The following is a 1,153,433-nucleotide window of genomic DNA, read 5'->3' on the forward strand; positions in this document are numbered from 1 at the left end:
CGGTAAGACAATTCAGAACTGTTCACAGCAGATTCAAGCATTCAGACTTGGAGATGTGAGAAACAGCTGGGAGAAAATGAACCCATTTCACTACTTCAACATGTTAGGAACTACAAAGAAATTAAAGGTATCAACCATCCTCTTGAATTTAACAATGAAAATGAAGATTTGGAGGATACAATCATGGAAAGTATTGCATGAAGGCAGTTCATCATCTACTCTAGGTGTCTGCATTGATTTTGTTCAATACAGTCAATCAAAAGAACACGGCCATGTCAGTCATCCATTGATAACTATTAGGAACTAATAGATTTTTATAGTACTGTAGTTGTATTGATAGTATTCTAATTGGTTCTGTATTTTATTAAAATACATAATTTGTTACTCATTTGTCTCTTTTATACACTTAAACTATTTCCATGATACCTCGGCTATCTGAGGCAGCTGCTTAATTGAGCAAAATGTACTGGTCATGAAGTGCCCCAATTAACCAGAATCCACAGTAGATATTTTGGAAATGAATGAATATTAAAGCCCTCATTATCTGAAGCACTATCAATAACTCACTCTGAGACGTAAAGGCGAGATGTCAGCTTTTATTGACTGGAAGAAGGAACAAGCAGTGAGTGACCATCCTGGAGGCTCAGGCCTCAATCGTCTTTATACCGGGGTCTGTGGGAGGAGCCAGAGGAGCAGTCAGCAGGGGGCGTGTCCAGACAGGTATATGTAGTTCACCACATTATCCAGCATCTGTGACCTGGATGCTACTTGACTTAGTGAACTGCAGACTGCTAATATAAACACTATCTGGTACATGGAAGCAGTCAATGGGCATCAAAATTCAGAGTAATGGTTCCCTTTAGAAGTATAGATAATGTAATAGCTGTCAAAGAAGGTGATTCCAAGTCAGGATTTAACAGGTCATATATATCAACGTGAATAGCTCTCTAGAGGTAAAAGCAATGCAGATAATGCCACTCTATCAATGGTAAAGAGTTGTTCCTTCAACTGTAAATTCTCTAAATATGCTAATTCCTCCCCCAGAGTCTCCTTCCTTTCTCACTGCGAAATTTTAAGACCAAAATAGAATCTTCATTCTTTGAAGATCTGTATTCCTCAAAAATATAATGGAAGTCATCAAGGTGTTAGAGGAAATGGAAGTTTGGTTAACAGAGATGTTCGTTACACATTGAGCAAGACAGTTTGTGTCCCAAGTTCACTTTTTACAGACAGACTCTCTCTTTAATAATCCATTATGCTGTGTGAAGTTGTCATGCCAAATGCAAATTGGTGTTAATCAAGCCAACAGAATGTCTTCTGCTGGAATAACTAAAATACATCAACATAAAGGGGAACTGCTGTCATGGATTTCACATTATACTGTTTTTTTTATTACATGCATTAACAATATCCTTAAATCACCGAGACTCTATCACCCCTGATTAGTACAATTCACTCAAAAAATCCAAGTACAGAACATCTTTCTCTCATAACACTGCTGCCTATAAATTCTACTATGCCCCAATATGTGATCTGCTTGTCTGCAACAATAGCTTACCAATTAACAATTCAGTTGCTGCAACCTTTGGCAGTGTTCAAGGCTCTATGCAGCTGAGCAGACAGGTTTTAGGTGAGATTGCTGGTGAGTAAGTTGGTGTTTATACTACTGATTATGGGCTGGAGTAAGGGGAAATGTGGAGGGTAGGGAGCATGGAGTGTCATGTGCTCCAGTACCCAGGGCAACCCAAAGATTAAAGCCAAGAGTTGTGGGATCAACAGGGTATGTAGTCATAATTGCGCAGCTCTGATTGCTATAAGAAAATAAGAAATAGGAGCAGAAGGAGGCCATCTGGCCCATCAAGCCTACTCCGCCATTCAATAGGATCTGGCCATGGACTCATCTCCACCTACCTGCCGTTTCCTCATGACCCTTAATTTCCCTACTATGCAAAAATCTATCCAACCTTGTTCTAAATGTATTTACTGAGGTAGCCTCCACAGCTTCATTGGGCAGAGAATTCAACAGTTTTACCACTCTCTGAGAAAAGCAGTTCCTCCTCATCTCCATCCTAAATCTACTCTCCTTAATCTTGAGGCTATGTCGCCTAGTTCTAGTCTCACCTACCAGTGGAAGCAACTTTCCCGCTTCTATCTTATCTATTCCTTTCATAATTTTATGTTTTTATAAGATCTCCTCTCATTTTTCTATGTTATAAAATGGAAAAGCCTTAGCATACAGGCTTCCTCCAGCAGATCTAGAATATCTGGATTTTTTGTGGTATTTCAAATGAGGGATTCATGTAGGTTGCTTGAAGTTACAAAATGATTACATAGCTAGAAGCTTAAGCTAAATGGCAGAGCAGACTTGATGGGCCAAATGGCCTAATTCTGCTCCTTTTTCTTGTGGTCTTATGGTCATGTATTCACTTACAGCAGCATCACAGGTACACAGTATCAGACGCGCAACATTCACCTCCTGCCGTAGAGCAGCTGCAAGAAGTTGCTGTGGTCCAGATGGTGGGGATTTTTAATGATGCTCGTTGCCTTCTCAATGCAGTGTCTCATGTAGATAATGGGGAACAATGATGTACTCAGCTAAGTCCACTGCTGTCTGCAGTTTTTTACATTCCTGTGCATTCACTGGGAATGGATAACTGGGAAATGCTGGGAATTGGCTGAGGGATAGGATTTTGAGTAGGTGGTCAGTGCCTGATCAGGGGCATCAGTCAGGACTAAGTTTAATGCACTGTGAAGATCTTGTTGCTAAGTAAGTGTCCTTCAAAGGTTACTCACAAGACAGCTTGGTCCCAATTCCCTCAATATTCTAAAAATAACACCTGTACAGAGTGGTGCAAATCGATGTGATATGGATCAGATATTGAAGTACGACATACACAGGGAATTTTTCAGTCAAACTGATGTGCTCATAATTGCATTTTGCCCCATGGCAAAGGTTGATAGGTTCTTGATTAGTAAGGGTGTCAAAGGAGAAGGCAGGAGGATAAGGTTGAAGAGGAAAATAAGTAAGCCATGATGGAATAGCAGATCAGATTCAATGGGCTGAATGGACAAATTCTGCTCCTATGTCTTATGGTCTTGTCTCCAGACTCAGAGAGTTAAAATAAATAATGTCAAGTAATTGAATTTCTACTAAATTCACTTTCTCCAGTGATCATACATGACACAAAGATGATGACATAGCTGCTGCTACAAGAAAATCTCCTCCTGCTGACCTACCTAGAATACACTAGAAGTTGTTGGTACGGTTAAGTCCCATTATGTCATCCTCATTATGTGACTGATCATGTGCCAAAGCTGTTCTTGAGCACAACCTTCCACTCAGCAGGACACTTTTTGAGGGACTTCTGCAACACATTTCAGAGTGGAATAGGGCAGGGCAAAAATTCACAGGTTTTCTTTCTCTTGAGTTGAGAAATCCACTTGATAAACACTTTCCTGTAATCAGCTAAGTTAATTAAGCCTGAGTGCTCATATTTTTCAGTATTTTAATATATTTCCTTCTAAACTAGCTGTCAGTGGAGTTGGCTATTTGTGCAGGTAAGAGACACTGAGAACTAGGAGACACTGGAGAATCTGAAGCAACACATAAATAAAGCTGGAGGAACACAGCAGGCCAGGCAGCATCAATGGAGGGACATGGGCAGTGGTCATTTTGGGTCAAGACCTTTCATCTGGACTCATCAGTCTAGATCAGGGGTCCCGGTCTGGGGTAATGGTAGGGGACCCTGGCATAAAAAATGTTGGGAACCTCTGGTCTAGATGAAGAGTTTCAAGCTCATTTATCAACTATCCAACTTCTTCCATAAGTGCCACCTGATTTGCTGAGTTTTTCGACCTGTCTGTTGCCTCTAAATGGAAGTACACCTCTCAAAGGAAATTCTAAGCTCTCGACTATCTTTGAAAAAAATAATCATGGTCTCAGGGAGAGCAAGCAATGGTCGCAGGGTTGTTTGTAGAGAGTGTACGGCATCATTTCTAATTACTGCTCTTTACCTGTGTACTTAATTATGCTCAACTTTGAGTCATAATTAATGACCTCTAAACTAAATAAGAGTGAGGGAATAATCTGCTAGTTGGAATTGGTTACATACCTAACTACAAACTTACATCCACCCCACCCCTCCCCCCACCAACCGGGGCCAGTTGACATTTTCAGGTCAAGATTTTCAATCTGGACTCATCAGACTAGATGAAGGGTCTCAAGCTCAATTATCCACTATTCATATCCCTCCATAGATATGACCTGACCTGCTGAGTTCTTCAAGCTTTGTTAGAGGACTGTGTGTGTGTGTGTGTGTGTCTGTGTGTATATGTGTGTGTGTGTGTGTGTGTGTTGAAGGGAGGTAAGGGACTTACACCATTAGACCATAGGACATAGGAGCAGAATTAGGCCATTCAGCCCATTGTCTCTGTTCCACCATTTCATCATGGCTGATCCCAGATCCCACTCAACCTCATATACCTGCCTTCTGGCCATATCCCTTAATGCCCTGACGAATCAGGAAATGATCAATTTCCTCCTTAAATATACGCACGGACATTGTGTCCATCACAGTCTGTGGCAGAGCATTCCACAGATTTACTAAATGTTTTTTTCCTTGCCTCTGTTCTAAAGGGTCGCCCTTCAGTTTTGGGGCTGTGCCCTTTAGTTCTGGATACCCCCACCATAGGAAACGTCCTCCCCACATCCACCCTATCTAGTCCTTTCAACATTCGGTGGGTTTCATTGAGATTCCACCCCCCCCCCCCATATTCTTCTAAGTTCCAGTAAGTACAGGCCCAAAGCTGCCAGACACTCCTCTTATGTTAACCCCTTCATTCCCAGAATCATCCTCATAAACCTCCTCTGGACTCTTCAATGACTACACATCCTTTCTGAGATATTGGGCCCAAAACTGGTTGACAATACTCCAAGACCGGCCAGACTAGAGTCTCATTAAGGCTCAGCATTATCTCCTTGCTTTTATATTCTATTCCCCTTGAAAGGAATGCCAACATTGTATTTGCCTTCTTTACCACAGACTCAACCAGCTTGTTTTGGTATTATGGTTTTGCTGCTATTCTTTTGTTGTTATTTTTATCGCTTGTGTGTCAAGCGAACATGATGGATGTGCTATGTTGGTGCTGAACTGTGAGACAACACTTGCAGGCTGCTCCCAGCTGTTAAGACAAACAACGAATTTCACTGAATGTTTCAATGTTCAATAGTGTGCAAAGGTGTTAGGCACATATACAGTATATAGCTAGGGCCTCTCTAAGAAAGAAGAAAGCCCTTAACTCCGAGTGGAGTCATCGGGACGCCGTCGTGATGGCGTTTTTTAGCAGGCTTTCTGATTTTTATGAGGCCAAGTTGTTAGCTCGACGCTCAACCCAGCACGGATGGAAAGCGTGCAAGAGGGCCGGCTGGATTTGAACTCGGGAGCCTTCGCTCCGAAGTCCGGCGCTGATGCCACTACACCACCACCTGTCATAAAATTATGAATTTTATGTATGGCACTGCACTGCTGCAGAGAAAAAACAAATTTCATGATATGTGTGAGCATCAATGAACATGATTCTGATATGGGTCTGTATTGTGGACTGAGAGAGGGAAGGGGCAGGGAGAAGGAGATCACGGATGGGAAAGAGTTGAAGGGACAGTGAAGGGAGCAAAAAACACCAGAGAGATATTCTGTAATGATCAATAGACCAATTGTTTGGAATTAAATGATCTTGACTGGTGTCTCAGAGCTGGACACCACCCTGTGTCCACTGGCACTCCCTCTCTGCCACCTGTCCCATACCTCTCCCACAGCGCTCCACCCTGGCCATTCCCAACATCTTTTGCTCATCAGATTTACAAACTCACTTTCCACTCTATGTTGACAAATACAGTACTGTGCAAAGGTCTTGGTCACCTTAGCTAGATATGTGTACCTAAGACTTTTGCACCTAATTGTATATGTGACAAACACATGAATCTGAATTTGGTCTCTTTCCTTTCTCTCCCCTTTCATTAGGCAGATCTGAAACATACAAAATCATGTGCCACCAGTCTGAAGGACGGTTTCTATCTCTTGAACAGTCTCCTTGTACAATAGAGACCAACTCTTGATCTCTAAATTAACCCTGTAGTACACACTGAACCTTATTTGTCTACTTGCAGTGCATTTTCTCTGTAATTATAACACTGTATTGTGCATTAGTACTTATTTTTATCATGATCTGTGTAGATGGTATGCTCTGTATCCATGTGACAGAAAACAAGTAAGAATACTTTAGGCAAGCAAGAAAATGAAACACAGCAAGGATTAGGATTGTATAAAAGGCAATTGAGGATGACTAAAGAAAATATTATGGAAAAGCAGAGAGACATATCACAGAGTGCAACAAATCGGAGTCATAAACATCTTCCAGCTGTGTTAATGGCAGAAATAAGGTCAAGGAACGCATGGAATTGTTGAAATTTAAATTGAGTAAACTGATTACAGATGCTCAGAATGAAGCAAATGCAACTAAGTGGATTCTTCAGATCACTTTTCATAAAGGAAGACTGCTGATAAATTTCAGTTTTTTTGTAAATGGTACTTAATGATCTGTGGCACATATAGAAGCAAGTAAAAAATGGGCTACGTGAAAATTAACTATCTACTAAGATCCCGGGCCAGATCGGATATATCAGAAAATCTTCAAGGAATTTAGAAGGAAATTAGTGAAGGTAGCTTTTAGCTGCTATGTTTTTCAGAGATTCATAAATTTGTAGGATGTGGAACACCAATTTTTCAAAATGATTAAGGAAGTATTCTGAGTAATTTCCAGCCGAGTTGTACACTGAAGCAAAAACTGCATTTGCTGAATGAAGCCTATAATAAAATGGGTAAAGTACTCAATAGGACAGGCACTATTTGTGAAGAGGACAATTAATGCACCAGACCTTGCTCAGCATTGACCACAATTGCCCATAGTCAAACATTAAGTTTAGAATGAAAATTCTTTCTCTATTCATTCAGTCAATGCATTGTGAGGAACAGTGCCCTATATTCCACGTGGGTAGTCTAAAACCCAGCAGTATGAATGATAAATTCTCCAAGTTCAGTCAACCTGCACCCCTTTGGTCTTTTATCTCTCTCTTCCTGATCTGCTCTGTTCCTCCTACACATGCCCAATGGTCCTACCTGTCCCGAATCCACCTTGTTTCAGAATTAGAATCAGAATCAGGTTTATTATCACCGGCATGTTACATGAAATTTGTTAACTTAGCAGCAGCAGTTCAATGCAATACATAATATATAAGAGAGAAAAATAAGTAAAATAAAAGTAATAAATAAGTCAATCAATTACAGTATATGCATATTGAATAGATTAAAAAAGTGCACAAAAACAGAAATACTGTATATGAAAAAAGTGAGGTAGTGTCCAAGGATTTGATGTCCTTTTAGGAATCAGATGGCAGAGGGGAAGAAGCTGTTCCTGAATCACTGAGTGTGTGCCTTCAGGCTTCTGTACCTCCAACCTGATGGTAACAGTGAGAAAAAGGCATGCCCTGGGTGCTGGAGGTCCTTAATAATGGACACAACTTTCTAAGACCCCACTCCCTGAAGATGCCCTGAGTACTTTGTAGGTTAGTACCCAAGATGGAGCTGACTAGATTTACAACCCCCTGCAACTTCTTTCGGTCCTGTGCAGTAGCCCCTCCATACCAGACAGTGATGCAGCCTGTCAGAATGCTCTCCATGGTATAGCTATAGAAGTTTTTGAGTGTTTTTGTTGACATGCCAAATCTCTTCAAACTCCTAATAAAGTATAACAGCTATCTTGTCTTCTTTATAGCTACATCAATATGTTGTGACCAGGTTAGATCCTCAGAGATCTTGACACACAGGAACTTAAAACTGCTCACTCTCTCCACTTCTGATCCCTCTACTAGGATTGGTATGTGCTCCTCCATCTTACCCTTACCCACAATCAGTTGTTTCGTCCTACTGACGTTGAGTGCCAGGTTGTTGCTGCGGCACCATTCCACTAGTTGGCGTATCATACTTCTGTATGCCTTCTCATCACCTGAGATTCTACCAACAATTGTATTGTCAGCAAATTTATAGGTGGTATTTGAGCTATGCCTAGCCACACAGTCATGAGTATAGAGAGAGTAGAAGAGTGGGCTAAGCACACACCCCTGAGATGCACCAACGTTCATCGTCAGCGAGAAGATTATGTTATCACCAATTCACACAGATTGTGGTCTTCTGGTTAGGAAGTTGAGGATCCAATTGCAGAGGGAGGTACAGAGGCCCAGGTTCTGCAACTTCCCAATCAGGATTGTGGGAATGTTGGTATCAAATGCTGAGCTATAGTCAATGAACAGCATTCTGACATTGGTGTTTGTGTTGTCCAGGTGGTCTAGAGCTGTGTGGAGAGCCATTGAGATTCTATCTGCTGTCAATCTAACTGTGGCGAGAGGCAAATTGCAATGGGTCCAGGTCCTTGCTGAGGCAGGAGTTCCGTTTAGTCATGACCAACTTCTCAAACCATTTCATCACTGTCAGTGTGAGTGCTACCAGGCGATTCTTTCCTGTTCTCTACCTACTTGATTGGTCCATTGCCCACAGTCCTTACCAGAGTCACCTTACCCTTCTGTTCCCACTTGCCCAACCCATCTCCTTTGTTTGGTTCCATACTCCTATCAGCTTCCATCATCTGCAGCCCTTTCTTGCCTCCGCCTATCACCTTCCAGCCTCTATTTTTGCCCTTCCTTACTCCATCTGCCAATCACCCCTCCTTACCTGGATCTACCTGTGACTTGTCCCAGTGTTCCAAATGTAGTCTCACCAACCTCTTGTACAGCTGTTATATGACATGCTAATCTTATAGCCAAAGCTCTGACCAATGAAGGCAAGCAGGTGAAACACATTCACCACCTTGTCTGTTTGCACTTCTGGCAATTATGTAATGTACCCCTAAGACCCTCTGTTCAACAATCTATTCAAGATCTTAATATTTTTGTAATTTCTACCTGGTTTAATTTCCCAAAGTGCAGTGCAATGCTTGTCCAAATTAAATTCCCTATGCCATTCTCTGTCTATCTTCCCATGTTGGTATGATTCTATGACTTAATGCTTATAGCTTAGTTTTTTGTCCCTGAATATAACTTCTCTTTCTCTTATATTAATCTATGTATATTTTTCTTTCTGGCTTTAATTCCATTTTCTTTGTTCAGCAACATGCTGAATTTGTTTCCCAGACTAGTTCGAGGGTGGGGTATACACATGTAATTCTTATAGAGTGATTTTGTGTGTGTGTGCATCATTAGCTTCAAGTTCCTTGTAGGTGACTATTGAGGAGCAAGGGACTCTACTTGGTCCACTTTGCACACAAACCTGTCTCTGTGTTATCCTCTGTTTCTTTGTCAAGCCATAAGTCTCACTGGTTAATGATATGCAGATTTGGTCACATTGATCAATGCCTCTTGCCTTTGCTTAACTAACCAGTGGCCCAGCACTCACCACAGATGGAGTTTAATTGGTGAAGTGCAGGTCCTTCTACTTACCAAGGGAGTCCACTGCCATTGTGATTATTGCTGTTTACATCCCCCCCCCCCCCACCCCATCCTCGTGCTGGTACTGGGGAAGCGCCGCAGAGATCCACGGTGCTATCTGCAACCTTGAGGTCACTCAACCCGATGGTGTCTTCACTGTTGCTGGTGACATCAATCATGCCAACTTAAAAACCAAAGTTCTACCAGCATGTCAACTTTGCCCCAGAGGAGAGAACATGTTAGACCTGGTTTGTATCAACATTCGTGGAGCCTGCAAATCCCCTGCCCTCACCTCGGATACTCAGACCACATATCTATTTTGCTAATCCCTGTGTAAATGAGTCAAAGCAATTCACAGGGAGATCAGGAGCTGACCAGAAGCTGCCACCTCACCGCTGTAGGATGGCTTCGAAAGCACAGACTAGAAGGCGGCTACCTCCAATCATCAAGTCAGCATTGATGAATATGCGTGACTGGTGGTTGGCTACATAGCAAAGTGTAATAAGGATGTTACCGTGATTAAATACTACACTGCCTGGGCAATCAGAAACCATGGCTGAATGCAGGGGTCTGTACACTGCTTAGGAATCAGGATGCTGTACTCAGATAGAAGGATAGGATGACTCCAATGTCAGCAAGAGCCACGCTCTCCTGTACCATCAAAGCGTGAATACACATAGAAAACCCACAGACACCTTTGTGACACCAGCGATGTGCAATGCAGGTTGCAAGGGATACAAACCATAACCAATTATAAGTGCATCCTTTGTGTCAACAGCAGTGACGCCTCCCTTCCTGATAGGCTGAATGCTTTCCTTGCATTTTTTGACAAGTTGAGAGATGTGACATCAAGGAAACCCCCTCTCTTCCTGAGGAACAGGCCACAGCTGAGGTGAGGAGGACCCTAGCCAGGGAAAACCCATACAACATTGCAGACCGGACAATATACCTGATCAGGTGCTGTGGGACATTGTGGCCAAGCTAATAGAGGTCTTAGTGGACATCTTTATGAAAATAGTCCACTGTCCCTGCAGGCTTCAATGCAGCCACCATCATTCCAGTGCCCAAGAAAGCAATGGTAGCTGGCATAAATGGTTACCGCCCAGTGGCCCTGACTTCAGCAATCATGAAGTACTCTGACTGGCTGGAAATGGATCATATAAAATCCCACCTTCCAGCCACATTGGATCCTATCCAGTTCACCTACCATTCTAGCGGTCCACTGGTGATGCATTAGCCTCGGCCCTCCCACCCAGAAAATGCTGCCTTATAAGCCAGGACTTCAGATCAGCTTGGACATGATCATCCCTCAGAGGCTGGTGGGCAAATTGTCCTTGTCGGACTCAACAACCCTCCCTGTATCATGATATTATATTTCTTGATGGGAAGACCCCAGTCAGTCTGTGGCTCACAACTGCATTGTCAGACTCAGTTCAAATTGCATCCGTCAAGTTAACTGGTAATGCTAGAGAGGCTAGCCTCATCAGCAGCAATGATGAGTCGGCATACAGAGACTTGTCAAATAGTGCAAGAACAGCAACCTGTCTCAACGTGGACAAGACAAAAGAGATGATTGTGGACTTCAGGAAGTCACTGGTTGACCACTCTCCATTGCCTATCAATAGTTCTGCCATGGAGAGAGCGAAGAGCACAAAGTTCTCCAGTGTGCACGTAACGGGCGATCTAACTTGGACCCACAACCACTCCTCACTAGTTAAGAAGGCACAGCAGCGTCTACATTTTCTGAGGAGATGGAGGTATGCAAGTCCCCTGTCCGTATACTAATAACTTTCTACTGGAGCACTATTGAGAGTGTCCTGTCTGGCTGCGTCATCATGTGGTATGGAAGCTGCACGGCATCAGACCTTAAGACCCTACTGAGGACAAGAAAAACTGTCGAGGGGATCGCCAGGGACGTCATTCCCTGTTTGTGACATTTACTGGGAACATTACAACCGAAGGGCCTCAGGCATTTTTTTGAGTATCCCTACCATCCATCACACAATCTCTTTAACCCCCTACCATCAGGAAGGAGGTACAGAAGCATCAGGACTAGCACTGCCAGACTGGATAACAGCTTCTCCCCTCGGGCTATGAGACTAATGGATACCCTGCCACCACTGAGGTCTCATCCCTGGGATAGCGAGCTGTTTGTTGTTTACTGCATTGTTTATTGTTTACCTGTGCTGCACCCTGCATGCAATTTTTGATGTATATTTGATTAACTTATTTGTGGTCATATTTTGCTATATGTGCTGTGTGTGATGTATGTTTGTGAGTGCACGATGCTCTGGACGAATGTAGTTTGGTTTGGTTGTATATACTGTATGTATGGTCAGTTGACAATAAACTAGAACATGAATTTAAGCTTGATTTTGACTCAGGTTCATTAGTAATCCTGGCCTTAAGTAATGGCCTCCTTAACCTTACAATCTACCTCAATGTGATCTTGCACCTTATTGTCTGTTGCACTTTAACCATAAATGTAACACTTTATTCTGGATTGTGTTATTGGTTTTCCTTGCACTACCTCAGTGCGTTGATCTCATGAATTGATCTGTACGCATGCCAGATAGTTCTTTTCCAAAGTACCCCAGTAAATATGACAATAATAAACCAATTCAACAATTTACCGACTAATTATTTTCTGACAAAAAAGCTCTTTAACATGAAACACTAATGCTGCTTCTTTTTCCACATATGTTCCCTGAACTGGCTAGAGTTTCCAGAACTTTCTGTTTATATTTTAAATTCCCAGCATCTGGAGTTATTTGATTTTCAGCAGACTATAGCTTTCCTCATGCTGTTTAACTCATGCATGTTAAGACATTCAGCTTTATATGGGTTCCAGCATTTGTAACTAAATATGCTCTCATATAATCCTGAAAAAAAAAAACACCCAACAATATGACAGCTAGCAATTCAGCAACTGGCATGTAAACTTAATTGGACAGAACTCAATTTCAGCCACAGTAGGTTCTGCTCTTCATCATTTTCTCCCCTCTGACATGGACTTTTAAAAAAAAATTATTAAATTTTCAAATAGGTTACATAGAGTAGAATAGAATAATATCAACCCTCCCCTCCAACATATCCCTGTATATTAAAAAAAGAGAAAAAAAGGAAAGAAGAAAAAAAAGAAAGAAAAAAGAAAGACTGCCTGGATATCGGAAGATCCACACATGCTCCATGGAATTCAAAACAGCTTTAATATATATATTTATTTCTTTCCCCAGATGACCAATAACTTTATCTTCAGAGGACCTATATACTTAATCCAATCTTTTGTAAATAAGGGTGCCAAATTTTCAGAAATATGTCATATTTATTTCTTAAATTATAAGTAATTTTTTCAAGTGGAATGCAGCTAAAAATTTCATTCTTCCAACGATCTATACTTAAGTATGAATCCAATTTCCAAGTAACTGCAATAGTCTTTTTGGCTTTTTTTAAGATGGCTCTAATACTATTCTAAATGCACAGATTCAGTGATGTGACGAGGAATCTCAATTCTCTCCACTATCTGCAAGGACTTTATACATTCTCCCTGTGATCACGTGGTTTCCTCCGGGTGCTCTAGTTATCTCCCCCATTCCAAAGGTGTGCATTTCACTGTATGCATTTATGTTTTGATTTACATGTGACAAATAAAGCTAATCTTTCAGTCTTTCATCTTTCATGTGCCATTCTTACATGAAAATGCCACTTCGATCTCCTTTGGAAAGAATGTGGGAGTAATGAAGCTTTCCTGAAATGATCCGTTCCCAGTGAAGCTGGTTCCAGGGAGGCAGGGGATCTTACATCTTCTCAAGGGAATATAATAAGTCACTGTATTTGAAAATGCAAGCACAAGGAAATCTCCAGATGCTGGAAATTCAAGCAACACACAGAAAATGCTGGTGGAACGCAGCAGGCCAGGAAGAAGCACAGTCGATGTTCCAGGCTAAGACCCTTCGTCAGGATGAAGAGTCTCAGCCCGAAACATCGACAGTGCTTCTTCCTATAGATGCTGCCTGGCCTGCTGCGTTCCACCAGCATTTTGTGTGTGATGCTTGAAATTATTGTATGATCTTTTTCAAAAAAATGTACAGGAAATGAGGATATGAATGTTCAATGGTGAAGAACTGAAATACTTACAGAAAATTGACACCACCAGGTGCGGAGTTAGTGGTAAAGTGACTCGGATGATTAAGGTACTGTAGTTAAAAGTCTTTACTGATTAATGATTGGTTCTTTAGACAGCACAGTGGTACAGCTGCTAGAGGTGCTGCCTCACTGAGCCAGTAATCTGGGTTCATTTCTGACCACAGATGCTGTCTGTGTGGGGTATGCATACTTCCTCTGCTACTGGATGGGTTTTCTCCAGTTGTTGCAGTTTTCTCCTACATCTCAAAATGGAGATGTAGGTTAATTGACCAGTATTGCCCCCAGTGTGTGGGTGAGTGGTAGAATCTGGAAGGTGGGGAGGATGGCAATGTGGGAAGAATAACTCAATTCAATTCAAGTTTAATTGTCATTCAACCATACATGACTCTGCAATGAGATTCATGTAGAAATGGCATAAAAGGCCAGTGTGGACTTGTGAGCTGAAATACCTGATTACATGCAATGCCTCTCTTATGCAATGGAGTTTGAAGGAGATAAGCAATTTAAAGAGGGATTTAAAGTTGTAAATTCATTTATTATTGTCACATGTACCAAGGTATAGTCAAGCACTTTGTCTGGATGCCATATAGATAATTTCATCACATCAGTGTACTGAGATAGTACAAGGGAAATAGAATGCAGAATAAAATGTTACTGTAACAGAGGGTGGAATGCAGGCAGAAAATAAGATGCAAGGACATAGCAAGGTAAATTGAGAGCTGAAAAATCCATCTATTGTACCAGAGGACCATTTGAAAGTCTCGTCAGATGGAAGCTGTCCTTGAGCCTAGTGGTGTATGCTTTCAGGTTTTTGATTCTTGTCCCCAGTGAGAAGGGAAAGAAGAGAGAATGTCTGGGGTGTGTGGGGCCTTTAATTATTTTGGCCGCTTTCCTGAGGCAGCAAGAAGATTAGACAGAGTCCATTGAGGGGAGGATAGTGTCCTTGAAATGAAAAAGTTAAATAAATTCTTAAATGAAACGTTGGCATCAGGAATGGTTTTGAACTGGCCATCCACTTCACCATGTCCTTCAGGAAAGAAGTCTGCTGCCCTTACCTGGTATTGCCTATAAATAAACCCATACCCTCAGAAACCTAACTCTTAACTGCCCTCTGAAGTGGCATATAAAGCTATTTGGTACAGGGATAATTAGAAACAGTTGATAAACACTGGTGTAGCAAGAAAGCCTAGATTAACATTTTTTCTAAATCACATTCATTTAAAAATAGCCTCTGCAGTACACAGATGTGATAAAGCTTTAGAAAGTAGAGATCAGAGAGGTTATAAGTAGACTTTTAATAACCTGTCTCGTATATTTGATAAACAACTGAACATTAAAGCCATTTCCCTGTGTATTAAAAACTGAAATGAATTTACTTCTGGCATGAGTCAAGTACAGTAATTCAGCTGAGGTGCTGTCATGACTGTTGTTATGGTTGGATGCAGATTTGTAATAAAACAAAAAGCCAAAGGCAATCAACAGTTAACGCATATAACTTGAAAGTAGTAAATGACTACCGCTCAACCTCCCCGCCGAAGTGGTAAATGTCTGCTTGTGTCCATGCTTCAGACACCCACCGGGATCTGAGATAAGGAGCAGAAGCAGGACACATTACAAGGGTATTCCTAAGAATCTCAAAAATGATAAGCTTCTTCTGCGTTGATGTGCTATTCCACGGATTTTATGGGAATGCACTCTTGGCTCTGAATTCTGTAATAAACATTTTTCCTTATTTCCTTAACATTGGCTGATGGATGGCCCCTATTTCGGCCTGTGCCACAGCAGCCAAGGAAGAATTTGACACAAGGAGATTGACCAGTCAATCCCAGTCCCTGAAAGTTGAGTAATCTCACACTACAACACTTGGCTACATATTACATTGAATGGAGATAAATGAACCATTTTATGCTATTTAAATTCTTTACGTTGTCCATCTTAAATATTGCTGGAGCTCTGGGAAGTTCCATTTAGCGTGCAGCTACATAACATGGGGCATCTATACATGCATAGAGAAGACTCTGGTGGTCTCATTTGAAACTTGCTGATATGGTAGAGCTCTGAGACAATAATACCATTATATAACATTCAAAACATTCAAAGACCAAGTTAAACATGGTCCACTGTTAGCCATTAAATCAGCTGGGTTCTGTTTGTCTCAACTCCTGGAAGGCATATTTGACTATGGTTCAAGTATCTACTTGGCTGACTTCAATCAGTTGTGACCGTGATGAGCATAAGGAAAGATCATTCCATTTTTGACAAAGTCACCAAGAACTGAGTGATTGAAGAAAAGTAGCTGTTCTTGAACTTGATAGGTTGGGACTTCAGTCCTCCTGCTCGATGGTAGCTACGCAAAGATAGCATGGCCTGGATGGTGAGGGTCTCTGATGATGGATGTTGTCTCCTGAGGCGGTGCCTATGCAGATAGCTACAGTGGTGGGGAGGAATTGCCTGTGGTTAATGGGGCAGACCCACTACTCTCTAGCTTCTTACATTCCTGCGCATTTGAACTGCCATACCAGGCCGTGCTGCAACCAGTCAAGATACTTTCGCCAGCAGTTCTGCAGAAGATTGTTAGAATATTTGGTGATAAGCCAATCCTTCTTAATTTCCTAAGAAAGTAGAAACACTGGTATGCTTTCCTTATGACTCTATCTATATGGTGGATCCAGGGCAGGTCATCAAATAGGGACTTAAAGCTGCTGACTCCCACTACCAACATACTCCAATGTAGACTAGTGCCTGTTTACCCTCCTTCTCATTGTTGAAGTCAACAATCAGCTCTTCATTTGTGCTGCTGAAGAGCAAGATTTTGTTGTTACAGCACCTCTCAAACAGGTGACCTATCTCATTCCAGTAAGCTGACTCGTTGTCATCTATGATTTACCAACAATGGTAGCATTGTAGGCAGATTTGAAGATTAAAGTCATGCTTAGCCACAGAGTCCTATGGATATAGTGAGTAGGTCATGGGGCTAAGCACTTCGCGTTGCTGATCAGAGAGCAGGAAATGTTGTTACCAGTTCTCACTGATTGAGGTCTGCCAATGAGGAAGTCGAGAATCCAGTCGCAGAGGGAAGTATGGAGCCTCAGGTCCTATGCACTATGTCATACACTACATGCTGACCATAAACAAAAGAGATTCTGCAGATGCTGGAATTCTTGAGTAACGCACACAAAATGCTGGGGGAAGTCAGCAAGTCAGGTAGCATCTACGGAGGGAAACAAACAGTCAACGTCTCAGGTTGCAACCCTTCATTAGGACATCAGTTTTATTACAGCAACAGATAGCAACACTGAAGGTTAACAAAGAAGTTTACAGTTATGAATTGCCCACACCTAGTTCTCACACTCACTACCACTTTATTAGGTACTGAAGTGGAACCTGGTGTGGTCTTCTGCTGATGTAGCCCATCTACTTCAAGGTTCGACATGTTATGCATTTAGAGAGGGCCTTCTGCACTCCACTGTTGTAACCTGTAGTTAATGAGTTACATTGCCTTCCTGTCAGCATGAACTAGTCTGGCCATTCTCCACTGAAATCTCTCGTTAACAAGCATTTTCACCCACGGAACTGCCATGCACTGGATGTTCTTTTTTGTTTTTTGCACCATTCTCTGATAAACTCTAGAGATTTTTTATGCATGAAAATCCTAGAAGATCAACAGTTTCTAAGATACTTAAACCACCCCGTTTGACACCTACAATCATTTCATGGTCAAAGTCACTTAGAACACATTTCTTCCCCATTTGGATCTGAACAATTGAACCTTTTGGCAATGCCTGCATACTTTCATACACTGAGTTGCTCCAACATGATTTGATGATTAATGAGCAAATGCATAGATGTACCCAATAAAATGGCCACTGAGTGTTATTGTATACACACATAAAGACATACAAGATGGGTGTGGTCAAGAATTTAGACATTGACAGCCAACTCTCATGAAATAGCAGCTGTCAGTCATGATGAAGGGTTACTGTTCAAAAAGCTGACTGTTTATTCTCCTCCATAGATGCTGCATGACATGTTGATTTCCTCCAGCACTCTGTGAGTGGTTCTGTCTATGTAGCTTATTAGTACCTGAGCCTTCATTTTCTAAGTCCCCAGCCTCTTGTGTTAGCAACTTTATCTCAACTTATTCTTTTTCTGCAGTCTGGGCAGATTTGGGGTTTTATTTTAAAATTTATTTCTGCACCAAGAAAACAGAGTGCCATAGTCCAGCGAGTAAATGGAACTGACATTCTTCCTCTGCATGCCTGGCTGAAGCTGTACTAAATCAGGTCCCATTTTCTTCCCATTTTGGAGGGTCTCACAACATTTGGAAACTAAAGAGCAACACTTCAAATGCAATGCACTATTGAGTTTATATTGCTCTGTCACAAATGGTTATGTACTCAAGGCAGACCTCTGATATCTCTAAGATTTCTGCTAGGTTTTCTTTGCACCAGCAGACAACAGCAGTTTATTGTGTCATAGCTCGGAATTCCCTACGCACTTTGCTTATATTGTATGTACATTTAAAATCATATTATTTAAATTATAAAGACATGCAAAATGGATATGATCAAGCAATTAAACTTTGACAGCCAACTTTCGTGAAGTATCAACTGTCAGTTATATTCACCCCTGGGCATTCAATAACATTGAGTGCAATGAACTCAATGAGAGTTCAATGCTGATGAGAGGCATTGATCGTGTGGATAGTCAGAGGCTTTTTTCCAGGGCTGAAATGGTTACCACAAGAGGACACAGGGTTTAAGGTGCTGGGGAGTAGGTATAGAGGGGATGTCAGGGGTAAGTTTTTAACTCAGAGTGGTGAGTGCATGGAATGGGCTGCTGGCAAGAGTGGTGGAGGTGGATACGATAGGGTCTTTTAAGAGGCTTTTAGATAGGTAGATGGAGCTTAGTAAAATACAGGGCTATAAGTAAGCCTAGTAATTTCTAAGGTAGGGACGTGTCAGCACAACTTTGTGGGCCGAAGGGCCTGTATTGTGCTGTAGGTTTTCTATGTTTCTATGTTTATAACTTGAATAAGTGGTGGAGAACACAGTAGGCAACTAGGACCAACATACTGTCCACTTGCAGGGAGAGGGTTTCACAACCTTCTTTAGGGTACTCTGGTGAGTTACTGGGCCTCTGAAATCTAATAAGTTTTGCAAGCATTACACAGGAGAGGGGCAGAGGAGAACTAGTAGAATGTTGTCTGGTATAATCTTTCATCCAGAGGAGGTACTCTACTCATTAAGCTTATTTTGTTTTTGCTAGAATGGAGGAGGCTGACAGAGGTGCACACAATTATGAGAGGGTAGATAGACTTTTTTTGAGAGAAACATTTCCCTAGTATATAAATGCCAAAAATTAGATGGTGCAGGATTTTGGAGAGAGTTTGGAGAAGATTATTTTGCTTAACCAGTAGAAGTGGTAGAGGCAGGTTTGATTTTGTCATTTAAAAAAAAATTGAATAGGTATATGGACAGGAAAGGAATGGGGGGTTATGGGCTGAGTGCAGGTCGGTGAGACTAGGTGAGAGTAAGCATTCAGCACGGACTAGAAGGGCCGAGATGGCCTGTTTCCATGCTGTAATTGTAATATGGTTATACATAACCAGGGCACAGTTGGAATGTAGAAAGCTCTGCCTTGATGGGATGGTGGACAGAGAGATTTCCGTAGCATTTTACAAGTATCCTAACTAATTTGAATTACCAAGGCAGTGAAGACAATGGACCAAGTGCTTGTTAATGAGATAGGGTCATAATGTCATAGAAAGGCCTTTGGCTGAAACTGGTCCATGCCAAACAAGATGCCTAATGAAGTTAATCCCTTTTTTTTGCATTTGGCCTATATCCCTCTAAGGCTTTCCAAACCACAAAACCTGTCCAAATGTCTTTCAATATATTGCTATTTACCTATCTCTGGATAAAAAAAGTTCCCTTGTCTGTTGCTGTTAAATCTTTCCCCTCTCACTTTAAACAGGGTTTCCTAATGCTATATTTACACTTCTGTAGGCTCTTTCTCCTGTGATCCAAAGAATGAAGTCATGACCAACTCAAACTTTCTCTATTACACAGTCTCTTAAGCTCTAGTAATATCCCTATATATATATATTCTTCACTCTTTCCAGTTTCATGGCATTTTTCCAATAGCAGTACGACCAAAACAGAACACAATGGTACAGGTATGGTCTCACCGATATTGTACAACTGCACTGTACTCAGTGCTTTGATTGATGAATGCCAGTGTGCTGAACGTTTTCTTCATCATCTTGTGGCTGTCAAGACATGTTAGGTAATATCAGAACTCAAGTGTGGAGGAAAGACAGGCTCCTATATAGAGATTGTAACTAGAGATTATTCATAATGATTCTAAAAGAATACTGGTCGCTCGGTTGAGCGACATTGCAAGAAGTAACATTCTCAAAACTAGGACCCTGTGCTTAGTGCTAATCAGGTGTTCACTTAAGTAATGCAAGTAACGTGGAATCCCCAAGCCTATCACAATGAACTTAACCAGCTTAAGCAGAAAGCACCAGGAGACCTCATTACAAAGAGCGAATTGCTTGAGAAAAACACAAGGAAGTAAGGAACTCTAAATGATTAATGATTTTTGTTGAACATAAATTAGGTGCTCTAAAAGCCTCAGAGTTCAAAGTTGAGCACCTTGCACAACCCCAAAGAGCTCATTGCAGTACCAAACCCCCTGCCTCCCCATGGCTGGTATCTGATGGCTCAGGGAAATCAGAAAACTTGAGACCCAGGGACGACTTGAGAGACCTGAGAAACTGAGAAGGAAACCTGGGGAGCTTGAGACGGCGACCCGGGCAACTCAAAAGGGAGGTATTGGAAACCTTGAAAGGGACCACGAGGGGATGGCCCGTGGGGGCGGGGGGAGGAAATAGTGAGAGGGAGGCCTGGGAAACTGCAAGAGAGTGTCTGGGAAACCTCAAGAAGTGGGGAGACTTGGGGACCTCAAATGGGAGGGAAACTTGGGAACCCCAGGAGACAGAGACACCAGGGAACCTGGAGAGGTATCTTGAAAGAGGCCTTGGAAATTTCAAAGGGCAGACAGACTTGAGAAGTTCAAGAGAGACCAGTGAACCCCAAGAGAGACCAAGGAATTCTGAGAGACTGAAAGATCATAGCTCCTTGAGGGGAATCTCAAGTGGAGCCTGGGAACCCCAAGGGAACATCAAGCAGGGCCTAGAAACCTTGAGGGGGACTTTGAAACAGACCTGGGAAATCTCAAGTGGGACCTTGAGAAAGACCAGGGAACCCCAAGAAACTGAGAGACTAGGAAACCTCGAAGTGAGTCTCAAGAGAGGCAAAGGAAATTCGAGCGGAACATGGGACCCTTAAAGGGAACTTTGAGCAGGGCCTTGAGAGGGTGACCTGAGAGTCCTTGAGACAGGGGGCCTTGGAAACATTGAAAAGACCTTAGGATCCTGGAAAAGACACTGGAAACCTTGAAAAGAGTCTAGAAGCCCTCTAAAGACCCTGGAAACTTTGAAAAGATCCTGGAAACTGAAAATACCCTGGAAGCATGAAAAGTCCTTGGAAACATTGAAAAGTTCTTGGAAACTTGGAAAGTCTTGAAGTTGGAAAAGCTTTGAAGTCCTTGGAAATCTTGAAGTCTTTCAAACATCTGAAAGTCTTTGGGGAACCTGGAGAGCCATGAGAACCCTGGAGGACTATGGGAAACCTGGAGCAGCAGGAGAAACCTGGAGGCCCATGGGAGATCTGTAAAACCTTGACGACCTGGAAAACCTTGATGTCCTTGAGAACCATGAATGCTTAGCCTGGGAATGCTTAACCAGTTTCTGGCTCTCAAGGCATTTTTTTTGGGTCCAAGTGTCCTGGTCTAAACATCCTAGACTAAGCATCCTGGTCTTAGTCCTGGTCTTAAGAGTCCTTGAAAAGCACAAAACTCAAAGCCTAGAGAAGGAACCTGGAAGGATCTACTCTTCACTATTTTTCCAGTGACAATTAGGATGCAGAAGACTGTATCCTCAATTTTACAGGTCAAGACAACATAGACAGGTTCTTCTTTTCACTGAGCAAGCTGGCTCTCTGCAGATCTATTTCATTTGTCACATGAAAGTTCAATTTCCGCCGCCTGTACTTTGCCTTTCATCAACAGGTTAAATATAACTTATTCTTGATAGGGTTAATTGTGTGTTTGCGCACTTCGGCCAGGATCAGCTTTTGGAGCAGGGTTCTTCAATGTTACAAATTCAAATTACTGTTTCAAGAGACAATTGTACACTGAAACATTTGCTAACATTAGCATCACTCATCAGAACAGACAGGTGGGAATTATGTATTGTAAAAGGTTAATCCATCCCACTGCAATTGTCGGCATGTAAGCTTATTTCAATTATTCCCGATAGTATCCTACTGAACATTGATTTGACATTAAAGAGGCATACAGTACCATTACTTGCAAGGAACAACATCAGGAAAGGGCAAGTTATTCCAACATTTACACTATTGACTTGAATGCTGATTCATTGAATCAAATGAACTTTATTGATAAGCTTGCTTGAAGCAGTCAATTGTTAGACAGACCTGAGTCATGGGACCCCAAAACTGGGAAGTCAGGTACTTTCATCTTGTAAAGCTCAGAACAGAAACCAGAGAAACTCAGAACATAGGCTAGAGAAGCTCCTAATGGAGACCAGATAAACTCAGAACATAGACTACAGAAGCTTGGAATGTGGACTCAGAATTTGGACTTTAGAATAGATGGCATTCTCACCTAAAGCAACCAATGTCAAAACATTACTGCTCAACCTTCACTGGGTTGATGACTTGGTGGGGTCCTTCTGTCATGATGAGTTGGGGCAATATCAGAACCCAAGTGCAGAGGAAAGACAAACTCCAATGTAGAGATGGTAATGAGTGTTTAACCATACTGATTCCAAAAGGCCGAGCTGCACTGTGAGAAGCAGCGTTCTCAAACCCTGGACCCTGCAATTAGCACTAATTGGGTGGCTGCTTAGACAGAAAGTTCCAGGAGACCTCATTACAAAGAGCAAGTCGCTCAAGAAAAACACAAGGAATGCTAAATGATCACCGTCTCTTATTAAACAACAATTAACCGATTCAGGTACTCTATATACCTTGGATTCCAATGCTCTCCAGTGCCCCACACAGGCCCAAAGAGCTGATTACAGTAGCAAATTAATGTCAATAAGTACTTAATAGTTGGCATGGACATGAATGGCCAATGGGCCTGTGCTGTAAAACTCTGATGGAGGAGCATTTATTTCTACTCAAATACTTTGCAACCATTATGGTATCATTAAACAAAACTTGTCCTTTTTCAATTATGAGCCAAACTGTCCTCGCAAGTATTGGCTGCCTTGTCTTTTTGAATTGTTGTAACAGCACTAGATTTGCATGCCAGTATGAACATCAAATTCTCCAACTTCCTCTCTGTACTCTTTCCCATTTTCTGTTTCCCCTCTCCTCCTGATCGATCTGCCCTCCATCACCTTATCTTTTCTTCTCTCCCACCTTCTTCATCTGTCCATCACCTACACACTCCTCCCGTAAGTTCCCCTCCCCACCTTCTTCCCTTTATTCCAAGCTCTATCATCCAGTCATATAAGATTCCAACACCTTTATCCCTTTGTCACTTTCACTTATCTCTTCCAGATTATGACATCATTTCCACTCTCCTTCCATCATTTGTATATCATTCCCTTCACCTGGATCCGCTTATCATCTACCGCGTCTTGTTCTACTCCTTCCCTCAACCTCTTTATAATGGCCATCTCCCTTCTTTTTTCATTCCAGATAAAAGGTCTTGAACCAAAACATCAGCAGTCTAAGCAGTCCATTTCCCTCCACAGATGCTCTCTGACCTGCTGAATTCCTCCAGTACTCCACATCTTGCTCCAGCTTACAGCATATACAGTCTTTTGTGCCTCTATTTTTCCTTCAGAACTCTATTTGAACCTGAACTTTTCTTAGGATATGACAGTTTAGACAAACTGTTCTACAATGGACAAATAAATATAAAATATTAAGTATAGTCTTTAGCACAGCAAGCCACTTCTCTTTCCAGTCACTTTTAATTGATGCCTCCAAGGTCTCAGGGACCCAGTGTTCTGGTTTATTGTTGAGCAAGTGGATTCTAAAAAGATTGATAACAACATGCTTCCTTGAAGTTTAATAAATAACTAGATAAACTGAAGTTTTGTTGATATTTTTGGAAATTCTGACTTTCGAAGTGCAGTCCCATTGGTCACTGCAAAGTGGTCAATGCAATAGTTGGAAATTCAATTATTGTGACAATATTAGCTCCAGTGACAGAAACTAACCAATTATACACTTGAAAATATTTAATGGTCTGCCATTACATTACTATCTTTGCAATGACATGTTGTCATATTATATAGACTTATTAGCAATAGAAAAGTTCCACAATAGATTGCTAGTGAAATAATTTATAATTTGGATTCATGTCTGGTCCTAATTAGTTTAAATTTGCATTATGTCAAGAGTATCCTAAGGCAAGTACATTGAGACAGAAAATTAAATTCTATGCAAGCACACTATGCTGGTGTACCGTTGCAGCACACACTTACTGCAATTTGTCAAAAATAATACTCAGTTCATCTCCTTAAATAATTTTTATCAGATATGAAAAAGCAGCTTATAAGGAAAAAAATTAAAATTTATTCTCAATACTTTGTTCCTTGTAGGTCACTTCCTTCAAGGAACTAGACAGTGAAAAGGAGGAATCGTTATTCTTTTGATGGAACCAGTTATATATTTTTGTCTTTGTTCATGAATCTGAGAAAAAATGCTGAACATCTAACCTTTAAACAAAAGCTAAATACTGCATTAATTACTATTCTCTCTAGAAGTGGGCATCCTGCAAATATCACACCAAGAACACAACCTGCAATGTTGGAGGAGGTGAAAAAGAACCGAAGGGTAACATTAAAGGACTGTAGAAATGTCTTGAACTTTCTAAAGTGTCTGTTCATGAGTTTATTATAAGAAAAACACTAAGCAAGAATGGTGTTCATGGGAGGACACCATGGAGGAAACCAGTGCTCTCTAAAAAAAGCATTGCTGCGCATCTCAAGTTTGCAAAAGACCACCTGGGTGTTCTACAACATTTCCACTAGAATGTTCTGTGGAGAGATGAAAGTTGATTTTTCTGGCAGAAATACACATTGCCATGTTTGGAGGAAAAAGTGCACTGCACGCCGACACCAAAACCTCATCCCAACTGTAAAGCATCTTGGAAGGAAGCATCATGCTTTGCTGCTCCAGAGCCTGGACAGCTTGTAATTGTTGAGGGGAAATCAAATTCAAAATTGTATCAAGACATTTTACAGGAGAGGGTCACGATAGCAGTCCATCTCCTGAAGCTTAATAGAAGTTTAATAATGCATCAAGACAATGACCTGAAAGACAAGAGTAAATCAACAACAAGATGGTTTCAAAAGAGGAGAATTTGTGTTTTGGAATGGTCGAGTTAAAGTCCTGACTGTAATCTTATTGAAATGTTGTGGATGAAGCAAGCAGTTCATGCAAGGAAGCCCACCAACATCCCAGAGTTGAAGCAGATTTGTAAGGAGGAATGGCCTAAAATTCCTCCAAGCAAGTATGCAGGATTGATTAATAGGTGCCAGAAATGCTTGGTTATTGCTGTACAAGGGGGCTCACACCAATTACTGAAAGCAAACACACACATACTTTTTTCCAATAAACACATACAATTTTGGATATTTTTTCTCAATAAATAAATGAACAAGTGTAATGTTTTTGTGTTATTTAACTAGGTTCTCTTTATCTAGTTTTAGGACACATGAAGATCTGATCACATTTTAAGACATATTTATACAGAAACAGAGAAAATTCTACAGGGTCCACAAACTTTCTAGCACCACTGTATAAAAAATTAAAGTAGGTAGTGCAAAAAGAGAGGAAAACAAAAAAGTGAGGTAGTGTTTATGGAATTATTATCTATTCAGACATCTGATGGCAGAAGCTGTTCAAGAAATATTGACTGCGTCTCTTCAGGCTCCTGTACCTCTTCCTCGATGGTAGCATTGAGCAGAGTGCATGACATGGGTGGTGGTGGTTATTATTAACAGATGCCGCTTTTTAAAGGCATCACCTTTTGAAGGTGTCCTCGCTGCAGGGGAAGTTTATGCCCATGAGGGAATTGACTAAGTTTACACGTTTCTGCACTTTTTTCGATCCTGTGCAATGATCCCTCCATACGAAGCGGTGATGTATGAAGCTAGAGCGCTTTCCAGAAGGGATTTGTGAGAGGCTTTGGTGCCATTGCAAGTCTCCTCAAATCCCTGACGAAATATAGCCACTGCCATTCTTTCTTTTAAATGCATCAATATGTTGGGCCCAGGATAGATATTCAGAGATGTTGACACCCAAGAACTTGAAGCTGCCAATCCCTCATTGAGGACTGGTGATGTGTTCCCTTGACTTCCCCAACCGGGAGTCTACAATCAGTTCCTTGGTCTTACAGACATTCTGTGCAATGTTGTTGTTGTGATACCACTCGACCAGCTGATCTATCTCACTCCTGTATGCTTCCTCGGCAGCATCTGAACTTCTGACCATGATAGTTGGTCATCAGCAAAGTCATAGATGTGATTCAACTATGCCTAGTTATGCAGTCATGGGTAAGGAGGGAGTAGAGCAGTAGGCTAAGCACTGGGAGAAGTGCTGGTGTTGATTACCATGAAGGAGGAGGAGTTAATTCCAATGACCACTGATTATGGTCTCCTGGTGAGGAAGTCAAGGATCCAGTTGCAGAGGGAGGTACAGAAGCCCAGGTTTTGGAGTCTGTTGATTAGAACTGAGTGTATTATTGCATTGAATGCTGAGCTGTATTCAACAGCAGACTGACAAATAGTATTACTATTGTCTAGGTGATCCAAGGCCGAGTGGAGGACCAGTGAGATTACATCCACTGTAGACCTACTGTGACAGTAGGTAAATTGTAGTGGGTCCAAGTCCTTGCTTAGACAGGAGTTGATTCTAGCCATGACCAACCTCTCAAAGCACATAATCACTGTTGATGTGAATGTTGCTGGGCAATAACTGCTGAGGTTGCTCACTTCGGTCTCATACTCACTGGTATGAGTGTTACCCTTTTGAAGCAGGTGGAAACCTCTGCATGAAGCAGTGAGAGATTGAAGATGTCCTTGAACACTCATTTAGTTGGCACAGGTCTTCTGAACCCTGCTAGGCACACCACAAGGGCCTGACGCCTTGCGAGGGTTCACCCTCTTGAAGATTGCTCTGATGTCAGACTCCAAGACGGAAATCAAAGAGTCACCTGATGCTGCAGGGATTTGCACAGGTATAGTTTTATTCTCGCTTTCCAAACAGCATAAAAGGCATTGAGCTCATCTGGGAGTGAAGCATCACAGCTATTCATGATGTTATGTTTCACTTTGTAGGAAGTAATGGCCTATAAACCCTTACAGAGCTAATGTGCATCTGTTTCTCCCCATAACATCAACCTGAAGTGTTTTATCACCCTTAAAATAGCCTCTTGTTGGTTGCACCTGGACTCATATAATTCTGCATCATTGGTCTTGAATGCCAAAGATCTATCCGTCAGCAGACTACAAATCTCCGAGTTCATCCACAGCACTTGGTTTGGGTACGTCCGATATGTTCTCAAGAGCGCACACTCATCTGCAAAGGTCTCAATGAAGCTGGTAACAACTGCGACATTTTCATTCTGATTCAAATATGCATCTATGAATATTGTCACAAACGCAAAACAGTCCCGTAAGTGCTCCTCTGCCTCTCTTGACCATACCAACTCAGTCCTCACCATTGGTGCTCTGGTCTTCAGTCTTTGCCTATGCACTGGGAGTAGAAGTATAGACAGGTGTTCGAACTTTCCAAAGCTGGGCGTGGGATAGCATGGTAAGCGTTCTTGATGGGGGTATGTCTGGGGTCAAGTGTGTTGCCTCCTCTGGTTCCACGGGTAATATGTTGGAGGTAGCTGTTCAGAAATGTCTTCAGGTTGGCCTGGTTGAAATCCCCCACAGTAATAGGGAAGGCATTAGGGTAAGTTGTTCCATGTTTGTTACTGGGGAATGTAGAGTGAATTACGGTCACGCAGCAAGAAGAATAAAGTCACACAGATAGGATCTTGTAGAAGGATGAGAAAGAAATGAACATGTAGTTCAAAGTTCTCAAAAAGATATTAATATTAACATAGCAAATGAAAACAAGACATCTGTGGAAACAAACAGCAGACCAAGAAGAAGACCACAGAGGTAGATGGAAAGTAGTTGAGTGAATAAGGAAACTAATTTGCTCACTACAATCGAAGTTCATGTAAATAACTTTGTTGGAAAGCATTATTGCTTCTTGCAAGTTTATGAGGACATAGTATTGTGTTTGTTTTATTTCTTTACAGGGGAAGATGTGTTGTTATGTATGTACATAAGAAAGAACTTCAGCTACCAGTGTGCAATGCGAGCAGATTACCCAGAACTGGAAGTGACATTGGTGAACCAGTTGCGTGCACTCATGTTGAGCTGAAGCCATTGCTGGAGTGTCCTGAATAAAGATGTGTTCGTTTCATCCATGCTAAGATTGTCTTTTAGCAAGAACAAACATAACAATAGTGAAGTAAACTTATAATACTGAACTAGAAACAGCTGAGGGAGATATCATGGCAACAATTAAGATAAAAAAGGATGTAAATTATAAACAAGGTACAAGGCAGAAAATGAAGCTGCAAGGAGAAGACTATGAACAAATGTATTTTGGATGACTCATGCAAAAGCAATATAAGCTCTTCATAGTCCCAAAGTAATCCTTAACTTCCATGAATTTCTGTTAATTTTGGCATCTCCAAATCTCATGCAGTTGGTGCAATGGCCAAGCATTTCAGTTTCAATTAAGCAGATGGTCAAAATTAAAGACTGTTGTAATTCTTATAATTAGCAACTCTTTCTCTTACCAAATGTATACTGTGCTGGTCCTTGTGGCAATGCAATGATAATCTATTTCCAGTTCCAATTGAACACTTATCTTTGAAAACAAAAATTGCTTTTTTGTGAAAGCTGTGATTTGATTTCTTATCTATGTCACTGGTGTTGAGGCACTTGGAGATGCCCCAAGGTTGTAAAAGTGATGTATTGAGTTTAGCTCTATATCCTTCACTACACATCATCTCAATGCAGTCAATGTGCTACTGGTTTATTTATTGACAGTGTGCAATCCATTTTTCTATATTTACCTGCCCAGTTAGATTTTATCCCATTAGATTTTGTCCCACATCTCTTGTAACCAAGAAGGCAATATCAGTATCGTTATTTTGACAAACAAATCACTGTTATTAAGCAGTCATATAATTTATGCCCTTGCTTCTTGTCTACCAGACCACTCTCAATTGACTCTAGAACCACAGAAGGAAAGTAGTTTCTGATGTTTTACTCCATCAGAGTATGCAAATCTCAGATCTCAGGAGTCTTCCTAGTGTCATAGAGGCATGGAAACAGGATATTCAGCTCAACTCTCCATGCCGACCATGGTGCTTGCTAAGGTAGTCTCATCTTGTGTGTTGCTCATATCACTCTAAATCCTCCTCTCCACCTACCTATGCGAGTCCTCTTAAATATTGTAAATACACCTGCCTCAACCCCTTTCTCTGGAAGTTCATTCCATACATGCACCACCCTCTGTCTGAGGGAATTGCCCTCAGGTCCCTTTTAAACCTTTCACCTCCCACCTCAAACCAATGCCCTGCAGCATTTCAATCCCCTTCTCCAGGAAAAACATCATGTGTGTTCATCCTATCTATATCCCTCATGATGTTATATCTCTCTATAAGGTAACCCTTCAATGCCCCAAGTTCCAAGTGAAAAAGAAAAGAACCCTAGCCTGCCCACCCTCCCCCTGTACGCAGGTCCTTGAGTCCTGGCAGCATTCTTGTGAATCTTCTCTGCAATTCTTTACCTATAGCTCTAAATCCTTTACTGTGCATAATCTCAATGCAGTGACTGTGTCACTGATTTATTCAGTTTCAGTTTAATGATGACTTTCCTATAACAGGGCAACCAAAACTGTATGCAATACTCCATATATGATCCTACCAGCATTTTGTACAAATGCAACATAATGTCCTAACTCTTGAGCATGTAGATATTAAGGAAGAGGATGTGCATGAGCTTTTAGAAAGCATCAAGTTGGATAAGTCTCCAGGACCGGATGAGATGTACCCCAGGCGACTGTGGGACGCGAGGGAGGAGATTGCTGAGCCTCTGGCGACGACCTTTGCATCATCAATGGGGACAGGAGATGTTCTGGAGGATTGGAGGATTGTGGATGTTGTTCCCTTATTCAAGAAAGGGAGTAGAGATAGCCTAGGAAATTATAGACCAGTGAGTCTTACTTCCGCGGTTGGTAAGTTGATGGAGAAGATCCTGAGAGGCAGGATTTATGAACATTTGGAGAGGCACAGTATGATTATGAATAGTCAGTATGGCTTTGTCAAAGACAGGTCATGCCTTACAAGCCTGATTGAATTTTTTGAGAACGTGACTGTACACATTGATGAAGGTAGAACAGTAGATGTAGTATATATGGATTTCAGCAAGGCATTTGACAAGGTACCCCATGAAAGGCTTATTGAGATAGTAAGAGGTAAGGGATCCAAGGGGACATTGTTTTGTGAATCCAGAACTGGCTTGCCCACAGAAGGCAATGAGTGGTTGTAAACAGGTCAGATTTTGCATGGAGGTCGGTCACCAGTGGAGTGCCTCAGGGATCTGTTCTGGGACCCCTTCTCTTTGCGATTTTTATAAATGACCTGGAAGAGGAAGTGGAGGGATGGGTTAGAAAAATTTGCTGATGACACAAAGGTTGGGGGTGTTGCTCAACACAGATAAATGTGAGATGGTTCATTTTGGTAGGTCAAATATGATGACAGAACATAGTTTTAATGGTAAGACTCCTATCAGTGTGGACGATCAGAGGGATCTTGAGGTCGGAGTGAATAGAACACTCAAAGCTGATGTGCAATGTGACTCTGTAGTTAAGAAAGTAAATGGTGCATTGGCCTTCATCAATCATGGGATTGAGCTTAGGAGCCAAGAGGTAATGTTGCAGCTATAGAGGACCCTGGTCAGACCCCACTTGGAGTACTGTGCTTAATTCTAGTTGCCTCATTATAGGAAGGATATGGAAACCATAGAAAGAGTGCAAAGAAGATTTACAAGGATGTTGCCTGGATTGAGGAGCGTGCAATATGAGAATATGTTGACTGAACTTGGCCTTTTCTCCTTGGAGTGATAGAGGATGAGAGGTGACCTGACAGAGGTGTACAAGATGCTGAGAGGCACTAGTCAGAGGCTTTTTCCCAGGGTTGAAATGGTTAGCATGAGACTGTACAGTTTTAAGATGCTTGGAAGGAGGTACAGAGAAGATGTCAGGGGTAAGTTTTTTACGTAGAGAGTGGTGAGTGCATGGAATGGGCTGCTAGAGATGGTGACGGAGGCGGTTATGATAGGGTCTTTTAAGAGACTCCTGCACAGGTACATAGAGCTCAGAAAAGTAGAGGGCAATGGATAACCCCAGGTAATTTCTCAGGTAAGGACATGTTCGGCACAACCCTGTGGGCCAAAGGGCCTGTATTGAACTGTAGGTTTTCTATGTTTCTATGTTTCTGCACTCAATGCCCCAACTGATGAAGGCCAGGATGACAAATGCCTTGTTCACCACTTGTCTATGTGTGACATTGTTGCAAATGCAGCAGCAATCGATATGAAACTGAGACAGGGTTTATAAACAAATTCAGAGATTTATTAACCTCTGCTCAAAACTTAGGAAAGTAAACAAACGACTAACTTAACCGGAAGTTAACAGTTAGATGGCAATATCTAACAGTCAAACTTAGAAACTGTTCTTAACAAGTTCTCATCCAAGCACAGACTTAAGGTGGTAAATTTAAAAGTTCATGTGATGTATACAGTCATTAAGGAGAGACTTTCCCAAAACAACAATTCCTTTGAAGTGACGATGAATCTGTCGATTCCACAGCCGGGAGGTGCCTTGTTAGAAGAAATCACGAGGAAATAAAAGGAACTGACCTTTTGACTGGAGGGTGGTCACTGCACAAACCTTCCTGACCTTGCAGGGGTTTAACACAAATGTGCATGCCACAGTTCCTGAACAAAGTCACAAAGGTCTATCATTCCCCAAAACGCTGAACGACATTAACTTTATCCAATCCTGACACAGGATTCCTGACACAGTATGTGGACTGGCCAATGAGAGGAGAGGCTATACTGGATCTAGTTCTGGGTAATGAACCCGGTCAGGTGACAGACCTCTTGATGGGGGACCATTTTGGTGAGAGTGACCACAACTCCCTTAGCTTCAGCATAACTATGGAAAGGGATAAAATGAGATGAAATGGTAAAGTGCTTAACTGGGGAAGGGCTAAGTTTGAAGGGATGAGGCAGGAACTAATGAGAGTAAATTGGAAACAGATGTTCAAAGGGGAAAGCACAGAAGTAATGTGGGAGAAGTTTAGGGACCACTTGAGCTGGGTTCAGGATAGGTTTGTCCCACTGCGGTAAGGAAAAAATGGTAGGAAGAGGGAACCGTGGCTGATGAAACATGTGAGGCAACTCGTCAAGATGAAAAAGGAAGCATATGTTAGATATAAGAAGCAGGAGGTAGGAGGGCTCATGAGAAATATAGGGTAGCCAGGAAGGAGCTAAAGAAAGGACTTAGGAGAGCTCAAAGGGGGCATGAGAAGGTCTTGGCATGTAGGATTAAGGAGAACCTCAAGGTGTTCTATGCATATGTGAAGAATAGGAGGATGACGAGAACAAAGGTGGGACTGCTAAAGGATAAAAAGGGCCACATGTGCCTGGAGGCGGAGGAGGTTGGGGAGGTCCTAAATGAATAGTTTGCTCCGATATCTACAAGTGAAAAGGATCTTGATCACAGTGAGGTCAAAATAGAGCAGGCCTGTGTGCTGGACAATGTGGAGATTACGGAAGAAATGCTGGATCTTCTTAAAAACATCAAGATTGATAAATCCCCAGGGCTGGATATGATACACCCCAGGTTGTTGTGGGAATTGGGAGAAGAGATCGCAGGAGCATTAGCCATGATCTTTGAATCCTCTTTGGCTGCAGGGGAAGTGCCAGAAGACTGGAGAATGGCAAATGTAATTCCCTTGTTTAAAAAAGGTAATAGGGAGAAACCTGGGAACTATAGATCGGTGAGTCTTACGTCGGTGGTCTTCAAACTAGTGGGAAGGATTCTTAAGGATAGGATCTACGAGCAGTCGGAAAAGTACAGTCTACTTATGGATAGTCAACATGGCTTTGTGAAGGGAAGATCATACCCCACGAGCTTGATTGAGTTTTTTGAAGAAGAAACAAAAGAAATTGATGAGGGTAGGGCAGTGGATGCGGTATACATCGACTTTAGCAAAGCATTTGACAAGGTCCCTCATGAGAGACTCATCCAGAAAGTCATGAGGCATGGGATAAGTGGAACCTTGGTTGTTTGGATAAAAAATTGGCTTAAAAGAACAAAGCAGAGGGTAGTTGTGGAAGGAAAGTATTCTGCCCAGAGGTTGGTGACAAGTGGAGTGCCTCAGGGATCTGTTCTGGGACACCTGCTATTTGTGATTTTTATAAATGACCTGGATGAAGATGCAGAAGGATGGGTGAGTAAGTTTGCAGATGACACGAAGATTGGAGGAGTTGTGGATGGACCTGTAGGTTGTCGAAGGTTACAAGAGGATATAGACAGGCTGCAGAGTTGGGCAGAAAAATGACAGATGGAGTTCAATCCGGATAAGTGTGAGGTGATGCATTTTGGAAGGACAAACCAGAAGACTGAGTACAGGATTAATGGTCAGTTACTTAAGAGTGTGGATGAACAAAGGGACCTTGGGGTTCAATTCCTTACATCCCTCAAGATTGCTGCACAGGTTGATAGGGTAGTTAAGAAGGCCTATGAGATGCTAGGCTTCATTAATAGGGGGATTGAGTTCAAGAGTAGAGAGGTCATGTTGCAACTCTACAAATCTGGTGAGACCGCACTTAGAGTATTGTGTTCAATTCTGGTCACCTCATTATAGGAAGGATGTGGAAGCTATGGAGAGGGTGCAGAGGAGATTTACCAGGATGTTGCCTGGTTTGGAGAACAAGTCATATGAAGCAAGGTTAGCAGAGCTGGGACTTTTCTCTTTGGAGTGTGGAAGAATGAAAGGGGACTTGATAGAGGTCTACAAGATTATGAGAAACATAGATAGGGTGGATAGTCAGTACCTGTTTCCCAGGGCACCACTAGCTAACACCAGAGGGCATATGTACAAAATTAAGGAAGGGAAGTTTAGGGGAGATATCAGGGGTAAGTTTTTTTACACAGAGGGTTGTGAGTGCTTGGAATGATTTGCCAGGGATGGTGGTGGAGGCTAAAACATTAGGGGTATTTAAGAGCCTCTTGTTCAGGCACATGGATGAAAGAAAAATGGAGGGTTATAGGGTAGTGTGGGTTTAGTACTTTTTTTAAGGATTATATGGGTCAGCACAACATGGAGGGCTGAAGGGCCTGTACTGTGCTGTAGTGTTCTATGGTTCTAATCCTTTGAACTTGAATTACTCTGGTATTGCCTTCACTCTCCGATACTGAACTGTAAGGGAAAAATAAATGTGCAACAAACAAAACCAGTGGAGCCTCCACACCTCCAACCGGCAACAACAACGTTGCACAAAAATAAAATCGAGAACTGCGTTACAGACCACAGGCTTGGTTTTAATACCATTTGGAACATGCCATCACATGATATAACATCACCCCACGGTCATGAGACCATTACATCATCCCACTGTCCCGTTCAAACTGTGAGTATGTAACACATCGCTTTCAACAACTTCATCAGATGTTTTCACCAGAAGAAGACAGATGGATTTTCTCCTTTTACTTCTGCTTGCTGATTTACCCATTGGCATCTCTCTGCCACACCAGAGCCCTTTTGGAATCGATTTACTGTCTATTTGTTCTAGAGTCTGTGTTGTGCACCAGAGAGGTACAGAACTGTATGGAATATACCAATGGACATAGTAGTGGATGAGACATAACCTTAGTGAAATAATTACTCAAGCTAATTGCATTCAAAAGGTAATTTGTTCTCACCTGATCAATCAGTAAACATTTACTTACCATTGTTAGATAAATTCATTTTAATCCAAGAATTGTTACCCTTCACTAAAACATGAATGAAAGTCAGTCAAAATTAAAAAGCTGTCATTTGCAGTAAATCAAAATAAAGCAGAAAATACTTTAAAAATTCAGCAAGTCAGGCAGCATCTGTGGTAGAAGGAACAGTCAGCATTTCAGGTCTGGAACCCTTCATTAGAAGTGAAGGTAAGTAATTTGTTTCATTTAACTTTACGTTTAAGTTATCTAAAATTAACTAGTTAATATTATTCCTTCAAATTTACACAAATTGAATGCCATTTTAGCATTGTTGCCTTTAATTATTTTCTTTAAATTAATTAGAAGCAGTTCAAAGACTTTTTAATTGTCTCTAATCAGAGGCACAGAGTGAGCCTTGGACTCATGAACAGCAAAATAGTGCGTTAGATCTTGCGACATCTGCAAAGTTTCCAACTGGATATTTGCATTTTTGATACTGGAATGGTTGACACATTACTGTGGTATCCCAAGAAACCTATTGCAAGAAATTAACTTCATCATGATCAAGTCTATTACATTTTAAGCTTTGAACATTTGGTCATAAGATACAGAGCAGTATTAGGCCATTCACCTCATCTGCTCAGTCATTTAAACATGCCTGATTTATTGTCCCTCTCAAACCCATTCTCCATGCTTCTCTCTGTATTCCTTTGCAAATAATACTGTCAAGAATCTATCAACCTCCACAATAAATATACCCAGTGGATGGAAATTTGTGGCCGGTGATGATGAATTAATGACATGCACTGCAATTAATACGTAAGATATCAAAGCAAAACACAAAGCAAGTAAGTAACACTGTTGGTTTCACAGTGCAACAATTTTTGAGCCAATTCTGGCACTCTGGCTTTGCCTAGGGTAAGGTAATTCTGTTCCTAGTCCTAAAGAAGTTTTGTGTTATGATATTGATATAAGGATTACCACTGGTTCATGCTGATTATAAATTTTCTGGATTTACATCTGCCCTCCCCCAACAATCTTTGTCAAGGATCACTTAATTTATAGATTATCTCCATCACAGATTTACTGTATCCTGATAAAACCCCAAGGTTCAATCCAAGAACAAAAGCAAGATGCAAAAGGAATATAGATAATTTGTGACAGGCCTTATGGTACAGTGTTCCTTTCTGTTATTTTCTTCTCTAACTTTCCTCAAAACAGTCTCCTGCTTAATGAAGAGAATGGTGCCACTGAACCCAATTGATGTCTTGTTCCTCCCAGCTTGCGGCGTCTGTTCCTAACTCCCATATTCCTGAGATGCATCTTGAGCAACAGTGATGGCAGAGCTGATTCAGTATTGACATGATATCGTGGTTTCACAGGGCTTGCAGCCAAGTGAGGGGACACCTAATGAGCCTCACCCCTATTTGCTGCAATGCCATTTGATTTCCTTTTGTTTCCAGTTCTCTCAGATTCATCATTGTCAGTTTTGCAATCAAGAATAAGGCCTGCAAGAAGCAGATGCACTCTTGTGTTTGAACAGTTACAAACCATTCGGATTATCCATCAAGTCTCAAATCTAGTAACGTTTATTGTCATGTACACACAAGTATGATAAGGTACAAGAACATGATCACTTCATGAGATCATGATGCAGCAGCATTATCTCAAAGGTTCAAACAATGTGCAGAACATGATTTTTGCATAAATTATGCAAGGTAAAGACAAAGACTGCAAATCAAGAAGTGCAAAAAAATCCATGATAGTGCCAGAGCAGTGTTCTGTTGCTGTGGAAAGATTAGGAATGGTATAAGATTGCTGTGAATTCACCTTGGCAAGCCATGAACAAAGCAAGACAAGCAGTACTTTCTAAAGCAAATGCAGTTTTAGCTAGCAACGAAACAGAAACAGGGAAAAGGAACACAGAATACTGGAATGGAGTCAAAGAACACCACAGCACAGAAAGAGGCACTATGGCTCATGTAGTCCAGGCCAAACTATTAACGGCTAGTTTCATTGACCTGCTTTCGAACCATAGCCCTTCATGCTCCTCCCATCCATGTACCTATACAATTACTTTGTAAATGTTGAAATCGAACCCACATCCACCACTTCTGTTGGCAGCTCATTCTGTACTCTCACCATCCTTTGTGTGAAGAAGTTCCCCCTTATAGTGCCCTTAAACATTCTATCTTTTACCCTTAACCCATGATCTCAAGTTCTAGTTTCACCCAACTTCAGCGAAAAAAGCCTGGTTGCACTAGCGAATAAAGTCCTAATCTATTCATCCTTTTCCTATAACTCAGGTCCTCAAATTCTAGCAACCCCCCCAGCAAATTTTCTCTATGCTCTTTCAGTCTTAATTACACCTTTCCTTGTAGGTAGGTGACCAAAACTGCACACAGTGCTCCAAATTAGGCCTCGCCAATGTCTTATACAGCTTCAATATAACATCCCAACTCCTGTTCTCAATACTTTCATTTACGAAGGTCAAAAGCTGTCTTTATGATCCTGTCTACCTGTGATGCTACTTTCAATGTATTATGGATGTGTATTCCAAGATTCCTCTGTCCTACCACACTTCTCAGTACCCTATTGCTCATTGAGTAAGGCCCACCTGGTTTGTCCTCCCAAACTGAATCATTGCATACTTGTCTGCATTAAATCCCATCTGATACTTTTCCAGCTGGCCAAGATCTTGCTGTAAGGTTTGAAAGTCCTCCTGGCTATCCCCCAGTCTCAGTGCCATTTGCAAATTTGCTGACCCAGTTTACCACATTATCATCCAGATTGTTAATATAGATGACAGACAGAAAAGGATCCAGCACCGATCTCTGTGGCACACCATTAGTCACAGGCCTGTTGTCATAGACACAACTATCTACTACCAATCTCTGGCTTTTCCTGTGAACTCAATGTCTAATCTAATTTACTACCTCATCTTCAATGCCAAGTGATTGAACATTCTTGACCAACCTCCCATGCACAACCTTTTTAAAGACCCTGCTAATACATGTAGACGACATCCACTGTCTTGCCCTCATGGCTTTTCTGGTAACTACCTTGAAGAACTCTATAAGATTTGTTAGACATGACCTACCATGTACTATGTTGACTATCCCTAATCTGTCCCTGTCTACCCAAATACACATATACTGTATACAGTTCTTCAAAATATCTTCCAATAGTTTAACCACTGCTGATGTTAGTTTTACCCGCCTATAATATCCTGTCTTATTCTTGTTGCCTTTCTTAAACAATGGAACTTAGATATTCTCCAATCCTATAGCACCTCACCCGTAGCTAAGAACATTTTAAGTATCTCTTCTAGGGCCACCACCATTTCTGCACTTGCCTCCCACAGGAGGGAGGCACCTTGTCAGGCCCTGGGGATTTATCCACCCTAATTTGCCATAAGCAGCAAACACCTCCTCCTCTGTAATATCTGTATATGGTTCATTATCTCACTGCTACTTTGTCTCACTTCTACAGACTCTGTGACCATCTCCCGAGTAAATACAGATGAAAAAAATCAATTTTAGATCTCCCCCATCTCTTCAGATCCAAGCATGGATGACCACTCTGATCTTTCAAGGGACCAATTTTATCCCTTCCTGTTCTTTTGCTCTTAATATGTCTGTAGAAGCCCTGAGGATTCTTGTCTGCTGGAGCAACCTCATGTCTTCTTTTAATCCTCCTGATTTGCTTCTTAGGTGTTGTCTCACATTTCTTATACTCCTCAAGTACCTTATTTGTTCCTTCCTTCCTACACCTGCTTTGCTTCATCTTCTTTTCTAAAACAGGGCCTCAGCAATATCTTTCAAACACCAAGTTTCCCTGAACTATTATCCCTGCCTTTTGTTCTGACAGGAATATACAAACTCGGTACTCTGAAAATTTCACTTTTGCAGGCCTCCCCTTAACTAACTGTTCCTTTGCCAGAAAACAACCTGTCCCAATCCACACTTGCCAGATCAGAATTGGTCTTTCTCCAATTTAGAATCACAGTCTAAGGACCAGGCCTATCCTCCATAATTACCTTGCAACTAATAGCATTATCATCATGAGATGCAAAGTGTAAATTTCTGTCACATGCCCTTTCTCATTCCCTAATAGGAGATCTAGTATTACATTCTGTATGACCTCTGTGTACTGATTATGGAAACTTCCCTGAACACATTTGACACACTCTACTCCATCCATTCCTTTTACAGTTTGAGAATCCCAGTCAATACTTGGAAAGTTAAAGTCAACCTTATGTTTCTTGCAACAATCAGCAATCTCTCTCCAACTTTGATTCTCTAAACTCTGTCATTTGTTGACTCAGGTACTGGCAGAGAGTGGCTGAGTAGCAGCTGTGAGAGAGGTAATGCTTGCCACATAGTTCTGGCTGTCTGTTATGAGTTGCTGAACCATTCAGCTTGGACTGGGCCTGTAGTTGTTGCACTGCGGGAGCTATTTCTGCCAACCCAGCCTCCACGGACTTTAATTTCTCCCCCAGACAACCAACAAAATTCAGGGCCAATTTCAGCTGTTCTCTCTCAGCTGGGTCAGGTCTTGCTCACAAGAGTTCAGTGATGGCCCATTTGCAGAGGGAGCCTCACAAATGAAGAATGAACAGCTCTCTGAGCTTTACTAAGAACTGTTCAGAATAAAGGAAAATAATAAATGCTAGACCAACAGGGCTACTAAGTAAAAACTCTCAAGATAATGAAAATTTAATGCCTTCACTGCATCAGTAACCTAGTATTAAATTATTATGTAAATCAATATAAATCACTATATAAATGTCTACATAAATCACTATTCTTCTTCCCCAGAACTTCTGCAGAGTGGGAGATCATGGAGTGAGCTGGAAACAGTTCCTTGTGGATTTCATGCACCGGGTTTAAAAGGTGTTAGGGTCGGTTGGGACTTGCCTGCTGATTGTTTCGTTTATTAGTAACTTAGCAAGTATACCCAACTTCAGCTCCTGATTGCCAAATTCAAGGAACCAGAGCTGGAGCTGGATGTACTCAGGAGCACATAGATGAGATGTTTACTGAAGTGGTCAGACCCAAAGTGCAAGCTTCAGATAGTTGAAAGGTGGAGAAGTAAGGGGAGTCAGCAGTCACTGCAGGGTTCCCCATGGCCATTTCCCTCTGCAACAAGTATACCCATTTGGATACCTCTGGGGGGGCGGGGGGGGGGGGGCGGAATGACCTATCAGGGCACAGTAGCAGTAACCAGGCCAGTGACACTGTGGCCAGCTCTGAGGCTCAGAGGGGTAAGGGTAAGTAGAGCAATATCAATAGGATATTCGATATTTAGGAGGACAGAAAGGAGGTTCTGTGGCCACGTAAGAGACACCAGATGGTGTATTGACTCTCAGGTGCTAAGGTCAAGGATGTCTCACAGCAGCTGTAAAATATTATCAAGAGTAGGGGTCAGCAGCCAGAGGTCATGGTACATATTGGTACCAAGGACATAGATTGAAAGGGGAAGAGGTCCTGCACAGTGAATAGGAGGATGAAAGTCCAGATGAATGAATGGCTGAGGATCTGGTGCAGGGGCAGGGATTCAGATTTCTGGATAATTGGGATCTCTTCTGGAGAACATATTACCCTTGCATTCAGATTACACTTGACCCCAAGGGGGACCAGATCCTTGCAGGCAGGTTTGCTAGAGCTGCTTGGGAGGATCTAAAATAATTTGACAAGGGGATCGGAACTGGAGTGATAGAGCTGAGGATAGGGCAGTTGGTTTACGATTAGATGCATTATGTAGTGAGACCTGAGGAATGACAGGCAGTTGACTGGGCAAAATTGCAGTCAGTGGGATGAGTTGAAGTATAATGTGGGGGCAAAGTAAAAAAAAAGGTGATGAATACAGGACTGAAGGTGTTATATTTGAATGCACACAGTATACAGAATCAGGTAAATGATCTTGTAGCACAGTTAGAGCTTGGCAGGTATCACTGAACCATGTCTGAATGAAGATCATAGTTGGGAGCTTAAAATTCAAGGATACACATTATATCAAAAGTATAGACAGGTAGGCAGATGGAGTAGGGTGGCTCTATTGGTAAAAAATGAAATCAAATCCTGAGAAAGAGAAAAGATAGTTTTGGAAGTTGTTGAAACTTTGGGGTAGAATTTTTTTTAAATGCAAGGGTAAACAGAGCTTAATAGGAGTTATATACAGACCTTCAAACAATAGCCAGGATGTGGGGTAAAAGTTGCAATGGCAGATAGAAAAGGCATGTAAAAATGGCAATGTTATGATAGTCATTGGGGATTTCAATAAGCAGATAGACTGGGAAAAAAACTTTGGTGTTGGATCCCCAAGAGAGGGTATTTGTAGAATGTATAAGACACAGCTTTTTGTAGCAGCTTGTGGCTGCTCCCACTAGGGGTAAGGCAATTCTGGATTGTGCATTGTATAATAAATCAGATTTGATTAAGGAGCTTAAGGTAAAGGAAACCTTAGGAGGCAGTGATCATAATATGATAGAATTGACCCTGCAGTTTGAGAGGAAGAAGATGTATCAGCATTAAAGTGGAATAAAGGGAATTACAAAGGCATGAGAGAGGAGGTCAAAGTTGATTAGAAGGATACTGTATCAAAGACTATAGCAGAACAGCAATGGCTAGAGATTTGGGGGCAATGCAGAAGCACAGGATAGATACATGCCAAAGATGAAGAGACATTCTAAAGAGAAGCTTGTTCTCCAGCTCTCTCTTGTATTCCTCTTTAGCCACCTTGATCTTCTCCTTTACACGTTCCAATTCCTCCCTGTTTCCTGATCGAAAGGCTCTCTTTTCGTGGTTGAGAAGAGTCTTTAGATCTCTGGTGACTCATGATTGGTTGTTAAGGAAGCAGTGAACAGTCTTGATAGTATTACAATGTCCACACCAAAGCTGATGAAGCTAGTGATGTGATCAGTCAATCTATTAATGCCTCCCCATATCGCTCACAAAGCACATTCCAGTCAGCAGCCTCAAAGCAGCCCTTCAAGGTCCCAATGGCCTCTGGAGACCATTTCTTTACAAGCTTGGTGGTAGCTAGCTGTTGCTGTACTTTGGACTTATGCAAGAGCATGAGGTGAACTAGGTAGTGGTCTGATCTTCCAGGGGGGGGGGGGAGGGGGAGAGCTGTGGAGCTGTATGTATCTTTAACATTGACATACAAGCAATCCAATGTTGTATTTTCTCTTGTATGACACTTGACAAACTAATCGAAGGTGGGTAGGGTGGTCGAGAGAGAAGCACGGTTGAAATCTCCCAATACTACAACGAATGCATTGGGGTATTGAGTCTGCAGTCTTGCAATTGTATGTGTATGATGTCATATGCAGCATCAGGGCTGTATCAGGTAAGTGGAATGTAGACAACGAGCAATATCGCGTGGCTAAACTCACACAGAAGATCAAACAGACACAAGCTCACAGCAAGGAGTTCAAAGTCCAGACTGCAGATTCATCCTTTCACAGAAATGTGACCAGGGTTATTGTTCATAAGCTCAGCAAGCCCACCTCCCTTCCTCTTACCGCACCGTAGATTAACAATGACATGAGCAGGGCGAGTGACAAGGTTCTGCATTTGAAATCCAGGGAGTTAAAAGGCAGGACTTCCAGGGTTGTGAACTCAGGATTGTTACCCATGTCCCATGCTAACGAAGCCAGAACTAGGAAACTATACATTTTAATAAATGGCTAAGGAGTTGATGTAGGAGGGAGGGCATAAGATCTTTGGATCATTGGGCTCTCTTCAAGGGAAGTTGGGCCCTGTAGATAAGGAATGGTTTGAAACTGAACTGGAGGAGGACCGATATCCTAACAGGAAGGTTTGTTAATGCTGCATGTTGGGGTTTAAACTAGCATTGCAGGGGGTAAGAACAGTTAGTGGAGAGATTGTGGAGAGCAAATGTTGGTAAGACTTCAGACAAGATTAGGAATCAAAAAGGTTGAGCCTGGCATGACAAGTTGCCTGAGATGCCTATATTTATATGAAAGAAGTATCGAAGGAAAGGCGGATAATTGTGCTGAAGATGAGGTAGCTGGTTTACAAACAGAGGCAATGTGTAGTGAGGAGAGGCTGTTGAAAGGGCAAAACTGCAGTCAACAGGATGAGTTGCAATGTAAAAGCCGGACAAAATCGTAAAGAGTGAATACAAGACTAAAGGAGCTGTATCTGCATGCATGCAGTATATGGAATAAGATAGGTGTAGGCATCACTGAATCATGGCTGAAAGATTATAGCTGGGAGCTTAACGTCCAAGGATACACATTGTATCAAAAGGATAGGCAGGAAGGCAGAGGGGGTGGCATTGCCCTGTTGGTAAAATAAATGAAATCAAATCATTAGAAAGAGGTAACATAGGGTCAGAAGGTGTTGGATCATTATGGATAGAGCTAAGGAACTGCAAGGGTAAAAAGACCCTGATTGGAGTTGTATAGAGACCCACAAACAGTAGTGAGGATGTGGTCTATATAATATAACGGGAGATAGAAAATACAGGCCAAAATGGCAATCATCATGGGGGATTTCTATATGCAGGTAGATTGGGAAAGTCAGGTTGATGCTGGATTACTGGGGGGGGGGGGAATTTCTAGAGTGCATATGAGATGGGTTTTTAGAGCAGATCATGGCTGAGCCCACTAGAGGATCAGCTATTCTGAACTAGATGTTGTGCAATGAACCTGAATTAACTTGAGAGCTTAAGGTAAGAGAATTCTTAGGGATAAGTGATTACCTGAAAATTGAGAAGGAGAAGCTAAAGTCAGATGTCTCAGTATTACAATGGAGTAAAGGGAATCACAGAGGCATGAGAGAGGAGTTGCCAGTACAACAGCAGTGTCTGGAATTTATGAAAGCAATTCAGAGTTATAGGATACATACATCCCAAAGAAGAAGAAGTATTCTAAAGGAAAGCTGACACAGCAGTGGCTAACAAGGGAAGTCAAAGCCAACATAAAAGGCAAAGGGAGGGCATATAATAGATCAAAAATTCGTGAGAAGTTAGAGGATTGGGAAGCTTTTAAAAGCAAACAGAAGGCAACTATCAAAGCCACTAAGAAGATAAAGATGGACTACAAAGGTAAGCTGGCCAATAATATTAAAGAGGATAACCATATTTTCTTCAGACACATAAAGTGTATAGGAGAGGCGAGAGTAGATATCAGATTACTGGAAAATTATACTGGAGAGTTTGTAATACGGAACAATGAAATAACAGACAAATTAAACAAGTATTTTGCTTCAGTCTTCACTGTGGAAGACATTAGCAGTATGATGGAAGTTCCACGTATCAGGGGCATGAAGTGAGTGAAGTTACCATAACTAGAGAGAAGATTCTTGGAAACTGAAAGGTCTGAAGGTAGCTAAGTCACCTGGACCAAATGTGTACACCTCAGTTCTGAACGAGGTAGCAGGAAAGATCGTGGAGGCATTAATGGTCTTTATCAATGATCTTTCAAGAATCATTAGATTATGAAATGGTTCTGGAAGACTGGAAAATTACAAATGTCACTCCACCCTTTAAGAAGGGAGAGAGACAGAAGAAAGGAAACTATAGATCAATTAGTCTGCCCTCAAAAGTTGGGAAGATGTTGGAGTTGATTATTAAGGAAGAGGTCTCAGGATACCTGGAGGCACATAATAAAATAGACTATAGTCAGCATGGTTTCCTCAAGGGAAAATCTTGCCTGACAACTTGTTGACAGGAGGCAAAGAGTGGGAATAAAGGGAGCCTTTTTGGACTGGCTACCGGTGACTAGAGGTGTCTCACAGGGATCTGTGTTGGGACCAATTCTTTTTACATTACATGTCAATGATTTAGATGATGGAATTGATGGCTCAGTTGCAGATTTTGCAGACAATATGAGGTGCAGGTTGTTTTGAGTAAGTAGAGAGGCTACAGAAGGACTTAGACAGATTAGGAGAATGGGCAAAGAAATGACACATGGAATGCAGTGTTGGAAAGTGTATGATCACATACTTTGGTAGAAGAAATGAAAGGGTTGACTACTTTCTAAATGGAGAGAAAATGCAAAAACAAAGGTGCTAAGGGACTTGGGGAGTTCTTGTGGTGAGGAAGGCAAATGCAATTTTAGCATTCATTTCAAGAGGACTAGAATACAAAAGCAAGGATGTAATGTTGAGACTTTATAAAGTATTGGTGAGGCCTCACTTTGAGTACTTACTGTGAGCAGGTTTGGGCCCCTTATCTTAGAAAGGGTGTGCTGAAACTGGAGAGGGTTCAAAGGAGATTCACAAAAATGATTCCAGGATAGAATAGCTTGTCAAGTGAAGAGCTTTTGTTAGCTCTGAGACTGTATTCACTAGAACTTAGAAGAATGAGGGGTGACCTCATTGAAACCCTTTGAATGGTGAAAGGCCTTGATAAAGTGGATGTGGAGGGGATGATTCCTATGGGGAGGGGGGGAAGAGTCTAAAACCAGAGGACACACCCTTGGAATAGAGAGGTGTGCTTTTAGAATGGAAGAATTTCTTTAGCCAGAGAATGGTGAGTCTGTGGAATTCTTTGCCACAAGCAGCTGTGGAGGCCAAGATTTAATGTACACTTAAGGCAGAGGTTCATAGATTCTTGATCGGTCAGGGTATGAAGGGATACGGGGAGAAGGTCGCAGATTGGAGCTGAGAAGAAAATTGGATCCGCCATGATGAAATGACAGAGCAGACTCAATAAGCCAAATGGCCCAATTGTGCTCCTACAACTGTTGGTCTTATGGTCTTGTGGTCGAACAGGCTGAGCGGTATGGTACAGAAACAGCACTGCAGTGGAAGGAAGAACATCCAACAGGTAGTCAAAACTGCTCAAACCATCACCAGCATGAACCCACACACCACCAAAGACATACATACAGAAAGGTGCCTGAAAAGGGCCAGTAACTTCATGAGCAGCATCCCACCCACCCTGCTCATGGACTGTTTGTCCCTCTCCCATCAGGGATGAGGCTACATAGTCTCCATGGTAGGACCACCAGACTCAAAAACAGTTGCATTCTCCAAGCAGTAAGGCTGATGAACACTTCTGCCCACTATCCCACCCTTCCATATCCTCCACCACTATTATCATTTCCTGTCAAACCCCTGCCTATGTATAGGCACTCCTGCATCACTTTATGGATGTTCAATCAATCTGTGTATAAACTATCTTTTCATTTTCATGTTCTTTCTTTGATTCTGCTTTTTTGTGCTGCGTCAGATCCAGAATAACAATTATTTCATTCTCCGTTATAGATGTGTGCTGAATTGACATTTAACAATTTTGAATGTTGAATCTGGAATTGCACAAAAAAATGCAATGGCAACAAGAACTTCAAAGGGAAGTTGTTAAATAAAAGCTAGTGTTCAAAGGAATTAAAAATTCTGATTGAAACTATTTTTAGCAAATTGAAATTTTGTTTTGTATTTACAAATAGTTCTTTGTTTCTTAGAAACCCCATAGAAAGGGAATGAGCAAGATGTGCATACTGTGCCAAATACTCCTCTTTGACCCTATCTTTATCACTCCTTCCTCACCTCAGTCTCAACATCTCATTGGTTTTATAGGAGTTTCCTGCTGCTCAGTTTAATAGCTTGGCTATGGCAAGAGTTAAAGATCTGAATTACTAAGATTCTGTTTATGCATAGGTACTTCCATTAACAAACAGTTACAGAATGAGGCAAATTGGTATCAAACTGTGCTTAAATCTAACTAGAGATAAGTGAGAGTGCACAAATCAAAGAAGAGATCAATCTCGCTTCCTGTGCCTCAAGACAATAAACTGAGATGTTTAAGCAGCAATAATTTGTACTTTGTCTTTCTTTTGCTTAATAACCTTGCATTTGTTGATAACCTGCAGAGAGAAAGTTTTGCAAATGGCTGCTGAATTAAAATACAACCTGCAGCTGATAACAGTAAAACAAAATAATTCAGGCAAATAAATAATCCTGGTTTCTATGTTCTAAGTTAAGCATCCTTTAAAGCACATGTGACTTACGAACCTGCCTTTAAGCACATAAATGCTTGAGAAATTTAAATTGGAAACATCATTTCAAACAGACTAATCAATTCTGTTGTGTTAAAGTGGTGAAAACAGACATCTTTCTATTTAAATTTTATGATCATGGAAAAGGTGAGGATAGATAAGGAAATGTTTATATATGATTACAATAGTCCTTGGAATACAATCAGTCTAGTGTAAATAAGAAGCTGATAGAAATTGTCATTAGTGAAAATGTATATTGGAGTAATTAATGTCACTGAAGCCCAAAAATCTTCTACACCTGATGATCTTCATATCAAGGTTTTGACAAAGTTTGCTTTATAAATAGTAAATGCGTTTTCCAAAATTACATAGGTTCTGAAACTGTTCCCACAGATTGGTAGCGGCACTATGTAAGAGATGAAAACAAGGTTCTACAAACCAGTTAGCCTGATAATCGGTTATAAGGGAATCTGATGGAATATACTATTAAGCAAATGGAATGAGGGCATCTTCAAAATGTTAATAGAATTATGTAGATAAACATTGTTTGATCAAAGGAAAATAATATTTGACAAATCCTTTATAGTGTTTTTTTCCAGATGTATACCAGACAGAAAAGATAAGAGGAGTTAGCGGATATGGTATATTTGGACTTTTAGGAGGCTTTCAACGTAAAACAAAATGAATTCATGTAGGATTGGGAATGATATTGCTGTACAGAGTGAGGATTGATTGGTTAAACTCAGAAAATAGAGTTGGAACAATAAACAGGTTATTTTTCACTATGGAAGGCTACAACAAATGGGTTGTGGCAGGGATCAGTGCTGCTGCTCGAACTGTTCTATATCAGTGATTTGGATTATGTCACATTGATGGTGTAATATATCCACATTTGGTGATAACAAGTTAGATGCTACTATAAATTGTGAAGATAACACAGAGGAGGTGCAGGAGAATGTAGACAGGCTAACTAAGTGAAGTGTTTGAGGGCACAGCAGATGAAATATATTGTAGAAAAATGTGAAAGTCATTCACTCTACAAACCAAAATAGAAAATTGAGTGTTTTTAGAATGGCAGGAAGTTGGACGGTGTTGGTGCTTAGAGGAACCAAGACAGATATGAATCACTGTCATTTGAAGTGTAGAGGAGAGCACATGGTATATTGGCCTATATTGCAAGAGGATTTGAGCACAACGAAGGCAGAAACTCATAATCACCTTTCCAAAGGCAGCAATGCTCTTATCTTGTAAATGAGAACAACAAAACTAAACTGAATAGTGTTATTTTAAGTATTTATTTTCTGCATACTAAAAAAAGAAAATAAATGCTCAAAAGTGTCACACATGTTAAAATAACTTAGGGCCTCATTTTAACATGCGATTAACATAATCCAACATTTTTTAAGTTCACCTGCCTATCACCTCTTCCAGGTCCCCTTCTCGTTCCTACTCTCCTCTCCGATGAGACTCCTTCCTCTCCTCCCCTGTGTCTTTCCTATCTGGGTTCACCTATCACCTTCTAGCTATCCTCCTTCCTCTCCCCCCACCTTTTTACTCTGATGTCTTCCCCTTTCCTTTCCCATCCCAAAGAAGGGTCTTGACCCAAAACATCGACTGTTTATTCATTTCCATAGATGCTGCTTGACCCGTTGACTTCCTCCAGCATTTCATGTATGTTGCTTAAGCTTAGGTAAGTTCATTCTTCCACCAAGCACTTTATAATTCATTACATGCAAACACTGCATGGGAGCAGGGGATTTGAAGGTGTTGGTGTTCAGTGGAACTGGAGTGGACATGAATCACTGCCAGTTAATGTACAGGAAGTGTAAATGGCATGTTGGCTCTTATGCAAGGAAATTTGAGTCCAAGAGGGACCCTATCAAACTGCATCTGGAATACTATGAGCAAGTCTGGACTCCCAAGCTAATCAAGAATGCCAGTGTAAAAGAGCGAAGGCAAAAAAAAAAATTAATTCACTGGATTTATTCCAGGGTTGGGGAATCTGCCAATGAAGAGCAATTCAGCAGATTAGACATATACTCTCAAAGGTTACCAGAATGACAAGCAATGTCATCAAAACACGGAAGATTCTTCTGGAACTCGAGATAGTAAATGGATAAATTAAGTTTCCCCATATTGGGCTATCTAGAAAGAGGGGCTAAAACTAAAAATAAAAAATCAGTCTTTCAAGACTGAGATGCACAGATGAAGTTCTTGGAAACTGGTCCGTAACATTATTTTCTATGATATGAAGCCATGTCATTTGTATGTGCGTAAAGAAATGAGGTTAAAAAAAGGTAATTAATTTCTAAATTCTTTGACAGCCAATTTTATTCCCTATCTCGTGGTAGTTTGTGAATTTCCATTACCCAAACAGGTGTAATGTGGTGGCTGCCTGTATTTAATCTATTTCAGATGTCTTGAATGACAAAGTTATCACCTCAGGTTTATTCACTTACCTATTCAGCTCACATTTGGATGATCCATACATTACCAAGAAGAAAAACGTAATTCTGGAAGCATGTAGCAAGAGATAGTTTTCCTTGCTGAGGGTATATATCTGCTTAAGCTTTTTTATCTCAGTGTCTCCTTTTTTAAAGACTTGCGTCACAATATATTCCTCATGATTACCACCAGCCTCTTCAGGTCACTGTTATTTTTCATTTTAAAAATCTTTTTACTAATTATTATTGAAGATTAACAATAACAGGTCACTGTTATTTTAAAAATAAAATACAATATACTGCAAGTAGCAATCCAACACAAATCAAGAGGATTTTTGTTAATATTTCAACCAATCCCTCCAAGGGTCTAGTCAAAGGTGCAGTGAGAACTTATTTACAACAGTATCAAATCAAAGACACATAGCATAATACAAAAAGCATTTAGAAGAAAGAATCTAATTTAAAATAATCAAGATTAGAATTTTAATATTATAATTTTAAAATATTATAATTAAATTAATTAGAATTACCATAAAAATATAAATCTCTTGGCATTCAGGATGAGGGAGTAAACTAGGATCAACATTGGCTTTGTAGGTGAAGCCAGAGAGTGGGTTGTGATTGCCAGTATAACCGTAGGTCTGTAACTTGCGGTGTGCTGCAGGGATCGGTACTGGGTTCATTGTTGTTTGTCATTCATATCGATGATCTGGGTGATAATATGCCTTCCTTGAAAGTGGCATCACGGGTAGATAGGGTCATAAAGAGAGTTTATGGCACATTGGCCTTCGTAAATCAAAGTATTAAGTACAGGAGTTGAGATGCTACGTTGATTTGTGTAAGGCATTGGAGTATCGTGTGCAGTTTTGGTCACCTACCTACAGGGACAATATCAATAAGTTTGAAAGGGTGCAGAGACTAGGCAGCTAATATAAGATATCTTACATTTTGGCTATATTATGTTAATCGTGTAGATTGTCCGGTATGGGTTTCTTTAGAAGCTAACACTGTTAATAAATTTTCTATTATTTCTCTTCTTGGATCCTCACTTTCTTTATCTGTAAGTAAACCAATTGATAATTTAATAGTTAAACATACTTTGAGGATCTGGATACAATTTAGAAAACACTTTGGTTTATTGAGATTTTCCCTTTCAAGTCCCATTCATTCTAATTTTTTTTAAACCCTCCATGACTGATTTAGTTTTTAAGGAATGGGACAGGTTGGGTATTAAATGTTTTTCGGATCTATTTGTTGGAGGAAACCTTTTTTCATTTGAGCAATTGTCAGCTAAATATAGTTTACCCAAAACTTACTTCTTTAGATATTTACAAATCAGAGACTTTTTAAGATCTCAATTATGTACATTCGCTATAAGCTCATATAAGAACTTACTAGACATAATTTTTAGTTTGATTCCTTTACATAATGGTTCAATATCTAAGATTTATGGTATGTTACTAGAGACGAGGAATGTTCCTTCAGACAAAATTAAGAATCTCTGGGAACAAGATTTACAGACATCAATATCTGAGGAAACTTGGAGTGAAATTTTTAAACTGGTTAATACTTCATCGCTATGTGCTTGTCATTTCCTCATACAATTTAAGGTGGTATATAGAGCTCATATGACTAAGGATAAGCTATCTTGTTTTTATGCAGATATATCTCCCTACTGTGACAGATATAATAATGGAGAAACTTCATTAATTCATATGTTTTGGACTTGTCCGAATCTTGAAAAATATTGGAAGAAAGTTTTTCAAACTTTTTCCTTACTTGTTGAAGTCAATTTTATGCCTAACCCTTTGACGGCCCTATTTGGTATTGTTGCAGGACAAGATATTAAGCTGAAGGCATCTGATTTACATATTTTGGCCTTCAGCTTTCTTATAGCTAGGAGGACGCTTTTGTTTAAATGGAAAGATGTTCTTCCTCCTACTTATGCTCAATGGTTATGTGATATTATGTATTGTTTAGATTTAGAGAAGATTTGTTGTTCAATTTCTGAATCTCACCAAGACTTTCAAACATTGTGGGGACCTTTTCTGAATTATTTTCAAAACCTTCAATTTGTTGTTTAAGCTCAGATGTTGGCCATTATTAATTTTTATTATATGAGAAGGTATTTACCTTCTTTTCTCCTTAATGAACAGCTTCGGTCTTGGTAGGGGTTAGATTCTCTCTTTTTGTAATAAATTAGTGTTAGTTCAATATAACTATTGATTAACTTCTATGAATATGGGGTAATGTAATTGTTATTATGAACAGATATGATGTAATTGGTAGTTTTTAAAAATCTTTTTTGACCTTTTATGTACACTTTCTTGTACTCTGTATTCCTTTATGTAAAAACTAGTAAAAATATTGGAAAAGAAAGAGTGCAGAGAAAATTTACAAGGATGTTGCTGGGTCTTAAGGACCTGAGTTGTAAGGAAAGGTTGAATAGGTTAGGACCTTACTCCCTGGAGCATAGGAGAATGAGGAGAGATTTGATAGAGTAGTACAAAATGATGAGAGGTATAGAGAGGGTAAATACAAATAGGTTTTCCCCACTGGGGTTGGTTGAGACTAGAAGTAGAAGTCATACATTACAGGTGAAAGGTGAAACACTTAAGGGGAATGTTAATGGGAACTTCTTCACTCAGAAGGTGGTGAGAGTGTGGAATTGTTTTCAATTTCAACTATTAAAAAAAATTTGGTTAAGTACATGGATAGAAGGGGTATGGAGGTCTATAGTCCCGGTGCAAGTCGTTAGAACTAGACAGAATATTATTTTGGTGCTGAAGGACCTGGTTCTGTACTGTAGTTCTCTATGATCTAAACAAAACTTGTTCACAATTATTACTAGAAAGAACACAATTAGACCAAAAATAAAACAAAGTCAATTTAATGTAAAGTATAGAAGTGGACTTAGTGTTGTTAAACTGTAGTGATTAAGTCTGTGCTGGTTGGTTCAAGAACCAAATGTCTGAGGGAATTAGCTGTTCTTGAAACTGGCGGTGTGTGACTTCAGGCTTCTATACTTCTTGTCCAATGGTAACTGCGAGATTTTAAGAATACACTGGTTCTCAAACCTGCAAAATCACCCAGATGGAACCAGAATAATGATAAAATAGCATTTTCTTTGATGCTCTTAGAACCCATAGGAAACAAAGTTAAAATTGCCATTTCCATCATTACAAAACCTAGACGTAGGGACCAGAAGTGCCAGCAAGTCTTGGATAAAACAATGCACCATGACTTCCATTTTTGTTGAAAAAAGTGCAACTTCATCGTAATGGAATTTGTAAAAAATGTAAGCTTTTTTAAATCCCACCTATATTTTGCTAATGATCTCACATTATATGTAAATATCTCTGCTCATGGGTTAAAACACAACATAATGTTGAGATTTTCATCTAAACCCTGGGTAATTTCCAAATAATCTTTCTCCAGATCAACACAAATCAAACACCTGGATATCATTATACCCAACACTTGTCTGGAATTTGGTCAGAAGGGTCAAGCATAGTGCAGTGAACAGACATTCTACTTGGTGCTAATGGAAAATTTTAAGGAAATATGGTCAATAACATGAAAGATAAGCAGTTGAATTGGTTGCGTATGAGGCTAAAACCACCATTATTCAGGATTAATATTGCCAAAATGAAAGGCAATATATGGAGAGAGTGTTGAATCCTGATCCAAAGGTTCTTTGGAAGTCAAGAATGAAGCACTGAACTTGTCACTTATGGCTGCTTCATTAAATTTAACAAGAATGAAAAATAATCAGAGAGCAATGAAAAGACAAAGGAGAAAACAGTTTTGGTTGTCTTTTATTCAGACTAGTGATAAGAAAAAATTCAGTGATAACAATCTACCTACAAAATAGCTCGATTCAAGAGGCATGACACCTGCTACTAAAAACTAAAAAGTTTCCGGAAAAATACAGATGCAACTGTACCATAATCACAAGAAAATTTACTGAACAATTTCATATATGTAAGTGATTATATACAAGTACAAGCAAGCATGGGGAAGTTAAGCTACTAGAAAAATAACATTTCTACACCCCAATTCAACAGAAATCCATGAAAAATTGCAGTGATGTTGCGCTTGACCCCTGTTTGCCAGTTGGGCAAACAAGCATTCTAGTTGACAAGCTAAGTCCAAGGTGAGCAGTCTTGTTTGATACTCCCATTTACAGCAATGTATCCTGCTAGAAAGTAGACAGTGGTCAGGCATGACATTTACTGGATCAAAGAACACACACAAAGTACATGCCGGATTTACTGTATGTAGTGTAGCGAGGATATTCATATGAATGTAACTGCTAGACATCCAACAGAAGTCAAATTGAGCAAATGGCCATTTCACTGACATTTGCCTGCCAATTTAATTCATCTTTCCATCTTACTCTTGTCAAATCTTGATGCAGTCTCACAAGCTCTTTAACAGAATTCACATGCACTCAGACTTTACCCTACAGTTATGTGAAACATACAGCTAATGACCTTGCTCTGCACACATTTCTCGAAGTTCCACATACCGAGCTATTATAAAAGTTCACTTTCTGCTCCATAGGGTGGACCAGTTTAACCCAGGTGTTGTAGGCATATTACATTCTTGCCTAGAAACTGTAGTGTAAGGCACAATGCCCAAAACACAATTGTTAAATTGGTAAATTAGCTTACTACAGTTACATTTTCTAAAGTACAATAATAAAACTTTAGTTTACATGCCATCCATACAGATCATTTCATTACAACTGTGCATTGAAATAGTACAAGAAAAAACAATAACAATGCAAAATAAAGTGTTACAATTAAAGAAAATGTGCAATGCAGATAGACAATAAGGTGTAAGGCCATACTAAGGCTGATTTTAAGTTAAGAGCCTATTTTATTGTTTGGGGTCCTGTTACCTTAACATTCTTGTAAGGATGATATTGTGAGATGATTTTTTTCTCTGGAACTGTAACTGTTATTTGAAATCCATTACTATTGTCACATTTACTGAGATACAGTGAAAAACTGACTTTGCAAGCCATCCAGCCAAATAATTTTAAAATAAAAGTACATTGAGGTAGTACAAAGGGGAAAGTAATATGGGAATGCAGATTATAACATTACTACTACAGAGAAAGTGCAGTGCCAAGGTAGATGGTAAGGTCAGAAATGCATCTTTAATGGACAAGAAGTCCATTTGAGAGTCCAACAACATCAAAATGGAAGCAGTTGTTGAGCCTTCCAGTGCATGTTCTCAAGCTTTTGTACCTTCTGCCTATTGCTGGTGACATTGCGGTGACATCAGCACCAGACTCCAGAACGGAGGTTGCTGGGTTCAAATCCAGTCGTGCCGTTCCCAATTACACTTTCCATCCATGTCGGGTTGAGTGTTGAGCTCACAACTCGACCTCGTAAGATAAAGAAAGTGCTGCGAAATGTCTGTGTGAGGAGTGGCGCGCCACACAGTCTTTCGTTCCGCATCTTGTGAGGCATGAAAATGCCCGACGCTGGCCTCTCAGGCCTGAGTCAACATCGTCCTCATCATGCCTTTTGGAAGGGGGAGGAGAAGGGAGAATATCCAGGGTACAACAATATATGAAGAAAGTTCTAAAGGCATGGTAATTTGAAGAAAGCCAATGTAGCATTGCTTACAGACTCTGTATACTCTTTCATTAAATTTACACACCTGCCTTTTGTTCAAATTTCTGACTATTTCCTAATGTTTCAGGAACTAATAAAGGAGACACTGAAATAAACCTAAGCTGGAAAGCTGGAATTAGCTATGATGCGGTATTTATAGGTAGCATTTCAAAAAGCTGAGAAAAGGCTTGGGGGATGAATGGGCAACAAAGAGCCTCTATTTCCAAAACAGGTGACGAGGCTTACAACTTTCGAGTCTCAATAGCACCAAGCAACAAGTATCTCAAACAGGAGAAACACTAACAATTCTCTTGATGCACTGTGTCTCACACCATCAACATTCTGAAGTTACCATTGACCAGAAACTCATCAAAACAACCACTGTAATATCTGTCTAGTTCAGAGGCTGGGGTCCTGGACAACTGCAGTCCCAACAATGAATGTTTAAAATTATGAGAGGCATATTGTAATATAAGCTAGATGGTTACAATCTTTTCTCCAGGGTAGGTGACTCAAAACTAGGGGGGCCATAGCTTGAGGGTGGGCAGTGTAAGATGACCTAAGGGGCAAGCTTTTCATGCAGAGGGTGGTGAGTATATGGAATGAGTTGCCTGCAGAAGTGGTTGAGTCAAGTACAATAGCAGCATTTAAGAAGTTCATGCATAGGTAAATAGAGAGACAGGGTTTAGAGCAGGGTTAATGCCAACTGCAGGAAAATGGGAGCAGTTGGAGAACAATGTGGTAGCAGGGACTATCGATGCTGTGATGATCTATGGGTCTAAGTTTCAATGTCTCTAACACTCAAGATGGCCAATATTATCTAGGACAAAGCAGCCTGCTTGATTGACACTCTATGAGTAACTGAAATATTCGGAATCAGAATCAGAATCAGGTTTATTATCGCCAGCATGTGAAGTGAAATTTGTTAACTTAGCAGCAGCAGTTCAATGCAATATATAATCTAGCAGAGAGAGAAAAATAATAATAATAATAATAAATAAAGTAAAACATAATAATAAATAAACAAGTAAACAATTATGTATATTGAATAGATTTTTGAAAAATGTGCAAAAACAGAAATACTGTATATTAAAAAAAGTGAGGTAGCGTCCAAGGCTTCAATGTCCATTTAGGAATCAGATGGCAGAGGGGAAGAAGCTGTTCCAAAAAAAATTGAGTTTGTGCCTTCAGGCTTCTGTATCTTCTACCTGATGGCAACAGTGAGAAGAGGGCATGCCCTGGGTGCTGGATGTCCTTAATAATGGACGCTGCCTTTCTGAGATACCACTCCCTAAAGATGTCCTGGGTACTTTGTAGGCTAGTGCCCAAGATGGAGATGACTAGATTTACAACCTTCTGCAGCTTCTTTCAGTCCTGTGCGGCAGCTCCTCCATACCAGACAGTGATGCTGCCTGTCAGAACGCTCTCCACGGTACAACTATAGAAGTTTTTGAGTGTATTTGTTGACATGCCAAATCTCTTCAAACTCCTAATGAAGTATAGCCGCTGTCTTACCTTCCTTATGGAAGGAATATTCATTCCTTCTTCCAATGACGCATATTGTTTCTGGTACATACCACCTACAAAATGTATTGTAGTTGCTTACCTCAACTATTTCACACCCATGATCTCTATCATCATTGTGGACAAGGCCAGAAGGCACATGGGAACACTACAGTCAGCAGGTAGCCCTCCAATTCCACACCATATAACTAAAATATATTGCTGTCCCTTCAGTGATACCTGCTCCAAAGTCTAGTTTTCATGACACAAGTCATTTCATTGCATAACAAAAGTACCTAGGTATAGATGCACATGGCCTTCTCTCTTCTCCTCTCCCTTCCAACAGGCAGAAGATACAGGCTCAATAACTGCAGGTAGTTCAAATGGTGAAGATGGCTTTTGGCATGTTGACCTTCATCAATCAGGGCACTGAGTATAGAAGCAGGGATATTCTGTTGCAGCTGTACAAGGCATAAGCAAGGCCTCATTGACAATGCTGTGTTAATCTTCAGTCATATGTTGTAGGAAAGATGTTATTAAGCTGGAATAAGTGCAGAGGAGATTTACAAGAATGTGGTTGGGACTCAAGGGACAGAGTTACAGAGTGAGATTGAGCAGGCTGGGACTTATTCATTGGAATGTAAGTGCATGATGCTGCTTTTATAGATCAAGTGTTTAAGAGTTCCTCCCTTAGCATACAAGAGGTTTGTTCAAGAGTCTGGTAACAACAGGATAGATGTGCTTGGATTTAGTGATTGTGTTCTCAGGCTTTTGTATGTTCTGCCCATTCAGAGAAGGGAGAATAGAGAATGACTAAGATAGAAGACAGTGAGAAGTGTAGATGGAGTCAATTGAGGGGGAGTGGTTTGCATGATATTCACAACTCTGCAATTTTTTGTGGTCTTGGGCTGAGCAGTTGCCATTCCCAATTAGGATGCCTCAGGAAAGGATTCAGAATTTACCTCACTCCATATCAATGAAGATGCAACATATAAAAACCGTAACCTTATACAGTATGTGCAGAAGTATCAGATGGGGACATAGTTTTGTCATGCACCAATGTTAGAATTAACGATTCACTTTACCGTCCAGGTTCAAACATACAGAACAGCCATTTGGGAGTTGCCACAGAAGAGGATTCGCCCTATGACAATCTGTACCATTTGTAACTTCACCATTTTAGAATCTGCATATCCAGAAAGAGTAGTTAAGGTTACTTTTAAACCCTCAGGATACTCTATGGTGTGCATACTTACAAACATGAGTGCATGGAAACTTGTACGATTGTATACTGAGACACTTTGTCATCTGTAAGACTGGCCAACAGCATAAATGCCTAACCTGCATTGGTACTAGTACCCACACCTGTACAATGGGAAATTGAGCCTGATTACAACCAGAAACCTCATAATTAACCTCATCATTCCATCCATGATGGTATAATTAATTTACTTCAATTTTTCTGCATGCAGGGCAGTGTTTCCAAATTTCATGTAATGTGATCTATAAGGCTTGAACAGCAAAATGAAACACATTAACTAACTAAATTTGTATATGCTAATGATTCTGATTAGGACTTTCCAGCAATACACTTTACCTTCCAGCATCAAGAATGTAAATTCCATATTTTTAATTTAATTAGTTTTTGATTATTCTGTTTATAATTGACCTGACTTGGCCATGCAAATTGGACATATTAGCATAATTTTTTTTCCTTATTAGCAGGGCAAGTACAAGTTTAAAATTTTCACAGGGGAAGTAGGCACAGCATTTGTTTTGAGAGTTTTTGTGCCAATAATGAAACTCTTTGAATTTGTTCTATTTTCCTCCCCCTTTCTGGGCCTCTGTTGAGCTCCGATACATAATGTTGATTTGTATCGTGTGAAGTGTGGCCCAGGACCGGCAGACATGAGCCTACCCGTTTGGGAGCCGGGGGTTGATCAATCTTTGTCTGGCATCTCATCCACAGCTGCTCCAACAAGGGTAGCTCTGAGTTAGCATCACCTGATGGAGTTCTTGAAGCATACAAGCCTCTACATAACATCAAAGTGTTGATCCTGGTCGTAGATACACAATTACAATTTTAAATGGAACTTTCCTGATGCTTACTATCTCAGTATTTACCCAGTTAGTAATAAAGCAGAAGATGCCAGGTTTGATGCCAGCTAGTACATCTCAGCCAGGGCATTGGGAAGAGGTGGGCTACAAATAACCTCCATTTAATATTGCAGTTGTACAAGTCATTGGTGAGAGCTCAGTTAGAGTCGTGAATCCAGTGAAGATGGTGCATGCATACAATGTTCCTCTGGTCGACATCTTCTGGATAGATCATAAAACAATGTTTTTCACTTCTTTTATGTCCTTTATGTTCCAGTGTTCTGTAGTCTCTGAGGGGATTTCGGGAGGCAGAGGCAGTCTGTACAAAGCTTGTAGTGGGCAGGCGGCAGGATGGAGCACAAATCCGTTTCATTGATTTAAGCAACAAGGGATTGAAGTGAGTGCAGAGGGTAAGCTCTTTAGATCAGTTGCTGTGTATTGGAGAGGGGACAGTCTGTCACTGCGCCCAGAAAGTGTTTTTTTTCCTGCATTTTGGATGTGGACTTTGGACAACAGACTCTTTTTTCAGTCTTATAATTTTTATATTCTGTCTTTTTTTGCTGATCTTCTCGGCTTTTTTGTGCTGGGAAGGATTTGCCTCATCCATTTTGTTTGTTTATTTGATGATCGTACTGCCTTTCTTTTCTTTTTTGATTCTATGGCTACCCGGAGGACTGAAGAATTTCAGAGTTGTATACTTTGATAATAAGTGAACCTTTGAACCTTTTTTAGAATATTGTATTCTGATTTGGTCACCCTACTATTGAAAAGATGCCCTTAACTGGAAAGAAGCACAGAGGAGATTTACAAGGATGTTTCTAGGACTTAAGATGCTGAGTTATGGAGAGGTTGAACAGGTTTGGACTTCATTCATTGGAGCGTAGGAGAATGAAGGGTGATCTTATAGAGCTGTTTAAGATTATGAAGAGCATTGACAGGAGAAATGCCCACAGTTTTGTTCCCAAGCTAGGGAATCAAAAACTAAAGGGTATAGGTTTATGGTGAGAGAGGAAAGCTTTAATACAGTAGGAGCCTGTGGGACAGATTTTTCACTTGTATGTTGGTTCATATAAAGAAAGTGCTGCCAAAGGAAGAGGATGTGGTAGGGGCAGAAACATTGAAATATTTAAAAGACATTCGTACAGGGCTATTAACTGGAAACATTTAGAGGGATATTGGCCAAATTTGGACAAAGTAGGATCAGATGATTGGTGGGTGGCAAATTTTATTCTTTTCTTCAAGAAAATGAATAGAGTTTATCCTGGGAATTATAGTCTTTCCTTGGTGGTAGGCAAACAATTGAAGAGGATTCTTACAGACAGGATTTATGAGCATACCAGAGTGGTAGTAGATGGTATATCTTTTGCCTGGACATTAGTGACCAATGGTGTTCTGCAAGGATCTGTTTAGGGACCCCTGCTCTTTGTGATTTTTATCAAAGACCTGGATGAGGAAGTGAAATGGTGGGTTAATAAGTTTCCAGATAACATGAAGGTTGACTGTGTTGTGGATAGTGTAGAAGGCAGAAATTGCAGGGGCCCTGTCAGAAATATTTAAAATGTCCTTAGCCATGGGTGTGGTGCCGAAGGTGTGGTGTGGTGTAGCTCATGTTATTCCGTTGTTTAAAAAAGGCTCCAAAAGTAAATCAAGTAATTACAGGCCGGTGAGCCTGACATCAGTAGTAGGCAAATTATTGGAAGGTGTTCAGAGAGATTGGATATACAAGTATTTGGACAGCCAAAGGCTGAGTAAGGGAAGTCAGCATGGCTTTGTGCATAGTAGATCATGTTTAACAAATCTTGTAGAGTTTTTTGAGGAGGTTACCAAGAAAGTAGATGAAGGAATGGCTGTGGATGTTGTATACATGGACTTTAGTAAGGTATTTGACAAGGTCCCACATGGGAGGTTAGTTCAGAAGGTTCAGACACCAGGTATCCATGGAGAGGTTGTAGACTGGATTCAAAATTGGCTATGTGGGAGAAGACAGAGAGTGGTAATGGATGAATGCTTCTCAGACTAGAGGCCTGTGACTTGTGGTGTGCCTCAGGGATCTGTGCTGGGACCATTGTTGTTTGTAGTCTATATCAATGATCTAGATGATAATGTGGTAAATTGGATCAGCAAGTTTGCTGATGACCCTAAGATTGGAGGAGTTGTGGACAGCGAGGAAGGCTTTCAAAGCTTGCAGAGGGATCTGGACCAACTGGAAAAATGGGCCAGAAAATGGCAGATGGAATTTAATGCAGACAAGTGTAAGGTGTTGCATTTTGGAAGGACAAATCAAGGTACGACATACACAGTAAATGGTAGGGCACTGAGGAATGCGGAAGAACAAAGGAATCTGGGAGTTCAGATATGTAATTTCCTGAAAGTGGCGTCACAGGTAGACAGGGTTGTCAAGAAGGCTTTTGGCATCCTGGCATTCATAAATCAAAGTATTGAGTATAGGAGCTAGGATGCTATGGTGAGGTTGTATAAGACATTGGTGAGGCCAAATTTGGAGTATCCTGTCTGCCGCTACACAGTTTACATACCACACAGTTACGCACCTTGTTAACATGCTCTCTGCTGCTCAATTGTAGAAGGTTGTGAGTATCGGTGTGTATAAAACAACCCTCTTCACGCTCCACAGAACGTAGAGATCTTAGCAAACTTTTTTGACTGTGGACGATGTGTTCTGGGACCATGAGAAGTTATGCAAGATGGCACTCCCAGGATTTTAAAACTCCTTGCAGTTTCCTATGTTCTGCCATTGATGTGAACAGGCCTGTGAGTGTTGTGAGCTTTTTTTAAAGTCAATAACCATTTCTTTTGTCTCATTGACATTAAGAAATAGGTTATTTGCTTGCAACCAGACTTCAATCTCTTCCTCCTCCTCTTTGTAGACTACCTCATTATTGTAGGTAATGATCCCCACCACTGTTGCTTAATTGGCGGTTTTGACAAAGTGAGTGCTCGGGTGTTGGGCTGTGCAGTCATATGTGAGCAGAATGTACAGCAGTGGGCTCAGCACACAGCCCTGGAGGACACCTATGTTGACCATGGTGTGCATCATGACTATCTGCGGACTGTTAGCAAGGAAATCTCACACCAAATTACACAATAGTGTATTTACACCAATGCAATGCCCTGGTTCACATCCTTACTGTCATGCTGCAGGTATTTCATTTAGCTGGTCTGCAAGAGCTACTGTCCCACTTTCAGCCTGTTTGGGTTATTGTTGAAGATAAGTGATGATGTGAAATGTATGCCATCCATTTAGTGGGAGGTTTTCTTGTTGAGGGACAGTAAGGTTGGGCTTGTGGTTTTCTTTTGTTTGAAAGGAGATGAAGAGAGAAGACGCTGGGGAAAACCGGTCATAGCATATGAGCTAGATTGTGAATGACGTTCGGAAGGTTGTGTGTGCTTTCACATTGACCGAGGGCCCTGTGCATGAGTGACAGAGAAGGTCAAGATGAGCTCCAACTTGTGCACATTTGACTGTTTAATTAGAATGGGTCATTTTCTTTTTTGTTTTTCTTTACTAACCCTTCAGTTATGATTCATAAATATAATTCCTTTACTCGTACGCAGTGTACTGTCTGTTATTTTGTGGCATTAATTTGTAACAGGGAAGCAAATGACTCAGCGTCCACACCAACTGAGGTTTGGGGTGGGATCGAGCGCGCCTCAATCTCACGAGTTTGGCGGGGCTGGAGGTTGCCTTCCCTCGACTTACGCAGCCAAGGAAACCAGGGTGTTTCACCAAGGAGTAGCAATTTATTTACCAAGGTAGTGTGGGACAATGGAGTGGAATGCCAAAATGAAATCCAGAAAAAGAATTCTGGCATAAATGTGACGATGTTTTGGGCCGAAACCCTTCATCAGGAGGGTCTCGGCCCGAAATGTTGTCACTACCTCCTCCTATAGATGCTGTCTGGCCTGCTGAGTTCTGCCAGCATTTTGTGTTTTTTATTTATTTCCAGCATCTGCTGACAACACAACTCGTGTTGTCTCTGGCATAAATGTCCTTGTTTTCTAGGTGTATCAGGGCCAGATGTGGTGGAATCTGTTGCAGATGGTTCTGTTAGAGTGCGGGTGTGGCAGGAATAGAGGTTTTGATGTATGCCTCTAGGTGCAATTCAAAGCAATTCATGATGATTGGTGACATTGCTCCCGAGTGGTCATTCTTTAGTTATGAAGCTGTAGAGTCCTTTGGCACAGGGATGACAGAGTCACAGAGTCATAGCACTGAAACAGGCCATTCAGCCCATCTAGTCATATGCTTTGATTTGAAACAAGTGGGAACAGCTGCCTGGACGACTGAAGTGTTGAAGGTGTCTCAAAAGATGTCTTTGAGCTGGTGTGCATACTCCTGAGTACTCTGCCTGGGATATTGTATGGGCCAGCAGCCTTACGGTAGTTGACTCTTGGCAGGGTCCCTCTGACATCTGCTGCAGTTACAGGCAGTGGCTGGTTATGATGCGAACTTGGGCTTTTCTCTTGGAACAAAGGAGGATGAGAGGTGACTTGAGGAGTGATGTATAAGGTGAGAAGAGGAATAGAGTGAGTGGACTGTCAGAGACTTTTCCCAGGGTGGAAATGGCTAAATTGAGAGGGCATAATTTTACCATGATTGGAGGACAGTTTAAGGGGGTTGTCAGAGTTAGGTGTTTTACACAGAGAATGGTGGCTGCATTGAACATGGTGTTAGTGGCCAGATCTTTTAGGGAGTCATAAGAAACTCTTAGGTAAGCATGTGAGTGAGAGGAAAATTGAGGGCTATGTGGGAGGGAAGTGATCTTCAGTTGGCACAAAGTCATGGGAAGAAGGGTTTGTACTGTGCTGTACTGTTCTATGTATCTATGTAACTGAACTAGCTCAGATGGGAATCTTAAGTTATGAATCAATTGGACCAAAGAGTCTATTTTCATGCATTGACTCTAATCATCAAATAACCTTGGATTGGAGTCACAGAATGAAGTACAGGGTAGAACAAGTCTACTTAGCCTAAGGCTCTGGGCCAGTTCATTTCTCAAGGCACTCAGTCCCATGTTATTTCTCCATCTTCTGAAGTGGTGGTTGTCTCAATGATCTCATTCACCAGTAATTTCTCATCACTTTCCAGCATGAGATACAAGTTACAAACAACACACATTTTCAGCAAGAACAGGCAGAGGTGTAGCAATTGAGAATAAGCAACAAATGCTTGAAATGGTTCAATTTAATATCAGAGAACGTATACAGCACACAACCTGAAGTTCTTACTCTTCACAGACATCCGTGAAACAAGAAACCCCAAAGAGTGAACGATAGGAACATCAGAACCCCAACGCCCCACCCCCTCCCATCGCACCAAGCAGTGGGAGAAGCATCAGCCCTCCCCCTGCACCAGCAGTAGCAGAGACGCAGTCATTCCACACGAACTTGGGCTGAAATCTGATTTCACTGGAGCATCAGAGGCTGAGAGAGACCTGGCAGAAGCTTCCCAATTTATGAGAGGTATAAATTGAACAGACAATCAGAATTTGATTCTCATTCTCGATATGTCTCAGATCAGAGGGTATGCATTTAAGCTGAGTGGGGGTAGGTTCACAGAAGATGGGCAAGGCAAGTTTTTTTTATGCAGGAGTGGTGGGTGCGTAAAACATCATGCACCTGTGTTGGTGAGCCGAATATGGGGAAGGTGTTTAAGATAATCTTAGAATGTGCAGAGAATCAAGGGATGGGTTGTTATTTGAGCAGAACAGATTTATTTTGTTAGACATTTAATTACTAGCAAAATCAATTCAGCACATCAAAGGCAGACAAGTATATATGTTTACACTTTACCTTCTTCAATCTATATTATTCTGAGAATATTTTCATACAATTTCCATACCTTCAATGAACTGAGAAGAGCAAATTAAGCATGCAGTAGAGTCATAGAGCACTACAGAAGTGAAACAGGTCCTTCAGCCATCCAATCTGTGCTGACTTATTTTTCTACCTGGTCCCATCTAACCACACCTGGACCATAGTTCTACATATCCCTCCCATTCATGTAGCTATCCAAACTTCTCTTAAGTGTAGCAACTGAACACACATCCACTAACTTTCTTGACACCACAATTATGCACTGACACCACAATCTAAGTGAAGAGGTTTCCTCTCAGGTTCCTAAACCTACAACCGGCAGTTCTTACCTCACCTAACCTCAGGACGAAGAGCTTACAGAACATTTACCCAATCTATACTTCAAGTCCAGCAAAATCTTTGTAAATTCTCCCTGCAATCCTTCAAGCTCTTTTGTATCTTTCCTGTAGGCAACCAGAACTGCACACAATTCTCCAATTGTGGAAGGAGAAATTGATATTTACGTCATCAGGTTGGAGACTACTCAGGTGAAATATAAGTGTTTGCTCCTCCACCCTAATGGTGGCCTCATCATGGCACAAGTAGAGGCCATGAACTGACATGCTGGAACAGGAATGGGAATAGGAATTAAAGTGTTGGGCCACCAGGAAATTCTGATTTTGGCAGGTGGAGCAGAGGTGCTCGGTGAAGCGTCCCCGGTTTATGATGTGTTTCAGCAGTGTAGAGGAGGTCACATCGGGAGCACCAGACACAATAGATGACCCCAGAAGAATCACAGGTGAATTGTTTCCTCACCTGTTTGGGGCTCTGAAAGGAATGAGGGAGGAGCTGAATGAGCAGATGTAGCAATTCGGCTGCTTGTGGGGCTACAGTGCCACTATCAAAAGTAATTACAACCCTTGGAAGTTTCCATGTTTTATTGTTTTACATCAATGAATCACAATGGATTTAATTTGGCTTTTTTGATACAATCAACAGAAAAAAGACTTTTTTGTATCAAAGTGAAAACAGATCATAATAGAGCTTTGACCAATGAACAGTCAACGTTTGGGATTGATTAGTAAGGGTAAATTAAAGGAAGGCAGAGGCAAGCATAGTGGCCATCGTCTGAGTGGACATAGTCAGAGTGGTGATCTTAAGGCTTTAGCTCTTCAAGGCTTCAGTGAAAAGAGGCTTCACTCAGAGAAAGCAAAGGAAAGAAAAGCTCAAGTTTTATCTTTCTCTATATCTGCTCAGCCAGGAGGGGCAAGATAGTGAAATGCTCCTCTTGCAGGATAGGAGAAGGCAAGGAGCCTTCCAGTGTCCCTGACAATTAAAACTTTGAGGTGTATCCAGATGCAGCTTCTAATACCTAAGGTGCAGGACATAGGAAACTGAAGGGGAAAGGGGTTCTCCCAGTGCAGAGTATCCCTGTGTTAATTCCCTTCAACAATAGGTATATCATCTGGATACTGTCGGGGGGATGATCTAACAGAGGAAAGTGTTTCTGGCACTGAGTCTGCGTCTGTAACCCAGAAGGGATGGGTGGGGGTGGGGGGGAAGAGGCATGCTGTGGTGATAGGAGGTTTGTTAGTTAGGAGAATAGATAGGAGGTTCTGTGGGTGAGAACAAAATTCCCAGATAGTATGTGCCAGGGTTCGGGATATCTTGGGTCGAGTCCCCAGCTTTCTTAAGTGGAAGGGTGAACATCAAGAAATCATGGTCCATTTAGGTACCAATGACACTGATGGGATGAGTGATAAGGTTCTGCACAGGGTGTTCAGGGTGCTAGGTGCTACGTTAAAGGGCAGAACCTCTAGGGTTAATATCTCAGGATTGCTAGTGAAGCCAGAACTAGGAAGATTATACATTTTAATTCTTGACTAAGGAGTTGGTGTAGGAGGGTGAGGAACTGATCGGTTCTTTTATTGAGAAAGAAGCAGACAGCTTTAAGTCTTCCTTGATGAGGGTTAGAAGCGAATAGGGACTGGATATCCATGGTGAAAAATGAAGCGGTCAAGACCAGGGAGATCGAGACTATGAGAAGAGCTAAGGATGTGAGTAAGGACTGAACCAAGGGAGATAAAATGGAGTCACTGTGTGAGGACATGAGTTCAGTGGGGCAGGAGCAGGCAGAGACCTTGAGCCTACCTGGACAGTCGGGTTTGTGGATCTTGGATAGGAGGTAGAAGTGAGCAGTGCAGGGTAAGGGAACCATGAGTTTGGTGGCAGTGGAGGGGAGTTCTCCAGAGTTGATGAGGTCAGTGATGGTGTCAGAGACAGCTTGCTAATGTCTGGCATGAGGTCCTCTTCAAGGGGTAGGTGTGAGGAGGTATGAGTGTTACAACCTGTCCTCAGCAAGGTAGAGGTCAGTCTGTCACACTACAACAGCATCCCCTTCGTCTGTGGGGTTGATGGTAAGGTTGGGATTGGTGTGGAGAGAGTAGAGGGCATGGTGTTCAGAGGGGTTGTGTTTCAAGGACGAGAGAGGAGTGCTGAAGTTGAGCCAGTTGACGTTTCTTCGGCAGCATTAGCAAAGCCTGCAGAAAGGTTCGCTCATGCTGCTCCAGGGGTTTCGAGATACAAGGGGATGAGATGCAGAAGGCAGGTCAGCTAGTGGAGTGCCTTTGGGGAACGCAAAGAAAGAAACCACAAGATTGAGCATGGTGGGAGTAATGTTCAGGCTGTGTGTATTTCAATGTAGATTAGGTTGATAAACTTAGAGCATGGAGTTATGATGTTGTAGCCATTACTGAGACTTGGTTGCAGGAGGGACAAGTCTGACAGCTCAATGTCAAGGATTCCATTGTTTTCGATGAGATAGAGGGGGTGGTAATATAAATGGAGGAGTGGGATTATTCATCAGTGCTCAGGGATAGGTTGCTTTCTAGCAAAAGGATGCTTGGTAACTAGGAGGCCTTCAAAATTGAATTGGAATGTTCCTGTTAGAATAAAAAGCAAGGCCAACAGGTTTAAGTATCCTTGGCTTTCAATGGATTTTGATGCCCTAAGGAGTAAGGAGGCACTTATCAGGTACAGCCAGATAGGATCAAAAGAGAAGTATCGGAAATACAAGAGGACACTTAAGAGAGAAATCAGGTGGATCAAATGAGGGCATGTGGTAGCCATGAAATACAACGCGAAAGAGAATTCCAAGCGTTTCTGTATATATATTAAGAGCAAAAAAAATAGTAAGGGACAAATTGTTCCTATTGAAGATCAGTCTGTGTCGAGTAATGTGCTGCATGGATTGATGTTGGGTTCTTCGTTGTTTATTATCTACAGTATATTAATTATTTAAATGACGATGCGGTAAACTGGATAAATTACACCAAGACTGGGTGCATAATGGACAGCAAGGAAGGATATCAAAACTTGCAGAATGGTCTGGATCAGCATGGACTAAAAAAATGGCAGATGGAATTTAAAGCAGACAAGTGTGAGATGTTGCACGTTTGCTGAACAAATCAGGGTAGAACTTACACAGTGAATGATAGGGCACTAAAATCTGTGGTAGAATAAAGAGACATGGGAATACAGATTCATAATTACTTGAGGGTGGTATCACATGTAGATAGGGTTGTAAAGAGAGCTTTTGGTAAATTTGCTGTCATAAGTTATACAATTGAGCATAGGAGTTGGGATGTTATGTTGAAGTTGTACAAGACATTGGTAAGGCCAATTTTGGAGCATTTTGTTCAGTTTGTGTCACCCACCTATAAGAAAGATATTAATAAGCTTAAAAGGGTGCAGAAAAATGTTTACAAGGTTGTGGGTGGGACTTGACTTGAGTTATAGGAAAAGGTTGAATAAGTAAGGACTTCATTCCTTGGAGCATAGGAGAATGAGGGGAGATTTGATAAGAGCTATACAAAATTATGAGGGGTATAGATAGAATATATGAAGGCTTTTTCCCCTGAGGTTGGGTGAGACTAGAACTGGAGGTTATAAGTGTAAAGCGATCTGCTTCTCTGTTTTCTCTAAGCTGTGAAGGTGTGCAGCCATGCAGTAACTGAAATGCTCCCACGCACGTAGTCTTTGTTGCTGTGCAGCTGGAATTTTCTTTTAGATAATGTTGAAATTATGCTAATATAATCTTGAAATCTATGTTAATATAATTGCGAAATACTCTAATTAAATTTGTTAATGAATATAATCCATAAATATTCTAAATAATAAATGTGCCATAACATTTACTTTGAAACATTTTAGAGCTTCTACGTATTTACATTGTCAACATTCAAGTTACAAGAATGTTACAAGTTATAATGATAAATACAGAATGGAAGATGATAGCTCATAGTTAATAATGACCAATGCCATCTAATTATAACTTTTTATTTTAGCCATTGTGCCCTGTCAGTTGCTTTGACTACCTGACATTGTTTATTTACGTTGAGTTGTAGATTGGTTGCTTGATGCGCATATTACAAAAACCAAATATTTAAAGTGCCCACACAGTTTACGGACTGTATTAAAAAAAGATCCTGCTCAGAACAATGGCTGGTCTGCACAGCTGTTAAAAAATAATAACTAGGGGGAATATGGGTGAAAGGTGTACATTACAAGGGAACCTGAAAAGGAACTCCTTCACTCAATATGGCTCCAGTTTGCTAGCAGCGGCATAAGGGGACAGGAGGCTGGACCCAAGAGCAGGACGCAGATACTGAAGTACTAGGGGCAGGACGGGAACAAATAAACGATAGACAAGATGTGGTGACCGTGGTGTGCGTGAGGGACGTGACGTTCAAAGTGATTCTGGGGTTCCGGGAGAATCTTAGAGTTCAGGCAGGCAAGGAGGATCCCAGAGTTCAGGCAAGGCAGAATCCTGAAGTTCATTGGGCAGGCCGCATAACTCCTGGGCAGGGCCCGGACCTCCCAGGCAGGAACACAGGAGCCTGAGCAGGTCACAGGGCACCTGGGTAGGTAACAGGGCACAACCCGTCAACAATGAGAGATAGGTAGGGGCAGAGAACTCTGGGCGAGCCACATAACTCCTAGGCAGGGCACGGACCTCCCAGGCAGGAACACAGGAGCCTGAGCAGGTCACAGGCACCTGTGTAGGTTGCGGGGCACAACCTGTTGGCAGCGAGGGATGGAAAGGGGCAGAGTCCCCCGCTGGGCAACGGCAGTCTGGCCAGGTTTGCCCGATGGAGGCAAGGGATAGGAAAGGAACTAGGTCCAGGGACTGCCAGACTTACTCGAAGAACTCGTCTTTAACAAGGGGGAACTCCAAGCGAGGGCAACCAGAGGAACAGGATAGGCAGGACAACCCCACAACTCCACTCAGTCCCAGAGCCCCCTATATACACCACCAGCCGATGGGCATCAGGTGCGCCTCCTTGAGCCCCAACAAGCCACGATGATCCGGAGTGACTAATTGGGCTCAAGGGCGATAGGAGGGACGACTACAAGACCCAGAGTCCGGAGTCCACGGACCGGATCAAGACCCGGAATGCGGGCTCCAGACCGGACCATAACAAGCATAAATGGTGGATGTAATTGTTACATTTAAGAGAAATTTGGAAAGGTACATGGATGAAAGGGGTATGGCGAGCTATGGTCAGGGTGCATGTGAATGGGACTAGTCAGAAAAACAGGTCTGTATTAGAATGGCCAAAGGTTCTGTTTCTGTGTTTGGATTCTTTTACCCTTTCTGCTAACTTCTGGCTCAGACACTTAACCTGTCGTTTCTTTTTGCAGGCTGATTCGTCTGAGAGTCATTGTGTTATAGAGTAATACAGCATTGATGCAGGTTCTCTGATTCTATTTAACCATGACAACAATGGTGTCCACCCAGCTCTTCATATTTGCTTGTGTCTAGCCTATACCCCTCTCAACCTCTCTTACCCAGGTGTTTATCCAAATGTTCTGCCTCAACCACTTCCTTTCAGAGACATTCCATATACCCACCACCACCTTCATGAAGAATATACCACTTGGTCCCTTTTAAATGTTTCATCTCTCCCTTAACCTCTGCCTCTAGTTTTTAGTTCCCCTTGCCTGTGTGCATTCTCCCTATCTGTACACCTCGTGATTATATGGACCTTTACAAGGTCACCCTTCAATCTTATATATCCCAAGGAATATAGTCCTAGCCTGCCGAACCTCCCCATGTAGTTCAGACCCTCAAATCCTGGTAGCATTCTTGTACATCTTCTCTTCATTCTTTTTATTTAATAACGTCTTTCTTTCAATATGCCAACCAAAACTATACACTACGCATCGCGGTCTCACTAATATTTCAGTAACATCCCTACTCCAATACTCAGTGACCTGACTGCAAAATGCTTTCTTCACCAGCCTGTCCACCATTGATGCCACCTTCAGCAAACTTTGTGCTTGTTAACTGATGCACTATCAATAACTCCAAAGGACTGGAAGTAGAGTAAATACTGAAAGGCTTTTATTAGCAGTAAGACGAAGCACGTCCATGCCGGATGACTGCCCTGGACAGTGGGAGGAGCAGTGACACAATCGCCTTTATCCAGGGGTCTGTGGGAGGAGCCACAGGAGCAGTCAGCAGAGGGGCGTGTCCAGACAGATATATATAGTTTACCATATTAGCTATCTTCACAATTTGTTAAATCAACCAGCAATCCGAGCCAAGTTCTCTTGCATGAACATGTCTCAACTTGGGAAGAAGCATGGCAGAGTGAAGGTAAATATAGGGCAGTGAAGACTCTTAACAGGGAGGGAAGGCCACTATTTGTTGCTCCTCCCTAATTTCCCTCTAGGTGGCAACAGTAAGCCACTTCTTCAATGACTAATAGCGTGGATAATGTGAAGGTGCAGAATTTTAGCTTCGCAATGATAAAGGAAAGTTAATATATTTGCTGACCAGGATGATATTTGACTAGAATGACAAACTTTGGTATGGGACAAGTTCTTAACCAGACATCAATTTTCATCTCTTCTTCATCCTTGCATACCTTGAGTAACTTCGTGAGTCCCACCAACATGCACTTGTAGAGAAGTCTTGCATGCTCAAGTCCTATGTAGTCGACATGAAAAAGGTGTGCTCCAGCTGCCTCCCACAACATTACAAGCAATTAATGGTTCTTTTAAAGAGACCAAAAATAACCCTGTTTTCTCACATCAACAAGGACCCTCACCATCCAGGATGTACACTCTACTCATTGCTACTATCAGTGAGGAGGTGCAAAAGCCTGAAGGCCTAAACTCAATTATTCAGAAGCACCTTCTTCCCCTCTGAATCAGACTTCTGAATGGTCTATGAAACTATGAACACTACTTTTCAGAATCCAAATCAGAATCAAGTTTAATATCATTGGCGTATGTTGTGAAATTTGTTAACTTTACAGCAGCAGTACAATGCAATACATAATAAACATAGAAAATAATCTAAATTACAGCAAACATATGTATGCATATTAAATAGTCAAATTAAGGTAAGTAGTGCAAAAACAGAAATTATATTTACTTTTTTAATGTCTTTGCACTATGCTGCTACTACAATAAATTTCTTGTCTTCTAAGTAAAGGATAATAAATCTGAATCTGATTTAGATCCAATTTCATTTCTATGGTCCAGGCAATGCTTTGATTGCATTACATGAAGCAACAACACAAAGTACATTGAACAACTAATGAATCTCATGCATGCGCAAAGTGCATGCCCATACATTAATTGAATCTTTCATTATACACAATGCAGGTGGAAAATTACCAATCACAATTCACAATCAATATTTTACCTGCACTTCATTTCTGCAACACTTGGCATGTTATATGATTGGATTTTTAGGCTGAGAGGAGAACTCTATCACTGCCCAAGACAATGGCTTCAAGCAAAAGTTTGATTTCAGGTCAAATTATAGGCATTTTTTACAGCTGTAAGATTCATTCAACACAAGGGCATTCTTGCTAAAACCTGACATCTTTGTCATTCTAAGTGAGTCTGCAAAACTAGCATTACTAACACCCAAATTACTTCATGGCTTTTGAAAATAGTTCTTGATCCCTATCATTCTCCTTCTTAAAAAAATTATTTTCAAGATCAGAATCAGAAACAAAGACTGTGAGGAATATGTCTTCACACGCCATCCACACAAACTGAAACCAAGCATGGTTTGTCTAGGTGCTGTATGATTTAGTGCTGTTAAATCAAAGGCCTTTTTCTTTCAAGGCAGACACTTAATGTAAACACAGCTCCATTTGGGGATCACTGGAAAACCAGGCCTTAAAGCCTAAGGATCAAGGAATACGGAAGATCAAAGGCAATCATTGACAGAATTTGAGAACATTCCATGGCTTTAGGACTGGAATTCATATTTGCAGTCATACAGTTGGCCAAGTCAGAGGGAATCAACTTGTTTACTTCAAATTTTATATTCCTACGCATATCTATTTATTTACATCTACTGTATTTTCTCTCACTGTAATGCTATATTCTGCATTCTCTTTTTCTTTTAACTATCTCACTGTATCTCACTGTATGGAGTAATCTGTCTGAATGGCACACAGACAAAAGCTTTTCACTGTATCTCAGTACAATAGCAATAAGAGTTCATGTGTATAAAGAAGAGTCAGACTATGTGCTTCACATTTCAAGTTTACTGCTGTCATAGGCTTAATACACCCAGGGTGACAATATCATGAAAACTAGCTTATTGCAGCAACAGAATATTACATTACAAGGGGTGATTGATAAGTTTGTGGCCTAAGGTAGAAGGAACCAATGTCAGAAAACCTAGCACATTTATTTTTTCCGAAATTTACACACTTAGTCCAGCAGTCTTGGAGCATACAGATCCCTTCTTTGTAGAAGTCGGCATCTTGGACCTCCAGAAGTGGTTCACAGCAGGGGTGATTGATAAGTTCGTAGTCTAAGGTAGAAGGAGATGAGTTATACAGCTCTTGTTACATGCACGTGCAGTTCAACTCTTTGAGTGATTATGCAGAAAGTTTGAAGTTAATAACTTTTGTGGGTTTTCTGTTTCAGATAATTGAAAATTGCAAGTAAGCACTGTCTGAAAAAATGGACAACATTGGCCTTCATGCAGTCATCCACTACCTTGATCTCAAGGGCTTATCACCCAAAGAGATCCACGAGGACATGATGGTAACACTAGGGGAGGGTGAAAAACAAATGTGCTAGGTTTTCTAAAATTGACTCCTTCTACCTTAGGCCACGAACTTATCAATCACCCCTCATATGAGACAAAGGCAAACATAAATTAACATAAACTTAAATTAGCATAAATTATACTTAACAAACATATACAAAGTAAACAAGAAAATAAACATAACAACACTGATGCAATATTGAGAGAGAGAAAGAAATATACAGTAGTTTGAGATAGCAGTAAGGTGTTTCAGCTTGGTTCCAGAACTTGATGACAGTGGACCCTTATCCATGCTAACTTAATGCATACAGCTGATGGAGTTAAAAAATTAAAAAATTAAAAAATTCTAGGAATTAAATGTTTCCTCCTTCCTTTAAGTTAACCAGCAACAAATATAACTAACATCTCCCAAAGACAGTGAATATATATGGATTTTCTGCAGTTTAATTACTGTAAGCTAAATAGATCTGTTGTCAGATCTAGCGTGGAATGGCATGAGAGAAACTTGGAGAAGAAAGAATTATGGTACAATACAGTGTGAAATGGCATGAATGGAAATTCATCATTGGAACTCTGGGAAGATCAAGAGGATATGGAAAGTCTGGAATTTGACCCTTCTTTCAAATGCTGGTTATTAAAAGACAAAAATAATACTGCAAGAAAAAAATTCACCAAAATGTTTGGCTTTAAAGGAACAACTGAAGCACTCAGACTATTCATTGTTTTTTTTTAAAGTAATGAAAATTCTGTAAGCTCTTATATTAAAATTGGAAGTGCAGATAATACAGATGACTCTCTTTCCAAAGTAATTTACAAAAAATAATTTTCTTTCCAAAATTTATTCACTCACCATAATTCTCCTGTTGATATTTGCTGTTTATTTTCATTATAAAATGATGCCTTGCAGCCAAAATTCTTCCATATTCACACAACCTAACCACGTAAAATCTTACTGGTATTGTAAGTGTTAGATGGAACTGTTAATATCTATTTGCAACACTGGGAAACCATGGACATGGTTAATTAATCCTGACTGGCATGAAGAAATAGCATGATATTGGGGTTCATGGTGCAGCGATCATTTTCTCAGTGAGAGGTTCCTATTGCTTCAAGCAGCTTCTGCTCTTCTTAATCACTCAACTGAGTTGTGCAATATGATGCTTCTGAAAGATAGAGCCATGTTTTTGATTCCATTAATGTGGACAATTGCAGGCAAATGCTTTTAGACGATAGCTTCACTTTAGAGCCAATTTCAAAGTCTATTGATTTCCTTCTGTTCCCTTCATTATGACTTAAATTGATTACTGTGGCAATGGTAATAACAATGATTGCACTTGACATTGTCTGAAGCTTGCAGAGCAGTATTCAAATTTGAATGGCACAATTTCTTAAAGAAATGCCTAGTGCAACCTAGCATTAGCACCAACATTAGTAATAATTTACATTTATTGAGAGTCCTTAAAGAAACCTCTTATCACAAACTCTTGTTATGAAGTGTTATAAATGCTGGGACCATTAATATACAAATAAACAGGTTTATGAGAACTGCAACGTTACCCAAATCAAGAGAAAGGCCTCATAAAAATAGAAGGGGCATTTCAGTCAAGTTGAATAACTTTTCTGAAAAGCAAGATTTGTAAAGAATGAATTCATTGCATGCAAATCCACAACACTCGATGACAATCCAACAATGCTGATGTCTGGCTAATATAAATAACTGTTACAATGAGGTCACTAACAAAATATAGATTCATTAAGAGCTATGCAAAATGAACTATTTTAAGAAGCAGGCTATGATCACGGCATTTTGCCAAATATACACAAATACCATATTAAAATAATTTGGCTGATACATCCATGGCACAATATTCTCCTTCAGAATAACAAAGAAAGTTCCTACTAAGTTGAATTCTGGCATAGAAAGCAAAATTCTGGATTGAGGATGTGAAATAGGATTTGGCACAATTTTGGGGTTTGGGATAATGTGTGGACCAGGGGCTGAAGGAAGATCTGATGGAGGTTTATAATATTATAAGAGGCATAGACAGAGAGTATCTTTTTTCCCAGGGTGGAAATGTCTAATACCAGAGGGCATGCATTGGAAGTGAGAAGGGGTAGGTTCAAAGGGGGTGTGAGGGGTAAGTTTTTTACAGAGTGGTGGATGCCCGGAATGTGCTGCCTGGTACGGTGGTAGAGGCAAATACATTAGAGGCTTTTAAGAAAAGTCTAGATAGGCACTTTAATATGAGGAAGATGGAGGGATATGGGCAGTGTAGGTAGGAATGATTAGTTTTTGGGAGCTTTTTAATTTGCTTTTTAGCTGGTTCAGCACAACATTGTGGGCCAAAGAGCCTCTTCCTATACTGTACTATTACATGTTCTATGTTTTAAAAGTAGATGTTTTGGGAGATAGCTGTACTTCTGATCTGGATGGGTCATATACAACAGCACAATAATGAGGGTACCAGATTGAACTAACAACATGCAGCAGAGGTTTCATGTGATGAGTACACTGAGATATATCAGTCTGAGAGAAACAAAATTAGAAGCTAAAGCAGTTTCCACAGAGTGACTGGAGAGGGAAGTGGCCTGCAGTAGAGGCACAAGAGACTGCAGATGCTGGATGCTGGGACCTGCAGCAACAAGCAATCTGCTGGAGAAATTCAGCAAGTCGAGCAGCATCTGTGCAGGGGAAAGGAAAAATCAATATTCTGGGTCAAAACCCTGCACCAGTACTAACAGTGGAGAAGGGAAATGGCCAGTGAAAAAAGGGGACAGGAGTGGTTTGACAGAGACTTAGAGCAATTAGCGGACCGCAGTGGGGCTCGGGGTGCTTTTGGAGGGCTAGGGTGGTGGGTTAAGAATGCCATCAAGGAGCAGGAGAGCAGTGGAATTTATGGAGAGGGATAAATGGGAGAAGATCTCACAGAAGTTCCATCAGTGAGAGAAGGAAAACATCTTTAAAGTCAGCATACCTTGAAGGGACTTTGCAGTGGACGAGTACAGTGGAGTGTTAAGCCCGTGGCCCCCTCCTTTTTGAGAATCGCAAGATCACTATTGAGTCAGTTCAGGAGATCCAGGAAATGAGAGAAAGACATACAGAATCCACAAATAGTTGGAATGTGTCCTGGCCTCCGAAAGGCGGAACCATTGATACCGGCTATTGTCTCTTGGAGACGGAATTGTGTATTGAATCTGGTACGATGCATCGAAGCCCCCAGGCAATGAACCGAGGGAGAGGTTGGTGGAGGGATTGCACCATCCCAACCTGATTGACATCTGAGACCCTGTGAGTCAGGATAAAAGAGGGTCTGTGGGAACAGCCCCTCAGACACACCAGAAGAAACGCTAGTGATCCCGTAATAGCGAAAGCCGGTGGGAAGGCCACGTGCGTCAGTTTCCATTTGCCACGGACTCGGTGGTCCTTTACCACAGAAGAATGGATTTTAGCTAACAATGGGGAAATCAACTCCCAACGACTCTCGAAGGATTGACATCATAAAAGGAATGGGCAAGTTTTAACCCATCTTTCTCTCCAACCAAAAAGCTGGAGCTTGAATGAACTAAAGTGACTTTTATATTTCCATCGGACAATACATTACCCCTAGACAACGATAGAGCTATTCCTTATTGATTATTATTATACCCGCACTTTTAGATTTAGTATTGACAACATATATTATCTGTATGTTTGCATTGATATTATTTTTTGTGTATTTTTATCAATAAATACTGTTAAAAATAGTACCATCAGACTTCAACGGACCTCTCTATCTTTGCTGGTAAGTGACCCAGTTACGGAGTTTGTAACAGGAGACACAAGAGACTGCAGATGCTGAAGCAACTTTTCATCTGATGGAGGAACTCATCGGTTTAAGCAGCATCTGTGCGGACAACATTGTGGACCAAAGGGCCTTAACTGTGCTGTATAGTTCTATCTTCTATGTTCTGTATAATTGCAGTTAATTTATAATGGATTTGTGTTTTATGTGCAAGTTGTAGTCCATGTGGAACTCAATTTTACAATGATGTTTCAGGAAATCCATGAATATTTCAAAGTACTTCATCAACAAAAAATAAAATCAATTGTTAACCATTTAACCTTACCTGTCGATACTCAGTCAATGACCCTCAGATGGCAGTCTCGGGTCACAAGTGCGGTTCCCCTTTAAGAAAGCAGAAGAAAGGATGCCGTGCTGGATTAGAAGGTCATTTAAGAAGAGGGTTCCAACTTCCACTGCTACCTACTCTTCTGGCAAATGTACAGAAACTGGAAAATAAAATTGAAGATCTCAGAGCAAGATTGCTATATCAGAGTCTGCTGTGTGTTCCACAGAGACATGGCTATTCTCCGCCATTCCGGATGCAGCGATACAGCTTGCTGTCTTCACGATTCACCACCAAGATAGGACTGCTGAGTCTTTCAAACGCAGAGGAGGTGGAGCATGCTTTATGATTAACTCCTCATCATGCACAAATGTGGTGGTTCTGCCTCAGTCCTGCTCACCTGACCTGGAACATCTAGTGATCAAGCGTCATCCATTTTATCTGCCGTAGGAGTTTTCAGCCATCGTCTTGGTAGTGGTGTACATTCCACCTCAGGTCCATGTCAACAGGCTCTAAACACACTGAGCAATTGATTGACAGGCATGAAACAGTGCATCCTGATACCTTCCCTATCATTTTGGGGTTTTTAACCTGGCCCCCTTGAAGAAGTCCCTAAATAATTATCACCGATATATCAATTATGGAACCAGAGGAGCCAGCACACTGAACCATGATCATACTACCATCAAAACCACTTACTGTGCCACCCTACACCCACAGTTTGGAAAGTCTAATCTCCTGGCAGTATTTCTTCTCCCTGAGTATAGGTAGAGACTAAAGACCACAGCACCAGCAGAGGTCCAAGAAGGTATGGTCAAGGGAGGCAGAGGTGTGCTTACATGACTGCTTTGAGTCAGTAGACTGGACAGTATTCAGTGATTCATCTTTGAGTATGAATGAATATGCCACAGTTGTTACAAACTTCATTAAAACCTGTGTGGATGAGTGTGTGCCTTTGAGATTATACCAGTCACAGCTGAATCAAAAGCCGTGGAAGAATCAAGGCTAGGTCTTTGGCATTCAAGTCTGGTGATCCAGGACTATACAAGAAGATCAGGTACAACTTACAGAGGGCTACCTCAAGAGCAAAAAAAAACAAATCGGAATGAGGTTAGAGGTGGAATCAGATGTATATCAACTCTGGCAGGGTTTGCAAGCCATTACTTCCTACAAAAAGAAACCTAACACCATAAATGACAGTGATGCTTCACTCCCAGGGGAGCACATTGTCTTTCATGCTCACTTTGAAAGGGAAAATAATGAGGAAACCTGCAATATTCAGTGACCCTGTGATCTCTGTCTTGGAGATCAACATCAGAACATTTTTCAAGAAGGTAACAAGGCAACAGTTAAAGGAGTACCTGGTAGGCCCAGAAAACTTGTGCTAAGCATCTGGCGGGTGTGTTCAAAGACATTTTGAATCTCTCATTGCTACAGTTGGAAGATCCCTGTTGCTTCCAAAGGGCAACAATTGTTCCAGTGCCCATGAAGTGCAGGGTGAACTGCCTTAATGGCTATTATCCAACAGCACTCATGTCTACTGTGATGAAGTGCTTTGTGAGATTGGTCATGGCTGGAATCAACTCCTGCCTAAGCAAGGGCCTGGACCCACTGCAATTTGTCTATCACCACAATAGGTCTACAGCAGATGTAATCTCATTGGCTCTTTATGCATCCTTAGGTTGCCTGGACAATTCTAATATTACAATTCTAATTCTAATATTATAATACTCTAATTATTATTCTATTATTAACAGGCTGCTGTTAGTAATCCCTAGAGTTCTGATCAAAAAGCTCCAAAACTTGGGCCTCCTTACCTTCTGCAACTGGATTTGCGACTTTGTCACTAGAAGATCATAGTCTGTGCAGATCAGAAATAGCATCTCCACTCTGCTGATAGTCAACATTGAACGATGTGTGCTTAGATCACTGCCCTACTCTCTCTATACCATGGACTGTGCGGCTACACTCAGCTCAAACACCATCTATAAGTGTGCTGATGACACAACCATTGTTGGCAGAGTATCAGATGGTGATGTGGGTGTACAGGAACGAGATAGATCAGCTGGTTGAATCGTGCTGCAGCAACAAGCTTGCACTCAATGCCAGTAAGACCAAAGACTTGATCGTGGACTTCAGAAAGGGCCAGTCCTCATCAAAGGATCAGAAGTGGAAAGGGTGAGCAATTTCAAGTTCCTGGGTATCAACTTGGTATCAATTTATCCTGGGCCCGACATTTTAATACAGTTACAAAGTGGCTATACTTCATTCAGAATTTCAGGAAGATTTGGTATTTCACCAAAGACACTCACAAATTTCTACAGGTGTACCGTGGAGAGCATTCTGGCTGTGTCAATCATCTGTTATGGTGGGGGAGTGGAAACACTGCACATGATTGAAATAAGCTGCAGAAGGTTGTGAACTCAGTCCACTCCATCATCAGGATTAGCCTCACCAACATCCAGGACATCCTCATCAGCTATGCCTCAAGAAGTTGCCATCCATCATTAAGAACCCCCATCACCTGGGACATCTCCCCTTCTCATTGTTACCACCAGGGAGGAGATACAGGAGCCTGAAGGCACACATTCAATGATTCAGGAATACTTTCTTCCCTTCTGCTATCAGATTTCTGAATGGACATTGAACCCATGAACACAACCTCACCACTTTTTTTTCTCTGTTTGCACTACTTAAATAATTTTTAAAAAAATACATGTACTTCTTACAATAATTTACCATTCTTTATGATTATGTATCGCAAAGTACTGCTGCTGCGTAACAACAAATTTCACAACATATACTAGCGGTATTAAACCTGATTCTGATTCTGATAAAATTGTGATGAGCACAGAAAGCGATGGTTAATGCAAACAATCTTTTTCTCGAGGAAAGAGCATCAAAAACCAAAAATCATTGGTTTTAAATGAGAGGAAAAAGATTTGAAAGTGGCCAAAGTAGAAGAGGTCCATGGACTGGGTTGTAGGGTGAGTGTTCGTGGAGGAGGAACTGCTCAAAGATGGCGAATCTCAGAGTGCTGAAAAGGAAAGGTGTTGGGGCAGGACGTAGGTAGGGATGATTGACTGAGGGAAGGCTGCAAGGAGGGAGGATATTGTAAAAGAGTTGAGTTGAATTCCTTTATGCTGCTGGGGTGTATCTGCCTTCCTGATCACCCTTATACCAATGCCATTCACTCAGACTACCCAAGTTAACCTGTATGCATGAGAAACTCCCTTACAATGAATCAATTATAATAAGAGAATAAAGAAAATATAGATATTGGAGGCAATCTTTTATTTATTTATATCTTTAGAGATACAAATCAGTCACAGCCCCGTTGGCCTGAAGAGCCTGCGGTAACCAATGACACCCATGTGACAGATTAACCACCTTACATGTATGTCGTTAGAAAGTGGAAGGAAACCGGGAGCACCCAGAGGAAACCCGTGCAGTCTCGGAGCGGAGCATACAAACTCCTTACAGACTGTGGTGGACTAGCCTTACACTAATCGCTGCACTACTATGTCATCTAGTTTGACCTTCGTTTGGTCATGCATCAGGTGATCAGTAAACATGGAGCGTGCCAAATCTAAGTGGAGGAAGAAGCTTTGCGCCAGAATAGCCTTCCTATCCGGTGTCATTCCCAGTCAGCGGCACTTTATTAGGTACCCCAGTACATCTACTCGTAAATGCGAATATCTAATCACCCAATCATTTGGCAGCAACTCAATGCATAAAAGCATGCAGACAGGGTCAAGAGGTTCAGCTGTTCAGACCAAATATCAAAATGGAGAAGTTATGTGATCGGACTGACTTTGCCAATGGAATGAATGCCGGTGCCAGGTGGCGTGGTTTGAGTATCTCAGAAACTGCAGATCCACGCACCTTATTCTCTACAGTTTACAGGTAATGGTGTGAAAAAGAAACACAAAACATCCCATGAGCAGCAGTTCTGTGGGCGAAAATGCTTTGTTAATGAGAATGGTCAGATTAGATCAAATTGACTCTAAATTGACAGTAACTCAAGTAACCATGCATTACAACAGTGGTATGCAAAAGAGCATCTCTGAACGCATAACACATTGAACCTTGAAATGGATGGACTACAGCAGCAGAAAACCACAAATATACACTCAGTGGCCACTTTATTAGGTAGCTCCTGTACCTAATAAAGTGGCCAATGAGTGTATATTCATTTGGTGGACAACTAGCATTGACAAAACCCCGACACAGGGTTTCAGTCTGATTGGCTTTCAACACAGTCTTAAACAGAGAAAGGTGGAAGCTTCTACTTCCAGTGTTGGCTGGGCCGGAGCAGGGATTGGGAGGTAGTCCAGCCTGCAAGCACGGATATAATGCCACTATTTTAATTATATTATCCCATCTCAATTAATATATGCCGTCATGAGGCTCCCACATCTGTCTTCCAAGACATCTGAAAAGACAGTGAAAGAGTAGTTTGTGTTTTAACAGTTACATTATTTTGATCCTGATACCTTTCTTGTTCAGAATGCAGGAGGAGCACTTCAAAGACAAAGAAAGCTCCTGTTATCTCTTATCCTTGTCTATGGCAATTGCGATCTACCTGCTTTTGATGTGTAGACATTTTGTTCCCTTGAGTAAAATATCCATGATACTTAGCATTAGCTCTTTTTGTTTGTACAGTGGGAAAGAGGATTGCAGAGGAATTATTGGTGCTATTACGCCACACACAACACATTGATCTCTGCATTCTGGGACCAGCATTGACCTTTAATCCAAGGTCCCCACCATGAATCCGAAAAACCAAATTAATTATTTATATTTCCTTATTTTCTTTGTTTGGAGTTGCTGCTGGCTACTTGGTTGGTACTTTCTTTTAATGACAACCAGGAATGCCTTCACCTTTAAAACTAATAGACACAATATCATGTGTAGAAATTGGGCACATACATATATTCCCAAAGTGCTCAGAGCACTGGACAATGATGACTGTGAACACTTATCTATGACATTGTAAATATAATGGGAAAATGTCAAGTGCTTGCTTAATTTCTCGCAATTAGTTGAAATTGCAATCAGGGAAAATGCACTCACTATGCCATTAGTATTAGTAACACATGGCAATCAGGGAAAACATTCCAGACTTCTCTCTTTATGATAAAGCAGCAAGCTGCACATGTATTACACAGTTCGATAACAAAACCTGGATGGGGTGACAGCAATTATGGGGCAAGGAATAACACTACTCTTCTATATAAGTCTATAAAATAATCATTTTGACCAGAGAATGGGAAAAAGCAAATGTAGTGATTTTAAAGGTTATGGACACAAATATGATAAGTTCTGCAGAAGTTAGAAATACAGAGTAACACACATTTAAGGCTAAAGTAACTCAGCAAGCCAGGCAGCATCTATGGGAGGGCCAAGACCCAAAACCTGATGAAGAGCCTCAGCCCAAAACATCAGCTGTTTATTTCTCTCCATAGATGCTGCCTGACCTGCTCAGTTCCTCCAGCATTTAGTGTGTGCAATTAAAGGTTAAAGAAACACTTTCACTTTCTCTCAGATTCTGGAATACAGTATTTTGTAGTTAAATTGTAGAACTAATAATCCAGTGGTCTGAACTAAGGAGATGCATGCTTACATCCTAACATGCAAATTGTGGGACTTACTCTGTTAATTAAACAAATAAATAAAAATTATTATCATTGTATCACCAGATAATTTCTGGATGGTTGCAGAAACACTGATATCACATAAAGGAAATTTGGTGTCCTTAGCTACCATGAATATTGACCTTGCACAATGCAACACTTCTGAAATGGAACAGTGCCTACTCATTTAGAATATAGAGCCAGAATGAAGGAAACAAACCCTTGGCAACTAATAGCAACCAAGATACCCACCTAGGCTTCCTAGTTGCCTGCATTTGTAAACCTTTCCTATCTATGTACCAGTCCAAATATCTTTAAAATATTATTCCACCAACCCCAATCACTTCCTCTGGCAGCTTATTCCATATGGTGTGTAAGATCCTCAATGTGGAAAAGTTGCCCCACAGGCTTCCACTAAAACTTTCTCCTCTCTTCTTAACCTATGCTCTATAAGTTCCTGATTCTCCAGGCCTGGAAAAAAAGACTCTGAGCATTCATCCTATTTATATCCCTCAGAATTTTATACACCTCTATAAGATCTCTCCTAAGCTCTCAGTTAGTGGTTGCTGACCCATCGATCTCGATCGACTGGTCAATCTCTGAGGCTTCCCCAGTAGATCCTGAAAAAAAATAAAAATAAATACACGAATACTGTTGAGAGATTGTTTCCGGGTTGCAGGGTTTTAGTTCCATTCCTTCTGCCCAGTGTGCATGCCTGTAGCTCCCCTACCACACACTACACAGTGTACTTCAGTGGTCCCCAACCACCAGGCCGCGAGGAAATGATATGAGTCAGCTGCACCTTTCCTCATTCCCTGTCACGTCCACTGTTGAACCTGAATGCACGCGAGGTCATCATTCGCCTAAACGCAGTGACTCCCTTGCACCAGAGATCACTGGTTGGCCTCACGCGGTCAGCGAGAAATGCCATTGGTACCGGCCTGGAGCACTGACAAATGGGCGTGCCTCTAAACCTGTTTAGCACACTGAATGTTCATGGGGAACAGTGCTGAAGTTCGGGCCCGGAGGCTGTCTAATGAGGCAATGAAGCCCTCAAAACTGCTTCGGTACCTTGAGTCCAAGCACCCTGCGCTTAAAGACAAACCCATTGAGTTTTTTTGAGTGAGAAAGACATGAGCAAGCGGGCAGAAGCAAGTGCTGATAGCCATATAAACTAAATTGCGGCATAGACTGGACATAAGGAACCTGCTTCGAGTATTGCTGTACTCTGGTCATGTTTAACACCTCCCCCCACCACCCCACCCCACCCCCATCGGCCGGTCCGCAAAAATATTGTCAATATTAAACAGGTCCATGGTGCAAAAAAGGGTGGTGACCACTGGTGTACATACATTATTTTTACTTCTGGGTTGCAGAGCTTTACTTCCGGTCTTTTCTGCCTGGTTCGCATGTGTGTGCCTAACCAATTTAGTAGGTCGATCTTGCCTTTCACTAAAGCAAAGGTAGGGGAGCTTGGGCTTAATATGTTGGTGTCCACTACTCTAAATAATAAAGTCTGATCTGCCCTACCTCTCTGGACTCCTGGCCACATTTTCATATATCTTATTTGCAATTGTATGAATACATTACAGACAGTGATGAGAAAGAAAATGGCTGGAATATCTAGGGTTGACCTAAGTAGTGGATGTGACAAAGACCATGCCGATCTTCGTTTGAACGGGGAGTGGATCTGAATTGGTAGAACTGGCTCACAGTCAATCCAATCATGTTATGTTTAGATGGTGGGGAATGTAGCAGAGTAAAGCATTGGTCCTATAACTATCCAGAACGCAGTGTGCTACGTAGTGGTGAGCGTGATACTATTACAGGTCAGTGCGGCAGAGCTCAATCCTAGCGTCCTCTGTAAGGAGTCTGTATGTCCTTCGCATGGAATGCATGAGTTTTCTTTCCTGGGGGCTCCAGCTACCTCCCACAGTCCGAGCATGTACCGGTTTGTGGGTTAATTGTTCATTGTAACTTGTCTTGTGGTTAGATTGGGGTTAAATCAGGGGGTTGCTCAAAGGCCCAGAAGGGCCCATTCCATGCTATGTCTCTAAATAAATCAATTAATTAAATTTAAAATGTAGACTGATTACTGGAGTATTGTACAACATTGGAGGTGTTGAGACTGCAATATAATGCAAAAAGCATGGCACATCTTGGGAGTCAAAAATGCCTTGCATGCCCTGAATGCCAATGATCCAACAGTCATTCTCACTGCCTTCTCAGAAAATGGCAATAAGCAATATCAACCTACAAGCAGTCAGAACAATGTTATTTCAATTGTCTATCAGACTTGTTTCTGCTGTATGGATTTGAATCAAAATTTCCTTGTTTAAGGTATCTTATATTGTTTACTTCAACACTGCCTGCAGTAAGGGTTGAGGCATTTAGCCTTTCTTCAAGGTAAGGACTTCAGCTCTGGTAATGTGAATGAGTATCTAGTGTCAGCATCAAACACTTACAAATCAAAATCAGTATAGCAAACACTCTGGTCCGCTGCAACAACGTACTATTGCCCTAACCTTTGCACAACATTGCAGAAAGGAGGGGAGCACTCTGGGCAAGTACTAACCCTCCAGAACACTAACCTGCGGATTCTATGAACTATTCAGTTGGTCATTTTAGTTTGAGACCCTTCATCTGGACTGAAAGACAGCCAGTATAATGAGATGAGGGAGAGGGGTGGGATTGTAACGAGCAAACCATAGACAGATCCAGGTACGGAGAGGTGAATGGCAGATGGAGAAAGGAAGAGTGGAAATAGCAATAAAAGCTGGAAGATGACAGTTCAAACATTGTCATCTCCACCTAAGTTAATGCCTGACTAATGTAATCTCTTAGCCCTACAGAGGCTACCTGACCTGCTGAGTATCCAGCATCTTGTTTTTTCTAACCATGTGGCCTCTCTTTATCCTTTCAAATACTAATGCAATTCTATCTTTTAAGATTAAACAGTTCTAATGTAAATTTAGGCAAAAATAATTCAAATGATAGTAATCACTATGGCATGAAATGCAGAACTTTCAGAAGAGAAAAAGAGAATGTTGCTGCTAATCCTGTAACCACACTGCCCTTGTAAATAAACTACAAATGTCTCTTCATACTTATTTTACCTTACACTTGAAATAAAATTCACTGAGTTTATCATTACCACAGATGGCTGTGGAGGCTATGCTATTGGGTATATTTAAAGCAGAAGTTGATAGATTCTTGATTAGTAAGAGCATTAGTTACGGGGTGAAGGCAGGGAGAATGGGGTTGAGCAGGGATAATAAATCAGCCATGATGGAATGGCAGAGCAGACTCATTGGGCTGAATGGCCTAATTCTGCTCCTATGTCCATGAAAATGAAACTAGATTTTGTAGGTTATGAAATTGCTTATTATTCTTCAAAAATGTTCTGCTTGCAGGAGAATTTTGGATTCATAAATACTGGATGAATAAAAATTTACTGTAAAAATGATCAGAGCAGTTTGCTCAGATGACAAGGGAGTAGGTTTTGCCTCACACACTGGATATGAGAATGTTCAGAAGGCAGCAGGCAACATAAGCTTTTGATCGTTTGAAGTACAAAGTAGTACAAATCCAATTTCCACCTACATAGTTGGGGTCCCCAGTGGAATGGCAGACTCTTTTCGTGGCAGTTGGACAGCAGAGGAAAAGGAAGCAAAGCAGAAACAGGAACTTGATGGAGGGCTAGGGAAAATGTAGAGGATGTGAATGATCTAATGAAAACAGAGATTTCCTACACACAAGATTGAAGATAATATGCCCGAGCACAGATGAACACTCCCTTCTTTGAATTTGACTCAGAGGCATCATGTTGTGCCTCCTGCTGCAACGAAAGCTGCAGCCAGGTATCAGACCTGCAGATCACAGTCAAGGTGAGAGTCAAAGAGTCAGTAACCTTGAATCTTCTGTGTCAAGAAGTCAGAGGGGGAATTAACAACCTCAGTCTGCAGCACAGTTCTATGTAAAGCAGGTGACTGGAGCTTCATTGGTTCAAGTGAGCAGTTTATTTCCTCACAAATTTCATTCTAAAAGGTAACAAGACACTAGTCTAACATGCTGCTTTCAGTATGAAAAACGTGCAGTTAAAACATTTGCTTTGTGCTGCAAATGATTTCTCTGAAAATCAGGTCTGACATTCGTACATGAAACAGGGAGACAGAACCTCTGAATGTTAGGGATAAGCCTGTGGATTGATTCCAGGGTCTTCCCAGCCAATGTTTGGAAGAATCTTATGGTAGTCAGCCAGGATATTAACTCTATACAATGACAGAATCCAATTAGAATGCAAATTGTGGTCCTATGCTGTACAATAGAAGCTGATAGGAACAATTTGGAAGAATAAATAATTTCACATTCTCTTTGTTGTTCCTTTGGCGGCACAGACAAAGGGTGATTTTCACTGCAACAAAAATTCTGCTTGAGGAACTCAGTATGTCAAGCAGAAACTGTTGGGAGAAGGAAACTGCTGATGTTTTGGTTGAAACCCTGCATCAGGACAACTTTCAATGATATTCTTTTTGGAAGCAAAGCCAGATGAAAGAAAAACTCATAAGCAGCTCTTGTACCAGATATGATCACTTTTACAAGATGCTTTTGGCTTCTCTCTGATGTCTGGAGCTTGATGTAGGGCAGATTGATCATCAGGCTGCTGAGTATTGCTCTAGCATAGAACTTGTTTCCAAGTCATTCTTTTAGCTATTGTTTCCAACTGTTCTAATGCATTTCCTTAACTCTTTCTGCCATCTTTTGACACTTGACTGTGAAGTGTTCAATGGCACCTTTTAATTGGTTTGTTCAGAGACTTCAGCACATAACCCAACACCACATTGCAGAAGGTACCATTATTTGAAAGGTATATTTGCACTTCATTTGTAATACTATATTCTGCATTTTTAAAAATCTTTTGCACTATGATGAATATTCACATTCCAGTGCCCAACAGGCTTTTTGTTAACTTCAGCTTTCTAACACAGAGGCATGACCTTTTCAAAGGGTCAGAGTTGTTTGTGACAAAGTTAAATTTCTAACCAATATTCCTTGCTCAGCTTCTTTTATAAACAAGTAAACAATGCAGTCTTGTAGGCCTTTGTTCAATCAGCATAAGACAATAGGGTTTTGTTATTTGGCCTATATCAATCCAGACAACACTGGCTAAGTTTGTACAATTGTGACTGAGTGCAAGGGAGCTTATGACCAGACTAATTTTGTCACTTAACAAATAAACCATGGCCATAGGTACAGTTGATCAATCAATAGTTTGGATAGTTGTGTACTTATAGAGTCAGCCCCACAGCATTAATTTTGGGTGTCTGCGATCTCTTTTATTCAGAAGCTTTTTGAGCATCTGTGTGCATTTCTTTGTCCCAACAAAGGTATTTGAAAACCACCACATGCAGTACCATCTTCTAGTAGCAAAACAGTATAATAATAAAAGCCTTGAGGATCGTTAACAATGAGACAGGGTTACAGAAAGTAGAACTAGAATTCATATCTCAACTGTCAGTTTCTGCAACTGATAACTTGTTTGTCTCCAACTTGTTAGTTTGTTTTTAGTTTGCATTTGGAAATTCTTTCTAGTTTAAAAATACTTTGGAATATGGAAATCTTTTCTAAATCAGAAATCTCTGTGTGTGTTAAATGCGTGTTAAGAACTATTTGTCAAAAAATAAAATAAACTGTGTTTAAACTATTTTGTTAGCTGGAAATACCTCCTCCTTGGTCAGGAGGGGGAACCTGCCACTCAAGTGGTGTTGGCAGCAAGACCTTGCTGCAAAGACTAGACAGGCAAGTAAACTGGTCTTTGAACAGTAAGCTGATACAGTATGAACTCCTTAAAGTGAGGGTATCATTGATACCTAAGGATAGGGCTTAAAACTGCCTTCTGAGTTTCAAAGTAAATTTATTATCTATGTACATATATGTCACCATATACAACCCTGAGTTTTGTTTTCTTGTGGGCATATGCAGCAAATCCAAGAAACAGAATAGAAAGGATGGACAGACAACCAGTTTGCAAAAGACAACAAACTGTGCAAATACAAAAGAGAAACCAATAATAATAAGAAGTAAGCAATAAATACTGAGAACATGAGATGAAGAGTCCTTGAAAGTGAGTCCATAGGTTGTGAGAACAGTTCAGTGATGGGGCAAGTGAAGTTGAATGAAGTTATCCCCTTTGGTTGAAGACCTGATGGTTGAGGGGTAATAACTGTTCCTGAACCTGGTGGTGTGGGCTCTGAGGCTCCTGTAGCTCTTTCTTGATGGTAGCAGTAAGAAGAGAGCATGACCTGGATGGTAGGGGGCTCTTGATGATGAATGCAGCTTTTCTACAATAGCACTCCATGTAGATGTGCTCTGTGGTGAAGAGGGCTTTACCTGTGATGGACTGGACCATATCCATGACATCTTGTAGGATTTTCTGTTCAGGAGCATTATGTTTCCATACCAGGCTGTGATGCAGCCAGTGAATATACTCTCCACTACACATGTATAGAAGTTTGTCAAAGTTTTTGATGTCATGCAAAATCTTCACAAACTTCTAAGGAAGTAGAGGTGTTACTGTGCTTTCTTATTAATTGCATTTATGTGATGGACCCAGAACGGGTCCTCTGAAATGATAACCCCAAGGAATTTAAAGTTGCTGGCCTTCTCTGTCTCTGAGCTCCTGATGAGGACTGGCTCATAGACCTTCGGTTCCTCCTCCTGAAGTCAAGACTAGAGATGCTGGAATCCGGAACACCAATTTTCATTAGTTGTCACGATGTGCACTGATAATAACAGAACCCAGATGAGAAGGAAATACTTACTCCAATATAGAGTCAGCAATCAGAGTTTATTCATAAGAATTCCAACAAAATATCAGTGGCTCAGCTGAGCAGCACCATGAAGCGTAACATTCTCAAAACTAGGATCCCGTGATTAGCGCTAATTGGGCATCTGCTTAAATAATACAAGTAACATGGAATCACTGAGCCTATCAAAATAAACTTAACAAGTTTAAACAGAAAGTACCAGGAGACCTCATTACAAAGAGCGAGTTGCTTGAGAAAAACACAAGGAAATCTAAATGATTAATGACTCTCAGTAAACAACAATTAACCAATTCCAGTGTTCTAAGAACATCAGGGCCCAAGGAACTTAAGCTCCCTGCATAGGCCTAAAGAGCTCATTACAGTTACCCACCCCACCACTGGTACCTTATGGTCCAGGGAGACCTGAAAACTCAAGAGAGGCCTGGGGATGTTGAGCGAGATCTGGGAACCTTGAAAGAGAATTGGGAACCTAGAGAAAGACTTGGGGACCTTGTGGCAGGGGAATCATTCAATAAATCTTGGAAACATTGAATAAACCTGGGAGACCAGGAGGCCCATGTGAGACCAGGAGGGCCACGGGAGACCTGGAAATCCTCAAGAACCTTGAGAACCATGATGACCTTCAAAACCTCGAGGAACGGGGATGCTTAGACCCAGAAAAAGCTTGAACATTGACTAGAGAAGCTCAGAACATAGACCAGAGACACTCGGAACCTGGACTAGAAACGTGGAAAGCACACTAGAGAGACTCAGAAGACAGACTTGGAAAGTGGACTTGAGAATAAATGGCATTCTCATCTAAAGCCAACCAATGTCAAACACGACAGTTCAACCTCTGCTGGGTCCATTACTTGGTGGGATCACAATGAGCGCTGGTAATGTCAGAACCTAAGTGTGAAGGAAAGACAGACTCCAATGTAGACACTGCAACCAGAGATAATTCCTATGAATTCCCACAGAAGATCAGTGGCTCAGCCAAGTGACACCATGGGACATAGCATTCTCAAAACCAGGACCCCACGATTAGCACTAATCAGGTGGTCTGCTTAAATGATACAAGTGAAATTTAATCACTGAATCTATTAAAATAAACTTGATAAGATTAAACAGAACACACCAGGTGACTCCATTACAAAGAGTGTGTCACTCAAGAAAAACACAAGGAACTCTGAACGATTAACGACTCTAGCTAAACCTCCAAGCCCAATGCTCTGCGGCTCCCAGCACAGACCCAAAGAGCTCATTACATTAGTGTCTTGGACAACATTCATCCCTCAATAGCATAGTTTAATCACATGTTCTGTACACTATTATACCTTGATTAACACACATGGAGCTGCTTCTATACTTTCTGTACAGTAACAACACTTCCATTGAATGTAATGAGGTTTGACAAGTTTACAAGTCAGGAATAGTGACAAGTAAAAAGACAATTCTTTCTATTAGTTTACCAACTGGTGTAGTCCAATTTTAAATCTATCTCATAGCTCTCATCAGAAAGAAGAGTTAGTAAGTTTGTAGAAGGTAGTGCAACTGACAGGGAAGATAGCTATGGAATTACAGAAGGTTCTTGATCAGATGTTAAGGGGTGGAGGAATAACTAAAGGACTTTAATTCTCATAAGAACAAGGTACTATATTTGGGAAATAGAAGAGGAAGGCTTTCACAATTAATGGTAGGGGGCTGAAGAGTGTTGTAGAACAGAGCAACCTTTGAGTATGAGTACATGGTTCCCTGAAAGTGACTTCAAAGGTAGACAGGGTGGTGGAGAAGGCATTTTGGTACACTGGTGTTGTTCAGTCAGGACATTGTGTATAGTAGTTGGAATGTTATATTGCAGATATACATGATATTGGTGAGGTCATATTTGGAATATTGTTTTCTGTTTTGATCACCCTGCTGCAATAAATATGACATGAAGCAGGACAGAGGGCAGAGGAGATGTTGCCGGGTCCCGAGAGACTAAGTATGGAGAGAAGTTAAGCAAGTTGAGACTATTTTCATTGAAGCATAAGAGAATGCAGGCTGTTGTTATAGAGGTGTATAAAATCATGAGGGCAAGAGATAGAGTCAATGTTCATGTCCTTTTCCTAGGCTTGGGGAATTAAGAATTGCAGTGTATAAGTTTAAGGTGAGAAAGGATAGATTTTATAGAAGACCGAGGGGCAACTTTTTTCACCCAGAGGGCTGTCAATGTATGGAATGAGATACCAGAAGAAGTGGTTGAAGCAGATGCATTAGCAAAATTTAAAAGATCAGGTGTATGGATTGGAAAGGTTCAGAGGGTTTTGGACGAGCGTGACAACGTGGGACTAATTTAGATGGGAGCATTGGTTGGTATGGTCAAGTTGGGCTGAAGGACCTATTTCCATGGTGTATGACTTTGAGCCTTAGAGGTGGAACAGATGTGTGTTAATTTCATAATGAAATCACATGCAAGTGGCCTCATCATCTGTCAAATGACAATGAAGTAGATGCAATTTAGGTCAACATACTTTTACAAAGCCATGATGATTTGCCAAGCAATTTGGCAACCATTGTGTTCTTTTAAACCCATGCTCATTTATTGTCTGAATAGAGCCAAATTTCAAATAATATGAAGTGCCAGCATGGCCATATTTGTAATGCTCTTTTCTCCTGAGCTGGAAGCTTTCACATTTAACACTCACTCCTTGTTTGAGCATGCCATCTCAGTTGACAGCTCACTGTGCCTTTGAAAGGCTGTTTCCTGGATCCTGCAGCTCTATAATCACATCTACTGCTGTAATCATCACCTATACCTTTATCCCCTCCAGATTCAAGTCTTCCAAAGTTTTTCTGTTCAGCCTACTTCATTCTACTTTCTGGTTATTCAGTTCTATCCCACATCATCCCATTTACCTCTGCACTTATTTCCCAACATTGCTCACAATTATGGAACATTTTGTATCCTTTTCTTATCCTGCTGTTGGTTCTCCTCCTCCAATTCTCCAATTGGCCAATTTCTTTTAGCCTTACAGTTATCTTAAGACATGTACACTCATTCAATCTTGGCTTCTTGTGCATTCTCACTCCAAAATTCAGAAGAGAATTCCTTCCTGAAGTTGAGCTGCTGCTCCGTTTTACATTCTTGAAAGCTTTGCTCAAAATCTACTTTATCTAATCAGCCTGCCCTGATATATGACCCAGTGTCCAATTTTATTTAGAGGCACTGCTATGAAGTACCTTAGAATGCTTTAACATTAGTGGCACAATACAAGCTCTTGCTGCATTGAAAGAGGTGCCAACTTTCAAATGAGATATAAGCATTGAGTTGTTTTCCTGTTCAATTTGAAAGGGCAAACCTTTATTTACAGAGAACCTGTCACATCACAAGTTCCAAAAAATTTCACTGCCAATGATTTGCAGTGCTCTTGAAGTTTAGTGATTGTTATATTGTAGACATGTGTGATAGACATTTTGAACCTTCAAATTTATGTCCATGTTCAGGATTATTGTTGTCATCAGCATACATATGCAGGGGAGAAAAGTCATGAAGATTAACATTTTGCAGCAGCAGAACGGTGCATTCCAGAATCAGAACAAAGAAAATTAACATCAATTAACATAAATTATACATAGCCAACAAGTTCATGAAAAATTTCTTTCCTCCAAAACTAATGCTGGATCAGGGACAAATATTTAGCAGGAAAATCAATAAAACTTCCTTGATATTCTTCAAAAAGTGCCAAAATATTTTTACATCCAATAGATTAAGCAGGTTTAGTATGCCAATTAAAGAAGGCGTTATCCTTCAGTACTGCACTGACATGTGGACTAATAATGCCCTTGCGAACCAACAGAATATAAAACGCTGTATTTGTCTCCCTTGCTTCTCAAAGAGTGGAATCATAGTCATAGAACACTACAGCACAGAAACAAGTCCTTCAATCTATCTGGTCCTTGCCGAACCATTGATCTACCTCCTCCCATCATCCTGCACACAGATCGTAACCCTCCATACCCATCACATCCATGTACCTATCATTATTTTTAATGGTAAAATCAAACCCCCATCCACCACTTGTACTGACAGCTTGTTCCACACTCTCACCATCCTCTGAAGGAAGAAGTTCCCCCTCACATTCCCCTGAAACATTTCATCCTTCCTCCTTAACCCATGACTTCTAGTTGTAGCCTTACCCAACCTCAGTGGAAAACTTTTACATTCTTGGGAATAAAGTCCTAATCTGGTCAACCTATAACTCAAGTCCTGACAAAACCCTTGTAGATTTTCTCTGCACTCTTTCAATCTAATTTACATTTTTCATGTAGTCAGATGGCCAAAACTGCACACACACTCCAAATTAGGCCTCACCAACATCTTAAACAACTTCAGCATAACATCCCGACTCCTGTACTCAGTATGTTGATTTATTAAGGCCAATGTGCCAGAAGATTTCTTTATAAAGCTATCTACCTATGATGCCATTTTTGATGAATTATGGATCTTTATTCTCAGATCCCTCTGTTCTACCACACTCCTCAGTGCCCTACCATTCATTACGTAAGACCTACAATGGTTGGTTCTCCCAATGTGCAACACCTCACAATTCTCTGCATTAAATTCCATCTGCCATTTTTCCCTCTGGTCCAGATCCCACCGCAAGCTTTGATAGTCTTCCTTGCCGTTCGCTACATCCTGAGTCCTGGTGTCATCCACAAATTTTCTGATCCAGTTCACCACATTATCATCCAGCTTGCTGATATAGATGACAAACAACAATGAACCCAGCACCACTAGTCACAGGTCTCCAATCAGAGAAGGAAATATCTACTACCACTTTCTAGCTTCTCCTGCAAAGCCAATGCCTAATCTAATTTGTTACCTCTTCCTGAATGCCAAACAACTGAACCATCTTGACTAGCCTCCCAGGCAAGACCTTGTCAAAGGCCTTGTTAAAGTCCATGTAGACAACATTCACTGCCTTGCCTTCATCCGCAAAAAGCTCTATAAGATTGGTTAGACACGATGTACTACACAGAAAGCCATGTCGACTATCCCTAAACACATATATCCAGTCCCTTAGAATACCTTCTAATAACTTTCCCTCTACTGACGTCAGAGTCACCAGCCTATAATTTCCTGGCTTATCCTTAGAGCCTTTCTTAAAACAACAGGACCTTAGCTATTTCCAATCCTCCTGCACCTCACCCACAGCTCAGGATATTTTAATTATCTCTCTCAAGGCCACTGCAATCTCTTCACTAGCTTCCCACAGGGTCCAAGGGAACACTTTATCAGGCCCTGAGGATTTAATTTTTTTTCAAGTCAGAAACCACCTCCTCCTCTGTTTAGGATTCATAACCTCGCTGCTGCTTTACCTCACTTCTGTAGACTCCGTCCATTTCTTCAATAAACACAGATGCAAAAAAATCCATCCAAATTCTCACCCATATCAGAATCAGAATCAGACTTTAATCGCCAAGTACCTGTGCACATACAAGGAACTTACTTCCGGCAGATGTTGTCTCTCTGCTCATAACAATAATAATGATAAATAAAAATGAAAATATAGATTATACATACAGGTAGTGCAATCTTTTGGCTACATGCATAGATTACCACTCCAATCGCCTAGGGGACTAATTTTATCACTTGCTATCCCTTTGCTCTTAATATATCTGTAAAAGCCCTTAGGATTCTTCTTCACCTTGACTGCTAGTGCAATCTCATGCCTTTTTTTAACCATACTGATTTCCTTCTGGTGTTCTCTTGCATTTCTTATACCCCTAGAGCAGGGGTCGGCAACCATTACCACTGAAAGAGCCATATGGACCCATTTCCCACAGAAAAGAAAACACTGGGAGCTACAAAACCCGTTTGACATTTAAAATGAAATAACACTGCATACAACGGTTTTTTTGCCTTTATGCTATGTATAAACAAACTATAATGTGTTGCATTTATGAAATTGATGAACTCCTGCAGAGAAAACAAAATTACATTTCTGCATGCAACAAAAACATTTTGAACTCCGAAAAAAGACGTTGGGTTGAAGGTTACTCCATAGTTAGTCTACCTTGGATCGAAGAATTAAAAGAAATCGCGCACTGGCGGGTGTCAGGGATTGGCAGTGGTGACGTATATTAATAGCGATAAAAAACACGTTGTGGTGGTGTGCTACACGTAGCGCTAAAATAACAACACTGCAGTCAAAGATAACTTTATTCGAACTAAACAGCCTTGCTTTAAAGCCTCCCTCAGCCCACCCCCCGTGGGCGCGGATGCTCCAAAAGACACGTACTCGCAAACCCCCGTAGGCTATCACCCTTAGCCGAAACGGTGGCTAATTGTGAGCCGGTTCGGATGTGCCAGGAAATGGGGTCGCCACAACGTTTTATTTAGATTGTACAAGATCACCATAATCTTCAAATTTCGAATTACATTTCAAAAACTAACAAACCACGGGGAGCCGCAGCACAGAGATGAAAGAGGCGCATGAGGCTCCGGAGCCGTGGGTTGCTGACCCCCGCCCTAGAGTATTTCACTTGTTGCTACCTGGCTTTAACTGCTGTGCACATCCTTCTTTTTCTTAACCAGGGCCTCAATAACTCTCAAAAACAAAGGTTCCTTAAACCTGTTATCCATGCATTTTATTCTCATAAGAATGTACAAACTCTGTACTCTCAAAATTTCACTTTGGAAGGCCTCTGAGCACATGTTTGCCTGAAAACAATCTATTCTAATCCACTTACCAAATCTTTTCAGGTACCATCAAAATTGGCCTTTCTCTTACTTAGAATCTCAACTCAAGGACCAGACCTACCTTTCTCCTTAATTACATTGAAACTAATTGCATCATGATCACTGAATGCAAAGTGTTCCCCTGCACAAAACTTCTGTCACCTGTCCTGTCTCATGCCCTAATAGGAGATCAAATACTACATCCTCTTCAGCTGGAACTTCTAGGTATCTCATAGGCAATTGTTGTCATCACTTCATTGAACTTAGCTGTCAATGTTTCAGCATTTTCATTATGTGTCAGCGGTGATGCAAATTTTCTGCCAACTGTAGCATTGAAGGATTCTGTGTTAGCATGGTCCTTCAGTCTGTCCAAGTTGAATTTCACTCTGATGTTCTTGGGCTTATTGATTTTCTACAGCCTAATTCTAAAATTCATTTTCACCAGGTCGTGGTCACTTCCATTATGAACACCTGGAAACGTCCTTGTTGTGGTGCTCTTGATCCCAGACCAAAACCGTCTCTACATCAGTATGTAATCAATCTGGCTATGGTGTATTCCATTGGGTGCATGCCAGGTCCAACACTGTGATCACAAAGTACACTGCAGATGCTGTGGTCAAAGCAACATGTACAACAAGCTGGAGGAACTCAGCAGGTCGGGCAGCATCTGTGGAAACGAGCAGTCAACGTTTCGGGTTGAGATCCTTCGTCAGGACTGAAGAGGGAGGAGACAGGGGCCCTATAAAGAAGGTGGGGGAAGGGAGGGATAGAGAAGGCTGGTGGGTGTCAGGTTAAAAACCAATCAGAGGAAAGATCAAGGGGTGGGGGAGGGGAAGCAGGGAGGGGATAGGCAGGAAAGGTGAAGAAGGAATGTAAGGGGAAAGCACTGTGTAGTAGAAGAAGGCGGAATCATGAGAGAGGTGATAGGCAGCTAGAGGAGGCAGAGTGAAACTGGGATGGGTGAAGGGACAGGGAGGGAATTACTGGAAGTTGGAGAATTCAATGTTCATGCCAAAGGACTGGAGACTACCTAGATGGTATATGAGATGTTGTTCCTCAATGATCCAGAAATTTGAAGACCTTTGTCCTGCACCATCTCCTTAACCATGTATGAAACTGTATAACATTCCTATTTCATGACCCTTCCAGAGCAAAGATTTCTCTAAAGATGGTGTAGTGTTCTCCTCCCTCAAGCAGTTATGATTTATTAGCTGGTTAGTTTAGGTTTTGATGTTTGTAAAACCTTGTTCTTCATCAACTACTTTCTACAATTAAGACATAAGATTATAAGACATAATGTATGAGCAGAATTAGGCCATTCAGCCCATTGAGTTATCTCTGCCATTCCATCATGACTGATTTATTATCCCTCTCAACCCCATTCTCCTCCCTTCACCCCTTAATCTTTGACACCCTGACTATTCAGGAACCTATCAATCTTCACTTTAAATATACTAAATGACTTGACCTCCACAGCCATCTGTGCCAATGAATTCCACAGTTTCACTACCCTCTGGCTAAAGAAATTCCTACTCATCTTTATTCTAAATGGATGTCCCACTATTCCGAGGCTGTCCCCTCTGGTCCTAGACTCCCCCACTATCCTTTCCACATCTAGGCTTTTTAATATTCAATAGGTTTCAATGAGATCCCCCCCTCACCCATTCTTCTAAGCTTCTTCTTAACAGGCCCAGGGCCATCAAATGCTTCTTATACATTAACCTTTTCATTATCAGAATCATTGTTGTAAAACCTCTCTTTACCCTCTTCAATGCCAGCACATCTTTTCTTAGATAAGGGCCCCAAAACTGCCCACAATACACCATGAAAAGTCTGAGCAATGCCTTATATAGCCTCAACATTACATCCTTGCTCTTTCATTCTATTCTTCCTGTAATTAATGCTAACTTTGCATTTTCCTTCCTTACCACCAACTCAACTGTGAAAAGAAGTGCTTCCAACTTAGGCTCCACTAGTCACCAACAGCCAACCAGAATAGGCACCTTTTATTCCCACTCTTTGCCTCCTGCCAGTCAGCCAAGTTGCAATCCATGTTCTTGGATTCTGAAAATCCAAGTATACAACATCCATTGACTCTCCTTAGTCTACCTTGCTTGTTATTTCCTCAAAGAATTCCAACAGATTTGTCAGGCAAGATTTCCCCTTAAGGAAACCATTGTGACTTTGACTGATTTTATCATGTGGTTCCAAGTACTCCAAAACCTCATCCTTAATAATGACTCCATTATCTACCTAATAAATGCCTCCACAATTTCTTCAACTACCTTTTTCAAGGCCCTAGTATGTAGTCCATAAGACCATTGAACCATAAGATTTAGCAGCAGAATTAGGCCATTTGGACCATCGCATCTGCTCTGCAATTTCATCATGGCTGATCCAGTTTTCCTCTCAGCCCCAATCTCCTGCCTTCTCCCTGTATCCCTTCATGCCCTGACCAATCAAGAATCTATCAGCCTCTGCCTTAAATATAAATAAAGACGGCCTGCACAGGTGCCTGTGGCAAAGAATTGCACAGATTCACCACTCTCTGGTGAAAGAAATTCTTCCTCAGCTCCATTCAAAAAGGACACCCTCTACTCTGAGGTTGTGTCTTCTGGCCTCAGGAAACATTCTCTCCACATCAACTCTATTAAGGCCTTTCACCATTCAGTAGGTTTCAATGAAGTCAATTCCACATTCTTCTAGAACCGTCATGTGCTCTTCATATGACAAGCCATTCAATCTTGGAATCACTTTCATGAACCTCCTTTGAATCCTCTCCAGTTTCAAACATTCTTTCTAAGATTAGAGTCCCAAACCTGCTTACAATATTCCAAGTGAGGTCTCACTAGTGCTTTATAAAGACTCCATCTGGTCCAGGTGATTATTTACCTGTTAACCTTTCAGCTAGCCTATACTTTCCTGTATTTTGTCTCCCTCCCTTCTCAAAGAGTGGAGTAACAATTGTAATTTCCAGATTCCTGGAATCATTCCAAAATCTGGTGAATCTAGTCTATCAGGTCGAGGTGTATTTTTACCTTTAGACTGGTCAGCTTCCCAAGCACCTTCTCCTTAGTAATAGCAACTAAATCCACCTCTGACCCTGGCACTTACAAATTGATGACAAACTGCTACTGTAGCATGCTCCACATTGAAGACTGATGCAAAATAAAAACTTATTGAGTTTGTCCTCCATACCTATGTCCCCCATTACTACTTTTCAGTATCATTTTCAAGTGGCCCTATCTACCCTCCTCGCTTCTCTTTTATTCTTTATACAGTATGTCTGAAAACAACTTTTGGTGTCCTGTTATATTATTGGCTAGTTTACCTTCATATTTCATCTTTACTGTCCTTATGGATTTTTTATTTGCCTTCTGTTGTTTTTTTAAAAGCTTCCCAATCCTCTAACTTCACACTCATTTTTACAATATAGCATACCTTCTCTTTTGCTTTTATGGTGTCTTTAACTTCCCTTGTCTTGGGCTGTATCTATCTTGCACCATCTGAATTGCTGCCAGAAACTCCAGCCATTGCTGTTCTGCTATCATTTCCGCTAATGTCCCCTTCCAGTCAACTTTGACCAGCTATTCTCTCATGCCTCTGTAGTTCTCTTTCTTCTTCTTCTTCTTCTCCTTCAGCCCATCACCCCTGCTGGGGTATAGGCCGCTGACAGGAGCTCACCAGAGTCCTCTGTCTTGGAATAATCTGTCAAGCTGTCCTCAGGTTTAGCCAATCGTCTTGGTGTAGACTTCTTATAACAAGGATGAGAACTTTAGAGCTTCTGTTGGCGTTTCTGTAGCGCAGGGTTTTTATGGGATGGGATTGCTTGCATATAATGAATTATATCACATTATCATCTCTCTCCCCTAAGGTTTCCTCTACCTTACGCTCCCTAATCAAACTTGGTTCATTACACAACACGTAATCCAGAATTGCCTTTCTCCTCGTGGGATCATCCCATAGGCATTCTACAAATTCCATCTTTAGATCCAGCACCCACCTGATTTTCCCAATCTACCTACATATTGAAATGCTCCAAGACTATTGAAACAATGATTTTTTATATGTTTTTTCTATCTCCTGTTCTAATTTGCACCCTACCTCCTAGCTACTGTTCATAGGCCCGTGTATAACTCCCATCAGAGTCTTTTTACTCTTGTAGTTTCTTAATTTGACCTACAAAAATTCTACATCTTCTGATCCTATGTCACCATTTTCTAAGGATTTGGTTTCATATTTTACCAACAGAGCCACCCCACCACCTTTGCTCACCTGTGTGCCCTTTTGATACAACATGTATCCATGGATGTTAAGCTCCCAGCAACGTTCTTTCAGCCATGATTCAGTGATGCCATACCTACCAATCTCTGACTGCATTAGAAGATCATCTGTCTTATTCTATATACTGTGTGCATTAAAATATAACACCTTCAGTTGTGTTTTCATCATCCTTTCTGATTTTTCTTCCATATTACACTTTAACATATCCCGGTGACTGTAATTTTGCATGTCCTTCTTCACAGTCTCGCGACACACTGCACCTCCTTGTACTGTGTCTATAAAAAGTATTCACCCCTCCTTGGAAGATTTCATGTTTTATTGTTTTACAACATTGAATCAAAGTGGACATCATTTGGCTTTTTTGACACCGATCAACAGAAAAAGATGCTTTTGCGTCAAAGTGAAACCAAATCCCTAAAAAAAATCTAAATTAATTACAAATATAAAACACAAAATAATTGATGCCCCCTTTAATATGACACACCAAATCATCACTGATGTAGCCAAGTAGTTTTAGAAGTCATATAATTAGTTAAACGGAGATGACTGTGTGCAGTAAAGGTTTTCAACTGATTGTAGTAAAAATACAACTGCATCTGTCCAGCTGCTGGTGAGTCAGTATCTTGGCAACAACTATCGCATGAAACCCAAAGAAAACTCCAAGCAGCTCCGTAAAAAGGTTGTTGAAAGCAATAATCAGGAGATGGATGCAAGAAAATTTCCAAGTCACTGAATATCCCACAGAGTACAGTTATTTTAATCATCAAGAAATGGAAAGAATACTGCACAGCTGTAAATATGCCCAAAGCAGGCCATCCTCAAAAATTGAATGATCGTGCAAGATGGGAACTAGTGAGGGAGGCTCCCAAGAAATCTATGACAAACTCTGGAGGAGTTACAGACTTCTGTGGCTAAGATGAGAGAGAATATCTTCACCAGTCACAACTTTATGGGGGAGTGGCAAAGAGAAAGCCACTGTTGAAAAAAAACACATGAAATCTTGGCTACAGTTCGCCAGAAGGCAAGTGGAAGACTCTGAACTTAGCTGGAAAAAAGTTCAATTCGTCTGATGAAACCAAGATGGTTTTTCTTTCAGCCATCAAACCAAATGTTATGCTTGGCAGAAGCCAAGCACCACACATCATCAAAAACACAACATCCCTAATGTGAAGCATGGTGATGGCTGTATCACGCTGTGGGGATGCTTCACTGCAGCAGGCCCTGGAAGGCTTACAAAGGTAGAGGGTAAAATAAATGCAACAAAATACAGGGAAATCCTGGAGGAAAATCTAATGCAGCCTACGAGAGAACTGTGACTTGGGAGAAGATTTGTCTCCCAGCAAGACAATGACCTGAAACATAAAGCCAAAGCTACACAGGAATGGCTTAAAAACAACAAAGTTAATGTCCTGGAGTGGCCAAGTCAGAGTCCAGACCTCAATCCAAATGAGAATTTATGGCTGGACCTGAAAAGGGCTGACCACTCATGAACCCCATGCAGTCTGACAGAACCTGAGCAGCTTTGTAAAGAAGAATGGGGAAGAATTGCAGTGTCCAGATGTGCAAAGCTGATAGAGACCAATCCACACAGACTCAAGGTTGCAACTGCTGTCAAAGGAGTATCTACTAAATACTGACTTGAAAGTGGTGAATACATATGCTATCAATTATTTAGTGTTTTCTATACTTGCAATTAAGTTAGATCACTTTGTAGAGATCTGCTTTCACTTTGACACAAAAGAGTATTTTTCTGTTGATCAGTGTCAAAAAAAACCCAAATTAAAATCATTGTGATTCAATGTTGTAAAACAATAAAACATGAAAATTTCTAAGGGGGAAGTGAGTACTTGTTATAGGCACAGGCTGCCAACTGCCTCATCCTCACCCCTTTCACTCTAGTCCCCAACACCCTTCTAAATTAGTTTAAATTACTTATTTACCCACTTACCTACCATACTGTTAGGACTTCAAAAGAAATTTGATGGACAAAGTAATGTTATGAATTTGGAAAGAGCAAGTAAACATAATATGGCAGGATACCAGGAGATGTTGAGGAAGTAAAAGACCTGAGAGTGTCTACAGGTTCCTAAAAGGGGATTAACAGATGGAAAAGGTGCCTGTCAATGTCAGAGAAGAAAGGCTGTGCTAGATCAGTATAAAACACAAATGGGTTACATATAAAATGCAACATTTATAAAGAAAGTGTGATGATACAAGAGTGGGCCCAGAGGAGATTTATGAGAATATTACCTGGACTTGAAAAGCACAATTGATAAAAGATTAGCCAGGTTAGGATTGTCTCCTTTGGAACAGGGGACACTAAGGAGAAATTTAATTAAAGTTATGAAAATATAAGGAAGAATGAATATCAAGGATTATTCTACTTAGGAGAGAAGAAAGCAACTCAGAAGCACTGTAAAGATATTGGGGATGACAAGAGAGTCAGCAGGGAGAGAAACTGAGCTGGAAATGTAAGTTAGAAATATGGCATGTCAAGTAACTAGGTAGCAGAAACAAAGCCAAGCAACCAATAAGGTCAGTGTTTGGAGATGAGTTAAAAGATGGAATATTGCCCCTACTTGGATGGTATGTTCAGGAACAGAATACTTTTAGATATGGTATAATGCAATGAGCCAGGATTAATTAACAATCTTGCTGTAAATGAGCTCATCAGAAAGACTGACCATAAAAATGACTGAATTTTATATCGTTTGGAAGTGATTTAGGTCAATATGAGATGCAGGGAAAATAAAAAATGGGGTTAGTGTAAATGGGTGGCTAATGGTTGTTAAAGATTCTGGATCAAAAGACCTGTTTCCATCAATCCAAGCCAATCCATCCAATTTCCATTTGGTTATTAAGACAAGTTTCTCTCAGTGACACTATGACCACATTTAAAGATACCACACTTGTGTGTATGTATAAACCATCTACCTTTATGTGAGTGCAAGGCAAAAATATCTGTAAATGAGTATGATCCACTAGCCATAACATAAATGACCAGAGCTGAGAATGGGAAGGACAATGGGGGTTGTGGAGGCTCAGCTAGTCTGTTTATTCAAAGCAGATCACCTCACCTTCCAGATGAATGGTCTCAACCTGAAATGTGTACTGGCCAGCTCCCTATTTAGATGCTGCCTGGCACTTTGAGTTCCCCAGGTAGTTTCCTTTTCTTTGTGGTTCCGATTCTAGTGCAACCCTCTCACTGGGGTTCGTATGCAAACTTGGCTTATTAGCTAACTCTGCTATTAGCCATGTGACTCAACAGTGAGAAGGCCACCTTTCATATACAATATACATCTAGTGTTGGTATGATTTGGGGTTCAATCAAACAGGAATTGCAATTAAAGGAACCTTGATTTGAACAAATGCTATGTAAATACTGCCCATGTATAATAATTGGTAGCCAAGAAATAGAAGATCATACACCATCATAAAATTTAAAAGTATATTTACCAATTTCAGATTTATCCAACAGTTAATAGGAAAAAGAAAATGAAAACAATAAAAGGACCCACTACAATTAAAGCAGTCTAAATGTGCATGTAAACAATGGAGCTCATGTCTGTAGTGGGTTTATCTCTTTACTCATTGCACTGAATTCTCATCACCAATTACAGGTAGAACTTCTCTTCTTGATCTCCTTCATCTTGTGAAGCACTCCTTGCATTGAGGTCTTCCCTTCGGATCACCTTCGCAGCTCCTCTCCCCTCTGCATCTCTTGCCAAAAGACCACAAATTTAACTCCTGTCCGTCAGAAATCTCCCTCCACCCAGCTCTCTCTAGAACCTTCTCTCCATCCCACCATCCTGATTGGCTGACACGACATTCCTAAGTTGAACAACATTGCTCTTTATCTTCAGCCGAAACTAAAATACTCTCACCAGCAGACACACTGCTTTGAAAACTGCTAAAATAAAATACCCACAGCACAGCAGTAGAAATCTGAACCAGGGCATTACACTGGTATCTGTCCTATCATGTTTCCTGATCAATAGTGGAATCTGGGCAGCATGGTAGCAAAGCAGTTAGCGTAATGCCATTACAGAGCCAGTGACCCAGATTCAGTTCCCGCTGCTGTCTGTAAGGAGTTTATACATTCTCTCCATGGCCACATGAGGTTCTTCCCCTATCCCAAAGACATGGATTAGTAGGTTAGGTGGTCATATTGGTGCAGTTGTGCAGTGCAGACCTGATGGGCTGGAAGCGCTATCTACTGTACTGTAATTCTGAATAAAACAAATATGAAAATAAGACAGGAAATGGTGCTTGAAGTAGATCAGCAATGATCTCAGGGAGCTGCAGAGCTGGACAAGCCAAACAAAGTACTTTGATTCCCATTTCCTTTATCAAATAAATTTCTGATGCAGATTCCTCCACATGAAACAATAACTCTGTTTCTTCTTTCACAGATGTGTCCAATCCAGATGATTATTTCCAGCATGTTATGCTTTTAGCTTCAAACTTCTGCAGCTTATTTTGACTTTTACCTATTCCCTTTACCTTTTTTTGCACATAGAAACAATAAAGGGACGCTGAAATGTATCTTTCCCGCACCCCTGCCAACCCCTACCACACAAATTGTTGGTATATGGGCAGTTGAGTTGGAAAGCCCCACAAGAGATAAGGTGCAGCTGAATAAGCATTTGATGTCCTGAAGGAGCTGTAGATCAAGACCAGGGACGTGGGATCACTTTCATCAACATTTTTCTTCACTAGCATGAATACAATGGGCTGAACTACCTCCTCCTATTCCAGAGATCTGCATGATGTAAAGAAACACTTCAATACATGTTGAAAATGTTGATAACATAAATCAATTCAACCTCGTACTCTATTTCCTTCTTTCTTTTGAATCCGAGGAAGCAATTTTACCTCCAACCTGTACTTCCAATATATTCCTGTTCAATTTTCACAATATGTTCCACAACTGATTTATATCCGTTTAATTTGATACCTCTGACAGAAATTCAATCATACAATGAAAGAAGAGAGGCCATTTCTAATAATTTTCATATTGCATTAGATAATTGGTTGTATATATGATTCAGAAGACAGGACCTATTAAAATAGTAGCATTAAATGCATAAAGTTGCATAAGCTACAATACATCATGGGTAATCAACTTTTTGAGAAGTTAAAAATTTTACTCGATGAAGGGAACCATTGCAACTGGGAAAAAATACTGCACTTTCTTGGAAACATGAAATACTTTACACCTCGGAAGTTAATCACAGTTTGGGCTTATCTTTATAAAGTTAACACATTTTAAGGTATGCAGAAATGCACCAATGAATAAACAAAGAGATCAGCAAAATGCAGATGGGAATACAACACAAAATGGAAAACAACATCAGCTGAATACCAACAGCCACTGATAAAATATTTGACACAAATACAGCACAGTTCTCACTTTTAAGACAGAAGTGCAATATTAACAGTCTGGAAACAGTCTGGGCTGTATCTACCAATTTTTGTCGGCTTTTCTGTTCTTGGACATTGGTGCTTTCATAACAGGCCATGATACAATCAATCGGGATAATCGTTACTGTGTATCTATAGGGATTTGTTAAAGCTTTAGATGACATGCCAAATCTGTGGAACATCAGATGTTAAGCTCCCAAATGTGATGTTCTTTCAGTCACAACTTAGTGATGTCACAACATCATACTTGCTCATTTCTAACTGCGCTACAGGATCATCTACATTACTTCATACTTTAAAATTTTGTCTCTGTGTGTCTGAAATTAACTTTTATCTCTTTCTGAAAAGTCTGTCTTATTCTTTATTTTGGAGACTTCAATAACCTCTCCTGCACTCTCTTTCCCTTTATCCTTTCCCAAGCTGTTAACTAACTCCTTACTATTTAGTCTAAACCCTATCCACAGCTCTAGTCATATGATTCACCAGGGCCATTTTCCCAGTATGGTTCAGATGGAGCCAGGCACATAAGAACAGCTCCTTCCCTTCATAATACTGGTGCCAAGGTCTCACCAATTCAAATCTACTTCTTCCAAATCTATCTTTGAGCCACACATTTATCTCACTAATTTTACTAATCCTGTGTTATTTTGCAAGTGGCTCAAGTAACAATCCAGAGATTATAAGCTTTTTGGTTATGCATTTTAATTTAGTTTCTAGCTAAAAAAGCATGGAGAACTCAGGAAATTTGTAATCTGCTGAGTGCTATATCTGTGGTATTTAAGACTGATGGTACAGAACTATACAAAAAATCCTGGTATAACCTATGCAAAGCTATTTTAAGAGTGAGAAAACATTTCCGATTGATGTTAGAGATGGAATCTGACGTACATCAGCTCTGGCAGGGTTACAGGCCATTACTTCCTGCAAGGAAAAACGTAACATCATGATGCTTGATGCTTCACTCTCAGAAGACCTCAATGCCTTTTATGCATGCTTTGTAAGGGAGAATAAAATAGCACCAGTGTGAATCCCTGCAGCATCTAGTGACCCTGTGAAGTCTTATTCAGAGGCTGATGTCAAAATGTCTTTCAAGAGGGTGAACCAACACAAGGCATCAAGGTTTGATGGTGTACATGGTAGGGTAATGAAAACCTGTGCCAAACAAATGGCAGGAGGGTTCAAGGACATCTTCAATCTCTCACTGTTGCAGTCGGAGATTCCCACCTTCTTCAAAAGGGGGACAATCATACCAGTGCCCAAGAAGAGTTTGGTGATCTGCCTCAATGACTATCGGCCTGTGGCACTCACATCTACTATGATGCAAGTATTTCAAGAGGTTGGCAATGGTCCAAGTCAATTCCTGCCTAAGGACCTGGACCATTTACCTATTGCCACAATAGGTCCAGAGCAGATGCATTCTCACTGCCTCTCCACTCGGCTTTGGATCACCTGGACAATAGCAATACCTACATAAGTCTGCTGTTTATTGACTACAACACAATCATACCTCAGTTCCAATCAACAAATTCCAAAAGCTGGGCCTCTGTGCCTCCCTCTGCCATTGGATCCTTGACTTCCTCACCGGGAGATCACAGTCTGTGTGCATCGGAAATAACAATTTCCTCTTTGCTGACAATCTGCTCTGATGTACCTCAAGGATCCATGTTTAACTCACTGCCATACTCTCCATACACCCACAATGGTGCAGCTAGGCACTGCTGAAACAGCATTTATAAGTTTATCCATGTCACAACCATTGTTAGCAGGGTTTCAGATTGTGATGAGAAGGTACACAGGAGCCAGGTAGATCAGCTGGTTGAGTGGTGTTGCAGCAACAGCCTTGCACTTAACATTAGTAAGATCAAGGAATTGAAGGGAAAATTGAGGGAGCACACACCAGTCCTCATCATTAGTGTGGGTAGGAGCGTTTGTAACAGGAACACCCCCACCTCCCTCCCCATGGCTGACAGCCCTGGTTGCCTGGAGAGGTGATGATAGTAATTGTGGATAAGAGTCAGGTGTGACAAGGCTGAAATTTGTTCAATTTAGTTATAAGTAATTGTTCAAATAATGTTTAAGAAGAGTTAAAATAGCTTTTTTAAAATATGAATAGCATTTCATGTTGAGAAAAAACATGTTAAGGGGTATTATTTTAAAAACATAGAAACAGGTTTAATTAAAAATTCTGAGAATCTGTGTGCAAGGTATTCTTTTATAGTATTGAGCACTGAATCTGCCATTGACCGGTAAGGGCTTATGTTCAATCTTCAGCACGCAATTGATTGCTCCTGCCTGCAGGACTGCTGAGGGATTGGGGGTTGGGGAGTGCACCCTGTACGGTACTTGTTATCAAAGTACCTGATGCATGAATATTACAGCATAACAACGGCTGATTTGTCTCCCTGTTCAGCAGGGAAAGAAATACAGAAGATAATTAAGCAAATTGGCACATTCATGTTCTCAGAACACATTGTTAAGTATTTTTTCTTAAGTTTTGTATAATTCTTTGAATTATATGCTTGTCTAAAATTGTGAAAAAAGGCTGCTTTCACCCACGTGGCTTGTACGATTGAAGTGTTAAATGGAGACAATGCCATAAGCAGGCTGTGCAACTGTTTGGATGCATATCATTACTGATAACAGAAGATGTTAGTTTATTGGAATATTTTCATATTTTTGATCATTCAGAACTAGGGGGAGATGTTCTCATGGAATTAGAGAAATAGTTAAATCAAAATAGGCCTGAATGTTGAATGAATAACAGTATAAATGGGAAAAAGATTGAACTTGATTTAATGCACATCTCATTGCCTATTGTTATACAGTTAACTGGATGGACTGTCATTTATTTTGATTCATGCACCATCAATAACTCTCGGAGATGGGAGGTGAATGATAGGCCTTTATTAGCTGCAAGAGACCACCACACAACATCCTGGAGACTGAGGGAGGAGCAGTGCCTCCAATCGCCTTTATACAGGGGTCTGTGGGAGGAGCCACAGGAGCAGTCAGCAGAGGGATGTGTCCAGACAGGTATATGTAGTTCACCACACATATCCCTTTTTCAGAGGTATGACAGAATTTTGGACGCACTGGTGATGTGGATGTGAAAGTGGATCATCTCCTTGCCAGACTGAGTTCATCCAAGCTGCACCAAGCCTTTTCTTAATTGCCTGAAGCAGCAAAGAGTGAGGCAGCTGATTGAGGTGAAGGTGAGGCTGAGAGGTGATGGAGCATTGCATGCTGGAGGCTGCGGGATCCAGTCAGCAGCAGGTAATCTTACAGCCACCACAGTAACTTGCACCACTGCCAAGGGGAAAAGAAAATGGATGTGTTTAGGAATCTCCATGAAGATATTAATGAGAAAGTTTGTGCATTCCCTAAAGACAGGCTGGTAGAACCTGTCAACTCCCAGGAGAGGCCATTGTTAAGAGAACATATTTGCCTCTCGTATCCCTAATAAGTTGCTATCTGGAAAATCTAGAGGACAGTGACATATCTGAACTTCTACAGGTTCGGGACAAGTTAATTGAGTTAGTGGTTGCTACATCTGCTGTGGCTGATGAAACAGAGGAAGAAAACAGGGAAATTACAGTAACCCACAGTTCAATACAAATGTCAGCTCCTAACAGGGTGAACTCAAGCGATCCGCAGCCGTTAGTTCAAAGAGAAATTGTCCCACCAGCGTGGCGCAAAGACTTTCAGATATCTCGTCAGGTTGGACAGCCTGGTCAGAAAGACAAGTTGTCATTTTCTAGCCTTGTTTGCCAGATGGAAAACACCTAGATAAAGGCTGTCCAGAGGAGGACGTCATTGATGCAGTGATCAGACCAATTATACCTGGGCTCCAGTTATCTTGAGGGTGAGTCAATCTTGAACTTAACTACCCTTAGAAAGATCCTTCACTCACATTATCAGGAAAAAGGGCAACTAAACTGCATAAGCAGCTGTCAGCAGAAGCCCAACAAAGTACAGGGACACCATGAAATGTTCTTGATCTAAAGCAGGAAGTACTGTTTGCCTCACAGGAAGGGGAGCCTGGTCTAAAATATGAACCAGCCTTAGTGCAGAGACTGTACTCTCTGCTTTACCAAGTGGGTGTATTCAAAATGACCTTTTAGGTCCCAAAATCTCAGAAGAGGTGCTATTAGAGAGGCTAAACATTGCATTTGCAAATTAACCGGAGAAAGAATAAATGGAAGTCAGCTGGGTTGGCCTGCACTGCCACTGTTCACTCTGCATAGTTTGAGGAACATCCTGTTGAGTATAAATGTCAGATGGAAAGGTCTCATGTAGACCTAGTGTCACAGTTGAAAACACCTAGTGAAGACATGGCACAGGTCAAGGAGCAACTTCAATAGCCCATACCTGTGCAACCACAATGCTTTTCAGTTTCAAATAGAAAACAGGAGGTGAGAACTTCTTCTCAACCGCAGGACTTAGCGCAGAATTACCAGCAACCGCCAGAGTGGGGTACAAAGAGGCCTGAGCAGTCCGTGGGGCAAAACGTTGTCAAGTCTGAACTCCCGAGAGGGCCAGGCCTTGAAAAAAATCAGCAGAGGAACAAGTAAAACCAGTTAATTGAACTGACTCTGTCTCGGTCATACCCAGCCCCATTTCAGTAGCATGAGACAGCATGATATGCATTGCCGTCTGAAGCTCGGCTGCCATGTCAGGTAGCCCCACAGAATTATTCATTTTTACCACGGCAGCATGGAGTTGCACAAAAGTACCCAATCCCAATCTGTTGTATCCTGGCCTGCCTCAGTGCCTCCTTCACCACAAGCAAACAAGTATTTCTACTGTCAGAGAGAAGGTGTGAGGAACTTTGTACCCACTGTTACAACTGTACTACCTAGCACAAGGACTAAGACAGCCATCCACCAGTGTCAAGTCAATCAACTCCACCAGCGGGCAGACAGAGCCCTGTAGAATGGTACTTACAGGGACATTGAAGTGAAGCAATATGGGACACAGATTCACAGGTGTGGATCCTAGATGAGCAGTGGAAAACTAGGCACTCACCTGGAGTTCAACTGAGGGATGTTTTGGAGGCACCTGAGGCATTGCAGCTGGTGGCAGCCCATGATGCAAGCATGCCATTTGTAGGATGGGTTGAGATCACTTTCAAATTAGCTTCACCTAGTTAGCATAGCAGCACGTTCAACAATGCAAATTCAATGCTATGTACAGTCTCCATTCTTTGAGAGAAGTCGTACTCTTTGAACCAGAAGTGAAGTCACAGTGGGCAGAAGGCCTTGAACTGTGCAAAACACTCATAACACTCCAGAGGGGTGCACATTCATACATTGTTATTGCTGTGCACAACAGAACAGACCACGACACAGTGCTTGCTGAGAAGACAGTGCTCGGGATGTTGCAACCAGTTTAGTCGGTGTTCCATTACTGCGCAAGAAGGTACCGTATTTGACCCAGTCACTCGACACCAAATAGAGGATTACATGGGTGAACTCTACTCTGATTTATGGGATCCCCAGTCAATGTGAGCACCTAAATGTACAACAGCAGCAGATCGAGATGTTACGAGAAGAATGTCACTCTTTTCAAAATCAGACAATGACATTAGATGTATCAAAGGTTTGCAGCTGAGCATCTCACTCCAAGATGATGAACTGGTTGCCCACTCTTATATTTCAGTTCCGAACCCCTCTGCAATGAAATGAAGGATTACTTGCATGACCTAATCATCCATGGCTAGATTGAGAAATCTAACTCACCAATTGTGTGTGTCAGAAAGAAAGCTGGAAGCCTTTGTCTCTGTATTGACTACAGGGACCTGAATAGGAATACTATTCCTGACCACCAGCCCATTCTTCGAGTGCCAGACATTAAGGACAGCTTAGGGGGTAAGGCTTGGTTCTCCTTACTTAACCAGGGAAAGCAAACAACCAGGGATTCATGATGAAGGAAAGCAGGCCGCAAACAGCCTTCATAACCCCCTGGGAGACAGCAGAAAGGAAATTATACACCAGTTAGCCTGACCTCAGTTCTTGGGAAGATGTTAGAGTCAATTTTTAAGGATGAGGTAATGGAGTACTTGATGACACAGGACAAGATAGTACAAAGTCAGCATGGTTTCCTTCAGGGAAAATCCTGCCTGACGAACCTGTTGGAATTCTTTGAGGAGATTACAAGTAGATTAGATAAAGGGGATGCAGTGGATGTTGTACATTTGGATTTTCAGAAGGCCTTTGACGAGGTGCGACACATGAGGCTGCTTACCAAGTTACAAGCCTATGGTATTACAGTAAAGTTACTGGCATGGTTAGAGCATTGGTTGATTGGTAGGAGGCTGTGAGTGGGAATAAAAGGATCCTTTCCTGGTTGGCTGTAAGTGAATAGTAGTGTTCCGCAGGGGTTGGTGTTGGGACCACATCTTTTTATGATGTATATCAATGATTTAGATGATGGGAAAAAACAGCTCTGTTGCCAAGTTGGCAGATGATACAAGGATTGGTGGAGGGGCAGGGACTGTTGAGGGAACAGGTAGGATGCAGAAGGACTTAGACAAATAGAGGAATGGGCAAGAAAGTGGCAAATGGAAAATAATGTTGGAAAATGCATGGTCATGCACTTTGGTAGTAGAAAAAAATGGAGAGAAAATCCATAAATCTGAGGTGCAAAGGAACTTGAGAGTCCTTATGCAGAACACCCTGAAAGTTAACTTGCAGGAAGGCAAATGCCAAGTTAGCATTCAGTTCAAGAAGTCTAGAATACAAGAGCAAGGATGTGATGCTGAGGCTTTATAAGGCACTAGTCAGGCCTCACCTTGAGAACTCTGAACAGTTTTGGGCCCCTCATCTTAGAAAAGATGTGCTGGCATTGGAGACAGTCCAGAGGAGGTTCCCAAGGATGATTCCAGGAATGAAAGGGTTATCATATGAGGAATGTTTGATGGCTCTGGGTCTGTACTCACTGGAATTCAGAAGGATGAGGGGGGATCTCATTGAAACCTTTTGAATGTTGAAAGGCCTAGACAGAGCAGATGTGGAAAGGATGGTGGGGCGGTCTAAGACAAGTGGGCACAGCCTCTTGGATAGTGGGGCACCCTTTCAAAATAGAGAAATTTCTTTAGCCAGAGGGTGGTGAATTTGGGAAGTTTGTTGCCACATGCAGCTGTGGAGGCTAATGTTGATGATCAATAAATGTTGGGTGTACTTAAGGCAGAGATTGATAGGTTCTTGATTGGACATGGCATCAAAGGTTACTGGGAGAAGGCCAGGAACTGGGGTTGAGGAGAGAAAAAAAGGAATCAGCCATGATTGAATGGCAGAGCAGACTCGAAGGGCCAGGTGGCCTAATTCTGCTCCTATGTCCTATGTCTTATGTATGGGTGAGTTCAAATTCCCTTCGGACTTATGAATGTGCCCACAGCTTGCTAACATTTCGTGGAGGTGTGCGTTGAAGGATTGAGAGATGAAGTCTGCGTACCGTACCTGGATGACACGCTGGTGTTCACTAAGATCTTCGATGAGCATGTTGACATGGTGAGGAGAGTGCTCCAACGAATGTGGGCCCATGGAGTGTGAGTTCTTTAAGGCTGAGGTTTGCTGTCTGGGGAGAATTGTGTTGGCAGAGGGAAATCAGATGGATCCTGTAGACACCCTGGCAGTAACAGTGCTGAAAGAGAAGCCTGGCACACTGGGAGAACTGAGGAAGATGCTGGGTCTGTTAAGATGCTATTGGCAGACCATTAAAGATTGCTCTCAAATTGCGAACTCCTCGCTATGACCTGATAAAAAGCAGGATGACAGTGACCAAAATCAGCTCAGTAGGGGCAACATTAGAAAGATAAATAAGAAGACGAACTGTGTGCACTCTTGCAAACTGATCACTTGGACAGAGAGAAATCAGGAAACCTGGGAGAAGCTGAATGACTACCTAGTACAGCCACTTGTGCTGGGGTTCCCAGACTTTGCATAACCATTCATTCTTCACATTGATGCTTTCAATCAGGGCTTGGGAACAGTCCTGTACGAAAAGCAAGATGGCAAATTGAGAGTAACAGCCTATGGTTCACGAACATTGACGAATGGAAAGAAAAAACTACCACCTACACAGTGGGAAAATGGAATTCCTTGCCTTGAAAAAGGCAATTACTGAGAAATTTTAGGATTACCTGTACTATGCCCTGACATTCACAGTTTCCAGTGCCAACAAACCCCTTACTTATATTCTGTCTTCAGCAAGGTTGAATGCAATTGGATATAGATGGGTTGCTGAACTGGCCAATTTCTTCTTCACTATCTGTTATCGCCTGGGTAAAGAAAATGTTGATGCTGACTCTATCCTGAATGCCGGTAGTCATTGAGCAACCCTGAATGAGTGCATGGAAGAAACATCATCCAATGCAGTGGGAGCCAGAGTCCTGGCCATTGAGGTGCAGCATAGTGCAGACATACCCTGGTCCATGACAGTATCTGTGCAGTTAGAGTCAGCAAACGTTGACTTGGTGAAGATGTCCGTTCCACCACTGTCAAGGAGAGATGTCTGGTGAGCCAGGTGCTTTCTGTGAGAGTGGGATAAATTAGTATTGAATGAGGATGGCATCTTTCATCAGAAAAGTGCCCAACAAACACAACTGGTGCTACCTGAGAAGGTCAAGTGTACAGTCCTGAAAGAGCTACATGATAAATTGGGGAACCAAGACATTGGTCGCACAGCTGCTCTGGTAAAAGAGAGATTTTTCTGGCCCCACATGCAGAGGGACATTGTGCACCATGTGCTACCACCTCCACAGAAATGGACAAGAACTACACTGTACCACCCTCAGTGAAATGACAAGAACTACACCATACCATCTCCCAGGGGAATGGACAAGAACTACACTGTACCACCCCCAGGGAAATGACAAGAACTACACTGTACCACCCCCGCAGGGGAATGGACAAAAACTACACTGTATCACCCCCAGGGAACTGGACAAGAACCACACCATATCACCCTCAGTGAATTGGACAAGAGCTACACTGTACCTCGCCCAGGGAAATGGACAAGTATAGATGTTCAACTGGATCCCTCTGCGAATGTTGAAAACACTAATAGAAAGACAAAAAGAAAATTGTAAAGAGTCATTGAATAAACTGGTGTATGCTTACAACTGTACAAGCTCGGAAGTAATAGGATTCTCTCTGTTCTACTTTCTCTCTGATAGATCATCGAGGTTGTCCATAGATATAGTCCTTGGCCTGAAGACTGAGAAAAGTCCTGCAACACACAGTGAATGTTGGAAAGATGGATAAGAAGCATGCAGACAGACCATCAGATTTCCAAGAAGTACATGCAAAAGCTCTTGGGAAAAAAAAACAAGAGAAATTTTGACAGCAGAGTGAGATTTACAGAATTACAACCTGGGACTCGTATCCTAGTAAAAAATCTGGCACCTCACAGAGGTCCGGAAAAGTTTTGAAACTATTGGGAGGATTGCATCCACATCCTATGAAAAGTTGGTGAGGATGTGCCAATCTATGAAGTAAAACCTGAACAATGAAAGGGAAGATCCAGAGTACGACATTGCAGTCTTCTCAGGCCATGTGAACACCTGCCTTTGGATGCTGAGCCACAAATGGATAGCACAACAAAGCGAGGGTGTCTGCCAAAAAGCAGCTCCATGGCTCATCCACCCAGAGAAAAGGAAGACAGTGAACCAGCCAGCAACAGTGAGGATGAATATTACTACCAAGTCAAATATCCTGAAACTTAAAGTAGAAAGGCAAAGTTGATGAAGCCAATGAGCTCCGCATGGGTGCAGGAAATAACACCACTGCAGTCATTGATGTAGTGTAGGAAAAGTTGGAAAGTGACACCTACATGGGTTTGGAACATAGACTGTTCCACGTAGCCTCAAAAAGGCAGGCGTAGCTGGGGCTCATGTGAGTACTCATTGCTACACCTTTTGTTTGAAGGAAGTATGAACAGCCAAAGGAGAAATTATTGACAGCGAGAACAAGGTCCTCCAAACAGAGGTGAGTGGTGGTGAGGGGGTACTGGTTGGCTCTGGGATCCAGAAGGAAATGAAGAGCTTTGAGGCCTTCCTGGTGGGGGATGGAGTTTACAGGGACTGGACATCCATGGTGAAAATAAGATGATTAGGGCCAGGGAACTTGAAGTCATAGAAAAGATCAAGAGCGTGTGAAGTGTCATGGATGTAGGTAGGATGGGACTGAATCAGGGTGGGGATAAAACTAAGTTGAGGTGTCTAGATACAAGTTCAGTGCGGCAGGAACGAGCAGAAACTATGGGTCTACCTGGACAAGCAGGTTTGTGGATCTTATGTAGAAATGGTAGGTGCGGGTAAGGGAACTATGAGGTTGGTGGCCATTGATGGGAGATTCCCCAGAGTTAATAAGGTCAGTGATGGTGTGGGAGACATTGGCTTGGTGCTCCTTAGTAGGATTCTGTTCAAGGAGTAAGAAAGAAGAGGTATCTTGCAGTTGTCACCGTTCCTCAGCAAAGTAGAGGTCAGTCTGCCAGACTGCTACAGCATCCCCCTTATTTATGGTTTGGTGGTGAGATTAGAATAAGTGTGGAGAGAGTGGAGAACAGAGCGTTCAAAATGAATGAGGTTGAAATTAGAGAGAGGAGTGGTGAAGTTGAGACAGTTGATGTCCCATTGGTGGTTGGCAATGAAAAGATCCAGAGCAGGGTGTCCATCAAGAAGAGGAGGGTTGAAGACAGGAGAAGGGGTTATCGGTGTGGAGTAAAGAGTCCTTGCCAAAGAAGTAGACACAGAGACAGAGGTGGTGGAAAAAGAGCTCTGCGTCATTGTGGGCACAGACCTCACTGAGGTATGGATGCAAGGGACAAAGGTGAGGCCCTTACTGAAGATGGAACGTTCTGCCTCAGAGAAGGAAGGTCAGAGGAGATAATGAAGACCAACGTGGTTGAGAGACAAGATCAGAGGGGGAAAAAGGGTTGTTAGTGTCAGAGGAGAGGGGAAGGTTGCAGTGTTCAGGGAAAGTGACGTGAAAGGAAGATGGAATCTCCAAGGACCCAAGAGCTGGTGGTGGGACGTGAGAGAGACAGGGTTGCAGAATGGTGGTGGGGTAAGAGGAGATGGGGGTTCCAGCGACAGTGAGTGAAGACATAGTCTGGAGTTCAAGGCTGGAATCGGTGTTGGAGATTGCACAATTGGCACTTTGAAGGTGTCTGAGTTTGTTGGAACCCGCGTTGCTGGCGGTGAAGTCCGGGTCAGGATCATTAGAACAACTGAGGTCAGCACCAGGGGTTGTAGTCTGGAGACATCCGTGCCTACCGGCGTTGGAGACGGCAGGGTCTGCAATCTGTAGACAGATGTTTTTCTGATCCTTGCAGAGCAGGAGAAAGTTAAAGAACAGGCGATTGATCTGGCGGAGGATATTGTGGGCAGGTCCATTGCAGGCAGCAGAGAGAGAATACTGGAGTTGTGAAAGTGACTGGGAGAGCAACCTCAGCAGAAAGCGAGGCACGTAGAATGCAATGGGAGAAAGTCAATTGAATGTGAGTACCTGGTGTCCTCAGAGGATCCAAATTGAGAGGCTTGAAAATGGATCTGGAAGCCATATGGTACAAGCTGGCAGCAAAGACATGTTCCCGGGAAGGATGCATAGCTACAGTAGTGGGTCTGGGTGAGCACATGGTCAAAGAGTTGGAGAGCTGCAGAGATCACAGAGGAGGGACAGTGAGAGAGGGTTTCACTGAATTCCCATTGAAGGGAAGATTTAAACTTCTTCAGTGTAGGCATCTCTGGAAGAGACTTCACCGTGTAGTAGTCTAAAGAATTGCGAATAGGCTAGAAGATGGATGTAAGTTATAATGGAACATTGACAGGAATCAGAGATGTGCTGAGAACTGGCAGATGGAGTTCTACCCAGAAGGTTTATGATATGTAGGCCTTTGTTAATTGGGGGATTGAGTTAAAGAGCCACAAGGTAATGTTTCAGCTCTATAAAACCCTGATTAATCACATTTGGTATATTGTATTCAGTTCAGCATATTATAAGAAGGATGTGGAAGCTTTAGAGAAGGTGCAGGAGAGATTTACCAAGATGCTGCTTGGATTAGAGGGCATTTCTTATGAGGATACATTGAGTTACATAGAAACATAGAAAACCTACAGAACTTTACAGGCCCTTTGGCCCACAGAGCTGGGTCAAACATGTCCTTACCTGAGAAAATACCTAGGGTTACCCATAGCCCTCTACTTTTCTAAGCTGCATGTACCTGTCCAGGAGTTTCTTAAAAGACCCTATCATATCCATCTCCACCACCGTTGCTGGCAGCCCATTCCACGCACTCACCACTCTCTGTGTAAAAAACTTACCCCTGACATCTCCTCTGTACCTGCTCTGTACCTTAAAACTGTGCCCTCTCATGCTAGCCATTTCAGCCCTGGGGAAAAAGCCTCTGACTATCCACATGATGAATGCCTCTCATCACGTTATACATGCCTATCAGGTCACCTCTCATCCTCTGTCGCTCCAAGGAGAAAAGGCCAAGTTCACTCAGCCTATTCTCATAAGGCATGCTCCCCAATCTAGGCCACATCCTTGTAAAAAGTTAGCTAGAGTTTTTCTCTTTGGAGTGAAGGAAGATGACTTGATACAGGTGTGCAAGATGTTAAGAGGCAGACATCAAGTGGACAGCCAGAGACTTTTTCCCAGGGTAGAAATGGCTAAGGGGTATAAACTTAAGGTGATTGGAGGGAAGTATAGGGGGCAATGTCAAAGGTATGTTCTTCACACAGATAATGATAATATTATTGATAATAATTATAATAATAATAATCATCTGAGCAGACTAGATATCAACAAGGTAGTGTGAATGCCTGGCTCAGAGCTGGAGACCTCTTCCCAGAAACGGGGTGGGGGGGGGGGGTTTCTTGAGGCAATACAAGACCAGGTGGTTAACAGAAAAAATTATCAAAAATACATAATTAAAGACCAACAAATTCAAGATGATAGATGTAGAACGTGCCACGATAAACCAGAAACAATCCAACACATTACAGGCACAATCAAGTGGCAAATGTCATTCATCAAAAGCATGTTTTAAAATGCAAACTTATAAATGAAATCACACCTTACTATAAATACAAGCCTGATCCAGTTTCAGAACCAGAGTCCCTCCAATTATACTATGACCAATCTATTATTACAGATAGGACAATCCATAATAACCACCTGGATATAATAATACCGGATAAATAAGCGAGAACAACTTATTGAATAGATATAGCCATTCCAAACACACATAACTTGCAGAAATCAGTAAGTGAAAACTATGTTGAATTAAAAGAGGAAATTGAAAGACTATGGAACATGAATAGGGTATACATTGACCCGATAGTAGTATCTACAACTGGTGTCATTCCAAAGGCACTTCACAATAACATTAAACAATTAGGGCTACACAGTAATATCCATGTAAATCTTCAGAAAACCAAATCACTGAACACCGCTAGAATGGTCCAAAAGTTCTTAGCATATGCCTGTATGTCCCATTACTCTTTTTTTATTTATAGAACAGTTTTCATAAAAGTGATGTAGTTCAAAGTGCTATATTGAGAATGGTGAGTGCAAGGAATGCACTGACAGGGCTGGTGGTAACAGCAGATACATTAAGGGCATTTAGAAACTCTTCGATGGGAACATGGATGAAAGAAAATTTGAGAACCGTACAGGAGGGAAGGGATAGATTGATCCAAGAGTAGGTTAACAGGTCAGCACAATATCATGGGCTGAAGGGCCTGTACTGTGCTGTAATGTTCTAGGTTCTATGTTCGATGCTCTAGAGCAGAGATTCCCAACCTGGAGTCCATGGTAAGAGTCCAAGCATAAAAAACATAGGGAATCCCAGCTCTAGAGGAAATTTATTTAAGGTGAGAAGTTAGAAGGAATCTGAAGAAACTTTTTTCCCCTAAAGGATGGCTGCTATTCGAAACATACTACCTCAGAAGTAGAGGCAGGCAATTTCACAATATTTACAGTACTAAAGAAACTGCAATGACATTGAAGACTATGAATCAAATGCTGGTAAATAGATGGGTACATAATGGTCAGCATGGATGAGGTAGGGTGCTGTTTGGCTCAATAAAGTGCAATAAAACACAAAAAAAAACTCTGAACTGTAATGTTTGAAAACACTTTAAGACTTCACAGGTTGGTGGTATGAAAATGACGTAAAGCAGAAACTTGAACAAAACAAAAGCATGTTTTGTCTCCCATTGCTGATTGTGACCAGAGTGGAAACATAATCATATTAATGTTTTTGCTGGCGATGTGTCTGATTGTGCTTATAAAGTCATTATATAGAGTAACTAGAACAATCCTCTTCTCCCAGGTGGTATGCCACAAGCAAATGTGAGGTTTATAGCATTAATTATTATAACAGAGGGCAAGTAAACTAATTGTGCAACTGGTCATAGTTTTTATAACCTTCTTTATAGCCAGATTTCTTTGTAACTGCAAGGCATCAGGGAGGGGAAGAGTTACCTAAACTCTGTTGTAGGGAAGCAGTCACCCCCGTTAAATTAACTATTTCAAATTCCGCCTGTGGACAAGGACAAGAGAGTGTGACTGTAATGAGGCAGGCAGGGGGATCCAGAAAGTAGTGCTGGAGGGGCCTCAGCCCTTGAACCTGCCCAACTAGTCTGAGATTGTTGGTCCCTATGGGGATCCGAATGAGAGCTATTGGAAAGATAAGCAACCAAACTGTGGCATTGTGGTTCAGGGAACCTTTCATGAGGAGGGAGAGAAAAGAAATTTAGTCCACCTTGTCCATCTGCAAACCTATTAATCCACCTCTTTACTTCCTCTCTCAAGTCATTTATAAAGATCATTCTAAAAAGACTCACTGCTATATACTGTAATCAGAATCAGATTTACTATCACCAGCATATATTGTGAAATTTGTTAACTTATGAAATCTGGGAAATTTATAATTCCCGAGGTTATCCCTATTTACCTTTCTTGAACAAAGGAACAAAGATTGCCACCCTTCAATCTTCTAAATATTATTTCTGTGGCCTGTGAGGGCACAAAAATCATTGCCAAATGGACAGAAATCTCTTCCCTCACTTCCCATAGTAATCTGGGTATGTCCCATTCCATCCCATGGATTTATCGATTCTACTGTTTTTCAGAGGTTCCAGCACATCCTCTTTCTTACTGTTGACATCTTCTAGCATTACAGCCAGTTTTACACCACCCTCACAGACATTAAGGTCCCTCTCACTGGTGAATATTGAAATAAAAGTATTTATTAAAGACCTCCGCTACCACCTCCACTTCCAGACACATGTTTCCTCCAACATTTATCAGTCCTATCCTCATTCTAGACATCCTCTAGTTCTTTATATGCCTTGGAATTTTCCTTACTCCTACTCAGCAAGGCCTTCTCATGCCCCCTGTCCTAAGTCCATTCTTACGCTTCTTCCTGGCTACCTTATAATTCTCTGGAGCTATATTTGATTCTTGCTTCCTAAACCTTAGATAAGCTTCTTTCTTCCTCTTGACTAGGTGATCTTGTTCACCATGGTTCCTTCACTTCCAGAACTCAGTGCAAGAACTCCCTAAATAATCTCACATTTCCATTGTGCATTTCCCTGAGTACATCCATTCCCAGTTTATTTTCCAAAATTCTTGCCTAATAGCATCATAATTTGCCCCACCGCCAATTAAATAACATCCCAATTCATCTGTTCCCATCCCTCTCCAAAGCTTTAGTAAAGGACAGGGAATTGTGGTCTCCAAAATGCTCACCAAGAGACCTAACACCTGACATGGTTCATTGCACAGTACCAGATCTAGTATTCTTGTCCAGATTCTTCCTGGATACCCTGACAAATTCTATCCCATTGAAACCTTTTGCACTAAGGAGGTGCCAATCAATATCAGGGAAGTTAAAGTCACCATATCAACAACACTGTTATGATTGCACCTTTCAAAACCTGTTGTTGGGGAGTCTATAGAACACATCCAATAGTGATTGCCCCCTTTTCTATGCACACAGTCTTAGTAGATGACCCCTTCACAATGGCTCCCTTTTTGCAGCTGTGATACTTTGAAACCTATGAACCCCAGAACATCCAGCAGCCATTCCTGCCATTGTGAGAGCCAAGTATCTATGATGGCAACAGTGTTGCAGTTCCATGTACTGACCCAAGCTCCACGTTCATCACACTTGTTCCTGATACTTCTTGCATTAAAATAGTGATAATTCAACCCATCACAGTGACTACAATTTTGACCTATTAACAACCCATCCTCCTTCACAGTCTCTCTATATGCTGCATCTACTTGTATATCAACTACCCCATTCCCTGACCTATAAATCTGGTTCCCATCTCCCTGCCAATCTAGTTTAAACCCTCTCCATCAGCTCTAGCAAGCCTGGACTCAAGGATATTGATTTCCCTCAAGTTCAGGTATAGCCCATCCTTTTTGTACTGGTCATCCCTTGTCAATTCCTTCTGTACTGTTACGTACTCGTGACACATGACAGTGGAGCCCTTGTCATGTGACTGGGGTTGAAGCTGTACTGGACTTGAGGTGATGGTCTTGTGATGGTGGTGACGTCATTTTCCCACCATTAGAGATCATGTGACGGTTTTTTTTTACAGGTTATAAAAGGTAGACCCCACCCTGTGAGGAGGGGCAGTTCGTGGCTGGATTTGCCAGGTTGACTTCATGCCACTGCGTGTTTGAAGTGATGACGCAGTTTAGCTGAAGGATGAAGTTTTTATTTAATGCCTAAAGTTTAAGAGGTCATTGCCAGCAGGTTCTTTATGATTCTGCTAGTTCGAAATTAGTGGAGAGTGAAGATCGAGGAGAATCACTTTCTATAGTGAAACGGGGGCGACCTTTGTTTGATCCTTATTTGGAAGGATTTCGTTGACTATCTTCGTGTTAATCCCTAGGTTTAACTAGAAAGGATTGAAGGTAGTGGAGAAGGAAAGGTCAGTGCCTTTAAGCTGTTCTGTTTCGTGAATTCTTCGTGGGAAGTTCGACGTCGGGGATCAAAGCAAGCTACGTGAAAGAGAACCTAAATCGTCTTATAAAGTCTCTCCTTTTAAATGGACTGTGAGCATATCGAACTTTTGGCAATACCACTTTAAAGAACTGTTTTTGCAATATCACTTTAAGAACTGTTTGGGCTGCCGCTCAGCAGCTGCTTCCGGTTACGGTAGTGTTTGTTTACTTTTGGGGGGTTTGTTTTCTGCGTTTAATAAACGTGTTGTTTGTTATAAGAAACCCTTGCCGAACTCATATATTTATTGTTGCCTGAATACGTAACAGTACAGAAAAGAGTTTCTCGCAATCTGCCCTATATATTCTGCTGATAATCTTTCATAACTCCTCCGCTCCAAGGAAAAGAAACCCAGCCTATCGCATATCTCTTCACAATTGAAACATTGCATTAATACAGTATCACTGTCAAAAGTCTCTCCGAAGTTTGTCAACACATCCTAGTGAGCACACAGGGAGACACAATATTCAACTACTGCTTCTCTTCCTTCCACTATGCTTACAAAGTGCTTCTCCGTCTGCCGTTTGAGAAGTCCGATCACTCCTCCATCTTGCTTCTGCTAATGTACAGGCAGAAGCCAAAACAAGAGGCAGCCATAGTTAAAAACATCCACTGTTGGTCCAACCAATCGGTCTTCATGCTTACAGGACTGCTTTGATGACGTTATCTGGAATGTCTTTCATGATGAGAATGTCTCTGAGTTCACAGATGGGGCCACAGGCTTCATCCAGAAGTGGCCAAAAAATTGGTCAGTGTCTATCCAGACCAGAAACCCTAGATCAACAGTTCCATTTGGTGCACCATCAATAACTCTCTCTGAGACGTGAAGGAGAGATATCGGCTTTTATTGACTGGAAGAAAGAACAAGCAGTAGTTGACCACCATACTACATCCTGGAGACTGAGGGCCGGGCTCAGGCCTCAATCACCTTTATACCGGAGTCTGTGGGAGGAGCCACAGGAGCAGTCAGCAGGGGGCGTGTCCAGACAGGTATATGTAGCTCACCACACCATTCGAGCAGCACTTATCACGTGAGATAAGTGACCAACAGGAACTCAAAAAATGCATCTACGATCTATGCAAACTCATCAAGGCAGTGAAACAACAAGACAGGACACAACTCTCCACCAACAATACGTGCAGCTTATAGCAAGGTCTGCGCACCATTCAGAGCTAAGCGCAGTGGTGCTGCCAACATCGCTGCCTCTCTCCCAGCTGAGCTAGATCTTGTTTTACGCTCAGTTCAATGTCACCAGCACGGAGCCCCCGAGGAATGCCGCCGAAGTGACCTTCACCTTGGTCACCCTGAGGCTGAAGTCCGCAGGTGTTTCCAATGAGTGGACAGTCACAAGGCTGCGGAACCAGACGGCATCCCAGGGCGGGTACGCAGCATGTGCACGGCACAACTGGCAGGTGTTTTTACAGACATTTTTAATCTCTCTCTCTCTGCCAGTGTAGAGTGTCCTGCTTCAAAACATCCCTCATTATCCCTGTACCTAAAAAGACCAAGGTAGCATGTCTGAATGACCGGCGAACTGTTGCACTCACCTTAATATTAAGCAAATGATAGAGTTTTTGGAAGAGGTAACCAAAAGGATTGGTTGGTGATATTATCCATGTGGACTTTAACAAGGCCCTTGACAGGGTCTTTCATGGTAGGTTGATTCTGAAGGTCTGATCACATAGGATCCAAGAGAGTAACCTAACTGGATACAAAATGAGCTTGGTGGCATCAGTCAGAAGGTGGTAGTGGAGGTTGTTTTTCATATTGGAGTCCTGTGTCAAGGACTACATCTGCAGCATGCTACCGCCCACACTGGACCTGCTACCATTCCCCTACCGAAACAACCAATCGACAGATGATGCAATAGCTTCAGCCCTGCACACTGTCCTTACACATCTGGAGAAAAAGGCTGCTTATACGGGTGGGGCTTAGGAGACAATGGTGCCTAATGGTGACACCTTCGGAATCAGCTCTATTTCTGTCTTTAGTATCTCTATTTTTCCCTTTCAGGGTTCTTTTGAAGACTCTGACCTGGAGTTACACGTTGACTTCGGTTCTTTGCGGGAATGGGACCCGCTCTCGGGGTCTCATGACTGGCCGTTATTCGATATACCAAGGATGCGGTCTAACTGACTAACGCACCTTCAGAGTTTCAGGATTTTGTAGCTCTGGAGGCAGGTGGACTCAAGGTCGGTGCCACCATCTAGTGTGTCATGGGAGTACATGGAAGATCGAAAGTAGTGAGCTGGCTGCTGGCTGTGTGCCCAGAGACCCGAGTTCTTTGGGCACAGAGCTCAGAAAAAGCGACGCAACAGGCTTTTGACATCATAAATCAGCAAGTTGTTTGTTATGTCTGCCCTCTTGCTGTGAAACAGGGACACCTCCTTTTCCCTTATTAGGGAGAGAGAGAGCCTGTGGCATGTTGAATTACCAGGTGAACAAGTAGTCTTTGGGATACCGCATGTCTGTGTCTTTACTGATGCTTTGCTACATGCCTGAGTGCTCAGTAGCGGGTGCAGATGCTTTTTTGCTAGGGGGGGAGGGAGGTCATTGCTTTGCTGCTCCTTACGCATGGGAGGGGGTTCTGGGGGGCCTTTGGGGTTCTGACATTTAACTGTCATGTATTCTTTGCGGCACTCCTCTATTTTCGTGGATTGTTGTGAAGAAAAATAATTCCCTGGATGTATATTGTATGCATTTTTCTGAAATTAAATGTATCTTTGAAACTTTTGAATGCTGTTCTTGGACTACAGTTCAGCTTTCAACACCATAATTCCCTCCTGGCTTGACAAGAAGCTCAGACCTTGGCCTTCATCCTGCCTTGGGCAGCTGGATCCCAGACATCCTGTCAGATTGCTGGCAGGTGGTAAGAGTGGGCTCCCTCACCTCTGCCCATCAACACAGGAACTCCTCAGGGCTGTGTTCTAAGCCCCCTCCTTTACTCTCTGTGCACCTATGACTGTGTCACCATCCACAGCTCCAATCTGCTAATTAAACTTGCTGACAATACTGTATTCATTGGCCTTATCTCGAATAATAATGAGATGGCCTACAGAGAAGGAATCACCACCCTGACACAGTGGTGTCGAGAAAACAACTTCTCCTTCAATATCGTAAAAACAAAGGAGCTGGTTGTGGACTACAGGAGGAATGGAGACAGGCTAACCCCTGTTGACGATCAAGGGGTTGAGAGGGTGAACAGTCTTAAGTTCTTCGCCATACACATCAACCAGGATCTCACAGGGTCTATACATACTGGCTGTGTGGTGAAAAAGGCACAACAGCACTTCTTTTACTTCAGTTGGTTGAAGAAGTTCGGCATGAGTCCCCAAATCCTAAGGACTTTCTACAGGATTTTGCATTTCCCCCTCCCCCCACTACTTTCAAATCTCTTAGTATCTCTCCTTTCAGTTAGTCCTGATGAAGGATCTTGGCCCAAAATGTCGACACTGCTTCTTCCTATAGATGCTGCCTGGCCTGCTGTGTTCCACCAGCATTTTGTGTGTGTTGTTTGAATTTCCAGCATCTGCAGATTTCTTTGTGTTTGACTTTCTACAGGAACCCAGTTGAGAGCATCCTGACTGGCTGCATCACTGCTGGTATGGGAACTGTAGTTCTGTCAACTGTAGGACTCTGCAGAGAGTAGTGTGGACAGCATCTATAGTTGTGAACTTTCCACTATTCAGGACATTTACAGAGACAGGTGTGTAAAAAGGGCCAGAATGATCATTGGGGACCCCAGTCACCCCAACCACCAACTGCTCCAGCTGCGACTATCCGGGAAATGGTACTTCAGCATAAAAGCCAGGACCAACAGGTTCAGGGACAGCTTCTACCACCAGGTCAACAGACTGATTAATTCACACTGATACAATTGTATTTCTATGCTATATTGACTGTCCTGTTGATCATACTATTTATTACAAATTACTATAAATTGCACATTGCACATTTAAACAGAGCTGTAAAGATTTTTACTCCTCATGTATGTGAAGGATGTAAGAGATAAAGTCAATTCAATTCAATTGTGGTACAACTGAAAACAAATACTATCCTTGCCTTGAGGAATCTTGTGTTTCTTCTTTGAATTATACATCAGTGGAAGTTCCCAACATTATTTTGAACATGTTTATCAAATCTGATCTCTGTGTTATCAGTTTGAGAGACAAACTAGCTCCCAACCTTTTAAACCTACTATACTTAGAGCTTCAAGTAATTGAGAACCACACACATGCTCTCTGTACTCCAAATATGATGTACAATTGTTTTCTTAAACCTATCTAGGCACCCTTGACAATAGAACCATAGAACATTACAGCACAGAAGCAGGCCTTTTGGCCCTTCTTGGCTATGCCGAACCATTTTTCTGCCTAGTCCCACTGACCTGCACCTGGGCCATATCCCTCCATACATCTCTCATCCATGTACCTGTCCAAGTTTTTCTTAAATGTCAAAAGTGAGTCTGCATTCACCACCTCATCTGGCAGCTCATTCCACACACCCACCACTCTCTGAGTGAAGAAGCCCCCCCCCCCATGTTCTCTTTAAACTTTTCCCCCTTCACCCTTAACCTATGACCTTGGGTTTTTTTCTCCCCCAGCCTCAGTGGAAAAAAATTAATTTGCTTTTATATAACACCTTGCCCGCTTTCACAGTCTCACACAAATAATAAAACAAAATGGACAGAAATTAGCCTGAAGATCCAATGCAACAAAAATTTACTTTTAAAATAAATTCTTACATTTGCAAATGTTGTTGATCACCCACTGCCTCGCCTTTACTGACATATTATCTCTGTCCTTCCAAGGGTTAAATGCAACATAGAGGATTTATACCACTGTGGTAGTGCTAAAGAAGGCTTAGTTTTGAGAATCTAGGACAGCAGGATTATTAAAGCTACTCAAATAGAAGCAGGAGGCTTAATGGGAATAAATAATGAAAACATATCAACACAGGACTGAGACAAAGATAGGCTATGAGCTTGGGAGAGATTAATTCTGTCATAGAAGACATAAAGGGTTTTAGAAGAAAATAAATGAGCAAACTAGGAAATTATGTAAGAGTTAACAAGGTTAATGTTAACATTGCATAAAGTATGGGAAAATGATTCAAGCATGATATGTGCTTCCCTCCATTTTCATTTAAACTGAAGTCAATAAAACGGGGAAATGGAGTCTGAGTCAGTATTAGCTCCATCATCCACAATCAAAATCACTACCAATGATTTGGGTTCAGCATTGAGTTTAACATGTAAATTCATAATTCTAGAGTTAGAATGCTTAATGACAACGCGATAGTTATTGTTCTTTGTAACTTTAATAGAAGTTTAACCAGGTCTCAGTTGAATTGGTATTTTATCATTCTAAAGCAGTAACACCACCAGAAAAAAAGGTGCAGGAACCATTCCATCCAGTCACAAGAATGTTCCCAAAATGCTTTTATTCAGGATAAAAATGGTTAGGCCGTAAGAAATGGGACCAGCTCAGCATACAGAAAACTGAGGCACATCAGTGATGTGGTTAAACAATGGAGAAACTCATGATTTTCTCTTAATTATGGTCTACAAGTGAAGAGAAACAGGAAGGAATTGGTCTTCAAGCTTTTTCTTCTATCCAGTCTGACCAATGCTAATATATACTCCATTGTCCATTTACTCACTTTGCTCCACAAAAATTGTAGGATGGCTAATGTTCTGCCCTTATTTAAGAAAGTCAGCAAGGACAGGTTGGGGAACTGCTGGTGAGCCTTACATTAGTGGTGGGAAAATAATGGAAAAGATTCAGAAAGATGGGATTTATTTGCATTCGGAAAGTCAATGACTATTTCATGATAATCAGCAAGGCTTGGTGTGTGTGAAATCATATATCATAAATTTGATAGAGTTTTTGAAAGAGGATTGGTGAGGATGAGGTGGTGGATATTGTCCATATGGACTTTAACAAGGCCCTTAACAGGGCTGCTTCTGAAGGTTTGATCACATAGGATCCAGGAGAGCAAGCCAACTGGATAAAAAAATGGGCTTGGTAAAAGGAGTCAGAAGGTGGTTTTGGAAGGTTGCTTTTAATATTGGAGGCTTAATAGTGTGCCACAGAGATCACTGCTGGTCCCCTGTTGTATGTCACATAAAGTAACCATTTGGCTGAGAATACAGATGGCCAGTTTCAAAGTAAATTTATTATCAAAGTACATACATGTCACCAAATAAACCCTGAGCTTTATTTTCTTGCAGGCACACTAAAAATAAATAACTAGATAGATAGATAGATAAGCAAGCAATAAATATCAAGAAATATGAGATGAAGAGACCTTGAAAGAGACTCCATAGATTGTGGGAACATTTCAGTGATACGGCAAGTGAAGTTAAATAAAGTTGTCCCCTTTGGTTCAAGAGCCTGATGGTTGAGGGGTAATAACTAACTATTCCTGAACCTGGTGGTGTAAGTTCTGAGGCTCCTGTACCTTCTTTTTGATGACAGCTTGGTGGAGGTCCATGATGATGGATGTTACTATCCTGTGATAGTATTTCCTATGTATTTAGTATGTGCTCACTGGTGAAGAGGGCTTTAACTGTGACAGACTGTGCCATATCCATTACTTTTTCTAGGATTTTCCATTCAAGGGCATTGATATTTCCATACCAGATTGTGATGCAGCCAGTGAATATACTCTCTACTACAGATCTATAGAAGTTTGCCAAAATTTTAAATGTCATGCTGAATCTTGGCAAACTCCTAAGGGAGTAAAGGTACTGCCATGTTTTCTTTGTAATTGCACTCATGTGCGACGTCCTCCAAAATAATAACGTTGGGGAATTTAAAATTGCCCAATATTGACCCTCTCCACGTCTGATCCCCTAATGAAGACTGGCTCATGGATATCTGGTTTCCTTCTCTTGAAGCCAATAATCATCTTAGTCTTAATGACATTGAATAAGAGCTTGTTGTTATGGCACCACTCAGCCAGATTTTAGATCTCCCTCCTATATTCTGATTCATCACTATCTTTGATTTGGCCTATGGCAGTGGTGTTGTCAGCAAACTTTCATAAGGCATTGGAGCTGAACTTAGCCACATAGTAATAAATGTAAAGTGAGTAAAGCAGGGGACTAAGCACACAACATTGTGGTACACCTGTGCTGATGGAGATCATAGAGCAGATATACAGTAGTTGCCAATCCAAACTGACTGGGGTCTGAAAGTGAGGAAATTAAGGATCCAATTGCACAAGGAGGTATTGAGGCCAACATCTTGGAACTTATTGATTAGATTGGAGGGGATGATGGTAAGAAATGGGCTGTAGTCAATAAAGAGGATCCTGATCTATGCATCTTTGCTCCAGATGTTCCAGGCTTGAGTGAAGAGCCAGTGAGATGCCACCTGCTGTGGAAGCTAGCTTAAAGCAGGAGGATATCTCAGACTGCTGAAGCGGAAGTTAAAGATCTCAATAAACTCTCCAGCTATTTGATCAGCACAGGTCTTTAGTACTTGGCCAGATACCCTATCTGCGTGGGCTGCTTATTGTGGGCTCACCCTCCTGAAGGCTGCTCGCCCATTGGTGTCAGAGACTAAAATCACAGGATCATTGGGGGTGTGGGAATTCATGGCTGTTCCTCCAGGTCTTGATGATCAAAGCAGGCATAGAAGGCAATGAACTCATCTGGAAGTGAAGCTCTGCTGTCACCTATGTCACTTGATTTAACTTTATAATAGATGATATTACTCAAGCCCTGATACAACAGTTGAGCATCCTCCACTGGTTCAAGTTTAGTCTAGGATTACCACTTTGCCCGTGAGATAGCTTTCCATACCTAGACCTCTTGTAACTTTCTTGGTCATCAGACTTGAATGCATTTGATCTGCTTCCTCCTTGATGGTAACAATGAAAAGAGGGTATGTTCTGGGTGATGGAGGCCCTTAATGATGGGTGCCGCCGTTTTGAAGCATCACATTTTGAAGGTGTCCTGAATGTAGGGGAGCTTAGTGCACATGATATAGCTGGTTGAGTATGCATCGTTCTGTGGCTTTATCAGATCCTGTGCAGTGGCTCCTCTATACCAGACGGTGATGCAATCAGTTAGAGAGCTCTCTGGTGTTCATCTGTAGAAATTTCCAAGTGTCTTTGGGACATAACAATTCTCCTCATACTCATTATGAAATTTAGCTAATGAGAGCAACATTGCTGCTGTGTATTTAATAGTTTGGTAATATTTGAGTATTCCTGTAAATATGTTTTATTAGGCATTCTTTGTTCAGATAATTCATTATGATTATATATAAAAGTACGTGAATTGAAAATATCATGACGCTATTGCATGATATGCATGCACATCACTTAAAGAAAAGATGAAATTAGATACATTATTCTGGACCCTTGTTTTAATTTCAATTTGTTTTTATGTTTTGGAGTTACAAAACATTACAGAGGTAAAGAGGAAGTTTTAAAAAAACCTGAGACAGCTACATACTTGTCGAAAAGCAGTGAGACATTCCAGTTAAAAACTAGCACAGCAAGAAACAGTTGAGGTAAAAACAGGTGAAGCACAGTTTTTTTTCTTTGGAGTAGCACATTTCCTTCACCAAAGGTAAGGCAATCGAGTAAAGGAATGGCAGAAATCGGAATTTACAGGTTCATACTGGTGTGCCACAGGGATCAGTGCTGGGTCCATTATTATTTGTCATCTATATCAATGATCTGGATGATAATGTGGTAAAGTGGATCAGCAAATTTGCTGATGATACAAAGATTGGAGGTGTAGTGGACAGTGAGGAAGGTTTTCAAAGCCTGCACAGGGATTCGGACCAGCTGAAAAAATGGGCTGAAAAATGGCAGATGGAGTTTAATACAGACATGTGTGAGGTATTGCACTTTGGAAGGACAAACCAAGGTAGAACATACAAGGTAAAGGGTAGGGCACTGAGGAGTGCAGTAGAACAGAGGGATCTGGGAATACAGATACAAAATTCCCTAAAAGTGGCGTCACAGGAGATAGGGTAGTAAAGAGAGCTTTTGGTACATTGGCCTTTATAAATCAAAGTATTGAGTTTAAGAGTTGGAATGTTATGGTGAGGTTGTATAAGGCATTGGTGAGGCCGAATTTGGAGTATTGTGTGCAGTTTTGGTCACCAAATTACAGGAAGGATATTAATAAGGTTGAAAGAGTGCAGAGGAAGTTTACAAGGATGCTGCCGGGACTTGAGAAACTGAGTTACAGAGAAAGGTTGAATAGGTTAGGACTTTATTCCCTGGAGTGTAGAAGAATGAGGGGGGATTTGATAGAGGTATATAAAATTATGATCGGTATAGATAGAGTGAATGCAAGCAGGCTTTTTCCACTGATGCTAGGGGAGAAAACAATAGAGGACATGGGCTAAGGGTGAAGGGGGAAAAGTTTAAAGGGAACATTAGCGGGGGGTTTCTTCACACAGAGAGTGGTGGAAGTGTGGAATGAGCTGACAGATGAAATGGTAGATGAAGCATGCTCACTTTTAACATTTAAGAAAAACTTGGACAGGTACATGGATGAGAGATGTATGGAGGGATATGGTCCAGGTGCAGATCAGTGGGACTAGGCAGAAAAATAGTTCAGCGTAGCCAAGAAGGGCCAAAAGGCCTGTTTCTGTCCTGTAGTGTTCTATGGTTCTATAAGCAGTGGGTACTGGGTGATAATAATCATAAGAAAAGAGTAGATATTGCTGGCAACATCAGAAAGATTGATGCATTTGATTACACAAAAGATAACTGAATATATATACTGAATGGTTTCAGTAGTATTTTAAAGCAAATGGAATAGATGATGAGAAATATGTACCAATTTTACTGAAAACATTGGATTTGAAGAATCAGAATCAGACTTAATATCACCAACATAAGTTGTAAAATTTGTTAACTTTGTACCAGCAGTACTATGCAATACTTGATAAATAAACAAAAAATAACTGAATTGTGGTAAGAATATATATGTATATTAAATAGTTAAATTAAGATAAGCAGTGCAAAAACTGAAATTTTAAAAAAACTAGTGAGGCAGTGTTCATGGGTTCATTGTTCATTCAGAAATTGGATGGTAGAGGGGAAGAAGCTGTTCCTGAATCGTTGAGTTTGTGCCTTTAGGCTTCTGCATCTCCTTCCTGATGGCAACAATGAGAAGATGACATGACCTGGATGGGTGCGGGGGGGGGGGGTGGGGTGGGGGGGTCCTTGATGATTAAAGCTGCTTTTCTGAGGTATTGCCCCTTGAATATGTCTTGGATACTACAGAGCTAGTACCCATGATGGAGCTAACCAGTTTTGCAACTGGCTGTAGCTTGCTACAACCCTGTGCAGTTGCCCCACCATAGTAGACAGTGATACAGCCAGTCAGAATGTTCTCCATGGTACATCTGTCTTAGGTGACAAACCAAATCTCCTCAAACTCCTAATGAAATATAGCCACTGTTGTCCCTTCTTTATAGTTGCGTTGATATGTTGGGACCAAGTTAGATCCTCAGATAAATAGACACCCAGGAACTTGAAATTGCTCACTCTCTTCACTTCTGATCCCTCTATGAGGATTGGTTTGTGTTCCCTCATCCTACCCTTCCTGAAGTCCACAATCAGCTCTTTGGTCTTACTGACGTTGAGAACAAGGTTGTTACTGCGACACCACTGCATATCTTGCTCCTGTACGCCTTCTCCTCAAACTTGAGATTCTACCAACAATGGTTGTATCATTAGCAAACTTATAGATGGTATTTGAGCTATGCCTAGCCGCACAGTCATGGGCATAGAGAAGGTAAAGCAGTGGGATAAACACACTTCCCTGAGGTGCACCAGTGCTGATTGTCAGCAAGGTAAAGATGGTATTACCAATCAGCACAGATTGTGGTCTTCCAATTAGGAAGTTGAGAATCCAGTTGTAGGGGGAGGTACAGGGGCCCAGGTTCTGTAGCTTTACAATCAGTACTGTTTGCTTAGAAGTTTAACTGATCTAACCAAACCAAATGAACTGTGCTTTGCTGATACCATAAAAGTGATACAGAAATATTTAGAACCAAAATCACTGTTCATTACAGAACACTTTAGGTTTCATACATGGAATCATAAGGAAGGTGAGTCCATTTCAGTGTACTTAGCTGAATTGAAGAGATTTCCTGAGCACTGTCAGTTCAGTAATAGGCTTAATTCTGCACTGAGAGCTTGCTTAGTTTGTGGAATCTTACAGGAAGGCTTTCAAAACTGGATCCTAAGTGAAGTGCAACTCACGTTTAATAGAGCAGTGGAAATAGGTGGGTCAATGGAAACAGCAGACAGATGCAATTGACTATAGACAGGAATGAAAGTGACTGTGAACAAAATCATCTCAACAGAAACAGTAGGAAAAGTGAAACTAGTAGGAAGTGCAACAAAGTAGGACACATGCAAAGAGCATGTTCCGTAGACAAAAAATAAATGGACTGCACAGGAAAGAGAAATAGCTTAAGTGTCAAGATGCAGAATCAAAAATCAAAATCAGAATCAGGTTTATTATCACCGGCATCTTACGTGAAATTTGTTAACTTAGCAGCAGCAGTTCAATGCAATACATAATATAGAATAACAATAATAATAAATAAGTAAATCAATTACAGTATATGTGATTAAAAATCATGCAAAAAACAGAAATAATATATTTAAAAAGTGAGGTAGTGTCCAAGGGTTCAATGTCCATTTCAGAATCGGACAGCAGAAGGGAAGAAGCTGTTTCTGAATCGCTGAGTGTGTGTACTTCCTACCTAAAGGTAACAGTGAGAAAAGGGCATGCTCTGGTGCTGGAGGTCCTTAATAATGGAAGCTGAGGCACTGCTCCCTGAAGATGTCCTGGATACTTTGCAGGCTAGTACCCAAGATGGAGCCGACTAAATTTACAACCCTCTGCAGCTTCTTTCAGTCCTGTGCAGGCCTAATCTGCATGCTGTCGATGAAAAATCTGATAAAGATGAGAGTGGCACAGGGCAAGGTAATGTTGAGATTTACAGTGTGAAAATTAACAATTAACAAGCAATATGGCTTATACCAGAAGTGAACGGCAAATTAATTAAAGTGGAATTGGTCACTGGTTTGGCTGTTTCAGCCATCCCACAAAATAAGTTTGAATGGCATTTCAAAGATCCTGAACGGAAGCCTGCAGATATCCAATTAGGAACTCATGCTGGAGAAAGGATAATTCATGTGTGAATGACATTCATAGCAATGAATTACAACAACCAACAAGCCTTATTGGGCTTGTATGTGTTATAAACAGGAAGGTCAGCATTGTGGGAATGAGGGTGGCTGAGACAACTTCAACTTGATTGGACAGCAATCCACCATTTCCATACCATACCCCCTGCAATAGAATCAACCGAACACCAGTTAAAAAAGGTACTAGATGACACCACAACTGTGTCCATGCTGTACACCATGAACCATTGCTCAGCTGCGGGAAAAGAGGTGTTGGTGCCAACCTCTATGCCTCTGGTTGGAAAGCATATATATTGGACCAATGAAGGACCATACTGCTCAAAGGAATCATGAAAGTGAAGAAAGCAGTGCTCCGACTTCAAAAGTTTTTGTAGGCAACATATCTGAGAAAAGCTTCTGTTATGTTAATCAGGCAGCTATTTGCAAAATGGGGCTTGCTTTTAAGCTGGAAGATATTTCAAGGAGCTTGAGCAAAGTTGAAAGCATTCGACTTTGGTAAGTATAAAGAATCAGCATCTACCCTGCGTACATTAAGGAGCCTTTAAAACTCCTTAAAAGTAGATACAAAGACCAAAGCCCAGGTCAGTGAATGAAAAGCCAGGAAGAAAAGAGATAATAGAGCAGTGGAAATAGGTGGGTCAATGGAAACAGCAGACAGATGCAATTGAATATAGACAATAGACTATATAGACTATAGTCAATGGAGATAAGATAACCGAGGATTTGTCATATGATGTTGTAGATGTGGAAACGAAGAGGAGAAATCAGACTGTAAAGGGAGCAATAGAAGGATAATAAGAGAATACACCAGTGAACTAAATGCACCTCCCTAAGATCAAGGTGCATATCCTAGAAAAAAGAAAAATGAAAAGAAAGAGGAGGATGACTGAACGGCTGTGGAAATAGAAGAGAATAAATGAGACCTCATTTCTCAAAAAATAGCTAATTTAGAAATACTCACAAGAAACTAGAAGGAAAAAAAGGAAGGTGAGAAAAAAAGGGAAGACGTAGAAAAAGAGAAGAAATGTATTCAAAGCTGTCAGAACCAACTTTGTGCAATCTCAAAGTCAAGTCCAAGAAACATCATGGAGGAGGCCTCAGAAGCTGAGATGGTTTTCACAGCCACAAGTGCCATCTGTCAAGCAGAGTGACCTCCCTTGTGGGGAAAGACATTATCCCACAAAGGAAGAAATCTCCCACAATAATTAAATCTTTAAGCCTGAATGGGACAATTTAAGAATTACTACATTGACAATTTCTGTATATTAATTGTATTATATGAAGAGCGCCACATATGACAGCTGTGTTGCAGTGTACTGCTCACTTTTGCAATTTCCTTCACATTTCTTGTTCAAGAAGCTGATAGCCACATCAGATATGATCAACTGACTCGTCTAAACATCAGGAAGACAACATTTACCCACAATGGGTTGCCTTTTCTACACTGAGAACCACTACTTACACGATGAATGGGAGGCTAATTTATTACACTGTCACTACCTCGGAAGCAGCACCAGAGGTGACGGAGAAGGGCCAGCGTCCTGCTGAAGTTGAGACAACATGCTAATTGACCATCACGCTCTAGCATACGCCTGGCTGCTGTTCAGACCCGGGACAACAAGCCGTGCGAACTGAGAGCCAGAATCTCCTATCAGCGGGAAACAAAGGAAGGTAATGTTTTGTGCTCCATGGAGACCTGGTTGACAGAGGAGAAATCAGATCATGCCATTGAGCTCTCTGGGTTCTCCTGTTCCCGGCGGACAGGTCTAAAAACCTCTCTGGGAAGAGTAAAGGAGGTGGGGTATGCTTCATGGTCAATAATGCCTGGTGTGACCCCAGGAATGTGCATGACCTCAAATCCTTTTGTTCCCCAGATCTGGAGTACCTTGTACTGCTGTGTAGACTTTTATGGCTGTCCAGAGATTTCACGGCTGTTATTATCTCAGCTGTGTGTATTCCGCTGCAGGCTGATACTGACCTGGCTCTCAAGGAACTGTACGAGACCATCAGCACCCTGGAAGCTGCACTCCCAGAGGTTGCCTTCATCGTTGCTGGAGACTTTAATAGAACATCGCTGTCTGAAGTCTGTCCGAATTTTTGTAACTCATCCAGGTGAGCACACAGGGAGATAACATATTTGACCACTGCTACTCTTCCTTCCACAGCACTTACAGAGCACTCCTCCATCCACCGCTTGGAATGTCTGATCGCTCCTCCATCCCTTGTACAGGCACAAGCTGAAACAAGAGGTGGCCATACCGTCCACTGTTGTCCGACCAATCAGCCTCCATGCTATAGGATTGTTTTGATGACGCCAAATGGAATGTTTTTCGTGATAAGAATGTCTCCGAGTTTACAGAAGGGGTCATGAACTTCACCCGGAAGTGCATCAAGGATGTTGTCCCCCAAAAATCAGTCAGGTTCTAAACAAACTAGAAGCCCTGGACCAACAGTTCCGTGCACTCACCGCACAAGGCAGCACTTTCACCGCCAGTAACCACCAGGAACTCAAGAAATGCAGCTACGATCTAAGGAAAGTCATCAAGGCAGCAAAATGACAATACAGGGACAAGATCCAGACACAACTCTCCACCAACAACACACACAGCTATGGCAAGTTCTGCACACCATCGCAGACTTCGAAGATAAATGCAGTGGTGCTGCCAGCATTGCTGCCTCTTTCCCAGATAAGCTAAATCTTTTTTACGCTAAATTCAATGTTGCCAGCACTGAGCCCCTGAGGAGAGCTGCCGACATGACCTGCACCTTGGCCATCTCTGAGGCTGAAGTGCGCAGGTGATTCCAATGAGTGGACAGCCGCAGGGCTGCGGGACCGGACTGCATCCCAGGGCGGGTACTCAGGATGTGTACAGCACTACTGGCAGGTGTGTTTGCAAACATTTTTAATCTCTCCCTCTCAGTGTAGAGTGCCGTCCTGCTTCAAAACATCCATCGTTGTCCCTGTACCTAAAAAAGAACAAAGTAACCTGTCTGAATGACTGACGTCCTGTCACACTCACCTCAATAATAAGCAAATGCTTTGAGAGACTGGTCAAGGACTCCATCTGCAGCATGCTACCACCCACACTGGACCCCCAACAATTTGCCAACTGACACAACCGATCAACAGATGACACAATAGCCACAGATCTAAACACCGTCCTTATACATCTGGAGGGGAGAGATGTTTATGTGAGAATGCTGCTCTTGGACTACAGTTCAGCATTCAATACCACAATTCCCTCCAGGCTCAACAAGAAGCTCAGAGACCTCGGTCTTCACCCTGCCTTGTGCAACTGGATCCTGGACTTCCAGTCAGATCGCCGGCAGGTGGTAAGAGTGGGCTCCCTCACCTCTGCCCCTCTGACCCTCCACACAAGAGCCCCCCCCCCCCCAGGTCTGTGTGCTAAGCCCCCTCCTTTACTTTCTGTACACCCGTGACTGTGTCGCCACCCACAGCTCCAATCTGCTAATTAAATTTACAGATGATGCTATATTGATTGGCCTTATCTCAAATAATAATGAGGCAGCCTACAGAGAAGAAGTCATCACCCTGACACAGGGGTGTCAAGAAAACAGCCTCAATGTCACAAAAACAAAGGAGCTGGTTGTAGACTACAGGATGAACAGAGACAAGTTCACACCTTATGCACACCTTATTGACATCAGTGGATCTGGGCTGAGTGAGTGAGCAGCTTCCAGTTACTCAGTGTACACATCATCGAGGACCTCACTTGGTCTGTACAAACCGGCTGTGTAATGAAAAAGGCACAACAGCACCTCAGACGGCTGAAGAAGTTTGGCATGAGTCCCCAGATCCTAAGGACTTTCTACAGGGGCACAACTGAGAGCATCCTGACTGTCTGCATCACTGCCTGGTATGGGAACTGTACTTCCCTCAATCGCAGAACTCTGCAGAGAGTGGTGCAGACAGCCCAGCGCATCTGTAGATGTGAATTTCCCATTGTTCAGGATATTTGCAGAGACAGGCGTGTAAAAAGTGGAGACCCAGGTCACCCTAATCACAAACTGTTTCAGCTGCTACCATCTGAGAAATGGTGCTGCAGCATAAAAGCCAGGACCAATAGACTCCGGGACAGCTTCTTCCACCAGGCCATCAGACTGATTAACTCACACTGATACAATTGTATTCCTAAGCTATATTGACTATTCTGTTGTACATCTTACTACTTATTATAAATGACTATAATTTGCACATTGCACATTCAGACAGAGACATAACAAAGATTTTTACTCCTCATGTATGTGAAGGATGTAACAAATAAAGTCAATTCAATTCAATACTGTGTGTATAGTTCAGAATTATTCTATATTGGGTTGGATTTATAGCAAAGCAGAGAGGAGTGTTGTGTAATTAATTTATCAGTAATATTTGAGTAATTTTGTAAATATATTATTTGATTATGCATTTTTTCTTATTTACATAATTTATTAAGGGTTATATGTAAAATTACGTGAAATGCCTATGTCATGATGCTACCATGTGATGCAGGTGTGCCTCAATTAAAGTGAACACCAAGTTAAGTAGGTTATTCCGGACTTCCTTATTTTTCTTTCAATTTTTATGTCTAGGAGTTAGAAAACATATCAATCATCACCAGCTGAAATTCTGCCAACAACAGTTGTGTCATCAACAAATTTATAGGTGGCACTTTGCTGTGCCTAGCCACACAATCAGGATCAGAATCAAGTTCAGTATCACCAGCATATATCATGAAATTTGTTAACTGAGCAGCAACAGGACAATGCAATACATGATAAATATTTTTAACAATCAATTGCAATCAGTATGTATATGTGTATTATACAGTTAAATTAAAAATAGAGCAAAAAAATAAGAAAAAGAGGTCGTATTATGGGTTCAATGTCCATTTAGAAATCGGATGACAGGGGAAGAAACTGTTCCTGAATCACTGAGTTTGTGCCTTCAGGCTTCTGTACCTCCTGCCTGATGGTAACAATGGGAAGAGGCCCTAGGTGATCTGGGTCTCTAACAATGGATGCCGCCTTTCTGCGTCACTGCTCCTTTCAGAATGCACTCCACAGTATAGCTGTAGAAGTTTTTGAGTGGTTTGGTTGACAAACCAAATCTCTTTGAAATCTAATGAAATCTACCTGTTGTCTTGTCTTCTTTATAGCTGTATCGATATGTTCAGACCAGGTTAGATCCTCAGAGATACTGATATCCAGGAACATGAAATTGCTCACTCTCTCCACTTCTGATCTCTCTATAAGAATTGGTTCATGTTTCCTCATCTTACCCTTTCTGAAGTCCACAATTAGCTCTTTGGTCGTACTGACATTGATTGCAAGGTTGTTGCTGCTACACCACTCAACTTGCTGGTATATCTTGCTCCTGTATGTCCTCTTGTCCCCACCTGAGATTCTATCAACAATGGTTGTACCATCAGGAAATTTATAGATGGTATTTGAGCTATGCCTAGCCACACAGTCATGGGTATAGAGAGAGTATGGCAGTGGGCTAAGCGCACATCCCAGAGGTGTGCCAGTCTTGATCCTCAGCAAGGTGGAGATGTTATTATCAATCTGCACAGATTGTGGTCTTCTGGTTAGGATCAACAAACAAGAGTAAATCTGCAAATGCTGGAAATCCAAGCAACGCACAAGAAATGCTGGAGAAACTCAGCAGGCCAGGCAGCATCTATGGAAATGTGTACAGTCGATGTTTCGGGCCGATGTTTCGGTATTCCTGTACTGTTTTCCATAGATGCTGCCTGGCCTGCTGAGTTTTTCCAGAATTTTGTGTGTGTTGTACTGGCTCGGGCACTTTGCATGAAACAAAGGTAGAGCAGTGCCTAAGCACACAGACCTTGAAGGGCAGCAGTGTTGATCGTCAGCAAGGAGGAGATGTTATTTCTGATCCACACAGACTGTGGTCTCCCATTGAGGAAGTCAAGGATCCATTTGCAGAGGGAGTTACAAAAGCCCAAGTTTTGGAGCTTGTTAATTAGAACTGAGGATATGATAATGTTCGACGCTGAGCTATAGTCAATTAACAGCAATCTGGCATGGTTATTACTACTGTCCACTGATCCAAGGTCAAGTGGAGAGCCAGTGAGATTGTATCTGCTGCAGACCTGTTGTGGTGAAAGGCAAATTGCAGTGGGAGCAGGTCCTTGCTTAGCTGGAGTTGATTCTAGCCATGACCAACCTTTCAAAGCATTTCATCACAGTGGATGTGAGTGCCATTGAGTGGTAGTCATTGAGTCATTCCTAGCTCTTCTTAGGCACTGGTATGATTGCTGTCCTTTTGAAGCAGGTGGGAATCTCTAACAGCAGCAGTGAGAGATTGAAGATGCCCTTGGTTGGCACAGATTTACCATTATGTCTTGTAAGGGTTCATCATCTTGAAAGATGTTCTGATGTCAGCCTCTGTGACAGAGATCGTAGTGTCACCAGATGCTGCAGGAGTTCACACAGGAGTAGTTTTATTCTCCCTTTCAAATCATTGAGGCATTGAGCTCATCTAGGAGTGAAGCATCACAGCCATTATACTAGGATTTAGGTTTCACTTCGTAGAGAGTAATGGCCTGAAAACCTTGCCAGAGCTGATGTGCATTCTATTATGCATTCATGTATATTTTGACCCGTATAGATTGCTGTCAAGCTTCTTTGTGTTACATATTTAACTTTGCGAGAGTGTTTACTGGGTAGATGATTACAAGTAAAATAAACAGCAGCACATTTGTTCCTCACCTCTCCATCTCTCATATGTGTTATTCAAGGCCACTCGGCTTCCCAGTACCACAAGCATTACAATTGGCAACAAGATTACAGACCCTCATGCGGTATTTATTGTTTTGTTCCCTTCGGCAAGAAAAGTCCGTGTGCAACATCATGATGACGACGTGGACTCAGGCCAACGTCGGGCATTTTCGTGCCTTACAAGGCACGGAATGAAAGACCGTACGGCACGCCACTCCTGACACAGACATTTCTCAATATGGTTCTTTATTTTGTGAGGTCAAGTTGCGAGCTCAACACTCAACCTAGCACGGATGGAAAGCGTACTCGGGAACGACCTGACTGGATTCGAACCCAGGAACCTCCATTCCGGAGTATGGTGCGGATGTCACTGCACCACCAGCCAACCAGTGCAATACTGGTGTTGAACTGTTGTGTAGTGCCATTGAGTGAAAGGAAGACACCATGAGAAAATGACGGTGTTAATTGTTGTGTGAAGAATCTGAGAGGACAGAAGGAGAATGGGATGGTAAAATAAAATGAATAAATGAGGGAGAGAGAAAGATGGATAAGACTAGTTAACTTTTCTGGAACATGATTGTATTTGAAAATGGTGACTATGTTTGGAAGTATGGGGCTGTATGACAAAACGACAGAGCAATGGAATTCATATACTGAAAGATTTGAATATTTTGCACTGGCAGATCAAATTTCAGATCATATTCATTTTCCAAATTTTTTGACTGTGCAAAAACATTTAATTTCTTACTCAGTCTAGTATAAACCTGGTGATAAGCCTTGTGAGGTATAGTTAAAGCCTTAGTGGATCTCTATTCACTGAAACTTTTGATTATTGCTGAGAGATTTAATAATAATAATATAATTTATATAGCATCTTTCATACATTAAGATGCAGACTCAAAGTGTTTTACATAAATTATAAAGATCAATCAACATAGTCATAAAAATATGAGACAAATTAAAAATCATAAGTAAAGACTAACATTATATAGAATAAAATATAATTGAATATACCAAATTATATAAATGTAATCAACATCAACAATAAATTTCATAAATGGAATCAAGAGGAAGGTGAGTCTCTTTTACAGTTTGTAGCACTCCTGAAGCAACTGTCTGAACACTGATTTTAGGCAGTCACTGAATGACATGTTACATGATAAGACTAATGGATGGTTTGCATGGTGAAGCAATTCAGATACGTTTGTTTACAGAAGACAGGCTAACATTACAGAAGGCAATTGAAATTAGTATGTCTACGGAGACGGCAGCTGAAGAAACATAGCTCTTAAGCACGTCTTCCCAAGTTCATAAAGTTTCTTCTGACTTTAAGAATAAGCCACCTATTTGTAATTGATGTTACCATTATGGCAAAACTGGGCATTCAGTAAGAGAATGCAGGTATAAGGACTTAAACTGCTGATGCTATGGCAAAAATGGACTTATTGAATGCATATATATAAGTAAAAAGACACTGTCAAAACAAACCATTGTAATAAAGAAAGAAGACTTTTGGGAAAACAAAAAGAAATGTGAAGAAGATGGGGCATAATGAGAACAGATGAAGTGACTCACTCTGTGGTTGAAGAAACTTTGCATGTTTTTTTCTGTTTCGGGGCACAAAGATGGCTATTAGGTGACTCTGTGGTCAGAAGGGGCCACAGAGACAATGCAAAAGGACACAAATTTTGCAGCATCACTGGTTTCAGAGGCAATTTACAAGGAGAAATTACAGAATGTTATCCCAGAAGGGACAAGGTTGATTTTAAAGACTTATTCTGATGAGATTGTACAGAAACTTCCACTGTATATTGTTAAAGATAGCTATCCAGTGCTTCTGGGCCACTGACGGTCAGAGTAGCTGAAGTTCAAGTGGCACAAAGTTCACTTGATTGTCAGGAGCACTGGTCTACAAGAGGTATTGAAGAAACACACAGAAATATTCAATGGGGGACTGGACAGTATAAAAGGAATCAGTGTTAATCTGGCTACTAAACCGAAAACAACACCCAAATGCCTAAAGGCAATTCTATACACACTCAAAGGCAGAGGCTGAATTGGAAAGACTATTCCAGATGAAGTATTGGAACCGGTGTAAGTAAATGGACAACTCCAGCAGTACCCAACCTAAAATGAATAGATCTGTAAGGTTTTTTGGAGACTCAAGGTAACCATTAACCCAGTTTTTGGAGCTGAACAATATCCTCTTCTCCTCATTGATGACCTTTTTGCAGGATTGGCCAGAGGACAGACATCTAGCAAGACTGACTTGTGTCAAGCACACTTGCAATGCATGTGGAGCCAGAGTCCCCGGAACTGTTGACCATTGCGACTCACAAATGAATGTTTAGTTAGTGAAAGCTTCCATTTGGCATCTCATCAGAACATAGAACATAGAATAGTACAGCACATTACAGGCCCTTTGGCCCACAATGTTGTGCCGACCCTCAAACCCTGCCTCCCATATAACCCCCCCCACCTTAAATTCCTCCATATACCTGTCTAGCAGTCTCTTAAACTTCACTAGTGTATCTGCCTCCACCACTGACTCAGGCAGTGCATTCCACGCACCAACCTCTCTCTGAGTGAAAAACCTTCCTCTAATATACCCCTTGAACTTCTTTCCCCTTACCTTAAAGCCATGTCCTCTTGTACTGAGCAGTGGTGCCCTGGGGAAGAGGTGCAGGCTGTCCACTCTGTCTATATCAGCTTCTGCAATTTTTCAGCAAGTAATGAATTAGATCCTGAGCAGGTCGACAGGATGCAGAGCTGGTTATATGACTTACTGATTACTTGGAAAAATGAGCATGTATACCTACAAAACTTGGATGCTGCATTACAAAGGCTCAAGGAATATGGGCTAAAGGTCCGGAGGAACGATTGTGTGTTCTTCCAACTTTCGATTGAGTATTTGGCCATGTGATCAACAACCCGGAGCTTCATAAGGCACTATCAAAGGTGAAGGCAGTCAAGGACACACATCACCACAGAATGTAGCCGGTATGCTGAAACCACTTCATGAGCTTTTAAATAAATCAACACGCTGGCAGTGAACAGATTTTGAAACAGACCAAAACAGCTTTGTCACAATCTGAAGAATTTGCACACTTCTACCCATCATTGCCCATACAGTTGGCCTGTGATGCATCGCCCTATTGTGTGGGGTTAGTTATCTCACACATCACACAGTCAGGTGAAAAGCGTCCAATCTCTTTCACATCCAGGACATTGAGTGAGGCCACTATGCCCAGATTGATCACAAAGCTATCTCTATTGTCTTTGGAGTTAAAAAATTGCATCAATTCCTCCTTGGTCGATGATTTACACTACTGACAGATCATTGTCCCTTGACATCAATTTTTGGTCCACATGTAGGCATTCCTTCCCTTGCTGCTGGTCATATGCAATGTTGAGTTCTATTACTGTCTGCAAATCGGTACTAATGCTGGTGGACTATCCAGACTTCCCTTAGCTGTCACAGCTCCAGAACCATCCCCGAAAAAGATCTTTTACTTCAACGAGTTCCAATAACTGTGGTGCAAATCAGAAGCACACATGTACTCACCCTTTTCTATCTAGGGTGGTGGACATGGTACCTCATGAGTGGAAGGGAGAGCCAATCACAGAAATGAAACATTACCAGACTCAATTGAAGGAGCTCCCAGTCCAAGCAGGATGTTCATTACAGGGTTGTCATTTCTCCACCATTTAGAAAGCAAGTGCTTGACGAGCTACATGCATGACATTGAGGCGTAGTGTGCGTGAAAGAACTCAATTGCAGCTGCTTCTGATGGCCAGATCTGGATAGAACCATTGAAGAGAATGCCAAAGCATGGCCACGTTGGCAGCGAGTGAGAAATATTCCTTAACTTGCTCCTTTGCATCCATGGGAATGGCCTGAAGAACCATGGCAGTGGATTCACATTGATTTTGCAGAACCTGTAGAAGGCCACATGTTCTTGATTGTAGTAGACAGACACAGCAAATAGCCCGAAGTTACCATGCTGAAGAGCTCGACATCTGAAAACTGCTCTGAGCTGCTACATTCCATCTTTAGATGTTTGGGGCTTCCTCAACAGCTCGAAAGTGTCAATGGCCCACAATTCCCGTCTGAAGAGTTCAAGGCACTTATGGAAGCAAATGGTTTTCAGCACGTCAAGTGAGCACCATGTCATACAGCCATTAATAGCCTTGTTGAACAATTCATACAAATAATGAAACAAGCCCTCAAGATTTCAGTGGGAAATAGATCTCTCAAATAGTACCTTAGCACTTTCTTGTTGACATACTACGCCACACCTCACGTCACCACCGAGATGGCTCCAGCTAGTGCACTGATAAAAAGATAGCTTTGCACCTGGCTTGAACTGCTTGGATCCCCAAACACAAAACAGATTGTGCTAAATGAAGCAGGGAGATGTGTCAAAGCACAGTACAGACGTTCCACAGCAGGAGAGAGAGTACTTGCCCAGAACAACATCCCTGGAACAAAGATGATATCTGTGATGGCGGTGGTGGTGGTCATACACAGTGGAAACTAGTAACCACAGCATCTGGAGAGGGCGTATTGATCAGCTGTTGCCCTCTTCTGAGGCTACTGGAAACCAACACAAACTGACCAATCCAGACGTAGTTGTAGAAATGGGACAGGATTCTAAGACTACTGCTAAACCTCTGTTAAGGTCAAATGACACAGCCAGTGCTCCCCCATCACCTGTGTCTTCTGAGATGCCCCCTCTTGACAATGTAGTACTCAAACCAAGATCTATACATACGCCACCAAGAGATAAAATGCCTTTGGCATCATCCCCAGGTTGCTGGTACACTCTCAGGAACAGAAGGTCTCCAGACAGTTTGAACCTCTGTTTACTGACTAACTCTCGGCATATGGGGCAGAATAACGTCTAGGGGTGTGTCTAGGAATAGAAGCAGTCTACCCTCTTTCCTTAGTTTAAAAAAAAATGTTTTTTTTGTTGTTCATTGAAAGTGATGATTACTCCATTGAGTAGTTCAGCAGTAGGTCTGTGTATGGGAAGAGAGAAAAACATTTAAAATAAGCTATGTTATGTATTCATGTATATTTTGATCCTTCCAGTTTGCTGTCAAGCTTCCCTGTAAGTTGCATTCTGAACTTAATGTGAGAGCACATTCTGGGTGGATGACTTACAAGCAAAACAACCAGTTGCACATTTGTTCCTCACCTCTCTGTCTCTTGTTTGTGTTATTCACAGCCACTCAACTTCCTGGTACATAAACATAACACATCCGATTCTGTCTCAAACTTCAATCCGATTTGTCTTAACTCCTTAGATAGCCTTCTGTGTACATGGATTCTTGTACAGTACTGGATCACTGGTATTGAATGCCACAGATCTAGCCCTCAGCAGACTATGAATCTCCTGATTCATCCACAGCTTTTGGTTTGGGTATGTCCAGTACATTTTTCAAAAGCACACATTCATCCACACTTGTCTTGATGAGAGCTTTGGAGAAAGTTGACCATACAATTTTCAATATTTTTTTATAACCTGGAATGAACACCAGCATGACACAAAGATTAGTGTGGCTAAGTCTTATTACCATTTCTCGGACTTATATTAAATCCACTACATTCAGGATTTCAGTCTACCTAGAGATTTGCCTGAGATACTAGGATCCTGTCCACCAGCTCCAATGTAAAAAGGAATAAAACATATTTATTTGATTGATCTGAAATTTAATTATTGGTAATTCTAACATTACCTACATTTATTTTTGATGGTCCCACAATATTGTGGAACACTGTGATAATTCGAACTGGTGTAAACCTGGGAATTGCCAAAAAAAGGCTTCAATTCACTAACAGATACTTTAATGATACTGATTCATTTATGTTACCTTGTTTTGCAATATAGCATCAAAACTTTTGAACTAACATTGTAATTCAAGTTAATATTTCTCGCCACTAAGCCATCCTTCATCCCTCTGCACATCAAAAATCAAAGTTTTAAGCCCTTTTTTACCCTTTCAATCTCAATATTACCTAATGCTGATGCTTCCCAAGTTATGTGCATAGCAGTGGGTGTCAGAGTTCTAGTAATAGGAAGATTCATCATCCATGTCTAGTGAAACAATGGGTTTGATATTTCTCCAACTGCAAATGAAAACAAGGACTGTTAGACTTGGTAACAGCTTTGTACCCCAGGCTGTTGGACTTCTGAACGCCTTGCTACCATCCAGTACACACTATTTATGACAACTCCAGCAGCAATATTTATGTTGTACATTTAGCAGTATGTCATATATTCACTTTATATCAACTTGTACTTCTACAGAATAGTTTAATATCATTGAGTTAATATTATTTTATGTGATATATGTATTTTGTTTTGCATCTTGGTCCCAGAGGAATGCTGTTTCATTTAGCTGTAGACATGTGCACAGTTGAATAACAATAAACTTGAACTTCAACTTGAAACAAAATTTGTTAGGTCAGTCTGAAAAACTGCTGATGATTCTTCCATGTTGTCATCTGGCATACCATACATGTTGCAAGAGGCTGTTAACTATAAAGCCTGGTGTGTGAGAGAAGGATGAAGTATTGGTCAGATTTCTGACTGAGTAAAAGTGTTTAGAAGATCATCACCTCTTGTTCAAAATTCACCATATACAACCCCGAAGTGTGTTCATTGCTGCATACTCAATAAATCCATTGAATAATAACCATAACAGAATCAATGAAAGACTGAACCAACTCGGGCATTTAACCAGGGTGCAAAAGACAACAAACTGTGCAAATAAAAAAGCAAGAAAGAATAATAATAAACAAATAAGAGTACTGGTTGCTTGGAATGTACTGCCAAGGGCAGAGGTGGAGGCAGATAGGAGAGTAGTGTTTAGACGGCGTTCAGGTGGGCACATGGATATGCAGGGATATGGATTGTGTGCAGACAGAGGGGATTAACTTAATTTGGTATCGCGTTCAGTATAGACATTGTGGGCTGAATGGCCTGTTCCTGTGCTGTCATTTCATGAATGCAAATCACAGGCTGGGAAATTTATTCACAGCACTATCATTTTACAGGAGAAAGGAAGTAACTCATATATCAAGAGGTACAGGAAGCAACCCATGCTGGAAGTGTGAATCATGCTACTGTGGATTGAACTCCTTCAAAAGTACCTAGGCCTCACACCAGCAGAATCAAAAATATTCACAAAGTTTTTAATGACAGTTGAATCTCGGACCTGTTTCCTACAATGGTTGCCCTTGCACTTGACTAGGCTCCTGACAAATCAAAACTCCAGCAGGCTGCAAGCATCTCTCAGTGGTGCAATTTTAAGGACCAAGAACCACAGCACTGGTGAGTTGTTGCCATGCCACTTCAAGTGTTTGTTTTCTCCTAAACAAGCCTTCTCTACATTGTAACTCAATTCTGCTTTCTGAAAGCTGTTTGCAAATGCTGCAGCACTGTGACCTTTGCTACAGTCCTGGATATCTGCTTTGGTTGATGTTGGGGACTATAGGTCAGGATAAAGGAGGAGCAGCAATGAGAAGTGTTCAGCAACAACTGAATCTCCCTCACATTCCCTTGCTTTACTGATCACTGATCCACTCCACCTGCTCATTTTCAGCACCAGCCTTGAAACAGGGCACTATCAGCACTATCAAGCTCAGTAAGCCCTTAACTTTAATGCTCCTTTCCCATCAGCTTGTAGTCAACTGTATTATCAGGTAAACTACTGATAATCTCAAAGCTAGGAGGGGCAGCTGGAAATATTTATTGGTGGACAGATTAGCAGAGAAAGAGACTAGCAGACTCTGCCCTTGTTTTATAAATTGTACCTTGCATGCTCCCCATCAATATCTTGGCCTGTTTCTGAAAGGAGAGACATTTCCACATGACCTGTGTGTTTGCATCTGCAGGAAGTTTAACAAGCAAGGCTGTGCACAGGAGAATAACTGTGTTTGAGCGTTGTACAGTAATACAGCAAGTATACAGACCACTTTGCCCTACTTGCTCATGCCAACCCTGGTACCCACCAAACAAGCCCCATTTGCCCATGTTTGGCCAATATCCATTTATACCCCTTTGATCCATGTACATATGCAAATATCTTTTAAAATGAGTTATTATACCAGCCTCACCCACTTTCCCTAGATGCTCATTTTGTATACTCACCTCCTTTTGCATGAGGAAGTTGTCCCTCAGGTTCCTTTTAAATGTTTTCCTTCTCACCTTAAACCTATACCCTTTAGTTTTTAATTCCTCTTCCCTGGGAAAGAATCTGTGTGTTCAACTAATGTTTTCCCCTCCTGATTTTTACACTTCTGTAAGGTCATCCCTGAGTCTCCTTGGTAGCAACGTTATAAATTTGTTCTGCACTCTTTTAGACTTGGTATCATCTCAGATGGGACTTGTACCCATAATCCCTGGTTTAGAACACCAGTGCCTTAAGGCTGCATCCCTGCAGAGATTGGGCAGTCCTGCAGAACACATTTAATTGCAGAAATCCCAAGTGTCTGCCCTCCTCATGGTATCAAGCAGGAACATTTTCCTGCGGAAGCCAGGGGAAATATGGCATAGGAAGAGGGGGCCCATTCATTCCAATGTAGGCAAATGGCCGAAGGAAAGGTTATCGGGAAATTGCATTTTACTTCAATTTTTTGTGTTTGCTTCCTTAATTTGCATTTTTAAATCTAAAATTAAGAGCCAAAATGAGGAGCCTCAGCTTTAATCGTTTATAGCTTTTGAATGTCCCCAGCACATCTTTGGGTGTGTTGGTTGTTAACAGAAATGACACTTTTCACTGTATGTGCACGTGATAAATAAATCTAAATCTAAACTAATCTAATCTCAAAAGTGACATAAATCATCAGGGTACAATGTGTGAGTGTTATAGAATGACAGGAACATGAAATCTTTTTGACAGTGGTTACCCTGGGAGTATGTTTTAACCTGCTGTCAAAGCAATTCCATGATTGGAACTTGCCTTTTACAATCAGAAATGGCGTGCACCAATCAGTTGGGAGCTGGCTTCACGAAGCAAGTTCACTTCAGAGACCCAGGCCAGATTACAGCAGGTTTCTGGCAAAGACTATTAAGCCTGAGAATGTGCCTTGGTGGAAATTTCAGGTTAACATGCATGCAAGTCGTTGTTAAGTAAAGGCACTGCTACTTTTACAATGTTGTATTCCTGATAGTCCATATTTTCCCCCTCCCTGTTCCCTGTTCTTCTATTCCCCACTCTGGCTCCACTCTTACCTCTTCACTTCTCTTCACCTGCCCATCACCTCCCCTGGTGCCCCTCCTTCCCTTTCTCTCATGGTCCATTCTTCTCTCCTATTATATTCCTTCTTCTACAGTTTTTTACCTTTTCCACCTATCACATCCCAGCTTCTCACTTCATATAACAACCCCCCCACCACCCATCTGGCTTCACTTATCACCATCTAGTTTGTACAGCTTCCTCCCACCCCTCCACCTACCATCTTATTCTGGCTTCTTCCCCTTTCCTTTCCAGTCCTGATGAAGGGTCTCGGCCTAAAACATCAACCATTTATTCCTTCCCATAGATGCTGGCAGACCTGCTGATTTCTTTGAGCATTATGTATGTGTTAGTCTAATTTTCTACATTTGTTTACTTCATTGGATCTATTCCAACCTGTTGCTCTGTAGGGTGTTCTTAGAAAATTAAGTGCTGGTTTCCAGATGTCCTGAAGTCAATTTTGTCCATAAGTCAGAAAATTAACAAATAGCACACATTATAGTAAACATACCACCACAGTATCGTTATGAATGGTGTTTAAAGCACTTCAGAGAAGTACTGGAGAGAATCAGAGAGGAATCTAGCTGTGAGGTTTTAGTCTGTATATACATAAGTAGACTTTGAATTTAAAAATACTGTGGGAGTTTGTTCATATGTAAGGGTGTCTGTAAGTCAGATGTTTGTAGCGAAGAGCCTCTCTAATACAATGCACACTTAAGTAATATTTGGTACAGATTATTAAAATTATAGAGGACTTGCAATTCTTAAGTTCTGTGTACAAAAGTCATATGATCTGTTATTATTGTGTTGAAATGATAGCTGAATACTTCAAGACAATAAAAAGTGTCCATTGGAATAAATATACATAATTCTTATATATTCCTTAGGGTAAAAATGAAGAAGCTTTCATTGAAAAACTACAAAGTTAAACTTGTGCAGTATATTAAAAAATATATTTGTTGCACTGCTTCTCATATCTCACACCAAGTTTGTTGACTGTATTGTGGGGAGATAATGATAACCAGAAGAAAGAAATTAATAAAATTAAAATTGTGCTCTTACTAGAATTTTAAACACTTCCTTTTCCCCTATTTTACTGGGCTCCATTCAGTCATGCCAATTTTTTAGGGTAAATTAGGTAAACTGAATCATTCGGAAACATGATTCCATTCACGGAGGCAGCAAGTTGTAGCTCGGTCCTGTTCCCCACACCAAGAGAACCAGAACCCTTGGAAATTCACAGAAGGGCAGTCAAGATTATTGAGGCAATAGATAGAGGGTACTTGTGTGAGGAAGGACTCTTTTTATGGTCACCGTGAAATAAAATCTACGCAGTACAGTGGGATTAGTTTAGTTAGTGTTTAATTAATAGTTTGGTTAGTTCAGCTCAACATTACAGGCCTGTGATGTACTGTTCCATGTTCTATATTTCATGTACAGCGTGACATTAATTGTCAGAATACAAACGTAGCCACTTGTCAATATAACACATAACTACAACACAGTGTTTTCCACCACAGCCCATGCACAATTTTAATTTGCACCAAGTAGGAGCACTATGACAATTAATGATTCTGAAACACTTGGCATTTCCACATCAGAAGTACTGCATCACAAAGGCATGAAAGAGGAGCTGGCCAAAGTTGATTGGAAGGGGAAACTAGCAGGGATGACAGCAGAACAGCAATGGCAGGAGTTCCTGGGAGCAATTCGGAAGTTGGCGGATAGACACATCCCAAAGAAGAAGTACTATTCTATAGGGAGAATAAGACAACCGTGGCTGACAAGAGAAGTCAAAGACAGCATCAAAGCAAACGACAGCACACAATAGAACAAGAATTAGAGGAATGGGAAGCTTTTAAAAGCCAACAGAAGGTAAATAAAAAAATAATGAAGTGAGAAAAGATGAAATATGAAGGTAAACACAAAGTACACTGCAGATGCTGTGGTCAAATCAACACGTATAAACACACTGGAGGAACTCAGCATGTCAGGCAGCATCCATTGACTGCTCGTTTCAATGGATGCTGCCCGACTTGCCGAGTTCCTCCAGTGTGTTTGTATGTGTAAATATGAAGGTAAGCTAGCCAATACTATAAAATAAGTTACCAAAAGTTTTTTCTCAGGTATATAAAGATTAAAAAAGAGATGTGAGTTAATATTGGACTACTGAAAAATAACACTGGAGAGATAATATTGAGGGACAAAGAAATGGTGGACAAACTAGCATTGGGACCAGAGGTGGTTCGCAAGGGTGTCTCTGATAATTAAAGGATTATCATACATGGAATGTTTGATAGCTCTGGGCTTGTAATTTCTGGAATTTAGAAAGATAGGGTGGGGGGGGTGGGTGGGTTCTCATTGAAACCTTTCGAATGTTGAAGGGCCTCGACAGAATAGATCTGGAAAGTATGCTTCCTATGGTGGGGGAGTCTAGGACAGGAGGGTGTCACAGTCCCGGCCCGTCCCTCCAGTTTATTCCTCATGTTCTCCTAATTCCCTTTTCCTCATGTTTCTCCTGCTCCCCTGTCTCTCTCTCTGTTTGTTTGTGTGTGTTTCGAGGAAGATGTTTCAGATAACAACAACGGCTCATGCGCACCAAGTTTAGTCATCTGCTCGCGGGTGCATGTACAAGTGTATCGTAACATCCCCCTTTGTTTTATCAAAACAAAGAAAAGGAACAATTGTATTAACAACTAAGCTCAAGTTTCTCTGGAGTCTGCTTTCCAGTATATTTTCATGGAATTAACTTTCAAAGCATTCATTAATCATGCCTTATGTCTCTTATGCCTGTCACAAATACATACCACTCATTATTTCCGTTTGTATGAGCATATATACAAAATATAAAACCTACTAAAATTCAACTTTAACTTCAAACTACACAACCCCAAATAGGACATGGTCCTTCTTTGAGTATAAACATGACATCAAAATTCCAGATCTCTTTTGAGATATCTCGATCTTACAGACTTATTGCTCAATTGTTCATTCAATTATTCAATGTGGGACAACGTCTTCTAGATATTGTGGCCTTTTCACTATGTGGCCAGAATGAGTTTTTACTGTTTTGTCCAAGTCCTGTTGTTTGTTATTTGCATGTTTCAATGTTTGTGTTAGTGTTTGTGTTGTGTCATTAGCCTCTGCTAGTGTTTGGCTCTGTGCATTTGATGCGGTAGGCACACTGTGGTCATTGACCTGATTTTGCCTGTTCATGTGTGATTAGCTTTTCAGGTGGTTCCTCAGCCGTCTTTCGTAGATGTGTGCGATACATCAGTAGAACCCAGAAGGGGTTTGAACTACATATGAACGCTCATCAAGGCACCGACACACAATTGCCTTCTCCCAGTTCTTCTTACCTTGCACCAGGGTTGCATGCACACGCTATCCCCTTCGTTGAGTGGGGCAAAATCTTTGGTTGATTTGTTATCATTGTCAGCCTGCTGCCGGACGTGTTGTTGCATACACTCACGTTCGCGTACAACTCTGGGTTCCAGTGAACTCGCTGTTGTAGGTAGGAGCGTGCGTGTGCGTGATTCATCAGACCCTGGGCAGGACTCGTGCTGAGCCCTTGTGAAGGTGTGTTGCAATGGTCTAGAAGTACGAGGTAGGGATCTGCTTGTGATTTGTTGCTCTTTGTGAGGATCCACAGCTGTTTTAACTGCTGATTCAGCTTTTCCATTCACTTTGCTATTTCCAGGACCGCTACACTAATGCTCAAAATCCCATTCTCATGCAAATCTGTGAAACTCCACTTACATGTATTGTGGCCCATTATCACTAACCACTTGCGTTGGGCTACCATATCTCACAAAATGAGCCTTCAATTTGCGAATAATGGCTGCACTGGTCATATCACAGAGAAGATCTACCTCGAAGAAATTGCTGAGGTAATCAACGATGACAAGGTACTCTTTTCCTTCAAATGTAAATAGGTCAGTACCCAATGCCAAGCAGGTACCTCATGACTCATAAGTGATTCTTTCTGCTGACTCATTTTGTATGTGCCACAAACATCACATGTAGCAATATATTGCTTGATGTCACTGCTCATTCCTGGCCAAAAAAGACATTCACATGTGCATCTGAGGCATCCTTCTATGCCCAAGTGTGACCGATTAATTCTTTCCTTTATTTGCTTTTGCTCACTTTGCAGTATGATGACACGCTCACCTTTGAAGATCAAGCCATCTTGGACCGCGCGCTCATCCCTATAGCTATAGTAAGGTGCGAGTTGCTCTGGTAGCGTGTCACGTTCGCTGATGATTACGCATTTCAACATCTGTAGTGTGTCATCTTTCGCTGTTTCTATGTGAATCTGCTCTAGACGCTCATCGCGGATTGGCAGGTGCGATAGGATGTTGACTTCATCAAAGCTGTTTTCCTGGCCTGGAGTACCGCTAACTGCTTGCGATAGCGTACCCGCAAGGTGCATGAGCTTCCCTTGACAGTAGGTGATGTTGAAATCATAGCTCTGCCGGCGCTTTGGTGCCTTCACCAACGGCCTTTTAGCTATCATTTCGAGTGACTTGTGATCGCAGAGTGCTCTTGTGAAGCGGCCAAAAGTGTATTGATGAAAACGCTCAAGTGCGAAAATGATTGCGACCATTTCCTTTTCGATCGCTGCATAACACGTTTCGATGTCCGTTAGCGCTCTGCTTGCATATGCGATCAGACACCCATTCTGGAGGAGTGCTGCCCCTAGGCCTTTGTTGGTGGCATCACATTAGGTGGTTAGCTCTTCCTTAGAATTGTAGTATGTTAACACCGGTGTTTCAGATACCATCCGCTTGACCTCGGAGAGAGTGTTTTGCTGCTCAGCTGACCACTCCCATGCTACATCTGGCTTTGTCAGCTGTCTTTTTGGCTCAAGGGTATCTGAGAGACTTGGTGGAAAACGGCTCAGATAGTTGACAAATCCAATCAGTCGCCGCACTCCCTGCACATCTGTGGGTGCTGGCATGTTGAGAACGTCAGCGACCTTTTTAGGATCAGGCTGAAGTCCCTCACTTGTGATGGGATGCCCCAAAAAGGGTATCTCTGTTGCTCTGAAGACAGATTTGTTCTTGTTGAGCCTGATATGCTGCTCTTCACAATGCTGTAATAGCTGCTCGAGTTTCACATCATGATCGGCGATTGCCTTTCCCTGCGTTTCCCCTTTTCCGTACACTAGAATGTCGCCTGCGATGCAGATCACTCCTGGTAGCCCTTGCAGCGCCTGATGCAGTTTGCACTGGAAGATCTCTGATGAAACGTTGGTTCCAAACGGAAGCCTCAGCCATCTATACGCCTGAAAGGTGTGTTGAAGGTGGTGAGCACGCTTGATTCACTGTCCCATTTCACTTGCCAGAATGCAGAACTCATATCAAGCTTACTGAAAACCTTAGCCTGGTCAAGATCTGGCAGAATGTCCTCTATCACCGGAACGGGGTAGTGTTCTCTCCTCAGCGCTTTGTTCAATGGTCGAGGGTCAATGCATATATGAAGATTGATGTTCTTCTCTGCGACCACGAGCTGGCTAACCTACCTTGTAGGTTCATGGACTGGAGCTATCACCTTGCCGTCTACCAGTTGATCAAGCTCAGCTTCCACTTTCTGTTTCATAGCGTGAGGTAGACGTCGTGGGGGTAACACTGTGGGTTGAACTTCCTCATCGATTTGTAGGTGGACTGCACCCGGGAGCTCCCTGAGTGTATCATCGAACACCTCTGCATAACGTTCTTCTGGTGTGCTTTTGTTTACTTTAAGTGCAGATGCATGCACCCTGCGGAAGTTGTCATCGTTGGCCGTAATCAGCTTCATTCGCTTGCTGGCCCTGCTTCCCAGCAATGGTGTAAAGTCATCAGTGACCACGACAAATTCGACAGAATAATTGCGGTTCATCATGGGGTTACACAATTTCACGCTGCACATCCCTTCTGCATCTGTGGTGGTCTTGTTCCACATCATCAGCTTTTTTTCTGCATTGTCTTAGTGTGCAATCTACTCCCTGCAAGTGTTTGCGGGGTAAAATGTTAATGCTCGCCCTGCTGTCAACTTGGAAGTCTATTGTTTTTCCATTGATGAGCATCTGTGTGAATACGTCATCCTTTGTCTTCAAGCTGTTGACCACCAGAACGACATTGTCGATAAACTCAGTGCTGCTGTCACTGTTGGTTTGGTCATCACCTTGTGTTTCCGCCCCATGCACGGGCTTCTGCTTGCATACCTTTGTAAAGTGATTTCGAATGCCACACGCCTTGCACACCTGTCCGTTGCTTGTCTCTTGCATGTTCCGTGCCACAGTACTTGCAAGGGTTCACTTTGCTTCTGTGGCTGTTCAAGGTGCCTTTTGCTCCGACTCCACCGCTAGCACTCGCCTTCTGTCCAGGAGGCTTTGAACCTTTCTTGTTAGCGCGAGGTTTAATCCCACGGACAGTAGTGGACCTGCTGTCTGCAGCTGTACTGAATGTTCGTAGGTGTGATTCAGCCATTTCTGTGCTTTTACAGATGTCAATGCAGTTACTGAGCATTAGCTTTCTTTCGTGTAACAGACATTTTCTGGTTTGGGAGTTGTTAATGCCCAGTACGATCAGCAGACTGACATACACCAGCAAAAATTACATGTCTTTTTCAAATGTCTCTCCTTGTTCTTGTTGCCGCCTGTTGAACAAGTACCATCGATATGTCTCATTTTTCTCAGCAATAACATATCTGTCAAATGCAGCTAAAATCTTTGAGGTCTTGGCTTTCAGCCTCATCTGTGAACACAAAACTGTTGTAGACCTCAAGTCCTGACGGTCCAATTGCATGCAAAGATAATGCCGTCTGGTATGCTGGAACTTGTTTGTGCAGTTGTGCTACAACGCTGTAGTTAGTCCACATCTGCCGCCATGTCTTCCATCCAACTATCAGTCCGCGGTCAACCGTCACAGCTGGTGGCGGGCGAATGCCGCTGACTGGGGGAGGGCTTCTGCCCCGACCATGGTTCCCCGGCACGGGGTCGCCCACAGGTGCTGGGTGCCGTTGAGATTCTGCTGTCTCACCTTCAGGCATCGCTACTACACCCGTCTGTATTTGTGGCTGGTTGCTCGTCTCGGTTGGCACTTTCCTACTCTCACACTCGCCCTCCGATGTTTCAGGGTTGCACTTTTATTATGCTGCCAACTGCGAGTTGAAAAAATCGGGCGCTGTGGTTGAAAAAAGCAATTTCCCGGGCACCACCACTGTCACCGTGTTTCGAGACAGATATTCCAGATAAAAACACTGGCGCATGCACACCAACTTTAATCGTCTGCTCACGAGTGCGTGTGCAAGTATATCATAAGTGTGTGTGTGTGTGTGTGTGTGTGTGTGTGTGTGTGTGTGTGTGTGTGTGTGTGTGTGTGTGTGTGTGTGTGTGTGTGTGTGTGTGTGTGTGTGTGTGTGTGTGGGGGGGGGGGCACGGTGGGCTTCCTGATTTCTGAGAACCTGAATCTCATCTAACCTGCAGCATAAACATCTTGGCTTTCCATCCACTCCTCGCCTGATCGTTGCTTCAGCCAGTGTGGTAGTTCACGTTCCAGGCCGCCTAGAATTAAGCATTCTAGGTTTTGTTTACGTGCTGTTGATTGCCTGTGTTAACTCTGTCTCTCCGTGTCAACAGGAGCATTACATGCCGCCTGCCTTCCCGTTCATCCTCCTGCCAGCCGTTCTCCTCCACCACACTCACACCCTTGTCTGCATCCCTGCTCTGCCTCGTCCCGCTGCCCGCCTACACTCTCCGCGGGCTCAGTGGTTAAACGCCGCGCTGTCACTGCAGCGACCCGGGTTCAATCCCCGGTCAAGCCTCGCTCACTCCTCTGCCGAATCCTCACATTCCTCTGCTTTCCTCTGCCGAATCCTCACATTCCTCTGCTTTCCTCTGCCGAATCCTCACATTCCTCTGCTTTCCTCTGCCTCCCTGCAACCATCAAATAACCCTCTTCAGATTATTCTACCTCCGTGTCAGTGTCCTGCGTTTGAGTTCACCTGTTTGTAACAGAGGGCACAGCCTCAGGATAGGGGGCATTCATTTAAAACAGAGATGCAGAGAAATTTCTTTAGCCAGAGGGTGGTGAATTTGTGGAACTTGATACTACAAACAACTGTAAATGCAAGGTCGTTGGGTATATTTACTGCAGAGATTAATTGGTTCTTGATTGGACACGCCATCAAAGGTTATAGGGAGAAGGGAATGGGGTTAAGGAGGGGAAAATGGATCAGCCATGGCAGAGCAGACTCAGTGTGCCAAAATGGCCTACTTCTGTTCCTTTGTTTTATCATTCAATGGGGACAGGAGAGGTTCTGGAGGACTGGAGAATTGCAGGTGTTGTTCCATTATTCAAGAAAGGGAGCAGAGATAGTCCAGGAAATAATAGAGCAGTGAGTCTACCTCAGTGGTTGGTAAATTGATGGAGAAAATCCTGAGAGGCAGGATTTATGAACATTTGGAGAGACATAATAGGATTAGGATTTATCTATCCAGCTTGCTATTTTCTCAAAGAATTCCAACAGATTTCCCCTGAAGGAAATCCTTAATAATGGACTCCAATGTATTCCCAACCACTAAAGTCAGGCTAACTGGTCTATAATTCCAGGCTGAGACCCTGAAATGACTACTGAATTTGACTAGTGTAGACTGGGAACATGGGCTATATGGTGAGATGGCTGAGCAACAGTGAAAGTCTTTCAAAGAGATTTTGCACAGTGCTCAACAAAAATATATTCCGGATAAAAGCAAGGACAGTAAGGGTAGGGAAAATCAGCCATGACTGATATCTAAGGAAATGAAAGGCACCAAACTAAAGTTCATGCAAAGTTGCCAAGAGTAGTGGGAAACTGATTGGGAAAACTTTAAAAAGCAACAAAGTACCACTAAGTGAGCAGTAAAGAAAAGGAAGCTAGATTATGAAAATAAACTAGCACAAAATATAAAAACAGACAGTAAGAGTTGTTATAATTCTATAAAGCAGAAAAGTGTGGCTAAAATGAATATAGGTCCCTTGGAGAATGAGGAGGAACTGATATTGTGTAATCAGAGGCTTTGAATGACTATTCTGTGTCAGTCTTCACAGTGGAGGACACGTCTAACATGACAAGGAGAGATGTTATGGATGCGATGGGGGGTGAGGTCCTGAATACAATAGCTATCACTAAAGAGGTAGTGCTGAGCAAACTTGTGGGCCTGAAGATGGATAAGTCCCCTGGTCCTGATGGAATGCATCCAGGGTGCTGAAAGAAATGGTAAAAGTTATAGTTGAGGCTTTGATGATGATTTACCAAAATTCTCTGGACTCTGGGCAGGTTCCGGCAGATTGGAAGATGGCGAATGTCACGCCACTGTTCAAAAAAGGATGTAGGCAAAAAACTGATAGAAAGCTGAGAGTTGGGACACATGGGTTTTACTCTGGTTGGCAATCAGCGGTGAATTGTGTGCCGTAGGGGTTGGTGCTGGGCCTGCAACTGTTCACCATATACATTACTGATCTGGAAGAGGGGACCAAGGGTAGTGTATCTAATTTGCTGATGACAGTAAATTGAGTGGAAAAGCAAATAGAATATACAGAGAGTCTGCAGAGAGATATAGGTAGGTTAAGTGGGTGTGCAAGGATCTGGCAGATGGATTACAAAGTTGGTAAATGTGAGGTCATCCACTTTGGAAGGAAAAATGAAAGAGAAGATTATTATTTAAACAGTAAAAAATGCAGCATGATGCTGTGCAGAGGGACTTGAAAGTGCTTGTGCATGAATCACAAAAGGTTGGTTTGCAGGCTATCAAGAAGGCAAATGAAATGTTGGCTTTCATTGCTAGAGGGATTGTATTTAAGACTAGGGAGGTTATACTGCAACTGTACAGGGTACTGGTGAGGCTGCACCTGAGTACTGCGTGCAGTTCTGGTCTCCTTACTTGAGGAAGGATATACTGGCTTTGGAGGCGGTGCAGAGGAGGTTCACCAGGTTGATTCCAGGGATGAGGGGGTTAGACTGTGAGGAGAGATTGGGTTGCCTGGGACTGTACTGGCTGGAATTCAGAAGAATGATAGGAGATCTTACAGAAACATAAAATTACGAAAGGGATAGATAAAATAGAGGCAGGAAAGTTGTTTCTACTGGTAGATGAGACTAGAACTAAGGGACATAGCCTAAAGATTCAGGGGAGTAGATTTAGGACAAATGAGGAGGAAATGCTTTTCCCAGAGAGTGGTGAAAATGTGGAATTCTCTCCCAATGAAGCAGTGGAGGCCATCTCAGTAAATGTATTTAAGACAAGGTTGGATAGATTTTTGCATAGTAGGGAAATTAAGGGTTATGGGGAAAAGGCAGGTAGGTTGGGATGAATCCATGGCCAGATCAGCCAGGATCATGTTGAACGGTGGAGCAGGTTTGACAGGCCAGATGGCCTACTCCTGCTCCTATTTCTGAAAAGCAACATTAGCATTCATTTTGAGTGGACTGTAATATAAAAGAAGGAATATAATGTTGAGACTTTTTGAAGAATTGGTCAGACTGCACTTAGAATATTGTGAGAAGTGTTTGGTCTTTTTATCCAAGAAAGCATTTGCTGGCACTGCAGAGGGTCCAGTTTAACATATGAGGGGTGTTCAGTGGCTCTGGCCTCCTACTCTCTGAGTTTTATAAGAATGAGCAGATCTTATTGAAATCTATTGAATATTGAAAGGCCTAGACAGAGTGGATATGGAGTGGATGTTTCCTATCATGGAGGAGTCTAGGTTCAGAAGGCACAGCCTCAGAATAGGACCTCCCTTTAGACCACAGATGAGGAGGAATTTCTTTAGCTAAAAGACAGTGAATCTGTGGAATTCTTTGCCATGGACAGTTGTGGAAGCCAAGTCATTGAATATATTTAAAGTGGAAGCTGATAGATTGTTGATTAGTAAGGGTGTCAAAGGTTATGGAGAGAAGGTAGGAGAATAGTTTTGAGAGAGACAATAAATCAGCCATGAATAAATGCTGGTGAATACTTGATGGGCTGAATGGCTTAATTCTACTCCTGTGTCTTATGATCTTATCATGATACCATAAGAATATAGTGTTGGGAAGTGTATAGTCATGCACTTTTGTAAAAGGAATAAAGGCATAGACTAGTTTCTAAATGGGGATACAATTCAGAAATCAGAGATGCAAAGGGACTTGGAAGTCTTATGCAGGATACCCTAAAGGTCAATTTACAGTGAAGGTAGCTCAGAGGTCTAATGGGGTCATTTCAAGGGCTAAGAAATACTCAGAGGATTACAGTGCATTGTCTTGTTCTCAGATTCCAAGCACAAGGATCAAGCTGAAACTTGAGGAGTGGGGTATACTGCAGGGTAAGAAATGTCAACCTCATGCAAAGGCAATGTCTTTGTTGACGTTAAATAATCACATGAATTAAAAGGAGCAGAAAATTCCTGATGAATTTTAAACCCTAAAAATGATTATTAATCAATTAAATATTTTAATACTTTGATATTGGTAAGGGATTAATTATTGTTTATCAGATCCTGTGTAAAGTTGAAAGTATCAACTTGCTACAAAACAACACTGACCACAAGTAAAATGTGGATTCAAGGGCTTTGAGAATTTCTGCTAATTCGATGCACATTCTTTGTTTGTACCACATGGCAAGCAGAAGATTGTGTTCGGTGACCCGAGCATCACACAAGTGCAGCACTGTTACGAAGGGGCAAAAGGAAAATACACATATGCAAGACAAGATCTCCATGCTATTACAGGATTCAAAAATCTCTTCACTGGACTGATAAAACACAGTAGCAATGCAAGGCATGGATAGTGCGTTTGGCAGAATTAGAAGACAACACCAACAAAACAAAAGTGAGATAGGTTATCAGGTTGCCAAGTTCAATGGAAGGATCCTGTCCAAGTGCATCACATCTTGGTATGGCAATTGCTCTGCCCAAGATCACAAGAAGTTGCAGAGATTTGTGAACGCAGTCCAGTCCATCATACAAACCATCCTTCCATTCACTTCTGTTGACAAATCAGGTTCCCCAATAAAAGCAGCAATCATAATCAGGGAGCCCACTGGTTCTTGAACCAACCTGGCACAACCCTAACCATGAGAGTTTAGGAACAATATGACCACTATGAACACTATGACTTTGATCATTTCACATAAAGTGGGCATTTTTGTAAAAATTGTCTTTTAATAAAGGCTTTAAAGATACAGTATTTCCAAAGCAATTCCTTTTAGCACAATTTATTTCCTATTCATTTTGGGAAATCAGCCAATATCACTGTTGCTATGTACAGCCACTTCATCATAATTTTAAGCAGGATTAACACAAGAAGAGATCAAACTGGAACCCAAAAAAAGAAGACATTGTCAATCACAGCCAAACACAAGACAAATGCATCCAGCTAGTACAAGATAAATTTGCATATTTTCTCCATTATAAGAAAGACAGTTCACCCTTCTATTGTGTGCATTTTAGGGTGCTGGCCCTCTGATTGGAGAACTACAGATGGTGTGTTATATGGAGCCCTAACTGAACCAATCTGGCAGATTTACTTTGTGATTTATCACCAGCTGTAGAATCTGACACTTTGCCAACCAGTAAACCCTCACACCCGACACAACCTCAGTATGCAAGCATCCTCATTTGTTAAGGCAAATGAATTCACTCATTGCCAACAGATTCTGGCTTCTGATTTATCTTTCAAAAACTGTCGTCCTTTGCCAGAGTACATCAGTTCATGTTTTATGAAAGGATTTTTTTGAAGCAGGAATTAAACTTGTATCAATGACATTAATAATAATAATAATGACTGCATCATGAAGTTAAAATTACAAAAAAATTAAATGATGTGAAAGAAGTCCTGAAACAAAGTTCGAGGGACAGAGTTGAAACAGAGAAGGTGTAAAGAAGACAAAGAATAATCTAAAGACAAACTTGACCCAAAAAACTGACACTTGACAATCTCTGAAGCAAGACAAGAAGCACCTCAAGGTTTGAAGATTAAGATTAAAGATTAGTTTTATTTGTCATACATTTATCGAAACATCAAAACATAAAATTTCAAAAGTCATTTCTGACTTTTGTCAGCAGACTAGTCATACAGATATAGACGAAAACCATCCTGCTGAGGGAATGCAAAGCTAATATATAAATCTGCACTATAAAAGTTTCATATCCAAAAATCCCTGAAGTGACATGATGGAATTCCAAAAGGCTAGGAGTCTCCTATATATTTGTTTGTAGCATTTAAAGGTTTTGAATCAAATGCTCTGTTGAGATAATAAGTTGCATGTAGTTACTATTGGTTTTAATATTTAAAACACATTTCCAAGTTTACATTATATTTGAAATTCTGCATTTCTAAACCAAATGGTGTGCAGAGCAGTTCCTTGGAGAATGTAAAGAACCTCAAAAAGCTCATGTCTCTAACGTGTGGAAGATATACCCACTGAAAAATCTGGAACCTAGAGAGTGGATTATGTTGACATGGGTTTTCAAGTGCATTTGCATTTTACCCTGCTGATGGAAAGATCCAAACTTCCTGCGAATAAGTCCAGAATGAAAGCTGCCAATATAAAGCAGAAAAATACTTTCAAGGAGAAAGTGATTTAGCTGAATGGACCTCTGTTTTATTGCACAAATCTGAAAGGGTCGTCTGAAGCTCTCAGTCCAAAAGTTTAGAAACCATCCCCACATTCAAAAGGGTGTACTACTCTACAATAGCCAAAGAACTTACATTTTTTGAGCACTCTTTTTGTTTTTTTTGCACCATTCTCTGGAAACTCTAGAGATTGCTGTGCGTGAAAATTCTAGGTGATCAGCAGTTTTTGAGATAGTCAAACCATGCCATCTGGCACCAACAATCATTCCACGGTCAAAGTCATTTAGATTGCATTTCTCCCACATTCTGATGTTGGGCCTGAACAGCAAATGGACTCTTTGACCATGTCTGCACACTTCTATGCATTGAGTTGCTGCTCTGTAACTGGCTGATTAGATATTTATAATAATGAACCGGCGTCCCTAATAAAGTGGCCAATGCATATACATTTTAAGTACAAATGTTCGTTACAATGCTCCAGGCTGCAGATCCTTCTCATTCAAATGTTGGCCATTCAGACAGGGGGAAATATGATTAATTGGAATGTGTAAATTCAGCCTTCTTCCAGGGATCTTGACTTGTCACTCAGCCTGAGTAATGGGATAGGATCTTGGCATTTAGTCTCCAAAAGCACTATCCAAACTAATAATTACTAATATCATACAGTGTTCAATCAAAACTGAAGCAATGTAGCAGTATTGTACAGCAAAAAGCCAATAAGTGCGAAATACAGTTCAAACTGTAGAAGATAATCTCTGCTTTCTGAAATGCTACAGGGTGACAAACCAGAATATTCAAACTGAAGTTGTTTGAAATTTGAATTAGCAGGGTAATCCAATCCTTTACTCAGGTCTCAGTTGGTATGTAAGCTAATTTTGACAGTCATAAAATGAAGACTATTTGGTTAGTGTGATGAGTAGTGTAAAGAATTGTTGGTTTTCAATTAGGCTGCAGAAATTCAAATTTAATTTTTTAAGCTTTCTATCACATATGCAGCAAAACTCTGATAATCTGCTATCTGACTGGTCAGAAATCCTATGGCTTAGCATCTAGCTCAACAGATATGCTTTCCCACAGTTCCCTATAAACTTAATGGGGCCCCGTTTCCTGTTTCTCATCAAATTCACTGGCGCCCCACTTCAACTCCGCAGGACTCCCGTCTCCGTGCTCCCTTTATGCTCACCAGGGTCTCATTTCCTACATTTCTTTTATACTTTCTGCTTCACTTTAAAATTAATTTAATATTAAATAACATCTCAAAAAACATGTGTTCAGGTATGAAATCCAATAATGCAAAAAAAAACACAAACAGCAATAAAAAAAATTAAGAATATAAAACACAAAATCAAAAAAGTCCAGGCACATTCAATTCAGCTTGGTGTTCATTATCTAGAGGTCATTCCAATTCAAAATTGCCCAAAATAGCAATAAAAAAGAACACCAGAAAGCAGAAACACATCATAACGTGAGCTACAGGGCCTAATCTACAAACCTCATCAATTAAACCTTGCCAGAGACACAGAACTCCAGCACCATCCTCCAACAGCATCAAGGGAGCGGGAGACCATCCAAAAGCAATGACTTTTGTCCGGGAGCAGCGAATGAGAGGGAGAGAGACTGTCACACGCAGTCACCTCCCTCCAGCAACAATGAGCAAGAGGCTGGTAGTCAGCATTGGACACCTGCTCACCTTCCATCCTTGCCACGATGGTTTCAATCTTCTTCAGCGCTTTAATCAGTGAGGTCATGGGCTCGTACCCGGTCTCCGGACTTCTTGGCCTCAAGGATGCACGCTTCTCTCGAACCCTCACAGAATACCCTCAGAGACAGGAAAGTGCCAGAGTACTCAATCGGCCCAATAACACACCACTAAAATGTATGACGTAGGCTCCAACAGTAGCAGAACAAAAGCTGAAAGAAAGAAGAAGACATAAAAGAAGTGAAAGAAGTAATTTAGTGAACATTCTGGAGGATGTCACTCTTGACTGCATTGTCCGCTGGCGCTATCTTCTTCCAGATCTTTTCTAAAATCCCTCTGGTTGTCCTTGGAGGTTTCTTATTCTCCTATAAGGAAGTGGTCACAGATGGAACCATTTCAATCTGGCAAACTCATTACAACAGTGAAAAAATAATTAACTAAACAAACATTTTTAAACACACACAATTTAAGTCCATTAAAATACTAAATATACCAAATCTATTTCCCTTCTAAGTCAGTTTTAACTCAATCTAGCAATCCTGTTATTTTGATTGGACTGAACTGGATTGAAATTCAAAACTTTTTTAAGACTTGGCTCAGTGAAAGTCTTCACTGACCATATTCGTGTTTCATTTCAGGCATTTCCTGAAAAATAAATCAAATTTAAGCCACACTTCTGAATGTAATGTTATGGATCAATTGTTATTCAACAACAGAAAAGCCAGTTATTAGACAGAAAGCATGAAAATAAAGGCCTGTGGCCCCACTTAGAATTGTCATCTTTAACAAAATAGAACATTGAGGCATCTAAGAGAAAATGCCTCGAAGTTCCATTACGTTCAGTTGAGCACATAAAAAGCTGGCTTTGAGTTGCGACCTTTCAACAAAACTGAAAGATAGAGGTGAGATATACAGTATTGTATAAGGAGGTGGAGAGAAGAGGTACATAAGAGCTCCAATCAATAGGTAGATCCAGGTGTGAAGGATTGATAGGCAGATTGGGGATGGTAGAGTGGGAATAGCACAAGATGCTGAGGGAGTGGTAGATGGAGGGTTTATGAAGATTATGATATCTGATGGGAGAGAAATATGGGGATTTAAATCGTGAGGGAGGTGGGGAGGGTAGTGGGGAGTAGTGGGGAAAGAGAGAGACAAGGTTATGGGGTGGCAGATCAGCATGGAAAAGAAAAAAGACAGAGCGGCTGCAGTTTATCAGTGTACAAGCCATCCATTTGTAGACTATACAGATGGAATATAACATGCAGTTCATCTAGCCTCACCCTAGCAGTGGAGGCAGCTAAGGACAGGCGTATCGGTGTGGAAATGGGGAGAAGAATCAAGATGGCTGGCATGTGGGAAACCCAGTCAGCCAGACTAGATATCTGCTCTTCAGATCACCAACCCAGGGACAAACATGCTCCAATTTTGTCTTCCTTGTGGAATCCATCAGAGAAGCAGATCGATCTGTAGTGTGCTATGTCAGCAAGCTGCATATTTGATCTTTGCAGTGTGGGGACAAGACGGGTAGCAAAAACTGCCATTGACAGCATGTAGGCATATCACATTGTTAAGTACATTTCAAATACAAAGCGTTCATTGGAATGTTCCATCAGCAAGTAACACGCTATTTGAACGCAAGACTTCGACATTTCAACATCCATTTCCTTGTCCTGTTTCTATTTCTGATGTTAACCTGCTAGCGGTGTAGTGGCATCCTTTGAGGCAAGCGGTTCTGGGTTCAAATCCAGCCAGCTCTTCACATGTTTTCCATCTGTGCTGGGTTGAGCATCGAGCTTGCAACGCAGCCTCATAAAAAACAGTCAAATGCTAAAGAAAGAGCAAGGTTGCAGTCCGAGGCACCACAAAGAGGAACAAAAAAAAATTCTGATGTTCTCACATTGAAGTATTATAGATTCTTTATGGGTGCCTTTTGCAAGTACTTTGTCTCTGCTTTTGACATTTTCAAGTAAGTGCCAGGTTTAAAATTACCACTGGAAGTACAACTGCAGTGTTTCTAATCCCAGCAAACACACAGTGAATCAGTTACATACCACATGTACATTTTAGGACAGAGACTGGGCCCCAAAATATGCAGAGCATACACAGCTGAAAATTATGAGGTGGTTTTGAGTGTTTGGCACTGGGAGTGGGCTGTGGTAGCTGTACAACAAATTTCCTTGTGAGGACGGAACTGGAAGAGTAATGATACACAGCTAGACTACTTTGTGGACTCAGACAGGAAGCAGACCTCTGGAACTTTTCCTTGACTTTAGGGAAATCTTATGGATTCCAGTGGGCTTATCACATGTTGCCATTAACTTTGTCCTATGTCTCACTGCATTCTGCTTTTGAGAATAACTAGATTTTATTCTACTTGGAAAATTCCATTTTATTGGTTTAAACAAAAACATAGAAATAGCATTTTGTTAAAAAGGCTGTCAGCTAGTAAATTAAACTGGCAAATTGGTTTATTATTGTCACATGTACTGAGGTAGAATGAAAAACTTTGATTTGTGTGCTATTCGTACAGAACACTTGACTATGCAGGCTGCTTTGCTGAGGTCCCAAGGACAGTAGACATAGTCCATGGAGGGGAGGCTGATGTGTTGAGCTGTGTCCACAACTCTCTGCTGTTTTTTGTGGTCTCAGGTAGAGCGGTTGCCATACCAATCCATGATGCATCCAAATAGGATGTTTTCTTTTGTGGATTAATAAAAATTTAGCGGGGATCAATGGGTACATGGCAAATTTCCTCAGCCTCCTGAGGAACTGAATGTGCTTCCACTCTGGATGTTTCACTTGGTTGCTTTAACTCTTGAGTGGACCCCGAATAAGAGGCAAAACTATATACTATAACCTTCCCATTAAATATATGGTACTCTGAAACATTAGCCCATCAAATTGTCATGTTCTTTATTAATTCATGTGTTATACAAAGCCAGGAAACAAGAAGCAATATTATCAATTAACAAAACAGGAATATTTTGTGTTCTACATTAACAGAATTTTTTTTCTGCTGAGCTGCTGATGCCAAGAACAGGTGGGCTCCAGGTTACATAAGAGTTATCTGTAAGTCAGAAGAATCTGTGTTCTGTGGTAATCCATACTGTATCACTCAGATTGCACCTCCAGTCATTGTTTCATTGCATTGAACATTCACCCCAATACTACTAATTAAAGTAATAGAAAATGTACTGTGTCCAGTTGTTAATGAAGATTACAAAACACTTCATTATGCTTGCCTTGAAAAATTCTTTTAAAAATTTAGAGGGAATTTTGCATAAAGTCAGATTTCTGTAAATCAGGTCCTTTTGTAACCTAGAGAGCCCATTGGGATATGTGCCTATAACAATAGTAAAAAAAACTACAATACAGCAGAGAAAATTTACTCTGTGGCACACAGAGTTTAGAAAGCCCTTGGCAATTTAGCAAAAGTAGCTTGCAGGTAATAAAACGCTGCATATGAAGTCAGTGGTAATCCTTCACCTTTGCATCTGACAACATTGAAAAGTTCAGTTTCTCAATTATAGAGAACAAAACATTTGCAGAATATATAATCAACTTTTAATTCTGTACCAAGCAAAGTGAGCTCTCTAACTATATAATTGTGATAAAGAGGCCTGAGGCAGAAAGAAAACCATTGTTAATTGGAACCCTGGAACATGCCAGTCCTGCCCCTCCTGTAGCCAAGTTTCACTAATGGCTACAATGTCATAATTCCATGTGTCAATCCACGCCCTCAGCTCGTCAGCCTTTCCCACAATACTCCTCGTATTGAAATATACACACCTCAGAAGATTATTACCATCACACACAACCCTTCTATTTATGCCTTTGCATGAATCTTTAACATCATTTATTTTCACCCCTGCTCCACTATCTACTCTGGCACTCTGGTTCCCATACCCCTGAAAATCTAGTTTAAACACCCCCCAATTGCCCTAACAAACCTCCCTTCAAGGATATTGGTCCCCCTGTAGTTCAGATGTAACCCGTCTTTCTTGTACAGGTCCCACCTGCCCCAGAAGAGGCCCCAATGATCCTGAAATCTGAAACCCTGCCCCCTACACCAGTTCCTCAGCCATGTGTTCATCCTCCAGAGCATCCTACTCTTACCCTCACTGGCACGTGGCACAGGTAGCAATCCGGAGATTACCACCCTCAAGGTCCTGCTTTTTAACTTCCTACCAAGCTCTCTGTACTCACTCTTCAGGACCTCCTCACTCTTTCTTCCTAAGTCATCGGTACCGATGTGTACCATGACATCTGGCTGATCACCCTCCCATTTCAGAATGCTGCTCACACGATCAGAGACATCCCTGACCCCGGCACCCGGGAGGCAACAAACCATCTGGGAATCTCTCTCGTGACCACAGAACCTCCTGTCTGTACATCTAACTATGGAGTCCCCTATCACTACCACTCTCCTCTTCTTCCACCCTCCCTTCTGCACTGCAGAACCAGACACAGTGCCAGAGATCCAGCTGCCGCAGCTTGTCCCAGGTAAGCCATCCCCCCCCCAACAGTATCCAAATCGGTATACTTGTTGTTGAGGGGAACGGCCACAGGGGAGCCCTGCTCTGCCTGCCCTTTCCCTTTCCCTCACCTGACGGTAAGCCAATTAACTGTGAGCTGCTCCTTTGGTGTAACTACCTCCCTAAAACTACTATCTATAAACTTCTCATTCTCCCGAATGATCCGGAGGTCATCCAGCTCCTGCTCCAGTTCCCTAATGCGGTTTGTTAGGAGCTGCAACTGGATGCACTTTCTGCAAATGTCATTGTCAGGGAGATCCGAGGTCTCCCTGACTTCCCACATCCTGCAAGAGGAGCATTCCAACATCCTGCCAGGCTTTCTCTACTCTGAACGAACAAAACAAAATTTACTGGAACCTACCCTTGCCTCTGCCTGTTGACGCTGATCCCACTCTGACTCAGTCCACTCCGATGATGGCCGCAGTATATGGCGGTCTTTTTTTAAACCTTTGGCGTGTTACATCATGCGCTTGTGCAGTCTAGCCTCTTTTCCCTGAACAGTTAAAAAAAATGGACAGCGAGGATGGTTTTCAAAGCATGCAGAGGATTTTGGACCAGCTGAAAAATGGCAGAGGGAGTTTAATACAGACAAGTGTGAGGTATTGCACCTTGGAACGAAAAACCAAGGTCGAACATACAAGGTAAATGGCAGAGCACTGAGGAGTGTGGTAGGACAGAGGAACAGATACAAAATTCTCTAAAAGTGGCGTCACAGGTGGATAGGGTTGTAAAGAGAACTTTTGGTATATTGGCCTTTATAAATCAAAGTATTGAGCATGAGAGTCGGAATGTTATGGTGAGGTTGTATAAGACATTAGTGAGGCTGAGTTTGGAGTATTGTGTGCTGTTTTGGTCATCAAATTACAGGAAGGATATTAATAAGGTTGAAAGGGTGCAGAGAAGGTTTACAAGGATGTTGCCAGGAATTGAGAAACTGAGTTACAGAGAAAGGTTGACTAGGTTAGGACTTTATTCCCTGGAGCGTAGAAGAATGAAGGGAGATTTGATTGAGGTATATAAAATTATGATGGGTATAGATAGAGTGAATGCAAGCAGGCTTTTTCCACTGAGGCTAGGGGAGAAAAAAACCCAGAGTTAAGGGTGAAGGGGGAAAAGTTTAAAGAGAACATTAAGGAAGGTTTCTTCACACAGAGAATGGTGGGAGTGTCAAATGAGCTGCCAGATAAAGTGGTAAATGCAGGCTCACTTTTAGCATTTAAGAAAAACTTGGATAGGTACATGGATGAGAGGTGTATGGAGGGATATGGTCCAGGTGCATGTCAGTGGGACTAGGCAGAAAAATGGTTTGGCACAGCCAAGAAGGGCCAAAAGGCCTGTTTCTGTGCTGTAATGTTCTATGGTTCTACGGTCCAAATAAGCAAAGTAATTGAATATCTCAGTTGGCGATTCCTCCTGAAAATCAGTTTGCCCAGTTTATGAAATCTAGGTGTCATCCGCACATTTGCTAATCCAGTTAACCACATTATCATCCAGATCATTGATACAGATAACAAACAACAATGGACCAGCACCGATGCCTGAGCCATTAGTCACAGACGTCCTGTCAGAGAGGCAAACATCTATATCACTCTTTGGTTTCTCCCACAAAGAAAATGTCAAATCTGATTTACTATCTCATCCTTAATGTCAAGCGACTGAATCTTCTTGACCAACCTGACACGTGGGACCTTGTCAAAGTCCTTGCTAAATTCCATGTAGACAACATTCATTGTCTTTCCTTCAATGGTGCCTTTATTTTTCTTTATGCACTAAGATCTTACATTTTCTTTTACATTTCTTTTACTATATGGTATCATTTTACACATATTTTATATTCGGTGCCATTGTCTGTATCCGGTGTGATGTGGCTGCAAGCCGCATGCTTACTGCTCATAACACTTGAAACTTTAAATATTCAATCATTTGTTCAATAATAACCGAGGCAGGTACAGGCCTGGACTATCCTTCCCCAATAGTTGCTGCTCAACCTGCTGAGCTCTTCCAGCAGTTTGTCAGTTGAACAAGCTTATTAAAATCCTTCAAAGGAGCAAATCTATGGCTTCTAGCTGGTCAGAAATACATGTAGCAATAATCTCATGCCAAAATGGTTCTCTAATGATGAAGCAGCTCACGTGCATTCTCAGCACTCAAGATGTGTCTCCACATCAAAGGATCATCCGGAGTATTTTGTTTCTCCACTAATGCTTTTGAATAACAATGGTAGCCTAAGAACTAATGTTAGATTGTTAGCTATATGAATGGAACTAAAGTAGCTTATAGTGCAGAGGGGGTGTGGTGGCTCTATTGATTAAAAAATGAAATCAAGCCCTTAGAATGAAGCGACATAGAATGAGAAGATGTAGAATCCCTGTGAGTAGATTTAAAAAATTGCAAGGGTTTAAATAAAAACCTGATGGGAGTTATAAACAGGCCTCCTAATAGTAGCGAAGAGGTGGATACAAATTACAACAGGAGATGGAAAACAGGTAATGTTATGGTGGTCATTGGGGACTTCAATATACAACTGGACTGTGAAAATAAGGTTAGCACTGAATACCAAGAGAAGAAATTTGTAGAATGCCAATGAGGTGACTTGTTAGAGCAGCTGGAATAATACAGAAGATGCAGAATCATTTCATTCCAAAGATGAAGCATTCTAAAGGGAGGGTGTTACAACCATGGATGACAAGGGAAGTCAAAGGCAGCATGTGGTGTTGCAGAAATTAGCAGGAAGCTGGAGGACTAAGAAGCTTAAAGAAACCAGCAGAAGGCAAATAAAAAGGCAATAAGAGGAGAATATGCAATGGATGAAGGTAGGCTAGCCAATAATATAAGGGGACAGCAAAAGTGTCTTTCAGAATCATAAAGAGTAATGGAGAGGCCAGAAAATGATGCTGGAGAAATAGTCATGGCAACAAAGAAATGGTAGATGAGCAACTTCACCATGGAAATCACCAGCAACAAAATTCAAGGGAGTCAGGGGCAGAACTGAGTGTAGTGACTATTACTAAGGAGAATGTGCTGAAATGTCTGACGGCGGATATGCAACCTGGACTGGATGGACTATACCCCAGTGTTCTGAAAATTGTGGAAACATTAGTCCTGATCTTTCAAGAATCACAAGAGTAGGAACGTTTCCAGAGGACCATAAAATCACAAATATCACAGTGCTCTTTCAGAGGGAGGCATAAGACAGGACATTATAGGAAAATTAACATAATTTTACTGGTTGGTAGATTTTAGGACCCATTATTAGATGATGAGCCAAAGTCAACATTGTTTCCTTAAAGGGTGATCTTGCCTACAAAACTGTTGGAATTCTCTGAAGGAGCAACAAGCAGGATTGACAGTGGATGTTGTCTTCTTGGAATTTTCGGGAGGCCTTTGACAAGATGCTGCATACGAGGCTGCTAAACAAGACAGTTGCCTATGGTATTACAAAAAGATACAAGCATGGAGAGAAGATTAGCTGACTAGCAGAAGATAAAGAGTGGGAATAAAGTGGGCCTTTTCTGGTTGGCTACTAGTAACTAGTTATGTTCCCCAGGGGCCTGTGTTGGGTTTGTTCTATTCACATGGCATGTTAATGATCTGAATGATGGCATTGATGGCTTTGTGGCCAACTTTGTGGATTATGCAGAAAAGTAAAGGAGCAGATAGTGTTAAGAAAGCAGTGCATCTGTAAAAGGGCTTGAAGTGATTGGGAGAATGGGCAAAGAAAATATGGAAAATGGAATACAGTGTAGGGAATTGTGTGGTCGTACACTTTGTTTACTTGGAATAAGAGCATAGACTGTTTTCTAAATGGGGAGAACATTCAGAATTTGGAGGTGAAAAATGACGGAAGTCTTAGTGAATGAACATGCAGGTTGAGTCATCAGTAAATGAAGGCGGATGCAATGTTAGCATTCATTTTAAGAGGTCTAAAATATAAAAGTAATAATATAATACTAATGTTTTACAAGACATTGGTCAAATCAAATTGTGAGCAGTTTTAGGCACCATATCTAAGGAAGGAGATGTTGGCTTTGGAGAGATTTGGAGAGGAGGTTCGCAAGAGTGACCCCAGGGATGAAAAAGTTGAAAAAAATATGAAAAATAACATATGAGGAGTGTTTGAGCCTGTACTCTTTGGACATTTTAAAGATAAGTGGGGTTGGGGGTGGGGGGTGTCTCATTGAAACCCACCTAATATTGACAGTTTTGGATAGGGTGGAACTGCAGATGAAACTTCCAGTCGTGGGAAGCACTAGGATGGGAGAGGTTTCTAGAACAGAGATGAAAAAGAATTTCTTTAGCCTGATGGAATGTGTTGCCACAGGTGTGCTATGGTGGCCAAGTCACAGTATAAATAAAATGAGCAGGTTCATAATTAATAAAGGTATCAAAAGTAAAGGGGAGAAGGTAAGAGAATGGGGCTGAGAGTGAAAAACAAATGGCAGAGCAGATTCGATTGGCTGAATGGCCTAACATTGAAAAGATTCAAAGATTTATTTCCAAGATTTGTTAATTAATAGGAATGAATACCAGCCCACTGTTTCTGATGTTCTATTATATCGGTTGATAGAAAAAAAATTCCCCATTTGTCCCAAGGGTATGCTTTGTCTTTCTAATCAGATTTAATGTTTGAAAACTCGATTGCACCAAGTATAAACTGCCAAAGGCCCTAATTCATTTTTAAGGAAAAGGCAAAAAGGAAAATGAGAGTTAATAGATGCAGACAGTAGATTGGCTAGCTCACGTAAGGCTTGAGTACATAGAAGGAAGCAGATTAATTGCTTCTCACTGCAGCATGTTTATCAAAGATCAGCATGGTGCTGTAATAGAGCGGGTAATTTGGAGTAAATTGGCATCTTGCAGGTGAGGGAATATTCAGCTACAGATTATAGCAATGCCATTAAATTTAATACTCTGATGAATTTGAATGTTTAGATCTGGAAAATTAAAATCTTAATTCTACAATGATGTAGAAAAGCAGTCTGTTGATGAAGGGTTTTAGAATGCAAAGAAAATACAAAACATATCTAGCTTTTAAGAGAAGGGGAAATAAGGGATTATGTTTAGCTAGTGATTTACATTCATCAATATACTCTGCCATCTTGCACCAGAATATGGAACACAGCCAGAATTCACATGGCAAAGAGAGCATGTTAGAATAGTTGCCAGAGTACAAAGAGATAACATGCAATAAACCTCATATGTTGGCCATTAGTCAAGGAAGCAGTGTTGCAATTACTTATTGTAAACCTGTGCTCGTGTTCACAACATAGTAGTCTGGAATCATGATACCCAAATATGCAATAAGCTGCAATGAAATCTGCCTAAGCATGTTTAAGGAATGACTGTATGTTTTCCAATATGTTAAGGACTTTTTCCTTTTCTTTTTTTAAAACCAAACAGCTGTTTTTTTTCTGGTAGTGGGTTTAGATATTTTGTATTATATAATTATGTCTTTTCAATTTTATGTTTAAATTTAATTTACTGTATATGGATATGGGGTAATTACACTTCATCTGTGATTTCAATATATTGTAATCGATATATATTACATATCTTAATGTACCATGTATTCTTTTATGTATGAAATTAATAAAAATATTGAAAAAGAAAGAGAATAATTGTAGTCTTCACCAAACCTAGGGTGTTATACTCTCGAGTGCTGTGTTCTTTAATGTTAAGACAGAATTCTCTTTCTTTCTTTACTTGCATATTGTCAGGATTTGAGGGACTGATTTATAGGGAAGGGTTGAACAGGCATGATATTATTCATTGGCGCATAAGAAACTGTGAGGTATGGGGTACGTATATGGAATGAGCTACTAGCAGAAGTGGCTGAGGCAATACAATTTTTTTTTTTTTAAAAGGCATTTGGATAGGTATAGAAAAGATTTAGAAGGTTATAATCCAAAATGGACAAGTGAGTCCTGAAGAAGGATCTCATCCCATAACTTCAACTATCTTTTGTCTTCCATGGACACTGCCTGAACTGCTGAGTTCCTTTGTGTGTGTGCCATGGACAAGTGGGACTAGCTTGGTTGGGCAACTTGGTCGGCCAGGACTAATTGGGAAGGCCTGTTTGTTTCCATATCAGCTTCTACTAGCATGGAAAAAGAAGGGCCCTTTCCCTGCAGTATGACACCCTGACTCTAAATTTTCAAAATGCTTATACCTTATCATCTGTAATGTTTACATGTGTGTCACAGTTGCTCTGAATTGCATTGTGAAGTGCTGATCTCAATGTGGTTCATGATGAAACCTCTCAATAATACTGAAGCAATGATAAATAAGCAGAATACTTAACGACAATGGAGAAAGGGCAGAATGGGTATTAAACTTTAACATGGATAAATGGACAATACATTTTCAAAAGTGGAAACATCAGCAATTCCTTTGAAAATAGACAGGGCAAAGAAATCCTAAAATCACATGTAGCCCTTAGTTTCGGCCAGCACGCGTTTGTCTAGGGGAAGACAGCTCCTGGCCCAGCCAAAATGAGAAATCTCATTTGTGTGGATGCTGCGTGATGTGTTGGCTGGTTGCAAATCTGAACCGCAGAGTATCAGATACTACACCATACGCAATTGAACGATTGAACTTTATAAATCTTAATCTGACTATAGGGTTAGTAAAGAAAATAAAAAGAAAACGGGCCCATTGTAACAAAACAGTCTAACGCTCTCATTGGAGCTCACGTTTCCGTCCATTCGTTCCCCATCGCCCTTCTCCGAGCATCACTGACCTTTGGACCCTCGCTCCAAGTCCATTCTGTCCGGGATCTACCAACTCTCTCCACTTTCATCTTCTCTCCATCTCTTGCCAACAAAAGACTGCAAGATCCTTCCTCTCAGACCCACAAGAAAGAACAACATGATTCTCATTGGATGGTACACATTCCAAAACCCCCATAGGGACATGTATTGTGCTGTGGGTTTTCTATGTTTCTATGTTTCAATCTCTAGTCATAACCCAAATATTGCTGCTACAGAGAAACCATTACATTAGCAGTGAAACATTACAGAGAGGCCATTACATTAGCAGTGAAACCTTACAGCGCATTACACACACACATCAGCAGAATGATTAAAAAGCTAACAAAGACCTGGAGTTTATTGTATATAATTAAATCATTCCAGTGAAGGTAGCATGCTAAACTTATGCAAGGTTGTGGTCAGACCACACTTAAAACACCTCACCGCTCTGCTCTATTATAAATTGGATCATGATTTATCATGATCAGAGACAAAAGTTACTGATGAATGAGCAGAAATATTTATAAGGCTGGCAAATAAACTGGGAGATTTTAACTATTGGATAATCCTGAACATGTTGCACTTATGACTTAGAAATTAGAAACTCAAAAGGACACCTGATTTATAAAGAATTGAATGGGTTGGACAGGGTAGATGTGGATAAATGTCCTTGCACATGGAAAAGTTCCAAAACTACCATCCATAATCATAGTATGGGTTACTTGTAAATCCAAAAGGGAAATTGAGGAAAGTGCATTCACTTGATAAAGTGAATAGAATAAGGAAAGGGTAAGAAGAAGTGGTTGTAGAAAGTACCATAGATGTGTTTGAAGGGAATCTAAATGGATAAAAGGGAATAGAAAAATAAGTTGGAAGACCAAATTATGAAGGCAAAAATGGGAATCGATCTGTATGGAGTATTAACAACAGCACAGACTAGTATCCAGATGCATCACAGCTTGGTAGGGTAACTGGTCTGCCCAAGACCACAAGAAATATTAGAGAGTGGTGGATACAGCTCAGTTCATCACAACAACCAGCCTTCTCTCCATGGACTCTTGTCTACACTTCTCACTGGCTTTGGAAAGCATCCAGCATTATCAAAGACCTCTCCTATCTCTCCTTTCCATCTGGCAGAAGCTACAAAAGCTTGAAAAGAACATTCACCAGGCTTAAAGACAGCTTCTATCCCATTGTTGTAAGACTCTTGAAAGGACTTCTGGAATGATGAATATGTACACTTGACATCACAGTCTGTCACATTCTGTCCTCTATTGTTGACCTGCACTACATTTTCTCTGTAACCGTATTACTATATTCTGTATTCTGATATTGCTCTTCCCTTTGGAATTTATGTTTTGAAACAATCTGTACTGATGGCTGGCAAAATGACGTTTTTTTTTACTATATCGCAGTATATATGACAACAAACCAATTATCAACTAATAAATTGGCAAAGCTACACAAGGTGAAAAATATTACTTCAAAAGAAAAACAAATTGGAGAAAAGGTGGAAAATTTAAATCCACTGGATCTGACCAATTTCTTTCTGTTTTTTGCAGCTTAAGGGAACTTTCTCGTTGAATGGAATGCATGTGAAACTTGAAACAGGTCAAAGGATTAGAAGGATCAGAATACCCATCATGAGATGTTAGTTCACTATTTGAAAAATCAATAGATGTTAGAAGTCATTAGACAGATCACTGCACAACTACAGAGAAATGATCTTCACTTTCCATAATGTAGTAGGTTGACTGTATGTGCAAATTAATAGCTTGGAAGTGCAGCAAGTGGAACCCCTTGGAGATGTCAGAAATCCTATAGAGGAAGGAAGTAAAGGTATCAGTTTTAGGCCATTAAAATATGTGAATTAATGATTGAAGTTTCCATACTTCTTTAATCATTTGACCAATCCATTTGAGTTTGGCTCACAAGGTATAATCTTATTTCCCAACAAAATTTCCCTTTGATCCATTCCCTCCACATTTTCATAAACTCTTCCCCCCCCCCCCCCCTCACCAACCCCAGTTCTACCACTCACAGCTGCCAGCTAACTGGAAACTCACACTCAATGAAACAGGAACAGCTTCTTCCCCTCTACCATCAGATTTCTGAACATCCGTGAATACTCTTATTCCTTATTTCCTGTCCAGGGTTGGTGGGGGACCTTGATGAGGTTGGCTGTTCTACTGAGGTAGTGAGATAACTAAAACTATGCACAGTGTCCCAAGTGTAACATTATCAACATTCTGTAACAGCAAATGCAATAAAACCATTCTTTTTAATTCTTAAATTCTGAAGTAAAGTTCGAAATGCCATTTGTCTTCTTAACTACTTGCAGGGCTTGCCTACTAACTTGCAATTCATGTACTAAAACACCTACTGTAGATCCCTCTGAACTTCACTTATTTATAGTCTCTCCAGCTAGATAATAATCCATCTATTCACTGTGCATTGCTCACCTACACCATCATTCATCTAATAACTATTTATATTAGTCTACCTAACTGCTAGGAGCTCCACCACTCACTTCCACACTCAAAACAGTTCTTCCTTTGGGAAGCTGGTGCAGGAACAGCCTTTGTCGCTATCTTGGTGCAGAACATTCATGCCTGGTAACTCACTCTGTGAACACTCTGTCTGCAAACCACCTTTATGTGCCCTCCGTCAAATCATAAAAGATGAAACCCCCCTGGTTTCCTTGGTGGCGTAAGGCTAGGGAAGACACTGTCCAGTCCCACCAAACTCATGAGATTGAGATGGTTTTCTCGCCCCAAACCCCGGTTTGTGTGGATACTGTGTAATTTGTTACTCTGTTACAAATTAGTCCTATGAAATAACAGACAGTACACTGCATACTATTCAAAGGATAATATATATGAATCTTAACTAAAGGGTTAGTAAAGAAAAACAAAAAGAAAAGGGCCCATTTTAATTAAACAGTAAAATGTGCACAAGTTGGAGCTCAAGGTTTCATCATATTCACCAACTCTCAATCAATCTCGCTCCTAGCTTAGTCAAATCATTGTCCCCTCTGGGTCGAATCCTTCAACCTCTTCTCTCTTCATCTTCTACCAAACAAAAGCCCCAGGCCTAACATTAGTGTTCCTCACCAGAGAAATCTCCCCTCAGCTCTGCCATCCTAATTGGATGGCAGACATTTCTCCTCATCCCTTATCTTCAACAATAACCCAAACAAGTCAAAAACAGCACAGACTGCTGAATGAAATACATACAGCATAACAGTAAAAATATGAACCAGGGCATTACATAGAAATATCACAACATTTTAAAAGATTGGAGTACATCATGATTCAAGGTCTTGCTTCACTGGTGGATGTTCTGACTACTGCAAAAGAATGGAAGGATGTGTTAATTTGTAAGAGAAGAAAATAAGAGCAGAAATAGGCATCACAGCCCCTCAACCCTGCTTCAACATTCAATATTATAGATGCTCCAGGACTCATCAACACTTCTGTGCTTGATCCTTACAGTTCTCAGTTCCCTCGTCTTTCAAAACTTGTGGAACTGTAACTTGAATCAAATTGTAACTAAAACAAACTCCACACCACATACAAGGATAACAGAACATCCATTTGGAAGAAAGTTGACAGCCATGACTTTAATTGCAAACAGTGTTATTTTTAGAATGATAGCACTTTGACAGCACTTTTCAATCAAAATAAATTGATAATCAATTTAAGTCCTTGCCAGGAAATTAAATATTGATGAAATGTATCAAAACAGTACGATATTTTTCTACTTTTGTCACTGTTGCTACTAGCTATCATAGATCAGGTGTAGAATGGGTTAGATATATTGCATCAGGTCAAAGGGAGACTTGTAGGAATGCACTCTGAATGGGAAGGGGCAGGAGAAACTCTGTTAAGGATTTATTGTTGAATTGCTCTTTTTAAAGTATACAAATACTTGCAGCCTATTTTCCAGAAATTGGAAGATCACTTGTTCTATTTGTGGCAATTGGAGAGCAAGTCCTCACCAGTTCAACACCAGAGCTATTGTAAGCTGTCGGTAACTCTGGGTATGTAAATTGCACTCACCATAGTTACCCAGACCCCTCAGAAATTGAGAAATAGCGTAGAATATTTACAAGTTAAAGACTGTGGCTCTTAATTGGAAAAATGCACTTTTGAACGGTGAATAAGCAGGCAGTAATTTTCTGGGGCATTGCATGGTCTCCATTGTCTCTGTAGTTCCAGTACAAGTTGGCAAAAGGAAAGGGAGCTTTCTTCCTCCTTTTTACTCGAATAGAGCCATTGAAAAGAAAAGTAGCATGCAGGGCCTCTCCTTAACAAGCTTAGACCCTAATGTACGAGGAGTATGATGGCCCTGGACCTCAAATGGAGTTCAGAAGAATGAGAGGAACTCTCATTGAAACCTGCTAGATACAGAAAGAGTTGGATCAATTAGACATCAAGAAAATGTTTCCAGCAGAAAGCACTGTACTTGAGTTCGGGTGGATGTAGATGCTTGCTGAAGAATGCCAGGGGTTGCCAGCGCCCCTCGATGAGCTGCTACAGCACCCCACCAACTGCTGTGTCAGATGCGTCCACCATGAGGGCGGTCGGAACGTCCATTCTGGGGTGCACCATCATTGCAGCATCTGCCAAGTCTTCTTTGGCTTTAACTAAAGCGGCCAAGGCCTCCTCATCCCAAGTAATGTCCTTGCCTTTACTCGACATCAGGGTGTACAATGGGCACATGATACGGGCTACTGAGGGGAGGAAACGGTGTTAGAAGTTCACCATACCAAAGAACTCCTACAGGCCTTTGACCGTGTTGGGCTGGGCAAAGTGGAGGATCGCATCTACCTTGGCGGGCAGAGGTGTTGCCCCGTCTTTGGTAATCCTGTGGCCCAGGAAGTCGATGGTATGGAGACTGAACTGGCATTTGGCTGGGTTGATCGTGAGGCCGAAAACACTCAGGCGGGAGTAGAGCTGGCGGAGGTGGGACAGATGTTCCTGATGACAACTGCTGGCTATAAGGATGTTGTCCAAGTAGATGAACGCAAAGTCCAGGTCACGTCCCACCGCATCCATTAGCTGCTGGAATGTCTGTGCAGGCTGAACGGCAGTCGGAGGAACTCGAACAGACCGAACGGGGTGGAGTGCTGTTTTGGGGATGTCTTCAGGGTGCACCGGGATTTGATGGTATCCCTGGACGAGGTCTACTTTGGAAAAGATTCTTGCCCCCTGCAGGTTTGCTGCAAAGTCCTGTATGTACGGCACGGGGTAGTGGTCTGGAGTGGTAGCCTCGTTCAGTCTGTGGTAATCGCCGCATGGTCTCCAACCCCTGGCTGCTTTGGGCACCATATGCAGGGGGGAGGCCCATAGGCTGTCGGACCTCCGTACGATCTCCAATTCCTCCATCCTCTTGAACTCCTCCTTCGCCAGGCAGAGCTTTTCTGGGGGAAGCCTTCGTGCGCAGGCGTGGAGGGGTGGTCCCTGGGTCGGAATGTGGTGCTGTACCCCGTGTCTGGGCATGGCTGCCATGAACTGCGGTGCCAGAATCGATGGAAAGTCCACCGGGATTCTGGTGAATTCATTGTCTGACAGCGTGATGGAGTCCAGGTGTGGGGCCGGCAACTTGGCTTCACCCAGGGAGAATGTCTGGAAAGTCTCAACATGTACCAGTCTTTTCCCTTGCAAGTCGGCCAGCAGGCTGTGAGCTCGCAAGAAGTCCGCCCCCAGGAGTGGTTGGGCCATGGTGGCCAGTGTGAAGTCCCACGTCAACTGGCTGGCGCCGAACTGCAGCTGCACTGTACGGGTGCCGTAGGTCCGTATCGTGCTGCCGTTTGCAGCCCTCAGGGTGGGTCCTGGCTTCCTGTTGTGGGTGTCGTACTCCATCGGGGGCAAGACGCTGATTTCCACTCTGGTGTCGACCAAGAAGCGGCATCCTGACTGTTTGTACCAGACGTACAAGAGGCTGTCCTAGTGGCCAGCAGCTATAGTCATTAGTGGCAGCTGGCCCTTGCAGGGCGGGCGACAACGGCGGGCTTTTGTGCCCCACAGCTGGTGGTAGAAACACCACTGTTCACTGGCCTCCTCACTCCTTCCTCTGTGTTATGTGCGCTCCCCTGCTGGGCCAGGTCTGGTCCGCTGTTGGGCGCGTGGCCTGGTAATCTGACCAATGGATGCCACGCTCTCCCTCTTGGCTTTCCACAGCACGTCTGCCCGGGCCGCCACCTTCCGGGGGTCGCTGAACTCTGCGTCGGCCAGTAGCAGATGTATGTCCTCGGGCAGTCGCTCTAGGAATGCTTGCTCGAACATGAGGCAGGGCTTGTGTCCGTCAGCCAGGGGCAGCATCTCGTTCATCAATGCTGACGGCAGTCTGTCTCCCAAACTGTCCAGGTGAAGCAGGCGGGCACCCCACTCACACCGTGAGAGGCCAAAGGTCTCAATGAGCAGCGCTTTGAATGCTTCATATTTGCCTTCTTCCGGGGATGACTGTATGAAATTAGCAACCTGGCGGCCATCTCCTGGTCAAGGGCGCTCACCACGTGATAGTAACACGTGGAATCAGAAGATATCTGCCGAATTTGGAACTGGGCTTCTGCTTGGCTAAACCAGACGTGTGTTCGCAGTGTCCAGAAAGTCGGCAGTTTTAGCGAAACTGCGTGAACAGATGAAGAGTCGGTCATCTTTGGTCCAAATCCCGTTTGGACCATCAGGGTCACCAATGTAGTGATGTGCTACACACAGCGCTGAAATAACAACACACAGTCGGTAAGTCGTTTCAAGACTAGTTTATTCAAACTTCGCGGCGCTGGCATTTAATCCCTAGCACCTGCCCTGTCCGGGTGGAAATGACATCAGAGGTGCATTACCAAAGTCTCCCCCCACATGCTGGCTATTTGTGAGCCGGTTCGCCTGTCCAGAAAGTGGGTCACCACACTCCTATAGTTTCTGGTCTAAATATAATGAGAACTTACAATAGCTGTGGTACCTGTCCTAGATGGTTGCTGTGGAACACAAGCCAATATGAGAGGTATTTTGAATATAGAATCACCAAACACACTATATTCGTCATAGAGGACCTTTTGGACTCATATTACAGGCAAGCATATCTGAATTTTCAGATATGATAGTGGCATTTAAGTGACTTTTAGATGATTGAAAATGTAAGGAATGGAGGGATATGGATCATGTGTAGGAAAAAAGATATTTTATTTGGATTCATGAATTGGAGAGTCTATTCCTGTGGTGTACTATCTTGTGAGCTATGTTAGACTAGGGGGAAATTATCCTGTGGTGAGTGAATGGTCTTGATACCAGAAAGCCTTTCCACCAGATACAAAGTAAACATAAGGAGAATGATGCCTGAACAGGGTGAATCTCCAATAATTCTCAAAAAGCTGAAAGAACATCCAAGACAAAGAAACCTGGCACTTCATCTCCCACTCTAGACACTGACTGCCAGCTGTGTTGTACTGTTCTGTGTTCTATGTTACATACATATTCTTATGCAGTACCCAAGTCCATGTAACATTTAAAATACTATTACGAAACCAAACTCAAAGACATAATTGAATAGATTATTTTTAGCTTTTCTGAGTGTTTTCAAGATTTGCATTTTTTTTCATTCTGGAGGTCAAACTGTCAATTGAGGTTTTGTTTGGAGCAAGTTGAGATTCAGACTATTGGGAATCAGACAGGGTCTTGTGTGTTGGAAGAGATGATCTTAGATCACCCATTTGTCTTCCCAAGATAAAAATGGCAACAAAGTCAAGTAGACCTACTGATATAGGAAAGTCCTCATCTAATTAAAGACATAAAACAGCAAGGTGGATTACTTTAACTAATAACAGGCTGTTTTCATAGGGAGCAGTTAATCTGTTTGAAATTGCAATATATTAAGTAAATAAAATGTGTCATCTTTAAAATGAAAATAGATATTTATTATGATTGCTCTAGTGTTAAAAGAAATCAAATGTAAAACTAGCTTCAATGTTTATTAGCTTCCAACTAGGCTCACATTAAATGCATCTGAGCATTAAGGAGGTTCACTTTTAATGATAATATATTATGATTTTTATAGCATTTAGATAATACTTCTAACGAAATATAAAATGATATTGGGTTAGACTTATCCAACTGTGCGAGTTTGAATATTGCAGTTAAGCTTTTAAAGTGGGCTTCATTGCAGTGGGAAGTGCTGGAGCAGGTGTAGTGAAACATCATCAAATGTAATACCATTAGCTTTCAGTTTTTATTTTTAAACATTCAATTATTTTATTGTGTCACCAAACTAATTGCCTTATAAATGGTAACAGTTCAGAGGGTAATGGTACTCAGAGTATTTGGTTGTGAACAGAACTAACTGAAGGTTTAAGGCTAATGACAAACACACATTGTTCAAATACTCAGCTGAACAAAATGAGCTGCTTTTTTTTCCCTTCATTCAATAACATTGATTCTATAGGGATCATAGAAACCTCTTGTGTGGAATGCAACTTGTCAGCAAAGAGTCGTTTTAGATTCATATCCTGAACTTTTTGTTTGAATGCTTTCTGAGGCCAGGGACAGATTTCACAGAGATTTCCCTTGGGCATTCATCTACTTCAGGAGATTAAATAAAGTAAGTCGAGTTTGCGACTGTCCAAACTACTTACCAACCAATGAAAATAAAAGCCCCAATGGTCCTCTGTTCCAGTACATGGCTCAAAGAAATATTTTCTATTGAGATAAAAATATCCCAAATATGTTTTTTTCGAGCTAAGTAGCATGCTGCTGGCATTGAAAAACAAACAGCTGCAAATGCTGGAAACTGAAATAAAAACAGAAAACGCTGAAGGGATTTGGAGAAGAAAATGTAACTCAGTTTCTGTCGCCACAATTGCTGCTTGATCTCAGAGTAACCCCTACATTTTCCTTTCTTTTCCCCAGTACTTATAATCGGCACTGATAGCATCACAGTATTAGAATTAGTCTTAGTAGGTAATTGGTAATTTGTTTATTATTACCACAAGTACTGAGATACAGTGAAAAACTTTGTTTTATACCATCTATTCCAAAACACAATTACACCAAGGGAAAAAAACAATAACAGAATGAAAAATATAGTGTTACAGTTACAGAGAAAATTCAGTGCAGATAGACAGTGTTGAATACTGCCATCACCAACCAAGAAACAGCCCACTCCAGCACGTTTCAAATCATAGTCAGGGACTTCAGTCAGGCTTGTTTGAAGAAATCTGTACCCAATTATCATCAGTGTTTATCCAGCAGCACCAGGGGTCCCAACACACCTGAACACTGCTGTAATATGATTAGGAATGCCTACCATTACATGCCTAGACCACATTGCAGGAAATCTGGTCACTTGGCTGTCTTTTTCTTAGCTGCGTACAGGCAGAGATTAAAGATCAAGGCTCCAGAGATAAGGACAACATGGCATGGCAGGCAGAGGAGGCAATGGGATTGGTTTGGGTCGGTGGACAGGCCATGATGAAGTACACTGAGGATCCGAATGAATACACCATGGTTGTCATACACTTTATGAGTGTGTCCCCACAAAATCATTCACGGTCTTCCCCAACCAGAAGCCCTGAGAACCACGAGATCCTTAGTCCGCTGAGGGCCAGACCAGTGGCATTCAGGATTAACAACCAAGTAAGGTCACGAGCTCCAGGTATGATCTCTGGAAAGCCATCACACATACAAGGTAGCAACACAGGACTAAACAGATCGCTACAGGATGCTGAACAGCTGTGGCAGGGCCTTTCCTCTCACAAAGTGAAATAGGTGACACAGAGCTTCACTCCCAGATGAGCTCAATGCTTTCCACACTCGCTTTGACTGTCAAACCATGGAGGAATCTTCCTGAAATCCTACAGCCCCTGATGATCATGTGATTTCAGTCTCTGAGGGTGATGTGAAGGCATCCTCCAGGAGGCCGAACCCACGGAGGGGGTACCTGGCTGAGTACTAAAGACCGTTGCTGATTAATGGGCTAGAGTATTCACTGATATCTTTAACCTCTTGCTTCAGCAGTCTGAGGTACCCAACTGCTTCACGTAGGCTTCATTTATGCTAGTGCCTAAGAAGATCATGGTAACCTGCCTCAATGATTGTCATCCAGTACCACTTACATCCATTCTGTTGAAGTGTTTTGAGAGGTTAGTGATGAAACATATCAAGTCGTGACTGAGAAGCAACTTGGATCCTCTCCAATTTGCCTACTGTTGCAATAGGTCTACAGCACATGCCATTTCATTGGCTCTTTACTCAACCTTGGAACATCTGGACAGCAAAGATGCATCCATCTAGATACTCATAATCAACAACTGGTTGGCATTCAGTACTATCATTCACTCAAAAATATCAATAAACGTCATATCTCCAATCTGCAATTGGATCCTCAATTTCCTCACTTGCTGATCCCAGCAAGTTTGGATTGGCAGCAACAGCTCCTCCACAGTCTCCATCAGCACAGGTGCACCACAAGGCTGTGTGCTTAGCTCCCTGCTCTACTCACTTTATACTTATGATAGTGAGACTAAGCACAGGTCCAATGCCATATTTAAGTTTGCTCATGAGAACACTGTCATTGGCCGAATCAAAGGTGGTGATGAATCAGCATTTAGGAGGGAGGCTGAGATCTGGTTGAGTGGTGCCACAACAAAACCTCTTACTCTATGTCTGCAAGATCAAGGAACTGACTATTAACTTCATGAGGAGGAAACTGCCCAGTACGTAAGTGCCATTGCAAAGAAAGCACAACAGTACCCCCACTTCCTGGGAAGTTTGAGAAGATTTGGCATGACGTCTAAAACTTCGACGAACTTCTGTAGAAGTGTGGTTGCGAGTATATAAACTGACTGCTTCTTGGCCTAGTATGGAAGCTCCAATATCCTTGAACAAAAAAAAATCCTACAAAAACAGTGGATACAGCCCAGTCTATTATGGGTAAAGCCTTCCTCACTATTGAACACACCTACATGGAGCGCTGTCACAGGAATTCAGCATCCACTTGCAAGAACCCCCAAAACCCAAACCATGCTATCTTCTCTCTGCTACCCTCAGAAAGCAGGTATTGGAGCCTCAGGCCCCACACCATCAGGCTCAGGAACAGTTATTACCCTTCAATAGTCAGGCTCATGAACCAGAAAGACAACTTCACTCACCCTATTACCGAACTATTCCCACAAAATATGGACCCAATTTCAAGAACTTTTCATCTCATGTGCTCGATATTTGTTGCTTATATATTTACTATTATTTTCTTTTGTATTTGCAGTTTGTTGTCTTCTGCACATGATTTGTTTGTCATCCTGTTGTGTGCAGTCTTTCATCGACTATTGGGTTTTCTGTGTATGCCCACAAGAAAACAAATCTCAGAGTGACATACATGAACTTTGAATAAGGTGCAAAGGTCTCATTGTGAGAGATCAAGAATTTATCAATATAGAATAATGTCCATGAACTTATAATACCAGGATAAATGTCTTTAAGACGGGTGGTGAGTTTTTCCAAGCTTTTGTATCTTCTGCCTGATAGGAGATGTGAGAAGAGAGAATGACCAAGGTAGAGAGGTCTTTGATCATACAGACTGCTTTCCCGAGGCAGTGGGATTTGTAGACAGATTGAAATGGAGAGAGGCTAGTTTTTGTGATGCAATGAGCTGTGTTCACAGCTCTCTATAATTTCCTGCCACCTTGTACAAGAGCAGCAAATGCATTGGAACCTCATTATCTGCAGGTTCCCCTGCAGATTTTGCAGCATCATGATTAAAAAGAATATTTTCTGTCTTCATTGTCATTAGATCCAAATCCAGGAATTTCCTAGCTTTCAGGATGTACCTTCACCAGAATGGTAGCAGTGATTCAAGAGCTTGGCTCAGCACCACTTTCCAAGGGTATTTAGGGATAAGCAAAATAAATGCTGATCTTGAGAGCAATGTAGAGATCTCAAAAATGATTAAACAAAAACAAAGGGACCCACTTTCCACAAACACCCCCACAAAAGTCTACTGTTTTGACAATGATGATCTTCATTTCCAATGTAATTTGTCACTCAACGCACTGGCCTCCAGCTGAAAACAAAGGTTACGTCCAATGGAACAATGGTACCTGCCATCAATGCAAGGCACTAATTTCAGAATGAATGAAGTTAAATTCACAAATACTTCATTAAAAAGGAGGAAAGACTGGCAACCTATCATGTTCAGTGATGCATTATTACAATTAATTTATCAACAACACTACAGCAGGCTTCAAGAAATGGACTGTTACCCAGATCCCATGCTGTTGCTCAGTCTCCTTGTCATTCATCTTGTGAGCAGAGGGCCTTTCCACACTACAGGCCTCAAGTTAAAATATTGGGGAAAATTATATAATGTTTGCAAAACAGTGAAAGTAATATTCTGGATGCACATGGATAGTGATAATTCAAATAATTCCTGCCATTAGCCACTAACCACACCCCCTCAACTTTATGTTCTGCCTACCATCTCTGTATATCTGTCCCCAAAGAAATCAGATACCGACATAGTGCAACATCTGGCTGTCACTGAAAACAGTTCTCTTATTTTGTAAGGTGGCACATGTACTCAGTTCTCCGTATCACAATATTTCATTCTCCCATGTAATACTGACAGCTTACTTCATGTAAAAATGTAGGAAAACCTTTGTTATCTGACACTTTACGAACTAATATATTCCAGTATCTAACACTTCAGCGGGACCATCCAGACTGAGGGAGGAGGGGCAAAACCAGGGGAATTTTGTTTAAAACAGAGAGTTATTGGTATGTGGAAAAGAATGCCAGAGAAGGAGATGAAGTCAGATGAAACCACATGTATCTAGATAGGCAAGGATGAGAGGATGCAGGCCTAATGCAGGCAAATAAAATTAGTGCAGATTGGCAAAATTGTTGGCATGGCCATGATGGGCAAGGTGACCTGTTTCTGTGCTATACAACTCTACAAAACTGTCTCCAATTTTGTGACTTCTCGAATAACTAAAAATCTATCAAGATTAGTTTTAAATAACATCCTGAATGACTAACCCGGGGGTCGGCAACCCGCGGCTCCGGAGCCACATGTGGCTCTTTTACGTCTGTGCTGCGGCTCCCTGTTGCTTTGGGAAATAATTGGTTGTGGCGACCCTTTTCCTGGCACATCCGAACCGACTCACAATTAGATAGCCTACGGGGGTTTGCGAGCACAGAGCTTTGGAGCCTCTGCGCCATGGGGGGGGGGGCAGGTTGAGGGAGGCTTAAAAGTGAGGCTGAAGATTTCGAATAAAGTTTTTTCCTTCGACTGCAATTACCGACTCCGTGTCGTAATTTTAGCGCTGCGTGTAGCACACCGCTATATGGTCAGTATTTAATTAAAATGTATTTTATGTTAGTTTGTTAGTTTTTGAAATGTAAATCTAAATTTGAAGATTATGGTGATCTAGTACAATCTAAATAAGACGTTGTGGCGACCCATTTTCTGACACATCCGAACCGGCTCACAATTAGCCAGCGTTCAGGCTAAGGGAGATAGCCTACGGGGGTTTGTGAGTACGTGTCTTTTGGAGCATCCGCGCCCATGGGGGGGGGCGGGTTGAGGGAGGCTTAAAAGCAAGGCTGTTTAGTTCGAATAAAGCTATCTTTGACTGCAGTTTACTGACTGCGTGTAGCATGCCGCTGCAACTTGTTTTTATCGCTGGCTGTCCAGAGGGGAGGTGCTGAAACGCTTTGTCGCGTGTCTGGAAGAAGTGAAAACTTTCCTGGGCAGCAAAGGGCTCACCTTTCCTGAGCTGGAACAGCCAGAGTGGCTGGAAAAGCTACACTTCATGGTAGACATGACAGCGCACCTGAACACGCTGAACACAGCTCTTCAACGGGGTAAGGACGTACAGCCCTGCACATGTTGGAGGATGTTTTGGCATTCGAGCGCAAGTTGACGTTGCTTGCCAGAGATTTACAGAAAGGCACTTTGTCTCACTTCCCCAATTTGAGAGAGTTCAAACAAGGTCACGACATGATAAATTCGGAGTATTTACATTCTGCAATCATCGCAATGCAAACATCGTTTGGGAAACACTTCTGTGAGTTCAGAGAGGAAAAAAACACATTATCCTTCCCGGTCACTCCCCTAAGCATCGATCCATCCCTACTGAATATGACTGCATTGTCAGGTGTGAGTCAACCTGAACAAGTATGATAAATATTTTAATTGCCTATTATTTTACGTATATTCGTATGTTTTCATTGTTCAGTGAAATAGTCCTTTTATTTTTCAGGTTGACAGCTGGCTGACGTTATTTTTGGTTTGCTGCTGGCGGCAAATTTAAGTTTGGCGTTTTTCATAAATACAAGAAGGACTCAAATAGACGTTGAGTATTTTACTTAAAAGTAACCTTCAACCCAACGTCTCTTTTTCGGAGTTCAAAATGTTTTTGTTGCATGCAGAAATGTAATTTCGTTTTCTCTGCAGGAGTTCATCAATTTCATAAATGCAACACATTATAGTTTGTTTATACATAGCATAAAGGCAAAACAAAACGTTGTATGCAGTGTTATTTCATTTTAAATGTCAAACGGGTTTTGCGGCTCCCAGTGTTTACTTTTCTGTGGGAAACGGGTCCAAGTGGCTCTTTCAGCGGTAAAGGTTGCTGACCCCTGGACTAACCCCTTATTTTGAAGTTGTGACCCACCCCCCCCCCCCCCCCCCCCACATAGTTCTCTCTGTTTACATTGCCAAACTTGTGAGGAATTCAGTATATTTCATTGAGGTCATTTCTCATTCAGAACAGAGTGCTGGCCAAATCAATCCTTCTGCATATGCAAGACCTGCAACTCGGGAACCAGTCCGGTGGATTAAAGTTCCATAGAGTCAAACAGAGCAGAATAAAGCTGTTTAGCCAAACTCGACCATGCTAACCAAGCTACCCATCTACACTAATCTCTATGTCTACATTTGGCCTAAATCCCTCTATAAATTTCTGACAATGTACCTGTTCAATTATCTTTTAACTGTTTTGATAGTTAAAAGATGCCAAATCTTCTCAGCCATTTCCTTTGGGGTTATTCTATGTATTCACACCTCTGTGTGAAAAACTCACTTTCCCTTCTCGACTTAAACCTATGCTCTCTAGTTTTGGATTCCCCTAGCCTGGGGAAAAGACTGAATATTTACTGTAACTATGCCTCTTAAGATTTATAAACTTTTATAAAGATCGCCATTCAGCCTCCTTCTTTTGACAAAGAACATATCCATTCTCCTGAAAGCTCAAGCCCTCCAGTCCAGGTAGTATTCTTGTGAATCCTTTCTGCACCTTCTCTAATTTCATTTCATTCTTCCTATAGCACTGCAAATGGTGCTCCAAATGCAGTCAGCTGAGTCAATGAATTATACAACTGCAACACAGCTTCCAAACTCAAAGCCTTGGCTGATGGAGGCATGCTTACTCTATGCTTTCTTCATTATTCTATCTACCTGTGCTGCCACTTTCTGGGAACTATGTACCTCGTAGCTCAAGGTCTCTCTGTTCAACAATACTCACTATGGTCCTGCCATTTACTGTGCATGTTCTAGCTTGGTTTAAGTTCCTGAATTACAACACTTGCACCTGTCAATCTGCCATTCTATTGCCTATTGCCCCAGTTGATGTAGAACCTTATGCAGCCTTCTTCACTGTCCAATATGCAACTAATTTTGGTGTCATCGGTAACTTTAATATTGATGCATTCACTATTTTCTTACAGATCATTAACACACAGTATATTACAAACAATAAAGGACCCAGAACCAATCCCTGCAGCACACCACAGGTTACAGATCTCCAAACTGGAAAACAACCTTGACTTCCATCTTTGCCTCCTACTACCAAGCCAATGTTGTATCCAATCTGTTACATCACCCTGGAATCCATGTACCTAAGCTTCTGGACCAGCCTACTAGGCATGACATTGTCAAAGGCCTTGTTAAAGTCTGATTATCCCACCCTTATAAATCTTCTTGATCATCTCTTCAAAGAAACTGTGGGATTCCCTCTACACCTTCTAATAAGTGAAGGGACCAACAGCTCTCTAGCTTGATCTCACTAAGGACTTACATATTTGTAATAAAATAGTTTTGCATTTGTACTCAAATCTTCCATAAGGCTATAAGGCTGTCTGTTGTAGCTGCATATTAGCTTCATTACGTACACAATAATGCACAGGTCTCTTTGAAAAGCAACATTTCCCAAGTTCTTGCTATTTAAATATAGTATTTTCCAATGAGAAAGCCAGGATTACTTGATCTCTATGTGGGTGATTGTGGCCCTCATGGAAACTGTGAAAAGGCACCGGGAGAAGAGAAACCAACAAGATGGATCAGTGGGAATATCATCAGGAGCGAACAGAAGGACATGCCCAGAAGGGGAGGAAGCAGTGGTCGAGAAATCAAGGTTCTTTTGTCTTTTACATTTCGTTTTTGTCATGGATGTGATTCTAGAACTGTTGGAGTCTGTGATTTGATGTTGAGAGATCATTTGAGCACTCCAGCACTCTGCTGTCTCCAAGAGGATTCCAGGAGGCAGAGGTGGCGAGCGAGGGCAGGTTGTAGAATGGGGCGAGAACCAATGTTCGACTCCATTTTGTCAATTAAAGCTTCCAATGTTCGCCAATTAAGGTGATGAAGGAGAATAAAACATTGAAGCAAATGCAGAAGTTTGGAGATCACCTGAATGTGTCAAGAGGGGCCGGATAGATCCAAACACAGGACGCAGGCACTGAAGTACTAGGGGGAGGACAGGATGGGGATGCCATGGCACTTAAGGGTAGCTGGGGTTCAGGCAGGTGGAGCGGAGCGGCTCCCGAAGTTCCGGCAGGCAGAGCGGAGTGGCTCCCAAAGTTCAAAGTCCTGTAGGCATGTTCCCGGGGTTCAGGCAGGCAGGCAGACCGGTCCCCGGGGTTCAGGCAGGCAGGCAGGTCTAGGTGGCGATAGGCTAGTATCCTGGGTAGGGGCGCCTCCCAGGCAGAAACACTGGAGGTCTGGGCACAACACGGACCCCTAGGCGAGTGCGGGGCACTATCCCAGAGTTCGGGCGGAAGAGAAGGAGGGGGCAGAACCCCCGCCGGGCCATGGCCCATCGGCCGGAGCCACCCGACGGAGGCAAGGGAGAAGAACAGGCAGAACTCCCGCCGGGCTGAGGCAGGTTAGCCAGATGTGCCCGACAGGGCAAGGGGTAGGAACGGGCATAGGTCCAGGTTGACCAACACAACAGCCATGACAACGGGAAATTCGGAAACGGCCAGCAGACAGCGCGACCGTGCGAAAAACAAAACTGAGCGGAGAAGCGGGACCAGCGCATCGGAAGAAAGGTGGGGGAGTGGACCAACCTGGCAGTACTGGTACGGGCAGAGAAGCACGTTGAAGAATAGGTCTGAGCCCGGGCAGGATAACAGAATGCAGAGACGAGTTCGGAGCCGGCGGGGAAACAGAACAAAACGACCACCCGTCTGGTCCCAGTCCCAAGGCCCCTTATAAACACCTGCAACTCAATGAGTTACAGGTTTGTCTCCTTGAACCAGGAGGGTCCTAACTAGATCACAGGTGATGTGAGGGACAACTGCAGGACCCGGAGTCCAGAGCCCCCAGACCGGATCAAAACCCGGAACACGATTGCGGATCGGACCCTGACAGGATGCTTCAGCACTCTGTGGACTCTGAGAGGATGCCAGGAGACAGAGGTAGCATGCGCGAACCTCATGGCTTCCAGGCCATGTGACAGGGCCCAAACTGATGATTGACACATTCCCCCAATTAAAGCTCCCACCATTTGCTGATTAAAGTGACGAGGGAGATTGAAGCATCAAGGCAAGGCAGAGGGTGAGTCCTGGCTGCCAGTCTTTTGATTGCTGAGGAGCACTCTGCTAAACTACCAGAGAGGGGAGAGCCTGCCACTGTGCCCAGGGAATGTTGCCCAGGTTTTGTGCATTTTGGATGTGGACTTGGACTATAGACTTTTCTTTCAGTCTTAGTGTTTTAAATTCTTTGTTTTTCACCCGATCGTTCTCACTTTTTTGTGAGGGAGGGGGATTGGGGGGTTGTTGTACCTGTTCTGTTTTAGTTTGTGTTTTATTGTGAGTAAGGAGGAATTTGGGGATCGATCTGCCTGCTCTATTTTTGATTTCTTTTTGTGCTGTGAGGGGAGATTTTGGAGTTAACGAGCGTGCTGCCTTTCTTTTCTTTCTTGGTTTCATGGCTACCCAGTGAAGAATTTCAGAGTTGAACTTCTGAAGGCTTCCATGAGGCAGCTGGGTGAAGGTCACAGAGTTTCAGTCGAGCTCATGATCAGAAGCGCAGAGGAAATGAACACAAGCAGTGTGCCAGGCAAGCTTGAATGTGGAACCAAGAGGAGAGCACTTTCACATGTAAGTGAGTGTGTGAGTGAGAATGGAAAAGAAGTACTCTAATTTTGAATGGAAATGATCAAGTCAATATATGTTAGTCAGGACAGAGATGGTGTTTTAAATCCAAAATGTGGGCAGTGTGTTAAGGATAACTTCAATTGGGGTTCTGGTGATGTCATTGTCCAGAATGGCAGCTTAAAATACCAGCTCTTCCAGAAAAACACTTATTTTGCCCCGTTAATCCACCTAATACAAGATTTCTGGAGGGGGGGGGCAAGAATGAGGAAATGGAATGGAGATTAAAAAAAAACATCACTGCGGAGCCTGTGGACAAGGGGTTGCAACGAGCAGCACTTCTACACTAACACGTGGTAGTGAGGCTGACGCTGGGCCTCAATCAGACAAAGCGGCAAACTTAGTAAAATTTCTGGAAGAGATATGGGAATTCCAAAAAGTCATAAAACAACAATTGAATGATATCAAGTCAGAGCTCACCAACATTAATCAAATATAGCGGTGGCAGAGACAAAAATTGAAAAGGTGGAAGATTATGTTCAAAACGTGGAACGGGTATTATGTAAGATTATAAAAGAAGGAAGGTTACGACGTAAGAATGTCAGGATATATAATGTTCCCGAAGGAGCGGAGGTGTTGTCTATGGCGGAGTTTGTAGAAAACTTGCTACAGAACACAGTGGAGCTTCCCCCGACCATGGCACTTGACACTGAGAGAGCACACCGCGTGCTAATCCCGAGGCCTTCTGGAGATAGGCCACGGTCAATAGTAATCAGGATCCTTCGGTACAAAACCAAAGCAGCAATTCTGCACAAGGCCTGGGGCCTGAATAGGAAATTAATATATTTTGATCAAGATTACCTCCAGCGGTCCTGCAGGAACGTAAGGAATATTCTGAAGCGATGTGAGTATTAATGCAAAGAAAGATTGGCTTCCAGACTCTGTACCCTGCTAAACAGCAAGAGTTTTATGAAGACGGGATGCAGCTGGATCAGGCAGTGGAAGAGGCGACTGCAGACATGAAGGCCAGAGGGTTGCCTGTCAGCGTGATCAAACCGAGGGAAAGCCTGGCTGAGCAGCTATCCCGCTCTGCTTGGTAAATAATAAGAGAATCGAGAAAGCAGGGGGCAGGAGGAGGGCGAGAGAAGAATATCAGGAAGAGACTATGAGTTTTCAGAAGACAGCCCTCACCCCCTCCAGAAGAGCCATAAGGTCTGATTAATTTCAAAAGTGTTGATAACCTAAACGGAAGCAAAAATAGATGGTACTGTACTTATTTCAAGAAGCACATATTACAATGTGGATTTTATATTACTCAATTATTTTATTTTTTATTCATTCATTCACTCCTTTTTTCCCCACCTAAATGAAAATACATACTTGGGGGGAATACACAGAGAAGTTTTTTCTGTGTAATGGACATAGATTTTTCACTTACTTTTATGGATACTTCAGTGAGGGCCCTCAACTCACAGGTAGGAAAGGCTATCCCCCACAGTTAAGCGTTTCCTCTAGCTCAACTCAGGGTCATCTACTCGAGACTTCAGCCTTAAAATCACACCTTTGGTACCTTTTTTCTCATTCACGTTTCTTGATCCTTATTGTTAAGGGAGTAGATCGATTAAGTTTTATTCTGCTAATTTCAATGATATACTAACAAATAAATACACATGGCTAAGGACAAAGTAACATTTATTTCTTTTAATGTCAATGGGCTGATAAATCCAATCAAATGCTGTAAAATTCTATAAAAAACGAGGAATAAACAAGCCCAAGTAGTATTTACAGGAAACTCGTTTAAGTGATAAATGAGCATGGAAAACTAAAGAGAATGGGCGTCACTAATTTGTTTTTCTCCTCATACAAATCAGGACATAGGAGAGGAGTTACTATTCTTATCTCAAGCAAGCTAAATTTTGGGAGATAAGGAGGGCAGGTATATTCTTGTAAGGGGGAATATAGACAGAAATTCAGTTACTCTATTGAATATATATGCACCCCCAGGAAGTGATATTAGTTTCTTCCAGAAAATTGCTAATATTATGGTCATGGAAACAGAAGGTCTCTTGATACATGGGGGAGACTTAAATTTATGATTACTACCAAAATTAGATTCTTTCAATAGAAAAACCCATTAAACAAAGTCCTTACATAAGAAAGTTAATACACTTTTTGAGGATGTTGGTTTAATTGATATATGGAGGGACCTTTTCCTTGACAGAAGGGATTACACTCATTATTCTGCTCCCCATTCTGTATATACAAGAATAGACGATTTCATAACATTTGGAAAAGATAAAGACAGAATAAACACCTGTGGAATTGGGACAATAGATATATATTTATCTGTTGATTTTGACCTACAACCAAAGAATACTATTTGGAAACTAAATTCAAGTCTACTCAATGATCCCTATTTTAAGGAACAAATTTAAAAAGAAATTGGCCTTTACTTAGAATTCAATGATAATGGAGAGGTTTCATCTCCCATTCTATGGGATACTCTGAAGTCTGTCTTAAGAGGGAAAATTATAGTGATATCTTCGTATAAGAGGAAAAAATAAGGAATAAAATATTAGAGGAATTACAAAATAAGCTGAAGGAACTAGTAAAAAAAACACAAATTGAGTTTGGCACAGGATACACTGGAGAAAATTTTAAAAATTAGGAATGAAATTATTAGTTTGGCTACACAAGAAATCGGGAAAAACCTACTGTTTCTGAAACAGAGACACTATGAAATTGGATCTAAATCTTTGACAATACTGGCATGGAAACTGAAAAAAAGATAGCAGAAAATACAATTCATAGAATTAGGGATCCAAGAAGAAAAGTGATTAAAAAATAGGCTAAGTGAAATTCAAGAAGATTTGAAGTGTTTTACAAAACTCTATATTCCAATGTTCCAGGGGGAAGCATAACCCAAATTGACACCTTCCTGACTTCTATTGAGTTACGCACTTTAAGCGAAGAACAAAACAGGATGATGGCTGCTGACATAACTGAAGCTGAACTAAAAACTGCAATTAGTAAGCTTAAATCAAGCAAGTCACCAGGATCAGATGGGTATATGGCAGAGTGGTATAAAGAATTTAAAAATGAGTTAATTCCTGTTTTACTCCCCACACTGAACTGGGCTCTAAAAAAGCCACAAATGCCACCCAGCTGGAAGGGGACGATAATCTCAGCTATACCGAACAAAGGCAAGGATAAAATGGAATGTGGGTCATCTAGATCAATATTTGTTCTTAATGTAGACTATAGATAATTTACCTCCATCATGGCCAAATGATTAGAAGTGTTTCTACCCACACTGATACATAATGATCAGACAAGTTTTATACAACAATGCCAAACACAAGACAATAAACAAAGAACACTTCACATTATGGGTCATAAACAAAAAAATAAAACTGAGGCAATAGTGATAAGCATGGACACCAAAAAGGCATTTGATTCAGTTAATTGGAATTTTTTTCACAGAGTTTTATACAGATTTGGTTTACATGACACAATTATTAAAACTACACACTATATCACAATCCTACTGCTAGGATTAAAATCAATGGATATTTATCAATTAGTTTTACCCTATAAAGGGGCTCAAGACAGGGTAGTGCATGGTCACCACTACTGTTCGCATTATATCTGGAATCATTAGCTCAATACATCAGACAAAATGAAGATATCAGGGGAATTACTATTAAAGGGACAGAGCATAAATTGGATTGTTACACGGATGACATTTTGATCTGTCTAGGGCAACCAACATACTCTTTACCTAAATTGATGCAATCCTTTGAACAATATGGTTAATTATCAGGATACAAGATCAACATAGATAAAACCCAATTACTTTCATACAACTATAGTCCACCAAGAGAAATTGAAAGTAGATATCCCTGGGCATGGCAAACAGAGTCTTTCAAATATTTGGGCATCATTATGGACAAAATTATCAGAATGCAATTATCTGCCTATATATAAAAAAATTAAAATATAGCAAGATGGAACTAATTCCTTTTTTAGTCTCAGTTCAAGGATCGAATTCATTAAAATGAATATATTGCCCAGACTATTATATCTCCTTCAGACCTTACCAACAGAGATTAACCAAAATCAATTCAATGAATGGAACAAGATGTTATCAAGATAATATGGCAAGGTAAAAGGCCTAGAGTTCGTCTCAAAACTTTGCAATTAGCCAAGGAAAAGGGAGGATGGGGCCTACCTTCTCTTCAAGATTATTATTTTGCAGCACAGACGACAGCTGTGATATGTTGGTGCAACCCATCATATGATGCTCAGTGGAAAAACATTGAGGAGAGGATACTTTCCATTCCCATACAGGCAATTTTGGCTCATAACAACCTACAAAGTTACATAAATACTATTGATAACCCAAGGGTGAAACGGACTCTTAAAATATGGAAAACTATTATAAAAGAATATAAACTAGAGAGAGATATTGCAGTTCTTAAATAGTGTGCATATGACTCGTATTTTATGTGGAATAAACTGGATACTAGATTTAAGGACTGGACAGTAAAAGGAATAACAGTTCTTTGCAATATAATGAAAGAAGGAACAGTGTTCAGTTTTGAAATGCTTAAAGAGAAACACCTATTAGAAAAACAAGACTTTTATCGGTATTTGCAGATGCGACAGTATGTTCATAGGAGGGTTAAAAATGTAACCAAGGCAAGTACATGTTTGATAGAACTATTTAGAAAAGCATATAGTTCAGATAATGGTAGTAGAATCATTTCAAGTGTGTATAAGGGGTTGTCAAATCTTAAAACATATTCGACTTCATACATTAAAACAAAATGGGAGAAGGAAGGAGGGATAATTATATCTGAGGAAGAATGGACAATAATATGGAGTCATCAATGGAAGTGTACCAGTTCACAGAAATGGAGGGAGTTTGGATGGAAAAACTTGATAAGATATTTTATTGCACCCTCTCAGAAATCCCATTATGATAGTAACCTCCCTGTTTGCTGGAGAAATTGTGGAAATCAAAATGCAAACTATTATCACATTTTCTGGAATTGCCCTGTTATCAAAGACTATTAGAGGGGGATACACAATGCCCTACAAGACATTTTTAAATGTAAAATACCCATAGAAAGTAAGACCATATATTTTTGGTATATACCTCAAGAACAGTTGAAAAGAGATAAGTATTTAATGAACATACTGCTGGTGTCCAGTAAAAAGACTCTTACCAAGAAATCGTTATCACAGGAGAGCCCAACTTTAAACTCATTGATGGAAATTACAATGGACATTTACAAAATGGAGAAGATAACAGCATTTCTTAATCATAAGTTGGAACAATTTGATTCATACTGGGAAGGGTGGTTTAACTACATAACACCTCATAGGCCTGATTTTATCCTCACAAATCAATGAATATGTTGTGAAATAAAAGATCACTCCCTACTTGTACATAGTTTTCTCCTTTTGCTTGTTCTTTCTTTCCTCTCTTTTCGATAAGTGCATACCTCAGTTACATATTATGTGGAGATTTGTGACATATATTATATGTACAATGTCTGAAATACATCTTATGGAAATGTTTGTTGGATGATGAACTTCAATAAAAAAATAGATTACAAGAAAAAGGATGACTTCAATTTTACAGTTGTGACAAGATAAGGAAAGGTTAGAACAGCCATATCTAAAAGTAAAACAAACACCGGTGAGGGTTTTTGATGTCATTGATAGTTGGAGTAAGTATTATTTTGATATCCTCAAATGCAAATGGATCTAGCGAATGCATTTTGTCATTCCCTCTCAGCAGTTGCACATAGCTTCACTAGAATTAGCTGAATGAGGAACAGGATCTAGCCATAAGTGACAATGCAGACTGAGGAAGATGTCAGTAAATTTCAACAACGATGCTAGATCACAGAACAGTTTGGCAGCTGGTTTTGCTGCATTTGCTTTCTCAGTGACTAGCAGTTCCTGCAAATCGTGCCCTGCTCTGGTGACTTTGGTCTGAAAGACAGTATCTATTCCCTGGCTGAACAAGTTCAAACATCATTGCAGGATGGCGCCTTAGCACATCCAATGAAGACTGTTGGGCATACCTAGGGAACTGAAAACATATTAAGTAGTTTTCTGCATCTGACCCAAAAACATGACAAAGCTGGACAGGAGGGCCAATTGTAAGTTAGGGCTCAAAACCTCAATGACATCAGTCCAAGCATTCATGGTCACTTTTCTTTTCCAATGAGTGGAGATTACATTGCTGCATTAGTTCCCCATCCCACTGCTATCTGTAGTCTGCTGAACTGCCATAATGAGGCCAGACACAATGTTGAGGAACAGCACCTCACTTCCATTTATGTGCAATACAGCCCTCTGAACTCAATGTTGAATTCTACCACTTTAGTTAACCATAGAACACTACAGCACAGAAAACAGGCCATTCGGCCCTTCTAGTCTGTGCCAAAACTTTATTCCGCTAGTCCCATTGACCTGCACCCGGTCTGTAACCCTCCAGACCTCTCCCATCCATGTATCTATCTAATTTATTCTTAAAACTTAAGAGTGAGCTCGCATTTACCACATCAGTTGGCAGCTCGTTCCACACTCCCGCCACTCTGAGTGAAGAATTTCCCCTAATGTTCCCCCTAAACCTTTCCCCTTTCACCCTAAAGCCGTGTCCTCTCATATTTATCTCTCCTAATCTAAGGGAAAAGAGGCTACTCGCATTTACTTTGTCTATACCCCTCATAATTTGATAAACCTCTATCAAATCCCCCCTCATTCTTCTATGCTCCAAGGAATAAAGTCCTAGCCTTTTCAATCTTTCCCTGTAACTCAACTCCTGAAGACCCAGCAACATCCTAGTAAATCTTATCTGCAGTCTTTCAATCTTACTGATATCCTTCCTATAGTTAGGTGACCAGAGCTGCACATAATACTCCAAATTTGGCCTCACCACTGTCTTATACAACCTCACCATAACATCCTAGCTCCTATACTCAATACTTTGATTTATGAATGCCAGGATGCCAAAAGCCTTCTTGACAACCCTGTCTACCTGTGACGCCACTTTCAGGAAATTACATATCTGAACTCCCAGATTCCTTTGTTCTTCCGCATTCCTCAGTGCCCTACCATTTACTGTGTATGTCCTACCTTGATTTGTCCTTCCAAAATGCAACACCTTACACTTGTCTGCATTAAATTCCATCTGCCATTTTCTGGCCCATTTTTCCATTTGGTCCAGATCCCTCTGCAAGCTTTGAAAGCCTTCCTTGCGGTCCACAATGCCTCCAATCTTAGTGTCATCAGCAAACATGTTGATCCAATTTACCACATTATCATCTAGATCATTGATATAGACAACAAACAATAATGGTCCCAGCACAGATCCCTGAGGCACAACACTAGTCACAGACCTCCAGTCTGAGAAGCATTCATCCACTACCACTCTCTGTCTTCTCCCACACAGCCAGTTTTGAATCCAGTTTACAACCTCTCCATGGATACCTGGTGTCTGAACCTTCTGAACTAACCTCCCATGTGGGACCTTGTCAAAGGCCTTACTAAAGTCCATGTAGACAACATCCACAGCCTTTCCTTCATCTACTTTCTTGGTAACCACCTCAAAAAACTCTACAAGATTCGATAAACACAATCTATCACGCACAAAGCCATGCTGACTATTCTTAATCTGTCCTTGGCTGTCCATATACTTGTATATCCAATCTCTCAGAACATCTTCCAATAATTTACCTACTACTGATGTCAGGCTTACTGGCCTGTAATTACCTGGTCTACTTTTGGAGCCTCTTTTAAACAACAGAACAACATGAGCTACCCTCCAATCCTCTGGCACCTCACCTTGGCTAAGGACATTTTAAATATTTCTGCCAGGGCCCCTGCAATTTCTACACTAGTCTCTCTCAAGGTCCGAGGAAATATCATGTCAGGCCCGGGGGATTTATCTACCTTTATTCACTGTAAGGCAACAAGCACTTCCTCCTCTTTAATCTCTATATGCTCCATGACACCACTGCTTGTTTCCCTTCCTTCCATATACGCTATGCCAGTGTCCTGAGTAACTACTGATGCAAAAAAACTGTTTAAAATCTTCCCCATCTCATGAGGCTCCACACACAGATGACCACTCCGATCTTCTAGGAGACCATTTTTGTCCCTTACTATCCTTTTATTCTTAATATACTTGTAGAAACCCATTATCTGCCAAAGCAACCTCGTGTCTTATTTTTGCCTTCCTGATTTCCTTCTTTAGTATTTTCTTACATTTTCTATACTCTTCAGGTACCTCATTTGTTCCTTGTTTCCTATACCTGCTATACACTTCTCTCTTTCTCTTAATCATATTGCCCATATCCCTTGAAAACCAAGGTCCCCTATACCTGTTAACTTATCCTTTAATTCTGGCAGGAACATGCAAACCCTGCACTCTCAAAATTTCGCCTTCGAAGGCCTTCCACTTACTGAACACATCCTTGCCAGAAAACAACTTATCCCAATCCACTCTTCCTAGATCCTTTCTCATTTCCACAAAATTGGCCCTTCTCCAATTTAGAACCTCAACTCAAGGACCAGACCTATCCTTATCCATAATTAACTTGAAGCTAATGACATTATGGTCACTGGACCCAAAATGTTCGCTTGCACATACTTCTGTTAGACTTGTCTGGTTCTCTAATAGGAAATCAAGTATTGCATCCTCTCTCATAGGTACCTCTATACATTGATTTAGAAAACTTTCCTGAACACATTCGGCAAACTCCAAGCCATCTAGCCCTTTCTCAGTGTGGGAGTCCCAGCGGATATGTGGAAAGTTAAAATCCCCTACTATTACAACTTTCTGTTTCTTACATCGGTCTACTATCTCTCTACAGATTTGCTCCTCCAATTCTCTCTGACTATTGGGCGGTCTAGAATACAACCCTATTAGTGCAGTCACACCTTTTCCGTTCCTCAGCTCCACCAATATGGCCTCTGTAGACAAGCCCTCCGGGCTGTCCTGTCTATGCACAGCTGTGATAGTTCCCTGACTAGTAACGCCACTCCTCCGCCTTTCATGCCTCCCCCTCTATCTCGTCTGAAACGACGGAAACCCAGAAGATTAAACTGCCAGTCCTGCCCCTCCTGCGACCAAGTCTCACTAATAGCAATAATGTCATAATCCCACGTGCCAATCCACACCCTAAACTCATCTGCCTTACCTGCAATACGCCTTGCATTGAAATAGATGCACCTGAGAACATTTCTATCATGTACAAACCTTTGATTTCTGTCTATACATGCAGTCCTCGCATGACCTTTATCCTGCTCCACCTCACTATCTACTCTAACACTCTGGTTCCCCTCCCCCTGCAAATCTAGTTTAAACCCCCCAGAGCAGTACTATCAAATCTACCCACAAGGATGTTAGTTCCCCTCCAGTTCAGGTGCAAACCATCCAGTTGGAACAGGTCCCACCATCCCTGGAACAAAGCCTAATTGTCCAGAACCATGGAGGCCTCCCTTCTGCCCCATCTCTATAGCCACGAATTTAACTGCATTATTTCCCTATTTCTAGCCTCACTAGCACGTGGCATGGGTAGCAATCCTGAGATTGCAACCCTGGAGGTCCTGTCCTTCAGCTTTGCACCTAACTCCCTAAACTCTCTTTGCAGGACCTCCTCCTCCTTCTTATCCATGTCATTAGTCCCTACATAGACCACAACATCTGGCTGCTCTCCCTCCCTCTTGAGAATACTGAGAACTCGATCCGAGATATTGTGGACCCTAGTACTGGGAAGGCAACAGACCATGCGAAATTCTCGATCTCTCCCACAGAACCTCCTAACTGTCCCCCTAACTATTGAATCCCCTATCACTACTGCTCTCCTCTTTTCCCTCCTTCCCTTCTGAGCTGAGGGTCCAGTCTCGGTGCCAGAGACGCAACCACTGCAACTTGTCCCTGGTAGGTCATCCCCACCAACAGTATCCAAAACAGTATACTTATTGTTGATGGGAACTGCCTCAGGGGTGCTCTGCTCTTCCTGTCTATTCCCCTTCCCTCTCCTGACAGTCACCCAACTACCTGTCTCCTGACTCCTAGGGGTGACTATCTCCCTGCAACTCCTATTTATTTCTGCCTCTGCCTCCCGAATGATCCGAAGTTCATCCAGCTCCAGCTCCAGTTCCCTAACACGGTTTGTCAGGAGCTGCAGCTGGATGCACCTTTCGCAGGTGTAGTCATCAGGGACAGCTGTGCTCACCCTGACTTCCCACATACTGCAGATGGAGCACTCAACTGCCCCAACTGCTGTCTCCATTACCTACTCCTAAGTTAATTAAATTAATTAAAGGAACTTATCCAGCCTTACCTTACTGGGAGCAAGCTCATCCTCAGCCTCTGCTCCCCAAAGTGTCTCAAGCCAAAGCCTCAAAACTCCACACCTACCCTGAGCCACTCACACACTGGCCACTCCTCTTCAGTTACCCCTCCTTTTATTTGTCCCTGCCAATTATCTCAAGTACTCACTCCCTCTAATCAACACTCCATTTAACCCTTCGGTTGCCCTCTGCGCTCTTTTTAAAGCACACTCACCTCAGCCCCTCAGCTGCTTCCCAGCACGCAGCGCTCTCCCGAGCTCCGAGCTCCTCCTTTTGCTGCGATGGTTCCGCGATATCACTTGCTCATTCTGGCTGTTTCAGCACGTTATCCAACTGTGACTTGGCTCAGGTTCTTTCCCTCATTAGTATAGCCTAGCCAGCTGGTCGCATCCCACATCTCTGCTGTGAACAACACATAAACAAAGAAGCATAAGCTGTTTCGTCACTGCCTCATTGTTATTTGGTCTTGCTCTATCAGAGATATTTCCCTCATTCAACCCATTCTACACCCACCTTCCCTGTTCCTGCATATTAAGCGCAAACACGAGGAAATCTGCAGATGTTGTAAATTCAAACAACTCACACAAAATGCTGGTGGAACACAGCAGGCCAAGCAGCATCTATAAGGAGAAGCACTGTCGACGTTTCGGGCCGAGACCCTTCATCAGGACAGTCCTGACGAAGGGTCTCGGCCCAAAACGTCGAGACAGTGTTTCTCCTTACAGGTGCTGCCTGGCCTGCTGTGTTCCACCAGCATTTTGAGTGTGTTGTCCTGCATATTAATTTGTTCTTCTCTTTATCACTGCAGGCAGAGGATCCTTGACATTAATTCTTTTCTCTTTCCTCAGATGCTGCCTGGCCTGCTATGTAAATTTCTTTCCAGAGACCCACGTCCCTGGTGTCTGTATCTGATGAATTGCCTCTTCAGTTAGCAAATTCTTGTACTTCGAGCACTGCAATGTTGCTTGATAATTCACCAAGTATGTCACGTTAGGCCAAAGGTCTGGTTCTTGACTTGAATTTGTTGCCATGGAGAGCTGTGGTGGCCAACTCATCGGGTGTAGATGACAGGAATTGATAGATTTTTGATTGGTAAAGAGGTTAAGGGTTACGGAGAGAAAGCAGGACAGTGAGATTAGGGAAAAAAAATCAGCCATGATTGAATGACAAGAAGACTAGATGGGCCAAGTGGCCTAATTCTACTGTTATGTCTTACGTTCTTTCCTCCAGTAGTTTGCATCTTATATGCAACTGGTTGGCCAGGTTTATATATCCCTTGGTCTGTGAAGTGTGTATGTCCACATAATTGAGATTCACAGTTTTGTTTTAAAAGTTATGTGCCAGAATCACGTTTCTCCAGAATGGCAGCCCACTGCCCTGGGGCACCTTGATAACTAAATGTCCATCACCAGATAGAGGACAGGCAATGAGCAAGAAGCTACCAGTTTCTGGGTAGCATCCAACCTAATGACATGACCATCAATTTCTCAAACTTCCAGTGATACCCTCCCCTCTCTCCTTCACCATTCCCCATTCCGTTTATCCCTCGCTTGCCATATCTCCTTGCCTGCCTATCATCTCCCTCTGGTGCTTCTCCCTCCTTTTCTTTCTTCCATGGCCTTCTGTTCTCTCCTATTACATTTCCCCTTCTCCAGCCCTTTCACCAATCTACTTCCCAGCTCTTTACTTCACTCCTCCCCCTCTCAGTTTTACCCATCACCTTGTGTTTCTCCCTCCCTCTGCCCCCAACTTTTAACTCTACTCCTCATCTTTTTTTCCTCCGGTGCTGCCGAAGGGTCTCAGCCCAAAACATCAGCTGGACTTTTTTTCCATAGCTGCTGCCTGGCCAACTGAGTTCCTCCAGCATTTTTGTTAGTGTTGGTTGGATTTCCAGCATCTGCAGATTTTCTCTTGTTTGTGCTTGAAGGAACTACAATTATTGTCCAAAACTGCTTCTATCTTTGCATGAAATAATTATCATTTCTTCATGGGCTGCCTAAGACTACTTGGGAATTATAACCACACACTTTAAGAGTTTGATTTAATTAAAAAGTATCTTGGTTCAAATTGAAGCTGAATCGCAGTACATAAAATAAACATAATTGAAAATGCATAGACATGTTTTAAAGAAGGAATGGCAGCTTATCTTTGCTGCTATAAACATTATTTACTGGCATTCATCATTCCTAAAACAGATAATTTATTCAAAACCCCATTGCACTTTGTGAGAACTTGCTCCGAACAAATTGACTCTCAGCTTTCCTACATTAGTGACTGCACTTCAATATTATTATACTGGCTACCAAGTACATTGCAAGGTCATGAAAAGGACTTGAAAGCACTATTTGTAAGGTGCAGTAGCTTTCATTCATGAGCTTTGAAAAATCAATTGTTACTTCACAATTCAAATCTGCAGTCAATGTTTATTTTACACATGTAACATTATCTTCCACTTCACATAAAGTCAGAGGCAAGCATGATTACAACACGTGAAGACAACATCGCACTTCATCATTTTAAATCAATATCCATGGTAATGGTACCAGAACAAATCAATAGTCTGTTGTTTTTAGTATAGATTGACAAATTGATTCTGCCCGGACTCAAACTTCGTGAAAGAGCAGATGAAAACTGGGAAAAAAAAAGCTGTTCAAACTTGGAATATGAAAGCATTCTTTTTGTAAAGGAAATGGAAGCTGTTTTTGCAGATGGTCATGAGGAATTGATAAACTGATGGACCTAAGATTAAGCTAGTGCTGTAGTTGCTCATTCGATTTTGGAGTTACAGGATGGTCTGTGCCTGCCACAATGCTGAATACTGAATGCTTGGTGCCAGTGTCCAACCAGAGGCCGGCTTGTTCATTAATTCCAGTCACGGTCAGTGTCAGAAATTCCAATCTTTTTCCACATTATGAAGTGCGATTTAATGTTTTCAATCTACTGAAACCAGCTGCCCAATTTAAGGGATTTTATTGAACGGCTTTAAGGGCATATTTATACCACAACTGTCAGTGCAAAGCAGTTTCACTTCACATTGATGCTGCAGTTATTATGCAATTGCAGACTAAATCCAGAGCCAAAGCTGGCTTCACATGGGAGCAAACTTGCCTGAAACTCTCTGCAGGAAACAGCTTCATTCCTATCCACCTCAGGCTTTGGAACTCTTTGGAACTCACAAGGTTATCTTTGGTGTGAGAAGTTTTGAATTCAGCCTGACAGTGCATGGTATGTCTAGCCACTATAAATGGTCAGAACATCAATAATCCCTCATTATACGGCACACAAACGAACTTGCTGATATTTTAATATCTTGACCTGCAGGGCTTAAAGGTTACAATTGAGTATATTGTCTTATTTATTCTGGTTAAAACAAAAAGGTAATAATTTCTCCTTTTATTGGGTTAGACGGAGCAGACAAATATTGAATCCCTATTTGTTCTGTGCCATTACACGTGATCGATAGGTAATCATGTTTGATTACACCTTAAAACTTGCAAGCACTGATTGGAAAATATTGCAGAACATCATGAAAGCAGGTCACAGTCAGAAATAGGAACATTCAGTGGTGATGAGGGGTTTTCAAAGCCTATTTCTCTTGCACCCATTCGATCCTTTACTCTCTCATCTTACAATCTTCACTCTGCCAGGTGTCATCTTGTTCTTGCTCTTCCACTATTTATCCAGTTTCTTTACTGCTTCAAACCAACGTTTGTATAGTTCTGCTAACCTAATGCACTGAATGGAAGGAGACTTAATTTTTTAAATAATATTTTGTAACAATCCTCTTGCTTTCATAGTTTAACATTAAAGAACATTTAACAGATAAAAATACAGCGGGTTGAACCTTAAGTCCATCTCTTTGCTCTGACAGTTCTGGCTGAGGATCATTTCAATAACACTTACAGTCGCATTTACTTGTACTACAGAGACTGCGACAGACCCTCTACCAAAATTCGCATGATCTTGTTGACCAGTTGTTGCTGACCAATCTTGTTGTCTGTGGCAAAGAAGGCAAAAGCACTGTTGGCATTCATTTCAAGGGGAATAGAATATAAAAGCAAGGAAATAATGCTGAGGCTTTATAAGACACTAATCAGGCCACACTTGGAGCATCGTCAACAGTTTTGGGCCCCATATCTCAGAAAGAATGTGTTGTCATTCGAGGCTCACGAGCATGACTTCGTGAATTAAGGGTTTAACATATGAGGAGCATTTGGCAGCTTTGGACCTGCACTCACTGGAATCTAGAGGAATGTGGGGGGATCTCATTGAAACCTACTGAATGTTGAAAGGACTAGATAAGGTGGATGTGGAGAAAATGTTTCCTATGGTGGGGGGTGTCCAGAACTAGAGGGCAGTCTCAAAATTGAGGGGCAACCCTTTAGAGTTAAGGAGAAATTTTTTTCAGGCAGAGAGTAGTGAATCTGTGAAATTCTCTACCACAGACAGCTGTGGAGGCGATGACCGGGAGTATATTTAAAGCAAAATTTGATGGTTTCCTTATTGGTCAAGACATCAAAGGAGAAAGTGAGAAGGCAGGTGTATGGGGTTGAGTATGATCTAGGATCATCCATGGTGGAAGAGCACAGCAGACTTGATGGGCTGAATGGCTTAATTCTGCTTCAATACCTAATGGTCTTATTTTCAAGTTATGCTCTGCATCTTAGTGATAATTAGCATTACAGATCAGTCTACCGAGGAGTGGGCTGCACTCTTCGGCTGTGTTAGTTCAGTCTTTGCAACTTCCAATTCTACTCTTAATCATCCTATCCCCTTCTTGAGCTCATGAGAATAAGAATTGAAACTGGTCATTCCTTCCAATGGGGATGTGAAATTAAGTCAGGGTAGATGGAGCAACAGAACATTTCAAGTCTGATAGAACTTTGCTGAATATGATAAGTGGTTCAATTACAAGAAGTGAAGAAATTACTCTCCAACTTCTTGCAACTCAGCCATCCTTCTGACAAATCTTTGAATACATATGGTCATGAAATGATATTTTGCATGCACGTCTAGCTGTATGAATGAGCAGCAGGTGGTATGATTGACAGATCTTTAAAGTAACACAAATATTCATGTCAGTTGGCAGTTAATTACATTTTTTTGGCTATATACAGATGCAAATCAATTTTTTTCAAATCTTACTTAAAAGAGAGCAGTGAAGTTCCATTCTTAGCTGCACCGAATATTTCCGGGAAATTTGAGGTCAAGGATCACACTCCATTCACCATCATTGGAGCCGTTGCCTTTTCTTGAAGAACATGTTATTCTGTTCCTCCATTAACTGGGCCAAGCAGATAAACATAAGACAATATCCCAATATTCCATGAGAGAATCTGGGCTTTGTAAACATCCAAGCTGTGAGAACAGAGAACAGAACGCTTGGTCTGTTCTTGACATGCATTTGCTGAGATTAACTACAAGCAATTTCTTAAAAATGTTATAGTTACGTGCTTAAAAAAACTCTTACATTATAGAAAAACTGTGTGGTTGCCTACAAAGCACAAATTGAAAGAGGTATCACATTTGATCTATAACAAATGCAGCATGCATAATGCAAAATGTTCCCTAATCCATCAACCGCTTCATAATTAATTTGCATTTTGGAATCATGTTATAGCAGAATGACCTTTCCTTATACTTGTGTTTTTTACATCCACAGAAACTATCAAATTCATAATACATTATCAACCACATTTCCTAGATATCTAAATTTGTCTCCAAATTCTTTGGTTGAGATAGCTGTCTGTTTGCATATTGCCTCAAATTGTAAATAAACAGATATTTCATCCAAAACTCCTATACTGCCGTGCTGAATCTAAAAGTTAGCTGAATGGTATTTCAGCAATGGTGTGGTTAAGCCAGGTCATCACATCAACAAAAGAATCAAAGAAACAGAAATTTAAAGAGAGAACAGAAGTGTTGGAAAACTTTGAAATTTATATTTTCTGATCTGAAATGCCATTCCATTGGAATTTCTGATTTCTGTAATGTGCAATACAATGTGAAGGCAATTTTTAAAATCTGGAATGTAATTCAAAATGTGAAGTTGTACCATAATAAAAGTGTGTCAAAATACCTACACAGAAACCATTCAGGCCCACATTTGAGTAGTCTGCACTGAAATCCAGTTTGCTAGGCCAGGGGAGGGTCCAACATGAAATTTAGTACAAGGTCAAATGGAAAAATGCACTTACAGCTGCTAACAGTCAGTGGGATTTCAGCATTAAAGTGCAACTTTTCAGCCACGAGGGACTACAATAGGGAAGGATAAACCGGTCAGTCTGCAGAAGTGGTGCTCATTGGGTGGCTGGAGGACTGGACCCCCAAAGTGGTCATCAGTACATCGCTTGTGACACAGAGGGGAGAGCGAGAGAGAGAGAGAGAGAGAGAGAGAGCGCGAGAGAGAGAGAGAGCAAGAGAGAGAGAGAGAGAAGCAGGCATGGGGCGTAGATAAGGTCAGATAGAGAGAAAGGATAAGAAGAAGATGGGGAAGAGGGATGGGGAAAGGGGAAAGACAGAGGGGGAGAAATAGATCAGGAATGGGGAGAATCAGATGGCAGGAGGAGAGAGATTGTGGCAGGAGTGATGAAGGGGGAGAGTGGGGAGTTGGGGAGAGAAAGGAGAGAAGGGTGGAGTGACAGCATGGTGGGAAAGGAGAAAGACAAATGGGAAGATGAAAATGCAGGTGGGGAAGGGGTGAGAGAAACAGAGGGGGAGGGTGGCAACAGAAAGGAGAAGCAGGGGTGGAAAGCATCCGCAGAGTCTCTTGTGTCTCCGCTATTGTAATATGTTCAAAGCACAGCATGTCAAACCTTTTAATTTTCTCTGTCATACAGATGAAAATATTTCTCTAATAATGTAAGAGACAGTAGTTACAACATTGAAAGCACACCAACCTGTCTGACCTCAGCCTTTCTCACTGTCACAATGAACATAGTTTCAAATTCCACTGAATAGCCCATAACCCAATGGTGCGAACTTTAACTTTTCTGATTTCAGGTATGTTATTCCTTCTGTGATCATTTCCCACACTCAAAGGTACACCCAGGATTCTCTCCATTTGATCACAAATTCTATGTCTCCCTTTGTTACCTTGAGTTGTTAACCTTCTGCCTCTGGGCTCTATGTTCTCATCACCAACACATCTAACTATACCTAACCAGTCATTTGCTTCACTTTTCTTCTCCCTTATTAAATCCCTTATTAAAACATATCGTATTTCTGTTAACACAGCATTATCCCAATACCGTAAGGATATTGAAAATCCAAAACACAGAACCAATTAAAAATAGCTTTCCACTACCTGTTTAAGTTGATGACATACATTTCAGTATTCAGTATACATTCACAGAATTGTGTTTCTTTCTTCAGTAAAAGTTTGACCTCCAACGAATTATTCTCATCCATCGGAGGAAGACCAATTTTCGCTTTATTTTATAAAGAAATGTACCTCAGTAGAAATCAGGTTGTCTCTCTAATTCACGTTTTAGAGCCTGACCCCGTGTACCAGTGATAGCCCCTGAAGGCAAAAAAAAAACAAAGTGCATTAAAATTATGAGGTAGGGTGAATGCACTCAGTCTTCTTTTCTGGGGAATCAATAGCTGGAGAGCTTCAGCTTACGTGGAAAGGGGCAAGCTTTAATAGGAGCTTCAAAGGAAACTTTTTTATATAGAAGGTGGTATAAAAGTGGAATGAGTTTCCAGAGAAAATGGTTTTGGCAGTTACAGTAATAACCTTTAAAATAGACTTGGAGAGGTACGAGGATGGGAAGGGTTAAGAAGGATATGGACTAAATGCAGGTAAATGGGCAAGCTTGGATTGGCATGGACTAGCTGGGCCAGAGGGCCTGTTCTCATGCAAAATGATTCTATGACTCTATGACTTTTTGAAATGAAATAAACGTTTTTACAGTTTGTTGGGCTATCTACAGCTTGTTTGGTGGAATGCCTGCAGGAGTTAATATGTTTGAAAATAGCTTATTTTTCCCATCTGCTAAACCTGCAAACACCATTCCTATATGCCAATCTGATGCAAACTCAGATCTATCGTACTAAAGACTTAACCCCGCAGGCCAATTTGATTAATGCAAAGTTGACAACAAAATATATCTTAACAGGATTCTCCATCCTCCGGATCACCATTTATAAATGGCTTTAAGAGAAATCTTCCACACTTTGGCCCAAACAGTGTAATGTAGGCTCCAAGCTCTCTTGCAAATTTTGCTGCATAACACAATAGCATGGAGAAAAATGAGAAGGAGCAATTTATCATCTGTTTAAATAAGTTTCACTTTAGTCTGTGTTGATCAGAATTCTTGCTTCCAACAACCTGGATTTAAAGGAAGTTGAAGAAAACTCATGAACACTTTTATCAGGCTTAAATGAAGGACTATTTCCTTTGTGTTTTGATTCTGTAATTTTCTCTTTTACTTTAGCAAATCTGAAATGATAGATAACTTTTCATCATCATGATTGAATCAGACAGTGAAAATCACAGCCAATGAATAAACCCATCTGGAAGTCAAACAAGATAGGCCTATCACAAATGTGCACAATTATTAGCCTTTCATTTTGTTGTGAGAATTGTTATTTCAATGATCATGAGTGAAAGAAATGTGAGTTTACAGAAACACACATTTTCCAAAGATCCTGACATTAATTTGCTTAAATCAAATTCAATTCTTTTGTAGGCAAAACTCATTATATTTTCTGTGCCAATTTAATAAATGAAATCATCGCTGAGTGCCTTCCTACTGCTCACCCTGCCTGAGATGGGTTATTAGTAAAGGCAATCGCAATGGGGATCCGCAATAAGTGAGGAGAGGCTTGATTAAGCTGTAAAAAAAATTCCAGCAGGCAGAACCTACTGTAATGAAACTATGCAGCTGAACCAAATGGGTTAATTTTTGTATTGGGGGACATTGACTTGAACAGTCACAGCAAGAGTTCTTAGAAAGGGGCAATCCTTTCTACCCTCTATTCACTGTGTTCAGGAAATCAACTTGGGTTTAGATGCTGGAACTGTAAAATCTGCACCAATGTTTAAATTCAGCTTTGTAAAAGAGCAATGGAATTAATGTTCCAAAATTCCACCGTCCTCTCTTATCAGATTCCTTTTTCATCAATCTTTTACTTGCACCTCTCATCTTCCAATTTCTTATGCTATTACAACTCACCATCCTCCCTCACCTACCTAATCTGGATCCACTCATTGCCTACCAACCCTTCCTTCCTGCTTTTTATAGTGGTTATCTTCCTTCTTTCTTTCCATTCCTAGTGGATGGTCTCAACCTGAAACATGGTCTGTACATTTCCCTTCATAGGAGTTGCCCGATCTGCTGACTTCTTCCAGTTCCTTTGTGTGTTGCTCCAGATTTCCAGCATCTGCAGTCTGTTGTCCTCAGTGGGATTACTTAATATCTTCAAAGGTGTGACAGTCAGGGTCATAGGAAAGTACAGCACAAAAAACAGGCCTGTCAGCCCAAACTATTTAAACAGCCTAGTCCCATCTCCATAGCCCTCCATAACCCTCCATAGCCTGGTCCATACCCTGGACCATAGCCCTCATAATATTGTATTCCTCCATCTAATCTCCCCTTAATCTTCTATGTTCCAAGGAATAAAGTCCTAACCTATTCAATTTTTTCATATAACCAAAGTCCTCCAGTCCTGGCAACATTCTTGCAAATTTTCTCTGTACTCTTTCAACCTTATCTAAATCTCCCCTGTAGGTAGGTGACCAAAACTGCACACAATATTCCAAATTAGGCCTCACCAACATCTTATACAACTTCAACATAACATCCCATCACCTGTACTCAATACTTCGATTTATGAAGACCAAAATGCCAAAAGTTTTCTTCATGAGCCTATCTCCCTGTGATGCCACTTTCAATGAACCGTGGACCTGTATTCCCACAGCACCCTGTTCCACTGCACTCCCCAGTGCCCTACTGTTCACTGTGTATGACCTCTCATGATTCATCCTAACAAAGTACAACATCTCACACTTGTCTGCATTAAATTCCATCTGCTATTTTTCAGTCCATTTTACCAGACGGGGCTGGTTCCAATACTGCTGCAAGCTCTGATAGCCTTCCTCGCTGTCTACTACACCACCCAATCTTGGTGTCATCTGCAAATTTGCTGACCCAGTTAACCACATTATCATCCAGATCATTGATATAGATGTCAAACAGTAATGGACCCAGCACTGACTCCTTTGGCACTCCATTAGCTGCAGGCTTCATTTGAAAGGCAACCATTTACTACCACTCTCTGGCTTCTCACACGAAGCCAATGTCCATCCCAAATTATGACCTCATCTTGAGTGCCGAGCGACTGAACGTTCTTGACCAACCTCCCGTACAGCGGCTTGTCAAATGCCTTGTTGATGCCCATGCAGGCAACATCAACTGCCTTGCCTTCATCACTTCCTCAAAAAACTCTATAAGGTTCATTAGACATGACCTATTACGTACAAAGCTATGCAGACTATCCCTAATCAGTCCATGTCTATCCAAACACTCATGTATATAGTTCATTAGTATATGTTCCAATAACTTTCTAACTGATGTCAGGCTCACCACCCTATAATTTCCCAGTTTATTTTTAGTGCTTGTTTTTCTTAACAGCAGATCAACATTAGCCATCCACAAAGCTTCCAGTACCTCCAGTACATCCTGTCACTAAGGATGATTTAAATATCTCTGCTAGGACCCCTGCAATTCACCTTATCAGGCCCTGGGGATTTATCAAGCCTAATTTTATTCAGGACAGCAAACACCTCCTCTGTAATCTGCATAGGGTCCATGACTTTGCCACTGCTTTCCCTAACTTCCATAGACTCTGCATCCATCTTCTGAGTAAGTATAGATACAAAAAATCCATTTAAGATCATTATACTATCAGCAAAGAGAAGTTTGTACAATGGTTTTGAATCTGTTCATTTTGAATTATCCACCCTGTATGTTCAAAAAGGAAAGGGAAATCTCTCCAGCTTGTGAGGGAAAATCCTAGCATGTATCTAAATGCTCAACATCATGCTTAGGATATATCTCTAATACTGCACCAATATCCAGTGGACTTTGGAGCATATCCAATGGAGCATGAGGCTCAATACTTGCAGGGAGGAACATGGATCTCACCCCTTAATTCCATATGCCCTTAAAAGGATTCAGTTTATTAATACAACCCCTGTTGTCCCATTTAGTTGCTGGGTTTTCCCAGGCTCAGTGACCATTTGTTGAATTACAGATCAGATCCTGGTCTGATGAGTTTTGGATCAAATGTAATGGAAATTCGTATATAAGACCATCAGCGACCTCCTTGCTTTGCATGCGAGCGTTGGGGCAGATAAAAATAAAATCAGTTGATGCTTCACAGGTTTCCATTATGGTTCACTGTGTAAATATAGTTTGAAATATTGCTTTAGCATGGGCACTTATTCTGGGATTCAGGTTGGTACTGTATTGATCATTGGTAGAAAAGGTAAAAGATCAACAATGATGAAATGGGGAATTAGAACTGTGGTCACTGAAATTATTGCCGGAATATAGAACTCTACTTCACAACAAGGTGGAGAGGGGGTGCTAATGTTGTGTTATCCTTTCAACATTTTGTTCTGCCCTCATTCCCCTCATCCCATTCTTCATCTCCTGCTCCATAGCTGTCACAAGGAACAGCTTTGACATTTACTACATTTGCAGACTGGTCTGGATAATGGAGACTTCTCTTGAGAATGCTTGCAATTTGCTTGATGACAACATGGGTGATCTTGCTGCAGGTTATTTTTCTTTTACGCAGGGGTTTCCAACTTGGTTAATGGTAGGGGCCCAAGCCATAGAAAAGTTTGGGACCCCCTGATTTTATGCAAGATGTTTTGGACTAGAGTGAAGAGCCGGGCATTGAAACAATTGTTCTAGATTCCAAAGTCTACTTTGCTGGCTGGAGTATGGTGAGCCCATTGACTACATGAAATCATTGTGAATGTTGCCTAGGTTTCAGACAGCGACTGAAACCTCAATGTTATGCTCCACCATCACAAGCACCACTGTTGTAGAGATTTTTCAGCTCTGCCCGATTCTCACTCTCCACCACGTGAGTAAAGGTAAAATCCCACCTTCTCAGAGTGACGTTCCCAGTGCTGCTCTGTGATGAAAATTGTTTCTGATGTTCCCTGCAGCAGCCTGAAACACTTAGAGATATTGAAATGGATGGCCACCCTCAAATCCATTTCCAGCTCTTCTTTCCATATGATGCCAGTAGCTTATCTATTAATGCTCAGACCTTACAGCCAGCTACTGGCTTCTGGTTTGGTTACATGTGCGTTGTTCATGTACCCCAGGAAAGTTCAGAATAGAAGCTTTTGCCTCTACAGTTGCAAATAGGACTGGATTTGAGTTTTCATCAGAATAAACAATGGATTGATTTTCAGAAATGTCCATGTGTGGCATCTTATCAATCTATTGATTCCACAGGGCCAGCGATGAAATTTTTATGGGTGATGCTTCATGGTTGTGCTATCATCTCATTTACTTCTCAATTATTCCTAGCTTTTAAGCAAGGTATTTTCAATACAATCTTCTTCATGATGCCTTTGTGATTTGAGCTGTGATCTTGCCATGCCTTCTGTCCTGCAATAGATCAAGTGTGATGAGGGAAATTGGAGAAGCAAACGTTGGAGGTCTCAAACGGCAGTGCAGTTTCGTGCCATCTTGGGCAGAGCAGTCTAACTTCACCCAGACAGATAATGCCATAACCTAAGTACATCTAGAGAGTAAAAGATGAAACAGAAAGCAGAATATAGTCTTGCAGTTACAATGAAAGTGCAGCATATGTAGACAATAATTTGTAAATGCCACAGCAAGGTAGATTTGAAGATCAGAAGTTCATCTTTAATTGTATGAGGTCCCTTCTAGAAACTTACTATAAAAGGAAAGAATTTGTCCTTTAGCCTGGTGGCACACTTTCTCAAGCTCTGCAAATCTAATCTGTTTTATGCTTCTAGTTCTGCAGTGCTTGCATTAAGTTTTAGCAAATTAGAGGTCCAGTCAGAAGTATAGCAACAGCTATAAAAGTTGTTCTTGAGTCTGGTACATACTCTCAATATTTTGTGCCTTCTGCCTGACAGAAGAGGGGAGGAGAGAAAATGCCTGTGGTGAGAAGGTTCCTTGATTACATTGGCCTTTTTCCCAAAGCAGCAGGAAGTATAGACAGAGCTGGTGGAGAAGAGGCTGGTTTATGTGACGGATAGGGTCCATTCAGAACTCTTCATAATTTCTTGTGGTCTTGGGCAGAGCAGTTCAAGTTCAAGTTCAATTTATTATCATTCAACTATACTGCCAAATGAAACCACGTTCCTCCGGACCAAGGTGCACAGCACAGTATATAATACTCACACACATAATGCCTAAAGTAATATTACCTCTAGCCAATTAACAAATAACAAGGTGTATTTAAGACACAAGTTAAAAAGTAAACAGTATAATGCTACTGGTGCATCATGCGTGATGGACCTGGATGGTAACTGGGAGTTCATTAGTCTTACAGCCTGGTCTTTGTGATAAGTCTTACAGTTCTTACATTGAGACTCAAGTTGTTGTGCTTGCACCATTCAACCAGCCACTCTACTTCCCCTCTATATGCCGATTTGTTGTTGCCAACCACCATTGTGTCATCAACGAACTTGATGAATCGGTTTGATCTGGACCTGACAATGCCGTCATGCATCAGCAGCGTGATGAACACACAGCCCCAGGGGGCGCCAGTGCTCAGTGTGATGGAGCTCGAGATGTTGCTGCCAACATGGACTAACTGTGGTCTTTCTGTGAAGAAGTCCAGCATCCAGTTACAGAGAGAGGTGTTGAGACCCAATCACCAGTTACTCAGGGGTGATCAAAAATGATCGCATTAAGTGCCAAGCTGATGTCGATAAACATCATCCTGGCATATGTGGCACCATTTTCCAGGTGGGACAGGATGGAGAGGAATGCAGAGGCTATGGCCTCATCAATGGAGCAAACTGGAAAGGCACCAACTAGCAGGAAGATGAGATTTAATGTGATCCGTAACCAGCTGCTGAAAGCACCTCATTATTGTTGAGCTCACTGTCACTGGACGGTAGTCGTTACAGTTGCCCTCATGAGCACTGGGATGATCTGAGGAAAGACATTCTTGCCATAGAGGGAGTACAAAGAAGGTTCACCAGATTGATTCCTGGGATGGCAGGACTTTCATATGAAGAAAGACTGGATCGACTAGGCTTATACTCACTGGAATTTAGAAGATTGAGGGGGGATCTTATTGAAACATATAAAATTCTAAAGGGATTGGACAGGCTAGATGCAGGAAAATTGTTTCCGATGTTGGGGAAGTCCAGAACGAGGGGTCACAGTTTAAGGATAAAGTGGAAGCCTTTTAGGACCGAGATGAGGAAAAACTTCTTCACACAGAGAGTGGTGAATCTGTGGAATTCTCTGCCACAGGAAACAGTTGAGGCTGGTTCATTGGGTATATTTAAGACGAAGTTAGATATGGCCCTTGTGGCTAAAGGGATCAGGGGGTATGGAGAGAAAGCAGGTACAGTGTTCTGAGTTGGATGATCAGCCATGATCATACTGAATGGCGGTGCAGGCTCAAAGGGCCGAATGGCCTACTCCTGCACCTATTTTCTATGATGATGGCTGCCTTGAGGCCTGAGGGCAAAGTGGACTTTCCCAGAGAGATGTTGATGATGTCTGTTGGAACCTCAGTTAATGGGGCTGCATAGTCCCTCAGCACACAAGTAGTTATGTTATCAGGCCTCCACTTTACATGGATTGACCGTGGCTAGGGTCTTCCTCACATCAGCTGCAGTCAGACAGGGTAGCTGTTCCTCAGGGGGCAAGGGCTTCTGATTTGCCCTCACATAGATGTGTTTAATAACTGTGACATCCTCAATGAACTTCTCTATATAACCAGACACAGATCTTGCATAGTCATTGATGTTAACGTGACGGTCTTGGGCAGCCTCCTCCCAGGTCATGCTCCAGTGCGTGTTTTCAAAACAGTCCTGCAATGCTGAGTTGCTCCTTCTGGAAAAGTCTTTATCTCCCTTTGAACTGGTTTAATAATTGATCTGTATACCGGAATTAGCATAACAGATAAGTGGTCTGAAGATCCCACGTGAGGGAGCATCTTTGTATGCATCAGGGGTGTTGGTATAAACCAGGTCTAATGTGTTCTCAAACAAGAGAAAATCTGTTGATGCTGGAAATCCGAGCAACACACACAAAATGCTGGAGGAACTCAGCTGGCCAGGCAGCATCTATGGAAAAGAGTGAACAGTGGATGTTTTGGGCGAGACCCTTACCCCATGAAGAGTCAACTGTTTACTCTTTTCCACAGATGATGCCTGGTCTGCTAAGTTCCTCCAGTATTTTGTGTGTGTTGCTTGGATTTCCAGCATCTGCAGATTTCCCTTGTTTACAGTTACTCCATTGGTTGGAGCTGGAGTGACTGCATGTGCCGCCATCTTCACACTGTAGCCATACCATCGCTATGATACATCTGTATAGAGGGAATGGTCTTGTCGATTCTTAGTGTTGTGCGTGGAGAATTGTTTTCTGATGAGACCCCATGACGCCCTTTTGTGACAGGAGACCCAACTCAGCATGCTCCCTTTCCCCATCACACCGATCAAAGGAACTTTCATATCTGAGAGTAACCAGGGGCTGAATTGAATTGACTTTATCTCTTACATCCTTCACATGCAGAAGGAGTAAAAATCTTTACGTACATCTCTGTCTGAACGTGCAATGTGCAATTTGTAGTAATTTGTAATAAATAGTATATACAGTAAGATATACAACAGGACAGTCAATATAGCTTAGAAATACAATGGTGTCAGCATGAGTTAATCAGACTGTTGGCCTGGTGGAAGAAGCTGTCCTGGAGCTTGTTGGTCCTGGCTTTTATGCCATGGTACTGTTTCTTGGATGGTAGCAGCTGAAAATATTTGTGATTGAGGTGACTAGGGTCTCCAATGATCCTTTGGGCCCTTTTTACGCACCTGTCATTGTAAATGCCCTGAATAGTGGGAAGTTCATATCCACAGATGCACTGGACTGTCTGCACCACTGAGTGAAAGCACAATTTTGCACGTTCCCTGTTGGCTTGGGAATCTTTGTCAATGTCAGGGTGCATCACTTCTTAACAAGCAAAATGCTTTCAATTCAGTCAACATCAAACCTGCCAGTAATTGATGCAACTCAGAGTACACCTTTATGCTATTGAACACTGGTGCAATCTGAACACCTGGAACTGTCTTCCTGTTGATGTCCAGTTTTTTGTAATCAGATCAATACTATCCAAGATTTGTCCATGTTCTGCTCACTTTGCACTCTGCCGAATGCACACAGATATGGTGTTACTACTTCTCAATGCAGCAAAAAATGTCCTTTCTCAAAACTGGGTGCACACACATTGCACGGGAAATTCAAAGTAAAATCAACCCCCAAACAAAAGTCAATAGGGAGGCAGGTTCTGTTGTTATCTGCTTTCTAAAAATCAGGAATTAGTTATATAAGAGGGAGGGATCTGCATGTGTTAACAGTTCTCAATCCATAAAATTAAGATGCAGTAAGACTCCCTCTGTACACCACAAACTGCTGTAACTTGTTCACTTTGGCACTGATATTGAAAGCAATTTCATTATGAAATTAAAAAAAGCTCTCTGTCTGAAAGTGCCTCATAATATAACTACGAAAAATGATGAATCTGACATTCAACCCCCATCCCCCAGATGCTGACATTGACAAATCAGTAATGCAATCTTGTCCTTAAATCCCTTGGTGAAAGTCACTCACACAGATTAGGGTCTACCCTTGGGTAAAGTGATGAGACCCACTCCTGAAAGTTATCTGGAAATAAAGCAGCAGAGCGTCAAAGTATTTAATACATATCATAAGGAACATAGATAGGGTGAATACACCATCTTTTTCCCAAGGTTAGGGAATCAAGAATTAGATTATTAACAAGAACTATCTGTTTAAGCTGAAAAGCTGGAGATTCAATTGGAACCTAAGGGTAACTTTTTTACCCAGATGTTGCTCAGTGTGTGGAATAAGCTGCCAGAGGAAGTGCTTGAGGAAGGGTACATTAGCAACTTTGAAAAGGCACTTGGACATGGATAGGAAATATTTAGGAACACAGACCAAAAGCAGGCAAATGGGATAGCTTAGATCAGAATCTTGGACAGCATTAACCAGCTGGGCTGAAGGACCATTTTCTGAGCCATATGGCTTTCTTGCCCTATAATAACATTGTAACTAATCATCAATTTAAATAAATGGGTAATGTCTGGTAAAGCAGTGGATGTTTGTCACTTTATCTTTGTATTGGCTTTACGTTTATTTATCAGCTTTATGAAGAAATAGAAAAGTCTGGAAGCACTCAGTAGACCCAGCAACACCTGTGGAGAGAGAAACAGAATAAACATCCCAGCTTAAAAATCTTCTGTCAGAACTGGGGTTGAGGAATGAAATGCCTGCTGCATTATTCTTTGCTTAGGTACTCCTACACTTTAATCTGTTTAAATCCATTCCTGATTTTATTTCAGACTTCTGCCATCTTCAGCTGTAATGGCCAAAGCAACAATTTGGACTTTGCCTGCAATTGCCACGTCACTCACAAGAAGATAGCATTAACCCTTCTTTTTGTTGTTTCAATGTGGTAATAGGTTAAACACCAGGAAACAACAAAATTGGATGACTTTAGTTAAGAGGAGAGATTGGACAGGTTGTTTGAGAGATACAGAAACATGAGGGGAACTCACAAGGCAAATGGTAAATCTATCAAATACTGGAAGGGGCAAGAGACTTAAAGTGAATTTGAGGAATAACCTTTACAAGTGGTGCATTTTTCCCAAGTCCAAGACGTCAAATACTAGAGGGTGCACTTAAGATGAGAGGGAGAAAATTCGAAGGAGATATGCAGAGCATGATTTCACAGAGAGCAGTGATGCTTGGAATGCAATCACAGGGATAATAGTGGTGGCAGATACAGCAGAGGTGTTCATGAGGCTCTTAGATAGGCACAAGAACATGCAGAGAATGGAGGGATATGAACCACGTGCGCAAAGAAGAGATTAGGTGTCACTAGCTTAATTAGTTTGGCACAACATCATGGGTTAAAGTCCTTTTTTCTGTGTTGTACTTTTCTATCTAGAGCACTGTTGGATTCTAGATAACAGCCTGAATGTGTAGTGGAGGAAGATACTCTCATAATGGTTAGTAAGTATCCGGATGAGAACTTAAATCATTGATGGACAGAAGGGAACAGAGCAAGTACTGGTAACTAGAACTGGTTTTTGATTGCTGCTTGATGGTCTGCATAGATTTGATGGACTGAGGGACCTCTTTCAAATCTTTATGATTTCATAACTCCAAGGAAGTCCTGCACTTCGACTCCGTTGGTTATTTATTTCTGACCACAATACACAAAACATTTTTGACATATCATATTTTCTCCTCCTTCCATGGAAACCACTGAAGCACTTTGTCCTGTTGTTTGCAACACATTTGTCAGATAAGATCCATCAAAATCCAGAAAAGTTCTTCCCCAGAGCCTCATCTTCCTGCAGCAGAGAGTAGCAGTCTTGGGTCAGTGATGTCAAAATTCATTCTGCAGAAGGAACTAGTGTTGAAATCAGTTCCAACTTGGTACACAAGGTATGGACTTCAATATCAATCTCAATATCCCAATTTATCCTTTAGAAGGGTGATTAACATCCCATTTCAACTGCTGCAGTGCATGTGGTGGAAATACCTGAGTGTTTTGTCAGGTCATCTCAGATGTCAGTTGAAATTCAGCCAGCTTGCTCTATGCCTGCATTCACATATTGGCCAGATCAAGTAAGGATGGACAATGTCCAACAGTGAAAGACAATGGCAAATCTAATGGGTTTTTAATGACAAGCCAGAATGTTTTAACTATAGCAAACTGACAGCTTTGTGGATATTGTTAATGTCAGCAGTTTTCTTTATATAGATTCATCAGATTTGATTTTAAGTTCTCCTACTGCCACAGTGGGGTGTGATATCCAGTCTTTGGATCAATAAGCCGCTGGATGGAAGTCCAGTTAATTTAAGTACTATGCACCAAATCCTCAAAATGCTGTGAAGATTACTTTGGTCATGATATTTTACAAGCTCTCTCTGGGGTAGGTTTGGAGATTTCTCCAACATACCACAGCTTGCAGTCCACTGCTGGCTCAAGGTCACAGGTAATCCCTTAGAAATATACTGCAATTCCCTTACCCTTGCCAAAGAATAGCAAAAATGGGAATAGGCTCACAAGTTGCAAAAATTTCAGGCTTCTCCATTGTACTACATGCCTCTTAGTAGATCCATTTGAGAATAGATTGCAGCTAGCTTTGATAGTCAACCTTAAGCACTCTGTGACCAGAAGTCCCAGCTTTAGACTGACCGTACTGGCAAAAGTAGTTGCAGCTTTGGACAAAAGGCATGACCAAGAAGAGCTATCAATCATCCCTTTACCACTGTCACCTCGTATTACCTGTAGGAGTATGAATGATCTCGACTCTGAGTGAGAAGGAGTTTGTAGTACCACAAGATGATATCTCAACAATTCCCAGACCTCAGCTGAAGGACAGATTGGTGGTCTCTGGTGTGCCTTGGACAATGTCACGATGTAAGCAGACTGAGAATGGGTAAGAATCACATGGTTTTTAACTTAGAATTCTGATGATTCACTACAACACCTGGGTGGTTTCCCCACATGCACATCGGAAACACATCAGAGGCATTTGGTGCATTGAATGAAAGTTGGGGTGGCTTTATTGGCTGACAAACAATATCAGAAGGTGACTGAACTGCTATGAAAACTTGGTGAATATTGACCTGCATCACAAACTTCCCTTCTACATGATGATACACAGAGTGCCTATGAATTTAATAAAGACCACCAATGGTGCATAACACTGACATTTTTATTAGAATTCATTTGTAACAAATGGAACTTGTGTCAGCAAATAACTGATTTTCTTACAGACTTTTTGCCACCAATGTAACCTAAGTAAGAAAATAAAAAGCACGCTTTTCAATCTGTAAAACATTTATGCTAACTACTAATTAGAGGTAATTGTATGATTCTTTGAACAAGCCATGTTACATTTTGTTTTGTTCAATCTATGCATTCAAATGAGAGCAGTGAACACAGTCTGTTTTACTTTGAAAATAAATCCAAGCACTTCAAACTTGAATGGAAAAATTCACAAGATGGGCATGGTAGAATTTGAAGCCATCGGGAGATTTGTCAGAGTATTTGGGCATCATTGCAGCCACCTTTTCTCTCCTAAAATTCTGTGTTATTTACATAAACACCTAGAGTGAACGCATAAATTACACAGGGGTTCAAGTAGCATGTAATTTTGGGTGTAGAATCAGGAGGGCCGTGCATAGTACAAAGTTTTGGAAAAGTGCACATCTCCCTGGAGGACTTTAGACTTTTGCAAAATGGATAATTAAAAAAAGAAAGCAACAACTAATATGAGAAAATAATTTGCAGAAGAATTGCTAAATTAAAATATACTTGTATCATACAAATGTTATCTATCTGAATGCAACTAATTAAAAAAATTATATATATATTTATATATATTGCCTACATAGGTTAATGGTTAAATAATCATAGCACCTTGTCAGCTTTCAAAGAGAGAAAAATATATCTTCCTGCAGATTATGAAGGAATTTGCAGATTAAGAGGTTTTAATAAGACAGTGATGTGGAATGGGAGACAGTGAGTGCAATCAGGAACACACATCAATGAGAAGCTAGATTAAAAAAGCAGCAAATACGCTGGGCATTCTTGACAACTTACTCCGTTTATTGTAATTACCCTGGCTACCACATTCTGATTTTCAGTTTAAATACTTCAATTTTTTTAAAATCAGCTCTGGGGGAAAAATGCATTCCCAAACAAGAATTCCATTGGAACATTTTCTCACTCAACATGTTCTTATATGATTTCACAAATAGCTCTTGGTACAAAACAGGTACTTTGTTTTTAAGAGACATACATTAATTGGACAAATATATGAACAGTTATACTTGGCAACCTCAGCAACTCGGCTCAATACTGATCGAGGTTAGGCTGGTGGTTCTTAACTAGGTAATGGTCTGTATCTCATCTCACAGGAGTATTAGCAGATTGTTAATTTTACAACATGGAGAGGTGCATCAACATGACATAAACTTACGGCTTCCATCCTGAGGTAGCCTTCTGTCATCTTTCTTATTTTAGAAAAAAGTGCTTTTGTATGATTTTGAAAAGTTTTTGACCTCTGAGAGGAAAGAAAACTAAAAAAAACACAATAGGGTGATTGGTCTCGCAGACAAATTGTAATGATTCCTGACATATCTTTCCACCTAATTTCAATGTTCTTGGTTCTTCTAATGCAAAGAACCTGCTAACACCGTGGCTTGCCTAACACTACCATTGTGCTTGCACTTGCTTGAAAAGCAATTGGAAAAGAACTAAGAAAGGGAATCTAATTTTCATATATAAAAAAGCTGAAAACTCTAAATATGACTGCTGTATCAAGGACAAATACATTAAAAAAATCTGTTGGTTGACTCAATGAAACAACTGAAACCCAGTTGACCGTGGCACTATTGATGAAGAAATTTTAACCATTTTCCACAGAACTCATTTCTGCTATCTAGATGTAATGTAATGTGATCACCTACTGGATTTGACTTTAAGGTACACAAAAGACCTCAATACACTTGAAGCACTTCAATTCAGAGATAGAAATTAAATGCAAAGTATGTACACAATGGTATAAGTGTCTAATTTGCATATAAAGTTATCATTGCAATCAAAATTAATGCTTAAAGAGGAAGGATAGTCTGCGTTCAAATCACTCCCATTTAGCAGAACAACATTTATTTTAATCTTCCAGTGACATTTCTTTCTGGTGAGGAGATGCCAAGTCTGGCTTCCGTTTGTTGCCTAGGCACACTTTCAGGGTGTTCCAGACTGGTAGTTACAGTAACCAACAAGGAAGGGCAGGTTCCTAGGCATTGTGGAGCCCCTGATTTTGTGTTGGAAGCTGAGAATCCAGCAATGTCAACTGCAAGTTTTCCCAACATTTGGGACATATTCTGCCTCCCGCAATGTAATTCCTCTGCGGGACTCCCAATTCCTGCAACCATCAGCTCTTAGCCTTGCCTCACAGGCACTGTGAAACACTGCTGCTTTTTGCGGTAGACCCACACTGCAGCAGTATTTGCCCTTTTCCTATGGAATTACACAGGTGTTACCGATGAGACTTTAGAGCAAGGCTTCTTGATAAAGTTAAATTCTACTGAATCTGCAAAAGAAACACAAAACTGTATACTATGGCTTCAAAAAATGTGAAATGCTTTGAACTGTTATCCTCCCCTCAAGATGTTTCATCCTCTTAAAGAAATTAAAAGACTTTCAATCCCATTTTAGCTCTGAAACAGGGATTACTTAATCCAAGTATATTTAACAACATGCTCACTATAAAGTATAGAAGCAAAATGAAAGTCCCACGCTAAAAGTTTTAAAACTTATTTGCTTTTTTATATGCAATTTATTGCGTACATGTGCAAAGATACGTTTCAGTATATCATATGAACCTATTAAACATGGATTACTAAGTTCATTGATGTGCATTCCAGTAGACACTAACTTTTCACCATGTCATCATGGAAGCCTAGACAACTAATTATTATTCAGATGGAGGTTACTAGTGATATATTTGGCGAGCTATTCAACCACATCTTAAAATCCTTGACATGGATGATCTGATGAATTCAGTAGCAGCAGCTTTATACTTTGCCCCTCCCTGTTGATTCCATAAAGGCCCTTTTTCATTTAATGTTATTAGTTGATTTGTTTATTAACTGACTGCTAAGGGCAAGTTTCATTAAAATGAAAAACTCAATCAGACCATTATGTGGTAAAAGATAAATAAAAGGACTGCACAAAAAATGTGCATCAAAAATTTCAAATTATTTCCGTTTCTACAGCCAGATACATACATCATTTCTACAGCTTAAAAAAAGCTAGTCTGGAAAAAACATATGAACAAATAAGCAACTTTTTAAATTCACTTCATTGAATGATAAACTTTTGTTAAAAAAGGGAAAGAAGTTTACACAGTTAAAAATGAAGCACAGGTCAGCAGTATATTACAGTACTAAAAAACTAAATCAGTAATTTGAACATTCCCTCCCTCTTAATAATTAGTATGAGCAAATGGTGGAAAGGGGTGATACTGAAGCAAACGTGTCCTACTAGATTCTTAAGTCAGGAACTGGCCTTTTCATAACATTTTTATTCCCTTGCAGACATAGTACTCTCAAGATTCAGCTTTGCAATCCTTTCTCCACAGTTCTCAGACATTCCTTCCTCAATCTCAGTCTTCTTCAATCGGTTCACCTCCACTTCAATCATCAAAGTTGAATCCTTGAGTTTTCTGAACAATTCTTTTTGGTGCCCCATCAGAAAAGATTCTCCTCCTCTTCTTAAGTTGGTTATTAAATTGCCAATTCTTGGTCCACCTGGAATAGTTTATTTTTAAATTTCCCCTGCCCCCCCCCCACTAATTTATCTTTAGCTAGGAGTAAGTAGTACTTCTCAAGCACATTGTATGGCTCAGAAGAGGCTTTCTGGATCTTAAATGGCCTACTGTAAATCCAAGGTGGATTGGGTTTCTATGTTGCATAGTGATCGAAGCTTCCAAGGTACTCCAGTGCAGCTCGATAGCAGAACTGATATTGATCCTGCAGAAAGACAAGAGGAAATGAATTTCCAATAACAGACCTCTAAATACAGTAAATGATGCAGCTAAATTTCAGAACGAATATGTGAGAGCAATATAGTTCAACAACGTGCAGCTCTAAGGACCTATGATTGCTATGCGCTGACAATATTGCAGGAATGTCATGCAATCTATGTAGTTTTAAAGGCTTTCTTTGAAATTAAACAACTCTGCAAACATTAGCCTTTGACACTGGACAAAAACCAAGTCTGTATCTTTTTCTCACATGATTTATCATCATTTTGAGTGCGCGCGAAGTGCATCTTGAAGTAACACTGAACGGCGGACCTCGTTTTGTTGATTTGAGATTAAATGCTAGAGCTGCCCATGGAACTCAGCTGAACAGACCATGCTTCATTGAAATGGTACTGGCAGATTGGAGATCACTAATATGACAAGCCTTTGAAACAAAATCCTCATCTAGACAGTGATCTGTTGAAATTCCTCTCCACTATCTTAGAAGTATATACTTTAAACAAGTGGAATGCCTCCTATAAACTGAACCGATTTGAATTTCAGATGGCTAATTTAAGAGTTCACTTGTTCAATATCTTTTTATTCCAACCGCTATTACTTCAAATATTTCCATCATCCTTATAAGGAAAATGTCTTCAAACATTTACCAGATAATTGACTAGCAGCTTTGATCTAGCTCAATTTACACTACAAAAAACCACCAAGAGAAGTTGTTAAAGAGTTCTTCCATTCGTCGCACATTTGATGGGATGTTGTGTGTTTTTCAGTGGTGCAGTGGCTAAGGGTAACTGGCGCAGGAGGAGTTGAGGCCAGCAGGGATCAGCCACGGCCGTACTGAATGACAGGGCATGTTTTGGAGACCTGATGGCCTCCTTCTACTCCTATTTTCCTGTACTCTTGTGCCCTTTGCGTTCTAAACAGGCTGCAGTGAGTTACCGTTTCAGCAAAATGGGAAGATTTCCCAGGTCAGGATTGAGTGCACCTCATTTTCTCCTTTCCAACTTCCACAAGAAATTGATAACCTCTAATTCATTTTGCCCTGGGAATTGAGGTTGGGGAATAAGACCATGCTTCAATGTCTTTACACTCAGTCATAGGAGTACACAGCGATTACTTGCAGCCTAAATGAAAGAAAATAATATTCTCGTGTCATCTGAAATTCAACTTGTCAGACGTGCACAGAACAGATACTGTCCACACAGATAAGGTGTTCTGTTTTTGGCTAAACTTACTTCATTAAGAACCTCTTCTGTTTATGCCTCTTTCTTTGCAACTGCCAAGCATATTCTCTTAGTGATGGTGTGTGCAGGGACAATTTTGTCAGTGAAAAATGGGAGCATGAAACCAGGGTATCTGTTGCCAAGGTCTGATTAAAAATAGCACCATCTTCTTTCATTGATGAACAAAAATGACAAAATTTGGCAGCTCAGTCTGCAACTGTCATCATTGTTATTGTAGATGGAAACCAGGGATTGTTATTCACAAAGTTACAGTCAATGCATTCTCCAAACCAAGTATCAATGTGTTTCTGCTTAATGATTCCCCTCTCACATTAAATTGAAAAGGAAAAACAAACTGTGCTTTACTAATGCACAGGTATCATTCTAGTGATTTCCTCACTTCACCGGTTGCAGCCAATACCACTCATTGCTTCAGTATTGTTCTTGGAAAAGCATCTGAACATCTTGACCGATATTTATGGCTGCATATCTCTTGTTTTGCAATGCTTGTCCACTTGAAACTCATTTGCAGATAGTTTTGAGCATCTTGATGAACAGACACTCATAATATGGAGGGGGAAGCACAGACAGTCTGACCCTTCAGCCAATGAGTCCATAGGGACAACCAACCACACTAATCCCACAGCAATCAGATTTCATTCTTGACATGTCTCCTTCCATTCCTAGATTATAATGACACTATATTCTGCATTCTGCTTTCTTCAGTGTACTTATGTTTGGCATTATCTACCTGGTGGCACACGAACAGAAGCTGTTGTCGGTATCTCGGTACACGTGACAACAGAGCGCAGGTAGAAGAGCTGGCACTGGGGACCCAGGATCAATCCTAACACTCGGGCGCTGTCTGTGTGGAGTTTGCACACTCTCCCTGATACTGTGTGGATATCCTCCAGCTGCTCCTGTTTCCCCCTCCCCCTTCCTCCCAAAGAGGTGTGAGTTGTTAAGTTAAGAGTAAATTGCCTTTGCTTCAAAAGCACCCGTGTGTGGGCGAGTGCGGAAGTTGATGAGGATGTGTGACGAATGCAAAAAGGGATTAATTTAGAATGAGTGTAAGCAGGTGGTTTATAGTTAGTGTGGGATGGCACAGTACTGTAACGATTAGCTTAGTGCAATTACAGTGCCATCAATTCCACCACTATCCATAAAGAGTTCGTACGTTCCCTGCATGATCACGCGAGATTCCTCCTGATACTATGGATTCCTCCTACATCCAAAAGATATACAGTTAGTAAGTTAATAAGTCACACAGGCTCATTGGGACTGAAAGGGATAAGTTCCCCTTGTCCTCATCTAGCACCCCTCGAGCCTCCATATCCAGAAGACCATTCTCCGTAAATTCCACTAACTCCAACAAGATCCTACCACTAAGCACATATTTTGGATGCTGCCCGACCTGCTGAGTTCCTCCAGTGTGCTGTACATGTTGCTTTGACCCCAGCATCTGTAGTGTACTTTGTGTTTACATATTTCCCTCCCCTACCCTCTGCTTTCCATAGATATCGCACTCTACAAGACTCCCTTGTCCATTCATCTCTCCTCACTTAGCTCTGAAAGAGTGACAAGTAATGTGTTTGTCTCTATATCTCCTCCCTCACTATCATTTGGGGCCCCAAACAGTCCTTCCAGGTGACGTGGCACTTCACCTGCAAATCTGTTGGGGTCATCTACTATATCTGGTGCTGCCAGTGTGACTTACTCTACATCTGTGAGACTCGATGCAGATTGGGGGGCTGCTTCGAGGATCACCTATGCTCTGTCTGCTGCAAAACACAGAATTTCCTAGTGGCTACCCAGTTCAATTTGACCTGTTCCCATTCTAATATGGCATTCCCTATGCCATGATGAGGTTAAACTCAGGTTGGTGGAGTAACACCTCATATTCCGTCTAGGTAGTCTTCAGCCTGATGGCATGAACATTATTTCCCCAACTTCCTCTATTCGCTTCCCGCTCCATCCTTCTCTATTTTCCTATTCCCCATTATGGTTTCTCTCTCACCTTGTCTTCTCCCCAACTTCCCATCATCTTCCTCTGGTTCCCCTCTTTCTTCTATGGTTTACCGTTCTCACACAAAAAAAATCCTTCTTCTTCTTCAGTGCTTTCTTTCTTCCACCCATCCCTTCCCAAGTTCTTATTTCATACCCACTCTCCCACCCAGCCACCTTCTCCTCAACCTGGTCTCACTTTTCACCTACCAGCTTGTACCCCTTCCCTTCCCCAATCTTCTTATTCCGGCTTCTGCCCCCTTCCTTTCCAGTCCTGATGAAGGGTTTTGGCCCAAAACGTTGATCCTTTACCCCCCTCCATAGAAGCTGCCTGAATTGCTGGATTATTAGAACTTAGGTTGATAAAGCGCAGGAACAGGCCCTTCAGCCCACAATGTTGTGCTGATTCAATGTCCATAGCCTTCCATGTTCCTCATAGTTATGTGCCTATCTAAACGACTCTTAAAAGTCTCTAATGTATTTACCTCACTTACCACTTGAGGCAGTACATTCCAGGCACCCAGCACTCTGTGTAAAGAACAACTTGGTCCTCACTTCTCCTTTAAAATTCACCCCCTTACCTTAATTGCATGCCCACTGGCATTAGACATTTCAATCCTGGGAAAAAGATACTGTCTGTCTATTTTCCCTATGCCTCTCATAACCTTATAAACCTCTGTCAGATCTCCTCAGCCTCTGCCACTGCAGAGAAAACAACCTCTTGTCTTCTAATCCAAGCAGCATTCTGGTAAACCTCTTCTGCACCTTCTCCAAAGCCTCGGCATCCTTCCCATAATGGGGGCAACCAGAACTAGCCTAACTAGGGTTTTATAAAATTCCTCCAGCATCTTGTGTGTGTTGCTCAAGATTTCCAGCAACAGCAGAATATTTGTGTTTAAGTTTCCTGAGAAGCTTTCTGATCCTGCTGGCCCAAGTTTAATGAATGCTTTATAATCCGGAGGATCTTCTTGCAGCATTGGAAGATGTTTGATGATCCTGCCAGACTGGCAAGGGATGAATCACATGGTGCCATGTCTCCTGATCCAAAACGCTAATCATAGCTGCACTCATGTCAAACTTTTCTGAATCCCATAGTTCATGCCAGAATAGAAATTCTCATCCCAGTTCATAATTCCCTTGCATCCTGCATGAACTCCATTCATTCTGAATGTAACCGCAGGACCTAGAAGATGTGGCGGTCGACAGACATAATGCAGAATATAGCACATGATGCCAGAGAAAATCAGGCTGCATGCCAGTACTCAGCAATCAACAGCCATGCAGAGGAAACAGTGACCATCTCTGGCATTTAAGCTGGCCTTGCTTAGAGGGACGGAGAGGTCTGTCTCATTTTACTGGTGCTAAACATGTTTTGGTTACTTGTTGGACATGCCCGTACCATTGAAAGCCAGGCTTCACCAGAGTCAATGCAGGTAGGCACTCGCACAATGATTCACTAGATGATATCCTCCCTGTTGTAAGAATGTATATCTTTGTTATCCTTATTGTTTTGAATCATTCTTCAATTACAATATAACACTAGACCTGACAAGAATACAGAGAGTGGTGGATTCAGCCATTTCCATCACATGAAACAGTACAGTCGTGTGGTGGTTAGCACAATGCTCTACCCAGGTTCATTTTCCACTGCTGCCTGTAAGGAGTTTGTACATTCTCTCTGTGATTGTGTGGGTTTCCTCTGGGCGCTCCGGTTTCCTCCCACAGTCCAAAGACTTGCCGGCTGGTAGGCTGATTGGTCACTGTAAATTGTCCTGTGATTAGGTTAGGATTGAATTTGGGTGTCACAGCTCGAATGGCTGGAAGGACCTATTCTGCCCTATATCTCAATAAGTAAATAAATTGACTGGTACAGTTCTCCTCACTGTCACCTGTGAGAGCGTAGTGCTGAATAGTACACAGACAAAGTTAGCAAAAAACTTATGAAATACAGATTTCAAACTCTGTGAGCTGTGGACCTTGGTTCAGCATGAAAGTATACAGGAATTGCAAGCCTGAAACACCGAAAACTAAAAATATGTATTTTGCTCAATGAATTAATCATTGCAAGACTGATTCTTTTTGGAAAACAGGTATATTAACATATTAAAAACTTGCTCCATGTGCTCAGCACCGCTGATTAATAGGAATGAAACATTTCTGACACCCCAACTCTATTAACATAGGAAGCAGACGGGCAGCAAATATGTGTCAGAGAATTCACAGTGCACTTTGCAATGGATTGTCTTTGAGGGTGGCAGGTAATGTCATGGAATTGGTGCAATGGCTCCAGTTCATTCACCATCCAATCATCGGTCTTTGACTATTCCATAAATGTCGGATTTGCTTTCAATTTGTGCCTGAGGATGTGTGCTCAATGATGAACTATTGGGTGGCCAGTGGGGGTAGGGTGGTTGAATGTCATGAGGTAATCCTTACATAGACTATTTATAAACAATAACCAGGAGATAATGCCCTTGATGTTATGAGGAAGCAAAAGTCATTTCCATCTTCTACCACCAGCAAGAATCAAATATGCACAGGTTCAGACATTTGGTATTTATGCATGGCTCTGGAGCCTATGGCTACTATCTGTGCGATTATGACTGTATGCCTCCATGTCAGAAACCTGGCTGAACATACCAGAGAATTAGGAGCATTAAGATGCAATTTGTCCCCTCAAGCCAACTTTCCACCACTTCCCATTTCCTTTGACTCCCTAGAATGACTCATGGACTTAGGTCCCAAACAAATTTGGGAGAGAGAGATTCAACCTTTGTGTGAAGAAGTATTTCCCCATGTCAGGCCAAAATAGCTCACCACTCCTTCAAAGTCTATGGTCCCTGGAAGAATCTGGCATGTTTCAAACTAAGGCATACCATATAGGAGCAGAATTAGGCCAGTTGGTTTGTAAAGTCTGCTCTCTTATTCAATTGAGGCTGATTTTTAAAATCCCATTCTCCTGACTTCTCCCTGCAACCCTTAACCCCTTCACCCATCAAGAACCTATAAATCCAATGACTTGGCCTTCTCAGCCCTCTGCGGCAAATAATTCCACAGGTACATCACTCTCGGCTGAAGAAAATTTCCATCGACGTACTGTCTTCTCATACTGGTTCCGGGGTGGTAAACTAGACGCTAGACTTCAGTTGCAATCTTCTCAAGGCACTCTACAAATGCAGTATGACATCCTTGGTCCTGTACTCAAATCCTCCAACAACAGAGGGCAAGATACATATGGCTTTCTGATCTCTTGAAACACCTGCATATATGCTATCAGTGAGTTGTGCACAGGCACTTCGTCCCTTCATCTCTGACCATTTCAAAGTTTTATGTTTAGTGTTTCTAAGTAGATAACTTCCATTAGTTTGTCTATACATTCTCTGGAACCTATTTACACTTCCTTCTCAGTCACAATCCCACAGAGATTTACATCGTCAGCAAAACTAGAAATATGACATTTGGGAATATTGCATTTTGAAAAAACAGATGAGCGTAGGACTTTCACAGTGAACATTAGGCTCCTGAGGAATGCTGTAGAACAGGGAGAATCAAGGAGTACAAGAATATGGTTCCCTGAAAGTAGCATCATAGGTAGACTGGGTGCTGAAGGCTTTTAGCACATCAGTCAGGACACTGAGTATAGAAATTGTGATGTTATGTCACATTGGTGAGGCTGCATTTGGAATATTCTGTTCAGTTTTGGCCACCCTGTTACAGAAAAGATATCATTAAGCTGGAAAGAGCAGAAGTATTTAAGCAGATTTTGCCAGGGCCCGCAACATTGAATTTTAGAGAGATTGGACAGGTTGGGAATTTTTTCTTTAGAGTGGTGATCTTCCAGAGGTATTTAAAATCATGAGGTGTAGAGATGGGGTGAGCGTACTAAATCTATTCCTCAGGGGTGGAAATCAAGAACCAGAAGGCAAGAGCTTGAGGAGCAACATGTTTTTTTTTTGCACAGACGGTGGTAGGAATATGGAAAGAGTTGCCAGGGAAAGTGGTCGAGGCAGGTACATTAACAATTGGTTGTCTTAGGATTGAAAGATCTTGTGGACATTGGTATTGTAGAATACCGTAAGTCCAGTTCACTAGTTCTTTGTCCAGACCAATGATGGGGGAGCTGCATGGCCTTGGTTGTTGTGCAGAACAACCCCTCATGCTGCAGGCCTCCTGTCGCAGCTAACCAGGGAAAGAGATGCCCAAGGCAGTATGGGAGAGAGCTTGAGTCCATGCTGGGTTGGAGCCTGGCAACCTCCTGTTGGTGCTAACCTCCTGTTGGTGCTGCCCTCCAGTGCTCACTCAGTGAAAGGCAAGCTGTGATGATGACAGCTCATATGTATAGTTGGATGAAAATTAAAATGGAACATGAACTTGAATACTTAGAAGACCCTTTGACAGGTGTATGGATATGAAAGATCTAGAAGGATAAGGACAATACAGAGGCAAATGGGACTAGCTTAGAAGGGAATATTGGTCAGCACAGACCAGTTAGGCCAAAGGGCCTGTTTTCATGCTGTATGACTCTATGACATTTTGTCTCCTCTGCCAAATTTTTGCTATGTATCATGAACAAGCTTTGATCTCTGTTGCACCCATTGGTCACAATAGGTCAACCTGAGAAAGACCTGTTTATTCCTACACCTTGTCTTCTCTCTAATACCTGATTCTCAGTCTAGGCCAGTATGTTCTCTCCAATTCCACATGCTTTAAACTTTTTGACCAATTTCCTGTGTGGGACCTTATCCAAAGCCACTTGAAAATTCAACTGCACTGCATCCACTGGTGCCCACTTAGCTATTCTATTGGTCATATCTTAAGGAACAGCAAATTACACGCAGTATTTTCTTTTCATAAATCCATGCTCATCCTATTGTCTGTCTGACAGTGTACTGTTCTTATATCCTTTTGTAGATTCTGTATTCCCTCTAATTGATAGGCCAGTATTTCCCAAGATTTTTCTCTCTCGTTCCTTTGTTAAGTAGGGTCTCACATTCTCTACCCTTTAATCCACAGATATAATTCTGTAGAATTTTGCAAGATGGTAAGCTCTCAGATGAAGATGATCTAATCCTTTGGATTAATTGGCTTTTGGTTTCATTAAATCCTCAACCACTACCTTTTTTATAAATACTAATTTCTTTTATTTCCTCATTTTTGTCCTGGCTTGCCCCAGATCTCTGTTAATGAAGATTAGATCTTTTCCCCCAGGAGAAAAATAATAAATACCAGAAAACATGTTTTTAATTGTTGGAGGGGGAAATTTAAAGGTGATAAGAAGGGCAGATTTATTTATTTACTTTTACACAGAGTTGTAGGTGAGTGGAATAGGTTACTAGGCATAGTTGTGATGCGAGCAGTTTGGTGGAGTTTCAGAGGCTCCTAGATAGACGCATGAATACGAGTGGAATAGAGGGATCTGGATAATATTCAGGAAGAGCACGTTTACTATACATTGGCATGAAGATCAGCAGATCTGGGTCCGAATACCTTGCCCAATGCTACTCTGTTCTGTGTTCTACATTAGATGAGACCAGTATTAGAAAGTGCAAATAAGGAAGCATGTGTAGAAGGAAACACTTGTAAATCCAGCCAACATCAGTGAGAGGACAGATTCTGTTACTTTTTGTTACAATCTGTAGTATTGTGAACCTGGGACCAGATCCAAATTCATCTTGTTTGAAAATCTATATATAAATATGAAAGGATCACATCAGGATTTGGTTTTGCTCACCATTCATCTGAAGTGACGGGTAATGGAACTGGTTCTGCAAACTGAAATATTTTTTACTCAATGTACAATCCATTTTTCACTCTAATTTCCACTAAGATATTTTTGTGTTACTGCCCTCTCCATCTTAATTACTGACCAAATTATTTTCCAACTAAACATACTGGAATGCTATTTCTGTTACTGTCAAGGGTGCTCTTGATTTGGTTACCGGGATGTACTTGCAAGGAATGTACCTTAAGTCACCCCATATTCAAATCAATTGGCACCAACTAGATTCCTTAAAACAACAAAGGGCAATCAGCTTGCACCTTTCCATTCTGCAATGTGACATCTGCTCTCGTGTGAGACCTGACAAGTAGCTTTGGCTTCCACCATCACAGGATGAATGATACCATCAAAAACCCAAAGTACAGTTGACAGAATACACTATGGTTGAAAGCTAGTCACTTTCACCAAGCTTACTGGCCACTTACCTTATTTATGGTAAGGGCTGCCTCTTGGAAATCCAAGTCCTGCACATTGATAGCCAATAACCCAGCAGTTGTCCCATGTAATGCAACAAGATTGTCCTCAGAGCCTGCCACAGCTAATCTATAAGTTGTTGATCCTTTGCCTTAGTATATAAAAACTTTTTGTTTCAAATGATCCATCATAAAGGATTGTTACCAATCAAGCTTTAGCTGTTAACTCAGAATGGAAGCCAATTAAACAGAGAATCAATTTACTTTATGTAGATTAGAATACATTAGAGGTTAATATTTTAAAAAATAATTTGCTTACCTCTGTCTGCACCATAGCTGGCCGTTGTGTTCTAAGCATTTTGACAGTCTGAAAGATATCCACAACACCCTCGTACCTCATTCTTTCCAGTACAATACTAAGTGTTATAAAAACACCAGTCCTGCCGACGCCAGCGCTGTGTGAAGACAAAGAAGAGTTAATTAAATGACAATCAAGTGTCTGAGAGGCTGCATTGGTAACAGCTTCTCACACACTAAGCAATTATTAAATATAATACCAGACCCTCTATGTTTGAATGCTCTATTAACACAATAGGCAGTGAGGATTTTCTAAGCACCAGAGATCGTAAAGAATCTGTAAAGCATGTGGAGCGTTCAGCTTTCAAAAACATGACTGATTTATTTGACAGTGTTCACTTTTAATTGCTATAATGTAAAAGCATCTATTCAGTGTACTGCAATGATAATGGGAGGTTTTCCACATACTGAAGGCTTCAATATTGCTGTGAAGCCTGTAGAAATAAACCATGTTGTGAAAGCATATATACCAATGTGGCCTTTGTTAGCTGCATTTTGTTTTGAGTTAAATAATGCTATACTCTTTTTAGTCTTCTGATTTTATAAAATGCCCTTCTCAATCTAATAGACACAACCTAACAGTTCACACAAAATACTGGTGGAACACAGCAGGCCAGGCAGCATCTATAGGAGAAGCACTGTCCATGTTTCGGGCTGAGACCCTTCGTCAGGACTAACTGAAAGGAAAGATAGTAAGAGATTTGAAAGTGGGGGGGGGGGGGGGAATGCAAAATGATAGAAGACTGGAGGGGGTCCTCTTCCTTTTCCCACCCTGTCTCTTGCAAAAATGCTATCCCCTTCTCACAATTCCTCCGTCTCCGCCGCATCTGCTCTCAGGATGAGGCTTTTCATTCCAGGACGAAGGAGATGTCTTCCTTTTTTAAACAAAGGGGCTTCCCTTCTTCCACCATCAACTCTGCTCTCAAACGCATCTCTCCCATTTCCCGCACATCTGCCCTCACCCCATCCGCCTGCCACCCCACTCGGGATAGGGTTCTTCTTGTCCTCACCTACCACCCCACCAGCCTCCAGGTCCAACATATAATTCTCCGTAACTTCCACCACCTCCAATGGGATCCCACTACCAAGCAGATCTTTCCCTCCCCCGCTCTTTCTGCTTTCCGCAGGGATCGCTCCCTACGCAACTCCCTTGTCCACTCGTCCCCCCCATCCCTTCCCACCGATCTCCCTCCTGGCACTTATCCTTGTAAGCAGAACAAGTGCTACACCTGCCCTTACACTTACTTCCTCAGCACCATTCAGGGCCCCAGACAGTCCTTCCAGGTGAGGCGACACTTCACCTGTGAGTCGGCTGGTGTGGTGTACTGCGACCGGTGCCCCCAGTGTGGCCTTTTATATATTGGTGAGACCCGACGCAGACTGGGAGACCGTTTCGCTGAACACCTATGCTCTGTCCGCCAGAGAAAGCAGGATCTCCCAGTGGCCACACATTTTAATTCCACATCCCATTCCCATATGTCTATCCATGGCCTCCTCTAATGTCAAAATGAATCCAAACTCAGGTTGGAGGAACAACACCTTATATACCAGCTGGGTAGCCTCCAACCTGATGGCATGAACATTGACTTCTCTAACTTCCGTTAATGCCCCTCCTCCCCTTCTTACCGAATCCGACATATTTCGTTGTTTGCCTGTTCTCCATCTCCCTCTGGTGTTTCCCCCACCTTTCTTTCTCCCGAGGCCCCTCGTCCCATGATCCTTTCCCCTCTCCAGCTCTGTATCACTTTCACCAATCACCTTTCCAGCTCTTAGCTTCATCCCACGCCCTCCGGTCTTCTCCTGTCGTTTGGCATTTCCCCCTCCCCCCACTACTTTCAAATCTCTTACTATCTTTCCTTTCAGTTAGTCCTGATGAAGGGTCTCGGCCCAAAACTTTGACTGTGCTTCTCCTTATAGATGCTGCCTGGCCTGCTGTGTCCCACCAGCATCTTGTGTGTGTTGTTTGAATTTCCAGCATCTGCAGATTTCCTTGTGTTTACAATCTAATAGTTGTTTCTTCACTCAAAATGGCGGTGCGTCCAGATGCAGTGGCCACCCCGGCTCCAACCTATTGAGTAGCTGTTCGTCCTTTACATCTTTCTTATGTTTGTAAGACGCTGCTAGATATCAATAACACTGAGTACTGCAAGTCTACCTAATTAGTGAGTTGTTGGACTGTGGGTGAGCTCAGCATGTGCTTATTGTCCACCTTGTCATCGTCTGCAACAGCCACCCAGGGAGACGCAGTTGGCAGCAGTGCAGAAGGAAACAGAAACACAGGAAGTGGACTGGAATTCGTGCAAGACTAAAGGCAAACCCCTTCAGGCCAGCTCTTCCATCAATTCTGCTTTCAAATGTTCAATTGCCAGATTCCCTGTCTCTGAGATGGAATCAGTGTGAGATGAAGGACAGCTGTATGCTCTTCCTGATGGAAACATGGATCAAGGATACAACCCCTGAAGCAGCCATACTGCTAGAGGGTTTCATCTCCTTTTGGATGACAGAATTGCTGTGATCTCGGGCAGATCCACGGCGGAGGTGTATGTATCTACATTGATAAGAACTGGAGACTGAATGCATTGGTAGTGAAAACCCACTGTTCGCCTATGGTAGAGTTCATAATGGTGACGTGCACGCCCTTCTATTTTACAGAGGGAGTTCACTGCTATTGTGATTGTGCCTGGATACATTCCCCACTGTGCCAATGCTGGGGAAGAGCTGTGTAAGCTCTACGGCACCATCAACAAACCATGCATCCCAAAGGTTCTTTATGGCCCAAAGGAGATGAAACACCCTATCTGGATAGCTGCTTCAGGAGCTGGAGCTGCTTCATTAGCTGGAGATTTCAAGCATAACTTAAGAAAAGTCCTGCCTATATTCTATCAGCATGTTGACTTGCTCCCAGAGCTGAGGACACATTAGACCTGATTTATACCAACATTCCTGATGCATAAAAAGCTGCTCCCTCAGCTTGGATACTCTGACCACTTATCTGCTATGCTAATTCCTGTATACTGGCCACTTATTAAACTTGTCAAATCAATTCAAAAGGAGATAAAGACCTGGCTATAAGGAACAACCTCAGCTTTGTGGGATGGTTTTGAAAACATGGACCGGGGCATGCCCAGCAAGGAGGCTGCCTATGACCATCACATTAACATTGATAAATAAGCAAAATCTGTGACTGACAATGTAGAGATGTGCACTGAGGATGTCCCTGTTATTAAACACACCTCACACCCATGTGAGGGCAAATCAGAAGCCATGGCTGACAGCAGAGGCCTGAGCATGGCAGAGAGATGGAGATACTGCCCTCATACCAGGGAATAAGATGGGTCTCTGACCAGCCAGAGTTGTGTTTTCTCTGTGCCATCAGAAAGGGAAAACGGGATTATTCACTTAGAATATACAGCCATTTTTGTGACTCTGGAACCACAGGGAGTATGTGGCAGGGCATTCAGACCATAATGGACTGTAAGTGCACTCTGCACTGCAATGACAGTGATGCACCTCTTCCTGAAGATCTTTTATGCTCATTGATGCACGGAATGATGCGCCGGCAAGGATGATTCCCCATTCTGTCCAAAGAGCAGGCACTCTGCAGCTGATGTGAGGAAGACCCTAGCCAAGGTCAATCCGCATAAAGTGGGGGCCTGATAACATAACTGCTTAGGTGCTGAGGGACTGCGTAGCTCAGTTAACTGAGGTTCTAAGGCATATTCAACATCTCTCTGGATCACCCTCAGGCTTCAAGGTGGTCGCCATCATCCTGGTGCCCAAGAGGGTGACAGTGACCTGCCTCAACAACTACCATCAAGTACCACTGACCTAAAAAACAATTAAGTGTTTTGAGTAGCTGGTTATGGATTACGTTCAATCCCTTCTTACTGCTACATTGGACCCTTTTCTGCTTGCCTGAGTAGTCAGGGCATGAAGGGGTATGGGGAGAAGGCAGGAGATTGCGGCTGAGAGCAAAAATGGATCAGCCATGATGAAACAGCGGAGCAGATCCAATGGGCCAAATGGCCTAATTCTGCCCCTTCATACTATGGTCTAAATTGGTCCACTGATGATGCCGTAGCATTTGCACTCAACTCTGTCCTGGAAAATGGTGTCTCATATGCCAGTATGCTGTTTATTGACTTTGTCTCATTCTTCAATATGATCATCTATGATCATCCCCCAGAAGCTGATATGTAAACTGTCCTCATTGGGTCTCAACACCTCTCCTTGCAACTGGATCCTGGACTTCCTGACAGAAAGGCTGCAGTCAGTCTGTGTTGACAGAAACATTTCTAGCTCTATCACGCTGAACACCAGTACTCCCGAGGGCAGCATGTTCAGCCCGCTGCTGTTCACACTGCTAACACGTGACTGCACTGCCAGGTCCAGTTCAAACCAATTCATCAGGTTCACTGATGACACAACACTGACCTCATTAGCAATGATGACGATGAGATGGCGTACAGAGAGGAGGTAAATGGTGTTTGCACAACAACTTGAGTCTCAATGTGGACAAGACCAAAGAGACGACGGTGGACTTTAGGAAGGTGCAGCCTGGCCACTCCTTCCTGCACATACATGGCTCCTCCATGGAGAAAGCTAGGAGCGCCAAGTTTCGGGGAGTTCGCATAATGGGTGATCTCACCTGGTCCCTCAACACCAGCTTTAGGTAGAGAAATCACAACAGCATCTCCACTTCCTGAAGCTTCTCTCCTCCTATTTAAACCAATTTTTACAGGAGCACAGTGGAGAGTGCATCAACATCTGGTATAGGAATTGCAAGGTATCTGACTGCAAGTCAATCCGACAAAGGCTCATGAGAACTGCTGAGGGGTGCCTTTTCCACTGACTATATAAAAGAGCAGGGCCCTTAGCATTGTCAATAATCCCTCCCATTTGTCCATCAATACATTTGATCCCCTACCATCAGGCAACAGTTACCAAAGAATTAGGACAAGAACTGTTAGAATGGGAAACAGCTTCTTCTTCCAGTGTAAGATGTCTGAACTCCCTGCCACCACCCAGTTCTCATCATGTATGAAGCACCAGTACTGTTAAACTGTTTACTTTTTATAATGTATTGTATATGTACCTTATCATTTGTTAATTTATTTGTGGTATTATTACTTCATGTGTTATGTGTGTGAGTTATATGTACTATATCGTGCACCATGGTCGAGAGGAGCATTGCCTTGTTTAGCAGAGTACATGTGTGTGGAATGACAATAAACTCATCGTTTCACACCTTCTCTTTTAACCTTCATGCTTTTATTCTTAACCCACGTATTCCATCAATGACAGAATGATGTATTTAAAAAGGTAATTTAATAGGATAAAGATAATATGAGGAAAATAATCTGCCCAGTTATTAATTTACCAAATCTGTCAATTGTTTCTGTTGAGGTGAATGTAAAGAGCTAATGCCCTTTGTGTTTATGATGAGGAGGGTTCTGTTGGGATGAAAGATGGAGAGACAAGCTGCTAAAAGTAGAAACGGGAACAGGAGCAAATACAATTGGGAGATGATGGGGAATAATTTTGAAACCTCAGAGATCTCAAAAAGTACATTTGAGAGGAATTTGAAGTCTACAGAATGAAACATGAAATGAGAGAGCTTTACAGATGGGAGATGCAGAAATTCTGTTTGAAGGGAGATAGGGAGATACTGAGAAAAAGGATGTCATCAGACGATGGTGAAGGAACAGAGCTTTCCACTTAATTTAATTAAGTCAATTTGAGGTAGATGTTTGTTTTTTGCGCTCACAGAAGATAAAGAAAAACAGAACATAGGGAGTAATTTTTAATCTGCTTCATGCAATGGGAACTTGGTGACAATATCCTGATATTCTTCTCAGTCTCAGTCGCTGTCATGATTGTAAGGAACTGAAGTGGCTCTGATGATGGACTATCCACAGTGCCCTTACAACCCTCGGAAGCAGCCTGCAGCGAATTTCCAGTCAGGATCAGTAAAGTTTCCTAAATACCCTGATATGCAAGTTGGGCATTTAGTCCTCAGAACATGCCAACTAAATACCAATGCACTGAGCTCCCTTCCAGCGACCCAAATATTTCAAAGGTTGCAATAAATATCTTCCAAAAATTGAAACAATATTTTAAAGCACTGATGAACTGCAGTTCAACTAAATAATTCCCATACAAAAATATATTTATAAATTCTGGAAATACTCAACAATCAGTGGGGAGAGAAATATTTCACGTCAAAAGCCTTTCATGGACCAAACACATCATGTCTATTTCTCTCACCATAGATGCTGCCTAGTGTGGGCTTTCAACATTTTTTGCTTTTATTTCAGATTTCCAGCTGCAGCAAAATTTTGCTTTGGGAATAAATGCATAAAGTCTTGATTTGAATTGTTTTTAAAAAATGAGGTAATTGTAATTTGTCCTGTGATTAGCCCAGGATTAAAGTCAGGGGATTGCTGGGCTGTGTGGCTTGAAAGGCCGGGAAGGGCCCATTCCACACAGTGTGTTGATAAATAAATAATAAAGTTGTCAGTGTGATTAATGACCTGAAGGAGGGGGCAAAATGCAAAGTTTCCAGATTTGCTGATGATACAAAGATGGGTGAAAAGCCATGTTTTGATAAGAACATTGTGATCCTGTAATGGAATAGAGACAGGTTGAGAGATTGGATGCAAACTTGGCAAAAGAGAGTTTAATGTGGATTAAGCATTTCAGAAAGTGGAATCAAAAGGTCATTATCTAAGTGGAGACTGAAAATGACTGAAGTTCAGAGGGATCAAGGTGTTCAAGTACATGAATTACAAAAGGTTAGCAGGTACGTCCAACAACTAGTTAAGAAGGCAAATTGCATCTTGGGCTTTTATTTCAAATAAGTTGTAGTTTAAGAATTTGTGGGTACCATGCCTAGTGCAACGTGGAATGTGTGGGGTATCCCCGGGTGCTCTGGTTTCGCCACAGTCAAAAGATATACTTGGTAGGTTAAATGGTCATTGTGAATTGTCCCGTGATTAGATTAGGGTTAATCGAGATTGTGAGGTTGCAATGCCGGCATAGTGCGAAGGGCCAGAAGGGTCTAAACCAGACTATATCATTTACTAAATACTAAAAAGGAGGATTAGTTACCATTGTGCAAAAGACAGCAAACTGTGAGAATAAACAAACAATAAATATCAAGATCACAAGATGAAGAGCCCTTGAAAGTGAGTTCATAGGTTATGGGAACAGTTTGGTGATAGGGCAAATGAAGTTGAGTGAAGTTATTCCCATTGGTTCAAGAGCCTGATGGTTGAGGGGTAATAACTCTTCCTGAATCTGGTGGTGTGAGTCCCGAGGCTCCTGTACTTTCTTCCTGATGGCAGCAGTGAGGCCTGGGTAGTAGGGATCCCTTATGATGGATGTTACTTTCCTGTGACAACATTTTGTCTACATGTGCTCAATGGTAGGGAGGGCTTTACCCATGATGAACTGCAGTACACGGACATTTCCTTGCTCAGAGAGAAATGAATCTCTGCAATTCCTTGCCCCAAGTGTGGGTGAAGGCCAGATCATAAGATATATTTAATATATCTGCAAATTAAGAGATCGTGGGGTTATAGGGAACTGTAGTTGAGGGTGGTAGAGTTTGCCTGTGATTGTACTGAATGATGGAGCAGGTTTGAGTGTCTATTACTGATTGTCTATTACTGCCCCTATTTTCTTGTGTTCTAGCAACATCACACCCCTCTCTCCACCAACTGGATTCTGGCTTCTTTATTCCAAATTGATGAAATAATATTTTTTACCAGAACAGAAGATTCTCTACTATCTGTTCAGAATTTCAAAGAACCCATTGTGGATTGAAAGTCTTTGAGTTGCAATGGTAAAGGTTCCATTGGTATAACGGTTGTTTGAACAGCGGCCAATTAAAGATCAGGAGCGGGAGAAGAGGTGGGTCATAGCGACCAGCAAATGTGCATTAAAAAACAACGTTTCAAGGGAGTTTTGGTGTTTGAACAATGGCCAATCAGAGAGCAGGATTCATTAGCAAGGGCAAATAAAAATAAGGCAGGGGGCAAGTGGAGTGGCTATTGTTGGAGTGAACACTGTTAGAGTGGGGATTTGAGGCTTCAGGTAGATTTTTTTCCAGTTTATTTTTTGTTTCCTCTTCATAATAGAGCATTAGGAATACCAGGCAGGATAGTTGAATGCTCCTCTTGAGAGATGTGGGAAGGCAGGGAGACTTCCAGTATCCCTGATGACTTCACTTGCAAGTGCATCCAGCCGCAGCTTCTAACAATCTGCTTAAAGGAATTGGAGCTGGAACTGGATGAACTCCAGATCATTCTATAGGCTGAATGGTGATAGGCCGGACATATAGAGAGGAAGTTACACCCTAGGAACTGGGTTACAGTCAGGAGGGTGAAAGGGGTTAGGCAGCCAGTGCAGAGTACCCCTGTGGCCATCCATATCAACAAAGCGAATACAACTTTGGAGTGAATGATCTAGCAGAGGAAAATCAGAGCATTTGGGTTTTTGGTACTAAGTCTGGCTCCGTAGCTCAAAAGGAAAATGGGAAGAAGTGGGGAGATATGGTGATTGGGGATTCATAGCTGGGGAAACAGAAGGGAGGTTTTGTAGATGAGCACAAGGTTCCCAGATGGTATGTTGCCTCCCAAGTGCCAGGGATTGGGATATCTCAGATTATGTCCTCAGGATTCTTTAAGTGGGAGGGTAAACAGCCAGAGGTCGTGGTACATATAGGTACTGAAGACATAGGTAGGAAGAGGGACGGGGATCTGCAAAATGAGTTCAGAGAGTTTGGTGCTATGTTAAAGGACAGGACCTCCAGGGATGTGATCTCTGGATTGCAACCCATGCCATGTGCTAATAAGGCCAGAAATAGGAAGATCATATAGTTTAACACATGGCTAAGGAATTGGTGTAAAAGGCAGAGCTTCAAATTTTTGGATCATTGAGCTGTCTTACAAGGAAGGTAGGACCTGTACAGAAAAAATGGTTTGCACCTACACTGGAGGGGTACTAATATTCTGGGATGCGTCTATTTGAATGCAAGAAGTATTGTGGGAAAGGAAGATGAGCTCAGTGCATGGATTAACACGTGGAATTATGATATTGCAGCTATTAGTGAAACCTGATTGCAGGAGGGATCAAAAGGGGATGGGTGGTGTTACTACTCAGGGAAAATGTCACAGCAGTGCTCATTTAGGACAGACTGGAGAACTCATCTAATAAAAATTTACAGATGGAACTGAGGAATAAGTATGTTTTAACCATGTTAATGGGCTACATTATAGACTACCCAACATTCCACAGGATTTAGAGGAACAAATTTGTAGAGAGATCACAGACTGTTGCAAGAAACGTGACTGTGATAGTAGGTGATTTTAACTTTCCACATACTGACTGGGACTCCCATAATGTAAAAGGACCAGATTGACAAAGAAGCTTGATTAGGGGAATACCTGGTGTCTTGTGATGATAATGCCATTAATTTCAGGGTGAATATGGTAAAGGATAAGTCTGGTCCTCAGGTAGAGATTCTAAATTGGAGTAAGGCCAACTTTGATGGTGTTAGAAAGGATCTGGCATCTGTGGATTGGGACAGGCTGCTTTCTGGCAAACATGTTCTTGGTATGTGGGAGGCCTTCAAAGTGAAATTTTGAGAGTACAAAGCTTGTCAGAATAAAAGACAAGGATAACAGTTTTAGGGAACCTTGGCTTTTGAGAGATATTGAGGCCCTGGTTAAAAAAAGAGGAGATGCATAAGTGCAGGCAGGTAGGAACAAATGAGGTACTTGAGGAGGAAGATATCCTGACGTCTAAAAGGCCGCCTGAGGTTGCTCTAGCAGACAAGGTGAAAGTGAATTCTAAGGAGTTCTACAGATATGTTAAAAGCAAAAGGATTGCAAGAGACAAATTTGGACCTTTGTTAGATCAGAATGGTAATCAACGCATGGAGTCAAAAGAGATGGGGAAGATCTTAAATGGGTTTTTTGCATCTGCATTTACTCGGGTGACAGACACAGAGTCTATAGAAGTGAGGCAAAGCAGCAGTGAGGTCATGGACCTATACAGATTACAGAGGAGGAGGGTGGACAAATCCCTAGTGCCTTACAAGGTATTCCCTTGGGCACTGTGGGAGGCAAATGTAGAAATTACAGAGACATTTAAATCATCAGCGGCAGATGAGGTACCTGAGGATTGGAGGATAGCCAATGTTTTTCCATTGTTTAAGAAAGGCTCTAGGAATAAACCAAGAAATTATCGGCTGGTGAGCCTGACATTAGTAGTGGAAAACTTATTGGATGGGATTCTAAGGCACTGTATATGTGAGTATTTGGATAGACGGGGAATGATTAAGGATAGTTAGCATGGCTTTATGCATGGTAGGTCAAACCAGTCTTATAGAGTTTTCGAGGAATATACCAAGAAAGCTGATGAAGGCAAGGCAGTGGATGTTGTCTACATGGACTTTAGTGAGGGATTTAACAAGGTCCCACGTGTGAGGTTGGTCAAGAACATTCAGTCACTTGGCATTCAAGATGAGGTAGAAATTGGATTAGATATTGGCCTTGAGGGAGAAGCCAGAGAGCGATAATAGATGGTTGCCTCTCTGACTGGAGGTCCTGACTAGTGAGGTGCTGCAGGGGTCAGTGCTGGGTCTGTTGTTGCTCGTCATCTATATCAATGATCTGGATGACAATATGGTTAACTGGATCAGCAAATTTACAGATAACACCAAGATTGTGGATGTTGTGGGCAGTGAGGAAGACCATCAAAGCTTGCAGCAGGATCCAGACCAGCTGGAAAAATGGACCGAAAAATGGCAGATGAAATTTATTGCAGACAGCTGAGGTGTTGCACTTCGGGAAGATAAACCAGGGTAGGTCTTACACAGTGAATGGTAGGGCACTGAGGAGTGCAGTAGAACAAAGGGATCTGGGAATACAGGTCCATAAACGAGACCTGGGTGTCATTGTACACCAGTCATTGAAAGTGAGCATGCAGGTACAGCAGGTGGTGAAAAAGGCAAATGGTATGTTGGCATTCATAGTAAGAGGATTCAAGTACAGGAGCAGGGAGGTTCTATTGCAGTTGTACAAGGCCTTGGTGAGACCACACCTAGAGTACTGTTGCGCAGTTTTGGTCCCCTAATCTGAGGAAAGACATTCTTGCCATAGAGGGAGTACAAAGAAGGTTGATTCCTGGGATAGTAGGACTTTCATAGGAAGAAAGACTGGATTGACTAGGCTTATACTCGCTGGAATTTAGAAGATTGAGGAGGCACCTTATTGAAACGTATAAAATTCTAAAGGGGTTGGACAGGCTAGATGCAGGGAGATTGTTTCCGATATTGGGGAAGTCCAGAACGAGTGGTCACAGTTTAAGGATAAAGGGGAAGCCTTTAAGGACTGAGATGAGGAAAAACTTCTTCACACAGAGAGTGGTGAATCTGTGGAATTCTCTGCCACAGGAAACAGTTGAGGCCAGTTCATTGGCTATATTTAAGAGGGAGCTAGATATGGCCCTTGTGGCTAAAAGGATCGGGGGTATGGAGAGAAAGCAGGTACAGGGTTCAGAGTTGGATGATCAACCATGATCATACTGAATGGCGGTGCAGGCTCAAAGGGCTGAATGGCCTACTCCTGCACCTATTTTCTATGTTAATTCATTGAAGGTGGCATCATAGGTAGATAGGGTTGTAATGAAGGCTTTTGTTACATTGGCCTTCATAGATCAGAGTACTCAGTACTGGAGTTGGGATGTTATGTTGAAGTTGTACAAGACACTGGTGAGGCCTAATTTGGAGATTGTGTGCAGTTTTGGTCACCTTCCTACAGGAAGGATGTAAATAAGATTGAAAGAATACGGAGAAACTTTACAAAGATGTTGCTGGACTGGAGGACCTGAATTATAAGGAGAGATTTAATAGGTTAGAAATTCATTCCCTCGAAAGTAGAAGATTGAGCAGAGATCTGATAGGCATATACAAAATTACGAGTGGCTTAGATAGGGTAAATGCAAACAGGCGTTTTTCCCCACCGAGGTCGGATGGGACTTACAACTAGAGTCATATGTTATGGGTGAAAAGTGAAAAGTTGAAGGGGAACATGAGGGGAAACTTCTTTACACAGAGGGTTATGAGAGCATGGAACGAGTTCAATTTCAATGTTTAAAAGAAGTTTGGATAGTTACATGGATGGGAGGGGTATATGGAGTTCTATGCTCTGGGTGCAGGTTGGTGGGATTAGGTAGTTTAAATGGTTTGGTATGGATTAAATGGGCTGAAAGGCCTGTTTGTGCGCTGTTGTGTATTTCTGACTCTATAAACATTGCTTTCCAGAGCTCATAGATCATGAGATACCACATTTAACTCCTTAAGGAATTTTTGAACCCATGACATCCCATGTCCAGGAAAGATTCCTTAATATTTATATTCAAAAGATACAAGGTGCAGCAAACTTTCAGGACATTTTATGATTTGTGTTGCATGACACCAAGCTAACTTTACAGTGCATAATTACATACTATGTGATTGGACAGAAAGGTCGTTACCCTTTAACTTTAGCTGCATTCTTGGTTCAGCTGATCAAGGTAAGGTGCACTGAAAAGATTACTCACCTACAGTGAACACTGATGGGTCCATCCTGACCAAACTGCTCTTTTGTCTTGTGTACTTGGCCAATGAAATCAATGAACCCTTCTCCAGACTTTGGCACTCCTTGTTCTGGCCAGTCAGTGAATTGGAATTGCCTTACTGTGCGTGACTGGCCATCCTGTTTCATCCAATAGAAAAGAAACACAATATGGTTGGATATAAACCAAAATAGAGATCAAAAGTGAAAACAGTATTACCATCATTTTCTGTTTTTTTAAGAAATCTAAATTTCCAGACAACACAATAGTCAGAAATACTTGTATAACTTCATGCTCTGGAAGATCAAGTAACTTAAAAGACCAATTAACTTGATATGACAATTTGAAATCGTGCACTGCTGTTTTTGATATTATGCATTCTTTAAATTCAGAATAATCAGAATCAGGTTTATTATCACTGGCATGTAACATGAAATTTGTTAACTTAGCAGCAACAGTTCAATCCAATACATAGTATAGAAGAGAAAAAAAAATAATAAGCAAATTGATTGCAGTATACGTATACTGAATAGATTGTATTATAAAAATCATGTAAAAAACATAAATATTGTATATTAAAGAAGTGAGGTGGTGTCCAGGATTGAATGTCAATTTAGAAATCAGATGGCAGAGGGGAAGAAGTTGTACCTGAATCACTCAGGTTGTAACTTCAGGCTTCTGTACCTCCTGTAACAGTTAGAAAATGGCATGCTTTGGGTGCTGGAGGACCTTAATAGTGGACACTGCCTTCCTGAGACATTGCTCCCTGAAGATGTCCTGGGTACTTCATAGTCTAGTACCCAAGATGGAGCTGACTAGATATACAACCTTCTGCAGCTTCTTTCGGTCCTGTGCAGTAGCCCTTCCATACCAGACAGTGATGCAGCCTGTCAGAATGCTCTCCATGGTACAACAACATATTTTGAGTGTATTTGTTGACAGCTAGATCTCTTCACACTCATAATAAGTTTAGTCACTGTCTTGCCTTCTTTATAACTACATCGATATGTTGGGACCAGGTTAGATCCTCAGAGATCTTGACACCGAGGAACTTGAAACTGCTCACTCTCTCCACTTCTGATCCCTCTATGAGGATTGGTATGTGTTCCTTCGTCTTACCCTTCCTGAAGTCCACAATCAGCTCTTTTGCCTTACTGATGTTGAGTGCCAGGTTGTTGCTGCGGCACCACTCCACTAGTTGGCATATCTCACTCCTGTATGCACTCTTGTCACCGCTTAAGATTCTACCAACAATGGTTGTATCTTCAGCAAATTTATAGATGGTATTTGAGCTGTACCTATCCACACAGTCATGTGTATACAGGTGTCCCCTGCTTTACTAAAGTTCGCTTTACGCCACTTCGCTTTTATGAAAGACTTACAATAGTACCTGTTTTTGCTAACCAAAAGAAATCTGAAGAGAATTTTCACTTTTACGAAAAAAGGTGCCTGCTTTAAACTTGTGTTTACCCTGAGAAAGACTACCATGACTGTGAAGCCTTGCACGGGCAGGTGTGTGAGCATATGTGTACATGCCGATTCTTTTTCTACAAATCGGTTTTGGCTAAATCTTCCCGATTTTGGTAAGTGAAACTACACTGTACATACATTATTTCTACTTTATATAGGCTGTGTATTTATCATAGCATTCCTGCTTTTACTATATGTTACTGTTATGCTAGGTTTTATGTGCTATTTGGTATGATTTGGTAGGTTATTTTTTGGGCCTGGGAACACTCAAAAAGTTTTCCCATATAAATTAATGGTAATTGCTTCTGTGCTTTACGACATTTCGGCTTATGAGAGGTTTCATAGGACGGCTCTACTTTCGGATAGTGGGGGAAACCTGTATAGAGAGTAGAGCGGTGGGCTAAGCACATACCCCTGAGGTGCGCCAATGTTGATCATCAGCGAGGAGGATATGTTATCTTCAATACGCACAGACTGTGGTCTTCTGGTTAGGAAGTCAAGGTTCCAATTGCAGGGGGAGGTACAAAAGCCCAGGTTCTGCAACTTCTGAATCAGGATTGTGGGAATGGTGTTAAATGCTGAGCTATAGTCGATAAACAGCATCCTGGCATAGGTGTTTGTGTTGCAATAACTATTATTTTTAACTTCTCAAACACTGGTTCAGTATTGTATTTCTTTTAAAATTGCTTGGAACTTTGGAAAGAGAAAACAGATAATGTTGCAGTTTTGATAATAAGCAACTACAACAAAAGTAAAGTTTAACGTAAGTGCTATTCTGATAAATATTGGGGCACCATATTTGTAAAACAATTTGCAATATTTATCTCATCAGGAATGTCTGGAGGAAATTAATATTTAAAAACTAAATCTACATGTTTACATATTTTAAGCTGATAATGATAACATAAAATTCATTCAATTCCTTCTAAACCAGTCTTTTGGGACAATGGAGTTGACTAATTAAAGTAGAAACTATAATAGTGATTAACAAAGCATAGGATAGTAGACATCCTTTGACTTTCAATGTTGTGCTAACCTTTTAAACTACTGAGATGAATCTAACCACTCCTACAGAGGGAATGGTATTTGGATGGGTTTATATTTTTCTTTTAAAGGTATAAAGATGATAAATCTGCATATGAGCCAGACACCTACAAAGAATCCTGCATGCTTTTCAATATACTTCGGTTTATTATAGTTATTACTGCCATTTGTTACATAAAACCCTGTTTCCAAATCCAGTTGAGTCTAACTAATGCAGGAGCAGTGATCAATATCCAAACAAATTCAATCTTCTAGTCTATTCACAACTTTCTAAGACAATAAACCACTAATTCATTTGAGGTTTCTCATTACAGCTTCTATGATATTTGTTTAACTGGCCTACCTTTAATACCTAATGCACAATCCCTCTAATTGTAACTTGTTCAAAATATCAGAGAAGCTAGCTAGTTTGTTAAATAATGTATAGGATGTCAGGCAGCCTTTGAATTCAATTTTTTTTGCCCTTTATCTGCAAAGTAAATTTGGAGCATCTTTATTTCTTGGGAATTGTTCCATTCTGCTTCAAATCAACTGTTATTAACCTTCTCCTCAAAAGCCACGTGCTGAGAACATTGTCTTTATAAACAAACTATTGACCTGTTCCGAATTCCTTCACCTCTCCGGTCCTTGATGAAGCTGCAGCCTCGTCAAGTTTGGATGCATGTTTCTATTCATGAAAGCCTCCAGTCAGACCCCCATCCCCACCTCTGTAGCATCATTTATCCCTCCCTGTTCTTCTCAACCTGGCTGCAGCACTTGACAGAGTGGCCCACACAATATGGTTGATGCTGAGGTACAGATTTGCCTGGTTCCATTTATATATGTCTAACCCTATCCAGACTTCAATAACCTCTAATGCTCTTCCTGCTCCAACCCAATGTTACCCGTTATCTTTTTCCAGGCCATTGACACCACCCAGGCTATTGTCAGAAGCTGAACTCAACTCTTTGTAACCTGGGCGGCAACTCCTGAATCTTTGAAATGTCACACTAGGCTGTCACATTAGATATTTATTTCCACTTCTATAATGTGATCCAGCCCTATTTCCATTCATCTGCTGTTGAAGCTTTCTTACTTGCTTAGGACAGACTACAGCTCTGCACCTTGTGCTTATGCCTCACGGTACTTGCCCACATGATAATAAATTCCTTGACCTGACTTGACAATTGTGGCCCGAGTTCCTCTGTAGACAAGGTAATCAAAAAACAAATCCTATCCTACTATTTTCTTATGTGGCATGGTTTAGTTAGGATGGTTTGATAAAGAAAATTGGGAAGTCAACATCAAAGTTGATTTTTTGTCATACATGCAAGTACATATATGCACATATGTAATGAAAAATTTACTTGCACAGCATCACATAATATCAGGCACACAACATTCACAACATAAATTAAAGAAAACTATAAAGAAAAAGTACATAATTAGATCAAAAATAAAGTCCATTATTGTGCAAAGTGGCCAAAGATGTTCTGTTTGTGCTCTGGCAATGGACTGAGGCTACATCCACACTAGACCGGATTATTTTGAAAATGCCAGTTTCACATAAAAACGATAGGCGTCCACACTATGCGTTTTTGAAAATATCTCTATCTACACTGAAACGGAGATTTCAGCAAATCTCCTCCTCCTGCGTATGCACAGGACACATCTACCGAATATGTGACATGTTTGGTGTTGAATCTCGCCGTAGAAATGCACGTTTGTTGAGTTACAGACTAGAAATACTTAAAACGACGGACAGATGTTGACTCTCACGCAGGAGAACTTAAAACTAAAAAAAACAAATACTGGTGTGTACGGCGGCAACCGACAGGGAGTTCACAGACAGATTGACCCGGCTGACAACAAACATTGAAAAACTGACTCTGTTGCATTAATAAAGCACCTTGTTATATGCATAAAACATGTGTGCATCAGTGTTATCTTGTACTTCCATACAGTGTTACAATAGTGTTACACATCTGTTGTCAGAGAAATACTTGTATAAATAGGTAAACCACCTTCATACGAGCAAAGACAGAAAACAGGGCAAAGTGAGTACAGTATACTTATTTATTCAGTAAGTTATGGGTCAAAAGTATTTGGTGAGTACATTTCTAACTCTTCTGGCTTCAGTCTCGTTGCTGTCTCTGTTCTGAAATTGTTAGGTTGCGTTCAAGAAAACAATGAAATAGCGCGCTGCCGTCTGACAGCATATTCAGATTTCTCCGGTTACTCCGTCCACACTGATCTGCCCGAGCAGCGTTTTCAAAAATATCCACCCTGGAAAGCGTTTTTGAAAAGCTCGGGTTTCAGGAGACGAAAATGCCGTTTTAGTGTGGAAGGAGAGTAAAAACGAAGAGAAAAAGCTTCAGTTACGGATTTATCCGGCGTAGTGTGGATGTAGCCTGATGCAACACGAAATGCCATTCTCAATAAAACTTCATTAATTATTTAAATCCTTCAATTGATTTCTCCATGAATGGCTTTCTGGGCACTGTATTTCATACCTCTTTAAACTTGTTCATGGCTTAAGCTACAACAGCAGGTTGTGACAAATCTCTGCACTCACTGACTATGCAACCTGCATCAGGCCGTTCTGGCCCATTGAGACAAACCACCCAGCACCTATTCAACCCTTGCCTAATCACAGGGCAACTTACAATCACCTGTTAACCTACTAACCGGTACATCTTTGGGATGTGGAAGAAAACCAGAGCACCTGGAGGAAACCTATGGATTCACAAGGAGGGTAGCGTTGGAATTGAATTCCAAACTCTGACGTACTGAGTTGTAACAGCACCATGTTAACTGCTACACTACCATGGCGCCCAAACTTAGAAAAATTTAGTCTCCATTTGCATTGCTCGTTGAAGGGCTGGACCTAGGAGAGTGGGTGCTTGCAGATTCTTTTGGGGACAGGCTCTACCAGCCGAAATCATGGCGTCATATCTTTCTTCTGTGAAGCCACTCTCATTTGTAACACAAGAGATTCTGCAAATGCTGGAAATCCAGAACAACACACACAAAATGCTGGAGGAACTCAGCAGATCAGGTAGACGCTTTGGGCTGAGATCCTTCATCAGGACCGGAAAGGAAGGGGGAAGATGCCAGAATAAAAAGAGTGGGTGAAGAGAACAAGCTAGATGGTGATAGGTGAAGCTAGGTGGGTGGGAAAGGTAAAGAGCTGGAGAAAAAGGAATCCGATAGGAGAGGCGAGTGGACCATGGGAGAAAAGGGAAGAAGGAGGGACACCAGGGGGAGGTGACAGGCAAGTGAGGAGAAGAGGTAAGAGGCCAGAGTGGGGAATAGAAGTGGAAAAGAATTAAAAAAAAATACCAGAAGGAAAAAAATATCAATGTTCAGGTTGGAGACTACCTTGACAGAATATGAGGTGCTGCTCCTCCACCCTGAGTGTGGTCTCATCATGGCAGAAGAGGAGGCCATGGGCTGACCCCAACAGGTTTGCAGCTGGAATGTTGCCTCACCCATAAGGACTGGTTTGGGCTTTGAATGGACGGAAGGGAGATGAGGAAGGAGGTGAATGGGCAGGTGCAACATTTCTTCTCATATTTGCCCTATTGGCTTATGTTTATGGTTGTGTAGGAAGCACAAGGCTTCTATTACGAATCAGCAATAGAGGAAAATGCTTGCTCACTCCTGACCCTGGCTTGCCACTCCTAACATCATTAATCAGCCATAGATTGGAGAGTACCAGCTATAATGAGCTGGACAAACTTGGATTGTTTTTGTTCAAGTTTTGGTGGCTTGAGACTGTATGGAATTATACAGAATTATGAGAGAAGTAGAGATATAGATAGGGTAGGTAGACTGTTTGTCCCAGGGTAGAAACATCAAATGCTAGAGACCCTAGGCTTAAAATGAGAGGGAAACAGTTTGAAAGAGATCTATGTGGCCTTTTTTTTATATTCACAGAGTATCTGGAATGTGCTAAGGATAAATGAACAGCAAGGGAATAGAGGGATTGAGACCATGTGCATGTGATGGGATTAGTTAGATTGAAATCATGGTTGGCATACACATGGTAGGCAGAAGGGCTTGTACTGTCTTTTACTGTTCCATGTTCTGAGTTGTGAGCTCAACTTGAAATAATTCCCCAATTAACCTTTTTGGTGTTTGCTGACCCTTTCGAACAACAAAGGCTTTAAGCATATGGTCCATTCAGATAATACATTTTTAACTGTGACTTACTGTCTCTTGAGAAAAGGACAAGGTCATTGCAAAGCACTTGAGTGTACTTGATGTTGGTCTTACTAAGACAGTTCATGCATGTGGAAGTCACTGATTGAGGATAACATTATGCATTAGAGACTGTCCAAAACAACAAAAGCATTTCATGAACACTTTCCACATAAAGTAGGTTTCTCACTGGCCAAAATCCAGGCACTACAATGAATTTCAAGCTACCATCTCTTTATAACATAAGCTATGTTTGAATTCTGAGCTGTAAGTTACATAATAGCTTTAATCTGAAAGCATGGAAGCATTTTCACAAATCTTAATCTTCCTGTGTAAGATGTTCTGTGTTCATCATGTTTATGTTGAAGATTATTCTATTCAGTAAATATTACTGGGACGGTGACTTTGCCTCTTCCAACTTTACCATTCAGTCTGTGAAGATGATCACTTACTGAAACTCACATTGACAACAATACAAAACTGTAATAAAGTTGAACATTCAGTGGGTTCCCAGGCAGCTGAAGCTTTTTGTCTTTTATCAGGTTCATACATAAACGGAGTGTTAAAGCTCACTCAAAGGTGAAAAAGGAAAAAGACTTACTCTTGCATCTGTGACCTTGAACTCTCTGAGAATGTACTGAGGCATGTTGTATTCTGCCATGGGGTCAACTACAAAATATTGATACCTCGCTGATCGCTCTGCAGGCCAATACTGATGACACTTCTCCTGTAAAACACAAAGACAATTGTTAATACAATTGCAGTTCTTCATTATCTTATTTTACAATATACATTAATGATTTAGATGAAGGGATTAAAACTAACATTAGCAAAATTGATGATGACACAAAGCTGGGTGGCAGTGTGAAACGTCAGGAGGATGTTATGAGAATGCAGGGTGACTTGGACAGGTTGGGTGAGTGGGAAAATGTATGGCTGATGCAGTTTAATGTGGATAAATGTGAGGTTATCCACTTTGGTGGCAAGAACGGGAAGGCAGATTACTACCTAAATGGAGTCAAGTTAGGAAAAGGGGAAGTACAACAAGATCTAGGTGTTCTTGTACATCAGTCAATGAAAGCAAGCATGCAGGTACAGCAGGCAGTGAAGAAAGCTAATGGCATGCTGGCCTTTATAACAAGCGGAATTGAGTATAGGATTAAAGAGGTCCTTCTTCAGCTGTACAGGGCCCTGGTGAGATCCCACCTGGAGTATTGTGTGCAGTTTTGGTCTCCAAATTTGAGGAAGGACATTCTTGCTATTGAGGGAGTGCAGCGTAGGTTCACAAGGTTAATTCCCAGAATGACGGGACTGTCATATGTTGAAAGATTGGAGCGACTGGGCTTGTATACACTGGAATTTAGAAGGATGAGAGGGGATCTGATTGAAACATATAAGATTATTAAGGAATTGGACATGTTGGAGGCAGGAAGCATGTTCCCGCTGAGCCAGAACTAGAGGCCACAGTTTAAGAATAAGGGGTAGGCCATTTAGAACAGAGATGCGGAAAAACTTTTTCACCCAGAGAGTGGTGGATATGTGGAATGCTCTGCCCCAGAAGGCAGTGGAGGCCAAGTCTCTGGATGCATTCAAGAGAGAGTTAGATAGAGCTCTTATAGATAGCAGGGTCAAGGGATATGGGGAGAGGGCAGGAACGGGGTACTGATTGTGTATGATCAGTGAATGGCGGTGCTGGCTAGCAGGGCCGAATGGCCTACTCCTGCACCTACTGTCTATTGAGGATCCATGGTGTTCTAATGTGAGGTGAAACACACTGCAAACAAAGGTGATGCCTCAACGATGCGGCATCCTTCATTAAGGACCCCCTTCACTAAGTACGTACCCACTTCTCATTGCTACCATCAGGAGCCTGAAGACATACACTCAATGATTCAGGAATAGATCCTTCCCTTCTGCTATCAGATTTCTGAATGGCCAATGAACCCATGAACACGACCTCAGTATTTTTTTCTCTTCTCTCTTTTTGCATCACTTACATAATATACACTTCTTATTGTAATTTACGATTTTTATTATTATTTATTGCAATATACTGATGCCGCAAGACAACAAGTTTCACAATATATGCCAGTGATATTAAACCAGGTTCTGAACGAGTTCTGGCAGCAGTTTTAAGTTATAGCTTTAAGAGGTGTCTTACTAATCACAGGTGTATGTTGATTTAAAGTCACATTGGGTGACACTGCTCAGTTAAGTAATCATTTATGTTTAATTGTGTCATGGGAGAATTGAAATAAGTGATTTCCCAGTGGATGCAGTAAATGTCAGACAATGCTAAAAACTTAAAGCAGGTAGTTTGAAGGGTAACACAGAAAACATTTGCAGAACTTGAGAATGCATACCACCAGGCTCAAGGACGGCCTGTGTCTTGCTGCTATGAGGCACTTGAAGCGACCCATTATATAATAAACTATTGATCTTGCAATCTACCTCTTCATATCCATTGAACTTTACTTGTTTTGCTGCACTGTCTAACTGATTTGCTGTATCCTGCATTCTGTAATTGCTCTCCTTTTGTATTATCAATGTAATCATGGTGCATAGTCAATGTTTTTCACTGTATCTCAGTACAGTGATAGTAATAAACCAATTCATTAAGATTTCTGGCCAAAACTTTTGCCCAAGTTCCTCTTTCATTTTCTCTGCATATCCAACCCATTCTTCTTTCCATCCTGCAGGGTTTTGGACTTCACTCTTCATTGCTGGAAAAAGTAAACTAATCTCCTTCGTTATGGGGGTTTTAAAATTAATCTGTAGTAAGACAAAGAACTGGGCAGGAAAATCACTTCGGATGCTACCCAGCCTGCAAACTGCCAACTCCAATAGCTCCCTGCTGGAAAGCGTTATAGGGCTATAATAACAAAAAACATCAACCATCTGATCAACCATTCTAGTTATTTCCAATGTCCCCCCACCCACCCCCCAGTTTTTCTATCTCTTACCCACAGCACTGCACTATAAACATTTTAAACCATTTTTAATATTGCTGTTTACATTGTAAATACATGCTGGTACTTCTGTACAATTTACTCCATAACCATACTTAAACCTCTAGCTTCATTTTCTATATAATACATTATAATCGTTGAACGCTATTATTTTTGCTGCATGTCATGTCCTGACCAATTCCACGTATCTGGCAAATAATGTTTATCCTCGATCCTTGAAGATATTACACAGTAGATACTGAGTGCTTGCTCCAGGTGTGAGTTATAATGAAGTAGAAGACACTTACTCTGCCCATCTCCCGAAGCTTGGTGAGCATAACCACAATTGTTGAATTATGTTCCCAAAGCATTCTCCAGAAATCTTCTGTTGTCTCTGCTAGGGGTCCCTGTGTGGCTATGTAGGCTTTCTGCTGCCTGCAAACAAAACAAACCAGAATAAGCATACAGCTACATTGTTCCCTTTTATGACAAATTTGCCAACCTTCCTCACTCTTTACAAGTCTGGCCTACTTTTCAGATACTCAATTAAAACAATGATTATTATATAAAACACATTTTATTGTAAAGAGAAGCCAATGGAAGAGGAGACTTGATAAAATATTAAACAAAACAGTTTTGTTTCTGCATATTTTAATATTCAATTAGGGATATAATTATGTTTTAATCACATCTCTGTAGGTTCACAAATGTGTCTTTGTACTGTGTAATACCTTAGCAGATAAACTAATGGAATAAGCACTATTGTGTTATGCTTGTTGATAAAGACTTTGCATTAGAGTGTTTACAATGACAAGTCAAAAATTTGATCCTTACTACAGTGAGATTTGTTCTACGTCAATGTAGAAATGATTATCTCAGTGATAACACAGAAAGTCATTCCAGCATTGTTCAGATTGCTGAATAAGAGGATATATAAAGCACCTGTCATTAAAGTTGAGTTACTTTGTCCTGGTAAAGTCACAGCTGGGAATCATTGTGTGAAAGAGAATCTGGGGGTTACAAGATGGGAAGCTAATGAGATACTCAGATAAGACTCAGAACCATGACTGCCTGGAAATGATTTAAAAGATATTTAGTCCCTTTTAATGTAACTGCAATATTTCAAAGTAAATTAATTATCAGACAGGAACATTATTAAATTAGAAATTAGATATATTACTGAGGTAAAGATTGATGTGTTGAATAATGACCACCTGCAAATGATTACAAAGTGATGAGTATATCAAAATAAGATATAACAGAACAAAAGACCAAAGAACTCATTGTCAGCCAATACCCAGAGATAATGGACTCTTCTTAAAATGTTTTACTTTAATTTAATTTTGGACCAACTCCCACTATCAATTTGGCCACCAACTACTGCAAGTCACTGATGTGTAAAAATAATTACAGTAATCTCATTACTGCATTTGAGAAATCATTTGCAATTCATTGTTGGTCAATTCTATGTATGGTTTATAATTTGTAAAGAATAATCTCATCTCAGGCTTCGCTGACTAGGGGAGGCAGAGAAGAGGGCACAAGAGATTTACAAGAGAGGTTCAGAGTGACAGCTGCAAGGAGAGATTGGAAGATGATGGGAGCAGGGATGGTTAACTGAAGAATTTATAGAGTTTAGAATCATGAATTGTTTACATACAGAGAATAATTTCCAGTGGCCACAGAATCTATTATCAGAGGGTATACCGTTAGTTTATGCAAGGAGAATTAGATATGAGAACGAAGACTAACACAGATTTAATAATGGCCTTCAAGAGAAAACATTGCAGAGGGAGGATAAGCAAGGGAATATAGGGTGGCTTCTTGATGGACTAACCATCTAGGACAAATATCCTCCAGGGCTAGATAACTTTATGATTCCAAGGGCCTTATAAATCAATATCTTAAGCTTAGAATACAAGCACAGCCCCGATATGTTAAACAACTTACTTTCTTAATTTCTTTGGAATCCTCTGTAACACCCTAGGGAAAGGCTTCACTGCTGACGTAATGGTCTTTCCGTAGAAGCAGCAGCTGGGTTTTGGTTAGATAGCGGGTGCTTTGGAGTGTGAGCTGGGTCCTTTGTTTGAAAAGAGAAGATGGTGGAGAGAATTGGTCGAGGATTCGACCTGGTGGGGGACCATGATTCAGTGGAATCAGGTGCCGAGATTGACTGAGGATCGGTGAATGTGAACTTTGGGAAGAGTTGAGCTCCAACTTATACACATTTGACTGTTTAATTATAATGGGCCCTTTTTGTTTTTTTCTTCTTTCTTTTCTTAACCCTTTAGTTAAGATTCATAAACCTAATTCCTTTAATTATATCCAGTGTGATGTCTGTTATTTCTTGGCACTGAGTTGTAACAGAGTAGTAACTTACACAGCATCCACACAAACCGGGGTTGGAGCTGGGAGTGCCTTCTCAGTCCCGTGGTTTGGCGGGACCAGAGTGTGTATTCCCGAGCCAAGGAAACCAGGGAGGTTTCACCTCTGTTCTACAAAAATCTGCCCTTAATCTTGCAGAGTTTGTCATAGTAATTTATCATAGAAAAGCAAAAAACCTTATGCTTATGTTTATATTTGAATATTAAAATATGAACAAACATACAGTAAATTCTCTGAATATTCAATGTTTGGGGTTGTTAGTCAACAATTATTTTTAACTGGAATTCATTCCAATTCCACTGTTTATTGTACCTGTATACAAGGCTCCATTATGCCAGGGGCATATTATGAAACATGGTACCATTGTGGTTATATTACTGAGACAGTAATTAATAGGTTTGGACTAATGATTCTGCATTGCAAATTTCTAACATGGCAACTAGGAATTAAAATTCAATTATCAAAATAAATTTGGACTAAAAACAATAACACAGTGGTATTTAAACTACCATTTTTTTTGTCAAACCCATCTGATTCACTAATGCCTTTTAACCAAGACAATATGCTATCCTAAGCAAACTAGCTAATAGGTAGCTCCAGACTGCTGATAATGTGCTTGACATAAGGTCATGTAGAAAGGTGCTGACCTGGGAAGCTTTTGGCAAGGGTGTGCTTATCCATCTCTGTGAAGTATGCCAAAAGCTTTGGCCAACTTAGACCAAGTTTTATACCTGGGTAGAACATTGTCTTCTGACTGAGTACAGGATGAGAAAAGGGAAAAAATTCAAATGCCTGCAGAATAAACAGAGGCTCAAGGTCGGAGGAAGTGTGGGGTTGAGGGTCGGTTGCCAGCAGATGTTAATTAGAGGACAGGAACTTATTGAGGCAAAGTCTGTCTTCTGTGAATACGACAGGTGCAGCTGGAATTTTGTCAGCAGTTGAGATCTTCTTGTGCAAGAAAGAATACAGTTACAGCAGAGGAAATGCAATGTAGACTGCTAAGGCTGGAAGCCATCGTTCTACAAGGAAATGTCAGCAGACTAGGCCTGAACTTTTGAATTTAGAAGGAGAGACATTCTTGTTGCCAAGGGGAATGAAGAAAAAATGTTGCTCCTAACTGGGATCAGTCTCAGAACGACAGGCTAGTCCAAAACTGAAATGGTAAAAAATTACTTTTTTTAATTACTTAATCAAGGGATGACGGCTTCGCTGGCACTTAACTGCCAATCCCTCCATGCCCTTGGGGAGGTGGGTGGAAGGGTGGTGAGCTGCCTTTTTGAAGCACTGCAGTTCTTGAGGTGTGGGTGTTTCCATAGGGTTGTCAGGGAGTGGATTCCAAGACTTTGACACAGTGAAGGAACAGTGACATATAGAGGTTAGTGAATTTTCAAAATATCCCACCCGGAGATGAGTAGAGGTACTGTGCTAAGTATATTCAAGTCATATATTGGATATTAAGGGAAAAAGATACAGGAAAGTGGCACAAGGGTAGACAGTCACCCATGATTTTTTTAAATGGTGCAGAAGGCACAAAGGGTCAAATAATCTCATTTTATTTCTGCCTACATTCTATGTACATTCTTATGCGAGTGCATCATAGTTTTCACTTACCTGTAACCATCGATGAAACTTGCATTGATATAATCTGAGCCTTCGACTCCTCTGATTGGCTGTAGACATACTCTTGTGGATTCATATGGCATAATATTAACAAGGCGATTCTTAAATTTGTTACATGGAAGATTGGCACTAATGAATCTTGATGTGTGAGCTTTAGTGTTGGCTAGACGCTGTGGATAAACAAAATAAATAGTCTGAGGATGTACTCTTTTATAGATCTCAATACACTTTGCAGCTTCAATCAGGTTAAAAATGAGTGTGGAATTTTGCAGAAGAGAATTGATGGCAAATGGGCTAACTAGGTTATAACATCTTTGAAAAATGTGAAGAACACACTGAGCAGATAGGATTATTTATTCATTACTTAATTGGACTTGCTTAAGCAGGTTGCAAAGCATGATTCTCAACCTGCCTCGTGGGGCCTTACTGGGTTACAGACTCAGCATTTTCGATAGTTCTCCTCCAGTGTTTCCACTCGTGGTCACTACCCCACTCTCAGCTGCTCTGAATCCTGCTCAACCTGGCTGTACTCCACTGATCTGATGTAGATCACCCCAGAACCAATGTCTCTCTCTCCTCCCGGATCATCCATTTCTTGGCCAGTTCTCTCCCGAAGACTTCCAGCCAGCTCACCCTGCCACAGGTAAGATGATATTAGGCTGGGAAGAGTGCAGAAAATTTTTATTATTTTTTTTTAGGGATACAGCATGGTATCTGGTCCTTAGGGACAAATGAGCCCACGCCATCCAATTACACCCATGAATCCAATTAACCTACTAACCTGTACATGATTGGAGTGTGGAGGAAACCAGAGCACCCACTTAGTCATGGGGAGAATATACAACTCCTTACACACAGCAGCAGAATTGAACCCATGTATTGCAATAGCATCACACCACTGTGCCGTACCCATTTACAAGGATGTTGCCTGTTCTCGGGGCATTAAGTTATAAGGAGAGGTTAGGCAGAAGAGGAGTGTATTTAGTGGAGCTCAGAAGTGTATAAAATCATGAGAGGTTTAGATAAGGGAAATGCACTTAGTCTTTTTCCCATGGTTGGCTAATCAAAGTTTTCCCCATCCCTGGGCTCCCCCTGCAATGCAGATCTGGTTTCCCATTGACTCTCTAAGATAAAGAAGTGCATAACAGATCAACCTTTCAGTGGGCAGGGTCTGCTCATGGTGCCTAATGCTTTGAAACTTCATATGTCGCAAGATTCTGCAGTGTTCATTGACACCCCCCCACCCCCGCACAACCTTGTGCTCTGTTAACCCACTTGAAAGGGCATGATTCAAAACTTTACAGTGGTGTTGGAACTCTGAAATAAATTAGATATGCATAAAGAAAAATATTTGCAAAACATCAGGTAGAGAGAGAGATGCTGGGAACCAAATGGATTGATCCACAGAGGCGAGGCATGGACTAGGTTAACCATTTGTCTTCTGTGTTGTAATGACACTCTGTGAATAAAAACATGATACTTCTGCAAAGTAACAATTTTCTGATTAATTAACTGTCTGCAATTCTAAAGTTACAGATGCGCAGGTGTAACTTCAGACTTGCAAATAGGTAGTCAAAATTTGGTTAACAAGGATCTTCTTGATTACCTTGAACTCCAGTTCCATCCCGGTGACGTTTTCTCCTGGCTCCACTTGTGTCAGCTTTTGGATGTATGCGTACAGGTTTCTTGCTGGCACTTCGGTATTTCCACAAGTCACTGCTTCAAGCAGTGCATCATGAATAAAGATATATTGGTCCTCAGTCTGAACCATGTAATTCCTCTGTGATCTCATTAGTGTTACATGACCATAAATATCTACAGTTTTCTCATGCTTTATCCTCTCTAACATGGCGTCTATTACAATGAAACACCCGGTCCTTCCAACTCCGGCACTGTTAAAGAAAAAGAAAGGCAATGTTGAATTGGTGTAGTAGATCCTTCGCTATTGTGGATCCACAGCAATCTCTTTAATCCTCCAGTGCTATGTCTTATTTATCTTACATTCTGTGACCTTGCAAGCATTTTCGGCTTTACATTGACATAAATGGACTGTAAAATTCAGAGTGAACTGGCAATGCTTTCAATTTATCAATACTTTTTCCGAACAGTTTTATCGAGGAAAAGGGCTCACTTTCCCTATCAATAATAATATTTAACCAGCACTCAGATGTGGTAAGTATATTTCCTTGACAGGAGACTGATGCTTTTCCTGTGATGTGGGACCTTAAACTCTAGATCACCACAAACAGGTGACCTGTTTCAGGTCAATTGAATGGTACAGTTTTAATAACTATCTGAGATCCAAATACAGCTTTCTGAATATTGTATTACCAATTCCTATTTTCTGATTTTAACTGCATTCAATAAACAAGTGCGATTCACTCTATGCAATGGCGAAGAACACCATTTTAATTCCTTTCCCTTCTCAGCCAGTTTGCATGCAAATGTTTACAAAGATGATATGAAAAACACCTTACAAATGATTGAACACATCAAAGAGCAAATAAGGTCCATTTCATCTCCACCATTTAGTCAGTCTTTGCTCCTGTCAAGATACATTAGCGTGCTGATAGTATACTGGTTGCAAATGTGTTGTGGTTGTATGTACAGAGTACATATTAGAGTAAGTGCTGAATTACAAATATTGTTTTTCTAAATGAATCATGCTAAACCTCGTGAATAGAAAGGAAAGTCACACCTCATTGGTCCCTCCGGGAATATTACCAAGACAGGTGTCACTTAATTTTAAGATACTGAAATACATTGTAAGTTTCGTATTTTTTTCCTATTTCAAGATCAGGAGACACCTTTTGGTGAGGTTGTAATTTCCAGGTGCTGGATTTATTTCACAAAGCTTGAAGTAGAGGTCTTTGAAATACATAATCTTAATTAGTTGGATGGTGGGATGGAGATACATCTCTGCCAAGGGAGGTGTAAGGTGCTCCTGCCTTTCGCAGGCTTGCAGGTCACCCATGGACAAGGTGTAGCACCTGCTTAGCCTTCCGTTTAGGGCAGGGGTCAGCAACCTTTACCACTGAAAGAGCCACTTGGACCCGTTTCCCACAGAAAAGAAAACACTGGGAGCCGCAAAACCCGTTTGACATTTAAAATGAAATAACACTGCATACAACGTTTTTTTTGCCTTTATGCTATGTATAAACAAACTATAATGTGTTGCATTTATGAAATTGATGAACTCCTGCAGAGAAAACGAAATTACATTTCTGCATGCAACAAAAACATTTTGAACTCCGAAAAAAAGACGTTGGGTTGAAAGTTACTTTTAAGTAAAATACTCAATGTCTATTTGAGTCCTTCTTGTATTTATGAAAAACGCCGAACTTAAATTTTCCGCCAGCAGCAAACCAAAAATAACATCAGCCAGCTGTCAGCCTGAAAAATAAAAGGACTATTTCACTGAACAATGAAAAAATATGAATATACATAAAATAATAGGCAATTAAAATATTTATCATACTTGGTTAATGGGATTTCTGCTCCTGGACCTCAGCGCACAGCGTCTGCACATCAGGGCTGTATGACGTCACCTTCATCTTTACACAGGATCGCAAGCTGTCATCTGTGAGGCGTGCGCGATGTTTGTTTTTAATAAAGTTCATGTTGGAGAACACCTGCTCACATACATATGTGGATCCAAAGATCGACAGGACTCCAAGCGCATACTTTTTCATGTTTACATAAATGTCGGGCACAGCATTCCATGTTTCAAACACAAGTTGGTCCGGATTTGGAAGGTTTTCAATATCACTCCATTTGTGATTCTGAGCAAGAACGGCCTTCTGACGGGCAACATCTTCAAGGTCTGCTGTCAAGCGTCTAAACTTGGACACCCATATGTCTTTGTCGGCTATGTCGGCCAGTTCCATCTCAAGATCAGGTTGACTCACACCTGCCAATGCAGTCGTATTCAGTAGGGAAGGATCGATGCTTAAGGGAGTGACCGGGAAGGATAATGTGTTTTTTTCCTCTCTGAACTCACAGAAGCGTTTCCCAAACGATGTTTGCATTGCGATGATTGCAGAATGTAAATACTCCGAAATTATCATGTCGTGACCTTGTTTGAACTCTCTCAAATTGGGGAAGTGAGACAAAGTGCCTTTCTGTAAATCTCTGGCAAGCACTGTCAACTTGCGCTCGAATGCCAAGACATCCTCCAACATGTGCAGGGCTGTGCGTCCTTTCCCCTGAAGAGCTGTGTTCAGCGTGTTCAGGTGCGCTGTCATGTCTACCATGAAGTGTAGCTTTTCCAGCCACCCTGGCTGTTCCAGCTCAGGAAAGTTGAGCCCTTTGCTGCCCAGGAAAGTTTTCACTTCTTCCAGACACGCGACAAAGCGTTTCAGCACCTCCCCTTTGGACAGCCACCGGACTTTGTTGTGCAGCAGGAGATCAGAATATGCGCTTTCCATCTCGTCCAGTAACAAACGGAATTGACGGTGATTTAAACTTTTTGCCATTATTTTATTGACAATCTGAATGACAACATCCATTACTTCTGTGCATTCCGGAGGAAATGTTTGAGCGCACAGTGCCTCTTGGTGCAAGATGCAGTGAAAAGTCAGCAGCTTTCTGTCCAGCGACTTCTGCAGTAAAGCCACAAATCCCTTGTGCGTTCCCGTCATATTCGGAGCCCCATCAGTAGCTACTGACACCAGATGGGTGGTCTTTATTCCTTTGGCTCTTAAACAATTCAAGACAGCCTCACAGATGTCCTCCCCCCGTGTTTGGTCTTTTAGAGGTATCAACTCAATCAGTTCTTCCTGTGGCCCGGCAGAGTTTACATACCGGCAGAACAACGCTATTTGTTCAATATCGCCTTTGTCTTTAGACTCGTCACAGGCAATCGAGTAGGCCACAGCTGAATTGATGTCTTTAATTTGCTGTCTTGTGATGTCTTCTGCCATTTTTATGGTTCTGTCTTTGACAGTCTTTGCAGAGAGGGGCATATCCCTGATTTTCTGCACAATTTCACTCTTGTTTTTAAAGTCCGTGAATAGATGTTCTGAAATCTTAATGAAAGATTCTTTTATATATTCACCATCTGTAAACTGCTTCCCGTGCCTGACTATTTCCTGAGCGGCAATATAACTGGCGTATGTCGTTGATTTTCCTGACTTCATCCATTTCTGGAAATGATTTTTGCTCAGATCAACCTTCCGCATCAGTTCCGAAACGGCTTTTTTTCTCTCATCTCCATCCGGATATTTTTGAGCAAAGGCTGCGCGTTTACTCTGGAAATGCCTTGCGACATTTGACTTTTTGTTGTTTGCTAGTTTCTCATTGCATATTAAGCATACCGGTAAACCAGTCTCGTCAACAGTGAAAGCAAATGAATCTGTCCACGTATCATTAAACGTTCTGTTTTCTTCAGTCACTTTTCTTTTTTTAGAATTCTCCATAGTTGGCTTACCTTGGATCGAAAAATTAAAGAAATCGCGCACTGGCGGGTGTCAGGTATTGGCAGTGGTGACGTATATTAATAGCGATAAAAACACGTTGCAGCGGTGTGTTCAGGCAGTCAGTAAACTGCAGTCGAATAACTTTATTCGAACTAAACAGCCTTGCTTCTAAGCCTCCCTCAACCCAGCCCCCATGGACGCAGATGCTGCAAAAGACACGTACTCACAAACCCCCGTAGGCAATCTCCCTTAGCCGGAATGCTGGCTAATTGAGAGCCGTTTCGGATGTGTCAGAAAATGTGTCGCCACACTTACATTGTACAAGATCACCATAATCTTCAAATTTAGAATTACATTTCAAAAGCTAACAAACTAACATAAAATACATTTTAATTAAATACTGACCAATTATTTCCCAAAGCCACAGGGAGCCGCAGCACAGAGGTGAAAGAGCCACAAATGGCTCGGGAGCCGCAGGTTGCCGACCCCCGGTTTAGGGTCACGTGGTGGACGGACATATGAGCAGCTGGTGCTTATCACAAGTCCTGTTTATGTGACCAACGACAAAATGGCAGACGTACTCTGAAGATTATTGATAATGGCTGGGGTTACCTGTCTTGTAAAGACACTACCCAAAAGAAGGCAATGGCAAACCACTTCTGTAGAAAAATTTACCAAGAAGTCATGGTTATGTAAACACCATGATCACCCACATCATATAACATGGCACATAATGAACAAATGAGCTAATCTTAATAGATAAAGCTTCCCAGTCTTCTCTCCATGGACTCTGCCTGTACTTTTCACTGCCTCAGTAAAGCAGCCACCTTACCTATCTGGATGTTCTTTCTTCAACCCCTTTCATCAGACAGAAGATACAAAAGCCTGAAAGCACATACCAACAGGCTCAAGGAGAGCTTCTGTCCTGCTGTTATAAAACAACTGAACTGTCTCCTCATACCTTAACATGGACTCTTGACTTCACAATCTACTTTGTTTTAGCCTTCACTTTATTGTCTGCTTGCTTTACATTTCCATTGTAAACATAATATTTTATTTGTTATATTATTATATTACATCTTGTAAGTCTTTTCCCTTGTACCACTCAATATACTACCGTAATGATGCTGGCACACAAAACAAAGTTTTGCACTGCAACTTGGTGAATTAAAAAACGGATTTACTGGAAACACAAGATATTGAAGATGTTAGAATCTGGAGCAACACTCTGATGAGTGTATCACAAACCTGAGGGAATCTGCAGATGCTGGAAATCCAAAGCAACACACTCAAAATGCTGGAGGACCTCAGCAGGCCAGACAGCACCTATGGAAAAGAGTCAACTCCTGACGTTTCGGACTGTGACCCTTCATCAGGACTCAGTCCTCCAGCCTATTGTGTGTGTTACATTGACGGAGGAACTCAGCAGGTCACGTACTATCAGTGGGAGGAAAGGAACTGCCCACTTGAAATGTCGACAATTCCTTTCCTTCCACAAATGGTGCTCAACCCACTGAGTTGCTTCAGCAGATTGTTGCTCACAAAACAAAACTAAGATCCCTAGCTCTCCAGTACTTAGGTACACACTGGCAGCAGAAAGTTAACCTGTGGTAATCCTCACCTATGCTACTGTTCCAGCGTTGGGGTTCTGGATTTTTGTAATCATTAGCTGTGTTGATGTTTTTATTGTGAGTAGAGAGCGTTAACTGCATTGACTATGTCCTCTCTACAATTATTGAAAAAGGCAGACACATATCAGACTCAATCGTACAGGTATTTTAGCATTAAACAAAGAAATGAAAGGTGCATTCAAACAGACTGTTAGCTGCCTTTGAGACATCACAAAGCACTTCACAACTAATGAACCACTTTTGAAACAGCTTCTTTCATGGTAATGAAAGAAACATGGCAGATAATTTCTGCAAATCACAGCTGCAAAAACAGCAAAGTACTAACAAGCAGACAGCCTGATCTAGTGTTTTGTTGGAAATGACATACTAATAGTGCAGTTCCCCCTCAGTGCAGCCTTGGCGTGCCAACCACCCCCAAATACTTTCTCGAGTGGCACATGAACCAATCTGTCTTAAAGGTGAATATTACTCTGTTGATAAAGCAACGCAGATAAGTACGGATGTGTATTCTCACGTAAGTTAACATTCCAGTGCTGAATAACTGAATCCGGCATTGAAAAATTGCTTCCCAGAGAACAGTAAAAGTTAAGTGATCCAATTAAGATGACAGTGCTATTCAGCAGCATAGTGGCCACCACAGGGTTAAATGCATGAACACATTGATTTCACTTGACATTAGAACTCCAAAATGTAAAACTATAGCGTGAAAAGGAGCTAAGAGAGAAAATTAGTTAAGCAAGGAAAGGGAAATACTGTTATAATCGTAAGGGCAAGTGGAATAGTAAAGGCAAATACAAAACTTCTAATTCAAGTTGGGAAAAAACAGAGAGGCAACAATGTCCACTGGATCTCTGGGTCTGCAAATGTAAACTATCAATGTGAGTTTCCCGATTCTGTAAACACTGCTGATTAATATCTGGGTAAGACAACAAAGCAACGACTGGCACCTGCATAAGAAGGCAAGGGTGCCAACCACAAAACGAACCATTGCTTTGTTGTCATTGATTTTGTGTCATTAGTGGATCTTAGAGGCATAAATAATGATTAACATCAGCTTCAATGTCTGTTAGTCAATATCTAGGGTGATTAGAAAGGATTGATTTTACTCTAAATGAAAGCAATAAAAATAAATGCATGATCATCTTCCAGAAGCTGAAAATGAACTGAGAAATGTATTCATGGTAGTATTCCAGCTACATTTGGATAAATGAGTTATGTGATAGCAATGTGAATTATTTGGCAAGCTTTCTTCTGGACTGTTTACTTGGGCAGAATTTACAGATGTAGACCTAGTTAAGAAATGTCCACAGTTTCCCTGGATGCTGTTGTTAGCACGATTCAGAGTTAGTACACTGACCCTGGCGTTGACAATGGGTTCTGGTGATGCTCCAGTGATTTGAACCGAAAACCTTAGATGACACTCTGCTGCAACACTATAGAGGCAGCGCCTCACTAGAAGTACTGACATTCAGGCAAACTATTCAATTGAGCCTTGCTGTCTTTTCAAGTCAATGTAAAAGGTTCCAAGGCATGAACCTGCATCTTCACCCCAGCCAACATTTGTACCTCAACCAAAAATAGGTTAACTGGTCATTTTTCTCTTTACTTGGCAAATGGTGGGTGGTTGGGAAGCTGAGGGGGTCATGGGAGATGAAATGGGGAGGGCAGAAACAGAGAGGGGGGAGGTGGGAAAGAGAGTCTTGGACAAAAACAGAGGGAAAAGGGTGGATGAAAGAGGTTGTGAGAGCGAGAGAAGGAGAAAAGGGAAAGAGAGGAAAGGATGGAAGAGAGAGACAATGGAGCAAATGGGGGTTAATGAGTGGGGGAAAGGTGAAGAGAGGAGAGAGTGAGAGTCAAGGTCATCAAGCTATACAATATGGATGTATGCCCATTGGCCCAATGAGTCCATGCCCACCTGACCAGCCCCATTTACCTGCATTTGGTATATGTCCTGCATCTCTCTAAGTGCTTCTTAAATGAAACTGCTGTACCTGCCTCAAACACTTCCTCTGCCAACTTGTTCCATATATTCACCACGCTCTGTCTGAAAAAGTTGCCCCTCAGGTCTCTTCTAAATCTCTCCTCTCTCACCCTAAGAGGACTCCCCAAGCCTGGGGAATTGACTGTTACTGTTCACCTTATACATGCCTCTTACAAATTTAAACACTCCTCCTATGTGCCAAGAAATAAAGACCTAGTTTCCCTGGACAATGGACGTGGACAACCTTGTAACTCAGGCCCTCTATTCCTGACAACAGCTTTTCTATTCTTGTTTAACTAGATCTGTTTTATAATCGTGACCAAAACTGTACAGTGCACCAAGGGGCAGCCTCATCAAGGACTTGTACAGCTGCAACTTTATGTCTCAACTCCTATACTCAGTGCCCTGACTAAAGGTCAGCAATGCTAAATGCTTTTCTTACCATCCTGTCTACTGGTGACACTGCTTTCAACAAACTATACATTGTACTCCTATGTTCCTCTGTTCCATTACCCTCCCCAGTGCCCTACCATTCATAGAATAAGAGCTTTGCTGGTTTGACTATCCAAAATACATCACTTCACAATTAGTGTATTGAAATCCATTTGCCACATAAAATGGAAAAGGGAAAGGTGGGTGGATCAGGTATCTGAAAATTCATCCTTGGTTTCATGCACTGCAATCAGCACATTAAGATTTGGATGACGAAGATCTGTCACTACTACGTAGCATATACAGCAGTATTGACTGGGGATATATTTCCAGCCAATGGAGTTCTAATAACACTGAGAGAAGCCATTCTTTTATATCTGTATTTGCTCACTGTCAAACAATCTCAGCCCTTTGCAGACTTTCTGTCAATTATCTATTTAATTTCTGTTTTAAAACCATGTTTAACTCTGCTTCTAGCAACCTCGCTTGCATGTAAAAATGTTTCATCTTGCATCTCTTGGCCCTGGGAGAACATCTTTTTCTTAATGATGCTTCCTGAGAAATAAAAAATTGCCTAAAGCATTGCAAATTATTGCATTACTTCTTCTAAAGTGAAAAATATACCTTGAATGATTTCTTTCACAACACCATTAAGAAGCCACTGAATATTTTAAGCTTGGGGTATCAAAGTATCAAAGATCCCCACCGCCTGGGTCATGCCATCTTCTTGAAACTATCATCAGGCAGAAGATTCAGGAGCCTGAAATCCCATACCATTAGACTTAAGAACAGTTATTTCCCTTCAACCATTCAGTTGACTGAACTGATTTGTTCAACCCTAATTCCTATCTCAGCACGATAACACTCTGATCATTTAGTACTACAATGGACATTGCTTCTTTTTTTCTCTAATTGTGGTCTATATTTTTTAAATTAATGCTTTATTTTAATTTTTCTTGTGAATGTTGTGTTTCTAATGATATGTGTCTGTGATGTTGCTGCAAGTAATTTTTTTAAATTACACCTGTGCATGTCATAATAAACTTGACTTTGGGTATGGGGAGAGACTGAGAATATAGTTTTGAGACAGAGGATTGCCCATGAAGTTGAAAGTGGAATTGTGGCAAACTTGTCAACACGTGAAATTCATTATATACGTTGTAGAACAAGTGTCAGGTCAAAAAGTTCTGTTTTTAGCCAAGTTACATTTCATTCAATCTGATTTCTGAAATATTTGCAAATATTTAAACAAGACTTAGCTTAGTTTTGCTTAATTTAATACTTCTAAGTCAGTCTAAGCATCCATCTTTTAAAAATACCCTAAATAGTTTTAACTGATTGTAATCTAAACGATAGACAATTCCACAAGCCATGAGTTTTATCCTTATTTTAATGGGTATACATTTTGGGTGGGATTCTGACTGAGAGGTGTCAGTCATAATCTCATGGACGGTAGCTTTCTGCAATTGGCTGTTCAGGCAAGCTCATGCACCAAAATTCAAAAGCTACAGTTGTACTGAGCAGGGTTATGCTTGCAGGAATACATCATTAGTAGGGTAATTCTAACCTGTTTTAAGTGCCATATGGAGTGGACTGAGATTTTCTCATTAAAGTATGACCGACCAAAGGAAAATCTAATGATTATCAGATTGATTTAGTGATTCTAAATGTGACTATGGCAACACAAGAATAAATTCTTATGAGCCATCACTTTGCACAGGAGCCAGAAGCATTTCCTGTGATAATTTATTGACCTGAAATTCGAACACTGTTCCTCTCTTTACAGATGCTGCCTGACCTTCTAAACATCTCCAGTGTTTTCCACTTTTATTTTAGCAATTCCAAACTTAACTGGTGGATACCTCTATCCCCTCCTGGACAGTGACCAATACTTACCTCACCTCAGCTTTCCAAGGTGAACAGAGTCCAGCATAATAAATTAAATATATAAATTGTTGTCAGCTTTCACATTACATGATGATGAACAGATCTCCTCTACCTCTCTGTGAACAAAATGGGATGTTTATTACTGTTTCCAACAAAATTGTAAATGTGCATCCAAGAACGTGTTTGTATACTGATGAAAGAAAGACTCTTGGACTACAGTCAAGAAGGCCAGGATAAAAGTTTCCGTGTGGTTGTGTATATTTTCATCGTTTGTAGCAGTAGATTGGAAACTGCGCCTGGGAAAATAAGAGCATGTGACCTCTATTCAGCTCATTCAGCAAGTTCTGTCATTGAGCGGCTGATTTGTTACCAACCTCTACACTACCTTTTTGCTCTATTTTCATCATTATCTGTGCCGAACAAAATTCTATCAATTTCAGCTTTGAGAATTCACCTGATACATGCTCAGAGCAGTCTTGCACAATGCTTGCAGGGCTAAAGATGAAAATTGAGCCTTATCTACAGTATAAATCATTTAAACTCCAAAGCAGCACATTGATTGTTGTCTGCTAAAGCTGCCAATTCAAGCAACACCATCCAAGTCTGAAGCAGAGTTCAAATGGTAAGCTTATCCAAAATTACATTTCATTTACAGCCTGACTGGAAGATCCATTAAAAAAAAATATACAGGGCTTTTAACATGGGAGGAGGAGGAGGAGGAAAGAGAAGGCATTCCACCTTGTGAGCATCATTCCAAAGCTTTCAGCCATTGGAATGCTCTGATACTGAGCCCAGCATGAATCAAATGTCGATGAATTTAAATGTTTGTTCTTGTGTAGCCTGTGCAAGTTTAGCTTTCAATATAGCTAAAGGGGTTGTTTGAAAAATATATCAGTGTAGGAGGAATGAAAGCAAGCATTTCACATTTTTCAGGATGGTTGGAATACCTAATGGAAACAGTGAGATTCTAACTATCAGTCATGGAAACTCTGCAGGTGCCCACAGAAGGTCCAAACCTCAGGATGGTAGGGCATATGGAGTTTTAAATTATCATCTCATTGACTCAAAGACAGGTTGCCAATGCATCAGCGGCATCCAGTGCCATTCTCTCATTCAACACAGACAAATTCCACAATGCAGTGAGCAGCCACTCACTCACTGCTAAACTGCCGTTAACAAAGTCTTCTCTCTGGATTTTCAGCCTTGGGAAACAAGCTTCAGAGGATGTTGCAATAGTTTGCAGGCAGCACAATTTACTCTTCACAATCATGTCTTCCCTCATGGATGCATACGTTCAGCACAAAATGGAGCAAGCTCCTAAACTTTGTGCAGTGCTGCACATGTACTTACAGCGAGTGTAATTTACCAAGGTCACATCATCACAGGGTTCACTGACAATGTGAACAGTGTTCCATTAAAATCATCAGTCATAACTTAAATAGCTGGGACACTGCTATTAAAAAGCTTTTCATTAACTGTCTTGTCACAACGTCACTTGCACTTTAGTTGTCAACCTGCACTTCACTTTCCTTGTAACTATACGCTATATTTAGCATTCTGCTTTGATGCAATTAGCAGCTTCTGACCTATTTGTTCTGTTACTAAGGTTCGTAAGTTTTTGACTACTATCTTGAGTCAGTTTGACCAGAGCTGGGTTTCAATTTGGTAGAATGAAAGGTGAAAAAAGCAGCTTACATTGGGGGGAGAAAGGCAGCAATATTTGGACAGGTACTTCAATAGGAAAGTTTACAAGGGATATGGGCTGAAGGGGCTGTTTCCTCTGCTGAGTTACTCTCTGATTCTATGACTCTAATAAATAGTGGGCAAAATTTGCTTGGCACAAATTTTCTTTCCGTCTGACCTGTGCCGGGGTTGTAAATGGACCTACAGTAACCCTGATACAAGGAATGCTGAATAGATAAATACCATGTTGATAAGAAATGTAACACAACACATGCAATACTCTGTTCTGGACACTTCTATAAATATTGCCTCGCTCTGTATTCACAGCACAGTTATTATTTTACATGTAAATTACTTCCCATTTTCCGACCAGATTGCGGTGTTTTTTTCCCCTCTCTGACCGGTCATTCTAATTCAAACTCCATTAAAACCACACTCAACCAGATTATATTTGACTGAAATTGGCAGAACCATGAAATCTTCGCTCAACTATAGTCAAAGCAAACAAGAGGTGGATTTGCAGAAATACCGAAATGTCTGTCAACATCAGTGCAGCAAGTTATGACAAACACTACCTGATTGCAATAGTAATTACCTCTGTTGCAATGACTGGCTAAACTATTGGAAGTGTGCAAATAAATTCCTTTACTTCCTTATCTACAGTTGACAGTCTCATTCCTTATGTGACAATATGAAGTATATAACATTTAGGACTGTACGGGGGGGGGGGGGGGGGAGCAGCTGGTTGGGCCTCAGTCTCACAGCCCAGAGACCCAGATATTCAATGTTGCCTGCATGGAGTTTGAATGTTCTCCATGCAGTATGGGATTTCACTGGGTGGTACATATTCAGATCCTTTCACACTCAAAAGATGTGCTGGTCAGTGGATTAATTGGCCTGTCTAAATTGCTGCAGAATGTAGCAATTTTCCTGGAGTACGGGAGAATGAGAAAAGCATTGAGTGGTATAGATAAGGTAAATGCAAGCAGGCGCTATTTTCCACTGAGGTTGGGTGAGACTAGAACTAGTGGTCATGGATTAATGCTGAAAGGTGAAATGTTTAAGGGAAACATGAAGAGGTACTTCTTCTCTAGAGAGAGTATATAACAAGTTGCCCAATGGAAGTGGCGGATGAGGGTTCGATTTCAATACTTAAGAGAAGTTTGGATAAGTACATGGCTGGGAGGGGTATGGAGGACAACGGCTCAAGTGCAGGTCAGTGGGATGAGGAGAATAACAGTTTGCCACAGACTAGATGGGTCAAGGCGCCGTTTTTGTGCTGCAGAGCTCAATGACTCCATGTAAGTTGAGTGGTAGAATCTGGGGAGTGTTGATGGGTGGAACAGGAACATTATAAAATTATGAGGGGTACTGACAGAGTAGAAATTTGGAGAATTATCTGAATTGAATTGACTTTATTTCTTACATCCTTCACATGCACGAGCAATAAAAATCTTTATGTTCCATCTCTGTCTAATTGTGCAATGTGCAATCATAGTAATTTATAATAAATAGAACAGTAATTGTAACACAGAAATACATGCAAATCAGCGTGAGTTAATCAGTTTAATGGCCTGGTGGAAGAAGCTGTCCTGGAGTCTGTTGGTCCTGGCTTTTATGCTCCAGTAGCGGTTCCTGGATGGTAGCAGCTGGAACAGTTTGTGGTTGGGGTGACCTGGGTCTCCAATGATCCTTCGGGCCCTTTTTACACACCTGTCTCTGTAAATGTCCTGAATAGTGGGAGGTTTACATCTACCGATGCACTGGGAAGTTCACATCTACAGAAGTGCTGGGCTGTCCATACCACTCTCTGCAGAGTCCTGTGATTGAGGGAAGTACAGTTCCCATACCAGGCAATGATACAGCCAGTCAGGATGCTCTCAATTGTGTCCCTATAGAAAGTCCTTAGGATTTGAGGACTAATGCCAACAGTCTGAGGTGAAAGAGACATGGTTGTTCATTTTTAACAACATAGCCAGTATGTACAGAGAAAGTGAGGTCCTCGGTGATGTCGAAGAATGTCAAGGAACTTAAAGCAAGGTGAGAGGGGGTAATTGTAAAGGAGATGTGTGGGACAGGTTTTTTTAAAATCACAGACATGTTAGGTGTCTGAAACAGGCTACTAGGTGCATGGAAGAATCAAGTGAAATGGTGGCAGTTAAGAGGCTGTTAAAACTACATGAAAACTGCATGGAATGGAGGGAAATGGATCATGTACAGACAGAATATGATTTAGCATCATATTCAATGCAGACCCTGTGGGTCTGTTGCTGTTTATTCTGTGTTCTGTGTTCTAACTGATTCTAGGGAAAATTAGCAGGGAATGGGATTGCACTATGACTTGGCAGATTTGTGATAGGCTTAAGTGTTCTGGAGTAAATATGATAAAACATAGACTTTACGATTCAAAGTATTACCAGACAAGAGCTGAGCTAACTTTGAGTCAAAACTCAAGAGGTGAAAACATCAACAAAATGCTAGAGGAACTCAGCAGGCCAGGCTGCATCTATTGGGGGTGGGGGGGGGGGAAATGTACAGTTAATGTTTCGGGCTGAAACGTTGATTGTATTTTTCTCCACAGATGTTGCCTGGCCTTCTGAGTTCCACCAGCATTTTATGTGTGTTGCTCGGATTTCCAACATCTGCAGATTTTCTCTTGTAGGCAGAAACATCAAATTGATAATAGAGATAACTCTTTCACTTTCTTACTGTTGTGATAAGGAACTATGGATGCTTTCAAAGCAAGATCAACCAGATTGCCTGCCAGAATTCTTAGATTTCACCAAAACCTTTCCGAGACGACTTTCATTTTAACTGTTGTTTCTTAAATGCTGCATTTCTGAGCCTCCCTCCTTCACTCCGTTAAGGTTCCTAACATCAGACGATATTAAAAACATTGTACATAATGTTGAAACAGTGTCTCTTTGCACCATGTGTGCAGCTGCGTTCTGTATTTCACAGAGATATAGCTGACTTCAGTTACGCTGAATGTGTCTGTAAGATCAGAAGGCTTCTTGACACACCAGATGGACCGGACTGCTGACCCGGAGAAGGCAAAAGGTGGGGATCTGTGTTTCATGATAAATTCTTGGTTTGGATGTAGTGGTCTTGTTGCACTCTTATTCCTCAACCTGGAACATCTATTGATTATGTGCCGGCTGTCTACTTACCTGGAGAGTTCTCCTCCATCATCCTGACCGCAGTTTATGCATCACCAAAAGTCGATGCTATGCAGGCACTTGAGGTATTGAGTGCCTTCAGCAAACAAGAAACAGCCTACCCTGATGTCTTTCAGATCATTGTCGGGCTTGTTTGAAGAAATCTCTGACCAATTATCATCAACATATCACCTGTAGCACATGAGGTCCCAACATACTTGACCACTGTTATATTATGACAAAGATTACCTACTGTGCCAACCCTAGACTTCATTTCAAGAAATCTGACCATCTGGCTGTCCTCCTCCTACCTGCATACAGGCAGAAGCTAAAGAGCAAGGCTCCAGAGGTAAGGACAACAAAGAGGTGGTCGCAGGGGGTGGAGGAGTGGCTACAGGATTGCTTCGAGCTGCTAGACTGGGCCATGAAGGACTCATCAGAGGGTCTGAACAAATACACCATGGATGTTACAGGCATCTTTTTAAAAAACAGTAATAGACAAGTGTGTCCCCACAAAATCATTTAGAATCTTCTCCAACCAGAAGCCCCGGAGGAACCATGAGATCCAAAATCTGCTGAGGGCCAGATCAGTTGTGTTCAGGTCTGGCGACCAAGCAGCAGGTCCATGTATGACTTCCAGCAGAAAGTCATCTCCAGATGCAAAGTGGCAATTTCAGACCAAGCTTGAATCACTGAAGGGTGCTTGACAGGGCTTAAAAGCTATCCCCTCCTACAAAGTGAAACCAAGCGACATAGGTAACAACAAGGTTTCACTCCCAGATGCACTCAATACCTTTTATGCTTGCTTTGACCATCAAAATATGGAGGCACATTTAAGAACTCCTTCATAGCAAGACGACCCTGTGATTTCAGTCTTTGAGACAGACGTGAGAGCATCCTTCAGGAGGATGAACCCATGGAAACCACCCGGTCCCGACGGGGTACCTGGCCAAGTACTGAAGACCTGTGCTGATTAACTGGCTGGGGTTTTCGCTGACATCTTTCACCTCTTGCTTTGGCAGTCTGAGGTACCCACCTTCTCAAACAGCCTTTAGTTACACCAGTGCCTGAGAAGAACATGGTAGCCTGCCTCAATGACTATTGTCTAGTAGCACTTACATCCACTATGATGAATTGCCTTGAGAGGCTGATGATGAAACGTATCATCTCCTGCCTGTAAAGCAACTTCGATCTGCTCCAATTAGCCTACTGTCACAACAGGTCAACAGCAGGTGACATTTCCTTGGCTTTTCATTCAACCTTGGAACACCTGGACAGTGAAGATTCTCTCCATTGACTACAGCTTGGCATTCCATACTAACATCAAAATTAATCAACAAGCTTCAAGACCTAGGCCTCAATACCGCCTTGTGCACTGGATCCTCGATTTCCTCGCTTTCAGACACAAGTCAGTATGAATGGCAACAATATCTCCTCCACAATCTCAATCAGTACAGGTGAACTACAAGGCCGTGTGCTTAGCACCCTGCTCTACTCGGTTTATGACTGTGAGGCTAAGCAGAACTCCAATGGCATACTTAAGTACGTTGATGTCACCACTGTCATTGGCCAAATCAAAGATGGTGATGAATCAGTATACAGAAGTGTGTTTGAAATTTGCCTGAGTGGTGCCTTAACAACAACCTTCCACTCATTGTCAGCAAGACCATGGGGCTGGTTATTGACCACAGAAGGAGGAAACTACAGGTCCATGAGCCAGTTATTATTGGGGAATCAGAGGTGGAGAGACCATATGACCAGAAGAGATAGGAGCAGAATTAAGCCCGTCATCCCATCGAGTCTGCTCCGCTATTCCATCATGGCTGATTTATTACCCCACTCAACTCCATTTTCCTGCCTTCTCCCCATAACCTTTGACACCCTGATTAATCAAGAAGCTATCAACTTCCACCTTAAATTGACCCAATGAAATTACATGACCTGCATAGGTTTTTGTGGCAATGAATTCCACAGATTCATTACCTTCTTGCTAAAGATTTTTTTTTCTTCTCTATTCTAAACAGATGTCCTTCTATTCTGAAGCTGTGCCCAGTGGTCCTAGACTCTCTCACTGCAGGAAACATCCTCTCCGCGTCCACTCTATCTTGGCTATCAAGTATTCCCCAAGTTCACCCTTTCATTCCTGGGATCATTCTCGTGAACCTCCTCTGGACCCTCTCCGATGCCAGCACATTTTTTCTTAGATAAAGGGTCCAAAGCTGCTCAGAGTAAGTGTGGTCTAACCAATGCCTTATAAAGCCTCCAAATTACATCCTTGCATTTGTATTGTAGCCCTCTCAAATGAATGCTAACATTGCATTTGCATTCCTTACCACCAACTCAACCTACAAGTTAACCTTTAGGGAATCCTGCATGAGGACTCCCAGGTCCCTCTGCACTTCTGAATTTTTTCCCCATTTACTAAACAGTCCTTCTACCGAAGTGCATGACCAAGCACTCCCTTCATTATATTCCTTCTGCCACTCCTTTGCCCATTCTGATTGGAATTTCACTTTCAGATCATGTTGGTGAAGCACACTGACAACTTGCTGGCATCAAATAGAACTATAACCTAATTTATTAATCACACTTTCTTCGGAAATGATCACTGCGACCCGTAACTTCCTTTTCGGAGTGCAGCCTTTGAACTGCTTGTATGACCTGGGATTTTTATGAACTGAAGCCTCAAGGGTACAGGTTGGTTGCGGCAGCATGTACAGGCCAAATCGGGGCAGCAGGACCCAGGCCCAAAAGCAGGTAATGAGCCAATGTTTGGCCATTGCTGGAGTGGACTTGGAGGTGATTCAAAGTGGCAGAACTGAGGGGGGCAGAGCCAAGATGATGGTCGGCCGATTTACATGCTGGGTCAAATCCCCAGAGTGTATCAGAGTGACAGGGCCTGGGCCTGAGAGTGAGGAAATACCCCCTGTTTGGCCAATTTAAGTGTTAGACCAGATTGGAAAAGTCAGGTATGGGTAAAATCGAGCTGACGAGGCCCAGGCCTAAGAGCATATGCAAGTGGAAGGGCCTGGGTCCGAGAACAAGCAGCAACCCAAGGTTTGGCTGATTTAAATGCTAGGCTATATTGAAAAGGTCAGAGTTTTGGGACCAGAGAAGAGGATCTCAGGATCACTGCTTCATGGGCTTAACTCGTCTCTGAGCTGAACTGAGGCTGTGGCCTGCAGCTAACTTGGTTACAGTGATGACGGGCTTCATGGCTGTGGAGTCATCTTCGTGAACTTCAGTTCTGAATGTTATTTGCTTACTTTTATTGTTTGCATGATTTGTTTTGTTCTGCACAGAGGGTGTTTGACGTTTTTCTTAAATGGGTTCTATTAGGTTCCTTTGTTTTGTGGCTGCCTGTAATGAGACGAATCTCAAGGTTGTATGTAGTATATATATATATTGATAATCAATGTACTTTGAATTTTGAACATTCTCCCAATCAGTCCTTCTGCAGACACCCTGCTTCCTCAACACAATCTGCCCCTCTATCTACCTTCGCATCATCTGTAAACTTGTCATAAACCCATCAAGTCCTTCATCCAAAATATAGACATACAATGTGAAAACACCTGGTCCCAACACTGACCCCTGCAGCACACCATGAGTCACTGGCAGCCAACCAGAAAAGGCCCCCTTTATTCTTACTCTTTGCCTGCTGCTAGCCAGCCAATCTTCTGTCCACACTAATATCTTTCCTCTAATGGACTCTAAGATGCCTCATGTGTGGTATCTTTTCAAAGGCTTTCTGTAAATCCAAATAAACAACATCCACTGACTCTCTTTGTCTGTCCTGCCTGTTATTTTCTCCAGGAATTCCAACAGATTTGTCAATGTCAGAAAATTTAAATTCCTCAGTCTTATCATTTCGGAGGATGTGTTCTGATTACAGCACATAAAAGAAAACAAAGAAAGTACGACAGTTCCTCTGCTGTTTACGTGTCATCTAAAACTTCAATGAACTTCTACAGATGAGCGGTGGAGAATACGTTGACTAGTTGTATCACAGCCCTTCAATAGAAAAACCTACAAAAAGTAGTGGATACAGCCCCATCCATCACAGGCAAATCACTCCCCACATCGACATTGAACGCATCTACATTGAGTGTCACAGGAAAGCAGTATCCATCAATGACCCCTACCATCCAGGCCACTGCCGTCAAGCATGAGGTACAGGAGCCTCAGGACCCACACCACCAGGTTCAGGAGCGGTTATTACTCCCCAACCATCTTGAACCACAGAAGATATCTTTTTCACTCACACCAACATTGAACTGTTCCCACAACCCATAGACACATTCAAGGATTCTTTATCTCATGTTCTTGATATTTATTGCTATTTTTTCCCTTTTGTGCTGTATGTCACAGCTTGTTGTCTTTTGCACTTTGCTTTCTTGTCTTGCATTATTTCTATTGTGTTTCTTTGTATTTACTGTGAATGCCTGCAAGAAAATGAATTGCAGGGTTGTAATTATATGGGGACATACATGAACTTAGTTAATAAATTTACTTTGAACTTTTGAGCTTGGTTTTGCTATCAAGTGCTGTTGACAATGTCTGAAATGACTGATTTTACAATGGTAGGAGAGGTGTTTTGATAACTCTAAATAACTTTACTGATGAGACTAGAAAGCTTCCACACTGAAGAATACTATTCAGTTCCTCATGTTTATGCTGGATCACAGTTGGTGAAATCTATAAACAATGCTGCTTCTCTTATTTCTAAATGGACCAGCTTTATATTATTTGGACATAATTACCTGAACTTCAGCCTGAACTGGCTACATCATGCTTGAGATTAAGATAGGGGGGGGGGAAAAAATCACCATCTTGCTTAAAGTATCCATGTGCAGAATTCTGGTGAAGATATGGCCAAGTTTGTGTGAAATACATTTGCCAGTAGAATAATGAAAAAATGGCAATGTTGTTCATTACATACTTAACTCTAATCAATCAGCTCCTAATCACTATTTCACAGAGGATATAAAAATGGGCAGAAATATGCCACTGTGAATCTCTCTCTAGGATTTAGCCACTAGCCACTGAATTAAAAGTCTGTGTATTTAATTCTTACTCCAGAGACTTAAGTCCAAATATCTTGGCTAAAATTCTACTGCATGCTAAAGGAATGCTGTGCTGTTGGAAGTGGTTCCCTTAAATCAATGTTGTGCTGTGGGTCAGACTAAATTCTGAGATGGAGGTATGAGCCCCAGGATAATATGAAAGTTATTGGGGATATTTTGACTAATATCTTTCCCTGAAACAAAATAACAAGGAAAGATTAGCTTGACATCACATAGAAACTGGTTGTACACAAACTTGGTTGTCATATTTTTACATTATAGAAACATACACTTCAAAATTTCTTTATTGACTTAAGTGTTTTGTAAGTTTATGAAATTAAATGTGCAAATTAACCAATTTGTTCTTTTAATTGGTTAATTGCTACTCTTCCTCCTCCCCAAGTATACTACATGTTGTAATTCAGATTATTCCAAAATGAAAGAGAGCTAAATAATCTGGTCGTGAATGAACCATAGTCATAGAATGAACAGGTCTTTTGGAACAGTGAGTCCACACCACCATTTGCTCTAAGCATTAATCCCATTCCAGTTGTTCCAATTTCCCATGTACACTCCACACTCCCCAGACTCTATCACTCACCCTCACAAAGTTCAAAGTAAATTTATTATCAAAGTATATATGTGTCACCATTTTTTTGTGGGCTTGCACAGCAAATCCAAGAAACAATAAAATCAGCGAAAGACCACACCCAACAGGAGAGCAAACAACCAACTTGCAATAAACAAACTGCAAATACAAAAGAGAATAAAATAATAATAATAACAATAATAACAATAATAACAATAATAATAATAATAATAATAATAATAATGATGTAGAGGAAACCAGAACACCTGAAGGAACACACACAGTCACAAGGAGAACATGCAAACTCCACACAGAAAGCACAAGAACTCAGGATAAAACATGGGACGCTGGAACTGAGAGGCTGTGGCTGTACAGCTCTGGCACTGTGCTGCCTTGTCAGTAGTGGAAGGCAAACTGTTTCCACCATTTAGAAAAACTGTTCCATTGATGGACCACTCTGTAATGACCTGATTGTTTCTACTCACTATATTGCACTGAAATGAGGAAAATATCCGAAGTCTCTCAAAGGATGACAATAAATTCACAGAGAAACATTAAAATTGACAGAAGTCCTCAAAACTAAATCTTCATGGCATTAGAATTAAAAGCACAATGAGAACAATTCTTCTAGCATCTGAACAGAATAGGAAATGGGTAGTGAGAAAGCATCAATGCACCCTTTCTCTGGCTGCACAATGCATATTGCGTCCTCAAGTCAAATGTTCGTCGGGCTACTATGTTTCATCAATTTAATGTGCCTAAATGGGCACTAATCAATTCTAATGCACCTGTCTCTTTGTTTATCCACTGGGCATGGATGATATTTTCTGCTTTAACAGTAGAAAAGAAATTCAAACAGTGTGCTTGCTATTTGCATCTTTTAGCTGATTTCATCACATTATGTTTTAAACATGATAATTAACAGTCTGACAGAAGAAAGAGCATAGAAGCGTACGGTGCAGAAACAGGCCCTTCAGCCCACAACATTGTGCAAAGCTAAAGACTCCTAAATTAAATTGATCTTCACTGCATGCACATGGTCCGTATCCCTCCATTTTCTGCATAACCTTGTGTCTATCAATGAGCCTCTTAATTAGCTCAATTGCCTTCTACACCATCCCAGGCAGAAGAATCAGGCATCCGTCAGTCTCTGTGTTAAAAAAAACATGCCCTGAACATCTCCTTTGAACTTTCCCTCTCCCCCCTCCTCTGTATGCGTATCCACCTCAGGAAAAAGAAACCGGACTGTCCACTCCATCTGTAAACTTCTGCCAGGTGTTCCCTCAGCTTCTGGACAGTTCTTCTTTGAAAGAAATCATCTCCTTACAGCATGATTACAGTGTCTAAGTTGTAGGTATTACCCACCTGCAATGTACCACCATGGGGCCAGCATCTGGAGGGTTGCAAGCTTTCACTCGCCGTAGGAAGGCTAGGAATGGTGTGGGGTGCTCTGGAACCCCATGATCAGGCCATGCAGTGAATTGGAATTGTCTCACCTCCCTCTTTTCACTGGAGCCAATCTGTTGAGGCAAGGTGGATTCACTTACAAACTGACCACCGCACTGGCAACAAATTATAAAGGTTTAATTCAGGCCGGATGGTAGATAGTATTTTCCAGTCTGATGTACACTATAACAACACATTTGTTGGCTGCATTTATTAAGCTTAGTCTTCCCTTCCAGATTTAACACCCGCAAATCCAAGCGAAACAGAGGAAGCGTGGACATCCTGATCCACATGTGTCAGGCTGCAGTAAGTGTGTGTGTGTAACCATGATTGCTTGCAGAAGAATGCAACAAGATAAGCATGTAGCAGTGTGATGCTTTGCATGTGATTCAGAGGAAAAGACCTTTCTTTAACATCACCTCTGACAACAGGGCAATCATATTGGGAACACTGTATCTATGGAAAGATGTACTCACCCTGGAGAAGTTCCAGCAGAGGCTAACAAAAATGATCCAGACTTGATGGAGAGCTTTTAATGGCTATAGGCCTGTTCTCAATGGAGCTCAGAAGAATGTGTGTGTGTGTGTGTGTGTGTGTGTGTGTGTGTGTGTGTGTGTGTGTGTGTGTATGTGTGTTGAGGGGTGTGGGGGATGGGGGGGTTAACCAAATTGAAATCTATCAGAAATTGAAAAGCGTAGATAGCATGAACACGGAGCAGATGTTCCCATTAGCATAGACTCTAGGATCTGATAGTACAGCCTCAAAATAACAAGATATCCCTTTATAAATGAGATAACGAGAAAATTTTTCAGCCAGAGGGTGGTAAATTAAACAAAGCTTAATAGGTCAACACACATAAAATGCTGGAGGAACTCAACAGGTCTGGCTGCTTCTGTGGAAAAGAATAAATAGTCAATGATGTTTCAGGTCAAGACCCTTCATCAGGACTGAAAAGAAACAGGGAAGAAACCAGAATAAGAGGTGGGGTAAGGGGAAGGAGTACAAGCTAGATGAAGCAGCACCAATGCTGTTGTTAATATACTGCAGAAAGAATTGTGAGGTGATACCAGTGGAGGTTTGGAATATGGACTGTTTTTTTTAAGTAGTCAATGAAATGGGAGGCTTAGCTGGGGCTCATGCATGCACCCATGGCTAGATATTGGGTTTGCAGAAAGTGGGAGGTGCCAAAAGAGAAATTGTTGAGAATGAGGACCAATTAAGGATAAACATAGGAGAATAAGTGTTTAATCCCTTTTTGTGAGCCCAAGCAGGACACACATTATTCAATAAGTGCATTGCTCTAGATCTCCTATGAGAAGCCTGATATGGTACATTTTTGAAGAATTATTAGTGAGGCTGAATCTGCCATTTGCTGATAAGTGCATTCTTTCTATACCGTACTTTGCTAGCTGCTGCCATGATATGAAGGCAGTGGAACCATCACTCAACAGGCAAGCTTGCTCATCGAAACCAAAATCTGAAGTAGCTTTGGCAGCAGACACTGCTTCTCATGCCCACACTATGATGGACTCACATTAAGCAGAGCATCATGGGAGTAGAGCAAAATGCAAATTGCTGGAGGCAAGGGATGATCCACAATTTGGGATGAGAACCTGAATCAAGATTGACAGTGTCGAGGAAAGATGGCCGGTACACCGAAGTGAGAGAAAGGGGTGAGTCAGGTTTGTACGTGAAGGTGGAATCAGGTGAGATGGGAGATGCTGGGCCAATGGAGCCAGCTGCAGGAAGGAGTGTAGGGAAGGGGAGATTACAGACACACTTGAAAAGCGAGGCATGGAGTTGTGTGTGTGTGAGAGAGAGAAGGAAGATATTGACAGAGAGTGGAGATGGTAGAGGAAAAACCATTGGGAGACGGGGTTAATGGATTGCACACACCTTAGTTCCTGCTGTAATATTAATGTGCATTCTTTTGACTTAAGATTTGCCATATTGGCAGAGGTCATCCACATAACAAACATGGAAAAGTACCTGTCCCCTTGCATGTCATTCAACTTCTACTCTCAGAGTTAAACATGCTAAGACTACAATAAAACTCTGTGGCACGTATGAAGTAACAGTACCTGGAGTTGAAATGTTTGTTTAATATATCAGTGTGAAAACAAAAATCAGACATCCAGTAGTGAACATAAGCCAACACAGGTCATCCTCAGCCTGTGAGTGCATGAACAGCCCATATACAGTATAACAACTTGTCCCTGATTTTTTTGGATGTACCTGTGGGGACTTAAATCAGTTAACTGGTTAGTTTTAGAAAACAGGAACTAGAGAGTTCATGGATCTACACTACAAAAAATGACCTTAAAGTTCTTTAATCATAGACAATGTTCGCTGCCTGACCCACCGAATTCATCCTTGAATATAATCCTACAAACCCTTTCATTCCCTCATACTGTAGAAACTGCGACCAAGTAGAATTCTTAAATCCAGTACATGTCACATTCCAGGGCTTGACCACCATATTTGTGCTTCTTGGCATGAACTGAGTTTTAAACCTTAATCTGTGGTTACGATGACTAGAGTTCTTCTGTGTTCCCTATCAAGTAGAAAGGTCAAAATGGATTCCAGCTAATGTTCAGCTCTAAGGAACCTCTAGTAAAGTGAAAGCTGCCTTCAACTATTCATGACAAGAACATATGGATCTGTAGCTCTGTTCACTGCGCCAGAACAGGATCAAACTGGGTTATAAATGTTACAGTGGCAAAGAAGATTTTCAACAAACTTGTAAAAAATCTTTAACGGAGTAAAAGTTATACCTTGTCTAATGTTAATGTTCTAACACAATAGGTTGCCAGTTCAACTGTATCCTGCAGAGTGACTTGGATTAATCCTAAGGTTTCTGTACCCCTGGAAGGCCAGTACTGGTCACATTTCACCTGCAAAAACAGAAAAAAAATTAACTGGTTTTAAAATAATATGCTATACTCATCAATACTTAGTTAATTTGCTGCTTATTATTAAACCAGTTATGGTCATAATATTGAATTCCTTGAATTTATTATGAAGTCAATAATTTCACTGCACTGAAACTGGTCTCAGAAGAAAATTTGCATTGTTGATAAAATTTGTCAATATTCAAGGGTTTTCCAATCTGATTGACTTTTGGGGATTGACCATGCTTAATAGAAAAAAACAAATCCCTTGGTCAATTATTATCTTTTCCAATGGGAAAGGACATTTTGTATGTAGTACTGCAAGTAATGGAAGGTTTGATTAAATAAAGGCTGAGGTAATATTTCCACCCATTTAGCAGCTGTTGACATTTATTCCATTTATCAGAGAAGGGCTTTGGGAGCTTTTGCAACATAAGACCTGAAAATGCATTTTAATTTTGATTTCAATTGGTCCTGCAGCCAAAGCAGTAGCTACAGAAGACCAAAGACATCCACCAGAAGATTCAATGCTGTAAAACAATAAAAGATGAAAACTTCTAAGGGGGGGGGGGGTGAACTCTTTTATAGGCACTGTACCTCAGACTTACACAAAGCAAACCTTGCATAAAAATGGAAATAAGAAAATACTGCTGATGCTATAAATCTAAAGCAAAAATGAAAAATGCTAGGAATCTCCTGTGTTGTATTAGACAACAAGAACAGTTTAATAATTGAGGGCACGGACTTAGGATGAGGGAGTAAGTTCAAAGAGAATGTGCTGGTAGAATGGTCAGTGCCTGGAATGCACTGCCAGGGGTTGTCATGGAATTAAATATGATAAAGATACTTGAAGCTTTAGAGAGGCAAATGAATATGCACAGAATGAAGAGATATTGCCATTCTGTAGAAGGAATTAACTTAATTAGTTTAATTACTAAAATATTGGATTGAGTGCTTTCCCAGTGTATATGATCTTCTTGGGCTTCCAGTTGGGTACAGGTATCAATTCTAACCAATGTTTCGATAACAAACTCAGCCATCTTCCTCAGGGATGCTGCCCAGGCATGTCCAGCTCTGTGGTACAAATAGCCGGATCATCAGTTCCTCCTGATAGGTTAGTCTGTTCCACTGGATTCCTCTGTCCTCCCTTGTTTACAATGGAATTTCAATTCTTACTTTGAGCAAGACCTTTATCTTTGTTAAAACTCTAATTCTTTAGGTTTTATTTCAATGGCTTCCTCCAGCAGGCGGCCCCAAAAGCCAGTGGCATGGCACGACAGTTTTGTGCTGTCGAAGTCAATCCTATGGCCCTTATGAATGCAATGTTCTTTTACCGCCGAACATGGTGGGACAAAGAAAACCTGATCGGATGAGAACTAACCAAATATGCAGGACAAATGATGGGGTATGTATACCACCAGATGGCATGTCCAGGCATCATCCCTGATGAAGATAGTGGAGTCTGTTATTGAAACATCGGTAAAATAGATAGCTGTAAGCCTGAGAAGAGTTAATTTGTTTCTTTCTTTTGTTTCTTTTTGTTAATTTCTAGTTTGGTTAGTTCAGAACAACATCATGGGCCAAAGAGTCTGTTCCTGTGCTCTACCCAGCTACTTAGGTCAGTCAGCATTTGTGGAAAGACGAACAGTCTTTGGTCTGTTCCCACATTAGACATTCTCCTTTGCTAAACCAGTTGCTAGCTGTAAATATTTACTCCCGGATCTCTTCACATACTTCCGTACGACAAAATAGCTTCAACCTCAAAATGTTTTCTGGAAATTGCATTGCTATTTTACATAACTTGCGCATAAGGTAGTTCACCTCCTGAATGCAGGTTGTAGATGCAGGGTATTATTTCACTTCAATACCTTTAAATCAAGGTTTCCAGAGGAATATTGATAACTTACCAGCCTTATCTGCTTAAACAAATGCATCTTCAGGTTAATGAGTATTAAAAAGCTGTATCTGTGGCATGCAGGATATCAAAATAATAAAACACAAAGGCATAACATTTTATATAAGCTGTTAAATGGGGCAATATTATAATTATACTAATTACTGCTGGTTTTGCTGGAGGGCTGTAGTTGAGGAATGCGATTAAATTTATTGCAATGAATAGATTTTGAAAGCAAACATACCTTTTTATTGCCACTATCAATACTTAATACATAAAACGAAATGCGTTAATCATTACGTCCTTATCATAAGAACAATTCTTGGCAATTGCATAAACAACCACAGAGGACCAAGGTGTTATGAGCATCAAATGAACAATATTTTATACAGTACTGCATTCTGTTTCCCTGTGAGCAATTATGCAAAATATTCCAATTTGACACCTATGGTTCAATTCTAACGATCAGGCTGTTTATTCTGGCTGTGCAATTTTAGATATGGAATTCTTTGAGAACCTCTGCACTGTGACTAAAACTAATATATTACTGTAATATTTTTCAATTCTTTTTGCAGCACACTAAATTTATCATTTTGCTCCAAACTGCTATATTTGCATGTGATTTGCTTTTGAATGTTATTTCAGAAATTCAACTAACGTGGAAATAAAACTAATTATTGTTTAATCCATAAAGAATTTCATGATGATTTTATCAGCTGAGAAGAGAATTTCCCATGTGTTCATTCACACAGTTGCCAGGACGCACATACAGATTTTAAAATGAGGCATTAACTGGCAACTCATATTTTCAGTCAAATGAAACATAACCTCACTGAATGCACATTCCACTGAGCAAATCTTTCGGAACTGGGACAGAAATAAACACACTTTCAGCTATGAGTGTTGTTGCTACTTCATAAGGCCCATAATGGTTGGAATTCTTGTATTACATTCTTTCTGTAAAATAAAGGCATCAACAAACTATCTGCCAGGCCACCCCTGCAGACTACCAAAGCTTTATTCAATGACTGAAAGTATCCATCTCTAATAGGACTGAAGCACAACAAAATGATAACAGCCAGACCAACAGTCTTAAGCAACAAATAACCTGCTAGAAGAACTCAGTGTGAGGAAAAGAATTATCTATATTTTAGCTCAAGCCTGCATCTGAGCTCAGCCCAAGACGTTGACAATTCCGTTTCTCTCGCAGATGCTGCTTGAACTGCTGAGTTCTTCAATAGGTTATTTATAATGCCACTTCTAGCATCAGCACCCTCTTGCATCTCCACAGCCTTAAGCAATTCATAACCTTGTTAAGTTGATAGGGTGGAAGATGTTTCTCACTTTATACACGTACTGCTGTGTCAGGTTAAAAAAGCATCTTAAGCCCCAATATAGAAATGTCAGCAAATGGTACTTGGTGATGCCATGATCTGCCTGCGTTGTACACTCCTACTGGACATCAACTTTGAAAGTAGTAGCCCCATTAACAAATACAGGTCCTTCAGTCCAAATCCGGTCTCAGAAAAAGACAGGCAGTTTTGCTGTGCCCAAGCAAAAATCCCTACAAAGCTCAACTTTGCCCTCTGTACTTTTGATTCCATTGTGTTGTTGTGAAGATATCAATGGAACCGAATCAGAAGTTTGATCAAATAGAAGCTTATTGGTTGGGTGTGGGGTGGGGAAATTAATGGCTTCATTTCCAGACCACAATTTCTGAAGCCAGGTGTTCCCATTTTGGGGTTCACAGACCCCTTGGTTAATGGTATGGCTACATGGCATAAAAAAAGGTTAAGAACCCCTTGTTTAAGCCATTTCTATATTTAGACCATCTTTCTAGACTGGTAAGTTAATTCAGTTCCATGAGATTTAAAATTTCTATTTTTACATGGGTTTATTACTCCAGAATGCCTGGTATGCAAATATCTCAACTGTACCATACATATTGATGTGCTCAGTGTAAAAGTCTGGCTTATGTCATGCCACCTGCTTCCTTCCCTCCTACTTAAAGGCTTCAACTGCTGCTATGTTAAACTTCCACTCTCTCCTCCTCATGTATCAGTGATGAAGGATGAAATCTGGGGAATGGTTATGTTCCTCTTCTACTACAAATCACCGATACCCACCTCACCAATAATGGCTTCATTAAGGCAGAAACGCATGGGTCAATTGTTCAACTGGCAATGAGGATTTGCTCACAGGTTAACAAGTAGAATAGCTAAGTCAGAGGCAGTCATCAGTCTGAACTAAACCTGTAAGACCATATCAGTGTAACAGAAGCATGTGGCACAATGCACCATCTGCAGAACATCAGGTAGGTTGATGCAACTTATTGAAAGTGGATTTCTGCCCTCCTGCTTTATGAAAGCACAGTAACATGATACTTTAATTGCTGTACTCCTGGGATAAGCCAGACAACTAAACATTTTGGGACTGGCTCAGAGAAGCCACTGCCTTTCTCAAAACATTGTGAAAACCTGAGTCAAGTGAGGAGCAAAGACTACGAAGGAAGAATTGGAACCAGGATCTTGCCTAGGAGAGGGCTAGTAAATGAAAATCCATGAAAAATGAGGTGGGAAAGATAAAAAGAGTCAAGAGTAGAAAACAATGAGTTATTCTGCCCATCGATTTTACTCAACAGGATGAATAGCCTAATTCTGTGCCTATGTCATATAGAGTGGTGAACACAATTGCTCTTTCAACTTCAGCAGCCGCTGAGGAAGTTCACACTTTATACTAATACATTAAACTCTGATGCTGTCTATCTTACCCGTGATCGCTCTTCCAGTTTGGTCATCATCACCACAATTGCACTTCGTTGCTCCCAGATCATCCTCCAAAAATCTCCAAATGTCTCTGGTAGAGGCCCTTGTGTCGCAATGTATGCATTCTGCTTTCGATACCCATCAATGTAGTTGGAGTTGGAGTAATCGCTTCCTGGAATGCCTACAAAGGAAGTGAAGGAATGGATTTGTAAGTCAGAAAATTTCAGCAGAAAATAGATTTTCTTTAATCTGCTTCTTCAGCTGATGTGTTGCCATAAGACAATGGTACATTCAAAGATAATAGTGCTCGTTAAACTAATGTATTTATAATGTTAGTGAGCTCATGAAAACCCAGCAGCTCATCTTTCAAAAGATTAAATATTTAAAACCTTTGGATTTTCTTAATGCTAAGTTAATCTAATTAAAAGGCAGATGCAGCCACATCATCTTCTCTCAACAGGCTTGTATTATTCTTGAACAATCTACTGCACCTCAGAGGACAGATACTTTATACAGGAAGCATTTGTTTAACTGCACAATTCTCCCCTTTTCTCCTGCCAAACTATTACAGGCATTGTTTTTAGATAAATGACTATTTTCTATTGCCAAGGAAGCACTGAAGCAATGCTCCCTAGCTAACAGTTACCATTCCTCTTTCTCTTTATTGTCTGTTTTAGCTAAAAGTTATTTCCCTGATTCTTCAGGTCCAATTGGGTCTTGAATATCTGATAATGCTGACATCAAGTTTGCTCTTAAACTACAACAGCCAATCAGATAAAACCTCCAACTCTCAATCTGTTGTGACCTTTTCCACATGGAAAGTTGTTACATGGGGCTAAATTCAACAGTTTTAGTAACTAGGCATGGGAATCACAGTATGACATTTATCACACAGGTACAATAGCTAAGTGAGAAGGCTAATGGAAAGTACTGAGGTCTGAAAGCAGTAGTAAAATGGAATTGGTTTATTCTTGCCACACGCACCAAGATCCAGTGAAAAACTTTGTGCACAGATCATTTAATGCATAAATATATTGTGGTAATAAAAGGAAATCAGAATGCAGAATTACATTAATGTTAAAATTACAGAGAAAATGCAGGAAGACAAATATAGTGCAAGGGTCATGATGAGATAGATTGGGAGATCAAGTGTTCATCTTTTAGAATATAAGAGGTTTATTCAAGAGCCTAATAACAGTGGGAAAGAGGCTGTCCTTCAGCCTGGTAGCACGTCTTAGGCATTTTTTTTGTGTTTGAGTTCATAACTTGAGGACTGTTGGCAATTTAGATTCCCTGTTTAAGATATGATGTATTATTTTTGGAGGCAGTTGTGAGAAAGTTGAAGTTTAGAAAAGACAGGGGAGAGAGAGAGAGAGAAAGAAAGGAGAGAGAAGAGAAGAGGGGAGGAGAGAGGAGAGAGGAAGGGAGAGGAAGATGATCTTATTTTACAATTTTAGGGGGCTTGACAGGATAAATAGTAGAAGAAGGTTTTACCTCATGGGAGAAGCTTGGACCAGAGAGCCATGTGTCAGGAAAAGGCAGCAACAATTTGAGACTGAGATAAGAAGGAATTTCTTCTCTTAAAGTTTTTTAAGACTGTGGCTTGTCAGTTGTGAGCAATTCCTTGGCACAGGAAACATTGCTGCTTGAATATATTCAAAGCACTATATCTGCACCAACTACTAACACCCATTTACACTGATCATTATGAAGGCCAATTAGATTCTTACACTTCCTCAACAATGCGTAAGTAACAGTGAAAGAGGCGCTGAAATTAAAGTGAAAATAACATGGCGATGGTTTCAGTCAGGAAAGTCGATGAATTCGATAGCACTAATGAAGGCTAGGAGTCAGATATCAAGAGGGTAGAACTGTATTGTAACATGAACAACATGGTGGAGTAAAAGAAAGCCCCTGCACTTCCTAGCTTGATTGTTACAAGGACGTGAAGTCCCTTACACAACCTAGTAACTCCTGAAAAGCCAGCAAGCAAGATGAATACAGGAGGAATGGACACAGACTAACCCCTATAGACATCAATGGATCTGAGGTTGAGAGAATTAACAGCTTTAAGTTCCCCTGCATAATCATCACCGAGGATCTCATGTGGTCTGTACATACCGGCGGTGTGGTGAAAAAGGCACAAAAAAGCCTCTTTCACCTCAGACAATTGAGGAAGTTTGGTATGGGCCCCCAAATCCGAAGAACTTTCTACAGGGGCACAGCCCAGCGCATCTGTAGATGTGAACTTCCCACTATTTGGTGCATTTAGAAAGATAGCTGTGTAAAAAGGGTCTGAAGGATCACTGGAGACCTGAGTAACCCCAATCACAATCTGTTCCAGCTGCTACCATCTGGGAAACGGTATTGCAGCATAAAAGCAGGACCAACAGGCTCCGGGACAGCTTCTTCCACCAGGCCATCAGACTGATTAACTCACACTGATTTGAGTGTATTTCTAAGTTACATTGACTGTTCTATTTATTATAAATTACTATGATTGCACATTGCACATTTAGACAGAGATGTAATGTAAAGGTTATTGCTCGTCATGTATATTAAGGATGTAAGAAATAGTCAATTCAATTCAATTCAAATATGGGTAAGTCTGTTAAGGGCAGCTTATCGAGCGCTTTCTGAAAACCTAAGAAAATAATGTCCATCTGCTCCCCCCTATCCACTATGCTTGTTATATCCTCAGAGAACTCCAGCAAGTTTCTCAAAAAGGACCTACCTTTGCTGAATCCATGCTGTGTCTGCCTGATGGATCCATTTCTTTCCAGACTATTTCTTCTTTAATGATAGCTTCAAGCATTTTCCCAACTACAGATATTAAACTAACCAGCCCATAGTTACCTGCCTTTTGCCTACATTTTTTTTGAACAGTGGCATGACATTTGCTGTCTTCCAATCCCCTAGGACCTGCACTGTGTCCAGAGAATTTTGATAAATTATCACCCAAGCCTCTACCATAACTTCTGCCATTTATTTCAGTACCATGGGATGCCTACCATCAGGACCAGGGGACTTATCTATCTTTAGGCCCACAAGTTTGCTCAGCATTACCTCTTTAGTGATAGCTATTGTATCAAGGTCCTCATCTCCCATCACATCCATAATATCTCTCTTTGACATGTTAGATGTGTCCTCCACTGTGAAGACCGACAGAATAGTCATTCAAGGCCTCGGCCATTTCCTCATTACCCAATATCAATTCCCTCTTCCTGTCCTCGAAGGGACCTACATTCACTTTAGCCACCTTTTTCCGCTATCTAATTATAAAAACTTCTACTATCTGTTTTTATATTTTGTGCTAGTTTATTACATAATCTATCTTTCCTTTCTTTATTGCTCGCTTAGTGGTTCTTTGTTCCTTTTTAAAGTTTTCGCAATCTTCCAGTTTCCTACTATTCTTGGCGACTTTGTACGCATGAGCTTTTAGTTCGATGCTTTCTTCTATTTCCTTAGTTATCCGAGGCTAATTCTCCCCACCCTTACTGTCCTTGCTTTTATCTGGAATATATTTTTGTTAAGCACTGTCAAAAATCTCTTTGAAAGTCTTTCACTGTTGCTCAACCATCTCACCATATAGCCCATGTTACCTGTCTACACTAGCCAAATCCTCTCTCATCCCATTGTAGTCTCAATTGCTCAGGCATAATATACTGGTTTTCGATCAAACTATTGCACCTTCCATTTGTATCAGAAACCCATTCATACTGTGATCAAAGGAGGTTAGAATGTGAAACGCACACAATGTCAATGAATGGTGCAAAATGCCAAAACTGTTATCATTGTGGTAAATCCTCCCATGATACAAATGGTTCAAAGAAAATGTCTGCCGAAAGTGTCACAGACAAGGTCACAGACAGAGAGTCTGCAAGGCAGACAAAAAGCACAGCCCAATGAAAAGTTGCAAACACAAAACTAAGCATATGCATACAGTTACCGAATGTAAAACAGAACAAGGCAAAGCTGAATTGTCATGCCAAGAACTGCATAGTATAATGAAAACAGATCACAGGATAACCTGGATCACAATACATGTGTCTGGTATAAAACTGAAAATGGTGATGGATACAGGGTCAGCTTTGTCCATAATTCCTGAGGCTGACTATAATGGGCTGTTGGCTAAGATACCATTAGAGAAGACCTCAGTGATCATAAAGGCTTACATGGATGAAAGGAAAGCTGGAAGTAAGTGTAACGTATGGAAGCCAAACACAATTAGAGCTTTATGTATTGAAAAGTGGAGGGCCAGCAATTACTGGACGTGAATGGTTGAGAAAAATCCAACTAGACTGGCACTCAATCAAAGCTCTCAGTGTGACATCAACAGGCAATGGCAGCCCAAATGGTAGCACGATCAGAGACTGGCACAGCTGCTTAATGCTAATGAGGTGTTTGAGAAGGGGATTGGTAAACTCAAAGACATGAAGGCCGGAATTGAACTGAATGAAGCAGTAACACCAAGATTCCATAGAGCGGGCCCAGTGCCTTATGCACTATGTCCTAAAGTGGAGCTTGGAGGCATCTAGAATTTTCTCCAAGGTTGAATGGAGCAATTGGTGATCAAGAAAGGGAAGGCCAGAGCCATTCACATATATGGGGATTTCAAGATGAGCATCACCCTGGTGCTGTGTACTATGCAGTATCCCCTGCCATGAATAGAAGACATTTTTGCATCTTTAGCAGGCGGGGAGAGGTTTTCAAAGATTGACTTGTCACAAGCCTGTCTGCAAATGGAGACTGAAGAGTCAAGCAGGAAGTTCCTCACAAATAACACTCTCAAGGGACTGTTCCAATGCAATTGTCTTGTCTTTGGTGTCACTTTAGCCCCAGCGATTTGGCAAAGGGCAAAGGTCCAAGTGTGCCAAGGTTTCCCAGGAAAACAATGTTACCTTGATGACATCATTGTGACTGGCAAAAATGATGAAGAGTGCCTCCAGAACCTTGGTAAAGTGCTTACCAGGCTGAATGAGTCTGGTCTGCATGCAAAGAGAGAGAAATTTGATGTACAAAAAAGCTGGATGAACTCAGCAGGTTGGGCAGCATCCGTTGAAAGAAGCAGTTAATGTTTCGGGTCAAGACCCTTCATCGGGACTAAAGAAGGAGGGGGCAGGGGCCCTATAAAGAAGGTGGGGGGAGGGTGGAAAACCAATCAAAGGAAAGATCAAGGGGTGGGGGAGGGGAAGCAGGGAGGGGATAGGCAGGAGAGGTGAAGAAGGAATCTAAGGGGAAAGCACTATGAGCAGTAGAAGAAGGCAGAGTCATGAGACGTGATAGGCAGCTAGAAGAGGAGATAGAGTGAAGGTGGGATGGGGGAATGGAGAGGGAGGGAATTACTGGAAGTTGGAGAATTCGATGTTCATACCAAGGGGCTGGAGGCTACCCAGGTGGTAGATGAGATGTTGTTCCTCCAAATGAAGTTTGGCCTCATCATGGCAGCAGAGGAGGCCATGTATGGACATATCTAGATGGGAATGAGAGGCAGAGTTGAAGTGAGTGCCAACCGGGAGGTCCTGTCTGTTGTGACGGACGGAGCGTAGGTGCTTGATGAAACGGTCCCCCAGTCTGCGTCGGGTCTCGCCGATGTAGAGGAGGCCACACCGGGAGCACTGGATGCAATAGATTACCCCAACAGACTCACCAGTGAAGTGTTGGCTCACCTGGAAGGACTGTTTGGGACCCTGAATGGTGGTAAGAGATGAGGTGTAGGGACAGGTGTAGCACTTACACTTGCAGGAATAAGGGCCAGGTAGGAGATCTGTGGGGAGGGACTTGTGGACCAGGCAGTCGCGGAGGGAATGATCCCTGCGAAAAGCAGAGAGGGGTAAAGAGGAAAAGATGTCCTTGGTGGTGGGGTCCTGTTGAAGGTGGCGGAAGTTGCGGAGGATAATATGCTGGATTCGGAGACTGGTGGGGTGGTAGGTGAGGACAAGGGGAACACGGTCCCTGCTGTGGCGATGGGAGGATGGGGTGAGGGCTGAAGTGCGGGAAATGGAGGAGATGCAGGTGAGGGCATCACTGATGACGGCAGAAGGGAAACCACGATCCTTAAAGAAAGAGGATATTTGGGATGTCCTGGAACAGAAAGTCTCATCCTTGGAGCAGATGCGGCGGAGACGGAGGAACTGGGAATAGAGAATAAAATTTTTGCATTTGGCAGGGTGGGAAGAGGTATAATCAAGGTAGTTATAGGAGTCAGTGGATTTATAGAAGATGTCAGTGGACAGTCTATCTCCAGAGATGGCGACCAAGAGATTGAGAAAGGGGAGAGAAGTGTCCGAGATGGACTAAGTGAATTTGAGGGCTGAGATAGAGGCAAAGTCAATGAAATTGACGAGCTCAGCATGGGTGCAGGAAGCAGCACCAATGTAGTTGTCAATGTACCGAAGGAAAAGTTGGGGAGCAGTACCAGTATAGATTTGGGTTTTTGAGAAATTTGAGTTTTTCAAGAATGAAATCTCATGTTGTGGCCATATCATTGACGAGCATGGCTTGCATAAGTCGCAAGAGAAGAATGAAGTAGTGCCACAGGGACCCAAGTGGAAGATGTGTCACAACTCAGCTCATACTTGGGCCTTGCAAACTATTACCACTGGTTTCTCCCAAACATTGCTACAGTGCTGCATCCATTAAATGTATTTTTACAAACAGAAGCAAAGTGGGAATTGTCAAAAAAATGTGAAAAAACACACACCTGATGAACTGCTCATCCATTATTACCTGTCTTTTACCTGGCGTGCAATGCGTTGAAGCCATTTTGTTACACATTATGAAAGGTGGATCTGAATGCCCAAATGCATCTGCTTCAAGATCACTGACGAGCACAGAACACAACCACGCACAGGTCGACCGAGTCTAGTATGAGGAATAAAGAAGTTCCACCACTACCACTGTGGACAAAAATTTACACTAGTGACAGATCATCAGTTTCTTGTGTCCATTTTCACTCCCAGGAAGGGAATTCCAGTGATGACTGCTACCAGGTTACAATGTTGGGCATTTTCTTTGGATCCCACTCATATGACAGAGAGCTGATGGCTTGTCACGTCTCTCAATGATGGCAACTGAAGAAAAGTTTTCATTCTGTGACCCAGCAGATGTGTACTATACCAGATGCTGGTAACAAATTTCGAAATACAAAGGGAAACAAGGAATGACCCCAGATTGTCAAAAGTCTTTGAAATCTCCATGCAAGGATGGCCAGCTCATGGCAACCCTGTTTCTAGAGTTCTCAGTGAGATGAGACCAACTGTCAATATGTCAAAGAATGATGACATCTGGATCTCGTGTTGTGGCTCCCTTGAAACTGCACACCAGAGTGTAGAAAATCAGCATGAAGTATACCTGGGTACAGTCAAGATGAAGAGTCTGGCCTGAAGCTACGTGTGGTGGCTGGGAATAGATGAACAGATTGAAGACATGGCCAGAAACCGTTCAGGATGCCAGAAGTTCAAAATGCACCCACACAGGCACTGGTACACCTGTGGAGTGGACATTGTCACCATGGCAAAAAGTACATATTGACTTTTCTGGGCCAGTCATGGTCTCAATCTTCCCGATCGCTGTAGAAGCTCATTTGAAGTGGCCGGATGTTATACCAATGAAGTCAAGCAGCTCAGCAAAGACTGTCTCTGCTCTGAGGAGAACCTTCACCAGAAAGAATTGTGAGTAACAACGGACCACAAACACATTGGAAGAATTCCGACTGTTCATAAAGAAAAATGGTACTAGACATTTCAAGTCAGCTCCTCGCCATCCAGCAACGAATGCGTTAGCTGAAAGGTTTATTCAAACCTTCACAAAGACCACTAAAGCAATGGACAAGGAGGACATTTCTCTACAGCACCAGGTGGACAACTTTTTGTGTATCGGAACTCTGTTCATGCAATGACAAATGAAACACCTGCAATACTGTTCATGAGCAAGATTTTGTGTTGACCTCCTGAAGCCAGACCTCCAGAGGTAAATACAGAATAAACAGTTCAGCTAGTTGCTAAGTGAAGCAGCAAGGAGCTTTGAGATTGGACAGGAAGTCCTACAGCATGACTACCAAGAAGACAAGTGGGCACCCGGTAGGATAGCTACAAGAACCGGACCACTGATGTACACAGTGGATGTTGGATTTCAGACACGTAGACCAGATACTGAACTTTCAACCAAACATACCCTAGTCAATTGCGTCCAAAGGACGAACACACTACAGTCACCAGGCTTACCTCTCAGGGATGATTACGTCACTGACAACAACGTGACTTGGGAAACCGATAATGTTGTCTTAGACAAGACACCTACCAAACCCGATGCTACTCCACAGGTCCAGAGGTGCCACCCTGAAAGAAACAGCGCCACCCAAAAGACTGAACCTTTAGGACTGTGAAGATAGTTATGGACTGTTATTGTGAAGGCATGTTTGTTTGGATTATGGGCTTATGAAAGGGAATTTGAATGTTTTGTACATACAGAGTTTTATGCTGCATTAATCTAAAGAGGGAGGAAGTGTAATGTATGGATCTATTTCTTTTAGAGCAATGACCTCTGTTAGCATCACGTATTGTTCTGTTGTCTGCGCATGCACTGTTGTCTATGCCTGCCCATTGCCTTCTCTCTCTCTCACTGCAATGCGAATACACCAATTAAACCAATCTCCAACATGCGTGCTTTTATTTAATCGATATGTAGTTGTCCACAGACACAGCAGAGCTGACGAATTTTACAAGTTTCTGCAACTTACTTCGATCTTGTGCAGTAGCTTTTCCGCCCCCCCACCATACGAGTCGATGATGCAGCCAATCAGAATGCTCTCCACAGTACATCTGTAGAAGTGTTTGTGTGCTTTAGTTGACAAACCAAATCTCCTCAAACTCCAAAGGAAATATAGCCGCTGTCTTGCCCTCTTTATAATTTGTGTCCAGGTTAGGTCCCCAGAGATACTTACACCCAGAAATTGGTCACAGAGACAACCAATAAAGTTCACACAGGCAAGGGCTGAAGCCTGGTATCTCGTGCTGTAAGACAGCAGGTATATTAGCAGCACCCCTGTGTCGCCCTTAGCATATATGCTTTGTAAGTGAATATGGAATATGAACTTCTGCAGAGTATAGTCATTGCAACTGCTGTCATGATACTGGGCGTTGTGCCTATGGTTACACACTTGCTGGTTGTGCACTTGAGGAAGACAAATCCTTTCTTGTTGAGGTATATCTTGTCACTCAGTATTCCAAAGTAACTTGCTTAGGACTAGACACGCACTGGTAGAAGTTATCATTTTAGTTCCACGAAGCAACAAGGGTCTGTGTGATATGGAGCTGCTGTTACTCAAAGAAGGCTGAGAAATGATCCCTTACAGCACAACATTCTTAAACATTACACAATGAATTGGTATCCAAAGCTCAGTGTGCTTCCGAAAACATTAATACGTTATCTGTGCATTTGATACCATTAAAATGAAGACTGTTACAACTAATGTTTGCATTCATTGAAAGCTGCTAGACTTACTGTAATTGACTGTTAAGCACCTGATTGTTAAGACCAAGGTCAAAGGTGATTGAAGAATTGATCTTAGAGCATGTATTTAGCGTTACTTCATTGCAGAACCTGGCAAACATTGACCTGTAATAGCACATCAATGTGGCTGCAGCATGCTCGAATCGCACTGAATTTTCAACACGTCCAAGAAAAGGATAAGGAGGCAAGCATCAGATATTAATTGTCTACTACAACAAAAAGCCTGGAACAGGCAACAATGTCTAGGAATGAAATTAAGAAAGAAATTGTTAATGGGAGATTATGAACAAACATTGGAAGATAAAATGTGAAAAAATACTTAAAATTTTAGACAAACTCTAGTTGGGCCACATCTGGAGAACAGGGTACAGTTCAGGTCATTGCACTACAGGAAACATGTAATAGGATGTTGTCTGGGATGGAAAATTTCAGTTATAAAGATAAACAGGACAGAGTCATAGAACAGCACAGAAACAGGCCCTTCAGCCCATCTAGTCCATGTCAAACTATTTATTTCCCGGGTCTGATCAAACTGTACTAGGACCATGTACCTCCATACCCTTCCCATCCAATGTAACTACCCAAATTTCTCTTAAATGTTTAAATTAAATCCATATTCTCCACTTTCACCTGCAGCTTTTTCCATTTTCCATACTCTCACCACCCTCTCAGTGAAGAAGGTCCCGCTCATGTTATATTTAAACATTTCTCCCTTCAGCCATGACCTCTAGATCCAGTCTCACCCAACCGCAGTGGAAAAAGTCTGGTTGCATTTAACCTATCTATACTCCTCATAATTTTGTATACTTCTATTAAATCTTCCCTCATTCTTCAATGCTTCAGGGAGTAAAATCCTAACCTATTCAAACTTTCCCTATAACTCAAATCCTTAAGTTCTGGCAACATCCTTGTAAATTTTGTCTTCACCCTTTCAAACTTATTGACATCTTTCCTGTAGATAGGTGACCAAAGCTACACATAATACTCCAAATATGGCGTCACCGACATCTTATACAACTTTAACAGAACATGCCCACTCTCTTACTCAGTACTTTAATTCATGAAGGCCAATGTGCCAAAAGCTTTCTTGATGACCCTTTCTTTGGTTGTGTGCAAAACTCTTGGGTGTGTGTGTGTGTGTGTGTGTGTGTGTGTGTGTGTGTGTGCGTGTGTGTGCGCGCATGTGTGTGTGCGCGTGTGCGTGCGTGCGTGTGTGTGTGCGTGCGTGTGTGCGTGTGTGTGTGTGCGTGCGTGTAGTTTGTATAGTACTGTAAATTGTGTTTTTCCAGTTACCAAATAACACTTAATAATAGAGCTAATACAAAGTTAAATACTGTTTTTTCTGTTTCCCAACCTCCTTCCTATTTTAATCAATATACAGTACTGTGCAAAGGTCTTAGGTACCCTACATATATATACTGTATGTGCTGAAGACTTTTGCACAGTACTGTAACTGTGACACCACTTTCAAGGAATTATGGATCTGTATTCCCAGTTCCCTCTATTCTGCCACACTCCTCAGTGCCCTACTGCTCACCATATAAGTCCCACCCTGGTTTGCCCTCCCAAAGTGCGACACCTCACACCTGTATGCACTAAATTCCATCTGCCAGTTTTCAGCCCAGTTGAGTTTGCTTTCCTTGGAGCAGAGGAAGCTGATGGGGGGCTTGATACAGGTACACAAAATTACAAAGTGTTTACATAGGGTAGATATTAAGCAATTTCTCTCCATAATGGAGACATCTCAAATCAGAGGGCTTGGGTTTAAGCTAAAGTGCAAGAACGTTAAAGGGGATTGAGGAGAAGTTTTCACACAGGGAATGGCTGAAATCTGGATTTTTTTTTCTGAGTGGGTCATGTAGGTTTAGATTCATAAAACATTTTAAAAGTATCTGTACGAACACTTGAATCTCCAAGACAGAGGAGGCTGAATGTAGTGGGCTGAAGAGCTGGGTAAATAAAGGAGATAAAAGGATATGGAGGCAGAGGCTGTATTCTGAATAACATCTTTGCTACCATTATCACTAAAGTGGGAGATGATGAGAAGACCATAGTTAAAATAAAGAAGTATGAAATATCTGTTGTTCAATCACAGAACTGGAGGAAGCATTAGGGAGTTTAACATCTTTGGAAACAGATAAATAATTTGCCTCCAATGAAATACATTCCACACAGTTAAAAGCAGTAAAGGAGATAATTGCAGAGTCTCTGATGACAGCTTTTTAATCCTCTCTGGCTACACGAGTGGTGCCAGCTGATCAGAGAAACACTGATGTTGAACCATATTTAAAAAGGGAGGCAGCGGAAAAGAAGGTAATGACAGGGCAGTTAATCTAACTACAGTAGTCCACAAGTTACTGCTGGAACCGAAAACTTATTTGAAAAGGCACTGACTAATCATTGATAGTCAAAGTGGATTTGTTAAGGGAAGGAATAACCTGACCGAGTTTTTTGCTGAGGTAATAACAAGATTCAATGAGGACAGATTTGTGATGTAGGTTTTAACAAGGCTTTTGACAAAATCTCACATGGTTAGTCAATGCAGTAAAAGCAGGTGGACTCCAAGAAGAATGGCAAATTAGATCCAGAATTGATTCAGTGGTAAGAAGCTAAGGGTAATAGTTGATGGTTCATTTTGTCACTGGCAGGTTGTTACCACTGGGGTTCCACAGATCTCAGAACTCTTCAGCTTTGTTTTTTTTTCAGATATGCATTAATAAAATTCCCCAAATGCAGGGGAACATAAGACCATGAGACATAGGAGCACAATTAGGCCATCTGGCCCATTGAGAATCCCCTCCTCAACCCCAGTTCGCGGCCTTCTCCCAGTAACCTTTGATGCCATGTCCAATCAAGAACATATCAATCTCTGCCTTAAGTACACCCAATGACCTGGCCTCCACAGCTGCATGTAGCAATAAGTTCCACAAATTCACCACCACTTCGGTTAAAGAAATTTCTCTGCACCTCTGTTTTGAAAGGGCACTCCTGTATCCTGAGGCTGTGTCTTCTTGTCCCAGACTCTCCTGCCATGGGAAACATTCTTTCCACATCTGCTCTGTCTAGGCCTTTCAACATTCGAAAGATTTCAATGAGATCTCCCTCTCATCCTTCTGAATTCCAGTGAGTACAGACCCAGAGCCATCAAACGTTCCATGTATGATAACCCTTTCATTCCTGGAATTATCCTTGTGAACTTTCTCTGGATCTTCTCCAATGCCAGCACATCTTTTCTAAAATGAGAGGCCCAAAACTCTTCACAATACTCAAGGTGAGACTTCACCAGTGCCTTATAAAGCCTTAGCATCACATCCTTGCTCTTGTATTCTAGATCTCTTGAAATGAATGCTAACATGGCATTTGCCTTACTCACCACTGACTCAATCTGTAAGTTAACCTTTAGGGTGTTCTAAACAAGGACTGCCAAGTCCCACTGCACCTCAGATTCCTGGATTTTCTCCCCATTTAGAAAATATTCTGCACATTTACTTCTACTACCAAGGTGCAAGACCATCAATTTTCCAACATAGTATTTCATTTGCCACTTCCTTGCCCATTCTCCTAATCTGTCTAAGTCCTTCTGCATCCTATCTGTTTCCTCAATACCACCTGCCCCTCCACCAATCTTCGTATCATCTGCAAAACTGGCAACAAAGCCATCTATTCCATCATCTAAATCATTTATATACAGCATAAAAAGTAGTCCCAACACTGACCCCTGAGGAACACCACTAGTCACTGGTAGCCAAACAGAAAAGGATCCTTTTATTCCCACTTGCTGCCTCCTACCAATCAGTCAATGCTCTAACCATATTAGTAACTCTCCTGTAATACCATGGGCTCTGAACTTGGTAAGCAGCTTCATGTGTGGCACCTTGTCAAAGGTCTTCTGAAAGTCCCAAGATACAACATCCACTGCATCCATTTATCTATCCTACTTGAAATCTCCTCAAAAGAATTCCAACAGATTTGTCATGCAGGATTTTTCCTGAAGGAAACCATGCTGACTTTGTACTATCTTGTCCTGTGACACCAAGTACTCCATCACCTCATCCTTAATAACTGACTCTAACCTCTTCCCAACCACTGAGGTCATGCTAACTGGTCTAAAGTTTCCTTTCTGCTGCTTTCCTCCTTTCTTAAAGAGTAGAGTAACATAGTCCTCTGGCACTATGCCAAAGTCCAATGATTTTTGAAACATCATTTCTAATGCCACCACAATCTCTAACGCTACTTCTTTCAGAACGCTAGGGTGCAGTTCCTCTGGTCCGTGTGGTTTATGTACCTTTATGTCTTTCAGTTTTTTGAGCACCTTCTCTCTTGTAACAGTAACTGAACTGTAACTCTTCCTTCACACACTACAGCATCAGGCATACTGCTAGTGTCTTCCACAATGAAGACTGAAGCAAAGTACTCATATAGTTCATCAGCCATCTCCTTGTCCCCCCGTTGTTATTTCTCCTGCCTCATTTTCCAGTGGTTCTATATCCACTCTCATTTCTCTTTTATTTTTAACATATATGAACAAGATTTTACTATCCACTTTGATATTACATGCTGGCTTGCTTTCATATTTCATCTTTTCCCTTCTAATGATTTTTTTAGTTGTTCTCTGTAAACATGATAACATGATAAAGAAGAAGACAGAAAATAACACACAATACACACAAAGTGCTACTGGAGCTCAGCAGGCCAGGCAGTATCTATGGAAAAAAGTACAGTCGATGTTTCTGGCCGAAATGCTGAGTTGCTCCAGCATTTTGCGTTCATTGATCAGATTTTCAGTATCTGCACATCTCCTCTTTTGTTTGTGACTTGAATACAACAGCACAATGCGGGAACAGGCTTTTTAGTGCAAGAAGTCTGTGCTGAGCACGCTGCTGAATTAAAACTAAATTCTTTTTGCCAGTACATGATTGATATCCCTCCACTCCCTGCATAATAACGTGCCCACTTAAAATCCTCTTGAATGCCATTATTGTATGTGCTTCCTCCGCTACCACACCTGGCAGTGTGTTCCAAGCACCAATTATGCTCTATTTAAACAAGTTGCTCTGGACATCTCCTTTAGATTTTCTCTCCTCACCTTCAAGCTATGCCCTCTAGTATTTGAAATTTCTATCTTGGGAAAGGTTCCGGCAGGTACCCTATCTATGGCTCTCATAACTTTATGAACTTCTATCAGCTCTTCATTCAGCCTCTGCCGCTCCAGAAAATACTCAAGTTTGTCGAACCTCTCCTGATTGCTAATACCCTCTAATTCTGGTAGCAGGTAAACCTTTATTTGCACCCTCTCCAAAGCCTCCACATCCTTCCTACAATGAGATAGTCTGCACACAATACTCCAAAGTAGCTTACAAAGGGTACAAAAATGGACTATGTGATTAACAGCAAGAACAAAAATGTTAGATTACAGGAAGATATAAATAGTCTGGTGAGTTGTCAGAAAATGCAAATAAAATTTCTGAGAGTCGTGTGAGCTAGTGTATATTTTGACAATGCAACAAGGATATATTCCAGGGAGAATATTCAGTTGTGTGGAGAAACAGAGGGAAACTATTTAAATTAAATATATTTAATGAGTTAGTCTTTACTGTTTTCCTGGGCAAAGAATTCCACTGATTTACTGTTCTCTCAGAAAAGTAGTTTCTCTAAATCTCTGATGTAAATCTATTCTCCCAAATCATGAGGCAATGTCTCCTAGATCTAGTCTCACTTATCAAAGGAAACAACTTTCCTGCCTCTATCTTATCTATCCCTTTTATGATTTTATATGTTCCTAAATGATCTCCTTCTGAATGCCAGTGAGTTTATTCCAAGCAACTCAACCTCTCCTCATGGGCTAAACCCTTCATCTCCACTATCAATTTGGTGAACCTCCTCTGTAATGCTTCCAAAACCAGTCTATTTTTTCTCGAGTAAGGAAACCAGACAGGCACACATTACTCCAAATATGACCTCGCCAGTACCCTGTACAGCTGCAGCATAACCTCACTGCTCTTAAGTTCAATCCCTCTGCCAATGAAGCCCAACATTCCATTCGCCTTCTTGGTAACCTGACTGATAAGTAGCCAAGGCTTAGAAAACGAGTGCTGAAATGTATGTCGATTGATATTTGTACGCAGTTCCAGTTATCATGTTGTAGGATTGCCCTGCAGAGAGTCCAGAGGAAGTTTATGAAAATGGTGTCAGTATAGGGAAATTGTAATAACCAGGAAAGACTGGATAAGTTGTGGTTATTTCCATTGGAACAGAGGGGATAATTCAGAAAGGCCACTTACTCTCATTCATTTTTTTTAAATGCACGTAGAAAACATCTTACTTGGTGCATCATGACTTGATGGGGTAATTACTCTGTCTATGATTGTGAAAACCAGCCTCTTTTCCACGGACTATGTCCTGCCTTCCTGTTACCCCGTAAAGCACTAACATAACTTCTCTGTGGATTGTCACCTTGTCGTGGTGGAGAAGCTTGTGTGGTCCTGAGATCCCAAGAGCGATGCTGTCTGGAGCTATGCTCCTGGTAGGGTCACCCATGGTGGTTAGGTCGAGGGTGAGGTCCCTGATAAAGAACAATGCAACCAAGACCTCAACGGTGGAACAGGCAGACCAAGTTACTTCAAACTCAACGGCTGTGAAGGCAGATGAAGGCTACAACAAATCCATCAGCTCCAGTCGTCGAGTTTTCCATGCCATTGGAATCAGCTGGTTGATTTGTGAAGTATCGTGTGCTTCTTGGAGTGCAACACCAAGTACACGTTAAACAAATACACACACAGGCGTCTTCGCTCTGTGGAAACGGAACGAAGACCATCATCCTTGACCTCGAGGGATAGCCAATACGATGACGACTAACGTAACCAAAGCACCTCCCATCCCAAACATTTTTTCTTCTTTCCTCCATTGGTCAGGAATCAAAAAGTTTGAAACCACCTACAACTAGGTTCAGAGTATATCAGCAGAGTACTTTACTCAGAGTAAAACTACTGAATGGACCTCTGGTAAGGAGGTCCTGAGCAGACTTATGACCTCACAATCTAATTCACCAAGCCCTTGCAACTTATTGTCTGCTTTTGCTGTGACTATAATGCTACATGTTGTTATTGTACTTTGATGTACTGATGTGATGAAATGATTGGTATGGACAGCATCCAAACAGTCTTCGCCTGTACCTCAGAACACATGACAATAATAAACCAATTTACCAATAATAAGAAACCTGAACAGAGTAAACAAGGATTGAATTCCCTCATTAGAAGAATTAAAATCAAATGACTATAGATTTAAAATAATTAGTGAATCAATTAGAAGCGAGATGAGGAATTTCTCTTTCACTCTAGGTGTACCAGGGGTTTAAAGAGTTCAAGTGGAGACAAGGACCTTGAGCAGAAGATGGTGATGCAGGAAACCCTCGACCTCATCAAACTTCCACAGGAATACCATGATTCAGAATCAGAATCAGGTTTAACATCACTGGCACATGTTTGGGAGTTGTTTTTATGTGGCAGCTGTACATTGCAATGTATAATAATAAAAACATGAAAAACAGTAATAAACATATTTATTAAAAAGTTAAATTAAATAAGTCATGCAAAAAGTAGTCAAGTAGTGTTCATGGGCTCAACGTTCACTCAAAATTAGATGGTAGAGAGGAAGAAGCTGTTCCTGAAATGTTGAGTGTGTGCCTTCAGGCTCCTGTACCTTTTCCCTGATGGTAGCAATGAGAAGAGGGCATGTTCTGGGTGATGGAGGTCCTTAATGATGGATGCTGCCTTTATGAGGCATCATTCCTTCAAGATGATCCCGATGCTGGGGAGGCTCGTGCCCATGATGACGATGATGGAGTTTACAACTTCCTGCAGCTCAATTTGATATTGTGCAGTACCTCCCCCCATACCAGACGGTGATGCAACCAGTTAGAATGCTCTTCAAGGCACATCTGCAGAAATTTGAAAAGTTCTTCGGTGACAGACCAAATCGCCTCAAACTCCTATTGAAATATAGCTGCTACCATGCCTTAATATTGATTAAGGGATGCAATGCATCAATATGTTAGGCCGAGGATAAAACTTCAGAGATGTAGGCACCCAGAAATTTGAAACTGCTCACCCTATCCACTTCCGATCCCTCAATGAGGACTATTGTATGTTCTCTTGACTTCCCCTTCCTGAAGGCCACAATCAGTTCCTTGGTCTTACTGGCATTAAATGCAAGGTTGTTGCTGCAACGTCACTCAACCAGCTGAACTACCTTGTTCATTCACCCTCCTCACCAATATCTGAAATTATGCCAATAATAGCTGTGTCACCAGCAGATTGCACTTGATCTCTGCCTACCCACACAATCATGGGTGTAGAGAGAAGACAGCAGTGGGCTAAGCATAGATCCTGGAGGTACACCAGGGTTGATTCCCAGGAGGAGATGCTACTTCCGATCCACACAGACTGTGGTCTCCTGGTGAGGAAGTCAAGGATCCAGTTGCAGAGGGAGGGATAGATGCACAGGTATTGGAGTTTGTTTAGAATCCAGAAAGATAGTAGCATGCTCGGATACAGCAGCTTCTTTGGGGACAACCAAATGCGTTATTGTCTTTTGAAAGCATATTTCTTATGAAGGCAAAACTCTGCTGGACATTAAGAACTTTAAGTACTGCATGTCTACCCCTTCAGCAAACTGCTCGTTGGTGGAGAAACCAAGGGGACTGGAGTTGGTATGGATCGTACTGCTGCCTGTGCCAGAGAGGCACCAGAATGGGTGTGTAAAGGTTTGCAGTTGAACAGCAAGTCAATTTTCTTGGGAACGCAGGGCCCTGTTAAACATTGCTAATGTGGAATGTTGCAAGTTGATTCATCGGTTTATTGGTGAAGCTGTTGCTTTGCCTCGATTTTAGTGAGGACCAGGCCTCAAGCTGGGGTATCACCTGTCTGCAGACACCCAGTGGAGAGGTGGAGGAGTCTGTACAATCTGCAGACCAACGTCTTAACCACATATGAATGGGATAGAAATTTCCAGAATAAATTTTGGCGATCATCTTTTTCATTGTGTTTGTTGATTCAGTCTCTCCCTCAGTCTGGAAATGTGCCAACATATACTTCAGTCAAAATTGAAGATATATTTAATTGAGAAAAGCATTATTGTAAATCCTCTTTTAACAACTGTCTTTTGCATTATTCCATTTTCTGCTAAAAGCAGACAAATTGTATGGCAAGACTAAAAGAAGATGACTCTACCATCTCAATGGGCAACACTCCATGCATTAACTCCCTGACTGGCAGCCAAAATCTCTTTGCTTTGGCACACGGTGTGCCTTTCCTGTTGAGAGAAGCCATGAATGCTGCCTATGTTGTCTGTAGATAAGCCTTATCTGCATTCAGAACCATTGCTGTCAGTATCATGAAGGGAGCAGATAAATTAGTGGGAATGTGCTTTTCTGTGCTATTTAATCACATGGTGATTTTTGGAAGTCCTGGCTTCTGCTCCATCAACTACATAAATTGCTTGCAAAATACTCCTACACAGCAAATAGGAAGTTGAGAAATTGTGAGAGGGTAGAATGTCTTGTTAGTGACTGGTTAATGCTCTCAAGGACTTATTTTAATACAGCAGTAATTTACATGAAGTTCTTGGCTATATAGAAATATTTCATCTGTGGATACCAAGGCATACCTATGACAAATTCCAGAAAGCTCTCAAAGCTCTCTATGATTTCAATAAGCTCAGCTATAGCTATTCCACTGTTACTTCAATGTCTACAAAAGGAGGTTAACCCTGATTTGTTTAAATATTCATTAGATGAGATGATACCTCTTTCTGATATACTCTGTTAATTTATAATGTGGGTAAGAATTTGCATCAACAGCCTAAATATTTATATTCAGCTGCAACAGCATTAGAAAGATCATTCCTTTGGCTACATTACACCAAGACAGTGGGTGAAAAACTGAGGACAGATTTATATTTAGTAGTGTCACTTCAGCAAAGATATGATCAGATGTAGGCACAAATTCAGGGATTCATCTTTGAACCTGAATGAGTATGCTGCAGTTTGTTACTGATCTCATTAAAACCTGTGTGGATGAGCGTGTGCCTACAAAGACTTAGTGTACATTCCCAAACCAAAAGCTGTGGATGAACCGGGAGGTGTGTCATCTGCTGAAGGCTAGATCTATGCCATTCAAGTCTGGCAACTCAGGCTTGTACCAGAAAGCCAGGTATGATTTGTGGAGGGCTATTTCAAGGACAAAGAGACAATTTTGAACAGGGTTGAAGGCGACATCGATGCATAGCAACTCTGGCAGGGTCTGCAAGACATTACTTCTTACAAAGTGAAACCCAATAGTATGAATGGCGTGATGCTTCACTACCAGATGAACTCAATGCCTTCTATGTACGCTTTGAAAGGGAGAACACAACTACAGCTGTGAAGATCCCTGCTGCACCCTAGGACCCTGTGATCTCCTGTCTCGGAGGCTGATCTTAGACTGTCTTTAAAGAGAGTGAACCCTCACAGGGCAGAAGGTCCCAATGGAGTACCTATTAAGGCTCTAAAAACCTGTGCCAACTAAATAGCAGGAGTATTCAAGGACATTTTCAACCTCTCATTGCTACAGACAGAAGTTTCCACTTCTTTCAAAAAGGCAAGAATTATACCAGTCCCTAAGAAGAATAATGTGGGCTGCCTTAATGACTATCGCCTGGTAGCATTCACATTGACACTGATGAAGTGCTTTGAGAAGTTGGTTATGACCAGACTGAACTCCTGCCTCAGCAAGGACCTGGACCCACTGCAATTTGCCTATCGCCACAAAAGGTCAATGGCAGATGCAATCTCAATGGCTCTCCACATGGCTTTAGACCATACAAACACCTCCGTCAGGATGCTGTTCATCGACTATAGCTCAGCACTTAATACCATCATTCCCACAATCCCAATTGATAAATTACAGAACCTGGGCCTCTGTACCTCCTTCTGCAATTGGATCCTCAGCTTCCTAACCAGAAGACCACAGCCTGTGCGGATTGGTGATAACATATCCTCCTCACTGACAATCAACACTGATGCACCTCAGGGGTGTGTGCTAAGCCCACTGTTCTACTTTCTGTATACACATGACTGTGAGGCTAGGCATAGCTCAAATACCATCTATAAATTTGCTGATGATACAACCATTGTTGGTAGAATCTCAGATGGTGACGAGAGAGTGTACAGGAGTGAGATATGCCAACTAGTGAAGTAGTGCAGCAGCAACAACCTGGCACTCCACGTCAGTAAGATGGAAGAGCTAATTGTGGATTTCAGGAAGGGTAAGACGAAAGAACACATACCAATTCTCATAGAGGGATCAGAAGTGGAGAGAGAGCAGCTTCATGTTCCTTGATGTCAAGATCTCTGAATACCTAACCTTGCCCAACATATTGATGTCGTTATAAAGAAAGCAAGACAGTGGCTATACTTCATTAGTTTAAAGAGATTTGGTATGTCAACAAATACAGTCAAAAACTCCTATAGTTGTACCATGGAGAGCATTCTGACAGGCTGCATCGCTGTCTGGTATGGAGGGGCTACTGCACAGGACTGAAAGAAGCTGCAGATGGTTGTAAATCTAGTCAGCTCCATCTTGGGTACTAGCCTACAAAGTACCCAGGACATCTTTAGGGAGTGGTGTCTCAGGAAGGCAGTGCCCATTATTAAGGACCTCCAGCACCCAGGGCATGTCCTTTCTCACTGTTACCATCAGGTGGGAGGTACAGAAGCCTGAAGATGCACACTCAGCGATTCAGGAACAGCTTCTTCCCCTCTGTCATCCGATTCCTAATGGACACTGAAGCTTTGGACACTACCTCACTTTTTTTAATATACAGTATTTCTGTTTTTGCACATTTTTAAAATGTATTCAATATACATAATTTTACTTGTTCATTTATTATGATGTTTTATTTTATTTATTATTATTTTTTCTCTCTCTGCTAGATTATATATTGCATTGAACTGCTGCTACTAAGTTAACCAATTTCACGTCACACCCGATGATAATAAACCTGATTCTGATTTAGTACAAAATCAGAACCTGGAGCATTTCACCACACTTTCGGAAGTTGTTAGCAAAAATGAAGATTTGCCAGAAATGATTTCAGAAATAGGACTTCAGTTATGTGAGCTAATTGAAGAAAATTGGAGCAACATGAGGTTTAAGATGTGATCTGATAAAGTACAAGATTAATAAGGGTAAAGACAGGGTAAATTATACAGCAAGGAGACAGGCTCTTTGACGCAACTTGTCCACTTTGTCTACCCGAGTTAGTTTAGTTGCATTTTGGCCCATATCCCTCCAAACCTTTAATATCCACGTACCTGTCCAAATGATATTTAAATGGTGCAAGTGTACTTGCTTCTACCAATTCTTCAGACAACCCATTTCATCTGTGTGAGGAAGATACCCCACAGGACCCCTTTAAATCTTTCTCCTCTCGCTGTAGATCTGAGCTTTCTGGATTTAGACTTTCCTACCAAGGGTTAAAAAAATACTCTGAACATTCATCTTACTTACACCCTGCTCGAGATTTCACTCCCTCTATTCTGTCATCCCCCGCTCCAGTCTCCTATGCCCCAGGGAGAAAAAGGCTTAGCCCATCCATTTCTCCTTATAAGTTATACTGTCTAGTCCTATAATATTGTGAATCTTTTCTGAATCCTTTTGATACTGAATGGAACATTTGTGGGAACTTTCCTCATTGGGGAAGGGACAGGAACTCAGGGACAGAGGGTAAAGGTGATTGACAAAGAAAATTAAATCAAGATAAGGAAAAAGCATTTTAGGCAATGAGATGTGAAAGTTTAGAATCCACTACTGGAATAGTCGTGGAGTCAGAGCCAATTATGATATCCACAAGGATGCCTGATGTTGTAATTGTATAGACTGAATTTATGGGTCTAAGGAGAGATGTTGGGGGAGGGGGACTAGATGGATTTCCTGTATAAGGAGGTAGTACAAACTCAAAGGGCCAAACGGACTTCTTCCCTGCTATAATCATTTTGTAACTCTGCAACTGAGTTTCTTACGATGATTAACAGCATCTTGAAAAAGTATTCAGCCCCACTCAACTATTTTCACATTTTACTGTCTCATTTTCTAAATTTAAAATATATTGTAGGATTTTTAAGCTCATCTACAAAACATTGTGCACCATGTCAAATCAGAAGAAAAATTCCAAAACCCATGTCCTTGAGAGGGTCATTCAAAGTCCTGACCTTAACCTGACTGAACATCGCTGGTAAGACCTCAAGATTGCTGTTCACCACCACACCCCAACTAACCTGGCCCAGCTTGAGCAATTTTGTAAGAAGGAATGGGTAAATCTTGCTCAGTCATGTTGTGCAAAGCTAATTGAGACTTATCCAAAAATACTACTGACTGTAATATCTTCAAAGGATGGTTCAAATAAGTACTGAGCAAAGCGGAGCGGGGGCGTGGGCAGGGTGAATACTGACATTTCAGTTTTTGAATTTTAGTTTTTCATGCTTTACAATGTTTCCTGTTTTTTGGGCTCTACTGTGAAAAAGGGAGCATATGATTCACAAATAAAAATTCTCAGTTGAATTGATCAAAATCTCTGGTTGTGATAGTCATTTATGTCAACAAAGGGTTGGGGGCTGAATACTTTTACAAAACACCGTAGTTCTGCTTGAAGGGAGTTTAAAGTACCCTTGCTGTTTTAAGAATTCTAAGAATAATTGCAAGTATCATAAATATCTACAACATATATAACAGAGAATGGAAATAAATTCAGCAAAATGCATCCAGTAAATTGAAGGACACCAACATATTCCATGTCCCTGGTCCCTAGGGTCAGTTAGCTGGCTATGCAACTTTGGAGAGATGTCTGCTTGTCACCCTAACAACCTGAATCCCACATCAGTCCAATACACATGGTTGGAATACTGTGATCCTTCCCCAGCAATGCACAAAGAATGCTGCCAGAACAAGTAGACCACAGAGCATGAGAAGTCAATGGAGTTGACCAGGATAAGTTGCTTCATGGCAAGAGTCCACCGTTGATCAAATCTAAGCAAAACACTAAATCCAACAGTGAATTTAACAACTTCGGTTTATTAACTAGTCCAGATTTTATATCTCTCTGTTCAGTTGATAATTTCATCCTCTCCTGTTCATACCTTCCTCCAGACATAACTTTCAGCTGCTTGATTTTGAGGGTTGTGGGGCAAACACAGATAAATGGGACTAGTTTGTAGGGTACCATAATAAGCATGGACAAAAATTGGGCTGAATTGCCTGTGCCCACATTGTTATTATTCTATAACTCCATGAATATATTTGCCTCACAGCCCCAGTGAGCTGGGTTCAATGGTAGCCTCTAGTGCTGTCCCTATGGAGTTTGTCCATTCTCCTTGTGCCCACGCAGGCTCCCTTTGAATGCACTGAATTTCCGGAACTCGAAGGTTGTTAAATCATTGTGAGCATACTACACTGGCGCCGGAATGTGTGGCTACCCTTGCAGGCTGCTCCTGGTGTGCTGGTCATTAATGCAAATAAAGCATTACATTGCATATTTCAAAGTACATGTGATAAATAAATCTTAGTACATCATTTGTTCCATTCAGTTTCACTACCCAATCACAGGCCTTCCCTTTCATTTTCTCTGCTCCTCCACAAATTTTCTGCAACTTAAATCTGTTTTACCACTGTTTCCCAATTCTGACAAAACCTGAAGCCTCTTTTCCTCCCTCCACAAGTACAACCTTCCCTGACAAGTATTTCTAATATTTTGCAATGTAAAGAGACTATGCCTCAGGCAGAGCTGGATCATAGGCGCCAACTGTGTAGCACTTGTAGCACTCTTAACTCATGGAAGAAAGAATGAATCCATACTGCAGTGCAGATATTTGAATATGTAATTTAGCCTGCCTCCTTAGATAGTTGTAGCCATATGAAACAACTATCATTTAGAATTTAATTCCATGTAGAGAGCAAGATTAACCAGAGAGACTACCCTTTGTTAAATTAAGGTGTAACTGTATAATTGACTTTATAGAAATCTATGGTTTGTCCATTGACTTCATGATACAAATTCTACAGTTGCTCTTAATAATTACCATGGTCTGCTCTAGGAGGCTTTATTACAGTTACTCCTGCTGAACTAATTGCATTACTCATAAATTTTCAAAGGGAGATTAACATCCAGCACTAAAGCATTTCTGCTTCCTAGTCATATTCCTGTCTCAGCTAATCTGACTATATCTCATAACTTCAGTGGAGCCAAATATCTTCACAACATCCTTTGTGTAAATCAGACAAAAATATATTTTGTAATTTTTAAAATGTAATGACTTTAAAACATGCTATTTTAGTGCCTTTGTAGTTTATTAGTGAAGGGTCTGCATAAATCAGAAATTAACAGCTAAAACTAACGTATTTTTTTAAACTGCACATGCTGAAAATGTGAAATAAAAACAGACAATGTTGAATAACTCAGCAGGTCAGGCAGCAGCTGGAGAGAGAAACAGTCATCAGTTTAGTTGTTCGACCCTTCAACAGCTTCCTATTATGTCCACACAGATAGGAACAAAATCCACATTGATAATATTTCAAATCCCAATCAAAGATGTAATGGAGAAATGAAGTGTTTGGTCGATTCTGCAGTGACTCTGCTAAAGTAGCACAGCTGACACATACTTATTCACCCATTAAAATTATGTTAGCATTGCATTTCATTCTAAAAGGACTTCCTTCATTTATTAAAACTTGATTTGTCACATGCACTGTACATTGAAACACACAGTGAAATGTGTTGTTGCGCCAACGGCCAACACAGTCTGAGGATGTGCTTGGGGCAGCCCACAAATGTTACCAAGCTTCTGCTGCTAACACAGTATGCCCGCAACTTCCAGCCCTTACTAACACGTACACCTTTGGAAGGAATCCAAAGATCCTGGAGGAATACCATGTGCCATGGGGAGGAGGTATAAACTCCTTACAGACATTGGCGGGAATTGAACCCCATTCGCTGGCCTGTAAAGTGTAATGCTAGTTGCTATACTACCATGCTAATTGTGATAATGTACCAACAATCTAGAGCTTAAGTTTTTGTTTCTATTTGTATGCCACATCTGAGATGTTTATTATTTATTAACAGTTTGAATGGGAAACTGTAAATAGCTCATTGTCCATGAAATGAATACAGCAGCTATCTTGGTCTCTTAGCAGGGATATATTCCAACTTTACAAAGCTGCAAGGGCACTGGGCGGGGTTCACATCCCTCTGGAGCAACACACACAAAATGCCGAAGAACTCAGCAGGTCAGGCAGCATCTACGGAAAAGAGTGAACAGCTGACATTTTGGGCTGAGACCCTTCTTCAGGACGTGTCTCTCCAGTTTAGAGAAAGATCAACCAAGCCACAAATGTCCATATACTCTGTGCTCATTGGCCTTTGTCTGCCAATAGAGAGGAGTTTAGAGCACCAGCCCCAGAACAACTCTGACAAATGAATGGTAAAGGACACTCGGAAAAAAACAGGTTTCTGTTTTGGAGGCTTTCAAAACAGACTTAGTGTAAGTTCAGTGAGGCTGTTTTCCCCGACCTTCTCTTAACCTGGCAAGCCCACATGACTTCAAGGTAGCATGATTTTAAAACCTCTCCGCACTGACTTGCAACATACTGTATCAATGCCCTCAGACGTGCACTTAATGCCCGTTAACATAGCCTATCTAATAATCTGGAAAATAACTTTTATTGGCAGTCCCTGCCTCGACTGATTTTACTAATCCCAACCTGTAATTTTACAAATTTAGTAGATGGTTTTCTTGAAGATATCTAGCACAGGTTACATATTTACAGTGTGAAGATTAGAACTTAGTTGAGCTTGACAGCTTGAAAGCGGAACTAACTGTTATTAGGCTCTCTTTCTCCCTTTTCTTGCTCTCTCTGGGTTCATAAAGTGACTCATATACTGCAGCAAAATGCCACTAAACACACACAAAAAAACTCATTAGTCTGACTTGCAGCAACAGTTTATATTCATGTAAATAAATTGACCTTTCCTGCTCTTAAGCACTGTACAAAGTGATATTATATAAACAATCTCCTCAATATTCAAAACAATGTCAATTATCTTGAGGGAAATGAAATTCAAGAAAATTGGAAATTATGTTTTGAAAACTGAAGGCTCTTCAAAACCAGCACACACAAAAAATCGTTAAATATTGTGAACACTGTGCTCTCATTAGTGTTGACTGATGACCATCAACTATTATTCACACAGAACAAATGTAAGCCAAGACTCAGTCAATATCATAATCATTTCACTGCCAATGGCTCAGTACGGCAAGGTCAGAATGAATGAGCTTCTCATAGTTAGCATTGCTCCATTTTCTTATCCTTTAAGTTACTGTTCAAAATGGATATTTTTTAAAAGAATCAGAACACTTGATTTATAAATTAACTGAAAATCATGGAATATTGCTCATACTTCTTAGCATCTCTTAACTTCAGCGCCTATTGGAAAGTGCCAATGGAACAGCATGCAATGATATAAATGCCTGAGAGGGCAGAACAGGGCAGATGTTGAGATGTTTTCATTAGTGGAAGAATCTCACATGAGGAGACATAGTTACAAGATTAAAGAGTAACCATTTAAAACTGGTGTGTAAAAACTCCATAATCACAGAATCGCTGGAATTCTGTGGAGGTTCGATCATTGGGGGTATTTTGAAGAGGGAGTAAGTGCATTTTGGAAAGATGAGACAAGTAAGAGATATGCGGAGTTGTCACGGAAGAGGAAATGGGCAGGTAAACCATGATTATAACGAATTGTGGGACAGGACAACTGCTCCTTTTATCTATTGTTCTTATGCCATATTGTGTCAAGTGCTAGTCACACACTGCATATCATTGATTACTAAAGAAAAAAAAGTCTGGAAATTTATTGTACAACTTTTAAAATGATTTCCCTGTCAATCCGTGTTCTTCAGTACATTTAAGAAACAACTTAATAAAAATATAAATTTTGATTTCAAATAGTATTTGTTATTTTGATTTTCCTTGGGTTAAAATCAAATGCAAAAAAAAATCAGGTTTTAAAGAAACAAAGATTTATAATGCATGAATGGTGCCATTTTCAGATAATCTCAATTTGCTTCACGGCAAATTAAGTTCTTTTTCTTGAAGTGTAATCAGTGCTGTAATGTCAAAAATTCCCAAGGAGCAAGCCCTCAGCACTGCACAGGCAATCCCCCTCAAACACAAATGTGGGAATAACCAGATATTTTCACAGGAGTTGACTAACAATTAACAGTCAAGATGTGGGTATAACTTGCTTTACTTTGTATCACAGCCGAAGATTACTTCACCCAAGATAACTATTGGGGTCGTTCAGTAACAGCTCATCCTAAAGGAGATTCCTACAACCCTAAAGCATTTCGTCAGTTGTGCGCTGAGGTCATAGAGTTAAACAGCACAGAAAGCTTTCATCCAACTTGTCCATGCTGATCAAGGTGTCGACCTGAGCCTATGTTTGGCCCATATCCCTCTATCTTATCCATGTACCCATCCAAATGTTTTTAAAATATTGCATTTGTATCTGCCTCTAGCATTTCCTCTGGCAGCTCATTCTATACATCCTACTGCCTTCTGTGTGAAGAATTTGCCTTTAAAGCAAATTCGTTAAAGCTTTCTGCCCTCACCCTAACCCTATGCTTCAACTTTGGACTCTGCCTACCAGTGTGAGGCAAGATTGCTGTGATTTTTGTTTTAAATCTGCAGATGCTGAAATCTGATGAAAATCTGATTTAAGAATAGAAAGCGCTGGAAATATTCAGCATCTATGGAAAGAACAACAGAGGGATTTTTTCAGATCAAAGACCTTTCTTAAGGTTTAAGATTAGATTTATTTCTCACATGTACACCAAAACATACAGTGAAGTGTGTTATGTCAACGACCAACACATGACATGCTGAGGACCCTCAAGTGTTGCCATACTTCCAGTGCCAAAATAGCATGCCCACATTTTACTAACCCTAACTAGTGCGTCTTTGGAACTGGAAGGAAACCAGAGCACCTGGAGGAGACTCAAGTGGTCATGGTTAAAATATACAGACAGCATCTGGAATTGAACCCTAATCTTACAGCTGTGCTGTAAAGCATTACACTAACCACTATGCTGCTGTGCCACCCCTTTCATCAAATTTGCAAAATAAAGATAAATAAAATACCTGTAAGTTGCAAAGTAGGTGGCAGAAGGACTGGATAGGGCGAAGTGAGACCAGGGTTGTCATGGTGATGAGTCACCAGGTCAAATGGGTTAGAGGGACAGTGTGTGGTTGATTATCTATGTTATGTGCTGTAAGTAACAAGGCTGTGATCAGGTCCAGCTCTAATGGAGAGAGAGAAAAACTAAGCCAACGTGGCTAAATTCAAGCCAATTTTGCTTATTACACTCAAGTTTCTGAACTGGCACTTGAACACAGAAGTATTCCACTCAGAGCCAAGAACACTACCACTGGGCAGAGCCCTCAGTACCTGCAGGCTTACAACATATTGCAAACTTTCCTTGAAAACTCAACAAAAATTTAAGGAATTGTAATCCAGTTGATAACTTCTAAATACAGTTAAGTATTTGCAGCCACAGGAAGCTCACATTTTAAGATATAATAATCTTTCCACACAGTAAGCCAACTACTGGTGGCACAAAAATATGAATTAGCTGTTTAGTTTGAAAGGTCATTACCAAATAAATAGCTGTTATGGAGAATAAGACAGCAATGTAGATGAGAATATTAATAAATATCAGACCTTATTTTAATTCCAGTCAAGTTCTCCCAGTGGTTAGGGAAGGTGGTGTAGTATTAGAATGAATTCTTCACATGGCAAAAAACTGTGCACAGTTCCATTTACGACGTTTGCACTAAATTACCGATAGGCCTAAAAAATCATCAAATCCTCACACGCCAATATGAAGAACGATCCTACCTGTTAAGAGTGTTCTTACCACTTGCACAGTTGAACAGACTAGAATCAGGAACTCCAGTCTGGCTTAGTAATCTAGGCAATCTTTAAACACCCATCATTCCCACAGAGGAAGGTTTAAATTTGTCCCTACTACCCTGCTGGGCCAGAATTTGATATCAGCAATGTCTTCCCTGGTCCATCACAGACCTGAACATTCCCCTCCGAATAAACCAATCTTTAATGAAAGTCAAATTTTCGACATCTGCAGTACAGAAAGTGCTATTAAACCCAGTGCAGCTCATTACCACAGTGACTCCAAAACGTACTGACTCATTTGCTCCTTATAGCATTGTACCTCATTTGTTTTCAAATATTTCTGTATGTACCTTTGAGAAGATACACTGGGCTCTATCACAACTGCACCAGAGTGTTTCAATCTCCAACAACTCTGTGTAAATACATTTGCTTAACCTTTCGCTTCAGTATTTAAAACTGCTGACCCCTCAGCACTGATTTGGGAGAAATTATTCTTTCTTTCTCAGTTCACTCTGTTCAAACTATTCATTGCTTCAAAATATCTTCATTAAATCTCTGAAAGCTTTCTCTGCTGTGTGAATTAAGGGTCTCGACACAAATTTTACACTGAAGGAGGGAGGGATCAGTTCTCTGTTAATCCATTAGTGGTCACAGCAAATTAAATCAAACTCATTTGCAAATTACTTAAAATGTGTATTTTTTAACTTTTAAGTATGCTTTAAATTAGTAAGGATTTCTTCTCTGTTTATTTGTTTTTTTTTCAGAATTCCATAGTGATTATCATTTTGTTTAAAGCATGATGGAAGTTTGAGAGATTAATCAATTTAAATGTAATTACTATTACAGTTGCTTTCAGTACCAATCATAAAATGACTTGTTTATTGTAAATGTTTTCAGAATAATAATGATTTTAGAATATGCAATTAATCAGTTAGTTGCTACTAATACATTAAATGTTAAAATTATCCTCAATTAATCCTGGTAACTTTGAATAGAACAGTATGTTCCTATGTTCAATTATACATTTCAGCATTTTACTAAGTATAATAGCCAATCATAAACTCTAATTACATCTGCCCATTCTAAGAAATGCAAACTGTAAGCAAAGCACCGATAAAGGCTCCTAATCCTCTAACAGTAAGCCTCTTCTATCTTCTTGCTGACATTAATGAAACTCATACCTTTGGTTTTGTTTTTGTTCAGCATAATAAATGGCCTTCAGTGCATTCTAATGCTGCAAAGCTGCTAAGCCACACACACTAAATAAACTTTGTTAAGAAAACACAACCCAATGATATATGTATTCTGGCTATATTTACAAAATTTATTGCACAATTAACAATACCAGAGCTTCAAAGAAATATTAACAGGAATAAGTCAAAGAAAACTTTCTTTTTGTATGTTTTGCTGCCTTTCCCATAATATTTGATCCTTTTACTAGTTAAAAATCTCAGCTTTATGTGTACTTAATGATTCAGATCTATCTGAGGCAGGGAATTTCAGATTCACAACCATCTGAAAGAAGTTGTTCTTCCATATTTCCCTTTTAAAAGGGTATTGCCTTGCTCTGAGTCTTTTCCATCTGGACCTAGATGCACCCATGAGGTAAAACCCTCTCCTAGCATTTACACTTCAAGCTCTCTCAAGGATCTTTCTTACTTCAAAAAATTACATCTTATTCTTCTGACTCCACTGAGGATGAATCCAAGCTGCTCGTGAGACAATTCTCCCATTCCTTGGATCATCCTTGTGAACCTTTTCTGGACAGCTTCCAATGAAAACTGAACAATCATAGAACACAGAATGGTGCACACAGGAACGGGCCTTCCAGCCCCCAAATGTACGCCAAATAAAACTATATCTCTTCTGCCTATACATTTATCCATACATCTCCATTTTCTGCACAGCTCTAGATAAGGAGAAACAAAACTGTTCACAGTATTCCAGAAGTGTGGTCCTTCGACAATGTTGCAGTAAGACTGTCATTCCTTTATATTCCAGCTTCCATAAAATAACAGCCAGCATCCTGATTACCAGCTCATCCACCTTTCTAACTGCAAATCCCTCTGTGCGGCAGCTTTCTGCATTGTCTCCCCATTTACCTAAAAATCAGTTTATCATTGTTTTTTTCTGAAGCAGACAGCCTTAAGATTTCCCACATAAGGCTCTATTTGCCAACTTTTTGCACGCTCCCCCAACTTATCTTGCTGTAAACTGTGTTAATCTCCCAATTTACCTAAGGGGCGGTACAGTAATGAGCGGATAGTGTAATGGTTTGCGGTGCCAGTTGTAAGATCAGGGTTCAATTCCTGCCCTGCCGGAAGGAGTTTGTACGTTTTCTCCATGACGGCATGGGTTTCCTCCCACAGTCCAAAGAGGTGCGATTTAGGGTCAGTAAGTTGTGGGCATGCGATGTTGGTACCAGAATCATGGCAACACAGCCCAGGCTGCCTCCAACACATTTAGGGCTATATTGATCATCTACGCAAACAACTCATTTCACTGTTTCAATGTACATGTGACAAATAAAACTAACCTTTAAGTCAGTAAGTGTGACCACAATGTTTCTGCTTTCTTCCACTAAATCATTAATGCACACTTTAATTAGCTGCAAGTCTCTGCATTGATCCCTGCTGTATCGGACTCGTTACTGGTTATCAGCCTGAAAACAATCTCCTCATTGCATTCCTTGCCTGTTAGCCAATATCTTCCTTCCAGCACCAGGAGCTCTTCTTGTGTGTTGGCTTCTTATCAAATATCTTTTAAAAGTCAATCTACCCATGTTGTTATAACTAAGCTATTCTGCTCTTCCCTCCTTAATACTTGAAAGTTTTTCCAAAACCAGAGGACAGACTAACTGACTTATCCACTTCTTGCCTCCCATCCTCTTTGGATAGGTATTAGCCTCTGATTTTTCAAAAGAATCCAGTGACTTTTGTTAGATTACTTTGTCAGATCTGCTTCTTTTAGTATCCAAGGATGCAAACCCATCATATTCTGGGACCTGCCAGTCTTTGGCTATATTTGCTTAAGACAGATTTTCTTGTGATGATATGTAATTCCTTCCATGCAATTTTAGTATTACTATTTGAAGTATTTATTACTGTAAAAAAAAATCATCTGTTTAACTCCACTGCCATTACCTTGTTCCCAAAATTATTTTCCATTCTCATTCTTTTAAGGTCCAATGTTCCTTTTGCCACACTGAAAGAGGCTTTTATTTAGCGTTTTAACATTTCTAATTAGTTTACCCTCAGAGATTATTTTCCTTTCTTGATTTGTGTTTTAGATCCTTCTCTGCTCCATTTCAAAATTATCCCACTCCTTGGGCTTCCCAATGAACTTTTGCTACCTGAAATGTTTTCTGCTTCAATATTATGCCCTCCTTAAAATCTTCAGTAAGTAATCTTCCCACTTCATCAGGATATATTTTTGCTACGAGTCTAGAGTAGTGTCGTTTCTGACTCTGTAGTCTACGCTCTGCTTCTGCCTCTGTCTTCTTCTGATTACTTCACATTATCCTTCTTACCTCTCAGGAGCAGAACTATCCCAGGTCTCTGGCACTGAATCTGGCTCTGTGGCTCAGAAGGAAATGGGGGAGAAGAGGAGTGCAGCAGTGATAGGGGATTCCATAATTAAAGGAGCAGAAAACAGATTTTATGGATGTGAAAGAAACACCTGGATGGTATGCCAGGGTCAGGGTGCATAGCATCCTAAAGGGAGAGGGTATGTATCTGTACGTTCTGGTACACACTGGTACCAACGACATAGGGAGGAGGTCCTGAAGAGAGAATATAGGGAGTTAGGCAGAAGGCCACTGAGGGTAAGATTAGGATGACTTAGCAGATGAATAAGTAGCTGAAGAATTGGCACAAGGGTTTCGGATTTCTGTACCTTTGGGATCTCTTCTTGGGAAGGCATGACCCATACAAAAAGGATGGCTGTTGTGGGCAACTCTGAGCTGTGGTAAAAAGATGATAGTTGGGAGCTTAACATACAAGGATACATATTGTATCAAAACGACAAGCAGGTAGGCAAAGGGGGTAGGGTGAGTCTACTGGTAAAAAATGAAATCAAATCCTTAGAAAGAGGTGACATCCTTGTGGGTAGAGTCAAGAAACTGCAAGGGTAAAAAGACCCAAGTTCTCAACAGTAGCCAGGAGGTGGGATACAAATTACAACAGGAGATAGAAAAGCCATGCAAAAATGGCACTGTTGTGATAATCCTGGGGGATTTCAATATGCAAGTAGATTCGGAACTTGCAAGTGCTGGATCCTAAGAGAGGGAATTTCTAGAATGCTTGCAAGATTATTTTTAGAGCACATTGTGGTTGAGTCCACTAGGGGAAAGGCAATTCTGGATTGGGGGTTGCATAATGACCTAAATTTGATTAGGAAGCTTAAGATAAATGAACCCTTAGGAGGCAATGTTCATAATATGATAGAATTCGCCCTGCAGTTTGAGAAGGAGAAGTTATAACTGCATGTATCAGTATTAAGAGTGAATTACAGAGATAGAGAAGTTCAGCAAAGTTGATTGGAAGGGGACATGAGTGGGGATGATGGTGTTTCTGGGGGAAATTCAGAAATCGTAGGAAAGATGGCACCATCCATTCCCATTCTGCTTTGCTGCTGTAGCCTGGAGTGTGACCACATCCCTAACTGTGCTCTCCACGAAGGTTTCAGCCGTATGGATGTTCAACATACACAACTCGCACATATCCCAAGTTTGCTTTCCTTGCAAGGAAATTCTCGAGTTTCCCTGCATTAGTCCTTTTACAGGGTTTCCACCCAAAACATTAACAATTCTTATTCTGCCACAGATGCTGCTTGCCCCTCTGAGCTCCTCCAAAAGATTGTTTATTGAACTGTTCTGCTGTTTCCCCGAAATCTCATCATGCTCTCACAAACCTGCCAACTGCATTTGGTCATCGATTTTCAGATGAACAATTCTAGCATAAGACGCAATAAACCTTTACCATATGACAGAGTTTCTTAACTATTTCTACTTTCTGTGAGCACATTAATAATTCTATTCTGTTATTCTGGTTGAAGACTGCATTATCATGCTGAGTTACTTGGTAAGCCAGGACTGAAAATCAACCAGTCGAAGAGTGTAACATTCACTGCTGTCAGATTTACTATCACTGCTTGGATTTTAACCACGTGAAGAAAAAAACAAAATTGATCTCCATCATGCTTACTGAATTCTAAAGTCAATGGAAAAGGAATTTGAGTGGGGGTCTGTTAATGTAATCTCCTGGATGAAGCTCCAATTATAAATGACCTGCATTCACATCAGGATATTTCCTGAAGCCTGAAGCAAACATTTTGAATCCCATGTCAAGATTCTACAAATTGTGAGAATTGTTGGGCTGAGTGTTTTACACGTGTGTCACTTACCGTCAATAGCCGATAGGAGAACCCGTGAGTGGTCGTATGCTATTACGTTTGCATACCGATTCTTTGGTTTGTTGACTTCCATGTTTGAGTGTTCCCATGTAAATTGCTGACCTGGATCAATTGACTAGAAAGGAGAAAAAGGAGAAGACAAAGGAAAATCTGTTAATGCAGGCAATATATTATTTTTGGAGCCAAATAGTTATTTTCCCTTTTTGATTCAGGTTGGATTCTGGTGCTTCTTTGGAGCTTTATTTGAAGCATACTTTTACCCTTTTGTATTTAACTTCCTGCTGCATCAAAATGAAGACAGAAGAACTTAAAATAAGCACGCATCTTTTAATAATTTTGAAATCTCAAATGGTTCCAGGGCATACCTAAGCTCTGTGAATTCTTTATTTGTGTGCGTATGTTGCCAATGCCACTTTTAATTAAAAAATTAATAAACTCTCTTCCTTATGGAAAAAGCAAGTTAAAAGTTGCAAGAGGCCTACATTTCCATAGCAACGGTCACCATTGGTAAATTCCAGAGTGCCTCACAGCTGATAATGTTTTTCAAAGTGTACCCATTGCATTGTTGTAATGCAGAAAAGTGGCAGTAAATATACCCACAGCAACTTGCCACAACATCAATGTGATGTTAGCCACAAAATCTGCTTTTGTGACACTGAGTTAAGGATAAATATTGGTCAGGGCACGGAACTTAGAAAAATTTCTTTTGGCTCTTTTATATCCTAATAAATAAACTTGTAGGTGTTAAGTTTTTAAATTCCAAAACATAAAACCAATCAAAAGAAAAACATGGAACCTGGATGATGTGTCTAGTTTTGTTTTTACTTTAGCGAGGCATGCACATATGATGTGGTGGCGTAATGACATATGCCACTCACGTTCTTTTACATATAACCCATAATGAATTACTTCAACAACATAGAATACTTAATCAAACAATATATTTACAATATTACTCAAAAATATTAAAAGCCCAACACTCCAACCTAAAGATTTAATCACTGTGGTGGATTTCTTATTCTCGTGTGATAACATCTATCTTGACAAGAGGGGTCACTTCGCTTGGCAAGTATGACGTGTGGCTATGAAACAATCTGAGTGGCCATCCTCCATGACGGTTGCAGAAGTTGACTCTGGAACTGCCTGAGTGGATATCTTTCTTTTCTAACAATTGACTCTACTCCCCTCAACTGATCGATGTGAAATCTCCAGCTGACTTCAGACGCAATCGCCACTGCGTGGGCAAGTGGCTCAGTTCTGTCCATAACCTTTCCAAGAATCTACCTTTGATCACCTCTGTAGAGTCCCTCACCAGGATGGCTAGTCTGGGAGTCAAACATCAAACCTCCTTGGTTGAGCAGCCCTTAATTTGTCTCAGCTGTTTGTCCTGCAAACTCTCCCGAGAGTGGGTTCGAGCAGGTCTAAGCATGAGCAAAGGGACAACGCAGGAACAGCACCGCTGGGGAGTTGTTGGTGGTGGTGTGGGCTGCATTGTGATATGCAAGGAGGAAACTGCCCGACTTCTGAATCAGTGTCAGTGTACTCTGTCTGATTGACATTGCTCACAGTGCTTCTTTAGACTCTGCATAAATCTTTCCACCAAACCATTTGTAGCTGGGTGGTACAGTGCAGGTATAATATGCCTTACTGCATTCATTTTCAACAAACTAAGTGTCCTGGAACACCAGTCCTTGAAAAAAGGCTTCTCAACATATCAGCAGTGTGTGAGGCTGTAGTGGAGACTATTGGGAACACTTCTGGCTACTTTGTAGATGCATCCACTACTACCAAGAAATTTGTGACCATGAATGGTCTGGCAAATCCTCATGAATCCTCTGCCAGAATAATCCAGGTCATTTCCAGGGATGGGGAAGCACTGCTCTTGGCATCTTCTGTCCATGTTGAAAGGCCTCCGTCATTATTATTCTTCATACTGGTGCCCCACAAGGCTGTGTTCTCAGCTCTTTATACTTTCCCTTATTCACTCATGATTGCCTGGCCAGGTTCTCCTTTAATTCCACTACGCTTTCAAATGGTACCACCTTAGTTGTTCAAATCTCAAATAATGAGGAGTCGGGCTACAGGAAGGAGAGAGCCTATTGACATGGTGACAAAACAATCTTTCCCGTGATGTCAGAAAAACAGGAGAGCTGGTCTGTGAATTCAGGAGGGGGTGTGGCACAGAAGCTTCTGTTGCTGAGGCCAGAGGGGCTCAGCTTCAAGATCCCAGTCCTGTCCTTGTCCAATTGCAGAGATGCCAAAGGGAAGAAAGCTCCCTAATGCCTCTACTTGCTTAGGAGGCTAAAGAAATTTAGCATGTCTCTGTCGGCCGTCACTAATTTTTATCAATGCATTATGGAAAGCATCCTATCGGGATGCAAACTTGCCTCCCCTCCATGAACTCTGTCTACATTTCTCATTGCCTCAGTAAAGCAGCCAACACAACCAAGGACCATTTGCCCTGCAAACTACCCCCGCCACTCCTGTCGTTCTCACTTCTCCCTACTCGCAATGGGCAGCAGGTACAGAGGCCTAACTACCAGTGTGTACTACCAGGCTCAAGAATAGCTTCTATCACCCTGTTATAAGACAATCAAACAGTTTTCTAGTAAAATGAGAGAGACTCTTAACCTCACAATGGAACTCATTATGGGCTTACACCATGTTGTTTTCCTGCACTTCATTTTCTTTCCAACTGTAACACTTGATTCTGCATTTTGTTACTACCCCAAATGCAATGAAATGATCTGTACGGGGGGGGGGGCACATAAATGAAGATTTTAGCTGGGTACACGTGACAATGTTAAATCGGTTTGGAAGTCACAATGCTTAATTTCATTGGTTAAGAAAATATAAACCTCCTAATAACACACAATACTGAAAAGAAGTAAAATACACTGATAATTTTGGAAGGGGCAGACACTCTTGATTGGTTTCATTCATACATAGTAGTGACAGCATCTTGCACTTCACTATCAAATGAGGGCTTCATTGGCACCAATGAATCAGACGTTGGAAACACTGAACAAAAACCATGTCGACATACTTAGCACCGATAACCAAAGAAAAACATCCGCCACTCTGCGCTCTATCACTGTAAAACAACGGAGGATTGCTGTGTTTTCTCTTGCATTGCTTGTCTGACCTCATAAAGCTAAAGCAAATTTACCGGGACAACGACAACCTTAAATAACTTGCCTGTAATGTTCCAAATAATTACATGGAGTTGAATCAGGCTGCAGCTTAAAGTCAACTGAAGGTCAATACCAGTTTTTGAAATAATTTACTTGTGACCAAACGAGCACAGAATGTATGTTCTTATTTACGGCAGATCCTTAAGTCTTCATTATGTACACCGTTACAACTGAGTAAATCACAAACATGGCAAACCTCATTATTAACTTTTCAGGGTCACTGGCATTATAGGATGACCTCTCTGCTGAAAACAGTAATCTATTTTATAGGCACCAATCCAACTTCCTTATAAAACAAAACACACACACTGGCTTTAGTTGCTTCTGCATAATCTCACCTAACACATAAAACAAGCAAAACTAAGCATCTTTAAGTCAGAATGTACAACATCTATTTAATCCCTTCATTATTTTGGGAGTAAAATATATTAATTCTGAATTTCACATAACTGACTGACAAGCTATTCGACCTAAACAACACTATACAACCTGGCTCCTATTTCAGCTAACGTGCCGGCGAATCTCTTGCCTGTAATGTCGATGACTCTGGTTTGCAGTGTTACGAATGTGCAGCAACTCTGAGGGGCCAAAGGGTACAAAGTTGTCCCCTCCTTTTTGAGAATCGCAAGATCACTATTAATTCGGGTCTGGGACCCAGGAAATGAGAGAGAATCCGCAAAGTTTGGAATGTGTCCTAGCCTCAGCGAAACAAAAACCCCTGATAACAGCTATTGTCTCTTGGAGACGGAATTGTGTATTGAGTACTGTACTATTCATTGAAGCCCTCAGGGGATGACCAGAGTGGGCTGGTTGAGGGAGGGATTGCATCTTCCCAACCTGATTGACATCTGAGACCCCGTGAGTAAGGATAAAAGAGGGTCTGGGGAACAACCTCTTTAGACGCACCAGGAGAAACGCTAGAAATCCCGTGACAGCGGTTAATAGCGACAGCCGGTGGGAGCTCGTGTGCGTCCTTCCCTTGCCTGGTATTGGCGGCCTCACCACGGAAGAACGGCTTTAGCTAAAGGAGAGGCCACAAGTGAACGGCCACACCAATGAGACTCTGACGGATCAAAATCATAAAAGGAAAGCTGGCAAGTTTCTAAAAATCTCTCTCTCTCTCCAACCAAAGGCTGCAGCCTGCATGAACTGAGTGACTTTTATATTTCCATCGGACAATACGTTATCCTCTAGACAACGATAGAGCTTACTTCTTATTATTATTATACCCACACTTTTAGATTTAGTATTGACGACGTATATTATCTGAATGTTTGCATTGATATTATTTTTGTGTATTTTTACTAATAAATACTGTTAAAAATAGTACCATCAGACTTCAACGGACGTCTCTATCTTTGCTGGTAAGTGACCCAGTTACGGGGTTCGTAACAGCAGCATTCTACTATGGACAACTTCTCTCTAACTAACACCCAGTTAAATGTAATGAAAATCAATACACGAATGCAAATCTGGAATAGTTAAAAAAATTCTAGAAACAGGCCAGGCCTGTTTGGAGATAGAAGCAGTCCCAACAAATTGAAATGTTAATTGTTTCTTTGTTCTCTGATTTTGACTGGCCTGTGGAGTGTTTCCAGCATCTTCTGTTTTTAAACAAAAGTAAGGCTTAGTGTGACCAAACTAGAGCACAATTTGACCAATTCCTGCAAATCTGCAAAGTTTCCAAGTGAAGAAAAGCCTCACTGATAAATTTTTTCACCCTCGATTTTAAGTCCGTCCTTGGTGTTGACCCATTCAACCAGTGTAAACTCTTCCCGCACTGACCCATTCAACCTGTGTAAACTCTTCCCACACTGACAAATTTAACCTGTGTAAACTCTTCCCGCACTGACCCATTCAACCTGTGTAAACTCTTCCCGCACTGACCCTTTCAACCTGTGTAAACTGTTCCCGCTCTGACCCATTCAACCTGTGTAAACTCTTCCTGCTCTGACCCATTCAATCTGTGTAACCTCTTCCTGCACTGACCCATTCAACCTGTGTAAACTCTTCCCCATCTGACCCATTCAACAAGTGTAAACTCTTCCTGCACTGACCCATCCAGCCTGTGTAAACTCTTCCCGCTTTGACCCATTCAGCCTGTGTAAACTCTTCTCGCACTGACCCATTCAACCTGTGTAAACTTTTCCCGCACTGACCCATTCAACCTGTGTAAACTCTTCCTGCACTGACCCATTCAACCTGTGTAAACTCGTCCTGCACTGACACATCCAACCTGTGTAAACTCTTCCCGCTCTGACCCATTCAACCTGTGTAAACTCTTCCTGCACTGACCCATTCAACCTGTGTAAACTCGTCCTGCACTGACACATTCAACCTGTGTAAACTCTTCCTGCACTGACCCATTCAACCTGTGTAAACTCTTCCCGCTCTGACCCATTCAACCAGTGTAAACGCTTCCTGCACTGCCCCATTCAACCTGTGTAAACTCTTCCTGCACTGACACATTCAACCTGTGTAAACTCTTCCCGCTCTGACCCATTCAACCTGTGTAAACTCTTCCTGCACTGACACATTCAACCTGTGTAAACTCTTCCTGCACTGACCCATTCAACCTGTGTAAACTCTTCCCGCACTGACCCATTCAACCTGTGTAAACTCTTCCTGCACTGACACATTCAACCTGTGTAAACTCTTCCTGCACTGACCCATTCAACCTGTGTAAACTCTTCCCGCTCTGACCCATTCAACCTGTGTAAACTCTTCCTGCACTGACCCATTCAACCTGTGTAAACTCTTCCTGCACTGACACATTCAACCTGTGTAAACTCTTCCCGCACTGACCCATTCAACCTGTGTAAACTCTTCCTGCACTGACACATTCAACCTGTGTAAACTGTTCCCGCTCTGACCCATTCAACCTGTGTAAACTCTTCCTGCACTGACCCATTCAACCTGTGTAAACTCTTCCTGCACTGACCCATTCAACCTGTGTAAACTCTTCCCACTCTGACCCATTCAACCTGTGTAAACTCTTCCTGCACTGACCCATTCAACAAGTGTAAACTCTTCCTGCACTGACACATTCAACCTGTGTAAACTCTTCCCGCACTGACCCATTCAACCTGTGTAAACTCTTCCTGCACTGACACATTCAACCTGTGTAAACTGTTCCCGCTCTGACCCATTCAACCTGTGTAAACTCTTCCCGCACTGACCCATTCAACCTGTGTAAACTCTTCCTGCACTGACACATTCAACCTGTGTAAACTGTTCCCACTCTGACCCATTCAACCTGTGTAAACTCTTCCTGCACTGACCCATTCAACCTGTGTAAACTCTTCCTGCACTGACCCATTCAACCTGTGTAAACTCTTCCCGCTCTGACCCATTCAACCTGTGTAAACTCTTCCTGCACTGACCCATTCAACAAGTGTAAACTCTTCCTGCACTGACACATTCAACCTGTGTAAACTCTTCCCGCTCTGACCCATTCAACCTGTGTAAACTCTTCCTGCACTGACCCATTCAACAAGTGTAAACTCTTCCTGCTCTGACACATTCAACCTGTGTAAACTCTTCCTGCACTGACACATTCAACCTGTGTAAACTCTTCCTGCACTGACACATTCAACCTGTGTAAACTCTTCCTGCACTGACCCATTCAACCTGTGTAAACTCTTCCTGCACTGACACATTCAACCTGTGTAAACTCTTCCTGCACTGACCCATTCAACCTGTGTAAACTCTTCCTGCACTGACACATTCAAACTGTGTAAACTCTTCCCGCACTGACACATTCAACCTGTGTAAACTCTTCCTGCACTGACACATTCAACCTGTGTAAACTCTTCCCGCTCTGACCCATTCAACCAGTGTAAACGCTTCCTGCACTGACCCATTCAACCTGTGTAAACTCTTCCTGCTCTGACACATTCAACCTGTGTAAACTCTTCCTGCACTGACCCATTCAACCTGTGTAAACTCTTCCTGCACTGACACATTCAACCTGTGTAAACTCTTCCTGCACTGACACATTCAACCTGTGTAAACTCTTCCTGCACTGACACATTCAACCTGTGTAAACTCTTCCTGCACTGACCCATTCAACCTGTGTAAACTCTTCCTGCACTGACACATTCAACAAGTGTAAACTCTTCCTGCACTGACACATTCAACCTGTGTAAACTCTTCCCGCTCTGACCCATTCAACCAGTGTAAACGCTTCCTGCACTGACACATTCAACCTGCGTAAACTCTTCCTGCACTGACACATTCAACCTGTGTAAACTCTTCCCGCTCTGACCCATTCAACCAGTGTAAACGCTTCCTGCACTGACCCATTCAACCTGTGTAAACTCTTCCTGCTCTGACACATTCAACCTGTGTAAACTCTTCCTGCACTGGCCCATTCAACCTGTGTAAACTCTTCCTGCACTGACACATTCAACCTGTGTAAACTCTTCCTGCACTGACACATTCAACCTGTGTAAACTCTTCCTGCACTGACACATTCAACCTGTGTAAACTCTTCCTGCACTGACCCATTCAACCAGTGTAAACTCTTCCTGCACTGACACATTCAAACTGTGTAAACTCTTCCTGCACTGACACATTCAACCTGTGTAAACTCTTCCTGCACTGACCCATTCAACCTGTGTAAACTCTTCCTGCACTGACACATTCAACCTGTGTAAACTCTTCCTGCACTGACCCATTCAACCTGTGTAAACTCTTCCCGCTCTGACCCATTCAACCTGTGTAAACTCTTCCTGCACTGACACATTCAACCTGTGTAAACTGTTCCCGCTCTGACACATTCAACCTGTGTAAACTGTTCCCGCTCTGACCCATTCAACCTGTGTAAACTCTTCCTGCACTGACCCATTCAACAAGTGTAAACTCTTCCTGCACTGACACATTCAACCTGTGTAAACTCTTCCCGCACTGACCCATTCAACCTGTGTAAACTCTTCCTGCACTGACACATTCAACCTGTGTAAACTGTTCCCGCTCTGACCCATTCAACCTGTGTAAACTCTTCCTGCACTGACCCATTCAACCTGTGTAAACTCTTCCTGCACTGACCCATTCAACCTGTGTAAACTCTTCCTGCACTGACCCATTCAACCTGTGTAAACTCTTCCCACTCTGACCCATTCAACCTGTGTAAACTCTTCCTGCACTGACCCATTCAACAAGTGTAAACTCTTCCTGCACTGACACATTCAACCTGTGTAAACTCTTCCCGCACTGACCCATTCAACCTGTGTAAACTCTTCCTGCACTGACACATTCAACCTGTGTAAACTGTTCCCGCTCTGACCCATTCAACCTGTGTAAACTCTTCCTGCACTGACCCATTCAACCTGTGTAAACTCTTCCTGCACTGACCCATTCAACCTGTGTAAACTCTTCCCGCTCTGACCCATTCAACCTGTGTAAACTCTTCCTGCACTGACCCATTCAACAAGTGTAAACTCTTCCTGCACTGACACATTCAACCTGTGTAAACTCTTCCCGCTCTGACCCATTCAACCTGTGTAAACTCTTCCTGCACTGACCCATTCAACAAGTGTAAACTCTTCGGGCTCTGACACATTCAACCTGTGTAAACTCTTCCTGCACTGACCCATTCAACAAGTGTAAACTCTTCCTGCTCTGACACATTCAACAAGTGTAAACTCTTCCTGCACTGACACATTCAACCTGTGTAAACTCTTCCTGCACTGACCCATTCAACAAGTGTAAACTCTTCCTGCTCTGACACATTCAACAAGTGTAAACTCTTCCTGCACTGACACATTCAACCTGTGTAAACTCTTCCTGCACTGACACATTCAACCTGTGTAAACTCTTCCTGCACTGACCCATTCAACCTGTGTAAACTCTTCCTGCACTGACCCATTCAACCTGTGTAAACTCTTCCCGCTCTGACCCATTCAACCAGTGTAAACGCTTCCTGCACTGACCCATTCAACCTGTGTAAACTCTTCCCGCTCTGACCCATTCAACCTGTGTAAACTCTTCCCGCACTGACCCACTCAACCTGTGTAAACTCTTCCTGCTCTGACACATTCAACCTGTGTAAACTCTTCCTGCTCTGACACATTCAACCAGTGTAAACTCTTCCTGCACTGACACATTCAACCTGTGTAAACTCTTCCTGCACTGACCCATTCAACCTGTGTAAACTCTTCCTGCTCTGACACATTCAACCAGTGTAAACTCTTCCTGCACTGACACATTCAACCTGTGTAAACTCTTCCTGCACTGACCCATTCAACCTGTGTAAACTCTTCCCGCTCTGACCCATTCAACCTGTGTAAACTCTTCCCGCTCTGACCCATTCAACCTGTGTAAACTCTTCCTGCACTGACACATTCAACCAGTGTAAACTCTTCCTGCACTGACACATTCAACCTGTGTAAACTCTTCCTGCACTGACACATTCAACCTGTGTAAACTCTTCCTGCACTGACACATTCAACCTGTGTAAACACTTCCTGCACTGACACATTCAACCTGTGTAAACTCTTCCTGCACTGACCCATTCAACCTGTGTAAACTCTTCCTGCACTGACACATTCAACCTGTGTAAACTCTTCCTGCACTGACCCATTCAACCTGTGTAAACTCTTCCCGCACTGACACATTCAACCTGTGTAAACTCTTCCCGCACTGACACATTCAACCTGTGTAAACTCTTCCTGCACTGACACATTCAACCTGTGTAAACTCTTCCTGCACTGACCCATTCAACCTGTGTAAACTCGTCCTGCACTGACACATTCAACCTGTGTAAACTCTTCCTGCACTGACACATCCAACCTGTGTAAACTCTTCCTGCACTGACCCATTCAACCTGTGTAAACTCTTCCTGCACTGACCCATCCAACCTGTGTAAACTCTTCCCGCTCTGACACATTCAACCTGTGTAAACTCTTCCTGCACTGACACATTCAACCTGTGTAAACTCTTCCCGCTCTGACCCATTCAACCTGTGTAAACTCTTCCTGCACTGACACATTCAACCAGTGTAAACTCTTCCTGCTCTGACACATTCAACCTGTGTAAACTGTTCCCGCTCTGACCCATTCAACCTGTGTAAACTCTTCCCGCTCTGACCCATTCAACCTGTGTAAACTCTTCCTGCACTGACCAATTCAACCTGTGTAAACTCTTCCCGCACTGACCCATTCAACCTGTGTAAACTTTTCCCCATCTGACCCATTCAACCTGTGTAAACTCTTCCTGCACTGACCCATTCAACCTGTGTAAACGCTTCCTGCACTGACCCATTCAACCTGTGTAAACTCTTCCCGCTCTGACCCATTCAACCAGTGTAAATGCTCCCTGCACTGACCCATTCAACCTGTGTAAACTCTTCCTGCACTGACACATTCAACCTGTGTAAAATCTTCCCGCTCTGACCCATTCAACCTGTGTAAACTCTTCCTGCACTGACACATTCAACCTGTGTAAACTCTTCCCGCTCTGACCCATTCAACCTGTGTAAACTCTTCCTGCACTGACCCATTCAACCTGTGTAATCTCTTCCTGCACTGACACATTCAACCTGTGTAAACTCTTCCTGCACTGACACATTCAACCTGTGTAAACTCTTCCTGCACTGACACATTCAACCTGTGTAAACTCTTCCTGCACTGACCCATTCAACCTGTGTAAACTCTTCCTGCACTGACCCATTCAACCTGTGTAAACTCTTCCCGCTCTGACACATTCAACCTGTGTAAACTCTTCCTGCACTGACCCATTCAACCTGTGTAAACTCTTCCTGCACTGACCCATTCAACCTGTGTAAACTCTTCCTGCACTGACCCATTCAACCTGTGTAAACTCTTCCTGCACTGACACATTCAACCTGTGTAAACTCTTCCTGCACTGACCCATTCAACCTGTGTAAACTCTTCCTGCACTGACCCATTCAACCTGTGTAAACTCTTCCTGCACTGACACATTCAACCTGTGTAAACTCTTCCCCATCTGACCCATTCAACCTGTGTAAACTCTTCCTGCACTGACACATTCAACCTGTGTAAACTCTTCCTGCACTGACACGTTCAACCTGTGTAAACTCTTCCCGCTCTGACACATTCAACCTGTGTAAACTCTTCCTGCACTGACACATTCAACCTGTGTAAACTCTTCCTGCACTGACCCATTCAACCTGTGTAAACTCTTCCTGCACTGACCCATTCAACCTGTGTAAACTCTTCCTGCACTGACCCATTCAACCTGTGTAAACTCTTCCCGCTCTGACCCATTCAACCTGTGTAAACTCTTCCTGCACTGACCCATTCAACCTGTGTAAACTCGTCCTGCACTGACACATCCAACCTGTGTAAACTCTTCCCGCTCTGACCCATTCAACCTGTGTAAACTCTTCCTGCACTGACACATTCAACCTGTGTAAACTCTTCCTGCACTGACCCATTCAACCTGTGTAAACTCTTCCCGCTCTGACCCATTCAACCTGTGTAAACTCTTCCCGCTCTGACCCATTCAACCTGTGTAAACTCTTCCTGCACTGACACATTCAACCAGTGTAAACTCTTCCTGCACTGACACATTCAACCTGTGTAAACTCTTCCTGCACTGACACATTCAACCTGTGTAAACTCTTCCTGCACTGACACATTCAACCTGTGTAAACTCTTCCTGCACTGACACATTCAACCTGTGTAAACTCTTCCTGCACTGACCCATTCAACCTGTGTAAACTCTTCCTGCACTGACACATTCAACCTGTGTAAACTCTTCCTGCACTGACCCATTCAACCTGTGTAAACTCTTCCCGCACTGCCACATTCAACCTGTGTAAACTCTTCCCGCACTGACACATTCAACCTGTGTAAACTCTTCCTGCACTGACACATTCAACCTGTGTAAACTCTTCCTGCACTGACCCATTCAACCTGTGTAAACTCGTCCTGCACTGACACATTCAACCTGTGTAAACTCTTCCTGCACTGACACATCCAACCTGTGTAAACTCTTCCTGCACTGACCCATTCAACCTGTGTAAACTCTTCCTGCACTGACCCATCCAACCTGTGTAAACTCTTCCCGCTCTGACACATTCAACCTGTGTAAACTCTTCCTGCACTGACACATTCAACCTGTGTAAACTCTTCCCGCTCTGACCCATTCAACCTGTGTAAACTCTTCCTGCACTGACACATTCAACCAGTGTAAACTCTTCCTGCTCTGACACATTCAACCTGTGTAAACTGTTCCCGCTCTGACCCATTCAACCTGTGTAAACTCTTCCCGCTCTGACCCATTCAACCTGTGTAAACTCTTCCTGCACTGACCAATTCAACCTGTGTAAACTCTTCCCGCACTGACCCATTCAACCTGTGTAAACTCTTCCTGCACTGACACGTTCAACTCATGTAAACTCTTCCTGCACTGACCCATTCAACCTGTGTAAACTCTTCCTGCACTGACACATTCAACTCATGTAAACGCTTCCTGCACTGACACATTCAACCTGTGTAAACTCTTCCTGCACTGACACATTCAACCTGTGTAAACTCTTCCTGCACTGACACATTCAACCTGTGTAAACTCTTCCTGCACTGACCCATTCAACCTGTGTAAACTCTTCCTGCACTGACACATTCAACCTGTGTAAACTCTTCCTGCACTGACACATTCAACTTGTGTAAACTCTTCCTGCACTGACACATTCAACCTGTGTAAACTCTTCCTGCACTGACCCATTCAACCTGTGTAAACTCTTCCTGCACTGACACATTCAACCTGTGTAAACTCTTCCTGCACTGACACATTCAACCTGTGTAAACTCTTCCTGCACTGACACATTCAACCTGTGTAAACTCTTCCTGCACTGACCCATTCAACCTGTGTAAACTCTTCCTGCACTGGCCCATTCAACCTGTGTAAACTCTTCCTGCACTGACCCATTCAACCTGTGTAAACTCTTCCTGCACTGACCCATTCAACCTGTGTAAACTCGTCCCGCTCTGACCCATTCAACCTGTGTAAACTCTTCCTGCACTGACCCATTCAACCTGTGTAAACTCTTCCTGCACTGACCCATTCAACCTGTGTAAACTCTTCCCGCTCTGACCCATTCAACCTGTGTAAACTCTTCCTGCACTGACACGTTCAACCTGTGTAAACTCTTCCTGCACTGACCCGTTCAACCTGTGTAAACTCTTCCCGCTCTGACCCATTCAACCTGTGTAAACTCTTCCTGCACTGACCCATTCAACCTGTGTAAACTCTTCCTGCACTGACCCATTCAACCTGTGTAAACTCTTCCTGCACTGACACATTCAACCAGTGTAAACTCTTCCTGCACTGACCCATTCAACCTGTGTAAACTCTTCCTGCACTGACACATTCAACCTGTGTAAACTCTTCCTGCACTGACCCATTCAACCTGTGTAAACTCTTCCTGCACTGACACATTCAACCAGTGTAAACTCTTCCTGCACTGACCCATTCAACCTGTGTAAACTCTTCCCGCTCTGACCCATTCAACCTGTGTAAACTCTTCCTGCACTGACACATTCAACCAGTGTAAACTCTTCCTGCACTGACCCATTCAACCTGTGTAAACTCTTCCCGCTCTGACCCATTCAACCTGTGTAAACTCTTCCTGCACTGACACATTCAACCTGTGTAAACTCTTCCTGCACTGACCCATTCAACCAGCGTAAACTCTTCCCGCTCTGACCCATTCAACCTGTGTAAATTCTTCCTGCACTGACACATTCAACCTGTGTAAACTCTTCCTGCTCTGACCCATTCAACCTGTGTAAACTCTTCCTGCACTGACACATTCAACCTGTGTAAACTCTTCCCCATCTGACCCATTCAACCTGTGTAAACTCTTCCTGCTCTGACCCATTCAACCTGTGTAAACTCTTCCTGCACTGACACATTCAACCAGTGTAAACTCTTCCTGCACTGACCCATTCAACCTGTGTAAACTCTTCCCGCTCTGACCCATTCAACCAGTGTAAACGCTTCCTGCACTGACCCATTCAACCTGTGTAAACTCTTCCCGCTCTGACCCATTCAACCTGTGTAAACGCTTCCTGCACTGACCCATTCAACCTGTGTAAACTCTTCCCGCTCTGACCCATTCAACCTGTGTAAACGCTTCCCGCTCTGACCCATTCAACCAGTGTAAACTCTTCCCGCTCTGACCCATTCAACCTGTGTAAACGCTTCCCGCTCTGACCCATTCAACCTGTGTAAACTCTTCCTGCACTGACACATTCAACCTGTGTAAACTCTTCCCCATCTGACCCATTCAACCTGTGTAAACTCTTCCTGCACTGACCCATTCAACCTGTGTAAACTCTTCCTGCACTGACCCATTCAACCTGTGTAAACTCTTCCCGCTCTGACCCATTCAACCAGTGTAAACGCTTCCTGCACTGACCCATTCAACCTGTGTAAACTCTTCCCGCTCTGACCCATTCAACCTGTGTAAACGCTTCCCGCTCTGACCCATTCAACCTGTGTAAACTCTTCCTGCACTGACCCATTCAACCTGTGTAAACTCTTCCTGCTCTGACCCATTCAACCAGTGTAAACGCTTCCTGCACTGACCCATTCAACCTGTGTAAACTCTTCCCGCTCTGACCCATTCAACCTGTGTAAACGCTTCCTGCACTGACCCATTCAACCTGTGTAAACTCTTCCCGCTCTGACCCATTCAACCAGTGTAAACGCTTCCTGCACTGACCCATTCAACCTGTGTAAACTCTTCCTGCACTGACACATCCAACCTGTGTAAACTCTTCCCGCTCTGACCCATTCAACCTGTGTAAACGCTTCCTGCACTGACCCATTCAACTCATGTAAACTCTTCCTGCACTGACCCATTCAACCTGTGTAAACTCTTCCTGCACTGACACATTCAACTCATGTAAACGCTTCCTGCACTGACACATTCAACCTGTGTAAACTCTTCCTGCACTGACACATTCAACCTGTGTAAACTCTTCCTGCACTGACACATTCAACCTGTGTAAACTCTTCCTGCACTGACCCATTCAACCTGTGTAAACTCTTCCTGCACTGACACATTCAACCTGTGTAAACTCTTCCTGCACTGACACATTCAACTTGTGTAAACTCTTCCTGCACTGACACATTCAACCTGTGTAAACTCTTCCTGCACTGACCCATTCAACCTGTGTAAACTCTTCCTGCACTGACACATTCAACCTGTGTAAACTCTTCCTGCACTGACACATTCAACCTGTGTAAACTCTTCCTGCACTGACACATTCAACCTGTGTAAACTCTTCCTGCACTGACCCATTCAACCTGTGTAAACTCTTCCTGCACTGGCCCATTCAACCTGTGTAAACTCTTCCTGCACTGACCCATTCAACCTGTGTAAACTCTTCCTGCACTGACCCATTCAACCTGTGTAAACTCGTCCCGCTCTGACCCATTCAACCTGTGTAAACTCTTCCTGCACTGACCCATTCAACCTGTGTAAACTCTTCCTGCACTGACCCATTCAACCTGTGTAAACTCTTCCCGCTCTGACCCATTCAACCTGTGTAAACTCTTCCTGCACTGACACGTTCAACCTGTGTAAACTCTTCCTGCACTGACCCGTTCAACCTGTGTAAACTCTTCCCGCTCTGACCCATTCAACCTGTGTAAACTCTTCCTGCACTGACACATTCAACCTGTGTAAACTCTTCCCGCTCTGACCCATTCAACCTGTGTAAACTCTTCCTGCACTGACACATTCAACCTGTGTAAACTTTTCCCGCTCTGACCCATTCAACCAGTGTAAACGCTTCCTGCACTGACCCATTCAACCTGTGTAAACTCTTCCTGCACTGACCCATTCAACCTGTGTAAACTCGTCCTGCACTGACACATTCAACCTGTGTAAACTCTTCCTGCACTGACCCATTCAACCTGTGTAAACTCTTCCTGCACTGACCCATTCAACCTGTGTAAACTCTTCCTGCACTGACACATTCAACCAGTGTAAACTCTTCCTGCACTGACCCATTCAACCTGTGTAAACTCTTCCTGCACTGACACATTCAACCTGTGTAAACTCTTCCTGCACTGACCCATTCAACCTGTGTAAACTCTTCCTGCACTGACACATTCAACCAGTGTAAACTCTTCCTGCACTGACCCATTCAACCTGTGTAAACTCTTCCCGCTCTGACCCATTCAACCTGTGTAAACTCTTCCTGCACTGACACATTCAACCAGTGTAAACTCTTCCTGCACTGACCCATTCAACCTGTGTAAACTCTTCCCGCTCTGACCCATTCAACCTGTGTAAACTCTTCCTGCACTGACACATTCAACCTGTGTAAACTCTTCCTGCACTGACCCATTCAACCAGCGTAAACTCTTCCCGCTCTGACCCATTCAACCTGTGTAAATTCTTCCTGCACTGACACATTCAACCTGTGTAAACTCTTCCTGCTCTGACCCATTCAACCTGTGTAAACTCTTCCTGCACTGACACATTCAACCTGTGTAAACTCTTCCTGCACTGACCCACTCAACCTGTGTAAACTCTTCCCGCACTGACCCATTCCAAGATCTACATGCTCTTGATTTGAGCTTCTTACACGTTTCCAGTTTTAACCACCCATCTCTGATGACGATACCAGCCATCCATGGCACAGAACACTGCAATTCTCCCTGCAATGTTCTCTGCCTTATTGGCTCTCTTTTTTCCCCATTAAGATGCTCCTTGAAACAACCTCTGATATGACTCTGTGCTAGTACATAGAACAGGACTGCACAATAACAAGCCCTTCACCTCACAAGGTTTCGTCAAACTAATTAACTACTAATAACATGCCTAACTTAACTAATCTCTTCTGTTACACAACGTCCATATCCCTTAGTTCTCTGCAGATTCATGCACTAATTTAAGAGCCTCTTAAATATCTCTACTGCACTTGGCTCTACTACCCACTATTCTGTGTAAAACATCTTCCTTTTGATTTGCCTCCTTCTCAGCTTAAATGCACATCCTCGAGTATTAGACATTTTGATCCTGGGGAAAAGATACTAGCTGTGAACTCTACCTATGCCTCTCATCATCTAATAAACTTCTATCTGGTCTTCTTTCAGACTCCACAGCTCTAGAAATTTAAAAAAGCACTTTTGTCCGAACTCTCCTTCTCTCTAATCCAGTCAGCATCAGTTAAGTCAATTCTACACCCTCTTCAAAGCCTCCACGTCATTCCTGCAATGGAGTAAACGGAATTGAACATAATGCTCCTCATGTGGCTTTACAACTGTAGGGCTGAATGCTCCTCTTTTCTACCACAAGGTAATTCTGAGAGGAATAAAAGAACAAGATACTCACTCCACTCTGTCACACATTAATACAAACGAGAACTGTCAATACATCAGCAGAAAGTGATTCACCTCGTACTCTTGTGAGAACTTCAAGTTGTCATTGGCTTTCAATCGCTCAATGTGATCAGCAAGCTCGGAGATAGGGATTGGTGGATGATTGGCCATGCCTGACAAGGTTGGACAAGAATAAAACTTGCGTCACAACAATGCTGCTTAATTGCCCAGCAACACAATACAAGTCTGAAAAGCAATTGTTAGAAGAGCTTGATGTGTAAACTAGTAACCATGTCTGATGTGGAGAGAGGAAACAAAAGCAGGCAGTCTGATTACTGAAAGCAAGACATGCTCAGAAGTGAAGAACTCTCAAGGCAATTAACAGTCACCAATCATGCTCTGAAAGTACACATTCCTAAAGTGAGAAAGAATAAGTCTGGGCTGCAGGTTGGCAAGGTTAGCTTGGTAGAGAAGATGGAAGGTTAGCCCTAGCATTAACTGCTGCTTTGAATAATGATAGCGCTGTCATTTCAAACTTATCTCCCTGCAATGTACAGAATGCCATTTACATCGAGTTAGAATGAAAACTACAGCAGGTGAACTACACAACAAACAGCCAGAAGCCTGAGAGAAGTAGTTCAGAAGAGAGAAGACGTAAACTAATGCCAGGGGAAACTAACTTGTTGAATGGAGGTTACCATGGTAACTGGAGGCACCTGAACCTGTAAAGAAAATAGGCGGGGTATAAATAAAGTTTCTGCTCTTCCACCAAAATGAGAAGGAAATTTTCATACAAAATACCAGGAAAATAAATCAAATTGGTAGAAGTGCTGATCAAAAATGTTTTTTGAATAATAACTGATGAAGTAATTCCATTGTGCTTGGCTTATAAAAATTATGCAGACAGCAGACATTTACATGCAGTTTACTTCGAATGGCAGGCCTATTACCAGCATTATTCTGCGACACTACACCCACAGATGTAGAAGCTAGAGGCTCAGAAATATTGCTACTGAGAGCATTCAGTGAGGGAGAAGTGAGGTAGTGAGCTGGGGGCGGGGGAGTGAAAGGACAAACATCATCAATTAATTTATTTTGCTCAGCTTAACATCAGTTAAACTACACTTGGCTCTGTGTCAATCTCAAGGTCAAGAGCTCCCGCCCTAGTGTAAATCCCTGGACCACAGGCATAATTTTTTGGCCCCAGAAAGTAGTTCTCCCCATACCTTGGCATCTTTCCCTAGGACAGCAAGCATTTATCACCAACTCTCTGCTGCCCTTCATTAATTTCTTGCGGAATATGATGTATCAGGAAGGTTACGATGTATTTTTACTGATTTTATGTCAACATCTAGCAAATGGAATGAAATATTAATGGAATGGTTGAAGCAGCAAAACAAACTTCACACAGATATGACAAGTGTATTTGCATGAAGGGGCAAAAATATCACTAAAAGGAGAAAATGCAATGATATTGTGCTTAAACTATGCCCTCAAAATGGAGACAGAGAAACATAGCTGTTTGTGGAGGGTTATCATGATTGACTAGCAGTGTACTGGAGAAGGAGGCAGGGCAGAACTTGTCAAAGAGGTGATTGAGCAATTGATCAAGGCTGTAAAAGTAAAAGCCAGTTGGCAAAGGTAAACACATGTTAGGAGCAGCTGCACAGATCAGATCTGAGGTTTGAAAATACTCACACCACGCAATATCAGGCTTGGAAGACACTTAAGTAATCTCTTCTGTTAGCTTTACTAGTGAGTCACCAGATGTTTATTGTATTTGATTTCCTTATTCACCAACTTTTGAGTTCACAATATGGACATACTACATTTACGTCGACATCGAATTGCAGAAATCTGCCCTCCCAGCTGTAAACTGGTTTGGGAGCAAAAACCAGAAAAAAATTTTCCCAAAGGAAATCAATATTTATCTTTCTGCTTCTCTATCAAAGAAAAAAAGAGCATTCCCAATTTTTGTTAAGCTGGGAGTATGAGGTCGCTTGAGGGTTATTTCAAACAAGCTGGTTAGTGGTTAGTTTGCTGAACCTGACAATGACAATGCAAGCAAGCTATAGACATCATGCAGAACATCAGGCCTGCAAAAAAGAATGATTATCCCTTTACTTCTTCATTGAAAAACATTTGCAGTTTGAATTGCCAGGGTGCTAACAGGTGGAATACCTTTCGTTTGGGAAAAGGGAAGGGTGGGAAAAGGAAGATCTGTCTCCAACAAAGTAACAATACAAATGAAGCAAAATAAGACACTGCCTGATGCAGCATTGTCAGTGTTAGACAGCCTCAGGAATGACATAGTTTCAGCACAGAGTTCAGTTCTATATGCACTAACCTAATGTGAACCGTGAAATTATACCAAAGGAAAATCAGGACAAGAAAACTTGATGCACTTGCAGTAAATTCCTTATGCCATTATTTAAAGGTAATGTCAACTCATCTGCAATAAATGTGCCACTACATTTATCAAGAAGCAGAAAAAGTAATATTGTACAATCATGTTAACATTCTGCATTGTATTTTGGTAAATCTGAATTGACCAGTGAAGCTTTCAGTATACTATTAATGCATGCAGTACTCATGGTTACTGCTGGTAATACAATTGTGAAGTGTAGACTGATATATCTGAACATAAATCTAAAAAAAGCATTGTAGTATTCCTTAATAACTTCTCCTTCTTGTTCCCAATTTTTGTGGGTAATTAATGTTGAATTATGTGTGACCTGCACACTCCAGAAACTTGGCAGACTCTTCCTTACAATGCTTTCTCAATAGAAACAGATTCACTTGTGAGCAGTCAGTTAGATCTGGATTAACCCAGGGGTCACCTCCCATTCACTCTAATATTCACGTCTTGCTGGAGGGCACATGTCTATCAAATGCAAGTTTCCCTTTTAGCTTCTTTTTTCACTTTTAAGGATCTTTCATTGAAGGTGTTATTATTGATTGTTACGTTCGCTAATTCGCATGTTCGCATAAAGTCATTTCCTTCAGACTGAAGGTGAGTATCACTTAAAGTGGGCCCTGTGGGAATTAATGAGATCAGGTTCAAAACTGGTGACTTGGCTTTATCTCTACAGCTTAATAGCTGATTAAATTATAGCATTTTATTGGTGTTATACATAATGAATATATCTGGTCTATAATGTGCATTGGAACCAATCAATTTAGTATTGTGGATTGTAAATGCCTACAATTACTGGTTTAGTGAAAGCATCTTCAAAAAGAACACTGCATTAAAGTACACACTAATTGATGGTGAAACAACTCCCTTGTTCAAATCTTTTCACAGGTCCAATGAAAAATACCCCTTTCTTTGCTTTAAATTACTGCTTAATAATCATTGACAGTATTTTAAATTAATTTAGTCACATTAGTTGTTGTTTTATTTCAATTGCATGTTGAACAATTAACTTCTTCATTGTGAGTTCAGGGCAACTGCACTGCAGACTTGTGCATGATGTCTAAAGCTTTAACATTTGCCCTCAGCCCTGAGGGCACTTGACCTCTCAGAGTTAAGATAATGAGAGAGCCACTGGGCGTTACAGTGAAGAACCCAACTCAACTTTACAGAAACTCGCTGCAGTCTTGCTTAATCTGACTCTTGCAACATTCAAATCCAGAAAGGACAATAGAGAAAAGGTACAGGTAACAATAATTTAAATTTAATTTAATTTAATTATTAAATTAACTTTTTTATTTTAATTATTGGGGAAAAATGTCAGAGATGCATTACTTCAGATTGAAAATGCTGTCTTCTCAGAAGTATGAAAACTGGGATAAAAAGTTGCAAACAATTTAGAGACTGTTTATTTCCCAGGACTGCGAGATCTTAAAAAAATATTCATTCAGCAACAGGAGGCAGAGATTTGGTGTGGTATTGAGTAATTATGGAAGAATATACCAATATCCTACAACATAAGAAGTAAAGATAATTTGCTTGCCATCTGTTTTTCTTATTGGAAGTTCTTCCGTGACATACCAAACAAATGTGACTTTGAGCAAATGCAGAGAAAAGTCAATAATACAATTTACAGGCACATTTCACAATAACACTCTATTTCCAATCCTTATCCAATCTCACCAGATACACAGGGTCAACACAAAGCTCCAATGCTTGGACTAAAACACTTCCATATCTCACCTGGAGTTTGGAAATTAAGTCGTCTTAGTTCGACTGGGTCTGTGGGATGATGGGAAGGTAATTCCTTGCTGTTGGGAATACTGCTTTTTCTTGAGTCAGACTCCGTCCTTTTCCTACAAGGAAAACATTGTTGTTAGCGACAACAGAAACAAACTGAGCTCCTGCCAGTTAAGTGAGCAGAGAGATCTGATCTGCCCATAAGTGCTACCCAAAGTTCTCAGAGATAGTGTCTCTCAGTTGGATGGTGGGACTTCATTTATCACCCCAGAGCACTGGAATAGAGACTTTAATTTGAAGAGCCTAACTCCTCTTTGAGCTAAGAGATACAACTACCACAAAATGCACTATTTCCAAGTCAGGTCAACACTGAACATTGCAAAAGCAGACCACTTACTCATTATCACACGATTATTCCATGAGTTGGCTGTTTAAAAAAAAGAATTGTTGACTCATCTCACATTTCTTCCATTAGTAATAATTCAAAATTACTTTGGGTTTGGGTTTAACTGCAGTATTCAAAAAGGTATTCAAATGCAAGAAACTTACTCTTTTGCTTGGCTTAATAATTCCTGCAGCAGCATTAGATATACATATTCTCAATTTCTCTGCTTTGCTACATGGGGAATATCTGCTTCCACATATTAAAGTGTTTTTCTCCATTTTCTCCCTCTACATCAAACGGAGCTTGTAGGCATTTACATTACATACATAGGTATCATTTAAATTCAATTATATTCCCCATTCATAGTCTACCATCAACTTCCTTCCCACTGGCACAATCATTCAAGCAATACCTTTAAATGTCTCACAAAATCGGAAAATGGGCTTTACCTACTCTTTCTATTGGAAATGTGGTTATAAAAGAACCATTCCTTCTAATATGTAATCACATTTTTTTTCCCAAATAACTTCATTGCAACTTCTGTTAGATTATAAAGGCTGTGAGGGAAAGGACTTGGGGAGAAAAGATTGCATGCTGCAGAAAATGATAAAAGAGACACACTAGAAGTGTTCCGCATGGCAAGTCACATTATCACACTGCAGTTCTGAAACCACAAGGTCACATGGGCTCGGATTGCTGGAGGCCGTTATTAATAAAGCGCATGCCTCTGTGAATGATGGAAATCATTTCACACAACTTCAGCATATAAACTGAGGTAATATTTGTGGCTACAACAACAGGCCTACCATAGCTGATGTCAGAAGGCCATAATTTTTATTCTCCCACAAACAGTGCAGATATTTGCTCAGGCTGTTTTCTTATGGACTAGTTGTAGTAAATATTTATTGATTTAGTTACATAGTGCCGAATAGGCCCTGTCTAGTCCTTTAAGTTACACCACTCTAGCAACCCCCACCCCCAGCAAACCCAATTAACCCTAACCTAATCACGGGACGATTTAGAATGACCAATTAAACTACCGGGTAAGGGTTTGGACTGTGTGAGGAAACTGGTGGACCCGCAGAAACAGTAGGAGTTGATTATTTCTTATTTTCAGACAAAAGGTCTTCTTTCAGATCATCAATAATGATGATTACTTGCGATGCTTTCAACAGTTTTGTGGGGGATGGAGGGGATGAGAGCACATTTTCCCTGTTCCTCCAGGTCCACTACCCTCTGTTGCACACACAGAACCCAGCACACACCTTTTCCAAAAGCTACATCTTTGCTTACCTGTCAGGTTTGCTGTCCAATTGAAAAGCAAGAGGAATGAGAACAAAGGTCAGTACGTTAGCTTCCCTTTCAGACAGCGATAGCTATGGCAACACTGCAGATGTCTGACTGGCATGGAACATGTTACTTAACATGCAAATTAAGCAGTGACAGTTCATCAGTGCAGTTAATGCTTTCTAATAGCAGTATAATGAAGGGCTAAAGGTCAGGCCAAGAAAACAGCAACACGCGTGCTTCAACAGAAATACATTTCAGTTCTGATGTCACTTTCACTTACGGTCAGATTACACTGAGATGCCACATTTAATTACTGTTCTGGTGAGGTGGTGATTGTACATTTTGGTATTTTTGAATGTTTACCAATCAATGGTCACAGAGGAATTTACTATGTCGAATGAGGGCTATGCCTATAATACACAGGGAAACAACAAAGCTGATCTTGTTAGAGTCAGCAACTGGCAAGAGCCTATAAAAGCAAAATTGTTTGATGGGCGATGGAACTGAAACATGCACAGAAAATAATGATTGCAGAAGCTGGAGCTGGAGACATCAAAGAGCTTTTACCGAGAGCTCCAAACCAGCGTGATTCCATTAAGGGATGAGAGGGCATTTCATTTGACAGTATGTGGCTGGATGATGTGGACTACTTCCCGAGTAACGGGTCAGCTTTTAGTCGGCGACTGCAGCTTAACAGCAAGCTGTACACTTGTTGGTTTTGACGATCAAACTGCTTGTCACAACGTGAATTGCACAGACCACTCCTCGCCTGATGCTTCTCTGTAATTTACTGTATACGTAGTAGAGTCAAATAGGTGGATTGAATCGGAACTGGCCCCCATGATTAGAGAGAGAACTACTGGGAAACAGGCAATTCTTTGTCTTTGAAGTGGCAATAGCATCTGTTACTTGCTTTAATTGAATTCTTATCCTTGTTCAGTATCTTTTAAAATTGCTTGACAACAAAGAACAAAGACATCGCAGGCGCAGGCTTTTCAGCCCATAATGCCGTGCTGAGCTTATTAAAATGGTAACTAAATGCCTAACTAATACCTTCAGTCTGCTCAACAAGATCCATGTCCCTCCATTCTCTGCATATCCATGTGTCTCTCTAAGAGCCTCTTAAATTCTTCTACTGTATTTTCTTTCACTACCAGTGTGTTCTAGGTATGTACCACACTCTTTGTAAAATAAACATGCCCTGCACATCTGTTTTGGACTCATCCCCTCTCACCTCACTCATGCCCTTTTATATTACACATTTTGACCAGGGGATACTGCCTCCCTACTCTATCTACATCCCTCATAATCTTATAGACTTCTATCAGGTCGTCCCTTGCCTCGGCTACTGCAGAGAAAACATCCCAAGTTTGTCTAACCTCTCCTCACTGAAACATCTCACGAGAAACACGTTTTAGAAGGTTTTTTTTAGGTGTGGACGAGTGTTTCCAGACTCAGCAGAGTGGAGAAGCCAGAGTGACTATATGATCTTTTCCAATTGTTTTCCTCCAATGCTTCAGTTGAGATATTTCTCTTATTAGTTACTTCAATGATTGCAAAAGTCTTTATAGAACTCACTAAACATGTCAATAGGATTGCAGCCATAAACACACATTATATGCAAGGCTGTCCTTCCCCACTATCACTGCAACAAAAACATCAGACAATGCCTGATACGACAGCTCTGGCTACTTTACCTCTTATAGAGGAGGATTGCAATGACAATGCAGATGATGAACACGACAGCTAAGACAGGGCCAACCACCCAAATCAATCCTTCTTCTTCATCTGTAATGGGCTGAGGATCAAGGTCCGCTGACAGCACTGGGTCGGAGTAAGGGCTTGTTGCATACATCATCTGGAACAAGAACATCACCAACGGTGAGGAGCTGGAAGAAAAGCTACCTTATCAACAAAATTTAAAAAAAACAAGGAATAGATTGAATTAAATGCTTGTGCAGGAAAATGCACTGCAAATTTAGACTTGTAAGAGTGCCATAACTGCAGATTCCCTAACCCTTTGTTCACCTGCAAATGGAAACTGGACGTTCATTAGAGGGCTCATTATAACATAAGAGACAAATACCATGACACTTACAATCTGACAGCCCTAAGAGGAAGGTAGGACCATGTAGACTTATCACTTAGTGCTATGAGAGGTCAAGAATGGCGCACTGAAAATGGAATGTGATTTCTCTATTCCACTCCAATACAGAGTGATAATTTAGAACTCCAACTAGTTTAAAACTGGTGCTTGTTTTTAATTTGTTCATTGCAAAGGTAGATCACTGGCATTCCAGAATGGTGCTGTAGTCAGGACCCACCTCCTTCAGCCAGCACCAAGGAAGTGGTCCTAGTTCTAGGAGGTGTACCAGTATAAGATGTGCAAATAATACTCCAGTTCTCAGAAAAGGAATAAATCAATCTGGGAGAGAAGCTTTTTTTATTACACCAATAAAACATTTGATTTGGCCAAATATTGTGGAATGATTACAATTAGTCAACAATTCAATTAATATGCCATGTAGTTACCAGATATTGGAATCTTCTGTGTCCTACAACTGCTGTGTTTTTATCTCTGCTGTTTGACTTTTCTTGCTCATGAAACATAAATGAACGATTTTCATCCATTTCATTCCAAAAAGCTCTTATTTTTGTTTCACAACATTCCAAGGTTTAATGAAATGGAAAGTAAATGATATGTCACCTACAGTGGGAAGAATCCATCTTTTTAAAAGACATTGAACTCATTAAACATGTCATCAGTGTGGCAGCTGCTGCCAAATCATAACAAATGCTGCTCGGTAAGTCTGTCTTTCCCCTCTGTCACTGCAACAAGAACATTAATGGAGCTATGGAATTCGGAGTTATGGAATTGCAGGCTTTTAGGACATTGACACACTTGTAATGCCAGAAACTTAATCCGAGAGAATGTCAGTTCTTTAGCCATCAGAAGTAGCAGATTAAAGAACCTTATCAAAACAGCAGTAACTGGAAAACTTGGTGGAGTCTACAGGAGCAGCATGGTTTCAGGCCTTGTGAAGTTAAAAGAACTAAAGGAAGCTCTCATAGCTTAGGAGGAGGGCACATTCAAACATGAGAAAAGATCCTATAGTATGTCATTCTCTCTTGTTGGTTCAGTCTCCACATGATGAAAGCAAGCTCATCAAAGTATCCAGTTAGAACTCATTTCCTACGAACTGCCAAGTCAGGGCAACAACAGTGGTAAATACAAGTAGCTTGGGCCAGACGAACATCTTGTGGAGATGATTGAAAGGGACCCTTTGCGCATGCAAATGAATTCCTGCTATACAGGAATGCCACAAGAGGATTCAAACATCTTGCCAATGTTGTCCGCCATTCACCCCTTTCTCGGTACTCAGTACTTCCCTTCTCCTCTTTGCACTGGCCGGGTCTCATCTCCATTCTGAGTTCTGATGCAGGATTTCACCCTGAAATATTGACAATTGCACCCCCCCTCCCACAGATGCTGCTCGACCCACTGAATTCCAGCATCTGCAGTCCACTGTATCTCACTCGTCTCACCAGTTTGTCCTTGCTGTTGAGTAATGTGTTTTCTTCAGACCTGCTTCCAATTGAAACAGAGAATTGGCTAGATTGGGAAAAAGAAAACTCTTTCTATCTGAAGAGTCCATTGACCAAATGAGCTGATTTGCACTGAGTCGGTTGCTCAAAGCCCATTGGGAACCGAGCGTACGGTCCCTGTGCAAGGCTCAAAGTCACACTCAGAGGGAACACGGGAAGGAGATATCAAGCCACTGTCCAAACATAATGAATCATCAGAAGCATGTGCATATTTAATGCTGATAAAGAAACTAAAAAGGAAGATGGCGACGCACATGGTCACTGCAGGCTCTCCGGGTCCGACCAATGGTGTAATTGTTCACCTTTTAAGTCTTTTTCACAATTGCAAAACACCGCTACGCATTGAAACATCAAGTACTGCAGGTCTACCCCACTAGCGAGTTGCTCGATAGTGAAGGAGCTGGGCTTGTTATCGCCTGCTACAGAGTCAGTGTTCAATCCAACAGATGGTGTGTGTGATTGTCTTGGACATTTTCCTGTGATCGCAAGACCCTATTGGACATTGGTAATGTAGAATACTGCAGGACTGGCTCACTGGCGAAACCGATGGTGGAGGAGCTACATGGCCTCAGTTTTACTGCAGTCCAGGCCCCCGTGCCTCTGGAATGCCTGTTGCAGCCACCCAGGGCGGGTGATGCTGGGGGGGGGGGGGGTGGTGTGGTGTGGTGGCCTTCCATGGTGGGTTGAGGGCTGGACCCTCCTGTCAGTGCTGCCCTCTAGTGTTCACTCAGTGGAAGACAAGCTTGACGATCTGAATGTTGCAGGCTTATTTTTGCAGACAAGATCCCATTACCATCAAACTACAGGATGGGACACTCAAGAGTCTTGAATTATATTATTATTATTTTTTTGTGTGACGGTATGTTTACTGCTATCGTAATTATATGTGCCTTGTGCTGTGTATGATTGTTTGCACTGTGTTTTGCACCTCAGCCCAGGAGGACGCTATTTGATTTGGTTCTATTCATGGGTGTTCATATATGGTTGAATGAAAATTAAAATTAAACTTAAACTTTAATTTCAAAGAGAAAAACATTGGAATCAATAGGTTCAAAATGTTCTGCAACTGGTTTGCCAAGAAAATGATTCTAAATCCATGTATGAACCTTGTGAGAATGAGCCAGACATACACATGAAGTATTTTCTCTAAATGGTCACATATTGACATAAAAACCATTGTAAACAGTGGTAATATTATATATTCACTAACCGTGGTTGTGTTAAAGGTGAATAACCGGTAGAAATAGCTGCAACATGGGTTTTCAGGAGGTATGCTCTGAGTAAATTCACCAGTGCATTTGAAACATCGAATGAATGAATGAACTTTTAAGGAACTTATTGAAGGCACTAAAGGACGTACAATTAATTTTTTAACCTACAGAATAAAAACTGGAGGAGACATGGCACAGTAGCATAGTGGTCAGTGTAAGTAGTTAGTGTAATGCTTTACAGCAGCAGTTGTAAGATCAGGAATTGATTCCCACCACTGTCTGTAAGGAGTCTGTTCATTCGCCCAGTGACTCTGGTCTCCTTGAACATTCCAGAGACATAGTTTAGGGTTAGTGAGGCATCGGCATGCTACGTTGGTACTGAAAGCATGGCAATACTTGCGGACTGCCCAGCCCAATCCTCACTAATTTGAAGCAAATGACATATTGCACTGTATGTTTCCATGTTTTGACATACATGTGATAAATAAAACTAATCTAAAAGTATTCACACTGAATCGGCATTGACCGCAGAGACCGGGTTCTTTAATGCTCATGAAGTTACAGGTTTCTTTACTGAAAACAAAGAACAGGATCTTTTCTGTTGGGACTGATGAATCCAATAAGACCAATGTTCTGACCAGAGATACAGTGCTGAGTGTGGCACAGTTAAGGTCTGCTCTGGCATACACTGAAACTAATTATACATTAAAACAATTCTGGTTGCTAAGACAACCTTTTCCATTGGTACTGAAGATTTTGCTGATGAAAATGATGAAAACTGAACACCAATGGTAAGCTGCTCTGTGATTAAAGCTGGGGAAAGTTTCAGCAACTTTCTCAAAGACACTCTCTGGGAGTAAAAAAAATGCCTCTTTGAACTTGAAGGTAAAATGGCAATGAGGTGAACCAGGTTTGGCCTCTATTGTGGCCAAGTTTCCATGTAAATGTTGACTAAAACTACCTGATTTGCTGAACCAGAGGGAAATATGGAAATGTGCCCCCAGGATGAGAGCCACTCTGTCCAGAACTTTAAAGATTTGTGAGTGTTAATACATATTTAGAGGCCCCTGGTTGGCAATCAGCATTAGCTGTGGGCTTATGTTGACTGACATTAATCAATTCCAAAATGATAATTGCATATTCATTGATTTAAGATTGGATAATTTAAACAATATACAAACTTACTGTCCTTCTGAAGCAGAAATGTGGAGAAGTAGAATAGGAATTTCCTTCTATACTTTTAAGACTGACAGAAGATAAAACTACAAATAATGGCTATTTTGTTAATTTCCATTTCCCTCAATAAAGCTTAAGTTCAAAGGTCAAAGTAAATTTAATCTCAAAGTACATATATGTTACCATGCACTACCTCGAGATTGATTTTCTTGCAGGCTTTTACAGGCGAAAAGAAATAAAATAGTTTTTTATGACAAACTATTCACATGCAGACAGAGACCGATAAACAACAGGCAAAAGTCAAACTGTGCAAATAAAAATATACTGAGACCATGTTTTGTAAAGTGTCCGTGAAAGTAAATCTACATATCATAGGATCAGTTCAGAGTTGTCGTGAATGAGGTTATCAGGAGGCTGATGGCTGTAGGTTAATAACTGTTCTTGAACCTGGTGGTGTGGTAACTGTATATACAGTGACTACATATATTGAATACAATTGCCCCAAGGTGGATGACGTACTTTGGAGGCTTGACTCAAACATACAAATGTCCTATTCAAAGTATCCTGTCCTAATCATGTTCTTTCTTATAAAAAATTGTGTATAATTTATGATTTTCCAGTGAATGAGGCTTATATGATGCGATGTTCCTGTGATGCTGCGGCAACTAAGTTTTTTATTGCATGCATGTATTGTGCATATGACAATAAACTTAATCTGCTGTGCTCCTGCAGCAGTGTGTGTATATTTCTGACAGTGTTACAGAGCAGAAATTCAAAAGATCACCCTTTGGAATCAATGTTCTGAAAGTCATGGTGCACCAAATTGCTTTGCTCCAAGAATTCTGGCAATTCATATTTGCCAGTGGAATCTGAGTACTCATGAATGCAAGACTGCAGAAGTTATAAACAACCATGAGGATTTGGTTATGCTAATATTAGGCAGCTTAACGTATATAAAGTCTTTCCAAATTTAAAATTTTCATCAATTGTTTTTCTAATGAATTCTAGACCAAACTCAAAAAGTAAAACTACACATTGATATACTATACCCATACAGGTTTACCAAGAACTGCAATGTTACAGTCAACTGGGCCCCACAATTAGTCTCACATTGTTTGACTTCTGCTGCGTTGAAGGCTTAGCTTGATTCTGTTATACCGAGCAAATATCAGCAGAGAAAGACTTACAAACCAAAAAGTTGTGAGCAAAATACTTCATCTAAAAATACCTTATAATTGTATCATTTTTATGTCTTAATGTACTAAAGAGCTACAAAATAAAATTAAGCAAATCAGCATAATTGGTATAATTTCCTTACACCAATTAATCCTGGCACTCTCCATCTATTAATACCTCATCCATCATAACTACTTGTTCATAGGTGCATCATGCATAATCATATCTCAATGGATTGAACTTTAAAGATTTAAAAAAAGAACTAAAATCACAGTTCATATTTTAGACTACAATTATGTACTATGGACAATAAATTACACAAAACTTACAGATTCTGGACTATCGAGCACGGCTAAAATAAAGAAAACGTATTCTTGACCACTTAGGAGACGCTTATTTTCAAATCCATTGTAAAAGAGCCGATCGCCAAGTGTAAACTCATTGGGTAGGACAACAAAGTGGGCTGCAATATATGGCTTCAATTCATCTGCATGCCGCCTGATACGAATACTTCTTCGTTTCCTGGTAACTTCTTTCAATAACTGCAAAAGACAAGTAGGCTCTGTTAATCATTTCAATTATATCAATCATTTCAATTTTGCCATTCAAAATACATGATTTGCCAGAGCAATGCCAATAAGCAGAAAGCTTCTGTTTTTTCCACTGTGAGCAATTGTTTGCCAATAATACCACCAAATGACAAGTCTCATATTTTCCATAATGTAAAATGGACAATCAGTGAACAGGATAACTCGTAAATGTGTAGCTTTTTGGCTTGTCATGAGGGATCTGGAAAGAAATGGATCCATCAGGCAGACGCAGCATGGATTCAGCAAAGGCAGGTCCTGTTTGACAAACTTACTGGAGTCCTTTGAGGATTTAATGAGCGCAGTGGATAGAGGTGTACAGATGGACATTATTTACTTGGGATTTCCAGAAGGCGTTTGATAAAGTGCTGCACAAAAGACTTATCCATAAGATAAGGATGCAGAGAGTTGGGGGTGATGTATTAGCATGGATAAAGGATTGATTAACTAATAGAAAGCAGAGAGTTAGGATACATGAGTGTTACCCTGGTTGGCAATCAGTGGTGAGTGGTGTGCCACAGGGGTCAGTGTTGGGCCCGCAACTGTTCACAATATACATTAATGATCTGGAAGTGGGAACTGAGTGGAGTGTATCTAAGTTTGCCGGTGATACTAAATTAAGTGGAAAAGCAAATTGTGCAGAAGATATGGTGAGTCTGCAGAGAGATATAGATAGGTTAAGTGAGTGGACAAGATGGAGTACAATGTTGGTAAATGCGAGGCCATCCACTTAGGAAGAAAAAATGGAAGAGCAGATTATTATTTAAATGGTAAAAGATTGCAGCACGCTGCTGTGCAGAAGGACTTGGGAGTGCTTGTGCATGAATCACAAAAGGTTGGTTTGCAGGTGCTGCAGGCTATCAAGAAGGCAAATTGTATGTTGGCCTTCTTTGCTAGAGGGATTGAATTTAAGAGCAGGGAGGTTATACTACAAATGTACAGGGTACTGGTGAGGCCGCACCTGGAGTACTGTGTGCAGTTCTGGTCTCCTTACTTGAGAAGGATATACTGGCTTCGGAGGCACTGCACAGGAGGTTCCCCAGGTCGATTCCAGAGATGACGGGGTTAGACCAGGAGGAGAGACTGAGTCACCTGGGACTATACTCGCTAGAATTCAGAAGAATGAGAGGAGATCTTATAGAAACATGTAAAATTACGAAAGGGATAGAAAAGATAGAGGCAGAAAAGTTGCTTCCACTGATAAGTGAGACTATAACTTGGGGATATAGCCTCAAGATTTGGGAGGGGGTGTAGATTTAGGACGGAGATGAAGAGGAGCTGCTTTTCACAGAGAGTGGTGAACCTGTGGAATTTTCTGCCCAATGAAGCAGTGGAGGCTGCCTCAGTAAATGTATTTAAAACAAGGTATGATAGATTTTTGCATAGTAGGGGATTTATTGGTTATGGGGGAAAAGCAGGTAGGTGGAGATAAGTCCATGGTCAGATCAGCCATGACTTATTGAAAGGTGGAGCAGGCTTGACGGGCCAGTTGGCCTACTCCTGCTCCTATTCCTTATGTTCTTGTCTGGAAAGTTGTCGCCTTGCAGAGTTTGTCAAACAGGGAGCACACAGTATGACAAATTACCAAGTTTAAATACAAATACAACATTTCTCTGCAGTCTGACATTTAAAATGCAGAAAAGGACTGCACTGAATGGTTGTTTAGTTTCCTCTCAAGGGGGCATAAGAATGCAAGGAAATACAATCAGGAGTTGGCCACTGAGCTGCTCAATATGAACATGGCTGATCTACATTGGCCTCTTCTGTGCCAGTTCCCCATAGCCCTCAATTCCTCTATCTTTCATACATCCAACTACCAATGAGAGACATAAGACCATAAGATATATAGGAGCAGACATAGGCCATTCAGCCCATCAAATCTAATCCACCATTCAATCGTGGCTGATCCAATTCTTCCAGTCATCCCCACTCCCCTGCTTTCACCCCATACCCTTTGATGCCCTGGCTAATCAAGAACCTATCTATCTCTGCCTTAAATACACCCAGTGCACTTGGCTTCCACAGCTGATCGTGGCAACAAATTCCACAGATTTACCAGCCTCTGACTAAAGTAATTTCTCTGCATCTCAGTTCTAAAAGGACTTCAATCCTGAAGTTGTGCCCTGTGGTCCTAGAGTCCCCTACCATGAGAAATAACTTTGCCATATCTAATCTGTTCAGGCCTTTTAGCATTCGGAATGCTTCTATGAGATCCCCCCTCATTCTCCTGAACTCCAGCGAGTACAGCCCAAGAGCTGCCAGACGTTCCTCAAACTGTAACACTTCCATTCCTGGAATCATTCTCATGAATCTTCTCCAAACCCTCTCCAATGTCAGTATCTCCTTTCTAAAATAAGGAGCCCAAAACTGCACACAATACTCCAAGTGTGGTCTCACGAGTGTCTTATAGAGCCTCAACATCACATCCCTGCTCTTATATTCTATACCTCTAGAAATTAATGCCAACATTGCATTCGCCTTCTGCACTACCGACTCAACCTGAAGGCTAACCTTTAGGATATCTTGCACAAGGACTCCCAAGTCACTTTGCAGCTCTGCATTTTGAATTCTCTCCCCATCTAAATAATAGTCCGCCCATTTATTTCTACCACCAAAGTGCATGACCATACACTTTCCAACATTGTATTTCATTTGCCACTTCTTTGCCCATTCCCTTAAACTACCTAAGTCTCTCCGCAGGCTCTCTGCTTCCTCAACACTACACGCTCTTCCACCTATTTTTGTATCATTGGCAAATTTAGCTACAAATCCATTAATCCTGTAGTCTAAATCATTGACATACACTGTAAAAAGCAGCAGTCCCAACACTGTGGAACTTCACCGGTAACCGGCAGCTAGCCTGAATAGGATCCCTTTATTCCCACTCACTGTTTTCTGCCAACCAGCCAATGCTCCACCCACACTAGTAACTTCCTGGTACTTCCATGGGCTCTTATCTTGCTAAGCAGCCTCATGCGCAGCACCTTGTCAAAGGTCTTCTGAAAATCCAAGTATACCATATCCACTGCATCTACTTCATCTACCCTGCCTGCAATTTCCTCAAAGAATTGCAGTAGGTTAGTCAGGCAGGACTTTTCTTCCAGGAAACCATGCTGGCTTTGGCCTATCTTGTCTTGTGCCTCTAAGTACTCCGTAATCTCATCCCTAACAATTGATTCCAACAATTTCCCAACCACTGATGTCAGGTTAACAGGTCTATAGTTTCCTTTCTGCTGCTTTCCATCCTTCTTAAATAGTGGAGTAACATTTACAATTTTCTAGCTATCCAGTTCAATGCCGGAATCTATCAGTTCTTGAAAGATCATCATTAATGCCTTTGCAATCTCTCCAGCTACTTCCTTCAGAGCCCGAGGGTGCATTCCATCAGATCCAGGAGATTCATCCACCCTCAGACCATTAAGTTTCCTGAGCACCTTCTCAGTCATTACTTACACTGCACAAACTTCACTTTCCTGACACTCTTGTATGTCCAGTATACTGCAGATGTCTTCCACTGTGAAGACTGATGCAAAACACACTTTCAGTTCCTCTGTCATCTCTGCATCTCTCATTACAATATTTCCAGCATCATTTTCTATTGGTCCTGTATCTACCCTCAACTCTTTTACACTTTATATACTTAAAAAAGCTTTTAGTATTTTCTTTGATATTAGTCACCAGCTTCCTCCCATAATTCATCTACTCCTTCCGAATGATCTTCTTACTTTCCTTCTACAAGTTTTTAAAAGCTCCCCAATCCTCTATCTTCCCACTACTTCTGGCTTCCTTGTATGCCCTCTCTTTTGTTTTTACTTTGGTTCTGACTTGACTTGTCAGCCACGGTTGTGTCCTTCTTCTCTTTGAAAATTTATTTTTATTTGGAAGGTATCTGTCTTGTACTTCCCTCATTTTTCACAGAAACTCCAGCCATTGCTACTCTGCTGTCTTTCCTGCAAATGTCTCTTTCCAGTCAATTTTGGCCAGTTCCCCTCTCACGCCATTGTAATTTCCTTTAGTCCACTGAAATACCGACACATTGAATTTTATTTTTTCCCTCTCAAACTTCAATGTGAACTCCATCATATTATGATCACTGTTCCTTAACCTTAAGGTCTCTTATCAGCTCTGGATCATTGCACAACACCCAATCCAGCACAGCCAATCCCCCAGTGGGCTCAACAACAAGCTGTTCTAAAAGGCCATCCCTTAGACATTCTACAAATTCTCTCTTGAGGTCCAGTGCTGACCTGGTTTTCCCAATCCACTTTCATTTTAAAGTCCTCAACGATTATCATGACATTGCCTTTTGGATACGCCTTTTCTATCTCCTGCTGTAATTTGTAATCCACATCCCAGCTGCTGTTTGGAGGCCTGTATACAAACTGCCATTAGGGTCTTTTCACCCCTGCTATTTCTTATCTCAACCCATAGAGACTCTACACCTTCCAATCCTACATCATCTATGTCATCTCTTTCTCATTACATCTGAGTAATGGAAGTCAGGCACATCTTTCGGACCAGGCTACCTGGATGATAAGTTTAATAACAATTTCAGTAGCTTTAATAATTAAAAAAAGCTCATTGTGTAGCATAAGAATTTCATTACTTAGTCACCTAAGGAAGGAATAGGGCGAATACCATAATTATTTAAGAAGGTTTTCAGACAAGGACACAAACACTGACAATGAATTTGTAATTTCTGGGAATAATTAAAGGGTTAATACTGGTAGTGCACCAATATCACAGAGAATGGTCAGGGTAAGGGCTTGATGAGGTTGAAAGAAAATTGCAAAGGAGTCAAGTGAGACTACATAAGGACTTAAATACAAGAATGGAAACCTTAATACTGAGGCACTGCAAACCAGGTGGTGATTTAAATCACCAAGGAATGGGAGAATGTGAGATATGGTACGGGAATTAGAAAATGAATGGTAAAGATGCAGCCAATTCATTAACATTTTTAGATTTTTTTTAGATTTATTGTAGAACATTTCCTTGGCAAGAGTCATGTACTGTATATATTCGAACCAAATGGCTTCTCTGCTATTTTAACAAACCGTACCAGTCAACATGTTTGCGAAATGAAGACAGTGAAGAATTCAAAAATGTGGATTGTTATTTTTAACATTAATATCCCATGCAGAGATTGCAATTGGAACATGTGATCACAGAATATTACAGACACCAACATATTTGTAGCAGAAGTGAAAGGGAAAAAAGTTATAAAGATGCAAACATTAATTACCAGCATTTCCTCAATGCTCACTGAAGAAATTTTCTACTTTGAGGGGGAAGTCTTCAGAAAAAACACACTACATTTTAACTCAGTTGCAATGCAGTTCTCTGGCTCAGTGAGAAACAATTAAAACTCTTAAACTAATGGCATGAATGTTCAATAAATTGCAGCATCTTTGCCCAAATTATTTGCTTATGTTCCAGCGATCCCCACTATTGTTGAAAGATGTGAAAATCATCAATTCCAGCCTCCACATACACTTCTACTTCCTTAAACTATTTTTTTATTTACAAAATAAGCATTTTGTTGTTTAGTGCAGTTGAAGACTGTGAAGCATTCTATTGCTTCTGAGCCTCAGATATGGGTTGCGTTTTCCTTTCATTCTGATACACTGTCATAACTACTGGGGGGTGGGGGGGGACAATCTTGGAATTTAGATGAGACCTGAAAAATAACCTGCTTTTTTTCTGCTTGAACCATTGAGTGCTTCCAGCTATTTCTATTTTCATTTGCAGCTATTTGCACTCTAGACTGTGTAATAGCAGCTGCAGGGACACCAAAGAAAGCCACAGATACTGCAATGGCAGAAAGCTGATTGTTGCTGCTGGCAAGTTGAAAAGGCAAAAATGACCTTGTGGTCAAATTAGAAACCAGGTACCCAAAATAGGTGAGAAGGAAGGTCAGAGAAGCAGAGTAGACGCAAGACTTTTCCCAGCGGGTGGACAATGTAGAACAACTCTTAATGGAAATAACATTATTGAGGTGCCAGAGATTATCATGGGGCAAAGGAGGAGGATTCCCAAGAACATGATGGCAGGTTTGGTTGTGATGTTGCTGAGGACACATAGGACGTTGACGGGTATACATTGCACAGAACAGATCCCTTATTAGAATATTATAAAATCCTGAAGGGACATTTTAATCCATCAACCTTATAAGCCGTTGGGAGTAGTCAAGCAGATGGGTTAATGTGGGAGGGGGGAGGGTTGATGGAGCATGTAGGTTGGCCACGATAAAGGGGACGGTGTGTGAGAATGTGAAGCAGCTGTGATTCTGAAATGCAGACAGGAAACAATCCCATAGAGGCAGCAATGATACTGTGGTCTCCCTCTCAGCCTAGACCGGGGGTCGGCAACCTGCGGCTCCCGAGCCATTTGTGGCTCTTTCACCTCTGTGCTGCGGCTCCCTGTGGCTTTGGGAAATAATTGGTCAGTATTTAATTAAAATGTATTTTATGTTAGTTTGTTAGCTTTTGAAATGTAATTCTAAATTTGAAGATTATGGTGATCTTGTACAATCTAAGTGTGGCGACACATTTCCTGGCACATCCGAAACGGCTCACAATTAGCCAGCATTCCGGCTAAGGGAGATAGCCTACGGGGGTTTGTGAGTACGCGTCTTTTGCAGCATCTGCGTCCATGGGGGCTGGGTTGAGGGAGGCTTAAAAGCAAGGCTGTTTAGTTCGAATAAAGCTATCTTTGACTGCAGTTTACTGACACCGCTACAACGTGTTTTTATCGCTGGCTGTCCAGACGGAAGGTGCTGAAACGCTTTGTCGCGTGTCTGGAAGAAGTGAAAACTTTCCTGGGGAGCAAAGGGCTCACATTTCCTGAGCTGGAACAGCCAGAGTGGCTGGAAAAGCTACACTTCATGGTAGACATGACAGCGCACCTGAACACGCTGAACACAGCTCTTCAGGGGTAAGGACGTACAGCCCTGCACATGTTGGAGGATGTTTTGGCATTCGAGCGCAAGTTGACAGTGCTTGCCAGAGATTTACAGAAAGGCACTTTGTCTCACTTCCCCAATTTGAGAGAGTTCAAACAAGGTCACGACATGATAATTTCGGAGTATTTACATTCTGCAATCACCGCAATGCAAACATCGTTTGGGAAACGCTTCTGTGAGTTCAGAGAGGAAAAAAACACATTATCCTTCCCGGTCACTCCCTTAAGCATCGATCCTTCCCTACTGAATACGACTGCATTGGCAGGTGTGAGTCAACCTGATCTTGAGATGGAACTGGCCGACATAGCCGACAAAGACATATGGGTGTCCAAGTTTAGACGCTTGACAGCAGACCTTGAAGATGTTGCCCGTCAGAAGGTCGTTCTTGCTCAGAAACACAAATGGAGTGATATTGAAAACCTTCCAAAACCGGACAAACTTGTGTTCGAAACATGGAATGCTATGCCCGACATTTATGTAAACATTAAAAAGTATGCGCTTTGAGTCCTGTCGATCTTTGGATCCACATATGTAAGTGAGCAGGTGTTCTCCAACATGAACTTTATTAAAAACAAACATCGCGCATGCCTCACAGATGACAGCTTGCGATCCTGTGTAAAGATGAAGGTGACGTCATACAGCCCTGATGTGCAGACGCTGTGCGCTGAGGTCCAGGAGCAGAAATCCCATTAACCAAGTATGATAAATATTTTAATTGCCTATTATTTTATGTATATTCATATTTTTTCATTGTTCAGTGAAATAGTCCTTTTATTTTTCAGGCTGACAGCTGGCTGATGTTATTTTTGGTTTGCTGCTGGCGGAAAATTTAAGTTCGGCGTTTTTCATAAATACAAGAAGGACTCAAATAGACATTGAGTATTTTACTTAAAAGTAACTTTCAACCCAACGTCTTTTTTTCGGAGTTCAAAATGTTTTTGTTGCATGCAGAAATGTAATTTCGTTTTCTCTGCAGGAGTTCATCAATTTCATAAATGCAACACATTATAGTTTGTTTATACATAGCATAAAGGCAAAAAAAACATTGTATGCAGTGTTATTTCATTTTAAATGTCAAACGGGTTTTGCGGCTCCCAGAGTTTTCTTTTCTGTGGGAAACGGGTCCAAGTGGCTCTTTCAGTGGTAAAGGTTGCTGACCCCTGGCCTAGACACAGAGGCTCAGTGGGAAACAACAGATCACATTAACACTCAAGTACAGCAGGCTACTGTTCACAGGGTTGGAGAAGGCAGGGGGCCTCGCATTAAAATTGCACTGGAAATACCCAATCAGATTGACTATTCAAGAGGGCCTGATTCTACACTAGCATACGATAGGACACAATGGGACACCAAGGTAAAACTTGGTAAAACTTCAAGAAGCTGCATAATAAGTTGTCATATATCTTGGAAACAGACGGTAAATCTTGGACTGGTTCGGCTGCGCTATTGCATATTTGGTAAAATAAAAAAAAGATGGAAACAGGAATGCTATTCACAGAGTCTTTTAACAAAGATGATACCCAGACTGTTACCTTGAGTGAGCAACTAATAAATACGTGGCAAAATGCATGAAAATGAAGGTAAGGATACAGGGCACAAAATAAAGGACTTCAAGGTGTTTACTGATGTGCCACCTATATGGCATAATTGTTATTATAGCTATTAACAAAATTTTTAAAGGTTTGTGCAAGCTGAAGTTTTATTCAAAGCATTTAAAGTATTGGAGATAATTATATTAATGCACCTAGTATAGAGGAAGGATGCCAGAAAAAATGCATTTGAGACTTCGATTGAGAAATTTTTACCCCAAGCACTAGTGCCTTCAATGAACACAGAGAGCTGTATTGCAGAATCAGAATATTTATCATCACTGACTTAAATTATGTGAAGCTTGATGTTTTGTAGCAGCAGAACAAAGACATAAAATTACTATAAATTACAAAATGAAGTTAGTAATGCAGAAAAAAGGAATGACAAGGTGGTTTACATGGGCTGTTCAGAAATCTGTTGGCAGAGGGGAGGATACTGTTCCTAAATCAATGACTGTGGGACTTCACACTCCTGTATAGGGTGTGAAGATCCACCTTAAGTCGATCATAGCCAGGACAATGAAGAAAACGTGTAAACAGTGTTTGGCAAACAGAACTGTGTTTATATATTTTGATTAAAAATAGCTGTTTCTACATGTTGTAAGAATTGATGCCACGCTGCAATTCAAATGCTTATAATGTGAATGTTTTTATTATTTGTTTAAAAAGGAAAAAGTATAGTATGAGTGTGAGTATATGCTGAAACTTTTTAAAGCATTGGTGAAGACTCATTTTGAATACTGTGAGGAGGTTTGGACTCCTTATCTTAGAAAAGACATGCTGTGCTAAAACTGGAGAGAGTTCAAAGGAATTCATGAAAATTATTCCAGGATTGAGTAAGCTTGTCATATGAAGAGCATTTTATGACTCTGGGCCTGTATTCACTGGAATTCATAAGAATGAGAGATGATCTCATTGAAACCTATCGAATGGTGAAAGGCCTTGATAGAGTGGATGTGGGGAGGTTTCCTATGGTGGAAGAGTTTAATACTAGAGGACCCAGCCTCAGAATAGAGGGGTGTCCTTTTAGAATGGAAATAAGGAGGAAGTTCTTTAGCCAGAGAGTGGTAAATCTGAGGAATTCTTTGCCACAGGCAGCTGTGGAGGTCATTCCTTTTGTATATTTAAGGCAGAGATTGCTAGATTTTTGATTGGTCAGGGCATGAAGGGATATGGGGAGAAGGCAAGAGATTAGAGCTGAGAGGAAAATTGGATCAGCTATGATAAAATGGAGGAGCAGACTTGATGGGACAAATGGCCTAATTCTGTATCTTATGGTCTTATGTTTAAAAATTGAGAGTACCACATAATAAGACTTTAAGCACACAGTTGTATCAAACACTGCTTCCATTGCTGAACGGCTGTCTTTAATAAATAATACCCTGCCTTTAACTCTGTTGGGTCTAAGTAACACCAGCACTTGCAGTAACACCAAAGAAATTGTCAGGTGAAAGATTCCCTTATACTTAATGGCATCCTTCAACGGGGACTGTGAATTGTGCACTTTCCAGCACATTCCACTTAAAGTAATAAAAGCATGTGTAGCTTCCTGACATATTTGAGTCTGATGTGCTGGTAAAGAACAGACCAAGCTGAAATAACTGATGCTTTAGGAGGAGATAATAAGGAGGAGTGAATCCTGATTTTGCAGAGAAAGGACTGCAGCATGACACAATCCATCAGGGCTGCTCCAAACCAAAAGTGATAATCATATACTGCAATCCAAACTGATGTACACTGACGGCAGGGAACTTCTCCCAATGAGGTGTGAGTCATCGTCATGTTCTTCCTCCTCTGACCTCTTCATAATTGGAGCAAGGCACTTACTGTAGATCTAAAAGTAAATGAACTATTGAAGTAGTGATCAAGTCTTTGAAATGTTCAATGATGGAGTATTTGATGTTTTTACCCTAGGTTACCATTTTTAGCACAGAATAGTAAATGCAATTTCTCCTTCAAATTCACAGCAATTCACCAGCAAATTCACAAGCCAAAACTGCTAGTCATGTACCAAAAAAATAACTGCAAGGTATAATGAGAAAGTTTTCTTTATCAATTCTCATGCTATAATCTGCTCTCACTGGAGAAAATAAAGTTGTATGGAGTTGCGACTGAAGCACTTAAAACGATAAACGATGTTCATGATGTGAGTATCAGCACATTATATAACTGGAGGACAACATTAATAAGCTTCAAAGTACGTATGCAGTATACATCAAACTGTTAATGAGCAAGAAACACAGACCATCAATCACAAACTACAAAGTCATTGAAACTGTCTGGGAATGTTCAGTTTAGTTCAAGTTAACGCTGTGTCGCTAATTGACCTCAGGGTGCAGAGCCAGTCTGTCCCGACCAAAATCACACAAAATTGCAATAAAAAGGAGCAACCAGAAACACATCATAACATGAACTAGAGTCAAATCCACAAATCCAATTGATTTAACCTTGCCCAAGACCCAAGACCCCGGCCCCATTGAGCATGAGTGAGAGAGAGGGACCAGACACACACTGGCTCCTTCCTCTGGCAGGAGGGAGAGAGGGAGAGAGAGAGAGAGGGGAGAGAGAGGGGAGAGAGGGGAGAGGGGAGAGGGGAGAGGGGAGAGGGGAGAGGGGAGAGGGGAGAGGGGAGAGGGGAGAGGGGAGAGGGGAGAGGGGAGAGGGGAGAGGGGAGAGGGGAGAGGGGAGAGGGGAGAGGGGAGAGGGGAGAGGGGAGAGGGGAGAGGGGAGAGGGGAGAGGGGAGAGGGGAGAGGGGAGAGGGGAGAGGGGAGAGGGGAGAGGAGAGAGGAGAGAGGAGAGAGGAGAGAGGAGAGAGGAGAGAGGAGAGAGGAGAGAGGGAGAGAGGGAGAGAGGGAGAGAGAGGAGAGAGGAGAGAGGAGAGAGGAGAGAGAGAGAGAGAGAGAGAGAGAGAGAGAGAGAGAGAGAGAGAGAGAGAGAGAGAGAGAGAGAGAGAGAGAGAGAGAGAGAGAGAGACTGGACGCACACTAGCACCTCCCTCTGGCAGCAGTGAGTGGGAGCAGAGAGACCGGACAAACACAGGCAGCCGGTGCTGAACACCTTATGCTCTCGTCCTCGTTGATTTCAATCTTTCTTGATGATTTAATTGGTGAGACAGGCAAGAAATGGAGTCGATCATGGGCTCGCACCATCTCCAGCTTCCTTGGCCTCCAGACCACACCCTCTGCTTTAACTTCACTGAACTCCCTCAAAGACAGTATGCTAAATAGGCCTAAAAAGACACCATTAAAATGCAAATCCCAGGTTCTAATAGTAGCAGAAACATATCCGAAAGAAGAAGAAGACATGAAAGAAGCAGCTTCATGAACTGTACGTCGCTTTTGGCTGCATTGGTCGCCGGTGCCATCCTCTTCAGCACAAAGGGGTTCAAATGCCCAGCTTCCAGGATTCAGCAGTAAGAAAGTTCATTACAGTACCAAGTACTGTTGAATATTCAAGATAGCGGCGTGACGCAGCTTGCAGCCGCCACTCCAGAGCTGATTATCTGTTATTTGTGAAGCCCAGTGCCGTGTGCAATCATAATCTGATGAAAAACGGACGTGGGAGCACGGAGGAACATCGGGAACATCTCCAGGAAGACCTTCTTTGTTGCTGTTGCTGCTGCTGCTGCGAGGTCTGGGTCTCTGCTGGGAAGAACAGGCCCCCAGTCCTTGGGGTCGTGTTGCCGATGGCCGTTGGCGGGGGCATCTTAATACGCGCAGCAGAGGATGGTGCTCGGAGAAGCAGTGCCGGAGGGGATAGTCGGAGGCTTGGAGGTTCGATCGACTCGGAATCTGCTGCGATCAGGTCACTTTCAGTGTGTGCTGCATCTGCGAGGCTGAGTCGGGCAGCGCCGTGGAAGTCCATAGTGGGAGTATTCCCTTCTGCCGCCGGCGTGGGATGACGAGTCTATCGGGACCCTGAGGACTTATGGAAACTGTGTGGTGGTTTCTTTTGAACTTACAGTCTTTTAACATCTTTGGACTATTTTCACTGTGCCCATGGTCTGTTTTTTATCAATTATGCTATTGTTTGCACTGTTGTAACTATGTAGTTTTATTCAGGGGTCTCGTAGCTATAGTTTTTGGTCTTGCTTTGTCTGGTGGGATTGTAGCTCCTTTCCGGGAAAAGTGCTAAGATGGTAATGCGATATTAATACGCAGCACCCTCTCTGGACTCTGGATTGGGGTTTGCCAAACATTATGTGGATTTTCTGGTGTAGTCTGTTTTGTCATGTGCTTTTGTGATATCATTCTGGAGAAATGTCATCTCATTTTTTAACTGCATTGCATTTCTGGTTTCTAAATGGCAATAAACGGAATCTGAATCTGAAGTAAAGCAGATGTATTAAAATAAAGCAAAGATTTTGCACAGTGAGTTTAACTCACAGATTCAGTTATTTTGGTTTTAGGAATTCGTAATAGGAATATGCATAGGTAAAGCATGCACAATAAAGAAACCTAAGAATTAATTGCTTACCGTGTAATTGAGAACGGGCTCTCAAAGAACTAAAGGAGATGCAAAAAGAGTGAACGTCCATAGGTAAGGCAGAAGTACTGGTAAATTGGCAGAGGAAAAACAGAAGAGAGTTTTGTCCAGCTTCTTTAAAAACAAAGGGACAAGCAGCAGCCAAAAAATTTATGGATCGGTCAACAGAATACTCACAGAGGACAAAATAATCAGGTTTCCTACAAAGTGCCATCAAGACACATTGGAAGAATGGAGAGATTCCTGTCACTTGAAGCTATAGGATTTGCCAAAGGAGAAATTCGAATAACTGGATAATGATCATTCAAATTGCCGAATGTGTAGAGCAAGAGGCTAAGCATAGAGCCTTGTGGTGCACCTGTGCAGATGGAGATTGTGGAAGGGATATTCCCAATGCAAACTGACTGGGGTCTGCAAGTGAGGAGATCAATAGCTAAAGAGCGTTTTGAGGCCAAGGCTCTGAAGCTTACTGATTACAGGGGATGATGAGCAAAGAGCATTTTTGTTGTCCAGATGTTCCAGGGTTGGGTGAAGACTAATGAGATGGTATCGGCTGTGGACCTGTTGTTCTAGTAAGCAAATTGGAGTAGATTGAAGCAATCTCTCAGGCAGGAGTTGATATAATTCATCACCAAACTCTCAAAACATTTAATCAAGTCTTACAAGCTCACTGTTGTATGGTATGGTACTATGAAATGAAAGGCGACTGTAACATGAAAAACGTACAGTTAAGGAAAAGTTTTACCCAAATCTGCTCGTGGGAACCTGGCTAGTTGATGAAAATCACATAAAATGTGGAAACAAGTACCACAAAATGATAGTGTGCACAGCAATTGGACCAGTAAGACATACATAGTTGAGGTCAACAGGGTATTCATCTGCATCTATTAAGCACATGGGTTTCACTGAAAAATGGCACATAGCCTACACTTTACAACTGTGGAGCAGAGTGCATACAACTGTAACATAGTGGTTAGTGTGACACTATTACAGCCCAGCGTGTCGGATTTCAGAGTTCAACTCCAGAGTCCTCTGTAAGAAAATTTGTATGTTCTTCCCTTGAGTTCGTGGGTTTCCTCCGGATGCTCCAGTTTTCTTCCACTGTCCAAAGGCCTACCAGTTAGTAGGTTAATTGATCACTGTAAATTGCCCACTGATTAGGCTAGGGTTAAATAGGTGGGTTGCCTGCAGTGCAGCTCGTTGGGCCGGAAAGACCTATTCTGTGCTATCTCTCAAAATAAAAATAATAGTAAATAAATGTGAAAATGAACCAGATGGAGATAAGAAGCAGCAATGCAAGAGGAGATATTTAAATCAGATTATTTGTCATTACTGCAAGTTTCTAATCAGTACGGAACAAAGTTAATCAAATATATATGTCAGCAAAAGGACATTTGATAAAAAGCCAAAATAAGTCAGCCTAACCTTGCACAGGTCATTGACTTGGGCAGAATGTGCATAATTTATTGCAGTTTATATTGGTCTGCTGAGGAAGACTCCAAGTTATAATGTGAGACCTGCAGAATTAAACAGCTGTACTCTGGTGAGAAGAAAATTGAGAGAGATCACGCTTCATAACTGATGCTGGGTGGCATTGAGGATCTTTTAAATGGTCTGCAGAGAACAGGCACAGAAAATGGACAGATGTTTATTGTGAACAATCCACAATGCGACTGGAGATCAAAGGCGTTATTTGTCCCTGTAGTGATGAATATGTAGATTAAGTCTTCCATCAAAACAGGTGGTTGCCTTTTGACTAGTTCCTTCAAAGGGATTGGATAAATTCACATTGAAGGACATATAAACTAGACTGATTAAATGCCCAATCAAATACCGAAACTTAGATTTTCCATTTTTAGTTATCTTGACTTTAGAGACAACTCATAGATTTGAAATTGTTACCACTAGGGTGAGAATTATGAAGATGGAGAATCCTGCACCAATCACTGCAATGCCACAGGAAATATTACATACGTATGTCGGGACGTGGGCCTGCAAGTTAATTTCCCGCTGAAAAGGGATGTTGAAAGGGCAATGCACGGATAAATCCGCAAACCTGGTTTGTGTTCTTGTTTGGAGTGGGGTCCATTGACAGACAGTTATGGAACATCCGCTGTACACTAAAGGAGCAGCTTCCATATGTGCAGTGAACACCAACTCTGTGAATACCTGCACTGCCCACCTTCTGCGTTTCAAACATGTGACAGAACTGGAAGAAAAATGGCTGCTTTGGACATCCACAATTTACTTTTACACTGAAGTTTTTCTTCCCAGTAATTGCCTGATAATGTTTCAGGCTATGGATTTTCAGGATGGATCCATTTTCTGATAATTTGATTGAATGCCTTTACAGCTAAACTATCCTTGCTGAATTATGTAGCCCATTTGTAATCTCAGGCTGAGTGAATAAGTAGTCCATGGCAAGGACTGATGAGTAGAATTCACATTAAGTGATTTCTTAGCTTTTTAAATTTTCTATGAAAATCATTCTATTATAAGAGGAGATATGTGGATAGAAACACGATGGTCAAATCGACTCGTTGGCTCTTCTTGTGACATGGTGAGTGTTATTAATGATATGATACAGGTCAAAGTTGCTCAGCAAAGAGTGCAAAAATCTTTATCCCAGGATTGAAGAGTCAAATTAAAAAGAATGTGCATTTAAGGTGAGTTTAATGATGTGTGGGACAATTTTTCTTTTACACAGAGAGAGGCAGGTGCTTGGAATGGGCTAACCGTGGTAGTAGAATCTCCACCATTCCCTATTCCTGTTTCCCTCTCTCACCTTTTCTCCTTACTTGCCCATCATCTCCCTCAGGTGCTCTTCCCCCTTCCCTTTTCTCCATGGACTTCTACCCTCTCCTATCCTTCTCCTGCCTTTTATCTTTCACCAACTTCCCAGCTCTTTACTTCATTCCTCTCCTTCTCCCAGTTTCACCTATCACCTGCCACCCTACACTCCCTCTACCTTCTTACTCTGACCTCTCATCTATTTTTTCCAGTCCTGATGAAAGGTCTCGGCCCGAAATGTCAACAGTACTCTTTTCCATAGCTGCTGCCTGGCTTGCTGAGTTCCTCCAGCATTGTGTGTATGTGTGACAGTGGGTAGTGGTGGAGTCATATACAACAAGAGGCTGTTACATAGATACACAACATGCTGCGAATGGATTGATGTGGATCATGTACAGGCAGAAGGCAGTTAGTTTAATTCAACATTGTGTTCGGCACAGCAGCACATGCTGAAGGCCTGTTCTTGTGCTGTAATGTTCAAATTCTAAAGGCTGGTATTTTGGAGTTCTCTCACAAGACAAAGAACAAGTTTACAATATTCAGAATTAGGTTTAATATCACTGGCATATCTCGCGAAACGTTATTATCCTGCAACAGTACATTGCAACACATAATAATAAAAACAATTTTCTGCTCATATCTCTTGGAAGAAAGGATAAATTAAGCTAGAACATTTTGTGCACATTATGTGATATCTGCAACAGGTTCAGTGTGTTTAAAACTGTCTGACCCATCCTCTCAAGTTTATTGTATTGCAAATAATATTGAAATAATACAGCAAATCTGCAATGCGCTGTTAGTAACTGGTATTACTGTACAAAGCTAAAGGAATTCATAATTTCCAATGGGCATAAATGGACAATGGTTTACAAAGAAATGCCAGTCTAGTGTTGGAATCCATTTCAGTATGTAAGGTACACTCCGTGGACACTTCATGTACACTTGTTCATTAATGTAAATATCTAATCAGCCAATCATGTGGCAGCAACTCAATACATAAAAGCATGCGGACGTGGTCAAGGGGTTCAGTTGTTGTCCAAACCTAAAATCAGAAGGAAGAAGAAATGTGATCTAAGTGACTTTGACTGTGGAACAATTGTTGGTGCCAGATGGGGTGGTTCGAGTATCTTAGGAATAACTGCTCTTCTGGGATTTTCAGGCACAACAGTCTCTGGAGTTTACAGAGAATGGTGTGGAAAAACTAAAAACATTCAGTGAGTGGCAATTCTGTGAGCAAAAACACCTCGTTAATGAGAGAGGTCAGAGGAGAATGGACAATCTGGTTCAACCTGACCGGAAGGTGACAATAACTCAAATAACCACGCGTTACTATAAGAGGTTTGCAGAAAAGCATCTCTAAAAGTAGAACACAGTGAACCTTTAATTAGATGGGCTACAGCAGCAGAAGACCATGAACATACACTCAGTGGCCACTTTATTAGGTAAAGAAGGTACCAATACACAACTAGCTGAACTGCCCCTTCTACTCCTTTCCCTCTATGAGTCATTCCATTTAACTTTGCAGCAGCTATGCACATACCTCCTCCAAATCCATTTCATCTGGACTTTCCCAGGGTTTGATAAACTTTCCTTGGGATTTCTTCAAAGGCACAACAATAATATAGTAGCCTCTGTTAAGAAAGAAGATAATTGATGAGTGCATTGAAATATTTGTTTCAGTTAATGAAAAAATACAATTCTGTTCAGCAAACTATGTTCTTAAGTGAATGCACTTGCTCAATGTACACCTGTCCCCCTCGCAGGCATAGCTGTTCTGTTCATCATGCTATTTGAGTCCTTCAGATGTGAGCTTTCAACCTTGCAGTCACACGTTTCTGAGGCAGCAGCACAAAAAGAACACCCCTGCCCCTCAATACCCCCAAATTCTGATTTTGTTATCAGCAGCAAACTCTAGCGGTCTTTCCTCCTGACAGGAATTCGCTGAAACCACTGGGGGATCTTCCTTCCAAAGGATCTTCAATACTCAGAAGGTGAAAGTAAAAACCCTACACATAAAATCCTAAAACAACTTGACATTTATCCAAGTCCTCAGATCTCCCATTAGATTAGCCTAAAATTAAGAATCTCATTTTTTAAAGCTGCCAAACTTCTGTAAATGTTTGTAAATCAAAGGAACAAACTTTGAATTAATCTTCACTGGAAAGATTCAGGGAAATTAATTCTTACTATTCGGGCAAAAACAGTTGCAGTACCAACCGTTCATTGATGATAAGTGATATATTTTCTTATAGTTCCAAGGTTGTCAGGCCGAGGAGTGGCAGTGGGGACAAGCTCCCACTACCTAAAAATGCTCCTCACAGCATGTGCCTCAAATAGCCTCTGACAACCAAGTCCAACTCCTGGCCTTCTCATGTGGCTTAGCCTCTAAGCCCGGCGGAACCGTTTCTATTGACAGGAGAAGGGGCAAAAGCAGGTCCTGATGCCTTAAAACCAGTGCTTTGGGTAGATGGAGCTCATCAGCCTGGGAAGGCAGTCCATCTAAGAGAGTGAAAACTCATCTCAGACCTCCGCTGCCTTGTGGCCATACCTACTTATGGGAAAGGCTTCGGGAGTAAACCCATAGGACAAATCTGGAGCTGGAGTCCCTAAGGCAGTCCGACCTTGTCTTCAACCTCGCTCTGGCAACTCCTGTGAAGTCACTGGTGCCAAGCAGTATTGGCCCTTGCCCTTCCCTTGGACAACATCGGTGGCGTGGAGAGGGGAGACTTGCTGCTTGGGCAACTGCCGGTCTTCCATACAAACTTGCCCAGGCCCACACCGTGGAGAGGACTGAAGCAAGACTTTCCAGGCGCAGATCCATTTCCTCATAAGACTAACAGATGCCATCATCATCATCATCATTGCCAAGATAAAATACCAGTACACTACCAATTTATTGAAATAATGAATATTTGCCAAGATGTGGAGCATAAATGGGGCTACAAGTTAATACAATTGGACTTTATACAAATCTTCCATTTCTCAATATGTCTTTATTTAACCTTCTTTTAACTTTAAGACACTTGTTGCCTTGTAAAGTTAAATGAAGCTGCAAGCACAGTAGCTATGCGATTTATTAGTTCACTCAACTCTTTTCCTTACAAACAATTCAAAACACAGGACAGTAGACTTGACTTCCATGTCATGAACTTTATCAAAAACATGAGTGGACACAGAAATTTCCAGAGAAAGAGCAAATCCACAACACTTGTAATTATTAGTTTTTAAAGAGTACAGAGGTTTATGGCAAAAAAGTACTGAGATTCAACTCTCAACAATATGTAGAATATTAATGGTAGCTATGTCATTAATTTCAGCAGAAATAACAAAACTAAACAGCAGCCACTTCACAATGCTGCACATTGAACCAAAGCTCAGACAAGGGCTGGATATATGCCATTCTCACAAATCATCTCTCTGCAGCCATTTGTGACTGTCACATGAGCATTGCTAATTGTGACGTTCAATCTTAGTAATGCAGAAATGGAATGATGCATCAGTAAAAGTCTCATCCTTTAGTTAGTAAGTTGCTACCTCAGATTTTTAAATCTGTCAAAAATAGCATTTTGTTACTATTGATATGTACAATTCTGTTAGTTGTATTATACAACTGTTAGGATTTATATGATGAATACCATGATCCCTAAACTTCAGTCATTCAGCAATTCCCATATTTCTGTGAAAAAGTTCCTAATAATAATGCTAATACTCATTCAAAACTGCAGGGGTCTAGAGCCTTAATATGGTGCCCTAGTCAATAAGGCCCTGTCCGATCATCTACATCAGTGCCGTATTCTCATCTTCTTCCCATATCCCTTGAGGCCTTCGGAATGAAGAAATGTAGCTTAGCTTGATCCCATTAAAGCTTTCTTAATATTCTGATAATGCACCTTTCTTGATAGATGCTGTAATTTTTCCACACTAGTAAGCTGACTTGTCTATGATAACTGCTTATTCTTTTCTTGCCTTTTAAAATCATGGGGCTGTATTTAACTCACATCAATCTATAAGAGCAGCCCCAGAGTTGCAAAGATTTTGGAAGATGATCACCGGTACACACTCCATTTCCAAGGCCACTGTTCAGCACCCTGGGTGTTGATCATCTGTGTCTGGAGCTTTCTCTTGATCTCTATTTATTTCTTGAGCACTTTTCCTTTAATCATCCTGATTTCCTTCAGTGTCTCCCTCTCCCTGCAACCGTCTGGCTGTTGCCTCCTTTGTGATGACAAGAACTATTCAACTGTTCTACCATTTCCTTCTTCCAGACTGAAATTCAGATTCAGATTCAGTTTATTGTCATTTAGAAACCACAAATGCAATGCAGTTAAAAAAATGAGGCAACGTTCCTCCAGAATGATATCACAAAAGCATATGACAAAACAGACTACACCAGAAAATCCACATAACATTTGGGAATCCCCAATCCAGAGTCCGGAGAGGCTGCTGCGTATTAATATCGCGCTACCATCTTAGCGCGTTCCCCGGAAGGGAACTTCAAATCTACTGGACAAACAAGACCAAAGGACTATAAGTTCAAAAGAAATCACCACACTGTTTCCACAAATCCCAAGGGTCCTGACAGACTCGCCATCCCATGCCGGCGGCATAAGGGAATACCCTCGCTATGGACTTCCATGGTACCACCTGACTCAGCCTCGCAGACGCAGCACACTATCAGAGCTCCGTCGAAACCAGCCTCGTAGATGCAGCACACACCGAAAGCGACCTGACCGCAGCGGTCTGAGTCCGTTGAACCTCCGAGCTGACGACCATCCCCTCCGGAACAGCTTCTCCGAGCACCATCCTCTGCCGAGCATATTAAGACAGCCCCGCCAACGGCCATCGGCAACGCGACCCCGAGGACTGGGGGCCTGTTCTTCCCAGCAGAGTCCCGGACCTCACAGCAGCAGCAGCAATGAAGCAGGTCTTCCTGGAGATTTCCTGATGTTCCTCTGTGCTCCCACGTCCGTTTTCAATCGATTATGATTGCGCACGGCACCCCACTTCATTCCTCTTATTTTTAAATATAGGTTTATCTACCAAAACTTTTACCTTTCTTACATTTTTATAAAGCATTAACAGTCAGGTTCTATGTTCCCTGAAACTTATTCTCTCATACTCCATCTTCTCCCTTTAAACATTCATTTTGTTATCATTTGCTTAATTCTAAATCACTCCCAATCCTGAGGCCTGATTTTTTTATTTTTGCTGGTGTTTTTACGGGCTTCCTCTTTGGATCTCATATTATCCTTGATTTCCTTTGTAAGTCACAGTTGAGCTCCCTTCTTTGATTTGTTTTGTGCAAGACTGGAATGAATAATTATTGAACTCTATGAATAAATTCCTTTAATCAAATCACCTGCATCAATCCATCATCAATCCATTTATTAATCTATCAGAACTACCTGTAATTCACGTCTCATACACTTACACTTTCCTTTGATCAGATTCAGGAGTCTAGTAATTCATTCTTCAACCTCACTCTCCATCTTACTGAATATTATCAAGGCTTGGTCACTCTTGCTAATAGAGGCACAGATGAAATTGGCAGAGATTCCTGATTCGCCACACAATACCCTGTTTGGAATACCTGTCCTCTAGTTGGTTCAACCACTTAGTCTGAAAAATACATCATCTCTAGGACTACGGGAATTCCCACTCTGCAATATTACTGCCAATCTGGTTTCAGCTATCTCTAAGCAGATTAGAAACCCTGATGTTACATCGATATTCTTCTTGCGTGCATCTCTAATTTCATACTTAATTCTCCAATCTCTCCTCATCCCAGAATCTCCTCCGCACGCACTCTGCACCACTATCACATCTTTCCTCTAGCATAGTGACCAGACCAATATACAATATTCTAGCTGAAGTCTGGACAAGTTAGAGAATTAAGTGATTGTTTCTCTTATAGCGACAATGACATGACCATTTATACTTATTTGTATTGATAATTCACCTACCTTCCTAAGAAAGTTCTGTATATAGAGGAACAAAATCTTTTAGAGTGGTCTTTTTGACATTATTAGCTCTGTTAGTTTTTTGCACTATCTACCTACTTGACTGACACCTTCATTACTTTCGTCTTCTGCCTTTGTTTCTTCCTTTTCTGTCCTTTATGTCTTTCCTTGTTTCTTCTTGCACTACCTCCTTGCTGAATTTGATAGTCTTGATATAGAAAACCCCAACCAAACAGATTTATGAAACATCCCCACCCACTGTGCCTGAGCATATTACTCCATTATTCCAAAATTTATTACATTAAGTAACAGCATTAAAAAGAACAGTGGTGTAGAAAACTTAAGACTGAAGTGGTTCAATAATAGGGTTTTGAATAATGTATAAATCAGAAACATTGAGAAAGCATGTTCAGAGAGACAGAGCAATAAATAGCCATGGCTCCAGATGCAGATAGGAGTCTCAGAAAGCACTGTGAGGAGGCAATTCAAATTTAAGCAACTGACCAAAGTTCCAGTGGTGATGGACATAAGGCGCTACCTCAAGCTTATGGGCTGACGTTTGGTATATGTAGGTTGTAAGGAATGAGACTGGGAAGAACTCAGAAGAGTAGGAACAAAAAGCCAATTATATCACTGGTTAATGCATTTGAAATACTAAATTCATCACCAATTTGAAAACTACACATTGGTACTAAAACATTTCTCAAGGAAATGGCAGATAATTTGCTACAATAATGTGAGCTGCGGTACATGACCAGAGAAGGCTTGATGTACCAACAATACTTCAAGAATAATTTGCAATTTAAAAAAAAAGTTACATAAAATATTGTGCCACAGCAAGTAAACTTAATAGCCTGGAAATACAATAGCAGATTATTTAATAAAGATCAATCTTTTGTTTTTACTTTTATATATAAAATCAGACAAGGCTTGAATAATGTTAAAAATATTCAGATATTTCAAGTTTATGATCAGGTCAATTGAAAATACAGCTAATCTGATCAAACAGTGCATCAACAGAAATCCTTAAGTTGATTTGACTGTTAATTGTATTAATTTAACTTGCTTTGAAAATTGAGATGTTAATATTTGAAGGATTTAATTTGGAACTTATATTACCAAAGAAGCAATCAGACAGTCAAACAATTTAAATAATTCTAAATAAATCTACATTCAAAGGATGGGATAAGTTCCAGAGTGCTTATTGTTTTATGTGATGCATAGAAACAGAGTGCCATCAGCCTCTGCAACTCTTTAATATACAATCAGATCAAGACTGATCCACTGTCTTAGTGCCATTTTCCTCTGTTAACTCCTTATCCTTTGAACTCTAGAATAACTGAAAATTATCAATCTTTGCCATCAATATACTGAACAACTGAGACTTCACAAAACCCAATTGGGTAGGAAATCCCACAGGTTTAGTGATGAAATTTTTTCTCATCTCAGTCTTTATGGGGACCATGAGCTCTGGTTCTAGATTCACTAGCCAGGGTAAACGCATCTTCAATGTATCTTTCCCTGTCAGCAATTGTAGAGGAGGCCTCATCCAAAAGCAGAGCAGTGAAGATGATTTAGCGGTGAGTGACAGCTGCAATAATAAACTGCAAACTAACAAGTCACGAGGGAGCCACAAAACAAGACAGAACAGATACTAAGCACAACAAAGTAACTGAAGGCTCGGAACAACTGGTTGAGGTTGGCTGACTCAATGAGCGAACATGGACTGTGATTGAGAGCTGGGTTTGAATAGGCTGCAGGTGATGAGTTAGAAACAAGTGGCAGGTGACTCCTATTTGCTGGGTTAAGACTGGGAGGAACCTGCATGTGCAGATCGACAGGACAACCCCCACCCCATACCAACCTATGACTAGTCCCAGATGCACCCAAGTTCCCTCGTCCAGGCGGTACCCTTCTCAGTCAACCAGGTATGGACTGGACACATTGTGGGCAGGCAGCAATGAGCTGATGTACATCTGAGATCATGCTGACCACCAGAACCAGCAGTTGCAGAAAATCCCGAGTCCATCATGCACCTAGATAGCTGGAGAGGGGTGAGGAGTAGGCCCACTGGAGTGCCTCAGTGCACATGGCTGCCAGCACAGAAATGCAGTTGTCAGGTATGTTGGCTGGAGCAAGCTTGTGCCATGGGGCCTGGCAGATCAGAACCTCAAGGTGCCAGACAATCAGGGTGATGATCGAACAAGATAGAATGATGGAATGATGGGCTGAGGATCGATTTGTTGTGACAGGGCATCCACCTTAGTGTTCTTGGAACCAGGTCAGGAGGAGATGATGAAATTGAATTGTTCAAAGAAGAGGGCCCAGCAAACCTGACGTGCGTTGAGTTGGTGGGTTTGTTGTACAGTTAAGAGGTTCATCTGGGAAGTCCAGATCAGGAAGGGCAAGAGGTTTCCCATCAGCCAATATCTCCAACCCTCCAAGGTCCATTTAGTGGTGAATAACTCCATGTCTACTACTCCATAATGGTGCTGGGTAGATTTGAACTTGACCAAGATGGTACAAGGGTATGTCTTCCCATCCAGTCCTTGCTGGGAGAGAATGGCCCTAGCATCCACCTCTATCAGAGAATTTCCAGTGGGGTTCAGATGGTGGAGAATGGATTCAGTGATCTCTTCTGCTTCTTGAAAGCATGGTCTGCAGAAGCAGACCAGGTTATCACAGCAGCTGACTTCATTAGAGAGCTGAGAGGAGCAGCTAATTGGTTGCAGTTTCTGATGAAATGGTAATCAAAGTTGGAGAAGCCCAAGTGGTGCTGTAGCTGTTTGAGGGTGTGCAGTTGGAGCCATTCAATAGCAGCACGCTCTTTCTCTGGTTATGTACTGAGGTGGAAGGATGTATCACAGGAAGGAAATGACTCGGATGTGGAACTGGCATTTTTCTAATTCGCAGTACAGTTGGCTTTCAAGGAAACACTGAAGGACTGAATGGAGGTGACAGATGTAGCCTTAGGGCAGATGAGGATGTCGTTGACATAGATGAACACATACCTGTGTAGCAGATCATGGAGGATCTTGTTTATGTCGGCTGAAAAATAGCAGGATTGTTGGGAAGTCCAAAAGGCATCATCAGTATTTGTAGTGGCCAGTGGGTATAATGAATGCTGTCTTCCACTTATCCCTCTGGCAGAAGCTGATCAGGTTGTACACACTCTGTAGATTCAGATTGTTGAAGATCTGGGCCCACTGGGTGTTTCGAATATGCTATCCATCAAGCAGTGAGGGTACTGGTTCTGAATGGTGAATTTTTTGAGTCAATGGTAGGCAATGCAGGGATGAAGACCTCCATCTCTCTTTTTGACAAAGAAGAATCCTGCACTGGCTGGAGACTGGCATGATAGAACGAAGCCATGCTGCAGCACTTTAGTGATGTAGCCATTTGCGGCTTGGGTCTCAGGAAGGGAGAGGGAGAACAGATGGCCTCGAGGAAGGGTTAGGTCTGGGAGAAGGTTGATCACACAGACGTATGGTCTGTGCAGTGGCAGGGTGCTAGCTTCCCTTTGACCACAAACAGTGCTTTTATTGTCCCAGTTAGTGATGGCCTAGGTCAGAGCTTGCACAGTCAAGAGAGAGATGACAAAGGCAATCTTGGCTCGGTCCGCTAATAGAGATGGCTAGAGCTCAAAGAATAAGATGCATTGGAGCACCGGGACAGGAAGTTGTGGCATTGGATTGGAGATCTATCAAAGCATTTGTGCACCTGAATCAGGGCCTCTGAGGGAGATGGTTGACTGGTGCAGTATTGCTGTATCGCAATGGAGAATTGGTTGAGAGTGATAAGCAGATGGTCAATAACATTTTATTTTTCAAAGCTGAATAGAGTACACACCCCGTTTGCTTAAACTTACCAACTGGGACAATCCAATAATCTAATTCCCTGCCCTCATTCTAGGGAAGCATTCATTGCATTTTCTCCATCACTGGTAAATCCTTACTTTGGCATGGAAACCAGAATGAACACAATATTCCTCGTGCTATTTGTGAGGGCTCCATATATCTTCTGTTAGATGTCTCTAATTTTGCAATCAAGACTTTTCAAAATGAAGGTCAACATACAATTTGACTTTCCAAATGCTTGTTAGCTTTCAACACAGAATTCAGAGAGACGTCAAATTCTTAGCAAATTCCAACACCTTTCAATTAGTCATCCTTTAAAAAGTAGCCTGCTTATTTTTTGAATAAAGTGGCTGACCCTGCTTTTTTCACATGATACTCTAGTTGCCTGTGTTATCCGTTAAATTAGTCTATCCATATCTCCCTGAAGCCCCACTGTACCTTCCACACATCGAATATCGCCTCTTAGCTTTGTGTCAACAGGAAACTTCCTTGCATTACATATGGTCCCTACATCCAGCTCAGTGACACTGATCATGAACAGCTGGGGCCAAAAGATCGAGTCCCTACAGCACCTCACTGTCACAGCCTCACAACTTGAAAATTACCTTTTCTTTGTCTGTCAAGCAGTGCTCCGTCTCAGACTTCTGTGAACAGTGCTACTTGCCATGAAGTCTTAAGGCAGAGGGTAACCTTTCTGGGTTTGCTCATCATTTCTTTGCAGGAACACATCTTCATTATTTTGGTTTAATTTGCCATTTAGTATGCTTTTTGCTAATTAGGCAAACTTTTTAAATTGGTCTGTGCATTTCAAAATACAAGTAATTTAATACAGGTTTGATTGGCAACAAATCTCAGACTCTGGCTTTGCTTCTTGCCAATGGCTATCAGCTATTTTCAGGGACTGTGGCACACCACCTGAAGCTAGATGTCATCCTGACCTCAATGATTTAATTGAAGGATGCAAGGGAACAGTGAAATCAGACCTTTCCATCCAGTTCTGGTATATTCATATGGATGTGTCCACAGCCAATGATTCCAGATTCTGAGCCAGCTTCAGTACAATCCACTGATTGACCAATGGTCCATTGATTTTTGAAACTGTCAAACTCAATACAATGCAAAAATGCCAAAAGAATAATAGCCTCCCAATGAGATTTAAGCACAAATTTACAATATAAATTATTAAGTGACTATTTCTTACTTCACTGGGGCTGGTGGTGTGGGCACGGCTGTCAACTCAACAGTCAGCATTCCATCAGAATTGGTTTTCTCAATCAGGACAGGCTTGGTGCGGAGCAGGTCTGGTGCTGTGTGTGCTGAAACTACTTGCTGCAATCCCCCTGCGCTATTCCCCCGGTTGGTCAACACAAAGGAATACGATGTGTCCGGGTTTAAGTTGGTGATCAACTTCTGCGTAGCTCTGCCGTCCACCTCAATGTGGTCATTGTTGTAGATGATCTAATTAGTTGAAGAATAAAAACACCCCATTAGTTTTTTTTATAAGCTCACTACAATTAATCAATAATACCTTAAAAATTCACCTGTAACTGACAGCAATAAACATCTAAGGTCAACTCCAGTGTGTAGCAATTTGCCTTAAAATTAACCTCATTTATTTCTGAGGAAGGTGAAGATCTGGACAATCACATATTAATTGTTGAGAGTAACAAATCAGATGAAAGGTCACTGACCTGAGATGTGAACTACTTCCTTCCCCAACCTGTCAACTGTTTTTAGCATTTCCAGTTTTGATTTCAAATATCCAGAATCACCAGCATTTTGCATCTGGACTCGTGTGGACTAATTCAACATAGACTGATGCTAATTCCTGACTAAAATGTTAATGGTGGGCTATTGAAACAAGTTGTGGGAAAACGGAATTGGTGGCATTTGCTCAAATCAAATTTTCAGTGCATTTCTTTAATCATCATCATCATGTGCTATGTTGTATGATGCAGCCGATCATGGTCTCATGGCCATGATTGTTCTTGGCAAATTTTCCTACAGAAGTGGTTTGCCATTGCCTTCTTCTGGGAAGACGGGTGACCCCAGCCATTATCAATACTCTTCAGAGACCGTCTCCCTGCTCTAACAAAGACGTGATATGTACCAGTTGCTCATCCACCACCTGCTCCCATGGCTTCACGCGGCCTTGATCAAGGGGCTAAGCAGTGACCTTGCCCAATGGTGACCTACGGGCTAGCGGAGGGAAAATACTCCTTACACCTCCTTTGGTAGAGACATACTTCCATCTCGCCACACATTTCTTTAATGGGTTAAGTAGAAAATGATGGGAACATATTGTACCGCTGCTCCAGGAGGGCAAAGATAAATTATTGTCACATGTAATTGTCAATTATTGACACTAAGGTGCATGGCTATGATGAGGTAGATGTTGAGGTCACAGTCCGTCTTATCATACAAAGGAAGTATTCAACTGTCTCATTACAATGGGATAGAAGCTGTCCTTGAACCTGGGGGTGAGTGAGAGAGTGGAGGAGTCTAAACTTTTGAATTCCTATTTTTCACAAGAGACAACACTCATATTTTCCATCCAGAAACTGGATGGGTGAGGAGATTTATTGAACCTGATAAAGAAGGTAGTTAACAGAAACAAAGTGATCAAAATCAAACTGAGAAGTGTGACTATAAACATAAAAATCACAAGCAGGAATAGGCCACTCAATCTCATAAGCACATAAGAAGATCACGGTGTTTCTGATTATAACTTGAATTCCACACTCCTGTTTGGCCCCAAAACCTCTGCATAACAAGGACCTATCTAACGCTGACTTCAAGTCCATAGATCCCTAGAAGTAACTAAACAGATGAATAGGGTGTTAAATTGAGGAACTGAGTTCAAGAGTTAGGAAGCTACATTGTAGCTTTAAACCCACTCCAGTTAGGCTACATGTGGAATATTGCATTCACTTCTGGTCACCACTTCACAGGAAGGATGTGGAGGCTTTGGAGAGGATGTCAAAGAGCTTTAACAGGATGCTGCTGGATTGGTGGGCACATGCTATAAGAAGAGGCTGGACAAACTTGGAGCAGAAGAGGCTGAAAGGAGATCTGATATACAGTATTACTGGAGGCATAGATAGAGACTAAGGGAATCTGACTGGTTTACCTGGAGAAATTGGTGGTAGCAGAACACTGCATATGCAATGACTATAGGATCAACTTTGATGGCACAAAACTACTGTGCCTCGCCAATGGCTTTTGGGACTGCCTGGTGAAGCAAGCCATTGAAATAATTTCAAAAAAGATGGTCTCACTCTACGTAAGAACTGGAATCCTCGCTGGGATCCACCTATTGCTCCATTGCTTACCAGCTCTTGCACTGTGACTTCCTATTACTTCTCTTGTCTTTCAGTCCAGATGTAAGGTCTCAAGTCAAAATGTCAACTGTCCATTTCCCTCCACAGATGCTGCCTGACCTAATTGTTTTTATCCATTATGTTGGATTCTTTGATATCAGACTTATCAAGATCCCTTGGATCACAAGTCTTTCAAATAAGTACTTTCTCACTCTTCTAAACTCCAGATGAAACTGGGTATTTGGAAAAGAGCCAAAAGGTTCATCCACGGATTTACTAGCTGATCAACATTTATAACTTCTGTGGGAAAAAATAACTCACAGCCTCACTGAGTAAAAGCAATCCACAGGCAGTTAATAAGAGTCATGGATTTAACTGATAAAGGCATGAGAGAGAAATATCCGTGATTCCAATATTTGTTATCTCGATATAAATACAAAACGACATACTGAATTAATAGAATATTGTGCCTATTCTACATGCTGATTACAGCAGGTAATGTCATGTAGCAAGAATATTCTGGCTTGTTTGAAGACTCATGGGGTCAGGAAGGACACAGTTAACCATGTATTTAAGCAGTTAGTTACACGATAGGTAGCTAAGAGCAGCGCTAAGAGAAAACAAGGAAGATAAAAATCTAAATCTTGAAATTGAAACACTCACATTGTTAAAGCAAAATAACTTACCATGGAAAATAATTTATTTTTATTTGGAGATATAGCATGGTAACAGGCCCTCCTGACCCAATTACATCAGACCAATTAACCTACTAACCTATACATCCAGAATGTGGGATCAAACTGAAATACCCGAGGAAACCCACCTGATCATGGAGAGAATGTACAAACTCTTAGGAGAAAGTAGCGGAAATGAATCCGGATGCTGGGATTGTAATAGCAATATTCTAATCACTGTCGAGCTGAGGAAGGAGTGCCAATGCCTCAATCCGCACTGACCATAAATGAAGAGCTCAAGCCGAAGTAGACCAGACCATCAGCAGACTGCATGTTTCTGGTCCAAGGCCTCGAAGAAAGAGAGAAAAGGCATGGTAGTGGAGGAGGTGACAGGGACAGAGCGGAAGTGCTACTCGGTAGCACAGAGCTGCCAGGGAAGATGGACAACATGGGGGGGCACCACCAACAAGTCATTCAGCTAGTCTGACCTGTGGGAGGTCCCACAAGCCAGAGTTAACTCCCTCATCAGGGCAACCTGTGACACATTGCACTGCTCCCATAATCTTCATCAGTAGTTCAGCTGTGAGGATAGCTGTGTATGATACTGCCAATGCCAACCTCCAACACATCCCAGCAGGATGCAAGGCTGCACCGCCCCAAGGGCATAGCTGATAGCAACACAACGAGGCCCTAAGGAAGTTAGCAGAAATCCCAGAGACATGCAGATGGGATGCGAGAAGCACTTTCCCCAGCAGGGTAACAACTCATCCCATTTGTTAAGGCTGGTAAGAGTGCCAAATGCATCAGCCCAACAACTCCCTCAGGATTCCTCTCCACAGGCAAGGAGTGGAACATGAGGGTAGATCTTGGCGGACAGCTACAGTTCCCCATGGAAATCGCTACCACATCTCTCCGCCTAGAGAGAGCACTGTGGTCCACGGCCGCCAAGACAGTCCTTATTGAGTTAACCATCCCATGGAGGAGGGGTGGAGGCCGCTCATGAGTGGAAGAGGCTGAAGTATTGAGACCTGCAGCTGAGTGTAAGGAAGCTGGCTAGAGGACTATCAGCTACTCTGAGGAGGTAGGGTGCTGGGGCTTCGTCGGCACATCAACAACAAGTTTACTCCATAATATGGCAGTGACTGGAGAGAGGCTCAGCAGGGCCACCGGAGAATTGGCAAAAGAGGCAGAAAAGGGCCACTGCTGGCTGCAGCTGAGGAGGAAGGACAGAAAGTGGGGACCCACTGAAAGCTGAAGGGAGACGAACCTGTCACTGCTCTGCCACCAGGAGATGTACCAGGGCTAAGGGAGGGAAACATCAATGAGTGTGGTCCCTGGCTGATACCCTGAAGCTGAGCTAGAGGCACTGTTGGTGATGTGGCAGGCAGCAATGTCAAGCGGAAAGCATCTTCCTGTAAATCTCATTGGGAGCCAATAAAGGTCAACAATGCTAGAGTGAATGCTGTAAGGGACTTGGTATGACATAAGGCATAAAAAGAAAAGTTTTAGAAAACATCATTAGTTGAAAGCAGACTGAGAAATGCAGAAGAGGAGAGGATATATTAGTCAAGATACATTCGTCATCTGGAAATAACAAAGGCGAGGGCTTCAACCGCGAGCTGAACAAAGACCAGTGTCAGCAGATGTGAAGATGGCACAGATGCAGACACTAAAATTTAAAATCTATCTAAAATAATAGCAAGGTTGCAACAAATAAAACATTGCATAAGCTCAGCAGATCAGGAGGCATTCGTGTGAGGAAAGGAACTGTTAACATTTCAGGTCAGAGACGTACGTTAGAGTTGCAAGGAATCTTGCTCCGTTATGTGTAATCACCAGAGATTCTGTTGTGCTGGAAATCTTGAGCAAGAAACACAAATTGTGGGAGGAGCTCAGCATTCAGGCAGCATCAATGGATGGGAATGACGCATCAGGATGAAGAGTTCTTGGTATCTGAGGGAATGGTGTAGGAAGTTTTGCTTTGATTTAAGAGATGTGACACAATAGACTTGAAGTGATGTTTGTGTGTATGAAATGAAAGTTTAGTGATTGTGATGTAAATGTGATTACCTCACATATAAAATGGCAATGCCAGTAATAAGGATTTTAAATAAATCAGTGGCAATTCTGAAACAAAAGAAACTTCTGTGCTCTCATTAGAAAAGGGAAATGAAAGGACAAGAACCTTTTGGGTTTTACTTTATTTTACTGAGTAAAGGTTAACAAATATATTGCCATACACTGTCAAATATGTAAACCTCAAGCATGGAGTAAATTCCTGAAACACAGTTAAGTGTACTGAGTGGCAAATTACTTTACACTGTGACTGTTGAATGCCAAAGTACTCTTAGAGGATGGCTCACATTTTGCTGTTTGGTCACACTCGTCACTGTGTACTGAACTTGGCACAGGGTCTGAGAGCAGATCCCATAGCTTGTATGCTGGTATATCTTCCTCAGCATCTGTACACACTCCCAGTATGGAGAGCAGCCATGAAATTGTTTGAAACATCCACACAGCCAGAGGAGAAATCCCAGATTTGCCAGCAGTTTCAAGGGGAAATGGCAAAACTCAGCAAAATCTGGGCCACTATTTACGAGTGATCCAGACGATCCAGGTGGTGCTCAGTCACACAAATGATAGAAATAACCATGAAGATAATAAGAGGCTTAGTTGAAATGGAAGAACACCCTGAGTCCTCACACTTTACAGGGAAAGAAAAAATAACCAAACAAAATTCAATTTCATGCACATTAGAAACATAGAAGCTGAATAGCTGAGATACTTAAATTTTTTTTTGATGCAGAAAGGCTGGAAGATAATGCACTTAGAACGCACTGAAATAGCATGGCTGGATTTGTCCAGTTGATGGCTTAAGTAAAATAGTTGGCATGAACACAATGCAGGATTTCCCAAATGTCTTCCATTGACTATTTACATATAAGTACCAACAACAGTAATTTCATCTGATTTATTTTAGTCAGTATTAAGCTTATCTGAAATGTTTTAATCCATAATCGATAGCTTTGCATATAGTAAACAATGTAACTATCCTATAAATCTGAATAACATCCTGGCTCACCCTTCCCTTCACGGCTGCCCTGAGAGTGCAGGAGTGATGCTGATCTGAGGAGTTGTTGTTCCCTAAACATATTACTGAAATATCAAAGACAATGTTGGACACACAATTCCACAACATAATTTACCTTGATCAATAAAGCTGTTAGTAGATTTTGAGTCATGGAGCCACATGGTACAGAAACAGACCTCTTGGCCTCCCACGTTCATGAACGAGCTATCTGCTCTAACTCCTTTTTCCAGCACTTGGCTTCCTTAACTTGGCCAATAAAGTGCTCATCAAGATAATTAATTACTGTCAGAATCTCTCCATCTTGCACTCTCTTAATTCCAAATTCTTTCTACCCTCCGGGTAAAAAGAAAATTTGTCAGATTCAATCTCAGTCTTCTACTCATTCACCTTCTGGTTTTAGATATCTCAGCTACAGAGAGGAAAAAAATCATATAACTCGCCCTATCTGCATCCCTCATAATCCTGTACACCTCCTTTTCTCCCCACCAAGGAAAACAAAAAACCAGACTGTCCACCCTTCTGGAACACTCCATCCCAGGCAATATCCTGGTGAAACTCTTCTGCAGGATGCTGACAGGTTCCCTGATGGAAGTTTTCAACATGATGAGAGCCCAGAAAGAAACTTTCTCTGTGACAAAGGCATCCAAATAAAGAGGGCGCAAGTTTACAGTAAACAATAAAAATTAGAAGGGATCAGAGAAAGAATATTTTCATTCTAAGGGTGGGTACAATTTGCAAAACACTTCTTAAGACAGTGATGGAGGCAAGTATTCACACAGCGTTTATGAAGCATCTGTACAAACATGATTTGCAAAGGTACAGTAGGTTATAGACCAAGTGTTGCTAAGTAGAATTGGCAAAAGGTGGGGCCGCTAAAGGATAAAGAAGGCAACATGTGCCTGGAGGCCGAGGAGGTTGGGGAGGTCCTAAGTGAGTACTTTGCTTCAGTATTCACAAGTGAAAAGGACCTTGATCAGGATGAGGTTGAAATAGAACAGGCCTGTGTGCTGGACAATGTAGAGATTAAGGAAGAAGAAGTGTTGGATCTTCTTAAAAACATCAAGATTGATAAGTCCCCAGGGCCGGACGTGATATGCCCCAGGTTGCTGTGGGAAGTGAGAGAAGAGATCGCTGGAGCAGTACCTATGATCTTTGAATCCTCTTTGGCTGCAGGGGAGGTGCCGGAGGATTGGAGAGTGGCAAACATAGTTCTTTTGTTTAAAAAAGGTAACAGGGAGAATCCTGGGAACTATAGTCCAGTGAGTCTTACGTCAGTGGTCTGCAAACTATTGGAATGGATTCTTAAGGATAGGATCCACGAGCATTTGGAGAAGTACAGACAGCTCAAGGATATTCAACATGGCTTTGTGAAGGGAAGGTCGTGCCTCACGACCCTAATTGAGTTTTTTGAAGAGGTAACAGTAGAAATTAATGAGGGTAGGGCAGTTGATGTGGTCTACATTGATTTTAGCAAGGCATTTGACAAGGTCCCCTCGAGAGACTCATTCAAAAAGTCATGAGGCATTGGATCAGTGGAACCTTGGCTGTTTGGATAAAAAATTGGCTTACATGGAAGAAAACAGAGGGTAGTAGTGGAAGAGAAGTATTCTGCCTGGAGGTTGGTAACTAGTGGAGTGCCGCAAGGATCTGTCCTGAGACCTCTGCTCTTTGTGATTTTTATAAATGACCTGGATGAAGATGCAGACGGATGGGTGAGTAAGTTTGCGGATGACACGAAGATTGGAGGAGTTGCAAATGGAGCTGTAGGTTGTCGAAGGTTACAAGAGGATATAGACAGGAACAGGATGCAGAGTTGGGCAGAAAGTGGCAGATGGAATTCAATCCAGATGTGTATGAGGTGATGAATTTTGGAAGGACAAACCAGAAGGCTGAGTACAGGGTTAATGGTCAGTTACTTAAGAGTGTGAATGAACAGAGGGACCTTGGGGTTCAAATCCATACATCCCTCAAGATGGCTGCACAGGTTGATAGGATAGTTAAGAAGGCCTATGGGATGCTATGCTTCATTAATAGGGAGATTGAGTTCAAGAGTAGAGAGGTCACGTTGCAACTCTACAAATCTCTGGTGAGAACACACTTAACAAGTATTGTGTTCAGTTCTGGTCACCTCATTATAGGAAGGATGTGGAAGCTATTGTTACATACTCGTGACACATGACAGTGGTGCCCTTGTCATGTGACTGGGGTTGAAGCTGTACTGGACTTGAGGTGATGGTCTTGTGATGGTCGAATGACGTCATTTTCCCGCCAGTAGAGATCATGTGATGTTTTTTTTTTACAGGTTATAAAAGGTAGACACCACCCTGTGAGGAGGGGCAGTTCGTGGCTGGATTTGCCAAGTTGACTTCATGCCACTGCGTGTTTGAAGTGATGACGCAGTTTAGTTAAAGGATGAAGTTTTTATTTAATGCCTAAAGTTTAAAAGGTTAATGCCAACAGGTTCTTTATGATTGTTAGTTCGAGGGAATTAGAGGAGAGTGAAGATTCAAGGTTGGAAGTAAAGATCGAGGAGAATCGCTTTCTACGGTGAAACGGGGGCGACCTTTGTTTGATCCTTATTTGGAAGGATTTCGTTGACTATCTTCGTGCTAATCCCTAGGTTTACCTAGAAAGGATTGAAGGTAGTGGAGAAGGAAAGGTCAGTGCCTTTAAGCCGTTCTGTTTCGTAAATTCTTCGTGGGAATTTCGACGTCGGGGATCGAAGCAAGCGACGTGAAAGAGAACTTAAATCGTCCTGTAAAGTCTCTCCTTTTAAATGGACTGTGAGCATATCGAACTTTTGGCAATATCACTTTAAGAACTGTTTTGGAATATCACTTTAAAGAACTGTTTTGGAATATCACTTTACGAACTGTTTGAACAGCCGCTCAGCAGCTGTTTCCGGTTACGGTAGTGTTTGTTTACTTTTGGGGGGTTTGTTTTCTGTGTTTAATAAACGTGTTGTTTGTTATAAGAAACCCTTGCCGAACTCATATATTTATTGTTGCCTGAATACGTAACACTATGGAGAAGGTGCAGAGGAAATTTACCAGGATGTTGCCTGGTTTGGAAAACAAGTCATATGAAGCAAGGTTAGCAGAGCTGGGACTTTTCTCTTTGGAGCATAGAAGAATGAGAGGGGACTTGATAGAGGTCTACAAGATTATGAGAGGCATCGATAGGGTGGATAGTCAGTACCTGTTTCCCAGGGCATGAATAGCAAACACAAGAGGGCATATGTACAAAGTTAAGGGAGGGAAGTTTAGGGGAGACATCAGGGGTAAGTTTTTTTACACAGAGGGTTGTGGGTGCCTGGAATGACTTGCCAGGGATGGTGGAGGCTAAAACACTAAGGATATTTAAGAGCCTCTTGGACAGGCACATGGATGAAAGAAAAATAGAGGGTTACGGGGTAGTGTGGGTTTAGTACTTTTTTTAAGGATTATATGGGTTGGCACAACATCGAGGGCTGAAGGGCCTGTAATGTGCTGTAGTATTCTAGTGTCTAGTTTCAATGCTAGATACTTGAAAGGTCAAAACTGACATGGTGTTCGAAAGAGCTGCATGATTCAAAAAGTGTCTAGAACCTCATGGCATAGATTTCAGATAAAAGGCAGGAAGATTAGTGGAGGGCTGAGGAAGTGTTCTTTTTTACCCACTAAATGGTGGGATCAGAGACACGCAATCTAATGAGGTTAGTGTAGACAGACTTGCATGTTTAAAACTTATTGGAATGAATCTGAATTGCCAAGGCACAGTAAGCCATAGACCAAGAAAGTAGGATTAACATGGATTGCTACTTGATGGGTGACATCCACCTGGTGGGTCAAAAAACTAGTTTCTTTCACCATATGACTGACTCTAACTCCTTTGTTACAGTAGCAAATGGGGACACTTAACAAAGTAGATTTTTACAGAAAAGTGAACTGGCAACTGGCATTAAATCTGATTAAGAGAGAGCAGCTGGTATATGACAACCGGTCCAATTTCAGAGAAACACAGGCAAGAAGACTTTTCAGATGTAGGTAGGTAAATTCTGAGATACCACATTCAAACTTGTCTCTGCTTTCCACTGTTACTGACTGTCATTGTGTACACTTCCAGTATTTTTTGCAGGCTTTCAGCACGAATATGGTTTCTCACTGTGTCCATATGACTATAAAGTATAGGAACAGAAGTGAGCCATTCAGCCCATCAAATCTGCTCTGCCATTCAATCATGGACTGATCCAATTCTTCCAGTGATCCCCACTCCCCATACTCTTTGATGCCCTGGCTAATCAAGAACTTATCTATCTCTGCCTTAAATGCACCCAATGACTTGGCCTCCGCAGCTGCTAGCGGCAACAAATTCCACAGACTTACTACCCTCTGACTAAAGAAATTTCTCCACATTTCTGCCCTAAATGGACGTCCTTCAATCGTGAAGTCATGCTCTCTTGTCCTAGACTCCCCTACCGTGTGAAATAACTTTGCCATATATAATCCATTCAGGCCTTTTAACAATTGGAATGTTTCAAGGAGATCCCCTCCTCATTCTCCTGAGCTCCAGGGAATACAGCCCAAGAGCTGCCAGATGTTCCTCATATGGTAACCCTTTCATTCCCATGAATTTAATTCAAGATGGAGTACTGCATTCAGTTTTGGTAACTACTAAGTTGGAATGAGTGCAGTAAAGGCTAAAAGAACTGGGTTATAGGGAGAGGTTGGCCAGGTTAGGACAAACTCTTGCATCGGTGGCCAAGGAACTTACAGAGATGTATAGAATCAGAGTATGAATAGGATAAATGCATTCAGTCTTCTTTCCAGAATGAGGATATCAAAAATTAAAGCATAGGTTTAAGGAGGGGATGAAAAGATTTAATAGAAACCTGTCACAACCACAGACTCTGCTGCAGGATCTACATGCCCCCACCGGTGAGCTGTGCATCAGGACTGGAAATCGCACTTTAGTATTCAGATATTGCTTTCAGCCACAGTGTTGGCATTTTACTTACAGACTGAGAGTTTTAGTTAATGGCCCTGTTGGCCTAGCATTTGTTGTTTTCCTTTCCCTTAAAATTCTGCAGTTCTCAGTTGACCTGCTTCAGTGCCTTTCTCTCTCAGCATTGGGCCATATCCAAATGTCCTGACAAAACCTCAGGGGCATCTTCTTCATAGAGAAGGGTATACGTATATGGAATGAGCTGCTAGAGGAAGTGATTGAGAAGTACAACAATAACATTTAAAAGATATTTAGACAGGTACATGGATAGGTAAGGTTCAGAAGGTTATGGATCGAAAGTGGGAAAATAGGACTAAGTTAAGTGGGCATCTCAGTCAAAATGGAGAAGTTGGGCCAAAGGGTCTGTTTTTATGTTGTATACCTGAGTCACTGTACGTCTTGCATTCACTGGCTCATCACATGTACTCATATCCCTGTCCAACCTGTTCTCATCAATTGATCCCCAGCTAAGAACTTCCTCAGGGAAACAAATTCTCGTCTGTTTAGTGAGTTAGGGCTTTCAGATTGTATGCAAGCGCTCTGACAGCTGATGAAGACATACTATGAAGCTCAAGCACCTGTCAAAGCTATCAAATAACTTAACCATTTGTGAATGCTTCCAATGCTCAACATTAGTATAGTATTAAAAGAAGCTATTTGAAAAACTAAAGCACATAAAGCCCAAAATGATCAATTATCTGAATTATCTCAATCTATTACAACAAATGAATTAATTGGATATACCACCCTCCCTCTGTACATAGAAATGAGTGCACTCTAATCTGCTCTGGATTAAGTGGGCAACTCAAAATGATGACGGGAAACCACAAGAAGTATGCAAATGATTGCTGGACTCTGCAAAGATTCCAGTACCACATTGCTGTGGATTTGACAATAATGGCTAGTTGTGCAGAAGGCTGGAACCTGTGCCTTTATGGAGTCCACCATTTCCTCATAGTTATGAAGAAAATCTAAGTAGCTCCACACAAATCACCCAGGATTTGTGGAAATTATTGGTCATCAAACTTCAAATGCATAATGCTAAAATACTAAACTATGCTCATCATAATCACAGTTCTTAAACAGAACGTTCAACAAAGCATCAAGCCACATGTTCCTTTTGGTGTTTACACTCACAACAAGTTCCATCTGTCTCACCTCAACTTCTGGTAAGAATTTCCTCAACTACTCCTCTAGTTTCCTTTTGAAAGCAGGCTTCTACTTCAATCACTTTCTCTGGCAAACAATTCCACATTGAACTCTTCCCTAAATATGGAAATAGTTTATTTCCCTATTAAAATAACCATGAGTTTTAATTGGTCCCATATGGCAATATTCTCTGCACACCTAACCTGACCAAACCATGCGCCATTTTAGGTATCTTCACCGGGTTAATTTTATCTTCTCAGAATAGAAAATGCTAGAAACACTCAGCTGGTCAGGTAGCATCTGTGGAAAGGGAAACAGTTAATTTTTAGGTCCCAAGGCCTTTCACCAGAAGTGAGAAAGAGAAAACAAGTTGGTTTGAAGTATTAGAGAAGGTGGGGAAGGATGGGTAGAATATAGAATATATCATTAATGGGACAAGACCAAATATGCTTCTTTGTCTGTGTAATGTGCTGATACTGGTGAGGCTATAGGCCAGACTGTACAAACAAAAAAAGGAAACTTAGCCAGAATGATAAATACAAGGGTCAGTTCTGATCTAAGCAGAAAGAATGAGTGAATTACCTAAAGTCAAAAAAATCTATATTTAGTCCCAAAAGCTGCAATAAGCCCAGATGGAACATGAGCAGTTGCTCTTCAAACTGGAGTGAGACCTCCCTGTAACAATGCAGTAAGGTGGAAATGAGATGGGGAATTAAAGTGACAGGTAATTGAAAACATAGGGTCACTTCTCGAGATGGTATACAAGTGCTCCACAAGGCACTCACTCAGTCTGTGTTTGGTTTCTCCACATTATGTGCCTGCACCAACACATTCAGTCATCTTGCTGAACTTGTCCTCATAATGAACAACTTCCCCATTTAACTCCACTCACTTTCTCCAAATCAAAGGTATAGGATATGGTCACTCACATGGGCCAGAGCTATACATGTCTTACCTAAGCCCACCTTCTCATATCTTTTCTCACTATGTTGATGATAGCAATAGTTCTATGTACTGCACTTCCACAGGAACTCAAAAATTTCATCACTTCAGCTGCCAATTTCTATCTGGCCCTCAACTTCACAATGTCAATCTCTGATTTTCCTTTCTTGGTCTCTCTGCCCCTACCTCAGTAACAGGCAAGCCACAAACATCTATTACAAGCCGCTAGCTTCCACAACTACCTCGACAATACTCTCTCTCAGCCTGCTTCCTTTAAGGACTTTCTCCCTGTTCCTCTTTCTCCATCACGTTTAATCCAATGATGAGCCATTTCTTGTAGATGCCTCTGAAATGTACTCCTTCCTGAAACATGGACAGGGGCATGATTAGGCTTTTTATTACTAATTCTACACTTCATGTGCCCACAAAATGATACCTCCAGTTTCTGCCTCCATCATCCACTCAGACACTGCATTCCAGATTCTAACCACTCTTGGGAAGTTATTCTCTAGACCTCTCTAAAACTCTTACCCTTTCTCCTACACCAATGCCTTCTGGTTTATATACTGCAATGGGGAAATATTTGCTTTTATCTGCCTATGTCCCTCATAATTCTGTAGACTCCATTAGGTATCACCTCAGCCTTCTCTGCTCCAAGGAAAAGAACCCCAGCCTATTCAGTCTCTCCCTAAGTATTCTCTTGATGAATCTTCTCTGCAAGTTCTCACTTTCCTAATGTATTTGTCCTTCCATCAACTAGTACCTAGATTCAGTGATAAGCTTTCATAAAATTGCATCAGTTGGACAGGAAATGTTGAGATGGATATGGGCCGGATGGGAAGAGGTTAGATGGGCCTCTTGGCTGGCCATCATGCTGGGTTGAAAAGGCTGCTTCCATGTTTTATTATTCTGAGACACCAGCACAATAAAACCAATACTTCCATGGAGATAGTGCATAGGAATGAAGTTAAACCATTGTCATAAGTCCTAATTGCTCTATTATGCTAAACATAAATTGAAGAATAGATATTACTACCAGTATTGTGATCAGGTTAGCATGTGGACTGCTGTTTGCATTAAGTAGACAGAAAAATATGATGCAGTTGAACCACGATGTCATTTCTCTCCTAAGGGATGTGACAAACAAGCTTACACGATCTACAGCCATCCACCCAAACAACCATTAGTAGTGAAGCAACATTTATTTACAGAGACAAAATACTCACTTTGAAAGGAATAGCAGTGTTGTAGTTCTCAGGAATCTCCCACGTTAATAACACTGATGTCTTCATTACAGCTTTAACATGAAAATTTTTTGCAAACACTGCTGAAAAGGTAGTAAGAGCAATAGTTTAGAGGGGAGTACTGGATTGCATCAATTATTTGCACTAATCACCTTTCCAACCTGTATTTTTAAAGACCTGTCATTACCTTGAATCTCTGCAAACCTTATTTACTAAACTTACCTTTGTAGGCCATGCAGATTTAAGTAGTCTCAGGCGATAGCACCTACATCAGCACAGAAGTCCCAAAGCATATTAAGACTCAAGAACTTTACCTTTCAAGATGGTGGAAAGAACTGAGATACAATGTATAATCGTGTGACCCAGCTCACAAATATTGTCACCCACCTGCATCAAGGAGCACACAAATAGACAAATCCTACCTGGATCTAGTGGAAGTGTCCGGAATTGAACACTAGGACTATATGGACCTGGACCTTTACTGGTATGAGCTCGTACTTTGATATCATAAGTGGTGTCTGGTTTTAGGTTGACAAGCTTCAAAGATGTCTCAGGAGAAGCCACAGAGAACTCTATTGGATGATTTGGGCTGTTGATATCTCTGTATAACACAACATATTTAGTGATTAAACCATTACGCTCTGCCAAAACTGGAGGCTGCCATTTCAGCTCAATGGTAGAGGCTGAGGAGCTGACAGCATGCGTGTTCTGGGGAAATCCACTTGGTTGTTCTTCTGGGATTGTGATTTCTTTCACTATCTCCTCCCCGAAGCCAACTTTATTTTTTGCACTAAGTTTGAAGACATACGAAGTGCCTTTGTGGATATCGGTAGCGGTGTAATGGTCATCTCTCTCAGTGAATTCCAGCGTTGTGAGTAATTCAGAGTCTTTGCGCCCAAATTTTAAACGATAACCCAGGACTGGTCCAAAGGTTTCTACCGGACGATGCCATTGAATAAGAGCTGTGTTCATCTGTGTATGACTAACCAGAAGTCTGGGTCGTCCAGGAACTGTAACAAGAAGTGAGATTAAATTTGAATGTTGTCACTTGCATCTATTCAGTTTTGTGTCCAAGACAGTAATTCAATTCATTCATTAGCCAACGCAAGTTAAAGTTGCATATATCATACAAAAGTTGCATTGCATAAGAATCCTTGTAATCATGCAGTTTCTTTGTACGACACATCAGGATTGTGGATATGTACAGTTTGCCATTAAGGTGTCAACTATCCAAAACTAGTCCAAACTGGTTTCACACAGTACTATCTCTTGGAAAAATTGAAAAGCTAAGACAAATCAATTATCTGAGGGGTTTATAATTTTAATGAACAGCTAAATGTCTGAACAATTTGGAATAGTTAAGACAAAATTACAATTCATTGATACTAATAGATGTGCTTTTGCTGGTAGCCAGCTTAGAAAATAATGTCTCGATTTTAACCTCCATCTGTAGTCTCACTGAATTACATGGGACAGCTGCTCATGAATAGCTCAAACAGTGGGACATCTCCTGAAGCAACACTTCGTGACTGGCATACAGCATATTGCAATCCGTATTGACATAATAATTTACAAAGCATCTTTGATACAACTGTATCACACAAATAACTCATCAAAAGAATAGTAGGTATTCATCAATCAGAATTGCCAACATTAATTTCCAGCAACAACATATTGATTGCTCTTGCAGTTACTGTAGACTCCAGATGAACGCATGTACAATTCATGCCCAGTGGAGCTTGAAACCTTACGTTTAGTGGGGCATTTCTAATTCCAAGTGACTAATGTTATGGTGCTCTCCTTAGCTTTAGGAACTGGCTCCACCTAGTACCAACAGTTAAAAAGCAATCTAATAACGCCTGGAAGTGAGGGAATTAGGTGACTGGGTTTCGCATCTGAAGTGTGGAATTTCAGTCAGTTAGTAATGTTGAAGACTGAGTAACTGCAGATCTGCTGGCTAAGCTTCCATAACATTTTGTTAGTATGAATGGACACATCAGTTTGTTTAAAATAATGGTGCTTGCTTTTCTCCTTGTTGCTGAATGGCATCTAAATCAAGGAACAACTGAGGATGCTCTGTGGAAGGGAAATCCTTGAGGGAGGTTGCAAAGCCAGGAGATGTGTAGTGAAACAGCCACGATCAGATATTAATTAACCGGCACTGCTTCCTTTTCCCACATGTGGGGACAATCTCCAAGTTTTACATTTAGAATAAAGATTTGAAAAGGATTGTGCATTGCTTTGGCAATTTTTTTTCAAAACATACTTCAAGTATTATCTTCTGAAATTTGGCAAATAATTTAGTTAGGTATCTAGGTAAACCTTTTCAATTTCACTGAAGCATGTAGACTCAAAGAGGTCTTCAAAATATTGAGGGAAGGTAGGTAGAGAAGGTATGGCTAAAGAAGCCATACTTCGAGAAGCCAGAAAAAAGTGAAAGTTAATCTTTAAATCGGCAGACTATCCTCCTGAAATCTTTGCCGAAAGAAGGAAATACCGAGAAGTCATTAGTGAAATGTACAAATTAGATTTATACCCCTCTCTTTGCTACTATCTTTCTCAATCATAGAGAAATTACTCTCCCCAGGAGGGATGGGAGTACATTAAAAATCTTAAAGTTAAGCCTACTGAATAAAATCTTAAAGTTAACACAATTATTCAATTGGGAGGGGGAGGGGGCTATTACAGTAGGTTTTTTTCTTGATTGGGCAGTTCTTTTGATAGACTTTTTTTCACGCAAATACGTCACTCCTTTTGGTGTAATCAGTGCTTGTGTAACATTTCTTTTATATAATATTAAATTCAATTTTAAACATGGATGTTAATAAAATTAATATAATATCTTGGAATTGGAATGGTGTGAATCACCCCATTAAGCGTAAAAAGATTTTTAAGAAATTAAAAACACAATGCAGATATTATTTTTGCGCATGAAAATCGTATACGGAAACAGGATGAGGACAGGTTTTTTCAATTTTTGGAAGGGCCTTTGTACCTTTCGCTGTCGGATAATAAAATAAGATGCATATCTATCTTTCTTAGCCCCACTTTAATACTATTATTGATTCGATTGGAAGATACTTAATTGTTACTGGTTTGTTATGCAAGCAAAAGGTAGCTCTGGTGTGTGTATACGCACCTAATGTAGATAATTCTGATTTTTTTAAGAAACTTTTTTCTGAGTTACCGAATTTGAATGAATATAAGTTAATCATGGATGGCGACTTTAATTGTTGTTTCAATCCGGCGATTGACAAGTCATCAACCAATCCGTCACTTCCTAATAAAGTGGCGGCCTGTATTAATTCTTTTTTATTAGAATCTGGCCTGGTCGATATCTGGAGATATAAACACCCCAACGATAAAGATCTCTCTTTTTTCTCACACGTTCATCATAAGTATTCTCGAATTGATTACTTTTTTTTAGACATACGTTTGTTATACTCCATTGTTGAGTGTGCGTATGACATTATTGCGTTGTCAGATCATGCGCCTTTAAAGTTAACCCTGAAGCTTTCGGATAGCTTTTTGAAAATGTCACAGTGGAGACTGAATCCCGTACTGTTACATGATCCAGCTTTTGTTAGTTTTATTAAGGAGAAAATTTCTACATTTTTTGAATTTAATACAACTGAAGGAATGTCAAACCTGGTTATATGGGACACATTGAAATCTTTTCTTAGGGGACAGGTAATCTCATATTCAGCAGCTTTGAGAAAGAAAACTAAAGCGGAATTGTCAGTGCTTATTAATAAAATTAAAGAGATAGAAAAAGCATATTCAGTTAAATCTACTGAGGACCTATATAAAGAAAGGGCCAATCACAGTATGATTTGCTTCTGACCTTTCCAATTGAACAGCAAATTTTTAAGTCCAAAAGTTTATTTTATATATATGGGGAAAAATCTGCTAAGCTTTTGGAGGGTCAGTTAAAGGCTGGGATGGTCAGAAGACAGACTTTAAAAATTCGTAGACCAGATAGAATTGAAACTTCAGATCCTTATGAAATTAATAAGATATTTATGGATTTCTATTCTAATCTTTATAAATCTGAATTCTCTGATAATACTTACTATGAATAGACTTCTGCAAAGGTTAAATATACCTCAAATTTTGACTCAAGATGTTGATATATCAGATGCACCTATTAAACAAGAGGAGACAGCCGAGGCTATATCCTCTATATAATTAGGGAAAGCTCAGGGACCTGATGGTTATACGGTAGAATTTTACAAGACTTTTCATGGAATGCTTATACCACATCTTTATCAAACATTTACCAATTCTATATCCTCTGGGAACCTTCCAAAAACGTTTTATGAGGCATTAATTTCATTGATTCCTAAAAAAGGAAAAGACCCACTGGAATGTGTATCCTATAGACCTATTTCTTCATTGAATGTAGATTTTTAAATTCTCCCTAAGATTCTAGCTAATAGACTTGAGAATATTTTACCTAATGTTACCTCAAATGATCACACAGGATTTATTACAAATAGGTACTCACATTTTAATATTCGAAGATTATTAAATATCATTTATTCCCCCTCAGTCAAAGAATCTGAATGTATTGTATCTCTGGATGCAGTGAAAGCCTTTGATAGGGTGGAATGGCCTTATTTATTTCAGGTTTTGAAGTGGTTTAATTTTGGCCTGGGATTTATTTCCTGGATTAAATTGATTTACCATGCCCCGGTGGCTGCAGTTATAACTAGTAATCAAAAGTCTCCTTATTTTAGATTATATAGAGGAACCTGTCAGGGTTGTCCTCTTAGTCCTTTATTATTTAATTTGGCTTTAGAACCACTTGCTATCGCACTTAGAGATTCTAATTCTGTGCAGGGTATAAGAGAGGGGATAAATTACATAAGGTTTCATTATATGCTAATGATTTATTAGTTTACATTTCAAACCCTACAAAATCTATTCCTTTTATGCTATCTATATTTACGGAATTTAGTACTTTCTCTGGATATAAACTTAATTTACATAAAAGTGAATTATTTCCTATTAATAATTATTCTGATTATGATCAAATACCTTTTAATATTGCAAAAATCAATTTCACTTACCTTAGTATCAAAGTTACTAAAAATTTTAAAAACCTATATAAGTATAATTTCTCCCCTCTAATTGAATATACTCTACAAGCGCTTTCTAAATGGTCGCCTATGTCGATGTCATTGATAGGTCGAATTAATGCTATAAGAATGGTTATTTTACCGTCATTTTTATATATATTTCAAGCAGTTCCCTCTTTTGTTCTAAAAACATCTTGTGATAAAATAGATTCTATGGTTTTGTCTTACATTTGGAATAACAAAAGCTCTAGAGTGAATAAACTTTTATTGCAAAAATCAAAAAAAGATGGAGGACTGATCTTATCAAACTTTCAACTTTATTATTGGGCAATTAATATTCATTATATTACTTTTTGTATTTATGATATAGATAACCAGGATTGCCCTCCATGGTTAAATTCGGTAACGGGGTTTTCTTTAGCTTCTCTATTAGGAGCTCCCCTTCCTTTCTTGTTCTCCAGAATAGGTAGACAAGCTCTCAACCCTATCGTTAAACATACTTTAAAAATCTGGTTTCAGTTTCATAGATTTTTTGAATTAAATAATTTTTTACTCTCTAGCAATATTTATTCTATCAACTCTGGATAAGGCTTTTTTTAACATGGAAAACTAAGGGAATAAAAACTTTTTTAGATTTGTTCTTACAGGATTGTTTAATGTCTTTTTCACAGTTAATGGATAAATATGACATTTCTAATACACATTTTTTTAGATACTTACAAGTTAGGAATTTTTTAACGTGATTTTCTACTGAATTATCCCTTGGCCTACTCTTCAAATTTGACTTATGCTGTTTTTCAGCTTAAACCATTTCAAAAACAATTAATAGCTATCATTTATAAACAGTTAATGAATGCTTGCATGTCACCTAATGATAGGGTTCAACGCACTTGGGAAATAGAACTTCAACATTCACTTTCAGATGATCAATGGAGTAAAGTTTATTATCTAGTTAATAATTCATCTGTCTCTGCACGCCATTCCTTAATTCAGTTTAAGATAGTACACAGGGCCCATATGTCCAAAGATAAATTGGCGCAAAATCTTCCTAATATAAGCCCTATTTGTGACAGATGTAACGCAGAGGTGGCTACTCTAACACATATGTTTTGGTCCTGTGTAAGCTTAAACAATTTTTGGAGGGATATGTTTAGGATACTATCTAAAGTTATAGATGTGGATGTGCAACCCAATTCACTGACGGCAATTTTTGGGATTATTCCAGAGGAAGTAGGTAGAGTATCTGCTTCCGCTCAGCATGTGATAGCCTTTTCAACTTTACTGGCTGGGAGAGCTATCCTGTTATACTGGAAAGATTTTAATCCGTCTCCTGTTTTTTATTGGCTCTTCAAAAATGTGTCATGTTTAAGCTTGGAGAAAATTAGAAGCTGGACGTTTGATACATCTTTCAATTTTGAGCAAGTCTGGCGACCCTTTATTCAATATTTTCATATGATTTAATTAAGTTTATTTTTCTTTATTCTCTTTAGGGAATATCCTTATCTGTGAAGGTTCGGAGGTGACTGGAAGGATGTTTTCTCTCTTTCTTTTTCTTGTAATTTTATCCTCAAATGGACTGCCCAATCTTTCTTTTCTTTTTTTTGTTCCAATTTAGTTTTTTTTTTCCATTTATTAAATAAAACTCTCCAATCTTTTCTTTTTTACAATTTGTTAAGAGGAGTTGTGGTTTTTTGATTATATTGTATTTATAACAGTGTAATATTATATCTATCTGAATTTGTCAAAATATACTTTTCTTTACTGCTGTTTATATGTCTTTTGTATTATCTGTTTGCTAAACCTCCTCTGATTTGTATATTTTTTTTACTGAAAATCAATAAAAAGATTGAAAAATGAAATGAAATGAATAATAACAGGATTGTCGTTGTGGGAGATTTTAATTCCCCAAATATTGACTGGCATCTCCTTAGAGCAAGGGGTTTAGATGGGGTGGAGTTTGTTAGGTGCGGTCAGGAAGGTTAGTACAAGAGGAGAGGCTGTACTTGATCTGGTATTGGGAAATGAACCTGGTCATGTGTCAGGTCTCTCAGTGGGAGAGCATTTGGAGATAGTGATCACAATTCTATCTCCTTTCCCATAGCATTGGAGAGGGATAGCAACAGACAAGTTAGGAAAACATTTAATTGGAGTAAGGGGAAATATGAAACCATCAGGCAGGAACCTGGAAGCATAAATTGGGAATAAATGTTCTCAGGGAAATGCATGGCAGAAATGTGGCAAATGTTCAAGGGATATTTGTGTGGCATTCTACTTAGGTACATTCCAATGAGACAGGCAAAGTATGTTAGGGTACAGGAACTGTGGTGTACAAAGGCTGTTGAAAATCTAGTCAAGATGAAAAGCTTACGAAAAGCTTAAAAAACTAGGTAATGACAGAGATCTAGAAGATTATAAAGCTAGCAGCAAGGAGCTTAAGAATGAAAATAGGAGAGCCAGAAGAGGCCATGAGAAGGCCTTGACAAGCAGGATTAAGGAAAACCCCAAGGCATTCTACGAGTATGTGAAGAGCAAGAGGATAAGACGTGAGAGAATAGGACCAATCAAGTATGACAGCAGAAAAGTGTATATGGAACCGGCGGAGATAGCAAAGATATTTCATTTGCTTCTGTATTTACTACGGGAAAGGATCTTGGGATCTTGGTAATTGTAGGGATAACTTACAGTGGTTGAAAAGGTTGAGCATATAGACATTAAGAAAAAGTATATGCTGGAGCTTTTGGAAAGCATCAAGTTGAATAAGTCACAGGGACCAGAAGAAATGTACCCGAGGCTACTGTGGGAGGTGATGGAGGAGATTGCTGAGTCTCTGGCTATGATCTTTGCATCATCAATGGGGACAGGAGAGGTTCCGCAGAGGGTGCAGAGGAGATTTACAGGGATGTTGCCTGGATTGGGGAGCATGCCTTATGAGAATAGGTTGAGTGAAATCGGCCTTTTCTCCTTGGAGCAGCGGAGGATGAGAGGTGATTTGATAGAGGTGTATAAAATGACGAGAGGCATTGATCGTGTCGATAGTCAGAGGCTTTTTCCCAGGGCTGTAGTGGCTAACATAAGAGGGCACAGTTTTAAGGTGCTTGGAAGTAGGTACAGAGGAGATGACAGGGGTAAGTTTTTTTACACAGAGAGTGGTGAGTGGAACTTAGAAAATTAGAGGGTTATGAGTAACCTTATGTAATTTCTAAGTAAATACATGTTGGGCACACCATTGTGAGCCAAAGGGCCTGTATTGTGGTGTAGGTTTTCTATGTTTCTATGCGATGGTAATGATAATGCACCATGTTGCTATAAATTCTCCAGCACCAATATCCTTAAACCATATCTTCTCCTGAAGACCCTTTGCCCTCTTCACTCAGAGGATGGTGAGAAAGTGGAACAAGATGCCAGAGCAGCTGGAAGATAAGGATTTGATTTTAACATTTAAGTGGAATTTGGGTAAGTACTTGGATGGGAGGGGCATGGAGGGCTATTGTCCTGCTGCAGATTGATGGGACGAGGCAGATAAATAGTTTGTCACAGACTAGCTGGGCTGAAGGGCTGTTTCTGTGCTGTCGTGTTCTACGTCTCTAAGTTCTCCCATTGGTTGAGTGAATCAAACCAACTTTTGTCAAAGCTTATGTACTTAGGCAAAGATGTATTACAGTTTAGGAACAATATACACTCAACAAATCCCAAAGACCTTGACTAATGACTTATTTAAGTGTTCTGAGTGTGCAGTCCTTGATCTTATAACACACTAGCTCAATGGGTATAAGACTTTACAGGACCTTGCAGTGAAGGTATTTTGTAGGCACTTCTAATTTCAAGTGACCAATTTTATGGCTTCTGGAACTACATGATCTGTTAAATTATAAATATTACAATCAGCTCCACCTGACACATGGTTAAAGAAGCAATCTGCTTAGGAGTTAAAAAAGCAATTAAGTGATTTATTTTCTGATTTGAGCTTGGGGATTGTAAAACTAAGCCTCAGGTTCTTTGTGTTTGATGTAATCTCACGGCTTGCTGAAAGTGTTGATGACGTTGGAAATGAACTTGGGCTTGATTCAGGACTGTGGGCTTCTCAATTTCAACCACTAGGTATCTGATGGTGTCTTTGAGATGAAACAGCTGATTTACCTCCCTAAAAACCTAATCTATGTTTTGTGGAACAAGATAAGCCTGTCACCTTTACATACCAGTGATGCTGAATGTGTATGGACCTTGTTTCAGAACATGGAACATAGAACAGCACAGTACAGGCCCTTGGGCCCACAATGTTGTGCCGACTCTTAAACAGTGCCTCCCACATAACCCCCCCACCTTAAATTCTTCTATATACCTGCCTAGTAGCCTCTTAAATTTCTTAAAATGTTTTACTTTACTGAAGTGTATTTTCTGCTTAAATTATTAATTAAACGATGTGTGAAGAGTGTTTAAAGAACTGGGTGGCACTGTGAAACAACTAGTAGAGCCGTGGTAAGAGAAGCTGGCTCAGTCCCAGCCTCTGGTGCAAGGAAGATACCTGTGCAAGAATGCTTGACTGAGAATGGCATTGGAGCCAATCAAATGCTGAAAATGAACTCTAACCTCTGCTATAGATAACAATCTGAGGAAAAGTCTGTATTTCTGGAGGAATTTCATCTTTTCCTGCTGTTAGTGAGCTTGATTTATGGGTACTGGAATGTCATAACCTCTCGAAGATAGGCTCTGAGATACGCAACATCCTTCTCCCATGATTCATCCTAATCTTTCTCAATTTGGTCCTTTGCCTTGCACCTCACTGAGGGGCATTGATTGTGTGGATAGCCAGTGGTTTTTTCCCAGGGCTGAAATGGAGTAACATGAGGGGGCACAGTTTTAAGGTGCTTGGAAATAGGTACAGAGGGGATGTCAGGGGTAAGTTTTCCACACAGAAGGATGGGTGAGTAGAATGCGCTGCTGGCCGATGTGGTGGAAGCGGGTACAATAGGGTTGTTTAAGAGCCTCTTAGATCGGTACATGGAGCTTAGAAAAATAGAGAGCTATGTGCTAGGGAAATTCTAGGCAGTCCTCTCCCCTGCTCTGCCTTGAAAAATGTAAATCCTTTGGTTCTTGAGAAGGATGCCTGACACAAAACATTCTCTGGCTTCTCTTGCCACAAATGTTCCCCAACCGGCTGAGTTCTTGCTGTGTTTCTGTTTGCATTTCATACTCCAGCATCTGCAGTTTTCTTTATTTTCTATGACCCACTCTAACTGGATCAATTGTCCACGTAAACATTTCAGATAACAACACTGTAAATGGGCACTTTGCTGGCAATTTTGCAAGTTGTATCCAATTTTAAGAAAATACAAGCTATTGCTGTTCCTTGCTTATATTTTAATTTTGCTTTTAATTTTTTATTTTTCTTTTTGCACTACAGATATATATTCTTTGTCAATTTTAGTTTTTTAATGTATTGTACTGTACTGCTGCTGCAAAACAGATTTCATGTGATGCGTCATGGATATTAAACCGGATTTTGACTCTGATTAACACAACGTTTTCTAAGATGTAAATATTCTCCCTCTCCCCCGCTCACCATTTTCCTAGCCTTCAAATATGTCATTCATCCAGCACAGAGAGTGTTTTAAAATAATTGCTAAATGTCTACAGAATCATTGGGAGTAATTCTGACCTTTGCTTAACATGGTGATGCAGGCAATGGGATATCAATCTCACCTCACACATCTCTCCAGAATGTATTTAATTGAAGTCGATGGAAATGAAAAGGGAGATTAATGCAAATTAGCTGTCAATTTGTGATCACTCATTTTATATTACTACAGCCAAAGTTATTTGCACTGCCTCCTGTGTGAAAGGTTTTCAATTTGACACCTTGTTGATGTTCCCGGGCTCTGATTAGATAGATAATGAAATATATGGTATGCTGAATGACATATGATAGCTAATTTCACTAAGAACATACACAGAACAGTACAGGAACAGGCCCTTCGGCCCACAACATTTCTGATGCAAAATTAAAACCACCTCATCTGTCTGCACATGATGTGTACCCTCCATTCCCTTTATACTCATGTGTCTAACTGAAAACCTCCGCGGTTCCTGTGTTATCCCAGATGTCTGTTCCGGGCACCTAAAAAAAATGCCTTTCTTACCCCTTTAAGCTTTCCCACATTCGCCTTAAATCTATGGCTTCTAGTATTTGACATTTCTATCCTGGGAAATTTCTCTCTATAGATACTTCCTGACCAGCTGAATTCCTTCAGCATTCTGTTTTTTCCCCTCTAGTTTCCAGCATCTATAGTCTTTTGCGTCTCCAGAATTTCAGATGAACTCCCCTTGGTGTTTTGATGGATCAAAAGCTTGTACCCAAATAATTGTCTCTAAAAATTACTCACCTGCACCCATGGTTGATACCAGCCTAGCCCTACTCCGAGCTCCATCTCCTTTTGTAGTGTAGGCTGTCACGGTGATAGAGTAGGTAGTTTCAGGCAAAAGCCCAGAAATAATCATCTCCTGCAAACAGAAAAGGTGGAAAAATAAAAGCCAATTAGAATCTCTCGAGTTTAAAGCCATCAGTCACTTAATAATGATGGAATAAAATAAATTGCAAAGTGTGTTGATGTTCAATATATATAAACCTTTAGATTAACAGATATTGAAAATAATTAAAACACTTCTTTCATTTACTTTATCTCCTGTGTATTTCAAATGCTCAGTAACAAGGTTCATTCAGTAAATATGCACTTGATGTAAGAACTGTTACTGAGGGTTAAAAAGTAGTCTTCGTGTAGATGTGAAATCAGTTCTCTTTCGTTCAGTTCTATTCTTTAAAGGAATAAGTAATATGGGCAGAATATATCACTTTTGCAGTGTACCTCATGTCAAAGTGGAATGTGAGCTTATATTTGTCATTGTTGTCCGGGTTTGGGAGAAGAGCAGCAAGCATGACCTGGAGCTTTGGGCAGTCTGGGCAGTGATGATTCTTCTGCAGAATCGGTTGAGAAGGCCGAAATCACAAGGGAGGGTTTCGGCAATGGGGCTGATCCTGGCATAAGTTATTGGGAGTGATCAATCAGTGGGATCTGGGGAGGGTTTGATCAGGGGATCTAGGGAAGAATAGATCAGAGAAATCATGGAGGAACCAATTAGGGGAATCTCAAGAAAAATCAATCAGAAGCATCTGGGTAAGAATCAGGGACTATCAACAGTGTAGTCAGAGTAGATTTGAGAAGGGCTCAACTCCAATCTAGCAGAAGTCAATCTTTCAACTTCCACATGAACTTATCTGATTGTTATATGGCTGCTTAAATTTTTTAAAAAATCTCCCCATTTCTATTAAGGTCACTTGGTATTTTCCACCAGATTCCCTTCAGGCATTGAACTCGTAGCACTTTCTGACTATAATTAGGTGCACATCATTAAACAGTGATCATTCCACAACATCAGCAGGGAGTACAGGAGCAGGGAGGTTCTACTGCAGTTGTACAAGGCCTTGGTGAGACCGCACCTGGAATATTGTGTGCAGTTTTGGTCCCCTAATCTGAGGAAAGACATTCTTGCCATAGAGGGAGTACAGAGAAGATTCACCAGATTGATTCCTGGGATGGCAGGACTTTCATATGAAGAAAGACTGGATCAACTAGGCTTATACTCACTGGAATTTAGAAGATTGAGGGGGAATCTTATTGAAACGTAAAAAATTCTAAAGGGATTGGACAGGCTAGATGCAGGGAGATTGTTTCCGATGTTGGGGAAGTCCAGAACGAGGGGTCACAGTTTAAGGATAAAGGGGAAGCCTTTTAGGACCGAGATGAGGAAAAACTTCTTCACACAGAGAGTGGTGCATCTGTGGAATTCTCTGCCAGAGGAAACAGTTGAAGCCAGTTCATTGGCGATATTTAAGAGAAAGTTAGATATGGCCCTTGTGGCTAAAGGGATCAGGGGGTATGGAGAGAAAGCAGGTACAGGGTTCTGAGTTGGATGATCAGCCATGATCATACGGAATGGCGGTGCAGGCTCAAAGGGCCGAATGGCCTACTCCTGCACCTATTTTCTATGTTTCTATCAGCAACATGTATCTGCTGACCAATTACACCTTGAGGAGTTTGAGAACTAGATTAACAAAAGGTGATCTGAAATATTCTGAAAACAATGTTAAAACTATATTCCCCCACACTGACTGAGTGGTTAATAAAACCAGGTCTTTGAGTGAGATAACCATTAGGAGTGAAGGGCAAGAGAGTTTTTAAAAAGTATAATATGAATGGACAATGAGAAATTCTACACATGAATAGATTTCAATCTTGTGTTTTCAGGTATTGCTTAATTCTGTGAGATGTGGTAAGATTATTGAAGTTACATGATACATATTCCCTAGTGCAAGCAAAAATTTAGGAAGGTCAGTATGTTTGCTGGTGATCATTCATGATGCAGTCACAATCCTCAGATGCCCAGACTCTCTGAATGCTGTTGCGTATTTTACATAGCCAGCAATTTTTTTACAGTGGGAGTTCTGTTGTCATGAAGATCTGATGCATTTGAAAGAATTCTAAATGCAATCTTTGCAGAACCATACTTTAAAAGGAATAGTTTTGCCAGATTTCAAACAATGTAATCCACAGCACTGCTATAACCACTGATCAGACAAGTATAATTCTTCCTTAAACTGGGAAGCAGAGGATAAATGGTGTGTGTGTGTGTGTGTGTGTGTGTGTGTGTGTGTGAGAACATGCATGTTCCAACATATAACAGTGAAGTAATTTAATTCTAATTAATTCAAATACACAGGGCAACTATTCTGAGACGCGCTTTTCCAAACTCAACAAGTTGTGTTGCAATCCATGCAAAGTGTTTACTCAAAATAAATGCACAAGTTAGTACAAAAAACTTTCCACATTTCAGAGACCAGTTAGTGCATGCAGTGCAGCACATTAACAAAAGGAATTTGCATAAAAATAATCGGAAATAAACACTGTGTGAAAACAGAGGAGTTAAGAACAAACGAGATGTTTGGAGTTGTCCAATTACGATTTACTCACATGTTCAGCAGAGTCATCAGTTTCCCACTGAGACAAATCAAGATTGATAGAAAGAGAAGATACAGAATAAAGATTTAAAGTGTGTATCAAACTATGAACTTTTGCTTCAAAACTACTTTCAGGGTATAACAAAATATTTAAATGAGGTGCTTGTAGTAAAAATATCTTTAGTTGATCATGTTATGATTTCAAATAAAACTATTTTTTACAATTGTGAAGAATGAGCCGTTTTATCACACCAAAACCACACAAACATTCAAAACGTGAGATCCTGTTTCAACAGCAGTAAAATAAAGACTGACTTCACAGGTAACCTGATAGCTTTTCTCTAAGGAGAGATTTCATCCTTGTTTCACCATAAAACTCATGAATTTAATTAGTTCAATTATTTACCAATAAGAGGAGTGAACAATCTGGAACTACTAGGAACAATCACATTTGTGCTGTGCAAATCAGAAATGAAATAAAGGTCCATGTGTTCTGATGCTAGATTTGCCATCAACAATAATATTGCATACTGTGCTCATTCTTATTACTTTGATGATGCATTTGGAATAAAAAACTGGTGGTAACATTGTTTGAATATATTGCTATGAGCATATTGGTAAGCCACACATGGTAATGCTGATTAATGATATATAAGCTGGAAACAAAAATGGCTACTTCAAGCATAGAAGTCACAATCAATGACTTAAATATTTTAAATCCTGAATATGGAATAAAGATTAAGTAATTGTGTTCACAAACAATACTTCTTTCCTCTTTAGAATTATACATGTTCAGGATATATTAATGGAAAGATATTATTGACTGGGCTGATTTGCTCTTTAAAACAGTCAGATTTAAGATTAAAATGAAATTCCTTGAATAATTTGATACAAAGGAATTCCTAAAAGGTTAAGGTTGAAAGGACAATGTAGATTTAGAGTAAAATGTAGTCATTCTGCAGATGTGATATAGTATGTATCATTGCCAGGTTTAGAGTGGCATTAATTCATCAAATCAATTGGTGTTTTTATGCACTGCTTTGATTTTTTTGTTCAGAGCCTCTGTTGCAAAAATATCAGCAAATGATAATGTTGCGTATGTTATGGGGTAACAATGTGGACCATGTATATGCTAGTGAGTTAACAACGTAAACAATGTGGTATTGCTATGGGGTAACAATGTGGAATTGCTATGGGGTAACAATGTGGACAATGTATATGTTATGGGTTAATGATGTGGACAATGTGGTATATGTTATGGGGTAAAAACATGGACAATATGGTATATGTTATGGGGTGTGTCACTCACACTAAAACAGCAACTGCTGCACTAAAGTAAAGCAGCGTGCCACAGACGATGCAAGGTTTTAACAGATTCCATTCTCTTGTGAAAACTGAAAAGTGAGTTAATTTTTCCTTTGAACTTCAAGAAATTTTAAAACTATTATCTCTGAATAAAGTTTAATTAATGTTGCAACAAAGTATTTATTTTTAAAGTAGACATCGATAACCAAGTGGTCAAATGTGAGATGGACTAGATGGTCACATGCTTACAATCAGATCAGTCACAGGTGACAGCAGGCACAGAGAGGTCAGTGGTCTATTCCTGTTTCCAATTCAGAGGTTGATTTAATCCTCAGATTTGTGTGTCCTCCAAATGTAGCATTCTGTTTGCAGATTTATGGTTCTTTTACAAATTTATTCTCAGTCTTTTTGAAGCTGGCCTATCTCATTTAATTACTTGTTGCTGAAAAATAGGTAGCTATTTTCATTCAAGACTAGGGCCAACAGTACTCTTTATCACAACCATGGTCAGCTGAAGATTTTCGCATTGTACTAACTGCCTTGCTCTAAAGTTAAGGTTTAAACCTCACCTCTCTTACTTCATGCTGATGGAAATTGCCCTTTTCACCACCAACATGGTCATTGGATGGCGTAGTGGTAGGCATTGAGGTCAATAGGCTTTTATGCTGTTAAAATAGAAAGCTCTTCCAAAATGTGAAGTTAAAGAAGAGGCAAATTTGGATGGTCCCAAACATACCTGCCAAAAATAAACTGGATTGTGGCAACCAAGTACATTTAAATCATTTCCCTAGTGATTCAATGTGTGAAGTTGATATTGCATACTAATTTAGAAGGAAAAATATATACTTCAACTGGGCCAACTGCATATTCCATAAGACCACAAGCTGACAGCTTAAAATAAACTATTGATGCATTAGGCAAAAGCTTGTCAGTATTATTGAAAGAGAAATCTCAAGCAAGTCAATCGCCAGAATTGTACTTCATATCTAACATGCCAGCAAAGCGATTCAAGAAATGGGACCTAAGCTAACATGTTGACATTTGGCTTCTCAATATTGTTAAAGTGTCGAATCAGGGATGGAGTTTCATTGAAATTTAAAACTGAAACAACATTAGCACAATTTATTCATTACTTCAGAGAAGGTATTGCCTTATTGTGATATGAAGGTAAATAACAAAATGGATTACCATAATATGTACATAACAATATTCTCCATTTATGACATGTCCTAATAAAGTTATACTGTTGTTATTTTTGTTTAATACACCTTCAAGTGTAACAAGTAAGTGCTTTAACCTGCTGTGGTAAATCTTTTATACAGTTGATTATCACAGAAACCTTTGAACCTGATACACATCAGGAACAGAGGCACAAGAGACGGCACATGCTGGAATCTGGAGCAATAAGCAAAGTGTTAGAGGAACTCAGCTGTCAAGATGAAGGGTCTCGACCCAAAATGCTGAGTGTCCATTTCACTCCACAAATGCTGCCAGATGCATTGAGTTCCTTGACCATTCTATTTGAGACATCAGGAATCAACCTTCAAACATTTTATGTACTGTGTGTGTATTCATATTTTATTACTAACCACTTTAAAAATAATAGATTATTAAGTCATTTGATGATATTCTTACTACCCATGATTGGACTACACAGGTGTGTAACCTTATATTAATTTCCACTTTTCTATTGTATGTACTCACATAGGGACTAAGATATGAACAATAAGTTTAAACCTGAAAATGAAGCAACTTTCCAATCCTCATCAATTTGGTGGATATTATTTGATGTTGAGAATCAAGAGAACCACTTCAATTCCAAATGATCCAATGTGACTGTCTCATGAACTTCCTTGGAAAGACAACTGTACAACATCCTACTGCTGCTCCTCATAACTACATTGGTGATAATCCCAAATCTTCCCAATTGGCCCAAAGGCTGCAATCATTCTTCCCAGTCAACCTTTGGACATGAGGGTTTGATTGAAACCTGGATTGTCCAGCTGAATACAGCTATTGCCTTGATAACAACTTTTGCCTCCCTCCTACCTATAATACAAGGCCAAGTACAAAGATACAGAACAAAGATTAATTTCAAAGCATCTTGAATGCAGAAAGTCCCATCTCTTCTGACAGGAGGACTGAACTTAAACAGCAGGGGTTTAATAAATGACCTCTTTGACCCAACCTGTCACTGCTGACCAATCTGCCCTCCTGAGCTAATCTCATTTGCCTTGTGTAATGCTCTGTAAGGTCTCACTACTAATGTAATGGCCTCTCTGTAACGTTTCACTGCTAATGTAATGGCTTCTCTGTAGCAGCACTGTTTGGGTTATGACTGGAAATAACGGGGGCTTTGGAATATGCACCATCCAATGAGAGGCATGTTTCTCTTTCTTATGTGCCCGAGAGAAGGTTTAGCAGGCTTTTGTTCAGCAGACGATGGAGCAAAAAGATGACAGAATGGGGAAGTCATAGTCTGCAGGACAGAGTGGACTTAGAATGGGGTCGGGAATCGATGCCTGGGATGTGGGGGAATCGATGAAGAATGAGCATGTGGGAAAACAGTGAGCTCCAATGTCGCTCATTAGAATTTTTCATGAGAATGGGCCCTTTTTCTTTTTTGTTTCTTTACTAACCCTATAGTTAAATTAAGAATTGTAAAGCTCAATCATTTAATTGCATATTGTGTACTGTTTGTTATTCTGTGGTACTGATTTTTACAGGGGAACACATCACTAGCATCCGTCCAAACATGATTTCTCAAGTTTTCGCCGGGCCAGAGGCTGTCTCCCCGTCCGAACGCTACTGGCGGCTCTCCGCCTCAGGACTCTGCAGAGATTCCTGTACGCCGAGCACCCTCCCAGGTGGCACGTGTTGGCGACTTTCTTCCTCCGGAGGGGCTGCTGTCTTCATGAAGACATGCGGCTACCACTGGCGGGTGTCAGCCGTACTGCTTTGCGGAGTCTGCCCGGCTTCTATCAGGACCTACTGAGAGTCTGGAACATGGGCGCCTCAGGCCGGGAATCTCCTCCTCAGGCGGAGGGCGGGGTCCTGGCCGACCCTTGCCCTACCTCAGTGGCTCTCGGTGCGGCTCAGTTGTGTGGACCGACTCAGGCCGAGCTGCTGGTCGGGCCCAGACCCCGCAATTTTCTCCGGGAGCCGTGTCCACACAACTTGAGCCGTCTCTCATCGATACCCATAGTCCCATTCAGGGATGCAAGTAGGAGGTATCTGTATGGGCTGCTACTCCACATCCTCCACTTCCTTGCCCTTGTCCACCGTCCAGACACGCCATGGCGGTCGGTCCTTCCACCCAGAGGTGAGGAGAGTCCCCACTGGAAGTCCCTGGAAGTCCCTTCTTCCCATGCACCTGCGGGATCTCGGCTGGAGGGTACTGCATAGGGCAGTGCCCTGCAATAAGTTTTTCAATTTGTACATGGACTTCCCACCCACATGCCACTTCTACGGGCTGGAGGAGACCGTGTACCACATGTACATGGAGTGTGTGAGGCTGCAGGCTCTTTTTGCATATTTGCGTGGGCTGCTTCTCGCCTTCAGGCTGCATTTTAGTCCCACCCTGTTTATATATGGTCATCCAGTAAGGAAGGGGGCATGGAGGGATGAGGATGTCCTAGTCAACTTGCTCCGTGGGTCTTGGAAACGGGTGGCGGGAGGATCTCCCCGGGCAGACTGCCTGGCAATATTTAGGGGGTATGTTCGTGCCCGGGTAACTATTGAAAAAGAACACGCGCAGTCCACAGCGGCCTTGGAGGAGTTTCGAGACCGTTGGACTCCGCGGGGTGTAAATGCCATCGTGGATAGGGATGGCAACATTCTGGTGTAATGTCTATTGTCTATTTGTAGTGCAGTAATTGTGTTTGCCACTGTTTTGTATATATTGTATAGCACCGATATTTGTAATAAAAGATTTTGTAATAATAAAAAAAGAAAAAAAAATAGAGTAAGCTGCTAGCCAAGCCTGAGGGTTACAACTGAATTGGTCAATATCCCTCAAAATCTTTCATATTCATACACCTATCCAAATATTTTTAAAACATTGTAATGGTTTAATAGATTGTGATCCAGGTAGCAGGATGGAAAATCCAGAAACAGAGGTCTAAACAGAAGAATTTGCAGCTTAAAAAAGGTCAGGCTACATTTGGAGTATTATGTGCAGTTTTGGTCACCCTACTACATGAAGAATGAAGATGCCTTGGAGAGCTGCAGAAGAGGTTTACAAGGATAATATCTGGATTAGAGAGCATTAGCTGTATGGAGAGGTTGTACAAACTGGGGCTGCTTTCCACTGGAGTACCAGGAGCTGATGAGACACTTGACAAATGTTTATATAAAATTATGAAAGACCTAGATAGGGTAGAAAGCCAGAGTCTTTATCTCAGGTTAGAACTAACAGAGGGCATACTTTGAGTGGAGAGGGGAAAAGTTTAAACAAAATATGCAGGGTAAGATTTAGTTTTACACAGAATCTAGTTGGTGTCTAGAATGTGGCGCTGGGATGGTGGTGGAAGAAACTTGTTTTTGATGTTTAAGAAGCATTTAAACAAGCACATGGACTTGGGGGGAAGGGAGTGATACGAATTTTCAGCAGGCATAGGATTAGTTTAATTTGGCATCATGGTCAGTGTAGACATCATGGGCTGAAGGGCCTCTTCTACATTCTATGAATGCAGAGATTTGTATTTGCATTATCAGCCATCTAAGAATTGGAGAGCTAAGTTTCAAGGAAAAAGAAGCATACCAGTGGGTTTCAGCAGTAGAACTGCAGAAACATGTTATAAAAAGTAGTTTGTGGAGTTTCAAAGATTAGTTCTGAATCAAATTGAGTCAGCATCACCCAGATCAGAGTAAGGAACTAGGTAAGAGAATGCAGTAAAAATGCATCAAATGACATCTTATTCCACCCCAAGCTAACCTTCACCCTGAAACACAATGTATCATCAAGATCATGACCTTTGGCCTACCACCAAGTCAATCAAGTACCCTTTATACTAAGGCATTTATAACCTCAAAATCTTAATTTTCTCTCTTTCTCCCTGCAGCCCTCCTTCTGCTACTTCTGCAATCTAAGAATACAAACCCTGAATATTGGAAGTGGAACGTGTAGGGAATGGGGTTGTTTCTCATGTGTGACTACATACAATAGATTGTATCACATTAAAATAATGTCGTCTTTGCATTAAAACAATACAGCTGGTAGAAGTGAAAAGAGAAAATACAAAGACAGATACATGCAAATATATATTTTCCATTCTCTAACTGAACATATTGAAATTTAACAGGTACTAAATCATTGTCATTATTTCAGTCAGCCTCCAATGCACTGGAATTTTAACATACAAGAGTGCAAGAGACTATAGAGAGTGGTGGACTCCATCAGTTCTAGATACAGGACTCAACACCTTTGAGGACATCTGCAGGAGACGATGTCTCAAGAAGGTGGCACCTATCATCAGGAACTCCAACTATCCAGGCCATGCCTTCTTCTTGATGCTACCATTCGGCAGGAGCACACCTCAAGGTTCAGCACCAGCTTCTTCCCCACTGCCATCAGGTTCTTCAACTAACCTGAAAAACCTTAACACTACTTTGGACGATATATCCATTTCTCTCTCTCAGTCTTGGACCACTGCTATGAAGTGATATGACACAGAACTGGGCCCCTGGGCCCAACTGGCATCTGCCAACTGAGATTCCCATCTAAGCGAGTCCCACACGCTACATTTTGCCCTATCCCTCTGAGCCTTTCCTATTCATGTGCCTGTCCAAGTATCTTTTACATATTGTTAATGTACCTACTATTGTTATGTTTATTTTATTATGTTGCATAAGTGTAAGTTATGTATAATTTATCTTAATTTAAATTTAGGTTAACTCATCTTTATCTTGTAATATACTCTGCTACTATTGCCAAAAGCCAATACTCATGGCACTTACGTGTATATATGTCTATGACATTAAAAAACTTGAACCTACCTGTGCATCTGCCAGCATGACATCCTTGAGCATGGGTTGTCCTCTTGGTTCTCCATGTTCAATCCTCACGTAATGGACTTGGTAGCCTCGTATTTGTCCGTGCTGTTTATTTGGAACTGGTGAGCGCCACAACACTGTAATAGCTGTTGAGTTCAAAGCCTCTACCTCGACTTTGCGAGGAGGACCACTAGGAACTGGAAGAATACCATTTGATTAAAAGAAAAAAAAATGACACCCTGTCCCTCCAAATCAGCAGCACAAGGACAGACCCACTATTTTTAAAAAGAGATATATGAATGTGTCACTTTTGTCCAAAAATGCTTCATAAGCTGAAAAATCTTTCTAAAACATCAAAAATGTGGAAAAATGTGAAAAACATGGAGGAAAAGGTACAAATACTAAAAACAGAGGAAAAAAAGACAGCCAAGGATAATGCTTTGTATTCCAAAGCATCACAAAATGCAAGAAGTTTTTAGATCTGATTTTAAAAAAATGATTCCAAAAAAGTTATCTATTGTGAGGAAAAAAAAGTCAGCCGTTTTTGGGTCTCTCTCCCAGGACTGCTTGGATTTTCACAGACCAACATCTCTTGAAATCCAGTTTAAAAAAAACAACAATGTTCACATTTATGTGATATGTTGGTAATCTGAGAAGAACTTTGAAGCAACTTTTAAAAAAAAACAATTGAAAAGAATACTGCTGGAGGGTCGAATTTTAAGAACAGCAATCCACTGCTGGAGGAGTGAGAAGGATTATAAAAAAAAATCAGCGATGCCTTCTCATTGTTGAGGGTTCTAGACTTGTATTCCAAAAAGCAACAGAGGGTGGTCTTCAGTAGAGTGAGACACAACAGTGAAAAAGTGTCAGCAAGGGAAGAATTGATAGCTGAGAAAGTTGCTGATTGGTTAGGCTTTGTCAACATACCATCCTCATCTGTGCGAATCAACACGGGAGAGCTCTCTGGGCCAGGTCCAACCTCAGTGTAGGCCGTCATAATGATACGATATTCTGTCCACTTCTCCAAGTGCTCAAGCAAGTACTGGGTGGTGTCTGGCGGAATATCCAAGACTTCGTTGGGTGAGCTGTCTTCTTGGTCATTAGTTCTGTATTTGATGGAATATTTGGTGATGATGCCATTCTGGTTTTCTACTGGTGGGGGCAGCCAACTTACCAAAATGCTCGTTGAACTTGGGCTGGTGCACTTGATGTCCTGAGGTGGGGCTGATGGCTCTGGTATTTTTTGGAAGTTGTGTCGAGTACAGGGGGTGGGAGTGAATGGGTGAGGGAATCACAAAAGAAAATAAAATAAAACCAACAATGGGAGCATATCCAACAACTTAAAAGTAACAAAAAAATCATTAAACATAACAGGTTTTCACAAATTAAAATATGACACCTTGGCTTAGAAAATCAAAGGCAACTCAAAAAATAATTTTGGGTAACTTAAAACTTGAAAATGGGAGTGATGGTAAGAGAAATTAAATTCTGAAAATGGAGCCTACACGTAATATTACCTACCTGTAATTACAGATCTTACATCATGTATATCTCTTTAATTCCTCTAATCCTTTTTTATTACCTACCCTTCATGAACAGCTGCATACAGTAGGGAGTTTTACCTTCTATTTCAGTACAAATAATTCTATATTCCAAAGAAAGAGAGCTAAGTGAAATTCCAGGTACCTACCTACCACACACAAAGAGAGACACGTTTATTGTCTGTCAGTGGGACCCACCTGCGACTGAAGGAAGTCACATACAGCCTGCTTCACTCCTTAAAAGTCAAGTAACAAATGCTTCTGTTGCAAGATTCTCTGCAACATTTTCCACAGTTGAACTGTTTTACTAATAATCCAGCAGAGATTGTTTTACTCTCTGAGAGCATATGTTCAGCTGATGTAATACACTATACAGAATCAAATAACACAATCTATCATAGGGAGAAAAGATTCCACTACTTTGAGAAATCTTCCTCTCTGATTTCTGAACAGTCCATGAACCAATGAACAGTATCTCATTATTCCATTGTTGCACTAATTACTTAACTTTATAATTTATAGTGATTTTATGTCTGCAATGTACTGCTGCAGCAAAACAACAATTTTCACATCATGTAAGTCACTGGTAATAAATCTGATTCTGAGTTCTATTTTATTTTGTAACAGGGTCAGATTTTATTCTCCTCATCACTTTGTGCCTTTGCTATTGACCATAATTAAATTAACATTGAGCTAACCCAAGAATCGTTAATTCCCAGCTGCCTGCAGCAATAAGTATACCTGCAGATAGCAGCTTGCAGAATCAGTACATTTTGATTGACATGTATTGCAAAGTGCCATTGATATCTGATTAAGAACTTAAGAAGGTTGGAATAGGAGTGGGCCACTCCGTCCCTTAAGCCTAACCTGACATTCATTCTACCCCCGGCCTTATCTCCTCAAAGCATTCAATCCCTGATCTTTCAAAAATGTTTCTGATTGCTTTTTTAAATACTCATTAAAGATTTACCCTCCACAATTCTCTGAGGCAGATGATTTCACAGATCCATAACTCTCTGCAAGAAGAAATATTGACTACTAATGGAAGTCAGGAGTTAAAAATGACAAGGGTGTGGGGGTGAGAAGCTGGAGATTATTCTGAAGAGCTGGGGGAATCAGAAGTCCTCTGATTCTTGCCTTGTCATCTTATGACCAATAACTTCTTTCCTGGTTATGAAACCAGGTAGATGCCAAATCAACTGGTGTGATGTTGCTTTAATGTATTAGTGTAAAACTGGATGATTAGGAGTGGGGTAAACAAAAGAAAATCTGCTGATGCTGGAAATCCAAGCAACACACAAAATACTGGAGGAACTCAGCAGGCCAGGCAGCATCTATGGAAAAAAACAGTCGACATTTCGGTCCGAAACAGTCCTGTTGACTGGTTTCGGCCCAAACCATCGATTTACTTCTTCCCATAGAAGCTGCCTGGCCTGCTGAGTTCCTCCAGCATTTTGTGTTTGTTGATTAGGAGTGGAGCCTGAAGTCTAATAACTGTAAGAAGGAATGGTAAATTTTCTGTGGAATATAATGTTTGCTCTGCTAATGTCAGCAGAGGGCTAATACTGGCCCGGACAAATATATGATTTATTTCCTTTGGGGTTGTTATGGTTCCTCAGGTTCAGAAAAATACAGTATCTAGAGCACAGTTAAACCATTGTGCCCAATGAGTCTGCTCTGCCATTCAATTATGGTTGATTTCTTTTCAACCCCATTCTCCTCATAATCTTTAACTCTGTTACCAATCAAGAAGCTATTAATCTCTGTCTTAAATACACCCAATGACTTGGCCTCCACAGCCTTCTGTGATGAACTCCACTGATTCACTATCCTGACTGAAGAAATTTATCCTTATTTCAATTCTAAAGTGATGTGTCTATATTCCGAGGCTATGCCCTCAGATCCCAGATTTTCCCTACTAATGGAAATTTCCTATCTACATCAACTCTACACAGTTCTATCATTGTCTGGTAAGTTTAAAAAAAACCTTTTCAATGAATATAGCTGAGAGCCATCAAATGCATCAAAAGGAGAGATTAGGTGAACACCTAAACAGTAGACTCACCTTGCTTTGACAGGTGCTACCTTCTTTACTCAAGGGCCATCATGCATGAAAATTGTGTCCCAGGAGTGTATGAGCTCTCCGGAGGCACCACCAGTAATTCTGTGTTAAATTGTAGTTCCGATTTGTGTTGGAAAGGGATGGAGAATGTGGGGCACAACTTTTGCCAGGAAAATGATATGATCTATTCTGGGATAAGTCTCTTCTGCTCCAGATGTGCTCATAAAAATGGGCAGTAACACATACACTTTCTCAGCTTTTAATTCTTCTCCCTTTGATATGCCTTGTCTGGTATGAGAGAAGCAGCAGAAATTTGTCTGAATGAAAAAATCCTCTCATAAGTCTTTGTTAAGTCATCTGCACAGCCTCAGGGAGCATTTCGCAGTGCTGGAGTGAATCCCTGCTTTAACGTAAAATGACTGGTGGTGGCTCTGCAGAACACACACAGTCCTGTGACACAACTCTCTTGCATAAGAGTCCTTGAACAAAGAAGATAGAGCCAGTCAAAGCAAATCCAGCCTACTGGTTAGATGCTCACCTAATCCACTTCTGTCAATGATACTAATCCAAAGGAAGATTCTTTCTTTAACCCTGATTGTCACTTTCTCAGTCAATGACACTGAGGAAAGGGCTTTGCATCTGTGATTACCATAAAAGCCCGAATATCGTGATGACCGGATGCTAAATTATCCCCAAAGTTATGAAAGTGTAAACTGGAAAATAAAATCTGACCCTAAGTACCGTTCATAATTAAAATTTATCTTTTTTTGTTTTCATACTGTGGATACTAACAGGTGAACTCTGCATCAGCTGCAGAAGGCTTTCAGCAATTCTAAAAATCAACTCTATCAAAGAGCATTCTATACCAGAGGTATTAAAACAGCAGTCAATTGTATTAAAATGTTTTTTAAAGGTGAAACATCATTAGCATTTCATTAAGTAGTGCCCAGAATTTAATCTTGTCATTTGACCTTTAGGGCTTTATTGAAAGTAATAACACTTAGAGTATAATAGATAATTTTGCAGTTAGTTGACCTTTGCAAGTTTTCTCATCATTCCGTGCCCAGTGAAATGTAGATCATTATCTGCACCAAGTTTTATTTAGAACTGAAAATAATAAAAGTTCAAACTCCTGGTTCCATCCTGTTGCTGAATACTAGAAATGCCACTACTGACTTCTAACTAGAATAAATTTATGGCAAATTAGTATCCAAATGCAATCAAAGTTGCAAGGCAGAAATGACTATGAAGGAATGAATGAAGTGCATTCAAGATAGATTATGCTTAAATGAACAACAAAGGTCAACTAACAAGAAGCCTCCAATTCTTCAGTCCAAATATGTTTCAGCGACTGTAAGTATGTACACTTTAATCCCACCTGCTTGAAATATAAACCATTTCAATCCTTAATGTTTCTTTCCATTTGAAGCCCAAGTGTGTTTTATTCCAATACCACCTGCTGCATGATTCAGCTGCTTGGGACAGTCTACCCCATCAGGCGAACAAGATTACAACAGAAATCACCAACTAGTCAACAGAAGAAAACCTACTAGTTTCCATGGTTTTGGCCGAAATCTGGGAGGTCGAAGCTCCTAGCCCATGCTCAGAGTGAGCAGCCAAGCGGAAGTCATACATAGTGTTTGGTTTGAGATCCTCTAAAAGGTAAGATGTCTTTGGCTCAAATGTGACTTTTTGCTGTGGAGGGAATCAAAAAAATGAGGATGTACTTTCCATGCATTCTAATTTGCGGCAAAACAAGAATAAAATCACAGAACTGTGAACACAAACCAGGATATCATGTAAACCAGTCTCCCCTCTGGGGATTCTGTCTATACTTCCTACTGCCTCAGAAAAGCAGCTGGCATAATCAAAGACTCCATCTACTCTTCCACTGGGCAGCAGGTACAGAAGCTTGAGAACCAGCATTAGCATGCTCCAGGACACTGTTATAAGACCTTCTGTATTATAAAAATGAACTCCTATCTCTCCACCTCCCTCATTAAGGCCCTTGCACAGCAATTTGTTTACCTGCACTGCATTTTCTCTGTAACTGTAACCCGAGATTCTGTATTGTTACTGTTTTCCCTCATGTACTATCTTGATGAACTTATGTAAGGAATGATCTACCTGAATGGCATTTAAAAACAAAACTTTTTTACTGCATCTTGGTACCTGTGACAATAATAAGCCAATTTAAAGGTAGTCATTAATAATTATAGTCATACACATAAACACAAAGCAATGGTCATTCAACAGGTAACATTAGCTACAGATTCTCCTTGGATTATGAGCTAGCAATTTATGCGCAGGTCATAAACAAGAATGAACATTTAGGAGACCAGAAAAACAGATTTGCTGTCTGCTGTGGGGCTGACAGCATCTTCTGTTGTGTGAGAACTTGGTTTGCGGCAATATCATTGTATCTTGCAGAGAAATATGAATATTTGAGTTGAGCTCCCTGGTTTAATTACACATTGTTCCTGCTGGCCTTTGTTTATTATTTAAATATATTGTCTGGCAGCTATAATTCTGACTTATAAACTATTCAGGTTATGAACTGTTTGCAGGAATGGAAACCTGTTGCAACCTGGGAGGACCTTTAATGACAAGAGTAATGACCCGACAAATTGATGGTAAAAGAAATAAACCTCCAAGCTATTACTGTGACTTTTCAATGAAGACAGGTGAAAAAAAATGGTCAAATTACATATTCTAATTTAAGACTCTTGTATGCTACCAGCACCATACATGCCCAGGACAGCTATACAGTAAGGCTGCCTTTGTTCTGTTTCAACAAAAACCCTTAATCCCAACCACAGGATAATGGCCTTTGCTACAGTGTTAACTCTGAGTCCTATACCAATGATTACACATGTCAATTTAGTCCCAACAAGACCAAATTATTTCTGCAGCAGGTGGCAGTGGAAATGCTTAGATCTCCATCAAGCAACCAGTCTGAGAACATGTTCTAGTCACTAGGAATGAAGGCTCCATCCCACCAAGAACTGGATACAAAGGAGGAGAATCATGTCACACTGCACACAATATATTTCCCAGTGGCACGAGTAATCAAACATATAAAGTGTCCTTAAGTGGCCTAACCTGGACACTAACTTTATAAGTTTACATGTGGGTAATTTCTCCCACATTGTAGTGCTCCCTTGGATCTCATCTCACAGTTTTTCTTGGGATGAATAATCAATTGACTTTTGGTGATTCACATTACCAGGTCTTCATCTCTGAGGCTAAGTGGAACATTATTCCATTTCCTGGAAATGCACCCCAGAAAAGGACATAGTAGCAACACATTATATTCTGCCTGTAAAATAGACCTAGATATTGGGAGTGGAGTACAGGGTACTCGTGCAGTTCTCTGGGTGTTTAGCACTGCTGACCAGGGGTGAATTTCCAGGCCGGTGCTGTCTGATGATGTGTCACCAACCTGCATAAATTAAAAGGATATTTTAATTTTTAACCTTGTCCAAACAAACACAACCCAAGGAGCTAGACTACAGGAAGGACAAACAGTGTGGAGGGGCTCTAGCGAAGTAATAAATGTATGCAGAATTTTGCCGATAAGGGAACTTGAGCCAAACAGAGCAGCATGATGAAGCACTAACATAAAGTGCAAGAGAGCAGGAAGGGCCATGATTATTTTTCATAAATAACACTTTTAGTAGAGAGGGTAGTGGAGCAACTTGTCTGCAGAGAAGTACAAAAGTCTGCATGTGTGACTTTTCTATGCCCCTTTTTTGGAGCTGGTCTCCTGTGATGGCAATTATCCACTCAAGAGTGCATTTCACAGTGTGTTGTTGAGCAGAAAGAACATCGTTCCCAGAAAATGGGAACAGAGGTAGACTGAGTGTTGAGGAAGGCATGCATGCCTTCATTCACAGACTTATAATATTAAGAGGGGTATATAAAGGTTAGATAGCCAGTGTCTGTTTTAGAGGGATCAAAAACTAAAAGGCATGCTTAAGATGAGAGGGAGGATGTTTAAAGGCAAGTAGAGATACATATTTCATTCAGAGTAGTCCTCTGGAATAAGCTGTCAGAGGAAGTGGCAAAGGCAGGAACAGTAACAATATTGAAGATTGAGCAGGACACAGAGGCTATGGAATTAATGCAGGCAAGTGGGTTTAGCATAGTTAAGCCAGTTGTCAGCATAGATGCAGTGAGCCAAAGGGCCTATTTTTATGCATTACAACTGCATGACTTCTGAACTAAATCCTGGTAACATGAGAAACCAGATTCATCAGTTTGTAGACGCACATGAAGAAACTTCTCACAGATAGGCTGTGTGTTTTTGGAGCTCTCTATCCTAGAAGGTTGTGAAGGCTGGATCACTGGGCTTATTTAAAGAGGAGATAATTTATTGAAACTAAGGGAAATTGAGTGTCTTTGAAAACGGGTACAGAAGAGAAGTGAATTCCTGGGACATACCAGTCAAGATCAAAGTGAATGCTGCAGTACAATTGAGAGACAGGTGATCTATTCCTGCTACTATTTTGTTACATTCTTTCACAAATTATTCCACTTTCTGATGGCAAGGTTTTCTAGTAGGCAACTCACTTTAACTTAAGATGTTCTTCAGTGAAATAAGTCAATTAAAGAACACAGACGGAAAGAATGTGTACAGGAAATCACACACTTTCCACTGGTGGTCTGATCCAATGAAATTAAGTGAATATTTTGCCAAAGGTTTTGGAGACAAAATTCTAAGTTATCAATTAACTCTAACACAGACAGTATTGTTCTCATCCTCTCATTATCATGCCTACACTTGATTGCTCTTTACCCTGCTATACTTTTGAAAAGTTTTTGTTTTCTCAAAATATCAAAACATCTCTCTCTGATATGTTGAACACCAAAACCAATACATGACAAACATTGTAAATTGTTATTTAATCTCTCAGGGAGGATGGTTCACTGCCAAGTGGCAGTAATTTTACAATGAGCTTAATAAAGCCTTTTTTGCACTCTTTACAATTATGTTCTGAACTTCGTAGTTCTTTTTAACCATTGGCTCTGAACAGTGAAGAGCGAGGACTTCATGCAGATTTGTCCTCTTGCGCCTTGCAGGATAGCACGGGGGAGCACCAACAACATGAGGTGACTAAAAGAAATGACTTGATTTGGAGTGGAACTATACCCATCTGTCTCAAGAAGTGTAAGGTAACTTAAACTTTTAACTGTAAGTTAATTTCTGGGGTCGAAGGATAGCTGGAAAGGACAACATTCATTGCCGATAAGAAAGAGATAATGAGCTACTTTCTTGAACTGCTGTAGTTCTTCTAATGAAAGTGCCTTCACAGTGTTGCTGTGGAGGGAGTAGCAGGATTTCAGACTCAAAGTTGAATTTATTGTCATATGCATGAGTACATGTATGCACATGTCTAATGAAAAACTTGCTGCAGAATCACAGGCACCTGGTATTATAGAAGCAAGGAAAACATGAACTGAATCTAATGTCGGCACAATTTTGTAAGGAAAAGTACAATTAGATTTTAAAAAAGTTCATTTTAGTGTAAAGTGATCAAAATAATCACAGTACAACCAAATGGTAGTGAAGAAGCATCGGCTACACAAGAAGCTTGAGCAGTGTCAGGTCTTGTCCCTGCATTACCTCCAGAAGAGTTCAACATTATCCACCTTTCTATATGTTCAAGAACACCTACCATTGACAAGAAGTACAGAAGCCTGAAGCCCACACCACCAAGTTCAAGAACCGTTATTTCCTTTCAACCACTTCATTCTTGAACCAACCTGCACAACCCTAATCACTACCCCTGTGTAGAAACACTGTCAACAATTTGCACTCCAGAAGGCTTTGTGTTTTGTTGTTCCAATTGTGTACTTTCTCATAAGAATTGTGCATTGTGCACATTTATGTTTTCCTTGTGAATGTTGTATGATTGATGTTATGTGCATGTAATACTGCAAGCACATTTCTCACTGCACCTGTGCATATGACAATAAACTCAACTTTGACTTTTTTAAGGTGAACTATCCTCCAAGTCAGTATCTTAGGACTGTTAGGACACCGAAGACTGAATGCAAATGAGTTCTACAGAATTAATCTTTGCTTTCGGTGAAGGAACATTTGTTTCTGATGGAATCTTTTCCTGAAGAGCTGGGATGTTAAAAATATGGTCCCTCTGATGCTTCATTCACTGAATTCGCTCCTCAGTGCCAAGTGTCAGATTGGATTCCAGCAAGCTTTAAAACCTGGCAGGAACTTGAAAGTGCTTTCCACTCTACAAACCTCCTCCTGCTGTTGGCATCAGAAAGAAAACCATTTTCAATGTTTGCAGCTTCATCACTGTGACAGAAAAATGAAACAGAATGGAGCTGCAGAAGCAGGTAATTGATATGATGAACAGGCATTTGAGCACATTTCCTTCAGCCTAACGGTTCCCATCAGCTGCAGGTGCTCACTGGTGCCTATCAGTCAGGCTGGCAGGGCAGTGCATGGAAGGCCGAATCTAGCGTTTCACACAGGCAGATGGTTCATTGTAATATCAATGTGGAGATGTGTCCACTCTGCATGTCAATCCCTTCCTTAATGCTGCACAATGTGAATAATACCAACCACAATTGATTTTCAATGTTTCAAAGAACTGGCAAGCTTACTGGAGACCACACAGAAAATCATTTTAAGTGTATATTTTAGAAAATCCTACACCTTTTTGCATTGTGCCACCTAATCATTTGGACCAACTGAAATCATGCCCATTTTTTTTTACTTTTCATGCATAATTGGGTTTGGAGATGGGAATCTACTTCTCAGGAGGAAAGGAAACTCTAAGATTTGAACACTGACTGAGCTCAGAACCAGAATAGAATGAGGCTGCTGTAGTAGCAAGGAGTGTGAATGAGGATGAGATTCTTAAATTAGCTGTTGTTACCTTCAATGCATTGGGGTTCCATTTCAATGGAAATTTCCCATTTCAAACTTCAATCCCAGCCCTACTGCTTTGAATTGACCTTATGTCTTACATCCTTCACAAAATGAGGACTAAAAATCTTTACGTTACGTCTATGTCTAAATGAGAAATGTGCAATCATAGTAATTTATAATAAACAGAACAGTCAATGTAATATAGAGTACACTCAAATCAGTGTGAGTTAATCAGTCTGATGGCCCGGTGGAAGAAGCTGTCCTGGTGCCTGTTGGTCCTGGCTTTTATGCTGCGGTACCATTTCCCGGATGGGAGCAACTGGAATGGACTGTGGTCGGGGTGACTCGGGTCCCCAATGATCCTACGGGCCCTTTTTACACACCTGCCGAGTCCGAGCAAACAAAAATCTGAATGCGAACCTATGGACAAGCTTTTCTTCATCGTAAATGATGCAAGCTTTTTCTTTGATGCCAATAAGGAATTCTGAACTGTAAGAAATACTGGAAAAATGCAAATCATACAATCCAAAATTTATTGTCTAATTACCTATGCTTGCATTGGTAACAGTGACCTGGTAATAAAAGAGGATAATATTCTTGTTGGAATCTGAGTCATTAAAGAGGCAGAGGTAACACTGTGTTAATAAGTGTATGGATTTTTAAACAACCTGAAGCCTGGCACATGGTAACTGCCAGGTGTAGCTGGAAAGTTGGCTTCAACTCTTGGCAGGCAAGTTTCAGTGCAGACATATGGGTATGGTACTATTAACCACTATCCGTGCACAAATCCCATCACTCATCACCCCTGCAACATCAACAGTCAGTCACAGGTTCAGTGCTGGCTGTTTGGCTGGTTCTCATTGCACTTTAGAATTAATTTTCCCTCATTCCTGCCTGATTTATGTTCCCTTATGACGGCACAATGGAATGCAACGATTTGAGAATTGCATGCAGTAGCCTTCGACCATACCCGTTTGATCTACTCATATTGGCACCTGAGGTTGGATTAATGAAAGGCAATGAAAGACTTCCAAACTTTATGATAAAGACAAACTCTTGATCTGACAGTCTACGTCATCAAGGCTTTTGTTCTTTATCTGTCTGCCTGCTCTGCATTTTCTCTGTAAGTGAACCAATCAATTCTGCGTTGGTTTTTTTTGTACTACTTCACTGTACATTTAATGTATGGACTAATCTGTATGATTTACAGAAGCTTTACATTGTATCTAAATACACATCACAGTAATGGATTACTTACCAATTAAAAAAGACCTCATGGTAAAAAAAGACTTCCTAAAATTGTCAGGAAGGAAGTGAGAAACTATTCAAACATAACACCCAAATTCTGATGGCTTTTATGGACCATAAGAAAAAGTAGCATCAATCTGCTCCTCTATTCAATTATGGGTGATTTTTTTAACCCTATACTCCCACCTTCTCCAGTAACCCTTACCTGTCAATATCTGCCTCAAACACACCCAATGATAGCCTTCCCTGCCCTCTATGACAACGAATTAAACAGATTCACCACACTCAGGCTAAAAAAACTTCCTCATTTCAGTTTTAAATAGACCTCCCTTAATTCCGTGGCTTTGCCCTCAGATCATAGACTCTCCTACTAATCAGCTTTATCTATTCCTTTCAGTGGTAGTTTTCAATGAGATTCCCTCCTCCCCACAACCTTCTGAACTCTGAGTACAGAGCCAGAGAGGTCAAACATTCCCCATACATTAAATCACCTGTTCATTAATGACGCATGTATGACAATGGCAATGGTGAATTTGTAAGAAGGGACAATGCTGTTTTTAAAGTGTGCAATTTAATATTTTTATCCGAACTCTTACCCATTTTCAGAAGATACGTTGAAAAATTATATTGTGCCATACCTCTCCGCCATCCTCCCTCTCTCTGAAATACAACTCGTATCTGGTGATGGTGTCTTGTCGAGGTGGTGTCCACGATAGCATTATGCTTGTGTCTGATTTTGGCTCTGCCTTGAAGTCATTTGGCTGGCTTGGAACTTGAAAAGGAAGAAAAAAAAAATTTAATTGGAATAAGAATGCTGGTTCTGCTTGAAGATGGTAGGTCTGTAATAATCCTCTACCTGTACACATGAATCAAAGACCATTAAACAAAGAAATCAGTAGCAGAGGAGTTATCAGAGGATGAAAGCAAGTTTTATTTCCAATGCATTAATATTTAATGATAGAACTAACTTCTACAGAAAATATATACATGCACACTTATGGATCTCCTGCAGTACTGAAATCAAAACCAAATTTTGATGATGAATGCAGGATTTGAAGCAAAGATAACTTGATCAAGGTACATAGATTTATGATAATCATGAAATAAAATTGTGAAATATACATGCATTCATATTGAAGTGATACAGCATTTCATAATTACTTTAATTTTACATTACTATCTCTGGCAAATCTGGAAGCTAAGAAATGCAAACGTTAATTAAGTGCAAAAGAAGAAGAAAATAAAACTTTTATACATAGTGCATTTTAGCCATTGACTCTGGTGAACTGGCAGTAGTTCCTTTAATTGAACCATAGAATTGAACAGCACAGAAACAGGCCCATTAACCCATCAAGTCTATGCTGACTTTATTCCCCTCTACACTAATCCTGTTTGCCCACTTGAGGACAGCATCTTCCTAATGCAAATACAGTGTTTAAAGCCCAGATCTCCAGAACTCCTTTACTAATTTCAAATTATACACTGGACAACAAAGCGTATAACCATATAACAATTACAGCACGGAAACAGGCCATCTCAGCCCTTCTGGTCCATGCTGAACGCTTACTCTCACCTAGTCCCACTGGCTCGCACTCAGCCCATAACCCTCCATTCCTTTCCTGTCTATATATCTACCCAATTTTACTTTAAATGACAATACCGAACCTGCCTCTACCAGTTCTACTGGAAGCTCGTTCCACACAGCTACCACTCTCTGAGTAAAGAAATTCCCCCTTGTGTTACCCTTAAACTTTTGCCCCCAAACTCTCATGTCCTCTTGTTTGAATCTTCCCTACTCTCAATGGAAAAAACCTATCCACGTCAACTCTATCTATCCCCCTCATAATTTTAAACACCTCTTTCAAGTCCCCCTTCAACGTTCTACGCTCCAAAGAATAAAGACCTAACTTGTTCAGCCTTTCCCTGTATCTTAGGTGCTGAAACCCAGGTAACATTCTAGTAAATCTTCTCTGTACTCTCTCTATTTTGTTAATATCCTTCCTATAATTTGGTGACCAGAACTGTACACAATACTCCAAATTCGGCTTTACCAATGACTTGTACAATTTTAACATTACATCCCAACTCCTATACTCAATGCTCTGATTTATAAAGGCCTGAATACCAAAAGCTTTCTTCACCACCCTATCCACATGAGATTCCACCTTCAGGGAACTATGCACCATTATTCCTAGATCACTCTGTTCTACTGCATTCTTCAATGTCTTACCATTTACCATGTATGTCCTATTTGGATTATTCCTACCAAAATATAGCATCTGACACTTATTAGCATTAAACTCCATCTGCCACCTTTCAGCCCACTCTTCTAACTGGCCTAAGTCTCTCTGCAAGTTTTGAAAACCTACTTCATTATCCACAATGCCACCTACCTTAGTATCATCTGCATACTTACTAATCCAATTTATCATCCCATCATCCAGATCATTAATGTAAATGACAAACAACATTGGACCCAGTACAGATCCCTGAGGCTCACCACTAGTCAGCGGCCTCCAACCTGACAAACACTTATCCACCACTACTCTCTGGCATCTCCCATCCAGCTACTGTTGAATCCATTTTACTACTTCAATATTAATACCCAATGATTGAACCTTTCTAACTAACCTTCCGTGCAGAACCTTGTCAAAGGCCTTACTGAAATCCATATAGGGAACATCCACTGCTTTACCCTCGTCAACGTTCCTCGTAACCTCTTCAAAAAATTCAATAAGGTTTGTCAAACATGACTTTCCACGCACAAATCCATGCTGACTGTTCTTAATCAGACCCTGTCTATCCAGATAATTATATATACAATCTCTAAGAATACTTTCCATTAACTTACCTACCACTGATGTCAAACTTACAGGCCTATAATTACTAGGTTTAATCTCAGAACCCTTTTTAAACAATGGAACCACATGAGAAATACGCCAATCCTCCGGCACCATTCCCGTTTCTAATGACATTTGAAATATTTCTGTCAGAGTCCCTGCTATTTCTACACTGACTTCCCTCAAGGTCCTATTGAATATCCTGTCAGGACCTGGAGGTTTATCCACTTTTATATTCCTTAAAATCGCCAGTACTTCCTCCTCTTTAATCGTCATAGTTTTTATAACTTCCCTACTTGTTTCCCTTACCTTCCACAATTCAATATCTTTCTCCTTTATGAATACTGAAGAAAAGAAATTGTTCAAAATCTCCCCCATCTCTTTTGGCTCCACACATAGCCGTCCACTCTGATTCTCTAAGGGACCAATTTTATCCCTCACTACCCTTTTGCTATTAATATAACTGTAGAAACCCTTTGGATTTATTTTCACCTTACTTGCCAAAGCAACCTCGTATCTTCTTTTAGCTTTTATAATTTCTCTTAAGATTCTTTTTACATTCTTTATATTCCTCGAGCACCTCATTTACTCCATGCTGCCTATATTTATTGTAGATATCTTTTTCCTAACCAAGTTTCCAATATCCCTTGAAAACCATGGCTCTCTCAAACTTTTAACCTTTCCTTTCAACCTAACAGGAACATAAAGATTCAGTACCCTCAAAATTTCACCTTTGAATGACCTCCATTTTTCTATTACATCCTTCCCATAAAACAAATTGTCCCAATCCACTTCTTCTAAATCATTTCGCATCTCCTCAAAGTTAGCCTTTCTCCAATCAAAAATCTCAACCCTGGGTCCAGTCCTATCCTTCTCCATAATTATATTGAAACTAATGGTATTGTGATCACTGGACCCGAAGTGCTCCCCATCGCATACCTCAGACACCTGAGCTATCTCATTCCCTAACACAAGATCCAACACTGCCCCTTCTCTAGTTGGTACCTCTATGTATTGCTGCAAAAAACTATCCTGCACACATTTTACAAACTCCAAACCATCCATCCCTTTTACAGTATGGGCTTCCCAGTCTATGTGTGGAAAACTAAAATCTCCCACAATCACAATCTTGTGCTTACTACAAATATCTGCTGTCTCCTTGCAAATTTGCTCCTCCAATTCTCGCTCCCCATTAGGTGGTCTATAATACACCCCTATAAGTGTTACTACATCTTTCCCATTCCTCAATTCCATCCAAATAGCCTCCCTAGATGAGCCCTCTAATCTATCCTGCCAGAGCACCGCTGTAATATTTTCTCTTACAAGCAACGCAACACCTCCCCCTCTTGTCCCTCCGATTCTATCACACCTGAAGCAACAAAATCCAGTTGCTAATCACACCAAAAACAAAGATTGTGCTTCCTGAATACTTTTGGGAGTATCTTATGGATTTTGGGCAGCTGATCATGAAAATCACCAGGAAATATCCCTTGATAATCACAAATTCATAATTCAAGTCATAATAACTCATACCAAAATTAAGAAAGGAACTCTTGTTGATCCACAAATTAAACAGGTCATCAAATACAGGCAATTCAAAGAACTTCCAGTGAGACTGGAGAAATTCACATGGAAGGCATTCAAGGAAGTTGCTGAAAATTTTCTCGGCAACTACAGAGCACCAAACAACATGCAGCAGGTTCATATTCAAAGACTGAATAGAATTGACTTTATTACTAACATCCTTCAAGTACACGAGGAGTAAAAATCATTATGTTACGTCTCCAATCAAATGTGCAATGTGCAATTATAGTAATTTATAATAAATAGTATGTACAACAGGATAGTAAGTATAGCATAGAAATACAGTAGCGCTAGCATGAATTAATCAGTCTGATGGCCTGGTGGAAGAAGCTGTCCCGGAGCCTGCTGGTCTTGGCTTTTCTGCTGCGGTACCGTTTCCCGGATGGTAGCAGCTGGAACAGTTTAGGTTGTGGTGACTCAGGTCTCCAATGATCCTTTGGCCCTTTTTTACACACTTGTCTTTGTAAGTGTCCTGAATAGTGGGAAGTTCACATCTACAGATGCACTGGACTGCCCGCACCACTCTCTGCAGAGTCCTGTGATTGAGGGAAGTACAGTTCCCAAACCAGGCACTGATGCAGCCAGAAAGGATGCTCTCAATCGTGCCCCTACAAAAAGTTCTTTCAATTTGGGGGACCATACCAAACTTCTTCAACTGTATGAGGTGAAAGAGGTACTGTTGTGCCTTTTTCACCACACAGCCAGCATGTACAGACCAGGTGAGATCTTCAGTGATGTTTATGCCAAGGAATTTAAAGCCATACACCCTCTTAATCCCAGATCCATTGATGTCAATAGGGATTAGCATGTCTTCTTTCCTCCTGTAGTCCGCAACCAGGTCCTTTGCTTTTGTGACACTGAGGGAGAGGTTGTTTTCTTGACACTCCTGTGTCAGGATGATGACTTCTTCTCTGTAGGTTGCCTTGTTATTAATTAAGATTAGGCCAATTTAGTGTAGTGTCGTCAGGAAATTTAATTAGCAGATTGGAGCTGTGGATGGTGACACAGTCATGGGTAAACAGAGAGTAAAGGAGGCAACTTAATACACAACCCTGAGGACACCCGTGTTGAGGGGCAGAGGGGCAGAGGTGAGAGGTGCTGGTGATCTGACAGGAGGTCCATGATCTAGCTAAACAAGGCAGGGTGAAGGCTGAAGTCTCTGATCTTCTTGTCAAGCCTGATGGGAATTATGGTGTTGAATGCTGAACTGTACTCCAAGAACAGCATTCTCACATAAGCACTTAAAATACATTTATTATGAAAGAATGTAAAAATTATATAACCTTGAGATTTAAAAAAAATAAAGACCAATCCCCAATGTGGACAAAGATAGCAAAAAAAAGCACATATCACGCAAACAACAGAAGCAGACAACACCACCAGCATTCCGAACCAAATTCAGTCCTTAGATCCAAATCATCAATGCAGCCTAGTGTAGGCCCAAAGCCTCAATATTCAATTGATCATATTAACAGGGCAAATCATCACAAAGTTCACAGATATCAAGTACAGCAGCCAGAGGCAGTTTCACAGCCTTCGCCTTATGGAGAGAGGAGCCCCAGTTCATCTAGGCTGGCATTTAAATTGTGTGAACAGCAGATTGTAACTCATATTAGGACCCAGGCGTCACCGTGGCCTAGCTCAGGGCCTAGAACATGCAGATCAGCAATTCTTTTCAGGCCTAGATTTTACTGATGAAGAAGCCATTCATAACCTCTCCAAATTGGCTTGGTACTTAGAACAATCCACCCTTGCACCCAGGTTTGTTGGACAGGCATCGCATCTCCTCTGTCACGTCTTCACGTCTCTGAATTGTTCACACCAACCAGCCTGGATCCAACTCCAAGTACATCAATTTTGCAGCGCACCAACAGGGCACATCTCTTGAGTTTGCTTTGCCCTTAGCTCGCCTCTTCATTGTTTGTGGTGATAATTCACCATAATTGACTTCAGATTAAGTGTTATTGGTATCACTTTTAATAGAATTTCTTTGCTTTCAAACTACCATTAAGCTGTCACACTCCTTCAGTAGCACCATCTTAAACCGGAATTGACAACATGCTTCAAGCATACAAAACCATTTCATGCAACGTGTCACTAAAGATTTATGTTCTGCATTCCCATTTAGATTACTTCCCTGCAATCAGTTACAACCATGGTGAAAGGTTTCACCAGGATAGTGCAGTCATGGAGAAATTATATCAGGGCAACTAGAATCTATCAAAGCTGGCTGATTATCATTGGACTCTTACATGAGAAGCTTCAGAGTATAAAGAAAAATTATCAAGAGAACATCTGTAGCTTAGTTGAACTATTGTAAAGTGTCAGCACCATTATGTAATTAAACCCATTATATTCAATAAAAGTTAATTCCTTGTTTCTCCAAATTCTTATGTGATACAAGTAGTCTGACATTAAGCTTCAAACAAAACAAAATTCTGAGGGAGCAACACTTTTGAAAAAAATGGCTATCATGTTATTGTTCTGCACATCTCCCACCCTGACACACGTTTCTAACTAAGTTCAGAACTGTCAAGAGCTTTTCTGAATATCCACCTTTCAGTTGCCTTGCCATCCGTGACATGAGGCTGGCAGTTACTAAAAAAGAACTTACTGCATGAGGGTGCCAAAAAGTAAGTGAATATCACCACTGGCCACTGAGATTCAGCATTCCTGAGACTGACACCAAAATGTTGGTTTTAATTACATTGTGCTATCTGCCTTGACATCCTATACTCTCTACTGCCTTTGCCCCATCATAGTCCTTGATTTTTGTTGTTTTCCACCTGTCCTCACTTTCTCTGCATGTTCTGATAATGCAACTCAATGCAGGTGGCTATGATTAAATTACCAGACTCTCAATCTGCAGGCCTGGACAAAACAAAGTCCTCTGGCAGCTGTGAAATGTCAGTTCAGTTAATAATGCAAAATAAAGAAGAGTTACTCATTAATACCAATGGCCGTGAAACCAAGGACCCATCTAGTTCACCAATGTTCAAACAAGGGAGGAAATCTGTTATCCTTGACTGACTTGAGGCCCACAGCAATGTGGTTAGCTCCTAAATACATGTTGATTTGATCTGACAATTCACTCCATTCAGGAGCAATTAAGGATGGGCCATAAATGCTGATATACCAATCTGGTACCAGATATGGGACTTAAAAGTTGCAAAACAGAAGGTAGTGAAAGGCAGTTTTAGGGTATGAAACTGATGTTGAAACAGGAATAAATATGCATCGTTGTGTCCTTAACCAACACTCATGAATGGTTGGAAACTTCACTGGCTAATAAAAAATTGAAAATGGCCATAAAATATGATCATTTACGCAGAGATTACAACAGTTGGTGAGGAGCATCAGACGGATAGAAGAAAATATGTAATGATAAAAAGACGGTATTTGCCAAAAAAAGGAAAAGTGAAGATTATTTTCAGCTGTTTAAAAAGACAATGGAGTTGAGTTACAAGGATAGGGGAAAAATATGAGCATTGAACAGGCAAAAAAAAGTGTTTCAAAAATACAATGATTTAAAGGCAAAACCCCATCATTCCGACTTACTGAAGACCAATTTCCAAGGGACAGTGGACATCAATGAGCACCTGCACAAAAGGGAACAAGATCCTTGAAGTGATTGTTGATGTAACTTGCATTCAGATTTAGCAACAAATACATAGGAGTTTGTTACAGATAGTTAGTCATTCAGGTGTGTAAGATCTTCAAAGTAACAGCTTGATTTCAGTTTTTTCTATGAAGCATTTTATGTTTTATAATTTTGTGATAGTTTTTATTATTTATATTATTTTATTTGATATCATTTGTAAAGTTTGCTAAGTTTTAATAAAATTTTGAGAACAATAACTAGTCAGGCCTGACTAGTCTTACTGTACCTGAGTGGGTTCAGATCAGACTCAAGAAGTCAGAACAGAGATACAGAGAGACACAAGAGACTGCAAACGCTGGAATCAGGCAGCAAGGACAGTCAGTGCTTTAGATCTCATTTTAAAATATTAATTCCTTCCACAAATGCACCTCACCCACTGATTGTCTCTGACAAATTTTTTTTGAGGCAGGAGAGAGAGCTATCTACAGAAAAATGAAGAATGAATAAAATTAATTTGAACAGGTAACTCTGCTTCTTGCTTAATCCATGCTCTCTGGCTGCTCATTTTCACCTCTTACATCCATTATATCAGAACATGTTGAGCACTAAGTGCTGAAGACAAAGAGGCATACCTACATTCTTATTGTAGGGTGATTAGCAAAATACACTCACTTCCAAAAAGGACAAAAATACTGCAGATGTTATAAGCCTGAAACTAAAAAAATATAGGTGTAGATAAACAGCACATTGGGCTGTTGAAGTGAAATATTAACACTCTTCCTCACCTCACAGATGCTGCTTGACATGCTGAATATTTCAGCACTTTTTATTGTTTCAAGTTGAGATATTTACAACTCAGTTATTTAGAGGCAGTTCATGCTGAAGAGTTAAAAAGTGTAGAAAGGAGGTAAATCAGTTGCATGGAGAAGTCAGGGTGTGTAAATTTCATGTGTCAACTTTAGACAAAGACTTTTATGATGAATGCGTAAATCCATTTAATTGGAAACCATTGGTAGTTAATGTGCAGAAAATGTATTTGCACATATTCATTCCTGGACGCACCCATCAACCATGCTCCATAACAGATAATTCTAATTTATTATGCTTCACTAATCTGGAATGAATTATAGAAACACCACACACAAAATGATGGAAGAACTGCATTGAATCAACAGTTGACATTTTGGGCTGAGCCTCTTCTTCAAGACTGAGAAGGAAGAGAGAAGGTGCCAGAATAAAAAGGGGTGAGGAAAAGAGGGCTAGCTGGAAGGTGATAGGTGAATCCAGGTTGGTGGAAAAGGTCAAGGACTGGAGAAGAAGGAATCTGCTAGGAGAGGAGAGCGGATCATGGAAGAAAGAGGAGGAGGAGGAGGAGGAGAGGACCCGAGAGCAGTGATAGGTAGGTGAAAAAAGGTGAAAGGTCACAGTGGACAATAGAGGAAGTGAGGGGTGGAATTATTTTTTTTCATCTGAAGGAGAAATCAATATTCATGCCATCAGGCTGGAGGCTAACAAGTGGAATATAAGATTTTGCTCCTTCACCCTGAGGGTGGCCTGATCTTGGCACAAGAGGAAGCCATGGACTGACATGTCAGAATAGGAATCAGAATTAAAATCCTTGGCGACCAGGAAGGTCCACTTGTGGCAATGGAGTGGAGGTGCTCGGCGAAGTGGTCCTCCAATTTATGATGGGTCTCACCAAAGTAAAGGAGGTTGTATCGGGAGCACTGGACACAATAGATGGCCTCAGCGGATTCGTAGGTGGAGCCTCAACTGGAAGAACTGAATACTTAACACTATTGATTTCATAAAGAAGGCAAGACAGCAGCTATACTTTAATTAGGAGTTTGAAGTGATTTGGCATGTCAACAAATACACTCAAGAACTTCGATAGCTCTACTGTGCAGAGCATTCTGACAGGCTGCATCACTGTCTGACACGGAAGGGCTACTGCATAGGACCGAAGAAGCTACAGAAGGTTGTAAATCTAGTCAGCTTCATCTTGTGTACTAGCCTACAAAATACCCAGGACATCTTCAGGGAGTGGTGTCTCAGAAAGGCAGCGTCCATTATTAAAGACCTCCAGCACTTGGGGCATATCCTTTTCTCACTGTTGCCATCAGGTAGGAGGTACAGAAGCCTGAAGGCACACCCTCAGTGATTCAGGAACAACTTCTTTCCCTCTTCCATCCGATTCCTAAATGGACATTGAAGCTTTGGACACTACCTCACTTTTTCAAATATACAGTATTTCTGTTTTTACACATTTTTTAATAATCTATTCAACAAACATAATTGATTTACTTGTTTATTATGTTTTACTTTACTTATTTTTCTCTCTCGGTCTCTCTGCTAGATTATGTATTGCATTGAACTGCTGCTGCTAAGTTAACAAATTTCACGTCACATGCCGGTGATAATAAAACTGATTCTGAAAATATACAGTATAAATGCACTGCTCCTACTACTATGAAGATAGAATATATAAAATGCATGATGAATGATGCTCTTTCCTGTAAGGAGGATTGAGTATAAAATAGGGACAATTTGTTATGACTTTCCTGGATGTTGAACAGAACATTGCCTTCAGTACAAAGGAAATGTTTAATCTACTTTTTAAAGAGGGATATGCTTGCATTGGAGGAAGAGAAGGTTCATTATGTTGATTCCCACAATGAAAGTATTGACTGATGAGGGTAAAATAATACTCAGTTGAGTTTGGAAGAATGATAGATCATTCCTAGATAGGAGGTGGAGGGGCAGGTAGTGTTGAGGAAACATGTCAGCTGCAAAGGTCTTATGACAGATTAGGAGAATGGGTAAGAGAGTAGCAAATGAAATACAATGTTGTAAAATGTATGGTCATACACTTTGGTAGTAGAAATAAATGTTCAGAATATTTTCTAAACAAAAATCTGAGATGCAAAGGGACTTGGGAGCCCTTGTGCAGAACACCCTAAAGGTTAACTTGCAGGTAGAGTCGATGGTGAGCAACACAAATGCAATGTTAGCATTCATTTCAAGAGCGGGGATGTGATGCTGAGGCTTTATAAGGCACTGGTGAGGCCTCACCTTGAGTATTGTGAACAGTTTTGGGCACCTCATCTAAGAAAAACTGTGCTGGCATTGAAGAGGGTTCAGAGGAGGTTCACAAGGATGATTCCTGGAAGGGTTATCACATGAGAAACGTTTGATGGCTCTGGGTCTGTTCTGGCTGGAATTTAGAAGGATGGGGGCGTGATCTTATTAAAACCTTTCTAATAAAGAAAGGCTTAGACAGAGTAGATGTGGAAAGGATGTTTCCCACTGTGTGGGAGTCTAGGATAGGAGGGCACAGCCTCAGGACAGAGCGGTATCCATTTTAAATAGACAGAGAAATTTCTTTAGCCAAAAGGTGGTGAATTTACTACCACAGGCAGCTGTGGAGGCCAGGTCATCGGGTGTATTTAAGGCAGAGCTTGATAGCTTCTTGATTGGACACAACATCAGAGATTATGGGGAGAAGGCTGGGGAGTGGAAAAAAGGATCAGCTATGGTTGAATGGCAGATCAGACTTGATGGCCAAAATGCCTAATTCTGCTCCTACGTCTTATGGTCTTAATGAAACATACAAGGTCCTGATGGTTTTGACAAGGCACATACTGAAATTATTTCTCTCATGTGGTTCCCAGGAACCAAGGAGACTGAATTCAGAATCAGGATCATCCACTTAATACGGAGAAAAGGAGAAGTGTCTTCTTTCAGAGCTTAGAGAGTTGTGGCAGCTGAATCATTGAGTATATTCACAAGATAAACAGGCTTGTGTTCTACAAGGCAGTCAAACCCAATAAGGAGGTGGTCACGGGGGAAGGGGGGTTGGGGATGGGCAGAGGAGCTGGTGGTTACGGGGGTGGGGGGGGGGGGGAGAAGAGTGGCTATGGGATTGCTCTGCGACGGCCTGGCTGTGTGCAAGGACTTATCAAAGGATCTGAATTTAAAAATCAAGGTTGTCACGGACTTTATTAAAACAGTGGTAGATGAGAATCAGACTCTTCCCCAACCAGAAGCCCTGGCCGAACTGTGAGATCCACAATATGTTGAGGGCCAGATCAGCGGCATTCAGGTTTGGTGACCCAGTTAGATACGATGGTATCTAGGTTCAGGTTCAGCGTCAGGTACGATCTCCGGCAATTCCAGATCAAGCTTGAGTCATCGGAGGATGTTCAACAGCTGTGTCAGACCTTGAATGCTATTACCTCTTACAAAGTGAAATCAAATGATTTGGTGGGGGAAGGGGGTAGCGGTAAACAGAAAGTATTTGTTGCCAGATGATCTCAATACCTTCCAGGCTCACTCTGACCACCAAAACATGGAGGAAACTTCACAGCCCTTGAGGGTCCTGTGATTTCAGTACCTGAGGCTGACCTGAGAGTATCCTTCAAGAGGATGAACCCACAGAAAGCAGACAACACTGAATGAATGCCAAGGACCTGTGCTGATTAGATGGCTGGAGTGTTCTCCTGGTTCCTTAACCTCTCACTTTAGTAGTCTGAGATACCCACCTGCTTCAAGCAGGCTTCAGTTATGCTGCCTAAAAAGAAAGTGGCAACCTGCCCCAATGACTATCATCCAGTAGCACTTACATCCACTGTGATGAAGAGCTTTGAGAGGTTAATGACGAAACATAACAACATGTGCCTGAGAAGTGACTTGGATTTGCTCTAGTTTGCCTACCATCACAACAGGTCAACAGCAGATTCCATTTCATTGGCTCTTCACTGAACCCTGGAACATCTAAAGAGCAAAGATGCACGCATCGGAATGCTCTTTATCTCATCCCTTCAAAAGTAATCAATAAGCTTCAAGACATTGAATCCTCGATTTCCTCACTTGCAGACCCCAGTCAGTTCAAATTGGCAACAACATCACCTCCATGATCTCCATCAGCACAATGCATCACAAGCCCACCTGCTCCATTCACTTTATACTTATGACTCTGAGATTAAGCATAGTTGCAATGCCATATCTAAGTTTGCTGACTACACCACTGAAGTTGGCTGGATCAAAACTGGGAGACTGAAAATCTGGCTGAGTGGTGTCACAACAACCTCTCACCCAATGCAGCAAGACGAAGGAGCTGATTATTGATTTCAGCAGGGGAAAATGGGGGTCCGTGAGCCTGTCCTCATTGAAACATCAGTGGTGAAGACTGTCATCAACTTTAAATTCCTTGGTGTTAACATTTCAGAGCATCTGTCCTGGGACTGGCAAGCAAGTACAATTTCAAAGAAAGCACAGCAGTGCCTCTACTTCCTTAGAAATTTGCGAAGATTCAGCATGACATCTAAAATTTTGACAAACTTCTATATATGAGTGGTGGAGAGTTTATTGACTGGTTGCATCATGTCCTGATATGGAATCACCAATGCCCATGAATGGAAGATGCTATAAAAAGAAGTGGACATGGCCCAGTCCATCACAGGCAAAGCTCTCCTCACCAAATACATGGAGTGTTGTTGCAGGAAAGCAGCATCCATCATCAAGGACCCCTACCACCCAGGCCATGCTCTCTTCTTGCTGCTGCCATCAGGAAGAAGGTACAAGAACCTCAGGACCCACACTACTAGGTTCAGGAACAGTTATTACCCCTCAACCATCAGGCATTTAAACGAGAGGGAATAACTTCACTCAACTTCATTTCCTCTATCACTGAACTGTTCCCAAAACCTATGGATTCACTTTCAAGGACTCTTCATCTCATGGTCTTGACATCTATTGCTTGCTTGCTCGCCCATTTATTTATTTATTTATTTATTTATTCATTCATTCATTCATTCATTGTTTTTGTATTTGCAGCTGTTTTCTTTTGCACATTGGTCGTCTGTCCACCCTATTGGGTGCAGTCTTTCTTTGATTCTATTGTGCTTCTCGGATGTACTGTGTATGCTGACAATAAAATGAATCTCAGGATAGTATATGGTGACATATATGTTTATTAATAATAAATTTACTTCGAACTTTAAACTTTAAAAAGTTTTATTGGGAATAGGTGGGAAAGTAGAGCTAAGACTAATATCATGCCAAATACGATCTTAATGAATGAGAAAGCAGGTGTGAGGACCCACATAACATATTTGTATTCCCTTTGTTCTTATTCTGCGTTTTTGTAGAATAGGAAGAAATAGAAAGAAAAACAAAAAAAAAGATCTTCCACAGAATAAAATTACTGCATTTTTGCTCTACCAGGACATGTTAAGGCCCTGGATACCTACAAGTAAGAGATGCTTTGCCATGACAGATAATCAGCACAATTCAGAATATAAATGATTATCAAGAAAAACAACCCAAGTTAACAAACTCATATAGTTGCGTTGAGCCAGCAGTTTTATTAAATCCGATGAAATGTAAAATGTCTATGTTGCTCTGGATTAAGGTCAATGCAGCAATGCAATCAACTGCAAGATGGACATTGCTTCCATACTTTCATCTATTTTATACATCAGGAATATCACTTGGGATAAATCGTTTGGCTTGTTAGATCGCTGTTATCAAACAGTCGCATTGACTTTATTATTTTCTTTCAAGTTACAATTGCATTGGTAGGAAAGCAGACTGCATAAAACTTCAGTCAATATAATTGGCCTCAAAAATAATTATTTTCTTAGCACCCTTAAATTTCGATTCACTTCCACACAAATTTTTCTACACCTGATCATAGAAAACTATTGATGACTCCATCATGAGACAGCTAGCAATCTTCTTTTCCTTAAATTTTTATTTTTTATCACCCAGCTTGCTTTTCACATCTTCCTGTTTACTTTGCCTCATTGACAAAATTTAATTTACCAAATGTAATGACACTTGGTATTGTGGAGGGGCAGAGGGATCTGGGGTACATGTCCACAGATCCTTGAAAGTTGCCTCACAGGTAGATAGGGTAGTTAAGAGAGCTTATGGAGTGTTAGCTTTCATACGTCAAGGGATAGAGTTTAAGAGCCGCAGGGTAATGATGCAGCTCTATAAAACTTTGGTTAGGCCACACTTGGAGTACTGTGTCCAGTTCTGGTCACCTCACTATAGGAAGGATGTGGAAGGGTACAAAGGAGATTCACTAGGATGCTGCCTGGTTTAGAGAGCATGGATTCTGATCAGAGATTAAGGGAGCTAGGGCTTTATTCTCTGGAGAGAAGGAGGACGAGAGGAGACATGATAGAGGTGTACAAGATGTTAAGAGGAATAGATAGAGTAGACAGCCAGCGCCTCTTCCCCAGGGCACTACTGCTCAATACAAAAGGACATGGCTTTAAGGTAAGGGGAGGGAAGTTCAGGGGGGATATTACAGGAAGGTTTTTTACTCAGAGAGTGGTTGGTGCATGGAATGTACTGCCTGAGTCAGTGATGGAGGCAGATACACCAGTGAAATTTAAGAGACTACTTGACAGGTATATGGAGGAATTTAAGGTGGGGTGTGTTACGAACCCCGTAACTGGGTCACTTACCAGCAAAGATAGAGAGGTCCGTTGAAGTCTGATGTTACTATTTTTAACAGTATTTATTAGTAAAAATACACAAAAATATTATCAATGCAAACATACAGATAATATACGTCATCAATACTAAATCTAAAAGTGCGGGTATAATAATAATCAATAAGAAATAGCTCTATCGTTGTCTAGGGAATAATGTATTGTCTGATGGAAATATAAAAGTCACTCAGTTCATTCAGGCTGTAGCCTTTTGGTTGTCGCTGTGTTGCACTTTGTTGGAGAGAGAGAGAAACAGGAATAGAATGGGAACAGGTACTGCTACGGGTTTTCCAACCTTTATGATTTCGATCCTTCAGGAGTCCTGTTGGGGTGGCCGTTCACTTGTGGCCTCTCCTTTAGCTAAAGCCGTTCTTCCGTGGTGAGGCCGCCAATCCCAGGCAAAGGGAAAGGACGCACGTGAGCCCCCCACCGGCTGTCGTTATTAAATGCTGTCACGGGATTTCTAGCATTTCTCCTGGTGCGTCTAAAGGGGTTGTCCCCCAGACCCTCTTTTATCCTTACTCACGGGGTCTGAGATGTCAATCAGGTTGGGATGATGCAATCCCTCAACCAGCCCAATCTGGTCATCCCCTGAGGGGTTTCAATGAATAGTACAGTACTCAATGCACAATTCCATCTCCAAGAGACAATAGCCGTTATCAATGGTTCCATCTTGCTGAGGCCAGGACACATTCCAACCCTGTGTATTCTGGACGTCTCTCATTTCCTGGGTCCCAGACCCGAATTAATAGCGATCTTGCGATTCTCAAAAAGGAGGGGGCTACTTTGTACCCTTCGGCCCCTCAGAGTTGTGGCACATTCGTAACACCCCCTTCCTTCAAAGATTTTTACCATCGGTAAAAATGAATTAATATAGAGTCTTACAGGATTTTCGAATCTAACACAATACAAAAGAGTTTTTTTTTCACTACAGAGTAATACAGTTGTACATTCAATTCAGCATCTAGATAAATAGCGAGCACATTATCTCTTCCTTTAGTATGCTGTATCTTAATATCAAACTCTTGCAGCATCAGACTCCAATTTAATAACCACCATTTTTTATTCCTTTTCTTCAGCAAACAAAAACTAAAGAGTTGTGATCTTAGCTTATGTGTATACTACAAAAGTTCATGCAAATACTAATCTTTATTGTTACTTTCAAACTTAACAGTCAATCTTCCATGGGGGTTGTCTTTATTATTCACATGTCGAAATCCCTTAAAACCAGATCCTGTTAATTAAAATGGCATCCCGTCAACCCTCACCCCTTTTCCAGTTAACTCCCACGTGGTTAACTTGTATACTAGTGTGGAATAGGTTTTCGCATGCTCCTTTCATAGGAGTTATTTTATCAACAATGTGTTCCAAACTTAGACCATTTTCCGAATTTCCACACAATTCTTTAATTTTAAGCAAATTGCTAGTTTTCTCTTCAGGACCCTTCATGCTATTAGTTTTCAGTTTAAACTCTTTGTTCAAACAGCATTTCAAATTCTGCTTTTTCACAGCACACTCTTGAATAACAATAGCGTGTGGGGCACCTTTACATTCCAACTCAACCTGTAATTGATTCGCAGGCACTGTGTTACCAAGCCATTGTCTCTGTAGCCTGGTTGCTGCTTCTGACGTCAGTCCAGATTTTAAATTTTCTTCATTCAATTTAGGAACTACACTTTTCCCTTTTTCTTCAATAATAATATTCACCTCACCACCTTTTATCTCCTCACTAACTTCGAGCACAAATACCCGGGAACTCTCACTTCCCACTATTACCAAGGTTAACCCTTTCTTCACTGAACCAAGTCTATCTGACCCACAAGGACTGCATTCCTTTTCTTTTTTTTTCTTTTTTTTTATTAGTTTTTTTAATACATTTTACAAATTAAAAAACCCCAAATCAAAATGAGGAACATTAATAGTGCAAAATTAAGCATACAATGACAATATGATACAAAGAAAGAGAATTTTTTAAACTTAGTATCCTCCCCAAGCCCCACAACACAAAAAAAAAACTCCAGACCAACCACAACACAATATAGAGAATATAAATCAGGACAATCAAACTCCCAGACTGTGAATACACTTAGCAACAGAAGATAATAATGCCTTCAACCAGAAAAAAAAAGGAGCTGAAAGCAAGGGACCGAAAAGAAAAAAAAACCCTAGTCAAGGGGAAGGTTATGAAAGTATTCGATAAAAGGTCCCCAGACCTTATGGAACTTTAGATCCGAATTAAGAACTGAATAATGAATTGTTTCGAGGTCCAAGCAGGCCATAACGTCGTTAAGCCATTGAGCATGAGTGGGCGGGGCAACATCTCTCCATCTGAGGAGGATCAAGCGTCTAGCCAGGAGAGAGGCAAAGGATAATATTCAGCATTTGGTTGGACTCAGACGTAAATCTGTCTCGCCCCATAAACCAAACAAAGCAATTAAGGGGTTTGGTTCTAGACTGCATTCCTTTTCAACTGAATCAAATACCTCAGACTTTTTCTGAGCTCCATTACTAGGTTCAGTACCACGTGCATCCACATCTTGAACACACTTAAACAGGACATCTGCCTCTTCCAGGCTTTCAATACCCGTACCCTTTACAAATTCTAAATTCCCCTGATCCTCCCAGTTACTCTCTGGGCAACTGCCTTCCGGAGTAAATTCAACCCCGCAGGCTGAAACCACCTCATCTGCCAACCCAGCAGACTTCTTCAAGGAAATGGCATCCTTTTCATCTAGGACTGCCCTCATTTCAATTATCGGGAACACCTTTAGAATTCTCAACTTCTTCAAACAGTTCTGCCAAACCAGACAGATCATCTGGGTCCAACTCTGGACCTTTTAACAGCCTTATCTGTTTCTCATCTTTACTTCGTGCCTCTATAAATTTCCTCCTTGCTAAGGGCAGGTCTACCTCCTCTCCCTTACTCTCTTTCACTTTCCTATTCTCCGTTTTACCACCCTCTAAACCCTCTTGGTACAGGGTCGGTAAAAACGTCTTGGCCAAATCGATACTGGCCGGATTTAAACTGGTCTCGTTCTCAGCTGCCTTTCTCGACATGCTGCGAGTGGTCGCGCATGCAGGATAGATGTTGGAACCTAGGGGTGGGACCTCAACACTTACAGGCTGGCTCGTCAGCTTCATTGCTGACCAAACCTCACCACCTGCTAAATCGTTACCCAGAAGGACATCCACGTCAATTCTCGGGAATTCTGATCGCACCCCTATTTCAACTGGTCCAGACACCAGCTCACAATTTATAATGATCCTAAGCAAGGGCACCGCTTCCGTCCCTTTTCCTATGCCTCTCAAAGCCACCTCTGCAGTCTTGCGACCAAAATCCAGTACCTTACTGCTAATCAATGACAGTTCAGTTCCCATGTCTCTCCAGATCCACACTGAAACTGGTGTGTCTCCCTCTCTCACAGACACGGTTCCTTCTGAAATACATTTCTCAGACCCTTCTCATACTCTGTCTACCTGGGGCTCTCTCGTCGATTTACTGATCACCACAGCACATCCTATAGGGACTGCTGCTTTCCATTTTCCTGTCTCCTTCCTCGGAGCAAGGCACTTCGATGCAATATGACCCACCTTTCCATAATTAAAACAGGTCAAGCCAGGACCTCTCCTGCCGTCTTGCCTCTCCTCCTCAATTTTTCCACTAGCTCCCAGCGGGATCTCTGCCTCAGCCGGTGGGCTTTCTCTACCGTTCCCACGGTCTCTCTGGTAACTTTTATTCGAGGAAAACTTTGTCTTGTGGCATATTCATCTGCGAACCTAGCAAATTCGGAGATGGACTTATTCGGCTTCTCATTCAAATACATCTGGATATCATCCGAAACACAACCTTTAAATTCCTCAATCAGAATTAACTCCCTGAGATGCCAAAAATCCTCTTCCACTATTTCTGCTGCACACCAAAGATCCAAGAGCACACCCTTCTCATAGGCAAACTCGGTATACGTCAGATTCCACCCTTTCTTTAAATTTCTGAACTTTTGTCTATAGGCCTCAGGTACCAATTCGTAGGTCCAAAGAATGGCCTCCTTTACTTTCTCATGATTCTCAGACTCCTCCTCCTCCATGGACAATGCCGCGTATGCCCATTGTGCCTTCCCTTTTAACACACTTTGTAACAACGCCACCCACTGCTCTTTGGGCCACTTCTGACTCACTGCCACCTTTTCAAAATGCAAGAAATAACTATCAACATCCGTCTCCTCGAATGGAGGTACTAACCTAAACTCCCGACTAACATTAAACTGCTCCTCTCGGTCTGACCCTTGAGCTCTTCGCTCTTGACTTAACTTCTCCATATCCAAGTCATGTTGCCTCTGTTTCTCTTTCTTCTCATACTCTCTCTCCTTCTCGGCCCTTTCTTTCTCTTTTTCAGCTGCTTCCAGCTGTTTTAGCTGAATTTCATGCTCCCTTTGTTTCTCAGCTCTTTCCTGCTCTTTTTCCTTTTCGGCTCTTTCTTTTTCCTTTTCAGCTGCTTCTAGCTGCTTTAACTTAATTTCATGTTCCAACCTTAATTTCTCCAACTCTAACTGAGCCATCCCACAAGCTGGTGCCTTTTCAGAGATATTTTCCAATACCTCAGCGGAAACACATTCTTCACAATACTGAGTTATGGCCCTCCGCACCTCCCGCTTTTCATTGACGACCTCACCTCTGCGAGGTTTAGTCCTTTCACAATATTTATCAATTCCGACCTTGTGGCCGCCTCTAGTGCCTCCAGAGTCGGGTTTTCTATAAATTCATCCACGTCCATCTTTGCTGGCTTCCCGTCTGGCTACCCACGCAACCAGACCCATGTTTGGACTTAAGCCTGATTCACTGGCCCTCCAATTTGGTATCAAATCCCGAGACGAGTTCCCACTTTGTTACGAACCCTGTAACTGGGTCACTTACCAGCAAAGATAGAGAGGTCCATTGAAGTCTGATGTTACTATTTTTAACAGTATTTATTAGTAAAAATACACAAAAATAATATCAATGCAAACATACAGATAATATATGTCGTCAATACTAAATCTAAAAGTGCGGGTATAATAATAATCAATAAGAAGTAAGCTCTATCATTGTCTAGGGAATAATGTATTGTCCGATGGAAATATAAAAGTCACTCAGTTCATTCAGGCTGTAGCCTTTTGGTTGTCGCTGTGTTGCACTTTGTTGGAGAGAGAGAGAGAAATAGGAATAGAATGGGAACAGGTACTGCTACGGGTTTTCCAACCTTTATGATTTCGATCCTTCAGGAGTCCTGTTGGGGTGGCCGTTCACTTGTGGCCTCTCCTTTAGCTAAAGCCGTTCTTCCGTGGTGAGGCCGCCAATCCCAGGCAAAGGGAAAGGACGCACGTGAGCCCCCCACCGGCTGTCGCTATTAAACGCTGTCACGGGATTTCTAGCGTTTCTCCTGGTGCGTCTAAAGGGGTTGTCCCCCAGACCCTCTTTTATCCTGACTCAGATGTCAATCAGGTTGGGATGATGCAATCCCTCAACCAGCCCAATCTGGTCATCCCCTGAGGGGTTTCACTGAATAGTACAGTACTCAATACACAATTCCGTCTCCAAGAGACAATAGCCGTTATCAATGGTTCCATCTTGCTGAGGCCAGGACACATTCCAACCCTGTGTATTCTGGACATCTCTCATTTCCCAGGTCCCAGGCCCGAATTAATAGCGATCTTGCGATTCTCAAAAAGGAGGGGGCTACTTTGTAGCCTTCGGCCCCTCAGAGTTGTGGCACATTCGTAACAGGTGTTATATGGGAGGCAGGGTTTAAGGATTGGCACAACACTTTGGGGCGAAGGGCCTGTACTGTGCTGTATTGTTCAATGTTCTATGTTCACACACCCTAAGAGCCAAGAAATTAAAATATCAATGCCAACAAAAATAAATACTTAGATGCAGATATAGTGTTACAAAGCTCAGAAGAACTCCCATCATTTGGCAGGATTCAAACTTTGGTAGTGTTGAATAAGCAGGTATTCTGGACCACTGTATATTATTCCTGCGCCCAGAACATTTTTTTCATTTACACATTATTGTTATAAATTTCCCAGTCTGGAAATAGGACACTTGTTAGTCAGAGACTTTGAGAATGGTACTGGGCAGACACTCTGGAATGAGGGGTACAACAAGTGAAATTACTTTGGGAATGGGGGTCCCAGCAAGTTGGAAGAGGAGTGCAGGAACCTAGTTCGTGGTCATACTGAGGGATGTGAAATTGTCAGGATGTCCAAATTGCTAAATTATTGGAGTCCATGGCATTGTTTGTTCCAATGATGTTATCCCACTGCCTATGACTTGTTGGCTTTCCAGAGCTGTGCAATTGAGCATTTTCTATAGCATTGAGCACTGTCAGAACTCTGGAATCAGAAAATAGTATTTCTCACAAAAATTTGCCCAAGAATGTCAAGTGAATTCTTCTAGTGATGGTAAACTATAGGATCTTAGATGTGAGACTGTATCCTCAATGTTTTGCTAGATTCAGACTGCAGAACTGAAGGGAAACTGTTTTAACCATGAGGTCATAATTAAGATCAGCAATTAGTGAAAACTTTATTTCTATGTTGTTCTGGCAAAGAAGAACCATATTTGTCTCCAACACATAACAAAAATTATGCCATCTATAATTTGAGATATTGAAGATGATGCATAAGATTGCAAACTGGACACGTATATTCAAATATATTTGAAAATTCATCTTTGAAAATGATTAGAATGGGAGCTGGGAATTAAAGGGATGCTACAGCTAGTGAAAAGGGAACCACAAATGCCAATGAGATTGTCCTTGTTCCACTCAGCCATTAGAACAGCAATTGTAGACCGAAAGTCCATTGATTTCTGATGGACAGAAATCAGACCTGTTATTGTATTATGTACAGTGTTTCTGATTGAATGTTTTGTGCTTTCATCTCATGGTGATGTCAGTTTGTATGGATGTTTTCAATGTGCTAAGTGCTTCAGATAAACTAGTAGCACAGATAAGCCACAGGCATACAGGGTACAGTTAGAAAAGGACAAACTAATGACTTCCAGTTGCATTTCACAACAAATTATTCTGAAAAGCTTTCACCACCACAATGAAGGAGAATGCAGCAGGTAGTTTGCTAAAAAGGAGGTCCAAAAAAGAAATGAATGTTCCATTGGCCAACGATGGCCAAGAGGGCAAGAAATTGCAGAGAGTTGTAAATGCAGCCCAGTTTAACATGAAAAACAGCTAAAATCATCATGAACCCCCTCATACTACGGTCATTATCTCTTCTCCCCTCTCCCACTGCATTGAACCTATGAAAGTTTGAGAACACAAATCACCAGGCTCAAGGACAGCTTCAGTTCCGCTGTTTTCAGACTTTTGAACAGACCTCTTGTATGAGAAAGGTGATCTCTTAATCTCTCATTTTATCCCATCAAAGCCATTGTATCTTATTGGTTTACCTATGCTGCACTCTCTCTGTATTCTGTGTTTTTTTGAGCTATCTCGATGCAGTTATATATGGAATGATCTGTGGGGATGGCATCCAAACAAAAACTTTTCAGTGCACTTCAGTGCATATCGTACAGGTTCAGTACCCCTTATCCGAAATGCTTGGAGCCCAAAGAGTTTTGGATTTGGATTTTTTTTTTGATTTTGGAATAGATAATGACATAGCTTGGGATCGATTGCCATCATTTCCAACTCTGAATTTAGATGCTACTGGTAAACAGTTCTGTCTTACACTTGTTCGTCAAACATATGGACTTGACAGTAAAAATTATTACATGCCATTAATATAATGAAAATCTAATGTGTACAGGGTAATAAAAGCTGCACAGAATACCTGAACCAGCTGTTGGACAACAGCAAACGACAGCCTTTCAGTCTCCACAGACAGTGCCCTGTTTTGATTAAAAGGTTACAATACACTGTATTTGTATTTTACTTTTTTTTTTAGGTTTTATGTAGGGTATAAAGATAATCAGACTTGTTCTGGTGTTAGATTTTCATCAGTGACACTTTAAAAATTTAATGTTGTTATGTAAGGTATAAAAACAATGAGCTCCATGGATTTGTACTGGTGCTATATTTTCGTGATCAGCAGCACTTTAAAAATTTAATGCTGTGCCTTTTCTCAAATTTTTACAACAAACCTATTGAATATTCATAACTACTTTCAATTTTCAGTTCGTCAGTTCAGTGATAGATCTTCATTTCATGATAAGCATACTGTTAAGCAGCATATTTTCACTCCAATGCTGAAGATACATGATTGAGGTCATCATTTCTTCGCCTAATACAGTGCTTTTTCTATTTTTCATTTACTTTTGTTCGTGACATATGTGAGGTCACTGCTCAGGACTGTGGTGCATCAAAACTGTGCATTACCTGGGAACCATCCCAGCAACTTGTGGAATTTTATACTTGTGACGTCATGTCAGTGCTCAATAAAAAAATCGGATTTTGGAGGTTTTAGGATTTTGAAATTTCGTATAAGGGGTGCTCAACCTGTGGTAATAAACCAATTACCAATAGGTTGCTTTAGTGATGTTGACTGTGGAGTATGAGAACAATACACTAAAAGGACTCCCAGTTCTGCATTCTCTGTCTTTCCATATCTATCTAAAAACTGGTATCTTAACACCATGGCACTCACTCTGAAGCATCTGCTTCATCTATGTGTTCCAGGTTTCGGGAGTGGGTTTGAAACTGCTGGGAAAGGTGAAATGCTTCCGCTCAATCAAGACTCATGGCTTAATTTCCTATTTTTCACATTACTCACCTGCCCTTGGTTGAGCGACAACAGGCTGAAAAACTAACTCTGGCATCTGTCATCCATGAGAACTCAATTTCACTGATTTTGGCTGAGACAGGATTGAAGTGATTGCGTTTGACAGATCTCACCGATAATTTTTAGAAGGATGCAAAGGCAGTGAGTAGCCTGCATAAAAATCTTTGAAAGGAAATGGGAAGCCTTGGCTTCCCGGAAAATATAAGAGGAAGAATGCCATCAAGAATCTGGACTGCACAAACCTGCAGTCAGTCAGTGATCTACACAACTTCACAAGCCACAATTAGATTTTTAACACCAGAACACTCAGAAAGAAATAGGAAATCACAGAGCTTTTAACTCCTGGAAATACAGCAGCCATATTTATCTTGATGGAATGGTCAGGTGATCATGTTTGATCATTATGAAGGTAGCAGGTATGCAGAGCCAGCATCTTTTGATCCCTCTGGCAACTTTCACAAAATCATCCTGTGTTGTGTATTATCAGAACTTTCAGAGAGTTGTAAACACAAGTCTGGTCCATCAAGGCTCAACATTTCCTTCCATCCAGTCTACCCCCATGATGCATTGCATTAGGAAGGCTAACGATATCGTCCAGGACGTCCACCATCCTGGCCATTGCTTTTTCTTCTTCTACCTCTTGGGAGAAGATACAAGAGTTCGGAAGTCCTGCGCTCCCCTATTGTTAGACCCCTGAAACAATCACCTCTTTTACATCACTTTCTCAGTGGTGCAGCCATTTTCTCAAACCCTTAATTCTATTTCTATTATTGGCACTGTAGCATTCCCATTTGCACTGTTTCAGTTTAGACTACTTTACGCTGAATTTAGAATTAGAATTTATTTAAAATCTTACATCCATTCCACAATGTGAGGGAGTAAAAACCTTTTGAATTATGACTCCACTGCAATGTACAGACATTTGAATTTAAAAGTCTAATAGTTTGTAGAAAGAAGCTGTCCCATAGCCTGTTGGTCCCGGCTTTAATGCTGTGGTGGTGTTTGCCAGACGAAAGCAGCTGAAGCAGTTTATGGTTGGGGTGACTGGTGTCCCCGATGATCTTCCAGGCCTTCTTTCTGCATCTGCTGTTATAAATGTCCTCAATGGAGGGAAATTCACATCCACAGAAATGTTGGGCTGTCTGCACAAGGTCTCTGACCTTCCTGTCAAAAGGGGATTATAAATGCTGAACTGTAGTCCAGGAACAGCATTCTAACGTATGCATCCCTCTTCTCCGGGTGAGTGAGGACGGTGTGTGGTGCTGTGACTATGGCATCTTTGGTAGACCACTTCCTTTTGCAGGTGAATTGTAGGGGGTCCAGTGGCAGCACGCTGCAGATGTAGTCTTTAACCAGCCGCTCAAAGCATTTGTTTATAATTGAAGCGAGTGCGACAGGGCGCCAGTCGCTTAGATACAGGGATAATGAGGACCGCAAAGCTTTGCACCATTCTGTAGTTTTTGTGCCCTGCGCTGTATTTATTACTATCATGCACACTGCTCTGTGAGCTTCACGCTGCAAGGAATTTCATTACACCCTGGTACCTATGACAATAAAGTCATCTGAATCTGAGTGAGCAGCTTGCAATGAAAAGTCTAAGTTACCTACCTGGAATAAGGCAGGCAATTCAAATTCTCCATGACTCACAGGGAAGGTTGTTCCTTTAAACAGTCGCTTAAGCAAGCTCTAACTCTGATTAAAAATGCAAGCTGTGCTGTTTTGTATGCCTTTTGTGTGTGTTAGAAATTGGTGCTACCCTGCCACAACACTTATTACTATCCTGCATACTGAACATTTATACACAGTGCGGCTAGCTCAACAATCTGGCATCCACCACCAAATGCACAAAAGTACAGGAAAAAAATTCTATCACACAGCTTATTGTGTTTTGTGATAGAATGATTCATCCCAAGGCTATGACAATCATAACCTTAGGCTTCAGGTCAGCCAGCTTCTTCTGTAAATCTAACAAAAGATACTTCACATCTTAAAAGTATTTCAGCACAGCTCACTCTCCCAATACCTCACACAAAGCCACTAGCCTTCTTATTTAAGGAGAATAAAAGTTCCTTATATAGATTCTCTTTCAGTCTACATTTCTCTCTGTAATTACAAAATCTCCATCACTTGGCTGGTTTTGAGAAGCCTGAACAATCTGATGTCTAAATCACATAAATCCAACTGGATTTTATCTCGAGGAGCCTTTCAGTCAACAGTATTGATGATAATTGTATTCATAGTGAAGTGTGGCCAGTAATTCTACAATTATGGGCTCATATTGAGGAAAAGACTCTGAATAGATTGATTTGAGAGGCAGTTTTAAGATGGATGAAGCAACAACCATTCTGCTGGAGGAACAGCAGGTCAAGCAGCTTCTGTGGCGAGAAAGGAATTGTTAATGCTTCAGGTTGAAACCCTGCATTGGAGCTTTGACCTGAGATGTTGAACATACTTTCCCCCACACAGATGCCATTAGACTTGCTGAGTTCCACCAGCTGACTGTTTGTCGCTTTAGAATCTGGCATTTTCAGTCTCTTGCGTCTGACATAGTTGAGGTTTCTCAACACATTAATCAAACCAACCCCCCCTCCCCCCACCACCATTACCGTCTCATTTCCTGTCAGTTCCCTCATGCAAAGACATGCCTGTATCTAGCGCCACTTTATGTACAGGCAGTCCCCGGGTTATGTACGAGTTCCGTTACTAAGTCCGTCTTTAAGTCGGATAGTTGGAACAAGTACATCCGGTATTATTTAGCGTCAGTCAAACGTTTGTTTTAGTATATAGTATTTATTTTACCTTTCTATGCATATAAAACACTCAAGAAACATATGTATCCCAATAATTAAACCACTGCATTGCTTAGTAATAATTGAAGCTTTCATCGGGGCAGGGCCTTTCACATGCTCCATTATTCTCACTTCATCAGTTACCCTTTAAAATTGTTCTGATCATTGACCAACAAAGCCAAACGCTTTTCCAATGACTGATGGCGTTTCACTTCTTTCCAAACTCTTTATTATTTCCTCTTTATTTTCAATCGTGATCACTTCCTGTCAATGGAACAGAAATACTGTGGGCGGCAGGTCCCGAGCTGCGCCAGCTCTTGAGGTCCACGGGGTCCGAAGGACCACCGCACTGAGACAGGCTAAATGGGACAAGTGGGGGCTTTGCTGGGTCTGGGTATTTGATCCTCCACAATATTCTGGGTGAGAATTTAAACTGGAGGTGGCAGTGTTATTTTTTTGCAAGGTCGAGTTGTGGGCTCAACATCAACCCGGCATGGATGGTACAGGAGTCACTGGAACGACATCAACCCGGTACGGAAGCGGTCTCTCTCTGGATCGAACTCGGGAGCCTCCGTTCTCCAGCCCGGTGCTGATTTCACTGTGCCACCAGCTGACCGGACGGGATCAGGGTGAATCTTACTAAGAAAATTTTAAGCCAAATACAAAGTTAAACACTCAACACAGTGTCAACGGCAATGACGTAAAATGGCAGTTGGTGTCGCAATCCGACTTAAAATAGCGGATGGCGTTCTCCTTCCTTGGTTCATAAGTACAAGTTGTCCGTAAGTCAGACGTTCGTAACTCGGTGACTACCTGTACATACATACAATCATGTATATAAGCTATCTTATGTATTTATATTTTTTTTATTACTGTGTCCTTTATCTTAGTGTGTGTGTTTATATGCTGTATTGGATCCTGAGTAACAATTTTTTTTTCTCCTTTACACGTGTATTGGAAATGACATTAAACAATCTTTTAATCTTGAATCCTGATTCATTATCTCACTGGTCCTAATACTTTGGTTTCATGCAATCATCACAAGAGTTTGATTCTCAGAAGACACAGCAAGGCTAGCCTCTATTACTGAGGGTGTTCAACCATGAGTAAAGACTAACAAGGACACTCCTCTACTGTTTCTTAATCTGCACGCAATATGTCGCTCCCATCGTGCAAAACATTGTCCATTTTCCTGACGTGAATGAAACAACCATCCACTGGCTCTGCCACTTTGTTCTGGCAAATAACTGATTTCCTTTTGTGAATTAAAGGCCTTTTTGAGCTTGGATTATTTTAAAATTGTGGCTAGCATTCAAAGTGTGCCACTCTTCCAAACTGCAACCCTTCTGAGTTGGTTTAATTTAATATGAATCTTTTAAGTATTGCTGCAAAGCAAACAGAGGTAAAATGGTCCCAACTTTAAAAAAACAAAAATAAAAATACAAAATGCTGGAAATATCTAGCAGGTGTGGGAAGAGAAACAGATTTAGCATTTTAATTTGCAGAACTGTCATCAATACTTTATATTTCAAGTTCAAGTTGCTTTCATTGTCATTTTGACCATAAACTGCTGGCATAGTACGCAGTAAAAATGAAACAACGTACCTCCAGGACCCTGGTGCTACATGAAACAACACAAGACTACATTCAACTATGTGAGACGCACAAGGCTACACTAGACTACGTAAAAAAACATTAAAAACTGCACAAAACAGTGCAGGGCAGTACAATAATTAATAAACAAGACAACAGGCACAATAGAGGACAGATTACAGTATAATAATAAATGCTGTAGATGTCAGTTTAGACTCTGAGTATTGAGGAGTCTGATGGCTTGGGGGAAGAAACTGTTATATAGTCTGGTCGTGACAGCCCGAACACTTTGGTACCTTTTGCCAGATGGCAGAAGGGAGAAGAGTTTGTGTGAGGGGTGCGTGGGGTCCTCACAATACTGTTAGCTTTGTGGGTGCAGCGTGTGGTGTAAATGTCTGTAATGACGGGAAGAGAGACCCTGATGATCTTCTCAGCTGACCTCACTATCCGCTGCAGGATCTTGCGATCCGAGATGGTGCAATTCCCAAACCAGGCAATGATGCAGCTGTTCAGAATGCTCTTGATACATCCTCTGTAGAATGTGGTGAGGATGGGGGGTGGGAGATGGACTTTCCTCAGCCTTTACAGAAAGTAGAGACGCTGCTGGGCTTTCTTGGCTATGGAGCTGGTGTTGAGGGACCAGGTGAGATTCTCCGCCAGGTGAACACCAAGAAATCTGGTGCTCTTAACGATGTCAACGGAGGAGCCGTCAATGTTCAGTGGAGAATGGTCGCCCCGTGCTCTCCTGAAGTCAACAACTATCTCTTTTGTTTTTCGTTCTTTCAGTTTTTTGACACTCTTATATATGATATTTTCTTCTGTGCATTTGTATACAACTGGGTCTGGTGATCCAAAGGAAGGATGCATATGTGAGTGGCAATATTCTCATCCTCAGTAAGAAGTGGCATCACCATTATCTCTCTCACTCCCTCTAGCTCCTCAAACCCCTCAATCCTCTGAGCTACTCCAACTCAGGCTTCTTGACGTTTATCAATTGTAACCAATTCATCATTGTACAAACTCCGAAGGAGAAAATATTAGAGTGAGGGGATGACTGATGCGAAGACTTGACTCTGTAGTCAACTAACTGGCCAGTTCAACACCAGAATTCGTATTTATTATTATCGAGTATACTGAAATATTGTGAAAATGCTTAAGCGTAAGAGATTCTGCAGATGCTGGAAATTTACAGCAACATACTCAAAATGGTGAAACAATTTAGCAAGTCAGTCAGCATCTATGGAGGGGAATACACAATCAAGGTTTCAAACAAGACCCTTCATCAGGTTCAAAGGTTTATTTATTATTGAGGTATGTGCGCAATGTACAACTCTGAGACTCGTCTTCTCCAGACAGCCACAAAACAACAAAATACGTGGAATTCATTCAAAAAAAGCATCAACCCCACCACACAAAATCAACAAATCATGAAAACCCTAAACTCCTTAACCCTCTCTCACACACAAAAAACTAACAGATCGCCCCACATGGTAAACAGGCACCAGAACATAAAACCCCAAGACACCAACCCCCTCCCTCACACAAACAAACTAACAGATCACTCCACAGAGAAAGATGGCAACAAGAACATCAAACTCCAAACCCCCAATCCCTTCCTCACAAACAAAAACATTACAAATTGCGCAAATCAGCACCGAGAAAGAAGGGTGAAGACAGAGACTGCAAAAAAAAAACAGAGCTGAAACAGACCAATTTGAACTCTAGTCCACAGACCAATCCATAAATCACAGAACTTCGATAACATCCTCTGACAGCATCGAGGAGAGTGACCACTCAAACATAGAGGACTTCCCAGATCCGCCACACACAGCCACCCTATCCGGCTGCAGCGAGAAATCATCACAACGGCGAGCAAAAGGCCGAACACTCGCTCTCCTCTATATTGGACTGGATGTTTCAATCTTCCTCGGCACTTTAATTGGCAAGAAATGGGGTCGATCATGGTCTCTGAGCTTTGCTGCCTCTTGGCCGTTCGCGTCTCCTCCTGGAATTTTCTTGGAGACAGCAGAGCATTAGATCACTCAATCAATCTCCAAACTGTAAGTTATAGGCTCCAGCAGTTCCAGACACACACTTAAAATAAAAAGCTGACATAGAAAAAGTTAAACAAGCAGTTCCGTGGACTATCTGAAAGACGTTGCCCAAGGAAGCTTTGTTCACTTGCACCAAATTGACTGGAAACGAAGGAAGCAGAAGCTAAAATAAGAAGGTGGAGGAAGGAGGAGGAGTTCAAGCTGGCAGATGTTAGGTAGGTCCGATATTAGTAGAGTAGAAGCTGTCCTTGAACCTAGTAATAAGTGTTCACAAGATTTTATGCCTTCAGCCTGATGGGAGGGGAGAGAGGGAGAATGGCTGGGGCAGTATCATTTTTGATTATGTTGGCTGCTTTCCCAAAGAAGTGCAAAGTGTAGGCAGGGTTAATGAAGGGAGGCTGGTGACTTTCCGTACTTATCACCTTCTAGCCTCTGTGTGTCCCCTACCCTGACCTGTCTCCATATTCTCTCCTTTCTCTATCTGTCTCTATTTCCCATAAGCTATGACCTCCTAATACCAACCCTCCTCCATCTGACTATCATCTCCCTCCTCACCTATCAACTGCCTGCCCCTGATTACCCCTTTTATACGAGGCATCTCCTCTTTACATTCCCAGGCTTGATTCAGTGTCTCGACCCGAAGTGCTGATCATTACTCTGTCTCCGTGGATGTTGCTTCAGCTGCTGACTTCCTCCGGAGCAGCCTGATTTTTGCTCCAGATTCCAGCATCTGCAGTCTCTGGGATCAGCACTGGCCACCTGTTGAATGCTGGATTTGCAGGAAAGGATGTTTCCCAGGAACACTGATATTCCTTGTTGGGAATGAGGTTGAAACAGACTCAAATCAAGTAGGTGTGCAAACATTGCAAAGACAATAGTCATACACCTAAAAGCACAATCAATGAAGCAGGCTCTGTTGGTCAGTAAGGTATTTGTAATTGTGTCCTGTGCAATCCAGACATTAACATGGTTAGCCTCAATTAGAAGAACCATCCAATATCACTGATATGTCCAAAATTAATTAGCATCTTTAGGATTTTCAAATAATTAATTAATAGCTGGAAACTGCCTCTCATGCAGAAACCAAGAATAAGGGGCCATAACTTTGACGCTAGAGCCCAGGGATCAAGGGGAGTCTTTCTGTGTAAGGGAGAAGAAATCTGACACTCTTCCAAAAGCGAAACCCATTGAGTATCCAAAAACTGACACTAACTGAGAAGCAAGGATGATCGAGAGGCAGAGGTAAAGCAGGTAAATGGATTTAAGAAGTTGATCCACCAAGATCTCACAAAGTCAGAAGGCATCACCGCCTGGAGAGTTGCAAACATAGCCCAGTCATCATGAAAACTCCTCTCCTGACAAGTTCTACATCCTGCCGCCTCAGCAAAACAGCCAACCTAATCAAGGAAAACCACCAACCCTGCCACTTTCTCCTCTTCCCTCACCATCCAACTGAAGTTATAAAAGATCAAGAACAGGTACCACCAGGCTTAAGGATGGTCTCTATCCCCCTATAATGTTCTTGAACTGACCTCTTAAATATTAGAGATAAATTCTTTGCCTCACTATCTACCTCATCATGGCCCTTTCACATTATTGGTCTAATCACACTGTGTTTTGTATTACCACGATGCACTTTTGTATGGAATAATCCTTCTGGATGGCTGGCAAACAAAAGCTTTTCTCTGCACCTTAGGACATGTAACAATAATGAAATAACTACCAATCTCAAGAGGTTGAATGGTTTTTCCTTTTCCTTATTTAATTTAAATTAGATAATTTAAAAGGAGAATAAGACGGAGGGGGAGTGATGGACTGGAAAAATGTTTCTCCTTTTACACAGGAGGTAACCATCAGAGAGATCTAAGCACAGAAACTTGGCATTCTTGATCAGGTCCTGCCCCTTCCTCTGGCATTGAGTTCAAAAGCCAGGAGGTTACGTTGTAACTTTAAAAAACTCCAGTTATGCCACATCTAGAGTATTGCATACAGTTCTGGTCACCCCACTATAGGAAGGATGTTGAGGCTTTGGAGAGGGTGCAGAAGAGATTTAACAAGGATGCTGCCTGGTTCAAGGGGCACATGCTATCTTGAGAGATGGGATAAACTTGGATTGTTTTCTCTGGAGCATCGGAGGCTGAGGGGAGATCTGATAGAGGTTTACAAGAATATGTGAGGCACACAGAGAGTGGACAGACAGTATCTGTTTTCCAGGGATGAAATGTCTAACACTAGACGGCATGCTTTGAAGGTGAGAGGGGATAGATTCAGGGGGGATGTGAGGAGGAAGGTTTTTACTCAGAAAATAGTGATTGCCTTGAATACATTGCCTGGTAGTAGAAGCAAACATATTAGAGGTTTTTAAGAGGCATCTGGACAGGCACATAGATGTAAGGAAGATGGAGAAATATGGGCATGGCATAGATAGGAGGGACTGAAGTTTGAGTGGTTTTGATCTGCCTTTTAGCTGATTCAGCACAACGTTGTGGGCCAAATGACCTATTTCTGTGCAGTACTCTTCTATACCAGAATCATTCATGACCTGCAAGCCATCCATTTATGATGGTGCCTAAAAGATTCTCAGATTACTCAAGATTCATGCCTTGCCATAAGTGGAAACCTGAATACCTGCAGGGATCATAAAAAGGATTAAGTAATTAGGTATTGTTTTAATGACTGTATGACCCAGTGACAATGTCAAAGATGCAAGCACGGAGAGGAAGAAGAACAGACTGAAAGCCCTTGGAGCAAATGAGGTTGATGATTGTGTGTGCTTGGCCTCTGATGGACCAGGTCAGTCACAAATAACGTTTTGCACCCTCACTAGATGAATACCTCTTTGGAACAGAAGCCCAAAGAAGCTACTTAAAGCAGTATAAAGCTCTTCATCTCTTGTGTGAGGGATTGGCCGTCAAACAAGATAGGTCTTTATGGCTCCCCAAGAATCACAAGATCACTTAATCCTTACGGCCTTTGTAGATACCAAAGTATCATCAATGGGGCAGAGCACTATTGTGAAAACCCAAGTGACTGTCAGATCCTCCACAGGGTTAAAGTGCTTATTCCAAATGGGAAAATTCTCCCATTACTACAGTCTGTAATCTAAAGACTGAGCTGCAAGTGTAATTGTTGACAATGTAATCCTGCTTCTCTGTACATCTAATGGCACTGACTTACATTTCTTGGAACATCATCTTCAGTGATCATATTCAGAAATCAAACTCTTTGCCTTTTGTTTAGAAAATACTGATATATTTTATCTTCCATGTTCAGATTTTTTCACTTATCAACTGGAAAATCTATGAATTGTAAATTACATCAAACACACAAAACCCTGTTCCCAGCTCGGAATCCAAATTTCTGACTGCATGTTACATTTAGCACAGCTGGCCTTCTGCATGCATGGAGGGCCATTCCAACTCATTACATTGTTCGGGAGAGAATTTCATTGGCATGGTGAGATGAACATATGAAAGTTCTTGCCTCCAGTCCCATGCAGAAACAGAGCCAAGGAGATGCAAGTACAGATCCTCACAATGCACAGGACATAAATTTCCAGGAGGTTCAGTGCATGTCTGATTTTTCCCCTTATATTGTGCACAATGGAATACAGTGTGAATGTGTACCTTTTGGTTATAATTTGGCTTATTTCTTTTCAAGGTTTTGGACTGAATATACTCTAGAAAAGGACAAAATTTTTATCCTCTGATGAAAAGTGACCAAATACAAATATCAGTTGATTAAAAGAAGGACTTTGTAGGACAGGTCATATTTGTCACATATAGTTGAATTATCTGGTGCCTTACTGGTCAGATAAATAGACTGCCAGAAAGCATCTGACCAATTTTCAGACAAGCAGTCATTCCCAAAAATGAAAAAAAAACTTCTAAATGTAAGTTCTTGCCAGATCAATAACTAGCTATGGGAGGTTGAAGGATTAATGTATCTCTGTTGTATATACAAATTACATGTTGCAACCTTCTTGAATTTTCATTCTGAAATTAGGTCCAGAGCTTAGAATTTTCATTCTGAAATTAGGTCAGTGGAACTGAATTTCAGATGCTAACTGTAAAGCATTACATGCTACTCTGTTGCACATTTGGTGCCTTTTTCAAATGATTAGGTGGTTAGGTGTTGTGCTGCTGCAGCAAGCCAGTAATATTCAAGGCATCTGTACCCCATGCACAAGAATAAACTTGAATTTGAGAAATAGAAAGGGTTCATTTTTCGACCTGCAGAATTCAGCAACACCAATTCTTCAGCACATTCAGGAACGTTGAAGGATTAAAAAGCTGTGCACCAATGAAGGTAGGAGGAGCAGTAACTTGTGTGGACGGGAGCATAAATAAACAAAAGGCAAGAAACAGATTGGATGATTGGTCAAAATGTTGGCAAAGAGATTTCAAGATGGTAGGCTGTGAGTCTTCCAAGAATGATACAATGGCCCCTTTAATAAAAGTAGGATTCAGGTAATTTTACAGCAATTTGGGAATTGTGTGTCTGTGTACAAATCACTAACATCCATGCACAAGCAAAGAAATAATCAAAAAGTTCTGCTTGCACTATAGCCTCCATTTTGATAGAGATAGGGCTTCAATAGTTACATTTTGAGGACATAGCCTGTACTCCTATGAGCTTATAATGTTGAAAGAATGATCCAGTTCAGGTATTTAAAATGGCGATGGAATTCAATTGAACCGACGCAGATAAACACTGGTTTATTCTTTCACCTTTATTCACATTCTGTAAACATCTTTCTACAGTCCCAGCTGCGTGGTCTGCTCTGCCTCTGGCGGCAGTGTTGACTAGGGATGAGAACTAGTTTCAAGTTGTACTTAACTCTCTCTCCTAGCCTTTAACAAGGATAGTTAATTGACTGGAGAGGAGATCACTTACTTTATTAAATAATTCTATTGCCAAGTCTTGGCTCAGTTGTAGCTCTCCTGTTTCTTCATTTGGAGGTTCTAGATACTTGAGAAATGGAACTATACAGCCATTTCATTGTGGTGCTGAGGGAGTTCTGAAACATTATTGTCTTGCAGATGATGATACACTAATGTTTAGTCTTCCCATCTTAGGTGGATGCAATCACAAGGAAGGTCCTCTCAGTAGTTGAGCTTATTAGACCTTCTTGGGCATAATTTCCTCGTAGCATCACCGTGATCATATTTTCAAATACTCTTTCACAGCTTGCAGAATACTTTGGGTGCACAATTGCAAGATGTGACTTCAAGTCTTTCTTTCTGAACATACAGCTTTGAAGGACTTTTTATTTATAACAAAACTGGTGAACATTTTATTCTATCTACCCTCAGACAGGAGGTGCTTTTGGTTTCACCACATCTCTGGAGATTAAGCAAGTCTAGAATCTAATTTCCATTTTATGCTGGAATTTATTAATTGTCCCATTTTTTAGTTTTAGTTTAAGCACTTGTAAAAGTAAATAAGCAAGTGTGCTGGCTTAAAGAAATTGGAGTGTTAAAATAAATCTGATGGTAAAACACACTTGAACACATTCTTCATCAGTTTGATTTGACCTAGTCTAGTCAGACTCTGTAACCTGAATCAACATCAATGCAGAGTTCTGTAGAGATCCTGTGAGATATTATGGAGCAGAGGCACCTGACAAGCTGAGGCAGCACTGTTCATTTCCCAATATTGTTTGTTTGAACATTTCCCTATTGATTTACCCCGCATTGACTTTCTCTCCAAAATGCAAATCTATTCTGGTGAATGTTTTGTTTCTTGTGACATGTGGATTAAAATGGCTGACTTCTGAATCTGATACCCAATGTAAAACCTCAAGTTAATGCCTTAGAGCCTTGCCAGGATGATCTTGGCAAGTCAGGCCACAGTGCACAATGAGTATTGGAACCTGATCTGCAATGTCTGTTGAGGAAACAAGCCTTATGAAATGAATACTGCATCAGAGTGCACTTCGCTCAAATCCCTTGGGCACTCAGGACGGAGTTCAATTCAGTCTGCGAGCAAAGCAAAGAAAGTCACATCTGCACTTTGCTTCAAAATATTTTGGATAAATTAAACACCACACCTTTCTGGGATAATAAATGATAGAAGATTATTTCCTTGGATTTCATGCATGGTAAAAACACTGACCATGTCATCTTAAAGTGCACCACCCTCTCTGTACTACATTAAGAAATACCTGCGTATTATTTAAAGAGCGTTTAGACAAGCCGTGGAAGGCTATTGACTAAATGTAAGTAAATTGAGTTGATGGAGACAAATACAATGCTGCGCCTGGAGACAGTAGAACAACTGGCCTGTATCTGTACTGTACAACTCTGACTCAATAGATGAAGACATTTGCATTTTTGCTGTCAGACACATCTTCTGTTTTATTCTTGATGCAGCTTTGATTAGAATATCAGAATCATTCAGAATACATCTGTAAAATCACCGAGATGCAAATGAAAAGCACACTGGTAACCTTAAAACCTTAGGCCAATAAATCTACCTGAAGTACAGTGGTAAGTTGCAAATTCAACAGAAAATCCATCTAATTATGGTGATGTATAACCATCCATATTGACCAAAGTGTACTCTGTGCAAAGCCAGCAAAATATTCTAATCAAGTGTAAATCATAATCTGTATTGTCAGCAAGAAATAAAGCAATGTTTAAAATTTGTCAGTTTTAATCCATGCCCTATCTATGGTTATTATTTAAGAAATAAAATCCAACGTTGTTGGCATAGCTTCAAACAAATTTAAACAGAAGTAATAAGTAATATGAATGGCAGGCTTGATGCCGGGACTTCCAGAGCAATGTGTCATCTTTGACTCTTGTATCCCAACATTATCACCACTTCAACTAGTGCCTTTATGTTGTAATTCTCAGATCCAATTTAATTTGTCTCCTATACAAGTCCTTCTACATTACTAATGCTCATAACTGTAGTGACACTCTTAACACTTTTTCTACTGTGATGACATTCCAGCATTTTTTCTAACAACTAGCCTCTAAAGGTGCTGATATTATCTGACTAACATCAGACAAAATATTAATATACACTTTATATTTACATTATCCAGAATGGCACTAGTCTGATTCTGTGCTGTATGATACAAGCACAAAACACACATCTCCCTTTCGCGACAAAGGAAAATTACAATAACGTTTACAAAAGGACCTCACAGCACTGAGAAAACTTGGTGTGAAATGAGGAAACAGTGTCCCAAGGTGGACAACTCACCTCCTTGCTGAGTTTTAACCTGTATCTCAGGTGAGTGTGGTCCATCTCCAACAGAAGTGAAAGCCAAAACACGTACAGTATAGGTTGTCTCTGGGGTGAGGTTTGCAACTGTAGTCATTCTGCTGTCATCTACGATGTGCTTCTGCCAGCTGTTGATGTGCTGGTGAGGATCCATAGTGTAATAAACTCGGTACCCACGGATCTGGCCGTTTGCCTCCTCTGGCTCCTCCCACTGAATCAGCATAGTGGTGGTGCTCAGCATCCGTGCCTGCACAGAACGAGGGGGGCTGGAAGGCGCTTGTTCCCCAGTTCGCGTTTCTACCGCTTCGCTTGGCGGCCCTTGCCCAATATTGTTCACTGCAATGACTCTGAATTCATAGTCTGAGTACGGGCTTAGCCCTCCAACAATGTATCGTGTTGTAGCTACCCCACCGATCTCCTGAAACGGCCCGTCTGAATGCTTGGGCTTGTGCTGCACAATGTAGTAAGCCACTGGCTCTGGATTTCCCGAGTCCCAAGTCAATGTGACACTCGTTGCTGTGGTTTCAGTGACAAGTGGAGTGCCTGGGGGTTTCGGCAAAGCTGTAGATAAGAAGCATGATGTAAGCACACCTAAATAGCTCTGCAGATTTTTGATCTTTTCATTTACACAATACAACCGCCATACAGGCTTTGATATCAGACGTTTAACTATGGTGTTCTATCTTAGTGTATGTACGTTTATGAAAGGGATAGATAAGCTAGAGGCAGAAAATTGTTTCCACTGATAGGTGATACTGGAATTAGGGGATGTAGCCTCAAGATTCAGGGGTAGTAGATTTGGGGCAGAGATGAGGAGGAACTGCTTTTTCCAGAGTGGTGAATCTGTGCAATTCTCTGTCCAATGAAACAGTGGAAGCTATCTCAGTAAATGTATTGAAAACAAGGTTGGATAGATTTTTGCATAGTAGGGGAATTAAGGGTTATGGGAAAAGGTGAAGATGAGTCCATGGCCAAATCTGCCAGGATCTTATTGAATGGCGGAGCAGGTTTGACAGGCCAGATGGCCTACTCCTGCTCCTATTTCTTATGTTAAAAGTGATGTTTAAGAAGCTGTTACACGGGCATATGCCTCTTCAGGAAATAGGAGGTTATCAATCATGTACTGGCAGAAAATATTTAGTTTAATTTAGCATCGTGTTTCGTGCAGAAGATCATAGATAGAAGGGCCTGTAATATGCAGTATTATTCTATATTCATAAAATTTAGTTTTAATATGATCACACAGCTGAGTAACATGCGAATGACACACCTTCAAACTTATTACATGTATTTTCTTTTTAAGCATGATTCACCTTTGACAGTGACTTCTGAAAATGCCTCTATTACTCCAAGAGTTGACATGGCCACACAAGTATAATTTGCAGATTCCCTGACATTGTTGAGTTCCAGAACATTCCGTCCAATGGGCATGTCATCTTCAGGAGTCAAGTCTTCTGCTCCAAGCATCCATTTCACATAAGGCATTGGGGAACCCACAGCAACGCAGGTGATATTTACACTTCCACCAGGCATGACTTCGTGGCTTGTCGGAGGGATAGAAAACCTTGGTGGGACACGTCGAACTGCAACAAAACACAAAAAGGTAATAACATGTACAAAAGAAGCATTCTTCTCTTCTGCAGAGTATGCATGACATGCTTTCTACAAATACCTGTCCCAACAAAGAACTATATTACACATTTGACTTTAAACATAAACTGGTAAAAATAATTATTTTTATAAAATTTTCAATTATGTTTGCATCAGTTCTAATCATACATAAATTTAGATCAAACCTATCAGTTTCCCACATTGGACTAAACAACAGAATAACATTACACATACATCATGCACAAGATATATTAATAAATACACACAGGAAAAGGAACTGGAGGATCAACAGCATGCTTGAGTTGAGTGCAAGACCAACTTCAATGCTGCGTATTTCCAGTTGATGTGAATTAATGTGCTTGATCACATTGTCACATCAGAGCCCTGGTACATGTCATCTATAGTACACTGAAAATGCAACTCATTTTCTTTCAAACTCAGTCAAAGTGGATGCAGCCTCAAGACCTTACACTAACATGTAGACATAGATGCACAATAGAAAACAAGACGAAGCTTGATACTTCGACTGGGTCTAGTCATGCAAGCAAGCATATGACTGACTGTTGTACATCACCATGCTGAAAACAATTAGAAAGGGAAACATATTAAAGAAACAAAATGAACCTGGAAAAAAGACACATAAAATAAAATACAAGATCAATAGGGGAGGGGTGGGAAGAGGAAAATAGGAAGGAACCAAGCAAGAGCATATTAGAATATGCTGCTACTGTAGTATTATACCTTAAATCCAAGGTAGGGAAAGCCAGGTTAAGAAGCAAGATTTCACTGGCAGCATTCAATGTGGGCTATGCATTCACATTAAGCAGAAGGCAGTGGAAGCCAGATTAACTGGGTTATTTGCACTCAGTGTTACTGCAAATAAGTCACGAAGTCAATAAGATATTTAGCATATAAGCACACTTACAGGACCAAACCACACACAGGGAAAACAAGACTGAAATTTTAATAATTTTCTTTTTAATCAGTGCTCCTGCTTAGTATAGAGAACAAGCTTTGCTCAAATGCCTGTGTTGTTTCTTCAATCTTGACTACACAGGCAACATTGCAAATGAAGCCTGCACTGTAATTCACTGGGTCTGACTAAGAATAAAGTTCAAACCACATAAAACATTCTACAAGAAACCTCTGAACGCAAATTTGCAGTTGAATTACTAGCTGCAATCCTTTCCCTGGATTTGTTTATTTTATAATAGATATATACAAGCTGTTTTGAAAAATGTGCTACAAGTTTATTTTTTGTAATGACCCATTATGACCTTCTGAGCACTGATGGTTGGCAGCATGGGTAAAAGAAGAAGCGATTTGTAGACAAAGACCACACGCTACAGTAAAAGCAGGAAGAAGCCAATATTAATATAGAATTTGCGTTACAAGACAATTTATTCCACTTCTATGGGAAACAGAAACTACTCCAGAGATCTTTTTTATTTATGCTTTCGAAATCCTTGTACGACAAAGAACAATACTCAAAATTTTGGTTGGTCTCCCTGAGCAACAGGCATCAGTGAAAATCAAAGAGCAGGAACACTGACCAATTTAGCAGCTCACAGCTGGCCATGCATTCCCAATGCATGTCATCACCCAACATGCACCACTGCCTGATGTCATTAGCTCACAAGCACCAGCCGCCACAACCAAAAGCATCATATAAGACATAACATTAATCACAATGCAGCTACATTCATTTCAATTTTTTTTTCTTGCTATTTCAATCAATAGTTCTTAAGGTGGGTAAAAAGTAAAAAAACACACCAACCTTCTCGCAGCTCTGAGGGATGTAGGGGGTTTGATGCAGAACACAATGAAATGAGGAAAGGAGAAAAACAAGGGAAACACAGAGAGAGTAAAAAGGCCGTATAAAGGCTTTCAACTGCTACTAGTACATTTTATCTAGCTCTGATTAAGCCTTTCTACCTCAATTTCAAAAATCACCATTTGTTTGACGTTACAATGTTTGCCCAGTAAGCTACAACTAGCATCATATTGAAATGTTCAGTCCATTTGCTGAAACAACCAATTTAACCTCCCTACTGCTACAGAGAGTTTATGCCATTATCTAGAAGTCAAGATCACTTGGCTTTCTGGATAGTTTGCAATCATAAAACCCTCCACTTGTTAAATGCAGAACAGAGTAAAACAACAAAGCAACAGGGAAATAATGCAAGAAGAAGCTAGTTATAGCCCAGGAGCACCAACACTGCAGTAATGAGCTTAAAGCCGTTACATTCATTCTGAATTTTTCTTCTTATGTGATTTACATGGCGATGAAATCATATCTTAAAAAAAATCTGTTCATCAGATTTCAGAAATAAAATACAAAGTAGCTTCCTGATGCTCATCTCAGTGTTCTATGTGGAGAGACGCTCAGGTTGGAAGTGAACAAGGAGGATGAGAGTCAATGGTTCTAAAATCACATTATTTCTTTATGGTTATAATTTCAGTGTCTTGAAACAATTCAGGGTGAAAACAAGACAGCTTTCAAACACAGTTCATTACTGAAGTGCCAGGAATTTGCAGGTGTCTCTGTAGTTTTACCAAGAAAGAAAAGAAAAAGAATCAATTGTGCTCTGCTGTTTCTCAGTTTGGAAGGCAGTGTTTACACACAGTCTCTCCACCCCTTGCTCCTCAGGATTTAAGTGCAATCATACATATACCCCAGTGCTTGGGGTCAATTATTAATGATTAGTAGCACACCAAGCAATTGTTATATGGAACAAAAGTAGTAAAATAACAGATATAAAGCACAGATTTAAAATTAATGCAATAAAATAGAAGTTAAAATGTAAAAATAATATACTTACAAACTCATCTCACAGGATAGATTGGGTACTGTATGTTGGTTGTTAAATCTCTGCAACTCTAAATTGTATAAGATTTTTTGTCCTCTACTAAATCAGCTAGAGTACATCCTTCCATTCTCTAATGCAACAACTACTTATATATAGATCTAATCCCAATGCCCTGTATAGTGGATGCCAGGGTTTTATTGTTCCTACCTCTCACATATAGATTGGCAGGGGCAGAATAACGTGTACCAGCACTGTTTGTTGCCACGCACTCATATTTCCCTTGGTCCGATTCTTCACTATTCTCTATTTGGAGGGCACCTGCATAGGATAGAGAAAACAAAAATGTGCACAGAGAACTGTTAGAGAACGCCTTGTCATTTTAGCTTCTTTATTTACTCATTCAAATCCTTTCAACATTATGAAAGGACTTGTCTGCGAAGCTCCATTCAGCGTCGAGTCATTGCTTTGCTAAGGTGAACAGACAGAGTGGATGTGATGGGTAAGTTAGTGAAGGACTGATTTCACACCATCAAAACCCGCAGGAGAATTTTTTTTTTTTGGTTTAAATGACTTTTCACAACGAAATCCTGCTCTGGGCATTTCACTGGTCAATGGATGGGTGAGGTTACTTCAAAGGATCATGGCTTTTGTATAAATAAAAGAGTTAACGTTAAAAAAGTCACCACAAAGATTCGAAATTGTTGAAAAAGGCAGACATGTTCTCAAGAAACATTTTCTTCAGTCAAAAATGTGCAGCAAAAACACAAAAAGCTGCTCAAAGTGAAAAAAAGAATTTTGGTTAGTTAGGCATAATCTCTCAAAATACCGTTCAAAAGACCTTTTAAAAAGTAACTCTTGCTATACATGCAACCTTGTAGGACATAAATGTAATTATTGTGCAACTTACAATCTTTCAGACCCTTTTGCTGAAAAATAAAAATACATAAGAGTAAATTGGATGAGTAAAGAAAAATTCACACTTCATCTTATTGTAAAGTGGTGGCTTGAGTCAATTGGAAAGATAAACCAACCTCTGCCGCTGGACCCTCTAGGTCCCAAGACACGAAAAAATCCACTAGTGGGATTAGTATTTGAGTGTCTGCCCACAAGATGCAAGAAAAATATTCAAAATTATCATCTGAGTTTACGCAATGGGTTAAAAAGAAAAAAAGAGCAGCGCTACCATCTTCACCGCACATCAAAACCTTCACAGGTACTTCCGGCTTGTGAGTCTTGAAGAAGCTGGTCGCTTGAAAAACTCGAACACGCAAATCCGTGAAAAAGTTTTTTTTAAAAGAAAAAAAGTATCTGGATAAGGAAAGCGTGAAAAGTGTTGGTTTGAAGAAGGGAAAAAGAAAAAGTGAAGAAAAATGACAGATCTCAGTTCCTGAGGGTAGGGTAAAAAGGTGACAAAAAAAATAATTATTCCAGGTCTTTTGCAGATGCTCCTCAGTTCACCTGATCTTACTGTCAAGACCAAGTACGGCTATGCAGGTCACATTTGAGGAAGGGAAGGGGAGGGTTACCCTGAGTTTGTAATAGTACAAAAAAGAGGGACAAATGATACGCTGTGACTGGATATGTACAAAGGACAATGATATGCAGTATCTAAGCATATCAAAAACAAAATCCTTTACATCCAAAACCAATAAAACAGACACAACAGGAACATCATTGAACAGAAAACAAAGTGGACAAAGCAAAACAGGAAAGGATGGACATCTTTACATGACGAACATGAGAGATATGATAGGACAGAAGAAATGAGAAGGATCAATTCTGTGAACGTTAGTTCAGCACTCTTACCTCGTATTGGCGTACCACCTGGGTGGATAATATGAATGCAAATAAGATTAGAAAGAAGAAGCATTAGTACGAGAAGAAGGAGGCTAGGGCTTTGGAAGATAAAATCAAATTAGATTTACAGAATAAAGGTCTAGAAAGAAGCTGAATTACTGTATAGGTAAACAGGATAATATTAGATAGTATTAGGTTAGTAAAGCAAGTTGTACCATAAAGACAATGTCCACTGTCGGCGACATTGCTGCTACCAAGCAGAAATTGACTGTGAATTCTTAGGAGATTGGTCACATGTTTGACAGCCTAGAACCTTTAACATATTTAAAACTGTTTAAGCAAATATCGGAAACGCTGTAGACTTGGTGGATATACTGTAACTACTACCATTTAGGTTGGATTATGTCATCTATTCAACTACATCTAAGTGAAATTTGTGTATCAATTTTTCTTTAGACAGGTGTATCTTACAGTTGATAGAACTTTTTGTGGAAGTGTGTGCCACTACGGAGAAATCCAGTGACTACACTAACTGTTAGTAAAATGCATGCCATGCATTTTAATCTGAATATGGAATTAGTGGGGGTGAAGTGCGCTTCAGAACTAAGCACTTACCAAAGGATTCTGGAGATTTAATACGGAAAGAAGAAAGACAGCATAAAAATATTATTATATTCCTTATAATTTGGCACAAGTTTTCAGAATTAAAGCTTTAAAACTATATCATCTACTTGACAGGTGAAAATTAATCTAAATTCACATTAACATGTTAATTTACACAATTCTGCTGACAACAAGCAAAGAGGCAGTTAACAAGACGACTTAAACATCACAGGACAGGTCAAAGCTGAGAATCCTGGTAACATAGGTGATCAAACATCTCAGTATAGAAAGATAAAGTTACTAACGTGAATGTAAACAGGTTCTTACAGACTACCAGTGGGCACTAGCAAATGTTTAAGCATGTTACTTAATAAATTTAGGATCAGATAAAGCTCATCTATTAGCTACAGCAAAATAAGAACTCGGGAATGCAGGTTAAAGTATATTAAAGGCTTTCAAAGGGAGTGCCATGGTCAAAGATAGCAGAAAAAGCTAAAGTCTACATGAAAAGCAGGCTTCTGTAGATCCTGATATTTTATCTGGAAGGTTTTAGTGTGCACACACTACTGTGGCTAAAAGGAAAAATGTTTCAGAAGCAAAAATTAAACACCAACTTTAGTCATTTCCAAAGATGCCATTGTATAGTCAGATATAGAAAAAGTACTGTACACTTTGTCAATGAAATGGAACAAAACAATTCTATTTTTTTTTGCTAGGTTAAAAATATAAAGATAGAACAAAATACAGTTCGTAGATTTTAGTTTGAAGATTGTTTTTAAAAGATTTAAAACCATTTTGTTCGCCTTGCAATTCTGAATGAAGCCCAATGTTTTGAAATTAATCAGTTTTTAAAAAAAAGAATAAAGAAAACAGGGAAAAGAAAACATGGATCTGTTAAGTACTGCTAAAAGCAGTTTTAAAAAAACCATCAAAATACAGTCACAGCAGTGAGCAATATGGAATTAACAGAAGCTGCACACACAGACACAGGAACAGGCTATGGCAACATCACAGACATGGACAACACACCAAAGTACACATAAAAAGGATAGGTGTAAAATAAAATTACCTATAAAACAATCTACCACGTGATAACAGAAACAAGACCCTACCTGACCGTAGCTGTTTGATGCGTCCATTAGTACTGCTTGTATCAACAGGCAGGAAGTCTTTGAACCAAGTTATTTCAGGGTCAGGGTTACCACTTGCTGCACATAGCATGGTGGCTGTCCGTGTTCGCTCTACCACCTTCAGCTGAGGACCCATGTCTATTGTGGGATAACCTGCAGGAAGCTGATCCTCTGAAAGAAAGGACGATATAAGAAACACACACACAAGCCAGTTAGTAACCTGCTTTGCAAGGTACTGCCACACAGATAGTTAACGCAGAATTTCAATCCTATTTAGATACAAATTCATTTCTTGAATTATCTATACAACATGGTGAGATGAAGAGCAACATCAGTCACAAAGCCACCACTCCTCACCATGTGTATCAACACTTCTGAATAGACCTGAGAAGTCTCGTAATCTTTGAAACTACCTCATTAATGCAAATTGTGAGCCAAAGCAAAACCCCAAGTCATGTTCAGTGTGCATACATTGACAATTAATTTTGTTTTATTCAATAAGGTAGTAGTTCTACATCAAGGATTTTGACTTAATTAATTCAAATATATCAACATGAAGATAATTCAAAGTCAATACTGCTCAATATAGTAATCAATATTATTACTTAAGCAGAGAGCAGACCATGGTTATTTTAATACATATGGATACTTAGCCTTTTAATTTTCAAACTTGAATGAAGTTCAGTTACTTGTTCAATCTGGATATCTCACAGAAATAGCTGAAGTCCGCATCCACCAGCCCAGCTTGCCAATCCCTGGCACAGAACAGAAGCTGCCCCAACAATGGACAGTCTCTGAGACTAACTCATTATCAGCTTTGCTCCCCCTACAATATCTCTGCCCCACTGTGCAGTTAGCTGAGACAGGCCCTGCTTTATCCTATGGTTCCTGTACCATTGACTGCTAAATTCCTGCGATTTACCCTTCCACTAGTCATCTACAGCCTGCCTCTTGGGGACCATGTTTGAAGACCAGATGGCTCAGTAACACATATACACCGATGATGCCCATCTCTAACCTCCAATTCACTGCTGGCTCCTCGAGCTACCTTGGTAACACCAGAATGCTTGATGGACCACATAAACAAAAGCTACTGGACAAACAAACAATTAGTTTTCTGTTAGATGTTTTTGGTTCCAATATGCATTCAGTTTTTGCAAGCTCTGGAAGCCATTATAATGAGGGCATCAGCACTTGTACAGTTATTGTTCTGATTATAACAGGCTAGGAGGGTAAGACGAGGTACAGAACTGATTATAATAAGGGGAAGGGTGTGTAACACTACTGAACCCAGCTCTGTCATCATGTTCCTAACTACACTACCTTGCCTATTCTCATTGGCCCTCCGTGCCCTTGAGTTAGGCAGCATGATCTCAGTATTCAACTGGGAATGCATTACAATGTCAATGCTGGAATTGACTGGGTTGTTTGATACTGAAGAATTCAAATGTTTCAGGATTGAGAAACAATCATTGGCAAAGAAACCCTTTTCCAAAATGCAACTTTTTTTTCTGCACTACATGAAAGAATTTAATCCAGAACCTAATGGTATCTGGCACTTGAAGTTGCATTTTCCCCTAGGTCTTTTGTGCAATGTACATGGAGGCTAACAAATGTGTACAATGCTGTCCACCTGGGGCTCATGAATGGTGTAGGTAACTCATAGAGCAGCCTTAAATAGGCCAACTTAAGGCTAGTTCTGTTAAAGAGGCCAATCTCATTTGTCTTGTGGTTTTCTTGCACCCAAAGCTTGGCTTATGTCAGGTAGGCCCTTAGATTTTTTTTTCACTGCCAGTTCCCAGTCGTTTTTGTGGGCCCCCTCCAATTACTTCTCCAACCATCTACATCTGGCTGTTGCACTAACTTTCTCCTTGATTCAATCATATCCCAAAATGTAAACGCCCAATTCCTCATTCTCAGTGTCCTTTCTCTTCCCCAACCATTCCTTAGAGTCATAACCTTTCAATCGCTAACATCCTACTTGACAATAGTATTTCATGTCTTTTATCTGAACTGTTTAAGCCCCCTTAATCTTCACATCTGTAAGGAGAACAACCTTAAATTTCCCTATCTCCACTCTACAAAATCCCATCATCTCCTATAAAAGCCCATTTGGATCCTTTTGAAGAACATTGCATCTTTTTGAAGGCATGATGTTGAGAATTAGACACAATATTCCAGCTGTAGCACTTTTCTAAAGAAATGACATCTCCTATTGCTTTTATACTCTACACCACTACTTCTGACACTCAATTTCTTCAAAGGATTTTTTTTTAAAAGCATTCTGAATTGTTTTCTCATTTTCAAAGGTTTGTAAACATACGCCCTTCTACGTTTACAATCCATGTAAAACCATGGACCTAAGCTAGAAAGGTACACAAAAGACTCCCGAGGATGTTACTGGGATTGGAGGGCTTGGGTTATAAGGAGAGGCTGGGTCCTTTTTGCTTGGAGCAAAGGCTGGGGGAGTGACCTTAGACTGTATAAAACCAAGAGGGCCATCGATGGGGTAAATGATCAGCGTTTTGCCTGGAATAGAGCAGAGCCAATCAATAGATGTTAAAGGACATTTGGACAGGTACATGGATAGAAAAGGTTTAAGGTCATATGGAACAAACAGAGGCAAAAGGGACTAGCTCAGAGAGGCATCCTAGTTAACATGAACAAGTTGGGTTTTAAAGTCTGTTTCCATGTTGTAAAAAGCCATACCTCAAGGTCTATATTACCTTCCTTCAACTTTACTATTGAAATGAAGCACTCTGCATTTCTCCAGATTAACATTTATTTGCCATTCATCTTGCCATTTCACCAATCCCTCCTGGCATTAGAAATTTAACTGCAGACTTTGAAATTAAGCTTATGTTGTGTCTTGTCCTTTAATAACAGCTAGTTCAGAATAGCACAGTGCATTTTACAATGTCCTGCACCATTATCCTCTGCTTCAGCCAATTCTAACTTCAAGCAGCTTCACCACTTTAATCCTGGGATTTCAACCACCTGAATATCCATTCTTATGTTCTATGTGTGAATTTATTGATTGAGTCTTGAAAATCACTGTAAGTAGCATCAATTTTACTACTTGCATCAGACCTCTCCACTTCATCAAAATATATGCAGAATGAAACTAAGGGGGAATCTCTGCAGAAGCTGGATATTCCAGCACAGTCAGCAGTAGAGGTCCCTACAGTATTGATTCCAATAGGAAAACTGGAATAAAAGATACAGCTCTGGAATTATGATGGATAAAAAAAAATCAGACTTGTATTTACAAAGGACGTCAGGTCAAGATGCTATCAGGGTGACAACTCTCAGATAGCAAATCTATCCAGATATTTCACTTTTTCAACACATTCTGCTTGTTCTTTTTGTCTTGCTTGTGTTATGGAAACTGTTGGAGCCTGTGACACACAGCTTGGAACTCAATCCAGCTCTATGCTGTGTCCAGAGAGCTGCCACGTGAAGATCAGAGATGGGGGGGCAAAAAAAAGTCTGAGAACACAAGCTGACTCATGGAGAACACCAGAGAAGAGGAGCAGAAGTCATGAATGACACCATCTTGAAGCGGCGAGGATGACTGAAGCATCGAAGTGAATGCAGAGAGGGTCAGCAGCCGGATCAGCATGTTCCACCAGGATCAATGGTGCTTGGACCTAGGTTGGCATGTTCAGCCCCAGATCAGCAGCATTTGGACCTCGGCTGCTGGTCGCTCTTTATGGAAGGACTGCATTTGTCTGGTTGCTCTCTTCGTATGCAGACAAAAAGACCTTTCCCATATTCCGAGATTTATGTAATTATTGGACTGTACTTTATATTGGTTTCCTTCAGTTTTTCAGCGCTTTCTTTCTAGTGGCCAATTAGCAGGTGGGTGATGTGTTAATTTTTGTGTATAGGAGGGAAGGGTTGGGGGTTTAACTTGTTCTTTTTGTCCTTTTCTGTGAGTAGGGTGGCGAGAATCGGGGATCGTTATGTGTAGGGGGTCGGTAATTGTTAGTGTGGCTGTTCTTTGCTGCGGGGAAGGGGGGAGTTTTGTTTCTTCTCTTTATCATGGTGGAGCAGGGTTGATGTATTTTCTTCCATCAAAACCCATGGTCTTTCTGTATTTAATAGTTATCTGGAGTAGACAAATTCCAGAGTTGAAGCCTACATGTATACTTTGACAATACAATGAGCCTTTGAACCTTTCAAAGCACCCTTCACAACAACAAGGTGTACCACAGCACATTCTAACAAAAAGAAACATAATGTGTTGCGTGATTGGTTTAATGCAAGAAGCAGAACATCTGAATAGAATTAGAAAAAGTTATGAAAGAGGATAAGATAATATGCCTCATTGTCAAAATAGACCTACTCACACTAAACCTGCTCTTTACATTTACATCCAAGTTTTTTTTTTAATGTGGTGAGGATATTTGCCTCTTCCACTCTTTCAGACAATTCCTTCTCAAAAACTTCAGGACAACTAGATGAAAACAAAATACCCAATCTCTCCTCCATTCTTTCTAAAAATTGTTTATATATCCAGCCTAGGATTTCTGATCTGTCTGCTGAAAGAAACAGACATTGATTTATTTGAATGATTCTCTCAGCCTCTTGTCTCTGAAGAAAATAATCCTACCTTATGCAGTCTTCCTTAGAATCACATGGTCAGTCCTGGAAACATCTCCATTAAATCTCCAATGCACTCTCTCCCATGTACAATTCTTGCACAGCCTTCCTGATCTTAAGATTCCATGCCTCAGCTAATAAAGAAAGCAATGTCTTTTAACTGTCTTGTTGATCTGTGCTGTTTTCTTTGTGCATATGTGCCTGTATGGTTCCTTAAGGTGTCGTGGCCATGGGGGTTGGTGTGTGCAGTGGGAATAAGGTCCCACTCCCTATTAAGTGCTCACAATGGTGTGCACCTCTGACAATCAAGGCAGTGGAACTGTTTCTACTGACAGGGTTACTGGCACCTTAAAACCAATCACTTTGGGTAGATGGGACTCATCAGCAGTGGCCAGCAGTTCATCTCAGAAAACTTTGATCTCAAACCTCTTCTGCCTTGCAGCTATACCCAGTCATGGGAAAGGCTTCAGGAGTAAACCACAGGGAAAAATCCACAGCTGCTGTCCTGAAGGCAGTCCTACATTGAGTTCAACAATTTCGTGGATAATAGCTTGCTCTACATATTATACTGCCTTAGCTTGTATATTGACTTCAACAGCTGGAATGCAACATCCATGGTCAACCCCGATCAACGAAGGGCCTCGTGCCTGTATACTCCAAAGTCCTTCTGCTCCTCAACACCACTTATTATCCTTTTATTTACTGTATATTCCTTGTCTTGTTACATTTCTGTAAATCCATAACTTTCCATTGGATTAAATTCTATACACTATCTTATTACAAAAAAATGATCAATTTAATTCTCGAGCTTCCCTGGTTATTGTCAATGAAATGTCCAAACTTTGTCTCTGATCCATGCACTGATATTTAAATCTAAATCATTCACACATTTTACAGAAAGCAAAGTAACAAATTTTAAGTCCACGATAATAACTACAGAATGCTTTCTTTTAAATAGAGCCACTTTTGTATATATCACCTGAAAGAAAATATGAATTGCCATTGCATTTGAAAAACAGCAAACTCAAACCATGTGTGGCACAGAGACACAGCTATTAGAGCCACTGCCTCACAATGCCAGAGATCTTGGAATTTGCACATCCTTTCAGTGACTGCATGGGTTTCCTCTGGGTGTTCTTGTCTCCTGTCACATCCCAAAGATAGGTTAGCGGTAGGTTAACTGGGAGCAACAGTAGGGTGGCGGTTAGAACAACCCTGCTACAGCTCAAGCCGTTCCGGAGTTTGGAGTTCCATTCCAGCACCTCTAAAGAGCCTCTATATGTCCCCCCTGTGGAATATGTGAGCTTTCTCCAGGTGATTTTGCTTCTTCCCACAGTTAATTGGTCATTATTAATTGTCCTGTGATCAGGGTAGGGTTAATTGGGGTTGTGGGTTTGCTGGGGTGGTGTGGCTTGAAGGGCCTACACCTTGCTGTATCTCTAAATAAATGATTGACCAATGTACGTTGCCCTAATGTAGAATTTTCTGGAAGTTGTTGACAGAATACGTTTAAAATAGGATTGATGTAAATGGGTGGTCAATGGTTAGCATGGACTCGATGGACTGAAAGGTTTGCTTCCTTACTATATAACTCTGTAGCAATATCTCTGAAAGAGCAGCATTCTCTCAGCACAACATCATACAGCCATTCCAAATTTTTGTGCCTAAGATTTTGATAAGGACTTGAACCCAAACCTTCTGACTTATTCATGAAAGATTCATCTCTGAGCCATGATTAGCTATAGTGATATATTTCCTTCAGCATTCCGGTAAGCATATGAAGAAAACTATGTGTGCAAGGATTCAACCACGGTGCAAATGAGAAAGCAAGTTAGCCAACTTCTGGAAACTGTGTGGGAAGATTGCACAATTGCAGGTTGGTGCAATCGTACCAGTAGAAAATAAAATGATCTTTAAGAATTTTGAGGATATCTATAACATTATGCCTGAGTTGTGATCAATACCTTCAGTTGCTACACAATTCAATCCGGAAATGAACTCCAAGCTAGAATAAACAATGCTTAGATAAGAGGTGCTGAAAAGAAAGCAGCATTTGACTAAATTTGCAGGACAAAACCTTTCCTCACAGACAGGAGCATTAAATCAGAGGTCCCAGCAGGAAAATTGCTAACCTCTTTATGTTGCTGTTGAAAGCATGATATAGATAGAAGCTGCTGTTATGCTCAATTTTATTATTCAGTATAAATAGGGAGCACAAGTGCACAACACAGAAATAAAAAAGCATCATTGGAACTAAGCTACTTGCAGTAGGCCATGGGAGCAATAAGTATCTGGCTCTTTCAAATTAATGGGACAATGGCCACCTTTGAAATTCATGAATTTACATGTCCCATACAGTAAGGTCAAAGTAACCTTGAAATATTAAATGCTATCATTGATGGCAACAGTGACCTTGTGGAAGCAACTTATATCCTTCAGATATTACTTCCATTGATAACTGGCAAGGTTGAGGTGCTGCAGAGCTGTAGCACATGTAGTTCTGCCTGCACTTCAAGCAGAGAGGAGACAAAAAAAAAGAGGAGAGGCAAAACCAATGCAATTTAAAATAACTATCTCCTCTCTCTACACGCATGACTGCATCACTAAAAAACTTGCTGATCACACAATTGTTGTTGGCAGAATGTCAGATGGTGTACAGAATTGAGATAGGTCGGCTGGTTGAGTGGTGTCACAACAATATTGCACTGTATGCTAGAAAGAACAAAGAATTGATTGTTGACTTCAGGAAAGAGAAGCTGGAAGAACACACAACAGTTCTCGTTGACAGGTCAGTGGTGAAAAGGGCGAGCAGCTTCAAGTTCCTGGGCATCAGCATTTTGGAGGATCTATCCTGGGCCCAACACATTGATGCAATCATGAAGAAAGCATGCCAGCAACTCTACCTTATTAGTTTCAGGAGATTTCGGATGTTCACAGTTCAAAGTAAGTTTATTATCGAAATTCATATATGTCACCATACACAATCCTGAGATCCATTTTTGTGTATATATAATAAATTCAATTACCATAATAGAATCAATGAAAGATTTAACCAACAGATATAGATAGATAGATATTTCATTGATCCCAAAGGGAAATACAGTAGCATTACAAGTTCAGAGATATACAACATTAGAGAGAAGTAAGAAGAATAAATAATAAAATATAAGTTACCTTAAACAGTCTAATATGAGGGGGTTGTCACTTCCTCGTCTATAGGTTGACTCATTATAGAGGCTTATGGCCAAGGGTAACAATGACCTCATATAACAATCTTTGGTCTATTATTTTCTGAGTCTATTACTTAAAGTGCTCCTCTTTTCAGGCAAGATGGCATCTTGTTCTACCATAACCTTTGGTATATCCAGTTTGACTCCTATATCATAGCCAGCCTTTCTAATCAGTTTATTGAGCCGGACAACCAGTGTGCAAAAGACAAGAAACTGGGCAAATGCAAAAAGAAAGAAAAAGAGCAAACAAATAATAGAGACAATCAATCAATAAATAAGCAGTGAATTTCAAGACCCTGAGATGAAGAGACCATAGATTGTGAGTACAGTTCAGTGATGAGGCAAGTGATGTTGAGTGGTTCAAGAGCCTGACGGTTGATGGGTAATAACTGTTCCTGAACCTGGTGGTGGGAGTACCTTTCTCCTGAAGCCGGCAGCAAGAAGAGAGAATGACTTGGATAGCAGCGGTGCATGATGATGGCTGCTGCTTTCCTACAACAATGCTCTGTGTAGATGTGCTCAATGGTGGGGAGGGCTTTACTCGTGATGGACTGGATCACATGAACTACATTTGACTAGAATTTTCCAGTCAAAGTCATTGGTGTTTCCATATCAGGATGTGATGCAGCCAGTCAATATCCTCTCCACTACACACCTATAGAAGTTTGTCAGAGTTTTAGATGTCAAGCCAAATTTCCACGACCTCCTAAGAGAGTTGTTGCCGTGCTTCCTTTGTAATTGAAATTACGTGCTGGGCCCAGGGCTGATGTGATTAATGTGACTAAAGACTCCTGCAGATTTCTCCTGATATACTGTGGAGAGAAATCTGACTGGTTGTTTCATTGCCTAGAATAGAGCCTTCAATGTACAGGATCTTCAGAGACTGCTTATAGTTGTAGATTTGTCACTTCCATCACTGCCACAACCCTCTTCATCACTGAGGAAATCTTCAAGGGGGGGCCCTCAAGATGGCTGCCTAAAAGACTCTCACCATCTAGCACACGTCATGTTCATGTTACTAGCATTGGGGAGGAGGTACAGGAAACAAAAGACCCACATTCAGTGTTCTGGGACAACTTCTTACAACTTGATTATCTAATCTAAATCAAATGTTTACTGTTGATTTTACTACAGAAACCAGTGCCTTTAAAAAATTATTCAAAGATTTGTATCTTGAAGGTATTCAATAATTCTCAATATCTAGGCCATGCCATCTTCTTGCAGCTACCATCAGACAGAAGGTACAGAAGCCCCAAGTCCCTCACCACCAGGTTCAAGAACAGTTACTTCTCTTCAACCATTCAGTTCTTGAACAAACCTGCACAACCATAATCACTACCTCAGGATAGCAAAACTAAGGCTACTTTGGCCTCTTTTCATTTGAACACTATTTCTTCTTGAATAATTTCATATCAGTTATACTTCATGTTTGCATTCATAATGTATGTTTATGGCATCAGCAGGTCAGGTAGATCTGTGGAAAGGAATAAAAAGTCAATCTTTCAGACCAAATCCTGATGATGGGTCTTGACCCAAAGCATTGTTTTTTTTATTCTTTTCTATAGATGCTGCTTGACCTGCTAAGTTCCTCCAGCATTTTGTGTGTTACTCTGGATTTCCGACATCTACAGAATCTCTTGTGTGCATGCTTTTCTTGGCAAAGTTGTGTCTTTGATGGTTAATGCTAGCAATGCAGCTGCCTGCAAGATTTTACAGAAAACAGAACAGTGCAGCCCAATGCTGACACTTTGGCCCATGGTGTTGTGCTGACCTATATAAACTTACTTCACAATTAACTAACCCTTCCTCTTACACAGCCCAAAATCCTACATTTTTCTTACATCTATGTGCCTAAGAGTCTTTTGAATGTGCCTATTGTATCAGACTCTAAGATCCCACCCCCAGCAGCACATTACAGGAAACCACCACTTCCTGTGTAAATAAGCTACTTCTGACATCTCCCCTAAACTTTCCTCCACATACTTTAAATAAATGATCTCTGGTGTTGATCGTCGCTGCCCTGGGAAAAAGGCATTGGCTGTCCACTTTGTCTTTGCCTCTCATAACCTTATACAACTCTATCAAGTTGCCTCTCGTCTTCCTTCCCTCCAAGGAAAAAAGCCTTTCTTTGTAAAACGTGCTCTTTAATCTAGTAAATCTCCATTGGAAGACTCTAAAACTTTCAGATCCTGCAAAAAGGCAACCAAAACTGAATACAATACTGCAAGTCTGGAGTTCTATAATGCTGCACCATTACATCAGGACCCTTGAACTCAATCCTCCAACTAACGAAGGCCAACACACCATACTTCGAAATCACCTTATCAAGTTGAGCATCAACTTTGAGAAATCTATGGACTTTGAGCCCAATGTACCAATATTCCTGATTAATGATAGATACTGAATTTGTTTGCATTTATTTCTGATTTTTGATTTGTTAAAATTACTTAAATGCATTTCAACTCATAAATAGCTCCAGGTGCATGCTAAGAAGCAGTGTATAATGTACCCCATGGCCGACTAATTGATGGAGTGGGTCAGTGTAGTTACAGATGAGTTGTTGAATGAAGCACTCTTTAAATGTACAACTCTTCACAAGACAGTTAACAGTTCTAAAGGGGAAGAAAAGACTGAACTGAATTACCCTCCCTCCCTAATTTTCTCTATGAGATAGATTCTTTTTCCACTGAGTACAAAATGTGCAGCAATGATCTATGCTATTGGATACCTTAATGATTATTCTTTCACCTCAACAAATGAAGTACAGTTCATCTAAACTATCTTTCAAGAAGCATATAACTCTGAATTCTCTTCATAATCTGTGGACAATATTAATAAGGACTAATGGGCTGTTTCCTTCAACTCCTCAGTCGTCCACTCAAAAAGACCATCTCTTTCCAAACCTTTCACTCTATCTAGCACAGAGGTGAATAATTAATTGCATTAATATCTGCCAACTTCCTTGAGAAAAGGACACCACACTTCCATCTATCAGAAATTGCAGCACATTTAGTATTAACAGTACTGCCAATGTTCAATTAACAAAACTTACCCTGCGAAGTTTAAAATGCCAATCCGTGGGGCCAATTAATACCTGGATTGTTGATGTTTGTTTGGAACTGTTGCAATGTTTGCAAGGATTTCCCAGTGATATGACTGATTGCTGGTCGGTACGGCTAAAGATGTCTCTTGGTATCAGCAGTAATTACTATTCTGCCTCTGAAATTCATTAACACTATTCTCACAGTGTGACAATATTGTACTGTAAATAACTGATGACCATTTGGCATCTATCACTTCTAAAGCTGCTTTTAAATTTCCAGGCACCAATTGGTGCAATCTCTTTATACTGGAGCCACAGAGTCTTTATCACATGCAGAACAAGCTTCACTCCATTAGACTCCAATCATTCCATAAGGAGGATGATATACAGTCTCATTTAGTATGAATAAAGAAGGAAATCTTTAAAACTACTATGAATAGATAATGGAGTCATTAAAAATGGTTATGTAACATGAGTTACATAACTGCAAAGGAAATTCTGCATCTTTGTGAAAAACTGATTAAACCAAAAAAGAAAGAACGTGGTATTCCTGTCTGGGAAACCTCCAGTTTCAGAAGAATATGAAGTCATTGGAATGGTACAGGAGACGCAAAGATAATAACATAGAACATCAGTACAGAAACTAAGAAGACAACTTATTCATTTTGAAAACAGGAGAGGCCAATCAGCCCTTTTAATATTCATGTACTCTCCTTTTACCTCTCGATTTTTTTTGTGTAGAGAAATCAATCTATTTTAAATATATGACAGAAACATGGAGACAAGAAAGAGCAGCACTTCAACAGGACATAAAAGACAAAGAATGGCTGTTCAAAAAGGGGAAAAGGATAGTCATTTGAAGACATTTACTAATGCAACTAGGGGAATGGGAATAAACAGCCAGTTTCTTACACAGAAATAGTACAGTCGTGATAGGTTGATACTGTCTGCCAAGGCTCTAAATTCTATGATACATTGAGAATACCCTCATAAAAATTCAACTTCCCACACAATTTACCCTTTTAGTTTACTTGAAGGATTGGTCTATACTTCATGGGAAATGGTGTTGGATTGTGAGCACTTGAACACTGTGCACTCATGATATTCTGAAAAAGAGTTCACACTGGCCAGAGGCACGCAATACAACCCGCACAATTGAGACAGAAAGACAACTTCCATTCCATCAGTCTGTGTTTCAGTCAAATACATGTCCCAGCTCAGTTTAAGCAAAAACCTCAGCACTTCTGACCAATGATAACTAGAGTGTTTCTGTGACTGTGGCACTGAGGACTACTGAGTTGTTGAAACATATTGTATCAATTCAAGACTGACTTCTTTCATTGGAAACTAAATGCCAAATCATTGGAATATTCAGTACAAGCAATCCCATTCTTTCCCATACAAAATGCATTTGTGGCCTTTTAATCATGTTTACTTTATAATTAAGTCTGGTTGAAGCCACTGGTGATAAGCTTATTTTCTTCAACAAATTTCTTCTCCACCTTGATCTTTTGGATTGGCATTTGGGAATTTGATCAGCTGGGTAGGTGGGCTGATAATGGCAAATGGAATTTCGCTTGGAAGGACAAATCATCCCAGGGCCGATGCGGATGTGCATTTATGCCCCAAGTGCAGAGGGAGAGACACTGAAGTAGATTGAAAGTTCATTGAATTTTAATAAGAACCGTGCAGAACAAAAGAAAAATAATAAATGCTAGGCCAACAGGGCTGGTAACCAAAACTCCCAAACAGAAAGCTAATGCCGACACTGCGGCTCGGAAACAGTAACTTAATACTAAATAAATTCTGCTCCTTTACAGTGTCAATCAAAGCTGTAGTTTTCTTTCCCGGAACAAGGAGATTTGCCATTGCTCTGCTGTATGCTCATGAGCACGTTTGCTGATCCTGCTCAGCTGTCTGCTTTGTGGCAGGGTTCATGGCTGTGACAATTGTGTTACTCTTAGGAGACTGAGGGATATTCTCAAGAGGTATATAATATCATGAAGACCATAGATAGGGTTTGTGGTCTTTTTTTTTCCAGGGTTGGGGAACCAAATACATGAGGGTATAATTTTAAGATTGGAAATAAAGTGTTTAGGAAGGACCTGAGAAGCATTTATTTTTTTACACAGCGGGTTGTCAATATATGGAATCTGCTGCCAGTGGAAGTGGTTGAGGCAGATGCGTTAGTTACATTAAGAAGTATGTGGAATAGGTATACGGATGACAAGAATTCAGAAGAGTATGGGCCAAGTGCAGGGTGAAGGGTCTTTACTCTGTGCTGTACTGTCCTATGTCTCTATGCATGTATTATGCTCACATAAAACAGACATCACTCAACACCTGAGCATCAAGCAATATGCTGTAGAACTCAGTGGGTTGACTGTTATTTGTGAAGGGAAAGCAGTCAAAAACCTTGCATCAAAGCTACATTGTTGGAAACATTCTCCCTTGAAACTGAAATGCAGCTCAATCGAGTTGATGCCACTATCCTCCTGATTCGCTCCACTACTGCTTTCACTTTCATTCGGTGAAATGCCAAAGGTACAAAAAGGCCAAAGATCAGGTTTTTTTGGGGGGGAGCAGGCTTGCTTATACTGCAGCAGTAACAAAAAAATTAGAAAAGTTTGGTCCCAGTGAAAGGACTGTTTTGAGAACCTCTCTCTCTCTCTCTCTCTCTCTCTGACTGACAGCCTTCACCCCTTGCAGCTTCCACCTCAAAAATAAACCTAAAGATATGTCTTTCATTAGTGGCAAATACCACTACTAAGCTGAGCATTTTAATTCCAACTTTTTTTTAGGAGAGAATCACAGTCCATGTGGAGAAAACTGTAGGCTACATCAACTCTATTAGTGTCTTAAATTTCAATCAATGGTGCCATTTAGAAATGTAAATGAGAAATTGATATTCTAGTGAGCCATTTGTTGGATAAAGTTTCTCAGAAACTAGCTAGTATGTTACAGTATACTATTATTTCTCAAAGGATTGAAGGTTGAAAATATTACATTATTCAATGTGAAAAATCAAACTGCTCCTTTAAAAGAGATCCATTAATTGTAAAGCTATTCAGCTGCTTGGCAGCATTAAAATCATTTACTGTTATAAAGACAAGCATAATATGCAAATACAATAACAGAAAGCAGAAGTGAATTATGGGGCAATTATATCACTAAGTTATTTAAATGATGTAAAATTGAAAAGTTCATACAATCATGTACAACAAAAAGCTATTCAGCAGCTTAAACAAATTCACTGGCATTTAGTTACTGGTACAACATTGTGAACTTTGGCGTATGCATATGGGCACAGCATTACCCACCATTGACAGCATCTACAGGAGGCATTGCCTCAAGAAGGCACCTCAACTGGCAAGAAGCTCCACCATCCTGGTTATGCAGGAGTAACATAAGCCTGAAGTCCCAACCACTATGCTCAAGGAACAGCTCCCTTCCTTGAATCGAGTCACGGACTGACCTGCACAATCTTAATTTTATCTCTGCAATGGAATACTACGGACCTCCTCTTGCTCTATCATGGACTTGTCTCTGATTATGTCTTTGCTTGCACTAATGTATCACTTTTGCATAGGCTTGCACAATTAATGTATAATTTATATTTTATGTCTTGTCCATAGCAATGTGCCTGCAATGTCGCTGTACCTTATCATTCTGATGTACATGATAATGACATATTGTTTATGAGTTAATGGACCTTACAGAAATACAATAGTGGAGGAGAAGAAACTGCTTGTGAACTATTCATCAGAATCAATAGGCTCCTGTACCTCCACCCTGATGATAGTAACAAGCGGGCATCTCCCAGATTGTAAGGGTCCTTGGTAATGGATGCTACCATCTGGAGCATGGTCTCGTGAAAATGTCCACAACGGTAGGACATGACGGAGCTGGCTGTGTCTACAACCATCCTGCCTCTTGTGATCCTGTTCCCTGGAGCCTTCATACCAAGCAATCATACCTCATGTGCCAGAATATTCGAATAGATCTGTATCAACAAAAACTAGCTTCCCTCTACTAACAGCGTGAAGAGTGTGAGCGAGCTACAGGACAGCAGGACTTGATAATCAAACACAGATCTGCTCTTGTGTTAGGTAAGAAGTGCAACTTAAATTGTATTCTGCAAGCAAGTCTATTTCAGAAGTTTTATTGATTCAGCATTGGCACAAAGGCGGCCAAAAGGATGCTGGATTTTTGGTCTGTATTTGAATTTTCAACGGCTGTTCACCCTGAGCTCCCTCATGACTCCCAGCAACGGCTACAGATGAACATCACAATTTCAAAATCCCAGGCACAGTATAGGACGCTTGGCTAAATCCTGAAATTACATACGGTTAATGAGCTCAAATGTGATGCTGATTTGGAGTCATGGTACAAAACCACAGACACTGTGGACCAATAAAAATCATTCAGCTGTGACACTGAGACAAAAAGGAGCCAGTGTTAAGGCATTCCCTTGCAGACATAAATTTCATAGCCTTCATGGCAGCTTTGGTTCAGCCCAGGAGGAAATTGTTAAGTATCGTTTCCTTGTCACTTGGGAAATTTAAAACAAGTTGAAACTTCTTCACGCTCACTGCATGGAATCTATCCCCATGGGCACTGAATTCCAGCTGTGAAGCTTTAAAGGAAATGGGCAGATTATAGTGTACCCACCAATTATATTAGCTCAGGAGATTTTGTTTAAACTGGAAGATAAATGTGCTTTCTCACAGGAGTTTACTGTTCTTTATTTTTATATAGAGTATAAATGATAGTAGAGTGTACATTGCAAAGTTCTTCTTCCCACAGGGGATTTAAACAATCCTGTAAAACATAGAAAGAGCACTACGCAATTCACAGATCTTATCGCCTTTGACATTCTTGAATGTGTTCTTTAACGTAAAGTTATTGTTATGGTGCTTTTATTTTTGCACAGTCTTTTCACTGGAGAGCTAATCAAGGTTTATATTTTCTGATAGTATTGCCAGAAATTTTGGTCAAGAGATCATCGAAGCAGTTATAGTTCATGAAATCTGTCACAACTGTTATGACATTTAAATAGATAATATTTGATGTGTCCTTAGATTCTGTTTACCTGTCCTTGCTACAGATCCCCCAGCAGATATTTGCTCATCAAAAAAAGCTAACATCCTCAGGATTGAAAATTTTCAACAACTGAGACTTTTCAAAGAAGTTCCACAATTTCACTTTGGTTGTGTTGATAAGTTTCTCCAGTTTTACCTTTAAGTGGCTTTCCTCTAATTGTCTTTTTTGGTTCAAGCACCAAAGAAGAGAGATTGTCCATATTTAACCTTTTATTATATTAAAAAAAACACTCTTAACAAACCTTAGGGACCACAAGGATGCATTTTAATTATATGCAAATTAATAATGTAACTCTTCTGTATGCTGAAGAACCCTCTAAAGATAATGGTTAAGATGAGGCATGATGTAATGGCATTATTACTTGAAACCAGTCAACATAAAGGGTTCCGAAATCTTCTCACGAACATATTTAACAGTACCATGTACAGTGTCTGTGCACTGCGGCTTGGGACCACCAGATGAGCTTGGTTTGAATGTTCATTTGGCTCTCATATTACAGGACAGGTGTGGCTGGATTTTCATTTAACTTCATTCCTTTCACAATAACCCATAGTCAAAGTGATAACTACAAAGGTTATTAAATTTCATGACATATTCGGAAAGGAGAAATTCTTCCCAAATATACTATGTGCTTAAACTGATGACAACTTGTAAGACTAACTTTTACAAAGTATTTGTCTGGCTCTTTTAGAAAATTCTGCTTTGTATGGTTTTAGCTGTTTAAAATGTGGATTTTAACATGTTAAGAGACTGCTAAGTAGTAACTAAAGGAGTATGATGCGTAATCTAGAATTTTCAGGATGTATAACTATCCTGAGTACAGGGATCAATAGAAAAGGAGTGAAATGAAGAGGCTAAACAGAAAATATGGTTCAAGAGAAAATTTGGTAGACACAAATTGGGAAATGAAGCAACTGTTTGAACTCTATTCAGATCCACTGTACGGCAAGACTAAATGGATATTTACAACATTTGTGGCCCTTAACCTCAAGCACATTAGTTATATATCTTTGGCAATGTACATCTTCACATGAGAGTGGAGAATTAAGCAGACTGGATTTACTTCCTGAATGGTTACTACCGGAGAATATGCCTGCTAGAATTTTTCAAGAATGCAGATGTTTAACTTGCTCTTACTTTGGCCACCTGATGATACTTGGCTAATCAATGCATTTGTGTCTCAGAATGATTCTAAAACAGAGCCCAACACAGCACCTAGACTCTCACAAAAGGTCCTTCCAGCTGTTGTCTTCGTACTGAAGATACAACATCTTTATAATGCATGTCACCAGCTCTGGGACAGCTTCTATTCCACTTCTATAGGACTCTTGGACAACCTTGACCTCTTGATCTCTCAATCTACCACACTGTGGCCACCGGACATTTTGTCTACATGCACTGCACTGAGATTACAACACTGCATGCTGTACTTTAATTTTCTCTTTTGTACAGCCTCAATATACATGTGTAAAATAATCTGTCCAGATGGCACACAAACAAATCTTTTCACTGTATCTCAATACATGCAATAATAGTGAACCAATTACCATCACTGCAGATGTTCTCGAATAGCATCTCCTGAAAGTTCTACCTTTTTAAGTATCTAATCAAGACCAGAACTTCACTGAATCACTATTCATAAAATGGCCATTCAGTTCATCATGCCTTTCCTCGCCCTTTACCAGAGATAAAGAACTTGTGCAGTTCTTCTTTCCCCAAGAACCTGCGTTTGGTTTTCTGTCCAGTTCCTGTTTGAGTTCTGATAAAATCCCCTTCAACATCAATTAGGTCAATAAACTCCAGAGAGTAACAACTTGCTGCTGACAGGGATATAAAGAGGGGCTTTGTAATTTTGGTCTGAACCAGATATTCACTTCCCCAAAAATATTATCATAATCTTATCATGTAGGATTAGTGTAATGGATGGATATTAGTTGGCAGAGATCCGGGGATCAGAGGGCACTTTTCCATGTGGTATTTCTCTATTACTCTACAGTAAAAGTCCAATAACCTACCGTCTGGATAATAATCCAATTCTACATCTGACTCAGCAGTTTCTGTTCTCCAACTTCCTTTTAAACTCACAGTAGCCCCATTTCTTATGGTCTGTCAAACTAACCTGATCTCCATGACCACTCTCACTCTAAACTCAATGGCTCCCTGTTTCTTGTACTCCCTTTAAACTCATCTGACTCACTGGAAAAATTATTATACTGCTGTTTAATATCTGAAAATGTGAATGAATATACACTGGTGTATTAATTGGTATATTGATTAATTATTGTCACAATACATTGTGGGATTACAGAAAAAATAACAGAATGCAAAGTAAAGTGTTAAAATATTAAAGTAATATCCAATAATCTGGAAAATCTGCTTGTTAGGCTACATATAGGCCCGAAGGGTTCCTGTATATTAGGACTTTAATAGATTATCCTTTTATTCCAGTTGCAAAAGCAAGTGAACTTCCTCCCTGATGACACCCACACCAAAATGCAACCTTACTCGACCTTAATGCACACTTCCCACTTCATGATGTGCTCCCTAAGGCTACTCCTGACCACAGTTCTATACGGATACTACATTTCATTTCAGCATTAAACACTGCAGTGCAGGTGTCAATCTCTGTCCGACGGAAAGGGCAAGAACTCCCTTTTGTGTTGCAGGGTACAACTGCTGACAGTTCTAGGTGCGGGCAATTCCAGCAGAAATATTACGCCTGGAAACACGACAATAAAGGTAGGGTCTAGCTGCTCCCAACGGTACAGACTCTGTAAAAATGACATGTTCAGCACTGCAAGTGCTGAGTGTGTTCTTCACCATGCTTGAGCAGTGCATTCCAAAACTGTTCTTTTGTGGGGAGATCACAGTTCAAAGTAAAGTAAATTTTAACATCAAAGTACATATATGTCATCACACACAACCCTGAGATTCATTTTCTTGTGGGCATATGGAATACATCTATAAAATAATAACAAAAGCAATGGAAGACCACCAAAGTAGGGCTTTCAGCCAGAGTGCAGAAGACAATAAACTGAGCAAATACAAAAGAAGAAATAATAATAATAAATAAGTAAGCAATGTATCTCCAGAACATGAAATGAAGAATCCTTCAAAGTGAGTCCATTGGTTTTGGGAATATTTCAGTTATGGGGTAAGTGAAGTTCAGTGAAGTTATGCACGTTGGTTCAAGATCCTGACAGTTGAACGGTGGTAACCATTCCTGAACCTGGTGGAGTGAGACCTGAGGCTCCTGTACCTTCTTCCTAATGGCAGCAGCAAGAAGAGAACATGACCTGGGTGGTGGAGGTCCCCGATGATGAATGTTGCTTTCCTGTGATGGCATTTCATGCAGATGCACTCAATGATTGGGAGGGTTTTACCCGTGATGTACCGGGTTGTATCCACTACTTTTTGTAGGATTTTCCATTTGAGGGCATTGGTATTTCCATACCAGGATGCAGCCAGCCAATATACCTGCCACTGCACATCTATAGAAGTTTATCATAGGTTTAGATGTCATGCTGAATCTCTGCAAACTCCTAAAAAAGTCAAAGTACTGCAGTGCTTTCTTCTTAATTTAAACACCTGGGAATTTAAAGTTTTAACCCTCTCCACCTCTGATCCTCTGATAAGGACTGGCTCATGGACCTCTAGTTTCCTCCTCCTAAAGTCTATAATCAGCTCCTTGGTCTTGCTGACATTGAGTGTGAAGTTGTTGTTGTGGTGCCACTCAGCCAGGTTTTCTACCTCCCTCCTATACGCTGATTCGTACCAGCTTTGATTTGGCCTACTACAGTATTAAGTATTAGGCATGAAGTTTGGAAATAAGAAAATCTGGGCGATGTTATTTTACATTTGATGTCCATGCACACAGAGATACAGCATCAATAGAAAATTCTAGATGTTTTTCAACATTGAGACATAGCTTATGGTTATGAAAACCTGCAGGTCAGGCAGCATCTGCAGAGGGAAATCGACTGCTCGCATTTTGGTCAAAACATTTTATGTGCACGAGTCCAGACCGGTAGATTGGCAAAATTTTGGGCAAATTTGTGAATTCAGATGAAACGTTTCAAAACAAAACATCAGCTGTCCACTTTTTTTTTGCTTGAGATTCCAGTATCTGCATTCTCTCGTCTTCATTTCAATGTTATGTATTTGAATGTTCTGCTGCAAATTGCTACCACACAGTCAAACAAGATAGTGTAAAAAGGGAAAATGAAGCCTGTGATTATTTTTTTCTGTAAAATGGGTAAAAGAGAAACTCAGTGCTACTCCTTACAAAGCAAAATAACTACATCTATGAAAGTCATGGTCTGTCTCAAAGGCATGAACTGAGTTGTATATTCTGGAGCTTATAAAGTAAAATCTTATACCATCACGACAAGATGCATGTTCAGGCATGTGATCTGATCTGACTTTCTCATCATAGTTCAAGAGAATTACTAATTTATTCCAGGAATCTGGAAAATATGCATTAGGTAGTAAGTGGTATCAATTTAACAGTAAAGGTCACTCAGAATAGTTCTTGTAGATTGAAGGTTACTCTTGCAGATGGGAAAAATACCATAAGACATAGGAGCAGAATTAGGCTACTCGACCCATCAAGTCTGCTCCACCATCTCATCGTGGCTAATTTTATTATTTCTCTAAATCCCATTCTCCTGCCTTCTCCCCAAAATCATTGACAGTCTGACTAATGAAGAGCCTATAAACCACTGCTTTAAGTATATTCGATGACTTGGCCTCCACAGCCATCTGTGACAATGAATTCCATAGATTCACTCCCTCTGGCTAAAAAAATTCCTCATCTCTGTTCTAAATGGACATCATTCTATTCTGAGGTTGTATCCTCCAGTCCTGCACACACCCGCTATAGAAAACATCCTCCCCACATCCACTCCCAGATATTCAATAGGTTTCCATAAGATCCCCCCCCCCCCCCCCCCATTCTTCTAAACTCAAATGAGTACAGGCCCGGGATCATCAAAACTCTTCATATGTCAACACTTTCATTCCCAGAATCATTCTCATGATTCGACCCTCTCCAATGCTAGCACATCGTTTCTTTGATAAGAGGACCAAAACTGCTCACAATACTCCAAGTACGGTCTGACTAATGCCTTATAAAGCCTCAGCATTACATCCTTGCTCTTATATTTTCATCAACAGGCCACTATCATCTGCTCTCCAGATACAGGACAGTGTAAATAGGGCCTCCTTGTTTGTGTCTAAGGAACAATAGCCACATATGACAATCTATATGCATGATGTAAACCACTTATGGTAGAGTCAGAGGTTCAGTGATGTTCTATCTGCACTGCACAGGTATCAATTGCACGCTAACCATCTGATCTTTCAGAAATGTATTTTATTGAGCCTGTTGCACAGATCAGAATACAATTTAAAACACTTTTAAATATTTCTCACATGGAAACCGGGATGATTCCTCTGTCTTAATCTAATTAAACCATCCTGTGCTATATGCAGGAATACTGGATGTTTATCAAGCTGGGCACATTGCTTTGTTCTGTGAGGTTGTAGTTTAAGAAAGACTTGAAAAAGAAAGATCAGACAATCGAAAAGAATAAGTGAAAAAGTTTCTGCAGAAGGATGATGGAGTGAATGAGACACAGAGTCAGAGGAAAAGAGGCTCTTCCACACATCTGTTATGTCATAGAGAGAGAGCACGTATAGCTCTTCAATTCAATTAGTCTGTGATAACCACTTAAACTAATCCTACAAGGATACAGTACCATTTTTTATTCTCCCACAACTACTCCCATATTCTCTATTTATCTCCAACTAATCTTCTAACTGCAGGTCTTTGGGATACATGAGGAAATTCACAGGGAGAATGTGCAAACTTTACACACACACACTGGTCAGCTTTGAACCCCGGTTCTGGCCCTGTAGCAATAGCTTTACGAGCTGCACCATGGGCAGAAGAACTTCAGTGGGCCAAAGTGCCCATTTGTCTGCTGCACAACTCTGTTGGTTCCCAAACATTCTTGCATAGTTCCACCCTCAAATCAATCCCGACTTCTCAATCATCAACCTGATCGACACAACACTGATCACCTTAACAATGCTATCCACCCGCTCTTCTGTTGTTTCCCTGATATTCTCCTCACCCGCCCCACGATTCTCTCTGTACTCAAGGATACATGCTTCTTGTGAGCATCTCCCTTTGCACCACTTTTCTCTGCTCCCATCTATTAACATCTTCCCTTGCAGCATCCAGACTCGCGTCCTCCCCAAAACAGACCTTTTGCAATGGCCAAAAGTCAAAGCTAACATCTTTTAGATCATCATGTAATATGCTTCAGGTACGATCCAACATTGCATTTTGGGGGGCCTTGTATTAAACTCATTTGACATTCAACAGTTTCATTTTAACAAACAATTAACACCGCTTTTTAACTTGCAGTGAATATTTTTGCCAATGGAACAATCCTGGTCAGAAAATTTAGAGCAAGTGTGGAAAACATTTGATAACACGAGGGTGCATTTGTGCTCGCAGGCACAGACCAGAAAGGAGTCAAAATCTTAAAAACACGACGATCCACATAGTAATGACAACTCTCCCATGACTGTCCTCCCACCACTGACAATCCACATAGTACAATGCCACAATGAGATTATTGGTGACTGAATGTCTCGTCCTTCTTCATTCTCCTCCAAAGAAAGAATAGATCAAGGAAAGGGTAGGGCAATTTTACCTCTTAATGAAAAGCATATAGGAAACACATTATGGAGGGGGGGGGCAAAAGATTAAAGTACATATATTATCCAAAGGGTACTTTTTGACTCTTAACAACCTGCAGAGGCTAAAGGAAATTAAAAGTATCTGCAAGTGAGATCAGAAATTAGCTTTTATTTTCCATGCGGCAATACTTTGAACATGGTCACAGCTTGTTCTCTTCATACTTTTCAAACTCTTCAAAGTGCAGAATTTGCATCAGAGAATTTTGCTTTCAGTTCGAGAAGTTGAATTCTCTCTCTTTCTCATGTGGTAAAGGATAAATTATTCAGTGGGACCAAACTAACAGGGAATACTAGGTACAGAGAAGCACTAACAGACTTTTCTGCTTTGACTCTTAACATAAGCTGTAAATACCGTTTGAAAATTGGATGAAAATTTTGCCTTATAGTAATGATAGTAGCAGTAGTAGTAGTAGTAGTAGTAGTAGTAGTAATAGTAGTAGTAATAATAATAGTAAGAGTAGTAGTAGTAGTGTGTCGCTGGCAACACATGGAACATGAACTCCTTTTGGACTCAGGCTGAACTACAGAGGAAGGGGAGAAGGTCTGGCCCTTGCACACGTAGCATGCAGGCTCACCGGTTGTATGGACACACCCTAGTGCCCGTGAACCAGATCCCTAGCAATGGGTAAATAACCTCACAACCTCATGAAGAGTAAACCCAGACAGCAACCAGAGTGAAGCCTCTAAGGCGGCTGGACATCCTTCTGGCAGCTCCTGAAGCCAAGCAGATGACAACCAACCATAGTGGTTGTCACTGGATGTCTCAGTCTCCCAGTTTTGAGTTTCCATACAAGAAAATCATTGACATTCAGATTATTCAAGAGCATTTTGACTTACTATTGAAATCTAAGCTTGGATTATTAATAGCAATAGGAGACTTAACCTTTCTAGAAAGAGGATAAGACAACGTATCAAAGAACTCTAAAGCAGACTGCCTTATTTTGACCAAGGTCCTGGACTTGAAACTTTTTATCATAGATGCTACCTGAGCTGATGAATATTTCCAGCATTTCTTGTTTCTATTTCAGATAACTGGCATCAGGAGTCTTTTGATTTTCAAATTAGTTTTTGTTCATTTTGTGGAAATGGAAGGTTGATTACTGCAGCAGTTAAATCCTGAGATAAACAAATCATGAAAATAATTTGCAATGCCAGATTCACATCAAACTTCTTCCACAAGTCCAGCTATAATAACTACTGGCCTTGAACAGTGAGTGTGAATTCCCTATAGAGAAGAATCTTCGAAGTGAAGAAACATGTACACAGCCAATACATTTAGAGATATATAGAGATATAAGATCTTGGAGATTTGAAATTATATCCTGCATCTAATTATTGGTGTGAAATACAGGGTACACCATGCAGATTAGATAGTTCTTCTAAAGACATCCACTAACCAGTAATTTAATTTGATTTTTAGTACCCAGTGAATCAGTATATCCGCAGCCTGAATAAGAATGATACTTTAGTTCTGAAAGAACTACAATTAAATGCCAAAAATAACATTTCAAAAACTACTTTCTTCAGATGTTAGCCATAAGAGTTTTGCTTTAATCAAGTGAACAAGGTAACAATTATCTGAAAGATGACTTTCAAATTCAGGTTAGATTTGACAAAGCTTTCCATATTTCTGCTGTAATCTGTGAATCAGTTTATTATAAAGAGTAGTTAATCTTTTCCAAGAGCTGTCAAAACTATTGGTACAAACCACAGATTCAGAGAGTGCAGCAGGGTTGTCAGGCGAGAAAGGGGATGGTTAGGTGGGCAAGTAGCTGGAGATGTGTGTAATGAACCAGGCCACTCTTTTCACAGCTCACTGCCCAGATGCTTCCACTTAAAATCCAGCAGTAACACATCGAAAACCAATGAGGTAACTGTGCAAAGGTTTGCGACTTGGGGAAAACACAGGGAAAGCTCAAATTTTGGAGGTTTTCCACCGCACATGGATCTGCACAAAATACTCTGCAACAGCAACACCATATTCTGTATTCAATTCTGTTGTCCTTTTGTACTACCTCGGTGTATGTATGTATGGGATGATCTGCCTGGATGGAACACAAATAAAGCTTTTCACTCTATCTCAGCGCATGTGATGATAATAAACCAATTACCGATATCTTTTTAATGCTCTTCTGCTGAAAGGTGTGATGAATCCACCTTCCAAACATCTTTCACTAATTAAATTCACAATCTTAGTTCATTTTCCACCTCGCTTGAATGCAAATCCAGCCTCTCACTTGCCAACATAACAGTGAGTTTATTTACAAAATCAATTCACTGCGACATCCTAAGGATTGAAAGGCAGAATTTTACATTTTTTATTTTCTGATGACAGTCATTCTGCTCAGGAAATGGAGATTTGATGGGGATGTTACTGGTACTGGTTGCACTGCCTTAAATAGCTTGACAACACTCATTTCCAAACATAAGAACTGTACTTCTGGAGAAAAGGGGAACTAAGTGGAGAGTCAGATTTACAGTGCCTTGTAAATGTATTCAGCCCCCAACCCTTTGTTCACATAAATGAGGATTACAACCAGGGATTTTCATCAGTTTTAACTGCAAATTTTTATTTGTGATTCACATGCTCCTTTTTTCACAGTAGAACCCAAAAAAAATTATCAGGGAAAGTTGTAAAGTATGAAAAACTAAAAACTCAAAAACTGAGATGTCATAATTTCAAAAGTATTCTTCGCCCTTTGCTCAGTACTTAATGAACCACTTCTCACAGCTATTGCAGCTAGTAGTCTTTTTGGATAAGTCTCTATTAGCTATGCACAATGTGATGGAGCAATATTTGGCCAAATTTGCAAAATTGCTCAAGCTGTGCCAGGTTAGTTGAGGAGCAGTGATGTAGAGCAATCTTGAGGTCTTGCCAGAAATGTTCAATCGGGTTAAGGTCAGGACACTGACTAGGCCACTTAAGGACATCAATTTTCTTCATGTGAAGCCACTCCATGCTTTGGGTCATAGTCCTGATGAAAAACAAATCTCCTCCCCAGATTAAGCTTTCTGGCAGAGACCATTAAGTATTATCCAAGATCTCTATACATTCAGCAGCATTCATCTTCCTATCAATTCTGACCAGATTTCCAGTCCCTGCTGCTGCAAAGCATTCCCAAGCACGAGACTACATCCACCATACTTTACAATAGGGATGGTGTGATCTGGTTGATGTGTATTAGTAGATTTATGCCACACATACTGTTTAGAGTTGAGGTGAAAACTTTCCACTTTAGTCTCATCCAGCCACATGATTTTCTTCCACATCATTACAGTATCTCCTAAGAATAGCTTATGGGCAAGGTTATGCTTTTATTTTTAGCCAGGGCTTCTTCCTTGCCACTCTTTCCTCTATACCCTTTTAGTGCAAGATCTTAGACATTGTAGAGCCATGAATTTCACCTCCGGTTGCAGCCACTGACTTCTGCAGCTCCCTCAGAAACAGGTAGCATCACAGTAGCCTCTCTTACAAGTGCCATTCTTCTCTGGCAAATTTAGAAGGCAAGCTGACCTAGGTAGTGTGGCAGTGGTTTCACAACGGACTGCACTCTCAGGATACATTCAATGCCTTTCAGATGGTTTTGTACGATTCCCTAGATTTGTGCTTCTCCACTATCCTTTCCCTAACAGTTTTGAATGTTCTTTTGTCTTCATTTTGGTTTGGTCTGTTGAAAATCTACCACACTGTTGGAGCTTGTAGAGAGGGGGTACTTATTATGAATTCATTGTAAACAGGTGATCCTCCAATTTTCTATGTCAATAAATTGGGTGAGTTGGTAAGGTAATACAGTATATTGCAGCTGAGGAAAGATTGTGTAGTAATTTAAAAAAAGATGAGTTACTTTTTTTAGCCTCACAATTTTGGTTTTTAATTTTTTGTAAATTGTTCACAAGTTTTGTAACTTTTCTTTTGATTTGACATGAAGCACAATGTTTTGTAGATTAGCTCAGAAATCCTATTCAAAATATTTTAAATTTAGAAAATAAGACAGTAAAATGTGAAAATAGTTGTGAGGCTGAATACCTTTTCAAGGCACTATAGCTGTTCAAGAATCTTGAGAACAAGGTCCATGTCTTTTCACATTTAATTATGACACCAGAAATAACAAGACTATTTCACAGAAAAGATTCTATAAATTTCATCGACTTCGATGCATCTGCTGTAGAGAATGACAAAAGCTATAAGTAGAAAATATCATAGTGGTGGTGTCTCAAAATAAAAGTATTTCCACACACAGCAATGTTTGTCAAATGCTACTGGTTTCATTTGTGAATAAAGCTCATACTTCATCAATCAGTATGTCATCATAAATTCTGCAAATACTCTACAGTATCAGTTGACATTTCAAAATTTATTTCTCACCAAAGCCACCTAAATGTTCATAAGGTTCTTTGTGTACCTTGGATCAACTCAAATGACTTCGACTTCACCAGCCTGGGGTCAACAGAAACTTGACAAACCTGAAATCCTTTCAGATTAAGTTATCTCCTGAACTCTGAAACTATTTTCAATCATCAGAAAACAGAGTGAAAACAATCTCCTTTCTTAAGGATTATACTTCAATAACAGTAATGTTGCCCTCACTACCCCACCCCCCCACTAAGACCTCTACCTTTACAATACATATATTTTAAACTGTGGGGAAGAAAATGACTCAGAAGGAATGTAGCAAAACTCTGCCCTTTTTAAAAATTTGTTGTCATGAACTATCTGCAGCAGATGCAATCTCATTGGCTCTCCACTGGCCTTTGATCACCTGGAGCATCGCAATACCTACATCAGACTGTTGTTTATTGATTGCAGCTCAGTGTTCAGCACAATCATATCTATAGTTCTAATCAACAGCCTCCAGAACCTGGGCTTCTGTACTTCTCTCTGCAACTGGACCTTGGCTTTCTGAGCAGGAGACCACAATCAGTAAGCACTGGAAGTATCATCTCCTCCTCGCTGACAATCAAATCTGGTGCTCATCAAGGATGTGTGCATAGCTCATTGCTCTACGCTCACAACTGTGTGGCTAGGCACAGCTCAAACAGCATCTGTAAATTTGCCGATGGCACAACTACTGGTGGTAGAATTTCAGATGATGACGAGGAACAATACAGGAGTGAGATAAATAAGCTGGTTGAGAGGTGTCGCAGAAACAACCTTGCACTCAGCTTGTATAAGACCAAGGAATTGACTGTGAACGTCAGGAAGGGGAAGTCAAGGGAGCACACACTAGCCCTCATCAAGAGGTCAACAGTGGAAAGAAAGGGTGAGCAGTTTCAAGTTCCAGGGTGTCAACACTTCTGAATAACTATCCTGGGTCCAACATATTGTTGCAATTAAAAAGAAGGCATTACAGCATCTATATTTCATTATGAGTTTGAGGAGGTGTGGTATGTCATCAAAGACACTCGCAAATGTCTGCAGATGTACCGTGAAACACATTCTAAATGGTTGCATCACCATCTGGCATGAAGGGGGTCAATGCACACCATCAGAAAAAAAGCTGCAGAAAGTTGTAAACTCAGCCAGTTCCATCATGGGCACTAGCCTCCAAAGCATCAAGGGCACCTTCAAAAGCAATGCCTCAGAAAGGCAGCATCCATCATTAAGTACCCCCATCTACCAGGACTTGCCCGCTTCTCATTGCTACCATCCAGGAGGTACAGGAGCCTGAAGACTAACACTTGGCATTTCAGGAACATAGTGCCTTGAAAAAGTATTCAGTCCCCAACCCTTTGTTCACATAAATACGTACAACAACCAGTATTCTTTCTGAATAAGTCTCTATTAGCTTTACACAACATGGTGGAGCAAGATTAGCTCACTATTTCTTGCAATATTGCTCAAGCTGTGCCAGATTAGTTGGCAGCATTGGTAGACAGCAGTCATGATATCTTGCCAATGATGTTTGATGTGGTTTGCTATTTTTGCCACATTTTCAAGTTCAGTTAGTGAGATAATATATTTCTACTGAGGAAAGTTAGCAAAGTAATTGCAAAAGGGATAAATACTTTATTAACCTCACAATTTTGGTTTTTAATTTTTCTTAATAAATTGTTGACAGGCTTTGGAATTTTTCCTTTGATGTGACACGATGCACAATGCTTTGTAGATAAATTCAAAATATCCTGTTTCAATATATTTTAAATTTAGAAAATGAGATAGTAAAATGTAAAAATATTTGTGGGGTCTGAACACTTTTTCAAAGCACTGTAGCATCTTCCCCTCTGCCAACAGATTTCTGAACCATGAACACTACCTCACTATATTTTCTCTCTTTGTGTGCTACTTATTTCTTTTAATTGCTTATATATGCAGTTGATTCTGGTTAATTGGGCCGTCAGTTAATTAAGCAGCCATTTATTTAGGACAACCCTTAAAGAACTAAAACTAACTGAGAAAATAGCTAGGATTCCCTTTGTTTATTTGGGACCCTATGCCACTTAATTGTAACAGGAGACTTCTGCCGAACATTTTCTAACTAGCAGCAGTCGCATACGCATCCTGTGGCTGTCAGACACTACACTATGCTTAAAGCAAACAGTTTTTAAATAACATCACTGGTGCATTTGTGTTTAAAAAGCAGTGATTTCCGGCACTGATAGCTGGTGAATAATAAACAGTAAGACAATTCAGAACTGTTTTGTAGATGCTAGAAATGGCAGGGAGCGAAAGTGAAATGATTTCACTATGTCAACAAGTCAAAGTTGAAGACATCAACGATCATCTTGAATCTTAGAAATAAAATAAAGATGTGTAGGATGCAATTGCCAAGTGCTCTTTTTGAGGGCATTCCACTACATGCAATAAGCATCTGTGCAGATTGTGTTCATTAACAGCCAATAAAAGAACACATCTTCATACACTGAATGAATCTCAGTTGATAACTATTAGCGACTAATGCACAGTTTTACACAGTTGTAGTAGTTTTGGTAGTGTCCTAATTCATTCTATATTTCATTTAAATATATAAATATATAATTTGTTACTCAGCTAAATTGTAGTTTGTCTTTTTTATACATATTTTCCAGAAACTTTGGCTAATTGGGTCAGCCACTTAATGGGGCCAAAATGTACTGGTCCCGATGTGTCCCAGTTAACAGGACTCAAAGTATTTCCTGTTGTAATTGATATTTTTAAAATTATTATTTATTTCATGTACTGCTTTGCTAAAACAATGCCAGTGATATTGAACCTGATTCTGATACAGCACAGAACCAGCCTTTTGGTTGTTTGTGTTCATTATGAAGATTTTATCTATAAGATGGAAAATGCATAGAAATTACTTGATATGGTAACAGTATCTCCATAGTATTGGAATAAAAGACTTCAAATGCACATTGGATTTTTAAGAAAGAAAAACTTCTTACAGAAGGGAGTAAGAGGAAATAATGTTGGCACTTAGAGGAATAAACATGGGTACAGATGTCAGACTTTTGGATTTGTTATCATGGGAGTTTGTTCACATGTAGGGGTGTCAAATAAACTGGATGTTCCTCGCCCAGAAATGTAGTATACATTAGCCCTACACTCATCACAATTTATTCTATCAACATTCCCATCAGCTCCCTTTGGATTCTACCACTCACCTACACGCAAAGGACAAGTTACAGTGCCAACTAACTGAGCAATTTGCATGAACCTGGGATGTGGGATGAAACAGGACTGACACAAAACCTGGAGTTCAACAACATGCCATATTCACGGTAATTAGGGAACTAAATTGATCATACTTTTAATGAGGGAACTTTCCCTTTGATAATGAAAAACAGATGCAGTAGATGTGCTGTCTTCTAGCAGCATGTCACGCTGTTGTCTGTAAATGATTGTGATTGGGCACACTTGACATTCACTCACTATAGCAGCTGTGTAGAGAATGTCATTCTTCTTCCCTCTACTGCTTTTACAATGCATAATCCACGGTGCAGTACAAATGTTGAGATGTTCAGTTGGCATTTAACATGTTCAGAGGATACTCAGAGTACCTCAAGTCTCATTGCAAGCGACAGTTCAAGATATCATTGTAAACTGTGCCAATCCATCAATGGTTTGCATTTGTTTAGACAGGATACCAAAAATAAGATAGCACTGGACTATGAGGCATGCTTTGTTTTCTTCAGCCTTTAGTTTACAGAGATGAAACGCAAAACATGTGATGATATTATTCTCCTGCACGTGCCAGATTAAGTCATATGCAAGCACATGCACCACAGTCTTCTAGACATAACACAGTAAGGCAAATCAGTGCAGGGAAAGTAGAAGATATTATCTACTTTTGACCCTGAAAAGCAGGATTGAGATCCACAGCATACTGTAAACCAGGGGTTCCCAATCTTTTTTATGCCATGGAGTCTTACCATCAACCAAGAGTTCCGTGGACCTCAGGTTAGGAACCCCTTCTGCAAAATAAAAAAACTCATCCCTGCTCAAAAATTCCACCTTAATTGTACAAGCTCAGATAATCATATAATGCACTGCTGCAAATTGGTTATTTCCAACACTAAGTATTGCTGAATACAATTGCCAATTAATACCAATTTTAGCAGAGGCTCTCTCACTCTCAGTGATTTGTGACTGCTCCAGCTCACTTCTATCAAAAGCACAAGAAAGTAGAGGCAGAAGCAAGCTCTAAGCCTCTAAGCCTCCCACCCCCCCTTCCCAACATTTACTCCTGTAACGTTCTCCTTCGCGTGTAACAAAACGCCGAATTAAACGTCGAGATAAACCACAGTCAATAAGAACCAGATCGCAGTAAGATTAACCATTTACTGTTCACTCTTCACATTAACATATGGTGAAAACTGTTGATAAAACAATACAAGATTGATACAGTATTTGTTCCTTCCTTAATATCACATTTCAATTGTAAATACTTGCAAAGGTGACTATAACTACATTACACTAATGTGCAGCATACAGGGAGAGTTTACCTGCTCCATTGACTACTTTAAATACACTTCCGTGCAAACTATCCGCAACTCTTTAACTAACGAAAGCATAAACATTATCGACCGTTGTTACTTCTAACAGGATCGGCATTAACATCTTAGTTCAATATATTGATTATCTATTAACTTACAGCGTTGCTCTCACTGTGATTTCTCATGCCTGCAAAACAACTTCTGCTCAGGTGTGCCTCGTGGTGAGCCCCCACCCTCGCGCTAATTTCAAACCGGTACTTTCCCACAAGACGCGGCGAAACCGGATGTGACGTCATCGCATGCCGATATATTTTACATGCAATGAATATACTTTAAACACTTCTAATTCTAACTAGAAAATACTATCGAATGAATTACTAAGCAAAAATATTATAAACTAAATAACTGTGGTAAAGACAGCACAACTCCAATATGGAAAATCAGTTGTTGGAGGGCCACTAGTGAGGCTATAGCAAACTCATTCCTTTGTCCCATCCTGTAAACAAGTTAGAAATTTTAGAAATTTACGTCACTAGTATTTTTCTTATGGACTCTGAATTTTAATGGGCTTCTAACTCTGCACACATAGACCCATCTGCAGCAGCTTGATAGACTCTCTCGGAAGTTCCATGGGTCTTTCTGATGTCCTGCCCTGTGCTCAACTTGCTAGCATAGCAAGGTGAAATGTTCAGTTTAGAAGAAATATCAGTCACTGGCTTTGCTGCCCCACAGTCCCCAGGCCTGGCAAAGCTGCTGAAAAGAGGGTTGAACAGTTTTACTTAAGATCATTAATGGAGTCGCTTAAAAGTTGGAGCACAGGAGCAATCATTTGGTCCATTGAGTCAATTCCTCCTCTTTACAAGTGCAATCAAGTCAGCTCCTCTGCTTCGAATGTACCTGCAAATTCTTCCTTTTCCAGTACTTATCAAGCTCTCTTTTGAATTCACAGTTGAAGTAAACACATTAGGGTGTGATTCACATCCTAACCATTCACTACAGAAGAACTTTCTTTCTCATATATCTATCCTACTTGGTGCAGTCCCTTCCCACATACGTCTGTGATACCTCATATGCTCTCAATCTTCTCAACAACTATCAACTCCATGGCCTTGACCAGCTTACTTTTACCATGAATGTCCAGTCTCTATATTCTTCTGTACTGTATCAAGAAGACCTTAAAGTTCACCGCTGTTTTCTTAACAAGAGACACAACCTCCATTACCACATTTCTCCGACTGGCAAAAATTGTCTTCACCCTCAACAATTTCTTCTTCGGCTCCTCCTTCATTCTCTAAACTCAAGGGCTGGCCAAGAGGACCCTCATGGACCCCAGCTATGCCTGCCTTTTTGGTGGCTATACAGAACAGTCTGTGTTCCAATGCTCCCCAGCTATTCCTGTCTTGCCCTAACCTACCACCCCATGAGCCTCCACATCCAACAAATCATTCTCTGTAAATTCCACCATCTTCAATGGGATCCCGCCAACAAGCACATTTTATCTCCCCCACACTCTACTTTCCACAAGGATCTCTCACTCTGTGATTTCATTATCTATTCATCCCCCACTCCCCACTAGTGTCCCTCCTGGCACATACCCCTGCAAGGAAAAGAAATGACACACCTGCCCATTCACCTTCTCCTTACTTTCACTGAGGGCCACAAACTTCCTTTCCAGGTAAGGCAACACCTACAAATCTGTTGGGTTCACCAATTTTATATGGTGCTCCCAATGTGGCCTCCTCTACATTGGGGAAATCTGACATGAACTGAGGAACTGCTCTGTTGAGTACCTACGCTCCATCCACCAAAAGCAGAATTTCCTGGTAGTCAAACTTTTCAATTCCTATTTTCATTCCTATTCCAACATGTCTATATATAAACAACACCTCATATTCCATCTAGGTAGCCTCCAACCTGATGGCATGAACATCAATTTCTCTTTCAGTAAATTTTTTTGTTCCTTTACCACTTACCTCTTCTATTCCCCATCCTGCCCTCTTAACTCTTCTCCTCGTCTGCCTAACACCACGCCCTAGTACCCATCCTTCCCATGGTCCATTCTCTTTCCTATCACATGTGTTCTTCTCCAGCCCTTTACCTTTCCCACCCACCTGGCTTCAACCATCACTTTCCAGCTAATCCTCCTTTTCCTCCCCACTCCCACCATCTATTTTATTCTAGCATCTCCTCCCTTTCCAATCCTGAAGAAGCGTCTTAGCTGAAAACATCAACAGTTTATTCATTTCCATAGATGCTGCCTGATCTGCTGAGTTCCTCCAGCATTTTGTGTATGTTTCTCATATTACTTTTGGCTATTAAGCCAATCATCCTCTTTTCCATATCCGCCAGCTTTTTGAACTTCTTCGCTAACGAGAACAGTTTGTCTCTATCTGTCCTTGGTTTGAAACACCTTAACGTGATCCCTCTCAACCTTGTCTCTTCCAAGGAGAACAACCCTAGTTTCTCCAAATCTGTCCACATCACTGACATCTATTGCTCCTGGAATCATTCTCATAAATTTCTTCCATTGCTCTCTCTGACATACACATTTACATTTTCACAAGCTTAAGGAGAACTTATGTGATTGAAGACTCTGATATATGTCTAGAGGTGCACAGTGGAAAGCATTCTGACTCGATGCAACACGGCCTGGCATGAAAACCCCACTGCAAGGGGAAGCAAGAAGGTCCAGGGGGTGGTAGACTGAGCCAGTTCCACCATGGGTGCAGCTCTCGCACTGAGGCCATTTATAAGAGAGGATGTCTCAGGAAGGTGAAATCCATCAGGAAGGATCCCTTCCTAATAAGGACTGGCCCTCTTTTTGTTGCCTCCATCAGGCAGGAGGTGAAGGAGCCTGAAGACCCATATTTCAAGATTCAACAACAGCTTCTTCCCCAGTACCATCAGATTCTTGAAAGCTCCTAATACCACATCAGACTATATTATTTTCTTCTGTCTCAACTTGCACCAATGCTGTTAAAGTTTACTGCATTTTGTTGTGCAAGGTCTGCAGAATTTCTGTTAAAGTTTCAGTTAGTTTATGCACGTTAGGTTTGCTACGTACCCTGCTGCTGCAAAAAGTGAATTGTCAAGGCACTTACACCTTGGATAATCATCTCCATGACCATAAACTGACCTTGAACATTTGGTATAGCAGGGGTAGTTCCAGTGAACAAAGTTCAGAATGAATGGCACAAAGCATTTTGAACAGTAGTGCACGGGTCAGTGTAGCATCACTTGATCTGTCAGATGCATCTTCCTTTAATCAGATAAAGTGACAGAAATTATTTTATTGTATGTATTTAGCTGACAGACGATCTGCTTGATTTTAATTCTTCAGCAATGCAATCAGTCCATGATGACATTCTTCTTCAGTAAATACCATAGTCTGTTTAATTGGTTATAAAAGCAATTGAATTCTACTTTCTAACCATTAATATTGCTTAGAAGCAATGCAAAAAAAGAGATACCCTATTATCTGATGCTAAGAAGATCTTTTCCCATTACTCTGCTTTCTTTAATGCACTGATAAGTATTTTCTTTGTAAGTTCATCCACAACTGAACTCACTTCAATTTAACCACTCTGATTCAACACTTCAACAATCAGTTCATTGCCCTGTTAGTTTGAAACTCGAATACTCAAAAAACCAGTGACAATCCGAGTTATTTGAGTGTACTGTAGATGGTTAGAACAGCAGCTTCAACACAAACAGGTGTGTAATGGAGAGAAGAGTCAAAGAGAGAGCTTAAGAGTTGACAACCTATTTTTTACAGGAGAAGGTACTGCATGGTTCGAACATTCCACCGTGAAGAAACACTGTTTTTCCCATTTTGGATGTCTCTTGCAAGGACAACATCTATTGCCCCTCCCTACTTACCCTGGAAAAGGTGGCAGTGAGGTGCAACCTCTCTGGTGAAGCAGCTCCCATAGTGCTCTTAACCTCAAGAGCTCCACAGCTTAGAACTTGTGACAGTGAAAGCCCAGTGATACATTTCCACATCAGGACAGTGTGCATCCTGGAGGGGAAGCTGCAGGCAGTGTTGCCCCTATGCACGTGCACCTGGAGGTAGAAGTTGCAAGTTTGGGAGACACTGGTGGCTTAGCCTGTGTGTGTGAATAATTGTGGGGAACAGCAGCAATGATGAGTCAATGGGGGAAAGAATGTGGAAGATGAGGTTGCTTTGCTTTAGTTGGCATTGAGTTTCTTCAGTGTTGCTGGCGATCATGTGGAAAGCATGCAATCACATATGTGGCTGGTGCCTTGTTAGGGGGAGAGTGGATTCTGGTGCGTCACACGGCTAAACACTTGACCTGCTCTCATAGCCATATGTGGTCGGCTCATAGTGGCAACACTGAAATATTTTCTGGCTTGCAACGTACAACTGACCAATATTGTATCCGTTACTTTAGCAGCTGGGGTTGGGCAGAACTTCATCAGAAACCATAGCTGCAAAAAAGAAGCAGGGACAGCTGGCACACCAATCAACTTGCAGCATTTCATGTTGTTTCTTGCCAGTCTCCTCTTCAAAGACTCTGTCTATACTTTCAACTTCTTCAGGTAATCAGCCACATTAGTCATGGACCATCCTACCATGGCTGTTCTCCTTTCTGCCCATCAGACAGAAGATACGAAAGCCTGAGAGCACGAACCAGCAGACCGTTTCTATCCCCATTACCAGGCCCTTGACCTGATCTCTTATACGTTAAAGAACTCTTGATCTCTCAATCTACCTCATTTTCACCCAGCACCTTTTTTTCTTTCTGCACTACACCTTCCCTGCAACCTAACATTATATTCTGTATTTTTTTTCTTTTGGACTGCCTCTATGTACTTACGTATGGAACAAACTGTCTGGATGGCAAAGAAAAGCTTTTCACTGTATCCTATCCTGGTATATGTGACAATAGTACTGGAATTGGAATTGGTTTTTGTTGTCACATATTTTGCATGCCTTACATACAAATAATCACAAAACAGAAGTATGTCTTGGCAGTACAAAGGAAAGCAATTACAGAATGCAGAATATCTAAGATCTCTGCTAAACTGCAACTGATTAATTTCACAGGTATCTTTTCCCCAGTCAACAGTGCTTCCAATTCACAAAAACTTTGGATTATAAACAGTTCTAGGAACCCCTGCATAACCCAGCAAGTGCCGACAATTCCGATTCAGAATTAATATCACTGACTTAAATGATGTGAAATTTATCATTTTGCAACAGTGCAAAGATATGAAAAGTTAAGGAATGAAAAAGGATACAAAAAGCCTGAGAGCATTAATCACCAGACAGCTTCTATCTCACTGTTACCAGACCCTTGAACTGGCCTCTTATATGATGATGAAGAAGATCATCATCCTCAATCTCTCAATCTACCTCACTTTGACCCCTGCACTTTATTTGTATCACTGCACTACACCTTATCTGCTCAGCACAAGATGATGAAGGAGGGATTTCTGTGGTCCAGTACCATTCAGATTACTAAGGTTTCATCCTGTTGTTCATGCTGGGTCAATGTTCATAAGCTCAGCAGAATTCCAAACCCCACAGGATTCTTCTGCCTTCCAGCCCATCCTCTACTACTCCCTTAGCAATATTAGAATCAAAGTGAACTCTGAGAAGCCACAGCACAGTACTCGAATAGAGACAGAACTGTAAGTGTGGGAAATAATGAAACATAACATCTAGACATGAGAAATCATGAACTAATTACAAACAAATCTGTAGACTTAGTTAGAAATAAAACAGAAAGCAGGTTAAAGGTGAGCTGAGACCCAGGTGCCAGTCATGAATGTCTTCACAACTCCAAAACTCTGCGATAAATAACTGTCATTAGTGACTGATTCAGGCCTCAGGGAATAGAACAGCTGCCTGTTCACAGAATGAAGCAATGATATGTTTTGTAATGTCAGAAAATGACTGCTGAAGAAACAGTGGTGTCAATCATAGCTTGACGTGGAGTGGGACTTTAAGAGTCTCTTTTCTAATTACCAGGGCTTCAATGAGTCAGCACAAAGATGACTTTGTTGCAAATTCAGCACAAATCTACCCTCCAATCCTCACAAGCACAGAAAAAAGGACTTCAACTCACCAAGTCCACAATAACCATCAACGCTCATTTGTACTAGATCAGTTTATTTCCCCCACATTCCACATAGAACCACAGAACATTACAGCACAGAAACAGGCCCTTTGGCCCTTCTTGGCAATGCTGAACCATTTTTCTGCCTAGTCCCACTGACCTGCACCTGGGCCATATCCCTTCATACCCCTCTCTTCCAACCACCTGTCCAAGTTTTTCTTAAATGTTAAAAGTGAGCCCGCATTCACCACTTCAGCTGGCAGCTCATTCCACACTCCCACCACTCTCTGTGTGAAGAAGCTCTCCCTAATGTTCCCTTTAAACTTTCTCCCCCTTCACCCTTAACCCATGTCCTCTGTTTTTTTTTCTCCCCTAGCCTCAGTGGAAAAAGCCTGCTTACATTCACTTTATCTATACCCATCATAATTTTATACACCTCTAACAAATCACCCCTCATTCTCCTACGCTCCGGGGAATAAAGTCCTAACCTATTCAACCTTCCTCTGTAACTCAGTTTCTCAAGTCCCGGCAACATCCCTGTAAACCTTATTAATATCCTTCCTGTAATTAAGTGACCAAAACTGCACACAATACTCCAATTTCGGCCTCAACAATGTCTTATACAATCTCACCATTACATTCCAACTCTTATACTTAATACTTTGATTTATAAAGGCCAATGTACCAAAAGCTCTCTTTATGACCCTATCTACTTTTAGATGCCACTTTTAGGGAATTTCATATCTGTATTCCCAGATTCCTCTGTTCTACTGCACTCCTCAGTGCCCTACCATTTACCTTGTATGTTCTACCTTGGTTTGTCCTTCGAAAGTGCAACATCCACTGCCCCCAGCTTGTGGAACTCATCTGCGCACTTAGTGGCAATTTAGAACTACCCACTGCGTGTGAGGGGGAACTGAGCACAAGGGGGAATTCCACCCAGTTGTGGGGAGAACATGCAAACTCCTTGCAGGCAGCACTGCAGCTCAGGATTGTACCCAAGTTTCTGGCACTTGGGAGTCAACAGTTCTACAAGCTGCACCACTCTACCACCTCATGGCAAAAGGATTGTGGTGGGCCATAGGGTTTGGTTCTGTGATGTAAAACTGTATGATTGCAAGTACTCCAAAGCAGTCACAGCTACTCACTACCAATGTTCTTGGGTAGCCCACACAAGATATATGGTGAAATACATGTACTTTGATAATAAATCAACTTTGAACTTTGAACTCAAATCAATTCCCATTCCTCAATCATCCCACTGATGATAGTCTCAACAATGGGATCTAGTCTTCCTCAGTTTGCACTCGACAATAGTCTCATCCCATTCAAAAGCAGGGAGACATGCAAACCCCACATAGGTCAAGGATGAGCCCAGGTCATTGGAGCTGTAAAGGAGCCTCTCTGCCTGCTCTGCTTCGCAGTCCATTGGCTCAGACAGTCCTTTATAATTCATGCCGGGTGGATTTTGTCAACAGCCTTTTCCAGAAGGAACTTTCCATTAATATTGCTTCACCTCTCCACCTGCCACATAAGAGACTTATTTTGGCAGCATATTAGAAGCAGGATTTCTGCTTTATTCTTCTATCTTCCTTGCTCAGGATACAGGGCCAGTGAAATCAATGTGGACTAAGGTTATTAATAGGCATCTGGCTAACCACTTTTGCTAAATGAACCGTCAAAGAAGCCCGAGTTTAAAATAATGAACGGCCCAGCAATGAAGAGGGCAGAGCAGAATGATTTTGAGATCACAGGAAAAGCAGAGATCATTGCTACATTTTATTAGCATTTAAATGAGCTGTCTCATCTCAGACAGTTCTTTGACATTTAATTGCTTGACAAAATCCTTATCTAGAGCTACATAACTGAGAAGGTCATCAAAACAGCCCATCCAATGATAGCCTTGGATTATTATAGGCAAATAAATTGTGCAATTTGCACATGGTTAAACCAGCAGATTTACGGCTTTGTTGCTGCACTCTGCTAACACAGACATTCCAACACTGATATGTAGCAGCTGAACTTCCTCATTTGACATGAAGAATATCATAACACAATACTATTCTTTATTTTCTTTCCCAGGCACCCCCACCCATCATTGAAGAGAAAGTGGGGGGCACCAACTAGGATACATTTCTCTGCAAACCTGCTATTTGATCACAAACAATTTCACAGCCCATCCCAATCTTTCATCAAGAAACACCCATGTCAGTAAGAAACAATGCCTATCAGTCGAGACAAAGTCATCGGCTGGTATTTTGTCTTCATTTCTGAACTCAACCCCATTACAGAGTAAATTATACTGTAATTTATAGTTTTTTTTCCCATAAGACACAGGAACTGCAGACAAGCTTAACATTTGATGCCCATCCCTGGTTGTCCTTTCAAGAAAGAAGCCTTCCTGAATGGCTGCTATCCTTGTAGCAAAGGAAGTGCTTTGATAAATCTCCTGGTGAGACATTACAGTCAAATGTTATGTTAAGATTCACCCACAAGGCTATGGATCTTACACAAACTGGTTAAGGAGAGAAATCTCCTTCCCAAAAGTGCAATGGGGGCACCTCAACAGAAAAACAATCTGCTGCAGGAAATTGTGGGTTGAGCAGCATCTGTGAGTTGATAGGAATTGATTGAAATCCAGCACCAGGACTGATTGTTCTGTGCTCCCGATTCCACCATCTGCGGTCTTTCTTGTGGCTCCTTTGTGGCACTTCATCTGAGAACAAAAGTATTGGCCCTCAGTTTCAGATACAGTATTCCAGTTAAGCCTCCAGCAAAAACTCAACAGTTTTCTTCTGCAATATAAATGTCTGAAATTTCACTGAGAAAAGGATGCAAGTCTAGAAACAAAGGTACCGAACAAAAATTTGTTCAGAAGAGATGAGGGAAACTACATCACTGGCTGAGCATTTAGTGGTAAAACTGACAAAGTCCATAAACAAAATTTTTCTGTGAATTATAAAATTTGGAGTTAATGAGCTATGCTGTAGCATGACCAAGATGTGTCACACAAAAATGTTACAATGTGAAAGCTGTTTATAAGCTAGAAACAAATCCACAAATATAGCAATATATCATTTCAAATAGTCTTTTTTTCCCTCTTTGTAGTTAGGACCCAGCCTCCACTCCCTACCCTCATCTCCTTAAATTTTAGACCTTCACTCGGGTAAAACTCCCTGACCCAAACATAAAGGACTTTCCCTGAGGATTTTATGAAAATGCATTCTCAAGCAAGCTTTCAAAAAATATTTTTCATTACATTTTAATAGTTATTGCACACATGATCGGGCAATGGAAAATGGTTAGTTCAAAAGTAAGCCATTTGAAAATTTATGGTCTGGTTTATAGCCCCAATGAAAATGTGAGCTGCATGCTAAGTGCTTGCAATTGTTATTTTTTTCACAGCTGCAGGTGTTCACTTTTCAGACACCAATGGTTTTATGCAATACTGCCATCGTCTTGGCACATTTCCAATGTACATCTGTGGGATTTATTTCTTATTCTGCCCGAATTACTTAACAGTGTTGGAGGTTAGAAAGCAGTATTAGAACTCAATCAAGCTGGCTTGCTAGGTCTTCACTGCAGAATAAAGCAGTTGATCAATATTCAGCTATAAATTAGTCGCCGAACACATTCTATCAATGCCAATCATGCAGAGAGCACATTGGATTCCTTTTCTGTATGGTCACAGGCAGAGGTTCCATGCCAATGGGAGTGATCGTCAAAGTGAAGAATGCTCAAAGACACATTCCATCCTGCAGTTATAAGACTGCCGAGTCCAGAATTCCGTGGTCTGCTACTCTAGTAATCCGATCTGCTCCAGTACTGTAGCTGCTCCATCCAGGAATGCAAGAAATTGCAGAGAGTTATAAATGTAGACCCAGACCATCATGAGCAACACACACAAAACAGTTTGTGTATGTTGCTTGGATTTCCAACATCTGCAGATTTTCTCCTGTTTGCAGTCCATCATGAAACCATCCTCCCTCCACTGTCTCCATCTACACCTCCCAGCAAACATAACTCAGGCTTTGCTGGTCATTCTCCCTTCTCCAATTAGACAGAAGATAAAAATGCTTGAGAACTTGTACCACTAGAATCAAGAAAAATTTATATCCCGCTGTTCGCAGACTCTTGAATGGATCTCTTTACGATTAGAATGAGACCCATCTCATCTTGCCCCTTGCACCTTTTTAGTCTACCTGAACTGCACTTTGTAGCTCTAACATCCTACATCACCTACATGACCTTTTCTGGGTGATAGGCAAATAAAGTTTTTCACTGTATCTACATGTGGCGATAATTGACTAATTACCAATTACTACATGACAGTATCTCAGGAAAAAGAGGGGGTTGCAGTCACTATTTCTCAAGGGGCTACATGCCTATAACATATCTCAGGACGTGTTCTAAGCCAGAAATGGTAGATGATACAGAGTCTATAAAATACAGATTCTTCCTATCCAGTATCTATGGATTTACTAACACATTAATTGTGTCTTTTATATCCATTGTTCGTCATTAATCATTAATGCACAGTCTGCACCTGACTGAGCAACCAAAATAAAAACAGGATGACTTTCAAACAGGAAGAGGTTTTGGCCATTGCAGCTATAATGCAAATGAAGTGCCAGATTTTATGCAGTAGCTGAGTCTTCAGGTAAAAAATCTGACTCCATCTTTGTTTTACTTCCTGACAGATTGGTTAAAGTGGTTACCGGAACATGGCACCAAATTTAAGATACTACAAGAAACTGCAGACAGTTGTGGACATACAGTAGCTCAGCACATCACAGAAACCAGCCTCCCCTCCATGGATTCTCTACAACTCTTACTGTCTTGATCAAGCAGACAGCATAATCAAAGACCCCTCCCAATCCGACATCCTCTCTTCTCACTCTTTCAGGGGCAGGGATAGCAAAGCCTGTAAGTGTGTACCACCAGGCTCAGGGCAGCTTCTGTCCTGTTATAAGTCTATCTAATTGGTCTTTTGTACACCTCTCATTTGACCTCATTAAGACTATTGTACTGTATAGCCTGTCTGCACTGCACTTTCTCCGTAACACAACATTTCTTCATTGTTATTGTTTCCCCTGTACTACGTCAATGTATTGATGTAAATTAATTATCTGTGTGGATATCATTCAAAAAGAAGCTTCTCGCTATATGTCAGTACACGTGACAACAATCTCAATACATGTGACAAAGATCTGGTACCAACTTATGACTTTTCTAAGAACTGAGGCAGCATCAGCTTCAGCTCTTCCACATTCCCTTCGATTGATGCAGGCACATTCACAGACCTTTAATGTTACCTGTTAGTGTTACTCTATTACAAACACTCTAGCATGCCTTTTTTGCACTTGTTCATGTTGCAAACCTGCACTGCAAATTTTTCAGCTGTAGAAGGTTAACTCCTTAATTAGGAGTTCCTTGGCTGCTAAAATCTATAGCTTCATCCTTATGGAACGTGACTCTGGGATTTGCATTTCTTTTGTGTTTGGAAAAGTGATAAAGTGTGCTGTAAAGACACTCTCCAGGCAAAAGCCACTTTAGGAAAGGCATTGCTCAAATACCATGGGCACATTTTCAAACAGTGAGATAGCCATCCGAATTTACTGCCACTGCAGAAGTCTGCTGGAAGCTGCTGTTTGTTTGCACAGAAACTCAGGTCCTGTCTTTGCAGAGTTTGCAAGTCTTCCCCATAACCATATGAACTTTCCCATCTCCCACCTCCTGCCTCCCCCTGATATTCTGGTTTCTTCTCATATCCCAGAGAAGAGCAGGTAGGTTATCTGGCTCTTCTAAATTAAACCTGATCAATTACGTGTCAAAAGTGGCATGGGTTAGTGGCAAAAAGTTATCAAAGGAGATTTAACATGTAAAGCAGTAAGACATAAGTGGGGAGAATGAGACTCCTGGGATCATGCTGTTGCAAGCTGACATAGACCCAATGTGACAAATGGTTTCAACCAGTAAGTACTACTTCAATCATACACACTTTGGTATACACATTCAAACATATACACTGAGCACATACGTACTTTCTGTTTCATTCTCGAGGTGAAAATAATTCAAATGTCCAAAGAAGCAAATGAATAAAACTATGCTGAGCATAAACCAAGTGCACTCCAATCCACAACACTAAAGCAGATATTAAATGCTGGCCATTTACACCCAAGCAACATTTCACAGGTGATGCCTTTCTCACCCGCTCTGACATGAAAGCAAAAAGCTTCTATTTTTCAACACCAGGAATCCTTTGAGATAACTGGCATCACGTATCTTTACAATTTTAATTTCTGTCAGCTGGGAACTTACTGGCTCAACTTGCTGGCTCAAGTGATTCTTCATTCTGAAACACTGATGCCACATGCCTTTTAAGGGTACAGGTTTAATGTGAGAGGGGAAGGATTTAAAGGTGGATCTGAAGGGTCAGTTTTTCCATATAGTGGATGGAGTGTATATGGAACAAGCTGTCATGTTGGGTACAATCACAGTGTTTAAAAATCATTTTGACAGCTATATGGGTAAGAAGGGTCAAAATCAGAATCGGGTTTAATATCACTGAAATATGGTGTGAAATTTGTTGTAATGCGGCAGTAGTACATTGTGATATATAATATTAAAACTCTGAATTAAAATAAATATGTATTTTTTCTCACTCCGTGGGCCTAGTGTGTAGGTGTATTTTTCCCTCAATCTCAGGTCCTTTAGCAGAAGCCTGGGAGCTTGAGGGTTTGGTGCAGTTTCCTAGTGCACTCTTCTGGACTGAGATCTAAGATGTTGTTGCCGGGATTTTCTGGAGCTTCTCTCCCAGTTTGGGTGCCACAGCTCCAAGTGCTCCTATCACCATCAGGATTACTCTGGTTTAAACCTTCCACATCTTTTTTTCCGTTCCTTGTCCAATATGATTGTGTCTGGTTGGTGGACCAGTAGTCTCTGCTTATCAGTCTGTACTTGGAAGCTGCACAGGCTCTTAGCTCTGTCATTCTCCACCACCTTCTCAGGTGTTTCCCATTTAGACTTGGGAGTGTCCAATCCATACTCAGTGCAGATGTTCCGGTACGTAATTCCTGCAGCTTGGTTGTGTCGTTCAGGGTATGCTGTCCCTGCCTGCAGCTTGCACCCTGCTGCGATGTGCTGGATGGTTTCAGTGGATTCCTTGTACAGTCTGCATCTTGGGTCTTGCCTGGTGTGACAGACCCTGGCTTCTATTGCCCTCATGCTCAGTGCCTGTTCTTGTACAGCCATGTGCAGTGCCTCTGTGCTGTCCCCCAGCCCTGCCATTTCCAGCCATTGGTAGGACTTTCTTATGCCAGCCACCTCTGATATCTGGCGATGGTACATCTCATGCAGTGGCTTGTCCTGCCATGGCCTCTGGTCCTCTGGCTCTGCTTCACCCACTTCCACTTCCATATTCGATGTCTGCTGTCTAAATAATGCTCTTAGCAAATCATCTTTAGGGGCCGTCGTCCTGACACACTCATGGATGTTTCGCATTTCTTCGAGGACTGTGGCCTTGACATACAGATATACATATCAAACCAGAATCGTTCCTGAATCATTGAGTGTGTGCCTTCAGGCTCCTGTACCCCTTCCCTGATGGTATCAATGAGAAGGGGGACATGTCCTGTGTGATGGGGGTCCTTAATGATTGGTGCAGCCTTTTTGAGGCATTGCACCTTGAAGATGCTCTGGATGCAACGGAGGTTAGTGCCCATGATGAAGCTCACTGTTCACAACTTTCTGCAGCTGTTTTCAATCCTGAGCAGTGCCCTCCAACCCATACGAGATTGTGATGCAGCCAGTTAGAATTCTCACCACTTTCCACAGTGGACGGATATGAGCCAGATGCCAGCAAATGGGACTCGCTCATGTAGTAACTTAGTAACAGTTGATGAGTTCGATTTAAGGATCTGTTTCTGTGCTGTATACCTATAAGGCTTGAAATCATGTTGTGCAGTAATATAGGTGTCCTAGGAATGGTACAGATGCCCACTGTTGTCTGGTATTTCTCTAGATTGAGAAAACCTTGCAGCAGGAGATTGCAAGTTTCACTTACAGTATGGGTTTGCAAACAAACCATGTACCACAGAAGTAAGTTTTAACAATACAAGTGGTGGGGACACAAAACGCAAAGTAACAAGCACTTCTCTTTCTACATTAAAGTCATCACAGAAAATGGCTTTAAGAGACCAGTGACATCATTAAGAACCATCAGTACATAAGAGGTTACAATTTAATGCACCTACAATCTCACTACATCTGAACTTAGAACAAATCCAAATGGCGATGAACCTTTTAACTAACTTATAAATCTTTTGGCAAGCTAGCGTTACGGCTGGTTGTAAAGTCGTGTTTCCAGATATAGTTTAAACAGACCTTTAATCTAAACAGATTTTTGATAAGTTTGTTTTTCACTCACACAAGCAGAAGAAATCCAACCTGAGAATTCTTTATGTAGCCTGCAGTCCTTCTAAACTGAGACCACCACTGTAGATCTTAAAGCAGATGCTGAGTGCACCGTAAAAAAAATTAAATAGCATGCGTGCAAACCTTTATTTCAGTCTCTCTTAACTTATCAATCTCTCCAGTGAATGGTAGAGCATGATAACCAAAAGAAATGCCCACTGCACTTCAACAGATGCTTCAGTTGTTTGTTCTTGCTGTGATCACGCTATAGAATCCCTTGCTTACTTCAGCATATTGGATCATGCCTTATACAGCTGGGGCTCCATTTGCAGCATCTTCCTGTGAACGGTCAGAATTCTGATCCAGTTCAGAACTCACTTCAGCCACTGAATGCCAAATTCACATAATGCAAAAAGTGATGACCCCAGAAACCTCTCAATGTGAGGGAGGAGGCGATGAGCCCTCATGCTTTTCACCATTCCTTTGGAAATAGTCCAAAAGCTTTTTCCAAAGATTATTGATTCTAAATGTCATATTATGGCAATTAGAGCTCCAGAAACTCCAAAGAAGTTTCCTTAAAAAAATGCTGGTGTGACAGCAACGTTTTGGACTTCACAGCAGATTTAGGAACTAGATATGATGTGGTGTGATACTGCTCAGTGGTGATCTGAATTATTAAGATTTGCTTCCTGGATATGAATCTTTGCATGGCAGGAGACATGGCAGGAATTTAGGAGTGCTGATCTGTGGGCCCCACAGCATTTATCATTTATAACAGCTGGAATCTGAAAAATCCAGCAAATCCAGAGGCAATATAGATTATATAGTATCCACTCTCATGTTGCATTTATTTGTAAGGTAACCCAATATTGTAAAATTAATTTGTTTGTTGGCAAAGAAAGAGCTGCCTTCTTATAATAGACTTTCTGCCTTTGTCTGTTTCCTGTTACCCACATTTATTGCCCTTTACATACAGTAATGTATCAACAGGAGGAAAGGACCAAGGCAAGAACTGTGAGGACTGGACCTGCAGTTGTGGGATGGAGGGACTGGAAAGGAAGACATGCAGAGAGGGAATTGTAGTAATTGGCTGTATTGTATGGGTTTATTACTGTCACATGTTAGAGCTACAAAGAAAGTGCAATGCTGATACAGAGAAAAGTACAAGGACTACAACAAAGTTGATTGTATGATTAGGCATTTATCCTACAGTGGATGAGAGGTCTGTTCAAAAGTGTGACACCAGCAGGACAGAAGCTGTCCTTGAATCTGGAGGCTGATGCTCTCACACTTTTGCACCCTCTGCCCGATAAGAAAGAAGAGAAAATTCCAGGGGTGGAAGGAGTACGCGATTATGCTGACCTCTTTGCTCCTATACTCAACTCCACTTGTTATGAATGCCAACATGCCATTAGCTTTCTTCACTGCCTGCTGTACCTGCATGCCTGCTTTCATTTACTGATGTACAAGAACACCTAGATCTCGTTGTACTTCCCCTTTTCCTAACTTGACACCATTCAGATAGTAACCTGCCTTCCTGTCCTTGTCACCAAAGTGGATAACACTTATGATGCATCTATAAAAATTGGTTAAGAGGCGTTGGGGACATGCTGAATTTCTTTAACTTCTGAGAAAGTAGAGACATCGTAAGGGAAAAAAAAACAGCTTTAATGAAGGGATCTTTGAGAGGAGGGAATTCAGGGAGAGAAGTCATTGGGTGTTGCATGGTGATCAGGCCAATGGGAAAAGGTGAGTATTGAACAAAAAAAAACGCAGCATTACCGGCAGTGAAACAGTGGGGGGAGGTAAGGGAGAGTGAGTGTAAAACCGAAGTAAACTAAATGACATCTTAGCTGCCACACTATCAAAGCTCTTTGGTAGCAAAGCAGCAAAACCTCATACCATTGAAATAACATCAAAGCATCCCTCAGAATGCAATAAATCTTGGACAGTGTGGGCCAGAAGGTCAAAGTTATATAAGAATGAATGTTCACAATTTTAAACAAAGGAAATGTCACTAAAAAAGCTGAAATCTTTGCAAGAACAGTAATCAATTATTTAATTATACATTTACTTAGAAGAAAACACATATTTTGGGAGAGGATTGGAGGAATTCTGATCCACTACTTTTTGAATTGGAAGCTATTCATGTTAAATAGGGGACAAATGCAGCTCAGTCATTCAAAGTGATTTCAACATCCTCCTCCACTTACTGCACTTGAATTGGGCATCACATCCTCAATTGTATTGGGCAACAGAATTTTTTTTAATTATCTCTTTAAAGACACTGAAAAAAATGTTGTTTTGTACACACCAATGTCTATGTTAGTAAACTATTAAATGTGAGCATTTCTAAATTTAGTGTTCACATTCTCCTTAATCCTCCAGTAACGAATATTAAAAAAAAATACTCTCGTTAATAGTTTGAAGGATTTCTTCTCAGCTGGCCTAGGCTGAACCCATGAAACTTTGGTCCTTTATATCTTGAGGCATAATTGCTATCAGTTGGTGTCAATGATCCTTGCAATAATAAAGCACTGAAGCATGCGTTCTACCTTATCTGTTACTGAGGCATTCTGCAGGCATGAGCTCTCACACGTACACACTGATGTGCCTTGATAATATCAGTTCTGCAAGAACACTAGTGGACAAACAACAACACAAACCTGTGAGAACATGCAGGTGAATATCTTTTCAACACATCATCACCTCGCTCACCTCATTCGTGACTTGAACTTTGGAATAATTCCATGATTTAGTGGTATTACATGCTTTCTAGTGATCTGAGCTTCCATTTGCCTGTCTGTCCAGCTTGCCATTCCACTCCCATTCTGACCTTTCTGTCATTGCCCTCTTCCACTGTTACATCAAGGCCCAGCAACAGCGACTCACTTTCCATCTGGGCATGTTGAAGTCCTCCTGAATCAATACTGAATTCAACTTTAGGTAACTCACTCTTTTTGTACCAGAATTGGCCATTGCTGCTTGTTATTATTTTGATTCATGATTTTCTTATTGAATTTGGTTAGTCTATCCCACTGTGTAGATCCCCCAATCCCACAATCAAAACTACATGACGTAAAGCAGCAAAATTTACTTGTAACTGCCCCATTAACCAATTTGGATTCACCTGGTCACTCGGCTTACTATCATCAAAAGTCATCTCCCTGAGGAAGTAGAGCTCCTCCATTCCTTTTGAAGCCTCTGTCACACCCAATAATGCTATTAGGTTATTGGAGGTCTGTTGTTGACAGCATGTTGCTTTGTATACAATAGTGGTGTTCCGCAGGGGTAGGTGTTGGGACCCCAACTCTTTACAATCTATATTAATGATTTGGAGAAAGGGACTAAGTGCAACGTATCAAAGTTTGCTGATGACACAAAGATGGGAGGGAGTGTAATGAGTGTGGAGGACATTGAAACCCTGCAGGGGGACACAGATAGGCTGAGTGATTGGTCAGACATTTGGCAGATGAAATATAATACTGACAAGTGTGAGGTCTTGCACTTTGGCAGGGAAAATAATAGAGCAAGTTATTATCTAAATGGAGAGAAACTGTAAAGTGCTTCTGTGCAAAGGGATCTGGGGGTCCTGGTGCAGGAAACACAAAAAGTTAGTATGCAAGTGCAGCAGGTGGTCAAGAAGGCCAATGGAATGCTGGCTTTTATTGCTAGGGGGATGGAGTATAAGAACAGGGAGGTCTTACTGCAGTTGTACCGGGTATTGGTGAGACGACACCTGGAGTACTGCGTGCAGTTCTGGTGTCCATATTTAAGAAAGGACATACTGGCTCTCGAGGCAGTGCAGAGAAGGTTCACTAGGTTAATTCTGGGGATGGGTGGGTTGATGTATGATGAGAGGTTGAGTAGATTGGGACTCTACTCATTGGAGTTCCGAAGAATGAGAGGCGATCTTATTGAAACATATAAGATTGTGAAGGGGCTTGATCGGGTGGATGCGGGGAGAATGTTCCCAAAGATGGGTGAAACTAGGACCAGGGGGCATAATCTTAAAATAAGGGGATGCCGTTCCAGGACTGAGATGAGGAGAAATTTCTTCACTCAAGAGGGTAGTGGGGCTGTGGAATTTACTGCCCCAGAGAGCTATGGAAGCTACTACACTCAATAAATTCAAAACGGAGATAGACATTTTCCTGGATAAAAATGGCATTAGGGGATATGGTGAGCGAGCAGGTAAGTGGACATGAGGCTAGGTTTAGATCAGCCATGTGATCTCCTGGACCAATTTTCGATAGCCTGGATGGGTCGGAGCGGAATTTTCCAGATTTTTTCTCCTCAATTGGCAAATCGTTTTTTCTCCCCCCGGGTAATCACATGGGTTTGGGCGGGATGAATAATAAAATAAAATGGGCGGCATGGTGCCCTGTTGGTTGGCACTGTTGCCTTGTGGGATTCGGTGAAAACTAGAGTTAAGATTGGATCAGCCATGATCTTGTTGAATGGCGGAGCAGGCTTGAGGGGCCGATTGGCCTACTCCTGCTCCTATCTCTTATGTTCTTATGTTCCATGGCAGCCTCGCCAGGCAGGTGAGTGCTGTGTGCTGACCAGTTGCAGTAGAAACCGTTATAGGGAGCATTGCATTGCAGTTGAGTTGGCGTGCGTCATCTGCGTTGGTCAACACTTGTTCATTGGGAAGAGCGAGCTTCAAGCTCTGTGCAAGTTTCCTCTGCCAAATTAGAGCTCAATGGTCTTTGAGCTTGAATTTGCTTGAACACCATCAGAGGAGGAGGACCTTCAACACTGTTCTAGAAGTTAGTGGCACAATGGGCAATAAGTACGTACATATTCCCAAGGCTCCACACACAACAATATTCCTAAAGATGTCCTCTGAAGCACAACCCTGATATTTCCTTATCTTTGAGATATTGTCACATGGTTTATTCTTGCTTTCTATCCTGGCAGCACGCTGCTTAACCCAGTGCCTTTTTATATGTGCCACTCTATGTCCACAATCTCCTCTAAATTACCCAGAGCCTCAGTGCCTGAGCTGGTAGCTGAGGGTAAGCAATCGAATATCAGTGTATCTTCTTGCTTTTTGTCGTGCTCTTATTTTATTACCTGGCAAAAGTGCTGTTCGTTAAGAAAGAATGTAAAAGAAGTGGTTGTGATGTAGGGAGGGGAGAGGAAGCTGGAATCTTCTGCCTCCTTTATAAATTACAAGTTTGTTCATTCAGATATATATGAAAATCAACATCTTCAATGCTCTTGCTCCCACCAAAGGTAATGGATTCATCAAAGACTGCCACAAAGATTGTACCTGCTGCCTTCTCTATGGGCAACTGACACACAGATACATTTCCCCCTTGACTAGTTCTTGTTGTGTTCAGTTGTGTGCCACCTATAATAAATGAGAGAAATGTAGCAATAGGTTTTGTGCAATTTTTCTCGAGTGATAGTGCCGTTACTTGCAGGAGCGTGAATTCTAGCATTTGACTACTGGTTGGTGTCATGAGTGATGGACATTGCTACTGGTTGAGTGAAGTTTGCAAGATGAGTTGAGCAGTGGCTGTGGTTAATGGTGTAACTGAAGGATTAGGGGACTTGAATTTGTGTTCACTAGGCATCTGAGGTCACCAACTTCCTAAGACATGCATTCAGGTTTCCCTGGAATTAACAAGCATTCACCCAAAGAACTGCTGCCTACCATCTTGGAGGATCAAAAACTTGACAAACTTCTAAAGATGTACAGTGGAGAGCATTCTGAGTGGTCCCATCACCACCTGGTAGAGGGACGCAAGAACCTACAAAGTGTGGTAGACTTGGCCAATTCCATCACAAGTACAGCTCTCCTCACTATCGATGACATCTACAAGATGCTTTCATCAAAAAGAGAGCATGCAGGTGTAAAATCCACACCTCATATTTCAAAAACAGCTTCTTCCCCACCACCACCAAGTTCTTGGTCTCTCCTAAAAACCCTTAAAATTGAATTGACTTTATTACTTACATCCTTCACATACATGAAGAGTAAAACTGCCTTAGATTACATTTCTTTTCTTTCTCTCTCACTCTATCTTGATTTTTTTGCTTTTAATTTGGTATGCTATGTGAAATTTTTGATAATTTAAGATTTTCTTCTGTTTGTTCTTGCCTTGAAAATACTGTGCTGTTGCTGCAAAAAGCTCATTTTTATGGCACTAAAGCCATAGGTATGTATGCCTATAACAATAATATACTCAAAACTTATTTCCCTCTGATTACAGGGCAACAACTGACCTTGACCATCTTCTCTACCAAAGGCTACATACAGCATCTGTAAACTCTGAAGGCCACTGTCTGTTCCACAGCAGCAATAGTCGTCAGAGACTGGAGGTCAGATTCACCTACAACTGGCACCAGCAGACACTCCTCCAACTTGAGAAAAGCACTCTGGCTTGAACTAATCTCTGCTTGCTTCAGCTGATATTGCCTATCAGAACACTGTCCTCCTGCTGACCTATTCAGCAAACAAGTGAGTGTACTCAATGCAGAAGAGAAATTGCCAGGTGACAAACTTCACATGCTTCCTGTGTATCTGTGAATTATTACATCTGAACTTCACTTGAATTTCTAAAGTCTGTCTGGTTTAGCCTTTATAATGCACAAAATGAGGACCGGAACAAAAATGAAGGTAAAACCTTCTCTGCATTTTCAGTAACTGCTAGATCAAATATTTGTTCAACTCATTTTATACAGAACAGTTTCACCCTCATTAGAACACTTTGTTATAGATTTTTTTTATTACAGATTCAATGCAAGGAAAGGTCATCTTGCCAATTAAACCTACTCAATCCAGTCTGCCCTCATTATTATTTTCACGGACTCCTTACTCCCTCTCTGAATGCTGATCTCACTTTGTTAAAGAAACACTTGCCTTTCTCAATAATTATGAATGCAACTCAGTTTAAATGGCAAGCCACTATTTTCACATATCTATTACACCAATTTTTAGATTTGGGTATGTGATTATGTATTTGCATTCACAACTTCTATTTGCTTTGCTCATGGCAAATCATTTTATGATTTTGTCTTTCAGTTTTCACATTGTATCAGTTCCCTAAGACCTGGGAATATCTTGACCACCATTCCACAAACTCTTTTTAAATGCACATCGCATATTAGCTGGGGATGAAACAAATTACACTCTTAGTGCTAATTAATCCATGCAATATTAGTATACATTGCCATGCTATATCCCCTAGTGATTTCCGGTTATGCCTCTGTATCCAAATTAACTACTGTTTCTTGCAGGCACCAAAAACTTTCAGAAGATGATCAATGATTTTTCCAATTCCTTCTCCTGGCCATTATTTTCATGCTTTCATTATGGGCATTTATTTACTGATATCCACTTGTATTTACAACATTCATGCCTCATTTAACAGTTTGCCACTATACTTGAAAAATTAGCTTCAGATAATCCGTAACTATACTGATGAACACAACATTCTGTGAAGCTCCACTGGGTAGAGCTTCAGACTTAGAATGCTTGCCTTTTATCACCATTGTTTCCTCAGACACATTTCCATTGCTCCATAAGTTATCAGCTCTTCCATTATTTGCCCTCTTGATGTCACTTAAGGAACTTGTCAAAATTCCAAAACTCAATTGGATCATTTACCCTTAATCATTTACCTTCATTGGCTTAAAATTTCTATTACAACTGCAATAATAATTAAATAGGCAATCAGTATTACTGTAGGTTTAGCTCCTCAAGAAATCCTTTTACAATTGTAAGTCATGAACTTTGGATTCAAAATGATTCTAGGTACTGCCAGCATTCTCGTGCACTTTTCATTTAAAGAATTGCACAGATACCCTCAAACATTTTTCTCATGAAGGTTGACAAGGCAAACTGGACTGTAATCATCACATTTGTACCTTGCTTTTGGTAAAACACTGAGTACACATTTTCCCACCAGTAACTTCTATTGTTTATGAACTGATCAAACTGCGGTACTAATTCTTCATCTCACACCTGGCCCTATTCTTGTAATTATATAATTCTTCCAAATTCTGCAAAACATTCCCTTCATGAATTTCCAATTGTGTTCAGCAATTATCTATGCCCAACACCACACACAGGGAACTCTTTAGTGAAAGCTAATGTGAGGAATCCATTCAATAGATCTTACATCTTGTTTCTATCTAATTTATTCTTCACTTGACCCATCGAATATCTACCATTCCATAATTATCAGCATTAGTCAACTAGTTTCACACCTTCTCTTGATGCTTTCCAGGACTTCCCGTGATAGCAAATATAAAACAAGGGCTCAATTTTCCATAGAATATTACAAGAATATCTTCCATTTATTTTACACTTTTCAAGAAACTAAACTCCATGGAAGAAAAGTAAAGCAAGGTGTATCAGAAAATGCAATAATTGTTGCCTGAACCTCTAAATGCTTGTACAAGTTAGAGATTCACAATAGGCTAATGCCCGCATTTTCAATTGTAATTTTGCTGTAGAGAGCCATAAAAGTGACGCTGACAATGGCAAAATGAAAGCACTATGAGAGCACAAAAATTTCTAATTCCATCTCTCCTGCTGACCAGTTTGTTTCTTCAACTCTGGACAAAACACTCAGTAAATTCTTTTGACATTTCATGGCTAAGTGCTGCATACTTCAGAGGAAGGCAGTGTTATGTGATAATACTCGATTAATATTGGGACTCTATTCAATTAGCTGTGAAAATAACTGAGATGGGAAGTGAACCAGACAATCTTTCTGTAAATTTGTTGGTAGGAGATGGATATCACTGGCAAGGCCAAATATATCACCCAACAATGTCTATGAAAGCAAGTTTTGACTGTTACGGTACTTCACTGTGCTGCAGGGTAAGGAATTCCAGGATTTAGACAGAGCGCAATCAAGGATTTCCACTCTATTTTCAAACCAGGATAACATATGACATGCAGTTAGTTGCCATTAAAGAATGAGAATATTTGAGCGCGCTATTACAGCTTAGGACATCGGAGTTTGCAATTCAATTCATGTCACCTCAAAGAGTCTGTATGTCCTCCTCATGGAATACATGGGTTTTCTCCAGATGCTCTGGTTTCCTTTCACAGTCCAATGACGTACCGGTTAGGAGGTTAATTGGTTATTGTAAAGATGCCTCGTGATTAAGCTAGGGTTAAATCAGAGCTTGCTGGACATTACAGCTCAAAGGGCTGGAAGAGACATTCCGTGCTGTATCTCTAAATAAATAAATGCAAACACAATTGATGTGCTTTCCATAACCCAACTCCTCTAAAACTTCAACTGCTCTTTCACCTTCTCCGCCATGTCTAGCCATCCATAAAATATTTGCACAGCATATAGTATCTCAGGAGTGTTAACACTCAGATCCAGTCTTTGCTCATCAAACCCGACCACCACCCAGTAGAGGAACAAGGCTTTACTATGGAAGACAAAAGGAAGAAATTAGAACATCACGCAAGAAGCACTTCAAAATATTTCACTTGAACAGTGTATTATTACTTGCTTCATGTACCTGACTGCCTTTGTTTCCCTAATTCTTTACAACCCAGAGACAATTCTTTTCCTTTAAACTTTAAAATAGAGAGTACCATACCTTCAAGGTCCCTTTCGTACTGGGATTTCACTGTCACACAGTTGTAATGCTTTTCATTCATTCAATTGGCACGACCTGGACCACAACAGTTAATCCAACAGGAATACAATTTCAAGAGTTCAAAAGAGTAAATTCAAGAGCTCCCAAGACGAATGAAGGGGTTAAGTCTGGGCAGAGACACAGAGATTCATTAGTAATATTCCTGCTGTACTGAATTCCTATAAACCATCTTGCCAGCTGCAATTATTGAAGCAGTACTCGAGGTCAGCTCATTTAGACCTGATAAAGCTGCTGCTTTTATCCTGCTACTGCCTGACAAAGCTAAATGACTAATAAAGATGATTGAAAAGTCGATCATATACAGTATGAAATGTTGTTCCCATTTGCAGGGGACTAGTAGTAATATTTCTGCAAGGTAAAGACCAGCTTTGTTTGTTGTACTGCCAGAATGTGAAGCATGAGCCAGAGAACAGATATTATTAAGGAGCTAGATTAAATCCTCAGATCGCAGGTACCTCACTCGATTTGTTTCTAAGACCTTTCACCTTGGTTACATGGACCGCACTGAACCCCTGACACTGTTTCACCTCAACAAAGTACAAGTGTCTGTGCCGCCCCTCAACATTGTGTTTATTCAACATGAGCACAAGCTCTCAGATGTTGCTGTGTCGGACCTGGCTTGTGCTTCTAAATTAGTGCTGGAAAGTAAAGTGAAGCAGCTGATTAAGGAGCTAAAAGGTTACATTGGGGCACTCTGTGCACCAAATGGAGATGATATATCTGTACAATCCTTGGCTACATCAATTGACTCAGGGCCAATAGAAAGAGGCTTTGATTACTCGTAAGTAAGCACAGTAGCAGCTCCAGGCAAATGACAGACTGTGTCTCCAAAACATCAGAGAGACGCAGGGAGACTGATGTGCACAAACAAGCCCAATGGGCTGAGGTTAACTGCAATATACTTACTGCAAACAACTTGAAATCTTCTCTGCGTGAGAAGCATTGGAATTGAACACTAAATTGTCAATAAAGCACAGAGAAACCTCCTCCCCACCCCAGTGGTTGCTTAGTGTGTCTGAGCTCCAACACAAGTGGGAAGGCTTACAATGAACATTAGGGGTTTAGCTTCCACAAATACTAGAAAATTTGCAGATGCTGAAAATCCCAGCAACACACACAAAATGTGGGAGGAACTCAGCAAGCCAGGCAGCATCTATGGAAAAGAGTACAGTCGACAATTCACACCGAGACCCTTCATTTGGACTGGAGAAAAAAAGATGTGAAGTCAGAGCTAGAAAGTGGAGGGAGGGGAGGAGTAAAACACAAAGTGATAGGTGAAACCGGGAGGGGGAGGGGTGAAGTAAAGAGTTGGGAAGTTGATTGGCGACAGAGATACAGAGCTGGAGAAGGGAAAATTTGATAGGAGAGGACAGAAGGGTAAGGAAGAAAGAAAGGGGAGGGAGGATCAGTAGAGGGAGGTGATGGGCAGGTAAGGAGATAAGGTGAGAGAGGAAAAAGGGAATGGGGAATGTGAAGGAGGAGGCAGGGCATTACCAGAAGTTCAAGAAATCAATAGTCATGCCATCAGGTTAGAGATGGCACTGACAGAATATAAGGTGTTGCTCCAACAACCTGAGTGTGGCCTCATTGTAACAGTCAAAGAGGCCTTGGACTGACATGTCGGAATGGAGATCAGAAGTGTAATTAAAAGTGGCCACTGAGAGATCCCGCTTTTTCTGGTGGATGGAACATAGGTTCTCAACAAAGTGGTCTCCCAGTCTACGTTGGCTTTCACGGATATACAAAAGGCCACACCCAATGACCCCAACAGACTCATTGGTGAAGAGTTGCCACACTTGGAATGACTGTTTGGGGCACTGAATGTGAGTGAGGGAGGAGGTGTAGAGGTAGGTGTAGCAGCTGTTCCGCTTGCAAGGATAAGTGCCAGAAGGAAGATCAGTGGGGAGGGACAAATGGACAAGAAAGTCACGTAGGGAGCGATTCCTGCCGAAGGCAAGATGTAGGGGTAGGAAGGGAAAGATGTGTCTAGTGGTGGGATCCCGTAGAGGTGGAGGAAGTAACGGAGAATTATGTGCTGAACACAGAGGCTGGTGGGGTGGTAGGTGAGGACAAGAGGAACCCTATCCCTGGTGGGGTGGTGGGACGATGGTGTGAGAGCTGATGAGCACAAAACGGAAGAGGTGCAGTTGAGGACAGTGTTGATGGTGGAGGAAGGGAAGCCCCTTTCTTTGAAGAAAGAGGACATCTCCTTCACTCTGGAATGAAAAGCCTCACTCGATGGAGGAATTGAGAGAAGGTGGTGGCATTTTTACAAGTAACAGGGTGGGCAGAGGTATAGTCCAGGTAGCTGAGAGAGTTAGTGGGTTAGAGGTCAGTCCACCAGACTACTACAGCACCCACTTATCAGTGGGTTTGATGGTGAGGTTGGGATTGGTGAGGAGAGAGTGGAGAGCTGAGCGTTCGGGTATCTCTTTCACCAATCAACTTCACAGCTCTTTATTCCACTTCACCCACCCCCGCTCCCTTTCAGCTATCACCTTGTGCTTCTTCCTCCCTCCCCCACCTTAAATTTAGAGTCCTCATCTCTTTTTCCCCAGTCCTGCTGAAGGGTCTCAGCCCAAAACATCGACTGTACTCTTTTCCATAGATGCTGCCTGGCCTGCTGAGTTTCTCCAGCATTCAGTGTGGGTTGCAAGGGTTTAGCTTTTTTTCTTCCAGACTTGCTTTTACTTCAAATGTTTTAAAACTGGGTACTATGTGGCATGTTTCCTTGCATATAAAACTAATCTAATACCTTAGAAGTATTCTTTTATTCTTTGTAATTTATTCTTCGTAATTTCTAAAAATTAATAAATAAATAATATTTTTTAAAAGAAGTATTCTTTTATCAAGCCAGAAAACTTCATAAAAAGACTCACCATGTTGTCGTTACCTTTGCAAACCAATCCCACAAGGTACATGAGTCGTGCAAATTAAATTCTAGGAAGATCACATTAAAATTAATGATAAACACAAGAAGATCTGCAGTTGCTGGAAATCCAAAGCAACACACACAAAATGCTGAAGGAGCTCGGCAGGTCAGGCAACATCTTCCCCCTTCCTTCTCAGTTTTGAAAAAGACTCTCAGCCTGAAATGTCAACAATATATTCTTTTCCATAGATGCTGCCTGAACTGCTGAGTTCCTCCAGCACTTTATGTGCGTTAATTTCAAATTATTGAAATGTGTTGCCTTATTTTTAAAACCATCATTGTTATTCAGTCTTTATTTTTCAAAATATGCTTTACTTTCATTGGTTTCCTCCAAATTATCTTGAATTTACTGCTTTCTTCATGTACCTCCTTTTGCAAGACACTATTAGGAGAAGGCAACTCAATTTCTCTTGGCTGGGAACCTGCAGCCAGAATGCACCTGAAGTTGCACTAATTAGGTTATGAATCAGGTTTGGAATAAGAATTTATTTGGATTGCCTCAACTTTAAAATCTCCCATGCACTAATGGAATTGCTGCTTAATGGTAATGGGGTTAAAATGGTATAAAAATGTAATCATTTATTATCATTTCATTAAACACTATTAATTGATATAGCTTAGAGAGTAACCTGAAGCAGTTTTATTAATATGTCAAAAACTGAACCAACATTAAGTATTTTTAATAAGGCTGTCCTGTCCACTCTCTCCGAATAGCCCAGCTTAAATGACATAAAACCACAGAAGAAGCACCCAGAAATATCCCAGTGACACAAAGATAAAGGTATCTGCCTCTGTTGTACGAAATAAAATTCAAATATGCCTCTAGGTGCCAGTGTACATAAGGAAATGGGGCATATTTGAAGAGTTATCCTAAACCAGTTGAAAAGGTGGAAGTGCACCATTTCACTCCAAAGGAACGGCCCATTTGTGGGTAGGCAGCCATGGGGAAGCAAGTACTGAACCTGCAAAAAGAAAGCACTACTGCAAAATGAATTTAAGTGGTTTACACAGTTGCTTCTGTTTAAAATTCTGGTACAGGCTTGGCCTATTCTTTCCAGACTGTATTAGTGCTACATAACTGGTGAGCTAAAATCCAATTCCACCTTCCCTCTACCTACACATTTTTAAAAAATGTAGCAGAGCTCCCTTACCCCAACCTTCAGGACGTCTACAAGATGTCAAGACTCAGGAAGGGAACATCATCACACCATCTAGGCCATGTTCTCTTCTTGCAGGAGGTACAGGAGCCTGAATACCCACACCTCAAGGTTCAATAACGGCACATTCCCCACTACCTTCAGATTCTTGAACTGACCTAGAAATCCTAAACACTAGGAAATCTTATACACTTCCTCAGATTGTTTTCTTAAAGTTTTCTCAATGTGGCATTAATGCTTTTACATTTGCTTTGTTGCTTATTTCTGCACCTCTGTAAGGTAGGCATAATTAATGTTAAATTAAGTTCATGTAAAGTTACGTTGGTTCTTGCCTTGTAATGTGGGGTGCTGCTGCTTCAAAAAACAAATTTTCTGGCCATTTAAACCCTGTGTAGGTATGCCTATGACAACAAGAAGCTTGAAACTTCATGAAAGGATTGACAAACTCGCTCTCTTTCCCTGTGTCAATTAACCTGATTGAGGAAAACAATGTCTGCAGTCTTAGTCTACCAAACAGCCATAATTCACTAATCTCTTGTACACTTACGAGACAAAAAGTACTTTAAGCAGGCACATCAAACCACCAGTAATGTGGCATGTTAATGTACTCAATACACAAAATGCTGGAGGAACTCAGCCAGCCAGACAGCATCGATAGAAAAGAGTACAGTCAACATTTTGGGCCCAAGACCCGTTAGCCTTGTTTGTGACGTTAATGTAGTGGAAAGTACAAGCTGTAAGATTGCGGTTCGATTCCTGCCCCCGTCTGTACCTTCTCCCCATGACTAAGTAGGTTTCTTCCAGGTTCTCCGGTTTCCTCCCACATTCTAAAGGTGTACAGTTAGGGTTAGTAATTTGTGGGCATGCTATGTTGGCAATGCTTGTAAATTGCCCAGATTAATTAATCCTCACATTTGATTTGACACAGACAGCACATTTCACTATATGTACATGCAACAGGTAGAGCTAATCTTAATCTTAAAAAGAGATACATCCACAAAATTCTTCAAATCTACTGGCAGGATACCAATACCAGAGTGCTCTCCCAAGTCAACATTCTCAACATTTAATCTCTAATTACTCACTGCTGGTTCCAGCATGTAAGCCAAGTCATTCACATATCCTACAGAAGATTCTTATCATGGGCAGAGATTACTGGGTGGAAAGAGAAAACAATTCAAGAATGTTTTCAAGCCTCCTGGGGAAGGTCCAAAGTAGCAAAGGACTTGTGTGAACATGTGATACAGGACTGCTTAGAATTACGACAAAGCACTGAGGATGCATTGAGAATCTTGGTACATGAACCAGAAAGACATAGAGGACCAGTAAAATGGCTGATAGGCTGCACCACCTTCCAAATTAATAAACTGCTGGTCCCATCAAGTCAACAGGCTTACATTTGGGATATTTTGTTCAGTTTTGGTCACGCTGTTAAAGAAGTGATGCCATTAAGAGGGGAAGTGTGCAGAAGAAATATACAAAGAAATTGTATGCACTTGCAGGATTGACTTACGGAGAGAGGTTGAACAGTTTGGGACTTTTTTTCACTGGAGATAGGAAAATAAGGAGTAACCTTAGAAGAGTATGAAATCATGAAGGGCATAGATAGGGTGAATGTACACAGTCTTCTTCCTAGGGTTAGAGAATCCAGAACCAGAGGGCTTAAGTTTAAGAATAGAGGGGAAAGATTTAACTGTAATGATGGAGGCAAATCATTTTACCCATTGGTAAGTATACAGAATGAGCTTCCAGAGGAAGTAGTTGATACAGTAACATTAAAAAAAATAAAAACCAGTTGGACAGGTAAATGGATAGGGAAGGTCCTAAGGATGTAAGACTAATGCTTAGATGATTGGCAGGGACCAGTTGGGCTGAATGGCCAGTTTCCATACTGTATGATTTTAGACATTCTGCTACATAAGTAGCAGAGTCTGCATATCCCACGTTGACATTATTAGTCAACTCAGAACCCACTGAACTGGAGTGGAGGCAAATCATTTTTGAACCCAAGTTATTACTTACAAAAGAGTGAACAACACAATAACCTGTAAATTCATTGTGCAGACAACTGGGAAAACAAGCAGGAAGAATTGAACTATTTAGGAGGACCCGACCTCTAGATTAAAGCTATAATTCCACCATGAATTCCATTGATGCCATCAATGCCTTGTCATGCGAAGAATATTTGAAGGCTCTGGGCCTGCATTCACCAGAATTCAGAAGAATATGGGGTGACTTCATTGAAACCTATCGAATGGTGAAAGGCCTTGACAGAGTGGGTATGGAGAGGATGTTACCTATAGTGGGAGAGTCTAAGACCAGAGGACAAAGCATCAGAATAGAGGGGTGTCCTTTTATAATGGAAATGTGGAGGAATTTCTTTAGCCAGAGAGTGGCAAATCTGTGAAATCCTTTGCTACAGGCAGCTGTGGAGGCCAAGTCTTTACGCATATTTAAGGCAGAGATTGATAGATTTTTGATTGGTCAGGGCATGAAGGGATACAGGGAGAAGGCAGAAGATTGCAGCAGAGAGGAAAATTGGATCAACCATGATGAAATGGCGGAACAGACTTGATGGGCCTAATAGCCTAATTCTGCTCCTATATCTTATGGTCTTAGGAATATAGAATGACAGATACAAATGCATTAGTACGAAATAATCCATTTTAAGAATTCAAGAGGCATAGTTAATATTCATGATCATTATATAATTGGATTAATAATTTAAATTCACTGATATCTCTTGTTGTCTCGTATACAAATCATTTAGGATTATGTTTCATTATTTCTTGCTTCACAGATTCACAGTGACCACAATCATATCCAGGAGAATGCTATAATTACCGAGAACTGCTCACTGAATCTCCTTTCAGTTTCTAAGTAATGCAGTGTTATATTTTGGTTTGAAGATGACAGCAGCAATAGGAAGCAGAACGTTGTTACAAATGTTTTGTCACAAGGGAGTTTCATTTACATGTTGGATGCGCAATATTAACAGGGTGCACTTAACTGTAATTTCCAGAACCACCAACATAAATCATACAGTACATCAATGGGAACTGTCACAAAAGAGATTTTTTGAGCTGGTTCCGTATTTGAGCCTAAAAATTTGATATGCTCCGTGAACTTCAAAGTTCTCATAACATTACAATCTTCCTCACAGCTTTTTGTTTAAAAGCAACAGATTAAAATGTTCTTCTATCAATCCTGAGACTATGTGAAGCTCAGAATATTCAGGTTAGCTCTGATTATTCATAAAAAGTATCTTTGTCCATTTGCAATGGGCTTGGATGTTATATATTCATTCTGCTTTTCTTTTGCTCAATGATTTCATCATGTCATTTCAATCTGCGGCAGAGTGGTGAATGGTTGGACCTGCCACTTTGTACAAGAGAGGGTCTGTAGAGGAGAAGCTGTGACACGATCAAACAAATGTCTGCTTTAGGAGAAAAAGAAAGTGGACCATTAGGCTAGGCATCATGAAGATGTACAAGCCCTTGTCTCAGTGTTGGAAATATAGCAGCACTGTTAATACTTTTCCCTTTGGGATCACTTAGTACTACAAATTGCATAGAGGCAGACTGCTGACACAAATTAGACACAGGGCATGAACTTTGCACAAGAACAGGTACACTGGAGGATTGAAATCAGGCCTTAGACTCCTATTAAATTTGAGCTGCAAATGCCTGCATCCCCAGACAATTCAACAGCAATATGGACACTGATATGCAGCGCCAGGAATGGTGTTCTGACAAGAAATGAGAGGACACAGTGGATTTTGGGAGGGTGGAGAAGGTTAACAGCTGTGGAGTTAGAGGAGCACTCTAATTATGCTTGGCTCCAGACGAAGTTTGTCTAAATAATTATTAGCAATTATAACACACGAATCACTGAGAATCCTGACAAAGACACACCTGATGCCTGCTCTATTTATTGTTGATGAATGTTTAAAAACCATTCTTTAAAAACATTTGGCCCTTAATGGCCCCTAGTGCTGAACACTGAAGAAAGGCAACATCTGTTTCTGCAGGGTCTCAATGAAGGATCTCAGCCCAAAAGGTTAACCAACACCTTTTGCCTTTTGCCTTCACTGGCTGGCCAGTGAGTGTTCTGTTTTTTTAGAGTCATGGAGTCATACAGCATGGAATCAGGCCCTTTGACCTAACTAGGTCATGCTGATCAAGATTTTCAATGGAGTGAGCCCCATTTACCTGCATTTGGCCCATATCATTCTGTTTTTTGTTGTTCCTGTTTTAGTCATACCAGCTTTAGATTATTTGGATTGAAATACATTTAATTCTTAACAATGACATAAAGTCTACAAATCATAAATCAAAACTATCAGAATCAGGTTTATTATCACCAGCATGTGTCGTGAAATTTGTTAACTTAGCAGCAGCAGTTCAATATACATAATATAGAAGAAAGAAAAACATAAATAAAATCAATCAATTACAGTATACAGTATATGTATATTGAATAGATTAAAAATTGTGCAAAATCAGAAATAATATACATGAAAAAAATGAGGTAGTGTTCATTGGTCCAATGTCCATTTTGGAATCGGATGGCAGAGGGGAAGAAGCTGTTCCTGAATCACTGAGTACGTGCCTGCAGGCTTCTGTACCTCCTGCCTGATGGTAACAATGAGAAAAGGGCATGCCTTGGGTGCTGGGGGTTCTTAATAATGGACACTGTCTTTCTGAGACACCGCTCCTTGAAGATATCCTGGGTACGTTGTAGGCTAGTACCCAAGATGGAGCCAACTAAATTTACAACCCTCTGCAGCTTCTTTTGGTCCTGTGCAGTAGCCCTCCCATACCAGACAGTGATGCAGCCTGTCAGAATGCTCTCCACAGTACATCTATAGAAGTTTTTGAGTGTTTTTGTTGACATACCAAATCTCTTCAAACTCTTAATGAAGTACAGTTGCTGTCCTGCCTTCTTTATAGCTGCATCAATATGCTAGGACCAGGTTAGATCCTCAGGGATCTTGACACCCAGGAACTTGAAACTACTCACTCACTCCACTTCTGGTCCCTCCATGAGGATTGATATGAGTTCCTTCATCTTACCCATCCTAAAGTCCACAATCAGCATTTTCGTCTTACTGATGTTGAGTGCATGGCTGATGGTTGTTGCTGCAATACCACTCTATTGGTTGGCACTTCTCACTCCTGTACACCCTCTCATCTCCATCAGATATTCTACTAACAATGGTTATATCATCAGCAAATTTATAAATTGTATTTGAGCTACGTCTAGCCACAGTCCTGCCTATAGAGGGACTAGTGTAGTGGGGTTAACACACACCCCTGAAGTGCACCAGTGTTGATCATCAGCGAGGAGGAGATATTATCACCAATTCGCACAGCATGTGATCTTCCGGTTGGGAAGTCGAGGATCCAATTGCAAACCGAGATACAGAGGCACAGATTTTGTAGCTTATCAATCAGGATTCTGGGAATGATGGTGTTAAATGCTGAGCTGTAGTCGATGAACAGCATCCTGACGTAAGTTTTTGTGATGTCCAGGTGGTCTAAGGCCATGTGAAAAGCCATTGAGATTGCATCTGCCATTGACCTGTCGTGGCGATAGGCAAATTGCAGTGGGTTAAGGTCTTTCCTGAGGCAAGGGTTCAGTCTAGTCATGACCAATCTCTGAAAGCATTTCATCACTGTTGATGTGAGCGCTACTGGGTGATAGTCATTAAAGCAACTCACATTATTCTTCTTAGGCACTAATATAATTGTAACAACTGGGAACTACCACCCATAGTAGTAAGAGGTTGAAAATGTCCTTGAATACTCCTGCCAGTTGGTTGGTTTTCAGAGCCTTACCAGGTACTCTATCAGGACCTTCCACTTTCCGAGGGTTCAACCTCTTTGTTGGCACACTGTCATCCACACAGGTTTTAATGAAGTCAGTAACAACTGCAGCGTACTCATCCAGATTTGAAGATGAATCCTTGAATACTGTCCAGTCCACTGATTCAAAGCAGTCCTGTAAATGCTCCTGTACTCACCTTGTCCAAACCTTCTTGGTCCTCACTACTGGACCTGCTGTCTTCAGTCTCTGCCTATACTCAGGGAGTAGAAGTACAACCAGGTGATCAGACCTGGCTGAGAGGGTAAAAGGTGAATTTTATTTCATTTTTTTTTCTCAGAGTACAAATAGTCTCATGAGACCATAGATTTGTGCCTTGGAAAGTTTCCAGGGCACAGGCCTGGGCAAGGTTGTATGGAAGATCGGTAGTTGCCCATGCTGTAAGTCTCCCATCTCCACAGCACCAATGTTGTCCAAGGGAAGGGCACTAGGGCCAATACAGCTTGGCACCGGTGTCATCGCAGAGCAATGTGTGGTTAAGTGCCTTGCTCAAGGATGCAACAGGCTGCCCCAGCTGAGGCTCGTACTAGCAACCTTCAGATCAGTAGACCAACGCCTTAACCACTTGGCCTCGCACCAACTCTTAAGAGTTGGTCTTAAGAGTAAAATCACACCAGGATAAAAGTACTTGTCCTCATAGTCACTTTAACGTACAGATTTGTTAATGATAGGGAAAAGTCAAACCTGTAGGGTGAGGCAGGTAGGTCTTCTGTAATGTGGTGCAAAGTCACCCGATGATTTCAACATGCAAACCACTGCTTTCCAATTTTTAAAATATTTCTTCTTGTTTTCTTTAGTCCTCTTAAACAAAGTCCAGTCCAGTTGATCTTTTCCAGGGTGTCACAGTATCAAAGCTAAAAAGACCAACACCTCACAGCACCAAACAACAGGATTCAATTATGATCTCTGTGAAGTTTCCATGTTCTCCCAATAACGATGGGCATTTCCTCCGAATGCTCTGATTTCTTCCTGCCTTCCAAAGGTGATTCAAAGATTCAAAGTACATTTATGATAGCAGTCTGTATGCAGTATACAACCCAGAGATCCCTCTGATTGGTTTTTCACCTGACACCTTCCACCCTCCCCTCTCCTTCTTTATAGGGCCCCTGCCCCCTCCTTCTTCAGTCCTGACGTAGGGTCTCTGCCCGAAGCGTTGACTGCTCATTTTAACGGATGCTGCCTGACCTGCTGAGTTCATCCAGCTTGTTTGTAGGTGTTAATTTGACCACAGCATCTGCAGTGTACTTAGCCATTTTTAATTATCTTTTGCGTGTATAGGTGACTGGAGAATCTGAGAGTTATAAATGAGAATGTGGGGTCTGGCACTCCCTGTGACTTCGCTGGTGCCAAACTGTATTGGACTCTGCTGTACCTTTGGATTCATCGGCCATGTAGAGAGGAGAAGCCTGCTGCATGGGAAACAGTTTGCACACCATATCACACTGCCCTGGCTTACATATCAACTACACAGATAGCAAGGCCATAACATCCATGGTCAGCCCCAAGGGCTCACAGTGTAAATTGAGGGTCGGTGCACACAGTGGGTCTTTTTCCAAGCCGTATCTCTTGATGACTCAAAATGCATACAGTCACTCCTTTCCTTTATTTTACAGAACACCACTTTAACATTCACCCGTGCACTACGTCTGGAATCATTCCCTCAGTATTGATGCACTACTGCTTCATCACATCATACTCAATTTCAATATCTTTTGTGTATTAAGGTCTGTGTAATCATTCTGTGTCAGATTACCTGAATGGGTCATTTCTTAGAGCCACTCCCATTGTCCTCCATGTAACAATCTAATTAGGGGTCATGTCAAAGCTGTGAAAGGAGTGCATGGAGTCCCAAAAAATTCCCCGCATTTCTTTGGATGACTTGTGTTTACCCTTACTAAATAGGTCAGCACATGCCTTTTCTCAGAAACACCCACTTTGGCAGTGCAATGAACTCACAAAGTTAGGAAAGTACATTCCCAATTCCCTGGTTAAAGGATATATATATATATACACACACACACACACACATAAAAATAAAGAAATCCGAAGGAAGCTCCTTGAATACTATTTTTAATTACGTAATTGTTATTTTAATCGTATTACCCATTTGCACGTGATTTCACAAATTAAGTTAATAAGTACTCAATAATCCATTTCGTAAGTTATAAAGCAATGTTACAGGGCCAGAAGCACATTCCAATTGTCGTCTGGATGATTGTGGGATTTCCATCATAGATTGTTGATATAAATAGCTCTTAGAATTTTAAATTAAGCAACCGACTGAAAAGGATATGTTTTTAATTGTAATGGTATTTCCATATTCCTCTACAAACTGCCTAGGTATATATAAAATTGATAATCAAAGGTCTTGCAATAAATTGCGAAGAGTAAACATATTGCCAATGCTAGTCAAACACAGAGGACTGTAATAAACATACTCTATCAGAGCAGCTGCAATAAACCATCTTCAAGGTTTTTAATATACTAGCAGCACTGGTGACAGTGTGAAATTGTACTCACTAATGGAGGCCTGTTTCAACCTCCCAGTGATAAAATGGATGCAGCAGTGATAAATAACACAAGTGGATGACCCCGTGACTCTTCCAGTCAGCCCCGCAATACCAGCTTTTACAAATGGGAAATAAATTGCACTAAAGCTGAGTCTGTAGGTTCTGGATCCAGTTCTAAAAGGGTTCATTATATTTGGGAAGACGATAAGCTGCCAAAGCATCCTGGCATTGAATTTGACATCTTAAAGTAAATTCTTCAAACCAATTCAGTAACAACCCTCTGAGTAAGGCTCATTGTAGTCAGAATCCCATTAATAGTTTCTGCCTCTTGTCTTCTCAGCATTGTTCCTCTTACCTGCCAACAAGGGCTAAGCCCCATTTTCAAAACAATCTCCAAGTGTACTAACAGTTGCCAATTCGTAAACTGCTTATTGTGATAAAATGATCGATTCGTTTATTGAAAAGAAAAGGGAATTGTTAAAAAAATTTATGTCACAATTAAAGTATAATACTTCCAAACTTTTGATACGATTTTCCTCTTCTTGCAACACTGTGTGTCGGACAGATTGGCAGCAGCACTGGGGCTGCACTGAGTACAGTCCTGTCTCCCTTTCTCTTCACCTCGGACTTCAACTACTGCACAGAGTCTTGTCATCTTCATAAGTTTTCTGATGACTCTGCCATAGTTGGATGCATCAGCGAAGGAGATGAAGCTGAGTACAGGGCTACAAAGGGAAACTTTGACACATGGTGTGAGCAGAATCATCTGCAGCTTAATGTGAAAAAGACTAAGAAGCTGGTGGTGGACCTGAGGAGGGCTAAGGCACCGGTGACCCCTGTTTCCATCCAAAGGGTCAGTGTGGACATGGTGGAGGATTACAAATACCTGGGGATACGAATGGACAATAAACTGGACTGGTCAAAGAACACTGGGGCTGTCTACAAGAAGGGTCAGAGCCATCTCTATTTCCTGAGGAGACTGAGGTCCTTTAACATCTGCCGGACAATGCTGAGGTTGTTCTATGAGTCTGTGGTGGCCAGTGCTATCATGTTTGCTGTTGTGTGCTGTGGCAGCAGGCTGAGGATAGCAGACACCAACAGAATCAACAAACTCATTCGCAAGACCAGTGATGTTGTGGGGGTGGAACTGGACTCTCTGATGGTGGTGTCTGAAAAGAGGATGCTGTCCAAGTTGCATGCCATCTTGGACAATGTCTCCCATCCATTCCATAATGTACTGGATAGGCACAGGAGTACATTCAACCAGAGACTCATCCCACCGTGATGCAACACTGAGCGTCATAGGCAGTCATTCCTGCCTGTGGCCATCAAACTTTACAACTCCTCCCTCGGAGTGTCAGATACCCTGAGCCAATTGGCTGGTCCTGGACTTATTTCCACTTGGTATAACTTACTTATTATCATTTAATTATTTTTGGTTTTATTTTGCTATATTTCTACTCTATTCTTGGTTGGTGCAACTGTAACAAAATCCAATTTCCCTCGGGATCAATAAAGTATGTTTGTCTGTCTGTCTGTCTGTCTGTCCTGTAGTTGATGTTTCTCAAAGAAGTAGTGCAGAAATCAGGAAGCACATAGAAACTAGAATTGACTGAGCATGGCTGTGAAATGTATATAAGATTATAAAATGGAATTTCACAAACCACACCCCCCCACTCCTCTGCCATTGCTAATCTAAGCAAAAGGTTACTCGTATTGTTAAAACTCCCTACCTTATAGCTCCAACAAATATCTTATCCATTTTTCAGAAAATGCAGCAAGATTAACATAAATGTGCAGAAATTGAATGGAATACACTTCTTCCTCCTTCACAGTTTGGTGATTGTTTTGACAGGTTCTGGTTTGGATGCCACTGGGAATATGCATGTAAGTTATTGGCGGGTGCCCACATTTCCCAGGCCAGCAATGCCAAATACTAGACAACATGCATTTAGGATGAGAATGGGAGAGTTCAAAGAAGATGTGCAGTGCAAATTTTTTATATGCAGAAAGTGATAGGTGCCTGCAATGGGCAACCAGATGTAGTAGTGAAAGCAGACACGATAAGAGTGTTTAAGAGGCTGTTAGAGAGACACATGAACATACAGGCAATGGAGGCGTAGGGACCGAGTGCAGGCAGGAGCAATTTAGTTTCTGGCATCATATTTGATTCAGATACTGCAGGAGGAAGGGTCTGCTCTGTGCTACAGTCTACTTCGGATAAAAGAAAAATGCGGGTACAGAGCTCATCGTTGGAGATTAATTGTTAACGCTACTGAATATTATTTCACTAAATGGATTTGATCAGGTTTGTGGAAAACTGTTTTCACACTCAATTTTGATGCACCGTGAACTTACCTCAATCCGTGGGAGTCCCCTTGTACCGAATCACATTCTGATAGATGAGGGAAGCAACCAAAATGCTTTATTAGTGTTCTTTCTAACTCAGCCACAAAAAGTGGCAGAGTTTTTTTAAGAAAGTGAGTACATTAATCATTTTCTCCTTCTCTCTGGTTTCACTCTCCTTTCCTTAAAGAAAATGCAAGGCACCCACCCACATCCTATTACCTATCACACCCTGGTACAACAATGCATTATTACCACAGCATCCACCACTTGCATTAAATTTAATTTCAACATAAAAAAGGAAATATCAAATCCATTTATGTAATTAACAGATTAAATCAGTGTTGCATCTTATGTATTGCCACACTTAGACAAGATTTAGAATAATTAATTCCAGTTTAAACTTGGAATACATTTATTCTAGAAAATTAATTTTAACACTCATGCTTTTAATTACACACCATAATTTTACCGACCAGAAGATGTAGCTCCATTATCACTTCTGCTCTTGTAAGATAAATTTTCAGCTGGGTGGAGTGACAAACAGCTCCACATTGGAAATTTTTAATTCTCTACTGATGAGAGCAATATGTTGCAATCGCCACAAAATTAGCTTTAACAGTTTGTACAAAGCTTCAAGAGGCCAGGTACAAATCACAAGGGTTAAGCTAACATAATCAACCCTATGCTGCATTTCATTAATATTGATTAACCTTGTCACATAGTTAATAAAGTAAATACCGAGATAATGTTGATTCTACTGTAGAGGGGCATGTTCTGCTAAATAAAGACCCTACACAAAGATGAAAAGCAAACACTAAGACAGAAAGTAAAACAGGATTCTTCTTAAGGAAATACTTTGTGATTGAATTATAGCTATCTCTCATATAACACTTCGCATGCACATGTAAGCGATTGAAGAAAAGCGCAAAATGCCATTCGTAATGGCTTAAGACATTTTCAAATTTTAATAAGAGCATAAAATGGGGGAGAAAATGAATTATCCACATTCTAGCTCTGTTGAAGCAGTTAAATAACCTTCTTATGCTGTTTAGCTGCTTTACTTCACAAATTAAAATTCCTACTCATTGGAACTAAGCTCTGTCACTAACTGTTTTTGTGTTAATTGGTTCACACAAGCACAAAAGTCACTTGAGCGAGACCCCCTACAGATCTGAGATCAATGCAATGCAACCTATTGACCTTTGCTTTTTATCCTCCCCAACCCAAAAACTATTGACTCTTTACTAGGTTAGGTTGGCACAGGAATCGGATGCTCTTCAATGACATTCTAGTAAGGCCATTATTTATAGTGAGTTATCGGGAGACATTTAATTCTGAGAGAAGTCAAAGTCATTATTTACACATATAAACACAAAATGCTGGCAGAACTCAGCAGGCCAGACAGCGTCTATGGGAGGAGATAGTGATGACGTTTGGCCGAAACCCATCATCAGGAGTGGAGTAACATGGGATGGTGGACAGGGGATAAGAAGTGGGGAGAGGGATGAAGTAGAGAGCTGGGAAGTGATAGGCTGGAGGGAAATGGGCTCGGGGGAAGGTTGAAGGTGGAGAATAAAAGAGAAAGAAAGGTAGGGCTGGAGGGAGGTTATAGTGAGGGGGGAAAAAGAGAGAGAAAGAGAACCAGACTAAAATAATAGATAGGGATGGGGTAAGGGGGGGGGGGGGGGCAAGGGGTATCAATGGAGGTCTGTGAGTTGAAAGCTCATGCCAGCATGTAGGAGGCTACCTAGGCGGGAGATAAGGTATTGCTCCATCGACCTGCGTGTGGCCTCATCTTGACAGTAGAGGTGGCCATGGACAGACATGTTGGAGTGGGAGTGGTCTGTGGAATTGAAGTGTGTGGCCACAGGGAGATCCCGCCACTGCTGGAGGACTGAGCGCCGGTGTTTGGCGAAACGATCTCCCAGTCTGCGGCGGGTCTCCCCAATGTATAAATGGCCACTTCGGGAGCACCTGATGCAGCATATCACCCCAGTTGACTCGCAGGTGAAGTGGTGCCTCACCTGAAAGGACTGTCTGGGGCCTGGGATGGTGGTGAGGGAAGAAGTGTGGGGGCAGGTGTAGCACTTCTTCCGTTTGCAGGGATGAGTGCCCGGAGGGAGGTCGGTGGGGAGGGATGGGGGGAGATGAATAGACAAGGGAGCGATCCCTGCGGAAAGCCGAGAGTGGGCGGGGAGGGGAAGATGTGGCTGGTGGTGGGATCACGTAGGAGGTGGCGGAAGTTATGGAGGATTATGCGTTGGATCTGTAGACTGGTAGGGTGATAGGTGAGGACCAGGGGGACTCTATCACTGGTGAGCTGGCCAGGGTATGGGGTGAGGGCAGAGGTATGTGAAATACGGGAGACACGATGGAGGGCAGAGTTGATAGTGGACGAAGGGAAGCCCTTTTCTTTAAAAAAGGAAGACATCTCCTTTGTCCTAGAATGAAAGGCCTCATCCTGAGAGCAGATGCGGCAGAGGCGGAGGAATTGAGCTCTCTACTTCATCCCTCCCCCCATTTCTTATCTCCTCCCCACCATCCCATGTTACTTCACCCCTGATGAAGGGTTTCGGCCCGAAACGTCGTCACTACCTCCTCCCACAGATGCTGTCTGGCCTGCTGAGTTCTGCCAGCATTTTGCGTTTTTATTTATTTCCAGCATCTGCAGATTCACTCGTGTGCCCATTATTTACACATGTCCTTGCACAATGTTATCTAGGATATGTGTGGGAGAGGAAAACCCAGTGAATTTCATCTTCCCCAATCAAGCCAGTCATAGTAAGCTTACCAGCATCTTGTTTGACTCAAGATAACTCAACAGAGACAAGGAATTAAGCTTACTGCTTCCACCTCATCTTCTCACTGTGCAAATACACCAAGACACTGATACCATTTCAGCTTCTTAAAATACCACTTACTATAGCAAGCTACCAACAAAGTATTACCCATTTCATGTCAAGTGACAATTCTCCTATTTTATTTCTGGCATTGTTGATGGTAAGTAATGTTGTTCCACAACAAAAGCATTCAAAATGATCTTTCACAGAAAGAAAATAAGTCCTTCAATTCATACAAGGTTTATGGCACTTGTATCTCACAACTGGGGTTCACTTCCCTAACTGAAACAACACAAACAGAGTAACTCCTTGGTCCCCATGACTTACCACTCATTCTTAATTTTGACTTGATTATCTTATCACTTAATTGATAAAGGATCTGCTCCTTTAAATTCTGATTTTCTTTACACCTTTTTACACGACTTTCTAAATTTCCTTTCTCTCTCTTGTCAAATTTTGCTTCCTACTTCATTTGATTCTTGTCTTTAGTGCAACTCATTGAAGGTAACATCAGTATACTTAGCCATAAACCTAGAGTGAGCAGATATTGGACGTTTCAGCAGGTTATAAACATTTGACTCTGATATATATTATGTGCAAGGCAAACAATGATTGGTATTGTCAGTACCTTAGATATATTTTACTAAAGTGATCAAATCACAATAAAAATATAGACAAGTTTTCTGCTTGCAACAATGCAGACAAATAATCTCAAAGTCTCACCACTTCAGCAACCTTAAAACATAAAATTGACACAACAGCTGAAAATGTATCTGTCAATTGTTTGGATATCCATTAGTGTAATTTTAATTAGTTTACCATTTGCAAAAAGTAACTGGAAGCACAAATTATTTTAATGTTAGTTCTGTTACATCATACTGTAGTTACATGTAATCTTGGTGATGGTGTATTCCAAGTTTAACTGCAATCTGCATCTAATTACATGCATCATACAACTTGATTATAACAGCAATGGGAAGTACAGAGTCTTTATTTAATCATCTACCAAGGACACATTTCTCCTACAGCTGATGCACTGTCAGAATCCAAGAGTAATTTATATCCCATAAGTGAACAACATGATTTATGATTTGCTTCAGACAACTCAACCTTGCAATAACAATGGTGCAAAATGAAAAGTACAACATCAGCACATGTGAGGGTCAGTCACTGCATCCCCCTGCACACCAATGAGACAAAAGTTAAACAGAACTCATGGATGTGTTGGCCAGCTAAACTCCTCTTGGTGGTTGGGAAGGTCTGCAGAGACCAAGGCCAGCGAGCACTGGGTCAGGGAACCAGCCCACTGTGACACTTGGCAAATGACCTCAGCTCGGCCTGGGGTGAAGAAGCTGCCAAGGTAAAAGAACCAGATTCTTCACAAGAACAAGCCCTCAATCAATTGCCATAAAGGATGGCTACCTGATGAGTCAATGTGAAAAGCACCTCTTGCCGAGGATCACTTCCCTTGTGCATTTCTCTTTTTTAACCATGTTGATACAAGACAAAAAGCACAAATGCACCCAGTTTGAAAAGATAAAGCTCCTACCACCCAGTACTCTTGGGTTTCTGGCTGTGCCGGAATTGCAGATATTTCAGGCTTCTGGATGTTCCTAATAAACCCCAAGCAGACCTTTATTTCACCATATTTTAGACAGTAGTACAATAAACATTATGGTGAACCCAGTGAGCTTGTAAGGACTGTGGATCAATCTAGCTGCAACCCTGCCCAGATTCCTGGCCCCAGCTGTTCCAGATCATGATCCTGGTGTTGACTACTTCAAGTCTAATAATTTGGACACCCCAGTCACACTCCAGATTCTCCTCTCAGCTCTGGTCACACATTTGGCCAACAGTCTACATCCCATTTTCCCAGCTCTAGTCACGCATCTGGTCCACACTCTGGATCTTCAGCTCGGGCCACAGACCTAGCCCACACCCTACAGACTCCTGGATCACAATCGGGACTAACAAGCGACCCAGACGCCAAACCATCAGGATTTACAAACAAATGGATGTTGGACTATCAGAGTTTTACTTATTCAATAATGCTATTTGCATCTTTCGTGCAGCCATGAAGAGTTTTATGAAAGGAACCTCTCTGGACAATGTCATTGGAGCAGTTATCTCCAACCACTTTCATATTCAACCAATTACCCTCTCACTCACGTGATATTGTGAATTGTTTTTAAATACTTAAGTTAGGAGGAGAATTATTTCTAATCTTGTCCCGTGTGTCTGATTAAAACATGCCAGAAGAGGTATAATTGTGGAGCAATTGGGCAAGTAGCATTTGTCCAAAACCATTTCACACTAAATTTTCCCACTACCTTTCCCCAAGCTGTGCACATAAAGTACTATTTCACCAATTGGTTCATTGGATAGTTCAAGTCACAAGACAGGCTAGAAGCACAACAGTACAACAGCTAACAATGCCCAACATCACCATACCTGTGTCTACCACAAGGAAGCTGTGCTTTTTTGATCAGCAGATGGAAAAGGATGATTCTAAACTGTACATAGATTGATTTCTTTACAAATTGGTCTTGACCATATTTGACCCAGATTACAAACCTAGTCCAGGTATGAGAATAGAATATTCAAATAAGGAAAAATTGTTCAAATAAAAGAATTTTCAGAAAGAATAATTATCTGGTTGAATCATTTTCTCAGACCTACCTAGTAATTTTAATTCACAAAAGTGATAATCCTAGCCTTAAGTATAAAAGCTATTTGCATTTCTTTTCAAACAAACAGGACCTTTTGTACATGTCTGTCTTTGAGTCCCAGTCAAAATATGTCTAAGCTGAAACATGTTGAATGATGTCCCCTCAGGGAAGACCCATTAAGATCATTTTCTGTAGTGGCAAAGCTGCGCACTATAAAAGTAGGAAGAAGTGCACCACGGAATTTTTAAAGATACTAATGTAAGACACAGGCAATACTATTTCTCCAGCCACGGTGGTCTCTAATTGGCTAATTGTACCCTTTAATTCTTCATAGAGTAACAGAGGAGTGAAAAACACCATGAAAACAAATATCAGTGCAATACAGGGAGACTCAGTGAATTTTGATAAGCTTCAAGAGGACTAAGAATGCCGCCAGTCATTTCTTCTCACAATTTGTTGACAAGGGAAGTTCAGCAACTCCATTCATCTGGAAGGGAATGCTGTTCCCTTTTCCTCACCAGCAGTGTTGACAAACATAGTAGAGTGAGAGGGGGAGTAAAGATTAAATATCACCTGAGACTGGATTTCACAAACAACTAATAAAACATCTCCTACATCAGTCTGGGTGTGATTAAATTACATTCTTAATTTGATTGCACAACATCAAAAGTAGATACAGCCGTGCCAATTTAACAGATTTCTGTTAAGTAACCCTTAAGGTCACAGAAACAGGCCCTTCTGTCTGATTCATCAATGCTAACCAAGCTGCCCCCTCAGCAAATCCCCTTCACCTGTGTTTGCTCAGGATCCCTCAAACCTTTCCTAACCACATACCTGTCTAAATGTCTTTTCCTCATTTTAATTGTACCCACCTCCACCTCTTTCTATGGAAAATCATTCCATAACACCACCATTGTCTGTGTTAAAAGGTTACTCCCCAGATCCTATTCAAATCTTCCCCTTCTCACCATAAGTATATGCCCTCCACTGTTAAGACTCCCCTTAGCCTGGGAAAATACTATGTCAACCCATGCCTCTCATAACTTTATATACTTGCATGAGGTCAGGCATCAGTCTCCTATGCTTCAGGGGAAAAAGCCCCCAACTGCCAAATCGCTCCTTGAAACCTAAGCTCTCCAGTCCCAGTAATACCCTTGTAAATCTTTTCTGCACCAGCTCATGCTGATGGATATCTTTGCCATAGCTGAATGTCTTCAATCTGCATAGAACACTCCAGTTTACACAGCTTTAACAAACTGACCTAACTTTTGTAGCAATGCCCTAACTGATGAAGGCCAGTGATTACATGATGTATGTATTAACAGCATTTTACCCTACAGAAAGACATAAAAATATGGACTTCTGGCTCTTGTGCCAACAACTGTCTTTTTATATGTATATGAATGATCTTTGAATAATATAATTAAAAGTTAACACACTTTGCAGGACAAGCACTTGTTTGCTGATTTCTGGTGCCCACTCAGAATGAAGGTAGGTCTGGTGAAGCAGATAAATTGAAACATATTGGGAGCAATAAAGCAGTGTGAATTTGTCTTCTACTGAAGACTAAAGAAATATATTTCATTGTAAATGCCAGTTAGCAATAATGGGAATCTTAAGACACTAACCAATGGCAAAATCAAGAGACCTCTGCACATTCAATATTAATGGACTGAACTCATAGGATACAACTAGTTAACTGAATTATAACATTTCCTTGTTCAGGAAAGCCATTATCCTTTTTTTTAAGGACTTGTGCCTTATTGCAAAATTTCACAAAGGAAATTCAGATTGATGCTTTTATCACTGTATTTCAACACATACAATTCAACCTTATGACAGAACTAAAATAAAACTGAGGGCAAGTATGCTCTCTAATTGCTTTTCCATTGCTAGTCACAATAAAGTCTAAAGATTTGAAATGTCACTCTACTTTTAATATTTTAATTTTGGTGCAACTACTGTGACACATGATTCCCAAGTTTCATTTAAATATCATGATTTCAACTGAATGCAGAATTCTCATTATTCCTCACTCATTCATTTACTTTTGGCGCCTGTTATTTTTATAGATAAAGTGCTTCACATGTAGATGTTATATTTTTAATATATCTAGCATCTAAGAGCCATTGGTGTCAAAAAATATCTCAGCAGTTTTTTCAAACCACTGTCCTTTAGTTTTGAGAAGCAATCTTCTACCTAGAAGCTCAGAATTAGATAGTATTTAGCCCCACACGATTGTTCTATGTGCATTGTACACTGTGATCCATAATGAATTCTATCCAATCCATTCAATCTTGTAAGAAACCACTCTATACATACGTTCTTCATTTCCAATCAGCTATTAGCTATTAAAAACTGTCACATTTACCCAACCTCACATTACCATTTTCAACCCTTGCTTGTGACCTAACAGGAAACTTCTTTGCCTTAGAAGAAGTATTAACCTTATACACATTTCCTCTAACTCTTAGCTCACATTCAATACCCAAAACATTCCCAAAATTTACATTACTAGCACTCAAAGATCCAGAGTTCTTCCTGGGTCCTAAAGGCGATAAAATGTTATTCAGACTTCAAAATATCATCACTCATACATAGTGCTGTAGTTGCACAAAATCTAAGGATACATAATTTTATTGTCATATGTAGTGTTTACTTGAAAATATAACGAATGGCTCCAATAATTTGAATTATGTAACTGTACTTTTTCAAGAAAGCTTAATCAGTGTCCTTAAATATTCAGTTTGTCAGGCAACAAGCATCATGTGTCATAACTATCAAATTCAGTGAAAGATAACAGGAACATGTATAGGAATGTGAGACAAGTATGAAAGAAAAATGAACAATGTACTAAAATGGTTAGGGGGGTATGGAAGGACTGGAAGACATGATGGAGTATTTGGAGGGAGATATTTGGAGAGTAATTAATTAAGATCAAGGCAGAGCAATTGTGAGTACAGGTTGCTTTTGTTAAGGACTTGGCAACTTTCCACTGGATGGTTACACAGATGGACTGAGGAAGTCTACTGTTGCAATAACTTCAACCATGGTATGGTGGGAATAGTTTTGGAGAATCTGTACTCTGGTATAACAAGTGTTTGCATTTAAAATAACAGTGGCTTTCTTAAAGTAACTGGTAATCTCTGCAGTAACAACCAACTAGTAGGGGCCTGTCCAATGGAACAAGGGGCCTCTGCAATTTTAGGATTACTTCTGACTGCTAGCACCTACTGACTTCAGCCACGTGTGATGAGATGACCAACAGCCAATCAAGGATGCAATGGGAAGCTCAGTTGAGTAGATGAAAAGACCACACCAATAATAAACACCATAGTAAAGGAGAGAGAATAGTAGGAGCAGGATGAGGAGGGAGATGAATCATTTAATTATTTTAGTTAATGCTTAAATCAGAGAATAGCATTTTGCCTCCATCTCTGACAAGGACTCCCAAGCCCTTGGACACCACCATGTTGAGATGGCAACATTCGAGAGCTTGCAAATACTCCTTCAAGGAACATTGAATCCTGATTTAGGGATACAATGTTCATCATCCTTCTTGGTGAATGCTGTGGAACAATGCACAATAGCAGTGTGAAAGCACCTGCATCATATGAAGAGCACAGGTTAAAGTTAGCAGTCTACCATCACCATATTTCCAACAGCATCTCAAGCTAGGCAATTAGTACTGGCCATGACAGTGCCAGCCACATCCTCATTTCTGCAGCAACAACCTCATTTGGCGGGAAGCTTGATAAAAATATTACATTCTACACAATCTAGAAGTAATACACCAGATAAGCTTTAGTGTCATGTGCCTACACTCGCCACCTTTTATGCACCAGAGACATTGCAGAGAAGATTTAATAGAATGGTGCAAAAATGACCAAAATAAGGAAAAACTTGATGGAATTGAGTCTGGACATGTGGGCCAGGGGAGGCTTAAGAGCGGTGTAAAAAATTATAAGGGTCTTCGAGTAAGTAAGAAGGATCTCTTGTACAATTAAGTCGAACTCTTAGTATCCCATAATGTCCATTACACATTATGGTGGATTTTCTCTGTATCTGTAATGTAACTTTATATACTGCAATCGTGTTTCCTTTTGGATGGAATGCAAACAAAACCTTTTCACTGTATCTCAGCGCATGTTACATGTACATAGTAGCATGGTGGTTAGCGTGACGCTATTGCAGCTCGGTGTGTCAGAGCTCGGAGTTCAATCTCAGTGTCCTCTGTAAGAAAGTTTATATGTTCTTCCCATGTGCAAGTGGGTTTCCTCTGGGTGCTCCAGTTTTCTCCCACAGACCAAAAGACATATTGGTTTGTGGGTTAATTGGTCATTGTAAATCGTCCTGTCATTAGGATAGGGTTTAAAATAGGTGGGTAGCTGGGAGGCAGGGCTCATTGCGTCGATAGTGCACATATTAAGCTGTATCTTTTAATACGTGACAAATACACTTAAAAAATAATCAACCAATTATCAGCCACCAATTATCCTTACAAGAGATGTCAAAACTAGTAGTGAAAGAATCAAAGCAATCGGTAGATGGATTTGAGGGCTGATTAATCAAAGGATAGGAGAGGACAAATTCCTCAGTTCACTTAAAGGGTAGACTGATGCATGTTTATAGAGCTTTGACGTTCAGAGCCACAGATCTAGTGTTAAATGGTAGGATTAATAGGGTAAATATTTTCAAACTGTGTTGAAATAGGTCAGTACACAAAAAAACTGGAGAAACTCAGCAAGTCAGGCAAAATCTATGAAAAAAGCAGCTGATGTTTTGGATTGAGACCTTTTGTCAGAGAAGGAAAGAAAGAGGGGTGATGGCCAGTATATTAAAAAAAATGTCCAGGGAGTAAGAGCTAACAGGTGACAGTGCATCCAGGTTGGGGGGGGGGGGGGATATCAGTAAGTGAACAGGGAGGGATATGGGAATTATGGAAAAAGCAGGAAGCTGATAGGTGGAAGAGACAAAGGGCTGCGAAGATGGAATTTGACAGGAGAAGACAGTGAACCCTGGAGTAAAGGTGTGGAGATGCAGAGGAGAATCACTGGGAGGAGTCTGTGGGTGATGGGCAGATGGAAAGGCTGCAGCAGGGGAATGAGATAGGGTGATGGGGCAGGTGGGATAAAGAGGAAATAAAAAGACCTGATGTAGATTGGAGAAGTGCTCTTGCACTGCACCATCTGGGATTTTCCGCTGACCAGCCAATTTAATTCCATATCCCATTCTCACACTGACACGTCTGTCCAGTGCGAAGTTGAGGTTCAACACAGATTATAGGAACAGTACCTCATATTCCACCTTGGGAGTGCCTAACCTGAATGTTATATTTTCTAACATCTGATAACCACTCCCCTCTGTCACCCCATTCCCCAATACTAAGTTTTCTCCCAAAGGCCCCCTCGACCCTGTCTTTACCTCTCTCTGATATGTTTCCAAGTAAAATAACATCTTATTTTACACATTTCCAGTGAAATGTAATTCATAAATTCATTTCAACCAACTGCCTGTGAACTGTTGCTTGGAAAGGCTAATACATGCTGGCCTTGCCCTGGTCCACAGAAAGTGAACAAATAGAAAGAGATCGACCATGACTTTCCTATAAACAAATCCTTGCTCACTGCTACTGCACATTGCTTAATGTATTAACATCAAATTCTTTACCCTGAGAGTTAACCATTATTAAATATTATCTACTAACATTTAAGGGGCTTAACATGGAGGACAAGTTTTGAATTAGACAGCACATGGCTAAGGAATAAAAGGTAATTGTGCTAAAATCACAAATTAATAAATGCACTTTCCCTTTCCCACCATGCTATGATCATGCACAACATGCATGACACCATTTTCCAGTTAAGATGGCAGTGCATATGGTCGTAGCAGCCTCTCTGGCTCCAACCAAAGGTGCAATTGTTCAAACTTTACATCTTCTTTAACAATCACAAGATACTGCTGCATATTAACAACATCAAGTACTGCAGGTCCACCTCACTAGCGAGTTGCTCAACAGCAGAGGAGCTGGACTTGTTGCAGACCATGTTGCTGCTTGCTGCAGGAAGGCATCAGAGTGCATGGAGACGGTGTGTAATCTAACAAATGGAGCGAGTGGTTGTCTTGGACATTTTTTTTTTGCGTTTGCCAGACCCTGCTGTATTGGTAACGGAGAATATTGCAAGTCTGGTTCACTGGTTCATTGGTGAGACCAATGGTGGGGTGGAGAAGCTACATAGCTACTGCTGTAGTACAGACTGTGCACTTGTACTGCAGGGCCACCTGTTGCAGCTGCCCAGAGGAGAGATTGGAGGAAATGTGGGAGAGAGCAGAAGCACAGCAGCCATGCTGGTGACCATGCTGGCTTAGAGGGTGGCCCCTCCCATCAGTGCTGCTCTCCAGTGTTCGCTCAGTGGATTGCATTCATCTGCAACTGTTCTTCCCAACATTCCTGTGCCCTCACATAATACAGCGAGGCAATATAGTCCAGCGAACACATTGCATTCAATCCAAATACAAGCAGCTCAGCACAAAACAAAAATAAAATCCTCACCCAAGATCAGAATATTCCTCTGCAGTTTAAAGCCTTTTTCTTGACTGCAGGGGAAAATTGGATGCTTCAATTTCTAGCAACCAGTCAATCTGCGCTTCCTTTGTAATCTGTTTACAGGCACACAGGAAAGTATGGCATTGTGTCTGGATTTCCAATCCACAAGTCTGAACTAATGATCCAGAGATACAAGTTCAATTCCATCTATGGCAACCAGGAGATCTGAATTAAATGGATTAAATTTATACAGAACTTTTTTTAAAAAATGGTTGTAAAAATGCTTTGACAGTAGTTGTAGCCACACCCCATCTGTCAGTGAGGCTAACATTTAAAGGGCTAAGACTGCAACGTTTTAGCTTCAGGGTAGATCAGAAAGCAATTATTAAGGCACCGACAGAAAGGCACATCCCATGCATTAAACCACGGATTGAAAATGTCTTTGTGGAAATGTTTGACTTAAATTTGCCTAAAAGATTTTTACTTGCATGGAAATAGGTCATGCCACTGACCCTTTTAGTCTTGTATCAAAATAGTGCTTTCCATGAAAATAATAATTATGGACTGACGTTCTCCCATTCATAACCATGTCATATAACTTGGCAGGGAGAAAATGCAAGGTGCCTTTGAATTAAAAATTGTTGACAGTAGGGGCAAAATGACAAAAATTACAGACTTTGTTCATTTTTATTTTTGAATAATAGACAATATACAGTAGGTGCAGGAGTAGGCCATTCGGCCCTTCTAGCCAGCACCGCCAACATAATAGAAATTATGTTACCAGAAGAAATTCAAGTGACAACAACAAAATACTGATAAATATCCCCTCCATCTCCTTGCCTCCCCAAGCTCCTCATATTCACACCTTCACATGAATTATTAATGGTGGCTTTCAAGAAAAATTCAAAAATCAATTCTAAGTAGGTGTTAAGAACTTAAATAACTTTAATGAAGTAGTGAATATTTAGTTTCAATGTCACAGCCTGTAACGCAAAGATAAAAGTGTGTAATTTTCATAATCATTAAACATTTGACATCTAATACTGAGGCAAAACAAGGAAAATGCTATGTTGGAATGATATCAAAAGCATTTTGGAAATGCCAAGGTGACAAGTTGACATAAATAGATGCTTTGACATTTTCATGTCTATGTTCTTATACATTTGTACAGAAACTGATGAATTCGTCATACTAATAACATCTGTGAGATTTTAAATGGTTGCTGAGATTACAAGTTAATCTATAAACAGTTACTTTTTGATTATTTAAAACTAACAACTGAAGACGATATGAAAGTATGTTTAATCAGGACTGTAATGAAAAAACTGGTAAAGCTAAGAACCATTTTATTTGACTGTAGATATTGATCTTTGCTTGGCAATGCTCTCCTTTCTTCAGTCATCTTCACTTGTTGGATCAAGCAGTTCCTTTCTTTCACCAATAATTGCTGTGTCCCTTTACAACTTTATCCTTAAATGTGAAAAACCCAGTGAAAAGCCATCAATCAGGTAGAACGTACAAGAGCCTCAGGACTCTCACCACCAGATTCAAGAACAGTAACTATCCCTTAACCATCAGGCTCTTGAACAGAAGGGGACAACTACACTCAATCTACTTTTGGTGTTCCCACAAGCAATGGTCTCACTTTAAGGACTCTTTGTCTTGTTATTTTATGCTCGTTATTCATTGCTTTTTTTTACATTTGCACTTATACACTTTGTTTTTCATGTTTACAGATCCTATTTACAGTCACTGTTCTATAGATTTGCTAAGCATGTCTGCAGAAAAAGAATCACAGGGTTGTATGTGGTGACATATATGTACTCTGATGAAAAAAATTACTTTGAACTTTTTAATCTCTTTGGATCCTAAAGACAGACTACATTCAATATTGAAGCTTGAACCATCAACAGAAATTATGTATCAAGTTGTCTCCCAGCCTCATTCTGAAGTAATCTTTCAGGTATCTGAACTGTGCAATCAAAATGTCTTTGTGTAGATGCTACTCTTGTGGGTTCCAATTGCAGAGGACCATAAGAGGCTGCTGAGGATTGCTAGCTCCAACGTGGACATAGCCCTCCCACCACTGAAGACATCTTCATGAGATGGTGCCTCAAAAAGATGGCATCTATCACTAAAGATCCTCACCAGTTAGGACAAATCCTCTTCAGGAAAAAGCCCCTTGTGTGGACTGCCAAGCTGATTGGGGTCATTTGCATGTAAGTGCAAAATTAGGTAGGGGAATCGCTTTGATGGAATTGCTTTGAGAGCAATCGTGAACTTGATGGCCTCCTTCAATTTCATCATGGAATTTGAAATGCTCTTAACAGTTGATGGTTGTACCAATGTTATTCAATGCTATTGAGCTTCAAGTATCATCTCCTCTTGGGTAGGCTCTTTTTTCCAGTGTTTATATTGGTAAGGATGCTATTCAGTATTGCATACCACTCTGGTAAAGATTCAGGCATCTGAATTGTTCGATCACAATGGCTGATGCACCATAAGGTGTGGAGAGGAACAACACAGCTTTAAAGTGAGAGGGAAAAGATTTAAAGAGGTTATGAGCAAGGTTTTTCACACAAATGGTGATAGGTGTATGAAATGAGGTGCTTGAGGAAGCTGCAGAGATGGGTATAATTACAATGTTTATAATATATACTTCAATGGGTATACGGAAAGGAAAGGTTTATGGAAATATGAGCCAATCGAGAGCAAATGAGATAAACTCAGACGCAACTTAGTATGAACATATTGGGTTGAAAGTCCTATTTCTGTGCAGTTTGTCTCCATGAATCTCTGAATTCGTGTTCATCTCACCACTTCTTGGTCCTACTTTTTCAAGCATCTCCACTCCAGTGATCTCTCAGAACACCATCATAATTTGCTCTCCGATGACACCTCAATTGTTTTCTCCATATCCGAACTTCATGAAGATGAAAACAGCAAAGCCTCCAACTGCCTCCACAGCCAAATAGACTCTTGTTGTATCATTTCCACAGCCACAGTCCTTCTAACATTACCATTGATAAACAGCTCCCAGTGATAATCCCCACAAATATCCCTCAATCACGCTCCTCTGTTTATCCTCACTGACCCAGTCTGATCAGCTCCAGTCCTGTTCATCTGTGCACCCCGATTATTTCCAGACCTGATCAGTTTCCTTTTGAAATCCAGACACTTACCCCTCCAATTGACCCTCTATTTGCTTCCATAATTGAAGACCACACTGCCTATCCTAATCCTCTCCACTATCAAGCAACTCCTCCCCACCTTGAGCCTACTGATCCACTCCTTGTTCTAGGATCCTCACTCCATCCAGCCCTGTCCCTAACCTCAATACACCACCACAACACCCACAATATCAGATCATTGAGAAAAGCCTTTGTGTGAGTTTAACCATGCAAGGTCCTGTCTTTCCTACTCAACATATGCAATATACAACCCTGAGATTCATCTTCACAGACAGGCATGAAACAAAGAAAACCATGGAGCTCATTCAAAGAAAAACATCAAACCCCCAATGTGCATAAAAAAGGACAAATCGCGCAAATTACAAAAGAAGAACAAAAAGCACAGAATATAAAACAGCAAATCACAAGATTATTGAAAGAGACCAAGCAGATTCAGTTCAGTTCAATCCAGCACCACATCACTCGCTATCTGTAGGCCCCAGCTTGTTCCAAATCAATTGACACAGATAAGGCAACAAAACTGTTCTAACACGCCCTCTTTACAGCATTACAAGACATTTTAAATGTATATCAAGACATCTTAAATTATTTTAAATAGAAAAAAGTTAAGTCAGAATCTGTGCACAGATGCAGTAAGATCCTGGAACATAGAGGCAAAATTTGGTCAAGCAGGGACTCAAGCCTTCTCCTCCATTCAGAAGATAATGAGTAATCCATACTTCAGCAGCATGCCCTGCCTTTCTCCCACATCTCCTGATACTCCTTTGTCCAACTAATGCCTGCTCATTAAACAAGACACAATGACCTTGCAACCATTACACTGGGGGCAGCATGTTCCACTACCATTAATGGGACAACAACTCTTTCTCATTCCACTGGAGAAAGGTTTGGTTCTAATTTTAGGACCATACACCATAAAAGGAGTTATGCACTTGTGGATAAACTTCCCCAAAACTGCTCACTTTGGCACTGTACATGTAAGCAAACAGGAACAGCTTGAAGCGAGGTCCCAGAACATACTTCACTGCAGGAGGTACACTTCCTATTGAAAGTTTGCAAAAAAGGGTTGTGATGAAAAGGCAAAAATACCAACAAGTCAGACCGCATCTGTGCAGAAGAGAATTGAGTCAAGGCTTGAGATGAGTGATCTCTCATCAGAACTGAAATGCTCTCCTATGTGACTTGATCTAATGAGTATTTTCCATGTTTTCCCTTTTTATTTCTGATTTCTAGCACCAGAAATTTTGTCTCCCTTGTCGATATTTGCAAAACTTGCTGAAACCTGACCAAAGCATTTAATTGCTATTGTTGTGACTTTCTAACTTCAGAAGCAGGGATGCTTTTTTAAAGGAGAGGAGACAAAGAGGTTTTGTCAAAATAATGCCCCAAGTTGTAGTGTTCATGCAAGTGGTGGCTCTTTCTCAGACAGTTCTGAACTTGCTTATTCCAAACAGCAGCTCAAACTATATAAAACACTTACTAAATTTTCTGGCACTGCGTCACTGTTTTCAGCTGATATAATGGCTGATTTTGGACAAGATGCTCCACAAAAATATTAACCTGACAATACAGCAGCTGCAGCATGTCTGTGGAACAAATTAAACTGAATGGATTTTTGGTTCTGGTTACACAGAATTGCCACATACATGTTGATTAAGGACCTATTACTACACTAACACTACACAAACAAAGCATATTCTATTTAATTGCATACATGCTTTGTAACACAATCTGGAACAGATTTAAAATACTTCAGTTGAAATCATCGTCTATGAAGTTCTCTTGTGATTTAAGGAGGTTTCTTTGAGACCTCTTTCACCCTTTAGTTTGGCAGTTCGAAGTTCAAAGCACTTAATCCCTAACCTCGAAGGTTAAGAGTGCAAGTCCCATAGCTGTCTGTTTCTTACACTACTGTGAATCAACTGACTATTTTTTTTCTCTCTGCAGAAGCTGTTAGACGTTTGAACTGCTCACTGTACACAGCTTGACTGGTGGAACCACAATCCCTGAAAGCCTATCTAAGTGTATCATTGATGTTTGTCCTGGGAAAATCTATTACTGATCCATGAAGTCCTCTTGAGAGGAATTGTCATGGACGAACTGAAAGTAGGAGAAAAGGAGAACGGGAGAGCAAAGATCGCATGAAAGAAATACAACCTACCAAACGATTATTGCCAACAAATTCCTTGAACTGAAAAAGATGCTGAAAATTGTGAGATCTCAGAAATTGTGAGAAAATGCACATTAATGTCATAGTGTTGGCTTCAATGTTTAACATACTTAAATAGACTGACACTCATCATTCTCTTTGGTGCTGACTACCTGAATTAAATCTCTTCTGCCTGCACATGACCCATACCACCCCATTTCCTGCAAATGCATATGTCTATCTAACTACCTCTTAAAAGCCACCATTGTAACTGCTTCCATTATCAACAATCCAATCCAGGAATCTACCACTTTGTAAATAAAACTTGACCTGCACATCTCCTTTAAACCACCCCCCTCACTTTAAATGAATGGAATCTAGTATTTACCAAGATAAGAGCATAAGAAACAGGTGCAGAAGTGCACCATTTGCCTCTTCAAGCTTCTCAACCATTCAGCAAGATTGCGGATAATCTTTTAAATCAACACCATTTCCCTGTGCTATCCATTCCACAAATATTCAGAAATCTAAAGATCTCTGATCTGAAAGCCATGACTGAGCATCAAGATTAGCAAATTTCAGAAGCTTTTGGCTCTTTGAATGAAGAAATTTCTCATCTCTAAAACAAACTCGTTATTTTGTAATAAGTTTCTAGATGTCCTTCTTATATCTACCCTGATGAATGTGCTACACTTCATTCAAATGTTTCAAAGGTACCTGTAATTCTTTTAAACTGTAAAAAAAATACAGACCAAGACTAAGCTATCCACTTGCACTGTACTTTCTCTGTAATTACAACCCTATCTTAAGCATTCTTTTCGATGTACTTTTGCACGGCATGATCTATTTGGAAGGCATGTAAACAAAAGCTTTTTACTGTATCTCAGTGCAAGCAACAATAATAAACCAATACTGATACTCAGACTCTCACTGTCAGAGCAACCTTCCAAGGATTTACTCCGGTCCTTCTTCACTGCTCTCCCACACTTCCTCATCCTTCAGTTTCACAGAGACCCTATTTAGTTACAGCAAGATTTTCTTTCACTTGCCTTCAAACCACAAATGGATAAACAGACCCCTCCAGTATCTGCTCCAATTTGCCTATCAGAGCTACTGGTCCACAACAGATGTCATTTCATTGTTTTTTTGCTCATCTCTGGAACATCTAGACAGCAAAGATGCATCCATCAGGATGCTCTTTATTGACTACAGCTCAGAATTCAATACTATCATCCCCTCAAAACTAATCAATAAGCTTCAAGACCTTGGCCTCAATACCTCCTAGTATAATTGAATCTTTGATTTCCTCACTTACCGACAGACAGCAGTCAGTTCAGATTGGCAACAGCATCTCCTCCCCGACCTTCATCAGTACAGGTGAACCACAGGGCTATGTGCTTCGCGCCCTGCTCTACTCACATTATACTTATGATTGTGAGACTAAGCACAGCTCCAATGCCATATTTAACTTTGCTGATGACACCACTGTCACTGGCCAAATCGAAGTTGCTGACGAAATAGCTTACAGGAGGGAGATTGAAAATCCGGCAGAGTGGTGCCACAACAAAAAGCTCTCACTCAATATCAGCCAAGGAGCTGATTATAAACTTTAAAAGAGAGAAAACCAGAGATCCATAAGCCAGTCCTCATTGGAGGATCAGAGGTGGAGAGGGGTCAACAACTTTAAATTCCTTGTATTGTTGTTTCAGAGAATCTTTCCTGGGCTCAACATGCAAATGCAATTATGAAGAAAGTGCCTCTACTTTCTTAAAAGTTTGAGAAGATTTGGTATGACATCTAAAACTCTGGATAACTTCTATAGATGTGTTGTGCAGAGTATATTGACTGGTTGTATCATACCGAAACACCAATCCACTTGCATAGAAAATCCTATGAAAAGAGATGGATACATCCCAGGTAGTGCCATACCCACCACTGAGCACATCTACATGGAACACGATCACAGGAAAGCAGCATCTATCATCAAAGACCCACACAACGCAGGTCATGCTTTCTTCTCACTGCTGCCAACAGGAGGAAGGTACAGGAACCACAGGGTCCACACCACCAGCTTCAGGAACAATTAATAACCCTCAACCATCAGGCTCTTGAACCAAATGAGATAACTTCACTCAATTCACTTGCCCCTTCACAGAACTGTTCCCACAACCTGTGGGAATTTTCACAGGCTCTCATCTCATGTTCTTGGTACTTATTGCTTGCTTGCTTGTTTGTTTGTTTGTTTGTTTATTTATTTATTTTCTCTTTCATCGTTGCACAGTTGCTATCCTTTGCACATTGATTGTTTGTCCCTCCTGCCTGGTGCAGTCTTTCATTGATGCTTTTATTTATTTTTTTGGATTTACTGTGCGTGCCCACAAGAGAACAAATCTCAGAGTGACATATATGTACTTTGATAATAAATTCATTTTGAACTTGGAACGCGCCACAGCTTACTTCAGTCCTGGGCAAGGCCACCGAAGCTTTAGTTGTTTTTTTCATGTTTTGTTCAAACCCATCAAAGAGTCAGAAAACAAAGCTCAAAAAACATGTCAGCACAAGTGAAGAAATGGAAGCTGCTCACAACGGAGCTCAAAGCTACCTGTATTCACACTTAAGACCTATCCTTTCTGATCCACAGCTGATCTTTTAATTCTTCTCCTCTCTCTTAATGTGCAAGTGTAATTAAAACAAGGTTGATGCAAGCTATGATTTTTTTTGCCCAGTAGTTAAGGACAATCCTGAAAAATTCAATCAAGGCACTCTTTGTGCCAAAGTTAATGTTGCCTAAAACAACCTTTTTGAATAATGAGAGATAATCTACTGTAATCGCTAAATTTTCAGTCAGATTGTACTTTCTTTTTCTGTGTATTCATCCAATTACATCTGTTTTCATTTGACAGCGCATCTTACCTGAAAGTCAGGAAACAACATCTGAATAACACATGCAATCTTGGATTAATTTAATCAAAAGTATACTGCTCCCTCTTTCAGTAGATTTCACATCTGCTAAAAATGTGATTACCAACCTTACATATATTCAGTTCAGATGAATCCTTGTACTTACTTAAACAAAGCCGTAACAGAAGCAAAAAGACTCCAGTATCCACTACACATGTAGTTTGCTCAGCCTTTCACCCTTCTGTAGCTCTGCATTACAGTGTGTGATGAGCTAACATGCCACAAACAAGCAACAAAAGAAATAACTTCTGGTAATAGCATGGTAAAGGGCAGGCAAAGCAACAGACTGAACATCTTTGTGGCAGAATCACTTAGGACTAAATTACGCTCTGCCTCCACTTACACGGTTAGTGGGGAATCAATTCAATGTCCCACTGATGGGAATTATATCATTCTGCTGCACAGTACAATGTGTTAACATTGGCAGAAATCAAAACCACAGCAAAACATTATCAGTAACCCTTGCACAAGAGGATATCAGATACTCCTGACCTTCACCAAGTCATGGGAGACCCATTCTTCCAGTTTGGAGTTTGCCTTCTTCACAAGCTCCGACTTACAGGAGTGAAGTTTGGTGGTTCTCTCTCCCTACACTCTGCTTTTCAGAGGTTAGAAGGGTCTCGGCTCGAAACATTGACTGTTTATTCACTTCCATAAATGCTGCCTGACCTGCTGAGTTCCTCCATCACCTTATGTGCATTGCTCTGGATTTCCAGAATCTGCAGACTTACTCATGTTTATAATCTGTGTGGATTGTTACTTTTTTAAAATCAAGTTCCATTACCTAGCCAGTATCCTCTGGTGGTAAATTACTTAATTATTTCAGGATGAAGATGCTTTGCAGGAGGTGCAAAGTGTTTTACCAGGATCAACTTTATTTGCTAAATACATTTACATGTACAGTATTTGGAAATTGCTGGGATGTGTCAGTGCTACATGCAACAAAAGCAGCAACATTCAACAATTATACAGAATAAAAAATTATATTAAAAAATTTTAAGTAGATATGGAATAAAATATGTATAAATACACAAATAGCAGCATTTACAATGTAAAGCATTATAAATAGTGGCTTAAGTGTTTACATTTCAGTGCAGTGACAGAGGTGATAGATAGAAGGGGTAGGGAGAGTTAACTAGAATGCTTGATCAGGTTAATTGCCTGAGCAAAGAATCTTTTAAAATAGTACGATGTTTTAGTTTTAATATCCCTATACTCCAGAAGGGAGTTTTTGGAAAATGTTTTCTGGGTGGGTAATAAATGGTCTTAAGAGTCTTTCAAACTTGCATCAACTTACATTTGGAAAAATGGAGCAAAAGATCTCCTAAGCAATTCAGGTACAAATGTACCTCAAAGTCAAAGCCTGCGTCAGTTTTTGTTGTACGTACAAATACATGTTTGCACAGATGCACTGAAAATCTGATACGCAGCAGCATCATTAGCACACCGCAAAAGCAACATTTGCAAGAAAAGTACAAGATAAATATAAGTATTACACAATTTTTTCCAAGAAAAAACACAATTAGAACAAAAGGAAGCAAAATCCATTTTAGAGCAAAGTGATGAAAGTGGTTATAGTATTGCTGAATAGGGTTGTGACTTTGGTTCAAGAACTTGGTGGTATGGACTTCAGGATTCTGGACTCCTGCCCAAAGGTAATGGTGATAAGATTACATGACCTGATCTTTGATAATGGATGCTGCCTTCTTGAGGCAGCACCTCGTGCAGATATTACCTTCGGTAGAGAGGGATTGGGCTGAGTTCACTGAAGCTTCAAAAGATAAGCACTTCCATTTTTACCATATTCCAAACATAATTTCTGATAAATAATCTGCATATTTTCCCTCTATCATGAATCTCGGGCTGAAATTTTCCCAATCACTATCTACTTTCCAGATTCCAGTGCATTTTTGGAACACATATTACACCCTTAGTAAAATCGATTAGAAATCTGGCTCCAATTTCACAGGTTGGAGTAACAGACAACCTGCTGGAGGAACTCAGTAGCATCTCCAGTATCTGTAGGAGGAAATAAATCATTCACACTTTGGATCGAAACCCTGTTGCTCCACATTTCAGAACCTGGTGTCTCTCATACCTCTCAGATGTGATTTGGCTGATCTTCATGAATGTAACACCTTTAGGGTTGTACACCTGCTTCTACAGCCTGCCAACATCACTTACAAGCCAACTGATGAGGTTCACTTCTATCTTTTCAATTGGTACTTTTCCACAGAGTGTCTGTTGAAACCAGGAAATCAACAGAAGTTAGTACTGCACAGGACTGTACTCCGATGACAGAGTGCTGCTGGAAGTTGTACCTCAGACTGGGCTGACCACAATTGGAGGTCAGAGTCTCAAAGTGGTCACTCAGACAAGGATGAGAAAACAGAAGGAGGTGAATTGTTAAACTTCACTACGAACAGCCCTGTATACACTCAGCTAATGAGTACAATCAAGATACAAATCAACAGAGTTCTGAATATTAAGAAATACGGGATCTGTAGAGGAAATAGGCACCAGGGTTAAAAAATCACCTATAACTGAATTTTGTAGACATAGATGGGCCAAGTGCCTAATTCCAGCTTCAATTTATTTATCTCTTTTTATGTTTCTTCTCTTTCAAATGGATTTTGGGTAGGAATGTTCTGAAAGTAGTTAACCTTAAATATTTTACAATATTTTCCATCAGCCACAACATTAACTTGACTCCCTGGATAGTAAAGGTATACTTTTCAGAGCAAATGAGCATAACTAAACAAGTAACTGTTATGTAAAAATGCACATAATCAGAATACTGGTTTACATTTACCAAAAGGGTTTTCATTGATAATTATCAATTCCATCAATTTCTAAAAAAACTGCCTTTCAAGATAATGGTTCTGCTATGACAAACTGCAACTTTGTCTCTCAATCGCATTTCCAACAAACACCACATATCCCTTATCATCCATGTACCTACGGAGATAATTTTCTTGCTTGTTCTGATCTCTTTTTGTGGGTTCTCAGCGAGAGACTACTAATGTTCAGTACTACAGCACTGACTCTAATATATTTCAGTTCCATCCATCTATTGTAATGCTTGGCCAACACAAAATACATAAAATTATTAAACATAAAAAAGTCTAAGAATCCTCTGGACAATATTTTCTCAGCCAGAACTCCCAAACCACGACCTTTATCAGCTAAAAGGATAAGGGAAGCAAAAGTGTGGGATCACACCACCTGAAAGTTGTCCTCTAAGCAACCAACACACCATTCTGATTTGGAAATATAGCATTATTCCTTCACCACTCTGGAATTCCCTCCCTAACACTACTGTAGGTATATTAACACCTCAAGAAGGCAGCTCACCACCACCTTCTCAAGGGCATTTAGGGATGGTCACTTAATGCTGGTCCTTTCTGAAAAGTTCACAGCTGAATAAAAATAAACTGGCAATTTTTCATAATTGAATCAAGGTTGCAGATGACTGGAATGGAAGAGTTCCACTGTTCAACATGGACCATATTTTTAAATCTATAACTCAAGCTCTGGTCATACATCTTGGATCCAAAACACATAATACTCCTCAGTAAAACAAAATTGACCACAAACTAATTATGAGATTGTTAATTGACCTTGGCTCATTTGTTTTGGAAGAGAATTTAGGCTTCCACTGTGCTTTCTATGAAGGATTAATTCCTGACCTCGTAGATTAGTTTTAATTCTATGTTCCCCTTTGTGAACTTTTTTGACTGAATAGTTTTTTCTTCAGTTAATCCAATCAAATCTTTCAATTACTGAAACATCTGAATTAGATCACTCCTTATCTTCTGAAATATACGATTTGTCAGTAACCTACCCTCGGAATTTTAACTCGAGAGCTTGAATTATTCTTATGAACCTTTCCTGCATTACTCCTGTATATTGATACACACTGATTAATCCAAGTAGAGCTTTATAAATCCAAATGCAACAGCTTTGTATAAAATCTCTTAGATTGCACCTCTAAAATATAAAGATTAACACTGCAATACCACTTCCATTGATGTAAAACTTCATTAAAATATTTAGATATTTTTCTCCTCCAGCATGAATCCTTCCTGCTCACTATTAAGAAAACATTTTGACCTATTACTTTTAGATCTCAAGTCAAAGATTTCACACTTTCACACATTCATCTCCATCTTTGAGTTCTGCCTGCTCTCTTCTTAACTTGCAAATACCCACCTGCAACTTGATAGTTTCATCAACAACACTTACTGTGTCACCTAACTTGATGGAATCAGAACAAAGTTGGACATACAACACTCTACACTTTCATTAATGACTATAATTGTTCAGGTATCTGCAGATTCTTCAGATTGCATTTATCACACCTAACCACCGTGGGACATTTCCATTAGTAAATCCTATTTCCAAACCAATTCCAAGCCCATTTCAGAAGAATACATAAAATGTAACACACTTTCATCTGTAATAATATCTGTAATGTTTAAGGCAAAATTAATTTGCTCCTAATTTTGTTATAAACTAATAATTTAATAAAGCTGATTCTGATTCTATCATTTATGTTTTTACTGCTTGTTAAGCAGAGTAAAATGCCTGTTAACTTTGCATGGTTGGATTATAAAAAAAATTAACTTCAGGTGACCTATTGGGGCAGTTGACCAAAAGACTGATTACAGAGTAAGGTTTAGGTGAGTCTTGGTGAACGAGAATGGAGAGAAGAGCAGAATGGTTTAGGAGTAATTGAAATCAGAAGTGAACAAGAAGCTAGAATTCAAACATGATTATATATCTGGAGGAGGTTAACTGTGATAGTAAGTTCAAAGCAATAGACAAACTGCTGGAGTAACTCCAAGCACTGGGCAGCATCTATGGGAGAAATTATCAACATTTTGGGTCAAAATCCTGCAAAACAGACCACAAAAGCAAAAATTTTACATAGTCTCTTAAGCCTTATGGCTTTGAGACTCTCAGTACATCCCTAATGTTCTTTCTTCACTGTAAGCAGTCATGAGTTAGAGGTCAAAACTTATTACATGTAAGGACAGAAATAAAATAAAAACATGATATGAACAGCAGATAACCTGAGATATATGCAAAGGTCTGTCAGAATCCGAATCAGAATCAGGTTTATTATCAACGGCAAGTGACGTGAAATTTGTTAACTTAGTAGCAGCAGTTCAATGCAATACATAATCTAGCACAGAGAGAAAAAATAATAATAAATAAAATAAAACATAATAATAAAGAAACAAGTAAATCAATTATGTATATTGAATAGATTTTTTTTTAATATGCACATAAATACTGTATATTTTTTAAAAAGTGAGGTAGTGTCCAAAGCTTCAATGCGCATTTAGGAATCGGATGGCAGAGGGGAAGAAGCTATTCCTGAAACGCTGAGTGTGTGCCTTCAGGCTTCTGTATCTCCTACCTGATGATAACAGTGAGAAGAGGGCATGCCCTGGGTGCTGGAGGTCCTTAATAATGGACACTGCCTTTCTGAGACACCGCTCCTCAAAGATGTCCTGGGTACTTTGTAGGCTAGTGCCCAAGATGGAGCTGACTAAATTTACAACCATCTGCAGCTTCTTTCAATCCTGTGCAGTAACCCTTCCATACCAGACAGTGATGCAGCCTGTCAAAATACTCTCCATGGTACAGCTATATAAGTTTTTCAGTGTATTTGTTGATATGCCAAATCAAACTCCTAATGAAGTATCATGTACAAACAAGCTGGATGAACTCAGCAGGTCAGGCAGCATCTGTTGAATGAATGCTGCCCGACCTGCAGAGTTCATCCAGCTTGTTTCTACGTGTTGATTTGATCACAGCATCTGCAGTGTACTTTGTGTTTCCTAATAAAGTATAGCTGCTATCTTGCCTTCTTTATGACTACATCGATATGTTGGAACCAGGTTAGATCTTCGGAGATCTTGGCATCCAGGAACTTGAAGCTGCTCACTCTCTCTGAGGATTGGTATGTGTATGTTCCAATATTGTTTAGAAATAACCTTTTACTGCATGCTGCCTCAAGTACTGTAGGAAACATTCATTGCTACTTCATTTGGAAATACTTTGACTGTTCCGAGGTTCTTTGAAAGAACTTGTTTCGGTAGCTTGAAGAATATTTTCAGATTTTGAGAATCTTTTATTCAGCAAACAAAATTTAGACAGTATCTTCACACAACTCTAATATTACATATAATGTTGCAGAATTATCTCAATTCTTCTTTGAATCTGGCCCAATTTGTGTGTGGAGGCTGTTCATTTGTCACCTGCATTTTCTTTTAAACTTTAGAAGTGTTTGTTCTAATTTCTTTTCACAGTTAATAACATATTTCCTTTAGGCTTAAAATTATTCAGTTGTAAAACTTAAGTCTGTTTGACTCTTCTGCCTACGTGTTCAGAGTTGCCACTTTAGAATTAGATGCAAATTTATAAGGATCCTATTTGATTCAGTGAACATAACCATTGTTTTACCTAACTAATAAAACATCAGAGGATGATAGCACAGGAAATTCTGCAGATGCTGGACATCCAGGGCAACACACACAAAATGCTGAAGGAACTCAACAGGTCAGGCAGCATCTATGCAGGGGTATAAACAATTGACATTTTAGCCAAGATAGTTCATAACAAATAATCAGGTATCAGAAAAAGAATTATCACAATCGCATAGTCTAGTGAGAGATGGCAAGTGACTTTAAGAGGCAATTAGTAATTATTATTTGTAATCCATTTTGCAGGAAAGTAGTTAAAGAAATTTATCAGTGATAAATTTCTTTATTTTAGAGGGACACTTTGTGATACATGTTCTGAGTAGGTCAAAATGAGCAATGTCAAAATATAAGTTTTCGAAACAAAATTAACTGCGCTAAATTAAAGCAAAAAAGTCAATTGCAATTATTTCTTCTTTGCAGTTCAGATACATGTTTCTTAATTCAGTGCTCTGTAAAAGATTCCATGTGATAATCCCTTTAGGTTGCTGATGACAAAAATAATTCAGATTAGAAGTCTTTTTTTTCCCCAAAGTATAAACCAAACTTTATGTTTGTATCCAGGATATTTTTTGGGGGTTCTATAACGCTGGTTATGTAGCTGATTTTCACTCCTTTCAGTTAGTCTATATGGACATTATTAAGATGAGAATTGAAATGAAAGTACTCCAAGCACAAAAATTAATGGAGCACAGGACAATAGCTCAATTTATTCTGTGCACGCCTTATGTTCCAGCAAAATATCTAAAAATTAACTTAAAAGGCCAAGTGCTAACTTAGAACAGAATTTCTATTGGTTAAATAGCCTGATTTTGCTACCTGAGCAAAGAGGTAAATCACATCACTTTCAGCTGTCAGTTCCTGCCTACTACAATTAAATTTACTATCAGAATGGCTCTAAAAATTTATTTTAATGAAATCAGACTGGACCCGCTGGCTATTTGATCACAGGCATTATTAACCTTAGCCTCAAAAGACAGACATAAAAAAAAACAAACTTAATTTGAAGTCACTTACAGTCTTCGATGTACATTCTTTGTAACCAAATACCATTAGATAGAAAATAAACTAAGAAATGTGACAAGGATTCACTGAACATCTATTATTACTTCCAGAATCAAACAAAATGCAAATGCTATCTGGATCATCTCTATGTCTTTTTTGCTGTTTTCACTCTGTTATTATCTTCAGTGTTGCCTTTGTTGAATGGCCGCAGTGACTAACATTTGTCACAAGATAAAGATGGAGACAAGAGAGGCTGTAATTTTCAAAGTGAAAGAAAAGACACTTTCTTTCCCTTTAGTTGGTGGAAAATTGCATGTACTGATTGAATCAGACATCCAGTGATCCCTCTAATGTGTGGAATTGGTAAGCGAATATTGACATGAAAGTATTTTGATTTGCTTGATGATCATCATGTTCAAAGTGATAGGTGACCCATACCACTGTCCCAATACAGAGGAAAAATCAAGCTATGTATTATTCAGGCCTACATAACCCTACCAAATGCATAAGTCACCCAAAACGAAAATTCAAGGCTAACTATCGAGGAGCCTCACATGCATAAAAGAAATAAAACATAAGCATTCACTGCAAAGTTGCCTCTTCTTCAAGATGAGCTAGGTGGTCCCATTGTACAACATTATATGAAAATCAAGGGAGAGCAACCAACTTCAGAGGATTTCTGCCTTTAATTTCCTTATGCCCCAGTAGATTGTTGAGATCTGGAATTCACAACTGAATGTGGAATGAGAATGGATTTCAAAGAAGTTTTGAATTGTGAATTGGGTTATCCTTCGTGAAGATTAATTGGCTGGATATGGGGGAAATGGAGGATAACTCATTCAGAAAAAGCTACCCTTGCCATAACAACCAGATGTCATTGTTCAATTCTGAAATTTCCATAGGTGAAGCATTCTCCAACTTGTGAAAATATGCTTCAAAACACTGAAAGCTGACCAACAATGCAAATTTCATCATTTATATTAAGGGGTCAATAATTTAGATGCCACAAAATCAAAATAATGTTTTAATTCCAAATCACAGGTGTCTATTGAACACCAACTATCAGTGACAAAAATCAGCGCAGTTTGAACACACACTACTTAAAAACTGTTCACTCTAAGCACGGTGTAGTGTTTTTTAAAGGCCACATGTTGTGCATGTGACTCACACTAGTTAGAAAATGTTCAGTAACAGTCACCTGCCCCAATTAACCAGCATGGTGTCCCAAAGAAACAAAAGGAATCCCAGTTATTTACTCAATTAGGATTTGTTCTTTCAGAGTTCTCCCAAATAAGTGGCTCCCCCCACTAACTGATAGCTCAATTATCTGGAATCCATTGTATATGTACTTGCGCATATGACAATAAACTCAACATTGACTCTGAATACTTACACCATATCTGCCTGCACTGCCAGATTCCCTCCCAAGAGACCAGGTAGTATTGGGCTCCTTGAGTATCACAAAAGCAGATTTTGACCTTCCAGTTAAATATCCGATGTTCCACACACTTATTGTGAAAAAAAAAACAAGTTGGCAAAATGATCTTAACTGATCATTGCATTCTGACTGTTGTGGTGGGAATGAAATCACCAGAGAAGCTACTGGTAGGTACGAAGTAGCTTCTTTATTCAATAACACAAGCTACATCAGACATCATGAGGAGACACTTCTGGTCAAAAGCTCTGGCTGGCCCATGGGGCTCGATATTTTATGTGCTAAATATCAAAGGACAATTCCATATTTACAATACATGGACAATGCTTTCTTTAAAACTACATACAAACTCCACACCTCCTGATTCGCACCCACACCACAGACATCCAACTTAATTTTAATCAGCTTTGTATGGTCTGGGATTCATGACTTTTAAGAGCCCATTCATTGCTCAGAGCTGCACTCCAAATTAAATCCGCAATACATATTCAGATGTGAAGGTTGGTAGTCAAAGTCATTTGCTAAATACAAATGTGCTAAACCCAATAATTGCTCTAACACTGACTAACTAAGTCTTGCTAGTTCAGTGATCTCTATGCAAGCTCAGTAGCTTCTGCATTTGCAGCAAGAGTTACAAACTTAACTTGCACACATAATTCTAAAATTGTCAAGCCCTTGGGTCCAATTAACTGCATGATCTACTTGCTGGCATATGTTCAAATACAGGTCTTGCCTGTCGCCTTTTTGGTTCATACTTGAAAAATTTGAACTAACTATAATGAATAATTATTGTCAACCATACAGACGGCTACAACGGCCTTGTCCAAACTTCACAAACAGAAAATGTTTTAAGGATGTGTATAAGCATCAGGTTAGATAGAAATTGAGATGCTCAATGCCTCATTAAGAGAATTTGATTTAAAGGGCTTTCTTTTCTCTGGGATATATATAAGAAGAAGTGGAGAAATTTAAGGTAGAAATGTCAGGGCTTAGAACCCAAGGCACAACATAAGCAAAATTCTGCAGATGTCACAAATAAAGACAGAAAATACAGAAATACTCAGCAATACTATGGCTAGAGGAACAGAATTTATGTTTCAGGCCAATGACCTTTCATCAGAAACATTGTCTGTTTATCTCTCCAAGGTGCTGTCTGGCCTATTGAGTATTTTCAAAACTCTTATAACTAAAGGCACTTTTGTCCATAATGTGATAAAGTAAGGCATGATATTAACCACCTACATCTGCTGCTAAAATTCCGTTTTTAAAATGTGCAAGAACAAAATAAAGGAATGAAGTATTTTCAGAAAAAAGAATACCTGAATTAATATGGAAGAGAAGCAATTATTTCTATTAATACCATAAACTACTGAAGTGACTCTTGCTGAAGTTTGCTTTGACACCCTACCACAGCAGTGAAAGGTTAGAAACCCCACATCTTCCCCTTGTTAATGTACCATAGTTAAAATGCATTTTTCAGTTTGAAGGATATGTGTCAGAATTAAGTGCACTTATCTTGAATTATCGTACATTAGTTTAAAGCTACAACACAAGGATGCTGTAGTACTATTTCAATGCAACATTCTGACTCCTATTTTATTCAGTTAATTGCACAGATTTTAAATGCATGTCCCAGAAAAAAAATCAGGCTTCAGAAATAGCTCTGAGCATGATGTTTGTTATACATTATATCAGAACAGAAACTCTACATTTCCAGAGCAAGTGTTTTTGTTATTTCTGACAGAAGTGAAATATCTGGAGTTACCGCTTTCCTCCAATTTCCCAGACTTATTGATTTTCTTAAATGCTTTTGATATTTATCATTATATCAAGGTCAATGAATCACTGGGCTCTTATCCTGTAGGCACTGATCTCCTTTTAAAATGTAATTTAATTCATGTTCTTTTTAGAAAGAAAGATAATTCATTTTGGTTTCTGCTATTCTTTCCTAACAATTTCCTGTTTTAAACAATGCCGATAAAATGTCTTGTCAGTAATATCAGATGCTGTGTTCATTATTTCATGTGCTTCCATCCCAACGTTTGGTGGCTTGCTCTCCCTTTCAAAAATGCTGAATAATGGCTCTATAAAATTACGAAAACAGGATGCAGAATAACAGACAGGGTGGGGAAAGGTGGCTTGGTTAATCAGGATTTCAGGAATTGGGGAAAGGGAAGTGGGTGAATAGGATATGGTGAAAAAATATTCTATGCAATAAGAATACATAATGTGACCACCCTTCACAGTGGCAATGCTAATGGTTTGAATGAAGAAGATTTAAAAACGATGTGCTCAAAGCTTGTGTTGCAAGGCACAAAGACACTGTGTTTTAATTGTTTCCAGAACAATATACTGTGGATATATTAAAATATAATCAGGATAGGAAAAGACTGGCTGGTCTATTTAGCTGTCGCATCTCCTCAGCTTGCTTTATGCATGTCCACCTTTCTTTGTAATTTCCTAAGACAGTTTATAAACACGTTTAAGCAAAAAAGTAATTCAAAGAAATTCAAAGAAGCAAACATCAGTACAATCCTTCTCAGTTACCCTTCAGCAACTGAATTTCATTCAGGAAACTATTCTGATCAAACCTCAACTACATTTTGTATGTCTTTGGAACTAATCCAGTGATATAGAAAAAGTAGGTAAGATTGGATCATGATGGTTTCTAGACACTTAATGCCTGAGTGAAACACTTCCAAAGGCTCACTGAATAACAGGAATTGACTAAGATATAACTGAGTTCTGTTCTTGCCTAATTTATAAGTATGACCCTGATGCTCTGCAAGCTCTCATTGAAATAACATCAATATAAACAAGTCCAGCCCTAACACCTCATGAACTTCAATCAAAATGTTCCTGAGTCGACACTTGTCTGCAATCTGTCAGTCACCTATGAAGCCTTTTTAAACAGAGAATTAATTGGATGGCCCTCATTGAAATCTTTTCTCCAGACCCTCAATTCCACTCACTTCATGCTCACAAATAACGTTACAGTTTTCTACCAAGGATTTAGCAAAAAGAACACGCCCAAAAACTATCGAGCAATCAGTAATGTACATTGCAGGAAAACCTGAGAAGCAACGCAGTCCACTCTTGCCAAACACTCCCCTTGTTCTGTTCTTCATTGTATTCTGTCTGCATCCTGAAACCAGCTGTTCTTTGTTCTCTAACATACCTATCGAGACCATCGAGAATTTACTTCATAATATAAACTGCTTGACATCACGTTCGCAGCAGGACACCGATGTTTATCCTTGAGAGGGGTATTTTAAAACAGTGTTACAAAAACATGGTCACACAGTATTAGACAATGACATGGAACACTGCTGGATTCTCAATCAGTATTATGAGCTATTTAATTTTAAGACAATAAAATAGTGTGCAGTTGGTTTCCCAGAAAGCACTCTCCCCTTTACCTAAGTGTATCCCATTGGTCGGCTGAACATACTATGCAGAGCTTGTTCTATATTGAGAATCCTCAATGGACTCAGTTATCTCCAGTTCACACCGCCACACCACAACATAAACAGATATGCAAATGATGGAAGATAATATAACAATAATTAATCACAAATTGCTTACTGTTTTAAGACTCTTTCATGATTCGTACCTCTCTGCAAGTCACACTTAATTTACTTGTAATGATGCCTGATTGTAGGAACTTTTGTAACATCAAACCAATAATACAGTGGAAAACCTTATTGCTAACTTCTGCATTTAACTCTAAAGTAAAATGGAAGCCAGCTGTTCTATGTGAATCATGGCAGCTTACCTTGGCAGCTGTAAATGGAAAAGAGACAAGATGGCTGGGTTAAATTTATTATTCGGAAGAAAACCTACCACGTAACACCGTGAGCCTGGTCGTGGCACTTATTTCTCCAACACTGTTGGAGGCTACACATTCATAAATAGCCTCATCTCGAGGTGTCCGCAATGGCTGTATTCTAAGAACAGACCCAGATCCATCATCGAATTCTATCACCTGTGAAGGAAAAGAGGATATTGTTTCAGGATATTATTTTCTGATGTTAAAGAATTGTCTGGACTTCTTCAGTGAGGATTACTGACTATGGTATCTGCCCCTTAAATATCCTTCTTTTCCTTTACCAAACAGAAGGAAAGAGTTTATCTACGTAGTTTGGATTGTCGTACACTATTTATAGTTTCTTAATTAAATTTAATCAAAGTCATAGTGCTGAGCTGACAATCTTTTAAAAAAGCTATTATACAAGCTAGCTGAATTCAAAACTACTTCTGGAGCAACTTTTGAGAAGTGTCACTACAAGTAAACAATGGATTTTTCCCATTATTAAAACAGCAATTTTGTAGTCACAGATAGAGTACCAACACTTAGATTTGCCTCAGCACATTATTTGCTCAAATGGAAACAACTGTTAACAAATAACTGCTCCTTCCTTCTGGCTGTTGAATTTAACCTGCAAAGGCAGTGGCATTCAGACAGAGCTTTCTCATTTCATTTATGTCTTGATACATATAAAAGGGACTTATGCCAGAGTTAAGAAACCTAAGCAAGAGTCTCCCTGAGGAGTCTCACTTTCTTCCCATGACTGCCTGTAGGATATGTTCAGATTTAGATGGAGCGATGCACTGGCTGATCTATGGGTCAATAGAATACCATTTGTGAAGTGATACTGTTGTGTATTTAATATTTCAGATATATTATAAATATATTGGCTGATTAAGCATTCTTTGTTGTGCACTGTGAGTTATAATGTAAAATGCATTGTGGGTTATATGTAAAAGTATGTGAATGAAACGTGTCATCACACCAGCACGTTATACTTACATCTCGACAAAAGTAAAAATGAAACTAACATACACACGTTCCAGATTTCCATGTTTTTACTTTGATTACTTTTATGTTTTGGGGTGATGACAAGGTCTGTTTGAAACAAAGCTGAGATGACTACCTACTTGTTGAAGCACAGCGAGAAGTTCAAGCTTAAAAAAAAGTAGCGCAGCTGGAATATGAATACATTAAAGCAAATGGAAAAACCAATGAGAAACAAGTACTAGTCTTGCCGAGTGCATTGGGTGGAAAGCCATACAGTTTGCTTAGAAGCTTGACAGCTCCAACCAAACCATCTGAAATGAGCTTTGCTAATATCGTGAATGTAATGCAGGAACACTTAGAACCAAAATCATTGTCAATTGCAAAATGCTTTCGGTTTCACCAGTGGAATCGAAAGGAAGGGCAGTCCATTTCAGCATAAATGGCTGAATTGAAGAAGTTGTCTGAAGATTGTCAGTTCAGTGATGGGCTTAATTGTGCATTGAAAGATTGCTTAGCTTGTGGAATCTTACAAGAAAGCATTCAAAAACGTCTCCTAACCAAAGCACAACTTACATTTAAAACAGCAGTTGAAATACTGCAGCTCTATCAATGGAAACAACAGAGACTCAAGTGAGTTGCAGTCAAGAATAAAAGTGAATGTGGAAAAAAAAATTGCAATGTCTAAACAGAACAGAAACCTGCCTGGCCAAACAAATTATGTTACCATTGTGGCACGGGCTCACGTACACCAGACCAATGCAGACTTAAAGGCAAAACTTGCAGAAAATGCAAAAAAGAGCATACAAAGAGAACATACAAAGAGCATGTCAGGCAGACAAATATAAATGGGCTGCCAAAGGAAGAGTTAAAGATAAAAAGTCAAGTTGCAGTTTCAAAAAGAGCACTCATCCACATGCCATTGATGAAAAAGCTGAACATGCTGATAGTTACACAGGACTTACTAGCCTTGAGATTTACAATGTGAAAACTAGCAATAGACAAGCAATATAGCTTATAGCAAAACTGATTGGCAAAATGAGTTTGAATGACATTTCAAAGATACTGAAATGAAGCCTGCAGATGTCCAGCTGATAACTTATACCCCAGAGTCAACTCTTACAACCACCGCAGAGGAGGCCTCAGAACTTCAGATGGTCTTGAGATGGCTTCACAGCCACAAATCTCATATGCTAAGCACAGGGAACCCCCCCCCCCCCCCCCAAACCCTTGTCAGGAAAGAGTAAGAAAGCCTCTATAGTGATTAAATCTTCAAGCCTGAATGTGACTATTTAAAATTTACTATGCTGTAGATGTCTGTTTAGCAGTTGTATTATATGGTGGTGGTGGTGGGGGGGGGGGGGGGGTGTGTGTGTTTGTTTATTTACTTACTTACTTGGGTTGAGATACATTCTTTACTGAGTTGGAGTTTTTAGCTAAGCAGGGAAGGACATTATATTTTTAGTATTGAAGTAATATTTGTGAAATAATTTAAATATATTGTTTGATTAAGCTCTCATTATTGTTTACAGAATAGATTGCAGGTTATATGCATGGTACATGCATGGTATACGTCATCACTCCACCATGTCATCCGTATGCGCCTTGCAAAAATGAAACTAACATAAATGTATTTTGATTAATTTTATGTTTTGGAGTAAACAGAAGAGGAAAATATAAGTGGTGATAGAAGCCATTAGCTTAGAAATTATAGCAGGAGATATTTAATAAGCATTACACACACATTGTTTCTATTCAGCTAATAACAAAGGAATTGACAAACTGTATATATTAAACATACTTAGCAAACCCCCTACCCCCACAAATATTAGAATATTTATACAAAAAAGCATATACTGAATTGGGGACTAAAATATGTTCTCTTTAATTCAATGACTTGTTTTAAAATATCATGTGGGGCAACCGACGAAACATCCGTTCCAGAGGACTGGTGAGGTCCTTCTCTGCTGTCCTCATCCACTATAATTTGAAAAATTATCAGCTGGGTCCGTTGGTTCTCTTTATGGCTTCTAATTTATCCTTTATTTCTTCAGTCAGAGACTCAACATTCCTGTACAATTTACAAGCACTGTAACCCTTTAGTGATTCAAATACTGACAGACTATTTGACAGCAGGAGGTATGAAAGCCAAGCCCAACTGTATTCACTCCGCATTAATGCACAAGGATATCGACTTTATGTCCTGTCAGTGTCAAACTTGACAATTTCACTCTCCATGAAATTGGCACTGGGAGCACTGCAATGTGTTTTATTTCTCTGTTCTGTATAAATTTCCAAAAGGAGAAAATCGTAATTTTTGTGCTGGTAGGTGTCCTTCCATAACTCGGAGGACACAGAGTCAGTGGGACTGACATGAATGCAGTGGATAAATAATGCCAACTCCAAACTCCCCAGCTACAACAAAGAAAGAAGACTGTGAGGTGGCATTTATCCCTCATCATCAATCTTGCACACTCGGTTGAAAAAAACAGTAAACTCACAGGCTGTGAAATACTTCGAGGCAGCCTAAGGACACAAAAACACCACATATAACTGAGAGGTCTTTACTTTATTCTGTGGGGTACAGAAATTACTTCCTACTGCTGATGTATGAGAGTTGGCGAAAATTGGAATCCTGAAAAAAGGGTATTTTGATCTCACAGTATGCACATAATCTAAACACTGAACTATTGTGAATCAGGCTGTGGCTGCATTAAAGCTTTCATTTTGATCAGCTGTAATTCTGAAAACTTGATAATGCGATTAGTTTGAGAAAAGATAAGTGCTAGATGGGCCTTGTGGTTTTTATCTTCCAGTTGAAGCAATGCTTTATATATAAGAGGTCAGACAACCCCATAGGGAAAAATTTCCATTAAGAGATTCTGTATTTTCAAATCAAGTGACTTATTCTACCAATATCGTCCATTCTCTGGCTCTCAATCCAAAAAAAAAAGTTAATAGCATTTAGGCTTGAGGCAAAGAGAAGAAATAAAGGGTTATCTTTCACAAACACCCACTGATCTGAATAAAAATCAAAAATTGCCCGACAGCAAACAAAAAAGTAACAAAAGCAATGATATTCACATCTGTTCATGCTGTGATGAAAAATGAAAGTGGAAGGCAAAACTTTCCTTCATAACAGCTTTAAAGTACAGCCTCAGCAAACATACAAAATAAATCTCTATTTTAAAACCACATCAAAATTCAGTTGGCAGGAAGACAGGAGTTCTGATATGTGAATGATAATAGAATTTAAAAACCCAAAGGTTTTACTGAACTAAAAGTGAGTAATCTGTCATATTTCTTCATTCAATATCTTCCACATATATCATTCATAATTTTCCCAAAGTGATGCCACACTAGAGAAGCCATGGGCATCTCTAAGTGGAGCCTCAGGGATGCAAGCACTGTTTTGTACAATTCCAGACAAGTTCACGAAAGAAAGACATCTGACATCTGCAGCTTTTGACTTCTTAAGAAATGTCATTCCATGTAATGTCCTTAAAACTAAGAGCTGCTCTTCATTATACACTATCACTGGCATATCCAGGGCTTTGATTCAACAGGGTACAAGGAAAATAACAGCACGCTTCTTTATCCACAGTGTAATAGAAAGCCTTTCATGCGTCTATCTGTAGAATCCCACTGTAACAACAGGGTCCCACTTGTGATAACTATTTGGAATCCTGGACCTGAACCCTTTGAACTGAACAGCAGCAGCACATGGGAGAGGAACACAGGAACAGTGGGGACAGGAGACTGAGTAGGTGCAAGAAGAGCAGCGCTCAGCTGGCCTCAATGAGTGTGTAAATGAGTAAATCTGCCTAGCACTCCTCGCTCTTCGCTCCAGCCTCTGATTGTCATGGCCTGGGGAATGAGGGATTGACAGGGTGAGAGAAACAGAACTGGCCCATTCCCCCCCTGGCAGAAGATGGCTGCAGCTGGCAAATCCATCCCATCTGGTCTCCTCAAAGCTCACTTACATATATGGGATGTCCATAGATTGGGTATTTGTAATCTGTTTGCTTTACTGAAAGCCAAATGAGGAAAGACAGAATGCTAGAAAGGAAGAAGAATCTGTCCCATAACCTCAAAATATTGTTTCATTAGGTTCTCCACAGCTATCCAAGCACTTCTCTGGTTGAAACTTTCTCAGAATGTGGGGTCAGCACCACAGTAACTTTCGACATCACAAGCCTTCCCAAATGGTCAATAAATTTGCTGTTTTTCACTGAGGTAAATGATGGGATGATGCTGGCTGGATCAGAAGGGTCAATGGTGGCCCTTTGAGGCTGATGCTGAATGTCTTACATTCAGACACAAGACCAGCCAGAGTCAGCTGGAATTGTGCATTCAAGTTTGATGAGAAAATTGTGAGAGCTACAGCTCCTTACTTCCGGCCTGCACTGATCCTACCGTGCTTTGACTCAGGACAGAACTTCAACAGAACGTAAGTAAAGTGCAAATCTTGAGGTCAAACCTGCTGATTCAAGCAAGGATATCATATTCAATGATTAACTTTATTTTAGTGAAGGTAAGTTTTATGAATAAACTTAATTAGAGCTGCAGCTTTACCTACTAATGGTCAAATTAAACAGCTTAAAGAATCACATCAGGTGCCTCACTGAAGAATTCTTTCCACAGAGCATGACAGAATAGGAACAAGCCCTTCGTTCCACAATGTCGTCACTTTTTATTGTCATTTCAACCACAACTGCTGGTACAGGACACAGTAAAAACAAGACGATGTTTTTCAGGACCATGATGCTACATGAAACAATACAAAAACTACAATGAACTATGTAAAAACAACACAAAAAATGACACTACGCTACAGACCTACCCAGGACTGCATAAAGTGCACAAAACTGTGCAGGCATTACAATAAATAATAAACATGACAATAGGCACAGTAGAGGGCAGTAAGTTGGTGTCAGTCCAGACTCTGGGTATTGAGGAGTCTTATGGCTTGGGGGAAGAAACTGTTACAAAGTCTGGTCGTGAGAGCCCAAATGCTTCGGTGCCTATTCCCAGACGGCAGGTGGGAGGTGATGCCAAGTTGAACAAATCTCTACTCTCTGCATGTGCTCCATATCTCCTCCATTCCCTGCATATTTATGTGCCTATCTGTCAACAGCTCAGTAGACTACAGTAGGAGACACACGATTGAAGAAGCTGGAGTCTTTAGCAGCAAGCCATCTGCTGGATGAACTCAGTGGATTGAGCTGCGCCTGTGGGAGGAAGGGAACTGTCGATGTTTCACACTGCACTGATGAAAGGTTTCAAACTGAAATGTTGACAACTCCTTTCTCCCCCACAGATGCTGGTCAACCTGTGAGAGTTACTCCATCAGACTGTAAAATGAGAGCGTGCCCAAACACAGGTTTCCCCTCATCAGCTTCTTAGAGTTTGACTAAACACAAGAGCCGTGAATGAGATCCTGCCTAAAGAAGTAAATTAGGGAGTTAGAGGGTTAATGAGGTTCCCACCAGGTCCCCTGATGCAACTTTTCATTAAGGACCAAATGTCTACCAACTGAAATTCACTTGTGTAACTTTAGGTGTACTCTTGTCAGCAGCAAATGGAATGGAACAGTTGACTAAAGCAGTCAGTGACTCCACAGCCCCCACTTGTCATTGGGGTGGGGGGTGGTTAAGCCTTTCAACATGTACCCAATTATCACAAACAGAAATCCCAATTGGTTACAGTCATGAATACCATTTCCATGGTGCCTGCTGCAATTTCTTGTGAAAACTGATGACAAATATCTGACTGGGTCATTTTCTGGTGTGTGAGTGACAGATTCTTCAGATCCCAAGAGAATGGAGTTCAGGTCAGGTCAGCTATTGATTGCTGCGTAATGTCCATGTTCCAGCTTGGTGCTTCTGCTAGAAGCTTTTCCGTGAATAAATAAGGAGCTCAACTTCTTCCTTTATGTTGCTGTGAACTGTGTCTGCACCTTGTGCTCTGCCTCTAGCCCTTTGATTCCTGGTATATGAAATCCCACAAACATGGCAGTAGACACACTCTCCAGAACCATCAGTCACATGTCTGGAGAGAATGTGACTCTCAGTCAGATTCAGCAGAATACCCCAAACATTGAAATTGCAACCAGCAGAAAAATCTGCCAGCAACTGTTGACAACACCCAGTAAGCCATGAACTGGGCTTAATGAGTAGTAAGTGTTAAATAAATGGAAAAGTGTCCATGCTAATAACAACAGTTTTGCAAGTTGATACTCAATTCTGGCACCATGGGCAAGCTCCACAATCATGGCAAGAGAAAGCACAGCTCCTTGAAAAGTGGAGGCTACAAGGGAAGCACTTTGTGAAAGGAACTGTTGGTTTCACTGGGACGCTGTAAGATTCCATCTCCAATTATCAGTATTGAGATTAATGTGACAAACTACTTCAGAAAATCTCTTCATATTCATCATCTAATCAAAACCGCCAAATACAAGGCATGACCATTTGGTTGGTGTGAGGACTTCTAAAAATTCTTTGCTGAATCTCTATTCCTCCTATTCCCATATTTGAATCTGGGTTCTTTAAACGTGCTTGATTCTGTGGAAAGAATTCACAGTGCTTCATGTCGGAAATAAATATGATCCCAAGGAGTTTGCAATCAGCTAATCACTGAGTGCAAAAAGAAAATGCAGAATAACAACGAGGAAAAATATGATTCTGTAGTGGTGATACAACCATTAGCTCCTCACATTGACAGTGATGAAATGCTTTGAGAGGCTGGTCATGATTCGACTGAACTCCTGCCTCAGCAAGGACCCATACCTGTTGCAATTTGCCTATTGTGTTGCCTTAAGGCATTTGTTTAGCTTTATTACATTTTCGCTTTAGTAATTTGTTTGTAATTATTTTCTAGTTAAAGTTAAGGTTGTTGAAAGTAAATTCATTGTCTGTGATGTAATGCAGCATCCGATGATGTCACACCCAGTTTTGCCGTGTCTTGTGGGAAAATACCGGTTTGGAGAAACAGAAAGGAGGGGGCTTGTGTGTGCAGGATCAACACAAGAAAAGTTTTCATTCTACGCACTAAGAAACATTATAGAAGCAACGCCGTAAGTTCATAAGATAATCAGTATGTTGAAGTAAAAATGTTAACACTGATTCTGTTAAAAGTAATGACGGTTGATAACGTTTATTTTCTTGTGCTATTGAAAGCATTACTGGATAGTTTGTGTGAAGTGTATTTAAAGCCAGTTGATGGCGTAGGTAGATTCTGACTGTATGTTGTACTTTAATGTAATATAGTTTGTTGTAGTTTTACTTTTACAAGTATTTATGATGCAAATGTGATGCCAAGAAGGAAACAAATACTGTATATATTTTGTATTGTTTTATCAATAGTTTTCACCATATGTTAATGTGGAAGAGTGAACAGTACATGGTTAATCTTACTGTGATCGTGCCCTCATTGACTACAGTTTACCTCGGTGTTTAGTTCAGAGTTACTACACCTGTACAAGAACACTACACCTATTGCCACAATAGGTCAACGACAGTTGCATTCTGAATGGCTTTTCACACGGCCTTAGACCATCTAGACAACTGATTGAGAAGTTACAGAACCTGGGTGCCTGTTCCTCACTCTGCAATCGGATCCTCCACTTCCTAACCGGAAGTCCATAATCTGTGCAGACTGGTGATAACATTGGTGATAGCAGTAGATGTAGTGTATATGGATTTCAACAAGGCATTTGATAAGGTACCCCATGCAAGGCTTATTGAGAAAGTATGGAGGCATGGGATCCATGGAGACATTGCTTAGTGGATCCAGAACTGACTTGTCCACAGAAGCCAAAGAGTGGTTGTAGACAGGGTATATTCTGTATGGAGGTCGGTGACCAGTGGTGTGCCTTGGGGATCTGTTCTGGGACCCTTATTCTTCCTGATTTTTATAAATGACCTGAATGAGGAAATGAAGAGATGGGTTAGTAAGTTTGCTGATGACACAAAGGTTGGAGGTGTTGTGGATAGTGTGGAGGGCTGTCAGAGGTTACAGTGGGACATTGATAGGATGCAAAACTGGGCTGAGAAGTGGCAGATGGAGTTCAACCCAGATAAGTGTAAGGTGGTTCGTTTTGGTAGGTCAAATATGATGGCAGAATATAGTATTAATGGTAAGACTCTTGGCAGTATGGAGTATCAGAGGGATCTTGGGGTCCGAGTCCATAGGACACTCAAAGCAGCTGCGCAGTTTGACTCTGTGGTTAAGAAGGCATATGGTGTATTCCTTCATTAATCATGGAATTGAGTTTAGGAACCAAGAGGTAATGCTGCAGCTATATAGGACCCTGGTCAGACCCCACTTGGAGTACTGTGCTCAGTTCTGGTCACCTCAATATAGGAAGGATGTGGAAGCCAGAGAAAGGGTGCAGAGGAGATTTACAAAGATGTTGCCTGGATTGGGGAGCATGCCTTATGAAAGCAGGTTGAATGAACTCAGCCTTTTCTCCCTGGAGCAATGGAGGATGAAAGGTGACTTGATAGAGGTGCATAAGATGATGAGGCATTGATCGTGTGGACAGTCAGAGGCTTTTTCCCAGGGCTGAAATGGTTGCCACAAGAGGACACAGGTTTAAGGTGCTGGGGAGTAGGTACTGAGGAGATGTCAGGGTAAGTTTTTTTTACGCAGAGAGTGGTAAGTGCATGGAATGGGCTGCCAGCAACGGTGGTGGAGGCAGATACGATAGGGTCTTTTAAGAGAAGTTCGGATAGGTATATGGAGCTTAGAAAAATAGAGGGCTATGGGTAAGTCTAGTAATTTCTAAGGTAGGGACATGTTCGGCACAACTTTGTGGGCCAAAGTATTGTACTGTATTGTCCTGTAGGTTTTCTATGTTTTGATGTAACATCTTCTCATTGTTGATGATCAAGACTGGTTCACCTCAGAGCTGTGTGCTTAGCTATTCTACTCTCTCTATACACATGACTGTGCACAACTCAAATACCATCTGTAAATTTGCTGATTGTTGGTAGAACCTCAGATGGAGATGAGAGGGTGTACAGGAGCGAGATATGCCAACTAGTGGAGTGGTGCCACAGCAACAACCTGGCACTCAATGTCAGTAAGACGAAAGAGCTGATTGTGGACTTCCGGAAGGGTAAGATGTAGGAAGACATATCAGTCCTCATAGAGAGATCAGAAGTAGAGAGAGTGAGCAGCTTCAAATTCCTGTGTGTCAAGATCTCTGTGGACCTAACCTTGTCCCAACATATCGATGAGGTTATAAAGAAAGCAAGACAGCAACTACATCAGGAGTTTGAAGAGATTTACTGTATCAACAAATACACTCGAAAGCTTCTATAGATGTAACATGGAGAGCTTTCCGACAGGCTACATCACTATCTGGTATGGGGGGGCGGGGGGGGGGGGGGTTGCTACTGCACAGGACTGAAAAAAGCTGCAGACGGTTGTAAGTTTAGGCGACTCCATCTTGGGTATTGGCCTACAAAATACCCATGACATCTTCAAGGAGCAGTGTGGCAGCGTCCATTATTAAGGACCCCCAAAACCCAGAGCATGCCCTTTTCTCACTGTTACCATCAGGTAGGAGGTACACACTCAGTGATTCAGATACAGCTTCTTCCCCTTTACCATCCAATTCCTAAATGGACATTGAATCCTTGGGCACTACCTCACTTTTTAAATATATATTATTTCTGATTTTTGCACGACTTTTAATCCAATCAATATATGTATACTGTAATTGATTTACTTATTTATTATTTTTTTCTCTGCTAGATTATGTATTGCATTGAACTGCTGCTGCTAAGTTAATAAACTTCAGGACACATGCCGCTGATAATAATCCTGATTCTGACTCTATCCTCCTGCACAAGACTCCCAAATTTAATAACATCTGTAAAATTTGGGGCAATTGTGGTTCTTTGGACTTAAGTTTTATTTTTGATTCATAGGAAAGTTAGGGATCAACTGAGGGTTTTGGGACAGGGATGAGGAGAGTTAGAAGTCAAGGGCAGGAGCCAGCGTTTGAGTCAAGATGGTGCCAAGCTGCAATGTCCTTCAGTCTTAGTTTTTCTTTTGGTACGTTGGGGACAGCACAAGAGTTAGGGGCCAGTTTGCAGTTTAGGGGCAGGGATCAGAGAGACTAAAGAGTGAGGGGTAGGAACCAGTGTTCGCAGCATTCCACAGATGAAAATCTGCAATCCCAGAAGTAGGGTAACAGGGCACTCAGATGACAAGCTTTCTCCAGATCATTGAGTCCCAAGTCAGAGATACGCATGGGCTGGAGTCACAAGGGCCAATGATCCCCCAGATCCTGAAGATTCGAAGGTCAAACTCATGAATGGCAAGTCCTAAGGTCAAGGCCTGAAGGTCAAATCTGTGACCACCAGTTCTGGGATCAAAGCCTAAAGGTCATATCCACGATCAACAAGTTCTGCATTCGATGCCCAGAAGTTGGTGAATTGCAAAGGGCAAACCGAAGGGTGAAATCCAAAGCTCAGCAAGCCCGGAGGTAGAAAGCTCGAAGTTGGTAAGTCCAGTGGAAGAGGCATGAAGGTCGAGCTGCAAGGCTAGGCCAAGGACTGGAGGGCGAAGTCCCAATATCTGGGGCCAAGGGCCGGAGGTGACCCTGGAGTTGTAGGTCTGGGGAGTGAAGGGGTGGATGGCTGGAAGGGTGAGAAAGGGACTTGTTTTGCTGCTATTGTTTCATTCGTTACTGTAGTTGTTGGTGTTGTGATGTTTGCACTGTTCTACTGAACATTGTGGGCATGCTATTTTGGTGCCAGAATGTGTGGCAATGCCTGTGAGCACCCCAGCATACCCTTGGATGTGCTGGGTGTTAAAACAAATGATGCATTTCACTGTCTTTAGATGTACATTTGATAAACAAATCTGAATTTCCTGCTTGCTAATTCTTCACTAACATGGTCAAACAGATTTATCTTCCAGCCTCTATTGTCATGTAGGCCTTACAGCGATCTGAACCGCAAAGATAAAGAAAACAAATAGATTCTACTATTCAAATCCTTGACATGTAACTGAATTTACTGATTCACCTGTAGAGCCCGAGCATGTAGATGACAAACTTAAACAAATAATTGCAGTAAAGGAGAATAGTTACTGTGACCTCCATCCCAACTTCACAAACATGTAATGCAAATCAAAAAGACTAGAACAAGAAATAGCAGACTAATAGCAGCTCTTTTGGAAGAGGACAGCGAGGCTTGAGAGGAAGTGCGGCGGCGGCCATTTTCAAATTGTCCAATTGCTTCTCAGATCGGAGTTCTGAGAGGCGGGACTGTGCAGGCGCGTGAAGGAGGCCCGGGAAGGAGGGAAGATATATAAAGAACGCCGCCTTAAGAAGCGGGCAGCTTCGTTTGCGGGCAGTGGAGTGAGCCGGGCGCAGAGTGTAGGGCTTGGGCTCAGAGGGCTTAGGCGGAAGAGGGCACAGTAGGCTTATCTTTTAGTTCTTGTATTTTCAGTTATTTGGGAGGTATGAGTGTGAGGGCAGCTTGTTGTTCTCGGTGTCGGATGTGGGAGATCCTGGAGTCTCCGAGCCTCCCGGACGTCCACATCTGCGCCAGGTGCGCCGAACTGCAGCTCCTGAGAGACCGAGTTAGGGAACTGAAGCTGCAGCTCGATGACCTTCGCCTGGTCAGGGAGAGTGAGGAGGTGATAGAGAGGAGTTACAGGCAGGTGGTCACTCCGGGATCACGGGAGGCAGATAGGTGGGTTACAGTCAGGAAGGGGAAGAGGCAGGTACTATAGAGTACCCCAGTGGCTATACCCCTTGATAATAAGTACTCATGTTTGAGTACTGTTGGGGGGGACAGCCTACCTGGTGGGAGTGACAGTGGCCGAGCCTCCGGCACAGAGGACGGCCCTGTAGCTCAGAAGGGTAGGGTTAGAAGAAAGAGGTCCATAGTAATAGGGGACTCAATAGTCAATGGCTCAGACAGGCGTTTCTGTGGAGGTGACCGGGAGTCCCGGATGGTAATTTGCCTCCCTGGTGCCAGGGTTCCGGACGTTTCTGATCACGTCCAAGATATCCTGAAGTGCGAGGGTGAAGAGCCAGAGGTCGTGGTAAATGTAGGTACCAATGACATAGGAAGGAAAGGGGAAGAGGTCCTGAAACGAGAGTATAGGGAGTTAGGAAGGCAGTTAAGAAGAAGGACCGCAAAGGTAGTAATCTCGGGATTACTGCCTGTGCCATGCGACAGTGAGAGTAGGAATAGAATTAGGTGGAGGATGAATGTGTGGCTGTGGGATTGGAGCAGGGGGCAGGGATTCTAGTTTCTGGATCATTGGGACCTCTTCTGGGGCAGGAGTGACCTGTTCAAGAAGGACGGGTTACACTTGAATCGTGGGGGGACCAATATCCTAGCAGGGAGGTTTGCTAGGGCTACAGGGCGGACTTTAAACTAGTAAGATGGGGGGGCGGGAGACTATTTGAGGAGACTATGGGAGAGGAGGTTAGTTCACCAGTGGAGCAAGTAAATAGACAGTGTGTGAGGGAGGAAAGGCAGGTGATGGAGAAGGGATGCGCTCAGCCCGAAGATGTAGGGGAGAAGAAAGAAAAGGATAATAAATTTGAATGCATTGTTAGGGATGGAAAGAGAGGAGGAGATGGAGAGTATCTTAAATGAATCTATTTTAATGCTAGGAGCATTGTAAGAAAGGTGGATGAGCTTAAAGCGTGGATTGATACCTGGAATTATGATGTTGTAGCTATTAGTGAAACATGGTTGCAGGAAAGGTGTGTTTGGCAACTAAATATTCCTGGATTTAGTTGCTTCAGGTGTGATAGAGTAGGAGGGGCCAGAGGAGGAGGTGTTGCATTGCTTGTCCGAGAAAATCATATGGCGGTGCTTTGGAAGGATAGATTAGAGAGCTCCTCTAGGGAGGCCATTTGGGTGGAATTGAAGAATGGGAAAGGTGCAGTAACACTGATAGGAGTGTATTATAGGCCACCTAATGGGGCGCGTGAGTTGGAAGAGCAAATGTGTAAGGAGATAGCAGATATTTGTAGTAAACACAAGGTGGTGATTGTGGGAGATTTTAATTTTCCACACGTAGACTGGGAAGCTCATTCTGTAAAAGGGCTGGATGGTTTAGAGTTTATGAAATGTGTGCAGGATAGTTTTTTGCAACAATACATAGAAGTACCGACTAGAGATGGGGCAGTGTTGGATCTCCTGTTAGGGAATGCGATAGGTCAGCTGACAGATGTATGTGTTGGGGAGCACTTCGGGTCCAGTGATCACAATAGCATTAGCTTCAATATAATTATGGAGAAGGACAGGACTGGACCTAGAGTTGAGATTTTTGATTGGAGAAAGGCTAACTTTGAGGGGATGCGAAGGGATTTAGAGAGAGTGGATTGGGCCAAGTTGTTTTATGGGAAGGATGTAATAGAGAAATAGAGGGTGAAATTATGAGGGTACAGAATCTTTATGTTCCTGTTAGGGTGAAAGGAAAGGTTAAAGGTTTGAGAGCACCATGGTTTTCAAGGGATATTAGAAATTTGGTTCAGAAAAAGAGGGATGTCTACAATAGATATAGGCAGCATGGAGTAAAGGAATTGCTCGAGGAATATAAAGAATGTAAAAGGAATCTTAAGAAAGAGATTAGAAAAGCTAAAAGAAGATACGAGGTTGGTTTGGCAAATAAGGTGAAAGTAAATCCGAAAGGTTTCTACAGTTATATTAAAAGCAAGAGGATAGTGAGGGATAAAATTGGCCCCTTAGAGAATCAGAGTGGTCAGCTATGTGTGGAACCGAAGGAGATGGGAGAGATTTTGAATGATTTCTTCTCTTCGGTATTCACTAAGGAGAAGGATATTGAATTGTCTAAGGTGTGGGAAACAAGTAAGGAAGTTATGGAACCTATGACAATTAAAGAGGTGGAGGTACTGGCGCTTTTAAGAAATTTAAAAGTGGATAAATCTCCGGGTCCTGACAGGATATTCCCCAGGACCTTGAGGGAAGTTTGTGTAGAAATAGCAGGAGCTCTGACGGAGATCTTTAATATGTCATTAGAAACGGGGATTGTGCCGGAGGATTGGCGTATTGCTCATGTGGTTCCATTGTTTAAAAAGGGTTCTAGAAGGAAGCCTAGCAATTATAGACCTGTCAGTTTGACATCAATGGTGGGTAAATTAATGGAAAGTATTCTTAGAGATAGTATTTATAATTATCTGGATAGACGGGATCTGATTAGAAGTAGCCAGCATGGATTTGTGCTTGGAAGGTCATGTTTGACAAACCTTATTGAATTTTTTGAAGAAGTTACGAGGAATGTTGACGAGGGTAAGGCAGTGGATGTAGTCTATATGGACTTCAGCAAAGCCTTTGACAAAGTTCCACATGGAAGGTTAGCTAAGAAGGTTCAGTCGTTAGGTATTAATGCTGGAGTAATAAAATGGATTCAACAGTGGCTAGATGGGAGATGCCAGAGAGTAGTGGTGGATAATTGTTTATCGGGATGGAGGCCGGTGACTAGCGGGGTGCCTCAGGGATCTGTTTTGGGCCCAATGTTGTTTGTAATATACATAAATGATCTGGATGATGGGGTGGTAAATTGGATTAGTAAGTATGCCGATGATACTAAGGTAGGAGGTGTTGTGGATAATGAGGTGGATTTTCAAAGCTTGCAGGGAGATTTATGCCGGTTAGAAGAATGGGCTGAACGTTGGCAGATGGAGTTTAATGCTGAGAAGTGTGAGGTTCTACATTTTGGCAGGAATAATCCAAATAGAACATACAGAGTAAATGGTAGGGCATTGAGGAATGCAGAGGAACAGAGAGATCTAGGAATAACTGTGCATAGTTCCCTGAAAGTGGAGTCTCATGTAGATAGGGTGGTGAAGAGGGCTTTTGGAACGCTGGCCTTTATAAATCAAAGCATTGAGTACAGAAGTTGGGATGTAATGCTAAAGTTGTACAAGGCATTGGTAAGGCCAAATTTGGAATATTGTGTGCAGTTCTGGTCACCGAATTATAGGAAAGATATCAATAAATTAGAGAGAGTGCAGAGACGATTTTCTAGGATGTTACCTGGGTTTCAGCAATTAAGTTACAGAGAAAGGTTGAACAAGTTAGGTCTCTATTCATTGGAGCGTAGAAGGTTGAGGGGGGATTTGATCGAGGTATTTAAAATTTTGAGAGGGATAGATAGAGTTGACGTGAACAGGCTGTTTCCATTGAGAGTAGGGGAGATTCAAACTAGAGGACATGATTTGAGAGTTAGGGGGCAGAAGTTTAAGGGAAACACGAGGGGGTATTTCTTTACTCAAAGAGTGATAGCTGTGTGGAATGAGCTTCCTGTAGAAGTAGTAGAGGCCAGTTCAGTTGTGTCATTTAAGGTAAAATTGGATAGGTATATGGACAGGAAAGGAGTGGAGGGTTATGGGCTGAGTGCGGGTAGTTGGGACTAGGTGAGATTAAGGGTTCGGCACGGACTAGGAGGGCCAAGATGGCCTGTTTCCGTGCTGTGATTGTTATATATGGTTATAAAAATTGTGCACAGTATTTGAGAGCAATGATACAGAAAAAAAGAAATAAGCACACTTACCCACTGAGATAAAAAATAGCAACAGTAAAAGCACACAGAATGCAACAGAGTTGATTGAAATGAAATGAACCACTTTTAGCTAAAAGTTGAGAGGACTGCAGCAAGATTCACATGTTTCTGAATGAGGGAATTTATCATGATAGAACACCCAGCAACAGCAACATTTCCACTGAGCGAGAACAGGCTGAAAATTTATCTAGACATTACAATTGCAAAATTAATGCATAGCTCAAACAAAGAGGTGTTTATCCAGAGAGGTTTAGGAATGGTGAGGAAGTAATAATAAATACACTTATAATAACAGTGAATTAGGAAAATCTCCACACCCAATATTGCAAGATTTGTAAATTGGGCAAAAACTACAATTATTCTTATTACTGATTGCCACAAGTTCAAATTGCAACCCTAGACACCCCAGATGAAAAAAAATAATATCCTTAAAATTGAATGATACATTGTGGCACTGTACTGCTGTCACAAAGTCATCTAAGACAGTGATACGAAATCTGATTCTCCGCTCCAGTGGAGGAACAAAGCAAGAGGTTCAAAGGGAGATTCTTTACAGAGTACATTCCTCAATGGTAAATGGGTGAGTTAGATACTATACCTCAAATCTCTGAGAGCTGACTTTCTTTCCTTTTTTCGACCATACAATTTTCGGCCTCGGATCTCCAGAGGTTTGGCAGATAAACGACGCAACCCCTCCTGAGACTCCCGTCTGGTCAATGGGAGTTCTTGTAAACTTTGGTGGTGCTATAAAAAAAAGAAAATAGCATTAAATCAGATTCCTCAAGAACTTAAGTCTCAGTTGCTAAGCAATGCTACATTTCATTAAACAGGTTTAACAATAAAATCACCAGTCTCCTAGATTTGTGGGAATTTCTTTCCCAACTGCATTCTTTTAAGTTCATGCCCATGAAAGCAAATCTATTTATATTTTATATAATATTGTGCAGTGTGAACTCTCTAGGGCCTAAAAGCAGTCTATGAGCACATTTAGATTTCGGATCGGTGATGATTTTGTGTATCCAACGTAGCTTTTCAATGTTAGTCTGATTTTTTGAAACTTTCAAACTCACTTATTGATTGTATTTATTCATTGGATTTATTAATATGATTTGAAGAGCCTCTTGCTTCATTACATTTGGACTTTGGTTATTTATACCAGCGATCTTTTACTACTCTGGGCTTAGTGGGGATGCTTTTACTTCATATCTCCAGGCAAGTGAGATACGCTGAGATGCTAAATCCAGTCAAAAATCTGCTGTCTGCAAATACCTGACGCATTTCAATTTTAAATGGTTTGAATGATAATCAGAATAAATTTGGAGATGTTTCAGACAACTGCGCCTCAGAAACAGGAAAATATTTCAGACTTTCTAACATGCTGGCCAACATGCGTTTAAATGTTTATACCAAGTCACAAATGCAATAAAGAACAAACAAAACAGTAAAAATTTTCAAATAATGCAAAGTCCAATAAAGCAGTAATGATAAAGAAAACAGGATGTTGGAAGATGCTAGCCTAACAAGACCAACAGGAACTTGTAAGAGTGCATTCAAAGTTCAAAGTAAATTTATTATCAAAGTACATACATGTCACCATATACAACCCTGACATTCATTTCCTTGCTGGCATGCTCAATAAATCCATAGCAGAATATTAACCATAATAGAATCAATAAAAGACTGCACCAACTTGGCACTCAACCAGTGTATAAAACACACAAACCTGGCAAATACAAAAAAACTAAATAACCAGACAATTGAATAAATAAACAGACAAACAAATAATGAATATTGAGAACATGAGATGAAGAGTCCTAGAAAGTGAGTCCATTGGTTAGGGGACCAGTTCAATGATAGGTCAAGTGAAGTTGAATGAAGTATCCCCTTTGATTCAAGAGCCTGGTAACTGTTCCTGAACCTGGTGGTGTGAGTCCCGAGTCTCCTGAACCTTGTTCCTGATGGCAGCAGCAAGAACAGAGCATGTCCTGGGTTGTGGAGGTCCCTGATAATGGATGCTGCATTCAGTGCCCTACTTACATTCCAAAATAAGGCACAAGAAATTGGAAAGGAATGTCTGATACCATCCAACTTGGTTCCAACTAAATACTTCTTACCATTGCAACCCAATACACAATCTGTCCATGTAAAATACACACACAAGAGATTCTGTAGGTGCTGGAAATCCAGCGTAACACACACAGGATGCTGGAGAAATTCAGCAGGCCTGGCAGTATCTATGGAAAGGAATAAACAGTTGACATTTCGGGCCGAGACCCTTAATCTTGACTAATTTCATCTCCAATGAACCCAACAATTTTACACTGTAATCTGGAACATGATCTCAATGTAATCCAAAGAGTGCACTATCGCCATGAAGAAGTGACAATGACTTGATTGCGTATTAGATAAAATTGGTACGTCAGATCTTGCTGTGATTTCAGGAAGTTTAATCCACGTACGTGGGCTCCCCACAGGGTTGAGTCAGATGTAAAACCCTGATTGAAGGTGCCTATTTTACTTAATCCACTAATTTGAATGAATAGAAAATCAGTCACTGAGGTCCTGCAACATCCATGTGAGCAGAGAATGAGGCCTGCAAGATCTCAACCCTGGAGCAATACACATTACTCTATCAGTCAAGGGAATACAGAGTAAAACAGAGTTTATAGAAAGTGAGGTAATCTTAATGAAACATAGAAAATCATTAGGGTGCATGACAGGGTAGATGTTGAGATGCTTCAATCAGTAAGAAAATTGCATACCGGGGGTCATAATTATATCATCATTATAGGATTAATGGGCAGTTGTTTAAAATAGACAATAGACAATAGGTGCAGAAGTAGACCATTCGGCCCTTCGAGCCTGCACCGCCATTTTGAGATCATGGCTGATCATCTACTATCAATACCCGGTTCCTGCCTTGTCCCCATATCCCTTGATTCCCCTATCCATAAGATACCTATCTAGCTCCTTCTTGAAAGCATCCAGAGAATTGGCCTCCACTGCCTTCCGAGGCAGTGCATTCCAGACCCCCACAACTCTCTGGGAGAAGAAGTTTTTCCTTAACTCTGTCCTAAATGACCTACCCCTTATTCTCAAATCATGCCCTCTGGTACTGGACTCTCCCAGCATCTGGAACATAATTCCTGCCTCTATCTTGTCCAATCCTTTAATAATCTTATATGTTGCAATCAGATCCCCTCTCAATCTCCTTAATTCCAGCGTGTATAAGCCCAGTCTCTCTAACCTCTTTGCGTAAGACAGTCCTTACATCCCAACATCCCAGGAATTAACCTTGTGACAGTCCTGACATCCCAGGAATTAACCTTGTGAAAATGGAGCTATGTAGGATTGTCTTCCCAGAAAGTCACGGTAAATCTTTTAAGTTCTCTACCCCAGATGGATGTGAAGGTAACATCATTTGGAGAGAGGATTGCGGGCTTAAGAATCTTAAGAGGAACTATATAGTGTATTGAAATACCAGGGAATTGAGAACAATGGAGTAGTGGCACAAAAGCAGAGATGAGGACAGGAGGACTACCATGATCACGTAGAATGGTCGAGCATATCGAGGGAAGGACTGACCTACCCTTGCTTCTGTTTTCTGATGTTCTCATGAACAACCATACCCCACTAATATCCTATGCATGCAAACTAAACATCAAGAAGAAGAAGAAATTAATTTGAGGCTGCACAGAAATAACGAGTAAAAAATAAGCAAGACATCTCAAAAAACAAGGTTAAATAAAAGCTGATAGTTATTAGTTCATAATAGAAATTAGGGTAAAGGGTTTATATTTAATTAGCAACAATGGGAGAAAGTGGGAAGTCTATTATTCAGAATTTTGTGTTTTGTGTTTCTGTGGAGACTGCTAGTGGAGCAGAAGTTATGGGTCACATAGCTTGGTTAATGCTGTTCCAATTTCAATCAAACAATTTTACATTTTGTGTAAGTTTCTAAACACTCCAGCTTCCAGCACTTGCTAATTTCACAGTGTTTAGTGAGAAGATTAATTTGCATTAACTTCGATTGATGACTCATTGACTCTGGTCACTGATGGACCAAACTAACAAACACTTTTCTGCATTAGACCATCGGTACTGTCCGGTGGCATTTGCGGTATCACCTCTGTGACTTGTCTGAAATGGATGGAGAAGGGAAGAGAACTTCCTTAAGACTTTCCAATTTTGCTGAGGAATAGGTAATATGAAGAACACAAAGGTGACAATAATCTGATTAAGTTATTCAGCTGCGTATTCATACCAAGCATAAGTTTCCCAATATGCAGGAGAAACCTCAAATGGTACTAAAACCACATTAGTTGTGATAATGCCATCACCACCAATGTGATATTATTTTATGTACAGTGCTAAAAATGTTACAGTCTGAAATGAATGTGTCAAAGCTATTGGTAAAATAAACTCAAAGTATCTTTCTTGTCAAGTATTATCAGTATGAGAATAAAACTGGTCACTTGACAAAAGTTTAAACAAAGGACACAACAGTAAAACAAAGGAACAGACCTTTTGGCCCATAATGTGTCTGACTAGTAATAGACTAGCAATTAAACACATACCTAAGTGAATAATAGTCTAGTAATTAAGAATTACTAGAATAAAATATTAAACAATAATAAAACTAGTAATAGTCTTGTAATTAAAGGCATAACTAAACCAATTCCTTCTGCCAACAGAATATCCACATCCCTCCATTTCCTGCGCAATCATGTGCCTATCAATGATCACAGAAATGTATTTTAGACTGCCAGAAGTGCATATCTGTTAATCTAAATATTTTGCTGTATTATTTGTTTTCCTCTTTTGTTCCTTTATTCATTATTCCTTTTTTTAAAAAAAAATATTCTCAGTCCCAAGCAGGGGACCATTTCCCTCCACTTATTTACCTCCAATTCTGAATTCAAACTAAGACCACCTAAACAGATTGGCAATGTGCTTTCAGGCCAAAATTATCACTCGTCTGATTAGGTTGCTCTGAACTGCCCTAACATGACAGGCTAAGGTTTTCTCTCCCACCCCACTCCAATGCTGCCTGCCCTGACCGACTCTGATGCACACAGGTACAGCTGGTGGGGGCTGTTGCAGGAGGTGCAAGTATTACTCAGCTGCACTGGAGCTTGTTTTTCCACCAAGGTTTCAACCCATGACCCATAGCCCAATCACCCTCATGCTGGCTCTTCACTTTCTTCATTGACTGCATTAAAGCTGATAAAAATAAGTACTAATGTGTTCTAATATCTTTGACCCAGTCCTGAACTTTAGTGGTTGGACTGTAAATAGCTCATGCTGAAATATCAGCTTGCAAGTGTTGATAGACTACCAGCAGCTATTTATAACCTTCCCTGACTAATGATGCAAGGAGTGTGGGAGCAATTGGAACAGTTCACTGCTCACGGTCACCCACCACGAATTTTTCCAATGTGATAGGTTACCAAGCATCATATGCCTAGTCCTTACACTAATTTTCAATCTTTTGATTGGTCAATAGCTAGTGAGAGGGAAATAAATTTTAAAACACACTGGTGTATAAATTCAGTCATCTGACACATCACATGCCCTGCAATTCAGAAATCAGATTATCCAAGACTTGAGTCAAAGAAGATTTTCTTTTACATTATTGCTTCCCTTGACCAACACAGAATGTATCAGGTCCACTGTTTGAATGAACTGAGCTGAGCTTCGATGCTGTCAGGAATGTGTTGTAGAAGGACAATCAAAGGATTCGGTCTTGATTTATCAATGAACCAGACTTCTAATCTTCACAAAAGCAAGACCTGCAGAACGGCTGAGGGTGGAAAATGTTAGGGAGCAAAATCCTTGTTTCACACTTAACACCCCAGAAGAGGCATGACTGCAACCTCTGCAGGAATCCAGCCAATTAGTCCCCACTCCCAGCCACTTTTAGAGTTCTACTTACAAAACGCAGCAAGTGTACAGTTTATGGTTCAAATGTGACTCGTGAAATGACTTATGGTGTAATGCCTTACTTTGCTCAAATGTACAAAGCAATCACTCCCTACAGCACCTGGTCAAACTAGCTTAACACCGTTCTGCACAGTGATTTGAAGCAACTGGGAATAAAAGGAAACAATGTGCACTTTGTCTCTACACTCACATACATAGCTCCTCAAGGGGATAGGATTGTTCAACCATTCACAGTTCAATACTCAAAAAAGCCTTATTCACTTTGGTATCACTTTATCTGATTCTCTCGGACTGAATTTGAATCGCTTCCATCTACTGTGGCATTTCTAGTTTACAACCACATCCCAGTTTCTGCCGACTAATTATTCATTAACAATCCAATTGAAACTTTGCTTTAGATAAGAATAAGCTTGATAAAAAAAAACATTTCTTTTTCATGAATTCAAATTTCAATTAAAACAGAAAGCTAATTCAGCATTTTGACAATTCACTCACCAAGGGATCCATAACACTGGGTTAAGGAGGCAGCACAATAATTCTGGAAGTACTGATGATCAATGACAGGACTGGCTTTAAATATCTCAAGTGCTGGTGCCGAGTATTTTTTCTGCCCCTCATGCTTTCCAATTTCTACCCTGAACTTTGGTCATACACTTTGAAAATGGGCTCCAGGAACATTAGAACAGGAATAAGCAATTAAAGCTGAGCACAGATGCATCTCAATGAAAGCTTCACTTTCTAAGGAGGTTACGGCTTGTTATAGATGTGCTGTTGGAATTATCCTGACTGGTTTCATCATAGTCTGGTACGGCAATTCAAACACACACAAATGTAAGAAGCTGCAGAGAGCAGCAGGCTCAGCCCAATATATCCCATCATCAACAATATCAACTGGAGGGAAGCATCCATCATTAAAAATCCCCACCGTCAGGCCATGCCATCTTCTCGCTGCTACCATTGGGCAGGAGGTACAGAAGCCTCATATTCCACATCACCACATTCAAGAACAGCTACTTTCCTTCAACCGTTCAGTTCTTCAACCAGGAGCCACAACCCTAATCAACACGGTTTAGCAACACACTAACACTTTGATCACTCTGCACTCAAATGGATGTTGCTTTTCTTTTATTCTAATTGTGTTCTTTCTTGTAAAAATGGGTAGTTTAGTTTTTGTTTTTCTTGTAAATGCTGCTAATGTGATTCTGTGTACATGTGGTGCTGCTGCTAGTAATTTTTCTCTGCACCCGTGTAGACATGTACTTGTGCATATGAGCATAAGCTCAACTTCGACTTCAGATTTTGGTTTTATTTCACATTATTCTTTGGACAGAAGGTTGCTGATACATTAGGGGGATCATAGATTTGCAAGCAGAGAAACTTGGCCCATCATAGCCTTACTGGTTACTGAACTAATCTTTTCCGGTCCCGTTCACCCACATTCGGTCCGCAGCCTTTTCTGCCTTGGTGATTCAAGGGCTCATCCTGTTGCTTCTGAAATGTCGTGAGAGTGCCTACTTCCAGAATCTCCTCAGGCAGTGAGATCCAGATTCCAATGACACTTTACTTCACAAGGTGAGACTTCATTTACTTCTACATCTGCTGAAGACAGCTGGCCAACCAGCTTCCAGGCATGGTTTTAAAAGCTGGCAAAATTCATCTGTGCCATTTGGGCTCCATGTTATAGCGCCACATAGTTTCACAAGCATTAGGCATTCATGGTTGGATTTCTCATTGTTGCCTTCTCCTAAGCTCCTATCAGTTTACACTGAACACACCAGCACCAGCGCTCCTCCAGGCACTGCCTTCACTGTGAGTGTCTCAGTGCTCTGTAAGGCAGGAAGCAAGAAACTGGATTTACCCCTGAGAGTTTGGTGGGCATCATCACTCACAGGAAGGGTATCTTCTGTTCAAGGGGAGCACAGAGATCTTCAATAATATATTCAGAAATAAGGAGCAAATACCTGCATGCACATGGTCTTTTTTCTCAGGAAATGGAAATCAAGAATTAAAGGGATAGATTTAAGGTGAGAGGGGATCAGTACGTTGGACACATGCCAGAAGAAATGGCAGAGGTAGGTACAATAACAACATTAAAAAATAACAATTGGACAGGTAATGAATGGGAAAGGTTTCAATATGGAGCTTCAAGGTTCCATAGGTAAACATCAGCAGCAGCCTGTCCTGCTCCAACCATGTGGATACCATGGCTAACAAAGTTCACCAACACCTCCACAGTATTCCCTCAGGAGACTGAAGAAATATAGCAAGACCCTGTCATCCCTTACCAATTTATATCAATGCCCCATAGAAAACACCCCATCTGGATACATACTGACTTGGTAAAGGAACCACTCTGTGTGTGACCACAGGAAACTGTGCTCACACCTCAGCACATCACAGAAAGCAGCTGCTCTCTATGGTCCCTTTCATTATTTCTCATTGCTTCAGCAAAGCAGTCAGCATCATCAAAGACTCCATCCACCCATGATATTCTGCCTTCTTGAATCTTCCATAGAGCAGAAAATATAAAAACCTGGAAGTGTGTACTTCCAGGCTCAAGGACAGCTTCTGCCCTGCCGTTACAAGATCATTAAGTGGTTTCCTCATAAAATAAGTTGGACTCAATCTCGCAATCTCCCTCGTTATAATCTTGTGCTTTATTGTTACCTGCACTGCACTTTCTATCTATCACCTCCCTTTCACCTCTCATCCGCCCCCTCATGCCCCCCCACCTGGCTTCACCTCTCACCTTCTAGCTTGCATTCCTTCCTCTCTCCCCCTCCCTTTCCAGTCCTGATGAAAAACCCAAAACGTCAACTATTTATTCATTTCCATATATGCTCCCTGACCTACTGAATTCCTCCTGCATTTTGTGTGTTGCTTTAGATTTCCAACATCTTCAGAATCCCTTGTGTTTATGACTTGCTGCACTTTCTCTACTGGTTTTTACACTTAATCTGCATTGCTATTGTTTTACCTTGCTGAACCTCAATCACATTGTAATTATTTGATCTGTACGAACAGAATGCAAAATAAGCTTTTCACTGTATCTTGGTACATGTGACAATAATAAACAAATTCCAATTTCTGTTTATGGGCCTAAATTAGATGGATATTTTGGTCAGCATTGACTAGTAGGGTCACCTTCTGTGTTTTATGACTTGATGACTCTATCTTCTCAGAAGCTGTTAACAAAATTAATTATCAGTAATTACCTACATTTGCAAGTTCTTTTGGTATTTGTTATACAGAGGTGAAAAAATCTTTATACAATTTTGCTTTAATAGAGGGCAAAGATTTTTCCAGGTGTATAGTGAAATGAGCCTGAACACAGATTGTCTGCTCAGACTCTCAACCGGGTGATCCTGGTAGGAAGTTGCTAGGACTGTCTCAGTAAGGTGTTTTCTCATTGTAGCAAGAGTGCGGAAGCAGTTTACCAGGATGCTGACTGGATTAGAGGGTATGTGATATAAGGAGAAGTTGGGCAAACTACGGTTGGTTCCTCTGGAGCGGTGAAGGCTAAGGAGAGATCGGATAAAAGTTTATAAAATTGTAGGGGGCAATTACAGAGTAGACATTATAGAGTATTTTTTTCCCCAGGGTCCAATGTAAAATACAAGAGGGGATTATTTAATGTGAAAGGAGGAAAGTTCAAAGAAGATATGCAGGACAATTTCTTTTTGCACAGAGAATAAGGTTTGCCTTGAATGTTCTGCTAGAGGCAGTGAAGGACACAGACATGATAGAAGCACTGAAGAGACTCTTAGATAGTCTCATGAATATGCTGAGAATGGAGGGATGTAAACCATGTGCTAGCAGAAGGGATTAAGTGTCATCAACTTACTTACGTTCATGTAACATCGTGGGCCAAAATGCCTGTTCATATGTTGTATTGTTCTGTGTTCTATACTACACAATATGCTGGAAGATTCAACTGTGCTGTTCTCTTGTCTTGTCACTGTCAAGATGCATCCCAGGCACAGACCTCTCCGTGTAAACAAACTTGCCCTACATATCTCCTTTGAACTTTCACCCTCTCACCTTGAATACATACCTCCTGGTATTACATATTTTGACTCTGGTTAAAAAGTTAACAGCTACACTATCCATATCTCTCATTATTTTATGAATTTTGTCAGATCTTCTCTCAGCCTCCACCACTACAAAGAAAACACTCCATATGTTACTCTACCTCTCCTCACAGTACACGGCCTAAAATCCAGGCACACCCTGCACTCGCTCCAAAGCCTCCACATCCTCCCTGCAATGGGGAAACCAGAATTGAATGCAATAATCCAGATGCAGCTTAATCAGAGTCTCAACACTCTTGGACCCAAAAGTCTTGACTAATAAAGGCAAGCATGAAATATGCTTTCTTTACCACCCTTTCAACATGAGCAGCCACTTTCAGGGAACTATGCACATGGACCACAAGATTGCTCTGTACACCTCAAGATCAGATTCCTATTTAGATTCAGATGAGTTTCTTGTCATCTACACCAGTGTGCAATGAAATTCCCACCTTGTGTGATGTTGCCAGAATCCTGAGTATTACGGGGACTCTATCAGTAAAGTGAGCTTTGGATGTGGGCCATCCCAAATGAGTAAACAAAGACCAACAAACAAGACATCTTCCTTCCTATTTTATCATGGAAGAGTGCTGCCAGTGAGTGGAAAATGTAATTCTTTTCAGATAAAAACTCCATGGTACCTGCTGCACACAAAAGTTAACTACCATAGCTGTTAGTGCAGTGTGTGTGCAGTTAACTGGTAAGGTTAGCAGGCTGGAATTAATACTCCCAATCAGCAGGGCTACCATTTCACTGCAAGCAACCTATTGCTCCAGTCAATCCAGCTGCACTTCTCTTTTTCTCCCATTGCGAATTTCATGCTGCTCAAGTTGACCACAGATATCTTTTTCTCTCACTACTTTTTTTATGTCTTGTTTTTATGCACTACTTATTTTAACGTGTGTGTGTGTGTGTGTGTGTGTGTGTTAAATATTTATATAAACATTTGATACACACACACATATATACTTAAAGTAATTCAGGTTTTTTTCTCTATATTTATTTCATTGTACTGCTGTCATAAAGTTAACAAATTTCATGACATATGCTGTTGATATTCAACCTGATTCTAAGTTAAGTTGTGAAAAAATCATACTTTGTACTCTGATGACAGAGCAAATTTTCCACAATTTTTTAGCTGCATGACCTTTAAGGTAAATGATTTATCTGCAATGTGATAGAGTCTGATTAGGAAAATCCAAGCAACCCTGTCTTAAGATCCCCAGACTCACAGATATCAATCATACAACATCAACAGTACTCTGGAATATATTACACATCAGAATATTATTGTATAGCTGGTTGAAACGTACAAATGGCACAAGCTGTTTGGCAAAAGGGGAAGCTTTTATGCTGCAAAGTCTAAGTGAATTAATGAATGCTAAATAATAAAATTTAAATACAGATTGACACTGAATCCAAAACCGCAGTTCCTTGCATTTACTTCCAAAGTATTTAGCATTGAGGGGACTTCATCAACAAGAGGAGTGGTGGATGTAGATGATTCTATAATACAGAGCACACAAAACATCTGGTCACAGAGCAGGGAAGGCAAACAAATCTTCTTTCCCGCTGCATCTGTGAATAATAAAACACGTGACTACAAGGTAATGGGACACCCAGGAAGGAGGGTGACATAGCTGCAAGACAAGGGCCGGGCATTTAAAACAGAGGTGCGTGGAGATTTCTTCACTTGGCAATAAGGGAAAGAATCTCTGGAATTCTGTAGTCCTAGGGTGGTGGAGGTTGGATTATTAGAAATACTTAAGATGGCAATAGATACCAATATTTGACTGATTGACAAATTGAGGGTTATTCGAAACTGGCACAGGAGTTAGGGAACAGCACAGATTCTATTGAATGGTAGGGCAGGCTTCAGGGGCCTGATGGTCTCCTCCGATCTTCTGGGCTGTTCTTATCTTGTGACATAGTAAGGGTGCATTACTAAATGGAAAGATGTAACATAAGTCATGAAGTCACAGTTAATGCAATACCAGTTTAGGTACTCAGATATTTGAATCAGAGGGCTAATATGAAAAGAAATGGGAGATGATTAAAATTAGCAGGAGAGCAGGAGAGCGAGAGAGAGAGAGTGTGTGTGTGTGTGTGTGTGTGTGTGTGTGTGTGTGTGTGTGTGTGTGTGTGTGTGTGTGTGTGTGTGTGTGTGTGTGTGTGTGTGTGTGTGTGTGTGTGTGTGTGTGTGTGTGTGTGTGTGTGTGTGTGTGTGTGTGTGTGTGTGTGTGTACTTACGTACGTACACATATAGGTTCAGGTTTGTTGATTTATGTTGGGTTTTAAGTTGGAACTTCAAGTCCTGAGAAACAGAGAACACATACTCTTCTCAATAATCAATGGCAAATAAAAATGGTAGAGGGTAAATGACAAAATTCAAAAGAATGAAAGTCTTTGGGACGTGATGTTTCAGAGTGAGTTGTGACAGTGGACGGTATGTTTTTCCCCCACTGTAAGAGTAAATCCATCCCTTTCTTTTCCACAGACAGCTGCAAACTCAGTTTCCATTTGTGGCCAAATAGACAGGTCAATGTGCTGGATACAGCCACAGAAACAGAGTATAGACACCTGTAGCCGGATATAAAACCAGACCACAGTCTGAATGTATATCACCTGAAGATGAATAAAATAGACATTAGAAAGTAAACCATTATTGAAACAAAAGTTCAGAACCTGTCTGCCAGTTTAGTGAAGCCACCAATCAATTCCAACATGATATTAAGACATAAAGACAGCTCACCTTTTAGTTTAATTGATACATAGGCATTCATGTTAAACTGAGGCTGCAGCTCAGTTTCAGACATTTCCATTTAGTACAGCAGATCCTTGATGTTGTCACTTTCAGAAGTGCAGCTGATATAAGTGCAGCTAATGATCTGGTACATTTTCCCAAATATAACACAAGGAAAGAGGTGGGATAGTGATGATGGATTTATCTATAAAATTTATGCATTGAGGAAAAGTGATAAGTTAAACACAAAACTCTACCAGAAGTTACGTTACTTTGAGAATACAGAAGAGATGCCAAAGACATGGCAATACATTTATTTAAGTATCTGATTCTTGCACAGAGGAACCCTTATTGCTTTGCTTATTCAAATGCAAATGTGAAGAAAAATTTCAAGCTCTTCCTATTCAAGAAAACTATAACTGACAATAACATGGTTTCATTTTAATACATCATAGTTTATCTGAGTATGTTTCAAGAATGATCACTTTGCATTAAAACTACTGATAAAATGTCACTCATTTTAATAACATTTTCCCCCATTTAGAGAGAGTCGTCAGCACTCACATCTGATTGCTATATGCAGCAAAGTAAGAGATAAAGTCATCAAAACTCTGTACAAATAGAATAAGCTATCATCAGAAAAGTGAATGTATCTGATAAAAAACGAAGACTGACTGCAAAGGAAACTAACTTTGAAAAATAAAACAGCCAAGAAAATATTAAACTGAAAATATATTTGGGAAGAACTTTGTACTTCAGCTTTGAGATGTCATGCATCTTCAATGAAACATGATTCCAGTTTCAGCATCAGAAACCACTCTCACATGTGGACCATAAATACACAGAAGTATTCCCTGCCTTTGTACACTTCTTCAAACCTCCTGAGATATTCTGGCAGTCCTGTGGTCTAGAGTAATTCATGCAAGCAACTGAACAGCCAGAAACTTTCTCCTGGTGACCCTCAGAGCTGGCAGATGCCAACGGCTGCAACCACATCAGGCTGGATTCAGTCCAAAGTCCTGCATCTGAGAGGTCATCCTTCAAGATGTCAGCAGGCTCCAGCAATGAAGAGACGTTATTCATTTCTTGTTTTGTGAAGACTTCTCCATTTATGCAAGGAAGATATGCTGATTCAGATTCAGTATCCTGATATTTTTGTGGGTCTGGTTATGGCAGGGAATTATTGCCTATTTCTAACTGCCCACATGATGGCAACTTATAAAAATGTCGTCAGGCTCTGTTGAAGATGGTAGGGAAATCCAGTATGTAGACTCAACGATGAAGGAATGGCAGTGAAGATGGTGTAGCACCGGGAGAGGATCACACAGGTGATAATAATCCAATCTGCCTGTTGCCCATGACCGTTTACACAGATAAAATGCATGGATTGAGAAGTGATGTTGGAAAAGCCAACGTGAGGAACCACCGTACATTTTTAAAGTGGCACACATTGCAGCCACAATGCACCTGCAGTGAAAGATATGAATATTAAGACCAATACACAGAGAACCAGTTATGAATTTGGGAACTGGTGATGTTACAAAACAACTTTCAGTGAAATTTGCCAATCCCCAACACCCAGAGTACAATCTGAGCTCTCTGCTTCTTTCAGGGCTGTGTTCTTCAACATGGGAGAACATCGATTCATTAGAAAAGAGAAGAGATCTGATCTCCTGAAACATCATAGGGTCTCAGATCAATCCTGAGGAGTCCAAAAGCAGCACCACTGTGTGCAACAGGGCACATCCAGGCAATTATCATGAAATAATCCTAGAGAAATTATTCTGAGATTAGAACAACTTTGCCACGTATACACTACTTATATAAAACTCCAGATTATAAACGGAATTTAAATTCCACAGTTGGATTTGGGGTTTGAACTTGTGTTTGCAGACCGAGTCCAGACCTCAAGTGAATTAACAACTGTTCTACCATCCTATCCACAACTATCAGATCGCATGCTGAGGTCATCAGGTCATGGAAGTGTTTATTTTAGACACAGGTTTTCTGCAGCCATCTACCCAAGGCATTGAAGTGTACACACCAAAAATATGATCCATATGTAAAAGTACAATGGTTAACATGAAGATCACAAGCCGAAGGGCTCATTTCAGTGTTGTATGACCTAATAGCCCTATGACCCTGATGGTGCCTCCATTGTACAATGTTATTTCTTCCAAATCATTTTTTTTCCTCTCGAGCACTTGGATGAGCTCTGGTCATAGAATCATTCAGGCCATTCATTCAGCCCAACCGACCTGTGCAGAGCAAGAAGCCTATCTTAGCTAGACTCATTTTCCTGCATTTGGCTCAAATCCTTCCTATCCGTTTAAGCAGTAACTCTTAAATGTTGCTAATGTATCTGCCTCAACCCCTTCCTCTAGCAACTCGTTCTATACATGTACTATCATCTGGGTGGAAAAAGTTTGGCCCTCAAGTTCCAATTAAGTCTCTCCTCTTCTCACCTTAAATCTATGTTTTCTAGTTGCTGATTCCCTCCCCGTCTGGTCTTGATGAGGAAGAGCTGACATGAATTATTCAGACCAGTACCTGCATAACCACAAAGTTGGAAGCCGCTCATAACTGGATAACTGAAATGCTGAAATGGAAAACTAGAATCAAATGACAATTAATTCAAGATGTCTGAAATAAGGTAAAACTGCGTCAAGTGCAGACAGTCCACAAAGGGCACATGTAGTGAGTGTATATCACTGATGGTGAGGGAGCTAAGCTTAAAACCCAATTGTAGCATTTGCTGGGATCCACAGTTGTAGGCAGTATTGAAATTTGTGTAACTGTGAACATAAATTATATTTAATTGTCCCAGGTGGCTCACTATGTGAAACTGCAAACACTGAAATGTTGGAGCAAATACTATTGTTTCCAACAATCCAAAATGCTCTTTAAAGTGCTAGAATATCACTGTAATTCCTTCCCTACACAACATTTGTATGTTAGTGTAAATGACACCACTTACTGAGGTCGAGACGCACAAGTATCCTCGCCACAGGATCCATTAGTGACTTGCAGACATGCCTTGATTGTGAAACAAGCTCAAAGGAAAGTATTGCTTTGACTGAAAATTCCTGCATTTAGCAGCAACTTCATCTGAAGGCAAAGATGGATACACCCACAACTACTTGAGATTCCAGCAGCACTTTCAGAAAATAATAAACACCGAACATCTGCCAACTTCTCAATATTCTGCAGCACTGTTTAAAGATGTTAGTAATACCACATTCATCCTTGCTACTGAACACATACAGTCTACAAGTGACCCTTCAGCACAACTTGTCCATTCAAACCAAAGTGCCCGTCTAAGCTATTTCCACTTGCCTGCATTTCATCCACATCTTGTAAGTTCTCCTATTGATACTGAGATACATCCTAGGAAGCGCTGGGACACATCATCACTGATGGAATCTGGGGTCAGCGGGTGTTTTAGACACTCTTGCCCAGGAGACCAACCCAGGGCTGATTAGGCCATAGCTTGTGTCCCAGCAGCCTGGAGTCATCTACAGGCTTGCTCAGCAGCCTCCGTGACATTCCTAATGGCTTTTTTCTTTGCAGCTCCCATAATACCAAGGAGAGAGTAGTTTCTGCAGAGCAAGAAGCCAGCCAAAGCCTCTACACACCACCTCTATAGGCTTGCATTGTGCCCTCCAGCCCGCTTTCTGGCATTGGTATTTGGCTTTCTTACGCTCAAACGCCTCCTCAATCCGGTCTTCCCAAGGCACTGTTAGTTCTACCATGACCATCTGCTTCGAGGTTTCTGACAGAATGACCATGTCAGGCCTCAGGGATGACATGGGCATCCCTGCTTGCCAAGATTGATTTTCAGTGGTATCAGACGCTGCGGCAGGCAAGCCTGCTGATGTTCTGTACTTACCCAAATCTGTTTTAAATGCTGTCATTGTAATTGCTTCAATTACCTTGTCAGGAATCTCGTTCCATATATGCACCATGCTTTGAAATATTTCACATCTCACTCTAAATATTTGTCCTCTTGCTATTGGTTCCCTTTCTCTGGGGGAAAAAAATATGCTTCCACCCTATCTATGCTCCATATGATTTTATACACCTCTAAGATCACCTTTCAGTGTCTTACAATTCCTAAGAATAAAGTCCCAGTCTGCTGATGACTCAAGCCATTAAATTGTGATGGAATCTACTCTACAGGTCTCTAGGGGAAGGGGTGCTGGAACAAAGGCAGAACCAGGCACTCACTTTCCATCTCAGAGATTGGCACTGAGGTCAATTACCCACCCTCTGCTTTACTGGCACAATACAGAGCTGAATACTTCCCAGAATTAGAGACAAGATGTAAGGAACAGCTTTGCCCAGGGTAAGTTATTTGGATTTGGAAAACAATGCTCATGGATGGGGATGAAATTGAAAGGGATAATAACTTTAAAAAGAAAATTCAATTAATTCTTGCCTTAAATTCTGCTACAGAGTACTTCAAATCTTTGTTCTCTGGATACTAGAAACACAGCAGACTCTGCAGATTCTAGAAATCTTGAGCACTACATACAAATTGCTGGAGGAACTCATCAGATCAGGCAGCATCTATGCAGGGAAAAGAACCTTCAACGTTTCAGGCCACGACCCTTTTTCAGGATGCTTGACTGCCTTCAGTAATCAAGGATCAAGTTGTGTTAAAAAAACACAATTAAATGTTTCCTCAACTAATCTCAGATTACATGAACAGTATGTGACATTTATACAGTGTATAATTTTAGGAACTGTATTTGTACAAATAACACCCAAATTCAGAATTTAAAGTACATCGTAAACACTGAGCTCACTTGTGATACTATTATCTAGAACTGTAAAGGAGGTTGAGCCCTGATAATCTCCCTCTCTAAACGCAAACAGCAACTACAGAAAATCTTTTGGGGGAACACAGTGGGTCTAGTAGCATTTGTCAGGTTGAAACAGCATCAAGAAAATCTCCAAACAGGTGTGCTGAAGGAAGGCAATTTTAAGCTCTCTTACTCCACTGGTTATTAAGGACAGACCATAAACAAGAACTCTGACTCTGTAGGTAGGGGCGACTTCTCTTGTTTCTGAGGCCGTTGGGGCCTTGTGTACATGGAGAAGTCTGTCCAAAGATCTGAGAATCTTTGATCTGAGATCTGAGAAGTCTGTCCAAAGGCGAGCTGAAATCAAAGTTAATTAAAAACTGGTAAGGAATAAGGGGGCTATTTGACCCAGCATGTTTGTGCTGGTCAATGACTTACACTACCTTCCAGCACAAGGTGCCCATCCCGAAAGTTTATGATTCTCTGACTGCACAATCAAGTACAAATGTGACAATGTTTTTCCCTTGACTAGCAAATTTCAAGCTTCAAGTACAAGCTGGGTTAAAAAAAAAATCCTTATTTCCTCCTCAAATGATTTACTAATTGCTTTAAATCTGCAGTTCCAAGTTTCCCAACTCTCTGCTCAGGCTGTTCCTATTACTTCAGGCTCTCTTAATATTAAATAGCACAGTAAAATCTTCCCTAAGCCTCATATGTTCCAAAGAAAATTGAAGGCTAGTTAGTCCAGTCTTTAGAGCAACTGTTCCCAGTTTTGACAATGCACATTTAAATCCGTTCTCTCCAGTGCAATAAAATCATTTCTGCAATGTAATAGTCAGAAATCGGTGTAGTCATTGAGCTGTGAGTGGGTTATTTAGACCTCGAATAACCCTCTGCTTTCATACTCTATTCTCAGCATATAAAGAAAGTGTCCTAGGTGCCTTTTATAGCTATATACTTATTGCTTCTCTTATCTTTAAAGACACACCCTGTGTATCAATAGCCTACTTATTGTTGATTCCTTTGCCCTTTCATATTTCCCTAAATGTATTACTCACATTTTCCAGGATTACAATCTTTTTGCCATTTTACTCCCAAACTTTTCTGTTGTCTAAAGCTTTCCTCTCCAGTGTCAGTCACAAAACTACTTCAAGCTTATTTCTGCAAACTTCTTATAATTAGGTCTAAATCAATTGATTCAATAAATGGACTAAATACCTCAATCACCTCAAAAGCCAAATTAGTCAAATGTTCATTGCTGAATAAATATAGACTGACCAGGGAGAGTCGATCAGTAAATCAGTCCCTTGGAATGCCCACCAAGTTAAACTAATCAACCTTAGATTACTTGTTTTATTCTTGCTCCCTTTAGACAATGGTACAACATAAGCAGTCCTCCAATCATCCTGCACCATTTCTGCAGGTGGAGAGGAATGAAGCATTTTAATTTCTGTGATTTCCTCCCTCACGTCTCATAATATACTTCACCTTAACCTTGTGATTTATCTATTGTCGAAGAAGGCAAATATCTCAATACGGGGTTTTTAAAGGTCCATTTCATCCAATATTTCATACTTTTTCTTTAATTTCAATTTTGGCAGTGTCCCCCATATTTATTTAAACATTTGCAAAATATTTATTTTTATTTTTTATTGAGATACAGCATGGAACAGACCCTTCTGGCCTTTCAAGCCATGGCACCCAGCAATCCCCGACTTAACTCTAGTGTAATTATGGAACGATTTACAGTGACCAATTAGTCTACCAACTGGTACCTCTTTGGAATGTGGGAGGAAACCGGACCGCACGAATTCTTTACAGGCAGCAGTAGGAATTCAACCCAGGTCGCTGGTACTGTGAAGCATTGTGCTAATCACTATGTAACCATGCCGCAGAAAGAACCTGACCCACACCCTCCACTTTCATGTAGAGCATATTTTTTTTCAGTTTTATCCTAACTTGTCATCCAGGGGATTCCAGATTTAACAGCTCAACGTGTTGCCTTTGATGGAACATAGTCACTTAAATCCTTTGAATGTCTTTAGAAGTCAAAATGGTCATGTACCTCTTCATCCCTAAAGAGGAAAAATTTCAGTCGAAATCCAGTATTATAACAAATAATCTGACTGTTCACTTTTGCAGAGGAATATTTTTTATCTCTGCATCAGTATGATTTGCTCTCATAATTAATTACATCATTTTTATTACCTGCATAATTTCTAAATTGCTAGACCGTATAACATACCATAGCTATTAAAGCAGAGTTTGACAACAAGTAAAGTTCAAACATTTTATAGAGATGGATTTTAGGGCCTGTGCTATAGGGAGAGGTTGGATTTTACTTAGCGCTGTAGACTGCAGTGTCACCTTAACGAAGCGTATAAAATCAGGAGAGGCATGGAGAAGGTAAATGGCTAGTCTTTTTCTTCTGAGGGAAATGGAACCAAATACTAGAGGGCAAAGGCTTAATGTGAGAGGGGAGACATTTCAAAAGGACTTAAGGGGCAACTTCTTCATTCAGATGCTCTTGTGTTTATGAATCAAAGTTCCAGAGGAAGGGGTTGAAACAGGCACATTCATTTTTTTCCATTTAATCAATCATTCATTCACTTTTATTTATTTGTTTATTTATTTCAGAGATACTGTGTGGAATAGCCCCTTCCAGCCCTTCAAGCCAGGCCATCCAGCAACCCACTAATTTAACTCTAGCCTAATCACGGGACAATTTACAATGATCAATTAACCTACTAACCAGTACCTCTTTAGACTGTGTGAGCACCTGTGAAACCAATGCAACATACCAAAGATATCTGGATCAGTACGCAGACAGAAAATGTGTAAACTCCTATGGACAACTGCAGACAATGAGATAAGCCCTGGTCGGCATCAACGAGTTAGGCTGGAGGCCCTGTTTCCTTGCTGTGTTACTATGACTCTCTATTTGGAAAGGGACAGCAAAAATGTTAATACATCTATAAATGAGAAATGGAGAAGTCACAATCTAAACTCAGCTTCATGTAATCTCTGTGATATTTAGATTTCCTTGATAGATAACCAAACAAGCAGTGGTTTATCTTTTCCCATAAGCGTGATTCTAGAAAGAATACTTTGAGAAATATCCTTTCACAACTGGAAACATTAATACAGAAAAAGGAATGCAATTAAGTCTCTACAGAACAGATTGGTCAATTCCTGACTTGGGAAGGTGAGATGCATATTGATAAATCTTTCATGCAATCTTTCAAACTATCCAGATTTAAAGCAATTTTAGCAAATTTTTAATTTTTATGAGTTAACGAGATTTCAAGTGGGCTGATATTCTGTCAGTTTGGAAACAATTCATTTCCATGAGATGCTAATTAATTTATGTATGCACATACTGAAGCTCTGGGAAATATACACAATGTCTTCCCCTGAGCATAACTTGGAATACTTTCCATCATTGCCTTGATGATCAGATATTGCCAGAGAGCAAGTCCAGGGAGCACCTTAATATATTTCACTTTTATCTGGAGATACAGGCAATTTGAAATAGGTATCTGTGTAACCCATATTTAATGCTACAGAGTGAACATGTCCAAAATTCATCAACATGCTGGATGAAACATTTATTCTGAAAATGCGTTTTTTCATCTCATGTACTTACTCTATTAGATTTTTGTAAAAGTGTGCTGTTCAAAATATTTTAATGCTTTTCTTCATTATTCAATCTGTTAAAACAATCTGCTTTAGCCCGTATGTTTTGATTTGACGCCTGTCCCTTCCAAAAATTTAAATGACAACAAGCATCACACGTAATCCCAAGGCTTCAGTGCTATAGCTTCGCAGTAATTGATATCCAACCCAATTTGTACAAGAACATAGACTGTGAACTGTAGGAGATTCATATTTCTCATGAACACCACTCTCTTCTATTAAGCAAGAATTAAAATACTGGAGGAATGCCCAGTGAGGGAAATGATGGAAATTTTTTTTTAATGTCATTTATATTTCAAAATAGATCAAGTGTGCTAGAATGAACTGATAGGCAAAATAAACCCTTCACAGTCATAATCTTAAATGCCAAAAATTATCATCTATAACCGCACTCCACAAGATTTACAGTTTCCAAAATTTGGCTCAATGTGAATTTTAGAAGTGCTGCAAAATGTATACTTATTTCTGCAAAGTTCCATTAATGTGAGCTAAATGTGCAAGCATTAATCTGTTACAATCTGCCTGCGCTCAATAAAAACAACAAAGGCGGATGTAGGAAAGACAGTTGAATTTTGTGTGGGGATGCTTCTTTGTGAACTATTACAGACATCAATGTCAAACTCCAGCCAGCAATATTCTTAACTGAAACTGCATGAATTTAAATATTAAAAATCAGCATATGACTTCTTTTAGAGCATTTTAAGCTGTAGAAAAGCAAGAAAAATAGAGGAAATAGATGCTTTGTGATACCAGAGTTTTGTACTTTTTATTTAAGAACAAAGAAAAGGTAATTTTCCAATTGAAATCTATTTTCATGTTGTGAAATGGTTTTTCTCATCCCACTGGCCAAGCAATGAGAGGGTTTTACAAATTACATGCAGAGGATTTGTTTTAGTGTCTGATCAGAACTATCTTAAGGTTGCTAAAATGTAACTGAATTTAAATGTATTTCCAGGCAAATAACAGAAATGTAAGAAAATGCCTATAGAGACATTTCCCAAATGGCTTTACCCCAATTTAGATAAAGTTAAATTTATTTTCATGTGGCAGTGAAACAAACAGTTATAACCTTGAAAGCCACTGATGGATCTTTCTGTATATTGAACCATACAACTTTCTAACACAATCTTTCCATTTAACTTAGAAATGCTATTTAGACCATAAATCCAATCCAATCCATTGGGATGCTGGGAGAGCTTACAAACCTTGTTCAAGCACATCATTTTTTTCCCAAAGAAATGTAATAAAAAGTACTGCTTTTTGTACAATGTTTGTCATCTTTGCTGAGATAATGATGTGAATTTTTTGATTCAAGGGTGAGTGTATTTGCCGTTTTTCTTCTTGGTGCTGCAGGCATTCGCATGGTAATTTTAAATGGATTGTCTACTGAAATAAGAATATATTTTAGCGTAACAAGGATTAAGAAAAATACTTAAATACATAGAAGTCCTGAGGCACAGCAAATGGAAATCAGTAAATGAAGACTGTAGCTATTGCTTCTGAACACAAAAGAAATATTGTTGTAAAATTCTATTAACAAAACCTATTCTGAATTGCCAGATAGGCCTGGGGTTGAACATGCTCTGATTGCTCAGCTTCATCCCTGAGAGAATCCAGGTAGTAGATTTTGCGAGGTTAGCTACAGGGTGTTCCCCAGTGATTAGAGGCACGTCTCCAACATCTGTTATGTGTGGGGTTTAGTCACAATGAATATACCACGAGAACACAATCGGCATGACAACAGTGAGCTTTATGTCAATGCAGTGCTGATTTTCAAAGAAATCTCTGGTAAAACATCTACAAGAGGACACGGCAAAACTGCTTTCTGGGAGTGAACTACAGCGAATAGAAGAAGGTAAGACAGAGAAACAACTGTGTGACAGCCTCAGACTGTCAAAGTAGAATATGTGAAATGATGATATTACTAAATCTGCAGTAAAGCCACAAATCAAAGGTGCACCAACAACTGTTGAATACTGTTTCACCCTCAGGCTATCACGCTGTCATACTACCATAACATTTAAATCACATATCCATACTTGTTTGCTCCCCTTTCCACAATTATGTAGAATTCCCCCATGGCAATATATTCTGAAATAATTAGACTAGATTCCATTTGTATAACTCAAGGCCTCAAGTTTTAAATTCTCATTTGTGTTGACAGCTCTTCATGTCTTTACCTCTCCTGTGCTGTTACATCCCCTAGCCACACAGCTGCTCCCATTTTTGAAGAGGGCTCAATGTCTGATGCCTGATGCTCTCTCCCACTCCTTCATTCTGGAATTGAAAATCTTGTCTTCAGCTCTCAGTTACCAACCTTTAGAAATCTCGTCCTTTCCTCATACACATATGGTTTACAACACAAGGTGCAGTCAACCCGACATTCATTCACTCTTGATATACTCCCACCAGTACATAATTGCTAAATTCAAATTGATAACTAAAAATCTCTTGCTTCAAAGAATTTTAAAACTGCAGGGGACTAAGGTGAAGTGGTGCGCTCATGTTGAAAGAACGTGGGGAAGTACTGGATATGGGGTGGGTACAAGATACTTTGCCTCCTAAAAAGATTTTTCTTAATTATAAATGTTGCAAAATGCACTTCAAATGACTCCGAAATTTGAATTAAACAGCATTTTGAATTAAGCAATTTAATTTAACAGAACTCATTACTTGTTCATTTGTAACACCATGGGGTTCCTTGAACAATTTTAAAGGAGGGAGGTTGCACTGTTTGTTTTATTGTTTTGATGTTTTCATCTTTTGATCATAAATCATCTTTTAATGTTTTACAATGTTTTTTCCTTACCACCATGTTGCTGTTACTGTATAATATCTGCATCATCTTGTCCACTTTAAACTTCTTCAGTTCTGTATTTTATCTTCCAATTCACTGTTGGAAAGTCCAGCTGTTTCCAGCCTGGTTTTGCACCTTTGCATGCCTCATTGTACTTCCCAGAGTTAGTTCTCCCTCATGAAATAAACATTCCCTCAGAGTCAACTCGTAGATTCCATAAAATACTAATCCAACCTCTATTGAAGATGTCCTTTAAATGTGCAAAACTTCATTGATGTGTGAATAAACCATTAAGGAAGCAACAACCACTGGTTTAAGTGTAATGGTCAACAATTACATTTCTAGGTGGATTACAAAGTGTTTTTGATGTATTTGATTCGTGGATATTATGTTATAGTACACACCTCTCTCCTGTGACCCTGTCTGGTTAAAGTAGAATGGAACCACTTTTTTCCAACGTTACCACTCTTTGCCTGGAAATCCAGTGGCTCTGGAGGCTTTTTGTTCCATCTTCATTAAATTACAGGTTGTTCGGTAATGGTTCACTTCCACACATGGTCTCAGTTGAGAGGAATTATTCCTGGTGTTCAACATTCAGCCATTCTATCCAGCAACAATTTCAAAATGTCTCAGAAAATTTAACTCATTCTCTTTCTAAAATACTAGAGATGAAGTGGTTATTTGAGGTAATTAAGGAACATATATTGTACGAAGATGCAATTCCTAACTGTGTGACTGCTACCACATAGGCAGACAGCTTCTCCCAGAGACTGAAGCTCCCAAATATCTTCCTTTAACGTATATAGTTTTATATACCATATATGCAATACAAAGAGCAGAGGGACAACTGATGCAATTAAAGTAGGACCAATCCAATATAACATCGACCACAAGTGGTAGCTGTGTGGATCGAGCTTCCAGTAGAAGTAGTAGAGGCAGGTTCGAAATTGTCATTTAAAGTAAAATTGGATAGATATATGGACAGGAAAGGAATGGAGGGTTATGGGCTGAGTGCAGGTCGGTGGGACTAGATGAGAGTAAGCATTCCGCATGGACTAGAAGGGCAGAGATGGACTGTTTCCGTGCTGTAATTGTTATATGGTTAGAAGTGTTACACAGAAGGCCTGACTTCTAATGGCATTGTCTTGGTATGGGTGCAGCAGGTTCTGGATGTTGACTGTGAGAAAATGGAAAGGGACTAGTCAAGCGAGGGTAACAGAATTACAAACTGATAGATGAAGGTAGATTTAGAACTCTCAGAGCCACTGTCAGTCCCAGTTAGAATTTGTGTAAATCTTGCATCATGTTGTAACGTGTATCCACACAGGTACCATGTCCTCAGTGCCATGATCAAACCTTGAACAGTGGCAGCATATAGAACACAGCTGGGCTTCAGTACATCAGAGATAAATCAAGTCACTTTTTATTGTCATTTCGATAACTGTTGGTACAGTACACAGTAAAAACGAGACAACATTTTTCAGGACCATGGTACTACATGAAACAATACAAAATCTACACTGAACTATGTAAAAAAGCACAAAAACTACACTAGACTACAGACCTATCCAAAACTGCATAAATTGCACAAAACAGTGCAGGCATTAAAATAAATAATAAACAAGAGGCACAGTAGAGGGCAGTAAGTTGGTGTCAGTCCAGACTCTGGGTATTGAGGAGTCTGATGGCGTGGGGGAAGAAACTGTTACATAGTCTGGTCATGAGAGCCCAAATGCTTCGGTGCCTTTTCAGAGATGGCAGGAAGGAGAAGAGTTTGGATGAGGGGTGTGTGGGGTCCTTCATAATGCTGTTTGCCTTGAGGCGCAGTGTATAGTGTAAATGTCTGTAATGGCGGGAAGAGAAACCCCGATGATCTTCTCAGCACATCTCACTATCTGCTGCAGGGTCTTGCAATCTGAGATGGTGCAATTGCATGGTTTCAGTTTCTGATGCATCTGCTCCTGTCCAATAGCAATCAGTAGAGTTGTCTAATACTGATTGGATAAATTATTATTAAAGGATAGATTCCAAACTCTGTAATGCGTTAAATTTCTTTAGGTAATCTGTCATCGTACATGGCCTCTCTGACAGATGGACCTGTCAATGCACTAACCACAATTTTTCAAGCCCAACAGTTTCTCCTTCTAAACGCTCACAGCAGCCTCAACCCTGTTAACTTGCACTCCATAGAACTGGCCTGCCCCAACCCCTTTCTACTGAGCAACAAAGCTCCAATACTTAAGCCTGACATTGATGAGTTATCTGTTCCCAGTGTCATCAACCAGTGTCTGGACAGACATCTTTCCATCTCTTCCACCAGAGCTTTGGGTAAAACATCAGGAAATCTTCAAACTCACATTCTCTAATATAATGCATTAATTTTCTGCACTCAAATGATTTTTGCAATAGCACAAACATCACCCTGAAGAGCTGCAGTCTAGCTTTAAATAGCACAGACTAGCTTTATGTGACATTAGATATTCACAACAGCAGTTTCTAATGAGACATGCACTATGCAGATCAACAGCAACAAGACTCCCTTACCTGTTTGCTCAGCCAATCTCATGTGACACTCTTTACGTTATTACAAGCTCAGTTCATTCACAGCTTTCCATATTGTTCCAAATCGCTATCTGACTTTCTAAAGTGCATCAGCCACCTGCTAGCCTTGCTGTGTGCTAAAATTACCATTTCAAAATAATTTCAAACACCACTTACAGTATTTGGTCACCCCCCACTTGATTTGTAAAGTTCCTGGCAGAATTACTTTGTACAATTTCCTGCAACATATCATTGGTTTCAATAGACACACATTATGCAGAGCAGCATCATGATACTTAATAATCAGAATATTCTACAAGACACCACATCCTTCATCTATATAAAAAAAGATGAATTCAAGATAAGTGTATGTTAAATAGTGAGAAATCAAATCTTGAAAGGCACATCCTTCATCCATATAAAAATGTAAAAAAGAAACATTTATGAATTCAAGATAAGTGTATGTTAAATAAGGAGAAATTAAATTTTGAAAGGCACAATGACAAAGTGTTTATTGCACCAGCACCCTCACTAAAGGTTATATGCCAGAGCAAGAATGGTTTTTACTGTTGAACAGAAAGGACATTTGATTCCAATTAATATGTTTTATAAGGCCAGTTGAAATAATTAGAAATATGACATCCAGGGGGCATTAAGATGAAGTTCAGAGAGTAAGCCAATATTATCTGATAGAAATTAACATAAAAACCTGATAAAATCGCATCACTGCAAAGTATATTCAGCTGTGATGTGTGATCATCTTATTAGCTTTTCACAATGAGCCACTGAGGACATTAAGGAGGATTTCTCTGCAACTTTGCAGGTGACCTCATCATTTTCTCCCCTGTGCACTCCTGAGATCATTTGGAGGCATCGGCAGAAGCAGAACAGATGATTAATATTAAAGAGATTGAACTAATAACAAAAATCTTGTACAGTGAACAATGAATACATGGGAATGATTATGTATACTGTAACGGACATCTAGCAGCAGTGGCATTAAAATGGTAAACTGAGGAATCAATTTCAAAACAATGGATACAACAGAGAACAAAGAATTCTTGGAGAAAAACATGGACATACCGTGTACATCACATACATTAATGACAATATTATCAAATCAACCTTAGTGACATGGTATTGTTCATTACAAAACAGAGTTCTAGTGTAAATAATATCCTGAAATTGGGACCATTTAGAAAACCTTTTATTTTAAGTTTGAATCAGGCTGTGACATAAAAAGTAAATTCTGAATAAAAATAATGTTCTCTTAAAAATAATCTTTGATAATGAGTAGTACATTGGCAGGTTAATGAATATCAGCAATGATAGGATTATAGCAAAATATATTTGCTTTAAATCAATCTACTATTTTTTTAATATTCATTTTCAGTATCTGAGCACCACTGGTTAGACTAACATTTACTGCCAATTCCTAACTGCCCTTGAGAAGGAGGAGATGAGCTGCTATCTTGGACCACTCAGAAGAAGGTATTCTCAGAGTGTTGCTGAAAGTCCCAAGGTTTAGAAAGTAAAAAGTTCCAAGATTTAGACTTGGCCATGATAAAGCAATGGCAACACATTTCTAAGTTACAGTCAGGACTAACTTGGAAGGGAACCCCCATTTAGTGGTGGTTCCATGCACCTGCTGCTACTGTCTTTCATGGTGGTTGAAGTTGCTGGTTTGAGAGGTACTGTTTGAAGAGCAGAGAAGTTCTAGTGCGTTTTGTAGCTGGTGCAAACTGCAGCCAGTGGTGGAGAGTATGAATATTTAGGTGACTAATGGAATGCTGATCAAGTGGGCTGCTTTGTTTCAGATGGTGGCAAGTTTCTTGAGATTTGTAGGTGTCAGTGGAGAGTTTTCCATCAGTCTCCCGACTTGTGCTTGTAGATAATGAGAACACAGGGTGTCAGGCAGTGATTTGCTCCCTGACACCCCAGGATATCAAGAATCCGACCTATTCTTGCAGCCATTTGAGTTTCTCATCAAAGATAACCCCTGATATGGATAGTGTCAATGATAGTAATACTGTACCATTGAATGTCAAGGCAAGATAGTTAGACTCTCTCTTAAGAGTTGTTGATAGCTATTGCCAGACATTTTTGTGAAGCAAATGATACCTGCCACATCGACCTATGACTGCCTAGATCTTGCTGCACATAGACATGACCTGCCACATCTGCTCAGGAGTTGTGAATGGAACTTAACACTGTGCAAACATTATTGAGAATTCCCACTTGACCTTATGATGAAAGGAAAATCATTGATGAAGCAGTTGAAGACATTTCAATCTAGGACACTACACTGAGGTAGCAATATCCATAACCATCTTCCTTTGCTCAAAGTCTGATTCCAACTGTGTCTTGATGACACAATTGGTGAAATAGAGATCTGTTGCCAAGGATAGAAAACATCTTAAAAAAATGTACACAAAACTATTCAATTACTTCAGTTTAATTGGGGCAACACTGGCAGAACCCTTATTCAAAAGCTTTCAAAGTGTATCTGCCAATATCTAATTGTGATTAATTCACACAGTAGTAGATGAGGGCTGCCTCTAGTGTGACGTTCACAAATTAACGCAAGGAAACATTGAATTTAAAAAATTGCACTATCAGTAACACAGGTACAACAAAACTGTGGGAATTATACTGGAATAAAACAGTACAACCAAGCAAAGTCTCCCTGCCTGTACCTTCAGCGAAACAATAATCCTTCCATGACACAATGCCTTAAGACTGGAATATGGTTTAATTAGTGAGCTGAATGATCCAGTATTTCTCTAACTACAAATCAGAGGTTTAGGTTCAGTTCAATCCATAGATGGTGACAATGAGTCTTTCTGCAACCCCTGCTCTTCTTAACCTCTTCTTTTATTGGTATTTACACGAGATTGAAGTTGATAATATCTGAACACATTCTACACTTAATAATAAACATTCGTTCAGCATTATCTAAGGCAGCTGTGTGAAGATTAGTTACAATTCTCACCATTCAAAAACAGCTATAGATGCTGATGAAATACACTACTCTCCTTAATGATATTGGAACCAATATTGATAGGTTAAAAAAATCAAATAGGGGAGGCACCATGACAATGTGGTTTGGAGAGAAGGGATGAGATAGTGACAGTGATTTTGTAATTTCTATTTATTATAAGTGTTTCAAATTCCCCAAGATGCTGTCACTTTCATGGTGAAATGACAGCAAATTACAACTATAAAATATAAGCCTTTCGCTGTCAGAATAATTTAAGTAAGCTACACTCTGAATTGCTCCAATGATTTGTGGTACAATCATACAATGACAAATTGCAATGTCTAAGAAACAATTGGTATACTGTATTTAATTTTCATATCATTACAGATGTCTTCCATCTCACATTTATTAAATTGAACTTAAAATGCTGCAATGAATTTTTAATATGTCTAATATATGGAGCAAAGTCAAAAATTCTGTGCAAGGCTGCTTTGAAGAGATATTAGAGTGAAGTCTTGAAAAATTGTACTTTGATTCAGTGAATAGCACTATACGTCAATGCTTTCAGACTACCCTAGCTCAGAGGTAAAAGGGAAAGGAAATTAATGTCAATGACTCAAGATAAAATTGCAGTACATTAAGGATTTCTTTTTTGTCAATGCTCTAGGCTTTTAGCAACACATTTTGGATCTGTGTCTGAAGATAGGCCAAGACTGGACAGTCCCGTTGGCAGTGGGACTCTTCAGCATACAGCAGAAGCTGGCATCTAATATCAGTTTGCTTTAATTTCCTGTGTTCCATTGCCTTGAATTGATTTTCCAAAACCTGAGAGATTTAAAATCATCTAATATAATTTATCCTCATCACTGCTGCTAAATTGCCTTTCCTTAGTGAGACTCTACATTTGGGAAGAAAATTACAGTGAGACTAATAGAACTTCAAAAACTAAAATAAAATGGCAGCTAAGATATATTTTACAGATGCGGACATCACCAGTCACTGGTTCACACACAATTGGCATTGAGACTCCACTGAATCTGTAAGTAAACTGGATAGCATATACATCAACAATTCAGTCTCGGGAAAAACATGAAACTCAACTTATCTCCACCAATTCTCAGGTATTTATGGTGTCAAGTTAATGAATTTACAAATTAGTTCACAAGAAGCTTCCACACAAGAAATATTTGACTTCAGGAGGACGCCTTGCTGCTATCATCAGGAAGGTGGTACAGGAGCCTTAGGAACAGTTATAACTCTTCAGCCATCAGGCTCCTAACTAGGGAGAACATCTCAGATTCAGATTCAGTTTATTGTCATTTAGAAACTACAAATGCAATGCAGTTAAAAAATGAGACAACGTTCTCCGGAATTATATCACAAAAAAAAGCACACGACAAAACAGACCACACAAGAAAAACCACATAACGTTTGGTAATCCGCAATCCAGAGTCCGGAGAGGCTGCTGTGTATCAATATCGCCCTACCATCTTAGCACGTTCCCCGGAAAGGAACTCCAAATCCATCAGACAAAACAAGACTACCCAGACACACCAAGTCAAGAGACCAGCACTACCACCCAACAAACCAAAAACCTGCACAAAACCACATAGTTATAGTTAACGTTTAGTTGCAACAGTGCAGACAATACCATAATTGATAAAAGACTAACTGACAAAAACCACATAATTTAACATATAGTTCCAACAGTGCAAAGCAATACTGTAATCTGATAAAGAGCAGACCATGGCACGGTAAAAAAAAAGTCTCAAAGTCCCGACAGCCTATCATCTCACGCAGACAGTAGAAGGAAGAAAAACTCCTGGACCTCCAGCCATGAACCTGAACCTCCATGAACCTCCAGTGCTGCAGCTTGCCAATACAGCCCCCTGGAAGCACCCGACCACAGCCAACTCTGAGTCCATCCGAAAACTTCCAGCCTCCAACCAGCCCTCCGACACCGAGCACATCTCTGCCGAGCGCGTTGACCCTGGCCGCCAAGCAAACAGGCAAAGCATCTGCACTAACCACGACCTTTAAAGGATCACTGAACACAACCTATCAACTCACATTCAATTACTCTACAACTCATGTTCTCGGTACTATTTATTTACTAATCAATTTATTAATATTAATCTTTTTTCCTATTTGTACAATTTGCAAGTGTTCCATTTTTCATTGATCGTATTGCACTTCTTTGTTCTACTGAATGCCTGCAAGAAAACTAATCTCAGGTTAATATTTGGTGACATACATGTACATTGATACCAAACATACTTTGAGCTTTGAAGAGAGCTGTGCACTCACTACTGTTTACATCATTGGTGCTAATGTTGAGAGGAGTTAAGAGATTTAAATCTCCTGGCCCAAGCACATAAGAGACCCTGGCCAAGGAAGTGTACCAGTATCACTACTTCCTCAGGAGGCTACAGAAATTTGGCAAGATAGCGCCCACTCTGGATATTCTTTCTTCTCTCCCCTTCTCATCAGGCAGAGAATATACCTGCCTATTCAACTCCTCCTTCACCTCCAATCATGGCTATAAACAGTCCTTCCAGGCCAAGCAACACTTCATTTGTGAACCTGCTGGGGTTGTCTATTGTGTGCAGTGCTCCCAATGAGGCCTCCTCTACACTGTTGAGACCCTTCATAAATTGGGGGAAGGACTTACTCAAGCATCTCCACTCCATCCACCAAAAGTGGAACTTCCCAGTGGCCAAACATTTGAATTACGATTCCCATTCCCGTTACAACATATCGGTCCATGGCCTCTGCTTGTGCAAGATGAGGCCACCCTCAGGGTGGTGGAGCAACACCTATATTCCATCTGGGTAGCCTCCAACCTGATGGCAAGAATATTGATTTCTCCTTCCTGTTAAAAAAAAATCCTCCCCCCCTTTTTCTATTCCCCACTCTGGCCTCTCACCTCTTCTCATCTACCTATCACCTGCCCGTGTCCCCACCTCCTTCCTTTTTTCCAATGGTCTCCTACCAGCTTCCTTCTTCTCCAGCCCTTTATCTTTCCAACACACCTGGCTTCACCCATCACCTTCTAGGTGAAGAAGGGTCTCTTCCTCCCCCCCCCCCCCCACCCTATACTTCTGGCATCTTCCTTTCAAGTCTCGAAGAAGAATGTTCTCGGCCTGAAACATCGACTGTTTATTCATTTCCACAGATGCTGCCCAAACTGCTGAGCTCCCCCAGCATTTTCTGTGTGTTGGAGAGAATATGAAATCCTGAAAGCATCAACCACCAGGTACGAGGACAGCTTCTGTCCAGCTGTTGCTAGATCAACGAACAGACGTCCTGTACGATAAGTCGGACTCTTGACCTCACAATCTAGCTTGCCGTAGCCTTGCAACTTATTATCTGGTTGCCATGCACTTCCCCTGTAACTATATTTTGTATTTTGTTGGGTTTTTTTCACTGCAATTCCTCAGTGTACTGATGTGATGAAATGATCTGCATGGACAGCACGCGATGCAACGTTTTTTCACTCTATCCCAGACAAAAATAAACCAACTTACAAATATTAAGGTTAATTAAGCTTACTTACATTACAATTTAGCTTATTCTGAGATGTCAGTCATCAAGTTTAAACTTGATGAGTGGATACTCCTATTTTATTGCATAATGAAGAAATATATACATACACAGAAGATAGTCTAAGCAGAAGAACATGATCAATAACCTGCTCTTGTGCAAATATGCTTCCAGGGACTTGGCAGAAGATAGTTGATGCATTATCTCTGTAATAACTTACTGCTGAAAACTACTGACTCCCAAGAAACAATTAGCAGTAATTACATCTTGGTTTATTCAATACATCACACAACACTCATTAAATCTATCATCTACGATGCCCTGGTGGCTTCCAATAAATAATCCACTTGAGAACCCAATTTAACAGGCGAAGGATTCCCGTCTTATAAACAAAGGCCCCAGAATTCCAGATGGGGAAAAGATTTTGAGTAGTATTTTTGTGCCTCAGAAGATAGAAGCATCCTGTAAAATGGGCCTGCTTCCAAGTCTGCTGGATTCAGTCACTGTCTGGTTAGGGAAACTGTTATGTTTTGTAACTCCAAAACATTAAAGCTAATTGACAGCAAAAACACAGAGGCAGGAGAAACTGTGCATGCTTCAGTTTTACTGTCCAAGAGCGTCACGTACATATCCGATGGTAGCTTCATGATGTAAGCAGAGCACTTATTTTTAAATATATCTCAAAATGAATTATTTAAATAAACAATCCTTAATCAAACTATATTTACAATATTACTCAAATACTACTGAAATATTAAATATATAACACTCCTCCCTGCTTAGCTATAAACAGCAACTCAATACAGAATGCACCTCAACTATATACACAGTATCCAATATAATACAAATACTATCCGAACATCTACAGCATGGTCAATTTTAAATCGTCCCATTCAGAACTAACGATTCAATCGCTGTGGACGATTTCCTCCTCTTATGAGATAACGGCTTTACTCACAAAAGGGTCACTCGGTCACTCTGCTTGGCAGGTGAGACTTGTAGTTATGAAACGACCTCAGGTTCTGGGGCCTCCTCTGTGGTGGTTGTACAAGTTGACAGGAACTGCAGAAAGTGGTCCTGACAGCTTTGGAAAGCTGCCTTCTGGGCATGTTGGCATCCCATACAGCGCATGGCAAGCCTCACTGGATGATATGGATCATAATTTGTGAGTACAGTGTCTGACGTCACCAATTCTTTTACCTTTCAGAAAGCCACATCACAGTGCTCTCCCCATTGTCATTTCTCCCGGGTCTGTAGGAATGAGTTCAAAGGCTGGAGCACAATAGCCAGGTCTGGCAGGAACCTGTTATAGTAATCAAAAATCCTGCCTGACAAACCCACTGCAATTTTTTGAGGAAATTACAAGCAGGGTAGACAAAGCAGATGCAGTAGATGTGGTGTACTTGGATTTTCAGAAGGCCTTTGACAAGTTGCCACACATGAGTGCTTAGCAAGATAAGAGCCCATGGAGTTATAGGGAAGTTATTAGCATGGGTGGAGCATTAGCTGGTCAGCGGAAAACAGAGAGTGGGAATAAAGATCCTATTCTGGCTGGCTGCCTGTTACCAGCGGAGTTCCACAGGGGTCGGTGTTGGGACCATTGATATATGTCAATGACTTGGGACTGTAGAGTTAATGCATTTGTGGCTAAATTTGCTGATGATACAAAGATAGGTGGAGGAGTGGGTAGTGTTGAGGAAACAGAGAGCCTGCAGAGAGACTTAGATAGTTTAGGGGAATGGGCAAAGAAGTTGTAAATGAAATACAATGTAGGAAAGTGTATGGGTCATTCACTTTGGTGAAAGAAATAAATGGGTAAACTACTATTTAGATGGGGAGAGAATTCAAAATGCAGAGATGCAAAGGGACTTCGGAGTCCTTGTGCAAGATACTCTAAAGGTTAACCTCTATGTTCAGTCAGTTGTGAAGAAGGTGAATGCAATGTTGGCATTCATTTCTAGAGGTACAGAATGTAAGAGCAGGGATGTGATGTTGAGGCTTTATAAGGCACTCGTGAGACCACACTTGGAGTATTGTGTGCAGTTTTGGGCTCCTTATTTTAGAAAGGATATACTGACATTGGAGAGGGTCCAGAGAAATCAGAATGATTTCAGGAATGAAAGGGTTATGGTATGAGGAACATCTGGCAGCTCTTGGGCTGTTTTCCCTGAAGATCGGGAGAATAAGGGGAGATTCACAGAAACATTCCAAACGGTAAAATTAGATATGGCAAAGTTATTTCCCATTTTAGGGGAGTCTAGGACAAGAGGGTGTGACTTCAGGATTTTTTTTTATAGATACTATAAACAGCCCATTTTATTTTCTTCTTTCCTTTTTTTTCTTAATAGTTAGTGGTTAGTTTGTTAGTTTAGTTTTTCTTAGGGTATTAATATATTTTTTTTCTTTTTCTCTTTTCTGTTTTTTTTCAACATGAATTACTTAGTTTTTTTGTTTCGTTTATATGACATTTGTATCATTCATGATTTGGGAAGACTTAACTATATTGTACTTATTGCTTGTGTACTCTTTTATGTTCAATTTAATTTTGTAAGTTTGTAATCCCATTATGTATTGATCTTATCATGTTGATATTAATAAAAAGATAGAAGAAGAAAAAGAAAGAAAAGAAAGGATTAAAGGTCATCCATTTAGAACAAAAATGTGAAGAATTTACTTTAGTCAGGTGGTGGCAAATCTGTGGAACTTGTTGCCACGAGCGGCTGTGGAGGCCAAGTCATTGAGTGTATTTGAGGGAGAGATAGATAGGTTCTTGATTAGCCAGGGCATCAATGGGTATGGGGAGAAGGCAGGGGAATGGGGATGACTGAAAGAAATGGATCAGCCCATGATTGAACGGCGGAGAAGACTTGATGGACTTAATGGTCTACTTCTGCTCCTATATCTTACAGTCTTATATCTCCTAAATAGGGCCACAACTGTGACGCATCTTTTGTCCTTGGAGCATCACCACTACTTGAATTTTCTCAGCACACTTGTATAATCCTTCTGTGTCAATTGTGTCACGACAGTAAGTAACAGTAAGTTTAAAGTATTCACACTTGACACATTGTGTTCTGAGCCCATAATCTTCCAATCCTTTTAACGTTGTCTTGGGTGTGATGTCCCTTGTCATCCTTACCAGTAACAATGATGTCATCCAGGTATCACTGGGCTTTGTAGCACCTGGTCCATAACTTTCTGCCAGAATGCAGATGCAGATGCTACTTCAAAAATAAGCCTATTAGAGTGATAAAGCCCTTTGTGCGTCTTCATGGTGAGAAACAATTTGGACTCCTAGACCATAAGACATAGGAGCAGCATTAGGCTATTCACCCCACTGAGCCTGCTCTGCCATTTCATCATCTTCCATCTCCATATGTAGGAAGGCCTCAGTTGAAGTCCACTTTACTCACTTCACTCACGTATTTTCTTCCAGAAAGGTTTGCAATGATATCCTCTATACTGGGCAGAGGGTATTGATCTACTTTCAATACTGGGTTGTTAGTGACTTTAAAATCATCACAGCTCCCAACAGACCCATTCTTCTTGACTACAGGGACCACTGGCATTGTCCATGGGCTTCACTCAACCTTGGAAAGAATTCCTTCAGTCTCCATGCGAGCTAGCTAACTGGCTACTTTATTATGGATAGTACAAGGAACCAAGTGGGCTTTGTAATACCTGGGTGTGGAATTCTCATTTAACGCTATTTTACCTTTGATATGTTTGAGTTTTCCAATGCCATCCTTGAAAACTGCTGTAGCATCACCCAGTACCCTTCTTAATTTGCTTTCAGTTGATTTTATTAGAGGGAATGTGGCATGCAAATAGTGGATGGATCTCCAATGAAGTTACAGTTGTCTCAGCCTATCATGGCCCCACAATGCTGGTCCTCCTGTTTCTACCACATGCAAGCCCAATATGGCTAGTTGGTGGTTATATATTCCTGTTACAAGTGTCATTCCCACAGTTATCTTTTATCCAGTATAATTTCTAAGGTGGATGTCTGCAGGCTTCAGTTCAGTATCTTTGAAATGCCGTTCAAACTCACTTGGTGGAATAAATGGAACAACCGAGCCAGAGTCCAATTCCATTTTTAAGTCATTTGCCATTCATTTCTGGTGTAAGCTATTATGCTTGTCTATTGTTAGTTTTCACTTTGTAAATCTCAAGGCTATTCAGTTCTGCATCATGCTTATCATTATCAGATTTTTCATCCACAGCATATGCAGATTAGTGATCTTTCTAAAAATGCAATTTGATTTTTTTTATCTTTTCACTTCCCTGTGCAGTCCATTTATTTTTCTCTGCCCAACATGTTCTTTATATGTGTCCTACTTTGTTGCATGTTCTGTAAGTTTTGCATTCAAACCTGCATTGGTCTGGTGTAGGTGAGCCCCTGCCACAATTTGTTCAGCTGCTCAGGCTTCCATCTGGTTGCTGCAATTGTGTTCACACCCACTTTCATTCCTGATTACAACTCAATTGTATCTTGTCTGCTGTTTCCATTGATGTAGCTACTTGAACTGCTCTTTTCAATATAAGTTGTGCTTCTGTTAGGAACTGTTTCTGAATGCTTTCTTTTAAGATTCCACAAACTAAACAACCTCTCAATGCATCAGTAAGGCCATCACCGAAGTGGGCATGCTCAGACAATCTCTTCAGGCACTCTCAAATGAACTACTCTACCTTACGAAAGTAACACATTCTGCATTCAACAATGACTTCAGTTCTAAATGTTTCTGCATTACCTTCAAGATATCAGCAATGCTCACTTCAGCTCATTTGGTTTAAGCAGCTTAGCTTCTCAGCAACCTGTGCACTCAGCAAAACTGCCACTTGCTTCTCATTGGCTATTTTGTTTGCTTCCAATTACTGCTCATTTTGCTCAGTGTACAATATCAAGTTATCTCTTGTGCAATCGAATGTGTCAATCTTCCCGATGAAGCCAGATATTTCTGCGCTTTTTAAAAAAATTATGACTATTATCACTGTTTAGGAACCCATGAATTTGTTTGTTTTTCTGCCTTCCTTTAAAGTCAAGTATGCTTTTCCCCTTAAAAGAAGCATGTACTACACAGTTTATTACTCGTTCATTTCACTTTTTTAAAAACTCGAACGTCTCACTGTGCTTCAGCAGGTAGGTAGTCCTCTCAGGTTCATTTAAAACTGCCTATCACCACCGTTATGTTTTTATGTTAACTCTAAAACATAAAAACAAATTTAAAGCAAAAACCAGGAGCTGGGAGAAACTGCATGTTTCATTTTTACTTTAAGCGAGGCGCACACATATCACATGGTAGTGTCATGACATTTGCAATTCACGTATTTTTACATAAAACCCGTAATGAATTATTTAAATGAACAAGAATGCTTAATCAAACAATTACAATATTACTCAAATACTATTGAAATAATAAATACACAACAAGAACCATAGCCAAAGCTTATTTTCAGCCTTCAAGTTTATAGAGTCAAGATATAACTCAACCGGAAACAGGACGTTCTGAACAATTGCTTCACAACAGACCAAGATGTTCATCTAAATTATTCCCATCTGTCTTTGTTTGGATCATATCTGTCCATACTTCCCTTGTCATGCACTTGTCCAAATATCTTCCAAATGTCATTATTGTACCTGCCTCAACTACTTTCTCTAGCACCTTATTCCATATACACATAAACCCTGTGAATGAAAAAGTTGACCTTCAGGCCCCTTATAAATGGTGCACCTCTCACCTTAAATCTTTGCTCTCAATGCACACAGTCTATCTATTCCCTTGTTACTTTGCATACCTTTAAATGGCGACACCTCCTTCTTCCACAGTTCACTGGCACCTTATTCCAACTGCACAACACCCAATGCATGAACAAATTGTTCCTAAGGCTCCTTTCAAAAATTTCCCTCTTCACCTGTCAAACTTGCCTACTTGTTTTTGGTTCCTTTTCTCTGGTTTAAAAACTGTGTGTATTTACCTCATGATTTTATACACCTCTATAAGATTATCTCTCAGTCTCCTATATTCTAAGGAATAAAGTCCTAGCCTACCCAACTTGTCTCTATACTGCAAACCCTCAAACCCTTCTCTACAAATTTCCCCTCTTTATTCATTAAAACTATTTATCATAGGATCATAGACAGCTACACCACGGGAACGGCTCCCTCAGCCCACAGAGTTTTTGTCAACCCATTTACATTAATCTGATATTCATCCCATTTTTAATTCTTCCCACAGTCTCATCAATTTACCCTGATTTTTCACCTGAACTATGTGCTAGGGGCAGTTAACAGCAGCCAATTAACCCACCAACCCGCACGGTTTTGGACGGGGGAAGAAACCGGAGCACTTAGAGAAAGCCTATGCAGTCAGAGCAGAGCATGCAGACTCCACACAGACCACACCAGAAGTCAGGCTTGAACCCAAGGTGTAATGACTGCCTCTGAAGATGTTACCTTCTGAGGCAGCAATGCTCCTTGAGCAACAGGAATACTGTTGCTGGGGTGAGAGGTCGGTATTCTTGTCACTTACTATTGAGTTGAAGGGTGTCGTTTTTTGGCATCCTCGGATTTAGAAAATGCAAAATGACTTTAAAATTGGAGTATATGGCACGGGTTAAAGTTGCTCTCAAATTCTTTGTTCAGTTTATTGAATTGGTTTAGAATTTTTTTTCCTCCTAGAACCTTCAGGTCAAGTGAGGAAATAAAAAAAAAATCAATTCATGTTTTGAAACCTGATTTATTCCATCAATAATGTACTGTGTTATGTTTTACAATTTCCTTGTTTCAAGTCAAGTTTAATGAAATAAGGAAATTAAAATAGACAACAGTCATAAGTGTTTTCAAATGTTTAATTAAACTGTCTAATTTTATTGGCAGACACACCACTGTACAAGTCACAATAAAGTACAAGTTACCTCAGCCTCAATTCATACCTCCTCCCATTCTTTCAGTCAACTACAAAAATATCCTGTATGTTAGCCCCCAGACCCTTCAGCACATCACTCCATTGCTGCTGGAAATCTACACAATTTGAAATGGAGCCTGCATTGGCATAGCATTGCCCAAGTTACAGACCAAGTGCTTATAAATGGGATCAGTAAAAATGGGTACTGATGGCTGTCATGAACATAGTGATGAGGAAGGCCTGTTTCTGTGCTGTGTAACTTTATGGTCCTATCTTCAGGCATTTCACTGATAATTTAGTTACATTTAAATGCAATTAATATTGTGCATATGACGAGTTCCTACTCAAATAAATAAATAACAAATTATGTTTTTATATTATTATTATTATTATTTGAACCAGGGGAACAAAGAGTTTTGTCTACTGTTCTTTCAAGTCTATTTGAACAGGCAGACAGAAGGTCTTTGGCCAAAAATCAATCCATTTGTTTTAAGTGTATCACAACCATCTAGTTTAGAATCAAAGGATTTAAAAAAAATCCATTGTGAAGGATGAAGCAGATTAAGAATGCAATTTATTTCCTTAACCACTTTGTTTCAATAGCTGTGATTAGCAGGGGCTGTGTTTCATTTTAAATCACTCTTTTAATGTTCAAATCCCCACTCCAGAAAAAAAATCCAGGTTGAATTGTGAAATTTGCATCCCTCAGCTGAAATGCTGAAGCACCCTTTACACCCATCATGGATTTACAAGATTCTTTAACACTTTGAGGAAACAATTAAGTAGTGATCCTTAAATCTTCCTCAGCCCTTTCTCAATGCTATTGATCTATTCAGGTCCTGTTTAACAACTTTCCAGTTCTCCCATTACCCAGTTCCTTTCCTTTTGACACCTGTCCATCATCCACTGGGTACCCCTACCAATCCACTGTTCCTATCTACCTATCCCACTTTCCTTATTTAGTTCTATGCTCCAGCTTCTTTTCCCATCAGATTCCATCACCTGTTACCTCCACCAATCATCTCCCAGCCTCTATCACTTTTTTTTTGCCCTTCTCTCCCCCACCTGACTTCATCTGACTATTAATCTCTTCTCAACCAGAACCAACCATCACTTGTTCCACCCCTTCCTCTCACCTCTTTACACTGGTCATCTCCTCTCCAACCTCTCAGACCAGATGAAAGGCTCTCAACCAAAAACATCAACTGTTCTTTTCCCTCCACAGATGCTGCCTGATATACTGAGACCTTCCACCAGCTTATATTTTCTCCACATTCCTGTATTTGCACTCTTTTGTGACTCCATCCTCAAGACCTAATCAGCATTTATCCCATATGTAACCAGGTGACCGTTTATTAAAAAAGGTTTATCCGATCATTGTTTCTTTGCTCTTTGTGGGAGATTTTTGTGTGTAAATTGGCAACATGCTGTAATGAGCACAACCTAGACATGTGGGTTAATATCACTAAACCAGTTGAAAATCAGAGTCATTCATCATCATTTCCATGCTGTGCTTCCCACAATAAATCTTGTCACACAAAACTCTGCACGGCAAGCACAAATTTACCAAATGGGTCCAATCATTCCTATTTAGTTATGCCGACTCTCTCTGGAAAACAACTACATGAGTGAAGACTCCAAAGGGCTCCTCAGGAAGGTTTGGGTTTTCCGCAGAGCACAAACTAGAATGGACATTATTCATTGGTGTGACATAGTGCTGAAGTCACAAACCATTAATACAAATGTTATAGCTCCTTGAGTTAGCTCTGCCATTCACTAAGATTCCAGCTGTTCTGATCATTCCAGTTTACTGCATATCCCCAAACCCAATTCCCTTGTAGTTCAAAGGATTACTATATTTGGGGAAATCGGCATCTCTGTCATAGATTATTATAAAGGTTCACAATTCACCAGGGGAAGAAATTGCTCTTACACACTTTACAGAGAAATCAGGCACAGTCTTCCAAACCATTCCTCATGCAACAATCCCTTCCTTCCAGGAAATAATCAATCCCACAGAAACAAAGCACCCACTTGTCAGGAGCTTTAGTTAATTATTTCTGAAGAATTTAATTATCTGTGGTTCTGTCTGATGAACTGTGGTTCTTTTAATGGTGAGAATAAATGTAATACGTCACTGCAAAGAAAATATTCTCTGCAGAATCCTATTAACTCTGTTTTGGAATGACGACTAAAAAATGACATATTACGTTTGCTTTAGATTTACTCACTAATCTTATTCAAAGCCATGGTTGAATTACCTAGGCTGTAGTGCATATAAATTGGGGAAAGGATTTGCTAATGACTTACTAATTTAATAGGTGGAAACCTGTTAGGCCCTCTACTATCCAAGGTCCAATTGCTGGAGCACCAAGAGATCACATGGTTTAGAATGTGCAGCACAGAAGGTTGATAGATTAATTGAAGTTTACTATGTCCACACTGGTTATGATTCTCAATGGGCAATGTAACTGTTATCGTGAATAACGAGAAGGATGGCTGTGTGGGGAAAAGGGAAGGGCAGGAATAGCAGTATGGTGCTGTCCACAAAAACAGAAGAAATAAAAAAAGCGGGGAGGGTCACTTAGCCTGTTGAGACCCCTAGTAAGGTCATAAACCGATCTGATCTTGACCTTAACTTCATTCGCTGCCTGATCGTTAGCACCCACAATTTTCCCATTGTCCAAACGCCTTCCCACTTTTACCATAGATGATTTCTTTACATTAAAAGGTAAAAAAAGCCAGAACTCTTCCACCCGAACTCCAACTCCAGCCAGTGACATATAACACACAAATAAATCAGGCCCTCAAATAAACTCTGAAAGACAGTAGAAGATGGTGCCCCTGTGTAATTCATCCTCTGCAGGGAATAGTGTTGGTCTATTATAGTTACAAATACCAAGATACAGTGAAAAACTTCTGCTTTGTTTGCCAGCTATACACAAAACTCCAGACATAACTATATCAAACATAACAGAATGCACAGCACAGTGTTACAATTACCGAGAGAGTGCAATGCAGGTAAACAAATAAAGTACATGATCCACAAAGAGGTAGACTAGGAGATTCAAAACTTCAATGAGAATAGAAAGGGAAGGAAAAGAGAAGAGACAATCTTAAACCAATGAATCAGACTATACCAACCAGTAGTTTTTCTGTGACTATTGGCGCTCACTGATGTTTCAGAATGTTTGCAGTTCGGATCTCTAAAGTTGTTTGATCACATGGAACAATAGATCTAGATGGTGTTTCATTCTCCATTCATGGTTTGAGTGTTGCACAGGAGTTGAATTCAGTGTATTTTTTTCCTTCCCTAATTGCCTAAAGAATCAATGCAAAGTACTTCCACTGGTGTATCATCCCAGATCTTCCAGATATGCATAATTTTTTTTTTATTTTCAGCTCACCATGGTTTACCTGTTGAAACGTGGGATGTGTCACTGATCACCTGTGACTTTATTTGACTATAGATTTTTTCAGGTACACCATTGCCTTTTAAGAGCCTTAATCGAGGTTCATTCTTACAAGATAAGGCCACTATTATTTCATACTGGGGGGGGGGGGTGTAGAAATGTGGTTTCACAGAGAACGGTTAAGCCTCTGGAATTTTCCTCCCAAGAACTTTGTGGAAGCTCAGAACTATTGAAAGATCAGGGAACTGAGGGCCACAGGAGACTGGTTTGGAGGAGAAGATGAAGCCAGGGATAGATCAGCCACGATCATATTACCTGATGGGTCAAGCTAGAAGGAGCCTGGTGGCCTATTCCTGCCCTCATATTCTTATGTTCTTGGGGAGCTGGTATGTTGTTCTACTGGGGTAATAATGTTGAGGTGTAGCTTACTAGTCTATTATTTAACTGAGGCACGTAATGACTGAGTTTAAGAAATAATGTACAAAGAAAGAACATTTCGTTCTCCCAATTGTAAACCTTGTCTGAAGTGCAATTCATCTCCCTGCTGAGCTCTAAAACCTTATCCACACTCAAGAACATCTTTTGCTTTTTTCTAAGGCTTTAAAACCCAAAGAATAGGGATTGTGATTTTGTATTCAGCTCTCATCAGTGTGAGGAAGACTATTCAAGAAATACATCTGTGATGCTTGTGCTATGCTGGATTCGCCATACAGACCAACAAAGTCCAAACAGGAATCAGCAAGGACAGTGAAGGCTGCAAACACACAATAAGGAACCAGGTAACCAATGGCTTGGGAGATTTGTATGTTTAGCTGTATCTGTTGTTACGAAACCCCGTAACTGGGTCACTTACCAGCCAAGATAGAGAGGTCCGTTAAAGTCTGATGGTACTATTTTTAAAAGTATTTATTGATAAAGGGGCACAAAAATAAGATTAATGCAAACATACAGATAATATACGTCAATACTAAATCTAACAGCGCGGGTATAATAATAACCAATAAGGAATAGCTTTATCGTTGTCTAGGGGATAATGTATTGTCCGATGGAAATATAACAGTCACTGTTAGTTCGTTCAAGCTGCAGTGTTTTGGGTTTAAGAGAGAGGCATTTTAAACTTGCCCAGGTCTTTTATGATGCCAATCCGTTGAGTCAGGGGAGTGGGTTTCCCCATTGTTAGCTAAAAGCCGTTTTCCGTGGTTCCAGCCACCAGTTCCAGCAACGGAACTGAAAGCACGTGGCTTCCTTCAGATGACCTCCTGCTATTATGTGGTCGCTTAACGTTTCTTCTGGTGCGTCGGAGGGGCTGTTCCTACAGACCCTCTTTTATCCTGACTCGCAGGGTCGCAGATGTCAATCAGGTTGGGGGTGTGCAATCTCTCCCTCAACCAGCCCACTTTGCCTGAGGGCGTTCATGTAGTATAGTCTCCAATCCACACTTCGCCTTCCGGAGACAATGGCCATGTCCCGTAGCTTTACATCGCCGGGGAAACGAGACATTCTGCACGTCTGCCTCTCATTTCCTGGGCCCCTTGACCCAACCGAACAGTGATCTTACGATTCTCACTAAGGAGGGGGCTACCCCGCACCCTTTGGCCCCTCAGAGCTGTGGTACATTCATAACACTGTAGACCTGATATTTTTCAGCACAAGCATTGGTTTTTCCAGGATTCCCTGCTGGTCAAGATTCCTTATAACAGATAAAAACTCAAATGGTCCTCTCAAAGGAGGTGAAACAAGGTATGGGTAACACTGAGTTGGTTCAATCAGATTGGGTCACACTACATCTGTGGGAGCTTTAGATATCAATACTGAGAGAAATGATTAAATTAAAGACGGTACTTAAGGAGTCCATTTAGAATGTGCTGACACAGAAAGAACGTGCAAAGCAACTTGCAGGGCAACGTATAAACCAATTTGCAAAATGAGGATGAAACAATAGCTTGCTGATTAAAGAAGCGATACAGGTAACGGGAAGACATGCTTAACGGTTGAACAATAACGGTGTTAATGCGCTGAGGCTGATAAGTGGGCCAAAGGGTAATCACATTTGTAATTTTGTAATGAGATTAAGGAAGAATGTCTGCACCTCACATGGGTGCAACTCACAAAGTCGTAAACAAGTAGGGTATAAAAAAACTGTGCAAAGTGTAATTCGGCACTCAATCTAGCAGGAGCTGGTTGGGTCCGACTCTGCAGACTCGAAAAATAAAGTTTACCGTTCTGCAAATTGCTGAGACTCAGTGTGTTTCTGACAAATACCACTCTCACCTTACCAGAAAGGTAAGAAAGGAAACAGCAAATTATTTCCCACAATGAAAATAGCCCCATTAGCCCATTTCTTAAATCCAGGAACATGTGTTGGACCTGGTTTACACAAACATCCCTGACGCGTACCGGGCAGAGCCTTGCCCCCAACTCGGTTACTCAGACCACATCTCTGTTATGCTAATCCCAGCATACAGACCACTCATCAGGCGCTCCAGACCAGTTCAGAAGCAGTCTGCTTTGAGCACACTGATCGGCACATGTTCAGGGAGGCTGCAACCGATGGCGACTCTACCAACTTAAAGGAGTTCACAGCATCAGTGACCAGCTACATCAGCAAGTGAATTGATGATGTTACTCTGTCCAAGACCATCACTATATGCGCTAACCAGAAGCCATGGATCACCGCGGAGGTGCGTGCGCTGCTGAGGTCCCACAACTCTGCCTTCAGAGCAGGCAACAAGGCAGCTCTAACAACAGCAAGGGCCAAACTGTCCCGAGCCATCAGAGAGGCAAAGTGTGCACACACCCAGCAAGTCCACAGTTACTTCCAGGACAGCGGCGACACGCGGCGCATGTGGAAGGGCATCCAGGACATCACCAATTACAAGACAACATCACCTGACTGTGCAGGTGATGCCTCCCTCCCAGATGCGCTGAATAACTTCTACACCCGGTTTGAGGTGGAAAATGACTTGGCGGCGAGGAAGTCCACCCCTCCTATAAATGACCAGGTGCTGTGTCTCATCATGGCCGACATGAGAAGAACCCTGTGCAGGGTCAACCCACGGAAGGCTGCTGGACCAGACAACATCCCTGGTAGTGCTCAGAGGATGTGCAGACCAGCTAGCAGATGTTCTCACTGACATCTTCAACATCTCCCTGAGCAGCGCCACCATTCCAACATGCTTCAAGGCCGCCACCATCATCCCCGTGCTGAAGAAGTCTTCAGTGTCCTGCCTAAATGACTACCGTCCCACTGCACTCACATCCATCATCATGAAGTGTTTCGAGAGGCTCTTCATGAGGCATATCAAGACCCTGCTGCCCCCCTCACTGGACCCCCTGCAGTTTGCGTACCATCCTAACTACTCACAGATGACGCCATTGCCACCAGCCTCCAACTGGCCCTAACCCACGTGGACAAAAAAAGACACATACGTTCGGGTGTTGTTCATAGACTTCAGTTCAGCATTCAACACAATCATCCCTCAGAAACCAATTGGAAAGCTGAGCCTACTGGGCCTGAACACCTCCCTCTGCAACTGGATCCTAGACTTGCTGACTGGGAGACCTCGGTCAGTCCGGATCGGGAGCAGCATCTCCAACATCATCACACTGAGCACAGGGGCCCCCCAGGGCTGTGTGTTCAGTCCACTGCTGTTCACTCTGCTGACCCACAAACTGCTGTGCAATACACAGCTCGAATCACATCATCAAGTTCACCGATAACACTACCGTGGTGGGTCTCATCAGCAAGAACGACGAGTCAGCTTAAAGAGAGGAGGTGCAGCGGCTAACAAACTGGTGCAGAGCCAACAACCTGTCTCTTAATGTGAACAAAAAAAAGAGATGGTTGTTGACTTCAGGAGGGCACAGAGCGACCACTCTCCGCTGAACATCGACGGCTCCTCGGTAGAGATCGTAAAGAGCACCAAGTTGCTTGGTGTTCACCTGACGGAGAATCTCACCTGGTCCCTCAACACCAGCTCCATAACAAAGAAAGCCCAGCAGCATCTCTACTTTCTGCGAAGGCTGAGGAAAGTCCATCTCCCACCCCCTATCCTCATCACATTCTACAGGGGTTGTATTGAGAGCATCCTGAGCAGCTGCATCACTAACTGGTTGGGAAATTGCACCACCTCGGATCGCAAGACCGTGCAGCAGATAGTAAGGTCAGCTGAGAGGATCATCGGGGTCTCTCTTCCCGCCATCACGGACATTTACTCTACATGCTGCATCCACAAAGCAAACAGCATTATGAAGGACCCCATGCACCCCTCAAACAATCTCTTCTCCCTCCTGCTGTCTGGGAAAAGGCTCCGAAGAATTCGGGCTCTTATGACCAGATTAGGTAACAGTTTCTTCCCCCAAGCTATCAGACTCCTCAATACCCGAAGCCTGGACTGACACCTTGTCCTATTTTCCTGTTTATTATTTATTGTAATGCCTGCACTGTTTTTGTGCACTTTATGCAGTCCTGTGTAGGTCTGCAGTCTAGTGTAGCTTTCTCTGTGTTGGTTTTTTTTTATATAGTTCAGTCTAGTTTTTTGTACTGTGTCATGTAACACCATGGTCCTGAAAAATTTTGTCTCATTTTTACTATGTACGTACCAGCAGTTATGGTCGAAATGACAATAAAAGTGACCTGACTTGCCTTGACTTGACTTGATGTGCACTTTGAAAAAAGGATCTAATGCTTTCCTAGCATATATGACGAATAAACTCTTCCCAGGCTTCCAGTTGGGTACAGGTATCGATTATAACTGACGTTTCAATGACAAATTCTGCCATCTTCCTTAGGGACGAATTGGGCATCGTAAATTCAAACAGGTAACTCATCGAACAATGGCTGTAAAAAGGCAGTGCATCTTTAAGGTTGAAACTTGTTAATAATTGTGGTCTTGTATTAAAATTACTGTGAGGGTGCAACTATGTTTCGTTAAAAGTTGCAAAGACAGTCCGCAACAGGGCTTCCCAACCTTTTTTATGCTATGGACCAATACCATTCAGCAAAAGGTCCATGGTCCCCAGGTTGGGAAGCCCTGCTCTACAAGGAGCACATGAAAATACACACGCACTTCTGTGCCTCATGTGGATCACCCGTCTGCGATTTCTGCAATGGCCTGGTCAAAGGTTCAGAACCTGCTAACCACACAGCCTAGTATAGATAGGGTGAAGGATCACACTGAAGTTAAGGGACAAATGACTGCATCAGTGGGATTAATCAGGGGTTGGGAGGATAATTATAGCAAATGCAAGCAACCAGAGAGAAAAAAAGCTGTGCAGAGTAGTTAATAAATATAAAGTTATCTCCAGAACTTAATAAACAAGAAAAAAAGATAGGGCAGTCACCAAACAGTTACGTCAGACACCTCAGACGTTACAAGGTGTAGAAGTCCTTTAATGCCCATTTTGAAAAGCCAGATCTTTTCCCCCAGAATATCAACATCATTGAGTTAAAAGTCAAGGTACAAATGCTCGAAACAAGGCCATACACAATTGTATAAAATGCACCTTCTCAGTAGAAATGGTACCAAGCAATCCTGTATCTAAGGTTGATAATATTACTGGGCCCTCTAGAGATGAAACAGTGACCTTTAGATAATGATTAATGGTGAGCCAATATCTCAAGGGTCAGCAAGAGCAGATGTCTTCATTAAACAGGATCTGCCCCAGGTTCATCCCAGTTTAGTATCACTGAAAAGAATCAACACTGTTTGACTTTTGACACTCACATGAAGCTGTATTGATATGCAAAGCTACCTTAAGGCACAAAATTCCAAGCAGCAATGGATATGAAGCTGCAGGGGATGAGTTTCCTTTTACAATCAAGATGGCAGTCTAATTGCAATCAGCATAGTTGAAGAAGATATCAGGTTCTGCACCAGTGAAATGAAGAGCTTAAAAAAACAATTTTTTTTTCATACAAGGGAAGATAATTTATTTATATTTTAGAAGACAGGTTTTCCTGGTTTTACAAATGCTCAATTTATGTATTTTTGCAATGATGCTATTGACCATGTGTTTTCAATTTGTAAAACAATTTCTTCACAGTGATGGATGGTATGCCACACTGAGACACAGTGGTTTGTTTAGCATGCCATTCATGCAGATCATATCACAACATAAGTACATTGAGGTAGTACAGAGAAAAAAGCAGTAACAGAATGCAGAGTATTGTGTCGTGTTCACAGTTACAGAGCAAGTGAAGGGTGCTAGGCTATGCAGAGGTAGACTGTGAGGTCAAATGTTCATCTTTATCAGACAAGAGATCCATTCAATAGTCTTATAAAAGAAAGATGGAAACTGATCTTGAGCTTGTTGGTGCATGTTTCAAAGCTTGATGGAAGGGGGAGAAAGAGAAAACATCTGTGATGGGAGGGATCTTTGACAAAATCAGGTTGCACACGAACCACTGACTTGTAGCAGCAGTCTGAGATACTAAATAACATCACACTGCACAACAGGAGTCACGCATGCTGAAAAGTTAATGAATGGAAAACCCAGCATCTAGTTGGATATCAACCAACCAAGTGAACATGGAGAACAGCCAATGAAATCAGTGAAGGCATCACAAGACACACCCGAAGCATAAAAGCTCAGTCTGTGGATCACAGACCGTGTACTGAGAGGTGAAGACATGGAACATCATAGAGGGAAGGAAAATTGGGAAAATATGTGAGTCTCAGAATTCTAGTTTGGACTTGACAACATGTTTTCCTGATTTTTATGTTATTATCTTCTTAATCCAAGTGAATGATGCCAACATGTTCAGAAGAAATGTGTTCAGAAGTGTCAGAACTGCTTCCTGCAGTCCCAGAGTAAACTCCTATAACCACCATGGAGGAGGCCCCAAAAGCTGAGTCACAGCCACAAGTCTCACCTGCCAAGCAGAGTGACAGGAAAGGTGTTATCGCACAAGAGTAACAGCAATTAAATCTTTAGGTCTGAATGGAACAATTTAAAACTTACTACACTGTGGATGTCTATACAGTAGTTACAGTATGGTTGTGTGTGTGTGTGTGTGTGTGTGTGTGTGTGTGTGTGTGTGTGTGTGTGTGTGTGTGTGTGTGTGTGTGTGTGTGTGTGTGTGTGTACACACTACACTATGCATATAAGTTGAGATGCATTCCATATTGAGTTGGTTTATAGCTAATCAGAGAAGCGCAGTGTGTATTTTATATTTCAGAAACATTTGAGTAATATTGTAAATATATTGTTGATTAAGCATTCTTTGTTTTGTAGACAATTTATTACGGATTATCTGTAAAAGTACGTGAATGGCATATGCCAATACACCACCACATCATATGTGCACGTCTCGCTAAAGCAAAAAACAAAAACTAAACACACATGAATTATCTCCAGCTCTGCCGTGATTTCTTCGTAATGCCACACACATGGTGGGCCCAGGTCAGATCCTCTGAAATGACAATACAGAGGGATTTAAAGTTGATGACCCTCTCCACCTTTGATCCCCAGATGAAGACTAGCTCTTGGACCAACAGTTTCCTCCTAAAGTAATAATCAGCTCCTTGGTCTTGCTGACATTGAGTGAGAGGTTGTTTCTGTGGCACCACTCAGCCAGATTTTCCATCAGCTTCCTATATGTTGATTTGTTACACTCCTTGAGTGGGTCAACAACAGTGATAAATTTAAATATGCCAATGGAGCTGTGCTTACCCTCACGGTAATATAAATAAAGTGAGTAGAGCAGGGGCTAAGCATACAGCCTTGTAGTGCATCTGTGCTGAGGGGGAGTGTGGAGGATATGTTATTGCCAATCTGAACTAACTTGGGGTCTTCAAGTGAGGAAATTGAGAATCCATTTGCACAAGGAAGTCTTAAGGCCTAGGAATTGAAGCTTATTGATTAGTTTTGAGGAGATGATAGTATTGAATACTGAGCTGTAGCCAATGAAGAGCATCATGATGTATGTATCTTCACTATCCAAATGTTCCAACATTGAGTGAATGGCATCTGCTGTTGACTTGTTGTGACAGTAAGCTAACTGAAGTGGACTTAAGTCACTTCATTACAGTGGATGTAAGCGCTACTGACAATCGTCGTTGGGGCAAGTCTCCATGTTCTGTTTGAAGCAGTGGGTACCTCAACTACTGAAGAACTATCGGTGAACATTTCACCCAGTTGATCAGCACAGCTCTTCAGTACTCGGCCAGTAACCTGATTGGGGTGGATGCTTTCCATGGGTTCACCCTCCTGTAGGATGCTCTCAAGTCAGTCTCAGAGACTGAAAATCACATGATCATCAGGTGCTCTATGATCTGATGGTCAAAATGAGCATAAAAAGCATCAAATTCATCTGGGAGTAAGTCTCATTGTCACTTCGTTTCACTTTGTAGGAGGTGAAAGCACTCAAGCCCTGCCATAACCGTCGAACATTCTTCAGTGATTCACATTTAGTCCAGAAATGTGACTTTGCCTATGAGATGGCTTTCTGGTGTTTGTACCTGGACATCTTGAATCTGAATTGGTCACCAGACCAGAATACCACAGTTCAGCCCTCATCAAGCTGTGGAGCTTATGGTTCATCCAGAGCTCTTGCTTAGGGAAACTCTAAATAATTTTGTGGCTCATCTACAACTCTTTTTAGTAAGTCTATGACAACCATGGTGCACACGTTCAGATCCTCTGATGAGCCCTGGAACTCGGTGTCGACAGCATCGGTTGGAAGCATTGCCTCAAGAAGGTGGCCGCTGTCATCGGGGATCCCAACATTCCAGGTCATGCCCTCTTCTCACTTCTCACTACTACTGTCACCATGAGGTACAGGTACAGAAGCTTTAAGTCCCACACCATCAGGTTTAGCAACAACATTTTCCTCCAACTTTTAGGTTCTTGAACTGACCAATACAACCCTAACTCCATCTCAGCAACTGAACACTATAGAGTACCTCTTGCACTACTATGGACTTGCCTCTACTTCATTTGCTCTAAAGTCTTACTTCTGCAGTCTTCTGTTTTTTTGTAAAATTTATGTGCAGTTTATATTTTGTCTGTTGTCTAATTTACATGCCTGTGGTGCTGCTGCAGTTAGGATTTTCATTGTACTTGTCTCACCGTACTTGTTCAGAAGGTAATAAGCTCGCTTTCACTTGACTTGATCTCAACTTGAGTGTTTGATGGGCTGTGGGCGTGGTGAGTGAAGTGCTCTCAAGATGTTCAGATTGATCCTTCAGTATACATCGAATGCTGAAGTGACAAACATTGGTCATCCTGCTACAGAAGAAATGCCATTAAACTGGGAAGAGTGTAAAAGAAAATTTACGAGAATGTTGATGGCACTTGAGTGTCAGAGTTACGGAGACTGATTGAGCACATTGTGACTGCTTCCATTGGAGATCAGGAGAATGAGGGGTGATCTTACAGAAATATATAAAAGCATGAGAGATATTGTTAGGGTCAATGTACACAGTCTTTTTCCCTGGGTTCGAGAATCAAGACTAAAATTTAAAGTTTAAGGAGAGAGGGGAGAGATTTAAGAGGAACCTGCAAGCTACCTTCACAGAGGATATAAAATGAGCTTCCAGAGAAAGTGGTACACTGATAACACTTAAGAGGTACAGGAAAGGTTGAGAGAGATATGGTACAAACACAGGCAAATATGACTAGCTTAGGTGGAAAACTTGGCATGCACCAGTTAGACTGGAGGACCCATTTCCATTCAGTATGATGCTATGATTTTAAGCTATGGATTGCACAACCAAAGAATAAGGAACAAAACACAAAATGGACAATTTTGCTCCACAACAACCATCACGCTGATATACAGTTCAAAACATTGATTGTACTTCCAATGCTTAATCCATACTTCCACTGCCACTCTCTGGGGAAGAATACTGGGATGTTGGATATCTGCATCGCATAATTTTAATTTCATTAAAATTAAAGAACAACTGGAATTCCTGACACAAAATCTGATCTGTATCAGAATGTGAGTCAAGTAGACCATCGTTTCTGCAACAAACAACCTGACACAGGAATGACAACAACAATGTGGGAGGTGGAATGTAAGGCAGACAGCTGGTGAGATTGCGATCGGCATTGCAACACAAAATAGATGTTTATAATCTGAAATCATCATGAAATAGGCAAAAGGTCTGAACCAAGGTAAAGAAGTTACTGACATTAAGGCAAACAGAAGTGATGATCAAGTGATTTTCATAAGTATTGTCATAATTGAAAGTGTATGTAATGTGAATATTTTCGCTCTTTAAGTCTTGCAGAGTGTTGTGCTTTTCTTGGACATTAACTCTGTGTAATTATGTTCGTCAGATTTGAAATAAAGTGGGACGCTGATGAGTTGCACCATCACCCCACCCCAGGGCTGGATGAGGGCTATGAGGCTGAACAAATGTAACCTTAAAATCTGTTTCTCTATGATCACATTATGCTGCTATCCTGCAGGCATCTTGCAAGTGGCAGCATGCAAGTCTTCAATATGATTTCCTACAGTAAATAGCTACTGGGCAGTTTGATACAAGGTTATGTTAAAGCTGGAGGGGAAAGTGAACATCGATCTTTTCGTTCTGTGTGTTTACCACTGTCACAGGTTGGAAACTACTTCAGCTGCCCAACCATACAGCACCGATCTGGCACCTGACACAGGAGAATCTAAAGGTTATAGATGAGGAATAAAGTCCAGGGTAAATTTGAATCAAATAACTCTTTGGACAATTCTAAGTACACCACTTATAAACCAACCCATCCACGTGTTTAAAGAATTGATAAAAGAAGGTCACATTACAATCTGGGGAAGCGTTTGTTGAGTTGTTGAGGTTATAATTTATTCTTCACAGACCAATGGAGAGTGACATAAAATAAATTCCCTTTGCAGCAGAGTAAGAGAATTAAATATCTCAATCACTTTATATTGACATAAGCTCACACGCAGTCTATGTTGAATATTTGATCAAGCGAAGCCCACACCCTCCAGAACAGGGGATACTGAAGAACTGAAGCACAATTTGGTATTGATTTATTATCCCAGTTCTGCATCCAAATAGGTCATGATGATCTGCAGAATGAGATGGCTGATGCCGAATAATTTTACCAAAGCGGTTCCTGTTACAGGATGGGACTCGCGATAGGCCAGCATTTCGGGGGAAATGCTTCAGTGATTCAGTGCTCTCAAATGAAGAGAGTATTGGCTGGGTGGCAGGAACATGCTGGTCAAAGGTATAAATTTGGACATACACTATTCTGCATTTGCAAATGAAGGAGGTTTGTGTGACTGAACTTGCAAAATAAAAGTGACTCGTAGAACTGCCCATATTCCTTAGTTGAAGAGTTGATCACTAAGAGGGTGAACACACCCACTCATTTTCACAAGTTTGAGGAATCAAGAACTAGGTTTAAGGTGAGAGGGGGGAGTTCGTGGGCCAAATGGTGGCAAATGGGACTTGCTTGAATGGGGCATCCTCGTCAATATGGACCGGTTGGGCTGAAAGGCCTGTCTTCCATGCTGTGTAATTCCCAGCACTCTCTAAGGGCTGAACACTGAGTTGAGGATGTGTGTGAGCAAGCAGAAGTCTGGAGGAGCTTTGTCACCATTTCCCAATGTTGTACTCTCACAGACTCTATCAAATGGGTACAAACTCTCTGCAACTCCTGGCCACTCTGCTGGGAGAATCTGCTGGCTTCATCTACCTCAGTTTAGAAGGGACCACCTATTTAAATGATGAGAAATGTCTACACGATGCAAGGATGCACTTTACATAATTTACAATATTTTTCAATAAGTTGAACTTATTTTAATCAATTTAATTGCTTTAAAGCATTTTAACTGCATTTTCACTTTTATACAATAGTTTCAAAGATGTAGTTTTTTTTGTTAATTATCTTTAAATGTTTTCACATGATTTGAGTATTACAGCAATCACAGAATATTGCAGCATGGAAAATTTGGCCTCTTACAAGTGACTTATAAGAATAGCACAGCCACTCTTGACCATGGTCCTCATCCGATAGCCCTGCACATTCTTCACTTTTAGATACTTCTCACTCTCTTTGAGTGCCACCAGTGAACCTGCCTTCATCAACCACCTTGGCTGTGCACTTAAGACCCTACCCACTCACTCTGCAACATACTTCTTCCTCCTATCACATCAATAATTGATTTATTATAGTCACATGTATGGAGATGCAGTTAAAAAAAATTGTTCTGCATGCCATTCAGACAGATCATCCATAACTTCATCAATTTTCTGGCCATGCACATTTGGAAATCTCAGCCAGGTTAGCTGCAATTTCTTCCCTTATTTTTCCCACTGAGCTTGGATGCATCCATCTGGACCAGGTTAGTCATCCATGTTGCCTTTCAAGTATTGCTTGCACAGCCATTTTAAATATCTCTAGAATTTCAACACCATCTTTGGAAAGATTCCTGCAGATTTTCTTTTCAGGTGAATAATGACCTAAATTATTTAGAACAGCACATGGGCCCATGATGCTGTGTCAAACTTATTAAACTAGTAATTAAACACCTAACTAAAACTAATCCTTTCTACGTACACAATGTCCACATCTATCAATTTCCTGCGCATTCATGTGCCTACCTAAGAGCTTCTTAAACACCTCTGCTATAGTTGCCTCTACTACCACCCCGAGCAGCACATTCCGCCGCTCTGTGTAAAAACTTGCTCTACATACCTCCTTTGAATTTATCCCTTCTCATCTTAAATGCATCCTCCATTATTACATATTGGCCCTGAGGAAAAATGCCAGCAGTCTACTCGATCTATGTCCCTCAGCTTCTTCTCCAAGGGCTCTGTCTATACTTTGACTGCCTCAATAAAGCGAGCAGCAGCCACCCAGACATTCTCACTTCTCCTCATCTCCATCAGGCAGAAGATACCAAAATCTGAAAGCACATATCACCAGGCTCAAGAACAGCTTCTACCTTGTTGGTAAAAGACAGGTAATAGCCCCCCAGTTCGCTAAGATGGACTCTTGACCAAACAATCTACCTCACTGTGTCCACGCACCTTATCATCTACTTACATTGCACTTTCTCTGCAGCTCTTACACTTTATTCTGCATTATGTTATTATTTTCCTTTGGGTTTTATAACTCTACGACATAACTTCCTGACTCTTTAACTCAGTTTCTCAAATAATAAATACAAGCATGCAATTTATCTTTATCTGTGAAACTGCAGCAACTTCAGTGACTTTTGGATTTTGGTCTTCCGTACGTCAACAGTGTTAAGCATCTTGCCATTAGCAATATACCTTCCCTTTACATCTGCATTTATAAGTTCTCCCTGCAAACATGTGGACTTTCCCCAGGGGTTCTGGTGTCTACAATATCCTGAATATGTCCCAGTTGGTAGCCAACTGGTTATTGTTAATTGATAGGTAATTGATGGGCATTCGAAACAGAGAAAGACTCCAGTGAAATGACTGAAAGAATAAGATTACTCTGAGAGTTGGCAGTGACTCAACGGGCCTAATGCTGTTTTGAAATTTGAACAATCATTTGGTACCTCAGCCATGCTATCTGCTTCTATAAGTAGACTTCCTCTTTGGTCTCTGTTCAAGCCTTCTTCTCTCCTAACTTAGTTCCTTTTCATTTGTCAATGGGATAACTTTAGATTCCCTCTTGTGCATTTTGCCAGTGCTTTCTCACATTCATCCTCATTAGCTTTTTCTTTATACTTCCTCCCTGAACTTACTATAATCAGTCAACTTCTCATGTAACACCCATACAGGTTCTTTTGTTCTGCTTTAGTTTATTCTTCATACTTTTGGTCATCCATGAAGTGCTGCCTTTTATTTCCCTAATTGTAATGTACTTGGGCTGCAGCTGAAACATCTCCATTTTAAAGGCTCTCATTATCCAATTAGTATCACCAGCCAAGTTCTGTTTCTGATTTAGTCTGCCCAGAACGATTTGCATTCCACCAATCAACTTTCCCCTTTGAGTGCTCATTATCCTTTTCCATTGCTACTCTGGACCATAAGATGTAATGATTACTGTTCCCTCCATGTTCCCCACAGGCAGTGGTTCAAGTCCAAATATTGTTATTGCACCTCTACCACTTCCTCTGGCAGCTTGTTCCATATACCCATCAGCCTCTGTGTAAGAAATATCCTTCTCAAATCTCCATTAAATATTTCCCCTCTCACCTTACACCCATGCCCTCTAGTGTTAGACCATCCTAATCTGGGAAAAAGACTGTGTCACCCACTTTAACTATGTACCTCAAAACTTTATATTCCTCTATGAAAGTTGTACTGTATGTCAGCCTCCTTCACTCTGGGAAAACAGACCCAGCTATTGATTATTGATCAATAATCCAGCTATTGATTAACTGATAACAATCAGTTATTGATTCAGCTTTGAATCTCAACATAATTCAAAAACCCCTTACCTACTTTACCCCCGTTGTTACTTTATCATTGAACACTACCCAACAGTGTGTGCTTGAAATGGAGGATGAAGATCAAGACCTCAAACCTCACACAAATTCTGAAACTACTATATAATTCTGATCCCTGTTCTCCTATATAATTCAGGGGCCTGAGATATCTATGTCAATCATCTCAAAACATTGAACAAACACCAGCAGCAACATTTCCACAAAATCTCCCAGGTTCACTAGCACGAAAAATAAACCGAAATCACTGTCATCTCTCAGGCCAACATCCCCAGTACTGAGGCTTCATACCACTTAGTCAAATGCATTGCGGGGCTTGACACTAGATACGTGAAACAGCCACTCTGTTTTGAATTCTATCATGGAAAAAGATTGGCAAGGAGACAGAGGAAGAGGTTTAAGCCTGTGCTGAATGTCTCTCACCTTGAAGGAATGGAACATCCCCACTGAATCCTGAGAATTAAAAATGGAGAAGGAACATCCTGAATGGTTTCAAGGACCTTAAGCCCATGCATCATGATGACAGAAATATCCTACACACAGTAAGTGGGGGAAGGAGTACTCCACTTCACAAATCATCCATCAACACTCCCCTCTTCCCAACACCAGTCCAGATTGTTGTAGGAAGCAGAGTCTATGCGACTGAACTAGCCACGTCAGAGCCCATAGAATTGGAGAGGATGCAAATCAAATTGGACCCTGGGGGACTATCCAAGAGGATATCTTTAGGTAGCTGAAGTTTCCCATTATTATATTTATGGTGATTCTAGTTTCCTCGCTTATTTGGCCAATCTTCTTCTAAAGCTGGCGGTCGACAGAGCAAGGACTGGTAATGTAATCCTTTCACTACTGTTCCTGAATTCCAAACAGATAGATTCTGTCCTTGCCGTTTGCAGGACAATCTCGCTCTGCTCCATGTATAATATTCACAACAGTATGCTGGTGACATTCTGAATCCTTGATATCTTTGGACAGCCAGCTAAGCCTCAGCACGTGGCTTTGCTGCCATTTAGATTTGAGTGCTGAGCTCATTCTGTCCACCCAAATGACTCCTGTGCATCACACATGGTTCTGTCACTGGTTAATTCCTTGCTGTATCAGATTCAGAGAGTAAACTGATAACAGTGAACCAGGGAAAGTTGTAAGTGTGATTGACTCCATAAATCAACAGCTCAGTCCAGTGATCAGTTTAGGCTCAGTATATGAGGCACCACAGAATAATAGCCAACTTCCAACAGAATGAAAAAAACTCGTGAGTGATAGGAATAAACAAATACATTTGAGTTTTTCTTTATCATCATAATCCTGTAAAATTACTCTTATGTTGAATTGTAATAAGGTTATAAAAATGTTTTTTTTAATTATTTACAAACTGTTTGAAACATTCCTTGAGATGCTATTGACAAGGAATAGAAGACCTTTCCATTTGTAGCCAGCAATGTGATACGGAACAGCTGATGTCTGCTGTCTGGAAACAGGCTGGTGAAAGTTTCAAGTCTGCAAAAACTCAGGAATGTCCATGACTCTCTAAGGGGAGCAGTCAACAGGAAGGTCAGTGGAAACCTTCACTCAAAAGTCTCAGTCATAACCTATTACAACCACCTCAAGCCATCACCCAAGAGTCTGTGCAAAGTTTTTGTCCCTTTATAGCCATGTAGAACGGGTTCAGAAGGGAAAATGAAAATTTTGGAAAATACTATCGACAATTCATAATTCATGATCTCTTCCATTTCTGATGATAAAAAAACATATCAATCCATTTCCTTTCTCAAGGAGAGTCTATCTTCTTTCTCAAGGACACAGAAGAGAGAAATTTGTCATTTGTACCTGACAGGAGGCCATTACAGTAACATAGGTTAATATTGACACTGAGTAAACTCGTCACACTGCCATGCCTGTTATTTCCATAAGACCATGATATAGGAGCAGAATTAGGCCTTTCAGCCCATCAAGTCTGCTCCACCATTTAATCATGGCTGATTTTTAAAACCTATTTTCCTAATTTCTGCCTATAATCCTTAACCCCCTTTACCAATCAACAACCTATCAATCTCTGTCTTAAAATACACACCAGGACTTGGCCTCCACAGCCCCCTGTGGCAATGAACTTCACAGATTTGCCACCCTGTGGCTAAAGAAATTCCTTATCTCAGCCTTAAAGGGATACCTCTTTATTCTAATATGCCCTCTGATCCTAGACTCTGCTCCTGGTGGAAATTTCCACTCCATGTCCACTCTATCCAGGCCTTTCGGCGTTTGCTAGGATCCCCATACATCACTCCCTGTAGTACCAATATATCATCCATCATTGTGTGCCATAGGCAGTCAAACTACGTGATCAGCTTTGCAGTTCTAGGGACTGAAATCTTAAGGATGCCATGTTTCATAGACTTCCACTTTTAATTGAATGTAGATCTGCTAGCTTGTTTAGTTTGGTGGACAATTCTGATTTATCAAATAACCCCATCATTGAAGATGAGGCTCATGAAGATATGAGAGAATAAATCCTGGTGTGGTGTGTGAATTTGTTGGAAGCGAATCAACCAAGAAAATAATCGTTTGAAACACACATCAGGTCAGGCAGCAGCCATGGACAGAGAGGCAATACCAACATTTCGGTCAATGAGATCATTACTTTGAAAGGCAAACGTTGTTCCTCCACAGGTACAGTCTGACTTACTGTGAAGTTCCAGCATTTCAGATTGCCAGGTTTTGACAAAAATCATAGCTTGACTGGCAACACTCAAGTATTTTGTGCTGTGTGACTTTGGCTGATAAAGAAACATAGCTCCGTTTACATTTGCAAGGTTAGAAAATCTGAAACAGAATATAGACAAAAGCATTGTCTATAATTCAGTTAGCAGTTCAACTATCATGGTCACACAAATAACCAGTGATGCATCACAAATCTCACCAGCTTTTCACCAGTGAAGGGTTTTTAAATAAATGGTAAAGGCTTTGAGGCTAATTTATCATTTCAATTGTTTTACAATATAACTCACAAGGAAACAGCACAAATCTTGCAAGAGCTGCCAAACAATTTCCATTGAGCGGACTTGTTCCAACGTGAGGACTCAAGGCAGAACTGAAATTCTTAATTGCCAATTCAAACATTGTTTTAAAAGCAGACAGAAAAGCTCAAATACAAGCATCTAACAAGAGGAGGCACAAAAGACTTCAGAAGCTTGAAATCTGGAGCAACGCACAAAGGAACTGCAAGAACTCAGCCAATAAGGCAGGGAAACTAGCTCAGTTTTCAGCCAGTATGCAGGGAAACAGGCAGTTACTGGTTCAGGTCAAGACCTTTCATTAGGATTGGGAAGAAAGAGGGGAGATGGCTAGTATAAAAAAAAGTTGCTGGAAGAGCTGGCAGGTGACAGTGGATCCAGGTTAGAGGGATGATCAGAAGGTGAGTGGGGAGGAGAATAGGAATGATACAAGAAACTGGTAGGTGATAAGTGAAAGTATGAAGGGCTAAAGAAGATTGAATCTGATAGGGGAAGAGACAGTAAACAATGGAATAAAAGGAAGGACTGGGGGGGGGGGGAATTAGCAGAGAGAATGTGAGGCTAACGGGCAGAGGAGAGAGATAGGGCGATCAATGGCAGTGAATAATATAAGGAATACTTTGGAATACTTTAGCACAATCTACTCCCACTTCCCTTTCACAAGCTATGCTGTGGATACAATGAAAGCAGAAACTATAGAATGGAGAATGAAATAGCCATCTCTTGTGGATTGCAGTGATATCACCAAATTATTATATTTATTCAATATCAGATTCTTGATTAGTCAGGGCATGAAGGGATATAGGGAGAAGGCAGGAGATTGGGGCTGAGAGGAAAATTGGATCAGCCATGATGAAATGGGAGAGCAGACTGAATGAGCCTAATGGCCGAATTTGGCTCCTGTACCTTATGGTCTTATAAATGGAAGTCCTCCAAATTAATTTGATAGCATAAAGACAAAAGCTATTGCCTGTTCTTCAGTCAGTATCAAAGGGAAATTCTCAGGAGTGCCATTTTATAATTATTAACTGTGCCACAGACTTGTTTAAAAATCTCTCTACATACTTCTTGCTGGCCTGGTTAGTATGTTTATGTGACATTTGATATAACATTTTAATGTACTATTTAAGAACAGAGATTCATGACTGGGTTAAAATAGCACAGACATGAATCCAATAACTAGTGGACTAAAACTGGCACAGAGGAAATTAAATCCGCTGGGGACAGGTTTGATATTTTTAAGAATGACAAACGGGTTCCATTTATAAATCCAAGTACCACCTCTTCTGAGCAAAACTTGGCACAACTCATTTTCTCACATCTTGCCATGTCCCATTTTCATTTATCGGGTCACTTGTTCAAGTAATAATTTTTAGCAAACAAGGAAAATAATCAAGCAAACTAATCTGCTGTGGAGACATGAGTCATTATGTTTTGTGGACAGGGGAGTGCACATTTATGTGATAAGGTACAATGGGACATTTTCGAATTCCTATCCACCCATCACCTGTAAATCCAGGAAGAAATTGTTACTTCTGCTTCTACAAGTGTCTCATAGCATTGGGCAGTGTGTTGGAAGTTAATGAGAAAAGACTTGAGGAAGAATATTATAGCATTGTGCTGTTAAATACACTTTGCACAGAAAAAAATATAATACTTGAAAGAGTTGTAGAAGAGGATAATGCCAATGGGTTAATATGTGCAACCGTAAATAATATTAACTACCAACACTGCTTTATATTGCTTAATTCACCATGAAAAGGATACATGTTTTTTGCAAGATTACATTGCAAGGACTGATTTCACTGTAATTAAGGATCTGAAAAGGTGTGTTAATTAAACCAGAAATAGTGGTACTATCAGTTGGCATGTCACTGAAATGAATCTTTATTGCAAACTGAGGATACATTGGTAAAAGATGGCTGATCTGTGAAGATGTGAATGCCAGCTACATGCTAATTCAGCAATAAATTCCTGAACAAACACCTGAAGCAAGTTTAAATTTCTTCTCTCACTTTGCAGACCACTAAATTCCATTATGCCTCTGACTGTGATGCAAATGGAATTTGAGAGACACACAGTACTAATGAAAGGTTACCCTTATCTATTTTCAGAAAATGATAACAGGCATATTTTCAGATAACTATTCTATTGGCACTGCAGTACTGAACAATACATATATTTTAAAACTACTTATCGGATCAGAGATGCTCTATGTCAATGTCATTCTGGCTCATCTGTGCCTAAATCGTACAGAAACTCAGTGCACAATGAACCAATAATGTACTATAACCAATTATTGATAACATGCTCTGAAAAATTCACACAAGCATTTATTTTTCAAAGAATAGCTACATCTCAATGGTACCATGATGACTTTCGCTGGAGAAATCCAGTTAGTCCGATTTCTTTTTCACTCTCTAAGACCTGAAAATGTTCGAAAACCATGACTGATTCCATCAGCCCATGAAGGATAAGTTGATCTTTTTTTCAATGTTTGTAGCAATTAGATAACCGTCATTCCTCTCCACCTTTATTTCTTTCATGTGTATATCCATGCACAGCACGTCCCAGTAGGTCAGACCACAAAGCCACACCCAATCTCCACAACAATACTAACACATATAGTGGGGTGAAATGATGTAGCCAGTGAGCTCCCCACTTAATGGCTACATCATTTCACCCTTCTGAGGGCATCCCCTTTGTTTCAACCATTACCTCCCACAATTTCTTCGGTCCAACTTGCTTTGCCATTTAGTTATTGAGACAGAGAGTTATACGGCACATAAACAGGCCCTTCGGTCCAACTGGTTCATGCCAACCAAGATGCTCATCCAAGCTTGTTATTTTGCCAAAGTAGCTTTTTTCTCATTTCTGATGAAGAGTCTGTGACCTGAAATATTAACTGGTTTTACCTTTGCTTAGATGCTGCTTGACTGGCTGAGTTCCTCCTGCATTTCTGTTTTCTCAGCAGCCAGTAAATTCATGATATCATCATCCAACTTTGTTCATGGTTTGATGTGCATCTTCAGTTCTACTTCACATTTTTCCTTACACTTGCAAAGACTTTTTTGATAAATACTGCATAAAATGTCAGTAAGGACAGGCTAGGTATGTGACTGGCTGAAGCAATTTAAAATATTTAATCCTACGCAAAACTGATCACAGGGTAGATATCTGTCATCATTTGCATGGACTCAAGCAGTAATATTGTAATATTCCAGATCCACTGAAATCTCTGGAAGCAGGATATGATGTATGTCCATTGCACTACCACACATGCAGCACACTTCCATATGAACAACACTCACAAAATGCTGGTGGAACACAGCAGGTCAGGCAGCATCTATCAATCTATCTATCTACAGATGCTGCCTGGCCTGCTGTGTTCCACCAGCATTTTGTGTGTATTGTTCAAATTCCCAGCATCTGCAGATTTCCTCGTGTTTGCACTTCCATGTGAGTTGGATGAACATATCTCATTGATACATGGGCAATATTACGGCCAAATGAAGAAGATTTGCATTCCATTTTACAAGAAAGAGTACATACTTATCCTGCCAATCTTTGAACACTCTGTGTTTCCTGCCGGCTGATTTAACAATATCAATATAAAACTGCAGTTTTGGCAATTTATAGCATTGATTAACGGTATACGCAATTGAATTTCAGGCTGTGAAATTATTTGCTTCTCTCTTGTTGCTGATTTATACTTGAACACACAAGGTACTGTAATTCTTCTAATAACTTCTCAAAGTGACTTTGTTGTATGCAAGTAAGCAGGACCAAATTATTTCCTTCAATAGTGGTTTGATATTTACAAATTTCATTGAGAGTCAGGGCACTTGATTGAGTGAAAAAGATTACAGCTTATGTGTTGAACCTTCAGACTGTCGAAGTACCCCAGAGCCAACGGAATATTTTTATTGTACAGTCTCTTACTGTAACGCAAACTGAATTACTAACTAGATTAGCTGCTTTAAGCTTCGTTGAGACCAGGGAGAACTCCCTTCTTCTCTTGAAGTGCGCCATCAGACTTTATGTTTACCTGTGATGCCTATGATTGACACTTTATCCAAAAGAAGCCACATTTACAAGAACTTTCTCTGCCATTCCCTCGAATATATGGCACATCTTCATATGCTCATATTGGGACTTGATCCTATAAGCTTCTAACTTGGATTAAAGATGCTACCAAATCTACAAAAAATCACCCAGAATCCCAAAGCAGTTGTTCTAGACAATTAGGAAATCGTTAGAGTAAGTACAATTGCTCAAACCCCTGTGCATCAGCTTTGCTTTGCTGCTCTTACACCTGACATTTACTCTGTGTAACAATATTACAGATAGGGCTTTAGCGCATTTTCTTTTCAAGTTCTGTTCCTCCTACCCCAGTGGAATATCTTTATTGAATATGTTCCAAAGAAATTCTTCCACACAGTACAGCAATGTCTTTCTGCTATGCTTGGATGAGCAGCTGTTTGAACTGCAGTTCAACACAGCTATTCGTATAGCACCTGCAATGGAGCTCCAGGCAATGCACATCACGTTAAGTTGGAGACAGAAATAAACTGGAAAGCGAAACAGACCAAGATATGTAGTTTCCATTGATAGTCTTGGATTCAAAGACCAACTGTGAGGAAGCTAGCAAGGCTACTAGACGGTGCAATGCCACTATCAAGCCAAAAACATCTGACTGCCATCGGCACTGCCTCTTTTAACCATGAAGTGCCTTTATAAATGTGCACTGCATTGCAGGAAACTCTTCAATATTCTTTGGTATTGTTTCACAGACATCACAATTTTTGTACACAGGATCACACAGAGGTTCTGTGTGATTATGTAAGCTGAGTTCACTGAATAAATAAATATAGACAAGCTTATCAAGCAGCACACACTAAAACAGCTTTTGATTTCTCATCCAAGTTCAAGTTTATTGTCATTGGCATACATATCCAGGGTATAAATGCCATGAAAATTAACTTCACACAGTACAAGATGAGTACAAGCATTAAGTTAAAATAAGCCATAATTAACACAAATTATACGCAACAGAATCAGTGAAAATTGATAAAGAGATAAAACAAAATATAGGGTAGTGTTCGGATTTTTCAGGTCAATTCAGGAACCTGATGACAGTGGGGAAGAAGCTTTAGGTCTGTGTCCTCCTACCAAAGAGCTACAGACCAGAAACAGATTATTTCTCTTTCCACAGATGCTGTCAAACTTGCCAAGATTTTACAACATTTTCTGCTTTTGTTTCAGATTTCCAGCCTTTACAGTTTTATTCCAATTTTCATTTGCAGAGCTGGAACTGACCAACAGAAACTTTCCCAAGAGGACACATTATTAACTATGAAAAGGGTATGATAATTCCTTAGCAATCTTGATTGTCACATGACATGGATAAAGATGAGGCATGTTGGGTTCAGTAAGACAAAAGGGTTTCCTATTAAAGAACTGAGATTCAGTTTCTCATGTCATGGCCTATGAGTCGAGTCAGTATTTTTCATTTCCATTTTTGAGTGCTTGGTAAAATGAGATTATATTCAGCAGATGCTTATTTCATCATGTTATAAACCATCAAATAGGGTAGTGAAAAGTTCAGTGGGAATTCATCAAAGCAAGGAAAAGTACAGAAACAAGCCCTTACAGTCCATCTCCCTCATGATGACCATGATCCCCGTCGTCAATTCCATTTGCTTACATGACTTATTGTTAACAATTGATGAAGAAACAGTGAAGAAACATATATCCTATGAGTTTAATGATAAGGCAACAATTAGAAAACATTATCTAAACTATAGAACAATTCATAATTCCACAATGGATTATATTCCAGCTGAGTCAACTGTGAGAAGAAGGTTCAGAATATTATTGAGCTTAGTGCAGCCAAAAATCATGGGGAGCATAGAACAGGCAGTTGAGAACGAAAACAAAATCCTGACTCAAACTATGTTGAAAGACATTTTAAACTTGATGGAGTTTGTGTGTTAACACAATCCCTAATGTACTTGATATTCAGAAATGCTATATTGAAATAACAGGGGATGCAGAAAGACATGATTTGTGAAAATCAGATACTGCATTACAAGTGTACACAAAATCACTTAATACTTGCAAGTGACAGATATGGGGAAATCAAAGAGTTAGTAATCATAATGATGTTGATCCAATGAATACAGTAGGGTTTTAAAAAAGCAAAGTAAGATTCTGTTGGTCAGCAGGTGATACAATCGCCTTAAAAAAATTAAAGTGACTCAAAATATGTCAACAAACTAAACAGTAAACTTAAAGGCAACACGAGTGAACCTGCAGATGCTGGAAATAAATAAAAAACACAAAATGCGGGCAGAACTCAGCAGGCCAGACAGCATCTATGGGAGGAGGTAGAGTCTCCTGATGAAGGGTTTTGGCCAGAAACATCGTCTCTACCTCCTCCCATAGATGCTGTCTGGCCTGCTGAGTTCTGCCAGCATTTTTTTGTTTTTTAAACTGTAAGCTTCTGTGTTTCATTCTTTATTTCATTAAAGAAAAACAGGATAGTGCATATAAATACAGGACAAATATGACAAATGCATACAAACACAGTGTAGTTAGAGTGGAATGTAGTTTAGCAGCACTTCTTGTCTCTATGGGATTCATTATATTCTGGTGCTATATACTGTACCTCAAATTTGATGGCATTAGTGTTGGAAGTATCATGTAGATTGATTATTCAAAGCACAATGAATGAAAGCAGATAAGAATAAATTGCTCCGCTCTCTGCATTCAAAATGAAATTCTCTTTCGTTCAATATTCCCATGATAATACAGCATTGCAATGATGAACTGTAAAGATTCCTTCAGTTGGTGTGTATGCCAGGGCAGCATTTGTGCCTTTTGTGTGCGGTCTGTGCTTATTCCAAAATATTTCATTTTATGGCATATCTGCTGACAAACAGAAGCCTAAGCAACAAAAAAAGCTCGAATTGGCAATACACCCACTGGGGGGGGGAATCCATCTTCTAACTTTTGTTTTGCTTAGTCTTAATCTTCACTTCTCAACAAACTTACCAAATATAAACAAAGATACACCTCTCACCTCCAAAACTATCAGGATTCTGCAAAACGGTTTGCACAAACCAAGGTGCATCATTGCAAGGCATCTCCTTGCTGTCAACATCCATGCAACCAAATGTGAAGTAGTTTCAGAAAGCAGAAGCACCGTAAAGAGCTCTCAAGACTGCTTCAGACCCCAAAAACTGTTGAATTCAATCTCTGCCCTGTAGGGCCTTTGCCTATAAACGGCTTCCCCTTTAATTGGCAGGCATACAAAATGCTCTGTGATTGAAACTGTTTGTTCAGATATAACTGTCTGTTATTTCATTAAAATTTGCTCATCAGTGCTGACCTGGTATCATTAAGTTTATACTAGTTAAGTACAGCTACTCAAATCTAAATGTGGATCGCAGGAGTGATTAAAGAGTCTGGTGATTGAGCAAACTTTACTCAAGAGACGCATGAAGCCAGAGGGCCATGTTGAGTAGACACACACAAGTAAAATATAAAGACCGACTTGAAATAGAGAGTGGATGTGAAAGGCTAATGTTTCAGATAGGTCGGCGCTTTTCAAATGCTTTACATCACATAAAAAATGATTTGCCAAGAACTATCTTTAACGAAGATGTGTCTCCATGAAGTCTCGATTTTTTGGGCACCCGGTGGGCTGGGGGGGGGGGGGGGGAGAAATGTAAACTGAGTGGCCATTGTTGGATTGCACAGTGTTAGAGTGGCCAGGCTTTGGCAAGAACAGGCACAGGCTAGAACTTGAGCTTGGGAAATTAAAGGTATAACAAGTGTCAGCAGGATGGCAATTCAAGCAGTGGATTGTCCTCCTGTGAGATGTGGGATTTCAGGGTACCTAATGGTTTACCTAATGACAACATTTGCAATACCTGCACCCACCTTCAGCTCCTGTCTGACAAGGTCAAAGAACTAGAGCCGGAGCTGGATGTATTCAGGATCATTTGGGAGGCTGAAAACCGTATTGATGAGACTTACTGAGGTGGTCACACCAGGAGTGTTGGCTTCAGGTAGTAGATGGGTGATCACCATGAAAAGTAAAGGGAGCAAAAAGTTATTGCAGGATTCCCCTGTAGACATTCCCCTCAGCAACGAGTATACTTGTTTGCATACTGCTGGGGGTAGGGGTGGAATGGCATATCAGAGCACAGCAGCAACAGCCAGGCCAGTAGCACTGTGGCCGGCTCTGAGGCTCAGCAGGGAAGGGTAAAGTCAGACAAGTGATTGTGAGAGAAAACTCTATAGTTAAAGGTGGTAGAGGGCAGATAGCAGATTCTGTGGCCAAGAAAGAAAAGTCAGGATGGTGTGTTGCCTCCCAGCTGCTAGCATCAAGGATATCTCAGTGCAGCTGCAGAAGATTCTGAAGAGGGAGAGCGTGTAGCTGTAAGTCGTGGCACCAATGACATCGAAAAATGGAAGAAGTTTTGCACAAAGAGTATAGTGAGTTAGGGAAGAAGCTGAAGAGCAGGATATCCAAGGTAATAATCTATCGATTACTCCCTTGATAGTCAGGGCAAGAATAGGATGACAGTAGAGATGAATGAGTGGCTGAATGGGTGGTGAATGTGGCATGGTTTCACATTTCCAAATGAATGGGATCACTTCTGGAGAAGATATGGCCTGTACAAAAAGGACGGACACCTGAGCTCAGGGAAATCAAAATCCTGGCGAGCAAGTTTGCTAGAGCTATTGGGGAACATTTAAACTCATTTGGCAGGGGGATGGGAATGGAGCGAGAGGGTCAAGAATGGGACAATTGCTACACAAGTTGATGCTTTGTGTAGTGAGACCGAGGAAGGGCAGGCAGATGATGACTTTAGAAGAATGAGGGTGGATCTCCATGAAACCTATCAAATAGTGAAAGGTCCATATAGTGCAGATGTAGAGAGGATGTTTCCTATAGTGGGAGAGTCTAGGACCAGATGGCACAGCTTCAGACTAGAGTGATGTCTATTTAGAACAGAGATAAAGAGGAATTTCTTTCACCAGAAGATAGTGAATCTGTGGAATTCACAGCCATGGGTGACTGCAGCAGCCAAGTCATCAAGTAGATTTAAGGTGGGAGTCAGGGATTCGAAGGTTATGGGGAAAAAGAAGGAGAATATTGTTGAGAGGGATAATAAGTCAGCCATGATAGAATGGTGGAGCAGACTCGATGGGCCAAGTGGCGTAATTCTGTTCCTATTTCTTATAGTCTATCCATTATTGACAGCAGCTACCCAACAATTTAGTATATCAATTTGCAAATTATAAGGAGGTATTATTGTCGCTGCTGAAACTGATTCCAATAGAACATATATTGAATTATAACAAATTAGTCACCAAATCATTGAGCCACGAATATATAATTTCCTGATATTAAGGCAAAGTACTGCTGGAAACTCAAAATGAAAAATTCTGGAAACATTCTCAAAGTTAGGAAGTAAGAGGGAAGGGAGAAACTGAGCTGCGATTCAGTGGTTTTTCATTCTATCAGCTAGATATCCTGCTGGGTACTACATATCCCTTGGTATCCTTGCAGTAGAATTTTTTTTAAAAGGCAGCCGATCTTAGCCATAGGCACTGTGTTTTCTGCTCTACCACCAAAAAGCCCTGACATAGAAACACAGGCTGAAACATTGACTGTTTATCCGATTAGAGAAAAAAAGGAAGTTTTCTTCTTAAACTTTCTTGGATGCACTTCCACTTCCAGGATGTCACAGCATTTACTTGTCATGTTACTGCAATTCAACACTGTTCCTGTGCACCAGCTTTCTTGGAAGCTCCTTAAAGTTCTCATCTGCTGGTGGCAGTCAGTTGCCATCTGTGTCTTCTTCTTCACCTCTCCTTTTGCCCCTCTCTTCTCCTGTTTGAGATCCTCTCCATGTTAATTGCAAGTTTAAAGTGCCACTACCTGTTCTCCAAGATGTCAGCTCTTTATTTTCCCCATTGAGGATGAGCACTTTTCTTAATTTTGCTTTTCTTAAGTTCCTTTTAAGGTCAACAACTTGAAATTCATCCTTAGCTGACAGCATTTAACCCTGAATGATGCAACACACACCTTTCTTCAAAATTTGGCTCCTTAGATTATTGCATTTTTTAATTTCCACCAGCAAACAACCAATTTTTAATTTCAAGTGGACATAGAACATACTACGACACTCATCTGCCCTACCTTTGCTATGTTCACCATTATTCCAACTTTGAAATAATTTTGATTAACTCCCGTCCCTCTCCAAATTCTCTGAATATGCAGCCTCCTCTCAAATACACGCTAATCACTCTTGAAACTTGAAATCTGGATCCATCCAATCAGGTTTCCAATCTCAACATTATCCTTTTTAAAATAATTACATTTGACATATTACATGATTCTGGCAAAGCTAACCTCATTCTACTATATTTTTCAATCTTGTCCAGTCTTTAAGACAGCAATCCAAACTTCTTCATCTCCTTTCTGCCACCATTTTATCACTCCTCACTTGCAATTGGTTCTCTTCCTATTGCCATACTGCAAGCTCCACTGTAGCCCAGGACTTCCCCTTGTCCATTGCTCTCTTTTCATTGTCACAATGCTAGGATAATGCCAACCATGAACATTGTAAGTCTGCACACATCAATGACAAATCCCAGCTCTGACACTTAACCCCACTGCCAAAGCCTACACCAATCACACTCTCAAGGACTACAGTGACCCCATTCTTGTGACCTACAATGACCTCAAGTTGATAGATTGCTCTTCTATCTCCATTCTTGGGCAAATGAACCCTTTGTTTTATATTCTTGTCATATATTTTGACTACATCTCTATTCCACATAGAGGTCTGTCTCAAATTATCCACAAACTAGTTATCCCATCAGATCCTGGCATGGGCCCCAGCTATAGTTCCTTGTCAAGACTGCAACTGCCTACTTCAAACACCAAAACCTTGCCCACTTCTGGCCTTGCCTCTCTTCTTCAGCTGCTGAAACCAATATTCATTTCTTTGCTACTTCTAAGTACATGAATTCCTGCAACTTCCAGCCAGCCTACCATGTTCCAAGTTCCTCTAAAGTGAAAGTCATCCAAAAACCGGCCGCCTTTGTTCCAAATCGTACCTGATCTCCAATGTTTCTCATTTAGCATCACAGAGTCACGGAGGCCCTCCATTCCACTTAAATTGACTTATTTCATTCTAATTGTGTTTTCTTGTTATAAAATGCATATAATTTATGTTTAATTTATACTCTGCATGTGAATCCTGCTTATCTAATGCTATGTGCCTGCGATGCTGCACCTGTGAATGCAGTTACTTGTGCAGATAACAATAAACTCGACTTTAATATCGCAGTAACCACCCATTCTGACATTAATCTCATTTCTCTCCACATCTCCTCAGATTCTATCCCTCCCTTACAGACTAAGGGGCTATTTACAGTGGTCAGTTCACATCGCTCACATCTAGGGGAGGTGGGAGGAAACCAGAGACATGTGCACATAGGAAACATTCAAACTCCATACAATCAGCACCCAAGCTCAGGACTGAAGCTGAGTCTCTGGTGCTGCAAGGGCATGGCTCTACTGGCTGCAAAGAAACAAAGTGATGGAGGATCTCAGCAGGCCAGGCAGCCTCTGTGAAGACAGAAGGATGGTTGACATTTCATGTCAAAGCTATCCTGGTTGCCTCTGGAGATGCTGCCTGATTAATTGGGTCCCTCTGGCAGCTTGTTACTTCCTCCAGATCCCACTGTCTGCAGTTTCTTGTGTCTCTGCTCTACCAACAAACCTCTATACTGATCTGTAAGCTTTTTAAAACATTCTCACCCTCGTTTTGAAGCCTTCCAAAGTCCATAAGATATAGGAGCAGAATTATGCCATTTGGCCCAATGAGTCTGCTCTACCATCTCATCAGGACTCATCCCTTCTCCCACTCAGCCCCGTATTACTTCATGCCCTGACTAATCAAGAATCTATCAACCTCTGCCTTAAATATATCCGAGGACTTGGCCTCCACCTCCGCCTATGGCAACAAATTCCGCAGATTCACCACTGCTGGCTAAAGAAATTCCTCCTCACCTCTGTCCTAAAAGGATGCCCCTCTATTCTGAGGCTGTGTCCTCTGCTCTTAAGGCTCTCCCACCACAGGAAATATCCTCTTCGCATCTACTTTGTCAAGGCCTTTCAACATTCGATAGGTTTCAATGAGGTCACCCTCATTCATCTGAATTTCAGTGAGTAGAGGCTCAGAGCCATCAAATACTCCTCAAATGACAAGCCTTTCAATCCCAGAATCCCGGAATCCTTACTGTACCATTTACATCCTCTGCTCCATCAAGATGTTTGTTCTTCTTCAACACTGCCAATGCTTGACATGCAGTTATTTTCAGCTTCATTTTTCAGTTGCCTTAAGCTCTGAAAACCCCTTTCGCACCTTCTCTGTCTTCCTTCCTTTTTTCCTCTTTTAAGATGATTTGTACCAAACTTTTTGTCCTCTGCACGAATATATCGTAATTTTTGTGTCAAAATTGATGCTGCAAAACATTTTGGAATATTTTATGATTAGGGGTGTTTAATAAGTGCAAGCAGATGCTCAATGAAGTCATTCGATATCTGGACGCTAACAGAGCTCATCTTCATTATGAAAGTTCTTGCGTGAGGAAGTAAGTAAAATTTGTATCACCTTCCTTGTAAATAACAAATTCACAATGAATTTTAATTGTCTGTGAGGCAGTAAACAGCTACGTTACTCTGTACTCCATCTTGTCGTTAAGGTGTAAGGAAGTCTAGTTTTAACAGGGTTAAGCTTTAAATCCATTCCTGTTCGAGAAGTGTTCCTATTGAGAAGCATAATATAACAGAAAGCCACAGGTTAACTTCACCTAGTTGAGTGACTGAGAAACAGATGGTGAAACCATTCCACCTGAAACAAATCATTCTCCTGTGGAAGGGAGCTGGCCAGAAGTGATGGAATAGTTTAAGGGAGGTAAAGTAAAAGACGCAATTTTCAACTGGTTTCATATCCCAAAAACATTCGACTATTAACTGCTAGTTGCTCCTCCTGTTCTAATCCACATATTACAAAGAGATTCCCAGAGTTCGTCAGCAACAAAGCAGGATATTCAGCCCACTGAGTGCACACTGACGATCAAATATCCATTAACATCAAGCCCACACTGATCGTTCTTTATTCTCATCACTTTTCCATTATCTCCGCAACCCCCCCTACCCCATGTTTTACATATCACCCACACACTAGGGTCAACATACAGTGGCCAATTTACCAACCAACCCACATATTTTTAGAACATAGAAGGAAAAAAGGTTGCCACCATAGTGCAGCTGCTCATGTGGTGTAATTGCAGCTCGGAGTATCAGAGCTTGGAGTTCAATTCCTGCACTGTCTGTAAGGAATCTCTATACATCCAGCTCATAGAATGCATGGGTTTTACCCAGGTGCTCTGGTATCCTACCACTGTTTAAAGGTGTAAAATTAATTGGTCATTGTAAATTGGTCTGGGATTAGGTTAGGTTTAATCGGGGTTGTTGGGAGTTGCAGCGATGGGGTAGCTCAAAGGGCCAGAATGACCTACTCGGCGCTGTATCGCTAAATAAACAAACAGATAGAAATTGGAATACCCGGAAGAAACACACACGATCACAAGAAAAATGTGCAAACCCTGCACAAGTTGCACCAGAGGTCAGGACTGAACCTGGGTCACTGGAGCTGAGACGCAGCATCTCCACCAGGTGCTATCTACCTCTAAAGGTCCTCCAAAGGGTGGCACGGTAGCATAATGCTTTACAGCGGCACTGAATGGAATATCAGATACAAATAACTCCGCTCTCTGTAAGGAGTTTGTACGTTCTCCCCTGACCAAGAGAGTTTCCTCTGAGTACTCTGGTTTCGACCCATGTTCCAAGTTCCATTATCATTCAACCATGCATGAATACAGCCAAACAAAAGAGTGTTACTCCAGGGCCAAGGTGCAAATCACAGTACCAATAGTCACACACAGTACAAGGCACATATAAGATAGCAAGTATATAGATATTATCAATAGGGTTAGTAAATTGTGGCCGTGCAATTCTGGCACTGGAAGCATTGAAATACTTGTAGGCTGCCCCAGCACAACTTTGGACTGTGCTGGTCTTTGACGTAAATGATGCACTTCACCATACATTTCAATGTTTCAATGTACAGGCAACAAAGCTAATCTCTAAATCTCTGAAGGTAGGTTTGGAAACAAGTACATTAGAGCTAAGCATTAATGAAATAATTAAGACTAATATCTGACTAAGAAATAAATGCAAAGATGTACGAGTGAAGCTTTATATGGGATTGGTCAGACTGCACTTGGAATTCTATGGCCTAGTGTCAAAGGAAAGATGTGCTGAACCTGGAGACAGTCCAGAAGAGGTTCACAAGAATAACCTCAAGAATGAAATGTTTAACATGATGAGCATTTTATGGCTTTGAGCCTGTACTTGATGAAGTACAGAAAGATGAGGGTATATCTCATTGAAACCTACCAAATATCAAAAGGCCTCAATAGAATGGACATGGACAGTATGTCAATCAGAGTCTAGGATCTAAGGGCACAGCCTTGGAATGGATGTAATTCAAAACTAAGGTGGAAAGGGGTTTCTTCAGCAAAGGGTGGTGAATGTGTGGAATTCATTGCCACAGAAGGCTGTGGAGGCCAAGTCATTGGACACATTCAAGTCAGGGATTGATAGATTCTTGATTAATAAGAGGGATTAAGGGTATCAGGCAAATGATGAAGTGGATGGACCCTACAGGTAGACGGAGATGCTGGGAAAACAGCATTCCCCTTGATGTCAGAGAACTTCCTGAGAGCTTATTCCATATGAAAATGTGTTAAAACAACCCTAACTAATTTACTGCAGAACAATTCATGTCATGTGACAGACTCTAAAATGATGACATCAACATAATTTGAGTCTGGAAGCAATTTAAGTTGTTGAACTAAGTGAACACTGCAGGAAGCCAGCAATTTTACAAATGATGCTTAATCTCATGCAAGGCAATCTTTGCATTTTTTTCCATGATTCAATTTTTGCTTGGCTAAATAGCCCAGTAAATAAAAAAATCTGGGATGGCACGGCATTATAGAGAGAAAAATTATTTTTCCTTAAACAGTACTAGCTTTCTGTAGGAACAATCCAACCTGCTCAACTGTTTGTATATAGCATACAGTCAATAAAATTATAAGTTATAAATGAGTTAAACTAATAGATAAGAAATAAACTTTATGAGGAAACATCGAATTGGTTGACAATGATTAAAATCATCTTATTTCTTATCGCTATAACAATATAGAAGGAAGCCATTCAGGATGAATTCTGGCTCAAGTAAATAATCCCATTCATCCCATTCTATTCCCCCATCATTATTTTCCTGTATCCTGGCACCTATTCTCATTCAAACATGCCGACCAACTCTCCTTTGTTTCATTTGCCGGCACTTCTTTGAGATGGGGGAGGAATTGAGAGAATCTGCAGAGAACTCACATGGTCACAAGGAGAGGATTCCAAATTGCATGCAAACTGTACCCACGGTCCGGATCGAAGCTGCGTTCTTGAGGCCGTGATGCAGTAACACTACCTGCAGCACTGCATTCAATATCATAGAGTCATCGAGCACTATAGAACAGAAGTAGGGCCTTCTAGTCCACAGCAGACTGGTCTTCTACCTGCACCCGGGCTACAGCCCTCCATAGCACTCTCATCTATCTTTCTGTCCAAACTTCTCTTAAGTGTTACAACTGAACCTGCATCTACCACTTCCACTGACAGCTCATTCCATGCTCGCACCACCCTCTGTGTGAAGTTCCCCTTCAGATTCCCATTAAATATTTCATCTTTCACCCTAACCATATGACCTCTGGCTCCAGTTAACTAACCTGAGGGTAAAAAGCCTGCAAGCATTCACCATATTGGTACACCTCATCATTTTGTAAACCCCTGTAAGATTTCCCCTCATTCTCCTGCACTCCAGTGAATAAAGCCTTTGTAGCGATGTGCTACACACAGTGCTGAAATAACGACACGCAGTCGGTAAGTCGTTTCGAGACTAGTTTATTCAAGACTCGCGGTGCTGGTATTTCAATCCCTAGCACCCGCCCTCTCTGGGCGGAAATGACTTCAGAGGTGCATTACCGAAGTCTCTCCCCACGCGCTGGATATTTGTGAGCTGGTTCGCCTGCGCAGAAAGTGGGTCGCCACACCTTAACCAATTCAACTTTTCCCTAAAACTCTGGTTCTCAAGTTGCGGCAACATCCTCTGTTTTCAAGGATCTCATGTTATCATCTCATAAAGAGGAACATGGATTTATCACGGAAATCCGTGACAAGGCTCTCCCTGCCCTGTGGTCAGATTAAGATTATATGCTTTTTTTTCCCCAAATAGTAGAACAATTGTAAACCTGGCCACAACAGGCATACATTTACAAGTAGATGAGTACAAGTACATTATCAAGCTATCCTACAAATATACTGAAATAAGCAAACCATTGCTAATATGGTCACTATTCAGAAATTAGTCTATCTAAAGATAATAATTGTGCAAATATCTTTGGTTTTATTGACACATGCAACTTGGGCTCTGTTAGCGTCAGCGGCAGGATATTTTCTCATTATGAGTACTTCATATGACAAGGAAGTTTGAACAATCGAGTAAGGTATGTTTTAAAAGAATCCTTTTCCAACGGTGTGATGACCCAACAACTTTCAAATCAGTATTTGTTTAACGTTGACGATATCGGCAGAATCAGATATTACTGAATTTTAAATAATCAAAGCTCAGTGGTTTTAACCCTGAAAATGCTGCCAGATTAATTCATGTCCACTGATAGGTGTCACTTACTTCAATCAATCACAGAGACTCAGTGAGAGGAAAATAAAAATTGACCCTTCAGTCTATTGAGTCTGTGCCAACTATCAACACCTATTTATAGTATTCCTACATTAATCCCTCTTTATTCTACCCGCATTGTCAATTCTTTGCGAGGACATTCCACTGCCCGACTCTAAATGGTTCACGCAACACAGAATGCACTGGAGGAATTAGCAGGTTAGCCAGCATCTGTGGAAGAAAATGGACCACAGTCCCTCCTGAATTTTGAAGGTGGTTTAGGGATGCAAAGAGCTTAGTACCATAAGGACTAGCCAGTTTCTTCTCATTTTGCTTGTACATGGTAAATGATAAGCTGTGTGAACACAAGCTGAGATGCACAGGGCTACCGATGATAGCCCCCATGCTTTAAGGGCAACAAGAAATTGTATGATGTTTCTTTCCATCATAGAAAGCCACTCACATAGCACTAATCCCTCTCAGGAATGGCCATTATTAACAAAATAAACACAAGCAACACTAAGGGTTAAAGAAAGGTGGGGGGGTGGGGGAAAACATGAAAACCCTTACCACTGCAGGCCAAAATCCAGCAGTCCGGATCCAGACATTGTTTAATAAGTGAGACACTGATGATGAAAGAGGTGTGCTGACAAAGTAATAAATGGTATCTTATATGTCAGAAACACATCAACCAACAAAAGATTGCACACCATTTTTCATTCCTCGTCTGAATGCACACTTATTCATGGCGTAGAGTTTCATTTTCACAATGACAAAGAAATAGCTTCGATGTATCCACCACTTGACCTATCATGCTCATTAATTAATGATGTCTGAAGAACAATTACAGTTTAAAATACATGCAGCAGGTCTCCAAAACAGAAAAAGAAAATTGAGTGACCATAAAATTCAGGCTTATTTTCCAATCTTGTTGGTGTAACAAGGAATATTGACTGAAACACTGGGGAAGCCCCTGCTGAGTGACCCCCATCACCCAAGACATGCCCTCTTCTCATCGCTACCATCAGGGAAGAAGTACAGGAGACCGAAGGCACACTCAACGATCAAGGAACAGTTTCTTTCCCTCTGCTTTCCAACTTCTGAATGGACATTGAACCCATGGACATTACCTCACAACTTTCCCTCTTTTTGCACAAGTTATTTAACTTTAAATATATAAACTGTAAATTACTGTAAGAATTTTGTATGTATATGTGTGTGTGTGTGTGTGTGTGTGTGTGTGTGTATATATATATATATATATATATATATATATACACACACACACACACACACACACTTCTTACAGTGATTTACTGTTTTAATTATTTTGCATTGCAATGTACAGCTGCCACGTAACATCAAATTTCACAACATCTGCCGGTGATATTAAACCTGATTCTGAATCTGATATCTGCTGCATGGTTACTCCAGTGGATGTTGGCAGTTCCCTAGAAATTCAGCCAAATAACAATTAGACTAAATTTGGTGAAGTTCCACTCCTGAAAGTGAGTCTCATTTCACTCACTCTTTCATTTAGCAAAGGGATGAGCTCTGAAACGTATTTTCAGTGAAATATCACGATAGGAAAATGATGGTTAAAATGCATTTGGAGTATCACAGTACTGTGCATTCTTATGGGCAGAGAGTGCCATGGAACATATTATAACAAGTATGTCTGCCCCAGAGTTAAGGGTATTCTGGTGAAAAATTTATAACTTTAATCTTCCTCAATCAAATAATACCTGTGAATGGAAACACAGGTAAAGTCACTAAAGCATAGGATGGAACACTGGGTCAAGCAGCATCTGCGGAGGCAAAAGGTACAGGTCAACAGTTTGGGTTGAGACTTGTACCATTTGCCTCCCCAAATGCTCCCTGAACTGTTGAGTTCTTCTGACATTTATATATTTTTATTTGCTCCAGATTCTAATATTATAGTCTCTTTTGTCTCCACTGAGACAGTACTTTATGTTTTCTACACTGATATTTGGACTAGGAGTGCCAAAGACCAACCTGAGATCACTTACCAATGGTCAGGAATAGAGATCAGGCCTGATTTCCATGTCCAGGCCCAAGGGCACAGACAAATTTCAGTGTCGTTACTGTTATCTCAGGCAAAATTAGTCAAGAGAACCAAAAGAGATTGCAAGTCATCAAAATAATACCTGCACAATAAACTACAAGATAACATGACTTGCAAAAGTGAGTTAACATATGAGGAGAAGACCCCTGCTAGGGTTAGAAAATGTACCAGGAAATCTTTCACCTGATAATACTGGTTCCAAGTCCTACCTCCAGCTGTTCAGTGTCTCCCAAGTGTTGCACTGGGGGTACAAACTTTGTATTGGTTTATTATTGTTACATGGACCAAGATGTAGAGAAAATCTTCTGTTTGCATGCCATCCAGGCAGATCCTACCACACTACGTACCTCAAGGTAATAAACAGAAAACAGAATGCAAAAATATACTGAATTATGTTTCTAAGCATTGATTGGGTCTGAACTCATGACCTTCTGACTCATAAGTAAGCCACAGTTGACATGATAATAACATAACAGTGTCAAGATGTTTCTAAACTGAAAACCCTAGCATTGCATTTGATAGCACAGTTCATACTGAAGTCTTAGGTAGGATTTTCTGCAGTTAACATGAAAACAAAATCCCACAGAACACAAAGGAGTTGATTTCCGTTTGCTTCAATGATGTAAAGCTGGGGTTGTGCCAGGCTCTAAGATGTTCTGTTCTCAAGAGTTAACACTCAAGGGAATTGTGTAGAATAAGCTGAAAATTAGGGGGTTATTATAACTGAAAAAAATTCACAATGCCAGATTCACATTGCAAGGGAAATTGAAAATTTCATCCAAAGAAATGCAAGGTAAGATCTATTCTATATACAGTTGAAGTCAGAAGTTTACATACACATTAGCCAAATACATTTAAACTCAGTTTTTCACAATTCCTGACATTTAATCCTAGAAAACATTCCCTGTCTTAGGTTAGTTAGGATCACTACTTTATTTTAAGAATGTGAAATCTCAGAAAAATAGTAGAGAGAATGATTTATTTCAGCTTTTATTTTTTTCATCACATTCACAGTGGGTTAGAAGTTTATATGCACTTTGTTAGTATTTGATAGCATTGCCTTTAAATTGTTTAACTTGTGTCAAACATTTTGGGTAGCCTTCCACAAGCTTCTCACAATAAGTTGCTGGAATTTTGTTCCATTCCTCCAGACAGAACTGGAGTAACTGAGTCAGGTTTGTAGGCCTCCTTGCTCGCACACACTTTTTCAGTTCTGCCCACAAATTTTCCATCGGATTGAGGTCAGGGTTTTGTGATGCCACTCCAATACCTTGACTTTGTTGTCCTTAAGCAATTCTGCCACAACTTTGGAGGTATGCTTGTGGTCATTGTCCATTTGGAAGACCCATTTGTGACCGAGCTTTAACTTCCTGGCTGATGTCTTGAAATGTTGCTTCAATATATCCACATAATTTTCCTTCCTCATGATGCCATCTATTTTGTGAAGTGCACTAGTCCCTCCTGCAGCAAAGCACCCCCACAACATGATGCTGCCACCCCCATGCTTCACGGTTGGGATGGTGTTCTTCGGCATGCAAGCCTTACCCTTTTTCCTCCAAACATTACGATGGTCATTATGGCCAAACTGTTCAATTCAGACCAGAGAACATTTCTCCAAAAAGTAAGACCTTTGTCCCCATGTGCACTTGCAAACTGTAGTCTGGCTTTTTTTATGGTGGTGTTGGAGTAGTGGCTTCTTCCTTGCTGAGCAGCCTTTCAAGTTATGTCGATGTTCGACTCGTTTTACTGCAGATATAGATACTTGTCTACCTGCTTCCTCCAGCATCTTCACAAGGTCCTTTGCCGTTGTTCTGGGATTGATTTGCACTTTTCACGTCAAAGTACATTCATATCTAGAATACAGAATGTGTCTCTTTTCTGAGCAGTATGACGGATGCATGGTCCCACGGTGTTTATACTTGTGTATTATATTTTGTGCAGATGAACGTGGTACCTTCAGGCGTTTGGAAATTGCTCCCAAGGATGAACCAGACTTGTGGAGGTCCACAATTTTTTTTTCCCTGAGGTTTTGGCTGATTTCCTTTGATTTTGTTTGTAAACTTCTGACCCACTGGAATTGTGATATAGTCAATTAAAAGTGAAATAATCTGTCTAAACAATTGTTGGAAAAATTACTTGTGTCATGCATAAAGTAGATGTCCTCAACGTCTTGCGAAAACTATAGTTTGCTAATATGAAATCTGTGGAGTGGTTAAACAATGAGTTTTAATGAATTCAGTCGAAATGTATGTAAACTTCTAACTTCAACTGTAAATAACATTAGAACAAGAAAATTGTAAAAATCTTCTTGGCATCTGTCTTGACTTTCACATTCTTTATTCTTTCAAGATAAACCCAAAGAGTCATAATGTAAACAAAAAACAAATTCTGTGAAACAGCTTACAAGTTCAGTCACAACCTCAGTTTTGGATTTTTTGTCTCACACTCCCGCCCTCTCCAAATTGTTCCTTATTCTGATTCGGGCATTACCAAAGTACTTGCTTGTCATGTACCTTTTACTTCTGCTGAGGATTATCTGGAACACATCGCCTTATTTTCTTTTCCCCTCCCTCCATCAGGTTCAAATTCCTGCAAATTTCTGGGGTTTTCTACATTTGGTTTGAATTCCCAAATGCCAAGTAAGAATTATCGACAATTAGATAAGTGGTAATGAGGTGCAGTGCAGAGGGACCACATACCCGCAGGAGCTATTACATTAAAACACTGCAAACCAAATCCGATTTTAACATGCAAAAATATATTGATACAACTTGCCTATTAAAGCTAAACAATTTATTATGTCATTTCCTCCCCGGTGAAATGTATTGCTTCCACAATCATTAGCTTAGCAACATATGTACTAATGCATTATTAACTTTACAAATTGAACTGTATGGACATAAATATCACTCTGGTGCTGATAGCACGCTGATTTAAAAGATTAAGCCATTACAAAGTTAAAAAAGCATAAACTTTTTTCTGATTTATTGCACAGAAAACTGCAAATTCTCCATGGTTAAAGAAAACAATAATTTTCAGATTCACTTTGTTCTGAAGCAAAGTCTCAGGCATGGATTTGCTTACAGTTCCCTTGAGTGTTAACAGAATATCAAAGAACTACAAGCAATTGACAATATTGTTATGCACCCTATAAATATTAACAAAAGCAATTTGCAGCGATATCCATTTGTTTTTCTGAACTCACCTAAATGTGCACCTAGCTGTGAGACAAACCTTTGTATTAAATATGTGTGTTCTGTTGTTATCAGTAACAATGTGCAAACTTCCCAGCAATCATTTGGTATTCCCTGTGGGTATTCTGAATAACACGACTCACAACTATAATGGTGAGATGTTCACATCAAAAACTCAATAATCAGCAGTAATAATACTCTTAAGCTGAAAGTATTACTTTACCATCATCTAGTGCTCCAATGTGGATAACATTTCAAAGAAAATTCACCTTTTGAAATTACAAAAAACCAATGCAGTAATGGAAGGAAGATATATTCTGTGTCCCATATTCTGAGCTATCATCGGGTCTTCGACAGCCAACATAAATTGTAAACCTCTTAAAAGGCAGTCACACCTTACAATACAAAAAAAATTAAGCCAGAAGTTTAAATTTATGAAATAGTTCATTAAGTAAATGATAAGAAATTTTGGACAGAAATCTTAATTAAATCTTTACTGAAATTACATTTTCTTGCTTGGTTTTCCAGTACACTTGAGAAGACAAAGTTTTGAAAGCCCTCATACTTAAAATAAATTGTCAGCAGATCTACAAACATTTATCATTAACTTGTGTTCTTGTCTCGATGCATGCTGGCAAAATCAGAACTCACATGCAGAGGAAAGATAGACTCTGATGTAGAGACTCTGACAACAGTTTATTCCTATTAATTGCAAAAGAACGGTGGTGGCTCAGCCAAGTGACACCATGAGAAGTAACATTCTCAAAACTAGCATCTTGCAATTAGCGCTAAATAATACAAGAAACATGGAATCTCTGAGATCAAAATAAACTTAACGAGCTTAAATAGAAGGCAGCACCGGGAGACCACATTACCAAGAGCGATTCGTTCAAGAAAAACACAAGGAACTCCGAACGATTAACGACTGCCATTAAACAACAGTTAACCAATTCAGGTGCTCTGGAAACCTCGGAACCCATCACTCACCAGTGCCCCGCACACTTCCAAAGAATTCATTACAGTTCCAAGGTAATCTATAATTCTTCTATGTCACCCTGACTTTCAAGATCATCGTCATCATCAGGTGCCATGCCAAGTCTGAGCTTTGACTGCCATGGCCTACACACTGCTGTTTCGGGTCAAGTGGATCAATTCATTGGTATTCATTTCCAGTTCTCTGGCTGCTGTCTCCATCATCGTTTGTCTTCGTCTTCCTCTTGCTTTCTTCCCTTCAATCTTTCCCATAATTACCGTGCATTCTAACTCCTCTTTCCTAATCACATGTTCAATGAGGTTACGTTGCCTTTTCATGATCTCAAACATTATTTCTCTTTTTGTGCTTGCTCTGTTCATGACATCCTCGTTAGATATCCGTTTCATCCATGATATTCTTTGCATCCTCCTCAACATCTCTGCTGCTTCAATTCATTACCTCATATTACTAGGTATTGTCCAACATTCTGAGCCATATAACATAACAGGATAAACATAACATTTCAGTACTCTGAGGCGGGTTGTCATGCCTAGTTTTGTGTTGGTCAGTATACTTCTCATTCTCTTAGAGGTGTATCTTGCCATCCCTATTCTTTTTTTGATGTCCATGTCACACCTGCCATCTGACGTCGCCCAGCTTCCTAAGTAGCAAAAGTTCTGTACTTGTTTTATATCTTCTCTGTTTATTCTCAGCCTGCAGATAGGATTCTCCTTCTTTTTGGATATCACCATACATTCTGTCTTTTTGCAATTGATAGATACACCAATTTTAACAACTATACTGTATCAATTAAGTTCTGTAGTTCTTCCTCCGTACTTGCAATTAACACAGTGTCATCGGCATATCTGAAATCATTGATGTTTTTACCGCCAACTTTGATTCCCAAGATGTTTCTTATTTTTTGTAATGTTGTTTCACTGTACACATTAAACAAATCAGGGGAGAAAACACACCCTTGTCTAACACCTCTCTTGATTTTCCTAAACTGACTCACTTCTCCATCTATTCTTACAGCGGCAGTTTGTTCCCAGTACAGATTTCTGATTAGGAGGAGGTCTTTCGAATCTAGATCTAGAGTTTCCTGTAATATTTCAAATAACATAGTGTGCTTCACTTTATCAAATGTTTTTGTGTAGTCAATAAAACAAACAAATCTTTTTGCATCTGAATAGCTCGTTCTGATAGTATCCTTAACACCAATAGTGAGCTTCTTGAACCTTTGTCTTACACAAAACCACATTGTTCTTTACCTATTTCAGCTTGTATCTTACTTTTAGCTTGAGACTTTCAAGATACCAACTTCAACTGAGGTATAAGTGCCCATATCGCATCTTATACTTGTTATCTTACAGCCACAACAGTTATAAATATTTGAGAAGAAAGGTTTACTTTCCACAACATATTTGACTGAAATCGAAGAATGAAATGCAGTCAGGCTGAACATTTGTGCCTGCACTTCACTGTTGGAAATCATAAATCAGTAAGGGAACCCAGGTTAACCGGGAACTTGGAAACCCAGGCAACAGTGACAATGTTCCTGTTCCTCTCAAAGAAGGGCAGTGAGTTCAATATAGATTGGCAACATCACCATGATCAATGTAGCTGTCTCTAAACCACCCTGTGGGTTTCCTACTTGCTGAGCATTTGTATTCAATTGCAAGCACTTTATTAAATGCCAAATATTTCAAACAATCTATTAAATGCCATGTATTGAAAAGAAAGTGACAAAACTTGGTTCTACTAAATAAATTGAACCTTAGCGATTTGTTTTATACTTGGAATACAAGTGGCACTCCAGTCCTAGTTCCGTTTGCTATCAGAATCTAAAAGTTAAAAATGAAGTCAGAGTTTCCTGCAGGAATATGTGGGTATTATGTCTCACTTTGGTTTCTCTTTTAATTCGGAGATAGATTCGATCTAGGGTTTGTCATGAGTTCACCATATCAGGTAATTTTGCCTCATCAGTTTAAGTTCTTTAGCTGATCTTTTCTTGTTATTTTGAAAAATATATTTAGGAGCTGTCAGTAAAAGTTTCCATTAATATTTAGTTCAAGGAAAGTAGACCTTATCACGTCAATTGAATACTAATCATCCAACACACTATGTGATAGTGAATTTTCCTCAGAAGTTGTCTCTTTAGTAGTTTTTATTTAGCATTTCTCTCCACATTGCACCAGAAAAATACAAAGTTAAATCCTCTAAGTTGGAAGCTCGAGTGTCTGAAGAGCCATTCATCCTATTTTGATTTGATCCCAGAATTAGTACTATTCTCATTGCTCCTGAGGAACCAGGCACCAGTGCAAGGACACATCCTTCAGGTGCTCATTTCAACTACCTCACACCTCATAACAGTGGCACAGAGCTGTGCAAGAGCCTGTTAGTTATTACTGTCCCTTATGAGTTGCATAAAAAAATTAATATCTAGATTCACATCACTGTTTTCCAAGATCTGTATGTAGTTAAGCTTTAAATTGAAATGTAATTAATAAATTGCTTATTCCTTTGAATGAGGCTTTTTTTTTTACAATCAGCTAGTTACAGAAATGTGATTCAAATCTTTCTCCCAATTTTAACCATTAACATTCAATATATTGTAATTAAATCTGAGAACCAATTTGTTTCAAGAGATAGCAATCAACATGGAGATCCATTGTTATCATCTGAACCTGTTTATAAAACCGAATTCAAATCAAACATCAGCAAAATAGAGACACAACTGAGTAATACATAACAACTGGAGAAACCATCAAATTCTTTTGATTTACAAACAAGACAAAACTTATTATTTTCCAGTTTTGAGATTCTTAAAAAACTTTGTCATAATCATAATTTACAGATGCATCATAGCTTGGTATGACAACTGCTCTGTTTATGACCACAAAAAGATTGCAAGCATTTGCAAATGCAGCCCCATCCATCACTCAAACCAGCATCTCCTCCCTTGTCCTATCTTCCTGCTGTCTCAGGAAAGCAGCTAACTGAAACAACGGCCTCTCTCTCCATGGTTGTTCTCATACAAAAGCAAGAAAGCATGAAGATTCAAAGACAGCTTCCATCGCGCTGTATCAGACTCCCGAATTAAGCAGGCCTCTCATACACTAAAGATGAACCCTCAGTCTCCTCGTCTACTTCTGCATTGTATCTTTTCTATAACTGCATCTCTGCGCTTGGCATTCTGTTATTCTCTTTAATACATTGATGTACTCGTGTATGACAGGTTCTGCCTGGATGGCATGCAAATAAAAGCTTTTCACTGAACCTCAGTACACATGACAATAATAAACTGATGCCAATAGCAAGCTTGGGAAAATAGTGATCTCCACGGACAGAAAAAATTCTCAAATATTCTGGCAAAGGAAGGCTTTCAAACTCCACTAATGAGTAACACAGCTCCAAAGCCCCTTTATTCTGGATATTCCCAAACAAATTTGCCCTATCAACCCTAACAAATTCTTTAATCAGGTTGGCAGCTTAATTATATTACGCCTTAACCTGGTCACTCTGCCACCTGATATCATCATTTAACCCCTTTGACATGGTATTATGCTGGGGTATTGGTAACATCTTTTCCCAGGTGAGACACAGAAGAAAGCAAAAGCTGGAATCTGGAGCAAAAAACAATCAAGTGAAGAACTTGGTTCTTCAATGGGTCAAGCAGCACCAAAAGGAGGAAAGGAACTGCTGTTGTTTTTGAGCCAAAACCCTGTCACAGTATGCATCTGTTGATCAAGGCATTCTAGGTGTTGTCCTATCACAGTCTGACACAACTGCAGCATAGTCCTATTCACTCCATCCCAGATATGTTGAGATAAAGCATAATGTTCTGAGAGGGCAAAGGTGCTAGGAACAAGGTATGTTCCATTAAAGGTTGTGAAATGGCAAGACATGCATTGATATGGGGAATAACAGACAATCTGCTCAGATACAAAAAATCTTTTCCTACCAAACTCCAACATTCCCATTTTTTTCCTTCAGAAGTTTGAAACATCATTGATGTTCAACACAATTTAAAAGAAATGCACCATGGCTTTTAACTTTCCATATGAATTTACAGAGACTGACAGGAATGACATATAAAATTACAGCAAACATTGGGACAGTGAAGAAAGTGGCTGCAGCTGCTTTCCATTAATTTAATGAAGAGGAGCAAGATGAAACTAGTATGGAGAATAAATATCAGAATGGATTGATTGGGATAAATGATCTGTTTCTCAGCTTTACATTTCAATGGCCTTGTTTTTGACATTTTTAAACCGTGCACAATTTGAAGTCTCAGTATCGAGTCAATGTTGATTACATTGCACATGTGACACCCTTAAGTTGTCTTACATGTGGTGGAAATACAGAACATCTATTGTTTGTGTAAATAATTTGTCCACTACATGGTTTCAAGGCACAGATGAACATGAACACCAAGAGCTGCTATTCTCCAAGTCCTGCATTCACTGGAACGCTAAAAGCAACTGAAAAATCACAGCAGATTAATCAGTTCCCGGATAAGAAAGACCCGTTTACATTTAGAGTACAGTTCTTGATCTAAACTGCATCACTTTGTGAACCAATTTATTTTCCTTTATTGATTACTAGTTGACTTTTCCAGTTTCGTCAAGCTTTATTTTCAATCACAGCAACATGACTAATTGAAACAGAGGTTCAAACACAAATTTGCAGATTGGGTTTCAGTTTATGCCATTGCCCAAAAGCAAAAGGGCACACCTCAAATTTCAGGCAACACCCTTTTACCCTAAATGATCCTCATATCCTTCAGCCCACACACAAAACAGCAGCTGTGTAAATTTTTTAATCTCCATCAGGCAAGCAGAGCAAAGACTTGAGTGATGACAATCTGCTGCTCTGTAATCCAATGCAGTTGGCAAATTTGTAGAGAAAGTCAAGTTTGTACTGTATCAGCTCTGTTTACATATTGTCCAGCACTAATACAGTTTGACTTTGATTATTTACATAGCTGATTAGTGTAAGATTTCTCCCAGGGTACAGAGCCAGAACAAAATTAATTCTTTTTTTCAATGACCCAGTGGCATTTTGATGCAACTTTGCCTTTTAAATTAATCTCATTCAATCAAGAGATCTGGATGCTCACAAGAAGTCCAGTCTCAATCTAAATAATCTTGTAGACATAGACAACAAGCTGCCTTCTTGAATTAATGAAGCCCTTGAGCTGATGGCATTCATACAGAGCTGTTAGTAAGGCATTCTGGGATATCAGGTGCTTACTGCTCCAGTTCTCCCAAGTGGCAGAGGTTATGCATGTGGGAGATGTAGCTAGAGAGATATTGGCCAATGATCTGATCATACATTATTTTGTAGATGATAATGCTGTAGGCAGTGTGCCAGCAGAAGAGTCAATGTTAGGAAATGGAGGAATAACCAAGCAGATATGACCAAATGCTTTTGAGCTTCTTGAACATTGTTCATTGTCTCCCTCATCCAGGAACATGGAAACATTTCCAGCACATCCTGACTTGTGTGATGTTATTACATAAATGTGCACAATTTCTGTTGTTCTCGCTAATGTTGTGTCTCCAATGCTATGTGATGCTGCTGCAAACATGTTTTTTCATTGTATACATGTATACACATGTAATGGTACATATGAGAATAAACTTGACTTTATCTCTGAGTCTCTTGATGGTAAAATTTTCAGCAAATAAGGGCTGAGTTAATTGTGCATGACTTGGTGGTTCAGCTTTATTTCTGAGCAATGGTGATAACCTTTTATTAATGCCTTCCCTTGGCACCTGTGGATTTGACAAAATATGCTTTCAATACGCTATTTCAACACTGAAAAGGACAGGGACTCATCAGTAGGTTAAATCCAGTTATCGTTTTATAGCTCCTATCTTGTGAAGCTATATACATGAGAATCTAATGAAAATGCAGATTCAGGAAATCTAAAATAAAAACAGAAAATGCTGAAAATAGTGAGCAGATTACAACACATCTGTGGTAAGAGATACACGGTCAATGTATGTAAAACATCTAAATCATTTTCTTACTTTTTCACTCATCCTAGAATTTTTCAATGTGCAGATACTAGATTACTAAAAATGTTTACAGTTCAATAGTTCTGTGAAGACCAATCACTCAGCAAAAAGTCAATGGATTGACTTACACTTACACGTGGAAAGAACATGCTGCATTGTGATGCATAAATAAACAAAGCAGCATTGAGCAACATACTTGATGTCTACTCAAATACTGGGAAAAAACCATTAATTCTGAGATTCACAGTCTATTGTTCGGTACAGTGGATGAGAATACAGATGGTTTGTTGGTCTCCCCTTGTAACGAGTTTACTTCGTTAAATAATTCTTCAGTGTTTAATTTAGGAAGCATTTAAACAGCTACCTGATATCTTCAGATTGCATAGCACTCATCTTGACCCATTCTCATGTTATGGTCCAGATGTGGCAGGAAGTGTAGTAGCATTTCACGGGAGAGACGAGACATTCTTGAATGCAGATATTACTAAGGTCCATTTTGCTAGTTAAGCACTTTAACAGTGCACCAATGAGGAGAAAATTCGACTTCCATTTTGAATGGACACTTTCCTCCTTGCTGCACAAGTCCATGTTATAAATCTAAACCAGTAAAATTCTGTTAAAATAGTATCCAATTGGAGAGCCCAAGGGTTCAGCATTCAGCTTACCGAAGCCACTTCCCACACACTCCACTTAATATAACATGGTTAACTTAACATGGTCACAGTCCCACACATCCCTTGAACTCACATTGATTCCAGTTCTTGTGCTCCCTTTAAACTCATTGGAGGTGCAGTTTCCCTGTCTTTGAAACCAATCAGGTTTGCTACTGCATTAAAAATGAATTAAAATCGTGTTGGAGTATTAATTAAGAATAATATCCAATAGTTCAGAAGATTTGCCAGTCCAGCACCACCAAAGTCAGGAGCTCGTCAGACTAACAGGTTTTTTTTTTACTACACTTGGAAACTTCTGTATTTACTTCAGCAACACAAACACACATACACACACACACACACACACACACACACACACACACACACACACACACAATGATGGAGGAACTCAGCAGGTCTGGGAACTTCTATGGAGAGGACTAACCAGCCAATACTTCAGACTGAGACCCTCAGTGAGGACTGGAAACGCTGGCATCCTCCCCCTTCCTGACCAGTCCTAATGAATGGTCTTAGCCCAATACGTTGACTGCTTATTCACCTCCATAGATGCTGCCTGGCCCACTGAGTTCCTCCAGCCTTTTGTGTGTGTTGCTCTGGATTTCCAGCATCTTCAGAAACCCTTGTGTTCTGTATTCTTCTGATCCTTTGGTACAAGGTCTGCAACCCCAACAACATCTCCACCCCCTACTGATATAGTGTATTAGACAATCAGAGGCAACGGGCAGCAATCACAGCTATGCTTATTTTGAACAACTCATAGTGCTCTCAAACATTGGGAGAAGCTCATGTACTAAATCTTGCTGTGCATTTTAACTTTACAGTCCAGAGAGAACAGAGCAGAATTTCATCTTTGGTTAGTGATACTGAAACAAGCTCAGTAAGGGCAGGCAGTTATATTCCATAGTAATTCATTGCATCCATGTAAATTAATGTATTTCCTATTTTAGATATTTTTCAATGTAAGTCAATGTTCTTTCTATTTTAAGTAGGTTTGATAATACTGTATGTCATGCCTTTTATTCTCAGACAATATAATTATTAGTATTTTTTAAGTATAATTACATGGCTTAAGCAGTACTGCCTAAGTATAACTGAGGTTCAAGGGAAATCCATGAAGTATTAAACAAACCACTGAAACATGATGCAATTTGCACTTTCCAAGCACTGCAGGGGTGCAATCTCCTCCATTTCTGTTTCCTGTGCATTTGAGAGGTTCACTGAGTGACAGACTGTGTCATTTGCACCACATCAGCCACCTTGGGATATTTCCAAACTATAATCAAAGGGATGCAGGTAATGGCAAGATGTGCCCTAGACCTGAAGCTTACTCTCAAGTAATGGATCGTAGAAATGCAGAGTTCTCATCTTTATTTACGAGAGCCTCCATTAACTATTCCTTCCCCACCTTTGTATTCTGCTCCAAAGCAATAACTTCCAGGTGGCCATCCATTCATCTGCCAAAACTTCATATTCCACCACCACGAGACTCTCCACATCACTTTCATCTATCAAACGTCTTCAAAACGTATCTTATTAGCACTTAAATCTCACCGAATGACAGTGGGGAAAAATCTGTTGTTGAATCTTGAGGTGCGGGCTTACAGATCACTGTGCTTCCTGCCTGATGGCAGCATTGAGAAGCGATCACGGCACAGATGGTGGATGTCTCTGATGATCAATGTTGTCTTCCTGAGACAATGCCTCTTGTAGATGCCATTGGTGGTGGGGAGCACTGTACCTGTGATGGAACTGCCTGACTCTACCACTCTTTGGAGTCTTTCGATTCTCGTTAAGTAATATTCCAGTTAACAGCCCTGGGATATTTTACTATGTGCTCCTCGAATTTACTGCCCAAGAAATGTAGTGACAGGACAGGTGAAAGGTGGGACGGCTTGGTTATAATATAGTAATACTGAGTTCATTCAGTCTCATTCATCTCAGGAGTTTGAGGGATTAGACCCACAGGGGCAGCAGTGGTGCAACTAGAAGAGTTGTTACCTCTTCGAGCCAGAGACGTGCATGCAATCCTGATCCTGGGTGATACCTATGTGGAGTTTGCCTGTTCTCCCTGTGACCACCTCGATTTCGTGCAGGCACTCCATTTTCCTTCCATATCCATAAACATGTGTGAATTGTTCTGTTAATTGGCCTCTGTAAATTGTACCTAGTGTGTAGGTGAGTGCTTGATTCTGGAGGAATAGTGACAACAATGTAGGGTTAATTAACAAATGGAATTCCTGCAAGATTTGTGTAAATGGGTGGCTAATGGCTTCAACAGACAATGGACTGAATGGCCTGCTTCTGGGATGTATCATCAAATAACTTTATGTGCAAGTAAGCTACACAGGGGTTCCTAACCTGGGTCCTTGGACTCCTTGCTTAATGGCATCGGTCCGTGGCGTACAAAAAGTTGGCAGTCTCTGAACTATGACATCTTTGATGGATATACACTATTTCTCACTTCATTTCTGAAGGCATTTCGCAAATCCCGCTCCACACTCTCCAATTAGGTTCAGTACACATTCCTACATTATACTTGATAATAAATAAATTGAAAAATATATTTTTTCAGATTATAACTAATAAAATGTATTTTCAGCAGTATATTTAATCATTCACCAACGTATAAATATGTACACGTGGGGCAAAGGGAATAGCGAGTAACAATTCTAACAAAATCTACAAATTCTCACGGATACAAATAAAGTAATTATAGCAGAGTAAATAACAACAGACACCAACAGTTGTTTCATTTTTTACTATATTCCGGCACCATGTATAGCAATTTCATTCGGGAACTTCTAGCATATTATACATATTATAACAGAATTCTTTCATACATCAGATATTCTGAGATAAAGTTGTGTGAATGGACGATAGGCACATATAAGGCAGTTGTCAAGGTGACACAAGGTAGTTCAGGGATAGCTTGAGAACAGAAAACATACCAGCAACAAACATTTGGTTAGGTGCCACGAGTGTCAATCAAATCTGTGGCCTTGCTCATTTTCTCTTCTTAGTATCTCTGTCTAGACAAGAACTCACCACAATTCTCTCTCTGATTAGTTGCCATGGTAGTAAGCATGCTACTACCCTTCCAAAACACAAGTCTATAGGAGTGAAGTCCTCAGAAAACTAACAGCCGCGAAGCAAAGTGGATGGTGGAAGTGGGGGCAATCTAATGACATGCAGAGAACTGCACCGGTGGTTGCATAGGTATTGGTAATAGCTTATTAACATCACATGTATTGAGACACGGTGAAAAGATTTTGTTTGTGTAGCGTACAAACAGATAATTCCATACGGAAGTACATCGAGGCAGTAAAAAAACACAGAATGCAAAATATTCTGCTACAGTTACAAAGAAGTACAGTGCAGGTAGATAAATGAAGTGCAAGAGCTATGCACTTGGTATATTGGGTGAGCAAGACTTCATACTGATCAAAAAAAAAGTGGCCCACTCAAGGGCCTGTTGACACTGGGATAGCAGCCCTACTTGAGGCTGGCAGTACATGCTTTCAAGCATTTGAACCTTCTGCCTGATGGGGAAGAGGGAATGACTGGGGTGATTGCGGCCTATTTGACATGTTATAATTCCTCATTTATCTTGCTGAACTGACAGCTTCACAAAAGTTAACTGGGAAAGAGCTTTTCCCCCATCCAACAGATGCTGCAAAAGCAGGAAAAATTCCTCTGGGCAACACCATTTTATAAAAGTCTCCACCATTCCTTCTGTTACTAAATTGAGAATAATGAACCTATTTATATTTAATTTATATTCAATTTATATTAGTTTATTTTTGTTTGAAAAAATTATGAAACAATTAAAGTACAGAATTGTGTGTTCTCGATAGGGGAAAGAATACAACTATTCCATGCTTAATACTAAAAAGAATGTCAACTGAACTGTGGAATTATTTTATGAATAACCCAGAAACTGACATTCCAACCTTTGTATCCACTATCGTAATTAATGCTCCCAGTTACAAGGCACTATTTTATGAAATCCATTGATATCAAAAGGGCAGGTCTCTCTTAATTTATCAATGACATCTCAAGCATATGAAGATGAAATAGAAAACTGAGAGGTTAAATGACTTTCTACATCAGTCAGAAATGCAATTCTGGTTTTCAGAAAGCATTCGTAAGTGATATATTTCTGAAAAGAGCAGATAAGTGAGTGTGTGCAGATCTGTTTATTGCTTCAATTGTCTAGCTGTGTTGTGAGCTCAGTCTAGGTGGTATGAAAGCGCACTGAAGGGTCAAGACCGAGACTCTTGGCATGAAACAAAAATCTTAGGTCATAAGCTTTCACCAACAACTCATGTTTTATAAGTCCACCTGTTCAAAAATATAGGTTCACTACCTCACTACCATATAAATATAATTATATTCAGGTCAATAATAAAATTACAAAAATATATTAAAGGTCTGCTAGTTGCAACAAGAACAGCTAATTATTGCCAAATAATTATAATAATTATCACAAGAGGGGGTGAGTAGCATTCTGGCATTGAATTCAGAGAATGTGGCAGAAATGGGAGGGTTCAACAACATCACAGCAATACCTGAAACTTCCTCAGTGGTGGGTTGGACTCTTGTATGTCGTCACACTAAGGCTTCACCTGCGACAAATGGTTAATGTTTTCGAGGAACAGAAACCATGAATGGAGGTCACTGGACAAAATTTTACTTTGATGCATCACAGTAAAATGTAATGACTAAGGAGGAGGAGGTAGAGAGGCTTGAAGGGGGATATCAGCAAGCTGAATGAATGGATGACATCAAAGCAGATGCAATTTAATATTGTAAAATGTGTGGTCATCCATCTAATTCACATGGGGAAAAAGTAATTCCATTCATTTCCTGTTTACTAAGCGAGGAGAGACTGAGTGAATAAGGTATTGTTGTCCTCTACTGTTCTTGTTACATTTTGTCTCCAATCCCAAACTACAACTGGGAGAAAAAAAAAATTCTTGGCATTTCAGATCCAGTCCTGATGAGCAACACTGATACAGGCACATGGGACTTAAATCCCCATCCTGTTTCTTTTTGTTTTGTTCTTATGTAAGTGCTAGCAATATTGGAATAAGAGCAACCTCCAAACAATGGTGCCTGCCAGACTGAGAAAAGATCTTGTTTAAATTCATTCCCATGGATTTTAAGGTTGAAAATGGCTGAGGAGCTACATGGGATTAATAAAATATACAGCATATTTAGCACAACTGGTTCAAGCCAGCTTTTGTGTTCACCTCAACCAAACCAAAGTAACTCTACATACCCTTTGCCTCATGTTTGTCCTGACTCCCTTTAAGTGCATCTATACAATTGACTTCAACCATTTACTATGGTAACAAGTTCCACTTTCAAACCACTTTTATGTGTCAAGAAACTTCCTGCAAATTGCCCATTGTGTAAGCATAGACAGCCAAGTTCAAGGACAGCTTCTATCCTGCTGTTATAAGACTATGGAATAGATCTCTTGCACAACAAGATGGAATCTTGATCTCATAATCCACCTTGTACCTTATTGTCTCCTTGCACTTATTTATTTTTATTACTTTTCCCTTGTACTATCTTGATGTATTGATGTAATCAAATGATCTGCACAAATGACATGTATAACAATTTTTTTCCATTGTACCTCAGTAAATGAGACAATAATAACCAAATTACCAATTATCGTTTGGTAACAACCCCTTGTTTGTGACCCTTGCATAAATGAAAATATTTCAATATTTACCTGCAAGCCCCCTTAGATCTTGTATATTTGACTAAGGTAACCCTTCTTTCTTTTAAACTCCGAGTGTTTCATATACAGGGAAAATATCTCATCATCTCCCAGGAATTAGGCTGGAGAATCTTCTTTGGATTGCCTTCAATGTTACTATATCACTTGTGGCTGTGTGCTCTTCTCCAGGTGAGGCCTCACCAACACCCAGAAAAATTATAACAAACCTTCCCTATTCTTAAACTCCAACACCTTCTGATAACCTGTGGTATTATCCTAAGTATCTCTTAGCAACCCTTTCCATACCACCAGACTTTGTATTTTATGGATATATCCCATGCCCCCTTCCATCAAGAGAGGCTTGGTTATTTGCACTTATATTCCTAGGAGTTTAAAAGAATGAGTTGTGACCTTATTCAAACATCCAAGAGCATAAGGTTAAATGTCCATTGTAAACTGTCCCATGTTTAGACTAGGATTAAATTGGGGGACTACTGGGCAACATAGCTGGAAGGGCCTACTCCATGCTGTATCTCAGAAAATAAATAATGTGGCATAACATGATTGCTGTTGAGAAGTTTTCAGTAATGGGAGAGTCTCAAACGAGGGGACGTAATCACAAAGTCAAGGGTTTATCACTTAAAATTGAGGTGTGTAGAAAATAGCTTCTCTCCGAAAGTAATGAATCTCTGAAATTCTTTCCCCCCCCCCCCCCCATTGAGGGTGGTGAATGTTAGATTTATTTGTGATGGAGATAGATAACAATTTGAATGACTGAAGGACTGACAGGAATTCATAAAAATAGGAATTATGACAGCCATTTGCAGGTCCTTCAGCCCCATCCAGGGCCATGGAAGAAGGTTCCTGAATAAGGGTCTCAGCCTGAAACATTGACTGTTTACTCTTTTCCTTAGATGCTGGCTAGCCTATTGGGTTCCTCCAGCATTCCTGGGGGTTGCCATGAAAGAAGTTTATCTGGTTATGCTATACTCCAGTTGTGTCCAAAGTCAATCCCACCACGCTAATCCATTGGACCACCCACTCCACCGGCTAATCTCTAGTAAATACCTCTGCCATGTGATATGATGAAATGAACAACTGCAAAGGCCTCAAAATAAGTTGAAATAAAGTGTAGAGTGATGACAAAAATATAGTAATTTCCATGTTAAAATAAGGCTAATAAAATAACTAAATAAAACTGGAGACATTTTAGAGCAAACTAAATACAAATAATTCAGTGACTTGAATTAATTCACTTTGACTTGTGGTTTAATAATCTCTCTATCTGTTGTAGGCTAAAAATGCAAAATGTAATTTGAGTCTTGAGCTGCAGATAATACCTGCAGATTGTGTCACCAAAGAAATGAACTTACTTTATTGTTGCCACCTTTATTAAACAGTCTCTTATTAAAAAGTTCCGGTATTCCATTATGATCTTTTGTCAGTCAAAGTTGATGAAAAAATAAATAAATTGCAACCATCCTATGAATTCCTAATTACAAAAATGAAATTCAAATGAATTCTGTACAGTTCAATACATTACTTTATGGAAAATAACTGCAATTTTCTGCCCTCCAGGCCTGATCTTAAATAATCAGCAAGTTATTAAAGATAAAGAAGACAGTGCAAATATTTTTGAAGTTAAATGCATTACTTTTGTCCTCTTAAACACAAAAAAATGACAGTCAATGGATGAATGCTGTTTTAACAAGAGGGTTGGTTCTACTTTACGTTAGACAGAGGAATCCCCTTGGTGCACGTAGATTAGCAGCCATTCATTTCCACCATTAGTACAAACCCTGTGGGGTCATTTTTATAAATAACAGGGTACCCAATTATTCTGCAAATGCATGCATATCACCTAGCTGCATATAACTGAGTGAGTATACTCCATAGGACTCTTCTTGCAGACATCAGTAAGGCTTCCCTTAAAGCTGGCTGTCTGAACCAGCTGAAGTACAATAGACATGCAAGTTGTCGGTACTCAATGACCATGCAACATCAGTGAACATTGTACATGGCTGCTTTCTACTGGCAACATCAGCAATTGCATGAGTGCAAGGAGCATGTTTGTTACAGTTCTGTGTGGTCACTGTCTGGCCAACATTGTGCTACTTGCGATAATTTCCCCACTAAACTGGGGGAAAATACTGGGAACTCACCCAGCATACAGGTTCCAGAGAGGCAACCACAAAAAGTCAAAGTTTGCCATACACACAAGTGCATGTGTGGACAAGTGCAATGAAAAACTTACTTGCAACAGCATCACAATCACGCATCATACAAGCAGTATTCACATGAAACTTTAACAAGAAATTATAATTAGAAAAAAATATGTATGTACAAATTTAACAAAGTGGTTAGAGGACTACAGTGATTAGTGTGAAGTCAGCTGGCTCAAGACTGGATAGTTGGACAGAAGTAATGTTCTTGAATATGCCCAACATTCAAAGTGCATGGTGATTATATTCATATACCTGCCGAACAATATTTGAGTGTCTCAATTTATCCTGCAATTAGGAATTTCATGGTCATTGATAAGTGTGGAATGTAGTGGCTTATTAGTTCTAGTAACCTACCATCAATGGTAATAGAGAACTGCAAGTGCTGGAATCTGGACCAACAATCTGCTCAGGGAGCTCACTGGGTTTGAATCAGAATCAGGTTTATTGTCACACTCTTATATGGCATGAAAGTTGTTTTGCAGCAGCAATACAGAACGAAGATAGAAAATTACTATAAACTGCAAAATAAATAAATTGCAAAAAAAAAGAATAATGATGTAGAGTTCATGGACCGTTCAGAAATCTGATGGCAGAGGGGAAGACGTTGTTCATAAAACATTGAGTTTGAGTCTTCAGACCTGGTTTATAGTTCTGAGAAGAGGACATGTCCCGGATGGTGAAGGTGATTAACGATGGATGCCATCTTCCTGAGCCACGGCCTCTTAGAGATGTAATTGATAATAGGAGGGTTGTGCTGGCTGCGTCCGCAACCCTCTACTGCCGCTTGTGACCCTGTGCATTGGAGCCTCCACACCAGGCAACCAGTCAGAATGCTTCCTGCAGAAGTTTGCAAGACTCTGGTGACATACCAAATCTTCTTAAATTCCTAATGAAGCAGAGCTGCTGGCATGTCTTCTTCATGATTGTATCAACTAGCTGGGTGCAGGACAGATGCTCTGAGATGACACCTGCAATTAAACCTTTTCACTATTGGTGTCTGTTCTTCTGAATTCCCCTTCCTGACATCCACAATCAATTTGCTGGTCTTGCTGATGTGGCTGTGACACCACTCAGTCAGCAGATCCATCCTGCATGCCCCCTGACTGCCACTGAGCAGCATCGGTGGGGGTAAAAGAACTGCCGATGAAACCTTGAGAGTAGAGAGGGCAGGGGAGTGAGAAGATCTCAATTCCTTCCCTTTCCTCTCCCCTTCCCCACAGATGTTGCTCTACCTACTATGTTCCTCCAGCAATTAGTTGTTGCTGTTACTATCAGTGACTTTGCTCTGATCTGCGATACACAATGTATTTGCCTGAAGTTCTTTGGGTCCTGGATCCATTGTGTAACTATCTATCATCCTTGTTTTTTGACTAAACTCAGGAAACATCAAACATTGTTTCCATTTCTGTGCCTTTAGGTATACCAAAATATACAATTAAGAGAGATTTTGGACAATGAATTCCAATCCAAAGTAACCCTATAGCTGTTTACATGATGAAGCCTAACAATGAAGTGAGATGCAGGTACCTCAGAATAAACTCATGGCAATTACCCAGCCTTGCATCTACAGCAGACAGAATCAATTTTCAAAACCACTTATGTATAATTCAGCAAATGCAGTTCTGTAACTGGAAATAAGTAACTACGTCTTTGTATTAAAGTTTTTGTTTTAAAAGAAATCTCCTTCATAAGTCAAAGAAGCCCTAATAAAGCCAAGTACAATAGTGAGATGAGCAGATAATGTATAAGTAAAAATCTATGTGTAATTAGAAGCAGGAGCAATGTGAAGTAGTTACCATCAAAGGCATTGAGAATTGGCAACATTTCACAGAATGGTGTATGCAACTCAATGGCTAGTTCCAAAACAATCAATAGCAGCATCAACAAAGCTCTCATTCAAAAAGGAACAAAGTAGCTTAATTGAATGCTTGATTGTTTGTAATGATTCTTTATTCACTGAACTACCACTTTGTCAGCTTTATAATTTTTGCTTGTGAGCATCATCTTATTTCCACAAGTGATGTGATCTACCTTTAGCTCTACACAAACAGAATAAGTTTATTGTCTCGCTGTCATAAAGTGACTGCACACTTGTCTACTTACTCTCAACCAGTTCATTTGCCCCTGATGTGGGATAAAATTAGAATCAGGTTTAAAATCACTGGCGTATGTCGTGAAATTTGTTGGCATGCAGCAGAATACACAGCAATACAATAACACCGCCTGTAAATTACAAAAATATATATTTATCACTTCTTACATGGACAGTGTGAATGTGCACCCATTACTGTCAAATATTACAGTAATTCTTGCACCACCAATGTGATCTTGTAAATCTTGTACATCTTATTTTTAAGGTAATTTATTTTTTATTCATTCTTCTCTACCCGTATTTGTATATCTGCACACTTGTAATGCTACTATGTCACTAATTTCCTTTGGGATCAATAAAGTATCTATCTATATAAAATTAAATTAAATAAGTAATGGAAGAGGTTAGAAAGAGGAGTGAGGTAGTGTTCATGGGTTCAATGTCCATTCAGAAATCTGATGGCAGAGGGGAAGAAGCTGCTTCTGAAACACTGAGTGTGTCTCTTCAGGCTCTTGTACCTCCTCCTTGATGGTAGCAATGAAAAGAGGACATGTTCAGAGTGAAGGGGTCCTTAATGATGGATGCTGCCTTTTTGAGGCACTGCCTCTTAAAGGTGTCCTGTATGCTGGGGAGGCTAGTGTCCTTGATGGGGCTGGCTGAGTTTACAACATTTTGCAGCTTATTTCAATCCCATGCATTAACCCTCCTTCCTAACAGATGGTGATACAGCCAGTTAGAATGCTATCCACGGTACAGTTGTAGAAATTTGTGAATGTCTTTGGTGACATCTCATATCACCTCAAACTCCTAATGAAATACATCTGCTGTTATGCCTCCTTTGTAACTGCATCAACATGTTGGGCCCTCAGAGATATTGACACCCAGGAACTTGAAATTGTTCACCCTTTCCAGTTCTGCTCTCTCAATGAGGACTAGCGTGTGTTCCCTCATCTTACCCTTTCTGAAGTTCACAATCAGCTCTTTGGTCTTACTGGTGTTGAGGGCAATGTTGTTACTGTGACACCACTCAACTAGCTGATCTGTCTTACTTCTGTACTCCCTCTCATCATCAGCTGAAATTCTGCCAACAATAGTTGTGTCATCAGCAAATTTATAGATGGCATTTAAGCTGCTAGGCAAAGTCAGGAATGTAGAAACAGTACAGCAGTGGGCTCAGCACACTTCCTTGAGGTGTGTCCATGTTGGTTATCAGCGAGATGTTATTTCTGATCCGCACAGACTGTAGTCATTTGGCGATAAAGTCAAGGGTCCAGTTGCAAAGGGAGATACAGATTTTGGAGTTTTTTCCATCAGAACTGTAGGGATAATGGAGTTAAATGCTGAGTGGTAGTCAATAAACACCAGCCTGACATACTGTAAGTATAAATATTGTCCAGGTGATCCAAGGCCGCATGAAGAGCCAATGAGATCACATCCACTGTAGACTTATTGTGGTAATATGCAAATTGCAGTGGGTCCAGATCCTTGCTTAGTTGTTTCTTGCCATAACCAACCTCTCAGAACACTTCATCACTGTAGATGAAAGTGCAACTGGAGGATAATTGTTAAGGCAGCTCACCTTGCTCTTCTTAAGCACTGGTATGATTGTTGAACTTTCATGGAAACATCAAGTTGCTTTAATTACCTCTGTAAGTTACTGGGAAATAATCTGATATTAATAACTGATTGAACAAACACTGGAAGAGCATAATTTCAAAGCAGTGCAGAAATGTCTCTGAGTTCCATTAGCAACAAGCAGGATGAACCTTAAATCAAGTTAATGAAATTGCTCAAAGTGTTATAGCGCCATGTCAAAGATGCATTGCACATCAATTAACATTACTGATTTTGATCCAGTGGCCTCTATACATAAGGAGAGATGGCAATGTGAAGAACAAGAATTTCAGGATGTACTGTCCCTGATGTTAAATAGAATTAACCACTGAACTATAGAAAGAAGCATGTGCTAGGATCAGAGAAGATGTAGAGGAACTTCACAAGAATGATCTCAGGAATAAAGGGTAATATATTTGGATTACCTGATCACTCGGGGCCTGTATTCACTGGAGTTTAGAAGAATGAGGGTGGGGGGGATTTTCATTTAAATCTAACAAATATGGAAAGGCCTGGATAGAGTGGATGTGGAGAGGAATTTTCCAATAATGGGAGACTCTATGACCAGAGGGCATAGCCTCAGAATAGAAGGATGTCCCTTTAGAACAGTGAAGAACTTTTTTCAAGCATGGTGAATCTGTGGAATTCATTGCCCCAGACAGCTGTGAAGGCCAAGTCATTAGGTATATTTAAAGTGGAGGTTGATAGGTTCTTGATTAGTAAGGGTGTTGAAGTTACAGGGAGCAGGCAGAAGAGCGTGGTTGAGAGCGAAAATAAGTCAGCCTTGATCGAATGATGGAACAGGCTCGAGGGGCCAAGTGGCCTAATTCTGTTGCTATGTCGTATGATCTTATCTGATTACATCAAGGCTTGGGATGGCAACCTCTCTACCTATGACCATAAAAAATTGCAGAAAATTATATACACTGCTCAGCACATTACAGAAACCAGCTTCCCCTCCATTATCTCTGTTCACACTTCTTTCTGCCAGGGTAATGCAACTATGAACAGTCCCTTAGTACTACAATAAGCTGGGCTCTTGACCTCACTCACAATCTACCTCACCTGACTATCTGCAGTGTACTTCCTCTATTTTATTTTGCATTGTTTTGGACTTAGCTTTTTCTACCTCAGATTATTGTAATGAATTGATCTGCATGAACAGTATGTGCATCAACATTTTAACAGGTCTTTGATACATGTGACAATAATGAACCAATTTTAACAATTTTTACCATGATTCTGAGCGGCATAAATAAGGTAAGTGGCCAAAATATTTTTCCCAGGAGAAAATGTCAAATACCAGAGGACTCGCCAGAGGAGATATGTTGGGCAAAGATTTTTTAATAGAGTGTTATCTGGCTAGAATGGGCTGCCAGATGTAGTGCTGGAAACAGAAAAGATAGTGGCATTGGCTTTCAGAGACACAAGATGATGCAGTGAACAGAGGGATTATAGACCCAGTCCTGACGAAGGGTCTCGGCCCGAAACGTCGACAGCGCTTCTCCCTATAGATGCTGCCTAGCCTGCTGTGTTCTACCAGCATTTTGTGTGTGTTGATTATAGATCATGTTCAGTTAGATGAGATTTAGTTCAATTTGGCACCATGATGGGCGCTTACATCATGGGCTGAACCACCTGTTTCTCTGCTGTGTTCAATGTCCTGTTTATCACTTTCCTGTATGTCCACTCTCCTCCTACCCAGATCTTTGGGCTCAGAGCTTGCCAAAAAAAAGTGACACAACGGGCTTTTAACATTGTAAACTAGAAAGTTGTTTGTTATGTCTTTCCACTCGTTGTGAAAACAGAGTTCAACACCTCTTGTTGAATGCCGGTTGTACAATGCAGTCTTGGGGTAGCTGTTGCTTTGCTCACGCTTGAGTGCGCGGTGGTGGGTGCCGATACTTTTTTTTGCCAGTGGGGGGAGGGGGGATTGACATTAAATTGTACAGTTGAATCTTTTTTTGATCATTGGGAATCATGTGGTCCGCTATTCCAGGGAATGTTTGAATCATTACCTTATCATGCATCCTTAGTTTACATACAAATTCAATTTTACCACCTTCCTATTGGCCTTGACTCTGCAAAACAACAATAATGAGGTTTTGGAAAATTCTATTGGAAATGTTATTACATTTTATCTTTGCTTTGACATTGAAAAGTGCTGTTAGCAGCATAAACACAACTCGATTTATCCAGTAACAGGCTGCACATCAACACTGACAATCATTTTTTATCAATACATTGTAATGTTCAGGAACACCAATTCAATTGAACTTTGTTAAATTACTCTCTTTTGTCCCTGATGAAATTGTGAACAGAAATACAGTGGATTCTGGTTAATTGGGCCATCAGTTAATCTGGGCAGTCGTTTACTTGGGACTACACTTAAAGAACAAAAACTGAGAAAATTGCTGGGATTCTCTTTATTCCTTTGAGACAGTATGCCACTTAATTGGGACAGGAGACTGTTAAGAAGTTTCACACTAACATCAGGAGTGTGAACTTATGTGGCTGTTAGGCTCGACACCATGCTTAGACAAAAAGTTTGTAAATAGCTTCAGTTTTGTGTGTGTTTGTGTTCAAAAACCAGTGATTTTTGTCACTGATAATTGGCAAGAAATAAGCAATAAGACAATTCAGAATTGTTCTGCTCACTGCAGTTTCAAGCATTCAGGCTTAGAAATGCCAGAATTGACCGGGTGTGAAAATTAAATGATTTTACTACTTCAACAAGTTAGCAACTATGAAGAATCTGAAGGTATTGACAATCATCTTGAATATTAGTTTTTGTCCCCACCAGACATTCAGCTCTCACCTGTGGCTCCAGGTAGCTGTTTGCATGTGACAGCAACCACACTGTGGTACACTGCTTTAACAGGTGGGCTAAACCAGATCCAGCAGAGCTAGCGGCCTCATAGCCCAGTGAGATAGCAACATGCCTGTCCTAGCATGCAAAGTCAGATCTGGTGGACTGGGTAGAGAGATCCTCAGAGATACCCAACGGCCAGAAAGGCAGTTCTACAAAGGTACGTGGAGAGCTAAGGGCATGATGAGGCACAGAAGCAGTCATGGCCATTCACTGCAACCAGGGAAGACCCCAGTCATGACGTCTACTCATCCCACTGGACCCAGACTTCTGAGGAAACTGCCCCAGTGCACTGGCTTTTCCACTTTTAAAAACTCTGCCACACAGGATTCCTGTTATCATCAGAATCGACAGACAACCACCAGTAGTACTGGTAATGTTATAATTTGGCCTGTATTTCATTTAAATGCATAACTTGTTACTCAGTTAAACATGTTTGTCTTTTTTTCCCCTACCATTTTAACTATTTCCATGGTTAATTGGGGCAGCCACTTAACTGGGCCAAAATGTATTGGTCCTCATGTGTCGCAATTAACCAGAATCCACTGTACAGCCGTAAGTATTGTGCTTTTCACAATGAGGTTACTATGGCAATTGATTAGGACAAATCTGTTACATTTTACTTTTAAATGTCCCTGAATTCTAAGAGAAAGTTCCAGCATCTGGCGGCACAAGTTTAACAGTTAAAGTTTGGAGTAGAAGTGATAGGGAGGTAGAACCTTCCTAAAAGGCTGTTATGTTTCTGATCCTCTTTATTGATCTAACAACTTTGTTCCTAAAGGCAGATCATAAAGTTCTTTTTCTCTCCAGCTGATATGGCTGATCCTGGTGGCAGTAACAATAAGAATATTCCAATTGATTTTGCGGGCTTAAAATAACAATCAACAAAATCTTGTACAAAACTAGGTCAAGAAAACAAATGGTAAATGCAAAGCAGAAAATGCTGAAAAGAAAAGATCTTAACTAATGGTTCAGATCTGCAATAGGATTCTGACAGTCTTGGCCCTGAAATGTTCACTGTTTCTCTCACCACGGATGCTGACAGTAATCTTTATTTTTATTTCTGAATTCTATCATCTGCCCTTATATGTGATTTTGAAACAATTCATTAAATTGACTCCAGGAGACAGTCATACAAGGGATATTGTGAGGAGGTTGAAAGTCAATGCTTCTCTTTCTTTCAAATTATGCCACAGAGATTTCATCAGCCTATTTCCCAAAACAGTAAAATGCCAGGCTGGGTAATGACTTTTGTTCTCCAGAAATGTGCAATCTTATGGAAATAGAAGATCTCTGACAAACACTGTAATGGGCTACAATCTGAATTCATGTTACATTTAACTTACAGCATTTTAAACTGCTCATTAGTGTTCATGTATAAAGACTAATGCATTATTTGCCATATACAAAAACCAAAAGATGTACTCCCTCTTACTGTGGGAGATAATACAGAAAGATCCATCTGTTTTCCATTGTACTTTCCTGAACATTTAACACTCCCCATCCATTAAATTTTTGTCAATGCTTCCTGCAATGAAAGCATCCATTTCCGTTCCTGAGGTATTTATAATCCTACCAGCTCCTGATAACGTACTGGTTTGCTTAAGCAAAAGCAATGAGACCAGTAGCATCTACAGTAGCTGGGTCAATTTTGGTAGCCAATTCAGAAAGTAAATCCCTAAAAACTGACAAAATAATGTCTTTGTGCACTTAAACAACTACTTCTCATTTGACGTTCCTAGATGTACTTCTACATGCGTATGATATGCAAGTCTTTGCAAAAATGTATCTGCCATCTTTAATTAAACATCTCTTATTGATGTTAGAATTAATCTTTCTTTATTATTAACCAGCAGTGGGAAAGCTGACTGAAATAAAAATTAATCAAAACATAGCCTTTCATTCACTTCCTTAAGCCAACAAATAAAACAACTGGGAGTATTCTTTGACAAGCCTGACCTTTCAATACCTTTGTCCCCAAATGCTGACAAATATGATTAAACTGGATTATTATTAGTTCAATGTAGGAAAATAGGAAATGTTTGCTGAGAAGTTTAATGCAAAAACATAGGCCATTTGGCTGTATGTAGAAAACCTTTGCTGTTTACTTTAAAGAAATAGCTTTATTGACATGGTAAGTGACTCTTGACTGGAGAGCTGTGTGCCACTGCAAGCTCATGCCCCTCATGTTGCTATTAAAATCCAACCACTTCTGCTGTGTGCAACTCCAAAAAAATAACCTCATCTCCACAGGTCCAAATGGGTTTTCAACCAACATCAATCACACTGATCATTCCTCTTATATAGCACCTACAAATTTGCTGATGTCAACAATCCGGACCATAAACCTTTTAAGCTACATCAGTTTTGCAGAGGAGAGGTGATTGTGGTACTCATGTGGTGAGTTAATTAAAAGCTGTCAACAAATGTGCAATCTCCTTGCATGGATTCTAACTAGCCCTGTCCCATTGTTCATAGCTCCCCAGGTTGTCAGATCAACTTAATGGATTTTAAATGCCTCAGACATCAAGGCATTGAAAAACTATTAAAATTGAACCCTCAACACACTTTCAAAAGGAAAACATGAACTTAACTTATAAATAATGAAACAAAATCAAATTAACACTAAAACAAATGAGTCCAACTTTTGTCTTTATTTCTTTGTAAGAGCCCTACAATCTTCATTGCAATATACATGGTCTTATAGCCTGTGATGTGACGAATCTGGTCTAAAATTATAGCCTGTGCTGCTTGCTCCCATTGCCAGAGCAACCAATCAATCCCTGTATGAAAGTGCATGACCTTTTCCCAATTAAAAAGGTTTGAAATCATTGGCAACTACCAACAAAATCTGGGCCAATGAAATATTGACCTCATTGAATCAAAATTTCTCCAAATTAAACAAAACAGTGGGGTTTGGCACCTCGTAAAAGAGCAAACTTCTGGATAAACTGATTAAATGTTTCATTTTATTATTGTAATTAACTTGAGCAATTAAATTAATTATTTGGTTGGGACTGCGACTGATGCTGGGGTTTAAATGTGCAACAAGTGCAGCTTCAGCAGCTTTGCTTTTCTGTCCAACACACACTCCACAGTGTGAAGCAACACCCAACCTGCTTCGCAAAAAGAGGGAGATCGCACTGCTGACACCCTTCTTTACATCAAAGCCGTGGAAACTGTGAGCAGTTTCAAACTCCTGGGAGTGCACACTTTACACAACCTCTCCTGGTCCGAGAAAATATTAGACACAATCAGGAAAGCTCACCAAGACCTCTACTTTCCGAGGAGGCTTAAGAGAGCTGGACTGTGCAAATCTATACTCACCTCATTCTACAGATGTGTGGCAGAGAGCATCCTAACAAACTGCCGCACCACATGGAACGGAAACTGCACTGCGGTGGACAGGACGTCTTGACAATGGGGAGGCAAAACTGTCCAATACATCACCAGCATTCGCCTATCTGCCACCAAAGACATATATACAGAAAGACACTGGAATATAGTGTATGTGTATGGAGGGAAGTATATGATCATGCACTTTGGTAGAAGGAATAATGGTGTAGACTATGTTCTAAATTGAGAGCAAATTCAGAAATCAGAGGTGCAACGTGACCTGGGAGCCAACACGCAGGATTCCGTAAAGGTTAACTTGCAGAATGAGTCAGAAGTAAGGAAGGCAAATGCAATGCTAGCATTCATTTCCAGACCTCTAGAATGCAATACTGAGTCTTTCTAAGGCATTGGTCAGACCACACTTGTGCACTGAAAGCAGTTTTGGGCCCTGTATCTAAGAAAAGACGTTCTAGCATGGGAAAGGTTCTGGAGGAGGTGTATGAGAATGATCCTGGGAGTGAAGAGGTTAATGTTTGAGGACCAGTTGTTGGCTTTGTCCTGTGCTTGTTAGTGCTTAAAAGAATAAGTGGAGATCTCACTGAAAACTGCTGAATACTGAAAGGCCTAGAAAGGGTGGATGTGGGGACAATATTTCCAATAGTGAGAGAGTCTAGAACCAGAGGGCACTAGAATAGAAGACTATTTCTTTAGTTCAGAGTAAGGAAGATTTCTATAGAAAGAAGGTAGTGAATCTGTGCAATTCATTGCAACAGATGGCCATGGAGACCAAGTCATTGGGCATATTTATAGCGGAGTTTGATGGGTTCTTGATTCAAAAGTTACAGGAAGAAAGCAAGTAAATTAGGATGAGATTGAAAATAAGTCTGAAATGATTTGATGGTGGAGCAGACTTGATGGGCCAAATGGCTTAATCCTTACATCCCTATACCTTACGTTTCTCTAGTGAATGCTGTTTATGTGATGCTATGTGATTCTGTTCCAAATATTCTTTTGTTGTACCTTTTCATACATGTGTGTATGACAAAAAATAAACTCGAAAGTAGATCTGAAATGTCTCATCAGCTTGGCTAACAATAAACCCCACTACAAAAATCAAAATTGAAATATGTTCAATTTTGTATCTAAAAAGCAGATTTTTGATTCCGAACTAAAGACATCATGCTTTCCGAAAATCACCATATAAATTTAACCATATTACTTTTTAAATGCTGTTGTGCCTGTGTATAGTGGAAAAAATGCATATGCATTGGTTAGGCTGATTATCTTCTGCTAATAAGCACTAAGCACCTTGTTGTGGGAGTGCTACATGGCAGGGATTCACATAATCATCATTAGCTTTCTCAGCAGTGCATTGCCACCCAGTAGTGCATTTCCAGGTAAATGAGCCAACCCGTGAAGCTGAATCTGGTGACCAGCCTATGTACTTCAAACTGACTTTGAACTGAGACCCTTGAAAGTCACGATGCAACATGAAATTGATAAGTCTACAGTTGCAGAATTGCTTCGAGCCCTGCTATCTTCGTGGTTGAACAGCTTTGATTCAAATATAATGCCAGGAAGGCTTCACTTCCAGAGCTATCAATTACCATCCTGTATTGTGTTTCAGATGACTTCATGGATCCTCATCTAATATGCTCCTTTGCAAGAACCTGAATCTAAGAATACAAAAGACTATCTCCAGTCAAAAAATAAAGAGTTATCTACACACCAAAGTGGAAGTGGCTCACAGGTCCATTATAAATGAAAAGACTGATATTTGGCAAGTTTTGTTTTTGCAGTGTACACTTGTCATCATAAATTCTCCATGTAAGTTCTAAAATATCAAAGACATATTTCTTAAATTTTGAAAGCCATTGCGTTTTATTTAAACACCTATTAAAAGATCAAAATAATGACTGATATTAAATAGTGACTTCATCTTTCTGATAAAAGATAAAATCTGAAAAAAAGTACAAATCCTTGAGCAAATTTAAAAATATGAATGCTGACGTTCAGCAAATTGCAGTTCATCCATCTTAAGTTATCCCAATAACAATATCTAAATTATCTTGCACCGCAAGAAGTACTGGAGGAGGTCACTGGGCCAGGCAGCATCTATGGAGAGAAATGGATAGTTGACATTTTAAGTTGAGATGAAGTTTCTTGATGCAAAACACTGACTGGCTATTTCTCTCCACAGATGCTGGCTGACTCACAGAGATCTTCTTTGTGTTGCTCCAGAGTCCAGCACCTGCAGTCCCATGTGCCTCCATCTAAATTCTCTCCAAAGACTGCAAAGGCATTTTGTGTCTGTAACATTCATAGAAAGGCCACTCTACTTGACCATCACTCTGACTGAACAGGGAAGTTCAATGGAATTAGTCTCCAAAAACAGGATGAAACTACATCAATCTGAGTCATTATTCTCTATTTCTGATTCATTTAGGGGAGCCGAGCACACCTCTAACTGTACTGAAAAAAGTGGTAGAGATTGAATATCTTCAGCCACTGCAGTCTTCCTAGTTAAAATAATCCCGGTCCTATGCAAACCTTTTATTTCCAGAAATTAGATTCAGTGAATGGACTGTAATATACACTCAGTAGCCACTTTATTCAATACTGCCTATACCTAATAAAGTAGCCACTGAGTGTATATTCTTGGTCTTCTGCTGCTGTAGCCCTTCCACTTCAAGGTTCAACGTATTGTCCAGTCAGAGATGCTCTTGGCACACCACTGTTGTAATGTGTAGTTACTTGAGTTATTGTCACCTTCCCATCAGCTTAAACCAGTCTAACCATCTCTCCTCTGATTTTTCTCATTGCTCACTGAATATCTATTGTTTTTCACACCACTCTCTTTAAACCCTGGAAAATCTTATGTGTGAAAATCCCAGCAATCAGCAGTTGCTGATATACTCGAGCCAAGCCATATCACATCAACAATTATTCCACAGTCAAATTCCTTTCCTATTCTGACATTTGGGTTGAACAACTGAACCTCTTGACCATGTCAGTATGCTTTTATGCACTGAGTTGCTGCCACATGATTGGCTAATTAGATGTTTGCATTAATGAGCAGGTGGGTGTACCCAAAAATGTGGCCACTGAGTGTATTTTCTGCTCAGCATGAGCGTGCTACATGGAGAGGAACCTGTAGTTGCATAAAGGGGAATGCATCGGCATTGACGTACGCTGCAACTCAACACACAATTCAGAAGCTGCAATGTTTAGCCAAACTAACTAGAAAAGTTGATGATCCAGCAACTCCAGCAAAGGACAGAGGAAAGGATGAGCAAAAAGGGAAATGAAAATTCAGTAACACCAGGAAGACAGGGTGGGGAGTTGAAATTGACAACAGAATTGAAAGCAACTGGGGTTTAAATTGAAGTACTAATCAGAAGACTGGCTGCAGTGCAGTGTCCTTCATAATTGACATTTGATTCAAATATCACTGAGCACAAAGACCTAAGCTGATATATAAATGCAATACAAAGGAGCACTTGTCCTATCAGAGATGTCATCTTTCAGACAAGAAGATCAACTTACAGCCAATGTTTATTCCTTAATATCAAGACTATGAGGGAAGCTGGCTGAGTAATTTCACATTGCTGTATATGAGGGTTGGCTGTGTGCATTCCAACTGTGACTGCATGACTTCATACATACTGTGGTCACAAGAGAAGTGAGGGTAGAGTTTCTTGTGGTCAGTGGCTAACCTCCTCATAACCTAAGGCCATCAACTGCAAGACACATTTGAATGTGACTAAATACACCACTTGCCTGAGCAAGTGCAGTTCCAACAACATCTATGTCAAGACAGCCAAAATGTTTAGTGCACCATCCTGAATGTTCATTTCCCTACCACTGGCAAAGCGTGTGCCATTTACTAAATGCACTGCAGTTACAAGCTCAGGACAGCAATGCCCAATACTGAGACCAGGCTAACGGGGGCGGAAGATCTCCAGCCCTCAAAGTTACCCTCAAAGTCACACGCCACCCTGATTTAGAAATACATCTTCACTGGGTCTGAATCCTGCAACTTCTTCTCAACAACACTGTGGGAGATGTTTCATCAGGAAATCTGCAGCTGCCTAAGGAGGCAATCACCACCCAACAGCAAATAATTCATGCTGGACTTACCAACGATGCCCATATCCCAAAATAGAATCTAAAAGTTCATTCAAAAATACTTTATTAACTCTAAAGGAGTTTTGAAAATGCTACAATTATAATATTTTATTTCTATTATTTTCATACCTGCAGAACCTGATGATATTAGGGGGCGGGGGGAAGAGTTGGAAATTGAATGAGATAAATATCACATCTGATATATTGAGTAAAAAATAACTATAATTATTTATTTCAGTTTTCGGTCTAATACAGTACATCAAGGTCAGAGGTGCACGTTCTAATCCTATTTCTGCCAGGTCCATCACAAGACAAACATTAGTTAATTCCCTGGATTCATCAACTCTGAATTATTGTCTCCACCAATACTTATACCTAACTTCCACAAACTCCACCATGCCCTCAGACATTTAATACTGTGGCAAAGTTCACACCCATGTCTCATGGCTATTACATAGCAACAGCCCTTGCCCTCTTCCACATGAACTGAAAGATGTCATAGTCAGTCAATCCTTCAATGATCTCCTGAGGTGCAAGCAGAATGGGCTGCATTCTACAACTGGGTAGTGTGATGACGTGTTCTGTCCATGCATTAGGGTTTGGATAATCTAGCATCTTTCATTTGTGGAGCAGATGGTAAATTATGCCTGACTCCTGTGGATCCTGTTGAAGGCTGTCCCCTGCCTTCAAGGAAGGTCAAAGCCTGGGAGTTCTTTTGATCTGTGGTACAATGTGTGTTCCCTGCACTGGAAAAGTTGCACACTAATACATCTTTTGTGCAGGTCTGTGCTGTGTACAGAAGTTGGCTGCAATTTTCCCAGAATGACTGGGGTAATTTCAAAAACTAACAAATTTTCATCGTGGAAAAGAATCTAACCAAGAAGGCAGTTAATAATCACTTTAAATAAAACAATTAGAGATTGCTTTCAGCTTCTAAATGTGCTAAAACATTATAATGTTGATGTAATGTTTCTTTGCTCCACACAATTCAAGTAGATGCTCAACGCCCACATGCTAACACCCTTTTCCACAGCCTACTAAAATTAATAATACCAATTTCATGCCAAATACTTGCAAGTCAGTAATTGGTTTGTTATTTTCACATGTACCAGATTATCAATGAATGCTTTTATTAGCATGCCATCTATACAGATCAGACAGACTCAATCTGCAAAGCTTCAGGTTTCTCTCTCCACAGATGCTGTCTGATCCAATGAGTATTTTTTAGTATTTTTTTGTTTGTTTGTCAGAATCCCAGCACTCTAAATGTCTTGTCGTAAACGTTAACTGCTTTTTATTTCAAATATCTTTACAAATTATGGTAGTCTGTACAAATACAATGCACTACTTTTGCAAAGATTTGAAAATATTAGACTGATTCTGAAAGGACAGTGGATAATGCAAAAGACCCCCAGATGTGCACAACATTAAGTTCATCTCTTGTGTAATCCATATTCATACCCTGTCTTGGTCTCTCCCCATAGCTTTATCTTCAGATGTTTGCCTGCTTTGGTTAATATTAATAGTGTATTCAGCCCTCAGTATAAATAAAGGACAAATCAAGAAAACCCTCTCAAAAATGCAAACAGATCTCTAAATGCATTGATCACTGAATCAACAAGCCTGTTTGTCTTTAGTACATGTTTCATTAGTTTAAAAGTTAATTGGTTTGCTGATTCCTGCATTAAATTCTATACTTATGGATCTATAATGTACTTGGGATTAAATTATTGGTCAACCAACTTGTTAAATCTTTTCTGTAGTTATAATATTTTTCCTAAAATTCTGCATATTCTATGTTTAAGACATATTGCAGAGATTGTAGAAAACAATCAAGATACGTAATATCACTGAAATAGTGTTGCTGAAGTCACTGTTTCAGGACCTTTGGGGCAAAGTGAGTTACTGATTTCTGCAAGCTTAAAATACCACACTGCCATAAATCATACCTTTCAAAGCCATAGTTTTCTCAATTTTAATCACAAGTCATTAAATTATGGAGATAAACTGGCAGACTTGTGGGGGTTTTATTGCCAGAGGAGAAATTTCAGGTTCAAATCTTGAGGTCAAAACTTCAGAACAATATTCAATTTTTATTTTAATTGTAAGACATTAATCTTTATTTCCCATGTTAAATCTATTTAATTATTTTTTAACCATTTTCTTCACTTGTTCTTAAATAACTGTTATTATTTTACCAGGACAAGAACTTTTGTACCATTCTGTTTATTAAAAATATACTTCTGCTTCAGGTTAAGAAAAGTCTTAATTTGATAATCCTTATTCTTTTCATATCTTCTTATGTCTCTCATTTCAAACCCTATCATTTTTCCCATCATGCAAAGAGCTCACACTCCTCTATTTTAAGTTCCTGAATATCATTCTTAATCTCTTCCCAAAAGGTAACCTTTCTTTCAGATGCATAGGTGCTAAGTTCTGCAATCCCAACACCAACCCCTTCAAATGCTCTGCTCTTTTTAAGATGTTTCCTCACACTCACCTGTTTGTCCAAGATGTTCTCATAGCCCCTCATTGCTCTATGTCAAATAGTGCATGATAACACCTCCTGAGAAATGTCTTTGAAACTTGTAACAACACGGAAAGCATTACATAAATGCCTGTTGATGTTGCAGAAAGGCTTCTGTTTTGTAATGTAACAATACAACATTGTAAGAGTGACATTCAGAAAGGCCACACCCACTAAATTAAATCACTCAATAACACTGATGCAGTGCCTCAGTACAGCCTACAATTGGCAGTAAAACAGAAAGAGCATATTGTTTTCTGAATAGCCCATTTTAAAACAGATACCAAATAATGCATTTTTCCTTTTGTTGCTACAAAACATATATGTATAATTTAGCTGCAGCAATATATATAATCCAATCCACTGCAAAGTTCAATGCAAACCTTCTGCAAATCTTTGCAGTGCATTTTGAGAAAACATCACAGCAGTTCTATTGATTTGCGTTGCTTGAAGGGTTCTGCTTCACCAAGGATAGCCCCCTTATTAACCCATAACAATCACACTGATTTGTATGATCTGGGTACACCAAGATGCACTTTTTTCAATGAATGATCTGCAACCCATCAAAGCCACACCCAATTGACCTCCGCTGATATGCGATTACCATGGCAGATTTTCAGCAAAATGTTACTAAATTTATATTCTTAATGTCAATTGCATTAGGCTATCGTGGGCAACCTATGAGTGGAGTCAGAAGGTATGGGCGAGACCCTGAATGAATACTTTTCATTGGTGATCACAGAAGAAACCAGTGAAAGGGTTGGGAAAGTCTAATGCAGGAGATTCCAACAGACAAAGTTGATACTCAATGTATTGGCAGGCTTAAAGGTGAATAAGTCTCCAGCACCACGTGAGATTTATCACAGGATGCTATGGCAAGCAAGAGAAGAGATTGCCAGGCCTCTGGGTAAGATTTTTAAGTGAACTACCAAATAACTGGAAGGCAACAAAAGTAGTCCCTTGTTTTTTTTGAAGAGCAGCAGGGAAAAGTCTAGTGACCAAAAGTCTTCAGCCTAACACTAGCGGCAAGGAAGAATAATTCTGAGTGAGCCACTTAGAAAGGAGACGTCTAATCAGAGACATCCAAGCCAGCTTTGTCAAGTGAAGACCCTGTCTGACAAATATAGCTGAATTCTTTAAAGAACTAACTAAATGTATCAATGGGTTGATGAAACTTACATGGACTTTATTAAAGTCTTTATCAAATACTATACGGTATTGAATTATGTTGTTTATAATGCATTTGAGTGACTTGGATGTGAAAGGCATGATCAATATGTTTGTGGGTGACATGGAAATTGGCAGAGTAGTTGACAATGTCAAGGCAGTCCTGGCCTGAAAGAGATACTGATGTTTTGTTGAAATGGGATGAGAAATGGCAAGAGGTGCTGTATTTCTGAAAGTACTAATGAGACAAGGCCATACACTATGACTAGAAGGGACTTGAGAAGCACTAAGGAATAGAAGGATCTTGAAATATATCCACAGATCTTTGACAGGTAAATAAAACGTTTAGGAAGACATATGAGGTACTAGTTGTCACACACACAAAATGCTTGAGTAACCCAGCAGGCCAGGCAGCATCTGTGGATAAGAGAACAGTCGACATTTCGGGCCAACCCTTCAGCAGGACTGGAGAGAAAAAGATCATCTTTTTTTCTCCAGTCCTGCTGAAGGGTGTCATCTGCCAGCATCTGCAGAGTTTCTCTGTGACATACTAGTTAAACCTAAGACACAGGCACAGAATTAGGCCTTCTGGCCCATCGAGTCTGCTCCACCATTCAATCATGGCTGATCCTTTTTTCTATCTCCTCCTCCGCCTCAGTTCCTGGCCTTCTCCCTGTAACCTTTGATGCCATGTCCAATCAAGAACCTATCAATCTCTGCCTTAAATACACCCAAAAACCTGGCCACAACAGCTGCACGTGACAACAAATTCCACAAATTCACCACCCCCTGGCTAAAGAAATTTCTCCACATCTTTGTTTTACATGAGGCTGTAGCCTCTTGTCCTAAACTCTCACACGATAGAAAACATGCTTACCACATCTACTGTGTCCAGGCTTTTCAACATTCAAAAGTTTTCAATGAGATCCTCCCTCATCCTTCTAAATTCCAGCGAGTGCAGACCCAGAGCCATCAAACGTTCCTTGTATGATAACCCTTTCATTCCTGGAATGATCTTTGTGAATGTCTTCTGGACCCTCTCCAAAGCCAGCACACCTTTTCTAAGATGAGGAGCCCAAAACTGTTCATAATTCTCAAGGTCTCACCAGTGCCTTATAAAGCATCACATCCTTTCTCATGTATTCTAGACCTCTTGAAATGAATGCTAACATGGCATTTGCCTTCCTCGCCACCGACTCAACCTGCAAATTAACCTTCAGGGTGTTCTCCACAGGACTTCCAAGTCTCTTTGCATCTCAGATTCCTGGATTCTCTCCACATTCAGAAAATAGTCTGTACATTTATTTCTACTACAAAAGTGCATGACCATGCATTTACCGACATCGTATTTCATTTGCCATTTTCTTGCCCATTCTCCTAATCTGTTTAGGTGCTTCTGGATTCTACCTGTATCCTCAACACTACCTGCCTCTCCACCAATCTTTGCAACATCTGCCAATTTGGCAACAAAGCCATCTATTCCATCATCAAAATCATTTATATACAGCTTAAAAGAAGTAGTCCCAGCACTGACCCCTGTGGAACACCACGAGTCACTAGCAGCCAACCAGAAAAGGATCCTTTTATTCCCAATCACTGCCTCCTACCAACCAGCCGATGCTCTAACCATGTTAGTAACTTTCCTGTGATACCACAGGAACTCAACTTGGTAAGCAACCTCATGTGTGGCACCTTGTCAAAGGCTTTCTGAAAGTCCAAATATGCAACATATACTGCATCCCCTTTATCTATCCTACTTGTAATCCCCTCAAAGCATTCCAACAGGTTCGTCAGGCAGGATTATCATGCTGACTTTGTTCCATCTTGTCCTGTGTTACCAAGTTCTCCATCACCTCATCCTTAACAATTGACTCCAACATCTTTCCTACCACTGTGGTCAGGCTGACTGCTCTATAATTTCCTTTCTGCTGCCTCCCTCCTTTCTTAAAGAGTGGAATAACTTTTGGAATTTTCCAGTTGTCACCATGCCAGAGTCCAATGATTTTTGAAAGATCTTTTTTAATGCCACCACAATCTCTATCATTACCTCTTTCAGAACCTAGGGTGCTGTTCATCTGGTCTGGGTGACTTATGTATCTTTAGGTCTTTCAGCTTGTTATCAGTCGGGGCAGCAAATGCAAAAATAAGGATGGCTAGTTTGGACTTTATAAAGATTTGGCCAGACCTCAGCTGGAGTACTGCACGTAGTTCTGCTCATCGCACCATGTGAAGGATGTGATCGCACTGGAGAGTGTGCAGGGGAGAACCACTAGGGCGTCGACAGGGATGAAGCATTCAGTTATGAGAAGAGACTAGAGAAGCTAGGTCTGGTCCTCCCAGACCGGAGGAGGTTAAGACAAAACATGATCGAGGTACATCAAATTATGATGGTATAGGCAGGGTAGGCTACAGGAGATTTTGATAAAACTGAAGAATGTAGATTTAGAGTAAAAGAGGCAAGACATTTAAAGAGGGCAATGAGAGAGGCTTTCTTCATCGAGAGCGTGGACATACCTATAATGCACTACCCAGGAGAGAGGATGGATCTGTATGATTGAGCACATGCAAGAAGAGTCTAGATGAATACTGAGTCACTTAGATATCGAAGGCTGTGATGAATACTGAGTCACTTAGATATCGAAGGCTGTGGACCGACTGCGGTGATGCAAGTAATATCGAGGCTGCCCAATGTTGGTATGGACAGGTTGGGCTGAATGGCCTGTTTCCATGCTGTTCAATTCTGCGATTCTAATCTTAGTTCAACAGCCTCATACAGACAAGTTAATCCTCAAGGTAGGTTGTAGTTTTTCCCAATTGACTTTTTATCCCAGCAAAGATCACTTGTAATCGGGATAAAATTAAGGCTGGACAACTTCAATTAAACTCTAAGCTTTCAGTTAGTGTTGATCTATCATATATTTTAAAAAATCAGCACATTTGGCTGAAATTCTGTGGCTGTGACCACATATGACTTGACAAAACAATAAATATTACTCAGAGAAGCACATACAGAAACTGCAGTTTGATTCTTTGTAGGAAAAAACTTCCAAATACCAACTATTTTTGACTAACAATAAACATATGTTCACTTTATGTTAGATTTGATGGTGAATTTTGTCCTGCAGCCATCAAATTCAACCCATTTTATAAGTATCAGAGGGAAAGTGGCATCTCTGCTGTTGGAAAGTGTTTTACACTCAAGAGTTAACGTCAGGACCAGAATGCAACACAACCACAATATTAATTATTTGTTTCTCATATCAGTCTGATTATAAAAGGAGGAGGGGAGGGGGAACAATCAAATATATATATTTCTCAAGAAGCACCTTAACTGTGATTGTAGCTATTGCTCCTTACTCTATTTTGTGCTCTTTTAATGTGGAATGTAGCACAGGGAGAAGAGGTAAAACCACAACAAACACCCAGGAGGTTGAAGCACCAGACCACAATGTAAACATAATGACAAGTCATCTAATGTAAGTTCCAAACTGGGGCTCGTCCTACAAGATATTACCACACATAAGAAGGCTTTTGAGAAAGAACAAATGCCCGTGCAATAGACTCGCCTGTACATAATCAGATCCATGGGGTCATTCAGAACAAATCAAACTGGAAATGATAGTCAGCAGTTGAGAGTACAGAGTGGCAATAACCGGCATATCTGTCATCAGACAATCACCCAATAGGGTACTGCTGAGGAGCTGGTTCATGTTTCCCTTCAGATGTGGCAGAATTGACATGGGGGTTGGGTGGAGGGGCCATGAGCCAAAGCTCAGCGGCTCAGTCAGGAACAGGGAGTATCAGAAATTTTGGACGTGGTGGTGAGGAAGGGGTGCCAGGTGATTAGAGATCTGAGAATATTTGCACCAGTGGAGAACAGACCCAACCCCCTTTGGCCCACCATGCCCATGCTGACCATTTTGCCCATCTACACTCACCCCATTTGCCCACATCAAGTCCTTCTTTCATGCCTATTCAAGAGCCTGTCCAAATGTCTGTCAAATGTAGAGATGGTATCAGACTCCATGATCTCCTCCGGAAGCAAGTACCAGACATCAATTGGCCAGTTTCCCTCAGATCACCTTTGAAACTCTTCCCTCTCACCCTAAAACTATGGCCTCAGTTTGTTTCAGATATTCCAACCAGATTCTAACTATCTGTCCTCTCTATACTTAACATTATTTTATGCAGCTCTATCAGTTCACCCCTCAATCCCCTTTGCTCCAGGGAAAAGAAGCCCTGCCGAACCAAACTTTCCCTGTAACTGAAGGCCTTCAATCCTGGCAACAGCTTGACAAATCTTCTCTGCACTCTTTCCAGTACAAGAACGAGGTAGCCAAGACTGCCCTCAGGAGCCTAAGTGTGTTCTAACCAGTGTTTGGAAGGAATTGGAGGTTGGGTCCTTCTTCTAGATAGGAGTGGGGAAATAGGGAGTTGATGGCAGTACAATTAGCCATGGGACATGTGAGGTGTGCTAAGATCGGAGCAAACAAATAGTCAAGGTGTTGCAAGCTGTGTGGTAGGGTTGTAAGGAGGACTTGCGGGGGTGGAGGAGGCAAGTAGCAAACATGGACTTGGTATCATTTGTGGGGATCCCTAAGGATAGAGGGGTAAGTAATGGTATATATCACAGTTCCGGGGTAAGTAATGGTATATATCATCGTTCCAGCCCAGCAATGGGCAAGGGAAACCCGAAAATCACAAAACAATATGGACTGATCTTACTAACAGCATCCAGTAACTATCTCTAGGGACTTGGGTTTGCTCCTGACCTCAAGTTCTGCCTGTGTGGACTCTGCATATTGCCCTTGCGGCCAAATCGCCTTCTATCAGAAACTTTGGTTTCCATCCACATCCCAAAGATATGCAGGTAGATGAATTTGTCGCTGTAAATGATCACCAGTTGAGAATGGCAAAAAATTTCAAAAGTAAGCTGATGAACATGTGTGAGAGGAAATAAGTCACAAGATAAGAAGATGGGAGTGGGACTGGTGGGATTTATTAGAAGCCTCACATAGACCAGATGGGCTGAATGGCCATAAATAAATGAAACAGTAAAAGCTGCACTGGGAATGATGTCACTTGACACTGAAATTGTCAAGTAGTTCAGGAGGTGTTCAATAAATTTCCAGAATGAATTGAAATGAGCAAGAAATAGCCATTATCATATTTCACACTGGGAAAAGCCCACTTCCAATCACACTTCAACTACAACAAACAGCATGACACCATCAAATCATTGCCCCATTACTTCAAAATCACAGGAATGAAGGGGCAGGTGCAGAATAAGCAGCCTTCACGCACAAGAATCACAACTGAAAACATACAAGCTCGTGATGTCCAACAGAAATGTCCACAGCAGTTGGATCTCTGATGCAGGCTTCACTTCCAACTGTGCGAGGGGAAAGAAAACGACAGAGAGATCTAAAGATAGGTTTGCATGTCCCCAGACACCTTCTGCTATAACCTTAGAATAAGTTTAATGGGAGTATGTGCAGGGACCAGAGCAACAGAAGGAGATAGATTACAGGTGATCCTGTAAAGGGAGCACATTTAATGGCAATCCTGGACTTACCCTCAGCATTAGCATGTAGTAAGAAGCACAGGAACAGAACCAGTGGCCTGATTTTATGCATCATCCGACAGCTTGGCACCAGCAGCCTTTGCCAGCCTCGTTCTCACTGTCTTACAAGCTGCTGCAAGTAAGTGCAGTCTGAAACTATTGATGTGTGTTCAGAACCTGAAAAACACAGAAAAATAAAGAGATGAAAAACAAAATCAGCCACTACTTTCAAAATTCAGTCACAATTCTGGGCATTTGACTATTTAAATCCAGTTATTCACCTCAGCACACAGGCAGCATTGCCCTTAATGCCACAAGAACAGTTATAAGGACATTGTACCACGTAAAGCATCACTCCACTCTAGGAATCCTTGCAGTTTATATGCAGGCATCTTGTAAAGTGAAGATAAAACAAGAAGAAAGCAAAGTCCTGATCAGCTCCTCGAATTCCACTTCCTCAGCCAGTTCCATTTTCATCTCACTGTAGATCCTTCAACCCGAACAGATGAATTACATAAGTACCCAGCACACAAGGAGTGGGCACAGGCATTTCTTCACCCTCCCCCACCATCAAATCATAACAACACATGGCAGGTGAAGTCCTGTTCTGTCACTCTCAAAACCAAATCTTCAACAACTACAACAATCCCCAATAGCCAGATGTTTCTTAGCATGCTCAGATCTGTTGCAATTTTGGTAAAGTGGAAAGCGCAAACAAGAGGGAGGAGTCTATCAAAGGAAGTGTGCAATAGGCATGGATGGGGGTCCTGATTCGATGCCAGCTTCCCCCACATAGCAAGCAGAGCATTGCTCCTGTTATTGACGTACCAATATCACATCCCAGAATTAATGCTGAATGCATTTTACGACAATCTGTCATCTCCAATACATAAATACATTTTTCACATTCAATTTTTGAGATGTTATTCCAAAGATTCAGCAGCATGTCGGTGTTTTGCTTAAATAACAGAATAAAATGTGAGGTAGAAACTGTATCTGACATTGTGCTAACAACAGAGACACTATATCAGAGCAAACGTGCCAGCCTGTTTTCAGTGACCCATTACCTCTCTGAAGTAGAATGGTAATAAAATGTTTAAAGTGAATTATTATATAATTATCTCTGACCAAATCAATTTTACACTGACAGCGACTTCTTTTTTAAAACAGTGTAGATGCAAAAGGAATCTTTCAGGCATGTTTCAGAACTGGGTAGATACTGTCTTAAAATCAAATATATATTTTTAATATGTCACTGCTATCTTACTGAAGGAAATAAATGGATTATGTTCAACCAAGACATATTTGAGACAAATGACCGTGACCACAGAGTTCAGTACTTACTTCTACACTGAGTGATGGAAGGTAATTTCATTTTAACATAATGGACTGGTTACTAAAGGGCCAACATCGAGTAACCAAATAGCAGATCGACAGAGGAGTTGAGTAAAGAGTCAGGAAAAATTACAGAGAAATTAATAAACAAGGAAGAATTACTTCAAAGTGCTGGCTTGCCATAGAATCGTAGAATCATAGAAATAGGTTTTTCAATCCAATTGATCTATGTTGCCGATGATGCCCACCTACTCCAATCCCGTTTGCCCACCTCGGTCCCAAGTCCCTTCAGTGTTTCCCCATCTAAGTACTTTTTCAAATACTTTTTAAATGCCATAATTGTATTTTTTCCCACCACCTTCTCTGGCAGCTCATTCCAAACATTTCTCAGACCTATATAAAAAAAATCTTACCCCTCAGATCTCCTTTAAGTCTTTCCACGTCACCTTAAATCTGAAATCTGTGCCCTCCAGTTCTAGGCTCCTCTGCAATGAGACAGTTACAATTTCTATCCTATCTATACTCTTCATAATTTTGTAAGCCTCTACGTGACCACCCTTCAGCCTCTTATTTCCTGGCCTATCCGGTTTCTCCTTAAAGATATGTTTCAGTTGAGGCTACATTTGGAATACTGTGGATGGAGTGCATGGAGTGGGGCCCAGTAAGGGACACGGTGGAGGGTCCAATGGGGAGGAGAGTCCAGTGATGAGAGGAGAAACGGAAGGCAGGAAGAGGTGAGCCAAGACCCAGTGCTGAAGTTGAAGGCACACTGGCTACCTGATGATTTTTTTTATTTAGGTTCTTTTGGGTTTCTTTGTTTTGTGGCTGCCTGTAAAGACACAAATCTCAAGTTGTATAATGTATACATATTTTGATAATATAAATACTTTGAAGTTTGAATTCACTTTCAGTTTAAGATGGCGCCGGTGAAGCTCAGCAACTACTTGCTGGTGGCAAATAAAACAAAAAAAGCAACTAAATACTTCATTTTTCAGGTAAATGATCACTGCAAACAAGGCCTGTAACTTCAATGACAGAATTGAGCGTTTAAACTGCCTGCTTGACCTGATATTTTCTGCAGTGTAAACTGAAGTCTCAAAGCTGCAGGACAATTACAGTGCGATGTTGCGATCTGGGCCCAGGAGCGGGGAATGAGCCGATGTACGGCCATTGTTGGAGTGGAGGCAATTCAATACAGTAGAACCAAGCGAGGTGAGCAGAGCCCAAGCCTGAGCGAGAGGTTTGATTGACTTTAGCACAGAGCCGAATTGGAAAGGCCAGGAATGAGCCTGGGTCTTGGGCCTGAGAGCGTATGAAAGCAGCAAGGCCAGAGTCTGAGAGCAGGAATGACCTGAGGTTGAAACCCTGGGCTAAAGTGAAAAGATTAAGGTGTCAGGTCCAGAGATGAGGGACACAGGCTTCTCTTACTTCTGCGCTGAACTGTGGCTGTGGCCTACAACTAATGAGCTGCTGAATCAGCTGTAGTGATGCCGGGCTTTGTATCTGTGACTTGCTTTTGTGAACATCAGCTCGAAAACTATTTATTTACTTTTATTGTTTGCACGATTTGTTTTGTTTTTCTCTCCGCATATTGGGTATTTGGCAGTCTTCTTTTGTTTTAATGGGTTCTATAAGAGTAAAGGTATTTGATTCTTGATATTTGATAAGGTCCTGTTGTGATATTGCTCCTGACTCTGCATCAAGATCACTGGCTCTGGAAGAGAACCTTCACGGCGTTTGTGGAGTTCCATTGGAAGAACATTTATCAATTTGATTAGATGCTACAGATGATTACTTGCAATGCTGGTGGCCTGCTCTTTGGAGCTGACCCCAGTTTATTCAGGCACTTGAAATGTGGAGCATTCAGATTAAAACTGCATGAGCTTCAGTGAGGCAGAAAGTGTTCAAAAATACTGTTAGAGATGACTTATAGTGACATGGTCCCAGTTAACTCTACTTGTAATTCCCACTGAAACATCATATTAAGTTAATTGACACAACTACTGGTCCATAATAACTTCAAACGTCATGTCACAAGATTTCAATTTGAAGTTCAGCCAAGTTTATTTTACATGTATGCACAGGTGCAATGAAGAAACTAAATTGCAGCAGCATCAAAGGGACACAATATCAGAGACACAACATTCACAAGAAAGACAGAAATAATACAAAATTATGCAAGGAAGAACAGAATTAGAACATTGACACAACACCACTGTAGTGCAAAGGGGTCATAGTGTTGCTATACTGAGGTATTCATTAGGGTTCCTCAGGTTGGTTCAACAACTGTACATTTGTAGGGAATTACCTGTTCTTGAAAATGATGGTGTGGGGCATCAGCATCTGTACCCTCTGCCTGATTGATGGGAGTTGCAAGAAGGCGGCATGGCAGGATTGTCTGGAAACGTAGAGGAGGATTGACCCAAAAGCAGAGCAGCGGGGATTATTTTAGCAGTAATTGATAATTACTTTATCAATAAACTGCAAATTAACAGGCCCCGAAGCAAAAGAGAATAGATTATTAATAGGACAAGACAATACGTAACTGAAGATGAGGAGCAACTGGTTGAGGTTGATTGGTTCAATGGGTGAAAGAAGTGCTGTGGCTAAGAGCTGGGTTTAAATAGGCTGAAAGTAATGCTTTGGAAACAAGTGTCAGGTGATATAAGGTAGTGGTCTTGTGATGGTGGAGTGACGTCATTTTCCCGCCAGTAGAGGTCATGTGACAGATTGTTGTTTTTTCCTACAGGGTATAAAAGGAGGACCCCTACCTGTGAGGAGGGGCAGTTCATGGCTGGATTTGCCATTTTGACTCCATGCCACTGCGTGGTCCAATATTATGACACGGTTTGGTTGAACGGTGGAGTTTTATTTAATGCCTAAAGTTTAAAAGGTCATTGCCGGCAGTTTCTTTATAATACTGCCAGTTAAAAATCAGTGGAGAGTGAAGATCGGAGTTTGGGAGCTAAAAGATCGAGGAAATTCGATTTTGTGTTAACCCGTGCAAATAATAGCAGTACAGTTTTGTAAAGGAAAGGTCAGTGCCTTTAAGCCATTTCATTTTCATCTTCGTAAATTCTCCAGGAAAAGTATAGTTCGACTGGAAACTGCAACAACACGACGTGAAAGAGAATTTAAATTGTCTGTCTAAAAAGTTTCTCCTTTAATACACTGTCAGCATTTTGAACTTTTGCAATACTACTTGGAAGAACTGTTTTTGCAACATCGCTTTAAGAACTGTTTTCACTTTATTCCTTTAAGAACTGTTTAAGCTGCTGCACAGCAGCTGATTTCCGGTTACATTAGTTGTTTGTTTACTTTTGGGGGTTTGTTTTCTGTTTAATAAATGTTTTATTTGTTATAAAAAACCCTGCCTCACTTATATATTTATTGTTGCTGAATCTGTAACAATACCTGTGTGGCCCTGATAGGGATGGTGAATTCTTCCAAAAACAGGCACTACAGTCATCGTGGCAGATGAAACAAAGCAAACTGCATAGGTGTTCAGTACAAGGACAGCAGAAAAGTGTTTACCCATTTATATTTGAATGCAAGATCATGCTGGAGATTACGATCCCTCTGAAAATTGTATGTCAGAAACATCACAAACAGAACTAGAAGATTTATTTTGCTCCATCTTCTTTGAGTACAAAGTAAAATAAAAAATGCTTAGCAGGAAAGTATTGTCATGTCTATTGGTAATTATTAATTTATTAGCAGATCTGCAGAGAGCAGCTTTCAACATAGCTTCTTATCGTCACTTACTGAGATACAGTGAAAATAATTGGTTTTGCATGTGATCCACACAGATCGATTCAAAACACGTTTGTTGTGCTAGTGCAAAGGAAAAATGGAAGCAGAGTTATCATTGCTGACATATAACAACTGGATGAAGTCTTCCCCAAATCCCAGGATCAAATGCACTCTAAAGCCAAAGTTAAAGTCTGTCATGCAACATTTGTATTTAACTCTCCATGGCACTCAAACTTCTCACTCTTCTTTCTACCTTGTGGGAGAAGATGTAAGAGCTTGAAAGACCAGATAGCCAGACACAAGAACAGCTTCTTCTCCACTGCTATCAGACTCCTGAAACAATCACCTCTTTCACACCTCTCCCTTTATGATGCTGCCACATTCTCAAACTCCTAATTCTACCTCTCTCAGGCTACGTCCACACTAGACCGGATAATTTAGAAAATGCCGGTTTCACGTAAAAACGATAGGCGTCCACACTATGCGCTTTTAAAAATATCTCTGTCCACATTAAAACGGGTATTTCAGCAAATCTCCTCCTACTGCACATGTGCAGGACACATCTACCAAAAACAAGTGATATGTTTGGTGTTGAATCTCGCTGTGAAAGTACACGTTTGTGCAGTTACAGACTAGAAAAACTTAAACGACAGACAGCTTTTGGCTCTCGCACATGAGGACTTAAAAGTGAAAAAAAAACAAATACTGGAGCGTACGGAGGCAACCGACAGGGAGTTCACAGACAGATTGACCCAGCTGACAATGAACATTGAAAAACTGATGAACTCTGTTGCGTTAATAAAGCACCTTGTTAAATGTATAAAACATGTCTTCATCTGTGTTATCTTGCATTTCCATATAATGTTACATTAGGCTGCTACTCATCTATTGTCAGAGAAATACTTGCATAAATAGGTAAACCACCTTCATACAAGCAAAGACAGAAAACAGGGCAAAGTGAGTACAGGCAGTCCCCGGGTTATGTACGAGTTCCATTTCTGAGTCCGTCTTTAAGTCGGATTTGTACGTAAGTCGGAACAAGTACATCTGATATTATTTAGTGTCAGTTAGTCAAACGTTTGTATTAGTATATAGTCTATATTTTACCTTTCTATGCATATAAAACACTTAAGAAACGTATGTGTTCCAATAATTAAACCACTGTGTTTCTTAATAATAACTGTAGCTTTCATCAGGGCAAGGCCTTTCACATGCTCCATTATTCTCACTTTATCCGTTATCCTTTAAAATGTTCCAATCGTTGACCAACTGTAGCCTAACGCTTTTCCAATAACCAATGGTGCTTCACTTCTTTCCAAACGCTTTATTATTTCCACTTTATTTTCAATCGCGATCGCTTCCCGTCAACGGAACAGAAACACTGCGGGCAGTGGATCCCGAGCTGCCACCGCACTCAGACAGGCTAAATGGGACAAGTGGGGGCTGTACTGGGTTTGGGTATTTGATCCCCCACAATATTCCGCGTGGGAATTTAAACTGGAGGTGGCAGTGTTTTTTTTTACAAGTTTGAGTTTCGAGCTTGACATCAACCTGGCACAGATAGTACAGGAGTCATTGGATCAACATCAACCCAGCACGGGAGCGGTCTGTCACTGGATTGAACTCGAGCCCGGTGCTGATCTCACTGCACCACCAGCCGACCGAAACGGCGGGGGGATGGGGGGGGGGGGGGGGAGGGTCAGGGTGAATCTTACTAAGAAAAATTTAAGCCAAATACAAAGTTCAAGACTCAACACAGTGTCAACGGCAATGATTTAAAATGGCAGACGGCGTCGCGTTCTGACTTAAAATGGCCGAAGGCATTCTCCTTCCTCAGTTCGTAAGTCAGACATTCATAACTTGGAGACTACCTGTATACTTATTTATTCTGTAAGTTATGGGTCAAAGTATTTGGTGAGTACATTTCTCGCTCTTCTGGCTTCAGTCTCGTTGCCACCTGTTCTGAAATTGTTAGGTTGCGTTCAAGAAAACAATGAAATGGCACGCTGCTGCCACAATCTGTTCTGGCACGTCATGACAGCGTTTTTAGATTTCTCCAGTTAACCCGTCAACACTGCTCCGGCCAAGCGGCATTTTCAAAATTACACACTCTGGAGAGCGTTTCTGAAAATCGCCGGTTTCGGGGGACGAAAACGCCATTTTAGTGTGGACGTAGTCTCAGCTAATCAATTAAGGAATTTCTTTGCACTCTGCTGTGTATGACAATAAAATAACCTGAAACAGATTCTGAATTACAGTAAATTTGCAACTCCACAATCTCCAATTGGTACTTATTATGTACATGACTTAACACAATATCTTATTATCTATGTACTTAAGCTCTAACTTCAATTTCATGGTTTCAACTTATCCAGTTTAGTTTACCAGTTGGAATCGCTTACCAATGGGCACTGATTTGAAAACCTCCCCATTTTTCATCGTAAACCAATTCTTCCTTCCATCTGCACCAAAAAAAATGTTCCTTCTTTGCTTTCATCCTTTGCTGATCCTGCCTCCATTGCTTCCCAAACCGAGTTAGGGAACCGGAGCTAGAGCTGGATGAACTTCGGATCATTCGTGATCCATGCAGAAATATACAGGAGTTTCAGGGAGACAGTCATTCAGAAAATGGCAGATGGAATTTAATGCAGACAAGTGTGAGGTGTTGCATTTTGGAAGGACAAATCAAGGTAGAACATACACAATAAAAGTAGGGCATTGAGGAGTGCGGGGGAACAAAGGGATCTGTGAGATCAGATACATAATTCCCTAAAAGTGGCATCACAGGTAGACAGGGTTGTAAAGAAGGCTTTTAGCATCCTGGCATTCATAAATCAAAGTATTGAGTATATGAGTTGGGATGTTATGGTGAAGTTGTAACTGACATTGGTGAGGCCAAATTTGGAGTATTGTGTGCAGTTCTGGTCACCTAACTATAGGAAGGATATCAGTAAGATTGAAAGAGTGCAGAGAAGATTTACTAGGATGTTGCCGGGTCTTCAGAAGTTGAGTTACAGGGAAAGATTGAACAGGTTAGGACTTTATTCCTTGGAGCGTAGAAGAATGAGGGGGGATTTGATAGAGGTTTACAAAATTATTAGGGGTATAGACAGAGTAAATGTGAGTAGGCTCTTTCCACTTAGGAGAAATAAATACAAGAGGACGTGGCATTAGGGTGAAAGGAGAAAGGTTTAGGGAGAACATTAGGGGGAACTTCTTCACTCAGAGAGTGGTAAGAGTGTGGAACGAGCTGCCATCTGACATGGTAAACGCGGGCTCACTTAAGAATAAATTGGATAGATACATGGATGAGAGGGGTCTGGAGGTTTATGGACTGGGTGCAGGTCAATGGAACTAGCGGAATAAAGTTTCGGCACAGACTAGAAAGACTGAATGGCCTGTTTCCTGTGCTGTAGTATTCTACAGTTCTATAATCTAGCACTCAAGAGGGAAGGGAGCAAGTCGATTGCAGATATTTATCAGCTTTACTCTTAATTCAACCATGTACACTGTATAACAGCACAGGAGGTTGACTCATCTTCTAATTTCCAAGCCCCTGACTTAGCAAAAGAACAACAAATCATACCCACTTCAAGTTTCCCTTGACAACTCTGAGGGAACATGCAGAGAAGAAGATTGAACATAAAATATCTCCTAGTTACTAACAGCACTGAACTCCCAATTTGGATGAGTGGAGTGGATTGCAATAAATCGAATTCAACTTTGTCTGCACAAAGCTGACAGACACACAAGATTGTCTTGGAGCATCTTGATCTAAGCAATGCTGCAAGTTCTGACAAGGAAAACAGATTGCAAAATAGTTTTTGATGTATTTACCTGGTTAGGGGATGATATTGAAAATTAAAAGATATATTTGAGGGTAAACACAATTGATGCTAAGTAAATAGGAAGTGTCATAAAAAATCCTTTTATTTCAAAATAAGTCTATGCTTATAAAGGTTACAAATATTGGTGCTGAATAACAGACTTCCCTTTCCAAATACCTATATTATGTCTGGATAGGTCGATGTAATGCAAAGTCTGCTTGACTCTGAACTAGCATCTATCTGCTGGTGATACCATTTTCAATTTCCCCCATTAACCATTACTAGAAACTACTCATACGTACCTCATGCAGAAATCTTTCACACATGCACTTCTGTTTGCTTAGGTTAGATTTAAATTTGGAAAGAAAGGCAATGTAGACACCATTCGTCCAAAGTTAATTATTAACTGAGGTATCTACCTCAGGAAAATGAATATTTTATGAAATACGGTGTGAAATAAAATCTAGAGCTTGGAAAGTTTGTGGGGAATTGTTGAACACAAAACCATATGCCATAGAAATGAGGTAAGAAACATTAGGTTATCCTTTATTGTAAAGTACATTCTTCTGAAAAGTAACATGAAGCCCTCTAAGCTGGTGATTACTTGCAGTACCTTTCAGTTCTTTGTCCATCGATTACTCATGAACTTCAAAAAATCTAATAAATCTGAAAGATCCCCAGTAGGAGCAGGAATTAGTCACAAAGTCACAGCCAAAGGACCGGATATATTTTCTTAAGACCAAACCAAAAGACTGCAGACACTGGAAATCTGAAATAAAAGCAGACACTGATAGAATATGCAACTGGTTGGAGAGCTTCTGTGGTGAAAGAGACTGTGTGGGGACTCAGCCTGGTGGCCTGGGAAAATTAAAACAGAATTTAAGCAACCTGACAAGAAGTCAAGAAAACAAGGACTGACACAATGGAAATGTATGAATGATGGCTGGTGAAATTAATGGCACTCTGGCAAAAAAAAATGGTAATGGGATAGATGAAGAAATAAATTATTGTAAGTTACATATAATTTACATTCTGTGTGTTGCCTGAATCTATCTCCCTGTGATGCTGATGCACTCAAGTTTTCAACTGCAGGGCACACAAAATGCTGGAAGAACTCAGCAGGATCAGGCAGCATCTATGGACATGAATAGGTGGTCGACATTTTGGGCCACGATCCTTCTTCACAACTAATTGTACCTGTATCTCACTGCTCTTGTGCTCAAGACAATAAATTCAACCCGACTCAAAATAATCCATTTACAGAATATGGAAATATTCATGGACAATGGAAGCACTGGTTATGAGAGTCATAGATTAATACAGTAACGAAGCACAGACACAGGTTCTTCAGCCCTACTGCTTCATGCTGACCAAAATGTGCATCTAAGATAGACCCAATTCCCAATGTGACCTGAAGCTGTTAAGCACAATTTCAGGGGCAAATCATATGATGTAAATGTCAACTGCTGGTTGAGATTACTCCAAGGCTAAGGGTAAATGTCAGACTGTTGGTGGAGCATAGCACTGAAAATGGAGGTGACCTGAAACTTGGGGCAAAATCTCTGTATTTGGTCTCCCCGGAGAGGGTGATCAGTGAATAGCTACCATATACTAAATCAAAAACAGTTGCTTCACCTTACAAATTGCCTGGAGCCTGTGATTTTCGGAAAGAGGAGTTGACAGTCACCTCTGCGGTGGTGGCTCAAATTCTTTTTTTTTTGATACCCACTTAACCCATGCACATCTGAACTTGCGTAACATGGGCAGGTGAATGAGTGTCAGGGGTTGACCATAAGAATTAAGCCATTTGGTCCATTGTGCATGGTTGATATATTATTATTCCTCTCAACCTCATTCTCCTGTCTTCTCCCTATAACTTTTGATGCCCTGACTAATCAAGAACCAATCAACCTCCAGCTTGAAATATCCTTAATGTCTTGGCCTCCACGGCCGTCTGTGGCAATGAATTCCACAGATTCACTACCCTCTAGCTAAAGAAATTCCTCTTCATCCCTACCCTAAATGGGCATCCTTCTATTCTGAGACTGTGCCCTCTGGTCCTAGACCCACCCTTTATATAAAAAAATATCCTCTCCATATCCACGTTATCTAGGCCTTTCAATATTCAATGGGTTTCAATAAGATACCTTCTTTAGCACTAACTCAAACTGCAAATTACACTTTAGGGATCCCTACACAATGACTCCCAAGACCCTATGCATCTTTGATTTTTGAATTTATTTTACTTGTTCAGAAAACAGTCTCTGTCTTTATTCTTTCTACCAAAGTGCATGACCATACATTTCCCTACGCTACATTCCATCTGCCACTTGCTTGTGTATTCTCCCAATCTATTTAAGTCCTTCTGCAGATTCCCTGCCTCCTCAAAACTACCTGCCTCTCCACCTATCTTTGTATAATCTGCAAATTTGGCCACAAAGGCATTAGTTCCATTATCTAAAACACTGACAAATAATGTGAAAAGAAGTGCTCCCAACACAGGCTCCTGCATAACACCTCTAGTCACAGGCAGCCAACCAGAAAAGGCCCTCTTTAATCCTACTATTTTCCTCCTGCCCGTCAGCCAATCTGGTATCCATGTTAGTATCTTTCCAGGAATACCATGAGCTCTTCTTTCGTTAAGCAGCCTTATGTGTGGCACCTTCTCAAAGGCCTTCTGAAATAACAACATCCACAGATTTCCTTGTCTATCCTGCCTGTTACTTCCTCAAAGACTTCCAACAGACTTGTCAGACTAGATTAACACTCAAGGAAACCATGCTGACTTTGGCCCACATTATCATGTAACTCCAAGTACCCTGAAATGTTATCCTTAATAATAGATTCTAACATCTTTCCAACCACAGAAGTGAAGCTAAATGGCCAATAATTTCCTTTCTTCTGCCACTCTCCCTTCTTAAAGAGTGGAGATTTATTTCAATTTTCCAGTCCTCATTACTAATGCCTCCACAGTTTCTTTAGCGACCGCTTTCAGAACCATGGAGTGCAGTCCATCTGGTCCAGGTGACTTATCTACCTTCAGACCTTACAGCTTCCCAAACACCTTCTCCTTGGTAGCAGCAAATATATTCACTTCTGCCCCTTGACACTCTCACTCTGGCATTCTGGTAGAGTCTTCCACAGAGAAGACTGATGAAAAATACTTACTAAGTTCATCTATCATTTCTTTGTCCCCATTACTACCTCTACTGCATTATTTTCCAGTGGTCTAATATCCACTCTCTCCTCTCTTTTACCTCTTGATAGATCTGAAAAAAACTTTGGTGACAGGACAATTGCATCCTGGACAACTGCGTCCCGGTCAAATGCATCCCAGTCATTGGCATCCCTGGACATTTGCATCCGTTTTTTTTGCATCCTGGAAATTTGTGTCCCAATATATGTATATGTCATAAAAGATATAATTGTACATATTCATGTATTTTGAATCAAAAACAGTTTTATTAATTAAAAAGGGATTGTAGCATGCATTTTATTGATTAAAAATTTATTTTATGTCCAAACTTAAAAAGTATGCATGCTGTGGGCAACCCCTCGTAAGAAACTTAATTTGTCCTCAGGATTGTAATGTGCAATTAATGATTGAAGGCACTTATTGATATTCTTATTTCTTGGTTGGACAGTAATCCCCCTTTGGTAGTCAATTTTCTTCTTTGTGGCTATAGCTTCCTCTTTCTTCAACACATCAATTGAATTTAAAGCTAAATTGTAATAGGAAACGTGGGGGTTTGTTTACAAGTAGCTCAGTCGCAAACGAGGCACCCCTCATTTGCCTACAATTACCCAAATTGATTAGACGGTTGCTTTTTGAGCTGAGATACAAGGCTTAGAATATATAACACAGGGTTTGTTACCCAGTAATAGTTACATGTAGTGAGACGCAAAAAAAAAGGGATGCAAATGTCCAGGGATGCTAATGACCGGGACACAATCATCCAGGACACAAATACCCTAGTACCCTTCTGTTACATTATTGGATAGCTTACTTTCATAGTTCATCTTTTCTCTCATGTTTTTATTGCCTCCTGTTGGATTTTAAAAGCTTCCCAATACTCTAACTACCCACAATAATAAATCTATTATATGCCCTCTTTTTTCTTTTAATGCTGTCTTTGACTTCCCATGTCAGCCACAATTGTGTCATCCTCCCTTCACAATACTTCTCCATCTTTAGGACATATCTATCGTGCAACTTCTGCATTGCCACCAAAACTTACTGTTCCATCATCCCTGATAGTGTTCCCTTCCAACCAACTTTGGCCAGTTGGTTGACAATTCAACTCATCCCTCTGACTGCAATTTTGCCCTATTATCTGCCTATCCTTCCCAACAGTCTACACACTGAATCTACTTGTAGAACAATTACCTATCCTCATTCCAGTTGCCGCGCCCCTGGTAAATTAGCTCAAGCCCTCCGCAACTGCTGTAGCAAACCTGCCAACAGGATATTGGGCCCCCTTAGTACAGGTCGTATCTTCCCCAGAAGATATCGAAGTGATCCCGAAATCTGAATCTGCCAAAACATCCTATTCTTACCTTCACTGGTGAATGGCAAGGCAGCAATCCAGAAATAATGATCTTGCTTTTCCGCTTTCTAACTCTCTACGTTCTCTCTTCAGGGCCCTCTCACTTTTCCTACCCACCTCATTGGTTCTGGCTGCTGACCCTTCCTCCTTAGAATGCTATGGACCTGATCTGAGACATCCCTGACCCTAGCATCTGGGAGGCAACTTTCCATCTGAGAGTCTCTTACGTTTCCACAGAATCTCCTGTGTGCTCCTCTAACGACTGCACTCCTCTTTTCCCTTCTTCGCCACAGAACCAGATTCCATGCGAGAGATCCAGTCGCTGCAGCTTCCTTTGGTAGGTCGTACCCGCAACCCCCTCATCACTATTCAAATTTGAGTGAAGATTGGGCCAGAATGACACATTGGTCCACTTTGGGATACCAAAAAAATGGTCATGAAGATGTGGTTTGATTATATTCCTCTGCAATTAGCTGAAGTACTTGAGGAAGGGCCATCAAATGTGGAGACTGGTGGGATCACTTGTGAGGACAAACTGAGCCCAGAGTGTTTTAATGAGAGAGCCAAAAGTGAGAAAAAGCATAGAAACGGGATGGGCACAACTGAGGGCCCCGTCCATCATAACAGAGAGAAATCTTCACTGTAGGAAGAAAGGAGGCATCTCAGTAACTCAAGCATGGAAGGACAGAGGTCAAGAAATTGATGAGTGGAATAGATTCCATGCCCTCACCCATTCATTCAGCCTGTCTATATCCCCTTGAAGCCTTTCTTCATCCTGCTCATATTTCACACTGCCAAGTGTTTTAGTCTATAGTCAATAAATGCAAAACATCTTGAAGATGACCTATAAGAAACTTGGACCCTTTCAGCCTGCATGGGCCAAGTTTCAAATAGTAACTACAAATATCAAGGACTGAGTGGAACAGTTCAGAATAGTTTTAAAACGTTTTACTTTCTTATGATAGCAAACCTTCTGCAGCACAACATGTGTGCAAGATTTTAAGGTCTTGAGACCTTATACCACTGGAAAACTGACTGAGACATAAAATGAAACAAACACGTTCCATCAAGTAAAACACAGACAAATACAACAGAAATTTTATAAAGCTGTTTTTGTTTCTTTCTTCAGTTCAGGCACATAAATTCAAACCAAGCAGAAGATATATAACCTTCAAATCAACATTAGATGGAAGACCACTTTATGTAATAAAGTGTAGTGACCACAGAGCATGACATTTACTGGATCTGTCTGAAACTGGGCTGAAAAGATGGAAGTCAAGCTGAAGAATAATAAACATTTATTTACTTCAATTGAGTGAATGATGGCATAGTATGTGAAAAATCAATACTTTGCAAAATAAATCACCCTCACCTTCCAAAAGGTACAGCTTTTCTTGATGACTTACAAGGTTGCAGTCAGACTCCTACATGGAATGGAGACATTCATTACAGTGTTCATTCCCACAAACGTTCCTTCTTTCTAGTATTCTTTGCCATTTTCCCCTCCTTTTCCTTCTCCCAACATGGCTGTCATTCCCCCCCCAACCCCATGGAACATTACCCAAGTTGATCTTAATTTGTCGATTTGATTGCCAATCAAGTCTGCACCATTGTGTTGAATTCCGAAAGAGTAGTAGAGTAGTCAGAAGATCTTACTAGGAATCTTGGTTAAGGAAGGCTACTCGAACCATGGCAATTCATCCTTCCAAAGAAACCCCATTGCCCTCCTGACTCACTTTTCAATTAATCACCAAAAGGTTTGAAGATTTCAATGCAATTTCCTCATGCTGAATAAATAACCAATTAATCTACATCAATAAATAACCTGACACCACTCTAAAAATCTCACTCTGAAATGTCGACTGTCCATTTCCCTCTATAGATGCTGCCTGACCTACTGAATTGGTCCAGCTTTTTGGTTGATGCTCCAGTTCCCAGCATTGGCAGTTTCTTCTGTCTCCATTCTGCTACTCGACTGTGATATCAGACGGTTCTCCTTATCCACGGATTCAACCAGCCGCAGATCAGGAAAACCCGGAAGTTCTCTCTCCAGCATTCATTGTTTAAGCATGTACAGACTATTTTTTCTTGTCATTATTCCCTAAATAATAGAGTACAAGAACTAGCAAACACGAGGAAATCTGCAGATGCTGGAAATTCAAACAACACGCACAAAGTGCTGGTGGAACACAGCAGGCCAGGCAGCATCTATAAGGAGAAGCACTGTTTACGTTTCAGGCCAAGACCCTTCATCAGGACTAACGAAGGGTCTCAGCCCAAAACAGCAACACTGCCTCTCCTTATAGATGCTGCCTGGCCTGCTGTGTTCTACCAGCATTTTGTGTGTGAAGTATAATAACTATTTACAAAGAATTTATATTGTATTAGGTATTATAAGTAATGTAGAGATTATTTAAAAGTACAGGCAGTCCCCAGGTTATGAATGAGTCCTGTTCCGGAGTCCGTCTTTAAGCCGGATTTGAAGTTGGAACAGGTACATCTGGTATTATTTAGCGTCAGTTAGTTAAACATTTTTCTTAGTATATTGTACATATTTTACCTTTCTATGCATATAAAACTTAAGAAACATACGTATTTCAATAATTAAACCACTGCATTGCTTAGTAATAATTTGTAGCTTTCATCAGGGCAGGGCTTTTCACATGCTCCATTAAAATTGTTCCAATCGTTGACCGACTGTAGCCTAACGCTTTTCCAGTGACTGATGGTGTTTCACCTCTTTCTAATCGCTTTATCACTTTCACCTTATTTTCAATCATGATCGTGATTATTTTCGTGAACAGAAATATTGCGGATTCAGAGCTGCGCCAGGTCCTAATGTCCACCGCACTGAGACAGGTTAAATAAGGGACTTGAGTACCTGCGATTTTTGGTATCTGTGGAGGGTCTCGGAACCAGTCCCCCGCAGATAAGGAGGGCTGACTGTACCTACTTTGGAGAAGTTTCCTTCCTTTCAATGGAGTCGCTGAGGTCCTTTCTCATTGCTCCTTTTATGTGATGTTTGCTGCTCTCCTACTCTTTACCACCCAGTTCATCCACCTTTTTATTCTGATTATCTCTTGTTTTCCTTTTAATAGGCACAAAATGTTCCATTTGCTCCAAAAGATGCTGCCTGACCTGCTGAGTTCCTCCAGTATTTTGCATGGCATCACTCAGAAGGTGCCTTTTAACAGTTTACTATGACCTCAACTAATCTGGATTGAATTTTCCCATGTCATTTATTGCTTTGTGTATTTTGATGGGGTTCCGCTTTACTACTGAAAAATACAGAAGTTTTCATGCTCAATATCAGGGAATAGTTTCAATTTGAAGAAAAAAGAGACTACAGATACCGGAATCTGATATTGAATAACGGACACTAAGAGAATTCAGCCAGTCAAGCAACATCTGTAGAGCAAAAGATATAAGATGACATTTCATGTGGAGGCCCTCCTTCAGACCTGAGCAACAACCACAAAATTCTCTTTTTCACACTTCCAAAATTTGAATATTTCAGTTGACCCAACAAGGGCATTAGGCTTAAGGCCTTATATCATATGACTCTTCTTGACCGCTCAGCATTGAGTCTACTTTTTGGATTGCTGTCTTGCACTGACTGGACTGTGCCATCATTGACATACAATATCTTTCTAAATTTAAAAATAATATTTATTTAGAGATGCAGTACAGACACAGGCCCTTCTGGCCCAATGAGCTGGCACCACCCAATTACACCCAATGTGACCAATTAATCTACAACCCATTCATCTTTGGAATGTGGGAGAACACTTGGAAGAAACCCACAGGCTGACAGGGAGAGCATACAAACTTCTTGTAGACAGTGGTGGAATTAAATCCGGGTCATTGGTGCTGTAACAACATTGTACTAATCGCTGTGCTACCTTGCTGCCCCAAAACATTAGCTTCTGCTTTCAGTATGCTGTATGTCTACTGTCCACCATTTATTGTTATACTTTGGAATGATCCTTAGAAAAATACCGTATATACTAAAGATTAGTGAATGAAGATGCTATTGGATTTATGTACTCAACTGGCTGCGATCTATTTTATTATCCATTCCTACTTAATGAGGTTCAATTGCTGCTTATGCACGTTATCCAACTTACTTTAAACTGTTCGTAGATTTCATTAGTTTACATTGAGCTTCTGAATATATTGTTGTAAATTACAAACAGCAGGAGTGCCACAACCAACCAATTCTCTCAAATCTGCACAGCACATCAACATCACTCCAGTAACAAGTGTTTCTTGTTTTATTGCTCTCCACCATAAGCAATACCAGTTCGGTCAAAAGCTTTATTCATGGCATACTTGAGCTGGAGCTGTTGGACAGAAATCAAGAGTGCAAACCTTTCATTTGTTGTTTCCAAACCAGGAGTACTAAAACGAAAATGTTCAGGGTTCATAAATTTCCCTGCATTTGTTCAGTTAATGCAATTTAACAAACCTAGAATTCCTTCATAAGTTTGAAGGTAAATTCACTGATTCATTCGACAATGTAAATATTTATAGAATAAGAAAACTGAACATCCTTAACCGGTTGTATCATGGTCTGCCTCAGCAATTCGGAAACGCAGGAATATAAGGATCTGCAAAGCGTAGTTTACTCAGCCCAGTACATCATCAGCACTTCACTTCCCACCATCAAAAACACGTACATGAGAAGCTGCTACAAGAAAGCAACGTCTGTTAAAAATCTGCACCATACTAGCCATGCTATTTTCTCACAACTACCATCGGACAGGAGATACAAAGTCTGAAGTCCCACACCAGCAGGTTCAAAAACAGCTACTTCCCTTCAACTGTTTTGTTCTTGAATCGACCTGTGTGGCCGATATCACTAACTCAGTACAGGTAGTCCCCGAGTTACGAACGTCCGACTTACGGACAACTCATACTTACGAACCGAGGAAGGAGAACACCGTCTGCCATTTTAAGTCGTTGTCACTGTTGAGTGTGTAACTTTGTACAGTATTTGGCTTAAATTTTTCTTAGCAAGATTCACCCTGACCCCGCATTCCCCCCCCCCACCTTTCCAGTCAGCTGGTGGTGCAGTGAGATCAGCACCGGGCTCAAGAACGGGGGTTCCTGAGTTCGATCCAGTGACAGACCGCTCCCAAGCGCACTCTCCCATCCGTGCCAGGTTGATGTCAAGTTCACAACTCGACCTCATATAAAAAACACTGCCACCTCCAGTTTAAATTTCCACGCGGAATATTGTGGAGGATCAAATACCCAAACCCAGCACAGACCCCACTTGTCCCATTTAGCCTGTCTCAGTGCGGTGGACTTTAGGACCCGGGGAATTCAGTGCGGTGGTCTTTAGGACCCGGTGGACCTCGGGAGCCAGTGGAGGTCAGGACCCGCTGCCCACAGAGTTTCTGTTCCTTTGATGGGAAGCGACTGCAATTGAAAATAAAATGGAAATAATAAAGCATTTGGAAAGAGGTGAAACGCCATCGATCATTGGAAAAGCGTTAGGCTACAGTCGGTCAACAATCAGAACAATTTTAAAGGATAAAGTGAGAATAATGGAGCATGTGAAAGGCCCTGCGCCGATGAAAGCTACAATTATTACTAAGTGATGCAGTGGTTTAATTATTGGAATACATACATTTCTTAAGTGTTTTATATGCATAGAAAGGTAAGATATACAGTACAAACGTTTGACTAACTGACGCTAAATGATACCAGGTGTACTTGTTCCGACTTACGTACAAATCTGACTTAAAGACGGACTCAGGAACGGAACTCGTTCGTAACCTGGGGACTGCCTGTACTGCAATACATTTAACACCCTGCACAACAACAGACTTTTTGTTTTGTTCTACTTATGGTTCTTTCTTGTATAATTTATGTTTGCCTTGAGAATATCATGTATCTGATGCTTTGTGCCTGTATTGCTTATGCAAGTTTTACACTGCACCTGTGCATGCACGTACTTGTGCATTTGACAATAAGCTCATCTTTAACTTTGCCTTTACTCAAAAAAGCAGTCCAACTGACTTCCACTTTCTCAGCCTTGTTGCAAGAGCACTGCTTTGTATTAGGGGAATTTGAGACAATCGCGCCTTGTAGCATTTTGTATCCATTATAGAATGTCAATCATTGATGGTCAGGCTGTTTCTTAATGTAGAATCATATAAAATAGCATTATCTTGAAATTTATACTTGAGGTGCACATTGCAAAATGACTGTTTACAAAATATTGGGTTTAATTGTAGGTGCTGGTGGACTTTGCGGAAATGAGCGGAAGAAGTAAATATGACCTGGAATAAGAAGCTAGCTCTGTAAACTTAATCTTCATCAAGTTGATCACAAGGCACATAGCTCCCATGCAGTTCCTAGAAACTTAGACTGTAATTATTTCAAGACTTGAGTTATTGCCTATGCACCAAATTAGGATTCTTGCTGAAATAAATTTTTACTTGGCCATTGTTGAAGCCAGAACCTCACAGATTTAAAAGCATAATTAACAAGAACCAGTTAAAGAAACATATATTACTTTTCCGCCAAATCAACATAAAAAGCTACTTTTTTTTGTAAATTTGACTTCTATAGTTGATCATTAGAAAATAATCTTCATTTAAATTGTTGAGACAAGAGCAAAGTACCCAATAGAAGATCAAAAGTTAGCTAGTTAAGATTGAGGAAGCTTGTTTAACCCATCTTAGTTTAGCATTACAGAATCCTGGAAGGTCCTCTCCACCTCCTCCAGTCAACATCTCATTACTTCTTGAAATATTTCAATGCTTTTATTGCTCTTTCCGAAACTCAATTCCAAATTTTTACTTCAGAACATTTGTTCCTCACTAAATGTATAGTTTGTAAGCAAACAGAAGACGCTAGCATTAACTGCAATGTAAGCATGGTGAAGGTTTTCTTTCCATTCTTTCTGGGAGGGAAAGCTCTAAGCACTCATGTAATCTGCCAAATTTTGTCTGATTAAATCCAACCAATGTTCCTTATGATTTATCTGGCCCCAGCTAATTAAGAGGAGGTTGTTGAATAAAACTATAATATCATTCATTTGACCCAAGATACTTCAACTTTTTTACATCAATAATATGTATTTGTTTAGCTGTAAGTACTGGCGAACCTTTTAGCAACGAGTTACAGGTGAAATTAATTGAATTGTCCAATCAATATCCTTATTAAGACAACTGAACTGGTCCAAAGAGTGCTATATGAGGCCATTCTTACCCTCTGCCACTAGGCTCTATAATGACTCCCTCCTGTTAGACGGTTTAGGGTAAGTTATTCTTTCTTACTTCTCTTCTAGTATTTGTATATTTCTATATCTGTGCACTTGTAATGCTACTGAGACACTAACTTCCTTTGGGATCAATAAAGTATCTATCTTTCTTTCTATCTTATACATGTAACTATTGGAGGGACAATCAAAAGATGATCATGAACATGATGTTAGATCTCAGTAATGCACAGGACATACAGTCCAAGCCTCAAGAGCGAGAGTTTATGGCACACATGGAGGTGGCATAGCCTGTCCTTTACACAGCCTCATTCTATCAATATTTCTCTGCAATTAGTCATGAGGAGCTAAAGAAAATCAATTCAGGATGCCTGCAGTTCCCTTTGAGTTCTACAGAGGAATCTTGAGAAGCAAATTCTGGGTAAGTTGGTGATCCCTCCTAAGAAGAATGAAATTCAGCCACAGTAGAACATTCGATAGAGCAGCTCAGCAATCCAACCTCCGTATAATTAATTTACCAGCTAATGCACTGAATTATAACTGCCTCTTCATTGCTTACAGAAATAATGTGATTTGTATTACATCACAGTGGTAAAACATGCAGAAAAATAAATAATCTCTGAAAAATACACAAATAAAATTGTCATTATTTGTAGCTGCATCTGATAACAGCTGATTTGGTTTCACTATCCAAATATACAGACATTAAAAACCAGTTTTCAAATGCTTTGGTTAAGTTCAAAACAGAGGTAATGCATGAGCTCCAAATACATTTGTATTGAGGTAGGGTATTAAAGCTAGCTTCTCAGAAATTATTTTAAAATGTGCATTGTATCAAATAATCCTAATTGGAAGGAAGGGAGAAGACTATATTTTGTTTGTGAGCTGCAAGAACATAAAACTCTATTTTCTATTTTTTACTACCATCAGCTGACCACAGAGCTATGTATTTTTAGGATTTATCAGTGATTCCTTGAAATGCCCACGTTATTCACAGCTTAATCAGGAATTAACACAATAGCTTTGACTATTAATCATTATCTGGAAAAAAAAGTGGTCAGTCTGCTGGATTTTTAAACCATTCTGCTCAGAATGACTGTTTTCAGGATTTTATTTAAAACTCTCGCTCGGCCACATCTGGAGTACAGCAATCAGATCTGGTCACCTCATCATCAAGAGGATGTAGAGGTTTAGAAAGGCTGCAGAAGAGGTTTCCCAGGATGATGCCTGGACTAGAGGACATGTACTATAAAGAGAGGATGAAGAAACTAAGGCTGTGTACTTTGGAGTAACAAGGCTAAGGAGTTACCTCACAGAATTCATAGCTAAGATTATGAGAAGCACAGAATAGACAGGGCATGTATTTAAGGTGACTTATTTAAGGACTTTTTTTTTAAAGAAAGAGTGTTGGGTGACTAAACTGCACATGCCCAAATAACGAAGGCATATGGACATTGTGTATAATTACCTTAATTAGACATTCAATTGCTGTTTAATTAGTTTGATGCAACATTGTGGGCTGAAAGATCTATTCCTGTCCTTTACTGCTCCATATTCAAAGTTGACAGCACATTATTTTCTCAAATGTTGATGCACATCAAGACCCTCAGTGTGCTTATTCTGTATTTTTAATTTAGAATTTAGCTGATGTCTAAATTTGACAAGCAAATGTTACCCCTTTTAACATCAGGGTTTGTCTCAAGGATTAGTCATTTTTGATAAGACTTCTACTTGGACAGATTAATCTACTTCACCATAATATTTCTATGTTTTTAACAAAAATAAAGTTAATCATTTCTGCCTTTCATAGTGGAACTGCTGACAACAGTAAAGAATGATCTTGACAAATGATAGATCAAATGGGCAACTGGGTGTGCCCTTGCTTTCAAAGTTGAAACAAAACACACAGCTCAAAGGCAAAGGAACATCCACTGCCACGCTCTAATCTTTGCAGGCTGCGGCATATTTTCGCAATTCCTTGTCCCCAGGCTTTTCTTTTCACTCATCGCCACAGCCGTACAGAGCAGAAACAGATCCTTTGACACACAGAGTCTGCACTGACCATTAAGCACTCATTTATAGTAATCACACCTTATGCTCTCAAATACCCCCAGATTCAATCACTTATCAGGTACAATTTACAGAAGCAAATAAACCTACTAACCTGCATGGCTTTGCGATCAACGATGACACAAGAGCACCCAGGAAAAATAGCGAATTCTACACAGCCAGCACCCAAGGTCAGGTTAGAACCTGGGTCACTGGAAATTGTGCCACTATTGTGGGCCCATTGTGTTAGTGAACGGGAATGGCTAAAACCAACCAGCAAATCAGAAAATTAATATATTTGAATGTTCAGAGGAGAAAGGAGGATTTGTTCATGCCTTTCAAGCTGAATCAAAATGATCCTGTTGTTAATGCCTCTAGCTAAATTGGGTGTGATGGTCACTTAAAGTGACTAAATGCACAATATGCTCTGAAGTAATTCAGAGCTGTTGATAATAACTCCTGATTTTGACCAACACTTGGCTTCCATAACAGCAGGACTCTAAATCAGACTGAAAACTCAAATGATAAAGTAATTAACTTATGGACAACACTTCAATTGCAACAACGTCAAATTCATGCTGCGGGGAGCTTAAAAGCATTCACAAGGCATTATAAATCAGGTAGACAATCTTCAAGCTGTGAGTCACAAAAAGGACACAAAAAAAATCAAAGAAATAAAAAAAAGAGCCCTGAGATATTTCACAAAGAAAAAGGAAAGACTTTAATCATAGTTGAAGCAAAAACATTACTTGTTGACCACGGACAATCGCCAACACTTATTTTTTACTGCAGAATAGACAGGAGGCTTTCAGACACAATAATCATTGCATTTCCCAAAACTGTCTCAAAAATAACAGACGGAAAATATTGCCAGGGATTTTTTTTTTAAGAACAAAATCACAAAGAAATGGAGCTTTGTTGATGAAACACTACTTGATCTTACTGCAGCACATAGAAAACTTCAGCTCCTGAAGACAACTAAAGAATGTTCTTTGGTTTAGGTGGCTTCCTATTGCTGGCTTTTAACCTGCACTGCGGAGGAGTTTACAGGATGATATACAGAACAGAAATGCTCAGAAACAACAATTATATTGATGTGATACTTCACAGTGCAAGACCATCCCATACTACATCGCAATAGTTAACTTATCAAGGTACACTGTGATCAGACTACATAAAGGTATATGGGCACTCACAGCACTAGAGACCTAGATTAAATCTGATTTCTGATGCTGTCTGTGTGGAGTTTGCATGTACTCGCTGTGACAACATGAGTTCTCCTTGCATCCGCTTTCTTCCACGTTCCAAAGACGTGTGAATTGCCTGGTTAATTGAAACTGCAACTGCATCCACACTACGCCGGATAAATCCGTAACCAAAGCTTTTTCTCTTCGTTTTTACCCTCCGTCCATACTAAAACGGCGTTTTCATCTCCTGAAACCGGAGCTTTTCAAAGACGCTTTCCAAGGTGGATGCTTTTGAAAACGCTGCTCGGGCAGATCAGTGTGGATGGGGTAACCGGAGACTTCTGAAAATGCTGTCAGACGGCAGCGCGCTATTTCATTGTTTTCTTGAATGCAACCTAACAATTTCAGAACAGACAGCAACGAGACTGAAGCCAGAAGAGTTAGAAATGTACTCACCAAATACTTTGACCCATAACTTACTGAATAAATAAGTATACTGTACTCATTTTGCCGTTTTCTGTCCTTGCTCGTATGAAGGTGGTTTACCTATTTATGCAAGTACTTCTCTGACAATAGATGTGTAACAGCCTAATGTAACATTGTATGGAAATACAAGATAACAAATGTAGACATGCTTTATACATTTAACAAGGTGCTTTATTAATGCAACAGAGTTAGTCAGTTTTTCATTGTTCATCGTCAACCGGGTCAATCTCAATCTCTCCGTGAACTCCCTGTCGGTTGCCACTGTACACTCCAATATTTGTTTTTTTTTTAGTTTTAAGTTCTCCTGCGAGAGCCAACAGCTGTCCATCGTTTTAAGTTCTTCTAGTCTGTAACTACACAAATGCACAATTTTACGACGAGATTCAACACCAAACGTGTCCCTTGTTTTCGGTAGATGTGTCCTGCACATGCACAGCAGGAGGAAATTTGCCAAAATCTCCGTTTCAGTGTGATTAGAGATATTTTCAAAAACGCATAGTGTGGACGCCTATTGTTTTTACGTGAAACTGGCATTTTCAAAATTAACCGGTCTAGTGTGGATGCAGCCTTAGCCTTAAGGTGTACGAGAATGGGTGAATGTGGGTGGAGTACATGGGAACAGGGAGAGAATGAAAATGCAATAAGAGGTCAAATGTTTGATGGCTACTTCCACACTAGACTGGATAATTTTGAAAATGCCGGTTTCGCGTAAAAACGATAGGAGTCCACACCAGGCATTTTTGAAAATACCTCTGTCCACATTAAAACGGGTATTTGGGCGAATCTCCTCCTACTGGACATGGGCAGGACACATCTACAGAAAACAAGCAACATGTTTGGTGTTGAATATCGCCATGAAAGGCTTGATGCACGTTTGTCTAGTTACAGATTGGAAAAACTTAAAAGGAAATTGCCAAATAACGGAAAGCTGTTGGCTCTCGCGCAGGAGAACTTAAAACTAAAAAAACAAATACTGGAGCGTATGGAGGCAACTGACAGGGAGTTCACGGATAGTGTGACCTGGCTGACAACGAACACTGGAAAAACTGACTAACCCTGGAAACATTTCCTACAGCCACAGTCTCTTCGCCAATGAAAGGGATGACAGCTACAACTAAATGCAATAAGGCTTGTTCCTGGGCAAAAGTGAAATTGTTATTACCTCATTTGTTTGCCTTTACTTTTGCCATGTCTTTCTGTACCACTTTGCTGTATTTAACATGTGTAATAAATAGAGTTCCTGGGCAAAAGTGATTTTATTTTTACCTGAGTAAATGTGAAACTTACAATTTTCCTTTTTTGGCTTTAACATTTTCACATCTATGTCAAACATAAGCTACTACTTAAAAAAGACATTTCGGAAGTAGTGACATTTGCATCTATTGAATGTTTGCACAAGCAATACATTAATAAAGCACCTTGTTAAATGTATAAAACATGCCTGCATCAGTGTTATCTTGTATTTCCATACATTAGGCTGGTACACATCTATTGTCAGAGAAGTACTTGCATAAATAGGTAAACCACCTTCATACGAGCAAGGACAGAAAACAGGGCAAAGTGAGTATACTTACTTATTCAGTAAGTTGGGGTCAAAGTATTTGGTGAGTACATTTCTAACTTTTCTGGCTTCAGTCTCGTTGCCATCTGTTCTGAAATTGTTAGGTTCTCTGTCATATTGCAAAGCTGCAGCAACATTCTTCTCAGGGGCAGTCTCCTGAAGCCATCCGCTATTGTTGTTGTGGTGTTTGAGGTTACGTTCAAGAAAACTATGAAATTCCGCGCTGCCACCACCATCTGTTCTGGCATGACATGACAGCGTTTTTAAAAAGCTGCGGTTAGCCCATACACACCGCGCCACTCAATCTGCATTTTCAGATTGACACACACTCTGGAGAGCGTTTTAGAAAAGCTCCGTTTTCGGAGGAGGAAAACACTGGTTCAGTGTGGATGGGGTCAAAACGAAGAGAAAAGGCTTCGGTTATGGATTTATCTGGTCTAGTGTGGACTTGGTATGCCAAAGGACTTGTTTCTCTGCAGTACAACTGCACAACCTAAAGTTTGGCCTAAGCATCAGGGTTGAAAGGAGAATCTTCAAGCATGAAAGATTTTCTGAGATAAGGAGAGTTTCAAGAGAAAGTTGATAGTTCAAATTATATTACTATAACAATATTTTGTTAGACTAATGACTAAAACAATGCATATACAGTTGTATCAACTGACTTTAACTAAATAAACTTTAAGAAACTTTGAAAAATCTCACATTACCCATTACTACCTGATTACTTGCTAAACAAATAAGGAATATGCTGTCTTAATGAGGCTCAACACTTTTTGAATTACTGAACTTACTGACGCAAGGCACTGTTTGCTATAATAAATAACAATACTGTAATCACAAACTTTTATTTTTAATGTCCAATCTCTCTTGTTCTCCAGCGGTTTCAATTAGCATTGTTGCTTTTAAATTTTTGCTCTTTAACCAACTCTGTTATTGGTTTTCAAATTGAATCTACCATCAAACAACATGGTGCTCATTAAACCAGCCCAAAGCTACTCCACCATGCACTGATTTGTTGCAAAATGGTTGATCTTCCAGTGCAACCACGCATAAATATGTACCCAATAACTTCCCACACTAATGCATTAAAAAGGACTTGCACTGAGGATGGTGTTGCTGCTGCTGGATTCTGATCTGAATTTCTGTTGGAGTTGGGGATGAGGGTTGCCCACGTTTGCTGTAAGGAGGCTGGATGCGAGGAGTATGGCGATACGAGTAAGTGGATGAATGACTGGAGCTTCAACAACACTCAAGAAGTTCAACACCGTACAGGACATAGAGCAGTCCATTAAATAAGCATCCAATCCAAACCTGTCACTTAGTCCGCCACTGAGTTTTTACCATCTGCAGGATGCGCCACAGTAACTACCAAGACTCTTAGGCCTTACAAACTGCTCCCATTTCTTATGTTCTTGTATGCTCTATCCCTCGTTGTGCAAAGCTCTATTAGATTAGATTAGATTCAACTTTATTATCTTTGTGCCGAGTACAGATACCAAGCCAAATGAAATGCAGTTAGCATCTAACCAGAAATGCAAAGAGTAGTGTTACTTACAAAATAACTGCAAATAAAAAGTAAGTGCTACAGCATACAAATATAAAAGTACTGAGACAGTACAATATGGGTGCAATACTGCTTAACACTGTGATGTGAGGTTCAGCAGGGTCACAGCCTCAGGGAAGAAGCTTTTCCTGTGCCTGCTGGTGTGGGAGTGGAGTCTCCTGTAGTGCCTACTGGATGGAAGGAGAGCCAGAAGTCCATGGTTAGGGTGAAATGCATCCTTGATAATGCTTTTCACCCTACCCAGTCAGCGTTTATGGTAGATGTTCTCAATGGTGGGCAATTGGGTGCCGATAATCCGCTGGGCAGTTTTCACCACACGCTGCAGTGCTTTGCAGTCCAATACGGGACAATTGCCATACCACACTGAGATGCAGTTGGTGAGTATGCTCTCAACGGTACAGCAGTACAAGTCCGTCAATATCCTGGGACAGAGGCAAGCTTTCTTGATGCTCCACAGGAAATAAAGGCACTGCTGCACTTTTTTGATCAGGATGGAGGAGTTCAGGGACCAGGTGAAATCCTCAGAAATGTGGGCACCAAGGAATTTGAAGCTTGATACACGCTCCACTACAGCTCCATTGATTTAGATGGGGACATGAGTGTGGCTCCTAGCAGGCCTGAAGTCCACAATGATCTCCTTGGTCCTCTGGGTGTTAAGGGCCAGGTTGTTGTCGGCACACCACGTGGTCAGGTGCTGGACCTCGTCCCTGTAGGCCGTCTGGTCATCCCCTCTGATCAGGCCAACCACCGTGGTGTCGTCTGCGAACTTGATTATGGAGTTAGAACCACGTACAGAACACACATAGGTGAAAAGGGAGTACAGAAGAGGGCTCAGCACACAGCCTTGAGGCAAGCTGGTGTTCAGGGTGAGAGTGGAAGAGGAGAGTTTGTCAAACTTAACAGATTAACTTTCTGTTAGTCAGAAAGTCCAAGGTCCATTTGCACAGTGATGAGCTGATACCAAGCTGACGAAGTTTGGCGATCAGCTTGGAGGGGATCACAGTGCTGAATGCTGAACTGAAGTCAATGAACAGCATTCTGACCTAAGCATTGGGGCTGTCCAGGTGGGTCAGGGCAGAGTACTCTGTTGGTGCAATAGGCAAGCTGATGGGAGTCCAGGGTAGTGGGCAGACAGGATTAATCTCAGCCTTGAACACCCTTCATTTTGTGTGGGGAGGGGGGATAAAGGGATTCCACTCCTTTTAGCATGGGGGAAATTGATGTTTCTCCCTGCGCGACTTTCATTTTCTTTTCTTTGTTTCATGGCTATCTAGAAAAGACAAATCTCAGAGTTGTATATGGATGCATACTTTGATAATAAATGAACCCTTAAACCTCAATAACTGAGCAACTACAGTTGTGTCAGGAAATAACTTCCTCTTCATGTCAATCCTAAATTAATGAATTATTTCGTTTACTCTATACTGTTGGGTGTAAGGTTTCTATGCTGTGAAAACAACCTTCTGGTGGCTACTTTTTCAAAGAGGCCAGCTTTGATTCCATCTTTCAAAATGTTTCACCCACACTCCAGGTAACTCATGTGGCAAATATATCTGTTCTGCCTCCAATATAAGTTTATCTTCCCTTGATACAGATTACAAAACTACAACTAGTACTCCAATTATTGTTCTGCAATTTCAAACTGAGCATGGCTAATATCAGAGAACAGATCCCTCAACCATATAACATCTCAACTGTATCTGCCAGCCAACCTGAAATTGCCTCTAGTCTGGCAGGGGTTGATGAAAATGTAGTGAGTCCCATGTGTTCCTATTCTCTGCTGTCTCTCCTATTCATTTCACTCCCAAACTCTGTCTATCTATTCAAAATCCAGATATAACAACTCTACTGGCTCCCTTCTAACCACCCTGTTAGTGTGCAGTGAATCCTGCTTCTTTTGTCAATAATTCTCTTTCAAAAAAGTATAGATTTTCTAAATCAAGTTGAGTCTATCATGAGCACAAGAACAGTGCTATAGGAACAGTGAAAATCTGCTTGAAGCAACATAACAGACACATAGTTGCAGACAACCCACCAAGCAAAAATTATACATTATTTAATGAAGACAGTGAAGAAAAAAGGACTGCAAAAACGTTTTGAGACAAGCCCTTGCTTGTCTAAGAAGTGGTCCATAGTGTTCCCCATGTAAATAGATTCAAGAACCTAATGGCTGCTGAGAAGTAGCTCTTCCTGAACCTGGTGGCGTGAGGTGACCTCAGGTTTCTATACCTCATATATGATGGTAGCAGTGCAAAAAATAGCATGAGCCAAATGGTGAAGAGCCACGATGATAGATTCTGACTTAAGGCAATGCTTCCTGTAGATTCCAGTGATGTACCAGGCTGCTTCCGTTGCTTTCTGCAGGCTCTTGCCTTCCTCTGCATTGCAATGTCTCACTTCTGTATTATTCATAACATAAACACCAACTGCTATCAGATTAATTGGTCCTCTTTTTTTCTCTTTTCTCAAAGCAAGGTTTTCTATTTGCTATCTTCAAATCTGCTGGGTTTACTTTGGGATTCAGGGAGCACTTGGAAAATCATCATCAACATCATCTCACTCTGCCAACACTTCCGTTCAAACGCTGGCATGTAAACTGTCAGATCCAAGGACTTTGACTTTTGGTCCATTTAATTACTCCAGGACTTCCTCTTTACTGATACTAATTTTTTCAAGCTTCCTATTCTCATTAAAATTAATTTAAGCTTTTCACCATCTTTGCTGTTATTATCAGCAAACCCCTACTTATAAAAAATTATTCCAAAATGGACTGTAATTAATATGCACATCACCAGGAAAGCCTATCACTTTATAGATCTGGACGATGCATCCATGTGCCATTATGTTGAAAAGAGTGATCGATTCCATTCTGTAGCAAACATCTATGTTCAAAATTCCCATAGTGCTTCTTTGATTTAGGAACAAAACAATATGACAAGCTGCTCCATATTCATTGCTCATGAAAGACATTCCAGGGGTTTGGAAACGGCACTCTGCATACGAAAATAAAGAAAGCAATGACAGGGAGATTGGGAGGTAAGTGGGTATGGTGAATGAGAAAAAGAAAAGGGTAAGGAATGAGGGAGGATAGGTGGGGAAATCAGAGAAGACATGGAATTGTGGAATGAGGGAGAATGGAAGTAGGGAATGAGGGAGAACTGAAATCGGGAATGAGGGAGAATGGAATTGGGGAATGAGGGAGAATTGGAGTGGGGAATGAGGAAGAATGGGAGTCCGGAACGAGGGAGAATGGCAACAAGGAATGAGGCAAAATGGCAATGGGGAATAAGGGAGGATAGGAATGATTGAAGGAGGATGGGAGTGGGGAATAAGGGAGAATGGGAGTCCGGAACGAGGGAGAATGGCAACAAGGAATGAGGCAAAATGGCAATGGGGAATAAGGGAGGATAGGAATGATTGAAGGAGGATGGGAGTGGGGAATAAGGGAGAATGGGAGTGGGGAATGAAGGAGAACTGAACTCAGGAATGAAGGAGGATAGTAAGGAATGAGGGAGAATGGGAGTGGGGAATGAGGGAGAACAGGTGGGTATGAGGAAGGCCAGATGGGCAGCAAGGGAAATCACTTGTGCTTCTGATGAAGGGCTTATATTCACCAGGTGGCTTGAAGCACTAACAAACAGCCTGGAGTTACATCTTGCATTCCTGAGTGTGGCCTTCCAGCGAGAGGAGCACTGCAGCTGCATTCCTGAATAAAAATAACAGTGTGCTACTGCCAGCCTCTCCTGCTCTTGCCCTGATCACCTCTACATTGGTTTTCATGAGGCATTCTCTGGATAAATCTCATTCAATAACACAAATATTGATTGGAACACCAAACTTAAGTCTCCAAAAACTTGCAAACTGCAAATGTGTACGACCTCAGGTAAATGGTTTTACTGTTATTTATGACTAATCCATTTCAACCTACAATGTGCTGAGGAACAGAAATTTTGCTCCAAGGATCTCAAACAACTTTGCAAGTGCGTCCACAAAAAAGGAGTACTATTAAAATGATAAGTGAATTGCAGGTTTAAAATGTCCACTTGGGCAAAGGCTGTGGAGTATTCATCCTGTCTACTGGATATGTGTAATATTGAAACACCGGCCAGTTCTGAAATGTAAAAAAATCCATTTCCTGAAGATAACAGTTCCTCCCCACTCCCAAAACCTGATAAAAACTTAATTATACCACACTTCCACATAGGAATAAGCATTTCATACTTGCATCTTAAAACCATCCAGTTTTCAGAAAACAATCAATCCTTGGGCATTCGTACAAAGCCCATACCTAAATTAATTAAATATAATTTTAATCATGTTTCCCCTCCGCAAGTATGTAAAATCCAAGATAGTACTCCCAACACAGGAACAAGATTAATATTAAAATACGCTTACATTCCTAATTTTTCTCTGTACAATTCATGGACTGCTTTTCATAAACATTTAAAACCCTGCTTCAGAATAGAAAATTAATCTATTTTGATGTGGAAAAAACATTGAAAATATTGATGTGACTGAATAGTTTCCCGGAACTTCAGCCACACGGTGTTGTTCCTTTCACTGCTACCCAAATGAAAATATGGTTACCCAGAGTAAAATATGATAACATTTCCACTAACCATGGGTTGAGAGGGATAATAAATCTGCCATGATGGAATAGCAGAGGAGATTCAATGGGTTGAATAGCTAATTCTGCTCCAAGAGGGGAACTAGAGGGAACAGACACAATAGTCCTTATCAAGGGATCAGAAGTGGAAAGGGTGAGCAGTTTCAAGTTTCTGGGCTAATCTTCTCTGAGGATTTAACCTGATTCCAACATATAAATGCAATTTGAAAGAAGGCACAGCAGTGGCTATACTTTGCTAGGAGTTTGAGAAGAATTGGTATGTCACCAAGGACATAAACAAATTTCTACAGTGGAGAGCATACTAACTGGCTACGTCACTGTCTGGTAATGAGCAACCGCTGCATAGGATTGGAAAAAGCTGCAGAAACTTGTAAACTCTGTCAGCTCCATCATGGGCACTAGCTTCTCCAGTATCCAGGACACCTTTAAAGCGCAATGCCTCAAAATGGTGGCATCCATCATTAAGGATTCACTTCATCCTGGACATGCCCTCTTCTCAATGCTACCATGAAGGAGGAGGTGCAAGAGCTTCAGTTTTTTTCGCCTTTCTTTGCATGACTAATTTATTTTTCTGTTCTTAGAAATGCTTATTGTAATTTATGGTTATTATGTATTGCAATGTACAGCCGCCGCAAAACAAGATATTTCATGACAAATGCCAGTGCTATTGAATCTGTGCCGTTTACGTTACCCCGGATTTTAGCATATGCTTAGCTTGAAGAAGTTTTTCTCCTCTCTTCAAACAGGATTTCTAGAGACCTTTTTCTCATTGCTCTTCCTCTATGGTCTTTGCTCCTCTCCTGGTCTTTGACCATCTTCCACCCAGACTTGCAACCACAGCCGTGGCTATTTGTCTCTGTTGCCATCTTGTACTACATGGCTTCAACTCACAGCTTTTGACTCCACTCCAGCCCTCGACTGCCTGCTACTCTCCTTACCTATTACCTGCTAGCTTTTTCTCCAACCCTTCCCACCACCTTGTATACTGGCTATCTCCCCCTTTATTTACATGAAGGATCAAGACACAAAGCATCAATTGTCCATTTCCGTTCATTGATGCTACCTGATCTGCTGAGTTCCTCCAACGTCTTTTGTGTTGCTCCACATTCCAGCATCTGCAGTTTTTTTGCGTCTCCATTTCCAACCATTTTATAATCACTCCAGAAAATTGATCTGGTGATTCCTGATAAGAGACATAACTGTCAAATGTTCCTTTTGCAGCATTATCAGGGACATTGACCCTCATTAACCCAGTGTTGGGTATGCTTAGGTCAAATATATTTTCTTTTTTTGCCCTTTTTAACAGAGATTTATTCAGAGATTACATAATCACATTAGTACAATATTTTAGTCATCCACTATTCACAGAATTTATAATCAACAGCTTCCAATTATAGTCTGCCTTTTCCAGAATGCACTTCAGTCCCTGTGGCTGGATCCCTGCACTAGCACCCCATCACGATATCCCACTGCTTATTTTGTTGCTCTCTCTTCTATACTCTATACTAACGCAATCTAAAGTTATCAAATCCCATCACTCTGATAGCACTCCACCTGAATGCAACCTGATTCCAACTCTTGAATTGCTCCAGACTCTGATGTTTGATCTCCATCTGGTTCTGCCCCCCCTCAAACTTAACAACAGTGGCAATCATGTTCTTATTGGGATTCACAGGGCAATACAGGAGGGATACAGGCCCTTTGCCCAACCAGTTGGTGCAAAACCTAACAGGCCACCAATCTCAGACTGTGGAACCACCCACCTCACCATCCCTGACTGATGCACGTCTACACCTCTGTGCCTCATCCCCAAGTATCTCACTTAGCCTTCATCGATGCAGCAGCTCAACAATAAACAGACATCATTTAACTCTCATCCATGAATCCCAAACCAACCTTCAATGCCACACCCACTGGATGCCCCAGCTGATGCAGAAGCCATCTAACCTCATTGCCCCAAACCTTCATCAATCTGAGTTGCTGTCACTCTTTGCTTCACCCAACTCTGATTTGCTCTGGCTCTCATCTTTAATAATCTACATTTTGGAGAGGTCAAACAGAAAGTAACTGCTTTTTAGGAGTACACATATACAAAGGTCATGCTGTGCCCACATTTTCAAAGACTACAAGGTTTAGGTCTATGGGTATCAAATTGAAAGCAGTGTTCTCTCCAACATACCAATTACTTCTGTGGTTGTTCAATTTCAAGTTCAGATTCACTAAATATCATCTCCAAAAAAAAGGCACAGAGCTGATTAATACCTTGTTTATTTTAAGATTTGAACTCTTGTAAGTTCTTGGTCAAGGATCTTACAGAAAGTGCAGAGTAAACACTGAATAATCAGCGAGAGCTCTAGAGCCTATGCTGGGTTAATTCACGACATTTCCTAAACTGTGTACAAAGATATAAAGGTACAAATCTGCATTCATTGTGGAACATAAGGGTTCGACAGATCAAATTATAATTTGATTTTGCACAAAATTCAAAAGCACTAAGAAGTCAGCAGGAGTGCCTCGATTTTCAAAGAACAAAAAAAACTAAAGTTGCTGATAAAATATTGATGAGTATTTTCTCATTTGCCTAGCTGGCATCCTTGATGAGACTGCTGAGCTGAGGTTGCCAAATTTCCTGTGTGAGTAAATGTAAACTGGAGTGCTTGAGCTCACAGCACTTCTGGCCACATACAGGTTTCCCCCACTATTCGAAGGTAGAGCATTCCTATGAAATGGTTTGTAAGCCAGAATGTCGTAAAGTGAAGAAGCAATTACTATTTTCTTTATATGGGAAAAATTTGTGAATGTTCGCAGACCCAAAAAAAACTTACCAAATCATGCCAAATAACACAAAACCTAAAATAACAGTAACATAGAGTAAAAGCAGGAATGATCAGATAAACATACAGCATATACAAAGTAGGAATACTTTTCTGTAATTATTGCAGGAATGTCCACCGTAGCGAAAATCTCATGCAAGTGCCCTTGGCAGAAACACTTGGCGCAAGTGCCTTCAGCAGAAGCACTCTTTCCAGTAACCTTTAAGCTATGCAGTTGCTGAATCATACCAAATAACACATAAAAGTACACAGCCTATATAAAGTAGAAATAATGTATGTCCAGTGTAGTTTCACTTACTGGAATCAGGAAGACAGTGAGCACACTGATGAGGCTGAGTCGTCGAAGGTGGGGATGGTGGGAGACTGGGGTGTCATCTCATCATCATCTGTTTCCATCAGGACAGGCAGGTCACCTTCTTCTATGTCTGCCTGCCGCGATGTCGAAGGTCGAGGTTCGTCGTCTGCTGTGGCTGATGTGGAAGGCTTGAAAAACAACTATGCTTGACTGCTTAGCCTCACGCATTTTTCTATCATACAGTTCTTTGTAAGCACTCAAACCATTCTGCAAATATGCCCTAAACCTCTGTACCCTTTCAAAATTAAAGTCATACTTTTCTGCAATCGTTGCAGTGTTGTCAATCACAGCGAAAATCTCACGCAATTGCTTCACATTCAGTTCCTGGACTACTTCACTTTCGGGCCATTCGCTATTGCGTTCGACTTCAATTGTTATCCTTTACTCTTCATCAGCTCTTCATCTGTCAGTTCTCCGTCATGGGATGCCAAAACCTCTTCAACATCAGCTTCGTCAACTTCCACAAACCCTTAACCAAACTCACTTGGCCCTTACTTCGTTCACCACGATCGAAACACTTCATTATGTCTAGTTTTACGCTAATTGAAACACCCTTGAGTGCTCTTTTAGGCTTTTCCGATATCTTAGAACCCATCTTGCTAACAGATGCACAAAATAAATTGACATAAAGCACAGATGTTCACAGACACGTGTTTAAGCAATGCTGGCTAGAATGCAGTTCCTGGGGAGGAGCTCAGCTGCTCAGCACACGCTGCCTTTTTCTGCACACTACCTTTTTCTGCACTCTGCCTTTTTTGCGCGCTGCCTTTTTTCCGTAACAGCGAAAACACCTTTTGTTAGCGAAAACAGGTAACTAAATGTAGGTGTTTCGTAACAGTGAGGTGCCGTAAAGTGAACGTTCGAAAAAAGGGGGACACCTGTAATGATACTGGCTAGTGGCAACCCTTCCACCAAAGGAACAGTGGGAATATACAACACAGCCAGTGTATTCACAAAGTGAATTCTAAATACACTCACACTCTGCCAGAGATATCTTCAATTTAAATTAATTGCTAGGTAACGTATTTGAATAAGCATTCTTCAGGAACGTACCAGTTTACGGTGAGGTTGAACCATGAAGAATGGTGAGATTTTTGTCACTGTACATTTTGTTTCAAGGAAAGAACTGCAGAAGGAAGTCAGTGGGTCAGGCAACATCTGTGAAGATACAGGGATGGTCAACTTTTCAGATGCAGGGTCTCAACCCGAAACACTGACCACCCCTTTGCCTCCACAGATACTGCCTGACCCAAAGAGTTTCTCCAACAGTTGATTTTATGCTACAAATTCCTGCATCAGCTGTCCCATGCCCACATTTTGTTTGATCTCTCTATAGTGGGATGGCAGACATACAGTTTTGGTAAGAAGGTTGCCGATCTCCATGCATAATTCTTGCCAATTATTTAACTTTTTCACTAAGACTAAGACCATAAGGTACAGCAGCAGAATTATAAACAAGAGAAAATCTGCAGATACTGGAAATCCAAGCAACACACACAAAATGCTGGAGGAACTCGGCAGAATTAGGTCATTTGGCCCAGTGAGTCTGCCCCGCATTTTCATCCCTCTCAGATCCAGTCTCCTGCCTTCTCCTTTTATCCCTTCATACCCTGACTAATCAAGAATCTATCAACCCCGGTCTTAAATATACCCAATCACTTGGCTTCCACAGCTGCCTGTGGCAAAAAATTCCCCCAGATTCACTGCTGCCTGGCTAGAGAAATTCCTTCTCATCTCTGTTCTAAAAGGATGCCCCTCTTCCCTGGTCTAAATATCAAAACAAGAGATAAATAAAGGTAAGAACTTAAATAAATGATTAAATGTTGGCTTACAAACAAATGGGTGATAGAGTAGTGTAGCTAAGAGTTTCAATTTTAAGCTAAGTTTAATTTTTAAGATTGAAGTTCTAGCTTTTAAATTTTAATTTTATTGTATTGGGCATATAAAAATACCATGTATATTAGTTCTTTGCAGAGGCAGCACAGTACTTTATAAATATGACAAACATAACTGAACAGAGGCTTAAATTAACATAGAACTGCTGCCACATCGCTCCAGCATCCTGGGTTCAATCCTGGCCATCAGTGTGGAGTTTGCACCTTCTCCCTGTGACTATGTGGCTTTCCCTCCAGTGCTCCAGTTTACACCGTCATGTCAAAAATAATTAGCTAATGTAAATATGCTACTATGACTTCATCAGACCTCATACAACAAAACGTAGCATGCTCTAGATATTTTAGTTATCGCATAGTGCAGACATTCTTCTTATACATATTATTACTTCAAGGGACTTTCGCTTTGGTTTAAAAAAAAGGCAAAAAACCTACCCAGGAAAGCACCTTGATTACAGTCAGTGACCTTGGCACTTTCTCCTTACCCATACACCCTCAAAACTTTTGCAGAAGAACAGTCTGTAGGGAGTAGGTTTGCCAATCAATGGGCAGCACAGAGGAAATGCTGTCTCATTCCTTCACTCGGCACCAACTCAACCAAAATTTGCACAGGTACATTCTTATATACCATACTGCACAATACCAGATACATAGTGGCAACTTTGAAACACTGCTAAGTTATTACAAGCATCAAAGCATGACAGGATTATTGTTTGCTTGATTTGATTTTCACGATCTAGCTGTACGTCTCAATTCAGCTTTTACTCAACTACTCATATTGGGTGGGCACAAATTAAATCCACTTATCATGATGAAATTAAGCAATTTCAACTCTTGGTGGAAAATTGCTTAATTTCAAAAATTGCCCAAAATAACAAGGTAAATCTAAGTTAATCATTGACAACAAGAAAGGTAAATGACATTTTTCTGACAACAAAAAGAAGCATGCAGAGGACATTTAGAAGAATGTTGCTGGGACTCGAAGGATGGAGTTAAGAAGAGCGGTTAAGCAGGTTTGGACTAGGAGCACAGAAGAATAAGGGTTGATCTTGGAAAAGTGTATGAAATTATGTAACTATAAAGTAAATATGCATAATCTTTTTCCCCAGGGTTGTTTAATCAAAAGCTAGAGAACATGGGTTTATGGTGAGAGGGGAGAGATCCAATGAGAATCTGAGAGGCATCTTTTTCACCCAGAGAAGGGTGAGTATTTTGAATGAGCTACCATAGGAAGTAGTTGTGGCAGGTACATTAACAACAGTTAAAAGGACATTTGGACAGGCACATTGATAGGAAAGGTTTGGAGGGATATGGACCAAACATGAGCAAATGGGACTAGCTTAGATGAGAATCGTGGTCGGTATGTACAAAGTTGGGTGAAGGGGCCTGTTTCTATGCTGTATAACTATTTCACTTCAATGCAATTGCAAGAACTCAAGAAAATAGTAATAGGGCACTTGACCCCTCAAGCCTGTACACTACCGTAGATTCCGGACTACACAGCGCACCTGATTAAAAGCCGCACGCTGTAATTTTAGAAAGAAAATCAATTTTGTACTTGTACAGGCCGCACCAGATTTTAAGCCGCAGGTGTCCCACGTTGTAATATGAGATATTTACACAAAGATATTACACGTGAGGATTTTTTAACTTTTAATTAAATCCGTATGGTAACATAAACAAATACATATTGCAAATGCTTTTTTTCGAACAGTGCCTGTAACACAGCTACTTTTAAATATACATACGTATCGGTAACACACAAATTACGTTGCATATACTTTTTTGCTGAACAGTGCACGAACAACATTCCAATATCTCCTAATGACTGGTAAAAAAATATATCTACTGCAGCCTACCACGAAAAGTTATTGATCGCCTTTAACTTAAAAGCTGCATCATATGCTTTTCTTCGAATGTTTTCCATGTTGATGAGGGTGAGTACAAATGACTGATTTACAATAATTTAATTGTGAAAGTGCGCTTGATTTATCGTACAATTTCATTGGACCTCTGTGAACTATTCATCAATTTTATTGGTCTTGCTATGATCCCAGCCCCCTCCTTTGTGAGAATCGCAAGAGCACCCATTGGGGGGGTGGGGAGGGGGGTCAGTAGACCCAGTCAGAGAGAGAGAGAGAAACTTGCCAAATTGCACGTTCCACCCGGGATACAGAATAAGGCGACAGCGACTATTGTCTCATGGAGACCACGTGAAAAGCCCTCGGGCAAGGTGGGCTGGTTGAGAGAGAGATTGCATCATCCCAACCTGATTGACACCTGCGACCCCGTGAGGAAGTATAAAGGAGAGTCTCAGGGGGACAGCTCCCTCAGACGCACCAAGAAGACATGAGAGAGTGATCCCACAGCAGCGGGAAGCCATTCTGAAGGAAGCCACATGCGTTAGATTCCAGGATTGTAATTTGTGGCCGGAATCACAGAAAACCGCTTTTAACTAACATCGGGGCAAAGAAACCAACGCTCCCCCGATTTCACGGAAGATTCATCAAGACTCGGCAAGTTCTTTCTCTTCTCCCCCAATCTCTCTCTCTTGGTCGCCCCACGTGAAACCCAGCGATTTTCAAACGGCTGAGGCCTGCAGACTTTCTGAGTGACTTTTATATTTCCAACAGACAATCTATTACCCCCTAGACACCAGCAGAGCTCACTTCTTAATGATGATTATTACTATACCCGCGCTTTACATTGAGTGTTGACGATGTGCACTATCTGAATATATGTATTAACCCTATTTTTGTGTCCCTTTATAAATAAAACATTTGAAAATAGTGACATCAGACTTCAACGGACCTCTCTATCTTTGCTGGTAAGTTCTCCAGTTACGGGATTCATAACAGTCTACTGTTACGAGGCAAAATGTTTTTGGCGGCATGAAAAAAAAACATGCATTAGCCGCACCGTAGTATAGGCCGCAGTGTTGCTGCAGTGTTCAAAGCGTGGGAAAAAGGTAGTGGCTTATAGTCTGGAATCTACTGTAGTCATTCTGATAACTGTTGATCTACGCCAGGTCTCAAGTTTTGTTTTGTATGGTGTATTGAGAAGGGGAGAGAGGAGTTTTACAAGGTGTGCTCTGGGATGTCCTTTAATGAAATCCCATTTATTCTATTTAATGAGTGACCAAGTCACATAATACAGCCGGTTCAGTGCACCTCCACATCATAGAAAACCATCCATTTCCTGATTCTCTGTGACAAAAAGTGACAAAATTTGTTATTTGCTTCGCTTTTTGTAATCATGTAGTGTATTCTTCCTCTCTGTTTTGTAAGAGCAAATTTCCATTCCCTACCTCAATTGTTTTGGTAGCGACTGCTGTAACAGAGGGTAGCATTGTACAGTCCCTACTCCCACTGGGGTAGAAGGGACAATTCAATCATCAACCTTAAATAGACAGAGGAAATCTGCAAGGGGCTCTGAAAAATCAACTATTGGATGGGGACAAAATTACAATCAAACACTGTAAAATAACCAACAACATTGAACAACACAGGAACAGGTCCTTTAGCACATGATCTGCTGAACTAATTAAGAACATGACATTTAATCTTATCTGTTTGCATGTACTCCATATCCCTCTATCTCTACACATTCATGTTTCTATCTAATAGCTGCCTCTATTGTATCTGCCTTCACTACCAGCCCTGGCAACGTGTACATCTCCTTTGAACTTTCCCTTTCTCACACAAAATACATTCCCTCTATTTAGACATTTCAACCTTAGAACAAGAAATACCGGCTGGCTCTCTATCCAGTGAGAATTTTATAAACTTCCATCAAATCTCCAGAGCTTCAAATAATCCTAACTTGTCCAACCTCCTCTTATACTGCAGATGCCCTGTAATCCAAGAAACATCTAACCATCCACTGCACCATTGCCACATGTAAGGCATAGTAGAATGATTAGAACTGAAAACTTACTAGTTTCTCAAATGGGCTTCAAAGCACGATCCAGAAGGCAACGGACAACTTCAGGAGTTGTCGCCTTTCAATTAAGAGGAAGAGGTATACGGCAGAGAAAATATGCAAGATGCAAAAATTACAAGAACCTCAAAAAGAGACTAAATTTATATCTGGAATTGTGCAATTGTTTAAGTGTCGATGTTGATTGACAATACTGGTAATCAGACACCTTTGTGGCCAATACACTGCATAAAACATAACATTCAGGATGTGAGAAAGGTGTTTTACTTATGAAATAAAATGATGCATTCAGGATTTTCTTTGATAGGCTGATGTGAGAATTATCATAATCCTGAAGTTTTTTTAAATTCATGCATGGTAGCACCAGAATACTCAGCCATTCACTCTCGTGTTCAATGGATGGTAGCAGCAATAATTCCCATCTGGGTTAGGGGGAGTGTACAGAATGTGGAAGAGTGAGAAAAGGGCAGCAGAATTAGCAATGGTACTTCCAACGGCTTGCTGATGCCAATTATTTCTGTTTTCGTGCGATGTCATGCGCATAGATACACACTGGCACGCAGTTACTTTTGGAATGTATTCACAATACCTACTCTAAAAGATATCAGGCATAAGCTGGACTGACATTCTCTTTCTTGTGCCATATATTTAAACAATGCCCGTGGTTCATTTGACCAATTGACTGATGAACTGTAATCAGAAAGGTAGACAATTCAAAACATGTTATCGATTTTAAACAGATGGCAAAGTAAATGGTAGGCAATCAAAATTCTGGCCCTGTTCCAGAAACTGGCAATTTACATTATCTTCATGCAAAACAGACTAGCGTTTGTTCAATGTGGCCTGTGAAACTGTTTGAAAAGACAAGGCTTTGGAGATATTAGATGTTCCAGTTCTCTTCCAAAGTTTAATAAAGTCTGGCATTATCCCTGTGGATTGAAGGGTGGCAAGTGTGACCACACTATTTAACAAAGGAAGGAATGAGGAAACAGGGAACCACAAACCTGGTAGCCTAACATTAATACTAGGAAAGTCAGAGTCAGGTTTAACATCACCAGCATATGTCATGAAATTTGTTAACTTAGCAGCAGCAGTACAATGCAAAACATGATACATACAGAGAGAAAAAAAACAAGTCAATTACAGTAAGTACATATATATTTATATTAAATTAAATTACAAATAGTACAAAAACAGGGAAAAAAATTGGGAGTGTGTCCAGGGTTTTTTCTCTATTTAAACATTGACAGAGGGAAAAAAGTTGTTCCTGAATCACTGAGTGTGTGCCTTCACACTTCTGTACATCCATCCTGACTGTAATCATCAGAAGAGGGCATATCCTGGGTGATGAGGGTCCTGAGGGCAAGTGCTGGAATAAATAATACAGAATAATACTAAAATGACTTGAAAAGAATAATAGGACTGAGCAGAGAGATGTTGATTATTCCCCTTCACTTAGCTGCTTAATCCACCAAGTTCCTCCAGCAGCTCTTGGTTTTCTGTAAGATTGAGCAGAGAACAAGGATCATTGAAAGAATTATGTTCGATTAATCTGTTACAGTTCTCTGTAGATGGGCCTCATAGAACAGAGGTAAGAGGAGAACTGTAGTTGTTGTGCAATAGATTTTCGTTAAAGTTTCAATTGTCCAACTTTGGAGGCCAGTTAACAGGAAAGAAAACAGGTGGACTGAGAGGTAATTCACTAAAGTGAAGTGACAATTGGTTATTGAATAGAAAACAAAACTTGGGAATAAGTGTTTCATCTCCAGGTTGGCAGGCTGTATACTGAAGGGATCATCGGTGCCTTTTAAAACCTATATCAATGATTTGTTTGAAAAGATCTCATGTTGTCTTTCAAAGTTTGCTGATGATACTAAATGGGATTGTGGGTATGGAGGAGGATGCAAAGAAGCTTCAAGTGCAAACAGACAAACAGGCAGGATGGAATATATGTACAAATGTGATGTGAACTAGTTGCTGCACATACAAGGAATATTTGTTAAATTGTGAGAGACTGGGCAACACTGATTTTCAAAGAGATCTAGGCGTTCTTTAATGCAAATATAGAACACCTAGATCTCTTTGAAAATCATGCAGGTGAAAAGTGTGATTAGAAAGGCTAATAGTATGTTAGCTATCATTAAAGCAGGATATGAACATAGAACTGAGAACGTCTCATTATAATTGCACTGAACCTTAATGAGACTGCACTGAGAGAATTCCACTGAGTTTTCGTCTCATTACTGAAGAAGGGACACACTTGCCACAGAGTGCAGCAGCCATTCACAGGACAGAATCCATTGTTTGGCATCTTTTCCATCTAAAAAGACTGGGACTCTATTCTGTTGAGTTTAAAGGAATAAGAAAAATAAAACTAAAGATTACATAATCTAAGACCATAAGACATAGGAGCAGAAATAGGCCATCTGGCCTATCGAGTTTGCTCTGTCATTCCATCATGGCTGATTTATTGACCCTCTAAAACCCCATCCTCCTGCTTTCTCCCCATAACCTTCAACACAATGACTAATCAAGAACCTATTAACCTCTGCCTTAAATAAACTCAATGACTTAGCTTTCACAGCCGTCTGTGGCAATGAATTCTACAGATTCACTCCCCTCTGGCTATGGACATTTCTCCTCACTTCTTTTCTAAATGGAGATCCCTCTATTCTGAGGCTGTGCCATCTGGTCCAAGACTCACACATTAATGGAAACATCGTCTCCACATCCACTCGATATAGGCGGTCCAATATTCGACTGGTTTCAATGAGATCTCTCCACCCCCCCCCCCCCCCCCCCCCCCCACCATTCTTCTAGACTCCAGCAAGTTCAGGCCCAGTGTTCTGTACATTAACCCTTTCATTTCATGCATCATCCTTGTGAACCTCTGGACTTTTTTTTAATGCCAGCACATTTGTCGTAGATAAGAAGCCCAAAACTGCTCTCGATGCTCCAAGTATGGTGTGACCAATGTGTTATAAAGCCTCAGCATTACATCCTTGCTTTTATATTCTAGTCCTCTCAAAATGAACAGTAACATTGCATTTGCCTTCCTAACACTGACTCAATCTGCAAGTTAATCCAGCAAAGGGACTCCCAAATCCCCTTGCACCTCTGATTTTTGATTTTTCTCCCTATTTAGAAAATACTCTATTTCTTTATTCCTTCTCCCAAAATGCATGACCCTACAATATATTCCATCTGCCACTACATGCCCATTCTCACAAGTACTTTAGCAGACTCCCTGCTCCCTCATCACCAGCTGCCCCTGCACCTATCTTCCTATCATCTGTAAATTTTGCCATAAAGCCATCAATGTCTTCATCCAAATCATTGACATATAATGTATAAAGAAGTGGTGCCAACACTGAGCCCGGGAAACATCATTTGTCACTGGCAGCCAACCAGAAAAAGCCCTCTTTACTCTCACTCTTTGCCTCCTGCAAGTCAGCCAATCTTCTAACTATGCTAGTATCAATCCTCAAATACTAAGGGCTCTTATCTTGTTTAGCAGCTTCATGTGTGACACCTTATCAAAGGCCTTCTGAAAATCCAAGTAAACAATATCCACTGACTCTCCTTTGTCTATCTTGCCTGTTAGTTCCTCAAAGAATTCCAAGGAAACCATGCTGACTCTGGCCCATTTTATCATGTGCCTCAAGTATCCCGAAACCACATACTTAATAATGGACTCCAACATCTTGTCAACCTCTGAAGTCAGGTTAACTGGCATAAATTTCCTTTCTTTTGCCTTCCTTGCTTCCTAAAGGGCAGAGTGATATTTGCAATTTTCCAGTCTTCCAGAAACTCGTGATTTATTGGAAGGTCATTCCTAATGCCTCCATAATGACTTCAATGACCTCCATCAGAACCTGGGATTCATCTGGTCCAGATGACATATCTCTTTCAGACTTTTCAGCTTCCCAGCTATCTCCTCCCTTGTAATAGGAAATGTATTCAATTCTGCCCCGACGCTCACGAAACTCTAGCACACTGCTAGTGTCTTCCACAGTGATGACTGACACAAAATATCCATTTAATTCTTCCGTCATTTCTTTGTCCCCATTACTATCTCTCCAGTGATCCAATATCCACCCTCATCTCTCTTTTACTTCCACTAATTTTTGCTTTATTATATGCCCTTTCTTTTCTTTTAATGCTGTCTTCGACTTCCCTTGTCAGCCTCACTTCAAAATACTTCTTCATCTCTGGGATGTATCGATCCTGTGCCTTCCAAATTGCCCCCAAAAACTCCAGTCACTGTCGTTCTAGCACCAGCCCTGTTAGTGTCCCCATCCAATCAACATCAGCTAGCTCCTCTCTCATGCTCCTGTAATTCCCTTTATTCCAATGCATTACTGATACATCTGACTTTATCTTCTTCCTCTCAAATGGAAGGGTGAATTCTGTCATGTTATGATCACTGCCTCCTATGGCTTCCTTTACTTGAAGCTCCATAATCAAATCTGGTTCATTAGATACCACCCAATCCAGAAATGCTTTTCCCTGAGTGGGCTTAACTACAAGGAGCTTGAAAAAGCCACTTCATGGGCTTTCTAAAATTCCCCTCTCTTGGGAACCAGCACAAACTGATTTTCCTAATCTACCTGCATATTGAACCCCCCCCCCCCCCCCCCACCGCCATGACAACTGTAGCATTGCCCTTTTTACATGCACTTTCTATCTCCCGTTGTAATTTATACCACACATCCTGGCTACTGTTCAGAGGCTTGTATATAACTCCCATCAAAGTCTATTTTACCCTTGTAGTTTCTTAACTCTGCCTACAATGATTCTTCTGATCTGATGGTATCAATTTCTAAGGATTTGACTTCATTTGTTACCAACAGAGCCACCCTACACTAGCTGCCTGACCTTTTGATACAATGTATATCCTTGGATGTTAAGCTCCCAACTACGATCTTTTCTCAGTCACACCCACAACATCATACCTGCCAATCTCTGAACTGTGCTACTAGACTACCATATCTACTTTAATCCGTACATACATGCAAATATAACGTCTACAGTCCTCTATTCATCATCCTTTTCAGTTTTGCCCCCAATGTTACAATTCAATTCATTCCACTGATTGAAATTTTGCCCTGTCCTCTGCCTGCTGTTCCTCACAGGTACATGGAGGTAGTCATCTACTTGTTCATCAACTGCCCCTTCCTCAGCCTTATCACTCCAGTTCCCATGGTCCTGCAAGACTAGTTTAAATCCTCCCCAACAGCTGTCACAAACCTGCTTGCAAGGATATTGGTGCCCCTTGAGTTCAGGTGTAATCCGTCCTTTTTGTACAGGTCATATCCCCTCCAGAAGAGATCACAATGAGCCAGAAAACTGAAATCCTGCCCCCTGCATCAATTCCTCAACCACACACTTGTCTGCCAAAACGTCTTATTCTTGCCCTCACTGGAACATAGCACAGGCAGCAATCCAGATATTGCTACCATGCATGTCCTGCTTTCCAGCTTTCTACCTATATTCCTGCATTCTCTCTTCAGGACCTCCTCCCTATGTCATTGGTACCAATATGTATCACTAATTCTGGCTGCTCAACCTCCCTCTTTCATCGTGCTGTGAACCTGATCCAAGACATCCCTGACCTTGGCACCTGGGTGGCATTATATCATCCGGCTGTCTCTTTTCATGTCCACAGAATCTCCTGTCTGCTCTGCTAACAATGAAATCCCTATCACTACTGCACACTCCTCCTCTCCCCACTACCCTCCTGCGCCATAGAGCCAGACTCAGTGTCAGAAACCTGGTCGCTGTGGCTTCCCCCGATAGATCATCCCTCCAACAGTATCCAAAGCAGTATACTTACTATTGAAGGGAATAGCCACAGGAGTACTCTAGACTGGCTGTCTTTTCCCTTTCCTTCTCACAGAAACTGATGTACCTGCCTCCTGTAACCTAGGGGTGACTACCGCCATTTATCTCCTATCCATCATCTCCTCATTCTCTCATATGAGCAGAAAGTAATCAAGCTGCAGCTCCTCTTCCTTAACCTGGTCTCTATTGAGCTGCAGCTCGATGTAATTCATGCAGATGTAGTTATCAGGGAAATTGGAGGTTTCCCAGAGTTGCCACATCTCAAACAAAGGACATACCACTAAGCTGGTGGAACGCAGCAGGCCAGGCAGCATCTACAGGGATTTATATGTAGAGATATATACATCTGACTTGTATCCTAACGAAGGGTCTCGGCCCAAAACGTCGACAGCGCTTCTCCCTATAAATGCTGCCTAGCCTGCTGCGTTCCACGAGTATTTTGTGTGTGTTGCTTGAATTTCCAGCACCTGCAGATTTTCTCATGTTTGACATACCACTAACTCTGGAACCATTCTCAGTTCACTATCTATGTATTCAATGTTCCCTCTAATTTAAGATGACCAGTGTGTGCAAAAGCTTTGTGCTGTACAATTTTTTGCCCAGTGACATGCGTATGAAATGACTTTTTTAGTTGGAAGTTAACTCTCAATGATCTCACACTTGCCTGCATTAAATTCCACCTGCCATTATCACCCCATTTTTCCAGCTGGTCCAGATCCTGTTGCAAGCTTTGATAGCCTTCATCACTGCCTACTACAGCCCTAATCTTGCTGTCATCCTCAAATTTGCTGATCCACTTTACCAAGTTATCACCCAGATCGTTGATATTGAGAACTCCACCATACAGAGTCCCTTGTCTGGCTGCAAAAGAAGATTGGGCATGAAGAGCTACAGGACAACTCCTCACTGTCCACTACAGCACCAACCCATCAAAAACCCAGAGCTACAGAAACACCTACAGAATCTCCAAAGACCTCATCGCTAGGAGATTTAGACTCTTAAGGTGGGCTACACCTGGGGAACAACTTGAAATACGGGCCCTGAACAGAGGATGGTAACGAGCTGCTGTTGCCAGCCAATCCACAGAAGGGGTGATGGGCTTATTGATAACAAACAACAATGATGCCTGTGGCACACCACTAATCACATTTAGTTAGTGAAGCAACCATCTACCATCACACTCTGGCTTTTCCTACAAAGCTAATGTCTAATCCAGTTTACTGCCTCATCTTGAATGCCAAGCGACTGAACCTTCTTGACCAACCTCCCATGTCGGACCTTGTCAAAGGCCTTGCTAAAATCCATGTAGACAACATCTACTGCCTTGCCTTCATCAACTTTCCTGGTAACTTCCTGGAAAAACTCTATAAGTTTGGTTGGACACGACCTACCATGCACAAAGCCATGTTGGCAATGCCTAATCAGTTCCTGTCTACCAAATAATTATATATCTGGTCCCTTAGAATACCTTCCAATAACTTACCCGCTACTGATTTCAGGGTCACTGGCCTATAATTTCCTGCCTTACTCTTAGAGCCATTCTTAAAGAACAGAACAACATTAACTATCCTCCAGTTCTCTAACACTTCACCTATGGCGAACTAGGGCCCTGCAATTTCTACAATATCCTCCAACAGAGTCCGACGGAACACCTTGTCAGGCCCCAAGGACTTATCTCCCCTTATTTGCCCGAAGACAGCAAACACCTCCTCCTCTGTAATCTGTGTAAGGTCCATGACCTCACTGCTACTTTCCCTTAATCCCATAGACTGTGTGTCTTTCTCCAAGTAAATACAGATGCAAAACTCCATTTCAGATCTCTGCCATCTCTTACAGCTCCATGCATAGATGACCACTCTGATCTCTCAGAGGACCAGCTTTGTCCCTTCCTATCCTTTTGCTCATAATGTATCTGTAGAAGCCCTCTATAGAAGCTCAGACCAAAGAGCACAGTTTCAGGATAAAGTGAAAGCCGTTGGGGAGCCAGATGAGAAATTCCTTCATTCCAATTGTGGAGAAATGTTAGTAATGTTATGTTCATTCAAAATTGAAATCGATAGATTTCTGGTTGTTCGGGGGAAATCAAAGGACAGGTGGCACAGCTGGAGAATGTAACTGAGGTAGTCAGCTCCAACCCTGATAAATGGCAGATTGGGTGCAACGAGGTGAATGGGCCACTCCTGCTCCTTTTCTTATGTGCGTAGCTGTTTGGGGGGAGAAAAACACACAAGGATTAGAACTGTCTGTTTTCAATGGGATAAATCCCCAAATGGTGGTGTCTATAATATTCTGAAGGGTTGTGCTGCCATTGAGATGATCAGCCGTGGACTCCAATTATCACCGGTGATGGAGAAGGAAAGTTGTGCCGTGTTTTTGTTCTTGATTTCCTTCTCTATCACATACAACTGTGTGTGGACATGGGATATTAAAGACAGAAGCAAAAACACTGTTAAGCTTCCCATCACAGTCCTCGTGTCTAGATTTGCACTTGCTCTTAGAATGTCTGTGGCTTGAAAATGGTTGAGTAAAAACAGCACAAAAAAAATACTGATTATGTTAATGAAGGAACAGGTACATCAGTCTTCCACAGTCAGCAATGGGATATTTCCTTCGTCTATTAACACTCCAGTGCACAAGGTCATATTTGCAATGAATGGTTATTCATATCCTGTGGGGCAATTCTCTGGGATTGAAAATTCCAATGTGTTATTAATTTTAATGGCTAGCCAAAGTATATCCTAGAAATTGCTCTATAAATTTTCAGATCAGGAAGAAAACAGGTCAGTGAGCTTAAAGGAGGGCTTATGCAGGATGCAACTTTTGAAGCAATGTATTATTCGTCAACTGGCTTAGCAGTGTTCCCAAGAGAATCTGAGTCTCTTTCCAGGATTCCTCCTTGGACATAAGGAATCATTTTCAGTCAGCTTAAGTACAGACTCCCTGCTTTGTTAGAACATAAAACATAGAAGCAGCTTGAGCATAAGGCACAGAAGCTGAATTAGACCATTCAACCTATCATTCACATTTATTCCCATTATGATTTCATTGGGAATTTCAGGAGGTTTAGTGTGTCACTAACAACTCTTACAAATTTCTTTCGATATATGGGGGAGAGCATTCTGACTAGTTGTGCCACAGTCTGGTGTGGAGGCTCCCGTACACCAGGGTTGCAAAAGGCTGAAGGTGGTTATAAACTCAGCCAGCCCCATCATAAGCACAATCCTATCCACTGTTGTCGATATCTTGAAGAGGCAGACCCTGAAGAAGACAGCATCCATCACTGAAGACCCTCACAATCTGGGACATGTCCTCTTCTCACTCCTACCATCCAACGGGAGGTACAGGAGCCCGAAACCCATACTGAACTGCTCGGAAGCAGTTTATTTGACTCTGCTGTTATATATATATAAATCTGAACGGTCCATCAACCCATGAATACTGCCTCATTATTCCTTTTCTTTGCATTATTTACTTATTTCTGTAATTTATCATAATTTATGTCTTTGCACTGTACTGCTGCCACAACACAAACAAGTTTCATGTCAGCCAAGTCAGTGATAATAAATCTAATTCTAATGTTTCTAATGTTGCAGGTATAGTGTGTCAATGCACTATTCGTGTCTCATGGTGTTTTGCTTTTCAGAGCAATCATTTTCCGCCAGTTTCCAAAATCTTTTGTTGTTGCACATCTTTGAAAACAACTACTCCCGAGGCAATCCCCAAGATCAAAAGCCATTCAATTTGCTCTGTAAAATCAATTAGAGCTGCAATTTCAGCACAAAGATATAAAATAAAGATATCAAATGCAGATAATGGGAAGCAGTTATCATTTATTCCTGTTGAGCTCTAACAGTGAACAAGCTTTGAAACATTTTGTTCAAAATATAACAAAGTATCTGTTCCAATGATTCCAGTTGAATTTTAAAGGGAAGAAGTGGATGATTGATTGTGACATTGTGGAAGCTGTATACTAACCTCATTCACCTTATTTTGTATTACCTATTCACTACTTTATTTCTATCACCTTCTTGTACAGAAAATGCTGACAATACTCTAGGAGGCAGCAACGTTTTTTTTAAGCGTCCATGATATTCCACCATGCACTTACCATCCATTCCTATGCTATTCACAAAGCTCCCAAAATGTGACCATTTTCTCATATAGATACGGGTGAATTCACAGGTCATCCTTTGGTGTGTCTTGCAGGTGTATCAGAAAAGAAAACCATTACCTTTGATGTGAAAATGACGTCACAAAATAATTTTCAAATCAAATAATTGCAACATTTGAGAAGCAGCACAAGCATTGTGATGTACACGACAGAATAACCAGGCAGAGGAACAGAGTTGTAATACCGGGAGCAGAATATGAAATTTCCTCTTGAAATCCAACACTACCCCCATTGTGAAAGGTGGAAATGGGCAAGACCAGCTTCCAGGGCTCTAAAGAAGCTGTTTAGGCCATCCCCTGTACAGGGGACACAATGCATCACAGAAACATTGATGAACTCCAACCATACCATCGACTGTGCAGACAATAATAGAGATGGGAGGTCATCAGTGGCCTCTGCTCCACTGTGCCCAAGAAGAGAAGTATGAAATTATTCTTCCTCATAATTCAAGTTACTACAGCTACTTGTTGTGGCTGTAAAATCACTGGAATCTGTCAATAAAGCATCAAAAATCTCCTTGGTTTTGTTCTTGTTTTGCTACCCAAGGAGCTTGACTAAAGCTACCAATAAATTTCAGGCAGCACTAAGACTGTATAACAACAAATTCACCACTGCACCAGGATTAATTGAGAGATGATCCTGAACTGCTGCATTTCCCAAATGAAGTTGTTTCCTTCTATCTCATTGGAATTGGAGCAAATGTAAGCTTTCAATACAGGCTAACAGCTCCTTGCATTAGAGTAAGGTTAGTGCATCCTAGGAAGACCCCACTTTGGATGGGATGATGAGAAATGTTTGCACTTGTCTATAACCTGGTTAGACAATGAAGATATAACTATATTTTCAAAGTGTCAAAAATTCTTCCCTGACCAACTCCACCAAAATAAATGATAATTACTGTTTTAAGAGGATATTGAGTACCATTAATTCACACTAACACTTCAGAGACTCTGATAAATATCAAGTAATTATCAAGTAAATGAGCTTCCAAGTACCCATTGAGTGACTGTGCCAAGTGCACCCAATCGGTTACAACTGTTAACCACCACTTCAGTAACCCGGGCTGCAACAGAATTTGAAAGCATTAAAATAACCAGGTAGCATACTTGTGCCTTTTCTGCATCAGAAATTACAGTCAAGTGCACCATTGGCTGCAGCCAGAATTGAAAGTGCTGACTCACGTTCTCTTAACACTTTCTTGAACTAACACCAGATTCATCAACCCTTCACACTAAATGGAAACATGAGGCAAATGAAGCTGGAACCTGATGCCAAAAAATAAACTGATGAAGGAACTCAATGTGTCAAACAGCATCTGAAGAGGCAAACAGATGGGTCGACGTTTTGGGTGGACGAGTTGTATCACAGCATGTCTTGTCCTGATGCAGAGACTCCATCTGAAACATCAACCTTTCCTTCCACAGACACTGCTTAACCCAGAATTCCTCCAGCAGTTTGCCTTTTGATTCACTTTCACAACAAATTGTTACTAGATGCAAATGAGGGAGATACAAGCAAAGGGTGCATAATGTTATGACAGGGGTGGGGCATAGAACCTTGGGAGAAAGAGCAAGTAAATATAATTTCCATGTTTCATGGGGAGTAAGGGTGTTTGTTCATCTAAGATTTCTCAGCCTTTCCACACAGCAACAATCAATCCATTTCTTGAAGTGTAAGTCATCTAGCTGCCCTGTTCAGTAGGTTAAAGTGTTGCTGATAATGGAGGGGTATGTGGAGGAGGTGTAGAGCAATAGCTAGACCAGAAAGAGGAAATGAAGAGGAACAAAATCCAGTACAGTGGACAGCTGAGAAAGAAATGGAGGCCGGAGGGTGTTCATGGGATGTTAGTGAAGACATTCATTACAGGAGAACAGGGGCCCTTTCCTCTGAAGCAGAGGTCAGTAGTGGCAGGAAGCTAGAGAGAGGGACTACAGAACAGAAATCCAGCAACAAGGGTACATCACAGAAGAAACAAGCTGCTGAAAATCATTTGAATATAATTCACAAACATCAGCTAATTTACTTGTGCCTTGAATATTGGTTGAGAAAACTAATGCTCCACAGTGACACTCCATGAGAAGACGATGCAACTGCTAGTCATTCAACTTGTTTCATATTCATGCTGAAGAGAGGGGTCATCTTTAATGTGAGCTGCATTTAACATCAGAAGCACTAATCACCACACTGCTCAAACACACTATTGCTATAAGAGATAAACATTAAAAATGATAATATGGGTGTTTCCAATGACTCCCTTTGTAATCTGAAATGGAATGTTGTTAACATTAGTAATTGTCTACTGGTAATTGGTTTATTATTGCAGATGTACTGAAATATAGAATGGAAAACTAAATTTTGCATGCCATCTAGACAGATCTTTCCAAACACAAATATGTTGAGGGAGTACAAAAAACATCAGAATGCCAAAGTGCAGTGTTATGGTTACAGAGAAAAGGTGGTCACGAGGAGGCAGACTGGGAGATCAATAATTCATCTTCAGGTTCATTCAAGGGAATTATAACAGTGGGATAGAGCCCAGTGGTACGTGTTCTCAAGCATATGTATTTTCTGCCAATGGGAGGGGAGAAAAGAGAATGGATGGGGTGGGATTACGTGGGCTGCTTTCCAGAGGCAGCAGGAAGTAAGCAGAATCAATGTAGGGGGAGGGCGAGACAACCATAACAGATGAATAAATATCTGTTTGTTAAAGTCAGCAAAGAAAATTAAATGCAGTTTCTACTATTCAATATTGTTAAATCTGGATCTGTGCCACTCAGATCAGCTAGGTTCCAGAACCAGTTTTGCATCTGTGCTAAATTGGCTTTCCTTTGCTACTACAAAGTTACAAGTGATTCCACTGGCCCCAATTGGTAGGAGGAACTGAAAATTCAAAGTTAAGATTTTCACTGTTTTAAAAATTTATAGAATTACTTTTCATAGAATCTTGACACCATTACTTCTGGGTTATTTCTTCTCCCTCTCCCTTCACTGCACTTTGGGCCTTAAATCTCCAACTGAATGTACATTAGCAGTATTGAAAACAACTGTTAGTATGGTCTTAGATTGTCACCAGGGCTCTTCTGCCATTAAGTATTCTCCAGGAGACAAATTGTCCCTCTCATTCCACAGCTTCTATGTGAGGAAAAAGTGGCCTTACATGCCCACAGCAAGGCTGAGAGAGAAAACCAAAGGCTTAAGCTTATTTCTGCCAAATGTAGTACTCTATTTTAATCATTCATCAAAGCTGATGTGCTAAACCTGCCAGTGCTTGACTCCTGATGGAAGAGTGCTTTCCCACACTGGTCACATGGGCTTCCAGGCACACCAGTGGTGACAAATGAAACAAGCAACTTGCTTCCTTTGACTGGAGAAATTAAACATTTCATAAAGCTATACAGTAGAGAAAAATGTTGGTTTTAAGAATAACCTGAAATGACATATTAAACATGTCATTCTATGACAAACCACCCAGTTCAACAACAAAATGTACTTACATCACAAACACATTTGGTGGCATGATAGAGAACACAGAATATATGATAAAGAATCTGGTTTAAGAAGCTGATGCTTCGTATCTGAAATAATACAAAAGATCATATTATAAGAGCACCATGGAGAATTGATTCAAATCACTGAATACAAATTTAAATCTTTGGCTTGTTTGTCGAATCAGTGACTAAAAAGTTACTTTTTTTTTGCAGATTTTTATAGGCGCTGCTTATTCTACAACTTCAGCCTATTTGGTTAGGTTTGTTCAACATCGACTTTTGGACACATGCTCCATCTTGCAAGGGACCACAGCTGGGGTCATTGTGCACTGTGTGTTTCATGTTATATCTCAAGACCACTAACATTGCACTTGTGAGAGGACGTGTGCAATCTCATTTGGACATGCATTACATCACACAGCATTGTCCATCTGCCAATGCCACCAACTGTTTTATTCATGAACTCTGAACAAAGCAAAGCTTTATGCCATGTTCTGTTTACTCAAAAACAATGAATCAGACTTCAGCAAATTAAACAATTCAGTTTTTTACAAGAAAGTACTTATTCACAATGCCCCAAAGCGATCCACAAATATGTAGCTTTCTGCTTCAAAGTAGTAATGACAAAATAATCAGACGAGCAAAGAAAGCTAAGCAAGCTGAAATGCTGATCCAAATCATGTTCATGCAAATGAATCGATAACTCAAAATGTCAGTGCAAAAGTAACAACTGAGGAACACAATCAAAGTGCATCTGAGGCCACTTGGTTTAGTTAACCTAAATTAATATCCAATATGAAACAAATATTTCTGAATTTTCATGTGTTCAGAGATGAAGTTATTAAATATTACTTAAGACAAAAGTGCTTCTACCTTCTGGGCCCATTTACTTGATCCAAGTAACAATTTCATTTGAGATCACACACTTTTCTGAGGTAAACTGGATGATTTTAGCATAATTGATGCAACTTTCCTCAATTTGTGTAGTAGGGGAGAGGGTGAAAGCACAGGGGAATAGAAAATCCAGCCAAGGTTTTCACCACCCTGTGGCAGACAGCATAACGTGGAGTGTCTGTATGAGGCAGCATCAGACCCTTAAAATGATCAAAATGTGAACTTACCGAGAGAATAATTAGAGGGCATTACAACATTCTACCAATACATAAACAATGAAGCTCACTGCTTACAGTGTCAATTTACACAGATATTATTGTGGTGAAGCCTATGGACGTAACAGATCATGCCGGCGGCTTAGTTCATATTGACACTAATGTGACAGGACTTTCCTGATACCCACTACAGGAGGATATTTTCCTGGCCTTTGGGACACAGCTCAAATTGTGGCTCGAGGATAAGGTATTAATATTAGGCATTAACAGGACTTACAGAAAATGAAGTCCCACAACATCAGGTTCACAAACTGCTACAGACCAATTCTTGCACTAACATAGACTGGTCTCCGACTGTGTCTTTTATCTTGTACTGTCTTTTTTACCTGCTCTCTTCACTGTCTCGAATAATGTAAGCATAATTTATATTCCATGTGTTGCCTTGACCTACGTGCAAGTTTTTCATGGTGCTTCACTTCACTGCACTTCTGCACACGATAATGAACTCAAACTTGATTCGATAACTTGTTTCCCAAGGTTCAAGGTTTCTGCAGGATGTAACTAGCCTCATTAAAGAGAGTAAGTGAGAATTAGTAGTGAAAAGAACAGAATGAAGAACCAGATTCTGTTGAAACAGTCCTGTTGTCTCTTTAAATACCACCTTATCTCCTTAAATGATGCACAAGAGCATCATCAGTCCTTTGGACTGAATCGCTCTTGGCAGCAGTTCATCTTTTCCAAATTTGAAAAAAAAGATCTTAAGTTTTCTAAGTCTTCAAGATGTCCCAAAGCAATTAACCAATTAAAATTACTTTCAAACAGGCACTTGTTAAGTTAGCAAACGCAGGAGTCAACGTGCAGACAAACAGCCAGTTAGATGAAATAATTTCTTTTGCTGACAATGTTGGATAAAATAAGAAATAATGAGTGGAAGAGCAGTTGATCCCAGGATCATAATGAGTCACCACCCAACATAAATCAGCATCTGGTTAAACATGGTCTCCGTGAGCAACCTACTTAGTCATCCATCAACTGATACAATTCCCATCAAAGACAGAAACAGTAACATTTCATGGAGAGCAGGGAAGATGAATTATCACCTTTGGATCAAATAGCATGTTGGACATGATGAGGACAATCTCATATTGTTAATCTAAAATCTATCTAATCTCCATTTTGAATATAGTCAGAATCAAGTTTAATGTCACCGGCATATCTCCTGAAATTTGTTAACTTTGTGGCAGCAGTACAATGCAATACTTGATAAATATAGAAAAAAACTGAATTACAGTAACTCTGTAATGATATAAATCAGTAGTGCAAAAAACAAATTTTTAAAAGTAGCAAGGTAGTGTTCATGCATTCAGTGTCCACTTAGAAATCCAATGGCAGAGGGAAAGAAGCTGGTGCTGAATCAATGAGTGTGTGCCTTCTGACTTCTGTACCTCCTTCCTATTGGTAACAATGAGAAGGGGGCATGTCCCGGGTGGTGGGGGCACTTAATGACCTTCCTGAGGCACTGCTTGGACACTCTGCAGGCTAGTGTCACCCTTCTTCCCAAAAACTTCTACTTACCTAATCACAATACAGGCAACTTCAGACACACTCAAGAGTTCAAATCAGATTGAGTCAACTTCAGTTTATTGTCATATACACAAGTGCATCACAAGCACATAGCATCATATAAGCAGCAATCATGAAGAAAATCATAAATTATACCAAAACTATTGCAATATAACTAATAAAACAAAAAAAACACAACATATTCACAGTATTGCAGTGTTTAGTGTTATGAACCAAATCTTTGGAGGTAAGCACTTGCAGCATCATGTCCTGAACAACAAAGCAGTAAAAAATACAAATTCAAGATTCTTTTTTAAAAAACTTGTAAAAGATTCATGGTAACAAATTAACTGGAATATTTCTGATCATTTTGAGTCCTGGACAACAAACTCAATTGTTTCCATTGCCAGGAATCATAAAAGTTAGTACTTATTTGAACATTCATCAATATTAACAATGGAACATTCCACTTCAAGTGTGCCATTTTGTAATCCAGATAGACCAGTGCATCAGATGTACTGCAAATTGCTGAAAAGCTTTTTTAAAATGGATGCTTCATAAAACTTAGCATAAGTATCCTTTTCACTGCAGATAAGAAAGGCGAAGCTGTAACATTATCACATTGCTGTGTATCTCCACTTTCAAAGCTGAAACTAATCTTACTGGGATAATAATGCCCTTTAAACTAATGCCAGTTTATCAGCTGGAGTTGGCAGCCCTCCCTGGAAAGGATCCCATGTGTCAATCAACAGATGATCCTCACCTCTGCTTATTAATATGTGCCTGGACTTTCACAAATAAAAGTTTCTGCAATGCATACTGGATAACACAGGAGTGGAAAGAAGCAAAATGTGGATGAAGAGAATTTATCTCCTCTCTTACAGACTTGTAACAAAACCACCTTGGTTCTTTGGCACAATGTGGAATTAAATGTAATAGTAAATTGCAAATACGGATGCTTTTGCTGGTAAAAGTCAGCATGAGATGATGGTGTGTACAAGTAAGAAATTGGCTAAAACTTTCAGTACTGTACAATGGGTAAAATAATGTAGAAGGTCTGTTAAAAAATTATTGTTAAATTGCAACCTTGCTTGACAAGATTTGGCAGAAAGGCAAATATAAATACAAAACAAGAAATATAATCTTATTGCATAATTTAACTGCTGAGGATTGAGAATAAGTAAAATTTGTGCTTACAGTAAATTTAGCAATAATTCTGTAAAATTGCTCTTGAATAATTTCAGCTAATCTTTCTGCTCCTCGGTGTCTGACACTTACTCCCAGAGTGGCAGACAGTTAATATTCTCAGAATGTTCCACATTATGTTTTGACAGAGGTCATGTTACGTTCTGTGAAGCATTTAATAACTTACCAGACAGATTGTTACTGTTTCATGTCCACATTCTTATGAACCAGCTGGTTATACAGACTGCATTACCTTGACCTTTCACCCTGGACAAAAGAAGGCTTTGGAAACTTGACAAAGCATACAACAGCAAAGCAAGATTCCAACGCTGCAGTGATATTGCACAATTAAATTCTCTTTCAAAAGCACAAGGCTGGCATCAAAGGAAACCCTTAATGCACTTGTGAAGTAGCACCTTGTATTCGAGAATGCAAGCTTTTAGTTTGAGACTCAGCTGAAGAGGCAACAAGGCTTGACTTGCTTTTGTGCTCCCTGTGCACCAATGATTTATTGGCAACATCTGCATCTAGCCTCCTCAGCTGCCGTGAAGTGGCAAGCCTCAGGCCACGACCAGCGACTTCTCCAGAATTCACCCAGACACACAAATCAGTTTCACTGCACAATCTGTGTCCAGTGGAAAGCTCACTTGGGCTTGAGAACCACAAGAAGCCCCACTTCAGTCTGAGGTCTACCTCGTCTTTTTAAAAGAAAACACTGCTCCACTAAGTCACCTGCCATTTCCACAGAATCTTCAGAGAACATTCTCTGGACTGAACTTTCACCTCTGTATTTTTTCCTGAAAACAGGGAGAAAAAGAGTCACAGCACATATTGCATAATCTTTTCCCAGATGCATTTTGTATTATATTATAAAATGCAAACTGAATCCTTAAATCAAATAATTTTGCCACATAAGTATGTCACTTGGAATGATTACAGTGTACTAAATCACCTCCTGTGGCTCAGCTTCAAATACAGAGGTGACCCTGTGAGTTCAGTAGCAATCATTTTTCACCTCATACTGCTTGGGACAACGACTTTATGGATTATTCAGAAAGCCCGCGTAATGCCTCGTCTCTTCAGTACAAATGGCTGCTGCTAGTCTATCAAACAATGTGCATGAAACAACCCCATTCTGTGCCCCTCTGGCCCTTCAATGTCAACCCCTCTCACATTACAGCAGTTACTGAATTTCTCAGTCAAGCTCTGTTCCGCTGCAAAATTAACAGTGTCAGTAAGCATCGCACATTCAGTTCTCGCAATGTTACTGAGAATTTGGCTGTGCAACATAAAAAAGTTATTCTGAAATAAGGGCAAAATAGAACGAATGTGTATTATAATCTTAAAACGATTGCTAATTTCACTTCCTACTTAGTATGACTTTAAGCAAACACCAGCCTTCCCACATCCCACACACCAACTCAAACAAGTGTTCCCCACAGGTTACGATGCCAGAGATCCAGATGCCGAGACTAAAAAGGGAATATTACGTGCCATTGGGATTTATTCCTTTCTTCCAACATTTTCATTCTGCTTAGCCTGACCGTTGAGTTCGATTGCAGAATCTGAAGTTCCACTGGGACCAAATATTTCTCAAGTAAGCAAAGGAAGCCAGAGCTTTTAATGGAGACAGCCTCTGAGAGCAATCGCTAATGGTCGTATAGAAACAAACGCACGTGGTGTGTAATTGCAAAGAATGTTTCTCCTCTTCCTGTCTTCTCCACCTATGTCCCCCACCTTAAACTACCTCCAAAAAAATGCATGGTTCCTCCCCCAGAGAGCATCCCGTGTAGGATGGAGACATCTGCAATCAATAAAAAGCTACCTTTTCTGCAAATTAAAATGTACATGCTTCTTCAGCTTTCAGATAATGACCTGTTGCTTCTATTGCATTAGGAAGCATGAAAGCTGAAGACACAACATCAGCATGCAAAGATCAATATCAAAAAGTAACCATGAGTGAAAGTCCCGCTTCCATTTGATGTACAGGTACTCCCTGGGTCTGACTTACAAAAATAGGACCGACACAAATTCTCCCATACACTTCTGAAACATTTTTCAAACTACTTGCAAGAATAATGAAATGTTTCATGATAGTCAGTAACGGCTGGCTGTAACATACATTCTACTAGTTTAATTATGGGTAGTTCTAGAGTGATTTTTCAATGAACTGGAAGAATGTATGTAGTGCAACTTCAAGTTTATTGTGATCACAGCAGACGTACATAGGGTGTAGATGCCATACAAATTAGCGTTTTGCGCTTGGAGTAAAGTACAGTACAAGGCGACAAATCTAAGTGAACATAATCTTAAAACAGCATTACTCTGTGGGCAGCTTAAGGCAATAGAGACAAAGAAAGGCTGTAGGTGCTGACATCTGGAGCAACACACAAGGTGCTGGAGGAATTCAGCAGGTCAGGCAGCACCTGTGGAGGAAAATGAACAGTCGACATTTTGGCTCAAGAATCTTCATCTCTGCTGGTTCAGTCCAGTTCAAAGGACCCGTCTGGAAACATCAACTGTCCATTTCCCTCCATAGATAATGCCTGACCTGCTGAGCTCCTCCAACACTCATAAGACCATGAGACATAGGAGCAGAATTAGGCCATTCAGCCCATCGAGTCTGAGCTGCCATTCCACCATGGCTGATCCCAGATCCCACTCAACCCCATACACCTGCCTTCTTGCCATATCCTTTGATGCCCTGACTGATCAGGAAACTATCAACTTCTGCCTTAAATATACGCACAGAACTGGCCTCCACCGCAATCTGTAGCAGAGTATTCCACAAATTTACTACTCTCTGGCTAAAAAAAATTCCTCCTTACCTCAGGTCTAAAGAGTTGCTCTCTAATTTAGAGGCCTTTAGTTCTGGATACCCCCACCAGAGGAAACATCCTCTCCAGATCCACCCTACCTAATCATTTCAACCTTCGGTACACCAACATTTGGTGTCTGGCTGCAGGGAACAGCAGCCTCTGAGTCAGCGACAGACATAATCTCAAGAACGGAACCTTAAATAACTCCGACACTGCCAGTAGATTTCTAAAGACCGAATTGAGACTGTTGTAAATCTGTAAATAAAGCTTTTTAAAGAAAATGGATGAAAGACAGGCAGGTGAGAGTCTGGTCACTTCTTGTCAGCCACGGTTACTGAAGGGTGCAGGGCAGTGTTTTAATATAAGAATATGAAAATAGAGACCCTTCAATTTCACATGCAAGCTCCAGGGTTCCACATGACCATGACCTTTCTTTTACCTCAGTGTCAACTTTCCCGCACTAACTCCTTCGCCCAAGATTCCCTTCACATTCAAAAATGCTCTGACCTGTTACAAATATATTCAACAACTGAAGCTTCACAGCCTACTGGAATTGATAAGATATATCATCAGTTAGGCAAAGAAACATCAAGAGCTGGGATAAGTGCACATTTTGAGAAAGAATGCTGCAGCACAAACACTTCCGGTGCCAGAAGCAAGCTCTCTATTTGCAAGGGGAATCAGTGGAATGAGCCGAGGCAGTCCAGATTCTGCCCAGGGCGAGAAAAGCAAAACTCATTGAAATTTTTTTTCTCAGCTCTTGGGAGGAATTGATTGGTGACAGCTTGGTATTCCCAACGTGGGAATTCCTAACTGTGCCTCAGACTACTGGTGCAAAGTACATTGGGAATTCCATTTATTTCCCATTGTAAAGAGTCACCAGCAACAGGAACAAGCTGTTATAAAATTAGTTTAGATTATTACCACTTACAGCAGGATGCAATGAAATTCCTTGCTCACGTGAAGCTCACCAAGGAAACACTATAAAGGCAGTAATAAATACCCGTACAATAACTAGAGCAACACACACAAAACAGAATGACGTAAAGACGATAGTCACTGTGAAGTAATGGAAGAGTAACTGAAAGAGGTAGAATTAAGATTCCAGCACCACATGGAAGGGGATGTGAAAAAGCTGATTGGTTCAGGAGTCTGATAGCAGTGGGGAAGAAGCTGTTCTTGAGACTGGACAGCTAAGGTTTTATTTTCCTGTACCTTCTCTCAGCCGGCAGAGATGAGAATGGGAAGGACTATCCTTGATATGCAATTAAATTTTCTGACCTAACACACCATAGGTGAGACTAGAATTAGGGGACATAGCCTCAAGATTCAGGGGAGTAGATTTAGGATGGTGATGAGGAGGAACTGCTTTTTTCCAGAGAGTGGTGAATCTGTGGAATTCTCTGCCCACTGAAGCAGCGGAGGCTACCTCAGTAAATATTTTTAAGGCAAGGTTGGAGAGATTTTAGCATAGTAAGGGAATTAAAGGCAGGTAGGTGGAGATGAATCTATGGCCAGATCAGCCATGATCTTATTGAATGGTGGAGCAGGCCCAAAGGACCAGTTGGCCAACTCCTGATCCAATTTCGTATGATCTTATGTTCTAAGTGTGACGTGTTATACTATGACTGTCAAGAGTTTTATTCAGCTGACAATCCTTTATGATCATTTCAAATTCAAGTTAGCATGTCATTCCAATGAACTCTAGTGCCTGAAATGGCAAGGACCGATGATGCAGCTTTTTGCTGAGCTGTGTTCCATCAGAGGATTTTGGTGATAATCTTTGTGAATTTAGCAGCAGAGTTCAGATTTGCAAGCTGAACCTCAAAAGGATTGGGATCAATTCATTTGGTATCTATTCCGAGTGAACTCTAATAGGATTGTTCCAGATGTTGTCTAAAAAGCTGCACAGAACAAAATAATGAAGCTGCAGAAAACGCTCACAGATAAACCAGTGTCCAACACAGCAGATTGGACTTCACTGCATAAATCACATGCCGGTGATAAAATGGTTAAGATTTCTCGAAAGAATCAAAATGTTCCATGTTATTTTGTGCCTACAGCATATGAATCTGATATCTATCAGCTTTGTGTTTGTTTGTGTTTGCTCGGTTGCTATTACTGAAGTCAAGGGAAGGATTGAACATTGTCAAATGAGATAAATTTGCCTGTTAACAGAGTGAAAGAAAGCCACTTCAGCCTCACAACTATGAGTGACAAAGTTATCATCGAAAGCTCAATTGATTCAAAGGTACAAATAAGCAAGAGACATAAGGCCATGGAAGAAAAGGGGGGGGATGAGCATCAGAGGGAGGCGATGGGCAGGCAGGGAGATAAGGTGAGAGGGGAAAAGGGGGTGGGGAATGGTGAAGGAGAGGGGGGGCTGGAGGGCAGTACCAGAACATCAAGAAATCGATGTTCATGCCATCAGGTTGGAGGCTACCCAAACAGAATATAAGGCGTTGTTCCTCCAACTTAACTGTGGCCTCATCACGATGGTGGAGGAGGCCATGGATGGACATATTGGAATGGGACTGGGAAGTGAAATTAAAATGGGTGGCCACTGGGAGATCCTGCTTTTCCAGACGGTCGGAGCGCAAGTGTTTGGCAAAGCGGTCTCCCAATCTAATTCGTGTCTCACCGATGTACAAGAGGCCTCACTTGCAGCAGCGGACACAGTACATGACCCCAAAAGACTCACAGGTGAAGTGTCGCCTCACCTGTAAGGACTGTTTAGGGTCCTGAATGGTAGTGAGGGAGGAGCTGTAGAGGCAGGTGTAGCACTTGTTCCACTTGCAAAGTTAACTGCTAGGAGGGTAGATGGGTGGGGAGGGACGAATGGACAAGGGAGTCACATAGGGAGCAATCCCTGCAGAAATCATAAAGTGGGGAGGAGGAAAAGATATTTTCATTAAGCAGGTTATATTTCCTCTGAATTCCACTACCACACCTTCACCCTCCAACGTAACTGGTAGCTGAGTTAAGAATTAGCCAATCAAATTTGAATTTATTTAAATCTTTTTTTTTATAAACTTTTTTTATTGTATTTCAAGTAGTTAGAAAATAAAGTATGGAAAAAAAATTATATTACCCATCCCCCCTCCCCTTAACCCCTCCCCCCAGCATCCCTATAGAAAAAAAAGAGAAAGAAAGAAAGAAAGAAAGAGTGCCTGGATATTGGAAGATCCCCACATGCTCCATGGAGTTCATAATAACTTTAGTATATATATTTACTTCTTTCCCCAAATTACCAATTATTTCATCTTCAGAGCAGCTATATATTTAATCCTGTCTTTTGTAAATAAGGGCGCCAAATTTTCAAAAATGTTTCATATTTATCTCTTAAATTATAAATAATTTTTTCAAGTGGAATACAGCTATAAATTTCTTTCTTCCAACGATCTATACTTAAATATGTATCCGATTTCCAAGTAACTGCAATAGCCTTTTTGGCTACTGCCAATGCAATTTTTATAAATTCTTTCTGATATTTATTCAATTTGGGTATCGGTTTTATCCCTTCAATATCACCCAGTAAAAATAATATTGGATTATGTGGAAGTTGTATTCCAATAATTTGTTCCAATAAAACTCTTAAATTTGTCCAAAAAGGTTGAATTTTAGAACAAGACCAAGTAGAATGTAAAAAAAGTACCAATTTCTTGGTTACATCGGAAACATTGATCAGATAAATTTGGGTTTAATTAATTTATTTTTTGTGGTGTAATATATAATTGATGTAAAAAGTTATATTGCACTAATCTTAACCGGACATTTTTTGTATTTGTGAATTTATTTAAATCTTACATTCATCTCACAATGTGAGGGAGTAGAAAGTTACATTATGACTCCATCGCAATGTACAGACATGTGAATTTATAAGTCCAATGGCTTGGAGAAAGAAGCTGTCCTGTAGCCTGTTGGTCCTGGCTGTAATACTGCAATACCGTTTGTACCTGCTGCAGTAAATGTCTTCAGTGGAGGGAAGTTCACAACCACAGAAGCACTGGATTTGGAGTAAATCTGCTACTATGGTGTGGAATAGATAAGTATATACTCTCCAGATGAATTTCTACTGTTGAAATCTTCAGAATTGAACTTGTACTAGTTCCATGGTAAGAAATATTTTCACAGCTGTTCAAGGTTTGTTCTAAAGCAATGACAGTGAATAGCAACTGCCAACATCAGTCCATGCAGGGACAGCTTCATAAAAGCATTGTAGGTTGTAAATTATATTTTTAGACAAAGGCACATGTTTGATGTTATTGATGCCACTTTCATGAAACAAATACTCCTTTAACAAGCACATACTCTCTTATTTTGCCCCTAATTAAGATAGTAATAACAGTTTGCCAGTACATTACATTTTCTTTGGCTTTCAGTAATAGAAGCACTTCTCCAAACTATACAAATAATGAGGCTTCCACAGAGCAATGGTGGACCAGTCAAGGGAGTTAAAAATATATTTCAAGTCTGCTGAGGACAATAATTCATCATTCTCAAAACTTAAGCATAGTACAAGAAGAACTTGCAATTTGACAACTACAAACTATGTACATAGCGTAGTAAGCAACGTATAAAACCAGTGTTCTGCTTGTAACTCTCGGAACATAAGTGTTTTGAAGTCACACAGAAATACAGCTGTTATATAAGAATTGCTTATCCTGTACGTATTTACTGAGGACCTACTTATTATCTTTGGCAACGTAATGCAAGCAGATTATAATTTTCAGAAGCAATTAAAGCTAAAGCATAGTATTTAATCCGAAAGAAGCTGTGGAGAGAGAAGTTTCCGTAAGAAGAATGAATTTTGGTAAGCTAAATGTACCCTGTAACATCAGACCACTGAAATACAAGGGTAAACCTCCCATGCTGAGGTTTGCTTAAAAAGAACGGTTATGTGACCGCTTGCCAAAATTCCCCTGAAAACCTTTACTGCTTTCAGGGGCACTTCAGCTAACAGTTGGGGGTACAGTAACTGCATGCACTGCAAAGATGATCACTGAGCCACACAGCATTTGATCCAAGACCCTCTTCCAGATGTTAGCATTAGAATGAATATTAAAGGTTGACTAAGTTTGTTTGTTCGACTTTCATGGTTTTCTCAGCCAAAAGGAACTTCAGCACAATCCTGACAATTAGGCAAAACTAGCTAGAGGGAAGACTTAGCAAACAGTTGGTGCTTTCAGTGGCCAAATTTCCAAATTTGACAGATTTATTCTGGGGTTGACACTTATTCCGCAAATCTTGTACTTTGAGCTTAAATATGACACTCTATCGTTCTGATATTAATTAATTATTAATAAAATAACAACAATTAGTGGAAAATAAGTTGAACTGTAACCATGAAACTCCCTCAGCCAACTCCACTATGACACTTCTTTCTGCATTTCTTTTCTTTCTTTTCTCAGGAAAGCAATCAAGAGCTGTTCCATCCTTGATCACTCTCTCTTCTCCCCTCTGCCATTGGGCAGAAGATGCATTACAACATGAACCACTAAGCTCAAGAATAGCTCTTATCGCATTGTTATCAGACTATTAATTTAACTACTCCTATGCTACAAGATGAATTATTGATCTTCATATTGTGGGTCTTCTACTTTATTTGTCCTCCTGCACTGCATTTTCCCTGTAACTGGGCCATTTTGTTTTGCATTGTGTTTTCCTTTATTCTACCTGAATGTAGTTCTGCAGGAATAATCTCTTTGGATAGCCTAGAAACAAAAGCTTTTCACTCTTTTTTTGGTACAGATAACAATAATAAATCAATACCAATATACCAGATGAACAATAGCTAAACAGAAGTCGAAAAGCTGTAATGAACACAAAATTCAGTTTCTCGAGTGACTGACTTGAATATTTTCTTTAATGTTGATATGATAAAAGACCTCATCATTTTATCAATGAATAGTTCAACTGCACTTTAAGATTACAGCAATTTGACTCACCCATGAAGAAAACACTGAAACAGAAAAACTATTTTTTTTGTCATTTGTAATTCATTGATCCAACGAAAGAGAATGCAAACTAATTTTTGTAACTTTTCTGCACACACTAATTGTCTAAATATTAGTAAGTAAATCTACATCATTACCTCGTAAAGATCAGGGCATCCTTCTTGATGTTCTATGTTCAATCCAGAACAAATTACAGATTCATTTACTGATATTTAGAGAATTAAAATATGTATAAAAAGGTTTTGTGAATTAATTTGCACTCCCTTCATCTGCTAGATTGAGAGGCAATCTTATCAGTAAATAACAAATTAGGAAGAAATGATTATTTCTTCAGCTTTCAAACTGTACAACCAACACTTGGAAATGATTTTCAACTTCATTAAAACTATAGCTTTTACATGTAGATCTACATTCATGTGTAAAATTTGCAGGTGAGAGTTCTGGATTAAAACTCCATTAATCTGCCATCTCATTGTTTGAAAATTCTGTTGGTCCACCAGGATCACTCATTAGTCAGGAATATGAACAGTGATTCCAAGAGTACAAGCAGCCTGTGCAGTCAGAGTAAGGGGTCTTAAGTGTGGCTGGATCTGGCATTATGGCCCAAAGAGCAAGTGTCAGGAACACAGATTTGCAGTGGGAACCAGGGAATGGAACGTTTATATTTTTCCAGCTCCCTTTAAACTCACAGTGTTCACTGAAATTTCTTTAAACTATTATACAAAATCTAATAAAAAAGTATGAAATAATACTATGTTTTGATATTTATAGCAGTTACCTCTAATAGTTAGGGAAATTAGCTGGTCCAGCACCACCAAAATCCCAATGGTGCCAAATTATTGGAGTTGTACTACACAAGATAAATTATTGACATTTAAATAATTATCTGACAACTGCAAATTGAGCCTGTGATGGATATTCAAATCCAGGGTCAGAAGGCTTTTTGCTATACATAGCTTTTTTAAAGCACAGAAGAAAGAGTCTTAAAGTTCAAGATGTTATTGTTAATCTTTAACTAGTACTATTTACTCATACTCTTGACAAACAATAGTGCCTAGGCTCAAAGTTTATTGTTGACTTAGCCAACACTGCAACCTAGTCAGAATAACCATGCTGCTTACATTAACCAAAGGTTCCTGCCATCTGACCTGATCAATGCAACTGTGAAAACATCAAGTGCAGATAAAGATATAAATATTATGAGGCAGGAGAGAGTTACAGAGATGATAGTGTGGAGTTCACTCCGCAGCCTCAACGACAAGGGTCTCTTTTCAGAGCCTACATTTTGTGACAGGCGACTTGCTCCTCTGCAAGGGATTGGAATGTTTCTGTAGGTTGTAAGAATTTGTATGAATTTGCAGATTTTCTCTCTGTTGGAACTTACTCTTCAAAATAAAAGTATTCTTGGAAATAAAATAACAGTCTGTTTCATTAGCTAGAAATATCTTTTCCTCAGTTGGGAGGCCAGACACACTGCTCAAAATAGAGAATATTGACAGCTAAACTCCTTCAGAAGAGGGACGAAGGTAGTTAAGAAAATTAGTGTTCGCATTATAGGTTTGCACTATAATCTCACTGAAGTAAGGATTTTGATAAACACCTTTAATTAATAAGATTTAAGGTCTTGACTCTAAGTTTAAGACTCTAGAATGGGTACACTAATGATCATCACAAGCCTTTCAGTCTTCATGAGAAAAACGCAATGATCTGGAGAGGTGGGAGCAAAGCTTTTTTTCAACTACTTTGTGGGTTTTGAGTAACACAACACACAAAATGCTGGAGGAACTCAGCAGGTCAGGCAGCATCTAAGGGAAAGAATAAACAGTTGACATTTTGGGCTGAGGCACTTCTCAGGACACTTGATTCCACCGCACCATTTGTTCAATAGCTATGGTGTATTTTTAAGATAATGTTCTTGGGGGGGGGGGGGGGGGGAGAGGGGGAGAATATCTTGGGAAATATTTTAAACACATTACACAATCTCAATGATTTTGATTTTGGTATTTAATTTGAGCCCGATTTAATTTAGCTGATTTTTTTTTTAAGTATGTTAATTTGTTAGTATTCCGGCTAAACAGCATTCAAATAAACAGATTGTGATGATTCCTGATACATTTTGTTTTGAAAGATTGCATTAGCACTGCAAACCCAGTGAGAATGCTGGCATAGTCAATATTAAGCATTAGTTTTAAACATTGTGCTATCTCCCTGAAGCCTTATGCAGGGATTTCAAGTTTTAAAGAACATCACTGAGAAAGAGTCCGAGTGGAAAAATAAAGATTAACATGTTCCCATCATTCTTACCAGCCCTTTACAAACAATATTCCATGCAACTTTAAGTTTAAAATAGCTGAATTTTAAGGGTCAAAAGCATGAAAGTAATCTCCAAGGCATGTATAACGTCTTCTGTTCCATCCTCCATCATCATCTATATAAGAAAGAATCAGCCGTGACCACCTTGCAATATATTCAATCTTTTCATTTTATTCCACCCGCTGAATTGGAGATGGGAAGCAGCACATAAAAATGCTACAGCATAAAGCATTCAAACAAAGATAAAGTAATGCGTTGGCATTTTAATAGGCATCAATTTCTTCAAATATCCCAAAGCAACTATGTAATTTCCAGATGAGACTTTCTCTAACCTGCCCATTCTCACCTCAGGGTTGTGGCAGAAAGGAGCTGAGTTGGCAACAAGTCTGAAATGGGCTTATCATGTTATTGATTCGTTAATATCTTTTTTTTTTACTTTTTGACAGAAGTAGTCAAAAGTAGTAAGTTGAAAAAAGTGAAAAATAAAATAGGTAGTGTATGCAATTACAAATTATCAGTACTCTCCCCAGCTACCTCCATCACTGACTGTTATGACACAACAGGACCAATTAAAACGCTTTTGTTTTGTCATTAACAGAGGTTTTGCACCATTTACTGAGGCAAACAATAATGTGCACATGCTCAGTATTTAAGATTTTTTTTGTTGATGCTATCACTGTATTTATACCATACGCATTGCACAAACAGCAGGAAGCTCTCTATATTACAATAGGATTACAACCTTGCACAAGAACAGAGATATGGGCATTAAAAATGTACAGACCTGCAGCCTAACCTCAAGGTTGCATTGAGGGTCTGTTACTGCCAATTTTCTATTGCACTTCGCCTCTTCAAAGACCTATCCCAAGGTTGCTTCCTTAGCACTAGAAAATGCACAGCTCAAAGAACCAAGCTGCAGTGAAGGTGAGAGGGAGGGGGGAGTGAGGCGTCGCAAAGTCGAAAATGTTTGAGGGTGGGTCAAGAGTTTTATTTGAGCAACGGATCAAACACCATCTGGGCCATACAATCTCCTCACAGCTACAATCAGGCAGGGAGCACAGAAGCCTGAAATCTCACACAACTATGTTCAAGAACAGCTACTTTCCTCCAACCATTTGGTTCTTGAACCAACCTGTACAACCCTGATCACTAACTATGACCACCTTGATCACTCTGCATGAAAGTAATCTTCTTGCATAATTTATGTAAAATATATTTTTATGAATGCTGCTTATGTGGTGCTATGCCTATGATGCTGCTGCAAGTAAATTTTTCAATGAACCTGTGCATACATGTCCTTGTGCCTATGACAATCATCTCAACTTTAACATTCAAGGGTCCAGTTGGAATCTCAGGAAAGGGTCATTGCTGGGATGGGTCATCAGGATTGTGATTTGTAATCAATGAATATGTTGTAAAAAAGAGATCACTCTCCACTTGTTTTTTCCTTTTGCTTGTTTTTCTCTCCACTCTTTTCTATAAGTGTATACCTCAGATATATACTATGTGGAGATTTGTGACATATATTATACGTACAATGTCTGAAATACATCTTATGGAAATGTTTGATGATGAACGTCAATAAAATAAATTACAAAAAAAAAGGATTGTGATTTGTTACTTGGGAAGGACTAGGCCAATTAAAATGGCAGAATTTTTGCACCATTTATTGAGGTAACCAATGATGTACACGTGAGGTGTTTAATGTATATTTTTTGCTGATGCTATCATTGTATTTACATCTTTATAGCACTGTTTCACTGGATCAGGACTGAGAGGGAAGGTGGCCAGTATAATGAGGTGAGAAAAAAGGCAAAATAGAGGCAGATAGGTGATAGATGGAACTAGATGTCGATAGACGATGGACAGATAGAATCAAGTGGGGAGGGGAAGTTGAGCCATGATGATGGGAGGAGGGAGTGGAAAAGCTGAATTAATGGATAGAAAACCTGACTGGATTCGTGAGAGGGAAAAAGATGTTGGTTGCATGAAACTAGAAAATTCAATGTCAACATCATTGAGTTGTAGGCTACCCAACTAGAAAATTGGTGTTGTTGTTCTTGTACACCTCACTACGCCAACAAAGAAGGCTGAGAACAGACAGGTTGGCGTACAAACGGGAAGGGGAGTTGAAATGACATGTGACTGGAAACTGAAGAAGTAGAGAAAAGGTACTCCGCAAAATGGTCACCAACTCTGTGCTTGGACTTGGTGACCACATCATGAGCACCAAATGTAAAAGACCAGGTTGGACGAAGTGCATGTGGACGAATCCCTGCCTCACCTAGATGGGGTATTTGGGTCCCTGGATGGTGATGACAGAGGGGTTGTAAAGACAAGCGTTGCGTCTCCTGCAGTGGCAAGGGAACATGCCAGTAGGCAGGGTAAACTGGGGTGGAAACAGATGAGTGGAACAGGGAGTCATAGAGTGTTCCCTGCAGAGAGGGAGGGAAAGAGGAAAGATGTGACTGATGGGTTTTTGTGGGAGCTGCCAGAGATGGCAAAGGACAGCATGTTTCTTGTGGATTTTGTTGCAATGAAATGTGAGGACCAAGGGAACATTATTCTGTCTACAAATAAATACATACGTATTCATCTATATGTATGCACATGTTGTGTGGGAAGATGGTGGGGGGGTCAGTAGGTGGTAGAGAACACATACCCATTAGTTGTTTCTGCCATCTGCACTCTCCTATGTCTCCATTATGCTACTTACAGCTTACTTGTCAAGTCCGCTGCATTTCTAGCTTCCAAGAGTACATGCACATCAAGGTCATCAGGAAGACCAGAGCAAAAAGAAATTATCAACATTTGTCAAATAAGATAAAACAGCTTGTCAACACTCATTCCTGTAGCTATAGGTTGCAATCAGGTGTGTGTACACCGCTGTGCCAGTAATACATTGCTATTACTTTACCTGAATGGCTCACTGCAGGTGCAAGCCACTTTGAGGCTGCTAACCTGTCATTTTGCCACTCAATATATGTATCTGCAGCCGGATAATTAAAGGAAACAATTCCACTCTGTTTCCAGCAAGCAGGTTGTTCACAAACAATACTAATTAACGGCAATCTACTTTCTCGGGAGATCTAAAATGAAGTTTGGAATGTATAATCTACCTTTTATGAATGCCAAGCTGAAAAATTATGTGAACAAAATTCATAAGCAATTGTGTCTTTGTACAACTGCAGTGTAAGGATTACCGGCAAAAGGATGCAATTAGAAAAATCTGGGTGACTCATTTTTTCACTCAGTTTCTGAAAATATCAAGACATATAGAGATAAAGCATGAAAACTGGCCCTTTGGCCAGCCATCAACCTCCCTCACTCCCCATCACACTAATCCTGTATTAATCCCGTTTTCTTACTCTCCCCACCTACTCATCAATTCTCCCCAGATTCTACCCCACTCTTACACACTATGGGCAACTAGAGCACCTAGAGGAAACCCACACAGTCACAGGGAGAACATACAAACTCCACAGCAACAGCACCCAAGGTCAAGTCCATTCCCCACCTCCCATCCTCACCACATTCTACAGGGGTTGTATCGAGAGCATCCTGAGCAGCTGCATCACTGCCTGGTTCGGGAAATGCACTATCTTGGATCGCAAGACCCTGCAGCGGATAGTGAGGTCAGCTGAGAAGATCATCGAGGTCTTTCTTCCCACTATCACAGACATTTACACCACACGCTGCACCTGCAAAGCTAACAGCATTGTGAAGGACCTCACGCACCCCTCACACAAACTTTTCTCCCTCCTGCCATCTGGCAAAAAGTACCAAAGCATTCAGGCTCTCATCGTCAGACTGTGCAACAGTTTCTTCCCCCCAAGCCATCAGACTCCTCAATACTCAAGAGTCTAGACTGATCATCTACATTGGCTTAAAGGAAGAAAGCAGAGGGTAGTTGTGGAAGGAAAGTATTCTGCCTGGAGGTTGGTGACTAGTGGAGTGCCGCAGGGATCTGTCCTGGGACCCCTGCTATTTGTGATTTTTATAAATGACCTGGATGTAGAGGCGGAAGGATGGGTGAGTAAGTTTGCAGATGACACAAAGATTGGAGGAGTTGTGGATGGAACTGTAGGTGGTCGAAGGTTACAAGAGGATATGGACAGGCTGCAGAGTTGGGCAGAAAAATGACAGATGGAGTTCAATCTGGACAAGTGTGAGGTGATGCATTTTGGAAGGACAAACCAGAAGACTGAGTACAGGATTAATGGTCAATTACTTAAGAGTGCAGATGAACAAAGGGACCTTGGGGCTCAAATCCATACATCCCTCAAGGTCGCTGCATAGGTTGATAGGGTAGTTGAGAAGGCCTATGAGATGCTAGGCTTCATTAACAGGGGGATTGAGTTCAAGAGTAGAGAGGTCATGTTGCAACTCTACAAATCTCTGGTGAGATTGCACTTAGAGTATTGTGTTCAATTCTGCTCACCTCATTATAGGGAGGATGTGGAAGCTATGGAGAGGGTGCAGAGGTTTACCAGGATGTTGCCTGGATTGGAGAACAAGTCATATGAAGCAAGGTTAGCAGAGCTGGGACTTTTCACTTTGGAGTGTAGAAGAATGAGAGGGGACTTGATGGAGGTCTACAAGATTATGAGAGGCATAGATAGAGTGGATAGTCAGTACCCGTTTCCCAGGGCACCAATAGCAAACACCAGAGGGCATATGTACAAAATTAAGGGGGGAAGTTTAGGGGAGATATCAGGGGTAAGTTGTTTTTTGTTTTTGTTTGTTTTTTTTTTACACACAGAGGATTGTGAGTGCTTGGAATGACTTGCCAGGGATGGTGGTGGAAGCTAAAACATTAGGGGTATTTTAAGATCCTCTTGGACAAGCACATGGATGAAAGAAAAATGGAGGGTTATGGGGTAGTGTGGGTTTAGTATTTTTTTAAAGGTTTATATGGGTTGGCACAACATGTAGGGCTGAAGGGCCTTTACTGTGATGTAGTGTTCTGTGGTTCTATCATTTATTATTAAATTGTAATTTGTCCTCTACGGTGCCTATTGTCTTGTTTATTAACTAATGTACTGCCCTGCACTGTTTGGTGCACTTTATGTAAGTCCTGTGCAGGTCTGTAGTCTAGTGCAGTTTTTATGTTGTTTTAAGTAGACTAGTGTACCCTTGTGCTGTCTCACATAGTCTAGTGTAGTTTTTTTGTGTTGTTTCATGTAGCACCAGGGTCCTGGAGGAACATTGTTTCATTTTTACTGTGTACTGTACCAGCAGTTTATGGTCAAAATGACAATAAAGTTGACTTGAAGATTGAATCTGGGTCACTAGCACTGTGAGGCAACAGCTCAAACTGCACCATGGTTCTACACAGATATTTTGGAAGTTACAAACTATATATTGAATGATATTGTAATATTTCACACTCTTCATAATCAATGTACTCATTTCGACACATCAAACCAGTGCTAATCCAACTTTAGATGAATATCACACATTTTCTTTGTCTTTAAAGTCCCTTTCACATTTACTGATCTCAGTAATTTTTCATTTAACAGGGAATGAGGGGAAGGGAGTGAATTTGTGGATGTCTGCAGCCCTACAAACATCTCACCCACATCTGGGCTGCTGCAGTATCTACCAGTATGGTATTTGTCTGAGAGATCTACAAGCAAGACCAGTCCTGTCTTCCTCGTACATCCACACACACAAATTTCACAGCTGCCACAAAATATGGGAAGCTGGCTGGCTTTTTGTTGAACACAGAGAACATAAATATAAATAAATTACATCAGGCAAGAAACAAAATCTGTGCAAAACGAGTCATTATTGCAAGGAAAAATGCACATAGAGACAAGTCCATGGTAGTCCAAGAGAAATTGTGTTGCTGAGGTACGAACACTTGGGCTAATTGAGAGGTTAATTGGACAGTGCAAATTGCCACTAGTGTTTAGGTGTTGAACTCCAGAGGAAGAGACAAGAGAGCTGCTACTGAGGGAAGATTGGGCAACAACATTGTTTATTAAGTGATTTCCTCTCCAATTGATTAACCATCCTTGTTAAAAGTTAGGAGCATTCTGAGAGACTAATTCTAAGAGTACAAGTTGCAGCTTCTTTTAGTTAGCATCCTGAGTGAACATTAGTTTCAGGAGCAAAGCTGACCTTTCGGCTGGGGCAATACAAAGGTGTTTGCAGCATGTGAATGAAGGTGAATGAATAGGCCAATGTTTCTTGGAATGTGGGGAAGACTATATCCCAGGTAAATTGGTGGAAGAATGGGAAGGTTTTGTGAGCCAGCAGAAACTCGACTGGCTGAATGGCCTATGTTAACAGGTATATGAGGGAGATTACTCTGCATTCTTGTCTAAAGCTCCTTAGAACTAAATAAGTCCTAATAATGTACACCCACGATCATGGTGCAAGTTAAACTAGCAGCCAATGCAGACACAACAGATCTTCAAAAATATCTACTTGAGAAAGGAGCAAAAAAAGATTTTAGTCATATTGACGTTATGTGATGTGTCTGAAGCAGTAAAGCGGATAACAATGGCTGGTCGATCAAACACCCAAGGACTCCGTAATGAAAACTTGTGAATGAACCACTTACTGAGGTAATGTGAAAAGATTAGGAGTGGAATCTTAAATAAGAAAGTTGACAGGCCACAGGACAGAGCCCAGCAAGACATACAGGAATAGCACCTGAACAACATCCCACTGGGACAAAAAATCAGGAATATTTTGAAGATCAAACACTTGGCACATTCTGTATCATCTCATTCCTGTGTCCCACTTCCATGTTATTTTGTTCATGGTTATTGCACTTCACGTGTCCACACAGTTCTTACAATCATGCACCCTTCGTAGTAAACATGATTAGGAGATGAACACATTGCGATATGAGGAAAAATATCTGTAATCAGCACTCGGTGTGTGCCATCTCAGTCAACACAGTGCAAATGCATAGATCCCCAGTCTTCAACTTCAGAATAATCCTGCAAGTATTGTAATGTAATACTCAATAAGGCAGCCTACCATATACACAAACATAACTAAACAATCATGTAAAGAATGTTCAGGCATTACGATGGTAAAACTTAGCAAAAGGTATGTAAAATTATTTTTACTTGCAATTCAACATTCCCATAATAATAAATAGGAAATAAAATAATTGAAAAGAGCTGGCTACTTCTCCCAAACTGAGATGGTGGTGACTGCTTATATATTTGCCTGCACAAACAGAAGACACTCATGTTATACTTACTATCAGTGTAGGAAACAATCAACCTTTAGACATTGCATACTAGTAGCATAATCAGTAGTACTTCAACATAACTGCAAGTACACCTCAGGAAAATAAATGCTGTTCTGCTACACACAGATTTTCAAGTTGAAAATTGTAATAAAGAATTATGCATTAATGAAAACAGTTTATGTGGTAAAACCCACAGCTAACACTGCAGTTAAGCATGCCATGGTGACAGTGTTCAGGTAAAAACTACCAGACAGATAAAATCAGTTAGATATAATAATATATTAAATATTAACATAAGTAAGAGATCAGTTCCTACCTTCAAGCTCACTTTTCTAATAACCCTTCTGCTTTCAGTCCACCTGTTTAATGCCCTGATTGAAATATGTGCCTATCTGCAAAATCTCAATGGTAATGATTTAATCTCAAGAGGATTGCTTCATTGAAATCACAGATGGTTCTCTTAATGTGTAAAAGCTGCAGACATCAATAGGCAATTATTTAGTTAACAGACTGCAAAGACAAAAAAGTATGATGTCTACTAATTCTTCAGTCAGTTCTCCAATTCTAATTGCAGCAGGAGCACAAAACAGATTCTGTTTTGTTTTGATAGACTTCATCGGCATGGCACAACATAGCATGGTCACTGTGTTGATTGTCTGGTGAAGGACAATGGCTACTTGATAAAAGTACAAAGGAGTCTATGTTTTCCACAGGTTGGGAGAATGCAAGAATGAAATGCAGCAATGAATTTACTCAGTCCTGAACAACACAGGCCAATACCTTCCACTACAGCAATCTTCATTAAAGAACATACAACTCATCTATTCCTATTGATGATATAATCCTAATCTCGATAATAACTTCGTTTTGCTGTTGATATTTTAAGTCAGCAAAAAAGACATATCCATATAAAGATAAATGCCATCCCAATTCAAGTGTCCTTTCTCTTACAAATAGTTTTCTTATGTAATGCATTAACCCACTTAATTCCCACAATCATTTGCAACCATTACAAGGATCTCCCAACTGTGATAACACTATAAGAAGCCACTTCAATTTATTTCAACATCAGAAGTCCTTCTGTCATTGTTTTCTATGTGCAATGCACAGACAGAGGAAGCATAACTGAATGTCTGATTATATTCTAGGCAATGGTGAATAAAACAGTGAATGTCCAACGGGATTTTATTTCAACTTCAAATGTACAAAGCAAACCTTTGTGGGATAAAAAGATAGACTAAACACAACAACTGTTGGATAAATAAGCAATTCTTGAATGGGATAATGTGACTATATCAGTCACAGAGTAAACGATACTGTTATTAATCACATTATAATACCTTCAATTGAACAAATGCTGGTTCTGGATGGAGAGGGGACAGTAGTATTAAAAATGGACAATAATATGATTGAAATGCAAATTACCTGTCCAAGAACCTTAGAGTAATCTTTGAGCTGCAAAAGGTTGAGATAGCTTTTTGAATCATTAATTCCTTTCCACTCCTCCTCACTGGATAATGCGAATGACATATGCTCCTTATCATGAGGATCAAGCCAATGATAGCTTTAATGATAAAAAGCAATTTCCAAGTATAAAGAAGAAAACTAATAGAGAAACACTAAGCACAGGAGGAAAAAACCTGTTTTGTTACTGTTTGACTTTGAAAAATACTATTCAAAGATAGATACCCTTCCTTCCATAAAAAGGTTACCATGGCAACAAAACAGCAAATCTTCATCTAGATAATATTTATGTCATGTCTAGTCCAAGGATTAGCAAATATCTAACTCTAATATAAAGCTGTAAGAAAAAGGTGGCAACTTTATACATACACAGCTGTGCCAGTGGAGAGGAAACAAAATTAAGTGAGATCTGAACAATAGATCATTTAAAGAATGGGACCATTTCAAGTTAATCCAGTAACTCCATTGTCACATTTCCTGAAGGCTCGGCACCACTGAGAATGTGAGCCGAGCTTCTAGAGTGCAAACAGGGGTTCCAGAGCACGATCAGGGCTGGGATCTGCCCTTGGACCAGATGGAACACCACAGCTCAGGAACATGCATAGGTCCAAGTTCACAAGAAAATTATATATCTCTTTGTAACATCAATAAATACTGAAATTAAAGTATGTTTGGGTTATTAAACATCTAGTAGTCCAGAAAATCCCAAGCTTTCCACTATCAAAGGTTCAAGGATACTAAACGTTTTGTTCAACCTGCTTCGGGAATACATTACAGAAATCTCTTGTGTTTATGATTTGCAGTACCTGAACCAATTTAAATTCCCTAGCCACCTTACAATAACATCTAGTGGATGATCCGTACACTAAATTTACCTTGTTTAGATGGTACTTCTGCTAGGTCCCTCTCAGAGTCATCTCCTTTGCTCCTTGGACCTTCATGGTCACTTTCATTTGGTGCTATTTGTAGAAATGATATTCAGATCCACATCCCACACCATTTTTTCCTTGGTGCAGTGGCATTTCTTTCCTCGCCACTCACATGACCATCCATGGTCCAACATTGAAGCCACCTGCGCTAGACCTGCCCTGCCATGCCTTTACCCTGTGATTCACTTCTAGATGTTGGCCATCCAGCACTTCTATCCTGACTTCAGACAGCTCTGCAGCTTTGCTTGTGAACTTTCCTGGAGTTAACACTGTCTCACTTCAGAGCCATTCCCTCAGGCTGGACTCCTGGATTCTGCAAATAATCCAATCTCTGATAAACGAGTGCTTCAAATGTGTGAAAACATGATTATCTGCTTACAGACTTAGTTCCACTGAGAAAGTACCAAGGGATTTTCCTGCTTCGTATTACAAGCAAGCAAATGAAAAAGCAAACTGTTTCATATCCAGTTGTGTTCAAGTGTTTTCTTTCCAAAGTTTCATTAGAGAGCTTTATGACATAGGTATATTTGCTGTCCTGTGGCCAAGGAGATGTAGTGGTATCCTTACTTTTATCTCTTCGGATATATGATTAATACACAGTATAAAACTTTCTCTCAGTTCCCATCCTTTGCACAGAAATTATTTGCCTCATATTCCAGAGACTCAGTGTCTTCATTTCATTTATTTCTTTACTTGTAAATACAGCATGGAAACAAACCTTCCTGGCCTGCTGAGCCCACGGCTCCCAATTACAACCATGTGACCAATTAACCCAAATGACTTTGGGAGGAAACCCACGTGGTCACAGCGAGAACACACAAACTCCTTACAGACCATGGTGGAACTGAACACAAGTCACTGTCACTGTAATAGCGTTACACTAACCATTATTTTATATATCGTGTAATTCACTTAGCTTCCTGTCTCTTAATTGGAAACAATCCTGCTCAGCATTCACTATCTGATTGCCAGAGGAAGTGTTGAAGCATGTACAGTAACGACGATTAAAGGTTAAGTGGATAAAGGCAGGCACAAGGTTTAGACTCTCGAGCAGGGGTTCCCAACCTGGGGTCCACAGACCCCTCAGTTAACGGTAGGGATCCATGGCATACAAAAGGTTGGGACCACCTCCTCTAGAGGGATATGGGCCAAACGCAAGCAAATGGAACCAGCTTAATTTGGGCAACTAGGTCAGAATGGATAAGATTAACTGAAAGACCCGGTTCTGTGCCCTTTGCTTCTCTGTCTTCAGCTGGATTTTGACACAGCATTTAAATTTTATAAACTTGTCAACAAGTGCTCCCATAGCAAGTATTAGTATGACACCCTATGGTAATAGGGAATAGTTGTGAGGCTAACCTAACACCATGCTATAACAAATAAAATGTTTTGAAATCAAGAGCATTCTCCATTATGTATCTGCTTTCATGGAGACCAAAACCATTTTAGCTCAGTTCCACACTAACAAGGAAACTGGTCATGCTTCAGGTCAAGACTCATTGTCAACATATGCCTCACACTATTACTTCTGTTCCATAGAGGACAACTTCATTGAAAGCATGCATTATCTGTTGACACAAATTACTGTTTGTTCAAGTTTTCAGGAGAGTGAACCCTTCACTAAACACCAACCATCGTGGAGCACCAGAGTACAACAGTATCTTTCCTTCAAGGAGACAAGTATAAACAACTGTCTCTAACAAAATGGCTGCGCTCAATTTGAATAAGATAATTCAGTCTACATGCATGTATATGCACTATAGGTAACGTACAACGTGAGTGTAAAGTCAAAACCATTATCACAACATCTTGCACATTTTCCCCTGCTTCCACCTGCCCAATTTGACCAGCAAAATGCAACATCTAAAATAAAAGGTAATCTTCAAGCCACCCTTAATCCCTTGCTTAATAATATCATAAATAACATCGAGGCAGATACAGTAATGCATGGAGCTCAGACTGATGTAATCTCATGGTCTGTTGACACTAATGAGCTGATGAAATTTCATTCTTGCATCTTGGATAGCATCAGAAATTCTTGATAGACAGTGGGCCTCACAGCAGCCTCCAGGTATCCATTCTTCTACATACAAGTCGGTTGTATAAAATCTCTTTGCAGCAGCCACCATGCTAGGTCCTGTAGCAGACAGAACATCAAAAGCATACAAAGAGGTTCTTTTCCCCCCTTCTGATCTTCAATTAGGCCATTAGGGATCAGACAGAGATACTTTAGGCATTAAGACAGGAAACAATCAGCGTGGGGATGCAAGAATGTCATTCATTTGAAAACGAATATGAAACTCTTTTTTTCTATGTAAGTAAAGATGAAGATGTGCACAAAATCAAGTCTGTTTTCTTTTGTTTATGATTTTGCTTTGTTATGTATTCATTACAGACACATTTCAGTGCTGGAAGATGAGGCATTTTCTGGTGTTTAAGAACTGTACAGAAACAAGATTAGGTAGAAATCCCCTTTATCCTATTTCAATCAACTCCAGAATGAGTTCCCAGCAATATTACTGTGATACTTATGTGTAAAACAGTTACTCTTCCAGTTCCTTTTAGCAAAATTGTCCAATTAGCATAATATAGTGCCAAATTAAGGACTACTATAATGTCAAAAACTATGATTAAAATTTGTGATATTCATTTCAGTTGCACTAAGAAATCCAACTTACATCCTTCCAGCCCTGAAGCCCAACCCAGGTAGTTCAATAATGGCATATTTTTCCTAACATGCATTATAGAAGGATGCACCACAGCTTGGAACGGCAACTACTCTGCCCAAGATTGCAGGACTTTGCAGTTATGAACACAGCCTATTCCATAATGAAAAACAGACCCCTTCATCTGACTTCATCTACATTTTCTGCTGCCTCAGGAAAGCAGCTAGCATAATCAAAGACGCCACCACCCCGATCATTCTACCCCCTTCCTTTTGATTCTTGCAGAAGATACAAAGGCTTGAGAACACACACCAACAGGCCAGCTTCTCTGTTTTGAAGACTTTTGAATGGAGTTCTTAAATGATAAATTTGAGCTCTTGATTTCACAACTTCATCATGGCCCTTGCACTGGATGTGACTACCTGCACTGCACTTTCTCTGTAACAGTAACACTATACAATGCATTTTGCTACTAGGACATAGAATAACACAGCACAGGTACAGTTCCTTCCACCCATGATGTTGAGCCAAACTAATCAAACTAGCAATTAAATACAAAACTAAACTACCTGCATGTAGAAAACTTTACCTTTTCCTGAAGTTACATATGTAGAGAGGTCTCACAATGAATTCCATCTTCAAATTTCACCAAAAAAACATCATAACAGCCTGAAAGATGACCCAGTGCTGGAAATGCAGTGGAGGATGCTTTTCCAACTCCACTGAGGATTCTGCCAGCATCGTGTCTGCAAGCACATCTTCCCAAACAAAAGGCTTCAACTATAACTAGAAAGTTTAACTGCTGATCTCTATTGCTAAATAAAGTTAGCTGCATGTGTTAGTAACCCTGTGGAACAATGTCAAATGGGGGAATTCAAATGCTGGACTTGCCTTTTACAGCTCAGAGGCTTATGGATGCCCCTGTACAGTGCACACTAGAGAACAGGGGACAGCAAAGTAACTATTCAAAAGGATGACAAACCAAGCAGGTAATCATGTTCATTACTCTCTCCCACAATGCTGTGTATAATCTATCACAGATACCTTTAAGTTGGAGATATGTTACCAATGCCATCTGCCCAATATTCACCAAATCCAATGGTGAGAGAAGTGATCTATATATTTTCCCAGGTTGAGAATCTGATCACCCTCAACCACAAAGACTGCATGATGCCATCATACTCACAAAAGAAGCATTGTACTGCAAACACCAACTCATGAAGCAATTTACAAGACACTTCAAAAAGGCATCCTCACCAACCCATGAGAACCCCTGACCTGTAGCTGCTCAAAATGGAGAAGCAGCAACCAGGAATGTGCTGAGCATAAGATGCTGGAAGAACACAGAAGGTCAGACAGCGTCTATGGGGGGGGGGGAGGGGGGGGGAGGGGGGGGGGAATGGACATTCAATGTTTCAGGATGAGCAAACTGTACGTACAGTGGAACAGATGAAAATTATTTACTGTCTCCATCCAGCACCACCTGTGGCAAACTCTACCATTCCCCCTGAAACATTAGATAACCTCAGAGCTCATGAAACTCAAGTAAGAACAAGTAGTCAACAACTCTGGCAAAGTGCCAATGAAGAAAAGTAAAACTCCTATGTGCACTGCACTCATAGCACACAACTCAGAACAGAAACATCAGCCCCTCCACCTTGCATTCCTTGATTACCATATTAGAATGCAGAAGTTTCAAAACCAAAAACTCACTTCATTTGTGAATAACTTTCAATAATCCTTTGTTAAAATACACTGAGACATTTTACCACTTCAAGTGGAAAAAAAAGCCAAATTATGCCTTGAATTAAAGACTAAAATTGCAATTGATGGAATAAGCACTATGAATGCTTTAGTTGTGCTGATCCAGGATTTTGACCTGAAATATCAACAATTCCCGGACCCCACAAGTGCTACTTCAGCAAGTGCAGGTTGCTCTAGATTCCGGCATCTGCTGTCTCTTGAGTCTGCATGTCTGAGATATTCTTTACCCAACGAGCTGCTCAGCAGACCTGAATATCAATCTCTGCTGCTTTACATTTTCCTGCTAAAGGTACAATTCTCTTGAGTCTTTATCAATGTTTCCAATCTGGACTTTTTGAGAACAGCTTTTGTTGCCCCTCTTTAACAAGTGCCCCAAGAAGGTCTTGTTGGGCCAAATGGACAGCTTACTTAGAGAGCCAGTCAGGTTTGCTTGGAGTCACATAGATCTTAGATCATAAGGGCAACTGGTTTCCTTTCCTGAAAGATACCAGTAAACCAATGGATTTTCCAACAATACACAAGCTTCAAAGGTATTTTACTCCAACTTTTAGTCTGAGTGCTCTATAAATCACAAATGAGATGGGTAAAATTATTTCAATACTCATATTCATGTGCAGTACATTTGGCTGCTTTAAAGTTCCCCTGTTACTTTGCTATTTTGGCAGACAAAAGAAAAAATTATGTGCCTTTCTCCCTTGTTGGTTGATTGCAAAAGAGGTTTGCTGATTAAATATACAGTATATTTACCTGTACTGTGAGAGTATAGGTGTGTGACTTACTATTATACTTGGGGCAGCATGATAGTGTAGTGGTTGGCATTATGCTTTAAAATGCAGGTGACCCAGGTTCAATTCCCACCCCTGCCTGTAAGGAATTTGTACCTTCTTCCCGTACTTTGATTGTAATTTCATTGTAATTTGTCCTATGATTAGGCTAGGATTAAATTGGGGGATCGTTGGGCGGTGTGGCTCGAAGGGCCAGAAAGGCCTAATCATGCTCTATCTCAATAATTAGATAAAAATAATTAACGCAGGTAATTAAAAAGCAGCTGCAACATCTACTGGACAAATTTGAAACAGTTGGTGGAGTCGCTGCTTCACAGATCTGAAGACCAAGGTTCGATCCCGACCCCTAGTGCTGTCTGTGTGAAGTTTGCAAGTTCTCCTTGTGGCTGCCTGGGTTTCCCCAGGTTCTCCAGGTTGGAAGGTTAATTGGTAAATTGTCTCTAGTGTGTAAGTGAGTGGTAGAATCTGGACTGAGTTGATAGGAACGTGATAGATTCAGTGTAAATGTATGGTTGATGGCCGGCACTGGATTTCACAGTTTGTTGCATCTCTCTATCACTCGCTTTTTTAAATCTACTTTCCTGCTTTAGTTTAAGTGATCCACCCATTCCTATTGGTCTACAACAATTGCCAATCAAACTGGTAGCTGCATTTGTTTTTTTTCCTGACTGGGCGAAATGTGGCTACTCACAACAGTTAAAACCTTTAATCTTCTGAGCAGAACATAATGCCTTTTTTTGATAACATGCTTGAAAAGCTATGCAGCCCTGTTAAAAACAGAGCTTCGCATGCTAAAAAAAAGCAAAGACCAACATCCTTGGCAATGAATTTTGTTGAAAAGCAAAACTGTGTTGTTTTTGATAAGTGCCAAGGCCTTGGAAGGTAAAGGGGAGAGAGGATCTGACTTGGAGGACAGGAAACCAAGCACAGAGGAGAACTGAAATTTCTATTACTACTAGTCTTACTCAACTTTGAACTGACATGAAATTAATTGCATAAAGGTGTCATAATGAAGCTGGGCTGAGGGGTCTTACAACATTTACATTGTCATGCAATGGTAGTGCAGGCAAGTTAATGGAGTATTACATGAGCTTTGCTGAATAGAATCTGGTAATAAAGCACACAAATGTCATTCTAACAGAAAAAAAAGATGACATGCTGAATAGCGCTCAAGTAATCCTACTGGGGGCAGTAATACAATGTAGCCATTAACCACTACTGAACAGCAAATGCTGGTCTGTTGTCAATACAGAACACAATGAATCTCCTGCACTGGAGTTAGACAGGATGCAGTTTTTGTGAAATAAATACTACCTTATTCTGAGCAGCAAATAATAACATACTTAAGGTCTTCACACACAGGACATCAGGTGTACTTTTTTTTATGTTCAAGAACAGCCAACTGACTAAATGAAGTGAAATAGAATTTCAGGTCAGGTCAAGTTTATTGTCACACGCACAGGTACGGTGAGATGCAGGTACAACACTTTTTTTTTTGCAGCATTAGAGATGTGAATATACAGATGACACACAGAATATAAATGATGGGTATCGTGTTACCATACAGTGAATAAATGTGTGCAAAAAGATACTCGTACAAAAAAAAACAGCGAACGCGATCAATGACAAGTCCAAGGGGTGGTCTGTAGTGTTCTGTTGGTGAGGGAGGGTAAGGGTTGCAGACTTGGAACTATTTTGCTTCTAATGTGAGGTGTAGGGTTGGAGCAAAGAATAGACAAAGCCTACAACACTCGAATCTCTGCATTTACACAAGATACACAAGAATCAGCAAATAACGAAGTGCAAAGGTAAATCTATAATTCAATGACTTTGTAAGGTGGAAGGAGAGGAAAAGATACACAGGATGGTGACTCTGTAGCTGGAATGAATTAGACTTACAGAATGGTAAATACACAGAAAGAGGCCAGTCTGCTCATCCGATCCTAATCAGCTGTAAGTTAAGAGCTGATACAACTTTCAGAAAAAGAATGCAGAACTTTATAACATTGGCAGGCTTCCCCAAACCAAGGGAAGCCATAAAGATCTCTCATAGATTCCTGCCAGCCTGTATTGCCCATTTTCTGTTGCCATTCCTACAGTTTCTTCCCACTACATCTGCAATCTTCAAGCCCTTGTGAATAGCAAGATTGTGCAGCACAACCATACTTCTGCCAACTCCCACTTGGGAACATGTCAAGAATGCAGGTGTCAGCAGCATTTCTTCAGTACAGTATTGGGAAAGCTCTTTTGAGAAATGCCATGCTTCTCGCTTATCTATTTATTTTGTCTGTTTTAATATTGGCACAAAGTTTCCCTCCCCCAGCTGCCCGTTCGGGAGGCACAGCAGTGTTAGTCATCAAGTAACATACGGTAAAGGATTTTTGAAATGAATGAAGGCAATGACAAAGTTGAAACTTAATGATCAATTACATGAAAGATGTTACATAAACCCATTGGAGTATGTTTGGGCCATATCCCCCTATAACTTTCCTCTCCATGCATCTGCCCAGCTTTGTCGATTCACAGAATTATATAGCACAGAAACAGGCCATTCGGCAGAACACATCCATGCCAACCTACATATGAGATGTAAGCCTATACAAGCTAATCCAATTTGAGTATGTTTAGGTCAGATCCCTCCATACCTTTCCAATCCAACATGTCTATCATGGCACCTTTATATGCAATTAATCCTATGTCAATTCAAAGTTGTCTAAGACTTGCCTTAATAATATTTGCAAAAACAATGAGATAAAAATGGGAAGTAGTATATGATTAAGACTGCAATGTTTATAGATCTCCTCCTATGCTTGGTGTGTTATCTTCCCAGTCAGATCCTTTCTCCCTCATGACCTTCTAAGGCCTTTGCACTTATCAAACTAGTACCAAGAGTATGAGCGACCTGTCACATATTTTCAAAATACTGCTACAGGGATGCCTTTCTTGTGAGTGCCAACATTTCTCCAACACAGAAGTATCTCACACACTGAATTTGAAATACAAGCTCCACGCATTCAAGTGAGGTGTGAATGCGGAGGCCTTGACTGACTATAGGAGACCTCATCTGTGTGTGGGTTTGGTGGAAAATGATAGTGAGAAAATATTCACCTCCTTCAGAAAGCACGCTGCTTCACAGTGTGGTCTGCTGTGACAGAGATATTTTTTCCCTGTGTTTCATAAATTTCCCAGGGCAGGTTTTCACTTACATTAGCTCATTTTAAAACAATGAAGCAAATTTGAGAGCATTCACCAGGTACATAAAATCATCTTCACAAGTCTAACTGCTTACACCAGGATATCAATACACTACCTGGTATCTTATTTATGTTCCGATACATAAAATTCTATCATAGCAAGTTATAATTTTTTTTGACTTGAACAATCATTAACAAATTAATCTGATGTAACTAAAGGCTGACCAACATAACAATAAACTTGTAGCCATTGGCAAACAACTAGTTTCATTAACAAACATTTCTTTGCATGGTATAGGTACACAGCAGGGTACTGAAGATCTGTGCCCTGTGTTTGTTTAGGTCAGAACTGGGAGAAACATTAATCCACCATGGAATTTTACTGAAGTGAACTGACTCAAGGCATTTCATTAGCAGTAAAAGAACTACTTAATGAGAATTAATTTCTAATTAATGTTTCATAGATTCAATGCTTTAAACTGAACAAAGAGTACGTCATCTTGAAAACCGCACTTCTTCCATTATTCAGATTATTGATTCAGATACCTAGTCTTTGAAGCATGCTTGGTATTTTATATTACACTTCAAATTATGGGCTGTAATTTGTGAAATTTTATTCCATAATCCCGATTTCTTAAAGAAATTCAGACCACAAGTGTGTTTTCTATGACACCCCTGAAGAATAACATGCTGATAATATAATAGCTGAAACCCATGTGTGTAGATCAAATGCCAGTAATTCAAATTTTGGAGATCATAGTCATACATAACAGAAGCAGGCAAAACAGGTTCCTGCCAACCAAGATTCCCATCTTGCCTTTGTTTGACGTTTATCCCTCTAAACCTTCCCAATCCACGTTCCCATTAAATCTCTCTCATCACCTTAAACCTATGCTCTGCAGTTCTTGTCCTATGCAATCCAGAAACCAGACAGTATGCTTTCATCCTATCTATGGCCCTCATAATTTCATAGTCTAGAAGATTGCCCTTCACTCTAAAATGATAAAGTCCCAACCTGTTCAATGTCTCTCCACAACTCGGTCCCTTGAGTCCTAACAACATCCTCATAAATTTCCTATGCACTTTTATGTTGATATGGACACTGATATCAATCTTCTTAGCAATTTAAAGAATGCTTTAGAAATGCTGCTCTCAGACATCACATGTATTTTGCATGCAAAATCAACGTTTTAAAGTGAATAGGCCATAGTGGATTCAAGTTAACTGGTTCATCTGTTAATCAGGGCAGCCGCTTATTTGGGACAATTCACCGGGGTATGAGACCTGCTGTCCACTCTCTCCTGGTTTAGCCCGCCTGTCGAACTGATGTACCAGAGCATGACCGCTGTCACATGACCCTCAGGCTCTGTCGGCTGAGCAAGTCTAGAGAAGATACTCTCTGGCCCTGCCAAATGGGTGAGACTGAAATGAGTCTCACCCCGAAATCGCCCTGTTTGTGTGGATGTTGTGTGATCTATTACCTGGTTACAAATCAGTACCACGAAATAACCGACAGTGCCCTGCATACAATTAAACAATTTAGCTTTGTAATTCTTAATTTGACTACAGGGTTGATGAAGAAGCAAAAAAAACCTATTTTAATGGAACAGTCCAATGTGCTCACGATCCTCCTTCGGTCTCCCCCAGCCTTCGTCGGGCCATGGCCCTGCCCCGGTGCCTTCTCTCTTCAACTCCTGCCAAACAAAAGCCCCAGATCGCCCTGGTTTCAGGCACATGGCACGAAAACACCCTCCCGTCATTGGACAGCTCACATTCTAAAGCACCCATTATCTCTAACCATAACCCAAACACAGCAGCCACACTCTGGTACATCAGTTCGACAGGCAGGCCTATCCAGGTGAGAATGGCCAGCAGGTCTCATACCCCGGTGAGATAGGGACTTGCCTGTCCTAGCATGCAAAGTCAACGCTGGCGGAATGGGCAGATGAGACCTCATGAGACCCAATGGTCAGAAAGGCAGTTGTGCAAAGGTACGTGGAGAGCCAAGGGCATGATGAGACACAGAATAAGTCATGGCCATTCACTGCCACCAGGGAAGACCCCAGTCATGATGTCTACTCATCACACTGGACCCAGACTTCAGAGGTCGAGTAAATGGAAGCGCCCCAGTGCAATGGCTTTTCCACTTTGAAAACTCTCCCGCACAGGTTTCTTGTCATCCTCAGATATGATGGACAGCCGCCAGTCGTTTTGGTAGAGCTCTAACTTGTTCTCCATTTCATTTAAATACACAATTTGTTACTCAGTTATATGGTAATTGGCAAATTACCATTTCTGATATATCAGACTTGAAGTGACTTGTAAAAGTATTCAACCCCCAACCCTTTGTTCACATAAAATGAGTATTACAACCAGGGATTTTGCTCAATTTAGGAATCACATGCTCTATTTTTCACAGTAGAACCCAAAAAAACAGGGAAAATTGTAAAGCACAACAAACTAAAAATTCAAAAACTGATATGTCAGCAGTTCAAAATTATTCATAACCCTTTGCTCAGAACTTAGTTGAACCACTTCTCGCAGCAAATACAGCCTGTAGTATTCTTGGATAGGTCTCTATTAGCCTTGCACAATGTACAAAATTACTCAAGCTGTGCCACGTTAATTGGGGAGTGGTGGTGGACAGCAATCTTGAGTCTTGCCAGAGATGTTCGATCAGGTTAAAGTCAGGACTCTAACTGGGCCACTCAGGACATCAACTTATTTAATTTGAAGCTATTCCATGCTTGCACTGGCAGTGTGCTTTGGGTCATTGTCCTGCTGAAAAACGAACTTCCTCCCCAGTTTAAGCATTTTGGCAGAAACAAACAGGTTTTTATCCAGGATCTCTCTGTGTTTAGCAGCATTCATCTTCCCCTCAATCCTGACCAGATTCTCAGTCCCCGATTCTGAAAAGCATCCCCATAGCATGCTGCTACCTCCACCATACTTTACAGTAGGGATGGCGTTACCTGGCTGATGCACAGTCTAGATTTATGCCACACGTTATTCAGTATTGAGGCCACTTTAGTATCGTCTGACCACAAGACCTTCGTCCACATCTTTATAATATCGTCTAAGCGACCATTTTCAAAGTCTTTGCAGGCAAGGATATGTTTTATTTTAGTCATTGCTTCTTCCTTACCATTCTTCCATAAATACTTTTTGTGCAAGGCCTTAGAAATTGTGGAGCCATGAACTTCATCTCCAGTTACAGCCAGTGACTTCTGCAGCACACTCAAAGTGACTGTTGGCATCACAGTAACTCTCTTACAAGTGCCATACTTTTTATGTTTAGAGGGGTAGCCTGACCGAGGCAGTGTGGCTGTCGTTTCATGTTTTCCACTTTTTCCATAATGGACTGCATTTAACTCTGAAGTATGTTCAGTGTCTTTGAGATGGTACTGTACTCTTCCCCAGATCTGTGCTACTCTATTACAATTTCCCTGACTTGTCCTGAATATACTTTTGTCTTCATTTAGGTTAGGTCTGTTGAAATTCTATCATACTGTTAGACCCTTCAGAGAGAGAGAATATTTATTCTTAGAGAGCATATCCATTCTTAGAGGAGATATCTGTTCAGGTGATCTTCCAGTTTCCTACATCAACAAGTTGGGTGAGTCGGTAAGGTAATATCTGTAAATTATACCTGAGGAAAGTTAGCATAGTAACTACAAAGAGGATTAATGGTCTTCCTACCTCACCATTTTGGATCTTAATTTTTAGTAAATTGTTGACAAGTTATGGAATTTTCCTTTTGATTTGACATGATGCACAATGTTTTGTAGATTAGCTTGAAAATCCTACTTCAATATATTTTAAATTTAGAAAATGAGACAGTAAAATGTGAAAATAGTTGTAGCAGCTGAATACTTTTTCACGGCACGTTGTCCTGCTTGTCTTCTAATACCCACCTCAAGAATTTTGAATTCTCATACCAAGTTATTGGGGAGAAAGTTACATTAGTCCACTGCCCATTGAATCACCTGCCCATCCATTAAAGGCACAGAAGTGGCTTTTGTCACTATATTCTTGAAACTAACTTTAACTTATTAGACATTCATTCAATGTCTATGAAATGGCACTAACATGAATTCTAACATTAAGTTAAGGGTGACAAAAATTCAAAATGCCTCATTGCATTTTTTAAACGCTACAGTGGTCCCAAGAGAACACAATAGCAGAAGCACACAGCTATGAAAGAGAAATAAATGGACTAAAAATCTTCCCAACATATAATTTCTGAGACTTTCATTTCATTCACAATGGGACCTGCACACAAACCTTTGAAAACTACTGGAAAGGCAAGATGGCAGCAAATGAATTCCCATAATTTTTCTTTCAAAAATGATTAATTACTTTTGTCTACAGAGGGGAAAAATGGAATTTATTTTCTTGCATCTCCACTTCTCTCAATACAGGACATGAGCAACATTTCTATGTGCTTGGGAGTTACATTTTTTGGGTTCCCTGCGTGCAGATTTACCTATCCTCTTTTTTGCCATTAAGAGTTTAGTAACTACCTGAGCACTTCTGACAGAGAATTAGCTCTCATATGCAAAGGGCTCAATTGAACATAGAACTGTACAGCACAGGAACAGGTCCTTCAGTGTACAGTATCTTCAGATTATTTGGTTTTATGTTGGAACAACAAACATAAGATTTAACAATGATTTGTACAACACAATAGCTAAAAATTTTACACATCATTTGATATCATTATTGATGAAACATTCTCAACTCCAAGAGCTTGCTCATCCAATAGTAGATGTCCTAGTCAACTTGCTGAACAGATGCTGGACTTTATACCTTCTCAATACACAAGGCTGCAGACACCAGTGGAGCCACTATAAAGGAAAGGTACAAGTAAAATTTGAGTCCTATATTGACTGTGTCTGTAGACAATTAAAAGAAATTGCTTCAATTTTGACCATTACCGTCAATAAAATTAGTTTTACTTTGGATTATGAGTTTAACAACAAAGTATCATTTCTACCTTGGTTTCTGTGATATACCATAGCTCTATTTTTCTTTGTTCTGTCCAAGATATGCACAAAAGTTAAATTCTATTTGAAGATGATGCATCTACATTCAATCTTGTACACAACTATCACAAACTGCACTTGCTTCTTAATTATTTTATATTTTCATAAAAAGTAGTTATCAATTATTATTCAATGCTAACATTATGAAAGGTTTTAAGAACAAATCTCAGAAGGCTGAAGGGTGATGTTAGAGAAGCTTATAAAATTATAAGGGTCACTAGACTCACCAGGATAGGATAGTCGGAAACTAGATGGCATAGTTTTAAGGTGAGAGGTAAAATATTTAAGGTGGCTCTGAAGGACAATTTTTTAAAAAGCAGGATGGGAGGTACATGAAATAAGATGTCAGAGGAAGTGCAAGACACAGTTACAATTACAGCATTTAAAAACCATTTGGATTCAAACAGGGACAACATACATCAATGAAAAACTACACACAAATAAAAACTGACAACCAATGTATAACAGAAGACAAACTGCACAAATACAAATAAATAAATAGATAGATAGATAGATAGATAGATAGATAACGAGTTGTCGAGTCCTTGAAAATGAGTCCATAGGTTGTGTTCACTGATCAGTTCAGTATTGTGGTGAGTGAGGTTGTCCACACTGGTTCAGGAGCCTGATGATTGATGAGGAATAGCTGTTATTGTGGGACCTAAGACTCCTGTACCTCCTTCCCAGTGGAAGCAGCAAGAAGAGAGCACAGCCTGGATGTTGGGGACCCTTGATGATACATGTTGAATTCTTGTGGTAGCAGTCTTTGTAGATATGTTCAATTCTTTGGTGGGGTGGGAGGGGCTTTTCCTGTGATGAAATGGTCTGTATCCACCACATTTGATATGCTTTTCTGTACCTGGGCATTGGTGTTTCCGTACCAGGCCAAAAATGTAAATCAGTCAGGAAACTCTCCACTGTGCATTGCCAAAGCTTGCCAAAGTTTCAGATATCATGCTGAATCTGCATGAACTTCTAAGAAAGACACATTTAAAAAGTATTTAGATTTGAGCATGGATGTTTGTGTGTAGATTTTCACTTTATTTATTGAGATACAGCACAGAATCGGTCCTTCGAGCCACGCTGCTAAACAATCCCCCAATTTAACCCTAGCCTAATCATAGGACAATTTACAGTCACCAATTAACCCACCAACAAGTACATCTTTGGACTGCAGGAGAAAACCCATGCCATTCGGGGAGAATGTACAATCTCCTTACAGGCAGTGGTGGGAATTGAATCTGGGTCGCTGGCACCATAAAGCGTTGTGCTAGCCACTACATTACCGTGCCACCATTTTCATTGATTTCATTATATTGTGAATGCCTGCAAGGAAACAAATCTCAGGGTAGTATATGGTGACATTTATGTACTCTGGCAAAAAATTTCCTTTGAGCTTTGAACCAAGAATTATGTCCATGTTATTTCCATTTTCCTGTATTCAACTCATAATCCCTCTCTTCCTTTGCTATCCATGGTTGGTACAGGCAAGACAGGCCAAAGGCCCTATTTCCGTGTCTTCTAACTGCTTGCTTCCAGGCCTAATCTAATTGGAAGTAAGGGGGGAAGTAATATACATATGTCATCAGATATCTGAAAATTCTTCAAAGTAACAAGTGAAAGTGCATGAAACCAGCAATTTAGACATCAGTCCTCAAAAAACTAATTGATCAGGTACTTCCTCGGAATCTCAAACAATGAGTTCAAGGTGCCGAATATGAAAGTATCATGAAGGTGTAAATAGTTAAGACCTGAGGTGCTAAATTTGGAATCATTTATTCTCTAAGCATGTCACCTTTTTAAACTGTAAAGAATTCAGTCATTTCATGGTGTCCCAATTGAATTTTGTGACAATTCAAAAACATTATTAAAATGATGCCCCTACTATTCTGCAAAGGGGAAGTTAGAGTTACTGAGGAAAGGCACGGTGACCTTCACTTTGATGCAACTCTAAGAGAATAAGCTTCCTGAAAATAATTATGCTGTTTCACATTGTTTGTCAATGATTTAGATAACGGAGTTGATTGCTTTGTGGCAAAGTTTGTGAATTATACAAAGATACGTGGAGGGGTAGGTAGTGCTGAGGAAGCAATGTGATTGCAGCAGGACAGACAAATTGGAGGACTGGACAAAAAAGTGGCAGATGGAATACAGTGTTGGGAAATGTATGATAATGTATTTTGGAAAAAGGAACAATAGTGTGGACTATTATCTAAATGGGGAGAACGTTCAAACATCAGAAGTGCAGAGAGGCTTAGGAGTCCTCGTACTCGACTCCCAGAAAGTTAATTTACAGGTTGAGTCTGTGGTGAAGACATTTATTTCAAGGGGAATAGAATATAAAACCAAGGAGATAATGCTGAGCCATTATAAGACACTAGTCAGGCCGCACTTAAGAATGTTGTCAACAGTTTTGGGCCCATACCTCAGAAAGGATGTGGTGTCATTGGAAAGAGCCCAGAGGAAGTTCATGAGGATGATTCTGGAAATGAAGGGGAGCTTTTGGCAGCTTTGGGCCTGTACTCACTGGAATTTAGAAGAATGTGAGGGGATTTCATTGAAACCTACCATATGTTGAAAGGACTAAATAGGGTGGACGTGGAGAGGATGTTTCCTGTGTTGGGGGTATCCAGAACTAAAAGGCACAGCCTCAAAAATGAAGGGCAACCCTTTAGAACAGAGGAAAGGATGATTTATTTAAGCCAGAGAGTAGTAAATCTATGGAATGTTCTACCACAGATTCTGGCGGATCCAAGTCTGTGTGTGCATTAAAGGCGGAAACTGATACTTTCCTGATTGGTCACCAAAGGATATGGTGAGAAGGCAGGTGTACGTGGTTGAGTGGGATCCAGGATCAGCCATGATGGAATGGTGGAGCAGACTCGATGGGCTGAATGGCCTAATTCTGCTCCCATGTCTTATGGTCTTAAGGTCTTATCCAATGAAATACCAGTCATACCATGGGATAACCCATAGATGTGCCCAACGCCAGATAAATGCTTTTTTTATTTCCACTATATTCCAATAAATGCTCACTTTATTTCTATTAACTTTGTCGGAGGACCAGAAGATGAATGATATTCAACCACTGAAATAAGAAATCACTAATACCACCGTTTAAGAGGTTTGAAAGGCAATTTCACACCTCTGATGCAACTACCTGGCTCATAAACATCTGAATGCAAAATTATAGTTGTGCTCTATGCTAGCATGCAAAAGTAGACAATTAAGTTAATGGAATCCCTTGGTAATGAATCATCAGTCAGAGGGAAAGTGCTCATGTCTTCATGTACTCTCATCAGTTTGAATAATGTGCTTCAGATAAATCATGACTAACTTTCAACCATATGACATGTCAGGTTCATCAACTAAAACCATGCTCTGTGTGTTAAACTTATTCCACTGTCCTCCAGTGCAAATATGCTCTGAAAGACAGCTTACAATGTGAAAAGGGAAACTGGGGATTACTTGACAGTGAAATAATCAATAAACACCTTTAACCATAAACTTCTGAAAGTGCACGGCATCTGCAAAGACAAATATCACAGCAGCATTCCAAACAATATTCATTTCATTATTTGCTCCATAAGTATTCTGGCAGGCTGGTGAAATATTTCAAAGCATATTTTTAGTTTATCAGTATTTCTTTCCACTCTTTGAATTTCTATTTAATATATTCAAATGATGTCTAGGTAAAAGCATGTATAATTGCAGTTGTTGGGTTAATACAGTCAGTTTTCAGGCATTTGTGAGAATATCAGCAGCGGTGCTTTGCCAGGACTTTTCCATTTATTACAATGGATTTTACTAGTAATAACACAGCACTAACGTAATTAAGGCATGCATAAATGCACATAAATGAGATCAATTTAAAATAATGAGCTTGAAATTGCACGGAAGTGCATCTGTCATGGAATTCACACATTACCATACTGAATCAGTCTTAATTTTAATGCACAAATTTTAATGTACCTTTGTCATTTTGTTCTTATCCATAATGAATTTGAATATCTTGGTATCTGACAAAGGTGTTTTGCTGGCTAATTAAACAGTAACTATATTATACTTCTTTGTAACTAGTGAACTACACAAACATGCAAATAAGTTTCGTCAATGTGTTTTATAAGCCGTGTTAAAAGTGCTCTGTAATTTCAATACTGAATAAAGCTCAGCAATTAAATGACACAGTCCATCACACCAGATTGATATACATAGTGTCTTTTGGCAATCAAGGGGATGCAATGTCAGCTTTAAGCATCAGTAATATGTGCCGGAAGTCCTATCTCATTGCTATCAGACTGGGGAAAGTGAATCCACACATGCAGATGGCAGAGATCAGCAACTCACACTGCAAAGATCTTACTTTTGCAATAAAGCAACCTAATCAGCTCTTTTGAACCTACAAAAAAAAGTGCTGACAGACTTAACTTCTAACTTTTTTTTAATCAAATAAAACTTTCAGTGTATAAGTAGTTCCTCATGGTGGTTGCATTTTACCCTGTAGGCACTCTACATCATTACCAATGCAAGAGAGCCCTTTCTCCAGGCAGTTCCAACACCAGCACTCATACGTGCGTCTTCCAGTGCATTCCTGGCCATGAGTGAATGCCCAAGCGGATGCCAGAAATGTGGTATAAAAGACAAATTACAAAGGCTGCCTGGGTCATTTCACAAGCCACCTTTAAAGCCAAGATCTTCACTATTATTCAATTCTACCATCTGTTATGCACATCAACAATGACATATACTGTGGGCACAATGGATGCCTGTACTATAACTCACTAACTGCAGAACCTGTGTTAAATGGAAACAAAGAGAAAGAAAGATGAAGGCTGATCAATGTAGTGTCAAACGGCACAAGGTGGATTTTCGAACACAGCATGAACTTTAGCAACTGCAGGTTAAGATAGAGTTGCTGAAAAATCACACTTAAATGAATAAACTCTTTATCAAATGAAACCTGGTGTCAAATGGATCGGACACAAGTAAAACTGAATTCTAGCCACAGATATGTTATTTTCCAACTATCCTTCACACTAACTAATGTGCAACAGGATGTTTACCAATTGTGTTTCTTGCCAAACAGATGGGACCATTAACCATTTAACAGCCAAAGACAGAACCTGGGTTGCTTTATTAGTTGGACTGTCACATCATGATTGTGGGATTGTTATCCCAGTGCCAAAGATTATACCATTTTCATGTTGTAAAATAACAAAATCTGTTGGAAGAAACTCTTGATAATTTAGTCTGAGTTCCTGAAGCGAACTGTACTAGATCTGGCCATCCATAATCTGCTCCTGTTAGGGTCTGCATAAATCAATTTGAATTTGATTTAATTAAATGCAAGCTTCCTCAGCTAGTTATGAATCAACTAGCATTGAACCAGTGTTTTCTGCTCACATGAATTCCACCTGATGATGCAAAATTCGGTTGGTCAGCAGGTTGTAAGGATCTCACAGAGTCTACACAGGGATATAGATAGGTTAAGTGAGTGGGCAAGATGTTGGGTTGCTTTGCTGAGCAGAGGGCACCATAAAAATAAGTTGATGTTGGGCAAGTCATCTTAAAGACTACCTTGTTTGCTTCCAATGTGAATAGGCTGTTTGTTTCAATGGTCCTCAGGGGACAAACAGGAATGCCTCCTGGAATGTCACAGAGGAAGATTCATTTAGCAAGTATCCCACATTTTTTTTTATCCAATGGAATCAATCCTGCTGTGATACTTCATCCTAAAATGGAAATGTGTTAGATTCTTTTTGATCATTTTCCCAATTATTATATCCTAATGTGTGCAGATGTGCAGCATTTGCCATAGAAGGATGCTCAGAGCTTCATAGTGATGCTAAACAAACGATTCCCAAATTTAACTGAGTTCCTCAGTGATTGAGAAGTGTAATCTTATTTCAACATAAAGGTGAAAACAAAAATCATAAATGTGCCTGCAGTTCAATGGAAGACAAAAATACTGAGCATTATATTTATGTGAGGCATTTGAGAAACAGTACAACTTGAGATAGCTAAAATCCTCCACTCCACCCAGTCCATCATGAAATTTATGACACTGTGTCCATCCCATTGCTTTCTAATATCCCAAAACATGAAAGGTTAACAGAAGTATTGATGAAGCAATTACAACTGAAGAGAAATAATGGAAATGTACTTGCACCATAATCTCTACCCAGAAAGAATAAAAGACCAATATGTCTGTTGTTAGAACAGCAGTCAAATGATTCTGCTCTCTTTGGACAACAGACTGCTCAATTATTTGAGGCTGAATGAATGAGAAAGAATAATAGATATATCAAATAACGGGTCACAAGGCTGCAATCAACTTCTAAACATCACCACACTGTGTGATTTGGTCACAATCCAACACCTGTTAATTTATATATTAGGTACAAATGGTTGAGCAGGTTTTGGTGTTTTTTATTTTCAGTACTGTGGAGATAAAAGAGGCTGCAGATTATAGAATCCAAAGGAACAATCTGCTGGAGGAACTCAGCGAGACGAGTGGCATCTGTAAGGGCAAAGGGCTGCAGACGCATTGTTGATGTTTTGGGACATAACCCTGTATTAGGCCTGTGACTCTATGTCCCCTCCCCCCCAATTCCACCACCTACCACCATCTATGTGTCATCCTTCATCCTTCCTCAGAACACCAATCACATGCTTCTGAGTCACCACTCCCCATTTTCTCTTAATTCTGGTCACTTCCCCTCACAGCCCCCAGTCCTGATATAGGGCTTCCCAAAACATCAATGATTCCTTTCCACCACCCCCTCCAAATGTTGCTCAGCCCTCTGAGTTCCTCTAGCAGACTACTGTTTCAGTACAGCATCTAGTTAAATTACACCTATTCTCAGCATTTCTGTGATTTTGAAGCAAATATTTCAAAGGGACTTGTTTGGTTGCCTTTGATAATCGCAGTCAATAAGAGTTTTCTACAATCAATCCCCAACTAAAATGGCTGCTCCAATTTTTGATGAAAGCAACAGAAGGAAAGTCCCTTAGGCAGGACCATGGGCAACAGAGGCAGAGAAAGTGAAGAAATGACAGAGATGCCAGGTGAAGATTTCAAATCATGCAGCTTTAGTGGAGGTGAAAGATGATATTGTAAAACCAAGCACAAGTCAAAGAGAAAAGCTGGTACTCAAACGAGGTAACGCTGCCTAATGACTCGTTTCAAGAAATCCTGTGGGAAAAATTGTACTGCTGCTATAAAACAAAAAAAAACATAACATATGTCAATGAATATAAACCTGATTCTGATCTGAAATTAGATAGAAAATAAAGAGGAGTTGACCTGAGTTCTATGGAAGAGAAAAGGCACCAAAGGTCAGTGAGCTGGCCGAAGGTGAGACTCCTTAGCTTGCACTGACATAAATCTGTGTTGTAAGCTTCTCAGATTCTACCATTCCCTTAAGGATTCCTAGCCACTGCTAGACTTCAAGTTTCCTCTTAAATCTACTTTGAACTTTGATCCTTTGCAAGTACCCCGCACGTTTTGTCAAACAAAACCATCTGAACCTCAATCTCCAAACACTGCGAAGGTTGGATCAGTGGTAGTTCCACAGACAGAATTAGCAGGTTTATTGGCAGCCAAGTTACCAGTTTATCTTAAATCCACTCATTTTAAGACCCACCTGGTAAATATTTAAAAATCAGAAGAAAATTCTGCCTCAGTGTGCTCATTTCGTTAAGTCCGAATGGAAATATAAAGTTTAGATTATCTGTTGCCACTTAACAACTACTGCCAGTGGCTCTGACATCTTCCATCATGAACTCTTTCAAGAGGCTGGTCATGACACACAGCAAATCCAGCCTTCCGAACCACTATGACCCATTGTATTTTGCCAATCACTGAAACAAGTTGATGACAGATGCCATCTCCCTGGTCCTACGCTCATCTCTGGAGTATCTGGACTGGAAAGGCATCTATGTTAGACTACTGTTTATTGACAACAACTCTGTCTTCAATACTATAATTCCAAGCAAACTCATCATCAAACTTCTTTACCCTAGATCGCAACACCTCCCTCTCCAACTAGGTACTTGACTTCCTGACCAACAGACTACAGTCAGTATGGATAGACAGTAACATCTCTGCTGTAATTATTCAAAACACTGGTGCTCCACCAAGTTACATCCTCAGTCCTCTACTCTACTCCCTGAACACTCATTGATTGCATGGTCAGATTCTGCTCTAATTCCATCTACAGATTTGCAGGTGATACCACTATAGAAAGCTGTAATTCAAATAATATATTGGGGTACAGGAAGGAGATAGGGAGCTTAATGGCATGGTGTTACAACTACTTTTCCCTTAATGTCAACAAAAGAGTTAGTCAATGACTTTAGAAAGAGGTGCAATTGCTCCTGTCTATCAGCACAATTGAGAATGAAAGCATTGAGAACTTCAAGTTCCTTGAAGTTAACATCAGCAGGAGCTTGTCCTCATCCAACCGCTTTAATGTCATGGAAAGCAAAGCTCACCAATGCCTCTACTTCCTCGGGAGGCTAAAGAAATTTGGCATGTCACTATCAAAATTAACTAATTTGGAATCAATGTAGCATTAAGCTTGGATGCAATACAGCTTCGTATGACAACTATTCTTTACAGGATCACAGGAAGCTGTTGTTTGAGTTGTGGATGCAACTCAGCACATCATGGAAACTAGCCTCCCTTCTGGGAATTTTGTCTATCTTCTTGCTACCTCTCCCATCGGGCAGAAGATACAAAAGCCTAAAAGCATGTACCACCTAGCTTAAGGGCTGTTTCTATCCCGCTGTTATCAGACTCATGAATGGACCTGTTGTAGAAGATGGACATTTGGCCTCAAAAATTGAATTAGGCCACTTAGCCCATCAAGTCTACTCTGCCTTTCCATTATGGCTCATTTATTATCCCTCTCCTGCCTTTTCCCCATAACCTTTCACACCCTGACTAATCAAGTACCTGTCAGCCACTGCTTTGAACATACCTAATAATGTGGCCTCCACAGCCATCTGTGGCAATGAGTTCCACAAATTCACAATTTTCTGCTAAAGAAATTCTTCCTCATCTCTGTTCTAAATGGATGCCCCTCTTTGGTCCTAGACTACCCCAATATTAGAAACATCCTCTACATATCCATTCTATTTAGGTCTTTCAATATTCGATAAGTTTCAATGAGATTTCCCTCTCATTCTTCTAAACTCCAGCGAGTACAGGTCCAGATCCATCAAGTGCTCCTCATATGTTAACCCTTTCATTCCTGGATCATTCTCATAAATCTCCTCTGTCTGAACCATCTCCAATGCTTTCTTAAATAGGGGGTCCAAAACTGTTCGCAAAACCCCAAGTTTGGTTTGGCCAATGCCTTATAAAGCCTCAGCATTACATCCTTGCTCTCATTTTCTAGTCCTCTTGAAGTGAATGCTAACATTGCAGTTGCCTTCCTTACCACCGACTTAACCTGCAAGTTAAAGTTTAGGGAATCCTACACGAGGACTCGCAAGTCCCTTTGCACCTGTTTTTGAATTTTGTCCGCATTTACAAACTAGTCTAAGCCTTTATTCCTTCCACCAAAATGCATAACCACACACTTCCCTGCACGATATTCTATCTGCCACTGCACTTTACCTGCAATGCACTTTCTCGGTAGCTTTTACACTTTATTTTGCATTGTTATTGTTTTACCTTGTTTACCTCAATGTACTGCCTCATGATTTAATCTGTATCAGCAGCACACAAGACAAACTTTTCACCGCATTTTTGTATATGTGACAATAATAAACCAATATCAATACCAAGCTAATACTTACTCACTGAAAATGCATGTACTGTACAATGAAGAGTCAAGACATCAAGGGCTCACACTATCATTAGCAAAAGTTAATCACTGCACCTTCTTTACTAGTTGCACTATTCAGTTTGTGAATCTCCGTTAGCACAATGGACTGCAGATGCTGGAACCTAGAGCAACAAACGATCAATTGGAAGATCTCAGTAGATCAAGCGGCATCTGTGGAAGAAAGGGAATGTGAATTTACAAGTCACTTTGATGTTAAAACTAACCGTAGTTCATATTGGCCTCTTCCAGTTCCATGTTTTTCTGGTGTTCTCTCCCATTCTATGTTGTTGCCAATTGGCGGGCTGGGGGCTTGATGTTCTCCTTGTTGTTTCTCCATGTGGGTGATTTATTAGATTTTTGTGTGCAGAGGGTTTGGGGTTTACAAGTTTTTGTTTCTTTTTGTTTTTGTGCCAGGTGTTTGACATTTTTTCTTTCAACCACATCTATGGTTCTTCTGTATTTTATGGCTATCTAGAGAAGACGAATCTCAGAGTTGTATTCTACACACATACTTTGATAACAAAGAGAACCTTTGAACCTTTTCAGTTTTTCACCCAAAATGTCAACAGTTCCTTTCACCCAGAAAACACTGCTGGACCTGCTGAGTTCTTCCAGCTGATTGCTTATTACAGTTACTCTTCAAATGTCCCTACACTTTCTCTCTCAAAACACAAAGGGCTAATTGGTTAGCCCCTGAACAGTCATATGTTGACCTTGATATATGTTTGACACATGGCCATGGTTTTTGTTATAGATCTGTTACAAGTTTCAATTTACAATGTTCACTGCATTGTTGAGTAACTCCATGCATCAGGCACCAACAAAGATCCTGAGCAGCCACCAACACTTTGAGCAGGTAACGTTTATTGTAGATGGAACAGGCATTGAACACATTCTGGAACTCATTCTGAACTGGCAGGCACTGAAAGATGGCACACTGCAAGAGAAAGATAGATGGATCAGGAGGTCTTCCCTTCTTCTTTGGCTGTCCATCGATTTCAATGTTGACTGAGGCCTGGGCAGGGTTGTATGGAAGACCGGCAGTTTCCCATGCTGCAAGTCTCCCCTCTCCACACCACTTATGTTGTCCAAGGGAAGGGCACTAGGGCCAATACAGCTTTGCACCAGTGTCATCACAGAGCAATGTGTGGTTAAGTGCCTTGCTCAAGGACACAATACATTGCCTCAGTTGAGGCTCAAACCAGCAACCTTCAGATCACTAGACCAACGCCTTAGCCACTTGGTCACACGCCAACACAAGGCCTTCCCAGAGGAGGTGGGAAGAGCAGTGATGTGCTCTGTTCAGGAATGGGAAGGTGAGTTTATTAAAGAGGAATTTTCCCAGTGATTTTTCAGATCTTCCAAGATTTTTCCCAATGATGTCCAGCATTATGTTGCTCCAACGTTTGAAAAAGGTCTGCCTTATTTGCTTTTGCTAAATGCTGTGTTTCAACCCAGCACCATGCTCAACGTGTAAGCAGATGTATTCTTGTTCAGAAACTGCTCCTTCCCATCCTCTCCTTTTACCATCCCAGTAACTGCTGCCAAGAGCACGAATCTGTTATTATTTTCTTAAGATAAGAACACTTGCAATCACATCTTTGCCACCTCATTCATGCCTCTGCTGTTGCCTGCCTGGCATCGAGCCTGCACTACTGCACAAATAACCAGAATACAACGTGAGAGCAAGCCTTCTGGCTGAGACTGATGCTCCGAGGCCACTTCCTCTGCAAACGAACCTACTCGCAGCAGCACAGTGATGGACACTGCACAGGAGCTTCAGGCCAAGCAAAGCCACAAGGAAAGGAAGCAACTATTTTATGTTTATCAGTAGCACCACAAGATGAGCTGGCAACTGACAGCTGGAGAAGAAGTGCCCATGTTGCCTCCTCATTTATTTCCCCTTATCCCTCACTCCCCACTTAACAGCTGATCCCATCAAGTCCACGATCAAACTTGCACATCCCTAACCTTATCACAGCAAGAGAACACTGCAGATCACCACTTGCACTACTATAGACTTGACTCTTTTAGCAATAATGTGCTGCTTTGCATAGTCTTTTATTTTTTCACTGTCTTGCAGAAATTATGTATAATTGATGTTCTGTGTGCTGCCTGTACCTATGCGCCTGTGATGCTGCTGCAATCAAGTTCTTCACAGGACCTCTACCTCACTGTGCCTGTGCATGTGACTTTAAACTCAACTCCACTTGTGCACTTGATGGCCAGTGTGTCAATTGTGAGATTACACTGAATATAGCAGCCCAACAAGCACCTGATAAAAGCTTCCCAACACTGGAAACAGATTCATTACTGTCACTTTTCAAAGGTTTGATCCTTCAGCTGCGTAACAGCAGTGCAACGTAGATGCTAGCCACACTCTCCTTTCGTCTGCAGTTGTACTCTGGAAACAAGCCACTTCCACAGTGAAACCAGATAATCTAGCACCATGGACAGACTTTCTGGTCTATTAAATAACATTCCCGTTAATACTTCAGCACATTACTAATTCACATTTTTTAATTCGTTACACAGTAACGTGAACCAGATAAGTTTCAAAAGGTACAGGAAATGGGGTCTGGTAAGATTAAAGGATGCATGAAATTAGGTCCAGTGAATTTAAAGAAAAAATTGGAAATGAGGCCCACATGAGGTTAAAAGGAATGTGAGAAACCGGGACATGGTGAGCCAGATGTGAAATCTGCTGGATTTGCAGTTCCTAGATGTATATACCACCAATAGCTCGTACTGGTCCAACCATATCAATGCATGGACAAGAAAGCACAGCAGCATCTTTAGTTCTTCAAAAGGCTAAGAAAATTCATCATGTCCCCACTGATCCTCACTAATTATTTTTATTATTTAGAGATACAGTGCAGAGTAGGCCCACCCAGCCCTTCAACCTGCATCGCCTCAGCAACTGCTGACAGCCCTGGTACCTAATCAAACAATTTACATTGACCCATTAACCTACCCAGTATGTCTTTAGACTGTCAGAGGAAACTGAAACACCCAGGGAAAACCCACACATTCGACAGAGAAGATGTACAGAGACTCCTTACAGAGGGTGCCAGAATTGTACTCCGATCTCTGATGCCCCAAGTCGTCAGTGGCTCACTAACCACTATGCTATCATTGCTAATTTTTATAGATGTGTCATAGAAAGCATCATTTCCTGCTGTCATACAACTCTCAAATGGACTTCTCACGTAAGGTAGACACCTGATCTCACCATCTATCTTATACTTTATCGTCTCTCTGCACTGCACTTTCTCCATATAGACGTTCACACTGTGAAATCTATCTTCGAATTCACATGCAGCACTGGTGACAATACTGAGTGCAGTCACTGATACCTTGTAGCATGAAGCATTCAGAATCCTGGCAAAAGCCCAGGGTCCTCCATTTGCCTCTCCCTGCTGAGGGCAAAAACCCCGACAGCTCTCCATATATTGGAAACATCGATAACTTTCCTTCAGCAACGGCAGATTTTGTAAATGAACCCAACTCCATTCCAGCACATGAAACGGGTTGTCATCATCAACATGGTTCATTCCCTGCTCCAAGGTGGTAGTAGTTGATGGGTTTCAGTGATGACTCATGGAGTTTACAGCATGAAAATACGCCCTCTCACTCAACTCGTCCATGCCAGTTAAAATGGATGTCGTTGCTGAACCCATTTACCTGTGTTAGTCCTGTATCTCTCCAAACCCTTCCTATCCATGTACCTGTTCCAAATCTTTTTTAAAGGCTCTAACTTTAGCTGCATCTAACTCTTCTACTGGCAGCCTTCCCTCCATGTGAAAATCCTGCTGCCTGACCTGTCGTGTTCCCAACATTTTCAGTTTTTATTTCTCTTTTCCAGCATCTGCAGATTTTTTTCCCCTTCAAAACCCTTCAGCAGCTGCCAAACCATTCCCCATACTTTAAAGGACATCGGAAAGTAGAAAACACTTGCTTGAGCAAAAACCAGCAGAAATTAATCAGTAACCACATGAAAATAGCACTGGCTTAGGCTCCTTCCTGTTTCAGATGCACATTCAGCTGTTCACGATTAGGAGAGGATGTGAGCTTGAGTGTTGAGCTCCAATGTGGCAGCAAGGGGGACTAAATCACTGCTATATGCTGATTGATGTTACAATCTTCTAACTCTGCACACTCCCAGCACACGCTAACATCCCCACCAACAAGTCCTCCACCACTAATGTGATCACATGCACCAGCTACTATTTTGGAATCAATTATTTACATGTAGCACCTGATAAAGTACGTTAAATGTTGTTGCTATTGTCTCCTGGCTGTAAAGCCCAGGCATTAACTCAACGTTCTTCACTTTGTCTAACTATGATATGCTGCCACAACCTCACTTCATATGGGTCTTAACCCTCTTAAAACACGGAGTAATCTGGTACATTTGGCACAATGCTCACAACAGGGAGTCATAACCTAAGCTTCTGAATCAGAACGACCTGTCTGTCTGAGGCTACGGCATGCCTCGACAACATTAAGAACAATCATGAATGTGGTGTCTGGGTGGTCTTCCCTATTCCAGCATCATCTGCATACCGAGAAGTCAAAGCAAAGGGACTAAAATACAATGGAAAGGATGAATCTTAATCCAAATACCCCCATAAGAATTTCTATGAGCCGATTTTCAGCTGTTCCAACTCATTTTATCTTTGTTCACATTTCTACCAGATTGTTTACTAAAAGAAAAGACATTATCTAAAAGGGGGAAAAAATATTTACAGCTTTCTCCATGTCTAGTGAGTTTAAAGGAGGGTGTCGAAATCAAATTCTTCTGTATTTCAGCAAAAGTGAGTTCCTCGCAATTAGGCCACTGCTGTGGCAGAACTGATAACACAGACGATTACATTAACGCTGGCATGCAATATCAGATCCTGCTTGGACACTACACTCTGTTGTAAAGAACCCTGATCTCTAGAGAGTGCCTTTTGCTTTTATATATAGAGGGAAGCTTCTTAAAAACCACAAAAAAAAAGCTTATATTGTATATACAATCTCATTTCATTGCTTTCCCTTTGCCCAAATTTGAATCAACTTCATGCACAGTGTACAGTGGAACTGCTTATTCTAAAGCAGACAAAGCCTGGATGAATGGAAATTACACAACAAAATTGAAGTTAAAGGAAACTCCTTCAACAGCTGAAAAAGGTGAAGCTGAATTATTAATAATCTGTGTGACACCTTGTGATGTAGCTAATTATTTCTGACTGGAAACAAACTAAAAATAAAACGCTAACATAAAAATGATAAAAATAGAGGAACTTCACCTTGCTTTTCATGTGAAGCTCTTGACCATTTCACCGACTGACATTTGCAGATAATTTAAGAGACATTATCTTTACTCGATAAGTGCTACAGTTGGGTGATGTCTATCTGCAGTGGAATCCGGGATTTGCCCAGCATTGCCCAGGGCAACCCCTGCCAACACGTCTTTTATTTCTTACTTCTTTTCTAATATTTGTATATCTGTGCACCTGTAATGCTATTTTGACACTGCAATTTCCTTTGGGATCAATAAAGTATCTACCTATCTCCAATTTCCTAATTCATTATCCCACAATCAATATAATGGGAAGGTGCTCAAAGCAATAAAAGCAGTGTTGACATTCGTATCTCGAAATTCAAATGTCCAGGAACAGTGGAACGCTACACCATTTTTAATTACTCTGTTTTTCTTGTTCTGTTTGCAAATATTTAATCAACCAACTCGCCATCAACTAATGGCTATTTCTAATATCATAAATTTTCTCCTTTTCTTTTTTCTAATTACTGCAATTGCTCCCAATTTGCAACACCTCATCAGATGTCAAATGGATTGTTAATGTGATGTAAAATATACCAGTGTGTGCAATTCACTGTACATAATACACAACACAGTTTGATAGGAAGATAAATGTAACTGCTCACCACAAATGACTACCTCGTTCTGGTGAGCGGTACAGAGGGTGATAATTAAAGGTTCTCCCCAGCTTACAAATACCCAACGTATATACTGTTCATATATATGAACAAGTGTTTAGGAAACTGGCGATATGAATTTGAGTCCTGATTAAGGGTCTTGGCCTGAAACGTCGACCATTTACTCTTTTCCATAGATGCCGTCTGGCCTGTTGAATTCCTCCAACGTTTTATGGGTGTTGCTTAGATTTCCAGCATCTGCAGAGTTTCTTGTGTTTGTGAATTTGCTGTCTGCTATGTGTTATAGACACCTTCTGATGACTGGGAACTCAGTTTGCATCCCATTTCCAAATTACAGATCAATCTAATAGCTCATAGGAACCTAATGATGCCATAACCTGGACAGGACCTTTATTCACAATGACCTCTTGCAATCGCTTTAATCACTATTGGATCTTCTTGTGAACCAAGATGTTGGACTGCAAACCACCACGCAGGCACCTATGTGCCAGTTCTGCGTTGTCCACGAACAAGATGATCAGCTACTGTCACTATCTCAGCGGCACAAATGCTGGCTGAATATTTTATCTTCCATCATGCAAACCAGCTTCTCCTACACTGACTCCGGAAAACAGCAAAAATAATCAAGGACCCCTCAAAGTCTACAGCATCTTAGATGAAAGTATGCAAACTGTGCACCTGAATTGAGAGCACAACAAGGTACAACGCTGTCTGGTAAAAAAATTACTGAATGCAAATGTCCAGATTCAGTGCAGAATGGACAATGAATTTGCAAATGAATAATAATATTGCTAAGAACAAACTGATAGATTTTGATAGGATGAACAAGGAATCAAACTTAACATGGATTATAAATTTTAAGTCGGAGAGAAGAGCTTGAGGCCTTGTGCCAGACAAATAACCTTTTCCTTCATGTCAACAAGACATAGGAGATGGTGATTGACTTCAGGAGAACGCCCACCACTCACATTCCCCTATAATTTGGTGGCACAGCAATAGAAACTGCAATCAGTCTCAAACATCACACTTACTCGCTCATGGTCCCAGAGCACATCCACAGTCACCAATGAGTCCACTTTTTGAGAGGGCTGAAGAGAGCTGGACTTTGCACATCCATACTCATGTCATTCTAACAGCTGCATCACTGGTTGATTCAGAAACTGCACTGTGGCAGACTGGAAGACTCTACAATGAGTAGTCAAAACAGCCCAATGCATCACTAGCATCAACGTAACCTGCCATAAGGACATATGTACAGAAAGGTGCCGGAAAAGGGCCAGTAACATCTTGAAGGATCCCACCTACCCTTCCCATGGACTGTTTGTCCCACTCCCATCAGGGAGGAGGCTATGTTGCATCCACACCAGGACCACTAGACTCAAAAAAAACGGTTAAGTTCTCTGAGCAGTAATGCTGATCAACACCTCCACCAATTAACCTACCCCTCCACACCCACAACCTTCACTACTTTATGTCACCTTATGTACAGACACTCCTGTGCCTAGGATCATTTTTATAAGCTATCTTATGTGTTTAAATTTGCTGCGATTTTATTATTGTTATTGTATTCTTTACCTTTTGTGTTTCTTTGTGCTGCATCAGCTCCAGAGTAACAATTATTTTACTCTCCTTTACACTTCTGTACATGCAATGTACAATACTTGTTCTCAACAGAATACGCCATCTGTCCTATTACCCATTCTTTTTTCTCCTGTGTTGCTTTCCCACATTCCCATCAACTGCTCTTTTAGCCACCTACAGTTGCCACGAAACGCGACAGAAAACCTGAGCCACTCAGCAGAAACAGACACAGTCACAATGAATTCCACACGGACAGCACTGAACCCACAAGTCACAAGCTATGAAGTAACAGCACTACCATGGCACTAAATCCAAACGCATTCTCTGAGAACAACTGAGGATCTACGTTATGTACATTATGCTTAATTATTTACCTGACGTGTTTTTTTCAAATCAGTTCCCTGTCCTCTATTTCACTGGAAAACACAGATAAATTTTCAATACAATTTATTCCCACATCTAAACTTCTATGCAACAGTGAGATATAAACCCATGCTCGCCGTGAGAAAGCTAAACTAGACATTATGTAACGCAGCTTGGAACTTGCAGGTTCATTCTGTAATGCACTTTGCACACTAAACAAAACAAGAAAGCAGTATAATTACTTTAAATGCTCACACGGACATTTCTGTAGACTAACTGGTTATTTATGACAATAAACATTGGTGAATACCATCTGCTTCTTTCTATTATTCCAGAGTAAATAATTGGAAAAGGCTGATAAAGCAGAATCCTCACTAATGATTAAAACTGAAGTCAGCATAACCTGGGCTAGCGAAGCTCCTGCTGCTGTGCTGAGTGACCCAAATAGGTTCTTAAAAGGCAACTTATGTTGCCACCTTGCATCTTTGATGACCAGAAAACACAACATCTTAAATCTAAATCAGCACTTGAACTTTAATTCCATAGTCCTCGTGGGCCCAGATTTAAATTGGAGTAAATATTCGAGGGAAATGCAATCAAGTCCTTGTGTTAAAAGTCAACACATACATTAAATGAAAATAAAAGAAACACTGCAGCTGATAAGTCTGAAATAAAGCACAAAATACTCACTGTGTCAGGCAGCAACTGTGGAAACAGAAAGAAACAAGGTTCTTCTCAAAGTTAAACTTACTTTTTCCACAGAAGTGTTCTAACCTGTTGAGCTTCCACAGCATTTTCTGTTTTTTTTTTATTGAACTTATCAGGGCTGTCAGAGGATACAATGAGACAACAGGATGCAAAACTGGGCTGAGAAGTGGCAGATGGAGTTCAACCCAGTTAAGTGTGAAGTGGTTCATTTTGGTAGGTCAAATATGATGGCAGAATATAGTATTAATGGTAAGACTCTTGGCAGTGTGGAGGATCAGAGGTATCTTGGGGTCCGAGTCCACAAGACACTCAAAACAGCTGCGCAGGTTGACTCTGTGGTTAAGAAGGCATACAGTGTATTGGTCTTCATCAACTGTGGAATTGAATTTAGGAGCCGAGAGGCAATGTTGCAGTTATATAGGACCCTGGTCAGATCCCACTTGGAGTACTGTGCTCAGTTCTGGTCACCTCACTACAGGAAGGATGCGGAAGCCATAGAAAGGGTGTAGAAGAGATTTACAAGGATGTTGCCTGGGTTCGGGAGCATGCATTATGAAAATAGGCTGAGTAAACCCGGCCTTTTCCCCTTGGAGCAATGGAGGATGAGAGGTGACCTGATAGAGATGTATAAGATGATGAGGCATTGATCGCGTGGATAGTCAGAGGCTTTTTCCCAGGGCTGAAATGGTTGCCACAAGAGGACACAGGTTTAAGGTGCTGGACAGTAGGTACAGAGAAGATGTCAGGGGTAAGTTTTTTTACTCAGAGAGTGGTGAGTGCATGGAATGGGCTGCCAGCAAGAGTGGTGGAGGCAGATACAATAGGGTCTTTTAAGAAACTTTTGGATAGGTACATGGAGCTTAGAAAAATAGAGGGCCATGGGTAAGCCTAGTAATTTCTACGGTAGGGAAATGTTCAGCACAACTTTGCGGGCCGAAGGGCCCGTATATTGCTGTAGGTTTTCTATGTTTCCAATTTATTATAATTATGTGGACTTCCATTGAAAACAAAAATTATCAATCAGTGCACGAAGCACCGTCATTTCCCTAATACCTTACACTGTTTGGACCACTATCGATACCAATATGTCTTCATGTACCACATGATCACAGATACACTAGGTACACATTAGATGCACAAATCTTCAGTTTCTGCTAAATAGTAGTGAACCAAAGTACTGTTGAGCTGGTCGGTGGCGTAGAGGCATCTGCATCGGACGTCGGAGCAAGTGGTCCCAGGTTCAAATCCCACTAGCTCCTTGCGTGCTTTCTATCTGTGCTGTGTTGAGCATCAAGTTAGTAACACGGCATCGTAAAAAACAGACAAAAATTTTTCTTAAAGAAATGACAAGATTGCTGCCTGATGCACCGCAAAATGCAGAATGGAACAACAATGAATTATTTCTGAGGGCTCATTCCTTCGAATGTTAAAGAAAAACGCAGTTTACAGACAAATTTAACGTTCAGATTAAGAAAAAAAATCATTACAAACAGGGAGTAAAACCAAATGCTTTGCAGTGCAATACAGAGACAAATCAATTGATTATGGCAACTGGAAATAAGTAGACTTGCTCTTATTTTTCACACATTGGATATGCTTTAACAAATAAGCAGCAAAAGCACAGGAAATGGCTGAAAATGCATTTTTTTCTACACTAAGTCAAGTGTATTACCTGCATTCATTCAAACAGCATTATGAAAAGTCCCTCATTATCAAAGCTGATTGCAATAAATGGGAAATCCAAAGAGGAAACAAATTTCCATAGCAAGATTCAGACCTAAAGATATATAATCCAAGCCACAATGCTGGAAAGATAATCTCTTGTTACTCAAATCACATTCCTTTCATCAGGCAAGGAAGGTGATAACCAGGGCTGGAGACACAAAGGCGAGACCACGGCAGAAACCTGCAGCTGCCTATGGCTTTTGTGATCTGCTGATAAACTATGGAAACAACTAAAGACAGATTTACTTGCCTGCTGGAACTATCCCTATTTGGTCTTCCTGATCAACAGAAAATAAACCAGAACACATCTCGATTTCAGCAGGATATTGCTTTGCTTATTGACAGCTGGTCACTACATACAGAAACAACATAGCACAACTAGCCTGAAAATGATTAGGTCTGAACTAATTCATGTTATATCAGCTGCCTGTCATCTACAGTTGATAACAGCCAAAAGCTTCGTTGCAGCATCAGATTTCACAGTGACATGTTCACACTGCACGTGGCTGGCAGACTTCGCTATTGCATTGATGCGCAAGCACACATCATTTTTGACCTTCCTGATTACTATGGTTCAATATGACAATCCATCCTGTCCGAAATCCAGCTACCGATCCTCCAAAACTGAAGACGACAGTAGGTTATTTGCAAAGATAAGCTTCTGTATGTAAATTAATTTATGTAACTTGTTCTGTGCCAAGCCAAGTTTCTTCTCATTGAATTGTATACATGTATACCACCAAAAAAATGTTTCTCCAGACCAGGGTGTAAAAGCACAGTAGAACACACAATAAACGTGTATCAACTTCCTCCCCCTACAAACTATTCATTCCTAAATAACTGAAAATACCAAACAAAAGCATACATTTTACGCAAAATCTGATTAGATTCTCTAAAAAATATACACAGTAGTCAAAGACTGAAAATTGGCAGTGAGTTGATTGAATTTAAAGTTGAATAATTGGAAGAGCACTCAGATGAGGATTTTGTTTGCAAATTATATACTCTGTGTGCAAAGTAGCTTAGTTTTTTTTCAACAGTGATGTTTTAGAGAGAAAAAAAAATGACCAGATTGGGTTCTATGGTTAGTCCAATTACAGCTGGAGTAGGTTTCTTAAATTTCAGGTCAGCGGTTGCTATGCAATTGAAATATACGTTATCCTAAAGTATTGAATTAAACAATTACAACACATTACACAGTCTTATCTGATATGTAAGATTAGAGTGGAGAGTAAATTTTTTTTGTATACCTTCCAAAAGAGTCAATACACAGAGGGTCCTTTACAGGATAAGGGGATGTAAATACTGTGGCTCCTCTTAGGGAACGAGGTAGGTAACTGCAAGGGAACTACAGGGCAATCAGTGATGTGGAAGTCACTGGAGGAAATTCTGAGGAGCAGTATCTACCTGCATTTGAATAGACAAGAGTTTGATGGGGAAGTGGCAGCATGGCTTTCTGTGTGGAAGTTGTGTTTGGCAACCAAGAAGGTATACAATGGTAGGTATTGGATGCAGTATATTTGGATTTCAGCATAGCCTTTGACAAGGTACCACCTACTAGGCTGGAAGGTTAGTTCACATAGAATCCTAGGAAAGACAGTTAGATGGATTTTAAATGTCTCAGAAGTACAAACCAGGGAGCTATACAAACCAGGGAGGCTGTTTCCTGAAATGGAGGCTAGTGACTAATAATATCCAAAAGAGATTGGTGTTAGAACCCTTCTTATTCATTATTTATATAAATAATTTGAATGCGAATGCACAAGGCTTGATCAGTAAATTTGGAGATGACACAAAAGTAGGAGGTTGTTGCTGATAGTGAAGAAAATTATTCTAGATTACAAGGGGATTTTGATCAATTGAGGAAGTGGGCTGACAAGCGCCAAATGCATTTCAATGCAGACAAGTTTGAGGTGAAACATTTTCAAAAATCTAACCAGAGTAAGACTTATACTATGAATGGAAGGACACTATGGAATGTAATAGAAGAGGGACTTAGGAGATAATAGTAATACACACAAAATGCTGGTGGAACGCAGCAGGCCAGGCAGCATCTATAGGAAGAAGTACAGTCGACATTTTGGCTTGAGACCCTACGTCAGGACTTCCAAGAGATGCTACCTGGCCTGCTGCGTTCCACCAGCATTTTGTGTGTGTTGCTTGAATTTCCAGCATCTGCAGATTTCCTCGTGTTTGGGGACTTAGGAGAAAGTTAGTTTGTTGAAAGCAGCGTCACAGGTAGGCAGGATGGTGAAAAAGGTGTTTAGCATATTGACCTTCATCAGTGGGACAGCGTACAGGAGCTAGGACATTATGTTGAAGCTGCATAAATTGCTAATGAAGCTGTGTAGTTTATTTGCCCTGTTATAGAAATGATGTGATTAAGCTGGAAAAGAGTGCACAAAAAAAACCATGGGGATGCTGCCGAGACCAGAGAGTCTGAATTAAAGGAAGAGGCTGGCTAGGCTAGGCCTTTTTTTAAACATAGGAAAATAAGAGGCAACCTGACTGAAATGCTTCAAATTATAAGAGGCAAAAATAAAGTAGATGGTAACAATCTTTTCCCCAGCATACAGGAGTCCAAAACAAGGGAGCGTAGATTTAGGGTGAAGGGAGAAAGATTGAAAAGAAACCTGAGCAGCAATGTTTTCATGCAGAGGGTTGTGATTATTTGGAAGGAGCTGCCAGAGAAAGGAGTTGAAGCAGGTAAGTTGGTATCATTTAAGAATTACTTGAATAGATGCATGGTGGGATGGGGCTCAGAGGTACATGGGCCGAATTTAGGAAAAAGGGACTAGCTGGATAGGCACCATGGTCAGCATGGATTTGTAGGCCCAAGGGACTGTGTCTGTGCTGTATTGCTCTGTGACTCTAGTAAATCATGTAGAAAACAAAAATATGCTTTGCACATACCAGAAGTAGCTGAGAAGAGGAGAGGATGTCACCTTAAAAGCTCTGTAATTATTTGCTTTCCAGATTCATTGTATCATTTAAACTACAGTGACATTTGCAAGACAATCACAGCCTTAGCAGATAAGTGGCAATCATCGAAGGTATACACTTTCAATTTAGTGAAGGAGATAATTAATGTAGCAGATTATTTTAATCTAATTTAGAGTTCAAGAAAGAAAATGCATTTACATATCACCTTTCATGGCTTCCAGAAACCAAGAGTTCAGGAAAGAAAATCCATTTATATATCCCCTTTCATGGCCTCCAGAAGCCCAAAAGCCTTTGGGAAGTGTACTTACTCACTGCTGTTCTGCCACATTACATTCATAAACTCCTCTATACAGACACAAAATAAATGATGCAGATATCTGTTATACAACAAATGTGTGATATCTAATGGACATTACACTACAACTGTGGTTCCCAAAACATTTTGGGTTACTGCCCCCTTGGCTCCGAGGTCACACCCCCAATGTCCCCTCTCCCTTTCTGGCCAGCACATAAAAAATACAACAGATTTTTATTTATGATGCACAGTGAAAGAAAATAGAAATTCCAAATTCAAAGCAGTGACAAGTAATAACAAAAATTATTAGAATCTATTTAAAGCTACAAAATAAAATTGTTTCCTTACTTAAATCCAGTAAAAGCAATTTTCATCAACAATTTTAGAGCATACATTTGTAGTTCAACTATTTACTACTTCATTGCTTTTTTAGCTTTCAATGAGATGGACGGGCTTGGTGCAGTGATATTAGCTTCGCAACATCAGGCTGACTGTCACTCAAATGGAGTCTTAGTTCTCTACATTCAGTAATTTGCAGTCTGTTTCAATGCCTTGAAGAAAGGTGGGTGACTACACTGAAATCGCACTCCATTAAATATGATATTGGAAAGGCAATAAAGAACATCTTGACCTTTTCCAGAATATCATTCAAAGATTTCTTTCTGCAACCAAAAGTCTTGATATGACTTTTTGAACATCGGCTTCAGATCAGTCATTTTGTAGTGAGATCAGCTCTTCCTCCATCCTTCATGTTAATTCCACAGTACAAGTGACAAGGAATGGATTTATTACCCAATCTGGAATTTGGATCAAGAGAAGATGCTGAAATTTCTCTGATGTGTCTTTATGCAGCTCACCCAGGTGGACGCAGTTTAGTTGAAGATCATCACCTGGTATTCTTTATTTTCCTTCCAACTCAGAGAGGCTTGGAAGTTTGAAAAGGTCACGACAGCCAATGTTGCACTTAAATAGGGTTAACTTGCACAGAAATGTCGAGATGACCGCTTTGACTTTGATAAGATTCACATCATTTCCTTGCAATTGGAGAATGATTTCATTAAACTTTACGAATAAGTCTGACAAATAAGCAATGTCATGACTAATACTCTTGAGTTAATTACTGATTGAAGCATTTGAGTCTCAAAGAATTTTATCATAGTTTCAAAAAGTGTATAAAAGCCGCTCAGGCAGTTTCCTTTTGACAGCCATCTGACTTCTGAGTGTAACAGCAAACAGTACTTGATCATTTGTGCATCCGATCAGTGAGATTTTTTGCAACAAGGTGTTGTCAGTGAATGGTAAATATGTTAGATACAGCTTTTCTCATGAAAATAATAGCCCCACAGTGGCATCCTGTCTTTGATGGTGCTCCATCTGTTGCACAAGCAAGAACGCTGGTGAGCAGAATGCCCTTCTCTTTGAGAAATTGCTCAACAACCCAAATTATTGACTCCTGCTTTGTATCTGTTTCCAGTCCCCTTGCAAGTAATAACTCTTGAACCATGCTTTCATCTTTTATGAAGTGAACATAACCAAGACGCAAAGATTCATTGCCCAGCAAATTTGACTCATCCAACTGCAGAGTAAATTCTGCCATCCCAAGTATGTTGCACAATGTGTCTTCCACATTCTCAGGCGTTACTTCTATCAATCTTTGAACAAAGTTGTAACTGAGTTTAATCACTGTTTGGTAACTAATGTAAAAACCATACTCAGAACCTCCCTTACTGCTGCCAGAATCAGTTCTTCTCCAATTGTATGGGGTTTTCCAGATTCACCAATGAGCAATGGAATGTCATATGAAGCACACAAACCATCACTGTTTTTGGTGTGAAGCGCTGGCTAATTTGTTTTGAAGTGTATTACGTTTCTGAAAGTTTGCATGAAGTGACTGAAAATAAGGCAAGTTTTTGCTTGCTTTATCAGAGCGTATTCTCTTCAAAAATTCAAGGAGCCTAGATGGTTTTATTGCCTCATTTGAAAGAAACTTTTTCATACAACAGACACATTGACTGTTGTTGGTTGCTTAGTGCTGGTTCAGATACTCCACACCATTCTATCTACACATATTTTTCATTTGGTCTGCTCCAACCATTTTTGTTATGGATTAACAACCATGGTCAATCACCTACTGTTTAAGTCCAACCTCAAGCACTAAGAACAATAAAGGGTAAAGTTATGATGTCATCATAGCTCAGGAAAAACCTGCCTTTCTGCCTGAAGGTACATAACATGGGGCAGTAATATCTTGGTTGGGCCATGGGCTCAAGAAATGAGGCCAAGACCATTTGGAAGAGCAGCGTCTGAATGTTACCCCATTGAATGTCATACCCTAATTCACAGAAGTTGCATCATTGTGTGATTAGAATATAGGAATCACACAAACTAGAGTAGTAAACAGCAATACTGAATTTTGGAATACTGCAGTGGGAACAATAGTGTCCAACTAGGAAAACTGAGATCCTTGGTTTAACTTTTCATCCAAAACTCATGAACAGCTCCCTATCTGGATGTTTCACAGTTTGACATGACAACTGCTCTTCCCTTGATCAATTAGGAACATTTATAAAGATTAGAAGCAATTGAAATGCAATGTAATTGAAATTCAAATGTTACATTTATAGTGATGTGAACGTCCACACTTGTAAAGTATTGCATAAGTTATTGGCTTTTTTAAACTACCTTGCAATGTAGCCATGTATTTTTCTGATGCACCCACCAATGTATTTCCTGAAATAGTCCCATCTGCTGTCCAACAATGATTACAATTCAAATTAGTACTTTATTTGGCACAAAACATTCTGAAAGGAAGGATATAAATACAAACTCCTGTCAGATACTATACTTATTGAGCTGTCCCATGCCAAAGGCAGTTCTCCAGCACTTGGTAAATGAGTACACTACACTATGAGGTATGATGCTGAGCCAAATGGACACAGAAATTCCCAGTTTCAATACTCTGTCTGTGCTGATTGTTTTTACCATGGGATGATGAGAAGGGTTGTGCGTCTGGCTTTGTGATTAAGGAATTTGAAATATCAACCAGGGTTCCCACTCAGAAAGTGTATGTGTGGGCTCAAGTTATAAAGCTTGGCTATGGTGTCATACCTGAATCAAGGGATTCATTGTCTAAAATTGTAAAGCAAGAAAACATTCTTTACCTCTCTGAAGGGTGTTCAATTGACTTGGGTTAAGGTCTGGAGACTTGCCAGGCTACTTAGATGAAGTATTAGAGAACTAACCAAGCGATTTGGCTTAGTTAATGCAGGGTAGCCAGACAACTTGGGTAAAATGAGCTGGCAGTCCAGATTATCTGCGTGAGTTGGTAAAGAGTAACCAGAGGTGACAGTTGCAGAAACATCAGTGTCTTTAAAAAAAGGGGGAGGAAACTTGGAAATTGAAATACTTTTAGATTAAGTAACCCGAGTGAGCAAATAAATTCAGATGTCACATTTGATTATTGTTTACCAATTACTTCTCACTAGAAAATGAAATAAAAACAACATAGTGGGTCTTATGGAGTGCTCTGGTTACAGCTTAAAAGTGACTTACAATTCAGGCATTATTCCTTCTGTTACACTGTGAAAAATTACTCAGTAAGTAATGCACACTACAAAGGCACATAAACCCCGGAAGAAACAACTTACCCCGAGAATCCAAGCTGCCATTAATCAAGATTTTTTTTTAAACAGCTTTACTGAATACTAAGAACCTCAAAGGTGGAAACTACAATACATTTGGGAATAGATAAAGTTGCCAAAGTCTATAATCTCCTGGACATGTCTCAATTTATCTGATGTGCTCTGCTGTCATCAATTCTTGGTATCAGTTGATTTCACCAGAGATCATGTCATTGTGTTCTGGAAATTACAAACAGATCAAGTTCATACTAATAAATCAGAAAACCATCCAAGGCAGCAACCTTTTGTTACATAGTACAATCAACAGCGTAGAGTGATGTAAACGTGCCCAGTGTTGAGGACTCAGTAAGAAGAATGAAGGGTAATCACCAAACCTTCTCCCTAAACGTAACAATATTTACACTCATCCTTGCCAGACTTTTCATCGTAAAGAGAGTGTAACATTTCTTTTGATTAAAATGTTCTTTTCCATATCCAGAGTCACAGGGTTATACTTTTAACTGTGCAATGGCATAAAATGTGTCAGTGTAACTACTGTCAGTTTTATTTCATCTGAAGTTGTATTTCGTCCTTGCTGAACATTAAAATTCCCCATTTTTTTTCAGAAAGGGCATGAGTACTAAGTTATTGTCAAAAACAAACTGTAAAGGTCCGCATTTACAAGAGTGTCGTTTCAAAGGCATTTAAACAAGCAAAGGAATATGCAGGGAATGAATGGATAATGCAGAGGCAAGGATTTTTAATTAAATTTGGCAGTGTGGTTGGCAAAGATATTGTGGGCTGAAGAGCCGGCTCCTGGACTGTTCTATGTCCTTTGGGGAAGAGCCACAGGTTTGAGACATCTTGCCATTGACCACAAGCTCATTAAAATTTGAGGAAACCCCATAAACTAATTATTTTTGTAAGTAGATAACTGATGGTGTGTTCATGCACAGTAATGGAATAACACTACATGTTATCCAAATGACTTGAATGTCCTGAAGTTATACATTAATTTTTTTAATCAATGAAGTATCTTGTTATACACAAAAATACAGTGAAAATCATAATTAGATTTACCATTCATCACAAGAAAGAAGAAATCAATTGTAAAATTCGTCCTATGTTTCATTTGAACTCCTGTAGCCAAGCCCTGAGGCATGCAAAGAATATTTTGAAAAGAAAGTTAGAAGCATCAAGATGCTGAGAGACATCCGAGGATGTGCTGGACACATCATCACAGATATAACTTGGGGTCATCGGATATTTTGGGTCTTTGAACATCAGGCACCCTTGCCAGGGTTGATCAGGCCCTGGCTTGTGCCCTAGTAGCTCTGGTCCACGGGTCACACCTCTTGATCCATAGCCATCTGGAAGCTCACTTCGCAGCCTCTCTGATGGCTTGTGTCGTCGCCGACCCCCTAATACCAGAAAGAGAGTAGGATCTGCAAAGCAAGCAACCAGCAAAACCTCTACACCCCAACTCTATAAGCTCGAATTGTGCCCCCCACCCACCCATCTCAGGCACTGATGTACGGCCTTCTCACACTCAAACACCTTTTCAACCTGATTTTCCCAAGGAAATGTCAGTCCTACCATCACCACCTGCTTCAAAGTTTCTGACAGAATGACCATGTCAGGCCGTGGTGACGCAATAAAACAGCTCTGAATAACTGATTTTATTCACAATCACTAATTGCACAACTGTAACAGACATCAAGTTCACAGATACCAGATTGTTTTTCTCAATATGGTGGATAAATCAGAATAGAACTCAATGGTTAAAAACAAGATTTTTAAGATCCTTTTGTTCTGCAAAATAATTGAGGAACTAAGCCTTTAATGAGCATTTCTTTAAAGCATCTAGAAATTAAACAAAGCAGACATAAGCATTCTCAGATGCCTAAGAAAATTGAACCTTGAAGGGACGACTGGTTTTTGAGTGTGTAAATATGAACACATTAACTCAGCAGGGCAAATTCTATTACATCTGTCACAAAGAAGCAAGCCTCAAATGACACACATATTCTATTAGTAATGAAGTAAGTTCTCTCTGATCACCAATCGCAATGCGATTTTACACATAATCCAGTCTGAAGAAAGCACGTTCCTGGTTCATGGTGTGACAAACATGGCAAATGGCATCTTCTCATCAGTTTATTTTCTTTTTATTTATTCAATGAATATGAGAGCTGCTGGCAAGACTGGCATTTGCTGCACAGAAGATGCTGGTGTGAGGCCTTCCTGAACTACACATGGTGATGGCACTTCACAGGGCTGCTACCTGAGTAAGGTGCTCTACTGTGTTGCTGAGGTGACAATGAAACAACGATGGTGTATCTCCATGGTGCTACCTTTCCACTAACGTCACTGTCCTTCAGAGTGGTAGAGATTCTGTTATAGAGGAGTGGTCAATGGTCGGTATTAGGCATTCCTGAAGCAGCCATAGCGCATTACTGGAATGCACTAATTATATTGCACAGCATCAGAAATTGAGTGGATATTGGTGCATAAACTTCACTGGTGATTTAATTTCCTGGGCCGCCATTATGTGCTCCCATTAACCCATGTTAATAGACTCCAGAATTTTTAAAACAGATGAATCGCATTAAAATGAAAAGGTTATAACAGGACTGATAATATTATATATTGTTCCAGGCATGTGCATGAGAAAAGTTTCTACTCAATTCACTCTGGTCTAATTTTCTTCCTGTGGCAGAAATGAATTGTAACATTTTCAAACTCAAAACTGACCCAGAAAATATGTGCTTAATTGCAGTACACTCACCTCTCAAGGAAGATTATGGTTCCTTTTATATAAGTATATTCCTCTGCACAATGTTACCGGGAGAATGGGCTAGCCGTTTGCAATCCTCTTGCCAAAGCAAAGCAATTCAAGTCAGACATGAGGAAATCTACAGATGCTGGAAATTCAAGCAACACACACAAAATGCTCGTGGAACACAGCAGGCCAGGCAGCATCTATAGGGAGAAGCGCTGTCAACGTTTCGGGCTGAGACACTTTGTCCATGAAGGGTCTCGGCCCGAAACGTCGACAACACTTCTTCCTATAGATGCTGCCTGGCCTGCTGCGTTCCACCAGCATTTTGTGTGTGTTGTCAATTCAAGTCAGTGTGTGAATCAAATATTTTCACCAGAAAAAGTTACTTGTTTAAAACTACATTGATTTCTGAAGTTCATTTGTAAATCTGAGTAAATTTTTAAAAATCTATTTTCTCTGTGCCCTTTGTAGCTCAGAATTTATGGTTTTATTGCCTGCTAAATGTATTGCAGCAGCAGTGCCATTATATGACCTTCGTTTCCTGAAGGTATCTGCCTTGCCTATGGGTGAGAAGGTTAAAGTTTGAGGCCTCATTCGGAGATGTAACATTAAGCTTAGGGCAGGACTTAAAGAATGTTGTAGTTGCAGGTGTCATCTTTCAAATGAGATGTTAAAGTTACTTATTATATGCCCTCTCAAGTGCGTGGAACAACAAACTGACACTATTCAAAGAGGCAAAGGGATCTTTGGTGACCCACCCAACCACTGTCTCTCAAGCAAAACTGTGAAAGTGACTTCTTGCTGTATAGAAACTGACTGTTGCATCTTTCAACTTCACAAGTTAGTTAACTTGTTGGCTGTAACTCATTAGCACTGACACGTACTTCTGGTCAGTTAAAGCATAGAGGAAGATCAAGGTGAATGTGGAAGGTAAGCATGTGCTCAGCGTCAACTATCTACCTCTTGTCTGTTGCTGTGACAGATCTCTCGCTCATTGCTCCTGAGAGAATGAATCTGTGTGTGACGGCCTATCGTTTGCTGCTCCCAATCCAAGGTACCTGTGCATGATGGCCTGCTGCTCGCTGCTCCCGAGGGAAGGCCTCTGCGTTCGAATGGTTTCTCGCTCCCTAGATGCTGTCGAAGGATGTTACTGAAGTTCTGCAATTTAATGTAGCTCAAATAGCTTTATGTTTTTTAATTCCGCTTTCGCCTGCGCTTTCTTGTTGCCGTTTGGTGCGATTTGTTAGGTTTCTTTTTGCAAAGGGGGGGTTTGGGGGTATGATGTTCTTTCTGTTTGAATAATTTGTTTTTCTGCATGGGGTGAGGGTTTGAAGTTCTTGTTGCTGGTAGCGCGATTTTTTGTGTGTGGAGGGGTGATGTCCATGTTGCCATTTGCATGATTTGTTTTTTTTTGTGTGTGTGTGGGGGGGGGAGGGGATGATGCTTTTCTTTGAACGGCATCCATTGTTTCAGGGCTACCTGGAGAAGACATATTTTATAGTTGCATAATGCATACATACTTTGATAATAAATTAGTCTTTGAACATCTGAAGCAGAAGTAATCATATGAAAATGCCAATTCTTTCAAAATAGTTTGTTTCCAATGTTGTCCGTTATCCTCAATAGTAGCACCCCAAAGGAACCCTAACATTCATTTGCAAATGTGTCCATTATCTACCAGCTTTCCGATACAAAGTTCCCAGAATGGCTCAGTAAATGACACATTAAAAACATGACATGGTACTAAAGAATATAAACTCACTACAGGCAGTCCCTGGGTTACGTACGAGTTCCCTTCCCGAGTCCGTCTTTAAGTCAGATTTGTATGTAAATCAGAACACGTATAACTGGTATTTAGCGTCAGTTAGTCAAACTTTTGTCTTAGTATATAGTCTATATTTTAGCTTTCTATGCATATAAAACACTTAAGAAACGCATAGACAATAGACAATAGGTGCAGAAGTAGACCATTCGGCCCTTTGAGCCTGCACCGCCATTCTGTGATCATGGCTGATCATCTACTATCAATACCCGATTCCTGCCTTGTCCCCATATCCCTTGATTCCCCTATCCATAAGATAACTATCTAGCTCCTTCTTGAAAGCATCCAGAGAATTGGCCTCCACTGCCTTCCGAGGCAGTGCATTCCAGACCCCCACAACTCTCTGGGAGAAAAAGTTTTTCCTTAACTCTGTCCTAAATTACCTACCCCTTATTCTCAAACCATGCCCTCTGGTACTGGACTCTCCCAGCATCTGGAACATATTTCCTGCCTCTATCTTGTCCAATCCCTTAAAAATCTTATATGTTGCAATCAGATCCCCTCTCAATCTCCTTAATTCCAGCGTGTACAAGCCCAGTCTCTCTAACCTCTCTGCGTAAGACAGTCCGGACATCCCAGGAATTAACCTTGTGAATCTACGCTGCACTTCCTCTGCAGCCAGGATGTCCTTCCTTAACCCTGGAGACCAAAACTGTACAGAATACTACAAGTGTGGTCTCACCAGTGCCCTGTACAAATGCAAAAGGATTTCCTTGCTCTTGTACTCAATTCCCTTTGTAATAAAGACCAACATTCCATTAGCCTTCTTCACTGCCTGCTGCACTCGCTCATTCACCTTCAGTGACTGATGAACAAGGACTCCTAGATCTCTTTGTATTTCTCCCTTACCTAACTCTACACCGTTCAGATAATAATCTGCCTTCCTGTTCTTACTCCCAAAGTGGATAACCTCACACTTATTCACATTAAACATCATCTGCCAAGAATCTGCCCACTCACTCAGCCTATCCAAGTCACCCTGAATTCTCCTAACACCCTCATCACATGTCACACAGCTTAGTATAATCAGCAAACTTGCTGATGTTATTCTCAATGCCTTCATCTAAATCGTTGATGTAAATCGTAAACAGCTGTGGTCCCAATGTGCTATACTTGTATACTTGTATGTATTCCAATAAATAAACCACTGTGTTGCTTAGTAATCATTGTAGCTTTCATCGGGGCAGGGCTTTTCACATGCTCCATTATTCTCACTTTATCCGTTATCCTTTAAAATTGTTCCGATCATTGACCGACTGTAGCCTAACGCTTTTCCAATGATCGTTGGTGTTTCAACTCTTTCCAGACGCTTTATTATTTCCACTTTATTTTCAATCGCGATCACTTCCTGTCAATGGAACAGAAACACTGCGGGCAGTGGGTCCCGAGCTGCGCCGACTCCCAAGGTCCGCTGGGTCCTAAGGACCACTGCACTGAGACAGGCTAAATGGGACAAGTGGGGGCTGTGCTGGGTTTGGGTATTTGATCCTCCACAATATTCTGGGTGAGAAACTGGAGGTGGCAGTGTTTTTTTTTACGAGGTGGAGTTGCAAGCTCAACACCAACCCGGCAGGGATGGTACGGGAGTCACTGGATCGACATCAGCCTAGCACAGGAGCTGTCTGTCACTGGATCAAACTTGGAAACCTCCGTTCTCCAGCCCAGCACTGATCCCACAGCGCCACTAGCCAACCGGAACGGAGGGGGCGGGATCAGGGTGAACCTTACTAAGAAAAATTTAAGCCAAATACAAAGTTAAACACTCAACGCAGTGTCAACAGCAATGACTTAAAATGGCGGATGGCGTTCTCCTTCCCCGGTTTGTAAGTACGAGTTATCTGTAAGTCGGATGTTCATAACTCGGGGACTACCTGTAATCCCTTGGAATTAATGGCAAAGCCACCATCTATATTCTAATTTTTGTTCTGTTCTGCTGGTCTATGTTCTTCCAAAGATAGTGATTTCTTTTTCTGACTACTGAACATTCTTCATCACTTCCCTCATTTTCAAATGCAAACTTGCAAAACGACAAGTTGTTAAACTCTCCAAATGTGAGAGCTGTCACACATAAAAAAATCAATCCTCACACCCCAGGCATTTTTAGCACAGCAATTATGAGCGACAGGCGGTGGATGAAAGCATTCTTTACCTTTCCCTACTTTGGAAATGCCAGACATACTGGACTTCTCGAAACAAGATCAAGTCATTGAATGCAGGTTGCAGTAAAAGCTTAAAGTGTTAAGGTCTCTAATATTTAATAATGCATTTCAATATGTCACCATCAAGTAACTTGTGTGCAAACAGGACCATTGATACCACTGACCACTCAGCCTTGAAGTTTCACTTGTTCTGCCTCTTCTATTTCATTCCTGCTCTTACACTTCCCAGTAAACTAAAGCAAGAGATAATACTATATCATTCCACTGCTTTTTGGGACCTTTTCCATTCATTCATCAATGAAATTAGTTTTATTGCTCTGGCAATGTCTTTACCTTCATTTACAAATGTAAATTCCAAAGTCACAATTCAATTGATAAGTGTATGGCACTTAACAAATAAAGCACTGGCAAGCAGCCATAAACTATTCCAATTTACCATTTTACTGGCTGGATTCCACGTAGACATTCTTTCTCAGTGAAATCGCTGATAGTAAATGGCTATATTTGCACTATCAAAAACTTCGCTTATAAAGAGTGTCTCGGGTTCCCTTGTACCTCGGCAAGGTCATCCAGCAAATAAATGAATCGTTCAGAACTGTAAGGTCTTCAATTCGATGCATGGTCCACACAGAGTTTACTGAGCTTAATTGGTCCCAATCCCTAGGCTAAGCAAATGAAATCAACAAGGTTTATTGGTTCTGCAAGCTATTTAATGACACTACTGTGAACAGCTATATGTGGAAAGCACAAGGAAAGAGGCCATCTGTGAAGCCTCTCAGAACCAAATTCTCACAATTAATGTATTGTAAGATGAACCAGTCAAGAACACCCTCATTCCCACTGAGAAAAAAACTCTCTAAGGGAGGCTTATAAAAAATTCTTACATGCATGAACATCCTCCATAACAAAAATCAAGTACTTTTGTGTTGAACCTCTCACCTCTTGTGCAATACATTTTATTCCCACCCACATTTCCTACTTCTAGCTGAATGGCCTTCAAAAGTGCTAACGTCTTCCACCAGTAAATCATAAGTAGCCGCCTTATAAGTATAACTCACTGTTATTGTGACAGATGATAACAGATGATAGGGAGGTTACGTATATCTACACTGAGCAATTCAGGCATCATTTTTAAAATGAAACATAAGAACTGCAATTTTATGCACTTCAGTCAGAGAAAATGTATTCATTCTGGAGGATATTCAGAGGAATGTTTGGATACAGGTATAGTTAAAAGAAAAGTAGAAGTATGATCTTCTATTTGTCCTGAGATTTTTGCAAGCACTGTGATCCTGCCACTTTTTATTCAAGCTTGCAGCACTCAAAATGTGAAGCAGCAACAAAACATTGCATCACAGTAATAAAGCTGTTCAAACCTCAAAAAAAAAGCAATAACAGCAAGTTTTGAAGTTAACAAAAATATTGTTTTCTCTTCACCCTCATTAAAAAAATCAACTTTCCATCATTTACACCCAATTATTGTTGTTTTCGCTTCTTCGTAAATTTATTTCTTTCCTTTCCAGTGAGTTATTAATCCTTGTTGAAGAGAGTGCCATGAGACATTTGATGCCAAGAGTCCAATTTTCCTTTGTGGTGAACATCATAAAATTATTCAATTGTGAGGAAAGGCAAATAGCAGAGCCAGCATTCATTCGGTTCTTGCCTAACATCAACAGGCTCTTTCCTACAGGAATACCAGGCCACGTTGAGATACAAAATCCATGTAAAACTGCTCCACTTTCCAAACTATAGGCATTGTGGCCAGCTGGAGTGAATTCACAGCTCCTCCGGTTCCAACCAACTTTCCCACTTACATTTAGAATACACTTCCATATTTCAGTAAATCAAGTCTTAAAAGAAAATTAAAATGCCTGTCAAGGTGACCCAAAGGAAACTCAATATGCTTTTGATGTGTTTTCAATCCATTACTGCAGTTTTATGAGCATAATTTAGTTATTGTACCCAGGCTTTGAGACTTGATTAACATAGTTTCTTGATTTCTAAGGACCACAAGTGAAACTCATGACGAACAGATCAAGCAACAAACTTTGCATAAGCTTTTTAAATGCTCAGCTGCAAATTCTACAGTTCCACAGTGTTTTCCCCTGCAGTACAACATACTGAACCCAAGCCAATGGCATTCATAACTTATATGTGTGTGACTGTAAGTACTATGTTTTGCACCTTGGCCCTGAGCATCACTGTTTTGTTTAGCTGTATACACATGTACGACTGAAGACAATTCAACTTGAACTATTGAGACAAGAATGAACTATATTCAGTGGTTCCAGCAATCTTTATGTGCTACCTGCTCTCCTCCAGTGTTACTCATGAAATGCCAAACATGTGGAAAGTATTTCTGTTCAGCAACAATACTTGTGCTTTGATTGAATAACTGTTCACTTTTTATATTGCACAGAGAGGAAGGAAGGGAGAAGATGGATGTGTGGTAAAGAAAAGAGACAGAAGTAGAAGGATAAGGGAAGGGGGAGAATGAAAGTGGTAGCAAGAGGAAAGATAAAGGAGAGGCGGAGGATGAAAATGAGGAAACAGCAAGAAGAGGGTGTGTGGGCAACAGAGATATGGGGATGTGGAACGGTTAGGGATAAGAAGTCTAATCCCTTGCTCAAAACTGACATTCCATCCTACTGCGGTGGTCTCCTTCACTGAGAGTGTGGTCTGCTCTGTTTCATCCGACCTATTTTTCTTTTATATTGCGGAGGAGGAGGAGGAGAAGGAGGAAGGTGCTGAACAGATGGCAAATTGTTCAATTAAATAGGGAGGTTGGCAAAAGAAAGCTTATTATATGCTGGGCAGGCTGCCCATTATTCAATTTCATTCAGTTGGGGGGGGGGGGGCGTTTCCAGTCTCAATTTTCAATGCTTTCCCAAACACAGGGGTGGCGGGGTGGGGTGGAGTAAGTTTCCCATCTGGATGGGGGGAGCATGGGCATGGGAAGGTCTCAACAACTGGGTCCATTTTTGTTTTAGAGAAAGCTTCTGTTTTAAAAATCCTGAGAACTATAGCTGGTTAACTAAAATTTATTTCATCGTCAACATTAGTCTCACTCCTGCCAGCTCCACCAAGTCTCTTGATGCTCTTTGTGAGTAATGGGATGGAGGGTTCAGCAGCTTCTGACTAAATTTTTTCTTCCAGAGTAACAAGGGTTTTATAAACCATTGCATTATCAAGGAGAATGATTTCTCCCTGACCAGTCAGTCTTTACTTGAGTACAGCTTATTTTTCTCAAAGAGAATTCAAGTTCCAATGTGCATTCTGAATATTCAGCAAAGGTACAAATTAAATTTATTGTCAAAGTACATTTATGTCACCATATACTACCTTGAGGTTCATTTTCTTGCAGGTATTCATAGTAGAACAAAGAAATACAACAGAAATCAATGAGATACTACATACAAGGGCTGACAAACAACCAATGTGCAAAAGCAGATAAACTGTGCATAAATAAATAAACAAACAAACAGAGAATACTGAGTACACGAGTTGTAGAGTCCTTGAAAGTGATCCCATAGGTTATGGAATCAGTTTAGCATTGAGGTGAGAGGAGTTATCCATGCTTCAAAGTTTAGAGTTTAAAGGTGGTGTTAGCTTATTTTTGTAGTTCCTATGGCCGAAGTACACCACCTACAGCTCTAAAATCTTGCAATATTGCTAACTTTCACCTTATTAATCACAGTCTTGCTCTTTGCTATAAGGCACTCTGACTTAGCTTGACACTCCAGGTTTTTACCCTGTAATGAACAGGTATATAAAAAGTAAAATCTCTCTGCTCCACGATGGCACCCACACAAGCATCATCAGTTAAAAGAAACTGATGTAATGGGGACAGAAATTCCACAGAAACTTGCGGGCACATCATTTAGCCATATGCATAGCAAGAAAAGTACATGTCACCGGATGCCAGGTGGCCTAAGCAAGTATAAAATTCAACAACTGCAGGGGAAAGAACAAACCTAGAAACTTTTGCAGTAATTAAAAAGCTAAAAGACCATACAACACAATAAAGAAAAAGACTTCCCCATTGGGATTTAATTTCCCTGAAAACAATTTAATTTACTAGATAAATTGGGCTCCTTTAATCCTGACCCAAGACCTGAAAACTACCTGAACCTTGAAAGTTAACACTGCAAGTTGCAAGGCATTTCTCAATAAAAAGAATAGACAATAAAATAATTATAAATACCGTTCCTATGGAGCAAAAACAGCGAAAAGAAATCTACCATGTTCCCCACTGCATTTTAACATCACACTGAAATCACTGCTAAATTTGGTTATACTTTGGACTTTGAACATAGACTTTCAAATACAGTTCCAGTGCAAAAAGGCAGCTGGAAGTTGTACAACAGGCAACAAATTTGGCATGTAGCTTTACTAGTATTCAAATACTCTGTGCTCATTGCTGCCATATCTCGAGAATTTTTTTTCTGATTGTAATTCCACCCACTGAACCATGCAGATGCATTTTGATAAATGTGCAGTGCCATGCACTATTATTAGAAATAGACTATATATTTAATCCAGGCACAAAACAGGAAATAGCTAAGCATATCCAGATACAAGCATGATAAGACTTGAAGCGCAAGAGAAAAAAAAACAGTTCTGACCAATGTTTAATTATCTGAATGATGGTAGGGAATAGTCATCAATATACTGCCTCAAAAATGGGGTTAGTAAAGAACAAGTTGTAAAGCAACTTTTCCAGCACTGAGGTACGCTTAAACATTCACAGCTCAAACCTATAGAACTCCCTTTTGCCATTTCCAGAAAGCCGTGCTTGCCTTTATAGAATGGGTGCACTCTTCTATAAAACAGCGAAAAACATATGACAATTCTGGGTCCAAACCAACTGATTTAATGTTTCCCGGTCTCGTTCCAATTGTGAAGGATCAACAGTGTTTGGATTGGTTACCAAATAATCACAAAATAATTCTAATAATCACAAAATTCTTAACATTTGGAAAAAATGCATGTCATCTATACCATGGAGGAAGTAATTAATTAAGGAACTGATTCACTGTAAACATTCATAACTTGTTCTTCATCTTGGTTTGCTTTTTCCCGTTTTAAATCCTTATTATATGCAAATTGGATCGTGCACAATGGTCATGTCTATTACAAACAGCCACACAGATTAAAATCCCATTGTACCACTCCTAGGGAATTGAAGCACGATCACTTGTCTCCTGAAGGAAAAGACAACCTAAAAATAATGTTATCATCAATCAGATGGAAACTGAAGCCTTTATTAAAGCTTAATTGCAAACAAAATCTTCTACTGTTGAAATGAACGAAAAATCTCCTTTTCTGAATATTCTGAATCTGCCGATTACTTATCTCTTATTTCCTCACTTGGATTTTCACATGGGCAAACAATGCAAGTGACTTGCACACATTTTAAAGATAACTCATTTACAATTGAGCTGAGGACCGTTCCTAATCTCCACCATTATTCCTGACCTCTATGCAAACCTCACAACTGGCCACAGGCATCCAGCATCCATCACCACTCATGAAACCTAAGCTTGCAGGGAGGGACAGCTGCATGTGGCAATAGCTGAACAGCTATTTTTTGTAACTGGGTGCTGCTGAACAGCAGGATGTGTCAATAACTGGCAACAACTATCTAGTAGTTCAGTTGTGCATTTCAAGAGTAACAAAACACCAAAAAGCATGCCAGACTAAATTCTGAGAGTACATGCCTATTTTTGCAAACCTAAAGCACAAGCAATTTTTCTCTTAATCTTAAATCACATGGTTATCATGTAGTTTATTTTATGTCAGATACAAGCATTTTAAATATGCAATCTTTTATTATCTAACAAAAATGATATGTTGACTGTAACATATTGGCAAAGTGTTGTAATGCAATTTAAAGTGGAGTTGTTTCTACAAGATATTGACAACATTGTGAAAAGAATTTTCGGCCAAACGAATGGTGGATGATCTTAACTAAATTCAGAGTTACTGAAAAGACAAACTGGTTAGCAGTGGTTCATGTGAGGAATGTCTCATGTTTCTTCCTGTCAAAGACCATCACATTTGTCACAATTTTAATAGACATAGATTTTGAGCCGCATAGGCAATATTAAAATTAGTGGAGTCGCATTTCCACTATCCCCTTTGAACGCAGTTTGTCATTTAAACCAAATCAGAAAACCACTTTGCTTGTACCACAATTAACACTTCCTTTACACAAAATCTCACTCTGTTCCCAATGATTTGCTAATTAATATGTATTTAATTTAGCACCTCCCTGACTGAGCTATTTCACCAGATGACTCTTTTGACATTTGATGCTCTTTTTGAATTCAGTGTCTGAGGCCTTTAAACCGGTATATGAAAGCAAGCTGATTTTGTTTTCTTATCTGATTATCCTTTTTTTTAACCGAAGCAATAACCTTTTCAAACAAAGAACAAAAATAATGATACAGAACCATATTTCATCAAAATGCTGGTTTAAGGATAACAGTGTGGTAAACAAAATAAAATCTGGATCTGAGCAAGGTTTCAAATTTTGCAAAGAATATAGAAACTGGAAAATGACACACTAACAGTATTGGTTAGGGAATAAGCTCCACCTATCAGAGCATTCATCAATCAAAGGAAAAAAGTCAAAGAACAGGATATTACAGGCATTTTGTTCATTGAATACTAGACAGATTCAAATCCTGTGCTAATAAAATCAAAAGCAGAACAGGTGGAACACAAATGCTGTGCTCTCTCCTCTCCGGAATAAAACAGTTCAAAATTTGCACCTTTCCTTCTCCCAAACCCGCTGTTCTTTTAAACAGTTTTATAGGTCTTAAAATGCATTCTCTCTAAACCAAGACTTTCATCAGATGGGTCCATAGGGTAAAGTTCATCAATTTTCTGTGGTACTGTATATCCATCACAGAGAATCATTTAAGGGGAAATAGTTTTTACTCTTAGTTGTAAATCATTGATAATTTATGAGTGAATATTTTTAAAACACTACACGATTCCAGTCCACTGACATGTAGTTACACATTTAGGAAGGTAAGTTGTTGTTTCACTGGCACATCACTTCTGAAGGCTGAATTTAACCAGCCGTAACAATACTAAACAAGATAACTATGATTAAGGTGGTTGAAAAGAAATTATAGGACCCTTTCAAAAGCACAATCAGCCCGTCTAATTTGTACCTTCCCTGATATGGACCTAGCAGTGTTAAAATTATTACATGTTCAGACCAAGCAATTAAGAATTAGCATGTGGAGAGACAGTAGGTTAAAAAATAATGAATTTAACAGAGTTTATATAAACCACAATTCCTTAATAGATGATTAGTAGTGTAATATCATAAGCCTATCATCTTTCCATTCACTTGTAACTAAATGCAAAACTCTCACATAGCTCCCAGCACAAGTAGTAATCTTCAATTGCCGCACATAACAGAACTGTGTCCACGCAAGACGGGAGATATCAGATTAAAGTTAGAAAATATTATGTAATAGCTCTCATTTCAATGGAACTTTCAATCTTTTATTTATGTTTTCGCATATCTCTCCGCCCCCCAAAAAGTCATCACTGCAAAAGGTCACGTGAAGTTCTTTAACTGAGTTTCCAAGATACCAAAATGATTTGTGCTTCTATGAGTCAAAAAGGAATTGTCTACTTTTAATCATTGGAAGTTAATCAAAAAGATGCAACTGCAAATATAATTCGACGATTAAATATAACAACGTTAGTTAACGGTTTGTATTTAATGCTTTACATGGCCCGGGGTTATGTTTAAGAAAAGTTGGCAGATTAGGTTGACGCCCGCTGGAGAGAGCGAGATGAGTGTCTCGCAGTGATGGGGTAGACACACTGATCCACACGGCCAGCCAACTCGACACCTGGTGGAGAACCTGGCTCCGGGACCGTATTTCTAGGTGAATTCCTGACCAGTTTTATTGATGACAGAGAAACCCAGAGTTGCTTCCGTGCGTTTTTTTTTCTAGGCAAATTCCTTCCATGTTTTAGTTTGTACACGACTTGCCCATCTCGACAGGCCACGATTAACACCCTCCCCGTCGTCAACGACTCAACAGTATCTCTGTTGGTTAATACGCCCGAGGGAAGGCAGTGTGATTGGTAGAGTGGGAAAGTGAGTTTGAATGTTGTTTTACTCTGGTGTTGTGTTTGCGCGCGTGAGTGGGAATATACAGTATGTGTGAGTGTGCTTGTGTGCGTGAGAGTGGGTAATTGTGCAAGTGTACACTGAGTGTGTGCAGTGATTGTGAATGTATGTGGAATGTGTGTGAGAGGAGGGAGGCTGGGTGAATGATGATTCCACCGTGTGGGTTATGATTGTAACTAATTAGTGTGCGACTTTGCAAATGATTACACGCATATGTGTGCGATTTATAACTGAGTGGGGAGACTATGTGAGTGGTGAAATTACTCTTGAGTGTGAAAGAGGGGGAAGTGTATGCGTGAATTGTTATATGATTATGTTGGGGGAGGGACTTAATGATTATATGACTGCAAGTGTGTACGCATTTGAGTGTGATTGATTATACGACTGTATGGGTCTGTGTGTGAGTGTCAGTTGCTCCATTACTGAGTGAGGGTAGAGATGCAGAATGTATGGGTTTTATGACCGTGTGTGAGAGAGGGGGAAATATGAGTGTAAGTGATTATTTGACTGTGCGTTGTGTATATGTGTGTTGGGGAGGGGGGGTGTTGTCGAAGAGAGAGAGGGCGAAGAATTGTGAGTGGATATGTTCGAGCTCCGCGCCTCCTGCTGCCATAAAGACTGAGCAGCCACAGCCGCCGGCTCGGCGGATCAAGCCCAACCCGGTCACCGCAAGCTCCGTTTCTGCACGCTAAGCCCAGCCAGCAACATCACGAAATGCGGGAAAGGGTGGAAAGCGAGGCAGAATACCGTAGCTCGGGAGAGCATGGAGACTTTGTGACCGGGAAATTTACATGCGTCCCATACACCAAGAATCGAACAAGGGAATGTTACGGTCCACCCTTGCAAAGAAAACTGGGCGCTCCTCTGTAATATTTTAGAACATTGTAATAAACTTATAATTTAAAGCCTTCTCCAAATCCTCTCCAGTTTATTGCAATTTCTAACCTCTTGCTTTTGCATTCAGTGGTGTGCGCGCGCGCGTGTGTGTGTGTGAGAGAGAGAGAGAGAGGGAAATCTCACAAGGGGAAAAGGCAGCCAAGAATATTTTCGGGCAGTTTGTTGCTGTACTTTTTTTTTGCTTCATTTTCTAGCGAAATAGCCTCCTTTCCCCGCTACATTAACACACTAACACACATTACACCTTCAGGGAAATTCAACTTCACATAGCACACAAGACACGGGCCCCTAAAGCAATGCAAAGACCAAAAATAAAAGCCTGATTTAGACCGAGAAGTGGGGAAGGGAGATAAAGAGGCCGGGGTTACCTCAACATGTCAGTCCCGTCTGTAGCACCAGCCGCTCCCCGGCATAGCTGTATGGCTGCCTTAATCCAGGGCTACAGTCTCCGGCTATGGAGTAATCCAACATCTAAGCGGGTCGCAGGCTCCTCGGCGAAAGGTTGCAGAACTACAAGATGTCTCAACGGGAGATAGGGGGAGGTAAAGAGGTGGGGTAATTAGGGAGGGAAAGGGGGAGCTCAAAAGTGCGAGTGTGTGTTCAGGAATCCCCAGTGTGCTGGCTCCTTCTATACGGATCGCAGGCAACGAGTTAACACGGAACAGGCGGGTGGACGTTTCTCCCGAGGATCTCTCTCTCTCTCTCCCTCTCACACACACCCTCACTTACTCTCTGAATCTCCGAGACACTCTGGAAGGGGGGAGGAGGAGAGAGGTCAGCCCGCTGACGTCAGGCACATCAGAACACACCAGCACTCCCCCTTCCCCTTCTCTGTAGCTCACAAACGCACCAAAACTCAGAGAGCCACCTTCCTCCGATGCCCCGCTCGTACAAAGCACGCCAAGCCCCGAGACAAAGCCTCACCCAACTCATACAACTGCGCGTTTTGACCAGCCCGTGAATCGAATGAAAGAAGCAGCCTCTCGGGTGTTTCTCTTAACAGAAAGCACACTGACCTGTAAGATTTATATCAAGCCAGACGTGGCCAGAACTACACTAAGTCTCGCACACTCCCAGAGCTGCACGATTCAGCATCAAACTAGCAGTGAAGCAGCGCTACTAAAGCACAATTTTGACTCATATCAACAATAGTTTGCATTTCAAGTTAACACCGTTCTCGAGAATATTCCCAGGCAAAGAATAGACGGAGCTCGAGTAGGAGGGGGTGCTTGGCGAGAGAAGGAATGCTTCTAAGGAGGGAGAAAGAAACAGAAAGAGAGCCCTCAGCAAGGAATTCCAGAGTTGTGTGCTCAGACGCTGAAGGAGAGGGTGTCAAAGAGCAATTAATATTTGGGAAGACCTTCAGCTCCAGAGCTCATAGAAGACAGAGGTTGGTGTAGGTTAGAAGGTGGAGAAAGCGGAGGTTAGGAACTTAATTGGAAATCAAAAAGAACAATTGGAAATCATGTTCCTGCCTGGTTGGCTAATGTAGAAGAATGAGGAAAGGTGCCCTGAAGAATTAGGCTTCACAGGAACCCCTGACAGGGATAACACAGATTTGGGGAATGTTCGAATTGAAACAAGATAGAAAATAGGGGCCAAGAGAAAATTGGGTGCGTCAGGTCCATAAATATCACCAAGTGTGTCACTGAGGGATTCAGCTGCAGTGCAGGGAAGAGATGGGAACTATTGCAATGGATGAATTAGATACCGATTCTATGGTCCAACTGGAATTTGAGGTTGTCAACAGTGGAAAGATTATTATAGAGACTGATGCAACATCAATAACTCACTCTGAGATGTAAGTCGAGATATCAGCTTTTATTGACTGGAAGAAGGAACAAACAGTGAGTGACCACCATACTATATCCTGGAGACTGAGAGGCCGGGCTCAGGCCTTGATCGCCTTTATACAGGGGTCTGTGGGAGAAGCCACAGGAGCAATCAGCAGGGGGCGTGTCCAGACAGGTATATGTAGTTCACCAGAGACATATAGAAATACAGCACAGAAACAGACCCTAGCCACCAAGTCTGCACTGACCATCAACCACCTCCCTGATCCATTTTATTTTCCTCATATTCTCAGCAACTCTCATTACTTACAAATTCTACAATCATTTCCACAATGACCAATCAATCTTCACAATACCTATCAATTCCCACTATTTTTGAGATACAGGAGGAAACAGCAGCACAGGGAAGAAATCCAGAGAGAATGTGCAGACACACATCGGGCAGAAGATATCAGTTCTGATCCCAGGTCACTGGAGCAATGAGCAGCAGCTGTGATTGCACCACCCAATTTTGTAATTAAGGGTTATTCTAGAATGGTTTACACTGGGAACTAAAGAGATGAAAATTTTCTAATATTTAATTGAAAAAAGGTGGTTATTTCATTTCATCTACTGCTGATATCAGACAAGATCACGTTTTTAATAATTATTTCATGTGTGCCATACATGGATTTTGTAAATGAGCAGGCAAACAAGTGATTGAGACAAATGTGCATGTAGCCCCGACTACTGAAGCTTTTCCATTCTAATTACAATTGGATGGACCAAGTTTCCACAGTAAGTTTGTAAATTCTGGAATTGATCCTGACAAGTGAAGTGAGGTGAAAATCACTTGGTCGCTTCAGACATGTTAATACGATAAATTGTTGATGACTATATTGCTAAGATATGCACATGTTCTTTAATTTGCCATATAGATTTCTTTGTAGGCAATCTCATTCTCTTTATTATGAAGTTTGCATTGAGGTGTAGATATTGAATCCATTTTCAACTTACATTTTAAAATGGAGTTAATATCTCCTCCCCAGTGCTCCCAGATTTTAACAGGTATACAGGAAAAGCCAGCAAATTGGACAAAGTCTTCTCTTGTATATTAACCTTCTTACAAATGGATGCATTCTAAATAAAAATGTACAACTTGCCTCAATTTCCGGTGGGGCTTTCTTGGGGCTAACAAGCATCAAACATATCAAGTTCCAAGAAAAACCCATTTTGGAAGGTTTTTCTGATTCTGGGGAATTACTCAGTCACATATTACACTTACTGTCAATTAGTGTCTCTAGAAATACATCACTGAAGTGCAACAACAGTACTGTGCAAAGGTAAGGTCTTGGGTATATATATATGGTGCCTAAGACTTTTGCGCAGTACTGCAATAATTTTCTGTATTGCACTGCACTGCTGCCACAAAATAAAGACAAATTTCATGACATATGTGAGTGATGGTACACCTAATTCTGATATGGGTCTCTATTGCGGACTGAGAGTGGGAAGGGGTAGGAGATGGGTCACGGTTGAAAAAAGGGGAAGGAAAAAGGAAGCAACCAAGAGACATTCTATAATGATCAATAAACCAATTGTTCAGAATTAAATGATGTCTCAGGGCTGGGTTTGTCTCCTCCTGCACCACAGCCCACCCCTGGCACTCCCTCTCTGCCACCTGTCTCACATCCCTCCCACTTGCCACAACACCCCTGGCTCCCACCAGATTTAGAACCTTGCTCTATGCTCCATGTTGGCAAATACAGTACTGTGCAAAAGTCTTATGCACCATAGCTCTATACATATATATACCTAAGACTTTTGCAGCGTACTGTTTGTAAACAGTGGATGGATACGTTGCTAGGCCTTCTTCTGACTTATTTTTCTTATCCAGTCAGAGCAAGAAAAAACTCTACAAAAACAGACCAGGTTTGTTATGAACTCATGCACTTAGTGTTACATAATAGGAATAAGGAATAGGACAAAATATCACAGAATAAATAAGTATTCCCTTGCAGTATTATTCACAGATTACTACAGTAAAATGGTAAACATACCATTCGTTAGTAGGCATGAATACCATCAAGGCAAACACGAGGAAATCTGCAGATGCTGGAAATTCAAGCAACACACACACACGTCCTGATGAAGGGTCTTGGCCCGAAACGTCAACAGCACTTCTCCCTATAGATGCTGCCTGGCCTGCTGTGTTCCAGCAGCACTTTGTGTGTGTTTCCATATTATTAAATCTGGTGTTACAGTGACACAGCTGGTAAAGTTCTGGCCTCATTGCCTCAGTGACCTGGGTTCAATCCTGATCTCTGCTCCTATCTATGTAGTGATTGCACATTAAGCAATATTCCAGCCAAAACTAATAAATTTGCAAGAGGATATTGGTAGAAGGACATGATCATGCAAAAACGATGCAATAAACCTCTTTCTAACAATGAAAATTCCTCCTGTTTTCACTCAAGCAGACTAAAACTGTGATAAATAGTTACACCAGATTATTGTATCCTGGTTGGCCTACCTACATTCATTAAATGTAGAACATAAAACACAGGACAGTACCGCAAAGTACGGGCCTTTTAGCCCATGGTATTGTGCCAATCTGTATAAACCTACTCCATGATCAATATGACCTTTCCCTCCTATGCACCCCATAACCCTCCGCTTTTTGTACATCCAAGCGCCTATCTAAAAGTCTGTTAATTGTCCCTATTTTATCAGCCCCTGCCTCCATCCCAGGCAGTGTATTGCAGACACTGGCCTCTGTTTTTGAAAAAAGCTGGCCTCTGACATCTGTTTTAAATGTTCCTCCATTCACCTCCAATGGATGTGCTCTGGTATTGGCTATAGCCACCTTGGGAAAAAGTCACTGGGTGCCCACTCTATTTATGCCTTTCATAACTCTATGCATCTCTATCAAATTGCCTCTCACCTTTCCTCTCTCCAAAGAGAAAACCTTAGCTTACTTGATGTTTCCTCATAATACTTGTTCTCTAATCCTGCAGCATCCTGGTAAATCTCCTCTCCAAAACTTCCACAATCTTTCTATAATGGGATGAAGAAGTAATACTTTAATATCTATTTTGATTTCAATCATTTACCTCATCCCACATAGTTTCAGAGATTTTAAAAAATAGCCTGCATTTATATCCCCTCATTCAGAATATCTCCAAATGTTTTATGATTGATTAGACTTACAAAGTATGGAAACAGTCCATGCCAACGAAAATACTAGTCACATTTGGCCCATATCTGTCTAAACAAAGGGATTCCAATCTTTTTTATGCCAAGGACCCCTACCATTAACCAATGGGTCCATGGACCCCAGATTTGGTACTCCTTCTCTAAACCTTTCCTATCCATATACCTGTCCAAATGTCCCTCAAAATGGTGTTAAATAACCAGCCTCAACCCCTTCTTCTGGTAGCTCATTCCATATATCAGCCATTTTCTGGGTGAAGGAGTTCTTCCTTGGGTTCCTGTTAAGTGTATTCTCTCTCATCTTAAACCCAGGTCCTCCAGTTTTGGTCCACTGACCTTGGGGAAAAGGCTATGTGTGTTCAGCCTGTCTATGCCCCTCATTCTCCTGTGCTCCGATGAATAAAGTCGAAGTTTGCTGAATCAATTCTCTATAGTTCAGGCCCTCAGGTCCTTGCAAAAATCTTATAACTCATTTCTTCACTCCTTCCAGCATAAATAATTGCCTATAAAATATTTTAGGACATTCTGAATGAGGACATACAAGTGCAGGTCTTCTCTTTGCACCTGAAATAACATAGGACTAAAATTCACTGAGATGAAAAACTTTATCAAATTAGATGTGAAGAAGTACTGAGAAAGTTGAACTTGCTTCTTCATAAAATCTGACAGACACCAGATTTGGAAGATATGATGAAACAATGGAGAAACTTAAGACTGAGATGCTGGAATATAGAGCATTACCCAAAGCACTGGAGGAAATCAAAGGGTTAAGCAGCGACTATTGAAGTCAAGATCTTTCAAAACGTTGAACGTGAACTGCCCACTTCCCTTCATAGATGACTAAGAAATGGGTTTGTTGTCTTAACTGACCTTTCTAATTCCGAGTCGATTATTCCAACCTTTAGGTAAACTTCAGTTACATTCTAATCTCAGCCACTGAATTCTCATTGAGGAGTAACATATCACCAATTATTCTCCTCAGCACTCAAACAGCAATAGATAGTTGACTTTGCAGATCAAACTACAGAATAAATTTAATTGAACTCCCTATTTCTTTCAGACTATATTCAGCAAAGGTGCTCATTGAGAAAGGATAAATTCTTGGTTAACCTTAAAACAATGTATAATAAATACTTCTTAATTGCTGTAATACAGAGTTTAAGTATGGGTTTCAACTGTAGCTTATAATTCACTAGGAAATAACATATATGACAGATCACAATGAATGAATCTTCACAGAAAGTCAATAAGTAAGTTAATTGGATATAAACATAAAACCTATCCAACAACAGTAATCAAATCACAAACAAGAGAAAATCTGCAGATGCTGGAAGTCTAAGCAATACACACAAAATGCTGGAGGAACTCAGCAGGCAGGATGAAGGGTCTCGGCCCAAAATGTCAACTGTACGCTTTTGCATAGATACTACCTGACTTGCCGAATTCCTCCAGCAGTTTGTGTGTGCTCCAAAAACAGTAAGCTACGTCAATTAATACATATTAGATACCTTGGGAGAAGATCCTTCCAGCCTAATAACAGAGATATAAACCACATCAACTGTCCGATTTGCAAAAGTATTTAAAATACAAAACATATACACTGAATTCACAGAAGAATGCAGATCATGAAATCTGGGGCGATAAACAATCTTGCCAGAGGAAATCAACAAGTTGAGCTGCACCTGTGGGGAGGTCTGGATATGGGTATCTCCAATGTGAACCCAGCAAACTCCAGGACCACATGTTAACAAGATCAAAACTGTCATCACTTTTCACATTGAAAAGAACTATTAGCTGAATTGAGCACATTCACTGCATGATGACAGAGATTTATATTGATTTGCAGAGTCTAAGGCACTGAAAGAGTACTTTTGTCCTTATTGGTCTTTGCTGGTACAAAGCCTCCTCTTGCCTTCTTCATTTAGCTGCAAAGTCATATCCTTGCATTCAGATAGCTTCCTCTTAACTGCTCATTCTATCTATAAATCAAAGACCAGAACTAACCAATGTTCTACATTGATCAGATATATATAAAATTTTCAATGATACTCCCTCGAAATTCATTGTTGCTCCTATTTATTGTCTGTTCTTGTGTTTTGGCTAGGTTACTACATGGACTGAATTCTGTATATCCTTTCCATTTCACCTACTTCTTCATGTAATCCCTCTGTTCCTCTACTTTATTTGTGTACTATTCCCTCCAGTCTCCAGCTCATTACTCTTTCCACCAAAATATACCAGGTACCTCTAGTAAGGTTCCTTTACCAACTTCAATTCTGGCAGTTTATTAATACCTTTTTGTGTTTCATCACAATACTAACTGTTAAACATTCACTTCTCATTGATCAGCAATTGTACGACTTATCTCCATGAGAAATGGGCAAAGAAATGAAAGTATTTAATCTCATAGTATCCCCATAGCCCTCACTAAGAAAGCCTTGCACTCACTCTCACTTTCAATTTTCAGCCAATTACGCAACCAGGTGATTCTCTAAACCACGTATTCCCTGCATTTCCTTTCTTTCCCTTTGTCCAACAATTGTAGCAAACCTTTATCCAACCTGGCATTCTTTCAGATTGTCTTTGTAAAACCTTTCCAACACTATTATTCATCGCTACCTTTGAAAATTCATTTGCATGTCCCTGATTTGGTCATCTCTTTGGATAGCAATGCCTCATTACTTGTCTACTCAGTTCTTTCCCCATCAATGTTCCTCAGAAGAACATCTTGTGACATTTTCCACATTAAAGCCACTTTCACAGAGATACCCAAATGGTACTGAAGCTTTAGAGGTTGCAAGCCTGCTATGTTGTGTCTTTTTCCAAATTAAAGAAAACTACCCACCTGGCTGGTAACATTAATAATCTTAATTACAATTAATTTCATGTCAGTATTTCACCAATAGTTTGTATGATACAAAAGTAATACATGAATTGACCTTTTTCCTCAGAGCTTTACTTTTTCCTCTTTCTTTCTTATAGTCAATGCCTCATGTAGTGTGGTGTTCTGGGCAGTATGCTGGACTATGAATACTGTCAGACGAGGTATCCTTTGCGAAGTTGATTCCAATGCACATCTAAAATCTGTACAAACACCACAGTCACAAGTACCTTTACTGGTTGATTTTATCTCTCATTGTGCCTGTTATAATTCTTATAATTTATATTAAAATACCTTTAAAACATTATTGGCATCTTGGTCAGTATGGACAGGTTGGATCAAAGGGCCCGTTTCCATGTTTTATGACTCTGTATAAGTCTGAACCTGCTTTAATCAACCAAATTCTAGGGGAATCTGGCTGAATACTAAGCATTGACATGATCTATCAGTAAAATCAGATTGAAACCTGAACAGATACCCAGGAAATGATAGTTCTATAAATGTTTAAGTCTCCTTTATGAACCCCAAGTTAAGAGTGAATCGAGAGCAGGAAGGTGAATGGGAAACCTTGTTGAAAATGTGCTTCAAAATTAAATGGATTTTAATTGATTCATTTTTAAATCAATTAAATTCTTAAAGTGAACTACTCTTTATCCCCTGAGTATAAAATAATTGAAGCAATATATCCAGCAGAAATACTTCACCACCAAAGCATCTTCATATCTAGAAGACTAAACAAAAGTTGCTCCAGATGTATTTCACTAAATAAGAAGTTATAAATAATGATCAAATGCACTCATGAGTAAAAATAATCCTCCAAGTTTCATGAGATCATGTCAATTCTTAAATCCAGGTTCGGTCAGGATTGTTCAATTTGGGCATGTTCGCTTTATTATAATTTTACATTTTTTAAAGAATATGTTATGAAAATTATAACAGGTCCAAAGAGAGGTAAAGCCAATGAGGAATTATATTCTAGACAATAATATGTATTTGGATATGCACGAGAATCAACTTTGGTTTTGAATTCCTTTCTGCAGTGGATAGTTATCTTGGCATTACACATTATTAAAGATCATATATTCATTCTTAGTTTATACAAGTCCAATCCTTCTGATATCTGTTTAGTGCATAATAACCTGAAGTAATAATTTACCTTCTACACACAGTTTACTCTGCACATGGAGTTAGTTTAGCCATTTAATATTGCACTTCTTCAGTTACTATAGTAAAAGCAACATTCTTTTGATTCTTCTTGTATCTGTCAGTAGTTTGCAATAACTTGTGTAATAGGGCTAACAAATTACTTGGATCCTTGTTTCTCATCTTTTAGAAAGTGTGTTATTTTATCTCTTTCTTAGATCCAAGGTGGATGATGTCACACTTGCTAAGATGGGACCCCATTTCCTATTATTGTTTGCTCACACTCTAAGTTAGGCATGTCTCTTTTCTGATTCATCCACCTAACCACATATAATGATAATTCCACCCAACCACACAAACCACGTATGGGCTTTCCTTACCTTGAATCATATGAAAACTTGGATCTACAACTTTGCATCACGTTTTCTGACCATTAATAAAGCAAGAAATTGGCAACTGGAAGCAATTAAACAGGAAACCTCTCTTTTGCCCAACCTCATTGAGCAAGCACCTAAATTTATTATTTATTTTCAACTGTTTCTCAACTAATTCTCAAATAAAGCAAATAGCTGCCTTGAAGTTTGTCCACTATCATAGCTGTCAACAATTTCTTACGCAGTATTTTATTGAATGCCTTCAAACTTCTTCAAAAAATTCAATTACGTCTGACTGAAGTGGCTTACCCTTATGGGTGAGTCCTTCTCTGATCATTCTACACCCATTCAAATGCTCAGCCCATATTCAGTAGTTGCTGAGAAATGGAAGTTGAAATATTACTACAGGTATGAGAAACAACATGAGCAATGGAGGAACCTTTTGGATGACTCAATTCTATACTAATATCTTATTATACTCAAAGATACTCAAAGCTATTTACGAAGTTTAACAGCGATAAGAGAAAAGTCAATGCCACCTTAAAAGCATTGCATTCTAATCTTAAAATTGGCTATAGAAAAAGGATATTATAATACAGATAAAGGATTGTAAATGTATAATATCAAAGATTTCACAGTTTTGCTTAAAAGTAAGACACTAATCCTCATGGATAATCGTACCAGTGACAACCCTATAAAAAGTAAGATGGTTTGCATTATCTGAGAAAGCAGAGAGGAAAGACATTAAAGAAGAACAATTAATGGTTCTGCACACAGTAAATAGATGTAAGATTTATACTATCAGACTAGGAATCAGAGAACACCAGACTAATATCTGACACTGCCAATAAAATAACTCTAATCAGGTGTTGAATAATACAGTAATACGGCTGCTGAGATTTATAGGAAAAAGATGTGATTACTGCAAAGCTATTCTCAACTAAAATAGGATTATGTTATCTATGAAAAATGTTACATTCTTCTGAAACTTAACTATACAATTGAGTGAAATCAGATGTGCTCATATGGAAATTTGAGATGTCCAAATTCAATCTACAGATTATGACTTGAGCAAACCTTTCATCAGGCCAGGATCTCCCCAAATCAAATTCAGTCATTAGTATATTCTTTTCACTCAAACAAATGTACTGTGTGGAGGAGACATCTATCATCTTCAAAGACACAAGCTGAAAGGTCTTATCAAGTTAGCTGGAAAAACTGAAAGTGCTGGAAATACTCAGCAGGTCAGGCAGCAAATGTGGAGAGAAAATACTGTTAACATTTCATCAGAGCTGAAATATTAACTCTGTTTCTCACTCCATTGATGTTGCCAGGCCATTTTCTGTACTTATTTCAAATTTACATTTGTTTTGCCTTTCGAGTTCATGTGTTATTTTTGAGTACAGAGAACTTTGGGCATAGCTAAGCACATCATGAAAAACAGCCACCTATCCATGAACTCTGTCTATACATCTCGCTGCCTCAGTAAATAGCTAATATAATTAAAGGCTCCTTGAATTCCAGACATGACTTCTTCTCCTCTCTCCCATTGGGCAGAACATACCAATGTCTGCAAGCATGTACCACCGGGTTCAAGGACTGTTGTTATAAGGGTATTGAACTGACCTCTTGAATGATAAGATAGGCTCTTTGCCTCGCAATCTACCTGCTCGTGGCCTTCCAACTAATTCCAATGTATTTTCTCTGTAACTGTAAGTCAAATTTCTGCATTCTGTTATTTTTTTTCTCTTTATATTACCTCAATTACTGACATAATGAAATAACCTGTGAGGACGACATGCCAAAAAGAGCTAGTTGCTGTTTCTCAGTACATGTGATAATAATAAACCTATTACTGATTAATCTTCATGATAAAATGCCCCTCATGTTCTCAATAAGGTCATTATTAATTCCTTTGATTACAGCTCTGGTAAAAGTTTCAACAACAGTTTTAAAAGGCAGTTTAACTGCAGGTGATTATCTTGGATGTTTTTCTTGGAAATGCAGAATGCTACAGGTCTGGTTAACTGCTTTATTGGCAAGCCCAATGACAGGGAAGCTGCTTAGGCTCCATTGTAGCACAGACTAGGCCCTCGTGCCACGGTGTCACCTGCTGCAGCCTCCCAGGAGAGGAGATGTGGTGTGGTGTGACATCCATGCTGGGCTAGGTCTGGCCCCTTCCATTGGAGCTGCTCTCCAGTGTTTGCTTGATGGAAGACAAGGAGAAGACACAAGGAATAGGGCTATATAATATACCTTTTTTGTGTGACTATGTTTACTGCTAGCTTGTATGTGCTATATTGTGCCTTGTGCTGAGCCTGACTGTTGGAATGGTGTTTTGCACCTTCATTTTTGCAAAATAACACTTGCTCAGACTATCATTCATGATGGCTATCCGATAATAACTCTGCAAAAAACTAGCTTCTGACCTAACTGTCAAATGCCAAATACCTATCTGACCTTCACCAACAAAATGCCAAGAGTGAAAATTCACCAGCAAATATCAGTGTTTACAGAAGCATTCCTTGCCCAGGTCACAACTTTCAGAACAAGTGGGACAAAAGAGACAACTGACTCTAACAAAGGTAAGAAATAAAGTTTGATCCATTTCAAACAAGTGCAAATGATAAAATAATCTAAAATAACAATCAGTACATTCCAGATTCAGATTCAATGTTCAAAATCAAAAGCACCTCATTAACACTTTTTACATTTTAGCAGAATGATTAGTTAACTGCTAAACACACATTATAATTCAAACAACATTTAAGTTTGGTTTCATTAGATGTACTGTACCTCAGGGTGGAGCGAAATTCTGCCATAATGACCTGTAAACAATGAGAAAATTATTGTTATTATTTTAGAAACAGTAAGCAGTATAAATGCACAATACAGTGTTAATTTTCAGGATGAAATAAGTTCCAAGGCATTAAGAAAATACTTAAAAATACAATTTACTAGATAAATCACTGTTTGCTCCAAAATAGGCAACAGATATTTTCCACAACAAAATAAATTCCATTGCCATTACAAGGTGCACTGTTCAATGGCACTATTTAATATCCCTTTAAGGCTGTTGAGGGTATCATGGCATGGTGAATGAACACGAGAGATAAACAGAGTGAAAAGTGTCATCTGAATTACATTAAGACAGGCAAGAGTTGAATCTACCCGTTATCTACATTGCATGATTAGAATAAATTACCTTCAGTAATTCAAGATAAAATGCAGAAATCTTTAAAATGCAGCTCCACAGTCACATCCCAAGCTCACAATAATTGGTTTTGAAAATTGATATAAAATTGCTTTCAGTTTCTAAAAATAAAACTGGAATTGTAAACTGTAAATTGTAAAGATTATATATATATACACATACACACACACACATATATGTACACAATTTACAGTTTACAATACCAGTTTTATATATTTCTTTAAATATATTACCTTTCAAGTCTTACCATGAACTAACTATTGGTTAAAATATCATAAACCATAGGATTCCTCAAAGAGCTATTCACAAAAAGAACAATTCATGTTAGATACGTTATAAGTTAATGAGGGTTTTTTTAAACAATAATGTGATAATAGGGCAAAATCTCAAACACTTCACAACAGAAATCAGGTGTACTGGCAAATAATCATGCAATTTCCTTTCTCATTAAAGCTTTGCTTTTATATATAGTATATTATTCATAAGGTGGATTAAATTATAATGCAAGACACTGAAAGTACCACGAAAAGGTGAAAAACTAATAGATCACAAATATTCTGCTGGAGGAACTCAGTGAGTTGAGCAATGAGTCCAGATGCAGAGTTTCAACCTGAAACAGTAACAGTTTCTTTCCTCCCACAGATGCTCCTCAACCTGCTGTGTTCCTCCAGCAGATTGTTACTCCAGATTGCAGCATCTGCAGTCTCCTGTGTCTCCAATAATAAATAGTTTGCACTTAAGGTGGAAAAATATACTGGAGGTTGAAAACTTATTTAAATATTTAATGGAACCACATTGCAACCAATCAACCAACGAGAAACACTACATAAAGTATTGTTTTCAACATTGCGGAAAGTAGATGAACTCATGCATTTCAGTGGAGTTTTTCCACTAGTGAGATGCCACATTAGAATCTATAGATTTAAATAAAAGCTTGATTTTAACTTATTAGAAGAGGCTCAATGCTATTTCTTGGTGTGTGCAACATATTTTTAAGGTTCACATTTTTCTGACATTTCCCATAACATAGTTTTTAGCGATATGAAGTACAAGGCATTTCACTTTGATTTAATGGAAGATGGCAATAATGATATTCCAGAATCAGTTGAGAAACGATCATGGTTTCTTGCATCCCCATGATACACTTTGAGGTGAAGTTTAAACTATTCTTAAGTAAAACTAAATTTGCACTTTAAAAGAAACCAAGGCAAATCCGTAAAGAGATTTCAGCCTGCTATAGTCGGGCTAGGCATTAAAGGGGAATAAAGAGCAAATCTCTATTGCCCGAAAGCAACTGATAGTATTAGGGAAGGGAATTCCTCTGCAATTAATGCAAAATGGCAAGTGGTCATGAGCATCTGATGTGCTAAATTGCTAAAGATTATCATTACATATCTTTAACAAACAATGGAGTAGGCGAACAATCTTCTCTATCCAAAAAGTTTTGCCTGATTCTCCCTTCCTTCTTGAAAGACAGTGATGCTAAATTACTGTTATTCAGAGATCTATAAGTAATGTACTCAAGTTACTATTCTTTACATGATAGAAAGCTGGAACAAATTTTTCAATATACAAAGCACTACAGCTTTGTTGTCAATTGACGTTGTGGAAGAACATTGGCAGCAGGAAAAACTAATAGCCGTTAGGAATTACATAAAGATTACAAAACAAAAAACACACTATTTGTTCAAATGAGTCTATAATTGTGCTTATTCATCACGCAAGTAGTGATTCCAATCCCATGTGCCCATCTGATTCCTATTTCCATTTCCTTCAACCACATATCTAACCTACACTTTAATCTTGACGTGATCTTTTCCTCAATCAGCAATTCCAGTAATGCATTTCACAGCTGCAAACCTTCTCTGTGAGAAAAAAATTGTCTTAACTTTCTTATAGTCAACATTGTATCAAAGGCTCCTCATTCTGAATGCTTTAATTGCTGGAAACTATCACCGGAAATTAGTAATCAAGTGGTTAATTGATCTCTTCTACCCGCACCAGGTCCATATCATTCCACTTCCCTCACATTCACGTGCCTATCTAATCATCTCTTAAAATTCCTTAATGTTTCTGTGTCTACCGCCACCCAAAGCTGCGCATTCCAGGTACTCAACAGACTCTTATGTATGAAACGTGCCTCTCACATCTCCTTTGAAATTACCCCTTCTCACTTTAAATCCATTCCTTCTGTTATTAGAGATTTCAGCCCTTGGGAAAAGATACTACCTATCTACTCTATCTATGCCTCTAATAATCTTATACACCTCAATAAGATCTCCCTTCAGCCTCCGGTGCTCCAGAGAAAACTCTAAGTTTGTCCAACCTCTCATTGTAGCACATGCCCTCTAATCCAGGCAACCTCTTCTGCACCCTCTCCAAAGCCTTTTCATCCTTCCTACTTAGGGAAGTTGAAGTCTCCTATGACAGTAACCCCATTGTTTTTACACCTTTCCTGAATCTGCCTGCATATCTGTTCCGCAATGTCCCAATGGCGATTGGGTGGTTTATAGTATAAACCCATCAAAGAGATTGCACCTTTCCTATTTTTGACGTCTACCTATTTAGTCTCAGTGGACAAGCCCTCCATTTTGTCCCCTCTGAGTGCAGCTGTGATACTGTCCCTGAAGAGCAGTGCAAATCCCCCACCACTTATACATCCCTCTCTATCTTTTCCAGAAGATCAAAACCCTGGGACATTAAGAACCCCTTCCCACCCTCTCTCAGCTAGGGCTCTGTAAAGGCCACAACATCATAGTTCCATGTACTGTTCCATGCTCTAAGTTCATCACCTTTACCCACAATACCCCTAGAAATAAAATATACACACACCAAACTATCCATCTCTTCGTATCTATTACTTTAATTCTGGCCCTGACATCTGCCTTCCTCTGCTTCTCTCCACTTTCTGACCCAGTGCTCTGATTTCCATCCCCTGCCAAAATAGTTTAAAGCCTCCTGAATAGCACTAACAAACCTTCTCGCCAGGATATCGGTTCCCTTCCAGTTTTGGTGGAACACAACCCTCTTGTACAGCTTACCCCCACCCCCAACCTCTCAGAAAAGGTTCCAATGATCCAAGAAACCCTGCCCCTTGTTCCAGTTTCTCAGCCACTCGTTCATCCATACTATCAACTATTCTTGCCCTGATTAGCAAATGGCACTGGGAGTAAAGCTTAAAGATTCTCTTCCTCAGCCTCTTTTCTAACTCACTCTGCAGGAAACTCTTCCCCCTCTCTACCCATGTCATTGATGTCAATGTGCGCCACAACCTCCGGCTGCTCACCCTCTCTCAAGAATATTCTGCAGCCACTCCGAGACATCCTGAGCCCTAGCGCCTGCGAAGGAATACACCACCCTGGTGACTCTTTCACAGCCCCATTATCTCCTGTCCCCATAAATATCGAGTTTCCAATCACTATTGTTTGACCTGACTTTACCCTTCCCTTCTGAGCCTCAGAACAGGCCGCTGTCCCACTGGTTTGGCTGCAGCTGCTCTGCACTGATACATCATGCCCCCAACAGTATCCTGAGTATGATTAGTGAGGGCATCAAAGGTTACGGGGAGATGACGGGAGAATGGGGTTGAGAGGGTTAATTAATCAGACATGATGGAATGTCAGAGCAGATTCGATGGATAGGCCAAATGGCCCAATTCTGCTCCTTTATCTGCTGGCTTTATACTTTACCGATACTTTGGGAGTGTGATGATAATACAAGTTTGAGTTCAAGTTATTGTTGGGGGTATGTTATAAGTACAATGAAAATTAACTTCTTCTTAGCAGCATAGTATATTGCAAACTTGGCAAACATGAATTAAAATAAATTTAAATTAACATAAATTATGCATAACTAGCAGGACAAAATAAACAAAAATAATCTCAACAGTCTTACTGCAGTTCAAAGTTGTTAAGATCAATTTAAAACCTGATGGCTGTGGGAAGAAGCTGTTGTTGAACCCTAGGCAGTCAGTCTTAAGGTGCCTGTACATACAGTAGCAGGAAAGGTGCTACCCAATTTACATTCAGCAAGCTCCTGAAAACAACAAATTGTTAATAATCAGATAATTTCTGAAAATCCTAATCTTCCCATTCAAAAGCAGCCTAAATTTGGACATGAAACTAATTATAGATAGTGAGCTCAAACCAGCAATCTGTATTAATATTCACGGCAACAATATCTTACTGTAGTTGTAAAAAGCATATACTTATTACTCGTTTGCTTTATTACACATCATTCCTCATTAAAAGTTAAGTTAATCAAGTAAGCATGAAACAACTAAAGTGCAAAATTCCGTGAGTTTAAAACAGTAATATTTGTTGCAATAAACTAAAGCTCAGTTCCTAATTTGGTCAATCTATATATAGTTGATGAGATCGCCTTGAGCCCACACCCATCCATATTGGATTAAATTAAAGTATACTCTGTAAAGAGATCTGAGTGGTTTTCCTACGTTTAAAAAAAACTTCTCAAGCATCCTTAAATAGTCCAAATGAATACTCTGACATCATTTAGTAGCCCTGTTAATGGCAAGCCATGTTGCAGCACAGCTTCTTAAACATAGCAAGTAGAATCAAGAAGATTCTGTGGAATTTTGAGGGGACGTTGAAAACATCCCGATAATCGGATGAGATCTAGTGCTGCTTTGCTTCTGTATCAGTATTTTCAAACAAAATCTTCAAGTCTTCTCTTGTGGTTTTGCTGTGAGGTATGCTGCCCCCTGTAGTTTGTTTGTGCCTATTCTGAATACAAATGACTAGATCTTTCAGAGTTACAAAACACTTCTTCAAATTGGGAAACTAGGTTTATTCCTCTGGTAAAATTACTCCTTCTGCTGCTGCCCGATCTCCTTCTCACCAACTATCACTATCCCACCTTCGCCACCACTGATTCACGTACGTGCTTGCTCCTCGCACAGCCATTCCTTCAGGCTACTGTTCATCACATGCTCATTCATTTTAAGTGCAGGTATTTCAAATAATCCTGACAGTTCAATGTGCTTCAAGCTACAAGAAAAAAGGAATGGTGGGATTTTAATTTTAAGTTTGATTATTTTTCGTGTTCAGTGTGTCTGCATCGATGTGTCTGTGATGTTACTGCAAGTTTAAATTTTTTTTATTGTATCTTATTGACAATAACCTAAACTAGATTAACTAATCTTTTGAATATTTAATTTCCCACCAAGTTTATGCTAAGATAAACACAGAATCTACAAAATCACAGGAAACAAGCCTGGTCAAAACCTATGTATAACATGTTTAAATCTCTCATAGCACTTATGTTTTTCTAGGTCTACTGACTTCAATTTAGCAAGAAAGTAATCAATGAAAATATGGGGTTATTGGGATCACTCCACAATTGTGCTGTAACACGCAAGATGAGAAATTTCTAATTTTGGTATGTAATGAAAACAAGTTGGTCAATGCCTTCATTAAGCTTGAGACAGGAAAACAGTGAGCAGCTCTATTTCATTGGGAGATTTCGTTTGATCTTCAACTCAGGCATGCCTGTACAAACACAACATTGCCAGCAACTTGTACTACACTCCATCTTTAAAGATGTAATACATCCTGAGGTCAGCTGCAGGAATATTATGAGACGAAAAAAAGTTTTATATTAGGGCAGGTGACCAAATCTTAGTCTCCTTTGAATGTAACTTAGAAAGCAGTGAATGGTAAAGAATTGAAGAGATTTGAGGGTGAGATCATGAAAGGATTTGAGTCTAGCAATTTGAGTGTTCAGATTTGAAAGTAATGCATTATTGGATTGGGTATGGATGTCATCTCAGAAAACATAAGTGAGGAGGGGATTAAATTTGATAGCTGCTGAAAAATGGACGTGTGTGTGCTTAGCCCACACTTGTAGGTTTTGAGGCAACAGTGTACCAAATTGCTTGCAGACTGACATGTCCCACTGAAACTGATGTGACGTGGCTTAATAAGCCTCAGCAGGGACATGATACCATCAATATTAAAACAACATAAAGCAAGCTTCCACTGCTTAAATTTAAACTGCATATAGAGGACATATACCATTTATGTGGGAGATGGCTGATGACATTTCTGAACTTCATAAGCAATGGTGGGAGGATATGTTATAAAACTCCCAGAGGTGGAATAAATGAGATTTGGTCTGCTTAAAATAGATCAGAAAGATCCCCAGGCAAACTCTCATGGAGGTGGGATCAACTTACAGTAATCAGTGTGGATGTATTGAATCAAGAAGTTCAACATCTTCATACATGGTTTAGGTCAAAAAGTGCTTCATTGAATAGCATCTCCCATCAACTTGCCTCAGACACTGCTCATTTCAATAGACAATAGGTGCAGAAGTAGACCATTCGGCCCCTCGAGTCTGCACCGCCATTCTGAGATCATGGCTGATCATTCACTATCAATACCCAGTCCCTGCCAATACCCGTGATAACTCATTTACCTATATCTTCTAAGTTCATGTCTAACATTCATTGATTGTACCACTCTCTTACTCCCTCATAACCCTAGCTCAAAGCTTTGTAGCTGGTCAGTCATAATGTTGAGAAGCATTTGAAGACTTTTTGATGGCTTTGAAATTTAAAAGAATGAGAGTGATTGTATTGAAACATATATGAGGTCCTAAGCAGGCATAACAGGGTAAACGTGGAGGTAAATTTACTAGTGGGAGAATCGTTAACAAGGTGGCATAGCCTGAAGTTAATGAGCTGGACATTTAAAATTTAAATATGAGAAAATTCCTTTTGCATAGAATGATGAATTGCTGGAATTCTCTGCCCAGAAAGTTGAGGTGAGCTCATGAGAAATAGTTAAATTTGAGGTAGATAATCTTGTGTGAAAAAATAGGGTATTTGGAGGTCAGGAGAAGGAGAAAGCCTGGCACAGAGAAAAACCAATCTTAATTAAGAACAGAAAATTTTGGAAAAATTCAGCAGGTCATCAGTATCTATAGAGAGAGAAGGAGTCCATATCTCCTTGTTTACGAGAGAGATGCAAGTTAATTTTCAGTGGGTGAAAAGGTGGGAAGTGGCTGTGTAAATCAAATGGAATGTCTCTGATAGGATGAGTTAAAAAGTCTTGATGGCAGCTACAAGCAATGAGTTGACATGCCCATGCAATATTCTGTGGCTTTAGGTGTCATTTTGGTCTACAGTATTTATTTTGCAGAACCTTTTGTTTTTGCATCATTAGCAGATAAAGACAACAAAATTAAGGCATTACACGATACTGTTGAGGTATGCCAATCCGATTAAAGTCCACATAAGTACAAGCTGCCTTCTTTCCCTTGCTCTTTGCATTGTATCAAATGGGTAGAAATGACATCACGCTGTTTACAGAAGGTCACAAACTCTTCCACATAAACTGTACCGTGGGGATGTTAGTGTTCATTAAACAACCACTCACTCTTCCTACTTTCTGCAGCTCTCTTTGGACAAACAATACAGAGTTATAGAGCAATGCAGCGTGGAAACAGGTCTCTATGCCCAACATGTCCATGCTGACCATGATGCTAGTTACAAGCTAGTCCTTATTTGCCTGAACTTGGCCAATATCCCTCTGATCCATATTCTTATCCAGATGTCTTTTAAATGTTGTTATTGTGCCTGTCTTAACCACTTTGGCAGATTTTCCCACATACACACCTCCCTCAGCATAAAGAAGTTACCTCTCAGGTCCCTTTTAATTCTCTTATCTCTCTCCTTAAAGCAATGCCCTCTAGTTCTTGATACCCCTTTTCTGGGCAAAAGACCATGTGATTTCACCTTATCTGCCATTACACGGGATTGGAAAAATCTGCAGAGGAGTGTAAAATCAGCCAGCTCACTTATGGTCACTATCCTCCCCACCATCGAGCGTCACAACCACGGATTTGGTAGCACAGCAGATATGGCAGCTGCCCTCATTAATATGCACATGTCAGCTAATTATTATTTCATTGTTATAGTTCTTAAATCTATTCTTTTTGCCGCAGTGCTTGTCGAGGCTTGAGCAAAGCACAGCAACGTTTCACTGTCTGTTTGCATTCTGCCTTGCCTGAGAAATTGGACTGTCGAGTCAACTGATTCTGAAGACGAGTGATATTCCTTTTGTATTTAGTTATTCCTTTCAGTTGCAGTGTTGGCTTCATTTTCCATTTGAGAGTTTTAGTAAATGGCCCTGTTTGGCCTAGCGTTTATTGTTTTCTTATCCCTCTAATTCTGCTCGCGTTAAAGTCTGTGAACTATCGACATGCTTCAGTGTCTCTTGATCCACACTTGGGCCATATCTGAACATAGTAACATCAAGGATATCTTCAGAGGTCAGTTTCTCAGAAAAGCAGCATTCATCATTAAGGACCTCCACTTCTTGTTATTACTATCACAATAAGGGAGGTACAGGAATCTGAAGACACACGTTCAACATTTTATGAATAGGTTTCTGAATAGAAAATGAACCCATCAATAGTACCTCAATATTTTTGCTCCTTTTTGCACTATTTATAGTATTTATTTTATATATATTTCTTATTGTAATTAACAGTATATTTTACATATGTATTGCACTGCACTGCTGCCACAAAACAACAAATTTCATGACATATGTCAGTGATTTTGATCCTAAGGACCTTATGTTTCACACACCTCTGTAAGGTCACAAATTATTCTAATCAGAAATAAAGAGGAAATCTGCAGATGCTGGAAATCCAAGCAACACATAAAAAATGCTGGAGGAACTCAGCAGGCCAGGTTCTGCAGAAGGGTCTTGGCCTAAAATGTTGACTGTACTCTTTTTCATTGTTGCTGCCTGGCCTACTGTGTTCCTCCAGCATTTAGTGTGTGTTGTTCACACATTGATTTCCTGTGTGCCAAGGAGTAAAGTCCTAACCTGCCCAACCTCTCCTTATAAATCAGTCTCTTTAGTTTTGGCAATTTCCTTGTAAATCTATGTGGTGCATATGGTTCCCTTCCCCTCCTGAGGCTGCTTGACTCCAATAGATTGTTTTTTGCTCATCCTGTCTCAGCCCTTTTCACATTTCACGAGGAAGATCACAATATTGGCAATGCAAGGAAAACTGGGGCTGCACTTCCCCTTTCCTGAAAAATCCACATCAATTAAGAAGCATATTAGGACAAAATATCCACAAAAAAGTTTTTAAAGTGTTAATGTAATCCTAATGGCTAAAAGGAGTGTTAATGAAAGCAGATTGCTTAATGTTCCTGCACTTTAGTAAATGAACAGAAAGCTCAGCATGAAGTCTGCTTAAACAAACAAGCCTCTGCAGTTTGCAGAGCTGTACAAGGAAGTATTTACTTTTCAGATGGTCAGGGGCACTTATTCCTATAAACTAATGTTGAAATGAAAATTCCTTTCCCTTACTGTCAATAAACCAAGGCTATCCTTCTTGGCTACTTGTAGCAATCACATGCTTCTCACTCCACTCAAACAAGCTCACTAAGTGGCCCCTCTGAATCTTGCAATGTTATAAGTTACTATTCCGTTTTGAGCCCAGATTTACAGGTGACCAGCTACCAATGCAGTCTCACTCAGGTGGTGGGGAAGTATCATTTTAACTTAATGTTCCCATCGCTGCCAGATCTTCAATTGACACCTGCCTACGTTTTCTTCATGGTTGAAATTTTCATCACTTTTCTTATTTTTTTAAATCTATGAAGTGAAAAACCTGCCAGCAGCTTCCCACTCCCCCTTCTATTGACCTTTCATTTCTGTGCCAGTGGATCTGTTCAAGAACCCTGTCCTTGTTTTTCAATCCCTGAGCGACCTCAGTCCAGCCCAAAGCCAAGAATTCTCACTCCAATTCCAACATGCAAATTGTTACTTCCTTTCTTTGATTCACTGTAGGACTATTTTCCAGTCTAATCCTTGCTACGAGAAATTATCTTCCAAAATGCTGATTTTTGGATGAGTGTTTTTTTTATTTCTCTTCATTCCAATTATTCCTTTGCCTGTCTGTCAGATGTTCCTGTTTCAAACCATAGAATTTTATGACACATCGTTTCTCTGCTCCCTGAGAAAGCAATCCACTCTGACCCATTTCTCTTCCTCCCACATCAACCACTTTTCGTTCACCTTTGTGAATTAAAGTCTATCTTTCTTTTGCAGGGTATTATGAATTCTGCTTGCATTATTGTTTCTGCCAGGGCATTTTATATCAATAAATCAACACATGTAAAATAAGAATAAAAACTTCACCTCTTCTTTCACTCTTTTGCTGCTGAACCACAAAATCTCTGAGCACAGAAACAAACCACGTGCCCCATTTCTGAGAGCAATCCAGTGCTGGCTCTCTATCTACCCACAGCCTCTCTTTCCTCCGCTTCAAATTGTTTATCCAGGTTTTATAATGGTGTCAATAATTATTTTTGTTGCAAAGCTTAATATTCCACATAATTGCATAACAATAAATCTCTCTTATTTATTCTAGGTTTCAAGCATTTTCTTCAAAATTGACAAATGCTCATCAAATTAAATCAACTTTTCCTATTCACTGTACAGAAATGTTATTTTGAAAACTCACTCAATAACAGAAACTAAGTATATCAGGTGTTTATACTTCATTGTCACCAAACAATTGATATTAGAGTGTACAATCATCACAGTGATATTTGTTTCTGGGCTTCGTGCTCCCTGAAGTACAAATCAAAATAAATATAATAAAAATTTTAATTATAAATCATAATTAGAAAATAGAAAAGGGAAAGTACTGTAGTGCAAGTCAGGTCCGGATATTTGGAAGGTACGGCCCAGATCCGGGTCAGGATCCGTTCAGCAGTCTTATCACAGTCAGAAAGAAGCTGTTCCCAAATCTGGCCGTACGAGTTTTAATGCTCTTGAACCTTCTCCCGGAGGGAAGTGGGACAAAAAGTGTGTTGGCTGGGTGGGTCTTGTCCTTGATTATCCTGGCAGCACTGCTCTGACAGCGTGTGGTGTAAAGTGAGTCCAAGGATGGAAGATTGGTTTGTGTGATGTGCTGGGCTATGTTTCCTGATGTGAATAGTTTTTTCATCCTTGACATTATTTGAGTGAATCTGAAATATTAGTTCTCTTGTGCTCCAGGGGAAGGAAGATGATATGCTCCAGTCTATATTGGGGGGTTTGGTGCTGGAGAGAGATAACAGCAGTAAATTACCAGGCATTAACGTATTGGATCACCTGAACTGAGCCCAGCACAATGATTCAATCATAAGGATGGCAGACCAGCATCTTTCTTAGGAAAAACGTTCAGCTTTTCAATCCACACAAAATGCTGGTGGAACACAGCAGGCCAGGCAGCATCTATAAGGAGAAGCACGGTCGACGTTTCGGGCCGAGACAGTTAGTCCTGACAAAGGGTCTCAGCCCGAAAAGTTGACAGTTCTTCTCCTTGTAGATGCTGCCTGGCCTGCTGTGTTCCACCAGCATTTTGTGTGAGTTGTTTGAATTTCCAGCATCTGCAGATTTCCTCATGTCAGCTTTTCAATCAATGCTTTAACAAATTTCTACAGATGTACCTTTGAAAGTTTTCTGACTGGTTGCATCATGGTCCATTACGGCATTTTTGAGTGTACAGAAATATAAGAAGAAGCAGATAAGCTTGGATTCAGCCGAATATGTAAGGGGCACATCATTCCCCACTATTGGTAAGTATCCACATGAGTAGAGCCTCGAGAAGGACATCATCATCAAAGATCCCCACCATTGGGACCATGCCATCTTCTTGCAGTTACCATTGGGCAGGAGGTCCAGAAGCTTGAAGACCCACACCTCCAGGTTCAAGAACTGTTACTTTCCTTCCATTCTTGAACCAACTAGCCAAAAATAATTATACTTCAGCAATATTAAAACCACTTTGATCACTTTGAACTAAAATCATTTTTTTGTTCTAATTGTTCTAAATTGTAAAATTTGAGTATAATTTCTGGTTTTCTTGTGAATTCTGCTTTTCTGATGCTATGTTCCTGTGATGATGTTGCAAATAAGTTTTTCATTGCACTTGTACATAGAACAATAAATGCAACTTTGATTTTAAATTTTAAAAGGGATGTAAAACTTCACAAAGTGCTTGAAATGACTTATATGACTTCTGCATATAATGATCTAGATCGCTCTGGTTGTGCAGTGTCTTTTCATTACATCATTGTATCTTCCTGCAACATTGAAGGTCTAACTAGAGAAACTTCAATATTATTCCCATTAATTGCCTCTGCCCCTGTCTGGGCTCTCCACAAGCATGTCTTCCTTGTACAAACTGACCAAAGAGAAAGGTCCAGCAATACTTGGCCTTCCACCTCTGGTTTCTATGGAAGTACAGTACATACACTGGGAAAGTGCATGGTGACTCCATGCATCAAGCTAGGTCCATCCAATCCAAGCCCAGTGGCATTAATATGCTGGCTAACCCTGATTTACACACGTTGTCAAATATTTATTTTACTTTAAATCACAGATTCTAGACTTGCTTTAGAGATTGATTGGTCAGATTTTCCTGCTGCCAGAATGGAAATACTTCAAACCTTTTGCAAGCTACAATCTAGTTTACACATTTAGAGTCATAGAATATGGAAATGGTTCCTTCAGCAGAACTTATCCATGTTGATTGTGTTGCCTAGTATACTAGACCTCAGGGAAATCTCTGAACCTAGCCCTCTTGATTTTACCAACCCCTGCCTCGGAAAAGAAGATTATGTGCTTTCATCTAGTCTATCTTTTCACGATCTTTTATACCTGTTTCAGATCATCCTGCAAACTCCTATGTTCCAGAAGATAGAAGTCCTCTTCTACGCAGCCTCTCCTTATATCTCAGCCCTCCAAGATCAGGAAACATCCTAGTTACTCTTTTCTGCACTCTTTCTAGTTAAATAGCCCCTTGCCTCATAGAGGGTGACCATAATTATAAACAATACTTGATGTAAACAAATACAAAATAAACAAGTTGAGTTGTTATCTCAACTTTGACCCTGCCAGTAATTCAAAATATATGGTATCATATTCAAAGACCTATTCCCTGGAAGTCTGTTTGTTTTGTTTTTAATTAATTCTTTTCATTTTTCTTCAATCTTAACTAGTATTTAAAAGTTCTCATTCATTTCCATAAAATAAAGAAAGATTTTAACTATTTATTATCTTTACTTGCATTTTGTATTTATTTTATTTCTTATTGTAACACAGTATTTTTATGTCTTGTACTGCTCTGCTGCCATAAAAGAATGAATTTCATGACATATGTCAGTGATAATAAACCTGATTCTGATTGTGATTCAGTCTTCACAAGCAGACTCCACGCTATTTTTAGCAGGTTCAACATGCTATTCATCTATAATGTTGAATACCATCAGAAAGCATTTACTTGTTCTTCCCTTGTGATTTCCAAGTATCCTTTCACATTTTATTTGCCCTTCTGATTTCACTTTCTCCCTCTCTTTCACATCTCCTATAATCCTCCTGAATGTCTTCTCTTTTGTTGACTCTGATTTTTTTCATATTTCTATCTAGTTTCAACTCAACTCTAATTTATTATTCAGAGATCTCAGTCCTTTGTTTCATTCCTTTTTTGTCATGTATAAATATATTAATTTTATACTCAGTGCATCCCTTATTTGAAGATTTCACTACTGATCTGTGAGTGTATCACTGATTTTTTTTTTGCCGGGCTAATTTGGATCAAATTCACTTCCATCTCACTGAACCTTGGCCATTTTATTCCATTATTTAACAGGATGTGAGTGTTCCTGACATTTATTTTCAGTCATGTATTGCTCTTGAGAAGGTAATAGTGAGCAGTCAGTCATATTATCAATTGTTATTGGTGGAGACTTTGATACATTGAAGGAGCAGTGGCTTATTTCCATCAGATAATATGTGAATTCCGTCAGGAAACTGGTGTCATACCAGAGAACATCTTACATCAGGGAACCCAGCTTGGGGTGCACAGGCCCCTTGGCTCATCATAGGGGTCCATGGCATAAGAAAAGGTTGGGAACCCCTGTTCTAGATGGTGAAGATTACAAGAAATGTTAGAAACAAAAACCTCTCCATCATGAATGGCATACTGTTGCCATGGATCCTGAAGGTTGAAGGAGTGAGCTGAATGTTTATGGTTGTCAATAGCTCATTTGCGTTGCTGGCTAGGTACGTCCTGGATTGTGCCAAGTTATTGGAGCTGCACTCATGCTGGTAAATGAAAAGCATTTCATTACATTTCCACTCATTCTTTGAAAATCTCTGGCAACAGTACTTCTGTGGATGGTCCAGTTAAATTTCTGTTGACAGTAGGACTCAATTATGGTAATGCTGTTGAATGTCAAGGGAAGTTGGTCAAGATTCCTTTTGTTGGAAAGTTATTGGCTGGCATTTAGACAGTGCAAATGCTATTTGCAATTATTTCTGTGCAGAATTAGGTAGGAAAGCAACAGGTGATGGTGCAGTGTGGAAGACATCAGCAGCATGCCAGAAATCTGAGGGTGTCAGGTCACAGAAGGGAGTGCAGTCATTGCTGAGGAGATCTTGCTTGGGAAGCTGATAAGTTGGAAGGCACATAACTCATCTGGTCTGGATGGACTAAAGTCCAGGGTTCAAAAAGAGATAACTGAAGATACTGTGGAGGCATTAGTCATGATCTTTCAAGAATCGCTAGATTTTGGAATGGCTCAGGAGGACAGGAAGATTGCATGTGTAACTCCACTCTTTAAGAAGTGTGGGAGGCAAAAGACAGGAAATTATAGGTCAGTTAACCTGACTTCAGTAGTTGTTAAGATGTGAAAGTCCATTATTAAATATGAATTTTGCAAGCACACGATAAAGTAGACCGACAAATCTGTTGGAATTCTTTGAGGAAATATCAGGCAAAATAGACAAAGGTGAGCAGTGGATATGCTTGAACTTTCAGAAGGCCTTTGACAATGTGCCAAACAAAGCCTATGAAACAAGCTAAGAGCCCATAGTATTACAGGAAAGATACAGGCATGGGCAGAAGATTAGCTGACTGGCATAAGGCAAAGAGTGGGAATAAATGGGGCATTTTCTAGTTGGCTGCTGGTGATGAGTGGTGTTCTACAGGGGTCAGTGTTAGGTCTGCTACTTTTCATGTTAGGTGATAATGATTTGGATCACATAATTGATTTTTGCAGATGATACAAAGATAGATGAAGGGGTAGTTATTATTAAGAAGACAGTGAGTCTGCAGAAAGATTTGGATTGATTTGAATGGATAAAGAAGTGGCAGATAGAATACAGTGTAGGGAAGTGTATGGTTTTACACTTTGGTAGAAGGAATAAAGGCATAGACTATTTTCTAAACAGAGAGCAAATTGGAGATGCAAAGAGACTTACGGTTCTTTTGCAGGATCATCTAAAGGTTAACCTAGTGCTAAGTTCTTTAATAGGGAATGCAAATACAATGTTGGCATTGATTTAGAGAGGGCTAGAATATAAAAGCAAGGATGTAATTCTACGATCTTATAAGGCATTGGTCAGATCACAGTTGGATTATTGCGAGCAGTTTGGGGTCTCATATATAAAATAGGGTATGTTGGCATTGGAGAGGGTCCAGAAGAAATTTACGACAATGATCTCAGGAAAGAGCTGGTTAATGTATGAGGAGTGTTTGATGTCTCTGAGTGTATGTTCACTGGAGTTTAGAAGAATAAGAGGGAATCTCATTGAAACCTGCCAAATATTGAAAGGCCAAGAAAGAGTGGATGTAGAGAGGACATTTCCAGTAGTGGGAGAGTCTAGGACCAAAGCCTCAGAATAGAAGGACATCAGTTTAGAACAGCTATAAGAAGGAATTTCTTTAGCCAGAGAGTGTGAATCTGTGGAATTCATTGCCAAAGATGATTGTAGATGCTAAGTCATTGGCTATATTTAAAGTGGAGGTTGATAGATATTTGATTAGTAAGGGCATCAAAAGTTGGGGGAGAAGGCACACAAATGGAGTTGAGAGGGAAAATAAATCAACCATGATTGAATGGTGGAGCCAACTTGATGAGCCGAATGGCCCAATTCTACCTCTTATGGCGGTATGGCCTTATGTCGTCACAAGTTTATACATACACATTTAGATTACTTTATTTTCTAAGGAAATGTGTGCGGAATGAAACATCATACATTGAATAAGCATACACACTTCCGAAAATGAAACAGAATGTCACTGATGATGCAGAAGTACTCCTGCAGTAATATACTGTGGCTGGTATGTTTGATCCTCAACAACCAAAAACAATTTTTTGTTTGTGTGTGGAATGGCTCTATCCACTGGAGAATCTCCCCCTAATGTGATTGATTTTTTGTTTCACAGGATTCCTTAATATCATACTTGTTCAAATGGTGCCTTTTCTTCATTTCTTCCATTCTGGCTTCTTGTCAAAGTTTGGATCAAAGATCAAAGATATCAACTAGGGTCAAGCAGTCATTTTGAAAATTCCTTAGATTGTTTGTAGGTGACTTGCCGTTTTATTGTATGGTGTTCAATAATTTCCAACATTTTGTTGATGACTGCGAATAGACTGATAAGGTGGTGGTTTTGTCTAAGCCCATCACTCCGACTGGGGCATAGGCCACCAACAGCAGATGGACAGGGTGCTCTGTCCTGGGCCAGTCTTTTAAATTGACCTGAGGTGTAGCCCATCCTTGAATATCCTTCCTTTCCCAGGGATGAGGTCTTTGGAACTTCTGTTGGTGTTCCTGTACCACTGGGTTTTTATAGCCCTCCTCCTTTTGCACCTGAGCTTGGGAGCATCCATGGTGGAATAGACAAGATGGTTAGCTGGATTAAATTTACCATTCCATTTGTAGAAAGCCCATTTCTGGCTTAGTCTTCAGCATTGTATCACTTTAGCCAGTGCTGGAGCACAACCCTCAAGCATTAGAATGGAGTTATCAATTGTCTTTGATTCATCCCCTGCAGTCAGTTTTCCCTAGGGGACACATGGAATGAGATTCTCAATAAACAGATTTTTTTGACCGTCCTTGTGCTTTTGTACTCCTAAGATGAAATACAGTTATTCTGGTTAATTGGGCCATTGGTTAATCTGGGCAGCCACTATTTTGAGACAACTCTAATGGTGGTGTTTGAAAAGAGGATGCTGTCCAAGTTGCATGCCATCTTGGACAATGACTCCCATCCACTCCATAATGTACTGGTTAGGCACAGGAGTACATTCAGCCAGAGACTCATTCCACCGAGATGTAACACTGAGCATCATAGGAAGTCATTCCTACCTGTGGCCATCAAACTTTACATCTCCTCCCTCAGAGTGTCAGACACCCTGAGCCAATAGGCTGGTCCTGGACTTTTTTCCACATGGCATGATTAACTTATTTTTATTTAATTGTTTATGGTTTTATATTGCTATATTTCTTCACTATTCTTGGTTGGTGCGGTTCTAACGAAACCCAATTTCCCTTGGGATCAATAAAGTCTGTCTGTCTGTCAAAGAACAAGAACTAATCAAGAAAATAGTTGGGATTCCTTTCAATTATTTTGGACACAATCTCTCTTAATTGAGGCAGAAGATTTTTGTGGACAGTTCTAATTAGTGTCAGTCACGTACACTTGTGCGGCTGCTAAACGCAACTCCATGCTTTGAGCAAACAGTTTTTAATAGCATCAGTTGTGTGTGTTTGTGTTCAAAAAGCAGTGATATTTGTCACTGACAGCTGGCGAGAAATAAGCAGTAAGACAATTCAGGACTGGTTTGCTCACTGTGGATTCAAGCAAGCCAAAAAAGGGCTGGGAATGAAAATTAAATGATTTCACTACTTCAATGAATTAGAAACTGTGAATAATTTGAAGGTATCGACAATCATATTGAATGTTACAATGAAAATGAAGATTTGGAGGATGCAATCATCGACAGCATCGTATGAAGGCAGCCCATTATTTGCACTAGGTGTCTATGCTGATATTGTTCATCTATAGCAGGAGCTCTCAGTCTGGGGTCCATAAACCCCTTTGTTAATGGTAGGGGTTCATGGCATTAAAAAGGTCAGGATCCCCTGATTTACTGTCAAAAGAACATGACGGATAAATTCCTCTGTCGGTAAATATTATGAACTAATACACAGTTTTATAGTACTGCAGTAGTATTGGTAGTGTTCCAGTTTATTCTGTATTTCACTTCAATACTTAATTTGTTACTCAGTTTGTCTTTTTATACCATTTTAACAATTTCTTTGAAACTTCAGCTAATAGGTGCAGCCACTTAATTGGGGCGAAATGGACAGGTCCTGGTGTGTCCCAATAAACCAGAATCCACTGCATTTCTAAATTACAATTACTATTTCACAAATGTTCTACCACTCCCACATCAATTACTTGTCCTACCTTATTTTTCAGAACTAAATCAATAATATTTCTTGTTGAATCAGGAGCATCCTGATCAAGGAAGAAGCTTTGCATTCATGCCCCTCCAGTGAGTTACAAAGGCTCCAAATTAACACTTTTCACTTTTTTTACGGGATGGAAATAGTTCAATGTGGAGAATAACCTGGAAATAGTTCAATGTGGAGAATAACCTGGAAGTGTGCAATGTGTCAGTGCATTAGGACACCTACAAAATTCTGTTGGATGGTACTGCGGATTTTGCACACTCTCTGCATACAGGCTTTTTCTTTGCTTGCTCCTTTGCTGCTGTATGAGGGGAGGGGAGGCATTCAGGGAGGTCGCAGACCATGAATTTTGGGGGGGGGTGCACGTTGGAGCTCAGCCTTAGGGAGCGTGTTATGTTGAAAGGGAACTTGCGGATTGGGTTGAAATGTAGGTGGGTTGGTGGGAGGGAAATACCAGCTGTCTGGTGTGAGCATTGTGGCAAGACCAGGCTGTGTGGGGGTGGTGGGTGGGGGCTGTTGCTGGGAGTGGTCTGGTGATATGTAGAGGACAGATCTGTGCTCACTGGTAGAGAGGCCTAATGAAGGATCTTAGATAAGAGCAAGTTCAGAGTTTAAAGAGTTTACATGTACTGTGGCTGGTGGCGTAGTGGTTGCAGATGCCCAAGACACGCCGTATGATGAGCAATCACCAAAATAGGTGTAAAAAGCTTGTTGGCACCCCGACAACTCCACCAGGTGTTGAAGACGCGCGCACGCACACACACAGACACACAGTGATTCAAAGTTCTGATTCTGATTCAGACCACCATTAAACCTCTTTGAAACAGGCTTCATATTAGAAGCATGGTTGGCCTGACATCACTTTTACATAAGTGTTTTTCACACAGGCAATATCTACCTTTAGACATATCTGGCTATCTCTGTACAACAGATCTCAAAAGTAGTTTGTCACTGTTTGGGATTGCCATAATAAGAACCAAACTGTCACCACTAATTTTTATAGAATATTGAACCTAAACATTGTATTATTCAATTGAATTTCCAGGCTTACATATATTTAGTTGTCAAAGCAGATAACAAAATATTCTTTCATTTTTTTTTCTCAGAGCTAAAATTCCTCTGCTCTTTTTACAGTTTTACCCTCGAGAACAATCCTCTCCTTGTGAATTCTATTATCCCTTGCTTTCTTATGTTAAATTTCATTAACCATCTTTCCATTAAATCAGAGCCATTTTGCCTTGCAGACATAGGTGGGGTACTATTTTCTTCATGGCTCAAATTTTCACACTCTAAGACCTGTAGCCAGGTTCAGGTTGCTGAGAAGAACAAAGTTCCAATATTGACTCTTGGAGTTCATCACTGTTTATATTTTTTTCAATTAAAAAATAGCTCATCTACAATGTTCCATAAAGTTTAAATTGTCATAATCTAATGTGGTGCCATAACTTTCTTGCCAAAAATTCTAGTACAACACTGACTGAATCTGTCGAGTAGTAACAATGAATGTTTAAAGCCCTTACCACTCTTTTCTGAGCCAGATTCAAATGGGGTTGAGATATGTCTACTAAGAGGGAAGCAATCTTTCTTCTAAGCTCTAGTTCTAATGAAAAGTTGATTAAATATAACCCATACTTTTTTTTTTGTTAGAGTCCTTGTTTCAGGCCCATTCTAGTACTGGAAAGCCAGAAATAAAAGTACAGTACTTCTACAGTCGAAACAGCAATATTAGAGCACGCTACCCATTTTTTTTTGCAGGCTATTACTATGCAAACTTGGTGAAATCACGATAATTTTTATTTTTGCAATCAAGCCCACTTTACACCTCCCACTAATATAGCAGAGAGCAGTATCACAGACTTGCGCACGAGTACACATCCTTTCTGCAATGCACCAGATACTGTTGATGGCAGGGCAGGCAGAGGCCTCTAAAACTGACAAAAAGTGGAAGTATTTCAAGTACATAACAGCTCAATAGTCAGAATCAAAGTCAAGCAATGATTCCAGGCATGGTCCATCCTTGGGTGCGCCCGCAGTGGCCAAGGTATATAGTTTCAGAACAGTGTCCTCCTATTCCTTGGCAATGGATATACAAAATGTATATAGTTGATAGAAGTGAATCATTCCCTAAGCAACAAATAGCATTATAGCTGTTATTGACAGATGTAGTTACTGAAATAATCGCTAATTGTTCACTTGATGCAAGTTTTGCATAAAAATGAGCTTCTGCGGGCTCCTCAGAATTTAAAATTTTAAGGGGAATAACTGTTGCCAAAAAGTATAAATTAAGTGCTGGCTTAATGATATGATTGGCAGAATGCATGATAATATCTATTAGTACACCTACCCAGCAATGTATCACTGTATCTATACATCCACCTGTACTTTACAAATATATTATTGACTGAAATGAAAAGATTTGTGCAGTTTATTAAAATATTTTATAGTCACAGAGTCATCAAGTACACAAAAGGCCCTTTAGCCCTTCCATGTCCATGCCCTCCATCAATTAACCATCGACACAAATCCAATTTACCAATTACTTGATCGGTAGCTTTCAATTCCTGAGCAATTTAAGTAGTCTGTGCCACCAGAGAATAATCAAGATGTAAGATAATTAGGTTCCAGACTTCAAATGATCAATACCTCCCCCCCCACCCACCCCACCCTCCTTTTTTATTTTGGTCAGGAAGTAAAGTTCAGGGAAAGCAAAGGATTTACAAATATGTGGTGATAGTAACTTTAAGCAGTTTTTGAATGTATTATTTGGTTTTCATTGGGCAGTGGATTTAGAGACACTTTGGGAGTCACAGAGTCACACAGCCATGCCACATAGAAACAGGCTTTTCAGCCCAACTGGTCCATGATACCCGCCTGAGGTGGTTCTATTTGCCCATGACCTTCCGAACCTGTCTGGGTGTGTTATCGTTTGGTATGGGATCTACTCTTCCCAAGACTTACAAGAAATGGCAGGTATGTGGATATAGCTCAGCACACCACGAATAGCAGTTGCCCCTCCATGGCCTCCGTTGATACTTCTTGCTGCCTCAGTGAAGAGGAGGCCCATATAATCAAAGAACACACTCTCCGAACATTCTAGTTTCTCCCCCTTCCATCAGGGCAGGAGATACAAGAGTCTGAAAGCACTCATCACCAGGCTCAAAGACAGCTTTCATCTCGCTGTTATCAGGCTACTGAAAGGTTTCCTTGTATGATAAGATGGACTCTTGACCACACAATCTCCCACATCATGGTCTTGTACCTTATTGTCCACCTTTATAGCACTTTCTCTGCAACACTTCTGCCTGCATTCTATGATTATTATTACATTGCACTACCTTGATACACTGATAGGAAGAAATGAGCTGTGTGGATGGCACTCATGAAAATTTTTTCATTGTACCTTGCTATATGTAACAATAATAAAGCTATTTATTAATTTAACAGTTTACCTTTCCCATCTGAGTACCAGTTCAAATGTTTTTTTAAACTTGTTATTATAAGCAGAGAGGCTCTCAAATAGAATCACAATGAAAGTGGACCTATTGGCTCATTGGAAAACAGCCTTGAAGGAGACAGGGTTCAAATGAGGGCTACTGAAATTAAAAATTAACATCAAGACCACCATTATTGTTTATTACTGAGGGTGTTGTGGTACCTCGGTCAGTCACCAACACTATAAATGTTTCATAAATACAAATAAATACTAACACTATCAGTATAGTGAATATACGTATGTTGAAAGCATTGGTGAACCTTGGTTCTGTATTCAGCAGACATTGAGATTTGATGAATTGTTTCTGACAATGCCTTGATGCTAAAATGGGCAACATTGACAGTAATGGTGAGTCATGGATCTAATGGGGAAACCAGCTCCGTGACAATTGATCAAACGTCTCAGAAATCAGAATGCATAGCAATTTCAAGAGGGGAGAAAAATAACTAATCCCAGCTATACACACAAACAAGGATGTGGAATGTGAAGTTAAATATAAATTAAATCACTTGCATGGCAGAGAATTTCCTGTATAGTGCCATTATCATACAAGCGATGTCCCAAGATACTTTGATGATGTACTTGGAAATAAATAAGCATCAAACTAAAAAAAAGCCTTTCAAAACCTGACCAAATGTGTTTTTTAAGATAGGGTGGTGGTGGGGGGGTTTGGGAATCAGATGCATTCCGGCCAGGAATTTTAAAGTACGGCCACCAAAGCAAGGAAGGCCTGAAGGGATAAGGAATGCAGTTTGGAGTTTGGAGTGAGATAGGGGAGAGGCTGTTGGAATGATATTAAGTCTAGGACTTGGTGAATGTGAGAGATGTAGGAAGGAAAGACACTCAGGTCTTGTAGATGCAAGAGTGAAAATTTTATTTAGAATTTTAAATGAGAGGTATTAGAACTTGGGTACCAATGTGAGTCTTAGAATAATTGCTGAGTGGAATTGATGCAGAGTATGATTAAGTTCTGGATGAACAGAGATGGTGAGGCAGGAGTGAAGTTGGGAGAGGGGAGATGGGAAGATGGGAACAATGTCCCTATGAATACTCAGTCTAAAGCATGCCAGTCTTGTGAGCAACAACCAAACAATCTTTCAGCTTCTTTGTTTTACAGTAAGCATCAAAATTCCCCAAGCCTAAGCCCTACTGTCAAAGACCCTCATCTTTGGACCTAAGTGACCTTGGAATGAAGAAAGACACAGTGTATGGAATATGGGTTAGTTATTTGGCTCCTCATTTGATATTCCAGGATAATTTCTATGGAGAAATTCTTGACTGCTTTGTTTGGCAAACAACTGTGCCAGTTTCAGGAAAGTAACTCATTGGTTTTGGAGAACTTTGAGACATTAAACAGTAAGGAGAATAATTTTCCATGTACCATAACTGTAATAAATATTATGGGAGAAAGATTTTGTGTAGTTTTAAGGTGCTTGGAAATAGGTACTGAGGGGATGTCAAGTGTAAGCTTTTCACGCGGAGATGGGTGGGTGAGAGGAATGCATTGCTGGCGGCAGTGGTGGAAGTGGAAACAATAGAGCCTCTTATATAGGTTGATGGAGCTTAGAAAAATAGAGGGCTATGCGCTAGAGAAATTCTAGGCAGTTTCTAGAGTAGGTTACATTCACAGCACAACATTGTGGGCTAAAGGGCCTGTAATGTGCTCTGGATCTCTCTGTTCTATGTGGATTACAGAAACATTGATGAACTACAACTGACCATCGACTTTGGACAATGGAGACGGGAGGCCATCAATGGTCTCTGCTCCACTGGGAACTAAGGGGAAGAAGGAGAAGAAGAAGAAGAAGGAGAAGAAGGAGAAGAAGGAGAAGGAGAAGAAGGAGAAGGAGAAGAAGGAGAAGAAGGAGAAGGAGAAGGAGAAGAAGAAGAAGAAGAAGAAGAAGAAGAAGAAGAAGAAGAAGAAGAAGAAGAAGAAGAAGAAGAAGAAGAAGAAGAAGAAGAAGAAGAAGAAGAAGAAGAAGAAGAAGAAGAAGAAGAAGAAGAAGAAGAAGAAGAAGAAGAAGAAGAAGAAGAAGAAGAATTCATACTCTTCTCTCAAGAATGATGTAGACTGCACAGGACAGAGTGCAGAGGAGATCAACAATGAGATGTCCTGGATTGCTGTCCTCTCACAATGTTTAGAGAACAGAGAGGCTGGGATTGTTTTCCCTGGATTGAAGAATTTTGAGGGGCAACCTCTCATAATCTTATATATGTCTATGAGGTTGCCCCTCAAAATTCTTCAATAGGTAGGGTAGATACTAAAAATGATTTCCCCATGACAGGAGTATCAAAAACATGGCAAAATTGTGTTAAGATGAGAAGAAGGAATTTTACAGGGAACTCAGGTTAAGTCTTTTTGCACAGAGTGTAGCTGATATCTGGAATATGTTGCCAGAGAAGATGGTAGAATCAGATAGAATATCTATGCTTAAGCGGAATTTAGACAGACACTTAAACATGCAAGGCATAGCAGGATATGGTCCTCATGTGGGCAGATAAACAAAAGCTTGCCTTAATTAAGGTATCAAGATACTGCTGTATAATATATAAATGTATCAAGATCCTGACAACAAATAGAGATCCTGTTTTCCAGCATTCTAAACCACGTTAACTGACAGCCAGATGATCCCACGACAGCAACTATCTCCTATCAGACCTATACACAGGCTTTAAGAAAAAAAGATGTATTATTTAAATTGATAGAAAAACCAACATGTGTTTTGATACTCTCAACAAACCTCACTTTGAAATATAGTCATTTATCAAACTTCCACCACAAACTTTGCATCTGGCATTGTTTCCCTGCTGACTTCACAAAGACACAAAGTGAGGTAAGCTCCTAACTATTAGTTTGCAATTTAATTCTGGAGATATAAATGCCATGAACAACCTTAGCCTCACTTCTCCATTCCATCCAAAACATCCGCTCCAACAAGTCAAACCTACAGAATACATTTTTGAACACAAGAAAGTCTGCAGATGTTGGAAATCCAAAGCAACACATACAAAATGCTGGAGGAACTCAGCACGTCAGGCAACATCTATGGGAATGAATAGACAGTCGACTTTTCTGACCCTGAAGAAGCATCTCTGCCTGAAACATTGACAATCTATTCATTTCCCATAGATGTTGCCTGACCAGCTTATTTCCTCCAACATTCTGTGTGTCTTGCCTTTGATACATGTATTTGAAATCCATTCACTTCTTGTCATTCACTATTTTTGATGACCTGTGTGAACAATCAAACCAAGATGATCCTGAATGACATATGGCTCTGGTTTGTTCATCAGCATATAATGTACATAACCCACAGTCTGCATGGCAGCTAGTAATCCTTAACCTGTGGGGATCAGAAACAAAGAATCCAAGAGATAAGCTATTTTCCTCCATTATAGTGTTTTTGTAATATTTTTTTTCCTTTTCCTCCTTACTTCTTTGCAAGGTTGTGTGCCACTCATTGACAAAACTGTTCAATCAGCCATAAATTAAGAGACCACCCACTCACTTTATAGGGCTATGAAGAAGAGACAAGACAAGAATTTTCCCAAACATCACTGTAAACTCATTAACTTAATTGTTTTAATTTTCAATTCCCCTCTTGGGTATAAGCTTGGCAAAAGGGCTCAATCACTCATTCTACAGACTGCCTTTGGTTCATTCAGCTGAACTCAACAGGTTAGTCCTTGGGCATGTTACACAGAGGATGTCATGCACTCTGCTGGGGAATTCCCAGGGAGACCAAGTTTAAAATGACTATCCCTGTAGGGGCAATAGAGAGCAGTATGTTGACATGAATTGTTTATGTGACAGGAGAAAAGCAGACAGTATGGTTCCCTGGGGGTTTGTGCTGGAACTATTATTCTTCCTGATGTGTATTAATGTTTAGGTTTAAGTGTACATACAGCGATTGAGAGATTCATAACAGAAATAGGCTCTTCAGCTATCTGAGTCCATGCAGACCATCGGCCTACAAACTCGCGCATCACTGGAATGTGGGAGAATGTCAAAGCTCCCAGGGGAAGCCTACCTGGTCACAAGGACATTGTGTAAACTCCACAAAGAAACATTACTAAAGTACTTTACTTTGCCCCGAGGTCGGGATCAATCTGGGTCTCGAGCACTGCTGGGCAGCAGTCTACTCTGTTCTAGATCACTGGTCCACAATTTGAAATTTACCAAGTAACCTTGGAAAAGCTCATTTTGGAAGATAAACAACAGATTTGAAGAGATGTCAATATTCACGTGAAACGAACAGATAATGTTAGGTAAATAAGTACGGTGATATGCCATACAATTTAGACAAATGAAGGGTTCAATTCCAAAGGGAGTGCAGGTACATGGAGACCTGGGGGCATCTGTGCTTAAATTGGAGTGGCAAAGCAGGTTGATCTAACAGTTAAAATGTAACATTCAGAATCCTGTAATTCATTAAAAAAAGTGCAGAGTACAAACTGGTGAAGCTATTTTGAAAGTTTTAAATTTTGGTTTGCTCAGTTCTAGTTACTGCACTTTAGGAATAATGTGAAGGTCATATTGGTGCCTACAAGATTCACTGGAACAGGTTGAGAGACATGATATTACAGGGAAAAAATGGAAAAAAGCTAGGATAATTTTTGTGGGAGTGCAGAACAAAGAGAGCTAAGTGAGAATGAACAGAGAAAGCCTCTCTCCATTTTTGGAAGGGTGAAAAAGAAAAGGACATAGATTTAAATTGATTGAGTTAACATGGGGAAAAAATACTTTGACGTAGCATGTGAGTACAATTTTCAGAGTGGCTTAGTAGCTGAACGAGCAGCATGAGTTCCAGACCACTGATTCAGGCAAATGAGTTTCAATCCCATCATGGTAGCTGGGGAATTGAAGTCCAAGTAATTAAATAAATCTGAAATTAAAAAAAAGTGGGAACATATGTAACTGTGAAACTACTGAATTACCATAAATATTCAATAAGTTCATCAGCATCTTTCTGAAAATTTATCATCCTCACCCAGTTTGATCAATATATAATCCAAGACCAAGCAATGTTGACCCATCTACTCACTTAAAGGGCAATTATTAGCAAAAGCCACAGACCATGTCTTCTTGATATAATATTTTATCCTCAGATGCAGGGCAGCACATTATTGACTTGTCTGCTATCTGTCTCTAATACCACTATGATAAATGCCTACCACTCAAAGATTCACTATAGAAGCAATGCTATCAGGAACGTTTAGGCGAAAAACTTCTGAAAGGGATTGCCTGACAAAAAAATTGACTGATTTGATTACAGCTTTCAAAAGGAAATAGCATCAGTACTCAAAAGAAGAAATACAGGCCCTCCCCATCTTTCTAACATCTCAACGTATGTATGGACTGTATATGTGAATGAGCTTTGGGAGGCCAGTGGAATGGATTTGCCAGCTGCTCAAGGACTATCTGGCACCAGCTGGAAATTTGCCACACTAAACCTAAAAAGAATCCATTCTAGTCAACATGTTGAAGTTCATTTTGTGAAACCTATCCAGAGATAAGCTGGGCTAGCCTACGGCAGTGCCCTCTTTAAATCCCACCAGCAATATTTAAAACTTTGTCCACAGTAAAATCTTTTTAAAGAATATCATTATTAGCCGATGATAGGCTTGGGCTAAATTTGTTAATACCAGCTCTATAATTAAGAAAGATAAAATGAGATTTCAAATGCTTCTCCAGTTGATCTGTTCCTCACCTCAGCAGGCATCTTCTTCTGCTGGGGAACTTGGAGAATGGCTGTATTACTGATTTGCGAATTGTTCTGGGTACAAACAAGTACCGATGAATGGAACTCTATCATAACCTGGGGACTGCCTGTACACGGGAAGATGTGAATGTTGTGAATCTGAAACTATGTGCCTGTGATGCTGCAGCAAGTGAGTAAATCATTGCATGTGTGTATACATATCCTTGTGCATATGACAATAAACTCCACTCTGACTTCGAGAGGGTAATAGGACAAATTACAATAATCTTCCAGAGGTCTAGCATGTGCATAAAGAGTCAAAAGAGCCTGCATTAAAACAATTGCATGATATATTAATCAAAACTAGACGCTTCTTAAAAATTCTAGAAACTTGCCGCATTAATCCTGACAACGGTCACCAAGTAGAGAGACGCTGAACCATTTCTGTATTCCGTAACACTGAATACCTTTCCGCTTGTCAGAAAATGACACTGACATTGCATGTCAGGCACATATTATTAAAAGCCCCTGCTTCTTCCTTCCATTCAGGTTAGAAAAGCAGAATGCTTCAGCAACAGGCCTGTTTCACAGTGCAAAACATATGGTCCAATGATGAGATGAAAATTACGAGTATTCCTAATAACTTTCAGGCGGTAGAGCAACAAAATATCAGGTTATAATATCTGAGATGTCTTATGTGAAAAGAAGGACATGTAAATGATAATTAAGCACATAATTTCTTAAACAGAGGCAGGACAATATGTTATTTAGATGTCTGCTATCCATCTATTACAGCACTAATGACTAGCATAAACCTTTCAGGGTCACAATAGAAAGCGGTGCAATTCAACAGTGGCTAGAGAAAATATTGTTTGAATCTTGGATCATTTGCCAATGATACTTAAGATACAGCATTTCTTTCTTGGCATGTACGGTCTATTAGTAATTAGACTTTTGATACTCCCTTCACAGTCCAGGACCATTTCCTACAAAATTTCCATTTTTCTGGCAGTTTTCCTTTGTCAAGTGCAGTGCAGTTAACTTGTGGTAAACTCACACTTTTGTTCCATTGACATGTAACAAAAGAAACCATTAGAAAACTAATTAGCTTTTGTTGAAGGGAAAGATGAGTTAGTATTTTCCATCACAACTGGAAACGTGAAGAAAAAAAACCTGATACAGAATTGAATGAGAAGAGTTGAAAAAGAGTATTGGGTTGAAATTAACATTTTAAGAACACTATTTCTTATCACAAAAATTATTGATGGGTTTGTATCTAGTGAAGCATCATTGACTTGGAAGATCAACTTTTTAAAACTTTATTTGCACAGATACTGACTGACCTGATGTGTGTTTCCAGTATTTTCAGTCTTCACTTGAAAGGCATTGATAGAATGGATAACTGGGCAGGTTTGCAGACAGGTTTGTTAGAGGGGTGGGTTTAAACTAATTTGGCAGGGGAATGGGAACTGGAATGAAGGGTCTCAGGATAGGATGAATGGTAAAAAAGCAAAGATAGCGTGCAGTCAGACTGTCTGGAAGAGCAGGCAGATGATGGGACAAAACTGCAGCCAGCGGGGTGGGTATCAGTGCAGTGGGGATTCAGAATCACAAAGAGTAGCAAATACAGTGCTCAGTGTTATATCTCAATGCGTGGAGTATAAGAAATAAAGCAGATGATCTTTTTGCATTATTACAGTTTGTTAGGTATGATGTTGTGGCCATCAATAAATCTGGCTGAAGGATGGTTGTAGTTGGGAGCTGAACATGCAAGGTTACATGCTGCATCAGAGGTATAGGAAGGTAGGCAGACTGGGTGGCATCAAATTAGTAGAAAGATGTGACATAGGATCAGAAGATGTTGAATCCTTATGGGTTGATTTAAGAAACTGCAGGGGTAAAAGGACACTGTTGGCAGTTATATATGGGCTTCCCAACAGTAACTGGGATGTGGATCACAGATTACAATGGGAAATAGAAAAGGTGTGTCAAAAGGGCAATGTTATCCTAGTCATGGGAGATTTTAAAATTCATGTTGATTGGGAAAATCAGGTTGGTAATGGATTTCAAGAGTGAGTTTTTTGAATGCCTGTGAGTTGGCTTTTTAGAACAGTTTGTCATTGAGCCTACTAAGGAACCAGCTATACTGATTGGGTGTTATGTAATGAACTGGAAGCGATTAGGGAGTTCAAGGTAAAAGAACCCTTAAGAGGTAATGATCACAATATGATTGAGTTCAACTTGAAATTTGATAAGGAGAAAGTAAAGTCTGACGTAGCAGTATTTTAGTGAAGCAAAGGAAATTACAGTGTATGAGAGACGAGTTGGCCAAAGTAAACTGGAAGGAGCTGCTGGCAGGGCTGACAGCAGAGCAGTGTTGGTGTGAGTTTCTGGGTAAAATGAGGAGGGTGCAGAATAGATGTATTCCAAAAAACAAAGAAGTACTCAAGTAGCAAAATACTACAACTGTGGCTGACAAGGGAAGTCAAAGCTAATGTAAAAGCAAATGAGAAGACATACAACAAAAGCAAAAATTAGCGGTAAGGTAAAGGATCAGGAAGCTCTTAAAAACCTACAGGGAGCAACTAAGAAAATCATTAGGATGGAAAAAATGAAATATATAAGCAAGCTAGCAAGCAATATCAAAGTGAATAGGAAAAGGTTTTTCAAGAGTCTAAAATATAAAAAAGAGATGCGAGTGATTATATAACTGCTAGAGAACAAGGCTGGAGAAATAATAATGGGTGACAAGGAGATGGCAGATGAACTAAATGAATATTTTGCATCAGTCTTCACTGTGGAAGAAATGAGCAGTGTGCCAGATGTTGAAGGGTGTGAGGGAAGAGAAGTGAGTGCAGTTACTATTACAAGGGAGACGGTATTAAAAAGCTGAAAGACCCAAGGTAGATAAGTAATCTGGACTGTATGATGAACTGCACCATAGTGTTCTGAAAGAGGTAGTGGTATTGTTAATGCGGGGGCATTAATAGTGATGTTTCAAAAATCATTGGACTCTGGCATGGTGCCGGAGGACTCAAAAATTGCAAATGTCACTCCACTCTTTAAGAAAGGAAATTATAGACCAGTTAGCCTGAGCTCAGTGGTTGGGAAGATGTTGGAGTCAATTGTTAAAGATGAGGTTATGGAGTACTTGGTACAAGATGGTACAAAGTCAGCATGGTTTCCTTCAGGGAAAATCCTGCCTGATGAAACTGTTGGAATTCTTTGAGGAGATTACAAGTAGGATAGATAAAGGGGATGCAGTGGATATTGTATATTTGGACTCAGAAGGCCCTTGACAAGGTGCCACACATGAGGCTGCTTACCATGTTAACAGCCCATGGTATTACAGGAAAGTTATGGCATGGTTAGAGCATTGGCTGGTTGGTAGGAGGCAGTGAGTGGGAATAAAAGGATCCTTTTCTGGTTGGCTATCAGTGACTAGTGGAGTTCCGCAGGGGCTGCTTCTTTTTATGCTGTATATCAAAGGGGTAAGTTCAAAGGTGATGTGTGGGGCAAGTTTTTTTTACACAGAGACTGATTGTGCCTTGACTGCATCTTCATGGTTGATAGTGGAGGTGGATATAACAGGTGTATTTAAGATGCTTTTAGGTAGGCACATGAAAAAAAAAATTGAGAGGGATAGATAGAGTTGACGTGAATAGGCTGTTTCCATTGAGAGTAGGGGAGATTCAAATGAGAGGACATGATTTGAGAGTCAGGGGGCAGAAGTTTAAGGGAAACACGAGGGGGTATTTCTTTACTCAGAGAGTGATAGCTGTGTGGAATGAGCTTCCTGTAAAAGTAGTAGAGGCCAGTTCAGTTGTGTCATTTAAGGTAAAATTGGATAGGTATATGGACAGGAAAGGAGTGGAGGGTTATGGGCTGAGTGCGGGTAGGTGGGACTAGGTGAGATCAAGAGTTAGGCACGGACTAGGAGGGCCGAGATGGCCTGTTTCCGTGCTGTGATTGTGATATGGTTATATGGTTATATGGAATGTGCAGAGAATGGAGGGATATAGACTGTAGGTGGAAGGGACTAGTTTAGTTAGCACATCCCCTTAATAAGCATAAAAATGTGACTTTCTTCCATCAGACAAAATGCTGAAGGAACTCAGCAGGCCAGGCAGCATCTATGGAAAAGAATAAACAGTTGACCTTTCCGGCTGAGACCCTTCATCAGGACTGGAAAAAAGAGTTGAGAAGTTAGGCTCTGAGAAGCCTGCAGAGTTCCTCCAGCATTTTGTGTGTATTACTCTGATTTTCAGCATCTGCAGATTTTCTCTTGTTTGTTCTTCCATCAAAGATTTGGATGTTAAAATTAAACAGGGCAAATTACAAATAGATATGAGCATGAGTCAGTTTATTTAGAATGGGAAAATGCAGCTAAAGGTAGACAAATAAACATGCAATAGTTAATATTCCGAGAATTTAAGCAAAGTTTACAACAAATAAACATCTCTTTAAGGCACCCAACAGGAAATGTGGTCTAAGTGTTGCTAACAACAGAGTACTATATCAAAGGAGAAGACTTAGGATGTTCCAAAATGAGCAGTTAGCCTAAGGGTTGGGCGAGTTTCAGAATTCAGTAAAGGATAGCCAAGATTTGATAAGGAATGGGAAAGTAGAATATGAGAGTAATCTAGTGGGAAACATATAATCAGATTGTAAAAGTTTCTGTTGATACATAAAAAAAGAAAAGATTAACCGATGTTAATGTGTGTTACAGATTGACCTGGGAGAAATTACACTGGGGAATGAAGAAATTTTAAAAAATTAAGTACATTAGTGTTTGTTGACAGCAAAAAAAAACCTCTCAGAAATAGTGAAAACAATTCCAGTGTAAATGAGGAACTGATTGGAAGTAACATCAGTTAAGGAAAGTTTTGGGCAATTTCATGAAATTGAAAGCCAATAAATCTGTAGGATCTAATGACGTTTTGCAAAACTTAGTTGACAGTAGAAATAATGGATCCAAAGTTCTCTACAGTATATTACCATAGATAGGATGGTTGCAAATGTAAAACCAATTATCTCAGAAAAGGAGAGAGAACAAGGAACAAATGTTTGTTGGACCAATGTCAGTCAGTGGGAAAATCTATTATTCACGAACTTACTACTATTCCAAGGCAAAGTAAACATGGATTTATTATAGGGAAATCACACTTAACAAACCTAAGGAGGTTTTTGAGGCATAATTTATAAATGCAATGCCAGAGGAAGTGGTGGAATCAGATAAAATTATTATGTTTAAGAGGCAAGTTGGATTAGTGCAGATGGTCAGAAAGGTTGGTATGGATGTAGTAGGCTGTTTCTGTGCTGTATGAATTTACGACTCTATATGGAGGATGTAGTATACTTGCACTTCCAGAAGACCTTCAAATAATGTGCCCCCCCCCCAAAAAAAACATAATTAGGGCTGATGAGATGGCAGTAATGTGTTGACGGAGATTGCAGGTTGTTTAATGGTCAGAAATCAGAGTAGGAATAGATTAATCATTAAACACAAAGTACACTGCAGATGCTGTGGTCAAATCAATATGTACAAAAGCTGGATGAACTCAGCAGGTCAGACAGCATCTGTTGAAATGAGCAGTCAACGTTTTGGGCTGAGACCCTTCACCAGTCCTGACAAAGGGTTTCGGCCCAAAATGTTGACTGCTCATTTCAACGGATGCTGCCCGACTGCTGAGTCCATCCAGCTTTTGTATGTATAGATTAATCATTTTTGGGTGGGGAGGCCATAAGTACAGGAGTTTTGGAGGGAACCATGTTGGAGGTTTAGCTCCTGAAAATCTATATCAATGATCTGAATCAAGAAATTAAATGCAATGTATCCAGGTATGATAATGATAACAATTACAAATAGATCGCCCCTTCAAGACAACAATTGCTTCCAACTACTTAAATGTCAATTTGTCCAAGCCAGCGGATGTGATAGTTTTCTGTACGTTTATTACCACAAGCTCACTGAATTTCATAAGAAGATTCATGTTGTGACAATTACAATTGTGGATCAAAGCTATTTCAAGACCAACTTCTCTCTGTGTGACTATATTACTTAGAGACAATCCAGAAACTGACTTGAACTAAACCTTTTTACTGTACTGCTTCAGACATGGAAAATGGCTTTGCTTTTGGCTGAATTAACAGAGACTGATACATACTGGCAGCCATTTCATTTTTCGTTAACTGTCCACCTGATGGTCTTAATGGCTAATCTGATTTAATATGCAGCTATTAATCATTGTCAGTTACACCATAGTCAAAGTTTTGATTAGTTGGTTAAATTTATTCATGTCTGTCAGAAACTTCTTTACAACAGATAATGATGGGGAATCTTGGAAAATTAGTGAGTGGAAAGAGGAAAAATTGATTGTGAACAGGTTAATGCAAGAAATAATGTTTTGTCTGTGCCATCGTGGAGTGCAAGTGTTTTACAAACTGGTCCATCAAACGACTCACAATAACGAAATACATTTATTTACAGTAATCTTCAATGTAAGTGAAAGTTCACTGAAATTTTTAGCTTTATTTCCTGTTTACTTCAAAAATATGTGAACAAAATATCAAATTGATTACCAGATTATAGGCAACCATAATATTAATTACAGTCAACAACAATTGCATTTTGAAAAATAAACTTTCCAAAAATTCTTCGACTGCAGCTTTGATTTCTAGCTTTAATTAAACGAATATTAAAAAAGAGAACTAGATTTATACGGTACGATTCAAAATCATAAGAGAATTTCAAAACATGTTAAAATAATTAAAGTCCTTTTAAAGTGTAGTCACTGATATAATGTTGGAAATAGTTATGAATTGGTGCTGATACTGCCTTAACAGTGCACTTATCCTTCTCATTTAAGCTAATTTAAATGGTTGCACGCAACCCAAGGTACAAACTTAGACTCTGGGGAGTAAGTGAAATTGAAAGGGATGGGAACAATTAAAGAGGAATGTCACAAAGAGAATTTTAAAAATCTGCATGTCTTCAGAAAGCATCTCAACAGATTGTTAGTCTTTGCCAAGGTGGAATAAGGGGAGGGAAGAGGGGATGGAGGAGAAGGAGGAAAAGGAGGAGGATGAAAGGAGGACAAGAGACAGGAAGGAGGACATGAGACAGGAAGGAAGAGTAAAAGTAGCATGGGGAGAGGTTATGAAGCAGCAGACAAAAATGAAGGGAGAAAATTCTCAGAAACAAACTTGAGACTACAAATACTCCATTGTGTCACACTCCTGCATGCTGCTGGCTTGTATTTACAGCCAAAATCCCAATGTAGAGCTTGCTACTGGCCAGATTATGCAACAGCTATTCACCAGAGTTATGCAAATAATTCAGTTATTTCAGTTATTCAGGGGATGACAGTAACTCAAATAATTATGTGTTCCAACATTGTTGTGCTGAAGTGCATCTATGAATGCACAACATGCCGAACCTTGAAGTGAATGATCTACAACAGCAGAACATACACTCAGTGGTCACTGAGTCTTCAAAAAGACTTGCACATTAACAATTCTCCAAACATTAAGATGTCCAAAGAAGAATATTATGAAGTGTAGAATCTCCTCTGAAATCAGAAACGTGGTTGTTAATTTGCACGCAAGTCTCCGCAACAACATGTAATATTTAGCAAATAATCCTATACTGTGTGATGTTGACTGGGAAAATTGAACTGGCTAATGATCTTTTATATCAAAATATAGCAAAGGGACCCTGCGTTTAATGTTTCATTTAATGTTGATAATCATCTTGGTGAAGGCAACCAGTCAGACATTGGTCTCCCTGCATGTGCTTGCTTTCAGATGGCAATATGTAATGCACAGTGTCCAGCAACTCACATATTCTGAAGAATCATTCATCCCCACAGCTTGGTAGATCTGCACATAGCAGTGGTGTCACTGCAGCCGTTGTCAGAGAGTTCTGAGTTGGAGCTTTAGCACACATTAATTCTCTGCCAAAGTGATTCATAGATATGGAGAGTAATGGGAATGAATGGAAGTAACTGGAGATTTCCATTCAGAAATCCACTCATTTGAGACAGAAAATAAACAGAAATGGAAACAAAGGTACACAAAATCCAGTGCTAGAACAAAACATGAGGGAATAAGACACTATTTTATTTTCAAATATACCTGCATTCTACTTGTTGCAGAACCATCCCCGTTAATTAATTGTAGGTAATAATTACACTCCCTGTTGTCTTGGCACAATGCATGGCCATGGATGTGAGAGATCTATTTTGATAATTATAACAGTGCCACTATTTATTTCATAACACTCTCTAACCTAGTCATACCTAAAAGGGGAAGAGCACAAAAGTTATGGGCACCTTTTCCTCTCCCAGTCTGCTGGGGATTGTTAGAAGCAGACCGCAGGAAAGGAATGTACATTTTCTCAAAATTAACAAGTTTTAAAATGCAATTGGCACCCTTCCAGTTTTTTTTGGATAAATTATGGAGAAGGAAAAAGAAAAGTAATGGGTGCAGTTTACATGGATCTTTGAAAACTGTTTGATAATATACCACATGAAGAGCAAGTCTTGGGCCATGGGAAACAGAGAGAAAGAGAAATTTAGAAGTTTGCTGGAAAGATGGACATTTGAAAGAATAGCTAGAGTGAAGGTATGTTTCTTGCTTGAATGGAATTCCCACAGGGATCAATGGTTGTCATGAAGATGTAGGGGCAAAAGAACCTATTTTATTTACTGTGAGATAGAGTCCACAGCATTGCCTGGATTCTAGGATTTCTACACACCCAAACACAGTTATGCATCTCACAGATATACATTGTAAAGAAGGTACTAGTGCAGCTGACTGCATGGACAGGTGGGTTGATTTATTTTTTCAGATGGTAGGAGTATCCATCAAGAGAAGAAGAAAAAGGAAGAAAGCCCTTATAGGGACGCTGTCATGAAGGTGTTTTTTTAGCAGGCTTTCTTGTTTTTATGAGGCCGAGTTGCTAGGTCAATGCTCAACCCCCAGCACAGATGGAAAGCGTGCAAGGAAGCCGGCTGGATTCAAACTCGGGAGCCTTTGCTCCGAAGTCCAGTGCTCTTGCCACTACGGCACCAGCCGGCATCCAAATCAAGAGGGGGTCCACTACAGAAGAAGTAGTGTGAAAGGAGATCTGAGGGGTAAAAGTTTTCTACAGAGGGCACCAGCCGGCATCCAAATCAAGAGGGGGTCCACTACAGAAGAAGTAGTGTGAAAGGAGATCTGAGGGGTAAAAGTTTTCTACAGAGGGAGTGGCACTTACGTTGATAAGGCACAGGAGAAAGGATGCAGAAACAATTCACAAGGATAGTGCAAGTTTGAGTTATAAGGAGAGACTTGATATACTGGGACTTGTTTCCATGGAGTGACGGACATTGAGGTGTAATCTTATGGAAGAATGTAAAATCATAAGGAAGGGTAGATAAAGCAGATAATCTCAGTCTTTTACCCAGGATATGTGAGTCAAAAACTACAACACATAAGCTTATGGTGAGAGGGGAAAGATTTGAAAGAAAACTGATTTGTAAGTTTTCCCAGCAGAAGGTGCTGGATATATGGTAAAATCTGCCAGAGATAGTGATGGAGACAATGTACAATTACAATAGTTTAAAAGATATTTAGCTAGGTACATAGAAAGGAAAATTTTAGAGATCTATGGGCCAAATTCAAGTCACTGGCACTTGGTCACCATCGACGAGTTGGGTTGAAGGACCTGTGGACCCGTGCTGTCCTGTATGACTCTAAGACTCTAAATCAGACCTAATATGGCGATTGTGATTATTGTAGAGGGCAAAAATGTCAGCATGGACATTGTGGACTGACGGGCCTGTCTCTGTGCTGTATTTCTCTTTAAGACTATGTTCAATCTGCAAATCAATGGCTCCATTCTGGGAGCACAGAAGTAGTGGCACTTGCATCAATTGTTGTCTGAAATATACCTTCAGATAAAATGCTTGGATTTTTTTTCGAAATATATACTATATATTCAGTATGCTCATGAAATAGGTTGTCCTACAAACTGTTGAGTCCCTAGCCTTTTTCATTGCCAACTTTTCAATGGGAAAGGAGTGACAGAAAGACCAAAATGAAAGGTCGACACCTCTCCATTGTTGTGATTGGAGACCTACTGATTTTAATGATCTTTGGGAATCAGGTAAGGGACTTATTGAATCATAAAATACGGGGAGCAAAGTGATGCATTGGACGCAAAGCTGTTCTCATAACACAGCATGTTGTGTGTACCTTCTCCAACCATGTGGAGACATTTTTTGACTGAAAGGTGATGTACCTTTCGAATCCTCGTAGGCTTAAGGGGCTCGTAGGCAAATTGACCGCATTTGGACTGGGATCAATAGATTCCTGTATATTTTGAGGAATCAGAGCATTTCAGTCAACGAAAAGGTATTGTGGTATCTTGTGAATCTTGTGAATGGCAGAGCACGCTTAAGGGGCTGAATGGCCAATTGATACCGATACAGGTTTCCTGCGCTATTCAAAGGTAGAGCATTTCTATGAAACTGTTTGTAAGCCGAAATTTTGTAAAGTGAAGAAGCAATTACCATTAATTTATATGGGAAAAATTTTTGAGTGTTCCTAGACCCAAAAAATAATCTACCAAATCATACCAAATAACATGTAAAATAACACGAACATATAGTAAAAGCAGGAATGATATGATAAATATACAGCCTATATAAAATAGAAATATTGTATTACGGTGTAGTTTCACTTGTCAAAATCAGGGAGACAGTGAGCCAAAATCAATGTGGAGGAAAAGATCGGCACATACACGCAAGCGCACGTTCACGCTTACGTATGTACACGCCTACATACATATACACATGCGTGCACAACTGCCTGCACAAGGCTTCACGGTCATGGTAGTCTTTTTCGGGTTAAACACACATATAAAGCGGGCATCTGTTTATCGTAAACAGCGATACAGGTTAGCGAAACAGGTATTAATGTAGCTCTTCCGTAACAGCGAGCTGTCGTAAAGCGAACATTCAAAAAACGGGGGCCACATGTATAAGGTTATTATTGTTGCATGGACTGAGATGCAGTGTTTTTCAGGCTATTGATGCATAAGAGTATTGAGGTAGTAACATGGAAAACCGGGTACAGATATAGAGTTACAAAGAAAGTGCAGTGCAAGTAGACAAATAAAGTGAAAGATCCAGTGACGTGTTAGACTGAAAGGTGAAAAGTTCATATTTTAATCTATGAGAGGTCCATTTAAGAGGCACATAACCGTGGATAGAAGCTGTCCTTGAGCCTGTTGGTACATGTTCGCAAGATTTCTTTCTTGTACCTCGCAAGTGACGGGAAAAGAGAGGATGAGTGTATTGGGTGGAAGTGGCAGTGGGTTTGCAGAGGGTTGCTAACACTCCCATGTCTTACTTTCTATACTTCCTATTTGAGAAAATAGTCCAATCTAATAGTCCAATTGCAATCTAATACTCAGGCTACAGAGAACTCTCATCCTCAGACCATAAAAAATTCTAGTATGCCGTAAGCTATGTTTTATACAGCTGTGCAATCTGTCTGGTAATTATGTTCATAAAATGGCATGCGATGTTGGCCAAAGCTACCCTACCATATGAATGGAAGAAATAAACAAATAAAACTATTCACTGATCCTGTGTTTCTAATTATCTCATCATTTAATGGCAGCTGTTGGTCTGATAACTGCATCTCAGGCGCTCAAGTAAACAACCTCCATATAAAGCTTTTCACTTAACGGAAAGGTCATGGATATTCATAAAATATAATTGCTTCTAAAAAGGATGACTCAGTTAATCCAACTTTGTATTTTCTTTGCAAACAAATGAATTAAATTTCAACAATGGTAAATAAGTCACTTCACAAACTTGTGCCAAAAGAATAACCAGTTGCATAAAATATTCATCTAATAGCTAAAGCCTTTTAATAAAGCTTAACATTTTGTTTTATTCCATCTCTGTGGTTTTAATGTGTTCATGCAACATCTGGGTAACGACTTACTCTGCATTTGTAATGATATCTATCAGTCAACAGAATTTCAGGAATGCACAAAGAACATTTTATTAATGACGAGAGCACATTTATTGAATCATTGAGCTGTGCAGAGTCAAAAGCGACTGTTATCTTTCACCCAAGATGAATTATTCATTTCAAAATGAAGCTGTGGCTATAACTGGTTTGAATACCCCAGGATCAGAAAGAGAACATCACTAGAGCTCCTCACTTCCTGAGCATCATCCGGGAAATGAGGAGGCAGTGCTAAGGTCAGCCTCAGAGCCAAATGAAACTAGTATCCTGACCACATGTGTGACTATTGTGGAATGGAATCCGGCAAGCCGCCAATTTCCTCAAAAAAGGGTAGCAGAGGCAAAAAAAAAATCTTATTTTGCACTTGTCTTTCCTGCTTAAATTCTTATGGCATCCACGGAGGCTCACTGACCATAAGATGCTCTTCTGAGAGAAAAAAAACAGCTTCACAATCATTGGGACTTCGGTGGTAAATGCTGTTTATATGGAACTGATTGTATTTATTCATACAATCCTGTGAGTTCTGGAGCCCAGCTAAAGTAGAAATCCCAAATCTCCTGGCCAAGTTCCTCTGTTGTCTAGTCACTTGACTATTCATGGATACAATGAGGGGCCTGGTGCTTGCTGGAAAATTTCACCAGTTTTAAGCTTGAGAACCTAATGTTAGATGTGGTACCTTGTTACACCTGGCACAGAAACTACAATCTTGCTCATTTCATTGATCCACAATGTAAATCTTATGTTACTAAGTCCTGAAATATGTGGAGAACAGCAAGTGTCAGTCAAAGATCATGTAACGTGTTTTACTAAAGTTCCTCAACTCCAATATTTACATGTATACGCACATGTACATGCGCACACATAGACATACTCAGACACGACAGACGGGTACAGGCATAGACAAACACCTAGGCAATTGGACAAACATAGACACACACACACACAAACACATATGTACACGGATATAATGCAGAAACACATGTACACAGATTCACACATAGAGAGACAGACAGGTAAAGGCATAGACTGATAGATAATTGGACAAACATAGACACAGACAGACAGACAGACACCCATATATATACAGATATAATGCAGAAACACATGCACACCAACACATATGTAGAGACAGACAAATGGACAAGTACAGACACAGACTAGCACATGAACAAATGGACATACATGGATACACAAACACAGAAAGACAGACAGACAGACGCACACACACACATATATGTACGTACAGAGATATAATGGAGAAACGCAGACACACAGCTGCACACGCACATGCAGCCACATACATGTACGGACATACACACACACACACACACACACACACAATGACGTAGACACGCATGCAGATACAAGCACACAGACACACACTTATGCACACCACATAGGCTCAGAAGCATGTTCGCACTAGATTGTGTATTGACCACAAGACTGAACAATTCATCACTTTAACAGTTAATTAAATTTAAATTTAATGTGGTAGGAAAACAAATATGCTTAAAATAAGAAAAAAATGAATGTGCCTGATACATCTGGATCTTAAACACAACTACTGAGCTACTGCATTACATGGTAGAGGGATAGAGTATAAAGAAAAGATTAATGGAAACAGTTCAGCTACCACCACAACTTGTTAAGCAATCATCCCAAACTTCATTTCAGATTTTAAGCAATAATCAGGTGTGAATAGAAGGACTCCAGTTCAATCAAAGCACAGGAAAGTCCATACTAGGGGACTTGTCAATGATTAGAGTTAATCTAAGTTTCAGAATCTAAGTCCCAGTTTCAGAAGGAAAGGAAGTGATACACAGACACACACACACACACACACACACACACACACACACACATATATATATTAAAAAAATATATACATACACTTATAAAATTCATCTGCCAGTTCAGAAGCAGCAATAAATTCTATTGCTTTTAACATATGAAGTTAATCCTGTACCTGAGGCTTTGGTCAAGCCACAAATAAACATCTATTTTTCCTATGATGCTGACCATTGTGCTGCCAGGACTCATATAATATACTGAAACCACTCATCCATCCAAACCTTGGTGAATTAAAATGGCTTTTAAGCTGCTGAAGGAATTAGCAATTTCTCAGCTTCTTACCAAGGAAGGGTGCCCTCTTATCTGTGTCTAAGCAGCAAGCAGTTCTTAAACCAGGATAAAGCTGACCTTGCAAAGATTGCATTGCCGAACATGATGCTATTACAGATTATATTACAATTTGTTTTGTTAAGTGGCTGATTTATGCTTCCTGATTTTTCAATATATTTTGCAGGTTGTTTGATTTGTGATCACCTATTATCTGACCATCTTATTCAAAAGGATGTGAATAATGTGCTCCAACAGAAATTAATATCTTAATTTATAATTCCTTTTAGGTTGTGAAAATACTTCATTTCAGTCCTTTGCACTCTCCATCCATAGAACAAATTTCTGTCCCCTTTTCTAAAACACTGGAAGCTCTGCATGGTAAGTATTTGATTCATTCACACTAGTTGAGAAGGTTCAGAGTGAAAGCAAACCAAAGGCAGAGAGTGATAGCAAACTCATTCACCGTGGAGGGCAGCACCCAATGTTCACACTTCCACAATTTTAGCTGGCATTTTGTCATAGCTTGGAGAAAGGCGGTGGGGTAACCATTTACTGCATCACTCTAGTAATGAACAGCTAACAGACTGAAGCAGTGACCCAAATTCCAGGTGTTAGTCAGCTTCTCCAATGGACAAATGCATGGCCTATTGAGTCACTGATTACAGCCTCATTATGTCCATATGCAAAACCTCCCCATTAAGCCACATTCATTTAAGAAGGATACAAATACCTAACAAGGGATTTCTTTGCTGCAGATCAGAAAGAACTCAAAATTCTAGACAGCCAGCTATGTATGTGTGAGTTAATCAACTGCTGTGAATTGTACCCAGGGTGTATAATCTAGGGGGAGCGGATGAGAACATTGAGGGAATAAAATGGGATTAGCATAAGTGAGTGGCCTGAAAGGCCCGTTTCTATGCTGTGTTTCTTTGTCACTCCACCAGTGAAGGAAATTAGACAGCCAGGTATAGCTATTTGAATGTTTTCCTGAGTTTAAACAGAAATCTAGGAATCCTGCAGTGGTTTTCTTCTTTCATAGGTCTATGTGTACTTTCCAATTCATTCTTATTTCCCTAACATGATAAAATAGACACACAATACTTCCTTCCTATTAGTCACACAGGGGTAGTACTTCATGCTGAGGAATGCCACAAAACATGTGATAAGAATTCAGCACTTAAATCATAGGAAGTAAAGTGAACAAATTGTGAAAAGCACAGCCACTTCTTTTCCACTGCCATATCAAACTGAAATGCATCGTACAGTACATGTTACTCTGCAAAGTACAAAGCATTTTTTTTACAGCAACATTAGATAACATTTCACATTCTCTTGACAGTCCAAGGAAACCTGAGTGTATGACTCTTCTGAATGTACTGTACCCATAAGAAGTATCCACCCCCCCGGAGGTTTTCATGCTTTATTGTTCTACAATATTGGATTCAATTTGTCTTTTTTTGACACTGATCAACAGGAAAAGACCCTTTCACGTCAAAGTGAAAACAAATCTCTACAAAGTAATCTAACTTAATTACAAATATAAAACATGAAATAATTGATTACATGAATATTTGCCAGTCTCAAGTCAGTATTGAGTAGATGCACTTTTGCCAGCAATTATAGCCTTGAGTCTGTGTGGATAGGTCCCTATCAGCTTTGCACATCTGGACACTGCAATTCTTCCCCATTCTTCTTTACAAAACTGCTCAAGCTCTGTCAGATTGTATGGGGATCGTCAGTGAACAGCCCTTTTCAAGTCCAGCCACAAATTCTCAATTGGATTGAGGTCTGGACACTGACTTGGCCACTCCAGGACATTAACTTTGTTGTTTTTAAACCATTCCTGTGTAGGTTTGGCTTTATGCTTGAGGCCATTGTCTTTCTGCAAAACAAATCTCCCAAGTTACAGTTCTCTTGCAGACTGCTTCAGGATTTCCACTAGGATTTTCCTGTACTTTGCTAAAACCTCAATTTTGGTTTCATCAGACCTTAGAAAATACCTCCAGATGACTTCAGAGTCTCCCATACGCCTTCTGGCAAACTCCAGCAGAAATTTCATGTGAGATTTTTTAACAGTGGCTTTCTCTTTGCCACACTCCCATAAATCTGCAACTGGTGAAGCATCCAGGCAACAGTTGTTGTCTGTGCATTCTCTCCCATCTCACCTACTGAAGCTCCTAACTCCTCCAGAGTTGTCACAGGTCTCTTGGTAGCCTTTCTCACTAGTTCTCTTCTTGCAAGGTCACTCAGTTTTTGAGGATGGCCTGCTCTAGGCAGATTTACAACTGTGTCATATTCTTTCCATTTCTTGATGATTGACTTAACTGTACTCTGAGGCATACTCAGTGACTTGGAAATTTTCTTGTATCCATCCCCTGACATGTTTTTCAATAACCTTTTAGAGGAGTTGCTTGGAGTGTACGTTTACCTTCAAGTATAGTTTTTGCCAAGATACTGACTTACCAGCAGTTGGACCTTCCAGATACAGGTGTATTTTTGCTACAATCAAATGAAACTGGCTGCACGGTGATGATTTTATATGTCATATTAAAGGAGGTGAATACTTACGCAATCAATTATTTTGTGTTTTATATTGGTAATTAATTTAGATCATTTTGTAGAGATCTGTTTTCACTTTGACACAAAAGAGTCTTTTTCAGATGTTCTGTGCCAAAAAAGCCAAATTAAATCTATTGTGATTCAGTGTTGTAAAACAATAAAACATGAAGAAAATTTCCAAAGGGGTGAATACTTCTTATAGGCACTGTATGTACATCTAGGAGAAAGGCACAGTTAACATGACTAAAAGGTGGTGAATTAACATTGCTTCCTCTTGAAAACAACAATCTGATTTATTTTTACAATTCAAGACTCATATCCCTGCTAACATTGTTGAATGTGGTCAGACTGTTAGGGAGGATGAAGTAAATCTGTCTGTGGAGAAGACGATCCTCAGAATTGTATACTTGACCATAAGAATCCAATTTCCAATTAATGATGTTACATTGTTGAATAATCTAAATGGAAAACTATGCACTAACTTCCAGTTTAATCTCAATGTGAAGTGTCATTAACTCACCAACACACCAGCTTCACACCACAATGGCTGTTTCTGTGCAAAATATTGACAAATGGCAATAGTCTTTCAGCCATCCTGAAATTAACAAAATATGCTCAGGGCCTCTCATCTGTGATTGAGTGTCAACCATAAAATCAAGATTGCTCTTCAGAAATGAGCATTTTGTGCCTAGTTATTGCTCTTTAAACATTTCCTTTCATTTTGTGCTTTGCATTTATTGCTTCATTTATTGTGTTCTTTGGAAGCTTTGGAGAGGTTGCAATTAAACACAATTATGGAAAACTTTTACAGCAGCCTAAGGCTTCATTGTAACGACACGATTCTAAGTGTCAAGTTCAGTACGAATCAAAAGCTTTTGCAGACGATGTTACCAAAAAATTAATGGAAATACTTTTCATTGATTTTATCACAGTTTTGACTGTGGAAAAATGGGTGTGAAATTAATATATAAGTGAAATATAATATCATTCTCACAAGCCTTTTTTGTGAAACAATTAATCTAGAGGCAATGATCAATGCTACCACATCATTTACTGATATATGGTGAATTTGAAGAACAAAATACAACTGGAGAGGACATTAATGGATGAAAATAACTAATATATCTGGTAAAAGCTATTTTTTCAGAATTTAGCTGAATCTGAACTCTTACTGCTAAGTTCCCATTGATGATTTATACCTGTGCCAAACAACCTGCCTTTAGCAAAAATAAATTCTGCATCTCCCAAGTATGAGGTGTTAAAAGGATCAGATATCAGCTAATTCAAAGGGGATGGACCAGGTTTCATTGGCTGTTTGATTCAGGTGCCTACACATGTCCAATTAAACTTCAAACACAGTTTGGCTATTGAAAGAATTCTGAATTCAGAACTATCAACCATTGCTAAGGTGAGGAGACCATAAGACCAGGAGACACAGGAGCAGAAATGGTCCATTCAATTCATTGAGCTTGTTCTGCCATTTCATCATGGCTGATCCATTTCCCTCTCAAGCCCATCCTCTTGCCTTCTCTCCAAAACCTTTCATGCCCAGATGAATTAAGAACCTATCAACCTCCACCTTAAATACATCCAATCACTACAGCTGCCTAAAGCAATGAATTTCAGATTCACCACCCTGTGGCAAAAGAAATTCGACCTCATCTCCATTCTAAATGGATGTCGCTCCATTCTGAGGCTGTGCCCCTCTGATGCTAGGAAATATCCTCTCCATGTCCTGTCTATCAAGGCTTTTCAACATTCAATAAGTTTCAATGAGACCCCCCATTCTTCTAAATTACAGTGGATTCTTCTAAATTAAGGCTCAGTGCAACCATCCGCTCCACATACCGTAAGCCTTTCATTCCCTGAATTGTTCTCATGAGCATCCTCTGAATCCTCTCCAATGTTAGCAAATAAGGGGTCCAAAAGTGCTCACAATACTCCGTGAGGGCTTATTGGTGCCTCATAAAGCCTCAACCAATGTTTCTAATCCTAATCTAATCCTCTTGAAATGAATGTTAACATAGCATTTGTCTTCCTCAAAACTGACTCAATCTGCAAATTAATCTTCAGGGAATCCTGCACCAGGACTCCCAAGTCCTTTTCCACCTCAGATTTATCTATTTTATCCCCATTTAGAAAATAGTCTATGCTTTAATTCTTTCTGTGAACTGCATGACCATACACTTCCCTACACTATACTCCAATTGCCACTTCTTTTCCCATTCTCCTAATCTGTTCAAGTCTTTCTGAAGCCCCCCTGTTGACTCAACACAACCTGCCCCTCACCTATTGTCATATCATCTGAAGACTTGGCCACAAAGCCATCAATTCTATTGTCCAAACCATAGACATACAAAAAGAAACAATCCCAACAAGACCCCTGTGGAACATGACTTGTTACCAGAAGCCAGGCTCCCTTTATTCCCATTCTTTGCCTCCTGCCAATCAACCGATGCTCTATCCACAGTGTATCTTTCCTGTAATACAGGCTCTTACCTTGTTGAGCAGTCTCATTTGCGGCACTTTGTCAAAGGCTTTCTTGAAAATCCAAGTAAACAACATCCACCAATTCTCCTTTGTCTATCCTGTTGTTAATTCCTCAAAGAATTCCAACAGATTTAACTTTAAGGGCCACATCTGTCCCTATCCCTCCTCTCTCACTAGCATTCAGGGCTCCAAATAGTCCTCCCAGGTAAGGCACACTTCATCTGTGAGTCTGTTGGGACTATCTACAGATTCTGGTGCTCCCAGTGTGGCCTCTTGTATATAGGTGATACTCAACATAGACTGGGAGACCACTTTGCTGAGCACCTTCGCCCCATCTGCCAGTAAAAGTGGGATCTCCCTGTGGCCACCCATTTTCATTCCACTTCCCATTTCTATTCCAACATGTCAGTCCACAGTCTCCTCTACTGCCTCAATGAGGCCACACTCAGGTTGGAGAATTAACACCTTATCCTCCTTCTGGGTAGCCTCTAACCTGATGGCACGAACAACGAGTTCTTGAACTTTTGGCAATTGACCCCCTCCCTCCTTCACCATTCTCCATTCCCGTTTTGCTCTTTCACCTTATCTCCTTACCTGTCCATCACCTCCTTCCCCTTCCCTTTCTTCCATGGTCTTCTGTCCATTTATAACAGATTTCTCCCTTTCCAGCCTTTACCTCTTTCATGAATCAACTCTCAGCTCTTTACTTCACCCCCCCACCCAGTTTCACCTATTATCTACCACCTTGTGCTTCTCCCCTCCTCATCCCCACCTTCTTACTCTGACCACTCCTCTTTCTTTCCAGTCCTGATGAAAGGTCTCAGCCTGAAACATGACCTTCCCTCCAGCATTTTGTGCATGTAGCTTTTCCCCTTAAGGAAACTATGCTGACTTTGCCCAGTTTTATCGAGTTCCTTCATGTACCTTGAAACCACATGCTTAACCATCATTGCCAGCATCTTCCCAACCATTGAGATCAGGCTAATTTGCCCAAGATTTCCGTTCTTCTGCCTCCCTCCTTTCTTGAAGAATGGCGTGACATTTGCAATTTTCCAGTCCAGAACCATTCAAGAATCTAGTGATTCTTGAAAGATCATTACTAAAGTTTCCACAATCACTTCAGCCACCTCTTTCAGACCCTAGAGCGTAGAAAGGGCAAAACCAAATACATTTGAATATTGCTGTTCATCATTTTGCTGGAAAAATATGATCGATAGGCTGACAATGAATTAACCCAATAAAGGTATTGGGCTAATTATGTTCTGACCTACAGGATCAGAAATTGCCAACAAGATTTCTACATACCTTCGGTGAGATAAACACAACATCAGAATGGCATACTAGCAAAGGCTTTTTACTATATTTGGTACTTGTGGCAATAATGCATGGTAAATTGATTTATCATTACTACATGTGCCAAAGAGTTTGATTTTGCATTTCAACCATTCAGATCATTTCATTACAACAATGCATTGAGATAAAACAAGGGAAAATAGCAACATAAAGTGGAGGAAAATATAGTTACAGAAAACTGCAATTCAGGCTGACAATAAATTATAAGGAAGATTGTGAGGTCAAGTCCATCTTATCATACAAAGGTACAATTCAATAGTCCTATAACAGTGGAGTCGAAGCTGTCTTTGAACATGGTGATATGTGCTTTCAGGCATTTGTATCTTCCGCCTAATGGCCAAATAGGAAGGGGAAAGAAGAGAGAATGACTGGAGTTGATGGGATCTTTGATTATGTTGGCTGCTTTACCAAGGCACTGAGAAGCGTAGACGAAGTGCACTTTTCTCTGCGGTTTCTTGCAGTCTCAGGCAAAGCAGTTGTCTTCCCAAGCTGAGATGCATTGGAATCAGATGCTTGGCCTGCTCATCCATTGATAAAATATTGGCAAGGATCAAAGGGGACGCCAAGTAATAATCCAGTTGCCAGTTTCCATGAACTTAATGTGACAGGCTAATAATTTTTAAAGGGGTTCGGCGAAGCAAGTTTTTTTTTCACACAGAGAGCTGTGGGTATTTGGAACAAGCTGCTTGAGGAAATGATACTGGTAGGTAAAATTTAAAATGTTTGAAAGACATTTGGGTAAGTACATGGGTAGAACAGGTTTTGTGAGATGCAGGTCAAATGCAAAGTAATGGGCTTAGCTTGGACAGACATTTTGGTCGACATAAATAAAGTTATGTAGCACTGGTACACAACAATATACAGTATAATGGCATTTCAGTTCAAAAGCTTACTGACATTTGATGGGTCAAATGTCCTAACACTTCCCTGCATTCTTCTTTCAAGGTTATCAAGAATAAGTTATTGACAGTTTATGCAATCACTCAGACCCCACCTAATTCCATCTCTCATCTTCATCCTGACAAGTATATTGCTTAAGTACAAGTATGCATATTTGCCAGTCTTAAATGCATTACATTTTAAAATTCATAACTAGAAATTACGTATTGATCCACATATAATTCTTAACATTACGGTTTTTCACCATCCACCATTGTCAGGTTTTCACATCAATGCAACAGAAGTTAGTAAACCCTCCAAGAGCATTAAATATTAAAAGATCCAAACTGAGCGAAACCATCCATGTATTTCTCAGTGCAGAACATAAAAATGATGGCTATTTTGCAGCAATGACACATTCCTAATCTCATTTTAGGACTTTGATGGTTGTGATAAACCTTTTGAGATTTGCTCTAGCAGTTTATGGCATCATGTGAACCCCTGGATCAGTTAACAGATGTACAGTTATTCCCTTGCGTCCATTATTCCCTACTTTCAGCATGGCAGAGAGATCATTTTTGCTAAACTGCTGCCAGGCTAGTGGAAGCTATCTTATAACAAATGAATGTCAATAGGGCTTGCACTGGTGCTTTTTTCAAGTAAGCACAGCTTAGTTTAAAAATGTGACACTCACTCACCATAACAAGCATTTGATTTTTTTCCCTCTGTGCCAGATCTCTGTAAATGATCAGGACATTTCAACAGTGTTCTGTGATTTTCTCACAAGGTGGAAAACATACTGCCTTGCAAAGTGTGTCCCCTTTATCCACTGTAAGGCAGTATCAAATAAATCGCATACCGTTTACATTGATCATTTCCTGCATGCCGGCCATGTCCATTCCCATAATAACAGGCACAACATTTGTGATGATTAATTATGAGGAGTCACAGGCCTTGAACAGTCATGAGGAAAACAACATTGTAGCTATTACCTTTGAAAATTAAAGCCAGAACTAATATTGATTATTAATTGAAGGCTTGAAAACTGAACACACCATGTGTTAACAGATATTCGTTGCAAGTTTTCTGTGGCCTGGTATCTTGGAACTGTAAACCATGAGACCATAAAATATAATAGCAGAATCAGGCCATTCAGCCCATTGAGTCTGCCCCATCATTTCATGACAGATTTTGTTTTAACCCCATTCTCCTCCTTCTCCCAATAATTCTTCACCTCCTTTCCACCAATAGCCTATTGATTTCTGGTCTCCACTGTGTTCAGAGGCAACAAGCTCCACAGATTCACCATCCTCTGGCTGAAGGAATTCTTCCACACTTCCTAAACTTTGACAATGTATCCCCTGAGCACCCCAATCTATTTGCTGCCTCATCAAAATCTGACAGCTTCCTACATAAATACTCCTCTCATAGAGAAGTTTGCAATGCAGCAAACACACTGCTTTGCGTGTCTGCCTTTGGTCAAGTAGCACGACATTGACGAAGAGATATGGCCTTACCTCCACAACACAAATAAAATTTGATCTGAGATTACTGTAGAGAAACTGCAGCATTTCTCTGAGAGATGAGTGTGCGGTGCTGAATGCAGGAGGTATGTGGAAAGCTGCATTTCCCAAGCATTGTTTGTGTTAGGCAGCACATCCCTGCAGCATTTGTCAGTTTTTATATAAGTGATTTATTACTTCTTGTTCCATTAGCAAAAACTAAATGAGTTTCTGGCAGCAACTAATCTGTTGTTAACAGGTACAAACACAAGCAAACAACGTTTGGCTTCTCTCAGCTAATCCCAAACTGTGGTTTTGTGTTTAAAGATTTATATACTTCTTTCAACTGTCAACATTTAAAAGTGAATTTTTTATACTGTTCATACCATTTTGGATTTTACTTTGGCTGGTCAGCATTACAATTGCCAAACATATTTCAACATTCCTTATTATATTTAAAAAAAGAAAAGAAAGGGCATTTCATTAAATGCAGCTTTAAAGCAGAATCTGTTAAGACCATGGGTGGAGCTTTCAGATGGTTTATCACTTCAGCATGGAGCCCATGTAGTTGTGACACTTCCTTTGCATCTAATTGGCATCTAAAACAACTCCTTATCCATCATTCCCAAAAGTCCAAAGGGTAAACCGAGACTTTCTAGTGTAGTTTTCAGCCAAATTGAGAGGGAAGCTCCAGCATTATTTCCTGACCAATACATAATTATCTGATTGCATTAAGATAATGGGAAGGGAGGTACAATTGATCTCAGTGGCTGCAGGGCATGGTGAGAGAAGTTCACTGGGTTTATTGCAGATAATAGCTATCCAATGATCCTGCTGTAAGTGCTGATGAATAGATGTTGGCTGAGACAACAGTCTGTTTTAATGTAGCAGTTACTCTTTGTTCATATTGAAAAATGACAGAATGGACACTTGGGATATTGCAATAAGAAACTGTCTTCCAACTATGCACAGATTGAGTATCCCTTATTTGAAATGCTTGGGGCTGGAAGTGTTTCAGATTTCAAATTTTTCTGGATTTTGGAATATATAATAAGATAGTTTGGGATTGTCTGATTGAATTTATGTGCCGGCAGTAAGCAGTCTTTGTCTTACATTTGTTCATCCTACTATTTATATGTACTGATGTAGTCAATCAGCGTGTTAGATTTTCATCAGTGATGATTTTGGCAAACTTATCAATGAATTTCTCTGCTGCTTTGTGATCACGAGGCACTTTGCTAAGCTTCAAGTGCTTTTAACAATTTAAAATTTTTTAACAAAGATGAAGGTCTCACTCTCAGTAAGAACAGGATTTCGATTCTAAACAAGGTGGGACAGTGGAAATCTGGTTGGATGAGGGCCGGATGATGGTGGGGGGTTTGGGTATTAATAGCACCAGACTGGACATGCCCAGGCATCCTACCAGATAATGATGCCAGAATTTGTCATCGAAACATTTGTTAAAATTGACACTTGTTTCCAGCTGGAAGCCCAAGTAGAGTTTATTCAGTAGACACTTTATCATCAGAAATCACCAAAAATTTAATGACATGCCTTTTCTTAAATTTCTGCAAACATCCTGCTGAATATTCACAATGACCTTCAATTTTCATTTCGTCATGATAGATCTTTGTTTCAAGATCAGCATATCGTTAAGCGGCATATTTTCATTTCTACTCTGATGAATCCACTCTTTCAATACACAGTCATTGTGATGATATCACGTGCAATGACGTGCCAGTACACGATTGGACAGAGCACTGAGCATGCGCGGGATTGCTAGAGCGTTTCAGCATGTGGCTGGGTTAAGACGTGTTTGTTTATTACTGTAAATAAAAGTTCTCTAATTCTTCCAGAATATGAGTCTTTACTGTTAACTCAGCAATAACATAACAATCATGAGTTTCATTTTTCATTTTATAGTGGTTTTTAAAATATTTTATTAAATTTTGCTTATTACATATGTGTGGTCACTTCCCAGAGCTGTCTGTAGTGCAGAGAGACCTATGCATTTCTTAGGAACTTTCCCAGCGCCTTGTGAAATTTGTGACAACATGTCAACCCTCAAAACATTTTGGATTTTGAAGGTTTTTGGAGTTTGGAATTTTTGGATAAAACCTGTACTATATTTATAAAGTTCAAAGATCAAAGGAAATTTGTTATCAAATTACACTATATATCACCCTGAGATTCTTGTGGGCAATCACAGGAAATACATGAAACGCAAATAGAATCAATGAAAAATGGCGCCCAACAAGATGGACAACAACCGATGTGTAAAAAAACTTAACATACTGTGCACATACAAAAAGAAAGAGAATAATAATAATAATAACAACAACAATAATAAATAAATAAGCAATAAGCATCAAGAAGGTGACATAATGTCCTTGAAAGTGAGTCCGTAGGTTGTGGGAACAGTTCAGTAATGAGGTGAGAGGTGGAGTGAAGTTATCCGTTCGGTTGAAGAGCCAAATAGTTGAAGGGTAATAATTATTCTTGAACCTGGTGTGGCTCCTTTACCTTCTTCTCGATGGCAGCAGTAAGAAGTGTATATGGTGGTGGGAGTTCATGATGATGGATGCTGCTTCACTGTATCCACTACTTTTTGGAGGATTTTCCATTCAAGGGCATTAGTGTTTCCATACTAGGCTGTGATGAGGCCAGTCAATATACTTTCAACCACACATCCATGGAAGTTTGTGAGAGGTTTAGATGACATACCAAATCTTTGCAAACTTTGAAGAAAGTGGAGGCGCTGTTGTACTTTCTTTGAAATGGCACTTACTTGCTGGACCCAGGACAGATCTTCTGGAATGATAACACAGAGGAATTTAAAGCTGCTGGCATTCTCCACCTCTGATCCCCTAATGCGGACTGGCTCAAGGACCTCCTGAAGTCAATAATCATCTCCTTGGTCTTGCTGACATTGAGTGAGAGATTGTTTTATGGTAAAGACAGATAAAAAAAAATGTAGCAGATAGCATCAGTATGCGTGAATTCAATTGCCTTTCGTTTTGAAAGTGTTAAAGTTAGCAATTCTTTGATATGGGGACGTGGGTGTCTGGTTAAAAACCTGATGACATTGGTCTTTCTAACTGCCCTCAAGAAGGTGTTCATGAATCACCTTCTTGAACCATAGCTGTTTATTTTCCTGAAAGCCTTCTACTGGACTGTTCACTGGGTCTATGGGGGTGGGGGGGGGGCGGTTCTATGATTTTAATGCAGTGATGATGTTTAATACCTAAGTTACAGTGTGCGATATGGAGGGAAACTTGGAAGTAATGGCTTTCAAGCATATTGGCAGCCCTCATCCCTCCGGATGCTGAAATCACAGGAAGGTATGCTGAACATTGACTGAATTTCTGTCCTGCACATACACCTACGTCAGGATACTGTTCATTGACTATAGCTCTGCACTTAATACCATCATTCCCATAATCCTGGTTGAGAGGTTGCCGAACTTGGGCCTCTGCATCTCTCTCTGCAATTGGATCCTCGACTTCCTAACAGGAAGACCATAATCTGCGTGGATTGGTAATAACATATTCTCCTCGCTGATGGTTAACACTGGTGCACCTCAGGGGTGAGTGTTTAGCCCACTGCTTTACTCTCTATATACACATGACTGTATGGTGAGGCATAGTAGAAATGCCATCTATAAATTTGCTGACGATACAACCATTGTTGGTGGAATCTCAGTTGGTGACGAGAGTGTGTACAGGAGTGAGATATCCCAACTAGTGGAATGGTGCCACAGCAACAGTCTTGCACTCAACATCAGTAAGAGGAAAGAGCTGATTGTGGACTTCAGGAAGGGTAAGACAAAGGAACAAATACCAATCCTCATAGAGGGATCAGAGGTGGAGAGAGTGAGCAGTTTCAAGTTCCTGGGTGTCAAGATCTCTGAGAACCTAACCTGGTCCCAACCTATCGATGTAGTTATAAAGAAAGCAAGACTGTGGTTATACTTTATTAGGAGTTTGAAGAAATTTGGCATGTCAACAAATACACTCAGAAACTTCTATAGTTGAACCATGGAGAGCGTTCTGACAGGCAGCATCACTGTCTGATAAGGAGGGGCTTCTGCACAGGACAGAAAGAAGCTGCAGAAGGTTGTAAGTCAAGTCAGCTCATCTCGGGTACTAGCCTACAAAGTACCCAGGACATCTTGAGGGAACGGTTTCTGAGAAAAGCAGATTCCATTACTAAGGACCTCCAGCACCCAGGGCATGCACTTTCCTCACTGTTACAATCAGATAGGAGGTACAGAAGCCTGGAGGTACACATTCAGTGATTCAGGAACAGCTTCTTCCCCTCTGCCATCTGATTCCTAAGTGGACATTGAACCCTTGGACATAGCTCACTTTCTAAATATACAGTATTTCTGTTTTTGCACATTTTAAAAAAGCTGTTCAATACACATATACAGCAATTGATTTACTTATTTATTATTATTTTTTAAATTTTATTCATTTTTCTCTCTCTGCTAGATTATGTATTGCATTGAACTGCTGTTGCTAATTTAACAAATTTCATGTCACATGCCGGTGATAATAAACCTGATTCTGATTCTGATTCCAGACGGTATACACCCCCGGCATAACATAAGAGCATTAAAAAGGAACAATATCACAAGTAAAATCACTCCATTTAACACTAAGTTGAATGTTGAAGTTCATTTCTGTGTTAGGTGCAGTGACTTTGCAACTTCTGTGCAAGGAGTAGAGTAATAGTTTTGCAGAACACAAGTTTGCAGACTGTTGCAAGAAACATAAGGTTGTTAATTATCCGTTATCCATATATTGACTGGGAATATATTGACTAGGGTTACCCATAGCTCTCTATTTTTCTAAGCTCCATGTACCTATGTGGGAGTCTCTTCATAGACCCTATTGTATCTGCCTCCACCACCGTTGCCGGCAGCCCATTCCACGTTCTTACTGCTCTCTGCGTAAAAAATTACCCCTGACATCTCCTTTGTACTTACTTTCAAGCAGCTTAAAACTGTGCCCTTTCATGTTAGCCATTTCAGCCCTGGGAAAAAGCCTCTGACTATCCACACGATCAATGCTTCTCATCACCTTATACACCTCTATCAGTTCACTTCTCATCCTCTGCTGATCCAAGGAGAAAAGGCCCAGTTCGCTCAGTCTATTCTCATAAGGCATGCTCTCCAATCCAGGCAAATTCCTTGTAAATCTCCTCTGCACCCTTTCTATAGTTTTCACATCTTTCCTGTAGTGAGGTGATGAGAAATGAGCACAGTACTCCAAGTGGGGTCTGACCAGGGTCCTATAAAGCTCTGAGCTCTTAAACTCAATTCCACAGTTGATGAAGGTCAATGCACCTTCTTAACCACAGATTTAACCTGCGCAGCAGCTTGGAGTGTCCTATGGACTCAGACCCCAAGATCCCTCTGATCCTCCATACTGCCAAGAGTCTTGCCATTAATACTATATTCTGCCATCATATTTGACTTACCAAAATGAACCACCTCACACTTATCTGGGCTGAACTCCACCTGTCACTACTCAGCCTAGCTTTCCATCCTATCAATGTCTCACTGTAACCTCTGACAGCCCTCCACACTATTCACAACACTCCCCACACCTTTGTGTCATCTGCAAATTTACTAAACCATCCCTCCACTTCTTCATCCAGGTCATTTATAAAAATCATGAAGAGAAAGGTTCCCAGAACAGATCCCTGAGGCACACCATTGGTCACTGACCTCCATGCAGAATATGTCCCGTCTACAACCACATTTTGCCTTCTGTGAACAATCCAATGCTAGATCCACTAAGCAAGGTCCCCTTGGATCCCATGCCTTCTTACTTTCTCAATAAGTCTTGCATGGGATGCCTTATCAAATGCCTTGCTGAAATCCATATACTCTACAACTACTGCTCTACCTTCATCAATGTGTATTGTCACTTCCTTAAAGATTTCAATCAGGCTTGTAAGGCACGAGTTGTCTTTGACAAAGCCATGATGACTATTCTTAATCATATTATGCCTCTCCAAATGTTCATAAGTCCTGCTCCTCAGGATCTTTTCTATCAAGTTACCAACTACTGATGTAAGGCTCACTGGTCTATAATTTCCTGGGCTATCTCTACTCCCTTTTTTGAATAATGGAACAACATCTGCAACCCCCTAATCCTCTGAAACCTCTCCTATCTCCATTGATGATACAAAGATCATTGCCAGAGGCTCAGCAATCTCCTTCCTCACCTCCCACTGTAGCCTGGGGTATTTTTCATCCGGTCCCGGAGAGTTATCCAACTTGATGGTTTCCAAACGCTCCAGCACGTCCTCCGTCTTAATCTATATGCTCAAGCTTTTCAATCCAATGTAAGTCAACCTTACAATTGCCAAGATCCTTTTGCATAGTGAATACTGAAGCAAAGTATTCACTAAGTATCTCTGCTCTCTCCTCCAGTTCCAGACACACTTTTCCACTGTCACACTTGTTTGGTCCTATACTCTCACATCTTATCCTCTTACTCTTCACATACTTGTATAATGCCTTGGGGTTTTCCTTAATCCTGTCCACCAAGGCCTTCTCATGGCCCCTTCTGGCTCTCCTAATTTAATTCTTAAGCTCCTTCTTCTAGCCTTATAATCTTCTAGATTTCTATCATTACCTACTTTTTTGAACCTTTAGTAAGCTTTTCTTTTCTTCTCGACTAGATTTTCAACAGCCTTTGTACACCATGGTTCCTGTGCCCTAACATCCTTTCTCTGTCTCATTGGAACGTATCTATGGAGAACGCCACCCAAATATCCCCTGAACATTTGCCACATTCCTGCAGTACATTTCACCGAGAACATCTGTTCCCAATTTTTGCTTCCAAGTTAGCTTCATATTTCCCCTTACTCCAATTAACTGCTTTCCTTATTATTAAGGAATTGTTGTTAAGTGGGACAGCCACAGGGGTATTCCCTAGTATCTGACTCTTGCCCTTCCCTCTCCTGACTGTTACATTCTTATCTGTTTCTTGAGGTCCCAGTGTGACCTCCTTACTCTCCCTGACCAGACGAAGGTCATCAAGCTGCAGCTCCAGTTTCCTAATCCGGTCCCTAAGGAGATGCAGCTTGGTGCACCTGGTGCACATGTGGCTTTCCGGGAGGCTGGAGGTCTCCTGGACTTCCCACATCTGCCACTCAGTACAGAATACCGGTCTCACAGACATACTTCCTGTTTCTATTCTTCACAGGTAACCTACCTCATCTTGATCTGTTGTCACCTAAGCCCCATTGAGCCAAAGCCCTCCTACTCTGTCTACCTCTACTCCATCACCCACTCCTCCCACGCCCACTCTATAAAGCTGTCTCCTTTTAAACTCTTCACGCTGGTCTAACTGGCTGATGTCCACGTGTTTGCGCAGCCGTCCCTCGATACTTAGTGAGTGGGAAGCCTTCAAAAGTGAAATTTTGAGAGTACAAAGCTTGTATATACCTGTCAGAATAAAAGGTAAAGATAAGAAGTGTAGGGCACCTAGGATTTCAAGAGATATTGAAGCCCTGGTTTTGGAAAAAGTAGGCACATAGAAGGTATAGGTAGGTGGGAACAAATGGAATACTATGGAGTACAAGAAATGCAAGAGAACACTTATGAAAGAAATCAGGAAGGCTAAAAGAAGGCATGGAATTGCCATAGCAGACAAGGCGAATGAGAATCCTATGGGAATCTATAGGTAAATTAAGAGTAAAAGGATTGCAAAGGACAAAATTGGACCACTGGAAGACAAAATGGTAATCTGTGTGTTGAGCCAAAAGAAACACAGGAGATGTTAAATTTTTTTTTTTGCAACTGTATTAACTCAGGAGACAGACCCAGAGTCTATAGAAGTGAGGCAAAGCAACATCAACTTCATGAACACTATACAGATTACAGTGAGAAGGTGTGTCCTGAGGCAAGTTAGGGTGGATAAATCCCCAGGGCCTGACAAGGTGTTTCCTTGGACCCTGCGGGAGGCAAGGCAGAAATTGCTGGGGTGCTAGCAGAAATACTTAAATCATGCGTAGCAACAGGAGAGGTACCAGAGGAGTGGAGGATAGCCAAGGTTGTTTTGCTGTTCAAGAAAATCTCTAAAAATATACCAGGAAATGATAGACTTTTGAGCCTGTCATCAGAAGAGGGAAAGTTATTGGAAGTTATTCTGAGGGACCGGATATATGTGCATTTGGATAGATAGGGACTGATTAAGGATAGTCAGCATGGCTTTGTGTGCGGCGAGTCACAAAAAACTAATCTCATAGAGTTTTTTGAGGAAGTTACAAGGAAAGTTGATGAAGGCAAGGTAGTGGATGTTGTCTACATGGACTTGGAAAGGCATTTGACAAGGTCCAGCATGCGAGTTTAGTCAAGGTTCAGTTGCTTGGCATTCAAGATGAGATAGTAAGTTAGAATAGATATTGGATTTGTGGGTGAAGCGAGAGAGTGTAGTAAGTGGTTGCCTCTCTGACTGGAGACCTGTAACTAGTGGAGTGCTGTAGGAATCTGTGCTGGGTCCGTTTGTCATCTATATCAATGATCTAGGTGATAATGTGTTTAACTGGATCAGCAGGTTTGCAGATGACACCAAGATTGGAGGTGTAGTGGACAGTGAGGAAGGCTATCATGGCTTGCAGCGGGATCTGGACCAGCTGGAAAAATGGGCTGAAAAGCAGCAGATGGAATTTAAAGCAGACAAGTACGAAGTGTTGCAGTTTGGTGGGACAAACCAGGGTAGGTCTTACACAGGGAACGGTAGGGCATTGAGGAGTCTGGTAGGAAAACAGGATATGGGAATACAGTTCTGTAATTCATTGAAAGTGGCATCACAGCTCAATAGGGTCATTAAGAAAGCTTTAGGCATATTGGCCTTCATAAGTCAATGTACTGGGAAGAGGAGATGGGGTGCTATGTTGATGTACGGTAAGACATTGTTGAGGCTTACTTTGGAGCATTGTGTGTTGTTTTTGTCACCTATCTACAGGAAAGATGCAAATAAAGTTGAAAGATTTCAGAGAAAGTTCACAAGGATGTTGCCGCATCTGGAGGGCCTGAGTTATAAGGAAAGATTGAATAGGTTAGGAATTTATTCCTTGGACCATAGAAGATTGAGAGGAGATTTGATAGAGGTGTACCAAATTATGAGGGGTATAGTTAGGGGAAGCATGAGGGGAATCATCTTCACTCAGAGGGTTGTGAGAGCGTGGTATGAGCAAGCAGTGTGTGCAGGTAGTGTATGCAAGCTCGATTTCAATGTTTCAGGGAAGTTTGGAGAAGTACATGAATGGAGGTCTATGGTCCAGTGCAGGTCAATGGGAGTAGGCTGTTCAAATGGTTTGGCACAGAGTCGATGGGCTGAAGGGCATGTTTCAGTGGCGTACTTTTCTATGACTCTAAGAAGAAGACCCATTGAGCTCTGTGGTAGTGCGGTGGTTTGCAGGACTCTATTACAGCATGGGATGTCAGAGTCCGGAGTTCAATTCTGCCATCCTCTTGAAGAAAGTATGTATATTCTTCCCATGTGTGTGTGGGTATCTCCTGGGTGCTCCAGCTTCCTCCCACAGTCCAAAGATGAACTGGTTAATGGGTTACTTGATCATTCTAAATTGTCGATATCAGTCTTGGATTAGTTTAATAGGTTGCTGGGCAGTGCAGCTCAGGGTCTGGAAGAGGCCGTTCCACGCTCTATCGCTAAATAAACAAACTTAATTATTTCCCAGGTGTCCCCTGCTTTATGAAAGTTTGCTTTATGCCACTTCGCTTTTATGAAAGACCTACATTAGTATCTGTTTTCGCTAACCGAAAGAAGTCTGAAAAAGATTTTTACTTTTACAAAAAGGTGCCCGTTTTAAACTTGTGTTTACCCTGAGAAAGACTACCATGACTGTGAAGCCTTGTGTGGGCAGGTGTGTGAGCATATGTGTACATGCCGATTTTTTTCTACAAATTGGTTTGGACTAAATCTTCCCAACTCTGGTAAGTGAAACTACACTGAGCATGCATTATTTCTTCTTTATACAGGCTGTGTATTTATATATCATTCCTGCTTTTACTATATGTTAGTGTTATTTTAGGTTTTATGTATTATTTGGTTTGATTTGGTAGGTTTTTTTTGGGTCTGGGAATGCTCAAAAATTTTTCCCATGTAAATGAATGGTAATTGCTTCTTCGCTTTACGCCATTTCGGCTTACGAAATGTTTCACAGGAATGTACTTTTGGATAGCAGGGGAAACCTGTACTCCATTAAGGAGGGGAAAATGAAAACTCTATCCCCCACAAGTTCCTTGTACTAACATATCTATTATCTCTCCATGGTCATCCCTTCAAAAATGCCTGATGACTGTGCCTGAGGCATGATTTTAATCCCAGCAGTTTTCCTTGTTTCCTTAAAGATAGGTGCAGATGAACCATTCACTAACACATTCATTCTAATAGTATCTTAAACTTAATTTCAGACAATGCTTACTTCATGATTTCCACTCCTTTACAGTCCCAAAGTTTCATAAGAAGTCCCAGTCTGTACTTCATCATGTCAGACATCATCTCTGGCAGGAAATGGACAGCTGGCATTTCAGGTCAAGACCTTTTTGATAGATTGGAAAGAAAGAGAAGAGATAGCCAGTACAAAGAGATATTTTTGAAGCGTGGGATGGAGCACGAGCTAGCAGGTGATATGCAGATCCAAGTAAGAAGGGAACTGATAGGCAGAGTGAGATTGATGTCAGCTGCTGAGAAGTGACAGGTGAAATGACAACCAGCCAACAATGATGGAATCTGATAGGAGTTGACAGTGCAACATAGAATAAGGTATGTTTCCTTTTCATACCAGCTATTAAACCAATTTCCTTGCAATCCAGATAAAAGATCTCAACTCGAAATGCTGACTGTCCTTTTTCTTCCATAAATGCTCTCCGACCCATTGAGTTCCTCCAGCACTTTGTGTGTTGCTTCAGATTCCAGCCTCCGCACTCTCATATGCCTTGTGTATTTTCCCATGGTCCTTTGCATCTCTTGTTCCTTCTCAAGTGTAGGTGGCTGTTATTTATTCACAAGCGGTCTGTAAATAGTGCAGCAGAGGCACTGTCTTTTTCCTTGAGGTTAAACTGAAGTTAAATCTACAGTAACATTTTTGGAGTAAGTGAGAATGGGAAATACCTTACTGAGTAACCAGTTACACAGAATATAAAGCACAGCGCAATACTACGCAACAGGCCCTTCAGCCCACAACACTTATGCCAACTATGATGCTGAATTAAACAATACCTGCCTGCTTGTACATGATCTATATCCTTGCATCCCCTGCATGTTCATGGTCCTGTTTAAATGCCTCTAAAATGGCACTGTCATATCTGCTTCCAATACCAGCCATTCCAGGTACCTTCTGGTCTCTGTGTGAAAAACTTACCCTCCACATCTCCTTTACACTTCCCCCTTCACTTTAAAGCTGTATCCTTCATATTTTGTATTTCTACCCTGTGAATTTACCAGATGACATAGCAACAGAATTAGGCCATTTGGCCTATCCAGTCTGCTCTGCCATTCCTTCATGGCTGATCCGAGATCTCACTCAACGCCATACATCTACCTTTATATCATATCCTTTGATGTCATGACCACTCAGGAATCTAACAACTTCCACTTTAAATATACCCACAGACTTGGCCTCACTGCAGCCTGTGGCAGAGCATGCCACAGATTCATTACTCTCTGGCTAAAAAAATTTCCCCTTACCTCTGTTCTAAAAGCTTGCCCCTCAATTTTGAGGCTGTGCCTTCTAGTTCTGGATACCCCCACCATAGGAAACATCTTTTCCACATCCACCCTATCGAGTCCTTTCGACATTTGGTAGTTTTCAATGAGATCCCCATGCATTCATCTAAATTCCAGTGAGTACAGGCCCAGTGCTGCCAAATGCTCCTCATATGTTAACCCCTTCATTCCCAGAATCATCCTCGTGAATCTCCTCTGTACTCTTACCAATGACAACACGTCCTTTCTAAGATATAGGTCCAAAACGGTTGACAGTACTCCTAGTGCAGCCTGACTAGTGTCTTATAGAGGCTCAGCATTATCTCCTTGATTTTATATTCTATTCCCTTTGAAATAAATGCCGATATTGTATTTACCTTATTTACATCAGACTCAACCTGTAAATTAACCTTCTGGGGGTCTTGCACGAGGACTCCTAAGTCCCTCTGCACCTCTGACGTTTGAACCTTCTCCTCATTTAGATAATAGTCTGCACTATTGTTCCTTTTGTCAAAATACATTATCATACATTTCCCAAAACTGTATTCAATCTGCCACTTTTTTGCCCAGTCCTCCAATTTGTCTAAGTCCTGCTGCAATCACATTGCTTCCTCAGCACTAATTACCTCTCCACATATCTTCATATCATTCACAAAGTTGGCCACAAAGCCATCAATTTCATTATTCAAATCATTGACAAACAATGTGAAAAGCAGAGGTACTGATCCTTGAGGAACAGATATCATATCCATACCTTGCATAATTTTATAAGCCGCAATTACACCTCCTCTCAGACCCTGACACTCCAGGGAAAACAACCCAAGTTTATCCATCCTGGTAAAAGTATATTTTTCAAGCAGATCTAATACTTATTCTAGTTTTAAGGAACAATTTTATAAATGTTCTTTAACGTCTTAGCAGCTATACAGTATGGAGCAAATTCAGTTTGTCAAATTTGGGAATGTACTTCAAGGCTATTCTTTATCATGCTAGGCACTTGTGGTTTCTACCCGTTGTACTTGGAAGCAACTCAGGGTATTATCAATAATAATATACCTGCAGAATAAGACATCAACCTGACAGACAATACAAAAACACTGACATTCAGTAAAGCCACTGCTGTTGCTAATGTATTGTAAACAGAGAAGGGAAATAATACGTGTTTATTTCCTGCCTTTCGAAACATCCCAAAGGGGTTCAGAGCCAATTAAGTACTTCTGAAATGCATTTGTTGTTCTAATGCAGGAAATTTGGTTTGTGGAAACAAATTCTGATGATGGATCACTGATATGAAATATTAACACTGTTTTTCTCTCCAAAGATGCTCTCTGATCCGTTGAATATTTGCAGAGTTTAAGACCTACAGTATTTACTTCTGGATTCTCAAATGACACATCAAAGTTCAAATTACATTTATAATCACTGTATGTATGCACATAGACAACCTTTCCACTGACACCCATGAAACAAAGAAACACCATGGACTCCGTTCAAAGAAAACATCAAACACCCAATGGACAAAAAAGGGCAAATTGCAAAACCGAGCGCAAATATTAAATATCAAACCGCAGGGTCACTGAAACAATCTAAGAACATTCAGTTTTGTTCAGGTCATTTCAGTCTGGCACTGTGGTGCTCATTGACTGTAGGCAGCAGGGCCAGCCTGCCCTAATCAAAATAGCGCAATCAGAAAAGGTGTAACCAGAAACACATATAGCATGAACTAGAGTGTCCAATTCACAAAGTGCATCAATTAAACCTTGCCCAAGACCCAAGGCTCCAGCGGCATTGAGCAAGAGTGAGAGAGAGACAAGTTAGAAGGCAGGCCCCTTCCTCCGGCAGCAGCAAGCAGGAGGGAGGGAGCGACCAGTCAAGTGCAGGCAGACGGTGCTGAATACCAATCGGTTTCTGCTCTCATCCTCATTGACTTCAAATTTGCTCGACTCTTTAATCAGCGATAATAACATGAAATGGAGTTGATCATGGGCTCTCACCCCTTCTCCAGGCTTCCTGGCCTCCAGGTTGCACAGTAAGTGTCAAACCTCACCGAACTCCCTCGCAGACAGCAAAGTGCTATATGATAACCAATTTGCATTTAACAAAGCACCAAAGTCAGTGGCAAGGGTAAAGACCAGTTAATCCAGATAATTTATTGATGCAGGATCAGGGATAAATTTCAGGAAATGAAAAATATGGTTTATTTTCAAACAGTGCAGTGAGATTTCATTCATCCATCCATGAAAGCAGATAGGACCTTGGTTTAGTTCCTTACCTCCGATACTGCAAAGAAATTCAGGTATAAATCACTTACATATTTCACCAGAACAGCATATGAACCCACAACCTTCACACTAAGGAAGCCAACCCTGAGGCAAGACTGACATTGCAAGCAATTTTGGGCCCTGTGCATAAGGAAAGATGAAATGGCCCTGCAGAGAAACCAGAGGAGGTTCAAATGAATGATTCCAGGATTGAAAGGCTTAACATATGAGGATCATTTGATGTGTTTGTACTTAATGGTATTCAGAAGGATGGGGGGATGGGGGGGGTGTGGGCAACTCATTGAACCCTACTGAGTAAAATAGAAACATAGAAAACCTAAAGAACAATACAGGACCTTTGGCCCACAAAGTTGTGCCGAACATATCCCTACCTTAGAAAATACTAGGCTTACCCATAGCCTTTTATTTTTCTAAGTTCCACGTACCTATCCAAAAGTCTCTTAAAAGACCCTATAATATCCGCCTCCACCACCGTTACCGGCAGCCCATTCCACAAACTCACCACTCTCTGCATAGAAAACTTACCCCTACCATCTCCTCTGTATCTGCTCCCCAGCACCTTAAACCTGTGCCTCTTGTGGCAACCACTTCAGCCCTGGGAAATAGCCTCTGACTATCCACACGATCAATGCCTCTCATCATCTTATACACTTCTATCAGGTCACCTCTCATCCTCCTTCGCTCCAAGGAGAAAAGGTTGAGTTCACTCAACATGTTTTCATAAGGCATGCTCCCCAATCCAGGCAACATCCTTGTAACTATCCTTTGCACCCTTTCTATGGCATCGACATCCTTCCTGTAGTGAGGCGACCAGAAATGAGCACGGTACTCCAAGTGGGGTCAGACCAGGGTCCTATATCGCTGCAACATTACCTTTCGGCTCCTAAATTCAATTTCACAATTAATGAAGGCCAATACACCGAAAGCCTTCTTAACCACAGAGTCAACCTGCGTGGCTGCTTTGAGCATCCTGAAAGTACTGAAAGACTTGGATGGAATGAGCATGGAGAGGATGTTTCCATTAGCAGCATTAATCTAGGATCAGATGGCACAGCTTCAGAATACCAAAATACCTTTTTAAAACTGAGATGAGGAGGAATTTCTTCGGCCAAGGTGTTGCGAATATGTGGAATTAATTGCTGTAGAGGCAAGTCATTGAAGGCAGAGATTGATAAGGGGATTAAGGAAGAAGGTGGGAGAATAGGGTTAAAATGATTGAGTGGTGGAGCAGCCTCAAGGGGACAAATAGCCTAATTTGGCTCCTATGTCTTATTACCTTATTGACATCAAGATATTGTTGGCACATAGCTTTAATTTGATGAACTCATCAGCAAAGCTTTTTTAAAATTTTGTCCCCTGCTTCCTGAAGGCATTCCTTCATGCTGTAGACCACTCCAGAAATGCACAAAAACTCCTGTGATTTCTCTCAATCTATTATTTTTATGAGTCTGGCTCACCAACATGCCATGCTAGCATAACAGTTAGGGCAATGCTGTTAGAGCTTGGGCAATCAGTCTCCCGTAAGGAGTGTCTGTACATCCCCCCGTGGAAAGTGGGGGTTTTCTCCAGGTCCTCCGGATTCCAAAGGCGTACCGGGTAGGTTAATTGGTCATTGTAAATTGCCCCATGACTAGGTTAGGTTTAAATTGAGGTTGTTGGGGATGGATGGGCACAGCAGCTCAGAGGGCCAGAAGGACCTATTTTGTGCTGTACCTTTGAATAAAATATAAATATAAAATAAAATATTAATAGGTAACAAAGGCAAACTCAGTAGATACATTCATATGTTTCTTTATCCTGAAAGGCATTCAGGATAAAAACTGTGACAGATTTTTCACCTTCTTTCTGGGGAGCACTAACACTAACACTCATCAAAGCTGGTGAGAGGTGATGATCTAGTTCAGGAGTTTATCAATCTGAATGGCTCGCCACCACGCTCAGCACTAGGCAGAGTACTTAACAACGGAAACACTGCCTAAATTTCAGTTGACTTATTATTTTCTGCTGTACAAGGTCATGCTCAGAACACTGATCTTTGTTACTGAAAAAAATAATCCACATTTGAAAATTACTGGTTTGAGCAACCTGTACACCTGTTGAAAACAAACTCATTCCCACTAAACCTTATTCATTTGAAATATTGTTCTTTCATAGTTGTGCTGGTATTCAACTCCCTGACACCTGTCTGTGGTTTTGATTGGCTAAAGATGTACTTTTCTTTACAGTACCATGGTAGGAAAAACAAAACTTATGCAGGCACATATTAGCAATCAATTCACCATCAATCATTTAATTTGCCATAAAAGAGGTTGGATTAACTTTGTCAAAACAATTGATAGGAAACGGTGGTTCAGTAGCTTCATAAGAGTATTCTCGCATTGCAACGCAACCACGAGTGACCGACAGAGAGTGAAAAGGCAATTCTTTGTGACGTTAAGGACAATATCGGATACACGACAACCGCGGTAGGCTTTGCCTGCCATTATTTCCCATAACGCAAAACCTAACAGTATAATTAGCAGCGACGCTTCAGACCCCAATGAGCTCAGTGCCTTCTATGCAAGCTTTGAAAGAGAGAACCACACTATGCATGTGCAAGCCCCTGTAGCATCTGATAATCTGTGATCTCTCTCTCGGATGCTGACACCAAGAGGGTAAGTCCTCACAAGGCGTCAAGTCTCCAGAGTGCATCTGGCTGGTGCACACAAAGGGACTTCTTCGACCTCTTACCGCGGCAGTCCCACCTGCTTAAGAAGGGTGTCAATCACAGTGGTAACCAAGAAGAGCGAGAGGAGCTGCCTCACCCGGTAGCACTCACACCCACTGTGATGAAATGTTTTGAGAATTAGCTCCTGCTTAAGTAAGAACCTGGACAGGCTGCAATTTGTCTGCCGCCACAACAGGTCTGCAGTGGATGCAATCTCACTGGCTCTCTATTCAGCTTTGGAGCACCTGGACAACACCAGTATATACATCAGGCTGCTGTTTATCGATCACAGCTCTGCATTCAATACCATCCTTCATTTAGAACGAATCAAAAAGTCTCAAAACCTGGGCGTCTCGACCTCCCACTGCAACTGGATTCTTGATGGGGAAGAAAGTTGAGGGTCGTAAGCACAACCCTTCCTATAATCGAGAACATCCACAAGAGGCGATGCCTCATGAAGGCAGCATCTATTATTAAGGACCCTCAGCATCTGGGACATGCCCCCTTTTGTTAATACCATTAGAGAAGAGATACAGAAGCCTGAAGTCTAAACTCAATGATTCAGAAACAGTGTTTTCCCCTCCACCATCAGATTTCTGAACGGTCCATGAACACTGCCTCATTATTCCCTTTTTTGGCACTACTTGTTTATTTTGCATTTTATGGTCATTTTATATTTTTGCACTGTCTTGCTGCCACAAAACACATTTCATATCGGATGAGACAATGATAATAAACCTGATTTTGATTCTGATTCTGAGATGGAATGTGATGCTAACCTGGAGAACTTAAATCATATTTGGCTAATATGATGGAGTGGGCCTGGTGGAGGAGGTTACATGAAAAGGAAATAAAGCTAAGGTTTGAATGGAACACGAGGATTGCAAACACTCCATTTAGGTCACTGTCAGTGACTAGGGAAATGAATGAAGCTGATGGTTAATGAATAGAACTTGGCGGTGGGCAAAGAAATGGATCTGGGATGCCAGTTGTTAACTCCAAGAAACTTCTATGTATGCAAGATTGATTCCAGGATGAATGGGAATGATGGTTGGAAAATATAGCATGGCATTCTTTCCTTCCTCTGAGAATAATGGAGGAAAGATAAATAAAACAAGTAAGTAAAAATAAGTATTTGTGCAAACTTACAAAATGCTCAATCAATAATTATTATTAAAACCAGTGTGGCAGTTGAATAATAACATGCTAAAAAGTGGTAGGTTTAATTTTTTTTTGGTTTTGTCCATTAATTAATTTTAAAAATCATTCAAAAAACTGACAGGAGATTTGTTTTCTGGTGAAACAACAGAGGGTGATAATGATTTTTGCTATGCTCAATTAATCACTACTGAGGGACATCAGGCTCTTGGAGTTTTAGACTCTATTTAGTTGGGTATGGTTCCAGCTTAGGGCTTTGAAGATATTGCCACGATCTATCTTTGGGTACAGACAGCGATAATTGAAATTTCAAGTCATGTTTAATTGATAGTTTACTCTTCTGCAGTAAATAATTATGTCAACTCCTTACCTGTGCAACTTCCACATGGGGTTGAATCTTGTCCCATAAGTCCCATCAGGGAACATATTTGACCTCCATCCTCTCTCATTGGTGGTCAACATTAAGGACAACAATTTTGTAGGCTGTGCTCGATGGAGTTTAGAAGGACGAGGAAGGATCTAATTGAAAGTTACTAATTACTGAAAGGCCTGGAGAGAGTGGACATGGTGAGGATGTTTCCATTAGCACTGCCTCAGAATAAATTGACATCTCTTTAGACCTGAGATGAGGAGAAATTTCTTCAGCTAGAGAGTGGTGAATCTGTGGAATTTGTTGCACAACGTCTTGGTCTATTTAATCAGATATTGATTGGTGCTTGATATCAGAGTTAAGGGTTACAGAAAAAAGGTGGAAGAATGGGATGAGAGAAAATCAGGCATGATTGAATGGCAGAGAGGACTCGATGTACTAAACAGATTAATTCTGCTTCTATATCTTATTGTATTATGGTCACAATGAGGAGAATGCTTACTTGTTCTGTAGGAGAGTAGTGGCCTGAAATTCAGTCAGAGTTCAGCACTACGTCAGCTTGGAGTGAATGTTGGCTGAGAGGGTGGAAACTTGTTACGCATGGTAGGTTTGGCAGACGCTTTGAATGTGAGGGCAAGGGGCTGAACTACTTTTACTGAATCAGGAACAGCACTCTCCGCTCTTGAACTCTTCAAAATACAAGTTACGTATTTCAGCAGTTGTATTTGGGGTAGTCTCCAGAGGTTCCTTTGACAAGTGGTTTGCCCACTCACCACTTATTCGTCACACCAACCTTAGTGACTTTGAGATGTTTTTGTATATATTCAGGGCTTCCTTGTCACCATCCTTAGTCAGTTTGCTTCAGCCTCCTTGCATCTAAGACTGACACAACATGCCATGGCTGACTTTTCTAATTCTAATGAGACTCAGTTCCAGAAGGATCTCAAGACCCTGATTGACTTTCCCTTCAGCTTTCTCTCTCCCACTTCCGTGCTCCTTTACCAAATGAGTTGCTTATAGGCTAACATGACACTGCAAGCTCTGAGTACCTCTTGCCAAGCACTGTGGAAATGCATTTTTAAACTGACAGCTTCTCTTGTACCCACTTGTTTTTTTATTAAGTGACTGTGTGGTTAACAACTGATGAAATTCTATTAAGATTCAAAACTGATATTACCCACCATTCCTAGATCAACTTGAGCCAAGAGAAGGGATAATGGTAAATGTATTTGTAAAATGCATCTTCTTTTGTCCAGCTGTGAATTAATTGTGACAAATAGCTCCGTAATACTTTAATCCAAACACGCTTGTTTGTTTTCTCAAGGATCAAACCAGGGGAATTCAGGTCAGTGTAGATGCATGGCAGCCAGAGTGGATTTCGTCCTATGGCCCCTCATTATTTCAGGTCTGATGCAATGTGTTGTGGCACTGAAAGAGACACTAATCAGTGTTCTTAAAATCAACTGTGACAGCTATCAGCTGAACATCTCAAAAAACAGCTCCATCTCCAATATTCAGTGAATGCACATCCATGATTTGTGCTGTGACCTGCAGTAGAAGTATCAAGGATCCCTGCCCCCCTGGCCAGTCCCTTTTCTTTATTCTATCTTCTGGGAGAAAGTTCCCTCCCACAGTCCGAAGGTGGATAGTTTGAACTGCCCTGTGATTAGGCTAAGGTTAAATCGGGAGATTGCATGGTGGCGTGGCTCGAAGGGCCTATTCCACATTGTATCTTGATAATAAACAAGATACAGATGACCAAACTCAAAAACAGTTTTTCCCCCAATGCTTTCAGACTGCTGAACCAATCAACTCTTTCACACCCACTTCCCCGTGACGCTACCATGTTCTGAGATGCTTGATTTTACCTTTCTCTAGCATTTCTTTTCGTACTACTACAAACTGCACTACAATCTTTTCTTTTTTTTTATTAATTTTTTTATGCATTTCTACAAACAAAAAACCCAACTACAAAGTGAAGATGAATACAGTGCAAAATAAGTGTATCTATTATATAATTCATAACAATAAGGAAACAGCACCCAGAATAAAATCATATAAAGTTATTATCTTCCCCTCCCTCCCACTGAGAAACTCCAGGCCAACTATTACAATATGTAAAAAAAATAATCGGAGTGCTTGACCCCACAGAGCTGTAAATATAACTAAAAGAATTATAATGCCTACTACCAAAACTATAATGTAATTCCCATCAAAAAGAAACCATTAAACCTACAGAGAGAAAAAAACCTCAAAGTAAGGGATTAAAAAGAATAAACTTAATCTAAAGGAGATTTATGAAAGTATTCAAGAAGAGGTCCCCACTACAATCTTTTCACCATCATTCTGCTGTGTTGCGTCCTTCATTGTGTTTATTGTTACAATTATTATTATTATCATGTTTACTGTTTATTTTTGTGAGCTTCATGTGAACAAGGCATTTCACTGCTCAGTGCAGCAGATGAGAATGAATGAAAATAATCTAATCAGTCTGTGATACAGGATGCGTTATAAACATGGGAGATGAATGGCATTGCATTGTCAGCTTTCAAATGCACATTTGGAAATTGCTGCTGTTACTCAAGTGAGTAACCATCTCAGGACCGTCTCCTCCAGGTTGTGAAGCTTCCAGGTCATGGAATTACTTGGCAGTGTCAATGCAATGTTCTGTTCACTTTCATCACTAGAAAATAGAATCTAATCCAAAAGACTGGGGCACGAATTTAGTATTGAGTGTACGCTCCTATCCAGGAGTGGTTTAACAAATTGAATTACAAACAGACTCAAAGATGGCAGAGCGGGAAAGCTAGGATTTAGGGAGTCATATACAAACAGAGCAAATAAGCAGTCCCTTCAGCCCATCAGATCCATGCCATCATTGTCTTAATTGTGCTTATCTCATTTACCAGTATTTGCTCCACAGTCCGCTGTGCCTTGCTGATTCAAGTGCTCATCCTGATGCTTCTCAAATGTACTTGCCATCACCACATTCTCAGGCAGTGCATTCCAGTTTGCAATGACCCTCCAATGGAAAAAAATATTCCTTGTATCACCTTTAAACATCTTACTCTTCACAAGTCTATGCCCTCTTGTCTTAGACACCTTGAACATTGGGAACATTTCTTAGAATTTACCTTGTATATCCCACTTTAATTTTGTACACCTGTCAGGTGATCCACCTCTCATCTTTCTCTGCGCTCTTGAAAGGCAGAAGAAGCAGAGGACAGAAAAGAGGCAGCTTGGGATTTGGCAGTGTTTAGTGGCCTATACTTCACTGGAAAGCTCTAGTGAACAAGGCAGTTAAGGGGAGGAAACAAGGAGTTGTGCAATAATGAAACATGCTTCTAGTAAAGCTGAGATAGAGAGAGGTATAAATGAAGACTGGTGTATAGTCTTGTTGGACAAAGGAAAAAAAAATTAAACCGTGAAGTTGGACAATGTACTGGAATATGGTCAGAAGGTGGGTGGACAACACCATTGGTAATTCCTGAGAAATATAATAAAAATAAGGCAGAGATGGTGAATGATCTCAACAACCACATAAACACACATTTTTTACAATGAATTCTGGCAATCTTTCCTTAACTAATAATTAGTAAAGCCAACATGAAGCAGGTCAAGCCTTGACTTAATTCCAAGGACTTCAGGTTGGAAGAGGAAGTCTGTTTAATGTTAGTGATTGTAATTCAGTTATATTTAGGATGATCTGAGAAAAGAGCATAAGAGAGATCACGAGTAAAAGTTCTTCAGTGCAGAAAAACCAGTTTTACCAAGATGTCAGATAGCAAAAGTATTTGAGAAAGAGAATCTCAGTGAGGGATGGGAATGAAATAGAGTGAAAAGGAAATTGTTGGAAGTGATAGAACAAAAAGGAGAGCAAAAGAACCCGGGCAGATCAAAAATGAGCAAAAAAGGGTGTAGGTTAACTGAAACTGAATAATCCGATATTACCCTATTCGATTTGGGTGATCAACAATCCCATGATATCAACATTGAATTTTCTGTTTTTAGTAATCTGCATCTTCTGTGGTTCTTTCTGTATCCTGATTGACCCAAGTGTGCTCACCTGTTCATTCCATCATTACCTCACCATCCAAGGTTCCAGTTTTGCTTCCATCTCCTATTGGTTTCATCTGCCTCTCATGCGCACACTTTACCTACAGGATTCCTATCCTCTCCCCCGTTGGTTGCATCTGCTCACCAGTCTTTCCTTATCTGGGTCCAACATCTTCTTTACATATTGGACTCTTGTACCCTTGTGTCTGAAGCCTCTTGTGACTTCACTCATCACTTTCCAGCCTCTGTCTCTATCTCTTCCATGTGAGAGCTGGCCTTGTATTTGGTTGAAGCAGAGAACGAGATTTGGTTTACATGGTCATGATGTGGTGGTGATGAGGGCATGATATGCTTTGGGATAGAGGGGTTTAGGCTCTTGGGGAGGTGATGGGAGGTCAGAAAATTAGTCAGATATTCCCCTCTAAACTAGCCTTGGTTTCTCATCTCATTCTTCACCTCCCTGATGAGATTATAAAACTTTAAATATTGTGTATATATGCAGTTATAGCTTTGCATTTTATTTGTCTGGATCTGACTGGCTTGATCTGGTCAAGCATTAGTCATATATTCTATGTTGTATGACCTGAAGCTAGTTTTAGTGGTTGTAAATTCATTGGACACATACTGCATGTATGATGCATAATGAGCAATCTTAGCATTTGAAGCCCCATGTTGTAAACCCCATATTAACCATGTGACAAGTATATCATAAACTTGAGTTCTCTTCAAGGAAGCACCTCAACCATCCTGGAAAATAATAGCACAGAAGGAATTGGGAAAGGTGAAGCTGGAATCAGGACGGTGTCATCCAGATCTTACATTTACCTCCTCGTGTTGCACACTATCACCCACCCACACAACAGCACATATTGTTACTACCTTGCAAAGATGCCACACAGCATTCAGCTGTGAAATTCTGCTTCCAGTTCACATCAATACTCTTGCAAAATTTTGACACCAAGGGGACTCAGGCATATTTTGTGTGGGAGCCCTAACTTCCCCTGTTATAAAGAGCGCACACAAGGGCAGCTCTTCCAATCCATTTGCCTCCTGTCACCCACGTCTTGCTGGCATTACTGACAGAGCAGATTGTGATTACTGTATATACCCTAAAATCAAAAACCTAGGACTTGAAGATGAAACTCCCTACAACCCTTCCATTTCCAATCTGAAAAAAGGATGCAGGAGAGACGTGGTGGAGTGTGAGACAACTGTGAATTCTTAAGTCTTTTTAATTGCTGATTAAGACAAAATGCAGACTTAAACAATATTAATATCCATGACTCCACATTAAAATTCATAAAACAAAATTTATAAAGGCTTTGTGTTGAAGCAAATATTAACTGTCCTAGGATCCTTTGTATGAATTTTCAGAAAACTTGACCAAGGGAAAAAATCTGATTCAAAATGGGACAGCAGCTGTATTGAGTTTTTCCAGACTGAACTTCACGAACAGAGACATGATTTCTGGAGATGCACCGTATAGAGTCAGAGATGTACAGGAACGTAAAAGGCCCTTCAGCCCATACTCATCCATACCAACAAAAATGTATATTCATGCTAATCCTTTCTTCAAGCACTTGGCCCATATCCCTCTAAACTTTTGTCATTTACATACATTAGCTGTCCACTTACTTAAATGTATTTAATGTACCTGGCTCAACCACTTCCTCTGGATACTCATTCCATATATCCACCATCAATTGTATAAAACAAATTGCTTCTTAGGCTTGTATTAAACTTTTCACCTCCAAACTTAAAACTATATCCTCCAGATTTTGACTCCTCAACCCTGGAAAAAAGACTGCTCAGGCTATCAATGCCATTCTGACTTTACATAGCTCTTTGAGATCATCCTTCAGTCTCTTCTGTCAAAGGAGAAAGGCCCCGCCTGTCTAATGTCTCCCTCTAACTCTAGGCCCTTAAGTGATCCTGTTTGTATTGTTAGAACTGCTTTTGAGATGGTAAATAAAACTATAGAAGTATACTTGATATTTCATTCACAAGCCTGGAGTCTGAAATCCATTTTTGAATGAGATCAGCACTTTCCCTGCACAGAATACCTAATGCTGCCTTGTACTGTGTACAACACAATGGATGCCAAGCATGGTGTAATGCATATCTGTTACTGCTCCTGTGCTGTTGGATCATGGAAATGCAGGGAAGAAATAGACTTGGTCTCAAAAAAGAAAGCAGGCTGTAACAGAGGAAGCAAATCAACAGAAATGAGGTAAACCTTTTCTGCATCAGCACTGAGGAACCAGTTCCCATTTTGAGAATTGTTCGGGCGTATGCTTCAATCATTTTAGAGAGGATACATTTGTTCCATTTCTTCTCCTGAATGTCCATTTCTGCAGATTCAATCTCTCTGGGAATCTGGATACTGACTCCTGTACCCTTTACTCAGCAGGTTATCTCACGATACTCTCTTCACTGAGTAGAAATTCCAGTTGAGAACTATAATTTTAAATGCTCCAGCCATGATGAGGCATCTTGCAATTCAGTTATTATATTTTTTAAAAATTCTTATCACATGAACTGAGGTAGAGTGAAAAGCCTTGGCTTGCATGTCTTCCAGGCAGATTATGGCAAATATATGTAATTGCATCAAGGTAGTGAAAAGCAAACAGAATGCATAACATAGTGTTGTAGTTACAGAGAAAATGTAATGCAGGTGGACAAATAGAATGAAAGGACTGCAACAAGGTAGATTGAGAGATCATGAGAGCTCCATTCAAGAGTGTGATAACAGTGGGATTTAAGCTGTCCTTGAGTCTAGTTGTACATGCTCTCAGGCTTTTGTATCTTCTGCCCAACAAAAATGAGGATAAGAGAATAACGGGGGTGGGAGAAGTCCTAGGCAAAAAGTTCTGAAAGTATACATTGGTTGCAATTGCAAATGCACAAAAAAAAACTGGAATTCCCATTCCTTATGCAATGGACTACTATTATATTGGATAAAAATAGCATGGGACAATATGCAGTAATAATTGTGCATGAATTTAACGGAATGTTAACTTTCTGCCTGTACCTTAGCCCCTCAGGTTTTCAATTATGGGATGGTCAGCGTCAAAGACCTGATGTGATTCCATTTACTTTGGAGTAAGAGTTCAGTCAATATCAAGCATTGTCCTCTGAAGCAGCAGAGATATGCACTTTTGCAAGGCAAAGCTGAATAAATCAGTCCGCGGGGGAGAAAACAGAACTAATATTTCTGAAATACAATTGGAGTGTAATTTTATTTGTGCATTCTCATCTCAGAGAAACAAATATCCAATTCTTTTGTATCAATGTTGTTAATGTACTAAATAAACCAATGGCCTAGTGATCCCAAAACTGATGAAGGAAAATCTTGCGGTCAATCACATTCAGAAAATTTACGGAGGTGTATAGAGTTAAATAATGACTCTGAAGTCAGCTTGTAAATAATTTTGCTGACATTATTTTTTTTTTCCTCATTGTAACTTCTTTTAGAAGGAAGATTGAATTATTTAGCTTGGAACAGGAATGAGCAGTGAGGATAAGAATCTTGCAGAACCAAGGCACAGTAAATGATGTTAAATACTGAAAAGATCTCATTTTCAATTCTGGTCACAGAAGATCCACAACATATTTTACCAACGGTTTTTCCCAAGCAGAAGGTTACCATTAAGTCTGAAACCAGGGAGCATTTTCAACCCTACAATGTTTCCTGAAACAGGGAGAAATTACAGGCCTGAAACGGGATATATAACAGTCAGACAGGATACGCAAACTCCAGTGGTATCAAGACGACAGTTTTCAAACTTGCATGCACAGTCTGAAAGTAGGATTCTTTCCTCTGATTGCTGTGGAACCACAAAAATGAAACACCACACTATAAAATGAATGAGAAAAAATGATCACATCCCAATGCAATAATGTTAAATAATCAACCCTATATTTTTCAGTCATCTCACAATGTCAAGAAAGTGTTTCAAAACAGGCCTTCTGCGGAACAAGAAAGCTGATCCTGACATTATACTCTGACCAGAAAATGAGAAATAGATACAGTGAAACTGTTATTTATGGTCACAGAATTATGCCTAATCACCCTGTTGCAAAAGGAACTAACACAGTATTTTGACAGTTTAATAATATAATCCAGCAGTACAATCTATAAATTTGATGCTGTTCAGCAGTATAAATTTCTTTTGTTTCCAATGCAATCTTCCTCTTACTTCCCAGTCTGCCACATCTTTCTTGAATGCATTGGTCTGATTTCTCATCTGCTACTGAAGGAGACAGTTACAAATGTTCAGTCATTTAAAATTTGTGTAGAAATTTCTTTTCTTTTTGCAGAGGGTGGAAACCTAGAATTCACAGCACCAGAGTGCTTAGAAGGCTGGATCTATAGAATTATTTGAAGTGAAGGTGGATAAGTTTTTGAAGGATCACAAAACTGAGAACTCGGGAAACTGGCATAGAAGAGGAAAAGAGGCCAGTGTAGATCAAACTGATCTGGTGTGAGGAGGGGCAAGCATGATGGGCCATGTTGCCGCCTCCTGCTCCTATCTCTTTGTGTTCTTGTCTGTACAGTTACTCTTCATAAGTGTGTCTCCACAAAAAAAATCTATCAGCGGACATATGATACAAATCAAAGACTGGGACTCCAGGACAAACACACACAGTCCCTACACTTAATTACCATTTAATTTATCTACTGAAGCAGCCCACTTGGAACATGAAGACTCATTTACTTTGATCCATATTCCATCTTTCTCTCTGTAGCATTGATACAGGCATAACAGAATTTCAACAAACCCCTTACTCAGTGTGAGGTAAGTAAGTCTGAGGTGAAGGCTTTAGAAAAACAGTCACACTGCAGCAGTAAATACCTCAAGATACTTTTCATTCATTGCATTTCTGCGATAATTACTGAAGCTGAAGGAAAATTGGCCCATTACATTTCCTTCTGGGAACCATCAGTGCATCAAGCAGGGTTATCTGAATACAAAAATAACCTAATGCTTTCTTCGTGAAGGCTGCACATGAAGTCAGAAACTTCCCTTCCCCCTTTTAAAAGGTCTTTGACTGTATTTATTATCACACTTCTGAGATTTCATCTTTAAAGGAGATATACATTTAATTAAGTTGCACTAATCCTAAATGCAATAAAGTGAGTTATCTGTAAGGTTTTTAATTGTCTTTCAGGTATAGTCTTTTGCTTTACTCATAACTTTTATTGGGGCAAAAAATCCTTTACATATTTGCAGCAATTCTACCATTAATTCAAGGAATGCCACAGAAGGCAGTGAGTACCAAACAGCCCAGCCTACTGTTTTTTTGGGTCTTGCTTGCAGTTTGTCTCCAACCAATCCAAACTGACATACTTCTATGAAGGATTTTATTGCTGGAAGCGCAGACTAAATGGTTGGAGCTTATCAGTCTATGTCTGAGCACAACACCATAAGGGCTGATAAGTTAAGTGGAAGACCTACAAGATATGGGGATATGAAGCTGAGAAAATAGTCATTGAAATTCTGAACCCTCCTTTGCTTTTTCAGTACTTTGAAAGGTCTGTTCCATTCATGAAGTATCAGTTCAAAAGTGGGTCTCAATGTACTTTGTAGTTAATAAGGCACTTTCTAAAACTGTGAGTTTCCACATAGATATCCGTCTTTTCCATTAATTCTGGTTTTCCCTCCACCATTGTTGATGCACTCTTTGACTACTTCCTCTCAAAGACAAAGTTCCCCTGGTCCGCACACCCTGTTCCACCAGATCTACAATTTATTCTTTATAATTTCCATCAATCTTCATTGAGGCCCTAAATCCTCCTATGCCCCTTTAGTACTTTGAAAGGGCTGTTCCATTCATGACTCTCTGCACTGCTGTTCAATTGAACCCCACCCATTCCTACATATCCCAACACAACTGCAGGAAAAACAATACTTTCTTCTTTACTACTTCCTTTTGCACCATCCAAGGGGCCAAATATTCATTTAAGGTGAAGCTTTGATTCTTCCAATCTAATTCATTGAATTCAGTGCACACGAGGAGGAACCACCATGGACTTGGAGATCATTTTGCTAGCACATCTATTCTGTCTAAAGGAGTGCCCTGGAGCTTCCAGTTACCTATTGCCTTAATGCTCCATCCCACTTCCAATCTGTTTAATGTTAACTTCAGCACATTACAGCCTTTGGAAATTAGTATCAAATACAAAATTCAGGACACTTGATTTTTCTGTTCTGCTGTAAGATTATAGATCTATAGAATTAAGTTTCTCTCCCTCCACATACACTGGGCATTTACAACATTCTCCTTTTAGTTTCAAGTCTGAGCAACATGATTGAACTGCATTTCATAGCCTTTATATCTCCCTGGTATGTTTTCTCTTTCTTTAACTGTTCTCATTAATCAACCTGATAGCTCCAAATACAGCAGAATCATGTTCAGCAACTCAAGTTTCAATTCAGAACATTCTCCACATCCTTTCCATCCCAGTGCAGTTTAAAACTAACTTTTTACTTCTCTCTCCCAGTTCTGTCAAAGGATCTCAGACCTGAACTAAGGGCTATATATTTCTTTTCACAGAGGTTGCCTGATTGTTTCCAGCATTTTCACTTGAAAGATTAAAATGAAATTTTAGCATTTTTTTGGACTACTTTATTCATGACATCTTTCAAAATCAATTTTGATTTCACAGATCCCACTAGTCCATAACAGCACGATTCAATGTACCAATACACTTTGGTGTGATGGCCAATCTCTAAAACTTTCAAAGAACTCATGGTCTCTATAACTTGGAATACAAAGTAAAATAACTGATAAAAATCATGTTCAGATCAATGTATTTCTATTGTGACTCCAGTAAACTTGGAATTAATCCCTTCTACCCATGCAATGCCCATATCCATCTATTCTCTGCACATACACATGCCTGCCTAAGAGCCTCTTCACTATCCCTAGCCTCCACCACCACCCTGGGAACCCTGTACTCTCTGTGTGGAAAACCTGACCTGTACTTCACCTTTGAAATTACCTCCTCTCACCTTAAATTCATACCTTTTAGTATTAAACATTTCAGCCATCAGAAAATGATACTGGCTGTCAGCCCTCTCAATGCCTGCAGAGTCTTACAAACTTCTATCAGGTCTCCCTCAGCCTCCAATGCTCCAGAGAAAACAACACAAGTTTATTTAACATCTCCTTATAGCACATGCCATCCACTACAGATGGCATCCAGGTGAAGCTCATCTGTTATGATCGTATGCCAACTGACATCTTTTATAAACCTACCAATTCCCATTATTGTCTTGATGATACCTCTACCCATCCTGTCTCCCGTAAAAATGCTATTCCCTTTTCTCAGTTCCTTCACCTCCGCTGCATCGTTCCCAAGATGTGGCTGTCATTTCCAGGAAATCAGAGATGACGTTCTTCTTCAAAGAATGGATTTCTTGTCCTCACCTGCATCTCCTCCATTTTCTGAACATCCACCTTCATGATGAGTCCACCCTCAGGGTGGAGGAGCAACACCTTATATTCCATTTGGCTAGACTCCAACCTAATGGCATGAGAATTGATTTCTCCTTCAAGTAAAAACAAAATTCTCTCCAATTTCCTCTTCTGTTCCCCACTCTGGCCTCTTACATCTGCTCACCTATCATCTTTCTCCAATCTCTCCCTTATCATACTCCTTCATTTCATTCCAACCTTCTTTCCTTCATCCCTGCTATTTCCCTTTCCCACCTATCTGGTTTCACCTATCATCTTCTATCTATCCTCATTTCCCACCTCCCTCACCTTTTTGTCCTGGTGTCTTCTCCCTTCAGTCCAGAAGAAGGGTCTGAGGCTAGGAGAATGGTGCGGACAAAGACAGCTAAGCCACATACCCAATGATGGGTAGGTAGATCATGAGCAATTGATCACACTGTGAAACCAATAAACAAATTTCAGAGGTGAATGAATCTTTAGAGTTCTCTGCTCAGATTCCTGGATGCTGGAAGGGATGAGGGATAGGGGTTATGGCAAGAGGAAGGTGTTGATGTAGAAGATCAGCTTTTATCCTCATGAATGACAGAGCTAACTCAATGGGTTGAATGGCTGGACAAAGTAATTAGAATAGCTGTAATATTTTCCTAGTCTTTGCAAGATTTAGAATGAAGAAGTAAAGCAAGTTGGAAGAGAGTGCAAAACCATTTTCAATGGATGAACACGAGGCCGTGGAATGTTGTAATAGAAATAAAGTGTGAAGGAGACTAGGGTAAATATTGAAATAATTATAGCGAGTGTATGAAGGAAGGGAAGGGATATGAGAAGTGAACAAATTCATAAAACTTGGCCTGCTTGTTTCGAGATGCTCTGTAAGACTGGTGGAGCTGCAGATCAATTTTTGAGCTGCTGATATTTTTTAACCAGAACTCAACAATATATAATCAGTGGTAAAGAACTACATAACATAATGAAGGTAATATATTACAAGTTCAAAATTCTTTGCAGGATCTGTTGCTTCAGATCAAACCAGAAAATCAAGCTATTAGAAACACAGAAAATAGGTGCAGGAGTAGGCCATTTGGTCCTTCGAGCCTGCACCGCCATTCAGTATGATCATGGCTGATCATCCAACTCAAAACCCTGTACCTGCTTTCTCTCCATACCCCCTGATCCCTTTAGCTACAAAGGCCATATCTAACTCCCTCTTAAATATAGCCAATGAACTGGCCTCAACTGTTTCCTGTGGCAGAGAATTCCACAGATTCACCACTCTCTGTGTGAAGAAGCTTTACCCCATCTTGGTCCTAAAAGGCTTCCCCTTTATCCTTAAACTGTGACCCCTCGTTCTGGACTCCCCCAACATCAGGATCAATCTTCCTGCATCTAGCCTGTCCAATCCCTTTAGAATTTTATACGTTTCAATAACATCCCCCCTTAATCTTCTAAATTCCAGTGAGTATAAGCCTAGTCGATCTAGTCTTTCTTCATATGAAAGCCCTGCCATCCCAGGAATCAATCTGGTGAACCTTCTCTGTACTCCCTCTATGGCAAGAATGTCTTTCCTCAGATTAGGGGACCAAAACTACATACAATACTCTAGGTGTGGTCTCACCAAGGTCTTGTACAACTGCAGTAGAACCTCCCTGCTCCTGTACTTGAGTCCTCTTGCTATGAATGCCGACATACCATTCGCCTTTTTCACCGCCTGCTGTACCTGCATGCCCACTTTCAATGACACCCAGCTCTCGTAGTATCTCCCCTTTTCCTAATCGGCCACCATTCAGATAATAATCTGTTCTTGTTTCCTGTTCTTGCCACCAAAGTGGATACTCTCACATTTATCCACATTAAATTGCATCTGCCATGAATTTGCCCACTCACCTAACCTACCCAAGTCACCCTGCATCCTTTTAGCATCCTCCTCACAGCTAACACCGCCGCCCAGCTTCGTGTCATCTGCAAACATGGAGATGCTGCATTTAATTTCCTCATCTAAATAATTAATATAAATTGTAAACAACTGGGGTCCCAGCACTGAGCCTTGCGGTACCCCACTAGTCACTGCCTGCCATTCTGAAAAGGTCCCATTTATTCCCACTCTTTGCTTCCTGTCTGCCAACCAATTCTCTATCCACATCAATACCATACCCCCAATACCGTGTGCTTTAAGTTTGCACACTAATCTCCTGTGTGGGACCTTGTCAAAAGCCTTTTGAAAATCCAAATATACCACATCCACTGGTTCTCCCCTATCCACTCTAATAGTTACATCTTCAAAAAAATTCTATAAGATTCGTCAGACATGATTTTCCTTTCACAAATCCATGCTGACTTTGTACGATGATTTCACCGCTTTCCAAATGTGCTGTTATCACATCTTTGATAACTGACTCTAGCATTTTCCCCACCACCGATGTCAGGCTAACCGGTCTATAATTCCCCGGTTTCTCTCTCCCTCCTTTTTTAAAAAGTGGGGTTACATTAGCCACCCTCCAATCCTCAGGAACTAATCCAGAATCTAAGGAGTTTTGAAAAATTATCACTAATGCATCCACTATTTCTTGGGCTACTTCCTTAAGCACTCTGGGGTGCAGACTATCTGGCCCTGGGGATTTATCTGCCTTTAATCCCTTCAATTTACCTAACATGACTTCCCTACTAACATGTATTTCCCTCAGTTCCTCCATTTCACTAGACCCTCAGTCCCCTACTGTTTCCAGAAGATTATTGATGTCCTCCTTAGTGAAGACAGAACGAAAGTAGTTATTCAATTGTTCTGCCATGTCCTTGTTTCCCATCATCAATTCAACTGTTTCTGACTGTAAGGGACCTTAATTTGTCTTAACCAATCTTTTTCTTTTCACATATCTATAAAAGCTTTTACAGTCAGTTTTTATGTACCCTGCCAGCTTTCTCTCATAATCTTTTTTCCCTTTCCTAATTAAGCCCTTTGTCCTCCTCTGCTGGTCTCTGAATTCCTCCCAGTCCTCAGGTGTGCCGCTTTTTCTGGCTAATTTGTATGTTTCTTCCTTGGAATTGATACTATCCCTAATTTCCCTTGTCAGCCACGTGCACTACCTTCCCTGGTTTATTCTTTTGCCAAACTGGGATGAACAATTGTTGTAGTTCATCCATGCGATCTTTAAATGCTTGCCATTGCATATCCACTGTCAACCCTTTAAGTATCATTTGCCAGTCTATCTTAGCTAATTGATCCTTGACTATAAAATGAATAGAATTGAATGACTATCAAAATTCCTATGAAATTCCAAAACTACTAACTTAACTTCAACAGTCAATATGAGCTCAACAGTCACTTTATTAGGTAAAGCCGTGCACCTGCTTGTTAATGCAAATATCTAATCAGCCAGTTACATGGCAGCAACTCAAACACATACCGACATGGTCAAGTGGATCAGTGTTGTTCAGGCCGAACATCAGATTGGGGAAGAAATATGATCTAGGTGACTTTGACAATGTTGATGGCAAATGGGTGGTTTGAGTATCTCAGCAACTGCTGATCTCCTGGATCAATCTATATAGTTTACAGAGACGGGTGCAAAAAACAAAACAAAAAAAATCCAGTGATCAATAGTTCTGCGGGCAAAAATACTTTGCTAATGAGAGAGGCCAGAGAAGAATGGCCAGACTGGTTCAAGCTAACAGGAAGGTGACAGAAACCGTGGGTTATTAACAGTAGTGTATAGAAGAGCATCTTTGAATGAACATGTCAAGCTTTGAAGTGGATGGACTACAGCAGCAGAAGACCACAAACATACAGTCGGTGGTCACGTTATTAGTTAGAGGGTACCTAATAAAGTGGCCACTAGATATAGATCAAAAGCCACTGAATATGAGTTACCATTAGTTTTCTGAGGTCAGCAAAAAGCAAACGGTGAAGATCCACACTCAATGATTCAGGAACCATTTCTTCCCTGCTGTCTGAACTTACCTCATTATTCCTTTTCTTTGTACAAAATATTTAATTTTGTAATTTATAGAAATGTTATATCTTTACACTGTACCATTGCCAGAAAAAAAAGCCAAATCTCACATTATATAAGACAATGATAATAAATCTGATTCTGATTGACATCCATATTCAGATCATGTTATTATACTGACTGGTGATTTTATTTTAAATGAAATATTTGTCACATCAAAAAATACCGGATCCATGACTGATATCAATAACTCTTGAGTGTGTTTCATATTGTTGTGAAGTACTAAAAACACTGAAGGAAACATTTTATCAGGCTAGGTACAGTATTGAATAATGCAAGTTAAACCATTCAGCCCAACATAATTATGTTTGCTTCTGTTTTCTTTTTGTTATATAATTTCTCCTCATGGAGTCATAATTTCATTGCATATCCCATTCTGTTTTCTGAATCTGTGTCCAGCACATTCATTGCTAACTGCAAGTAGACACTTCCCCAGCTAATTTAACCATATCATAAAAATGATGGCTTCAATCTCTATGTCATCTTCTTAATGTTGCACAATACCTATAATATGACTTGTGGGAATAACATAGACAGGAGATTCATTGACTCCATTTTCCTATAAATGCGAAAGCCAGTTATGACTGTATCTTTATGATTCAACCATCAGTAGACACTAGTACGTTCTTCTCTGTATTAAACAAATCCTGACAGAGAAATCACCTTTGAAAATGAGTACAGAAATATCAATATCATGTGAAGTATTTTAAATGGCTAGCCTGCTGAATTAATTTATACAAACATTCGTTTAATAAAAATACTCTTTAACAAAACAGGCAACTAACCTGTTTAATAGCAGAGAGATAATGAAAGTTAGATGCTGACTGCATTGTACCAAATCTCCATCACCTATCACAGACAGGCTTATCAGAAACTAATCTCATCAATGATGAAGCATTGGCAATAGCTTGGGCAAATAAGTATTATTTCCGGTGACCACAGATAATAACTTAGCTGCCTTCTGTTCTGAATGAGAGGGGAATGTTGATTTGGGTAATTCCAGATACCAACAAATAATATTGTAATAGGCACATTAATTGCTTATTACTTCTGAGCATTGGCAAACCAATTTGCATTTGAAAATTGACATTGTGAATATCTAACTCTAAATTTTAGCTGAAAATGTGGAAGGCTGCCTTAAGCTCATACGTATTCCCTACAAGAGGAATAAAATCTACATCTTACTCTAATCATGAATAACTTCAAATTCCCCTCAAATGAGTGCTCTTTTATACACAACCTATTCTATGACCAGGGAGCAATAATTTATTTGGCTTGACAGTTTAACAAAAACAGTTTTTTAAAATGTCCAAACCTATTTGAATGCAAGTTTGGGGAAGTCTAATGTTCCCTGCTGTCTTTGATTTGTCAGGAATGCGATCAATTTAGATCTTAAGTTGGGTTCAGTATTCATCCCTATTAGTGAGTAACATTCTCTTGTTAAGAAAGTTCATCAGGCCATTGATCAAGTGGAAATCAATGAACATATTCCTCTCCAGTGAGTAATGCACACACTTGCTCATTATAAAGTCACAGTTTTTTGGTAAAGTAAATTTGAGAGAAAGAAATAATAAGCAAGTTTAAGGGGAAAAAAATCTCAGGTAATTGGCCAATTTACAATGAATAACAAAGTCACTGAAAACATCAAAATATGCAGTGTGTGGTAATAGGACCAACAAAGCTGAAATGCAAACAATTTTTTTTTGTAACTACTTTGATAAAGCCAACACTAATAGCGGTTTGATTGAAAGTCTAGAAGGTCTCCCTGGAAGATTATTGACAAGGTACAATATGCCAGTTGATCATTTGGTAGGATTTGCATTCAGGAAGAAACACTTTTTGGATAGCTGTGCTTGTATATATCCAGAGAATCATGCTGCCAGAATTTTTGCTTCAAATTCTTTTGCGTACTGTTGTCAGCCTTAGTGGAATACACATCTGCTACTATGTACATCTCAGGAGATAAGGCCAGATTTAAACTGTGCCTGAAGATAGGATCTATTAATCTGTCCAGATAAACTTCAGCATTGCAAACCCACTGTCATCATTGAGAACACTGATTTCCCTGTGAAGCTTACAAATCTTAAGAGCAACAATTTTGTCATTCCTTTCTCTGCAGAAAGGAAATGTTTTAAAGTTTGTTGTGTCATGCTCTTGAGTGAGAAAGGTGGGGCCCACCTTTGGAGCTGCTGAGACCTATCCAGGTATTCCACTGGAAGCCCTGGTTTCCAGCACTGTTATCGGTTTCATCCACCACTGGTAACATCCATCCAACCTCTCCAGCTGTGGCTGCACAATGGAGTCCAATAGAGCACTGTTATATTCCACAGGCTTCACAGATCTCAGGCTTGGAAACCTGCTTACTGGGCCAGGGCCAAGATTAAACAGAACACAAGCTAGCAATTGCCACTTCCAGAGAGAGAGAGAGAGTTGCTTTTAGTTGTTCATCTAAGTTAGTTTTGCTGATAGACTGGAATTTTAGTTTGCATTTGTTTTTTTAAAAAAAAAATCAGTCTAATTTTTTAATGGAGTCATGGAAACATGTCGATTCAACTTGTCCATGTAGCTGTATCACCCAGTGAGATTTCAAATTTTTAAACAATGCTTTTACTTGCTTGCATCTCCCGTATGTTACTTGTGACTATCAAAGATGTTTGCAAAAATCTCAATGGGCGTGACCGTACTATTAGCCTTGACAGTTGCTGAGTCTGTGGTGGAGCAGTGACATGAATTACTCATCTGTCAGGACCATACATCAGTTCAGAATGGCACATTCAAAACAAAGACCTAGAAACCTATCAGGACCAATGGCCAGTCACCATGGGGCAATAAGCGATCTGTCTCAATATATCTCTGCATCTCTGATGTCAGGCTCCTTTAATTTGTCCTGGTCTAGTCATGTGGACACTGTTTGCAAGCAAACAGACCTGGCACCTCTACTTCCTCAGAGGCCAAGGAAATTTGGCTAGATCCCAATGACCCTCACCAATATCATCATAGTGGACATAAATGGATGCATCACAGATTGGTACAGCAACTGCTCTGCCCAAGTCTACAAGAAATTGCAGAGCTGTGGATGCAGTCCAACCTATCATGAAAAGTAGATTCCCCTCCATTACCTCTGTTTATTCATCCCACTGCCTTCAGTAAGCAGCCAAAATAATCAAGGACTCCTCCCACCCCAATCATTTTTTTCTTTTCCCTCCTCGTATTGGACAAAAAGTACAAAAGCTTGAGGACACATATCACCAGGCTCAAGCTATAACAGCACTTTTGAATAAACCTCTTTTATGATATGGAAGAATTTCTTTTCTCTGTCAACTTATCATGGCCCCTACCTGTCCACCTGTATTGCACTTCTTCTATAACTGTAACACTGTATTTTACATTTCTCATTTGTTTGTGCTACCTTGATGTACTTCAATATGAAATTATCTGTCTGGATGGCATGCAATCAAAACCTTTTCACGGTATACGTGGCAATAGTAAACTAATAACCAATTACTGAGAATGAGTTTGTGTAAATTATTTGCAGACTATGATGCCTGTTAATCAATCTTGTAAAGTCCAATCCAACTCTTACAAGGCTACATGTTGAACACAATCACAATTTACAATTCCCATTCATCAATCTTATCCTTTCACCCTGTTGTTTATTAATTTGCAAGACGGGGATGCTTCATTGTCATTAAAGCTGTGCCACATTTGGTAAGTGGATCTCTCATACCCTCTTTTCTGATTTCTTTATGGTGGATCAGAACATGTTTGTTAGTTTTTTGCTGTATCGGGATATGTTTCCTATCACTGGGTAATCATCTTCTGATCTTTTCTTGAAGCCATTGTAATTTGTAACTATTTCACAGTTGAGTTTCTGGTCAAGGGTAACTCTGATAATGTCAACGACAGATGTTTTAAAATTTTCCTTGCTGCAGATAGTCATTGCCTGGTACTTGAGTGTTGCTCAGTTTGCAAAGATTTCCATAAAAATAGATTTCCTACATTCTGTTACAATAAAGATGTGTATGTCAAAAAAATTGCTTTCCAATCAATTTAAAATGATCACATGCTTTACTTCTCTGCAATTTGGAAGGTTCATTTCAAAGAAATTACCAAATGCACATGGTGAATTAACGTGCTCCTCTTGAGAGGCTTCTCAATCCCCTCTCACTCTATAAAAATGCATTAATTGAATCAATGTGTAAATTAGTCCTTTATTGCCATTGATCAATGCTGTAACATTTTCAATCATGCAAAATTAGCAAAGGTGTTTATTTGCTAATGACCTAAATGAAGGTCTTGAAGATTCTATTTTAATTTGATTTTTAACTTGTTGCATTTCTGATTTACTCCGGCTTGATATCATGAATCCACACCAGTGAGAATTGTTGAGAATATTTCTGATATTAACTCTGCTAATCCCTTGGAGATCGCTGGTTTAAGTGGGTACCATGACAACACCGCTAATTGCATTGATGCCCACAACTTTGGTGAACTGGGTTCAATTCTGACCTTGGGTGATGTCTATACAGGAGAATTAGTTGCTGGGACCTGTGAGAGAGATAGCACAGGGTAATATTTGAAGGGAATGTGATTACTGGCATTTCTCAGACAGCTGGTGCTGACTCAATGGGCTGAATGGTCTCCTATGTCATGCAGAAGTATGAGAAATTATGTTAATCTGAGAAATGTTCTAACTGCAGCTCCAGGTCAACTAAATACAACACATGCAAAATCACTTTTATAGAGAGGTCCTCCCCAGGATCCACCAGGGCTCACTTACTGACAACTTTTCATGAGTCACATGGTTCATAAGTCAAAATGAGGCTGCCCTGCTATAAATTTAGACTGAAACGAGGGCCAGCCAAGGACAACATGAAGTTTAACCAGGATGTTAGACTCAACCCATTCAGATCTCTTTGCAAGAGACAATGATATTGACACAAACCAAGCTCCCACACAGCAGAAGGTGCCTGCAAGCCCACGGCAGCTGGTAAATTCATCCTACTGGTCTACCAAACACTCATTTGTATGTGTTCAGGCTGTACATAAGTCATAACCTGGGGAGCACCTGTACGCAGCTCAGAAATTCATATGGATTGGTGTCTCATCTGTTTATGATGCTGAGTTAGAAACATGGAAACAGATAAACTTACAGCACAATACAGGCCTTTCAGCTGACAATGCTGTGCTGAACATATACTTACTTTAGAAATTACTCGAGTTACCCATAGCCCTCTATTTTTCTAAGCCCCATGTACCTATCCAGGTGTCTCTTACAAGACCCTATCGTATCCACCTTCACCACCTTTGCCGGCAGCCCATTCCACGCACTCACCACTCTTTGTGTAAAACACTTACCCCTGACGTCTACTCTGTATCTACTTCGAAGCACCATAAAACTGCGCGCTCTCGTGTTAGCCATAAATAAGTAATGCATCAATTATGATTATAAGTGATGTTATTGCTCTTCTTTTCTCAGTGTAGCCCTCAGCCTTTCTTCTACCTATGGGAGTTCACTGCCAGCTTCTAAGAAATCGGGGTGGAGTTCGAATTAAAACCGTGTGAGAACAAGAAGAACACATCAGCGGGTTCTGCTGCATGCTGAGAATAAGAGAGTTCGGTACTGCTCTATGCTATTCTGCTGAATCATGAAGGAGAAATGTCAACTGAGTATCATTCATTATACATGCAGAAAGAACTGTACATGAAACCTGTGCAATTACTAAGCGTGTAACACAGGTATTAACCATAACTTGGTCATGTCTCAATCTGTCAAAATGACCTTGTCAGTTAAACAACTGCATGACAGTATGTTATTGCTCAGAATGACAGTAACTTGGAAACATTTGTTACACCTGATTCCTCCATTTTGCATTTGTTGCCTTAATCTGTCTGCTCTTTAGTCTTTGACTTTTTCAACATAAGTGCTCTTTTTTTTCCAGTTTCCCTGTATTTTTATTGCTTCCCTGTTTCCTATCTGTACATCTTCATGAGTTCTCCAATTACTGTCTCAGTGTGTTCCCAATCTGATGTCTATGACGGAGACACAAGAGACTGCAGATGTTGAAATCTGGAGCAATGCATCTACGGGGGAGAAATGGACGCTTGATATTTTGGGTCCAGATGATTGATTGTTCTTTTCCCTCCATAGATGCTGCCTAACCTACTGAGCACTGCGTGTTGCTGTCCATGACATTTTCTTTCTTTCTTTGTTCTGGGATGAGGTGTTCAGCTTCTTTTCTGAGACCCCGCATCAAAGTAATAACAAAGAGGGAACAAGGGAGAAAAGTTCAGGTTTTCATTTAAAATAAAATCCTGCTAATGCTGGAAATTTCCTGGTCTTGAAAGTTTCCCTTTCCATTTCCTGACCTGCTCAGCTTTTCCCTTGAATTTCTGCTTTATTTCTGGTTTCAAGTGCTGGTCACTGCAGTCCTGATACTCAAGGAAAGCCAGTTATTTAAAATGACAAACAAGTTATTTTGTTGTTAGTAGAACTTGCACTGTGCAAAGCAACAGCACTGACAGAGTTTTGCTCTGAAGAATCAAGCACCTTTAGAAGACACTCTGACAGCCTCTTCATTGAAACAATATTTCAAAAACGTCATAAGCAACTAGTCATATACTACAATTCTTAATGTTACGTACACCAATTATACACATGCCATTCAAATGACAACCACTTTCTACTGTGACCCATTGACGATCCCTTTCCACCTATGTTTCCCATGATGATTTCCATTCATTATCTCTGCCCATCTTTCTCAGCCACAGTACTCCCATCATTGCTACCTGTTCCGCAGCTGCTACCAGCTTCTTTCCCACTTGCTGTTCCTTTTATGTCGGTTCTTTATATGTTGAACTTTCTATTTATGGCAGGCAGGTTTCAAAAACGATGGTGATAATGACAAGTTATATCTATTTTAGGGATGTCGACAGAGACATAGGTGTTTGCCAGCCACACGAGGGGGAGCAAAATTCTTCTGCTACTCTTCAAAGCTGCAATCTTTTGGGATCTTTTACATTCGCTGGAGACGATTTTAGTTTAACAACTCATTCAAAAGATGACATTTTAATATCATTCCTCTGTTCTTCACTGAAGTGTAAGGCTTGGTTTTGAGCCCCACTCTCTGGAAGCCACAAACTCCCAACTCAGAAGTGAGAATGCTACCACTGAAATGTATCTGACAGAAAATTTTCAAAGGTTTCAGCTTATCAAACACATGACTGCAAAATTAATTTCTCATAAAGCAGTAAAGGAAAAGAACTGCCATCCACCAATGATAACAGCCTTTGTTGTTGAAGAAATATTAATCTCTTATTTCCTTTACCTTTTGATCTCTAATTACTGCCATATTATAGAAACCTGCTCAACTATCCAACATCCATTTACATTGCTAATTTTTATGTATTATTAAATTAAGCAAATCCAAATAACCTTGAAAGTATTATTATTACTTATTTTGATATCAGTTGAAAAAACGTTTAATTTTCTCCAATGTTTCAATTTCTAGACATTTTTTATTTTCTCTGTAGAGTGTCGTGCTGCAAATGCTGTTTCTCCTGCGTATTAATGAAGGATAAGGATTAATCCCCTGGTGTTTTCAAGCCTAAAGGCATGTTTCCAGCTTTCACTTCTTTATCTAGCAAAGTATAGTGAGTAATTGACTATGGCAATACATCACTGTTCATACTGTATTGCGATGATATAGCCTGTAGCCAAAAATCCTATTCTTACAAATTTATCCTCATGTCTGATTAAAAAAGAAAATCCCATTATACCTGTTAATAATCCAAACAATGCAGTTCTAGACAATGAATTTCAGTTTCAACAAATTGGATGATTTTTTTCTTGCCACAGCTGCAATGTAAAATCTATCATGATATGATTTTGTGTAATCTCAAACTAATTTCAGGGGGTACATCGTTTCTCTAATCTCTTTTAAGATGTTGAGATAGATGCAAATTAATGCACCTTAACTGCAATGCATTCTAAAGTGAATCAAGACCATCATGGAGTTGTTGTATTAGAACATAGAACATAGAATAGTACAGCACATTACAGGCCCTTCGGCCCACAATGTTATGCCGACTCTCAAACCCTGCCTCCCATATAACCCCCCCACCTTAAATTCCTCCATATACCTGTCTAGTAGTCTCTTAAACTTCACTAGTGTGTCTGCCTCCACCACTGACTCAGGCATTGCATTGCACACACCAACCACTCTCTGAGTGAAAAACCTTCCTTTAATATCCCCCATGAACTTCTCTCCCCTTACCTTAAAGCCATGTCCTCTTATACTGAACAGTAGTGCCCTGGGGAAGAGGCGCTGGCTGTCCACTCTGTCTATTCCTCTTAATATCTTGTACACCTCTATCATGTCTCCTCTCATCCTCCTTCTCTCCAAAGAGTAAAGCCCTAGCTCCCTTAACCTCTGATTATAATCCATACTCTCTAAACCAGGCAGCATCCTGGTAAATCTCCTCTGTACCCTTTCCAATGCTTCCACATCCTTCCTATAGTGAGGCGACCAGAACTGGACACAGTACTCCAAGTGTGGCCTAACTAGAGATTTCTCGAGCTGCATCATTACATCGCATCTCTTAAACTCTATCCCTCGACTTATGAAAGCTAACACCCCATAAACTTTCTTAACTACCCTATCTCCCTGGGAGGCAACTTTCAGGGATCTGTGGACATATACCCCCATATCCCTTTGCTCCTCTGCACTACCAAGTATTACCTCAGAACTAATTAAACCAGGCTGTTAGGTCACCTTATGGCCCTTACTCCTTTGCTGATTCACACAAATTGAACATTAATGCAACTGATTTCTTAATGACGTTATAACAGATGATTCTGTGCCTCAAAACTTTTCTCTGTGTAGAGTAGAGGGAGTTGTATGTTTCTCAGTGTTTGCTTCTTTATGCTGCCCTGCTGTCACTGAAGTCTCCGCCAACGAACTACTGTGGAAAGATGCTCTAAGATACTCATTTCTCTTAGTTTCCATTGGGTAGAAGACCATATGTGGGGCTCCTATTGATGCCAACTCTCAACCGTTACACCTTGTACATTTTTAATAGGAGGTTAAAGATACACCAATAATCAAATTTGGAACCTGCAAAATCTAATGTTTCTTCTTTCTGCAAGGGAGATAATGCTGGTGAATTCCTTCAATGTTGCTTTTCTTCCTCCATATCCAGGTATAAACACTTGATAAAGGTCTTTCTTCAGCATCTTAAATCCAGGAACACAGGTAGCTTACAACAAGGCAGGTAAAATACACCTCAGCCTGCCTGCTACCCCTGCATATTGAGCATACTTTGGCTGTACTGTGGCAAATTATATTACAAGTTTCATAGCTTACATAAAGAAACCTTGTCTGTTACAACTGGTCACATATAGCCATAGATTCCAAAGGAGGAAATGGATGAATCTCTTAATACATATGATCCAGTCTATAAATTCTGTTCGCTAAGCCTCGAAGAATGAAGAACTTAATTGCTGGTTTGTGTTCAGAGTTGTTCTTCTCTAGGATGGCAGGTGGGAAGTCAATAATTGGCCACAGTGAGTATAAAATTCCATTTCTTTCTTTCTCGTGCATGTTGAAGGCTCAATGTTGCAATTGCACAACCTAATTTCATGGTGCAATCTGCTGGGGAAAAGAAAACTAACTGTCTCAAATAATGAGCAAATGTCAGGAGTTTACCACAGATTCCCATCTACACTTCTAACTGTCAAAGTCAAGGACTTTCTGGCCTCATTTTGCAAGCCTCCCTACCCCAACATCCTGAGATTGTGCACTTAAGTCCATTAGCAGAACACCAAGCTGCAGCAATATCCCACAGCACTTTAGTGAACAGAACGTCTGCAAAGTACCATAGTAAGCATAGAATCCTTAATATTATTTTGAAGTATGTGGATTTTGTTAAATGTGTTGGTACACATTAAGTACTTCTGTATTCTTAAGTGTTTTTGTTTTGATTGTCAGAATGTTGAAATTTCTGGATAATTTATTCAGGTACTTTGAACATTTCAAATAATCGGACTTTCAGGAACATTCAAAATTTAAGTGCCAAAATAACTAAAAGATATTGACAGCTGGCTAAGCATTTGTTCCTCAAAGTGCCAGAGTCTTCAGGCTAAACCTGGAAGCTGAGCTCTGCTGGAGAATTCCCAGCACCGTTTTGACTTTGGACTCCTTGGGAAGTACACTGTGAGCGAACGAAAGCTGAAGAGAACTGTTTGGCCTCCTTGGACAAGGCAGTTTTGTGAATTTTGAATTAGGTACAGTTTGCTGCGTATTGCTGAAAATCACCTACATACCACAACATTTGTCATTTGGTCTATAGTGTTTGGGAATTGAAAAGCACTGGTTGAATGCTGTACAATTTGCTCTCTATTGATAAGCCCTGGGAGTGCAAATAGTGCAGATTTTACTTATTGCATGAATGACATTTTTGTTGCTTTTCAGATTTTCAGAAAATCATTTGGGGAGAGTAGACAGAATTCTTTTCATAATGGAAAGAAATCCTTGTTTGGCTGATAACTTCCCTCAAATATAATTTTCTAGGCTATAAAGCTGCATTCTGAGTTTGAAAATTCTTAATTTATATTCTAATTCATTGACTATGATTGAGTGCAGATGCTGGAATCTGGAGCAAATAACAATCTGCTTGAGGAAGTCAATGGTTGAACAGTATCTGTGAAGTGTCTTCTCTTCTGGGAAAGGCACGAATTGTACAAAAAGGACAGTTACACCTGAACCCAAGGAGCACTAAAATTCTTGTGGGCAGGTTTGCTAGAGCTATTCAAGAATGATTAAACTAACTTGCAGGGGGATCAGAACCGGAGTGATCGGGCTGAGGATGGAGCAGTTGATTTACACAAACAGTGTGTAGTGAGACTGCTAGGAAAGACAGGTTGATGATAGGGCAAATTGCAGTTCAACAGGATGAGTTGCAATGTAAATGGTGGACAAAGTTGAAAAGGGTGATGAATACAAGACTGAAGGTGTTATATTTGAATGCATGTAGTATGCGGAATAAGGTAGATGAACTTGTACACCACAGCTGGAGGTTGGCATGTTTGATGCTGTGGGCATTACTGAGTCTTGGCTAAAAGATTATAGCCGAGAGCTTAACATCCAAAGATACACGTTGTATTGAAAGGACAGGCAGGTAGGCAAAGGGTGTGGGGTGGCTCTGTTGGTAAACATTGAAATCAAATCCTTAGAAAGAGGTGACATAGGATCAGAAGGTGTGGAGTCATTGTGGATAGACTAAGAAACTGCAAGGTTAAAAAGACTCCGATGGGATTTATATATATGCCTCCAAATAGTAGAAAAGATGCGGGTTGCAAGTTTCAAGAGGAAACACAAAATTCATGCCAATAGGGCAATGTTATGATAGTCATAGGGATTTCCATATGTAGGTTGATTGGAAAAATAAAGATGGTGTTGGATCTGGGGGCGGGTGGGGGGGGGGGGGTGATGAACCTTGTAGAATACCTATGAGAAGGCTTTTTAGAGCAGCTTGTAGATAAGCCCACTAGTGGATCAGCTATTCTAGAGTGAGTGTTGTGGTGTTGTACAATGAAATGGAATTGATTGGAGAGCTTAAGGTAAAGGAACCCCTAGGAGTCGGTGATCATAACATGATAGAATTCACCCTGCAATTTAAGAAGGAGTAGATGTATCAGTATTTTAGTGGAGTCAAGGGAATTACAGAGGCATGAGAGAGGAGCTGGCCAAAGATGATTGGAAGGGGACCCAAGCAAAGATAATGGCAGAGCAGCAACAGTTGGAGCTACTGGCAGCAATTCAGAAGGCACAGGATGCATATATCCCAAAGAAGCAGCATTCTAAAGGGAGGATGATGCAACTGTGGCTGACAAGAGAAAATCCAAGCCAACATAAAAGCCAAAGAGATGGCATATAATAGAGGAAAAATTAGTGGGATGTTAGGGGAGTGGGAAACTTTTGAAACCCAACAGAATACAACTAAATAAGTCAGAAAGAGGGAAAAGATGGAATATGAAGCTAAGCTAGCCAATAATATTGAAAAGGATACCAAAAGTTTCTTCAGTTATATGAAGATTAAAAGAAAGGTGAGAGTAGATACCAGACCACTTGAAAATGATGCTGGAGAGGTAGTAACGGGGGACGAGGAAATAGTGGTCAAACTGAGTAAGTATTTTGTATCAGTCTTCACCATGGGAGACACTAGCAGTATGCTGGAAATTCGAGAGTGTCAGGGGGCAGTGATGTTGCCATTACTAGAGAGAAGGTGCTTGGGAAACTGAATGGTCTGAAGATAGATAAGTCACCTGGAGTAGATGGTCTGCACTCCAGGTTTCTGAAAGAGGTGGCTGTAGAGATTGTGGAGGCATTAATAGTGGTCTTTCAAGAATCAATAGGTTCTGGCATGGTTCTGAAGGATTGGACAATTGCAAATGTCACTCCACTCCTTTAAGAAGGGAGAGAAGCAGAAGAAAGGAAACTATAGGCCAGTTAGTCTGACCTCAATGGTTGGGAAACTGGTGAAGTTGATTATTAAGGATGTGGTTTCAAGGCACTTGGAGGCAATATAATAAAATAGGCCAAAGTCAGCATGATTTCTATAAGTGAAAATCTTGTCTGACAACTCTGTTGGAATTGCTTGAAGAAATAACAAGCAGGATAGACAAAGGAAAATCTGCAGATGTTGTATACTTGAATTTGACAAGGTGCCATGCATGAGTCTGCTTAAAAAGCTTTCCCATGGTATTATGGGAAAGATGGATAGAGCACTGGTTGATTGGCAAGAGGCAAGGAATGGGAATAAAGGGAGCCTCTGTCATGTTGGCTGCCAGTGACTAGTGTTGCTCCACAGGTTTGGGACCACTCCCTTTTACATTACATGTCAATGATTTGGGTGATGGAATTGATGAGTTTGTGGCCAGTTTTGTGGACAATACAAAGAAAGGGGGAGGGACAGGTAGTGTTGATGACACAGAGAGGCTGCAGAAAGACCTGGAGAATGGGCAAAGAAGTCTCAGATGGAATACAGTATCTGGTCATGTATTTTGGTAGAAGCAATAAAAGCGTAGATTATTTTGTAAACAGCGAGTAAATTCAAAAATCTGAGGTGCAAAGAGACTTGAGCGTTTTTGTGCAGGAGTCCTTAAATTTGCAGTTTGGTTTGGTGACGAGGAAGGAAAGTGCAATTCATTTTGAGAGGATTAGAATATAAAGGCAAGGATGTGATGTGGAGGCTTTGTAAGGCCCTGGTGAGGCTTCACTTGGAATATTGTATAGCTCAAAGGAGAGTCACAAAAATGATTGAAAAGCTTATAATATGGGGAGCATTTGATGGCTGTGGGCCTGTACTCACTAGAATTCAGACGAATGAGGGTGCATCTTATTGCAACCTATCGAATACTGAATGGCCTTTATAGACTGGAGTGGAGAGGATGTTTCCTATGCTGGGGTGCCTAGAACCAGATGGCCCATCCTCAGAATAGAGGGATGTATTGAGGGGTTATTTATTTAGCCAGAGAGTGGTGATTCTGTGGAATTCATTGCCAGAGGTGGCTGTGGAGCGCAAGTCATTGGGTATATTTGAGGCAGAAGTTGATAGGTTCTTGATTAGTTGGGCATGAAAGGTTACAGGGAGAAGGCAGGAGATTTGGGCTGAGAGGGAAGTGGATCAGCCACGATGTGTCAAATGGCCTAAATCTGCTCCTATATCTTTTAGTGTATGGTTTTATGGGTGGGGGGAGGGGAAGGAATTGTTGATGTTTTGAGTTGACAGAGGGATATGTCAAATTTGAAAAGTCATGAATATGCCATGTCATTGGTTATAGGCTTTTAAAATGGACATAATCGTTTGATTGAACTCACAACTTAGAAGCAAGCAATGATTTTACAGAGTGCTCGATAGGAAAACAATGTAAGTGGGAGAAGAAAGGATCCTGAATGAAAAGTTAGATGGGGTTTTTGAAGTGTTTGAAGATGCTTTAAGATGTGGCAAAGGGTGATATTAAAACAAGATACAGACATTGTGAGGCGTTTAATTGACAACAGGTAAATAACCACGGAGAGGTTGGAGCACTAGCTCATGTCCACAGAAAGACATCTGCAAGAGACTTAGCAAAGATTGTTTCTGATGAGAAACCTTGAAGTAAGGATAAGAATCTTAAACTCACTTTCTCAGAATATTCAAAGTCAGGAAATGCTGGAAACAACATGAAGAGTGGGATACAGGCCAATGACAGGTTATAGCTCCAGAAGACTAGCACTTGTGAGTAATTGAAGGGGTGCTGTGGGAGTCTTGCGTGGCCCAACTGGGAAGTGATCAGAGCATGGATTACAGTCTCTCTGACATAAAAAGAGTAATGAATGGTGCAAACTGATTGACAGAGGTAAAAGAGATTCAGTTGTTTGCAACAAAGAAATTTGAGGTTATTTGATTTCCAGTAAGTGAATTGAAGTTAAGGTTGTGTCGGCCTCTGCAGGAGTGAAAGATGAAGGTTTGCTGATGCTGACATTAATTTACTGGAAATTTTCAATTATCTTGATCTTGGTGTTTGATAGATAGCCCTATAGTCAATGGGAGAAATGATAGTGCAGAACAAAATACCATCAGCATATGTTTAAAAGCAAAACCTTCAAAAAAGTTCGAAGTTCAGCATACATTTATTATCAAAGTATGGAGGCAGTATACAACCCTGAGATTTGTTTTTCCACAGACTGCCGCTTAAAAACATCTAAATCATTTACTTCACAATTTAGCTTGAGAGTAAGTCGTGCAGACCAGAAGGTCTCTGATTTGATTCCCAGTCAGAGCTGATTTAACAGCTGGCCTCTTGTATCCTTAGGCAACAATGGACTGGGAAATCAGCCAGACAGTTAGTTCGTGATAGCTCTTCTATGAACTGCAGAAAATGTGTGGCTGGAACTTGGGTGATAGACTGAATGACTGAGCAGTTAGTCAGCTCTCTTTGCCTACCCATAAATAAAGGTCAGTTAACAAATGAAAAGCACCTAAAGACAAATGGCTGTAAAAAAGACAGGGCAAAACAATGATTAAAATATCTGAAGCAGAAAGCCACCTTCCCAGTAATAACATTTTGCACAGGCTGCCACTGACAATTTTCATTCATCCTATCACAGAGATTCCTCTTGTTCCACACATCACTTCCCAACCTCTCCTCTGACTTAAAACTCTTGCAAATCGCTCTTTCCCAGTTCTCTTAAAAAACATTGCCCTGAAACATTGACTATCTCTCTTTCTACTGATTTGCTAATTTTGTTCATCACTTTGCGATTAAACAAAATAAAGTTGAATGTCACCTCATCTGCTTGTGTTTTCATGTGGCTTATTTTCTTATGCACAGAGTTCTCTCTTTCCTCTTTTTTAAATGGGTGCAATATTCACACACACACACACACACACACACACACACACACACACACACACACAGAGAGAGAGAGAGAGAGAGAGAGAGAGAGAGAGAGAGAGAGAGAGAGAGAGAGAGAGAAATAAATAAATAAATAGATAAATAGATGGATGTGTGTGTGTGTGTGTGTGTGTGTGTGTATATATATATATATATATCTATATATATAAAACAATCCTTTTAACTGTTTGAGAAGGAGATGAGCCAGAGATATTGTTTGCAATTTCCAACAGGATAATTACATCACAAATGATGCCTTTTAGCACAATTTACACCAATTTAACTTTTTTTGTGAATAAATGAAAAAGATTTGCCAAGAACTTTTTCATTATGACAGTTTTAATTATATTGTTTAGTCATTTAAAGCACCCATTCCAACCTGCCTTGGCATTTCTTTTTCATTAAATGTATTTATACAGAAGCCTCCAACTCCAGAAAAGTTTTGCGTCTGGTTTGTTTCTGCTTTTTGCCAAATCAGTCCTTATTTCTTCTTCTGCTACTTCCCTTAGCATTTTTATTACAGCAGAATCAGAGATAAATACAGCTGAATTGGAACTGATATTTTCTTCCTAGTGGTCCTCATTGGAGGATTAGAGGTGGAGAGATTAGCAATTTAAAATTCCTCGGTGTTATTATTTTGGAGGACCTGTCCTGGGCCCAGCATGTAAGTGCAATTATGAAGAAAGCATTGCAGCACCTTTACTTCTTTATGAGTTTGTGGAGATACGGCATGACATCCAAAATTTTGTCAAACTTCTGTAGATCTGCAGTGGAGAGTTCATTGATTGGTTTCATTGTTATGGAAATATCAATGCCCCTGAACAGAAAATCCTAAAAAAGTAGTGGATGGGCTCCAGTCTATCACGGGTAAAGCCCTCCCAACCACTGAGCACATCTACATGAAACGTGGTCTCAGGAAAGCAACATCCATCATCAGAAACCCTCACCACACAAGACGTGCTCTCTTCTTGCTGCTGCCATCAGGAAGAAAGTACAACAGACTTAAGGCTCTCACAAGCAGGTACAAGAACAGTTACTGACTCTCACCCATCAGGCTTTTGAACCACAGGAAATAACTTCACTTGCCTCATCATTGAAATGATCCCACAACCAATGGACTCTATTTCAATGTCTCTTCATCTTATGTTCTTGGTATTTAATGCTTATTTTTTTTCCTCCTATTAGCTTTTTTTTGTCTTTGTACGTTTTGTTGTTTTCTGCACTCTGATTGAACACCCTGGTTGGGAAGTTTTTCACTGATTCTGTTACAGTTAATATTCTATAGATTTGTTAAGTATGCCCACAAAGTATACGTACTTCGATCATAACATTTACTTTGAATTTTGTCCACCAAGAAGCCCCTTTGGAGTTAAAATGTGATTCAGGTGAGTTTGGCACTTTGAATTTGTGTGGTTGGACTTTACACAAAAACTGGACTGGATTTATCAAGAAGTACTTGCATGTAAGTATGCTTGTTTTGACTGTTCTTAGTTTTGTATTAGGTTACTCAAAATTCAATCTGTAAACGTTATTTCTTTCTTAATGACTCTGTGTTAGGATATGCATACATGGTTGATACTGACTTTCAAAGATAAGAATGCTCTTCAAAGATTATTTAAATTCTGAACATTTTAGCAGAACTACTGCCTACCAACTGAGCACAGAAGTCATCGATTCAAATTACTCACATAGTTTTATTTGGAGGTTCAGCTCCTCCCACAGACATTTAAGCCAAAGTCAATGAATAAAATGAATTCTCTATTTCTCTTTCAGATTTTAAATCACACCTGAAGGAATGCCTCCCTTTTTCACACAGCACTGCTTATCATGAAAAACGAGGCATTGGAAATTAGCTGTTAATTTAGATTTGATACAGCGAGACAAGCAAGGCATGCATATTGTCTGCATTGACTTGCCTTTGTGATGTTCAAGACCAGCATTCATCTGTAGCTTGTCTCTGAAAAATTAGGTTACAATTTATCAAAGTGTCAAATTGCACATTGGCCTGCAGTTCTGGAAGAGATAAAAACAGGTCTAGACTCTGTCCCCCCCACCACCCTCAATTAACTCCTTCATATCTGTGGCTTTTTGTACAGAGAGGAAAAAAAATATTTGAAGTTATGAAGCCAGAACAATAAACACAAGAGATCTTGCAGATGCTGGAAATCACTAGAGGAACTCTGCAGGTCAGGTCGCATCTATAGAAATAAATAAACAGTCGACACATCAGGCCGAGATCTTTCATTAGGACCAGAAAGGAAGGAGGAAGATTCCAGAATAAGAAAGTGTGGGGAGGGGAAGGAGGACAAGCTAGAAAGTAACACATACTAAATGCTGGAGGAACTCAGCAGGTCAGGCAGCATATATGGAATTTAATAAACAGTCGATGTTTTGGGCCAACACTCTTCCTCAGGACTGTTAAACAGTTAAAAGAGAATGTTGTAGCCTTCTAAAACGGAGGAAAGACGAGCTGGAAGGTAGTTGGGGGAGGGGGGAATGAAGTAAGAAGCTGTAAGGTGATAAATGAAAAAGTCAAAGGGCTGGAGAAGGAGGAAACTGATAGGAGAGGAGAGTGAAATCTGGGGGAAAGGGAAAGAAGAGGGGCACCGGGGAAGGTAATAGGTGGGTGAGGAGAAGAGGGGGAAAATTACTGGAAGTTAGAGAAATTGCTGTTCATGCATTCAAGTTGGAGGTTACCTAGATGAGGTGTTGGTCCTCCAACCTGATTGTGGCCACATCGAGGAAGAAGATGGTGGAATGGGAATGGTGATAGAAATTAAAATGGTTGGCCACTGGGAAATTTCACTTTTTGCAGATGGAGCCAAAGTGCTCAACTACAATGTCCCCAATCCACGTCAGGCCTCACCAATATAGAGAAAGCCACATAGGGAGCAGCGGACGCAATAGACAACCCTAACGGATTCACAGATGAAGATCTGCTCTCCTGGAAGGCCTGTTTGGGGCCCTGAACAATGGTGAGGGAGGAGGTGAATGGCAGGTATCGCACTTCTGCTGCTTGCAGGGAGGGAGATGAGTGGGGAGGGGTGAATGAACAAGGGAATCATGGAGGGGTTGGTTTTAAGCCAGAAGCAAGTTCAAGAAGCTTTGGGAAATTTGCAAGCATTCAGCATTTTTGAGTATAAAGAACCAGAATCTACTCTGCTTACATTAGGAGTATAGCATGAACTTCAAGCAGGAGACTAAAAGCTGCTTGTAAAAGTAGATGCAAAGACCAAAGCCCAGCTAGATGACTGGAAAGCCAAAAATAAAGGAGTCAGTTGATATATGAAAAACAGAGAATTCATCAGATGATGTTGTGAATGAGGAATCCAAGAGCAGAGATCAGATTGTAAAGGGAGCAATAGAAGAATTAGTAAGAGAATAGTCCAGTAAACTGAATGCATCTTCACAACATCAAGATGCAAAAACTAGAAGAAAAATGAAGGAGAAAAAAGGTGTCTGGAGCTGTCAGAACCACTTCTAGCAGTCTCAGAGACAACTCCTACGATCACCATGGAGGAGGCCTCAGAACCTGAGATAGTTTTCACAGCCACAAGTCTCACTTGCCAAGCAGAGTGATTCCCTTGTCAGGAAAGACGTTAATCCACAAGAGTTAGAAATCCTCTAGAGGGATTAAGTCTTTAAGCCTGAATGGGACAATTTAAAACTTACTGTACTGTATATTCTGCATATAGTATTGTATTAAATAGTGTATTGTGTATATAGCTGAGATGCATTCTCTATTGAGTTGGAGTTTATAGTGAAACAGGGAGAAGCATTGTGTACTTAATATTTCTGTATTACTTGAGTTTGAATAAGTATTCTTGTTTGTTTAAATAATTACAGGTTATATACAAAAAGATGTGAATTGCATATGTCACCACACTACCACATGATATGTGTGTGCCTCGCTTTAAGTAAAACATGAAGTTAGACTCACATGTTAGACAAAGTCAAAGAAACATCTAGCAAATGGACTTCCACAAAACTAACAACACCAGGAAAGCCCATGGCGGAGGGCTTTGACAAAAGAAGTCCAAAGTCAGTTTTTGTTTTCCTCCTGCACATACTTAATTTGTATAATATGATGCCTCCTATCATCTATGTACTTCCCACTCAGTGCTTTTTGTTCTGAAAGAAATCATTCCAATTAACTTCTTGATTAATCAATGCCAACTGCTTCCATCATCTCCCTGGGGAGACTGACAACTTCATGGTGAAATATTGCATCCACAAATTAGTTCTGAAGTTATCCCAATAGAAGTGAAAGCTTTGTTCTCTGCTTCTGTTGTGCTCAAGATGAAAATGCTTTGACTGATGATTTAAATCCTCTCAGAATCCTAACAATGACAATTATATTCTCCTCCCTACTTATTCCATGATGAGACAAGGTTGTCTTTGCTGCCACGTACAGGGACACTCACTCATGTTTTTGAAATGGTAGAGCTGCTAAGCCAGAAAGGTTATTCTTAATATATTTATAATGACCCAAGAAGAAGCGATTTGGACCATCAGAGAAAGGTAGCACTCAGGAGAATAACCCCACTGAGTCTATTCCCCTCTCCAGGTCTCCTTGTCTCCCTACAGTATATTCCTTGTCACCCATAACCATCAACGCCCACTACCCCCCACTTGATTCTTGTTGCGTCTTCTAGAGTGCAATTACAGCAGCCAATTAACCTGTGTCAGTGACACAAAAGCATTAGAGAACCTGAGACAGGCCAGTAACAAGTATTTATCTAGCATCTTTAACAGGCTAAATACCCCCAGGAGAATCAAACAGAATATTACCAAGATGCTCAATTTATGAAAAGTAAGATTGAGAAGGTAGTTCAATTCATGGTGTGTCCAGCAACAACACTTACAAAGACTGTGGAACTGTCTTGTGTTGTACACCTGTACTCAGTGCCTTTGTAAACTTACATCTGTGGAGCTCCACTTGGCAGTCGGTTTATTATTGTTATTCACATGTACAGAGATATAGTGAAAAGCTTTTGTGTACATGCTATCTAAACAGATTATTCCATACATAAGGTATTACAAGAAAAATAACAAAAACAGAATGCATAAAATAGCATTACAGTTGCAAGTTCAGGTGAAAGTTCAGGAGCAAGAGCCATGATGAGGTTGACAGAGATCAAAGGATCCTCTTTTATCTTGTTCTGCCAACAACTGATTAGTATGGCTTAATAAGCTAAATTATCTACTATAAGTAAGTTTTAACAGATTTATCTATTCCACAACAATGCATACAGACTTCAGCATGTTCACCAATGAACAAGCAAACCATACATTTCCAAATTATTTGACCTAAAATGACAGAAGTTATGCAGATGATGTAGGTAGACCAGAAGCTATCACAAGGCATTTACACTGAAACTATTGGAAATGTTTATTCAATGAAAGCTATGTTCAGCACAGTAGATCAGGCGTTCTTAACAAGCTTTGATTAATTTAATATGAAGGGGGTTAATGCACCTCTAATTGACTTGTTGAGCCGACAAAGCTTCCCGAAGACCAGGTTTCGAAGGGTGTATGACACATTTCATCACCTTTTCAAGGATGATTAGAGATCAGCAGTAGACGTTGGCTTGCTGGTGACACTGATCCAGAAAGCTGAATAACTTCAATACTCACTCTACTACAAGTCAAGAAATCATGGTAATACGTGACTTCTTTAACATAGCATAGTAACATAGAATTATGTTTCTTACATAGAAAACCTGCAGCACAATACATGCCCTTTGGCCTACAAAGTTGTGCCGAACATGTCCCTACCTTAGAAATTACTAGGCTTACCAAAGCCCTCTATTTTTCTAAGCTCCATGTACCTATCCAAAAGTCTCTTAAAAGACCCTATCGTATCTGCCTCCACCAACGTTGCCAGCAGTCCATTCCACGCACTTACCACTCTGAGTAGAAAACTTACCCCTGACATCTCCTCTGTACCTACTCCCCAGCACCTTAAACCTGCGTCCTTTTGTGGCAACCATTTCAGCCCGGGGAAAAAGCCTCTGACTATTCACATGATCAATGCCCCTCATCAGTGACTCTTGATGTCATAACAATATAATACCAACATGTTACTGTAAAGATATACAATACTAAGTGATGCACTTACTCTGAGACGTAAGGCGAGATATCTGCTTTTATTGACTGGAAGAAGGAACAAGCAGTGAGTGACCACTATACTACATCCTGGAGACTGAGAGGCCGGGCTCAGGCCTTGATCGCCTTTATACAGGGTTCTGTGGGAGGAGCCACAGGAGCAGTCAGCAGGGAGCGTGTCCAGACAAGTATATGTAGTTCACCACACTAAGCGCAACACTATTACAGTTCGGGGCGTCGGAGTTCAGAGTTCAATTCCAACATCATCTGTAAGGACACTGAACATCCTCTCTATGGAATACGTAGTTTTCTCTGGATCCTCCAGTTTCCTCCCAGCGTCCAAAAGGCAAACCAGTTAGTAGGTTAATTGGTCTTTGTAAATTGTCCCGCGATTAGGCTAAGGTTAAATCAAAGGTTGCTGGGAGGCACGACTCGAAGGGTCAGAAGGGCCCGTCTGTGCAGTATCTCTAAATAAAATAAATTTAAGAGCTGCTAGCTTCAGGAACAGTTCCTATAAGTAATATGTTCAGTATGCATAAGCAATATATTTGTCACAAGCCACATGGATTAACTAGGAGTCAAGTGTGATAACTGTAATTCTGATTAATTGAGTGGTGGACCAATGATTTTACAATTATTGATCCAATTTCATCTTTAATATTGCTATTGAATCATCTTCCATAGTCCATCATTCTAGATTATGATAGGGACACAAGAGAATGCAGATGGTGAATGCAGGACTACCCTGATGCAGGGTTTTGACCTGGAACATTGACCATCCTTATGCTTCAAAATCTGGAATCAGGATGATAACCTTTTGTTTGAAACCTACTGAAGTTCTCTTTTGCCAATTATGTCCTATCTCTAAAAGATATATAAGTTTTGAAGTTGTGCACTTTAGACCAAAGTCTAACTGACAAATACTTGCCAGAAGGGTCTCAGTACCAGCCATTTATACAACCAATCAGCTTTCTGTATGCTTTGAAAATTTTAAATAAATTGAAATGAGCTCAAGCATTCTTTGCATAAATAGAAGGAATTTTATAGATGCTGGAAATCTTGAGCAACACATCCAAAATGCTGGAGGAGCACAGCTTAACCAGACAGCATCTATGGAGGGGAATAAGCAGTCCATGCTTCAGTCTTGGACCTCAGCACCAACTGTTTATTCCCTTCCATAGATGCTGCCTAACTTGTTGAGTTCTTCCAGCACTTTGTGTGTGTTGTGCAACCATTGTTTGGAATGAGATTTTCTCATGTCATTCAAAATACAGGCGCTGGACAAGTCAGGATTGTCAGTATTGGATTTGCCATTGTGGATTGAGTTGATTAGTTAAATCTCGCACAAGGCTTGGTTCTTAGTTCATCTTTGTCTTGCAATGAAGATAGGATTCTCAATTCATCTCACTGTGGTCCTTGCAGTTTATTTGTCTACCGGCACTGCACTGTCTCTGTAACCACAATACCATATTCTGCATTTGTTAGTACTTCTACCTTTGTACTACCTTGATGTACTTATGCTTTGGAATGATCTGTAAGGATGGCATATACAAAAAAAAGTTTTCTACTGTACCTCCATACCTGTGACAAAAACAAGCCAATTACCAATTAGTGATTTACATTTCTATGTTATTGCCATTTGCTTTGGATAGAGATGTGGTGCAGAATTGAGTCTTAACTGTTTCTCTCTTCAGAGATATGCCTGAACTGTTGATTATTTCCAATATTTTCTGTTTTAAGTAGCACTATTTTGAAGAATCCAAGGAAAGTAACTTAGCATCCCTCAGCCATCATAATATGTAGTCAATTATCAAGCAGATACTTGTGTAATTTTTCTGTGTTCAAACTACCTTTCTCAACAATTCTTGTTACACGTCAAAGTATTTTATTGACTTTGGAGCCCTTTGAGACATCCTATGAAAGATAGACAACAGACAACAGGTGCAGAAGTAGACCATTCAGCCCCTTGAGTCTGCACAACCATTCTGAGATCATGGCTGATCATTCACTATCAATACCCAGTCCCTGCCTTGTCCCCATATCCCTTGATTCCCCTATCCATCAGATATCTATCTAGCTCCTTCTTGAAAGCATCCAGAGAATTGGCCTCCACCGTCATCCGAGGCAGTGCATTCCACACCTCCACAACTCTCTGGGAGAAGAAGTTTTCCCTCAACTCTGTTTTAAATAACTGACCTCTTATTCTCAATCCATGCCCTCTGGTACTGGACTCTCCCAACATCTGGAACATATTTCCTGCCTCAATCCTATCAAATCCTTTAATTATCTAAACGTTTCAATCAGATCCCCTCTCAATCTCCTCAATTCCAGTGTGTACAAGCCCAATCTCTCCAATCTCTCTGCGTAAGACAACCCTGCCATCCCAGGAATCAACCTAGTGAATCTACGCTGCACTTCCTCAATTGCCAGAATGTCCTTCCTTAAACCTGGAGACCAAAACTGTACACAATATTCCAGGTGTGGTCTCACCAGGGCCCTGTACAAATGCAAAAGGACATCCTTGCTCTTGTACTCAATTCCCCTTGTAATAAAGGCCAACATTCCATTTGCCCTCTTCACTGCCTGTTGCACTTGCTCATTCACCTTCATTGACTGATGAACTAGGACAGGGGTCGGCAACCATTACCACTGAAAGAGCCATATGGACCCATTTCCCACAGAAAAGAAAACACTGGGAGCCACAAAACCCGTTTGACATTTAAAATGAAATAACACTGCATACAACGGTTTTTTTGCCTTTATGCTATGTATAAACAAACTATAATGTGTTACATCTATGAAATTGATGAACTCCTGCAGAGAAAACAAAATTACATTTCTGCATGCAACAAAAACATTTTGAACTCCGAAAAAAAGACGTTGGGTTGAAGGTTACTCCATAGTTAGCCTACCTTCGATCGAAAAATTAAAAGAAATCGCGCACTGGCGGGTGTCAGGGATTGGCAGTGGTGATGTATATTAATAGTGATAAAAAATACATTGTGGCGGTGTGCTACACGCAGTGCTAAGATAACGACACTGCAGTCAAAGATAACTTTATTCGAACTAAACAGCCTTGCTTTAAAGCCTCCCTCAACCCGCCCCCCATGGGCGCGGATGCTCCAAAAGACACGTACTCACAAACCCCCGTAGGCTATCACCCTTAGCCGGAACTGTGGCTAATTGTGAGCCAGTTCGGATGTGCCAGGAAATGGGGTCGCCACAATGTTTTATTTAGATTGTACAAGATCACCATAATCTTCAAATTTCGAATTACATTTCAAAAACTAACAAACCACGGGGAGCCGCAGCACAGAGATGAAAGAGCCGCATGTGGCTCCGGAGCCACGGGTTGCCAACCCCTGAACTAGGACTCCAAGGTCTCTTTGCATTTCTCCCTTACCTAACTCTACACCGTTCAGACAATACTCTGCCCTCTTGTTCCTGCTTCCAAAGTGGATAACTTCACATTTATTCACATTGAATGACGTCTGCCAAGTATCTGCCCACTCACCCAGCCTATCCAAGTCTCCCTGTATTCTCCTAACGTCCTCTTCGCATGTCACACTGCCACCCAGTTTAGTATCGTCAGCAAACTTGCTGATATAGTTTTCAATGCCCTCATCTAAATCGTTGACATAAATTGTAAAGAGCTGTGGTCCCAATACAGAGCCCTGTGGTACCCACTAGTCACCACCAGCCAGTCTGAGAAACACCCATTCACTGCTACCCTTTGCTTTCTATCTGCCAACCAGTTTTCTATCCATGTTGAAACCCTGCCCCCAATGCCATGAGCTCTGATTTTACTCACCAATCTCCTATGTGGCACCTTATCGAATGCCTTCTGAAAATCTAGGTACACTACATCCACTGGCTTACCCTCGTCTAACATCCTTGTTACACCCTCAAAAAACTCCAACAGATTAGTCAAGCATGATTTGCCCTTGGTAAATCCATGCTGGCTTGGCCTAATCCTATTACTGCCATAAAGATATGCCACTATTTCGTCCTTAATAATGGACTCAAGCATCTTCCCCACGACTGACATTAGGCTAACAGGGCGATAATTCTCCGTTTTCTCCTTCCCTCCCTTCTTGAAAAGTGGGATAACATTAGCCACTCTCCAATCATCAGGAACTGATCCTGAATCTAAGGAACATTGGAAAATGATTACCAATGCATCCGCAATTTCCTGAGCCACCTCTTTTAGAACCCTCGGATGCAGACTATCTGGACCCAGGGATTTATTAGCCTTCAGTCCTATCAGTCTACTCATCACAGTTTCTTTCCTAATGTCAATCTGTTTCAATTCCTCTGATATCTTATGACCCTGGCCCATCCATACATCTGGGAGATTGCTTGTGTCCTCCCTGGTGAAGACAGATCTAAAGTACGCATTAAATTCTGTTGCCATTTCCCTGTTTCCCATAACAATTTCTCCCAATTCATTCTTCAAGGGGCCAACATTGTTCTTAACTATCTTCTTTCTCTTCACATAGCTAAAAAAGCTTTTGCTATCCCCTTTTATATTCCTGGCTAGACTGAGCTCATACCTGATTTTTTCTCTCCGTATTGCTTTTTTAGTTAAGATCTGCTGTTCCTTAAAACTTTCCCAATCATCTGTATTCCCAATCATCTTAGCCCTGTCATACTTCTTTTTCTTTAATGTTATACAATCTCTGACATCCTTTGTCAACCACTGTGGCCCCTTCCCCCTCTTTGAGTCCTTCCTTCTCATTGGAATGAACTGCTTTTGCATCTTTTGTATTATCCCCAAGAATATCTGCCACTGCTGATCCACTGTCTTTCCTGCCAGGGCATCTGCCCATTTAACTTTGGCCAGATCTTCCCTCATGGCTCTGTAGTCTCCTTTATTTAATTGCAACACTGACACCTCTGATCTGCCCTTATCCCTCTCAAATTGTAGATAAAAACTTATCATGTTATGATCATTACTTCCTAATGGCTCCTTTACTTCAAGATCACTTATCAATTCCTGTTCATTACACATCACCAAGTCCAAAATAGCCTCGTTCCTGGTTGGCTCAAGCACAAGCTGTTCCAAAAATACATCCCTTAGACACTCCACAAACTCCCTATCCTGGGTTCCAGCACCTACCTGATTCTCCCAGTTCACCTGCATGTTGAAATCCTCCATAACGACTGCATTACCTTTAGCACATGCCAATGTTAACTCCCTAATCAACTTGTACCCAATATCCACGCTACTGTTGGGGGGCCTGTACACAACACCCATTAGGGTCTTTTTACCCTTACTGTTCCTCAGCTCAATCCCTCAGACTCTACTTCGCCTGTTCCTAAGTCACCCCTTGCTAAGGACTGAATCTCATTCCTCACCAACAGGGCCACCCCACCCCCTCTTCCCATATTTCTGTCTCTACGATAGCACGTATACCCTGGTACACTCAATTCCCAGGCCTGATCCCCTTGCAGCCATGTCTCCGTTATCCCAACAATATCGTAGTTCCCCATTTTCATCTGAGCTTCAAGCTCATCTGTCTTATTTCTGACACTACGCGCATTCAAGTATAGAATTCTTAGCCCATTCCTCCTCTCTTTGCTTAAAACACTGTCTATTGTACCTAACCCAGCTCCTTGAACTTCCATCAGGCTAACTGCACCTTGAAATTTGATGACCTTTTCAAGATCACCCAAACCTTCTACACATTTAACCCCATGCTCCTTCTGACCAACCCTCTGTACATGTAACTTTTCCAACACATGTTCTCTCACCTTTCTCCTTTACACAATCAATATTTGGGAAACGTGTATTGCCCACCTGTTCCTTATCCTTCATCATATCATCTTCTCTCGTATTCTGGATCCCTGCCCCCTGCACGTCTAGTTTAAACCACCCCCCCCCCGAGCAGCACTGGCAAACATTTCTGCAAGAATGTAAAGATACTATATAAATGTTCTGAAGAAGGGCCTCAGTTCAAAATGTCAACTGTTCGTTCATTTCTACAGATGCTGCCTGACCAGCTGAGTTCCTCCAGCATTTGTGTGTTGCATGTAAATGTTAGTTTTTCTTCCCTTCTGCATATAGACCAGTTGAAAGCCATTTACTTTAATCTATTGCATCTAATTAGGCGTCACCGAGTTCCTGCCTTTCAAACACCCACTTGACAGAACAGAATCAGAAGTGTGAAAGACGAGAACAAATGTGAAAAGATAATCCTTGCAAGCAAGGTGCAGGAATGTTGTTTAAATTAGAATTCTATCAAGATCGATGTGTGCTGTCAAATTTCAGTGTTTCAATCACCAAAGTTGCAAGAGCATAAATTAAAATTATTTTGATAATGTGCAAACTGAGAAGAATGAAGCTGTGTACCTTCTGCATAAAATGCTCATGACCAAGACTTGTTTTGAACTCCCAAACTGTGCCATTTTAGCTTTCCTCACAAGTATTTCTAATCCGCCAGCTCTTCAGGGGTTCAGGATAACTTAACCCAAGTTCAGATGGAACTTGTAGATGAAAGCACTCAAACTATTTTGTAAACTTTGAAGTCTCAGTAAAAGTTTATAATTTACACTAGAATACTACAGCATTTAGTATGGTTTGACATCAAACGGGACAATGTTGTGTTTGTCTTGTCCTTGCATGTTTAGATTGTTATACTTCATTGATGGTGGCATTGCAGGTTAAGCACTATGTTGGGGGCCTGAATGAGAAGAACAGGAAAAAGTTGCTCACCAAATAGATTTTAGATTTCAGAAAACAAGAAAAATGTGTCCCAACCAATCTGTTTAAAGGGTTATGGAATGAACAGTGCAAGGACTGAGAAGCAAGTGTAAATTCAGTTGGGTGAATTCAATGTCAAATCAGAGACTGAAATGTAAGCAAAAAAAGAGACAGCAAGGATAACTATGTTTTTTAAAAAAACAATTAACCGTGATATTTCTCAGATCAATAATAATTAAATCTTATCAGAAGAGATATTACATACAAAATAGTTAATTTTCATTGGTTGATTGGCAGAAGATAATGTCATGCCATAGAAAAATTCCCGCATTTCAAAGGACAAGCTTAAAATTTCTATTTCAACTTCAGTTCAAACCTTTGCACCAAAACTGGAAGTAGAAAGCAGTTAAATAGACAGACAGACAGATACTTTAATTATCCCAAAGGAAATTACAGTGTCAAATGCAGAGATACACAAATATTAAAAGTGAAAAATAAGTTACCTTGAACATAAAATGTACAAGATCTACAAGTCAAAGATTATAAGATTTGTAAGATTTCCAAGTTCATACTGTTAAGATGCAAAAATTACTGTAATATACAGTATTTTCACACCATCCAGACAAGAAGTGATGGTAGTATTGCACAGACTGTCCATGATAGCAGGGCACAGTAAACAGAGCTGATTGTGATACTGATCATACCACAAATTTTGTGAGGCCTGCTTTCAGTGAATGACTGCCAAGAATCAACCAACAGAACAAGACAAACATTTAAAAATTGTACTTTGTAACTATCTTATTATAACTTAGTGTCCTCCTTTATTATTTTTCACCAGTGAATCAGAATTTTTTGCAAAGTTCCTGTGTGAGTGTTGCTTATACTGTTGTTTATTTTGGACATGTGTAAGTTATGCATAATTTATGTTAATTTAAGTTTATGTTAACTTATGTTTGTCTTGTACTATGCTGCTGCTGAAAAAAGCTAATTTTTCTGGCATTATATATTATGTATTTATGCTCATGACAACAATGAACTTGAGCTTGAACTCATGCAGTTTGTCAAAATGTGTGGAGAAAATCTTGCATGTTCTTGTTTAATATGCTTCTGCTGGTTCCACTTAAATAAGATTAGGCATCATCATTTTCACCAGTATTTTGTCAGCAAAACTCTTTTCTTAAACATAAGGATTTCTGTTCTTCAAAGAATGGGGATCCAGTGCACTGATGCAATGGGATGAGATTTAAATGGCTAGAGAAAACTGTCCTAATCCTGTTACATTAGCGACAGAAACAACCTTGAAGTCATTGATAATCCAGCAGGGGAAGATCCTAGGGTGGAGTTCTGTTTCAACACGAAGGATGAGTTCAGAGGAAATTGTATCAAAAATTGAATGACGCTTCTAATCCATATTTCTGGTCACACACTGCCAAACTTAGAGCAGAATTAAGAAGAAAAGCTTTGGAAGAAATATTTTACATTTGTTTTCTTAAAATATTTAGGTGTGATAACTTGGCAAAATTTAATTAATGCAAATCAAAGTGGTCTTATCACAAAACATAAGCATTTCAAATAGGTGTCATTTCACCACTCATGAGTAGCTCAGGTTTTAATGACTAAATAATGACTTCACAAAAAACACAGTATTTTGCTGAGGCTAGATTGGGAAGCAGTAGAGGATTCTTTTGCAAATCATTTGTGTTTCAAGAGCTATCAATTGAGACAAACCGTCAAATGCTTTAAACAAGTGCAGATCAGTGAAAACTATTTTAAAAGTTTAATTCACCCTGGAGGAGTGGCCTACTTGTGCTAGGGTCTACTACTAAAGCAATGATTTTTAACTCTCCAGAATGATTGACGTAAAATGATCTGGCTAAGTGCTAATTCCATTTTACAATTCCATAATCCTTCTGGATTTGGGCATCTAACATTCATTATTTGGAGTTTTCTTCTGTTTCATAGGAATCTATGAAAAGTAAGAATTTCAGGTTGTATACTATATACATTCTCTGATATCAAACAAAAGCATTGAACCATTGATTTTGAATGAGAGTGCAAAAATAAAAAGGCAATTGTGTGGGAGCAACAGGGCAGTGTGTAAAACAGAGCATGGTAATATTGAAATCAACTCCTTTACAGTCATTGTAAGAGTGTTTCAATGTACAATATGTAAGTGTTTATCTTGATCCGTTGGTTGATTCTTGGCAGTCACCCACTGAAAAGCAGGTTTCACAATATTAGTGGTAGGACCACATTAAGCATATTTGTTGTCTACTTCCAGTGGCAAGAGGTACTAGTGCGACCTTGTGTATCTGAATCACGGCCAGGTCTCATTCTCTGACTAGAGATGATGTACAGCTTCCAAGTTCTTCAGCCTCACTGTTCATTTGAAAAATCGCCCATTTATCTAATCCTGGGTTGAGAGACAAATTTCTGGTCAAAGATCACATGAGGCAAGTTTACACTCACAAGTCATTATGCACAATGGTAATGAATTCAGAATTTATTATGATAAAGATGGAATCATACCAGTTAACCAGTGTGCTCTTAATGGGAATGTTCATTTATAGGGAGGTACTGATTTATTCCCCATGCATTCTAATGATGCAAGAAAAACAAATGGACGCATGAACAACATCAGCACTTGAGTGTGGCTTTACAACTTCTGTTCCTTAAACAAGCAGTTAGTTATAATGATGAGTAATGACCTAATAAATGATGGCAAGTAAATGGCTTGAGATAGCCCAAATACTGCAGTAGTACATTGAGAATATGGTGACCAGGCATTACAGTAAAAGATCAATAATAAACACAAAGTGCACTGCAGATGCTGTGGTCAAATTAAGACATACAAAAAAGCTGGATGAACTCAGCAGGTCGGGCAGCATCCGTTGAAAGAAGCAGTCAACATTTCGGGCCGAGACCCTTCGCTAGTCCTGACGAAGGGTCTTGTCCCGAAACGTTGACTGCTTCTTTCAACGGATGCTGCCCGATCTGCTGAGTTCATCCAGCTTTTTTGTACAGTAAAAGATCAGTAGTGCCTTTTTGTTGGTATGGGAGAGGGACAGGGAGAGAGATAGACAGATAGATAGATATTGGAACCACAGTATCACCATGAAGGAAGTTTATGTGGTTGACACCTTTTAAGTATAAACTGAGAACATTGCCGAGACAGCCTTATGGCCCATCCATTGTTAACACTATAGAAAATTATGACAACCCATTAAACAAATTGGGGGTATTCCGGGAGATAACAATGTGTGGAAAGAGCAGTCTGATAAACTGCAAAAGCACAAGTAGACACTCTAATAATGAAGAAACCAAATGCCTGAGTTAATTCTGAAGCGCTCCAGCAGGAATTTGAAGGACAAATTGGTTGGTATTGGTATTTGGTTATTATGTATGCTGAGATATGGTGAAAAGTTTGTCTAAGCATCACTCAGAAATTCAATAAATAAATACACTGATGTTGCAAAAAGGAAAATAGATGAAAGAATATTGTGTTACAGTTATGGGGAAAGTGCAGTGTGGACAGGAGATAAGGTGCACCTTCACCTAAATACGTACACCTATATTTGAGTATACCTGAGGTAGGTTCCCTGCATTGAACTTCTATGTACAGGCACATTTCAGGACAGTCCCCTTGAACTAACACTGAAGCAGGCATCACCTGTGCTGTGAAAGCCTGCTTTCCACTTGAATGTCGAGCTATATTTGCAGGCCAGGCATGACTAACAGCAAATGATGATAGTGCCATTGAGATGTGTATTTTATGTTGTTGCACAGATCTGGGTGCCTCCCTCCACTCATGCAGCAGCCACATACAGAATCCACAAAGAAAAATTTCAAGCTCTGACTTCCAAGTCAAACATAAAAACAAAAGCACACGTGCTGCTTTCTGATAGAATTCTGAGTTATATGATTCACCTTAATCCTTGTGGGAAACCTCACCTGTCATTCACATCTGTGATCTATTTTGTCCTCTCAATGTCATTGTTTGGAAATTAGTACTAAATGTGTCCAAATTTTTCTTCAGATCGAACCTAACTCCTTTTTGTCACAAATCATATCTCAATCACTCAAATGCAACATTGCACCAGAGCTCCAACACCAATGACTACCATTCAAATGATTGTTAATTAGATGATTGTATTTTGCATTAACTCATTGCCCAGGGGATCCTACGCACTGATTACACAGATACTTGGTTGAGCTCCTGATCTCCAGATCTACCTTGTTAAGTCCTTTGCAGGACTTGTTGTTTATTTGTCTACCTGCAGTGCAGTTTCTCTGTAAATGTAGCACTACATTCTGAATTCTGTTTTCTTTTATTACCTTAATGTAACTATGTATGGCACAATTTGCCTGGATGGCACATAGTTTCTTTCGCTGTATCTTGTGACAATAGTCGAATGTCAATCCAGATTGTATAATGGAGTAGCTGTATTAGTTGTTGCCAGACCTAATGGCACTCTATTTTAATTGTATTTCTCTCTGAAATTGGAGTGCAGGAACATCTCTCAACTCTTCACTTTCAATTGTTGACTTTGATGAACATGCCAATATTGCAGGTAAACATGGAGTTAATTGTTAGACATGAGGATGCCACCAAATGCAATGAGATTAGTAACAGACTGATCAATCTCAGACATAACCTTGTTTTTAGTGTTCAGTGGGCGATGGAATTTCTTTAATTTCATTCACTTCGACTTGCAGTAAAATATAAGCCAGTCTCAGGATGGAAAATGAACACGAGAGGACATTAACATTCCTTATTGCCTTACTACAGAAGCGACGCTGCAGGAGATTCCAGCTTTTCAGAGATATTGCTGGTTGCAGCAGCAGCACCCTGTGAACACGGTTCATGTGAGCAGGTGCAAATTAAGGCTGACCTCAAACGTCATGGGTTGGACCATACTCAGTGCTGTGATGAGTGCAGGGGAAGAGGAAACTCGCAAGACCCTGAGCGGCCATAATACCCCAACTGAGGCAACCCTATGGTAATAAATCACAGATGATTAAGCATAATTACTTCTATTCCAATACTTGATATCAACTTATCATATAGTTACTCTCATAACTCTTAAAATAAGCCGATGTGTGAAATAAAAGTTGATTTTTCTCCACTAATTCAGAAAATGCCACTTGAAATTTTATACCATTGACCCTCCAGAATATATACTTTCCAGAAAAGATTAGCCCCAAAGAAGATCAATAACATTATCCATTTGGCTGAGAAGTTATGACAATTTGATGGAACAAAAACCTAATGTTAGTGGAGTACAGAGTGTTCAGATTGGGTTTCAATACAAACACTGAACAACCTTACACACCAACACTAATATCAGCATGAAACACCGATGGTTAAAGGTCAAATAGCCAAGTATATTCAGCTTTACACTGCACATGTGTGCACAGGTGCAATGAAAATTTTATCACAGGTTAAGAGGATTTAGTAAGTGCGCTCACATCTAAAAACAAATATCGCTTTTTATATTAATTCTCAAGTGATGCCAGCAATTGCCTACAGCTAATTATTAATAGGTCTCTTTTATCTCGGTGCTGCTGCTCTTTTCTTTACAACTCCCACACCAATGCCCAAATGACAACTTCCTTCTGGATGCAGCTCCAAGTAGATTGAACAGGGCTTACCACTCCACTAATGAATATTAAAGCCTTTCAGGAAGGGACAGTATTGGGATCTACTTGTACAATGTCCTGTTTATGTTACTCAAAATGGGTTTTTTGGTTGTTAAGAGTAGGAATGCTTCTTTGTCTGATAAGTGTTTCTCTTGCAGTTGTTTTGCTTTATACTTGTTGATATAGTAATTGTATTCATTCGTTAACCAATGGGGAATGTTATTTTGTCTTGTGAGGCTGGGAACTTGGGGGAGGGGTTTTTCACAGGCTTTTGGGAGAGAGCCGGGAGGAAGTCATCAAGGAAGGTGGACGTGCGCTGCAACTGCTCGGAAAACCACTGGGCGTGGTCCTAGGTGCGAAGACGTGGAGGTCGGAGGCAAGCGACGAAGGGTCGAATGGTTCGATGAACGAGTGCACTAAACTGACTGAACTTTGATAAGTTGGCGCCTTTTTGTTTTTTTCCCTTGCATATATATTGTATTGCCTAATACTCTTTTAATTTTAGTAAACTCTTTAAAGTGTATTTCATAATGGTATTTGTTGTGGGTTTGATACTGTGGGCAGGTGCGATGCATAAACTCGATTCTCACAGCACCTGCATGTACGGGAGGTGGGATTGGTGTGTGGCTGGATCTTCTTTTCCCCTAGACATATACCAGCCTGTTGGGTAAGTGTTACATTTGTGGGGGCTCGTCTGGGATTGGATTGTCAGGGGCTGTGGAATCGCGCAGGCAGCAGAGCGGAGATGGACAGAGATAAGATTGTTAGCTGGTGCAAATTTGAAGGTGTACCGGCGCAGTATGCCTGTGCAGTGAGCGGATTGAATTTCCGAGTTTCGGGAGAGTGATTGGTGGGAAGTTTGAGGGGTTTAGCAGACAAAATAGTCCGGGAGTTGAAAGCTGAGAAGCCTGGGACCCCAGAGAGGTGCCTGACACTAGTAAAGGGAGGTGGGAGGAGGGAGTCGTGACTAGGCGCTCCCCAGGTAGGGAATGGACTGGAGCCTCAGAGCTGGCAGCCGCACTTAATTGCCTGGTGGGGGTGGCCGAGAGGCCACGGCTGAAGCTGGGGGGTGTTCTCAGGAGCCAAGCCTACTCTGGACGGGGAGGTGGACTATGAGACCTGGATCAAATGTAATACTTACCCAACAGGCTGGTATATGTCTAGGGGAAAAGGAGATCCAGCCACACACCAATCCCACCTCCCGTACACACAGGTGCTGTGAGAATCGAGTTTATGCCTCGCGCCCACCCACAGTATCAAACCCACAACAAATACCATTATGAAATACACTTTAAAGAGCTTACTAAAATTAAAAGAGAAATAGGCAATACAATATATATGCAAGGGAAAAAAACAAAAAGGCGCCAACTTATCAAAGTTCAGTCAGTTTAGTGCACATCGTTGGAGCTCAAACATCGAACCATTCAACCCCTCGTCGCTTGCCTCCAACCTCCATGTCTTCGCACCTAGTACCATGCCCGGTGGTCTTCCGAGCAGTGCAGCGCACGTCCACCTTCCTCAACGTCTTCCTTCCGGCTCTCTCCCAAAAGCCCGTGAAAAACCCTTTCCCCAAGTTCCCAGCCTCACTAGACAAAATAACATTCCCCATTGGTTAACAAATGAATACAATTACCATATCAACAAGTATAAAGCAAAACAACTGCGAGAGAAACACTTATCAGACAAAGAAGCATTCCTACTCTTAACAAACCAAAAAACCCATTTTGAGTAACATACATTGTACATACTATACTGGCAATCAGACTCATGTAGCCATGGAGAGGATTGGAAGCAATGATAAGAAGTATGACTATTTTAACAATGACCTTAGCAATATTACCACATATGAAAATGCATTTAAATGAATGGTTGGTGAATTTGTTGAAACATAAATTATTCTTCCAGGATTTGACAGGGTGGATGGCGTTGCCACTGAATGGCATATATAAATCCGAGGATCATGGTCTCAGACATGGCCACTCAGGGCTGAAATGAGAAGTGTTTTCACCCATTGAGCTGTGAATTTCAAAGTTCAAAGTAAATTTATTATCAAAGTACGTATATGTCACCATATACTGTACTACCTTGAGATTCACTTTCTTATGGGAATTCGCAGTAGAACTGAGAAATAGAATAGAATCACTGAAAAACTATACAAGGACTGAAAAATAACCAATGGGCAAAAGAAGACAAAGTGTGTAAATATAAAAAATAAATAAGTTAATAAATAATACTGAGAACATGAGTTAGAGTTTTTGAATACAAATCCATAGGTTGCGGAATCTGGTCAGAGCTGAGGTGAGTGAAGTAATCCACATTGGCTCATAAACCTGATGGTTAAAATGTAATTATTGTTCCTGAACTTGGTGATGTGGGACTGAGGTTGCTGTACCTCATTCCTGATGGCAGTAGCAAAAAGAGACCATAGTCTGGATGGTGGAGGTACTTAATGATGGATGTTGCTTTCTTGTGGCAGTGTTCAACTCTCTACCCAAGAAACTCCAGTGGCGCAGTCACTGAGTATACAGTATTCAGGATTTAAAAACATGGGTCATGACATTTCAGGCATCTTTGGCAAAGTGTATAAGGTGGGGACAGGAATACGACTTTGGGGTAAAAGATCAACTAGGATCTTACTGAATGGGCAAGCAGACAAATACAGCCAAACTACCCATTATTGCTTCTGGTTCAAAGTGCAACATTCAAAGTTCAAAGTAAATTTACTATCAAGATACCCTGCGATTCATTTACTTGTGAGCATACTCAATAAATCTACAGAATAATAACCGTAACAGAATCAATGAAAGACTGCCCAACTTGAGTGTTTAGCTAGAGTGCAGCAGACAAAATCATGCAAATACAAAAGGAAAGAAATAATTATAAATAAGCAATAAATATTGAGAATATGAGATGAAGAGTTCATGAAATTGAGTCCGTTGGTTGTGGGAACATTTCAAGAATAGGGCAAATGAAGTTGAGTGAAGATATCTGATGCACCATCAATAACTCACTCTGAGACGTAAGGCGAGATATCGGCTTTTATTGACTGAAGAAGGAACCAGCAGTGAGTGACCATCATATTACATCCTGGAGAATAAGGCAGAGGATTAGACCTGGATCGCCTTTGTACAGGGGCCTGTGGGAGGAGCTACAGGAGCAGTCAGAAGGGGGCGTGTCCAGACAGGCACATAGTTCACCACAATATCCACTTTGGTTCAAGAGCCTAATCCCTGAGAGGTAGTAACCATTCCTGAACCTAATGGTGTGAATCCTGAGGCTCCTGTACCTTCTGCCTGATGGCAATTGTGAGAAGACAACATGTCTCATGTTGTGGAGATCTCTCATCATAGATGCTCTTTTCCTGTGACAGCATTTGATGCAGATGTGCTCAATGGTCGAGAGGGCTTTACCCCTGATGACTGGGCTGCATTCACTACTTTTTGTAGGATTTTCCATTCAAGGGCATTGGTTTTTCCATACCAGGCTATGATGCAGCCAGTCAGTATACTCACCTGTACACACCTATAGAAGTTTGTCAGTGTTTTAGATGTCATGCCAAATCTCTGCAAACTCCCAAGGAAGTAGAGGGCTGCTGTGTTTCTTCATAATTGCACTTACATGTTGGGTGCAAAAAAGGTCCTCCAAAATAGTATCAGAATCAGATTTAATATCAAAGGCATATGTTGTGAATTGTGTTGACTTTTGCATTACAATGCAATACATTATAATGGAGCAAAAACTGAATTACAGTAAATATATAAATTAAGTAGTGCAAAAATAGAAATAAAGAAGTAGTGAAGTAATGTTCATGGGTTCAATCTCCATTCAGAAATCGACAGCAGTGGGGAAGAAGCTGTTCCTGAATCATTGAGTGTGTGCCTTCGTGCTTCTGTATCTCCTTCCTGATGGTAGCAATGAGAACAAGGCATGTGCTAGGGTCGGGGCCCTTGATGGATGCAGCCTTTTTGAGACATCGCTCCTTGAACATGTCCTGGATACTAAGGAGACCAGTGACTATGAGGGAGCTGATGAAGTTGATGAATTTAAAACTGAGGAATTTAAAACTGCTAATCCTCTCCACCTCTGATCCTCTGATGAGATCTCTGGTTTCCTTCTCCTGAAGACAATAGTCAGCTCCTTGGTCTTGCTAACATTGAGTAAGAGGTTGTTGTTGTGGCACCGCTCAGCCAGATTTTCAATCTCCCTCCTAAATGCCAATTCATCACCACCTTTGATTCAGTCCACAATGATGCCATCAGCAAACTTGATTATGGCATTGGAGCTGTGCTGAGCCTCACAGATATAAGTGTGAAGCAAGTAGAGCAGGGGTCGAGGCACACAACCTTGTTGTACACCACTGCTGATGGAGCTCATGGCGGAGATGTTGTTGCTGATTTGAACAGACTGGTGTTTTCAAGCGAGGAAATTGAGAATCCAATTGCAGAAGGAGGAATTGAGATCAAGGTCTTGGAGCTTATTCATTTATTTTGAGGGGATTAATTGGATAAAGCGAGGCAACATATTGTCAATCTTTGTTTTTACATGGCAAATGTCAGAACCCTTAAGAATGTTGATGCGTACCAAGGTCTTGGGATGTAAGCCCATAGCACCCTGAAAGTGACAACATAAGTGGAAGGGAAGTCATACAGCAGCATTCCGTGTATTGAGCATAAAAGTTGACAAGTAGCTGTTTAGCCACATTTGGAGTATTGTGTACCGTTCTAGTTGTTGCGGTACAGGACAAATGTGGAGGCATTGGAAAGGGCACAGAAGTGGTTCCCCAAAGATGCTGCTGGTATTTGCTTTAAGGAAAGGTTGGGTTGGACAAACCTGATTGTTTCCTTTGGAACATGGAGGCTGAGAAGACAACCCGATAGAGGTTTATAAAATTTTGAGAGACATTGCCAGGGTGGCGATTGGAGGATAGATTTAAGGTCAGAAAGGGAAAGTTTAAAGCAGATTTGTGACAAAAGTCCCCCCCCCCACCACACACACACAGTGAATTGTGCTGCCAGGGAAGGAGAGGAAGCAGAGGTGACAGCAACATTTTAGATGCATTTAGACAGCAACGTGGACATCCAAGAAATGGAGGGATGTAGATAATGTGCAGGCATCACGGTTGGCACAGACATGGTGGGCTAAAGCTCTTGTTCTGGTACTGTCCTGTTCTATGTCTGGCTGGAAAGGTGAAGGAGCTGGTGGTGACAGGTAAGAAACGGTACGAAGAGTTAGAATGGCATTTTGATGGAAAAAGAAATGGATACATTCATGGAGGCAGAAAGGGGTTAAACTGAAGAGGAAAAAATAACAAATGGAAAGCTGTTCTTAGTGAAATTATTCTCAAGTTACATTTCTAAACAACAGCTGTAAAGTTTAAGCTACAGTGTCTCATTAGTAGAAAGGGAATGGCATAATTTAATTGTAACGAAGGCAAAGAAGAGAGGTTTAGCAGCAAGAAAACAGAACCAAAGACAAGGAGAGGAGATGTAACAGAATCAAGCTGAATCTTAGTTTTAAACTTAATCCAGTAGGAATATTACACTCCAGTAGGAATTTGAAGGCCTTCCTCCATATGAATTATAGGATATATAATAGAAAGATTAATATGGAAGCTTAAGTGAATCAGATTTATTTTTTTGCTAATGTTTAAAGCAGCCCACATTGCCAGATCTCAAGGCAAGCCTTATTCAGCTGCCAGTTCTGGAGGGTCTGAAGACTCCAGTTTTGTCCATGTGATTGTTCATAGCCATACCTTAAACAAGATATTGATAGTAAGTGAACTGAAGCACTAACAAGTACAGTGCTGCTTTTTATCTCAAATGCCATTAAATGGGTGCACAGTCTCTTAACAGAACCTAATTTAATGGAATTCACCAATTATCCACCTATTTACATCTGAATTCATCCTCCCACCTAATTTCGAACATTCCCTCATCAATGAAAAGGTTTATGCCTTGAGCTTATATTTCATGGCTGTTTAATAGCTTTACATTATTTCTGTGAAATCTTCTAATGAAGTTTTATCACTGTAGTAAATCTAACTAGCTAGATACAGCATATTTCAGGAATTACTGCCACGTTATATATTTTTTCTAATTAACAAAATGTTATGGATTTTTCTCTCTGATTTTATTGAAGAGTGCGGAGGCTTCACTTGTTCCCCATATGTCAGTATGGACTATACACTTCCTGTTGTGAAAATATCTTGCTCTTAACCTGAGGCTTTTGAAATTATTCTGATGGTAGTTCTGGAATTTCTTTTAACACATCAAAAAGTAAAGCCCTGGTTTCAGTCAAAAATGAACTAACGTCTCTGGGTTGTTTACACTTTTTCTCTCCTCCAAAGCTTCTGCATTCAGTAGGGATGATTTTGGATGTGTTACCACATGAGTAAGACAGAGATGCCCTACAAACTTGGCGTCATTGTCGCTCCTAGCATCCTGAAAGCAAATACTGAAAAGGAAAGGAAGCCTTGTTTCCTTTGCTGCATTTCATGTCATTAAGCAATGTCATTGTTAGGGAAAGAAATACTTTCCACTGATGCTGGGATACATCTTTGGTTGTGCTGCAACACATCATCAGTGATGTAACCTGGGGTCATTGTCCGTTTCTGGTCAGACACTCTCTCCCAGACGACCCAGCCAGGGTTGATCAGGCCCTGGCTTGTGTCTCAGCAGCGTTGGTCCACGGGCTACACCTCTTGATCCATAGCCATCTGGAGGCTTGCCCAGCATCCTCCGTGATGGTCCTGATGGCTCTTTTCTTTGCAGTCTCCATAATGCCAAGGAGATGGTAGATTCTGCCTAGTGGGTAGCCAGCAAACACCCCTCCTCTGTAGACTTGCATTGTGCCCTCCACACCTCCCAGACTGTGCAGAACTCAATCAACAGAACATGCTATTCTCTCCAATACTATGTTTCAATTTCACCTGAATATTTATACTTCTACTGCAATAAGTTAATATTTGTTGGTTTTCCATTTGCAATGCCTGACCAACCATAAGCACCATGAAAACAATTCCAAACTCATTCTCCAGATAATCAGAAGTAAGAAACATCTTTCTTTCCCTCTTTGCTCTTTAATTTGCAATAAAAAGAGTTTCTTTTAATCTGAACAAGCCTATTAGAAACATGGCAAAGGGAATTTAGGTTCAGAAAAATTATTCTATATTTATGGTCAACTGAAAAAGGAATCTCTTATTCCTAACTTTGTGAAGGGATCGAATGATGGCACATACAAAACTCACACAGAAAGCTGCAATGTTGGGTGCAAGGACCTACACAGAATTAGGCACAGCTCTTTACCAATGTCATGGCTTTTATCAGTTTTCTTTGAACTCATCTCAAATTCGTTAACGGTAATTCTGCGTCAAAGCCAAAAGAGTGCATACCGATCTCACTCGGGAATTTAAGCGTGCAATCCAGCCTGACATTTATCTACAGTGCACGCCTTCAGATAAGAATAAAGATCTGGTGAGTGCTCCTTAGAAGAGCTGGAAGCTTTTTGATGCCCTACTTTACATTCTTTCCACAACCAGAATAAATAAAAATAGAATAACTTTAATAATTGTACTTTCATTTACTGTTTGAGACTTTAAGATAAAAATGCTAAAATAATGTATTCAATATCTCAGTAATATTTGAGTAATATTGTAAACATTGTTTGATTAAGCATTCTTTGCTTGTTTATATAACTCATTGTCAGTTATATGTAAGAAGTACGTCATGACATCACCGCATCACATGTGAGTGCCTCACGAGAAAGAAAAAACAAGTAGACCACAATCATAGCTCTTGTGCTTTTCTTTTGATTAGTTTTCTGGAGTTACAAAACATAACATTGACGATGAGGAAGTTTTAAAATAAACCTGAGATGATGACCTACTAGTTGAAGAGCAGCACATTCTTCTTTGAAAGTGGATAGGGATGTTTCGAGTTTAAGAAAAGGCAGAAAAAGGGTGAAATTAACAAGCAACATGTACTAGTTGATAATAATAAATAAATAAGCAGAAATGGCTGGCTACAATGTAAATAGACAAATTTGATTGCACAACAGACAACTGGATGATGCATACTGGATGAATTGAGCAATATGTTGAAGCAAATTAAATAGACGATGAAAATTGAGTGTCATTGTTGCTGATTGCAATGGGTGGAAAAGCATCCAGCTTGCTCAGATGTTTAACTGCTCAAACCAAACCAGCTGCAATGAACTTTGCTTATATTTTGAACATAATGCAGGAACGTTTAGAACCAAAAGCATTGTTTATTGCAGAATGCTTAAGGTTTCATGAGTGAAATCAAAAAGAAGGGGAGGCCATCTCAGCATACATGGCTGAATTAAAGAAATTGTCCAATCATTGTCATTTCAATGATGAGCTTAATGATGCACTGAGAGATTATTTAGTTTGTGGACTCTTACAAGAAAGCATTCAAAAATAGCTCCTAACTGAAGCACCTCACAGTTAAAAGAGCAGTAGAAATTGCTAACATGAGAAAGCCTGCAGATGCTGGAAATGCAAAGCAGCACAGAAAATGCTAGAGGAACTCAGTAGATCAGGCGCCATCTATGGAAAAGAGTAAACAGTCAACATTTTGGGCTGAGGCCCTTCTTCAGGACTGAGAAGGAAGGGGGAAGTTGCCTGAATGAAAAGGCGGAGGGGGGAAAATAAGCTAGCTGGAAGGTGAAAGGTGAAGCCAGGTGGGTGGGCAAGGTCAAGGGCTAGAGAAGAAAGAATCTGAAAGAAGAGGAGAGTGGACAACAGGAGAAAGAGAAGGAGGAGGATATCCGGGGGGGGGGGGGAGTAATTGGCAGGTAAGAAGTGAAAGGTCAGAGTGTGGAATAGAGGATGTGTGGGGAGGGGCAATTTGTTCACTAGAAGGAGAGATGAATATTTATGGCATCAAGTTGAAGGGTACCCAGATAGAATCTGAATATAAGGCGTTGCTCCTCCATCCTGAGGGTGGGTTCATCTTAGCACAAGAGGAGAGCATGGATCAACATGTCAGAACAGGAATGGGAATGGGAATTAAAATGTTTGGCCACTGGGAAGCCCTGCTTGTGGCGGTTGGTGTAGAGGTGCTCGATGCAGCAGCCCCCCAATTTATGACAGGTCTCACCAATAGAGAGGTGGCCACCGTTGGATGACTCCAGTTGATTTGCAGGTTAAGTGTTGCCACAACTGGAAGGACTGTTTGGAGTCCTGAATGGAAGTGAGGGAGGTGTAGCATTTAGGCTGCTTTCAGAGATAGATGCCTGGAAGGAGATTCGTGGGGAGGGACGAACGGACAAGGGAATCGTGGGGGGAGCGATCCCTGTGGAAAGTGGGTGGAGGGAAAGGGTAAAGGTATGTTTAGTAGTGGGATCCGTTTGGAGATGGAAGTTGCAGAGGATAATTTGTGGAGGATAATTCAGTGGAGGCTGATGGCGTGGTCAGGTTAAGACAAGAGGGACTATCACTATTACGGCAACAGGAAGACAAGGTGAATGTGGGTGTATGGGAAATGGAGGAGATGCAGGTGAGGGCAGCATCAATAGTAGAGAGGGAAACCCTGTCCTTTAAAGAAGGAGAACATCTCTGATGTCCTGGAATGGGAAGTCACATCCTGGGAACAGATGCAACAGACGTGAAGCAACTGAGAAAAGGGAATAGCACTTTCATAGGCAATAGGGTGGGAAGCGGTGTAGTTGAGATAACCAAGGGAATCAGTAGGTTTATAAAAGGTGTCGGTTGACAGTTTGTCTCCAGACTTGGAGACAGAGATCGAAAAATGGGAGGGAGGTGTCAGAAATGGACCAAGTGAATTTAAGAGCAGGGAGGAAGTTAGAGGCAAAATTGATAAAATTGACAAGCTCAGATTCAGTGTATGAAGCAGCACCAATGTAGTGGAGGAAGGTTGGGGAGTATAATTCGGGGAGGCTTTGAACATAGACTGTTCTACATAGCCGATGAAGAGGCAGGCATAGCTTTGGCCTTTACAAGTGCTTATGGCTACCCATGGGTTTGAAGAAAATGGGAGAAAATGAAGGAAATTTGTTTAGGGTGAGTACCAGGTGGAGGGGGATTAGTTGGTTCTTTTGTCACAAAAGAAGTGGAGGGCTTTGAGGCCTTCATGATGGAGGATAAATGTGCATAGGTACAGAACATCCGTGGTGTAGATGAGGTAGTTGGGGCCATGGAATTGAAAGTTACTGAGAAGACCAAGGACATGAGAAGTGTCATGGATGTAGGTGAGAAGGGTCTGAATGAAGATGGATAAAATGGAATTGAGATATGAGGACACGAGTTCAGTAGGGCAGGAGCAGGACTGGCCTACCGGGACAGTCCAGTTCATGGAAATTGTTGTATGAATGGAAACAGCAGCCAGAGGTGCAGTCAGGAATAAAACTGAACATGGGCAAAATGACAGTGTCCAAACAGCAACCTGTGTGGTTGAGCAAATTGTGTTACCGTTTTGGTAGAGGTTCACATACGCCAAACCAATGCTGATCTAAATGAGAAACTTACAGAAAGTGCAAGAAAGCAGGACACATTCAAAGAGCGTGCCAGGCAGACAAAATATACTGCGCAGGAAAGAGAAAAAGATAAAAAGTGAAGTTACAATTTCAAGAAGCGTAGACTGATGATGAAAAATCTGATAATGATGAGAGTGTCGCAGGACTGAGCAGCCTTGAGATTTACAAGAGAAAAACAATATGACTTACACCAGTAGTGAATGGCAAATTAATTAAAACAGATTTGGACACTGCCTTGGCTGTTTCAGTCATTCCACAAAGTGAGCTTGAATAGTATTTCAAAACTTACTGAACTGAAGCCTGTGGATATCTTACGAATATCTTATACTGGAGACAAAGTAATTCCTGTGGGAATGTCCACTCTGCCACTGCCTGTAAGGAGTTTGTACGTTCTTCCCTTGAAGCCAGTGCTCCAGTTTCCTACCACAGTCCAAAGACCTACTGGTTGGTAGGTTAATTGGTCATAGGAAATTGTCCCATGATTAGGCTAGGATTAAATTGGGGGATTCTACACTATATGTCAATAAATAAATATATTTCTAATAAATGATAAATAAGAGGGGCAGCATTGTGTGGCCGTGATTGGCTGAGACAACTACAACTTGATTGGAGACCATCCTGTATTTGCATGCAACATCCCCTGCAATAGAGTCAACTGGATGCCTATCATTGTAAACTCAGACACATCAAGGGTATAATAGTGCTAAATGAAAACACCACACACACACAAGTTTTTTCAAAGCCTATCCAGTTCCTTATACCATCCATGATAAAATAGTCTTTGAGGCAGATCACATGGAGGCTGAAGGAATTCTTTCCATGGTTGGGTGGGGCACATGGGCAATGCCAGTGGTCTCAATAGCATTTATGGTGACCTTAAGGTCACCATCAACCCAGTACTGTCCAGGATGGAGGATATCTTTGCAAACCTTTCTCCAGGAGAACACTTCAGCAAAGTGGACTTAGTTGAGGCTTAACCACAGATGGTGATTGGAGAAGAGTCCAAAACATTTTTCACTATAGACACTCCAAAAAGGTTTTATCTCTATAATAGGCTTATCTTTGGAGTGGCATCTGCACCTGCACTCTGGCTGAAAGCTATGGACCAGATGCTGCAAGGCTGCCCAGGCACTCAGTGTTACCTGGATGATATCATTGTTACCAGTAAGGATAACAAGAAACCTCTCCAAAATCTCAAAGCGTTAAGAAGATTAGAAGATTATAGGCTCAGAACATGACATTCATGTGAATTCTTTAAACCAGGCATCACTTACAGTGGTCACACCATTGATATACAAGGATTACCTAAGTGTGCTGATAAAATTCAATCAGTAGTGGATGCTCCAAGGCCAAAGGACATGTCATATCTGTGGTCCTTTTTAGGATTTGCCAACTACTATAACAGGTTTCTGCCAAATCTGGCTACTGTGCTCCACCATCACTACAATTGTCAAGTCAAGTTGCTTTTATTATCATTTCAACCATAACTGCTGGTACAGTACACAGTAAAAACTAAACAATGTACCTCCAGGACCATGGTGCTACATGAAACAACACAAAACTACACCAGACCACCTGAAACAACACAAAACTACATTAAACTTCAGACATACACAGGACTATATAAAGTGCACAAAACAGTGCAAGACAGTACAAGGATTAATAAACAAGACAATAGGCACAGTAAAGGGCAAATTACAATATAATAATAAATAATGTGAATGTAACTGTAAACAATGTTTCAGCAGGAATTGAGAAAGAAATGAGCAAAAATTGCAAAGAGAGTGGAGTGGTGTTCGGGGGTGAGTGAGCGTGTGAGCATGACTAGACACTGGGAATTGAAGGGTCTAATGGCTTTGTGCTTTGGGAATTGTGAAGGAATGATAATGGACAAAGCAGTGTGAGGTGGTTTTCCAAAAGGTAAGGGAAGTGTTGTTGTCATGCATTATGATCTACGTCGTTCAGGGAAGCTTGCCTGTGACACCTTTCCTTACGGTACAGGTACACTCATGTTACATGCTATGAGTGATGGATGTAAATGCCCCATAGCCACTTGCATCACATTCGCTCACCACTGCAGAGAAAAATTACACACAGATTAACAGAGGGTCCTTGAGTTTGAGATGAGGTGTAAAATGTTTCAACCTGTTTCTGTATGGGAGAGAGTTTATCTCCATTACTGAGGGGTATTCCACCCCACAGAACAGTGTGCCACTAACAGCAGTAGCACAAATGCAGATATGAGCTCTGTTTCTTGGTGGACACAATTACCAGGTTGAATTCAAGAGGACAACTAATCATGGAACTTCTGATGGATTGTCCTGTTTACTCTTAGAAAGGAAAATACCTGTAAAATTTACAAAAGAGGGCATTCCTCTTGATGTATTCTCCCTAATGCAAATCCAAAGTCCCCCTATTACAGCAGAGATGATCCAACAAGAAACCAGAGAAGTCCCTAGAATCCCAGCTCAATATGGCAACCCACGATGGCTGGAATGTGCAGCAGAAAATCCAGTTTCAGCATTTTTATCAGCGCCAGGATGAACTTGCCCTTGATGGAGCTTGCCTTACGTGGGGATTGAGAATTGTTGTACCTTCCAAGCTGAGGGCTAAAGTGTTGGAGGAATGACTTGCTGGTCATCTAGGCATGGTCACACTGAAAGCATTGGCTTGAAGATTTGTCTGATGTCCTGGGATAGAACAGCAGATTGAGCAGCTTGCCATGCACTTTTTGGGATGCCGACAAATCCAGAAGATGCCAAGAGCAGTGACCCTCCACCCCTGGGAATGGCCTGCTTTGCCCAGGCAGAGGATTCATGTGGATTTTGCTGGACTATTCATGGGCTCAAATTTCTTGTTAGTAGTGGATGCAGCTACGGAATGGCCAGAAGTGTCCCAAAGCCCCCATTACAGCCCCACACACTGCTGATGGGTTGAGAAGTCTCTTTCAGGGACTGCGGTCCCAAAACACTTAGTCAGTGACAATGGACAATAATTTGTTGTGGAACAATTTCAGTCATTTTTGAAAATGAATGGAAAAAGAGATATTATGGCTGCAGCACACCACCCAGCTACAAATGGCTTGGTGGAATAGTTTGTCCAGATCCTAAAGAACACACTGCAGCCAATGTTAGCAGAACACTATTCTGAATCTGAAGCTCAGCAATTTCCTCCTTGCATATTGCAATGCAGCACACTCCACAACCATCAATTCACTGGCTCGGCTCTCTGAGTCATCCCTGGTGCTCACGCTTGGATCTCCTCAATCCCCATCTCAGAAGGAGTATGCTGGACAAACAGCTGAGACAAATCCTCAAGCAAGGAGGTTTGATGTTTCACTGCTGGACAAGTAGTCCTTGTGAGGGATTACAGAGGTGATCAAAGGTGGGTCCTTGGACAGAATAAGGACAGAACTGGACCATTCTCCTGCACAGTGGAGATTTACATCTTATGTCACCTGGAGACGACACATTAGTCAATTGCGGATAGCAGAGTCAATTGTTACTGAAGAAGTGTCTGGAGCTGTTATAACCATTTCCTGCAGTCCCGGAATCAACTCACATAACCATCACAGAAAAGGCCCCAGATCCTGATATTGTTTCACAGCCACAAATCTCACCTGCCAAGCCGAGTGACCCCCCCCCTCCCCCCACCTTGTCAGGAAGGACGTTATCTCACATGAGTAAGAAATCTTCCACAGCGATCACAGTAATTAAATTTTAGGCCTGATTGGGACAACTTAAAATTTATTCTGCTCTTGGTGTCTACTATATTGATTGATTCAGCATTCTTTGTTTACATTATCCATTATGGGTGATAAGTGGGAATACAGGAATGGTTCACATCATTACACCGCTATGTAGTATATGAGTGCCTCACTAAAAAGAAAAACTAAGTAGACAGGAATCCCAGATGCTGAGTTTTTCTTTTGATTAGTTTTTGAAGTTAAAAAATAGAACAGCTCAGTCTTAGATTAGTCTATTGCAAAAATACCTGCAAGATGTCAGAATAAAAAGGCAGGTGGAGGGGAAGGACAAGCTGGAAGGTTATAGGTGCCAAGAGTGGCAAGATAGAAGGTGATATATACAACCAAATCTACTATTACTACTTGCAAAGAACTAAATATCAGTACAAGAGATTGAAAGCAGGTTTCGAAGATATTGGGAAACTAAGGCAAAAGAACTGTACAGAGAGAAAAACCTGAGCAACAGACATTAATACAGCAAGGTCCCAGGGATGCATTTGAACTCCCAATCCTGGGACACTACAGAAGTTACTTTACTGGCTTAAATCATAGCTAAGATTAATAGATTTTTTTTGGATATTGTAGAAATTAATGGATATGCCGGAACTCGCATAGAGGTAGAAGATCAAACATGTTCCCACAACCTATGGATTCACTTTCTAGGACTTTTAACTCAAGTTCTCTGTATTATTTATGTATTATTTGTTTTCTTGTTTGATGGTTGCCTTTGTGCACTTGTTTTGCACGTTGATTGTCACTTTCTGCATGCAGTTTTTCATTGTTTTTAATTGTATTTTTTGGTCTATTGTGGATGTTTGCAAGAAAATAAATTACAGGGTAGCGTATGGTGAGGTACACATTACGTACTTTGATAATAATAATCTACAATGAACTTTGATCTTACAAACATGAGAGCAAACATGGTCTGATTTATCTTCCATTCAGACCATAAAACCTACCCTCTATCCAATGAAACATAATATTTTTCGGCCCAGGACTGAGAGTGTGGGAAGACCCAAGGTTTGATCAAGTGCTAGGCTGAATCGGAAAAACTGGGAATGGGCCAAATCAAGGCAGCATGGCCCAGGCCCAAGAGGGTATCCAAGAGGCAGGGCCTGAATCTGAGAGAGGAAAGACGAGGTTTTATTGATTTAAGCACCAGGTTGAATTGGGAAGCTCTGATACAGACTGAATTGAGGCAGCAGGGCGCGAGTGCAAGTGTGAGGAATTGACCCAAGGTTTGGTTAATGCAAGCACCGGGCAGATTGCAAAGGTCAGGGTGTTGGGGCTGGAGGCAAGCGATGGGCTAGTGTTTTGCTCATAGCTCCACGAGGTTTACTTGTCACAGTGCTGAACTGAGCATGTGGTCTGCGGCTAATGGTCTCCTGAATTGACTGTGACTGGCTTTGTGGTGGTGGACTGATTTTTGTGAACTTCAGTTGTTTGTTTACTTTTATTGTTTGCATGATTTGTTTTTTCCTCTGCATATTGGGTGTTTGACTTATTTTAATGGGTTCTGTTGGGTTTCATTGTTTTGTAGCTGCCTGTAAGGAGAGAAATCTCAAGGTTGTATATAGCATACATACCTTAATAATAAATTTACTTTGGCTATCTGCAATAACAGGTGTATCTTGAATATATCTCTATATTTGTAACAGATAAACTTGATGTTTAATTTTCCATCTTCTGTTTTTTGCTTTGTGTAGCTTTAGTTATTTGAGTCATATTAAAAGTTCTGTAAAGCAGAATATTAAATATTTAATATCTGTGATCTTTGATTCAGTGAGAAAATATTATTTACTGGTAATTTACTTATTTCATTCTGCATCAGCCTGACTTCAACAAAACCACTTCTTGTGGAAATAAGAATTAACTTTAAATCACATAGAGATTTAAATTATCAGCACCCTCCCACTCAGAACATGTTCCACATCTAAAATGTGAGAGAGGAAGAGACAGAGGCTGCAATGACAAATTGGAATGAGTGAGATGAAGGAGAGAGCCTGGGGTGGGATTAATGCACTAAATTCGTAAACATCAAACCCATTTCTTTTCAGAAAGAGGAAATTATTTCTCTCAAGGGATGTGTGCTTTTATTATTAAAACTGAAGCAAAATTTAAAACAGAAAGCTTCAATATTAGAATGAATATAGGGTGATAGAAACAGGCACCTATTCCATGCCAAAAAATTTATCTGCCTAGTCCCATCAACCTGCAGCCCTCCATCACATTTCCATCCAAATTTCTCCTACATGTTGAAATCAAACACAAATTCACCACTTCTGCTGGCAGCTGGTTCACACTTTAAACATTTCAACTTTCACCCTTATCCCATGATCTCTTGTTCTAGTCTCATCCAACCTCAGTGGAAGAAGCCTGCTTGCATATACCCTCATTATACCCCTCAATTTTGTATATTCTATCAAATCTCCCCTCATTCTTCTATGCTGTAGGGAATGAACCTAACCTATTCCACCTTTCCCTATAACTCGGGTTCTCAAGTCCCAGCAACATTGTCATAAATATTCTATGCACTATTTCAATCTTATTATCTTTCTTGCAGATAAGAGACCACAACTGCACACAATACTCCAAATTAGGCCTCACCAACATTGTGTGCAATTTCAACATAGCATCTCAACTCCAGAAATCAATACTTTGATTTATAAAAGCCGATGCACCAGAAACTCTCTTTACTTGCGACACCACTTTCAAGGAAATATGGACCTGGATTCCCAGATCCCTTGGTTCTGCCACATTCCTCATTGCCCTACTGCTCACTGTGACCTGTAAATCCTACCCTGGTTTGTCCTCCCAAAGTGTAACAACTCACATTAAATGCCTGTAAGACAATAAATCTCCGGGTTGAGTATAGCATACGTACTTCGATAATAAATGTACTTTGACTTTATTACTGTATAGATAGATAAACTTGATATGTCTGCATTCAGTTCCATTTGCCATTTTCAGCTGGTCGAGATCCTAGCTTTGCTAGCCTTCCTAGCTGTCCATTACACCCCCAACGTTACCTGTAAATCCGCTGACCCAGTCTACTCGATTATTGTCCAGATTGTTGACATAGATGACAAACAACAACAGATCAGGCACACCAATTGTCACAAGCTGCCAGTCAGCAGGACAACCATCTACCACCCCTCTCTGAATTCTCCCACGAAGCCAATGTCTAATCCAATTTACTACCTTACTAAAGTCTATGTAGACAACTTCCACTGCCTTGCATTCATCCACTTTGCTAGTAACTTTCTCAAAAAACTCGGGGCGTGGGAGATTGGAATTCAATTCCGGCATCCTGCGCAAGGACTTTGTACATCCTCCCTGTCAATGTGTAGGGTTCCTCTGGGTCCAGGGACATACTGGCTAATATGTTAATTAGTCATTGTAAATTGTCCTGTGATTAGGCGAGGGTTAAGTAAGCAGGTGCCTGTGCAGTGTAGCCTGTTGGGCTGGAAGAGCCTGTTCTGTGCTGAACCTGTAAATAAATAAGTAACTGGATAAATAATAAATAAATTATGATCGCTAGATGCGAAGTGTTGCCCTTCACATGGTCAGCATGGATTTACGAAGGGGAAATCATGCTTGACTGATCTTCTGAAATTTTGAGGATATAACTATGAAAATGGACAAGCGAGAGCCAGTGGATGTAGTGTACCTAGACTTCCAGAAAGCTTTTTATAAGGTCCCACATAGGAGATTAGTGTGCAAAATTAGAGCACGTGGTATTGGGGGTAGGGTACTGACATGGATAGAAAATTAGATGGCAGACAGGAAACAGTAGGGATTAATGGGTCCCTTTCAGAATGGCAGGCAGTGACTAGGGGGGTACCACAAGGCTTGGTGCTGGGATCGCAGCTATTTACAATAACATTAATGATTTAGGTGAAGGAATTAAAAGTAACATTAGCAAATTTGCAGATGACACAAAGCTGGGTGGCCGTGTGAAATGTGAGGAGGATGTTATGAGAATGCAGGCTGACTTGGACAGGTTGGGCGAGTGGGCAGATGCAGTTTAATGTGGATAAATGTGAGGTTATCCACTTTGGTGGCAAGAACAGTAAGGCAGATTACTATCTGAATGGTGTCAAGTTAGGAAAGGAGGAAGTACAACGAGATCTAAGTGTCCTTGTACATCAGTCACTGAAAGTAAACATGCAGGTAGAACAGGAAATGAAAAAAGCTAATGGCATGTTGGCCTTCATAACAAGGGGAGTTGAGTATAGGAGCAAAGAGGTACTGTACAGGGCCTTAGTGAGACCACACCTGGAGTATTGTGTGCAGTTTTGGTCTCCAAATTTGAGGAAGGACATTCTTGCTAATGAGGGAGTGCTGCATAGGTTCATGAGGCTAATTCCTGGGATGGCAGGACTGTCATATGTTGGAAGATTGGAGTGACTGGGCAAGTATACACTGGAATTTAGAAGGATGAGATGGGATCTGATTGAAACATAAAATTATTAAGGGATTGAACACGCTAGAGGCAGGAAACATGTTCCTAATGTTGTGGGGAAGTCCAGAACCAGAAGATATAGTTTAAGAAAAAGGGGTAGGTCACTTAGAACGGAGTTGAGGAAAAACTTTTTCACCCAGAGAGTGGTGGATCTGTGGAATGCTCTGCCTCAGAAGAAAGTGGAGGCCAATTCTCTGGAAGCTTTCAAGAAAGAGTTAGATAGAGCTCTTAAAGATAGCAGAGTCAAGGGTAATGGGGAGAAGGCAGGAACGGGGTACTGATTGTGGATGATCAGCCATGATCACAGCGAGTGGCAGTGCTGGTTAGAAGGGCCAAATGGCCTACTCCTGCACCTATTGTCTATTCACAAAGTTCCATCACCTGCTCCATCCCATTCCCTGACAGGAAATCTACTATGTCCGCAAAACCAGCTCCTTGTAATTTTTTTTCTACATTACACAGTAACCCACAGGTAATTGTTGGATGCAAAGCATTTTGGAGTGTCCCGAACTCAGGAAAGTCACTTAATAAATGTGGCGTAGTTGGCACAGCTGAAGCGATGCTGATTCAGTGCAGATATCTGGAAATGTGTGTGGAGCTTGTACATTCTACCTCTCACCACATGGCCTTCCTGCAGGTGCTCCATGTTCCTTCAGTGTTTCATACATGTTTAGGTTAGATAGTGAAACATGAGGCTGGATATCTGAAGCAACACAAAATGGTGCTGGAGAAACTCAGCTGGTCAAGTAGCATATATGGAAAGAACTGTCCTGCCAATGATCTGTATCTTGATTGAAGTATCTGGACCTGAGATTTTGACCGCTCATTTCCTTCCACTGATGCTGCCTGACCCACCGACTTGCTCTTGCTTGGACAGTCAATTGGCCACCATAAATTGCCCCTTGTGTGTAGACAAGGATGAGGAGTGAGTTGATGGGAGTGTGGGGTGAATGAAATGAGTTAACATAGAAACATAGAACATCAGAAAACCTACAGCACAATACAGGCCCTTCGGCTCTCAATGCTGTGCCAAACATGTACTTACTTTAGAAATTACCTGGGGTTACCCATATCCCTCTATTTTTCTAAACTCCATGTACCTATTCAAAAGTCTCATAAAGGACCCTATTGTATCTGCCTCCACCACAGTCACCAGCAGCCCATTCCATGCACTCATCACTCTGTAAAAAAAAAACTTACCCCTGTCATCTCTTCTGCACCTACATCCAAGCACTTTAACACTGTGCCCTCTCATGTTAGCAATTTCAGCCTTGGGAAAAAGCCTCTGACTATCAATGCCCCTCATCATCTTACACCTCTATTAAGTCGCCTCTCATCCTCTGTTCCCCCCCCCCCCACCCCCAAGGAGAAAAGGCCAAGTTCACTCAACCTTTTCTCATAAGGCATGCTCCCCAATCCAGGCAACATCCTTGTAAATCTCCTCTGGACGCTTTCTATGGCTTCCATATCCTTCCTGTAGTGAGGAGACCAGAACTGAGCACAGTACTCCAAGTGGGGTCTGACCAGGGTCCTATAGAGTTGTAATGTTACCTCTTGGCTCTTGAACTCAACCCCATGGTTGATGAAGGCTAATACACCGTATACCTTCTAAACCACACAGTCAACCTACACAGCAGCTTTGAGTGTCCTGTAGAATCAGACCCCAAGATCCCTCTGAAGCTCTACACTGCCAAGTCTTACCATTAATACTATATTCTGCCATCATATTTGACCTACTGAAATGAACCACCTCACACTTACCTGTGTAGAACTCCATCTGCCACTTCTAGACCCAGTTTTGCATCCTATTGATGTCCAGCTGTAACCTCTAACAGCCCTCCACACTATCCATGGTACCCCTCACCTTTGTGTCATCAGAAAATTTACTAACCCATCCCTCCACTTCCTCATCCAGGTCATTTATAAGCATTACTACGAGTAGGGGTCCTAGAACAGATCCCCAAGGCACACCACTGGTCACCAACCTCCATGCAAAATATGATGAGTCTACAACCAATTTAGATGTTTTAGAAAGGACAGGGAGGGGGGCAAAACCGGTTGGGGCATGGCACTGCTGATCAGAGATAGTGTCACGGCTGCAGAAGAGGAAGAAGTCATGGAGGGATTGTCTACTGAGTCTCTGTGGGTGGAAGTTAGAAACAGGAAAGTGTCAATAACTCTACTGAGTGTTTTTTAAAATATATATGACTACCCAATAGTAACAGGGACATCGAGGAGACAGATTCTGGAACAGTGCAATAATAACAGGATTGTTGTGATGGGAGATATTAATTTCCCCAATATTGATTGGCATCTCCCTAGAGCAAAGGGTTTAGATGGGGTTAGGGTAGGATTTATGTAAAAATGGGTGCTTAATTTGTTAGTACACACTCAGTAGGCTGATCATATTGACTCTGTGCTTCATCTGACTTTACAGAAGCAGATCTCTTCTTTCACCTGCTGCTCCAAGCTGCTGCAGAGACAACAAAGGATGTGGAATTCATTTGATCACAGGGAAATTGGAACAGTGTTAAAAATATACATTTTTAGAAAAAGCGAGAGATTAATGTGAATTTCAACCAGCCATGAAATAGGGGATTTCCCCAAATGATTATTTTTTAATGTTGTGGCTTCCTTACTAATATACAGCATTTCACTTGATGATATGAAAAATGGAAAATAACTTGATGAAAATTGTTCCTCTCAGATTTTTATTTTATGATTTTATGTACATCCAACATCTGATTTTATTTATTTTATGTAAATAAACAGTTGGAAAATATCTGTTAAAAAGATAAAAAATAGTTTCCTGAGCTACATTGCCCAGATCTAATCCCTCAGCAAAGTCCAGGCATTGAGGCTGAGATTTCCTTGTCTTTATGGCTTTGTGACATTATTTTATACATTTCTTTGCTCTGAAAACTGATAGACTACATTGTAAAATACAGTTACTGACTTCTGTTGATGTGAACAGTTGCTTGGACCTTCCCGAGAAATATCTGCACTTACAAATTGCATTTTTACTCATGGCAGACCACTGGCATTTTCCCACAAAACTGAAGTTAAGTTAGCTAAAGCATGTACAATTCTATAAGTCTTGAAACTACCAGGAAGCTCTCACTTCCATTCCTCACAGAAACCAGCTTCCTGTGGATAAATTAGAAAATGTATATGGTGAGCCTGTATCAGTGACATGAGAGACAGGCAAAACACATTATTGTTTAATTAATTGATTCAACTTAAATACATTAATGAATTCTAAATGTTCCCATCTTATTGACTCTTAATTTATTTTGACTTTTTAAATTTAATTTTAACACGTTAAATAGCTTTTTTTAAATCAGAAGTGATTGTTTATCATTTTTGAATGTTTATGAATTTCAGAAATACCAAGGCATTTCTGTTGGGAAGTCTTGTGGCTACATGGTCCAAGTTTCAGTGCAAGCTTCTGTCTAACTCTGGAATGACCTTGTGAACAATGAGCTTGGGTTGCACATCACTTTTAGGAAGATCCAGGTCAGTAATAGGTGATTGGTGACACACACAGTGAAAAGCTTTTCTTTGCATTCCAGCCCGTCCATATTTGACTTTGACTGTGGAATGATTGTGGGTGCCAGTCGGGATGGTTTGCGTATCTCAGAAGTTGCTGATCTCCTGGGATTTTTACGCACAGCTGTCACTAGAGTTTACAGAGAATAGTGCAGAAAGCCAATGAAGAAAATCAATGAGCAGCAGTTCTGTGGGCAAAAGTGCCTTGTTAATGAGAGAGGTCTGAAGAGAATGGCCAGACTGGTTCAAGCTGACAGGAAAGTGACAGTAACTCAAATAATCACGTGTTACAAAGGCAGTGTGCAGAAGAGCATTTCTGAACACACAACTTGTTGAACCTTGAAGTGGATGGGCTGCAGCAGCAAAAAAAAACAGGAGCATACACTCAGTGGCCACTTCATCAGGTGCAGAAGGTACGTAATAAAGTGGCCACCGAGTGTATCATTACATTGAGATTGTACAAAAAGGGATAAAAACAGAACACAGAATATAGTGTTACAGTTACAGAGAAAGAGCAGTGTAAGGGACAAAGTTCAAGGGCCACAATAAGTTAGACTGAGATATCCAAGAATTCACCTTTATTACATACGAGGTAAAATCATGTGTCTGATAACAGCAGGAATGAAGTTGTTCCTCAGCCTAGAGCATTGGAAAAGTCCAAGTAATATACTCTTCTTCACCATAAATTGGATTTAACAGTAAAAGAAAATGAACAAAGTGTCTTAGAACAGGACACAGCAATTATTTAAATACATGCAGGTTGTATGTGTTAGGTGGTGAGATGATGTTGTGGGTGTCTGGGTTACTGAGATGGCAGTGAGATTTTGATGGGAAACACAGATGTCTAGATTCCTTGCAGGTATTTCATAACATGGTGTGCAACTTTTCAGCTCAATGGATTCTCACGTGTTTTCAGATTGATTGGGAATTCCTTCTTGGGTGTGTTACAAATGAAGGGAGCAAAGTCGCCCCTCCCCCTTTTGAGAATCATAAGATTGCTATTATTTCAGGTCGGAGACCCAGGAAATGAGAGAGATACACAGCATGTCAGTGATGAGAGAGTGAGACGCAGGATCACAGCAAAGGCAGTTGTTGAGACACCACAGAATACACAAGGTTTGGAATGTCTCCTAACAGACGCGGAACTGAACCACTGATTACTGCCATTGTCTCTTGGAGAAGGAATTGTGTATTGAGTACTGTACTATTCATTGAAACCCCCCAGGGGACAACCAGAGTGGTCTGGTTGAGGGATTGCATCATCCCAACCTGATTGACATCTGAGACCCCGTGAGTGAGGATAAAAGAGGGTCTGGGGAACCACCCCTTCAGACACACCAGGAGAAACGTATGAGACCGGTGGGGGGCTTGTGTGTGTGTCCATCCTTGCCTGGGTGGCAAGTCCTCCACGGAACGGTCTCGCTAAAGGATGGATACGGATCAAGATTGTAACAAGGAAAGCCGGCAAGTTTTTCTATTTCTCGCTCTCTCCAACAATTGCAACAAAGCGATCAACAACGGCTGCAGCCTGTATGAACTGAAATGAACTTTAGATTTCCATCAGTCAATTCATTATCCCCCTAGACAATGGTAGAGCTTATTTCTTATTGATTATTATTATACCCAGACTTTTAGGTTTAGTATTGACGACGTATATTATCTGTATATTTGCATTGATATTATTTTTGTGTATTTTTACTAATAAATACTGTTAAAAATAGTATCATCAGACTTCAACGGACGTCTCTATCTTTGCTGGTAAGACACCCAGTTACGGGGTTCGTAACAGGTGGTTATCAACAATGTGGAGGAGGAGCGAGTTTTCTGACCCGAGGTGCTTCTCATGAGCACAGAGAGCAGGGGCTCTACCATCAGTCCTATTTTACCATAGTCCACAAGCACTGAGTGTTACTGTTATTCTGTTCTGTTAGTATGCCTCCCACTTAAGAAACATGCATGTATCTGTGTCTTTATAAAGCATTGGTCAGACCACAAATGGAGAATTGTGGGCAGTATTGGCCCACTTATCTGAGAAAAGATGTGCTGCCATTGGAGAGGGTCCAGAGGAGGTTCACAAGAATTATTGCAAGAATGTAAGGGTTAACATATGAGGAGCGTTTGATTGCTCTGGGCCTGTACACACTGGAGTTTAGAAGAATGAGGGGGGATCTTATTGAAACCTATCAAATATTGAAATGGAGTGTTTCCTACGGCGGTGGAGTCCAGAGTGCACAGTCTCAGAATAGAGGGATATCCATTTAGAACAGAGATGAGGAGGAATTTCTTTCGCCAGAGGGTAGAATTCATTGCCACAGACAGCTCTAGAGGGCCAAGTCATTGGGTATATTCAAAGCGGAGGTTGATAGGTTCATGAGGGTGTCAAAGGTTATGGGGAGAAGGCAGGAGAATGGGGTTGAGAGGGATTCTAAATTAGTCATGATGGGATGGTGAACCAGGCTTGCTGAGCTGAAAGGCCTAATTCTGCTCCTGTGGTCTCATGGTTTTCCGGTCTTACTTTCTCTTTAGGACTGAGGACCATTCTGAGCATGCAAGTATCTTGGGCGAGCTAATTAAGAAAACTGCCATTATTCTACATTGTAAACTAGTGGACTGTCTTCTTACACATATCAACAGCTCCCCCAATGCAGTTTATTCTTCGATTACTAGGCGTCCAGGAAGTCGATGCTTGCCACTGCTGAAGCAGGTTAAATTGGAAGCTGGGGCAACAAGCAATCTTTTGGTGAACTCGGAGGTGAGCTGCTCAGCCTGCTGAGTTTCTCGAGCAGATTATTTGTTGCTCCAGATTCTAGCATCTGTAGTCTCTTGCGATTTCATTACGCTGGAAATGCCAGTCTCACTGGAGCATTAAAATGTTGTAGCTTATTGTCACAACTCTCTCAAATCCAAATGTGGGTCAGTTGAAGGTATTTAGGTTGTATGTACAATTTGAGTGTTTCTTGCTACAACACACCAGTGTTTGTAGGATAAAATTCAATTGTCATTTCTGTAAAATGTTATGAAAGATGGAGCAATATTCTGTGCTGTATCCAGAATTAATTTCACTGAAATGACATTGCAGCAAGAAATTTTTCAAATGTGAGAACACACAATAAGCATTTTCCAAGATTATTTTCTAAGGATAACCCATTATGATTGCCACATTGACAGGCAATTATACTTCAACAGAAACAATGAACAGTCTTATTAAGAAAGATATTTATGGAAAGATGCAATGAGTGGAAAAAATCATTGTAATAATCTACATGAAAAGGTTATCAGATTTTACTTTGAGAGTCCTTCTGAGATGAGATGATTCTAGCAAAGAGCAATGCTGACAAGGTAATTTATATAGAGTCATAGAACACTACTGCACAGAAACAGAGCCTTCTGTCCATCTAGTCATGTGATACCATTTTCTACCTAGTCCCTAATGCGGCCTGCACCTGGACCAATGCACTACATTCCCCTCCCATCCATGTAAGACCATTGGACCCTAAAACATAGCAGCCGAATTAGACCATTCAGCCCATCCAGTCTGTTCTGCCATTCCATCATGGCTGATTCTGGAACCAACTCAACCCCATACACCTGCTTTCTCACCATATCCTTTGATGCCCTGCCTGATCAGGAAACAATCAACTTCTGCCTTAAATATATGCACGGATTAGGCTTCCAACACAGTCTGTGGCAGAGCATTCCACAGAGTCACTACTCTCTTGCTCAAAATATTCCTTCTTATCTCTGTTCTAAAAGGTTCCCCCTTGATTGTGATGCTGTGTTCTCTAGTTCTGGATACCCTCACCATAGGAAACATCCACTCCACATCCACCCTATCTAATCCTTACAATATTCAGTAGGTTTCAATGAGGTTCGCCCATAATCTTCTAAATTCCAGTGAGTACAGATCCAAAGCTGCCAAATGCTCCTCATATGTTAACTCCTTCATTCCTGGAATCATCCTTGTGAACCTTCTATAGGCTCTCTCCAATGACAACACATCGTTTCTGAGGTATGAGGCCCAAAACTGTTGACAATATTCCAAGTGCAGCCTGACTGTCTTATAAAGGCTCAGCATTATCTCCTGCTTTCATCTTCTATTCCCCTAGAAATAAATGCCAACAATACATTGGCTTTCTTTACCACAGACTCAACCTGTAAACTAACCTTCTGGGAGTTTTGCATGAGGACGCCAAAGTCACTCTGCACCTCTGATGTTTGAACCTTCTCCCCATTTAGATAATAGTCTGCACTATTGTTCCTTTTACCAAAATGCATTATCATGCATTCCCAACACCATTCCATTTGCTACTTTCCCCCCATTCTTTCAATTTGTCCTGCTGCAACTTTTCCAAATTGCATGCCTTATGCCTCTTTTAGACCTGCTGATTTCCTTCCTAAGTGTTCTCTTGCATTTCTTATATTCCTCAACTATCTCATTTCTTCCTATCCGTCCATATCTGCTAGTAGCTTCTTTTACTTAAACAGTGCCTCAATATCTCTTGCAAACCAAGATCCCCTAATACCTGAAATCCCCTAAAATTCTTGCCTTTTATTCTGACAAGACCATTCAAAATCTAATCTCAGAATTTTACTTCTGAAAGCCTCATACACCTTTGTCAGAAAACAACCTGTTCCAATCCACATTTACCAGACCCTTTTTGATACTACCAAAATTGGCCTTTCTCCAATTTAGAATCTCAATCCATGGACCAGATTATCCTATTCCATAATTACCTTGAAACTAATGACATTATGATCAATAGATGCAAAGTACTCCCCATGCAGAAACTGCTCTCACCTGCCCTGTCATTCCCTAATAGGAAATCTAGTATCACTTTCTCTCACTGGGACTTCTATGATTAAGAAACGTTCCTGAACATACTTGACTAACGCTTTCTGATCCAGCCCTTTCATAGCATGGGAGTCCCAGTAAACATGTGGAAATTTAAAATCACCTGTCACAACTTTTTGTTTCTTGTCAACTTCCAATCTTTCTACAATCTTTATACAAATTTAGTTCCTCTAAATCCTGCAGACTGTTGGTGGTCTATAACATAATTCGGTTAACATGGTCATACCTTTTCTTTTCCTCAGTTCTACCCACAAAATCTCTCTAGAAAAAAAAATGTCCAACTGTTCTGTTTGAACACTGCTGTGACGTTTTCCATGACTGGTAATGCCACTCCTTCTTTAATCCCTCCTGCTCTATCACGTCGACAACAACGGAAGCCTAGAACTTTAAGCCGTCACTCCTGCCCCTCCTGCATCCAAGTCTCGCTAATGGCTACAATGTCATAAGTCCACATGCTGATCCATACCTTAAGTTCATTCACCTATCCTACAACTCTCATTGACATACATGTAGCTCTGAACATTAGTCCCACCATGCTCAATCTTTTGATTCCTGACTTTGAATGTTGGCTGAACATTCCTCCACAACCCCTCCACTTTCTGCTCTACTGCTCTGGATCCCATCCCCACTCAACTCTAGTTTAATCTGACCCCATGCAGCACTAACAAACCTTCCTGGTGGCACATTAATCTCCCTCCATTTCAGGTGAAAACTGTTGGAGGAACTTGTTCTGCTTCTCAGGTTTTGGCATTCTACTTTTGGGGAAGCTGGGAGGGAGAAATGCATTTCAGCCAACCTCGCCCCATTGTATGAGAAAGATCTTAAAGAACATGAGTCTCCATATCCCCTGTTGGAGTAAGTGGTTAAAGGGCTGTTTGACTTGTCTATCCCAAGGTTCTGTCTCGGAGAGTAGTCCTTCTGCCAACCGGGAAGGAGAAGGAGTGCTGGTACAGGTGGTACGATGATCACAGGTCCAATCAGTCAATCGGACATCACGAGTGCGAGCGGGAGCGGTATCCTGGGACAAATGTTTTGTCACTGAATGGTGCAATGAAAGTGGGCACTCCTTCAATGCTAAAAGTTGGATTTGTAGTGTCCTGTCCAATCTGTGGCTTCCCTCAGGATGCTGCTGTCCTTCTAGGGTATGTTGTACCATTTAGTAGCCTGGATGAGCACTGTGCCAGTGAGGGTCAGCACCGTCAGAGACATATCACAGAGGTGAAAGGAGAAAGGTTCTGGATGACAGTGTTTCTCCTTTATGGTGCAGCCAGGCTGTCCCAGGAACTTATCCACAAGGCCTCTGTGATGGAGGTGCAGGCCAACAAAATGGCCACACTGAGCAAGCATACAGAGGATACGCTGACCAGAGTGTCAGCTGAGATGATGGCTACTCAGGTGGTGGCCTTGCAAAATCAGATGCCCTTGGACTACCGGCTTGTGGAGAAGTTGGCACCTGCACTGTGATTGTTCAGGAGTGCTGTACCGACATCCTCGATGAGTCTTACTCACCTGGTCGATCATATCCAGCAATCAGAAGACAAGGTCAGAAAAGTAGGGGGCCAGCTTCATAACTACTACACTGAGGAGGTGCGTGAATGGGTGGAAGTTGGATTTGAGAGGCTGGTGGACAACAGTAATGTAATTGGATAGTAGTAACTGGTGTCCTGATAATTAACACAGAATCATAGAGACAAAGAACAACTACAGCATAATACAGGCCCTTCAGTCCACAAAGTTGTGCCAAACATGTCCCTACCTTAGAAATTACTAGGCTTACCTATAGTGCTATATTTTACTAAGCTCCATGTACCTATCTAAAAGTCCCTTAAAGGACCCTATCATATCCACCTCCACCACCGTTGCTGGCAGCCCATTCCACGCACTCACCGCTCTCTGCGTAGAAAACTTATCCCTGACGTCTCCACTGTACCTACTCCCCAGCACCTTAAACCTGTGTCCTCTTGTGGCAACCATTTCAGCCCTGGGAAAAGGCCTCTGACTATCCACACAATTAAGGCCTCTCATTATCTTATACACCTCTATCAGGTCACCTCTCATTCTCTGTTGCTCCAAGGAGAAAAGGCCAAGTTCACTCAACCTTTTCTCATAAGGCATGCTCCCCAATCCAGGCAACACCCTTATAAATCTCCTCTGCACCCTTTCTATGGTTTCCACATCCTTCCTGCAGTGAGGCAACCAGAACTGAGCACAGTACACCAAGTGGGGTCTGACCAGGGTCCTATATAGCTGCAACTTTACCTCTCGGCTCCTAAATTCAATTCCACGATTGATGAAGGCCAATACACCATACGCCTACACCATACACCACAATACACCATACCTTCCTAACCACAGAGTCAACCTGCGCAATAATTCTGGGTATTATTGTGTTTACTTATTTATTTAGTGATATAGTGTGAAGTAGGCCCTTCTGGCCATTTGAGCTACGATGGCTCAGCAACTCTGCAATCCCCATTAACCCCAACCTAATCACAAGACAATTTACAATGATCAGTGAAACAATACATCTTTTCACTGCGGGAGGAAACCAGAGCCCCAGGAAAACCCATGCATTCCATGGGGAGGACGTACGGAGACCCCTTACAGAATGGCAGTGGAATTGAATTCCGAACTCCAGAACTCCCCAGGTAGTAATAGCATTGCACTAACTGCTAAGCTACCATGGTGCCAGAGTTCTGTTTTGTGTAGTATGGGGTGGGGATGGGGGGAGTCATCCATTGGTGTTCTTCTAGCCTGCGGGCCCAGGGTCACAGTGTTGTGGTACATGATCAACATACATGTTCATCAAAAGCAACAACCCTGTGGGAGGTAGGTACTGTCTTGTGTAAGGAGCCATGGTAGAGTTAAAATCTAGCGTGCAGTAACCATGTGATTTTTTTTTGCTTTTAGGTCACCGTGTTGGCAGGGAACGAGATGGAATGACAATGTAAAAGAAAGTGCCGGAACAAAGGACCTGGACATCAGGCTGCATTAGACTTGTAATCCTGGGATTCTTCATTTAGTCAATAGAAAAAAAATCAGTGAGGTTACGCTCAAACTATAAATCAATGTTCAACTCTATTGGAATATTGCATCACACTTCAGGAAGGCATGAAAATTCAAGAGGGGGTTCGGGAAAGACTTACCGGAATAGACCCAGGGATGAGGGATTTTGTCTGCATGGTTGAACTAGAGGGGGTTCGGGAAAGACTTACCGGAATAGACCCAGGGATGAGGGATTTTGTCTGCATGGTTGAACTAGAGGGGGTTTGGGAAAGACTTACCGGAATAGACCCAGGGATGAGGGATTTTGTCTGCATGGTTGAACTAGAGGGGGTTCGGGAAAGACTTACCGGAATAGACCCAGGGATGAGGGATTTTGTCTGCATGGTTGAACTAGAGGGGGTTCGGGAAAGACTTACCGGAATAGACCCAGGGATGAGGGATTTTGTCTGCATGGTTGAACTAGAGGGGGTTCGGGAAAGACTTACCGGAATAGACCCAGGGATGAGGGATTTTGTCTGCATGGTTGAACTAGAGGGGGTTTGGGAAAGACTTACCGGAATAGACCCAGGGATGAGGGATTTTGTCTGCATGGTTGAACTAGAGGGGGTTCGGGAAAGACTTAACGGAATAGACCCAGGGATGAGGGATTTTGTCTGCATGGTTGAACTAGAGGGGGTTTGGGAAAGACTTACCGGAATAGACCCAGGGATGAGGGGTTTTGGCTGCAAGGATGAACCAGAGAGGGTTCGGGATGTATTCCATGGAGCAAAAAAATTGAAGAGGAGATTTGATATAAAATCATGAGAGGTGAAGATAGTGAAGCAGCTGACATCAGTAGATGGTTCAAGACCAGGAGAAGCAGCTTCAAAGTGACGAGACAAATATACTGGGAATATAATGAAATATTATTCTTCAAAAACACAGAACAGCATGGAGTGGAGTTCCTTATAATGATGATGGAAACAGAATTAAACAGAGCTTTCAACATGGATTTGATTAGCAAAGAAGGAAAATGAACTCGGGAGAAGCAGGGGAATGAGACTGAATGAATTACTCTGCATGAGTCAATGAGGATACAACAAGCTGAATATTATCTTTTAATCTTCAGATGATAGCAAGAAATGTATATTGTGAAATGTTTGTTGCAAAAAAAAACCAAGGAAGAATGTTACTCTTTGGTGGTTTCAACTAAATGAATTCTGCATAATCTGTACATTGTTTGCACCCCCCCCCCATTAATTGGTTTTTATTAAATTCAAAGGCAAATTTCTTCCTCAATGGACTTTGCATAATTTATGATAAATTTCTTTTAGTTTTATGACTACTTATACCAGCATTTGAAATTGCTCATAATATATTCTTGGAGCTCTCATGGTTGAGAGTGACATACAATATAAAATCTCATTGTGGCGACCCACTTCCTAGCACACTCGAACCGGCTCACAAATAGCCAGCGTGCAGGCACAAAGGCCAGGTCCGCAACAAAGGGAAAAAAGTCTGCGGGGGTTTGTGAGTACGTGTCCCTTGGAGCATCTGCGCCCGGGGAGGGCGGGATGATGGAGGCTTAAAAAGCAAGGCTGTGAAGTTCGAATAAAATCTTGTTTAATTGCAGTTTACCGACTCCGTGTTGTTATTTTAGCGCTGCGTGTAGCACACCGCTACATCATCTTAAAAAAAAAGTCAGAATCAGGTTTAATATCACAGGCATATGTTGAGAAATTTGTTGCTTTTGCGGAAGCAGCACATTGCAATACACAATAATGAAAACTGTGAATTAGAGGAAGTATAAATGGCTCAATTAAATTAGTAGTGCAAAAACAGTAGTGAGGCAGTGCTCATGTGTTCAATGCCCATTATGAAATCTGTTGGGAGAGGGGAAAGAAGCTGCTCCTAAATCATTGAGCATGTGGCTTCAGTCTGAAGGCACATACTCAATGAAGTGAATGAAGGTGTAAAATCACTTGTTGACAAGCTTTGTAAGATTACTGTATAGATTTCACCACAGTATAGCAATCTGCAAAGATCAGGGCACAATATAAAGGCACACCTTGCCTTTAAGCTGAAGCAGGTTTTTGAGAAGGACTTTCAATTGTAACTTCCTTGTACTTAATAAGGTTGTCACTGTGTATACGCTCATGGTCCTCTGCTGCTGTAGCTCATCCACTTCAAGCTTCAATGTGTGGTGCATTCAGAGATGCCCTGCCACACACCTCTGTTGTAACCTGTGGTTGTCTGAGCTACTGTCGCTTTCCTGTCAGTTTGAACCAGTCTAGTCATTCTCCTCTGACCTTGCTCCTTAACACTGTATTTTTCACCCACAGAACTGCTGTTCACTGGATGTGTTTTGTTTCTCACACAATTCTTTCGAAACTCTAGAGACAGATGTGCATGAAAATCACAGGGGATCAGGAATTTCTGAGATACTCAAACCACCCATTCTGTCACCAACAACCCTTCCACAGTCAAAGTCTCTTAGATCACATTTCTTCCTCATTCTCAGGTTTGCTCTGAACACCAACTGAACCTCTCAACCATGTCTCCATGCTTTTATGCATTCAGTAACTGCCACATGATTGGCTGATTAGATATTTGCAACAATGAGCTGGTGTACAGGTGTATCTAATAAAATAGCCACTGAGTGCATTTCAAATGATCAGGGTGTAGCAAATTAACTCATAACCCCGAGACAGCTTTACACTAGAGCTCCAGTTTTATTGGAATATTGCTGCATGCTGATCTGAATGGCAAACCATCAGAGAGGGAAGGTCCAGCAGTAATGTCAGTCCATCTGCCAGTCCTGCAAGTGGTACACACAACAACTGGAGTCATTCACCATGAACTTTAATAAGTGATTGAATTCCCACCAACAGTTGTATTTTAGGGAATGTATGGGGAAAATGTGAAATAAAATGTCAGTTATAAATCAGCCATTACTTTGAAGATAATCCTGTTAATATTCTTAATTTGCTCCATGGATTTGAGTATTAATTATCATACCTATTTTTTCCCTTTCCCATCAGCTCCATCCAGATTTTAACACTTATCTACACTCTGGGCAAATCACAGCAATCAATTAGTCTACTAGCCCACTGATGCTCACCTGTGATTGGGTGAGCATCTGGAAAAACTCACCCAATCACAGGGAGAACATGAAACATATGGTACTGGATGTCAGAGATGGACACTGATCACAAATGTTCTGAGCCAGCAGTTTCACAAGCTGCACCACTTTGTTTCCCCTTGAATTATTTAGCATTATATCTACACGTTTGTAATACAGAAAGATAGATGGAAATATGTCACTCAATTTTTAAAGTTTATTCAATAGAGTCATAAAATCACAGAGTTATCCAGCATGGAAGCAGATCCTTTGGCCCAACTCATCAACGCCAATCAATGTGTCTTCCAAATATGTCACGTTTGGCTATGTTTGGTTCCTATCCCTCAGAATAGAGGGGTGTCCTTTTAGAATGGAGACAAGGAGGAATTTCTTTAGCCAGAGGGTGGTGAATCTGTGGAATTCTTTGCCACCAGCAGCATTGGAAGCCAAGTCTTTATGTATATTTAAGGCAGAAGTTGATAGATTCTTGTTTGGTCAGGGCATGAAGGGATATGGAGAGAAGGCAGGAGATTAGGGCTGAGAGGAAAATTGCATCAGCCATGATGAAATGGCAGAACAGAGTTGGTGGGTCAAATGGCCCAATTCTGCTCCTATATCTTATAGTCTTAAATATTTTCTATTCATGAAGCTGTCCAAATGTCTTTTAAATATTGTAACTGTTTCCAACTTTACCGCTTTCTCTAGTAGCTTGTTGTACAGGTGTCCCCCGCTTTTCGAATGTTCGTTTTACGACAACTCGCTGTTACGAAAGACCTACATTAGTACCTGATTTCGCTAACCAAAGAGGATTTTCACTTTTACGAGAAAAAAGACGCCTGCTTTATACATGTGTTTACCCCAAGAAAGACTACAATGACCGTGAAGCCTTCTGCGGGCAGTTGTTCGCACATGCGTGTACGTGCATATGTGTACACGTGCACATGCGTGTTTGCGCCAATTTTTTTCCTCCAAATCGATTTTGGCTTGCTGTCTTCCTGATTTTGATAAGTGAAACTACACTGTACCTACAATATTTCTACTTTATATAGTGTGTACCATTATCATATCATTCCTGCTTTTACTATATGTTAGTGTTATTTTAGGTTTTATGTGTTATTTGTTATGATTTGGTAGGTTATTTTTTTGGGTCTGGGAATGCTCAAGTAAATTAATGGTAATTGCTTCTTCGTTTTATGACATTTTGGTTTACAAATGGTTTCACAGGAATGCTCTTCCTTCGGATTGCGGGGGTATCCTGCATCTATCCACCAACTCATGGATGAAAGTCTTGCCTCTCAGCTCCCCTTTAAATTTTTACCCTCTCACTTATTTCTTCTTTGCTTAAAACTTGCCCACGGTAACTATTCACCTTAACTGTGCCCCTCGTAATTTAATAAAGCTCTCTAAGGACACTCTTCTGCTCAAACCTGTCACTCAAGGTCTCAAGTCCTGGTAATGTATTTATCAATCTTTTCCACATTCTCTCAAGCTCAATCTCATCCTTCTTATAACATAGTGACCAGATCTGCACACAATATTGCAGGTGAGGTCTCAATCAATATCCTGTGCAGTTGTAACATGATCTTTCTTGTGAATTAGCATCTTTCACTAACTGATATGATAGCAATTTCCAGAGTTCTGCCACACTCTGGTGTTTTCTTGATTTTTATTCTACATGACACAATTTATATCTTAAGTCTGTAATTCTGGTTCTGAACTCAAAAGTTCCCTGCTCCATTTTCCTTTCTTATTAGATTCCAACATCTACAGACCATTGTTGCCACCATTTAATTCAGTCTCTGTTCCCTCCCAGCTTCTGTGCTAGTCGACCCTTTCCTTCCCCATCTGCCAATCAGCACCTCTTCACCTGGATCATCTATCACTTGCTAGCTCTTGCCCTGCCCTTCACCCTCACCTCTTTATACTAGCTATCTGCCCTGTTGTAGGAAAGCAGCATCCATCATCAGAGATCCCCACCATCTAGGTCATGCTCTCTTGTCAGTGCTTCACCTTCAGGCTCTTGTTTAGAGGAGGGTAACTGCACTCCCTTGCCCCATCTTTGAAATGTCCCATCAATGATTTCACTTTAAAGACTCGTTATCTCATTATCTCATGTTCTCATTATTCTTTATTTATCTTTGCATTTGCACAGTTTATTGTCTTCTGTACACTGGTTGATCTCCCATTGATCCTGTAACAGTTACTATTTGATAGATTTTCTGAGTATGCCAACAGGAAAATGAATCTCATGGTTGTATGTGGCGACATGTATGTACATTGATAATCAAATTTATTTTAAACTTTGAACATTGAACTTTATTCTCTGAGCCCAGATTTAGGGATTCATCCTGAAACATTGACTGCCCATTTCCCTCGACAGATGCTGCCTGGGTATTACACCTTTTGCCATAGACTCCAACATTGGCTCCAGTTTTGATGTTAGACACACCAATCTGAAATTCACAGTGTTTTATTTTTCGCTCCCTCCTTCTTTACATAACGGAGAGAAATTTGCTTTCGACTTGTAGGAACTTCTCCAGGGTCAAAAGACATTTGGAAGATAATTACCATTCCATTTTCCATTTCCATAGTCCCTTTCTTCAGTATTCAGGGATATTATGGGGTTTTGTCTGGGCTTAGTCATATGAAGCATTCTAATGTTATCTTGATGGACTTCAAGGGAGTTTGTGGAAACTCTGATGTTATTACCATTGACGTGAAGAGAGAACAGGAACACTTTATATTAATAAAAAGGAAATTCTGATTAAAGCATAATGAAACTAGTGGTAATTATTGCAAAAAAGAACATGGTTGGTATGCTTATTTTCAAGTATAATATTCTTCCTAAAGGAGAATCAGAAACTGAGGGCAAAAGATAGCAATTTTTCATTTTACACCAAAGAGGTCTGAAACAACTCTTGCCCAATGCACAGTTACCGATGAGTTATATCCCATATACAGATTAAATTAAATCTCTATTTCTTTGTCTTAGTTTGAACAGGACTTAAATTGACTACAGCACTTAATCAAAATATTGCTTTGTTGCATTTACTAGACCGAGAGTAAGGTTTTGATGTATAATCTGAAAAATACAATGTAAAGCAAGATTACTACACAACAGACACAAGATTTAACATTTGCAGCTTCCTGCACCAATTCTAAAGGGCCAATCAAGCTGATCGGTTGCCCCTGATGTGAAGTGATGCACAGTGATGCCCTGTGAGACTTTGAACAAGAAGGATTGTTGGGAAGAGCTTTGCCTTAGGTCTAAGCAGTCAATATTTTGTAACAGCTTTCAAATGTATCTGAAATTCAAAAACATTTAAAAATGATGAATATCATTGTAAATAATTTAAAAATTAAAGAGAAATTATGAAAATTATTTGCAACCTCATTAAACTAAAGAATAATAGTTAAAATAAACAAATATAATGAATATTTTGTTTCTTCTGAAATTCTAGTCCAGAAATCCACAAGCTAATGAATGGAAGTCTACTCATCCAATGCTGCAAGGGTGGATTTCCCTGTAGAATGCAAGGGAATCTGAACATAACAGGGTTCTGCTGTTCAAATACAGTATGTGTAGTCCTGTTATGGAGCAGATTGATAGATGTACCAACACCTGTCTCCTAACACATTCCAGATGCACAGAGAATCTGTCCATGTCTGGGATTTACTTACCTGGACCAATTATATGAAGGCACTCCCCTATTGCTATTGCTATTATGATAACTATTGCTATTATGATTCAGCCCATTTTGACGAAAACAGGTTCTAATCCAATCCTTCCATCAGAGTAAATTTCCAGTTTTAGTTAAGACATCAGTTGAATACTGTATATTAAAGCAAAACCAAGCATTTCCTCACAGTGAAATAAATCTGTATTAATAGCTGGAGTGGCTAGAGGTTCAAAGCTTGCAAAAAGATGAATCAAAAGGTTGTATCCATACTTTGATAAAAAATGTACTTTGAACTTTGAAGGGATACTATTCCAGTTTTATTAATGAATCACCATAGTGCCACCTAGGTGACAAGTGAAAAATTAAATAAATGAATTGGGAGAACTCTGTGGGCAGACGATGAACATTACCTTACTCCATGCCCACTGCCTGAATCTGAAGTTAATTGTTCACAAATTTTGTGTTAAATTTGACATTATGGTAAGCTTTCAACTTCATGTGATCAGTGAAGTCACCCATTCCTTCCTCCGTAACATATCCAGACATTGTCCCTTTCTCTTCTCTTTTATTGCCATGATTATTAGTACTTCTGTTGCCTCTGGAATTGACCTCTCCTCTGTACTGTTCCCATTGTGCAGCTGGGTGTTGGACTTCCTAACCAACATACCTCAGATAGACAGGTTGCACAACCTCTCCTCCCTCCCCATCACCCTCAACATGGGTGCCCCCCAAGGCTGTGTGCTGAGCCCTCTGCAGTGCACTCTGCTCATGCACGACTGCGTGGCCAACCACCCGAGTAAACACATTGTCCAATCCACCGATGACACAACATTGGTGGTGCTCATCACCAATGACAACGAGGTGGCTTACAGAGAGTGTGGTGGAAGAGCACAAGGCCTGGTGCCAGGCAAACCACCTCTTCCTCAATGTCAACAAGACCAAGGAGATGGTTATCAACTTCAGGAAAACTTGAAGCACTCACAGCCCACTTTATATCAGCAGCACAGGAGTGGAAACTGCAAGCAGTTTCAAATTCCTGAGAGTGCACATCATACACAAGCTCTCATTGTCCCAAAACACATCCTGCATAGTCAGGACAACTCACCAACGCCTCTACTTTCTGAGGAGGCTGAAGAGAGCTGGACTACGCACATCAATATTCATGGCCTTCTACAGATGAGCAGTAGAGAGGATCCTAATATGCTTCATCACTATATGGTATGGAAACTGCACTGCAATGGGTAGTCAAAACTGCCCAGTGCTTCACCGGCACAAGCCCATCCACCATCAATAACGTGTATACAGAAAAATACCAGAAAAAGGCCAGCAATATCAGAAGGATCCCACCCACCCAGCTCATGGACTGTCTGTCTCAACGCCCATCAGGGAGGAGGTTTCATAGCATCCACGCCAGGACCACTAGGCCCAAAACCAGTTACTTTCTCCAAGCAGTAATGCTGCTCAACACCTCCTCCACACCCCCATGACCACTACTCTTATCACTTTCTGTCAGTCACCTCATGCGCAGACACTCGTACCTAGCATCGCTTTATGTGCATACAATCAATATATGTATCTAAACTACCTTATGTATTTATATTCATGTGTTTCTTTTTCTTAATTATTGTGTTCATTACCTTAATGTGTGTTTTTTTGTGCTGCATCGGATCCGGAGTAACTATTATTTTGTTCGCCTTTGCACTTGTGTATGGGAAATGACATTAAACAGTCTTGAATCTACTTTCAGTTGATATCCCTCAATGTTTTAAGAGAACTCCATGAACATGAGATTTCTGTAAAATTTGATGGTATTATCCTTCCCCACACCAACTCTTATAAATGATTCTCCTTTCTACTCTCTAACCTACAAAAGCTGAGTTTAGAAATATATATCTCATCTCTGTAGTTGTTCACGTTTAATACCATATGCTGGTCATGACCCTGTAATCTTAGCTTGTTTTACAAAGCTTTGAGATTTCCGCACATTTTAAATTATTCTCTCTTGACCTTCCTGATTTTAATTGTCTCACTATTGGAATTGTGTCTTCTGTTAATACATCTGGAGCTACGGAATTTCCACTTGGAACCTCCACTTTAAATCTGTCTTTGTCCTATTATTTGCCAATGAGTTTAAGTGTAAATGTTAGTCAGACATTTTCTGATATTTTAGTTCTTTAAAGATACTGGCTAACTGTTAGTATTGATGTGTTAAGGGGAAGAAACCTAATATTCTTACCCAGTTAGACTGCAAATCCATTAATTCTCCATATCTCCCTTATATTGGTCAGGAAAATAATTTGGGACAATTAATGCATGTGTTACAAATTAAACTGACTGCACAATGTGGTCCTGCCAGCTGGGCTGCCTGCCACATGCTAACATCGATAAATACAACACTCATGATTGACTTCAGTACTTGACAAAATTGATGATGTACAAAGCAATTCAGTTGACTGCTAGCTAACTTCTGGCCTTTTGTTTGCAAATTCCGATCTTTTTAAAGCACGAGTGAAAATAATGAGATTTCATTATTAAAATGCCATAATGATAGTTTTACAGTAAATCAAAGAGACATTGTTATATGTGCTTTTGGGATATCTCTGCACATCCATACGTTTACTTAAATTGGATGAGGAACATTTGGAAAGTAACATGAACAGCTCCTTACCTGATACAAGGGACTTTGTGACACCCAGTCACAAGCTGCTTACCTATTAGGCGATGTGACCATCAGAAGTCAGATTAACATAGTCATACAGGATGAAAACGTGCCCTTCGGCCCAACTGGTCCATGCCTACCAAGATGCCAATCTGAGCTAGTCCAACTTGTCTGTGATTGGTCCACATCCTTCTAAACATTTCCTATTCAAGTACCTGTCCAAGTGCTTTTCAAATCTAAGAAAATATGTGCTGGCATTGCAGAGGAGGTTCATGAGAATGTTTCCAGAAATAAAAGAGTTTACCCGTGAAGAGTGTTTGATGGCTCTGGGCCTATAGTCACTGGAGGTTAGAAGAGTAGGGGTGATGTCACTGAAATATATGGAATTTTGAACTGCCCAGATAGAGTGGATGTGGGGAAGATGTTTCCTATCGTGGATGAGTCTGAGACCAGATGACACAGCCTCAGAATAGAGTGACCTCCATTTAGAATGGAGATGATGAAGGATTTCTTTAACCAGAGGGCAGTGAATCTGTGGAATTCATTGCTACTGATGACTGTGGAGGCCAAGTCATTGAGTATATTCAAAGCGGAGGTTGATAGATTCTTGATCAGTCAAAGTGTCAAAGATTATTGGGAGAAGGCAGGAGAATGGGATTGAGAGGGATAATGAATCAGCCATGATGGAATGGCAGAGCAACCTCAATGGGCCTAATTCTGCTCCTGTGTCTTATCGTCTTATTGCCTGACTACATCTACCTCAACCACTTTTATTTTTGGCAACTCATTTTATATATGGACCAGCCTCGGGATAAAAAAAATTATCTCTCAAGTTCCTATTAAATCTCTCCCATCTCACCTTAAACCTCTGCCTTCTTGATTCCTCTACCCTGAGAAAAAGACTGAGTGTATTCACACTATCTATGCTCCATGAACAGGGTGGGTGAATGATAAGACAAGTGACCAGACAACAAATGCACTGATTCACAGCAGATGCACTCTCTGACACAATAGTCATTTCTACACCATCAGTTCAGATTCCTTGATGTCAATTAATTATGATAATAAACCATTCAGAGTTAGATTCTCAACCTGTCAGATATCTTTTTTTTCTCTCATTATATCATTACCCAAAAATCTTCTCATTCCTCTCTATCTCTTTACCTCAAATACCTCTGTTATTTCCATAGTTTGGGATTGAACCTTGGTCCCTAATGATATCCTATGCCTCACTGCTGCTTCAGGCATTGCTTAATCTGTTTAAGTGGAACAACTCTACATGTTGAATAATTATACTTAAGGGGATTCAACTGTTTTTCTGCAGTGCATTCAGACAGGTAGAATGGACTGATGAAAGGCCTTTGATCCAAAATCTTAACTTTGTTCTCTCTGCTATGGATGCTTGACTGCTGAGTGTGAAAATAATTCTATTTTTCTTTCAGATTTCCAATATCCTCAGAATATTTTGTTTTTCTGCATGAAGCTTGCTTCTTTCAAGTCATAGAGACCTTTTGGCCTTCCCTCTCAGCCCTCTGAGCTCATGATTTCAATTTTGCCTGTGCAGACAGCTTTCCATTAATATCCTGTCTAAGTTAAAAAAGCAAAACAAATAACGTCACTGACTAAGTCTTCATAGGATCTCTCTGTGTGTCTCCAAATACTAGTCTTGTGGGAAAGCCTCTATGATGGTTATGCAACTGGCTCTGCTCTTCCATTGAATTCAGCAAAACCCTTGCATATTTGCCCTGTCATGTTGGAACTCGATCTGCAATCACATGAAATGTGCAAACAGCACTGTGGAAAGGCAGTCTGTGATCCTCATTGGACACAAATCATTTAAAAAACCTCCGTTGTAGAAATACTATTTCTTCAAACATATAGCACATTTCACTTTGAATGTTTGAATGTTCCTCTGACTTGACCAACAAGATATTTTCTCTTCTTTTCTTATAGTTTTTTTTTATGTGGATGGAGATTAGCAAATAAGCTGCTTGAGGTCATCTGTGGGAGGAAAAGAATTGTTCACATTTTGAGTTGAAATCTTGCATCAGGACTGATATAATTTTGACCTGAAACATTGACAATTTATTTCCTCCCACAGTTGCTGTTTGACCTGCTGAGTTCTTCAGGCAGATTGTTTGTTGCATCTGCAGTCTCTTCAGTCTCATTCCCATCCCTGTATCCTACTCTCTCTCATTGGCCCGTCAACCCTGCTGATTTTCCAGCCATCCATCATCATATTTAGGGTAATTGACAATGGTTAATGCGGGAGGAAAATGGATCAATTGGAGGAAAAGCACCAGATCACAAAAAGAACGTGCACACTCCACACAGACGGCACTCAAGGTCAGCATTGACCTCAGGTAGGGCAGCAACCTCACCTACTGTACCACACTGTTGTCTTTTTTCATGATGTGCACTGCTGTAGAGAAGAAGACACCAAAGATAGATATTTTACTCTACAACAGAATGCAAAACCATCCCTGGAATATATATATAAATCTGGAATGAGGTGTAGTGGAAGTGGTTGAAGCAGGTACACCAACACCATTTGAAAGACACTTGGACAGATAAATGGATAGGTAAGATTTAGTGAGATATGGGTCAAGCACGGGCAAATGGCACTAGCTTAGTTTAGCATCTTGGTCAGCATGGACCAGTAGAGCCTAAGGGACAATCCCAATGCTGCATGACTTTAGGACTCAATAAGAATTTAAAATATTTATTTTTCAACATAAGATTGGTCAATTTGACAGAAAAAAATTGTGTTGAAGTGTACTTATGCTGATGTACTGTACATTAGTGTAGGTACATTGGGTATCAATAGACTGAGACTTTGTGTATAAACTCTTGGAAAGGTGAGAGGTGATGGAGAGCAGGTGACATGATAACAGAGCTTAATGCCACTTCAGAATGGCATCGAAGACAGAGGCATTGCTTCTACTTTACAAAGCAGCTTGGATCACTGCCCATCATCTTGAACTTTAGAAATAAAAGCCTAAATCATACATGCCAAACACATTGATGCAAAATTGACTGTGTTTTCTTTTAAATACTACAAGGAGATGAGTGAAACAATAAGCTCTTTGCTCTCATTAAAGCATGATAGGCAACACTATATAGGCTTCTCTTTCAAAGAATATTGATTCCTTTTCCTTAGAATTTCTCTAGTTTTATTTTGACCTTTTTGGCAACTTAGCACCTGCTGCTTTAACATTTTTTGCCCCAGGTGCTCTTGCTGTCAGTGCACAAAACATGCCTTTTCTTGTGTTGCTCTGCAGTTATGGAATGCTCTTATTTTCTCTCCTCTTTTCTTTGGTGTGGACGCCTTCACTGTAATTCCCTGGACCGGCACTGACTTACTCTTCCTCTTCTAAACAGTCACTATTGATCTCAGGACCTCAGTGGTGATTGCTGGTAGGATATAAGACATCATAACCAATACCAAGTCTTCTATCAACTACCAGGGGTATCACTGCATAGCAAAATCAGCAAAAATACATTGATTGTTCCTTCTCATCCCAGAAATGCTATGAATTTCTGGGAACAAATCATCAACCAAGTGATGCTCAGGAACTTGTATTTCTGAAAGACTAAAAAAATGTTTTTACTTCTTTCCATCAGAACACAGACTTTTGTACACACTTAATGCCCAAGAGAATTCTAAAAGGCATTGAAATATACTAGATTTCCTGCTAATCCTAATCACGTCAATGGAACTGTCTGAAATAAAACTTTATTGCTGAACATTGTGCTAAGAGGGGCAATAAAATCTGATGAACTGGTGAAGGAACTGCAAAAGATCAGGAACTAACCTACAAGTAGTTAGAACTGGGAACTAACTAACTCACTCGCCAACTCTTGCTCCACCCCTTCCTCTCTACCTTTCAATCTGGACGAAGTGTCTCAACCTAAAACACTAGCTGTCCATTTCCCACCCCAGAGACTTCCTGACCTGCTGTGTTCATCTCTCACTTTGTTTCTTTTTCATGAGGAATGTGTAACTTAATTTAGACATTTTTAAGTAATAATACTGAATAAAGCTTGAACAATCATTAATGCAATGAATTTAACAACAGGTAGAATTTGCAACTTCGAATTGAAACAGGAAAATGAATTGTTAACTGGGCTCAAATCATTGGCTTCAGTTTTGCAGGCTTAAGGATTTTGGTTCATCCACAACTTGAACTCTGCGAGAAGTACAGATGTCAGCAAGAGCCTTCAGTAAAAAGTTACCTACAGAACTTGCTCTCTTTTGACTTAGCCTTAAATTTGGCCTTAAGTAGCTTAATTTGAAACATTGAATCAGCAGTTATAAATTTGCATGCTTGTGGGCCACATTTCTAATCATCTCCAGTGACAAAACAACAAATTTTTTCCTTTAATCTGAATTAGAATTTTGATAGATTCCAGAAGAGAGATCCATGTAATTATTTACACTAATCTTACATCACCCATATGAACAAAAAGTAGGTAGATGGAGCACTATATTTGGAATAAATTGCATGAAATGATTAAGTGCTAGAAGGCATTTATTCACAAAAGGGTGAGATATAATCAAGCACAGGTACTTTTTAAATGAAATCAGAACAAAACGACAGTATCAGGAACAAAGTTCTGAAATAAAGTATGACTTCAACTGTTAATTATGTATGAATACCATCAAACTAGAAACAGATGGATCTACACAGTACCTGAGGATGACTACCATATGAGCATAATTTTGAGTCAGTCAAAAATAGCTCTGCAAACAGTACTTAAGTTTCACTGAAACATGCATGTCATTAAAATGACAAGAATACTAACGGCAATATGTGTTCTGTAATTTAGTTCTTTCACAAGCACAGATTTGACTTAACCATTTTCTGCTGACTTTTACTGAAATGCACACCCCCCTTCTTGGTTTGACTCTGAGGTAAAAATTGCAATTCTTTTATCGGTTCCATTTGGGAAGAAGATTGCTTGGAGTATGAGTATAATTAGTCGTGACTGGAGTTTCCACATCATCACCCTCTTTTGTTTTCTGCAGCACAGATAACTTGATACTAATGTAATTGCTGTAAATGATTGTAGATTTAAGCACAAGTTATATTTTGGGGGCAAGTTGCACTGCAAGCAGAAAGTTTACCCCAGAGTGATTATGATTCAGGAACAGCTATATCCACTTGTAGGGTCTGAACAATAAAACAACATTAGGTTTACACATGGATAATAGACAAAAAAGGGCAATTTATTGATGTTATGGATAAAAAGAATGGACTGATGTGTGTGCTAGGAAGAGCGGATCTATGGGCTATTGCTTGTTTTAAAAGTTTCCCATGTTTTAATGCCTCTCTGCTAATTAAACTTCCACGAGATGACTGACTACAGATTTACAGGATTTCTGGTGAGGGAATAAAAAGTGAATAATTGACTTTTGTTGGGCATGTTCTTTCACTGTTCATATTCACACAATCAATGCACATAACTAGTTGTCATTGACATGGTAAGATCAAAAGTTGTGCAGAACTATTTTTTGTTCACTCTTGTGGGCTTTAATTGCTCACTTTCATCCTGTTATATTATCTCTGAAATTAGTGTCTACATTGCTGGAATGAGCATCCTCAACACATCAAACGCATTGAAAAGAAGATGTCATTATGATCAGCTTGAATAATCAAACAGTAGACTAGATTGTACTGCTGGCTAGCCAAAAGGTTCATGGAAAAGTGGCAGTTATCTGTGGTGTAAGAAGTAAACTGCTGGAGGAACTCAGCAGATTAGGCAGCATTGGTAGAGAGAAATGGACAGATGACATTTCAACGGGTCCAGATGAAGGATCTTGATCTGAAACATAAACTGACTTTTATTCTTCTGTCCACGTGAAAGGGTCTTAACCTGAAATGTTAATTATTTTTTATTTTTTTTAGTCCAGATGAAAAGTCTCAATCTGAAAAATTGACAGTTCATTTCACTCTACAGATGCTGCCTGAACTGCTGAGTTGCTCTAACAGTTTCTTTTATTTTCTCTCCATATTCCAGCTTCTGCTTTGAGTCATTAGCGGTGCACAGATTGTTCCTTACCTCTCTGCCTGAGCACAGAGATGGGACTGGGCTAGGCTCAGATATTGGCACAATTGATCTCCAGCTCCATGACGGAGTCCAGTGGCTGAACTCATTTGTACTAAGCTGAGGGGTTGGACATATTTCATGTCTGGCTGAGGCATCTTGCTGCTTTCAAAGGTCTTTTTCACTGTTTCAGATGACAAACAGGGTCATTTAAGAACTGTTATAAAAGGCCTTTGATGGGACTCATGACCAGCTCTATTCATAGAAAGGCAGCACCAGTCTTTCTTGGAGTTCTGATGAGAACAGGGTTTGCAGGTTCAGTGGGAATGGGCAGTAAGGTTTAGCACAATCTAGCTTAACTATTCTGGTTTCATGTGAGGAAAGTCAGCTCAGCAAATAAAAATATCACAAATGAGGACATTATTCCGAATTGTAAGCAGATTCTAACTGGACAGAACTAAAAAAGTTTAAGTACCTCATGAGCATCATAAATTTCAAAAATCAGTCTGGTGCAGTAGCGTGTCAATAACTGTTGGATGAAGACCTACAAGCTGTTCCAAGACATGTTGTGCAGATAATCTATTGTGATAATTTCAAACTTCAGCAAATATGGAAATAATGCAAATTTCTGCAATCAACTCTGTAAATGTGAACAAAAACTGTATTTGGGTTTAAGGTATTAATATCAGAATTAACCCAGAGGCAAAACACACAAGATGGTATGTTCAAGTCCGTGGTTAATTGTACTGTTAGAGTATCCATTCTGTTTGGAGTTCCACACTTTTACTCAGTCTTCCAAAAGATAGCTTGCCATGTATCAGGAAGCAACTTAATGTCAAACATCTAGATTTCTGGCTTAATTGTAATTGTTTTTCTGTACTTGCACAAAACGCAGGATGCATTTATTTAACAAACAGACCATGACATACTGATGAACTATGCATTCGGCAAGGTACAGTTAACAAACAACATAACAAATTAAACCATCCTGGTGTATTATGGAGGAACTGAAGCAAACTATTGTGTTAGCCTGAATGCCACCAACTGACTGCCTAACTGCAAGATACAATTGTAATCCATACCTTCCTGCTCCAAGCAAAGGGTGGTGGATCCAAGTTAAAATAGATCTTTACAGCGAACCTTGATAATACAACTTGATGCTGATATTTTACAGTTAAGGTTAGTGCTGTCACAGTTGAAATTCCTCTAGAATTCAGTTATCTGTTGGTTGTTTGTCTTTAGATTGGAGAATTGAGGGTTGAAATCTCAAGATCTCCAGCGCAGTGCTGAAGGAGAGATGCAATGTCAGAGAGACCATCTTTTGCATGGTTCTTTAAATTGATGCCCCTTCTATTCTCTCACGAATGCAAACAATCCCAGGGCAATGTTTCAAGGAAATGCAAGGGAACTGTCCATGATGATGTGGCCAATTAATCAGATTACACTCATCATTAATACTGTGTATCTTATTATTATCACAGCAGGCCGTGTACAAATTGGCACTTGCATTTCCTTCAGTACAACAGTACACTTTAGAAACTACTTTGAGTACTTTGAGTCATTCTTAGATTGGGAAAATGCTGTGTCTTTAAAGTATTCTAAATCAGAGGATTAAGTACTTATTTTATTAACTTAAAGAGGAAATTAACTAGAAAATTAATAGTTTTAAAATTAATCTTTAGGCAAGAAAAACTCAATACTGACTAGCAAATAAAATCTCCTGCAACGTGATGCTACAGGATTTGGATTCCTTCACCGCTATGGACATAATTGAGAGTCAGCCCATTACTAACTTCTTTTTCGGCAGAGAAGTTAATCAAAGGACAGAAAGCTGGAAAATAAAGCGGAAGACTGATGTGAAAGTGAGTCCTGATGAAGGGTCTCAGCCCAAAACTTCAACTGTTTATTCCTCTCCATAGACGCTGCCTGACCTGCTGAGTCCCTCCAGCATTTTATGAGTGTTATTCTGGATTTTCAGCATCGAAAGAATCTCTTGTGTTAAAAAGGGGAAAAAATTTTTAAAATTCTAAGTATTCACCTTAGAGATTTAGCCTGTTTTCAGTGTTGCATTTGATGAGTTTTAATGAAGGCATATCATTTCAACTTGAGCACTCACAATGATAATGTTTATGTTCCTCATTTCATGTTCAGCAGAATATCAATAAGCAGTGCCGCACTATGATTGTGACAAACAAACTGTCTAGATGCATAAGAACATTATCCTTTGCAAGCTGCCCACCAGTTCCAATTACTCATCAACCTGACAAACAAATGTATCATTTTTCATCCATTCTTCCTCCAAGAGGACCACAAGCCTTGTCGTGGTTTGGCATCTTGCATGGCTCAATGACTGGAGAGCTATGCTGGCTGGAGTCAGGGCTTTATGCTTTGGCTCTTGGTAGGGTCACCCATGCCAAAGGGGTCAATGGGCAGAGGACAGACTAAGAGTGGTCCGCCAGTCCTCCAGGTTTGGGGGTTCAACTCAGACTAACAACTCTGACTGGTAGAATAAGATTGCTATGGAAACAGCAATGAAAAATCCCTCTACCTCTGAGTGTGATGGATTCCAGTCTTCACCCAGGACTTGCATGACTGACAACAGTGAAAACCACAAGGAAGCTACTGAACACTACCAGAGCTGGAGGACCTTTGTTGCTGCCCTAAATGCCAGCAGTGTAATGGGCAGAGAGTAAGTAAGTCATCCATTGTTACCGGGTTAATATTCCGTAATTCCGTACCACGCATCACTATCAGAGTAAATTCACCAGAGATTACTGTGGTTCAAGGAGTTGGAGGTTCACTAGAGTCTTTTAAAGGACACTAATGGATGACACGGTGGTGCAGCAAGTGGGATTATTGTCTCACATCTCCAGTGACCCAGGTTCTACCCTGATGCCTGGTGCCATCTGTGTGCAGGTCACATCTTCTCCCAGTGAGCATGCGTGTTTCCTCCGCGTATTCTGGTTTTCTCCTATATGCCAAAAGATTGTGGGTTGGCAGGTCAATTAGTCATTGTAAATTGTTCCCAAAATTGGTAGAGTGGGAATTTGAAGAGATTAGAAAATAGGAACATATAGTGGGCAGTTTGGAGTTTACTGCCGGCTGGCATCATTCAATGTTGTATGGAAATATGGACAGTCAGGTGCACAAAAAGTGCCAGATTTCCCAATAACTCTGCCCTGTGAATGAACATAATAATATTTTGTCATCTAAAACTTTAACTCCTACTTTTATTACCACTGAACACTGTTTTTCAGTAACTAAATATTTTAATACATTCAATATTATATTTTGAAGGGCATGGAGGCTGAATTTGCATCTGCTCTAAGCCAAGCAAAGTCTTCTTTAGCTTAGGTTAGCTTAGGCTTCTGTGATAGTAGTTGGGAACCAGGACCCCTACATGCCTTTATATTGCATTGACACTTGAATATAAGACCATAAGACCTTAAGATACAGGAGCAGAATTAGACTATTTGGCCCATCGAGTCTGTTCTGCCATTCAATTAAGGCTGATTTTACTTCAACCCCCTTACCAGTTAAGAATCTGCCAGTCTCTGCCAATCTACTCACAATGACTTGGCCTCCACTGCCCTCTGTGGCAACACATTCCATAGATATGTCACATTTTGGCTGGAGAAATTCCTCAGCATCTCAGTTATAAGGGGACCTCCTTTTATTCTGAGGCTGCGCCTTCGGGTCCCAGACTAATGGAGACACTATTTCCACACCCCCTCTATCTAGGTTTTTCAGCATTCATTAGGTTTCAATGAGATTTCCTCTTCATCCTACTGAATTCCAACAAGTACAGGTCCAGAGCTTTCAAATGCTACCTCATATGCTCTGCCATTGTACAGAAAACTCTGATAATTTGTAATCCTATTGTTAGAAAATCTGGATGGCTCGGTTCAATTTCTTGCACTCACCAGGCCCATCTCGCACTCTCCTTTTAAACTCACCAATGCCCTCAACTCACATTGCTTTTACAGCAGGGTCCAGGTTTCTGTGTTTCGTTAAAACATACCTTGGCTTTATTTCCAGCACTGATTCACTGTAGTTTATTATACTGCTCTGTATCATCCAAAAAAAAGTCAAATTAAAAGTGTGTTGGTATATTATATCGAGTGGTCTGGAAGGATTGCAGGTCCAGCACTACCCATGATGGCAAGGATGGTAAGGACCCAAGTGCTGGAGTACCGGAAACCAGAACTGAGACACAACACTAGACTAAGATGAGGGCAGGGTTCTAAACCAGATGCTAGATGAAAATTCAAAATGGAGCTGATGATTGAACACAGAAGCTCAGTTCAGGTGCTCTTTAAATATTAAAATACTGGTGCCAAAACATGGCCACCAATTAGCTGGGGTGGGGGGGGGGGGGGGGCGGGAGTGGCACCTAAGACTTTAAAGGTGCTGTGCCATATTCTGGAGAATCAAAGTGTCTACATCCCGGAAAATGGTGCAGTCGGGTGCGTATCGCAACAAAATCAAAGTCCCAGGAGTTTGGGATTAGCCAAATTTCAGTGCAATTGGAGCAGTATCACCTCGACGTATCGAGAGTTTTGCAATATATTATAATAATGCAGATGAAAATGGTTCCTTAGGTAGTTTGCATACGTTGAACATATCAACTGGTAAAGAACGACATCATCTCCTCGACTAACATCCCTTGTAAGGAGAACACAGAGCTTACCATTATATTGCCTGACAGTACTTCAGGAAAGTAAAGGAAATTAATGGGAAACTCTAGCAACTGAACAGTGTAATGGCTATTGGAGAAAAGAGCATTCATGAACCAGTGGAAGGTGGCAATCAGCTAAATGGATCTTATGGACTGTTAATATTAAGGCGGAGGTCTACTAAAACGTTTTGGCTTACATTGAAGGAAGGAAATTGTTGGTGAAAATTGACTCTGTAGCTGAAGTACTGGTGATTTGTGAGCAGCAATTGAAGCAGCATTAGTCAGATGGTGCAATGAAGCTCAAGGAATCATCAGGCTCAGAGACGGCCGCAGTTGGAGTGCAGGAAGAGGTATAAACATTGACTCATATAATAACGTGCTGGAATAGAAGAGATGCAAGCATAATAAAAATATGAAGTGGCTGAGTCAGTCATTGGTTGGTACAATGCAATGCCACGTGAGATTGTATCATTCCTGAAACATGAAAGCAGGACTGCAGTGACAATAACCATTTGCTACAATAATGAGATGTGACCCTGTCTTCTTGTGGGTGGACATAAAGACTCAGCGTGGGTGTAAAGGAGAATGTGAAGATGACACATGGTTACCATTACACAAGGAAAGACAGAGGGTATGTACTCAGAGCAGTCTGGGTTCTTCATGGAACCAGAAATCCTGGTCCGGCAAAAGGGAGAGCAGTCTGAAACACACTCAGTGTATCAAATATCAAGCAAATGCCAGGCATTTTATCTGGTGGCTTGGAATAGATGAAACAGTTGGGAGACACTGCAGAGGAATGTCAATAATGTCAAGAGCATTGCAAGAATCTGCCAGAAACTCGTCTCAACACTTGGTCCTGGCCAAACAAACCGCAGTCATAGATAAATAAGGATTTACCATTCTATTTGTAGAAAATATGATGATTATCGCAGATGCACATTGAAAGTGGGTAGAAGTAGTTTCTACATGGACCACTACAGCTCAAGAAATGAGGATTTAATGATAATATTTATGGTGCATGGTCCTGTGATGGGCAATGGAAACATCTTCACAGTGCTGATTCATGCCTTCCTAGTAGGATATGGGACATGGGCAAATGCGACTAGTTTGAGTGGGCATCTTGGATGGCCTGTACCACTTGGGTTGAAGGATACGTTTCTGTGCTTATGCTCAGTATGGTCCAGTCTGGATCAGTTTGGCAGAAAGGGTACTTCTGACTGCAACATTTGCAGATAAACAAATTGACAGAATGCAAAATTGGAACACAAAGTGGACAGTTCTTATATAATGAAGAGAATACTACACTTTCTGTAAATATAAGTAAGCACCTGCTGATATTCTAATGTCAGAATGCATTAATATTTGATAAAGGCTATTGTAAATCTAAAACAGATACAGCTGAAGGAACAATGTGGTGTCAGAGGTCATTTCACAATATTGAACTAGTGCTCATATGAGGAATCTGCTTATCAGGGTATATGTTTGATTTTTTTTCTTGTGGTCTATCTGGGTGATAATAATGTGTTGAGGCATCTTCAAGACCAACTAACAGATTGTTTCTGTGGTCATGAGCTAAACCAGGATGTGCAGGAACCAAAATTTTCTTCCCTGAGCTTGCAAAGGAGAGCATGCCTTGAGGTGAGATGCAACCTTCAACTTATGATGCTCCAGTGCAGCCAAGCTGTGCTATTCCAGCAGACAAGCAATCTGGCAGATAGATTAAATTTATGGTTCAGGACAGTATTCATTACCTGTGGAGTTATGTTGCTTAACATGCCAGGATAGTTCACCACTTTGATCTGCATTTGTTGCTTTTACAGCTTCTTTATTTTGCTGACTGTTGACAATTTTTCTTTACAGTGGTATGAATTTATTAAACAAAGTAGAGGAAAGTGATATGGTATAAAAGCATGTGGGAAAAATGGGCCAGAATCTGGTTGATGATAGCATGCTGAATGACATTGGAGGCAGTTGAAATGGTCTGGAAATGAGGGAGGGGTAGGAGTGAGATTTTCACATAGAACATCAAACACTTTACAGGTCATGATGTTGTACTGACCTTTCAACTCACTCTGAGATCAATCTTCCTTCCTTCATAGTACTCCATTTTCTATCATCCTCTCTAAGATATTCTTAAATGTTCCTAATGTATCTGCCTTTAACACCACCTGCAGGGAATCCCATGCACCTACACTGATTGTTAAAAATCTTACCTCTGACATCCCCCCTGTACTTTTCTACAATCGCCTTAAATGTATGCTTCCTGGCATTAGCCATTTCTGCCCTGGGAAAATGTCTCTGCTTATCCAGTTGATCTATGCCTTCAAATCATTTTGTACACCTCTATCAATTCGCCTCTCATTCCCCTTTGCTTCATAGGGAAAAGCCCTAGCTTGCTTAGCCTATCATTGTATGACATGCTCTCTAATCCAGGCAGCATTCTGGTAAATCTCCTCTGCACCCTCTCTAAAGCTTCTACATCCTTCCTATAATGAGGTGACCAGAAGTGAACACAATTTTGAAGACAGGTGAAATGGCAGAGGATTTTAAATTGTGGTGAGAACAGTTTTAAGAAAACAGAATTAAAAAGACATCAAGGCCATGATAAGCTCAGAGAAAGAAAGAGCAGAGACATAAGAACAAAAGAAAAAGAATGGGTTTAGGATTCATTCAGACATGCTGGTGTATTTTCTTATCAAATATTCACCGAGGAATTCTATTAGAGAGGGTAACTTTTTTTTCATATATTACCAGAGATTTAAGCAGAAATTTCCAATCCTGGTCCATGAAGTGCATGAGTACAGAGGTTGCTGAACAACTACAGTGATTTTAGTTGGCATTCAGGACAAGAGAGACAAGTTATCCACAATATTCTTCCATGCAGGGACAGCAGATGAGACAGAAAGGCTTTGAATACATCTGCAAGTCGTACTAGAGGGCTCCTGTTAAAGGAGCTATTGGTTGCTGTCAGGGAATATGACAGAGCAAGAACTGAGGCAGAAGATCTTATTGAAAGGTGTATCAGATATAAGGGGCCCAATGATGTTTCTAAATGTTACTATCCTGTATCCTTTGAACCTTCTGATCTTGCAACAGCACCCCAATCTTCTTGATTTCCATCCCTATCACCACACTGTCCCCAGTCATCTTCCTCTGCACCGTGTGACCATGTTCCCACCAATCATCGCTTGAGGCCCAAACAATGATTGGCACCTCAGCATGCTCTCTGTAAGCTTCACTGTGGGAGATTGCAGAGTAAATGTCTTTTGTTGATCCTGTCTATTCTGATACCCTTTGACTTCCTGTGCAGTAGAATGTGGAACCCCTGAACACTGACACCACATTGATGTCAATTGCACCTCATGCAGCACCCCTTCAACATAAGAAAATGTGTTGGGAAATGTTTGGCCTATGACCTTCAAAAATCAGCTACTACTAAAGCCACTGCACCTCTCTATTAATTATTGTTACATCTACCCATGTCAGAAATGAAAGCAAGTTGTCAAGAAGATTAACAAAACTTTATCCTATGCTTTTTTTTAAAATGAAGATAGACCTTTAAGAAAATCATTTATTTTCAAATGCTAGCAGTTTCATTGAAATACAGACATACCATGACAGGGACACACACCTCTGCAGAATTTTACTACATAATTCAGACTTGCAAAGTCAGCCGGAATTAATGTTGAATGTATACCTCTGGTAGTCTGGCATTTGACATTTGAGCAATTCATAGTGTTTCTTACGGCAACAAAAAACAACACAGAATGGAACTGCCTTATAGAGAAGGCTTCATCGGAGCACAGGAAACTTGTATTATGTAAATATATGGAATTTAGATGAGAAGTATTAAATGGGTTAATGTATTATTTAAATAAATTGCAGATTATCAAATCTGTATAACTCAATACAAGTCTATACTTTCCTGCAGTCAGCACATTTTAAAAAGTACTTCATTGATCTTTTGTGTGATCTAAGGTTATGAAAGGTGCCCTGCAAATACGAGGCTTCCTTTTTGTCTATTAACTATGCTAGCTTGAGCTGACTGGAGATTGATGTCTCTTCTACTGTCCTGACTTTGAAAATACATTTATAACTTAACATTTGGACAGTTAAGTGCTATATGATAAAATGAAAATTTAAATGGATGCTTCTTTTGGTCTCTTTAACTGTGGTATTTATAAGTTCTAAAATATTGGAGTGTTTCTTCAGCAAACAACTTTTAGACCATAAGATGGAAGAGCAGAATTAAGGCACTTAGCACATTTACTCTGCCATTCATTCAAGGCTAATTTGTTTTCCCTCTCAACCCTATTCTTCCGCCTTCTCTCTGTAAAAATTGATGATCTTCCTATGCAAGAACGTTATGTACCTGATGTACTCTACTTTAATGTACCCAATGACTCAGTCTCCAAGGCCATCTGTGGCAATGAATTCCACAGATTCATACTATCTGACCACATAACTCTCAGCATCTCTGTACAAAAGAGATTCCTTGTATTCTGAGGCTGTGCTCTCTTGTTCCAGGCTCTTCCACATGTTCACTCTATCAAGGCAATGTAATTTATGGTAGGCGTCAAGAATATCCCCCCCTTATTCTTCCAAATCCCAGTGAGGACAGGCCAAAGCCCCAAATTCTCCTCATATATTAACCCTTTCATTGCCAGGAACATTCTCATAAACCTCCTCTGAACCCTCTCTAATGCCAGCACATCCTTTCTTAGATACAGGGCCTAAAATGCTCACAATACTCCAAAAATGCTCTGACCAAAGCCTTATAGAGCCTCAGGATGCTCTCATATTCTAGTCCTCCTGAAATGAATGCTAATATTACATTAGTCTTCCTTACCAGGGACTCAACCTGTAAGTTAAGCTTCAGGGAATCTTGCACCAGGGCTCCGAAGTCCCTTTGCGTTTCACATTTCTGAATTCACCACCCATTTATAAAATACCCTACACTATTATTCTTTCTTTACACTGTATTCCATCTGCCACTTTTTTGCCCGTTCTCCTAATCTGTCCAAATCCATCTGCAGATTCCCTGATTCCTCAACACAAACTTTGTATCATCCACAACCATAGTCACAAAGCCATCAATGCTGTCATTAATATCATAAGCATAAAACATGAAAGGTAATAGATCTAAGACGGACCCCTGCGGAACACTAGTCAGCCAATCTTCTGTCCACGCTTGTAATAACACAGACTCTTATCTTGTTTAGTAGCCTCATGTGTGGTACTTTGCAAAAGCCTTCGGAAAGTCCAAGTAAACAACATCCACTGACTCTCATTTGTCTATCTTGACTGTCTTCAAAAGAAGTGCTCCAAGGGAAGGAACTGAGCTAAGCAGCTGCCATCTCCACTCGCACATCCTGTCATATGGGCAATTTCAAATTGTATTCATTAATGCCACATTTTAAGCAACAGCTTTCCCACATCTCTGACACTGGAAGCTGAGAGGTGTGCAGAAATAAATTAAATTCTCACAACTGACTAGCCCACTGGGTCTTTCAGATATTAGCTCTGAATTTAAAACAGCTGTGTTTGGCAAGGGGTACCTCACACAGAATAACTTCCTCGGAATGTGAGTTCATAAGGATGCAGAGAGAAGTAAGCACAGGGCCCCAAGGCCATCTTAATTTGGATATTTAAGGGCAAGCTGTGATTATTCAAATGACAATAATTTTTTCTCTTCAAAACCACATTAGATAAGAGTTACTGAATGACATACTGGTAAAAAGTCAAATTTTCAATATTGCTGTTTCCAGCTTTTAAAGCAGGAACCAACAGGAGAAATCAAAGCATATGCTTTGGAAAGTTCTTTAAATCTATTCCTTGCAACCATTCACTGCAATGCATTCAGATTTATTTCGCAGTGGCAACAGAGCAGTCATTTCTTGAAAGAGCTACAGCATGTGGCTAAGCACCGATTTTACATTATTATCTCAAGGTTATAACCTGAGATGCTCTCAAAAAGTAAATAATTACAAAGGAATTGAAAGTCAAAGCAGAACACTTCTTAAATTTTAATCTGAATCAAGATTATATGCAGTAACTATTTCAATTTGTGTTTGCAAGAAAAACCCACACCCCTAAATTATAATTGATCACGCTGTTTAAAAATATGAACTCATTTATTCATATGCCATAACTCTGCAGTGCTTCTCCTGCATTTATCAAAGTTCCTGCATTCTGAGCTCATGTTTATGCACTTATTGACATTTTTGAATTTAATGGAAGGTGGATGATTGGGTTCAAAATTTGCTGCCACTTAATCTTCAGCGATAAAAGCTTACAATGTTAATTTTATGCGCTGCTGCCAATTTTGAGTACCCACTTGCCCCAGCTATCACTGTCTAGTCTCTATCACAGTTGCCACACTTCCCTCCTCCATCTGCTAATCACTCCTCCTCAATGGACGCTCCTATCCCCTGCCAGTACTTCCCAAACCAATCTGGTTCATCACCGTACTGGCTATTATTTACTGCCATTGAGGAAGAGGTACAGGTACCTGGAGACCCACTCTCAAAGTTTTAAGAACAGCTTCTTCTCCTCCACCATCAGGTTTTTGAACAATGCATGAATCCATGAACACTACCTCATTATTCATCTTTGGCAACTTCTGGTAAGATGGCAGCGAGAGCAAGTGCAGCAATCTCTCAGGGATCAACCAAAGGTGCTTTTTTTTGTAAAATTTGTTTGTTTACAATGTGCAGACAATTCCATTCCAAGAACTCCGGGTACTGCAGGGCTATTCCATCATAGAACCATAGAACCGTAGAATAATACAGCATAGAAACAGGCCTTTTGGCCCTTCTTGGCTGTGCTGAACCATTTTTCTGCCTAGTCCCACTGACCTGCACCTGGATCATATCCCTCCATGTACCTGTCCAAGTTTTTCTTCTATGTTAAAAGTGAGCCCGCATTTACCATTTCATCTGGCAGCTCATTCCACACTCCCACCACTCTCGGTGTGAAGAAGCCTCCCTTAATGTTCCTTTTAAACTTTCTCCCCCTTCACCCTTAACCCATGTCCTCTGTTTTTTTTCTCCCCTAGCCTCAGTGGAAAAAGCCTGCTTGCATTCACTCTATCTATACCCATCATAATTGTATACACATCTATCAAATCTCCCCTCATTCTTCTACGCTCCAGGGAATAAAGTCCTAACCTATTCAACCTTTCTCTGTAACTCAGTTTCTCAAGTCCTGGCAACATCCTTGTAAACCTTCTCTGCACTCTTTTAACCTTATTAATATCCTTCCTGTAATTAGGTGACCAAAATTGCACACCATACTCCAAATTTGGCCTCAACAATGCCTTATACAACCTCACCATAACATTCCAACTCTTACACTCAATACTTTGATTTATAAAGGCCAATGTACCAAAAGCTCTCTTTACTACCCTACCCACCTGTGACGCCACTTTTAGGGAATTATGTATCTGTATTCACAGATCTCTCCATTCTACTGCACTCCTCAGTGCCCTACCATTTACCTTGTATGTTCTACCTTGGTTTGTCCTTCCAAAGTGCAATACCTCACACTTGTCTGCATTAAACTCCATCTGCCATTTGTCAGCCTATTTTTCCAGCTGGTCCAAATTCCTCTGCAACCTTTGACACCTCAATGAGCTGTTCATTGATCAGAATAGCTGGTCCGGTGTCAGTGGCAAAGCTGGCCTAGGAGTCGAAGGGGTCGGCTGCGATGTTGGAGGAGCTGGCCAAGGTGTTGAAGGGGACAGCCAGGATATTGGAGAAGGAGCTGACTGAGGTGTTGAAGGAGCAGTCAGAATATCGGGAAAGGAGATGGTTGGGATACTGGAGGAGCCTGCTGGTGTGTTGGAGGAACAAGTTTGGTTACTGAGGACCAAATTGCTGCTTGCAACTTGGAAGCATCGAAGTTGGTGCACTGTGGGAGATTGTCTTGGACATCTCACTTACAATCACAAGACCATGTTGGACAGTGATAATGTAAGTTGTGGTAGGCCTTGTCTGGTGGTGGGACAGATGACATGGGAGCTGTGTATCCTCAGTTGTAATGAGGGCTAAACCTCAAGTTTGCCTGTTGCTGCAGACCAGCTTAGAAGATATGGAAGCATTACAATGTGGTGTCCGAGCTCGGTTGGGGCCTGGCCTTTCCCATTGGTGCCCTCCTCACGTGTTTGAGTGATGGAATGACAAACTGGATTGCAGGCATCTGCCGGGAGATTGCATATTTGATTGCTGGACATTATTGCTCAGGGTCTTGGACTATATTAATGTTTTTTTTTGAGTGAAAATGCTTCTTCGCTTGCTATTTTGAATTATGTTACTTGCTATTTTTGAATATTTGCTATTTTGAATACTTTGCACCTTGGCCTGAGAGGAATGTTGTCTTTTTCAGCTGTATCTATGTATGGTTTGAAAGATAATTAAACTTGATTTGATTTATAGTAATTGTTTATTGTTTTGTATTATACTGCCCCTGCAAAACAACACATTTCACAATATATGCCAGTGAAAATAAACTTGGCCCTGATTCTGATTCTGATATCTCCCTTCTACATTTTCAGTCCAGATGAAGAGTCTCAACCCAAAGTGTCAACTCTCTATTTCCCTCCATAAGTAATGCTTGACCCCTGCGTTCCACCAGTATTTTGTTTCTTGCTCCAGATTCCAGCATTGGCAGTCTCTTGTCTTTCCAATTAAATATTTGAAATCGTTGAATATATCTACGCATAAGGGATCTGCTGACATACAGAAAATCTGACCCCCAGCATTGTCAGTGCTGTCAACAAACAGCGAATCCATCTTGATGGCAATGCCATCAAGTTTCAATTGAGAAACTCCAGCGTGAACAGCTGAGCTGTTTCATATATATCCTACCTCATTTAAGCACACACTGTAATGGGGACCCAGCTAATGGCCATGTTCATTTAAAGAACATTTGCTCAGGAATGGTTTCACCCCCTATGGATTTTACTCGGAGTGATTCGATAATGGGAACAGTTTTCTCCCTCACCACAGGGGTACTCCCAGAAGCTAAAGGCAGCGTTGCCCCTTAAAATAAAACACTAGACTTCATGAACAACTTTGATGTACTGCTCTGAATACAATGCAGCTACCTCGGTGGCAGCCCACAGTTATATCATTTCATTTCATCTGAAAAGCAAAAACAAAGTTTGAGAGTGAAAGATTTCTGCTGAGTGAGAGCAGTTGTCATTTGCTACTGAGAATACTGTCTTCATTTTGCCACCTGACTGCAAATTTGTGCTGCTTGCGTATGACTGAAATGGAAACACAGAGGAAAACGATTGGCTTTTTGTTTTATTTTAAGCTTTTTCCTAAGTGGATGACAGTAATTAGTGCACCACAAACATCTCCTGTTAATTACACATATGTGTCATTTAAAAAAAACTTACAATCCAAGTTCTGACGTAAAGGACGAGGACTGAATATGTTACTTAGGGGTTCATTCTTGTTCGATGAAGAGGCTGAAGAGCAGGACCTCCAAGGTCCTGCTGAATTATCTCTGGATTACTCCCACTGCCACATGCTAGTCAGGGCAGGATCAAGATGACAGTAGAGATAAATGAGTGGCTGAGGGAGCGGTGCATGTGACATGGTTTCAGATCTCCAGATGATTTGGATCTCTTCTGGGGAAGGTAGAGCTTGTACAAAAAGGACGGGTTACTCCTGAACCAGAGGGGTACCAATATCCCTGCAGGCTGGTTTGCTAGAGCTGTTGAGGAAGGTTTCAGTTAATTTGGCAGAGGCTTGGCAAACCAGAGTTGGATGGATGGCAGTTAGATGGCAGAGTTTTGCAACCAGGGCCTAGGATGTGGCAGTCAATGCATTGTGTAGCGAGACTGTCAAGAAGGAGAGGCAGCTGATAGGGCAAAATTGCAGTCAGTGGAATGAATTGAAGTGTAACACAGGGACAAATCAAAAAGGGTGATGAATGCACAACTGAGGGTATTAAATTTGAATGCAGGTAGTACAGGGAATAAGGTAGATGATCTTATACGAGGGGTGATTGATTGGTTCGTGGTCTAAGGTAGAAGGAGTCGATTTTAGAAAACTTAGCACATTTATTTTTCAACATACTCCCCTCCTACATTTACACATTTAGTCCAGCGGTCGTGGAACATACGGATCTTGGACCTCCAGAAAGTGTCCACAGCAGGGGCGATTGATAATTTCATGGCCTAAGGTAGAAGGAGATGAGTTACACAGCTCTCATTACATGCACATGCAGTTCAACTCTTTGAGTGATTATACAGAAAGTTTGAGGTTTATAACTCATAGGGGTGATTGATAAGTTCGTGGCCTATGGTAGAAGGAGATAAGTTATTAATTTCAAACTTTCTGCATAATCACTCAAAGAGTTGACCTGCATGTGCATGTAATGAGAGCTGTGTAACTCATCTCCTTCTACCTTAGGCCACAAACTTATCAATCACCCATCTGCGACACTTTCTGGAGGTCCAAGATCCGTATGTTCCACAACCGCTGGACTAAGTGTGTAAATGTAGGAGGGGACTATGTTGAAAAATAAATGGGCTAGGTTTTCTAAAATTGACGCCTTCTACCTTAGGCTACGAACATGTCAATCACCCCTTGTGGTTAGAGATTGGCAGATATGACGTTGTGCCATTGCTGAGACATGGATGAAAGAAGATAATAGTTGGGAGCTTAACATTCAAGATACACGATGTATTGAAAGGACAGGTAGGTAGGCAGAGGCAGTAGAGTAGCTATGATGGTAAAAATGAAATCAAATGCTTAGAAGGAGGTGACATAAACTTGGAAGATGTAGAATCCTTGTGAATGGAGCTAAGAAACCACAAGGGTAAAAAGACTCTGATGGGAATTAAATACAGTTCTCTGAACAGAAGCCAGGATGTGGGATATAAATTACAATAGGATATAGAGAAGGCAAGTAATGTTATGACAGTCATGGGGATTTCAGTATGCAGGTGGATTTGGAATATCAGATTGGTGCTGGGTCTTGAGAGAGGGAATTTGTAGAATGCCTGTGAGATGGCTTTATAGAACAGCTTACGGTTGAGCCCATGAGGGGGAAGGCAATTCTGGATTGGGTCTTGTGTAATGACCATATTTGATTACAGAGCTGAAGGAAGAGGAACTCTTGTGAGGAAGTGATAATAATATGGTAGAATTCACTCTGCAGATTGAGAGGGTGAAGATAAAGTCAGATGTGTCAGTCTTACAGTGGAAAAAAAGGAAATTACCCATTGGGAGAATGAGTATAGAAATAGCAGATGGAATACAGTGCAGGGAAGTGAATGGCCATGCACTTTGGTAGAAGGAATAAAGGATTAGACTATTTTCTAAAGGAGAGAAAGTTTAAAAATCAGAGGGACAAATGGGCTTGGAAGACCTTGTGTAGGATTCTCTGAAGGTTATCCTGTAGGTTGAGTCAGTGGTAAGGAAGGCAAGTGAAATGTTAGCACGCATTTAAAGAGGACTAGAATATAAGAGCATGGATATGATACTGAGGTCTTATAAGACATTGGCAGACCTCACTTGGAATACTGCAAGCAGTTTTGGGCCTCTTATCCAAGAAAAAGATATACTGACATTGGAGATGGTCCAGTCCTCCTGAACCATGCCAGAAACTAGTGATTCTTGAAAGATCAATACTAATGTCTCCACAATCTCTTCAGCTATCTCTTTCAGAACCTTGAGGTGTTGTCCATCATTCACAAGAATAATTCTGGAATGAAAGGGTTAAGGTATGAGGAGTGTTTGATGACTCTGGGCCTGTACTTCTGGAGTTTAGAAGAATAAGACAGGACTTCAGGAAAATCTATTGAATAGTGAAAGGCCTATATAGAGTGGATGTGAAGAGGATACTTCCTATTTTGGGTGAGTCTAGGACCAGAGGGCACATCTTCGGAAATGAGGATTGCGTATTTTGAGCAGGGTTGATGAATAATTTCTTCTTCTGACTTTTAATGGAGTTGACAGTTCAACTTAAAGGTGCATTACCACCACCAACTGGACAGGAATGTCGTGTAGAATGTAGGGGAATAAAACCATTACTAGTTCTTTATCAAATGAAAACTAAATTATCCCAACAATCCCTATTGATTGTAAATAATGAAAGACAATATTGTGAATGAAATTAGTCACTTTCATAACTTAGTAAAGTTTTTAAATGAAAACTATCAACCCCCAAAGCTAGTAGTGCAGCCCGCATTTGCTTTCTTTCAACATTGTATGCTTCATATTATAAGAGAATGTGTTCAACTGTTTCATAATGATGACAAAACCTACACACCTCAGAGTGATGTTTTTCAACAAGATATAAGGAATAATTAAGCATAGTATGCCCAATTCTAAGTCATCAATATAATTCCTCCCCTTCTTGTTTTACACCTTCCTCTCATCAATCCAACAATTTTATGTATTCTGTAAAAGGATCTCCCATTATGCCCACAAGTCTTGCCATAATCCCCTAATTCTTAGCCCCACCAACCCCTTAGGCTACGTCCACACTACACCGGATAAATCCGTAACCGAAGCTTTATCTTTTTGTTTTTACCCTTCGTCCACACTAAAACGGCGATTTCGTCCCCCGAAACCAAAGCTTTTCAGAAACACTTTCCAAAGTTTGTATTTTTGAAAATGCCGGATTGGAGGGAGCAGTGTTGAAGGGGTAACCGGAGAAATCTGAAAACACCATCAGATGGCAGCGCGCTATTTCATTGTTTTCTTGAATGCAACCTAACAATTTCAGAACAGACGACAATGAAACTGACACCAGAAGAGTGAGAAATGTATTCACCAAATACTTTGACCCATAACTTACTGAATAAATAAGTATACTCACTTTGCCCTGTTTTCTGTCCTTGCTTGTATGAAGGTGGTTTACCTATTTATGCAAGTACTTCTCTGACAATAGATGTGTAACAGCCTAATGTAACATTGTATGGAAATACAAGATAACACTGATGCAGACATGTTTTATACATTTAACAAGGTGTTTTATTAATGCAACAGAGTTAGTCAGTTTTTCAATGTTCGTCGTCAGCCAGGTCAATCTGTCTGTGAACTCCCTGTTGGTTGCCTCCGTACGCTCCAGTATTTGTTTCTCTTTTACTTTTAAGTTCTCCTGCATGAGAGCCAACAGCTGTCCATTGTTTTACGTTTTTCTAGTCTGTAACTTACACAAACGCGCACTTTTACGGTGAGATTTGACATCAAGCATGTTGCTTGTTTTTGGTAGATGTGTCCTGCGCATGCACAGGAGGAGAAGATTCGCCGAAATCTCCATTTCAATGTAGATACAGATTTTTTAAAAAATGCATAGTGTGGACGCCTGTTGTTTTTACACGAAACCAGCGTTTTCAAAATTATGCGGTCTAGTGTGGATGTAGCCTTAGCTTTTGATTTGCTAAGTGGAAAGTATATCCACAGTTGAACTTTTAACAGTTTTTTGGCCAAACAATCAACCTGCTTATTCCCCTCAACACCTCTTTAAGAATTTCTTTAGCCAGAGGGTGGTGAATCTGTGGAATTCTTTGCCTCAGACACTCTGGAGGCCAAGTTATTGTATATATTTAAAGTGGAGATTGATAGGTTCTTGGTTAGGAAGAGGTTCAAAGGTATCAGGGAGAAGGCAATAGAATGGGGTTAAGAGGGTTGATAAATCAGCCATGATGGAATTGCAGAGCAGACGATGGGCTTATGGTATTGCTTTGGATTTCCAGCATCTGAAAATGTTCTCATGTTTATGAAGTAAAATTTTTATATCAGATCCATATTGTACACATCTTTACTCTGATTATATAAATAAGGCATATACTGGAAGATCTCAATGTTCTTTTGGAGATACAAATGTCCGTCCCAAGAGAGGTGTTGTGGACACGTGTGAAATGTCTAATTTCTTTTGGTGTTATTTGGGTAATGCACTGATCAACAGTTTGGATATGCTTATTCTTAGCAAGCAGACTGAATTTGTCATTAAAGCTTGCAGTTATTCAACAATGACTGTAAAAACTGAAAAGAGGGAAATGCACCAGGATGGTCATCAAGCAGACATACGATCTCTGTGGGTTTGATTTGTAGCCCCCAGGAATTAAGGAAAATTACTAGGCTTCAGGAATTGTCATTCAAGCCTGACAGATCTGCCCCAGAGCCAGACTATATATGTTCAGTGTATTCTCAAGTGCTAAAGATCGTATCCTTGAATACATACTATGCTGACAAGGCTCCACAGCACTGCTCAGGCATGTTTGTCTGTGAACATGAGCAAGATATGGTATGGTGTGCTACCAATTGATCTATAACCCAAGACTTACAGCTTGTTCTTGCAGACTGTCAAGGGGCTTGTGAAAAAACCTACATGGTGAACTCTTAGCTGCTGGGAAACATGTATTTTCCTTCACTTATCATTCATGGGAGTGAGGACACAACATTGTGTGTGGCCTTTAGCTAGCTGTCAGCAATGCAATCCTCAAGTGGGGCGGATGTGTGCAGCAATGGATCAGGAAACTCTCTGTGGGAGGGTCCATGCCCATGTCCTACCCTCTATCCTTTCTCCTTCCACACAACAGTTTCTTCTTTTACTAAGAAGAGAAAGTCTGCAGATGCTGGAAATCAAAGTAATACACACAAAATGCTGGAGGAACTCAGCAGGCCAGGCAGCATCTATGGAAAAGAGTAAACAGTGGCGTTTCGGTCCGAGAATCTCTTTTTTTCCAGCCCTGATGAAGGGTCTCAGCCCAAAATGTCAAATGTTTTCTCTTTTCCATAGATGCTGCCTGGCCTGCTGAGTTCTTCTAGCATTGCATGGGTATTTTGCTTTACCAACTAGTCTGTTTGACTTAAAACTGCAGGCAAATTCTCATTCCATTATTTTTGGAACATGATGGATCCTTTCTAAATCTGGCTGGAATTATGGTCTAGGTCAGCAAATTTGTCTGTTGCTGTGTAATGACGTTGAAGAAATCTTTTGGCCAGGGTACTCCTGGATCAGGGATGAAAGTAACTTAAATTTCTTACTGGTACAGCCATATTGCTAACTGTGGCTTTAACCCACTCATACTGAAGGTGATGGCTGATTTCTTAGAGACGTACAATGCAGGTAACACTTACTCATATGTCTCTCCTAGATAAAAGAATTTGGCACAAAACTGTGTTACTGGGAGGGACCATTTTGCTCTCTTTGCCTGTGCCAGTGTTTATACTCCACATGAGTGTCTTCACATTCTTCTTCACCATCTACTTCATGTGGTTATCCATCTCCTTCTTAATGCATGGCTATGACCTGCCATCATCATTCAATGTGGGAGAATGTTTCATATTCTCATCATGCCCAAATACAGAACATCATCTAAATTCTCCATGGAATTTGTCCCTAGCTATCTTATATTTCTGGCCTTACCCCATAGAAAAGTACTTCTATGCTTATTCTGAAGAATAATTCTATAAACTTAAAGAACTCTATTAGGACATTCCAAAACAAGAGCACCTTATATTTCCTTACAAGGATGTCCTTTCACTTCAAGTGAAAAAGGTGTTTTTCTGTATTCTTTTGGACCCCCAAACTTTAATGAATTTAATCCTCCTGTAGCCATGTTTTCAGCTCTGGACTGTCCTCCTCAAACCTCTCTGTTTCTTGACCTCTCTTTCTGCCTATTTAAAACCTTCCTCTTATATCTAGGTGTTGCGTTATATTCTCTACTCTGTTTCTATGTGGTTCGGCTTGAGCTTGGTTCCTCTGTGAAATATTCTGTAAGATTTGCTGCATTGAAGGAACAGTACAAATGATGGATGCTATCACTGTCGTCGTAAAAGAATGAGCTAGAACACTCAAATCGAAGAATGAGAAATTATGGTTTTATTTCAATAGAGTGACTTGATTTAGGGTTTCTTCATTTGAAACCAAACTGAATTAAACTTCAGTGTGTCAATTACTTTAATTTGCCACAGCAAATCTAACCAAACTGAGCTGGATTCCTTACTGTCATAAATTGCCCTGGGCAAATTCTTGCTCAGCTTATCAAATCAAAGGATGGCAGCAACGTCTTTGCTGAGCTTTTCGGATCCAGCATCAATGTCAAGTATATACAACTCCGTATAGAAAACTGAGCAAATAGTACCAATGTTGAGAAAAATAGCTGTCTTTGTTTGCAAAATAAAGGAAAACATACATAATGCTTGAAATTATTTTGAGTCTGTTCCTGGAAGTATAAACTTGCATTTCAACAATAATTGGCAGAAAGTTTGTAATCTCAGTTGGAGGGGATTCAAGATGGTTAGTGTGAGAAATGAACTAACATTTATTTTGACATGTTATGTGATGTATTACAAAGTCACTTTATGAATGCCACTTCAATTAATCGCAGACACATTTGCTGAGATTGGACAGTGCTTAAAATGCACTGGGCCTGTTAGTTCTGAAAATCTGTATTTGTTAAAAAATTATATGTAAATAACTGTGCATGAGTCCACTGTTGCTGATTATAAATTTCATTTTTAATATTTCTGAGGATTGATGGTTTTATTTAAATTAAGTCTTAATTTGAGAAGTCTTCAGTTAAAACCAAAATAGATTAAATTTAGTTAGCATTGCTGTGGCTTTTATTGCCTGTGCAAATACTCACATAATAATTTCACTAACATTTTTCTGTGCTACAATGTGTCTATACATCAAGTGAACATCATAGTTTCATTTCTATACAACATTATCATGAGTGAAATGATGTGTGTCTGTTTCAGCAATTCTTTTTCTCTGATGACAAAGTCTCTTTAAATTATGTGCGCTGATGGCAATAGCTTCAGTAAGTTGCTGAGTTGATGGTGTGAGGAAACTGAATTAACATAGAGTGGTACTGTCCTGATAGCTGGAGCCCTTGGGTTAATGATTGTATTTTTAACAGTGTTAATTCAGCTTCTTCACATTTTCTGGCTCAATAACTCCTCCCAGTCAATTTCCCCAATGATCTAAATTAGGTTTCTCCACTGAAACAAGAACCAAAAAAAAGTCACAAATAGACAGCACATTATTGATTATTTGTGCATGATCTTTTTTTGAGACTGTTGTGCATGAACTGCTGATTATGGCAAGTCTTGTTCAGTCATTGGAGACTGGATATTTAGGTAGTTATGCAACATAGAGAGTCTAAGGCTCTCCAATTATAACATAAATTAGGCTGGGTGTACTGAAGAAAACAAGTGATTGCCCTCTGCAGCAGTTCCATTATCCATTCTTATACTGTTACTAAACTTCCCAATATTGTCTGAAGTTCTTTCATTCGTAAAACTTTTTAAGTGGGATCTCATCATCAGGGATTAGAATAGTTTGGTTGAAGTTGTGACGTGATTTGCAAATTGCATTTCAATACTTTGTGGAAAAGGATCTCCTGATAATTCATCTTTTACATTTTTTTTGGAGACTCAAGAGACTGTTGCAGGAATTCAGCAGGCCAGATGGTACTTGTGGAGGGATCTGGACAGTCGATGTCTCAACCCAAAATGTTCACTGTCCATTTCCGTGCGCAAATACTGCCTGACTTGCTGAGTTCCTCCAGTATCTCGTTTGTTGCTCGGAGGCATTTCTTTCCCCATAAATAAACGTTGTATGTTATTAATGCATGCTGACGGAGAAAACTCTGTTGCATACAGGGACAATCTGAGGCATTTTTCTTTCACAGAGAAGTCCAGTTTTATTGACAGTACATAGTAAGTGATATCTGTTAAAATGTTTTATCTACTTTTACGGATCCAATTAGTGAAACTACTGAAAATTATGCATTCATCATGTCTCTGATGTATTCACTTCAACATAGTGAAATGCCGACGTTTCCATTATGGAATCAGTTATGGAATGTCTAGGTTTGGAAAATCACAAGATAAATTCAAATAAAGTAAGAACCCTAACTTATTTTATGTTATCCTTCCAGATTGTCAACATTAACTTTTTCTTGATATCAAGGCTTAAATGATTCTTAAATGAACTCAATGCCACTGTTGCAACAATTGTTTCTGACAGCTCATTTCAGCTGTCAACAATCCTTCAGGTCAATAAGCACTTGCTGATGTCAATACTAAATTTACCCTTCAAAGCACAGAGCCTCTCCCTTCTCGCTCTGCTACATGTGAAGATGTTCCTGGCTTCATTTCTCAGTCACGTTCAGTATTGTGCATATATCCTGAATGTCCCCTCTGAGCCACCGCTTTTAGCAGGCTAACAAGCCCTAGATATCAAATCATTTTTCACAGCTGTGTCACTGACACTAGGGAGCAGCTTTGCTGTTCACCTCTGTGCTCTCCCAAGGATCTGGATGTCCAGCTTACAGGCAGCAATGGGATTTTAACTGTGCTTCAGGTGCGGCCTGATCAGTGCACTGCAGTGCATCAACATGCTCTCGGGAGGCTTGAACTCAATTGAGTAAGTAGTATAAACTGAAAATCCTCTTGGCTTTGTTTATTGCCTTTTTATACTGTTCAGATAGAAAGAAAAGAGAGACAATTAACAGCTCTTTATCCCCCCCCCCCAAACAGCAGAATCTCCTGTGTCTATTCTTCCCAATCCTTCTGTGCTACAAGCACCTTCTTGCTTTATAGCGCACATTTATTTGCTACATTTACTTGTATTTGAAATTTATCTTCAGAAGCATGTTGTAAGCACACAATTATAGTCCACTTCCAAAATTCAACTCCAATGAAATGGCCTTGAATGCATGTAACTCAGGGCAAATTTCCACCCTTCCTTTTTCCGTATTAGAAAACCTGAAGCCCAGGTTGAAAATCTCAAATTTTCATCCAGCACTTCTGTCTCACTACTATTAAAAAGACAGGTTTCATAGTATACATTGCAAGCTACAATTATCAATGTTTCTTGTTCTGTGAGAAAGATCAAGCACTGTTTGTTTGAGACACTGATTAAAATATTCTGATAATTTCTACCTGATTTGAAAATAATGAAAGAACCACTTTTCTCCAGTCTAAATTTTCACTTTGTGTGTGGTACAAAGGAGATGATAGCTGATGGTACAGTGCCCCTGTACTGTTGGAATTCTTCACATTTTACATTGTTTAATGCAATTTCCAGCACACAAGTGTAATGAAGAGCAAAATAATTCTTACTCCTGATCCATGCAGCACAAAAAACACAAAAAGATAAAGAACAAAACAATAATAAAACAGAGAACACAATAAATATAAATATGTAAGATAGGTTATATACATAGATAGATTGTATGTCCATTAAGAAGATGCTAGGCACAATCTGTACATAAGGTGACTGATAGGAAATATAGTGGTGATGGGTGTGGAGGGATGGATTCATGGGTTGAAGTGTTCATCAGCTTTACAGCTTGGGGAAAGTAACTGTGTTTGAGTCTGGAGATCCTGGCGTGGATGCTACGTAGTCTCAATGCTGATGGGAGTGGGGCAAACAGTCCATGAGCAGGATGGGTGGGATCCTTCATGATTTTATTGGCCTTTTTCTGGTGTTTCTCTGTAAACAGGTCCTTGATGGAGAGTAGGCTGATATTTTATTTTACAGCTGAGATCTGGTGGTGTGAGATTTCCCAAAGGCAACAACCACATAATGCCCTTTGGCATCGGTTCCAGGCCAGCATTAGTCATGAGGGATGACTTGGTGAACCTTGCTTCAAAGAATTGTATTTGACACAGTATGTAATTTTCAAACATAACGTGGAGGAAGGGCACAGATGCATGTGCAAAGTGATTGAACGTGCACAAAACCACTCTCCCCCATGTTGAATAGAACATAGAACATAGAAAACCTGCAGCACAATACAGGCCCTTCGGCCCACAAGACTGTGACAAACAAGTACTTTAGAAATTACCTCGGGTTGCCAATAGCCTCTTGACTAACAACACAATCAATGCCTCTCATCATCTTATACACCTCTATCAGGTCACCTCTCATCCTCCGTCACTCCAAGGAGAAAAGGCCGAGTTCACTCAACCTATTCTCATAAGGCATGCTCCCCAATCCAGGCAACATCCTTATAAGTCTCCTCTGCATCCTTTCTATAGTTTCTGCATCCTTCCTGTAGTGAGGTGACCAGAACTGAGCACCATACTCAAAGTGAGGTCTGACCAGGGTCCTATATAGCTGCCAAGAGTCTTACCATTAATGCTATACTCTGCCATCATATTTGACCTATCAAAATGAACCACCTCACACTTAACTGAGTTGCAGTCCATCTGCCACTTCTCAGCCCAGTTTTGCATCCTATCAATGTCCCACTGTAACTCTGACAGACCTCCACACTATCTACAACACTTCCAACCTTTGTGTCATCAGCAAATTTACTAACCCATCCCTCCACTTCCTCATCCAGGTCATTTATCTAAATTATGAAGACAATGCGTCCCAGAACAGATCCCTGGGGCACACCACTGGTCACTGACCTCCATGCAGATTATGACCTGTCTACAAACACTCTTCACCTTACATGGGCAAGCCAATACTGGATCAACAAAGCAATGTCCTCTTGGATCCCATGCTTCCTTACTTTTGTCATAAGCATTGCATGGGGTACCTTATCAGATGCCTTGCTGAAATCCGTATACACTACATCTACTGCTCTACCTTCATCAATGTGTTTAGTCACATCCTCAAAGAATTCAATCAGGCTTGTAAGGCACAGCCTGCCTTTGACAAAGCCATGCTGACTATTCCTCCTCATATTATGCCTCTCCAAATGTTCATAAATCCTGCCTCTCAAACCATAGAACCATAGAACACTACAGCACAGCCCTCCATGTTGTGCCGACCCATGTAATCCTTAAAAAAAAGTACTAAACCCACACTACCCCATAACCTTCCATTTTTCTTTCATCCATGTGCCTGTCCAAGAGGCTCTTAAATACCCCTAATGTTTTAGCCTCCACCACCATTCCTGGCAAGTCATTCCAGGCACTCACAACCCTCTGTGTAAAAAACTTATCCCTGCTGTCTCCCCTAAACTTACCTCCCTTAATTTTGTACATATGCCCTCTGGTGTTTGCTATTGGTGCCCTGGGAAACAGGTACTGACTATCCACCCTATCTATGCCTCTCATAAACTTGTAGACCTCTATCAAGTCCCCTCTCATTCTTCTACGCTCCAAAGAGAAAAGTCCCAGCCTTGCTAACCTTGCTTCATATGACTTGTTCTCCAATCCAGGCAACATCCTGGTAAATTTCCTCTGCACCCTCTCCATAGCTTCCACATCCTTCCTATAATGAGGTGAGCAGAACTGAATACAATACTCTAAGTGCAGTCTCACCAGAGATTTGTAGAATTGCAACATGACCTCTCTACTTTTGAACTCAATCCCACTGTTAATGAAGCCTAGCATCCCATAGGCCTTCTTAAATACCCTATCAACCTGTGCAGTGACTTTGAGGGATGTATGGATTTGAACCCCAAGGTCCCATTGTTCATCCACACTCTTAAGTAACTGACCATTAATCCTGTACTCAGTCTTCTGGTTTGTCCTTCCAAAATGCATCACCTCATGATGGATTGAACTCCATCTGCCATTTTTCAGCCCAACTCTGCAGCCTGTCTATATCCTCTTGTAACCTTCAACCATCTACAGCTCCATCCACAACTCCTCCAATCTTTGTGTCATCTGCAATCTTACTCACCCATCCTTCCGCCTCTACATCCAGGTCATTTATAAAAATCACAAATAGCAGGGGTCCCAGGACAGATCCCTGTGGCACTCCACTAGTTACCAACCTCCAGGCAGAATACTTTCCGTCCACAACTACTCTCTGCTTTCTTCAATTAAGCCAATTTTTTATCCAAACAGCCAAGGTTCCAATTATCCCATGCCTCATGACTTTCTGGATGAGTCTCTCATGAGGGACCTTGTCAAATGCTTTGCTAAAGTTCACGTAGACACATCCACTGCTCCTACACTCATCAATTTATTTTGTTACCTCTTCAAAAAACTCAATCAGGCTCATGAGGCATGATCTTCCCTTCACAAAGCCATGTTGACTATCCATGAGTAGACTATATATCTCCAAATGCTCATAGATCCTTTCCAGTAGTTTGCATACCACTGACGTAAGACTCCCCGGTTTATAGTTCCCAGGTTTCTCCCTATTACCTTTTTTAAACAAGGGAACTACATTTGCCATTCTCCAGTCCTCTGGCATTTCCCCTGCAGCCAAAGAGGATTCAAAGATCATGGCTAATGCTCCTACAACTTCTTCTTTCAATTCCCACAACAACCTGGGGTGTATCATATCCGGCCCTGGGGATTTATCAATCTTAATGTTTTTAAGAAGATCCAGCACTTCTTTTTCTTTAATCTCCACACATAGGCCAGCACATAGGTCCAGCACACAGGCCTGCTCTACTTCGACCTCATCCTGATCAAGATCCTTTTCATTTGTGAATACTGAAGCAAAGTATTCATTTAGGACCTCCCCAAGCTGCTCCGCCTCCAGGCACATGTTGCCCTCTTTATCCTTTTGCGGTCCCACCTTTGTTCTCGTCATCTTCCTATTCTTCACATACACATAGAATGCCTTGGGGTTCTTCTTAATCCTACATGCCAAGGCCTTCTCATGCCCCCTTCGAGCTCTCCTAAATCATTTCTTTCGCTTCTTCCTGGCTACCCTATATTTCTATAAGCCGCTCCTACTTCCTGTTTCTTATATCAGACATATGCTTCCTTTTTCCTCTTGATAAGTTGCCTCGCATGTTTTGTCAGCCACGGTTCCCTTTTCCTACCATTTCCTACAAACCTATCCTGAACCCAGCTCAAGTGGTCCCTAAACTTCTCCCACATTACTTCTGTGGTTTCCCCTTTGAACATCTGTTTCCAATTTACTCTCGCTAGTTCCTGCCTCATCCCTTCAAAGTTAGCTCTTTCCCAGTTAAGCACTTTACCATTTCATCTGATTTTATCCCTTTCCGTAGCTATGCAAGATCTTTTCCATCAACTCACCAACAACTGAAGTAAGATTCAGTGGTCTATAATTTCCTGGGCTATCTCTACTCCTTTTCTTGAAAAAGGGAACAACATCTGCAACCCTTCAATCCTCTGGAACCTCTCCTATCCCCTTTGATGATGCAAAGATCATTGCCAGAGGCTCAGCAATCTCCTCCCTTGCCTCCCACAGTAGCCTGGGGTGCATCTCATCTGGTCCCAGAGATTGTTCGACTTGATGCTTTCCAAAAGCTCCAGCACATCCTCTTTCTTAATGTCTACATGCTCAACCTTTTCAATCCACTGTAAGTCATCACTACAATCACCAAGATCCTTTTCTGTAGTGAATATTGAAGCAAAGTATTCATTAAGTACCTCTGCTATCTCCTCCGGTTCCATACACACTTTTCCACTGTCACACTTGATTGGTCCTATTTTCTCATGTCTTTATCCTCTTGCTCTTCACTTACTTGTAGAATGCCTTGGGGTTTTCCTTAATCTTGCTCACCAAGGCCTTCTCATGGCTCCTTCTGGCTCTCCTAATTTCATTCTTAAGCTCCTTCCTACTAGTCTTATATTCTTCTAGATCTCTATCATTACCTAGTTTTTTGAACCTTTTGTAAGCCATTCTTTGCTTCTTGACTAGATTTTCAACAGCCTTTGTACACCATAGCATCCTTTTCTTGTCTCACTGGAACGTACCTATGCAGAACTCCACACAAAGATCCTCTGAACATTTGCCACATTTCTGCCATAGGGATGCTCTGCTCTTCCTGTCTATTCCCCTTCCCTCTCCTGACATTCACCCAGCTACCTGTCTCCTGACTCCTAGTGGTGACTATCTTCCTGAAACTCCTGTCTATTTCTGCCTCTGCCTCCCGAATGATTCGAAGTTCATCCAGCTCCAGCTTCAGTTCCCTAACACGGTTTGTCAGGAGCTGCAGCTGGATGCACCTTTTGCAGGTGTAGTCATCAGGGACAGCTGTGCTCGCCCTGACTTCCCACATACTGCAGATGGAGCACTCGACTGCCCCAACTGCTGCCTCCATTACCTCCTAATCTAATTAGATTAATTAAAGGAGTTTACCCGGCCTTACCTCACCTGGAGTTAAGCTCGTACTCAGCCTCTGCTCGCTATTTAAATTCTCCCACTGCCTCATGGGCCGACTTTCATGCGCATGCCCCGTTCAAACCTTGCCTCTGCCTGTTCACACTGAAGCCTGATTGAGCCAAAGCTGACCCATTCTGCCTCAGTCCACTCCGACGATGGCCGCTGTATATGGCGGTCTTCCTTTTTAAGCCTTTGGCACGCTACGTCATGCGCCTACGCCATGTTTTATACAATTAACAGGGTGCTTTATTAATGTAACAGAGTTAGTCAGTTGTTCTATGTTCGTCATCAGCCGGGTCATACCGCCCGTGAACTCCCTGTCGGTTGCCTCCGTATGCTCCAATATTTGTTTTTTTACACTTTTAAGTTCTCCTGCACGAGGGCCAACAGCTGCCCTTCATTTTAAGTTTTTCAATGTGCACTTTCACAGTGAGATTCAACACCAAACATGTAGCTTGTTTTCGTTAGATGTGTCCTGCGCACGTGCAGTAGGAGATTCACCGAAATCTCCTTTTTTAACGTGGACAGAGATATTTTTTAAAATACATAGTGTGGACGCCTATCGTATTTACACAAAACCGATGTTTTCAAAATTATCCGGTCTATTGTGGATGTAGCCTAAGTAATCATTCCTGCCCCGAGCCATCCAAGTCTCTGTAATGGCCACAACGTCATAGCTCCAAGTACTGATCCATGCTCTAAGCTAATCTGATTTGTTAATGATGCTTCTTGCATTAAAATAGACATCTCAAACCTCCAGTCTGAGTGTATTCCTTCTCTAACACCTGCCTACCCTCCCTCTCGCACTGTCTCCAAACTTTCTGTATTTGTGAGCCAACTGCCCCTTCCTTCGTCTCTTCAGTTAGGTTCCCACCCCCAGCAATTCTAGTTTAAACTCTCCCCAATAGCCTTAGCAAACCTCCCTGCCAAGATATTGGTCCCCCTCGGATTCAAGTGCAACCTGTCCTTTTTGTGCAGGTCACACCTGCCCCAAAAGAGTACTTACAGAAGTAATCAGGCAAGCAAATCTGAGGGCACTGATTAAAATAAGTGAGACCCAGCTGCTTTTTATACTTACAAGTATTGAAATAGTATATTATCTTTGTCAACACTTAGTCAACCAAATTACTGATTTTGGATGTAAAGCCAAGTCGTTTCACAGTATAAATCCACTTATTTCTTCTCTCTTCCACATTAGATATGAAAGAGGTGTTTTAGAGGCTTTTAGATAGGCATATGTATGTAGAAAATGGACGGAGATGGACCACGTGCAGGCAGAAGAGATTAGTTTAATTAGGCATCATTAGCTTAATTAGCCCAGCACAACATCATGGGGTGGAGGGCCTGTTCCTATGCTGTACTGTGTTATGTTTTATATGTAGAAGCATGGACTTTTATTTTCCAAGAATACCAACTATATTAATCCCTTGGGACATTACTAAACAGCCTCCAACATTAGCAGCTTGGGAAGAGACCACACAGTGACCTGGAACATACTCAGTTCTGCCCAGAGAGAATCAAAATCTCAACAGAAATTACAGCACAGGTATTCGTTCACTCCATTAACTGCTGCCACCAACATAATTTGTCACTGCTTTATTTGAGGAGGATGGAAAGAGCTATTTCCCAGATTAATTCTGCTGTGTATATTGCTGAAGCTATTTTGCACATTGGCTCTCTTCATTGGTTAAAGCAGTGAAAGATTCAATAAGAATTCAGCTGAGGTTTTTTTTTTACGATATACTTTGAAGGGATGTCGGCTTCGCAGACTGAGTCAGCATTTAATTGACCGTGCCTGGTTGTACTTGAGAAGGTGGTGATGAGCAGCTTTAATGAACCACTGCAGCCCTTGAGGTGTAGGTATACCCTCAGTACTGTTCGGGAGCAAGTTCCAGGATTTTGGCCTGGTGACAGCATAGCAGCTGTGATTTATTTCTGCATCAGGACGGCGTGTGGCTTAGAGGGAGATGACCGTGTGGTGGTGTTCATATGTTTTTGCTATCCTTGACCGAGCTGGTCGAGGTGGTGAGTTTTGAAAGTGCTGACTAATCCTGGTGGCTGCTGCAATGCATTCTGTAGATGGTCCAAACTGCTGCAACGGTGGATGTTTATGGATGGGCTGTTATGTCTTCTATGGTGCCAAGCCTCTTGAGTGTTGTTGAAGTTGCATTCAACTGGGCAAGTGGAGAATATCCCATCACACTCCTGACTTAAGACTCTGTCAAGCAATCTCAGTTCTAAACTGCAATGTGCATTTTAAGACATGCTGCATGCCAAGAGCTTGGATGCTACACAGCAGTTAAAACACACCTTTCTTCACTGATTGAGAAGCATATAATTTAAGTATGGATTTCAGCAGAAAGGTTTGGAGAGGTAACAGGAGTAACGTTGGTGCAAAATACACTCTGCTGGAAATACCAAAACAACTTCATCATGTCTCTGAACAGCACTATGCAATGGCAACAATGGAGCACAAATTATGAACTTCTGGACAATGTGCATCGACTTCGAACTTGCTTTTTGAATTGGGACCAATGTCACTTGATGTAAAACCAGACATCGGACCTTTAAATCACAGTGGGGAATGTATGGTTTAATATGCAGCCTGTGGTGGCATGATTGTGAGCTATCAGTATGGACTCCAGGTAAATTCAGTCTTCAGTTGCAAAGAGGTGAAATCAATGGAGTTATATGACAACATTTCTTCTGTGTCATTGTCAATGATCTGTCAGATCAATGATAATGAATATGTATTGTAATGTATTTTTTTCAAAAGGAACTTAGAATCTGAGGCTACATCCACACTACGCCGGATAAATCCGTAACCGAAGCTTTTTCTCTTTGTTTTTACCCTCCGTCCATACTAAAATGGCGTTTTCGTCCCCCGAAACCGGAGTTTTTCCAAAACGCTTTCCAGGATGGGTATTTTTGAAAACGCTGCTCAGGCAGATCAGTGTGGATGTGGTGACCGGAGACTTCTGAAAATGCTGTCAGACGGCAGCGCGTCATTTCATTGTTTTCTTGAATGCAACCTAACAATTTCAGAACAGACAGCAATGAGACTGAAGCCAGAAGAGTTAGAAATGTACTCACCAAATACTTTGACCCATAACTTACTGAATAAATAAGTTAGTATATTTTTTTTACTTTTAAATCTTCCTGCGCGAGAGCCTAGAGCTGCCCGTCGTTTAAGTTTTTCTAGTCTGTAACTGAACAAACACGCACTATCTTTCACAGTGAGATTCAACACTAAACATGTCGCTTGTTATTGGTCGATGTGTCCTGTGCATGCACAGTAGGGGGAGATTCAACAAAATCAGTTTCAATGTGAATAAAGATATTTTTAAAAACGCATAGTGTGGACGCCTATCGTTTTTACGTGAAACCGGTGTTTTCAAAATTATCCGGTCTAGTGTGGATGTAGCCTGACTGTCTTGGTACTGGCCTCAGCACTATACCACCAAAGCAATGATGTGAGATGGGTTGCCCATTCATGCCTACCTGGGCACTTGTCACAACATTTCATGATGGATATTTCACACTTCCAGCTGTGAATGCAGTTGACGGAGGAACTTCAGCCACAATGGAATTTCGTACAGTTTGGTGCATAAATTGTTCTTTACTCTTGAAGCGAGGAGCACCAAATTAGCAACTCATCACATCAAATCAGTCTCTAATGACATGAAATCAAACTAGTGGGCCATTTGAACAGCCCCTTGGAAGAGAATTCTTCCAAGCAATCTTGAACATCATAGCAAAATGCATCTGACTACTGCTGTAATTTAATAATGTGTCAAGTTGTCCAGCCCATGAAAAATGCAGAGTTGTGGTCATTATCAAAATCCAGTGCAAAAACTCTCATGTCTTTTTTGCTTAGGGGTATAAACATTGTTGACACGGCTAAGCTGTTCTCTTTTCTTTGACACATTTTTTAAGCAACTGGCGGTTCTTCAGAAGAATTCTGAGTTCACAGTTTTGTTCGTCCTGAGGAATGGAGGCCGTGATCTCATTTCTACATGCTGGTGGTTTTCACGTGCTTAGAAACACTGTATTCTGCTTTTGCTTCAGAACAAGATGAATTATTTCTCCTAGAGAAGCAATTTATTCCAATTTCGGGAAGAATTCAAAGTTTTTATTTCCCTCTAATATGTGTTGTTTATCTTCTGGAAATATTGAGCTGACCTCTAAAACTTTGCCATACCCATCTATGCTTTCTGGCATATAAACAATTTTACATAAAAGTAATGTGATCGTACTGAGTAAAATGTAATGTGACAAAATACTCTCCACCATTCCAATTGAAATGGTTTACTACTGACATACATTCATTTTAGTAAAAATTGCCTCAAATGCATTCATACAGCACACAAATGTAAAGACATTCCTTCTAAAGGTTGTTCAACAAATATCTGCTGTAATTCCTTCATGATCAAAGTAAAGCAAAATACAAACTTTGGGAGGAATTCAGTAGATCAGGCAACTTTTTTTTTGAGAGAAATGGACCAAATACACTCGAGGCCAGATGAAGAGTCCCCACCCAAAATTTTGAGTGTGCATTTCCCTCACAGATGCTGAGTGACCCACGGAATTCCTCCAGTAGTTTGTATTTTGCTTTCGAATCCAGAATCTGCAATCTCTTTTGTCTTTACAATCAATGTAAAGCCCAGATTAAAAAAAAGGCAAACATTGCATGTTCTATTTTTCAGCTTAAAAATTTTTCAGAAAGTAGGCAAAAGTCTTAAGTGCACATGAATACACCATATTTATGAGCACTGAGACTACCATAATTAAATTTTTATTGTCACTTCAGAAATGGAAATGGATAAAATTTCACTCCCAAATCTCTACTCACAGTGAGTGATTAGCCTATAAAATAACAATGGACTCTTTGGTAACAAGTTCTGGTTACAAAGGTGGAATTATGTTCCCTGCATTCTGCTATATCTCATAAACAGATGCACAAGGTTAAGGCTGTGCTTACCGAGAGAACAAGAAGATGTGAGACAACTGTATGGAATGTTGAGAATTAAATTGACTTGACACCAAATGCAAATCTTAAGAACTAGTCATGGACTTTAATATTTGCATGACTGTTATGATTGTAATGAATAGCAATGCTATGAGAAATAAAATAGGTTTTAACACACACAACTAAGCAATCACAGAACTAATACTCAAATGCAGGAGATTCTGCAGATGTTGGAAATGTAGAGCAACACACAAAATGCTGAAGGAACTCAACAATTCAGACAACATCTGTTGAGGGGATAAAGAGTCAATGTTTCAAGCTGAGACCCTTTACCAGGATTGGAAAGGAAGGGAGCAGGACAGATAGGAAAGTGAGTGGAGGGGAAAGAGTATAAGCAGGCAGGTGAAAGGTAGGATCTGGATAGAGGGAAGGCGGGATGAAGTAAAAAGCTAGAAGGTGATTGGTGGAAGAGGTAAAGGGCTGAAGAAAGAGTCTGATTAGAAAGGACAGTGGATCGTGGAAGAATCTCGGATATTACTAGCATTCTTATTTTGGGATGTTTCTAATAATCTTATATTGAAGAGCTTAAAACGTAAACAAATTAAAATACATTACAATTCATTTGGTGGAAAGGAAAAACCTGAATTTTCAAACATGACTTTTTAAAAAAACTGAAATGATGATTAATGATTGACGTACTGCGTATTTCATGCTCCTGACTTTAAAAAGAATTAGAGCATTTTTTTCTCTTCAATCTCCAAAAGAATACTTCTTGGATAGAATGAGATAAGCAGCTTTGTGGGCATATGATTCACAGGCTGGAAAATTCAACTGCTGCTGGACACTCTTCTTTCTCTGACAAAACTTACACTTCCTGCTAAAAGAAACACCTGCTGAACGATTATGAACAATCACTATTCCAGATGGAATTTGTCTCTCTCTTGTTGCTGAAAGAATGTTAAATGAATGTCCATCTGTGTTTATTTATAATGTTCTCCAAGGATCAACTGTGCAGAGCAGTAAACGTAAAATGATCTGGAGGTATTTATTTGCTTGTAACTCAGTTTTAACTATTTATTTAGGATGGAAAGGACAGGAATAGAAAAAAAAACAATTGTTAAAAATAGTAGACCTACACCGGAGGAATATCTATCAGGATAGTAAGTTTGGATTAAATTGAAACAAGATGCTTGTTTCAGAATTTATATATTATTAAATAAAATAATGGTATTTATGAAATAAAATATCAGTGACTTGAATTGATCTTGAGAAATATCTAAGCAAGCGTGACAATCAGAAATCCCTGAATTTTTTATAACATTGAGTTTCCGTGTGTTGTAGAAGTCTTTAAAGAGGAGGAGTGGCAGGTTTAAAGCTAGACAAATAAAAGGTAAAAGAGCTGAAGAAGAGGATACTTAAAAAAGAGGTGGATAATTTGCAAGTGATTTAAATTGTATCAAAAGTTTGGATTAAATTACATTAAAGACAATGAGGAAGTTTAAAGGAACCTTGATCTGTCTATATTTTTCACTGTCAGCTCATACATTGATGTATCTGATTTGTGTACATCGGGATTATTTTCATGCTCTTTGCTTAATTGTTTTTCTTTTATGTTTGAAGCAAAATAGTGACATGCCTAAATGGAAATGTGGTAATATTTACCACAATGGAACAAAGCAAGGAATGTGCGTATTTTTTCATTGTATTATGTCGTGAGTGACACAGCTTGACAATCTATTATCTAGTACCCCACTCACAAAGCATCTATCAAAGCAGCATGAATTATGTTTTATAAAGATGATGCAGCTTGCAAAAATGAAGAAAAAGTGATTTATTTGACTGATTTAAGCAATGCTGTGGAATGGCACACCATGTTGATATGCCAAGCCTCCCAAATAGGTGGATGAAAGATAGAGGTTCTAAAACTAGTTTGGATATAGAATTCCGACTTCATCTTTCAGCTTTATGCGTTGTGCCTTGTCATTCCTTTAGCAACAAACACAAAACTTAGCAGGTCAGGCAGCATTCATGGAAAGGAATAACTGATGTTTCAGGCCGAGACCCTTCACCAGGACTGGAAAGGAAGGGGGAAGGAGTCAGAATCAGAAGGTAGGGGAAGAGGAAGCTTGTAACCTCATTCCCCTCCTCCACATTCCTGGCTTCACCTATCACCTTTCTAGCATGTTCTCCTTCCCTTCCTCCACTTTCTTATTCTGGCCTCTTCGCCTTTCCTCCAGTCCTGATGAAGGGTCTCTGTCTAAAATGTTGACTGTTGCTTGACTTCCAGCATTTGCTGAATCTCTTGTGTTGAGTCATTCTTTGACTACTATCATCCAGTAGCGCTCACAGAGATGAAATGCTTTGAGAGGTTAGTCATGGTTAGAATCAACTCCTGTCTCAGGAAGGATCTGGACCCACTGTATGTTGTCTATTGCCACAATAGGTCTACAGTAGACATGATCTCAATGGCTCTTCATTCAATCCAGCCTTGGATCACCTGGACAATGCAAATACCTATGCTGTTTATTGACAATATCTCAGCATTTAACATAATCAATCCTATCGTCCTGATCGAAAAGCTACAGAACCTAGGCCTGAATCCCTCCCTCTGCAAGTGGATCCTCGACTTCCTATCCAGAAGACCACAATTTTATTGGAAATAACATCTCCACCTTACTGACAATTAACAGTGGCTCTCCACAGGGATGTGTGAGTAGCCCACTGCTCTACTCTATATACACCCATGACTCTGTGATTAGGCATAGCTCAGATGCCATCTATAAATTTGCTGATGTCACAACCATTGTTGGTAGAATTTCAGATGGTGATGGAAGGGTGTACAGGAGCAAGATATACCAGTAAGTTGAGTGGTATCACAGCAACAACCTTACACTCAACGTCAGCAAGACCAAAGAGCTGACTGTGGACTTCAGGAAGGGTAAGATGAGGGAACACAAACCAATCACTATAGAGGGATCAGAAGTGGAGAGTATGAGCAATTTCAAGTTCCTGGGTGTGAATATCTCTGCAGACCTAACTTGGATGCAACATATGGATGCAGCTATAAAGAAGGCAAGACAGTGGCTACACTTCTTTAGGAGTTTGAGGAGATTTGGATTGTCAACTAAAACACTCAAAAACTTCTACAAATGCATTGTGGAGGACATTGTGATTTGCTGCATCACCGTCTGGTATTGGGGGGGGGGGGGGCTACTGCTCAAGATCAAAATAAGCTGCAGAAACTTGGAAAGTTAGTCAGATCTTTCATAGATACAGGTCTCTATCCAAGACATCTTCAAGGATTGCTGCCTTAGGAAGATGGCATCCATAATCAAGGATCCCCACCACCCAGGACATGCTCCCTTCATACTGTTACTGTCAGGAAGGAAGTACAGAAGCCTGAAGGTACAGACTTAGCAGTTCAGGAACAGCTTCCCCTTTGCCATCTGATTTCTAAATGGCCATTGAACCGATGAACCCTGCCTCACAGCTTTTTTTCTGTTATTTTACTCTACTTATTTTAATGTAACTATTTAATAGACATTTATAGGTACTTTATGTAACTCAGTTTTTTCTCTATATTTATTTATCATGTAGTTCATTTTATGACTGCTGTAAAGTTAGCACATTTCATGAGTTACGCTGGTGATATTAAATCTGATTCTGATTTTGATTTTGATGTTGTGCCTCTTCCAGAAAAGCTACTGGTGAGAAAATCTGAGTAAAAACATCAAACTCTAGTGCACTTAATGTTTATTAAAACAAATGCAGCAACACACGGCAAACATCCAGGCAAGCAAGAGGAGATCAAACCTTTTCTGGTCAAACCTCCCAGACTGTTTGCTCCCTTACCTGCAATTTAGAATGATGTAGAATGTGACCATAATCTGACTTTAGACCAAAAACCCCATCCAGTGATTACTTCTCACGTCCTGAATGTGTTAATTCAGTGCTGAGCTATAGCTCTGCATGTGGCAGATGCTCAAATAGTCTTATTAAAGACGTGAAGGCATGTGCAGTCCATTGCAACTTATGAGATACCCCTCCCACCCAGATTTTACACAGAAATGCACACGATTCCAGCAAAGTTTAAGTTTACAATAATCTACCTCTCTCTGAACTACCTCTTTAAATAGAAACTCCAGCATCACTAATATAACTGATAGTAGCCTTGTGAACATAGACCACTGTTGTCATCTGATCACAAGTTTTTCACTGTCATGAAATCCACTTGCTGAATGTAATCTGATCAACTCTTTCCAATAATAAACATTTCTCTACATTTAGCACTTCATTACTTGCTATATTTTGGCTTTTCAGCATTTATATTGACCTTAGCAACTGAGGCAGTGCCCCTAGCACTTCTTCCTTAGGCTGGGACACTGGGGCTTTCGAGCAAAAGTGGTACTAAGGTGTTTAGATATAATATGAATCATTTAATTTTGATTTTATCGTCCATTCCAAATTATACTACAGATGAATACTTTATAATTAGGCAATATTTGGGGGGATGATGTGATTAAAAAAAACAAAGCAGCATTTCATAGTCACGTCACTGGAACCAGAGTCAAAGTAAAGTCAAGTTTATTGTGATATGCACAGGTATATGTATCCACTGGTGCAATGAAAATATTTCTTAGAAAATTGAACAGTACAGAATAGTCAGACACTTTGAGTTACAATATTGTGCTGACCTGTATCATACCCATCCCTCTTACACAGCTCATAATCCTCCTTTTTTCTTATATCCATGTGCCTGTCCAAGAGTCTGAAATGTCCCTGTTGTATCAGTCTCCACTGCCACCCCCAGCAGTGTGTTCCTGGTATCTCCTATCGTCCGTGTAAAAAAACTTACTGTTGATATCTCTGCTAAACTTTCCTCTGCTCACCTTAAATTTCATCTGCTTCCCATTGTTGTCCTGGGAAAAAGGCAATGCTCTCTGCTTTTTCTATACCTTTCATAATCTTACACAACTCCATCTAATAGGCTCTCATTTGTCTTTGCTCCCAAGAGTAGAGCCCTAGTTCGCTCAACCTTTCCAAATGCTACTTGCAGCTGAATCACAGGAATGTGGCCTTATATTATCAGCATTCACATAAAACAAACAGAAATTATACACAAATTTTGCAAGAAAGAACACAAAAAATGTCAGTTGCAGTGCAATTAACTCCTAAATGTGTGACTTAACAGATCCTACTATATATTTACAATAAAGTTTATTTTGTCAGTGACATGAAGGATCTGTGAGGCATAGCCTCTGAAAAATGTTAGATCAATGAATTGCCAAGTCAGACACTCATAACGATATATTGCTCCTTTTATTGTAAAAATGTGTGCACATGATTATTGTGAACTACCTGATTTATAATTTCTATAAATCCACCCCATACATATCCCCTGATCTGTCACGTTTGTCTTCCTGCTCTTGTTGTAGTATTGCAGGTAATCTCCCAATTTACAAACGTTTGGCTTGAAGAGAATGGGCAAATTTCATTGTTGTTGTGAATGAGGCGGTGAGACTTTACCATTCTGCTATTCCAATACTACAATGGCAATGGTCTCACTGCTTTGTCTGAGGCATCTTTTAGAATGAAGCTGTGTTTTTTGTCATTAAGTCTCTGGTCCTCACGTTGAATTATGAACGTGCCTGGTGAAACCCTGTTTCATCGACCATTTGTTGTAATTAGGCACTTGCAACAATCAAATTCTACTTTTTCAAAACCACAATCCATTTAAACTACGGAAATCATTTATAGTAATCAGTACAGAGATAATTTTAACAGCAGTTTGCAACCGTGAAGAACAATTGGCTCAATTCTACCATTGTTAATTAGTACAATATAACATGAGTGATGGCTTTACAAATGTACTAATTTTTCCTGACTGACCTTGCCTCGTTAACCACAAATGATCATGAGAATATCTCAGTAACTGCACTGCTATGTATGTAAGGATTTCAAATCAGGCTCCAAGTGCCATTGCTGACTAATCATATTCAGACTACGACAAGACTTTATAACTCCAAAGGAATTATTTCACAGTAAATGGCAGCTGAGTGACTAGTTCATGTCCAGCAAATTTTTTCCTGCTAAGACTATAGCAGCACAAGGCTACATCAGAACAATTCATGCCTTTATCTTTGTGTTGAAGAAAATGAAAATCCTCAGCCAACACCAAAGGGTGTTTGGATATGATATCAGTAAGAGTATCACAGATAGTTTTGTTTTTAAATTAGGATTCTGATGAAAGGTCATCAACTTGAAACATGAACCCTATTCACCTTTCCACAGATACTACCTGACCACCACATTTGTGTTTTCATTCTAAGTTATTCTGAGGGTTGTGTGGAATTTGCCTTAGAATTTATTGTGCTCATTCCACAATGATGGATCTTCATTTTTCATTACTATTGAGTTTTGTTTTTCCTGCAAGCAGCATTCTGTTGATAAAATACCTACATACCAATGCAAAATAAAACTCGCAGATGTGTATACTGTCTGAATTATCATCTGACTTGCAAATGTTAATTGACTTTAGTCAGCAGTACTAATAAGGAGATTCTTTTGTTATTGCAAATAGATGATGCAAATCAATTACAATTATTCTCACATCCTATTGGTGTCTGTTTAAAAACAGAAGATCACTGTGTTAGTTAAAAAGACCAGAGATTCTGGAATAGGAACAAGACTGAATACAGGCACTGAATCACTCAACAATGCATTTCAGCATCCTCGATGATTTACCACCTGCTTTTGTATTTGGCTGTTTCCAGGTATAGAGATGGATAGACTAATAGAGCATGAAAATGGGCTCTTAGTCTCTACTCATCCATGCCGGTCTCATTTGCCCAAGTTTGTCCCACATCCCTCCAAGTCCATCTGATCCATGTGCTTCTCTACATGTATCCGAAATGTTGTTATTGTACATACCTCAACCAGTTCCCGTGGCAGTTCATTCTATATATGCACCACCCTCTGTATAAAGAAGTACTCCTCAGGTCCCATGGTAAGAAGACTGTATGCATTCACCCTATCTTTGCCCCTCAAGACTTTCTACACTGCTCAGTTTCCTAAGTTCCAATGAATAAAGTCCTAGCTTGTCAGAATTATCCCTATGACTGAGACCCTGAACCACCCTCATAAATCTGTTTTTGTTATTATGGCGGAAATATTGGGATGAATTTTCCAGAGAAATTGCTGTCCTTTCCTCATGTAACTCTCAGGAAATTCAGTCCTCTCATGGAAGTGCACAAATATGGGATTCCTGAACTTTTTGAAGTGCCTCCATCCTGTCATTCCAAATGCATCCCACTGCTGGACTACATGGAGAGTTAGACTGGGTGTCTTTCAAAGATTCTGATCATTTCAATGGAGAAAAATGGTTATGACAGGCAGAAGTTATGGATAATTTACATACTTCTGATTAATAGAGTAAAGATTGAAATAGACAATAGGTGCAGAAGTAGACCATTCAGCCCCTCGAGTCTGCACCGCCATTCTGAGATCATGGCTGATCATTCACTATCAATACCCAGTCCCTGCCTTGTCCCCATATCCCTTGTTTATGTATTTCCAGAGTTTTAACTTGTTCTTCTTTTCCAGTTGTTCTTATAATTCTAGACAACTTTTACTTAAGTGTTTAATTTTTTGAATGTACTTGCATGGGATCTACAACAGGAAAGCAGGAAGTCACTTATCAGATGGACTTCTCCCAGAAAATATGGGCCATTATCTTGTTATGTTCGACACTTAAGTCTTCCTAAACCAATACTACACAAATTTCTGGTTATCTAACTGACCATCCATAATCCAAATTATATGCAAACTGGTAAATGATCACAGCACAGACAGACAGAAAATGTACTTTACGAATAAGTCAATGACAATAGAACATTTCTGTAGTTATGAGGAAGATACGATTAATTCTTTATTTCTTTATTTTTATTGAATTGGAAGATTCTGAAAAGTACCCACATGAGCACTGATTGTAACATTTTCTCTAAACTAATGGACCAAGAGTCACAGAGTCAGAGCCATAGAGTCATATAGCACGGATACAGGACCTTTGGCCCACTGGTTCATGCCAATTAAGGTACCCATCTCATTTGTCTGCATTTGACCTGTATCTCTCTGGACCATTTCTATTAATATATCTGTCCAAACTCTCTCCATAACCTAGTTCAATGAGTCCTGGGAACATTTTTGTAATTCTTCCCTGCACTCTTTTTAGCTGAATGATCCTGGGAATGAAGGGGTTAATGTATGAGGAACATTTGATGTCCTGTGCTGGAGTTGAGAAGAATGTGAGGGGGGTGGGGGATCTCATTGAGACCTATCGAATAGTGAAAGGCCTAGATAGAGTGGATGTGGAGAGAATGTTTCCAATACTGGGGGAGTCTAGGACCAGATTGCACAGTCTCAGAATAGAAGAATGCCTCTTCAGAACAGAGATGAGGGGGAATTTCTTTAGCCAGAGGGACATGAATCTGTGCAAGTTATTGCCACAGATGGCTATGGAGGCCAAGTCATTGTGTATATTTAAAGCAGATTTTGGTAGGTATTTGATTAGTAAAGGATTCCAAGGTTTCAGGAAGAAAGCAGGAGAATTGGGTTGAGAGGGACAATAAATCAGCCATGATGGAATGATAGACCAGATTTGATGGCCCAAAAGGCCGAATTCTGCTCCTATGTCTTATGACCTTATGGTCTAATGGTATCTTTGCTATAACTAAGTGTCCAAAACAGAATACAAAATTCCATATGCACAAAGTCTTGTACGACTGGAGCTAGCAGGTGGGATTATTACAGAAAGATTTCTTTATTTGTCTGTCATAGATTGAATGGGTTATAGAAGATTGAGAAGAGATACAAAATTATTAGAGTATAGATAGGGTAAATGCAAGCAGGCATTTTCCACTGAGGTTGGGTGGGACGACAACTAAAGGTCAGGGATTAAAGGAGAAAGGTGAAAATATTAAAGGGAATATGAGAGAAACTTCTTCACTCAGAGGGTCATGTCAGTGTGGAATAAGCTGCTTGCGCAAATGAGGCATGTGTGCTCGATTTCAATGTTTAAGAGAAGTCTGGATAGGTACCTGGATGGTAGGGGTATGGAGGGCTGTTGGCATGTTGCAAACCAATGGGAGTAGGCAGTTTAAATGGTTCAGCATGGACTAGATGGGCCAAAGGACCTGTTTTTGCGCTGTACTCTTCTATGACTCTTTCTAGTGTAAAAAATGGCCAATACTCTCAGTGTTGGCATGACTGTAAGTTATTATAATTTTATGTTGGCAAGGAGACTTTGCATTTCCTGTAGTTTCAGCTTTTACTTTTGTAAAGATTACCTTCCTAGAAGAAGTATGAGCCAATTGAATTATGTAATTGGAACACAGTCCCTCCAATCAGTTTAACCTTCTGAAGAGAATGACTGTCTTACATATTAGGAAGCATAGAATTTACCCAACAGTAACTATAATCATCATGATAAAATTCACAAAAGAATAACCTGATTTCAGATGTCCAAGCTCAATTTTTATCTGCTACCTTCCAATAGATCACATGGACCAATATTCTAGAGACATAAGCCCTATTATGCCTATATCACATGAATGTCTATCCCCATTATATTTTCTGTGAGACTGTCCGAACTATTGTCAGTTCTTCAGGTATTATTTCTAAAATATTAAATCTTCAATTAAAGTCATATATAAAAGCTGAAGTAGCAGCACAAATATTTGGTTAACTTCTTTCATTATATCATGACTTCTCTTTCATCTCAGAATATACTTTTAATTAGAAGAGTAGTATCAGATTCCCTTGAAGCTTGTGTGGGCAGGGAATGCATAAGAGAGCTTCTGATTTCTTTTTTTTGCTATTAATTTTAAAACCTTTCTGAATGAAAATTTAATTTCTTGCTCACTTTTTCTTTCTTCTTTCTTTTTCCATCTCTGCATGGAGTCTACCAAACTGTAGTGCCACAGACTTGATAAAATTTTTGTGTGGAGTCTCATAAGATGGATGTCTATTTGACAAATAAGACATCAGTATCAATTGATAAGGGGTATTATAGGTTGTCACACATTTTCACTCCTCAAGGGTATTCCAAGAAATGAATAGAACCATATACAAAATAAATATTGCAACTCCATCTGCAAGTCCACCTGGCATGTCAGCAATACCACACTGCAAACACTAACCTCTGTCATACATAAATTGTTTGGTACCACTAGATGGTTTCAGAGAATGAGAATGAAATGGGAAGTCCTGATATGGGTAATTATTATTTTGGAGATGCACAGCCTGGAGAGAATTCTGACAGGTTACATCATTGCCTGATGTGGAGGCTTCAACACAAAAGATTGAAAGAGGATTGTGGTCAAAGCCAGCTCCATGGCAAGCAGAATCCTCCCACCATTGATGACATTTTCAAGATGTGGTGCCTGAAAAAGGGACCATCCACTAATAAGGACCCTCAACATCTGAGGCGATGCCCTCTTCTTATTACTACCATCAGGGAAAAGGTACAGGAACCTGAAGACCCACAGTTAACATTTTAGCTTTTTCCCCTCTGCCATCAGATCCTGAACAGTCCAGGAACCCACAAACATTAGCTTGTTATTCTTCTTTAGCATTATTTATTGATTTATTTATTTTTAATTGTAACTTGTAACTCCTGCACAGTACCTCTGCTGCAAACCAACAAATTTTAAAACATATGCTGGTGATAACAAACCTGATCCTAATTCTGAGATGCTTTCAGGTATCTCTATTCTCATACTGATAGCTTAAACAATAGAGTCTTGTCGATGTTTGTTGTGCAACAAGCAGTCCTGTTTAATATCTTGTCTTAAAAAAATACATTCAACTTGCGCATTTTCCCTCATGAAATCTTTCCACTTTAGACAGATCCATTCTTTTACCAATTAGAATATGCACATGGCATGCCAAATGACAAACTCCTGACAGAGATTTCATTCTGTGAGTTCATTTCCATGCTTTCTTGACAGCACTTCCTTGGATATAATCATAAAGCCGTGCCAGTAATGTCATTCTACAGCCAACTCACTCATCTCCACGTATAAATTAGCTGTAAGCTCTGGCAAAGGAAATGCTCAGGGTCTTGCAATCCCACATGGTGAAGGGTTGATTTGGAGAAACAACTATCAAAGACCTACTCTCTGCAGATCTCACATCTGCAGTATCACACATGTGTGCGAAGACACATATCTCTGCAGTAAAAGGAACAACTCACTCAAGTCTGACATCTCAAGTCTGTGTTGAGATGTGACATTTGCAGAGGAATGAACTGATGACTAAGATCTGTAGTTTCGGCTGACAAAGCATGACTTCTGTTGCTGTGTGCTTCCAAGTCAGTATGCAAAAAAATGCACAAATCAAAAATGACAATTTCTGAAAAAATGCAATGATGCACTAAGTATGTATCATTAAGTACCTGAAAGTGTATTTTCTCCAAATCATTACCCAGGCTATAATGTTGAACTGAGCAGGTATAATTCATCACTGCCAAGACTATAGCCACCAATATTATCTTAGAGGTTCAGGATGCAACAGAAAAGTTTGGCCTTAACATCCAGATGCATTTAAAGATGTGCTGAAACCTGGTATTTCCAGGGGATTAATGAAGTTTAACAATTAAAGAAAAAGAATGAAAATACAAGTAGTTCTAAGATTCAATTGATTCAAAATAGGAATTTTTTGCTATGCTGTGATATTAGAAGCAACTTTAGCTTTGTAAATCATTGCAAAGTACTTCACAGGATTCAAATAAATACTATAAATTCCATTCATGTCATGAAATCTATGTAAAGACAGTAAAATAGAAAAGGAGAGCAACATGCACAACATGTTGGAAGAACTCAACAGGTCAGGCAGCATCGACGGAGAGATGGGGTCAATGTTTTAGGCTAAGACTGCTTTAGCATCTGCAGAATCTCTTGTGTTTAAAAATTGAAAACTAAGCATTTAGTTATAGAGGCTGATGTTAATGGTTGCCTTAATGGTTGGGAGGCAGAGATGTTATGAATTTTCTGGTATAGTCCACTAATACCTGCTTATCTTTAGTTTCTTCACTTTTCCTTTTGTGTTGTCTAAAAAAAAACAATTCGCTGCATAATCTTTTCTGTCTTCCAACTGACCATATGAATGCCCTTCTGTATTTTTCTCCCTTCTCTATTTTCTCTGCATTTTCAGACTTGATATCTTTTTGTCAGGGCACTAACCTGAAAAGCTAATGTTGTATCTCTCTCCACAGGTGCTAACTGGCTTGCTGATTCTTTCCCACCTCATTATTAAAACAAGACATACTTTTGTCCATGGGTCTGCATTTGTTCTGAATAGAGGAGCGCTAAATTCACACAAAAGTAATCCTCAGTGTTAAAAACCTGATTAAAAGTGTGATTTCCAGTAAACCTGGTATGTACACAGAGCACTCTCATAAACCTGTAACAGGAAACTTCCATTTTGTTCATCAAACATACTCTGTTCAAACACAACTGGCTAAATTGTAAAAGTGTTTCCTCACGTGAGACTACTCTTCATACTTATGTATAATTAACTAGATGACTGGGGATCTTTCCTCACCCGGAGAAGGGACTGCTGGAAGTGCCGGGAGCTGAGGCAACAGCAGCACGATAGAAGTGTTTTAATAAGCTCTCAAATCACCATGAATCCCGCGTGGGATTCAGAGATTCATTTATTATCAAAGTATACAACTCTGAAATTTTTCTTCTCCAGGTTGCCATGAAATCAAGAAAGAAAAGAGCAGCAGCATGATCAACAAACCTCAAATTGTCCCTCCCTGCACAAAAAACCCGAAACAAAACGGAACAGGCACATTGACCCCAAGTCCCCCTTCTCCGCACAAAAAATCAAGAAAAATCAGGCGAAAAGCACAGAATATTAAAATCTATAAGAGTGGGAAAAAAAAGTCTATAATCCAAGTCCATATTCAAAATGCAGAAGACCTGGGTAACATTCTTTGGGCGCACTCTAAGAATGCAGAACCTGCACTCACCTTCTGCATTCGCCTCGATGTTTCAATCTCCCTCCTCGCTTAAATTGGTGAACAATGGAAGTTTTAATCCACAAAATGGAGTGAAGTGTTGGCTTGTGCCCTGTCCCACAACCTAATCACCACGTGGTTTCTGCACACTGTCTTTGTCTCCTGAAGCGCTGAAAAGCGCTGAAGCACATTAATAATTTTCAGATTATCGCATTTGCCAAAATGTTTCAATATCTCTCATCGCTTAAATTGGTGAAGTTTTAATTGACAAAATAGAGTTGAACATCAGCTCGCGTCCCTGTTTGGCAGCCTGCCCGCCATGAGGTTCACGCACGCTGCCTCTACCGCCCGGAATCCTCTTGAAGGCCGCAAAGTGCTAGAACACTCAAAAATCTCCAGACAGCAAATCACAGGCTCCAGCAGCTCCTGAACAACATCCAGGACAAAAAACAAACGTAAAAGACATAAAAAGTGTGAAATGTATGGTTTCACGATCTATCCAGAAGATGTCGACTGAAGGAACATTGTACACAGATGCCATCTTGGCCAAAGATTTCAAACTTATTTCAAGCACAGTGTCAAGAACAGGCCATTTCACCCATTGCTTAGTGTGGGGTAGTGGGCCAAATGGCCTGTTTCCATGCTGTATGATTCTTTACTTGAAATAAATAGGTTAATGATTCATAAAAGAACCTTCGTCAGAAATTATTTACTATTTTTTTTAGTTTTATTTAAGATATTCCAAATCTGCTGTTTGTCCATTTAAAAATAAGGTATCATGTTGCTTGTGCGGTATTTCTGGGATAAATCAATGTCACACTTATGCTGACACAAGAGACCGCAGATGCTGAAATCTGTAGCAACACACAAGGAGTTGGTAGAGCTCAGTGGAAAAAGCAGCATCTCTCAACAGAAATGGACAGTTCACGTTTCAGGTTGAACTCACAAGAGAACCACTTTGCCTCTCAACCTGAAAAGTCAACAGTCCATTTCCCTCCATAAATGTTGTCCGAGGCCCCCCCCAACCCTTGATTTCTACTGGGTTTGTATACTTCTGCACTCATGCTGATTATTCAAGATTATATGTTATACTTATGGTTATATTTTAACCATGAATGAGTGCCTTTCAGCTCAGTGCTGCACAAATCTCTTTTAGTTCTACAAATGAACACAAATTTAATACACCTGAGAACTGCCTCATGAATATAAAAGCAAGATGATCAGTCCACTAACCTCCAAAATTCTCTATAGAAAACAACATTGCAATACTGCATCATTTTCTCTCCCGTGAACTATAGGCTCTGAAGTACATATTAAGATAAAATGTATTAATTTATAACCAGATAAAAGTCTCATTTATTTTTCATAAGATATGGTAGAAAATAGCTATTTTAAGTAAGAGCACAATATAGTAAAGCTGCATATGTTTCATACAGTATCCTAAATTTCATTTGGCTTTTACTGGTACACATGGAAATAGCCAGGTGCTGTGGATTCTGGTGGTAATTGACTAAAATCTGGGGTCCATCTGATCTGAGGTTTAATTGGCCTTTGAACTCTTGTTCTTTAGCTGCAGCTCTACCTCCATTAATGTCTGGACACTGGCTTTCAGAAGAATTGAGCAGAAAAGGAAGTCAAGAGTTGTTTATTTACATTGTGAAATGTTCTCTGTGTTAACAACCAACACCACCAAAGTTTGTGGTGGCAGCAGCCCACAGGTATTGCTGCACATTCCAGCACCAACATAGGATGCCCACAATGCTCAACAGAACAACAGAACACAACAGGCTTTGAGCCTCCAGCCACCAGTCGACTCACGGACTCACTGACAACAGATCTCTGTCCCTTTGTCGCAGCAAGCCCTTCATCCCAATTCAGTCATGCTGACCATGTTGTTTGTGCTAATCCCGTTTGCCCATGCTTGGCCCATATCCATCTCAACCTTTTTCATCCTGTTGTATCTCTCCAAATGCTGTAAATCTACCCTTTTCTATCGCTTCCTTTTGGCAGCTCTTTCTGTGAACTGTATGCACCACCCACTGTGTGAAAAAGTTACCCCTCAATTTCCCTTTAATCTTTTTCCCGTCAGCTTATATTTTACTCTTATGGTGAAGAGGAATATAGGATGAAGGTTTCCCTTGGCTTCAGATGAAACCTGACATCAAACCAAGGGAGCAGATGACGAGATGGGTGAGGAGGCACGCAGATGCGTTTTGACCATCTAAGATGGAGAGATATTTGACTTGCCATTGGCAGATGTGGAACAACCACAGAGGTGTCACTCTTTACAAACTAAACATCTATTTTTCCATTAAGACCGTGGATTGTAAACCTATAATCTAAGTACTCTTCATCTTCAGCCCACTGCTTAATCTTAAAAACATGCCTCTCAACCTATCCATTGTTTACAATTAGTTCTACTTCTCTTCCGGAATCTTGTAACAAAAAGACCGGCAAAAATTTCCTTCAATTGAAATTTCTATATACATACATACATAGAAATTATAGCAACCCAGGGGATGCTGTTGTTGATATCCCATCCTTTCACAGGATGTCCAGCTACAGTCTTTGCTCAGCACAAAATTTGTGATTTCATCTGTGAATTTTATTTTTCTAGACTATTTTCACTGAAATTGTTTATTGTGCTTAAAATATATTTGCATCTTTAAAACTTTTCAAAATTATCGTGACGGAGAATGACCTCTCTAGTTCTGAAAAAGATACTGAATATTACTTCCTCAGAATAACTTGGAAACAATACAGAATATTCCAAAAATACTTCTTAAATATTTTTGGAAATATTTCAGCCTGAATAATTTCTGTGGCCTAACGTTAATTTGCTTTCAGTAAATGTAAAATGCTTAACAAATATCAGTTTATATTTTTAAACATTCAGGGAGGAGCTTGTAAAAAAACCTTTCAAACTATTGGCTGCTCAAAATGACAGATGACATCGCTGTTGCTTGTTGCCACAGGTCTTTGATACATGGCATCAGACTTCAAGAAGAATTGCAGGCTACAGAACCTTCTACGTTTCCAAAAGCAGCTTCCCTCGAGCGGTGGTGAGAAGAAACCCTCTGCCAAATGACCTGAAAATTCATGGCACTATCTTTAAACATGGTCAAGCCCTGTGAGTAAGAAGCCTTTCCCAGTCTATCTCTACTGTACCACTTCGACTTGTATCACTTTGTCTCTCTTGGTCTGTACTCTTTCACAAACATCTTACTTAATCACTTCACCCCTATGGTATCTTTACTTGCAGCTTTAAACAGATTTGATTTCTAACTTACCCTATTTCTGCTGAAACATAGCTCCTCTCTCCAGAAAATGCTATCTGCCCCCCTGAGTATTTCCAGCATTTTCTTTTTATTCTCTCATTTGACTCTTCTTGTTTCAACACTTGTGTGAAATCGTTGGTGCATTTTACTCCACTAAAGATGCAATTTGTGCAAGCTGTTGTTTCAAAGAGCATTTTAAATAAAGTAGGAACAATGGAAAGATGAGGATTTTATGAAGCAAACTCCAGTGCTTAAGGCCTTGATAGTGAAGACAAAGAAACCTATCAATATTGAGGGGAAGCAGAGTTCCCAAAGGGATGCAGGACTGGAGGAAGTTACTGAGATTGGGAAGGATGTGATTCCAAAGAGGAATATGATAGGGTGTGAGGTGGGCGGATGAAGGATGGGGGGGGGGGTGGAGAGAGAGAGAGGGTGGGGGGAGAGAGAGAGGGAGGGAGAGAGTGAGAGTGTGACAGAGAGACAGAATGGAAGGGAGGGAAGTGGGGAGATCTGAGAGTAATATGCAACCAGTAGACATGACTGGAATTTATAGTGGAATTAGTAAACAATTGGAGGAATTTGTGATACATCTGTTACTGTATGCTTCAGAAGAGACACACTAGAACATCTTACTTAGTATCCTACAATGATTTAATGATCATTATCTATCTTCACGAGTTAATTGCAGAACAAAAATGAGAAGTGGATCTTGCTGAAAGAATCACGACTCTTGTAACATCTCGACTTTTGAGTTTTTTTTGCTAAGTGTCTCTCATAACTTACTTTTATTGCTGCAATTTTTAGCCGGGTTGTTATTTATATTTACAGGCTGGAAGCAAGGTTCTAGCATTTTGTAACCTGTTTTCATGCCACAATAATATACACTCTACCTTGCTATTCATCTTATAACAGTAATTTTTATGTCTTTCACTGTAATGCGGCCACAAAACAACAAACTTCACAACTTATGTCAGTAATCATAAACCTAGTTCTGATTCAACTCAAAATAACTCTCATAAAGAATATGAACTAAAAGCAGAAAATGCTGAACACACTGAGAACACGGCATCTGCGGAAAAAGAAATAAGTTAATGCTCCAGGTAAAAGATACTTCAGTGTATGAAGAATCACTATCTAATGGATCTCCTACCAAAGGTCTTCTACACTAACTCCATTGACTGTGCATTTAATTGCTTCAGTGTTATGACCTGTACTCTAAATCTCCTAGTTACTAAAAGACTGAAATCAGAACGACACAGATCTTACCACATAGCAAAATCACTGTAACGAGTTTCTCATTATCAAAGGTTCCATCACAGACTTTTGTAATTCCAAGCATGTAGACTCATAGCTCATACACTGGAAATGTGTGCATGCAATTGTGCATTTTTTTCCAATAACAGTACAAATCACACAAGGGATTTGAATTATTTTGGCTGGGAAAAATACATAGCACAACTAATGTACATCTGTGCATGTATCTTACATCTAGATTGACCTTGTCAGATACTTAATATATAGACATCTTTCCAACGATGATTTAATATTCAGCAGAGAATCAAACAGCAGCAGTTAAGTGTCATATTTTTAGTTTTGAATTCAGGAAAATGTTATTACAATGAAACAATGTTTTACACTGAAAGGATATTTTAAAACATTGTTAAGTAATAGAATTTCACTCCCAAAATGATCATGATCCAGAATACATTCTTCTCATGGAACTGTTGGTTATAAAAAGTAATATTCACTGATATAAATTCTTGCACTAAGCGCTCAATGCAATGCTTGGGAAAATTGTAAAGCTCCTCTTCAAACTTATTGAGCTCCCTCAACAGCTGTAATACATGCTTTTTTCTTCAAAGGCTGTAGTCTAAATGTAATGCAAATCAGGATTTTAACAAGACATTTTTTCACAGTGACATCATCAGTATTATAGGCTTTCAATTCCATTTCTATACAAGTTTGCTGAGTGCAAACAGAATCTGACTATTATTTAAGTAAAGCTCTACTTTATTTTTCTTTATCACTTTCATGTGCAGCTTTAGGTAGACTAATCTCCATATTCTCTGTGTGCATTCTCCTACACCTGTGTATTTAACCATCAGCTCTGCAGATTCCAAGACGAAAGATAGATCTCACAGTTGTGCTTCTCCACATGTTTTTTGAAAAGGGGTTTGAAAGGAATTCACAAACATTTCTTTTCAGTGAGATGCTGGGGACGGGGTGACATCACTTATTGAAACCATTCTGGGAGCATAACTGTACTGGACCTCACCACTCAGAAAAGCGTTCAACACCATGATGGTCAATGGCAGACACTCATTAGGCTATGATGGCTCAAATCAGCAAAATATCTTCCTAAATTGTACACACTATATATCTGAGAGTTTATATTTTTCTAACAACAACTTGTTAACCAGAATGATAATTTAATCTGAAAAAAAAATTATTGGCCACATTTCCAGGCAGACCAGATCTCAACAAAAGTCTCCTACTGCTGTCTTGAATCCTATGATGGGATCTAAACTTCAGCAGGTATCCAGAGAATCTATCCACATAAAATATAGAGTAGTACAGCACAAGAGAGGCCACCTTTGACCAACGATGTTGTGCTTAACTAATTAAACTAATGGCACGTGACCTTTTTTGGGTGCACTTGGTCCATATCCCTCTATTCTCTGAACATTTAGGTGCCTATCTAGGAGCATTTCATCTGCCTCAAACTCCACCGTGGCAGTGTATTCCAAATACCTATCATTCTTTATGTAAAAACATGCCCTGCACATCTCCTTTAACCAGCCCCCTTTAATCTTAAATAAGGCCATGAGACGTAGGAGCAGGATGAGGCCACTCAGTCGATTGAGTCTGCTTCACCATTCCATCAGGGCTGATCTATTATCCCTCTAGACCACTTTCTCCTTGGAACCTTTGAAGCCTTGACCAACCAAGAACCTATCAAATTCTGCTTTAAACATACTCAAAGATTTGGTCTCCACAGCTGTCCGTGGCAATGAATTCCACAGACTCATCACCCTCTGGCTAAAGAAATTTCTTCGCATATCTGTTCTAAATGGATGTTCTTTTACTGTGAGGCCGAGCCCTCTAGTCCTAGACTCACCCACTGTAGTAAACATCCTCTCCACATCCACTCTGTTGATGCCTTTAAGTATCTGATAGGTTTCAATGAGATTCTTCCCCCCCCCCCGCCCCAATCTTCTAAACTCCAGTAGGTACAGACCCAGAGCCATCAAACGCTCCTCATACATTAAATCTTTTATTCCTAGAATCATTCTCATGAATCTCCTCCTGACCTTCTCCAATGCCAGCATATCTTTTCTTAGATCCAAAACTGCTAACAAATCTCTAAGTGCCATCTGACGATGCCCCAGTCTCACATTCCTGCTCTTTTATTCTAGTCCTCTCAAAATGAATGCTAACATTGCATTTGCCTTTCTTTTCCCTGAATCAACCTGCGAGTTCCCTTTCGGGCAGTGGTTCCCAACCTTTTTTATACTATGGACCCCTATCATTAACTGAGCAATCTGAGAGCCACAGGTTGGGAACTCCCGGTTCAGGGAATCCTTCACATGGACTTCCAAGTCCCTTTGCATCTCTGATTTTTTAAAATTTTCTCTCCATTTAGAAAATAGTCCACACCTTTATTCTTTCTAGCAAAGAGCATGACCATACACTTTTCTACACTGTGTTCCATCTGCCACTTATTTGTCCCTTCTCACAATCCGTACAAGTCCTCCTGAAGACTTCTTGATTCCTGAATGCTACTTACCCCTCTACCTATCTTTACATCATCTGCAAGCTTGGGCATAAACCCATCAATTTTGTCATCCAAATTGTTGACATATATAATAAAAAGATATGGTTTCCATACTGATGCCTGTGGAACGTCATTCGTCACCAATGGCCAAATAGACTCCTTTACAAATAAATGCCCTCTGGTAGTAAACAATTCAAAACAGCGAAAATTATACTTACTTTATCCTTTACCTATGCCTCTCACAATATAGGTCTCCCCTTAGCCTTTGTGTCTCCAGAGAAATAACACCAGTTTGTCTGATCTCTTCTTACAGGACAAGTCGCTAATCCAGGCAACATCCTGGTAAACCTCTTCTGAATCTTCTCAAAAGCCTCCACATCCTTCTATAATGGGTGATGAGAATTGAATGCAATGCTCCAGTTGTGGCCTAACCACAGCTTGTAAAGGTACCATAGAACTTGCAGACTCTTGAGCCTCAATATAACCTGTATCATTAGGCCTGTTAGTAGAAAGAGGAGGATTAAAGGATATATGAGAGGTAAATCTTTCACACAAAGAGTAACTGGTGTCTGGAATGAGCTGCCAGAGGAGATGGTGGAGACAGGAACAGTAACAATATTAAAGCCTGGACAGCGACTGTACTTGAATGAGCTGGGCGCAAAGGGATATGAAGTTAATGCAGGCAAATGTAGTATAGATGTTTGGCAGAAACACAGCAGTTCCATTTAGTTGAATGGAAATGAATGGCTTTGTAGTTCCAAGACAGGTTTTAGATAATTTATAATTTTTTTTTGAATTGGGTTTAGTTAATGTGTTGGATATATCTTAAGATTTTAAATTGTTTTATTTAATATTTGGTTTTCAATTGATCTTTCATGTGAAATATTCAAAAGCATATTTTTATTTTTCTCATTAGGTGAGAAGGCATGGAACTTGGTTGAGTGGTGCAGTAGTAACAACTTCTCACTCAACCTCAGCAACTAAAGGGCTGCTTGTTGACTTCAGGAAGGGGAAGGGCTCATCACCAAACACTCGAACGGACTTCTATTGATGTGCTGCTGAAGATATCGTGATATCAAAATTCTCACAGCTGCCGTTGAGCAGGAGGCACAGAAGCCTGATGTTCCACATCATCAAGTTCAAGAACAGTTACTTCCCTTCAGCCATTCATTTCTTGAACTAACTGGCAAAACCCAAATCACAATAGTTTTGTAGTACCAGTGTGATTTTGATAATTTTGCATTCAAATTGATCTTTTTTTGTTCTAATTGTGCTTTTCCTTGTAAAATCGGATATAATTCATGTTTCATTTGTATTTTTTCTTGTGAATGCTTTTTATCTGAGGTAATGTTCCTGTGACACTGCTGCAAGTATGTTTTTCATATGTAATTGTGCATATGACAATAAACTCAACTTTAACTTTGATATCTTGTTTAGAGTGTTTGTGGGTGGAGATTAGAATAGCCTGATTCTGGGAAATCCACACGACATAAATAAGAGTCAGACAATCAGGGAAGAGTGTGCGCAGGCAGCTTGGAACTGTCAGGAAATTCTGGGACAATAGTTTATCTTTAGACACACTGCACACTCAAAGGTATTTTATTTATGTATCAACTACCAGACTGTATTTTTCTTAGTCCTTACATATACATTTTATTTGAACAGTTGAAATCAGTTGAAATGGTTTCTCCAAATTATTTATATTAAAGCTGCTATTCAATTCACATTGAGTGGACACAGCATGAAAAACAATTTACCAAATGTACCAAATATCGTGTTTTTAAGTAGCCAGTGAAAACTGTAATTTAAGCAGATTACAAGGGAAATGAGATGAGATGAGTTGAATGGTAAGAAAAAATATCTAATTAAAAATAGTGCAAATATATTTACAATTAGCTGGGCTGTCTGCACCAACGCATTTTGAAAACAGATTATATTCACAAAATACAGTTCTCACACTGAACGCACATGTTGTCCAAGAAACAACCCTCAAACCCATAGCTTTGCTTTTGGTTCAACTGTACAACAAAGTTTTAAAAAATATAATTGACATATGCGATTTATATATAAAAACTTTGCAATGGCATCATTATCCAAGTTCAGGCACACTGCCAGCAGAGGGACTGAGAGTGATAATCATTGTAATTCTACAGTAGTTCCAGTGTGTAAAGATGGCTGCAATAGCAATGTTCTAAAGAGATACTTTGTATAGATTAACAGGTGTAGGTCCTCATGCTGTGTCTGTAAGCTTTGGGTCTGCCGAACATTCAGTGATGGGACATTGAGTTTGTTCCAGCTGTCAAAATCACAGTTGTTTGGTCTCCTCTGAGTAATCAGCCATGCCAACACCCCGGAGTTAATATATTATTTGATTATGTCCAGTCAAGAATTATAAAGAAGTGAACAGTTTACCTTCAATAACAAAGCCAAAAACACATTTCATGATACAATAATGCTCTTTACTAAGGCCCGATGCCACAATTAAAACATTAATATAAAGTTGTGTGACACAATGGCAGGGTTTTGTAAGCAAGCATTTTAATTTGATTCAATGTCTCCTGCAGTATTACATTATTCAGATACTGTACTGTCCATCTGAGCAAAGCATTTGCAGTAAGTTACACTAAATATTTAAGAAAGATAAAGGCAGAAACCAAGAATCTCCAGACCAATTATGGGGAAATTGCTACAATCTATTGCAGGCAATGACAGTGTAGATGTACAAAGGACAAGTCATGCCAAACCATCCATTACTTTTGAAATGGTGAGGAACATGGGAGTTAATTTAGTGTAGAATAACAGAGAACATCAGGTCCATGTGAAGCAACAGCAGTCTGCAGGAGGAACTCAGCAGGTCAAGTGGCATATGTGGGGGAAACTGAATTACTGATGCTTTGCCTTGACACCTTGCATGACTTTCTGAGCAGATTTTGATCTGTTAAGAGCTCAGAGGAGAACTCTTGAGTACTCCTCCTTTGCTGACCTTGGGTATTTTTCTGTTTCTTTGCTTGTCTAAAGAGGTCATGTCCTGAAAAAGTGGGGTGGTTGAAATGGTATTGTTAGGGGTGTGGGTGGGTGTTAGGAGAAAGTATTTGGTTATTAGTCTCCAAGCATGAGTCATAGGACAGACTTGAGAGGCCAGCTCTTGTCAGTGTTCTGTCTGTTGCAGAATTACACAATGTGGCAACATCTTTTCCAACCCATATTGACCATCAGAACTTACACTAAAACTATGCAGCTCACTTAATTCTTTCCACATTCCCGTCAAATCCTTCATTATTCTGCCATTCATAGGGCAACTTAGAAAGGACAGCTAACCTACAAACCAACATATTTCTGTGATGTGGGAAGAAAACAGACCAACCCCGAGGGAACACATGTGGTGTCAGGGAAAAATTCAACACGGCAAACACCGGAGATCTGGAGACACAGACTGAAACCTAAAACAACCAACCATCTACTCAATTAACTCAGCGGGCTAAGCAGCATCTGTGGGGTAAAAGAGTAGGAAAAGGACGAGGCCTTGTACCAGGCAGATAGCCTCTTCCTTAATATCAAAAAGACAAAAGAGATGGTTATTGACTTTAGCAGAACTCACAGCACTGACACCCAAATCCCTTTACACTGCTGGCACAGCAGTGGAAACTGAAAACAGTTTCAAACCTCTGGAAGTGCACATCACACACATGATTGTTATTACTGAGGAGAAGGTGTTTGGAAGGTGAGAAGTTTGAAGTAGCTAAGTCACGTGGACCAGATGGACTATACCACAGTGTTTTGAAAGAGGTAGCTGAAGAGATTGTAGATGCATTAGTAATGACCTTTCAAGAATTATTATAATAGTTCCAGAGGACTACAAAATTGCAAATGTCACTCCACTGTTTAAGAAGGGAAGGTGGCAGAAGAAAGGAAACTATAGGCCAGTTAGATTGACTTCAGTGGTAGGAAAGACATTGGAGTTTATTATTAAGGATGAGGTTTCAGAATATTTGTAGGCACTTGATAAAATAGGCTAAAGTCAGCATGGTTTTCTAAAGGAGAAATCATAATACCTGACAAACCTATTGGAATTCTATGAGGAAATAACAGGCAGGGTAGACAAAGGAGAGTCAGTGGATGTTGTTTACATGGATTTTCGGAAGGCAATTGACAAGGTACTGCACATGAGGCTGATTAACAAGAGGCTATGCTATTATAGGAAAGTTACTAGCATTGGATAGAAGACTGGCAAACTAGCAGGAGGCAAAGAGTGGGATCAAAGAGCACCTTTTCTGGTTGGTTGCCAGTGACCAGTGATGTGCTGCAATGGTCAGTGTAGGGACCATTTCTTTTAACGTAGCAGGTCAGTGATTTGGATGATGAAATTGATGGCTCTGTGCTGAGTTTGAGTACAATATGAAGAAGGTAGAGAGGCAGATAGTGTTGAAGAAACAAGGTGTCTGCAGAAGGATGTAGAAAGAATGGGGGAGTGGGTAAAGAAGTGGCAGATCATCATGCACTTTGGCAGAAGGAATAAAGAGATGGACTATTTTCCAAATGGGGTGAACATTCAAAAATCAGAGATATAAAGGGACTAGGAAGTCCTTGTGGAGGGTTTCTTGAAGATCAATTTGCAGGTTGAGTTGATGGTAAGGAAGGCAAATACAATGTTCGCATTCATTTTGAGAGGAATAGTATACAAAAGCAGGGGTGTCGTGCTGATGCTTTATAAGGCATTGGTCGCACTGCTGTGTGAGTATTTTGAGCCCCTTATCTAAGAAAAGAGGAGATGGCTTTGGAAAGGGTCCAGAGGAGGTTCACTAGAATGATCCCAGGAACAAAACATTTAGTATATGAGGAGCATTTGATAACTCTAGGCCCATACTTGCTGGAATTTAGAAGAATAAGGAAAGATCTTATTGCTATCTATCAAAAGAGTCCTATTGAAAGGTATAGATAAAGTGGAGATGGAGAAGATTTTACCTATAGAGGGGTAGTCTAGGATCAGAGGGCACAGCCTCGGAATTGAGAGAGCTCCACGTAGAACAGATATGAGGAACATTTTTTTTACCCAGAGGGTGGTGAATCTGTGGAAATGATTGCTGCAGAAGGCTATGCAGACCAAGTTATTGGATAAAGTTAAGGAGCTTGACAGGTTCTTGATTAACCAGGATATCAAAGGTTACAGGGAGAAGGTAGGAGATTGGGATTGAGAAGGATAATAAATCAGTCATAGAGCAGAATTGATGGGCTGAATGGCCTCATACTGCTCCAAGCCTTTCATATTGTGGCTAGCTAGCAATAGATGCAATCTCACTTAGGCTCTCAGATCATGTACAAATGGATCAGTTTTCTGAAATGACAATACAAAAATCTCAATGCTTCATATGGTTGAAATACTTCAGAAAATTTAAGAAAGTGGCTAAACTATACTGTTACTTACATGAATTAAATAGTTGCTTGAATTTACTTCCATCATTATTTCTCATTGCAGATGCAATGTATTTGCAATATGAACCAATGGTTTGCATTCTTGCCTCCAAGTCAACAGATAATCAGGTTAAGGTGTGCTCCAGGAACTATCCCTGCTGATATTATATGACTGGACTGTTTTAGATGTTCTATTTTTTTCACCAGGACCTATCTTCCCTCTGAAGGTTGTAAAGAGTGAAAATTCAGACTTTAGCAAATTCATCATCAATCTGATCATAAAAACAGAAAAGCTAGAAATACTCATTAGGTTTTCTGTGGGAAATATTCTGACAAAGGGTAACTCTGAAATTGCAGCACTGGTTCTCTTCTCACAAATTTCGTCAAATATTTAGTACCTCAAAATTACATCTGAAACAATCTCATCCATTCACAAAGGGGTATTTTAAACTTGGGCCCCCTTTGGTCTGTGGAGGTGTTTCTCAGGGGGATTCTGTGAAATTAAGAGTACAGTGCACATACATATACTAACCTCACTTATGTGCAAAGTTTCAAGTTTCCAAGCTATGAATAGGACAGATGGAATTATATGTTACTGTATAGTTCTAGACTTTAGATTTTGCTTGCTTCAATCATATCAGAGGTGTTTCAAAACTTTGGTTTTGTGCTTTCTGAAGTTCTAAGCCTTGACTGGCAACATGCAAACAATTCCAAAGATAATGGAAACTTCCTTTAGTTTCAATGTGATTGTTGTCATAGAGAAACTTCAATTATCAGTCATTAACATTTGTGTAGGTTCATTGGATGAAAGCTGATTCATTGGCATTTACCAAATGTGATATTTTTGTAATGGCTTGGAAGACCTTCTTTAATTATATTACACTATCTGTTTGAAACGCGTGTTCACCGGTGGATGATCAGTATAATGACCTTGTTTACTTCAACAGGAAATGAGATGCAGTACAGCACAATGCAAGCAAACCAATACTATTCAAAAACAAATGTCACTGTCACCATGTCCTGGAAGCACGCACATTTCTACGTGTACATATCATTGTTTCTTAGAGTGGAAAACTGCCTTGTTCCTGAAATTCTTGACAACTGTCATAGGAAGAAGATCTCCCTAAAGCCTCAAGTGAAAGCTTGTCTCCAGGTGAGAACTGTTGCTAGTCAGATACAAACACACTGTGATTTTTGCAACAAACAATTTCATTTTGTCATGATATCACAAAGCCTTGGAAGTCAATTTTGGAAATATGAAAATGGAAGGGGCTTTGTGCTAGGTTTGCTAGAACAGGCAGAATACTGGTTTATATAGAAATCTCCAGATGAAATGTGTAAAGTAAATAAGAAAGCTGTACTCTGTGATCCCCACAGAAATATAACTTATCATATTGATTCATAGAACAATTTCCTAGAATGAAAAACATATGCATTCTGACTGCTGAATAAAGTATTTTTAAGTCTTATACCATAGTATTACATATTGAATTTTCTAACAGTTTATGGAAGATAAAGTATCATCCAGTAATAACGTACTAAAGCAAAACATATCAAGCTTATACAGTGCCTATAAAAAGTATTCACCCCACCCCTTCGAAGATTTCATGTTTTATTGCTTTACAACATTGAATCACGGTAGATTTAATTTAGCTTTTTTGACACTACTCAACAGAAAAGACACTTTCATGTCAAAGTGAAAACACATTTCTACAAATTTGTCTAAATATATTACAATTATTAAAACACAAAATAATTGATTGTATAATTACACACCTCCTTCAAGTTATCATTTAGTAGATGCGCCTTTGGCAGCAATTACACCCTTGAGTCTGTATGGATAGGTCTCCATCAGCTTTGCACATTTGGCCACTGCAATTCTTCCCCATTCTTCTTTACAAAACTGCTCAAGCTCTGTCATATTGCAAGGGGATCACGAGTGAACAGCCCTTTTCAAATCCAGCCACAAATTCTCAATTGGATTGAAGTCTAGACATTGACTTGGCCACTCCAAGACATTAACTTTGTAGTTTTGAACCCATTCCTGTGTAGCTTTGCAGCTGTCCCATAAAGCTGCAACTGGAGAGGCACCCAGGCAACAGTTGCTGCATGCGTAGTCTCTCCCAACTCAGCCACTGAAACTTCTAACTCCTCTAGAGTTGTCACAGGTCTCTTGGTGGCCTCCCTCTCTAGTCCCCTTCTTGTACAGTCACTTTGTTTGTCAGGATGGCCTGCTCTAGGTGGATTTACAGCTGTGGCATATTCTTTCCATTTCTTGTTGATTGACTTAACTGTAGTCCATGAGATATTCAGAGTGTTGGAAATTTTCCTGTATCCATCTCCTGACTTGCGGCTTTCAATAACATCTTTGTGGATTTTCTCGGAATGTTCTTTTGTCTTCATGGTGTAGTTTTTGCTGGGATACTGACTCACCAACAGTTGGACCTACTAGATACAGGTATATTTTTACTACAATCGATAGAAACACCTTGACTGCACACAATGATATCCATTTAACTAATTATGTGACTCTAAAACCACTTGAACGTATCAGTGATGATTTGGTGAGTCATATTAAAGGGGGTGAATACTCATGTATTAAATTGTTTTGTGTTTTATATTTGCAATTAATTTAAATCTCTTTATAGAGATGTGTTTTTACTTTGACATGAAAGAGTCTTTTTCTGTTGATCAGTGTCAAAAAAAGCCAAATTAAATGCACTGTGATTCAATGTTTGAAAACAATAAAACATGAAAACGTCTGGGGGGGGGGGGTTGTATAATTGTACATGTACAATTTTAAAGTTGGAAAGCCAACAGTAATGTTTCAGTGTATCTTCACCACTATCTCCTCCAGGTCAATAAGGGATGGGTGAGATATCCTAACCTTACCAAAGATAGATAATTACTGAATAGTGAACATAAAATGAACCTGATAAAGTAGCATACCCTTCTTACCCTTCTGAGAAACAAACCATGGCTGTGTCTGTATAGGGTTCAGTTAGCTATGTGTAGCTGGAGTTGCAGAAGGTTTTTGTGATGTTTGTTAATGTCACTGGGATGAGGAAGGATAAATAGGTTCCAAATTTTATTTGGCAAGCTCTGGTAGAAATGTAGCCATGTTTTTTGGAAGAAAATAGGAATGAGGTGGGCTTTGCAGCATCTTTTGTGATACAGGAAGAACCATGTTATTTGGATTTGTGACCAGGCATTGCATTGTACCTGTCATCGTCTCCTCATTACAATGGGATGAACTTAAAGTTCAGTACTTCAGGGTGTGTGTGTGTATTTGTGCAGGTCCTTTGTATTCTTAACGATCACCAGTGAGGGTAGTTTTGCCTTTCTCGGTTCCTTCATCATGTATACTACCAAAAGCGAGACTGGTGCCAAAATCTGAAGGACCGTGCCTTAGATTATTCTTAAATATTGATGATGATGCACTTCTTCTGAAGTGCCCAATATTATCTTAAAGTCATACAGCTGAATCAACACAAGTTGACAGCAGGGCTGAAAAAGTGATAATAAATGCCTCAATAAGAAGACAACTAAATGTATGTTTAGGTTTTGATTAAGAGAGAAATGCAATAAAACAAAGCCAAAACCATCAGCTGCAGAAGAGGAAACTGAACACACAGCAAGTGATGTCAGGAACTGTTGGATAGAGGAACAGATAGAGACAGTTGTAATGGCAGGGGAATGTAAAATAATTGTGATATAGCACTTCATGCTGCTGTTCCTCCAATGGGAAACAGCATTTCACAACCTTTCTGAAACATGACAAGGCTGTCTAATGGCAAGAAAAGAACTGTTGCCATGGTTCTCAGAAATGACAAAGAACTCAGAAACAGGAGATGAAATTGCATGCTGCACAGTAATGTTTTAACAACCGATTTGTGCAGATAACAGCAGTAGATATCCTTGAAGTGTTTTCTCACATCCAGGAGTCACTATTTCACCCCAGGCAGGATTTTCAATGATGTATATTGTAATTATTAGTGAAACTCAGAAGACTGGTGGAATAGAAAACAGCAGCAGGTTATGGATACTTCTATTAAAACCTTTTAAATGGCCATCCATCTAATACAAGAAATATATACTGAGCAAGTTATGATCCATTGCTTCAGTTTACAACTAATTATTATTATTTTTTGGTAGCAGCTCATCAGTCTTTTAAAGTTAATTTGTTCCATCCAACAGTCGTGACATGTTTCATGGGGTCGGATGAAGTGGAATTTGAGTTCAGACATGATATGTACTTTCTCGCCTTTGTCACTGCCAATAACTGATTGTTACCAGTCATACCAGCACAGTTTCTACATTTCAACAAGTAATTTCCAAACTCCCTACAAAATGAGAATTCCTCTCGTCACTGTGTACAGTAGCATTATTAAATACATATGTGAAAGTTCAATTCAATGCCATGTTTCAAAAAATGTTACAGCAGGTTTGCTAGGTCATTCCAAGAATGCTGAATGTTGATTGGTATCACAAACGTATTGAAAAGGTAGCTCTCTACTCTCATTCTTGACCCAAACCATTCAGAATATTGATACCACTAAGGTGTACGTTGAACATACAGCGCAGAGCAGAACAATACAGTATAGGCCCTTCAGTCCGTGTGGCCCATTCAGTTTAATATGACAGTTTCAGAGAAGCGAGAAGTCACGAACAATGTTCTGCTTTATAATCATGAAAGGCTGGAATAAAAATTAACAGAATATACAAAAGCAGAAATAAAAATTTGAGTATAGTGGATGGGGACTAGTACAATTTGGCCCAATTAATCGACTGCCCCAATTAGCTGAAGTTAAAAGGATTAAAAAGACAAACTACTATTTAACTGAGTAACAGTTTATGTATTTAAATAGAATACAGAAAAGAATTAGAACACCACCAATACCTCTACAGTACTATAAAGCAACGTATTGGTTCCAAAAATTTATTGACGGAGGTATTCATCTGCTGTATTTTTTTGCTTGACCATAACTGAACAAAACCAGCACAGACACTTACTGCAGATAATGGGCTGCCATCATACAATGCTTTAGATTTGAAGTACATTTATTGTCAAGGAATGTATAAACTATACACCTTGAGATTTGTTTGCTTACAGCAGCCACGAAACAAGAAACACGAGGAACTGGATAAAACAAGAAAGACCAAAAACCAGTGTGAAGAGAAAGAGATTAAAAAAAAACAAAATCCTGCAAACAATAGAAGCAAGCAAAAGTGTTCTGAGTCCTTCGGTCCGCTGTCTGGAGCAGCTGCAGTAGGCCCAAGGCTTGGTTTCAGCAGCTGGAGCAGCTCACCACTGAGAGATGAATGAACATTGCGAGAGAGTGAGCAATATCAACCTGACCCTCATCTCTGGTCCTGACACTTGGGCTTTCCAGTCTATCAAGACCAGAGTTTAAATCGACCAAGCACTGGGTAGTGCTTTGCTCTATGACCCAGATCCTGGTGTAGCGATATGCTTGAACCGCTCAGCCTGAAGCCATTCTCAATCTCACCAAATCGGCACAGTGCTTGCAGTAATCCAGCCTTACACAAGGGTTAGGTGGATGGGCATCGAAACTCTTCCGCCTCAACTCATCTCCAAATCACTTACTCCAACTTCAACTCTGTTGCATCCTCCAACTTGTCATTTCCATTGGAACATTCAAATGATTGTTAATACCTTCATAATTCCTAACATGTTGAAGCAGTGAAAATATCTCACTTTCACTCCCAACTGTTCCTGGCACCTCCATGCCTGAATGCTTGAAACTGAGGTGAGTACAATGGTTCCAAATGGTATTACTGCTTATTTCTTGCCATATATCAGCGACACAAATCACTGCTTCACTGCTTTTTGAACATAAACACATACTATTTAATAGCTGATCGCTCTAAGCACAGAGTAGCGTCTAACGAGCGCACAAATGCATATAACTGACGCTGCTCAAATTAAGCTGCATTATGTCCCAAATAAAAAAGGGAAACCTGGCTATTTTCTTTATTTGGTTTTTGTTCTTTAAGAGGTGTCCCAAATAAATGGCTGCCTCAATTAACTGAAGGCCCAATTAAGCAGAATCCACTGTACTGCAGAAATGACAAAAAGGCCATACCTGGAACTCACATCTCATGAGATTTTAGTTCTGATCATTCAGTGAATAAATTATTTGTTTTCACCTTCTACATTGAATGACAATCTTGAACATTCTGGCACAGAGCTCTTGCATTTGAATGACACCTGAAAATCTACATTTTAGCAATGTCACATGGAAGTAACCATTAGTTTTGCAAAATGTTCATGATGGTAATGTTTGAGGGTCAGGATTAAGTTCATTTTACAAATACTGTGCAAAGTCAACTCCATTAACTCTCATTGTAGGAGAACAGGGAATGCACTCCGTGAGGGTTTGGGGAAGAGAAGTGTAGTGAAGAAGAATGGACTAGAATGAAGGGAGAATTACATCTTGTTTAGGGGATTAGTTAAGAGGCCTTCAGCTAAGGGGGTCAAAAGTCAAAGTTGCTACATAGGGGATCAGAAGTGAACTGTGCTGGAATATAGGATCAGAGACTCGGTCAGACAAAGAGGGGACTGTAAGTTGTTGAAGTACAAAGAATGGACTAGACATGGACTAGTGGGGATGGGGTGGGGGATTAGTCATTTGGACAATGTGATTGACAACCCAAGCTATTTCTTGTTCCACCCTATGTTATACTGGCTAACGCCCTTCTATCTTTTGGTCTAGGATCCAGTTGAAGCGTCTCTGGATGAAGTCTTTCGATGAAGGGTCTTGACCTGAAATGTCAATTGCCCTTTTCCCTCCGCAGATGCTATTTTACCTGCTGACTTCCTCCAGCGTCTTGTTTTGGGCTCCTGATTCCAGCATCTGTAGTCTCTCATGTCTCCAATGATATTGGATACTTCGGAAGTTGGTTGGTTGTATGGGAGAGCTGGGGTTAGAACTGGTTGTAGCAAGACAAATCACTTAAACATGGCCCTTCCTGGAAGACAACGTATGTCTCCGACTGCTGTCTATGGAAAGGTAAAACTGAGCTCCCTTTAATTTAACACCAAAGGTGTTAAATCCTTTGGTTCATGCTGCTTCAGAATTTGGTGCTTGAGGCTCGAATGGGACTTGTAAACTGATAAAAGTTTCCACTCCACCCCCAACCCCCGCCCCAGAGTACTGTCTAAACATTGGTTGCACACTAAATTATGTTACTTTGCAAGCACAGAACTTTAATGAATATTACAGAATACCCAGAGCAAATTTCCTCAAGCTTGCTAATAGTATATTAAAGCATGACATGGCGTTGATAAATTTTGAAGACATTAACATCATGCATTATGCAATGGAATTCCAAGCACATAAACTTTATCTAATGCTAAAAAACCTCTCTTTATATGATTCAATCATGAATTAGCTTGTTCTGTTTGAATGCACTATGAAATTGTGAGATTTCCTCCTTGCTGTATTGGATTAGAAAATGAAATTGACATTTTTCCCCTCAAGTAAATTTGCTCCAATAATATTAGTTCAGATTTACAAAGTGAAACTATGAACTCCTGAGTGTTGTTCAAAGAATCTGCAAAAGAATCAGCAAGAAAAACTGAAGACCTTCCCTTATATTTAACAGTTTAACATCAATTTAGTCTGGTCTGCGCAATTGAATCTCAGAGCTTTTATACAAGACCATGTTTAGGCTCAGAGTCTAGAGTCACTGGAAGCTTATGTTAAAGCATTTACATCAGGCTGGGCTCTCAACCATATGTTCTTTTAGTTACTTCAATCAAGTAATGCTATTGGTTTACTGAGACCTGAACTCAAGTCTCAACATACATTGGTATTTCTGGTATTTCTCATGCTTAAAACAATAGATTTCTCCCTTGCCATCTTTTGATGTGTCTTCCAACCAGTGATTGCATATAACTACTGGTGGATGTAAGAAGACCGTACTACCATTTGAAAAACAAATTCCCCTCAATGTCATGACCAAAATCTACTTTTCAACCTTTCTGTTTAGGCAAGTTCAAAATTCCAAGTTCAAAGTAAATTTTTTATCCAAGTTCATTTACGTCACCATATACTACCCTGAGATGCATTTTCTTGTGCGCATTCCATGAGACCATAAGACCATAAGATACCGGAGCAGAAATAGGCCACTTGGCTCATCAAGTCTACTTGCCATTTAATCATGGACTGATCCACTTCTTTCAGTCATCCCCACTCCTCTGCCTTTACCCCATACCCTTTGATGACCTGGCTAATCAATAACATATCTATCTCTGCCTTAAATACACCCAATGACTTGGCCTCCACAGTGACCCTTGGCAAAAAATTCCACAGATTTACCACCCTCTGACTAAAGTATTTTCTCCACATCTCAGTTCTAAATGGATGTCTTTCAATCCTGAAGTTGTAAAGTAAATACAAAGAAACACAAAAGAATCAATGAAAATGATACAAAGGTGGAGAAACAACCATTGTGTAAACAACAACAAACTGTTCAAATGCAAAGAAGGAGGAAAAAAAACAAAACAATAATAATAAAGAAATATGCAATAAATACCAAGACTATGAGTGAAGAGTCCTTGAAAGTGAATCTGAAGGTTGTGGGATCAGTTCAGTGTGGGGGGAAATGAAGATGGAGTGAAGAGCCTGACGGTTGAGCCATAATAACTGTTCCTGAACCAGGTGGTGTGGGACCTGAGGCTACTGTACCTCCTTTCTGATGGTAATAGTGAGAGGATAGCATGGTCTGGATGGAGGGTGTCCTTTATGATGGATCAACACACACAAAATATTGGAAGAACTCAGTTAGTCCTAATGATGTTTGCTGCTTTCCTGTGATAGCACTCCTTGAAGATGTGCTCAATAGTGAGGAGAGCTTTACCTGTAATAGACAGGGTTATATCCACTACTTTTGTCTAGGCTTTTCCACTCAGGGGTAATTGTGTTTCCATACCATGCCATGGTAAGGACTGAATATATTATTGACACATTAGTAAAGATCTTTCAAGAATCACTAGATTCTGGAATGGTTCTAAGAAATGGAAAATTGCAAATGTCATTCAACACTTTAAGGAGGGAAGGAGGTATAAGAAAGGAAACTACAGGCCAGTTAGCTTAACTTCAGTGGTTGGGAAGATGTTGGAGGCCATTATTAAGGATGAGGTTTAGGCATACTTGAAGGGATATGAAAAAATAGGCTAAAGTCAGCATGGTTTCTTTAAGGAGAGATCTTGCCAGACAAATCCGTTGGAATTCTTTGAAGAAGTAACAAGCAGGATAGATAAAGGAGAGTCAGTAGTTGTTTACTTGGATTTTCAGAAAGCATTTGATGAGGCTGCTTAATGAGACAAATAACCCACGGTATTACAGGAAAGATACTAGCAAGTATAGAAGAGCAGGAAGCAAAGAGTGGGAATAAAGGGGACCTCTTCTGGTTGGCTGCCAGTGACTAGTGATGCTCCACAGGGGTTGACATTTGGAGTGGTTCTTTTTACATTACATGTCAATGATTTGGATGACAGAATTAATGGCTTTGTTGTCAAGTTTGCAGATGATATGAAGATAAGTGGAGGGGCAGGGAGTGTTGAGGAAGCAGGGAATCTGCAGAAGATCACAGAGATTAGGAGAAGGGGCAAAGATATGACAGATGGAATATAGTGCAGGGAAGTGTATGTTCATGAGCTTTGGTAGAAGGAATGACAGCATAGACCATTTTCTCAGTGTGGAGAAAATTCAAAAATCGGAGGTGCAAACGGGCTTGAGGATCCTTGTGCAGGATTGCTTTGGTTTTAACTTACAGGTTGAGTAAGTGGTAAGAAAGGCAAATGCAATGTTAGCATACATTTTGAGAGGACTTTAATATAAGAGCAAGGACATATTGCTGAGGACTAATAAGGCATTGGCCAAGTTGCACTTGGAGTATTGTGAGCAAAGTGGAGCAGGCTCGATGGGCCATATGGCCTACTTCTGCTCCTATGTCTTATGGTCTTATTACGGTCTTAGGCAACATGACAGTATACTCTCACTGAGCATCTATGGAAGCTTGTCAAAGTTTTAGATGACATATCTGCTTAAGATCATTTTTGTCCTGTGGTCCTTACAGCCAATCCTTGCTGCCTTTTGACATTATGAACCTCAAAAGCTTTTAAGGTAAACTCCAGTCCAGATGGAAGGTCTCAACCAGAAATGTTGACTGCCCTACTTTACCGACAAATACTTCTTGACCCCCAAACTCCTCCAGAGCTTTGCTTTTAGCTCCAAATTCCAGCACCTACAATCTCTTAAGACTGTCAAAATTTGTTCATTGGCTTTTGAGTAATGTCAGAATCTCTTAACTTATTTAATGGGTATTATTGGTGGAAGTCTGTCAGGTATAGGAATGCATGACTTCAGGATAGTGCAGACTTCCCCGGAATATAGTACACTAGACAGCACAGCAAGGAACAGGCCCACAGTGTTATTGTGTCAAACTAATTATCATTGTGACACCTAATCTCTTCCCAATACACACAAAATGCTGGAAGAACCCAGCAGTTCATGCAGCATCGATGGGAAGAAGTAAAAAGTCAATCTTTTGGGTTGAGACCCTTCTTCAGGACAGTCAGAGTATGAAGGTGGGGGGAGGGGAGGAAGAATTACAAGGGGGGAGGTGATGGGTGAAACCTGGAGAGGGGGAGGGGGTGAGGTAAAGAGCTGGGATGTTCATTGGTGAAAGAGATATAGAGCTGGAGAAGGGGGTATCTATTAGGAGGGTCAGAGACCATGGAACAAAGGGAAGAAGGAAGAACACCGGAGTGAGGTGATGGGCATTTGATGAGGTGAGAGAGAGAAACAAGAATGGGGAATGGTGAGGGGTGGGGGTTGAATACCAGAAGTTTGAGAGATCGATGTTCATGCCATCGGGTTGGAAGCTACCCAGATGGAAAATAAAGTGTTGCTCCTCCAGCCTGAGTTTGGTCTCATTGTGGCAATAGGGGAGTCCATGGACTGAGAAAGGAAAGTCGAATTGAAATAGGTGACCAAAGGTTGATCCTGATTTTTGTGATCGACAGAGCAAAGGTGCTTGGTGAAGCGGTCTCCCAGTCTACTTTGGGTCTCACCGATACACCAGAGGCCATACCAGGAGCACCCGATACAGTAAATGACCTCATCAGTCTTGAAGGTGAAGTACTGCCTCTGAATAGCGGGGGAAGAGGTGTAGGGACTGGCATGGCACTTATTAGGATAAGTACCAGGAGGGAGATTAGTGGGGAGGGATGAATGGACAAGGTAGTAGGGAGCATAAGGAGTGATCCCTCCAGAAAGTGGGAAGTTGGGGGGAGGGAAAGATGTGCTTTGTGGTGGGATCCTGTTGGAGATGGCAGATGTTAGAGAGAATTATGTGCTGGATGCTGGGGCTAGTGGGGTGGTAGGTGAGGACAAGAGGAACCCTGTCTTTGGTGTTGTGGCGGAAGGTTGAGGTGAAGGCAGATGTGTGTGAAATGGAAGAGATGCGCGTGAGGACAGCACTGATGGTGTCACTTTAACATCACTACTGAATTGGTCTACTCTACCCACCATGGCAACATATTTGTAGCAAACATACTCTGTTGCTATGCACAACTCCTTTGAAACTTCCACGTCTCACCTAAATGGATGCTTCTGTATTAGAGATTTCAACCTTGGGATAATGATACCAGATAACTACATCTTTTGTAATTTTTTAAACTTCTATCAGGTCACCCCTCAGGTTTTGCTTTTCCAGAGAAAACAATTCTAGCATGTCCAACCTCGCCTTTTAGCGTACGGCCATAAATCTAGGCAGAATCCTGGTATGTCTCTTCTGAACCATTTCCAAAGCATCCACATCTTCCTAATATTAGGGCAACTCTTTAGTTGTCAGAGGGGATTTGAAGGGTGGAGGATAGAGTGGTGGGAAAATTGTTTGCTGGTGACCTTGACCATAGATGGGTCAGATAATTGACAATCCATGTTGTATAAATGCAACAGTCCTAAAAAAAACCCTCACCTTTGCTTTTCAATTGGACTAAGGATAAGCTTGTAATATTTTCAACTAATAATGACATGAAAGGGGACATAGTATTAAAAATAATGTTGAAGACCGTTATGTCAGGAGTAACTACGAGGTTATTTCATAAGATGACTAGGTACACAGTATCAAAAGTCTTACATTAGCACCAATTTTTATGGAGAGAAAACATTGCAGCTTCTTTACCATTTTGTTCAATAACTTTTTGAATAAAAATTCCAGCAATAAAGATCCCAACAATTGGCAGTCACACAAACAGACCAAGGAACTGAAATTTATTTTGAAACAAAGTGAAATGTCAATATATCCATTTCTGACACCCCTCTCACCTTTCTCAATCTCTCTGTCTCCATCACTGGAGACAAACTGTCTACCAGTATTTTTTATAAACCCACCAATTCCCACAACTATCTTGACTATACCATTTCCCACCCTATCTCCTGTAAAAATACCATTCCCTTCTCTGTTTCTGCCACATTAACAGGGATAGAGTTCCTCTTGTTCTCACCTACCAGCCCATGAACATCTGCATCCAGCACATTGTTCTCTGCAACTTACACCATCTTCAATGAGACCTTACCACCAAATACATCTTTACCTCCGCCCACTCTCTGCCTTCTGCAGGGATCTCTCCCTTTGATTCCCTTGTCCATTCATCCCTCCCCTACTAAATTACCCTTCTGTCTCTTACACCTGCAAGTGGCAGATGTGCTACAACTGCCCATGCACCACTTCTCTCACTTCAATTCAGAGCCCAGAACAATCCTTCCAGGTAATGTAGTCCTTCACATGGAATCACCTGTACCTGGTTCTCCCGGTGCAGACTCCTCTACATTGGTAAAAGCCGACAGATTGGGAGACCACTTTGCTGAGCACCTCAATGAATTTTCCTGATCCTTTCCAGCATTTGTTTCTGTACTCTGTCTGTCTGAATACTGACTCTGCCTGGTTCTCGATTCTGGGATTTGGATTTCTCTGGATGTTTTGATCTCTGCCTGAACTTTGACGCTGACTTTGTTTGCACCTCGGGATTTGTTACTCAATTAATATCACTGTGTGCACAGTACTGGGTCTGCGATTGGATCCCTGCCCCAGCGTCCTGACAACAATTTCTGTTATCGTTTTCTTTTTTCCCTTCTCTCTTCTTCATTTCCCCACACTGGCTTATTACCTCTTTTCCTCACCTACACATCACCTCCCCCAGTGCCCTTCCTCCTTCTCTTTCTCCCATGATCCACTCCTCTCCTATCAGATTCCTCCTTTTGCCGTTTCCACTTCCCACCTTCCAGCTTCTTACTTCATCCCCTTCCCAACTCACCTGGCATCACCTAGCACTTTCTAGCTTATCCTCCTCCCCTTTCCCCTATCTTCTTATTCTGGCTTTTTCGCCCTTCCTTTCCAGTCCTGACGAAGAGTTCTCAGCTCGAAACGTCGACTGTTTATTCATGTCAGTAGAGGCTGCCTCACCTGCTGAGTTCTGCTCGCATTTTGTGTGTGATGCTGTCAATGTATCTCTTTTAGAATTTAATAATCTTCCTGCTCTCATTTTGTGATTTCACAACATGAGCTCCTTTTAAAACAATGCATGCAGTATAAATTTAAATAAGAACAGTTGTAACAGGATCATTTGTAATAAACAAGAAAACAATGTATTGCACTTTAACAAAAGGAGAGATATTTCTTAATGCTGAATGTTTCTTGCCACTGTATCAATTTTTGTCAATTATCCTCAAGTAACTCATTTAAAGAGGAAAGTACATTTCCAACTACAATTGCCAAATTTCACCTGAACAAAAATAAAAATAAAATAACCATTTTCAGCTGGTTAGTTTCATCTTATAATTGTTTCTAAAATATTCTTGACTGAGATGAAAGCTAGTGAGCCACAAGGACCGGGCTCAATGCCCAATATCTTCAGGGTAGCAGCTGGGGTTCTATAATTGACCCTAGTTACTGTGAGCTAATGAGGCAAATGCAGAAGTTCAAGGAGATTCAGCTTCTGTTCGGTGTGCAGAAATCAAGGATATACAGTTTGAACTTAACTTTGATATCTTCCATTCCTTCTTGTTAAGTTACCATGGGGCAGCAACTTCAAGAGGGGATTAAAAAGCTGCAATTAATTGACATGTGAGAAAACTTTGAATTCTTCTCAAAGCTCTTGAGTTTACCTGTGATACTACTGAACTATGCGGAGCACATTGCCCCAGATTGGATTTCAGTCCATGCTGATCTCAGAGGAACCACAATTGACTTCTGCATCTAACTTGTAGAACACAGAATTGATGGGGATCCTCTCCTGACTGCTAATCCGTTCCTTCTGTTTAAAGTGTTATTGAGTGGAGTTTGGATATTTGTATGATTATTGTAGTAAAGACAAGGACCCGAGAGGGCCACAAAATCTCTGAAAAGTTAACTGATTTTCAGTTGGGATCAAAATTGGTTTAGTGACTCTGGTATGTCTGCTTTGTTTAAACGTACTATCAAACTACAGATGACCAGTGGATAGATGCAGCTAGTGGTACACTAAATCTTGTGGATCAGGAATAACCTATTAAACTATAGATGCCACAATTGATGCAGCTTATTATTTCTGAATATTCATGGAAGGATATGCACTTCCTTCCAAATGGAGTGAAACCTAGCTTTCTTTCTGTGCAACCATGACATTCCTTATTCTACCACCAGGGGCAATGTCTATTTCTATCAGACTAGGAATTTGGAAATTCTTTCTATACACCTTTTCTCTCTCTCTCTCTCTCTCTCTCTCTCTCTCTCCTTTATTACCTTAAACTTCTGGACACCTATCCAAGATCTGTCTTTGCACAGTGTTAAGGTGCATCTTATTTGACATCAGAGAAAAATTCAACCTGTAATATTTTATTTCATTGAAGAATATATAATCTGTGATTATTTTAGAGGTTTCTCTCTATAATTATCTTAGAGAACGCCTGGGGTTAACATATGGAGTGGAAAATTTACTGTGAATATTAGTGATGTACATACAAGTTGATGGTCCCTGCAAGGCTTCCAGCACTAAATATCAGAGTGTTCCTGCTCAGGCTTATCTATGTCATACATTTTTGATCTTTGAGATCCACACAGCTGATTTTGATTTGATATATGTTTCCACATGCCAGGTTGGTTCATTCTTTTTTTGGCACACCTGTGCCTCCATAATTTCATCTTACATACAGACTGATGTAGATGTGTTGGACAAGAACCTTTGCACCTAAATATGAGACACTGAATGAATATTTTAAGCTAACTAGGATGCTCTGTATGTCCAAATTTTTCTACGTTATTGTTTAATTAAATTCAGAACAATAGGTGCATTTAAAGCTACAGTATCATGTATATGCATTACCTACACATAAGCAAGGCATGAACAAGGCATGAACGAGGGCTACAACAAACATTTATTTTCTTCACTTAAATTGAATCAGCTGTCTTTAAGAAAAAGATGGAGAATTGGATGGTCATGAAGCCCAACTATCCTCAGCTACTTCATCAATGACTTTCATTCAATTTGGAGATGATGATTACTTGAATATTGTCGAGGTTTGCTTCTTGTGGCCATGGGTTCCTTCACCTGCTACAGCTTTATGAATGGAATTGAAAATTAAACAATTTTCAGTAAAAAATTCCTTTCTTATGATTAAAGACATGTGATTGATAAAGCAGCTAATGGTAACTGGCAACACGAGAGAATCTGCAGATGTTGGAAATAAATAAAAACACAAAATGCTGGCAGAACTCAGCAGGCCAGACAGCATCTATGGGAGGAGGTAGTGACGATGTTTCGGGCCGAAACCCTTCATCAGGAGGGTGATGAAGCTGGGCTTGGTATCCGCTTTGAAGAAATCATGAAGTCATATCTTGGGACTGGGATGGTTGACCATCTTCCATTGTGCAAGGTATGAATCAAACCACAGGAGCATTTTCCCTTTGTTGAAACTGTAGAGACGAGTGGACTCAGCCCAACACTTCACGGCATATCACTATGGTAGAATCTACAGGAGGTGTTTCCCAAAGAAGCTGACATCCATTACTGAAGATCCACACAACCGAGACCCTGCTATCTACTTGCAACCACCATTGGGCAAGAGGTGCAGGAGCTTGAAGTTCAGCATCACCAGATTCAATAACAGCCACTTCCTTTCAACCACTCAGTTCTCAAATCAACTGGCACAACCTTAATCATTTCAGTTTAACAACACTATCACCACTTTGATCACTTTCTAATAAAATTAACATTTTCTGTTTAACTGTACTTTCTTATAAAAATTTTGCATACATATGCTTAGTTTTTTTTCTTGAGTACTGTTTATGTACACTATGTGCCTGTGTTACTGTCGCAATTAAATTTTTCATTGCCCCTGTGCATACATATGCTTATGCATATGATGATAAGCTTGACTTTGACTTTGATTCAGGCAAACATTGCCTTAATATTGAGGATAGCTACTTTTATAGAGGACCTACACAAAAATTGGAGACTTCGCAATCTAAGTACTACATTCTTAATCTGATATCTTAACAATGGATTCAAACTTATGTTCTGTGAGGATAACACAAGAAACCTTCAGCAGTTATTTATGATAATAATGTCACTTGATTTCCTGATGAATTTATCACAGCTAACACTTGTTACAAAGTAGATGTCACCTAGAGTTTAATCTTAAAATCTTTCTATACAACTTCAGTCAATGAATCAGAATCAATGCAGATTACATTTTGATTGACTAGAACTGTTTCAGTTGATAAACATTTCCTTGGATCCAGCAGCAAAAAGACAGAAGAAATTGAAAAATCTGAAATAAAACCAGAAAATACTACAAACACCCAGTAGGCCAGACAGCATCTATGGAGAGATGAATAGTTTCATATAGATAATTTTTCAATCAGAGTTGTAGTCTGATAAGGTTAAAAGTCCACATGATGAAACTGCTGTATCAATGTATTGACTTGGATATTCCTAAACATATTTTCTCAAAAACTCTCTGAAAATAAATTTGTCCTGTTTGCTATCTCATTCTAAATTGATTTTTTTCCACCTGGCTGGTTTCTTATATAGCTGGGAAAACATTTTTAGACATAAATGTACATTAAAGTGGAGTGGAAGCTGAAGAAGTTAGTGTAGAATTTCTTCTAGCTATTCAAAGAATAAACATATAAAGAAAGAAAGATTTATAATGTAAAATGCCAGCCTACGTAAGCACAATAAAGATACAATAGGTTTATGCTGTCTTTTCAAAGCTCTCTCGTATATAGTTGACATGACTGGTATCTGAACAACAGAACAAAAAAAGAGCATCAGTAGGTAATAGATAATGAGGAGCCATAAGCAATTGAAGATATACTGCAACTGTCACTTTTCATAACCTGGAAAGATGAAACTGAACTTATCAAAGAGAAAGCTATTATTGTGAACCTGGTTGACATACAAAGCAAACAGTTCTCAAAGTGGGCCCTGGTTGCTTATAGATGAACAATGCAACTTTGGAGGAGTATCAGAGGTTATAACAAACACTGAGCTCTCTGCATTTGACTTCTTAAACTGTTCTCTTCTTTGTTCAAGAGCAACATCCATTGCTTTCTACACTCCTAGTTTCTTTCGTTCTGCCACATTATGTCTCCATGCTAGCAGCTCTGAGATGGTTTAACTGTGGCATCCTCCACCATTTTCCTCAGTCACATCTATCTACTCTCCCATATTTTTTCTCTCAATCCCATGTTTTGATGTATATTAATGGACATCTGAGTCTCCACATTAAAAGGATTAAGTCAAACAGAATCAAGTCAAGCTTACTGTGATGTACACAAGTACAGTGAGGTACAAGTACAATAAAAAACTTGATTATAGTGGAATCACAGGCAAGTAGTTCCAGACAACACATAGAACATAAATCATACGTATACTACACGATGAAGAGGATACTCAAACTGTACTAAACAACATTAGTGCAAACAAAAAATCTAAATCAGAGACAAGTCCATAAATGCCCTTACTCTTACTCTCCACCTCTGACCCCCAATGAGAACTGGCACGTGGTGTCAGGACATCTCCTCCCTGTGTTATCAAGGACTGCTTCTTGGTTTTGTTGATAATCTCCATAACTTCCATAAATTTCAACAAGATGTAACATCTGACGTATTTTCCTCTCCCCAACCCTTTCAGCACTCCGAAGGGATCGTCTCCTCCCTGGGTCACTCTTCTATCTCCATCAGCCATTCCCTGTTACAAGGGTTTCCTGATGTATGCGCACAAAAATTAAAGTTAAACTCTTGACTTCACAGTATACCCTGTCACGGCCCTTGCACCTTATTGTCCACTTACACTGCACTTACTCCACAGCTGTACTGTATTTGTAAAACTATATTCCATATTCTGATATTACTTTCCCCTTTGTACTTCCTAGAAGTAGTTATGTTTTCAAATTACCTGCATGGATGGCTTGCAAAACAAGCTTTTTTACTTTTTTTAGTACATTTGACAATAATATTCCAATGTCTGCTTCTCTCCTTCCAGCTGCTGCTGGGCTGGCAGCTTGTTTCTCTTATCCCCCAAAGATAAAACACCTGCAAGTTTCTTTTCAATCCACAGGCAGACCTAAGGTCTCTTTTTTCCCTTTCTCTACAGATGATTCCTGAGACGTTCCCAGCTTTATCCTTTGTTCCAGACGTCTAGCTTCTGTTATATTCCATATCTCATATCTTAAACAAAGTCCTTAATCCTCCTATCCACATCTTCTCCATGCAGAGCAGCTGCCATTAAAAAGATTTCAGTACCTTACCTGGACACCCTAAGGTTGTCATCAACCTCCTCTTGCCATATGCACAAGCATACTCTCTCTTCTCTCCTTGATCTCGACATTTAAAAATGTCTGTTCCAACGAAGGATCAATACAATGAAGTTTCTCTCACCACTGATTCTCCTGGACACATTCAGTATCATCAGTATTTTCTGTGTCATGAGGATAAGTGTCTCTGCTCTGAAATCATCTCTGCTGAGATGATACAAGGGGGATAAGGACGGAGATGAGGAGAAACTGTTTTTCCCAGAGAGTGGTGAATCTGTGGAATTCTCTGCCCAAGGAAGCAGTTGAGGCTCCTTTCTTAAATATATTTAAGAAACAGTTAGATAGGTTTTTATATAGTAAAGGAATTAAGGGTTATGGGGAAAAGGCAGGCAGATGGATTGAGTTTACGGACTGATCAGCCATGATCTTATTGAATGGCGGGGCAGATTCGATGGGCTGGATGGCCTACTCCCACTCCTATTTCTCATGTTCTTATAATATAACCATTAGGATTATTTGTACTTGCAATGCTTTAGTCAGGATTTTTCCTCCTTGGTGTGCTTTGGATCATTTTATGTGGAAGACAAACAGTAGTAGTTAATTCAACCTCTCATCCTGTTCTTCAATTGATCTTTTTCCTGAACACCATTTATCTGCCCTATACCTGTTTCCCTTCCATCTCGAAATAGCTCTACAACTGCTATTCAATGCCAAAGAAAAGCCCTTCTCAATGTTTCTACATCTTGCTATTTTACCCCAAATCAGACTGATTCAATACCTTGATCTAGTGAGCCAAAATCCTTTGTAATTTCTCCCCCTGTACCTTATTTTGTATTCATCATGACTCCAGTTTCTTTTCCTTCATATCTGCACCTCACATATACGCTGAATGAAGTTGACTTATCTGAATATATGGTCGGTTCCCAATAAAATATCATTTACAGAAAGGATTTATATTAAGTGTCTGCATTAGTTGAAAAAGTCATGGAGTAATAGAGTCATACAGAACAGAGAAAGCCCCTTCAGCCTAACTTATCCATGCCAACCAGTCTAAACTAGTCCCATTTACCTGTATTTAAAGAGGTGGTTAAAGTCTCTCTAAATCATCCTAAGTGTGCTGTGTTTGTGCTGATGACATCAAATCTCCTTGCATTTTTGGCCAGTTTGAGAAATCAGAACAGCAGGATAGATTCCAATATTCTAACGTACTAATTTATCTACAACCAGACCATTGATTCTGAACTCCTGCATTGAAAGGAAATGCCTGTTGTATTATCCCAATCTGCACTCTATTTTTATTGAAACTTCACTTATGTTTGAATATACTTTGCCAATGAAACTACTTCTCAGCCGCTTGAAGATCAATATCACCATAATGTTAACCTTTGAGAACGTGTCTCACAGTAATGTCCACTGAGCATATTCAGCTGAAATAAACTGGCTCCTTGCATTGCAGAAAGAAGGTGATGTTTGGACCAAGAGATGGGGGAGGAATCTGATCAAACATTTAAAGTTATCACAGTAAATCCTTAGCTTATTCACGTCCGTTTCAGTGATGTTCTTGCATTTGCGAAAAAAGATGAAGTGACATCATAATTCATTTAGATTTCAAATACGATTGTTTCAAAGTCAAAATGTCAGCATCTATTTCAGTAAGAACAAGCCAGTCATATACAAACACTGCATGTATCCGTCCAGCAGTGATCATGTCACTAGTTAAGTCACTGGGTCAGAAAACCAAAGATAACTGACCTTTTCACAGCCAGGACTGCTACAGGGAGGGGGTGATAGACTTCAGCTGCAGGAATATGAATAACCTAGATAAACATAAACAGACACAAAAGCTGGGGGTGCAAAGTGACTGATGTTTCTTTTTTAATATTGACAGAAGGCCAGCTTAACATTTTCCATGTCATGTTTACAACATACAGTGTTGTGCAAAAGTCTTAGGCTCTTTATATAATTGAGGTACCTAAGACTATTGCACAATACTGTATATTATGTCTTTCCAGTTACCAAATGCACTTAACGTTACTGAGCTAATTCAAAACTAAGTATTCTTATTTCTGTTTCACAATCACCTTCCTATATTATCCAATATACAGTACTGTGCCAAAGTCTTTTATATATATAAAATTAGGGTGCCTATATAGTTATATGTGCCTAATACTTTCGCACAGTACTGAACTCCTTGACAGATTGTATGCCAATCTACAGTTTGTACTATTTTCATGAGAAGGAGCTGGCAAGTTAATTTTTGTGGAATGAGAAATGTTCAGTGGATTGTTTATTGTTTTTGTGGTGGCAAGATCATAAGCAAATGCCAGTGCAATGATAGTAAACATTATTTACTCTGCCCCATTCTCTGTGTTTAATGCCCATAAAAATGTGTTTGGCAAGCCTTTTTCCATGGAAGTTAGTTTTCTTGAAACTTCATACTGGTAAGTTCCTGAAACCAACCTCAACGCAATTTGCTGGAGGAAACAAATTAACTAGAGGATACCAATAGAAACAGTTATTAATATTTCTTTCCAAGCAAATGAATTGCTCATGATTTTAATTATTGGTTCAAGTTCCTGCTGTAATACTATATACACAAATGTACCATGTACCAGAAAGAGGATGGCGCATTCAATAATTCTTACTCTTGACCATTGCCTTTATGGTCTGGAGCTAAAGATGGACGGAAAGTTGACCTGCTCTCACATCTGGTTAATTGGTTAAATCATTAATACCTTTTCATTAATTCCAATTTCATAACGTGGATAGAATCAATACAGAATTGTTTCTTTTGTTTCATGGATGTCTGCAAAGTATAAGAATTTCAGGTTGTATACTGATATTAAATTGAACCATTAAATTTGTTTCTGTGCAATCATTGCATCAATATGATTGCAATTGGATTGGTATGGACAGTGGCGAACTTATTAGCAATCTATAACGTAGATCTTACATTCTTGTAGATCTATAACATGGGAGTGTCGACGATTTAAACAAATACTGCATACTGGAAATTTGAAATAAAAAACAGACAATGCTGAACATGTTCAGCAGGTCAGGCAGCATCCATGGAGAGGAAAACATTGAATGCTTCTGGTCTACAGCTCTTCTTCAAAGGAGGGGTGCTCTTCTGCAGTTATTGCTCATGCTGATTATGAATATGGAATATTTGTCTTCTACATGTTTGTGCTGACCCTGACCTTAGATTACTGTGAACTAAAATTGCAGTGTACAGTGTCTGGGTCATTGAGTTTTATTGCTGTCATTTGAGCATGACCTCATCTGCAGTTGAAACCAAGACTTGGGTGTGTTGGAGGTACAGATTGAGATGTTTTCTTTGCCAGTGTGCATTAGGTGTGAAGATGTTCATGAATTCTATCTGAAAATGGGGTAATTTAATTCACATTCTACTTGACTACAAATAAGCAGACATTCTTTAATGCTAAAAATATTACAGAGAAGTTGGGAACAAGATTCTTCATGAGAAACAATGATACTAATTGCATGCATAATTGAAGCAGATGGAGTTTGTGATGGTTGGAAAATATGAAAGGAGCTCTTCCATATGAAACCAAGATAAACAAGCCTCTGCTCAAATGAGCAAAAATTGACAAATTTTGCTTTTTGGTTTTTGGCAGAGCTTGAGGCAGTGCCTGTGTTTTCCACTGATAACCAAGCATTATTCATTCACTCTCAGGCACATTAGTTTGGGACCTGACTTCAGCGGTCTTAAAAGTTTTAACTACAGCTCCAAAGTCTATCATGAAAACCAACCTCCCATCCATTGACTCACTCTATTCTTCACACTGTCTCAGGAAAGCAGCCAATGTAATAGACGACTCCTCCCACTGAAGTCATTCTCTTTTCTCCACTCTTTCCTTGGCCAGACGTTCAGCAGATCAGAAAAGACCTCCTTTCCCTGCCTCTGTCCAACGCAGCCGAGCAGTTCTCTATTTTTTTTGCATCAGAGCAAAGCTTTTCATTGTACCCACGTAAGTATGACAAAAATAAACCAATTACCAAACTGAAGCGGAAAACGAGAGTTCTGTCTCAAAGGAATTCAGGGCACTCAGCTATTGAGTTACTTACATGAAGAATAAATATTTCCAGGATGCCATTTTGACTGCTTTGCTCCTTATTCCAAAGACTTTTCAGAAGCTGAACTACAAGTACAAATACCAACACGCACAACATGCTGGAGGGACTCAGCAGGTCGGGCAGCATCCATGGAAATGAACAGTCAATGTTTCAGGCCAAGACCCTTCATCAGGACTGACGAGGGAAGGGGCAGGGCCCCTTTAAAAAGGTGGGGGGAGGGTGGGAAGGAGAAGGCTGGTAGGTGCCAGGAGAAAAACCAGTATGGGGAAAGATCAAGGGGTGAGGAAGCAGGGAGGGGATAGGCAGGAATGGTGAAGAAGGAATGTAAGGGGAAAGCACTATGGTTAGTAGAAGGAGGCGGAACCATGAGGGAGGTGCTAGGCAGCTGGAGGAGCAGACAGAGTGAAACTGGGATGGGGGAAGGGAGGGGGGAAGGAATTACCGGAAGTTGGAGAATTCAATGTTCATACCAAGAGGCTGGAGACTACCCAGATGGTATATGAGATGTTGCTCCTCCAACCTCAGTTTGGTCTCATCATGGCAGTAGAGGAGGCCATGTATGGACATTTCCGAATGGGAGTGTGAAGCAGAGTTGAAGTGGGTGGCAACCAGGAGATCTTGTCTGTTATGGCAGACAGAGCGAAGGTGCTCAATGAAGCAGTCCCCCAATCTGCATCGGGTCTCGCTGATGTAGAGGAGGCCGCACCGGGAGCACCGGATGCAATAGATTACCCCAACAGACTCATAAGAGAAGTGTTGCCTCACCTGGAAAGACTGTTTGGGGCCCTGAATGGTAGTAAGAAAGGAGGTGTAGCACTTACGCTTGCAGGGATAAGTGCCAGGTGGGAGATCCATGGGGAGGGACGTGTGGACCAGGGAGTCACGGAGGGAATGATCCCTGCAGAAAGTGGAGAGGGGTAGAGAGGGAAAGATGTGCTTCATGGCAGGGTCCTGTTGAAGGTGGCAGAAGTTGCAGAGGATAATATGCTGGACCTAGAGGCTGGTGGGGTGGTAGGTGAGGACAAGAGGAACTCGGTCCCTGTTGTGGTGGTGGGAGGTTGGGGCGAGGGCCGAAGTGTGGGAAATGGAGGAGATGCGGGTGAGGGCATCGTTGATGATGGCAGAAGAGAAACTAGAATCCTTAAAGAAAGAGGACATTTGTGATATCCTGGAAAGGAAAGCCTCATCCTGGGAGCAGATGCGGCGGAGATGGAGGAACTGGGAAAAGGGAATAGCATCTTTGCATGTGGCAGGGTAGAAAGAGGTATAGTCGAGGTAGTTATGAAAGTCAGTGTGTTTATAGAAGATGTCAATGGACAGTTTGTCTCCAGAGATGGAGACTGAGAGATCAAGAAAGGGGAGAGAAGTGTCCAAGGTGGAACAAGTGAATTTGAGGGCTGGGTGGAACTTAGAGGCAAAGTCGATGAAATTGACGAGCTCAGCATGGGTGCAGGAAGCAGCACCAATGCAATCGTCAATGTAGCGAAGGAAAAGTTGGGGAGCAGTACCAGTACAGGTTTGGTGCATAGACTGTTCCACATAACCAACGAAGAGGCAGGCGTAGCTGGGGCCCATATGAGTGCCCATAGCTACACCCTTGGTCTGAAGAAAGTGGGAAGAGCCAAAAGAGAAGTTATTAAGTATGAGTACCAGTTCTGCCAACCTGAGGAGGGTGGTGGTGTTGGGGAACTGGTAAGGTCCATTGTCCAGAAAGTAGCAGAAGGCTTTGAGGCCTCCTTGATGAAGATTGGAAGTGTATAAGGATTGGACATCCATAGTGAAAATGAAATGGTCGGGACCAGGGAACTGGAAGTTATTGAAGAGGTGGAGGTGGAAGTAGAGTTGAACGCGTTGCTTTGACCCCAGCATCTGCAGTGTATTAGTGTATTTTGTGTTTAAGTACAAATGCTAAGTTTTGCTGTAAGGAATCCTGTGGGGTCATTCGTACTGCAATTCCTGGCATTATTGTGTGAGTCATACCAGTGCTAATGTACTACTTCAGCTTTATGGCAAGATCGGGCTTAAGGGATAAGTAGCCAGACTCCTTGGAAGTTTCCCACAATTTCAATTGACTTTTCATGTAGTGTATTGTGTGCAACATTAAAATGGGTGTAAAACAGGGCTCAGTGGCCATGTAAATGATCAAGCAGATGTCATTACATATGTAGTATGCGCTTAAGCACATTTGGAAGTAAGCTTGTGACCATATGTGTAATATTTGTCGAAGCATGTGCCAGCATGTGTGTGATTTCCCCCTTGAGTTGTGGGCTGAATTTCAGCTTGAGGAAAAGATGTGGTAGCTCTGTCAAAACCTGAAAGCTTTGCCCAGGCTCAGGAAGAGAGAACTCAGATTTCTGAAATTATCTGAATTTTCTTTTGATGGAGGTTGTTGTTTTCAGTGAGGAACTCAGCCCAACCTTAGAAGGTGCTATTAAGACTAAAGGAATCAGTGAGTGCTTTCTTCATCAAACATTCCTGTGACATATGGGGAAGTGGGGAGGTGGAAGGCTTGAAATTAAGTTTGTTTTATTTGATCTTAAACAACTCAACCTGGCTAGGATTAGAATCACAAACATAGTTTACTAGTTCCAATTTACTAGATTATGAGTTTAGCTGTTTTGCATAGCCAAACGAGCAATCATCTACAGCAGAACAATTGCCAGTTTTATTGAAATGACTGCATTGGATTGTTTTGGTTCAATCCATGCATTGAAATTTTCATTGTTTTGGGCAATCTGCACAGTAATAAATCATCTGTATGCGACACGGTTTTGCAGCAATCTCTAAAAATATTAACAAAATCGGTTGATTGTCACAATGGAAAAGAAGTCCAAAGCTTAGATTTAATTCAGACCACTTTCCTGTTTCTCAATCCTGATCCTGCATTTATGACAGCTAACTTTCATCGAGCAGGATGATTCATTTCTGTGAGCATTTGTCCTAGTTCACTAATGTCTGCGTAGTCAGTTACACATGACCCAAAATTTATCACATGCACATCGAAACATACAGTGAAATGCATCATTTGCATGACAACCAATACATTTTATGTTTACTGCACTGCCCGCAGATTGCATCACACCAATCAATCAACTATGCTACTTCATTGTTAATGCCTGTGAAAGGCAAAGGAGACAACAAATATTTGGGCCATTCACCAGTGTAATAACACAGAATTTAGACCCAATGATCCCAAACAGAGATTCCACAATCTTTATCAGCACAGGAGCACCACACCGATATATGTGCTTAGCCCTCTGCTCTACTCACTTTATGCCTAAGACTGTGTAGCTAAGTACAGCTCCAACACCATATACAAGCTTACTGATAACACCACTATTGTGGGCTGTATCAAAGGTGGTGATGGATCAGCATTCAGGAGGGAGACTGAAAATTTGGCTGAATCATGTAATAGCAACAACCGCTTATTCAGTGCCAATAAGCCCAGGGTACTGATAGTAGACTTCAGGAGAAGGAAACCAGAGGTCCATGAGCCAGTAATCATCAGAGGTGGAGAGGGTCAGCAACTTTAAATTCCTGGGTGTCACTATCTCAGAGGACCTGTCCTGGACCCATTATATAAACGTAACTGCAAAGAAAGTATGACATCCTTAGGAGTCTGTGGAGATTTGGCATGTCATCAAAAACCTTGGCAAACTTCTATAGATATGTGGTGGAAAGTGTGCTGACTGGCTGCATTATGGCCTGGTATGGGAGCTCCAATGCCTTTGAGAGGAAAATCATACAAAAGGTAGTAGATTTGGCCCGTACATCACTGGTAAAGCCTTCCCAACCATTGAGCACATCGAGCACATCTACATGAAACGTTGCCATAGAAAAGCAGCATCCATCATCAGGGATCCTCATCACCCAGGCCATGCTCTTTTCTCACTGCTGCCATCAGGTTGAAGGTACAAGTGCCTCAGGTCTCACACCATCAGGTTCATGAACAGTTACTACCCCTCAACCATCAGGCTCTTGAACAAAGGGGGTTCACAAGACAAAGGAGAAGAAGTAGGCCATTTGGCCCATCGAGTCTGCTCCGCCACGCCACCATGAGCTAAACTATTCTCCCGTCTAGTTCCAATTTCCGGCTTTTTTCTCATATCCCTTGATACCCTGGCTAATCAGATACCTATCAATCTCCTTAAAAACCGTCAATGATTGGGCCTCCACAGCTGTATGCGGCAACGAATTCCATAAATCCATGACCATCTGGCTAAAAAAAATTCTCCTCATCTCTGTTTTAAACTGTGGCTCTGAATAACCCACTGAAAACAGTGGGTTAACTGCACTCATTTTGTTTCAGGTGTTCCCACAATCAATAGTCTCACTTTAAGGACTCTGTCTCTTGTCATTTCTTACTTGTTATTTATTGCTATTTGTTTATATTTGCATTTCACAGCTTGTGTTCATTGATCCTGTTTACCATTACAGTTCTATAGATTTGCTAAGTACACCCGCAGAGAAAGAATCTCAGGGTTGTATGTGGTGACATGTGTGCTCTGATAATAAATTTTACCTTGACTTTGACATTGAGATTCCATTCCAGTGGGTTCTTACCTCATTTGAGGTCTCTCACCACTTTTCGCTGATCTGGTCTGACTGCTAACTGTCCCTTGGTCAATAAATTTGAACCACACTTGACTGTAGACATTCTGTCTCCTTTCCTCTTCCAACTCAAATGGAGATTCAGGTTTATTTACTTACCGCATGTACATCGAAACGTACAGTGAAATGTATCGTTTGCATTAACAACCACTAAGGATGTGCTGGGGGCAGTCTGCAAATGTTGCCCCACACTTGGTGCCAACATCGCGTGCCCATCACGTTCAGTTGTTCAGCTCAAGCTGAACATGGTGGGTATGCTATGTTGACACTGGAACTGATGATTCATGCGACGCCTTGAAACTTGATGAAAATTCAGAGCCAGTGTTGAAGACTTGCAGGATGAGCCCCAAGTGAATATAAATTGATCTAAACATGGTTGTTGATGCCAAAAAGAGTCAATAGCTTTGGAGCATCTATGGAGAGGGAAGCTAAATTAGTGCTTCAGGTAATTGAGATTTTATTTAAACAGTCGGTTGACCAGTGGTAGAAAAGACCTTTCAATGATGGCACAGTTCTATTGATTTTAAAACCATGTTTACATAAGAAACAGAAGCTCGAACTGTCCACTTAGTTCCATGCCTGCTCCCATTCAACCAGATAATGGCTGAACTTTAACCTCAGCACCAGTATCCAAGTACAAATTTGTTTATTGTCATTGACATACAGTTTATAAAAGCCATGAAAATTAGCTTTTTGTAGCAGCAGCAGCACAGTACGTACATCTGTGACATGACAACATTAATATAAAATCAAACTAACATAGTTACTTGTCCACAAAGATAATTAACTAAATAAAAAGAGTCCTCTATCCCTTGTTTCATGATATCCTGTTAATCTGTGACTTCAGGTTCAGTGACAAATTACTGTCATATAATGGTTTCTCCTGAAATATCACACCTCAGACAACGTGGCATATGCATACCCTGAGTATTAACCTAAATATGATGCCAGAATTTTTGAGATTTGGTTTCTGGAGTAGGACTTTCAATTGAATCATTCTGACCTTGAAATGAGTATAACAACATTCCTATGAAAGGCAGTAACTTGCTGCTAGTGTGGGTCAGCAGCCTGTCCTCACTAATGATCCAGATGGTAAGGACGGATGAATATTTACCGGATCTTCTGTTGTTGCTTACTGCCTTAACTCCATCCAAAACCACAGACCTCTGTACAAGCACAAACAAGAGAAAATCTGTAGATGCTGGAAATCTGGAAATCTGAGCAACCGATACAAAATGCTGGAGGAACTCACCAGGCCAGGCAGCATCTATGGAAAAGAATACAGTCGAGGTTTTGGTCTGAAACATTGACTGTATTCTTTTCCATAGATGCTGCCTGGCCTACTGAGTTCCTCCAGCATTTCTTGTATGTTGCTCAGACCTCTGAACAAGGTGGAGGCTTACACAACTTGATTTGTCATGCGCATAAGTCAGGGCAAGCCTTGCCTAGATAAACAGCTCAGAAATTTTAACAGCTATCTTAGCCAGGTCTTCAAGCTTAGTCAATTGTCAACTAAGTTGAGACCACTAAATGAATCTATTTAAAGAAACATCTAATTTTAAAAAATGCTTAAGAAATAATTAGCACATAAAACATAGAAAACTAAAGCATTTGAGTAAACCTAACTGATCTAATGCTTTGCCCTATCCCTTTGCAGCGGTATGGCAGATATTCTGCTGAATGATAGCGCATCTGCTGGGAAACTGTTGCAAGTGTGCACTAAATAACTGGGGAGGAGATTGAATTAAGCGGCTGAGTTCAATGTCAGATCAGGTTCTTCAAGAGAAATGGAGTGAAAGAAAGATTGGAGGGTGAAAAACTGCTAAATTTACAGATTGAAAAGCTAAGTTTTTTTTAAAATAGGACTACCTTGAATGGGCATCTTGGTTGGCAGAGACTAACTGGACTGAAGGGTCTATTTTCATGCTGACTGACTCTATGAAACAAAGGGCTGAGAGTCCAACCTTTTCCAGTTTCATCATTAACATCAAATAATTAAAATGGTACTTAAATTTCTAATTTTGAAACATAACACTCCATAGTACTTACAAGAAAACAATTAATACTGCAAGGAGATTGGTGGTGTGAAAATGAGATGGTTCACAATTGACGGCATATCTTCTCCTTGCTAACAACTGACAGCTAACTTGGATTTTGATAGCAGTTGCATTCAGACATTAACTCTCTTCACCAAATTCTAGGCCACATTGGGATGTACAGTATGATTATATTAAATTGTGTGCTATGAAATTACTCCTTTTGGAATGCTACTGAGGACATACAGAACTAAATGAGATGGGAGTACTGAAAGATGTATATTATAACAAAGCTTCTTTATAAATGATACTTTGCATGCTCTAAATTTCTATTCCAAGAGTCAATGGCCAGAGACATGTAGGGTGACAGAATATTTATTGAAGCTGGAAGCTTCTGAAGCAAGGTCCAGTTTCAGTTGAGGATTAAGGGTTATTTTTCATTTTGAGGTGTGACCATCCTATGGATATATTGATACGCTCACGTCCTCACAAAGACCCTGTGGATCAATACTGCTTTTTCCTTCTTACATGCTGAAAGGAGTATGCTGTAGGAGAAATGGGCATGTTTATCAGCTGTAACAGCAGAAGGAGCTTTTAACAGCCAAAATAGTGTGAAGTGAAGGGCTAAGCATCAGTGAGATGTTGATGGCTGATGTAACTGAAGGTTGTGAAAATATGGGGAAGCTGATTACTTAGGCTTTTTATGGTGATGAGAGATGGCTGGGCACAAAATTCCGGGGTGGGTGTGTGTGTGTGTGTGTGTGTGTGTGTGTGTGTGTGTGTGTGTGTCTGAACTCTCCAGCGTTCAAAAGAATGAGAAATGCGCTCATGAAAATGTACACATTTCTCAGCAGACTAGACAGAGTTGGTGAAGGGGTGTAATTTTCCTTGAGTATGGGGTGCAAAACTCCACTTCTCATGATGATGTCCTTTCTATGTAGCACCTGACCCAGATGCAGTATTTCAGGTGCCAACACACGAGTGCTCTTTATTATCAAAATAAGATATCCCCATGATCCAAAACTCTTGAAATAGGTCAATGTAAATTTGCCTTCTTAATTGTTGATTGTACTTATGTTAATTTTGCAATGCAGGACAGAGGTAATTAACTATTTCTTTATCTGGAGTGTGCTGGATGTCTTAAAGAACTGTGCAGTGTTCATTGCTGAGGATATTTAGGACAAAGATTTATAGCTTCTTAGACACAGGCTGTCTCTAGGTTATGAATGCCCAATTCATACCCATCTCTACATACAATTGAGTTTCTGTAACATTATTAAATTCAACAGTCCATTGTACTTCCATACATTTATTCTTACAAATTGCAGAACTTGTTTCCCCTCTCTTTTCTTCTTTCTAATCGGCCTTTTGATGCCATTTTATTACAATATTATGAAAATGGGGGCTACCACAACAAGTGAATTTTATGTGTTTTATGACATTGACCAAATCAGTTCATGGAAGTTGTAAAAAGGAAACAATTTGATATCCGGAGATGGCCTACGTTAAAGAAATCGAATGAGTAAAAGGTCTGTGTAGTGGAAATAAGAAGAAGTGGCACTGAATTGTGGAGTAAGGTAAATGGGGCAATATACTTACCCCTTCTGCTATTTCCTTTGTGATGAATTGCATTGTTTGTTGCAGAAGTCAAGCTGAGTTTAATGTCCTTTATTCATATTCTGAAGTGATCTATCTCATAACTTGTGGGAAAGGAAGCAAAAAATAAGAATGACCAATTAATTTACGATTTTGCTGTTTCCTTTCAACAATTTGCTTTTAGAACCTGGCTATTCAAATTTAGCTTAACAGGACTCAAAGGCAAATCCGAGTTTATTGTCATATCCACAAGTATATGTATATGATTGCAATGGAAATCTTATATGCTGAAGCATCACAGTCACACAGCATCAGAGACACAACAAGCTTTATCAATTCAGTATGTTCGATGTAATTGTTAACTCTGAATGTTTGAAGGTCTGCTCAATCAACGGCAAACCTGCTGTAACATTCAGCCCAGGTGATGTACACAGCAGAAGGTCACTGCCGTACTAGTCACAGTCTATTGAGAATTCAAGTGCAGGTGGTGGCGTGAAGCATTTTATTATGTCAGATGTATGACGGCAAGTCATTTTTTCGGGGATGTAAGTAATGCTTGTGTGTGTACACCTTTTGATATTGATATTGGTTTATTGCTGTCACATATATTAAGAGACGATGAAAAACATTTGTTTGCATGTGGATTTTGTAAAAGCTTCCAAACGATAGGAAAAGTGTGGAGAGGATGTGTCAGAGGTTCACCAAGGATATGGCCCAGAGAATATTAGCTGTAAGGGTAGATTGGATAAGCTTAGATTGTTTTTGCTGGAGTGTATGAAACTGAGAGGAGACCTGGTAGAAGTATATTCAATGATGAGAAGCATAAACAGGGTGGATGGTGAAAGTCTTGTTCTCAGGATTGTCGAATACTTTGAGAAGTGGACTTAAAGTGAGAGAGGATGTGTACATTTCTTTATATACAGAGGGTAGCAGGTGCCTTGTGTCTAGAACTTTCTTCCAAAAGAAGTTGTAGAAGCAAATATTACAGCAACATTGCTTAAAATATGTAATATGAATGTTTTCTCCGGGTCCTCTGGTTTGCTCCCCCAGTCCAAAGATGTGCCGGATAGGGTAATTGGTCATTGTAAATTGTCCCATGATTATGTTTGGGTTAATGAGGTTTGTTGGGGGTTGCTGGGGCAGCATGGCTCAAAGGGCCAGAAAGGCCTACTCCGTGCTGTATCACTAAATAAAATACATAAAAATTAAATGAAATAACATTTAAGAAACAATTACACAGACACTTGATGTCACAACCACAGATTCGGCAGCGCAGCAGATTTTGCAACGGCGCTTGTGAATATGCACGTGTCAGCTAATTATTACTTCATTGTGATAGTATTTAACTGCATTTGTTCTGTCATAGTAGTTGTCGGAACTTGGACATGGACTCAGCAACACTTTGCTTCTGCCTTGCCTGAGGAACTGGACAATCAGTTCAACTGACTTTGAAGACTAGCGGTACTTGTTTTATTTTTAGTTGTTCTTTTCACCCGCAGTGTAGGCTTCGCTTTCCATTTGAGAGTTTTAGCTGACGGTCCTATTTGGTCTGGAGTTTGTTGTTTTCTTTTCCCTTTAACACTGTGAAGTCTATGAATTATCGACCCGCTTCAGTGTCTTTCACTCTGCACTTGGGCCATATCTGAACCTGGTGACACTTGAATTGGCAGGGAATAGGGAGATATGGACCTTGCAGGATTAGCTTAGACTGGCGTTGTGGTCACTGTGGACGTAGTAGGTCAAAAGACCTGTTCCTGTTTGCATAGTTCTATGTTCCAGGTGGTGGATGCAAATTTCACTTCTGCTGCTGCAGATCATTGCCCATTGGGTTCATATGATAACGGTAATGCTTCACACCTCTGATTTGAATGGGGAACAGAACTCAAGTGCACACTTCATTTCTTGAGGTGTATTCCCTGTATAAGATACCAGGATGGTGCATTCTTTATTTTCCTGGCAAAATATTTATTAGAGATTAAGTTGTGCCCTGCGTATATGGCTCTGTAATCTGAGCATCCAGAGTTCAGGGTCCAAAGTCAGGATCTAAAGGGCACAACTTAATTTTGAAAAAGCCAAAGCAGTTGGAGCAGATTAGTTAATATAAGTACAAGATTACACAAAGATAAAAATTCAACCTTGCATTCAGTGCTGATTTCTGACAGCTCCACCCCTCTTTTAATCTCCATGAACCTGGTGTGATTGCTGTACAACTGCCTCATTGCCATTTTATAATGACTTGGCAGACACAGTTTCTTTGCAATGCACAGATGCCATACAGTCTTAAAAAAACTCGGGCATTCAGGCAACCCAGTCTAGCAAAGGCAATGCTTAATCACAGTTAAAAGAATAAATCACTGGAGGAACTCAGTTGATGGAGTAGCATCTGTGGGGGAAAGGAATTGTTGAGATTTTGGATCCTGCATCAAGACAAAAATATCAGAAGTTTCTTTCCTCCTCAGATGCAGCTTGGTCTGCTGAATTCCTCCAGCAGTTTTGCTTTAGTCCAGGCTCCACATCCACAGTCTCTTGTGTCCCCATTAATCACAGTGGTTGCATTTCACTGACGAGCAGCCATAGTCCCATCTGATTGAAAGCATAGCGGTCTCTGATAGTTTACCAGACAAAAGGAACACACCGAAGTGTGGCAACTTTCAGTATTTCAAACCACGGAAAGTACAGTTGCCTATAATCACAGTTCATCACTTGACACAACTTAAAAGCAACCACATTTTAATTCAACACAACCTCTCAGCAGCGTATATCGTTATGTATGTTCTATTCTTCATCTGTCAAGGTCTCATTCTCTCCCAGCACTTGAAACAGGGTTGTGCTATGTTGCTATCCACTATTTGTTCATTCGCCAATGCCAATGCAGTGTATTTCCCTTTGGTTTCAGTTACTCTACATCTTGCACCAGCCCACAGTTAAAGCCCTTTCCAGCCCACAATTAAGGTCCTCCAGCTCAGTCAGTCTGCACTAACCAGCAAGTACCTATTTCTAATAATCCTACATTCATCACAATTTTTACTCTCTCCATATTCCCACGATCTCCCTCTAGATTATCCCCTCACCTACACAATAGAACCAATTTTACAGCAGTCAATTAACCTATCAATCAATCTTTTTCTTGTGATGTAGAAGGAAACCAAAATATCGGGAGAAATCCCATCAACGTTATAGACATCATGAATCAGAGGTGGGAAAACACACTGAACTACTATATTTTTACTATGTAATTAAACCTCAGGGGAGTGAAGAAAACTTGTCTTCTGATGCCAATGTTGCTAATTCTTTCTTAAAAACTCAGCAGATTTTACGGATAAAGTTAACAATAAATTCAAGCATGATATTCCATGAGTCCAACAATCTCAAAATCAATATGCACTTGGAATTGAAACAGAAACCAATTGCACAACAACACGTCATTGTACTGCTTCAATGAAATTCTTGATATTGAGAGGCTTTTGCCCCAGCCATTTCACCATATTGTGTGAAAGAGAACCTAACATAACACTAAACAGGTCATGGAGAATTAGCTAGTCATTTTACTCCCATTGAGTTGTATGTTAATACAAATGGATGTCAGGCTGGGAACATAGTGGTGTGGCCGTAATTCACAAATACATTTTTCCAAAGAAAAGATTCTACCCATTTCTGTCAGAGCATATCTGATATGCTGAATATCAAATATAGCTGACTGCATACCAGACTCGTCAAAAATGGAACAAGCTGCGATTAATATTAATTTGAGCAGTTGGAGGCTGATTCAGCCTGTCAGAGGTGCTATGTATTGATTTGTCTGAAGTGAATGGGCTGAAAATGGCCAGCAATGTCTGCGGTCTAGGCCAGTAAATATGACAAGGCAAATATAAATGAAAGTGCACTCTAAATATTGTTCTTTTGCACCAGCGAGGAAGTGCATTTCTTATCATTTCATTATTTAATTAAGAATGTAACCAGGTGACAGTTGAATTTTTTTTATCGTTAAAGTGCACTTATGTGTTTACCTTGGAAATGCTAAAATAGCTGCCTGTGCCTTTTCAGAGCAAGTGGTGATGTCATTTTGCATGGAGTTGCCATGTTCTAGAAAGGACGACATTCGAATGCTTTTCCCAGGTTTGGTGAGGAAAAGTTTTTGTGATTAAATTGATCAGCACTAGATTAGCATGATTGCAAAGTTCCTTAATAGGACTATTAGCATGAGGGAGAGGACTCATTTCAAGGTCTAGCCTATATGTGTTTGGAAGTTAAGCACGTGTGTGCCAAATGTGAATATATCTCTTAGTTGAGATGTATTTATTCATATTTTTGATGTTGTGCATAAGGTACAGGGTTAGTGGGATTCTAACATTGTTTGTATTTTTTTTAGATTTGCCACTACCATATTGGTTTTGTATATTTTGTTTTAGTTGTTTTCATACTGCATACATAACAAGGGCGTGGTCCAAAGTTAAACTGAAATTGTGATAGTGGGTACTGTTTTTAAAATTTATTTTGTCATTTTTATTTATTTTGATACCCTCTTTCTAGAATAAAACATCTAAAACAGATAAAGGAATTTCAGACCCAAATAAGTATTTGTTGTCCTGCATGTGTCTTTTTCCCCAGGCTACAAGAACATACGAAATAGTTTTAGTTTCAGGCCAAGTGGACTCTTGAATCCAAGAACGGGACAAAGAGGACAAAGAATTTTTGAAGCATGTTCAGAACTCTCTTCACCAGTACATTTCTTGTCCAAGACCCAAGAGTGTGAGGAGATTGAATGAGACAGGCCAAGTGAAGCAAACATCAAAGAGGAAACGTTTGGAGAACAGCATCATAGACTCAGAAAACATCTATCTAAAGGGATATGGGATTTTTTGGAGAAGGCCAATCTCAAAGAGATTATGAAACACCTAGCCTGGGTAAATTGGAGTTATCATTGGTCAATATGTACAATAGAAGGAAGTGGTTCAGGACAGTCAATGTACCCATGAGCAAGAAAGGTAGGGCAATGAAGAATATAGCTCTCTGTATGATCAAATAGATAAGGAAATAGGATAAAGCATAAAGAATGGCCATATAATAGAAAACAGCACAAGTGAATATCAGGATGGTTATAAAATATTTACAAGGGGGGAATTTGATGAAGTCAAGAGAGTGTATGAGGAAAAACTGGTGGCAATCAAAAAGGACAACCACATCTTTCTTTGATGTGTAAACAAAAAAGGGTAATTCAAGAAATTTAAAAGAGTTTTTAAGGAGTTATTATGGAGTCATAAAATTATCTGCATAGAAATGCGTGTTCTGTCTCAGTTGGTAAATGCTGAGCAAGATTCCCATCTAAGCTGATCTCGTTTACTTGTGTTTCATCCACTTCCCTCTAAACATCTCATATTCATGTATTTGTGGTGCCATTGTTAGGAACTATGTACATCTAGATCCCTCTGTTCTATCGCACTCATCTGGCATGTGTCGATGATAGTGGATGTGATGTATGCGGACTCCAACTTTTACTAAAATGCTGCATAATTGGGTTGTTGCTAAAATAGAGGCCTATGGAATAAAATGGCAACAGCATAGAGAGAACATTTTCAATGGTGGAAACAGACAGCAGTTTGCACGGCTGTTTCTCAGACAGGAGCATAGTGTGTATTTGCACCACATTTCTTAACATATACATTGGCCTCGACTGCTAAGTTTGTAGATAAACCAGTAGAGGAGGACTAAGATAGATAAAAATGTCTGGAGCAGCAGAAAGCAGAAATGTGGCAGGTGAAATTTAAAATATTGAAGATACAGCGACAAACTGTTCTCACTGATGGAAGGCTAAACTTAGTAGATATTAATGGAAGTGAGTGGTAGAAGAATGAAAAATAAACTTAGAAACTTTTTCACACAGATTTTGGCTGGGATCTCAAATCTATTGTCTGTGGAATGTGGGGAACACATTCAGGCATAAAGTTTAAAAGTGACCGGAAAAGTACTTATATTAAAAACAAATTTAGGGAGCATAGAGAGAGGAGCTTTGGGGCGTGGAGCGGGTTTTGCTGGATTTCTCCCCATACCACTGGAATGGACTTAATGGGTTAGTTGGCTTTCTCTTGTGTTGTGATAATGTATCCATGATTCTGTATTTCAAGTGTTAGAGTCACACAGCATGGAAACAAACATTGGCCTAACTGGTCCATGCCAATTAAGATGCCCTTTGAAGTAAGTCCCATTTATCCTGTGTCCCCCGATCCCTTTCTGACCATATCCCTGCCCAAACACCTTTTAAATGTTGTTAATATATTTGTCGAAACCACTTTCTCTGGCAGCTTGTTTGTATAATTCTTGAGCTGAAATTCCCATCTGCTCTGGTTCCTTTTGCACGTATCATGCTCAGTGTCGAACACAGCCTATGATTGGTTCCTTTTGCACGTATCATGCTCAGTGTCAAACACAGCCTATGATTGGTTCCTTTTGCACGTATCATGCTCAGTGTTGAACACAGCCTATGATTGGTTCCTTTTGCACGTATCATGCTCAGTGTTGAACACAGCCTATGATTGGTTCCTTTTGCACGTATCATGCTCAGTGTTGAACACAGCCTATGACTGGTTCCTTTTGCACGTATCATGCTCAGTGTTGAACACAGCCTATGATTGGTTCCTTTTGCACGTATCATGCTTAATGTTGAACACAGCCTATGATTGGTTCCTTTTGCACGTATCATGCTTAGTGTTGAACACAGCCTATGACTGAACATATGAAGTACTAAGGGCTGAAGAATTTAAGATATTTACAAACAATTATGTCAAAAGAAGTTTCAACACCTCACTTCTAAATAGCCAATGACATCCTTGAATCTCTGCTGCTTCATTTTAGAAACTGCAGCTTGAGGAAACAGTCATTCACTTTCCCGATTTTCTTGTGATCACAAGAACATATTGGACATCGGTACTGTGAAATACTGCAAATCTAGTTCACTAGTTCGAAGGTGAGACTGACAGTGGGAAGGTTGTGTGGCATCATTGCTGCGCAGACCAGGATCTCATGCCGCACGGTCGCCTGTTCCAGCCACCCAGTGGGAGAGGGCAGAGGTGCCGCTGGGAGCACGAACTGGGTTGGTGTTGCTCTCCAGCATTCACTTGGTGGAAGACAAGCTGGACTGCGTTAATCTAAAGCTGCACAAGCACATGATGAGGACTGCTGCACGCTTGTTCTTGCAGAAATGTGGCTTGAGACAACATGTTTGCCTGACATGGTAATTATATGTGTATATGTGCCGTGTGCTGTGTGTGACTATTGGTACCATGTTTTGAACCTTTTCCCTAGAAGAATTCTGTTTTGTTTGGCTGTATTCGTGAAAATGGCTGAAAGACAATTAACCTTGAACTTGAACTCAATTCCACTTAGAATTTCGCAGGTTTCTATAAGGTCACCATATGAAACATAACCTAAACAAGTCTGAATAATAATCTCTGCATCTGGAACTATCCACTTTGATGATGAGAAAGGGGGAAGCCATTTGTGAGCCAATAAACTTCTGCTGTGCATAAATACCTCAGCTCAAATAAAACTTTTATTTTTAACTTCTAAAGGCAAGTTCTTTATCTCTTTCAGACACTGGCCACATGCAGAAACAACTGCTCATTCCTAGAGCCTTAGCTATTTAATAAATAATTAAATGCCTAAATGTTTAAAAATAGGATAAATACATGAGTGACATTTCTTTACAAAGCATCCACTTTGGATGATAATTCAGGAAAAGACTGGTCATTGTCTTTCAAGAGTGGGTTGTCTAGGTCCTCTTCATAAATGAGGGCAGTTACTTGGTGGAAATTGCCAATATTTGCCCATTGATGTGTCAGCAAATTGGGAAGCAACGCCTGAACAATGAAGCAGAGAGGCTCAAAATGGCCTTCATTTATACTATAATGTGTCTGTAATTCTGTATTTCTATGCTAAAATTCCCATCCTCTCCGGTTCCTTTTGCATCTAAAAATATATCAATATTAAGTGAATAGAGTCTTGCTGGTGAATTCCAGCTGGTGGATCTGTCAGCATACTCCACACTGAACATTGTATGGAGCTCAACAGCAGAGATTGAATGCTAAGATTCCCCAACCCACTGCTTAAGGATCCTGTTCAAACAGTAATCAATGTCCTGAACAGCTGATGTAATGTTTCCATGAAGCCAACAGTTGTTGGATGGGATACTTCTCCTGGATTAATATCATTACATTTGAAGATTGTGGCATACTATGAAAACTTGCTTTATTTATCTTTGATTGGTAGGACATTGAAAAGATATGAGAGAACATTATCTTTTAGAAACTGAATGAATTGATTTCCTGTCTAGGGCAATGTGTACATGGTGTTGGAAAATAGGTTGCAGCAGAAAGAAAGATCCGACATACATTATGGAGGAGATTTTTAAAATATGTCTTTTTCTGTGGCTTTAAATAAATAATAAAATTGCTGTGGTTATCTGTTACTTCAGACAGGCTGGTATGAAAAGCTTATTCAAGTATATAAAGAATAAAAGACAGGTGAGGGTAGATATAGGACCGATAGAAAATGATGCTGGAGAAATTGTAATGGGAGATAAGGAGATGGTGGAGGAACTGAACGGGTATTTTGCATCAGTCTTCACTGAGGAAAACATCAGCAATATACCAGACATTCAAGGGTGTCAGGGAAGAGAAATATGTGCAGTCACAATTATGACAGAGTAAGTACTCAGGAAGCTGGATAGTCTGAGGGCAGATAAATCTCCTGGACCAGATGGAATACACCCTTCTGAAGGAAGTAGCTGTGGAGATTGTGGGGGCATTAGCAATGATCTTTCAAAAGTCAATAGATTCTGGCCTGGTTCTGGAGAACTGGAAGATTGCAAATGTCACTCTGCTATTTAAGAAGGGGGCAAGGAAGCGAAAAGGAAATTATAGACCTGTTAGCTTGACATCGGTGGTTGGGAAGTTGTTGGAGTCGATTGTCAAGGATGAAGTTATGGAGTACCTGGAGGCATATGACAAGATCGGCAGAACCCAGCGTGGTTTCCTTAAAGGAAAACTCTGCCTGATAAAACTAGTGCAATTTTTTGAGGAAATTACAAGTAGGCTAGACAAGGGAGATGCAGTGGATGTTGTGTATTTGGATTTTCAGAAGGCCTTTGACAAGGTGCCGCACATGAGGCTGCTAAACAAGATAAGAGCCCATGGAATTATGGGAAAGTTACATATGTGGATAGAGTGTTGGTTGATTGGCAGGAAACAGAGCGGGAATAAAGGGATCCCATTCTGGTTGGCTGCCAGTTACCCGTGGTGTTCCACAGGGGTCTGTGTTGGGGTTGCTTCTTTTTTACATTGTATATCAATGATTTGGATTATGGAATAGATGGCTTTGTGGCTAAGTTTGCTGATGATACAAAGATAGGTGGAGGGGCCGGTAGTACTGAGGAAACAGAGAGCCTGCAGAGAGACTTGGATAGATTGGGGGAATGGGCAAAGAAGTGGCAAATGAATTACAATGTCAGAAAGTGTACGGTCATGCACTTTGGTAGAAGAAATAAACGGTCAGACAATTATTTAAATGGGGACAGAATTCAAAGTTCTGAGATGCAACAGGACTTGGGAATCCTCGTGCAGGATACCCTTAAGGTTAACCTCCAGGTTGAGTCGGTGGTGAAGAAGGCGAATGACATTCATTTCCAGAGGAATAGAGTATCGGAGCAGGGATGTAATATTAAGGCTCTATAAAGCACTGGTAAGACCTCACTTGGAATACTGTGTGCAGTTTTGGGCTCCTTATTTAAGAAAGGATGTGCTGACATTGGTGAGGGTTGAGAGAAGATTCACTTGAATGATTCCAGGAATGAGAGGGTTAACATATGAGGAATGTTTGACCGCTCTTGGACTGTACTCCTTGGAGTTTAGAAGAATGAGGGGGGACCTCATAGAAACATTTTGAATGTTGAAAGGCATGGGCAGAGTGGATGTGGCAAAGTTGTTTCCCATGGCGGGGGAGTCTATTACGAGAGGACATGACTTGAGGACTGCAGGGCGACCATTCAGAACAGAGATGCAAAAAATTTCTTTTAGCCAGAGGATGGTGAATCTATGGAATTTATTGCCACGAGTGGCAGTGGAGGCCAGGTCACTGGGTGTATTTAAGGCAGAGATTGCTAGGTATCTGAGTAGTCAGGGCATCAAAGGTTATGGTGAGAAGGCAGGGGAATGGGACTATATGGGGAGATTGGATCAGTTCATGATGAAATGGCGGAGCAGACTCGATGGTCCAAATGGCTGCCTTCTGCTCCTTTGTCTTACAGTCTTATGATCTTGTGTAGAAGAATCCAGAAAATGGGACGTCTTTCATTTCTGGGGGAACCAAACTGTCCTTGAGCTGGGAAGAACATTTTGCATGTATTGCTCTGGATTCCAGTGTCTATAGAATCTCTTGTGCTTCTGATATTTTATGTATCTGTCTTTCTCTTTCAGGATGGACACTGAAATTCAATAGTGAAGAATAACTTTTTAAGGTGGTATTTGATTGATTCCTTATTTGAAATTGACTGTATGCCAACCATTGCTTATTACATGAATTCTAGATTTTGATTGGATGAGAATGACTGCTAGAAGGGCTCTTGCTTAAGGGGCAATCCCTTAAGAGATATCTAACAGCTAAACAATGTATGATTTTGTAATGTACTGGTTTGTCTGGAGTCACCTTGAACTTCCCGTGAGTAGCTACAGGCATAAGTCACTTGTCACAGGGATATCAGAGGTAGTAATAAAGACGGCGGGGGGGGGGGGGGGGTTGGGGGGAGGAATTAATGTACTTTTCTGAACCTGCAGAAGTAGAGCACAGACAGTGGACAGGTTTGAGAATTGATCAAAGAATGGGGGTACATTCCTCAGCACTATTATCAGGGAAGAGGCACAGGACCCTGAAGACACACTCTCAATGATTTAAAAAGAACTTCTTTTCCCTCTGCTATCAGATTTTTGAATGGTCCATGATTATTACCTCACTATTCTTTCCTTTTTTCTATAATTATTCTTGTAATTTATAGTAACTTTATGTCTGTATATTGTCTTGGTCCAAACACTGGAATCTAGTCATCTTTAACAACAGCAAATACCATCACTCCCTCTGCTCACTGAATGCTCATGGCCACCAGCAAACCACCCCCCCCCCCCAAGGTTGATGCTTTGCATCCTAAGGCAGTCTGCTGAGTTTATCACACCCATGTCTCCAAAATAACACGTGATTTTCAAAGAGCAAGGGCCAAACCCTTTATATCTTTGACGTCTCACTCCAATCAAGGTACCTTACAGGCAATTATAATTTTTGCTGCAGACCACTCAGACATTGTTGGAGAGTGACATGAGGGCCTCAAGCTAAAGTTCTGTTGTCCAGGCAAACAAATGGCAATTCTGCAGTCCTCTCCAGATAGGGTGTCATGCTCTTTCATCTTAGTATCTTGAAAACACACTCATTTCCATCCAATGAGTTAGAGAAGATGGGAAAGAAGGGAAGTGCCCTATCAGGTCCACTGCACTGAGAGGAAGAGCTGGCAGGGCACATCCAGTGACCTTGCATTTCACTTGAAGGTACTAGTCCACCAGCTGGAAAAACAGAGAGGCAGATCGTGCATCTATGTTAATGGTAAGCGTCAATAGACCATTGTACCTCAACTGACAATGGCAGTTGCTAATAACAGGTCTCATCCTTTCCTCTCAATTCCAGCTGCTCCAGAATCAGAATCAGTTTTATTATCATTGACATATGTCGTGAAATTTGTTGTTTTGCAGGAGCGATGGAGTGCAACATAAGTTACAATAAGAAATATAAAAAATAAATAAGTGGTCGAAAAAGAGAGCAAAATAGTGAGCTAGTGTTCATGGACCATTCAGAAATCTGACGGAGGAGGGAAGAAGCTGCTCCTAAAACATTAATTGTGTGTCTTCGGGATCCTGTACCTCCTTCCTGGTGGAAGCAATGAGAAGAGTGCATGTCCTAGATGGTGAGGATCCTTTATGATGGATGCCGCATTCTTGAGGCGCCACATCTTGAAGATGCCCTCGATGGTGGGGAAGCTGGTGCTTATGACGGAACTGGCTGACTTTACAATCATGTGCAGCTTTTTCCGATCCTGTTCATTGCTGCCTCTACACCAGATGGTGCTGCAGCCAGTTAGAATGCTCCCCATGGAACATCTGTTGAAATTTGCTGGAGTCTTTGGGAACATATCAAATCTCTTCAAACTCCTAATGAAATATAGCTGCTGACATCAATAAGTTGGGCTCAGATTGGAACTTCAGAGATGTTGACACCCAGGAACTAAAAGTGCTCACCCTTTCCACTGCTCCTCCAGGCTATAAGACCATGACTTAGGAGCAGAATTAGGTTATTCTGCCCATCGAGTCTGTTCCGTCATTCTATCATGGCTGATATACTATCTCTCACAACCCCATTCTCCTGCCTTCTCCCCATAAACTTTTATGTCCCTACTAATCAAGAACCTATCAACCTCCACTTAAGTATAGTCAAACTTGGCCTCGACAGCCATCCACAACAATAAATTCCACAGATTCACCACATTCTGGGTAAAGAAAATCCTACTCAATTTTGTTTTAATGGGCTGTCCTTATATTCTGAGGCTATGGCATCTGGTGCTAGATTCCCCCACAAAAGGAAACATCCTCTCCAAATCAACTCTATCTTGGTCTTTCAATATTCAATAGGTTTCAATGAGATTATCTCCTCATTCTTATAAACTCTTAGTGAGCCCAGACCCAGAGTCAACAAACAATCCTTATACTTTACCCTTCAGTCCTGGATTCATTTTTATTACCTCTTCTGGATCCTTTTCAATGCCATCATACCTTTTCTTAGATAAGGGAGAAAAACTGCTCACAGTACTCCAAATGAGACCTGACCAATGTCTTATAAAGCCACAGCATTACATCCTTGCATTTAGGTTTTAATTCTCTCAGAAAGAATGCTAACATTGTATTTCCATTCCTGACTCTCCTTCATCTATCCTGCCTGTACTTAATGAGGACTGACTGGTGTGTGTTCTCCTGACTCCCTTCCTCAAGTCCACAATCAATTTCTTTGTCTTTCTGATCTTAAGTGCAAGGCTGTTCTTGCGACACCACTCACACAGCTGATCTATTTCATTCCTGTATGTCTCTTTTTACCGGATTACATATCCCCCCAAATGAAATATCTATTGAGTGAAAAATGACTTGAAAGAAACACTGAATTACTGAGACTTCATGTGCCCTATTGATAGTCATAACTCCTCTTCTCCTTGCAGGTACGTATGCAAGATTTGGATCTAGACTGCAGGAGAGATTTTCCACAGTTTTAAAGGCTGAAAATTTCTTTAGAAACACCTTTATGTGCGCACTTACAGAATACCAAGCAATGCAATACCCCGTTTATCTCAAAGCAGCTCAGTACACTGCCAGCCACATGAATCATCCCGAGGTTTCACAGATGCCCAAATTTACACAGTGCTTTTTTTCCCCCCCAAATGGATGGCAACAAATCATGAAAGCTTTATGCCCATAAAAGAGGGCTTAACTCTCAAGAGGCAAACTGCTGCTTGGTACTTGAAACAGATAAGGTGAATTCCAAGTCACCCATCATCCTGACTTGGAAATACTTCTTTCCTTTGTGCTTGCTTTTTCCTGGTACTGAAGATGCATATATAAAAGCTGATTAATGTAAATGGCTTATTGATGGTCACTTTAGACTCAGTAGGCAGAGAAGCTTTTTTCCATTGTGCATGTCTCTATGACTTGATGGGGGCAGGCAGTGCAGTGGACTAGATCCAATCCAAACTTCATCAAAAGTGCTTCAGTTATAGAAACTTATATTTTCAGAAAGCCTTTATATTGTTGAAGTCAAGCATTTTATCAATAATTACTTTCCTTTTTTTCTGCTAAAGGAGAGCAGTAGTCTGCATATCAATTAGTCAGATTCACTGGCGTTTCACTGTCAACTGTTTGACATCATAGTGGGCCTCCTCTAATAAGGGCAGATGTGTGTGGTGGGTAAATTCTTAATTGTGGATTATAATTATGAAGAATTAATTACTGGTTCTGTGGCAAACTACCTCAGTGATGATACATATAATGTTACAATCTATAGTTCATAAAGCAGTATGATGATTGCAAATGAAATCTGACCTTCCTGCTATATGCTTTTTAACACTCCATGTAAATTAAACCCCAGCAGTCTTTTTTCCCTCTTCATGCTTACTTATGCTCATTCAAGAGGATGGAAGTACAATTGACAATAATGTTGCAAGACGAGCAACAGTGTAATCGGAAATAAAGTTAAATTAAGTCTGAGCCACGGAATGATGAGGCACTCATTCACTTATCAGGCCTCTTTGCACAGCACCACATTGAATCATTAAATGAAAGAACGTTACATTACATGTTTACGACTGGCTGATTAGTCTGGCTGCTCTTCCTTCAACCTTAGTTTATACTCAATTATTCTTTTACCTCTTATGATTATAAAAATGTCCAACAGCTTTTGTGCAAAATGTGGGCAAGTCCAGGTGCATGTGGGCATTCTGTACCTTCACTTCATTAACATACAAGCCATGTAGATTGACCGATGCAGTATGTGTCAGACAAATTCCTTCTGCATATTTAGTTGCTACATTTATCAGGAAGCTGCTGAGAAAACACCGATAAGCCGATTTAATGAACTGTGTGAAAGGAGTCATTCCTCTCTGGGCTTCTTTTGCACATCTTGTACAAGATGCTCCTCTTTGCTTTGAAAATCTTTGCAAATATACATGAATTTCATTTTTCCTCTCTTCAGATCTTAACGACTCAATTTATATGTGGGAGAGCTTACTAAGAGAAATGCTTCAGCGTCACATTTGGAATAATATGCATTTATGTAGAATGCAAACACCAGCTTGCAGTGATTTGAATTCATTGTACAAAGCTTACATGGAAAAGTTACAAATGCCTGTACTGTTTCCCACTCCCAAAACAGACTGTATCAACCCAACAATGCATTTCCTAAACAGTAATTATTTTTCCATTCAATTTATTCCACAGATAATAATTTCATATTTATTCAAATCAAGCGAAGGGTGATAAGATAGTTACACCCATTCCACCTCAGACTTTCTAAGATTAGCAGGACAAGTCAGTGGGGATTAATGAGAGCCAGCAATCATCCTGTTTACTGGTGCAAAAACTAATACTAATATTGAGAACTGATAGGTTGAGATGTAGAGAGGCAGGTAGTGAACAGAACACATATGGAGTCCTGATGAAGGGTCTCAGCCTGAACTGTTTACTCTTTTCCATAAGTATTGCCTGACCTGCTGAGCTCCTCCAGCATTTTGTGGTGCTACTATGGAGTCAAAAGCTTATTTCAGGTTAAAATAGAATGGAATTGGAATTGGTTTATGCAGATCGCATCTACAGAGATACAGTGAAAACTTTTGTTTCCATGCCAACCAGACATCAGACTAGTCAAAAGAAAAACAATGCAGAATAAACTGTTACAATTGCAAAGGACGTGCGGTGCAGGTAGGTAAACAAAATGTAGGAACCACAATGAGGTAGATTAGGAGAGCTAGGGTCTAACTTTCAGTTCCTGAGAGGTCTGTTGAAGAGTCATATAACAGTAGGAAGGAAGCTGTTCTTGAGCCTGGTGGTATTTGATCTCAAGCTTTTGCATTAATCTGCTCAACCAGAGTGGGGAGAAAATAGAAAGAACAGCATGGCAGGGGGCCTTGATTATGTTAGTGGGATATGTAGACAGATCAATGGAGGAGAGACTAATTTGCAAAGACTGGGCTATTTTCAAAAATATCTGCAATTCCCTGGTGGTCTTACAAAGAGCGGATATCTTACCAAGTTGTATTGCATTTGAATCAGATGCTTTCTGAGGTGCATCTGTAAATGTTTGTAAGTTATTGGGGACATGCCAAATTTCTTGATATGGTAAGATTTCAGTTCAAGATTGGGCTTGGAGGAAAAAGTAATGCAGCTTCATCTAATTGAAATAAATCTTTCCTCATTGACGTTAAATATACCATCTGAAGTAAGGTTGGACAATTCCAAGACATGCAGGACCAAACGTTCCTAATTTTCTGATGGGGCTTGAAAGATGAGTGTAATTTAGCAAAATACATGCTTTGTTTGAACTCAGTTGAGGCTTATGCACCATGATGCCTCTCCATGCTGAATCATCAACATATAAGGTGTATCACTTTATAATTGTGTTCACTTTATCCAATCCAGTCATTACAAACATCTTACAGAGATGTTTTCTTTTGTGAATTCTCAAGACATAAACATCACACTTGAAAAATCCAACATCACTAAACTGTTCCCACAACTTATGTACTCACTTTCAAAGACTCCTCGTCTCATGTTCTCAATATTTATTGCTTATTAATTATTCTTTATTCCCTTCTTTTTGTATTTGCACATTGGTTGCTTGTCTGCCTTTTTGTGGGTTCTTTCATTGATTTTATTGTGTTTATTGCATTAACTGTGATTGTCCGCAAGAAAATGAATCTGAGTTGAATATGGTGACATATATGTACTTTGATAATGAATTTACTTTGAAATTCGAACTTGCTACCTAGCTGATGGACATATGAAAAATGCATTTTCTATTCTTTGTATTTTAACTAATTATGGCCAGAAAATTAGTTACATGCAATAAGTTTCTGATAGGGTAGTTCCATTCACTAATGGTTAACCATTTGAAGTCACAATGAAGTACAAGTTTAAAGGTTAAGTGTATAATCAGGAGGCACAAGAGATTGCAGATGTGCATAATCATCAGCATTGTCTCCATTATCCTTCTTGCATGAATAAAACAAAGGGGAAACATAATTGGGAAAAAAAACAGCAACATAGTAGTGTGGCACTGTTCCAAAATGTAGTATAGCAAGGAAAGATATAGCTTTAAAAAAAAATTACAGATCCTTAATTCAAGATTCAAGATTGTTTAATGTCACTTTCTGATACGTAAGTGTACAGAAAACAAAATAATTGTTACTCTAGATCTGATGCAGCACAAATAAAACACAATAGATAAAGAACACAATAATATAAAACACAATAAATATAAATGCGTACGTTAGCTTATATACATAGGTTGATGGTATGTCCATAAAGTGACACCAGGTACATGAGTGTCTGCACATGAGGAGACTGTGACAGGAAATAGTAAAGGAGTGGTGGAAGGGGAGGGGTTATTGTGTGGTGGGTTGGTGGGTGGAGTTGTTGATCAGCCTTAATGCTTGGGGTAAGTAACTAGCTTTGAGACTGTGTCCTTGATGGTGGGTAGGCTGGTGCTTGTGACGTATTGGGCAGTTTTGACTACCCATTGTGGAGCCTTCCGGTCCATCCCAGTGCAGTTTCCATACCGTGCAGTGACGTAGCACGTTAGGATGCTCCCTACTGTACATCAGTAAAAGGACGTGAGTGCACAGTCCAGCTCTCTTCAGCCTTGTCACAAAGCAGAGGCATTCATCTTAGTCATGCTGAGCCTGGAGTTGGTTCACGGATGCAGGGTGCGCTCTGGATAGCTGAACATAGAAAGGGTGAAAGCACATAGTCTCTATCGCTGGGAGGAAGAGCTAAAAACATAGGTTTAAGTTTGGAGCAAGAGATTTAGAAGGAACATCAGCGGTAACCTCTTCATGCAAAGGGTGGTATATATTCGGAATGAACTGCTGGCTATAGTGGTTAGGGCAAGCACATAAACAAGATTTAAAAGCTATCTAAATAACTGCATGGAAGCGTTTTGGAGGGCTATGTGATGAGACCAGCTTGCTGGGTAATACGGTTAGCATGGATGAGTTGGGCTGAAGAGCTTGTTTCCATGCTGCAAGACTTTATGACTCTTTGCGGGTAAGCAAAATTCACTTACCAGTCTTTCTCTGAGATGCTGTCCCAAGCACCACAGCATATTTAGCCATATCATTGAGGTTTAAGAAAAATTGTCTGGATTGATTGAAAATAAACATCTAAACAGTTGCTGAACTAAGTAAATCTTCCTAATAAGGTGAACTAATGTGATCATTCACAAACTGTGAAATTCCTTTGTCTGTGTCACTTGTTGCTAAAGTTGAAATGTTACTTTTTTTGTACTTGCATTGACCTTCACCATAACAGTGCAGGAGGTCACGGACAGAGAGGTCAGAATAGGAATGGGATGGAGTAAAGTGATAGGCAGCCAGAAGTTACAAATTGATCTCAGATGAGATAATCAAATTGTTTTTAGTTTCTCCCATGTAGATGAGGCCATATTGTTAACATCAAATGCAATCCAATGGATTGGAAGAAATGTAAGTGTGACATTGACCTAACTGGAAAGACTTCTATGATTTTCATTTAAATCTTTTCCTTTTCCAAATCACTGCCCCAGTAGCCCACTTAGTCGGGTACTGAACCATTTCCTGATAATCTTGACCAATCGTCTCTTACTTCTCTACATTATCCGCATTGTCATCAGCAAAAGGCTGATACACAGGCAAATGCGATTGGCAAGGATCAATTGGGCTGAAGGGCATATTTTCATGCTGTGTTTCTTTATTATTCTTAACAGAATAACAGCAAATAGATGAGAAAATTATTATCTCTATGTCATACATCATTCCAATTTTGGAATGTACTCCTTCACTTCTTGCCCAACAGTGTGAGTTCTCTATTCACAAGGATCTCCGTGGATTAAGAAGAAGGTCTACCACAGGTTTTCCACAGGGATCTGGAAACACTGGCTTTACCAATATGTTCCAAAAAGGGGGAAGCATGTAAAGCAAATTCTAGCAAGCCTGTTTCTTGGCACTTCTAAATTAGAGTCTATAATTTCACCCTGCAGTGAGCAGTGCATTGCAGACAGGTGCGCAATGCTGGAACAGCATGTTGGGTGGGTTAGGTATTTCCAAATACTTGAATGGAATATTACTTTGTGCAAGTAGATAAGGTTGCATAACAATAGGAAATGTCTCTCACTCTCAATTGCATGAGAACATTTGCTGCCAAACCAGAAAGAAAAATAAAGGCAGAATAGCATTATCAAAATTATTCAAAATGCAATATTCAAGTAATTTGTCAAGTCCAAAACTTAGATTTATGATATTTCAAAAAGTGAATCAAAATAGCAGTTCCAGTAAACCATTCAATATATGTTGAGAAAATTCAGGGACTGATGATATAATCATAAGAACAACATATTTTCAGATCAACTTCAGAATAATTCATTCCACATGGTGGTTAAAATTATTAATTGTCTGTTTAAGATTCAATATTCAAGAGTGTTTAATGTAGCTTCCAGTCTACAAGTGTAAAGGAGAACAAAATAATTGTTACTCTGAATCCAATACAGGACACATAAAGATCACAAAAGATAAAGAACATAAAAATAAATAAGCCAATAAATATAAATTACATAAAATAGCTTATATACATGGATTGATTGTATGTTCATAAAGTGATGCTAGGCACATGGGTGTCTGTGTATAAGGTGACTGTGACAGGAAATGGTAAATTACTGGTGGTGGCCGGGGGTGGGGGGTTGTTGTTGAGTGGTGGGCTGATGGGTGGAGTTATTTATCAGCCTTACTGCTTGGGGAAAGTAATTGTTTTTGAGTTTTTGAGTCTGGTGGTCCTGATGTGGATGCTACCTAGTCTCCTCCCTGATGGGAACAGAAAAAACAGTCCATGAGCAGCGTGGGTGAGATTCTTCATGATGTCACTGTCCCTATTCTGACATCTTTCTGTATAAATGTAATTGATGGCAGGTAGGTCACTTTCAGCACTTCACTCATCCAGGCTGCTGTCCCCACATGCTTCAGATCAGCCACCAGCATCCCAGTACCAACAAACTCTGCACCCTCAGAACTAAATAGCTACTGGCACTGATTCCAATCATCATGAGGTGCTTTGAATGTCTGATAACGGCACATATCAGAAACTCTATTCCTGCCACACAGGACATGCTCCAATATGATTACCAGCAGATCCACTGTAAGATAGATGCCATAGCACATTTACCTGGCCTTGACATACCTAGAAAACTGCCAGAATGCAGTTTCTGAATTTCATTTAGAACACTATTTCTCTACACTCTTTGATGAACAAACTCCTACTCCTCTGTGCCACTGGGAGTTGGACTTCTGAATAAATATCAGATAGTCTGTATGTTAAATTCAGCTTACTTCATTCAAGACTTTCACTCAATAGTTATTCTTTGACATTGCAATACCAAAATTCATCGTGGTTTTTTTCCATTTTCTGTTCAAATCTTTTTCATCTCCTTGCTGTCCCTTGGGTTCCTACAGTATTTACACGTGTGCCACATTTTGAGTCAAAGAATGCCATGAGTTCAAGAATTCTGCTTTATGTTTAAGGTCTTGATACAAGGTAGATGCTGTTAGTCTTTGGCTTTGAAAAGCCTATGAAATCTAATGCTAGCAAGTTTATTGTCATTCAATTGTATACATTAATACTGCTAAACAAAACCAAGGTGCACAACTCAGTACATATAACTCACTCTCATAACACTTAAAGCAATATTATCAAATTAATTCACAAATAATAAAGTGTTTAAATGATACAAGTTGAAAAGTAAACAGTATAACACTATTGGTACTTCGTTCGTGCTGTGACCTGGGTGGTGGCAGTCTTTTGGCCTGGGGGAAGAAGCAATTTCTCATTCTAGCAGTTCTTGTCCCAATGCTATGGTACCTCCTGCCTGATGGTCAGGGGTAAAAGAGATTGTTGGACCCCTTACCATCTCTATATCTGCTCAGGAAGTGAAGATGATGCTGTGCTTCTTGAGCACCAAAGAGCTGGCATTGAGGGACCAGGTGAAATTTTCTGTTATGTCCCAGAAACTTGGTGCTCCTAACTCTCTCCATGGAGAAGCTGTGTATGTGCAGAGAGGAGTGGTCAGCCTGCGCTTTCCTAAAGTACACAATTATTTCTTTGGATTTGTCCATGTTGAAACTCAAGTTGTGCTCGTGTCATTCTATATTCAAAGTAAGAGATACATTCAAACTGATACACTAATCCAAATTCCTATGTTTATCTCAAACATTGTACTAAAGGTGAGAAGTGATTGGTATAATCGATTTACTACATCTCTGAGTGAGCAAATGAGTTTTTGCAAAGTGTCTGAGATTAATGGGCTTGCTTTATCATCAAAATTCAGAATCAGAACAAGGAGTACTACAGCATGAAGCACTGTCACCAATACTGTTTCAATGAGAGGTATCTGTTTGTGGAAGGAACACAAAGAAGACTGGCAAGGCAGAAATTCTGTGAGAGGTCATTAACTCTACAGTGACAAACAAACAATTCCCCACAGGGCATATTTACAAGAAAACATGAAAAATTAAGAAAATACATTTGAATTCAGGTTATAAAAATACCTTGCATTATGGCAGACAACTTCAATCTGCATTTATTACTTACCAACCCCAGTCATATCCTTTCCTCTCATTTCTTTACACTGATTATCTTCCTTCTACACTCTCAAGGTCTCAACCTGAAATGCTGACCATCTCTTTGCTTCCACAGATGCTGCTCGAATTGCTGAGTTCCTCCAGCAGTTTGGTTTGTTTTTGCTCCCAATTCCAGCTGGAACTTGGTTTATTTCAAACTTAATTATCAATGCACAGAGCTAACCTTGCATCAGAAACTACACACACTTATTCAAGGTGTCCCTAAAAATCATTGGATAGTTTAATTTGTGCATATTATACATGGAGGATTTGCTCAGTATTCAGTGTGATAGAATGGTAAAATTAAATAGTAAAATAGTGAATATCACTATTCACTGTGTCTTATTGGGAAAAGGAGATGTGTGGCATAGAATAGATGTTAATTTTATCCAACAATAATCTTTATTATTTTTGAATTTTGGATTAAAATTCTGAAAGCTGAATCATCGATTACATTGTCTAATGTTTGCTTTTTTGTACATTTACTTCAAGTTGAAATGATAAACAGGAAGTATTTGACGGAGTTAGTTCATCATATCAGTGTTCTGAGTGCATCAATTGGTCACAGATATTGGAGTAATAGTGGCCATTCCTCTTGGAAGGAGTATAACTAGAAGAATAAATAACGGAAACATGGGGCAGATGAGGCTTTGAGATTGGGAAGGGAAGGGATGAGGAAGAGTGCCTCTAGTAGGAGGACATTTTCACCTAGGGTGTGCAAGGACAAAATTTCTATCACAGAACAATTATTTGGGACAAGTGTGCTTCAGTCATATCATTCACCTGCTGGAAGCACAAGCTGCAGTCTCACAGCAGGACAAGGACTGTACTGCTAGTGGTTCCTTCAGTGATAATTGTCATCATCAATCCATTTCTTCTAAGCTGAAGCTGGAAATATCTAAAAACCTGGTGTTTGACATCCACTGGGAGATCCACTGGAGCCAACAACATCTTATTTTCTTGTCAGCGACCAGCACAAAGATAGAAGTGTACATCTTTGTGAAGATTTTTAGGTTCCACTAACCCATCACACTCAGTCACAACATATCGATTCTACCCTACAGCTGAGCAGAGAAAGGTTCACATCCCTTCAGGCCAAGTTGGATTGTAAGGAAAGGCAGGGAGTGATGTAGACATCTGGTGGTCATCATATTTACAGCTGTATCAGTCGCCATTTCCAGCTACATCCCACTGCATGACTGAAGCCTTTTGGTCCATTGCAGATACATCACATCTCTTCTGCACTCAGTAGCCACCTCGTTAGGTACACCTGTACATCTGCCAGTTAATGCAAATATCTAATCATCCAATCACATGGCAGTAAATCAATACATAAAAGCATGCAGACATGGACAAGAGGTTCATTTCTTGTTCAGGCCAATTGTGATGGGGAAGAAATGTGATCTAAGTTACTTTAAGTGTGGAATGATTGCTAGTGCCTGATGGGGTGGTTTGAATATCTCAGAAATTGCTGATCTCCTGGTATTTTCATGCACAACAGTCTCGAGAGTTTCCAGAGAATGGTCTGACAAACACCATACATCTAGTAAGTGGCAGTTCTGTGGGCAAAAGTGCCTGTCAATGAAAGGATTCAGAGGAGAATGGCCAGACTGGTTCAAGCTGACAGGAAGGTGACAGTAACTCAAATAACTCCACATTACTACAGTGGTGTGCAGAAGAGCATCTCTGAATGCCCAACACATCAAACATTGATGACTACGAACATACACTTAGTGGCTGCTTTATTAGATACAGGAGGTAATTAATAAAGTGGTCACTGAGAATATATACTACCTCTTACATTAAGACATCCAGTGCAGCATGTGAAAATATTACAATTATTACACTCTATTCATTCCCAAATTATACATTTTATTTGTTTTCCATGTCAGCTTTAAACTGAAGAAGTTCCCCCAGCTCCTACTCTAGCCACAACGACCCTTCACAATATAGTCCATCTTGAAAAGTAGTCTCCCTTCCCTGGATTGTTTACATTTCCTACTGAACTTGAGAAAATGGCCAAAAGAATCAAAGACCCCTCCCACCCTGGTCATTTTATAGACTCCTCCTCCCATTAGGAAGAAAAGCAGCATCAGGCTTCCGTCCTGCTGTTATCAGACTCTTGTAAGCACCTCTGGTCCAATAAAGATGAACTAATGATCCCTCAATTTACTTCATCAGGGTGTTCCTCTTTTTAGCTGCCCCGCACTGAACTCTCCCTGTAACTCTAACACTATATTCTGAAAATTTTTCACTTGTTGCTTTTCTTTCACCTTAATATGTTTTGGAATGCTCTGTATGGATAACGTGTAAAAACTAAGAACATGTAAAAGATCCGAGCATCCGAGGGTTCTAAAAGAGGTGGCTCAGGAAATTGCGGATGCATTGGTAATCATTTTCCAATGTTCCTTAGATTCAGGATCAGTTCCTGAAGATTGGAGAGTGGCTAATGTTATCCCACTTTTCAAGAAGGGAGGGAAGGAGAAAACGGAGAACTATCGCCCTGTTAGCCTAACGTCAGTCGTGGGGAAGATGCTTGAGTCCATTATTAAGGACGAAATAGTGGCACATCTAGATGGCAGAAATAGGATTAGGCCGAGCCAGCATGGATTTACCAAGGGCAAATCATGCTTGACTAATCTGTTGGAGTTTTTTGAGGGTGTAACAAGGATGTTAGACGAGGGTAAGCCAGTAGATGTTGTGTACCTAGATTTTCAGAAGGCATTCGATAAGGTGCCACATAGGAGATTGGTGAATAAAATCAGAGCTCATGGCATTGGGGGCAGGGTTTCAACATGGATAGAAAACTGGTTGGCAGATAGAAAGCAAAGGGTAGCAGTGAATGGGTGTTTCTCAGACTGGCTGGAGGTGACTAGTGGGGTACCACAGGGCTCTGTATTGGGACCACAGCTCTTTACGATTTATGTCAATGATTTAGATGAGGGCATTGAAAACTATATCAGCAAGTTTGCTGACGATACTAAACTGGGTGGCAGTGTGACATGCGAAAAGGACGTTAGGAGAATACAGGGAGACTTGGATAGGCTGAGTGAGTGGGCAGATATTTGGCAGATGTCATTCAATGTGAATAAATGTGAAGTTATCCACTTTGGAAGCTGGAACAAGAGGGCAGAGTATTGTCTGAACGGTGTAGAGTTAGGTAAGGGAGAAATGCAAAGAGACCTAGGAGTCCTAGTTAACCAGTCAATGAAGGTGAATGAGCAAGTGCAACAGGCAGTGAAGAGGGCAAATGGAATGTTGGCCTTTGTTACAAGGGGAATTGAATACAAGAGCAAGGATGTTCTTTTGCATTTGTACAGGGCCCTGGTGAGACCACACCTGGAATATTGTGTACAGTTTTAGTCTCCAGGTTTAAGGAAGGACATTCTGGCAATTGAGGAAGTGCAGCATAGATTCACTAGGTTGATTCCTGGAATGGCAGGGCTGTCTTACGCAGAGAGATTGGAGAGATTGGGCTTGTACATACTGGAATTGAGGAGATTGAGAGGGGATTTGATTGAAACGTTTAAGATAATTAAAGGATTTGATAGGATTGAGGCAGGAAATATGTTCCAGATGTTGGGAGAGTCCAGTACCAGAGGGCATGGATTGAGAATGAGAGGTCAGTTATTTAAAACAGAGTTGAGGAAGAGCTTCTTCTCCCAGAGAGTTGTGGAGGTGTGGAATGCACTGCCTTGGAAGATGGTGGAGGCCAATT

At 40.4% G+C, this 1,153,433-nt stretch overlaps 1 protein-coding gene across 4 annotated transcripts; it reads right to left on the reverse strand.

Moving 5' to 3' along the window:
- Positions 1-226,904: 226,904 nt before the first annotated feature.
- On the reverse strand, positions 226,905-862,429 carry LOC132396773 (receptor-type tyrosine-protein phosphatase delta). 4 transcript variants are annotated; one of them, XM_059974654.1, is made up of 33 exons: positions 861,938-862,429; positions 726,039-726,203; positions 604,686-604,831; positions 587,569-587,710; positions 483,778-483,966; positions 480,473-480,583; positions 477,158-477,427; positions 475,824-476,405; positions 438,507-438,640; positions 431,270-431,414; positions 427,044-427,349; positions 426,120-426,313; positions 416,188-416,305; positions 405,149-405,736; positions 404,709-404,806; positions 390,525-390,781; positions 381,047-381,137; positions 363,420-363,632; positions 357,619-357,779; positions 354,250-354,362; positions 350,774-350,815; positions 350,169-350,266; positions 332,566-332,689; positions 297,654-297,829; positions 292,873-292,992; positions 290,018-290,172; positions 268,415-268,700; positions 266,800-266,978; positions 263,112-263,238; positions 260,457-260,582; positions 253,145-253,299; positions 240,498-240,633; positions 226,905-230,748 (listed from the first exon to the last, which is right to left on the reverse strand). In XM_059974654.1, exons 2-33 carry the CDS (start codon positions 726,100-726,102, stop codon positions 230,680-230,682), a joined length of 5,715 nt encoding a protein of 1,904 aa, XP_059830637.1. In that variant the 5' UTR covers positions 726,103-726,203; positions 861,938-862,429; the 3' UTR covers positions 226,905-230,679. The 4 variants fall into 4 exon arrangements, with proteins under 4 accessions (XP_059830637.1, XP_059830635.1, XP_059830639.1 ...); XM_059974652.1 differs by having other exon boundaries at positions 404,709-404,809; XM_059974656.1 differs by lacking the exon at positions 350,774-350,815 and having other exon boundaries at positions 861,938-862,428.
- Between the last annotated feature and the right edge of the window lie 291,004 nt (positions 862,430-1,153,433).

The sequence above is a fragment of the Hypanus sabinus genome, chromosome 7 (assembly GCF_030144855.1).
Source record: "Hypanus sabinus isolate sHypSab1 chromosome 7, sHypSab1.hap1, whole genome shotgun sequence".
Taxonomy (NCBI): Eukaryota; Metazoa; Chordata; class Chondrichthyes; order Myliobatiformes; family Dasyatidae; genus Hypanus; species Hypanus sabinus.

Excerpts from the sequence above, each read along its gene's own strand:
- LOC132396773 (XM_059974652.1), bottom strand. The coding sequence starts at position 726,102 with ATGATGCATAAAATCAGGCCACTGGTTCTGTTCCTGTGCTTCTTACTA. Across the intron at positions 604,832-726,038 it reads ACTACATGCTAATGCTGAGG|CACCACCAAAGTTTACAAGA; the intron begins GTAAGTCCAGGA and ends TTTTTTTTATAG. Across the intron at positions 354,363-357,618 it reads GCAATCCTCCTCTATAAGAG|GAAAAGGACGGAGTCTGACT; the intron begins GTAAAGTAGCCA and ends TTTTCCTTGTAG.